The sequence below is a fragment of the Dermochelys coriacea genome, chromosome 5 (genome assembly GCF_009764565.3).
Source record: "Dermochelys coriacea isolate rDerCor1 chromosome 5, rDerCor1.pri.v4, whole genome shotgun sequence".
Lineage (NCBI taxonomy): Eukaryota > Metazoa > Chordata > Testudines > Dermochelyidae > Dermochelys > Dermochelys coriacea.
The window spans coordinates 43387816-44381760 of NC_050072.1; the positions used below are offsets into that span (position 1 = coordinate 43387816).

Genomic DNA, 993945 nt, shown 5'->3' on the forward strand with positions numbered 1-993945 from the left:
TGGGAGAGGAGTGGGGGGACTATAGCCACCCCAAAATTTGCTTTAGCTCCCCCAACCCTGTAGCCACCCTATAGCAGCAACTGCTCTCTGGCTGCCCAGGTCTGAAGGCAGCAGCACTGTTGCCAGCAGCAGCTTAGAAGTAAGCCAGGGCACGGGGTTGGGGTGCCTGAGAGCAACCCATGGTCTGTGTCCCTGCCTGCCGGGTGCACCGCTCAGGGCAGGTGCAAGGGCCTGTAGCCTTTTATTTTATTTAAAGTGAATGTAGTTAATTTACTATTTTAAGTAATTTTGTATTATACCATAATGGGTCCGGTTTTGGTGGCTACAGTTGCAAGCTCAGAATGAAAGTTACCTCTGTCATTTGTCTCAGATCTAAAGTTTCTAGGAACACATGAAGACCCAGGAAAATAAAACAGACATTCACAACATCTAGTCTGCCTTATCAATTTTATTAAAGTTACCAACAATGTTATGATTATCGAAGCGTATATAAATCCTAAAAATATCCATGCACAAGTTATAGCTATAGTCATACTCACATTCTCCTAGATAATCTTAAAGTCTGATGGATCCCTCACGGATTGATCATCAATAGGGAGATGGTTCCTGCTGGAGTTTCCCCAAAGGTAAATCCCAATCCAGGCACTTTCTTTTATAATGTGATTCTGACTATACCTTATACCCTGCGCATGTGCATGAAAGGGTCAACCCTCTTTTTCCTTATCTGTATTGAGTTCTCCAAGAATATTGGGGTAACCCTGTTTTTCATAGGTTGTTTATAGTTCCCTTTATTCTCATTAGCATTTGCACACAAAGTGCACTCTGCGGTTAGGGCATATGTTAGAAAAATGTGACTACTGGGTGTCGTGTAATCAAAAATTTAATCTTGCGATTAATTTTCTGCAATACCACCCATTGGTACATCTCCAATAATTTTGTGGCACCAGGTCATTCTCTGGTCATGTACTCATGTCAAGCATTTCTAAAGCCTTAGGCCTAGAATGGCTAAGCTAAAATCTTACAGGCCTCAGCCTGTAGGCCTTGCATTCCAGCCCTACCTACTTAGATACCTAAGGCATATTTATTGCTTCTGACTACTGATCCACCTTATGTTTCTGTAATCCTGCAATTTAAATCTATTCAGCATACAATGATTATATGTGACATGAGATGTTAGTTAATCATAACTTCACACAATAAATTCATGATAAAGTGAAGTAATTGGCTACGGTCCAGGGCTCCCCACAACTGCCTGGACTGACCCACTCTTGCCCATGCTCCTGGGACCTCCCTCCCCATGGTTACTGCCTGTGGCTGCTAGGGGCTCTGCTAGGGGCCCCAAAGCCAGGTCGCCCACCCTGGTGGTTGTTACCAGCTGCGAGCAGTCAAAGGACAGTGAGGAGCTAAGGAGCAGCCGCAGGGGGTGGGGCTACAGAGAGGGGCAGGGCCTTATGGCGGAGGGGACACATTCCCCCCAATTTTCTGTCTAGCCCACCTCAGTCCCCACATCAGGAAAAGGCTGGCACCTCCTCCCCCCCACTCAGCACACTCTTTAAAGGTAAATTAAAGAAAACTATTTTGGTGGCACAATACATCCCCTTGGGTAGTCGGGCACATCCCTCTTTCTCTTTACATAGTCCTGTCCAGACACAGTGCTTATTCCCTATTTTTAAAAGTTAGTTAAATTAAATTTTGGAAGGATCCTTGGCACTCAGCTGATCCATCTACTTGCTTCTGCTGCCCTAGGAGCTCTGACATGGAATTAAAGTTTCTGCCACTGGGACTGTGCAAACATAAATGCAGATGTTGTATAAAGGCAGTGTCAGCTTTTAAAAAACAAAACCTCTCTCTCCAAGTCTAAGGCAACCAATTTTAAAAATCTGAGCTGCCTTTACTCTACATCAGTACTTAGAAGTTGGGTATCTTCATTTTAGTGGAATGCTAAAGAGCTATCGTTTCTCTTTATAATCATTATAAGTAGCAACTCTGTAGTGCTTTATATTCTAGATCTCAGAGTGCTTTACAGATGCATGTCATCAGCACTACCTTCAGTGTACAGATGGGGCACATTGAGGCTTAGAGATGTGAAGTGTTTTGCCCCAGACCATGCTGCAAGTCAGGTGCAGAGTTGGGAAGAGAATGCAGGTCCGTTCATTCCCAGTCTGGTGAACTAGCCACTGGATCATGCTGCCTCCACAGTCAATAAGTTCTTTCCAAAGACAATCAAAATTAATTTGTAACAATTCCATGAGCCTGTGCAGAGCTCCACCAAAACTGGTGAAATTCCATGTGGGCAAACAGGTCTTGCCTGTGGCAGGATCAGAACCTGACTCACTTTCCGGAGCAGATTTTGTGACTAAAATAGGTATTTTCAACTCCCTCAGGAGGAAAATGTATTTTGTTACCTTGAGGTTTTGTAGGTTCTGTGGGTGGGACCACTATATAACCCCAACCCCAAAAGCTTAGACTGTTGAGGAATAAGGAGGTATTTAGTGGCTGTTCCCTATGACAGATCTAGGGGTACCCAGGAATGTGAGTCACCTTGTTACCATGTGCCTCCAGCATGAGGGAGTCTTCCTTATGGTAAATCAGTGTTAGCTCCCTAACACCATCAGCTTTTCAGCCATTCAAAAAATTCTCCTCTGGACTATGTTAGCCCTATCTTTGCCTTGCAGGTTAACAAGAGGTGCACCCTGACTCTGAGTACCCTTGAAGTGTTTCTTTGTGATATCCAGCCCCTGACTGTGGCTGTTCACAGAAATCCCAGATCCTGTGCTCCCCAAGGAGCGTATATGCTAGTTTACCTTAAACAACCACTCCTGCATAACACACAGCACTCATAATGAAACAAAACAAGGTTTATTTAAGAAAGAATCAAGAATCCAAGAAACAAAGAAGAGTGATGGAAACAAATGGTACAATACAAAACAAAAGCATAAAATATTAACAAGGGCCTACTCTTATTAATAGTTACCTTTCCTATCTAATAAAGTCGATTTTTCTCCCCAAAGTTCAGTCTATTGCAGAGTTGGCTGACTTCTCAGAAAGCAGGGTCCAATCTTTCATGAAAAAATCCCTATGCAACAAGATGCATCCACAGTGAATGGATTCAGAGTGGCTCTCCGCACTCTGTTACAATGAAATAGTCTCTTGTCTTTATTCCTTGTCTATTATAATGGCCATTTTTAAAATCTCCAAGTGGTTTCAATTGTTTGCAGTTAACTTTGATGATTTTCCATTGACTGTTCTGTGATGGGGCAATGGAAGATAATTGAGCCTTGCATTACATCACCAGGTAACCAGGGAAGGGTGGAATCCATTCCTGTATGAATAGGCCATCACCGAGTGATATCACTCCCTGGTGACTCCTTTTAACCTTAAGACCATAAGGGCATAAACTTCATTATTCCTTAAATATCACCCATACACATAACACGCCATAATTATGAACATTGATAAGTTGCAACCTTTCATTAGAGACCTTACATCTTACCCTTTATGCATAACTACCACGAAAGCAATGTATTTGATGTAGTGAATTTATCAGCTCTGAGACAAGAGTTGTTTGCAAAGAACAGAGGACCTTTTGACAAGGAGCCTCTATGGATGTCAGGAACTGCAGGTCATGAACCCTTGTCCACACCCAGTGACCTGCTCACAGTTGCTAGGGCAGAAGCTGAACCCCAACAGAGGAATCCAGTCCTGAAACCTGACTGGTAGAATGCTGCGGGTCCTGACTGGTCCATAGCTTCTATATAAACCCAGCACAGGAACAAAAAGTGGCCTATGCAATTGGGATCCACTCTGCTCTTGATTGATTTCCAGCATCTGACTTGTGGATCTGCTCTCAAGTTTGTCTCCTGCTTCTGATCTTCCAGTATCCTGAGTTGGTTGACTCTTGATTCCCACCCAGTGACTGTGGACCCTGCCCTTGACCTGGCCATGACAGTGTTACAACCCCTGCAGATGGGACTAACAATCATCCTACAATATAAATTTAAATGTTCATGTGGTGGTTTGAGGACTGTGTTAGAACTGCAAGCTATCACTTTGGGTGTTGCGGTGGGTGGGAAGGTCTTGCTTGCAGGGTAGGTGGCTCTGTAGAGAAGCATGCCATCTGAATCCGTTCTGCAAAGAGCCTGTCTAGAGTAAGGTGGGGTGAGATGTGCCTCTCTGTTTGAGGGAGCAAACTGCTTTGTCTCTCTGTTTTGGATGCTTGCGTGTTATCATTCTGAATTCTGAGAAATACCAGTGTTACTTTGCAACCTTGCAGCAAGAAGATTTTTGTTTTTATCTAACATCTGTTTGCATGTCATGAACATAACACATTTTTTCAGAACTGTATCAGGGTGCAATTCAGTGCCAGCTGTTTTGATTTCAGTTTTGGACAGAGTTTAGCCATGCACCTTGCAAGTCAATGCTGGTCATACATGACTAATATCTTAAAACTCTGAAATTTGAGACAATACAATTTAGTGGTCTCATTCTGCTCTAATTCTGCAAACTCCCATTGATTTTAATGAGAGCAGGGCCAGTTCCTAACAGTTAGTGTAAGCTGGAAAATAAAACAGGTGTCTAGATTTTAAATAAACCTGTGTCAGAAGCTTAGGAATTAAAATATATTATTACTGAAAGAAGGAGGAACGAAATTGGCATATTCTTTCACTGATGATTGATGGATTTCTGTACAAGGAGACTTGGAGATCATTATGGTGCCTCTGTTGAATTAGACAAAGAGTGAGTTCCAACTGTTTCTGGAAACATGCACGTCAACATGTGAAGATTTTATTTTCTTCCCACATCATGGTTGTTGCATACAGACTAGCGGGAGAGTACTGATACTAGTTAGATTGCTATATTCCAGAGGCACAGTTGTTGGGCTTCCTACCACAGAGAAACTCTACTTGTTAAAAGATCTGAAAGTTGATGAAAAGTTAATGTATCAGGACAAATTCCATGATCACTAAATGACCATAATGCTTCCGTGCAGTTGCCTCTTGACTCTGTGGAATACAACACAGGAACTTTCCTAACTAGGCTTCTTTCTCCCATTTTAGCTCTATTGTTTGTGCAATTGTTCCTCACTCTGAGGAGGAGTCTGGAATCAATACTAGGTGGTGAGATTTTTACACTAAGATAAATTCAAAGTTTAAAATTGAGATGTTGCTATGCACTTTTCTGTATGACGTAAGATGACAACAGTGAGCTTTATCTATTTTCTGTTATAGATAGACTGCTACTAAAGATGAAAGTAATTTTTACTAATTTTTAAACATTAGTATATTGTAGTAACACCCTGGTTTTTAGCTGAAGGTCTCTTTGGGGTATAAGCTGTTATTTTACTGTTATTTTATCAAGTGAATCAGTTTACCTCTAGCTGGCAGTGTTCTCCCTCTAGGGTGCCTTGAGATTTTTGAAATGCTGGCAGGATCTGCCTGTGTTCTTGTAAACTATGCTACTGAAATTAGTGCCTGGATGGCTGTTTAAGCCCAATTACATCTTGTTTGGCCATATTTCCATCCCCTGTCACTCATTCACAGCTTCTGGCAAACAGAGGCTAGGGACACCATTCCTGCTCATCCTGGCTAATAGCCATTAATGGACCTATCCTCCATGAACATATCTAGTTCTTCTTTGAACCCTGTTATGGTCTTGGCCTTCACAACATCTTCTGGCAAGGAGTTTGACAGGTTGACTGTGTGTTGTGTGAAGAAATGCTTCCTTTTATTTGTTTTAAACCTGCTGCCTATTAATTTCATTTGGTGACCCCTAGTTCTTGTGTTATGAGAAGTAGTAAACAACACTTCCTTATCTACTTTTTCTACACCAGTCATGATTTTATAGACCTCAATCATATCTCCCCTTAGCTGTCTCTTTTCTAAGCTGAAAAGTCCCAGTCTTATTATTCTTTCCTCATACGGAAGCCGTTCCATACCCCTAATCATTTTTGTTGCCCTTTTCTGAACCTTTTCCAATTCCAATATATCTTTTTTGAGATGGAGCGACCACATCTGCACACAGTTTTCAAGATGTGGGCATACCATGGATTTATATAGAGGCAACATGATATTTTCTGTCCTATTTTCTATCCCTTTCTTAATTATTCCCAGCATTCTGTTCACTTTTTTGACTGATCGATGTTTACAGAGAACTATCCACAATGACTCCAAGATCTTTTCTGGAGTGGTAACATCTAATTTAGACCCCATCATTTAGACCCCATCATAAGGTATACCAACATACCTTCCCTTATATGTGAGTAAATCAGGTCTGGGTGGGGAAGTCTAGGGCAAGGAGTCTAAATTACATCACCTTATGTGATACTTCTGAATTTGGCCCAAAGTTTCCATGATTTATTAGGTTTCAGAGTAGCAGCCGTGTTAGTCTGTATTCGTAAAAAGAAAAGGAGTACTTGTGGCACCTTAGAGACTAACAAATTTATTAGAGCATAAGCTTTCGTGAGCTACAGCTCACTTCATCGAATGCATTTGGTGGAAAAAACAGAGAGGAGATTGATATACACACACAGAGAACATGAAACAATGGGTTTATCATACACACTATAAGGAGAGTGATCACTTAAGATAAGCCATCACCAGCAGCAGGGGGGGAAAGGAGGAAAACCTTTCACGGTGACAAGCAAGGTAGGCTATTTCCAGCAGTTAACAAGAATATCTGAGGAACAGTGGGGGGTGGGGTGGGGCGAGGGGGAGAATAACATGGGGAAATAGTTTTACTTTGTGTAATGACTCATCCATCCCCAGTCTCTATTCAAGCCTAAGTTAATTGTATCCAGTTTGCAAATTAATTCCAATTCAGCAGTCTCTCGTTGGAGTCTGTTTTTGAAGCTTTTTTGTTGAAGTATAGCCACTCTTAGGTCTGTGATCGAGTGACCAGAGAGATTGAAGTGTTCTCCAACTGGTTTTTGAAGGTTATAATTCTTGACGTCTGATTTGTATCCATTCATTCTTTTACGTAGAGACTGTCCAGTTTGACCTATGTACATGGCAGAGGGGCATTGCTGGCACATGATGGCATATATCACATTGGTAGATGCGCACGTGAATCAGCCTCTGATAGTGTGGCTGATGTGATTAGGCCCTATGATCGTGTCCCCTGAATAGATATGTGGACAGAGTTGACGACGGGCTTTGTTGCAAGGATAGGTTCCTGGGTTGGTGGTTCTGTTGTGTGGTGTGTGGTTGCTGGTGAGTATTTGCTTCAGATTGGGGGGCTGTCTGTAAGCAAGGATTGGTCTGTCTCCCAAGATCTGTGAGAGTGATGGGTCATCCTTCAGGATAGGTTGTAGATCCTTGATGATGCGTTGGAGAGGTTTTAGTTGGGGGCTGAAGGGGATGGCTAGTGGCGTTCTGTTCTTTTCTTTGTTGGGCCTGTCCTGTAGTAGGTGACTTCTGGGTACTCTTCTGGCTCTGTCAGTCTGTTTCTTCACTTCGAAACAGCAGCCTGGATTTCTACATAGAGTGCTTCCGCCGACGTGCACGAGCTGAAATTGTGGAAAAGCAGCATCGCTTGCCCCATAACCTCAGCCATGCAGAACACAATGCCATCCACAGCCTCAGAAACAATTCTGACATCATAATCAAAAAGGCTGACAAGGAGGTGCTGTCGTCATCATGAATAGGTCGGAGTATGAACAAGAGGCTACTAGGCAGCTCTCCAACACCACTTTCTACAAGCCATTACCCTCTGATCCCACTGAGAGTTACCAAAAGAAATTACAGCATTTGCTCAAGAAACTCCCTGAAAAAGCACAAGAACAAATCCGCACAGACACACCCCTAGAACCCCGTTCTGGGGTATTCTATGTGCTACCCAAGATCCATAAACCTGGAAATCCTGGACGCCCCATCATCTCAGGCTTTGGCACCCTGACAGCAGGATTGTCTGGCTATGTAGACTCCCTCCTCAGGCCCTCTGTTACAAGCACTCCCAGCTATCTTCGAGACACCACTGACTTCCTGAGAAAACTACAGTCCATTGGTGATCTTCCTAAAAACACCATCCTAGCCACTATGGATGTAGAAGCCCTCTACACCAACATTCCACACAAAGATGGGCTACAAGCCGTCAGGAACAGTATCCCCGATAATGTCACGGCTAACCTGGTGGCTGAACTTTGTGACTTTGTCCTCACCCATAACTATTTCACATTTGGGGACAATGTATACCTTCAAGTCAGCGGCACTGCGATGGGTACCCGCATAGCCCCACAGTATGCCAACATTTTTATGGCTGACTTAGAACAACGCTTCCTCAGCTCTCGTCTCCTAATGCCCCTACTCTGCTTGCGCTACATTGATGACATCTTCATCATCTGGACCCATGAAAAAGAAGCCCTTGAGGAATTCCACCATGATTTCAACAATTTGCATCCCACCATCAACCTCAGCCTGGACCAGTCCACACAAGAGATCCACTTCCTGGACACTACGGTGCTAATAAGCGATGGTCACATAAACACCACCCTATATCGGAAACCTACTGACCGCTATTCCTACCTACATGCCTATAGCTTTCATCCAGATCATACCACACGATCCATTGTCTACAGCCAAGCTCTACGATATAACCGCATTTACTCCAACCCCTCAGACAGAGACAAACACCTACAAGATCTCTATCATGCATTCCTACAACTACAATACCCACCTGCTGAAGTGAAGAAACAGATTGACAGAGCCAGAAGAGTACCCAGAAGTCACCTACTACAGGACAGGCCCAACAAAGAAAAGAACAGAACGCCACTAGCCATCACCTTTAGCCCCCAACTAAAACCTCTCCAACGCATCATCAAGGATCTACAACCTATCCTGAAGGATGACCCATCACTCTCACAGATCTTGGGAGACAGACCAGTCCTTGCTTACAGACAGCCCCCCAATCTGAAGCAAATACTCACCAGCAACCACACACCACACAACAGAACCACCAACCCAGGAACCTATCCTTGCAACAAAGCCCATTGCCAACTCTGTCCACATATCTATTCAGGGGACACCATCATAGGGCCTAATCACATCAGCCACACTGTCAGAGGCTGATTCACCTGCGCATCTACCAATGTGAAATATGCCATCATGTGTCAGCAATGCCCCTCTGCCATGTACATAGGTCAAACTGGACAGTCTCTACGTAAAAGAATGAATGGACACAAATCAGACGTCAAGAATTATAACATTCAAAAACCAGTTGGAGAACACTTCAATCTCTCTGGTCACTCGATTACAGACCTAAGAGTGGCTATCCTTCAACAAAAAAGCTTCAAAAACAGACTCCAACGAGAGACTGCTGAATTGGAATTAATTTGCAAACTGGATACAATTAACTTAGGCTTGAATAGAGACTGGGAATGGATGAGTCATTACACAAAGTAAAACTATTTCCCCATGTTATTTCTCCCCCTCGCCCCGCCCCACCCACCCCACCCCCCACTGTTCCTCAGATATTCTTGTTAACTGCTGGAAATAGCCTACCTTGCTTGTCACCGTGAAAGGTTTTCCTCCTTTCCCCCCCCCGCTGCTGGTGATGGCTTATCTTAAGTGATCACTCTCCTTACAGTGTGTATGATAAACCCATTGTTTCATGTTCTCTGTGTGTGTATATCAATCTCCCCTCTGTTTTTCCACCAAATGCATCCGATGAAGTGAGCTGTAACTCACGAAAGCTTATGCTCTAATAAATTTGTTAGTCTCTAAGGTGCCACAAGTACTCCTTTTCTTTTCATGATTTACTAGTGACACCTAGTGCATTCAACCTCTGTAGATAGAACTTATTGCACTTATTCTCCAGTTTTCTTTGCAGCTATGAAGAATACTGAGTATAATCCTGAATGCCTCCTCTTCGTCTAAGATGGCCACTCAGACACTCCTAGCATACCGGACATTCTGGTACTTCTGGGAATAGTGTGGGTCCACCCCTGCTGGGGTGATCCCACCCTGGCTGGTGTGACTGCATGTGAGGTCATGTTGCATGGGGAATGCCATTTTGAGGTGCATACCTCCCCGTCCCTGCTGGCATGACCTCACATGCCCAATGTGTGCGATGTCATACTGGTGGAGTGGTGCGCTCCTCAGAATGGCATCCCCCATCCAATACTGGACAAAACCATGTCCAATTTTGTCTCTGTACCAATGGGGGACTAACCACCCAAACAGAGATGAGTGGCCTCCCTACCTTTCTTTGACACATGTAGCTTCACACCACAGTGGGGATGCAGCTTGCTTTTCACTGCTGCGTGTGCAGAGTAGACATAGCTTAAGAGAGCTCATTACTGTGAACTCGATATACCTGGGACTCTTCATTGCCCAGACCAGTTGTACTAAAAAAATGTCTTATGTGGGTTGGCTAAGCTTGCCACTGAACAGCTTAGCAAGACAGTGTTTATATATAGCTATAGACACACAGCTCTTCCATGACTTCCTCAGTGTTTCATGTCACTGAAAACATCAGTCTTTTTCTCCAGGATCAAACATTTAATTGCTGAATTTGTCATTGTAGATATCATTATTAAATTTATCAGGACCCAGAGCAGTGTTAAAATGACCTAACAGCCCTAAAAACTTTCTTTATCTTTGCTATCAATTCTAATGATCACATTCAGTATTCCAGAATGACAGAAAGATATGACTTATCAATATGCCTATGGATGCCTTTGAACACATCATTTATGAAAGGAGGAAAGGATGCAGCTGTGGTAGGATTCTTTTAAACTGCAAATTAATAGTTAACCAAGTTATTACTAAACCTCATACAAATGCTTGATTGTTTTATTAAAAATTATTGTTTATCTTCATTTTAGAAGATTGGCTAAGACAGCTTTAATCACCTTTGTATCTCATTCATATACATTTATCATAATATATATTAATTCACACACAAAAAAACTATGTTAAAAGAACATTAAGACTGCAAAGTCAACCACTCAGGAAATGACAGTATTAAGATTGTCTGGGTAAACTTAATTCACCTCCCATGGGTGTATGCATTACAATACAGTCTTAAATTACACAATCACTTTACAAGATCACATGATAAGTGCTCACTGAAGGGATACCTATTCAATGTTTCTTTCTATCCTCTTTACTGAATGTGTGGTCCCAGGCCTTATTTACTGCACACCATCCAAATCCTGCACTGAATATAGAATTATTAATTTCCTCAAAGGCTTTTTCTATGGTGCTTTTCACGGTGGTGCCTTGTTTCTTTAGAAAAATATATTAATTTATCTAGCTAACAACTTGTGAAATAAGGTGGAATAATTATCCGATTTTACACAGGGAAAATGGAGGCTAAAATTGTCAAAAGTCCACTAATTTTGGATGCTTATTTGGAGAGCCCTAGGGCCTGATTTTTCCCCCAGGATATTTAGTAGAACTGGTCACAAATTTTGAGGGAATGTTTTTACATTGCAAAATGCCAGTTTGTCAAAAGTGAAACATTTAGCAGAAACATGTTGATTTTGGCAAATTTTGTGTTGGGGGGAGGGGAAATTGGGGAAAAAAAGGATTTTGATAAGGTCAAACTTCTATTTTTCCATTTTTGGAATGGAATGGTTTCATTTTGTTTTGAAACAACTTTGTTTCAAACTTTATTATTTGTATTAATTTCTAAAAATTAAAGTCAATCAAAATGTATATTTCAGTTTAATCAAAACAAAACATTTCAAACAGAATTTTTTTTTCAGAATTTTGTTTCATGGGAAATTTTGAAAATGTTTGGGTTTGTTCTATTTCAGGTTAAAAAAATGTAAGAATTTGCAGAATTTCCTGGAAAAATGGAAAATCCAGTTCCTGCCCAGCTCTAGTAGGTAGCATTATATAGTACATTGTATAGTCAGAACACATTGCCACGATCCTTATTTGTAGTTGTGAGTGCTCAACACTTCTACAAATCAGACTCTACTTCTTGGGCACTCAGAAAATGAGGAACACATTTAGACACAATGAGAAACCGTTAGTGGCCTCCAGTGAACATTTATGTTTAAGAGACTTGCCAAATATAAGATAGGAACTATGACGCAGGCAGAGAGAGACTCCAGTTTCCCCAGGTGGCATCCAACTGCCTTAGCCATACACAGTCAGATCAGCACACAGGAGTTGTGAGAAGATGGAGTTTGCTTGGTACAGACACGCTTTGGAGAATGTAGCTGTCAAACTCTAACAAGCCTCTACTGACCACATGTAACTAAGATTTTCAGAGGCTTATAACCTGGCTATATTTGGGGAGAATTTAAAATATATGGCAAAACATACATCCCTCATGCCAAGGCCACCTCCCTGCCAAATTTCAGGCCCTTGTTCCAGAGTATGGAGGTGCTGTAGCTTCTCATTGAAACAGTTGTAAGAATTTTTTAGCAATGTATTTTCTGTAGTTACATTCATGGAGGTGGCTGAATTGATTTGGCTGAAACTTTCACAAAACAGTCCACATAGCCAAACAAGCAAATACCCACAGCCCCCACCCCACCACCACCACCAACCTCAATTAGAGGCAGATACTCACCATGGAAAATTTCAGTTTGAATGGTTAAGGTTTGGCAAAGTTATAAGCAACTGAAAACAGGTTCTTATAATAATGGAAAGTGGTAGGTAGCCTTAATTACTGGCATCTCTATCAGCTCCATTTAAAATTAATTTTATCTCTGAGAGTATTCCAAATGGAAAAAAGTAAAAAAATTTCATAATTTTGAGAATATATGCCTAAAATTGTTTGAGATTTCTGGGTTTGTGTCAGGAAGGGTGTGTACTAGGCCACAGGGATTCACATTAGTATTTTGTACAGTAGTATGAACATGACAATTTTGCTTTCACATCTAAATATTTTGCTGCTTTTTTTTCCTTGAGGCCCAAATGCTCACTACATAAATTATTGCTTTTCTATCTCCACCATCAGAGAAAGACTAAAAGTGGAGAAACATATTCTCTAAATGGCAATAAAATTATACACATAATTAATAAATGGAGAGAACCTCATTTAAGCACTTTACATTTATTACTCTTGTTACCATGACTAAGAAACAGGGAAACTGTCACAAGATTTGAATTGGAGATTCTAGTCTATCTTATTTAAGTTCTTATACCAGGTCTGTTCTCAGAATATATCAACATTGAGACAGGTTCTTTACAGACTAGCTGGCTATACTAGTGGCATATTACTTACCTCACACAGGATTTCTTAGATGATTTTTTTTTAATAAAGCACTTTGAAATTGAAAGCACCATACAAGTGCTAAATGCTTGAACACTGAAATTATGAGCCCCTGTCATACAGATATGGATGATGATAATGATTTCTTAACAATCTTCCTGTCAGGTTTTGGAATCCTAGTTTCCTTCTGCATGCATTTTACAGAAGGACAAGGCACTTCCTCCTCCACTTTGAGATGCTGCTCCACCGCCATTGGTGCTTTCCCTCACCATGGAGGGCATGGATCAGCATTCATGTTGCACTCCCCATCAGTACCTTGCCCAGGCAAGCTAATGATCCAACCAGTGGACCAAATTAGGTGGTGAATCCTGGTCACTTGCCACCTGAGGCACATTGCACATATGCTAAGAAGACCCCCACCATTCCTTTACATGCAGGTGATGATTACATACAGGGCTAGCTGCTATGTAGTGTGACATTTGCAACAGGGCTCAGCTCCTGCTGTTCTCAGTTTTTGGAAAGATATCGGCTATGAATGGAATGTTGTGCCATGCATCACCGACTGGTATCTTTCCTAGCTTGTTTTTCTCTGTGTATGTCTGACAGCACTCTTCCTGGTTGCTGTTCTCTCTGCACTGAGAAAGATTGTCCTCAGCTGGAGCTACTGGAAGCTGAGCTCTTTTCAAAACTCTGGCCCCACTTTATTTAGGATCCTCAAAGGTCTTTAGGTGCCTAACTCCCATTGAAATGAACAGGATTTAGATGCTTAAATACCTTTAAGGATCTGGGCCTGAGTTCTTTTGAAAATCTAGCTCTTAAATTCTCTCTCCCCCTCTCTCTAAACCAACGTTCAAGGCTCTCCCAAGACAGTGTGAAAATTGCAATCACATGCACGTGTATTATGGAATGATGACAGTTTCCACACAGCAGATTGCATTATAAACCCTATTGTTGGCTTTTCCTCCTCCCTCATAATTTTAGATAACAGAATAGCTTGGGCCTGGATATTGCTATGCTTCCTCTGAAGAATAAGAAATGTAAAGTTTGAAGAAAAAAGGTAAAAGGCTTTGTCAGTTACAAGTGACTCAATAATGTACTCTGATTTGAAATTTTGATTTATGTTTAATTGTTTTGTTCCTCTGGCTCAAATATGGCTTATCAGCCATTCCATTTTTTTCCATAGTTAAATCTCCTTAGAAATTCATGTATAGGCTCTCTTAGAAGAAAATAGGCTGTAATAAAGCAAAGTTATTAATGATTGGTTGTTGTCTCTGTCTGTAATTGTTATTGTGTGTGTACAGCTGCTCTGCTTGTAGCTTTCTGTTAGGTCTGGAAAGAAACAGCTGTAGATTGCACTGGTTGAGCTGTGACTAAACTGAATACATTGTCCCAAACATAGCAACCAACATTGTAAAAAAACCCTGTTATTTATTATTATAGGCAGAGCTGGCACCCATGCCTATAATAAATAAGGTTCCCTGACACTTTCCATTGTAAGACCCTATTTTAAACTTCTTGTAATTTGCCAAATATTTTCTGTTGAGTCTGAAATCTTTCATGCTTACCTCAGACTGAATTGTTTTGGAAAGTTTCAGCACAAACAGTTCATCACTTTCCAATAAAATGAAATTATAGAACTACTAACTGTAGTATGTAACCCATTATTTAAATCACCTTCTGTACCAGATGTCTAGAGGATACCTAATGTGACATCAACTTTTTTAAAAGGATCCAGAGGTGATCCTAGCATCAGTACCAGACAAATTGGCTGAAACTATAGTAAAGAACAAAATTACCAAACACATAAATGAACCTGATTTGTTGGAAGATTCAATGCAGTTTTTGTAAAGGGAAATCATGCCTCACCAATATATTAGAATTCTTTGAAGGGGTTAGCAATCATGTGGACAAGGGGGATTCAGTGGATATAGTGTACTTGGAGTTTCAGAAAGCCTTTGACAAGGTCCCTCACCAAAGGCTCTTAAGCAAAGTGAGCAGTCATGCGGTAAGAGGGAAGGTCCTCTCATGGATCAGTAATTGGTTAAAAGACAGAAAACAAAGGATAGGAATAAATAGTCAGTTTTCAGAATGGAGAGAGGTAAATTACAGTGTCCCCCACATATCTGTCCTGGAACCAGTGCTATTCAATATATTCATAACTGATCTGGAAGAAAGGGTAAACAGGAAAGTGGCAAAATTTGCTGATGATACAAAATTACTCAAAATAGTTAAGTCCAAAGCAGACTGTAAGAAGTTACAAAGGGATCTCACAAAACTGCATGACTGGGCAACAAAATGACGGATGAAATTCAATGTTGATAAATGCAAAGTAATGCACATTAGAAAACATAATCTCAACTAAAGATATAAAATGATGGGGTCTAAATTAGCTTTGACCACTCAAGAAAGAGATCTTGGAATCATTGTGGATAGTTTTCTGAAAACATCCACTTAAGGTGCAGCGGCAGTCAAAAAAGCAAACAGAATGTTGGGAATCATTAAGAAAGGGATAGATAATAAGATAGAATATATCATATTGCCTCCATATAAATCCATGTACGCCCACACATTGAATCCTGCTGCATACAGTTCTGGTTGCTCCATCTTAAAAAAGATATATTAGAAAGGCAACAAAAATGATAAAGGTATGAAACAACTTTCATATGAGGAGAGATTATAAAGACTGGGACTTTTCATCTTGGAAAAGAGACAACTAAAGGAGGATATAATAGATGTATATAATCATGAATGGTGTGGAGAAAGTGAATAAAGAAGTGTTATTTACCCCAGGAGTCACCCAATGAAATTAATAGGCAGAAGGTTTAAAACAAACAAAAGGAAGTACTTCTTCACACACTGCACAGTCAACCTGTGGAACTCATTGCCAGGGGATATTGTGAAGGCCAAAAGTATAACTGGGTTAAAAAAAGAATTAGCTAAGTTCATGGAGGATAGGTCCATTGATGGCTATTAGCCAAGAAGGTCAGGGATGCAAACCCATGCTCTGGGTGTTGCTAATTTCTGACTGCCAGAAGCTAGGAGTGGATGACAGGGGGATCACTTGATAATTGCCCCATTCTGTTTATTCCCTCTGAAACACTTGGCATTAGCCACTGTCAGGAGACAGGATACTGGCTAGATGGATCAATGGGCTGACCCAGCTTGGCTGTTCTTATGTTCTTCTAACAGTTTTTTTTAATGCAATTAATTATTTGCATTACAATAGTGCCTAGAGATCCCAACCAATATCAGGGCCCCAGCGGCCGGCACGTCCCTGTGACCCTGTGGAGAGGGTCTCCACACGCTACCCCTGCCCTGAGCGCTGATTCCACAGCTCCCATTGGCCGGGAGCTGCAGGGGTAGTGCCTGCAGGCAGTGGCACGCGGAGACCCCTTGGCCCCCTGCCTAGGAGTCACTGTCACTTTCCACTGATTGCATCCAATGATGTGAGCTGTAGCTCACGAAAACTTATGCTCAAATAAATTTGTTAGTTTCTAAGGTGCCAAAGTACTCCTTTTCTTACTGCCAGAGGGGTGTGCCAGTTGCTTTTGGGAGCCACCCAAGGTAAGTGCCAACCCCCTGTCTCCCTCCTGCACCCCAACCCGCTACCCCAGCCTAGAGCCCACACCCCCTCCCACACCCAAACTCTCTCCTACAGCCTGATCCCTCACACCCTCCTGCACCCAAACTCCCTTCCAGATCCTGATCCCTCACTCCCAAACTCCCTCCCAGAGCCCGCACCCCCTGCCCCACCCCAATCCCCTGCCCCAGCCTGCTGAAAGTGAGTGAGGGTAGGGGAGAGTGAGCAATGGAGGGAGTGGGGATGGAGTGAGCAGGGCCGGAGCTTCAGAGAAGGGGCAGGACAGGGTTGGACCTTAGGGCAGGGGGCGGACAAGGGTCTTTGGGTTTGCACGATTAGACAATTGGCAACCCTACCGGGAAGGCATGTGGAAGCCCTGGCTGTGCCGGAAGAGTGCACCCAGCAGTGCAGGCAGCAGCTTGTTGGGCACCACCCAGCGCAGGAGCAGCATGACCCAAATGTCAGGCGGACCGCATCCGTGCAGGCACGGCTTATGCCTACATGGGAGCCTATTGCCTGGTCTGCCCTGGGTCCTGGAATTGCTGTCAATGGGTCTATGCCCAAAATAACACAGCAAGTCAGTGGTATGGGGTGGCCCAGGTCTCTTGATTCCCAGTGCAGCACCCTACCCATTACACCAGACTGTCTTTCACATCATATATTATGCTTCTGTGTGGGCAAGTATAAAGCATTGTTCGAGCATTTCAAGGACAAGATGTTCCAGCTGTTTTTGTCTGGTGCACACACGGCTAGAGAGAACAGAATAGCAGAAAAGTGAGCCAAGGCATGAGATCGTAAATAAAGAGAGGGGACTTAAACACAGAAAGAGACAGTGAGAGAAAGATTAGTCTGGAAGTGAAGAAAGAGAGAACAGCACATATATGCTTAGGCCCAAGTCTGCTATGTCATTGACATCAGAATGCTGAATTATTAAACTAATTATAGAAAATTGCAAGCCCATAAAAATTAATCCCACATCATTTCATATTCCCTCTTGATTTTTTTATCAACTTTTTTTTGAGTCTTATCCATTGTTCTGTTGGAGAATAGCGAGTTATGCTTCCTTTTCTATGTATAGCATTTTGGCCTTGTCCCCACTATATCAAACTGTCTGTCTGACAGTGAGGCTGTCAGTTATACTTCATCTTTTTTATGGACAGCCTTGATGAGCAATGGCCAAAGTTTTCAGACCTGGTTGTCTAAAGTTAGGTTCCTAAATGAAAGAGACCTGATTTTCCCAGGACCTGAAAGTGGTCATTAAGGAGCCTTAATATGGATTTAGAAGTCTTTCTTTATGTGCCTAGGTTTGTAAAGTTTGACCAGCACTTCTAATTTTGAACCTCAAAATGAGGCTCAATTCTGCCCTTAGACTTCATGTGTTCAGTGTTTGGATGAATTTGAGATTCCCTACATCCCTACTAATAAGGCCTTTCAGTTTAAACTGGCAATTACTGGTAAAAATAGTACTGAAACAATGACAAGGACTTATTGGCAAATGTGTGTTTGTGTCTAAGAATATAGAAATTGTCAATTTTAGCTCACAGTAATCAGCCTCATTCCACTTTGCAGTATTTCTGTTTAAGTTTAACTATCCTAGTCTGCTGCTGACAATCAGGAGAGCACAATTATGAAATAGAAGTTGAAAAAGCCAGCATGTTTGGACTTCCTCATGAAATATTCTTGGCCAAACAAACAAACAAACAAACAAACAGCTCAGTTTTTTTCAGCAAACACATACAAATGGAGAGCTGTACTAAAGCAATTAATGGCTATACTTGCAGATGTAGAGCGCTGTGAGTTAAACCAGCCTTGGAGAGCGCAGTAGGGAAAGCGCTGCAGTGTGTTCACACTGTCAGCTGCACACCCAATGGCGTGGCCACATTTGCGGCACTTGCAGCGGCATTGGGAGCGGTGCATTATGGACAGCTATCCCACAGAGCACCTCTTCCCATTCTGGCACTGTGGCTTGTGGGAACGGGGAGGAGGCGGCGCATTCTGGGTCCTGTCCCAATGCCCCGTGATGCATCGCTTCGCATCTCAGCGCTTCCGTCCACATTGGCGCCATTTTTCAATGTTTTTTGTACTGTGCTTTCTGGCTTCCCTTTTGGTCTGCGGGAATGGATCCCGAAGTGCTGAGGAATATGCTGATGGGTCTCACAAGCACGTCATGAATGGCAGTCGAGTTACTCCTTAAGCTACAAACTGACAGTGAGGAGTCCGACGATGATGTCGACTCGCATAACGCATATGACATGAGATTGCTTGTGGCATTCATGGACATGCTCCCCACAGTGGAACACTACTTTTGGGCTCAGGAAACAAGCACTGAGTGGGATCACATTGTCATGCAAGTCTGGGATGACGAACAGTGGCTGCAGAACTTTTGGATGAGAAAAGCCACTTTCATGGGACTGTGTGTTGAGCTCGTCCCCACCCTGCGGCACAGGACATGAGATTGAGAGCTGCCCTGCTGATGGAGAAGTGGGTGGCTCTTGTAATCTGGAAGCTGGCCACTCCAGACAGCTACTGATCAGTCGCTAACCAGTTTGGAGTGGGAAAGTTGACCGTTGGAATCGTGTTGATGCAAGTTTGCAGGGCCATTAATCGCATCCTGCTCAGAAGAACCGTGACTCTGGGTAACGTGCATGACATTGTGGCTGGCTTTGCACAATTGGGTTTCCCTAACTGCGGAGGGGTGATAGATAGGACGCATATTCCAATTCTGGCACCAGCCCACCAAGCCTCCGAGTACGTTAATCAGAAGGGGTATTTCTCTATGGTTCTCCAGGTGCTTGTGGATCACCATGGGTGTTTCATTGACATTAATGCAGGCTGGCCTGGAAAGGTGCATGATGCACGCATCTTTCAGAATACAGGCCTGATCAGAAACCTGCAAGTTGGGACTTTCTTCCCAGACCAGAAAATCACCGTATGGGAAGTTGAAATACCTAGTGTGATCCTTACAGACCCTGCTTACCCTTTAATGCCGTGGCTCATGAAACCCTACACAGGGAGCCTTGACAGCAGCAAGGAGCAGATCAACAACAGGTTGATTTGGTGCAGAATGACTGTGGAGTGTGCTTTTAGCCATTTAAAGGGCTGCTGGCACTGTCTGCCTGGGAAGCTGGACCTGGCCGATGACAACATCTCCATGGTTATATCCGCATGCTGTACCCTCCATAACATTTGTGAAGGGAAGGGTGAAAGATTCACTCAGGCATGGACCTCAAAAGTTCAACATCTGGAGGCTGAATTTGAACAGCCAGAGAGCAGGGCTATTAGAGGGGCCCAGCATGGCACTGCAAGGATTAGGGATGCCTTGAGGGAGCAATTTTAGGCTGAAAGCCACCAGTAATGTTTGGTGTCCTGCTTAGAAGTGAAGTGCAGTGGTTCCAATGTTAGTAGGAATCTGTGTTTGCTACACTGACTTGCAGTGCCTGTTGCTTTCCTGGGCTATGGTGTCTTTTACTTAATGCAATGATAAAGAATGTTTTCAAAGCCAAAAAATCCATTTATATAAAAGAAAATTCATTTACTGAAAAGAAACACAACTGCTTGGAAAACAGAGGGTATGTCTCCACTACAAAATTAGGTCGATCTTATAGAAGTCGATTTTTAGAAATCGATTTTATACACTTGATTGCGTATGTCCACACTAAGCCCAGTAAGTCCCTCACTACCATGGATAGCATCGACTTACGGAGTGGTCACTGTGGGTAGCTATCCCACAATCTCTGCCACCCATTGGAATTCTGGGTTAAGCTCCCAATGCCTGATGGGGCAAAAATATTGTTGTGGGTGGTTTAGGATACATGTCGTCAGTCACCCTTCCCTCCATGAAAGCAACATCAGACAATCATTTTGCACCTTTTTTCCATGCAGATGCCATACCACGGCAAGCATGGATCCCGCTCAGCTCAGCTCACCGTCACCGCTGCTGTTGTGTCCTGGGTGCTGCTGTCAGCAGACGGTGCAGTAGGACTGCTAACCATTATCATACACTGCTTCCGCTGCAACTCTGCTCTCCTGCTCTCCAGCAATGAGCTCAGGGGATCCGTTCTGGTCCTCCTGGGTGCTGTACGACAGCTAACTGTCATCATCCACCACTTCCGCTGCAACTCTGCTCTCCTGCAAATGCCATACCATGGCAAGCATGGAGCCCGCTCAGCTCACAGTCACTACTGCTGTTGTGAGCATTGTAAACACCTCGCGCATTATCCTGGAGTATACGCAGAACCGGGCTAAGAGATGCCAGCATGAGGAGGATTTTGATGAGGACATGGACACAGACATTCTGAAAGCACAGGCTGTGGCAATGGGCAATGGGCAATGTGGCTGTGGGACATCATGGTGGCAGTGGGGCTGGCTGATACAGTGGAACGCTGATTCTTGGCCCAGCAAACAAGCACAGACTGGTGGGACCATATAGTGTTGCAGGTATGGGATGATTGCCAGTGGTTGTGAAACTTTCGCATGGGTAAAGCCACTTTCCTGGAACTCTGTGAGTTGCTTTCCCCCACCATGAAGCGCAGGAATACCAAGATGAGAACTGCCCTAGCAGTTGAGAAGTGAGTGGTGATAGCTCTATGGAAGCTTGCAACGCCTGACTGCTACCAGTCAGTCGGGAATCAATTTGGCATGGGCAAGTCTACTCTGGGGGCTGCTGTGATCCAAGTAGCCAATGCAGTCATTGACGTTCTGTTATCAAGGGTAGTGACTCTGGGAAATATGCAGGTCATACTGTATGGCTTTGCTCAATTTGCTGCAGTTTCCTAACTGTGGCGGGGCGATAGACGGAATGCATATCCCCATCTTGGCACCGGACCACCTTGCCAACCAGTACATACACCGCAAGGGGTTGTTCTCAATGCTGCTGCAAGTATTGGTGGTTCACAAGGGACGTTTCATCGACATCAACATGGGATGGCTGGGAATGGTGCATGACGCTAGCATATTTAGGAACTCCAGGCTGTTCGAGCAGCTGCAAGAAGGGACTTACTTCCCAGACCAGAAAATTACCGTCAGGGATGTTGAAATGGCAATAGTTATCCTTGGGGACCCAGCCTACACCTTGCTCCCACAGCTCATGAAGCCTTACACAGGCAATCTGGACAGTAGTAAGGAGCAATTCAACTATAGGCTGAGCAAGTACAGAATGGTGGTAGAATGTGCCTTGGGATGTTTAAAAGCTCACTGGTGCTCTTTGCTGACTAGGTCAGACCTCAGCACAACCAACATTCACATTGTTATTACTGCTTGCTGTGTGCTCATAATATCTGTGAGAGTAAGGGGGAAACGTTTATGGTGGGGTGGGAGGTTGAGGCAAATCACCTGGCATCCAATTTTGAGCAGCCAGACACCAGGGCAATTAGAAGAGCACAGCAAGGTGCCCTGAGCATCAGAGAGGCTTTGAAAACCAGTTTCATGACAGTTGTGTGTGTTTCTCCTTGATGCAACTTCCCCACATCTGTACCCGCATGAAAGACCCTCTAAGCTTATTCTTATCAGCTTAGGTTAAAAACTTCCCCAAGGTACAAACTTTGCCTTATCCTTGAACAGTATGCTGCTACCACCAGCATTTTAAACAAAGAACAGGGAAAGAGACCACTTGGAGACATCTTCCCCCAAAATATCCCCCCAAGCCCTGCACACCCCCTTTCCTGGGGAGGCTTGAGAAGAATATCCTAACCAATTTGTTACAAAATAATCAAGGACTCAAACCCCTGGATCTTGGAACAATGGAAAAATCAGGTTCTTAAAAGAAGGATTTTATTAAAAAAAAAAGAAAGGTAAATCATCTCTGTAAAATCAGGATGGAAAATACTTTACAGAGTATTCAGATTCAAAACACAGAGGATCCCCCTCTGGGCAAAACCTTAAAGTTACAGAAAAAAGAGGAATAAACCTCCCTCTTAACACAGGGAAAATTCACATAAAACAAAAGATAAACTAATCCGCCTTGCTTGGCTTACCTATACTGGTTGCAAAATTGGAGATTTGCATTAGGATGGGTTGGAGAAGATGGATTTCTGTCTGACTTCTCTCAGTCCCAAGAGAGAACAACCATATAAACAAAGAGCACAAAAAAAAGCCTTCCTTCCCCCAAGATTTGAAAGTATCTTGTCCGCTTATTGGTCCTTTGGGTCAGGTGCCAGGCAGGTTAGCTGAGCTTCTTAACCCTTCACAGATAACAGGATGTTGCCTCTGGCAAGGAGGGATTTTATAGCACTGTATACAGAAAGATGGTTACCCTTCCCTTTATATTTATGACAGCCCCCTTTGTTGATTTTAATTCCCACCCTCCTCCCTTTGAAATAAAGTAACTATTGTTTTGAAACCATGCATTCTTTCTTTATGAATTAAAAAAAAATGAGATAGCAGACAAGGTAGCCCGGGTGGGGTGGGGGAGGAGGGAAGGACTAGGCCACATTGTTTATTGTAGCCACACTAAAAATCAAACTGTTTGAATGACAGCCTTCTGTTGCTTGGGCCATCCTCTGGAGTGGAGTGGTAACAACCTATTTCAATCCATTTATTATCATTTACATCTTTACATCTTTTGTTACAATAGTTTCCAGGACTCGAGTGTTTTTGTTTAGGCTATTTGTATAATAGTCTCCACATGTGACACTTAAATTCTAGCAGTTATAACTCAGGGGCACCTGGCATTGGCCACTGTCGGAAGACAGGATACTGGGCTAAATGGACCTTTGGTCTGACCCAGTTGGGCCGTTCTTATGCTCTTCATTAAGATGACTGAAATTAATTAACATGTCAGAATGCCCATGTTTCAGTCTATATGCCAGCCGTCTCAAAGGCCCTATTTACTAAAAATGAGCTGTACTTCACATCCAGTCAAAAATAGCTTCATTCCTTGACCCCCCTGTATAAAGGTTGGCAACATTTGCTGAAAACACACCTTTTTAGGGTATCTCTTGGGTAAGATTTAATTGGTTATGGTGACTCACTGAGGCAGGAAACTCATTACCTCATCTGGTTATAAAAAAGAAGTGGATTTTTGAGGGAGAAAGGATCTAGGATGTGGGCTGAGTAATCCAGATGGAGGAAATTTAGGGGCAGCTAATTGTGGGGAGAAGATTTGAGCTGGTCTTTGTTACCTTATTCTTGTTTGTTTGTTTCTTAATGAAACCAGATTCCACAAACACAATTTGGTTATTGCTAGACAAGGAAAGCAATTGTCCCATTCTTCTGCATTGGGTGTTGAATGTAGCTTTTCTGTCCACGCCATTGACCAAACTCTCTTCAATCGTGGTTGAGAGAAAGCCAGGGGGAACTGAACGTTGACATTGCTTCATTTCTGGTGGAAACACGTCCAACAAAAGGCATCAGTGAAAGATTTACAAGTGAAAGCAATATTTTGAAACCAGAAGGGCTAGACACTATACTTTTTAAATGAAAGTTAGATTGCAAAGCATACAGTAATATCTGTGAAAGATATTCAGAATTTGCACATTTCCATTGCCCTACTTATTGCTAGCACTTTCCATTTATCTTCAAGTAGAGAAATTTCTTCCAGAGGTAAAGCAGAAATTGAAGTGGCTTGCATGAATCCTCTCTTACAGAAGAAGCTCAGTAATGAAACATTTATACACCACCAGTGCAACTGTTACAGAATAAAAAATGGAAGGGACTATTCAGATTACAATTTGGTATCAGGATTGGCATTAATTGGCAATATTGCTGGCAGTCTCAAAGGGAGGGCAAGAACTGAAAAGGCACAGAGATTTATTCATCCATAAAAATGATTCTTCCAGGTCAGGACTGATGCACGTTGACAATACAGCAAGGGACTGTAATTGTTTTATGCACAGAGGGTTTCATTTGCCAGAGCGGTCAGACCAGCACCTTTCTTAGGTACCAAACCAACTTTCAAAACAAAATTTAAAAGTTGCTTTTTGCAAAAGTGGACCTTTGCATACATGTGCTCTATTAAAGTGTAAGAAACCAATTCTATGCTACAGAAGAAAAATTTGACAAAACGTCACCTAACTGTAAAAGGGCAGCACTTTGAAAATTACAGTGCTATAAATATGCTGCAATAAGTGTTATAGACAACAGACCTTTGGAGTTTGGCCCATAAAAGCTAGAGCTTAGGTTAGCAGCCTGTCACGCCAAAACTCTCTGATACACCCCTCTCATTTCCCTTCTTGACTTTTGTAACCTTTTCCTTTCCTTTTTTGACACCAACCTAGTCCTGCTCTGGTCCATTCAAAACACTGCTGATAAGTTCATTTTCTTTGCCTGTCATTTTTACCATGTCACTCCCTTCTTTGAGTCTCTTCACTGAGCCTCCACTCTCTTCAACACAATGAATAAAACCTGATCCTTACTGTTAAGGCCCATCACAACTTGCCCCCTCCCTGCTTATCGGCTTGTGTATCTTCTTATGTTGTTCCTTTCACCCCTTCTACTCCATCTATGATGCCAGCCTCCACTTGCTGTTTTTCCACTTCTCCCAAAAGCAGCCATGCTTTCTTCAGTTGTGTCCCTCATGTCTGGCACACACACCCCAAACTTGTCTGTAAATCCAGTACCCAGCCTTCCTTCAAATCCCTCCTCTAGCCCCACTTCTATTGTGAGCATTTGCCAACCAATAACAGCTAGGTAGATTGTCAATAAAAACTTGGTATATATCTTATTTGTTTATTTATTTGTATCCTAATTATATATTTTTTAGATTTAGCAGATGTGAAACCACCTAACTATTCACATGTTCTTATTAGTGTTTTCTTTGTTCTCCAGCTGGTTCACTGCACCCACTTCTTGAATCTTGTCTTTCATAATTGGCAAGCTCTTTGTGGCAAGAACCATCTTTTACTTCGTCTCTGAGCAGTGTCTAGCCTAGTGGGGCTCTGATTCTCATTAGGAACACTTCGCCCTACAGTAATACAAATCAATGCTAGTAATATAATAATCACCTATGTCTTTCTGCTGAGTAGGGTGAGCACTGCTGTAAAATACATTACTCTAAGATGCTTTGCCATTATATGGAAGGCTCAAACCAGAAGCTAAATTCCAACACTTTCTTGATTATTTTTATTGTTTTGGCCATTGCATTCATTCCAAAGGGTATATTTTGGCTTCCACCCAGCTACCTATGGGGTCTGTATTGTAGAAAATCTAAATAATAAACATAGAGTATCATTGTAGTGATCTAGATGCTTTTGAGAGAAAATAGGTGAGTTCTTCCTTCACTCTGGTTCTGTCCCCCAACCTGGATACTTTGTGCCATTCCAGTACCTGGAAAACTAGCTGAACAGTGTACCTGGGAATCTTCGTGGTGTCAGAGAATGCCTTGGTGGTGAACAGTCTGCACTGCAGTCCAGCTCTATGTCACCATCCTTTCTCACCCCACGATTGGAGATGTGGCTGGGAAATAGTGGACATAGCTGAAGCACCTTGCCAAGGTTCCTTCCCCACTCTGAACTCTAGGGTACAGATGTGGTGACGTGCATGAAAGATTCCCCTAAGCTTATTCTTACCAGTTTAGGTTAAAAAATTCCCCAAGGTATAAGCTTTGCCTTGTCCTTGAACAGATTTCTGCCACCACCAAGCGTTTTAAACAAAGACCAGAGAAAGGGACCACTTGGAGACTTCTTCCCCCAAAATACCCCCCCAAGCCCTACACCCCCTTTCCTGGGGAAGGCTTGCTAAGAATCCTCACCGATTGGTATAGGTGAACACAGACCCAAACCCTTGGATCTTAAGAACAATGAAAAATCAATCAGGTTCTTAAAAGAAGAATTTTAATTAAAGAAAAGGTAAAAGAATCACCTCTGTAAAATCAGGATGGTAAATACCTTACAGGGTAATCAGATTCAAAACAGAGAATCCCTCTAGACAAAACCTTGAGTTACAAAAAGACACAAAAACAGGAATACACATTCCCTCCTTATTCCACAGCTTATTTTACAAGCCATTAAACAAAAGAAAATCTAACACATTTTCTAGTTAGATTACTTACTAACTTTACAGGAGTTGTAAGCTTGCATTCCTGATCTGTTCCTGGCAAAAGCATCACACAGCCAGACCAAACCCTTTGTTCCCCCCCCTCCAGATTTGAAAGAATCTTGTCCCCTCATTGGCCATTCTGGGCCAGGTGCCAGTGGGGTTACCTTAGCTTCTTAACCCTTTACAGGTGAATGGATTTTGCCTCTGGCCAGGAGGGATTTTATAGCACTGTATACACACTGTATACCCTTTCCTTTATATTTATGACACACCTCTATGTTTCAGCTATTACTGGCTGCCATGATTGCTCCTGGATGCTATGGGCAGCTAGGCATATCTTACAACTGTCTTGGGGCTGCTCTAATTTATAGCAAGAACTGTATCAGTTCTTGTCAGTCCTACAAACCAAGGGCTATAAAGGAGTCAGCATACAGTCACCTTCATGGAGTGTAAATCACAACTGGAGTCTGGGTTTTTATACAAACCAAAAGATATGATGTTTACTGGCTTCTCTCTTTAGAAATGACTTTCTAAGCTGAAGGCAAAACACAGTTTTTATGGGTAGAGTCATAAGAGAGCAACGGAACGCTAGCAATTTAATGTAATCCATTCCCAGCTCTGCATTCTAGAACAGCGGGTTTCAAACCGTGGGTTGCGACCCAGAACTGGGTCGCGGAATGGAAGGGACTGGGTTGTGGCAGCTCTGGTCAGCACCGCCGACCGGGCCATTAAAAGTCGGTTAGTGGTGATGCCCAGCTAAGGCAGGCTAGTCCCGACCTGTTCCGACACCGCGCTGTGTCCCGGAAGCGGCCAGCAGCAGGTCTGGCTCCTAAGTGCGGGAGGGGGGACGAGCACTGGCCTCGCACTCCCATTAACCAGGAACTAGCCAATGGGAACTGTGGAGGGGGGTAGTGCCTGCAGGCGAGAGCCGCACAGAGCTGCTTGCATGCCTCCACCTAGGAGCAGGACCTGCTGCTGGCTGCTTCTGAGGTGCAGTGCGGTCCAGGGTGCCAGGACAGTAGGGAAGCCTGCCTTTGAACCCCGGCTATGCTGCTGATTGGAAGCTGCCGGAGGTAAGTCCGTGCCCCAATCCCCTACCCCAACCCTGAGCCCCATCCCAACCCTGAGTCCCCTCCTGCACACCAAACCCCTCATCCCCAGTCTCACCCCAGAGCCTGCACCCACAGCCCAGACCCCCTCCTGTACCCTAACCCCCTGCCACAGCCCTGACCCCCCCCACCCAGAGCCCCTCATTCCCAGCCCCACCCCGCAGCCCTCACCCCAAACCTCTGCCTCAGCCCTGAGCCCCTCCCACACCCCAAACCTCTCATCCCCAGCTCTGTTGGGTCACGGGCATCAACAATTTTCTTCAACTGGGTAGCCAGAAAAAAAAGTTTGAAAACCACTGTTCTAAATGTCCACACCTGAAAATATACCAAACAGCATCCTGGGGTGACACTGCAGTTCTAGACTGTGTTTAACTGTGATTCTAATGGGAGATGTATTTCTGTTAAAAATACATTGTTGAGGTATAATGCTTATTGTCTCTTCATCGTCTTGGATGCATTTTCTTAGGGCCTGTTCTGCAAACTCCATTTGTTAAGCATCCAGAGTTTTAGCTCTATTCAAATCTCAGTAGCTCAAGGTAGGTTTAAGCTTTGGGGGACTTGAAGCAGGAGAGGAAAAGGAGCTTGGGATCAAGACTTTTAAAGTATTGATTTTTTTCTTTGTTGATTAGCTAATCTGACAATGCATGAAGTCCAGGATAATACTGAAAAAATGGCTCAACTCATCTCACCACCTGTAGTATTTGAGGGAAAGGATGGGTCTTATGGTAAAGTACAGGATTGGGAATCAGGAATTCCTAACTTCATAATCTACTTACTGTGTGAGTTTGGGCTCTGCTCAAGTTTCCTACTGTAATAAGTTTCTGCTCAATATATACTATTTGTTGAGAGCCTCCAATGGTAGATGGTACAGGAATGCTAAATATGGCTCCAGTGCTTAATTCATAACTGATGTAGCAAACCCAGAGGTGCCAGGCTATGAACTGCCAAGCCTAGAGGCGCCGTGGCAAAAATTGAGCACTGTATGGCTCTGATCTTGCAATTGGACCTATGTGGTGGGTTTCTGAGCCTATGCAGATCCCTGTTGAAATAAATGCAACTCTGAATGGGCACAGGAGTCCACCTATGATGATCTGATCATAGAATTGGATCCATATTGTTATTATAGATGGTTTAGTATAGAAATGTATACTTTATAAACAGAAAGAAAATATATTTAAAAAATTGACAAAAGACCTGGTACTTAGGCACCAAAAGATGCAGATAGGAATCTAGTGGGATTTTCAAAAGTGCCTAGATGCCTAACTCCTGGGAATTAAACAGTTTAGGTGCTTTTGAAAATCCCACTAAGCACCTATACGCAGCACCTTTAGGCATCAGACCTTTAAAAATCTGGCCCAAAGTTTCTTAAAGTTAGTGAATGTTACATGCATGATGAGCACCATAGTGTACTTTGCCATAAAATTGCTATCAGCAACTTCTTAAATGGTATTGAATTGGCATTCCAATCACAACAAACTGTTGGTGGCTAATTTGATCGTTTTAAAGGGCAACAATCCACCTGAAAAATCATATTTCCATGGGAATTATTTGTACATATTATTGCTACAAGTCATACTTACTACTCTGAAATTAAAGAATTTCTTTTCTCTATTATTTTGTCTGTTTGCTTTGTACGTAGTGAATTTCAGGGTTCTAGCTGAAAGTGGGTGCCCTTGCAAGATGCTGCAAGGAAGTGTGAGGCCCCATTTCTGCAGGACACTGGCGCAGCTCCAGCGCAGGAGTCTGCAGGTGGCCCCAGTATCAACAAGGCTGAAACCCAAGGGGCAGTATGCAGTCCTGTGCACGGAGATGGCTAAAAAAATGGTACAGGGATTGATTGGGACCCAGACCTCTCACCTCCACACAAATAATTAATGCAATAACGATACTAGGAGACCTGTAGGAACGGGCCTGAGAATGTTTGAGTCTCGCCAAAAAGGCCCTTCAACCGCGAGGGATTTTGAAAGGATTTAAAATAAACCCTAGAACGCTAACTTTCCATCAGAAAGGTTTCAGAGTAGCAGCCGTGTTAGTCTGTATTCGCAAAAAGAAAAGGAGTCCCCGTGGCACCTTAGAGACTCACAAATTGATTAGAGCATAAGCTTTCGTGAGCTACAGCTCACTTCATCGGATGCATTTGGTGGAAAAAACAGAGGGGAGATTGATATACACACACAGAGAACATGAAACAATGGGTTTATCATACACTCTGTAAGGAGAGTGATCACTTAAGAAATTGTACTTGGACCGTTTATAAATAGGCTACTTGACAGCGTCCCTTCGATAAGATCCCAGCCCGGGTTCACAAATGAGCCCCAGGGGCGGCACGATGGTTTGAAAGGACTTGCTGTCTTCAGATACGTTGCATCCCGCGCGGAGGTGCAAGGAGACGGACCTTCTGGCTCTCCCGCCCCTCTTTCCTCCTTCTTTAACTGGCTCTTCGCCCTCCTCGCTCCCTCCTTTCCCCCTCTCCTCTCTGCCCCCCCTTACCTGCCGCTCACGTTGGGCTCTGGGCCCGGGAATCAGCCTCGCAGGGCCCACCCACCGCCGTCCTTACCATTGGCTCCGCGGGCTGCCCGTCTCCCCCTTCCCCTGGCCCGGAGGCAGGTTCGCGGGAGCGGCGGCAGGCTCGGCGCGTCTCCGGCTGCCCGGGAGCGGAGCTCAGCTCGGTCCTACGCGCCAGCGGCGGGGGGCCGGGACTCCCCGGGTGTCTCAGCCAAAGCGCCATGTAGCCGCTGCTGCCCCGGACGGCGCGCGGTGCCCCGGGGGCGGCTGCTTCCCGGCGGGGTTGAGCTGGTTCCCCCCGGCGGCGGCTCCTGGTTGCCCGCGGCGATGGGGGAGAAAGTTTCCGCCGCTCCCGAGCGGCTGCGGGGCGGCGGCGGGATCGTCTCGTCCTGCTCCGGCTCCTCAACTCTGTCGGAAGAGGGGGACGCCGGCTTGGCCCGGGACCGCCCCGGCGGCTGCTCGGACGCGGGGCGGCGGGCGGCGGCGGCGGCGGCGGCTCCCCGCGGGGCGGAGCGGGAGGAAGCCGGGCGGTGGCCGCCCAGCGAGGAGGCGGCGAGCCCAGGTGGGGGGCAGCAGCTTCGGCCGGAGAGCGACGCCTCGCTGGAGGAACAGGAGGAGGAGGTGCGGTTCGGCCGGGGAAGGGGCCCGGCCAGGTGCAGGGGTTGGGGGCCGTGGCTGGCTCCTGAGCCGGGCGTGGGGGGGGCGGCGGGGGGCGGGGGGCAGCGGGCGGGGTGTCGCCCTGAGGTGAAAAGCGCCCTCTGCTCCTGCGGGGATTTCCCGGCAGGATCCCGGGTGCTGCGCGGCATCCCTGGGTGAGTTGGCAGCAGAGATGCGGGAGCAGTTTGTATAGCGGGGGTGCTGAGCGCCTTTGAACCAAACTGTAAAAACCCTGTGTATGATGGAAACCCCTTGGGGGAGGCGCGTGTGTGTGTGCGCAGCATGTTTTGATGGATGCCGGGCGTTGAACTTGCTTCTCTGCTCCTGTCTTCCTCTGAAAGGAGAGCTGGGGCTGAGACAGGACAGGGCTTCACTAGCAAACCTTTCCTTAGCACGTTGTCCACAGGGTTCCTTCCACAGTTCACTTGTTCCACGTGGGATTCTCGTTTGCTCCTTTTTGCGAAATGTTTGTTTTTTAAAAAGGGAAAAACTTCCTGATTCTCTTTCTCCCGCCCCCCCCCCCCCAACAATCCAATACGATCTTTTCCTCTTATAACGCTGCTATTAAATGAACTCCTCAATGTCAACTGGAAATTATGGGTTAGCCCTTAAATGACACTAATCTGCCTGGAAGAGCTAATGCCATATCTTTGTGGATTATGTTGTGGCTTTGTGAAGACAGATCTGTTGCATGATATATGTATACACATGGGGTTTTTAAAAATTGATTTGTAGCCTACTTTCTAATTATTTTAAAGGCATTTGGACTGTTTTCATGGTAGGGATTATACCTCTATGGTGTAATTGTATAGTTTTTAAATGTATTGGCATGCTCTGGTTCCATAAAACTTCATAATACCTAGTTTGGAATCATATGGTTTTATATGCTGTCACGGGGCGATCTGTGTTCTCTCTCAGCCTGGTGGCTCACAAACTTCTTTTGTTAAGAATTTGTCCACAACATCCTGATGCAAGTTACCTTCTCTCTGACAGGTTTCAGAGTAACAGCCGTGTTAGTCTGTATTTGCAAAAAGAAAAGGAGGACTTGTGGCACCTTAGAGACTAACAAATTTATTTGAGCATAAGCTTTCGTGAGCTACAGCTCGCCTCTCTGACTTCATCCTACATCTTCCTGTGGCTATGGCTGGGATTGACAGGGGAGGCTAAGGGTTTATCTTCGCTGCCATGTTAGCTTGAGTTAGCTATGCTCAGGTTCACTCCTGTTGAGGTAGCCTAACTCACAAGAGCATAAGACTGGTCCGATCAACAGTCCATCAGACCCAGTATCCTGTCTTCCGACAGTGGCTTGTTCCAGATGCCTGAGAGGGAAAGAACAGAACAATTGTCAAGTGATCCATCCCCTGTTGTCCAGTTCCAGCTTCTGGCAGATGGAGGTTCAGGGTATTTGTGCACTACAATTAGACACTCGCAGCTGGCCTGTGCTAGCTGACTTGGGCTGAGAGGCTGTTGAATTAAGTGTAGATGTTTGGGCTTGGGCTGGAGCCCACGCTCTAGGACCCTGCGAGGTGAGAGAGTCCCAGAGCTTGGGCTGAAACCTGAGTCCTGAACCTCTGTGCTGCTATTAAAAAGCCCCATAGCTCAAGCCCTGCGATCCCGATCCCGAGCCAGCTGAACAGGCCAACCGCAGGCCAACCGTGTCTAACTGCAGTGTAGAAATATCCCAGAGCATAGCCTCAAGTCCCTGGACCCTGACCATCTTGACCAATAGCCACTGTGGACCTATTCTCCATGAACATACCTAGTTCTTTTTTGAACCCTGTTATACTTTTGGCCTTCACAGCATCCTCTGACTGAAGTTAGAGCAGGCACACTGTGAAATAACATTTGAGCTGCAGAGTAGCTGAGTCCCCACTGCATTACTAGCTGAGGTATGAGCAGTACTTGAACTTCAACCCATAACCCCTAAGGAGCTCAGGTTTAATCCACTACTTAACTCAAGTTAGAGATTTTTTGTGTGGTTGAGAATTGGTTAAGGGCAACACTCCAGTTAAAATCTTCAGCTAATACTGTTTGGCACTGTTAATACAATGTTAGCAAGCCCTAAGAGAATTAGGCACAAAACTTCCATTGAAATTCAGTGGAAAATGCGTGACTGCCCTTCTGGAAACTCCGGTCTTACCTAAATAATACTAGGGAAGATAAACAAAGTGGAGCAATAGCCACAGAGAACATGTTTGAACACCCACTCCCTCTGTATTAAAGCCAATTCATCCGCAGGCTATTTTCTTTTTTGCATGTGTAAGATTTTATCTCCTCTGGCTGCTAGCAGCCATGTAGCACTGTTCATGCCAGGTCGCTTTGCTGTTTGGTTCTGCTCTCCTTTTGCATTTGCTAACCCATGTAGTCAGCAGAATCGCTGATTTGAAAAGCCCAACAGGAAAAAGCCATTAGGGCTGCCAAAGAAGCCAAGAAGGCTAAGCAGGTAACCAAGAATTCTACACCCTCTACAACAAAGGGTCCCCCAAAGGCTGCACCTAATGGTTGAATTTCAAAGTGAAGAAACACTTAAAGCGGCGTGTTAAGACTTCATTTTCTATGTAGGGACCCACAAGTGGAGAATACAGGGGAGTTCTGAAACAAACTTGCATGCTTGCTTGAAGCTTTTCAAAAAGCTGGATGTTCATTACAGCTTGCATAGTTGGGGAAGTCATGCTGGTTGGTCTTGTCCCATTAGTTTTATTTTTGTTACTTTTAAATACAGTCAAAGTTTGAAAAGCTTACTGGACTTCCTTCCGGTTAGGAGGAGAAGGATGCCAATGAGGTGCAGAAGTAGTGCCTTTTTTTTTTTTTTTTTTTTTTTTTTTTTTTTTTTGTTGAAAGTCAGTCAGATGTTTGTTTAATGCAACCAACTAGTGTTTGACAAGTTAGTGCTTTCCACCAACGCAAGAAGCAGAAACTTTCACTGGCTTCATTATCTTTTGTTTAGGTGTAGCCTTTGTGGGAGCCTTAGTTGTAGAGGGTGTCGACTTCTTGGTTGCCTGCTTAGCCTTCTTGGCTTCTTTGGCAGCCCTAATGGCTTGTTCCTGCTGGGCCTTTCGCACTTAAGGCTTCTGATTTCTCTTGGCCATTATTTCAGCCAAAGATGCACCAGTGATAGCCCTCTGGAACTTGACTGCACGGTGTGTGCGCTTCTTTTGTATTGGTAGGAAGGTTAGATTTCTTCTCTCTTCCTCCTCCTCAAACTAAGCTTCAGGGAAAGGAAGTACTTGAGCAGCAGGAGAGGTAGGATAGCTGTCAGCAGTCCCAAGAAGACAGTGCTGCCTCAGTTCACACTTTTGTAAAGTTATCTTTATAACCATAACTTGAACTTTAATTTTTTTTAAAGAACTTTTAAATTCTGTTGTATCTAGTGATTTATATTCCCTGCTGCTTGTGAGTAGAACTGGGTCAATAACTGATTTTTGGTAGCTTGGCAGTTATGTGCCAAAATAAAAAATTGTGTTCAGTTGACCCCAAACTGTAAAATTGCAAAAAATTGCAGCAAATCAAAGTTGACTTAAAAATACATTTCAGATTTAAATGAAACATTCATTAGTTTTGGGGCATTTTTAAAAAAAAAAAAAAAGCAAAGGAAATGAAAGGCTAAAATAGCTGGAAGAGGAGATGGTGCCGCTCTCCTTATAACTTTTAGCCCAGTGGTTAGGAGGCTTTCTTGGGCTGTAGGCAACCTGGGTTGAATTCCCCATCTGCCCAATGTGGAGCAAGGGTTTGGACTTGAGTTTCCAGTGTTTCAGGTGAATACCCTAACTAGTGGGCTACAGAATGTTCTCTCAAACCCTCTTGAAACTGTTCAATGACATATGAATAATTAAGTAGCAATTGGAGCAGGGACTTGAACTTAAGTTTTTCCCTTCTCAGGTGAGTGCCCAAACTACCAAGCTGCCCAGTAACCTGGGTTGGGTGTGTCTCAGGCTGTCCTACTGAATCTGTTCCACATTGTTTAAAACTCTTGAATAGTCATTGGGCCAGAGAGAGGGAGAACGATTCCATAGCTTCTGTGGGGTTGAAGGGAAAGGAATGAATGGCAAAGAGGCAGTGCTTGCCCCATTTTCTTTTTCACCATGCCTCTCCATCTCCTTGTGCACCAGCTCTTCTCTCTGCCAGAAAGTGGCTTGCAGCAGGGGATCATAGTTAATAAATTTAACAAAAACTATAAATACAAATGGTACCAAACATCAGTGATGAGTGTATCATTTTGTTTCTGAATACTTGTCTATCTTTCAACAAGAAAGAAGCCATGTAGTTTATAGGCGAATCAATTCTCAGACTTTGACTGAACTGCTGGAGGTTGAGTTTACAAATAATGTGAGATCATCATTGAATTTGAAGCTAATTACTATTGATTCTACTATGAGTTCCTGAATCACCTGGATAACTGGAACACTTCTGCTTGTCAGAGTGCTGTAGCAGCCTTCCAGCAGGAGTGCACTACTTCACAGTAAGAATAGCTGTTTATTATAATTTGGCTAAAATGGTTAAAAAAGCTTCCGAAAAAGCCACCTTCTCCCAAATATGCAAACCCAGTCCTTGCGACCATGATAAATTGAGAAAATTGGTAAATTACCTTTATAAAGTAAAAAAAAGTATTTGTAACTGAGACTTGGTATTCAGATATCAGTCTGATTTGAGTTCTATTTTCAAGGTTATTAAAACCCCCAAATGACTGGTTTTCTACTGAAAACTTAAACTGACTTCTTAGAGTTGCTTTTGCTCAATTAAATATATTCTTAGGAAACGGCTTGCCGCACCCCCTCCCTCCCCCAGTTGGCATGATTCCTGTATCTTAAGTCCCTTGTTCTGTGTAATTAAGGACACAGAAGAAAAACTACTGTACTAAGAAACAGCTCTATCTGCTGCTACTGCTTACTGTTCACCTGAAGACCCACTCCTCTGTTCATTAATCCACATGCTCTATACTATAGCATTTGACTTAGGCCATGTTTACACTAAAAAGTTCAGTGGACTCAGCTATGTTGCTGAGGGGTGTGAAAAATCTACACCCTGGAGCAGTGTAATGAAGCAGAACTAACCCCTGGTGTTGACAGTGCTAAGTTGATGGAAGAATTCTTCCAATGACCTAGCTAGCACCTCTCAGGGAGGTGGATTAACTACAGCTATGGGAGAATCCCTCCCGTCACGCTAATGAATGCCTACACTGAAGCGTTGCAGCTGTGTTGCTGTAGTGGTTTATGTGTAGACATAGCCTCAATTTTCCCAGGAGGGGAAGAGAAGCTGTGGGGAGGAGACATGAATCTTAATTGGATACTTTTTTTGCGCAGGTGCAGAGGGCAGGGCAACTCAGCTAGAAAAACCCAGAAACTTCCAGAACAGGGTGTGGTAGTTAGTAGATATATTCATTAGTTGTTCTGAGGCTGTACAGGAAGCTTTCATTGTGAGCAACCGAACTGCCAGGTCATACCTTAGTTATCCTCTGAGACCTGTGGCACCTTAGAGACTAACAAATTTATTAGAGCATAAGCTTTCATGAGCTACAGCTCACTTCATCGGATGCATTTGGTGGAAAACAGCATCCGATGAAGTGAGCTGTAGCTCACGAAAGCTTATGCTCTAATAAATTTGTTAGTCTCTAAGGTGCCACCGGTACTCCTTTTCTTTTTGCGAATACAGACTAACACGGCTGCTACTCTGAAACCTCTGAGACCTGAGTCAGTCAGTCAGCCAGGGGATTGGGGAAAGGTTATAAATAGAAGAGTTAAAAATTGCCCTGTATAGATTGACACAGGCCCAAACATTGTGTTTGCTTTGAGGGCTTGGTCCCAGTCCCTTTACCACTTTGGATACAGGTGAGTTCTGTTTCAGCTTTATTTACAAGGGAAACCTTCCATTAGAGTGATATTTGGTCCACCACATTGTGTTTTATGGAACTGCCCGTGGAATTTGTTTTTTTATTAGCGCTCTGCTCTAAACTGGGATTCTGCTTTAGAGAGAATGGGGTTGTACTTTGTGAATTCTTGCGTGACTTAGCCAGGCTTATGAGGAGATGATACCCTGCAGAGTGAGAATCTTATAAATATCCGGGATCCCAGCCTCTGTACCACTGTGGATACAGGCTGAAAACATCTGTTTCACCAGCAACTGAGAGGAACCGTCAGCTATTAATTCCAGAGCTGAGTGGCTGCTAGTTGTGGTGCTCCCCAGACTATTTGCAGGCAGGGTTCTGAAGTGTTTGAAAGGACCAAGGGACTGTCATTTCTCTGCTCCAAAGAGCCCAGGTGATACACACTATATAATATAGTTACCTCTAAAGTCTCAGAAATCATTTCTGAGGAAAGATCAGAGGGAAATGTGTTTTGATGTGTGTGCTAATGTATAAAAATGATGTGCTGAAACTTTATATTTGAAAATATACGTACATAAAAGAGAAACAAAAGGGTGAAGTCTATAAACTACACCAATCGATTCTTCTATCTACTAGATTTTGTTTAAAAGTTATTCTTAGTCTTCCAAATGCTATTTACAGCATTTTATACTATTTACAATGTTTTGTATGCATTTTAAATCTTTGTTATACTAAGAACCGTATAAAAAGAAAAGGAGGACTTGTGGCACCTTAGAGACTAACAAATTTATTAGAGCATAAGCTTTCGTGAGCTACAGCATCCGATGAAGTGAGCTGTAGCTCACAAAAGCTTATGCTCTAATAAATTTGTTAGTCTCTAAGGTGCCACAAGTCCTCCTTTTCTTTTTGCGAATACAGACTAACACGGCTGCTACTCTGAAACCTAAGAACCCTATGGTTCTCTCTCTTTTTTTGAAATTGATTGGGTGCTATGAGCATCCATTTATTCGGGTTTTACATTCAATAACCCTGAGGTTGAACTTTGTGTAACTTATTTAGAAAGCACTGTAAGACAGAGCTCTGGCCTGTGCTTTACCAAAGGGTTAAGCTGAGGTGTAGGAAGAAGGGGTGTGTGTGTGAAATAGATTTATACAGAATATTGTCTGAGCATCCTCTGTGTCTGTTCCAGTATAAAAAATCAGTTGCTTTGAAAATTATTGTGACTACATGTGAGAAATGTAAACAATAGTAGATGAACTTCTGGAAAACCAAGATTCTGTCATGAAGCCGTCGATATTGTGGAGCAACTCCCCCCCCCCCCCGAAAATAGTTGTTTATAAACTCTTTTTTTGTAGATTTGTCATCTAGAATGCATAACACTCTAGTAGGTACATACTTATGTCACTGCAGATTGCCATCTCTTAATGCAACACTGTTTGCTGTAGCTTATGCTACTCGTAAACATCCTAGTGTCCTTAAATATTAATAACGTACATGTTTTGCTGTGCTGGAGTGTGACTTAAGTCTTTTAAAAAAAAATATGAATGATCTGCCCTGAAGTGTTTTCAATGGAGATGTTACATGATCTCCATTGAAGATGTAAGTGGATGTTACATAATCCAGTGGCTGACATCAGGGCATACCGTTCTTACCTAACCAAATGGAGTGGTGGTATTTTGCCTTTCCTTTATTTCTTCCCCCACTTCCCTAAAAATTAAAACTCCATCTGTTATGGACAGGTTCGGTGTCTGTGGGAGACACCAATTATGCTGGTCCTTGCATTGTTTTAGTAATATGTTTTTAGTCTTTGGCACTGATGGAGCATGCACCATTCTGAACATGTCTTCTGCTCAAAGATGAACTGCATAATTATTGGAAAGTGAGTTAAGAGTCAGAGATGGACATGCCACACTGAAATCCATGTTCACTGCTAGGTAGATCTGGAATTTATCAGCAAGGTAGTTTTGTGTCAAAAAATGCCGATTCATCAACATGAACACTTCTCCTGGATAAGGGGCATTTTCAATGAAATTTTCATTAGGAAGCTGTCTACGATCCAGGATATAATTTCATTGAGAAGGTGTCATTCCTGTGTATATACAGTCCAGGGTATAATTTCATTGGGAAGGTGTCCAGGATATAATTGCTACTCAAAACCAGGGAGATCCACCCTATAGTATTCAGTAGCCTGATGGTTATGGCACTCATCCAAGATGCAGGTGACACAGGCAAGCCAAGTACAAGTGCTTGCTCAGCCTTGTTCAGAACACTTGTGAATCTGGATCATACCCTAACCATGAGGCTATTGGCTACTCTAGCTTGGGTCTCTTAGGTTTGGAGCTGTTTCAGTCTGTATAAATATTCACTGGGCTAGAAAGAGATTAACTCTGTAGCTTGGTTGTTAGGATACTCGTATGGGATGTGGGAGACATAGGTTCAAGTCCCTGATCCAAATCCAGGAGATCAGGGATGTGAACCTGGTTCTCCTATGTCTCCTTCATCTTGGGTGAGTACCATAACTGTTGGACGGTTGGCTCTGTCGGGCGGGGTGTCTTTCTCTGTTTTTACACCAACAGCTTTGAAATATCTCAGTTTTGTCCCAAAGTGAAATGGGAAACTTTTTTCAAAATTATGAAAATTCTCACAGAATGGGAAAACTATTTCCCAGCCAGCTCTACTACTAGGTTCTTGAATATTTTCAGTGGGGTTATTTAAAAATGAAAAGGTTTTGCTTTGTTATTACCTTCTCTTAAGTATATAGGATTGTCTCAACGTTCATGTAAACCACTCTTTTTTCCATTTTGCCTTTAACATTAGAAGTATTTAGTACTTTCCTTTCTTTGCTGGAGGAGACCTTTGGAGGACCCTTGGTGATGCCACGCAAAGTTGTAAACTGAGCTTCTGTCCCCTCAGTGGTGTGAGTGCTGAAGAGACTGATTCCTACACTTAAGGCTTTGTCTTCTCCTCCAGTAATATTGTTTTAACATATGTAGGTACATATCTAAATACAGTATGTTGCTTATATGGTTATCTATTGACCATATTGTTATATCATTAACATTTTATTTTATTTTAAATTATTTAAACACAATCTTGGCACGGGGGGGGTGAATGTGTGTATGTGCTTATGTAACCATTCATATTAACATTTTCGGCGGGGGTGGGGAGAGGGGGAAGTGAATGTTTTCTGGGGAGTGGAATGAGGAGTCACAGGAGAATAGAATGAAAGGAAAGCTAAGGGGGCTAGTGGGGATGTAATTCAATTATTATCCTTTGTGTACATCCTTCCTGACTATCCTATAAGTGTAGGATTACTGCATCTATATATCAAAGTATCTCAATGGTTTCAGTATTTCTATTGGATTGGTTTCCCGTGCAAGGTATACTATTTAACCTTTTTTAAAAAAATTGTTGTGAAAACCGTTCCAAACAATTATTAGACCTTCCATTACAAGATATTCTATTAATAGTTTATTCCAGTGAGCTACAGTAGGAATAGTTGCCAAATTAAAGATTGCCCCTTTTTTTGCTATAAAGAGCAAGAATAGGAGTAGCTTCCTTGTTCCTTGAGTATTTTTGGCAGGCCAACTACTAATACACTTCTTGAGAACTTTAATCTCTCTAGTATTATTTTTTTATTTCTTTCAAGATTATTTTCCAAACCTATGTATGAAAGAGAACCTGGCTGTCTTGCATTTCATAAGATATCTGGGGCAATATTATGTATTTTATTATATAGAGATAGAGAAACATGCATTCTGTAAATTAAAAAGTACTGAAACTGTACTACTTGGTTAGTATTTCAGCCAATATTTATCATCTATATTATCTCATTCCATTCTTTTGCTGTTACTTCATATTGACAGTCTGCCCTCTGTAGTTCAATATCTTTATGTGGCTTGTCCTCTAAAAACAGTCACGAGATTAATATGTTCTAGACATAATCTTGATTGTTGAAACTCAAACCTTTACTTAACAAAAATTTACAAATACCTATAGCTTTGTTGGTTCCACTTTTATCTGAAAGTGTTCATTGAAAAAGTAAGCAATCTGTATAAATTCGTATTGTATATTTTTAAAAATATAAATCGGCTATATCTGTTTTAGGGGTTGTCTATCCATAAATAAATCTTTCCACTTTTCATAGTGATATTTGCCTCAACACCTAAAAACTTATTTATTCAGTCCAGTTTTAAAAGCAGTTTCACTTTTTATTTTTGATATTCTGAGATCTCTTCTTTTTTGTTTGGTCAAGTGCCTCAGGTATGGGATTAAGGGGTGACTTGATCACTATCTGTAAGTATCTATGTGGGGAACAAATATTAGCAGGCAAATTTATAGCAGACAAGATCCAGTGGCTGGAAATAGAAGCTAGATACATTCAGGCTAGAAATAAAGCATAAATTTTTAACAGGTTAACTAATCATTGGAACAGTTTGTCAAGAGTTGAGGTGGATTCTCCTCCTCCTGGCAATTTTTAAATCAAGATTGTATTTTGGTTAAAAGATATATGCTCTAGGTCAAACAAGAATTAATTCAGAGAAGTTCTGTGGTCTGTATTATGCAGGAAGTCAGCCTAGATGATTACAGTTGTCTTTTCTGGTTTTAGAATCTATTCAAAGATCATGAGTCAGGCCTCAAAATGAATTTAAAAATAATATTGGGTTCTTTTTGTTAGTTTTCTGAATTTTGAGCATTTAAGGGTCATGTTTTCCAACTCTTCCTCACCGCCATGAAGGCTACACCTTTTATTTTTTAATTTTTTTAATAAATTGAGATTTTCATGACTTCAGAACCTGGGGCTTTAGGAAATATACTGTTCTGTGAAGTGTTCTGTGACTTGTGATAAGTCAGAAGAGCTGATAACTGAGTGCATGTGGGAGTGATGGGGAGACAATGAGAAGATGTGGAGGAGTGAACTGGGAAGAACTAAGCTCCCCAATATTGCAGGACTGGGAGGAGGGAGAAATGGGTGAAAAAAATCTCCATCTAAAATGAGGCCATTTACTTTTAAGTTTTTTAGTTTTTGTTTGAGCTACTGATCCCAACTATCTGAGTTTAAATATCTAGCTGAAAGAAATTGTCCCATAAAACCTGCACTCTGCATTTTGAAAGAATATAATGATGATATCCTACTCAAGCAGAGACCCAAATAAAACTAAGGCTCTCGTCTACCCTACAAACCCTTGACTGGGTTACACTTTGTGCTGAACGTGGGGTTAACTCATACAATCCATAGCAGGGATGATGCATTCTCTCTTGTCCCACAGAAACATTACTATGCATCGTGTTTGTTCAGCAGATTTAGGGAGAACTCCATGCATGGGTCTCAGTGACCTAAATGCTGCCCTCAAGAAATAAAAATTATTTAATATATACTGACTGGCAAATTCTTTCTTCATGGAGCCTTTCCCTGATGCTTTGCTAGAAGCAAATTAGCTGCACCTGTGTAATTAGCTGCACCTGTTCTGTGAGTGATCTTACTGTGTCTACACTATCTCCCAAGGTAGGAGTGCTGTTACTGTGGGTGGATGTACAGATCAGCCAATGTATCTTAAAAAAAAAAAACAACAACCCAAAAAACAACCCCAAAACACTTCAGATTGCTAGTTATCTTCATGTCTTTAGGCAACTTTTATTAGAATGTAACCATGCTATAATTATGGTTGAGAAGATATTTCCAGAATAATCCTCTATTTTTCATACACTTTACCTTACCAAAAATGTCTTGGTCAGACATCTTTCATACCAGATATGAGGTTATGGGTCTATTACACGAGTGGGTGGGTGAGGTTCTGTGGCCTGCAATGTGCAGGAAGTCCGAGTAGATGGTTGTGATGGTCCCTTCTGACCTTAAAGTCTGTCTATTAATTTTGGTGTATAGAAAATTTTGGAGGAAACGTGTAATCATGTTTTGTTCAGAGATACTGGAATACCAAAGGAGCTTATCTTTTAAGCAGATATGGGGAAAAACTTGTAGCTCAAAAATGGCTTATTAAAAAGTCACACTTGTATGCGGTAATGGTTTCCACCCAACTGGTCTGTCTTAATTTCTTACAGTTTTCGATTCTTTCTTGCTTAGCACAGACGTTCTTCTGCTTATGACACACTGGAGAAAACTTGGAGGTATATCTTCAGCTGATGTAAATTGTCATAGTTCCATCGACTTCAATGGAGCTGTGATGAATATGGAGCTCTTCTGTAGTAACTTATGAATACTGTAGGTTGACCTAGGTATTGGGATGTTCGTTGTATGAATATATTGTTCATTTAATAATGGGCTGTATGGAAAACAAGTGAACAGGAAGAACAGCTCAAGGTAAGCCACCCCACAGCAAATGCTTTAGGGTTGTTATGGGTCCTTTGCAGAGCCTTAACCCTGAGGAGTCTGTCATGTCTTGTAGAGTTCACTGAACTGGTTTATGATGAGCAGGGCCCAAAATCCAGGAAGTGACAAGACCCAAGGAACATTCTCTGGATAAAAAGAGATTCTTTATTGCCAGAGGGGAAGTAGTTGTTCACGAGCTCTTTGGGAAGCAGACTCAGACAGGCACCTGCTGGAGTGTCTGAAGAAGCTAGGACACCTCTGGAGGATGGTGAACTTTAGATAAGACACAGACACACATGCACATACAGTTTGTTTTAAAATCCTTTTAGGATAAATGCGTTGTTCTGACAAAAATTAAACAATACTTTGTTTTAAGAAGGCCATCTGGTCACTGTATTCACCACTGATCACAGATTCCTGAAGGAAAGGACCACAAGTACCAAACTCAGTTGGACCTGCTAGGTAGGCATAGTTTGATGTACAGGTTACTGTGGCCCAGAGTCTGGTCTCAGAGTGGGAGAACTGACTCCACTCCAGAAGAGGTAAACACATAAGGCCTGACACCTGAAATGGGCTTCCTCTGGGATAAAGATGCAGCTAGCTTTGCAATCAGGACAGGTGCTAGGACAACTTGCACCATTTTAGTATCAACCCCATAATGTACTGTAGCATTTATTTGTTTCCATGTCTGTCTGTGTGACACTCTGCTAGCACAGTGGACTTTTCTGAAAAACCATTAGAAACAAAATGAACAAAAGAAGATGCATTGTACTAATCTAAGACATTAGTCAATGTAACAAATTTTAAATGGTTAAAAAAAATCACATATCCTACTCTGTATGCGGTGCTAGCTTTCTGAGGGTGGGTAAGGTAAGGGCAAGTCTTCTACCACTGACACATTTGTAACCACTTACAGTAGCTAGTGGGCGCAAGCTTGGTGTGCTATTACGCCCTTCCATTTAATTCACTTGGATGCTACCAACGGGTATAGTTATGCAAAGAAAGTGTGACAACTTATCTCCTAGATGATGAGGAAAAAGTATCTGCAACTATGTGTGTCCTGGAGACTTGCAAGTGAATACAAGCAAGTTATAGCTGTGAGAGAACTAAAATATTTGAATCCAGCTCAGTCTCTCCCAGTGTGATTCTATTAGGTAAGGATTTTTGCATAGTAATCAAATTACGTAAAGGTCAATCAAAGAGATTATGAATCCCAATGTAGATTTACACAGTGATGGGTGAGTCAGTATAAAAGCCAAGAGCGGAACTGGGAATAGCAGACCGAACACAAGTCTGAGGATTTGGTTTCAAATCCAGGTGAAATATGGACATGAATGAAACTGTGTGAGGAAATAGACTATTAGGTAGTGCTGGCAAGTGTGATGGTTTGACCTGTTTTTTAATTTATCTCTGACATGGTTGCTAGCAGGCTTCTATAGCTGGTTGGAAGTTGGATGACAATTGTAATACACAACTACCTGTACTTAGATGCTATCTAACTAACTAAAGCCAATAAAGTTATGTAAATAAGCATTGCAGGCAACAAATTATCACTTTCTATTTATAGATAAAGCAAAAATATGTACATTGTTACAAATCTAGGTGCCAAAGTTGTTCTTCACACAGTGCACAATCAACTTGTGGAACCCCTTGCCTGAGGAGGTTGTGAAGGTTAGGACTATAACAAGGTTTAAAAGAGAACTGGATAAATTCATGGAGGCTAAGTCCATTGGCTATTGGCCAGGATGGGTAAGGAATGGTGTCCCTAGCCTCTGTTTGACAGAGGGTGGAGATGGATGGCGGGAGAGAGATCACTGATCATTACCTGTTAGGTTCACTCCCTCTGGGGCACCTGGTATTGGCCACTGTCAGTAGACAGGATACTGGGCTGGATGGACATTTGGTCTGACCCAGTATGGCCATTCTTGCGTTCTTAATTTTAGAAATGTGCACAAGTACTCCCATTGAATCTAATGGGGCTACTCGTGTGTAATGTTACTCAAATATGAAAGTGTTTGCATGTTTGGAGGCCTTAGTTTGTAGGGTTTTTATGTATTGATGAGGTATTGGAAACATTTAGCAAAGGCTTCTTGAATCTCAATTCAGTATTACTGGAGAATGTTTATAGTGTGTGTGTGTGTGTGTGTGTGTGTGTGTATAATATGCAGCGATGTTGCTTGAATACATTTTTTTGTTTACTCTTTCTCACGTTAAGTCAGGGCACTCATCTGTAGATTGAGCTATTTTAAATAATTTAGGCCTGGTCTACAGTAGGCGATTATTTTGGAATTAGCCGACTTAACTCGAAATAAAACTGGTTCCGTGCACATGGCCAAACCAGTTTTTTTGATTTAAAAGGATCTTTACTCCGATTTCTGTACTCCACCTTGGCAAGTGGAGTAGCGCTAAAATCGAGATCGCAGTTCTGGGTTACAGGTTCTGTGGACGCAATTCAACATTATTGGCCTCTAGGAGCTATCCCAGAATGCTCCCTTGTGACCGCTCTGGACAACACTCTGAACTCTGATGCACTAGCCATGTAGGCAGTAAAAGCCCCGGAAACGTTTGAATTTCCTGTTTGGTCACCACCATCACAGGTGATCACACAGTCCCGGATTCACAGACGAGCTCCAGCATGGTCCGAACGGGAGGTACTGGATCTCATTGCATGTTGGGGAGAGAATCTGTTACGGCAGAACTACGTTCCAAAAAAAGGAATGCAAATACGTACGCTAAAGTCTCCAGGGCCATGACGGAAAGAGGCTACTCCAGGGACACAGAACAGTGTCGTACAAAAATCAAGGCGCTCAGGCAAGCGTACCAAAAAGGCAGGGAGGCGAATGGGCACTGTGTGTCATAGCCCCATACATGCCGCTTCTATCGTGAGCTGCATGAAATTATGCGGGGTGATGACACCACTACCCCACTACTGTCCGTGGACACCTGCAAGTGGGGAGTAGCATGGAGCGAGGAGGAGGAGGACAGTGCACAGGCGGCAAGTGGGGAATCTGTTTTCCCCTCTAGCCAGGAACTATTCTTAACGCTGGAGCCAATTGCCTCCCCCTACTCCCAAAGCATGCTCCTGGACCGTGACTCTGGAGAAGGCACTTCTGGTGAGGTGAGAGCTTGATTGGAGCCGGGGGATGGGGGAAACCCAGCCGTGCTGGGCTGTTTGCGTTTAGTTTAAAGTGCTCATCACTGCTCAGAGCCTCATCGGAGCCCCGCGGTGGGTGGGGGTGGGTGTGTGTGGGGGTGGGGGGAAGGGAAGGGAGGGTGTTGTGTGAAGTGATCATCCCAGAGAGCTCGCAGGCTGCCTGTAAGCTGAATTCTGTTGCCTGGCTGCATGTGATGGCTTACTGACACCAATGTGGCAGGCACTTCAGTATAGGAGGCAAAATGAGACCTTGTACAGAAGGAACATGTGCTGTGTACTATGAATTGCCTGTTTCACTGAGAAACAGTGTCCCCTTTGTTCTCTAAAATTTATCTTTTAAAATACTACCCTCCCCTTTTCTCCTCCTGCAGCAGGCGTAAATGTTTCAATGTGGCCCCTATACCGATGCATTCGATGAAGTGAGCTATAGCTCACGAAAGCTTATGCTCAGATAAATTTGTTAGTCTCTAAGGTGCCACAAGTTCTCCTTTTCTTATCCCGTCCCAGAGGCTGGTCCAGATTAGAAGGCGGAAAAAACAAACTCAGGACGACATGTTTCAGAGTAGCAGCCGTGTTAGTCTGTATTCGCAAAAAGAAAAGGAGTACTTGTGGCACCTTAGAGACTAACAAATTTATTAGAGCATAAGCTTTCGTGAGCTACAGCTCACTTCATCGATGAGTCTCTAAGGTGCCACAAGTACTCCTTTTCTTTTTTCAGGACGACATGTTCGCCGAGCTCATGCAGCTCTCCCGCACTGAGAGGGTCTAGTTGAATGTGTGCAGGCAAACAATTGTGGAGTCGTGTAAAGCTCTTATATGAATACAGAGAGAGCAGGGACGCACACGCGCATGCTCTTCTATGGTCAAGCTCATGGGGGAGCAAACTGACATGCTCTGCTGTATGGTGGATCTAATGTGGGAAAGCCAGCAAGACCACAGACTGCTGTTGCAGCCCCTGAATAACTGCCCTCCCTCCTTCCCAAGTTCCATAGCCTCCTCACCCAGGCGCCCAAGAACACGGGGGCAAAGGGGAGGCTATGGGGACCCACACAGTCAACCCCAGAGGATTGCACAAGCAGCAGAAAGCTGGCATAGCCTAAATTTTAATTTGGTTTCTGGACTTGTCCTTCCCTCCTCCTCCATCCCCCTAACCCAATACCCCCTCCCCCATCTAGCTTCTGATTTTTCTCTCAATGTTTTGTGCAACAAATAATAAAGAACGGTTTTTAAACAACTGTGACTTTATTTCCTTTATAGGGGGCGGGTAACTTTAAGAGAAAAAAACACAACTGTCACACCGTACCCTGGCCAGTCATGAAACTGGCTTTCAAAGCTGCTCTGATGTGCAGCACGTCCCGCTGTGCTCTTCTAATCACCCTGTTGTCTGGCTGTGCGAAACTGGCTGCCAGGAGAGTTGCCTCAACCTCCCACCCTGCCATAAAAGTCTCCCCCTTACTCTCACAGATATTGCAGAACTCACAATACAATTGGAATATTGGTTGTGCTGAGATCTAACCGAGTCAGTAAACTGCACCAGCACACTTTCAAACATCCAAACACACCACCTACCACCATTCTGAGCTTGCTCAGCCTATAGTTGAACTACTCCTTACTATTGTGTACGGCTTCATGAGCCATGGCATTAAGGGGTAGGCTGGGTCCCCGAGGATAGCTATAGGCATTTCAGCATCCCCAACAGTAATTTTCTGGTCTGGGAAGTAAGTTCCTTTCTGCAGCTGTTCAAACAAACCAGAGTTCCTGAAGATGCGAGCGTCATGCACCTTTCCCGGCCATCCCACGTTGATCTTGGTGAAATGTCCCTTGTGATCCACCAGTGCTTTCAGCACCATGAAAAAGTACCACTTGCAGTTTATGTACTGGCCGCCCCAGTGTTCCGGGGCCAAGATAGCAATGTGCCTTCCGTCTATCGCCCCACCGCAGTTAGGGAACCCCAACCCATTAAAGCCATCCACAATGGTCTGCACATTTCTCAAAGTCACTACCCTTGATAGCAGCTGTTCAATGATTGCGTTGGCTACTTGCAGCACAGCAGCCCCCACAGTAGATTTGCCCACTCCAAACTGATTCCCGACTGACCCGGTAGCTGTCGGGCATTGCAAGCTTCCACAGGGCTATGGCCACTCGCTTGTCAACTGTGAGGGCTGCTCTCATTTTGGTATCTTTGCACTTCAGGGCAGGGGACAGCAAGTCACAAAGTTCCATGAAAGTGGCCCTACACATACGAAAGTTTCTCAGCCACTGGGAATCATCCCATGCCCGCAACACTATGCGGTCCCACCAGTCTGTGCTTGTTTCCGGGCCCAGACTCGGCGTTCCACAGCATGAACCTGGCCCAACAGCACCATGATCGCCCAATCACCACATGCCATGCTTCTAGGAATGTCTGTGTCCATGTCCTCATCAGTATAGTAATTGCTCTGTTGTCGCTTCCTCGCTCGGTTTTGCAGGTACTGCACGTACTGCTGGGTAATGCACGAGGTATTTACAATGGTGAAAACTGGAGCGGAGATCTGATCGGGCTCAATGACTATGGCGTCTGCACGGATAATCCTGGAAAAAGGGTGTGAAATGTAGGAGAGCAGAGTGGCAGTGGAAGCTGTGCTGTTCAGTTCAGGGTAGCCGAACAACGGCTGAAAACGGTTGTCTTCTGTGGCTTTAATGGAGGTGGGAGCCCAGGACAGACAACATGGAGAAGCTCGGAAGCATGGGAGTGGGAGAGCAGAGTTGGCAGTGGAAGTTCTGCTGCTCGGTTTATGATGGTCAAGCACAGTTGAGTTGGAGAGGTGGATTCATAGTAGCAGGAGAGCAGTGGTCTACCATCTGCTGAAAGCAGTATGGTGTCTGCATGCCAAAAAGGCGCAAAACGATTGTCTGCCTTAGCTTTCTGATGAGACACACCCAGAAACGCCCACGAGAATATTTTTTGCCCCATTATGCACAGCTTAACCCAGAATTCCAATGGGTGGTGGGGACTGCGGGAACTGTGGGATAGCTATCCACAGTGCACCGCTCCGACATTCGATGCTAGCCTTGGTTCTGTGGACGCAATCTGCCGAATTCACGCGTTTTTGTGGGGACACACAAGACCAAATGTATAAAATAGCTTCCGAAAATTCGAATAGAGTAATTTCGAAATAATTTCGTACTGTAGACGTACCCTTAGTTATATTTTCATCTCCAGCACAACTTGTCAAGAATTTATTTGTAAAATTAAGTATATCTTGATCTTCACAAATAAGCTAAAGTGAATCCTGAATTTTTCCATATATACCACTCAAGAAACCCACTTGTAATTATTCACAGCAGACTCAATTTGGTGGTCCTTACTTGGGCAAAATACCTTCTGAAGTCATTGGGAGATCTGTTTGAGTATGGAGTGAATGATTTAGGCCTGTGACTGACAGTCACTTGCCTATTAAGAATTCATAGTATTAATCTTGACTATATGTAAACACACACACTATTCATTAGTCACTTCCCCTCTGTGCCTCAGTTTCTCAATCTGTAAAATGGGAATAATGATACTGACCTTTGTAAAATGCTTTGAGATCTACTGATGGAAAGTGCTGTATAAGTACTAGGTGGTATTCATATTATTACTACTACCCTCTTTTACTGTACTGCATCTGTAGTAGTTCCTTAAGTGTTTTATTGCATACCTACCAGTTACTTTCAAATACTGTGTTATGTACTCTTGTTTATACAGGGTGCCACTCCGTTGAAACTATTGGAAAAACTGTATTGTACTTAAAATGCAGTCTGTGTAGATCCAAGACAGGAGAGTTATAGCTGTGTGTGCAACCTTCACTTTGATATTTTTGGTTCTTGAGTGCTTGACCATGGAATCTCTTAAAGTTTGCAGGGGTACTCTTGTCCTTATCTTTCCCTTTGCATTCCACCCACATGCTTTGTGAGGTATTAAAAATGGCACTGTGGCCATCTGTATAGTTCCAGGTCAGATTTGCTCAGGCAAAAATAGCTATTTGTAGACTATCCCCTAGCCTGGCTAACTCTTTGGGGTGGTCTCCTCCTGCATCTTCACTAGTATGAAGATTCTGTGGGTCAAGTTCTGCCACATACACCTGTGCAATCCCACTGTAGTCAGTAGAGTTCCACAGGTGAATCCAACTGTCCTTAGTAGAGTTTTATTAAAATTCCTTGTTACCTTGGAAATTGTCCTGCCTCCCTAATGTAAGGGTATAATGTACAAAAATGTTGGAATGGCATTCTATCCCCCAGTGTAACCATGTGTATGTATATAAAGGTGTTGTATAGTTCCATATTCATTACATCACTGGTTTCCATATAAAATTTGCTCTGTTTGTTAGACAAAAATCATTTCTATTTACTAGTAATCAGCTCTGCAAAATCATGCTGGGTTTTGACAATCAAGTGGATTTTTTTTAAACCCCTCCAATGATATCACCAGTATCAGTGGGTTTGCATGACAAATTGGGCTCTCAGCTACATCTGTGCAATTCCATTTCTTTAAATGATGCTTTATCACACTCACACACAAATGTGTACAAACCAATTTATAGATAGATAATTTTACAGAGGGCTTAAATCCGCAAAACAGTAAAGTTGTATAGGTGTAAGAGAGGACAGAGTTTAGCCTGCTGAGCCTTTCTTATTGGTAATGGTGGTAGTGGATATGATGGAAAGAGCCTAGATAGATTGTCGGAACCCAGAGTCAGGACTGGTCTACACCATGAATTTACATTGCTGTAACTGTATCCCTGAGGGGTATAAAAAATCCACATCCCAAGAGAAGTAGATATACCGCCTTACCCCCCTGGTTATAGACAGTGCGAGCTAGGCAAAATAATTTTTCCATTGACCTAGTTACCGCCTCTTGGAGAGGTGGATTGCCTTTGCTAATGGGAGAACCTCTCCCATTGGTGTAGGTAGTGTCTACACTGAAGCAGAGCAGCAGCTCTGCAGCTGAACCACTGTAGCGTTTTAAGTGCGGACATGCCCTGAGTTTATACATAGAATTAGTTATGTGCTTCGAGCCTGGAACCTGACAAAGTCCCTTTTTAGAGAAGAATGATGCTTCAGTTGTTTGATCAACAATTGAAAGATTTAAAAAACAATGTCAGTTAGTCTGGGAAAACGTTTCCTGTATAACCTGTGTCTGTTCACTAGTTTTCTGAATTATATTTGTGTTCAGAGCTGTGTAGTGCTGGTGTTGCTTCACTCTGTAATCTGGCTTAGTTGTGGAGCTTTTGCATCCAGCACTTGGAAAACTAGAATCAAAGTGTACATATATTTCAGATACTTTGAGTTGTCGAGTCTTGTCTTGTCTTATCCTTTTTCAGAAAAACTGAAAACATTTTAAAATATATATTGCAGCATTGATGCCTTTTGGACAATGAAGAGGTCTGATGCATTGCATATATATATAATGTTCCAAAGTGGGTTTGCTGAATGAAGATGTAAAAGTATTGATTTCATTCATCATAGATGCAGAGGGAATAAAATACTTGTGCTGATAAATTTAGAAGGTTTAATTCAGAAAATAATTTAGTACTTAGATTTTTTTCTTCTTAATCTAATATTATCCACTTCATCAGGAATCCATATAGTTCCCTTGTCAATGTCTGTTTGTTCATCATTTTGATAGTAATATAATTTCTCCTGCACTGAGAGAAGGCAGGACTAAAGTAATAGAAGTCATTTGACATAACTTCTAAAAATCAGATTAATATTTTTATTGCATATTGCCATTTCAATGAGCAGTGCTGTAATAACAAACTCTAATTCCTGTCAACACAACATGTACATTTAAGCACCTCCTCAACAGTAGGGGACCAAAAATGTTATTTTGGCTTGTCTATTTTAACACCTATTTTAAAATAATGTAATCCATAAAATATCCTTTTAACTTGATGAAGCAAAATAACTTCTGAGTAGGCTTTTACTAAATTGTAAATTTAAAGATCAAAGTTCCCTACTTCCACAAACATCGATCCCGTGAAGTCCTTCTCTACTTCAGCCAATACCAGGTGATCAAAAATCATGAGTGGCTTTAAAATCATAAGATTTTAAAAATAAATGTTGAGATCTTTTTATCTGCTTTCTGTTTTTTGAGTCTTTAGGGTTCACGTTTTTTCAGCCTTTATCTGCAAGCATGAAGGCTAGAAACTCACTTTTAAAAATAAAAATAAACAAAATCTTGAGAATCTCATGTAATCACAGAACCTCAGAGCTGGCACTTCAGAAAAGTATCAAATATCACAAGAGTCATAATAAAATCAGGAGCATTGTCAACAAATCTCCTTCCCCGAAAGCCAGAATAAATAAAACTTGTAGTGTGTCCTCATAGCTGTAGAAACTTGGTCCTTTCAGACAGATGGGGAATAGGCTTGAAACAATATCCTGCCACCAGCCCCTCTTGCTTCGGTGCCCCCACTTATCGCAACCGTGACAGTATGGCACAAGTTGGAGCGGGTGCTTCTTAACAGGCAGGTCTCAAGCCATTTAGTTGCATAGGTCAAAACCAACAGCTTAGTTCCCACTTGATAACCTGCAGACAGCTAGTGCAGATTCTGTGGCATGGGTGTCATGTTTGTGCCAAGTTATGTTGTTTAATAAGTGGGCTGCTATGTTCTGCTCCAGCTTGTTTCTGGGTTATCTTAAGCCATTCTGTCTGGTACAGCACATTGCAGTTATTTCGTCTTGAGTGATAGAGGCCTGAATTGTGGTAGCAAGGTCTGAGTCTGAAGGAAATGGCCACAGACGCCAGATGAAATGGGGACTGAGGTGAGATGTATTCCTTGATACTGATTCTATACAATCCTCATAAAGCAGCTGGGGATCCAGTAGCATCTCCAAATTGCAAACTCTGGTAACAAACCGCAGACACCCTCAATAAGGAAGGCAGAGATAGTCTTCTCCATATTTTTGGTTTGCTTCCACAAAGCCAACATCACCTTGGTCTTATTTGGATTGAGCTTCTAGTCTCAGCAAAGCTGCTGACTTGCTGTGTAGCTTTAGAAAAATAGTTTAACCTCTTGTTGTTTGCCTATCTTGACAGGTGTGCTGTGAGGCTTAATGTTGAAGCATTTTGAGATTCTTGGTCGAAAGATGTTGTATAAAAAGTAAGAGCTGGTGAATTCTTGAGAAATTGCCAGATTCCTACTAATAGGGGCAGAAGAAAGAAAGGTGTAGGTGGTCTAACTGTAGAGGCACAATGTGTTAAAGGTCTCGTTGCTCTTTAATATCTTTAGTACAAGTAGAAAGAAATTCTTTGTAATTTTTAAGCATGAAGGTTTCTGAATAGAAGATAAAAGTAGGTGGTAGTTGACTTTATTTTTAAATATTTAGAGGAACACCTTAAATGTTCTAAAACATTTGTTCCAGGCAAGCTGCAAAAACAAAGTATGTGGGTGTCTGCGTGGGGTGAGGGAAAATATTTTTGAGCTATCTTATGTACTTTGAGTCTCAGTGCTCATTTCCTAGGGTAGAGATTGGCATAAAACACTGGTGTGGTAGTCATCTATTGAAAAACAATAAAAAAGACGCTGGTGTTCTGGATATTTGAATTTAGCATTACATTTCTCTAAAAGAGGTTCTCAACCTTTTTCTTTGAGGCCCCCCCTCCACCCCCAACATGCTATAAAAATTTCACAGCCCGTCTGTGCCACAACTGTTTTTCTGCATATAAAAGGCAGGGGTAGCATCAGGGGGTAGCAAGCAGGGCAAATGTATGGGGCTCCACACCACAGGGGGCCCTGTGAAGCCAAGTTGCTTGGGCTTTGGCTTCAGCCCCAGGTGGCAGGGCTTGGGCCCCCGGGCTTCAGCCCCGAGTGGTGAGGCTTTGCTTTTCTGCCATGGACCCCAGCAAGTCTAATGCCGGCCTTACTTGGTGGACCCCCTGCAACCTGCTTGCGGCCCCAAGTGGGCTCCGGACTCCTGGTTAAGAACCACTGCACTAAATGATATCTCCTCTAGTCAAACAATGTTCAGTGTCTACCATATGAATCAAAGCACTTTGTTTCCTGCCTAGCTGCAGCTCTGTGGTGTGAGCTTTGTGGTGTGCTTTGAACACTGGAAGAACCTGTTAACGGTACATATAATGCTGCTTCCGTTCCTCTGTGCACTTTATCACCCTCCATTGCGTTCTGCTTGCTCAGCAGTGCACAAATCTGTGAAATGTACTGCATCACATCTTTTAACTAACACCCCTTTACCATTCACTTTGGACTTGATGTTTCATTCCCTACCTCTTGATTATTTTTATTACTATTTCATCACCCATCATAAATTTAACTTGGTTGAATTACTCTGCATAGCACTCTGGATAATGCTGAAAACCTAGCTGAACACGTGCTACTCCTGACATATATTACGTAATTCTTTAAAATAAAAAGGAACTGGTCAGAGACCACTAGTACCTGAATTGAGAAATAGATACTCTGCATCAAGCAAATACATTTTAAACCTTAAATCTTATGTCTGATCAATTTAAGTCAGATTAGCTGTATTTTAGTGTTTTCCATGTTTAAGTTCAGTCTCTGAATATTTTTTTCAGTGATCCCGCCTTGGTTGTCCTGTTTCATCTGGTCTTCACTTCCCCTTTTCCTGCCCCATATAAAACCTGATTACCCTTGCTCCATATTGGTCAGTGTTCCGTGTTTCAGTAGGACAGGTTCTACTATGAAAAGCCATTTTTGAGCTGTTGTGTTTTGTAAAGCACCATTTACATTTTATAATATCTTTGCTGTATTGCATACATTCAGTGGCATGTCAAAATAGAATAGCCACTCAAGGTGTTTAGGACTTACGCAGACAATTTGCAGTAGGACATAGCAATATAGAAAGAATCTCTCAAAGAATCTGAACTTTGCCACACACTTTCTATCTTTACTTTGTGTGCCTCTTTTTCAGAGGATAGATTTGACAACATTTTATAAAAATACTCATTACACTAGTTATGTTGCTTCCACATATTGTTCGGATGTCTTCATTATTTATTAAGTTGCTCTCATTGTTTTGAACTGGTTGGATGCATAGCCACCCCCCCCAGCATTCATCTAAAAACTGTATTTCTGACTCAGCCCTGGCTGCTGCTCTGGCCCCGGACCCAGCCCCTGGCAGCTGCTCTAATGTGCACACCTCCCAAAGTGGTCAAATTTAAATTCCTGTGCATACCCCTGGTTGGGTGGTATTTGTTTTTTGTTTGTTTTTTCTTTCTGATAACTGTCTGATGTACAGTGTCTTCATATCATCATGTGCTTCAGCAGCGTGTGTATCTGTTGCCATTTTGTCTAATGGAGGGAGGCAAAGAGAGGGATGATGTGATCAAAGCTGTGGGCTAGGGAGCGGATCTTTACAGCAGCATTCTGAATGGATATGAGGAAGCTAAAATTGTATTGATCAAGGCCAGAGTAAAAGATTTTTACCAAGGGGTATCCTTGGGAATTATTCATCATTTTATCAAAAGTACTTGGTAGGGACAGGGAGTTGGAGTATGAAATAATGTATGCATTCAACATTAGGAGAGGATGAAAATGTTTTCTGGACTTCTGGGACTTAGTATTATCCTGATTGATCTCTTGTTTTACTAGCCCTCTGTATTTCTCTTGTCATCTCCATGTCCTCTTCTTTTGGACTCTAACCTTGATCCCTTCTTCTCCTTCCCCCATTTCATTATATTATAGAAAAAGCAGAGGAAAGATAAGTGGTAATGAAATGTTTATAAGGTGGGTTTTTTGGCAAATGCTGGAAAAAATAGTTTGCTAACCCTTGCTAAGCTTAACTGTAGTGCCACAGAAAATACTATGTAAATGGCTATTCTTGGTTTTTCATATATTTTAGATACAGTTGTAAACTAGATTGCTATTGAATATTCTAAGCTCTTTTACCTGGTGTCAAATCACATCTGGTTATGAGGAACTTATTTGATCATGAATTGCTGGGTGAGAATATATTTCCACACACTTTGAAGTAAATAATTCTGAAGTGACAATGTTTCTAGGGTAGGCTTCACAAACATAGCCTGACAGCATTGAAATACGTCTTTTAAAACCCAAACAGCAGGCATCAGCAAGACTCCAGTCTATTACTACTATAATTATCTGCTCAAACCTTGAATTTCTTCAAATATAAGAAACGTTTCAGCATTTTTGACACTGCAGAATAGAATAGTGTAAAAATATTCATATTATGCTTACTGTAAAGTAACTGAACAACTTGGTGAAAATGTATGTACTTTAAATACTTGAAGGTAGGTTCCTTTAAAGGGAAGATTTATTGTTGGTGGGAAAGGGAAAGGAAACACTTAAAAACAAAACTACTGTCCTGATCTTGCAGCCATTGCTCACAGCTAATTCATCAGGTGATGGAGTCACATGGAAGCTAGTGGGATCACTTGCATGATAGATTACTTGCATGAATAAAGGCTGTAGGTCTGAGGCTCATATCAGCAACAAGTAATTACATATTATGTTTAATGATTTAAAATTTGCACATCATAAAAAAATTAAGTCAGTTTCTCCTTCCCTGACCCAACAGTTGGAGTTCATGCTTCGTTGTTCTCCCTGTAGCAGTGTCTGATCTCTCAAATGCCACCACTACTCTGTTAAAATATTTATCTTCACTTGTTAGAACTGGATAACTCAAGAATGGTATAACCACGCAAATGAGTTCTCCTTTTTCCGGTTAATGTCAAAAGAGAAATTAGTCATATTTTCTATATATAATGAGTTTATAGTTTTGTATTTAACAGGTTTTTACAGTTCTATCTTGGTTATATACTTCACTGATACAAGACAGTATTGAAGACAGATGTTGCACTTAAGCAAAAGATTTGATACTAATCTAATTTTTGCTGCACATTTTGTAAAAATTACTTACCCAGATGAACAAAGCTGCAGTTCTCAAGTACTGGAGTGCTGTGCCAATATATCTGTGAATAGAGTAGTACTTTCTAAGTTTTTAAAATAATTGGCTGCTCCCTGTAAAATGCCTTCAGAAATACAGGACTTTTTTAATGTCCATTACTATGTTTGTTAGTTTTGGTGAACCTTAGAGAAAGATCCACCATAAATACAAAATAATTACAACATTAATATTTAAGTGAGATCTCAGACTCCCGTCCACCCCATCCAGAAAACTAGACTCTACGTTCTGGAAGTAACAAAACAGACTACATCAAACACACGATGACACTGTACAGTAATGCAATTTGAAAATTACATGGCTTTAAGCAATTTCATTGTGTTCCTTTTTCTCAACCCTTAGTGGTTCCACAGACTTCTAGGTGCTTCATTCAGCTAGCAGCAGCTCTACAGCACTTAAGTATCTCCTGCAGATTTGAGTAATCTCCTAATTCTATGCATAGATGCAAGGGGATAAGGCTGTAATTCATCCAAGGGATTCTGATGAAACGGACAAATCACCGAGTGCTTTGCTCTCTTAATATCACTGTAATCTGTTGATGGAATTATAGTCCTCTTTTGTAAAATTGGGAGAATATTTTATTATGAGAGAGACAAGGTAGGTGAGGTAATCTCTCTTATTGGACCAGCTTCAGTTGGTGAAAGGGACAAGATTTCAAACTTCACTGAGCTCTTCCTTAGGACATCTTTTACAAATTACACAATCAACAACAGTGAAAAGAAATGCTCTTGTAGGAGAAACCTACTTGAAAATATATAAAGCTAAGGATTGAACAAGTAATTTTAAAGATGACAGAGCTCCACGGTAATAAGCATAAATTTTAAATTTAAATGTTTAAATTTAGCCAAGTGATGGTTCCAAATGTAGCAGAGAACTCTTAACCGGTTTCTAAGCTAGCAATAACTGAAAGACTAATAGTTTATTTGAAATTGTATGCTTCTGACCCATTCGCCTATGAGTAAACATGGTCATAGTACAAAAATAGAGAAAATCTTCCTTACTGCTCACTTATTACAATGCTAGTTGAGGTCAGATTAGAAAACTCCCAAAATAGAGAACTAACTCTGGAAGAACAGGATTGCAACAGAGGGAGACAAAAATTGTCTGGGTAATATATAATGCCCATGCGTGCAATTGTATTTTCCTTCCTCGTGTGGCTGTAAGCCGATACATTTGATGCATTTATAGCCAGATTGCCTGTAGGATTTAAATGGGCGTACTCTGGTGTGCACATGCATGTGAGCGGAGCTGTCCCTTGACCTCTTATGGTCAACAGAACGACTAATGATTTTGAAGGCGAATCTGTAAAGGGTGTAGCTGCAGAAATATGGATTTTTTTTTCTATGAACTGTCCAGGTGCTTTTTGGGTCCATACCACCCTCAGAGTGGAGCTGTGCATGTAAATGGCAAAAATAAGCCTCTTATATCTTGCCTTTTAAAAATGTAGACCGAGCCCAACTTGATTTTACCTTGCATAAGTGAATTTATAGCAGCATATGCCTGAAGTACTACCTACAATTGTAGGTGAGCTGTATTATTTAACATTTCATGCAGGCTAATGTTACTAGAAGAATTTTTCGTCACACAGTTGCATTGCATTTTGAGACACTAATGAAAGTCTTGTCAAATACTTTGCTTTTGCCTCCATTTTTCAAAATTTGAATAGTCAGATGGTGAAAAACGTTTAGTATGCTTGACTTATTGTTCTAGTCGGGTAAAGTTTTTGAGTAAATTACAGGCTGACTATGCTTTTCAAAGTGGCTCTTGAATTCTGACTTTGTACAAAGGCTTTCTTTGTTTAAAATAACATGTTGATGCTGCTTTGCTGGTAATGAATTTTTGTTACTTAGTGGAATAATAGGATATTTTAGTACACCTTCAAACTTAAGTAATCAGTGAAACTTAAATCTCAGTCGAGTAATATGTTAGTGGTATGTTTTCAAGTGATTAGTGTGAGTTAGTATGTAGTCTCCAAAAATTGAGCATTTTTCCTGCAAACTGTGTCTCAAGACATTACAGCATACAGTGGAAGAAAGTGATAGTGAGAAAAGCAACGTATTCTCCAACCCCATGGCTATTTTCCTTCTTAGTGGTGGTGTCCTTCCCTCATCTTTGTGCCTTCTTTCTATGTGGTCCCTACATCTGGCTCATACTCACTGCCCTCTCATCCTGTTTAAAGTGAACTTCTTGCTAAAGGTTTATAACCTATAATCTCTGTTTCCCCCCTCCCCCCGCCCCAAAGCTATTCAAGATAGATTACAGGAGGGGAAATTCCAAATGTTGTATAACTATCAACTCAGAAGTGTTTACCTGTTGAATATATTTGAGATTATGTACTGATTAAAGGGAATGGTTCTTCCCTTTCACCTCTGGAAATATTGGGCATTCTTGAGAGCAAAATCTTGGTGCCACCAAAGAAGCTATTGTTCATCAACAGTTAAAGTATGCAACCTCTTGTTATGCTTATCCAATAGGTGGATTCTGTTATAAACAGTATTTTGGATTTTTCTTCTTGCTTGTGTATTTGTGTGTGTTAGCAATGATATTTTATGTTGTACATACAATACCGTATATCACTTTTAATGTTTCGTACCGGTGTTGGTTTCTAAAGATGGCAGTGCTCGTATGATTAAACACATGCTTTCATCTAGTTTTTATAACGCTTCATGTCTGTAGTCATTGACATGATATTGTCTGCTAGTGATGCTTGGAAGAAGTAATGCTAATTTAATATTCCTGTGTCCAGCCCAAATCAACAGTTTATCTATCTAGGGTACACATACATTTTTCTATTCCTATGGTAGAGGACAGATGTCGATCTTATCATTAAGGAGAGAATACCATCTATTACTAAGATCCAATACATGGAGATCTAGAAACTAACATGACTATTTAAACAGAAGTATTTTTTAATTTAAAAAAAATCTTTTGTTCTAACCAAATTTTATTACAGAATTCTATCTGGCTTATCTTTAACATCTATTAACTGTCAACAGACAGTTGTCCTGATGATGCATGATTATTTCCTTGTCTCCCACCCAAAATATTGTAGTTACAGGTATATAGCCATTTGGATCAGTGAAGGAGGAAAAATGTGCCACAACAGTATAAAATGCATTCATTTTTATGGTAGTTACCATGTCCCCATCATTTCTTGTGATGTTCTGTCTCAACGTGTCCCTGAGTGACAGACCAGATGGTGTGGGATATGTAATGCAATGACTTGTGTTCTGTGCACTACAACGTAAAAGTGCAAGACTTTAAAAAAAAATCTTGGTTTTGTGCCTTTTTCTTGCTTTATGATGTATAAAGATGGCCTGAAAGCTTTTTGTTTAAACCTTTTCCCTTTGTTTGTTTTTGTTTGTTTTAAATCAGGGAACCTAATATGAACCAAATATTTTATCAGAATTTGTCTTTTATTAAAAATGTTAGCCATTGTTCTGAAATTGGCATAAACAAAGCAAAAATTAACTTAAACTTTGGCTGTTAATAAATGCAAGACTTATTGTAATGCTAATGGAAGTGACATACATTGTCAGTCTATTGATTTTTCCCCCCCCCCCCTTTTTGGGTGGGATGTCTTTATTGTGAGCTATGTAATATCGGAAAAGGCTATGAGGTAAATACACTGGTAAACTGGATGCCGTTGGACCATCATAGATGTTTTTCTTAATTTAATTAAAGTCAATTGATAGTTGATTTTAAAATGACAACTTATTTTTTAATTGAATCTTTCCAATTTCTTTTGTCTGTAGTTTAAATGTAAGTGAATTAAATCTTCAGTAGAGAAGAATAGAGTCTAAATTCTGTTCTTACTATGTTAATCGTTGATGCCTAGGTAAATGAGGGCACACTTTGGCCCAGTAACCCTTTTCTGTACAGTTCTGATAGCGTGCTAAGCAATGCACAGAACATAGCAGCAGAACTATCTTAAGGTCTTGCAAAGGCTCCAGATATTTGTGAATGTGCAATTGTTAAGGCTAATCTCTTCTTTCATATTGAAAGAAGATGCTCAGCCCTTTGTGAAGAAAGGCTTGAAAATATAGCTGTCAATTTAGTGTTCTATGGCTGAAAGTTGTTTGGGAAAGATCATTTCCTCCCCTTTGAGATCCATCAAACATGCATATGCCCATGGATCCCTTTTATTGGTAAGGAGAAGACAAAAGTCCTAGGAAATTTGTAAGTGGGTTATGCTGCATGGGCTAATTATACTAAAGTTAACACAGCTAACTCCTCTGCTGAGCAGCTGACATGATTTCTGGCTACGGGCATGGACAGCTAAATAGAACAAGAAGCAGCTGCTGGAGCTCTGGCTGCTCCATTGTCTGCTTCCTTGCCAGACTGTGGGAGCCCTATTGTAGTAGGATGAGAGCTCAGCTAGCTTTGCCTGAGCCTAGGAGTTGCACTTAGCAATGCAATGGATGGCTCCTCTCCCACCCACAGCCCCATATCGCAGGCTAGGAAAGATGATGAACTGGGAACCAACAACCAGGTACTGCTCCTAGATTCTCTGGCTCAGTCCTGGAGCAAGTTAGAGTAGTCTGCGGACTGGTCTTACTTGTAACAGCTGGCTGAGATCTCTCCAGTGGACCATGTGCTAGCTGGAAGGAGCCAGAGGATCTTGATCTCTAGCCTCTCCAAGATGCATTCTGCACCGGGGTCTGTCGGATGGGAACTGTACTGGCTTTGTGTCCCCTGGGCGCTCTTCCATGTTGAGGGAAGGGGCTCACAGGGTTTCTTCTCCTTCAGGGCCACTTGCATGGATTAGGACAGATTCCTCCCCAATTGTTGATAGTGGCACCTGGACCTATTTGAAATAATATATTCAGCTCGAAGGCTGAAAAAGTTGGACACTGCTGCAATAGTTAGAGAATGCTATTAATCTCCCAGAACAGCTAGGGTGGAGAAATACATCTAAAATCTATTGGTATTTGTGCTGTGCAGAGTTACACCAAACCATGCACTTTGTACTAAGGTACAAGAGTAAGTATGAATGATGAGTGTTTAGGGATTTAATCTTTTCAGTAATTCTCTCTGCTACCACACACTTCTTGTGTTTAATTTAAATGTTGTATTCTGATATAAAAGAAAACGCAACCATGTTGCATCTTTTCCTGTTTCCAACTAGCTAAAAATGTTAGCCGGTGTATTTTTGTTCTTCATTGCAATATAATAGTATTGTACTAAATACTCTCGTGCTCACTAAAATATTTCATCTGCATAGTTAAATTGCATTAGTACTTTTTTATAAAAAGAAATTGCCAGTAAAATAATTAGGGGGGTCCATTTTTTTTGAAATAATAGATTAGCATCCATAAATATTCTAGTTACAAGCAGAATTGATCTTCCAGTGAAATTTCATAATCCTTGTGTAGATATAAAACTGTATGCAGTCTAACTAAATAGTTTTTACATAAACCAAGCAGGTGGAATTATTTTACCTTGGAGATAGTTATCTTTTTGGCAGTAATTACCTTGCAGGATTGAATTATAATGCCTCCTGGATAACAAATAGGTGGCACTGAGTTCTTATGCAGGCTTTAATATTTCAGTACTGAACGTATTCAGTCACCTTAGTGTGGATGGACTGACGCACACAATTTCTAGTAGTGAGTGAAAAATTTTAAGACTTTGAAACCTGTGAAGAAATTGCTTCCCTTTTAAAAGTACTGTACTTAGAGAAGCCTTATGTTTGCCTAATTAAATATTACACATTCAGGCATTCTTTTTTTCAAGCACTTCCTTTTTTGTGCACATGGGAATTCAGTAACCTGGATTGTAGTTATAACATTGTTCTGCCTTTAAGATGAAAAATCATGATCACAAGGTATTGGACCAAAACGGAATTGTAATCTGGTAATAAAATCTCTTCTGTATTATAGTTGAACTGGTAGCAATGCCCATAGTTAAGGTTTCCTAATTCTTTCCCATTATAAGCTCCTGTTTTCAGTTCCATATAACTTTGGGCTAAAATCTTCCATGCTTGGTCTCTCTGAATTGGGCTGATTTTTTTTTAAATTTTGGCAAAAATTAGTCTTATTCCTAAGAGTGAGGTAGAGGAAGAAAAGGTAGTGTTGCTAACCTTAGGGTTTTTCACCCCCATTAGTTTCTTAAAAGAGCTCTCATGCCTTCCTGGTTTGTATTCCGAACTTAAAATTTGGCAAGGAGCCAAATGCTTGGGTCAAGGAAGGTGAAACTCCGCCTAGATTTCTCCAACTCCTAAAACTTTGAAAAGGGGTATATGCTTGGTAGAAGTTATTAGAGGCCTGGTGCTAAAGTTGTTGAACATTCATAGTCTCTAAGGTCAGAAGGGAGCACTGTGATCATCTAGTCTGATCTCCTGTGTAGAATTTTTCCCAGAAACTGGATTAAATTGGGTTTTTTGTTTGTTTGTTAAGAAAGATGTAAACTCTCATCTCAGTCTCCAAGTGATGGGTCTTCCACCTCGCATATAAGATTTTCTGATGTTTGATTCCCCCATGCTGATAGGAAGTTGCATCTTAATTGAGCTCCTTAAGGCTCGCATCATAAGGCTAGTTTTCTAGCCCCTGGATAATTTTTTGGGGCCCTCCTTTGAATTCTCTCCAATATATCCACATCCTTCTTAAAATGTGGATATAGTATTCTAGTAGTGGTTTTAGCAGTGCTGTGTACTGAGGCAAGATGACTTCCCTACTTCTTGATATTTCCCTTTTATACACCCTCTTTGCCACAGGATGCACTGAGGGCTCATGTGAAGGTGGCTACCTGTAATGTCCCCGAAATCCTTTCTGTGAGTCATTGCTTTCCAAGACAGTGTTTCTCGTTTTTTGTTCCTAGATGTATTACTTTGCATTTAGCCATATTAAAATGCATTTTGTTGGATTATGACCTTTTAAAATCAGGTGATTCAGATCACTTTGTAATAACTGGTCCTCATTATTTATTACCTCATTAATCTTTGTCATCTGCAAAATGTACTAGTAAATATTTTATAGCATCTGGATTGTTGATAAAAATATTGAATAGTGTTGGCCCAAGAACCAAGGATAAAAGCTCTGTTTTAATGATGAGTTTGAACTGGTGGCTAGACATCCATGAAGAGGTTGGCTGAGATTCTATTGCAATGTTGCTGGGATTTTATTGTATTAATGATGTGTTAGGAAGTCTAGATCCATGCATAGGTGTCTTTTTTTAAATTATTTTAAATCTAAATAAATTAGGAAGGGCTGTGGGAGGGGGCAGGGGAATGGTCTGTGTTATGGATCCTAATGATCCTGTGTTTAAAAAATGATACATGCACAAGTGAATATGGTTATACATGATGGAACTTTAGCTTCTGTTTTCCATTTTTTTTTTTTAAACAGAAGCTGGAAACTACATATTGAAAACAGGCTTTAAAGAATGCTAAAGCTACAAAGTGAAGCACTCCGAAGTTAGGAAATTTGGTTCCCTTTGCAATCTTAATATACTTTAGATATAGCTTTTTATCTAATCCAACATCTTTTTTTAAAAAAACTTCCATTGTGGATGCAGGATATAGTTCTCAATGTGAAGAGACAACTATTCAATTAGGTCTGTTTCCACAAAGGCAGTAGATAGGAAACCGAAAATGAGCTAATCAAAAATCCTAGTATTAGAATTGTTCTGACATTAAAAAAATGCCAAAAAGCAAGTAAAGCAATGTTGGCAAAGCAATGTTGGGTTTAAAAGAGAGATTGAGGACAAGTTTCTCACTTTAAGCAAAGTGTGTGTTCTAGAATAATTGTGCTAAAGTTGTATCAGGTGCCTAGAATACAGACACCATTGTGGTACAGTAATTAAGTGGAGACTGCAGGTCATGTTAAAACATTATTATTTTTATTATTACTGTATTACTTAGGGGCCCTTAGTGTGGACTCAGATTCCATTTTGCTAGGTACTGTACAAATACAGAACAGTTAGGACATTTAGAGATAATGGTTATCTGCCAATCATATGCATAAGTAGAAGTATCAAGCATCTGCTCCACTAACAGATACTCTGACACTTCCCAGGAGTACCCAAGGTTGTGGGGCACCTCACTGTCATCTGTTCTTGGCATGAGGGAGTCTTGTCTCTTGCCTGCTGTGAATCAGCTCCCTGAAACCACTAGCCTGGCTCAGCCAGCCTTTAGTACTGCCTTCCAGGGCTCTGCAGGCCTTGCTCTGTACAGATTGGCAATAGGCACATACCACCTCCTGAGTCCTCTAAGCATCCCTCTGGAGCGCTCAGCCCCTGATTCACTGAACTCTTAGATCTGATATCCCCAGAGGTGTAGTACGCATCAGCTTGTGAGATTCAACTTAGGATCATTGCTTTACTTAACCACTGGCACTTAGATATACATGTAGTGAAACTAGACTGTTTATTGTCAAAGAGCAGAGAGTCAAGTGATAGTGAGAATATTGGAAACAGTTACATCTAAAACAAAATCATAACATGCTTCTAGACTAAACTTGGCTAACAAGGCATTCCCTATCTCCTGCATGACAGCTTACCCCAAAGTCTTTCCCCAGCATTTTCAGCCTATTTAGCTGAGACCCCGTTCTCATAAAATGTAGCATGCTGAAAGCTGTCCTCAGAAATTGAAGGAATACTGAGGGGTTCATCTGTACCCCTAGATACAGTTGAAAAAGCTAATTGTCTTACTGCAAAACAGGATAACTTCTGCTGCTGCTGTTTTTTACTCCACCCCTCCCCATAATCTATTGATTAACATTTTGCTCAGACTGTAAATAGATGTTCATTATAATGGGTAAAATATTCAATTTGCATATGGCCAGCCAGAGTGAGGTAGGTATCTCTTTCCCCCTGCCTGGTAGGAGTATGTGGATTGAGTGACCTGCCTTACTTAACTCTCAGACTGAGCTCTGATCTACACTAGGAGTTGAGGTCGAATTTAGCAGCTTTAAATTGATTTAACCCTGCACCCGTCCACACGACGAAGCCCTTTTTTTGACTTAAAGGGCTCTTAAAATCGATTTCCTTACTCCACCCCCAACAAGGGGATTAGCGCTGAAATCGGCCTTGCCGGGTCGAATTTGGGGAACTATGGACACAACTAGACGGTATTGGCTTCCGTGAGCTATCCCAGAGTGCTCCATTGTGACTGCTCTGGACAGCACTCTCAACTCAGATGCACTGGCCAGGTAGACAGGAAAAGTTTCGCGAACTTTTGAATTTCAATTTCCTGTTTGGCCAGCGTGGTGATCTGCAGGTGACCATGCAGAGCTCATCAGCAGAGGTGACCATGATTGAGTCTCAGAATCGCAAAAGAGCTCCAGCATGGACCGAGCGGGAGGTAAGGGATCTGATCGCTGTATGGGGAGAGGAATCTGTGCTATCAGAACTCCGTTCCAGTTTTCAAAATCCAAAACATTTGTCAAAATCTCCCAAGGCATGAAGGACAGAGGCTATAACAGGGACCCAAAGCAATGCTGCGTGAAATTTAAGGAGCTGAGGCAAGCCTACCAGAAAAACAGAGAGGCGAACAGCCAGTGCGGGTCAGAACCCAAAACATACTGCTTCTATGATGAGCTGCATGCCATTTTAGGGGGTTCAGCCACCACTACCCCAGCCATGTTGTTTGACTCCTTCAAAGGAGATGGAGGCAACACGGAAGCAGGTTTTGGGGATGAGGAGATGGCTCACAGCAAGCAAGCGGAGAAACCGTTTTTTCCAACAGCCAGGAACTGTTTCTCACCCTGGACCTGGAGCCAGTACCTCCCAAACCCACCCAAGGCTGCCTCCCGGACCCACCAGGTGGAGCAGGGACCTCTGGTGAGTGTACCTTTTAAAATACTATACATGGTTTAAAAGCAAGCATGTTTAATGATTGATTTGCCCTGGCATTCGCGGCTCTCCTGGATGTACTCCCAAAACCTTGGCAAAAAGTTTCTGGGGCGGGCAGCCTTATTCCATCCACCATGGTAGGACACTTTACCACTCCAGGCCAGTAGCACGTACTCGGGAATCATTGTAGAAAAAAGTATTACAATGTATTTTTGCTGGCGTTCAAACAACATCTGTTCTTTAGCTCTCTGTGTTATCCTCAGGAGAGTGAAATCATTCATGGTCACCTGGTTGAAACAGGGTGCTTTTCTTAAGGGGACATTCAGAGGTGCCCGTTCCTGCTGGCTGTTTGCCTGTGGCTGAACAGAAATGTTCCCAGATATTAGTCACGGGGAGGAGGGAGGGATGAGGGGCTAGCCATGCACTTGGGGGAGGCAAAATGCGACCTTGGAACAAAAGTACATGTGCTATGTATGTAATGTTAACAGCAAGGTTTACCATGAAAGAGTGTACCCATTGTTCCATAAAAGGTGTCTTTTTAAATACCATTGTCCCTTTTTTTTCTCCACCAGCTGCATGTTTCAAGGATCACAGGATCTTCTCCTTCCCAGAGGCGAGCAAAGATCAGAAGGTGAAAAAAACGCAGTTGCGATAAAATATTTTGTGAGCTCATGCTGTCCTCCCACACTGACAGAGCACAGATGAATGCGTGGAGGCAGACCATGTCAGAGTGCAGGAAAGCACAAAATGACCGGGTGGAGAGGTGGCTGGCTGAAGCTGAAAGGTGACGGCAGCGTGATGAGAGGAGGCAGGATTCAATGCTGAGGCTGCTGGAGGATCAAACTACTATGCTCTAGCGTATGATTGAGCTGCAGGAAAGGCAGCAGGAGCACAGACCGCCGCTACAGCCACTGTGTAACCAACCGCCCTCCTCCCCAAGTTCCATAGCTTCCTCACACAGACTCCCAAGAACGTGGTTGGGGGGCCTCCGGCCACTCCACCCCAGAGGATTGCCCAAGCAACAGAAAGCTGGCATTCAATAAGGTTTAAAGTTTTAAACTTTTAAAGTGGTGTGTGGCCTTGTCCTTCTCTCCTCCACCACCCCTCCTGGGCTACCTTAGTAGTCATCCCCCTATTTGTGTGATGAATTAATAAAAAATGCATGAATGTGAAGCAACAATGACTTTATTGCCTCTGCAAGTGGTGATCGAAGGGAGGAGGGGAGGATGGTTAGCTTACAGAGAAGTAGAGTGAACCAAGGGTTGAGGGGTTTCATCAAGGAGAAACAAACAGAACTTTTAACACTGTAACCTGGCCAGTCATGAAACTGGTTTTCCAAGCTTCTCTGATGCGCACCGCACCCTCCTGTGCTCTTCTAACTGCCCTGGTGTCTGGCTGTGCGTAACCAGCAGCCAGGCGATTTGCCTCAACATCCCACCCCACCATAAACGTCTCCTCCTTACTCTCACAGATATTGTGGAGCGCACAGCAATTAGTAATAACAGTGGGAATATTGGTTTGGCTGAGGTCTAACCGAGTCAGTAAACTGCGCCAGTGCGCTTTTAAATGTCCAAATGCACATCCTACCATCATTCTGCACTTGCTCAGCCTGTAGTTGAACAGCTCCTGACTACTGTCCATGTTGCCTGTGTATGGCTTCATGAGCCATGGCATTAAGGGGTAGGCTGGGTCCCCAAGGATAACTGTAGGCATTTCAACATCCCCAACGGTTATTTTCTGATCTGGGAAGAAAGTCCCTTCCTTCAGCTTTTGAAACAGACCGGAGTTCCTGAAGATGCGAGCGTCATGTATCTTTCCCGGCCATCCCACGTTGATGTTGCTGAAACGTCCCTTGTGATCCACCAGTGCTTGCAGCACTATTGAAAAGCACCCCTTGTGGTTTATGTACTCACCGGCTTGGTGCTCCGGTGTCAAGATAGCGATATGGGTTCAGTCTATGGCCCCACCACAGTTAGGGAATCCCATTGCAGCAAAGCCATCCACTGTGACCTGCACGTTTCCCAGGGTCACTTCCCTTGATATCAGCAGATCTTTGATTGTGTTGGCTCCTTGCATCACAGCAGCCCCCACAGTAGATTTGCCCACTCCAAACTCCGAGTGACCGGTAGCTATCTTGCGTTGCAAGCTTCCACAGGGCTATTGCCACTCGCTTCTCAACTGTGAGGGCTGCTCTCATCTTGGTATTCCTTGCGCCTCAGGCCAGGGGAAAGCAAGTCACAAAGTTCCTTGAAAGTGCCCTTACACATGTGAAAGTTTTGCAGCCACTGGGAATCGTCCCAGACCTGTAACAGTATGCAGTCCCACCAGTCTGCTTGTTTCGCGAGCCCAGAATCGGCGTTCCACCACATGAACCTGCCCTATTAGCACCATGTTGCCCACGTTGGCAGGGCCCGTGCTTTGAGAGAAGTCTGTGTCCATGTCCTCATCGCTCTCGTCATCATGCTGACGTCGCCTACTCGCCCAGTTTCGCTTTGCCAGGTTCTGGTGCTGCATCTACTGCTGGATAATGTGTATGGTGTTTAATGTGCTCCTAATTGCCAAAGTGATCTGAGCGGGCTCCATGCTTGCCGTGGTATGGCGTCTGCACAGAAAAAAGGCACAGAACGAGTGTCTGCCATTGCTCTGACGGGGGCGGGAGGGGGCAACTCACGACATGGCTTACAAGGTCGGCTTACAGGGAATTAAAATCAACAAAGGGGGTGGCTTTGCGAGAAACTGAATGGCTGCCTCAAGGATAGATCTCAAAACTGGGTTTAGCAGGCCGTTGATTTCACAGAAGGGAGGGAGGGAGGAGAAAATGAATACAAAACAAATCTGATCTATTTCTTGTTTTGAGCCACTTCATCTATCTTTATACATCTTGCTGGCAGCAGACTGTGCAGTACAACCGCTAGCCATTATCTCCTGGGTGCTCGGCGGAAGACAGTGCAGTATGACTATGGGCTATCGTCTTCTGCTAGCTGAAGATTAAAAGACAGTGCACTCCTGGTAGGACTCAATCGCCATGAGATGAAACAAGGGAAATGACCTGGCTGAGTCACTCCCATGTTTGCCCAGGCGTCCGGTTAAAAGAGCACCCAGGACTATGTCGATGACAGCTACCAGCCATACTGTACTGTCTGCTGCCAAAAAGGGTATAAACGGCTACTGTGTAGCAATGCAGTACCATGTCTGCCAGCACCCAGGAGACATACGGTGACAGTTAGCTGAGCAGGCTCCATGCTTGCCGTGGTATGGCGTCTGCACAGGTAACTCAAGAAAAAGGCCCAAAACGATTGTTTGCCTTTGCTTTCATGGAGGGAGGGAGGGAATGGGGGCCTGATATGTACCCAGAACCACCCACAACAATGTTATAGCCCCATCAGGCACTGGGATTTCTACCCAGAATTCAAATGGGTGGTGGGGACTGCGGGAACTGTGGGATAGCCACCCACAGTGCAACGCTCCGGAAGTCGACGGTTGCCTCGGTACTGTGGATGCACTCCGCTGACTACTTGCACTTAGAGCATTTGTGTGGGGACACACACAATCGACTGTATAAAAACACTTTCTACAAAACTGACTTGTATAAACTCGACCTAATTTCATAGTGTAGACATACCCTAAGAGAACATAGTTTTTAGTATATATAGGTAACTCTTCATATATTTTTCTCACAATGATTGATGACCTGAGTGACATAGGCTTTCATTAGAGACCTTACATGACATTCTTTTTTGAACCGAAGGGATCCTTGGATCCTATGCCCTCTATCAGTTGCCATCCAGCAGTCCTTGCGTCATAGATACTATTTCTATACAAGCATCTTTCCTCAACAGACTGAAACCCTGAAAAAGGAAGGGAACATTACAAACTGTTTTAAACACTTGAACAGGTCTGACTGAGTATTCAGTACATGTCAAACAAAGGTTATTTTTCCCTGATGCTAATCTTTGACTCAGTTGCTGAGGTATAAGACCTAATTGTAAGTCTATGGTTCATTTTTATCAGATCTATATATAGAATCTCCAATGTGACATAAAGATTACAGAAAAGAACTTGTCTGATACGTAACCTTATATTTCTTCACCATATTGCAACTTTAAAGTAGTTTTCTAAAATATCTTATTTGACTTGTGCCTTGTTAATTCTTGCAATGGCCAATTCCACCGCTTGCTGTGATGAAGGCTGAGTTTGTTGAAATAATGTTATACTAATAAGTAGATTTGTGCTTTCCCTCTGTGTGGGTGAGTAGTAGACCTGCAGGAGAAAATCTGAAAACTGAGAGCAATGAAATACGCTTAAATAAGTACGCTGCTCATCACTCTGTGCCCTTGAATGTGTAATTTTTTTTTTTGTTAAACTAAACTGAATCAGATTAAAAACGCATAAGAGCAAGCAGGCTCTTAGCTTTGTGCAGCTATGCTCCATGCTTTTGTGAATCATCAGCATGGTAAATCCTAAATGGTCGTGGCCTCCCTGCAAGTTGAGCGTTCCCCCAGCTCGATCTCTGCCATGGTGCTCCAGGTGGTCTGATGACCAGTGATGGACATAAACTGAATATACAATCACCGAAGATTTTGGTGTCCACGTGATTGCAGGCCTCGTAGTGTCATCCCTTGGCATACATGTGTTGGGCTTAGTCGATCTTCCATTCTTATAATATGTATATACTAAAAAAGCCGCCAAAACTGAACTAGTATTGATGGAGTCAGTTGCTGGGTTCAGCTTCATTTGTGTAAGCTAAAGCTAAATTCTGAGTTTTTTCTTTCTAAAATTCTAGCTGCAGGCTCTCAAACTCCTTTGAGGTTTTAAGAGGCACATTTGTGTAAGATGGCAGCTACTGCTATCCCATACTTTTTTATGACAGCCTCTTAACATGGGGTAGTCGTTCTATTTAGAGCCTTACAGTATAGATTACTTGATGTAGCTGAGGTGAGAAAATGGGACCTGAAGTGTCTGTCTGTCAGCAAGTTTTCGCCAACTCTTAAATTAAAATTTAGAAAGAGAGAAATTAATTACTTCACCCTAAATGAAATTTCAGGGCAGTCACCTAAAATAGAGGAAAGCAATATTTTAAACAAAACTTTCTTTAAACAATAAGCTAAAGAACTTATTGCAAGCTTAAAAAATCATATAGTTGAAATAATACTTATGATTAACTTTGCCCTAGAATGATCTTACATTTGTATATTTTGAATGGGGGAGTCACCTGAAAGTTAAATTAGAGATTTAAAATCTGAAACTGGGCAGAGTTTTTTAATCTCAACATTGGCCTCAAAGTCTAAGTAATGCTTCAGTGGTGAGGAAATGAGGCAGGAAAATGTTTTTTTGTTCTTTTGTCTTGATTTGTATATTTCTTGTGCTTACTAAAGTAAAGTGTGATGGTTTAAGAATGCATTTTACAAAGTCTGTGTGTTATATGCTTCAGCTATCATGTCACGTGTCCCTGAAGAGGTATCTGGTAAACCAGGAGTTTGGAGCTCTAGGAGAGGATGGTGTTAAGCTACTTAGAGGATGTGGGAAGTCAGCACTGGTCCTGGAGGCATAGGGCAGCTGGTCATCAAGGTCCCAATTCTGGGAATGGGTAGCAGAAAGTCTGTACCAAGGAAGTGTGCCAGAGAGGCTGGAGCCTGTTGAGACTCAGAAGCTTAAAGCACATGAGCCCATCATGATGGGACCCAAACATGGCAGACTTACTGTCTGACAGGAGAAGACTTACTACGGATTGTGGCAAGGACTTGTTAAGTGTGGGCCAAGAGCTTGACAAAAACAATTTATTCTATATAGGAGCATAGATTTAAAATTACTTGATTTTATTTTTCATAATTAAGAAAATACTGGGGATTGTCTAATGGACAATTGACATAAAGTACTACTAAAGAGAAGCTCAAAAACAGTGATTTTTTTAAAAAATGGATTAGGGCTGCCAACTTTCTAATCTCACAAAACCCAACACCCTTGCCCAGCCCCTTCCCTGAGGCCCTGCCCTTCACCTCCCATACTCGCTCCATCCCTCCGCCACTCGCTCTCCCCTACCCTCACTTTCACCGGGTTGGGGTGTGAAGGGTGGATGAGGGCTCCAGCTGTGGAGTGGGGCCAGGGATGAGGGGTTTTGGGTGCAGGAAGGAGCTCAGGGCTGGGGCAGGGTGTTGGGAGTGTGTGGGGTGCGGGCTCTGGGGTTTGGAGTGTGGGGTCCCAGTGGCACTTACCACAGCTCCCTGGAGGCATCCGCCAAGTCCCTAGGTGCATGAACAGCAAGGGAGGCTCCCATACGCTGCCCTCATGCCCGCAGGCGGCACCCCTGCAGCTCCCATTGGTTGCAGTTCCAGGCCAATGGGAGCTGTGGAATTGGCACTAGGGGCAGGGGCAGTGCACAGAGCCTCCCCTGGCTGCTCATGCACCTAGGGGCCACAAGAACCAGGCAGCTACTTCCAGAAGCCACAATGAGCTAGGGCATGCAGGGAGACTGCCTTAGCCCCGGGCCCGCACTGTGCCAGCGACCAGAGTCCCTGTTTGACCAGGCTTTCCAGTCGAAAACCAGACGTCTGACAACCCTATAGTGCAAGTGTGAGTGTAAGGACTCGAAAGCATCTTACTTCAGCCAGAACTGTGTCAAGAGAGCACTAGTCAACTCATAGATACTAAGGTCAGAAGGGACCATTCTGATCATCTAGTCCGACCTCCTGCACAGCGCAGGCCACAGAATCTCACCTACCCACTCCTACGGAAAACCTCACCTATGTCTGAGCTATTGAAGTCCTTAAATCGTGGTTTAAAGACTTCAAGGAGCAGAGAAGCCTCCCTCAAGTGACCCGTGCCCCATGCTACAGAGGAAGGCAAAAAACCTCCAGGGCCTCTCCAATCTGCCCTGGAGGAAAATTCCTTCCCTACCCCAAATATGGCGATCAGCTAAACCCTGAGCATATGGGCAAGATTCACCAGCCAGATACTACAGAAAATTCTTTCCTGGGTAACTCAGATCCCATCCATCTAATATCCCATCTCAGGGGATTAGTCCTATTTACCATGAATATTCAAAGATCAATTACTTACCAAAATCCCATTATCCCATCATACCATCTCCTCCATAAACTTATCAAGTAGAATCTTAAAACCAGATAGATCTTTTGCCCCCATGGCTTCCCTTGGAAGGCTATTCCAAAACTTCACTCCTCTGATGGTTAAAAACCTTCGTCTGATTTCAAGTCTAAACTTCCTGGTGGCCAGTTTATACCCATTTGTTCTTGTGTCCACATTGGTGCTGAGCTGAAATAATTTCTCTACCTCTCCTGTATTTATCCCTCTGATATATTTATAGAGAGTAATCATATCTCCCCTCAACCTTCTTTTAGTTAGGCTAAACAAGCCAAGCTCCTTGAGTCTCCTTTCATAAGACAAGTTTTCCATTCCTCGGATCATCCTAGTAGCCCTTCTCTGTACCTGCTCCAGTTTGAATTCATCCTTTTTAAACATGGGAGACCAGAACTGCACACAGTATTCTAGGTGAGGTCTCACCAGTGCCTTGTATAACGGTACTAAAACCTCCTTATAAATGCCTCTCCTGATGCATCCCAAAACCGCATTAGCTTTTTTCACAGCCATATCACACTGGCAGCTCATAGTCATCCTATGATCAACCAATACTCCAAGGTCCTTCTCCTCTTCCATTACTTCTAATTGATGCGTCCCCAATTTATAACTAAAATTCTTGTTGTTAATCCCTAAATGCAAAACCTTACACTTCGCACTATTAAATTTCATCCTATTACTATTACTCCAGTTTACAAGGTCATACAGATCCTCCTGTATAATATCCCGATCCTTCTCTGAATTGTCAATACCTCTCAGCTTTGTATCATCTGCAAACTTTATTAGCGCACACCCACTTTTTGTGCCAAAGTCAGTAATAAAAAGATTGGTCCCAAAACTGATCCCTGAGGAATTCCACTGGTAACCTCCCTCTAACCTGACAGTTCGCTTTTCAGTAGGACCCGTTGCAGTCTCCCCTTTAACCAATTCCTTATCCACCTTTTGATGTTCATATTAATCCCCATCTTTTCCAATTTAACTAATTCCCCATGTGGCACGGTATCAGATGCCTTACTGAAATCTAGGTAAATTAGATCCACTGCCTTTCCTTTATCTAAAAAATCTGTTACTTTTTCAAAAAAGGAGATTAGGTTGGTTTGGCACGATCTACCTTTTGTAAAACCATGTTGTATTTTGTCCCATTTACCATTGACTTCAATGTCCTTAACTAATTTCTCCTTCAAATTTTTTTCCAGGTCCTTGCATACTACAGATGTCAAACTAACTGGCCTGTAGTTACCTGGATCACTTTTTTTGCTTTCTTAAAAATAGGAACTATATTAGCAATTCTCCAATCATTCGGTTCTAATCCTGAGTTTACAGATTCATTAAAAGTTCTTGCTAATGGGCTTGCAATTTCAGGTGCCAATTCCTTTAATATTCTTGGATGAAGATTATCTGGGCCCCCCGATTTAGTCCCATTAAGCTGTTTCAGTTTCGCTTCTACCTCAGATATGGTAATATCTACCTCCATATCCTCATTCCCATTTGTCATGCTACCATTATCCGTAAGATCCTCTTTAGCCTTATTAAAGACTAAGGCAAAGTATTTGTTTAGATATTGGGCCATGCCTAGATTATCTTTAACCTCCACTCCATCCTCAGTGTTTAGCGGCCCCACTTCTTCTTTCTTAGTTTTCTTCTTATTTATATGGCTATAGAACCTTTTACTATTGGTTTTAATTCCCTTTGCAAGGTCCAACTCTACTCGACTTTTAGCCTGTCTCACTTTATCCCTACATGTTCTGACCTCAATTAGGTAGCTTTCCTTGCTGATCCCTCTCATCTTCCACTCCCTCTATGCTTTCTGTTTCTTCTTAATCACCTCTCTAAGATGCTTGCTCATCCAGCTTGGTCTACAACTCCTTCCTATGAATTTTTTCCCCTTTCTTGGGATACAGGCTTCCGATAGCTTCTGCAGCTTTGATTTAAAGTAATCCCAGGCCGCCTCTACCTTTAGATCCATAAGTTCTTCAGTCCAATCCACTTCCCTAACTAATTTCCTTAATTTTTGAAAGTCAGCCCTTTTGAAATCAAAAACTCTAGTTGCAGATTTATTTTTGTTAATCCTTCTGTTCAGTTTGAATGGAATTAGCTCATGATCACTTGAGCCAAGATTGTCCCCTACAACCATTTCTTCTATGAGGTCCTCGCTATTCGCCAAAATTAAATCTAAAATGGCATCCCCTCTAGTCGGTTCAGCAACTACTTGATGAAGGAATCCATCAGCTATTGCATGTAGGAAAATCTGAGCCCTATTATTATTACTAGCACTGGTCCTCCAGTCTATATCTGGGAAGTTAGTCTCCCATGATCACACAGTTTCCATTAGTATTTACTTTATTAAAAACATTAAAAAGGGCTCTATCCATATCCAAATTAGATCCCGGAGGTCTATAGCACACCCCAAGCACTATCGTAGGAGAGGCTTTACTAGTTATCTTCCCCAATGTAATTTTTGCCCAGACGGACTCTGTCTTATCCATTGCATCGCTTCTTATTTCAAGCAAATGAGTCCATATATTGATCAATCTGATAGGCCCCTCTGTTTTTGCCCTCACTTAATCATTATGGATTGATTCTTTTCCTTTTACTATACTTCCACAGTTGCCCTTCCCCCCCCCCCAGTTGCCTCTCTGAATCCTTTCTTAGGTTTGGTGGCTGGCAGTTCTAAAACTGCAATTTGGCTCTACATTTAGTGATGAAGGGCATGAAAAATAACCAGTACAGGCTGAAGTTCCTGGATTAATTCTATGATGCATGGGCCTAGACAGTCACAGCAGTAAGAGACCCGGGGTTGCTGCTGTGTATGTGTCTTTAGTGCTTGTGATTGCCTTTATTTATTTATTTATTTATTTAAGGTGGAAAAGTGCATAGTGGAAGTGCACATATTTGTATACCAAACTACCTAGCAATAGATTATCATTCTATGATTCCTTTTCTCAGTGGCTGTTACTGCAAATCATCTGACTTTTCTGCTGTGAGAAAATATCTTAAATGCAGAAATATTAATTCATCCTTAAGAGTTTGCAGAAGGCTCATAATAAAGAATACAAATTGTTTTACTTGGGAAGATGAAATCACTAAGGGATTGATCTTTCGCTCAGTGAGAATGAGATTTTTCTTTATAATTAATGCCAAGGAGGCCACAATGCTAGCTAAATTGCTGGTTTTGAGAGATCATGTCATTTATATATAAAAGGTTTTCTCCATTTTGTCTTAATTCTAAAAATGTCAAGAGGGATAGAGGTACTTGATAATGTATATACCATGTATGATAAGATTTTAAAGATAATCAGGACTAGGGCAATGTTTTTGTTTGGTATGTAGTTTTTTTTAATGTTTAATTTTATGAAATAGTGATTCATGCCAGAAAATGATATATTGATTCATCTATGTAGGTGTCAGTTTTAGGCTTAAAAAGGATATTTATGTAAATGCTGTAAAGAGTAACTTTTTGCAGCTGCGGGGTAATTAAAGTAAAGACAGGATCTTTTTTAAAAGTGCTAGTACAACACATTTGAGAATTAAATAGAGAACTATATTTTTTCACCCAGATCCCTACTGAACATGCATCCCTGATAAATTGTTGTAAGTAGAGGTTAGACTGAAAGCTGTTCACTCACAGTAAAAGTTGGTGTCAGATTATAGCTGAATAGAGACCCTTTTTAAATGCTGAGTAACAGGAATTTGAAGCATTTGGTCATGTTCTGTTATCCTCAAGGGACACCCTTTTCCGCTCAGTGCTCCAAAATTATGCTGTGGTTTACGGGAAAGACAGGAGGAGTGTTTGAAGTTGACATAATCAAAATGTGTTACTCATGAAAGAAATAGTGCTAGAAGCACATTTCAGAGGCTTAATCTCTGACCTTTGTCCCTTTCTCTTTTTTACCCAAAGACTCTTGAAATTTGATTAACAAGGTTGGTCTAGTCTAATTTCTGACTGAGGTCCTGATTCTTCTCCAATGGAAGTTGTCAAGGCTGATTCCCCTCTCTGGCACTTTGAGTTCAGAAGGTGAGGGCCTACAAGAATTTTTAAAAATTAATTGCCACTCCAGGCTTGTAAAACTCCCAAGGTTACAGCTTTTTCCTGACCTTGGCTTGGTAAACACTGCCACCACCCAAATGCAAAACCCCTTTTTGGAATCCAGGAAGGCGAATTCCTTCTTGTTGGGAATTCCTTCCTCAAGGCTGCCTTCTCCCCCTCCCCGCCCGCGAAGAGCTGAGAAAGAAAACAAAGGAAATTAGCTGTTGCCACCAGCTAATTAAACAATATGTGCACAAATCTCTTAGGACACCAAAAATCCACCCCGTTCTTAAAAAAGGGTAAATGTTATTAAAAAGAAAATATATCTGGAACTTAGGCTTTTGCTAGATTTTAAAAGAGCCATTCCAAAAATTAAGCACCCAAAATAGCTTTCTTGGGAGTTCAGCTTAAAGGTTACGAGCAAAAAAGACATCTGGGGTTAGCCCAGAGGAGTCCACTGGCCATAAGAAATAACCAGAAATAAGCCTAATAGCATCTTTCTAAACATTCCTGATCTATTTACACATTTGGGGTTCCAAATAAGTAGTTCTAGGTATGATCTATGATCATACCTGGCTTAAAACTTCTCATGGCATAACGGCTCCCTGTTCTCCTCTTTCCTGGAGAACCACAACAGAGACACAGAAGAAGATTTTTTCCCCTTTTTAAAATGTTCTAGCCTTCCCATTTCAAATGTTCCTTCAAATTTATTTTAATAAATAAATAAATATATGGCCTGAAACAATTTAAAAATTTTTTTTTCTGCAAACTGAAATCTTGGGTTAGCCCAAAATTATTTTTTTTCAGATCTGCCAATGAACTAATAAATCGTTATTCATACTTAGCACTCTCGTGCTAAGACCTTGAAAACCTGTCTCTAAATGACCATGCTTTTGACTCAAGTAGCTTTTTGCTAAATGTTCTCCTCCAGCAGAACTATCATGGACTCACTGTATTGGTGCTACCTACTGAGGAGTCTGTGACTGCTTTCTCTCATGCTAACTGTGTTGGGATTGTTGCCTTTTGCCATTGCTTTTTGTGGCTATTTGACAGATGGGCCCAGACCCACTCATCTATGTGTAGGGTGGCCTCAAGACCCTGGCTCCTTTGTTGTAGCAAGGCTGCCTGCCTAGGTTGGTATTCGCTTAACTACTTTTATATACAGTACCTTCCACCAGGCTGGGCGCACTACCCCTCGTAGGAAGCAGAGTCTTAGTTCTCCAGGCCATCAATCTCTGTCCTGGGCTACATATAGGCCCTTGGGAGGGTGTATTGCAATGGTCCAATATTGCCAGGTAGGGACCCCTTCCTGTCTTTGCCATCAGTGTCTTGGCTGTTTTTATTGCTGTCTCTGCCTTCCTGTTGATTTTTGAATATCAAGGAGAAGACATCTTGTACTCAGTCACGTGCACACAGACTGAGCTGCAGGAGGGAAACGTTCTGAGGAGGCATCAGGAGCTCAGTCTTTGTGCACATGGCTAGACTAATTTCTGGGAAGTGGACTATCTGGAGACACTCAGTCAAGAAGTGTGATCAGAAAACTGCAGGCACATTCAGTGCTCCTTCTTCCAATTTCCATGCAGGTTGCTACAGAGGGTATCAACTGTAATATCCATTTTCTGCCTTGTACTTCGAACTTTTAAATTCTCTCCTGAGGTTATTTAGCGTTTCTGGTAGTGTTACAACAGTCTGTTTTGACAATGGACCATTCAGGGTAGTATGTTACACTTGATTGGATAAACAAATCTCTCCCTCATGCATATGAAGCAGTTGAAAAAGTTGTCTCATGCTTCATTGTCTAAACTTAAATTGTCGGCCATTAAGAGTTCACTGTATCTTTCTTGGTCAGTGTTTCATACAAAATAGTTCTTCTCTTTATTAAGATTAGGAAATAAGAGTTCAGATTTTTTTGTTCAAATAAAAAAGTAAAGGAGTACTTGTGGCACCTTAGAGACTAACAAGTTTATTTGAGCATAAGCTTTCATGAGCTACAGCTCACTAAGCTTATGCTCAAATAAATTTGTTAGTCTCTAAGGTGCCACAAGTACTCCTTTTCTTTTTGCGGATACAGACTAACACAGCTGCTACTCTGAAACCTGTCAAATAAAAAAGTGTCATGCAAGTGTTAACACCTATGTAAAATTACCTTCTGCTTCAGTTTTGATCCTTGGTCTTGTCTGTGTACTTGATTGCTTACATCCTCTACTGCCTGAGCGGGATTAAAGGCAACCATGTCAACTGGACAAAAGTGTAATTCTTTAAACAGGGGTGCAGAAGATGCTTCTTTGAATATTTGTACACAATTTAGCACAAATGATGTTAGTAGATCTGTAGTAGACCTGCCCTTGACTTATCTGTGTCAGTATTTCCAACCTCAAGCGTTTAAAAATTACGGGTCGGGTCTCAAAAGCATGAGATGAGATTTAAAAGCATAAATTTAGGCTTCTTCATCTTGGTCTTCCAGTTTCTGAGCCATTAGGGTGCACTCACTTCAGGTTTTTTCCACAACCATCAAGGCTAGAAACTTTTTATTTTAAATGGAGGCTGAGATTCTCCTGCAGTCTGTTGATTAGCAATTTGGGCTTTAGGATAAATACTAAATACCATGAGACTCATGATACAGTCGCAAGAGCTGGCAATGCTGCTAACTACAGACACAAGGTCATATCAATGAAGAAATTAATATTTGCCTTAAAGGTGGAAAGAGCACTTCAAACCTCTTAAAATGATTGGTGTAAGAGGTATATAAACAGTCCTCACAATAATTGTGCTGTGTGTGTGTGTACATAGAAATAGCTCTGTAAGATTCATACTGTTAGCACTCACAGTCCTGTGTATTAATAATCCTATTTTTTATGTTCTCAGAATATTTCCAGTTGATTCTTGCCAGTTTCACTGCCAGCGTGGCAGTATTTTTAAGGCATAACTAGTTGCACGGTATATGAAGAACCTCCTGGCTCAGTACTGTAATTCTGTACCCGTTTTTTCGCCTGTGGGAGAAGCAGGAGCACAAAGTGTCGTGGAGAGTCCCTCTAAAATCTTTCAGAGTAGCAGCAGTGCAGAGCAGATGAAAATAACGGTATTGCTATCCCCAAGCTAGTTTCTGTAGCGCCTCAGAGGAAACCTTCCAGTGGAACTCATAGGTAGATAGTAGCATAAAAGAGACCTGGGGGAGGAATTCTACAGATTCTCTTGAAAAATACTAGCTTCTTATCTTGCAGATACATTGGAAGCCTTTTCTCTTTCTATTTTATATCCTGTTTTTGAGGATTACTAGTTAATAATTCACACACAATGTAGTTACCAATGAAAGCAAAATTGAATTTGAAGTAGCAGTAAGTTCAATTAAATATATTTGGGAATCACTTATTTCTTCAGTTGCCCAGGAAGGAGGTTTAATTATTTAAAAAATGGTAATTTCTTCTGGATACATTTTTTTTACTTTGCATGAGCGAAAAGAAAAAGAACCAACCACTAATTACGATGACTAAGGAATTAAATATTTTTAACCTCTGAAATTGTTTTTTGTTTTAAAAAACAAACTGTTGACAATGAAATAAATATATATCTAGGCTGTTTAATCATCATGTTTAATGCCAAAAAACCCCCTAATATAACATGTTTAAGATCACAACCTTTAACATGAATATGCAAATATAAAATGACAATACAATTAGACTGACTGACTATCTAAAACTGAAAATTTGAGACTAATTGAAAGGGAAGGATTTATCTAATTTTGGTTATAAAAGAATAAATAGACTTTTGAAGTCTCTTTGTATAGGAGTTTGGTTATTGCCATAGCAAAAAGCATGGCAAACTATCCAGTTTTATGAATTATATTAAAAGAGTGCAAAAAAATTTCTTCACTGTATGGTACATGTGTTCTATTTGGTACTTAATGTGACTAAGAACTCAAATCTATAGAAATGCATGAATGTGTGCAGTAATATGCTGTATTAGGCATGATTTGACTATTTTGCTGTGACTAATCAAAATATGTTTATCAAATATAAACTTGGAGGGTTTTCTTGTTTGGTGAAATGATATAACATATCCTGATTTCATCTATGTGCAGCTGCTTTTGGTTCACTATTTGTAGTGCAACTCTTTTACCTTGAATAGACCTACACTATGTCAAAAGTGAACTAAATAATGTGCAAGGAAAGCAATGCAACTATCTTGCTTTTAAAAGACAATTTGATCACTTGTTACCCTTATATGACTTGGACATCACTTAGTTGGCAATGTTAATGGAGTACAGAGATATCATAGTTAAATTACACAGAGAACCGTTCTATGGTTCTTATTATGACAATTAGTAGTATAGAGATGAATGCACAGTACTTTTTTATTGACATTGGGAGCAAGAGTAGCTAGGCAAGATGCCCAGAGCAGTTGTTTCAGTTCTGTCAGATGGTGTTTATAGTGTGAGGCTTTCGTTTTCTGGCCAGGTTGTTTATCGTAATATATTGCACTCATTTGATGGAAGTTGTTGGATGATTTAGGTCAACAGTAGCATATTTTAAAGTTTCCAGTGTACAGTATGGGAGCCTATAGTGTTGTGTAACGCTACTGGCAGAGTGCCGAAGATGACTTTAATAAGGGTACTCCTTTTGTGATATGAAAATAGGGCAGATTAGGGGATAACCGCTTATAGCATCAACTTCTATAGTAATTTTTTTTCAGTTTGGAGTACTTAAACTTCTGAATGCACAACAGTAATTGGATTTGGTTCAGCTAGTGTAACCTAGGACAGAGTGCCTATGGCAGCAACTGTATAGAAAGCATAACAGAGATCAGGTTGCCTAAAATCTCTGCTTTGCCAGGAGGTGCCCACTGCTTCAGTGGTGGCTGGGTGTGAAGGCCAGCCAAAGATGAGTGATATGCACTGATTTCCCACATCTGTCAGATCCAACAGAGCCCTGATGGGCAAGTTTTTAAAGCTGCCCTTACTTAGCAGGTATGCTTGATGGATAGAGGTGGTGCAAGTACTGCTTTGACCTCTCCCCTGGAGTGAATCACTGAAGTTACTGTGGTCCTCGTTTTGGCACAGGAGGGTGCAATTTTCACTCCTCTATGCCAGTAGGGTGTGTGACTTGAGCCTAGTGTATTGAAGTCTGTTTTGCCTGAACATTGAGATTACTCTTTTTAGGAGTGCTCAATTCAACTAGAATATGTTGACGAATAGACAGCTTTGTTAGGGGGCTGGTGGATAAAGATCTCTGTTCTGATTATTGATGTTTTGTTTCAAATTGAAAATTCTAATGACCCTTGAAAGCCACAAAGTTGTACCAAAATCTACCATGTCTGAATGTGTAGTTTATAGCTTTTTTTCCATTTTAAAGTTAGAGGTGGAGTTCTACTCATCTTGTATGTAGCTTGTGTATATCTTTAAGGGCTTGTGTGTTTGAAATGCTACAGCTACAGTTTCCATTACAACTCCTTGTTCTCTCTCAACTTTCTGTAATACTCCCTTTGAACCTAATTTTCCATGATCTTTGCCTATTTCCTTTTCTTCTAATTACAGAAGAGTGGGGAAATATAAAAGGCAAGTTGGCATAAACCTGATTCTCACTGAGAACTAGTGCCTTTGCCTTGTGTGAGGAGAAAAATTGGTTCTGATGTTAGGTATGGCTGTTTAGAAAAACACTAGTTTCTGTGGTGATGTGTTCAGCAGCTGCGATGCTTATTGCTCCTAGTGTTTTTCATTTTCATTGTCTGTGAGCAGCATGTTTTACATCTATCAACACAGGAGCACTTTCAGTAACATTCTGGATGTCCTCAAAGAAACAAGTCAGGGTTGCCCTTAGTCTTATTTAAATGACAACTGTACCTTCTCAGGGCTGAGATGTGGGTGACACACATAATTTTGGTTTGTAACTGTCTGTCTGGGATTCTTGTCATAGTATTTCATTTGTCCTAGTTTCCTGTTACAGCTCTTCTGTAGATACGTCAGTGCTAAGTGTTACTGGACCAAGAAGCTTGTCAGATCTTGGTACCAAGATTTTTTTGTCTTCTTGACTGTGAGTCTCTGAATTGGTGATGCCGATTGTGAGGTGTGTTACAATATTCTAACAATGCTAATATGGATGCCTTGCTCTTCAAGGCTTTTTAAATCTAAATGGTTTTGCTATTTGTACTGACTTTCTATTCACACATTTGATTCTGAATAGTAAGCACTTGACATGGTGTGCTTGAATTCCTATCAGAGAATTGCTGAAATTAACCACTTGTGAATTGTGGCTTATTATCTACTATTAATTTAATTGGAACCCAGTTGTGAGCAAACTGCAATTTACAATGTATTATGACACTATTTGTTATATTGTACAACAGTGTAAAATGGAGGGAATTTGAGTAGTTGTCTACTAACAAATAATTTTTGTGTTTGAATTCAAATAGATCTGTACCTACCTTGGACCAAGTGTAATCGGGAATTTTATGAGGTTTAAATGACGCTCTTGTATTGTCTCCAGTATTTCCTGCAGATTGCACCCGTGGAAACAATATATTTGCTGGCAATCTACATGTCTGCTTGAAATAAGATCTCTCTGTCTCTGTTCTTAAACTTCTCAATACTCTGACTTTAAGGTCAGAAGGGACTATCATGATCATCTAGTCTGACCGCCTGCATGTTGCAGGCCACAGAACCTCACCCACTCCCTCCTGAAATAGACCTCAAACCTCTGGTTGAGTTACTGTAGTCCTCAAATCATGGTTTAAAGACTTCAAGGTACAGATAATTCACCATTTACACCCCTCCAGGATCTCTGCCAATCTGACTGGGGAAAATTCCTTCCTGACCCTAAATATAGTGATCAGTTAGACCCTGAGCATATGGGTAAGACCCTCTAGGCAGATACTTGGGAAAGAATTCCCTGCATTAACTCGGTGGCACTCCCCATCTAGTGTCCTGTTTACAGCTCTTGAGGATTTTTGCTACTGCAGATGTCGATGGGCCACACGCCACTGTCAGCAGTCCCATCATAACATCCTCTCTGTAAACTTATCAAGATCAGTCTTGAAGCCAGTTAGATTTTTTTTGCCCCCATTGCTCCTCTTGGAAGGCTGTTCCAGAACTTCACGCCTCTGATGGTTAGAAATCTTCACCTAATTTCCAGCCTAAACTTGTTGATGGTCAGTTTATACCCATTTATTTTTGTGTCCACATTGGTGCTTAACTTAAATAACTCCTCTCTCTCCCTTGTATTTATCTATCTGATGTATTTATAGAGAGCAATCAATCTCCCCTCACCCTTCATTAGCTTAAGCTAAACAAGCCAAGCTCTTTGAGTCTCCTCACATGAGGTAGGTTTTCCATTCCTCGGATCATCCTAGTAGCCCTTTTCTGCACCTGTTCCAGTTGTAAATTCGTCTTTCTTAAACAAGAATTGCACACAGTATTCCAGATGAGGTCTCACCAGTGCCTTGTATAATGTTACTAATTCTTCCCTGTCTCTCTTTCGCCTGATGCATCCTGGGACTACATTAGATTTATTCAGAACTGCATCACATTGATTGCTCAGTCATTCTGTGATCAACCAGTTCACCCAGGTCTCTTTCCTCCTCTCACTCCCAATTTATAAATCCACAGCTTATGGCAAAAGTTCTTGTTGTTAGTCCCTAAATGTATAACTTCACACTGTTAAATTTAATCCCATTTCTATTACTCCATTTTACAGTGTTGTCCAGATCATGCATGATATTCTGGTCCTCCTCCATATTGACTATACCTCCCAACTTTGTGTTATCTACAAATTTTATTAGTGCGCACTCAATTTTTGTGCCAAGGTCAGTAATAAAAATATCAAATAAGGTTGGTCCCAAAATCAATCCCAGAGGAACTCCCGTAGTAACCTCCCTCCAGCCTGACAGTTCATCTTTTTGTATGACCCGTTGTTGTCCCCCCTTTAACCAGTTCCTTATTCACCTTTCAATTCCCATATTCATTCCATCTTCTCCAATAAGACTAATAATTTTCAATGTGGAACTGTATCAGATGACCTACTGAAATTCAGGTAGATTAGATCAACTGCATTTCCTTTGTCTAAAAAATCAGTTATTCTCTCAAAGGAGATCAGGTTGGACTGGCACGATCTACCTTTTGTAAAACCATATTGTATTTTATCCCAATTACTGTTCACCTCTGTCCTTAACTACTTTCTCTTTCAAAATTTGTTTCAAGACCTTGCATACAGTTAAAGTCAAACTAACTGGCCTGTAGTTTCCTGGATCACTTTTTCCCCTCCCTTAAAAAAAGGAGCTATATTAGCAATTCTCCAGTCACAGTGTACAAACCCTGAGTTTACAGATTGATTGCTTAAAAATCCTTGCTACTGGGCTTGCAATTTCAGGTACCAGTTCCTTTAATATTCTTGGATTTAGATTATCCAGGTCCCCCCAATTTTAATTCCATTAATTATTTTGCAGATATATATTTGTTTATCCTTGGGTTTAATTTAAACTGAATTAGCTCATGATCACTCGGACTAAGGTTCTCCTCTACAACCAGTTCTTCTATGAGGTCCTTTCTACGCACCAATACCAAATCTAAAATGGTATCACCTCTTTGTTGGTTCAGCAACTATTTGTTGAAGAAATCTGTCTATCACAGCCACAAAAATCTTGGGCCCTACTATTATTAGTAGCACTTCTCATCCAATCTATATGTGGAAAGTTAGTCTCCCATAATCACACAATTCCCAGTAGTATTTATTTCATTAAAACATTAAAGAGGTCTCTATCCGTATGCAAATTGGGTGCTTGTGGTCTGTAGCATACCCTAGGCACTATATCGGAGAGCCTCTGGAAGCTTTCTTCCCGAAAGTGATTTTGGTGCAGAAATTCTGTCTTATCCATTCCATCCCTTCTAATTTTTTTACAGTCTACTTCATCATTAATTTACAATCCAGTGAGCGTGGTGAATTATAGGGTGCTAGTATAACATGATGTCTTTTGTGCAAACTCCTTTCAACAATTTTATCTCAATAGTCCCAGTAAGATGTTAAGTTTGAAGATTTCTGGGCTTTTCTGTTTAGCCATCTACTTAGAACTATTTTTCAGTTGTAAGTTTGAGTCATCTTGTTTCTCAATTGAGCATCTCTCGTCTTTCTATCGGACAGAGGTAGTATTGCAGTCATACTTCCTTCAAATGTCTTTTTCTGCAGCCCCTTGCATTCGCTACGTGCAGACGCTCTTTTAAATGAATGTTGGCTGTAAGACGCTCTTCACCAAGATGACATTTCACATTTAATGAGTACTTCTGCAATTTCACTGTCACTTTCTGGAGACTAGGCAATCCTTTGAAGAATACTTTCTGTAATGTGGCTTTTGTAGTGTGTTTCTACATGGGTAAATGGCTATCTAATAAGCATAATGAAACTACTCATGACCACAAACAATTGCTAGCATTTTTTCAGTTTTGGCCCTTAAATATATTTAATATAGTACTTTTAAACATGCCAGAACTTCACTTCAAAACCACATCTGCTAAGTTTCTCAAGTTGCCTTTTTTAGTATTTGTACAGGACAGCTTGCAGTATGTGTTCAGAACTCAGCCAAAAATGTAACACCGAAAACTCTTTCTTCACCTGTACAGATAACTGAGTGACTGGGTTTTGTGAAACTTTCGAAGTCTCAATTTTGTGCTGAGGTCACCTGAAAAACTTAAAAAGAAACAAAACAACCCCCCTCAAAAATTACTTTCCACCTAATAGTTATTAGAGGACTGATAATCAAGGTTTCTATAAAATGTGCTATTTAACCTGAATGCTAATGTCACACCCACAGTATGTATTATAAATGTGTCTGTCTTCTGGTGTGCATGCTGTGTTTTGTTGATCGGCTAGATATCTGAACAATTTGTACGGAGAGCTAGCAAATCTGTCTCTCATGTAACTTTGATCAAGTTACACCCATTATGAGATAGTGTTTTAGCAGCTTCAATAAGCATGAATTGTACAATGATGATTTCCTTTTGTGTAGAGCTAGTTTAGTTGAATGCGTCAAGCCATCAGGTATGGGCTTGGTGTATTAGACTGAGAACATTAGATTTGGTCATTGGTGCGCAAAATGTTGGAAACAGCGGTAAGTGGTTTAAGCCATTCTTAAACAATATTTTACTGGTGGGTGATGCCATTCTTCATATAGATACGGATATTCATATGCAGTATCTACTTACATATTGAACACATTTTAAGTGTATGTATTTAATTAAATAACAAGAGTTGGTGCATAATTAAAAAAAATAGAATTAAAAGGTGGGAATTAATTCATTTCCTCTCTCCTCCCTCCCCCCCCCAAAAAAAACAACCCAAACATAGGTTGATAAAGTTCTTAGTTAATACACTGAATTTCTGAGAACTAAAAGTGGAGAAATTCAAATCTGTGAGATCAATGAACCGTATTAAATTAGCACTGTCAAATTGAAATTCCCCATTTCTCCCTGAAAATTGTGTGGCATGTATTGTTAAAAGTAACATCTAAGCTGAGTATAATTGATGTATAAAAGACGTGCATTATATAGTGCTTCATGTATAACTGTTTTTTTGTTTTCAGTATACAGCTGGACAATTTCTCTTACTAAAAAAACCCCCCCAATCCATTATGAACACTGAAGTTGTGCCAGTTATCTGAAGATCTGATATTACTCCAATTTAGTTAAACCCATTCAACTTTTTGTGTAGGGAGATTTCAGCCATTATTGTGTGGTTGTGCTAGCTGAAGTTAGAGTAACTCTTAATAAAACTCACTTTTATAGTTCTACCTCCCACCCAATCCTTTCCAAACAGTCATTTTTACACACTTTCCAAGCCAATTCTTGAGGTGCAGAGTTAAAAAACAAGCCCTTTTATGTAAAATGTTACTTGTGGTACACAATGCATATTAAGTAAAGCACTGTGGATGTTCACTGGTTACTGTGTGACCTTGGGAATTAACTTCAGTACCTTTTTTTAGTTTTCCTGCCAGTAGAATGTGGGGAAAAAATCCACCAAAACTTGACTATGACATAAGGGTGCTATGATGCTGACGGAGAGTGTACCAACCCCACACTGGTGAGGCAAGGGTTAAAGATCTGCTCTGGGCCTAAGAGGCCATACCCCCATGCCTCTACTGGGTGTGCTCCCAACGGCAGGAGTGTTTTAAAAAAGAACGACTCGGCTCAGTCTGGCAGACAGCAGTCAGGTATAGCAGCCTCCTGCTGGGAAGCCACCAGGGCTCCAAGCTGAAGGGATCAAGCCTTATAGCGAAGTGTATGGAAACCTATTGACCACAGGAGCTGACAATGATGACTCTCTATTACTGACTCAGGAGTTGCATCGGTGGGAAACACAGGAGGGACCCCAAGTCCAGCCCAAATTGGTGCCAGAGGGACTGGAACAAGGGTAGGAAGTGAGTCAGGGAATGCACTTAGGGGTACAAGGGCTACTGCTTCGAAGGGCCCTGGGTTGGAACATGGTGGAGTAGTATGGGCCTGGATTTCCCTACTCCCTCCCACTCCCCAGGCGCTGATACTATCTTGAGCTATTGTCGCCAGGCAGGGCAGCCTTTGGATTCTCACCAGTGGGCGACATTACCCTGAGCCGGGAAACCTGCCAGGGAAACTGATGCTTGGACTCTGCTCATTAGGTGTTATGCCTCAGAGTATCACTGTTAGGCGCTACTGCTGTCCCAGAGCACGCAGCCAACCCCCTACAGATGCGTAATTCATTAATATTTTGTAGTGCTTTAAAATCCTCTGGGAGATTCTTTGGCCTTATGTAAACAAAAATTTGCACTGATTTTAACTAAATCTGAACAGTCACTTTGTTTGAATGCTTTCCTGAAATCAGTTTTGACTGCTTTATATTGATTTAATTAGTCAATTCCTTACTGACTTGGTTAAATTGGTGCAGCTTCAGTGTCTAGACAAGGCCTTGGAATTATAGAGACTGATTATTTTGTGCAAAATGTTCACATCCTATAGCTAAGAAACAGAAATAACTTGTTAGATTACAAACAATGAAAGCATGTAACTTTTTTTTTTTTTAAATTACAAGTTAATTTTGAGAAGACTTTAAATCAGGAGCTAGGTGGCACATCGCTAGCTTTTTACTATGGGGGAAATGGGTTGAAGCCTTGACCAAGATCTTCAAAAATCATTTATATTTGTGATCTGATTCTAGTTCCTAGTCGCTATATTTTCATATTAAAACACTATCACTATCACAACAATTTAATGTGATTGCTAGACCTGAGCAGACTGTAAGTGTCATGTCTTTCATGTCATGGCTGAGGTACGTTGGTAGAGCTGTGAAAGTAAGCTTGTGTGTATGTGTAGCATCTTCTCCCTACCCCGCTCATTATGCCAGATTCTAGTCAGAATACCCAGTTCATACCCAAACCTTTGTTTCTTAAAATATAGCAATCTTTTATATTCTAATTCTGAAAAATGGACTTAGTTCCTGTTTCCTTCTTACATTTCACTAGAGATGCTGCTTATAATGATTCTCAATGGTAAATGTGTATAATGCATTTGTTCAGTATCCTTATTCTAAAATACTCTACTATAATACTTCCATTTTGTAGCTTGTAAAAACTAACTAAAGAATATTTTCATTAGGTTTACAGAAACATGCATGACAATACTGTGATTCGTCACTTTGGGGAAAATATATTTTAAGTGCAAGAATTTTTCATCCCAGACATAAAAGGTGGTGGTGGCCTCAAAGGTTTTTTTCAAGGTTTTTTTTGTTTTTTTTTTAAATACCAATTATGGTGGTAAATATTTTCACTTCAAATGTTCAATTGGAGGTTTTAATCCCCCCATCGCCCCCGCCTGCCAATGAGGCAGGTGCTGACACTGCTGTTTAGTTAATGTAAAAGGTAGAAGCTGTTGGAAATGCAGTAATAGGTTGACAGGAAATTTTTTGTGCTAGGACTCTCGCATTAGACATGCATGCTCTACCTCCTCCCATAAGAAACTGGTTATTGGGGAGAAACACCACCAGAGGCTTACCTAGCTGTTGTGGATGGATAGGAGGCATCTGCACAGTCTGGGACTGTACTTTTCACTTTTTTTTTTTGGCTACAGTTCACTTTATTTTAATGTGAAATTCCAGAAACGCTCACCTGTTTTCTTACTTCCCAGTATATTCACATTTTTTGAATTGAGAAACTTGTCACATCTAGTGGCTTTTGAATAGTTCTGTTTTTTTCTGACCCTTTCCACTGATTTTTGCAAAGGGAACCAACCTGTTAATATTATTAATAGTTTAAGTGCTGATAATACGCTTGGTGCTTTACAAAACACTCACACTCTAGTATTAACACGGTTTGGGATGAGCTGCAGGAGAAGTTATATTTTTTACTAGAGAAATATTGGTGAGAAATGAAATTCTTCTTCGAGTGCTGTCCCTGTGGGTGCTCCACTTTAGGTGTTCACGTGCCCCTGCACTCATAATTGGATATTTGTGGTAGCTGTGCCTGGTTGGGTCGCACATGCGCGGTCCCCATTTTGCGCTGCTTCAGGGGGTTAACTGGCACTGGGCAACCAACCCCCTCAGTTCCTTCTCTACTTCCTTTGGCTTTGAGTTGGAGCAGTTAGCAGCACCTCGCTACTTAGCTCTTTCCGGCCTATTTACTACCATTATTTAGTTAGGATAGTTGGTTGGTTGGTTTAGCAAGAGCTAAGGTCTCTAAAAGAGCCAGCTCGGTCACAGGCACGAAGGGGAAATCGAAACCCCATGCCTTGGCACTGACTCAGCCAAAGCTGTGATCACATAGCAGCGCGGCACGGGTGCAGACTTTTGGCTCACTTTTCCACCTCCACTGCACACCCAGCCCATGGTAACGACATATATACCATGGCTCCAAGCACCAATGACCATGCAGCCTCCGGTGCAGACCACACAGAGACCACAGTACTTCCTACGGCACAAAGATCTCTTAGGTCAATCTACGCCTGACTCTCCCATTCTTGGCACTGCTGCGATCCTGGTGCATTGGGTACGGAGTCTCCTTTGAACTCCACTGCTCTGTGCTCCACCCCTTTTGAGCAATGAGGAGGAGATAAATAGACAATAGACAAATACTCTCTCTCCTCCAGAATCTCCTGCCCACCATGAGCCACCCAACTGGGACCCCCTCGGGGCATATTATACTGATCCCAGACATCCACAGTGGTACAGCCAACCCTGAGTCCCAACCATGCCCTTTTCGCTCCAGTGGGCATACTGGAATCTGTGAGCAACATACCCCACACAATAGGAACTGACTACAACATCCAGACTAAGCACATAGCAATCGCCTACACCTTCAGTATCTGGAACCGGCAGGGGAAGGAGATGAAGAGGAGGAAGAATCCTCAGACCAGGAAGGGGCACCACCTACCCAGCTGTCATGATCTTCCCCAGATGATACCATCATGTCCCATCCCCCTAATATGGGGGATGATTTCAAACAATTCCAGGACCTATCTGAAAGGATAGCGAGTTCTCTGGACATGTCTCTGGAAGAGATCCAAGTGACACAACACAAACTAGTAGACATTTTGAATACATCCTCTTCTTCCAAAATTGCTTTACCTATGAACAACATGATAATGGAACCTATCAAGACAATTTGGCAGACCCCTGCAACTGCTCCTCCAACCTGCAAGAGGTCTGACAAAAAATATGATGTGCCAGCGAAGGGCACAGAGTTCTTCTTCTCCCATCCAGCACCTAATTCACTGGTGGTTGACGCAGTCCATGAATGTGGCAGACAACAGCAGCCCAAGAACGCACCTTATGAAAGCACTGAAAAAGGCTTGACCTTTTCATTTGCAAGACTTATTTTTCAGCTACATTACATCTTTGGATAGCCAATTATGAGGCTTTGCTGGCAAAGTATGATTACAACAACTACAGTCTTCTGAATTTATTGACTTTATTGCTGAAGATTAAAAAAAAAAACAATTTACAGCACTTTTATCTAGAACAGCCCTGCAAGCTCCACTGGACTCTACGGACACAGCTGCAAGATCAGTGGCGACCACTGTGGTGGTAAGAGCCTCCTGGCTCTATCTCCCCGGCCTCCCTAGGGAAGTGCAATCCACAGTGGAAGACTTACCATTTGAAGGGCTCAAACTCTTCACCTCAAAGACCAATGACTCTTTCCATATGCTTAAAGATTCATGACGACATTCCGATCCCTGGGGATTTATATGCCTAGACCCAAGAAAAGGCAGAGGAGTTATTATGCCCCTCGATGCACACTCCATATTCACAACAACGGCAGTACGAGTCACAGGGTCGCAAACAAAGAGACCATCTAGGAGACAGTCTACTCCTCCAGCACCTGTATTGCAGCCATTGCCATCCAGGCAACAAATTAGAAGCCTTGGTCGACGGCCAGAGAACTCGACGTTTTCTGTGCTGAAAACTCCTCTCTCCCAACCATCAGAGATCGCCTAGTTCCATTTTATCCAGTCTGGAATACCATCACATCTGACAGATGGGTTCTAGAAATCATACAATCTCGTTACTCCATTCAGTTTCTTTTCAAACCCCCTTCCCATCCTCCCCGTCGTTCCTCAGGGACACCTCTCACGAGCATCTACGGTGTCAAGTGGTAATCCACCTCATACATCTAGGAGTAGTTGAACCTGTTCCAGCAAGACGCAGAGGGAGGGAATTTTATTCCCACTGTTTTCTCACAATGAAAAAGTAACCCATACACCATCTACGGGTGACTCAACAAGTTCATGAAGATGCAGTGCTTCAAAATGGTTACACTAGGCACCATAAATCCAGCATTAGAAAGAGGGGTTGGTTCTTGGCTCTCAACCTCCAGGATGTGTATTTTCATATGATTCATCCCTCTCATCTGAGATTTCTCAGATTTTTATGATAGGACAGGACCATTTCCAATACAGGGTCCTCCCTTTTTGGCCTATCCACTGCACAAATGGAACCATGATATTTCTGTACTTAGGTGACTGCCTATTGAAAGCACGAACATGGCAAACAGAGGTACAAGCCACCAAACAAATGGTGGCCCTTTTCATGAGGTTAAGCCTCCAAATAAATGCACAAAAGTCTACTCTAACACCAGTGCAAGAGCTGAAGTTCATTGGAGCCCATCTCAATTCTCCCGAGGCCACAGCCTCTCTACCAAGACAATGCTTTCTCACTCTAACTAACCTGATATCCCAGACCTGAAGCAGTCCACAGGTATCTGCCAGACTTGTCTGCAACTTCTCAGCCACATGGCTGCTGTGACCTTCGTCAGACTCATGAGTACACATGCATTGCCTGCAAGTGTGGCTCCATATAAACTGTCCCACACAGACACAGCATAAACAAACACCTCATAATGCTGGACAAAATGAGACTCCCCACAACCAGACAATGTCTGTATGGAGGTGCCATTTTCCTCCTCCTTCTCCCCCCTCCCGCAAAGACACCAACACTGATGATCACCACAGATACTTTGCTCTTGGGCTGGGGGGGGACACACCTGCATTTGCGTTACAACCAGGGCCGCTGGTCCCCTGCAGAATCTCTTCTCCACGTAAATGTGTTAGAACTGCAGGCTCTTCACAATACTTGCTCCCACTTACTGCTGATCATCAAAGGCAGAGCCAATCAGATCCTTATGGACAACGTGGCTTGTATGTTTTACATAAACAGATTGGGGGAGCATGATCACCCTCCCTATGCATGGAAATCATGAGACTCTGGCAATGGTGCATCAGGCACAATATCCACATCACAGCACCATACCTACCTGGATGCCAGATGCTGTCAAGCAGGCACTTTTCTCAGGACCATGGTGGGAACTCGACAACTGCGTGCTCCTACACATATTCTAAGAGTGGGGGTTCCCAATGATAGACCTCTTTGCAACCACTCAAAATACCAAATGCCCCTGGTTTTGCTTCAAGGAAGGTTTCGGCATACATTCCCTAGGCGATGCCTTTCTCATCAAGTAGAATGCTCCCCTCTCCTATACCTTCCCTCCCACCCCCCTCCTGACTCGAGTGATCCACAAGATCAGACAGGACTGATCAACAGTAATTCTAATAGCCACCGCATGGTCCCTGCAAATCTGGTATCCTCATCTTCTCAGGACGGTGGTGCATCCACCACACATGCTCCGGCTTCTGCCTCATCTGTTGTCCCAGGATGCAGGTCGTGTCCTGCATCTGGATGCACAAAGACTCCATCTCAAATCAGGGCTCCTCCATGGCTCAAGGGATCTGAGATGACCTGCTCAGAAGAGGTACAAAACATATTGTTAAATAGTCGTAGACCAACTACCTGCTGCATGTACCTACACAAATGGTGGCAATTTGATGCCTGGTGCTAACGAAAGCAAATGGCTTCCATCTCAACCTCCTTACACTTTAATATTAGACTAACCTTTTAGATCTTAAAAGGTCAGGCCTCTCCAGGAGCCGCTGTCAGTGTTTCATCACAAAGTAGATCAATTATCTGTCTTTGCTCACCCCTCACCAGACGTTTCCTCTAAGGCTTCACCAACGTCTACCCAGAAGTGCATGATCCTACTACACCAAGGGACCTCAACCTAGTCCTTCAGGCCCTCACCTGTTCCCCACTTGAACCTATGGCTACGTGCTCACTACTATACCTTTCCATGAAGGTGGTGTTTCTAGTGGCTGTTACATCTGCTGGACATGTTGGAGAGTTGGGTGCTTTCATGGCAGACCCCCCCCCCCACACACACACTATTTTTTTAAAAGATAAAGTATCCCTGAGACAGAACCCCAAGTTTTTACTTAGTCTTCTCATCCTTCTACCTCAATCAACCCATCCACCTACTGACAGTCTATTCCAAACCTCATGAGGATAGAAGGCAGTCCACACTTCATACTCTCAATGTATAGAGGGCAATAGCCTTTTACACAGACAGAACAAGACCATTTTGTAAATCCCAAAACTATTGGTCTCCATCACTGAATGCTCCAAAGGGAGTGCCATATCTAAACGGAGGCTCTCCAAGTGGATCTCTGATTTGCATAAAACTATGCTCTCAACAACCCCCTATGGAGACTCGCACACATTCCACCAGAGCCCTGTCGACATCTGTAGCTTTCCTCAATGATCTACCCATCATGGACATCTGTAGGGCCTCAACCTGGGCCTCAGCCCAAACCTTTACACAGCATTACGCATTAGAGCAACAGGCAACATTCAGTGCCTCTTTCAGACTCGCTGTACTCTCATGACTTCAACTCTCAAGCCCCCTCCTTCCACCAAAGGGCACTGCTCTGAAGTTACCTAAAGTGAAGCACCTACAGGGACAGCACTGGAAGAAGAGAGAGTTACTCACCGTGTGCAATAATGTAGGTTCTTCGAGATGTGTGTCCCTGTGGGTGCTCCATTACCCTTCCTCCTCCCCTCTGCTTCAGAGTTTATCAGTTAGTCTCTGCCTTAGAGAACGAACAGATTGGGGTGGGGGTGGGATTAACCTCCTGAAGCGACTCGAGACTGGGACTGTGCATGTGGACCCAACTGGGCACTGCTACCACAAATCTCTGATTATGAGTGTAGGGGTGCACAAACACCTAAAGTGAAACATCACAGGGGGACACATCTCGAAGAACCTACATTACTGCACAAGGTGAGTAGCTTTCTCTTTTGCCTTGGAATACTGGCAGAGTAATTTGCACTCAGTTTTGTTCATCTATTACTTGGAATAAATACATTTTTACGCTTTATGATGATTGAGTTTCTACAAGTCTTGTTTTTTCTCATTTCATTAAAATATGAAGATTGATTTTTCTACAAAAGGGTTTAATCATTCTTGGGTCACTAGAAGAAGATTTCCTTTGAAGAAATGCTGACACCAGGAAATCAAGGATAACTTTCAATGTGAAAATAGGTTTTGTAGATTTTTCTTTGTGTGTTAATCTGAAAACTAGCTAAAACAATTTCATTTCTACCTGAATAGATTTAAAGAGGCCATTTTGTACTACATATCAGCCTTTTGCATGATATTATTTTGAAGGGCTTTCTGCAATCTAGTACATTCTATCTACTGCTTCTGCTTATCCACGCTGCGTCAGTATACACTTGAAGTTCTTAGGCAAAAATTTATTTTCCAAATCTTGCTTCTCTTACGGGTTTTGAAATATTGCAGAATGGTGTCTGTCTTTGTATCGACTGTGCTTGTTAAGTTAAACTGAAAATGAATAACAATCAAGCAAATAAATTCAAGATTAATTTGGAATCTGTCAACACTTCTCAATAATCACCTCTTCAGATGATTAAGGAGAAGAGTAAGACACTTCTCCCTGTTAGCAAAAGTAGCGCCCTCAGCTATTCTGAGTTAAAGACTTGGAACAGAATGGGGCTTGCAGGTCCACTTCTTCTGCAGGATACTCTAATCAGAAATTAGGAACTGTGTGACATATATTACTAACTAGCAATGCACACAGCTTAAGTTAATTCACAGAACTTGTACATTAACTAGTGTGGACCTAATACCTATACGTATCTGGGCAATATTTGTAAATACAGTTTTGATTTTGTATGCATGACTGGAACTTTTCATTGTCACTTAGTGACACTAAAACTTCTATATGTTGTATCTAATCTGTTTAAATCCAGTTAAAATTAAATTTTCCTCCGTGCTTAGTAACTTTCTCTTCAAAACAAAACAAAATCCCTTTTAGTTTAAAACCTTTTGTGCTTTTTTCTATTTATTTTGTTATGCTTAGTGTCCTAGCAGATGTAAAAAAAATTCTTGGTGAAAGCTTGAACAAAGTCCTTATCGCTATTAGTCACAAGGCAAAAATAGTATTACTTTAATGTCTGTTTAGCTCAAAATGGCTAATTTTAAATTTGTCATGTGATTAGTATTAGCATAGCTCGTAGCCATGTTTCTGGCAAATATTAGGGTATGTCTACACTACGAAATTAGGTCGAATTTATAGAAGTTGATTTTGTAGGAAGTGTTTTTATACAGTGGATTGTGTTTGTCCCCACACAAATGCTCTAAGTGCATGTAATCGGCAGAGTGTGTCCACAGTACCGAGGCAACCATCAACTTCCGGAGTGTTGCACTGTGGGTAGCTATCCCACAGTTCCTGCAGTCTCTGCCGCCCATTTGAATTCTGGGTAGAAATCCCAGTGCCTGATAGGGCTAAAACATTGTCACGGGTAGTTCTGGGTACATATAGTCCCACCCTCCGTGAAAGCAAGGGCAGACAATCGTTTTGCGCCTTTTTTCTTAAGTTACCTGTGCGGACGCCATACCACGGCAAGCATGGAGCCTGCTCAGCTAACCATCACCGTACGTCTCCTGGGTGCTGGCAGACGTGGTACTGCATTGCTACACAGCAACAGTTGATTGCCTTTTGGCAGCGGACGGTGCAGTATGACTGGTAGCTGTCGTCGACGTAGTCCAGGGTGCTCTTTTAACTGACCTCGATGAGGTCGGGGCGCCTGGGCAAACATGGGAGTGACTCAGCCAGGTCATTTCCCTTTTAAGATTTGTTTCATGGCGATTGAGTCCTACTGGCAGTGCACTGTCTTTTAATCTGCAGCCAGCAGAAGACGATGGCCAGCAGTCATACTGCTCTGTCTTCCGCCGAGCACCCAGGAGATGACAATGGCTAGTGGTCGTACTGCACAGTCTGCTGCCAGCAAGATGTATAAAGATAGATGAAGTGGCTCAAAACAAGAAATAGATCAGATTTGTTTTGTATTCATTTTCTCCTCCCTCTGTGAAATCAACGGCCTGCTAAACCCAGTTTTGAGTTCTATCCTTGAGGGGGCCATTCTGTTTCTCACAAAGCCACCCCTTTGTTGATTTTAATTTTCGGTAAGCCAACCCTGTAAGCCATGTCGTGAGTCGCCCCCCCTCTGTCAGAGCAACGGCAGACAATCGTTCTGTGCCTTTTTTCTGTGCAGATGCCATACCACGGCAAGCATGGAGCCCGCTCAGATCACTTTGGCAATTAGGAGCACATTAAACACCACACACATTATCCAGCAGTAGATGCAGCACCAGAACCTGGCAAAGCGAAACTGGGCGAGTAGGCGACGTCAGCATGATGACGAGAGTGATGAGGACATGGGCGCAGACTTCTCTCAAAGCACAGACCCTGGCAATGTGGGCATCATGATGCTAATGGGGCAGGTTCATGTGGTGGAACACCGTTTCTGGGCTTGGGAAACAAGCACAGACTGGTGGGACCGCATAGTGTTGCAGGTCTGGGACGATTCCCAGTGGCTGCGAAACTTGCGCATGTGTAAGGGCACTTTCAAGGAACTTTGTGACTTGCTTTCCCCTGGCCTGAGGCGCAAGGAATACCAAGATGAGAGCAGCCCTTACAGTTGAGAAGTGAGTGGCAATAGCCCTGTGGAAGCTTGCAATGCCAGATAGCTACCGGTCAGTTGGGAATCAATTTGGAGTGGGCAAATCTACTGTGGGGGCTGCTGTGATGCAAGTAGCCAACACAATCAAAGATCTGCTGATATCAAGGGAAGTGACCCTGGGAAATGTGCAGGTCATAGTGGATGGCTTTGCTGCAATGGGATTCCCCAACTGTGGTGGGGCCACAGACGGAACCCATATCCCTATCTTGGCACCGGAGCACCAAGCCAGCGAGTACATAAACTGCAAGGGGTACTTTTCAATAGTGCTGCAAGCACTGGTGGATCACAAGGGACGTTTCAACAACATCAACGTGGGATGGCTGGGAAAGGTACATGACGCTCGCATCTTCAGGAACTCCGGTCTGTTTCAAAAGCTGAAGGAAGGGACTTTCTTCCCAGATCAGAAAACAACCGTTGGGGATGTTGAAATGCCTATAGTTATCCTTGGGGACCCAGCCTATTCCTTAATGCCAAGGCTCATGAAGCCATTCACAGGCAGCCTGGGCAGTAGTCAGGAGCTGTTCAACTGTAGGCTGAACAAGTGCAGAATGGTGGTAGAATGTGCATTTTGACCTTTAAAAGCGTGCTGGTGCAGTTTACTGACTCAGTTAGACCTCAGTGAAACCAACATTCCCACTATTATTACTGCTTGCTGTGCGCTCCACAATATCTGTGAGAGAAATGGGGAGATGTTTATGGTGGGGTGGGAGGTTGAGGCAAATCGCCTGGCTGCTTGTTACGCACAGCCAGACACCAGGGCGGATAGAAGAGCACAGGAGCGTGCAGTGCGCATCAGAGAAGACCAGTTTCATGACTGGCCAGGCTACGGTGTGAAAGTTCTGTTTGTTTCTCCTTGATGAAACCCCCCGCCCCTTGGTTCACTCTACATCCCTGTAAGCTAACCACTCTCCCCTTCTTCCTTCTATCACTGCTTGCAGAGGCCATAAAGTCATTGTTGCTTCACATTCATGCATTCTTTATTAATTCATCACACAAATAGGGGGATAACTACCAAGGTAGTCCAGGAGGGGTGGTGGAGGAGAGAAGCACCAGGAGGGGTGGTGGAGGAGGGAAGGACAAGGCCACACAGCACTTTAAACCTTATTGAATGCCAGCCTTCTGTTGCTTGGGCAATCCTCTGGGGTGGAGTGGCTGGGTGGCCGGAAGCCCCCCCACCACGTTCTTGGGTGTCTGTGTGAGGAGGCTACGGAACTTGGGGAGGAGGGCGGTTGGTTACACGGGCTGTAGCGGCGGTCTGTGCTCCTGCTGCCTTTCCTGCAGCTCAACCATACACTGGAGCATATTAGTTTGATCCTCCAACAGCTTCAGCATTTAATCCTGCCTCCTCTCCTCACACTGTTGCCACCTTTCAGCTTCAGCCCTCTCTTCAGCCCGCCACCTGTCCTCCTGGTCATTTTGTGCTTTCCTGCACTCTGACATTGTCTGCCTCCACGCATTCGTCTGTGCTCTGTCAGTGTGGGAGGACAGCATGAGCTCTGAGAACATTTCATCGCGAGTGCGTTTTGTTCACCTTCTGATCTTCTCTAGCCACTGGGAAGGAGAAGATCCTGTGATCCTTGAAATGCATGCAGCTGGTGGAGGAAAAAAAAAGGGACAGTGGTATTTAAAAAGACGCATTTTATAGAACGATGGGTACACTCTTTCACTGTAAACTTTGCTGTTAAAATTACATACATAGCACATGTACTTTTGTTCCAAGGTCGCATTTTGCCTCCCCCCAGCTCGTGGCTAGCCTCTCATCCCTCTCCCCTGCCTGTGGCTAACAGCAGGGAACATTTCTGTTCAGCCACAGGCAAACAGCCCAGCAGGAACGGGCACCTCTGAATGTCTTCTTAAGAAAAGCACCCTATTTCAACCAGGTGACCATGAATGATATCACTCTCCTGAGGATAACACAGAGAGCTAAAGAACAGATGTTGTTTGAACGCCAGCAAAAATACATTGTAATACTTTTTTCTACAATGATTCCCGAGTACGTGCTACTGGCCTGGAGTGGTAAAGTGTCCTACCATGGTGGATGGAATAAGGCTGCCCTCCCCAGAAACCTTTTGCAAAGGCTTTGGGAGTACATCCAGGGGAGTCGTGAATGTCAGGGCAAATTAATCATTAAACATGCTTGCTTTTAAACCATGTATAGTATTTTAAAAGGTACACTCACCAGAGGTCCTTTCTCTGCCTGCCGGGTCCGGGAGGCAGCCTTGGGTGGGTTTGGGAGGTACTGGCTCTAGGTCCTGGGTGAGAAATAGTTCCTGGCTGTCAGGAAAACTGGTTTCTCCGCTTGCTTGCTGTGAACTATCTACAACCTCCTCCTCATCATCATCTTTCTTGTCCCCAAAACCTGCTTCTGTGTTGCTTCCATCTCCATTGAAGGAGTCAAACAACATGGCTGGGGTAGTGGTGGCTGAACCCCTAAAATGGCATGCAGCTCATCGTAGAAGTGGCATGTTTTGGGCTCTGACCCGTAGCGGCCGTTGGCCTCTCTGTTTTTTTGGTAGGCTTGCCTCAGCTCCTTAAGTTTCACGCGGCACTGCTTCGGGTCCCTGTTATGGTCTCTGTCCTTCATGCCCTGGGAGATTTTGACAAATGTTTTGGATTTTGAAAACTGGAACGGAGTTCTGATAGCACGGATTCCTCTCCCCATACAGCGATCAGATCCCATATCTCCCGTTCGGTTCATGCTGGAGCTTTTTTGTGATTTTGGGCTCTATCATGATCATCTCTGCTGATGAGCTTTGCACTCACCTGCAACTTGCCACGCTGGTCAAACAGGAAATTGAAATGTTCGCGGGCCTTTTTCTGTCTACCTGGCCAGTGCATCTGACTTGAGAGTGCTGTCCAGAGCAGTCACAATGGAGCACTCTGGGATAGCTCACGGAGGCCAATACTGTCTAATTGTGTCCACAGTACCCCAAATTTGATCCGGCAAGGCTGATTTCAGCACTAATCCTCTTGTCGGGGGTGGAGTAAAGAAATCTATTTTAAGAGCCCTTTAAGTCCGGGGAAAAAAGGGCTTCATCACGTGGACAGGCGTAGGGTTAAATGGATTTAACGCTGCTAAATTCGACCTCAACTCAGAGTGTAGACCAAGGCTAAATGAGGTTAAAAGTGAATTCAAGAAGGTTTATCAGCAGAGCATGTGAAGTGATGTCTCTGTTCCAGTTTTGCCCTTGTTTAATTTTTGGTGCGCTAGTCCACTGTAAATAGAAGATTTCATACATGGATTTTTTTTCCAGTCTTTACCATAATATCTGAGCACCTCCCAATCTTTAATATATTTATCCTCACAACATGCTGTTGCCCCATTTTACAGATGGAGAGCCGAGGCACAGAGATACTAAATTATTTGCCGAAAAAGTCACACAGGAAGGCTACGATGAAGGGAATTGAACCTGGGTCTCCTAAGTCACATGCTAGTACTCTAACTACTCAGCTAACTTTCCTCTCTATCAATCACTTAAATTAGACAATTCGAAACATAAGGTAAATGCTAACTCAGACATAATGTATAAAATATAGTATTCTCTGCTCTTGTTAAAATGTAAACAGTAATATATTAGTGTTTAAATATTTATTTACGTAGTTTTATTGTTGTATGTTACCTTTGTTAACAAGCTAAGTTAGTATAATGGAAGAAAGACGTACCTGTAGGAATTTTTGCCTTAAAATTGCCTCAAATGTGAAGAAACACCTCTAATTTGAAAATCATATCTTCTTATTAATACTTTATACCTACTATTGTTAGACAAAAGTAGAAGAACTGAAGGAAGTTAGAGGAAAATATCTCTTTTCCCGATTCATTTGTGTGTGTTTATGCTGGTCATTTACAGCACTTTGTGTATTGTCAGTTCTCCTATTTTGTAGATAGTCAGTTGCAATTGTTATTTTATGTGACAGCATGAGACCACCACGTGTGCAGTGCTCTTGGGGTGCTCTCATTCATGCATTTCCCCAGGCTTTGCAGGAAGGTAGTTACTGTTAAAATTCCATAGAAAAGTTCAAATTGAACTGCCAGTAGGCAGTGGAGAAGGGATGGACCCTATCATATTAGATGGTAGTACTCTTGGGTCTGCTTAAAGACTGTAAAGCCATTCAGGGACCAGAAAAGCCCAGTGCATTCATTCTTTTTAATGTGTGCATATTTAAAGGGTGCTCTCTCAGGAATGTTGCTTTTTCTTTTTTTTTAAATGGATCAATTTAAAATAAACGTGTCACTTTATTTTTGCATTTAGGTTATAACGTAGGACTTCTGATAAATGCAGCTTTTGATAAATGTATTCTGGCTTTTTTTTTTCTCCCTCCTACAATTTCAGTCCTTAACCAAAATGTTTGTTTACCATTTAAGTCAGCTTCCTGTAACTTTCTTCACCAGTGCAATTAAAGTTGGGCTTGTTTATACTTCCTAGCATCTTCCCTCTAAGGAAAAATCTTAAACTGATTTACAACAATTGATCTCCTCACTAGAGCCTTTATGCTTTACATCAGCTGAGGATCTGGTCCTCATTCTTTACCTACTGCACCTCACTGACATTCTCCAGTCACTCTAATTCTCCATGAACTGACTAACTTTTATGTGGCTTTTCTACTACCCTGGCTTTTTCTATGAAAAATCTGAAATACGATTCATCTCAGCTAGGGTTTCTAGGTGTCCAGTTTTCGACTGGCACACCTGGTTGAAAAGGGACCCTGGCGGCACCAGTCAGCACTGCCGACTAGGCCGTTAAAAGTCCGGTTGACTGTGCTACAGGTCTAAGGCAGGCTAGTCCCTACCTGGCCTGGGGCACTGCACTGTGCCCTGGAAGCAGCCAGCAGGTCTGGCACCTTGGCGGGGGGGGCAACGGGGCTCCGTGGCTACCCTCGGCTGAGCACCAGCTGTGCACTTCCATTGGCCGGGGACCATGGCTAATGGGAGCTGCGGGGGTGGTGCCTGCGGGCAAGAGCAGCGTGCAGTGTTTCCCCCTGCCTAAAGGTGGACCTGCTGGCTGCTTCTGGGGCGCAGTGTAGTGCGGAGCCAGGAGAGGCAGGGATCCTGCCTTAGCCCCGCTGACTGGGAGCCGCCTGAGGTAAGCCCATGCCCCAACCCCCTGCCCCAACTCTGAGCCCCTCCTGCACCCCAAACGTGGAGCCCCCTCCTGCACCCCAAACTCCTCATTCCCGGCCCCACCCCAGAACCTGCACCCCCAGCTGGAACCCTCTCTTCCCTCCACCCCAGCCCAGACTCCACTCCTATTACCTGAACCTCTCATCCGTGGCCCCAGCCAGAGATCCTATCCCCTCCTGCCCCCCAACTCCCAGCCTCAACCCGCAGCCTCCCCACCACTCTAAATTCCTCAGCCCCACCCCCCAGCCTGGAGCTCCCTCCTGCACACCAAATCCTCATCCAGAGCCCTCACCCCCTCCCACACCCCAATGCCCTGCCCTGGCCCAGAACCCCCTCCTGTACCCTGAACCCCTCATTTCTGGCCCACCCCAGAGCCCACACCCCGAGTTAGAGCCCTCACACCCTCCTGCACCCCTGCCCCAGTCCAGTGAAAGTGAGTGAGGGTGGAGGAGAGCAAGCCACTCAGGGAGGGGAAATGTAGTGAATTGGGATTGGGGCAGGGAGTGGTGCCTTGGGGCAGGGGAGGGCCTAGGGTGTTTTGGTTTTGTGTGATTAGAAAGTTGGCAACCCTAATCTCAGTTTGGTGTTTAGTCATCTGTTTAAATTTCTAAATATCTGCACTGTCATGACCGGAATCTTTTAGGCCACTTGGGATATGTCTACACAGCAACTAGATACCCATAGCTGGCCTGTGCCAGCTGACTTGGGGTTGCAGCGCTCTGCCTGTGGGGCTGTTTAGTTGCTGTGTAGACTTCTGGCTGGAGCCCACGCTCTAGGATCCAGAGCTCAGGCTCCAGCCCGAGCCCAGAGGTCTACAAAGTAATGAAACAGCCCCACAGCCTGATTCCCATGACTGGAGGTGTTGCAGGAGTCGTGTGGGGTCACGTGCCCCTCTTTCCCCCCCCCCCAGATTTCTGGAAGCACCGAGCTGCCTTTGTAGGGTTTGCTCTGCTCAGCCTGCCAGGGCAGAGCATGGAGGGGCGGCTCTGTGTTTCTCATGCTGTGCCCCACCCTGGCACATTTCTAGCTTGCTTGGCCCCTTTCCTCAGTAGCTGGGCCTGCACAGGGAGTGGAGAGGGCAGGACAGAGCTGCTTCTCCTGCTGGGTGAGGGAGGCTGCTCTGTGGTGGTGCTTCTGTGCAGTGTGGTGGCTGCCTGCGAGAGCCCAGCTGGGGAGGCGGCAGTGCCCCGTGTGGCAGGTAACCCTGGTGGGGTGTGGAGAGCGTGGGAGGGCTGGAGGTAGGGTCTCTGGGAAAGGTGTCTGGAGCAGGTTCCCGAAGCTCATCCTGAGTTAGGGGCATTGCTTAGGCCCCTCCCCCTGCTGAGGTGTCCATGAGGGCACAGGAGCTTCAGGGAGAAACTCTGTTGCTGTGAGTTCCCTGCTGGAGCTGGGGCTCGGGCTGGGGCTGGCCTGGAGGCATGTGCTCCCTGCTCCTTCAGCCCCAGCCCCGCCAGGATGGGCTGCCATGGCCCAGGGAGGTGGGGCCTGGAAGGTTCCTGCACCCAAAGACAATGGGTAGGGCAGTCATGTGCCTCTCCCTCCAACCTTTAAATTGCGTCCCCCCACTATCAACAGTTGTGTGTCACTTCTGCCCATGAGCTCGAGTCAGCTGGTGTGGGCCAACTGCAAGTGTCTAGTTGCTGTGTAGACATAGACTTACCTCTCTGGAAAAAGTATTTCTTTCTCAGTCAAATGGTAGCTTTGACCCAGAGCAATTTCTAACTCAGCTGACGTTGTAATCACTCTAGTTGTTGTTGGCTTTTTTTCTTGCATATTGTTTGTTTATACTTCAGTATTAATTTCTTGAGGTTTTTTTTTCTAAAAACAGACATTTAAGGTTTTTAAAAAAATGCTTAATTTTCATACCTATGCTAATAGAATCTTAGGTGTTCGAAGCTAAAATGATTTTTAAAATTGCTGCTACTGCAAAAGTCAAGTCAATTTGTTTCTATTTTCATATCATTTGGCTTGAATAATGAAGCTAAACTGGTTGGATTTTGTTTCTAGTTGTTTTGTGGTTCTCGTGCACCGGTGCTATAGGGGAATGCATATTAGATGTAAATATTTTCTTTGACAGAAATTTTAAAAGGAAAAGCAATTAATCCAAAAGCGTATTAGATTCTGTCTTCCCCACATTTTTTACCCCTACCTTTATTTTGGGCAGAATCTATTTGGCAGCAAGGTGGTTTTTTTTTTTTTTAAAAATTTTTATATATATCAGGCTAAAATTTTCAAACTTGAATCCAAATTTAGGCACCCAACTAAAGGAAGTAGTGAACACTCACATATCCTATTAAATTAATGGGGATTGCAGGTGCTCAGCCTATTTTTAAAATTTGGGAAATTTTACTTAGATGCGTAAAGACCTAACTTTAAGCAATTAAACTAAAAACATTAGCCTCAGGCCCTAACTCAGGCTTGTTTACTCACTTTAAAAAAAAAAAAAAGCCTGCTTTTTCTGTGTACCTTGTCTTCCTCCTCCACCTTTCCTGAATTTCATGTTAAGTGTGTTGCTTTTCTTCAGTCACGTTATGAAATATCTGATACTCATATCCTCTAGGTCACTTAATTGACAGAAGTGTGTGGTGGTGTTTTTTATCACCAGGCATGCCCAGCTAAAGTAAAAGTCTCTGAATACCTTCCCCTCCATCTTTATATGTTTTGGGCTCCCATACTTCAGCCTGTTGGATTTTATTCACTCTACCCAATTCCTTAGCAAAGGATGTCCTAAAATTCATAGAATTCATAATATTCATAGATTCATAATTATTTGTTTTTAGTACTCCACAAGTTAGCATTTGTTCTTTGGCTTATACCCAAATATAACAGAATTTAGTATCTTTAGATTTTCTTCTGCTTTTTTATATTCTAAATTATTGCATTTGCAACATGTAATAAAATATTTATCCTTGTTAATTGGTGTATGTTTAGAATTACTTAGATTATAAACTATTTGGGACAGGGATTATCTTTTAATTATGTGTTGAGGGTGCTTAGCATGGTGAGCCTGGTACATAATTACCTGGTACATAATTACTGGTGCTACTGCAAAAATAATAGACTTTGAAAGCAAGAAACATGTGATCTGTGGGGGAGCCATAAGCCAAACTAAACTAGTAGATGCATGTATGATTTTGCACGCTTTTCTCATGGTAATAAGCTTTCATGACTAACATCTAATTAGAGAACCAAGGTAGCCATTTAAAAAGTCCACATTTACCAGCAGTTACTAAACATTTGCAATACAATTGTATTAAACGTATGCTTACATGTGGCACGTAAGCCTGGTTGGCTCTAACTTCTTAAACTTGTGATTCCTGCATGATGATCTTAATTTACCAATTTAAAAGCCACCCCTCATGGATTCTTCAAAATCAGTTGTCCTGCTTCTTGTGAATTTCTCCATTGTTTGGCAGTTGACTGCTTCTCTGCTATGGCCTTTGGCTTTCTCTATCTTCTCCATGTTGCATCAACAATGTTTGTTGGAGGCTTCGCTTCTTGTCATGCATGGGAAATGAGAATGAGCTCCCAGGAGGCTGAGAAATAGGAACAGAGCAGAGCTGGGATAGAGGTGTAATCCATGCAGGAGGACACATCTTTTATTTTGAAAGGTGGGGCAGGAAACAAAAAGTCCTTAGCAGACTCTCAATAACTGAAGCCTAGGACAGCCTTGTTAATCCCCTGGGACTGTGTATCTTGGTACAGTGCCCAGAATATCTGTTCTCTGTCAAGTGATCTGTCCGTTCTAAGTAATGCTGCCTGTGTTATTCACTAAGCCAGGGGTAGGCAACCTATGGCATGCATGCCAAAGGCAGCATGCGAGCTGATTTTCAATGGCACTCATGCTGCCAGGGTCCTGGCCACTGGTCTGGGGGCTCTGCATTTTCATTTAATTTTAAATGAAGCTTCTTAAACATTTTAAAAACCTTATTTACTTTACATACAATAATAGTTTAGTTGTATATTAAAGACTTATAGAAAGAGACCTTCTAAAAACATTAAAATGTATTACTGGCACGTGAAACCTTATATTAGAGTGAATAAATGAAGACTCGGCACACCATTTCTGAAAGGTTGCCGACCCCTGCACTAAGCTATATTCAAAAAGCATTTCAGCACACTATAACAAAATGTTGTATTTAAAGGTCTCCTGTACATGACATTGTTTTGAAAAGGAGGGTCTCCAAAAACTTTCCGAATTGATATGCTTAACACAAACAAAACCAAGAACCAAGCCCACCATTTTACACATGTGTGAAGACATTTGCTTTCTGTGTGACTGGCTTCATTTGTTGCTTTGACTTTTTAAAAGTTACGCTTAAATAACGTTATTAAATAACACTTAAATAAACAAAGTTACGTTTAAAAGATGCAGTGGTGATTTCACAGTGCTCAGTGTTCTGTTTAAAGTCTAGTTTAGCACCACTTTGGGTAATGAATTGTATGTCAGTTGACATACTTCATTAATAATTTTTCTACCACCTACAGAGCTGATCAAATAATGGAAAATATAATAGTGAATAATTATTCAGTGCATACGTTGTCAAAATTCCCAATAAGCAAGTCTCAATGATCCACCTGACAAATTGTTGACCTAAATATCAATTTTAGCTATACTTCTGTTTTTTTAATGCACATACACAGCTAACTGTATTACCTTCGCTCAGAATCTCACCTATGTCTGGGAAACTAAATACTTCCATTACTTTCATTATTCAGATAAGAAAGATGAGGATGAAGTTTATTTGCTTTTAAAATTGTTGCCTGAACATAACACTTCTCTGTGCTATTTTTTCCTGTGGGTGATAGATCTCCTGTTTTAAATACAATTGACCCTAGCTGCATTGCCTGTTTTTTCTATTCAAACAAATTTCTGTGCTCTGTATAATCAGTCCTTTTTCTGTCATTTAGGCTTTAAGTTCAGTACAGGACTGTAGGAGTCATGTACCTTGAAAGTCAATCTTAGAGGTGTTGTCTCCAGGATGAATAGCTTCACAAGGCTGCATGGTCACTGGATTCATGCTGAGCAGGGCCTTCGATTTCTATCCCTCCTGCTCTGTTCAGCTCTTTAGCTAATTGCCTAGTCTAGTGAAGCTCTGGAGGAGAGGGAGTTCTTGGTGATGGCGGCTGAGGTGGTGGTTTTCTCTCATGCCATCTCTGATACGCAGGAGGTCACCTTGAGGAAGGTTATAGTAAGTTTCCCTGCAAGGCTGGATAAGCGCTCTGCCTGTCCTGGTGGCTGCTATGGTGCAGAAATTCCCTAATACTGCAAGAGATTAGGGAAGAGACATATCCATGTTCTAAACCCGATCAAAATGCAAATATAAAGAAAGTGCTGGTCTTTATTGTCAAACATCCCAGAGATAACTACCATAAAAATAACTTCCTTGGCGTTCTTCCCAATTACACTGTTCGGCTTGTGGGACTGTCTTGGGGCAGATTCCTGTGTGACAACAGAATGATAGAAATGAGGTATGGATAGGCAAGAAGACTTAAGTCTCTTCTATCTTTCAACTCACAGATATAAATAAATCCTCTACGCTCTACAAATCCTTGTGGAGAGTTGTCGTCATATTTCCCTTATTAGTTGTAATTTAGTCAATCTACATATTCTTTCCTAAATATATAAAAGTTGATTAAAGTACTTTAAAAAGGAGGACAAGATCATTGATTGCATCAGTTTCCTGCACTGAGTTATGAACTCATGATCAGTTTTATTTGTGAATTTTCTCAGCTGAGCACCTAAGACCATAAAACTAGAGACAGAGCTATTCTGTTTAATGTACATGCAGTAAAATAACAAGTTGCCCATCATATGACTCTGACAGTTGCTGTTACTTTTAGACTTGTGCAAGTATAAGGAATCTGAGAACAACTTATAGCGTGATTGAGTTCCATATTATGCCGTTTACTAGGTCTTCTAGCCTCCAAGCTTTTCCAAAATGGAAAACCTGAAATACAACTTAACTGATTCATCTGCATATGCACAAAGTTAACTTTCCCCCTGTTGTCTTCTCCTAACTCAGGTGTAGTCTTAGTCTTGTTTAGGAGTCTTAATTTCCTGAATGCTCTGTACTCTAGCTCATTAGTTTTTAAGGTTCTAATGTTTAATTTAATTGAACTTAACTTTACATGAAAATGGAACTTTGTCCCATTCAGTAAACAGCATATTGCACACTGCAGAGTATTAATTTGCTTTGAAATTAACCATTTTAAAACAAGCTAAACATTCATTAATGTAGATTCTGCCTTTTTATTTGTACTTAATTTTAAGCACACTAAAGGGTAGCAACATCATGAGCTACTAATTTTTATTCAGAACAAACAATCTGGTCTTCCTATCCTCTTCATTAGCTGGTCTGAACTTGTTTGGGAAAGGTCAAACCAACTCATTTTTTTAGGTTAGTATATATAGGGCTATGCTTATCAGCTGAATAAACATTTATGAGCAAAAGTGATTGTGCTATATATAACTTGCTTTCCTTTGGTTTTCCTGCATTCAGAATGTAAGAGGAAGAAATTTCAGTATTTACTCTAAAGCAAAATAGGTTAGATATGTTTCTCTTGATTCAATTTAATTCCTTTCCCTACAGTCTCCATATTGATGATAAACTGTAAAAGTGAAAATTGAATTCAGCAGCAATTTCCCCTTTTCTCCAATTGTGCAACAAGTGTGAGGTTGCAAAATGAAAATAAGTACTACTTTCTGAATGTCTTGTAATAAAGTACCACTGTTCCGCTTAATGAAAAGTAAAACATTTTAAAGTGGTAACATGTTATGGCTTCTTTTAAGCAATCTAAGCTATGGAACTAAGTAAATCAAAACGCTGGAGAAGTGCAGTGCATTGAAACTGAACTTTCATTCTAAGGCTCTTCTTTCTTTTGATTTTAGATATACTATAAAATGGCAAATACAATGCCAAATTTATCCTCCAGCCACATGTTCGCTTAATCATGCTAGTAACAACTGTTCAAAACTGTGGCTTCCCTGTCCCTTGCTAACAGTGAAAATGATGGATGAGAACAGGAAAAAAAATGTTTGCATGAAACAGTAAAGAAACCAGTAACTTGTGGTTGAACTATCATTTTATTGTAATATTCTTCTGTAAACGTTGCATCTACAAACCTATCCTGTTGGGCAAAGGTGTGGTCAGAAGCCAGTGGGCAGCCTTGCAAATCTCTCTTGAAGAGGCTTTTCCTATTTCGGCACCTGAAGATCCTACTAAACAGGGAGAGTGATGTTTAGAAAAATTGATTTGGGTGATTGGTGCTAACTTTCCTATTGCAATATAAATCTGAGTAATTTTTTAAAATCCATCTAGAGAGAATGGATTGGGAGCCCACTTGACTGTTAAGTCCTCTTGCAGGAAAAAGAGAGTGACAGTGTCTGAACTCTGCTGTTCTCTTCTGTGCAAGTCTGTGGGTGTGTCTACATCGTGAGCAGCAGCAAGGCTCATAGCTCACATCTACAGACTTGGGCTCCTGCTATGGCACTAAAAATAGGTGTGGAGATGTTCAGTCTTGGGCTGGAGCTTGGGCTCTAAAGCCAAGGGAGAGGTGGGTTTCAGAGCCCGAGCTCCAGCCTGTGTTTGAATGACTACAAAACTATGTTTAGTGCTGTGGCACCAGCCTGAATCTCCAGACCCAGGCTTTGAGGTTCGCTACTGCTTACTGTATAGACGTAACCTCTAGGGACCTATGGACATCTGACAACGTAGCCTTCCACCTATAGAAATCTTGTTGGGACTGGATGTGAGTAGGACAATTTCCTGGTTCATATGAAAAGCAAATGTTGTCTTGGGCCTGACTTATGGCACAGGCCTCAGGATGAGGTGATTTTTTTCTCCTGGTGAAAAATCATATACTGTTGCTTGCAGCAAAAGTGCTGTAATTCCCCTGCTCTACTTGTCAAACATACTGCTACTAAAGGCAGGACAGAAGCGATACAGAAATCCATCTTGGAAGCTCAAAAAAAGGAGCCAAGAAAACCATCACTACCAGATTTTGACGCCCATGGAGGAATCGTGTGACTTAACTGCCAGCTTCTATTTACTTACTGGTTCAGGAATCTGAAAACCATTGGTTATAACCATGTCAATCACTAATGGGATTGGCACTCAGGGTCAATATTAGGACCAGTGTGTTGGAAATCAAGGATAACTGGGGGTCTGGTCTCAGTCAGCACTATTTTTATCCTACCTTCCTTGTCATAGAAGCGCACAAAGTTTCTTCAAAATTAAAAGTACACCTTTGAAGTTAATTTCTTCTTCGACAGCATCATAATAAAGATCACCTGATCTGATGATCTCCTCTTGTGCGTGTTTAACATCAAATCCAAAATAGCAAAGCATCCTGACTTCTTGTATGGTTCTAGACCTTGTGGTTGCAGATTCAGAATTGATGGGAACTTGAGGGGGAGATGGGGACATACTTAATCACCAGTTGTGGGCATCATGGCGTTCTCAGCTAGTCTGACACTTACGAATATGGACGCTCCTCTTGATTAGGCAAAGTTCTTTGGAACCCTCATAAAAATGGGGTGGGAAAATGAGTGTGGAAATGCACACAAGGATCCAGGCCTAAGAAATGTCCATGGCTTTTGTTTGACTTGCTTCTGCGTGTTTGAATTGGAGGTATTTTGAGACTTTCCTGTTCTTTTTGGGATGCCATGAAAACCACCTGAGTCTGACCCCAGTTTCAAAGTAGCTCTTTAGGGATGCCTCATAAAATATACATGCACAGCTTAGCGTAGCTGATCCTCCTTCCACAAGAAATGTTGTCCACGGCAGCATCATAGAATCATAGAATCATAGAATATCAGGGTTGGAAGGGACCCCAGAAGGTCATCTAGTCCAACCCCCTGCTCAAAGCAGGACCAAGTCCCAGTTAAATCATCCTAGCCAGGGCTTTGTCAAGCCTGACCTTAAAAACCTCTAAGGAAGGAGATTCTACCACCTCCCTAGGTAACGCATTCCAGTGTTTCACCACCCTCTTAGTGAAAAAGTTTTTCCTAATATCCAATCTAAACCTCCCCCATTGCAACTTGAGACCATTACTCCTCGTTCTGTCATCTGCTACCATTGAGAACAGTCTAGAGCCATCCTCTTTGAAACCCCCTTTCAGGTAGTTGAAAGCAGCTATCAAATCCCCCCTCATTCTTCTCTTCTGCAGACTAAACAATCCCAGCTCCCTCAGCCTCTCCTCATAAGTCATGTGCTCTAGACCCCTAATCATTTTTGTTGCCCTTCGCTGTACTCTTTCCAATTTATCCTCACTCAAAGTGTCGGTGTCCTGTATTGGATGCTCCACACACTGTCTGCTTCCTCTGACATAGGGATGGACTGGCTCTGTAAGGTCATCAGAGGGTCCCCTGGCACTGGCTATGACGAATTCTCTTCCTGCACCTCCAGAGTAAGTGCCTTCCTAAGTAGGATGTTGAGAGTGGGTGCCTGGGCTGACCACCTGAGTACATGACTTGTATGCATAACACAAGAACCAGGGATCACCCGAAGAAATTAATAGGCAGCAGATTTAAAACAAACGAAGGAAGTACTTCACATAGCACACAGTCAACCTGTGAAACTCATTGCTATGGGATATTGTGAAGGGTAAAAATATAACTGGGTTAAAAAAGAATCATGGGGGATAGGTCCAACAGTGCTGCTGGAACACTTTTTAGAGTGAGGGTGCTGCACCCCCTTTACCCCATCCATGCTCCCCACCACTCCCTAGAGTTGGGGCCAGGAGCAGGGCTATGGGGTCAGGAGAGGGGGATGTGGACAGAGGTAGGGGAGAGAGGGCCACAGATGGGGCCGGCACCTAGGGATGCCTGGGTGCAGGGCCGGCAGCTGGGAGCCCTCGCATAAAACCTGGGGGTGCTGCAGCATCCCTGCACCCTTAGTTTTTGTGCCTATGTCCATCAATGGTTATTAGCCAAGATGGCCAGGGACGCAACTCCATGATCTGGGTGTCCCAGAAAGGCAACAGCTGAGAAGCTGGAAGTCGAGAGTAGGTGCCCGGGCTGGAACAACTGAGGGAGATACAGGTGCAAGTTGCCCTGAACTGTGACAAAAGTTTATATGTGACTTGGCGCTCTGGGGAGGGGGCAAGCTGGGGGTGCTGCGGGTGCTGGGGGAGGGGTTCGAGGTGACCCGGGACCCCCTCTGGTGCTGAGGGAGAGGAGTACTGGGCTGCGGCGCACTGCCAGGACCCTCGCTGGTACTGAGGAGGAAGGATTGGTGGGGCTCCCTACCTGGATCCGTGACCCTACAGTTCTTAGGCAGTGGAGGTAGGAACTGCAGCCAATGGGAGCTGTGGGGGCGGGGCCTGCGGGCACCAGCAGCATGCGGCATGGAGACCCCCTCTGCCGCCTAGGAGCTGCAAGGGGCACTCCCACCCCAGGTAAGCTCCCTACCCTTAGCCCTGAGCCCCCTCCCACACACACAAAACCCTGGACCAGCACCAGCTGCTGCAGAAGTCATGGAATCAGTGGCCTCTGAGACAGACTCGCAGCCTTACTTATCCTTTCAAATGTATTTATGAACCCATCTCTCCTGGTTGTCATTTGTTTTTTAAAATCTAATTCTACAACAAATATTTTTGTTGTCCCCACTAATGTAGAATGACTTTTACCTATAACTTATCAATTTGGTAGAGCCAAAAGGTGCCACTCAGCATTTTTATGCTTTTTGGTATTGTTCCAGACAGCTTCTGTTGCTGTATAAAATGTTACCCTGCTTGAAGCAAAAATTACCTTTGAGAACACACTGAATAAATAGTATGCTGTTCATCTGAGGTAAAAGTAGATATCATAGTATCGGAGAACTATAGGGTTAGAAGGGACCACCAGGGTCATCTAGTGTAACCTCCTGCCAAGATGCAGAATTTGTTAGATCTAAACCATCCAGCACAGATGACTATCCAGTCTCTTTTTGAAAACCTCCATTGAAGGAGCTTCCACAACCTCCCAAGGCAGTCTGTTCCATTGTCCTACTGTTCTTACAGTTAGGAAATTTTTCCTGAGATTTAATCTAAAACTGCTCTACTTTGAACCCTTTGCCTCTTGTCCTGCCCTTTGTGGCAAGAGAGAGCAACTGTTCTCCATCTTTTTTTATGGCAGCTTTTCAAGTATTAGAAAACTGTTAACATGTCTGCCCTTAATCTTCTCTTTTCCAAACTAAACATACTCAGTTCCTTCAGACTTAGCTCATATGCCTTGCATTCCATCTTTTTGATCATCTTGCATCTGGATCCTTTCCAGTTTCTCTACTTCCTTTCTTTACACTGGTGACCAAAATTCAGACTAGTTCAGCTGAGGCCTAACCAGCGTCAAATAGAGCGGCACTCTCATTAGCATACTATGCCTCTGTTAATGCAACGTAAAATTGTATGTTTTTTTTTTTTTTTTGCAACAGCATTGCATTGCTGACTCATGTGATCCACCACAACTCCCCCATTCTGTATTTGTGCATTTTCCCTAAATGTAGCACCTTATATTTGTCTTTGTTGAATTTCATTTTGTTTTTATAGCCCAATCCTCCAGTTTATCAAGATCCCTTGGAATTTTAGCTCTATCCTTCAAAGTGGTGGCAATCTACCCAGCTTCGTGTCACCTGCAAATTTGTTCAGTGTGCTCTCTATTCCTACATCTAGGTCATTAATAAAGTTGTGTAATGACACTAGACCCAGAACAGATCCCTGTGGAACCCCATTTCAGACCTCGCTCTCATCTAACATTATTCCATTAATAGTTACTCTTTCTTTGCTGCTGTTTAACCAGTTCTGTATCCACTTAATGGCATTTCTGCTGAGCCTGCATTTCTCCAGCTTACCTATCAGAATGTCATGTGGGACTGTGTCAAAAGCCTTGTAAAAGTTCAAGTACATTATGTCTACCACGTTCTCTCTGTCCACCAAATCAGTTACCCTGTGAAAGAAGGAAATGAAGCTGGTTTGGCATGATTTGTTGTTAATAAATCTATATTGGCTGCTAGTAGTTATCTCTTCATCCTCCAGGTATCCACTAATTGAATGTTGTATACATTGCTCTAGTAGCTTCCCAGGTATAGAAGTCAGGCTGACTGGTCTGTGGTCCCCCAGGTCTTCCTTTTCTCCTGGTCTTCTGAGTTTGCAAATATTATGGCCAGTGGCTCTGAGATTTCTTCAGCTAATTGGACATCAATAGCATCTGGCCCTGCTGATTTGAATTCATTCAAATTGGTCAGAAGATCTGAAGAGTTCTGTACTTATCCCAAGCTGCATCCCTTCCACTTTATTGCCTATGGTAACTTTGGTAGTCGACAGATCACATTTTTTTTTTATAAGACTAAAGCAAAGTAGGCATTGACCAGCTTTGCCTTCCTATTAACTTCCATTACTAGCTCACCACCTACATTTGAGCAGTGGACGCAAACCATCCTTGAACTATCTTTTTTTGTTTGACCTATATTTAAAGAATCCATTCTTGTTTTCTCTAACATTTCTTGCCAGTTGTAACTCATCCTTTGCCATGGCTTTCCTGACTTTTTTGGTTCCTACGTGCTTGCACTATTTCCATGTATACTTCCTTGGTGACGTGCTTCTCCTTCCATTCTCTGGATATGTTCTTTTTGGTTTTTAGATAGCTAAAAAGCACCTTGTGCAGTCACATTGGCCTCCTGTGGATCTACTTATCTTACCTCTACGTGAGAATAGCTTGACGTTAAGCCTTAAGTATTTGTATCTTTTAGTAACTGCTAGCCCCCTTTGACTCTTCTTCCTAATTGGTCTTTCAATGCAACCTTCCCTAATATTTCTCTGAGTTGGTTGAAATCTGCCTTTCTGAAATCGTGTCCTTGTTTTGCTATCATATCCTCTTTTCCTTAGAATCTTGAATTCTATCAAATCCTGATTACTTTCATCCAAATTATCATAAGTGTTACTGATAGGTCAGTTAGCAGTTATGTAACACATTGATGATAAATCCCTGTAAAGTAGCAATTAATGTCTTTTGAGAAACTGTGTTTTCATGACTTTTTTTTTTTTTTTTTAAATTAATCAGCTTCTGGTGTTAGTATGTTTTTTTTTCGATTTATCTGGGTGGCTTCTACATAGTTAGGGTTGGTGGAATTCATTTTTTTAAAATTTTGATACTTATTTTAAAGCATTTTTTAATTTTTTTTTAAATTTTCAGTTGTATGAAATTATTGGGGTCAGATAAATTATTTCATGACCGTAGATACTGAGATATAAAAAGTTTGTTTTAACAGTAATAAATCTCATTGTCAACATCACATGTCAAAATATACAAAGTGAATATCCTTAAATTAAACTGAGTTCTCAAGCAACATTTTTCTTTCTTTGCCTGTTTGTAAATTATTATTGATGGGAATATTTTGTGTTGGTTTGTGTGTTCAGTGAAATCAGTGTTTGTTGACATTTACTGGTGGAAATCTAATCCTTCCAAGTCTATTCATAGTTGATCATTTTGTATTTCTCATAAATATAATTGGGGTGTAAGCATAGAGAGGTGTTGCAAACCACAATTATGCTGTTAATTTTTATGTAGACTTTGAATGTTATATGAAAGTCCCCCACTTTTGACTGCATATTTCATGTTCATGCATAAATTAGCTTCTTAATGAAGAAGTGGCAAGATTAGGGCTGATGAACTGGGGAAAAATATTCCTCTCAATTTTTGCATGCAACTTTTCCCCATTCATTTTTACATAATATCTCAGTCCCTGAAAATTCATTTCTGATCACACTAAGAGTACTAATTTTTTGCAGATTTGTATGCACAATCCACTTGCAGCCTGAAATTTCATGTAATCAGAATTTTGCTTGAAAGTTGAATGGACAGCTGTTTTTTGGCAATTATGGCAAGTGAAGAGAAAATGGGGAGGGATAAAACAAAAGACCAGGAACATACATCTGTGTCCAACTTGACACACACACCTCTGTATGTGCCTCTATATTTTCACAATCCTCCAGTCTCTTTGCTTGGCCTGAGCTGAAATAAGCGGAGATGAATGAATGAATGATTGATTGATTTGTATTAGTGTAGCCCATAGGAACCCCAGTCGTGGACTAGGACACCACTGTGCTAGGTGCTGTACCAACATAGAAGAAGAATGTATGGTGTAGGCAGTCATTGTGCAGGAGGCAGCACAGCAACTTTTTGATTTCTCTCCGCCACTGAACGGGAGCGGGCATTGGCCCAGATATCTCTTGAAGCTTTAATTTTGCCTCCCACTCAGCATACCTGTGTGCTGATGGATGAGGAACATCAAGAGCAGACCTTTGAAAACTGGAGTTCAGGCTGCTGGAGACATCCATGGCGGCAAACCGCTGTTTTCTGCTTGGGAAAGAATGCTCACAGTCATTTCTGTTAACCTTCATGACTCAGCCAGCTAGAGCACCAAAACACAGCCATCTAACCTGTGATGAGTTACAACCAACTCAGCTTGACATTTGAGAGAGTAACAAAAACTTCATTTATCTTAATACTGTTGTCATAAATAAAAAGGGAAGGGTAACCACCTTTCTGTATACAGTGCTATAAAATTCCTCCTGGCCAGAGGCAACATCCTGTTACCTGTATTTCCAAATTGTATTGACATCACATACCAATTCAGTGGTGCAGACATATTTTTACTAAGCTCACTTTCTTTTTGGGTTGGGTGCTTTCTTTAACAGTAAGGAAGCTTGTGTTGTTATAGCTCTAACTCCCTACTAATTTGTTCAGCGAACATTGGTGAGACTTATTTTTATCCATCATAAATCTCCCAAACCCATATTCACTGCAGTTAATACTGTAGCAGCATAGTATTTGGCATACTTCACTAGACTGTTGTTCTATAAAGTCAAATATCCTGTGTGATGTGGTGTTTCTGGGGCAGCCCTCACTGAAAATGCCAACGTCAGGGCAGGGTGCAAAAAGGAGAGCAGGTTCTCCCCAAAATGGTGGATAATACTGAAGTTAAACTTGCCTACACTGGTTATCAAGAAGCTAAAAAAAGAAATCACACAGTCCCCTTTATTGCATTCCAGTTCGCTGGCTCTCAATCAAAACATGAATCCAGTACAGTGAGAAGTTATTTAAAAAACTCTGCTCACTATATACATTGTTCTTCTGAACCCCAAAGAGCCCGCCACATTGCCAGATCAATATTAAGTTGGATCTTACCCAAAATATCATGCAGCCAGCCAATCCTTTAGCATCTAAAACTAAAGAAGGTTTATTATAAAGAAAAAAAAAAGAGAACAAGAAGAGAGGTGTTAAATGATAAAGCACTCGGATACATACAGGAATTTCAAAGTCCATCTACATATCTATAACTCGCAATACAAAGGTGATACAAATATATAAACAAGATTATCATACTTGGCAAATCATAACACTTTCACTGACATCTTGCATGGCATATCTGGTCAGATTCATTTCAGTTTTATAACATTGGTATTAATAACATCATAAATGGTCACCCATATTCCAGACAGTGTCACATCCTGTCTCTAGTTTGATCCTTGAGAGGAAGGTTAACCTGCTACCTACAGTGCATCTAGCCAATTATGCTGTGCCCTAAAGAATGAGTGAATTACTCTTCCTTTACCGCCTGTAACTAAAAATATAATAAAAAAAATCAAGAAATTAACTTAACTTCTGCAAGGTAGTAGTACAACATCAAGGTAGAATCCTATATTAAAACTTTTTGATTAAACTAGGGTTCTCAAACAGAATACCACTGAAAATAACTGAATTTTAACTCAAATGTCACTGTCAATCTACACAGACATCACAGAACTAAAATGCTGCTAGGATTTATTTTGGGTACTGTGATAGGGTTGGGCCAGATGGCTACTGGAGAGTGATAGGAGGCAGATATATTAGCCCCAGGTTAAGCAGGTCCCTTTCCCCTGGGTAAGGTAACTGTTCTGGAACTGTCCCTATCAGGAACTTGCAGACAGGCTAATAGGACACCTGGGGCCAATTAAGAAGCTGCTAGAATCAATTAGGTAGGCTAATCAGGGCACCTGGTTTAAAAAGGACCTCACTTCAGTCAGTGAGGGGTGTGCAAGGAGCTGAGAGTGAGAGGGCGTGCTGCTGGAGGACTGAGGAGTACAAATGCTGTCTGGCATCAGGAGGGAAGGTCCTGTGGTGAGGATAAAGAAGGTGTGGGGAGGAGGCCATGGGGAAGTAGCCCAGGGAGTTGTAGCTATCATACAGGTATTACACGAAACACTGTAGACAGCTGTGATCCACAGGACCCTGGAACCTGGAGTAGAGGGTGGGCCTGGGTTCCCCCCACCCAGGAGTTGACCTGGACTGTGGGTCCCACCAGAGGGGAAGGTCTCTGGCCTGTCCCCCGATCTACTAGGTGGACCAGCAGAGACCATGGGGATTGTTCTTCTTCCTTTTCCCCATGCTGGCCAGTGATGAGGTTAGCTGAGTGAACGGCAGGTTTGAGCCACTACAAAAAGTTGCCAAACTGAGGGCTGCCATGAATCTCTGAGACGAGCAAATCTGCCAGTAAGTGCAGGGCCCACTAAAGCAGAGGAGGAACTTTTTCACAATACGTTTTAGTAAGCATTAATAATTTTAAATTACTTACCTGTGTAACAAAACTTGAGATTTTCATTGTGTTATAAAAGTAATTATCTGTTGGTAGCTTCATATACAACTAAAGCTTGTAATTAAGGCAGTCTTGCATACTTATCTACTTATTAAAAAATTAACTACAGTATCTTTTTTTTTTTGCTGTTAACCGAGTTGAAAATATAGTTTGTGCAGCTTCACCTTTTATTTGTAATACTATTTCTTCTTAAATAAGTACTCATTTGGGATCTTGAACTGGGATAGCCATTAATTTAGCAAATACGTTTCTGATTAACTTTTATAAAGACAATGGTGGGGGGGGGGGAAGGGTTGAAGATTACTTTGATTTGGCAATTCATGCTCACATAGGATATCTTTTTGTAGTATTTGGGAATGACTGCTTATGATGCATGGCTCCTTTAAGAAACAGGAAGTGGAGCCAGGACAAGGAAAAGGAGGGGCACCCGTGGGAGTCATGAGGAAGAGAAGTCTAGACGTCTAGAAGTCTAGACCCTTTTTGTTCACAGTTAAACCTGATTGGTCTTCAAGGTATTGAGATACTACAGTTTTCAATATGTCTTTCTTTGTTCAGTGCTGTTTCAGCTAATGAATGAATGCATGGCAACTATGAATCTTGGAAGACGGTGGTAGAAGTCCTAAAGCAGTTCAGTTACTGTTAGGGCTGTCAATTAATCACAGTGAATTCACGCAATTAACTCAAAAAGTAATCATAATTAAAAAATTAATATCGATTAATTGTATTTGTAACAATAGAATACCAATGGAAATTTATTAAATATTTTTGGATGTTTTTCTACATTTTCAATATTGATTTCAATTACAACACAGAATACAAAGTACACAGTGCTCACTTTATATTTTTTATTACAAATATATGCACTGTAAAAATGATAAACAGAAGAATCGTATTTTTCAATTCTCCTCATGCAAGTACTGAAATGCAATCTCCTTATCGTGAAAGTGTAACTTACAAATGCAGATTTTTTTTTTTTTGGTTCCATAACTGCACTCAAAACCAAAACGGTGTAAAACTTTAGCGCCTACAAGTCCACTCAGTCCTACTTCTTATTCTGCCAATCGCTAAGACGGACAAGTTTTTTTACATTGACGGGAGCTACTGCTGCCTGTTTCTTACTTGCAATGCCTGTTGTCACTTTCAGGATATTTACATTCCAGATATACTAAACATTCATATGCTCCTTCGTGTTTTGGCCACCTTTCCAGATGACATGCTCCCATACTGATGAAGCTCGTTAAAAAAATAATGCGTCAATTAAATTTGTGACTGTACTCTTTGGGGGGAGACTTGTATGTCTCCTGCTCTGTTTTGCCCACATTTCTGCATATTTCATGTTATAGCAGTCTCGGATGATGACCCAGCACAGGTTCGTTTTAAGAACACTTTCACAGTAGATTTGATAAAATGCAAAGAAGGTACAATGTGAGATTTCTAAAAATAGCTACAGCACTCAACACAAGGTTTAAGAATCTGAAGCACTGTCCAAAATCTAGGTGTGGAGTAAGCTTTTAGAAGTCTTAAAAGAGCAGAACTCTGATGTGGAAACTACAGAACCCAAACCACCAAAAAAGAAAATCAGCCTTCTGCTGGTGGTATCTGACTCGGATGATGAAAATGAACATGTCAGTCTGCACTGTTTTTGATCATTATCAAGCAGAACCCATCATCAGCATAGAAGCATGTCCTCTGGAATGGTGGTTGAAGCATGAAGGGACATATGAATCTTCAGCACATCTGGCACGTAAATATCTTGAAATGCCAGCTACAACAGTGCAATGTGAACGCCTGTTCTTACTTTCAGGTGACATTGTAAACAAGAAGCAGGCAGCATTGTCTCCTGTGAATTGTAACCAAACCGGCTTATCTGAGTGATTGGCTGACCAAGAAGTAGGACTGAGTGGATTTGTAGGCTCTAAAGTTTTACATTGTTTTATTTTTAAATGCATTTTTTGTACATAATTTTACATTTGTAAGTTCAACTTTCGTGATCAAGAGATTGTACTACATTACTTGTATGAGGTGAATTGAAAAATAGGTTTTTTTACAGTGCAAATATTTAATAAAAAATATAAAGTGAGCTGTACACTATATACTGTACACTGTGTTGTAATTGAAAGTAATAATTTGAAAATGTAGCAAAACATCCAAAAATATTTTAAAAGAAATGGTTTTCTATTGTTTAACAGCGCAATTAATCATGATTAATTTTTTTAATTGCTTGACAGCCCTAGTTACTGTGTGTAATGCTGCAGCATTGCAAGTGTATAGAAAGTCCAAATCTTGCGGGATGGTCCTTACTACAGATAATGCAGGCATAAGACACTGGCCCAGAAGATGAAGCTGGTGCACTACTAGTGCTTGAGACCTCCTGTACTTTCGTTTCTCTCAATCGCCTCTCTTCAGCCTCCAATGTGGCCTGCATCTTCCCAGATGTTGAATGTTTTCAGATCCCTTCTGCAAACATTCTTGAACCTGAGCCTAAGTTAACCCAGTGGCCTTGGAGCATCTGCACATTCTCCATACAGGAGATCCTTTGGAATCTATCCATCCAGTGCAGATGATCAAGCCAACAGAGATGTGTGTGTTTTGAGAATAGTGATTAGACTTGGTGTCAAGCACTTTGGTTTCCCATGTGATATTTAGAATACAGTGAAGGCAGTAGCAGTGAAAGATATTTAGCCGTCTTATACCTTCTGTAGGTGGTCCAGGTCACACCACCATACAGCAATATGGTCAAAACTCGTGTCTGGTGGACCAATCCTTTGGTGTTCAGTTTGTTTTCTGTTATCCCACATGTGGTTGGTCAGTTGGCTGAACGTGATAGCTGCCTTTCCAGTATGAAATTTAACTCATCTCTAGATGATGAGCTCATCATCTACATTTATTCCTAGTTAGCACAACTTGTGCACAACTTCTAAGGTGGTGCTAGATATTAAAACTTCTGGTGCAATAAACACATCTTGTGCCATAATCATTGACTTCTTTAGAAACATGATCCAAACTTATAACAAGTTAGCACAATGCTATTGCAAAGTTGCTGGAGCTCCTCTTCACTTCAGTGAGCACTGTGCTGTTCTCAAAAAAGTTCTTTTTATCAGCAGGTGTTTTTACTATTCTTTTTGCTCTTAGATATGCAGTGTTTAAGAGTTTTTTCTGTCTGGTTTTGTATGGAGATGTGTAACCTCAGTGCTAAATGAGAAAGCATGACAAAGCAGCAGACAGAAGAATATGCCAAAGAGTTTTGGTGCCAAAACATATCCCTATTTGGTGCCACTGCAGATTTCAAAGCTGTCTGATTGATCATCATCATACTGGACTGTAGCCTTTTTGCCATTGTGGAAGGATTGAGTCAGATCTATGAAGGCCTTGTAGAGAGGTTTTCCTTGGTCTTGAGGCTTTTTTTTGTAGTTGCCTTAGTGCAAACACCATGTTGGTAGTCAATCTACTGGCATGGAAGCTGCACTAACTCCCTGGATATATATGTTCAGCAAGAACTTGCAGTCTTTTGAGAGTGAACCAGGCAAATGGCTTGTCAGCAATGGTAAGGAGAGAAATTCCTCTGTAGTTGTTGCAATCACTCCAATCTCCTTTGTTTTTATGCAACGTTCTGAGATTGGCATCCTTCATATCTCATCCTCTTTCCCTCAAGCATGGAAGCAAAACATCATGCAGATGTTAAGCACAACTTACCTTCTGTGTTTCAGGAACTCACCTGGAATTCTCTCTTAGCCTTTCTTGATGCTATGGAAGTGATTGCCTTTCCAAAATCATTTATAGATGGTTTTATATTAAGTTCTTTGGTAGTCCTGGAGTTTCGTGATCACATTTAGCTGCTTCAGAAACAGTGGTTTCACATGAGTAGAGTTTGTGATAATGTTCCACCCTGTGTTGCATCTATATTCTTCTGTCTGTGATGTCTTCATGAAGAGTTTTGAGTGGGGCAGCCTTCTTGGCTGAAGGATCAGTTGCTTTCTTGATTCCATCAAACATACCTCTTACAAATCTCCTTTTAGAATGGAGATATAGTTTCTTTCACAGTTTCATAGGGTCTGCATAGGTTTCGGCCTTCTCTCCCCTGTGCTTAGGCTGGCAAAATAAGATTCTTCACGCCTTCTTCCGGTGTTTCACTCTTGTGTTTTTATTTACAGTGCTATAGTATAGTCCTCTTTATTCCCCAACAGTTATCTCCTTTCAAACCCATTCCAGGGTCTCCTGGCCCATGGGGATCTTCCTCCTGTGGAGAGGAGACAGAGCTGTAGCCTCCTATCCCCTCCCAGGCTAGCCTCCTGACTGAGCTTTCTCTAGGGCTTTTATAGCCCTTTCCTTCTGCAGCCCAGCTGCCGCTACTTAGCTCAAGTCCTTGCTGTGAGCCGGCCCTCCTTAGGGCCTGAAGATGGGCTCTCTGCTGGCTGCCTGGGCCCCTGCACCTGGCTTCCCTACCAGAAAGCAGGGCTTAGCCAGCATTTGGCAGGGCATTCAAGGGGTTTTACCCCTGCCCTGCCACACACAGATTGAACCGGTACCATTTGAGCATGTTGTCTTGTTTGTTGCAAACTGCTCTTAGCCAGTCAGAGGTTAGCACCTGTCTTAGGAGAGGGGTTTATGTTGTAGTGGAGATATACTGTGTGTTTTGCTTCAGTCAATGGAAGCATTTCTTCAGAGTGTGCTGCATTCCAATCTTTTTGTTGTTCAATTTTTTACCACATGCTATGGTAAGATTCACAATGTGCCACTGTCCTCATCAGTTGTGTAATTCTTGGTCTAATTTTCGACTCCAGGGTCCTCAAGATAGGGATTTTTTTTTTAAATTTCAACCAATGGCATTATGTTTTAATAATGGAGTGTTGAGTGTATGTCACATTCTAGACAAAGCCAAAAGGATGAGGGTGAGTGAAAATATGAAGTGCTTTTTATATTAAGCACTGATCCTCGATACCACAGTGATTGAGATAGGTGGGATTGGGTAGGATGCTGTGCTTAAATCTGCTTAGACCAGATGAATTGGAAAATTGACTAAGGACAGCAACAGTACAGCACAGATTCCCTTCTGACTGCATTCTTTCTTTTTCCCGGATGCTCCTTGCTGCTTGTAACTTTTTTTCTCCTTTAAGCCTTTGAACGGGTTATTTGAGCCAGATAATGTTGCTAAGCCCCTTCAATAACTCCTGTTAACAAGACCTAGATGTACTCATTTTAAAGTAGTCTGAGATTGACAAATGACAGTTGCCAAAAGATGTGATATGAATGGAGGCGTTTAAGAACAGAGTACAGTTTTTTACTACTGCCCTTAACAAAGAAGACAAATTAGGTACAAGTGATCTGGGCAATGCTCTTCCTCCCATCTACACTTGTCATTAGGCCTCTAGAATCTTTTGCTATTTTTTTTTTTTTTGGTAGAGCTTCTGATATGTTAACTACAATTAAGAAAAGAGATTTTAGGTGTTGATTTATTATATTACAGGTTTCTCGAAAAATTACAAGCCATTAAATCCCTTATTTCAGTTCAATTTGAGCAAATTTTCAAGTGTATATTTCCAACTGAACTATATTCAAGTATGTTGTAACTATCTCAGGCATGGTATGGAAAAGATTAAAAAGCCTTTGTCTGCATAGTCTCTTGTGGCAATATTGCATTATTTAAAAATGTTTAAGAACTATGTTAAATGTGAAGCTCAGTGACTACAGAGTTAAACTAAAATTTCTGGTGCTAGATACGCTGTTTATTTAGTTTAAAAATACAAAAAGGAATGTTGCAAATGGGCAGTTATGTATCTTGCACTGAAGTATAGGCACATAGCATTTGTACTAATACACCCAGTAAAGCATTTTTTTTTGTCAAATCAAAGTGTAAATTAACTATGCAAGTCCTCCACATAATTTGCTTTTCAGTCATCATGCATTGATTTACAGATCAACTTCAGCTTTATTACATACTGAGAACCCCCTCCTCTAAGCCCGTTTTGCCATGGTTTTCTTTTCCTTTGCTTTGTACCTGACTTGCATAATGTTCAGTGAATTCTTTGATGTTATTTCTAAGGAAAGTAATTGTGGATTGGAAGCTTCATAGGGCCAAAAGGGTTAGGTAGTATTTTTAATGGTCTACATAAAATATAATTGATTGACCTAGAAAAATATTGTCTCTATTCAAGGCAAGTAATGGATATTTTATCTTATTTTAAAATTTCTAAATGTGGAATTCAGAAATACTGCAGTGCTGAAAACTATTTATTACAAGCTTCTGAGGCCAAAAGAATGTTTTACACTTGCCAAGGGAGTAAGTTAATGAATGGAATTTTGTTAGTCAGTGGCTGGATTTCACAAAAAATGCAGTATTTTGGTAGAGACCTTCTGTGCGGCTTGGAGTTGCAATTGTTCTAAATATGGGTTGTTAAAACAAGCTGGTCAGTGGTATTAGCAACCTTTTACCTTGCATTTTTATTTTTAATTTCAATGTAATTGAGGGGAAAGTGAGACCTAATTGAGCATAGATGCAGCGCAGAGAGTTGAATAAACAACTAGCTGACTGAGGCAACTGAGCAAATGAACCCTTTTGAGGTAAGGTTAGGAGCTCAGTGGTGACTGACTGACTAGAAATGGATTTTACAAATGAACTAAACTGCTTTCACTTCATTAGTATTCATGGTAAATAGAAAAAATCCCTTTCTGAAGATGTATGTTCTCCTCCGCAAATTAAAGCATTTTTTCACTAACCAAATGATGATGATGTCAACAACTGATGAAGATGAATAGGTCCTCTTCTTAATGTACCTCAATTTTTTTTTTTTTTTTTGGAATTGAAGGTGACTTTGAAGGAAAGTTTACTATAGTTTAATCCTCTTCAGTTTAGCATCTGTCAGTGATACTTATCCCCTTTCCTCCCCAAGGTCTCTATGTATAATCCACACTGTTTAAAATAATGTTAAATTTACTGTGACATATGGAAATATTTAATGAATGTATTGTATTTGTAATTGGCTTTCTTATGCCATTGTGAAGGTCATTAAAGTACTCGAGGATGCAGTTTTGTCAATGGTGGTTTTTTGAAGTCTGTTGTCTTTTTCCTACTTTCTCAATACCTAATTTCCCGTTTTAGTGAAGAAATTAAAAAATAGCCACTGCTGCTAATGGTTTATGTTGTGCTTTAGCAGAGAGCACAAACAAACACAATTTGCCAAGACTCTGCTAATATTAGACAACAAGGAAGTAAAACAGTCGCACTGTGCTGTATGAAGGAACAAAAATGCATCTGTGCCAAAAAGAAAAGTGTGTGTGTACGTGTGCGGGGGGGGGGGGAGGGCGGAGGAAGTGTTACTTTCAGGCCTTTAACAATGCAATAACAATTTAACAATTGATGGAGAATAAACATTAAAATCTCTTTTTAAAAAAAAAAGGGTAGTGAGAAACTCGTGTGCATAGTCTTTTTATAGTTTTTTTTTCCTACTCTTATTGATTTGCCTGTATCTTCGGTATTTTGTCCTTTGAGGAACCAATTGTATAGCTTTCTTGTGTCAAGTACATATTCTAGACTTCACGTAAAATATAGGTAGTAGTTTTCTAGCAGTACTGTATTGGGCAATGAGCACTGCTGTTTATAGCTGCCACACCAGATTGCAAGAAGCAGACAGATAATGATAGTGTTTTAGTTTATCTGTGGAGACTGTTTAAATTTGAAAACTAACATTTTCTTCAGAGTTGCTCGCTCTTTAGCTGGCATGTCTTGTTGTATGGTAACCAAGCAATATTGCCCTCACCCTGTCCCCTCTAATTTGTTTTTCTAGCTGAGTTCAGCACTGTTTAGATCTCAGGCTTGATTAGTGTGGAACATTAATTTTCTGTTCAGAAAGCTGAGTTTGTCTAATTAGTCGCATGGAACCTAGAAGGCAGCAGGCATATGTTGGGCTTCTATGGGACATTATAACATTCTGTAATTTATCCTGAATGTTTGCATTTTCCCAGTAATAACATTGAATGCACAGCAGCAAATTTGGCTCCTTGCCCCCTCAGGTTTCACCAGTCCAGGACCGATCGGTTGTGTTCTTTCTGTAACAGAAGCCTAGAGTGTTTGGCACACCCGTCTGCGGGCTTACTCATGAAACTCCCTCTGTACTCATTTAGTTTCTGCACAAGACAGATGTAGTAGTAGACACCAGTAAGATTTCAATACCTCAGAGCGCTTTTTCTTTACCCCTGCCAAGATGGGAAAAAGAAAAGATCACAGGACGAGAAGGGAAGGGAATATTCTTCCTGCTGAGCAGTATGCCTCATACCCACTGCTGGGTCAGCATTCATGATACAGGGCATTTCCAGCCATCTAAATTTTGTTGAAAATTATTTAGCTGGCTTAATACTGCTGATTGGCAATTTCTGTGTTCAGTTTGTCTGTTTCTAATATCGCTTAAATTAATTGGAACCGAAAAAACCTGCTATTCCACTCTTGATTATAGAGTTTCACAAAGGTTGCAGACATATCCTCGGGAGTGAGTGAGTGCATGTGTGCATCATTTCTATGTGTAAATGTAGGCTTCTGTTCAATATTTTGGGTCTGAGTCATCTCTCTCAATGATTTTTACATTAGTATAACTCCACTGTGACCCAGGGACACTTTGGTACCAACTGGGATAAGGCAGAAAGGGGGTGCATAGGGGTTTATGGGGATCTCCTGGGTCTGATGTCTATATAGCATGTGCCAAACAGTGGCATGTGAAGTCTCTACCAACAGCCAGTAATGCAACTGTCATTCTAATCGTTGCAGGATGTATGCATAGATATTTAAGGAATTATGTAGATATACTGAAAACTATGTTCTTAAGGTATGGGAGTTCAGATAGGTCACCAGAAGGTGATTAAACGGGTTCTGTGTAGGCCTGGGGTAGTAGACCCTTTTGTCTCTGGCTGGTCATTGTGTGTTGTGTGGCTTACAATGTAAATCTGTTTGCATTATTGAGCCTGATGCTAATGAAAAGATTGTGAATTCATATGAGAGAAGAGCTGCAAGAAAAAAATCAAATGTAGCAGGGTGGCATCCTGTTTGAATAAAGACTATGAATTTTTGGGATGTAACTGGGGGTACTGAAGTATACACGGGATTCTTCACCAAGTAGACTAATAGTCATTGTGTTCTGTCTTTTATGAAAGGAGGGTTAGAGCATAGATGAAAGAGGCTGGAAAATGCTGCAAGGTATTAGCATGGATGAGCTAAACTCCATTAGCCAAGATGGCATCTTGTTAGTTAAGTCTAGGCTCTAAAAAATGTGTACAAATTTTATTTTACATTTAATCATTTGTTTCTAATACTTTCACTTGCTACTTCTAGAATCTCTATACTTTGTTAAATAAACTTCCTTGTTTTCACTATAAATATATCTTTAAGTGCTGTGTGTTACATAGAGGGGTAATCTGAAGGGAAAGTGGTAAACTATTGAATCCTGCTTTTTTTGGTGTGTACTGCTTAATCTGTGAATTCTAAGTGTCCAGTGGACCAGGAACTGCGCAGTCCAGAAAGAGGCTTGAGGGCTGGAGTGTTTTTATTGCTAACCTCTTAAAGGACAGTGGAGCCTGTGTAGGGTGAGAGGGCAGTGCTTGTATTTCCCACAGCTTGTGGAGTTGACCCCGTCAGGCACAGGCAAGGCTTCCTCACTCTGAGAGCAGGAGGTTGTTGTGTCTGCCATCAGCTTTAATTGTACTGTGATTCTAATGGAGCACTATTTAGATATTTCTTGCACGTGTGAGAGACACGCTTCCTGGTATCCACAGCATGCTGTTTCCATTCTTTTTTTTAAATGCCTATTCTTAACTCCAGTTTGCTTCTGTTGGATTCTGAATAGGTATCTGTGATAACCGAGAGATGTGATTTTCATTGCTCAAGAGGGTTTGCACACAGTTAAGCATGTGGTTTGAGTGATTCTCTCTTTAAAAGAAGACTTGCTTCTGATTTTCTTCACTGGTGTATTTGATGCTATGGTCCCTTCACTATTCTGCTTAGATTACTGCCAATGAAGCATCTTATCAGCATTTTTACACACACTTCAAAGGCAGCTGTTACCAAAGTATCTGGGCTCTTTCTAATTAAATTTAGGGAGATTAGTTCTTTCAAAGAATAAGAACATTCTCTCTTCAGGTGTAAACCAACTTGGGTGGTTTGACTCTGAGTACCTAGCTGGGGCCGTTCCATTACTGAACCTCTGAGCTTGACCCTAGCACTTACAGGGCTTTAGAGATCAGGACAAAGGAATCCAAAATGGAACCAGAGCTACACAAGGATCCCAATGGAAATATGAAGAAATGGAGTGATGTGTTCTTATTGGTTTCCTCACCTGTAAATGAGCAGTTGCTTATGGAACTTAGCTGTAGCTCCTTAATGACCATAGAGGACTCTTTCTGGCATGGCTACTATTTGGGAATACAGAAGAGATCAGTATAGTTCAGCGGAATTCTGAGGTTGTGCACTGCTTTGATAACAAAGGGCAGGCATTCTCTATAAAGTGAGATCAGAATTTCTACTGGATACTCAAAATTCTTTTCTCTGCTTATCAGAATCATGTCAGTCTTACCTGGATAGAATTTGAGCAAGATACTTTTTATCCTGCTACACTGTTCCCTTCAGTTATTGAGATAAGTAGATACAGTGGACACTCTGGTGCTTACATTCTTAACGACAGGAATTGGGTCTTTATTTTAGGGTGTCTGTTCTAAAATAAAGAGAATGGCCTACTGCTTAGCACTAAATGCACAGCAGACACTTTTCATTTTCAACCCATAGTCTGTACATGTTTTGAGGTAATTGTACGTTTCTCTTTTTTGCCTGATGGTTAAAAGATTTTTGGCATGAATGACAGCGAACACTCTATTTAAGAAATGTGTGTATGTATATGCTTTGTATGAAAGATATGATAATGATATTAAATCTTGCTACCTTTAAGAGTAACAAATTAAACACCTTCAATCCTAGGTTTTGCATGAGTACTTTGGAATAAGTCATTTAAAACCTACACCTATATTTAATGCCAAATGGGAAATATGAATATTCCTTCTATTTAGAGATTAGAAGTGGTCAGAAAAGGTAAGTATTTTGAAAAACAGAAATGTCTTTAAAAAAAAAAATTAGAGTGAGCCTCGCAGCCCAGGTCAACAGTTTCATTCAAGCTTGGATGGCTAACCCGAGTCTCCGTTCGTGGTGCAGTTTCCACACTGCTATTTTTAGCTTGCTAGCTCAAGCTTTGCTAGGGTGCATCTATCTATCTTGTTTAAGAGGCTTCCTTCCCACTGCAGTGTACATATACCCATAGTTAGAAAGATTTTTCCTAATATTTAACCTAAATCTCTCTTGCTGCAGATTAAGACTGTTACTTCTTGTCCTACTTTCAGTGTACATGGGGAATAATTGATCACGGTCCTCTTTATAACTGCCCTTAACATACTTGAAGACTGGTTTCAGAGTAGCAGCCGTGTTCGTCTGTATTCGCAAAAAGAAAAGGAGTACTTGTGGCACCTTAGAGACTAACAAATTTATTTGAGCATAAGCTTTTGTGAGCTACAGCTCACTTCATCGGATGCATTTGGTGGAAAAAACAGAGGGGGGATTGAGATAGAGATATATATATATATATATATATATATATATATATATATATACACACAGAGAGAGAGAGAGAGAGAGAACATGAAACAATGGATTTATCATACACACTGTAAGGAGAGTGATTACTTAAGATAAGCCATCACCAGCGGCGGGGAAGGGGGGGGGGGAGGAGGAAAACCTTTCATGGTGACAAGCAAGGTAGGCTATTTCCAGCAGTTAACAAGAATATCTGAGGAACAGTGGGGGAGTGGGGTGGGGTGCGGGGGGAAAAATAACATGGGGTAATAGTTTTACTTTGTGTAATGACTCATCCATTCCCAGTCTCTATTCAAGCCTAAGTTAATTGTATCACAAACACCTACAAGATCTCTATCATGCATTCCTACAACTACAATACCCACCTGCTGAAGTGAAGAAACAGATTGACAGAGCCAGAAGAGTACCCAGAAGTCGCCTACTACAGGACAGGCCCAACAAAGAAAATAACAGAACGCCACTAGCCATCACCTTCAGCCCCCAACTAAAACCTCTTCAACGCATCATCAAGGATCTACAACCTATCCTGAAGGACGACCCATCACTCTCTCAGATCTTGGGAGACAGGCCAGTCCTTGCTTACAGACAGCCCCGCAATCTGAAGCAAATACTCACCAGCAACCACACAACAGAACCACCAACCCAGGAACCTATTCTTGCAACAAAGCCCGTTGCCAACTCTGTCCACATATCTATTCAGGGGACACCATCATAGGGCCTAATCACATCAGCCACACTATCAGAGGCTCGTTCACCTGCACATCTACCAATGTGATATATGCCATCATGTGCCAGCAATGCCCCTCTGCCATGTACGTTGGTCAAACTGGACAGTCTCTACGTAAAAGAATGAATGGACACAAATCAGACGTCAAGAATTATAACATTCAAAAACCAGTTGGAGAACACTTCAATCTCTCTGGTCACTCGATTACAGACCTGAGAGTGGCTATCCTTCAACAAAAAAGCTTCAAAAACAGACTCCAACGAGAGACTGCTGAATTGGAATTAATTTGCAAACTGGATACAATTAATTTAGGCTTGAATAGAGACTGGGAATGGATGAGTCATTACACAAAGTAAAACTATTTCCCCATGTTATATCTCCCCCCCCACCGTTCCTCAGATATTCTTGTTAATTGCTGGAAATAGCCTACCTTGCTTGTCACCATGAAAGGTTTTCCTCCTTCCCCCCCTCCCCCGCTGCTGGTGATGGCTTATCTTAAGTGATAACTCTCCTTACAGTGTGTATGATAAACCCATTGTTTCATGTTCTCTGTGTGTATATCAATCACCCCTCTGTTTTTTCCACCAAATGCATCCGATGAAGTGAGCTGTAGCTCACGAAAACTTATGCTCTAATAAATTTGTTAGTCTCTAAGGTGCCACAAGTACTCCTTTTATATTTGAAGACTTTTAACAGGGCCCCCCTCATGCATCTTTTCTCAAGACTAAGCGTACACAATTTCTTTAACCTTTCTCGTAAGTCAGGTTTTCTAAACTACTTATCATTTTTGTTGCTCTCCTCTGGACTCTGTCTAGTTTCTGCACATCTTTCTAAAGTTTGGTGCTCAGAATTTGGCACAGTGCTGCAGGTGAGCACTCACTATTACTGAATATAGTGCAACAATTATCTCCTGTCTGATATGATGCTCCTATTAATACACCTGAGAATATTATCCTTTTTATCAGCTACTTCACGTTGTTGAATCATATTTATTTTGTGACCCGCTATAACCCCCAGATGCTTTTCAGCAGTACTAACACCTAGCCAGGTATTCCCCATTTTGAGTTGTGCATTTGATTTTTCTATCTAAAGTGTAGATATGTGCACTTGTCTTTACTGAATTTCATCTTGTTGATTTCAGGCCAGTTCTGCAATTTGTCAAGGTTATTCTGAATTCTAATCCTGTCTTCCAATGTGCTAGCAACACCTTCCAGTTTGGTGTCCTCTGTAAATGCTATTTAAGTATATTCTCCACCACTCCATCATCCAAGTCATTAATGAAAACATTGACCAATACCGGACCCAGAACAGACCTCTGCAGGATCCCACTATCTAAGTCCCACCTTTAATCACTATTCTTTGAGTATGGTCTTTCAACCAATTTTGCATCCATCTTATAGTAATTTCGCCAAACATTTATCTAGCTTGCTTATGAGAACATCAGGTATGACTGTGTGAAAAGCCTTACTAAAACCAAAATATGTCTACTGTTCGCCTCCCCCATTAGCTGGGCAAGTCGCCTTTTTCAAAGCAGGAAATTAGGTTGCTGTGGCATGACTTGGGTCTTGACAAATCCATGCTGGCTATTCATTATCACCCTATTAGCCACTTAGTGCTTGCATACTGATTGTTTCAGTATCTTTCCAGGTATCAAAGTTAGGCTGATTTAACTGTAATTCCCTCTGTCATCTTTGTTCTCCTTTTTAAAAATAGGCACTATGGTTTCCCTTCTTCAGTCCTCTAGGACCTCACCCATCCATCACAGGTTCTTAAAGATAATTGCTAAAGTTACAAGATTGCTTCAGCTAATTCCTTAAGTTTTCTAGGATGAATTTCATGAGGTCCTGCATATTTGTCTTACACCCAACTGAGCTAAATAGTTTTTTTAACCTATTCTTTCCCAATTTTTGGCTTACACTCTTTCCCTGGTGGTGGTGGTGTTAATAGTATTAAGTATCTGGTTACCATTAGCCTTTTAGTGAAGACTGAAGCAAAATAGACATCAAACACCCAAGCCTTCTTGATGTCGTCAATTATTATCTCTCCTTCTCCGCTCAGTAGAGGCCCTATGTTTTCCGTCATCCTTCTCTTGCTCCTAATGTATTGATAGAGCCTCTTATTACCTTTTATGGTCCTTGCTATGTGTAATTCATTTTGTGCCTTAGCCTTTCTGATTTTGTCTCTTCATGCCTGTGCTATACTTTTGTACTCCTCCTTAGCAATTTCCACTTTTTGTAGGATTCCTTTTTCAGTTTCAGATAATTAAAGAGCTTCTAATGAAGCCACAGCCTATTTCTCTTCTTCTTATCTTATTACTATTTGCATTACTATATGATCTTAATTTATTAACTCAGCTACATTTTCCCCTCCTGAAATCCATAATCTTGTGTCTGCGACACTACTGCCAGGCCCCTGGTTTTGGGCTATGGTGAAAAGTAAGCTGCTGTTGCAGATGAACTTCATAATCAGATAAACAAAATGTTTCTTCTTAGAAGTATGATGAACAGAAAAAAGGAGGATAATATCCATATAGATTACCATGAAATGTCAATTGCACTTCAAAAAATCAACATCAGCTGTAGTTTGTAACTGGACTAGCTTGTATAAATGTTTAGCATTCATAAGGCTGCACTGTTAACCAGTTTTCAGAGTAGCAGCCGTGTTAGTCTGTAACATAATGTATCTTTTTGACATGGGTAATAGTTACAGCTTGGCATATAGATGCATTGCAGCCCTGGAGTCTTAAATATCCACCTGTCTTGCATGGTGAATTCTATTGATTAACCTTTTGTGTTTTTTAAAAAAGAAAAAATCCATCTTTCCTGCAGAACAGGTGTACTTTTAAGGATCCAGGACTGTACTATGTCAGGACAAGGCAAGGGGAATGCCTTTCCAGGAAACAGCTGATTCTAGACACAGACATAAATAGAATCATAGAACTGGAACTCGAGAGGTCCCCTGCGCTCTTGGCAGAACTAAGTATTATTTAGACCATCCCTGACAGGTGTTTGTCTAACTTGTTCTTAAAAATCTCCAATGATGGAGACTCCACAACCTCCCTAGGCAATTTATTCCAGTGCTTAACCACCCTGACAGGAAGTTTTTCCAAATATCCGGCCTAAACCTTCCTTGCTGCAATTTAAGCCCATTGCTTCTTATCCTATCCTCAGAGGTTAAGAAAAACAATTTTTCTTCCTTCTCCTTGTAACAACCTTTTACATACTTGAAAACTGTTATCGTGTCCCCTTTTAGTCTTCCCTTTTCCAGACTAAACAAACCCAATTTTTTGCAATCTTCCCTCTTAGGTCATGTTTTTATTGCTCTTTTCTGGACTCTCTCCAATTTGTCCACATCCTTCCTGAAAAGTGGCGCCCGGAACTGGACACGATATTCCAGTTGAGATCTAATCAGCGCAGAGTAGAGCGGAAGAATTACTTTTCGCGTCTTGCTTACAACATTCCTGCTAATACATCGCAGAAGGCTGTTTGCTTCTTTTGCAACATTACACTGTTGACTCATATTTAGCTTGAGGTCCACTATGACGACCAAATCCCTTCCTGCAGTACTCCTTCCTAGGCAGTCATTTCCCATTTTGTACGTGTGCAACTGATTGAATCTTCCTACGTGCAGTACTTTGCATTTGTCCTTATTGAATTTCATCCTATTTACTTCAGACCATTTCTCCAGTTGGTGCAGATCATTTTGAATTGTAATCCTGTCCTCAAAAACGCTTGCAGCACCTTCCCAGCTTGGTATTATCTACTAAGTTTATACAGCGCCTACATCAAAATATTAATAAAATGTGTTGAGAACAAATCAGTGGACTCCTAGCTCTGTAGGGAAAATTCCTATAGAACAGAAGTGAGGCTGTCACTCAAATTCTGTCCATATTTTTATAGAATTTTTAACCAACGAGAAGAATTCTGTAACAGGGATATAATTCATTATGCAGTAGAGAATTTTTCAATCCATTCTCTTTACAACATTCTCTGTTGCATTCTATAGGTTCTTAGAATACTTTCTGTGTAACCCTATTGTTTCCTGCATATCAGATTCTTTGACTTCTTGTGATGTGGGCATAGCTACCATACACATGCCTCTTCCATGGACACAGAGTGTCTGACACCTCCTTGCTTGTAAACACCAGAGTGTACTTTATATACAGTCTCAGTTCCTCCACCAATACATGTCAGTGCACCCACCTCCCCCCCTTTAGAACTGTTTTCGAGCCCTCCAGCCCCTTCTCCAGTGGTGGTGGTGATGGGAGGGGGAGGGGATGGTTGAGGTATCTCCTTACAGAACTCCCCTTGTCAGGCTATCCTAACTTTAACTCTTCCCCACCCTTTCTTCCTTGAGCACTTCTTTCCTGTGCTCTTTTTAAACCACTTGCCTGTTAATGGACTAATTAGATCATTAACTTCCTAACTTCATTCTGCCCTAATAATCAGACACATCCCTGACCAATTAGACTTTCTTTGAGTGGTGGGGGAAGGGAAGCGAGGAGGAGGGAGTGGGATGCCCTATTTGGTACCAGTAATGTCCAGAGTTATGGGTCAACCGCCATCTCTCAGCAGTCTGTCATACTAATCATAAGAGATTTAGACTCGCAGTGCAACTTACTTTATTTACTAGGTAGACAAGCCATTTGTTTTTGTGAAATATTTTCAAGATGGTATTTGGGTGCGGGCGGGGGAGAAACAGCTTCCATCTTAAAAAGGGGATAACGATTCTGATCTTTTATAAAGCACTAGATCTACTGATCAAAAAGTATTATGCAGGTACTAGGTGTTTGTTTTTTTATTTATTTTTAAAGTTAATCTCCTCTTATAACAATGAATTTAAGCTAGTTTAGTGTTTGGAATGTGTTCGCCTTCTCTTGGAGGAAATTCTTAAATGTTTGATACCGGAAAGCATTTTGCATAAATTCGGATTCATGCACTTACAGGAATATTAACAACAAAGGCATTAATAAATGGTGTGCACTAAGCTAAAATACAGTTCTTGCCTCTTTTGTATAAATTGAAAGACTAATATTTAATTCACAGTATGTTCAAGATATAGAACTCTCAAATATATACACTTATCTATAAGATAAATTTTGTGTACCCATTTTACAGCCCTGAGAAGTATCTATCCTTGTATTCCACAAGTGGGCTCCTCAAAATGAGGGATTTTTCAGTGTAACTTGAGTTGTATCTCAGTTTAATAAATTAGTTTTGTTTTTTGTGCGGTGTCAGAAAAGCTAAGTAATCCATACTTTTTCGTAATTTCTCCCCAATCACCATCATACATTTCCTTCCCCCACCGTCCAGTCTTTGAAGCTGATGATGACTAACGTGGGTGGGAGACAGTGGGTAATGTACATTCAGAGAAAAAGTCAAATTTTAAATTCAGCACAGATTTCTACCTCTTGGAGATTGTGCAGACTAACATAGCAATTATTTTCTGCTACCTTATTGGCTGGCTAGCTGTACTGTAGAATCTGGTTATGTATCTCTCTCTGGTTATCCTTCTGCATGAGTGCAGCATCATGACATCCCCAAACACCTAGCAAGGACACTACTATTATGCAGATGAGGACTCTGCTGGAATCTAATGTTAAGGGTGTGTGTGTGTGTGTGTGTGTGTGTGTGTGTGTGTGTGTGTGTGTGTGTGTGGTTTATGTGCTGAACAGAAAAGACATGAGCACTTTTAAACTAAGTATTTGAGGCATATTTTAAACAAAATACCCTTCTGTCTCTCCACCTTCCTTTGGGACAACAGTGTTTTTATCCCCTAGCTATTTGGACATCTCACTTTTCTTGTGGTTTTACAGATTTCAGAGAAACAAACAGTGAATGAGCATGGATTTAATTGAAGTATGTCTTTCCATTGCTTCTCTATTTTAAAATGTGTGAAAGTTGTATCCATGAGCCAATACATAAAGTTAATTTGACCTAATTACCGTTTGTTTCTAAGGTGCACACGTACTACACTGCTTAAAACACATCTTCAGAGTGAAAGAAGCATTTCAGGAAAGCGGGAGCTATTAAAAATGTTTTTCAGTTGGTAGTTGTGCTTCTTTGGAAGCAAACACTTCACTTGGGTTGGGGGATTGTCCTGTTGTGGATAGAAAATCTTTTTACTTGCTGCCTTAGCTTTGGCTTGCAATGAAGTGCAAATTTTGTAAGGAAAGTGCTGTTTCAGTAGCCTGCAAAGGATAGAGCCTTTAGGCTTCTTTCAAGAAGATATGTCCTATACATTTCATTACGTAAATAACTTTCTCTTCCTCATCAGAAACGAAAACAATCCTTTACAATAGTTTTAGAAGCATTTTGTTTCAGGATTAATTTACTTTCACCTTCTCTAAAATTAAAGCTATGCAACAATAAGAAAGAAATAATATATTAATATTGCCAAGTAACTGAAGATGGAAGTATGAGATTAGATTCTTTGAACTATATTACTGCAGCTGGGGAGACTTGTTTTTTCATGGCCAGCTGAAACACTGTTCGTAAACTTAATGGTGTGTGTGTGTGTGTGTGTGTGTGTGTGTGTGTGTGTGTGTGATTTGATCTCATCTCTAATTAAAATCGGTTCCAAAGGACTGATTTAAACCCCTAGCCCCAAAGAAGTTTAGAAATAGGAGTATTAATATGTTAGCCTTAATTTTGATCCCTAATTTGCTTTGGTGCATGTGTTTTGTTTGTAAGATTACTTATCTTAATCTAGGTTAAGGTCTCCCAAGATCTGTGAGAGTGATGGGTCGTCCTTCAGGATAGGTTGTAGATCCTTGATGATGCGTTGAGAGGTTTTAGTTGGGGGCTGAAGGTGATGGCTAGTGCCATTCTGTTGTTTTCTTTGTTGGGCGTGTCCTGTAGTAGGTGACTTCTGGACAATGGATCGTGTGGATCCACCATCAACCTCAGCTTGTATCAGTCCACACAAGAGATCCACTTCCTGGACACTACGTGCTAATAAGCGATGGTCACATAAACACCACCCTATATCGGAAACCTACTGACGGTTATTCCTACCTACATGCCTCTAGCTTTCATCCAGATCATACCACACAATCCATTGTCTACAGCCAAGCTCTACGATATAACCGCATTTGCTCCAACCCCTCAGACAGAGACAAACACCTACAAGATCTATATCATGCATTCCTACAACTACAATACTCACCTGCTGAAGTGAAGAAACAGATTGACAGAGCCAGAAGAGTACCCAGAAGTCACCTACTACAGGTCAGGCCCAACAAAGAAAATAACAGAACTCCACTAGCCATCCCCTTCAGTCCCCAACTAAAACCTCTCCAATGCATCAAGGATCTACAACCTATCCTGAAGGATGACCCATCACTCTCTCAGATCTTGGGAGACAAGCCAATCCTTGCTTACAGACAGCCCCCCAATCTGAAGCAAATACTCACCAGCAACCACACACCACACAACAGAACCACTAACCCAGGAACCTATTCTTGCAACAAAGCCTGTTGCCAGCTTTGTCCACATATCTATTCAGGGGACACCATCATAGGGCCTAATCGCATCATTCTTCAACAAAAAAAACTTCAAAAACAGACTCCAATGAGAGACTGCTGAATTGGAATTAATTTGCAAACTGGATGCAATTAACTTAGGCTTGAATAGAGACTGGGAGTGGATGGGTCATTACACAAAGTTAAAACTATTTTCCTATGTTATTTTCCCCCCCTCGCCCTCCACTGTTCCTCAGACGTTCTTGTCAACTGCTGGAAATGGCTCACCTTGATTATTGCTACAAAAGGTTTTCTCTCTTCCCCCTACCCCCTCCTGCTGGTAATAGCTCATCTTAAATGATCACTCTCCTTACAGTTTTCAGAGTAGCAGCCGTGTTAGTCTGTATTCGCAAAAAGAAAAGGAGTACTTGTGGCACCTTAGAGACTAACAAATTTATTAGAGCATAAGCTTTCGTGAGCTACAGCTCACTTCATCGGATGCATTTGGTGGAAAAAACAGAGGAGCTCTCCTCTGTTTTTTCCACCAAATGCATCCGATGAAGTGAGCTGTAGCTCACGAAAGCTTATGCTCTAATAAATTTGTTAGTCTCTAAGGTGCCACAAGTACTCCTTTCCTTTCCTTTCCTTTTCTTTTTTTTCTCCTTACAGTGTGTATGATAACATCCATTGTTTCATGTTCTCTGTGTATATAAATCATCTCCCCACAGTATTTTCCACTGAATGCATCCGATGAAGTGAGCTGTACCTCACGACAGCTTATGCTCAAATAAATTTGTTAGTCTCTAAGGTGCACAAGTACTCCTTTTCTTATTACAGAAAAAAGTTACTTGAAAAAAGTCTCCTTCTATACCACATTGACCACATCCCCACCCTTTGCTCCCACCCCTACATTTTTATTACTAGAGATTTACATCTTTTTAAGAGTTCGCCCTCTCTTGCGTCCCATCTCATATTTGTGAAATTTAGAACAATCTCCACATTAATCAAATTGTTGTCACAAGCAGAGGACTGTAATTTTGGGTATGAATAAATAGGAGGAGCGATTAATCTCCTAAATAACAAACTCCTTATTCGTATTTCCCTTGAAATAAAGACAATAGAAGTAAATGATTTCACTATATGCCGAATAACCTTTAAATGGAACATTTTCCCTCGTGGTGTTAGTGGAACTTTAAGTTCTTATTTGATGTTTTAAATAGGTTTCCTAGAACTTGTGGTGTGTTAAATGTTGTTGTTTATGACATACTGCCATCTGGTGGCTTTATTTAATGTTGCAGTATACACATGTCAAAAACTGTTTAAAAGAATGGTTTCAGAGTAGCAGCCATGTTAGTCTGTGTTGGCAAAAATAAAAGGGGTACCACAAGTACTCCTTTTCTTTTTGTTTAAAAGAATGTTATTTAGGCAAATCACTGAAAGGTTATGAAATGTTGGTTTTGTGAAGGCCTGTGCAGACTTAATTCTGGCTCTGTCTCTTCACCCTGAATGAGGCAGCGGTTCTGCATGGAAAAAAGTGTGAGATCACATAATGGAAAAACTGTATCTTAATGTACCAGGGTGCAGACTTAAGGTTACATAGGCAACAATACTGGCATTTCCTAATTTTTAATGCTTCATTTAGCAACATATAATTTTTTAAAATGTAATTTACTTTGTGAACCCACTGTTAGGTTAAAAAAATCTTCATACAAATATGATTTTCATGTTGACAGTGTCTTTCTATTGTGGGATTTATCCTTAGAGTGTGCATTTTTTTGTTTTGTTGCAGCTTGATCATATATTATCCCCTCCATCTATGCTATTTCGGAAATCCAGCAACCCTGAAGTCTCTTCTGGCCCTGGAAAGTCATTTAAGTTTAAAAGACAGCTGAGCGAAGATGGAAGACCATTTAGAAGAGGAAGCCTTGGAGGAGCTTTGACTGGTGAGTATAGGAGGCCTGAAAACTAAAAGCACAGTTGATCTGTTTTGGACCTGATTTCCTTGAAGGTCTAACAGTGCTATGCAGCATCAGGTACACATCTCTGGCCTCATTTGTCTAAGATGTCTTTCTCCCTTTCAAATCCCTCAATAAATTTTTTTTTCCGTGTGAAAAGAGTGGGACCAGCCATTAGCTGAGTTACTCTCTGTGAGCTACAGCAGCAATCTCATCACCAAAGCCAGAGTTTTCAAAAGCGCTCAACCCCTAGTAGCTCTTAATTGTTCTCGGTGAAAGCTACAGAGTTCTGAATGCTTCTGAAATTTGGGCACATTGTTTAAGAGCCTAAATGGGAGCTATTGATTGCCGAGCTTCTTTGAAAATCTGGCTTTAGAGTCCACAAAATGAATATGAAAAAGTTAAGTCCAGCTAGGCACAATTTTTTTATAATGATGAACCAGATAATGATAGGCCTGTCAGCCTGACAGAGACCCTGGGCTAGATAATGGAGTGGCTGATAAAGGTTTGTATTAATAAAGAATTAAAGGAGAGTAATGTTAATGCAAATCAGCATGGGAAATAGATCTGGTCAAACTTACTTAATATATTTTTTAATGAGATTACAGGTTTGATTGATAAAGGTTATAATGTTGATATAATATTGTTAGACTTCTGTGAGGTGTTTGGCCGCACGACACTTTGATTAAAAAAACTAGAATGACATAAAATTAACATGGCACATAATAAGTGCATTAAGAACTGGCTAACTGATAGATCTCAAAATGTAAATGTAAACAAGGAATAGTCATCAATGGGGTGGATTTTCAGAGGCATCCGTCAGAGATTGGTTCTTGGCCCTATGCTATTCAGCGTTTTTATCAATGGCCTGGAAGAAAGCAAAATGATCACTGATAAATTTTGCAGATGACACAAAAATTAGGTGAGTGGTAAATAATGAACAGGGAAAATCACTGATTCAGAGTGATCTGTATTGCTTGGTAAACTGGAGCAAGCAAACAATGTGCATTTTAATACAGCTAAATGAAAATATATATACCTAGGAACAAAATAATGTAGGCCATATTTACAGAATGGGGAAACTCTATCCCGGGAAGCAGTGAGTCTGAAAAAGATTTTGGGGGCGTGGTGGATAATCAGCCGAGTATGAGCTTCCAATGCGACTCTGTGCCCAAAAGATGCACAAACATGGGACTTTCTCAGGTAGGAGTAGAGAGTACCCGAGTCTCCCATGTTTGTGCAAATTGTTCGGCTATCTCAAAAATTCAGAGATGAAATTCAGATTAGAGAATGAGTATCACTTTAATATTAAAAACAAATCTAAAATGAAAATCTATGCACCTCTAAATATATGCTAATTAATGCCACAATGGATGAAAAAGTGACCTGAACTGTCTGTATTAGTGCTTTCCTCTTGGTGCCAGTTTCAGTGTTTTAAAATGTATTTATGTTTGAATAACATTCAAGAACGGTGTTGAAGACAAACATGTTCCAAATACAGTAGTATAAAACATAAGCTGCAGTTCTAGCATTTGAAGATATCACCTGCTAAAATGATGTAAAGAATTCAAGTGGTGGTGAGGAGGGGAGAGCAGGAGGGAAAGATGTTAACCAGAATAACGTTCTAAGTCAGTCTTAGTGGTTTTTTGATCCAGGACTTTGCCAGGCCTGCATCATTCTTAGCCCCGGTGGCTGGGTGGCTGTTGATCCTGTGGGTCTGTGTGTACCACGTGGGGCCAATGCTTCCCTTGCACAATTGGCACAAGAAACCTCCTCAGCACTGGGAACTTCTTCAGTACTGTCTTCTTTATTGCTGTTGGCGCCATCGGTTTTACTGTGGTGGCATTTGGCACTCCCTGCCTTCCGTCTGGAACCATCAGTCACCTCGATATTGCTGCTGACTTCAGGGTTGATACCACTTCCAGCACCGGAAATGACAGAGGCCCATACTCAGGGCCGTCAGCCCAAGTTCTCTCTTCATCTTGGGCTATGGATGCATCAGACCGGTTACTTACACCCTCAGGACTGGCTCCACCTTTATCCTGTAAAGCTTGGGACTCCTCGGCATCTAGGGCAGGATCTTCCTCTTTTAGCTCTCCATTGCCTGACATGCATCGGGGCCGTTCGTGGAGTGTTATGGGTACCAGGATTGTTGCTTGTCTCGCGGATGGGACGTGAGCCCTGTAGCTCAGGGCCTACTAGCCACCAATGTGCTATTCATATTAATGGCCTCCTTGGAATTGATGGATGCTTCTTCAGTACTGGAGGATTTCAAGGCATACCAGGACCTTTTGCAGCACAGGGAGGTTTCCCTGGATATTCAAGCAGAGTTCCTGTAGGAAAATACCCTTAAGTTGTTAGATATCCTGCAGCCATTTGCCCCGGGAAGGTAACCCTTCCTGTTAGTGATGTGTTCCTAGCACACCGGCTTTGGTACCGCCTACTGTGAAGCACATGTAGAAATGGCACTTTGTTCTGGTGAAGGGGTTTGAGGGTGTCAAATTCCCTGGTTGTAACCACAGTGAATGATAGAGCCCAGCAGGGCAGATTTAAGTCCACTTCCATTAAGAAGGACTCTAAATGGATGGACCTGGTGGGTAGGAAGTTTTATATCTCTTCTTTCTTGCAGATGCACATTGCTAACCAGCAGGTGTTGCTGTCCAAATACGACATGAACTGGACGGCTGTGTTTAAGTTTGCAGACCAGCTCCCTGAAGCCTCAAGAACGCTTTTGGGCATTTATCATTGAAGGCTGCTTGGTAGTGAAGACTTCATTGCAGTCTCTTTTGGACATCGTGGATACTTTGGCCAGAGTGATGGCCTCGGCGGTGACCATGAGATGGGGTCCTGGTTGCAGAATTCAGGCACACGTCTCTATGTGCAGCAGGCCATACAGGATTTGCCCTTTGATAGCAGAGTGTTTTTTGGACAAGACAGACGAGACTCCACACTCCTTCGAGAACTCTAGGGTACCCTTTGGTGCTTGGGGATGTGATGTATACACCAGGAGTTGTATACACCAGAGGCACAGCGCACATTTGGGCAGCCTTTCCTTCCCTCAATGCATGTCACGCTTTTCTGGACTGTGTTGGGGCTCAGTGGTTCACATACTTAATACATCACAGTAATGTTGTTGGTATGTGAACAGATAATGGGGAGCCGCTCCAGGATGCTCTGCCAAGAGGCAATCCAGTTGTGGCAGTTCTGCATTGAGGAGAGTATCACTCAGATAGCTGACCACTTGCCCAGGGTCCAGAATCATCTTGTGGAGCATCTCAGCAGGAATTCTTCCCTGACTCATGAGTGCTCCCTAAAGACAAGTATCTTTTTTGGTCATCCTCACAGCTTGGGGCACTCCAGTGATCGACTCGTTTGCTACGAGGGACAACAGGAACCATCATCTGTTCTGCTCTCAAGGGGACCTCAGTCTAGGCTCCCTGTCCAATGCTTTCCATCTCAGCTGGCAATTGGCTCTCCTGTACGTTTTTCTTCTGATCATCCCATGTAATCCTCACGATGAAGGCAGACTGGGCCAAGCTCATTCTCATTGCCCTGATGTGGCTGAGGCAGTGCTGGTTCTCTTACTTCACGCTGTCAATTCAGCCTCCCATACCCCTTCCTCTCCATCTCAACCCTACTCTCACAGAATCATGGGTCGCACCTTACATCGCACGCTCAGTTCCCTGCATCTCATAGCTTGGCTGCTTCGTGGCTGAATGAGGAGGAAGTGTGGTGTTCGACTGCTATTCAACAGTAGAAAACCCTCTACCAAAATGGCCTATTCGGCTAAATGGAAGTGGTTTTCGGTGTGGTTGTTGGCCGCAGAATTCAACCAATGCTGACTTCTATCCAGGACATCTGTCTCCATCATCCAGTCTGAGAACCTGTTCCTCTGTGGGACCTTAACATGGTTCTAGCAGCTTTAATGGGACCGTGTTTGAGCCCTTGGCATTTTGTCCCTTTCTGCTTTTGTGTCAGAAAACTTCATTCTTGGTAACGATAACATCTGCAAGGAGAGTCTGTGAATTGCAGTCTTTGATGGCAGAGCTTCCTTATACACAGTTCTCTAAGGTCAATGTGATTTTAGGACCACGCCCCAAATTTTTGTCAAAAGGGGTTTTCTCAGTTTCATTTGTACTAGGCAATATATTTACCTGGTGTTCTTTCCTAAGCTGCTTTCGTCTCTGGAGGAGCAGTGCCTCCATATGTTAGAGGTCACCTAACATCTATCTGGACAGTTCTAAACTATTTTGTTTTTCACGTCACCTGTTTGTGTCATATGCAGATCGTATGAAGGAACAAGTGGTCTCTTCACAGAATATCTCTACATGGTTCTGTATCAAGATTATATAGGAAATAGCTTTGGTTATGCCGCCTCGGCGGCTGTGAGCTCATTCAACGAGAATGCAAGCAATGTCAATGGTATTCCTAAACAATGTCTCAATTTTGGACATTTGCAGGTCTGCTATGTAGTCATCTATCCATACATTTATGAACATTATGCCATTACAGCATCTTTGAGTGGATGCAAGCTCTGGTAGGGCGGCCTTTCAATCCTCGTTTAGAATACAACTCGGCTTGTGGGTCTCCCCTAGATATATAACTGTCTCAAACTCTCCTCCCACCCTCCCTTCCCCACTTCAAGGAACCTGTAACTAAACAACATTTACCTGTGGTGCACTTTGGTTGCCATACATTTCCTGTAACAAGGAGAGAAAGTTCTCAAAGCATGAAAAGTAATCTGAGCCATCACATGTGAGACTGAATTGTCTACTGTGGCTGTTGAAAAACGTTAAGCAGTTCCTGGTCCCTCTTTTACTGACACATAGTGCCTCCTCTGATGAAGGGTACCTACTGGTCAATCTGAAACACACACAATAGGCTAGCAGGTCCTCAAGAAACAATAACTTGATACTAATTATCATGTTAATTACTGCTCTGTCTAATCTTTTATTCTTGAGCAAAATGCCATTTCCAGCAATGTCCGATATCCTAACTGCCCTATATAGATCCTGCTGACATGCTCTAAAAGGTAGTTTGAGTTCCCACTAGCAGTGAGGCTATCGCATCAGGGCTAGAGCCCTGCCTTCCACAACTCTGGGAACATGTTGAAGTGCCTAGCCCATGCTGCTACCCATGGCTTCACTACAGCTGTTCGAGCTAGCTTTAATGTATGTAGATCAAAGCTAAATTGGGTGCACCTACACATCTGTCACACCTTCCCAGCTGCAGTGTAGACATACCCTTAGATACGGTGTACATTAGAGAGAGTGCAAGTATCGAAAATGTAAATGCTCTGATGTAAAGCAAGGGTTACCCCAGAGTGACTTAATTATATATAAAATATGGCCTTCAATAATTTAATGTACGCATTCAAATACATAGAACTTTCTCTACTTTGAGAGAGAATGAAATTTATTCCTTCCAAATCATAAATCTGCACACACAGATAGCTCTCCCCCTTTCTTTTTGACTGAGGACAGTAAAGAAGTGTTTAGAAGACCAGTATATTGTAGCGGGGAAGGGAATTCAAGGATCCCCCACCCACCAAGTATACCTCGCTACCAGTTCACTTTCAATCTACATCTAAGGACTATGCCTGAACATCTCAAAGCTAACCACCACTTCCAGGGAAGAACATGTCAATCAGGTATTGCGTAGGAGACGTTAGTTTTTTTTGTGAAATCAAATGCTCTAAACTAATATTTAAACAAATAACAATCAGATTTTAAGTTATTTTTTTAAAAAAATCAACTCTTTTTGGACCAAGCAATAGATTTTGTCCTTGTCTTAATGAAAACCTAAATGTATGAAGAAAACCAAACAAACAAAAAAACCCCCTGGCTTTTAAATTGGCTTCTTAAAAATTCCAGTGGCATGGAGATTGGAGCTTTAAAACTTGTTTCTGATCAGGGGAAAAGGTGGTTAATTGAAAAAACTGCTTTTCTGCAGGGGCTGCTTTCCCTGAGCTTCAATAACTTTAAAAGGTTGCCTAAAAAAATCAACAGAGCTTCTACGGGCTTTAGTCTGCTGTGTTCAGAGACATTTAAATGGAATTCATAGCAGAAAATAGTGCATTTCTTTCTCCCCCCGCCATGGATGTGTAAGTATGATGGAGGTTAATATGGCTAACCAGTCCCAACATGCAAACTAAGATGTGTGTTAATTTCCTTGCTCCATTGTTCATCTGGCTAATGGGTCATCGTGAATTATCATAAAATTATTTAACAGATGTTTTTTGTTCAGTTTGTCCAGTTGCTCTGAGACATTACCTTTCTACTTTACCCTTAATATTCAATTACATGCCATTGTCAGGGGTTTAAATTTTGTTGTATTGTGGGTAGTTCCATGATCCTATGCTGTCCTGTTGGAGAGCTCCATCACTTCTACTCCACAGTTCCTTCTCTGAGAAACGTCTGTGTCCAGCAACACAGACATGGGTGCTATTTTTCCCCACAGGTGCTGAGGGGAGATGTTCAGTGTTTTGAGAGTAAACTTTTTCATTTTCCTTCAAATATCTTATGCAACTGCCTTGCTTGCTTAGATGCTTTTTTATTTGCAAGTTTATTATTTCATGTATTGGTCCTAATATAGAGTAGTTATTATATTGAAAGATCTAATTATTAGCAGAAAAAGAACATTTAAGTTCTCTTTTTCTTTCTTGGTTAGCAGCTTTAATGCTCTTTGCTTTCAGTGTTTCAGAGAACCCCTTATAATGCTATCCTTTTGATTAGCCAAGTTCTCTGTTGTTTAGATTGTGGTAAGATCAACTGTAGATAGACATCAGCCGCAACTTAATTATTGAGGAGTAATGCAGACATTTCTTTACATACTAACAATACTTGGCACACGTATTATAGCACCTTTCTTCCAAGGATACCAAAGCATTGTACAATAATTAAGCTTCACCATTACCCAGTGAAATGAAAAGCATGAATTTTAGAGATGGGTAAATCAGACCTGCCAGGTATATCTTATTTTGTATGACACTTGTGCATTTTGCGAGCCTTCTCATGCCTGTTTAGGTGAAATGCCTCTTTAGAGAGAAGCACTCTCCAAATAGCCTTTGGCCTGTGTGAAGGTGCATGGAACTGGGAGCCAGAAGATTATGGTTTCTGATGGTACTTCTACTGGCAGGTGTTTTAATATATCTGTAGAGTTCACAGATCTCTGCTATTGGCCTGGTGGTTATATTGCTACCAAGCAGGCAGGCAGCTAGCTATCGTTGATCCACTTTACAAATGGGTAACTGAGAGGTCGTGTGAAGTGACTTCAGAGAACTCAGCTCTCCAATATGACCTATGGCTTATTCACTTTGGCACATTCATTTTAAAAGGCAGCGTGGCTATCTGTGTGCTTGGCTATGCTGTCCTGATCTATTCTTCTACCCTCTAGACCAAACTCTACCAGAGCCAGGAATAGAGCCCAATAATCCTGATTCCCAGTATCCCACTTTTATGTCAGAAACTTCAGTGACAGCATTTTTACCATGTTTTCCTGCTCTTAGTGCTTCCCAATCAGTGTAGAAAGGAGAAATGGATACTATTCCCTTCTGTGCACCATCAGAATTGTTTACTGCGCCCAACTATGGGACCAATTAATTAATCTTGTACAATTCACTGAAGGCAGTGGAGTTGCATAGATGGTCACTGGGGATATAGTCTGAAGACAATGGGGTGGTACAGGTTCTGGATCCAGAAGTAGGCTTGCACAGTCTTAATTACTGTGCATGATGCATGGTAGGCACATTAATCTACTTGCAAACTAAACAAGACTTTGACTGGAAACTTTTATCGTGCATTTTGTTTTTTTAGGCATCAATGTAGGGGTTTTTTCCATTGTATACGTGCTTGAGCAAGGGCATATCCCAAATGACTTTCATCTTACTAAGGCACTGAATGAGTGCAAACCTAGATGTTTGTTCAGGTTAGCCTGTGTCCTTTTTCACATTTTCAGTCAGCACTCCCTGACAGTAGCTGCAGGGGTATCATTTATCCAGCTGCTGAGAGAAGATGGTAGACTAGCTCTCAGAGAGTACAGGCATTCAGTTGTAAAGGGAGAGAGGATTCAGTAGCAAGGCAAACCACAACCCAGAAATCCATTCCAAGAACTGTCAGGCACTTACTAAGGCACTCTGTTGGTTTGTGTTGAGCTGTTTCCAGGAGCAGCAGAGAGGGAGGAGGTAGAAGGAATTTTGCCTGTTGTGTAATGACAATCTGAAAATAAAACTGATTTTATGTATGCAACATTTAAAAAGCCCTATGCAGACAAAGTAAATACATTCTGCTGTGAAGTATAAATATTTATAATTTTAGAAAGTGTTTTTGATGCACTAATGACTGAGGTGATGTTTGCTTGCATTTGTCATTGTCACTTTCAGTTATCGTTCAGGTCTTTAATCAGCCCTTACAGTCAGGGATAAATTTATTTTCCTGTGTGCCCCTAGCTAGATAATCACCTCGTTCTTTGATGTTAGTGTGTCTGGATCCTGCATCAGATGATCAGAAATTAGCAGAAGAAACTGTATGCCTGTCTCATTATTTTGCTTTTAACTCCTCCATTGCTGCTTATTTGTGCTTGTGTCAACAAAAGGCTTGAAGTTTACTATTGAGATCAAAACATACTAAAGCAGCACCAGCAGAATATCTGGTTATCTAATAACAGAGTTCTTACTAAACATGAATTGCAAAAAGGTGGGGAAGAATTGGGCTTAAACCCCTTTTAGATGCTCTATGACACTACTCAACACCTTTGTGAAGGTACAAATGTTTAAAATGGTAACACTTGCAGCTATAATACCATCATTGCATGAAGGGGAGTGGTTCTCAGTTCTTGACCATCAGGATGCATATTTAGCGATCCACCACTCCTGCAGAAGATTTTTACTTTCATCTTAGGTCAGAACCACTTTTAATACCTAGTGCTTCCATTCGGCCTCTCCTCTGCTCCCAGCATCTTTTCAAAGTTTGTCAGTGGTAGCAGCTTGCCTTCCCATAGAAGGAATCTTGATATTCCCTTACTTCCATGATTAGCTGCTGAAAGGGGGCTCTTTCACAAAGCTACTTTCTCAGTGGCTACTCAGAAGGCCATAAATCTCTTCCTCAGGCTGGGTCTACAATTGATGCTCAAAAATCCACCTAGGCCCCAGTACAGACTGGAATTCATAGGATCTTATCTTAATGAAATATCATCCAGAGCCTACCTCCCTATTCATGGATTTATAGTGCTATCCAGTTTAGTCAATACAGTCCAGCTCAGCACTTAGACACTGGTAAAGAACGGTCTCCAATTGCTGGTGTATATGGCAACTGGTACTTTTGTGATAGTCCACACAAGATTGCCTGCTTAAGGGAATAAGCAGTCCTGAGCTACCCTTGGAGGCAGCACATCTGCAAAGTCTAAACAAGCTATTATTGATGCTCACGTTCATGAAGGAGTCCCTGGTTTGGTGGAAAGACCCTCACAACATCTGTGAAAGAGACTTTTTCCCCCCCCTCAGCTTTCCCCAACAGTAGTAATAAAGACAGATGCATCCCCGTTAGGATGGGGAGCACCTCTAGACACTCTCACCGCCCAAGGCCACTCTACATATCAACTTGCTGGAACTCAGGGCAGCCAGCCATTCCTGGCTCTAATTTCTACCATTGATCAAGGGCAAATGCGTAAATGTTTTGATGGACAACATATCATACATGTTTTATACCTACAGTCAAGGAGGAGTGAAATCACTTTCCCTCTGTGCTAAAGAACCCAAGCTCTGGAATGGGTGTATTCACAAACAGATCTACATTGCAGCAGCTTACTGTCTGGGTGCTCAGATTGTCAGTAGGTGCTTCTCTCGGGATCATGAGTGGGAAACAAATTCCTTCATACTCCACTGCATATTTTGGTGCTGGGGCACCCCTTAAGTAGACTTGTTTGCCACAGCGAGAAACAAGAAATGCTCCCAGTTCTGCTTGAGAGGTGGGCTAGATCACTGGTCTTTGGGAGATGCCTTTCTTCTTTGGTGGACTCTGGGTCTGTTGTAGGTGGTCTCTCCAACTCCTCTAATATCCAAGGTTATGATCAAGATAAGGAAAGACAAGGCCAGGGTTATTTTGGTAGCCCCAATGTGGCCAAGGCAGATATGGTTCCCTTAGCTCCTCCAGCTGCCCATTTGTCCATCAATCACTCTCCAGACTGTCCCTCATTTTCTCCCTCAGGAATCCAGGTGAATTCTTCACCCCAATCCCAGAGTTCTTCGCCTCAAACCATGGCTGGTCGTTAGTTTGCAGGGTTAGAAACAACACGTTCCAAGGAAATAAGAGTACAGTTACACAGTGGTAAAGTGTCTGCTCATTACACTTACCTGCAAAAATGGACAATCTTCAGCCATTGGTGTGACCTGAGATGCATTCTTCCCTCTTCCTCTTTGCTCTCAGAAATAGTAGACAATGTCCTAGAATTGAAAAACTCAGGGTTGTCACTGAGTTCTAGTATGGTTCGTTTGGCAGTCATCATGACTTTCCACTACCTGACAGAGGTTTTTCCTATTTGCCCATCCAATGACACAGTTCCTCAAGGGGTTGAGAAATCTTTTTACATAAATGCCCTACCCTGACTTGGGACCTCAACTTGGATCTTAGATGCCACAAGCCCACCATTTGAACCTGTGGTTACCTGCTCCTTCCTCCATTTATCGGCAAAAACAGCATTTCTGGTAGCCATTACTTCTACTTGACAAGTTAGGGAAATAATGGCTTTTATGGCATACTGCCCTTTCACAGTGTTTTTCAAGGACAAAGGCACATTACAACCACATCCCAAATTTTTACCAAAAGTGTCCTCTGAGTTCCACATTAATTAGCCTATTCATCTCCCAGTTTTCTTCTTTAAACCATACTGAGTAAAGAGGATGTGGTGTTGCACACACTCGGTGTCAGAAGGGCTTTAGCTTTTTATCTTGACAGGAATAAACAATTTAGAAAGTCTCCAAAATTGTGTCTATTGCAGACTGATCTAAAGGATCAACACTTTCCAAGCAAAGTTCCTCTCTGGATGCATATTGGACTGCATTACTTGTTCTTAATCTTAGGGTCTCCAGCCTCCTTCGAGAGTATGGACCCATTCAACGAGATCTCTTGTATCCTTTTTTGAAGAGCGTTCTCATTACTGTATGTAAAGCCGTGACTAGCATCTCCTATATATCCTGCATAATGTTCAGAAAAGGTAACCCATGACTCAACTTCTGATACCATGTTTGGCTCTGGTGTGCTTGCTTCAATTTTGGACTTGACCCTGAAGCACCCTCCTCCCAACCTTTAGAGGGTACTGCTTGGTAGTCACCTATAGTGGAGCACCCATAGGTGGAGACATCTTGAAGAACCACAGTTACTGCACAGGATGAGTAACCTTTTCTTTTTAATAGCTATTTGACTCATATCTGGGAAACATTTGGGGGAAAAGATTTTTGTTAAACTCTTTCAATTAGTGGCTAATAATCCATAATTGATGCCAGAGGCCTCCAACAAAAGCAAAGGTGAGAGGCTATTTTAATAGGGTATTATTGGGTTCCTGATACACAGCTACCAGATGTATGTAGCCATTCATCACACTTTAAGCTTCATGTTATAATATTTTGTACCTGTGGGCAACACGGGTCTGGCTGTGGAACCAATATAGAAGATTGAGGGGTGATACAGTACTAAAGAGCCCTAAACACTGCTCTTGTCATTCATAAATGTTCTCAAACAGTAGAAGCTATATTTTGATTTGCTAGCCCTATGGGAGAAGATATAATCCCATCTCCTTTTGTAACTCCCATGAGGTCAGTGACCCAAAAACAGGGAGTTATTGGAGAATTGTGATTCAGGAAAATTGACTGACAGAAGAATGTCAAGGATTTGTTTATGGAAGTTGAACTGAGTAACTGTGAATGTTGCTAAGGCTATAAAAGTAGAACAAAAATTCACACAAGACGCAACTTATTGCACAGTCTGATATAATGTGGTGGTGGTGGTCAGAATGTTGCAGCAAAATGCTATCTTTTGTGTGCAGAAATTCTTAAGATGCTTCTGCAACATTTTCTTTGCTAATTTGAATTTATTTATTCAAAATAAATGGAACCATCTTCATCCTTAACTTTAACGTGGTTCCATTTATGTGTAGGTCTTGGCAGGGGACATTATGGCATTCTGCCTAAACTGTTTCTTTCCACTCTTGCTTTGATCCCCAAATCTAGGTATTTCTGTCATACCCATCATTGTTACATCAGAATTGTGACCTTACCATTCTTCTAGTGTCCTCGTGGATAAGGGAAAATGTTGAGGGAGAAAGGCAGAAACAGGGGTATGTGGTAGGGATTTGTGGTAGTATAGATAAACAGAGTGCAATTTTAGCAGTTGCACCAAAGCTGTAAAGCTGCTTGGAAAATGGGATCTATTTGCTGTTTCCTTCCATATATTTTGCCAGTACTATTCATCCATAACTGTCATTTCTCAGAGTTTAGACATCTCTAACCATTTATTCTGCAGAATTGTATTTCAGTACAGTTAGGAAGCAGAGTTGTAAATGATAGCTTTGGGCTGTGGTTCTACATCATGTAGATATCACTGCCACATACAGGACAGGGTAATAATGATATTTCTGCAGACACTTTCAATACAGAAGACCTTATTTTAAAAGCAGCTGTGATGGGATGTACTAACCCCCCACTGCCCAAGAAGGGATTAACAGCTAGTGAGTTTAATCAGCCCCACCTTGATACATCTTCTGTAGGTGTCTGCTCTGGATGGTGGAGTTAAAAGGGAGTACCAAGTCAATTGGTGGCTGACCAAGAAGGGGAGAAGATCTCCAGGAATCTGTCAGCCTGCCAGGGCTTCCCAGGGGTGGGAGAGGCCTGAGTCAGGGAGCCTAGACAAGTGTTAATTAGAAAAGACTGTTTCTGAGTGGAAGAGCTGGGTCTGGGTCCAGTCCAAACTGGGAGGTGACAATCCTCCTTTGTGATTTTGTTAAATTTTGTTTTGGAGTTTGGATACCCTAGAAGGAGTGGAACTTTGGCATGACGTAGCTGTTTGGTTAAATCACCGTAACACCAGACCATGTTGGATGTGACTGCTGACCGTCGAAGCCCTGAAGATTGATTAGTGACACAATTGGCCACAAAGTGGTGCTGCGGAGGCCAATCCAGGCATACAAACATTTAAAACATGGTGGTAGTTTGCTTATCTTTTAAAAAAAAAATGCTGCAGGTGTTTGGAAGGCATCAGAGCCTACAGCAAACATTTTATAGTTTTTGTGTCCTAAACTTTGGATAAGTTTCAAAACTACTTGGAAACAATATAAACAAAATTTAAACTGGACTTCCTTTTACCAGATGTGTTTTAATATGTGCTGCTCCACCAGAACAAATGTATGTATCTTTGATTGCTAAGAAAGTCCCTTTCAGATGTTGGAAGGGGAAGAATGGAATTTATTACAAGCCTGGAATTGAATAATAATATTTCTGGAATGAGGATAATTTACATGAATCTGAACAAAATACAATTCAATCCTTGGAGGAGGATGTTGCAGGTTGTGTAAATTCTTGGGTGGATGATAGAGATGTGCTCATAAGGAGCCTTTACTGTGAACCCCTTTCAGTTGAGAGGGACATGGATTGTTTGGATACAAATTCACAGATCCAAACCCCCCTTTACTGTTTTTGTCTTGGTCTGATACAAAACTTGAAGTGTCCTATTTCCAGATTGTTTGGCCAAGGTGGTGGAAATCCTTCTAAACAATCTTTTTGTATGATGCTCCTATTACAAACAACTTGCAAGATTTTAGGTGCTACTGAATCTGACCTTAAAGCCTGAACATGATTTACATCTCAACACCACTGCTTCAGCCCATCTTAAAAAGTGAAGGCAAAGATACAGACAGCAGTGTGGTGTTTCAGTGTTGCTTGTAATTATTAGAATTGGGAGCACTGGCTGTTGGGAGTCTGAAAGGACAGGAAACAGGAAGGAGGGGGGAGGAGTTGAAGAAGCCGAGGGAGAGCTACTGAGGGTGCAGCAGCAGCTTGGAAAAGAGGTTTCCACTTTAAAAAATAAAGTCCTGTTGAAGTTTGTTAGTACCTTGCCTGTCTACTACAACATTTTGACTATGAGGATGGATCTTCTGCCTCTGAACACACCTGCTCCCTTTCTACAAAGCACAGATGAGCCTCCAGTTGTTTTTACTGCCTGGATCCATATGTTTGAGACTTATCAGCTTGCAATCAGTGCTACAGAGATTTCTGAAGTAAGAAAGCGTGCTCTGCCAATCCACTGCCTTGGAGCAGAAGGGCAGCGTATATTTTACACTTTTCCCTTGAAGATGATAAATATGAGGCTGCACTCACTGCATTAAAGAACTTTTTTGTACCAAAAGTGAATGTAGTAGCTAATCGCTACAGATTTCGCAAGCGTGAGCAAAAACCAGGGGAGACTATAATGCTGTATATTGCTTCCCTGAGGAGTCTGATTGTAACTTGTGACTTTGGGAATATGGCAGATGAGATGATTAGAGACCAGCTCATTGAGAAAACAACCATGCTTCGTGTAAGAGAACACTTACTTCTAGAACCACAACTTACACTAGAAAAAGCAATAACCATTGCTACCCAGATTGAGTCAGCTACAGCTGAAGCCAAAATAATGAGTATGGATACAGGAGGCACAGTCCTGGCTGTGACTCCTTTGCAGAAAAATTCACTATTGCTGCAGACAAACAATTACAAGAGGAAAACTAATGAAAAACCGCCAAATCAGCAAATTCAAAATACAGTAAAAGCATGCTTTCACTGTGGATCCCCACAACACCTTGCAAGCTACACAGGCTGTCCGGCAAAAGACGCTCAGTCCCATCATTGCTAAAAGATTAGGCATTTTGCTAAAGTATGTTGCAGCAGCCAGTTCAATCAACAGTTGCATGCAGTTACAATACCAGATGTTATTGAGTGTAGACAAAATCACTATTGCACATGTTCCAGAACAAATAAAGTGCACGGTAAACGTTTCCGCCGTACCCTCAGACAAATCACACTCTATTCAGCTAATGTTGGACACTGGCTCAGCAGTATCTATACTACCTGATTCCATCAATTTGCATTACTTTAAAGATGTGCCTCTTACTGAACCCAAACTTCACTTGGTGTGCTATTTGAAAAACCATATTCCAGTACAGGGCTGCCTGCCAGCAATAGTTACTTTTGGTGATTGCTGTATAACTGCAGAGTTCTACATTGTCCACAAAGGCACTCCTATCCTTAGAGATTTATTGGCTGCTTTAAATCTCAGGGTAGTTAATGGACGAATTAATCTTCCTCAGGAAAGCACTCTTGTGGTACACACACCAGTTTCAGCTGGGACCCAACACCAGGTTGAGGAGAAACTTGGCTGTGCTTATGGGTTTCTGCATAAAGTTAAAATGCGGAATAATGTGATGCCTGTATGACAGAAGTTACTGCGCTTACCATTTTCAGTCAAGGAAGCTGTTTCAGAGGAACTGAAAACTTGTTCAAAAGGACATTATTGAAGAGAGTGACTCCTCAGAATGGGTTTCACCTATAGTAGTGATGCAGAAGAAGGGGGCATTCGCTTTGTGTGGACTTAAGGGAGCTAAATAAAGCTATTGTGATTGACAGCCATCCTTTTCCTCACATAGAAGAAGTATTTGCAGAACTCCGTGGAGCAAAGATGTTTTCTACTCTTGATTTGCAGAGCGCATACCACCAGGTTAGGTTGTATCAGCCCCAAGTGCCTTCCAAAAAAGGATGTAATTGATTTTGAAGAATCAACATGGAGTTCAGTGCTATTTGGATGATATTATCGTGTTTGGAAATACTTCTGAGGAGCATGACAATAACCTGTAGTCTGTAATAAACTGAATCAGCAAAAGCAGACCTCAAGCTCAATAGGTCCAAATGCAAATTTAGACAAACGGAACTCTCCTTTCTGGGGCATACAATTTCACAGGCTGGACTAAAACCTGGTCCGGCTCATATCCTGGCAATTTCAAATGCTCCTCCTCCAACAGATTTGCAAACCTTGCATTCCTTCTTGGGTCTTTCTTCCTGGTATGCAAAATTCATTCCCAATTATGCTTCTGTCATTCAGCCATTATGAGAATTACTACAGGGAAGTTCAACTTTAGTATGGACATCGGGATGCACAAGCTAGTTTCGAAATGGTGAAGACTCGATTGTACATAGTCCAGTATTTGCGCTATTCAGTCCTGCATTGCCCACAATTGTAACTACTGATGCTTCTGATTATGGACTTGGGGTTGTCCTCACACAACTTCATGGGGACAACACAGAGAGGACTGTTGCATTTGCTTCAGTAATGCTAAGGGAACATATTCTACAGTCGAAAAAGAAGCACTTGCTTGTGTCTGGGCTACTGAAAAATGGAGAACTTACCTGCAGGGCCGCATGTTCAAGTTGCGCACAGACCACAGCCCTTTGATGAAGTTGCTCACCATGAAAGGACTGGGAAGAGCAGGCTATTGTATTCCTAGATGGTCTGCAAGACTACTCTTTCAATTATGAACTGGAATATAAGCCTGGAAACCAAAATGTGGTAGCTGATTGCCTTTCTCTCCTGCCTTTGCCTTCACCAGATGGTCCACCAGAGGATGAGGATGTAATAGTTGAGCTTATTACAAGCACTCTTACTGCAGTTACAAGAGAACAGTTTCAAGCTGTTTGTTCAGCATGTCCAATTCAACAAAAACTATGGGAATTTCTGACAGATGGCTCAGTAACCCTAAAAACCTTGACCCAGTTTTGCTGCCTTATTTTAGAGTTCGGGATGAACTTTCTTTGCTCGATGGGTGTGTGCTACGAGGTACACGCCAGCTACTTGTGCCAGAAGAATTACAGTCAAAACTCATACACCTGGCACACGATACTCATCAAGGAATTGTCAGAGCCATGCAACCACTACGGGACCTGTATTGGTGGCCAGGGATGGACTCTCAAACTGAAGCACTCATAAAATCCTGTGTCACTTGCCAAATGTATGATAAGACAGCAGTCACGTGTACCCCTCCATTACAGCCTGTTCCTCTTCCTGAATCTGCATGGGGAAAAGTGGCGATTGACATTGTAGGACCCTTTGATACTGCTCCAATTTACTGTCGTTATGCGATCACCTTAATAGACTATTTCAGTAAATGGCCTGAGGTAGCGTTTACATCGCAAATATCTTCTGCTACAATAATTAAGTTCCTCTCTTCAGTTTTTAGCAGGGAAGGTAACCCCAAAGAACTGGTTTCAGATAATGGTAGTCAATTTACTTCCCTGGAGTTTGAAACTTTTCTAGCAGAGAGGAACATTTTACCTAGGTCATCCCTATATTACCCTCAAGCCAATGGGGAAATCGAACCGTTTAACAGAAGTTTGAAAGAGAGTTTGCAAATGGCTAAACTGGAAGGGCGACTGTGGATAACCTTCACTACTGATTTCTTGCAAGCATACCAGGCTACACAACATTCCACAATGCAGAGATCACCCACAGAATTACTGCATGGGAAACAGATGAATACTAAACTGAACATTGCTGGATTGGTAAAGGCACAACCTGAGGCCCCAACCGAGGATGATGAGGAAAAACAGTTGAACAGAACCAAGCAAAGTATAAGGCTTTCACAGACAAGCGGCGGGGTGCTAAAGAACCAAAGTTTTAGAGTGTGGTTCCTTCATTAGGATATAAAAACCTGGAATTTTATGCAAAGGGGACCATACATTCATAGGTGTAAGGTTCCTTCTCTATCGACTTGCTGATGGGTGGGTATGGAAGGCTTCTTATCTTACACCTGCCTATGCACCAAGAGGAGATTATGCCAACACCCACTCTGCATTGGATGACTTCACTGTAGTATCAACACAACAAGACATTGCACTGGAACCGGGGCTTGAGAGATGGCCTGTCAGACCCAGATGACCATCTGTTTGGATAAGAGACTATTATGTAGTATCTATAGTGTTTTTAGTGTAATAATTCTGTTAACAGTATAGTGCCTTGTTTCCTATTTGTTCCTGTAGTTAGAACAACAATGTTTATTGTAATTGGGAGAGTTTCTTAAGAGAGGAGGAATGTGGTGTTTAGATGTTGCTTGTAATTATTAGAATTGGGAGCACTGGCTGTTGGGAGTCTGAAAGGATAGGAAACAGGAAGGAGGGGAGAGGAGTTGAAGAGGCTGAGGGAGAGCTACTGAGGATGCAGCAGCAGCTTGGAAAAGAGGTTTCCACTTTAAAAAAAAATAAAGTCCTGTTGAAGTTTGTTAGTACCTTGCCTGGCTACTACAACAAGCAGCTTGTGGGGAATTTTCTGTGTATGTAGAGGTGATATTTTTAAATTCTAATTTGCCGCCATTGGATGGGCTGCTACTACAATCTAAATCTTTCAGCAGATTCAAAGAGAGCCTATTTAAATAAATAAATAAAATAACTTGCCACAATAATCTCTAGGGTGACCAGACAGCAAGTGTGAAAAATCGGGACAGGGGGTAGCAGGTAATAGGAGCCTATGGAAGAAAAAGCTCCAAATATTGGGACTGTCCCTATAAAATCAGGACATCTGGTCACCCTAAAAATCTCTTCCTCTAAATACTGGGTTTCCTGTCAAAATTGGTGCACCTTATTGTGACTGTCGGTCCCGAATCAGTGACATGTTGGTGTTGGTCCTGCTTTGAGCAAGGGATTGGACTCGATGACCTCCTGAGGTCACTTCCAACCCTGATATTCTATGATTCTATATTTGGTAACAAGCTGTCAGACCTAAATCTTATCTAGATACTGGAGCTTTATAAAACTGGAAAGGGGTGATTCCAAATTTATCAATGGAAACATAGCACTTGTTTCTAGTCCCGGTATGTTGTGAAATACAGTATCAGACCTTATATGTGGGACATTGTGAATACAAATCTATTTTAGATAATTTTGCTATTTTAGAGAATACTTAAGTTTTAGAAACCTTAATAGTTATAATTTTTCTTTCCCTCAATATATTGGGCTTTTGGTCTCAAGGCTCCAAGAAGGGAGGGAGAAGAATTGTTTTACTTATAGGCTATTATTTAAAACATAGCATATACAGAATACAAAATGGGTTGAAAGGCTATAAAAGCACTTATTTGGGATAAACTCCATAGCTCCCTTGTTTTTAAAGTCATGTAGCTAAAATCTTTATTCCACAAAAACCCATGTATTCTATTTTTACACTAACTTAGTTGTAACATTATACTTCAAAGATTTTTTTAACCTGCTCTGCTTATGCCATTTAAAGATCAATAAATATTATAAAATTGCTTTAGGCCCAGATTTATAAAGGTATTTAGGCATCACTGTGCTCAGCGTTGCAATACCCGACTGATTTAGGAGATTGCATCTCATTTTCAAAAGGGATTTGGGCACTTAGGAATCTAAATTCAATTGACTATTTGCCTAAATGCCTTTTGAAAATTAGATGTATGCTCCTAAATCAGCTATGCATTGCAACAATGAGCACAGCGGTGCCTAAATACCTTTAAAAATCTGGGCCTTACTTCCCATTTGACCCATCAGCAGTTGGTGGCTGGAACTGGGAATAAGGGGATGACCAGAATAGTTTCTCTTTTCTCTTCCTCTTCTTAAACTGTACTAAAAGGACCAAGTGGATATATGGCAGCTCATCCCAGGATTACACAAACCTCATATTACCATTGGTTTGAAGAACTGCTGAGGGATTTTCCCTGCAAAGGGCTAGCCTCTCTTTTAGATGCCTCAAAAATCAATGCTGAAGCACTCTTGTTTTGAGCTCCTGGGACTCTGATGCCTGTCCCTGAGTGAAGGGAAATAAAGAAATGAAACTAGAAAGGCCCTCCATGTTTTGAATGTCTTGCCCATACATTACTTCTGTTTGTCACTGCTGTTCAGTGAGATAAACTGGGGCTTCCATTTAAACCAATGTCTCTTGAGCAAAAAACACTGAGTGTTGATCCAAGCCACCTTCTAACAGGTTTTTTGTTTTTGTATTTTGTCACTGACTGTAACTTGTGCATTGTGGTGCTGATTCTATATATTTATTTCCTCAACATATGTGGTGCTGATTCTATATATTTATTTCCTCAACATGTGTAATTGTACAAGAGAAGAAAAATCAGACATCCAAAGAGCAAATAATTAAACAAAGCTGATAATAAAATACAAGCAATCACTTTTAGAACTACCAGACAGATTTTAACTACCGTTCACTGGTTAAATGGTAAAGGGAGAATGTGCTCATACCTAGTACCTCTGTAATGTGTGGTGTATGTGTATGTTCGTTTTTTTTAAAAGAAACTGGACTTCATTAGTTGGGTTTCTTACAAACGTTTCTTGTGTCAACAGAATAAATGATAATTGAATCAGTTGTAATTCTAGGCTTGATTGAATAATATTAGGCTTAGTGGACAGATTGGTGAAAAATGTTCACCTCTCTTATATCAGGCTGGGAAACTGGCAGTCTATTAACTTTAACCATGGGCAGCTGAATAATACAGTTAACAGATGCTAATTTTCTTAAGTTGCAAGCAACAAATGATGCATACATAAAACAACGTATTTTTTGGTTCCTTCTGGTAGTCATCCCAAATTGGATGTAAATAAAGTTTGTTGAGATAAGGACAATGAACTAAGGCAAAATGGTGAAGACTTTCATAATGGTTTTAAATCCATCCATAATCCCTTTATTCTCTTATTAATACTAATGGGAATTATATGCATTAATTCCCCATGCACTGCTGAGAATAGACCCTAAAATTTATAGTCTCCACATAATTTCCTACAGCTGGCTCTGGAAGAATAATAAATTTGGGGCAATAAAATATGATGCCTAGAGGCCTAGCCCGATGGTAGGATTGTAAAATAGAAGAGATTCATCCCCTCCTTTCCTTTACTGCACCAAAAAAAAAAAAAGGTACAAAGAGTCTTGAAGGAAGGTTTTACTTTTCCCCAGACTGATTTGGGCCTTAAGATCTCGGTCTTTTAATAGTGCATTTTACCCTTTTCTTTTCTCCCTAGTCTCTCCAGACAGTCATTTACTCCAAAATTAGATGTCCGATTCAAACCAAATAAAACGATTATTTGATTAATTTCCTAACAGTTTTTCAGCAGCGTAATCTACCTTCTGTTTTAAATAATTTTTTCTCCATCATTACAAGCAAAACTCATTTAAGGTGTCGTCATTTACTTTTTTCCTCCTATGTTGGAGGAGAATTATACCTTCTGTATAAAACCTCTTAAAATTTTAGACAAACGACTTTAAAAGACTACTAAAAATATATAACTGTGTAATGGATTTATTGATATTACATTAAGCTCTTATTAAAATGTTTTTCAAATACCTTATGACATGATTGAAATGTAATATATAATGCATTATAAGCTTGAATATGAAAATGTAACTCTTGAGATTGGAAAAGGAGGAAAAAAAAGCATGGTTTATGAATTGCAAAAGTTTTTTAATTAAAAAAAAAAAGAAACATCTTCCCAAAGGAGTGATCATTGTGGAAGCATAACACAGCAAAACAAATGATAGTTTTTCAGACTTTCTCTTGAGTAACCAATGCACAACCATATAAACTGATTGGACACAACCAAAAGAAACCAGAAAAGAAAATAATTTCCAAACTTTTAAAAATGTTCCCATGGATAACTGAGGCAGGAGCTGTATTAAAGGACAGGTCAAAAGAAAGAAGACATAAACTCTTGTAATTCCTGGAGATGGGTTCTCCGTAGTCACCCACATCTCTATTATGTTTGGAATTATCTATCTTGTCTGTGTGGTAGACTAGCAAGGATATCATTGGATGCAGGTCTGAGTAGTTGTGACCTGGAGACTAAACAATGTTCTGATGGGACTACAAATCAAAGCATTCCTCAGTCTCTCCTAGAAGCCTCACATCCTGGTAATATTATGCTATTTTTTTAGGGAGGCTGGAATGCAGGATGAAAGCCTGCAGAGTATGTACACAAGAGACTTCGCAAAGGATAAGCTCATATCCATCCGCAATGTCATCCATTAAAGGAATAAATGGAGAATCTGTGAAGTGATCCACTCCACATTGGCAGATGCATCAGCCTCACCGTGATCAACTGTATATACAGCTGCTGAAAGACCTAATATAATTACCAAGAACACATGACCTCAGTCCATTACTGGATGGAGGCTGTCATGCTAGGACACTGGCACTGTTTTATGTCATATACAGGCCTATAACTAGATTGATAAGGATACAATAAGTGAGAGGTATAGTTAGTGTTGGTTTGCCACAACATTCCCGCCCAACGGGAACACAATCCTTTTGAGCTTTCAATTGAAAATCAGAATGAGTGCAGTAAAAAACAAAATGGACAGCTATCACATATAGGGAAATAGTTCTAACTGAAATATTACATGGAATAAGTGGATTATAAAGATCCATGCAGGAGTTTAGATGCATGTATGTTGGGTGGTTTTACAAGGCATATTGGCAGCATGAAAGAATGCAGAAAGAAAAGAAGGGGAGCAATTGTGAATTAAGCTTTAGTAAGACACAGTCTAGGAGGAGACCAAGGACAGGGGTGTAAGCAGGTGTGGAGTGCTTTGAAAATGAAGAGAAGATTGAAATTCATGTGCAAGAATCTGGGAAGCTAGCTGAGGAAAGAGAGGCAGGGAGTGGGCAGGAAGCGTTTCTTCCACGTTTCTGCTATGCTTACCATATTGACTTTCTGATCCCAATAAGCAGAGTTGGTTGAAACTTAGAATTTCTATCCTATGGGGAATTTCTGGCATTTTGAAACTGTTATAAATCTGAACGGAAAGTCAATTTTCTGCAAAATGCAAATTCTAATTTTTTTTTCCAAGTTGGTCAAAACTTCATTTCAAAAAATCCAAAATGTTTTGTTTGCTTTTTGACTTATTTAAATATATTAAAATATAATAGAATATAAAACAAATATATTTAATTGCTGATTAGTATTGTAATTTAGTATTCTAAATGTTAATTGTAATTAGCCATTGCTATCTGATATTAGGCAATTACTATCACAATTGGTAATTTGGTATTTTAACTGGTCATTATAATTAGTTTGATAATTGGTATAATATAAATGTAGTATAACATAAGCAAAATCGAAGTGTAGGTTTGAAACAAATTGAATTGTTCCATTCCGATAGTCACAATGCTTCATTTTAATTTTTTAAAACGAAATTATGTCCCATGGAATGTTTTGATTTAGATGAATCAAGTTTTTTTGACAGAAAAACATTGACCAGCCTAGTAGTAAGTAGGTAATCTTTCTTCCTTGCCTATTAACATACAATAAAGTTGCAGATTTTAATGATTGGATGCTTATTTTATTCAACAAAATCCCCACTCTGTTCTAAGACCATTATCTTCATGTGTCTGGATATAGGGTTACCAGATAGCAACTGTGGAAAAAATGGGATGGGGGTGGGAGGTAATAGGCACCTATATAATAAAAAGTCCCCCAAAACAGTCCCTTTAAAAATGGGATATCTGGTCACCCTATCTAGTATGTTCTCCAGAGGCTGTTTGTTTCAGATATCATAATGAGGCCTCAATGTTAAACACTCCAGTCTTCTAAATGGAGGAAGTTCTCAATGTTTGACTGCAGATCAAAAAGGCAGGAATGTGTCATCTTATATTGGCAGTCATCTTTGCAAAAGAGACTGAAAACAAACTAATTTCCAATTAGAGCTTAGATTCCAGAGCACTGAGCCCAATCTTTGGGGAATTTCATCTAAAAAATCTTGGAGTTTCTGTGCCCTCAGGTAGTGCAACACAGGTAGTATACCTTCACATACAACAGTTAAAACTGTTCCAGAAGTGGACAATATATGAGTTGTGATATTGGTTAGTGCCTTTTTGCATGGGTTAAGCGTGCTTTGCTTGGGTGCATGTGTTTGTGTAAGCTCAAAACTTTGCATGCTTTAATATATTCATAGCTGCTTTTAAAAGATTTTACTGGGTTTTATACAATTAGAACACTTGCTTTCTTTTCAGTAGGTTGTGAAATCTGCTGTGCCCTCAAGGCTCCTGGGGGGGAAAAAAGGAAATTTTTTCACTTCAGCATCACGTCTATGCTTGTATCAGTGGATTTAATCATGCTGACTGTTTCATTAGCTACACCACAGGCTTTCAAACATTATTTTTAATAATTTGGGAGGTTAATCGTGCAGGAAACTCTAAAGAAAAAATGAAGTGTTTGTACTTGCAATGCAGCTACTCCACCCAAGATGTTGTTATCCTGGTCTGTTCTCTATTGATCAGTCAAAACCGTATCAATTGAAAAAACCAGCAAAGGGAGTAGACTTTATGCAGTAGCCAGTCACATACCCTTTCTCCATCTTCTGTTGTAGCTTCTTCAAGGGGCAAAGATGTCCCTGAGATGTTTGAGCAGTTCAAGAGAGTCTACTCTCCCGCCAGACCTGAGTTTCTGAATGAAACCTCATAGAATAGAGGGCCAAATATAAGCAAAACCAGGTTAATTCACAACCAAAAGGCCAGGAATAGCCCCAGAAGCATTTTGTTAAGGGGCTTGAAACATTTGGTTTGGTCAGTTTGGGGGTGTCATCATCATTTTTTCATCTAGAATGCCAGTCAGTGAAGGCTACAAAACTTGTTCTCCTCTGTGCATTTCAAACTCAGACCTTTCATGCACTAGGAAGTACCTTATAAAAATACTAAAATACAAAACAAACAACTCTCTTAATTAAAAACAAAACAAAAAAACCCGAAGAACCTGGTTTGCTCGGTTATGAGAACGGAGGAAAAAGCTGTAACTTGTAACTAAACTGCTGATTGATCTGAGGCAATATTGAAACCTCATTACATTGAGAATACGCTGTACTTTCTTACCTTGTGCAATCATGGTATATATTATTTATTTTGACAGAGTATAAGCCAAAGAAATAGCTGCTTTAATGTCTACCTTAATATGAGACAGGCTAGAGGAAAAAATAGATTTTGTTGGTGGTCCCATTTGTGATACAGGGCCAGATCTATGATGTGTTGACTTGGATGGGACTCCAAGGTGTTCCGTTTTCACAGGATAAGTTCTAAATTATAGTCTGCGTTTTATTGTGCAGGTTTTCTATAATTTGGTCTGCTGGCAAGGTAGTTCATTCACACTGGAGGATGTGTTCCCGTTGTAGGGAGGCTAACTATTAGAAGAGGGTAAAAACAGCAACGAAAGATATAAAGACTTAATATTAGACAAAATATTAGAAAGTGGGTATCTTGTTCACTTTGGGAGGTAATTATTATAACTTGTGACTTGGAAGATGATGATCCTTTGGGAGATCTGATTATCCAAAATCTAGAATCGTGACCTTGAACTTGCTTTGCTAATGCATTGAGGAAGATTTCAGGACTAGTAATGCACAACTGTCTTCTTGGCACTTTCTATTTGCAGTCTTCTGTTGTGGCAGCTCGTTTTGGTGCTAAGAAAAATAGGCAAGATACCAATGGCTGATTTACATTTTCTTCATAGCACATCTTATATAATTTTCAGAGATCAGTAGGTATTAAGGTTTTCTGAACAGAGACCTCAATGGCAGAGAGAGAAGCTGTCTTCAATACATAAGATTTTCAAGGTAACACATATAAGTCAGTGTTTGGCAATGTCATTTGAATTGTTTTGGTTGATGTCTGAAATCTGTAGAGGACATGGTCAATAGTCACTCTTGGATAAAGGAATATAAAAATGTGGAGTGCAGGGTTTGGAATGTAGCATTTGTACAAATAGAGCACTGTTTGTTTTAACCTTGAACTTAGTGGTGTCAGGAAGGAGTTAAAATTCAGCCAGCAGAAAAGACAGGAACTGCTAAGAAGCAAGGACACTGAGAACTGTAAACAATTTATAAGCTTATATGGTCAATGCCCGCACAGTAACTCAGATCTTAGAACACAATAAACCCTCCCTTCACAGCCCACCTGATATCTGTAAGTTATAATCCCTATCCCTTCCTCCCCGCCTCCTTCCCCTACAAGGTAGCCATAAATGCTTAAAGTACAGTTATATTTACTAATAAACTTATGTGTACTCATGCCATTCCTCTCGGTAATAATAAACTTCTCTCTTCTGTTGCAACTGCCTAATCTATGGCTTTCACTTGGGACACCTCTAACCCTTTTCAAGAATTATGTTCCAGGTTCCCCTCTGTTTAGGCAAAAAAATAAGCTGTCTTGCAGTTCGATGCCTGCTCATTTTTGCTCACCCATCCAAGTTACCAGTCAACTCCCTCCACCTACCAAGCAATACCCCCTCAAAAGGCCGTAAATGCAATAGGTAACATTATTCACTCTTTACTTCATCAAGGCATACTGGTTCCTTGTAAAAGTGCACCTTCTTAAGCCCAGGACTCTCCAAAGACCCCCTCTTGGGCAAATGTACCAAAAAAAAAAAAAAAAAGAGGTCATGGTAAAACATACAATCCCGGGGTGCTTCAGTCAAAATACTCTGGCCTGCACATGGTATTAGCCCATACAAATACCTCTGTAAAAGTGCAAAAAAATTCCAACATGGGTTCATAAAACCAAAATTAAAATGTATAAATACATTCATTTTATTTATATTGTATCCTTTTAGGTAACAAACGTGACTCCCCATGTTAATCCTCCTGGCAAACATACCTAATGCAGCCTCCTGGGACCTGCCCTTGGTATATGTTACACAAAATACCTGTTTCAAAGCTGGCCAGTATGTGCAACTCCCTACAAAAAACAGCGGCAAATGGGTAAAGAAACCAGACACTTGGCTTATCCCCAGACCGAACCACCTGGGTCCTATTGTGGTTACAGCTCACCTCCAAAAACATTGAGGCTCCAAGGTCTCAATCCAACTACCACAGTCCGGGAGCAGTCTTTGGCTCCCTCCCTGCATTTCACCGGACTGTAACTGGGTATTTAGCTTCAGGGAATGGAAACACACACATATAGGACCCCCAGTTTCGGAATGCAAGATCATACAATTCTTGGGTCAAAGGCCAAACCACCCAAACCTTAAGCATACTAACACCGGGTTATCTTATGCTTTAACTGCAATTAATGTTCTCATAACTTTTTTTTATTTTTATTTTTTTTTTACAAAATCATTTAAAAAACCTCAAATGCTATAGTCAACCCGGCCAAGTCACAAGCTAAAGGTCATGCTTGTGAGATGCTGGCTTGTGATCTGTTTAACATTGCAAAAAAAGAGTTAGATGTATGCCTGGGTTTTCCCCCGTCTCATACCCTTTTCTCTCCCACCCTTGCCCACATCGCAGGCATTTCTACATAACTAAAAGTAGCCTCTCTACTTCCTCCAGACTGTCCCTCCTCCTTCAATTTCCTTCTTGTGTAGCCTTCTGTCATTCCTACTCATGTGTTTCCTTCTTTCCGTTTTAAGTCAATTAAATATGTGGTTGCTAATATAGTGTAAAAATAAAGCTGTCTAAATACCTGACACCATCCCCTAACAATGCTACACTAATAACCTCAAACTATTGCACAAAAACAGACAATTACATCGTGTACTCCTGTTCTACCCTTCGCCCTTTAACCTTGTCCTCTCTGTTGTTGTGCATGTCCCTCCTCTTGCAGATGATAAAGTTGCTGTACAAGTATCCGCTACTCAGTGGTGTTTCATCACCGCTGCATCTTATTACATGTACGGACCATTACAGTGCCAGGCAACGCTTCCATGTGCCTGCAAATTACTGACTCCTTTAGCTAGGTGATGTGCACCTCCCCAGCCGTGTATTTACTGGAATAACAGCTCCTCAATAATACAACAATCTATACCTGGACAATACACCGGTTCAATACAATACTCTGGCCAAGGAGCTACTTCTCAAAGTGGTCCTGGCTGCTGTCTCCATTTACCACCGTTCATAACCACGTCACCAAAGGTCGCATTCAAGTCCAGCTCTCCAATCAAACCGTCACCCAACTACAAAATTTTACTCGTAATGCATCCTACAGCCCCATCTCCTGGTAAACAGTTGTCCAAATAACAGTTGCCACTGCTTCAATATTTGTGTTGCTAACCTCTCTTGTCATATGTGGGTACTTTAAACACACGCTTAAAAATCTTACTATGTTTCCTACCTTTACACCCTTCCCCCAATTCCCCTCTCCCTCCCACCTTCCTTGGGCAACTCTAAAACAAATCATATATATCAAAGTATTTAAAGTATTAACTTTATCTCACTTAAAAGTTCAATTTGTCGAAAGGAGGGAATTGTCAGGAAGGAGTTAAAATTCAGCCAGCAAAAAAACCAAAAACTGCTAAAAAGCAAGGACGCTAACAACTGTAAACAATTAATAAGCTTATATTGTCAATGCCCGCCCAGTAACTCAAATCTTAGAACAAAATAAACCGTCCCTTCACAGCCCAACAAATATCTGTAAGCACTCATCCCTGCCCTCGCCCCGCCTCCTTTCCCCGCAAGATAGCCATATTTGCTTAATGCAGTAAAATAACCTCTCTAGGTATGTACTGTTCCTATTTTTATCTTTGTTTAGGGTTCTCTCTTAATTTGTAACTATCTGTCTCTGTATGTACAAATAAATGCAAATAAATTAATAAAAAATGTATATAACGAGCCACGATGGCACCATATTTTAAAAGCTGCTTGTCAGTCTTCTCAGTACTGAAAATAAACTCCCTTCACTATTGTCTATGCTTGTCTAATTCTTGGGGGAAAAAATCTTTTTGCCTAACAGTGGGTTGTTTTTGTTTTGTTCTGTTTTTCCCCTCCTCAATTCCATTATTCTGGATGTTTGTATCAGCTACTGCATTTGTAGTGTTTCTGGGGCAGGTCCAGTTATCAGGACATTTAGCAAAGGGAATATGCAGTAAGGAAAACTTAGCTGCTAATGGGTGTACTTCCCAGATGACTAATGAATAAGGTAAAAGATCTCCACTTCAATGGAATCCTGCCTCACCAAGGTTTTTGTGAAAGAACCTAACATTTAGAATGCCTATCTGAGAAACTAAAATTCTAGATAAGAGTTTATCCTTTATAGTAAACTATGTGTATTGGGCTTCCTCTTTTGTCACATCTAGGGCTTAACATGATCTTTCTTTACATTGTCAGGCAGGTATCTGCTTCCCAGTACTATTGCACAGCAGTTGTGGCAACCTGCAGAAACCTCCAATCTTGTTCGTATGCGTAGCCAAGCGCTTGGGCAATCGGCTCCTTCACTTACTGCTAGTTTGGTGAGTTACATTTTCAAAACAGAAGACTATTTTGTATGCAAAAGTCCTATGCAATATTATGGTTGAGATTTTATGTGTACAAAAGTCAATAAGCTGCATTTTGTTGTCTCTAAAACCCCCAATAACTCAGGCCTTTCACATAATTGTGAATTAGCGCACAATCATAATTGTGGGTTACTATACATAATACTAATAAATATGTGCGGAGTAGCTGAATTACTTTTGTGATGAGCTGTAACTTTGAAAGGCGTTACTTGTTTACACACACAGTCTCAGCTGAAATGTTGCATTAATATAACTATTTGTGTTGAAATGGTCGATCTTGAAAGAAGGCACTAGAACGGCCTAACCTTTCTGATGGGCACCTATTGAATCAGTTTTATAGTTCATGCTTTCCATAGGATTCTGCACTCAGGAACACTGTTCTGCAGTGTGTAAAGTATGAACTGAACATGCAATTCATTGATCATGCTTTTAAGTAAAGGTAGGGGGAGGGATAGCTGGCCAGGCTGTATGGAGGGTCTGGAGCAGTCAAGGTTAAGTCTGGCTTTTCCTGATTCATCTTAACTTGCCTGCATTGTGTTTCAGTGCGCAATATGCTGCTTTGTGCTGGTATATATTGCATTTTGTGAAGTGTTCCAAAAAGAGAAAAAGAAAAGAAAATCACGTACACCCCAGGCATAAGATATGATTTTCAATCACTTCATTATAAACCAAGTTCTGTCAAAAATGTCAATGATATTTATCCTTTTCTAGAGCTAATTCCATGAGAAGTATGTAGTTTTTGAAGAGAGGGAGCTCAAGTTGATTCAAAACAGTAGAAAAGCATCTAGGGACTTTCCTTATCTGGAAGTTCTTATGCTCTGTTAAAATTATATTGGTTGTTAGATTTATCAGCCCACCTGTATTTTCCACTAAAAGTTCATTCTAATGCAGAGAAACAACAAGAGAAAATACACATCAGAAATTTAATTTCTGAGCTTCTGAAACTCTCTCTCTAGCATAATCATAGTGATGCTAATACTGGCAATAAAAGATAAGTACAAAGATGTTATTCCTTGGCACTTTCCATGCGTAGATCTTCATGTGCTTTACTGACGGTAGTGAATTAAACCTCACAACACTCTTATGAAGTAGGGAAATATTACCTTCAGATTAAAAAGGGAAACTGAGGCACAGAGATGTTCTTGCCTAAAGCCTCCCAGAAAGGCATTGGCAAAGCTGAGCCTAGAACAAAGTTTTCTTGAGTTTCTTCTGTGCTCTAACTACCAGCCAGTGTTGCCTTCTGAGAACTCTAAATCTCAAAAGCAAAATGTTCTTAAAGATGGTACGCAGTAATCAAGGCACCACAGAGCTTAAAGTAGTCTGCATTGAATAAATATCAATAACTACCACAAAGTTGCTATTTGCAAAACTGCAATTTCCTCCTATGCAAGAAAAAGAAATGACTGAAACACAAGGTAACAGTGCTGACTGTTGGTAAATGCCAACTTTTTTTCCACCAATCACTGTACTAAAAGAGAGTTAATTCAAAGCCTGGAAATTTTCGTAGAAGCAACATAGACATAGGATGGAAAATGTTAACTTAATAGCTACAGGATTTTTTGTTTGTGACCTGCCTGATTCAGATTAGGACATTTAACAGGGATAATGATAGAAAAGGGAGCCAAAATGGGTACTGTATGTACAGGCTCTCTCTAATGTGCTTGCACAACATCTATCACAGTTGAACCCCAATTTCTGTAGGGATAGCTACAGTAATGCCTTCTAAAAGAATAAATTCTAGAATATTCTCCTCAAGGACCATAGATGAAATGGGTGTAGTGCTGGGCTTTTAATATTTCCCCCACTCCCCCATTATTTTACAATTATTTTTCTGCTTTGTTCCTTTTCAATCAAGCCTCAGAATGCAAAGTAGACAAATTCTTACTGCCTTATTGGATATTATTTTAATGCCCACATTTCTCAGATCCAGTAACTTGTATTTCTAATTGGAAGGAAGAAGGGGTTTGGAATGAGGGAGAAAGACGGAAGAGTCCCAATTTCTCTCATTGCTGGATCACAGTTCGCAGTGAGAACTTTTTTTGGGAGCCACTGTGAGAGATGAAAGAAGTGAAGCAACAGCCTTCTTAAAGCCTCTTTCTTAAATCTGGAGATCTTCTGTGAGCCAGTCAGCTACATTCTTTAGCACCGAGCCTTATAGCATACTAATAGTGATTTCTCATTTTATGGACAGGAAGGGTTTTGTTGATTACAGCTGTAAAAGGAAGACTAATAAAAATTGAGCTTATTGATTTCCATTCAGTGACCTTATGGTGATGCTTAGCATTTGGTCTATTTGATAGGGTGGGGCCAGGTGTATGAATATTACTTAAATGAATATTACTTAAATAAATAATAAAGAAATGTCAGTAGAGTGTTTGCTGCTTGATGCAGTCAATTGATTTTTGTTGTTGCAATATTTCATAGTAGAGCTGTACAACATTTTTTTACAACTGTTTTTAATTAAAAAAATGTATTTTTGCGGGCCTGAAACTATTTGTTGAATTTGATAAATAGCTTTGTTTGATATTTTTTTTTAAAGAGTTGAAGTGTTTCATTTCAGTTTTACATCCATCAGGGTAATCTTACTGCCCCACCTTTTTAAAGTATTGGAAACCTCAGAGAGCTGCAGGTTAATAACCCCTGATTCTTTGGCACACGTAGCTTATTAGACTCCACATTTAGTATAAAAAGTGGAAGTAGCTGTCTGAGAGGAAGCTAGAGGTTGGGGTAGATGACACCAAAGAAGGAACCCAGAAGCAGTATGGTGTGAAGTGAAGGTTAAGGTTATGAAGTGAAGTGAAGTTAAGCTAGAGCTTTGAGTTACACTTTTGAATTACTCATTTTATTAATAACCACTTTAGGAAGTAGAGACTTTTTGATATCTTATGATGAGTCAGTAGTTTGTTTCAGAGTAGCAGCCGTGTTAGTCTGTATCTGCAAAAAGAACAGGAGTACTTGTGGCACCTTAGAGACTCTAATAAATTTGTTAGTCTCTAAGGTGCTACAAGTACTCCTGTTCTTTTTTTAGTAGTTTGTTTGGAGCAAGATGGAAACTTCCAGGTTACAGACCCATATGTGGGTAGAGATAGTGCTTGTTTAGCAGTGTGTATTCATTAAGAAATTGAACTTCATTCCAAAGAAATTTGTCTCTGCCTGTCACATTGTCAGTAGAATTAACATGTCTATTTAGCAAATACAGGAAGTTAGAATCATGGAGCCCTTATTCTATATCACTAAAAACTGAGGCAAATGGTTAATGCTATTGGGCAGGAGCCGTTAAATTTCAGTGACTGGGAAGATACCCACTTTTCTTTTTAAGTGGGTGAAGATAATGATTTCATGGCTTACGTTCACCTTTATCTCTAGTTGCCCCATATGATGTATTATTTAGAGTATTCTAGTAGACACCACGAGTTTCCAGTATAATTAAAATTGCAAATCAGTTTCCTTTATGACCACATGTTTGCACATTCATGAGTAAAGGTCTCTTTAACAGTTTCTGACTTATGGAAAGAGGGGAAAAATACAGTTCGTGCAGAGTAAAATCGAAAGCTACATAGTGATTCCTCCTGGTGGAAAATGTTCAGTCACATGTGCACTGCTAATTAGTGCATGCTCTTCAGTTCAAGGATATGTACTGGGAAATAGTGACGCTTGCTCTTGTACACGGAATCTGTCAGAGGTTCTAAGCTCTGCAATCAAATATCGTGCAGACAAGCAGCTTTTAAGCTACTTCCAGTTTTTTTTTTTAAACACCTAGGAATTAAGCGAGTGGGAGTGTTTAATGCAGTGTTAAAGCTGAACAGTAAATATATAAAAGTCAGGAATTGCAGAAATTAAGGTTCCAAAAGCAATGTTAATTCACCCACATTTGTGCAGCTGAGTAAAACATTTGAAGTTCTATTTTTGCATTTTTTGACACTCTTGCAAATGTCACTATGTGACTTACACTTGTGTTAGCAGTGTTTTGCTTTTAATACAATACTTAAAACCAATGCAATCATGGTAATAATTTTTATTAACACATTGCTATGTTTAAATGATCATGAAACAGGATTCTAAAGAAATACAATTTCACAGGAAGTTCAGTCAGTCACATTTTCTTTGGAGTCTGTATAAACTTTGACTTTATCACCAGTCAGCTTTTACTGCACTTTCTTTTTCTTATAGCCACACACTTCTTCCTTTCTGTCTACCCACCCTCATTTTTTAAATTTGTGCCTGACTGTAACCTTGTTTATCATATCTGCATAAACAGGATGCATTATGTATGGCAGATCCAAACAGATTGTACCGATGGCAGGGATTATTTTAAATTTATCTAGGCATCGAGAGCTGCCATATAGCAAAGCTAATATAATGTGGCCACAAACACAGAGCTTCTCTAAAACCAGCTTTGTCAGTTGTCACAATGACCAGTGTGACAGTTTGGGGGATCTGTCTATGTACAGCTTATGAATTCTGTTTGATATTATGAATAGAGCTTGGTGAGAATCTTTCACTGGAATGATTTTCCAGTGAAAAAATCCTTTTCACAACTACCACAGGAAAAATTCAGTTTTGCTGAAAAATGTTGGTATTCCTACAAATGAAAAGTGAAATTGACAAGGGCCTTCCTGGTGGCCTTCTGAGGCTTACTGAGGCAGGAGCCAGAAACTGTGGCTGGACCCTACCAAGGGGAGCTTATAAGCAGACTGATACCAACACAGCAGCCTGATGAATGTCCAGCAGGGACAGCTCAATCAGGGCTGTGCCGATTTTGCAGTAAGACTCCTGTAAAAAGGTGGTGGTGGCAACATGGTAGTAGAAACCTTGAGCAAAGGGGTACAAATATTTCCTTTTCATAAGGCTCAGTTCTCTTCTTGTGCATGTGTTCGTAATGCCTATTGACGTCTGTAGATGTATCCAATGAAGGAATTTGGCCCTAAATGGGAATAAGGCAGTTTTATTTAGTAAGGAAACATTTTTTTTAGGTAGCCTGCTAGTAACCTTATGCTTTTATGCTTGAAATCAATGTTACTTTTTTGTAATTAGTATGGAAGTATTTCATCTCTTTTAAGGGCAAGTCATCCTGCCTGAAGTAATATGAGGCTTCAGTGTGAAGTTATCTTTTGACTACAAGAAGCACATGAAAAGCCTTTATTTGGATCTATGTTCTCCTTATGTGGAATTGTTCATTATTCTTCCAGCCCTTGATGTACCAATATTGCTGCTATGTGTCTTGAACTAAGTTGTGTTTAGTGACCCGGATCCTTAGTTTTCTTGGACTATGGATCTTTGATGTTCTTATGCAATATCTTTCAAGAAATTTATCTCTTTCAACATCATAAACTGTTGAAGAGGAATTAAACTTTTTATTTTAGTACCAACAATCTAGTTAGGAATCCTCCATTTTTGCACAAGCTGATTTTCTATGAATTCCAAAAAGCATCTTCCTTTTGATAATGGCAGAGGCAGAAAGGGAGTCTACAAGAGTATCAATTGACCTTTGACAATGAATTTGCCTCTGTCCTTTATATATTTCAGCATCTCTCTGGATGTTCTTGGTGTGCTAGTTTCTACCATTTCTAAGCACACGCACATTTGGTAAAGATTAAAATCTGTAACTTCCCTCATTCATTGCTTCAAATATATTTTGGTTCATATGATGCTGTTGTATCTAATGAAATTCAGAAAAGAAATAAAGTAATAGTTGCATATGCTTCATTATAAATATAAATCTATAGATTTGAGCCAAGTAAGGAGGTGATTAAGTAGTTTTATATGCTTTAATCTATTGCCAAATCATTTATCCCCGGGTATTCAGTTTCTTCATGAACTAGCATTTAAAAGATCTGTTTACTATGTGGATGTTTGCATCAAGGCTGGTATGGCTTTGGTTTGTGAGCAGTGCAGAACAAAGGTTTGTTTTCCCTGAGTCTCTTTTGGAAGATGACTGTTTATAAGACAGTATAAAATGAGCAATGTAATAAAGGCCCGGGAAGAGGTATTGCTTTGTTTCTGTTATTTTTCCAGGGAGGTTAAAAGATTAGCCAGTTTATCTGGCAGCAAACTTTTTACATTGGTGTAGCAGACTTTTGGTGGTTTTTCTGAGGAACGTATTTTGAAGCCTCTGGGCAATTGTGAATAGTGTCTTATCTAGCTCTCTGAAGCTTACAACAGAGCTAAAATAGGTCATTGTCAGTAGCAGTACTTTTTCCAGTAAGAGAGCTTGCAGTAGTGTTAAATCATGGTATGACTAGGTTTGTTTCACCGTGGAGCATTAGTCCTCCCCTAATCCCCTGCCTTACTTTTTAAATTTAAAAAAAAAACGTAGTAAAGTTAAAGTTGTCAATCTCCAAAGCCGTTAGGGTATTAAACCTACTAATATCTACACTGCAATTTACCTGCTTTTTATTACAATTTCTCGTAATCAATGCAAAATCAATGCTGTACCTACCAAAGCTAGAGGGTGGTAATTCTTTGAACCAATGGTTTGTGAAGAATCAACTGCTGAAAGGAAACAGCAATCCCTGCTGCTAAGCTAAGTAAGAAATGCTCAATACCAGTGAAGAGGCTTTACTACTTACTCTTTTATATAGAATAATATTGAAAATGAATAAGCAAGTCTTTGTTAAATGTACCATCAACTTCAGCTAAATTGACATAAATGTTGACAGTTATTGTGAGAACTGTTTCAAAACTAATTATGCTGATTAGAATGTAACTACCAGTAATTGCATGTGTTGAAACAATACACCAATACCCCTTTGTGAATTTTATTCCCAGATGTAAGTCATCCATTTGTCGCCTGAGAAGTGGCAAAATTATGGCTTAGATAGCACATGATTACAAACAATTAAAGTCATTTAATTTGAAATACTAATTGGGTAGATGTGTGAATAACGGTATCAAATGTGTACATGTAAAACCTACAGTTCAAAAGGAATGACTATAAAATCATCCATTTTATAGATTTTCATTCAAATAGATTTTTAAGCAGTATGGTTTTAGAGCATAAGCTAATACAATTTTTCTGTTTTCACCATAATATATTATAAGTATTTAATGTTTCCTAGAGATTCAGTAGACATAACTTTATTATGTTACTAATTTCAAATTAAAAATTATGCTTTCAATAAAATACCTTCAATTTTTCTTTTTATTAAAAAAGAGAACAAATCTTAAAATGAAACATGAATGAAAATCAGTATCTAGATCAAGATAACTTCAAATCTAGTGTTTGTTTTTAGGATCAGTCCATGAATGTGAACTTGCTTCTGTAGCTTAGGTTCTGGGTTGGATCTAGAGCGAGTAGAGATCTCTTTTCCACTGTAAGTACAGATGAAAAGGTCCATAAAGAGCTTTTTTGAGAGACTGGATAAGGTAAGGTAGAAATCTCCTGAACTACTAATCTGCCATTTGGTTCAAAGTCTCCCAAGAACAGTTAGCAAGATTTCAGTGCTACTGAATCTGAATCATGGGGTTGACTTGGACTCCAACTATAATTTGAATCTGAATGCCTCTTCCTTGGTCTCACATCTGGAAAGATAATGGAGAAAATAATTAAGCAGTCAATTTGCAAACACCTAAAAGATAATAAGTAACAGTCAGCATGGATTTGACACTGTGTCAAACCTACTGATGGCTTGTTACCCTGTCAAGGAAAGCTTTGTGGATAGGGGGGAAATGGTAGATGTGGTATATCTTGATTTTGGTAAGGCTTTTGATACTGTCTCGCATGACCGTCTCATTAAACAAATTAGGGAAATACAACCTGGAGCTACCATAAGGCGGGTGCATAACTGGTTGGAAAACCGTTCCTGGGGAGTAGTTATCAATGGTTCACGGTCAAGCTGGAAGGGGTTATCAAGTGGGGTCCCGCAGGGATCAGTTCTGGATCTGGTTCTTTTCGATATCTTTATCAATCATTTAGAGAATGGCATAGAGAGTACGCTTATAAAGTTTGCAGATGATACCAAACTGGGAGGGATTGCAAGTGCTTTGGAGGATAGGATTAAAATTCAAAATGATCTGGACAAACTGGAGAAATGATCTGACGTAAATAGGATGAAATTCAATAAGGACAAATGCAAAGTACTGCATTTAGAAAAGAACGATCAGTTACACGCAGGGCCGGCACTAGACCAAATGGTGCCCCAGGCTGAGGAGCATCTTTGGCCCCCCACCTCCATTTGTTAAACTTTTGAATACCTTATTTTTTTATTCCATTTGTAGCCCATTTCACAACTTGGATGCACGATTTGCATGCATGATTTATCTCTGTCATAGAGGATGATACATTTGCACTCTAGGCTCTGTAAACCTGTATTTATTCATGCCATACATAAGCAAATAAAAAAATCTGTTGCCTCTAAGTTTATAGAAACTTAAGAATAATTGAAAAGTACTATCATCAAGAAAATGAACTGTATACCAATATTCGGTGGACCAATATTAAATAGTGTTACAGTAGGTGACAGCCTTAGAATGTTATCCCTAGTCATTTAGTTCAAAAGGTTGCTATTCTTTCCTTTGCCCTTGTGAACTCAAGCATCAGAGAGATCCAAAGACTGGCCAATGGCATTTTCAAGCAACAAAATATCGGGCAATGTCAGTCTCTCATTGGCTATAGTCAATGAAAGATATGTTTAATGGGCCTGAGCTTCAAAAAGCTGTGCTCGCCACTCATAGTCATGACCAGCAGCATGAGCAGACTCCTCAAAGCTATCCATACATGTGTCCTTCAGCTCTGCATCATGAGTGAACTGGAGAACTTGGAGTGTAGAGTGCTTCCCATGTGGCAAAATGTGATGGACATTGTTCAATTCGATAAGTCTTTATCATTTATGTCCAAATATTCCCAATGTGTCAGCGTCCAGCGAAGGTCTGTACAGTTGCTCGAGTGTTTTCCTGTCTGTCGAAAACTTACTTAGGTCATACAAACCCTCAGGACTTTTCGTGATGCTTCATTTGTCTGAACTGTTCTTCAATTGATCAGTGTCAATGAGCAAAAAAAACCCAACACAATCCCTCTCTCTTGAATTTTTCTTCTGAGCTTCCCATCATCTCATTTTTGTCCTCATAACCAAACTGTCTCCTCTTCCAATGAATAAGAGTTTCCTTGAAGACAAGCTCAACTCCTAAGTTTTTTGCCATTTTTTTGGCAACAGTGATGGCATCATCAAATCCATTGTCTCTGTAGGCCACAAGAAAGTCATGGCAGCTTCTCATCAAAGTAGTAGAAGTCATCATGCGAGGCTGATTCTTCTTTGTTTCTCTCCTTTTCGTGTAAATCAGATTTTTTTGTCATTACTCTCCTTTTCATGTGAGCCATTTTCCTCTTTATCATCACTCTCCTTTACGTCACCAGGAAAACTGGATGATTCTCCATCACTTTCCTCACATCTCCCTTCCTTATCTTCAGGTAAAACTGCTAATTCCTTAGCTAAAGTCTAAGTTCCACGGTCTTAGACATTACATATCATTAAACATTAAACAAAGTCATTAAACATTACAGGTTAGACATGGCAAAAGAAGTAACTGTATTTCTTTTATATTGTTGCATAGATAGGGGTTCAATAGATAAAAATTAAATATGTCCTTTATTAGTTGCTACTTACACTCTTCAACTATTAAAACATAATTTCACAATTACACAATAAAACAAGGTTCACAATATTGCAGCTGGGCTCTCATTTCACTTCAGTTTGTTCTTTTATCTCACTGACTAGTGAAGCCCTGACCCTTATATATCTGTGAAGGCATGGCTGACAACATCCTAGGAGATTCGAGGAAAATGTAGTTCTCAAAGTCTGGAAGGTTCCATGAGATTCCACAAAGTTCAAGAACATTCTAAGAGGTTAATGAAAAATGAATCCACATATGGAATACCTGAAACATTTTATTCCAAACACTCTATTTTCCCTTTTGTTGCTAACAACAAAAACAGCACCCTGAGCCTGGTGCAGTCACCCTTAAATCCAGCCCTGGTTGCACACGTACAAAATGGGAAACGACTACCTTGGAAAGAGTACTGCAGAAAGGGATCTGGGGTTATAGTGGATCAAAAGCTAAATGAGAGTCAACTGTGTAACACTGTTGCACAAAAAGCAAATGTTATACTGGTATGTATTAGCAACAGTGTTGTAACCAAGACATGAGAAGTAATTTTTCCACTCTATTCTGCACTGATTACACCTCAACTGGAGTATTGTGCCTAGTTCTAGGTGCTACGTTTCAGGAAAGATGTGGACAATTGGAGAAAGTCCAAAGAAGAGCAACAAAAATGATTAAAGATCTAGAAAACATGACTCTGAGGGAAGATTGAAAAAATTGGATTTGTTTAGTCTGGAGAAGAGAAGATTGAGGGAGAACATAAGTTTTCAAGTACATAAAGGGTGGTTACAAGGAGGAGGGAGAAAAATTGTTCTTAACCTCTGAGGATAGGACAATAAGCAATGGGCTTAAATTGCCTCAAGGACAGTTTAGGTTGGACATTAGGAAAATCTTCCTGTCAGGGTAGTTAAACCCTGGTGCCTAGGGAGGTTGTGGAATCTCTATCATTGGAGATTTTAAGAGCAGGTTAGACAAACCTGTCAGGGATGGTCTAGATGCTACTTAGTCCTGCCGTGAGTGCAGGGGACTGGACTAGATGACCTCTCAAAGTCTCTTCTAGTCCTGTGATTCTATCCATGAGTTGAGTTTAAATACAGTCAGGCCAAGACAAACTTGTCAAGTTGGAAAATATTTGCTCTGAAATGTTAAGAATACCAAATAACTGTAGCAAATGCACTTCTATATTTTGGCGCTCTCTCTCTCTCTCTCTCTCTCTCTCCCTCTGTGTTAAACTTCTGTTACTTCTTATGTGACTATAGTCTTTTTTGTATGCCACCTCCTCCTGAAGTTACGTTTCTTTTAAGGGGCTGTTAATGGGATTTTTTTTATTGAACAGTAACATTTTTATTGAAGGAAGGAAGAAAATATGTGGTGGGTTTTTTTTCCCTTTTAAATAAAGTACAGGTGGTGTTAGAGCACTACGTCTCCTACAACCCTGGAATTTGGAGGTACAGCAAACCTAATTCAGATGTTTACAGCATACAATGTGTTGCTTGCAAAATAACGCAAGACAATACCTGTATTGCATTATATATTTCACAGTAAACATCTTACAACATTTCACAGTAAGCATCTTAATCTACTCACTAAATTTTTGCCTAAAAGATATTTGAAGATTCAAACACTCACATTTTTCTCATTTTATTTGATACATTCTTATGTAAACTTGGGGGTGAAGAGGAGAATCTCAACTGTTATACTCTTCTGAGTGCCAGAATAAAGAGAAAAAAACTCCTTTCAATTTCAGATTCCCATTTGAGTTTTCTACATGACATCAAAAAATCCAAGATTTGATGCTTTTAAGTATTAACAGCCTACAATAATTTCTCAGTAAGCTGATCGAGAAGCTAGTAAAAGGGCATCTCCAAATCCACCTGTTCACTGCCCATATCCTGGATGTCTCTTAGCTGGCACTATCTAGTTCAAATAAGTATGAGAGCACTGATCTTATAGGAAGTCAGATTTAGTATTGAAATTCAGTAGGACTGTGCTTCTAAATTGCATAGGTACTTTGAAAAATCCCACCCAAATATGTATGTATAATATCCACGACAAGGAACTGATTATTGATGACTTTTTAACCTTATACATGGGGTGTGCATCCATATTCCTTTTCCCCCTCTAAGGCCAAGCAGAGCTTCAGTGGAACAGAGAATTTAATGCTATATGCCTGCTTATTATACCCAGGTCACGAAAGAGGAGAAGAGCAAAAGTTGAATTGCCTGAGAGAGAGAGTGCTGCTGTATCAATTTAAATTTTAATAATAAAGCTACAGATTATCACCAAGAAATTAATTATTTAGATAGACCTATAATGAATTGGAAACAATGGTCTACTGTTCCAAAGTGCTAGAGTATTTTCTTCAGGATGTTACCTGCAAATAATTGTCACAATGGAAAATTAAAAGGAAAAAGTTAATATCTATAGACTTGCATTACAGTCCTAGACATCAGAAATGCATGAGTGTTTGGAAAGTAGTGGAATTCGTATTTCATGCTGACTTGTTCTGCTACAATTGGTTACCACAAAAATTCTCCACTCTGTGGTCCTAATCCACGTGGATAAACCATTCTAATGCTGATTTACAAAAAAGAAAACATCTTACTGATGCATCCTGTCTTCTCCCTGTTTTGTTTTGACCGTAGGTTTCTTGAGGGAAGGGGCTATCTACTTTCTGTATTATGCTGAAAATATTGCTGGTGCTTCAAAATAAATGTGAATAAATACTATATATAGGAGTGTAGCTAAAACTGCTTACATCACAAAATGGTACTATTATATTAATTTGGTTGGCATATATGGGCCCAAAGTCTTAAAGGTGTTAACAGGAACTATTAAGAAAGGCTTTAATTTTAGTAATATCCACTGTTCCCTTTTCCTTTAGCGGGAAAGTTTTTTTTTATAAGAACCCTCAACCCCTCATTTGACAGTCTTTTAGATTGGTAATAAAAGATGGTATTAAAGATGGTAATAACTCATCCTTTTTGGGAAAAAGAGAAGAAATTAATTGAAATAGGTTGAAGCTGTTGTTGTTGAAGTCCAGTCCCATTTCCTAAAACACAAAACAAGATAAACACACGCAAAGAAAGAGAAAAGAGCAGCAAAGATAGAAGCTGGATTTTCTGTCACTGGCGTTGACTCCCATCATTGACTGTCACTCCTTCTCCACCTACCCAACCACCAGTTATTGTCAGGCAGCTTTTTCTTGTGCGAATTTGCCACCAAAAGTCTTTTATTTTTGAGAACTGTAAAAGAGAATGGCAGGTGGAAGAACCCATCCCCTCGTTATTTTGTTAACCAATTAGGGCTCATTTGCAACATAGCAATTTTGGTCCCCTAATTTGCAGTCGTACACATCTCTTGTTTTCCAGGCATAATCTTAACATAGTCCTTGAGTTATATAAGTATCTTGTTTTAGACTAATTCAGTTTTTCTGTCTTCCTTTTACATATTTTCCCATCAAAGTATTATAGGTTATCATGACATATTATTAACTTTTATGCACTTTCCCACAGTTAGGCCTACCCTGGTTATGAGCCTAACAGGCCCAGTTATCACTACAGTGCTCTGCTTCCTGAATAGTGATTGGTTTAGGGTTTATTAAAGGAAGGATGGAAGCTGACAACTTGAGAACAGTAACTCTCATGCCTCAGCCATGACTCCCCAGTGCTTTTATGATGGCCATAACTTTTCAAGATGAAGAGCCTTAAATACTGTTGAATGGCCCAACTGGCTCGCTGTTCAAATTTTCATTTGGACAAAACTTTATTTAATCTAGAGGAACTTTTGTGTGTCACACAATAGCTTCCATTCTCGCTAATGGCATTATCTCACAACCTTTCCAACTATGCAGAGGGCCACAAAAAAGTCCTTTTGCAATTGTTCTTCAGTCTTTCATTAGAAACATTCCCATGATAATCAGAGCCTACTCCTGTGGTAGACAATGGGTTGTTGATGCCCTATTGACTATCTAGGATTTCCCTCATGTTGTAGGCTTAAAAATATATATACTTCTTTATTATTAGGTTACAACCTGAACACTAGGTGGGTTGACTTTGTTCTGTTTTGCTCTATATGACTCTGCATGTCTCTGCAAATGCTTTCCGTTCAAGCCTTGTACTGCTGCTTTCTCATTAAATCAGATCTTATTGTAAAATACATAAATATCCTACAGAAGCAGATGGGAACATCAACTTCCCTCTCCCTTGTGGAGAGAGAGAGGATATTACAAACATGATCATAGGCCAAAAATTGTGTATTTTTATGATTTTTCTCAAGATTTCCCCCGGATATTGATAAACTGCTTTTGGACTTTATGGGACAAGCATAGTTACCATGTGGCTCATCAGGTCATTATACTTTTTACGTTGGATTGATGGTCTTAGAACAAATGTATTATCAATTCATCTTTTGACAGTTTTCACACTTTTTTTCCTAATCACTACTACCCCATCCTGGTCTACATATCCTTATATAGGTTTCAGAGTAGCAGCCGTGTTGGTCTGTATCTGCAAAAAGATGGGTCATCCTTCAGGATAGGTTGTAGATCCTTGATGATGCTCTGGAGAGATTTTAGTTGGGGGCTGAAGGTGATGGCTAGTGCTGTTCTGTTAGTTTCTTTGTTGGGCCTGTCCTGTAGTAGGTGACTTCTGGGTACTCTTCTGGCTCTGTCAATCTGTTTCTTCACTTCCAACAGGTGGGTATTGTATTTGTAAGAATGCTTGATAGAGATCTTTTTTGTCTCTGTCTGAGGGGTTGGAGCAAATGCTGTTGTATCGTAGAGCTTGGCTTTAGACAATGGATTGTGTGGTGTGGTCTGGATGAAAGCTGGAGGCATGTAGGTAAGTATAGCGGTCAGTAGGTTTCTGGTATAGGGTGGTGTTTATGTGACCATGGCTTATTAGCATTGTAGTGTCCAGGATGTGGATCTCTTGTGTGGACTGGTCCAGGCTGAGGTTGCTGGTGGGATGGAAATTGTTGAAATCATGGTGGAATTCCTCAAGGGTTTCTTTTCCATGGGTCCAGATGATGATGATGTCGTCAATGTAGCGCAAGTAGAGTAGGGGCATTAGGGGACGAGAGCTGAGGAAGCATTGTTCTAAGTCAGCCATAAAAATGTTGGCATACTGTGGGGCCATGCAGGTACCCATCGCAGTGCCACTGATTTGAAGGTATACATTGTCCCCAAATGTGAAATAGTTATGGGTGAGGACAAAGTCACAAAGTTCAGCCACCAGGTTTGCCGTGACATTATTGGGAATACTGTTCCTGACGGCTTGTAGTCCATCTGTGTGTAGAATGTTGGTGTAGAGGGCTTCTACATCCATAGTGACTAGGATGGTGTTTTCAGGAAGATCACCGATGGATTGTAGTTTCCTCAGGAAGTCAGTGCTATCTCGAAGATAGCTAGGAGTGCTGGTTGTGTAGGGGCTGAGGAGGGAGTCTACATAGCCAGATAATATTGCTGTCAGGATGCCAATGCCTGAGATGATGGTGCATCCAGGATTTCCAGATTTATGGATCTTGGATAGCAGATAGATTCAGAGTTCTAGGGGTGTGTCTGTGCGGATTTGTTCTTGTGCTTTTTCAGGGAGTTTCTTGAGCATATGCTGTAGTTTCTTTTGGTAACCCTCAGTGGGATCAGAGGGTAATGGCTTGTAGAAAGTGGTGTTGGAGAGCTGCCTAGTAGCCTCTTGTTCATATTGTGACCTATTCATGATGACGACAGCACCTCCTTTGTCAGCCTTTTTGATTATGATGACAGAGTTGTTTCTGAGGCTGTGGATGGCATTGTGTTCTGCACGGCTGAGGTTATGGGGCAAGTGATGCTGCTTTTCCACAATTTCAGCCCGTGCACATTGGCGGAAGCACTCTATGTAGAAGTCCAGTCTGTTCCTCCTTCAGGAGGAGCCCACCCAGAATCCTTCTTTTTATAGTGTTGGTAGGAAGGTCTCTGAGGGTTAGTATGCTGTTCAGAGGCGTGTTGGAAATATTCCTTGAGTTGGAGACGTTGAAAATAGGATTCTAGGTCACCACAGAACTGTATCATGTTTGTGGGGGTGGAGGGGCAGAAGAAAAGTCCCCAAGATAGGACAGATTCTTCCACTGGGCTAAGAGTATAGCTGGATAGATTAACAATATTGCTGGGTGGGTTAAGGGAAGTACTGTTGTGACCCCTTGTGACATGTAGTAGTTTAGATAGTTTAGTGTCCTTTTTCTGTTGTAGAGAAGCAAAGTGTGTGTTGTAAATGGCTTGTCTAGTTTTTGTAAAGTCCAGCCACGAGGAAGCTTTTGTGGAAGGTTGGTTTTTTATGAGTATCCAGTTTTGAGAGCTCATTCTTAATCTTTTCCTGTTTGCTGTAGAGGATGCTGATCAGGTGGTTCCGCAGTTTCTTTGAGAGTGTGTGGCACAAGCTGTCAGCATAGTCTGTGTGGTATGTTGATTGTAATGGATTTTTTACTTTGTCCTTTTGGTATGTGTCCATCTGTTTGCATTTGGAAAGGAAGATGTCTATCTCTATCTGTACGAGATTTTTCATGAAGTTGATGGATTTGCGCTCCATACGGCTAAATTCAGTGCTTTGCATAATGACAGGTTTCAGAGTAGCAGCCATGTTAGTCTGTATCCACAAAAAGAAAAGGAGTACTTGTGGCACCTTAGAGACGAACAAATTTATTTGAGCATAAGCTTTTGTGAGCTACAGCTCACTTCATTGGATGCATGCAGTGGAAAATATAATGGGGAGATTTTATATACACGGAGAACATGAAACAATGGGTGTTACCATACACACTCTAACGAGAGTGATCAGGTAAGGTGAGCTATTACTAGCAGGAGAGAAAAAAATCCCTTTTGTAATGTAACACTTCAATCTCTCTGGTCACTCGATTACAGACCTAAAAGTTGCAATTCTTGAACAAAAAAACTTCAAAAACAGGCTCTAGTGTGAGACTGTTGAGTTGGAATTAATTTGCAAACTGGACACCATTACATTAGGCTTGAATAAAGACTGGGAGTGTATGTGTCATTTCACAAAGTAAAACTATTTCCCCATGTTTACTCCTCCTCGCCCCCCACGGTTCCTCACACGTTCTTGTCAACTGCTGGAAATGGCCTATCTTGATCATCACTACAAAAGGTTTTTTTTCTCTCCGCTGGTAATAGCTCACCTTACCTGATCACTCTCATTACAGTGTGTATGGTAACACCCATTGTTTTATGTTCTCTGTGTATATAAAATCTCCCCACTGTATTTTCCACTGCATGCATCCGATGAAGTGAGCGGTAGCTCACAAACTTATGCTCAAATAAATTTGTTAGTCTCTAAGGTGCCACAAATACTCCATATTCTTATATAGTTAGACTTCCCATTCCCATTTGATTAAACCTTATTTTCAATACAACCTAGGCTGTTCTGCAACATTTACTTGAAGGCCACAGAATTCGTTCTTAGGAATTCTCTTATCCTGTTGTGGAACAATTGGAGATTAAAGAAGAGAAAAGAAACGTATTAGTGCTCTACTTGACCTTGTGCCACTTGAGTAAAAGATACAGTAATCAGTGGTAAATTAGTTAACTTCTATTCTCCAATGAATAGAGTTAACCTTCTGTTCTCCCTGCATATTTGCAATTACATGGTGTGGGCAGTACGCAGTCAGTTAAACTCCAAACCATCTTTGAAGTCTTTATAATGGGTAGAACGGTTTGGGAATAATCTACACTTGTCTGAACAGGCATACAGTGTTTTAGATGCTAGGGTCAAAATTTGTGAAAGCTGGTAGCCATGAGAAAAGAATTAAATCATGAGATTCCAAACCACCAACGGTGATGCTATTTGAAAGCAGGTAAATATCACTTCAGTGTGCATACCCACAAGATTTCTTTAAAAAAGAAAAACCAAAAGTTTGTTGGACTTGAGCTCACTCATTCAGGGCAAGCATGACAGAGAAGAGTGTAATCAGGAAACATTCCTTGCATGGGACCACTTTTGTTGACACATAGCATTTACAAAAGTAAATGCTGCCTTGTGGGTATGCTCATCATGGAAAACTAGCTTCATCATAAAAGAACAATTGAATTTTAATGTACCAAATACTGGAAAAACTGAAATTAATGACCAACAGGAAAAGCAGTGTTTCCTTTACCTACTACTTTCATTTTTTACTGTCGTGGTTATGCCTATCAGTGGTATAAATCTGTTGATAACTGTACAGCCAGAGATTGGCAAGGAGAACGATCACCAAATTGATCAGAATATTTAAAATCCTAAAACCCATCTCTGGTGGAGGAAAATTGCATTTGGTATATGCCATGAAGAGGAAGGACCACTTACTGGAAAGTGTTTAAATTTTGCAGTAGAAGTAGCACAGGAAGGAATGCATTGTTTATATGTAAGTACATTGTTAGCTTCATTGGGTTGAGAAAATAAGTTCTCCTGGGAGTTCATTGCAAATCAAACAGATTTTCAGTAGTCTTTAAAAAGCAAAACTGGGGATTTGGCTGCTTTTAAAAATGATTAGAAAGTAAGAGACAATTATGTCATCGTGTTGTGGGGGAAACCTACCCTATGTTAATGGTTGCACTTAGAATACTGATCTATTTATTCTGTTTTGTTGAATTCACATAAGAGAGACCATTTCCTAAAGATCTAGAGAAGGAATAATGATAGTTGTTAGAGTATGAATAATCTTGCATACCATGAGAATTTATAAAGACTTGAATCATGTATCCTGGAAAGGAGGAAACTGAAAGTGTATTTAATTGAGGTGATGTTTAGAAAATGCTGGTATAATAAACCCTAGTCAGGTGCTGCTTTTTATCCTTTCTCATAAGAAGAGCAAAGATGAACTTGATGAAACTGAAAAGTTTTGAATTTTAAGTTAACAAAACTCTTTCACAGTGTGTATTTTCATTCTTTGGAAATCCTTGTGGAAGGATAATATTGAGGCTGGTAGGTTAGCAGAATTTTGTAAAGTATTATTTTGAGCATAAATAACTATTTACAGTTCATGTTGAAATAGCTGGTTGAGAAATCATACGTCATGCTTTAGTGAAGAAGTATCACCTGTGAAGGTTTGGAAAGACTTTCCCTGTCTAATGCTACTGCATAAAGTACACTGGGAACAGTGGGGTTAACTGCTGTGTTCTGAAGCTGGAGACAGGGTTACTGACTCTATGAATCATGGTGTGATCAGTATGGTGAACTCGTATATGCTACATTTTGCCACAGTAAGCAGCACTACATTTGATGGAAAGAGAAATATTAAATTGCTTGAGTGTTTACTGTCAATGTATTGTAATTACCTGTAACTATACCTTGTGACATAGACCACCGTCTTAAATAGAGATTTGATGATTATATTACTGCATAATGATTCTCTAAACAATCATTACAATAATTAAGCTTAGTTTTTATAATATTGTTTCTGGTATTTGCATATTAATAATTTGTAAATCCGTTAAAACTTTATAAATAAACAAAAAAGAAAAGGAGTACTTGTGGCACCTTAGAGACTAACAAATTTATTTGAGCATAAGCTTTCGTGAGCTACAGCTCACTTGATCGGATACATTCGGTGGAAAATACAGTGGGGAAATTTATATACACACACAGAGAACATGAAACAATGGGTTTTATCATAGACACTGTAAGGAGAGTGATCACTTAAGATGAGCTATTACCAGCAGGAAGGAGGGGGAGAAAGGAGGAAAACCTTTGTGGTGTTAATCAAGGTGGGCCATTTCCAGCAGTTAACAAGAAGGTCTGAGGAACAGTAGGGGGTGGGATGGGGGGAGAAATAGTTTTACTTTATCTAATGACTCATCCACTCCCAGTCTCTATTCAAGCCTAAATTAATTGTATCCAGTTTGCAAATTAATTCCAATTCAGCAGTCTCTCGTTGGAGTCTGTTTTTGAAGCTTTTTTGTTGGAGGATAGCTACTCTCAGGTCTGTAATCATGTGACCGGAGAGATTGAAGTGTTCTCCAACTGGTTTTTGAATGTTATAATTCTTGACGTCTGATTTGTGTCCATTTATTCTTTTACGTAGAGACTGTCCAGTTTGATTAATGCACATGGCAGAGGGGCATTGCTGGCACATGATGGCATATATCACATTGGTAGATGCGCAGGTGAACGAGCCTCTGATAGTGTGGCTGATGTGATTAGGCCCTATGATGGTGTCCCCTGAATAGATATGTAGACAGAGTTGGCAACAGGCTTTGTTGCAAGGATAGTGGTTCCTAGGTTAGTTGTTCTGTTGCGTGGTGTGTAGTTGCTGGTGAGTATTTGCTTAAGGTTGGGCGGTTGTCTGTAAGCAAGGACTGGCCTGTCTCCCAAGATCTGAGAGAGTGATGGGTCGTCCTTCAGGATAGGTTGTAGATCCTTGATGATGCGTTGGAGAGGTTTTAGTTGGGGGCTGAAGGTGATGGCTAGTGCTGTTCTGTTAGTTTCTTTGTTGGGCCTGTCCTGTAGTAGGTGACTTCTGGGTACTCTTCTGGCTCTGTCAATCTGTTTCTTCACTTCAGCAGGTGGGTATTGTAGTTGTAGGAATGCATGATAGAGATCTTATAGGTGTTGGTCTGTCTGAGGGGTTGGAGCAAACACAGTTATATTGTAGAGCTTGGCTGTAGACAATGGATCGTGTGGTGTGATCTGGATGAAAGCTAGAGGCATGCAAGTAGGAATAGCGGTCAGCAGGTTTCCGATATAGGGTGGTGGTTATGTGACCATCGCTTATTAGCACCGTAGTGTCCAGGAAGTGGATCTCTTGTGTGGACTGGTCCAGGCTGAGGTTGCTGGTGGGATGGAAATTGTTGAAATCATGGTGGAATTCCTCAAGGGTTTCTTTTCCATGGGTCCAGATGATGATGATGTCGTCAATGTAGCGCAAGTAGAGTAGGGGCATTAGGGGACGAGAGCTGAGGAAGCGTTGTTCTAAGTCAGCCATAAAAATGTTGGCATACTGTGGGGCCATGCGGGTACCCGTCGCAGTGCTGCTGATTTGAAGGTATACATTGTCCCCAAATGTGAAATAGTTATGGGTGAGGACAAAGTCACAAAGTTCAGCCACCAGGTTTGCCGTGACATTATCGGGAATACTGTTTCTGATGGCTTGTAGTCCATCTTTGTGTGGAATGTTGGTGTAGATGGCTTTCTACATCCATAGTGGCTAGGATGGTGTTTTTAGGAAGATCACCAATGGATTGTAGTTTCCTCAGGAAGTCAGTGGTGTCTCGAAGATAGCTGGGAGTGCTGGTAGCGTAGGGCCCGAGGAGGGAGTTTACATAGACAATCCTGCTGTCAGGGTGCCAATGCCTGAGATGATGGGGCGTCCACGATTTCCAGGTTTATGGATCTTTGGTAGCTGATAGAATACCCCTGCTCGGGGTTCCAGGTGTGTGTCTGTGCGGATTTGTTCTTGTGCTTTTTCAGGGAGTTTCTTGAGCATATGCTGTAGTTTCTTTTGGTAACCCTCAGTGGGATCAGAGGGTAATGGCTTGTAGAAAGTGGTGTTGGAGAGTTGCCTAGTAGCCTCTTGTTCATATTGTGACCTATTCATGATGATGACTATTCAGACAAAGGTTTTTAACCATCAGAGGAGTGAAGTTTTGGAATAACCTTCCAAGGGAAGCAGTGGAGGCAAAAGATCTATCTGGTTTTAAGATTCTACTCGATAAGTTTATGGAGGAGATGGTATGATGGGATAATGGGATTTTGGTAAGTAATTGATCTTTAAATATTCAGGGTAAATAGGCCAAATCCCCTGAGATGGGATATTAGATGGATGGGATCTGATTTACTATAGAAAACTCTTTCCTGGGTATCTGGCTGGTGAATCTTGCCCATGTGCTCAGGGTTTGGCTGATTGCCATGTTTGGGGTCGGGAGGGAGTTTTCCTCCAGGGCAGATTGGAGAGGCCCTGGAGGTTTTTTTGCCTACCTCTATAGCATGGGGCATGGTTGACTGGAGGGAGGCTTCTCTGCTCCTTGAAGTTTTGAACCATGATTTGAGGACTTCAATAGCTCAGACATGGGTGAGGTTTTTCATAGGAGTGGTGGGTGACATTCTGTGGCCTGCGCTGTGCAGGAGGTCGGACTAGATGATCAGAGTGGTCCCTTCTGACCTTATTATCTATGAATCTATGAATTTATGACAGTACCTCCTTTGTCAGCCTTTTTGATTACGATGACAGAGTTGTTTCTGAGGCTGTGGATGGCATTGTGTTCTGCACGGCTGAGGTTATGGGGCAAGTGATGCTGCTTTTCCACAATTTCAGCCCGTGCACATTGGCGGAAGCACTCTATGTAGAAGTCCAGTCTGTTGTTACGACCATCAGGAAGAGTCCACCCAGAATCCTTCTTTTTGTAGTGTTGGTAGGAAGGTCCCTGTGGGTTAATTCGTTGGTCAGAGGTGTGTTGGAAATATTCCTTGAGTTGGAGACGTTGAAAATAGGATTCTAGGTCACCACAGAACTGTATCATGTATCATGGGGGTGGAGGGGCAAAAGGAGAGGCCCCGAGATAGGACAAATTCTTCTTCTGGACTAAGAGTATAGTTGGACAGATTAACAATATTGCTGGGTGGATTAAGGGAACCACTGTTGTGGCCCCTTGTAGCATGTAGTAGTTTAGAGAGTTTATATCTACCAATGTGATATATGCCATCAGGTGCCAGAAATGCCCCTCTGCCATGTACATTGGTGAAACTGGACAGTCTCTACGTAAAAGATTAAATGGACACAAATCAGACGTCAAGAATTATAACATTCAAAAATCAGTCAGAGAACACTTCAATCTCTCCGGTCACTCGATTACAGACCTGAGAGTAGCTATCCTTCAACAAAAAAGCTTCAAAAACAGACTCCAACGAGAGACTGCTGAATTGGAATTAATTTGCAAACTGGATACAATTAATTTAGGCTTGAATAGAGACTGGGAGTTGATGAGTCATTACATAAAATAAAATTATTTCCCCATGTTATATCCCCACCCCACCCCTTACTGTTCCTCAGATATTCTTGTTAACTGCTGGAAATGGCCCATCTTGATTATCACCACAAAAAGTTTTCCTCCTTCCCCCCTCCTTCCTGCTGGTAATAGCTCATCTTAAGTGATCACTCTTCTTAGTGTGTATGATAAAACCCATTGTTTCATGTTCTGTGTGTGTGTGTGTGTGTGTGTGTGTGTGTGTGTGTAAATCTCCCCACTGTATTTTCCACCGAATGCATCCGATGAAGTGAGCTGTAGCTCACGAAAGCTTATGCTCAGATAAACTTGTTAGTGTCTAAGGTGCCACAAGTACTCTTTCTTTTTTTCTTTTTTTGCAAATACAGACTAACAGGGCTGCTACTCTGAAACCATAAATAAACAAATAGCACACACTCCCTTTTTCTCGGTCTCTCTAAAATGAGCTGGTGCAAGAAGTATTTTGTCCAGGAGGTGGCACAAGAGCCAAATGTGTCTGAAAAGTAAATGTATTGTGTATTTGTGATCTCTGGACCCTTGTTGAATGGTTACTTTTGTTATCCTCATTAAATTATTACCAAGTCACACTTTGTAAACACATGCCTCTCCCTTCCAGAAAAGGCAACTGCTGTTCTTTGTTCTTTGTGATATATAGTAGATTGGTGATGCTGTCCCACAGTAATCTCTGTACCTGGACAGTATAAGTAGAGCATTATTTGAAGAATCTACCACTATATAAAGAAAGTCTTTAAAGATTTATCAGTTCTAGAAGAGCAAAAATAAATGTTTCTAAAGGGAATATTAAACTTGAATTTCTTCCAGATGCTGTATATTCTGAACGGCATTTGGTTGCTGAAAATAGCAATACAATCTATTGTACCATGTTGTCGGAATGACTTACTAGTAACCTCTCGGATATACAACTAACTATCCTGGCTAATTGAGCAACTCTTTGAAGAGTATGTAATAGTTACACTAATGATAATCAGTGATGGTAAAAACGAATGCAAATTAAGTAGCATTCTGCCAATTCAATGAAAGTATCTCATCTAAAACCTGGTTAGCAAACTCTCAACATAGTTTAAAAACATATGTAAATAATAAAAGGTGTTTGGATTTTCATAATCTGTCTAAACTAATTGGTTGGCTTTGGTTAGATTTTTAATACTGAAAGGGATTCTCTGTATGCCTGGAGGTTGCACTGGCAGGACATCACAGTCCTGTCCTCTTGTTCCTGGGCCAACGGTATGAGAAGCATGCTGATGCCCACCCAGTGTGGAGCAGTGCTCCTGTTGTCCAGAATTGATGCTACTGGCTGGTGAAGAACCAACTTATTTGACTGTCTTGAGTCTCTTTCTGAAGGATATTTGCTACAATGAAGAGCCTTGAGGCTTGTGGGGAAAAAATACCCTATGTAGGGCTTGTAGGGGGAAGAAGAGGAATCGGAGTCTAACAGGTACTGAAATGATTTCAGCAAGGTGTGTGTTGGCTGTAAGCAGAAATATAGGGAAAAGGAACAGAGAAGTGGGGATGTAAGAGATGACGGAGAAGTTTTGTATCGCAATGCACTATGGATATATTTGGGATTTTCTAAGGTTAAGACATAAATAGTGTTTCTAACTGGCTGCTGCAGTTTTAAAATTTGTTTTTTTTTCTCTCTCATGTACATTCCATGTATAATATAAAAAGAGAGAAAGGAAAAGTATATACCTATGTTAAGAATTTCAATATGTCTGAGACTTAATTTTAAGAAATTGTGTGGCAAGAATATTTTACTAATGTTTTGTATACATAAAAAATCTCTTAATGAATTATACAGAAGATCATGGAAATATATCACCGCTTCCTGGTTCACAGGATTTGATGTTTGAGAGAAATTTTGAGTTAGCAGCGAGAGGGTCTCTTGTATATAATAGCCTCTTACGAATTAAACCTTGAGATTCAAGATGTGTTGAACAGGAGAGAATTGGATGAATTAGGAACTGTTTTTTTGACCACACAATAAATGCATTGATTTTTCTCCTAATTGTTAAGGTAAAGAGATGGTTTAATTCACGTCACTTTAAAAGTGGCGTATACCACTAGCTATAATATTGAGGAGTTACATATCCACTGCAGTACAACTGGTTGAGGTCAACATTTAAAGTTTATCAAATTATGTTTGGGAAAATATTTATATCTGAACACTCTTACCAGTTAATGATATCTGCTCAATTTATTGTATCTTTCACATTTTAAATGGTAAAATGTGTATTCATTACAATATCCGGAATTGTGTGGAGATTTGTTTACTATGCCTTATTAAGTGGTAATAGAATCCATAATTGTTAGTGCTCAAGTCTAACAAAATACAATTAGTTGCTGCAAACATTGTATGTTAATGATACCATTAAGATTAATTAATGTAAATGGATGAGCTAAGAATTTCAAACAGGACAATACTGACTTTATAACACTCTAGAATCTGAGAATTTATTTGCTTGTCTTCTGAAGATAATGCACAAATTACCTATAATGGCCTTGTGTATGTACTGTACATACAAGATGTGGTCTAGAAGAGTAAATAAATCATGAAAAGAGAGAAAGCTGGTAATACTTATCGTTTATCACATGGTATGTGATAAAATTGGTCCAAAATCCACCATTGAGTGATTTCCATAGTTAAAGTGCTTTATCAGAAAATCTAACAACTTGAAGGGTTTCTTTGGAGGAAGTCTTTTGGGAATTCCTCAGTAGATGGCATTGCAGTAGGGGTTTTGTTTATATAATAGATGTGTGTGTTGTGTCTATTTGTATATGAACATTAATGTTTTCTGCACTTACCTGGGACAGTTGATAAAATGAAATGCAGTTCCCTCCACCTCATGTTGGATGCTGTGGGGGTGGAATAGGGATGAAGGCATAACTGGCTAGTAATTACGGTAGTTGGTTTAGGCTCATTGATGTTGAGCTTTCCCTGGAAGAGAAAAGGCAAATGTGATTATTTTTGTGGTGGAGAAGGAAAATTGGCAGCAGTAACTTAGAAACTCTCCATGGATATACACACCTAAATGGAGGATATGGCTTTGCCAGTAGTTTTAGGATTTAATTGTCTCATTGTTTTCTAATTTCTACAGATTTCAGATAAATGACAGCATTGGAAAAACTTGTATATGTAGTCAGCAAAGTGTGGGCTCTTGCAAATTGTTTCACCTGCTACCAAGACTTCTCATGTGGTTTTGAGACTATTTTCATCAGCAACTTTAATTGGGTCCCAGTGAGAGAGTGCTTTATAATAAGCAATAGTCTGCTAAACTTTTTTGCCCATAGGTACAGTGTCTTTTCTCTTGAAAATAAGAAAGACCCTAACAGGCTGGAGCCAAAAATATCACAGGCAGTAGCTGGGTGAAACTTTCATTAATATCTCACCACCCCACCCGTGTCACCCAAATAAATTGGATTAAATTTACCTGGTTTTGTTTTTTGTTTTACACCTGAAATTTGACCCAGGTTCAACATCTGGTGAGAGTTTCTAGTGGACCCTTTCTTCCATAAGGATTCTGGGATTAGATTTGTGTCTTTGGCTTGGAACTTTGGAAGAGTCAGCAGTTTTGAACAATTTTAACATGAAATGAAGAAAAGTTCATATGGAATTCCTTTATCAGATATAAAAAGAAAAGGAGTACTTGTGGCACCTTAGAGACTAACAAATTTATTTGAGCATAAGCTTTCGTGAGCTACAGCTCACTTCATCGGATGCATTCAATGGAAAATACAGTGGGGAGATCTATATACATGGAGAACATGAAACAATGGGTGTTACCATACACACTGTAACCAGAGTGATGACTTAAGGTGAGCTATTACCAGCAGGAGAGCGCCGGGGGAGGAAGAAAACCTTTTGTAGTGATAATCAAGGTGGGCCATTTGCAGCAGTTGACAAGAATGTCTGAGGAACAGTGAGGGGTGTGGAAATAACATGGGGAAATAGTTTTACTTTGTATAATGACCCATCCACTCCCAGTCTCCATTCAGGCCTAAGTTAATTGTATCCAGTTTGCAAATTAATTCCAATTCAGCAGTCTCTCGTGGAGAACACTTCAATCTCTCTGGTCACTCGATTACAGACCTAAAATGGCAATACTTCAACAAAAAAAACTTCAAAAACAGACTCCAAGGAGAGACTGCTGAACTTGTGGGTGGTGAATTGAAAAAATACTATTTCTTTTGTTTATCTTTTTTTACAGTGCAAATATCTGTAATAAAAATAATATAAAGTGAGCACTGTACAATTTGTGTTCTGTGTTGTAATTGAAATCAATATGTTTGAAAATGTTAGAAAACACCCAAAATATATTAAATATAAATAATATTAAAATAAATAAATATATATATTTATAAATAAATAAATATATATATATTAAAATAAATTTATATATATATATATATTATATATATATATATATATATATATATATATATATAAATAAATATATATATTTATAAATAAATAAATATAAATATATTAAAATAAATTTAAATTGGTGCAGGGAGAGCTGTTGGCCTAGTAGAGTGTTTGGATAGTTGAAAGTTCAACTATGTACATTTGCATTCTTAGCCAAACTGAGCCTCCATATGTTTGGAGGTTCTTATCATTATTATGCACTTCATAAACTGCATAGATGCTCTGCTGCAAATACTAGGATGTTTGTATTCACTCAATAAGATCAGAATAAAGGCTTTTGGCTAAGACAAAATCCGTTGAAGCCTCTAGGTAGACTTAAACTTGACTCAGGCTTGGGATTTCAGATTTAAAATACAACGTGGTTTTGCCCTATTTCAATGCCATTCATGCTCTAATCAATGTTTCATTTTACCTTGTATAGATAGTCTTACATTGAGGTTTTCATTACAAACAACTGGATTTTTTTTAACATGCCTAATAAAATTAAACTTGATGCAATGGAGAAGGGAAGCCAGTTGGGGGAGATGGGTTCTGAAATCCAATCGAATTACTGGGTCGCAAAAGTGCCTTATAGTTATGACTTATTTTTTTAAATTTCTATATATTTGTGCTCCAGAATCTAAGCTTTCATTTAAAAAAGATAAAAACAGTTTTAACCTTTATGATAGCAAAGGGAACCTTCAAAATGTGACCCAAAAATACAAAGATGCAATAAGCCTAGAATCATAGATGTGTAGGACGGTCATCTAGTTCAGTCCCCTGCACTCAAGGCAGGACTATGTCATAGCTAGACCATTCCTGACAGGTGTTTGTCTAAAGGAACCTGTTCTTACAAACCTCCAATGACGGAGATTCCACAACCTCCCTAATATCTGCACACCACCTGAAACAATAGTTGTGAGCTGTGTGAATTGCCCAGTCAACCTAATGAGGGCACTAATGTTTTGACTGGTGACCTTTTAGTGGAAACATTCTTGTCTTTGCTGGCAATTGTGGCTGATATTTGGGTTGGGTGTAGTGGGGTAGCTGCTGTCAAGAGTTGCTGGAATGGTGGACAAGTAATTGTCCACAAGTAATTTCGTACCTACCACACCCTGAAATTTTAAAGTCTCATATGCCCCTGCTCAAAGGGAGGCAGGAAAGAGGTGATATATCCATCCTTTGTGCCAGATTTCCTGAGTACCAAAATATTAAAGCCACCTTCCACACTACCTTGACTACCAAAAGCCCTAGTGTTCCCTTATTCAGCTGCTCAAACTACCTGCGTTCCCTTGACACCTTTTGCAAGACATCTGTATTTAATTTTTGAAACTGAGTTTAACATTGACCGCACCCTCCCAACATTGTACTGATGGGACTAAAGAAAGGGAAGTGGGCAGTGAATGGAGATGGGTTGGATCATTGTCCCTGCTGCATGGTTTAGGTCTGGTGTGCTGCATAGGATATGTCTGTGTGAATTGTGGGTGAGTGAAGGCTACTTTGGGAGGCCTTTTGCATATGTTGAGAGAATAAATGGTGATGGGTGTGGCTGTGTAATGGATTTATCGAGTTTCAGATACTCCTAAGTGGCATTGCTGTGAGTTTCAATAAAACACATCACATCACCCTGTCTTTTTTTTCCTGGTTCTTCTTTCTAACCCTCATTACAGAAAAGTTGTCTTGGAAATGGTTAGTTTTAAACATTTCTCTTTTTGCATCCAGTTAGTTGTAAAACTAAGTGTCTTAGTTGTGTTAAATCCAGCTATCTGCACTTTTTAAGACAAGGAGAAAAATATAGCAAATGTAAAATTCCTCTTGAATCATCTAAATGCTATGTTTGTGCATAAAAATACCATTAATTTTAAAGAGCCATTTAATTTTAAATTTATCTTAGGGCTTTCCAGCACTAGAAGCTAGATGGGGCTCTCCCCTTTCCTGTAGTGTAAAATGTCTGTTTCTAGACTCCTCGGTTGCAAGTTATCTGACCTTAAACCAATCACTGATGTTGGACTGATTTTCCTAAACCTTAAATTCCCATGTCTGAGGAGAAAGAAGTAAAAAACTTCTTTAGCAGATTGACTTTAAAAATGCAGTGATGTTGGCTTGATGTTGCTGAGAGATTTAGGTTCTTAGAATAGTACTGACAGAGGAAATTTAGTAGGTAGAGTTCAGGTGAGTTGATCCAGGGTATGTAATAAATACAAGTTGTCACATGCTACCATAGAGTGTCATGTGGCTATTACCACCACACATGGAGCGTGTTTATGTATAAAGTCATATGAAACAGCTGTGCAGTCTAAATTCTTAATTACAGAACCTTGTGTGTCTATGGTCAAGCTTGATTTTTTTTCAATTAAGTGATGGCTTAGTAATTTCTAACTTTTCTCTCAAAACACTGAAGATTAGATGATGTAATTAGAAAAAATAATATGGGGACTGCAATGCATAGCAATATTAGACTATAAATTGCCTAAATTTGTGGAATTGCTTCTTAAATCATCTACTGTAGCGATGTTACTTCCCATCACGTTACTTCAAGTAAACAGACAACGTTATTGTGGAGACGTACCTATGCTAAATATTGAGACCTTCATCCTATTTAATCAGGCTATACTCTGTCCATACAGCTGAGGGGAAAAAATCTTCCAGAAATAATTTCGCTGGTTTTTCTTAACACTTTTGCTCCTCCTGACGGGGGGGGGGGGCGGGAAGTTCTACTTCTCAGTTTTATGAGACATGCTGTATTTAGTGGTGTGTGTGTGTGTGTGTGTGTGTGTGTGCATGCAAGCAATCCAGTGTTTTTCCTCCTGTGATTGATGTGAGGGTATTTATGGGGACAGTCTGCTGTATTTCATATGTATATGAGGATGTCATGGTTAGTGTTCCAAAGAACATTATTTATATAATTTATATTTTATCATTTTTTTTTCTGGAGTGTCATTTTGTTCAATAATATGATTCCTGTTATTTCACCAGTTATACTTTTGTTGGTTAATACGGTAGAAATAATTAGACACCTCCAGACAGCAGTATAACATCTTGTGAAAAGCTGTGATGCAAATTACATGTACTATGCTGCATCAAACACCAAGTGCGGGCATCATGAAGCATCTAAAAAAGCTTCAATTCAAAAGATTGAATGGAAACAATTGCTTAAATGGTAGGATAGCATGGCCACAAATGTATGTTGCTTGCCCCTCTGTAATTCATGCTAAAATGCAACATAAGCGTATTAAAATGTCATTCTTAGAATTGATACAATATATATGGTCAGTGGAAAGGTGATTGCGCTTTTCTATCTGGGATAAATTTAATCTTCCACTGGAAGGCTGTCGTCTTTATTTCCTTGACATGCCTGCCAACCTATTTAGATTATTACATGAATAACCTTTAGTTTCCTTTCACGTAACTCTTATGTAAATGTTACATTTTGAGCAACAGAGAGCCAATATTTTGTCTTAATGAAAGGTGTAATTTCATTCAGGAAATTCCTTTCTGTACAGATTATTCCTAGTTCTTTTCAGTTATCTGTTCCCAGAAATAGACACTCCTTGTATTATTTGATTTGGATTCAACTGACATTTCTGGTTTCTTGTCAGGTTGTGGATATTTGTGAGCTATGCTGTTAAGCAGTGGGTTACTTATTATCACAGTTTTAACCTTGTGAAATGATCTGAGTTTTGGGTATGCAGAATTCTTAATACCTTACAGGCTTTGGAGCTAAACAGAAATACACTAGCTCATAAAGCTGTACATTGGGAAATAAGACACAACTTTCTGTGTCTTAAATTGTACATTTGTTGTCATGATAGAACTAACAAAATGTTTAATTTTAACATTTCTGTCTTTTAGACCAGTTGATGACATTTTGGTGGGGAAAACAAGTGCAACAGTTTGGGTTTTAAGAAATTTTCTGTTTCTTAAACTTAAAAAAAAGATTTGTTTAAATGCACACCTAGGATTAGCTAAATATCTCTGTCTATATATAGACAGCTGAAATATGTGGTGCACTCCATGGGACAAACTGCAGGGTTTTGTACTGTACCAAGGGATCCCACAAATCCTAACTGGCATTTCAGATTCATTTTGAGAGTCCTCACTGGAAACTTCAGGAAGTTTCATTATTTTTGCCCCATCCACTTTTTGGAGATGCAACAAAAAGATACATGAGAGTATGTGGAATGAACAGTGTTTTGTCAACAAATTTGAAAATTTTATTTAAAAAAAAAAGGAAATAAAAGTTGAAACAAGAAAAGGAGATTAAAAATGGAAATGAGAAGAGAATGGTACCAGAATGAATTTGAAGGAGAGGGATAAAGAATAAATCAGAAAAGCCACAGGTTCTAGTTTGATGGACTTTATTTAAAAATTATGTTGTGTAGTACCTATGTCCTAGTTCTCTTTAAGCTTGGGGAAAGGAATGAGATGTCAACCTACTTTTAGTACATGGTATATTATTATTGCTGGCTATCTATTCGGGTCTGTGGTTAAACTGAAGTTTTAACGAATAGCTGTTGTGCTGCTTTTTTGGGTTTTGAATTGGCTGCTACCATTCCTGGGAACTAGGAGAATGCCAAGGTGTCTTTAACTGGAACTCTGACACAGCTGAGGATCTGGCTCATTAGATATACATGATTTGAAACATCAGTGGAATAAAAGGGCTGTTTTTGAGTTAGTAGGTGTGTAATTTAAACATCTGATGTGAACACTTTTTGTTTTTAAAAATATATTTTTAAAAACTACTCCTAGTGCAACTTAATTTAGGAAGTTTTGGCAAAGTTGAATCTTTTACAGCATAATGGCAAGCCTCAGAAAATTGGTGTGTATAATCAAGTCAATGTCAGAACCTTCTGTATTCTGTGCATGAGTACTGTTATTATATAACTTTTAAATTAATTTCTCGTACATTTTTGATCATGTTAAGGTATGTAGACCTAGGGCAAATGGAGCAACTTTTCTTTTCCTATTCCTCAGCTATGCTATTATTGTTCAGTGTTATTTTTTCAGCAACCGTTTATTTTTTCCAAAATTTTTTTGCCTCTAGCGGGTTTTATTTCTTTAAAATGTATGTGGTCCACTTCTCAAAGTGATGCATTTTGACAGGAAATCAATATCTTTTCATACTAGATTTGATGGTGTGATTGTCATAATCCTCCTCTTAGACATTGTTAATGGTTGAATACTAACCTTGATTTTTATATCCTTTGCTAAGAATTGTATCTTTCACCTCCACCCCCCAACTCATTCCCCCCAGAAAAGTTTCCTAGGTACATCATATCTTTCAATGAAAATGTACGAGAGCCAGGCATCTGCAGAAGTACCTGCTACTTCCTTATAGATGTGCGTATCCCTGCAGCTAAACTTCATTTCTATGGGCTGTGATGTCGTTCATGGGATGACACTTCTGAAATAAAAAACTTCCCCAACACTAGCCAATTAGGGCAGTTAACTTCACTGGGATGAGGACAAAGGAATAAAATTCCCTTCTGTGAAGTACCAAGTTTCCATAGCTCTGAGGAGAAAACAGTCCAAAAAAAAAAAAGGTGGTCCCCTCTCTGAATATTAGCTGGCAGTCACATCTGTGTCCAGAATCTCTCAAATTTATTTTGTCTTTACAGTAGGATTTTTGGTAATGACATTTCAGGGTTTGATTGTGCTTCTTCGTTTCGGAAATGCTGTAACTCTTTTCCTAAGAGTATGAAATTAAAATGCCTGGATGTTTCCTAATTTATTTTGTCAACTGATCAATCCCAAATTGAAAATCTACAGGCATGCTTGTGGGGATCTCTCTCGGTAATGTGTTTTTAGTATTTCTTGACAAGATTTTTCCCATGTAAATCTACAGATGTATGCAGAGATAATTTTTTAACATAAAATGTAATCAATTTAACTGAGTGGCTGAGTTCTTAAACCTCTAAGATTTTGAATGATCTAGTATCAATTGATATCAAGGCTAATAGTCTGACAGCTTCAAAAAAATCAATGTTTAGTTTAGTAGCAGCTGTACTGTTAAGAAAAGTCAAATACTTTACTTTGGCATTTGTTTATCCAGGAATGACCACCTCGGACACAGCATCTGGTTTCCAGTACAGAGCTGTCTTCATTGTTCCTTTTCCCATCAATTTTGTCCAGTTTGGTTGATTTGAGGCCTAAGAGCCCAAGTGATTTGCCCAATGTCACTAGGTGGGTTAGTGGCCGTCTCCTGTTGTTTTTCTTTAACCATTAGACCCCACTCAGCTTCTTCAGTTTAAACATGTGCAATTTGAAAGCAAAGAGGGGTAATTTCTTATAAAGTGGCATTTCAGCACAGTGTTACTAATGAACTATGCAGATAATGAAAACTTAATATTCATCTCTTGGCAGCCTTGAATTGAAATTGAAATGAGAATGAACAAGGTAAACAAGCTGAAATAGCCTGTGAAACTAAATCCTATTGTTTGTTTTTGTTTGTTTGTTTGTTTATTATTTTTTCCAAATAAAACATATACCAAAATACCATATTCATCATAATACACTAAGTAAATAAAGAGCCTTAGAATAAAGGGAAGGGTGAGGACATGACATATCTATCTTTGGGGTCTATGTTAATCATAGACCTCTAAAAAGTCAGCCCAAATTGCTTTGAATTTTTCAGGCATTCCCTTTCTGCAGAATGCCAGCCGTTCCTTAGCTGTGAGGTCAGCCATATCACTGAGCCAGGCAGGGAATCCTATGTTTTGACTGTTTATACTCTTGTATCTGGGTTAACATTTCACATAATGAATGCATTTCATTTTTACTTTACCACATTTTGATCAGGTGTTCATATTACTGTGAATTACATTTAAACTCTAAAATGTTTCTATATTTGTGGTTTAAGAATAGGCTTCCAAGGTATTTATGTAAATAAACTGGCTTTCAAGCTGTTAGGTAAAATGCCAGTGGTGACTGGAAAACTGCCTTTGTGTTGTTAAAAGGCAGCTTGCGTGTTATGCTACATTTTGTTTTCTTTGATACCATCAAAAGGATGAGAGCCAGACTTGGTCGTGCTGCTTGACTGACCGGCTGTGCCACAGTTTTTCACCATCACAATCGGCAACCGCCTGTACTGAGGTGTCACTACTGATTTACTCAGACACTTTGACCTTACAGTTGCCTCTGAAAGTGCTTGACCTAGAAGTCTGTGCCCAAAGCAGTTTGCCGTTAGCACAGGATGCCAGTGTTATTGTTTGAATATAACAATGCTCACAGGATTTCCTCTGTCTAATAGCTATTCCTGCCTGGATGAATGTGTTAGGTGTCTGGAGCCCACTTGCTGCTTTGTAACACAGTACTGCAAGCATTCATGATCTCTGAAGTTGCTGGAGTGAATAACTAAACCAGAGTCAGCTGACTTTCAATCTCCAATCAGATAAACTGTGATGTAAGTGTTTAGCAGCTGCTAGGATCTGAATAAGGGTGCTCAAGTCTGAGGTAGTACAGCATGGCTATACTGTTGTGGGAGGAATAAGAGAAGCTAAACAGTGCAATGGATGAGTCCAGCATTCTGAGGAGACGAGGGCTTCAGGTAGGAAACTGTCCATTCATGAAATGTTTTCTCAATGAACCACTGATCATTTCAAAGTTGCTGTTTCATTCTTTTACTGTACACAAATGTATGGACAATTTTTAAAACCACATATCTCAGTGTGATGGGTTGGGTGTCATGCTACAGGTACAACATGTAAGAATGCTCATCAGCTCTCCCTTCCATAGGAACTGTCTGATGATTTGTCCGTCTCGGGGTGGGGGTAGGAGGGGATGAGGGTGAGGAGAGTAATATCTATAAAGTATATTTAGAATAACATTTTCTTCAGCAAAGAAGTTTGGTTTTTAATATGTTGACACTAATGATTTAAAAGTGCGGTGTTCTGTGTAGTTAACTACAACTATGGTGAAGTATATGGATATGTTTGACACACTAGCATGTCAAGGAGAATCTAAGCTTAGCATCACTGGGCATTCGTAGCAGATGTGTGCAGCTGTTTGGAGTTTCAGCAATAATTAATATTGGCTACAGTTTCAAGTTTATCTTTTTCTATAGGTTGGGAAATCAGAAGAGATACTGTGTATTTTTTAAAAAAGTAATTGATTTGTGATACCATATTTGAATTTGCTATATTTTAAACAAAGCAACTTAAATATAAAGATGTATTTGAAGCTAAAACTGGGTAAAATAGGGCCATTATTTGGTGGGGGGGAGAGGGAGTGTGTGTGGGATTTTTTTTTTAAACATCAACAAAATCATGGCCATTTGAGATACAGTGTAAGAAAGATAAATAATTCAAAACATGCTTATCATCTAAATCACATTTTTCAAGCCATCATTCCACAGTATGCCATAAAAATAATAATTCAAACAAATTGTTCATTTTGCAAGTGTTGTGCACAACTGGAAATTTTTCATTTATCTCTAATGGTTATTACTTTAGCTCAAAATCTGTATTTGCATATGCTAACTGCATGTTAGACCACTTTAGCCCGTTTTGAAAGTTAATATTAATTAAGTTCTGAAAATCAATTTCTTAATAATACTAAGTATGTGCAAGAAAATTCACAATTATTGATGGAATACGGTGACTCTTCAAAACTGAAGCAAAATGGAGCACCACTTTAAGCTTCATGATTGTATTCTATTGTTTATTTAAAAAAAACCCAACCCTTTCCTCAAGTCACTCTTAGCAATGAATGTACTTCCTTTCTTTTGTTTTCCTTTCCGCAATATTTCAATGGGAGGGGGGGAAAGGGAAGCCTCTCTGGGATCACTATGGTTTTGTTAAACAATGTAAAACTGTACAAAAAAGCTCTGCAATGCACTGAACGTCCAAAAGTTGTAAACTTCACAGAAACCTGGTTGTTCCTACTGAGATATGCTTCCAGATAACTCAGTTCTTCTAAAGACTGATGTAATTTTTATCAGACAAATAAAACCAAAATGAAATCTTTAGTCGTTGTTGTTGTATAACAAACCTTTTAAGTCACTGTGATGAAATATTTGTTCAAACTCCCTGGGACCTCTTATTGGTTAAAGTCCATTTGTTTTTCTTTAACTTTGTATTACTTTATTTGGCCATGAGAACTAGGTTAACATTTTAAAATAAACTGCTTTTATGCTTTTCCTTAGTCTCTTAAAGCCTGAATCCTTCTTTTATATTAACTGATTTTGTATGTGTGTGGGGGCGGGGGAATTTCAACTACTATATGTTGGGGTTGCCAGTGACAGCATTTAAAAGAGGATTTAACAGTTTCAAGAGGTAGTTTTTCACAGTAAAAACAGATTTCCTCCTACTAAACCTGCTATAATCTGCTCAGTAATGTAAACCGGATATCTGCCTTTTGACATGAATTGAACAGCATTCTTAAGGTATAGATAAAACAGTAATGGTTTGTGTCTGTTGCAAAGTTCTGTAGCATAAATATTTTCAAGATAACAAAACATTCTGTAATTTGTTTCTGTAATCTATTATAACTTTTTAAAATCTTTTTGTATGCATAGTCAAATAAATTTAATTGTATATTTACATTTTCCCATTATACTTAGCTGAGCATTTTTAAAGAGTGTTGAGAACCATTCACTAAATATATTCCTAATATCAAAACCAGCAGTGCACACATGCAATACTGGATTGTTTTTAAAGAGGTGTGTGATGCACACCACATACCTGTGATTAGAATCCGGTCCTAAAGTGGAATGTTCACAATGTAAGGACCAGGTCCTACAAACGCTTAATTTCAAGCATAGTTCCGCAGAAATCTATGCCCATTAGCAAGTGCTGGCCAGATTAAGTCCCTAGATTGTAAACTCTCCAAGGCAGGGACTCAACCTTTACCTGTATAATACAACACTCTAGAGGTGATGGGTGCCTTAAGTAGCACTAGTAATGCAAAATAAGTAATGTGTATATTTAGTTGAACAGTAAATTTTAAAGGACCATAGAAATACAGCCATAGAGAAGCATTATAAATGTGCCTCTCAGTAGAAGATCACTTCATCACTTGCTTAGATGAAGGTTCACTTAACCTTCAAAGAGTAATCTTACCACGTCTGATTTCTTACAAATTGATCATGTGTTAATAGATCTGACACGTTTAACTTTGAAACCTGATTTGTAAAGGGTAAGGATTCTATGTAACTGCATATTTTCATATATTTTGTATGCTGTTCACTTCGGCCCTTGTGTCGGAACACACCTGTCATTTTTTTGAGATGGGGTCCTGATATGGTGGTGCCTGCTGCCCAACCACCACCATACTCTGAAAAAAGCAGGAGGCTACTTGGATTGCATTTCAAAATATATAAAAACCACAGTAAACTGATAGACTTAAGTAACCTCTGGCATTTTGATTTTGTTTAGACACTCAATTTTTCAAACAAAAACTGGTCCTTCCTACATCTCACCCTGACTAACTCATCTGTTAATGATTTAACAGCATTTTGATTTATTTCCTGTTACTGCTATTGTTAGATACAACCATAAAAAAGTTAGAAATAGCTGAATACAAAGCTCTAAATGACTTTTGTAACTTGGCAATGAATGGGTTCTCTATAAAGTGATTTTGAGACATCAACCAAAAAATTAACTTATTTTTCTAGCTATCTTCTGGTGATGTCATTAAACACTGACATTTCACTCTGATTCTGAAATGTCAAGTATACTGTAGTGGGTATGTGAAAAGATACCACTTGAAGATGATGATCATTAAAAGTAACCAACAACGGAAGCAACTTCCGTATTTAGATGTTTTTTTCCACTGTCCTGTGTTTTGTCACAGTGATTTTGATTTCCTTCCTTGTTCATAATTTTGTCTTGTTCTGGAGTTCTGTTTCAGAAAGCAGAGAGGCAGCTGAGATATATTCAATGGCATGTGCTGAAATGCTTAGACATCACATTGCTGAGATTAGGATTCGTAGCTCAGAATTTCCTTGCTGTTGACTGGTCTCTCAGACCCAGAGCTAGTCTAATATAGTTTGTGTTTACACTATCCTTCAAAAATACATTAAAGTATTTTTTGTGGTGATAAGGGTGAAATGATGCTCTTTCCCTTCATTGGGGAGGGAGAGGGCATGGGAAAGTAGAATTATTGTTGCCAATGCCAGATAGGCATTCTGATGATACCATCTCTTTTCTGCATTAAAGGGGTGTTTTTTCATGAAGAGACATGCTTCTTGTTTAGAAAAGTCTTACTGGGCCTTCCGTTCCATTATGGTCGCATGCCCCCTACAGCTGGTTCAGTAACAATTTTATGAGGCTCGGAAACTTGTCTCTCTCACCAACAGAAGTTGGTCCAATAAAAGAGAGTGTCTTTTATTGGACCATATTGTCTCTCTAGTTTCAGTTTTGGCTTTGTAGCTGGTGATGGTAAACACCTTGCATAGCCTGGGGTAGAGCATACAAAGGAGCTTCCCTGGAGTAATATATGAATTGATGTTAGGCTAACGTATGAGACACAGTGCAATTGGCCATGCACAGTGAAACTATTACGCACTGAAATCTTGGACATAACAGGTCCAGGACTTCCATAACATAGAAATATGGGATTCCCCAAGTCCTTACTCACTGCTTCTACCATTACAACTTCAGACGGAGAAGGAGTAATTTCCCAGAAAAATCTGTTTGAGGCTGCTATGCCACACAGTTTTCTCGGTGGGAAAGGATGCCCTGGATCCTGTTACCTATAGAGAAATAATTCTTCTCAAAACTTTGGAAATTGACATAAAAGTTGGTCCCTTACTCTGTTCATTGGGGTTGAGGAGAACGTACTATGTATGGAAGGAAATGAAATCAAGAAAATGGCAGTGACATAACTGTCTTTTTGTTGACTTAATTTGGGAATTGGAATGTGTTTTGATGGTAGCCTGTTGGAGAAAAGTGATAATAGAAGCTGGAAAATGTTCATTAGACCTTAGCCTGTGTTGCAGGCTCCGAGGAAGGAGAATTAGAGAAGTTAGTTTTCTAGAGGAGGGGCTATAGAGGTTCTTAGCATTCTCTACTCACTCAGGAGCTGTGTACAATACATTCTCCCTCTGTTAGGACATGAGGGGCCTGATTCCTCTTTTTACAAAGGTATAATTTCACTGAATGGAGTCATAGCATTGTAGAAGGGGAGTGACACAATTGTGAATTGTGCCTGAGATATGTGCCTTTTCCTGTTAGTAGGAAGAAAAGAAAAGAACTTGGTCTGTGAAGAAAAGGGGAAACCCAGTGCTGAGAGTAGGAAGAGGATCTAGAATCCTTGCTTGCACGGTTCGGTATCTAACGTGTAGTTTCTGTATGGGTTTCCTTCTGAAAATAGGCGCTCAATTAAGCCACAAAGAATCAATGCATTTGGTTGTGTGTTTATTTTTTATATAAAGCTGAACATTGAAAAAGGTGTTTGTGTGAGCAAGATTGTCTGACCGTAGTTAAAAATGTAGTTCTTCTTTGAGTGCTTGTTCACATACATTCCACATTAGGTGTGCGCGCACCACGTGCGTGAGCATCGGAAACTTTTTCCCTTAGTGACTCCTGGCGGGCCCCCTGAGTGGCGCCACTGCGCCCCGCATATATACCCCCGCCAGCCAGACCCCCTCCAGTTCCTTCTTACCATCCGTGGCTTCGTTTACATATAGAGTGTGAACTCTTAACTTGGACTTGGACTTGAACTTGGAGGCCTCCAACACCGGCCCTGGGCTGTGGGGCATGCCGCAGGCCCACGTGCTGCAAACCTATGCCAGTTAGTGACCCCCACAACTTGTGTCTATGTTGCCTGGGGGATGGACATCAAACTGAAAGGTGTAGGATTTGCAAGGCATTCAAGCCAAGGACAAAGAAAGAAAGAGAGTTTTGCCTAAAGCAACTCTTGATGGAGGCCGCATTGCAGCCGCTGGGCCTGGAGCGCCCGACGCCGGCCCGGAGTGCCCGATGCCGGCTCAGGCTTCCTCGGTGTGTAGTGCCCCAGAGCCATCGGGAGACCCAGCACCAGCGAAGCACCGTAAACTGTCGGCCCCGGCACCGATCATCCTCCCCGGTGTGGCCCCCGGCGCAGCCTAAAGGAAGGTGCGGCCATTCCCCGCACAGGAGGCTGGTGCCTTCCAAGCACCGAGAAGAGCGGGAAGGCTGCGGTACTGACGCTGTACCTGGTCCTGGTCCACGTGGTCCTGGTGGCACAAGCCCCACCGAGCCCAGAGCTAAGTGAGCTCAGTGTGGACAACGGGCTTGAGGGCATAACGGATCAGCCCTCTATGCCTGACACCTTTGAGGCCGCAAAAGACCGCATTGAGCTGTCGGTGGCGAGCTCCCTCCCGTATGGGAGAACCCTCCGGCACCCAGGCCTTGGGCGCCATCGAGTGATAAGTTGGCAATGGTGTGCCGCTCGAAGACACTGTCCCGGCACTGCTCCCGGAGTTGGTCCCGGTCGAGCTCTGACTCCACAGACTCGTACTTGCCAGCGGCTCAGAAGGAGATTGGGGCACTGGCAGCGGGTTGACATGAAGTGCCAGGAAGGGCTCACTGCTCTCCAGCACCGCGAGGAGTTGAGACAGCCCTTGCCAGAGGTCTCCCGCAGACGGTCCCGGTCCAGGGCACACCGTAGTCTGGCACCAGCTCCGGCCGCTATAGCTACCTGCACCGGGGCCCAGACAGCAGAGACCCTCAGGGAACCTGGCAACCTCAATGGGGGCTGCCAGGCCATTGGCCCTTCTGGACCCCCTGGGCCTATCAGGAGCACCAAAGGGCCCATCCAGGGCACGTTACTCAGTGCAGCGGTCCCAGTCCCCACTCCAACGCCAGACAGTGCCGGATGCAACAGTATCCAGGCCTCCAGCATCCCCCCAGCTTAGACCGGAGAGTCCAGCACCAAGTCTGGTGCCATCCCATGGACTCCCACCCCGGCCTGAGCTGGGGGCCCCTGCCACAGGAGATGGGGAGCAGGAGGACCAACTGAAGGGGGTCGAGCAGCAGCTAACCACCTAGTCTTCCCCCGATGAGGCGGTGTCGAGTACAGAGGTATCCGGCCCTCCACCAATAGACCATAGAGCCCACCAGGAACTACTGCACAGAGTTGCCCAAAATTTGGGGTTGCAGGCCGAGGAGACGGTTGAGCAGGAGGACCCCATAGTGGACATTTTGAGCCCTGAAGGGCCATCCAGAATAGCGCTCCTGCTCATTAAGACCATTCAGTCTAACTCGAAGACTATATGGCAGAGCCCAGCCTCCAGTGCGCCAATGGCTAAAGGAGTGGAGTGTGAATACTTTGCGCCATCTAAGGGCTACGAGTTCCTATTCTGCCACCCGAGTCCATGCTCCCTAGTGGTTTCGGCAGTGAACGAAAGGGAGCGCCATGGACAGCAGGCCCCGGACTGTAAGGCCAAGGAGGCAAAACGCCTGGACCTTTTTGGTAGAAAGATGTACTCATCTGGGGGCCTTCAGTTGAGGATTGCTAACCAGCAGACCATCCTCAACAGGCACAATTTCAACTCCTGGGCAGCATGGGGAAGTTTAAGGACAACCTCCCTCAAGGTTCCCAAAAGGAGTTCACGGCCCTGATGGACGAGGGCAAGGCAGTAGCCAAGACCTCTCTCCAGGCCTCCTTGGATTCGGCAGACGCAGCGGCTAGAACAATCGCGTGAGGGGTGGTCATGAGGTGCTCTGCATGGCTCCAGGAGTCAGGCCTGCCCCCCTAGGTCCAGAATACTCTCCAGGACCTCTCCTTCGAAGGGTCCGGGCTCTTCTCGGATCAGACAGATGCGAGGCTGCATAGCCTCAATGACTCGCGGGCTACACTCAAATCGCTGGGTATGCACACCCCGGCGCCCCAGAGAAAGCCCTTTAAGCCGTAGCCTCTCCCCTCAACACCCTCATCAGCCTTGCCATAGACATGAGCCTTACCGTAGGTGAGGCAGGGATAACAGGCGACAGCACAACAACAATAATGCGCCGGGCCAAAACTGAGGCCAGCACAAACCCCAGCCCGACGCTAAGCCAGGCTTTTGAAGGTGCGCTCGAGGACAGCATACCAGACCAGTCACCGGATCCGTCCCTTGGTTTTCTGAACCGCCTGTCCCGTTTCTCCCAGGTCTGGTCCACCATTACATCAGACCGTTGGGTCTTATGCAGACCGTTGGGTCTTACGTGCGGAACGGGTAATTGCTGCAGTTCGCCTCCTTCCCCCCCCTCCAACCCTCCTTCTCCGACTCTCTTCATGGACCCCTCCTCACGTGCATCTCCTAGAGAAGGAAGTCCACTCACTGCTATGGGCGGGGGCGGTAGAGGCAGTGCCTCACGGCCTAAGGGGAAAAGGGTTCTACTCCCGGTACTTCCTCATCCCCAAGGCCAAAGGGGGCCTTCGCCCAATCCTAGACCTGCACAGGCTCAACAAATTCCTGGTCAAGACCCTGTTCCGCATGGTCTCTCTGGGCACCATCATCCCTTCCCTGGATCCGGGGGACTGGTACGCTGCCCTCGACATGAAGGACGTGTACTTTCATATGGCCATTTTCCCAGCACATTGGTGGTTCCTACGCTTTACTGTGGGCTGAGAACTTTATCAGTTTGCGGTTCTCCCATTTGGTCTAGCCGCAGTCCCAAGGGTGTTCACGAAGTGCATGGCGGTGGTGGCAGCCTTCTTACGGAGGCAGAGAATCCGGGTCTATCCGTACCTCGACGACAGGCTCCTGGCAGGCCGATCCGAGGCGGAGGTGTGGGGCTATGTGGAGGTGGCCCTCGGATTGTTCAGCAAGCTGGGGCTCCTGGTCAGCATCCCCAAATCCACGCTTGTACCCACGCAGAGAGTGGAATTCATAGGGGCAATCTGGACACAGTGCAGGCCGGGTAAGCCTTCTGGTATCCCAATTCCAGGCTATCCAACAAGCAATGGCCTCCCTGCGCCAGTTTCCAACAACAACAGCCAGGTGCTGTCTGTGGCTGCTGGGCCACATGGCAGCATGCACGCACGTGGTCAGGCATGCAAGACTGAGACTCAAGACTCTGCAGGTGTGGCTCGCTTGGGTGTACTGCCCAGGCAGGGACCCCCTGGAATTGGTAGTGACAGCCCCAAGGGATGTGCTGGACTCCCTGCTGTGGTAGCAGTCCCAGCCTGTGGTTTGCGAAGGCATCCCCTTTGCCGCCCCACTTCCGGACCTGATGCTGGTAACGGACGTGTCAGACCACAGATGGGGACTCACCTGGCAGACCTCATGATGCAGGGGGTGTGGTCCGAGGCAGAGTGGTCACTCCATATCAACATGAAGGAGCTCAGGGCAGTTTGTCTCGCCTGCCAGACCTTTCACACCACTGAGTGATTACAGCGTGACAGTTCTGACAGACAACACTATTGCCATGTTTTATATAAACAAGCAGGGCGGAGCTTGTTCCTCATCACTCTGTCACAAGGCTCTCCTTCTCTGGGACCTTTGCATATCCCATGGAATTTACCTCGAGATGTCCTATCTCCCGGGGGTGCAGAACAAGCTGGCGGACTCCCTCAGCAGGTCGTACCGCATGGATGCTCAGGGTGGATGTCGTGCTTTCGCTCTTCTGCAGGTGGGGGTTTCCCCGGGTAGATCTGTTTGCCACCAGGGCCAACGCCCAGTGCCTGCGGTTCTGCTCGTTCCAGGGCTGCAGCCCGGGCTCACTCGCGGAAGCATTTGCGATCCCATGGAGAGGGGGCTTCATGTATGCCTTCCCCACACTCCCCTTGGTGCACAAGGTCCTGCTCAAGGCGATCCTCATCGCCCCAGCCTGGGCCTGCCAACACTGGTACACGTCGCTCCTAGAGCTGTCGGTGGATGCCCCAGTAGTCCTGCCCCTACCCCGGGACCTCATTACACAGGACTGCGGGCGGTTTCTCCACCCCGACCTCCAATCACTGCACCTGACGGCATGGAGGCTCTGTGGCTAAATGCCCTGGAGAGCCAGTGTTCCCTTCCTGTGCAGCGGATTCTGCTTGGCAGTAGAAAGCCCTCTACGAGGGCGGCTTATATAGCCAAGTGGAAAAGGTTCTCGTGTTGGTGTGAACCCCAACAGGTTCGGCCAGGCCAGGCCCCGGTGCAGGCCATTCTGGAGTACCTCCTGCACCTCAAGCAGTAAGGGCTAGCTCTGTCCTCACTCAGAGTGCACCTGGTGGCCATCTCCACCTTCCATCCGGGGTTCTTGGAGGGCTCGGTGTTTTCCCACCCAATGGTGGGGTGTTTTCTTAAAGGGTTGGAGGTTCTTAAAGGGTTACCGTACTCCCGCCCCCCAGTCACTCCATGGAACCTTAACCTGGTCCTTTCTAAACTCATGGGACCCCTTTTCAAGCCCCTCGCTACCTGTTCTCTCCTCCATCTTTCCTGGAAGGTGGTGTTTCTGGTTGCCATTACCTTGGCCAGAAGGGTGTCCGAGCTAAGGGCCCTCACCTCTGAGCCACCATGCACAGTATTTCACAAAGACAAGGTGGAGCTCTGGCCGCACCCCAAGTTCCTCCCTAAAGTGGTGTCCCAATTCCATCTGGCCCAGGACATTTGTCTGCCGGTGTTCTTCCCAGAACCCCATACGGACCCGAATTACTGCAGCTTGCACACCCTGGATGTGCATTGAGCACTGGCGTTCTATTTGGAGCGCACCAAGCCCTTTCGCAAATCTGCAAAGCTGTTTGTGGCTGTGGCCGAGAAGTTAAAAGGCCTCCCAGTGTCGGCGCAGCGGATTTCGTCTTGGATTGCAAGCTGCATCCGGGCATGCTATGAGCTCACAGGTGTTCCGACCCCAGCGGTCACGGCTCACTCGACCAGGGTGCAGGCAACTTCCATGGTGTTCCTGGCACAAGTCCCAATCCAGGAGATCTGCAGAGCAGCCACCTGGTCCTCTGTGCACACCTTCATGACCCACCACGCGGTCAACCAGCAGGCCAGAGAGGACGCAGCAGTTGGCAGAGTGATCCTCCAAGCAGTTGTTCCGTGACTCCTACCCTCCTCCAGAGGTAAGATTGTAATTCACCTAATGTGGAATGGACATAAACAAGCACTCGAAGAAGGAAAAAACAGTTACTTACTTTCTCATAACTGTTGTTCTTCGAGATCACGTCCATTCCACCCCTCTCCCCCCATGTCGGAGACACTGACAAGAAGGAACTGCAGGGGGTCAGGCCGCGGGGGTATGTATGCGGTGTGCAATGGCGCCACCCGGGGGGCCTGCCGGCCCAACAGGAGCCACTAAGGGAAAAAGTTTCCGACGCTCATGCATGCAGCGCGTGCACATCTAATGTGGAATGGACGTGAACAACACATCTCGAAGAACAACAGTTACGAGAAAGTTAAGTAACCCTTTTTTTCATACACTCTTGGTGAAATGAGTTCAGTGTTTGTGGGTATAACTATGTATAGATTTCTTTTAACAGTTTCTGTGGGCACCATGAGAACCAAAACATCTTTATTCTATCCTGATATAGAAAAATAAGAACCTTGTGTGGTGCTTTTATAATGGATAGATACCACAGTGACAGCTGTCTTAGAAGTACCTGAGATAGACAATGCTTCTGTAAGATGAGAGACTGATGCAAAAAACACTTTTCCTTTCCTCATTAGCTGTCACTTCTGTGGGCCCGATAGGGTGCACAATCTCTTGATCAGTTAATTCACCTGTATTTTCAAGGCATCCATTCATTGTTACATGTTTGTCAAGCTTTCTAAAAGACTCTTTTGTCTAACATCTCTTCTGCTATTATGGCAGCTATAAAAGTCAATCTTCCTCAAAGGGTTAACATTGCTCTCATTGGTTCTCTTGTCTCTGTGATGTGGTAACCTCATAGCAAGTAAAGAGAGCTGCTATATTCTTAGCCAGTGTATTTGGCATTAGGCCAGACTCTGTCTGTAGCCCATATTATGCTTCTCACTAATGCCTTTTGATAATTGCACTACCGTTTCTTGATAATACCTATGATATGTCACAGAACTGATTGTTTGGTATTATATTGGGAAGGAGACACACAAACGTAATGTTCTTTCATATCAGATCCTTTTGTGAGCAGTGCCTCTCAGCAGAGGAATCTTGAGATGGTTTGAATCAAGCTCTGTCATGTTCTTTGAGTGATACATAAAACCAGTTTTCCAGTTCAGAGTGCAGTAGTTAGCACCAATTCCCAAATAACTCAGCTTGTCCTAGAAAACAATGAATATTTTAAATTTTAATAAATAGTTTGTGTATACCTTGAATTAGTACCACTATCATTGCTTGGTTACATTAAGAATTGTAATTTGTGGGATTTTTTTAATCTCATAGCTGTACCCACCTACTATGGTTTGACAAACAGGTTGGCTAGTATAGACTTAATGCAGTGGCAACAAGTAATTAAATTAGTTGCTGTTAAATCACATGGAAATAGTAACAGTCATTGTAATTGTCCTTCCGCTCCATTGTGAGAAGCTTCCTTTAAGTTGCTTTAAATTTGTCTTCCACTTGCCTATGCCATTACTACTTGTTTCAATCACATTTGGCCTAAGGATTTTTCAAATTTATTTTTACTTTCTGGTATATTACTTACACTTATGTGTTATTTCTTTGAGTTATAGGTTGTTTCCACTCCAACATGTTCTTAAATCCATTTTCCATTATGTTGAAACCATTGCCTTTTTGATTACAGTAGTGTTATCCATTGATATATTGCAAATAAATAAATTTAAAACAATCCTAAAAGATTTAATAAATTTAAAACAATCCTTCAGGTTGCAAAGTTAGGAAATGCCAGAATCAAGACTGCCCATGCAACTTTCATTTGGCCACCTTGTACATGTGTATTTTGATAGTTTTTAATTACATGAGCTCACATAATTTTTTCCACAGGACTCCTGCCTCATTCACTACACAAGACGGATGCTGATTAGGGCTGGCTGGAAAATGGTAATCCCTTCTGCAAAAATATTCATATTTTTTTGAAAAACATTTCATTCTAAAATGGCATGAAATGTCAAAATAGTGGAATTTTTCACAAGAAGGATCAGGAAAAATTCTGTTTTTGGAAAACTAAAATGGAAGTTTTAGGCTTTCCAGCTGCCCTCCCAGAAGGTTCTTGTCAGTTTCCCTTTGAGCGAAATCAATGTACCAAAGAGTTTATTTCATTTGTTAGATTTTTTTTTAATTCCTTTAATTTTTCTGAGAAAGTGAAATTGACAAGAGCCTTCCAGCCCAGTTCCTGGAGAGGTAAAGCACCTTAGTATTCTGCCTCCCTCTGGTCTGGCAACCAGAAGGACAGAGAGAGCTGGGGTGCTCAGTCTGTCTGGCCCTGGAGTGAGTGGGAGGCAGAGAATCAGGATGCTTAGCTTTGGCAGCCCTCCTGGAATGCTTTTATCGATTTCAGTTTCTGCTAGGGGCCAGGCAGACAGTGAAATTTACAAGACCCTTCCTAGTGGTCAGCTGGGGAACTGTCATTTAGATTTTCTTGACAGCGGAAACTTCCAGGAAAACTTAAGGTTTTTTTTTTTTGCCCCATGGAAAATTTTGGTTTTGTGAAGAGTGTTTTTTGGTGAGAAAATCGTTCAGAAGAAACATTTCTGACCAGTTTTAATCTAGATCCTCTCTCACATCCTGCCTCCCCCTGCCTCCTCCTCTCAAACCACACATCCCATGGCTCCTGCTCTCATGGTCACCATCCCATTTTTCATCCTCTGCCTGGACACCAGCAGAGGGGGCATTGAAAGCAGAGATTAAGTCCTGATCCGCTCCTGCAGCCTTTCGATGGAGCATGCTCGATCTGACAATCTTCTGAGATTTTAGCTGCCATGCTAACATGTCTCTATTGAGCATTTGAGAAATGAGATTTTTTTTGGGAGGCTTGTTACTTATCCAAATTTGAACACATTTTTCACAGGGATGGCAAAAGACTCATCCTTGATGTGAAAGTGACACTCTCACCAGAATTTAAGTCCCTGCTCCAAAGCAGGTAGATGCTACAGCTTCTCAAAGAAGCCAAAATAACTTTTTTTTTTAACATGGGCAAAATGTGTTTTTCTCTGTGTTCTCAGAAACAGCTGAACCATTTTAGTTGCAGCTTTCCTAAAAATTCAGCCTGAGGCAGATACCTAGAATGAAGAATTGCAGACTAAACAGTTAAAGTTTGGCAAAGTGGCAAAGATCTAAGCAACTGAGAGCAGTGTCTCTGATCATGGAAATTCAGGCAACCTTAACTACCAGTGCTGCCTATAATGACCTTGAGATTTACATTCTTATGCTGGAACTTGTTTTCAGATATCTGGTATCCAGATGGATTTGTAGAATGCACACACTGGATTGGTATATGGAACATATATTAGAGTAAGCTGCTGTTAGAAATAGATGGTGTGTTGCCTCAAACTTTTGCAGTCTTTCAGGTGTTGATGTTTGATTTTTCTTTTTCTTTCTTTTTTTTTTTTTAGGGTTAACTTAAATAACCAGAATTTCAGGGGTATATATGTTATCATACTGCCATTATTGTTTATGTACCACTGCGAAGTACTATATTAAGTAGGAAGACAAGGACCTGGCCCCAAGAAGCTTAGTCTGGCACAATAAAACAGAACGTGGTTGTGAGGGAAGGCAGAATAGAAAAGTGGAGAGACTGCAGTCAAAAAAGAAAAATCAAAACTGCTAATTGGAAAGGAGTTTACAAGGAGTTGATTCCATTTGTTTTTATTTGAGTTTACTTTTGGTATTGGTTCATTAAAATTTATTTCTTGTAATTAAGCCAGTGAAGAGGAAGTAAATAAATCTAATTTCAGCAGCTATGAGAAGCTAGCTAAAAGTGAGTTTCTCTGATGGGTAATGATCAGAATTGGGTATGCAAAATAAAATAAAAATCCTAAAACTGTAATTGAAGCAAAATCCGTGTGTAACAGAAGATCATTGCTTTTGCACATGCACAATCTTGCATATATAACTGTGCTGAAAATGCTCTCTTCAGGAACTTAACATTGTCTGCTTTTTAGTGATCTCTAATTCCAAAAACTGGAAATCCTTTGGCTGAGTTTGAGAATACAAATTTAACTGTGTGTTGAAAATCCAGTAGTGTGTTTGAGATAGCCACATGCCTAGGGCTACCCATTGATTTTTACAGACTCAGTAGGATCACAGTGGATTTTTTTGAGTGTGCAGCTCAGGCACGTTTCTTTGGAAAATTTACTCCTTACCTGGAAAGTTGCTAGTAGAATTTAATGCTTTTTATGAACAATGTCTGTCTTTTAAGTGGTTTCTGTTTTTGCAAGGTTAATAAACACATAAGTGAAATGAAGGAACAGTGCAGAGGAAAATGAATGAGGTGTTAATATCATGCCCAAGTTGAAATCTGTATTCATGTTACCTGGATTCATTCTTACTGCTTAGTTGATGTCTTGGCCACTCCTGCCCACTCAAGAGCAAACAATACCTTTTTTTTTTTTAAACACAAAAGATTGTAGTAATTTACTGGGTTTGAGTTTGGTAGTGATCAAATGGGTTAGATTATTAGACTATATCTCATACTATTTGAAGTTGAAAAATAGCAGATTTGACATGCAGGCATGAATCTGCATATCATCTTCATATTTTATCAGTTTTGCCCTGAATAACTGTACCTTGTCTGTTGGCTACAATTTGGAGTTGTTCTAAGGCCAAGGAGATGAAAATCTACAGTTTACCTGAGATGGGTGGACACTGTGGTGACTGTGGGTGGAAAGGGGAAGATCTTACACTGAGCCAATATATAGTTGATCACCGAATATGGAATGTTACTGGCTTCCTTTTCTTTTCTTGCTGTATTCCTGTCTTTACTTGAAGCCCATTTGCTTTCTGAAGTATTCTCAGCTTTGTTGTGTTCATTCTTATAGTTGATTTAGCTTTCTATTCCGTGGACTGTATTGACATGCCTCATAGATATCTGAACCTTTGATGGCTCTCGTGGGTGGTTTGGTTGCAGTGATCATTCAGGTTTAACACTTGGCAGAATATACACAAGGCACTTGAAGCCATCTCACATAAGTCTCTGTTCTGATCTTCCAAAGACAGCTTCCTTAAGGAGCTGTGTTAACTAAAAATATGTTACTGGTAGATCATCTTCCTTACTCGTTGGTCTGGATGTTACCCCTTCTTCAAGTTCGGATTCTCCTCTACAACATCAAGTTCTCTTCGAGTTTCTGTGTAGCTTTTTCTCTCCCTGCATATCCATTTTTTACATTGCCTCCTTTCCACTCTGCTAATGATGCCAGCTTTTGTGCCCCTTTGTCCTTCTCACACAGTTGTGTCTGGGCTTTCTTCTATGCCATTCCCTCAATGTAGAATGCCTTCCTTGAGCTAGCCCTGTAAGGCAACTACCATCTTCTCATACCATCCCAACTGAAGATTCATGCTGTGGCACCTATGATAAGGCTCTGAAATAATTGATGAAGGTCTCTGTCTGTCTGCAAAATTTAAAAATATGTTTTCGGAGAATGTGGCCAGTCATCTGTCTATTTTTCCTGATACACTGGACTCCTTTTTCCTATGCTCCCTCTGTTTTGTTCACTTGGAGCGTAAGCTCTTCAGTTTAGGGACGATGCCTTCTTCAGTGTTTCTATAGCACTAAGCACATGATGGGTGCTACAACAGTAATGTTAAAATCAGAATTTTAGAATTGACCCGAAGTGGTTATAAACTTACAGCATGTGGTTTTAGCTTGCCTTTTTTTTTCTCTATCTGTTAGTGAGCCTAGACAACGCAGATCAATGCCATGCTCCTTTGGGGCTGAACCCAGTAAAGCTGGTTGTGAGGCTTATAGATGCATAAAGCAGTGTGTTCTTGTCTTTAGGCTCTAACAAGATGCTGGGGGGAGGGGGTGGGGAGGAGAAATCCTGGTACTTCTAAATTGATGCATTCCTACAATGTGTGCCATTCTAGAAACTTTAAATGTGAACTCACTATTTTTTTTGTTTTCCTACTAAAGCACCACGAAAGAAATGTAGTAATTGATGAGAATCTGGTTTAATATTTATCCATCCTCTGTTCCCCTCACAACACTCTAGTGTCTTTTACACAAAGAACAGCCATAATGATTAACTCTGTTCAATGGGATGCAGTAGGAGAAAGGAGTAACTACTGCTGGGCATTGCCATAACTAGCAGCGTTAATAGGAGAGTATCCTGCAGACTAATGGTTTTAGACGGTCAAGCAGTTGGAGCCAATCCATTAGTTACACATTTTTGTTAAGCAAAATTTAACATTTTAAATGTAAGAGGACCAGAACAATGCCACCATGCCTAACCAGTTGAATAAAAGTCAGAGAGAGGCAAAAAGGGCATCCTTTAAAAATTAGAAGTCAAATCTTACTGAGGGGGAAAAAAAGAAAGGATCATGAACTCTGGTAAGTCAAGTGTAAAAGAGTAATTAGGCAGGCCAAAAAAGAATTTGGAGGGCAACTAACAGCAACATTTTTAAGTACTTCTGAAGCAGGAAACCTGCTAAATGTTGGGGAAGTACTGAATAATCAAGGTGCCGAAGGAGCACTCAAGGAAGATGAGGCCATTTCAGAGAATCTAAATAAACTCTTGCATTGGTCTTCACTGCAGAGGATATGAGGGAGATTCCCATACATGACTCATTCTTTTGAGGTGACAAATCTGAGTAACCGTCCCAGATTGAGGTGTGAATAGAAGAGATTTGGAACAAATTAGAAAAAGTGATAAATTACCAGGACCAGGTGGTATTCACCCAACCTGTGGAATTCATTGCTAGGGGATGTTATGGAGGCCAAAAGTATATCGGAGTTCAAAAAAGAATTAGTTAAGTTCCTGGAGGATAGATCCATCAATGGTTAGTAGGCAAGACGGTCATGGATGCAACCCCAGGTCCCTAAACCTCTGACTGCCAGAAGCTGGGACTGGAGGATAGAGGATGGATCATTCGATAATTGTCTTATGTTCATTCCCTCTGACGCATTTGGGATGGGCCACCGTTGGAAGACAGGATACTGGGCTAGCTGAACCATTGGTCTGATCCAGTATGGCTCTTCTTATAAAACATCTGTGATAGTGCTGCAAGAATGAGATGCAGCAAGTTATCGCAGATGTATTTTTCCCTTGCCAGCAATTGCTCTTGCTTCAGCCCAGGCTCTGATTTCTCTGCTTACAGTTTACAATTTTCTTAATGTTTTAAGACCTGAAGTAGAAATTGGACACGTTTTTTCTTAATTTAAATTGAGGCATTGTCTGAATGTTCTGCTATACTTTCTAATACTCTGTGCAAATAATAAATACAATAATTGAAAAATATCTTTTAAAAATTCTGTAAATATTTTTGCATACTTTTCTGATCTATTATAGTCAGATGTGCTAGCTGTGAGATTTTTCTTTAAGAGAAATAACTTTTCTGATCAGTCTATTGGCTTGCTACAGAGCCTACTTCAGTGTGACTTGATAACCCAAAGTTGGAGGCAAATAAGGTTAGCAAAAAGTGAAAACTTATCATTAATAAGAAATGTACCACCTTGCACTCGCCTGGACCCTCAGAAAAACTTGTCTGAATTTGTAGCTTGTACCCAGCTCTAGTTCATGTTGTATAGCACCTTTCCTCGGAAGAGCTCTATGTATTTCACAATATTTCTGTGAGGGATCATAGAGGTAAGAAAGGGAAAATAGTCTGATTATTCAGTACATCCCATACGAGTGCAGAATTGTTCCATACAGCTTATCTTCTAGAGTGTTGCTCAGGTGTTGTTAAAAATTACAAAAAGAAAAGGAGTACTTGTGGCACCTTAAAGACTAACAAATTTATTTGAGCATAAGCTTTCGTGAGCTACAGCTCACTTCACTGGATGCATTCAGTGCTGTAGCTCTTCAAAGCTTATGCTCAAATAAATTTGTTAGTCTCTAATGTGCCTCAAGTTCTCCTTTTCTTTTTGCGAATACAGACTAACACGGCTGCTACTCTGAAACCTGTTAAAAATTACAGGTGTCTCACATTTCCCTACGGAGATTATTCCAATTCAGTCTAAATTAATCCGTTCTGTTTCATGCTGTTATTCCCAGTTATCCCCGTGTTTCACATTAAGTAATTCTCTCTCTCTTTCCTTGGTATTTACACCCTTCAAATGTTGGTAGGTTCTCAATGCCTCTTTGGTCTTCAATTTGCTAAATTACACATATGGAAATCTTTTTTACTCTTTCAGTGATTTGAAAAGCGTTTTTGTTGCTTTTTTTTAATAGCCTGGTACTGGTGGGATTAAATGCAATATTTTAGGTGCAGTAGCATAAAGTAGCATATGGAATTGGATTATTACCTCCTTGAACCAAACTGTAAGAAACCGGATTATTACCTTGCTGGTCAGTGATGTGATCTCCTTGCATGGACAGCCCAAAATGGCACTGACCAGATATGCAACCATGTAGAATTACAAACTCAAACTCATTTATTATCTATTATTATCCCAAGCTTTTTCAGCATTAGTGTTTCCCAAGTTGCTCCCTTTCATTGATCCCTATCATTAATATCCCCTTTCAATAGGTTGGTAAACTGAAGCCCAGAGAGATTAAGTGAGTTGCTCAAGGTCACACAGAAATTAGTAGGCATAGCCAGAACTCAAACCCCTATCTTCTTTGTGGCAGGCTTGAATTCTTCTACCTCTGTTTTAGAGGTAATGGCCTTTAAGAGAGCACTGCTTTGTTGATATTAATCTACAGGGTATGGACAATTCTACATCCCAAGAATTTGGAAGCATTTTGAAATGCCCATTGTATCATGATCGATGGAACTGAAGTCAGAGGGCCTGACCATCCCTGGAGGGTCTACTATTGATGGGACACCAGGGGAACAGAGATGTGAAGAGATGTGCTGGAAGCAACTCAGCCACGTGGACAGAGCAATGCACAGAAACACAATGAGAAGTAACTCAGAATTTCTGAAAGCTAAGGCTGAGTTCATCTGAGCCTCTGTTACAATCTATGATCATCAAAAGCTATCCAGTTTTCTGAGTCAAAAGCACTGCAACAACTTGCTTATAGAAATCTCCAGCTGGACTCCCTACAGATTTTCTCTTCCTCTGCTGCAATCATTCAGTTAGCTAACTACGGCCATGTCTACGCTAGAGAGGTTATAGCAGCATAAGATGTCCTGGGTAGCCACTCTATGCTAATGGGAGAGAGTTCTCATGTTGACATAATTAAACCATCCTCCACCCCCACCAGTGAGTGTCAGTAGCTATATTGGCGGGATAGTCTCTCCCGCTGATATAGCACAGTCCACACTAGCACTTCTGTTGGTGTAACTTATGTCACTCGGGGGTAATTTTTTTTTCCACACCTCTGGGCAACATACATTATAGCAAAAAAAAAAAGTGGTAGTGTAAACATGGCCTAAGTAACCAACCACTCAGTTTACGTAAACTGATTAAAACACCCTCTTACAAAAAAAATACAAAACTGAGAACAGCAAAATATAAATGACTCATTCACCATCATCACATTCAAATAAGAGAAGAATTGGTGAATATTACTAGATGAGACAACTAAAACAGTTTGACTAAAATCAAACAACATTCCCACTGTACAATTAAAATAAAAGAAATTAGTTTTCCCCTCCCAATTTCCCCTTTCTAATATTAACGCTGCCAGGGCTTGCCACTTGGAGAATTAACACTGTCCTTAACTTGATGCAAAAGTCAGAGTCAGGGAAAAACAGCCTGCATTCTTCTTCAGCTTCTTCCAACCCACACAGGCCACGTGGCCTTTTGTAAAGCAGCTGCCCTGACTACTTAACCCTCATGGAGTCTGAGTCCAGCAACAGGGAACCTGTTGAGAATACCCCAAACCCAATACTACACCCAAATCCAGAAATTTCTGGGTGTGGAATGCTAATTGTGCATTTGCCTAGTAACAATGACCCTGACACAACCTGTTCCTACCCCCCTCCAATAGATCTCTCGAAGAGATATCTCCCTATTAGGCATGTGGGTCACAGTATGACCCTGGACTGACCAAAAATTGAGTCACTGGCTTTCAGTGATCTATCTAATAAAGGAGGTGGTGGAAAGCATTCCAGCTAATATACAACGAATTCCAGGAGCTATGCACATGCAGAAATATTACTCCTTTTTTCAGTATATTGAGATTAATTAATAGATGAAGTAACAGTCATAATTTTGATGATGTTTCAAATGTATTAAGTCATATCACTCTAATGCTTTAAAATTGTGGAAGTGTGTTGGAAATGAGTGAGCAGCGTATCCACAAGCAAACTGTTGCAACTTGCAATGCTACATCTTAGAACTTTCACTGTTCCTGTACCCCATGGTGGAAAGCTTTCTCAGGGTATGTCTACAGTATGAAATTATTTCGAAATTATTCTATTTGGAGGAATCCACAGTACCAAGGCTAGCACTGAATGTCAGAGCGGTGCACTGTGGGTAGCTATCCCACAGTTCCCGCAGTCTCTGCCACCCATTGGAATTCTGGGATAAGCTCCCAGTGCATGATGGGGCAAAAACATTCTTGTGGGTGTTTGAGTGTGTCGTCAGTCGCTCCTTCCTCCGTGAAAGGTACGGCAGACAATTGTTTTGTGCCTTTGGTGTGCAGACGCCATACTGCTTTCAGCAGACGGTGCAGTACGGTGCACTGCTGCTCTCCTGCTACTATGAATCCACTTCATCATTTCCTCTTGTCTTCCTATGTAATCTCTATAATATCTACTCTTTCTCTTTCTCTTCCTTGTTGACCGCTTCCACTGCCAACTCTGCTCAGCCATCGTGAACCGAGCAGCACAGCTTCTGCCGCCAACTCTGCTCTCCCGCTCTTGCCAAGCTACTGAGTCTCCATGTTGTCTGCCCTGGGCTTCCGCCTCCTTGAAAGCTACAGAAGATAACCATTTCCCGCCTTTTTTTGGCTATCGTGAACCAAACAGCACCTCTTCCACTGCCACTCTGCTCTCCTATGTTTTGTGCCTTTTTTCCAGGATTACCCATGCAGGTGCCATAGCACAGCAAACATGAAGCCCACTCAGATCTGTGCTGCAGTGTTTACCGTTGTAAATACCTCATGCATTATCCAGCAGTACATACAGTACTGCAAAACTGGGCGAGGAAGTGATGACAGCACGATTACGATACTGATGAGGACATGGACAAAGGCATTCCTAGAAGCACGGCATGTGGCGACTGGGAGATCATGGTGGAGTTTGGGCCAGGTTCATGCCGTGGAATGCCGATTCTGGGCCTGGGAAACAAGCACAGACTGTTGGGACCACATAGTGTTGCAGGTATGGGATGATTCCCAGTGGCTGCAAAACTTTCATATGTGTAGGGCCACTTTCATGGAACTTTGTGACTTGCTGTCCCCTGCCCTGAAATGTAAAGACACCAAAATGAGAGCAGGCCTGACAGTTGAGAAGCGAGTGGCAATAGCCCTGTGGAAGCTTGCAATGCCCGACAGCTACCGGTCAGTCAGAAATCAATTTGGAGTGGGCAAATCTACTGTGGGGGCTCCTGTGCTGCAAGAAGCCAATGCAATCATTGACCAGCCTGCTATCAAGGGTAGTGACTATGGGAAATGTGCAGACCATTGTGGATGGCTTTAATGCACTAGGGTTCCCTAACTGTGACGGGGCGATAGATGAAACGCATATCCATATCTTGGCCCCGGCACACCGGCGCAGCCAGTACGTAAACCACAAGGGGTACTTTTCCATGGTGCTGCAAGCACTGGTGGATCACATGGGACGTTTCACCGAGATCAATGTGAGATGGCCGGGAAAAGTTCATGACACTCTCATCTTCAGGAACTCTGGTCTGTTTGAACAGCTGCAGGAAGGAACTTGCTTCCCAGACCAGAAAATTACTGTTGGGGATGTTGAAATGCCTATAGCTATCCTCGGGGACCCAGCCTACCCCTTCATGCCATGGCTCATGAAGCCATACACAGGCACCCTGGACAGTTGTAAGGTGCAGTTCAACTATAGGCTGAGCAAGTGCAGAATGGTGGTAGAATGTGCTTTTGGATGTTTGAAAGCACGTTGGCACAGTTTACTGACTCAGATCTCAGCACAACCAATATTCCAATTGTAATTGCTGCTTGTTGTGTGCTCCGCAATATCTGTGCGAGTACGGGGGAGATGTTTATGGCGGGGTGGGAGGTTGAGGCAACTTGTCTGGTGGCCAGTTTCGCATAGCCAGACAACAGGGCGATTAGAAGAGCACAGCAGGGCGCGCTGCGCATCAGAGAAGCTTTGAAAGCCAGTTTCATGACTGGCCAGGGTTTGTTTCTCTTGTAGTTACCCACCCCCTATATATGTGAAAGGAAATAGTCGCAATTGTTTAAAAAACATTCTTTATTGTTTGTTGCATGACACATTGAAAGAAATGAGAAGGTAGACCGGGGGAGGAGGGGGATTCGGTTAGGGGCGTGGAGGAGGAGGGAAGGACAAGTCCAGAAACCAAATCAAAATTTAGAATATGCCAGCTTTCTGCTGCTTGTGCAAACATCTGGGGTTGAGTGTGTGGGTCCCTGTAGCCTCCTCCCTCCCTCCCCGCCGTGTTCTTGGGCGTCTGGGTGAGGAGACTATGGAACTTGGGGAGGAGGGAGAGCAGTTATACAGGGGTTGCAGCGGTGGTCTGTGGTCTTGCTGGCTTTCCCGCATTAGATCCACCATACAGCGGAGCATGTTAGTTTGCTCCCCCATGAGCTTGAGCATAGCATCCTGCCTGCTCTCATTGCGTGTGTCCCTCCTCTCTTCGTGTTCATTGAACGCTTTACGGGACTCTGCAATTGTTTGGCAGCATGCATTCAGCTGGGCCCTATCATTGCTGGAGGACTTCATGAGCTCAGTGAACATGTTGTCCCGAGTTCATTTTTTCCGCTTTCTAATCTGGACCAGCCTTCGGGAGGAGGAAAAGGGAGGGTAGTATTTTAAAAGATACATTTTAGAGAACAAAGGGGACACTCTTTCTCAATGAAACAGTCAATTCATAGTACACAGCACATGTTCTTTCTGTTCAAGGTCGCATTTTGCATCTTATACTGAAGTGCCTGCCACGTTGGTGTGAGTAAGCCATCACGTGCGGCCGGGCAACAGAATTCAACTTGCAGGAAGTCATTGTAAGCCCTAGGGGCATTCTGCTGCTTCTGCATTCTTTTCAATGCTTTCAAACTGCTGGGCCCCCTTTCCCATAGCAATCAATGCCTGGTGGGTTTGCCATATAAAAGGAGGGCCTGCGAGCTCTCTGGGATGATCGCTTCACAAAACTCCCGCCCCCCTGCACCCACTGAGTGGCTCCGATGAGGCTCTGAGCAGGGATGAGCCCTTTAAACTAAATGCGAACAGCCCAGTGCGGCTGGGTTTCTCCCCACCCCCACCACATGGCTCCGATCAGGCTCTCATTCACCAGAAGTACCTTCTCCAGGGCCATGGTTCGGGAGCCTGCCTGGGGAGTGGGGGAAGGCTGTTGGCTCCAGCGTTAAGAAAAGTTCCTGACTATGAGGGAAAACAGATTCCACACTTGCTGCCTATGCACTGTCCTCCTCCTCGTCCTCTTCATTCTCTAATAACTCATTCTCCTCTCTCCATGCAACTCCCCCCCTTGCAGGTGTCCACGGACAGTGATGGGGTAGTGGTGTCGTCACCCCCCATAATTGCATGCAGCTCACGGTAGAAGTGGCCTGTATGGGGCAGTGACCCAGAGCATCCATTCACCTCCCTGGCTTTTTGGTACGCTTGCCTGAGCTCCTTGATCTTTGTACGACACTGCTCTATGTCCATGGAGTAGCCTCTTTACTTCATGGCCCTGGAGACCTTAGCGTACGTATTTGCGTTTGTTTTTTTTTTTTTTTTGGAACGTAGTAACAGATTCATCTCCCCACATGCGATGAGATCCAGTACCTCCCGTTCAGACCATGCTGGAGCTCCTCTGTGAATCTGGGACTGTGTGGTCTCTTGTGTTGGTGGACTCTGCATGGTCATCTGTGATGGTGGACTGTGCTGATGGTCACCTGTGCTGATGAGGTTGCCACGGTGACCAAACAGGAAATGAAATTCAAAAGTTCCCAGGACTTTTACTGCCTACCTGGCTAATGCATCGGAGTTGACAGCGTTGTCCAGAGTGGTCACAAGGGAGCATTCTAGGATAGCTCCCGGAGGCCAATAACGTTGAATTGCGTCCACAGTACCTGTAATCCAAAACTGCCAAATCCAAAACTCTCGATTTTAGCGCTACTCCATTTGCCAAGGTGGAGTACAGAAACCGGATTAAAGAGCCCTTTAAATTGAAAAAAACGGTTTGGTCGTATGGATGGAATCAGTTTTATTTCGAATTAACTCAGCCAATTCCAAAATAACCGCATACTGTAGAGCAGGCTCAGTGTATGTGCCCCAGCTAGGCAAGGTAATAGGAGGCTGCAAGGAGAGATCTCAAATAGTCACAGCAAGAATAATATATTTTAAAATTATACTTTTACCTTCCAGGCTGTTTTCTTGTTTTATTTGCCTTTTTTCCCCCTTTGTGGTTATACTTTTTCTGTTGGGTTTTCACATGTTTGCACAGCTATACATTCATGATGTCACTGAGACACTGTTGGTCTTGTTTTAGTAGAGCTGTGCGGAAGACAGAAGGTCCATTTTATGAAAGATTTCAAAATTTGTCGTCTTTCCAAATCAAAGCAAAAACGAAACATCTTGGAATTCTCTGAAGGAAGATCACCCTGCTAAAATTTTTTGGGGGTCAATCAAAACATTTCATTTTTATTTCAACTTTTTGGTTTATATTTGTTACAATATATAATAAAAAAAAATGAAAAATGAAGTAATTTAAAAACAAATAAAACATTTCCTTCCAAAAAATGTCAAAATGGGATATTTTGATATTGTTGGATATGTTGATATTATTGTCTTTCTCAGTTTTCTTGCAAAATGAAGACTTGATTTCGTGAAGCTTTTTGATTTCAGTGGAACTGCATATTCTGACTGAATATGGTTTCATTAATGTTTCTTTGAGCAGCTCTATTTTTTTCATATGAATAAGTAAAGAATAACAGGCTATAAGGTTGAAAACTGTTGTCTACTTATTTCTCTTCAGTAAAACACAAGTATAGCATGCCCACCATATTAACTTGTGACAGACTTTCTTAAACTTGAACTTGGGGAGGGAATCGGGGGAGATGGATGGACAGAATTTGAGTCCTCTATTTTTGTGTCTCTTGGGAACTGAATTTTGTCCCTGTATAAATGATGTTACTAAAATGATGTTCAGGTTGTTTGTCTATGACTTCCATATCAAATGTGTTCCCTTCACAATTTTTTCTAACTACCACACTGGAGAATGAACTGAAGAGCTAATCGGGAGTTGCTTAACTAAATGAGCAGACTCTGTATCTAAGGGCTATGACAGACTCTCACTTGGGATTGGGTGTAAAAGGGGACCTGTAATGCACACTGTGCAGTGAGTGACATACACTTGTGTAATTCTGCTGTCCTCATTTAGAACCCAGTGTGGTACCCTTTAAGTGCATTTAGTGGGCTTGCACAGATCTAACTGATTCATCCTGTATCTGGAATTTAGTTTACAAATCTGTTGAAGCATAAGTAGAAAAGAAAGCCAGCTCCGTAACTTTCTCTCTAAACTATATAGGTTGAGCTCCTGATGTTTTCTAATCCTTTTTATCATTCTTGTGGCTCTTCTTTGAACCCTCTCCAATTTATCAACAATCCTCTTGAATTGTGAGCACCAGAACTGGATACAGTAGTCTAACAGTGGTCACACAAGTGTCAAATGCAGATGTAAAATAAGCTTTCTACTCCTACTCAAACGTCGCGCTCGTGTTCAGCTGATTATCCACCACGACCCCCAAATCTTTTTCAAAGTCACTGCTTCCCAGGATAGAATACCCCATTCCGTAAATATGTCCTACATTATTTATTCCGAGATGCATAGATTTATATTTAACCATATTAAAATGCATATTGTTTGCTTGTGCCAGTTTACCAAGCAATTCAGATCATTCTGAATCAATGACCTGTCCTCTTCATTATTTACCATTCCCCCAAGTTGTGTGCCATCAGCAAAATATATCAGTGATGATTTTGACAGGTTTCAGAGTAGCAGCCGTGTTAGTCTGTATTCGCAAAAAGAAAAGGAGTACTTGTGGCATCTTAGAGACTAACAAATGTATTTGGGCGTAAGCTTTCGTGAGCTACAGCTCACTTCATCGGATGCATTTGATGGAAAATACAGAGGGGAGATTTATATAAACACACAGAACATGAAACAATGGGTTTTATCATACACACTGTAAGGAGAGTGATCACTTAAGATGAGCCATCACCAGCAGCGGGGCGGGGGGGACCTTTAATGGTGACAAGCAAGGTAGGCTATTTCCAGTATCCTTTTTTTACAATTGCAGAGAATTAAAAGTCCCTACCACTGCTCCTGTTGTGTAGGAAGTGGTCTCTCTCTAGGCATGCCCTCTCCAGGTACAGAGAAACTTCTCTTATAGTGACAGGTTTCAGAGTAGCAGCCGTGTTAGTCTGTATTCGCAAAAAGAAAAGGAGTACTTGTGGCACCTTAGAGACTAACAAATGGTGCCACAAGTACTCCTTCTCTTATAGTGTCATTCACATTAATTAATACTGACTATAGTGTGTTACAGGTGTAGACTATGTTAGTGGGGTTGTGTTGTATTGTTAGAATAGATGGAATCTAAAGTATATAACGTTGCTAAAATTGAGAGAAACATTGTTCAAAGCTACAGGTTTTATTTCAGGTTTAAGGATTTGGAGACCGATCTGACTAAGATTAGCACATTCTCGGTAGGTGAGAGTATCTTCACTTTTACTGTGGAAGATGTCTTTTTATTTTTAATTTATTCAGATTTCAGTTTTTCATTTTTTGTGTATTTGTACTCTTCTTACCCACTGTCCTGTACTTACTCCCCCTGCCCCACCTCCTTTGTATTCCACAAGGTATTTAGACAATCAGTGTGGAAATGTATTGACAACATGAGAAAACAGTTTCAAATGGCAGTCATGTTTATAATAGAATCAGGATAAAAGATTTGTCAGGCAAAAAATAACACTGCCTGGTTTTAGACTTTAGAATGTAGCAAATAATCCATTTGTAGTATAGGGTTTGCCAAGGAACCTTGTGTGGAATAAACAGGGGATTAATCATTTAGGGAATTTAAGTTTTTTCCTAGAGTGTAACCTTTTATCAGATAAAATATCCAACAGTTGGCATATTTTGTTACAATGACACTGGTGTTTAGCTATAGCTGTTCTGTCATCATTTTCATTCCAACTCTCAGTTTAGATGGGTTTCAGAGAATCATAGGCCTGGAAGGGACCTTGAGAGGTCATCTAGTCCAGTCCCCTTCACTCATGGCAGGGCTAAGTATTATCTAGACCATCTGTGACAGGTGTTTGTCTAACTTGCTTTTAAAAATCTCCAATGATGGAGATTCCACAACCTCCCTAGGCAATTTATTCTAGTGCTTAACCACCCTGAAAGGAAGCTTTTCTTAATGTCCAACCTAAGCCTCCCTTGCTGCAATTTAATCCTCAGAAGTTAACAAGAGCATTTTTTCTCCCTCCTCTTTGTAACAAACTTTTATGTACTTGAAAATTATCATGTGCCCTCTCAGACTTCTCTTTTCCAGACTAAACAAACCCAGTTTATTTCAACCTTCCCTCCTATGTCATGTTTTCTAGACCTTTGATCATTTTTGTTTCTCTTCTCTGGACTTTCTCCAATTTATCCACATCTTTCCTGAAATGTGGCGCCCAGAACTGGACACAATATTCCAGTTGAGGCCTAATCAATGTGGAGTAGAGCAGAAGAATTACTTCTCGTGTCTTGGTTACAACACTCCTGCTAATACATCCCAGAATGATGTTCTCCTTTTTTACAACAGTGTTACACTGTTGACTCGTATTTAACTTGTGGTCCACTGTGACCCCCCAGATCCATTTCCGAAGTACTCCTTCCTCGGCAGTCATTTCCCATTTTGTATGTGTGAAACTGATTGTTCCTTCGTAAATGAAGTACTTTGTATGTGTCCTTATTGAATTTCATCCTATTTACTTCTGACCATTTCTCCAGTTTGTCCAGATCATTTTGAATTGTAACTTTATCCTCCGAAGCAATTGTAACCCCTCCTTGCTTGGTATCCTCCACAAACTTTATAAATGTACTCTTTATGCCATTATCTAAATCATTGATGAAGATATTAAACAGAACCAAACCCAGAACAGAACCAAACCCACTCATTATTCCCTTCCAGCATGACTGTGAACCACTGATAATTGCTCTCTGGGAACGAGTTATGTGCACACCTTATAGTAACTCCATCTAGGTTGCATTTCCATAGTTTGTTTATGAGAAGGTCATGTGAGACAATATCAAAAGCCTTACTAATGTCAAGATATATCACGTCTGCCAGTTTATTTACGTGTCTGTACTAATTTACTTAGGGATAAAACTTGACTGTGCGAATTAGCTCTGGTATTGATTTATAGCTTCTTAAAAATGTAAAAAAAAAAAAAAAAAAAATTTGGTTTTCTGAATTTTCCTGATTTTTCTTGATTCTCCCCCCCTTTCAAAATAGTTTTCTCCTAAATTTTTAAATTCAGATAGTCCGTAATATGAAGTAATTATGAGTGTTCAGCTTAATTATGAATATGTCTGTCACCAATGGAAGTTGGTGCAATAAAATATATTACCTTACCCACCTTGTCTAGCTTAAATGGAGATGTTTAACCTAGAACTTTCATGTAAAACTCTATTGTAATAGATATAACTGTATTGTGCTTCAGAATCTAAAAGTAATTCAATCCATAAGTCTGTCTTTCCTGTGAACTTTTAAACAAATTTTACTGGGCACAGAATTAGTCTGAATCAATGGATATTCACAAATGTTGTCAAACAGCCATTTGATCATATTGGTTCAGTTGTGGGAACAAAAATTATTTTGAAAAACAGCACTGGATTTACCACAGCACAATTCATAGAACACAGGCATTGCAACATAAACTTGTGAAAACTATTCAGGAAATTGTACAGAAAGTTTAAATAGGCAAAACATTCTTTAAACTAAAGTAAGTTATCTGACTTTACTGTGAAACTGTCTTAAAAACCATGTTCTTTCTTTGTTGTACAACTTAAGCACTTGTCTCACAATAATAGTATAAAAATAGGACCTTGAGGAGATGTGGATTCTATTCAGCATTTGCTTTCGTTTGTAGTTCTCTGTAAAATAACATTAGAATAGGTTTTTCTTTTGACATCTTTAGAAGCATTTATATAATTCATTAAAAGAAAAGCAGTACTTGTGGCACCTTAGACTAACAAATTTAAATTTGTTAGTCTCTAAGGTTCCACAAGTACTGCTTTTCTTTTTGCGAATACAGACTAACACGGCTGCTACTCTGAAACATATAATTCATTGTGTTTTGCAGTTTTTCTGTCTGAGACTTATTAAAGAGCTGGCCCTCATTTCTGTAAATGTATTCACTAAATAGGCTACACAAATAAATTTTTTGTTACATTTGGGCTTTGATTCCCTACTCCGTAAATTATAGTTAGCTGTGAGTAGAGCTGGTTGGAAAAGGAGTAGAGATATGGAAGGAATGAGAGTTAGAATGGCAACATTTTTGCCAGACTTTTGTTTGTTTGTTGTTTACCGATTTGTGACCAGTACTAGTTGTAGTCTAGTAACTGAAATACTTAATCTTACGTATGGAATCTGTACTGTTGACACTGCTTTATAATAGAAGTTCTGAATTTGTTTGTTCTTTTTCTGGTTTGTCCTCAGGATAGCATTTCTTTGGGAAGGGCTTTTTCAAATGTTTCTGAAAAGATCCTATATTTATTTGTTTGCTAATTTACTTTTCTTCAATTCTTCAGTGTCACTTCCAGTTAATAAAGGTTGCCACCTTTCTTCTCCATGACAGTATCTGTTTATTATGGGTGAATGTGATATACATGATTCTGTGATGTATCAGAGGGGTAGCCGTGTTAGTCTGGATCTGTAAAGCGGCAAAGAGTCCTGTGGCACCTTATAGACTTACGATCCTATATATCACCCTGGGCTAATGTTCCCAGTAGATCTCTAGAGCTAAACAAAATTGGCTCTGTTCAGAATCTGATAGAGAGACTTCCAAAGAACAATCGGGTTTCTAGGAAGTAGCATATTTTAGAAGGAAGTCCTCTTGCTTCTGAGTCAGACTTGATCTTGTGTCCCAGCTTGGTGTCTGGAGGTGATGTGAATGTTCACTGAAGGTAGGATAAAAAGTAATCTGCTCAGTCAGCGGCATGGGAGAATTAGGTTAAATATTAGGGAAAAAAACTTTAACTACAAGGATAATTAAGCACTGGAACAGATTATCAAGGGAGGTTGTGGAATGCCTGTCTTGGAAGTTTTTAAGAACAGGTTAGAATCATGTGTCGGGGATGGTCTACATATGCTTTGTTCTGCCTCAGTGCAGAGGATAGACTAGGTTAACTCTCAAATTCCCTTCTAGCCATTTATTTCTATGATTCTACAATTATACAACACTAAATGTAATATGTGTGCATTTGAGAATGAACTTTGCAGTTCAAATGTTAAAGATGAACAATGAAAGCAGAGCATTAAATGGAACTTAAAAATACTTTAGCTTCTGCTGCCTGCTCTGATCCTAACGTTGACTATCTTGACAATACCCTTTTTTTCAAACTGCACAACTAACCACATTTCTTTTTCTTATCTGGTCTTGAACTTTCTTCAGTCCTTCCCCATACCCTGTGTCTTGATCTGATCTACTATGGCTACTTCATCTACTCCAAGTTTCTCCTGAAAACTTTCACTTCGTGTGTCCTAGTCTTCCCTTGTTAATAAGTCATAAAAAGGTAACCCTGAAGACACGTGTAGTTCCAACAAAAGCAATTGTATGTTCTTAATTATGTATGTAATCCTTGTCTTTTCTTCTTCTACGTGGGTGGCGTTCCCAGTTTTGTCACAAATAATGTCTGTGACCTTGGACAAGACATCTGTGCTTATGTTTCCGGTCTGTAAATTGTCGCTAATAATTTTGACCTCTCTCGCAATGTAAAATAAATTGGTTTGCAAAATTCTTTGAAATATTTAGATGCATTGTTCTAGGTAAGTGTAAAATATGGCTATTTATTGCTCAGAATATACATTATAATGCATTTTATATAATGACCTTGCGGCCTTCATATAGGCTCTTTTTCAGAACCTGGAATCCAGAACCTTATCCCCTCTGCTGATTACCCAGTAGCCTATAAATGTAGCCAGGGTCTGAATGAGGAGTGCACTCTGCCAGCGTTCATGCAGGAGTTATTCTTTCCAAATAGAAAACTAAAGATCCAGTGTGATGGGAAGCAATGTGAATTTATAATGTACCAAATCTGGAGTCTAGTATTATGCCATATATAGTGGCAGAACTGCTGCTGAATCTATTTCCCTGAGGTGGTATTATTCATAGATATTCATAGTATTCATGCTGTAGTTTACCCAGAAACCTGACTTTGTACAAACCATTTCAGAGCAATAATGAGCGATCTTTTACCTGCTACTGGCACCTATAGGAAAAGTGAGCACCAAACAAATGCATTGTAGTAGGTCAAAATTATACAGAGCATGGAAGTTACATTTATTGAGTTTTATTTTGGATATCAGGATTTTCATGTCTGGTAACTAAAGGGTGCCAAATTCAGCTGGTGACCTAGATTTAGACAGGATTTTGGAATTTTTTTTTAAAACTTCATTACAGCAGTTTATGAAATTCGTAAGGGTACTAAATCAGACTGCCCTGCAGTTTTTTCTTTATTGCTTGTAACTGGAAAAGACAAAAAACCTCACCAACAAACAAACAAAAAACCTGTTTGTTAATCTTGTGTTTTTCCTATGTTAAGGATGTATTTGATCCAATTAGAAAATAGGTGACCCAAAAAGAAAGAATTCAAACACTTTTATTTACCTTAAAAATTACTTCAGAGGAAATGGTGAACTTCTATATTTTGAACTCAGTGTAACATCTTAGCATTAATAGTAACAACCACTTCTCCTCCTCCCTGACTATAGGTGATTAGCTAATATTAAGAACAAATTTCACCTTCATGTAAGAGGACCAAAAATAAACTACAGCATCGTAGAATTCAATTAATTTATAGTTTCATTGTAAGTGTGTATTTAATACTATGATCCTCAGTGCAGAAGTCAGTTACTGTTTTATGATTTTCATATCTATAGAAGCTTTTATCCAAGGATTTCAAAGCACTTTATATATGTTTAGCTAAGCAATTCTGTATCTGTGTGAGGTAGGTAAGGGATCACTTTATCCACTACAGAATATAGCCACTCCTGAGATGGCATGCAACAGCTGTCTTAGTTCTGAGCACTACTATTCAACGTGTTTAGGAGGGGTGAAGAGGAATGCCACATCCAAATAAAACTTTGGAGAAATTAGATACTCCAGAATATACTTGCCTAGGTTGGAATTTGGCCAGGACACCACTCCTACTTTTCTGAAGAGTGCCATGAGGTTTGTAATGCTCTACTTTCCAAGTTTTACATCTCATCCAGATGACTTCATCTCCAGCAGAAATGACCCCTGGCTCTAGTCTGAGGCTGTAGTTCAATACTGACTAAGTTGGGAAAAGTGCCACCTTCTGAATTAGCACCGCTTCCCTCAATACCGAGGTGTCACCAAACGCAACTCTGTATTCGCACCCTACACACTATTGTAATAACTTTTGTACAACACATACCTTGTGAGGTATAATTTGAAAACTAATAACTTTCTGGTCAATAATATCATGGTGACATGTATGTAGCAACATTATTTGTAAAGTTATGAACATAAGAGGAAGTTATGACTCAAATGTGTTTACCAGACTAGTCTGGGGAGTGGATATACCAGTTTTTCAAAGACAAAGGACAAGATGACATCTCTAGCCAGATCTTATCAAAGTTGACTGGCAATCACTGGTCAAGTGGCCATTTTTTGGCACTGAAGTGGGGTAGGAACAGATCAATTTGCATTTTAACAAACCACAATGTGGAACCTCTTTCATCACAAGATGTCGTGTCTCCATCTTTACATCTGGAAGGAACTTTATCTAGGGGAAACCCTCAGGAAAATGCCTTTCAGAGGGCGATTTGACTATAAAAGGAAGGGGCAAAACCACCCCATATATTCTCCATCTCTTTTACCTGGGAAGACAAAGGAGCTAGTCTTTGGACTTTGGGAGGCATTCTGAACTGAGAATTTGGTCAGTCCTGTTGTGAAATTTTTAATCAAAGGTTGCTCACCTTGAACCAAGTCTAGTTTTGTTTAAATTTAGTTACTATGAAGTGTTTTATCTTTATTTCTCTTGTAACCATTTCCAACTTTAATGCCTTATACTTGTAGTCAATTAAAACCTATCTGCTTGTAACTAAATAAAACTTGGTTTATGTTTTAATCAAAACTAATCCAGGGTTGTCTTTAAACTGAATTGTTTGGTAACTCCAATTAAAGTAACAAACTGTTGTACGTTGACCCCTTATAAGGGCAATGGACTTAAAATATCTGAACTGCCCACAAGAGGACTGCACCGTTCAGAACACATGTTCCGGGGAAATTTGGGACTGGGAGTGTGGTGGGGTCACCCTGCAATAGTAATGGAGGAAGCCAGAGTGTGACTGATGTGTGGCTGGCAGGCTGAAGCTCTACACAGACACTCAGGATGTGACCTGAATGCTGGAGGGCTGTTTGTGAGCAGTCCATATGGGAGTGACAGCAGCAAAGCATTGTAAGACACTCAAAGTTGCAGGGCAGGTGGTAACACAATCTGGTGTGGATTGCACCCCGGAATGTGATATTAGATATTCCTTGGGAGTCCTCCATTTTGTTACTGACTCAACCTCTTTGTAGTTGTCTGAGATCTAGTTGGGACCAGGAAAAGGGTGACATAGCTTCACCTGTGGCATATAAAATCAGTTTCTAGGTAGAACTAGAAGGTAATTATTATAATTCCACATCCTGGATAATAGATAACGAAATGCTCATCTCAATTTAATTTTTTTCTAGCTTTTTTTGTTTAAATAAAATATTTATAGTACATTTTATGAAGGGAGTGCATTGTTATTAATATCCAAAACACTAACTGCTTTCCTAACCTTTTTGACCCCAAAGCATGGGAATCTGTTGTAATCTAGAAAAGGATTTTCTGATATTAGAGAGGAAAGCTTGTGATATTAAAAACGTATTGCCCGGAAGTTAGCATTTAAGTTCATTCAGCATTGAAAATCATTAGCATAGTAATACTTTGACTCCTTTCAAATTAGGAGATTTTTAAACCACTAGATGTGTAGTTTACAGTATATTCTAATGGGTAGTAAAATCTGATGTATTTTAGTAGTCAAATTGAGGTATTTTGTAACTTCATGAAGAGTTTCAGGAACACTTTCTCATCTTTTAGAAGAGGAAAAATGTTTATTTTTAGAACATGTCCCACATTCCTCTTTCATATGCAGTTTCCTGTTTATATTTGACAGATTAAATTGATCTGATTCATATGTGATATAAAGTAGAATTAATATTGAGCATGAATTGGGGGAATCATAGCTTTAAAAGCAAACTGAGCATACTCAGGCAAATACCCATACAAATAAAAATGATATATCATGATAATTAAGAGAACAAAAGGGTGTGTGTGTATAGGGCGTCAGAGTGAAGATAAATGAGAACTGAAATTGTTCATTCAGATTTGCTAATGCAATCTTGAATGGATTTTGAATATAGACAACGTTCATGGTGTGAAACCCCCAGCAGAATACTTCATTGGGGTGGGTTTGGTATGGTAAGCCAGACACCTCAAATAATCCTGAAAAGAGAGTATCAGGGTTGTGAGTTAGGTAAAGAGGAGAAAGAGGGAGAACAGAAGATGTCATATGGCTCTGATAAGCTGACAGGCCAAAGATGAATGTGCTTAATAGAAATGTAAAACATTTTATTTCTTTATTGAAGCTAATACAGGATGCTTTTGCTTAGTTTATCTCTTGCAGAGATGCAGATTATACGGTATGCATACCTTCTTTGTTTTTTTTAAATCTGGTTTCTCTCTCTCTCTCTCAAAATAAATCTTGTTTCTTATTTGGACAATTTGATTTAGCATGTTTAGGTATCAGAGTAGCAGCCGTGTTAGTCTGTATTCGCAAAAAGAAAAGGAGTACTTGTGGCACCTTAGAGACTAACAAATTTATTAGAAAGAAAAGGAGTACTTGTGGCACCTTAGAGACTAACAAATTTATTAGAGCATAAGCTTTCGTGAGCTACAGCTCACTTCATCGGATGCATTTGGTGGAAAAAACAGAGTAGAGATTTATATACACACACACAGAGAACATGAAACAATGGGTTTATCATACACACTGTAAGGAGAGTGATCACTTAAGATAAGCCATCACCAACAGCAGGGGGGGGAAGGAGGAAAACCTTTCATGGTGACAAGCAGGTAGGCTAATTCCAGCAGTTAACAAGAATATCAGAGGAACAGTGGGGGGTGGGGTGGGAGGGAGAAATACCATGGGGAAATAGTTTTACTTTGTGTAATGACTCATCCATTCCCAGTCTCTATTCAAGCCTAAGTTAATTGTATCCAGTTTGCAAATTAATTCCAATTCAGCAGTCTCTCGTTGGAGTCTGTTTTTGAAGCTTTTTTGTTGAAGTATAGCCACTCTTAGGTCTGTGATCGAGTGACCAGAGAGATTGAAGTGTTCTCCAACTGGTTTTTGAATGTTATAATTCTTGACGTCTGATTTGTGTCCATTCATTCTTTTACGTAGAGACTGTCCAGTTTGGCCAATGTACATGGCAGAGGGGCATTGCTGGCACATGATGGCATATATCACATTGGTAGATGCGCAGGTGAAGGAGCCTCTGATAGTGTGGCTGATGTGATTAGGCCCTATGATGGTATCCCCTGAATAGATATGTGGACAGAGTTGGCAACGGGCTTTGTTGCAAGGATAGGTTCCTGGGTTAGTGGTTCTGTTGTGTGGTGTGTGGTTGCTGGTGAGTATTTGCTTCAGATTGGGGGGCTGTCTGTAAGCAAGGACTGGTCTATCTCCCAAGATCTGAGAGAGCGATGGCTCGTCCTTCAGGATAGGTTGTAGATCCTTGATGATGCGTTGGAGGGGTTTTAGTTGGGGGCTGAAGGTGATGGCTAGTGGCGTTCTGTTGTTTTCTTTGTTGGGCATAAGCTTTCGTGAGCTACAGCTCACTTCAGCTCACGAAAGCTTATGCTCTAATAAATTTGTTAGTCTCTAAGGTGCCACAAGTACTCCTTTTCTTTTTTCATGTTTAGGTAAAGTCCCTGAAAGGAAAGCAGCCATCTTAACTCTCATGAGCAGTGGTTAGAGGAGAATGGTGCCTATTCTGGAGTCCTTGATTGAAGCAACACTTTGAGGTGTCACCCCCACATTTACCATGGTCCATAAGGGGTACCATGAGGAATGTCAAGAATAGGGTACCAAAGGTTACAGTAGTCACTCCCCAGAGAGCTCTTGTTCTTGTAAAAACTGCAGCAGCTGTTGACAATCCAACAGATGGGTTTGTCGGACTCAGTCTACAAAGCAAGTGAGCCAATGACCTAGATAATTTTTATGTCTGTATTTCAGACTATGTACCTGCATTTCTTCCAACAGAGTGTTCCTTCAGATTCTGGTCCATAAGCCAGAATAGTTGTCTTTTACAACCCATTCCTTAACAATTCATTGAAAAGAAGGAATGAATCTCTCATACCTGCTAAGTATAAATCTGAAAAATATAATGTAGTTGATTCATCTTTCGGAGCTCTAAAAAGTGTGTATGAGGGATATAAATCTAAAGAGGTATTTTTTTTACCTAGGGGATTTTAGATTTTTCAGCTAGAGTATGGATTGAGTTGGGTTAAATAAGTTTTTTTTTTTTTTTGTGCACTTTCAAAATTGATGATACATTTGCTAGTTTAAGTACATGGTAATGGCAAGACAAAGCTTTTGTAATATCAGTGTACATATCTTTGTCATCTATATTCATGCTTTCTCATTAATACATATATAGAAGCCTCATGAGGTTACAAACAAAATAACTTCATTTTTCTCTGATACGCATATGGTGAAACTGTGGAATATATTTAATAAAGCTCTTAGATAGTTCAGTTAAATACTCTTCCTCTCCCTTCTCTGACCATCCTTCATTCCATCCCCTCCATGATCTATCATCTTCCCTTTTCTCTCTTCTTTTCCCTTCCCATCTTCCATTCACTGTCAGGAAGGGCTGCCTCAGAAGAGCCATTTCAGCTCAACACGGCACCATCAGAGACTAGTGGAACCAGCAGCTACAAAAGTGAGTGGACTTATTGAAGGACAGTTTTAAAAATGGAATGTTGTACCAGTGGAATGTGACAGCTGTAGTGAAGATCTGATGTACACTTAATTATTACCCACTTGTGAGTAATACGATCAGCATTGTTTCATAAAGATGAATTGCATATTGAAAATATTCATTATTTGTTGTTTAACTCTTGTTTAAGAGTTGTGGGTGAGTTATTTAGATGTACAGTGTGTATATAGAAAATTATAATTATATTTGTTGCTTTTGCTATGTGTTCTGTTCAATCTGTTTTTTTCACATTTTTGAAGTGTATTCACAAATACGTGACATACAATTAATTCTTCTCTCTCACAATATTAAAATGGAATATTTCTTATAATAATGCCACAAACAATTTGGGAAAGGTGTCCTGGGATAACATTGATTAGTCTCTTGAGCAAGCCCTGATACAAATGTGTAAAATTAAAGATGCTGTTGGGTATTCGTATTTATGCTGGCAGATTCAACAGCAATGTCAGCTATACTGACAAACTTCTTCTGCCTTTCCTAGAAGATCATTTCAGTTAGAGGTATATAAAAATTGGGTAAGGTTCAAGAAATCTAATCAGCATGATGTGGGAAACAATAGCTATTGTGGATATTAGTTTTATTTTCTAGATTAATTAAAAGTACCACATTGCATATTTCAGATCATGTGCATAATACTGCAACAATTTTTCGTACTTTTTTGCAAGAATCTAACAAATATAAAGTCACAGTGAACTCCCCCGCCCCAATTCCCTTAGTTTCCCCCTTTTCCCACAAGATTACTGTACATTTGAGAAAGAGGACATAAGGCTTCCCTGGTACTCTAAAGCTCAACAGTCTCAGATTCTGGTGAACCAGTGGGAGAACTGAATTTGAGTCATGGGCTATCCACTAAGAGAAGTGGTCAGCCAGTCCCAGGCACCTAAAGTTAGGGACTGCTATCCTGAGTACCACAACTAACCTCAACAGTTATAACAGGTTATTGGGAGAGAGGCTGTCACTTGTTAACTAGGATCCAAGCCATTTCTTATTTTGTTACCTAGTTATTTTTGTATAGAGCCAAACATGCTGGATCCTCACAGAGAGGAAGATAAATCCCTGTATGCAGAACTAAATAGGTCATACAGAAAAGGGCAGAGTGTTAGGGAAATAATGAAACTGAATGTTAACAGTAGGTTCCTGTCATGTTAGTACCAAAACCATTATGTGAATTCTTGTTTTACAGGTTAAGACAGGATGGAGGTGGAAGAAATAGGGTTAACAGACATTCTTGTGTTTTCAGGAAGGACTGTAAGGAGGAGAGATTAGTCGCATTATGCTGCAGAGCACAGCATGGAAGGAGGCTTGGAGGTGAACCCAGAGGGGGAGTTACTCAGGAAAGTTGGACCTTGTTAAGGGGACAACAATAATTAATGTAAGCAGAACAGTACATTGATGGTGAGGACAAAGTCTAAGAGTTTAGTACTGATAAAGTTACAAGAAACCCAGTTAATGGATTTGAAGAGTTGCTAGACATAGTCAGAGCCTTGGGCCAGGTAAATGATTTTTATGGAAGCACTGTAGATGAATTAAAGGTGAAATAAAGTAGAAGTCAGAGGATTTGCCTGGAGTTGACCAAGGGTTATGGTAATGTAGACAAAAGGAATGAGTGGATTTTGGAGTATTAGAGGAAGAAGCGCTATAACTTGAAAAGAACTTTCTGAGAGGGGAGAAGAGTTGATTATACCACGGCTGTGAATTGGAGAAATGTCAATCATTGAAATGTAGGGCTGGAAGGGACCTCAAGAGGTCATCTAATCCAGCCCCCTGCACTGAAGCAAGTGTATCTAAACCATCTGTGACAGGTATTTGTCTAAACTGTTCTTAAAAACCTCCAGGGACAGGGATTCCACACCCTCCCTTGGAAACCTATTCCAGTGTATAATTACCCATATAGTTAAAAAAATTATCCTAGTACCTAATCTAAATCTCTCTGGCTGCAGATTAAGATCATTACTATTTGCCCTACCCTCAGTGGCCATAGAGAACAATTGATCACTTTAACCTAGCCCTTAACGCATTAAAATACTTTTATCAGGTCCCCCCCCTTTGGTCTTCCTTTATCAAGACTAAACAAGCCCATTTTTTTAACCTTTCCCCATAGGTCAGGTTTTTTAAATGTTTTATCATTTTTGTTTCTCTTTAATGCACACTCTCCAGTTTGTCCACATCTTTCTTACATGTGCCCAGAACTTCACAAAATACTCCAGCTGAGGCGTCACCAATGCTGAGTAGAGCAGGACAGTTACTTTCTATGTCTTACATCAGACACTTCTCTTAATGTGCTCCCAGGTTGGTGTCATCAGCAAATTTTATAAGCACACTCTCCACTTTTTTTTGTTGTTAATGAAAATAATGAATGGTACTAGACCCAGGACAATCTCCTGTGTGATTCCACGATATATTCCCCTCTACTGTTTTGATAACTTCTTTTTGAGTACAGTCTTTCAACCAACTTTGTGCCCAACGTAAAGTAATTTTATTTAAACCACATTGTTGTTGTTTGCATATGAGAATGTCATATGGGACAATGTCAAACCCTCCCCCTTCCCCTGAGCACCTGCAGTGTCCCTGGGCCACCCCACCGCTACCAGAGCACCCATGGTGCCCCTGGGCTGCCCCCTTCCCCAGAGCATCCAAGATTTAGTCAGGAGTATGTAGAATTATAGGACTGGAAGGGACCTCGAGAGGTCATCTAGTCCAGTCCCCTGCACCCATGGCAGGACAAAGTATTATCTAGACGATTCCTGATAGGTGTTTGTCTAACCTGCTTTTAAAAATCTCCAATGATGGAGATTCTACAACCTCCCTAAGCAATTTATTCCAGTGCTTAACCAACCTGACAGTTAGGAAGCTTTTCCTAATGTCCAGTGTAACCCTCCCTTGCTGCAATTTAAGCATTGCTTCTTGTCTTATCTTCAGAGGTTAAGAAGAACAATTCTTCTCCCTCCTTCTTGTAACAACTTTTTATGTACTTGAAAATGGTTATAATGTCCCCTCTCAGTCTTCTCTTTTCAAGACTAAACAAACCCAGTTGTTTCAGTCTTCCCTCATAGGTCATGTTTTCTAGACCTTTAATCATTTTTGTTGCTCTTTTCTGGACTTCCTCCAATTTATCCATATCTTTCCTGAAATGTGGCGCCCAGAACTGGACACAATACTCCAGTTGAAGCCTAATAAGTGTGGAGTAAAGCAGAAGAATTACTTCTCGTGTCTTGGTTACAACACTCCTGCTAATACATCCCAGAATTTTGTTTGCTTTTTTTTTTCTTTTTTTTTTTGCGCAACAGTGTTACACTATTGATTCATATTTAGCTTGTAGTCCACTACGACCCCCAGATCTCTTTCTGCAGTACTCCTTCTTAGGCAGTCATTTCCATTTTGTCTGTGTGCAACTGATTCTTTCTCCATCCTATCCTCTGCAGCACTTGAGACCCCTCCCTGGTATCATCCGCAAACTTTATAAGTGTACTTTCTATGCCATTATCTAAATCATTGATGAAGGTATTGACAAAACCTGGCCCAGAACTGATCCCTGCAGCACCCTATTCATTATGCCCTTCCAGCATGACTGTGAATCACTGATAACTATTCTCTGGGAATGGGTTTTCAACCAGTTTTGTACCCACCTTATAATAACTCTATCTAGGTTGCATTTCCCTAGTTCGTTTTTGAGGCGGTCATGCAAGACAGTATCGAAAGCTTTACTAAAGTCAAGATATACCATGTCTACCACTTCCTTCCTATCCACAAGGCTTGTTACCCTGTCAAAGAAAGTTGTAAGGTTGGTTTGACACAGTTTGCTCTTGACAAATCCACGCTATTACTCATCACATTATTATCTTCTAGATGTTTGCTTAATTGCTTAATTATTTGCTCCATTATCTTTCCGGGTACAGAAGTTAAGATGGCTGGTCTGTAATTCCCCAGGTTGTCCTTATTTCCCTTTTTATAGATTGGTACAATATTTGCCCTTTTCTGATCTTCTCTCCCATCTTCCATGGCTTTTCAAAGATAATGACTAATGGCTCAAATATCCTTTCAGTCAGCTCCTTAAGTATTCTAGGATGCATTTCATCATGCCCTGGTGACCTGAAGACATCTAATTTGTTCTTTCCCTATTTTAGCCTCTGATCCTACCTCATTTTCACTGGCATTCATTATGTTAGATGTCCAATCACCACCAACCTTCTTGGTGAAAACCGAAACAAAGAAGTCATTAAGCACCTCTGTCATTTCCACATTTTCTGTTCTTGTTTTTCCCCCCTCATTGAGTAACGGGCCTACCCTGTCCTTGGTTATCCTCTTGCTTCTAATGTATTTGTAGAATGTCCTTTATATGTCTACCTAGTTTGATCTTGTTTTGTGCCTTGGCCTTTCTAATTTTGTCCCTACATACTCTTGTTGTTTGTTTATATTCATCCTTTGTAATCTGACCTAGTTTCCACTTTTTGTATGACTCTTTTTTGATTTTTAGAATATTGAAAATCTCCTGGTTAAGCCAGGGTGGCCCCTGCCATACTTCTTATCTTTCCTACATAGCAGGATTGTTTGCTCTTGTGCCTTTAATGTCTCTTTGAAAAATTGCTAACTGTTTGCTTCCTGTGGGATCTTACCGACCAACTCCCTAAGTTTGTGAAAGTCTGCCTTCTTGAAATCCATTGTTTTTATTGTGCTGTTCTCTCTCCTACTGTTCCTTAGAATCATGGACTCTACCATTTCATGATCACTTTCACCCAAGCTGCTTTCCATTTTCATGTTCTCAACCAGTTTCTCCCTATTTGTCAATATCAAATCTGGAACTGCCTTTCTCTTAGTTGCTTTCTCTATCTTCTGAAATAAAAAATGGTCTCCAATACATTCCAAGAACTTGTTGGATAATCTATGCTCTGCTGTGTTATTTTCCCAACAGATGTCTGAGTAGTTGAAGTCCCTCATCACCACCAAGTCCTGTGCTTTGGATGATTTTGTTAATTGTTTAAAAAAAGCCTCATCTACCTCTTCTTCCTGGTTAGGTGGTCTGTAGTAGACACTCATTGTGACATCACCCTTGTTTTTTTACCCCTCTTATCCTTACCCAGAGACTTTCAACAAGTCTATCTCTTATTTCCATCTCAACCTCAGTCCAAGTGTATACATTTTTAATATACAAGGCAACACCTCCTCCCTTGTTTCCTTGCCTGTCCTTCCTGAGCAAGCTGTACCCTTCTATATCAATATTCCAGTCATGCCTATTATCCCACCAAGTTCTGTGATGCCAACTATGTCATAGTTGTGTTTATTTACCCACATTTTGAGTTCTTCCTGCTTATTCCCCATACTTCTCGCATTAGTATACAGACATCCAAGATATTAATTTGATTTCCCTCCTCCCTCTGCAGTTCTGTCTTGTCTCTCCTATATCCCTGCTATAACAGCCCATGCTCCCCCACCAAATTTCAACCCTTCTCCCAGGTCTCCATGTTTTTGACTTACCTGTGGGCTTTGGTCACCTGCCCCCTTCGAACCTAGTTTAAAGCCCTCCTCAATAGGTTAGCCAGTCTGTATCCAAATATGCTCTTCCCTTTCCTCGATAGTTGGACCCCATCTCTCCTTAGCAGTCCTTCTTCCTGGAACAGCATCCTGTGGTCAAAGAAGCTGAAGCCCACCTGGTGACACCATCCTCGCAGCCAGGCATTCACCTGCAGGATGCATCTGTCTCTCCCTGGGCTTCTACCCTTGACCGGAAGGATTGAAGAGAACACCACCTGCCCTCCCAACTCCTTCTCCCTTACTCTCAGAGCCCTGTAGTCACTTCTGATCTGCTGAGGGTCATACCTTACAGTATCGTTAGTACCCACATGGATGAGTAGCATGGGGTAGTAGTCAGAGGGCTGGATGATCCTCGGCAATCACTCCGTAATGTCTTGGATATGGGCCCCTGGCAGGCGGCATACCTCCCAGAATGCCATGTCAGAGTGGCAGATGGGTGCCTCCGCCCCCCCTCAGAAGAGGGACAAGTCATGGACAGGTCATGGGCTGCAAATTTTTATTTACTGTTTGTGACCTGTCCATGACTTTTACTAAAAATACCTGTGACTAAAACGTAAACTTAATCATGTCTACTGCTTTTCCCATCCACTAAGCCAGTAACCCTATCTGTAAAGCATAATAGAGAAGCCAATGTGACTAAGAAGAGAGTATTTAGGGAGAAAGCAGTGTTAGCCATATTTGAATTTATATTGGACCATTCAGGAAGGGAGATCAGAGACCCAAAAAAAGCGTCCAAAGAGAGGGAAAGTTTGGGTAATTAGTGAATTGGAGGCAAAGCTGCATGATCAGGTGAGGCTATCAATGGATAGTGGGGAGAAGAGAAGACTAAGGAGGAGATGAGGATTGTTCCCTCTTCCTAGAACTTAACTGATCCATGGCAGCCATGACAACAATAGTAGTCACCGTTGGGTAACTCCTTTGTTCCCTTTGCCTTGTACCTACAGGCTCAAGTTATTGTCATATTTCTTTTTTTCAGTTCAAAATTATTTGCAACTGTCCATTGTGTACATATTCCTGTTATTTTCCTGTTATTTTTTTCAGATTTCATTACACAAAGCTAAGGGCCTCTTATTGTGGTATGTTAGCTCAGTACTCCAACAGTTCCTATCCAGTAGCAGATAGTTTTAGTGATACTAAGTACAAGTATTACACTGCTTGTCATTCATGCATCATCAAGATTTCTGCAGTTGGTGACTCAGATCACTGAAACATAAATTATATGTACACTTAAATGTGTTGAATTGAGTTGCACAAGTTTCTTATATATGGTATTAATAAAAATTGGTGCATTAGATATTACAGCATTTTAGAACTTTTTGCATATAACACCACAAAATATCCTAAGAGGCGGAGTTTCATGGACAAAGGGTCCTAAGAGGCAGAGTTTCATGCATAAAAATAAATAATGTGTTTGGTGTTACAGGTACAAAAATGTTGAGTGAAATGTTTTAATTTTTTTTAAAACACTGTTAATATAATTTAAAAAATTAAAGTAATTTTGATCAGTTTTCACCAGACTTGCTTATTACATAACTGCACAGTGCCTAAAATTAGAAGCCAAACTTATTTGAAGTGTACTCAGAGATTTTGTTCACTGAAATTTTTCAGTAGATAGCAAATATGAGCAAGAAATGAACAAAGATAAACCATAGTAAAGAAGAATATGCTGTAGGAATAATAATCTAAACGACACAATGAAATAGTTATATGTGAAGCTGGCAAAGGCAACCATCCAAATAAAAATCAATTTGATGTGGGAGCATGTGGGGTAAGGAGGTGGGAGGGGAGAGGGACAAGAGAAAGTGTTCAGAAGATTAGTTTCAAAATCTTGAGGTGTTTCAATACATAATGGTAATAAAGGTTTATTCCAGATGAGCTGTCAGTATAAATTGGGAGCATTAGTAAGTTCCTGAGGATTGCTCTGAAATTTTGTTAGCCTGGAGAAAATACTGATAGTACAGTGTGCTAAATAACACAATCTTCAAACTGAATGTAGGGAGAGAATATTGCAACAAAGATACTGACTTTTTAAAAATCCTCTTAATCCTAATTCCAGATTGAATACCGTAACAGTTAGTTACAGGATGCAGTAATATCCACTGAAACTCTTTTATGATTTTCAATGGTTTCTATGATTGGAAACAGACTCCTCTGCTGATGAAATCAGCCCTGGAGCTACAGTATCCACAAATCATATGTTCTACTTTTCAAGCTAGTGAAAATATTTTAGGAGTGTGTTTTCATTTCTAGCTATCCCAAGAATAAGTGCTAATAACTTTGAGATGTTAGACATGTATTGTTCAATAATAAAAGAAACACTGTTGTCTGTAACCTATCATTTGGTACAGAAGCTGTTTTAAATGACTGGAGGATAGCTAATGTGACGCCAATTTTTAAAAAGAGCTCCAGAGGTGATCCCGGCAATTACGGTAAGCCTGACTTCAAAACCGGGCAAAGTGGTTGAAACTGTTGTAAAGAACAAAATTGTCAGACACATAGATGAACATAATCTATAGGAAAAGAGTCAACATGTTTTTTGTAAAGGAAAATCATGTCTTACCAATCTACTAGAATTCTTTGAGGGGGTCAACAAGCATGTGGACAAAGGGGGATCCAGTGGATATAGTGTATTTAGATTTTCAGAAAGCCTTTGACAACGTCCATCACCAAAGGCTCTTAAGCAAAGTAAGCTGTCATGGGATGAGAGAGAAGGTTCTCTCATGGATTGATAACTGGTTAAAAGATGGGGAACAAAGGGTAGGAATAAATGGTCAGTTTTCAGAATGGAGAGCGGTGTAAATAGTGGTATCCGCCAAGGGTCTGTAATGGGACCAGTCCTATTCAACATATTCATAAATGATCTTGAAAAAGGGGTAAACAGTGAGGTGGCAAAATTTGCAGATGATACAAAGCTACTCAAGATAGTTAAGTCCCAGGCAGACTGCAAAGAGCTACAAAAGGAACTCTCAAAACTGGTTGACAGGGCAATAAAATGGCAGGCGAAATTCAATGTTGATAAATGCAAAGTAATGCACATTGGAAAACATAATCCAATACATAGTTTATATGTATGAACTATATATATAAAATGATGGGGTCTAAATTAGCTATGACCACTCAAGAAAGAGATCTTGGAGTCATTGTGGATAGTTCTCTGAAAACATCCACTCCATGTGCAGCTGGAGTCAAAAACAGCTAACAGAATGTTGGGAATCATTAAGAAAGAGATGGATAAGAAGACAGAAAATATCATATTGCCTATTTATAAATACTTGGTACACCCACATTTTGAATACTGCGTGCAGATGTGGTCACCCTATCTCAAAAAACATGTATTGGACCTAGAAAAGGTTCAGAAAAGGGCAACAAAAATGATTAGGGGTATGAAACAGCTGCCTTATGAGGAGAGAGAAATAAGTCTGGGACTTTTCAGCTTGGAAAAGAGATGACTAAGGGGGGAAATATGATGGAGGTCTAAAAAATCATGACTGATGTGGAGAAAGTAAATAAGGAAGAGTTATTTACTCCTTCTCATAACACAAGAACTAGGGGCCACCAAATGAAATTAATAGGCAGCACGAAGTATTTTTCCTACACAACGCACAGTCAACCTGTGGAACTCCTTGCCAGAGGATGTTGTGAAGGCCAAGACTATAACAGGGTTCAAAAAAAACTAGATATATTCATGGAGGATAGGACCATCAATGGCTGTTAGCTCGGATAGGCAGGGATGGTGTCCCTAGCCTCTGTTTGCCAGAAGCTGGGAATGGGTGACAGGGATGGATCACTTGATGATTACTGGTTCTGTTAATTCCCTCTGGAGCAAATGGCCTTGGCCATTGTTGGAAGACAGATACTGGGATAGATGGACCCAGTATGGCCATTGTTACGTTCTAATATCACCAGCTCTTGAGACCTGAACTGAGATTCTAAGGTCTTAAGTGAAAAATGGTAAAGCTAAGGCTGCAGATATGTAAATTACTAATGTGATCAGACCATAATAATGAGAGAGGCTAGACTGTCTGGTTGGTAAGCTAGTACTGTGGTAGACTTATCTTAAATACATTAGACATGTATTCACATGTTTCTAGATGGCTATTTAGATATACTGGACCTAAGTCAAAAAGCATTACAGTAACTTGCCCTTTCCAAACATAGCTGTCTTAGACATTATACCTTGTTTATAGGGTGGCATGTAAAGAAAGAAGCGCCACTGATTGTCACTTTTGTCTAGCACTTTTCCTCACGAAGTTCTTACATCCTAAGAAGGATACAGAAGAAGAGGGTTGTGTGGGTTATAGTGAATCACAAACTAAATATGAGTCAACAATGTAATACTATTGAAAAAAAGTGAACATAATTCTGAGATGTATTAGCAATAGTGTTGTAAGCAAGACATTAGAAGTAATTATTCCACTCTACTCAGCACTGATAAGGCCTCAGCTGGAGTATCGTGTCCCAGTCTGGGAATCGTATTCGGGAAAGATGTAGATAAATGGGAGAAAGTCTAGAGGAGAGCAACAAAAAAGATTAAAGCTCTGGAAAACATGACCTACAAGAAAAGACTGAAAAAATTGGGTTTGTTTAGTCTGGAGAAGACTGAGGGGGGACCTGATAGCAGTCTTCAACTACATAAAAGGTGGTTAAGAGGAAGGTGATAAATTGTTCTTATCCTCTGAGGACAGTACAAAAAGTAATGGGCTTGAGTGGTCTCCTGCCAGAAGAGAAGTATAAGGAAAGTTTGATGTAACAAGATCATTCATGAATATTCAAAATTCATGACGTTCTAAATTCAAAGATTTTTTCACTTGAATATTTCTCTCATCTCTCTTCAAAATCTTGTGTCAGTAGCATCTTGTACTGAAAGGGGGCATTTTTATTTAAAAAAATGGATAATTTATTAGAAACTTTGTTTTCTGTGATGTCTCAGTGAAGTCTCCATGATTGATTATGAATTCTGAATTATGGCACAAGAGCCAGAGGAAAATTCATGCAGCAAGATGGCGAGGGAGGAATAGTGGCCCCTGTAGGCTGCCAGATGCAGAAATTGTAATATCCGGGAGTCAGATGCACATACTTGAAAGTTTATAAGCTTTGCACACACTCCACATTATATTAATAATTCACTAATATATATGTACATACATTCCATCTTTGAACCAATGATTTACAACATGGTGTCAGAGCATTTAATTAATTAAAAAATATCCTAAGGAAATTATCATCATCCAAAAGTTGACATTATGCCTGAAGTGGGTCTTGTGTCAACTTGGACACTTGGCTTGTTACAGAGACCCAGACCTCATTCAGTGACATCACAGAGATGGCAATATGCGCTTTGACATCCTTGGATGAGCAAATGACTAAAGTTTATGATGTGCAGTTCTGCTTGTTAACGGGAAGAATCCCTTCAAGGAACCTTTGTAGTTCAAAAAAATGTTTTAAATAAGAACCAGGATATTCAGAGCTAAGGTTACATTTAACCAGGTGAGTAAAAGCAGAAGAAAGAAGATAGGGATTGGCAGGAGTGGGGGTTTGCTATGTCGTCTTCATCACTATAGAAAACCCACACTGTTGCTGGGGAGCTGATAAACGTGGCTGGTAGCATCCTGTGGGGCCCCTGGAGCAGCCCAGCTGTATGTACAACAAGTGAAATAGAAGCCACTTGCTCACCCAGATGTGGGTTAGCAGTGCTAAGGTGTCTAGTTTCCATCCATCAGCAAGTGTGGCAAATGGGCAGGGGGTAGGGTGAAAAAGAATAGATATGGGTGAGAGAGAGGAACCTGAGCTGCAATGTTTCCACATTCTTGGCAGTGGAGAGTGAGAAAGCTGTTACCGGGAGCTTGCACAGCTATGTTTTAATGGGAAGTGTATGGTGCATTTGGAAATGCCCATATGAGTTTGTCCTTATGTGTTCCTCCATCATCCCCTCCCTAATGCGAAAAGCCCAGTAAAACCAGGTATTTATCTGAAAGTTGATGGAAGTTTTTTTCCAAGCCTAAAGCACTGAAAAACAATACTAGTGTTCCTACATTTGTTCAGCTGCACAGTTGTACAAGCAGCTGAGATTTTATGTCCTGCATGAATTTTTCCGAGTGAACTATAGTGCTCTTAAATTATAAGGATGAGAATGTTTGTTTGTTTGAGTTTGGTAGTAGCTGGAATCTATGTGAGATTGGTGTTTTCAAACATTTCTCAGTCAATGTGTTTACTCTGCTCTACCGGTCATGCAGTGATATGGTACATTGCCAATGGGTGAAATAGACTGTGCAACAGGAGGTCAGAATGGAGCATGGATTTTCTAACACAGCGTGTTAGATGAAATGATTTTGTGTACTTTGAAGTGGAAAATTCAATCAGAATTTTCCACACTTTTTAGTTAAAGAAACACGGTTATTTATTCATAAAAGTCACACTGAGAAAATATAGAATGCAGCATAGTAGGCATCAAATCTAACTATTATTCCTGGTCATAGTAATTATTTTCTCCTGCATTTTCCTAAGAGGTCTTTTAAAAAACAAAAAGACAAAATAGCTATAAAGTGTCTAGAGTACACATCAGGATATGCTGTATTCACGTTGGTATGAAAATACTATTTTTTGATGGGGCTATTCTTTAGAGTTGGAAAGGCTTTTATATTTTATTAATATCGGTAGCCACTATTCAAGTAACCAGCACTTAATTGTACTCATAAAGTAGTAGAGTTTGTATAGCATAGGCTGCTATCAACTGTGATCTTAGGATGGAGTATGAAGTTAGTAATGTAACTACTGGTCAATTGAGAAATGGTTTATAGATGAAATCATTGAGAATTGTACTAATTACTTTCAGTTTCATTCAATATTTCAGTATTAATTTCTTCCATGGGTATGAATTGGATATTTGCCCTCAAAAGTGTGCTTACATTAGGTTTAAAATACCCATGTATCTAACATGGATTAAATTTTATTAAAAAAAAAAAAGGCAGTTCAAGTTTGCACACTTGTACTAAGTAAATGGTGCCCTGAGTCTTGGAATGTGGGTGTTTTGGCTTCCTAATGCCAAATACCAGCACACCAAGACTCGCTGAAACCACAGGTTTGAATCCTAGCAGGGTCAACCTTTTATCCTTCCAAGGTAGTGGTTGTACTTAGTCTCTAAAAATGGAGGAAACAACTAATTCCAGCGGTATTCTTCTTTTAAACAGTAGAGCATATCTTTGGCCAGTAGTGTTTTTAAATTGCTGCTGCTGCTGTCTGAACAATTAAGAGCTTGTGGCACTCTTTAGCCAATGTTAGATTGAAATCTAAAGAAGTATTTGGTTTGGCTACAGAACACGACCTGCTCTTTTCTTCAACTTCTGTGCATTTGCTCCCCGACTTTAAAAATGAAAATCCATTTTTAGGGACATCTTTTAAGCAATATAATTCATAACAGGTAAATTCAGTGCTTCTCTTGTTGCTGAATCTTACAACAAACTTGCCACTGGAGAGATGTGAGACAACATATAGTGTGTCTACTACTAGACCAGACCTTTTCTGCTTGCGCAAAGCATTATTCCAAAATACAGTATCTTCTTGCTCCATAGAGATTAGTATTTTCAAACAGTAAGAAACTTTGTAAACATATGATAGGCAAAGTAAAACAAATCTAACTGCCAACTCTTTGCATAATTTGATTAGTCTATTATAAATCTTAATATTGCCACAAAAGAAAAGGAGTACTTGTGGCACCCAAGAGACTAACAAATTTATTTGATAGTAAGCTTTCGTGAGCTACAGCTCACTTCATCAGATGCATTCAGTGGAAAATACAGTGGGGAGATTTATATACATAGAGAACATGAAACAATGGGTGTTACCATACACACTGTAACCAGAGTGATTACTTAGGGTGAGCTATTACCAGCGGGGGGGGGGGGGGGGGAGGGGAAGAGAAACCTTTTGTAGTGATAATCAAGATGGGCCATTTCCAGCGAAATTTCCGGCAGTTACAAGAATGTCTGAGGAACAGTGGGGGGTGAAGGGGGGGGAATAAACATGGGGAAATAGTTTTACTTTGTGTAATGACCCATCCACTGCCAGTCTCTATTCAAGCCTAAATTAATTGTATCCAGTTTGCAAATTAATTCCAATTCAGCAGTCTCTCCTTGGAGTCTGTTTTTGAAGTTTTTTTGTTGAAGTATTGCCACTTTTAGGTCTGTAATCAAGTGACCAGAGAGATTGAAGTGTTCTCCAACTGGTTTTTGAATGTTATAATTCTTGATGTCTGATTTGTGTCCATTCATTCTTTTACGTAGAGACTGTCCAGTTTGACCAATGTATGTGGCAGAGGGGCATTGCTGGCACATGATGGCATATATCACATTGATAGATGTGCAGGTGAACGAGCCTCTGATAGTGTGGCTAATGTGAACACTTCAGTTTTCCACTGTATTTTCCACTGAATGCATCTGATGAAATGAGCTGTAGCTCACGAAAGCTTATGCTCAAATAAATTTTAGTCTCTAAGGTGCCACAAGTACTCATTTTCTTTTTGTGAATACAGACTAACATGGCTGCTACTCTGAAACCTGTCAATATTGCCACAGTATCTTGATAATCTATGGTAGAACACCTATTGACTGTTTAAATCAGTTCCATGTTGTATGTGACAGAGCTATTGATTTTTTTCATTCTATATTGTGTTTTTGTATATGTTTTCTTTAAAGTATCCTCCCCATCCACTTAATTTGCCTGTACGTTGATGATAATGTCAAGGTTTGAGCAGACTTCTGGGTATTCTCTTCACAGCACATTTCAATACCCCTGGAGTTGATTCACTGATAAATTTCTGCCCTGAAAGCATCTGTCAGCAGTCACTATAGCAAAATAACTGTGGGGAGGTTAGTTTAAAAAACAAAAATGAATTGTATTGTCAAGTGTCTGATGTCAGCCTAGATAACCCAAGTGGCTTCTTCAGCTTAAATCTGAGTTTAAGTGGCTCTTTCCTTCAATTTATATGCATCCTACTGAAATCTGTAGTAGACACCTATTGACGTATATTGAAGTTGATTCACTGATTGCATTGATTTCTTAGCATTAGGTTAGAGGAGAAAGTTAAAACATAACGTAATATTGTTTATAAATTCAAGGGCTCAGTTTAGATGTTTAAATGCCCCGGCACCCTTTTTCAGGAGGACTCACCATGGAAAATTGTTGGTGCTACCTATAGGTGAAAAGGAGAAACTGTAAACGTAAGATTACTATTTTTTATATGTAAGCCATGGAAGTGATTGGTATTTAAGTGGCAGAATAATTATGTAATGAAACTGCTTGTAACCAGGTGACTTTTCTTGTACTCTGTGTACACACACATTAAACAAAGTCACAAACTAACCTAATGACCATATCTTAATGAGATGCAAGAAGCTGGAGACCTTCTGATCAAAGGCAGCAAATTGTAGATGGTAAATAGCAGTATTGTTTTTTCCCATGTTATGTTACTACTTCATGTTTTTTAAAAAACAGTGCATTATTGATATTTACATGAAAGATTTCCTTTATGAAGCTTTTTATGGACAGCTGAAAAATCTCTTAAGATCAGGCTTCTGAATATATGAAAACCTTGCAACTATTGAAAGATGAAGCTGATTTTACCGTGGTTCTAAAAGGTACCCAGTATCCACAACATTCGTTCACTCTTTAGCAGCTTATGAACATTGTAGCTTTTATTGATGCCTGAGAATGGGACTCAGCAACATGCAATAAAAGTCGATGGCACCTTTTCCCCTCCATGTAGGGGTGAGTAGATCAATATCTGAATTTACTGTAATTTACTTGTAATAGGTGGAAGAACTGAAAGAATTGCTGTGTTTTCTGGGTCACAGCTGTGGTGTATATCCTTTTTATTTAATCTCTGTTGTAGGTCAAAGTCTTTCCCCTACTAAATGGAAACATAATAGTAGAGCTGATATGCCTTATTTATCAATGGGCTTTAAAAGACTGGACACCTACAGTCTGCTGGGTGAATTAAAATTGTACAGGCTGAGCTAAATTTCGTAAGACCTGAAGGACTGCAGCATGTACTGAATTCCTGAATATTTTGTGAATTATAAACCCAAAAAGCTTCTATGGTTTTGAAGACATGTTACTAAAAATAAAATGCTCACTGTATTGTGACAGTTCACTGATTTAATGATTTGCTTAATTAAATCATGTAAGCACAGTCCTTATTGTATCTTCAATGTAATTTAGCAAAGGCTTGTACGTATCTCCCAAACCTGAGACCCAACTTAATATATTTGTAGGTTTGCAGACAACAGTCTCAAGGCAGAAAGGACTTTACATAGTTGGGACAAAATTCTTTTGTTTGTGAAGTGGCATAAAGCAATCTTAATGCCAGGTTAAAGAGAAAACAAAGATATATAGGAGGTCATCTATCTCTAAACCTAGACCACCCCTGACAGACATCTCTCAGGGATGGTCTAGGTATATTTAATCCTGCCTCAGCAGAGAGGGATGGACTAGATTACCTCTCAAGATCACTCCTGCCCTATATTTCTACTTCTTGGTGATCCTTGACTGCTGTAATGTTTTTTCGGGCCTAGGCACCCATCATGAAGTAGCTTTTATGTTGATTTGTCCAGTAAGTGTATGAACTCAGGACCATAGAGACACCTTTGTGCTGCCGGCAACCCTGAGTCCTGCACTGGGCACAGCTCATCTGAACTAGAACACACACCCATGAAAACCAGGCCCTTGATTTTATACTTAATGAAGATCCTTTCTTAAACAACAATTTTTAGTGCCTGGGAATCATAAGCTAACTTTATGGCATTCTTAATGCAACTGAGATTCGAACCCACAGTTCCAAAGTTAAAGATTAGCATGTTTCCAGTACGCCTTGTTAAGCTTTTTTCCCCACTATATACTAAAAGCTGTATAATTCAGTCAAACTTAGTCTCTTCAGTTTGTGAAATAACAGCTTTTCAGATGCATAGGAACAAAATTCCCCTTTTCCTGAGTCTTAGAATAAGGGCATGTCTACATTAGGGATATTTTCACTGGGATGTATCTATACCAGTGTAAATGATGTACTGCACTGGGGTAGAGGAAGGATGAACTGCAGTAATTTACCTGGAGTAAGACGGTCTATGCTAATGCATTAATTAAGGAATTTTATATCCTGATGCAAAAATCCCTAATGTAGAAAAGCCACAAGTGATGTGAGACATGTATAAGAGCTACAAACTGCGAGCCTTTCATGTACTTAGTGATAGCGCAAAACATAAATTGGATGCTGACTTGCTGTGAAGTTTTCTGTATTGGAGGTACTCAAGCCTGTGATAAATGTGAGAGAACTAACCTGGCATTTTGATGTCAACTCTACGGTATATAGGGAAAATGTGAAGATACAGACATTGTCTAAAAAGGAAGTTTGTTTTATTTATTCATTTATTTTTGGTTAGCTACTTATTGATATTGCCATGCTTTTTTATTTTAAAATCATGCTTAAAAAGTGATATTTGCACAGCTTTGCTTCAAATGAGATCTGTGTGCATAAAAATAACTTGGGTGTGAAATTTACTTTGTAAAGCTGCCAACATCTTTTAGTACATCTTTACCCTCTACTAGTTATCCTTAGTGATTTATCTGACATGGAGCTTCTCCAGTAATTACAAGGCAGTACAGCAGGAGTGCCCAAGGCACGGCCAAAGGACCAAATGCAGCTGTACCTGCATACAACACTGATCATCTGCAATTTTGTTGCTGATAATGACAAACTCAGGGGGAAAAAATCTGTTCATCTACCAAGAAAGATCCAAGTATAAGGGATTGATTTGGTATACTTGTTAAGAGTGTGTTAAATTAGAAGCAGTTTCCGGACATTTGAGAAGATATAAATGCGATCTTTGCTCACAAAATGTGAATATCCTTTAATATCCTACCTTTTTGAGCATATGCATTACGACTCTTAATTACATTATGTCCACAGGTCCCCTGCCTCATTTACTGTACAAGATGGATAGTGCTCAGAAATGAAGCAGTTTGATATTTTAGTGGCCCTTCGTTATTCACTGTACACCATCTAAAGTCTGCAAAGAATATAGAAGTATTCATTTCTTCGTGGTCCTTTCTAGGGTGACTGAGTGAACCATTTTTATCCATTTATTTGTTTTTTTTGTTTTGTTTTTGTTTAACACGTTCATATGCATTATCTGGTCAGAGGGTGCACATGCATTTTATGCACTGTGTAGAATCTTATTTTTCTGATGCTTTTTTAAAAGAGAAAATTCTAACATCTCACCTTCTAGCTAGTTTGGTTTGGTAATGTAAATTAACTATACATCCATTAGATGTGTAAAAACAGTATGCTAGGTGTGATAAAATAGGAGATACACATATAAAATTATTCTAAAGCCGGGTGATTAAAAATATCCACCTAGCAGGCCTTCACACACTAACACAGCCAGATCTTCTGTTGTGTTGTCTTTGAAATCAAAGTATCTGTCTGGAAAACATCTAGTACTATGTATCTCATAGGTCAGATGAGTGCCCCTTCATTTAAATGCAGGCTGTATTCCCATCTGAACAAGATTGCAAAGAAGACTTTACGAATGTAGTTTTGAGAAAATAACTGGAATGGCAGAAATAGAGGGAGGTGAAAAAGGGGTACCAAAGTGTAACAAGATATGGGTGTGTGTGGTGGGGGTTAGAAATTGGAAAGAAGAATATGGAAATTACATAATTTATCTGATATTAGCTATCCCACTTCTAGGCATATATCATGCATCTTTTAGATGGACAGAACTTGGTGGGTCTTGTAGCTGTCTTCTATTCAAAATACTAATTGAAAATATATTAGCTATATTGAAAATATAGTAACTTCTCACTAATTCTCATTTAGCTAATACAAAATCACAACAATTCTCACCAAAAGACAGTTTCACCCTACTTCTCAGCAAAAGTTTTGTGTTTAAAAAAAAAAGTGCATTATGGTGCTTTGTGTATTAAGACTTCATAAAATGATGTACTCCAGAACATTGTATGAGCATATTATGAAGTAGTATAACCGGTCAAGCTATGCTTGTCAAAATAATTGAACAAAGTCCATGTTGTGATGAAAGATCCTTGATATTTGTGACTGATTCCTTGGAGCCTGACCTTGTCAGGTGCTGAATATCCTCAGCTATTTTTGCACACAGTAGGTGTTACAGAAGATTAGCATATAGCAGAACTGGGCCCTTGCTAATTTTACTTCCTTTAAAAATCCCCAGTGAATCTGGCTGTTAGGTTATTCTGTTGTTTGAAATATGATCTGAGAACATTTCTGTCACAGATTCTATTGAAATTCCCAAAGATAAACCTAAAGAAAATCAGTGTTTGAAATAACAGTATGAAGCAGAACATGAAAGAAGATTTATACAAAATCTGTATAATCCTTTATTATATTCAAAACATACCTGCACTGTCTGTGTACAGTATTGTTGAGATTGAAGAATTATGGAACTTAATTTTAAAAAATTGATATTTCCAACTGCATTCTTTTGATTTCAAATGTAATGTGATCTTTTTTCATTTTACAGAAGGAGCTGAGTCTTCCAAGAAGAGGAAGTTTGTAAGTAGCTAAAGTTCCTTCCATTGTGCTCACTGCACAGTATGTGGTTTGACAGTTCTTCGATATGTCTGTTCTTTTTTCAGTGGGAGATGGAATGAAGGTTAAATGTGGCAGTTGATTGGCCTTACGATACACAGACAGAAAATTGAGATCGTAAATGAATACCCATGGGTCGATATGCTGTGTTCTGAAGATTTATACTGGTGTGGTTTAGTGGCCTGTTATGAAAGAGGCTATTGTGAAAGACTTTGAAGGTTTATGCTGAGGTTATTAATAAAATAAGTGTTTCTTATGTTATGTTACATTATTTTAATTCCAATTTTTGTTGTTCTAACCAAGCAAATATTTGGTTTTCTCATGAACAGTGCAACCTAAATTGATGTAGCCTGATATTGCTGATATAGAGAAAATAGAAATAAAAAACTGAACAATTTGGGTAAATGTATGTAATTGTGTGTATGTAGTGTTTTAACCAGAGGAAGTACAGATTGTGCACATCCTAGCATGTATTATTATTGGACTAATGCGTTAATGAAAAGGTATTCAAATATGCTGATACTTTATGGCTACTTGCACTTTTCAGATTTATGTCGCTTGACTTTATCTTTCATACATTTTGAACTATTATATTTAAGTTATGGTTTTATTTGCATTTCTTTTATATCTCTTTCTCTAGGATGTCGGGTTTCAGAGTAGCAGCCGTGTTGGTCTGTATTCGCAAAAAGAAAAGGAGTACTAGTGGCACCTTAGAGACTAACAAATTTATTTGAGCATAAGCTTTCGTGAGCTACAGCTCACTTCATCGGATGCATCCGATGAAGTGAGCTGTAGCTCACGAAAGCTTATGCTCAAATAAATTTGTTAGTCTCTAAGGTGCCACTAGTACTCCTTTTCTTCTAGGAGGTCTGTGCGGAATTACATACTCTACAACGCACAACTGGTTTATTATAATTCAATAGTACTTGACTACGTTACTAACAGCTGTTCCATATAGAGGCAACCTAAAATCTTGTATTTAAGACTGATTTCATAATCTCATGACTCTGAGCAAAATCTAACAAAGGAGAGATCTTAGCTGAAAAGAATACTAATACTGTATATAGAATCTTTATCCTGGAGATCCCAAGCTTTATATAAACATACAGCACCATCAAAATGCTGCTACTTCTGGCATACGAGTGGTTGCACTGATGTATAACATGCTGCTTAATAATGTAGGTAGGGAAAATGTTGGCCAAGAACAAATACGTTGTTATGAAAGTGATGCAGAGCAGAGATGTTTTAGGATTTTACAGGTTTTTTCTGACCCATACATGCTAAATTTCTGGAAAACATTTGTTCATCTCAGAAGATGAACTGAATCTAAGATTAGAACCAGAGAATCCAGATGGTCTAGGTATTTCAAAACCCATAGGTTGCTATGACATTCCTTCTGGCTATGTATGTTTTGGGCCTATTGAAGTCCCAAGCCAGAGCATGCAAAGCGCTATCTGTTAAGTGTGAAGTCACTAACTAGATTTAAACAAGCTGCAGCTGTCAAGTGGCCAACAGTCTGGGTCCATTCTCTTCTTTAAATATTATATGAAACTAGACGCTAAGTGCTGAACGTTTTACTCTCTTTAGCATTATAACATGGCTTGCATGTGGTTTTAAGTTGCTACGCTAACTGGTCACATGTTGAACATTCAACACTTTTGTTTGTTTTGCTCACAAAACAATGTGGCACCTTATGGGATTTTCAGAAATGACTCTGGGGAGCTGGAGTGATAGTGTTTCATTTTTTCTGCTTAGTGTGTTTATGTGGATCAAAGGGTTTGAAGTTCAAGATACTGGTCACATGGATACCCTTGCTGGAACTTGTATTTTTAACTTCTGTTTAGCTTGTGTTGGCTGAGAGAGGCCACAGAAACCAGTAAGTGCTTCAGATTGTAGAGAGCTCTATTTCTGGCACATGTCAATACTGTTGTCTCATTTGATAGTGCTGTCTGTACCCAATGCCAGGCTGCCTTTTGGGGTCTTGTTGTTTTGAGAATATCACTGAGGTGATGCTCTGTGACTTTGCCCAAAAATGTTGCACACTGACACTCATGAGTGGCTGAACAAGGAAGACTACAGTTTTGTATATACTTAATTCCCCTATTTGGTAAAGTGCTTTCAACGTAATCCGATTAATTCTTACAACAGTGCTGTGGCAGAGGGGATACGTCAATATTCTTATCCTCATCTCAAAGATGGACGAATAAGTGATTTGCACAAGGCCACACGATGAGTAGTGGTTTTATTGCTGGGTGGCTTCAAGGGAAAGGGTGGGTTGGTTCCTCCTCCCCCAGCAGACTTTGTGTTGGAGGGAGATGTCTCCTTTTCTCCTCCAAGGATCCAGCAAGAAGAGGATGGGGGTGGGGAGAGCAGTCAGCAAGTGGGTGGCAAGGATACTTCCCCAAATGGTAACAGTAAGGGAGTCCTGAGGTTTTGCAGGAGGTGCAGTAGTTTATGGGGCTAGGAAAAGATGTCCCAGTGAGGCATGGGAATTTCCCCACTGACTGAACTTCATCCACTCCCTCTCTGAGTGCAAAAAAGCATATTGAACCTCAAACCTAGTCTCACTATGATTGGATTTAAGCCTTGATTCTAATATTTTGTCCAGCTTTATTCATCTGGCTGTCATCACAAATTCCCAGTTTAGCATATCTGTTGCATCACAAATGCCAATACAGAGGGTTGAAATGTGGAAATTGCACTTGATAAAGAGCTGAAGTACGATCGTGAAGCACCATGGAGACTGACTGAAATCCTGCAGTTCCTTCCTTAGGGACTTGGTAGCTCTGTTGGTAGGTAACCTTTGCTAGGACTGATGAGTCTCATGCTGACAGATTTCAGAATAGCAGCCATGTTAGTTTGTATCCGCAAAAAGAAAAGGAGCACTTGTGGCAACTTAGAGACTAACAAATTTATTTGAGCATAAGCTTTCGTGAAGTACAGCTCACTTCATTGGATGCATGTAGTGGAAAATACAATGGGGAAATGTTATATACATAGAGAACTTGAAACAATGGATGTTACCATTAACTGTTACGATTAACACCCATTGTTTCATGTTCTCTATGTATACAAAATCTTCCCACTTGTATTTTCCAATGGCTAAGGAGGCATTATCAAAGACCATCGAATTGTGGAAGTCAACGAATAACTACGCAGGTGGTGTTGGAGAGAAGGCTTTGGATTCTTTGACCATGGGATGGTGTTCCAAGAAGGAGGAGTGCTAGGCAGAGACGGGTTCCATCTAACAGAGAGACGGAAGAGTATCTTCGCAAGCAGGCTGGCTAACCTGCTAAAGTGAGGAGGGCTTTAAACTAGGTTCACCGGGGAAAGGAGACCAAAGCCCTGAGGTAAGTGGGGAAGTGGGATACTGGGAGGAAGCACGAGCAGGAGCGCGCAAGAGGCGGGGCTCCTGCCTCATACTGAGAGAGAGGGACAATCAGCGAGTTACCTCAAGTGCCTATACATAAATGCAAGAAGCCTGGGAAACAAGCAGGGAGAACTGGAAGTCCTGGCACAGTCAAGGAATTATGATGTGATTGGAATAACAGACACTTGGTGGGATAACTCACGTGACTGGAGTACTGTCATGGATGAATATAAACTGTTCAGGAAGGACAGGCCGGGCAGAAAAGGTGGGGGAGTTGCATTGTATGTAAGGGAGCAGTATGACTGCTCAGAGCTCAGGTATGAAACTGCAGAAAAACCTGAGTCTCTGGATTAAGTTTAGAAGTATGAGCAACAAGGGTGATGCTGTGACGGGAGTCTGCTATAGACCACCGGATCAGGGGGATGAGGTGGACAAAGCTTTCTTCCGGCAACTAACAGAAGTTACTAGATCGCAGGCCCTGGTTCTCATGGGAATCATAGAATCATAGAATATCAGGGTTGGAAGGGACCCCAGAAGGTCATCTAGTCCAACCCCCTGCTCAAAGCAGGACCAAGTCCCAGTTAAATCATCCTAGCCAGCGCTTTGTCAAGCCTGACCTTAAAAACCTCTAAGGAAGGAGATTCTACCACCTCCCTAGGTAACGCATTCCAGTTTTTCACCACCCTCTTAGTGAAAAAGTTTTTCCTAATATCCAATCTAAACCTCCCCCATTGCAACTTGAGACCATTACTCCTCGTTCTGTCATCTGCTACCATTGAGAACAGTCTAGAGCCATCCTCTTTGAAACCCCCTTTCAGGTAGTTGAAAGCAGCTATCAAATCCCCCCTCATTCTTCTCTTCTGCAGACTAAACAATCCCAGCTCCCTCAGCCTCTCCTCATAAGTCATGTGCTCTAGACCCCTAATCATTTTTGTTGCCCTTCGCTGTACTCTTTCCAATTTATCCACATCCTTCTTGTAGTGTGGGGCCCAAAACTGGACACAGTACTCCAGATGAGGCCTCACCAGTGTCGAATAGAGGGGAACGATCACGTCCCTCGATCTGCTCGCTATGCCCCTACTTATACATCCCAAAATGCCATTGGCCTTCTTGGCAACAAGGGCACAATGCTGACTCATATCCAGCTTCTCGTCCACTGTCACCCCTAGGTCCTTTTCCGCAGAACTGCTGCCGAGCCATTCGGTCCCTAGTCTGTAGCGGTGCATTGGATTCTTCCATCCTAAGTGCAGGACCCTGCACTTATCCTTATTGAACCTCATTAGATTTCTTTTGGCCGAATCCTCCAATTTGTCTAGGTCCTTCTGTATCCTATCCCTCCCCTCCAGCGTATCTACCACTCCTCCCAGTTTAGTATCATCCGCAAATTTGCTGAGAGTGCAATCCACACCATCCTCCAGATCATTTATGAAGATATTGAACAAAACGGGCCCCAGGACCGACCCCTGGGGCACTCCACTTGACACCGGCTGCCAACTAGACATGGAGCCATTGATCACTACCCGTTGAGCCCGACAATCTAGCCAGCTTTCTACCCACCTTATAGTGCATTCATCCGGCCCATACTTCCTTAACTTGCTGACAAGAATGCTGTGGGAGACCGTGTCAAAAGCTTTGCTAAAGTCAAGAAACAATACATCCACTGCTTTCCCTTCATCCACAGAACCAGTAATCTCATCATAAAAGGCGATTAGATTAGTCAGGCATGACCTTCCCTTGGTGAATCCATGCTGACTGTTCCTGATCACTTTCCTCTCCTCTAAGTGCTTCAGGATTGATTCTTTGAGGACCTGCTCCATGATTTTTCCAGGGACTGAGGTGAGGCTGACGGGCCTGTAGTTCCCAGGATCCTCCTTCTTCCCTTTTTTAAAGATGGGCACTACATTAGCCTTTTTCCAGTCATCCGGGACTTCCCCCGTTCGCCACGAGTTTTCAAAGATAATGGCCAAGGGCTCTGCAATCACAGCCGCCAATTCTTTCAGCACTCTCGGATGCAATTCGTCCGGCCCCATGGACTTGTGCACGTCCAGCTTTTCTAAATAGTCCCTAACTTGAAGGGAGACTTCAATCATCCTGATATCTTCTGGGAGAGCAAAACAGTGGTGCACAGACAATCCAGGAAGTTTTTGGAAAGTGTAGGGGACAATTTCCTGGTGCAAGTGCTGGCGGAACCAACTAGAGGACACAGCTCTTCTTGACCTGCAGCTCACAAACCGGGAAGAATTAGTAGGGGAAGCAAAAGTGGATGGGAACTTGGGAGGCAGTGACCATGAGATGGTAGAGTTCAGGATCCTGACACGGAAGAAAGGAGAGCAGCAGAATACGGACCCTGGACTTCAGAAAAGCAGACTTTGACTCCCTCAGGGAACTGATGGGCAGGATCCCCTGGGAGAATAACATGAGGGGGAAAGGAGTCCAGGAGAGCTGGCTGTATTTTAAAGAATCCTTATTGAGGTTACAGGGACAAACAATCCCGATGTGTAGAAAGAATAGTAAATATGGCAGCCAACCAGCTTGGCTTAACAGTGAAATCCTTGCTGATCTTAAACACAAAAAAGCAGCTTACAAGAAGTGGAAGATTGGACAAATGACCAGTATAAAAATATTGCTCGGGCATGCAGGAGTGAAATCAGGAAGGCCAAATCACACCTGGAGTTGCAGCTAGCAAGAGATGTTAAGAGTAACAGAAGGGTTTCTTCAGGTATGTTAGCAACAAGAAGAAAGTCAAGAAAAATGTGGGCCCCTTATTGAATGAGGGAGGCAACCTAGTGACAGAGGATGTGGAAAAAGCTAATGTACTCAATGCTTTTTTTTGCCTCTGTCTTCAGGAACAAATTCAGTTCCCAGACTTCTGCACTGGGCAGCACAGCATGTGGAGGAGGAGACCAGCCCTCTTTGGAGAAAGAAGTGGTTCGGGACTATTTAGAAAAGCTGGACGAGCACAAGCCCATGGCACCGGATGTGCTGCATCCGAGAGTGCTAAAGGAGTTGGTGGATGTGATTGCAGAGCCATTGGCTGTTATCTTTGAAAACTCATGGCTATCTGGGGAAGTCCCGGATGACTGGAAAAAAACTAATGTAGTGCCCATCTTTAAAAAAGGGAAGGAGGAGGATCCTGAGAACTACAGGCCAGTCAGCCTCACCTCAGTCCCTGGAAAAATCATGGAGCAGGTCCTCAGGGAATCAATTCTGAAGCGCTTCGAGGAGAGAAAAGTGATCAGGAACAATCAGCATGGATTCACCGAGGGCAAGTCATGCCTGACTAATCTAATTGACTTCTATGATGAGATAACTGGCTCTGTGGATGAGGGGAAAGCAGTGGACGTATTGTTCCTTGACTTTAGCAAATCTTTTGATACGGTCTCCCACAGTATTCTTGCCAGCAAATTAAAGTAGTATGGGCTGGATGAATGGACTATAAGGTGGAGAGAAAGTTGGCTAGATTGTCGGGCTCAATGGGTAGTGATCAATGGCTCCATGTCTAGTTGGCAGCCAGTATCAAGTGGAGTGCCACAAGAGTCGGTCCTCGGGCTGGTTTTGTTCAATATCTTCATAAATGATCTGAAGGATGGTGTGGATTGCACCCTCAGCAAGTTTGCAGATGACACTAAACTGGGAGGAGAGGTAGATACGCTGGAGGGTAGGGACAGGATACAGAGGGACCTAGACAAATTAGAGGATTGGGCCAAAAGAAATCTGATGAGGTTCAGCAAGGACAAGTGCAGAGTCCTGAACTTAGGACAGAAGAACCCCATGCACCGCTACAGAGTAGGGACCGAATGGCTAGGCAGCAGTTCTGTAGAAAAGGACCTAGGGGTTACAGTGGATGAGAAGCTGGATATGAGTCAACAGTGTGCCGTTGTTGCCAAGAAGGCCAATGGCATTTTGGGATGTATAAGTAGGGGCATTGCCAGCAGATCGAGGGATGTGATTTGACATTGGTGAGGCCTCATCTGGAGTACTGTGTCCAGTTTTGGGCCCCACACTACAAGAAGGATGTGGAAAAATTGGAAAGAGTCCAGAGGAGGGCAACAAAAATGATTAGGGAGCTGGAGCACATGATTTATGAGGAGAGGCTGAGGGAACTGGGATTATTTAGTCTGCAGAAGAGAAGAATGAGGGAGGATTTGATAGCTGCTTTCAGCTACCTAAAAGGGGGTTCCAAAGAGGGTGGATCTAGACTGTTCTCAGTGGTAACAGATGACAGAACAAGGAGTAATGGTCTCAAGTTGCAGTGCGGGAGGTTTAGGTTGGATACTAGGAAAAACTTTTTCACTAGGAGGGTGGTGAAACACTGGAATGCGTTACTTAGGGAGGTGGTGGAATCTCCTTCCTTGGGGTATGTCTACACTACAAAATTAGGTTGAATTTATAGAAGTCGGTTTTGTAAAAGCGTTTTTATACGGTGAAGTGTGTATGTCCCCACACAAATGCTCTAAGTGCATGTAGTCAGCGGACTGTGTCCACAGTACCGAGGTAACAGTCGACTTCCGGAGCTTTGCACTGTATGTAGCTATCCCACAGTTCCTGCAGTCTCCACCGCCCATTTGAATTCTGGGTAGAAATCCCAGTGCCTGATGGGGCTAAAACATTGTTGCAGGTGGTTCTGGGTACATATCGTCAGGCCCCCGTTCCCTCCATAAAAGCAAAGGCAAACAATCGTTTTGCACCTTTTTTCTTGAGTTACCTGTGCAGACGCCATACCACGGCAAGCATGGAGCCTGCTCAGCTAACTGTCACCATATGTCTCCTGGGTGCTGGCGGACATGGTACTGCATTGCTACACAGCAGCAGTTTATCGCCTTTTGGCAGCAGACAGTGCAGTATGACTGGTACTCGTCGTCGATGTAGTCCTGGGTGCTCTTTTAACCGGGCGCCTGGGCAAACATGGGAGTGACTCAGCCAGGTCATTTCCCTTGTTTCGTCTCATGGCGATTGAGTCCTACCAGCAGTGCACTGTCTTGTAATTTGCAGCCAGCGGAAGACGATGGCCAGTAGTCATACTGCACCATCTTCTGCCGAGCACCCAGGAGATAATGGCTATCATAGAATCATAGAATATCAGGGTTGGAAGGGACCCCAGAAGGTCATCTAGTCCAACCCCCTGCTCAAAGCAGGACCAAGTCCCAGTTAAATCATCCCAGCCAGGGCTTTGTCAAGCCTGACCTTAAAAACCTCTAAGGAAGGAGATTCTACCACCTCCCTAGGTAACGCATTCCAGTGTTTCACCACCCTCTTAGTGAAAAAGTTTTTCCTAATATCCAATCTAAACCTCCCCCATTGCAACTTGAGACCATTACTCCTCGTTCTGTCATCTGCTACCATTGAGAACAGTCTAGAGCCATCCTCTTTGAAACCCCCTTTCAGGTAGTTGAAAGCAGCTATCAAATCCCCCCTCATTCTTCTCTTCTGCAGACTAAACAATCCCAGCTCCCTCAGCCTCTCCTCATAAGTCATGTGCTCTAGACCCCTAATCATTTTGTTGCCCTTCGCTGTACTCTTTCCAATTTATCCACATCCTTCCTGTAGTGTGGGGCCCAAAACTGGACACAGTACTCCAGATGAGGCCTCACCAGTGTCGAATAGAGGGGAACGATCACGTCCCTCGATCTGCTCGCTATGCCCCTACTTATACATCCCAAAATGCCATTGGCCTTCTTGGCAACAAGGGCACACTGCTGACTCATATCCAGCTTCTCGTCCACTGTCACCCCTAGGTCCTTTTCCGCAGAACTGCTGCCGAGCCATTCGGTCCCTAGTCTGTAGCGGTGCATTGGATTCTTCCATCCTAAGTGCAGGACCCTGCATTTATCCTTATTGAACCTCATTAGATTTCTTTTGGCCCAATCCTCCAATTTGTCTAGGTCCTTCTGTATCCTATCCCTCCCCTCCAGCGTATCTACCACTCCTCCCAGTTTAGTATCATCCGCAAATTTGCTGAGAGTGCAATCCACACCATCCTCCAGATCATTTATGAAGATATTGAACAAAACGGGCCCCAGGACCGACCCCTGGGGCACTCCACTTGACACCGGCTGCCAACTAGACATGGAGCCATTGATCACTACCCGTTGAGCCCGACAATCTAGCCAGCTTTCTACCCACCTTATAGTGCATTCATCCAGCCCATACTTCCTTAACTTGCTGACAAGAATGCTGTGGGAGACCGTGTCAAAAGCTTTGCTAAAGTCAAGAAACAATACATCCACTGCTTTCCCTTCATCCACAGAACCAGTAATCTCATCATAAAAGGCGATTAGATTAGTCAGGCATGACCTTCCCTTGGTGAATCCATGCTGACTGTTCCTGATCACTTTCCTCTCCTCTAAGTGCTTCAGGATTGATTCTTTGAGGACCTGCTCCATGATTTTTCCAGGGACTGAGGTGAGGCTGACGGGCCTGTAGTTCCCAGGATCCTCCTTCTTCCCTTTTTTAAAGATGGGCACTACATTAGCCTTTTTCCAGTCATCCGGGACTTCCCCCGTTCGCCACGAGTTTTCAAAGATAATGGCCAAGGGCTCTGCAATCACAGCCGCCAATTCCTTCAGCACTCTCGGATGCAATTCGTCCGGCCCCATGGACTTGTGCACGTCCAGCTTTTCTAAATAGTCCCTAACCACCTCTATTTCTACAGAGGGCTGGCCATCTCTTCCCCGTTTTGTGTTGCCCAGCACAGCAGTCTGGGAGCTGACCTTGTTAGTGAAAACAGAGGCAAAAAAAGCATTGAGTACATTAGCTTTTTCCACATCCTCTGTCACTAGCTTGCCTCCCTCATTCAGTAAGGGGCCCACACTTTCCTTGGCTTTCTTCTTGTTGCCAACATACCTGAAGAAACCCTTCTTGTTACTCTTGACATCTCTTGCTAGCTGCAGCTCCAGGTGCGATTTGGCCCTCCTGATATCTTTCCTACATGCCCGAGCAATATTTTTATACTCTTCCCTGGTCATATGTCCAACCTTCCACTTCTTGTAAGCTTCTTTTTTATGTTTAAGATCCGCTAGGATTTCACCATTAAGCCAAGCTGGTCGCCTGCCATATTTACTATTCTTTCGACTCATCGGGATGGTTTGTCCCTGTAACCTCAACAGGGATTCCTTGAAATACAGCCAGCTCTCCTGGACTCCCTTCCCTTTCATGTTAGTCCCCCAGGGGATCCTGGCCATCTGTTCCCTGAGGGAGTCAAAGTCTGCTTTCCTGAAGTCCAGGGTCCGTATCCTGCTGCTTACCTTTCTTCCCTGCGTCAGGATCCTGAACTCAACCAACTCATGGTCACTGCCTCCCAGATTCCCATCCACTTTTGCTTCCCCCACTAATTCTACCCGGTTTGTGAGCAGCAGGTCAAGAAAAGCGCTCCCCCTAGTTGGCTCCCCTAGCACTTGCACCAGGAAATTGTCCCCTACGCTTTCCAAAAACTTCCTGGATTGTCTATGCACCGCTGTATTGCTCTTCCAGCAGATATCAGGAAAATTAAAGTCACCCATGAGAATCAGGGCATGCGATCTAGTAGCTTCCGTGAGTTGCCGGAAGAAAGAAAGCCTCATCCACCTCATCCCCCTGGTCCGGTGGTCTATAGCAGACTCCCACCATGACATCACTCTTGTTGCACACACTTCTAAACTTAATCCAGAGACACTCAGGTTTTTCCACAGTTTCGTACCGGAGCTCTGAGCAGTCATACTGCTCCCTTACATACAGTGCTACTCCCCCACCTTTTCTGCCCTGCCTTTCCTTCCTGAACAGTTTATAACCATCCATGACTGTACTCCAGTCATGTGAGTTATCCCACCAAGTCTCTGTTATTCCAATCACGTCATAATTCCTTGACATCACCAGGACCTCCAGTTCTCCCTGCTTGTTTCCAAGGCTTTGTGCATTTGTATATAAGCACTTGAGATAACCTGTTGATCGCCCCTCATTCCCAGTATGAGGCAGGAGCCCTCCCCTCACAGACCTTCCTGCCTGTGCTTCCTCCCGGTATCCCGCTTTCCCACTTACCTCAGGGCTTTGGTCTCCTTCCCCCGGTGAACCTAGTTTAAAGCCCTCCTCACTAGGTTAGCCAGCCTGCTGGCAAAGATGTTCTTCCCTCTCTTCGTAAGATGGAGCCCGTCTCTGCCCAGCACTCCTCCTTCATGGAACACCATCCCATGGTCAAAGAATCCAAAGCCTTCTCTCCGACACCACCTGCGTAGCCATTCGTTGACCTCCACGATTCGACGGTCCCTACCCAGGCCTTTTCCTTCCACGGGGAGGATGGACGAGAACACCACTTGCGCCTCCAACTCCTTTATCCTTCTTCCCAGAGCCACGTAGTCCGCAGTGATCCGCTCAAGGTCATTCTTGGCAGTATCATTGGTGCCCACGTGGAGAAGCAGGAAGGGGTAGCGATCCGAGGGCTTGATGAGTCTCGGCAGTCTCTCCGTCACATCACGAATCTTAGCCCCTGGCAAGCAGCAGACTTCTCGGTTTTCCCGGTCAGGGCGGCAGATAGATGACTCAGTCCCCCGGAGGAGAGAGTCCCCGACCACCACCACCCGCCTTCTCCTCTTGGGAGTGGTGGTCGTGGAACCCCCAACCTCAGGACATCGCATCTCATGCCTCCCAACCAGCGGAGTCTCCTTCCGCTTTCTCCCCCCAGACATATCATCTGGTCCACTCTCCGCATTGGTACCTGTGGAGAGAACATGAAAGCGGTTAGTTACCTGTGTCTGTGTTACTGGAACCCGGACATTCCGCTTACCTCTTCTGGAGGTCACATGTTGCCAAGCTTCTTCACTGGCCTCTTGGCTTCTCTGTGCAACCTGCTCTATATCTTTAGAGCTTTGTGCCCCTAGAAGGCTATCCTGAGTTTGGTCCAGAAAATCCTCAGTCTCTCGTATACAACGCAGGGTCGTTACCTGTTGCTCCAGACCTTCAATCTTCTCTTCCAATATGGAGACCAGCTTGCACTTTGTACAGACAAAGTCGCTTCTGTCCTGTGGAAGAAAGACAAACATGGCACATCCAGTGCAGGTCACAACAGCTGAATCCCCCCCTTCCATATCACCTACCTACTATGGAGCTTCCTCAGAGACGTTGGCAAGATGTAAGCCTCACTGGGCTCACTCCAGGCAAACTCCCAGGCAAACTCCTGCTGTGAGCTGCTCTGCTGTCCCCGCTGCTCCGCTGCCGCTCAGCTGGTTCGCGAGGCTCTGGCTATTTTTAAACAGCCAGGCTTCCCTGACGCAAACACACAGACACCCTAATGCCCGCCCCCTGCAGGCTAGCAGCCAATCAGACACTCACTCAGGCTCCCTCCCAGCAAACACACGCTCGGATACTTCCTCAGCAAGCAAACACACACACTCGGATACTTACCAGTCCCAGGCAAACTCCTGCTGTGAGCTGCTCTGCTGTCCCCGCTGCTCCGCTGGTTCGCTGCCGCTCAGCTGGTTCGCGAGGCTCTGGCTATTTTTAAACAGCCAGGCTTCCCTGACGCAAACACACAGACATCCTAATGCCCGCCCCCTGCAGGCTAGCAGCCAATCAGACACTCACTCAGGCTCCCTCCCAGCAAACACACGCTCGGATACTTCCTCAGCAAGCAAACACACACACTCGGATACTTACCAGTCCCAGGCAAACTCCTGCTGTGAGCTGCTCTGCTGTCCCCGCTGCTCCGCTGGTTCGCTGCCGCTCCTAGCTGCTGCTGCTAGCGGTTGTACTGCACAGTCTGCTGCCAGCAAGATGTATAAAGATAGATGAAGTGGCTCAAAACAAGAAATAGACCAGATTTGTTTTGTATTCATTTTCTCCTCCCTCCCTCCCTCTGTGAAATCAACAGCCTGCTAAACCCAGTTTTGAGTTCTATCCTTGAGGCGGCCATTCAGTTTCTCACAAAGCCACCCTCTTTGTTGATTTTAATTCCCTGTAAGCCGACCCTGTAAGCCATGTCGTCAGTCGCCCCTCCCTCCGTCAGGGCAACAGCAGACAATTGTTCCGCACCTTTTTTCTGTGCAGACGCCATACCACAGCAAGCATGGAGCCCGCTCAGATCACTTTGGCAATTAGGAGCACATTAAACACCACACGCATTATCCAGCAGTATATGCAGCACCAGAACCTGGCAAAGCAAAACCGGGCGAGTAGGCAACATCAGTGCAGTGATGAGGACATGGACACAGACTTCTCTCAAAGCACGGGCCCTGCCAATGTGGGCATCATGGTGCTAATAGGGCAGGTTCATGCGGTGGAACGCCGATTCTGGGCTCGGGAAACAAGCACAGACTGGTGGGACCACATAGTGTTGCAGGTCTGGGACGATTCCCAGTGTCTGTGAAACTTTCGCATGCGTAAGGGCACTTTCATGGAACTTTGACTTGCTTTCCCCTGCCCTGAGGCACAAGAATATCAAGATGAGATCAGCCCTTACAGTTGAGAAGCGAGTGGCAATAGCCCTGTGGAAGCTTGCAACACCAGACAGCTACGGGTCAGTTGGGAATCAATTTGGAGTGGGCAAATCTACTGTGGGGGCTGCTGTGATGCAAGTAGCCAACGCAATCAAAGATCTGCTGATATCAAGGGTAGTGACCCTGGGAAATGTGCAGGTCATAGTGGATGGCTTTGCTGCAATGGGATTCCCTAACTGTGGTGGGGCCATAGACGGAACCCATATCCCTATCTTGGCGCCGGAGCACCAAGCCAGCGAGTACATAAACCGCAAGGGGTACTTTTCAATAGTGCTGCAAGCACTGGTGGATCACAAGGGACGATTCAGCAACATCAACGTGGGATGGCTGGGAAAGGTACATGACGCTCGCATCTTCAGGAACTCTGGTCTGTTTCAAAAGCTGCAGGAAAGGACTTTCTTCCCAGATCAGAAAATAACCGTTGGGGATGTTGAAATGCCTATAATTAACCTTGGGGACCCAGCCTAGCCCTTAATGCCATGGCTCATGAAACCATACATAGGCAGCCTGGACAGTAGTCAGGAGCTGTTCAACTGTAGGCTGAGCAAGTGCAGAATGGTGTTTTTATGTGCATTTGGACATTTAAAAGCGCGCTGGTGCAGTTTACTGACTCAGACCTCAGCGAAACCAATATTCCTACTGTTATTACTGTTTGCTGTGCGCTCCACAATATTTGTGAGAGTAAGGGGGAGACGTTTATGGCGGGGTGGGAAGTTGAGGCAAATCGCCTGGCTGCTGGTTACGCACAGCCAGACACCAGGGCAGTTAGAAGAGCACAGGAGGGTACGGTGCGCATCAGAGAAGCTTTGAAAACCAGTTTCATGATTGGCCAGGCTACGGTGTGAAAGTTCTGTTTGTTTCTCCTTGATGAAACCCCCCGCCCCTTGGTTCACTCTACTTCCCTGTAAGCTAACCGCCCTTCCGACCTTCCTTCGATCACTGCTTGCAGAGGCAATAAAGTCATTGTTGCTTCACATTCATGCATTCTTTATTAATTCATCACACAAATGGGGGATAATTACCAAGGTAGCTCAGGAGGGGTGGTGGAGGAGGGAAGGACAAGGCCACACAGCACTTTAAAAGTTTAAAACTTATTGAATGCCAGCCTTCTGTTACTTGGGCAATCCTCTGGGGTGGAGTGGCCGGAGGCCCCCCCCACTGCATTCTTGGGCGTCTGGGTGAGGAGGCTATGGAACTTGGGGAGGAGGGCGGTTGGTTACACAGGGGCTGTAGCGGCGGTCTGTGCTCCTGCTGCCTTTCCTGCAGCTCAAGCATATGCTGGAGCATAGTAGTTTGATCCTCCAGCAGCCTCAGCATTGAATCCTGCCTCCTCTCATCACGCTGCTGCCACCTTTCAGCTTCAGCCCTCTCTTCAGCCTGCCACTTGCTCTCTTCAGCCCGCCACCTGTCCTCCTGGTCATTTTGTGCTTTCCTGCACTCTGACATTGTCTGCCTCCATGCATTCGTCTGTGCTCTGTCAGTGTGGGAGAACAGCATGAGCTCAGAGAACATTTCATTGCGAGTGCATTTTTTTCGCCTTCACTTTAATCTTCACTAGCCTCTGGGAAGGAGAAGATCCTGTGATCCTTGAAACACATGCAGCTGGTGGAGGGAAAAAAAAAAGGAACAGTGATATTTGAAAAGACACATTTTATAGAACAATGGGTACACTCTTTCACGGTAAACCTTGCTGTTAACATTACATACATAGCACATGTGCTTTCCTTACAAGGTTGCATTTTGCCTCCCCCCACTGCGTGGCTAACAGCGGGGAACATTTCTGTTCAGCCATAGGCAAATAGCCCAGCAGGAACGAGCACCTCTGAATGTCTTCTTAAGAAAAGCACCCTATTTCAACCAGGTGACCATGAATGATATCACTCTCCTGAGGATAACACAGAGAGATAAAGAACGGATGTTGTTTGAACGCCAGCAAACATATACTGCAATGCTTTGTTCTACAATGATTCCCGAGTACATGCTACTGGCCTGGAGTGGTAAAGTGTCCTACTATGGTGGATGGAATAAGGCTGCCCTCCCCAGAAACCTTTTGTAAAGGCTTTGGGAGTATATGCAGGAGAGCCACGAATTCCAGGGCAAATTAATCATTAAACATGCTGGCTTTTAAACCATGTATAGTATTTTAAAAGATACACTCACCAGAGGTCCCTTCTCCGTCTGGTGGGTCCGGGAGGCAGCCTTGGTTGGGTTTGGGGGGTACTGGCTCCAGGTCCAGGGAGAGAAACAGTTCCTGGCTGTCAGGAAAACCGGTTTCTTCGCTTGTTTGCTGTGAGCTATCTACAGCCTACTCATCATCGTTTTCATCGTCCTCAAAACCTGCTTCCGTGTTGCCTCCATCTCCATTGAAGGAGTCAAACAACACGGCTGGGGTAGTGGTGGCTGAACCCCCTAAAATGGCATGCAGCTCATCATAGAAGCAGCATGTTTGGGGCTCTGACCCGGAGTGGCCGTTCGCCTCTCTAGTTTTCTGGTAGGCTTGCCTCAGCTCCTTAAGTTTCACGCGGCACTGCTTCGGGTCCCTGTTATGGCCTCTGTCCTTCATGCCCTGGGAGATTTTCACAAATGTTTTGGCATTTCAAAAACTGGAACATAGTTCTGATAGCACGGATTCCTCTCCCCATACAGCGATCAGATCCCGTACCTCCCGTTCGGTACATGCTGGAGCTCTTTTGCGATTTGGGACTCCATCATGTTCACCTCTGCTGATGAGCTCTGCATGGTCACCTCTGCTGATGAGCTCTGCATGGTCACCTGCAGCTTGCCACACTGGCCAAACAGGAAATTGAAATTCAAAAGTTTGTGGGCCTTTTTCTGTCTACCTGGTCAGTGCATCCGAGTTGAGAGTGCTGTCCAGAGCAGTCACAATGGAGCACTTTGGGATTGCTCCCAGAGGCCAATACTGTTTAATTGCATCCACAGTACCCCAAATTCGACCCAGCAAAACCGATTTCAGCGCTAATCCCCTTGTCGGGGTGGAGTAAAGAAATCGATTTTAAGAGCCCTTTAAGTCAAAAAAAGGGCTTCGTCATGTGGATGGGTGCAGGGTTACATAGATTTAACGCTGCTAAATTCAACCTCAACGCCTAGTGTAGACCAGGGCTTAGAAGTTTTTTAAGGTCAGGCTTGACAAAGCCCTGGCTGGGATGATTTAGTTGGGGATTGGTCCTGCTTTGAGCAGGAGGTTGGACTAGATGATCTCCTGGGGTCCCTTCCCACCCTGATATTCTATGATTCTATCTTCCTTGGCATTGTGGGCCTGTCCCTCGTTGACAGATAGCAAAGATCTTCCTAGAAATGTCCATAATTAGCTTGAATAATTAATGGAATTAAATAATCAACTGAAACATAAGCATATATGCTATCATTCAAGTGTCGTGTATTAAAATAATGGAATCTCTTCAGTAAAGGCAAGTTTGTAATAATTTAGTTATAATTATGGTTAGTTAAACAGAAATTAAAAGGTACAGTGACTAGACTGAAATCCCTGCAAGCTGCATGGACACTTTTCAAAGACACCGTAATAGAGACTCAACTTAAATGTATACCCCAAATTAAAAAACACAGTGAAAGAACTAAAAAAGAGCCACTCTGGCTTAACCATGTAAAAGAAGCAGCGAGAGATAAAAAGGCATCTTTTAAAAAGTGGAAGTCAAATCCTAGTGTGGTAAATAGAAAAGGGCATAAATACTACCAAATTAAATGTAAAAATGTAATAAGAAAAGCCAAAAAGGAGTTTGAAGAACATCTAGCCAAAAACTCAAAAGATAATAACAAAATGTTTAAGTACATCAGAAGCAGGAAGCCTGCTAAACAACCAATGGGGCCCCTGGACGATCAAGATACAAAAAGAGCACTTAAAGACAATAAAGTCATCGCAGAGAAACTAAATGAATTCTTTGCTTCAGTCTTCATGGCTGAGGATGTTAGGGAGATTCCCAAACCTGAGCTGTCTTTTGTAGGTGACAAATCTGAGGAATTGTCACAGATTGAAGTGTCATAGAGGAGGTTTTGGAATTAATTGAGAAACTTAACAGTAACAAGTCATCAGGACCAGATGGCACTCACCCAAGAGTTCTGAAAAAACTCAAATGTGAAATTGCGAAACTATTAACTATGGTTTGTAACCTGTCCTTTAAATCAGCTACTGTGCCCAATGACTGGAAGATAGCTAATCTAATGCCATTATTTAAGGAGGGCTCTAGAGGTGATCCTGGCAATTACAGACCGGTAAGTCTAACGTCAGTACCGGGCAAATTAGTTGAAACAATAGTAAAGAATACAATTGTCAGCCACATCGAAGAACATAAATTGTTGTGCAAAAGTCAACATGGTTTCTGTAAAGGGAGATCATGTCTTACTAATCTATTAGAGTTCTTTGAGGGGATCAACAAACATGTGGACAAGGGGGATCCAGTGGATATAGTGTATTTAGATTTCCAGAAAGCCTTTGACAAGGTTTGTCAAGCCTTTCACCAAAGGCTCTTACGTAAATTAAGTTGTCATGGGATAAGAGGGAAGCTCCTTTCATGGATTGAGAATTGGTTAAAAGACAGGAACATAGGGTAGGAATAAATAGTAAATTTTCAGAATGTAGAGGGGTAACTAGTGTGTTCCCCAAAGATTAGTCCTAGGACCAGTCGTCTTCAACTTATTCATAAATCATTGGAGAAAGGGGTAAACAGTGAGGTGGCAAAGTTTGCAGATGATACTAAACTGCTCAAGATAGTTAACCAAAGCAGACTGTGAAGAACTTCAAAAAGATCTCACAAAACTAAGTGATTGGGCAACAAAATGGCAAATGAAATTTAATTTGCATAAATGTAAAGTAATGCACATTGGAAAAAATAACCCCAACTATACATACAGTATGATGGGGACTAATTTAGCTACAACTAATCAGGAGAAAGATCTTGGAGTCATCGTGGATAGTTCTCTGAAGACACGCACTCAGTGTGCAGTGGCAGTCAAGCAGGCAAACAGAATGTTAGGAATCATTAAAAAAAGGGATAGAGAATAAGTCGGAGAATATCTTATTGCCCTTATATAAATCCATGGTATGCCCACATCTTGAATACTGCACACAGGTATGGTCCCCTTATCTCAAAAAAGATATACTGGCATTAGAAAAGCTTCAGAAAAGGGCAACTAAAATGATTAGGGGTTGGGTATAGGTCCCATATGAGAAGAGATTAAAGAGGCTAGAACTTTTCATCTTGGAAAAGAGGAGACTAAAGGGAGGATATGATAGAGGTATATAAAATCATGAGTGGTGTGGAGAAAGTGAATAAGGAAAAGTTATTTACTTGTTCCCATAATATAAGAACTAGGGGCCACCAAATGAAATGAATGGGTAGTAGGTTTAAAACAAATGAAAGGAAGTTCTTCACTCAGTGCACAGTCAACCTGTGGAACTCCTTGCCTGAGGGGGTTGTGAAGGCTAGGACTATAACAGGCTTTAAAAGAGATCTGGATAAATTCATGGAGGCTAAGTCCATTAATGGCTAATGGGTAAGGAATGGTGTCCTTAGCCTCTGTTTGTCAGAGGGTGGAGCTGGATGGCAGGAGAGAGATCACTTGATCATTCCCTGTTAGGTTCACTCTCCCTCTAGGGCACCTGGCATTGGCCACTGTCGGCAGACAGGATACTGGGCTGGATGGATCTTTGGTCTGACCCAGAATGGCCATTCTTATGTTCTTATAATTTATTATAATATTAGGTTAATAACCATTTTTGCACCAATACTGAGGTTTATTCCCCAGAGTGAGAACATTCCATTTTTTGTAGCTACTTGTAATAAGGGACACACATTTGACTTTAGTGGGAGAAGGGTTGGGCTTGCAATGTAAGAAAAAATTGCATTTAATGCAAATCTTCAGAACATCATTGAGGATTTGACAATGCAATACCAGCACTGAATGAGTTCTGGTAAGACTTCTGTCTAACTATGCTACTAGAGAGAGCCAAAAAATAAATCAAATGGAAGGTTTCATTCAGTTGGTATGGCTAATGGTGATTCAAGTCCTATTAATTCAGCTTTTCCTCTGATATGCACAGAATGATCTGCATCATAAAAAATGAGATGCCTTGAAGTCTCACTATGTCTCAGATGGAAACAGCAGAAAAGTTTTTATTTGAAGATACGAAATGCCTTATTTGAAAAACAAAAACCTATGCCAGCTGGGCTGTATTTGGCCTGACATATCGAGAAACATTAAAGTTGTCTGACCTGAAATATTTTGGATCCTGAATAAATAATTTCAAGCCCCATTAGTTTGGAATACAACGGTGTTCCAAGTCATGGAAGAATTCTAGTCATGGAAGACTTCAAAGGCTTGTTGTTGCTAACTTCAGGGTTTTCAATTGCAGTGAGTTTCCAGTGGTTGTATTTTTCATCTTCCTGGGAGAAAATAAAACTTACACAGTCATTGTAAATGCTCATATTTAAGACCAGTACATTAACCAGGCATCTTTTCAATCTCCCGAGAATCTGTCTCAAGGTAATTAGGTAAATACAGGATTTTTAAATTATTATATTTAATAAAATTTGTTAATTCTTTCTCTGAAGCATCACATTTATTTTTATCTAAAGGCTGAGTTAATACATTGAATTTGATCCTGTTAATGTATAAAGTTTCCACAATGTCTTTGATATTGGCAACCCCAAGCATTCAAAAATTCATGAGTCAGGCCCCAAAAAATCATGATTGGTTTAGAAATCACTTCCGGTATGTCTACACTGTGATTGCTGGAGCCTGGGCTCTGAGACCCACAAGCAGGGAAGGTCTCAGAGCCTGGGCTCCAGCCTGAGCTTGAATATTTACACTGCAATTTTATAGCCCCACAGCCAAAGCCCTGCGAGCCTGAGTTAGTGGACCTGGGCTCTGAGACTCTGCTGCAATTTTTGTAATGTCACAGTGTAGACGTATTCAATGTCACTAACTGCAGTGAATGCAATTTACAGTAGAAGACTTCATGTGTATTGTGTATGTACACATGGTGTCTAGACACATAAGATACTTAAAATTATATATGGATGTGGTTCTATCCAGGTGTGCAGAGAGGAGAGAAAAGAGGCCTCTCCCCTCCTTGCCATAACCCTTGGAAAAACACTGTGTAAGTTTCAGAAAAATATAAGGGGTCATGATAATGGTAAGGAGTCAGAGAAATATCTGCTTTCTTCTATCATGGAGCAAGAAACTTTATAAGAGCAAGAGACAATATTATCCTTAAAGTTAGTCTGTCTGCTGGAACCTAATCAAGCCCCTATCCTGCCTGGCTTTCTGCTGTAGATTTAAAGAAGCAGTACACATCCTTACAAGTGGATGATTTAACTGGGACTTGGTCCTGCTTTGAGCAGGGGGTTGGACTAGATGACCTTCTGGGGTCCCTTCCAACCCTGATATTCTATGATTCTATGATTCTATGAAATACCGACCAGTACCAGTACTCCAACTGGTGCTTCACATCCCTGAGGGAATTTTTGTGTGGTCGTTGCCCAGGCCGCCTTCATGCATGAGCTAATGCTGGCTGGTCAGACAACACTCTTACTTTGACTCTCAAAAGCCATAAATTGACTCATAGTCTGTGTATCTGTGATATAATTAATTTGAATAATCATTTCCATTAACAGGTGAACATGTTACTTGGAGGTATCTGTGACCAAAAAGAGCGCCCTAGAGGGCATGGCATTCCCTGGTATGTAGCAGCGAGTCTGAACTGGCCTGACCAGCTTAATACACCTCACACACTCTTGTCATGATATTTATCCAAAGGTGGCAAGTAATATATCACTGGAAAGCAAATAACTCACTGATCATTAATATCCTTGCAGAATGTATGTATGGTTAACCCACAAAGAATTATACAGATGTGCTGCAAATGCATAACTAAAATATGTTTAAACTAGGTATGCCAGGAAAATTGAAAAGTAGGCTTTTCCAGAGAAGGGAAAGGGGTCAACACCTCAAGCTAGTTGTGGCCAAAGACAGTGGCCTGTTCATTTGTATCAGAGATTGCAGTAAGATAACTTACATTGCAAAAATCATAAACTGGAGAGAAATCAGATGCTAACTTCTCCCCCAGTTGTGATTTTTACAATGTAAATGACAGTGTGACATCTATACCGGTCGGGGAAGGGGACTTTATCTGGGGATACACTTCAGAAGAATATATTTTAAAGGTTTACTGGACTATAACGAGAGGAGGAGGGGGCCCCTAAGTTATCCTTCACCTGAGGAGTCACAGAAACCAAGCTCTTTGGGCTCCGGGTGTTGGGTCCTGGCTAATGACTGGCCAGCCATGCTGGAAGGGAGATTGTGATGAGAAAAACTTCTTTGAACAAAAGACTCTAAATTAAGTCAGATTTTAGTCTTAGAAGTGTGTTTTACTTTTTCATTTGTAACCATTTCTGCCTTTATTCTTTCTACTTGGTATCACTTTAACTATGTCCTTATGTTGATAAACTTGTGTTACTTTTATTATAAACCACCTCAGTGCTGTGACTGAAGTAAAGATGTGTTAACCCCAGTTTAGTTAATAAGCTGCTGTGTACTGTCTCTTTGAAGGAGCAGTGAACTTTGTTAGCTTGTGTGAATGCTACAATGAAAAGGGCTGTGCAGTGCAGGAAAAGTCATGTTGGGGGGGGGGAGAATTCGGGGCTGGAAGGGCTGTTGATATCACCCTCCAAGAAGAAACCAGGCTGGTGGAAAGCCAGAGTGAGGTCATTGTGCTGTAAGCAGGCTGATGGTGTTAGGGCTCCGAGCCAAATCTGCACAGCACGGAGGCACTCAGAGTTACAAGTCAGGTTGTGACGCAGCCCCTTAATGGTCTGGGTTGAGCTCCAGAGCATCGTAATATCTTAAGATGTTTTAGTAGTGGAGTTACCTGTGTATCTGGAGCACCTGTATATCTGTGCTGTCTGAGTGAAGTATGTCTTGTGCTTTAGAATTTAAAAAAAGTCACAGTTAACTAATAGCCTGTCAGTGATCAGTAATCTTCCTATTAAAACACCATTTCCCATTATTTCCCTTTTTTCTTTGTGCTAAAGGTCTTCAAATACTATTCCCAGTCTCATCAACATAGAAATGTTAAGTATTTATAAGCATCTGCAACACAACTGTTTGTGGAAATCATGAAGCTTCAATCAGAGAGAACAACTCCAAATGGAGTTTTAGAGGATTGGATGGCTTTTTTCCCCACTGGTTAGCAATATTTAAATCTGCTTTAACTGGGCATCTATATGTTTATGGGAGTTGAGCAGTGAATTTTTTCAGTTGCGTCTCATGCAGAGTGTAACACTATATCAGATCACCCACAGGGCAATATAATCCTTATTCCTAGTGGTTATGGTGTTCCTATCAAGCTAACAATGCATTTTTTTATTGTCTAACAACTTAATCAGTGTTATCACCATTGTTCGTCCTTGTCAACAAGTGGCTCTCTCCCACAATTTCTTCCCATTGACTTTTGTTTTAATTTTTAAGTGACTTTAATGCTCCAAAAATTACCAGGTTGACTGCAATGAAAACAAACCTACTGACCCCAAAACAGTCCCAGTATAGACAGCATAAATCCATCCTTCCTCATCCATCACTGACACTGTTGCTCTTTATAGAGCATGGTGTGTGCACAGGTAAGTTCTTCAATGGCTGCTGAATCTGATGTGTGAGTGACAGTCCTGCCCACAGGTAGGGCACACCAATACACTAGCAATGCTCTGAATCCAAGCAGCAGATTCTTTCCTCATCTGATACCGGTCATCACAAAGCTTAATCCAGTCTGCCTTGTAACGTCTCGTTCCATCTACAAGATGTCTTCACCAACCAGAGTGAGCATTCTGCACTCCTTTCCCAATCATCCACAGAGATTCCAAAGGTTACTGTCATTTTTACAAGCATCCCAATATCTGCATAGAGGTGTGCTGCTTTTTCTATACCCTTCGAGTTTGAGTACAGCACACTCTTTGGGATCCTGTAATCTGGCATTCACTTGACTTGTCCAAGCCACTTGAGTCTTTTCTTGCTAATTAATGTTCCCATGAATGACATAGCAGCATGATTTAACACTTTTACATTTGTCACCTTGCCTTGCCATCTTATTCAAAGAATTTTATGCAAGCATCTGATATGAAAGCTGTTTAGTCTTTTGGTATGTTTGGTGTAAGCCATCCATATTTCTGAGCCATATAGGAGAGTGCATAAAACACACATCTCATAAATACAGATTTTCGCTTTAGTTGACAATTTGTTATTGTTCCATTATCTTGCAAAAGACCAATGTTCCTGGCTGCTTTAACTAGTGAGCTCAGCATCAATATCTACACTGCTGGTAACAACAGAGCCAAGGTAGCAAAATTGGTCAACAACATTTGTCTAAGGTGATATCTGGAACTGGTTGTGAAGAGCCTTGGTGTATGATAACAGGTTTCAGAGTAGCAGCTGTGTTGATCTGTATTCGCAAAAAAGAAAAGGAGTACTTGTGGCACCTTAGAGACTAACAAATTTATTTGAGCATAAGCTTTCGTGAACTACAGCTCACTTCATCGGATGCATTCGGTGGAAAATACAGTGGGGAGATTTATATACACACACAGAGAACATGAAACAATGGGTTTATCATACACACTGTAAGGAGAGTGATCACTTAAGATGAGCTATTACCAGCAGGAAGGAGGGGGGGGGAAAGGAGGAAAACGTTTTGTGGTGGTGATCAAGGTGGGCCATTTCCAGCAGTTAGCAAGAATCTCTGAGGAACGGTAGAGGGTGGGGTGGGGGGAGAAATAACATGGGGAAATAGTTTTACTTTATCTAATGACTCATCCACTCCCAGTCTCTATTCAAGCCTAAGTTAATTATATCCAGTTTGCAAATTAATTCCAATTCAGCAGTCTCTCGTTGGAGTCTGTTTTTGAAGCTTTTTTGTTGAAGGATAGCCACTCTCAGGTCTGTAACCATGTGAACGGAGAGATTGAAGTGTTCTCCGACTGGTTTTTGAATGTTATAATTCTTGATGTCTGATTTGTGTCCATTTATTCTTTTACGTAGAGACTGTCCAGTTTGACCAATGTACATAGCAGAGGGACATTGCTGGCACATGATAGCATATATCACATTGGTAGATGCGCAGGTGAATGAGCCATCAGTGTGGCTGATGTGATTAGGCCCTCTGATGGTGTCCCCTGACTAGATATGTGGACAGAGTTGGCAACAGGCTTTGTTGCAAGGATAGGTTCCTGGGTCAGTGGTTCTGTTGTGTGGTGTGTGGTTGCTGATGAGTATTTCCTTCAGGTTGGGGGTCTGTCTGTAAGCAAGGACTGGCCTGTCTCCCAAGATGTGAGAGAGTGATGGGTCGTCCTTCAGGATAGATTGTAGATCCTTGATGATGCATTGGAGAGGTTTTAGTTGGGGGCTGAAGGTGATAGCTAGTGACGTTCTGTTATTTTCTTTGTTGGGCCTGTCCTGTAGTAGGTGACTTCTGGGTACTCTTCTGGCTCTGTCAATCTGTTTCTTCACTTCAGCAGGTGGCTATTGTAGTTGTAGGAATGCATGATAGAGATCTTGTAGGTGTTTGTCTCTGTCTGAGGGGTTGGAGTAAATGCGGTCATATTGTAGAGCTTGGCTGTAGACAATGGATCGTGTGGTGTGATCTGGATGAAAGCTAGAGGCATGTAGGTAGGAATAGCGGTCAGTAGGTTTCCGATATAGGGTGGTGTTTATGTGACCATCGCTTATTAGCTCCGTAGTGTCCAGGAAGTGGATCTCTTGTGTGGATGGTCCAGGCTGAGGTTGATGGTGGGATGGAAATTGTTGAAATCATGGTGGAATTCCTCAAGGGCTTCTTTTCCGTGGGTCCAGATGATGAAGATGTCATCGGTGTAGCGCAAGTAGAGTAGGGGCATTAGGGGACGAGAGCTGAGGAAGCGTTGTTCTAAGTCAGCCATAAAAATGTTGGCATACTGTGGGGCCATGCGGGTACCCGTCGCAGTGCCGCTGATTTGAAGGTATACATTGTCCCCAAATGTGAAATAGTTATGGGTGAGGACAAAGTCACAAAGTTCAGCCACTAGGTTAGCCGTGACATTATCGGGGATACTGTTCCTGATGGTCTATCTTTGTGTGGAATGTTGGTGTAGAGGGCTTCTACATCCATAGTGGCCAGGATGGTGTTTTCAGGAAGATCACCGATGGATTGTAGTTTCCTCAGGAAGTCAGTGGTGTCTCGAAGATAGCTGGGAGTGCGGGTAGCATAGGGCCTGAGGAGGGAGTCTACATAGCCAGACAGTCCTGCTGTCAGGGTGCCAATGCCTGAGATGATGGGGCGTCCAGGATTTCCAGGTTTATGGATCTTGGGTAGCAGATAGAATACCCCAGGTCGGGGTTCCAGGGGTGTGTCTGTGCGGATTTGTTCTTGTGCTTTTTCAGGGAGTTTCTTGAGCAAATGCTGTAGTTTCTTTTGGTAACTCTCAATGGGATCAGAGGGTAATGGCTTGTAGAAAGTGGTGTTGGAGAGCTGCCTAGTAGCCTCTTGTTCATATTGTGACCTATTCATGATGACGACAGCACCTCCTTTGTCAGCCTTTTTGATTATGATGTCAGAGTTGTTTCTGAGGCTGTGGATGGCATTGTGTTCTGCACAGCTGAGGTTATGGGGCAAATGATGCTGCTTTTCCACAATTTCAGCCCGTGCACGTCGGCGGAAGCACTCTATGTAGAAGTCCAGTCTGTTGTTTCGACCTTCAGGAGGAGTCCACCCAGAATCCTTCTTTTTGTAGTGTTGGTAGGAAGGTCCCTGTGAGTTAATACATTGGTTAGAGGTGTGTTGGAAATATTCCTTGAGTCGGAGACGTCGAAAATAGGATTCTAGGTCACCACAAAACTGTATCGTGTTCGTGGGGGTGGAGGGGCAAAAGGAGAGGCCCCGAGATAGGAGAGATTCTTCTGCTGGGCTAAGAGTATAGTTGGACAAATTAACAATATTGCTGGGTGGATTAAGGGAACCACTGTTGTGGCCCCTTGTAGCATGTAGTAGTTTCAAGAGTTCAGTGTCTTTTTTCTTTTGTAGAGAAGCAAATGAGTGTTGTTGATGGCTTGTCTAGTTTTTGTAAAGTCCAGCCACGAGGAAGTTTGTGTGGAAGGTTGGTTCTTTGAGAGTATCCAGTTTTGAGAGCTCATTCTTAATCTTTCCCTGTTTGCTGTAGAGGATGTTGATCAGGTGGTTCCGCAGTTTCTTTGAGAGTGTGTGGCACAAGCTATGTGAGACCATGTACATAGGTCAAACTGGTGAGTCTCTACGTAAAAGAATAAATGGACACAAATCAGACGTCAAAAATTATAACATTCAAAAACCAGTCGGAGAACACTTCAATCTCTCCAGTCACTCGATTACAGACCTGAGAGTGGCTATCCTTCAACAAAAAAGCTTCAAAATCAGACTCCAACGAGAGACTGCTGAATTGGAATTAATTTGCAAACTGGATACAATTAACTTAAGCTTGAATAGAGACTGGGAGTGGATGAGTCATTATATAAAGTAAAACTATTTCCCCATATTATTTCCCCACCCCACCCCCTACTGTTCCTCAGACATTCTTGTTAACTGCTGGAAATGGCCCACCTTGATTATCACCACAAAAGGTTTTCCTCTTTTTCCCCCCCTCCTTCCTGCTGGTAATAGCTCATCTTAAGTGATCACTCTCCTTACAGTGTATATGATAAACCCATTGTTTCATATTCTCTGTGTGTGTATAAATCTCCCCACTGTATTTTCCACCAAATGCATCCGATGAAGTGAGCTGTAGCTCACAAAAGCTTATGCTGAAATAAATTTGTTAGTCTCTAAGGTGCCACAAGTACTCCTTTTCTTCGAGCATGTCTGTGCAGAATTTTTATACCTGCCCTAGGTACAAGAGCTCTGGATGAGATCCCCTCGGCTCCCCCTTAAACAAACACGCACATACAATCAGAGAAATGTCTGACTGCAAGGGACCTTAATATGCCTTCTAGTCTAATGGCTCTCAACCTTTCCAGACTACTGTACCCTTTCAGAGTCTGATTTGTTTTGTGTACCCCAAGTTTCATCTCCCTTAAAAACTACTTGCTTATAAAATCAGACATCAAAATCCAAAAATGGCACAGCACACTATTACTGAAAAATTGCTTTTTCTCATTTTACCATATAATTATAAAATAAATCAATTGGAATATAAATGTTGTACTTACATTTCAGTGTATAGTATATAGAGCATTATAAACAAGTCATTGTGTGAAATTTTAGTTTGTAGTGACTTCACTAGTGCTTTTTATGTAGCCTGTTGTAAAACTAGCCAAATATCAAGATGAGTTGTTGTACCCCAGCGTTACAGGAAGGAAATATTGCTTTCAGGAGCAGGGTCTGAAAGCAGGAACCAAGAGAAGTATAGGGGATAAGAGTGAATAGAGGGTATTTAAGTCATTCCAACTGAATGGGGAGCTGGGAAGAAACATAAGGAGAGCAGAGAGGCGGAGGGTTTAATGATATCTAGTTACATAGTGTGCATAACTGTTGCCTGAATTATTTACAATTACCATTTTGAGGGAATGGGAGGAGGAGGTATGTATTGGTACCATAATGATGTGAGAATGAGCTAGGGTGGAGGAAGTAGTGTTGCTAAGAAGGGGCTATAAAAATGGAATGAAAGGGATGGGAACGGCCATGTGGTTACATGAAATGGGAGAGGGGATGCAGGAGGGAAGGAAAGGTACACAACTATGAAAGCTAGAAACTTAATTATTATAATTTTTAATGAAGGCTGGGTTTTGTATATAATCATGCAACTCCAGTGCATCTGCCTTAATCTGACCCTGTCCAAGCTTATGGTGCCACTGCTCTTTAGCTCTCTTTCTTCCCTTATTTCTGTGTAAATTTAGACTTCATACTCTTTGAGGCTTCTCTTTCTGCAAAATGCCTAGCAGTCTGTCTGTTGCACAATTATAAATAATCATATTTCACCCACTGTAATAAAGTCAGCATCTTTAAAATTCATTACCAAAGGAATAGTAATTCTTGTAGTTTTAATTCTATTGCTACATTCTTTAAAACTCCAAATGAGTGTGCTTGTGGTCAGGAGCCTGTGATATGCAAGCTACTATGAATATTGAATTATAGTATTTCTAGTACTCAGTTTAATTACATTTTTCCTTAATAAAATGTGGAAAGAAAAATCAGTTAAGTATACTTAGGTATTTTTAAATGCTTTGTTCTGATTTCACATTTAGGGAAGAGATATTAGTTTTTAGATGCTATTGTGAAATCTATTAACTTGCTTTAGTAGGTTGAAAAGTACCATTCGAAGAAAATACTAACCGTGAGAACAAGTTTAATCAGAGCCATATAATGGAGAACTAATCCAACTTGGCTTAGTATGGTACCTTTGTTGGATTTATTGAACGGTGCATAAGAGCATCAAAGAAAATCTTTGAATCTGTCCATACAATGTAGTACTGTTGAAAGGTGTAGTGGATGTTGACCTTTTGAAAATAAATAGCCCTTGGCATGCTTCACCTACTTATGACTTTGATTTCAGTTCAGTATGTGTTGTGTCTATGAATCAATAAAATATATAAAGAGGAGGGGTATATTTTTACTACCTTATTAATTAGATAATTCCTAATGACTTGCCTGAGTTCTGGTCTTAAGTCAGTACCATTAATAGATGTGTAAATAACTTATGCTAAATCTGTAGGTTTTTTTTATAGCAAATAAAGTAGGAAAGAGAAAAGTGCACACTTGAAAATCAGTTAATTTTTTTCTCCTCACATATTCAGGTGACTAATGCAAGAAACCTCAGGATATATTAAATTTGAAGTTTCTATACATGTACACTGTAAAAAGTGCCTGAAGTATATGAAAAAATAGCGTTGGTTAGTTTGTTTGTTTGTTTTTCTTGGGTTTTTTGGCCTTTGTTTTAGTAAATTTTTGCAAGACACAGAATGATCCAAATTGTTAATGTCCTTCCAATGTTGCCCAATAGTGACCTCGAGGGAACTGCTGCTAGCAATGGGAGAGCTTGTCCTGTCCATTTCATTTTTGTCTAATCTGGTGTCATGGATGTCAAGTGTGGTGGGGAGTTTGAAATGTATATACTTGTCCACTAGTACCTGGATTGAGATAATAAACTCATTTCACATTGGCTCTTCAGTGGCCTACTTATTGTAACAACAAATTTTACTTACGGTTGACCTGAGCTGGATTCAGGTTGATAATCTTACAAGTGAAAGGTTTTATATCTCCTTTTAGTTAGCTAAACCATGGAAGCTTTGCAGTCCTGCTAAAAACCTGCTGTTATGGAACATTGTTATGCAACGAAGTTGCTCCTTTTGTAGGTTCTGCTAAGAAAAGCTCTTAAATATTTTTATTTACATAAAAAATGGGTCACTCTATGGTTGAAAAGAATTTTAATGTAATTCTGTCTGTCATGGGTACTGAGGAGAATTTTAATCAGGATGGCATTTAAATATTGCTCTGTAAAACTGATTTTTTTTTTCAGGCAGTCTTTGCCAATATTTCATGTTTGCATCGGCCTTTTAATTATTATTTTTTATTTCTTTTAAGAATCACTTTTAAGGACCTATGGATTTGCAGTATGTGACTAGAAACATTAGGCAGGAAGAGAGCGCTGGACTGGCAAGTGTAAGAAGCCTGGGCAATGTCTTTTTTGGGGAGTGTTGCACAAAATATGTAGTCATTTACAGCTGATGGGTTGTAGGTGTTCATGGAAAATTTAAGGTCTTTACTGAAATTTGGTGTGGTATTAATAAAAAGTGTGCTCATGGGAGAAAAAGCACCCTTGTAGTGAATAATTGATGTTTTTCTTTAATTACAACATTCTCTGGCTTTTTTTTTTAAGTATAAAACAAATTGAAAAAACTCTTGAACTTTTTTCTGAAATTCGGAAGAATGATGCTGGATCTGCCCACTGCCCTCCTGCTACTGCAGTATTTGCCCATCATTTTTGAAGCTCCCTGACAGCTTTATCTCCCAAACCAAAGCTAATATTTCCTGATGGGGATGTGCAGAATGTATGCTGCTAGAGCTAGCGTACACATTTTTGGAAGGTTTCTGAAAAGTGGTGTGTGTGTGTGTGTGTGTGTGTGTGTGTGTGTATTGTGACAGAGTCAGGCCAGATGGCTACAGGAGAGTGATAGAATGTAGATGTATTCGCCCCAGATTAAGCAGGTCCCTTTTGCCTGAGTAATATAATGGGCTCTTCCAGAACAATCAGGAAGTTGCTGGAACCAATTAAGGCAGGCTAATTAGGACACCTGGAGCCAATTAAGAAGCTACCAGAATCAATTAGGACAGGCAGGCTAATCAGGGCACCTGGTTTTAAAAGGACCTCACTTCAGTTAGTGAGGTGCGTGCGAAGAGCTGGGAGCAAGAGGCGCATGAGAAGCTGAGAGTGAGTAGGCATACTGCTGGAGGACTGAGAAGGACAAGCGTTATCAGACATCAGAAGGAAGGTCCTGTGGTGAGGACAAAGAAGGTGTTGGGAGGAGGCCATGGGGAAGTAGCTCTGGGAGTTGTAGTTGTCACGCAGCTGTTACAGGAGACACTATAGACAGCTGCAATCCACAGGTCCTGAGCTGGAACCAAGAGTAGAGGGTGGGCCCCCAACTCCCTACTTGATATAAGAGGAGTTGATCTGGACTGTGGGTCCTACCAGAGGGGAAGGTCTCTGGCCTGTCCCCCGACCCATTAGGTGGGCCAGCAGAGACTACAGAGATTGTTCTCCTTTTCCCCATGTTGGCCAGTGAATGGCAGGTTTGTGCCCTAACAAAAGGAGCCAAACTGAGGGCTGCCGTGAACCTCTGAGGTGAGCAAATCTGCCAGAAAGCGCAGAACCCACCAAGGCAGAGGAGGAACTTTATCACAGTATGTCTATGTATTTGAGTGTGTGCGTGTGGTACAATGTGACAGCCCTGATTGTTTGTGTGTGTACATGGGGTGTGTGTGTGTGTGTGTGTGTGTGTGTGTTTGTATGTGAATGGATATTAATATGCAGTAGATCCTAGGGAATGCCAATGGGGGATTAGTGGCTCATTACGAATATGTAACAATTCAGCAACATTTTGGTTTCATATGAATCATTCAATAAAAAGGAGGGGCATGTCAGGGGTAGGGCTTCAGCTCACTGTGGAGATCCTGGGTAGTACTATGGTCCATAGGACAGGAAGAGGAGGCTACCAGGTGGCTGACAGTTTTGGGCTGTGAGTTCTGTGCTGCACCTTTGGGAGGCATAGCACAGAATCTTACCCTTTATATTTATATGTTTTAAAATATACCTACATGGGGAGCAAATGTTTAATAGTGGGCTCTTCACCTAGCAGAGGGAGTCTAATCTGATCCAATGGTTGGAAGTGGCAGCTAGACAAGTTCAGACTGGAAATAAGGCCGTACGTTTCTGAAAGCTCTGCTCTAGTAATTATTGGGGGAAGTGCTATGGCCTGTCTTATACAGGAGGTCACACTAGATGATCACAATGGTCCCTCTTGGCCTTGGAATCTGTGAATTTATGAAAACCCTTAAAGCATGTAACTTTGTTGATTGCTGCCAGGTGATCTGAAAAAGTGAGGGGTTTTATTTTATTTTTTTTTTACTGCTCCAAATTTTCCTAGTTGGTATTTGGATACCAAGGTGATCTTTGTAAAACCTAGACAGAAGAGAATTTATGTGCAAACATTTTTCTTTTCCTTTTTTATTATACCAGTTACCCTATGTATGATACCTCAGTTAAAACTGAAACCAGCATCAACAGGACAAATAAACAAATGCAAATTATCAATCTGGATTTAATCAACCTATCACTGGGTGACAAGTCCTTTGAATTTAAACAACAAACAATAGTTATTTTAGTCCTAATTGGTTCAATACATCCCAAGATGTAGCATCATCTTTCTGACAATCTTTTTTTTAGTTTTTTCAGTTGCTACTTTTTCAGATTTAGAAGCCAGACATTATTAAAGTCTAGATTACCCCAATTCTTTCAGATTTTGAAAGTAGTTTGGTTATCTACAAGAGACTGAGTCAGACAGTTATTTTTGTTGGCCTTCTAAACTAGTTTTTATGTGGTGGTGTGAGTTGTTTTTCTTCATAGTTTCATATGTGTGATATGGTAGGAGGCTGCCTATATTTGGGGTACCTACTTTGCAGGAAAAAGTGTCCAAGAAAGGAGATTTGGATTAAATGAACACGGTGGAATTGGTGTAGTTTGTATCATCATATGAGACGTTGCTTTGATTGGCCCTTCTGTAGGGAAGTTTGAAGTGATGTATTATAATAAAGGGGGTGTGAGAGAGAATCAGCATTTGGAGGAAGGTCTGTGGGGAAAACTAAATTGATGTCTTATGCACCATTACACTTGATAGCTGCTGTGTTCTTTTTAATAGATGCTCAATCTGGTGAGTTTTAGAACAGATAATCTATCAAACAGAAGGAAAAGAGATTTTTACCTTGAAATTTTAACAGCAGTTATGTTTTATCAGTTGCTTAGACAGGAAGAATGTGACAGCTCTGATTTGTATATATCAAAATGGAAGTCAGTTTTAGGCATCTCTTGTTGTCAGGCTTCCTTGACCATGGTGTTCTTAGCAAGATAACTTATATCATTATAATGTGGCAATGGCAGCACTAACTTCAGGAATGTGAATAGTTTGAAGCTTTTTTAATATGTTGGCACTGTCTCTATAATTTCAGAACCATTGGAGTACTTTAGTGGAGGTAGCTAGAGTTGGCCAACAGGGGTTGTATTTATTTGCAGTATCAAGTATTTCAAAAAATCATATTACTTTACTGAATAATTCAAGTAACAGGTTATTCCTTTGCACAGTTTGAAGAGAAACGGTAATCATTTGGTCACAAATTATTAGCAATGATCCAAGTGGCATTTACAGAGGAGATGAGAAATGCTGGCCCTGATATTTTGATCTGACCAACCTCTGCTCAGCACAGCCCCTGAAATGATTTTAACTACCTTCTGCGCTCTCTGTACTCCAGAACCATTCAGTATGGACCACTTTATATTGAAATCTTCTGTCCCCACGGCCCCAAAGAGTCTGTTGTGTCACCCAGGACTAAGTTTGGAACCCACAGCTTTAACTCACTGGCAAGTGGAAAAAGTGCTAAGTTTTTGGTGGGTTTTCATTAGAGATGGGAAAAGAGCTATATTTCTCCATCTTCCATACTTCCTATCTTTTCCAGCACAAGGGATTCTTTCCAGTCTAAGTCATTGCTTTGAAGGATGCAAAGAGATGGTGCTACCTCTGCCACAAAGGTGTGGGGCATTCCCATTCCATAGAACTTTTAAGGAAAGCAAATCACTTTGTTAAACTTCCACTTAACCCCAGAATCCAATACCTCTTCCTATAAAAAACAGTGATAGGAGTTAGTGATACAAAACCAGACACAAGATCATTAGTACAGTTCCAGCCTTATAAGCAATTAGCCTGTTTGCACCAGTACATAAGAATGGCCATATTGGGTCAGACCAAAGGTCTATCTAGTCCAGTATAGTGTTTTCCAACAGTGGCCAATGGCAGGTGCTTCAGAGGGAATGAACAGAACAAGTAATCATCACCCATTCCCAGCTTCTGGCAAACAGAGACTAGGGACACCATGCCTGCCCATCCTGGCTAATAGCTATTGATGCACCTATCCTCCATGAACTTATCTAGTTCTTTTTTGAACCCAGTTATAGTCTTGGCCTTCACAACATCCTCTGGCAAAGAGTTCCACAGGTTGACAGTGTGAGGTGTGAAGAAATGTTTCCTTTTGCTTGTTTTAAATCTGTTGCTTACTGATTTCATTGGATGACCCCTAGTTCTTGTGTTACGAGAAGGAATGAACAACACTTTATTTACTTTCTCCACACTAGTCATAATTTTAATAGACCTCAATCATATCCCTCCTTCGTCGTCTCTTTTCCAAGATGAAAAGTCCCAGTCTTTCTAATTTCTCCTCAGACGGAAGCCGTTCCATACCCCTAATCATTTTTGTTGCCCTTTTCTGAACCTTTTCTAATTCCAATATATCTTGTTTCAGATGGGGTGACCACATCTGCATGCAATATTTTAAGATGTGGGCATACCATGGATTTATATAGAGGCAATATGATATTTTCTGTTTTATCTATCCCTTTCTTAATGATTCCCAACTGTGACGGGTCCAGCACCGCAGCTACCCTTAGTAGCAGGGGTGGATGGGGTGTTGGAGCCTCGGCACTTCTACGTTCCCATGCCCGTCCTGTAAGGACATTCCAATGTGGCCCAATGGCCAGTTTCCCTGTGCTTGCCCCTTAATCGGGATAGTGGAATCTAACAGCTTGAACCCATGTGTCACCCTGAGTATCAGGCAGTGTGGCCCGACGGCCAGGGTCCACTTAAACCGCTCCCCGTGTTGGAGCAGTGTGGCCTAGTGGCCGGAGTCCCCCTCGCAAGCGGGGTAGCGCGGCCTAGCGGCCGGAGTCGTACAATCCCCCTCGCAAGCGGGGCAGTGCGGTTTAGCAGCCGGAGTCTAGATAACTCGCCCCACACATCAGAGCAGTGCGGCCTAGCAGCCGGAGTCTAGATAACTCGCCCCACACATCGGGGCAGTGCGGCCCAGCAGCTGGAGTCTAGATAACTCGCCCCACACGTTGGGGCAGTGTGGCCCAACCGCCAGAGTCCATGTAACTCCCTCTCAGGCGGGGCAGTGTATCCCAATAGGCGGGGGGGGGGAGTAGGGGGACCCACCCTCTACACCGGATCCCAACCCATGGCTCTCCTATTGGCGGGGTTTCCCCTCATGCTTAGCTTGGCGGGGATCTGCCCGCAACACGCCGAGCGTCAGTGCAGCTTTAATGCTGCCTGTCTCTAAAATGCCCCTGGGTCACTTCCTACCCTCAATGTTGTCATCTCTATTCCGGGGCAGGGGGTCCTCCAGTCTGTCCCCTCCTGCCAAGACCTCCGCCTTGGACATCGGGTGCCTCCTGGCTCGGCTGGCCCCTGGATCCGGGAGCTTTGGCTGTCCCTCCTCCGGAGCTGGCGTGTGCCTCCTTCTGCTACAGTGGTCAGCCCAGACTGAGCACCTTTGCAGGCTTTTATACTTATTCTGCAGTTGGAGCATGCCCAGCAGAACTTCCGGGGCGGGGCTTCCTCTGCCAGGAAGGAAGGGTTAACTCCTGCGATACCAGTACGGGGCCCCTCTGCCCTGTCACACCAACATTCTGTTTGCTTTTTTTGACTGCTGCTGCACATGGAGTGGATGTTTTCAGAGAACTATCCACAATGACTCCAAGATCTCTTTCTTGAGTGGTAACAGCTAATTTAAACCTGCTCATTTTACAGCAGCAGTAGTAGTTTTGTAAGAATGATGGGAGTCAGAGCCACCAGCAGCGATGCTGAGCCTTCCTTTTGCAGCACAGTGAAAGTCATGACCGTCTGTGACCCCCTAGTAACAGATATTGTCAGGTTAAGTCTTTCTGTATCATTGGGTCTCCCTGGAGTCCTCACTGGTTCTGAGTCACAGCAGCAAAACATGTCCTCCCTTCCATCTGCAGGAGGCCAAAAATGGTCCCTCCTATTGAGTTGATGCCTAGCCATAGTGATCCATACCTTTGTAACCTCCCCCATTGATTATTGCAATTCATTTGATGTACCTCCCCTCAAAGTTCTCTAGCTAGTGCAGAATGCAGTAGGTTATCTGATCAGACAGCATGATGCCATAAGCATATCTCCTGTTGCTCCATTCTTTCTGCTGGCTCCTCATTAAATACAGAGTGCAGTGCTAGATCTTCAACATGGTATTTAAAGCCCTTGATGGGACTAATCCAAACTACCGGAGACCCCCGCCTCTCCGATTGCGACCATGACCCTCAGTGACAGGCATAATCCACTGGAACAATGTCTATCAAGCAAATAATTGAAGTAGGAGAAAATTTTCTGAAGAGCTGATCCAAGTGTGTGGAACTTAATGTCAAGAATGGCTATTAACCTCTCTGATTTAGAACTAAATGCAAACGTCACTTCTCAAACTTAACATTTCCACAACAATGTCATTACAAAAAACCCCTACATTTGGAAACAGTCAAATTACTCCTTTGAGTGGGGAAAGGAAGTTGTCTATGATTGTTCTGTTGTGTATAATGTGTAAGGCACTCGGGTACCACAGGGATGGGGCAATAGAAGAATAGAGACAGGAGTGAAACTTCTGAACTTTCATCAGCACTCCACCTGATGAGCTGCACAAGATTCAGACACTGGTATAATCAAAATGTAGCAAAGCAATGTAAATGCAATGGTTGCTAATGCAAAACTCCCCTGAACAAATTGCTTTTAGCAAAAAGTGCATTTTTCATCTTTGAAAGAAAGAGAGTGACTCTCGGACTTTTTTTTTCTGTTCTTACTAAAACTCGTTCTGAGACCCTGTTCTTAGCAATAAAGCAACTGCTACAAATCTTGAGTGCCATCAGACTATAACTTTGCTAGGCACTATTGTACTGTTTGTATTTGTAATTAAAGAGTAATAGTAGAATATTGAATTTGATGTTGTAGTACTTGTTCATGCTGTAAGCCTTGAACCACTTTACAAAGCTAAACATTGGTAATAGGAGTGACAGCATAGGTCAACTCAGCAAGCTGCCTGAGCAGATCTGTGGAAAGTGGAAGCTGTTAGTGGTGCGAGTTGCCATAATATCAGGGTTAATCTCCCCTTCCCCCCCGGTCCATGGTAAGCAACTATACAATCTTTAATTTCCTCATTAGCAGAAAGGGACACACAGTTAATATCTCCTGCCAAAGACAGCACTGCTAACAGTATGGCACCTCTAGTTCTTAGATACTTTGTCAGCATTGGGTGTGAACCCCAGTGCCGGTGTTGACAGTTAAATCCACATTCTGTTAGTTGAGAGCAAACTGTATCTAACACTATTATGTTATAGGGCTGTAGTTTAGTTTATTACATAACCTGAAATATTCTGGTTTCAGAGTAGCAGCCGTGTTAGTCTGTATTCGCAAAAAGAAAGAGTACTTGTGGCACCTTAGAGACTAACAAATTTATTTGAGCATAAGCTTTCATGAGCTACAGCTCACTTCATCCGATGCATTCAGTGAAAAATACAGTGGGGAGATTTATATACACAGAGAACATGAAACAATGGGGGTTACCATACACACTCTAAGGAGAGTGATCACTTAAGGTGAGCTATTGCCAGCAGGAGAGCGGGGGTGAGGGGGAGGAAGAAAACCTTTTGTAGTGATAATCAAGGTGGGCCATTTCCAGCAGTTAACAAGAATGTCTGAGAAACAGTTGGGGGTGGGGGGGGAATTAACATGGGGAAATAGTTTTACTTTGTGTAATGACCCATCCACTCCCAGTCTCTATTCAAGCCTAAATTAATTGTATCCAGTTTGGAAATTAATTTCAATTCAGCAGTCTCTCATTGGAGTCATATTCTGTTTTTCAGTGTGTGTAGCTGATTTCCATAGATTTGTAGTACTAATGTATGTCTTTGTCCTTTTCAAAATGAGTGGTTTTCAGATGGAGACCATTTTATAGGTAGTATGTCCTCTTCTCAAGACTGCAATTCAAGTTAAATTATAATCTGATAGGCTCTATTTCTCCCCTGCCCTGAAAGTATTAACAAGAATGTGAAAATCACTCTGGGGAAGGAATGTAATGCACTCTTGAAAACTGGCAATAGAGGCTTTATCTTTCCTTTTAGAACAGGAGAACAGTATTTGGAGGACTTAAATTCCAGAGCTGGGAACACATTAGACAAAGTCTGATCCCATCAGAGTGATTTACTCATATGTTTCTCTCAGCGATGGCAGATTATCTTGTGCGACTCATGGAATTATGAGATTCTACAGTGAGAATCTTTTTTAAAGCTTCCATTTTGATTTAGGGTGCTTCCTGGTTTATTTAAAGATGGATGAAAGGACCGTGAGCCAAGCTTGTTGATCCAGAGTGCCAGTAGAATGGTCACAATAATAGTAATTCCCCTTTTTGTGAACAATATTATCCACTGAGTCATATAATTTAGCTTTGTCAAATCATGTCAAATTAAATACACAGCAGACAGGTTTTCATTCTACAGTTGTTTTGCCAAAAATAAAAAATTAATCTATTATTTTAATAACTGTTATTATGTGTGACACTTTATATCTTCAAAGCACAGTGTGAGTGAACCTTAACTAACTTAATCAAGCTTCACAGCATACTGATTGGTCTGTGGGGGCTACTCCTATATCAATGTTAATACTAATAAAACAGTTTCACTAACACTTCATTGTCTGAATTATACCATATTACCATCATTAAGGATATAAAATCTTATTGATTACAGTCTGGGAAAGACAGATGAAATAAGTTGTTACCTGACCTGTTTGGGTTTTATAGTCATTGTGGGTTTGTCACAATTGCACTGGGGTTATGATTGGCATGGAATTATAGAAGGAAGAAATATAGAAGGAAGAAACCGAAGAACTATAGTGAGTCGCCAGAAATTAGGGAGGAGAGGAGGCCCTGAAAGTGTGCAATATGATGAGATTTGATGTGGTGGTGAGGAAGATCAATTTTTCAGGTATTTTCATTTGAATACATTTTTAGGGATTAAATGTACATCTTAAATTCTTCTGCCAAGATTTTTAAAAGTGGATGGTCTTCAGGTTAAGCTCCTAAATCCACAGATACCGGAAATAGGGATTTAGGTGATGACCGTGAGGTAGCCATTTTTGAAAATGTTGGCATTAATCTTTATCCTATCTAGGTTTCTAACCACCATTTTTGTACATGGGAAAATCTCCCCCTAGCTCTGATCCTCCTATTTTGTTTCAAGGCTATTCTTTCAAGCTAAGACAGCACTTCAGTGGGAGCTTGTGTCAACATAGGCAGTATCTGTCAATACTCAGGTGAATCTAACTGGCAGGAAAGAATGATTTTTAATTGCAGACTTGCTGAGTGTTTGACATTGTACAGAGCAGAAACTAAAATATGAGATATTTCTTCAGCTGGTCAGAGACTCATGTTGCCTGAGAAGCAATTTGGTGACAGGAGAAGTGATATTTTGCGGTGGTTGGTTTCCAGGAAATTAGACTGCTTGCAATAGTTCCCTGTTTTTGAGAATGGACTTTCTCCTTTAACATTTAGTTCACATTATTTTCCCTTTTCTTTGAATATATAAAGAAAGTGAAGCATTAGTTATCCTCTGTTTTGCTTGGACATCCCACTGGCATACAAGAACTTGGTGAACAAACCTTAAAAAGCTGCCTTACCCCCACATTGTAATAACTCATTTTAAATTTAGTATGAAGAGCTGATGGTTCTGTTCTCCAGAAAATTGTTAGTAAAAACCATCTTTGTGCAACTAAACTACTCGTGCAAGTGGGGCAGGGGAGGGCCTCTTTCCAGTAACCTCAGTACAATAGAGCCTGGAGCTAAATGGCAAGAGGTCAGTGCAAGCACGTAGCCACTATCCACTTACAGCAAATAAACAGTAAATGTAACTTTCTAATGCCATACTGCAGTAGTTAATCTTTATAATAGTAAATAGTGATCTACAGTGCTAAACTAAAAGTGTTGGATAAGGTCAATAAAACACTTACGCCACCTCTTTCGAGGCTGACACTACTGTAGAGAGAAATGAAGTTTAAATTATCTCTGACTGAGACATTGATCCTATCCCTGCCTCTTGAAAGTACAATTAATTTTCTTTATTCCAGAAGTAAAAAATTGAATTGCATTAAATTAATGAATGAGATTTTCTGCAACAATATGAGCCTCATTTTAATTGTTTTCCCAACCGGAAATTGGCAGGCGTGACTTGTAGCTGATCAATTTGAAATTAAACTCAAAGAATTGTTTTAACTAAATGGAGAGTCAATTCTTAGTAGCTAGACTTCATCTAATTAAATTAAGGCTAAATTTTGCTGTATAAGTACAACCGAGAACAGAATTTGTCAGAATTCACCACTATGTTCTTCAGTAAATCATCTTCCCAAATCTTCTGTAAATGAAGAATGTAGGGAAGAAAGTCTTGCGTACCAACCCAAAGCTTAAACCAAGGTGAGAATAAAATAGTACCAGTGATGCTGACTCGAAGTACCAGCATGAGTCAACTGAACGGTAATATGAAAACTTAAGAATACACTCCTGATCTGACTCGAAGTTGGATTCTCTTGGTCTCTATGGGTCTCAAAGTAGCCTTTGTACACAGCTTCACAGCTGCTTCTGCTTAAACTGCTATGCTCGGCTTGCAGTCCAGTTCTTTCTGTTATAGCCTCACCTACGCCAATGGTGCTTTCCTCCTGGCCAGGAGCATGTACTGTCTGCTTAAAAGTTTTACATGAAAATAATTTTTTATATCTTGTCATGCAGCATGGGTAACGTTATCCTTTTGCATGCTGCTGGCTTTTAGTCACCATGCAGAGTTGGTTTTATAGGCCTCTGTTATAGGCCTGTCGTCTTAATTCACCTTCATGTCCAAGTTGGCATATCGGATTAATTTATGAAACTTGTATTGCCTTTTTAAGCAAGGTGTGAAGTGCTTCTGAACTTTACTCCTTTAATTGTTTTTTATATGGAAAAGGCTGTGGCCTTGCCTTGATCCAATAAAAACTTTGGAGCTATTTAGCTCTTATCCTGTTAGGACAGAACTTTCTTTTTCTTTTAAATCTGCCATGAAAGTTTATAAAGATTTATACAGTAGAAGCCATGCACCTTGCCTATATATACATAGCAGTTGTAGAGATTTCCTGTCCTTTGGTTGATAATGCTCATCAAGATAACCTTAACCCAGCAATCAGAGAAACGGATGCTGTGTATAGTGGTAATATTACCTGAAGAAAATGTAAATGAATATAATAGGAATAGAGAAACATCCAGTCTCAGTCTATACGAAATACTATAAATCTGTGCACAGGTTGTGCAGCTTTCCTTCAGATTGCCCTGCAGTTGCATCACATCTCTAATCTGGAAGGGCTATCCCAAATTAAATCATCATAATGTACTACTATTACTATTAATTATTTGTATCACTGTAGCACTTAGGAGCCCTAGTCATTGGCCAGGACCTCATTGTGCTAAGCCCTTTACAAACATAGAATAAAAAGACAGTCTTGGCCCCAAAAGTTTACAATGTAGAGAAATTGGCTGCCCCTCGTGCTGGCTTAAGAATATTGAAGGATGACTTGCAGCAAATGGTCTGTGTACAGGTTTGCTGCATTTGTAAGGTACGGGTTAATTGTCAAGAATGGCTTGTGTTTTACTTACAAATTGAGGGGTAGGTTTTCAAAGGCACAACTGGCAGTTTGGTGCCTAACTGTCCCCTTTGTGCCTTTAAAAATCGGCGCATACACCCTATCTTATATTAAGAACTTTAATCCACTTCCATGCTTACATCCTGTTTTGGGAGTGAGTTTTCCCATCAGATAATAGGGAGAGAGTTTAGGATTTGACCAATAAGATTATTTGTAGGATAGATGTGGGCTAGTCCTATTTGGTTGGACTGCCTGAGTTTGATAATTATTCAAGTTTTTTTTTTAAAGACTTTTAGAAATTCAAATGCACAATTATGGGTTTTCTTAACTTGATTTCCAGTAGAGTACAAACTAAGGCCAATAGCAATATGTCAACCAAATTAGAAATATTGGCTAATACAAATATGTAATGGAAAGAAAAATCATAACTTAATGATTATTTATTTTCTTATGTATAATTATATGAGTTCTGTGGAGCGAGGGAGATAATCTGCCTTCTGTGTTTGTATAGTACTTCACATATTGTTGGTGCTACTAATAACAAGCAAACTGCAAACAATTATTTAATATCTAAATTTCATATTTCAGTATATTTTCTGAAAGGTAAATTGTCAGTCCCTTAGACCCAAAATTTTATCTTTCTTACAATTTGGTCAGGAAAATCTAACATATTATATCATTTAATAAAAAGCCCCCACCTCTTTGCAAGTAGTTTTGTTTATATTTTAAAGACCAGAAGCACAATCTAGGAGGCATGCTGAAATGATCACCAATGATCTTACACTGACTCCATAGTTGTACGCATTCGTGCAGACATCATAAGTGATGTTGGTACACCAAGATGTAAACAAAAGGAGCTATATTAGCTTCTCAGTTGTTAAAAACTGAAAGATTGTATATAATATTATGTGAGGTGTAGGCACCACTGCCTGTAGTTAAGGTTGCCTGACACTTCCCATCATAAGACCCTGTTTTCAGTTCCTTATATCTTTGCCATACTTTGACTCTTCAGGCTGAAGTTTTCCATGCTAGGTGTCTGCCTTGGGCTGTGTTTTTGTTGTCTTTTGTTTTAGGTTTCAGCAAAAATGGTTCAGCCATTTCTGAGAATGAGATTTTGGAAAAATATGTGATTTTGTCCATGTTAACAAATTGGTTGTAAAAATTGTTTTTAAGAGGCTCTGGAGCCTGTGTGTTTTGGACTTAAAATTTGTTCAGGGGGCATCACCCTAGGGTCAGGGATGTGCCTTCTGCTTCCTCATTTAAAAAATTCTCAAATTTGTTGAAGTTATGAGCCTTTGAAAAATAAAAATTCAGTTTGCCCTTGCTCAGAAGAGAGTTGTTAGAGCTTGGGAGCTAAATTCTCCAAAGATTTCTTTTGCATTGTCCAACCCATCACAGCCCATGTGTGCTAACTGGACTTCACAGGCACTATTTTCATAGAGCAATCTATTTCTCCGTGAGGGAGCATTCAACTTCCTTAACCAAGAGCCATCCCTTTCTCTTCCTGCAGTCCCCTGCCTCATTCATGACATACCTTCTAACTTCTGCCACGAACTAGGCAGGGGTCCTACAGATAACAGCCTCCTTTACTACACAATTCAGAGTGATCCCCAGAGAAGCTTCATCCTGTGCATTGAATGAGGCAGGGATCCTGTGGAGGAAAAGTGATCATGTAATTAAAACTGTATCCTAATGCATGTGCACAATGGGGGTGAACTAAGATTGCTCAGGCAACTTTAATTCTGGTATTTCTTAACTTTGAAAACTTGATTTGCAGCCTTAATAATGTTCTTTTGAAATGGGCTGTTTTTAAAATAAATATATATATATATATATATATATATATATATATATATATATATATATATATATATATATATAAAATATTTTGTCACAAGGAAAAGTAGAAATGTGTAGATGCAGACCTTTAAAACTAAAAAACTAATGGTTGGCAAGTAGAAAAACCATAAAAACAACATAAATGATTCACATAAATTGTTTTCACATTACTGTTACATTAGGCTGGCATGAAGCACTTGCCATAGAAAACATTGATTTGAACGGGGTAAAATATTCTGACTCTTATAGTATTCGTAATACACACTTGCATAAAGTTTTAACATAAAGGCATAGACCAAAGAAGTTGTCGATCAAAGGCATAGACAAAAGGCATAGACCAAAGAAGGGGATAGAGAAAAGGAATGGGTAAGATTAAATCAAATAAGAGACATCAGATATATACTGTACTTTGAGTGTCTCTGTAAAGCATTGCATTATTACTGTTATTAAAATGAGATTGTTTTCAAATTCTATATTTTAAAGGCAATCTAAAATGTCTTTCTTCAATTTGCAGTCTGGGTCTCATCCTTAATAAAATATTTATAACCTTTCCCTTTTTAACATTCAAGTACAACCACCCCAAAACAGAACACTAACTTTTTGTCTTGCATTAACAATCGGTGCTACAGTAATATAATGTATTTGCTCCTAAGTCTTCTAAAATCATTTTCTATATCAAGAAAAAGAGCTTACATTGTCATTCAGTGACTTGCTATTTTATTGCCGCAGACACTGAATAATTCTGTTTACCAAGAAAAGGGATAATGTGACTTAAGCAAGATGGCTAAATTCTGTTTCATCGGCTCATAGGGAGTGGTAAATGTTTGATATTTGCTGAGGGAAACTGTGTTTTAAGCGTACATTGTCATTGTTTTATGTTTTTGAGCTGTCAGTCTGTGTGGCGACGGGGACTTTTCATTCTGTCGAGGTGAAAAGTGTGCGTGTCAGTGAGGCAACTGCTTTTTTAGGCTATTATAAATTAATTAGTTGACGTGCAGAACTAAAGGCTTCATTCTCTTTGCAAAATCAGTGCAGTGTGCATTGCTGTTAACTTGAAAAAGGCAGCTGACATCTCTTCATGACAGCTAGAGGTGGAAGGACCCAAACTTGCAGTACACCCCCCCTCCCCCCAGAGATTGTTAGTCCATTCCTTTATAGTGGTTCATTTTGGCTCTCTGTCATCACCAGGATGCTGCCAGTGAATGTGTGTCATGGTTACAATAGAGTGTGGTAACATATAACAGCAATGAAAGCCCAGCGGGAAAGGCTACAAATTCCAGGGTTGACCTTGGAGTAAGTATTGTCTGTCTTTAATATTTTAATGATTTCTGCATGGCATTAGCTTTTGTGCAACCAATAGCTATGTAATATATGTTTATACTGACAATCTCGGAGCACTGCAGCTTTAGGTTGAAGTAATATGTTTTAAATGCATTGCAGTTGATTTCAGCAAATGTGTGAGCCTAGAGCCAGGACATTGCAGTATATTTAGAAGAAAACATTTCTGCATATTTAAAGTTGCTGAATCTCAGGGCATGAAGCATCCTCTCACAGTGAAAGAATGTATCGGTAGGCCATGGTGTCTGTCTTTCTCTACTCCTCTCTGTTACTGTTTATTTATCCCAATGTTGCGTTTCAGAAAGGCCTCTGTCTCTGCTGAATAATAGAGAGCACTACAAGAGATTAGAACATAATAGACATGCTAATTGTGAGCATTCATTAAGTATGATGCATATTTTACATGTGTAACAGAATATTAATGAAGTGTCTTACATTCTGAATGATTTCTGCTTAGCATCTAGTCTCTGCAGTAAATGTGTTTACCTAGTTTAGCAGTGTGTTTATTTTGTATTTTCTTAAAGCTGATTAACTCATTTGCCCGCTTTCAGTTCTTACTTTGAGAGTAGCTACATGAAAATATACAAATTGGCTTTATAGCGAATATGTTGGACAAAGCCTCTTAACAAAGTGTGAGCACATATTTGTTCTAAATTAATCAGCCAATTGTATTTATATCTGTACATACGTACCTACACAGAGACTCCATATGCTATGTATGTGTTTATACATACAGTGGGCATCCCAGAAAATTTGCTGGTTTTAGCTAGATAAATAGATATGTTACTTCTCCTCCTGCAATATTCCCTTGGACTTCCACATTCTTGCTACAGGAAATGCCTGAGTACTGAAAATACAAAGGGAAAGTTATTTAGTTATAAAAGATTACTACCTAAGACATTTGGAAAACTTTAAAGGGATACATGTATGCAAGTGTGTGTGTGTGTGTGTGTGTGTGTATGTATACATGGGGAAAATAACCCATTCTAATATTGCTTAAAGGTGCCAGAACCCTTATTACAGAAAATGACTTTGGAGTTAGTGCTTTGGAGTTTTCCCATTTATGCTTTTAAAACATTATTGAAAAAAATCCATATTTCAATGAAGACTTAATAATACTCCTGCTTCTTTTACTTTGGAGGAGTTTGTGAACTTGTAGGTACCTTTTAGGACTTCAGAAGTGTATTCTGAGAAATAACATTACTAATTTCTCACAGATTTTGAAGGAGCTTCTTAAGGAGCTCCTTAAAATAGTTTCTATGAATAAATTATAGTTGTATTCTCTTTTCTAAAGAAATCACAATTTAAATATTTTAAAAATTAAACTTCACCAGAAATACATAATCTAATGCAAATGATGTCTCCAGCTACAAAAGTTGGAAAATCATTTACAACACTATTTTTCAACAATACTTTTGTTTTTGTAAAGGGAGGTAATGACTTGTACCAAACAGTATATATTTCTTCCTCCTCATGGTGCAACCTCCCACGGTTATGCTTACTCTGCCACAGTGCTCAGATTTTGAATCGTATATATTTTTAAAATGTATATTACTATAATACTAGTTGTTTGCTTTTTGTAGTTAAAATATTGTCACAATAAAAATTATGTATCTATTTGTATTACCTTACCTCTTTTTTACTAATACTTTGTTTTATTAGAACTGAACAAATTTTTAAAAATTAACTCTTTACCTTTAAGTTGTCTCTGTACTTTCTTCTATTTTACTTGTTTGGACAGAGAAAGGATATGGCAAATTTACGGTTGGTTTCACCACCGGTTCCTTACCCCAATCTACCCCGCCATTAACCTTCTACTGTACCCCAAGCCCCAGCGGGGGGGACGGGGACATTAAGAGCACAGGAGAAACATGTTCCCTGCTCTCAGTTCTCCTGTCCATAGCACCCAGGACCAGCAGGGAAAGTGCTACTCAGCCCTTGCTGCCCCGGAATGGAGCATGACCAGTACAGACAGAGTCTGAATTTAGCTGCCAAATTCTAACAAGTGTCTACTGAGCATGTGTGAAGATTTTTTTCAAATCCATTTTTCCACATGAATGCAAAAAGCTCATCCCTGACACTCCTGCAGCCTCCTACAAATTTCAGGTCCCTGCTCCAAAGCTTGGATGCTAGAGCTTCTCAATGAAAAGATTGTAGGATTTTTTTTTTAATGTGTCAGAACAACATATTTTCCCTAATCTCATTCTTGGAAATGGCCAGACCATTTTTGCTTGAATTTAAGCCTCCCCCACCCCCCCAAACAAACAAACAAACCCCACCAAAATAAACTCAGTCTGACCCAGCATGGAAGAGTTCAGCTTGACCGCTTTAAATTTTACCAAAGTTATAAACAACTGAAAAGGTTTATAATGGTGTCTCAGATCCTGGTTGACCTTTCCCCTGCTGGGTTCTCACCAGGCTGCTGTGCTTGGATCTGGCCCTGGCTCCATCATACTTCTGGATACTTCCAGCTCCCCTGAATCTTCATTTGCAGTCTCTTGCTCTAGCCTCTTGGACACAGACTCTGTCTGCACTTTCAAGGAATGGGATCCCGCAGTCTACCTTCCCTATGCACCCAGCATCAATACTCACCGCTAAGACAACCCAGTTGCACAAGCTTACACTCCCCAGAACCCCATCCTCCTGGGGACACTGGTTTAGTTTACCCTTTTTCAAGCCCCATAATAGTTGGATCAAGCATACATAAACTTTGCAAAGAGGATTTCTAAACCAATCACATTTTATCCCCATGGTTGCACTAGCACAGGTGCAACTCAGCCAGTGATTTAATTTTGGGAGTGCTAGCATAGGTTGGCCACAGGGTTCAGGTAGATGACATGATGTTGGGGAAAAAAGGCTGATGACTGGTCTATCTTTATGCTCCCACTATTGCTCTGTCTGGAGCTAGCACCAAAGCTAGAACAAAGGTGGGAGAATTTGAGAGAGTCTTCAGTGCACACAAAAGTTCAATCAAAGCTAATTAGTCGCTTTAGGACAAGAATGGAAGATTGCTAACTTTAGCCAGTTGCAACTAGAGGCATGTTACTGGACATATTAAAAAGCTTTTCAGCAAGCATTCATGGGAAAAGTGCATGTCACTGTTTGAGTACACTTCAGAGGTGCAACTGTGGAATCTGTCAGTGGCCCTACAATGCTATTTTTACAGATGAACCTTTTGAAGTAGAACTACGCTCCAAAGTACTTTTTAAAGACCGTTTCGAAGGTCTAAATTGTCAGATGTGGTTGTCTGTTAAACACGTATCTGTACTGATTCACTTTAAATATTTGGCCTGACTTTCAGAACTGTTGAGCATCTGCATTTCCCACTGTTACGGTAGTGCATCATGTTTGAAAATGGGGCCACTATCATTTAGGTGCCTAAATTTGGGCTTCCAGATTTGAAAATTTGCACCAAAGTTTTCTTATAGCCAAAAATCAAATCATATAGCCAATGTGCAAAATCAAATACTTAGTTTTACGTATCTGAATATCTTCTTGTGTAAAGACTGCTATATAGCACTTGAGCATCTCTGGTGGTTTGTTGTTGTTGGTTTTTTTTTTTTTTTTTTAAACACAAAACTTTACAAAGTTCCTTTCAGTTTTCCCTAGAGGACTCACATGGCAGTAATCTTTTCCTGAAAAAAGCCAAATGTGTAGGCTATTCCACACTTCCCACATTTTCTTTTTTAAATTTTTTATCAATTTCATAGCCGAGGTGGACCAAAACTGATGAGGCTAATAGAAGTGATAATTAGTGGATGGTTGTGTACCATTTCATTCAGAATAGTGCTCTAAAATTTCTGTTTTAAGGACCATAACCCCTAAAGTAAATCCTGCTACTTTTACTGAAGCTTTTGTTTACTAGAGATGACATTATTTTAACTTTCAGTCTCACCCCAAGGAGCCTGAGCCCAACCCCAACAAGCCCTTGCAGTCCATGCAGTCCTCTGTTCGCTTTTCATTTTTGGAGGTAAGCAAGTAAACTCTGTCATTGCCATTCTTTTCTTCATTTAAAATAAAAGACACACTGGGGGCGAGAGTGGGGGAAGGCAGATTACTGAATCAAAATTGTCTGTGCAGTCAGGGAAGTAAGTCTACTTAAAACAAGATCTTGTTTCAGCATTAAAGTATTTTTCAAATATGACAAACGTGTTGTGAGAGGGATTAAAGAGACTCAAGATGCGATGCATAGGGAGTTGGGAGTCATTGAAAAATCAAATCTTTTTATTATATTCTGTTTTCTGTAGCTAAATTGCAACAATTGTTACTAGTTCTTATGGGCTTTGCAGTTTTGCATTTATTTTGATGCATTTGATACAGGGGATGCCTGCATGTGGGTTCACTTTGTCACTGAGCTCACCTTCTTACGATGAAATGATTGATAAGAGGTACAAACATGCAAGTGGATACACTGGCTTTTTTAAATTTGTGTTGTTGGAATTTAATACATCAGTTTAATGAGATATGCTGCACTGTTTCCCATCACGTTAAAAGTCTGAGAACAGTTCAGAGGGTGAGGATGGTTCATTATTCAAATAGTTATGTTTGTGTAGCAGATAGACAATGATGCATTTTTAGACAATGATGTACTTTTACGAGGTCAGACAGTTTTGAAAATAGGAATTTGATGTCCAGGAGCTACACTGACTTAGGAACACACATAGTGATCTAGTGTAGGTCCTTTGGACTGTTTGCTCTTCCAGCAGTAGAAATGTCATGGCAATAGAACTTGTGATTCTAATACAGTAAAACTTCACAAATATGCTCTGTGAGGTCTTATGTCAAAGACATGATTACTTGGTCAAACTATACAAGAGAACATTTACTATTATACTATGAAATATAATCGTAGATAATGAAAACTGAAGTACACTTGTCAAATAAACAAAATTTATATGGTGATGCATCATTCTTGCTTTGTTCAATGTCTTGCTAATTCAAAAAATTAAGTACATTTTTGTTTCTTGTGTCTTTTTCATTAGTGCGAGTTTACAAGGTTCTGCTCAATGGAGAATGTTCTCAAAATAAGTATTAATACATTGTAATGCATATCAGGGATGAGCAACTATGTAATTTTGTTAATCAAGAGTTTCAGCAGATGCTCTTAGGGTGAAAAAACTTTGAAAAAGTAGTTTGTTTTTTAATTATATAGTAATGCACATATTGTGTGCATGAAGTACAGACAAATAGGCCTTAAGTATATGGTTCTAAAGCTTTGGTTGAACGTTGTGTGGAAGACGTTACATGAATGTATTATTCTTGGTAATATACCATTTTCTTTATTAAAAACAGGTGGATCACTGGTTTCAGAGTAGCAGCCGTGTTAGTCTGTATTCGCAAAAACAAAAGAGTATTTGTGGCACCTTAGAGACTAACAAAATTTATTTGAGCATAAGCTTTTGTGAGCAGCTCACTTCATCGGATGCATTCAGTGGAAAATACAGTGGGGAGATTTATATACATAGAGAACATGAAACAATGGGTGTTGCCATACACACTGTAATCAGAGTGATCACTTAAGGTGAGCTATTACCAGCAGGAGGGGGGGGACCTTTTGTAGTGATAATCAAGGTGGGCCATTTCCAGCAGTTGACAAGAACATCTGAGGAACGGTGTGTGGGGGGGGAATAAACATGGAGAAATAATTTTACTTTGTGTAATGACCATCCACTCCCAGTCTCTATTCACAACCTAAAAATGGCAATACTTCAACAAAAAAAACTTGAAAAACAGACTCCAATGAGAGACTGCTGTATTGGAATTAATTTGCAAACTGGATACAATTAATTTCGGCTTGAATAGAGATTGGGAATGGATGGGTCATTACACAAAGTAAAACTATTTCCCCATGTTTATCCCCCCTCCCCCCACTCTTCATCAGAAGTTCTTGTCAACTGCTGGAAATGGCCCACCTTGATTATCACTACAAAAGGTCCCCCCCCACCCCGCTGGTAATAGCTCACCTTAAGTGATCACTCTGATTACAGTGTGTATGGCAACACCCATTGTTTCATGTTCTCTATGTATATAAATCTCCCCACTGTATTTTCCACTGAATGCATCCGATGAAATGAGCTGTAGCTCACAAAAGCTTATGCTCAAATAAATTTGTTAGTCTCTAAGGTGCCACAAGTACTCCTTTTCTTTTTAGGTGGATCACTGTCATCCTTATTTATGTGATTTGAGATGAAATTGAGAAATGTGGTATTTTCTGTGTTTTGGGATTTTCCCCCTCAACATTTTGATAGGGTTTTTTTTTGTTTTTTTGTTTTTTTTCTCCAAATGTTTGCTGTTTGGTGCAGTGAGGCGGGGGTTAAAAAAAACAATTTTTTGTGTATATTTAAATATAATTTAAGAAGTCATTGAATATATTCTGTTCTTAATGTGTTTGAAAGCTCTCTGATGATGATTAGCTGGTGGTCTGCAGCAGCATTATATGCTATAGTGCTTGTCTTGATAGCAGAAAAATAGTGAGTCATTTTTCAAAAACAAATGTTTTCAAACAGCTTCTTATGCAGCCAAGAGAAAGCATACAACTCTGATTCATGCTGCATTGTGACCTTCTCTTTTTGTTTTGTATATTTCTGTAAACTCAGGGGGTTTGAAAAATGCAGAACAGCAAGTGCATCAAATAATAGTTGTCATTCAAGGCTGGTCTAGGTCAATAGGAAAAAAATGTGTGTATGTGTGTGCGGCAGTGACTTCACTGAGACTACTCTTGCTTAAAAATAATGAGGTGCATAAGTGTTTGCAGGACTGGGGCCTTAGAAAAATGTGCCTGGATAGAATTTGTGTGGGCTAGAGCCCTCAGTTGTGGTCCCTTCCTACCAGCCCTTTCCCTTACAGTTGAACCATAGAAAGCTATCTTCTGTAAATTTCATTAATGGTAGTTGACATCACACTATTGCATTGGTCATTTCAAAGTAATTAGTATTACTCTCCATAAGGGATATTATATTAATAAATTGCTTGGGAATGGTAGATGTCAACCGTTGGGAGTCGGTGGGAAACAGGCACATATCTGCCATTTGTACATTTGAAAATCTCCAACTTATATAGATGATGGTTTTTGTATAAGCTCCAGTGTGCCAGGTGCTTTACAGTACATACAGAAGAAATGACCCCTTCCACAAAGAGCTTCCTCTGAAACCACAAACAACTGACTATGAAAAAACATGGGAGTGTGCAGGAGAAGACAATAGAAGGGTTGCAAGAAGATCGAGGAGTTGCGTAGAAGCTGATGCACAGATATTGATGGATTTTAAAATTATCTACTCAAACTTGTAATCTAATAGTTTTGGATTTATTTTAGTCTTCATTTGGGTGGGCATTCTTTGGAATGGAAATGGGGAAAGGGGAATGGTGGATGGGTGTTCAAATATACATGGATAGGAAGACCAAAATTAGCAGGGAGAGTGGAGGAGATAAAGCTCTTGAAAGAAGAGGGCAAAAAGCATGCTGAGTAGTAGAGGAGTTAAAATAAAACAATAGAGTGGGGTTGAAGGGAGGAACTGATGGCCAATGATTAGGTAGAAAAAAGCAGTGTCTTGAATTTCAGAACTGTGTGATGTGATTAGGAGCTTGTTAGGTTGTGAAGCTGATTTGGGAAGGCAGGAAGGCTTTCTGTGTGTGTGTGTGTGTGTCTGTGTGCATGCGCCCTTTAAAATAAGGCTATGTCTACATTTAAAATGCTATGGCAGTGCAGCTGCAACTATTGAATCACTTGAGTATAGATCAGGGGCTGGCAACCTATGGCACGCGTGCCGATTTTTAATGGCACGCGGCTGCCTGCTGGGTCCCAGCCACCCGCCCCGCTCAGCCTGCTGCCGAACCCAGGCAGGGACCCCGGCAGGCAGCCGCATGCCATTAAAAATCCTGCCCACCCCGGCTCGCTCTTCTCCGACCACCTGCGGGAGCAGGGTGAAGAAGCTTGGTCCTTCCAGCTGCTGCTGCAGGGCAGGGGAGCTCCCCCTCCCCCGCCTCTTCCCCCAGCGTGCTGGGATCTTCTCTCCTTCCCTGGCGCTGATCAGCTGATGGCCCTCGTGAGGGAGGGGGAGAAGTGGAGCCGCAGTGCGCTCGCTGCTCTGGGGAGGAGGTGGAGAAGAGGTGGGAACGGGGCCTTGGGGAAAGCGGTAGGGGAATCAGGGCATATCCCTTCCAGCCCCCTGCCATGAGACGCTCTGGGCAGGGGGTTGGGAGCACCCCCACGACCCTAGCCCACATCCCCAGCCCTCTGCCCTGAACCCTTCACCCCCCACACACATACCCAGATCTCCCATGCCCTGACTCTTGCACCTCCCACATTCCCCCCCCCCCCATCCTGAGCACCAAACGGGAGCTCCTGAACCTGCCCCCCCACATTCCTGCCTGCACCCTTCGCACCAAATGGGAGCTGACCAGGTAAGCACTCCACACCCAAAGCTCCTGCCCCAACCCTGAGCCCCCTCCCTCATTCTAGCTCCTCACCAGACCCTACACTCCAGCCTTCTCCTTCATCCACAGCCCTGTGCTCAGTGCACTCCCACCCTCAGCTCAGTGGCAGAGAGAGAGGAAGAGAATGGGCTAGAACCAGGGAGAAGGTAGGTACCCACTCTATGTGGGCAGGGCCGGGATCCCAGGCTGGCAGCGGGCTGAGCAGGGCCAGCAGCCAGGACCCTGGCTGGCAGGAGCTGGTGGATGGAACCCCAGACTGGCAGTGGGCTGAGCCGCTCAGCCCACTGCTGGTCTGGGGTCCTGGCTGCATGCCCCGCTCAGCCTGCTGCCGGTCTGGGGTTCTGGCTGCCAGCCTGGGTCCCGTCCGCAGGCCCCGCTCAGCCTGCTGCCGGCCTAGATGAACAGAACCCCAGTCTGGCAGTGGGCTGAGCGGGCCAGCGGCGTAAGATCATCATTTTAATTTAATTTTAAATGAAGCTTCTTAAACATTTTGAAAACTTTTTGTTTACTTTACATACAACAATAGCTTAGTTATATAATATATAGACTTATAGAGAGAGACCTTCTAAAAAATGTTAAAATGTATAATTGGCACGCAAAACCTTAAATTAAAGTGAATAAATGAAGACTTGGCACACCACTTCTGAAAGGTTGCCTACCCCTGGTATAGATACTACAGCAACAGGCGTGGTTCTCCCATCGTGGTAGGTAATCCACCTCTCTGAGAGGCTGTAGCTAGGTCAACAGAAGAATTCTTCTGTCGACTTTGCACTGTCTACATTGGGTTAGGTCGGCTTACCTACATCTCGTGGGGATGTGCTCATGGCTATGCCGATGTAACTTTTTAATACTGTAGAGGAGTCCTAAATTTTTGAAGCTTTTTTTATGCCTGTTAGCCCTGCTGAGTCAACACAGCTGAGAGGGAGTGTGTTTTAATATTCTATCTTGTGTATCATCAATGGAATTGTTTACTGAGTGCCAATCAGTTACACCCATGCAAACCCATTAAAAGTTCATGGAGTTACACAGGTGTAAATGGGGGTATAATTTGAAGATAATAGGAGAAGCAATTTAGTCTGCAGAATCTTTATTATTGGTCTGCTATTCAAAAAGGAAATACAGCAACTTGACTTGCAAATCCTATGTTGTGTTTGTGGGGCTGGTAGGTGGGAAAACTGTTTTACTAGTAAACAGAGCATATTGGTAAGAAAACAGAGAGATGATAGACCTAGAACCCTACAATGGTGTTCTGAGTCATTTTCAGAGTAAAACCACACTTTAAGTAGTTGCATTTGACTTTTTAAATCCCCACAGACTGTCTTCACTGCAGAGTTAACCAGGGAGAAGGCACATGGATCTGAACATCTGGGTTGGCCTAGCCCAGATCTGAGCACCTCCACAGCAAAGCCATACCTGAGTTACTGTGTCCTCGCTGTTTTGGCACTCACCTATGTATGTCTAGCGGCATAGTCCATGGTTCTTTGTGCTGAGATGCTCTAGGATTCTTTTCCAGCCAATTGTGGGAAAACTTACCTTCTCCTTGGTGAGGCCGGTATTGATGAAAGGACATTGGAGGACTATCAGCACTCAAGGGATTTAGCCTATGTCCTCACTGCAAAGTGGGAGGTTCCAGCCCAAATTAAAGAGGATCCTGGGTTCTAACCCATATCCCAAGCAAGGTAAGATAGCCTGAGCTTAAACAACCTCCGTACCAGGGTCAGAAGTCCATCTGTGTCGATGGTAGTAGGGTTTGGGCTAAAGCTCAGTAAACTGTGCTGTGAAGACATACCCTCAATGATTTGGGCCCTGGATGCCTTAGAAATCAATTTTTTTTTATGGACAACTGGAAGAAATGTAAATAGTTGTATACAAATTTGACTGTCTTAGAAAACGCTTCAATCTGACGCCTTCTTCGTTTTCTTTTTCTTTGCTTCATAAAGTTTAGGAGGAAGATTTAATAAAAACGGTGTATTCTAAATAGGGAAATGATTAATGAGGGACAAAAGAACCTTGAGAAATTGCCAGCCTGCACCTCTCTGGAATGGTGCTCTGGAGTGTCATTTTATTTATTTATTTATTTATTACATTTTTTTTTTTTTAAATACATCTTTAGGTGCCCATCCAATGCTCTAGAGGCAATTATTTCCTTGTCGCAGTCTGAAAACTGCTTTATCTTTTTCTTTTGTAAGAGATAACTTGTCTGAGACATTTTAAATGCTGTTCCGTTGATCCCCTTTTCCTTAGCTCACATAAAGATTTGCCCCAAAGTAGCTGCCTGTTAGTTTTTATTACAAAAGCATGTGATTGTCTGGGCTACATTTTATACATATATTTTATTGAATGTGAGATTTGCTACACTGCTGCAAGTTAGTGATTTAGATTAGCCAACAGTGTGAGAGAGGATAAAGAACTATCTGAATTTGATTTAGCTTCTGCAAAATGGTTGAGCATTTGGTAATATTAAATCTCTGATGCTGATGGTATTAAAGAATTTTACTTTTGTTTGGAAATCTATACAAAAGTCTTCATATACTGTAGTTGTAAAAGTGACCCAAATGAAGATTTCCTGAACTACTTAACTATTTTCTAAAGCAAAATAGAGAATGAAAAGCTTCTAGCAGCACTCTTCTGAGATTTGCTCTCACAGTTTTGCTTTTTACTCTAACTTGAGATACTGCTCCAATTACTTTACATATGACTTCCTAGCCTACTTTTTTAAAAAAGGGCTTATCTGCTAATCTGCAAACTGTTCTGCTTTACGAATTTTAAAGATAAATTTTCTGTTTATCTGAGCACAAAATAGTAAACTCATTGACAGCAAAACCTCGCATAGTTTTATGCATTTTGTATATGCAGTAGCCATTTTATTTACCTGACATTAAGTAGTTTAATGTGTGCAACCACATAGAATGGATATATGTTTGTCTTTACTTTGGATGAATCCAGTGCTTTCTCTCAGCTATTGTAAATGACATTACAGAAAAGAATGAGGTGTAATTCCTAGGCTTATTTCTTGACCTTTGTGTGAATGGTGGAAGAGCACAGTGAACACAGTTTATTAGAACAAAGTCATCTGAAGAAAAAAAATAATCTTTCTTGAAATTTCAGTGAAACAAAATAATTCCAATGGGAGTTGTGAGGTTATTGACATTAACTGTGACTGTATAGATTGTTGTTGCAAACAGTGTCCTATAGTTGTACAGAGGAGGTCAAGTGTGGTGTCTATTGAAAGGTTATAATTTGCTGGTTCTGGCTATGCTGTCTGTATGTGTATATCATTTTTGTATTTGAAATTATGAATATTGGCTGTGTACTTGTATCTCAAAGTGTTTGATTCTAATTAGCCTCGGTGAAGCATTTGATCAGCTTCTTGAGAAAGGACTATTCTCAGTAAGTGCCCAATCAAGAAACACTTAACTGACAATGGACTTTGGGTGACGCCAATCCACATCTGAGATTTCCTGGGAACATTCAAACTAACATGTAAACCATAATGTCGGCCTGCAAAAAGCTGAATCATTCATGGACATGTGACTTGCCCAGGTGGCTACAAACTCCATTTTGTTGCTGTGACTTTGCACAGAAGAACAAAGGGGTTTCTGCCCATAAGAGAGAGAATATAAAAACCCTGGAAGCCTCTCCATTTAGTCTTCAGCTGGCTCAAGAGATGGCCTCTCCACCCCAAAGAGATGCCTGAAAGAAACTGGAACAAAGGATAGTAACTATGGGGGTGTGAGTGATTGCTGGACCCAGACTAGGAAGGAGTCTAGTCTGTGAAAGAAGCTTATTGGAACAGCTCTGGGGATGAGATTTCATCTGTAATCAGTTTCTTAATGCATTAGGCTTAGACTTGCGTGTTGTATTTTATTTTGCTTGGTAACTTACTTTGTTCTGTCTGTTATTACTTGGAACCACTTAAATCCTACTTTTTCTTTCTTTTTTTTTTTTAAACTTATTGTTGAACCCAGAGTTAGTGACTAATACCTGGGGGAGCAAACAACTGTTCATATCTCTCTATCAGTGTTGTAGAGGGTGGACAATTTATGAGTTTACCTTATAAAAGCTTTATACAGAGTAAAACGGATTCATTTGGGGTTTGGATCCCATTGGAGCTGGGTGTGGGTGTTAGAGACAGGAGCACTTGCTAAACCGTTTTCAGTTAAGTCTGCAGCTTTGGGGTGCATCGTTCAGACCCTGGGTCTGTGTTGGAGCAGACTGGCATGTCTGGCTCAACAAGGCAGGGTTCTGTGTAGCTCAGAACGTCACACAGAGTCCAGGATGCCTTCATGCTCTACCCCGGGTTGACTATGCAGGGGACCTGGGACAAGACTTTACATCATGGAATGTAATAACAGCCCCAGGAAAAGATTGCATTTGCTACAACTTCCTGAAAAAAACGAGACACTGGTTGCTGGTATTAACAGCCATTTTCAACAAATGCAAACAGTTCTACCATACTCTCAGTTCCTGGAAGAAATCTATGATGATGCTTGTCTACAAGAAAGGCCAACGAGATGACCCCAGCAACTAGAGACCTATCTCTCTGCTCAACGATGTGCAAACTGTATGCCAGCTGCCTCGTGGCTAGAATAACAAACTGCTTTATGAACGGAGGAGCCATCAGCTCCATCCAGAAAGTCTTCATGTCATGCGAAGGCTGTTACGAATAGAACTTTGTCCTTCAGCTGCCATCCACGTGGCCAGGACAGCACGGAGGCAATGTGCCATAGCATGGCTTGATCTGGCTAATGCCTTTGTATCAATGCCCCACCAGCACATTTTTGCCATGCTGTGAGAGTTCAGAGTGCCAGGAAACTTTCTCCAACTGATCTGGGAACTTTATGAAGGCTGCCCCAACACCATCCACTCCATGGAAGGAGAAACACCTGAAATTTCTAGCCATAGCGGCATGAAGCAAGGCTGTCCCCTCAGCCCCATCCTTTTCAACTTAGCCATGGAGCTGCTCATTTGAGCCATCTCCAGCAGTGTAGGCGGTTTTGACCGATATGGCAACAGAGTGAATGTGCTGGCCTACACAGACGATGTGTTCCTGATCTCAGAAAACCCTGAGTGTCTCCAACAAATGCTCGACATCACCAGCCAGGCTGCCAACTGGATGGGACTCCGCTTCAATGCTAGGAAACGTGCATCCTTGCATATTGATGGCAGTAGAAGGGGCTCTGTCCAGCTTACGCCATTTCAGATCCAGGGCGAACCCATGATCTTCCTCGAGGACGGGCAAGCATACCAACATCTTGTCATGCCCACAGGTTTCCGCGTCCAGCAGACACTTGAGGATACCATCACAGAGATCCTACGAGATGTGGCCAGGATCAACTCCTCCCTACTGGCACCATGGCAAAAGATCGACACCTTGAACACCTTCCTGATCCCCCATATCTTATTCATCCTGAAGGGATCTTCCATGGTGAAGGTACCTCTTAACAAGGCAGACAACACCATCAGGCAGTTATTGAGTAAGTGGACGTTTCTTTCCGAGAGAGCCAGCAATGTACTGGTGTACATCTCGCTCAGGCAGGGCGGCGCCACTGTCCCTCATATGGGTGATCTCTGCGATGTTGCAGTGATCACTTCTGCTTTCTGACATGCCTGGACGCGATGGTGAGGAACATTGCAGAAAGTGCTATGTGGGATGTCATCAAGAAGCGAATCGCAAGGATCCCCTCCAACCAAGACGTTGCCACCTACCTGATCAGCTCACTGGAAGGCAAATTTGGAAGAGACGGGGGGAGACTTTGCTTCGCTCTGGACTCGTGCCCACAACACTACTCGATGACTAGAGAAGTATATTGGCTGCTGCTAGATGTGGTGCGAGGAACGCCAGGAGCTGGGAGTCCTGGTGCCACAGGTGAAGAATGCAGAGCACACAGTCATCATGCCGAGAGTTTGACCTATGCTGGAGAGGACCCTGAAGGATGCCATCCACTGCCAATACATGGAAAACCTGAAACGGAAGCTGGACCAGCGCAAGGATTCACCAAGGGCAAGTCATGTCTGACTAACCTAATTGCCTTCTATTTCAAGATGACTGGTCTGTGGATGAGGGGAAAGCAGTGGACGTTTTATTCCTTGACTTTAGCAAAGCTTTTGATACAATCTCCCACAGTATTCTTGCCAGCAAGTTAACGAAGCATGGGCTGGATGAATGGACTATAAGGTGGAAAGAAAGCTGGCTAAATTGTTAGGCTCAACGGGTAGTGATAAATGGCTCCATGTCTAGTTGGCAGCCGGTATCAAGTGGAGTGCCCCGAGGGTCGGTCCTGGGGCCGGTTTTCTTCAATATCTTCATTAATGATCTGGAGAATTGTGTGGATTGCACCCTCAGCAAGTTTGCAGATGACACTAAACTGGGAGGAGTGGTGGATACGCTGAAGGGTAGGGATAGGATACAGTGGGACCTAGACAAATTAGAGGATTGGGCCAAAAGAAATCTGATGAGGTTCAACAAGGACACATGCAGAGTCCTACACTTAGAACGGAAGGATCCCATGCACTGCTACAGACTAGGGATGGAGTGGCTAGGCAGCAATTCTGCAGAAAAGGACCTAGGGGTTACAGTGGACGAGAAGCTGGATATGAGTCAACAGTGTGCCCTTGTTGCCAAGAAGGCTAACGGCATTTGGGGCTGTATAAGTAGGAGCATTGCCAGCAGATCAAGGGACATGATCATTCCCCTCTGTTCGGCATTGGTGAGGCCTCAGCTGGAGCAGTGTGTCCAGTTTTGGGTCCCACGCTATAAGAAGGATGTGGAAAAATTGGAAAGAGTCCACCGGAGGGCAAAAAAATGATTAGGGGGCTGGAGCACATGACTTGTGAGGAGAGGCTGAGGGAACTGGGCTTATTTAGTCTGCAGAAGAGAAGAATGAGGTGGGATTTGATAGCTGCTTTCAACTACCTGAAAGGGGGTTCCAAAGAGGATGGATCTAGACAGTTCTCAGTGGTAGCAGATGACAGAACAAGGAGTAATGGTCTCAAGTTGCAGTGGGGGAGGTTTTAGGAAAACCTTTTCCACTATGAGGGTGGTGAAACACTGGAATGGGTTACCTTGGGAGGTGGTGGAATCTCCTCCTTTAGAGGTTTTTACGGTCAGGCTTGACAAGGCCCTGGTTGGGATGATTTAGTTGTGTATTGGTCCTGCTTTGAGCAGGGGTTGGACTAGATGACCTCCTGAGGTCCCTTCCAACCCTGATATTCTATGATTCTATGAAGGCGTTCGAGGTGACGTACAAGTGGGACGCCAGCAACCACTTCCTCCCCAGGGGCAGCTTCACCCTATTTGCCAACTGGAGGTTCATCCACAGGACCCAGATCAACTGTGTTCCACTGGATGGAGCCATCCGCCATGGGAATAAGGACAAGTGATGCAGGAAGTGCAGCTATGCCAATGAGACATTACCCCATGTCTTGTGTAGCTGCAAGCCCCATTCCAGAACCTGGAAGCTGTGACATAACACCATCCAAAATTGCCTACTCAGAGCCATCCCGCCACCCGTAGGGAAGGTGGGCGTGAACTCTGCCATCCCCAGAACTGACACCCAACTGCGACTGGACATTGCCATCACCAACGAGGACCAGAAGATGATCATGGGATTGCATGGGCGTAGTGAAGCTATTGCCTTGTATTCAAGTGTAGTATTTAGGCATGCATTAAACAAATATATATTCTGTTCCCTTCACCTTTGTAGAAGTTCATGGATGCTAAAAAAGTGGCTATCATTGCCGTAATGTGGTGCCATCATAAGGTAAAACCATGTCATTCCTAAGGACATTATATATCATGTATCTCTTCTCTTTCTGGTGCATTGGATCAGGGGAAGACTTAAGCTGGCACTTTTGATGGTGTGGTGGTCTGTGGTTCACTGATTGGCTCCCCCAGATATTATTTTGCATGTTTTGTAGTGCATGGTGATGTCCAGATGATTCCATAGGGCTCATGATTCCTGGGTGTTTACCCCTATGGCTCCTGCCCTGGGATAGTCTCTCAAACATGTCTCACTCCTGCATCTCTTGAGTATGGTGAAGATACTCTGATAGCACCTTCTTCCTTCCTTTGTTCTTCTGACCTCCTGGAGCACTCTTATGCACCTCCCCACTTCTCCATTGCTTTTCCCAGAATTCAGACTCCTATCTCCTTGACAAGTCTTTGGCTGTTGCACTTGTTCCTGATAAATGCAGGAAAAAAACCTGATGAATGGTCTTGAATTCATCCTATTTAATTCTCCGTTGGTGCAACCGCAAATCACAAGAAAGTAAGGCTTTTCCTTTTGATAGAATGCTATTCCCTGTGCTTATTCATTCTGCAATCAAATTTCTGCCTGTTGAGAGCTTTTCAGAAAAAGTTATCCTAGGAGAAGAGTTACTTCTACCTTCTACCTATAGATAACATTTTTTTTTGTGGGTCAGGAGGGAGAAGATGATGTATTGTGGGGGCAGGTACTGGAAGATAGCATCAATGGTGATGATGTTAAACCCTTCTCAGACTGCTGTAACATTACAAGATATGCTGCTGCAGATACCAGAAAGGAAGAAAGACCTGTTATTCCAGGCATCAGAGATGAGATTTTCCATTTATGTTAAGGAAATCTTTTGTATCTTGTGACTGATGATCTGATGACTGGACAGGGATTCAAAATAACAGCTGTGGCAGAGGGAGGCTTGCCTTCTGAAGGAATCTCGGAGACTGCATGGAATTTTTACTGTGTGAAAAATTCTATTTTATTAATCTCCAGGAATGATCCAAAATCAGATCAACAGCAAACCAGTTTCTGCACTAACAGCAGGGTGCCTTTAGGTGGTATGGGATGGTAGTGAGTGCCTTTCAGCATAGTTTTATGGTAATTTACATTGTGACTGGTATATGGCAACAAACCTTTTAACTTCAATACAAATGCTTTTTTATGAAAAAGTACTGCATACATCTGCAGTAAAGTGCATGTTTGTGTATTTTCCCTCTGCTTGTCTGCCATTTTGAGCAATATGATCAGGAGAAAAGGAGGGTAGGAGAACGGTAGTTGAGGTGAAGGGTGAAAGAGCATTGATGGCACTGTCTGCATCCGTCCAGTATCCTGGGATAAATCGAGGGAGCAGATTGCACCAGTTACTAATAGCAGGTTCTTTTACTCAGCAGCTATATAAGATATTTTATTGAATTTGAGATTGATTGATCCCACAAATACAAACATGAAAGCTTTACTTAAAATCCAGATAAATCTAAGCATAAGCATAATTATGCAAAAACAGATGCATATAACAAAATACTCTCTGAATCATGCATACTTAGTCTTAGACTGGTGCAAGATAAAGCAGCCCCAGTGCTGAGGTACTTACAACCTTGTGCATACTTAGTCTTATGAAGACTGGTAACAATAAACACAGAAGAAAAGATCAGTGGAGATCACCCCACTCAGGCTTCCACTATTTGGTCATCCCACATCCCTGATGCTTCAACTAGGGATTGTTGTTGTTTATTCCTTTAAAATTCCTCAGTATGGAAATTGTAGTCTTTTCTGAATAACTAGATATTTAGAACCTGGATTAATTTTCATTTGCAGATTGTCTTTGGAACAATTCCAAAACAGAGAGGTAATTAAACTCTTTTACAAGAAGAGATGAAGATGTTAAAATAGTCTGATAATTTTTCACTGCAAGAATATAGATTCCTTAAAATCTATGGTCTATCAAGGGTAGACATGAATTCAGCTGCTCAAAAGAGAGACCATTCGAAAGATTAATAGTTCCTTTCAGACCAAGATACGCAGAATAATGTGCAGAATCTGTCCAGTGTTGTATTGAAGCCATCTCAAGAATGTCCGTGTATATAAACTGACTAGAGATAAATGACTCAGTCTCTTTGGTGTCAGGATGCAAGTAAATCGGTGGAAGAGCAATTTTTCTGAATGATCATGCACTAAGGATGGGTGAGTCATATAGTTGGTTTTCCTGGTATCACTAAAATCAAGACTTTTGGGTCATCTGAATTTAGCTAAGTAATTTTGGCTTATGATGGGATGATGGAATATTAGTTTGCACATCTTAGCTATTGCTGATCGAAGTGTTTTAGGTCTAGCAATGCCAGAGCTTGGAACATACAGTACTGATCCTGAACACTTAGCTTTGCATGTTTTGGTTAGTGGATGGTGTTTGAGACTACAGACCAGGCACACTTGCCTTTTTACTCCATGGAGAAGGGAAGAAGTATTATCACCCTTTGTGCATCCCCTTCCCTGGTTTCTGTGTGGAGGAAGAGAGAGCTGCCCGTTCTTCCTGCCTATGACAAAGCATAAGTATTCTTTTCTTGTCCTCAGTGCTGTGAAAAGATGATAATGTTCATCTCCTCAACTCAGCATGTCTTCCTGCCACACCTTTCCCCATAACTTCAGGAGAGAAGAATTATAGAAACCATGGTAGAAGCAAGCATGAGAAAAATCCCGCTGCTGTTGTCTAGCTCCATTTCTTTCTTTCTTTGGCCCTACAGTAGTTTCTGAGCAGCTCACACAAATATGTGTGAAGTAGGGAAGCATTATTAACCCCACTTTACCGATTGGCACAGGGAAATTAAATGACAAGATCACACATGGAATCTGTGTCAGATCCAGTAATAGAATCTGAGGTGCTTTTACCACAAGTCCATCTTCTTTTCTAAGGCTATCTTCTACATCGTGTTTGCGTTCACTTACTCCAACCATATTTTCCTTGTGTTCATTGTATCTGAAGGTTGTTCATTTTCACTTTCCTGTTTCTGGGCAAATAAACTCTTTTCTATAATTCCTCCCATCTCCCATGATGCTCTGTTTCACTGATGCAACAGATCAGCATCTTATGTTTGGTACATGCTTCTTGGGGGCCATGGTATCAGGTTTGGCATCAGTTGAGAGATGGGTTAATTAACTGGTCCTTTTTTAAAAAAAATTAGACCTGAGACTATGCTGTGCTCAGTTATCCCTGTAATTGTTTCTTTCAAATATTCATCCTCTGTGAATCAGGAAGATTCAGTAACTCAGCTTCCTTCCTTCTGACCCTACATATATTTGGGTTTATTTGAAAATTCAGACTGCAGGCCATGGGTTTATTAAAAGTGGAATTTTTTTAGGCTTTTGAGTAGGAGAGTCATTTAAAAACGACTTGTACAGATTTAAGAATGTATTGACTTTAAAGCTATGTGCTCAGTGCCCTAAATTCCAAGGGTAATGGAGACAGGCATTTCCCCATAATATTATTTAAGCATTGTTTTCTTGTGTAATTTCCTGTGTCCCAAAGTTCCAGTTTGCCAGCTCCCACTGCATAGGATACTCCATCACACGCTATTCTGTTGACAGCAGAATCAACTGAATCAATCACTGAAGTCAGCTGGAACATGAACCCAACCTACTGCAGGGGAGAATCAAGGAAATGCTGCAGCTCTGGTAACTTAGTATATAGCACCCAAGATTCCAAAGTTGTTAGTGTCCTTTTTATACTTGCTGCAGTAAAAAATGAGGATTTATTTTTTTAAATCATGTTTTTTTAAATAATCCAAACAGAAAAACAGCACATGCCAGTATGTGAGGGAGAATCAATCAGTTCCCATGCTCCAACAGATGTCCATGGTAGATGTGCAGTCATCATTACAGCACAGGTTGGCAGTCATGTGGGATGGATACAGGGGTCTGTGAATTAGAAAATCTTCTCAGTTTGGGACTTTAACATATAACTGTACAGCTGATGCATTTTTCTTTGCAGATCTCCATTAGACTGAGCAGCTGGTGCTAATTTGAAGATTTCTACCACTCAGTCTATTTAAAGTTTGACTGACTGATTTGGGTGCTTCATAGCTGTGGTGAGGATCTCTGTGCTGAGCTAGGGAACATCATCAAACAGGTGTTTTAAAAATGAGAAATTAAGAACTCATGTAGCAACATTCCCAAATGCTACAGAGGTGAATGACCCCAGCATGAATGATACCCAGTCTCTTTCTCCTATCCTCTTTCCAGCTTGATTCCCAATTTAACTGGCTTTGGAAGAGGGTTAGGTTCAGCCTGGTAAGTCTATTAGAAGTGGACATTGTCCGCAGCTGTGGAGTGCTCAGCAGCAGGAGATGAATGTAATGGGCTAGTTCTGCTTAGGTGTCTGTATACATCTGTTAGCCCTGCTCTAGGAATTTGTTGTAGATTATTCCACAATGTGTATGCCTAGGAAAGTGCCCCATTTTTGCTCATGGCATCTGGGAAATGAGACAATTTAATATCTAAACCCCAATTTCCCTGAAGAAATAATAGACATGTTTTCTATAGATAGCAAATAAATGTTTGTCAGAGTATTCATGTGTTCATTAACGAAGATGTTCCATATTACAGAAAAGTATATGTAGTATGGAATATAGCCGTGAGCTACTATAATGATTCATTTTTAGTTTAAAGCCTACTAAAACAATTTTGTTAGCAAGGTAACTTATTCTTGTGTGTTTGAGATTTGTTTGGTTTTTTACTCTACAACAGAATTGTTCACAAAATATGGCTTGTCTGGAGGCAGCTGTAGTTGTACAGCATGTATAGTAAAGGCTAAGCATGAGTACCATGCTCCTAAACTTTCCTGATAAATTATAAAACTAATCTCAATCATAGGTTCAGATACACAGATATACATTGTTGCATATTTTGAAAAACATGGTAGATGGTTTTAAGAGATGCAAGTTAAGATGTGTCTCGGTACTGCATTGGAGTGTGGGAGAAAGTGTAAATATTAAAAGCAGGTTGGGACTGTTTAATAAAATAGGTCTGTAACCTCTGAGTATCATCTTGAAATGCATGCAAACATGGGCATTGCAAGAAATGTTGGTGGAATGGGAGCTCTCCTCATGTGCATCAATGTACCATTGGATTTATACAAACATATTATAGGTGCCAAAGTGGTTAATTACCCATCTTCAGCCAAGTTGCTACCCTTAAGAAGCCATTTAGTCCTGAAAAAGTGCATTTCAAAAATAGAAACAGAATTGTTTATATAGCAGTTATAAAATAGATACAAATATTTCCTTTCTGATAATATGATGTTGAAGTTTGGCTCCAAGCACCAGGTTACTTTGGAAAGCTGATGAAATTTTTATCTGGCGTGCTCTTTGCTCTCCCTTGCAAGTGTATCTTGCAACATAAATCAAGATTTCTGAATTACAATAATGCTTTCCTCACTTGTAGAAATGATGTAGAACAATGAAGATCAGACATTGTTCTCTCTTATTTTGTCATTAGTCTGCCTATTTGCTTTATTCGCTCAGAAGCAGAAGCCAATCTCCAGGCCAGAGCAAATGTATACTAGCCTAGTTACTTACATGGATAGCTGCACTATATATACAGTTAGGAGAAATTAAAAATGGGTTTGCATGATTTATATGCATATTTTCTGCTCAAAACATATTTAGGTTTTAATTAATGTTTCAGATCCTTTTAATAATTCATAATCTCTTACGAATGAAGAGTGCTCAAGTGACCCTTTTACAAAGTGATTGTCGCTTTCCTTAAATATGTTTACCTCTATTAAGCTATAATACAACAAAAAAGTGGGAGGTTAATTTGAATTTTGACTGGTATATGATACCTGCTTAGAGTAATATTTACACAAATTTATAAATAGTAGTGGATATTCTTAAAAATTTGGCAGATATATGTTCTACACAAACATTCTGATATTTTTTTAAAGTGTATTTGGATACCGTGTTTCAGACACTGAATAAAATATTTGAATTCATTAAAGACAGGTAATAAGTGAGTAGTACATCAACAGTATCAACCAGTAGAGGGAACAAGAGGTCAAACATTATAATAGGGCAAAATTAAATGATTTCCTTGATTCATGGATTTTAAAACCAGAAATTTTTCATAAAAATTATCATTTAATTGATTCATAGATTTTTAAGACCATTATGATCATGTAGTCTGACCTCCTGCATAATACAGGCCAAAGAATTTACCCAGTAATTTCTGTTTGAACTATAGCATACCTTTTAGAAAGATATCCAACTTTGATTGAAAGACTTCAAGTGATGGAGAATCTACTACGTCCTTTGGCAAGTTGTTCTAATGGGTAATTAGCATCACTATATTTTAAAAATTGAATCTTCTTTCTAATCTTAATTTGTTTAGCTTCAGTTTCTAGCCATTGGATCTTGTTTTGTCTTTTTCTGTTAAAGAGCAACTGTTATCAGAAATAAATTTCCCATTTACTTGTAGACTGTGATGAAGTCAACTTTTACCCTTCTCTTGAATAAACTAAATAAACCAAGCTGCTTAAGTTTCTTACTATAAGGCAAATTTTCCAGACCTTGAATCAATCTTGTAGCTCTTTTCTGAAACCATACCAATTTTTTAATAACCTTTTTGAAGTGTGGACACCGAACTGGACGCAACATTCCAGTAATGGTCTCACTAGTGCCTTGTAAAGTGGTAATACCACCTCCTACTCCTACATGATATTCCCACGCTTATGTATTCAAGGATTACATTTTGCTCTCTTAGTTACAGCATTGAACTGGGAGCTCATATTCAATGCATCCGATGAAGTGAGCTGTAGCTCACGAAAGCTTATGCTCAAATAAATGTGTTAGTGTCTAAGGTGCCACAAGTCCTCCTTTTCTTTTTGCGAATACAGACTAATACGGCTGCTACTCTGAAACCTGGTTATCTACTGTGACTCCAAAGTCCTCTTGTGTCACTGCCTTCCAGGATACTGTCTCCCATCATGTAATTGTGACTTAAAGCTGTTTGTTCCTAGATTTAGGACCTTGCATTTGGCTGTATTAAAGCACATGTTCAAATGTATCAACCTTACCCAATGATCCAGGTGTCAACCTTATCCAGTGATCCTGTATAACTGACCTATCCCCGTTGTTACTTATTACTGCACTAATTGTTGTGTCCTCTGCAAATTTACTAGCAATGTTTTTTTATTTTCTTTCATATCATTGCAGATAGCATAGAGCAAGGAACAGATCCCTGGGGTTCCCACTGGAAACACCCCATGTACAATTAATTACTTTGTGATATTTACCTATTAAACCATTTTTAATTCAGTTACTCCTAGCACTGGTGCACTGTCTACACTGGCACTTTACAGTGCTGAAACCTGCAATGCTCAGGGGGGTGTTTTTTCAAATGCTTTACAGAAATCTAAGTCTATTAGATCAACAGTTACCTTTATTAACCAAATTTGTAATTTCATAAAAAGCGACATCAGGTTTGTCCAACAAGACCAGTTTTCCATAAAACCACACTGATTGACATTAATTATGCTAGCATCCATGAATTCTTTTCTGATTGTGTGCCTTATTGATCTTTCCTTGAATTTGCCTGGCATCACTGTTAAGTTAATCAGCCTGTAGTTTTCTGACTCATTTTGTTTACCCTCTTTAAAATATTGCCATAGTTTAAGGTTTTCTCCAGTCCCTGGAACTTTTCAGGTGTTCCAAGATTTGTTGAAAATCAACATTAATAGTTGAGAGCTCCTCAGCCAGTTGTTTTAGTACTCTTCCATTCATCTCATCAAATCCTGCCAATTTAAAACTATTTAAATTCTGTAGTTGCTATTTTACTTTTTGCCTATTTACTGATGGATTAAGAAGTATTTCTTTGTCATTTAAGACAAAAAAAATCATCCTTCTTTCCAAATATGGAACAGAAATATTAATTGAATCTTTCTACTTTTTTGCTTGATGATCGAGAATTTTACCATCTTTAATTTATTCCTGATGCATTTAAATAATTCCTTCCTATTTTCTTTAATCCTACTAGCCATAGACTTATTACAATGCATTTTGAATGTGTGATTGTCTGGATTTAGCTATCTAGTTTTCAGTATCTAAATCAGCACTGGAAAACTCGTCTGACATTTTGCACTCTTCATTGTAAGGGAATATTTCTCAGCTAAAGCTTGTCTTTGTACGTTTATTTTTGGTCACTTAATTTTCTTCAAAGGAATGCTGGGTTACTTGCCTTGGAATGTTTACTGGCTTGAGGATGACATTTTTAGCTTCCTAATGTACGTATATGGAGGAAAATAGAATAATCTTTTTTAAAATTTTGTGCTTAAATGGAATATGTCATCTTTGTATAATCCATTATCTCAGTAAAGCATTTCAGAAATTACTAGGTAGTTTTAGTTTCTAGTTGTCTTCAGTGTGGCTTTACAGGGAAGAGCTAAGATAGGTTGAGTGAGCTTAACTGTGTATTTTCTTGTTTTCAAATTTTGTTGATGTGGAAACTTGGCCTGAAATGTTCAGGCTTTCAGTCACTTTGTGTATTTTTGAGAAAAGGGATTTTTTTCCCCCAAGTTTTTTCAAACTTAATTCCAAGTTGACAAGCTCTGTTATGAGGGAATAAATGTAATAATATATTGCTAAATATTCATTTATTACCATCTCATTTATTACTGCTCCAGGTAACTGTGCCAGAAGTTGTATAGTTGGTGCCACTATGCTCAGGTACAGCAAAAAAATGGAGTGAATGTTGTCTGTGGATGCGTTGCACTATTTTTTTTTTTTAAAGTTGCTTAAAGTGGATTTACTGAAATGTAGCAGGAATAAATGGCACTGGCAGGATCGACTGCACTATTGGACTCTGAAATGGTGCACTTCTGTAGTATAGATGGACTTCAAGAGTAGCTTCTCCAGATCACGGTTGAGGGGTATATCGACAGGTCATTATTTCTACTTCTACTTCACCACCCTTAAACTCGCTTGCTATTTTTTCCTAGGAGAGAGCTCTCCATTATGGCACCTTACACAAGCAATATAATTCATATAACAGTCTTTGGATTCTGTTGCACTTTTCTCTACTCTACCCCTTCATCTACATGTCTATGTGCAATCCCTCATCCCCCTAATATCTGAATGTTTGCTACTCATTTAAAAATTGAAATAACAATCATTTGAACTCCCTACATATAGGAGAAGCAGCTTGATTAGTTCATATGGTTTTATTTAAATGTCTGGCTGTGGTGTGGCATATGTGTTGGTTTTCCTCAGGAACTTGAAGTTTCATTTAGTTCTGAACATGGTTATCTGTTGTGGCTAGTAGTTCCATAATCTAGATTAATTTTGGGTGGAATGTAGCTCTCTCTGAAGGTCAGGGTTGTGGAGGGGAGACAATCTTTGGTAGCAGAACCAAAATAATGGAGGGCTTTGAATATCAGGATAGAGGCTTTGAACTGGACTCTCTATTCAGTGGGAGCCAGTGAAGAGTGATTTCTGGGATGGTCTTTTCATGGTGCCTGTGTTTAGTGGCCATCATTAAGTGAGGTGAGTTTGATGGGTCTCAGATCCAGATCTGAGGCCAAAAGTTCACTACCAGGGTTGACACAATTAGCAGACTCGGTAGAGAGGCTGAACTTTCCCAGTTACTCATAGTTAGTCTTCTCTCCCTACTTCCCCAACCACATCAAGTAAGAGGCTTGCTTGTAGGGCAGTGTGTGTCAGAAGCTTGTCCTCATGATAAACAGAGGACTTCATTTGCCAGGATTGTTGAGCCAATGCCTTTCACCAATGCTAAATCCATGCAGTTCTCTTTTTAAGCTCAAGTTTATGGTGGACTCATTATTTTTAAATATGCACGTTAATGTATAAAATACCAAGTAAAAGGTCATGTGTGGAGCTGCAGATTCTTCCTTCTGTCTGGAATATGTCTGTTTTTCATGTCAAAAGAGGAAATGGTAGGTAGTATGGGATTGGAGCCAGCTGCCTTTCCTATCAGTATGTTGCACATCCACCCCCATGACAGGTGTCACAGCTTTTCATGTTAAAAATCTGGTGTATGTAGTTGCAGGCAGCCATGCTGAAAATAATTAATTAGGTACCTGTAATATCAGGTTTGTTGGGATAGTGGTTTACTGTGGTTATTGATTTAAGGCAGAATGTATGTGGCTTGTGGCACCTTAGAGACTAACAAATTTATTTGAGCATAAGCTTTCATGAGCTACAGCTCACTTCATCGGATGCATTCAGTGGAAAATACAGTGGGGAGATTTATATACATAGAGAACATGAAACAATGGGGACAGGCCCAACAAAGAAAATAACAGAACACCACTAGCCATCACTTTCAGCCCCCAACAGAAACCTCTCAACGCATCATCAAGGATCTACAACCTATCCTAAAGGATGACCCATCACTCTCTCAGATCTTGGGAGACAGGCCGGTCCTTGCTTACAGACAGCTCCCCAACCTGAAGCAAATACCCACCAGCAACCACACAACAGAACCACTAACCCAGGAACCTATCCTTGCAACAAAGCCCATTGCCAACTCTGTCCACATATCTATTCAGGGGACACCATCATAGGACCTAATCACATCAGCCGCACTATCAGAGGCTCGTTCACCTGCACATCTACCAATGTGATATATGCCATCATGTGCCAGCAATGTCCTTCTGCCATGTACATTGGTCAAACTAGATAGTCTCTACGTAAAAGAATAAATGGACACAAATCAGACGTCAAGAATTATAACATTCAAAAACCAGTTGGAGGACATTTCAGTCTCTCAGGTCCCTCAATTACAGACCTGAGAGTGGCTATCCTTCAACCAAAAAACTTGAAAAACAGACTCCAACGAGAGACTGCTGAATTGGAATTAATTTGCAAACTGGATACAATTAATTTAGGCTTGAATAGAGACTGGGAGTGGATGGGTCATTACACAAAGTAAAACTATTTCCCCATGTTTATTTCCCCCCCCCTCCACCCCCCACTGTTCCTCAGACATTCTTGTCAACTGCTGGAAATGCTCAAATAAATTTGTTAATCTCTAAGGTGCCACAAGTACTCCTTTTCTTTCTCCTTACAGTGTGTATGGTAACACCCATTGTTTCATGTTCTCTATGTATATAAATCTCCCCACTGTATTTTCCACTGAACGCATCCGATGAAGTGAGCTGTAGCTCAGGAAAGCTTACTCTCAAATAAATTTGTTAGTCTCTAAGGTGCCACAAGTCCTCCTCTTCTTTTTGCGGATACAGACTAACACGGCTGCTACTCTGAAACCTGTATTTGGCTTGTATTTTTGTAGAACAAACAATGTGTATGTTAGCTGTGCCAAATGATTGATCTTGACCGTCGGCAGGGTGTAGCTCACCACATAAGGTGCTCGTGAGTCTCACGCTTCTGTACCTCTTACTCGGTCTTTGTAAGTACAATAAATACTCGAGCCTGTTGTTTCCACTCTAAACTTCAGAATGATCCACAAAGGCAGCGTGTGAGAGTGCGGGCGCCCGTTGCCTTCCGTCACTGCTGCCTAAAGTGGCGTGTGAAGTGTTTAACTGGGATGAAAAGATTAAAGAATTGCAGCGTCTTTTCATTTTCCGTAGCACAGGAGCTCTCAACTTCGTTCTCAGCCCCTTGGTAAGCAGCAAGATGAGATCAAAGGTGACAGGTTTAAGTCTCGGGAAAGACGCTCAGAAGATTAGCTTATTTCTAAAACTATTTGGGGGGATGGGAGGAAGTGAATGGAATTTTTTATTTTTTCAAAATATTTTTATTGTAAAAGGCCAATGGAAAGTAAATATGTGATTTGTAAGAATTTTTGTAAACCAGACAATTGCTTTTTTTTAAAACAAGATAAATAAAGGGATGAGTTGAAAGTATAAAATGTGCTACTCCCCCTCTGGGTAGATCTGAATGGTATCTGCTAAACAGATGACAAAGTACCTTGGGCTGAATCACACACAGAGACGGCGTTTTCCGCAGAACGTGGGGCTAAGCTATTGTAATTATTGTTTCTACGCAGCCACGCAGTGCGCATGTTAGAGAGGAAAAGTTTACTGAAGCTCTAGGGAAGCAGTTGTATACGAATTAGATAACCCAACAGGACACTGCTGCTCAGTTACACTAAAAAGTTTCTCTTGAGATCAGAGTTAATGTTAACACGTTTTTTTGCAGCGAGTGATCCGATAATTGGGGATTTTTTTTTTCTTTTTTGGTATCATGCCTTTGAACTTTTAGTAAAGTGAAAAGAAGGGACTGGATATGTCTGATCCAAATTTTTGGACTCTCCTCTCAAACTATACCTTGCCTCATTTGAGGAGTGGAAACAGGCTGCGTCGCACACAAAGGTAAAAATCCTTTCCAAGTTCTCCTGTGGTTACCTGTAATCTTTGTTCTGAAGGTTTTGTCTCTACTTTCTCTCCACGCTGTAAAAAACTTAAATACGGTGTTTACCAAACAAAGTTGTTGAACTTACGTAGAGTATAGGTAAATCTCGCTAATTTAAAATACTTTCAAGTACTTCCTGGTTTCATCGTTGTCCACTTTTACAAAACTGTAGGTTATTTAGTACTTGCAGCTGCTTAGGTTTACTTACCTTAAAGTAAAGTTCTGTACCTTTGAGTCTGTGGTGTCGTTTTTCTTTTGTTGAATAGTATTTATTACTTTCCCTCTCCAGCGTATTCTTTTACTTCAGTTTCTTTCTTTTTAACACTATTTCAGCTGTCCATCAAATATTTGACCTTTATCTGGAGTACATGTACTCTATATAGATAGTCCAAGATAGCTTATTTCATACTGTACTCTTTAAGGGACAGGTTTTTGTCATGGTGTCATTTTTTATTACTGGTTAGCTGACATTTAGTAATACAGTAATGGCCTTTTCATTTTTGACAAGAGTAAAAGTTGACTAGAAAAAAGCAAATTTTAAGTAAAGTTAAAGATTGTGCCATATATCAACAAAAAACAGGCAATCTGAAGCTATGCTGAGACTTTGGGATGTGTTAGAGGGGTACCTACTGCTATAAAGTCTGATGTGTCTCTCTCAAAAAGAAAAGGAGTACTTGTGGCACCTTAGAGACTAACAAATTTATTTGAGCATAAGCTTTCGTGAGCTACAGCTCACTTCATCGGATGCATAAATTTGTTAGTCTCTAAGGTGCCACAAGTACTCCTTTTCTTTTTTGCGAATACAGACTAACAGGGCTGGTGCTCTGAAACCTGATGTGTCTCTGTCACACTGAGTCAGAATTGTTTATATAGGTTTATAACTATCTCTTTTCAACTCGCAGTCTTGTCACTTTGAGTTACATCATTGCTGCTGTTTTAAATGTGGTTAGTTTTTATCAGTGAAATATTTTAAAATATTTTCTTTACATATTTTCACCACTGTCTGTGTGTTTAAATCTTCTTTAGATATTGCTCCCTCTGTCTTGCTATCTGTAAGAGTAACACCGAGAAAGCAGGAAACAGGCTTAGCAGATCTGTTCATAAGCTTTAAGTATTCATACACTGACATTTTACAAAAGAACAATACAGACCTTTTATCACAGAAATTTGAGATAGGCCAGATGATTTAATAGTTCTTTTCTGTTTCCTTGTCATTGCACACTTGTTCTCTCTCTCTCTCTCTCTTTTTATATTTGTGTCTGGCGCATTACGTGCTAAATTACTTATTAAAATGTTTTCTTATTCCTCTTTTAAAAATTATTTTAACTAATAAATATGACCAACTGAATGCACAGGTAGCACGTTTGCACTTTCCTGATACAAATATGCCTCCTTTAAAAAAAAAAAAAAAAAAAAAAAAAAAAGCCTGAGCTTGTTCAGTTCTTCCTCACTCTACTAACTCAAGTAGGTCTTGCACTTTCATGCAGACCTAAAAATATCTTTTATGAAGTGTACTGCTGTGAAGCAGGTCAAGGAGGAACCTGTTAGACTTTCTGCCAAATGAGAGCACAGTTATAATACATCTGTGAGCCAGCCCTTAATTCTAAATTCTTATTGTACTCTTTGTTTTGTCACTAAATTTACATTATTCTAGATCTTTCAAAATGTATATATAGAACTTCTAAAGCAATACTTTAAGAATATCCCCAAACTTTAATTGCTAACCGAATAATAAAATACTCTGTGTATTGCAAGGTACACAGTCTGCCTCTATGTATTTACATACACTGTAGAACCATGTAAAACTTTCTGTTAAAAACCCAAAGCAAAATATATAAGGTCTCCCCCACCTCCATTCCAACTAATTCTGTCAGTTTGTGGCACCTCCGAGAACTGATCAGTCAGCCTTCTGTTCCATACAGTGTTTTAAGTGTTCCAATAAGGCAGACCTGCTCCCTTCCCCTGCACAAGTATACCCAGTATCTTCCTGTCATAGGTTATATAATCCAGAGTGAAGCAAGGACCAGAAAGGAGGCAATAGCTGGGATGGAGGAACATCTCCCAGTTCTGCTGCAGAAAGGGGATTTGATACACAGAAGTTAATGGTTGGATCTGGGGGCAGAGGCCCTATACTACTTGGCCTCTCATTCATAGGCTCATGATCGAAGGAGCAGGCTATTCCGATAGTATCTGAGGAGAGGAGAGGGGAATGAGGTGAAGGCCACTGGGCTACCCCCTCTCTTAGAAGACAGCTCTGGGTAAAATTGGGGCTTTGGACCTGCCCAGGGAAAACTGGGTCTTGGTTGAAGGACCGGATGATGAAATTTTCCAGTTTTATAGTGAATGATGGAAGTTTTGGAGAAACCCAAGAATACAATCAAACTTGAAGGGCTTGTGAAATGAATCTGATGGCTGTGGTTAACTGAAAGTGTGGGGACCAATAACAGTGAATTTGACACAGGTCTACCCATGGCAATTGAAAGTGACCTGATTTATTTAGATGTTAGAGTTGTCAAAGAAACACCTTCTAACTGAAGTACAGGCAAACATTGATTCTTCATGGAAACTTTTATTAAGGGAAATTCAAGGTTGTCTCAAATTGGCATTCACCCACGTTTGAATTTGGGGCGTCTTTCAGAAATGGGGGTATCAGTTTTGGTGTTTGGTTGGGGCTATCTTGATGATCTCTTGTCTCTTCTGTCACTTCCACTCCATGCTATCTGCGTAGTTTGGGTGCGTGTGGGAAGGGTGGAACGGTTCATTCTCTTTGCCATCCTCCTGTCTGGTTGGAGATCAGAAGAGGCCCAGAACCCATTCCTCTTCTCCTGGTCCTCAGAGTTCTTGGGGATTCTTCTCTAAAACACTCTAAGGATATTTTTTTTTCCTACGAAGTCACTTAGCCTAGGAATTTCTTTTCCTTTCCTAAGCCTCAGAGACGCACACAGGCAGGGATAGTCCATCTCCCTCTTCAGGGAGCATGGGGGATTGCAATGTTCAGCATAGCTGCTCAAAGTGCGGACATGAATTGAGTAAAAATTTCTTATCCAAAAGATGATCTGTCTTTCTGCTGACTTGAGTGACTAAAATAAGTGTTTACTGTTATTTACTCCTTTTATCCCTGTAGAATCATGACATCTAAGGGAGAATGGGTTGGATTTTATTGTGACTCATGCATCATCAACAGACTTGTTAACTGAATTCCAATTGCAGCAGCTTTATTGCTGGTAATGAAGCATGAGCAAGAAATACCCCAGTATGCCTTTCACAATTCATGGTGGGTTTTCTGGGCTGGCAGTTACAAAACCCTCTACTTGTAAACTGAACAGCTATGATGTACAAGCCATTGAGAGTCACTAAACATGGATAACAAAACATCACTTTTACGGCGTTAGAAACAGACTTCACATGTCACCATTTTAATATTTGTATTTAGCATCATAGATGTGCTTGGCCCTTTATAGAATGAACTAAGAGGTGGTATGTGCCTGCAATGGATTCCAGTCTAGATCTTCATAGAGTTATTAGGGTAGAGTGCACTGACTGCCCCACTTAATTTTGTTTTGCCAAAATATTTGGGTCTTTATTTAAACACAAATATTGCTGATATTTAGTACATTTAGGATGTTTGTTATTTAGACAGAAGTAGAGATGAGTGAATTAAAGTACACATTTCTCTCTCGTGGTCTCACATTCATTTATAAAGTTATATAACTTTTTTAAGCCTGCCCTTTTTTTTTCCCCATCCATCTCATTGGAGTCACATTGGAACAGTTTATTGCAAACTCTCTTCTGTTGTGTCAGGACCCTTTTATACTAAAACACAGGGTTATAAATAATCACCTAATAATCCATTGCCCTATTTTGGATGAACATTGATTAATATTACATAGTGGTTTTATTTTTTCTGTATGAACAGAGCAGTGTGATATTGAAGAGACTTTACTAATACGGGGTAGAATATGCCATCAGGTGATCAATTATGTTTTATTAATATAAACTGATTTCAGGAGATGCTAGTTCTTTTTTTAATTAATAATTGTTTTTAATTTGCAGTAATTGGGTTCAGAAAAGTGTACGTAGCTGTCACCCAGGTCTGAGATTTTACTGGGATTGGAAATAATATGTTCCCTGGTGGATACTGAACAAACCTTTTGAACTCGTGAGTTGTCAGTTTGAGTGGGTTCAACTGTATGGTTTAGGTTGGACATTAGGAAAAACTTCCTAACTGTCAGAGTGGTTAAGCACTGAAATAAATTTCTTAGGAAGGTTGTGGAATCTCCATCAGTGGGGATTTTTAAGTGCAGGTTGGACAAACACCTGTCAGGGATGATCTAGATAATACTTAGTCCTGCCTTGAGTGCAGGGGACTGGACTACATGACCTCTCAAAGTCCCTTCCAATTCTATGATTCTATGATGTTGAATTATTATATATTGTATTCATAGAATAGACTAAAAAGCCGAGGAGGTCAGGAGTTTAGATAGATTCCACTTTGTTAGTAAGAACCCCTTTGATAGGAGTTCCTTTAAAAATTTTACTTCATTGTTTAGAATAGTATTTTAGAAGATTGATTATAATTTTTTTCTTTACTGATTTGTGTGAGATACCTTTTGGGGCTGAAAGAGTAGATTCTTAAGGAGAAGAAAATATCCTGAAATAAGCATTTAAAATTGAGAGAAATTCTTTTCCAAATTTGTTTTAAAATGGATGATAATCAGGGTTTGAACTACTTGATTTGACAGAGGCTATCTACATTCAAATATTTCAGAGTAGCAGCCGTGTTAGTCTGTATTCTCAAAAAGAAAAGGAGTACTTGTGGCACCTTAGAGACTAACAAATTTATTAGAGCATAAGCTTTCGTGAGCTACAGCTCACTTCATCGGATGCATTTGGTGGAAAAAACAGAGTAGAGATTTATATACACACACACAGAGAACATGAAACAATGGGTTTATCATACACACTGTAAGGAGAGTGATCACTTAAGATAAGCCATCACCAACAGCAGGGGGGGGAAGGAGGAAAACCTTTCATGGTGACAAGCAGGTAGGCTAATTCCAGCAGTTAACAAGAATATCAGAGGAACAGTGGGGGGTGGGGTGGGAGGGAGAAATACCATGGGGAAATAGTTTTACTTTGTGTAATGACTCATCCATTCCCAGTCTCTATTCAAGCCTAAGTTAATTGTATCCAGTTTGCAAATTAATTCCAATTCAGCAGTCTCTCGTTGGAGTCTGTTTTTGAAGCTTTTTTGTTGAAGTATAGCCACTCTTAGGTCTGTGATCGAGTGACCAGAGAGATTGAAGTGTTCTCCAACTGGTTTTTGAATGTTATAATTCTTGACGTCTGATTTGTGTCCATTCATTCTTTTACGTAGAGACTGTCCAGTTTGGCCAATGTACATGGCAGAGGGGCATTGCTGGCACATGATGGCATATATCACATTGGTAGATGCGCAGGTGAAGGAGCCTCTGATAGTGTGGCTGATGTGATTAGGCCCTATGATGGTATCCCCTGAATAGATATGTGGACAGAGTTGGCAACGGGCTTTGTTGCAAGGATAGGTTCCTGGGTTAGTGGTTCTGTTGTGTGGTGTGTGGTTGCTGGTGAGTATTTGCTTCAGATTGGGGGGCTGTCTGTAAGCAAGGACTGGTCTGTCTCCCAAGATCTGAGAGAGCGATGGCTCGTCCTTCAGGATAGGTTGTAGATCCTTGATGATGCGTTGGAGGGGTTTTAGTTGGGGGCTGAAGGTGATGGCTAGTGGCGTTCTGTTGTTTTCTTTGTTGGGCCTGTCCTGTAGTAGGTGACTTCTGGGTACTCTTCTGGCTCTGTCAATCTGTTTCTTCACTTCAGCAGGTGGGTACTGTAGTTGTAGGAATGCATGATAGAGATCTTGTAGGTGTTTGTCTCTGTCTGAGGGGTTGGAGCAAATGCGGTTATATCGTAGCGCTTGGCTGTAGACAATGGATCGAGTGGTATGATCTGGATGAAAGCTAGAGGCATGTAGGTAGGAATAGCGGTCAGTAGGTTTCCGATATAGGGTGGTGTTTATGTGACCATCGCTTATTAGCACCGTAGTGTCCAGGAAGTGGATCTCTTGTGTGGACTGGTCCAGGCTGAGGTTGATGGTGGGATGGAAATTGTTGAAATCATGGTGGAATTCCTCAAGAGCTTCTTTTCCATGGGTCCAGATGATGAAGATGTCATCAATGTAGCGCAAGTAAAGTAGGGGCATTAGGGAACGAGAGCTGAGGAAGCGTTGTTCTAAGTCAGCCATAAAAATGTTGGCATACTGTGGGGCCATGCGGGTACCCATCGCAGTGCCGCTGATTTGAAGGTATACATTGTCACCAAATGTGAAATAGTTATGGGTCAGGACAAAGTCACAAAGTTCTGCCACCAGGTTAGCCGTGACAGTATCGGGGATACTGTTCCTGACGGCTTGTAGTCCAGCTACTAGGCAGCTCTCCAACACCACTTTCTACAAGCCATTACCCTCTGATCCCACTGAGAGTTACCAAAAGAAACTACAGCATTTGCTCAAGAAACTCCCTGAAAAAGCACAAGAACAAATCCGCACAGACACACCCCTGGAGCCAGGACCTGGGGTATTCTATCTGCTACCCAAGATCCATAAACCTGGAAATCCTGGACGCCCCATCATCTCAGGCATTGGCACCCTGACAGCAGGATTGTCTGGCTATGTAGACTCCCTCCTCAGGCCCTTCGTTACCAGCACTCCCAGCTATCTTCGAGACACCACCGATTTCCTGAGGAAACTACAGTCCATTGGTGATCTTCCTAAAAACACCATCCTAGCCACTATGGATGTAGAAGCCCTCTACACCAATATTCCACACAAAGATGGACTACAAGCCGTCAGGAACAGTATCCCCGATACTGTCACGGCTAACCTGGTGGCAGAACTTTGTGACTTTGTCCTGACCCATAACTATTTCACATTTGGTGACAATGTATACCTTCAAATCAGCGGCACTGCGATGGGTACCCGCATGGCCCCACAGTATGCCAACATTTTTATGGCTGACTTAGAACAACGCTTCCTCAGCTCTCGTTCCCTAATGCCCCTACTTTACTTGCGCTACATTGATGACATCTTCATCATCTGGACCCATGGAAAAGAAGCTCTTGAGGAATTCCACCATGATTTCAACAATTTCCATCCCACCATCAACCTCAGCCTGGACCAGTCCACACAAGAGATCCACTTCCTGGACACTACGGTGCTAATAAGCGATGGTCACATAAACACCACCCTATATCGGAAACCTACTGACCGCTATTCCTACCTACATGCCTCTAGCTTTCATCCAGATCATACCACTCGATCCATTGTCTACAGCCAAGCGCTACGATATAACCGCATTTGCTCCAACCCCTCAGACAGAGACAAACACCTACAAGATCTCTATCATGCATTCCTACAACTACAGTACCCACCTGCTGAAGTGAAGAAACAGATTGACAGAGCCAGAAGAGTACCCAGAAGTCACCTACTACAGGACAGGCCCAACAAAGAAAACAACAGAACGCCACTAGCCATCACCTTCAGCCCCCAACTAAAACCCCTCCAACGCATCATCAAGGATCTACAACCTATCCTGAAGGACGAGCCATCGCTCTCTCAGATCTTGGGAGACAGACCAGTCCTTGCTTACAGACAGCCCCCCAATCTGAAGCAAATACTCACCAGCAACCACACACCACACAACAGAACCACTAACCCAGGAACCTATCCTTGCAACAAAGCCCGTTGCCAACTCTGTCCACATATCTATTCAGGGGATACCATCATAGGGCCTAATCACATCAGCCACACTATCAGAGGCTCCTTCACCTGCGCATCTACCAATGTGATATATGCCATCATGTGCCAGCAATGCCCCTCTGCCATGTACATTGGCCAAACTGGACAGTCTCTACGTAAAAGAATGAATGGACACAAATCAGACGTCAAGAATTATAACATTCAAAAACCAGTTGGAGAACACTTCAATCTCTCTGGTCACTCGATCACAGACCTAAGAGTGGCTATACTTCAACAAAAAAGCTTCAAAAACAGACTCCAACGAGAGACTGCTGAATTGGAATTAATTTGCAAACTGGATACAATTAACTTAGGCTTGAATAGAGACTGGGAATGGATGAGTCATTACACAAAGTAAAACTATTTCCCCATGGTATTTCTCCCTCCCACCCCACCCCCCACTGTTCCTCTGATATTCTTGTTAACTGCTGGAATTAGCCTACCTGCTTGTCACCATGAAAGGTTTTCCTCCTTCCCCCCCCTGCTGTTGGTGATGGCTTATCTTAAGTGATCACTCTCCTTACAGTGTGTATGATAAACCCATTGTTTCATGTTCTCTGTGTGTGTGTATATAAATCTCTACTCTGTTTTTTCCACCAAATGCATCCGATGAAGTGAGCTGTAGCTCACGAAAGCTTATGCTCTAATAAATTTGTTAGTCTCTAAGGTGCCACAAGTACTCCTTTTCTTTTTGAGAATACAGACTAACACGGCTGCTACTCTGAAACCTGTGATTATGCAAGGCACTGAATTTAGCCGTATAGAGTGGAAATCTGTCAACTTCATGAAAAAACTCGCACAGATACAGACAGACATCATCTTCCTCTCCAAATGCAAACAGATGGACATCATACCGAAAGGACTGAAGGTAAAAAATCCATTACAATCTACATACCACACAGACTATGCTGACAGCTTGTGCCACACACTCTCAAGGAAACTGCGGAACCACCTGATCAACATCCTCTACAGCAAACAGGGAAAGATTAAGAATGAGCTCTCAAAACTGGATACTCTCATAAAGAACCAACCTTCCACACAAACTTCCTCGTGGCTGGACTTTACAAAAACTAGACAAGCCATTTACAAAACACACTTTGATTCTCTACAAAAGAAAAAGGACACTAAGCTATCTAAACTACTATATGCCACAAGGGGCCACAACAATGGTTCCCGTAACCCACCCAGCAATATTGTTAATCTATCCAACTATACTCTTAGCCCAGCGGAAGAATCTGTCCTATCTCGGGGCCTCTCCTTTTGCCCCTCCACCCCCACGAACATGATACAGTTCTGTGGTGACCTAGAATCCTATTTTCGACGTCTCAGACTCAAGGAATATTTCCAACACACCTCTGACCAACATATTAACCCACAGAGACCTTCCTGCCAACACTACAAAAAGAAGGATTCTAGGTGGACTCCTCCTGAAGGTCGAAACAGCAGCCTGGATTTCTACATAGACTGCTTCCGCCGACGTGCACGAGCTGAAATTGTGGAAAAGCAGCATCGCTTACCCCATAACCTCAGCCATGCAGAACACAGTGCCATCCACAGCCTCAAAAACAACTCTGACATCATAATCAAAAAGGCTGACAAAGGAGGTGCTGTCGTCATCATGAATAGGTCAGAGTATGAACAAGAGGCTACTAGGCAGCTCTCCAACACCACTTTCTATAAGCCATTACCCTCTGATCCCACTGAGAGTTACCAAAAGAAACTACAGCATTTGCTCAAGAAACTCCCTGAAAAAGCACAAGAACAAATCCGCACAGACACACCCCTGGAGCCAGGACCTGGGGTATTCTATCTGCTACCCAAGATCCATAAACCTGGAAATCCTGGACGCCCCATCATCTCAGGCATTGGCACCCTGACAGCAGGATTGTCTGGCTATGTAGACTCCCTCCTCAGGCCCTTCGTTACCAGCACTCCCAGCTATCTTCGAGACACCACCGATTTCCTGAGGAAACTACAGTCCATTGGTGATCTTCCTAAAAACACCATCCTAGCCACTATGGATGTAGAAGCCCTCTACACCAATATTCCACACAAAGATGGACTACAAGCCGTCAGGAACAGTATCCCCGATACTGTCACGGCTAACCTGGTGGCAGAACTTTGTGACTTTGTCCTGACCCATAACTATTTCACATTTGGTGACAATGTATACCTTCAAATCAGCGGCACTGCGATGGGTACCCGCATGGCCCCACAGTATGCCAACATTTTTATGGCTGACTTAGAACAACGCTTCCTCAGCTCTCGTTCCCTAATGCCCCTACTTTACTTGCGCTACATTGATGACATCTTCATCATCTGGACCCATGGAAAAGAAGCTCTTGAGGAATTCCACCATGATTTCAACAATTTCCATCCCACCATCAACCTCAGCCTGGACCAGTCCACACAAGAGATCCACTTCCTGGACACTACGGTGCTAATAAGCGATGGTCACATAAACACCACCCTATATCGGAAACCTACTGACCGCTATTCCTACCTACATGCCTCTAGCTTTCATCCAGATCATACCACTCGATCCATTGTCTACAGCCAAGCGCTACGATATAACCGCATTTGCTCCAACCCCTCAGACAGAGACAAACACCTACAAGATCTCTATCATGCATTCCTACAACTACAGTACCCACCTGCTGAAGTGAAGAAACAGATTGACAGAGCCAGAAGAGTACCCAGAAGTCACCTACTACAGGACAGGCCCAACAAAGAAAACAACAGAACGCCACTAGCCATCACCTTCAGCCCCCAACTAAAACCCCTCCAACGCATCATCAAGGATCTACAACCTATCCTGAAGGACGAGCCATCGCTCTCTCAGATCTTGGGAGACAGACCAGTCCTTGCTTACAGACAGCCCCCCAATCTGAAGCAAATACTCACCAGCAACCACACACCACACAACAGAACCACTAACCCAGGAACCTATCCTTGCAACAAAGCCCGTTGCCAACTCTGTCCACATATCTATTCAGGGGATACCATCATAGGGCCTAATCACATCAGCCACACTATCAGAGGCTCCTTCACCTGCGCATCTACCAATGTGATATATGCCATCATGTGCCAGCAATGCCCCTCTGCCATGTACATTGGCCAAACTGGACAGTCTCTACGTAAAAGAATGAATGGACACAAATCAGACGTCAAGAATTATAACATTCAAAAACCAGTTGGAGAACACTTCAATCTCTCTGGTCACTCGATCACAGACCTAAGAGTGGCTATACTTCAACAAAAAAGCTTCAAAAACAGACTCCAACGAGAGACTGCTGAATTGGAATTAATTTGCAAACTGGATACAATTAACTTAGGCTTGAATAGAGACTGGGAATGGATGAGTCATTACACAAAGTAAAACTATTTCCCCATGGTATTTCTCCCTCCCACCCCACCCCCCACTGTTCCTCTGATATTCTTGTTAACTGCTGGAATTAGCCTACCTGCTTGTCACCATGAAAGGTTTTCCTCCTTCCCCCCCCTGCTGTTGGTGATGGCTTATCTTAAGTGATCACTCTCCTTACAGTGTGTATGATAAACCCATTGTTTCATGTTCTCTGTGTGTGTGTATATAAATCTCTACTCTGTTTTTTCCACCAAATGCATCCGATGAAGTGAGCTGTAGCTCACGAAAGCTTATGCTCTAATAAATTTGTTAGTCTCTAAGGTGCCACAAGTACTCCTTTTCTTTTTACATTCAAATAGTAGACCATAAAATACTAAACTTTTCTTATAGGTCCTGTTGCATTATTTCTCTTTACTTCTCTACGTAGTATCATACACAAAAGAAATTAATTAACTCATCACTCTAAATGCTAAATCTTTAGTGGAACAAGAATCTTAAAAATGGTCCTGTGGGTGGCATAAGAAAAGTGGGCATAATTAAAGGGATGAGATTAACAACATCACGAAAAGCCAAAAATACCCTGTAATTGCTATATGTAGAGGTTGGATCTGCCATTGCTCCAATTTTAGTTATTTTAGTCATATTACACAGTACTGTGTCAATTAAAAAATAGCTAAAGAATTACTGTTTACTGTGGGTGTGTTCATAGTAATTAGGAGAGTTTTCTTTAGTCTTAAGCTTTTTAGATATTCACGTTAAACCTTACACATACAAAGAGAGAGAGAGACCCTTTGTATGTTTATTACGTTAATAGCTACTGGACAGGCATAGAGAGAAAATAATTATGCTACAGTTAAGGGAGTGAGAAGTAGGCCGGTGCATGCTATTTGAGCTTACACAAGCACACTGACAAGGAATATGTTTTTTTTTTTTTTAAATGGTGATCTGTTAAACTAATGGTCCCATTGCTATGTATGTTTAAGAACAGTGTGCTAACATAGCCTGCTAAATGTTTCCTTCCATTCACAGTAAAGTGTTGTGTTAAGAGGGAATTTCTTACTTATGCAGTGTTAACAATCAGAGAGAGAGGGTCTTGTTTTCTTCATTCTGGCTGATTTATTTTGGTGAGCCGTTTTTATTTTTTTTTGCTCAAGCAATTTGTTTATTTTCAGGTTCCCAGACAATCTAAATGCTGGCAATACCCAGTTGCTCCATGATGAACTATCGTAGTTTCTTTCCTTCAGCCAGTGTGCTAGGATTCATGTGGCCAGATCCTGAGGTTTTTACTTGGTACTTGCTCCCATTATCTGACTGAGAACTGAATCAAGATCTCAGGATTTTGCCCATAGATATTTCTCTGAATCAGCTGGGAGGGGAAAAAGCAGGAGCATGATAGCTGGAAGTTTGATAAAGCTCTTCTGTTGCAACTTCCATTGCAGGAAATCAATTTTTTATGAACAATTATGGTGGGTAGATGAGCCTTTCATTTTATGGGCTTGACTGTTTCATTAACTTGCCCAAGGTAAGTCTTTGGCAGAGATGGGAATGTAAACCTGGATCTCCTGACTGTCAGACATGCGCTTTAGCCACAACTTCCTTCTCTTCAAACAAGCTATATGACTCTATTAAGTATTGTCAGTATGGTAGCACTTCGTTTTAGTTAATGCACAGTTTTTACATAGAAATTGTTTTGCTAGTTACTAGACTTTAGAACAAATCTGTTTATTTGTTAATAGATTATCAGTGAAACAGAAGATATTGCACAACGATTTAGATTAGACAGCTTTGAGTACATTCAACAAAAAGATGTCATGCTGCTTTTATGAGGTGAAACTATTTAATAAGTTGAATACAACTTTTTTCTCCATTCTTATTTGTATTCATTTCTTAAGAAAGCAATTCCTTACCATAGCATGTAGGGGCCCAAGTCGTGGATTGGGACCCCATCGTGCTAGGTGCTGTACAAACAGAATAAATGATGGTCCCTACCCAGAAGGCTTAAAATCTAGGTATAAGACAAGAGACAACAGACTGGGAGTGCCAGAAGTTGGCATGATAGGCAGTGGTCTTGACACACACCATCAACCTTTCCTTTGTCAAGTTTTTTGTAGACATCATGGCAAAGGTGACTTTAAAGAGGGATTTGAAGGAGGATAATGACACTGCTTTGCAGATGTTTATAGGGAGCTTCTCCCCAATGTGAGGGATGGCATGGGAGAAAGCATAAAGGTGCTTGATTGAAAGTTTAGCAAGTGGGTAATGGAGGCTGGTGTTGTGGGCTGATTGAAGGTGGGTGTCGACATCTTGATAGTGAATGAGAGCTGACCGATAGGATGGGGATAGGTTGCAAAGAGCCTTGAAAGTGAAGACCAGTAGCTTATGTTTAATATGATAGAGAAGAGGGAGCCAGTGGAGGAATGCAAAGAGGGTGTTATAAGGTCAAAGCAATGGGTCTTGGTATTTTTCCCTATTCAATAAAAGCAATGAATTTGCTACTCAATCACAGTGTAAGTTCTTGGTTCTTCTTTTAAACAAGATCCTATGGATTTTTTTTCCCAATAAAATCTTACATTGAGGGCATTGGTTACGATATTTAAGACATTAAAATAACCGTTTTAACTACTAATGTATTAAAATGAGTCCAGGCTCCTGTGCTGTGTTTACTCCATTATACAAGCCTTTTCATAGTATGTTATACAAGCAGTTAAATTTCTTGAAATGTACCCACGGTAAATAAGAAATTTACTCAGGCATAGCACTTTGTGTTTTCTGAAGGAGACAGAATAATCTTATCACAAAGTATTAATGTGCCAACCTGTTGTTCTAGTAATACAGATTTATTTTTCTTGCTATTTAGACTTGAGTTAAGTTAACATTAATATACATTAGTATTATTTAGATCTGCTGTAGTAGGATATTTCTTCTTCAATCTGAATAAAAGTAAGGGGGGAAATCCTTTCAGGGCAGTGTTAATGATCAGGGAAGGTTGATTTTGTGGTTCTGTTTTCAATTCTCAAATAGTGAGCCTGTACAAATTCAGTTGTAGCAAGTTGAAACTCTTTGGGCACTATCCCACTAATTATAAACATACCTCAGAACTACAGTAAAACCGGAGCAATTCCCAGATTGATCTTCCCAACAGAGATGCTTCAAAACTACACACTTCAAGTATCCCTGCTACGGACAGATAAGTGCAGAAATATTGGTCTGATGCTAGTTAGCTACATCAACTTTTTCCCTCTTTCTTTTAGTTAAGAGTAGTCTTCTCTAAATAATTGTTTAGAAATTAAGGAAAATCACCATGGTCTATTGTTCCCAAAAGATTATAATTATTATTTTAAGTAGAATCTGTTGTTCCCATGAAGTACTGGCATGCTCAGTTTGATGGTTAGAAAGTTGAAACTGGTGCTAATTATGTAAATGTTTTAACATGTAATGGTCTGTTGCTGATCTCTATGATTTGGCTAGTGCATTTGATTTCAAAGCCAGTTAACAGAAAATTCCTTGAAACTAATGGATTTTCTTTTCTTCATAATGTTTCAGATGAGGTCTAATAAGGCAATACCTGTTGGGAGGAAAATGGCTAATTATTACATGACCTAAATATGTTCTTATTTAATGGGGCTACTAAAAATTTTACCAAATCTTCCGAGGCCATTAGGCTATAGAGAACTCAGGGATACATAAAAAATGTTGTTTCCTTTAATTTATAAGCATTTGCTTAGCAATTAAAAAAACGTATTGTTTTTATCTTAACGGTAGGCAGATTTCAAAGTAGGCCTACTATAGATTCATGTGAATAAAATCAACAAATTAATGAAGAAATAGGATGTCTAACTGCTGAAGCAAATAATAAAATTAAGTGCTGAATATTGAAGTATTTATTTATTTTAATCAAAATTTATAGAGCCTCTCCCCCACCCCTGTTTGATTATCTGAGCATAAACAGCATTTATTTCCATGAGATCAAGAAAATAAGTTGGCTGTAAAACAAATAATTAATTTCTTGCTTTTGTTTGGATGAATAAAAACCACATCTGCCTATCTGAATTTAAAAACACTATTTGTAATTAAATCGGTTTGTTTTCAAGGGGTTGTGATAAATGTAAACTTTTTTTTGTGGGGGGACAGGAGGGAGGGTGTGGCCCATGTTCACTGTTATTGAAATCCATGCATTGTCTTGAATGTGTACATAACAATAGTTGAGTAACCCAGAAGTGTATCCACTGAGAAGCTGAATATGAGATGAGTTTGATGGACTCAGTTAAATATTCAGAAGAAAGTAATTCATACAACACAAGCTCTATTCAAAGACGCATCCAGCCATGAATGGATATGAATAATGAAGTACCTCAAACCCTTTGGAGAAGGTATTTTTTCTAGGGTAGGTCTAATCTATACAGGGATTTTCCTGCTGCTTCTCGCTTTTACAAAATTCCCAAATTCCTGCTACTTCCAATTTTTTCTGGGGACATCTTATCTGACTCCTAGAATGCAAGGGGAAGAAGAGAGAAAATGGGGTTTATATTCTGTCCCAAACTGCAGCAGTTCTCCTGTGCACCGTTGGAAAAAATACATTTGTTCCCTTACAATTTGAACATTTTACAATATCTGAGCCCAGAATGTTTAGATTTCTCTCGGATGTGCTTGGCTAACCTCAATTTGGGACAAATCTTACATGGTGAAATGCTGTGTAAATTGATCATTCTTCTTGAAGAGGTAGAGGAAGAGTAGAGTTACCTTAAAGATTTCTTTTAACTGCAATAAGGTCTGTGCGAATCTTAATTTTGTTTGGAGACCATCTTAAAGGGACACAAAATAAAAATCGCTTTGATTTGTTTTTTCCTGTGATGGTTCCAAGTAATACTAATGATTTCTGTACCTAAAATGTTATAGAGGGGGTGCATTTTTCTCTCTATTTTTCCCCATTTTGCTATTTAGTGCATTTGGCAGCATTTTATGTTTAATCACATCCCCATCTAATAATCTGGGCTCCAACCCTGTCATTTAATTGGCACAAGTAAATGTGCAAAGCATCAGTATAGTCAGTCAGTTGTCTCCACAAGTTCACAAAGGGTTTTGCCCACGTGGAACTGGTTGCAGGTTTGGAACCTTAGTTTGTTTCCCCTGCTGTGTATATGGATGGATCTTTCACAAAGCAAGCAATGGAGATGTGGGATTTTTTTTAAAAAACAGGAATTTGTCCTTTTTGTGTTTTAAAAATAAAAGTAATTTTTTTTACCAGCTAATTAAAACTATGCAAATAGTAATGAAGATTTGGGAATAGGTGTGGTTCTTCAAGCTACTTTACGTAATTTTTTAAAAAAAATATGGTTGGATTTCACGCTGATGTCCCATCTTGGTGGTGTGTGTTTTTAATTTTTTGGTGGATAGTCATTGTGACCAATTGCCCTGAGAGATATTACTCGATAGGAATGGATAGAAAGAACTAGAAAAAAATCTGGATTTGTTTCATTTATACATTAGTATAAGCAGAGTATTGAATAAGGCTGTTACCTTATGTGTTTGGACATATTCTGTTCTTTAACAAATCAATTTATAATTATTTTCAACAAAAATGTCCAAGATCACATGCACCTGTGATTGCTTGAGGTCAGAGCGAGATGAGCACCTACAGACTTGCTTGGTTATTAGATCATCTACAGTCATGTCAGTGAATGCTGTACAGTTGACGTCGTTTGGAGATGGGTGTGAAGCTAATCAGATCTTTCTCTTTTTATTTCCCCCCTGTGAAAACAAATATGCTTAGAAAATTAGGGTTTAACTGCTTTCAGTTTTACACAAAACAAATGTATGCCATTTAAAAACAAAAGCAGTGTCTTAACAATGAGAATCCTTAAAGCCAAATTTTGCCATCAGGCATGAGCAACTCCCCTTCATTTCAGTAAAAGGTGTTGGTGTGGACTCAGAATTTTGCCTTCAATGATTGACTCTAGAAATTGGACAGGTCTCACATTAAAAGACATAAAGCAATATAAACTTTTTATAGGTTTTTCAATTTTCTTCTGAGTGGTAAATGACTGAAGATTTCCCAGTAGGTTTTTACACAAAAATAATATTGATTTTTCCTTAGCTGTTTTTGATATGTTAGAATATATCTTTTTAATCATAATAAAAATATCCATGGTAAAACAGAAGTAATTTAATAATACTTCACTTAACCTCATTTTTATCTGCGAACAAAATGAAATCCTTTTATCACTATTATTGCTAATAATAAAACTGTTGATCAGGGATAATCATAATTCAGGGTTGTGGGTCTTACCATTAGTATTGCTGTGTTTACCAGAACTTGTTGCCAGGATAATCTTCACAATGTAAACCAATACAGGGGTTATTTGTTCTACCTGTCACAAAACTGAAATGACACAGTGTGAACAAAACTCTTGCACCTTGACAGTGTAGTTAATTGAGAAAGCTTAATAAATTAATAAACTAACACTAACTGTTTCACTGCTGAATAACAAAATGCAATTAGTTTATCCATTTATCAGATGTGCTTTTTTAGTGGTGCTAGACATACTTAGCATATGTGTTTATATCCAGGGACTTTCCATGAATAACTAACTGCTTGAACACAAAAAGAAAAGGAGTACTTGTGGCACCTTAGAGACTAACAAATTTATTAGAGCATAAGCTTTCGTGAGCTACAGCTCACTTCATCGGATGCATTTGGTGGAAAAAACAGAGGAGAGATTTTTATACACACACACACAGAGAACATGAAACAATGGGTTTATCATACACACTGTAAAGAGAGTGATCACTTAAGATAAGCCATCACTAGCAGCAGGGGGGGAAAGGAGGAAAACCTTTCATGGTGACAAGCAAGGTAGGCTAATTCCAGCAGTTAACAGGAATATCAGAGGAACAGTGGAGGGTGGGGTGGGGGGGAGAAATACCATGGGGAAATAGTTTTCCTTTGTGTAATGACTCATCCATTCCCAGTCTCAATTCAAGCCTAAGTTAATTGTATCCAGTTTGCAAATTAATTCCAATTCAGCAGTCTCTCGTTGGAGTCTGATTTTGAAGCTTTTTTGTTGAAGGATAGCCACTCTTAGGTCTGTGATCGAGTGACCAGAGAGATTGAAGTGTTCTCCAACTGGTTTTTGAATGTTATAATTCTTGACGTCTGATTTGTGTCCATACATTCTTTTACGTAGAGACTGTCCAGTTTGGCCAATGCACATGGCAGAGGAGCATTGCTGGCACATGATGGCATATATCACATTGGTAGATGTGCAGGTGAACGAGCCTCTGATAGTGTGGCTGATGTGATTAGGCCCTATGATGGTATCCCCTGAATAGATACGTGGACAGAGTTGGCAACGGGCTTTGTTGCAAGAATAGGTTCCTGGGTTAGTGGTTCTGTTGTGTGGTGTGTGGTTGCTGGTGAGTATTTGCTTCAGATTGGGGGGCTGTCTGTAAGCAAGGACTGGCCTGTCTCCCAAGATCTGTGAGAGTGATGGGTCGTCCTTCAGGATAGGTTGTAGATCCTTGATGCTGCGTTGGAGAGGTTTTAGTTGGGGGCTGAAGGTGATGGCTAGTGGCGTTCTGTTGTTTTCTTTGTTGGGCCTGTCCTGTAGTAGGTGACTTCTGGGTACTCTTCTGGCTCTGTCAATCTGTTTCTTCACTTCAGCAGGTGGGTATTGTAGTTGTAGGAATGCATGATAGAGATCTTGTAGGTGTTGGTCTCTGTCTGAGGGGTTGGAGCAAATGCAGTTATATCGTAGCGCTTGGCTGTAGACAATGGATTGAGTGGTATGATCTGGATGAAAGCTAGAGGCATGTAGGTAGGAATAGCGGTCAGTAGGTTTCCGATATAGGGTGGTGGTTATGTGACCATCGCTTATTAGCACCGTAGTGTCCAGGAAGTGGATCTCTTGTGTGGACTGGTCCAGGCTGAGGTTGATGGTGGGATGGAAATTGTTGAAATCATGGTGGAATTCCTCAAGAGCTTCTTTTCCATGGGTCCAGATGATGAAGATGTGATCAATGTAGCGCAAGTAGAGTAGGGGCATTAGGGGACGAGAGCTGAGGAAGCGTTGTTCTAAGTCAGCCATAAAAATGTTGGCATACTGTGGGGCCGTGTGGGTACCCATCGCAGTGCCGCTGATTTGAAGGTATACATTGTCCCCAAATGTGAAATAGTTATGGGTGAGGACAAAGTCACAAAGTTCAGCCACCAGGTTAGCCGTGACAGTATCGGGGATACTGTTCCTGACGGCTTGTAGACCATCTTTGTGTGGAATGTTGGTGTAGAGGGCTTCTACATCCATAGTGGCTAGGATGGTGTTTTTAGGAAGATCACCAATGGACTGTAGTTTCCTCAGGAAGTCAGTGGTGTCTTGAAGATAGCTGGGAGTGCTGGTAATGAAGGGCCTGAGGAGGGAGTCTACACTCGTCACTCTGGTCACTCGATCACAGACCTAAGAGTGGCTATCCTTCAACAAAAAAGCTTCAAAATCAGACTCCAAGGAGAGACTGCTGAATTGGAATTAATTTGCAAACTGGATACAATTAACTGAGGCTTGAATTGAGACTGGGAATGGATGAGTCATTACACAAAGTAAAACTATTTCCCCATGGTATTTCTCCCCCCCACCCCACCCCCCACTGTTCCTCTGATATTCTTGTTAACTGCTGGAATTAGCCTACCTTGCTTGTCACCATGAAAGGTTTTCCTCCTTTCCCCCCCTGCTGCTAGTGATGGCTTATCTTAAGCGATCACTCTCCTTACAGTGTGAATGATAAACCCATTGTTTCATGTTCTCTGTGTGTGTGTATATAAATCTCTCTTCTGTTTTTTCCACCAAATGCATCCGATGAAGTGTGTTGTAGCTCACGAAAGCTTATGCTCTAATAAATTTGTTAGTCTCTAAGGTGCCACAAGTACTCCTTTTCTTTTTGCGAATACAGACTAACACGGCTGCTACTCTGAAACCTGCTTGAACACATGCATTTCTGGTAATAGAAGAAAAGGTAGTCAAACAGGTTGGATAGCTGTGTGTGGTTTTGGTTATGATTTGGAAGACTCGTGCCTAAATATGCAAACACATGCACAAAAGGGAACTATCAGGATTCAAAGCAATACTGTCTCTTCTCTACCCTCCTCCTTTCACTCCTTCCCATTCCTAAAAAACTGGACATGTAGAAAGTGGGAGACAAGTTTTGAAAATAAGCATCATGCTCACTTTTTCTCTTTACCATAGGCAAGATGATTTTGCTTCTGCTCTAATGGGCTTGCCACTTTTATTGCTGAACTTTTTTATTTGGAGGCATCTGCTTCCCATCTCTGACTTGTGACTAACAAGAAGCTCAGATTCTTTTGAGGAATATACTTCCTCTTCTCTGCCCCCCCCCCACCTTTCCTGCCCTGTTGTCTCTGATATCTTCTATGTTGTCTCACCAAACATAAAACTGTTAAATCGTAGGAATTGATTTGTGGAGGAAAATATTTTCCCATTTTTTCCCCTCAGATGTGTCCACCGCAAGACCTTGATACATAAAACATTTGTTGCTAACCTATAATACCGTTCAAAATTTTTAGGAAATATATTAAATTACAGACTAAATATGCAAATTACTGTACAAGTGTTTAGATTGTACATAAGCAATGCAACATCATTTATGGGTCAATAGTTCATAACCATCACGTCTCCTTACATATATTTATAAATTATTGAGCAAAAAGGGACCATTATTATCATATAGTTTGACCTCCTGCATGAAACCAGCCACAGAATAATTCAACGTTGTACTAGCATAACTAGTGATTTATTAATTTGGCCTTTTAAATTAGCTTGGAATGTTAATTTAATCTTCTGCAGGTTTTAAGGAAAGCTTAAAAGATTTCGCCAACATTTGCCCTAGATTTCTGTTGACACCTGTTTAGGGTGACCAGACAGAAAGTGTGAAAAAATGGGACAGAGCTTGGGGGGGGTAATAGGAGTCTATATAAGAAAAAGACCCCAAAATCGGGGCATCTGGTCACCCTACACCAGTTATCTGTTTTGTGGTGAGTTGTTAGAGGTATATCTGTATATCCTGTTCAAGATGGGATGAATATATTCATAGAATATTAGAATGGCTGTCAGTTTTTGAACTACATAGGGTCCTATTTTAGTATTACAGTTTCTTACTATTTATTATTTATATTGTGGTAGTACCTAGGAACCCCAGTCCCAGACCAGAACCTCTTTGTACTAGGTGTTGTCAGGTGTCAACAGAAATCTAGGGCAAATGTTGACGAAATCTTTTAAGCTTTCCTTTAAACCCCAGTCCCAGACCAGAACCTCTTTGTACTAGCGGTTGTACAGACACATACTATTTATTGAGGTTACCACTCTTATTAAATTGCAGTTATATGGTCCCTCATATTATTTTACAAGTGTTAATTAATCCTTGCAACAGCCTGAGAGTACTTAGAGATCAATAAGCAGTTCCCAGGCTGTGGCCTACAGAGGACTTACTGGTTGTCTACAGAGATCTGACTCTTTTCCTTGTACACATCTTTTACTACATATATCTAGGCCCTTCATTGCAAAGAAGGGGTTTGGAGGAAAGAAAGGATCAGAGCAGATGGGACAGGTAGATGACATGAAAAACAAAAATACAGTGTGTGATCAGCTTCTTCAAAAAAGACAAAACACTTTAAGCCGTCTTTAATGTACTTAAACTTTGTGTAATGTTCCGTCTCCATGTAAGCCACTGTTGTAGTTGTGAGAAGGATGATATATGTTCATAAATGAAAGGGGAGGCACTTAACATGATCTCTTAGGATATGCTCCATGCTTTGGGAAATTTAAAAACATTTATAATTAATTATTCCCATTTCATAATATAAAATAAGGACTAACCTAATTTTACAGATAAAAGCTGACATGAGAGGTTAAGAAATTTGTTTAAAGACACTGACAATGTCAGTTTCATAGCAGGGCATTTGGCCTAGACACTAGAATTTACACCTCTGTTTATGAAGGGTGCCATAGGTATTTTAATGATAAGTGGTCAAGACTTTTTTTAAAATATTTTTAAGGTCTTCATCAGCACAGTATCAGAGCACCTCACATTTATCAATAATTACTGATTTCTACATTTATTAATCCATTTATCTTCACGACTCCCCTGTAAAGTAGGAAAGTACCATTCCCATTTTTAGAGATGGCAAAGTGAGGCACAAGGTAGATTAGATTGTTTGCCCAGGGTTATACAGGAAGTCTATGGTTGAATGGGGAATTGAACCCAAGTCTCCAGCCTCAGTTCAGTGCTCCATCCACTATACTTTGGTTAATGCCCCCAGTATTAAATACTTTCCAAATATAGGTAAAGCAGACTCCTGGTCAAAATCTGTAAAGCCACTATCTTAACCTTGGCACCTTAGAGACTAACAAATTTATTAGAGCATAAGCTTTCGTGAGCTACAGCTCACTTCATCGGATGCATTTGGTGGAAAAAGCAGAGGAGAGATTTATATACACACACACAGAGAACATGAAACAATGGGTTTATCATACACACTGTAAGGAGAGTGATCACTTAAGATAAGCCATCACCAGCAGCAGGGGGGGAAAGGAGGAAAACCTTTCATGGTGACAAGCAAGGTAGGCTAATTCCAGCAGTTAACAAGAATATCAGAGGAACAGTGGGCGGGGGGGGGGGGTGGGAGGGAGAAATACCATGGGGAAATAGTTTTACTTTGTGTAATGACTCATCCATTCCCAGTCTCTATTCAAGCCTAAGTTAATTGTATCCAGTTTGCAAATTAATTCCAATTCAGCAGTCTCTCGGTGGAGTCTGTTTTTGAAGCTTTTTTGTTGAAGGATAGCCACTCTTAGGTCTGTGATCGAGTGACCAGAGAGATTGAAGTGTTCTCCAACTGGTTTTTGAATGTTATAATTCTTGACGTCTGATTTGTGTCCATTCATTCTTTTACGTAGAGACTGTCCAGTTTGGCCAATGTACATGGCAGAGGGGCATTGCTGGCACATGATGGCATATATCACATTGGTAGATGCGCAGGTGAACGAGCCTCTGATAGTGTGGCTGATGTGATTAGGCCCTATGATGGTATCCCCTGAATAGATATGTGGACAGAGTTGGCAACGGGCTTTGTTGCAGGGATAGGTTCCTGGGTTAGTGGTTCTGTTGTGTGGTGTGTGGTTGCTGGTGAGTATTTGCTTCAGATTGGGGGGCTGTCTGTAAGCAAGGACTGGCCTGTCTCCCAAGATCTGTGAGAGTGATGGGTCGTCCTTCAGGATAGGTTGTAGATCCTTGATGCTGCGTTGGAGAGGTTTTAGTTAGGGGCTGAAGGTGATGGCTAGTGGCGTTCTGTTGTTTTCTTTGTTGGGCCTGTCCTGTAGTAGGTGACTTCTGGGTACTCTTCTGGCTCTGTCAATCTGTTTCTTCACTTCAGCAGGTGGGTATTGTAGTTGTAGGAATGCATGATAGAGATCTTGTAGGTGTTTGTCTCTGTCTGAGGGGTTGGAGCAAATGCGGTTATATCGTAGCGCTTGGCTGTAGACAATGGATCGAGTGGTATGATCTGGATGAAAGCTAGAGGCATGTAGGTAGGAATAGCGGTCAGTAGGTTTCCGATATAGGGTGGTGTTTATGTGACCATCGCTTATTAGCACCGTAGTGTCCAGGAAGTGGATCTCTTGTGTGGACTGGTCCAGGCTGAGGTTGATGGTGGGATGGAAATTGTTGAAATCATGGTGGAATTCCTCAAGAGCTTCTTTTCCATGGGTCCAGATGATGAAGATGTGATCAATGTAGCGCAAATAGAGTAGGGGCATTAGGGGACGAGAGCTGAGGAAGCGTTGTTCTAAGTCAGCCATAAAAATGTTGGCATACTGTGGGGCCATGCGGGTACCCATCGCAGTGCCGCTGATTTGAAGGTATACATTGTCCCCAAATGTGAAATAGTTATGGGTGAGGACAAAGTCACAAAGTTCAGCCACCAGGTTAGCCGTTCCTGTTACTGTTTGCAAACTGGATACAATTAACTTAGGCTTGAATAGAGACTGGGAATGGATGAGTCATTACACAAAGTAAAACTATTTCCCCATGTTTCAGAGTAGCAGCCGTGTTAGTCTGTATTCACAAAAAGAAAAGGAGTACTTGTGGCACCTTAGAGACTAACAAATTTATTAGAGCATAAGCAAGTGAGCTGTAGCTCACGAAAGCTTATGCTCTAATAAATTTGTTAGTCTCTAAGGTGCCACAAGTACTCCTTTTCTTTTTATTTCCCCATGGTATTTCTCCCTCCCACCCCTCCCCCACTGTTCCTCTGATATTCTTGTTAACTGCTGGAATTAGCCTACCTTGCTTGTCACCATGAAAGGTTTTCCTCCTTTCCCCCCCCCTGCTGCTGGTGATGGCTTATCTTAAGTGATCACTCTCCTTACAGTGTGTATGATAAACCCATTGTTTCATGTTCTCTGTGTGTGTGTATATAAATCTCTCCTCTGCTTTTTCCACCAAATGCATCCGATGAAGTGAGCTGTAGCTCACGAAAGCTTATGCTCTAATAAATTTGTTAGTCTCTAAGGTGCCACGGGTACTCCTTTTCTTTTTGCGAATACAGACTAACACGGCTGCTACTCTGAAACCTATCTTAACCTTATTACTTCAGAAAACTCCCTTATGCCATGATGCATATGGAAAACTTCAGTCTCATCATTGACTAGGTGAGTGGTAGATTGTGCATAAATGTTGTTGCTGCAATATCTCCCCCACTGAATATGTCTTATCCACCTATCATGCTTTGGGTTTTAGACTGTAAGCTCTGGGTGGCAGGGGTGTCATTTGCAATAACTTTGTATTATGGCTAGTGCCAGGAGGTCCTGACCAGATTGGCCTATTTCAATATAAATACTAAATAAGAGTAGTACTATACCTTAGCAATGTGCGCTCTAACATGTTGAGCCAGTGGTTCCATTGCTGAGAGAGAAGAAAGACTGCTACTTACAGCCCCTCCTACAGCACACATAGAGAGATTTCTTGGGCATCTCAAAACAAAATTGTCCTGATTCAATTTTGCAAAGTTTCTGCAATCTGAAGATATCCTGTATAATGGCTTCAGCCTGAAATTAACATGGCCCAGTTTCCAACAATAACAAAGAAGTCTAACCATCTCTTAAAATTTCAGGTGAAATATATAAATGATCAGAGTGCTTGGAATAAATGCTTGTGTATTAACCTTAAAGTGCTTCTAAAATCTATATCCTTGAATCTTCATATATTAGGCTTTTTCACAGTTTAGGCTGGGAGGAATACTTCATAGCTGCAAAGAATTGCTTATGAATTCATTAACTTTTCAGTTTACTGTATGTTTTCAACCTTTTTTTTTCAAGGTTCCTAGGAAAAGAAAATGAAAGTGTGTAATATTTCCTCCTCATACTGTTCTGTTTTTTAATATAAAATGTACATCACTGGTAATACACATAGTGGGTTAGCAGCTACCAAAGCTTGGAACTGGTTGTATAAAATGTATAATGCATTTTTAGTTTCAGTTGATCTGATTTGTGTGTGAAATAAGATTGAAGCCCCTTGCTGTGACTTTGAGTAACAATAGCTGTCCTTAAGATGTGTTTTGATCTTTTTTCTCTCCTATTCATTCAAAATATATTTTTAATGTGAGAGAGTTACGAGCCAGTGCTTTTAGTACAGGAATGAGAATGAATTCTTGAGTTCTAAACCTGACTCTGACAGACTATATAGGCCTTCACAAATCATTGAACTTCTCTGCTTTGGTTTATCAAAACATGCAAAGGGAGAAGGAGCTGTCAGTTCTAATCTACTTCTTAGAGATGTTTTTTAAGATTTATTGAGTTAATGTCTACAAGAAACTTAAGTAATACTTTGCAATTATATACATTAACTATTAGATTCAATCTAAACTCAAAACAGCCTAATTGTATTTTATTAACCAGTGATTGGTTTTTGCTAAAGATTTTAATATTTATATAAATATAAACATTTTATAGGTTTGGATATTTCAATTTCAGTAACTTTATTGGCATAACAAGATACGCTTCTAGTAACTTATAGGTACAGAGCAAATTAAGATACTCATAGGGTTTGCTGTCATCAAATATTTGTAACTTCCTTAATACTACTGACTTCAGGGTGTAGCTACATGACAATGGCAACCAAAGGTGTAAATCTACAGAGCACGAGCCTGCTGCACATAAAGTATACCTTTCACAGGATCCATACGGTGACTTTGTGCACTGTATGTTCACGCCATGGCTAGCCATGCACTAAGCTTCTATGTAGACAAGCCCTTATTTTTCTTGAAAATGTTTTGTTTCTAGAGCTCGATGAACCCTACAAAATCGAATCAACTTTGAAGTAAATAGGTTCAGTTGCTTTAAAGTTATCGACATTTCTCACGTTTTTGAAAGTACACTTTTAACTACCCTTACTCTTACAAAAAGGCTATGAGCTCTTTAGTTGCCTCACATAGTTAATAAGTCTGTTTTACATTCCACTTAAAAGGTAACACCATGCCCAGAAGCACCATGCTGGGGTGTTGGTTTCCTACTGACTCAGTAGGAATCATAGTCATTTCCTGTAGCACCTACAGTTGACCTAACTCTGCTTGATCTGAGATTTGATGAAATCACAGCTCTGGGTGGGTATGGCTATAGGCATCGGGACTATTAGAGCTAGACTGGTAACAAATATGATGTGTAGTTTTATACGCTACAACCATATCCCTATCTCCTCTATGTCACTAAACACACTTCCACTTTCTTAGACGGATTAGATGTAATAAGAGATAGTTAACTTGACATTAGTGAACAGAAAAACCAGCATTTGACCTTCTGAAGGAATGACTAAATAATTAACTCATTATATTTTTAAAAATTGAGTAACTTGGATTTAAAGAGGTTATAAAATATTATTTTCTGAAGTGATTACAGTGACTTTGTTTTTAAGATCTGGAATGGAAAACACTAAAACATTTCAATAACTATCTCCTTCGCCTAAATACCAAACTGGTTGGATTACTCTCTTCACTATGAGCTTTTAGGTACTGGAATGGCTCACCAGGATACTACAAAATGACCCTTTCATTATATATGACAGACAGTGGCTGCATTTCATATAAGATGCATGTATTTTCCAAACTATCATTTTTACTTTCTACTGCTGCTTTGGCGCTAGCTGCTGAACTTGTCTCACTACCTTAACTTCAGCTAAATAAGAAGCAGATGTCACTGAAACTTATGGGATGCTTCAGTGGTCTTAACGTAACTGCTGCTGATATAATTAAAAATATATAAACATGCACTGTAATCTTTGTCTTAAATTATTGTGCTTGAACTGTGCTGCTCATTTTGAATTGACTAGAAAGTTTAAGAAAGAATAAAGGAAAATTAAGGAAAAATTAACCAAAATACACACCCCATTAGTTAATCTCAATTTTTTTCTGAAGTCGTGAACAATATACAGAAATAAAGCAATTTTAGTACTAAACCCTGATCTATTCCTGCCAGTATTAAGAGTTAACTTGTGTGAAATCAGCTAGAACATTTTGTAAATAAGGGACTGTTCTCAGATTACATTGTTGTTACTCCACCAAATTGCAAGAAGTAATTTGATCCATTGAATGCCGATATAATGATGTTTAATGTCTTTTTTTTAATCAATCAGTATTTTATTTTCTCTGTTTAATTTCCATGTATCAAGGCAGCTTGTGCTAGTAATAGTGAAGCAACATAATTGTGAATCAAAGTTCTTTAGACGCATTTCCCTCCCTAGTTCTAGTCAAATCACTGTAATATTTTTTCAAACCAGATTAAAATACCTATCGTTCACTTTTAAATGAGTCACTCCTCTGACATGTAGATTAGTGTGAAAGTGTTCTTCTCTTCTGAACTCTACCCTAACATTACACATGTGTCATGAGACTGTTTTGAAAGAAAGAAACCATTTGGAGGAGGATGTTTGGCTATGGATTTGTATATTGGAGATGATACGTGAGAATACAGTTATGATAAAATAAGTTTTTCGTGTTTGCTTCATAATATTGATTAATTTTCATCTTCAGTGGGCAAGACTGTTTTTATGAGTAATTGTAATCTGCATCCGATGAAGTGAGCTGTAGCTCACGAAAGCTTATGCTCTAATAAATTTGTTAGTCTCTAAGGTGCCACAAGTACTCCTTTTCTTTTTGCGAATACAGACTAATACGGCTGCTACTCTGAAACCTGTAATTTCTACAGTCATCATAAACGATGAATCCTAGGAAATATGTCCACACTTTCCTTATCATAAAATCCAATGTTTTAGCAGAGAAAATGATTTTGCTAACATTCCTCTATCTCAGACTTGTGTTCAAATGTGGACTGTGGGCTGACAGCAGTTGTTCATAGCTTGTTACTCCAAAACTGCAGCCAAGACATGGTGGTGTTGCTTATTTTAAAAGTTCCTTTGGGGGCATAAGATGTTGACAGGTGGCATTGTTCAAGTGTTTTGTCTAGGCTCTCACATTCACACTTGGGGTCATTCCTCGCTTCCACTTGGTCATATTGTCACCAGTCTTTCATCCCAGCTCTCACTCGATTGAAAGTACACCAGTACTTCCACTTGAGGTCAGTGCCTGGGGGAAGTTGTTCTGAAGGATCCATATTCTCTAGGATCGTTGAATTTCTCACCCCTTTGTTACTCTGGGCTTCCACAGTGGTATTTTGGGTAAGGAATTTTCAAAGGCAAATTTTGTCTGGACTTCGGCCTCTTGGATGGTGGAATGCACCTGTTCTGTCTTTCCTTTCTACTGAAGGCATCTCACACTCTCAGAAACCTTGGGAGACAGGCCAATCCTTGCTTACAGACAGCCCCCCAACCTGAGCAACTACTCACCAGCAACTACACCACACCACAGAAAAACGAACCCAGGAACCCATCGCTGTAACAAACCCCACTTCCGTCTCTATCCCCATATCTACTTTAGTGACACCATCTTAGGACCCAACCACATCAGCCACACCATCAGAGGCGCATTCACTTGCACATCTATTAATGTGATACATGACATCATGTGCCAGCTATGCCTCTCTACCGTGTACATTGGCCAGACTGGACAGTCTCTACGTAAAAGGATAAATGGACACAAATCAGACACCAGGAATGGTAACATACACAAGCCAATAGGAGAACGCTTCCATCTCCCATGACACTCAATAACAGATTCAAAAGTAGTCATACTTCAACAACAAAAACTTCAAAAACAGACTTCAAAGAGAAACTGCTGAGCTATAATTCATTTGCAAACTTAACACTATCAATTTGGGCTTGAATAGGGACTGGGAGTGGCAGGCTCACTACAAAAGCAATTTTCCCTCTCTTGGTATTGATACCTCCTCATCAATTATTGGGAGTGGACTACATCCACCCTGACTAAATTGGCCGTCAACATTGGTTCTCCACTTGTAAGGGAACTCCCTTCTCTTCATATGCCAATATATATTTATGCCTGTATCTGTAATTTTCACTCCATGCATCTGAAGAAGTGGGTTTTTTACCCATGAAAGATAATGCCCAAATAAATCTGTTAGTCTTTAAGGTGCCCCCGGACTCCTCATAGTCTTTGAGTAGTACAACTACTTTGCCCTGTCTCCACAGTCTGGTTGTCTGCATTGTCTCCATGCAAGAGTTGAAGAGGTCAAGTAGCCACATCCCAAAAATGTAATAACTGAGTTAATTTTAAATGATTTGTAGTATCAGGGGGTTTTTTTTGGAAAGCTGAACTAGAGGATATATTGTATTTCTCAATAGTAACATCAATATTTGACTAATTAAATTACCAAACTGATAACATTTAGCTGATGGGTCTAACTAACACACACAAAAGAGGAAGTTTTGGATTAATGTTCAAACCTTGTCCTTGATACAATGCTCTAATTTACCATTCAGAGGGTTCAGAATAACACTGAATATTATGTGTAGCCCTTGTACTTGAACATAGCTCCATTGCAACAAAAGATTGGTATGTGCAAGTTGTATGAAGGCAAGATTTCAGAGTTCCGGAATAGACATGACTCAAATGCACTAAAATTCTTAAGAAGACTTAGGATCAAATCTCATCTTTCCCCATCAAAGATATTTAGGATGACTGGTAATGTGGGATGATTCCCTTCGCAGTTAGATCACTGGTGTGAATCTGACCCCAGGTCATCAGTGATCGAGTCATTGCTGTCTGGTAATGGGACCTAAGTGAAGTGAGTCGACCGTCTCATCTCTAACGTGCATGTATCATAATTATGAATTGTTAATTTTGACTTGAACCTGATATGGTGGTTCTTCTAGGCCAGGTTAAGACACTGGGGAAGTGTGGTTTTTTTGCTGATCCTGCTGTACTGTTTTCAGGACAAATGGAGGGCTTCTGAGCTCTCAGTCCAGAACCAATCTTGAGCATGAAACCTGCTTTAGAACATTTTAATTGTGGTAATTAAAATAAAATGTTTTGCGATCTCCTTCCTGTGTAAATTTACCCTTATAGTTTCCATTGGGTGTAGCATTCCCTTTTAAGTCACAAATTGAACTCTTGTGTAGGTTTTTAAAAAGTTAAATACTATTCAGAATTAGCTGAAATTCCTGGAATCTCCTGTCAGCTCCCAACTCTTTATCACTCTGTTTTAGATGATCCTAAACATAAATTCCACGTCCTATTCTCTCTGTTCTCTTTCCCATTTGTGTTTCTACTGGGCCTTACAGTACCACTCTAATACAGCCTCTTTCCCCAAAATTGCCAACCCTCAGCATTCAAAATTAATGAATCAGATCCCAAACAACAATGAGCTTTTAAAAAAATAATAAAATTGAGTTCATTTTATTTGTGTTCTTGTTTTGAGCCTGTAGAGTTCATGTCTTCAAGTTTTTTTTTTAGTCAGGGCTTAATTTTTTATTTATTTATTGGTAAATGAAAGCTGAGATTCTCATGCAATCTCCAAGAGCTAGGCCTTTTAAGAAGAGAATCAAATATTCTGAAATTCGTGATAAAATTGCAAGAATTGGAAACATGGTCACTGTGATCCCATCTCTTTAATTTTCTTCTAGCCCTGCTACCCTTAAACAGCCTTTGTTTAAACAGCCAAGTCTGAAAGCAGACACATGAAATGGGGCATAATTTATTTCTCCGGGCCAATGTTTCCTGTAGCAACTGAAGTTCTTTTTGTTGTTGCCAGCATACTGCTAGCTGTGCATCTGTTGTATCGGTGATCATACTGTGAGTAATAGGCCTTCTACTATGGGAAATCATGGATATACTTTATGTGAACAATAGGTCAATCCGTGTGTACAAACCATTAATTGCTAGTTGAATACCTCCAACTATCACAACACACTTATTCTTTGACCTCTGCATCTGCTTTCCCTTCTTTATTGGGCCTTTTACATATTTTTATTTATTCTTAAAGACAATGTCTAATGGATGAATTGGACCTTTCAGATATTTTTCATTCCCTGTCAACGTGAGTGAGTTAAAACAATCTTCATAGAGGTTGTTTCCTTCAGATACTTTTTCTTAAGGCATTTGCATTTCTTGGGAGTTTTTTCCCTCCTTGCATATCTGGTGAGTCACGGATTACTGTTCAGTCATGACCTACTTCTTCTTTTCCCAGGCAATTAAGGTATTACTTTAATAGTAAAGTACGTACAGCTATCTTGGTTCAGATGTGCTATAGACAGAGAACATGTATATGCTAAATTTTACCTCACCACTTTGTTGCACAGCAGGACGAGTTCAAGATGGCATTTGTCTAATTCTGAATGTTGTGGGTTACATTATTACTGTTGTATGGTTTTTAGATTATACTTTTATATATTAATGTTATGAGGTAACAGCTTACCTTTCTGTTTTTGTGCTCTGGATGTTCATGAGAAAATATAAAGCTGTTAACGCTTTAAGGGTTGTGAGTGTTTTGAGAAGTAAAAGTTCTAGAAATTTCTGGTGTCTGTAAGAGCATTATCTAGGCTGCTTCTTGTGAGTAAAGACAGAGTATATGCAAAAAGGATTTAGTACTCCATATTCATTCCTGCAGGCACAATGGGGGGCAATTTGCATCATCCTGTGCCTGTAAAGGCATGTGTTTCAGAGAGGCAATTCACCTCTGGGGAGGAAGGCAGCTTTATATTCTGGCCAGGGTTCTGTATGAGCGCTGCTGGTGGAGGCTGCCTGGGAGAGGCACTTAGACTGTCTCTTGGCAGGTGTGGCCTTGTCCCGTTCCAAGGTGAGTCTTGTATTCTAAGCATGCCTCAAAGGGCTTCAGTAGAGGAGGGTTTTCAGGCACACTGTGTCACTGTGCTCCTGCTCCAGGTGGATTTGCAGAGGGTCCACAACTTGAGTTGTGCCAGCAGAGTGAATCAAACCCTCTGTACATGTTCATGAGTGTGTATATATGGAAAAAAATGTTATCTAGGCCCAGCCCTGCTGAGTTTGAGATCTGACAAGATAGTAATCTTGTCCATGGTGATCATTATCACTTCATGATAAATGCAGTTTAGCACTTGGCGCTGAAATTTATTATATGGATTTCAGCACCGTGAGAGTATAGATGATTAAACACCAGGGATCCTGGTAAACTATGCAGTTGCACCTCTACTGACAAGCACTGTGCATGGATAGATAGATAGATGGCTACTGTGCATGGGAGAATCTGGATTCTGGAACTTCACTTTCTCTTGACTGTTTTCAGTGCTGTGACAAAAGGAAGGGATTTGAGAACTCCCCATTTCCCTGAATGCTACTAGTGCTGCTGGTAGGGTTGTCTCCTCCTGAGATACAAAAAATCGTGACATCCGGGATGATCCTGAATCCATAAAACCAGACAGCTGACTGTGTGTACTGAGCACGCTTACAGATTTTCTGGGACACTATCAAGGGGGATGACTCTGGGAAAACCTAGACAGATTGCAACCCTACAGCTTGCTGGTGAAGATTGAGGAATGGACTCAAGGTCTTCCTTAATGAAAGTGTTGATAGAACGTGGGAAGGGATAGTGTAAAAGGAGGAAGGAAGGGATGTGAGAGATATTGCACTGCACTTGTGGATTTTAAATTTAAGGTTTAGCAGTCTTTTGTTCTAAGCATGGGTGGAGGGAGAGGATTACAAGGAGTGCTGAAAAACACAGTATGTGTGCTGGTGATATCCATGTGATAAATTGCTTTTCTCAGGCACCTTTGGCTACTTCACCTGCGTGCTCCCCATTACTTTGTCTCCACTTGGACTATTTCAGACACTCCAAGCTTCTGAACAGCTTCAAACATCCCCTATTTAGAAAGAAAAAGCCTGCCAGAGGAGCATTTTTCTCTTCCATCTCTTCCTCCCCAAAACAAAAAAATCAAACAAAAAAAAAACACCCCCTTAATTCTCTCCAAAAATTACACTAGTAAGGAGCACAGGATGGTCAATTTTTACTTTGGCACCACTGACATATTTAAAATCTGAGACTCTGATTGTCTCATGACCCTGCCTGAAAGGCTACATTTGGGAGTTTTATACCATTGGACGGGAGAATTTCAGCCTCCCAGATGATTACAAAGTACCTTCTTCAAGTCCTGGAAGATACAGAGAATATCAGACATTAACCTCAGAAAGTTCCTCAGTTGGCTTACTTTCCATGTGGAGAGAGAAGAAAAACAGTGCCATAAAATTTTAATTCAAAAGTTTCTAAAATAGTTTTTCTATTTTTTTAAAAAGGCAAGTAACAAATGCGATGCATGTAGTGGTGTGGTATAAATAATGTATTGATACTGGTTTGTAATGAACTATATAACTTATTAGTGAGAAGTGCAGCCATCCCAAACTCACTCCAGTAAAATCCATTTTTACTACACCACAGCATCATTAATACACATATCTATTTAGTGCCAGGCCTGCTGCAGTGTACTTAAAACGCCCTGGTTTTTCTTGCTGTGTGGTGCTTGGTGATTAAGCATAACTGAAAAGAGACTCCACTGTGAAGCCTAAAGCCTTGTGTTGTACTCACTGCTGACTGTGCCTGTAGATGTTGAATTGCTTCATTGGAGATTATTCAGACCTTTCCAATTTCCTCACAATGACTTTGTATTAAAGTCATGTCTTCTGCATGTATAATAGATTGCCTTCCTTAAGTACATGTACTTCAGTATGGAAATGGAAAGCTTCATCTAATTCAGTCTTAGACCTAATGTACACACAGTTTTTCTATGTTTTGGGTTTTATGTTTGTTTGGGTTTTTTGGGGGTTTTTTTTGTGTGGTTTTTTTTTTTTAACTGAAATAGTTATACTGATATATCACCTAGGGTGGGTGCAGTACAAAGGTGCATTATGCTGGTCTAGCTTTTTCCCTTTCCCACATGGGAGTAGCTATCGACATTTCTTTGGTAAATAGTTTATTTGCTGAAAGATGTGGCTCAAGTTGATCCGAAATGATTCAGAAATTTATGTAAAGTCGGCTGAATAGTTTTGACTAAACCAAAAATAAAATGCTTTGGGAATGTTGAAACAAAACATTTAATTTTGACCAGACTCAATTTTTTGTTGTTGTGATTTCACACATTTTGACAAAAGCAAAGGAGGACTGATTCACAAAACACTGGTTTCAGAGTAGCAGCCGTGTTAGTCTGTATTTGCAAAAAAGAAAAGGAGTACTCCTTTTCTTTTTTACAAAACACTGGGTGTCAGAAGGTGGTTTGGAGAGGATGCCTTCCCATATAACTTTTAGCCCAGGGTACTCTCCTGGGATGTGGGAGACCCAGGTTCAATTCCCCACTCTGCCTGAGGGAGAAAACCTTTAATCCTGAATCTCTCCCATCCTAGAGGAGCGCCCTACTGACTAGGCTATGGATCATTTTCACATGCTTTCCCCTTGCAAATGAATGTTCATTGTCATGTATAAAGTCATTTGGGTCAGGCAAAAAGAGTGAGAATGAGTCTGTAGCCTCGTCCTTAGGGCACTCACCCAGGATATTGGAGAGCCAAGTGCAAATCCCTGTTTCAATGACTGTTTCTCTATTTTTTTTTTTTACAAAGTTGGAGAGATTGAGATCACCCCAAACCAGAATATCCCACTGTCCAGTGGCTAGAGTATTCCCTTGTAGTATGGGAGACCCAGTTGGAAACGAGAAACTTTGTGTTGAGTTAAAATGAACAGAAAAAAAATGACTTTTTGATTCACCAAATTTTGGAAAATTTTGGTTAGACCTGAAACAAAACTTTTTTTTGATTCTTTGGAATTGCCAACAAACCAAAATATCGCTAATTTGCGCAGTACAGTACTAGTAGCTGTGCCAGTAAAAAAGCACCTTTATACTGGTATAACTCCATCCATACTAGCGAATTGTGTTGTTTCTATACCAGTCTAGTTAAAACAGTTCAACTTTTTCTATGTAGACAAGCACATGTTCAATGAAGTTATGCATTTGTTCCTTTTATGGAGATCAGTAAAGTAATTTGGTTTACTGTAGTCTTGTAAATACAGTGAATTAAATGGTTAAACCCAATTTAGAGTGCAACTGGGATAACTCAAGTTCAGATTGAAAATAGGGTGTACATTTTTAACAGTGAGAATAATTAACTATTGGAATGATTTTTTCAAGGGTCATGATGGATTCTCCATCAGTGACAATTTTCAAATCAAGATTGGATGTTTTTTTTAAAATATATGCTCCAGATTTTATTTTGGGGAAGTTCTGTGGCCTAAACTATACAGGAGGTCAGTCTAGATGATCACAATGGTCCCTTCTGGCTTTAGAATCTATGAATATTTTCTCTCAAACTGGCTGTGAATCAATCCTTTATTCAAAAATTCACATTAATGTAATATTCGTGGAAATGACATAGCCAATATCTTATCCTATCCGGGGAAAGGAGTGACTGTATGGATCATTTTATCAAGGGCAGGTGAGAAAAGAAAAGTTTGTTTAGGGTTGATTATTGTAAGGGAGTTATTTGCACAAGGAAGATTTAATGGACGGAAAGACACAGATGTAATATGCAGACTGGATAGGGACTGGTAATGAGTTTAATCTTTTTTTTATTTTTGCGCGCGCGCACACACACACCTTGTACTAATAGGCACACTTAGTGGCAATCTCAGCAGAGGCCAACAACTGACTGGCAAGGTGAATGAATTAGCATTGATCCTTCCTGGGAAAACAAAGGAATATAATGGTCCTAGACTCTTAAATATGAATAATTTGTAATAATTTTTCTTCTCAGTTTACATTGCCAGCAAGGGAAATATTGTTGACAATAAAGCAATTTCTTTTTTTGTAAACTTCAGGTTTGAATTGTGGTCAGTTATATGTACACCCAAACAGTACAATGGTGGGTGTCACACAGATGTCTACAGTAAAGCAGCCACAATTCTGAAAGCTATATTCCTAAATCCATATTTAGGTTCCTTAAATAAAGGAGGAGCTGGTTTTCAGAAGCCCTATGGTTCTAACATTTTGGCCTCAATATATAGCAATAAGGCATATTTCCTTCTCATTGAATTTAATTCTTACAAGCCAAGTGTTTGCTTAAACCCTAGCCACAAGCAGTATCTAATCCTTGTATCCAAATGGAAGACGGTACAGAATATTAAATGCAAAGTATTATCAATATAAGTCATAAACTTATGGGGATAGACTGGGAGCATGGTTTAGATATGCAATACCAATTCTGATTCATATAGAAAACATTCAATAACAAAATCAAATAGCATCCCCTTTGCCATATTGTTTTAATCAGCCTTTTAAAGAAGAGAATCACATTGGCTTCACTATTACTGATTTCCAGTAATGACTGTTTTACTGCTTAGTTTAAAATTACAGAATTATTTGCTTCTTGCAAATTTTGGGCTACTGTAAAAGCTAACGACTACAAGTAATGTCTGCATGACATGGAAGAAGCGTTCCCCTGATTTTGCTATATTACAGACCTCTGCAAGGAACTTTGCTTCATACAAGGGATATTTCAGCTCTCCCTTACTGTTCTGTGGTTTACTTCCCATTCTCCTCCCAGTTCATAGTGGGGTGAATTAGCTATCTGCTCAGGGTCTTCCTTTCTGTACTTGGAGAGTAAATTTCCTTCAGAGGATTACTGCTCTTCAGATTCCTATTCACTTTTTTGTCCAAGACTTTCCCATCATACTTCTAGAAAGCCAGGGCTGGGTTAAGTCATAAGTATAATAAGAACATGCTTATAAGGTTCCAGCTATGTGCGTGCACGCAGGGCTCATTGGTACTCTACCAGGTTGATGTTGGCAAGTTTTCCAATTCGCCCAAAAATTTCAGATGAAGGCTGACTCCACTCTCTTTTGGAATTGTTCCCAGTCCAACTGAGATCAGGGAGTGCAAATTCGGAGAGGCGAGTGGGCTTAGCCTGCTGCTCTAAGAGAAGCAGTGGCAAGCCCCCCAGCAGAGAGTCCTTATGTGCATCACTCTTCCGAGTACCACCACAAGAAGGTGGGGTGATGAAGGAGCTTATGCAGCGTTCTGCCTAGGACCCGGATTGCCTTAATTGGTATCTGAGAGAAACAGGAAATAGCTCATTCTTCACTGTGCTTAATTGTACACCTTATAGGGAGGATTGATTTTCTAGAAATGTACTCACTGTGGTGTATGTCAAGCACTAGGTGGGTGTTTGCTCTTCCAGAGAGCTGCTAAGTGTCTCCAGACTGAACAATGGGACATTTAAAAACCTAGGGAAGTGACACCCTCCCCAGATTTCCTAGGTGAAAAATGATGTACAAAGCTCTTGCGTCAAGGCGACAATTCTCCTTACTAATGTAGATGGAAAGGGGCGTTATAAACCATTGTGTAATTTTCAAGTTGACCTTGTCACAAAATTACAAAGAAAATGAAGCGTTTGTTTACAGACCTGTATTAATGGTGAGTTATTTTTTTCGAACCTTCCTCCTTTTTAAACTGAAATTTGCCTCTATCTTATGTGAAAGGGACATCTGCTGTATATTGTTATGAAAGGTTTGCATCACAGATGCTGAATTATGGAGTCAGGTGTTTATAAAATGTTTTTAAAATTAATTCCACATAATTTTAATCTTCCTACACTCACTTTTCTTGTGTCTCTCATGTAAGCCTAATCTAGTTGAAAGATAACGTGAATTGAAGGGCGGCTCCTTGGCTGTGCTCATTTACGTATGTGCTGTGATCCTGGCTTTTTTTGGTGTGAAATAATTAAGGTTAATTCTACCCGTGTCAGAAGATGCATGATTTTGGGGAGGTAGTAGTCTCACAGTTCTGCAATGGAAATATTCATCACTAATGCTCTAGTAATTATGTATAATGGAGGGCTACCATATTCTGATTAAACTAATGGTAAATATAAACTAGAAAAGAAGCACAAAAGTGATTCATTGAGGAGCACTTAGTGATAGTTTTCTTTTCAACCTCTTATAGATCTCTTTTTGATTTTTCTCAAAAGGAAATTCATTTTATAGTGATCGTTTCTTTAAAAAAGTACTTTAGTCAGGTATTTACTTTTCAGCACTTCAGAGAATAGACCAATTTTTTGTAAGAAGAAAAATACTCCTGTGGAAGACCTTACAGCTTTATTTCATCTAGTTTGTTTAGTGTTCTTTTCATGCCAGTACAAGCAGTGAAATCCTAGTACTTGTGCTTCCAGTCAGTTTGGCTTTGGTATGTGATTTTTCTTCCTTTTAGATATGTTATTGTGGGGTATCTGCTGTGCATGAGTCATGAGTGACTTCACCCGTTGGATATTAAGTGATTCTCACCAGGGTAATATTTGCTGAAGTTTGAGCATGAAAATATTTTAATATATGGTACAATCTTATTATCATGAACTCATTGGGAAGTATAAATGTTGCCTGTGTATAATTCTATTGTGAGTTTGTATAGATAATGCGGAGAGTGGACCAGATGATATGTCTGGGGGGAGAAAGCAGAAGGAGACTCCGCTGGTTGGGAGGCATGAGATGCGATGTCCTGAGGTTGGGGGTTCCACGACCACCACTCCCAAGAGGAGAAGGCGGGTGGTGGTGGTCGGGGACTCTCTCCTCCGGGGGACTGAGTCATCTATCTGCCGCCCTGACCGGGAAAACCGAGAAGTCTGCTGCTTGCCAGGGGCTAAGATTCGTGATGTGACGGAGAGACTGCCGAGACTCATCAAGCCCTCGGATCGCTACCCCTTCCTGCTTCTCCACGTGGGCACCAATGATACTGCCAAGAATGACCTTGAGCGGATCACTGCGGACTACGTGGCTCTGGGAAGAAGGATAAAGGAGTTGGAGGCGCAAGTGGTGTTCTCGTCCATCCTCCCCGTGGAAGGAAAAGGCCTGGGTAGGGACCGTCGAATCGTGGAGGTCAACGAATGGCTACGCAGGTGGTGTCGGAGAGAAGGCTTTGGATTCTTTGACCATGGGATGGTGTTCCATGAAGGAGGAGTGCTGGGCAGAGACGGGCTCCATCTTACGAAGAGAGGGAAGAACATCTTTGCCAGCAGGCTGGCTAACCTAGTGAGGAGGGCTTTAAACTAGGTTCACCGGGGGAAGGAGACCAAAGCCCTGAGGTAAGTGGGAAAGCGGGATACCGGGAGGAAGCACAGGCAGGAATGTCTGTGAGGGGAGGGCTCCTGCCTCATACTGGGAATGAGGGGCGATCAACAGGTTATCTCAAGTGCTTATATACAAATGCACAAAGCCTTGGAAACAAGCAGGGAGAACTGGAGGTCCTGGTGATGTCAAGGAATTATGACGTGATTGGAATAACAGAGACTTGGTGGGATAACTCACATGACTGGAGTACAGTCATGGATGGTTATAAACTGTTCAGGAAGGACAGGCAGGGCAGAAAAGGTGGGGGAGTAGCACTGTATGTAAGGGAGCAGTATGACTGCTCAGAGCTCCGGTACGAAACTGTGGAAAAACCTGAGTGTCTCTGGATTAAGTTTAGAAGTGTGTGCAACAAGAGTGATGTCATGGTGGGAGTCTGCTATAGACCACCGGACCAGGGGGATGAGGTGGATGAGGCTTTCTTCCGGCAACTCACGGAAGCTACTAGATCGCATGCCCTGATTCTCATGGGTGACTTTAAATTTTCCTGATATCTGCTGGGAGAGCAATACAGCGGTGCATAGACAATCCAGGAAGTTTTTGGAAAGCGTAGGGGACAATTTCCTGGTGCAAGTGCTAGGGGAGCCAACTAGGGGGAGCGCTTTTCTTGACCTGCTGCTCACAAACCGGGTAGAATTAGTGGGGGAAGCAAAAGTGGATGGGAATCTGGGAGGCAGTGACCATGAGTTGGTTGAGTTCAGGATCCTGACGCAGGGAAGAAAGGTAAGCAGCAGGATACGGACCCTGGACTTCAGGAAAGCAGACTTTGACTCCCTCAGGGAACAGATGGCCAGGATCCCCTGGGGGACTAACATGAAAGGGAAGGGAGTCCAGGAGAGCTGGCTGTATTTCAAGGAATCCCTGTTGAGGTTACAGGGACAAACCATCCCGATGACTCGAAAGAATAGTAAATATGGCAGGCGACCAGCTTGGCTTAATGGTGAAATCCTAGCGGATCTTAAACATAAAAAAGAAGCTTACAAGAAGTGGAAGGTTGGACATATGACCAGGGAAGAGTATAAAAATATTGCTCGGGCATGTAGGAAAGATATCAGGAGGGCCAAATCGCACCTGGAGCTGCAGCTAGCAAGAGATGTCAAGAGTAACAAGAAGGGTTTCTTCAGGTATGTTGGCAACAAGAAGAAAGCCAAGGAAAGTGTGGGCCCCTTACTGAATGAGGGAGGCAAGCTAGTGACAGAGGATGTGGAAAAAGCTAATGTACTCAATGCTTTTTTTGCCTCTGTTTTCACTAACAAGGTCAGCTCCCAGACTGCTGTGCTGGGCATCACAAAATGGGGAAGAGATGGCCAGCCCTCTGTAGAGATAGAGGTGGTTAGGGACTATTTAGAAAAGCTGGACGTGCACAAGTCCATGGGGCCGGACGAATTGCATCCGAGAGTGCTGAGGGAATTGGCAGCTGTGATTGCAGAGCCCTTGGCCATTATCTTTGAAAACTCGTGGCGAACGGGGGAAGTCCCGGATGACTGGAAAAAGGCTAATGTAGTGCCCATCTTTAAAAAAGGGAAGAAGGAGGATCCTGGGAACTACAGGCCGGTCAGCCTCACCTCAGTCCCTGGAAAAATCATGGAGCAGGTCCTCAAAGAATCAATCCTGAAGCACTTAGAGGAGAGGAAAGTGATCAGGAACAGTCAGCATGGATTCACCAAGGGAAGGTCATGCCTGACTAATCTAATCGCCTTTTATGATGAGATTACTGGTTCTGTGGATGAAGGGAAAGCAGTGGATGTATTGTTTCTTGACTTTAGCAAAGCTTTTGACACGGTCTCCCACAGCATTCTTGTCAGCAAGTTAAGGAAGTATGGGCTGGATGAATGCACTATAAGGTGGGTAGAAAGCTGGCTAGATTGTCGGGCTCAACGGGTAGTGATCAATGGCTCCATGTCTAGTTGGCAGCCGGTGTCAAGTGGAGTGCCCCAGGGGTCGGTCCTGGGGCCCGTTTTGTTCAATATCTTCATAAATGATCTGGAGGATGGTGTGGATTGCACTCTCAGCAAATTTGCGGATGATACTAAACTGGGAGGAGTGGTAGATACGCTGGAGGGGAGGGATAGGATACAGAAGGACCTAGACAAATTGGAGGATTGGGCCAAAAGAAATCTAATGAGGTTCAATAAGGATAAGTGCAGGGTCCTGCACTTAGGATGGAAGAATCCAATGCACCGCTACAGACTAGGGACCGAATGGCTCGGCAGCAGTTCTGCGGAAAAGGACCTAGGGGTGACAGTGGACGAGAAGCTGGATATGAGTCAGCAGTGTGCCCTTGTTGCCAAGAAGGCCAATGGCATTTTGGGATGTATAAGTAGGGGCATAGCGAGCAGATCGAGGGACGTGATCGTTCCCCTCTATTCGACACTGGTGAGGCCTCATCTGGAGTACTGTGTCCAGTTTTGGGCCCCACACTACAAGAAGGATGTGGATAAATTGGAAAGAGTACAGCGAAGGGCAACAAAAATGATTAGGGGTCTAGAGCACATGACTTATGAGGAGAGGCTGAGGGAGCTGGGATTGTTTAGTCTGCAGAAGAGAAGAATGAGGGGGGATTTGATAGCTGCTTTCAACTACCTGAAAGGGGGTTTCAAAGAGGATGGCTCTAGACTGTTCTCAATGGTAGCAGATGACAGAACGAGGAGTAATGGTCTCAAGTTGCAATGGGGGAGGTTTAGATTGGATATTAGGAAAAACTTTTTCACTAAGAGGGTGGTGAAACACTGGAATGCGTTACCTAGGGAGGTGGTAGAATCTCCTTCCTTAGAGGTTTTTAAGGTCAGGCTTGACAAAGCCCTGGCTAGGATGATTTAACTGGGACTTGGTCCTGCTTTGAGCAGGGGGTTGGACTAGATGACCTTCTGGGGTCCCTTCCAACCCTGATATTCTATGATTCTATGATTAGTTTAGTATTGTGCCCCATGTGACATGCCAACTGTGTATTGTAAGAGGGTTAAGTCTGTAAAGACTATTGAGGGAGCAGAGAGCTTCCAGAATTAAGTGTGAATGGAGGAACAACTGGCAAAGGTGTGAGCTGGCAAAACCACATAAGGCCATTTCAATCTTTAAAGGAGCAGAAACTGACAAGGGAATCTGAATGAGGATTATGGAGTGGGAAGAGCTGCCCAAATCAATGGATACTCAGAGAGGGTTATAAGGGAAAAGAAAAGTAGCCCAGACAGGCACATTATTCTTTTGAGGGAAAGTATTGCTAATGTTTGTTTGCCTAAGAATAAGGCAGGGTAAGTATAAATTAGTTCAGACATGAAAACTGTTCAGAAAATTGCATGGATTGAATGTACAACCATATACAATCTTTCCATTTCAGCTCCCACTTTTCCTTGCTATTAATTTTAAAATTTGACCTGCTTTTGGCCAATCTCATTCCTGCAAGGTGAGAAACAAACTCATGGACCAAACACCAAGGGAAACCATTAAAAATAAGTTTGTGGTGATAATTAGGGGGGAATGTTTCTCTGGCCTTCTTGTTTTAGTGATTTTTTTTTAGCTAAGGTGGGTTCATTACTGAGCTGGAAGGAGCCAATGGGTCCCTCTTGTTAACAGAACTAGCCTTGGGCCTTGTAAAGAAGGCGCCTGGCCCTCTTTAGTAAGTCTCTAGTCCTTTTCCTTGTGAGGGTAGACATGAAACATAAATCAGTGCAACTGACACTCTGAAGACTGAAAGGAAGTACGGTGCAGCTTCCTTTCTGCAGCAGGAGGTTGGAGAGACTAAAAGATTCCCCCTCCCTTCCCTATTCAGGCATTTGCATGTAAAATGAACCAGTTAATTTTGGGGCTCATCTAAAATATCCTCCCACTAAAGTTTCAAAATCCTGAGGATGGTCCTAGGGCATACAGACATGATGACTTCAGAAATTAAAGATTTTTTAACTCTGTGCACAGGCCTTCACACATCACACACTCGTCCAGCCATGGGAGGCCACTCCCACTATCCACCCCCCACACCAGCTAGGGGTTGACCCTCATGGGTCAGGGGAGATCTGTCCACCTCAAGAGACAAAGCCATCCTATTCCCCAACTGACTATCCACTGCACCTCTAAGAGGAACCTGCTACTCACCTGATCCACCACTCTACAACCAGTGACTTAAGAACAACCCCACCACAGTTGCTGCTTGTAGGAGCAGCTGCCTGGTGGGGGAGCCACAGCAGTGTGCTGGGAATGGGGAAGCAGAGCTAGGTGAGAGAAGGTGGTTCAGAGGGCAGGAGGTGGAAGGAGTGATGAAGTGAGGTGTAGGGTGGATAGCATTGTACCCATGATGTGTATTTGATCTAGCAAATCTCTTGACGGGGCTGGGAGGCTCCCACTCTTAGCTGCTTTCTGATCTGTGCCTGCCTGGGAACTTAAACCTCCTCATGTGGAGAGCTCAGGAGATGCTCTTGGTTCCAGTCTCAGTGATTGGGAATACCTGAGGCAGGGTACTCAACTTTAGGGTTGCTTCTCAGGAATGCTAGCCATAGAGATCCAACTAGGAAGGCTCTAGCTGTATAGACATAGCCTAGAAGAGTATACTTCCCCTCCATCAAATCTAACCATAGCCAGAGGCTTGGATCTATGGCCAGAGCAGCACTGGGGAGGCTCTATCCAGCTCTCCCTAGGCTCACGAGCCTGCAAGCAGTAACCAGGGAGCAACAGGAAGAACCAGGGCCCCAAGAACACTCCACTTCTCCCCTGCTCCCCCCAACCCCAGTCAGGGACCAAGGAGCAGGAGTAATTAGAGCTTTGTACCAGCCGGGGAATAGCAGCCACAGCTGATATCAGGAAGTGGAATGGCCAGAATCGCCTCCTATCCCAGGGCAAACAGCAGCCAGCATCAAGGGCTAGTGACCTAGAGGGAGAGTCTCAAGAATTCTCCAGAGTCACCTGGACGCCCACCCAGGGAGATGTCAGAGGTAGTCAGGAGCATAGTGATTCATGTGTGTTAAAACTAATTCCTGGCTGCAGCCTTGATGGACCTAGATTCTGGGCATTTACAATCATTTATGCATACTCACAAAACATGCAGTTTAGGACACTAGGTCATTTGATTAATATTTCCAAACTTCTGAACTTTCAATCTTAACAAGTACTCTATGATATATGACTGAGCTAGGCAGCAAATATTTAAGGAAGACACTTGTTAAAATGTTATCAGCATATTACTGGGTGGCTCACTTTTTTGTTGGAGGACTGTTTTTCCTTTTATTTATGTCCTAAAAAAGTTTTAAATAGAATAACATATATATATACTTAGAGGATAGGATGAACCTAGGAATTACTTTGATTGTAGGACTTGTATAGATTTGATAGTAGTCTTATTACATTTTCCATGTCTCAAATTTTTCTCTACTGGTGACACAGTTTTTACCTTAATATTGAAAGCAAAATGTGAAATTAAGTTATCTGAAAGTAATAGTGTAGTTATGGTAGTGAGGATGCTACTCACTCAGCTCGTAACTTTGTGTGTTACTTTGCAGTGGAGAAATAAGGTATAAAAGAAGCTTATAGTAGGGTTAAATGTGTACATTGGAGTGTATTCAATCAGTTGTACAGTGTGAAGTTGTGAATATTACATTCTCTGGATAATGAACTAGAATTGTGAAATTGACTAGTGCGTGGCCCAGAACAATGTAAATTGTGTGTGCTCTCTATTGCCTATCCATTTTACATGTATTACAGATTTTTATCGTGTAAGCAGCTATTTTATGAATATTGTCTGACTACGGAATTAAAATAGACTATTTAGCTAAATTTGACGTTCCCTAATTAAATTTTTATCTCTGTAAAGAATTAAACTCAGCATCAATTTCTGTAGAGATAACATGGAGCAGAGTGAATGAGACTGCCCTCATAGTCACTTAGGAAAGATGTAGGTCTATTAAAATATTGCTGTAACCTGGTTTCCTTTCTTTTGTTGAGTTCTCTGCTGTATGTGAAAGAAAAATAATTTGTGGTTAGTTACGATTAACAATAAAATGATAGATATCACAAGAGTTGTATGTTAGGCACAGCTGTAAGTTCCTTTCAGAGTTGCTTATGTGTTGGTTTTTTTATTATTTTATTATTCAAGAAATACTTTATCAAATAAGCCAGTGGCATGGAGACTTGAAAGGCCTTTGACCACTGGAAGCCTTTGTATGCATCCATTTCCCTCACCAAGTACACCTCTACCCTGATACAATGCTGTCCTTGGGAGCCAAAAAATATTACCGTGTTATAGGTGAAACCGCATTATATCGATATATATATATTGCTTTGATCCACCAGAGCGCGCAGCCCGGCCCCCCGGAGCGCTGCTTTACTGCGTTCTATCCAAATTCGTGTTATATCGGGTCACATTATATCAGGGTAGAGGTGTATTGTGTCTGCTGAAGGATAACCTAATCTTGCTACCTGATAATGGAATTACTGTTCTAGCTCAAGTCGGAGAAAATTTGTGCTCTGGCACTGAACTTCCTAGGTTAAAGCTTCACAGATGACCCTTCCAGAGCGTCATCACGTGTGCATTCTCTTGCATTTCAAGCTACAGTTTTTCTTTTAGGTTATTTTCCCAGACCTGAAGAAAAGCTCTGTGTAAGCTCGAAAGCTTCACACACTCACCAACAGAAGTTGGTCCAATAAAAGATATTACCTCATCCACCTTGTCTCTCATTTTATTTTTGGAAAGGAGGGAAAAAGAGAGAAGTTGAATTCCACCAAAATACACATGTGTCTTCTGAGGAAGAGAATGGGCAATGGGGTGGAACTCTTAGACAACTTTTCAGATAAGCCAGGGAGTAGAGAGACTCCTGACATTTTCGTCTCCCCCACTCCCCATTTTCTCTTAGCTCTTTTTTTCTTCCCATGTCTGGTCTCCTGTTCACATGCCAGGAATGCAGGTTACCAGCCCAGCCACCTGCATTACATATTTTTGGTTTCAGTGTGAGGAGCTTCCTTGAGCCGCTCCTAAGAGAAGTTTCAGAGTAGCAGCCGTGAAGGTGAGACCTAGCCAGCTAGTGTGCCAGGGCTGGAGCCACAGGTTGGCAGTTAGTAAGCAGCTGTCTGGGGCAGGAGAGGAAAGAGTTGATCACAACTACATCAGCAGCTAGAGAGGCATCTCTCTGCAACAGGACTGTAGCCATCCCCAACGTTCCCTGCAACAATGGCCAAGCATAAAAATATCTCTGATCATTTTCCAAAAACCTAGGTCAGACTCTGACAAACTGGAACTATTGGCAGCTCAGCCCTTTATTTTAATCCTTACATTTTGACATCAGTCCTTCTTTTAGAAGAAAATCAGCCTCTTTTAAATGAACTGACCTAAAAAATAAGCCCTAGATGCTTGCATTATAACAGTTAGTCAAATTCAAAAAAATATTTTCTTTAGCTCATTAGAGATTGCTGTGAGTTATTTACTTACAGTGAGTGGGGTGTGTGGCTGGATTTTAGCTTGACTGTATATAAGATTAGTTCAAAAGTAAAATAAAATAAGTAAAATATAAATTAACCTTTATACCTATATGAAACCATGGCCATTGTTCCACAGTTGAGCCTGAAACCAGAATTGTGTTCAAATCTTGATTCTCTTTACCCTTTCTATGACAACCTTTATGTTACGGTGATTTAATAAGTATAGAACCTTTTTTGTTGTTTCATTTCATTCTTTGTCTTATTTCCCAAGTACTATGCTAGTTTATTAAGGTTTGTCTCTCTCAATATCCTTAAGCTACTAAATGTTACATGTGACCAGTTCAATTAATAAAAGAAAATAGGGCTGCACTACCTGGTATATGCCATGATATGCAGTTAAAAAGATGTTGAACAGCTGAATAACAGCTCTAAAATGCTAACAGAATGGATCTCTGAGAAAACAAGTCCCATTGTACTTTTTAGACTGTTCATGGTCAGTATAGCTAATTGAACCTACTTTATTTGAGCATAAGCTTTTGTGAGCTGTAGCTCACGAAAGCTTATGCTCAAATGAATTTGTTAGTCTCTAAGGTGCCACAAGTACTCCTTTTCTTTCTTTTTTGCGAATACAGACTAACACGGCTGCTACTTTGAAACCTGAACCTACTTTAGCTTTTAAGTGGAAATAGAGAAAGTATTTCCCAAAACTTTTAAAGGGTGGCAGCCTTACTCAATTTTTTTAAGCCTCTGAGCCTAAAGCCTCTCTTAGCCTTAGTCTGAAGTGATGTGAAAATAAATAGGGCTGAATGAAGTCCAACCCAGATCCTGCAGGAATTCCCAGTGGAACACCTCTGCTGGTTTGGTTTCTCCAGTAAAACTGCCTAGCCCTGGCACCATCGGAATCTCTTGAGATGTTCCTTCTCCCCCAAAGGCAATGCAAAACTCCATTTAATGATGCAGTCAAACATCACCCCTTGCGTCTTCAAAGGATGCCTTCTTTTATCTCTTCTTGGTGGGGAGAAGTGCACCATGCGGGACTACTGCTCTGCCTCATCAGTAGGCAATACCCATCCTTCCCTCACTACAGCTGGCTTTTAGGTTATCTGAGGGCGGAGGTAACTTCCCATAGGATTGCAACAAGAGTCCTTAGGGGTCCTAAAGTAATACAGAAGAACTACTTTTTCATAAAGGGATGAGAAAAATCAATGCATGCCTTATTTTAATTGTATTTGTAAAATGTTGCTATTGGTTTAGTGTAGAGAATTTGCTCACTTCTTACCCACTCTTATCTTCTGTGAATAGCAGTTAAAATACTAGACAAACTTTGCTCTTTAAGCCTCTCCACTGTGCATAGTTGACTCTCTAGTGTCTGTGGTCATAAAGACAATAAATAACTGTGGAGTCATAGGCTAGCACATTTCATAATAAGTTAAATATAACTTAAATTGAACTTTTCCAGTGTAAACAAAGTGGGCAACCTCCCATGTCTGACTAGAGACAGTTCGCTTCTCCTGAGGTGCTTGTCAGCTGTACATTTTTAATGTTACAGAAATTGTAACTGCCTTTTCTTTCCCCAGAGCTGCTCTTGTATTAATAGTCTGTCTTGTGTCTACATAGCCATCCTTTGCATTCTGCTGCCACAATAGGCTAGTCTCTCCAGATTTGTATTAGCAAATATAAGATTTTGTTTGCAATAGTTCTTCAAATATACAGGATTCCCCTTTAATCTTTACCTTCAACTAAACCAGTATGTTACACTGACACAAAAATTAAGGGTTATGTTGCAGAACAGTGCTGTTGTCAGCACACACTGCTAAAGGTGGTTCGAGAGGAGTTTATAGTCCATATCCATCTTCATTATAAGTGTAAATTATTAATAATTTAGCATGTTGAAATGAAATCATTATAAATGATTAAAACGGATGCCAATTTTCCTGTGGAAAGCATGGCAAGTGGTAGTTTGTCAATACCTCCTTTGCCCCCTACAGTTTTTTTAGCAATTAACCTTTATTGCCAGTAATTACTCATGTATTAGCGCTGGTATGCTTGTGCGGAAGAAGATTCTTCCATGATAGCACACCTCTCAGTGTCATTGATTAGCCATTCTCCATTATCTTATCAGGAAACTTGCATTTAATATTTCAGCTCTGAAATGCTGTCTTTCTTTAGTGTTTGTTTAAACAGCCTTGATTTGTAAAGAATAAATACCCTTTCGGTGTCATGCATCAGCATTTTAACCACTCCTGTTTCCTTGAACATATTTTCTACTTTAAAAGTCATTCAGAACCCCCAGTTTAAGCTGTATATATGTTAGAGCCCCTTGGAAGTAAAACAATATTGTGTTAACACAGATATGATAGAAAATAACAAACTGGCAGTTGTGAATTATGGGATTATAATTTTTAGAAAGTTGTCTGTTCTGTTATCTACCTCTCCTTGTGCCCTCTGCTTCTGCCCCAACTTTTTCCTCCACCCTTGTATTTCAAGCACTTGTGGATGGTGACTTCTCTCTGCTGCTCTCCTTCAATAGTCACATTAGCAGTTTTGTCATCTGCTTCATTGGCCTTGTTTTAACAAACTACCCAAATGGATTTTGTCTGGTCAACCAAGAGTGGCAGCTGTTTCAGCAGCAATAAGGTTAGGATTCATTTAACTGACTCCTATGAGTCATTAGTTACACTGCAACCATGTGTTATGAGATTAATTTTATGTGATTCAATACCAATTATTTTTATATAGCATCCTTCATCCATTATATCACAAAACCCTTTCACTGGGAGAGTCAATCCTATGCTAAAGTTGAAAGATTGGTTTTAAGAAGTGACTTAGAGGGAGGGAAGGGGAGGGGAGGTCATTGTTCCTGATAGGGAACAGCAGAAATGAACAAGCAATTCCTCAACTCCGTGAAGTTGAGAGAAGAGAAACAAGAAGACAGGATAGGAAGAGGAGAGTGAATGGGCAGGGGAGTAGGTGGATATGAGAACAGAGAGGTAAGGTGAAGCCAGTCAATGACAAATTTTGAAAACCAAGCAGGTAATTCTGATTTGGAATCAAAGATGGGTAGGAAACAGTAACAGTGATCCAGGATGTCGATGACATGATGTAACATAAAATTACAACAAGACTGTGGGTTGGAGATGATTTTAAGGTGTTTTTATCAGATTCTGTAATTACTCCCTTTCCAGACATGTAGGGTTCATAACTTCTCCTTATGTACATGCTTCATACCGTTGGCCTCATACCAGTCGGTGAAGAACAGTCCAAAGAGGGAGTGCCTGGGAAAGAGGAGAGGGAGACTGACGGAAAATGTTAAGCTTGTATATTTGGCATTCTTCTGTGTTGCCCCAGGTCTTTAAATATTATTAATTAATTAATATTAATTTAAATGAAGAATATTTAAGACATACAGTAGTTTCCCTTTAAGATTTTTTCCCTGGGTAGTCTCGAAATCATGAGTCACACCTGCTGTCTGGCTTATTCACCACTGGCAGGTCTCTTCTTTGTGATAGGCATCCTTATCAGGATATAAAATCCAGGTCCTATATATTGTGTTGTGGGCACAGTTCTCTGTGTGGCTTACCAAGGTCTGTGCTACCCAAAGTTACCATCTCTGTAGACTGTTCCAATACTGTTCTGACTTTGTTCTGCTCAAGACAAATCTTTCTCCTGTCAGTGTTGCCTCTGATCAGCTAAGGTTTATCCTTTCAGATTCGGGGGAAAATAACTCTTATGAAAGGCAATATGATGAAAGGCTGACTTAATGCCCCCATGGAGCTTGGAAGGTGAAATAAATGGATAAATTATTTTGTCCACCTGAATTATCTCTGGGATGTTTGGGGTTCTTTTTTGCATACTGAAAGTTGGTGATACAGGGCCAAATGCAGCAAAATTGCTGGGATAGTTGGCAACCCTTTGCTTCCTCCACCATGAGTTCTCAACTTTTTTTTGTTCTAACAGCCCTGATCACTTTACATGATTCCCTGTACATTTTCCACCCACAGAGGTCCTCCTTAATGCAGGCCTTAGCGGGGAGGAAGAGTCACACTTCTTAGGGTTGCACTGGTGTAGGATAGATGACTTAATTCAAAGTCTTTGTGAAACAGAATAAAAAATTAAGTTATGGTCACAGTCCAAGTCAGAAGTGGGCAAACTACAGCCTGCGGGCCACATCCAGCCCATGGGCCCGTCCTGCCCAGCTCTTGACTGAGGAGGCTAGCCCCCGGCCCTCCCCCGCAGCTAAGCTGCTGTGCGGGCAGCACTCTGGGCGGCGGGGCTGCGCACTCATGCAGGGCAGCGCGGCGTAGCAGCATGTCTGGCTCCAGCCGGCTGGTGCAGAAGCCAGACATGCCGCTCTGAGCGGCATGGTAAGGGGGTCGGATAAGGGGCAGGGAGTCCTGGGGGACAGTCAGGGAGCAGGGAGCGGTTGGATGGGGCAGAGGTTCAGGGCGGTCATGGGACGGGGCGGTTGGATAGGGCAGAGGTTCTGGGGGGAGGCAGTCGGGGAGTGGTAGGGGTTGGATAGAGGGTGGGGTCACCGGGGGGGTGGTCAGGGGATAAGGAGCGGGGGGCGGTTCAATGGATGGGGGGTTCTGAGGGGGACAGTCGGGGGACGGAAGTGGGAGAGGACGAATAGAGGGCAGGGGCCAGGCTGTTTGGGGAGGCACAGCCTTCCTTACCCAGCTCTCCATACAGTTTTGCACCTGATGTGGCCCTTGGGCCAAAAAGTTTGCCCACCCCTGGTCTACGTAGAAGTTTCCCTTTCATGCAGTGATTCGCATCTTACCTTATTATCAAGACAGCTAACGCAAGGAAATGTCATCCTCTCTTTGTTCTCTTTAAAAGAACATTTAAATCAGCATGGTAATAAATAAATTTCTGCTTAAAGCCACAGTGATATCTAAGGATATATCTTGAAAATAAGGCTTTATTTATTGCATACATTTTGCCCAGTGACAATAAATCCACCCTAGTTTCCAGTATTATCTTTAAAAAAGTAAAGGGGGGAACCGTTAAAAAGAGCTGGGGTCGTGGGCCATTTGAATGAAATGTTTTGGTAATGAGCCCTACCGTTGTGTGTGGAAAAGGTGTCCCTAACTTTTTGTCTGGAGAATATACTGGAATACTGAATTCAGCCCTCATTTGCTTAGATTTTTTTTGTAGCAACACTATTTATTAAACTAATAACTTTAGCGATGCCACTTATATAGTTCCGGTTAAATAACTGAATCACGGAGTCCTGTACTTGGACATAATTATAGCTAAAGTTGATGAAAGTAAGGGTATTTTTAGTGAGATTTCTGGTAATTTCATACCTGTGAAATACTGAAGCAATGTGTGAGTTTTTTTTAAATTAAATCATTCAAGTGCAAAAAAAGCCACTTTCATGCTTGCCAAATTTGTTATCTTTGAGATAAATATTTAGGTATTTAGAAGCATACTCTGTGACAGAGAGAGAGGATGTTTTAGATGTACATGATGATGGAGGGGCAACGTGAGAAGTTTGGGATACTTTACTTTACATAATAATTTTATACTAACCGTACAGAATATGGGAAGTAGGTTAGTGGTGTATAGGAAACAGTAATATTGACACACCTCAGAAACCCTCCAGCATGTTAGTGCCTCATCAGAGAAAAGGGCTTCAGTGCAAATGTCAAAAAGTGTACTACAGTGTCAGCAATGGATGGTCCTCAAAATCTGCTTCCAAATCAGGACCCCTTCTCACTGTTTCTAATGTGCAACTGAAGTTTGCGGAAAATGTGCCCTCTACACAGTTTCAGGATTGAAGATTAATAAATGAACTGTTAATAATATATTAAAAAGAAGCAGCAGAAGATAAGCTGGGGTTTGCCACATGATACCACAGCTTTATAAAACTTAGGGATGGAATATGGCAAGATAATTTTGGATTTGTGGTCTGTAGAAATATGGAGTATTTTAAATGGACAATTTTAAATAAAATAAATATTTACTACATAAAAAACACCTATCTTAAGCATTGAGTACCCTTGACAAATTCTGTGGAGTTATTATATGGTAATATCGAAGTATACTTTTGTTTTTTAATGTCCCCCCTATCCCAGTCAAGTGATGTAATCTTTGAGGACTGGGAAGAGAGTTCTGATGTTCTCCTACCGCCATTTGGCACCTTTTGGAGTTGGATGTTATTTTTTCTCTCCCACAGTCTTACAGAATAAGTCCAATGGGCTCCTATCCTATGGAGCATATATGATTGGTTTAATCAGAGAAGAAATACTATATGACCGAACCCAAACCACCAATCTTTTCAAGTCAAAAATATACCACAAAAACCATATTAAAATTTTCACTGACATCCAGATAATAGGTGGGAGTTAGGAGGTTTGTACCTAGTTTTTAAATTGGGGATGACAAAATATTTAGCAGGATGCATTTTTTAAGATGTTCTACCATCTCAAAAAGACCACATATGCAGTTTTTAATTTCCCTGTGCATTTAAATTTAGAATTTTTCAAACAAATGTGTAATACATTAAAATCAGTCTGATATTTTCTCTGTTTCCAACCTGGTGAGTGTGATGGTCTTATTTTGTTCTTATATGGTCAGCAGAAATTAAATGGTCTTTTTGATGGGCACTTCTGCTGCCCCCTTGCATACTGTTAATCAGAACTAAGTTACAGTAATTCAGCACATGCTGTGCAGTTAAAAGCAATGTTTTTAAAACATTGACTGTTGTCAGTAATGCCTTGGATTTTAAAAAATCTGATTTACAGTTAACCATTTATGCTGTTTGCTCACAGCAAATTTTTAATATTTTATTCTGCTTGTATAATGAGGAAACTAGTCAATTTCCCTTTCTGGTAGTCATACAAAGAACAATGATGTAATGTTTAAGTAGGAAACAATGCAGGGAAATATTTAATTAAAAACTTACTTTTATTGGAGCTTATTATAATACTGGAAATATTTGTGATCATGTTAGGCTAAATTTTTGGCCTGAATTGATCTCAGTGTCCCTTTAAAGAGTTTGCAAGTAAAATTTATGACCCCTCACTCACTCCTGCAAACACTTACACACCAGCTTAAGTTTATGCATGAGTAGTCCCATTGGTTTCATGGAGCTGCTTATATCTATAAAGTTTAGTGCCCATGTTTGATTATGGTTACAAGCTAGTAAAAAGTAAATTTTTACAAATACTAAGATGCAGTTAAAGGAAAAGGTCCCATCTTCTCCCTTACTTTAATAGATGTATGCATTTAATATTTATCTCATATAATAATATGATGGGGGAAACTGAATTTGCAGTACTTGAGATGAAAAATGTGTGAGTGAATGCATTTATCTTTGTTGGCATCCGTCTGTTCTATTGATGAAAGGCACAGATGTAAAATTTATCCCAATAATTAGATTTTTAATTGGTGTATCATCATAAGATTGACAAATCATTGCTCTTCATTCCATGTGATTTGGAATGAGAAAGTTAATGTAAACACAAATATCTTTAATCATTGCCTGACAATTCTGAACCCAGATTTGTTTTGATATATTTATGCATGTTGTATGTATAATAAAAGGCAGTATGTCACAAGATATTGCATCTAGGAAACAAGCTGTAACTTGGTCCTAGGCTACACTTGTGACACAGAACATTGACTAAAGTACTGTGAATTGGTGCATAGGTCTTCGTGCTAACTGAGTGGTAAATGTATTGCAAGCTGGATAGTTATCAATAATGTATTATCTTATGCAGTTATATGGGAAGTGACGCTTCTTGCCATTATCCAGTATGTGCCTGATCTAGATTTCTTGCACACTCAAAACTCTTGTTGAAACGTATGGTTTTGATTTGAATGGGGGATTGGGCCTTATGAATAATAACTAAGCATGCTTATTTAGAGGGTGTACCATTTTCTGGTTTTAAGTTACCTTTTTTTCCCCCCTACAGTTGTCGGACAAGTAACCGAAAGAGCTTGATAGGCAATGGCCAATCTCCAGCTCTGCCTCGGCCTCATTCACCTCTTTCAGCTCATGCAGGTAAACCACCTACCTTTATCTGTGCCATTATATGTATTAATGCCTTTAATTCTTTAGGAGAAACGCATCTTCTAATCCACTACACTCCTTCAGTGTAACTTTTCTCTCCATTGTTTGTAATAACTAAAGCTTGTGAATAATCATGATGAGAGCCCTAATTACTGTTTGGAACTACTAAACTATGGTGATAGGCACCCTGGAAATAGCTTGTGTGGATAATATTATTTTTGCCCTATTACATGTTGACAGATGAAGATTTTCCCCATTCTCCAACCTCAGTGCAGTGTGAAATGAACAAACAATACATTGCAACATATGGTAGAGGCAATGTCGTCAGCGGATGGGACATTTGATAGCAAATCAGGATATTTTGAGTTTTGTTCCCAGTTCTGTTGCTGACTTATGTTTGACATTGGGCAGGGCCACTTCAACTTTCTGTACCTCGGTTTTCCTGTCTGTAAATTGGTGATCATGACACTTTGTTTGAAAAGCACGTTGAGATCTATGGATGAAAATCTGCAAATAAGAGCAGCTTTATTATTATTTATTATCTGTTTTATATAGGAATCTTGTCTGTACAGCAGAATACAGTACAACAAAGATTTATTTTGTATTACATTGTGTGTACAGTTGTGTCACAATTAAATCCCTGGGAGTGCTACAATAAGAAGGTGTGAGTGTGGGAATTGGCATTAGCCATAGGCAGGCAGGCTGTCAAAGGTAGTTAAAGGGTGGGTGTGGGGAGCTGGTTGACAACTTACAAGTTAAAGGAGACAGGAGAAAGATGGGTTTCATCTGCATTTTTAAAAGTGGATGGTAGGTTCAGTCAGTAAGACATTAGCAGGCTGTCTTATGCAGCTGACCAGCAATGTTAGGTGAGAAATATGCGTGTCCTCATAATTGTGGCAAGAGCCCAATGCAGCTATGGGAATACAAATTGATGTATAATGCCATTGCAGAGCCTGCAAAGAGAGCCTGAGTTTTTGTTTACAGATCATGAAGGCAGGGACTGGTGAGGCTTCAAACTCAGCAACAGAGTGAGTGCATTTTTTTTTTAAACAAATAAATCAGTGCTTAGAATCTGACACATTTCATACCAAGCTGCAATCGTTTTAAAAAATGACGGAAATGGTTTACTGACCTGAGCAAAAACCTGGAAGTCACGAACTTCTGATGTTTATTCATGGCTGATAATGACTGTGTATGGCTTTTGGCAAGTCACTTATCCTCTCTTGTTCAGTTCCTCAGTCTATAAAATGGGAACAATTATATTGCTGTCATATGGCTGTTGAGAAGCTTTTAAGATGAAAAACAGTGGTATAAATGCTAGTATTAATTATTATTAAGGTAGGTAAAATGTGGGGTTGAAACCACTTGGCATCCCCTTCATTAAACAATATATGCAACCCATTTAAGAGCTTATTATGACTGATTGTTACAATAATTGTTAATAGTTCTCAGTGATCCACTGGAATCACTCATATTCTAATATATTTCACACTTAACGTGTTTGCTGACTATTTTTGCAGTTGTGTAGTTTTGGGCCTTGTTTGTATTAAGGATTTGCCATAATTCCAGCCATTGATGTAATCGCCACAGTTCAAGCATCTGTTGTAGACCAGGAAAGCTGTGGTTTGCACTCCTTTCAGACAGAGATAAGCTGCACCAGTATAAATCTTGGTTTTGCTTGTCAACACTAGAAGTTAACACTGGTGCAGCTACATCAGTAGCTGGCTGCTGATGGCTGGAATCGGGACAAATTCTCAGTATAGAAAAATCCTCAGTACACTAGGTTTATGGCTTATCAGATTCATGGTTTATCAGAATTGTTCCTGATATGTGTGGGGTTTTTAAAATCTACCCTCCTGTAGTAAATAAACACCTTCTAAAACTATTTGAAGATGAGGCTGTATCTTTATTGTATTGTTCCATAGTTCATGATTGTTTGGAAGGTTGTTTTTCCATGATGCAGCTGAAAGAAGCGGGGAAGGTTGTAGAAGCTCTTGAGAGTTATTTGTTACTACTGCAGAGCCCCTTTGTTTTCTTTTTCCACCTTTTGCTCTGTGACCACTATTTGATGTCTGTTGTAGAGGAGACAGCTACCAGTACGGTTGCCAATTTTGGTTGGACATGTATCTGGAGGATTTCATCCCATGACATAATCTTTAATTAAAGATTAATCTTTGTTTCCTGGAGACTCGAGGACAATCCTGGAGGGTTGGCAACTCTAGGTACCAGCCGTTCATGTATATGCTAATGGGGTGGGAAAATATGGAGTCCTTGGGAGAAACATGGAGAATTGTTTTAATTAGCAGCCCAGTTGCCATACCAAAGTTATCCCTGGGGAAATTCTGCACCACTGCATCCTTTGGGGAGAGACAGGAGCAACAGCGGGGAGTTTCAGGGAGGGTCTACTGCTTTCCGGGAGGGGAGACTGAGGGTAAGGGGGAGTATCTGCCGGGAGGCGTGACTTGAGCTGTTATGGTGGCGACCAAATCTTTAAATTTTGCCCCCCTCCGCTCCCTATCAGCAGGTACAGGTTGTCTCTGCCTGTCAAGACTGTAACAAAGCTATGTGGAGTGGAGTCTGTGGCTGGGCTGGAAGGGTGCGATTGTCTGGGCCAGGGGGTGCCCCGCAACTGAGCTCTGGGCGGAGGGGAGCTGGTGTCGGGGGGGGGCCTGCGCAGCTACCTCCAACGCCCCCCAAATACTCCCTCCAACACCTTCTAATACCCCCTGCAAGTACACACACACACACCCCTCCAATGCTCCCCAATTGAACCCCCAACCCTCCAGCTCTCCCTTCCCCTCCCCAGAAATGTGCTTTATTTGAGAACTTGAAATACGGTAACCCTATGGGGGCAGGGCGAAAAAACAGGAATTGATTAAAAGACGGGAGGGCCAGAGTTTTTCCCCCCAAGATGTGCACAGCTGGCACGTGTGACACACCCAGACTAAGGCGCCCAACAAAAGCATAACGGAGAAACAGGAACACTAGTTGTCATAGGGGTTTCTTTAACTCTGTACTCCTAGGGGAATCTTTTTGGTGTCTTTATTGTTACAAACATACATGCTGACAGATATTTTGAAATAAATTATCAAAATAATTGAAACTGGCATGATTATATTGTGTTATTTTGACAAATAAAATATACAGAATTTTAAATTCCCCCAGGAATACAAAGTAGAGAGACCAAGAGAAGTGAGTGAAGAAGCAACAAGCCGCTTGATGAAGCAGCTGCATTGCAGGTCACTAGAGATTGTTGAATGCGTGGCAGCAGCCAAAGATTAGCCAGATTTATTGATAAGTAATGGGAGCCAGGAGCAGCCCCCGGGTACTGCAATAGTGTCTTGTCATTACATTAAGCAGTCTTAAGCTTGAGTCAGAGAGGAGGCTTAAGTGCGTGTGGCTGGGATTAAAGGAAACAAAGAGAGCATGGGTGGCCAGTAGGAGAGGCTGAGCCTCCCCAAACAGCCAGGCATGGCCTCACCCACACTCTGCCCCCCACTTTGGTGGTGCCGCTGGGCCCCAGGGACTGGGCCATGCCGCCTGTCTTCCTGTGCCTGGGGAGGCTGCAGCGGCGCTATGCGTTCTGCCTTCTGGTGCTCCAGGGCTGGGGGGAGCTGTGAGGCGGGGGCTGCTGGCTGCGGTTCGGGAGGCTCTGGGTTCCAGGGTGCACGGAAGGGGCGGGGTCTCGGGTGGAAGGGGCAGGGATGGAGGCTAGCTTCCCCCACGCAGAGGTTCACAAGCTGCCCATGGAAGAGAGCAAAGTGCAGTGCACATTAGATATAGAACTTCTCTTGCATATCCACCAATTTGTTCTGTTCTGTGAAGAAACTGGGGCAGCTGTGCAGAGATAACTGATATAGGTGGTAAGCCAGACTTTGGGGCCCACAAGGCTTGCAGCCCCCTCCACCTGACAGGCATGTCTGGGTGGGGCACCTGCACATATAAAGGACGTCTCCGTTTTTGTTGTTTAAAAGATGTTTCTAGTTCTCTTTCTTGTGAAAACAGAAAACCAATACAAACTGATGTAATCTCATTGGTAGGGTTGAAAGCTTGTCATTCAGCCTTTTACTAACGATCCTGGGTTGTTCAGTCTCCCTTATAGCCTTCTGGGGCTGGCCTTGGGATCCATGATACCTTTGACAATAGATCCTTTGATTTCTGCAGGAACCACAGACAAATTCAGAGTTATAGGAGGCAGGGGTTTGCTACAGAACCCTGGGCAGCATCTAATGCTATTGTCACTAAAAGCTCTTCTCCAGCTAAATGCCTCCAGCCAGCTCCTCTACTGAACAGCCAAATTGGCAAAGTGTGCAATTAGAATCTCCTCCAAGTTGGGAAATTCAGGGTTATTGTTGTTTTTGTTTTGTATTGTTTTGTTCTGTGTGTTTGTTTCCACAGCAATTGTAGCTTGATCCTTCTGTGCATACACAGTATAGCTGTTCTGCATTTCATGCTAAACTTTAATGCTGGTATCTGTGATTTAAATCTCAGCCATGGCATTATGTAGATCTAGTTTAATGTATTTTAACTGCTTTACCTGTATTAAAAAGGAGCTAAGCACACGGGCGCCAACTTTCCATTGTGCCGGGGGAGTGCTTGACTCCCAGCTCTGCCCCAGGCCCTTCCCCCACTCCACCCTTTCCCTCAAGGCCACACCTACACCCCGCCCAACCTCTTTCCACCCCCGTTCCGCCCCATCTCTTCCTGTCCAATTCCACCTCTGAGCATGCCACGTCTTCGCTCCTCCCCTTCCTTCCTCCCTCCCCCGCAGCTTCCTGTACACTGCTAAAAAGCTGATTGCAGTGGGTGGGAGGCGCAGGGAGGGAGGGGGAAGTGCTGATTTGCGGGGCCCGCCGGTAGATAGGAGGTGCTGAGGGAAGGGGGAAGTGCTGATAGGGGTGCTTAGTTTTTCCCCCATGGGTGCTCTAGCCCCGGAGCACCCATGGTGTTGGTGCCTTGGCTAAGCACATTGATCACTCATTCAGACTTTACACTCATGCCTATTAGAGTGTGAAGTCTGATCCAAAGCAGTGCATGGAGCCTTCATGTACTTAGCAGCATTGTGCACTTGACCCATCTAAAGGCACTGGTGCCAATTCATCAATCACATGAGGTTGCATGAATGTATAATCTTTTTTTTTTTATTCTCCATTAATTGAAGTGTGTTTACGCACACATTTGTACATGGGTATAACTGTTGTATCATTCCCTGGTACATCATTAATTCAGCTGGTTGGGAATTTTTGAATGACATTTTTTTCATTAGAAAATGCAAATTCATCAAAGCAGAAACTTTTCCTGAGAAAGTATCTAAGGCCCAGGATAGAATTGAGAGAGGAAAAAGAGAAACCACTCACCTTTAAATATACAATAGCCCTATGGTTTGGGCACGCATCTGTGACGTCGGAAACACTAGTTTAATTCTGTTCTCTACCTTATTTCTCTTTCTGACCTAATGAACATTTAATAAGTCTTTACTCTGCGTGATTCACCTTGTACCTTGGTTTCTCATATCCCAGGTGACCTCCTTAACTTTGTGGGGTGGGGTTCTCTGTCTGTCCTGGCCCACATTATATGTGTATATATTCATTGGGCGAGAGAAAGAGACTGACTCAGTAGCCTGGTGGTTAGGGTACTCGTGATGTGGAAGACCTAGCTGAGTGTTCTAACCACTGGACTAATGGCTGTTCTCATTTTTTTCACAAAATATTTCAAAAAGTCTCAGATTTGCCCTGATGCAGAATGGGAGTTATTTTTAAAACTTGAAAATTTTCTCAGGACGGGATAGCTGTTTTCCACTAGCTCTAATCATTAACTATCTGAGAAAATGAAAAAAAAAATTAGAATTCTGAATTGCTCTGAGTGACTTGAGTTATTACATTATTAATAGATGGAGGATTTTAATAATGTGTGGTCTTCTTTCCTTGTACAACTAAAAATTAAGGTAATTTGCTGTTTATAAATGTTTGAAATTCCCCTTCCTGAAGTTTAGTGTTAAATCACTAGTTTTTGGGGGCAGTTCCTTTTCTGGGGATATTGAACTTGATTATATTGTGGTTATTATAGTAGGTACTGATTCACCTTAGTTACTACTAAGTAAAGAATAGCCTCTCCTATTGTGGACTTTAGATTTTTTTTTTTTTTTATGCCTGACATATACAGAAGTTTTGCTTTCTTTTTGGACCTATTTAGATGATGTGTAGTGGACTTATGAAAAAAATCTAGCAAAAGTGTTTTAAATGTTTACCCTCTGATAAGCTTTGAGTACCAACAGAGCTTTCTAATCTCCTTGACTCCATCATTGAGGAGGGAAAAGATTTCCGTGACTGGTTATGTGTAGGTAGCTTGCATCTAAATTTTTAGATACATATTTTTGGAGAATGCAGTGCTCTTCTACAGAAGTCAACTTGATGCTTAAGGCTTTCAAAGGAATGACCAACAAGGCACTAGGTTAGATGTCACACATGGAATTTTGGGGTGCACAAACTATAACCAGGCCAGTTTTAGTATTGTAGGGCAGTTAAGGAGATGCTTCAGTTGCAGTCAAATTGCATAGAACAATTACCTTGGAATTTGGGTACAATTCCATAAAATGCTGCAGCATTGACACACAAATCTTCTGAGATGTTTTGTAATAGATTCTTGAGACTGTTTTTTTGCTTTTTCCTTTTTTATTACTCTGAATGGATGTTGCGTATCAGTGTGATGCTGAGTAAAGGTTGGTGAATGTCAGGAATAATGAAGAAAGTTGATTTCTACTTTTTACTTCTCCCTGTGCTTATAATATGTTATCTAGCTAATAGCACAGAGAGATTTCTATAGCTTTTCATTTAAACTTTCTCTAACACTATGCAGGTAGCGTATCACTAGTGCCGATTGGTGGTACTGTGGTACTACCCTTTCATGGCTCTAGTACTCAGTGCTAATATCAGGGTGTCACAAACCCTAGTCAAGGGTCCCTTCATAGCCACCCACTGAGACTGCTGTGAAGGATCCAGCCACTGGGTCCCTGGGTGTTTCAAGCCTCTGGGGCCTGAAGAGAGTCCAGCCACTTCCCCAATCTTGGGCTCCCTAGGCACACTCACAGGGGTGCAGATCCTGTGTCTTACACCCTGAGAACTGGAAACCACTGTCCCATTATCTAGACCTTGGTTCATGGCTCACCTTCCCCTCTCCGTGCCTCCCTCCCCCCCCCCAGTAGGGAAACACATCCTTTCCCAGAACTGCACCCCCAGGTATTTTACTATTTAACAGTCTCAGGAGGCATGTGGTGATTGTGAAGAATATAACACACACTTTGCACAGAGTTTAACACAATTATTGCTCTTAATCGTACTACAAAACACAAGAGAGTAAATTAAAGGATAAATATCCTAACTAGGGTTGCCAGGCATCTTGTTTTCGACCAGAACACCCGGTTGAAAAGGGACCCTGGTGGCTCCAGTCGGCACCGCCAACCTGGCCATTAAAAGCCCAGTTGGCGGCGCAGTGGGGACCCGGGGCTAAGGCAGGCTCTACGTTCCTCCCGGAAGCAGCCACCAGGTCCCAGGCTCCACTCATTGCTCCTGCCCCGAGTGCTGGCTCCGCAGCTCCCATTGGCCAGGAACCACAGCAGAGCTGCCTGGCCGCCCATGTGCCTAGAGGCCACAGGGACCTGGTGACCTCTTCCTTGGACTGGCAGTAGGTGCCACTGGGACCCTGCATCCAATCTCCTGCCCCAGCCCAGAGCTCCCTCCTGCACTCCAAACACCTCCATCCCCAACTCCAGCTGGAGCCCTCACCTGCCTCACACTCCTGCCCCAGCCTTGAGCCCCCTCCTGCACCCCAAACCACTCACCCCAGCCCCACCTCAGAGTCTGCACCCCCAGCCCAGAGCCCAACCCCAGCCTAGTGAAAGTGAGTGAGGGTGGGGAAAAGTAAGAGAAGGAGGGGGGATGGAGCGAGTGGGGACAGGGCCTTGGAGAAGGGGCGGGACAGGGCAGGGGTGTTAGGCTTTGTGTGATTAGAAAGTTGGCAACCCTAATCCTAATGCAATGCCCTCGCTAGCTCGCCTGTTTCTTGAGGGACCTTGGAGGACTATCAGGGTTCAGGTGAACAAACAGGAAGTCAGGGCTATGCCCACCTGCCACATACAGGCTGTTCGCACTGGGTGGCTCCCTCACGGAGTCCCCTTCCTTGCTTGCCTTCTCTCTACTGCCCAGTTTTTCTTGTTCCTGTGCATCTCCCTAGTTTGTGTCCCCCTTTCAACACCTGGCTTTCTTTGTTCTGTCTTTTGATAACTTTCCACTGCTCTCCTTCCCCCTTTCCACCCACCCTTCTTTTGCGTAAGTATTGTGGTCAAAGCACTATTGTTTAAAGTTAAGTACTTTTCCATTGTCCTCAGTCTGAGGAAAACACATTTTCAAGCTGTTGAGATATGGTGGTGACCAGAAGCATTCATGATATAGCAGTTCTCATGGTAATACTTCATGTCACCCACCAACCAGAATTCAGAAGTTGTGCAGACAGGTCCCGAAATTATCACATGGGGGGTTATCGTTTCCAGACACTTTCATGAAGTTACTGTTTGACATTTCTAAACAGAACGTGAGACAAACCAGTAGAACTTTGTTCATTCAAACTGGCCGGGGACCCAGTTGAAGTCTGAGAATTTTTGATCAAATAAAGGAATTTAAAATCAAGGATATAGCATGACAAAATGTATTTCCGACATAATTTGAAAATTTGGGTGTGAAGGTAGGCATCGAATTTCAATTGGCTTGATTTTCAGAAGTATTCCTTCTGTGAGTGTTCTAGACCCTCCTGAAAATCAAGTCACTTCAATTTTGTTGCCTGAATAGGGGCTAGGTGCCTAACTTCAGGCATCCAATTTTATAAATTGTGGGCTTTGCTTCTTTATTTTAATAAATGTAGCTTAGTTTTCTTATTTTTGGTGAAGCACACATAGGCCTTGTCTACTCTGCCACTTTACAGCACTGCAACTGTCTTGCTCAAGGGTGTGAAAAAACATCCCCCTGAGTGCTGCAAGTGTCAGCGTTGTAAAGTGCCAGTGTAGACAGTGCACCAGTGCTTGGAGCCATGCTCCCAGCGCTGGGAGCCACTCCTCTTGTGCGGGTGCCACGACTACACAGCCACGTTAAAGTGCTGCCATGGCAGTGCTTTAACGTTGCTTGTGAAGACATACCCTAAGTATCCTATATTTGCAAAAAACAGTTTTTATATCCGTGTTCTAGAGTGAGTTGTAAAATGATCAGGTTTGTGAATTAATGAAAACAACGAGTTAATTTTCAGTCAAGTATGAAGATGCCAGAAATCACAGATAAGTCAGGGTTCTGAACCTGTTGTTTTAAAAGAATGACATCTACAGAAAGAAAGCAATACAGTTTATTTTGTTTATTAATTTTAACTATTGCCGTTTGTATATAGTAATGGCAATTCCTTAATTGCAACAAGAAGAGACTTTTTACTCACTTTGCTCCGGAAAGGAGTGGATCCTGCTTTGCAATCTGTTTTCAAAAGAGGCTTGCAATGCCTTAGGGAATAATGTATATGGGAAAGGGGGCAAAAGTTTTAAATTATAAATTGCACTCTGATTCAAGTTTCCTTTTATAAAAGGAGTTAAATTGGTCAAAATTTGCAAATGTTCTCCCTACCCCTAGTATGCCCATACCCTCTGTTTTGCAACAGAGATGGCATCCAATGCTTAACTATATTTACTTTCTTTTTTATTGAAACTGCTGCTGCTTTTAATGCTATTGAATGGCATGAATTCTGCATTTCCAGTTAGTGAGTGGAGGGTTCACCTGTCTCTACATATCAGTAATCTTGAAACCTAATTCCACTTTAGAGAAAATAATAATAAATGTGCTTTGTAGATACATATTTTGTCCCTGGGCTTCTATACTTCCTATTCTCCTGTAGACCCATATCTGTCCAATGTTAATCTCTAATGATATCAAGCAAACACTGCTAAACCTGCCAAGAGATGTCAATGTCATCTAGACTGAGAGCAAAGAATATCCAAGAAGCAAGCCAGCTGCCAACTATAACAAACACATTTAGCAAAATGTTTAGTAATTTTCTTACCAGGATAGAGAGGGCCCCCATTAGCAGACAACCAGATCTTAAGAGTTTACAAACCCTTTCCTTACTCGAACTGGGGACAGTCATCTGTGGGTGTCCTGGGTAGTTTAATCCAGTTTTTTTAAATAACTTGAGCTCTTGAACCCTGCACAGATCTCGGTGGGAAGCACCTGGATAACTAACTGAAAATTATTCTGCTGCCGAGCTGTCTGTTTCACTGACTAGCACAGTTGGTTATATTACAAAAGCCAAACCTGTAACCTTCTATGACTTCTTGGATCTTGTCTGCTTTATGACAAAATTTCATAGAATCATAGACTTTAAGGTCAGAAGGGACCATTATGATCATCTAGTCTGACTTCCTGCACAACGCAGGCCACAGAATCTCATCCACCCACTCCTGTAACAAACCCCTGACCTATGTCTGAGCTACTGAAGTCCTCAAATTGTGGTTTAAAGACTTCAAGGTGCAGAGAATCCTCCAGCAAGTGACCCCTGCCCCACGCTGCAGAGAAATGCAACTCTCCCCCCCCCCCCCCCGGGCCTCTGCCAATCTGCCCTGGAGGAAAATTCCTTCCTGACCCCAAATATGGTGATCAGCTAAACCCTGAGCATGTGGGCAAGACTCACCAGCCAGACACCCAGGAAAGAATTCTCTGTAGTAACTCAGATCCAACCAAATTCTAACCAAATTACATAGCCAATATCCCCATTATTTCCTTCAACTATTCTTGCCTGTCCATCTTCTTCCATGATGTCCCCTTTACCTATAACTCCCATTCATACTTCCAACATCTTCTCCAAGTACCTCTTTAAATCCTACTTTTCAAGAAAGGGACTGATTAGCTAGGCGGTAACCCCAATACAAAAGCATATTAGACCTATTGTTATGTTGTATTGCTATGATGTTAAAATGCTAAGGAGATCATCAAATGACAACAAGGCTTGAAAGTGGGGCTAATGTTCTGATCCACCAGGAGTTTATAATAGCAATTATCATTAATCTCTGATTCCCTCAGTGCTAATAGAAAGTCATTGCATCAGAAACTTTTTTTTGTAAGTAGACAAGTATTAAAAATGCATTAATAATCTATAGTGAGTGCGACATATGCCTTTCTGAAAGATTTGCAGTTCTTCCCTCTGTGGTGAAGACACAAGATTTCTTGAAGCTAATTACAAAACAATCAAACAATTTAATTAATCTGGATATAGCTTTCTTAACCATAACTGCCTGCAAAATGAGGCACCCTGAGTGTATTGCCATTAGGTAAAGTATTGTTTTGGTATGTTGATTACCTATTCACTCTGTTATTTCTCCCTGGGGTTGATAGTTTAATTACCACCTAATGCCTGGTCACCAGTCAGGTGTACTTTATCAGGTCAGAAACATCAGCAGTAATCTCAGAAGTATATAAAATAATTTAGGACTAAAATATACAACAGACAACAAATCTCTGGGAACAGCAGGATTTGAATAATAAGCAAGCACTGCACATATGGGCAGAGAATTAACTGGCACTGGTTTTCATTTGAAAGTCTCTCAAGTATTGACTTGCAGATGGGTGGATGAATGCTGTGAGGGATGAAGGTCATGTTTAGGACTCTGGTTCTAATCTGTCTTGCTTTTCTGGAATACCACACCTTAAAACCACAGCAGTAGTCTAGTCACCCAAGTCACTCTGGGATTTTTTTTTCTTCCCTATTTGCAGTCTTGACTGTTTGAATTATTTTGTTACTCAGACATCTAGATAAACCGCTATGATGTAACTGGTATTCAGGAATTATTTGTAATGTGATTGTTGGAAATCTGAAGATTGCAGAGAAATCAGTTTACAAATTGATTGATATTAGTCAAGTTTGACTCTCCTGCATGAAGAGGATTTATTGAATCTTTCTTATTTTATCTGTAATGAGTGGTAGTTCTATGCTTCTCCTGGTGATGCTAGAGAGGTAGAGGTTCTGTATCTCCTGAAAGCAATAGTCATATTTTGTGGGGGGAAAAAGTACAATTTTTCATGAAAAAGTTAAGAATATGCTCTGAATAAATGACCGATGGGTAATTACATCTCTCAGCAGCATACTTAATGTAAACAAACGTAAATATGTGGTGTTTAAATAGTTATCAATGGAAACAGTAGTCTGTATTAGTAGTAGTAGATTTATAAAACGACCTCATGCTGATATTTCAAACCCTTTACTGTCAGAAGGTGCTTATCATCTACAATGTTTATATTTTAAATTACCTATTTCTGTTCTCTGTAAAATGCCAAGACAGGTTCTTTGTCTTCTCATTCATCTAAGCCTACTGTGTTTTCCCAGACACAGCTCCCTGCTTTTTGGTGTGATATCTAGAATGAGTGGCCATGTTTTATCTGCACACGTCTTTTTTTTTTTTTTTTTTAAAGCTTATCTTTATTTAATAAGCTATCCTAGTAGCAAGAGGAATCCAGTTAGGAGCTGTTAAATTAAATGAACTGTTGCTCTCAATAATTTGGTGTTTGCAGTTCATGCAGGACAAGAATAAATTGTGCTAGCCCCCAAACAAAGATCAAAATCTATGCTACGATGTCTGGTTTTAGATGTTTTTCCCCTCAGGGAACAAAAATCCCTGCCACCTTGAAATTATGAAGGCCCCCAGAGGTATATGAAGAGTAATGAAGAAGCTGTGGTATTGGGGGAGGGGAGAAAGTTGAAAACTTAATTCTACTGTGATAGATAAATGGACAAAAAGAGTCAGGGGTTCTGGCCAGCTAAAGTGGAATTCTTGTCTCCTGGGGCTCAGGAAAGAACAGATGCAAAGATATGATTTCAGTGCAGCTGAAAACACATCCTGATTCTACTTCCAAAAAAGAATGGGTTTCTTAGTGTTTACCAGCTAAATGTCTTGATGATTATACTGTCTATCATAAAATTAATGGCATCTGCTGAGGACATCACTATAAAATATGCAATGTTAATTGAAAAATTTCAGTAGAAATTGAGCACACTTGAAGTCATTAAGACCGCTCCTCTGTTGGATTAGGCTTTTCTTTTTGAACATGGATAGTAATTTATCCTCTTTAAATGTTTACTTTGAGTATATACATAGAAGTCTTGCTCTCCTTACTCCTAATTATAATTGCAGATTTCATTTAGTGTCCAACAGTACAGTAAATAAGTTGCTCTTCTACTTTAAATATTTGTGATCAGAATCTGTTCTTTAATTTAGAAGGTTTTTTTAATATGTCTCATAGGGCAATGCTCCTTTAAAAACTTTTTTTTTCTTTTTTTGCAAGTGTCACCTTTACATTTCCCCTTTAGACAATCCACATGGTCTAATAACATATGCTGAATGGCCAAGGCAAGCTGGAGCACTGGTGAACTTCCCCTTAACAGCTACCATCAAGCTTTCTCTCTGACCAGTGGCAGGTAGCATGTCTAATATGAGAAAGTAACAAGCCCCCCCAAAGGAGATGTCCTCCTGTTCACAATGCGTAATCACTTCTGCATATTACTTAAGGACTTCGCCTCTCCAAGCAGGCCTTTGGTCTAACCAGACCAGGGGAAAAATTTCCATTCCATTTGTTTTGTGACACTGTTGGCTTTTAGAGAACTACAGGAATTCACAGTACAGTTGGCAAGAGGAAAAACTATAGAGAAAATATGTTCAAGGACTATACTCTTATGGCAGTCAATTTCTGGGGTTTTCTAATATTTTTAAATATTGATAATGACTTTAAAATATAGTGTGTTTCCAAACTTCAAGTTGTATTTCTTTCAAACTAAAATATTATTCCTGTAATGTTGAATTAATTGATCTGTGCTTTTGAAAATGGCGAGAATTGGCTTTATATGAAGTTAAATTTGATCTTCATTACTAGTTTCTTTAACTGAAATTTTACTTTAAATAAGATGCTATATTGGGAGTCCAGTTCTTTCAGAACCCTTACAGAGTTATCTTTGTATTGAGGATTGGTTCTAGGCTCTCTGGAACTGTAAAATACTTGCTTTGTGCCTGATTTCTTTTTCTCCTTTATTTTTGCCCCGTGACAGGAAGCAGTCCTCAAGACAGCCCGAGAAATTTCTCCCCCAGTGCCTCAGCCCATTTTTCATTTGCACGAAGGTAGAAGTTTGTTTGCTATACGTAAAGTACCTTTTGTATGGGGGGAATGTTCCTATACAGAGGGACTGACTAGCAAAATACATGGACATGTCAGTAATTCAGAATTATTTGATTTTTTTAATATTAACTATTTTAGTCCTTAAGCAACACACAATCTCATTGAGTGATTGATACAATGCAATTGTGCCTTTTTAAAGTACTTTTAAAATTTAATTTTGCTAATATGTATCTTCAGTCAAATTCTTTTCATTGGTAGCACTCATACAATTAGTCAGATTCAGATCTTGTAAAAACTGAGACATTTCAATAATAAATGGATAGCATAGGCAAGCTTCAGTCATAGACCTAAGTAGTTTCCCCAGCTGTATAATTGAGACAATTACCTGACTTGCAGGTGTGTTGTGAGGATTAATTAATTAATGTTGGTACAGTTTTGATGTAAATTATTAATAAATTAACCATAAACTGAGTAGATAACTTGTCACAGGAGACCACCTATTCATGCCAGTGTGGTTCCATATTACTTAAAATTTCTTCCACTTACGGTTGGCGGGGTAGGTAGAGTTTATATGTTGACCTCAGTGTGTCTGCAAAATAAATGACATCAGATGGGTGTGTTTTAAGTGATGCATTAAGTATCACAGCAGTTACTCACATAACTGCCTCATTCATCAGTGAGAGAACATTAGTTGGTGCAACTTTGTTTCATTTCAAGACTTTCAGATACACAGGTTGTCAGACAGGGATAAATCTTATACTCAGTGTAAGAAAATGGCTTTGGCTCTTTATAAAATGGTTCAAGCCAGGGGAGAGAGCTTCATTTGTACATGCTTTGTGGGCTCAACTTTAGCTTCTGACATCTGCAGTGGTGTTTCATACAAATCTATGTTTTGAGATTTTTATGGAGGAATATAACCAGCATCTGCTGTCACCTATGTTTAATCTGACTGGGATTTAAAAACTAGCTGAATCGGTATTTTACAGTGTAAAATAGTACACAAATAAAAATATCTTTCCATGAAGGAGGAGATATTTATAATAAATTTATAAATACACTAAAATAGCTCATGAGAAAAACCAATGAGAGAAATTGAACATTACTTAGTTGGTGTTGTTAGTGATAGTGTTTGGCACCATTTTAAAAAGTATCTCAAACAATTCCTGTTATTAAATGCTTTATCATGTAATACACTGAAATACTAAGAAAAGTCCATTTTATTTCTGTCATGACAATGTTCATGATACCTAATACCATGAGCAGTTTACCTGGAACTCTTGTACATCTTTTCTGTTAGGATGTATAATATTGTACTACTTCAGCAGTAATGGCAGCTCATATTACAAATACCATATAGCAGGTTCTGGATTCAGTCCTTTTCATCTTGTATTCTCTTCTACTTTCAAACTGTATCTTTTATTTAAAACTAATTCGTGGGGGTGGAGGGAGGGGATAGAAGAGATGAATTTGGAAAGCGAAAGTAATTTCCAGGACATTTCCCTTTTGCAGATCAAAGTAAAGGATCTAGCTTCAGAACTTAAAGAGCAGCGTATTTAATTTTTGTAGCAAATTTGCTTGATAGCATTTTATACATGAAACATTAATCTAAACATTTTTTATCCTTATGGATCCATGTTTGATCCATATTTGTATGTCATTTTCTTAGGAAAGGCACTATGTATCTCAAGGTTATATTCATGCACCATGTTACGGTAATAAAAATGGGTTGGTCTTTGTGTATTAGTGGAGGAAACATGTTCAACCCAAGTAATCTGATTAAACAAATTATTTCTGCTTCACAACTGCAAAATATACAGGATACACCATTGTTTACATCTTTCAGCTGGTCTTTCTTTCTATACTAAGCAAATTTAATTTATATATCTGAGCTAAAAGAAACAAACCTCTTTTTGGAATTGTTCATTCATTGGAAAGATGCTCATCAATACCTCAGAGAAGAGAGAGTTAAAACATTACAAAACAAGATCATGGAGACAGAGAGATGTGCAAAATTTTCCAGTCTGTTCCGTGTTTGTTCATTGTGAATAAATGGACCGAATAAATCTCCACAAATCATACCCTTTGTTCTGACAGGTGTTTTCTTTAGTGTGGAGCAACACTAGTTCTACAGTATTATACAATTCATACTATTTAATCCTGGTAGAACTTATACAATAGATAGCATTAGGATTATGTAAAAATGGAAAAATTTCAAAGGTAAATGGATAGCATAGGCAAGCATCGATCACCCCTGTGACATTAACTCAGACCTATAGCATTTACTTTTTTACATGAGGCAGCATAGTCTAGAGTTACCATGGGGGACTGACAGCCAGAGATTCCTGAGTTCTGATCCTGGTTTTATTGATGCTGTCAGTGACTCTGCCACAGACTTGTGTGACTCTGAGCATACACATAATCATCTGTATCTGTGGGACTATATCATGAACTCCTTACTCACGTTTTACTCAGTCCACATCCATCCCGATGATTTGAGTTGGAGTTTGATTGGGTAAATGCTGAGTAGGAAGCCACACCTTGAAATTTTGCCCAGAATGAATAATGGTGATGTTCTCAGACAGACTTTTTTGGAGGGTGGGGAGGCAGCATCAGAATGTTTAGATTTCGAGATATGAAGCCCTACTTTATGAAATTACATTTCCTACACAAAACCAGAATTGAGTGGGGGTCTTTGTACCTGATCTCAAATTCAGTATTTTTTAAAAATATTTTTTTGAAAATACCTGCTTTGTGTTATTAAAAACAAACCCTATTTTGTTATTTTGCTTGTGTTTTAACATACTTGATACAATTGTACTCCAGTCATGGGCACCGAAATGACAGGTAAATGTAACCAAAAACCATAACAGTTGTTTTTGTGATTTGTCTATTTGAAAGTGTAAGCTCCATATTGTCTGTATGTGGGCCACATGAGGCAGCAGGGGTTATTAGCTTATTGTATTATCTTATAAATTGTATTAGCTTATAAATATTTCCTCCTCCAAGGTGTAATTTAACTAAAATGTGAGTGTTTCACATGTATTCATAGCTCTTAAGAGTTTAAATTCTAGTCTAATTGTTCTTTCCACTTAATGATGGTAACCTACTTGTAATTTGTACTGATTTCATTTTTATAATGGAAATAATCATTCCCATAATATTTTGCTTTTACTTGATTGTGTTGGTTATACTAATTTTCGTAGCATCATGGTTTGTATATTGGTCACATGTTTTTATTTGCTTGTCATTAATTTGTATCTGCTGAACCTGACAGCTATAATTATTCCTTGTCTTCATTTTGTCAGAGTGTATTAGTGAGAGATCAGTATTATGAATCAGCTCATTCACTTTCGAGTTATTTCATCTCATTGATTCTATTAAAATTATATATTATAATATTTGTTTATTGTGACCCCCCTGTGAAAGTTTACACTTTGGTGAATAACCTGATTGTATCATCCTTCTGGAATGCAATTCTAAAGAATAATAGTTTTCCAGGTATTTCTGTGTAATGAATCTGCAGTGTTCTCTTGAACTAACCTCAATTTCACAACAGGACTGATGGGCGCCGCTGGTCTTTGGCTTCTCTCCCCTCCTCTGGCTATGGTACAAATACACCCAGCTCAACGGTTTCTGTAAGTGCCAGCTTTATTGTACAGATAGATTTCAACTACATACAGTATTTTCTCAAACAGGCCACCTTGTGAAAAATAAAACATAACATATGCCTTTTGTCAGCCCGGATAAGATATGCATCAAATGATGTGCTGACAAGCAAGATATTCACACTTTCAGTACTGGCATTTCATTTGTGATGCATAACTATATCATCACCCAGTAGTGGAAGAATGTACAAGGTTATGTTTGATTTACTAAGACCCCCATATTTATTATGGGATATGGCTATTTAAATGCCCCTTTGCAAGCTCTTAATTTTATTTTGTGGGCTACATACAACAGTTGGCATTGTTAGCTTTGTACTGTTATGCCACCATCCTGTCTTAAAACTATTGACAAGTGTAGACTGTTTGATTTTAGGCTAATCTTGCCCTTGCCGTTCCTTCTCAACACACATTCTGCCTATATTGGGAAATGCATGAGAGGAGAATGGCATAGGTAATGGTTCATTTCTACTACTGAGGAGATGCACAGTGAGGGAAGCATAAGTTATGGGGGTCTGCACTTCTATACATCACATGCGGGGTTTTCACCTTGCTCTGCAGCATGGAGCCACGGGTCACTTGCTGGAGGATTCTCTGCACCCTGAAGTCTTTAAACCACGATTTGAGGACGTCATTAGCTCAGACATAGGTCAGGGGTTTGTTACAGGAGTGGATGGGTGAGATTCTGTGGCCTGAGTTGTGCAGAAGGTCAGACTAGACGATTGTAATAGTCCCTTCTGACCTTAAAGTCTATGAGTCTATGAGAGAGCATTCTGGTGCAGCATAGTGTCTTATAGTCTGCAACTAAGCAGTTCTGTTGGCTAGCCCCACCTTGAAAGTTCATGATTTTGTCTTTAGTCTTGTATTATGCCCACAGCTTGTCCCAATTAGTGAGATAGTATGTAAAATCGTGTATATTTTATTAGATATCTGGTGTTCCCTTCTTAAACTTACTCCTTGAACCATTCAGGTAACTTGAATTTTTTCTTATGCACAGTTAATCTTTCATCGAAAAATAGTTCAGCTACCCATACTAAGCCTTGATAGCATTTGACAGGTGCATATTAATAATCAGCTCTTAGTCTGGTTTTTCCACAAAGGGTTTGTGAAGGTTAAGCATATTCTTGTCTTCCTGACTTCAAAAACAAGTTGAGAAAATGTGCATAGCTTAAAAATAACTCAACAGCACTGATTTTCCTCCACACTGCGCCCCTCTACACACACACACATACTCAGTCACACACGCACTTGGTGTAGGTCTTCTTTTAGCAAGTAACTTATCATGTTTAGGATTAATTCCCTAACCACTTTTCATCGTGCACATTCAGACGCTTCCCTTTGGATTCAGATGAAAAGTGATGTGCTGTGCTCCATGAAAATGCTTGAAAATATTGACAGAATGGAGTTTGTCAACCACTAAGTAATTTCTATAGCAACTCTATCACCATTATACTAGGTACTTAGATTTTCAGAAAGCCTTTGACAAGGTTCCTCACCAAAGGCTCTTACGCAAAGTAAGCTTCTGCAGGATAAGAGGGAAGGTGCTTTCATGGATTGGTAACTGGTTAAAAGATAGGAAACAAAGGTTAGGTATAAATGGTCAATTTCAGAATGGAGAGGTAAATAGTGGTGTCCCACAGGGGTCTGTTCTGGGTCCAGTCCTATTCAACATATTCATAAAGGATCTGGAAAAAGGGGTAAATAGTGAGGTGACAAAATTTGCAGATGATACAAAATTATTAAAGATAGTTAAGACCCAGGCAGACTGTGAAGAGCTGCAAAGGGATCTCTGAAAACTGAGTGACTGGGCAACAAAATGGCAGGTGAAATTTAATGTTGATAAATGCAAAGTAATGCACATTGGAAAGCATAATCCCAACTATACATATAAAATGATGGGGTCTAAATTAGCTGTTACCACTCAAGAAAGAGATCTTGGAGTCACTGTGGATAGTTCTCTGGAAACATCCACTCAGTATGCTGGGGGCAGCCAAAAAAGTGAACGCAATGCTGGGAATAATTTAGAAAGGGATAGATAAAAGGACAGAAAATATCATGTTGCTTCTGTAAAAATCCATGATATGCCCACATCTTGAATACTGTGTGCAGATGTGGTCACTCCATCTCAAAAAAGATGTATTGGAATTGGAAAAGATTCAGAACAAAGGTTCAGGGTAATAAAAATGATTAGGGGTATGGAACAGCTTCCGTGTGAGGAGAAATTAATAACACTGGAACTTTTCAGCTTGGAAAAGAGACGGCTAAGTGAGGATATGATTGAGGTCTATAAAATCATGACTGGTGTGTAGAAAGTAGATAAGGAAGTGTTGTTTAGTACTTCTCATAACACAAGAACTAGGGATCACCAAATGAAATTAATAGGCAGCAGGTTTAAAACAAAACAAAAGGAAGTATTTCTTCATACAACACACATGTTGGATGTTGTGAAGGTCAAGACCATAACCAGGTTCAAAAAAGAACTAGTACATTCATGGAGAATAGGTCCATCAATGGTTATTAGCCGGGATGGACAGGGATGGTATCCCTAGCCTCTGTTTGCCAAAAGCTGGGAGTGAGCGACACGGGTTGGATCACTTTATGATTACCTGTTCTGATCATTTCCTCTGGGGCACCTGGCACTGGCCACTGTCGGAAGATAGGATACTGGGCTAGATGGATCCTTGGTCTGACCCAGTAGCGCCATTCTTATGTTCTTCTTATATGAAACAGACATACTCAAAAACTGGAATGAAGAAAAATACCAGGAACATTATATCAAAACAGAATTTTAATTTCCAAGTTATATGAAGGTTTTTCCTTGACTAATACACACTTTTAAAACTGTAATTCTAATTCAGTTTCTTGTTTCCTCCTTCCCGCTTGCTGTTGCATGATGATGATGTACACAGACAAGAATGCATGAATCCGTTTTAACTATCTTTCGTATTCCTTATGGAAACACATCTTGCACTGCCATAATTGCCTTAGCTATCTAAAACTGTATAATGGATTGTATGGTGAGTTGTCCCATGGTAGTTCATGAATAGGTCATATCTTATTTATAAATATTAAAACGGATGTCCTTCTAAAAACTCACATGTGGCTTTGAACTAACAGTTTCTGACTGGTGGAGAGAAGTCTGTTGTTTTAATAAATAAGTATGAATTTTGTTGAATCAACCAGCAGCATAAAAATGGATCCCTGTATTTTTACATGTTCTTCTGTTTGGTTGATTTTTCTGCTGGTTCCTACTGTTGGTGCAGCATGTGCAAGGGCCGAGACAACTGCTGATTTTAAAGAAATAGAGGTGTTCTCAGAAGTGATATGCTTCATTTGCATTATTCATTCAAGCTAGAGACGGTGAACTTAAGATTTGAATTAAGGAGTGAAAACTTTAACCTCTTCTGCTCTGATTTGTTTCACATACTTTGTCAGAATCTGAAACAGCAACTATTAGACATCCTCACCCCTCTGTATATTTTTACAAATTCATGGAAATGAGGTGAGAGTAGTTCACGTGCAGTGGCTCATTGTTTCTACTGTACTCTTTACTTCCAGCATTTTATAAATACATCTCTGGATTACTGTGATTCTCATCAACTGCTAGAACACTTCTGTGTAAGCAGTTTTGGCACATAGTATCATAATAGCTAGTACCAAACTTTTGAAGATACTTGTGATCTTTGAAGGTCAAATAGAGGAAAAGGTAGACAAAGGAAAGTCTGTAGTGCACCCTATTTATATCCAAATGAATGCAGTGCACCTTATGTTATCTCATTATTTTTCTTAACCTTTTTAAGATGAAACTGAAGAGAATGAAGAAGTCACTAGTTTAGTGAAAGATTATTAAAGTAGGTTATATATGTATATATTATATTTATATTATATGTTAGCCTTCTAGCATTCAGTTATCAGGAAGTTCTGAAAGTTGGCTAGCTACCTACTATGCTTAGCATCATAGAGTGCTACCTGTACATGGCAACTTAGTAGAGCCTATGCAGTGAGAGAGGTCTCCTCTCACTTCAGAAAATCTTTGGGATTGACGGGCTACAGAAGCCCTGCCTGTTGGCCTACAAAACATAGAAGATGGAGGGAAATAGCCAGACTCGTGAGAGGCCAGTAAGCCCAGGAGGCAGTGGGAAGACAAACAATAAGGAATTATGCCAGTTCTTGAGGATCTGTAGGGAGGGTGTAGGGAACGATGTCAGCTGGCTGAGTAGAGAGAGCATGTCCCAGTAGCATTCATGGAGTTTTGTCACTCTATAGACTTCTTCCCCTCATACTGGCAAGACATAAGGAACATCAAATTGAATCTCTGTGGAGCAGGTTCAAGATTCAGTGCAAACATTTTGCATGTCTAGATGCTACATATATGAATGTGTAGCATAGCTGTCATCTGTATTTTTACTTGTTTATACTGTGTACCTATTTCTAGTTACTTAAGCAATGATAAACTATGAAAAACTTCAGATCTTGAAAGAGTTTTGAATCTTGTATTTCTAAACTAAGAGGATGGTTTGACGATGTATCTTTAGTTTTTATATTCCATGGAATTTATTTATTTAGTCTTCATTACTATATGAAGTTCTTATAGTTCAGTTTAGATGAACAAGTTTTGTCAAAAATGGTCTGTAAAATATTTTCAGAGAGAATTCAGGTCATAATTAATAAACAATAATAGAAATGTTGATGATGGCTTCCTAGAATCAACATAATGTGTTTTTACCAAGTGATGGGTACCAAAAATTTGTTACTGCAGTATGTAAAATTACGGGTTTTACTTTGTGGCGGTACATATTAATGGTATGATAGTTTATGATTTATCTTACACTACTGGAAATAATGAATATTTAGCAGACTCTATTTTAAAGTTTCTTCTATTTTGATTTCCAGCACTCTTTCTCATGTTAAGTATAGGGAAGTGCTCTCAAGGCAGGAGAATCTTTCAAAATAGAAGCAACTTTAAGTGCAGTCGCTATGTCTGTGGCTGCATTTTTAATTTTAATCTGAACTATTTTTATATTTACTGTATATCTAGCTCATGAAATTAAATGTTCGTATTTTACTTACTCTGCTCTACAAATTGTTAAGTGAATATAGGAAAAGATAGCTATAGTTCCCAATTTAAGTGCACTCTATATATGCAATGAATATAATTTTGGAAATGGCTTTTGGCTATGATATTAACTAATGTTCTGTCTTGCCCTTTGCAGTCATCCTGTTCCTCTCAAGAGAAGTTACACCAGTTACCATACCAACCAACACCTGATGAACTACATTTTTTGTCTAAACATTTCTGTACCACTGAAAGCATTGCCAGTGATAACAGATGTAGGACCACACCAATGCGCCCTCGATCCAGAAGTCTCAGGTGAATTCAGCTCTCTGGAAATAGTGACTAAATCTGAATCTGTATACTACTGGTGCATCATGGTACTATAAATTTGGGGCGTTAACTAATTTGTGATATTTGAATAATTCCCGAAATGTAATAGAAGTCAGTGTTGATTGTGTTTTAGGCTGAACCAAACTCCATTTAATAAATTTTTACTTTAAGTCCTCCTTATTGGTTAATTCTCTCATTGACGTAATTTAGATTTTAATGGAACGAAACTAGTAACTTCTGGCCACTTAAACTGTGATGATGGCTTTTATTCTACTTCTGTGTGCAAATGTTCATAGGATTCAAGCCTATATTTGCAAGAATAATACAAAATATTATTTATATTCTAGGTGTCCTTAGTCTTAAAGAAATAGAAAAGTGTGTCAGAAAGTTACTGGGGGGCGGGGAGAGAATTTATTATACTTAGCTACGGAGCATTTTAAATTCTTGCTCTCTAGAAACCAAGCCCATCCTATTTCCCATACTCTGGAAATCTGTGCAAGATGCACTTTATCAGTAGATCAGTTCTTACCTATCAAAGTATTATATACTGTACTATTTGGAGAATGCAAAAAGGCAATATCTCTAATCTTTCTAGGACTAAAAAATAGCATTTAGTCACTTCAGAATTAAAATCAATTTTGCAGGTAGCAAAACTGTCAGAATTCATAATTTCAGTGCAAATTATTTTAGCTCAGTTTTTTCATGATTATTTTTTATTTAGAATTGTGTATAGATTGCCATGACTAAATTAAGTTGCTATCTACATAATCTGTAGAGCTGTGGAATAAATAGAGCAATTACTGAGAAGTAAGATGAGATGGGTTTTTTATTCTTTAAAAGGTTAGACATGGAAAACATGCTTTACCTACCAGTACAGTCTTCTTTCTACTACTTTATTTTCCAGTTTAGAAAAATAAAAAATTCCTAGTTTAGTTTATGAAATATGTACAGTCACACCAGACAATAATAGCCAAGCTGCTTTCGGATATGTTACTGCGCTAGTTGAGTGGTGTACTGAACGTAAGTATTTAATATATTGTTTTATTTATGCAAATAGGTAATTTGCTTGCGCTAACCATGATAGTTGAAGTTTCTAACACCTTGATACGGTAAAGCAAATTTCAGTCTTCATTTTTTGTCCTTTAGAACAAACCAAAAGATCTCCTTTTTATTATGCTATAACATCTAAAAATACCACGAGTACTATATTTTTTAAAAATTTGGCGAGCAGGAGAATTCCTTCCTTTCTTTCTCTTTCTGCACATCTTTATGTGAGACCTAAAAGAGTAGTGTAGCCAGATCACATCCCAGCCAAGTAAGCAACTTCTTTGAGGGGGGTTGATCATTGATGTGGAGGCAGTGATGTGGCAGGGTCTGAAGCAGTTCTTCCATATCAGATGAGGTGCCACATGTCGGTCACCTCAGACGATTTTCCTGTAAATATCCTGCTCCTTTAAGGATATAATGCTACCAGCATAGGTAGCACAATGCAAATATTTTGCAATCTATATATATATTAGCTACACGTTTATTTCCATTTCAAGTTGGAAATACATCTGTTGGGTTTATTTTATTGTTCTTTCTCTGATTTTTGATTTCTTGGGATTGTCAATTCTTCTGTTTGCAATTCAGGAATCACTGCTGCATTGCTGTTCTATATCCATTCCCAGTGAGCAAATAAATAGGCTAAGGTAGCCACAAACACCCATTGGTTGGCTAGCACATTTAATTGAGGCCAGTTTGCCTAATGAGTGTTTGATGTGGGACTTGACTAATAAAGAATGAAAGAGGTTAATATTCATTCCAGTCAATGTGAATTTATGGAAAATAGATCCTATCAAACTACCTTGATATCTTTCCCCTCCCCTGAAATTACAAGTTTGGTTGATAAAGGTAATAGTGTTGATGTAACACACTTAGACTTCTGGGAGGCATTTTACTTTGTACCACACAACATTTTGATTAAACACCAAGAGCACTGTAAAATTAACATGGTATAAATTAAATAGATTAAAATCTGGCTTAGTTGATAGGTCTCAAAATGTAATTGTGAACGGGGAACTCTCATTGAGTGGGTGTTTTTCTAGCAGGGTCCTGCAGGGACTGATTCCTGGCCCTATGCTTTTTAACATTTTTATCAATGATCTAGAAGAAAATGTAAAATAATCATTGATACATTTTCGGATGACACAAAAAATGAGAGGAGTGGTAAATAATAAAGAGGACAGTTCATAGGTATAAAGCAATCTGGATTGGTTGGTAAACTGGGCGCAAGCAAACAATATGCATTTTACTACATATAAATGTAAATTTATACATCTGGGAACAAAGAATATAAGCCATACTTACAGCATTGCACTAGGAGGACACTATCTTGGGAAGCAGTGACTCTGAAAAAGATTTGGCAGATCCTGAGGGATAATCAGCTGAACATGAGCTGCTAGTCAGTGCAACACTGTGGCCAAAATGGCTGATGCGATCCTGGGATGCATAAACAGGGGAATCTCAAGTAGGAGTGCAGAGGTTATTTTACCTCTGTAGCACTGGTGCAACTGCTGCTAAAATACTGCATCTAGTTTTTATGCCCACAATTCAAGAAGGATGTTGATAAATTGGAGAGGGTTCAGAGAAGAGCCAGGAGAATGATTAAAGGATTAGAAGACATTCCTTGTAGTGATAGACTGAGCTCCTTCAGTCTATTTAGCTTAACTAAGAGAATGTTAAGGGTGACTTGATTACAGTGTATAAGTATCTACATGGAGAAAAAGTATGGGGTTTTGAATCTAGTAGAGGAAGGTGCAACACAATCCAATGGCTGGAAGTTGAACCTAGACAAATTGACTAGCAATAAGGCGTAAATTTTTAATAATGAGGGTAATTAACAGTTGGAACAATTTACCAATTGTTGTGGTGGATTCTTTATCACTGGCAATTTTTAAATCAAGATCAAATGTTTTTTCTGAAAGCTGTGTTCTAGGAATTACTTTGGGGAAGTTCTGTGGCCTGTGTCATTTCGGAGGTCAGACTAGATTATCACAATGTTTTTTTTTGTTTTGTTTTTTTTGCGTGGAATTTGTAAATAAGTAGCTATTTTGCTTTGAGTATTTAAGATGAAAAATATACTTCCTTGCCCTGTCTGAAGAATAAGTGACATCATGAACATAGTAAAAAAGAAAAAGAGTACTTGTGGCACCTTAGAGACTAACAAATTCATTAGAGTATAAGCTTTCGTGAGTTACAGCTCACTTCATCGGATACATCTCACGAAAGCTTATGCTCTAATAAATTTGTTAGTCTCTAAGGTGCCACAAGTACTCCTTTTCTTTTTGCGAATACAGACTAACACGGCTGCTACCCTGAAACCTGTCATGAACATAGTAAACTGTCTGCACTCTAACATATAGTTATAAACTAAAGAAGTTGCATTGTTGGCAGTAACAGGTCCAATACTTCTTCAAGGCAGCTTTAGGCCCTGCCAGTATGTAGTAGAAAGGGACTGATTTTATAGTTGGTTAGCAAATATACCTGTCTAATGAAGGCTACAGCATCTTTTGATGCAAGCAGATTGTATAGAAATATAAAAACTTCTTTCAATTCGTGCTGAGACAAGTTTAAAGGAATGATTTGCTTTACTTGCAGCCCCGGACGTTCTCCCGCCTGCTGTGACCATGAAATAATTATGATGAACCATGTCTACAAAGAAAGATTCCCAAAGGTAATGAATTATATTTAAGATACCCAGTATCTAAACTAATAGGCAGCGTAGGTTTTAAATAAATGATGTTTTTGTTATGGGAACGAATGATCTAAGCTAGTAATGGCTTTCATAAAGCATCACCAAACTCTTATTAGAAAGATAAAATCACAATTAAAAAAATCCCTGCTGAGAACTGGACATTCATTTAGCGAAGCTGCTGAACTGATTTTGAAATAAATCATGCTGGTAATATATGTTAATGCGTGTCTGGAAAGGTATTACACAAGAGTTTGTAGTTTTACAGTTGCTGTAACTAGGTATTCAATAGTTTGAACTTTGCAAACAAAAAGAAAATTTGTCCTTCACTCAGAATCTTGTGCAGCGTCCAGAAACGCATGTTTCAAATCCCTTTCTGATATTCTCGTTTCCCAAAGGTACATTATATATTGATTTTTTTTTAATTGTGAAAAATCAGTGAACTGCTGGAAGTGCTTGTCTATTGGATGCTAAGCAGTGGAAGGGCTGTTGGCTCATCTCAAAGATGGGAAATAAAACTGTGACCCAAGGTACAGGTGAATCGCTGGGGTGATCGCAGACCCCTGTGTGGTTCTCCAGAGTCTGATTTCACATAACAAAAAATAAGGAGCGCTGGAAAGCTGTTACCGTTGCAAAGAGAACCTTCAAAACATGAAGTGAGTGTAACTCCTTCAGAGACTTCTGCCTGAGTTTGCAAAGAGATTAAACTGTAACTGAGGTATGAACTGCACCATTCAACTTGATGGTGAGATAAGAGTGAGAGAGAGCCTCAGAGTTATGAACACCAGAGTTACAAATTGACCAGACAACCATGCACCTCATTTGGAACCAGAAGTACACAATCAGGAAACAGCAGAGATGAAAAAGAAAATGCAAACACAGTATGCTACTGATTTAAACGTAAACTATTCAAAAATAAAGGGATAGCAGCATTTTTCTTCTGCATAGTAAAGTTTCAAAGCTATATTCAGTCAATGTTCACTTTCAAATTTTTGAAAGAACAACCATAACGTTTTGTTCAGAGTAATAAACATTTCAGAGTTACGAGCAACTTCCATTCCCGAGGTGTTCAGAACTTTGAAGTTCTACTGTACATGGTATTGTTAAAAAGATTACTTCAGATTTCTCTTACATATTACGGTTCAGCAGGAAAAAGGATATAGTTATACAGGTAACAGAAATACCAGCTGAATTTGCGTACCTTAATGCTGTTAGCATGCATAAGGTTTAGTCAGCAAGGTCCAGATTTTTAAAGGTATTTAAGTGCCTAAGTACCATGGATTTCAGTGGGAGTTAGGTGCCTAAATATCTTCAAAAATCTGGCACTAACTTTCTAAAAGACAATATTCCCCTGGAAATATTCACCATTATTCTGTATAATATTTTCTTGATACAACAAATATCAAGGATAGAAAACTATTTTGTCTTGCAGTATATGAAGATTAATTAAAAAAAGTTGCCTTCCCCTTCCCCAGAGTTCATGTTTTGTTTTGGCTCTGTAGTAAAAGCTAACTTCGTAGTGTTCTTCTGTTTTGTGCGTATCAAGAAACTGCCACACAACTTAGCATGACTGACAGTCCCCATTAAAGAGGCACAGAGTAGAATAACAGGAGGGGAGTTGCTGGTCAGCATTAGTAGAATAATGTGGGGAAATGGAGCATGTTTGCTCATTCTCTAGCTGGACAAACCACTGTTTGTTGATTGGTTTCAGAGTAGCAGCCGTGTTAGTCTGTATTCGCAAAAAGAAAAGGAGGACTTGTGGCACCTTAGAGACTAACAAATTTATTTGAGCATAAGCTTTTGTGAGCAACAGCTCACTTCATCGGATGCATTCAGTGGAAAATACAGTGGGGAGATTTATATATATAGAGCACTTGAAACAATGGTGTTACCATACGCACTGATCTTTTGTAGTGATAATCAAGGTGGGCCATTTCCAGCAGTTGACAAGAACGTCTGAGGAATGTTCTGTCTCCCCCTGGGAGAAGGGGAATAAACAAGGGGAAATGGTTTTACTTTGTGTAATGACCCATCCACTCCCAGTATCTATTCAAGCCTAATTTAATGGTATCCAGTTTGCAGATTAATTCCAATTTAGCAGTCTCTCGTTGGAGTCTGTTTTTGTAGTTTTTTTGTTGAAGATTTGCCACTTTTAGGTCTGTAATCGAGTGACCAAAGGGATTGAAGTGTTCTCCAACTGGTTTTTGAATGTTATAATTCTTGACGTCTGATTTGTGTCCATTTATTCTTTTACGTAGAGACTGTCCAGTTTGACCAATGTACATGGCAGAGGGGCATTGCTGGCACATGATGGCATATATCACATTGGTAGATGCGCAGGTGAACGAGCCTCTGATAGTATGGCTGATGTGATTAGGCCCTATGATGGTGTCCCCTGATCACCCATTTTCATATATAGTGTTAGAAGAAATTTTTAAGCTATTCAGAAATTTATTTAATCAGGAAAAATATTGTTCTGGAGTGGTAATAGAGTTTCAGAAAATACTAATTAAATCTATCAATACATTTTTTTTTTTATAGGCCACAGCTCAGATGGAAGAACGGCTTCAGGACATTATCACCAACCATTCTCCTGATAACATTCTTCCCCTGGCAGATGGAGTGCTCAGCTTTACCCACCATCAGATCATTGAGCTGGCTCGAGATTGCTTGGATAAATCCCATCAGGGCCTCATCACGTCACGATACTTCTTTGAATTACAGCACAAATTAGACAAATTACTACAGGAGGTATGAACCATGTACTGGGCAAAGATAATTATCTTTTGTTTAAAAATTGTTCAAATATGTTTGTTTAACATTAGTTGCTATGAAATAATTATGGCTGCTCTACTCAAATAGATGCCAACGTAGTGTAAATTCATAGTGGGCTTATTCAATGAAATGACCTGTACAGGAACCATAAGGCCTTATGGTGTATGACTCAGGGATAAATGGATTATAAAGGTTTTTAGATTCAGTAACATTTTGTAATACATTGCAAGTTATAAATTGCTTATGTTGGTGTGTATATGCACCGCACAATGAGGCGACCCCCTACTTCCATAAATTCTCTTTTCAGATTACATAACCTCCTAATTTCTAATGGGTTGAGGCAGCAGACAGCAACCCTTAGCCTTTCATTAGCATCAGGTTATTTATTTATTTAGAAGTTTGTAATGTCGCCTTACATGTCAAAAACCAACCTTAGTAATTAAAAAAAAATTGACTTCAGCATAAAAACATTCATAAGAATCTTCTTAAAATAATCAATTAATAAAAGAAATCTGAATCCTGAGTTAGCAAATAGGACTTGTGCTGTGACATGAAGCTCATCAAATATATAAATGTACCTCTTTTAAAACAAAGGACCATGTTGTGTCCTTGATCCGTTGTCTGGCAGTTGTGCATATGGACTGATGGTAGACAAGTGGTGGACAAGTCAATCTGGTAGACAAGTGGATTCAATACAGTGAAATGTACCAAGCAAGATTTTGTTAAGATGTTGTTGTTTTGTTTTGCTTTGATTTTAAATACACAAAAATGTTAGTCTGTATGTTAATAGTTTGCTTGTTTTCAGACTATGCTGGTTTGGGGGTAAAACCTGGTTAGGTTATATCAGAGAACACTTCTCTTACACTACTTTCTCCTGGTACCAGGTTTTTGCTGGTACCAAATTTCCTTTTATACTTCCCCTTATGCTCCTCCCACCCCTGGACACGCACAAAAAAGAAAAACACTGCAAAAACTGGACAACAATGCACCATTTCTGTATTGTTGTTATCTTGTCATTATCAGTTAAGGCAAATAGGGAAGATTCATGAAGACTTAATTATTTAGAAACAAATGTACATTTAAACCGTATTGTATGGTTTTATGATGCCAAAGTGCAGGTAAATTGGTTACAGATATCTACTTGACTTTGTACTACAGCGCGATGATATCAGTACAGTATGAAGAAATATGCCTGAAGAGCTAAGGTTCACTTGGTTGTATGCATTGACAGCACTGATATTACCTATATTGGCTGATATAAATTGGCCCTGTTCATAGCTGTCCACTCTTTTCTAAGCCATGTGGTTTACAATATAATATCAATTGTTCAAAAAACATAAGCTTGTGTATAATTTCCTAAATACTGTGTACAAGTGTGTTACTACTTTTGTAAACTTATTTCTTTTCTAAGTATTATAACTATTATTTAGGTGAATTTTACAATATTCATAAAAGCTAAAAACATAAAATAATTGTAGGGAAATTTGTCTGATACAGAACTGATCTGTGGGAACATACTTTGGGTTTCTTAGGATTCATTTATTGTCAGTTCCCAATTGTGACATTCAGTGGAAAGCTGTAGCTCCTACTGCTACTTGGCACCTTGTGGTTGCTTTGCATAACCAGGGAGAGAGTCCCCTGAGCTTTGAGCAGTTTGATTTAACTGACATTTTTGTAGTGCTAAGGTCAAGTTGATTTTGAATGCTTTCCTGTGTCACCCTTCTTTCACTTGTATGGAATCTTCTGTGTATATCCCTACCCGCCTAGATCCAGAAGTGTGTAATATTACTTTTACTTTGGCCAGTCAGTAAAACCGAAGTGTGTTCAGCCCATTAACATTTTCCTCGTGAATGTAGCTGGCAGCATATAGAATATGAATCTTTGCCTCTCATTAGCATTTTCTCAAAGCTAATGGTAGAAGCATTGCATTGAAGTTTGCTCAGTTTTCTTTGAAACTTCACAATTAGATTACATTTTCTTTCATTGTGTTTTTAATTATGGTATTAAGCATGAGATTGCTATTTAGCTTAGTATTGACATGGATTTTGCAATTGCAAATACATAAACTACTTTTATAATTAAAATTGTAAGGTTTTAGTTTGTTTGAATTTTCTTTGTATGCTTGCATATATGGCACATAGCACAGAATACGCAGTAGATGAGATTTGGAATTTATCCTGCAGCTTCTATTATGCGAAGCAAAGAAATGCCTTTTTGATATCTGAGCAAAGGACCATCAATCTCTTTCAGCCAGAAGAAAGAACATATGGCTTCTTTTGCATTCATTAGGTATCATAAAGTCTATTCTTTGTTGCTTGACAAGAAAGTTTGAATGAAATTTGAAATGCAATTCAGACCCTTATGAAAATTCTCTTTTAAGTTCTCCAGAAACACATTTTCTTTTGTACAGATTTTTTTAACATCATTATTCTCCTTTCATCATCTTATTCTTTGCAGAACTCAATTTCCTATTTGCTTCCTTTACTGCACATACCTGTATTTGGTTCCTATAAGGATGAATTAGCATCGTTTCATTATATTTGTGCATTTCAGAGTGGTCATTTTACAATTTCGTGGCCATCATTTAATCATAGGAAATCAGTTTCCATACCACATGGATGCTACTAATGTTTATTATATGTGTTGTAGTATCTTTTATTCACAGTAAAACAGTAGCTATAACAGTGCACAGGAATATGTTGGTAAAAACAAAGAATACCCCATCCATCTGAAAATGCAATAACCTTTATTTTGATACTATCATGTTAGAACCATAGATTTGCACTAATTTTGCCTTGAGGTTAGTGTAAAAATGGTAAGTCTTATTCAAATGAAAAGAGAATCTTTTTGCTATTACAGCAGGGTTTCTGAAAATGAATTATTGTGCATACTCATTAGTGCTTTTTAAAATATAAAAAGTTGGCTGTTTCAAAAGCTTAAGCCACATTATAAAAGTCTCATACATAATATTTTTAACAACAATGGTATTAGGGAAGGGGCTGGAGTTGATTAGATCACTATGAAATATACTCAGGTTAGGCTTTAGCCACTATGTAACTAGAAAATGTCTTAACTTGTTTGAATCATTTGGGTTGACCAGTCATGTCACAAAGCATTAGTCGGATTTGATTTCAGAGAAGCAAAAGATTTCACTGTAAAAATCCTGATTTCATAACAAAATGTTGACTCTGTTTTTACTACAGTATACTAAATGACACAGCTGTAATACACGCTTTTTAGTTGCTCATTCACAACTCATTCTAATAATTTTTGACAACAAATACTGATTCACCTCGAAGCCATATGAATGAAAATCGGATAGTAATATATCTGCCATATGAATTGAAGGTACCCTGTTTCATGTTGTAGAAATTTTGACTGTCTGAGCTATGCTGCAAGGATTTCAAATGGAGCTTAAACGCTGTAGTTAGAAACTATATTTAATATTACTGATTGTATTTGCGGTCATCATATTAACATGGCTTTCTTGACTGATATATTTAATGTAGGAGTTTTTAATCATCCTTTTCCTTTGACTCTCTTAGGGTCAAGAGAGATCAGAAAGTGGAGAACTGGCATTTATTAAGCAACTAGTCCGAAAGATCCTCATAGTAGTTGCTCGTCCTGCTCGCTTATTAGAATGCCTGGTAAGCTGATGCTTATTGTAAGCAGGATTCTGATTTGTTTCTGGTGGAAAGCTTGACTATGTGGGCTGATATTAAAGGCCAGCAATAAAAGTATATTACTTAGTATGTAAAAGTATGTTATATATTCTTTGGAACTTTCCAAAGTTTGTTTTTAGTGTGAGAACTCCTATTCATTAGAATGCTGATAACTTTCATTAGTGCCTATCATTCTGAATTTCTTTTTATTTAAATGCACTATATCTCATATTGCACACACAAACTGCATGAGAGAACTTTATCAAAGATGAAGTCAAACGCTTGAAAGATAGGAAATACCAGGCAACATTAATTCGGCCTCGTTGTGTGTATGCATTATGATACAGCTAAAGAACCGAGGCACAGAGAGATTTAGGTAAAATTATTCATTAATTTTAGATGCTGGATTTGAGACTGTTAGGACTTGCTTTTTCAGAGTACTTGGCATTATAATGACATATATAATTATATGTTCAAAGTAGAGCAGCTCCCATTGGCTTCTGCTGCAGCTATGAGCGCGCAACACTTTTTCAAATCAGATTTTTAGGGTCTCAAGTCATACACCCAGAAAATGAGGAACGCCCAATTAGTGATTACTTTTGAAATTTTTGGTTTCAGTGACTTGCCCAGCATCACATGGGAACTCTGTGGCAGAGACAGGGAAATAATCCAATTCTCCAAGGCAGCATACAGCTGTCTTTAATCATAAGCCCCTTCTTTCTCTTTCTGCAGTCTCCTTCCTCTTTCCCGACACATCTTCCAACTTCTGCAACAAATGAAGCTGGGATTGTACAGACAACCCTGAGTCATCTCCAGAGCAGGTCCCTTACTGAATGAGGCAGGGATCCTCAACAAAATACTATATGATCTGTAATAAAAGGCTGTATCATAATACATATGCAGAAGGAGGAGGGCACAGGCAACCTTGATTCTGGCATATCCTAACTTTTGATTGCTTGACTTAGCAATCTCAATAATGTTCTTTCAGCATAGTTCTTTGTGTGTGATGTCTTAGCTTTTTAAAAAAACAAACTGGGGAAAAAAAAATTTCAAAATGCCTATTGACACCCACATGGTTCATCAGCCGGGTTGGAACCTTTAGATCCACTGCACAGAGCTGTGTTACTTGAGCTAACGGAGAACTGATGGCAGTAGTATGTGGACCTGCATTGGGGTTGGAGCATGCCCAGTGTAGTTGGAACCTTAGAAGATTTTTAGTCTGGCATGTCTCATTTGTGAATAGTGATTTTTTTGAAGGTTAGTAACTTGGCCAAATTTGGGCAGATTTTGACAGAGACGGCAAAAGGTATATCCCGGACACGTATACAACACCCTTTGCCAAATTTCAGTCTCTTCTCCAAAGTATGGGGGAGAAGGAGGGGCATGAAAGTTCTAAAATGTCTCAAAGAAAAGGTCTCCATACTTTTTTAACTTGGGCAAGATAACACATTATTGGAAATGCTGAGCCATTTTGGCTGGCATTTTTCCAGAAAAATTCAGCCTGATACAGACACTGAGCTTGAAAAATTTCAACCCAATCAGTTAGAATTTGGCAAAGTTATAAGTAACTGAAAACAGGGGCTTATAATGGGAGGTGTTGGGCAGCCTTAATAATAGATGATGCTGCCAGCCCCACTATGTTTCTAGCTAGGTATGTATACCAGGCTCATCGTGTCTGTGCACCTATCTGTATTCATTTGTTAGTCGGATTAGTAACTGCTTGTGGAAGTGCTATGAGCTACTGCCAAATATTTAAAGGTTTATTCATTTCTACTGGGTTTCTGTAGCTGAAAAAGGTAATGTGAGGATAAAACTAGAGATCAGAAAATAATTCACTTGTAATTGTGTATACATGAATTTGATTAAAGTTATCTATTTTAAAACTACTCTGATGTGTTAACAAACGGAGGTGCCGCTGTAGAGTATTTCCACTGTTAATGCAAGTGGGGAGAAGAAAATGTCATGATATCTAAGGGGAACACATTAACATGTAAGATGAGCAGGATGGCAGAAGAGAAGCTAAAACGGCATTTAGCGTTTGTTGTTCAATTCGGACTGAAGAGGTGCTGCTGAGGTAGGGCGTGATGAGCACTGGCACATCAGGAAGAAATGTTAGATGGCTGGTGTCAACACCAAATCACAGTGAGCTGAGCTAAAACAACAAATGTATGCTCTATAATTATATTCCTAGTTGGGGGTGGAGAGGAAGTGGGGTGCTTTTGGAAGCCTGATTGCTTCTGAAATCTGGGGTGGAACTAGTGGTCTATTTGTCCACTATGAGGTCCTTGCCATAGTTAGCATGCTTTTGTGATTTTTATTGTCTTTACACTGGGCCAACCTTGAAGATTCTTAGAAGCTACAACTAACAAATCTGTTTTTTTAAATACCTGCTTGGTTGGTTGGTAATGTGAATTTTAGAGAATATTTTAGACCAGTTCTTGGAAGACTTCATGGTGTTTCCTGTTCGCTTCAAGTAAGAACATAACAGTTGCCATAATGGGTCAGACCAATAGGCTGTTTAGCCCAGTATCCTGTCTTCTAACTGTGGCTCATGCCAGGTGCTTCAGAGAAGTGAACAGAACAGGGCAGTTATTGTGTGATCTGTCCCCTGTCATCTGGTCCTGGCTTCTAGCAGTTGGAGGTTTTGGGACACCCAGATTGTGGGGTTCCATCCCTGACCATCTTGTCTGGTCAGGGATGGAACCTATCCTCCAGGAACTTAAGTGTTATTCAAATAGTCAATGCCCATTTATAAACCCTACCTGGTTTGCATCCTCTCTACTCCTGTGAAATCAGTTGGAGTACCCAGGCCAATAGCCTCAGAATTAACTGTCATGGGCTCATTGCAGCATATTCTCATTTGGAAGACCTTCACCTCTGGGGGCCTGTTTCCCAGCTGATTTATCAGCACCAGTCTTTTTATCATCAGAATGTAGTATAAGGAGCCATCTCTTTTCTCTAGCTTACCCCTAAGGGCATGAAGCAGGTGTATAATTCAGTGATTAATGACATCACTTCGAAGTTGACATTGATCTACACACACACACACACACACACACACACCCACACACACACACATATATATATATTTTAAAATATTAAGTGTGCAGAAAAAATTAAGTTATCTCCTATCCCCCTCAAAAAAAAATTATCCTGAATGGGGATGGAAAGTAAAAAACTCAGAATTTTTCACAGGAATGAGAATTCGAAGATATTTCATTTTGGAAACACTCAAATACTCCTACTGCCCAATGTTTTGGTGTTTCTGGAACGAAGTATGCTCCATACAATCTCAGGTTGTACTGCTCCCCAGACAGTTCAGGAGCCAGCCAGCTTGCTCACTGGCACTGCACCAAGTGGGCTCCAGGAGAACCAGGAAGCTGGGCAACCGGGTATCTTGCCTGCCAGGTTTCCACCAAAAGCTTTGACGCATTCATGCAGAATGTTTCGATTCTGCTGAGTCAGCATATTATGATCGGCATGTTTGGGGGTGGAAACTGTTTTGTCAGAATTTTTTCAACCAGTCCTAGTTCTAACACAGTTGCTCTTGCCTCAGTTAATGGTGGACAGGGAGACAGATGAGAATGTAAGGGATATGTGAAATAGGTGACCTCTGGCATGAATTAACATAGGAAAAATTGCAGTTTGGGAGAACATGAGAATAGGACAACTTTATAGTTTAACAAAAAAGCAAATAAGAAAGCTGTATCTGATAACTTCCCTTATTATTATGAATAAGGGAAGTCAGACACTTCCTCTTGTGTATTGTCTATTTAGATTGTAAGATAAATAACTTAAATCTAAGGAGCTAGGAAAAGAGACTTATAGGTGTTCTTTTGATTTCTGAGGCATCTAACACCTCTTTAGTCATGGGATAAATAGTAATAAGATAATAGATTTTGTAAGAGCGTTTTGATTTTCAGATGTGAAGTCCCTTGCAAGGTACCACATTTTCAGTAATATTCTGGCCTTTAGATCTACAGCTGCTGATAGTTTTTAATTTAATTTTCTTAAAATACAGTACTCATTAATTAATTAGAATTACCTTAAAATTGCACTTAGGGGAAAAAGGAGGGCTCGGGATGTATGCACATCTGATATGTGTTTATATGAACAGTAGCTTATTTTACAGCATGCACATATAGGCGTGAGAGGATAGGACATCTTCCACATGTGAGGTGTAATCACTGAATTACATATTGATGATTGTAGACTATTCAACCAGTAACACTGGGAAAAATGCTGAAAAAATTACTACCTGCCTTTTATAGGACTTATTAAAGTATTCTGTATTAATTGAGCTGTGCAGTGCCATTGAAAGGGTGGGGAGGCCATAGACTTGCTCTAAACAGTATGCCGCCCACCAGTCGGACTTTCCTCTCTCAGATGTCTCCATCCCTTCCTCCTGAACGCAGGCAGCAGTGCAGGTCTTTGCCTATTGCCTTCCCATGAGACCTTATACCCATCCCCTCCCAGAAGCCTTCCTTAGCCCTCATGGAAGGGGGAGTCCCCCAAGGTCACCTAGATACAGAACCTCTAAATACAGAACCCCTTCCCCCCATGAACCCCTAAACCCCTGACCCACTCCCTCCTAGGAATCTCAAGGGAGCCCCGCTACCAGGACTCCTGCCTTCCCCACCTCAGCCCTTCCTGCTGGCAAGCCTCTGGTCCAACCATCTCACTTTCCAGTCCTGGCATAGAGAGGAGCAGGAGTCTCAGTTGCCAAGGTTTTGGCACCTTAAGAGCCTGGCACACAGAATGGGACCTGGGTGCTTGTGCTGGCAGCATTCCCAACCATGTACTTGCATACCATAGTTAGAAGATATCTGCGCAGCACCTGCCATTGCCATGCATGTGGACAGCTTACGGTAGCTGGTTGCAATGTGCCAGGTTGTTTTTTTTCCACTTATCAAATTTAAAAATTGCCCAGCACATCACAACTGCTAACGGGCAAGGCAGTAGAAAAACCAGCCAGGCTGGTCAAAAACCAGCCAGGTGGCAACCCTAGCTACTTAAAAGTGGTTAGGCTATGTCCTGGGTGGCCCCTGGGGCTCCGTGGCCTATGGTAGTAATAGTCTAAAACATTGCAGTTTATAGCATGTACTACAGTGTTTTGGACCAATAGTAATGGAATGATGTAGTATTGCTTTTAATTAGGTAAGTAACAAAAGGCTGGGAGTTGTAAAGGAAGCTTTGATGTGAGAGTTTAGGAGTACAGTTTCTAACAAGGAAAATTATGGTGAGTATTTTTTCTTCTCTTCCAGGAATTTGATCCTGAAGAATTTTACTATCTCTTGGAAGCTGCAGAAGGACATGCTAAAGAGGGGCACGTGATTAAAACGGACATCCCTAGATATATTATAAGCCAGCTGGGCCTGAATAAGGATCCTCTGGAAGGTAAGTGTATGTCATGGTCTAACTAGCAATTACCAAATCAAGATGGTAAGAAATGGAATTATTTCTGCTATGCTGGTTGGTCTCTGTAATGCAGTGTGAGTGTCCAATAATAAATCTAAGGCGGGAGTGTTCCTGGGGGTGGGAATGGAGGGGGTGTGAAGGGCAAAAATACAAATATTAACTAGTTTTTACCTGCTTGGAGACAAGCGCTGAACGTTATGAGCCTCTTTAGATTTCTGGGGTGAGCTTCCATCACAGATTTCTGACTTTATTTTTGAAGACTGCCTTGAGTTTTTAGTAGAAATGCAGCCAAACGATCTGATGATGTAACTCTCCATCACTCTAAGCTGGCAATACAAATCTGCATGTGCCAACTGTGGCTAATAAGATGGTTACTGTCCACAATTTGATCATAGATGAAGCTCCAGCTTCTGGATGCATAACTGAGATATGGCTGGACAAAGCAGAGGTTCTTTATTAGTCCTGTTGTGTCTGAGAGGTGCTCTGTTCAGTATGAGTGAAAAGAAGGTTGGGGAAGCAGTGTACCTTGCAGGTTGCATTTGATCTTACATGTAGGAAGTTTTCTGTTCCCAAACTGGATTTGTGTGTGCCTGGCTTGTTTGAGAGTCCCACGATAGGGCTAACATTCTGTGTTGTATGAGCAGTCCTGCTACATCTCAGATTCTCCAAAGGTGCTAATTGATTTTCTTGCACAGGCATTCAAATTACAAAGCCTTATTGTCCTGAGTGATTTCTGTGTCCATGAAGATGACTTTACTAGGTTGACTCAAGATCCCATTAGTTGCTGGTTCAATACAGAAATCTCATCACTTGGGATCTTGTTTTACAGACAATGCCAGGGTGAATTAGAATTACACCTGTTTCTTAATGAAGAATTTGGCTGAGAGTCAGTGTATAAGTACTGCAGGCTGGGAGTCGGGAAGAAAATGTTGATAAGAAAGGCAGAGAATAATATGTGATGTTTGCCTGCCTGCCTTTTTCAGTAATGCTCCAGGACAGAGGGGGTTCAGAGACGGGTGATGAGACTGGTTAGAGACATGGTAAAACTCATGTGGAGAAAACCACAGAGAGGAGACGCATAAGAGGGGTTATATAAACATGTATAATAGAGAATATAGATAAAATTATATCATCATATACAATATTATAATAAAAGAACAAGAGAACGTTAAATGGGAGTGAATTTAAAACTAACACAAGGAAATATTTTTTTCACCCAAGACATACATAGCTTGTAGAACTCATTGCCACAAGATATTACTGGGATTAAAAGCTTAGCAGGATTCAAAAAAGGGTTGGACATATATAGGGAATAACACTTTATAGATGACTGTTGATAGTCAGGATTTAAAAAAAACTTCAAGAGTTTTGGAAGGCCATAAACCAATTTCTAACTAATGGAAGTTACGAAGAAGCTGCCTATGGGCAGGTCATTCCACAGTTGTCTTCTGCAGGGTCTTCTGCAACATTAACTGACCCTCTTACTCAGATGTTTCCCCTAACTTCCTTCCTGTCTATATACAAAAGCCTCTCTGAGTTTAGTGCTGCTTTAAAGCTGGGCTAGCTGGCCCAGCTGATGGTATGGGTTACAGCTTGGGTGCTGCTTTCACTTGGGCTGGTAACCTGCCTACTTTGTAGTGAGGACAGAGGCTAAATAATTCAAGTGTTGACAGTCCTCTGCTGCCTTCCCACAATTCTCCCCGTGCCTAGAAGGACAGACTATTTCTCCCACAACTCAATGGAAAAGAATCATAGAGTGGCTCAGCTTACTGTAGTTCAAAGAACCATAGGAGAGGTGGACCTTTGGTCTGATCCAGTATGACAATGCCTGTGTTCCTGCTGTACACATATGTGGGTTGAATTAGGAGGGTTTGATTTTCTGTGCGAGGCTGAGAGTTGTCTCTTTTGAATGTTATGAGCCCGATTCTAATTGTCACTCCACAAATAGCCCCCTGGAAATCATTGAGGCCACACGTATGGTACTCAATATGGATTTGGCCTCATGTAAACTTCTGGTAATTGTGAAAGAAGTTGAGAGAAGAACACCATAGATAAATTAAAAACGAAAGAAACAAAAAAGATTTTTTTGTCAAACAGAATGTTTATCCGATAAAGCGAGCTGTAGCTCACGAAAGCTTATGCTCAAATAAATTTGTTAGTCTCTAAGGTGCCACAAGTACTCCTTTTCTTTTTGAGAATACAGACGAACATGGCTGCTACTCTGAAACCTACTTTGTCTTTGTACTTTGAATAGATCACTTTTATACATGTTTTTTATATACATTAAACTAAATAGTGTAAAATTTAACTTCAGTTTTTAAAGGGTTTCAGAATTATCCAAATCTGTCAGAAAAATGGGCTAAGTGGGGCTGTAATATATAATGTGAGTTGCTGGGGAAGGGATATTACTGACCTTTGGTTAAATGGGAGATTCAGAGAAATGGGTTATTCTGTGTATCTTTTAAAGGTTAATGCTTTCTGTAAATTTATCATCAAATAATCTAGGTCAGCTAATTCGTACGAATGCTCTTTCTGCTCCCCCCAGAAAAGTAACAAATATAAATACCATGAATTGCTTATTATTGTGGCCAAAAAAAATCCATTTTTTTGGTATCTGTATAAAAAATTTATTTAAATGTCTCTTAAAAAGAGACATCTCCATCCTCCATTTTAGTTTAGAAGCAGAGGTTAAAAAATATGCATTAGTGGTATTATACATTTCAATATAGTGATTTCACAAAGCAATGTTTGGAAACATCTCTCTCTCGTTCTCTCTCTGTCAAAGCATTATACTGAGATCATCCTGTTGAAAACTCTTTAAATTTTGCATGGATAAAAGATCTAAAACGCAATAATAGCTGTTATCAATCAGAAATGTCACCCTGAATTACTGTTGGATTTCCAGACAGTTCATTAAAATGTTTATACAATGTTGGCAAATGGTCACAGAAAGGATTTCCTTCCCCTTGCAAGGGAAGCTGCCAATGTAAACCCTTCTATACTTTTTCCACCTTTGTTGCTGCCATGGCCATAGTATCTTTTCTTCAAGTGAAATGGTGCGTGCGTTACTTGGAGATAATGCCAGATAAATGTATACTGTACTGAAAGCAATACCACAACAGATCCATCACTTATCAGAAACTGGTGGCTGCATTTCTGAAAAGTTCCCTGGCGAGAGATTTTTTCCTGTGGCTTTTAAATTACTGTCTTTACCTTTTTGAATCGTGAGTCTTCAGAAATGGTTTAAATCAATGAAATAAAAAGGGCAGATGTTTAATGGTATTTAGATGAGTTTTAAAAATCTCTTCAAGCATTGCAAAATGGTTCCTTAGTTCCCTGCTTCAGAAGCTGACTCTTGGTTCCATTCCATTACTACCTACTGTTTGCAAATAATATGTATTTCTCAGATAATGGTTATTTTGAAAAAGTTCTGTTTAAAATAGAACCTTTTTTAATTTGCTATTTATGAAAGCAATTTGGGCTGAGAAGGCTGTCAAAGTACATTATACTGGCTTGGTTCTCACCCATCCAATAAAGGCTACATCAACACTTGCATTATAACCCCCTGCCTCTCCACCCGATACACAGCTTTATAACTTGGCAGTAGAATTCACTCCAGCTTGAATCTTTTTGGTATAAGTAGTCTTAACCCAGGAGAATTTATTTCGGTTTAAATTTAAAAAAAATAATTGGAACATTAGTGAAAAATGTGGTGGTGTTGACTTTGTTCCCTTGAATGATTTTCTTGTACTTCTGTGATGCTAAAGAAATCTTTGTTTTTTCAACATGACTTTTTACAGACTTCTGGTTCATATATTTTACTAAGTTTTTGCTTAAAATAAAAAACAAGACACAAAAGGAACAGGCTTATCTACATTTAAAACACATCATCCACACATGGGAGTAACTTTTAAAAACCTATATAGTAATTCCCTAACAAGAACTGTGTATTTAAATTTGTTCTGATGAATAAAATAAGTCCCCTAAGTATTAAAATTATGGAATTGTCCAGTTAAGTTAATTTATATAAATATTCCATTATCCGTAGAGTTTACACATTCAGTTGATGATATTGACACGTAAAAAATAACTTTACAAATTTCTGGCAACCTTATATCTGATCCATAGCACATACTTTCAAACTCTTTCAACATATACTTATGAACTAAAATGTGTATCTTCAGGTGTGTAAAGTATGTAATTAACTATGTATAGGATTAGAGTAAGACTAAGCTTCCCAAGGTCTTTCACCTACCACCTGTCCCATTTAGCTCTTATTACCCCGAGGAGCTCCTGTGTCTGGATCCACAGAGCACACTCTGGGGTTCCAGTTTGAAGCTTAGAGGGACAACCAGGTAATTTGAGACCTTGGGAATCTTAGCACTTCCCCAGGGTGGTAGATATGGGGTAGCCAAAAACCATGTTACATTTCTTAAAGTTCTAGAAAGAAAATGGCTTTTAGCTGATTTTGTTAGGCACTTCACCTTTTGTCACCATAAAATTTAAAGCATTGAAGCCCTTACCTGGATAAACTAGACACCTGTTAGCCAGTTAGCCTTTAGTACTATGAGACTTTAAGAAGCCCAACTAGGACAGTAGCTGCTCCTAAATAGCAGTGATGCCCTGAGGAAGATCCTAAACTCCACAGGATTCTGAGCGACTTGTTTGCCTCCCTTAATTTTCACTACATTGGAGAGTTCCTCAGCCTAACAAGGCAGGGGATCTGCAGAATTAGGATTTCTTCATCAAGTGCTAGTCTCTGTATATTCTATGCGTGAATACACATGCCCACAGTGCACCTGAGATCAGATTTCTAGCAAGTAGCGTCCATTGGTCTGTGCCTGCAAAGTTGCTCTCTTCATCTCCCTACTGAGGGGTAGGTATGGACATACCTCTCCAGTTCCTTGTTATCCCCACATGGCCTGAGTGGGATTCCTCTGTGTCTGAAGCTGCTGCATAGCTTTCCTATCTGTAAATATATATTGTAAATAGCTTTTAGTATTTTACTGTTTTTAATGTTTTTCTAGTTTCATCCTCACCCCAGGGACCCTACCCCACTCCCCTCCCCTCAGGAGAAAGACTGTGCCTAAAGTTCCAGGGTTTAAGAACAGTCTCCCCTGTCCCTTTTCCTTCTGTGTCAGTGACAAACACAAGCACTGCCTTTGCTGCCTTGGGGAGGCTCACATCACCACTAAGTGCAGCATCTGCTGCTCCTTCCCTCTCTGAACATATGAGGGATGAGAGCTCTGTCTGAGGAAACATTTCATGGAGAGAACCATGAGACCCTAGTCGGACCCCGGATGGAGAGACCCCTGATACAATGGCTGCAGGCTGCAAGCAGCGCATCTCCAAGGATGAGAACCAGAGCAGAGGCCAGAGTTATTAAGCATAAGAAATCACTCCCTCAGACTTCTCACGAGAGTAAAAGACTTAGGCATAAGGACTGATCCCCTCCTAGGTTTGCTTCTAAGAGAAAAGATCACTCCCTGACTTCATCTAGGTCAGGTGAGTCCCCACGCATGGCTCCTAAATACTTAGGTCCGCATAAACCTGACCAAGCAGATAAGGTGTGAAGGAGAAAGGGTCCAGTCCATAGGTACCAGCACCTACTCCAACTTAGAAGCCGAAGGATTGGCATTTGCCAGCTGCCAACTTTGGACTCCCCTTCAATAGTACTGCCACACTTCAAGAAGGATCCACCATCCCCCAAGCCCTTGGATGCACTGGGTCCATCGTTTATCACCTCTGGGACCTCTCGCACTCTAGATCAGAATGTACTGGAACCTTTACCTCTCCAGGGCATATTTTTACCTTTCCCTACCCTCAGTCTCCTCTGTGTTCAGTTCCAGTCCTCCTCAGGGACATGTCAACACTAGACAAAGAAACCACCTCATGGAGAAAGGGATTGTCCCATATCCTTTCTACAAGTCAGAGTTGGTATTCACTGATATCATCAGCACTGCTGATAGAACCTGAATCCACCTTCTTGTCAACTGAGTCAAATGTTCTAGACAAACCCTTGCCTCACAGGGAGGCAAGCCTAGATATAGACTCCAGAAGATCTTCCAGCCCTCCTTCTCCCAGATATGACTTCCCAAGGGACTGTTTTCACTCAGTGCCATGGGGTCTCCTCAACTGGTCAAACTTTCATACTGATCACATTAGGGTCCATGGCATGGGATCCTTATGCTAGTCACTCTGGATTTGTGCATGATTCACACTGGCCTTCTCTTCCTAGCCAAAACCAAGCTTTGTTTGAATATGCAGAGGAAAAAATCAAACTGGATTCAGCAGTACTGATGGTTCCAACAGGGATGAAGTCCTCCTCATTCAATGAGGCAATTTCTCCATCATCGCCATCCCCGTCTGATAATTAAGGCTATGAGTAAGTCACAGATTCTGTGATTTTATGAGACCTCCATGTTCTGGGCCAAGGTGCTCAAAGCACCACAGGCCTGGCAGGAGTACTCTGAGAAAAATGAGGCTTACACACAGCTATGAGTTATTGGCTTTATTAAAGGTTAGTGACCCACCCGCAACAGGGACTTGAAGCGTTGCAGTCACGGAGGCGGGGAACCCAGCACAACTGAGCTTTGCCTGGGATGGAGTTCAACGGAGGGGCAGACAGTCAGCATTAATAAGCATTACACAAAAACAGCTCATGAATATAAAATTAGGTACTTCTTAAAGGGGGGCTTTCTACTACCTGGCGAAGGGCCATGCAAAACAGCTGTGTCCTTCAAGAACTCTCTCTATCCCACAATAACGAAGCAGCTATCTATATTCCACAGTAACCTCTCAGCTCGAGAAAGCGGACGTTCCCTGGCTAGGCCATAACAAAGTCTTCCGCAGTCCCTTACACTCCGCAACTTGCGGGGCTTGGACTTGCTTATCCTCTAACCCGTCCCTGTGTACGTTTCCATGATTTTATTATTTGTTGCCCATGTACTGTCTTTGACTTTTAATAAAATGTGCATGCCAAAATCTTAGCCTTACTAATGATCACAGACAATACCAGCAACATAGCAGAGGGTGGTGCCCAAGCTCCGGCTTCCATTAGAGGAGGTTCATGACGTGCAGCATAGGCTACTGGTCATCTTACAACACTCTGGTCGTTGGTGATTGGCCCTCCCAATCAACGAGGCCATTTATGGAACCAGACAGGACAGTATAGCATACCCCCTGCATCCTGTGCTCCCACCCTAAAAAGGGTTGAGAGGTGATATTTTGTAGCAGCTAAAGGGGCAGAGTTTCTGTTTACTCACTCAGCATCCAAAACTTTAGTGGTGTAGGCAGCCATGGAGAGATCCGACTGCAACACCCCAAGCAAGACCCGCAGATGCCAAATGTCTTGACCTTCTTGGGAGGGAAGGTATTTTCATCAACCACCCTCGGATTTAGAATTGCTAACTACTATGCCCTGTTAGCAAAATACCATTTTACTAATTACTCTAAAGTTGTGGAGTTAAATGACAAATTTCCCGAAGAGGATAGGGCTCAATTCCAAGCCCTCATAGATGAGTGTAAGCTGGTGGCTAAAACCTGGTTCCAAGCAGCAGTAAACATAGCCAGTACCATATCTAGAGCTATAGCTACAGTCATAGTCATGATGTGTGAATCATGGCTTCATTCTTTGGTGTTCAAGATACTCTTTTGATAATACTATAAAGGACTTGCCCTTTGATGAGTCTGTTCTCTTCAGGGAAAGACCTGATGAGACATTACACTTGGTAGAGCACTCCAGGACAGCCCTCCGCTCCCTGGGCATTCATACCCTGCCCACAAAGAGAAAACACCACAGGCAGACTGCCCCCTCAGCAGTTTTTCCTCCAGCACCCTTACAAACCTCTGTGCAAATACCAGAGGGTACAAAGATCAGGTATTCAGCTTTCTCTTCAACCACCGCTGCTCAACCCAACCCACCAACCAGGGATTTCTTTTGACAAGATGCTTGAGAAATGCATCCCCTTACTGATGCCATTCCCTAATGCCCCCAAAACCTTTGTGGCCTCCTCGCCCTTTTTGCCAGAGAGGGACATAACAAAGGACAAGTGGGTACTACAGATCATCAATTCTGACTACATAATCGAATTTCTCTCCTCTCCCCTCCTTCCCCCCCCCCCCCCGCCACCCCTACACAAGCCCTCTTCTGGGTTCCTCTTCAGATAAGGAAGTGAACTCCTCTCCTGCAGCGACTGACTATAGTGCAAGTGCCACCCCAAATCAAGGGAAGGATTCTACTCTACATATTTCATAGTTCCCAAGAAAAACGGGATGGAGATCAATTCTCATTCTATGCCAGCTAAATGTTTTTATTTGAAAATCAAAATTTTGCATGGTCACACTGATATCAATAATGCCTTCTCTGGAGGAGGGCATATGGTTCATGGCTCTTGATGTGAAAAATGCATATTTTCATGTGGACATTAATCCATCCTACAGAAGGTTGTTCAGATTCCTGAGGAGCACTTTCAGGTCAGAGTACTCCTGTTTGGGATAGCTACAGGACCTCACATTATCTTTGTGAAGTTCTTCTAAGTGGTGGTGGCCCAGATGAGAGTAAACAGCTACATTGTCTTCCGGTACCAGGTCGATAAACTACTAACAGGCAAATCCAGTCAGATCCAATATGGTCCAGTCAGTGACCATATTCTTACTCTCTTCTGGCATCCTTGTGACTCTGCGTAAACAAAGAAAAATCCACTTTTTAGGAATCTTTTTAGGAGCAACCCTAGATTCGATCTCAGCAAAGGCCTAGCTTCCTATGGATAGATTCTAGGCCGCGAACAGCTGATATGACCAATTTCCCACAGACCTCCTGCAGTCAAGGTCTGTCTAGGCCACATGACCTCATGTACCTACATAACCTCATTCACCAGACTTTTGTTGCCCAAAGGCCTGGCTCTGGTCAATTTACTCACCAGACTGAAACAATATGAATACCAAGATAACAATCTATACTAAGGTCACAGCTGCTCTCATATGTTAGACAAACCTGGAACAACTGGGACCTGGGAGTTCCTTTCCTTCCAGTCACACCCAACATGACCATAATCAGAAACATCCCTCATAGGATAGGGAGCCCACATTGTGCAAGGTACATAGTTTCCTGGGAATGGAGGTGGGGGCAGGATATACATCAGTCTATTGGAGCTGAGCACAATCCGTTCAGCTTGCAATATAGTCTTTCCACTTATATGGTCTCCTCATATTCAGATAACATCAGACAACATGATGACAGTCTTCTACATAAACAAGGCAGAGCAAAATCTTTTCCTCTCTGTATAGAGGTAGTCAGTTTATGGCATTGGTGCATCGGGAACCACATACCTTGGAGGTGCACAGAACTCTGTGGTGGACAATCTCAGCAGACATTTCTGTACAGACCACGAATGGGAGATATGCATTTCTGTCTTGAATGATGTCCCTACTTGGTGGTGAATGCCATCCTGGGATCCGTTCACCTCCCAGATGAACAAGGAATTCCATCTATAACTGCTGTAGAGGAGCACTAGGCCGGGAATCCAGGGCAATGTCCTCCTGTTTTCCTGAACAGACCACCTGAGGTACACCTTTCCTCTTATCCCACTGCTACCACTGTGAAAGATTCATCACGACAAAGCTTGAGTCGTTCTCATTGAAACCAACTGGCTCAAATAATCCAGTTGTCTTACAAATGTCAACCTGTTTTATCATAAGCATCTGTCCCTTCCCAGATCTGTTTTAACTCAGGAGAATGTCAAGATCGAACATCCCAACCTGTACTTTCTTCACTGTATGGCCTGGTATTTGCATGAGCATCAGACCTAGAGCATTCATGTTCAGAGGCCATTCAGTCAATCCCCAGTCAAAGCAGAAAAGGCTCTAGAAAATGCTATCTAACTAAATGGAGGCATTTCTCTATCTGGATGCAACAGAACCAGTTATTCCCAGAGTCAACAGATAATCCTACTATTTTGGACTGTCTCCTGTCCCTGAAGACTTGAGGGCTTCCCATTTGTTCACTGCAGGTCCATCTAGCAGCCTCCGGTAAGAGGCCACTCTATTTTTACTCACCCAACAGCAGTTAGATTTCTGAAAGGTCTCATTAGGAGCTTCCCACCAATGGTGAAATCAACACTGCAATGGGAACTCAACCTTGCACTCTCAATATTTGCCACACCACCCTTTGAACCATTAGCCATGTTTTCAAAGCATTTTCTAGAGCCTTTTCTGCTTTGACTGGGGATAGACTGAATGGCCTCTGAACATGAATGCTCTAGGTCTGATGCTCATGCAAATACCAGGCCATACGGTGAAGAAAGTACAGGTTGGGATGTTCATGGTTTTCTGTCCATGAAGGTCACCTTCCTAGTCACCATCACATCAGCCAGAAGCATGAGTGACTCGCCATGCACCATACTTCATAAGGAGAAGGTTACCCTTCAACTCCACCTGAAATTCATCCCCAAGGTAATTTCTGAGTTTCACATGAGTCAACCTATTCACTTTCTGAAAGCTCAGATTTCCAATCGGGAGAGGAGATTTCACTCTCTTGACATCAGATGGGCTTTGATTTTCTATCTGCAAAGAACAAAACCAACTGGGAAACCATCAAGGTTATGTAGCAAAGCTATCACAAGGACCAGCATTATCTGCTCAGAGACTCTCTAAGTGGATCTCTGGCTGCATCGCTCTTTGTTATCAGTTGGCGCGTATCCTCCTGATAGGGTGAGGACCCATTCTACTAGAGCACAAGCAACCTCAACAGTATCTTTTTGAGACGTGCCTATGCTGGATGTTTGTAGGGCATAGGCTCTAGTGGAGCACCATCCATACCTTCATGAAACATTACACCTCAGTCTAGGCCTCTTCTGCAGATGCAACACTTGGAACAGCAGTTTTACAGACATCTATATCAACTGCATCCCTGCATCCCCCGTTTGACTTCTGCCAACCAGTCAGTCACATGGAATATACATAGAAGCCAATACTCAGAAGAAATGGAGGTTACTTATCTATAACTGGAAATTCTTTGAGGTGTTTGTTCCCTATCTGTATTCCACTACTAGTGCTCCTTCTCCTCTATTTTGATCTTAACTGATTTGCGGTAAGAGGAGGAAGTGGGTTGGCAGTGGTCTGCACTGCCCCTTGTTTCAGAACACAAGGAGGGCAACGACACAGACCAATGGACGCTGCTTGCTAGAAATCTCCAGTCTCAGGCGCATGGTTTGCATACATACCAGCACGTGGAATACGGACGAGGCGGGAGGGGGGACACACATCTTGAAGAACCGCCATTTACAGATAAGTAACCGTTATTTCTGCAGGATAGTGAAAACTAAGATGAGTTATTTGATTATTCAGTATATTTTTCTCCATTGTCTTTCATGGTAGAAACCATTAAGATGGATATTAGAGAGACAAGGTGTGTAAGGTAATGTCTTTTATTGGACCAACTTCTGTTGGTGAGACAAGTTTTCAAACTTACACAGAACTTTTCTTCAGGTTTGGATTAACTGCGATTGCCTCAGCAGGTCCAACTTAGGCTCAGACCCTGAAGATCTGTTCCTTCAGGGGCAATGACAGTGGTGATCAATGACCAACCAGCATCATTAAAGCAAAATATCATTTATTTAGAGCACAAGTATTACAGAGCAAACATATCTTAAAAACAATTAAACACAACATGTGAGTGTCTAGTTTACTAGGTGGTTAACATTTTCCACATAGGGCCCCTAGTAGGACTAGCTTCCTGTACTCTTCCCAGTACGTCTGTGTCAGCTTGTCTTTGTTGGAGCTCACTGACTGTTTTTGGACAGCCCCTGGTGACTCACCTCCCTTCACAGAAATCACTTTTAAATTATTTTATCCCTTAGATCTGGAAACTCCCAGCTCCGTCAAAACAAGGTTTACAGCATACCTGAGACAGGATACAGGATCTTTTAAGCCAACAGTTTGCCCCATTATCTTTCAAGTGTCTACTGAAATGATCGTATTTAGGAAGTCTTTGTGTTGCTTCCTTGTATGGTGTTCCCACAGCCCTCTCCTGCTAGATCAGTACATTCCCACAGGGAAGTTTTGTAACCCCAGCATACAGTAACTTCTTCTCACTGCCCCAGGCACATACAGGGTTCATAAAGTTGTTACATCTCAGTATTCATAATATTACATACCAGCTCCATTTCTGTCACAGAAGGATTCATAAAGGCATTGGAAAACTGGTCAGAATTTCCAAAAGGGAATTAGCCTCCTAAACTGGAGGACTTAACTGAATTTTAAAGGTCATTCAATCACTAATATAGATAATAGAACACTTGTTAATTCTCTGTTCCAGAGAAGTGACTTTTTCATGTTTTTGTTAGGCACTTGCTTCTGTTTGCTATATGTATTCTAAAATGAAGTTTCTGTCCTTTGTTGTTTTCAGAAATAGCTCAGCTAGCTAACTATGACAGTGGCACAGCAGAAACTCCAGAAACGGATGAATCAGTAAGTGTAAGTCTTCCTGTTACAGTAGTGGTGGCTGATGTTTTTAGCATATCAGTTTTAAAAATACAATGATGTGTTAATTGCATTGTTTCATTACATTCTCTAGCAGATTTTGTACATGGCTGGCTAAAAAGAATATAGGTTAAATTTCAAACTAATACCAAGGTGCATAACGGATTAAAGATAGCAACAAGCAATAGCCCCATTATGCCTTCTGTTTTCAGGAAGTTGTAATTTTCACCATTTTCATAAAGTTACTAATATTTACTTCTGTGTATGGAGTTAGCTATTGCTAGAGACTCACTTGTTTTCTTGGTACCTTTTACATTTCTGCTTAATCACTGTATTTTTTTTCTCTTTTTGAAAAAGGTTTAAAAATCCCTCCAAAAATAAAACTAGACATTTTTGCACCTATTTTAAGTGCTCCATTTACACAGTGATCCAAAATTTTAAAAGGTGCAATGCACTGGACAGATAAATGTCAACAGGTTAAAGTGGTAGCTCTAGATTTGGAAATTAAGATCTGGGTAGGAAGTAGGAAGATTGTGCATTGAGTTTAAAAGATGTTTTGTTGCACCTTGAAGATGCATATTGTGAAGATTTTATACTAGGGCTGTGGGTAGTAATAAGTAATATAAAATAATCCTTTGTGGTGACTTGTTTAAATTGCCCCAAGGTAGAATAAAAGTCAGTGGGGATGACTGGAATTACTGGTGTGATTAAGGGCAGAATCTGGCCATTATAATAAAAAACAAACACACCTATCCATTTTTCTTCTAAACAAATAAACACAGGAAACACAGAGGTAGGATTGCAGTGCACCTTTGCAGCAAAAAAAGCAAATGCCTTTGGGCTGCATACATAATTCAGTTCAGTAATAGTTAATTGGCATGACAAGCTATACAAGTATTGCTAGCGTATAAAATAGAATCCTCAGGTATCTGATGAAAATACTTCCAGTATTTCCAGGAAAAGGCCAGGGAGTGTGTCTGGGGTTTTTTCATCTTATAATCATTCCTGATTTGGTGGTAGGATGCCATCTACAAAGGGTTCGGATGCTGTGACATGGAGGTAACTGTACCTTTATATACACCTTTGGTCCATCTGCATCTGAAATATTGCATAGATCTGGGCACTTAATTATCAGAAATATACTGATAAACTGGACAGAGGTTAAAGAGGAATAACAAAAATGATTAGGGGACTGGAGTTACTGAATTACACAGAGTGACAAAGTTAAATATGTATGGCTTTGGATAAGCAATGACTAGGGGATCATAAGTCTAGATATCAGGCTACATATCAGGAAACACTTCATGATAATGTATTGTGTTAGTCTCTGAAATAATCACCCAGGGGACGTGTTGGAAACCACGTTGCTTAGCAAGTGTAAAACTAGACTGTTCAAAACACTCATAAATGTGTAATTAGGAACAGTCTTGTTGTGGCAAGCAGATGAATTAAATGACTTAATAGGTCTTCACTTCCAGCTCCAGATTATATCATTCTATTAATATGCCTAGTTGCTTTCATGTACTGTATTGTTATATATTGTTATATATATCCTATTTGTGCAAAATGATTGCCGGAAAAAGAGTGCTTTTTCCCCACCGCCTCCTGTCCTTTTCAAAATGCCCAGACCGACATCAGTGTTGGTCCCTCCCCTTTCAATGGGGGAATAGCCTCAGAGGTTCTGAAGACCTACAAGTTGCAACTTGGCAATACAGGAAAGCAAGGCTGATTCATTTAGTGCTGCCACACTGGGCCATACCCACCAGGGATAGGTTAAAATAATTAGATGTTTACCACTCATACCTCAGTGCCACCTGGTGTGGGAGGGTACCTGCTGCTTAAGAGCTCTGTGGAAATATCCTGAACCCTCTGTGAAGAAATATACATACCAATTCATATATACTCTCTGGAACTAAAACCTCCCTCCCATCTGGCATATCAGACCTATTTTGAGGAAGGATATGGGAGAGAAAGTTCTTCACTAAATCTTGGGGCCCAATTGAGTGGCTTCACCGGGGTTCAACATTTATTTAAACTGGTCCTGCAGGAAATGAAAAAGTTGCTGAGCACATAAACAACAGATTAAGTAGGAGGAAGGATTTCTTTGCCATACATACAAGAAAGCTTTACATCATTAAGTATCCCCAAACTTAATTAAGAGTTAAGGTTTCCCAGTGGTGCTTCACACCTTTCCAGAATGTCAAGGTCAGCTACACTCCAAACTCTGGCAACCAGGAAATGAAGAGTTGAGATACATGCCACCCCTACAGTGTAACCTTAAATCTGTCCTTTGTGCATACTAGTCTTTTCATTTTATACAGAACACTCTGAAGACAGAACACATGAGCACTCTAGGACATTGTCTTGACATTTCTCTTTGCTAAGGCAAAACTGGGATTTAAGTTCAAGCATAGTGAAAAGGAACTATCTGTCCTACACTCAAGCACTGGGCCTTCTCCACACAAACCACCCCCAGACTTGCAAAATGCAACCTCCCTGTCACTCTTCCCGATGATTTCTTTCAAGATAGTGTCTTCACTTATCCTCTACTTAGCCCCAGAAATCACTCTCAAGTATGCCACCACATTATTGATAATTCCCAGGACAAATACACCCCTGTACGCCACTGCTAACGCAACCTACAGAACTTTGTGCTGAAATGAGGCACATTTGATCCCTTTGAAGTCCTCGTACACGTCTCGTAATAGCTGTGCCAATATGCTCCAACAAATCCCTCCACCATTCAATACAACTACACTGACACAATTGGAATGCATGTCAATAAATGCTAGAATTCAAATATTTGGAGCACAACATAAACAACATCTTCTCTTAGTCCTTCCTCATGTCTGTTTATTATGGTAAATTATTCCCACCCCCATGTACTGAACCATTCTTAGTGGCTGTTGCCAGTTCCAGGGGACAGGGTTAAGGTTGTGTTGTGGGAATGGCCAAACTTTGTATTTCCTGGTTTTCAGAGATTTGGCATTCTGGAAGGACATGATGCACCATTGGGCAATCTTAACCTTAACTCTGCATTAAGGTTTTGGACACTTAATTCTCAGCCTCCCCATGTACCACAGCCCAGCTTTCCGCCTCCATTTCTTCTGGTTCTTTGGCAATGATTACCCCAGTCACAAAATGTACTGTTTTGTCTCTTTTCTGCTTTTATATAATCTCCTCATCTCCAATCTCTCTGCCAGTCCAGCCCAGCCCAGCCCAGTTTTCCTACCTCAGCCCTCCTCCCTAGGGAGAGGTGGGTGTTCCATAGATACTAAGGTCAGAAGGGACCATTCTGATCATCTAGTCCGACCTGCACAGCGCAGGCCACAGAATCTCACCCACCCACTCCTATGAAAAACCTCACCTATGTCTGAGCTATTGAAGTCCTTAAATCATGGTTTAAAGACTTCAAGGAGCAGAGAAGCCTCCCTCAAGTCAACCATGCCCCATGCTACAGAGGAAGGTGAAAAACCTCCACGGCCTCTCCAATCTGCTCTGGAGGAAAATTCCTTCCTGACTCCAAATATGGCAATCAGCTAAACCCTGAGCATATGGGCAAGATTCACCAGCCAGATACTACAGAAAATTCTTTCCTGCGTAACTCAGATCCCATCCATCTAATATCCCATCTCAGGGGATTAGTCCTATTTACCCTGAATATTTAAAGATCAATTCCTTACCAAAATCCCATTATCCCATCATACCATCTCCTCCATAAACTTATCGAGTAGAATCTTAAAACCAGATAGATCTTTTGCCCCCACTGCTTCCCTTGGAAGGCTATTCCAAAACTTCACTCCTCTGATGGTTAAAAACCTTCGTCTGATTTCAAGTCTAAACTTCCTGGTGGCCAGTTTATACCCATTTGTTCTTGTGTCCACATTGGTGCTGAGTTGAAATAATTCCTCTCCCTCTCCTGTATTTATTCCTCTGATATATTTATAGAGAGCAATCATATCTCCCCTCAACCTTCTTTTAGTTAGGCTAAACAAGCCAAGCTCCTTAAGTCTCCTTTCATAAGACAAGTTTTCCATTCCTCGGATCATCCTAGTAGCCCTTCTCTGTACCTGCTCCAGCTTGAATTCATCCTTTTTAAACATGGGAGACCATTCAGAACTGCACACAGTATTCTAGGTGAGGTCTCACCAGTGCCTTGTATAATGGTACTAAAACCTCCTTATCCCTACTGGAAATGCTTCTCCTGATGCATCCCAAAACCGCAGTAGCTTTTTTCACAGCCATATCACATTGGCAGTCATGTCCTATGATCAACCAATACTCCAAGGTCCTTCTCCTCTTCCGTTACTTCTAATTGATGCGTCCCCAACTTATAACTAAAATTCTTGTTATTAATCCCTAAATGCATAACCTTACACTTCTCACTATTAAATTTCATCCTATTACTATTACTCCAGTTTACAAGGTCATCCAGATCCTCCTGTATAATGTCCCGATCCTTCTCCGAATTGGCAATACCTCCCAGCTTTGTATCATCTGCAAACTTTATTAGCACACTCCCACTTTTTGTGCCAAGGTCAGTAATAAAAAGATTAAAGAAGATTGGTCCCAAAACCGATCCCTGAGGAACTCCACTCCAACCTGACAGTTCTCCAGTAGGACCCGTTGCAGTCTCCCCTTTAACCAATTCCTTATCCACCTTTTGATGATCATATTGATCCCCATCTTCTCCAATTTAACTAATAATTCCCCATGTGGCACGGTATCAAATGCCTTACTGAAATCTAGGTAAATTAGATCCACTGCATTTCCTTTATCTAAAAAATCTGTTACTTTTTCAAAAAAGGAGATTAGGTTGGTTTGGCACGATCTACCTTTTGTAAAACCATGTTGTATTTTGTCCCATTTACCATTGACTTCAATGTCCTTAACTAATTTCTCCTTCAAAATTTTTTCCAGGATCTTGCATACTACAGATGTCAAACTAACTGGCCTGTAGTTACCCGGATCACTTTTTTTTCCTTTCTTAAAAATAGGAACTATATTAGCAATTCTCCAATCATTCGGTACTACTCCTGAGTTTACAGATTCATTAAAAATTCTTGCTAATGGGCTTGCAATTTCAGGTGCCAATTCCTTTACTATTCTTGGACGAAGATTATCTGGGCCCCCCGATTTAGTCCCATTAAGCTGTTTCAGTTTCGCTTCTACCTCAGATATGGTAATATCTACCTCCATATCCTCATTCCCATTTGTCATACTACCATTATCCCTAAGATCCTCTTTAGCCTTATTAAAGACTGAGGCAAAGTATTTGTTTAGATATTGGGCCATGCCTAGATTATCTCCACTCCATCCTCAGTGTTAAGCGGCCCCACTTCTTCTTTCTTAGTTTTCTTTTTATGTGTATGGCTATAGAACCTTTTACTATTGGTTAGCGAGGGCCCCACAGGCTGAGGACCTGGGGAGAGGATTCAGGGACTGCCATGGAGGCAGTGGGAATGTTTTTGGAGCGGGGGAAAACATGAGGGGGCAGCCTGGATGTGGGGAGTTTTGGCGGACAGAACTGAAGCCCCCTAGTATGCCCCACTGCACAGCTCTGACCTCCTCCTTTCCACCCTACTCTTTCCTATGCTGCTCCAACACCTCTCCGCATTTCCCCCTCACTGCTCTGACCTCCCATATTAGGCAACGAGTTCATCCATCCTTTGTTTGTACTTATCTATACATCAAGGACCAGATTTACAAAAGTATTCAGGCACCTAAGTGCCTAAGCAGGTCCAATGTCTATCTGCATCCTTAGCTTGCTAAATATTTTTGTAAATCTGGCCTTATGTATATCTGCCAGCAAACCACCACAGGTGAGTAGATCAGTAGATGCAGAATAGCATACAACTTTCTGATGGAATGACATCTTGTTTCAGAGCCTTCTCTGGACCCTGACCAGTTGAGCTGTGGCTAATTGGCCAGAGCCATAAGAATACTCCATTGTGGTTTTGATAAGCATGTTGCAGCCTGAGGGCAATAAATAATTTTTTCTGTTTTCTATATGTCTGTAGAGTGTTAACTTTCTCTTTCCCTTTTTTACTTAAAAGAGCTCTAATACATCAGTGAAGCTCCAGAGGAAACCTCGTGAAAGCGATTTTGAAACAATTAAACTGATTAGTAATGGAGCTTATGGGTGAGTAATGCATGAGTGTAACAGCTCTTCTACATTTTGTTTTTGCATAATTTCCCATTATTTCTTACAGTAAACTGCAGGGAGGGGCGTGTGAATGTGTGTGTGCGAATGTGTGTGTGTGCGCATGCACCCATGTGTGCCTGGGTGCTTTTCTAATTCTGGTTTCTATTCCAAATGCATTTCCCATGTTATTACTGACAGTTGTGATATACAAGAAACAATTGAGCCTTCTGCAAACTGGTGCTAGTCAGTAACAAAATCCAGTGTAGCCAGCATACTTCAGTGTCATGAATTAAGATAACTTATATTCTCACCAAAAAAGATGCTTGTGAACCTGTAGAACTAAATGCCCCATGAAGCTAAAGATGAAATGTTAAAGTGGAATTTTGAAGAAAAAGTCTTAGCTTAATATTGAAAGCAGATTTTTTTTCAAATTTTGAGACGGAGTATAATTGAATCTGTAAGGAGTACACTGTAAAATAGTATTCTTGCCCTAAAAACATAAGTTGATGAAAACATAGACACTATTTTAAGTGAATACATAACATATCTTTTCCCAATTGAAAATACATTTATACCAGTCTCTTTAAACCAAAGATACCTGAATGATGTCATACCGAGAGCTCCATTGGCAGTTTGTCAGTTCAAGGGCCTCGCTTGCCGGGATAAAAATGGAGACCACTCATCTTTCATTTGGCAATGCATCACAGAGAGATTGCATGTCCCAGCATGCAATGCTCTATCTTGGCAATGCCATGCTGCTCTGATTAAGATCAGACATTGCATGCTGTGCCCTGTGGTCTTTTTTGGGCTCCCCCTCTGTACACGAAAGGATTAAGGCAAGTCCATAGATCCAAACTCTTGTGCTGAGAGAGGCTCAAAAAACAATTTGGGTCAACCCTATTGGTTGTGGTTGAGGAGTTGACCTAGTGGTTGAGGAGTCCACTACCAAAAAAAGTTGGCTCTGCTATGGGATGAGGAGCTGTTTCCTGGTCCTGACCTCCTCATGCTGATTCTAGCCCTTTCTGCTCTCAGCCAGAATGGGTCAGCTGCATTATACGACTGAGTGCTCCCTGTAGAATTCCTGAATGTAAAAGAGAAAGCAGCTACAGTCCTCCTTCCTACCTCATGCTCACTTTTAATGGTCAGAGGCTTGAGGTCATAGCTAATGCACTCTCTAGTCACAGTTAGTTATTTCTTTGTTGTGACCCATTGACCAAGGGAGTAAGAGTATTTCGGGCTGCAGCTAATTCAACCTTCGTGCCAGTGATGGTCAGTCACTACAGTGTACGCAGGGGCTATTGTCTGTGCCCAGACTTGCTTATGTGGCTTGGCAAAAAGCTTGAAGAAAATGTAGCATCATTTTCATTAAGATTGCATTAAAAAAATCAAAACACAGCTCTCATTACTCAACCTCACACAAATCATCCCCTCAATGACTTTCCCCTAGGCACCTCATCACCACATATTCAATTCTTGCAATTGCCTCAGTACTTCAAAAAGGTCCTCTTCTCAGCAGGTAGCAGCTGCTGCCATCCCTACTTCACCAGTGCATGCGTCTCTCTCTCCTTCCCCTGACAGCTGCTCTCTCCTTTCATCTTGTCCCAACTTTCTCATTGGAGGAGTGGGAAGATAGGGAAGGCACTGACTTGGCCAGCAGGTGAAGAACAAAAGAGAATCTTAGCCATTGTACCCACCCAACCTTGGAGGAATTCCTGGTGGGGAGAGGAAAAGAGAAATGGGGCCAGGAACCCTGAGCCCCCACCCAAAGGGCAAAGACTAGGCAGGTCTGACTGTGCCTCATCCTCCTTGCACTCTAAGAGACCCAACAGTCATAGAGTAACATAGTGCAGAGAGCCACCCTCTAGTCCAGAGCAGACCAAGATTCATAGAACTGTAAAGCCAAAAGGGACATTTATGATCATCTAGTCTGGCCTCCTGCATAACACAGGCTGAATTTCACCCAGTAATTTGAAGCAAGCCCAATAACTTGTGGTTTCAAATGAATTCAGGCTAAAATGTGTGAAACCTTTGGGATTCACAGATGTTTTCATGAATAAACAGTGGCTGTCAATATGTTCTCAAGCTGCATATAATGGGACCGCACACATCACAAACTTTCATAGCAAGTGAGGCGAAATGAGTATTGTGTTCTGTTCTGTTGTATGTGGTGTGAGAACCAAAATAGAATAGAGTAGAGTACTGTGGTGGGATATACAAACCCGCACTAGTAAGGAAGGGTTCAAGGGCCCAGGTGTGCTCACTCTGTCATACCTGTAAAGCATTCATGTCTTGGAAGAGGAACTCATAAGCACCTTCCTGGTTAGATTTCCACTCCGCTTTACAAGGTAGGAGGTAGATTAATTTGCATCAACATTTTTCAGGCATTTAGTGTAGTTAGTTGACTTGGCAGCATGTGATTGCTTGATTTACTGTACATTTATTATCAGTACGTTTAAAGGGTAACGTATCATTAGTACCCTGAATTCCTCTTATCCTGTCTAAGAAATGGAATATAATTAAGCAATAATGTCTGTTGCATCTGTTGATACAAAGCAATAAACTTCTTCATAGGAATTTATTACAGGTTTTTTATAAGTATAAACAGCTGAAATTAAAGTTATGTTACGCTACACGGGTTTTTTTCTCTTCAGTGTTTTTCCACTTCATTAACTCTCTGAAGTAATCTAAATATGGGTGAATTCTGCCTGTGCTTCACTGATTTATTCTCAGGAATATGTCACTAGGTGTATTTTGTGATGTGGCTTGTTAATACTTGATTATGTTGTTGTAATATTTCATTTCTCTCAAGGATGTAGTGAAAGGATTCTCTGAACCAAATGAGAAGAAAATGTTACCGAGTACAGTGTCTTTGTTTGTTCGGTTTTGCTATGGATGTTCCTGCCTTCATAGTGAAGTGAAAGGCTTTGACAATTTGACAGTGTAATTGTTGATCTTGGCACGTTGTAGTAGAGATTTGTCAGATATGTTAAACTTCATGAGTTTAAATTTGAACCATTGGGGTTTTTTGAAAGTTTGAGTAAATATCTTAGCAGTATTCCACTTTGTAATTGGTTGAATAAACTCATTTGTAATGTAATTAAATGACTGCATAGTAGATGAGGTACATTGGGCTTTTGGGAATGGTTAGGAATATACAAGAAGTTAAACAAGCTGTGAATCAGTAAACAAGTAGGATGCAGGTCAAATAATTAATGGTTTCACAAGCTGTTTTTCTTGGACTCTCTCACCAGCCAAAAGGTATTCCTTTAATGCTCCCCAAATTCGTAATTTTTATTACTTTTCAAGCAGATTTTCTCCAAATTTTAAAATTTCAAATGGTAACAAATAGGAACTTTTGGTCCACCTGCTGCAGCTGCCGTCAGCATGGGTGCATAAACAAGCTCAATCAATTACATCTTATAGTTAGTTTTATTGGGCTTGTGAACTCCCCATTTGGATTTGTTAGGCAGTTGCTTTAGTTTTGCATAATAGTGCCTGCTTTACGCAATGATCTGCAATGATGATGCCAATTACATCAGTTGAAAAAAGGGGTGGTGAATTGAATATTTGGGTTGGTTACATGCGACATACTGGCCAAGTGTCTCTCGTTCCCCATTAGCGTCTGATCTGTTTAGAGTACAAAGGCCTAATACTGCTACTAGTTAATCCAGTAATTTCTGTCAATCAAATGGTAGATGCTCGTATTTTTGATGTTGAAGGCCCTAGGTTCAGTCCCCATTGAGGACCTGTGCATGGTGGCCTATCTGGAGATTTGAACTCTTATGCCCTTCAGATGCATGTCCCATAATAAGGGGAGTAACACCCTGGATAAGTGTCTTGCTTCTCTCCAGTAGATGGTACATAGAGGAAAATAAGATCCTTCTAAAGCTACCAGGTACGGAGTTAGCTCAAGTAGTAGAGGCAGATGCTTTTGATGCTGAAAGTCCCATTTTCAATCACTGCTGAGTGTAGGGTGTGTTCCAAAGTGCTGGAAAATAATTTCTCAAGTGAGTGTTTCAATTACTCCCAGCCCTCTTTTTTAATTTGGAATGCAACAAAGTGGAACTTTCATTGAAATTATTCATTTTATACAAAAGCTGGGCAGTAGTATCATTGTTTTACATGGACTTTTACAAAGAGTATTAAAAGTGGGAGGAGATATTCTTAGGGCAGGTCTACACTAGAAGTGCTACACTGGCGCAGCTTTGCTGCTGTAATGCGTTTGGTGAAGATGCTCTATGCCGTCTGGTGAAGATGCTCTATGCTTTATCCCATTGGCATAATTACTCCACCTCTGGGAGAGGCAGAAGGTATGTCAGCGAGAGAGCATCTCCTGCCGACATAGCACCAATGTGGAGAGTGCTTAGGTTGCTGTAACTTGTGTTGCTTGGTGGGGTGTCTTTTTCACACCCCTGAGTGACATAAGTTAGATCGGCTTAAGCGGTAGTGTAGACCTGCCCTTAGATATTGAGAGATGCTTTTTTCAGCTTCAGAACGAAAATCTACATGAAGTAGTCAAACAACTGCAACTAGTAGCAGGAGGAAAGCAAAATTATTGGATTTTATGAGATGGTTAGTTGATCACTTAGTGTTTGGGCATCAGCTAGCTGGAAGATAGTGAAATATCCCTACTTCTGCTCTTAAATTATCACCTGTATGCATATTACATTGATAAACCATAAATCATAGTTGCCTGAATGTTTTCCCTACATCATAGACAACAAAGCCTCAATTCTAGGGTGATGCAGAATTCACAAATCTCTTCTCAGGAAACTACTTGAAAATGAAGCCGCTAGCACTTGAGAGATAGACACTGTAGCTTTTAAACTGCAAATATAGCAAGGTATCTTATTTTTCCTGAAGAAGTCCAAGTTTGATAAATTAGGGAACCGGGTCAAAGAGACTAATGCAGCTTCTTTAGCCTCAAGCACCAAATCTACCCCAGGTTACAAAATGGCTCTAATGCAATTGTGGAAGTTGTAATAAGGGATTTAAACCAGGACTGAAGTGCTGTAGTTATTTAAAAGAAACCAAATGCTCTTTCTCCTGTGGCAGATTTTGAGGCTACCTTGTGCAGGAAAAGTTTTCCACAATTAACATCTGCATTTGATTAGGTAAATCTTTTGAAATTTTATTTTTAAACCTCCTTTGTCTGTAGGAGTGTATTATCCTCTGCATCTAGCCCAGCCAAATCAGAGCCAATGTTTTCAGGCAATAATGACAGGATTATTGAAGTAATTAATATTAGCTGAAAGGAGGCAATATTCGAAAGATCCGTATGTCAGTGATGAGACTTTTTTGGAGGAGTAAACTTTGTTTATTGTAATTAAATGTAAGATCAATAAAATATAGGATAGGAGTGCAAAGCTTTGTCACTAAATATAAATGCTGTTCATCACAGTGAGACAGACCATGCAAGCAAACTCCAGCAGCCATGCCAAGAAAGTAGATAGGAAGGAAGGTAAAAAACCCAAACCCACAGTTCCAGAAACTAGAGGGTTCAAATAATGCCATTCAGAACCAGGAACTCTGGATTGTCCATTTGATTGAGTTGAATGCTGCTTAAATTAAGTAAAAACAAGTGCAATATAAGAAACAGGTGCCCCAATGAGTCTCCTAAATGTAGTCTGGATGAAAAAGTATTTACTCTGTGCAGTTGTGCCCACTTACTGAGTGTCTGGGCACCAAGGAAAATTTTGGTTTGCAAGCAGTGAATGGGGCCAGGTAAAAGTCTTGGTAAGTAATGGGCCAGAGCTTCCAGAGTGCTAGAAATAATAGTTTACTTGTGGTAGAAATGAATAGCTTGCTGACTTGTTGCAAATAAAGCTTATCACTAGGGATTTATGAGTGAGGATTCCCAGAATCTCTTGTAACACCATGTGGACTCTGAGTGAGCTTGTATTCCTTTCAGGGTTGGCTGTTGCACGGCAGCTTTCCAGTGTTGTACAGAGGAGTGTTTGATGGGCCTTTGGGATTAAATATTCATCCCATTTTACATGTTATCATGGTCTATAGCAAGGGTTTTGACCAACATATGGAAAAGTGCTAAAGCAATTGTTTAGCTCTGAAGTAAAATTAAAACCTGTAAATATAGTCTCTCTAAAAGAAATCTGATAGCTGGGAAGATTAATATCAAGTGAAATGCATTGGGCTGCCCCTTTAAATATGGTCAGCATGCAAAATTGGAAGCAAAAGAAGACAAAAATAGTCCATGAATTACAAAAGCGAAGAGACTTTCTGGGATGCTATCGTGGGTTAATTAGGGGCTGTTCTCATGTTACTAAACTCTTGTGACCTGCTAAAAATAATAAAAAAACAAGGAAAGAGCTGGAAGAGAGAGCCAATTGTCTTATCAAAGTCAGCTGGACTGACATCCACTAAGAGCCTGAAGGCCAATTTTGTTATCTGCTTCCTCTTCATCAATCCCCTCCTGTGTGATGACGTATCCCAAGTTTGATCAGCTGTTCATTTTGCACTTTGATGCTTCAGCCAATACATGGGGGGATAATATTGTTTCAGCTGCAGTTGTATACATTTCAAGTAATAGCCTGTTGATCAGAAACATCTGTCTAAGATAGAAATAAGCTACCACTTGCATTCAAGGAAGGTAGAAATCGTGACTTTGAAATGTGTCTCATTGAACAGTTGAGGAATAATCTGTAGTATGCTTCAGGTTTTCCAATCTATAGCAATAACATCTCCACCAATGTCATGAAATAATGAGACCATATTTTTGCTGCTATTAATTAATTTATATAGCTTATAGTTACCTTCCAATCCTAGAAGAAATCTCTAAAATCAAGGTATATTTGTAAACTGGACCACTAGGGTGAGCTGTTCATTGTGGCTCCTATCAAGCAGCACCACTGTGTCATTATTAAAAGTAAGGAAAGGGAGAAAGGCAGGAAAATCAGACCTGGGAAGAAAAAAGAGGGAGTGAGATGCAGGGGTGTAGAGGATGTGGGACGATGACTTGGCCCTTCAGTATAATGTGGGACTTCACCCATTATTTGGTAAGCTATTGTACAGTCACAGAAGCCCAGTTCCGTGGGTTCGGGGCAGATCAGAGTGCAAAGGAGCATGATACAGAAAAGAGACCTGCTGAGGAATATTAAGATGTGGCAGGAGAAGTTTCTGTAATTTTTTTCAGTCTTATTGCAATGAAGTTGTGATAAATTCAGCTTTAGTCAAGTGTCTCTGTGACTGTATATTTCTCCCAGCCCTCCCTTGCATTCAGAGTGCAACATATACAAAGACTTGGAAAGCAGCTGGCATAAAAGACAAGCACCTGCTTTCCTGGTGATGTGTATAGATGGCAATTCACATTACTAAATTTTCCCCCATTTTTTGAAACTGCAACAACTTTTGTACCTTTTTATTTAACTCTTCTTCTCTGGAGAGTCTTACTATTCAACAACAATTTCAGTGACCGTTCAGCACATTTAACTACCAACTTTTAACTCAGTGGGAGTTGAGGGCACTTCAGGATTTGGCGCTTTGATTAACTGTGGTATAGATTTGTTTCAGGTACGCTCAGGATATTGACAGGTTGTGGGGAGAGAAAAGTAGCATAGTTACCACGGATTCACTGTAATATCAGAGGAAGAAAGGAAATCTACAATATGAATGTATCTGGAGCCACTTTCTTCATTTCAGCAAGCACAAATATGTGAGAGAGAATTCCACTAGACACTTTCAAAAACCTGTGTTTACCCATGTTTCCATCCATGTTGACACAGGGCATTGCTGCAGATGCAAATACAAACAAAAGGACAAGGAGTCAAAAAATGCTGCAAGTTGAGTTGTCCTCCTGTGGCATCAGCATGAAACTCAGAATACTCAATTTCTGATTGCTTGAGTGAATATGGCAGTGTGAGATCCCACAGAATTGAATAGTAAATGGTGACATGAGTGTATGTTCTTTGTCAGGCACATGGGAATGTAAAACGCTGCACAATATAAACAACGCATGCATGTGTTTACATAATTGTACTGTCTGCTGCTCCCTGTTGAGTCTGATACTGCTTGAAGTTGACAAATATTTTCTGAAGAAATGTAGACCACTGAGCCCTGTTTACATGGAAGCGTATATGGGTGGCTACCTGTGACATTAAAGGCTGAGGTGGTGACATAAGGAAGTGTAACATTAATTAGATAGAAAAATGTCCAGCAAATTAAAGATCTACAAGAGAAGGAGATACTTTCTTAGAGACAGTCAGAAGCACATGGATGCATTTTTGAAACTGTCATCTCAAAATATAACACATATAAACCCCAGTTTATTGTACTTTTGTCTGGTAGAACATTTACATTGTTTAGGGTTGATTGGGCATTGGGAGCCAGCCTTGTCAAAATAAAGATGGCAACAGTAAACCCCTGCCTCGGTAAATTGGAAATTCCCCTTCCCGACTTACAACCATTACAATTCAGTTAGTGTCAAGATGTTTGTAAAGCAATTCAAGTCAAAATTCTCTAGTTTAGCTGCCTAAACGATATAAAGGGCCAAATTTTCATAAGAGCTCAGCTCCGATGTAGGAACCTAAATGCTGTTTCCCCGGAGAACAATACGGAGCTGCTGGGGGCTGAAAGGCTCTGATATTAATCATGGTGATAATTTGTTTGGCAGGTCAGATACATTTGATCTTACTAGTTCCTGTGATGTTGTCTTTAAATTTAAATTACTAGCTGCACAGGCTCAATTTTAATAACCTCCAATTAATACCTATTACTGCATCCTTAAGAGCTCATCTTGCCAGGCCTGGCTGAAGGGCAGCTTTTGGAGTCCATCAGCAGAGCTTCATTGGCCCCAATCCTGAAAAGGGAGTTCCTGCACAGAGTCCTGCAGAGTTCAGTGAGACTGTGTATTGACATAAGAATTCCTTGGAATATCAAGATTTCAGGCAGGTGAAGGGGTCACTTTCCCACGCGTAAGATGTCAGGAAAGTAACAAGAATAAGAGGGTTGAAATAGGAAAAAGAGAGGAGGACAAAGGGACAAAATTGGTAGACAGAGGCTGAGCTTGACAGGAAATGGGGACAAAGAGAAGGGAGAGGGAGGACAGAAAGAGAGCCAATGGGAAAAAAGGGTGTTAGAAACTAAGTGAAAGGGAAGGTGGGGCAGAGAGGAAAATCAATATCAGGGAGGGGTGGGAAGAGATGGAAGAAGAAAAGTAAGAAGCCAACAGGGAGGAGAACTGATCTGTGGAGTTGCGTAATTAACTCAGTTTTTTATTTCACCTTGGGAGGGGCATGAAACAGGAGCAGGTCTTTGTAAAAGGCACAAAGGGTGGGGCTTGACTCACTTGACTCACTGCCCAAGGTGTTTTCTACCTAATCATTATGATGTAATATCTTTCAGCTGCCCTACCCTTGGCTGGGGACTGTACTTTGAGACAATGGAAAGATTAATGACAATTAATCTGTTTTTCAATCAGAGAAAACACTCACCAGGAATATCACACCACAAAAGAAATGAAAAACAACTTTGGCTGTTCAAAAGGGTTTATACATTTCTCTAGTGTGGGGCTAGAGTACTCTTTATCAAAAATAGTGAGACAAAAAGTAAATTGTGAGCTGCCTTTTTTATTTAAATAATTATATGGAGATATAAGTGGGCCTCTGGAGGGCACAAATTGAATTAGAAACTACATAATCGACTTCTCCCTTTTTCTCTGCTTTCTCTGTCTCGTCCTTTCCTTTCCACACACCCAAACTGCTATGATAATTACATACTAAAAATGCCCTAAGCAATAAATATTACACAATAGAGGTAATGCAATGTAAACATTTTTCAGGATTTGCCTCCAGGGATTTTTAGGAAATGTAGTAATTTACATCCTGTGTCCATGCTCCAGTGCAGGGGTCATGGAATGAGTAATCTTTCACCAAATCCTGGAAGCAACCAGGGCTGCTCAGATGCTGCTTTGTTTTTGCTCTGCCCCCCAAATCCCAACCCAGATGACAGGAAGCCCAGTCAGTGTTGCCCCAATGGAATTTCTACATATCTAGGGCAAGATTTAATCCCAAATTAATAGGGAAGCTAACACAGTGATCCATTTTGATGGAATCAGCCACTGCTGATCTGCCCTTGGTAGTGGTAAATGCTGATGGCAGGGACAGGGTGATGGTAACAGATGAGGCACTTTGCAACTGGCAAAGCAAGAGCCACCCCACTGAGCAGCTTTTGCCCTTCCAGGCATTTCACATATGAAACCTCATGAGAAGTCCATGACTTATTTGAAAAATCCCTGAAATGGAGGCTGAATCATAATTATGACACACACTTGCAGAATAGGCACTTGTCAGAATGATTTATAATATTGGCCATAGCTGTTTTTTCTCTATAAATCCTTTGCAGGTGGAAATGCCCAGAATCCATTTGAGCTGAGAGCATTTGCAGGCTTTATTTAGGTTTTTTTAATTGTGTGAGGTTGATGTGTCAATTGAGGCTACATCAGATTTGAAAGACTAGTCACTGACATCTTTGTTTTGTACTATATATAAATATAAATAAATCTCATCACCAATCCCTTTTTTCTCCTGTTTGGGCTGTTTCAGTGCCGTTTATTTTGTGCGACATAAAGAAACCAGACAGAGATTTGCCATGAAGAAAATTAACAAACAGAATCTCATCCTCCGAAACCAGATTCAGCAGGCCTTTGTTGAGCGTGATATCCTGACATTTGCAGAAAATCCATTTGTCGTCAGCATGTATTGCTCCTTTGAAGCTAGACGTCATTTATGTATGGTCATGGAGTATGTGGAAGGTAAAGTATATGTTCTCTTTATAGTGGGAAGAACAGTGTATTTTAGCATCAAAAAAGGAAAATCAACCCACACTGTATTTACATTACAAAAGCTCGCCTGTGTGTTCTCTGTACAGTAGCTATGTACACGTAGGATCTTGCAGCTCTAGAGAGAAGTAATGCTCGTTGAATGAGTTTGTTATAATTTATAATCATAAGTGTCCTGTAATACTGGAAATTCATGTGAAAATAAAGTTAAGAAGTTATCTTCTGCTTTTGAAATTTTCACCACTGTGAAAATGATAGTGTATCTGAAAACAATTTACAGTAATAAGCTTGAAACACCAAAGAGACACCTTCAAGGCGACCCTGACATTGAGAAGAAAGAAGATCCAGTGGTTAGACTGTTAGCCTGGGTCGTGAAAGAGAGAGAGATCCTGTGTGATCTTGGTTGGTCTTTCTGGGTATCAATTCCCCATCTGTAAAATAAGTATAACAATACTTCTCTACCTTACAGGGGTATTGTGAATAAATACATTAAAGAGTAAGAGGCATGCAGATTCTATGTTGATGGGTCCATATAAATGTATTAGGTAGGTAGATAGTAGAGAGTTTCTCCTTTCGGTGTAGGTACTTCATCTTCCTGAAAGGCAGAAGCTATGTTCCCAGGAGAAGCCCTCCTGTTGACCCAGGGCTGTCTATGCTGTAGGTTAGGTCAGTATAACTATGTGGATTTTCCACACCTTTGAGTGACATAGTTATGCGGACGTAGTAGTGTAGGCCAAGCCTAAGTTTTAATGATGATATTTAAGGTAGTGAATCAAAATTTAGTTTAAAAAAAAATCTTTTTGAAAACACCTGAATCTCATTCAGGGTCTAGGATATCTTTATCCTTGCACCAAATGCACACACATGCCACCCGCCCACAGGGCAGGTAATCATACATGCTACACTGAGTGCAATAAACAGGATAGCCCCCACTCTGCTGCTGGGCTTCTGCCTGTATTTTCTCCTACAGCTACCTAGGTTAATGATAGGGTTTTTGTTTAAATCAAGAAGTTTTGATTATAGTTTAGTTTAAAGGTTTTAAAGAATGGCAAGTGTACCTCGCCCCCTTTCCACTCCCCTTCCAAACTCACTCTCGAAACTCCCCGCTAGCGGTCCCTGTTTGCAAAGATCGTTTGTGTGCATTTGGGGCAAGGAGCTCCTGGCCCTCAAAGACTGTGTATGTGCTTTGGAGGCCAGGGTGGCAAAACTGGAGGAGCTAAAGGAGGCAGTGAGGTATGTTGATGAGGCTTTCTGGGACACTGTAGATTTTTCCCACCTCCGGTCAGACAGCCCCTGCACTGTTAAGGAGGATGAAAGGCCCAGAGAAGGAGAGCAGTCAACAGGAACATAGGGAAACCTTCCCATAGTTGGGATCCTCCTTCCAGATGATGTTGGGGTATCCTCTCGCACTGAGGTTACCTCTCCGGGGGAGGGAACTCCAGTCATTAGGAAAAGGCAGGTGGTAGTAATGGGAGATTCGATCATTAGAAACATAGGTAGCTGGGGTTGTGATGACTGGGAGAACTGCATGGTGACTTGCCTGCCTGGTGCGAAGGTTGTGGATCTCTTGAGGCATCTAGATAGACTTATGTGTAGGGGAGGAGCCAGTGGTCATGGTACATGTAGGTACCAATGATATAGGGAAGGGTAGGAGAGACATCCTGGAGGCCAAATTTAGGCTGCTAGGAAAGAGACTGGATAAGAAATCCAGGACCTCTATGGTGGTATTCTCAGAAATGCTTCCAGTTCCACGCACAGGGCCAGGTAGGCAGGAAGAACTTGAGAGTCTCAATGCGTGGATGAGACGATGGTGTAAAGAGGAGGGGGTTAGATTTATTAGGAACTGGGAAAACTTTTGGGATGGGGGAGCCTATACAGGAAGGATGGGCTCCACCTAAAGCAAAGTGGATCCAGACTGCTGGCACTTAACATTAAAAGGGCTGCAGAGTTTTTAAACTAAGATATGGGGGAAAGCCGATTGCTGCAGAGGCGCATGTGAATTGGACAGAGACTTCTCTTAGAGGAGAGTCTATTGATAGAGATTCTCTAGGTTTTAGTCAGAAGGAGAGGATGGAAGAGGATAAAGTATGGGCCAGATCAGACAAGAAACAGTCACATAAAGAATCTGACCCATCAGAAAAGAGCAGACAAATAAACAGTGACAAGTTCTTAAAGTGCTTGTACACAGATGCTAGAAATCTAAATAATAAGATGAGTGACCTAGAGTGCCTCATGTTAAAGGAGGATATGGGTATAATAGGCATCACAGAAACCTGGTGGAGTGAGGACAATCAATGGGACACAATCATTCCGGTGTACAAAATATATCAGAAGGACAGAACAGGTTGTGCGGTTTGGGGAGTGGCACTATATGTGAAATAAAATATAGAAGCAAATGAAATAAAAATCTTAAATGAATCCACATGCTCCGTAGAATCTCTATGGATAGTAATTCTATGCTCTAATAAGAATATAACAGTAGGGATCTATTATCGACCACCTGACCAGGACATGATCGTGACGATGAAATGAGGGAGAGCTCAGTGGTTTGAGCATTGGCCTGGTAAACCCAGGGTTGTGAGTTCAATCCTTGAAGGGGCCATTTAGGGATCGGGGGCAGATATTGGGGATTGGTCCTGCTTTGAGCAGGGGGTTGGACTAGATGATCTCCTGAGGTCCCTTCCACCCCTGATATTCTATGATCTATGAAATGCTAAGGGAGATTAGAGAGCCTATCAAAATTAAAAACTCAATAATGGTGGGGGATTTCAATTATCCCCATATTGATGGGTACATGTCACCTCAGGACGAAATGCAGACACACAATTTCTCGATACTTTAAATGTCTGCTTCTTGGAGCAGCTGGTACAGGAACCCACAAGGGGAGAGGCAACTCTCAATCTAGTCCTGAGTGGAGCGCAAGATCTGGTCCAAGAAGTAACTATAGCAGGACCGCTTGGAAGTAGTGACCATAATGTAATAATATTTAACATTCCTGTGATGGGAAGAACACCTCAACAGCCCAACACTGTGGTATTTAGTTTTAGAAAGGGGAACTATGCAAAAATGAGGTTAGTTAAACAGAAATTAAAAGGTACAGTGATGAGAGAGAAATCCCTGCAAGCTGCATGGACACTTTTCAAAGACACCATAATAGAGACTCAACTTAAATGTATACCCCAAATTAAAAAACATAGTAAAAGAACTAAAAAGGAGCCACTGTGCTTAACAACCATGTAAAAGAAGCAGTGAGAGGTAAAAGGCATCTTTTAAAAAGTGGAAGTCAAATCCTAGTGAGGTAAATAGAAAGGAGCATAAACACTGCCAAATTAAATGTAAAAAAGTAATAAGAAAAGCCGAAAAGGAGTTTGAAGAACAGTTAGCCAAAAACTCAAAAGGTAATAACAAAATGTTTTTTAAGTACATCAGAAGCAGGAGGCCTGCTAAACAACCAGTGGGGCCCCTGGACGATCGAGATACAAAAAGAGCACTTAAAGACGATAGTCATCACAGAGACACTAAATGAATCTTTGCTTCAGTCTTCACGGTTGAGGATGTTAGGGAGATTCCCAAACTTAAGTCGTCTTTTGTAGGTGACAAATCTGAGGAATTGTGACAGATTGAAGTGTCACTAGAGGAGGTTTTGGAATTAATTGAGAAATTTAACAGTAACAAGTCACTGGGACCAGATGGCATTCACCCAAGAGTTCTGAAAGAACTCAAATGTGAAAATGCGGAACTATTAACTATGGTTTGTAACCTGTCCTTTAAATCAGCTACTGTGCCCAATGACTGGAAGATAGCTAATGCCAATATTTAAGAAGGGCTCTAGAGGTGATCCTGGCAATTACAGACGGTTAAGTCTAACGTCAGTACCGGGCAAATTAGTTGAAACAGTAGTAAAGAATAAAATTGTCAACCACATTGAGGAACATAAATTGTTGCACAAAAGTCAACATGGTTTCTGTAAAGGAAGATCATGCATTACTAATCTATTAGAGTTCTTTGAGTGGGTCAACAAATCTGGACAAGGGGGATCCAGTGGACAGAGCGTACTTAGATTTCCAGAAAGCCTTTGACAAGGCCCCTCACCAAAGGCTCTTATGTAAATTAAGTTGTCATGGGATAAGAAGAAAGATCTTTTCATGGATTGAGAACTGGTTAAAAGACAGGGAACAAAGGGTAGGAATAAATGGTAAATTTTCAGAATGGAGAAGTGGTGTTCCCCAAGGGTCGGTCCTAGGACCAATCCTGTTCAACTTATTCATAAATGATCTGGAGAAAGGGGTAAACAGTGAGGTGGCAAAGTTTGCAGATAATATTAAACTGCTCAAGATAGTTAAGACCAAAGCAGACTATGAAGAACTTCAAAAAGATCTTACAAAACTAAGTGGGCAATAAAATGGCAAATGAAATTAAATTTGGATAAATGTAAAGTAATGCACATTGGAAAAAAGTACCCCAACTATAGATACAATATGATGGGAGCTAATTTAGCTACAACTAATCAGGAGAAAGATCTTGGAGACATCGTGGATAGTTCTCTAAAGACGTCCACGCAATGTGTAGCAGCAGTCAAAAAAGCAAACAGGATGTTAGGAATCATTAAAAAAAAGGGATAGAGAATAAGACAGAGAATATATTATTGCCCTTATATAAATCCATGGTACCCCGACATCTTGAATACTGCGTACAGACGTGGTCCCCTCATCTCAAAAAACATATACTAGCATTAGAAAGGTTCAGAAAAGGGCAATTAAAATGATTAGGGGTTTGGAAAGGGTCCCATATGAGGCAAGATTAAAGAGACTAGGACTTTTCAGCTTGGAAAAGAGGAGACTAAGGGAGGATATGAGAGAGGTATATAAAAGCATGAGTGGTAAGGAGAAAGTGAATGAGGAAAAGTTATTTACTTGTTCCCATAATATAAGAACTAGGGGCCACCAAATGAAATGAATGGGTAGCAGGTTTAAAACAAGTGAAAGGAAGTTTTTCTTCACTCAGCGCTCAGTCAACCTATGGAACTCCTTGCCTGAGGAGGTTGTGAAGGCTAGGACTATAACAGGGTTTAAAAGAGAACTGGATAAAGTCATGGAGATTAAGTCCATTAATGGTTATTACCCAGGATGGATAAGGAATGTCCCTAGCCTCTGTTTGTCAGAGGGTGGAGATGGATGGCATGGAGAGAGATCACTTGATCATTCCCTGTTAGGTTCACTCCCTCTAGGGCACCTGGCATTGGCCACTGTCGGTAGACAGGATACTGGGACTGGATGGACTTTTGGTCTGACCCAGTATGGCCATTCTTATGTTCTTATGCTGCTTCGGAACCAGTTTCTACTTCCTCTCCCTCTCAAAAAAAAAATTGCTTGTATGAAAATATTTTTCAGAATAAACCTAAAAGACAATATTCAAATAGTGAACATTCAGAATCCTCGTTGCACAATTGGTAAATATATGGAGGTCCACGTGTGCCTGCATATGGAGCATGGCTTAGATGCATCCGATGAAGTGAGCTGTAGCTCACAAAAGCTTATGCTCAAATAAATGTGTTTAGTCTCTAAGGTGCCACAAGTATTCCTTTTCTTTTAGTTATGTCTGTGCACCTCAAAATATGATACCAGCTAGAACATTTTATTTTATATTTTCAGGTGGAGATTGTGCTACTTTAATGAAGAATATGGGTCCTTTACCTGTGGATATGGCAAGGATGTATTTTGCTGAGACTGTGCTAGCCTTGGAATATCTGCATAATTATGGAATCGTACACAGGGATTTGAAGCCAGACAAGTAAGTGTATAGAACTTTGTCTGAAAATTAGTCAGCTATGAAAGGTGTAATTTTGCTCTGCAGGAAATGGATGTTTGGTTATGAATATTATCCCATGCATTCAGAATTCTCAGGTAATAGATTAATAATATGAGTTGGGTGGTTTAGCCATAATTATAGATGTGTTGATTTTTACAGTCCTTTAGGCAACGAGAGGCTGTAAGACTAGCATGAGAGAAATACATTTTTTTTCTTGAGGCTGAAATGAAGGATAATAAAGTCTGGCCTATAAGATCAAGCTCTCTTTACGTATATTTTGTACCCTATTTAATGCTGAATATGAAAAAAAAATTGTACTTACAAATTCTTATAAGATCAGTATTAAATGGGAAATCTTTCCCCTCTGTCACATTTCTGCAGTATTTGGGGTTATAATACTTCATGTCTTATATAAGTGTAAACTGCATTACAGCAAGTTGCTGAAATAAAGACAGAACCTGACATATCTTCCACTAGTTTTCATTGTCACTTGTTTCAAACACATTTAAATCCCAAATGAGTCTGAGTCAAAATACCCACCAGGTACTGGATATCTGTTGTCTGCCAACTTAATATCCATCAGTTTCCTTTTTTTCCCCATCTTCTCCGCTATTTAAATGAATGACACAGTTAATTAGAGGTAGAAAAAACTAATGCCTCTTTTTCCTTTTTAAAAAAAAGGAGTACTTGTGGCACCTTAAGGTGCCACAATTACTCCTTTTCTTTTTGTGAATACAGACTAACATGGCTGCTACACTGAAACTTTTCCTTTTAAAGTATCAGAGGGGTAGCTCTATTAGTTTGTATCCACAAAAACAACGACGAGTCTGACAGCACCTTAAAGACTAAATAAATCTGTTAGTCTTTAAGGTGCCACCGGACTCCTCTTTGTTTTTCCTTTTAAAGTTGCAATCTATTTGTACGTCTCCCAGAATGCTTGCCATTTCTTCTTGTGCTAACTACACTGTGCCATATTTTTTGTAGCCTTTGTGTGGATCCTTTTAAGATCCTTTAACTATTAGGTGTTCAAGCAGATATAGATTATGGTTTGTTTAAATTCAGTAACAACAACATATGTATCATGCATTTGGTAACTTCCAGGATGCCTCTGTGTCTAGCCCAGTAGTTTCTTAAATTGTTTTTTTAAACAGTTGTGCAGTGCTGTTAAAGCATTATCCTGTGACTGTGATAAACAAACTAATACAATTTCAGTTTATGTTATAGTAATTGAGTGTTGTTCTGATTTGCAGTTTATTGGTAACATCCATGGGACATATAAAGCTTACAGATTTTGGGCTTTCTAAGGTGGGGCTAATGAGCATGACTACAAATCTTTATGAGGGTCACATTGAGAAGGATGCTAGAGAGTTCCTTGACAAGCAGGTGAGAGATGCTTTTTTTCATTTCTACACTGAGAGATTAAATAAAGCCATATTTACAAATGGGATATACCATAATACTATGTAAGCCATTATTATTTCTGCATTGGTATTTCAGATGTATGCATCAGAGTTACCTTTACTCGTGCACTGCAGATTGTTCCATGCTTCCCACCCCCTCTCCCCCCCGCATTATGGTCTATTAGTAAGATGAACGATCTAATTGTGTGCAAGTGAGATCATGAGAGAGACAAATGGAAAACTGTTTTTATAAGGAATTCAGGAGTCTCTGCAGAGTATTTGCAGAACTCATGATGCATTGTACAATCAAGGGTGCTAAAATCCTAGCTATGGCCCATTTCCCTTTAAGCATGCCTCATTAGCATTTGCCCACAATCTGTTCACTGTAAAAGTTACTTAAGGTAAAACCATCACAACTTTCATGTAAAAATGAAGATATGTTTAGATTAAATAAAACAATTGTTTTAATTGACTCTTGTGTATAAAAAACAATCTTTTAAAACTGTATTTTTCGCAAAATGCATTTTTGCATACAATACAACCAATTAATGTAGGTCATTCTTCTAAAAATATTAACTGTATTACAAGCTGAACAGTGTAAAACATGCCGAAAAGGAAGTTTAAAATTCTCCATGTTTTTTGTAAGATTTTGCTACATCATGAGAATTATTGGGAAAATTTAAGCACAATAACTAGGGTTATTAAACTTTGCTTGTTTAAACATTTTCTTTTTCTCATTTTTAGGTCTGTGGCACACCTGAATATATAGCACCAGAAGTGATATTGAGGCAGGGTTATGGCAAGCCAGTGGACTGGTGGGCCATGGGAATTATCCTTTATGAATTTCTTGTTGGGTGTGTGCCATTCTTTGGCGATACACCAGAAGAGCTATTTGGACAAGTAATCAGTGGTAAATATCATCATGAAAAACTGAATTTCTTAACCTGCTGAAACCAATCACTTAATGAAAAAGATATTTAAGAATTTACTAAAAAGCTAACATTTTTCAACTAGTTGTGCCAAAAAATTAAAAAATGAAATCACTCATGTTCCCATAGTACCAGCCATCAAAATGACGGGTGAAATTTGAACTAAAAACTGAACTTGTATTATACCTCAGTAATGAGTTCAGAAATGCAATAACATGATAGGTCATATTTGTAAGTACACTGTTTAAAAAGAAAATAACTATTAATTGGACAGTCAAATAATTTGACTATCACAGTCTTTCCAGGAATTGTGCCGGAGAAGAAAAGGTTAATGTGGACTGCATTTGCAGAAATGGAAAAATGCCTAATGGCACAATGAAGAAATTAACAAAAATGTAATAAAACCCTAAAACAAATGTCTCCCAAATAATAAATAATGAAAAAGAGAGGGAAACGAATTCAATTCACAGATTGTTAATGATTTCATTGGTGGTTGTTATAGTGTAATGTTATTTCTGTAACAGCTGTTCTTCTTTCATTTAAAATTCAATAACCTTTTAGATCTTAACCTGCAAGCTGACCCTAAGTATTGTTATGCAGCTTGTGGCAAAACTAAATGATAATTAAACAGAATCTCTCGCTATCCTACCTGCTGTTTCCATAAATTTCCCAAATGCATAGATGTAGATGGCTTCCGTTTTATGCCAAAAGTTTATCAGAATGACATCTCTGTTACTGAATGTCTCCTAGTCCATTTTACAATACACATAAAAGGTCCACTAGCTAAAAAAAGAGAAAAAAATCCCATTTAGTATGTAAGGAGGTGTTCTGTTATCATATCACTGTTCTCCATCTCTAACTTTGCAAGCCGGGCATGTTTGTAATCTTTAATGAAGTGGATTTGTGAATTGCCTGCAGTATATGACCTCTTTATACAATATCCTAGCTGTTTATGGATTTATAACCATGCTGTTTTCTGATGTGATACACCAAGACCTGAGTGGCACGGGGAATCAACTGTTTAATTAACACAAGCAGCAAATGCTGGCTTTGTTCTCGATGCCTTACGGCTGAAATGCATATTCATGTTTTATTTTATCCAAATCAGATTTAAACTGCAGTAAAAGCTGCAGGCAAACAAACATGGAAATAACTCATGGTTTTTATTGCATTTGCGCGCGCACATACACACAAATATATATCGTTAGGCTGCTCTCTTAGATTTTGGGGGAAGGAGAAATATTTTATTTATAACAATTTAAAAAATGTATTTTGGAACTTTATAAGCAATGTTATATTCTTTCTTTTTGTAAATTAAATTGCCACATTTTAAATCTGAGGCCCTGATCCAATTGATACATAAGCTTGTGAGTAACTTTCTGTGTCTGACCACTCCAAATGACCTTATATGGGTGATTCATGGAAGTATTTGTAAACTCAGCCCTTTTTTTTTTTTATTTTATTTTATTTTAGATTCAGATTTTGACTTTTTTTAACCTTTGTCAGATTTTTCCTTTCTGTTTAATTGTAATTATTTTATTGAAGTCATTCTTATTGCCAAATCATTCAAGATAACTCCTTTATGCAGTGAAAATAGCCAGGTCCACAGGTATTTCACAGCCATGGAACTGGCTGTAGAATCTAACCCTTGCCCCAGTTTTGTTCTCCAGGCTTTATGGATGAAGTTCTGACCCCATTGGAGTTAATGGGAAAACTGCCATCAGTGGTGCCACAGTCTCACCCTAAGTGTATGTCTGCACACCAGCTGAGAGGTGTAATGCCTACACAGACAGACATACATGCTAACTCTCTTCAGGCTAGCACCTAAAAATAGCAGTGTGACACTGGTGGCTTGGGCTTAGCGGCCTGAGTACATACAGGGTGGTTGGGCAGGACTGTTCTCACTCAGCTAGTCTGAGTCACTGCCTACACCGCTGCAGCCACACTGCTATTTTTAGCACACTCAGAGCTAGCATGTGTATGTCTACCTGCACTGGGAATCAAACCTCTTGGCTGCTGTATAGGCATATGCTTAGAACAGAGCTTCCCAAACATTTTTTGTCAAGCTCTCCACTTCAGAGATTCATGTCCTGTGTATGCCACCTGTACCTCTGGGGGAGGGATGGCCGGTACCCACGGGAGAGGCAAAGAGTACTCATCATGTGGAAGATGAAGAAGCCTTCTGCTCTCTGCACAGTTGGGCAGTCTCGCCTGCCTCCCATGAAGCAAGTGAATGAGGTCGCTCTGAAGGGCCGAGCTCAGAAGAGGAGTCGAAGGCTGCACCTCACTGGCTCCCTGCCAGGCAGAGCTCCCTCTTGACCCCAGCCATTCAGCATGGCCACAGCTCTGTCCGGTAGGGGAAGTGAGTGGGGCTCTGGGACTGCAGTGAGAGGGTAGAGTCTGGTAGGGCCTCTGTTCAGCAGGGGGGCGGTCAGTATTTCTGGGGTGCAGCCTTCTGCTCCTCGCTTGCAGAATTCCTGCTAGTGTCCCCATCAGAGGAGCATAACTGCAGGAATGGGAAGTGAGACAGGCAGGAAGCTTGGTCCTGGCAGCCGAGACCTCCTGCAAAGAGCACTGTCCGCTACTCCTGCCAGATAAAGCCCCCTCCTGAGCATGGCCCATCAGTTCCTCGGGACCTTAGGTTCCCCACAGTTCGGAACCTCTCTCTGAGCATATTTTGAATAGTTTTTACTCCTGTTGTAACTTGTGTAAATTGATTACTAATTAATTTGAGTTAGTTAAGATCTTTGTAACTGGTAAGCTAGACACTCCAGGGTCATTTGTGGTTTATCCTTGGCTGTGTCCTGAAACAAATGTTTTGGCATGTCAGGTTACCAAAGTCTTAGCTCCAGAAAATTGACAGTCAGTTAATGCCAATTACAGTAGAAGCAAAATCTCTAGCTAAGCATTCATTTAAAAAAAAAAAAGGTCTTTTAGTCCATATGGATGTGGGGAAAACCCCTTAAGAACATGAACCAAACATTAACCTATGTAATATTTTCTGCATGAGTCTGCAGAAAGCCCGAAACAATAGCAATGACTCCCCATACCCCCATCCTCTCAATATCTTATATATCTCTGCAATCTAAACATGGTAATTTAAATGTCATCTTTGCTAATTATTTAATTGCTTGTCATTTTAATAGAAAAATCCACTTTTCTATTGTGCTTATTGCAAAATCCCAAATTACCACCCATGTCTCCCCCGGTACCTAAAGTCCCAGTTGTCCCCATCCAGCTGCCAACATCTCTAGCCTCTCTCTGACAGTTTGTACAATGAGTCTATATGTAGATTAAAATAAATCTGACATGGAAAATCTATGGAAAATCAGAACAAAAAATGAATTGAATTTATTTCAAAAATTATCGCCATTGTATCTGAGCACCTCAGAGTCTTAAAAATGCTTATCCTCACAGTGCCCCTGTGAGTTAGGGAAGTACTGTTTCCTCATTTTACAGAGAAGCTAAGTGACTTGCCTAAGGTCACAAAGGAAGCCTATGGCGGAGCAGGCCCCTTGATCCCAGGTTTCCCATAGCCTAGGCTAATGTGCTAACTACTGGACCATCCTTCCTCCTCATGGTTTTGGTGTTCATTTTTATATTGAAGTCATTGCCGATTCCCATGTTTTAATTTAAAGGAAGGTTGGGCAGAATTTCCAGTCTGCTGTGGCCAGGGTGCTGCAGAATCCAGGAGCCTTGCCACAGAAATTAAGTCCATCTTGTCATGAAGTACAGAAGACCTTAGCAATAGTCAGAGTTAACTGAAGTATGTTGATGGCTTTTTTCTCTTAAGTAGAAGAGACGTAGGAAAAAACTACCACATTGGCTTGTCTCTCTCTAAATCATAGGCGCTGACTCCATGGATGTTCTAGGGTTGGAGCACCCATGAAAAAAAATTAGCACCCACCAACAGCCAAGCTCCCCTTCCTCCCCGCCACTCCTGCCCACCGGCAGTCCCTGCTGATCAACCCCCCCCCCCACACACAGCATGCAGGAAGTGCTGGGAGGGAGGGAGAGGAGCAGGGATGGGGAGTGCTCAGGGGAAGGGGCAGAAAGAGGTGGGGCTGGGGTGGGAAGAGGCAGGGTGGGATTTGGGGGAAAGGGTGGACTTGGGGTGGGGCCTGGGGCTGATCAGGGGTTGAGCACCCCCGGGGAAAATTAGAAGCCGGCGCTTGTGCTCCAAACCATAAGGGCCAATCATACAGCCTTCACTCATGTGAGTGATGACTTCAGTGAAATGACTAGCATGACTAAGGATTACAGATGTGAGCAGTGATTACAAGATCAGGCCAGATATGTCCATTTTAGCAGCAGTTACCAAGGAACAGAACTAGAATTTAAACCATAACCATCTTTCAAGGGAAGAACAGCATAGCAGTGCTAAGCACAAATTTTTTGTAAACACAATAATCACTTCTGCCTCTTGTTATTAAGATCTGTTTAAATCACATTTTGTTGCAAATAATATGAATGATGATTAAATAACTGAGTTTTGAAGAATAGGTGCAGATTGCGATATGTTCAAAAGCAATGAACACGTAACAAAAAACAACTTGACTAATATGCTGTGTAGGAAAGGTCTGTTTCACTTTGACTAAGCTGACCAGCGGATACCCAGCATCCTTTATGGTACTGGAATGGGACTAAAATAAATTCACGAACATCTTTCTTTCATACTAGATGAGATCAACTGGCCTGAAAAGGATGAAGCCCCACCTCCAGATACCCAGGATCTGATTACTCTACTACTCAGACAAAACCCCCTGGAGAGACTGGGAACAGGTTAGGGGACAGGATTTTAAATTTTGCTCATGTGCTAGAAATAGTATCTATGTTGAACATGTCGAGGCTTTTGTTTGCTTTTTTGTTTTGCCCAGGAAATGTCTGTGCATGTGTACAACATGATGCCAACTCATTAGGGCCCGAGTGTGTTTTGCTGGTTTGGTTTCTCTTTTACTGATTCAGAGCAGTAATACTGTAGGGGGACATATATCAGTGCAGTTGTCATCTTATACAGTTCTTATCTTATACAATTGTTCTCCTCTCCTCTTATCTTGTTTCCATAAATAAAAGATAAACTTCTCATGAAGACAGTCTGTCTAGTGCTTGGAATTATTAACCTCATGAAAATGCAGACTGTTAAGTTACTTAGTTGCAAAAATAGAGAGCAGTGAACCAACATACAAGAGCCACTTCGTGTGCCACAAATACCATGACCTGGCCAATGAGCCCTCACCAGCTTCAGGGCATATGATTGCTACTTGAACTAATTACTTAGAAATGACTGTCTGAGAACTGTCTTATTACTCTTATTCTGTGCTACTGCCTTAGTACGAAAAAGAGTGAAATGAAAAGCATGAGAAGTTAAGGGAATAAATGGAGAGCAGTGGTGAATTCTCCATCACTGACCATTTTAAAATCAAGATGGGATATTCTTCTAAAATATCTGTTGTAGGAATTATTTTGAGGAAGTTTTATGGCTCTGCAGGAGGTCAGACTAGATGATCCCATCTTGTCTTAGAATCTATTAAGATAGGCTGCTGCCTACTTTGCGGTGGGCACTCTATCTCTAATCAGTGCCACTCCCAAGCCAATCTAGGTAAAGAGGCTGACATGTGAAATCAACTGCAGATAGACCTGCATAGGCCCATAATGCAGCAGTCCATATTAAAATCTGTGTGTGTGTGTGTGTGTGTGTGTGTGTGTGTGTGTGTGTGTGTGTTAGCTCACCTACAGATGGACTTATTTGGGGAATTATAAGTTTGGGGAAGGGGCAGGAGTCACAAAAAATTATTGCAGAGGTTGGGTCCATTGTCCAGAGCTTTAAAATATTCAGTGATGTGCATTTTTACAGAGATAATTTTAAAATATGGACTGTAATTTTCAATTGAATAGTAAGGACAACGTTCTGACTGGCCCTAACACAGCCAAGCAGGGGTGATCCATCCGCAGTGCCTTGGTGACCACATTACAGTTTCTCCAGACCGTGGGTGGTGGTGTGGTGAGAGGTGGAGTGGGAGCAGGAAGAGAGTCCACATGCCAATGTCCCAAAATAGGTGGGCAGGGAGTGGGCAGAACTTTGGTTCCAACTCTCCCCCCACCCTTGCCCACCTCCAATGCGCTTGTTGGCATACGGTATGCAACATCCAGGAGAGAGCTATATCAAATTACTCTCTTCTCTCCCCCATATCACAGCCCCTCGGAGCAGGGTGGTAATCACAGTTCCTTCCCATGGCTTCTCCGGAGGCTGCACAGCTTTGTACTACCACATACATAGGGCATTGCTGTAAGCAAATGTTTGAAGAGCCAGAACTAGCTCAGCGCTTGATGGAAGGTTTTTTTTTAATATAGTCACTGTAGACCCCGTCACTTTCTCTTGATCCTTCATAATGCATGTAGTATTCGTGCCAAAGCTGTTCTTCTATGAGTGAGAGACTGAGTCACTAATAGAGTCTCTGTCTCCTCCCCCAATACGTGCGTGCACTCTCTTTCTCTCATGTGGTGATGGTCAGTGCCTCCAAATGTAACATCTGCTCAATTTATTTACTAGTTTATTTCTTCAACTGTTCTTGGTCTCTTAAGAGTTGACAGTCTGAGAAGGGGAATCCTGCAGCCACTTTGAAGCTCAGAGGGATATTAAAAAAATAAAGCAAAGCTTTTGAAGTGTCAAAAGCAGCTCACAAAAACAGCGGCTGCAATGTGATGGGTCCCATAGGGGCACTGGAAAATACTGCTCTGCCACACGTTTCAAATGACAGCCTTGTGTATATAATACATGTTTAGCTGGCTGAATAATGCTCCATGAAAATATATAATTGCATATTTACTCAGGAGACTGGAGTGGCTTGGTCAGATTGTAAGGAAATGAACAGATTTTCTGAAACACTTCCATAAAAGAAGGAAAAATAACAAAAATATAAGAAGAACATTCTATTAACACTACAATGTGGCACAAAATAATCACATAGCTTCAAGATCAGTGTTGGGGTTAAATCATTGTACGTTTACCATTGCAATTTAAAAAAAAAACAACCAGATTCTGCTGTTGCATTTCCCTTTTTCGACTATCTGGATTAGTTTCTTGCCATTAGACCAGTTTTTTGTTTTTATTATTTTATTTATTTTAAATTTTCCATGAAACAGTATTTTGGGCTAAACTCCCTCTTTAGAAACAAGATAGAGAACCCAAATACCACTTTTTAAAAAAATAGACAGACACCCTTACTTAAATAACAACAAGCTGCAGCTCTATTGTTTCTTCTGTCTCTCTTCCCCATCCCAGACTCAAACAAGCATACACTTTGTACACTTCCTGCAGACCCATTTTTTCACACGGTCAGCTTGCTAGATCCTGTTTAGAGAGCCCCATCTCATGCCAAAAACATTGGAAGGGGAATCTTTTGAAGCCCCGGTATATTAGTAAAAAGACAAGTTCAAGAAAAGCTATTTAAAAATCTGTTTTTAAAAACTGTTTCTCCTAATATTTTTTTTCCTGCCAGTAAGAACAAGCCATAATTTGGTTAAAATGCCTGTTGAAGCCCCACCTCCAGTAGCTTTTGTAAACTTTCTTGATAAATGATTTTAGATGAGACAAAGGTAACCAACATAGTAAAATATTCTGTGTTGTCCAAATTCTACAGAAATAACATTTCCCAGTATTAGTACCCCTCATCCGATGAATTGAGCTGTAGCTCACAGAAGCTTGAGCTCAAATAAATCTGTTAGTCTCTAAGGTGCCACAAGTACTCCTTTTCTTTTTGCGAATACAGACTAACACGGCTGCTATTCTGAAACCTTTAAAAAGAATAGTCTGTTATTTTCTTAGGAAGGTATTCTAGGCTGCAAGAATAGTACACCTTGCCATAATGTTACAGTACAGCAATACAGGATGTGTGTTGAACCCAACAAATAAATGTGTCAGGATTTAACTTGGTTTTAACAGCATTGCACACATTAATGCTGGTGAGCCTGTAAAATGATACTTTCATTATTCTCTAAGGTTTCACTATTTCCACATCATACTGCCCAAATTCTCAACAAAATCATAAACCAAAAATGTGTACAGACTATAACAAATTGTAATAAATGATGAACTGAAAAAAGAAAAGTTGCTCATAGATTCCTGCAGGTTATTTTTCAATTGTGTTTCAGATTGGGTTTCTTAATTTGATATGTTTATTTCAAAATTGCTAGTGATTTGATTCTTTTGAAGCTTTAACTGGTTGCAGCACTTCTCATAGTTACTCTTTGTTGTAAAGTAGGTTGTGTAAGAGCTTCCTGTCACTTTTCCATTTAGTTTTCGAAATCATTTTTATGTTATGGTGGTCAGTAAGTTACCATGAGAAAAGGCACAAACTCCAAATAATCTGTGGTTTATGGATGTTTTTGATCAGAAATAGATTAATTTATTTCAGTATTTAAAGCACTTTATAATAAGTGCACATTAATCCATAGAAAGTTAAATTATAGAGATATTCCAATGAAATTGCATATTACCATCCCAAAAATATGAAACAGAATTCTTAATGATGAACCTTATTAAAATATAGTATACTAAAATCCAAACAATCCTCTACTTGTTCCAAAGTGCTACTAAATACACTTTTATATTGAAGACATTTATATCTTGGCTAACAACACTGAGTCTCAGATTTCAGCCTAATATATATTTGATATATAGTAATTAAGTTCCTAAAACACAAGTTTTTGATGGAAATGCTCACAGAACAATAGCAATGCCAACACAATAGCACAAATTTCTCACTGAACAAAAAGATGCTGAAGAAATATATTTATCCATGATTTTGCAGCTAGTTCGCTAGACTTTGGCATGCCAGCCTGAAATGGTGATTGTACCTCTTCATGCTAATTAACATTTTCTTTTACCAAGGATTTAGCTTTGAATTTACTGAAGTATTTTTGTTTAGAAATCACCCACGTTTTTCTCTGGCTCCCCCAGGTGGCGCATATGAAGTAAAACAACACCAGTTCTTTCGTAGCTTAGACTGGAATAGTTTGCTGAGACAGAAAGCAGAATTCATTCCACAGCTGGAATCTGAGGATGACACAAGTTATTTTGACAGTATGTATTGTACAAAAATATGTTTGCATTTTGGGGGAATTTATGTAATAATTGTCTTTGATTTTTACTTTTCCTCAGCGTGGGTTGAAAATCGTGTTTGTTAGAACCAGTGGAATGCCAGTCTGACATTTCAAAAAAACTAATTTTTAAAAATAAAATTACCCTTTTAATTAATATTAAGCCTTGGAGTCTGATGCTGCATGATAAATTTAAATAATTTTTTCCCCTTGTTTATAGCTCGTTCTGAGAAATACCACCATATGGAAACTGAAGAGGAGGATGACACAAATGATGAAGACTTTAATCTGGAGATAAGGCAGTTTTCCTCATGTTCACATAGATTTTCAAAAGTAAGTAAAGTGTTCGTATATGTTTGTTTACATACACACTCAATGACTTTTGTGGGGTTTGAAAAGGGCTAGCAGTGTGTGTATGTGGTACATTATTCCCCTATTGAATAATCCTGTGGAATTTAATAGGGATGAAACCAGTAGGGTTCAAATCAAAATTTAATATGGCATCTGTGAAAACACTAAAACTCTAGAGAATGTAATAGAAAGTGGTATCCAATGATTGATTGGGACTGGTTAGCACATTTTGTTCCACAATTTTTGTTTTGTAAGTTACTGGTATATAGATTTTTTTTTTGTGGCACATTTTGAATGTCCTGAACAGGGGGCAAACTTGGGAATTCAAAAAGAGGAGATTGCAGTAGTCAAATGAAAGATGATTAGGACCTGGAGAAAAGTTAACAGTTGGAAAGCAGATAGCCTTTGGAGATGTTTTGCAAGAAAAAACAGCAGACAATAAATGGTTAGAGAATTGAATGACTTTTTATCCTAAATGGTAGTCAGCACTGAGTTTCAAAAGCTTTCATTAATAGACATTTACTGTGCACCTTCTTCAGATACTGGTGTTTTTTCTGAAAAATATTTAAATAAAATCTAAAGCCAGTGAAGGAAAGGAAAGCTTACATTTCTAATCCATTCATCCTGGTACATTTTCATAAATGTACACTCCATAATACCACTCCCCTATACTACAGAGACTGGAGGAGTGTGGGGCGGTAGTCTCATTGCAGGTCTTGCTATCCTGGTATGTGAACTCTGTCCTGATTTAGCAGCATGAACCCGATTCAAAGAGGGAGGAAAAAATGATTCAGAGTTCTTAATCTCCTCTTTAGAGGTGTTTTTTATCCTTTTGTAAGGAGTGAACCTACAAGAGTAGCTTGATACCTTAAAACTTGCCAGTATGTCATTGTTTGTATCTAAGCTGTGGCTTAGAGACTGTAGAACACACAGCTGACAGTTTCTGTATGCAGTTTATCAGCTGAACAACTGACTTCTTATTACCAGAATTTATTTTTTCTAAATCTTTTAGCCAAGTAATTTATGCTCATCTTCACAGTCCATTTCAATTCATTTTTCTGTTTCCCACCCCACATTGGTGGCCATTGAATCACTAGCTTGGGTGGTGGTTCTTTTTGATTGACTTTATGGTTAAGAAGTCATCTAAGAAAGTTTATTGATCCTATGATCTAAAAGCCCAAGAGCATTTATGGATTTTGTTTGCAAACTTGGAGTTCACACAGTGAAGTGGTGAGAGAAGGGTGATGGATTCATAACTAAAAGATGTTATTCATGACCCTGTAGCTAAGGAACTAAGAAAATAAAATTGAAAAGCATTTCAAGAACACAAACTCCTAGAATTTAAACCTAACCCATTTCAGTCTTTTTAAACTCCAGGACACTGAATAAGTACTTAGTGCATCCAGAGCCCTGCATTAGATATGTTTTCCTGAAAATCTCTTTGTATCAAATGTGTGTTAATGATACAATTTTTTTCTGTAATAGGTTTTTAGTAGCATAGATCGAATAACTCGAAATCAAAGTGAAGAAAAGGAAGATACAGGAGACAAAACAAAAAATGTGGCATTGCCATCTGTGGAATCTTTAAGCTGGAGTTCAGAATATTCTGAACTGTAAGTAGAAACAACTGTCAAAGTTCAAATTCAAGTTAACAGCCATTAGTGATTGCTTTGTAGGCAGTCAGTTCCACTACGATTGGCCTTCGCTTAAAAAGTATAATTAAACACGATTTGTGTAAATCTGTTTTAAATTCAGGCAACAGCTATCTACATCCAACTCCTCTGATACTGAATGTACCAGGCAGCGGCACAGTTCAGGTTTGCTTCCAAAATTAGCCATATCATCTGAGGGGGATCAAGATGAAACCACCTGCTCAGGAGGATCCCAGGAGGAGCAAGAAAAGGCTGCTTCTTTAAATGAGGAGGCTGCTCAAGATGAGCCTGAGGTCACCACTCCAGCCAGTACCATCAGCAGCTCAACACTATCAGGTAAGGAGCTTAACGGTAGACCCCCTCCCACCTATCTACCTCTTTAATACTATTTTATCTCCCTTCTTCTATTTGTCACCAATATCCGTGAGTGTACTGTACATTCCTGCTGCCAAGACTTCTCCACCTCTCCCTTAGCTCACTGCTTGAGTCTCTCCAATCTGGCGTCCTCCTTCTACATGCAATTAAACTATCCACAACAAATTACTACTGCTACTTAACTGCTGAAAATCAGTTTTTCCTCCATATATTTCTCTTTAGCTGCTTCAGGTCTGTTCTACTCACATTTTCTTACTTTGTATGAACTTTCCTTTACCACCTCCTTTTCCTTGTAATGCAGGTTCAGGAGTTCTAGATCATAGACATTAAAATAAGGTGGTGTGTGTGTGTGTGTGTGTGGTTGGTGGTAATTTACAGACCAATACGAGGCATAATTCAAGTTGTTTGCTTGGGTTTTTTTGTTACTTTAAGATATGCAAATGTCAGTTAAATTAGAGAATATATTTTTATTTGCTCTACAAAGTGCCAGCAGCAGGGATGTTCTTTGATCTGTGAAATTGCTGGGTTCTTATTGCTATCCACTTAAATAAAATGGCTGAGCTTTTCTATGTGCCCATCCTGTAAGGTCACAGAACTCTCCTTCATCCATCACTGAACATTTCAACAGGTCCTTTGCAGGTCGATCAGCTGGTATAAGGTTTTTCTTCATTTTTATTATTTTAAGTGGTGGTCTCCTCCCATGATCAGTAGTGTCTGAGATGGTATCATTTTATCATAAATAACAAAGTACATCATTGTGCTTCTGAATCTTAAATTACCAACTATCATACGCCCCATACTTATGTTTGTGGTACAGGGCACAGAACTCACCCCCCCCACCCCCGCCAAACACTCAAAACTTAGGGAATCCTCCTTGGTACTTTAATGCTTTCACAAGGGGTGTTTTCTTTTATTGTTAGAAGAGTTATTGGGCTGGATGTTGCAGTAAACCCACACTCAAATCTCCCATTGACCTTAGTGGGAGTTCTATATACAGAATAAGTGCACAGTTAAGTCCTAGAAGTTGTGTGTTGCCTGTCTGTGCTACCAACATGCTGAAGATTTTATTTACATTTTCATTATGTCAGTGATGTAAAACCATGTCAGCTACTATTACTTCACCTTACCCTGTTAACCTTTGTAAAATCTGTAATTCTTTACAGTCATTTTTATTTTACCTGTAATATTGTGTGAACTTGTGAACTAAAATACATATTCCCACCTTGCGATTGTATTGTTTTCCTCCACCTGACCCCCAGTTTCTCTCACTGTGTTTATCCCTTCTTCTTTGTACAGTTGGCAGTTTTTCAGAGCACTTAGATCAGATAAATGGAAGAAACGAGAGTGTGGACAGTACAGATAATTCCTCAAAGCCATCTAGTGAAGCTGCTTCTCATATGGCTCGTCAGCGATTAGAAAGCACAGAGAAAAAGAAAATATCTGGAAAAGTCACAAAGTCCCTGTCTGCCAGTGCTCTGTCCCTCATGATTCCAGGAGGTAGAAATAAATCTATTAATATGAAATTGTGAGACTTGTGAATAATCCGTGTGGAACATGATCTAAATACAAGATTTCTTGAGTCCAAAATGGACTTGTCTTTGTTTCCCTTGTTTACCTACAAGCATATGGTTATTCTCACAGGTCACTGTGTGGAGCACTCCATGTTTCAATCTTGTTTGCTTTCCTTCATGCTCCAGGAAGAAAGAAGAACTAATTTCTATTTTATAAACGTATATATTTTGTCTTTATACTAGAGTAAAAGTAAACCCTGATCTGAAGCTCCCCAAACTTGTGGAGAGTGTAGAATCCAGATAAAAATGTCATTGTTAGACCCTCTCTGTATTATAGGCCAAATTCAAGATCGAAGCACCCCTGTACTTTGAGGGAGAGATTTTCATAAGTAGGGCTGGATCTCAGCTTTTCAGCCTGGACACTTGTCCATTTCAGACCCATATATCAAGCACGATATTTGAATATTTGTTAGTCTGGTAACCAACCCACTGTACTTGCTGTGCAAATGAAGAGATGGATTTGACAATAGCTTCAGCAGGGACCCTAGTCATCAAGCTAGTGGAAGTTATGTACATTGTTAAAATGTTATGCTTGGTCTTCTAAGGGGGGGAGGAAAGATGCTGTCGTAGTCAGGCAAGGAGTGTGAATAAAACATTAAACTCCCACCCCTTCCAAGAACCACAGTGGGAAAATGCACATACGCTTGCATACAAATGCTGAGGGGAGACAAAAGCCAATCCACCCACTCCCACTGCAAAGGGTTCCCATGCATCACTCAATTTCTCCTCTCCCTACTTACTAGACAACTAAAGGAACAGTGTAAGCTTTTCCGGCTTCTGCACCACCCACTTGTTGGTCACAAATAGTGTCAAATGAAAGGGAAATGAGAGGAAAAGTCTGAAGAGCATTTGCCTGTTCTTGAATGCCTGCAGGCCAACCCACTGGCAATAGAAAGAATACTTAGCATTTGTAGTGCTATGCAAATACTAACAATAATTAATCCTTACAACATACCTGTGAGGAAAGAGAAAGTATTGTTATTTTACAGATGGAGAAACAGATAGAGATAGTATGATGAACTGTGTCAGGGCTGGGGTTAAAAATCAGGAGTGCCCAATACATAATTCCTTGCTTATTCCTTGTATATGCTGCCTCTCCCAAACAGGATCTTTATATGATGTTATGTGTGTGTTCTTGAGCAATCCTTTACCAATAAGTCTAGAGTTTGTTCTGTGTTTCAGATTTTGTTTTTGAGGAGTGGCTGTAATCTTCACTTTTGGGGCACATTAGATTAGATGTTACAGCAGGCTGAGAGGCAGATAACCGGGTAATTTACACATCCAGTTAGCATTCAATGCTGTGAATTCAGTTGTGCAGTAGTTGTATGTTGAACATCCTGTAACCCCTGTCACAAAAGGGGTTTAATAGTTCAAAGATGGTGCAGGTTGATTTGTTATTAAAAGCATTAAATCAAGCTTTTATTTTATTTTAAATTGGTTATGGCTCTATGAAATCACATTGTAATCAGAGTTTAGGCATAATGTACTTAAAACATTTTGTTAATGTAGCTATATAACAAAATCCTCCTAGTGTGGATGCAGCTTATACTGGCAAAAAAGCGGTTTTTCATGCTTGTACAAGTTCACAAGCAAAATAATCTATGCCGGCAACAGCCCTTTTATCCAGGTATAACTGCATCGACACTAGGGCTTTTGTCAGCATAGAACTGTTATCAAAAAGTTGCGCCCCTAAATATCATTGCTATACTGGCAAACATAAATATGTGGCCTTAATTAAACTAGCAGGACAAAAGTAGTAGTGGTTTGCCGGGACAATGTCAAGTTATTCTTTTAAGTAGGAACTAAAATTAATGGTTTTGATTACAGTATTCATTTCAAAATTTAAATTGGGATTATCAGAAAAGTTACGCAAAATCCAGCTACATGAAAACTGTCTTTTTTGCTAGTGGACAGTTCCATTATTTTGGGGCCTACAAGTCTGTGTGATATATTTAGTAGAAAAGTTTACAACATTCCTTCTGTGTCTGTTTGTTGGGAAATAGATTGGAGACTTGTTTTTCAAAACAGAGTCTTTGATCACCTTTTTTCCATTTAAAGAAAAAACAAACAGTTTACAGCTTGAGAATTAGAGGAGCTGGTGAGTAATAAATCAGTGCATGTGGTGGAACAAAAAAATCTATTCCAAGAGTAGATTGTCATTTCAAGCTTCTGAGGAGGAGTTATAAAAACTAAATAAAATAGAGAGTTTATAAATATTTTGAAAATATCTTTCCAGTGTCATTTTAATGTTGATCATGAAAGTGAAGTTTTGTGTTCTTAACAATTCAAGCATCATTAAATGAGTTGCTTTTTATACTATAAATCTTTATCCAGTTTACTAAGGTTAAAATTGTCATTGTTTTGATCTGTGTACGTTTCTGTAGAATTGGAATGTGCTCTAACAGGAAGTTCATCTGTTCCAGATGTGTTTGGTGTTTCTCCTTTGGGAAGTCCTATGTCCCCACATTCCCTTTCTTCAGATCTTTCATCCTCCAGAGATTCCTCGCCTAGCCGTGATTCCTCAATTGCTGCTTTAACCCCGTATCAACCTATATTAATTCACAGTTCAGGAAAAAAGTATGGCTTCACCATCCGAGCAATCAGGGTCTATGTGGGCGACAGTGATATCTACACAGTGCACCATATTGTTTGGGTAAGAATAAAATTTTCCTCAACATTTCTCTCAACAGAAGTTTGAACCTGATATATTTGCAGTTAAGAGCCTTTTCAGACTGCATCAGATTATATCTCACAGACAGGGTATCCACTTGTATGCAGTCATTATTTAAAGGGTGGCAATCTGGCAAATTATTTTTTTAGGGTGACATTTGTCCTTGTGCAAAGGGCCACCATTTAATTAGAATGTTTGAATATTCAAATGATTTTCAAACTATATATTTAGTTATAAATTTTGCAGTTTATGCTGTGTTGGTTAATTTCATAAGCCACACGATATTGATTTTGTTCTCTGGCTGGATGAGTTCTATACTGAATCAACATAGTGTGAATTGCTAAATGAGTTATGTTTATGACAATTCAGTATACAATTCAAAATTCATGCTGTGTTGGCAATTTATTTGTGTATGTTAGTTGCTTAAGATGTATTAGTTACTTAAGTTAATTACATATGTAATTAATTTATATAACTAGTTGAAATAAGTGTCAAAGCACAAATTGTATAGTTGATTATAATAGTCATAATTAGAATAATTTAAAGAAGAATATTTACTGTAGAAGTCTGCAAATAATTTTGAGGAATGAATTAATCTGTGGATTTTATTACCTGTTCATGGGACATCTTATACGAGGAAAAAAGATTAAACTGATTTAATAAATAATTATTCTTGGGTTACATATTCTCTTCTGGTCACTACTGAACTAGACCAAAGGAGGGGATATTGGTTACTCTTTATTCATTGCCATTCATTCATTTTCTTGAAAATTGATTTATTTTTACTGTAAAAAAATAAATGAACTAAAAAAAATTTTTTTAATGAAATTTTGCCGGCAGTTTTTAATTTGGATGACACTTGTAGTCTGATTTTTTTTATTTATTTTATTTATTTTTTCAAATAAATTTAAAATAGCTTTATTTTAAATTACATTACTTCAATATTTAACTTTTGAAAATATCCAGAGTACTGATGCAGCAGCATCCTCTTCTCAGAATTTCTATATCTGACCATTTGTATTCAGTGCTTTGATGTTGCATTGTCCATACCAAAATCCCAGATATGAACCTTCCTGAACTTTTTTTTTTTTTTTTTTTTTTTTTGAGTGGAGGAAGGAGGCATGTACAGAAACTAGAGTCTGGATCTAAATATGCAAATAATTACTATCTTTATTATGGTTTCAACCAGATATCTTAGATTTGCGCATCTGTAAACTTTGGGAGATTCAAAATCTGGTTTCACATCTGCACTCTCAGCTTTAATGAGCATATCACTCACTTTTTTATCTCATGCCAGGAATAATGGGCCTGATCAAAAGCCCATTGAAGTTAGTGGAAAGATTTCAGTGGGTTTTGCACCAACGTGACTTGGACACAAATGAATTCTTAAAGATGGAATGGACTGTCTGAATTCCTTTTTTTGATATCACATTAAGTCATAAGGCCATTTCAGTGTAGTTTACTGTTTGAAAGTCAAAAGTTTGTTTGCAGATAATTAGTTCATTAAAACAGAGCACTGTTCAGAAGAATGAGGATTACCACGAGCCTGCTTTGTTCAAAGAACTCTTCTCTTTTTCCCTAACCTCCAGAATGTCGAAGAAGGAAGCCCAGCTTATCAAGCAGGCCTAAAGGCTGGGGATCTGATCACACATATCAATGGAGAGCCAGTTCATGGTCTTGTTCACACTGAAGTCATAGAGCTGTTGTTAAAGGTACGGTATTACTTTTTTAGACCAGCATTGTATCTTAGTTCATATTTTACACTCTACCTGTCTGGTTTACGTATCCCTTTCCCTCAAAGTTTAGTTATTATCAGAAAATTTATTTAATACTTGAACAGATCCTAAATTGATAGCTGGACAGATCTGGAAAGAAGCCACTGAATCCATAAGCACAACCAAGCCTTTCATTTCTGGGCTAGTGCTTGACACTGCTATTGATGTAGCAGGTAGCTAGGAGTATGTTCAGGATACTGACATGTCCACATTAAGCATCCCATTCTCCTTCCAAAAGTGAAGATAACGTTTAATGGAGAAATAGGAAAGCATAGTTCCTTTAATGTCATTAATTACGCTTTATGCCCATTTTAAAATGGAATCGGTAGAGAAAATTCCAAAAGAAAAGAATTAAATAAAAAACATCTCTTGTTCTTTAAGGTAAAGAAAAAAAAGTGGGGGCCATTAAGTCTCAAATTCCAGAGATCTCAAAAGTAGCAAGGCAACTGAGCTTCTAAGGCCCTGATCCTGCAGATGGATCCATCTGGACAGACACTAGAACATTTACATGGCTCCATTGGGGTTCTGCAAGGGCAGACCAGGACTTGCCTATTAGATCATTTTATATTTGTTTTTCCTTAGAGGCTTTACAGAGTTTTTCAGAGTTCAATATTCTCTTACACATTGCTTCACTGTAGCTCATTATATTGCAGCTCTTCTATAATATTTGCAGCACAGACTAAAAGTAGGTCAGCATTATTTTAGACAGCAGTACAATTGTTTCCTACGTTATTAACAATTTCACGCTGGTGTATGAACGACTTCATCCATCGAAATGAATAGTCAGTCATAAAAGTGGATTAGGAAGCCACACATTTGTAACAGAATATAGAGATAATAAAAAAGGTAAAAAATATATATTTTACTCAGAAATTAATTTTTTCTCCTCTCTGAAACCAGAGGAGCTCTGAAATTAATAAATTATGTGAGAAAGATATGTTATAGAACACCCAGTGGCTAAATAATTTTAGGCAGCCAGTTGCCTATTGTAGGTTTCTCACTGTTCTTTGGATGCATGTTCCTTGTTTAAAGAATTAATGTAAATTTGAGGTTTTATTAGCCAAAGTAGTATTTTTTAAAGCTCATAAGAAATTACAGAAAGGAAAGAAAAAATGATTAGCTGATGGTATTTACAATATTCATAAGAGTAAATTCAGCATGCCATGATGCAGTTCATCCAAAAACCAGACCTGGAATTAATTGATTTGATTTATCATCACAGTCTTGTTACAAAGGAAAACTTTATCCTGATGCTATACTATTCTTGGCGAGTGGTTTTGTTATTAACATAGAACTATAGGTATTTATTTATTTTTCAGTCAGGCTTATATGCGAATGGAATTATGGGACAGCCCATGGCAGTTCAATTAAACAATTCTGAGAAGCTTTTAGCGTAAAATAACTAAGTCATCACTTGTGTAAACAACAAACGTGTATAAATGTCTTTGCTGCTACTTGTTTGAGGCTGGCATTGAGGTGGGCTCTCCAGCTCAGCTTCACAGTTGCAAAAACTGGTTTCTTGAGAGAGAGAGTTCACTGAAGTAGTTCACTCAAAATATGATGTCTATAATTCTTGTAGTGGGAAAATGAGTGTGGGAGGGGAGTCTACAAAATTTTAATTAAATTCTTTCACAATTTGCGATTTTGGCCAACCCATGGTCTCCTTTTAACTAATTAAAATAATTAAAAATCTATACTAAGCCTGAAAATTATGCATCTGGGCATGAAGGAAATTTTTAAACTTTGAGTCCCTTACAATGTGACCACTTTCACAAAAGCTTGACTGAGAATTGTCTGTGCTCATGTTTAATATCAGGCACCTGATTTGAATGTGTAAGTGATGAATACGGTAACCTGCCAATTTGTGTGTATTTTGGTTCCTTGTGACTAGTCCCTACAACATGATTGATTCATAAGTATATAGAGTGCTTGCATATGTTGTCAGCTCTTACTCCCAAGTTGGAGCTGTGTTTTGCTGCATTTGCAGTGTAATGGAACTTCCAATTTACAGGAAAGTGATTCTGTATTACTCACTCCAAAACATTCTAATCATTTTGGCAGAGTGGAAACAAAGTGTCAATTACTACAACCCCCTTCGAGAACACTTCAATCAAAACAGGCCCGGCCAGGAGGAATAGCTACAGGAGCCGAATGGTTAGACGCAGTAAAAAAACCAAAAAGAAAGAGAGCCTAGAAAGGTGAGTGGTGGTTTTGTTTTATGACAAATATATTGCTTTTGTATGTGTGTGTAGGCATGTGATAATGTATGTATAATCAGATCTAAAAAACATCCTGTTACACCATTGCTTTCTCTTCTACCTCCCACACTCATCTTTTTACCTTCATCCATGGTATCCCATGCTCATGAAACATCCTCCCCATCCTGTTGTGCCAGGATGCCCCCCACTTTATCCTTATTTAAATCCCTCCTGAAGATGCAATGCACTGTTGCTGCAAGGCACAGAAACAGAAATAGAAATGAGAGAGTGAATAACAGTAGTTGCCCCCTCTTTTGGGTCTTCCAGTGCATCTTTGTTTTAAATAACCTTTTGAGTCTAGAGTTGTCTTGTGTATCTTTTACAGCTCCAAACATATTGCTGGCTGTGAAGGGACATGCCCTCATATTGGCAGAGAGGAGACTAGCAAACTCCTCTGGGCCTGTTCAGTACCAATGAGATGCTCCTGCAAGACCTCTTCGACCTGGGGCAGGAGTGGGTGGGTGGTGTAGAGCTTCAAAGGAAATATCTGCCACAGGAAGGGGCGGTCAACAGGAAGAGGGTTTCTCTGCCTCAGATAACAGAGACAGGCTTGCCGAGAGGTAGGCTGCAAAAGCCTCACCTCTCCAGCCCCAGAACAATGTGTCCATGAGAAGATGCTGGAAGGAGACCCCATTTTGAGTAAGCCCAAAGAGCTGATTCAGGAAGACTGCCCGAATTCCCTTTATATTCCCATGGACTCCCCTCTCCCATAAGGGAGGAAAGAGGGGAGAGGACTTTTCTTTTGTTTGTTTGCTCCAAGAACCCCCTTGGGCATCTGCCAGGGTGGGGTAGAAGGGAGAGGAAGACAGTATGAGGACTTGAAGAGGGGGCTGGGACTCCTGCCCCACACAAATGGTGGAGAATGTAGTCATAACCACACCTAATACAAGGGGTTTTAAAAAAGCCTTAGAGGAGTTAGCGCTCGGCTGCTCCATGCAAGATGGAACTGGAGCGGTGGTATAAGTGGTTAGAGATGTGGCAGCAGCAAGCTGCCCAGCAACAGCAATTCCAGCAGCCGTTGATGCAGCAGTGAGACACCCAGCAGAAAATTCAGACCATACAACAGCAGCAGCTGCTGAGAAAACTGTTGACCCAGCAACAGTAGTATCCAAAGAGATGATGCAGCAGATGGTGCCATCTCGGTGCCCCAAGGGAGTCCCAGCAGGCCATGCAAGGGTGTTCCCATGCCAGTACCAGTGAAGCTAACTAAGATGGAGCCAGACGACGACCCTTCCTAGTTACATTCCAGAGGGTGGTGCTAGCAGCCCAGTGGTCCCCCAGAACAATGGGCTCTGATCCTGTCCCCATACTTGATGGGTCTGGCCCAGGCAGCCTTTTGTAATCTGGATTTATAGAGGGCAATAGACTACAAACAAGTCAAGGCCACCATTTTGGACTACTTAGATATTTCCAAGGACACCCACCATCAATGGTTTAAAACAGAGAGCTACCCCATGGGGGTGAGACCTCAGACAGTGGCACAATGGTTGAGAGAACACTATTGAAAGTGGCTTCATCCTGCCTGAGTTCCAGGTCACCCTTACCTCCCTGTATTTTCCCACGGACTCCCCTCTCACATAAGGGAGGAAAGAGGGGAGAGGACTTTTGTTTGCTACAAGAACCCCCTTGGGCGTCAGCCAGGGTTGGGGAGACAGGGTGAGGGGCTGGAGGGCACCCTACCCTTCTCACCCCGCCCCCCCTTATTGGCACTAAACAATTCCATAAATTTTAGTATGGTCTTAAACTAAGGAAACAAAGGAATAATGTACCAGATTTTACACTCATTTCTATGTAACTCAAACTTTCTCTGGAACTGTAGTGAGTAATTTTTAGAGATGATAGATAGTGGTCACGTTTTCTATCCCATCTGTCTGCAACTCATCCTGTTTTCTAAAGCCTTAGCAGTTCTACTCTTTTGTACAAGTCACTTTTGGGGAAGTAACGTGGATGTTATTAAAAGCCAACATTAGGAACTCCTAATGGGATGATGATTTGTGCAGCGTCTCTCCTGATGAATTCTGTTCCATTCTCATGCTAGGAGGAGGTCTCTCTTCAAAAAGCTAGCCAAGCAGCCCTCTCCCCTTCTTCACACGAGCCGAAGTTTCTCCTGCCTGAACCGATCCCTTTCATCAGGAGAGAGCTTGCCTGGCTCCCCAACTCACAGCTTGTCTCCCAGGTCTCCTACCCCAAGCTACCGCTCCACTCCTGATTTCCCATCCGGTGAGTTGTTAGGGAGAAAATTAAGGGAGATGGAAATATGTGGCATCTTCATGACGCTAAGTCTGTACAGAATTCCAATGAGAATAGTCAGCTATATGAAATCCAAGACCCTTTGAATAGTTTGATTTCATTTGGATTAAGAAAAATCATGAAACTAAATCAAAGATTTTAGTATGGCACAGAAACACTTAAAAGGAAACTGTGTGCTATGTTTGTGTACAAAATTTTATTATTCGGTTTTTTAAAATCTAAAATTAATAGAAAATAAAACGTAATGAATGCATACATCATGTATAGAAATTACCTCTGGAAAAATTAAAACTAGTTGAGACAATATTACTAATAAAGGAATGAAAATTACATTGGAAAAAGCATGGCTAGATCATGAGACCAGTGTGGGGGGTATAATAAATGTGGATTACCATTGGAAAGATGGATGGGCATAGAGATACAGTAGACTTTAAACGTCACATCATTCTGATTTCTAGATTTTCACCTGCCCCAGCCCCATTTTAGTTCTCTCATGATTTTAGCAACTGTAAAAATGAATGTTGTTGTTGCTTACTATCCATTGCTGAAGGTGTAAACCATCTGAAAGCTTGGAACTTTTCTTTGAAATGGCAGAAAATAATTGCTAATTTAAATGTAAGGAAAAAAACATGCTTATAAGAGTAATGTTATTTTACAGTCCAGTAACTTACAGCCTACCAAACCATGGAATGCTTTGGCAGGTAGAACAAATGCTTATCAGTACATTTTTTGTGTGCTGTGTCCGTGTTAGTTGTTAGAGACTAGAACTGAAGAACTTTCCTAGTTTTATATTTTTCTTTTTTAGGTACCAATTCCTCCCAGAGCAGCTCGCCTAGCTCAAGTGCACCCAATTCTCCAGCTGGCTCAGGTCACATAAGACCCAGCACTCTTCATGGGTTGGGTCCAAAGCTTGGTGGACAAAGATACCGGTCAGGAAGACGCAAGTCAGCTGGCAGCATTCCTCTCTCCCCTTTGGCACGAACACCTTCTCCAACACCCCAGCCACCATCCCCTCAACGGTCTCCATCACCTTTACTGGGGCATTCAATTGGAAATTCAAAAATAGCTCAGGCATTCCCTAGCAAGATGCACTCCCCTCCAACTATTGTAAGACATATAGTGAGGCCAAAGAGTGCCGAGCCACCCAGGTCTCCACTGCTAAAGAGAGTCCAGTCTGAAGAGAAACTTGCACCTTCTTATGGTTGTGACAAGAAACACTTATGTTCACGCAAACACAGCCTGGAAGTGACTCAAGAAGAGGTGAATAGGGAATTGTCCCAAAGAGAAATAACTCTTCAGAGCCTGGAAGAGAACGTGTGTGATGTGCCATCACTCACCCGAGTCAGGCCTGCAGAGCAAGGCTGCCTAAAACGCCCTGTCTGCAGAAAGTTGGGTAGGCAAGAGTCCGTTGATGAGCTGGATCGAGAGAAATTAAAGGTCAAGATAGTTATGAAAAAGCAAGATCTTGCTGAGAAACAAGATTGTCTGCAGAAAGCAAGCACTATACATGAGCCTAGTGGTGAATCAGAAAATCCTGCTACCTTAAGACTGGAAGAAAGAGACAAAAAAACATTTCAGAAGGCTTTGGAAAGATCAAATCACTTTGAAACTAAAATTACTGCTCTGGAGGCTCCATCAGTAGGTGGCATACTCAAAGACACTCTTCACAAGAATGCAAACATGAGACCAAATGACTCTATTCCTTTAGATACACAAATGCCATGTCATGGGCCTCCTCTTCATGAACTCAGTCCTCTCTCTTATGACTTCAAAAGAATTTCCCCTCCATGTACATTGCAAGATGTGCTACCTCACTCATCTGATAGGCTGCTAAATGGAAAGGGAGAAAACGCAGATAAAAATGCACCAACAAAAGAATTTGTCAAATTTGAAAGAATAGATGGTAAGCTTGCAAATATCGATTATCTCAGAAAGAAAATGTCCTTTGAAGAAAAAGATGACAGTCTCTGTCCAGTGTTAAAGCCCAAACTGACATCAAACGTTCATGAATGCCTTCAACTTAACACTGTCAGGCCCATCAATATACAACAGGATTCTGCTACAGTTGCTGATAGCAGAACATTTATCAGTAGTGCACATGCTGCTCAGGTTAGCTCAGTTTCTTTTGTTCCTCTCAAAGCCTTGAATGGCCGAGTGGAAAGTGGGGTGGAAAAATCAGCCCTGATTTCTACTGAGTCTCCCGTCAGAAAAAGTCCATCGGAATATAAACTAGAAGGGAGATCAGTTTCTTGTTTGAAACCAATTGAAGGCACTTTAGACATTGCCTTACTGTCTGGGCCACAAGCTTCAAAGACGGAACTGCCTTCATGCCTGCTACCAGAAAGTCAAAACACCAGCAATGATGTGGGCTCCTCCATGCCTCTGGCATCTCAATGTAATGGTGTAAAGGAGGAGACATCCTGTCAGAAAGAGGCGGTGTCATCCCATTCAAAGTCTAATAAATCTAATCTACTAGAGCCCCAATTTTCACAGTCAAGCAACAGTTTTCAAAATGTATCAGCAATCGCTGTGACCGCTGAACTAGAAACAGTAAAAAAGATTTCCACCCCAGGTGCTACATGCAACATTTCTGTCAGGGAAGTTGATCAAAAGAGAGAGGCTTCCTATTCAAAACAGAAGGACCATGCGTCTGAGGCAAAATTACACACTGCCCTGGCATCTGCCACACCTTCCACAGCCCAAGGCACACCTGAAAAAACTGCAGGAAAAGAGAGGCAAACCCAAAAGGAGTTGCCTGTGAAGTACCCAGAGGCACAAAGAAATTACGAATCTTTCCCTGCAAAGGCCGAGGGAATCAGAGATTCATCTGTGAAGAAATCTACCGCAGATGCTTTTAAAACAAGCAACTCCAAAACCATTCAGAGAAACTTTGCTGACTTTGCCATTCCCCTTCAAACACATGGAACAGTGAGAGTGCAGGCAGCTGGCTCTAAGGTGGAGTCTAAAGATGGCAAAGATCTACCAAAACAATTTGCCAAAGAGGACATTACCCCTGCTGGTACTTCTGTAGAGAGGGACATGAACAAGCAGAAAGTGATGGACTCAAAGAGTGAAATGTCTTTGCCCAAAAGGCCTGTACAACAATCAGTAGAGTCTAATACTAAAAGTGAGAAATCACTGGTGTGTTCCTGTATGCAGAAGGACAATTCCAAAGATTTGAGAAAGAAAGATCAGAAACAGTCCAGCAATATACAGCTTCAATCTACGGAGAGAGAGCTACCCACCCTGATTAGTAGGCAGCAATTTAGCTCTTCAGGTTCCCCTTCTGTAAGAGAACTTGTAAACAGAAACTGTATAATAGATGCTCATATGCATTTAGGTGTTCAAGAGCAAGTCAAAGCTAGTTCAGCCTACATGGAAAGCAGTAATAATAAATCCAGGCAAATAACTGAAACTTGTTCCTCCAAATCTAAGCACTGTGACAAATTCACATTTGCACAAAAACAGTACACTGCAAACATAAAAGAAAAAGAAACAGTTATTCAGCCCTCTGCTGGCTCTCGGAAAGATGGGAAACATGCCAATAAAAATGTGCAGGATTCTCTTGCTTTTGTTCCACTTTCTCAGAGAAAACTAAACAATGAGCACGTTCAGGTAGAAAAGCCTCTGGGTCTGGAATGCAGGTCAGCACCTTCAATCCAAATCAATAGCAGCACTCCTGAAACCAAACCTAAATCCTCTTGTAACGGCCATGCACCAACAGGCCCAGAAAACTCCAAGCATTTTCTAAGTCAGGAAACAGCAAGCTTCAGTGAGACTGCTGATCAAAAGCAACTCTACGTAAGTGAAAAGCAAAACATGCCTCCAAAGTTTTCCACTGTGAAAGACTGTCTCTTATTGAACAAACTGGCAGACAAGGGCCCCAGTAATCAGGCCATCACTGCAGACAAAAGACCTGAAGGACAAAAATGCACCGAAGCACTTTATATTCACAATGACAATGGGAAATTGGAGCCCAGACTTTTCCTTAATTGTGACAGGGGGAAAGTAGCAGAAAAGGCAGCCATAGTTAGCAAAGGCTCTCCAGATTCAAAAGGGAAGGGACAAGTTAATCAAAAACAGTTAACAGATGTGAACAAGCAGATTACAGGAAAGCTTTTATCAGCTTCCACTGTGCAGAGTTCATGTCATTCAGCTGTAACTCCATCAAAGCAGCTGATTTGTCCACCCAACTTTCCTGAATGTAGGCAAGAAGCATCTCGTTTGTCTTCAGCAAACAATGATGTGCCTTCAACCAAGGTTAAAACAGGCTCACCAGAGCTTCCTGTCACCAGCTGCAAGGAACTGGAAAAGCAAGCCACCTCTTCTACAGGGGATGGTAAAAGAGAAATCATGAAGAGCATTTCACTGTTGACCTTGCATAGCTCTGCTGTCCCAGTAGAAGCCTTTCATCACGCTTCAAACCTTGGGAGTAAACCTGGAAATCAAGAAAAGCCTCTTTCTGCAATCAACACTGTGGATGTAAAGGGAAAAGACCCCATTCAACCTCAGCCTCCTGCTGCAAAAAAACAGAATGTAAGTAAAGATTTACCCTGGTCAGTAACCACCCCTGACGGTCCTAATGCACTTTCATCTGATAAAGACTCAGTGCGACAGAGACGAGGAAAGGATGCTTCACGGAGCAGTCCTCACAAAAAGTCCTCTCAATAGCAGTAACTTGGCGGATATGACTTAGACTTTAACTGAAAATTGTTTGTGTCTTGACTACCTTCTGAAACCAGCACTGTGTGGTATCTTTACACAGCAAAGCTTTCATGCCACTCCAGGAGGGGGCAGCATGTACAAAGAGAGGACCTTTTTCAAAATGCCTTCCCAAATGTAACCGGTAAAACTGTTACCATAGAGTATTTGTATAAAAGTACATTTACAGTTGAGAGTTGTTGAGAAAAAGATTTTCTCTGTAAATATCTCATGACGTGTTTGGTTTTGAATGTAGCATATATACGTTGCTGCTGATTGCATTGTTTACTATTACCTTTTCTTTAGAGATAGTTGCTTTGCCACTTATATGCCATACTCAAATATGAAGCAGAATTACTGAAACTCAGACCTCAGATAAACACATACAAATATGGTCTGATTTAAAGGGAAAGAAAATAAGCCACATTTTTACTTGTTAAAAATTCTATATAGTGTTAAAAACAATAGAAAAAATATGGTGGCTTATTGTGAGTTTTTATGTATATTTTAAATAACCATAGATTTTGATAGTACTGTATCTGGCTAACTGCTTCACCAGATCGAATGTAAGACCTAACCGAATCTCCCCAATGCACAGTCCGCCCCTCATTTAGAATAGGCATGGTTACAGTGAAGGGCAAAGCCTCCGTTAACACTACACCCAGTTGAGTAGCATTATCTGGTGAAACAGATGTTCTCATCTTATCTTTAGGGAGGCTACCTGGGACCTTTGCTTCAGACAAGGCTGAAACTGCAAGCACGTGTGCTTAGTTTCTGCTGCAATCCTGTCTTGGTTCCCTTTTAGCTCTTTTAAATTCAGGCCTTTATAGAGGTGAGGCACAAGTAGAAGCAAATGACTTGCAGTACTATTCCCATTCCTGTTTTTTAATGAATTTAAAGAATATCAGTTATCATTGTATGTAGGTTTGAGTAACTAGCTTCGTGCAGTTTAGCTTTTTTCTCTTTTATATGACAAGTCTGGTAAAAAGGAAAAAAGTGATTTCAGTATCATATCTTCACAAAAGATCAGGACATCTGATACATTTTAATACATAGCTGCTGCCTTATGTTGTAGAGTAAACTTGCTGTTTTTAGCAAGTAATCCCTGGGTTTCACATTCATTTCTAAATGCATTGAGTAGCTCCGGGCATTTCATAACATGATCTCTTTATTTGTATGCAAAAAAAAAAAAAAAAAGTAAATACTGTAATTTAAAAAAGCAGCATTTTTGTAACTAAGGGACCTGTTGGAGCTATTTGGTGCTAGAATGTGACTGTCCTTATTACTTTTGCTAAGCCTTATTTAAATTTTGTATACTGTGGAACATGTTGAATTTGTCTGATCGTTTTAGTGCGGAGGTATTTGGTTTGTTTTGAAGGACAAAAGGTAAAGTTTGAAATATGTACAGGAGCACTACAGAAATATCCACACAGATGAGTATTTTTAAATTATTGGTATCAATAAGATGGTATTTTTGCTTATTTGTGTTAAATATCCATACAAGAGCCAATCTAGTATCAGTTTCCTCTGGAATTTCTTTCTCTTTCTAGAGCTATACAGTTTTTCCTCAAAGCACAGTGTAATTTAGGCTTGGAGATTTGTAAGGCACTTATTAGTGTGCTAACTCCCCCCTCGCCCCCAACTGGTTAGTTGGGTTTAGATTCATTCCAATTAAAGATAAAATTGCCAGCAAGTCCTCCTAATTTTTCACACTGCGCTATTGCATTCTTTTCTTTTTCTATGCGCTCACACAATACAATTTGAGAAAATAGTTTTGAAAAGTTTTGGAGAGAAAATGGTCTCAGCATTTACAGTATATATCTGCGCTTTGGCAGTTGTTTATAACCAAACACTAATGTACTTAGGTATCATGACATTTCTGGCTGGGAGGTATTTCCTAGTTTACAGTCTTTTGCATTTTTAAACTGTCCTCTTGTTTCCTTTAAAACACACCTAGCTATTTGTTTACAAATGTATCTTTTGTGTATATTTTGTATAGTGTATTATCACTTCTGCCAAATAAGCGTTGTTGGTTTTTTGTTTTGTTTGTTTGGGGGTTTGTTGTTGTTTGTTTTGTTGTTGTTGTTGCATTTTGGAAGCATAACAGTGATTAAGCTCGTGTTCATGTAGTACCTGTTGTTGGTATTTACCTTACCAGTTAGCTGTTAGAGATCTTTTCACCTGTGTACTAGATGGTCTATCTTTGTATGATTGTTGATTATGACGTGCTCCTTTGTATACTTCCTGCTGTAGATTTATCATCTTACAAAACCATTTTGTTAGGGTCTGTGCAATAAAGTGTTTGCAGTCTTATTTTCTTTAAGAAACTCCCTATGGATGTCATAACTGTTGTATATTGAACAAAAATATTTATACTTATGCAATTGCATAAAACTGAAATAAAAATTAAGCATGAAAAGATAGTCATTAGGTTTCTTTAATCCCTTTTTCGCCCATTATTCAATGCAGTTCTGTACTACGCTGCATTTACATGTGATTCAGTGGCCCATGATCTAATTTATTAAGTTCTGGTATGATCTACATGTGTTTTTGTTTGTTTTTTTTTTTATCACCAAGCCAGTTTTGGAACAGGCTAACCAAGTATTTTGCATGGGGCAGCATGCTCTAGCGCAGGGGTTCTCAAACTGTGGGTCGGGATCCTTCAAGGGGTCATGAGGTTATTATGTGGGGGGTCATAAGCTGTCAGCCTCCACCCCAAACCCGCTTTGCCTCCAGCATTTATGATGGTGTTAAATATGTAAAAAAGTATTGTTAATTTATGGGGGAGGGGTCGCACTCAGAGACTTGCTATGTGAAAAGGTTTCAGAGTAGCAGCCGTGTTAGTCTGTATTCGCAAAAAGAAAAGGAGTACTTGTGGCACCTTAGAGACTAACAAATTTATTAGAGCATAAGCTTTCGTGAGCTACAGCTCACTTCATCGGATGCTGTTTTCCACCAAATGCATCCGATGAAGTGAGCTGTAGCTCACGAAAGCTTATGCTCTAATAAATTTGTTAGTCTCTAAGGTGCCACAAGTACTCCTTTTCTTTATGTGAAAAGGGTCACCAGTACAAAAGTTTGAGAATCACTGCTCTAGTGGTTAGAGAAGGGGATTAGGATTCAGTTTCTCTGGGTGCTCTCCCTAACTCTGCCGCTGACATGCCGTGTGAGCTGGGGCTGGTTAGGTAACCACAGATGAGAAAACTGAGGCAGAGTGAAGTGTGAAACTCTCATGAATTAATTGCAAGAGACGTGATTTCTAAGTAAAATTAGTCTGATTCGTGATCTTATGATAAATCTCTCAAATGTCAGGATTTCTTTCCCTCCCGCTCTCAGCCAGCCCCAGGTCTGACAGTGGGAGTCCCTCCTCTTGGGACATATGACTGAATTACTGTACTGGATCTGGACCCAAGATCTACATAGTCCAGTGTCCTGTCTTTTGACAGTGGCCAGGAACAGATGCTTCAGTTGAAGGTGTAAGAACCCTCCAATGCATACATGTGGTATATGTTCTCATCCTGACCTCTGACAGAGAATGGAGAAAGCCCTGAAGCACAAGTTTCAATATCCCTTCCAAAATGTTATTGTCTTTAATTACAATAACTCTGGATATACCTGATGTCTGTGTAAATATGCAATCCCTCTTTGGATCTTAGGTTCTTGGCCTCAACAATTTCCTGTGGCAGCGTGTGCCACGGCTGAATCATAAGCTGTGTGCAAAAGTATTCTCTTGTGTTGTTTATAGAACTTCCCATCTTTTAATTTCATTGAATGTCCCCTGATTCTTTTATTATGAGAGTGCGAACAGAAGTAAAAAAGAAAAGGAGTACTTGTGGCACCTTAGAGACTAACAATTTATTTGAGCATAAGCTTTCGTGAGCTACAGCTCGCATCATCGGATGCATCCGATGAAGTGAGCTGTAGCTCACGAAAGCTTATGCTCAAATAAATTTGTTAGTCTCTAAGGTGCCACAAGTACTCCTTTTCTTTTTTGCAAATACAGACTAACATGGCTGCTACTCTGAGAACAAAAGTAGAGAGACTGAGGGGGCTGTGAGCCATGCGGGAGCATTCTTAGCATTCCTGGCCCCTTAAGGCGAGAGAGGGAGAGAGAAGGGTACTGTTTGTAGGAGAAGTGGAAAGCGGGTGGGGCTCCTGCTGGGCTGAGTCCTTAGCCTGGGAGTGATTGAGTCCTGTCCAGCCCCTCAGTAAAGGGCATTACGGACCAAGGATACACTGATCTTTATTGCTCCAAGGAGGGTGGTTCATTGAGACAGTGATAGTCTCCAGATTTGGACACTAGCAGTGGGATGACTTGAGCACAGCTGATCATCAGTTGTCAGGAAATGCCTGACCCTCATTATTGCTGCTATTAACAAGTCAAAACTGCATTGTTTCCTCAGTTATTTCCCCCCTACAAAACCAGGTGTCAGTGTCATTACAGCAATACAATTATTGGTTAAACGAGGACTGTACAAAATACATAGGAAGGCAGTCGCTGATCTACAGCTCTTTGACAAATCTGCCAAGTGTCCAGCATCTTGCTTGACACACGTGTAGGCCACCCCTTGGTTGACCAGATAGCAAGTCTGAAAAATCGGGATGGTGGTGTAATAGTCTTATAAAGACAAAGCCCCTAATATTGGAATGGTCACCCATGACCTAGACTAAATGCCATGCTGGACTCTGGGCAAGCAGAAGGGTAGAAGCTGCCGGTCAGACCTGTCGCCACTATGGGTGGTGATTGCACCTGCCAAGCAGGCTGCTCTCTGCCTCTCTCAGTATTGTCTACAGCGCTCCTAGCCAGCAGAAAGGAGGAGGGGTCCGTAGAATGTCAGATGAGAAGCTGGAGGGAGGAGAGCGGGAATCATAGGTTACTACTCACAAAAGAAATCATGAGAGTTGGCAACACAAATGAACTGACCTGAGCTATAGGTTCTCCTTCCTCTCTGTGACAGGTTCCCCCCAGGGCACCACCTGGAAGTGGGGTATTACTGAGCCCCCTGACCCACCAGCCTGGGCTCCCTTCTACACTGTATTGCTCTGACAAGCTTACAAGACCTCCAGGCTTCAGCCTGCACTTTCACAAGCATACATGCAGGTAGGAACATACCCAGCTGCAGTACACACAGGCAGGCTCTTTAACCAGCCCCTGCATGGGAAGGCTTCGGCTAGGGCACCTCCCAATTCCTAAGGCAAACACCCCCTCTGCAGTGTAAACCCAAAATTATACCGTCCTGTGCTGCACAGGGACTTGTATGGCATAAGCTCATAAAATTCACCCCCTCCGTCAATGTGGAGAGGAATATGCAACAGGTTTGTCCCCCGAGTTATAATTTCCATGCACTGGTTTTAGATAAAGCAAAAATAAGTTTATTAACTACAAAAGATAGATTTTAAGTGATTATAAGGGACAGCAAACGGATCAAAGCAGATTACCTAGCAAATAAACAAAAATACACAAACTAATCTTAATGTACTAAATAGATTGATTATGAATAGCAGGTTCTCACCCAAAGTGTTGATATAAGCAGGCTGTAGATTCTTAAGGGGCAAGCTTCACTTGCTTACCACTTGGAATCCCCAGGTGTTCCATTCAGAGGCTAAAAATCCCTTTAGCCATGGCGAGAGCCCTTTGTTTCAAATCTTGGTTCCCACGCCAGTCAGTGGAAAAATACTGACATCCCAAGATTGAGTTCAGCACCAGGGGAACTGGTCATTCATCCCTGTAGTGTCACAGCAGCCATAACTCGGAGGCTGTCTGTAGCCTCAGGAAGGCTCCCCAGGTAGAAGATAAGCTTCTCCTAAGGCCTGTTGTTTCTTTTTAATGGCTCCATTACCTGAATTGGCCCTTCCCAGTCAGCCATCTAGACTGAGAGCATTTTGCCTAGTGGGAGTTGCCCAGGTGTAACAACATTTTGAAATACTGAAAAATAGTCAATATTCATAACTTTGGATACAAAAATGATACATGCATACAAATAGGATAATTATATTCCACAAACCATAACCTTTCCAATGACATCTCACATGACTTACTTGCATAAAATACATCATACTCATATCATAATAATCACTGTGAAGAATATTGGGGTGCAGTGCCACACTCCCCACTCCTGCTCCCAACTCCTGAGGGGAGCTCTGGAAAAGCGTGAAAGAGAAAGTAGCCTCTATTCAACGCTTTTCACCAGCACCAAATGCACACAGTGTTTTCAAAACAGGTACTTAGCACAGGCGCTGGCTTCCTCAAGGCCCTGAGGTTCTCAAGGCCCTTGGGTTCTCAAGCCCCCACTCTGCCCCGCCTCTTCCCACCCAGTTTTTCCCCCTCCCCCAAGTGCACCACCTCCCCGCTTCTCCCACTCCTCCTTCCCCCCCCCCAACACCTCCTGCACACCACGGGACAGCTGATAGTGGTGGGTGGGAGGCACTGGGAAGGAGGGGTAGGAGTTGATCGGTGGGGCCACCAGTGGATCGGAGCCACTGGGGGAAGAGGGAGGATTTGGCTGCCGGTGGGTGCTAAGCACCCACTAATTTTTTTTCCAGACCTGGAGCACCCATGGAGTCAGCGCCTATGGTACTTAGCCCCATATACAAATGATAGATAATAAATTAGTAAAATAATTTGTACAGGTGTCACACTTGGAGCTGCAGAGAATTTGGCAGTGATTAAATGAGCAGATAATCTGCCCTAGATAACCAGAAGGAGGCACGCTGCACGTTTCAACAAGTGTGTAACAGCATTTCTTCCAAGCTATGGGTTTGCATTGATAAGTTCAGCAGAAGTGTGTTTGAGGGATTTGAATGACGGGAGGCCAATAGGTCACACCAGAATGTAGACATCAGGTTAAAAGATGGAGCCTAGATGACAGCACAACGATGACTAGAGAAGGCTACAGGTACAGCAAGGTGGGAGGCGAGGCTCTGGCAGGGCTAGGGAAGAATAGGAAGAAACAAGGGCAGAAGTGCAGGTAGCAATGGTGTGTAATGTAGCGTCTTGAAGATGTAGGCATGAAGCGTGTACTTGAATAGAAGACAGGAGGAAACTAGTGGAGGGATTCAGATGGCAGAGTATCATGGTCTGAGTGGCTGGCCCAGAATTAGAAGTGTGACTGGTCAAGGTGGGTTCAGTCCCAGGCATGGACAAGCTTGGTGATGGAAAGAAAGGGATGAACACACACACAGTTTATTTTTAAGTTATTCACTCGAGAAATTGGCCTGCATCTTGCCATGGAGGTCTGCAGTTTGGTTAGAGCATCAGCCTTTTCCTTGCCAAAGATGGGGAAGGAAGAACTTTGCTCTGAACATTGCTGGTTTTTCAATGTGGAATAAAGGGAACTGCTACTTTAAATCTAACAATTTACTCCCTAATCTCGGAAATGTAACTTGTTAGTTACAAGCAGTTTAGGTTCCTTTCCCATCTAAATAATGACTTCAAAAACTATATTGCAAGTCACTGTAAGGTTTGTACTTGTATTGTAATTTTGTTTACATCGGTGAGCTGGGAGCCAGGATGGTCCTGAGTTCAAATCCATCAGCCATCATTCACCTCATGCAATTCACTTAATCTCTTTGTGTGTCAGCTCTCCAGATGTGTTTAAAAAATAAGAGATAAAAGCTGACTGAAAACCAAGTGCTGCATCAGATCAGAGCTCTACTGGGTAAATAAATCCTATAAAGAAAGATAAATCCAATGTCATTTTCTGTTGGTTTATATCCTCACTAAGTAATCCCCAAAAAACTAAACCTTTAGACTCTGAATTTCCCTGTATATAATCAGTGCTTTGAGCTGCATTGCGTTTATATAAAATATTCCTTCAGAAGGGGCAGTCCAATCTGTATATTTAGGATTTGCGTACCTGGTAATGAGCAACATATGCTGTTCACCTTTATTATTTGTGTAACTTCTAGGTATGAATGGTGCTTGACAGGCAAATAAAAAAGCAAAGGCCCTGCTCAGAGAGAGTTCACATTCTAAATTAAATAAAAGAGAAAACAAAAATGACAGCAGACCAAGGTGGGATAAAAATAAAAAGAAGTGAGATGGTAAAGTGATGGAGACATGCATTGTATTGTACTTGGTGATTAGGCCCTATGATGGTGTCCCCTGATCTCCCAGAGAGAGGAAATATGTTCATGTGATGAAGTGGAGAAATTGCTTGCCAGCTCAGCAGGGGTTAAGGAGTGCCTGTGGGCCCAGCTAGCCCCACCTCGTTATACCTGCAGCCAACCCCAGGCCTGGAGTGGGGAGAAAAGGAGAGAGCCTGGGCCAGTTTACGGTTGACTGGCGAAGAGGCAGGAGCTAGCTGCCTGAAAGGAAGAAGCCAAGGCAGCCCCCAGGGAGCACGTTCTCTCCCCCTCCTTGCAATGCCCCCTGTTCAGCCCCCCTTGTGTTGACTCTCACAAGGCCCAGGGCTGGGACCCGGTGGAGTGGGTGGTCCTAGGTCCCTCTACTCCCCACTGCCTGAAAGACTGAGGCATCTTGACCCAGGGAAACAAGGGATTAGAAGTGAGGCACACCATCCACTAGGCCACCTGGCCCTCCAAGCACCCTGGTACACTTAATTCTTGTTAAATTATTTTTGTTCATTTTCAGTTTTTTACCTTCTTTGTTGACTTTTTGTTTCTTAGTTGACTTGTAAGTGGTTGAAATTTAGCTCTGCTCACAGCCCTAGGAGACTGGGTTGGGTTTCTGTAGCTACAAAGGGGTTCACATTGGAGATTTTGTCTCTGGGAGCTGAGCAAGGTTTGAGCCTAAAGTTCCTCTTTCAAGGTGAGGCGGTGTTCCAGAAGGCACAGTGATGCATACTAGAATAAGAGTGCTGATGCTACTGTTTTGGGTCCCAGGTGGGGTAAGTAGTTGGTACTTGCCGAGCTGCAGTTCGACAACTGAGGTATGTCAGCAGAGATGTTTCGGAAACCTTGGCACAATGCTTTCACATGCTGTAACGCTGCTCTGCTCGCTTTTGACTCCATTGTTTGTTGATCGCTTTTGTAGCGCGCTGTTGTAGAGAATAAATTATTCGAGATGCATGTTTATTTCCACTTAAATTTTCAAGCAGGCACCTTCATGTTTTCTCCTCTGCTGCGCCCCCATAAACATCCACAATGTTTTCTCATTATCCTCCTTCAAATCCCTCCTTATGATTCTCCTTTGCTGTGATGACTTCAAAAATATGACAACAGTTAGGTGGCTGGTATACTATGCCTGTCGTGCTGGCCAGTATTGTCGTCATCTTCCTTGTACTCTCCTATTTGTAACCATTAACTCTTGTCTTAGTCTACGATTGTAAGGTCTTTGGTGCAGGGACCATCGTTGTGTTCTGTGTTTATCCAGCGCCTAACACAGTGGCCCATGACGGGGTCTCCTAGGCACTATGGTAATACAAATAAATAATTGCAGAGCTTACTGTATTGAACCAATTCTGTTTTGGACGATGTGCCTTGAATGAGCGAGTGAAAGTTCAGCAGTTTCTGGGTTTTATGTAGCTTGCTTTGCACTGTTCTCAAAGATATGCTGATGTAGCCTTGACAAGCCAGTCAAATCGTGTAAATTGACCACCTATTATTTAGCCACGGTCAAATATTGTTCAATATTCCAGCAAGAATGCCCTGCTGTAGCTGGCGGCCTCCCTTTTTGGTTGCCTCGTGCTTCTTTCATTTTTCTAGCACTTCATTTCATTTTGTTTCCATTATTGTGAGTTAAAATTACTCGGTCAAATGTTTGTTGCAATTAGCCACAAGTATCTGTCTCAGGCTAGGCCTACTGGCAACCATAAAGTCTTACTCTTACTGTTCTAATAAACCAGTGCTTTACAATATTTGACCATTTTTAACATTATTGACAAATATTTGTCTGGTCAATTGAGCAATTATTTTTCAAATCGGGGGGGGTGAGATAATATCTTTTATTGGGCCAACTTCTGTTGGTAAAAAGACAAGCTTTTGATCTTGCACAGAGCTCTTCCTCAGGTCCTGGCTCCAACCACACTGCAAAGGATTATTTGCAGAGCAGTCAAATGCCCAATCCAGTGCTGATGAGTTTCTTTGCTTAAAGGGGGGCTTTGCAAAGACATGGTTTGCTCCAAGACTTTTTTCCTGTCTTAGATCGCTCTGGGTGCAAGCATCGTGTTGATGGAGGTTTCCTATGCTGCTGTTTCTGTCTATTCAAATACCCATATGCATGAGGGGGGCAGCTCGCTGGCTCACAATAACACGTTTTTATATCTGATAGCTTGCCTCTGACAGAAACAACTTGTAATATATAAAAACAATTCACATTAGGGTGTGGACATGCTATGCTGTCATAACCAAGGTATGGTAGTGACACCCACCGCTGTGACATTGACAGCAGACATCAAAAAGCACCTATTGTGCAATTTTCAACGCGACTCTCCTGTTTAAAATAGGGATGCCGTCAGATAATGTTTTTATCTAAGTTAAATAGGCTGGGGGCTGTATAATATGGTGAGGGAAGTTGTAGGTCAATCTGTGTATGTGAAGTGCAGACATTTTAAAGAGCTACAAGAATCTCCATTTTGTAGACTTGCACTGGCCAAACTTGGTACCTGCTGCAAAAGAGAGAGAAATATTATCAATGTTTTCTCTTCTATCTGAGAAGGAAAGTGGAAACTTTCGAACCCAGTGGTGATCTTCAATACATTAACTGTCTTAGACTTTATAGGGAGAACATTCAAGGAAAAGCCTCTGGGATAATAGCTGAAGTTGAACTGGAAGTCCCCTGTGTAAAGTGTTCAAAGAGAACTCGGCTCCCATGCATGGAGTAAATGCAACATTGCATTCATCACAACTGAGAGCCTTTGTTCCATACAGTGTATATACGTTTCTGTGGAAAGAGAACAATGCACAGCCTTACAGGGGATTGGCTCTTTACATCAAGGTTGAGTTGTTATGGAAGCACTGGTGCAAAAACTTGCATTCTAGCCACAAAGGGCAGACTAATAGACACACCTAGTACTTGTCAGGCTTTGAGACAAGTATAAATATTAACTCCTAACTATTGCTGTTTGGATTTAGTAACCTGTGATAAAGTAAAGCAGAAACTCTCTAATTCAACACTATTAAGTAATGCTAAGTCTTTTCTGAACTTTGCAGAGCTCGCTAGAAAAGGCCATGCACTAGAAGTACAGAACCCAGTCCCACTACGAAATAGCTATCGGCTCCATGAGCATTCAGGGTATCCGAATGCACATGAACCTACTAGGCATCTCATCTCATTTTGCTTACATCCTTTAGTTTCCTTTTCTGCACTTGCACAAAGGGAAATTGTTGGCATTTACCAGCACAGCGGACACAAAGGCTGCCAACAACACTGATCTCCGCCAATCCAGCATCTGGACTAAGATGTGAACGTTCAGATACTAAGGTAAGAGAAAACTGAAGTAGTGATATGGCTTTAGTGGAACGTTAGTCCAGCCACTCCCCATTTACAATTTAAGTTAATTATAAATCCTTCCAAGACTTAGTCTGACTTCTCAATATTATGATGTATTTATATATTCATTTACTAATTAAACTCTCACTATATTTTTTCAGAGATCAATGCTCCATAAAAGCCAACCCCACCAAAAGGCAATAATCGTGTGAATAAGAATACAGCCATCCTCCCTTTTAAATCAAGAGAAATATAATTATATGTGATAATAAAATATTCTCTGCCTTTTTAAATGATAATATCTGTAGCTGCAACCCTGTGAGGATTCTGCTTTCAGGCCCTGGGGCAGGTCTGGCATTTTAACATTCTGTTTAGTTCCGTCTCTGTGGAGCATGTGATTGGGCTTTCAGGCCTTGTTTTGAAGCCAGAGTAGTTCATACTCCCTGTTAACAAGGGGTGGTGCAGGTAGGCCAAATATATAGACCAATTGCAAGGCATATTCCTGAGATGACAGAAGAGTCCAAATGGCAAAATGGATCAAAGAGATGAGAACCAAGGACCAAAGATTTGTTCAGAAAATAGGGGAGACCCAGAGTCCTTGCAGACTTTCATGTCCAAGTCTGTCAGGAGCAGAGGGTGTTTGAACATAACAATGGCCACATTGAGGCAGACCACTGGTCCATCTAGCCCAGTATCCTGTCTACTGACAGTGGCCAATGTCAGGTGCTTCAGAGAGAATAAACAGACCAGGCAATCATCAAGTGATCCATCCCCTGGATTTATATGGAGGCATTATGATATTTTCTGTCTTTTTATCCCTTTCCTAATGATTCCTAACATACTATTAGCTTTTTTGACTGCTGCTTCACATTGAGTGGATGTTTTCAGAGAACTATCCACAATGACTCCAAGATCTTTCTTGAGTTGTAACAGCTAATTTGGACCCCATCGTTTTATATGTATAGTTGGGATTCTGTTTTCTAATGTGCATTACTTTGCATTTATCAACATTGAATTTCATCTGCCATTTTGTTGCCCAGTCACCCAGTTTTGTGAGCTCCCTTTATAACGCTTCGCAGTCTTTGGACTAACTATCTTGAGTAATTTTGTATTGTCTGCAAATGTTGCCATCTCACTGTTTTACCCCTTTTTCCAGATCATTTATGAATATGTTGAATAGGACTGGGTCCAGTACAGACCCCAGGCTACACCACTATTTACCTCTCTCCATTCTGAAAACTGGCCATTTATTTCTACCCTTTGTTTCCTGTCTTTTAACCAGTTACAAATCCCTGGGAGAACCTTCCCTCTTATCCTATGACTGCTTACTTTGCTTAAGAGCCTTTGATGAGGGACCTTGTCAAAGGCTTTCTGAAAGTCCAAGTACACTGTATCCACTGGGTCACCCTTGTCCACATGTTTGTTGACCCCTTACAAAAATTCTAATAGATTGGTGAGGTATGATTTCTCTTTACAAAAGCCATATTTACTCTTCCCCAACAAATCATGTTCATCTATGTGTCTGATAATTCTGTTCTTTACTATAGTTTCAGCCAATTTGCCTGGTACTGAAGTTAGGCTTATTCATGTGTATTTGCTGGGATCACCTCTGAAACCTTTTTAAAAAATTGGCATCACATTAGCTATCCTCCAGTCATCTGGTACAGAAGCTGATTTAAATGATAGGTTACATACCACAGATTGGATCCATGCATGTCCCTCTCCTGTCCCCAAAAAATCCTTTTACTTATTAACCTAGCATGCATCTTTTTGCAATGTAGAAAACACATTTTGAAGTTAGATACCCAATAGCATTTGTGTTTAAAAAAAAAGTGGCAAATTTACTAATACATCGGAAAAATAGGTAAAATGCCTGCAATATTTTGAGGGTATTTTAATATATCAAGAGTTGTAAACACACATTCATGATCCTGGACTGAATATCCTCTTTTATTCCCTAAGGGCTTCCTTTCTTGTGTGCTAGTTTGTCATTCTTTCTGTGGCCATGTCTACTCTTGAGTTGGAGGTGTAAATTCCAGCTCGGTAGACGTATGTGCATCAGCTTTGATCAAGCTAGTGCACTAAAAATAGCAGAGTAGCCTCAATGGTGCAGGAAGTAGGAGGGGCTAGCGGCTCTGAGTACAATCCTGATCTGGACCCTGGGTACTTGAGCAACTATCCCATCCCACTGCCCATGCCACTACAATAGTGCACTGCAGAGCATTGAAATCAAAACTGAGAAGAAAAACTGGGATTCATGGTATCTGGAGACTTTCCCCACCTCTGCCACTGACACATTATGTGACCTGAGGCCAGTTACTTAACCTCTCTGCCTCTGTTCATGCATCTGTCAAGGGGAAGTGAGACTAACCCAACTTCGCAAAGTGCTCTGAGTTCCTCTGACAAAAGGTGCTATGTAAGTACGACGGATATCTGTGATCATTCAGCTGAGGAGTGGTCCTGGGGAGAAAGGAGAATTTCTGGCTGCTTGAATGGCAAGGTGAGGTTTCAGTGGAGATGGTCCCCACACAGGAATCTCCCTCCCTCTTCACTTGTCCTGATCTTTTGACATGACCCATCTCTTTTTCCTGCATGTTCCTGGCCCCTCCCTCAGTCCATGAACTAGCAGATGGGAGGCAGGTTGAATTGGGAGAACCTGCGACATGCCAGAAGCAGGGAAGTTGTGGGGGCTGTGAGCCACAAGAGAACATGCTTAGCTCTCCCTGGTCCACTCTAAGAGGGAGAGGGAAGGGTGCTGCTTGCCCGGGGAGTGGAAGCAGAAGCCGGGAAGTGGGAAGCTGGGTTGAGAAATTAACCTGTGAGTGATTGAGTCCTCTCTAGCCCCTCAGTAAAGGGCATTATAGACAAGGATCCACAGGACTTCTCTGCTCTGAGGAGAGTGACTCATTTGAACAGTGAGGACCTCCAGCTTTGGGCACTTCCTGGCAGTTGGAGGAATTGAAAGCAGCTGGCCATCAACTTCCAGGAAATGCTTGGCCCTGGCTGTCATTACTACTGCATTTCACAAATCACAGCTGCTTTGTTGGCTCAGTTAATTCCCCCGTACAAGCCCAGCTGTGAAGGGGTATTGTCATTGTCATGACCGTTGTTACAAATGCCCCACAAGTAATATATGGAGAAAATAAACAATATTTTCTCATTAAATCATCACAGCATGTTCAATGCTGCAAAATGCATACGGCTCCTGTGACACACACACACACACACACACACACACACTCTCTCTCTCTCTCTACTCTGGCCCCCCTCTCATGTTCCTGCAGCCTCTCTGCCTGCTCTATTCCTCCTGCTTTTCCAGGCCCAGTAGAGAGGAGGAGCTGCCTGCAGCAGGGTCAGTGCCCCAGCAGGGGGGTTGAGCTCCGATGGGGATACCAGGAACTACTGGGGGGAAATGGTGAGGCAAGAGGTAGAAAGGGGTGACAGGAATTATTGAGGAAAAGGTGAGGGGCTACTGGTGGGAAAGGAAGTGGACAGGAGCTAAGGGAGGAGAAGGGGGTAATATGGAAGAGATGTGGGTGACAGGCTAGTAGAGAAGACATGAACTACTGCATCTAGATATTCCCTGATAAGAGGTTCCCTTCTGGCCAGTGACTGCAAAGTTCCTCAGATTGCCCTGATTCCCCCACAAGCTGCCCCTGGTTCCTCACAAACCCTTGCCCCCCCCATACCCTCCCCCACTTTTGAGGGAAAGAAATAAGGCCCTGCATCTCACCTACACCCAGTGATTCAGTGAACAATGATCAGGAAAGAGGCCAGTCTAATTTTCTTTTAGAGCAACCATGTGTGCAGGACCAGCCGTTCTATTGCGTCAGCCATTCAGACAGCACTGGTGTCTAAATTCTGACTTCAGAGCAGCCTATTCATTGGGGGAACCGGTATTCCCACTTCATTCTCACCCCTTTCCTCCTTAGTGACATTGCCTGAGGCCCCAGTACTAGCTTATAGTTGAGGGCTAGTGGCAGACTTCAATGGGACTAAATATTATTATTTGTATTACCAGAGAGCCTAGGAGCCCTTGTCATAGATCAGGACCCTACTATGTTACTTGTGTGGCTAAAGTTCTTCACAGGACCTGGCCCTGGTTTGTTTTTTTCATAGTAATTTTTCTTTAATCAGTTGTTAAAAATGAGAATGGAGCGTGTAATATTAATGTTAAAAGGAGTATTGCCCAGGAACAAAGCAACAAGTAGGAAAAATGACCTTTTCTTCAGAATTTGTCTAGTAACTGTCCTTTCTTCAAAAATGACACTTGTGGAGCAATCCTTCACTTAGAGTTGTTGGTAATGTCTCTTTAAAAAGCGTGTGATCCAAATCAAGATAACAGCAACAAGCAATATCAAAACCAGCACAGCGCAAACAATTCCTGCAACACTGATCCCACAGGACAGTGTTACAGTGGACAGCTTAGTACCTGCTAGAGATTTGGGCTTACAACACACTGTCCCTTCAGGGTCTTCAATTTTATCCATATTCTGCTTGTACCAAGTTATTAAACCAATATTAGAGCAGGTGCATTCCAGTGGATTGTAACTTAAATTGATTATACTCTGGCCAGATAAGTTAGTTAACATGTCACGTGGTATAATATGGATCCTATTATTGGCAAAATTGAGATAGATGCTCTTGAGACTGGAAAATGCATCTGTGCTGAACGCAATAAGCTTGTTGTGGCTCAGGTCAACCTGCTTTAGCTTCTTCAGGGTGTGAAATGCTTGGTTTTGTATAGCTGTCAGATCACAGAATGATAAAATTAACACCTCTAAACTGGGTACCTGGTGAAAGAGATTGTCATTCAGAATGGTCCCTGATGGAAACTTATTCCCCCTAAGGTTCAACAGGAAAAGGGTTTGCAGCCCCTGTAAAAGGTGCTGAATGTTGGTATCAATATAGGAGTAAGAAAGGTTCAGGACACGCAAGAGATGCAGATTGCGGAAAGGACCCTGGGAAGCATTGATATGAAGACATGTAAAAGCTAAATCCAGGAGCTCCAGGTTCGCACCTTCCTTAAAGGCCAAATCTTGGAGCTGAAGCTGCTTGTTGTAGCTCAGATTCAGGTGCTGTAATCCGATCAGGCCTTTTAGCTGCTTGCTGCAGCAGTCTACATTTTCTATGTAACTGTGGCTTAAATCCAGGTGTTGAAGCTTTGACAGTGTTTCTAAACAGCCAGAGCCTAAGTCCAGATTCTCAGCATTTTCTCTGATATGGAGGTGGGTGAGGGAGGAGAAGGCGGTGGAACTAATGTTGCAAATGTGCTTAAAGGCGTTCCTATTGAGAATTAATTCTTCCAACATGTTCATGCCACTGATGTCAGGAGGTAACATGCTGATATGGGTGTGAGTCAGATCCAGCCTTTGGAGTTTGCTCAAACACTGAAATGTGGCAGCAGTCAGGTGAAGGAAATGCCGCTTTTGCAGACTGATATCCACCACAGAGATATTGCACAGGTTCTGTAGCATAGTAGAGTTTATGGGAAGCCCATTTTCTACATCCTCAAATGACCCCAACCAAAGAGTATGGGTTTTGGTATCCTGCATTCCTGCTAAAACCACAGAAATGTCAATGCAACCTCCAAAGTCCAAGCTGTAAAATAAGTTGGACTGGAATGCCCCAGCTTCAATGTACATAATATCATTTCCCTTCAAGATCAGAGTTAAATTCTTTGTCTGCAGCAGAATATCTATGTCTTTTGCTGCTATTCTTTGTATGATGTTTATTTGAAAATCAAGGTATTTGAGGTTTCTGGTTGGAAAGCCTGGAGGGAGCTGCAGTGAGGAGATGTGATTGCTGCCCAAGTCAAAAATCTCTAAATTATCCAGATTCTGCATTGGAATAAATGCTAAGCTGGTTAGACCTGTCTGAGTTAAGACAAGATGCTTCAGAGACTGTGGGCCAACAAATGCTGTGTCAGCCAGAAACATGAGTAGATTTCCAGTCAAGACAATAACGTTCAGATGAGTGTTGCTTTGAAAGGCACCTTCGTACACCCAGTTAATTTGACACCTTGAAAAGAACACAATAATCCAATGATGTTAGTAATAAATCAATCTGATGAAATTTTCCGACTATTACATGGTCATTTAAAAGCAACAATCGAAATGCAATCTCATGTACAAAGAAAACCCAATGAACTATGGTCTTCGAGTTAAAAGCTATTACTTTCTTTGCTGGTGGCACATAGCTAATATTCAGAAGCCCCTATGTTTTAAACTCAGATAAGAAGATGACATAATGGGAAGTGAAAACTGTCTACGGCTGATTGGGTGTGGAGGTCCCAACTGTGACACTGTTCATGAAAGTCACATATACACATGCTAAGTAAGGGGGGTTTCCCATTGCCTTTCCTAGTCAACACAATCAAAAACTTATCCCTATAATAAGGGTACTTCTTACAAGGCTAGAATCTTTCTCCCCACATTTCATGAATATTTTCATGGAAAAGCAGGTGAGATATTTCCTACAGCAAATTTGTTGGTGCTAACATAAATAATAGGACGTGAGGGTTTCATGCATTGTCCTGCAAATGGTCCAGTGACTCCAGGCCTTAACAGGAGAGAGCCCAGAAAAAAGCTATTTCCAAATAGCTAGGCATTCTTAATTGGCAACATACTGCAACAGTTATCTGCAAGGGTCTCTGAAGGTTCTGCTGTGAAGATGGTTGTCATGGTATACTATAGAAGCCTTCAGTTCTTTATTGGTATTGCAAAAGGTTGAAACAAGGGCAAAAAAGCAATGGCAGATTCAAAGTAAGTTATGAGTTGTGTGATCAGTGGAAGTGACAAAGATTTCCAGTACCTTGTTAAGTCTAAATATACCAGATTCTTTAGCTTGCTGAAGGTTGAATTGTGAAGGGAAGAAAGCAAGTTAAAGCTGAAGTCAAGGATTTCTGTTGTGGCTGGGAGTCTTTCAGGAATCTCTCTTAGTCCTAAATCTTCACAGCTATAGCTTTTGTTGCCTATAACCTGTGGAAATTATATATGTATGTATATATTTATTATTAAATACACCAATATAGGCATACTATGAATGTAAACACGAAGCTCTGACATGCACATTCTACCAAGTAGCTGCCTTAGAAATAAATCATTTAAAAACATAACAGTCAAAACATATCTTATAGCACTTACAATACTTGATCACATTCCACTGTATTCCAAAACCTTGAATTAGAACAATTCAAAAACCTAATATAGCATTGTATTTAAAAACAAACAATCCCCCCTTAAAGATTAAATGTCTGGATAGCAGTTAAGTGAGCGGAGAAAGAGCTATTATGACCCAGATGCCTAATGGCGAGGAAACTGAGTTCAATTAAAAAAACCCCAAACTGCTGGATTCTGAAAGGATGGAGGTGGGAGTGGGGCGGATCAGCATCAGGAAAGCCTAACAGGAGCCTATTGGCAACATATGAGAGTGTTTTTTGAACTCTTAATATCAACCTGAAATATGCAATCCTGGGACTTCGTGGAATGCAGTTTTTAAACCACAGGCTTGGATCTTTTTTGCTAATATTAAGTGCACATCATTCTGTATTTCATTAACCAATTAAAATATGTAGGACAGTATAAATTATTAATCCCCAACAAATAATCTGTGGGTTTTGTAACAAGGCTCACCGTAAAATAAGTCCCAGGGAGTTATCAAGATCTTGCAAAGAGAGCTTGGCTCAGAGTGCTAAAATACTGTTTTATAACAGAAAATGTCTGCTCAAATGAAAAAAGGAGCTGAGCTGTGTTTATACTCTCAGCAAGGGACCGCTAAGCACATGTAGCTGAAACTGGACAAAAATAGTATCTGGAGAAACTGAAACTTTTAAATTCTTTTAAAGACTTTTCAGTCTTGGAAATGGAATAATCTGTCTCTTATGCAAATATATTCACCTCTCCAAAGTTAAAAAAGAGAGATTCATTAATATACCAGACCTGCCTCTGACTTCATAGGAGACTATATTGTCAATCAAAACACAAGGGTGTTATGGACTCTCAAGCACAGTCCTTAGTAGGTTGATCTGTGTCACTGTGTGAAAAACAGATGCATGAAAAGTTCAACTTCATTTCAGGCTTCAAACCCATGATCGCTGCCTAAGCAAACAGGCTGGATTCACAAGTGCAGTGGAATCAATGCCTAAGGAATGTCTGCCAATCAGAAACAATGGAATGAGAGTGCAGGGAAGAGGCAGCCACTCACCAGAGGACTTCAAGCCTTCCTTTAAGTAAGACAAGGCCACCTTTCTTAAAGGAACCTTCAGAAAAAAGACTATGTTGTCTCCTCAAAGACTCTTAATTACTGCTGAAATTAGCTCCAAGGAGAGAAGAAATCCTTTGAAGATTTCCCAGCCTACTCTACAGATTCTCAAATGCTGAGATTAAATATAACTGGCATTATCAAAAGTCTTAAATAAAATAACTCTCAACTTGCTACAGAAAACACAGCTAAGCTTTGAAAGAAGAACAGATCTGTACAAGTGCTGGTCCAAAACAGAAAGAAAAAGTTGTGAACGCTTTAATTTTTTCCTGGTTTTTCATCGAAATTTTGGATATAAAAATATTTGGACCAACCCTATTCTGTTCTTTAATAGAGAATTTCTATTATTGGACAGTAATGTGTTCATTGGAAACTATTGTTAATGTAACAACCAGATTCCAAGAGAAGCCAGCCAAATTTAAGAGCAGGTATCAGTCTATTAGTAGCTGATAATCTACACACTTCCATTTATAAACCATTACTGTTTTTTGATCATCCCATAGATGGGTGATGCAAGGAGCATGTGGCCTTCACCTTGCATTAGCTATCAGGATGTGAATAATTTTAATGGTGTCCTCTTATAAACCATGGACTATTGTATTGCTATGCAGCGGTGCTGAGAATTTCACAACTTTGCCAAATGGAGAACTAAACTAACACTTTGTTTCATTACATTTGATTATGAAACTAGGGGCAACAGGGGTGGCTGGGTGATCAGGCGGTCACTTAGGGCACCAACGATCTGTGTTCCAAAAATCCCCATTTTTTTGGGGTGGTTGGGGTTTTTTGGGGTGGGGGGGTGTTTTGCGTGTGCCTTTTATGTAGCTGCATGGGGAGTGCCAAAAACATTTTCTGCCATGGATGACAAGACATCTGGGCCAGCCCAAGTGGACAAGTCTCTAAGAGGTGCAGCACAGAACTCCTAACTGAGGAAAAACTAAGGCTATGTTTACACTACAGCCTGGACCGACACTCTGAAATCAATCCATCTAGCGGGTCTAGTAAAGACCCATCAAATCAACAGCAGATCGCTCTCCAGTCAACCCCTGTGCTCTACCCCCGATGAGAAAAGTAAGGTAAGTCGACGGTAGAGTTTCTCCCATTGACCCCCCCACAGCGTAGACCCCACAGTAACTCAGCCTAAGGTAGATCGACTCCAGCTACGTTGTTCACGTAGCTGGGGTTGCATAGCGTAGGTCGACGTACCGCGGTAGTGTAGACATAGCCTCAGGCACCAACTTTTCAAAGTGCCGGATGGCGCTCGACCCCCGATTCTTCCCCACGCCCTGCCTCTTCCCGCCCCCGCTTTACCCCTCCCCCAAGCGCCGCATCTTCACTCCTTCTCCTTCCCTCCCCCAGCCTCCTGCACACCATGAAACAGCTGTTTGCGGCAGGTGGGAGAGGCTGGGAGGGAGAGGGAGGTGCTGATCTGCTGGGCCTGCCGGCAGGCGGGAAGTGCTGGGAGTGGACAGGGAGGGGGGAGCTGATAGGGGGGCTGTTGGTGGGTGCTCCAGCCCTGGAGCACCCACGGAGTTGACGCCTATGGTGCCCTCCTGATCCTGGGCTGCTCTGGGACTCCTGGCGTAAATTATACAGTCCCGAGGGCCTGTCGAAGTCACAGCAGCCTCCGTTCATTGCCTTATGGGATGCAGCACTGCTTGCTGCAGTCCTGACTTAAACACGTCCTCCTTGCCCCCAGCTATGCTGCTTCCTGCCCACAAAACCAGCGTTTGTGAGGGATTCTCTTTCCCTGTTCTTGCAGTGAGGGAATCCTACCCCAGCCAGATCCTGGAATTTGAGATTCCCTTTATGCCACTTTGCCTCTTTGCAAAGAAGACTGAGAAGGGGAGAGGAGCTTGCCCTATGTTGGGAAATCTTGATTTGACTGGTTAGCAGCCATGATGAGATCCTGGCAGGAGGCTCTGAGATGGAACTATTTTTGTTTACTTAACCACATCTCAATATGCCCTATTAGCAATGGCTCCAAAATGTGCCAATCAGACCACAGGATTTCTTAATGTTACTGGCTTACTAACTAGGAGAAGAGTTATTTAAATCATTTGTGTTGAAAAGAGCAGTGCTTAAATGTACAACCAAAATGATTATTGGATTATTTCAGGGAATGTCTACACTTAAAATGCTACAGCCGCACAGCTGTGCCACTTCAGCACTTCATAAATACTACCTACACCAACAGGAGGGGTTCGCCCATCATTGGTGCAGGCAATCCACCTCCCTAAGAAGCAGTAGCTAGGCTGATGGAAGAATTCTTCTGTCGACCTAGTGCTGTCTATACCGGGAGTTATGTTGGTATAGCTATGTCTCTTGGGGGTGGATTTTTCATAGCCCCGAGAGATGTAGCTATACCAATATAAGTTCCTAGTATAGACCAGTCCTTATCGCAAATTGATGCCTGCAGCACATAATGGGAAGGTGTGATGAATTTGGGCTATGTCTGGGCCATTTATGAATTCTGATTGATGTGAAGTTATATTATGAAAAACTGCTGTATCCTCCTGTGCCTATATGAACATGCATCCACCATTACTAACTAGACCTATAGCAGATACACACCAGGCTGGGACAATGGGAAATACTTATGGTTAACAATGATGCTTAGACTGCACCAAGCTTATGCTAATAAAGAAATCATTAGGGGAAAAAAAAAGTTTCACTGTTTTGTCTGAAGGGACCAGAGAAGGTAGGCACAGTAGAAAGTTACCAGGAGTAGAGCAAAAAAGACCTGGTGACCAGCAGCAGTTTAGATGAAGAAACCCACAGATGAGGAGGGCAGACAGGAAAAGGAAACATGGGGCAGGAGAGACAAAATCATAGAAGTTGGATGAGGGTCTTCAGGAGGAAGAGGTCACCCAGCAATATAGCAGCCTCATGAGACTGGGGGACCCTGCCTGCTTTCCTGAGCCCATATAGTCCCAGGGACTCTGGACAACCGAAGGGACTTGGACCCCAGCCTAAAGAATGTTCTGGAGTGGTGAGGAAACTAAGGCAGGGACAGGGTGCTGGAACAAATTTTAGGCTGGTGGTGCTGCTAATGGAAACCATATATTTGATGTTTGTTATTACAACTTCAAGCCAGGGGCTGTGGCTGCATCACTCCTATTTCCAGCACCACTGGACAGGGACACGCATTGAGTGCTTATTGTTTTTTATGATCTGTACTCTCCTGTGCTTTACATAAGTGTAAAAGGGCATAGAAGTGACAGATTCAGAACAAAGTGTGTCTCTGTATGTTAACCACTGCACAACTACTGCATGCCCCTGAGAGCAGTAAGCTGAGGACCGGAAGCTATGCACCATCAGGGTGGAGTTCTGGGAGAGGGATGTGTTTGAGTAACTGGGGTATCCTGGGAGTCAGTGCTGGTCCTGGGGGCCTCTAGGGCAGGTGGGCTGAGGAGCCCCATTTCTGAGAAAGGGTAATAGCCTGAACCTTGGTAGGCTATGGCACTGGTTCCTCCCTTGGTGTCTCTGCCACATTTCCTGGGCACTAAAAGCTTAACACACCCCAGGAGATCCAGTGCAGAAAGGCTTGTAACCCCCCCTCCCCCGAGCAGTCCCAGTGGGTGGTCGACAGGGTGTGCTCACAGAAAGCTATTGATGCAAACTGACTTGTAACAAAATAATTCCATTTCTTTACAAGTAGAGGCTCCAATTATTCCTAGGTCACTCAAAATTTTCTTTACTCAGTAGGAATTTTGCAAGTAATACAAATACAGACAGTAGAACCACAAACAGGAGTTATGAATAACAGGAAATATAAAGTAGTATATAAAATAACCATAGAGTGACAGCAAATGAGTAGCGCCCACGTGCTCTATCCCTGAATTAAATCACAAGAGACAGCTCTAATTTAGAAGTTCCTAGACGATCACTTTAGGGAAATGTCAAATACAGACCTAAGAAAAACCAATACATTCCAGAATGATGAGAGAGAAAAACACTGCTTTTACGCACTTTATAATTAACCTGTAGAACTTGCAGCCATAGTTTGTTATTGGGGAAAATGGCTGAGTAAGATTTAAGAACGAAAAGAAAGGTTTAGCTGCTGATGTAAATGAGAAGAGTGCCTGCATTATGCCCTTTCAAATAAAATTACAAGAGCGATCAGCCCTCACGCTTCAGGGCAGAAACTGGTCTCCAGATGGAGCAGAGGAAGAAATTCCCTCATGGTACAGTTTGCACAATTAGGAGGATTATGGGAGCTGTACAACTTCAATAAAGCAAAGAATCTATTATAGGGCCTCTGTGGCACATAAAATACGAAGGCAATTCCTATGAGTCTCTAACACCCCTCCCCCCCCCCCAACCAAAAGAACCCTGAGAAGCATCTTGCCTTCATTCTTCCTCCCCGCCTCCTTTCCCTGCCCTTTTAATTAAAAACGAACCAGACCAGACAAAAAGAACTACGGAGTGCCTGGTATTTCCTTTATTATTGCTCTGGTGTGGAATCTTATATCTATTCAGCTACAACTACCTACTGCATGAAAGAGAATCACTGTCTTGCCCATTTGTACTGGTGTATACAAATTCTTGGACAAAAATGGTAGGAAAGAAACCTCTTATAACCTGTTCTTTTTTCAGCACTGATGTCTCGCTGTAGACATGAATGTGAGATTTCAATATGCCCAAAGCATGAAATGTATAAAACACTGTCAGTTTCTGGCAGATACAGAAGGATCCCATATAAAAGGGCCAGATTAGTGCCTGAACAGTATCATGGAGTGTGTCTGAAAAGGCCTACCTTACTTTCCCAGTCCAAGGCTTACGGATACCCCCCCGCCCCCAAAAAAATCTCCCTGCACTTCAAAACAATCAGATGTTAGCATGTAAATAATCACCAAAGATTTATTATTGATTCTCTACATATACTACACCCTTGCCTCCAGAGAAAGAAATAACTATCACTCACCTCAGTGCACATCGTATCTACAGGCTCAGATACTTCACAGCTAACACAGAAAAGCCCCATCAAAATCAACCAATATATATGGCAAGCCATTAAGGCATTAGACGGCTTCTAAACTCAGATGATCTTGTGGTATCTTCTCTTAATGAAAGCAAAACCAACATAAACTGAAACAGTCTGCTAGAAATTAACTAAATGGTAAAGGAAGAAAAAGAAAAAAAAAAGTTTGATAAACTTCACCATGCTAAGCCTTAGAGATCATAGTCAGAGCTTGAAAGGGGAAGTTACTTGTTTTAAATATAGTAATTCAAATAGAGAAGTGATGTTTTGTGGGCCCAGAGCTTATTTAGAAAATGAAAATGGGGGGAACAACCTATGACTGACACTGATCTTGTTTACATGGGTATAAATAATAACAATTAGCTCTTATAGAGTACTTTGCATCAGCAGAGCTCAAAACATTTTACAACATTTTACATTTTACAATATTTTACATTTTACAGTATCTTTATTTCCATTTTACAGAGGGGGAAAACTGAGGCACAGAGTGTGAGTGACTGTCCGCAGTCGCCCAACAGGCCAGAGGCAGTGTCGGGGTTAGAACCCAGATCTTCTATGTGTCCCTATCCAGTGTGCTATGCACAAGACCATTCTGTAAATCAGGAAACTATATTGAAGTCAGTGGGGTTACACCAATGTAAAGTAGAAGTCGGAGCAGAAATAGTCTCCTAGAAAAAGGAATCAGGAGTTTAGGATTGTGTTTTTAACCAATAAATAATTTAATGTGAATGGGGTTTTTATTTTAACTTCCCAGAGATCTCATGTCTTTTCCATGTCAGATAAATGGCACTGTATCAGTTATGAGGGTCACGGAAGTCTATGAAAGGATGAAATTGTTTGGTATTTGAATTTCTGCCAACCTTCCCCCACCACCCACTTTCTGCAAGAACCCCCTCCCCCAAATTTTCAAATCTGCTCTAGTATGGACTAAAATATTGAAACCTGGATGCCTAATATTTAGGTTTCTAAATCCCTATTTAAGCTTTTCAATACAAGAGGCCTGATTTACAGACGTGCTGAGCGCTGCCACATACTCAGCCCCAAAACCAATGAGGAGCTGCAGGTGCACAGCACCTTTGAAATTCAGATCATTGTTATGAAAATGCCTTACTGTGGAGTTATAGGCTGAAAAGGTTTTAATGAACAGCTGGAGCATTTGAGGGGGCCTATTGCTTACACCTGGAGAGGGCGTGCTCGGGATGGGAAGAGTGGAACTTACCAGAGAGATCCTAAGGCAAATGAGGAACCAACCCAGGTAGTTTTGGAGTCTCTGCTCTCTCTTTGGGAAAGGAACCATGGAGAGGCTAGGAGAGGAGGCTTATATCCTGGGACTGGCCCTGAGATGAGAGGGTAGCGGGGCAAAGGTCACTCTTGAAGCAGGCCTGGGAGAAGACCAACACTACAGACAGACAGCCTGGGGGTAAACCAGGGACAAAGTCAGAACCAGCTTGGAGAGACTCAATCTAAGAAATGGATTCCCAGGGGAAGATCTGAAGGTCAGTGGCATGACAGGAGCTATGGGAGAAAGGGAGAAAGCCCTTGGAAAAAGCTCTGCAGAGCCCAGGAGGAGGTAAAGAGTCTCTCAAGAACTGAGCTCAGAAGAATTTACACTCGTATGCACTTAATTTGGACTTTGGGTACCCTATAAGGGGTGAGACTTTAGTTAGAGTGACCTGGCAAGAGGGCCAACTCACCATCGCAGACCGTGCAAGTCCCAAGGAGGAGAGTGTGGCAGAGTAGTTCCAAGGCTGAGTCTTGCCATGGAGGGTGCTGTGAGATGAGACTATCACAAATGGGGGAGAATGTGTGCTTCTCGATTGACTCCCAAAATAAGGACAGAGGGAGGCGGTCATGAATCTGGGGCAATGAAAGCAGAGCTGTGAGCCAGAAAGAGGTGCTGTGGAGGTCATGCTGCCATATGAGGATAAATCAGCCATGATGTATATATTTTTACAATTATGATACTGTAGCCATGTGACTATCTAGCCAAGCAGGATTCCCTAGCTAAAACAATACATTGTACTCAGCAGCACTCTGGCCAATTAAGAGAGCCTTTACACATTGAATTACCTTTAATTCTGCTCCAAATTCCTTATTCCCTCCTTGCTGGCTTTTATAGGAACATTCATCTTCACACCTGATGCTGTAGTTACCCATCATCACTTGATGTAGACAGAACATCCATGATCTGCAAACAGGGACAACAGACCATGAGTTTATGGAGAAATGTTGCATTAGTATATATTGCATTTACAGTATGTCGAGCCTCTTCGTACACTATGGCTGACATTTTTGAAAGCTGCCAATTGGATTTGGATACACAATTAATAGTACATTTTTATGGGAATTGAGCATCTAAAACCCCCTATGCAGCATTTAAAATCTCAGCCTCTGGGCTTTAGAAACTCAAAACCTGTGACTATGGAAAGAATCGTCTCCAATCCAAAATGCATGGGATTGAGTTGGTAGATTATTTGAATGATTGCTGCTGTTTGTTTGTTAGGAGAGAACAATACTCAGCTCTGTCCCAGACACCCTGTACAAGGTACAGAAGAAGACAGGTTGCCGCCAAGGAGTTTACAGTCTAACCAGCCAGATAACGTCTATCAGACCTGAATGCACTGAGAGATCTAGCAGAAGGTTTTATCTGAGAGCAATTTTGGCTGTTTTATAAAGGCGGTGTGACAATACTTCTCTTTCATTGTTCAGTGTTGACGGGTATTGCAGAACTGAATTTGAGGAGGCATTGCCAAACAAAAGGGAGACTTCTGTACTGTCATCAGCCATTTCTTCCTTGACTACTCACAATAGGCAGACCCTGTGTGTTGCTACTAGACAGTCCCAGCCCGTCTGCTGGCAAGCCAGAGAGAGCAACAGAGCAGGAACTACAGTTAACAATCTGCTTTGCATTTAGTACAACCAGGTCTAATCTCTTCTCTCCCATGAGGGACACTACAAGTGGTTGGCTCAGTGGAATAGAAAAAGTGCTACAAGGGTCCTTGACGGTTTGGAAGAAGGGATAAAGATTAGTGAGGGGGGAAAGCTGGGGTGAAATTCATTGACAGAGAGAAGGGAAAGGGTGGCTGCATTTAAAATAAAATGAAAATTTACTATTGCCCCCAGCCCTTGCCTTCCGAGGCATGAAGGACAGAGCCTACATCTTGAAATTGAGATTTTGCACATTTTGCTACTGCTGAATCAGCAGGTTGGCTCACAGTTGTCCTTGGCTGTTGCCTGCTAATTTGCTGAAAAGCTAAAGCATTTCCCTTTTTAATTGTGTTTCTCACTGCACAGCCACAGATGAAAACAAAAGGGCAGGGCGTGAGATTCATAACATTTTGTGATTACATAAAAAAAATGCAAGAATGCAAATAGGAAAACAAACAAACCCAAACTGCCTGGCATTAGTCCCTGCAACATCGCCTGATCTTTTGGCTTTACACCCTGTGCTACCCCATGGGCCCCAACTGACTTTGTTCGCACAAGTGGATTACAATTCCATTGCTTTCAGTGGAATTGTGCCTGCTTACTCCATAGTTAAACTGGGTCCATTTCTTTCACTGAGGTTGCCTGGGGTGTGAGGGCAGGATTTGATCTAATAACTGTAGCTGAAAAAAACCCAATTTATATCTAAGTTAGATCTAATCTTTACACCCACATTGTCCTGCTCTCAGTTGAAACATGTACAGTACAGTTGAGACACAAGTTCCCTGGCTTAGCAAATGGAATTGAGATACATTGAATTACCACTTCACTGTTCCACCTGACTGTGGTTATGCTCAATTAGAACTAGAATGTTTCCTATTGTTCCTTAAGAAGAAGAAACCAAGCTGGCATTCAAGAGAATTGTAGACAGTGTTTTATTAGCAGTCAGACCGGGAACACTGTGATCAAAACCTATTAGGCTGGGAAAGAGGAAGAGGAGAGAGGGGGAAGAGGTGAATGCAGAGAGCTGCAGCAGGATAGGTAATTGTGTGACAAAGGGGAGCAAGTTGTGGCTGGGACATCCTCCTGCAAAACAGTCCTTCCTCTTTTTGACATGCTCTCACTACGTTATTATTTCTGTATTAAAGCTGACTGTGCAGTTGGTGCTTCACAAGACACAGAAGATGACACAGTCCCTGCCCTGAGGAGTTTGCAGCTTTTAAATAAATGGACAACATAGAACATGCTAGGAGACCCAAAGCAGAAGGGCCTTTCTTTCAGTAGTTTTGCTGATGTGAAGTCAGTGTTTGTGAGTTTGGAAGAGGGATTTGAATGTAGAGAGGGTGGATGCTCTGCCTGTGGAAGGGAATTTCAGACATACTGGGGGGACTGGGAGCAAGGCACTGTAAAAACAAGTCCAAGGTGGACAGTTTGACTTAATTAAGAAATTATTTCAATGGGAGCAATGTTAGGCCAGTGCTGAGCGCTTTAGAAAATGCCTCTGTGCAGCACAGTCTGTTCTGTTAGCTGTGCCTGGTAGCAGACACAGCTGTTTCTTTCTTAAAATGAAATTAATCCGACAGGTAGAATACTGAAGCCTCCCCATTCAGTGGCTATAGGAGTAACCCAAAGGTACCACCAGGTGTTCCACACAGAGGGCTTAGCTAAATGAGGCTGAAATCCAGAGCAGGTGTAACCCACACACCTCCTGGGTGTGGTGTTCTGTCCCATCTAGTGGCACCAAGACCACTTAGAGAGACAGAGAGATAAAATGAATCTGCTCTACAGCCTTAGTTAAGAGCCAGTTGGCTTTTAGCTTAAGCAGTAGAGGTTCATGCAGTAGAGATTCCAGAGGTCCCTGGTTCAATCCTGCTCACCAACGACCGGGTTCTGTTGGCATTACACAGGCACTTGCAAGTGCTTTAGAGGATAGGATTAAAATTCAAAATGATCTGGACAAATGCAAAGTACTCTACTTAGGAAGGAATAATCAGTGGCACGTATATGGGAAATGACTGCCTGGGAAGGAGTATTGTGGAAAGGGATCTAGGGGTCATATTGGATCACAAGCTAAATATGAGTCAACAGTGTAACACTGTTGCAAAAAAAAAGCAAACATCATTCCGGATGTATTAGCAGGAGTGTTGTAAGCAAGACATGAAAAGTAATTCTTCTGCTCTACTCCTCACTGATTAGGCCTCAGCTGGAGTGTTGTGTCCAGTTCTGTGCGCCACATTTCAGGAAAGATGTGGCCAAATTGGAGAAAATCCAGAGAAGAGCAACAAAAATGATTAAAGGTCTAGAAAACATGACCTATGAGCGAAGATTGAAAAAATTGGGTTTAGTCTGGAGAAGAGAAAACTGATAGGGGATATAACAGTTTTCAAGTACATAAAAGGTTATTACAAGGAGGGAGGAGGGAGAAAAATTATTGTTCTTAACCTCTGAGGATAGGACAAGAAGCAATGGGCTTAAATTGCAGCAAGGGTGGTTTAGGTTGGACATTAGGAAAAACTTCCTAACCATCAGAGTGGTTAAGCACTGGAATAAATTGCCTAGGGAGGTTGTGGAATCTCCATCAGTGGGGATTTTTAAGAGCAGGTTGGACAAACACCTGTCAGGGATGGTCTAGATAATACTTAGTCCTGCCTTGAGTGCAGGGGACTGAACTAGATGACCTCTCAAAGTCCCTTCCAGTTCTATGATTCTATGATGCATGGTACACTGCATAAAGAAAACCCAAACCTGTAGCAGTGAGTCTCAGAGCCTGGGTCAGCTGACTCAGACTTGTACTACAAAGCTAAACCTAGCAGTGTAGAGAACCCCAACTGGGCGGGGCCCAGGCTCTGAGACCCACCCCCCTTACCGGGTTTCAGAGCCAGAGCTCCAGCCTGAGTAGGAATGTCTACATTGCTATTTTTAGCCCTGTAGCATAAGCCCGAGTCAGTTGGCCCAGACTCGGAGGTGTGTTGCTGTGGGGATTTTTCCAGTGTAGACATATCTAGAGCCTACATTTTGGTTCAGGAACTTCCAAAGTATCTGCCTAATCACTAGATGTAGATCAGTGGAAACCATATAAATATGGGCCTGGGGCATTAACTACACATGGTTAGAAATGCTACTGACTTGTTAGTTAGTGATTTGGCCTCCTACCTCACACTTGGCAAACACATTTTAACATGATGGTGAAAGCATTAGGTGCCTAAACTGCTGCGCAGATTACGGCCCCAGTAATTCAATCAGTTGAGCTTCCAACAATCAAGATGCCATCTGGACAAACTCTAACGCGATGCCCAAGAAGATAAAGACATCTGGACTTTCTAAATGCCAAGGACATGCATACTTAATTCCTGGGCCTGCAGACTGCAGCCAGCCGCACACTGACACAATTTTCTTAATTATACAGAAAATACAGTGCTGAACTCAAGCACCCTCTGTTGCTGAAAGCTAGAGGCTTTACATTTCACATGCTGGGGGAAAAAACATCAGTATGGTTGCCACATACCACAATCAGCTAATTAAGTTTTAGATGAAGTATAAAGGAGGGGAACCCCAAATGACGATAAAGCAGCTACTGGACTGAAGACATCTCTTCTTGATTAATGGCCCTAGAGTTTGTTGCTGCTCATCCCTTTTGTATCCCCCATCTCTGGATTACATCCTATCACTGCTCCTTTAACTGGAGCTGGACAAGTCAATTGGACAGCTGCCTGCAGCACAAGCCTAAAGTAGTAGTACATAAAATGAATGGGGGAGGAGGGGTGGTTAATGTGCAGAGCTAAGGTTAAAAATCCAATACAGCCTAAAACACTTGCCGGATATTGGGAGTTCCAAATGTATTGAGAAGGAGCTTGGGATCAGGAAATCTTGGATTTGCGGCTCTGTATTGTTGTTACTGGGCTGGTTTTGTGCTTTCCTGACTTGGTTGGTTGGTTTTTTATTCTTATGCACATAAACCTCAAGAAACTAGAGTTCTTCCTGGAGAGGATTTATCTGGACAGGAATGGTAGGTAGGACTCACAAGGCTCATTCAGCTGTTTTATGGGAAGATACATACCATTGTCATATGCGCCCTTATATTTTCACCTGTGTGCCTTACTCCTACATTTATTTTATATTTACATCTTATGAAAGGACTGAAAAAGTGTCCTTATTTACAATTACACCCAATCATTCTGTAAACTAAAGCACAAAAAGTTATGTTCCCTGAAAAACTGATGCTGCATCTGCTGAGGGGAATTTTCCTCTTTCCATTTCCCCTTCACCCTGTTTTTGCTGTGTAATCTTTTCCTCACTATTCAACTTCTATCTTTCTGCCTTAATTTTTGTCTTTCACTCCATTATCTCTCTCCTCACCTGTCTCATTTGCCAGTTCTCCACTGGGACCTTATTCATAAATTTTAAGCCAGAAGAGGATCCATTGTGATCATCTAGTCTGGCCTCGTGACAACAAAGGCCATGGACCCTCAGTCAGCAATTTCTGCAACAAGCCCATAACTTCTGTTTAAGCTACTCAGTCTTGATTTAAAACTTCAGGTGATGAAGAATCCACCACATCCATTGGTAAATTGTTCCAGTGGTTAATTACCTTCACTGTTTAAAAATTGTAACATTTTGTCTAAATTTGTATAGCTTCAGCTTCTAACCATTAGCTTTTGTTGTGTCTTTGTGTGTTAGATTGAAGAGCCAGATATGGAAAGACATTACCATATTCAAGTTGCAATGGGGGAGGTTTAGATTGGATATTAGGAAAAACTTTTTCACTAAGAGGGTGGTGAAACACTGGAATGCGTTACCTAGGGAGGTGGTAGAATCTCCTTCCTTAGAGGTTTTTAAGGTCAGGCTTGACAAAGCCCTGGCTAGGATGATTTAACTGGGACTTGGTCCTGCTTTGAGCAGGGGGTTGGACTAGATGACCTTCTGGGGTCCCTTCCAACCCTGATATTCTATGATTCTATGATTCTATGATAACATTGGGAGACCTTACCGAATTGAGTTTAAGTATCTCTGGAGTCTGCTGTATTAAATGCAAAGTTTACATATTATTGTGGGTTGGGATTGTCTGTAATCTTTCTGGGGGGAATGAAGGGAGAAGAGGGGGGGTGGGAGGAAATGTGATGTGAAGCCTGGGAAGTATTACAAACTTCCAAGGACTCCACTGAAAAATGTGCTAGACAAGAACAGGCTTTTGTGCCAAACAGTGTCAAGTGGTTTGCCTGGGTAAATCTCTAGGGGGAAGTGAATGCAAATTCCCACCTCTGGTTATGCAACAACCTAGCCTTTTGAAGATATTCCCTGGGGAAAGGATCATTATGTGCTGATTACCTCTTCCCAGAGTCTCAAGATCAAAGGCCCAAGATGTATAAAGGAAAGACTGAACTACTCGTAGCTCTTTGGGGTCTGAATCTGAGACAGTTATGAGCTTGTAACCAGGGGGAAAACCTAGCTGTGGGCTTGGAAAGACTAACATCTGCCAGAGCCTGCGGTTAGAGTTGGGATGTCCTCTGGTAAGTTTTTTAGCATATGTGTAGATTTTTTTTTCTGTTTTTAACATGTTTTCTCTGTACTGCTTTCACCTTAATAAATGTGCTCTCCAGAAAAGGCTGTGCGGTGCTGTTCATAGCCTTCAGAGAGAAAGAAAAGTGCAGATACAGTCCTATTTTGGCAGGCTGGCTTGCTGGGGATATCACAGGGTAGGCAGGAATCATGCAGCCTGGAAAAGCCCAAGTCAGGAGGGAGACTTAGGACTCTACCCAAGAGAGGTGACAGCTGAGGCTCTGGGAGCCTAAAGTGGGAGTTCTTGAGGGACCACGAAGGGGGGATACAGGAACTGTGACACTGTCTGCTATCAAAAATCTCTTCCCCTTGGAGGTACTTCTAAATTCTGATAATGTCATCTCTTTATCTTCTCTTGGATAAACTAAACAGAATAAGCTTCTTAAAATCTTTTCTATGAGGCATGTTTTAGAAGATCTCAATTCTTGGAGCTCTTTTCTGAATCCTTTCTTTTACAATAGCCTTTTAAAAGTGTGGACATCTGGACATGGTATTCTAATAATGGGCTTATTAATGCCTTTTACAGAGGTAATACCGTCTCCTCACTCCTACTTGATGTTCCCCCTACTAATGCATCAAGGATTGTGTTCATTTTGTTAGCTACAGTGTTGCATTTGGAGCTCCTGTTCAACTGGTTATCTACCATTACTTCCAAGTCCTTTTCTGCCTTCCAGGATACTGTCTCCCATCATATAAATGTGACTTATATTCTTTGTTTCTAGATATATGACCTTGTATCTGGCTGTAGTAAAACACATGTTGTTCAAATGAGTTCACCTTACCAAGCATTCCAGGCCAGTCTCTATAACTGACCTGTCTCCATCATCTTATGAACTAACAGTATTACCAGAATCTAGCTATTCACACCTTCCCAGATTGACTTACATCCTCCCCCAGTTTAAAGAGACAAGACAGGCAAAGGGAAAGAGAAAGGCAAAGTGATTTGCTCATAATCACGTAGCAGCTAAGTGGCAGAGTTGGGAACGGAACTTAGGTATTCTGAGTCTCTGTCCAATACCTTGATCCATGGATTTGTTGTTCATTATATGGGAAAACTCTTTCAGTATGCCTCTGGGTAGGATGACTGTCTGTGCTATGCTACTGTACGAGAACCAGAAAGGTGGTTTTTGAAGGTATAAAGACTGACATGAGCAGCTACTTTGAAATGAATTCTAAATCTGGCAACATGCAACTCTCATCACTAATGTGAGCTATGTGCTTGTTTCCCCAGACAAAATGCTGACAATGGGCCCATAAAGGCGTAGGCACGCAATTTCTCCTGTATCTCTTCCATTCCCTCACCCAGCCCAAAAAGGGCTGGTGTAGGGTGGGTTGTGTGATGATGAGGCCCCCAGGATCCAATCTAAACAAAAGGCAGTTCCCAAAAATGCTCATGTCACTCCTGGCTCTCCGCCTTAGTAATCCCCTGCTCCGCAGTTCTCCTGGCATCCCCAACATATTCTGGCTTTGGGTTTTTCCTGTAACTCATTAGATCCAAGCTCTGTGCAAGTTCAACAATGTTTCTTGCAGCCTGATGCATGGATCCTTCCTTAATCTCCCATAACAGAAGTCAGACAACATTGTGAAGACAGTCACTGCTTTACATTTTATAATGTGTTTCTAAATAAATTATAATCTGCTGAGATGCCCACAAGCCTTGGAATGGGAATGGGAGTAGAAAGGTAGAGCTACTTTCTTCTCAAGCTGAATTCAGCCAACTTGAAAACTTGGATCTCTGAACAGAAAACAGGTTTGTTTTTGTAGAGTGACTTTTAAAGGAATGAGGAATATGAGACTCCTTTATATGTCCCAAATAGGCTATTACATTCCACCAATGGATTTATTACAGATCATATGACAGAACCCCATTAATCCAAAGAGATAACTAATGGAATTTATCTAGCCAAATGGATCTTTGAGGAAAAGGGGAACTTTGCAGTGCAAATTATGCATTCCAGGGACTGCCCAGTTTTGGCTAATGGAGATTTCAATATAAAAGGGTATTGGATAATTGAAGATTATTTGAAGTTCATTTACAAATTTGACCTGTACATAAGCATGCGTAAATGCTGAGTTTAGTAAAACCATGTGTCATAACTGGAGGTGTTTTAATTATTCACTGAGTATATTTCTCTGATAAATTTTGTTTTCACAAATTACCCATGGGCAAGTCATAATTTGTATGAGTTGTTCACTGTTTGTACAGTTTGAGTGAATGAATTTTAGCTGATAGCTTATTTCAAGGCTGGTTGCTATTTGGTGTTGATGCCATGTGTGGGGTGGAAAGGATTCGTTTCAAATTGTTGGATGCCAACTACTTTTATTTTAAAAATTACTAAAAATATTTAGTTTAGAGAAATGAGAAATGGTACACCAGCTCTTATTAATTGGTGTTGTGCTTACTGTCAAAATAAGGGTGTAGCTCCCACTATTTAGTCAGAGGGGTTCATTTACATATCTTAGGGAAACACCATGATCAAGCAAAATAATCACAATTATTAACCAGGACTTTTTATTATTAATGAAAGGAAGAGAAGACATTAGATAAAACAACACAAATGACCAAACACAAATGATAAACTGATTACTTCTGTTACAATCTCTTCTCTATGTCTCTGTGGAGAGCTTTTAACAGAGACGACATCTTTGAGAGTGAGCTCTGAGGCCACATTTCTCATGGGAAGTTAACACCAAAATATATTATTTTCCAAAATTATTGTAAATTCAATTTTAGTAGCTTATTAGATACTTAACACTGTTTATGTATCAGCAAAATATTTGTTTTGTGGCAATGAAGCCTGTCTAGGTATTAATAATAACTTAAACAGTTTATAGATGGACAAAGAAAGCAATCTTAACTAAGTCCTGTGAAATAGAGGAAGATATTTAAATTAGTTACCTTGAAAGAGTCATTTAAAGAATGTTTTAAGAGACAAGTATCAGAGGGGAAGCCGTGTTAGTCTGGATCTGTAAAAGTGGCAGAGAGTCCTGTGGCATCTTATAGACTAACAGATGTAGTTAGTGCCACAGGACTCTTTGCCTGTCTTAAGAGAGGCCAATTAAAAATATTAAGAGTCTTAAATCCAGTTACATTCCACTATTTCCTTGTTTACCAATGTTTAGCCCCAGTCTCCCTTCCAGGAATAGGTTGTGAAACCACTTGCTGATTAACAGGAGAAACTCTTAGTCTGTTAAATTACAACAGCATTTCAATCTTCCAACAAAATCATTACAAGTGTTGTAAATCAAATCCCTTGGCAGTGTCTTAGTTAACTTCATTTAACTTGGGAAGGTTTTCCATGGGCTGGTTTCTTCTTGAGTCTTTGCTGTTTCTCGCATCTGCCTGTGGCAACTTACTTGTGGATATAGCAGAAAGTGAGTTGGAGGGGGCTCATTTCAGAGTTTTTATACCCTTCTTCCAACTGTCATGAAATTACAGGAAAATGCACATCTTTCAGGCTTGTTTAGATTCAAAGTTGATTGCTGTCACCCTTTCAATGTTGGCTCAGGAGACACACTAAGCTCCTGAACATGCAATCAGTTTAATGAATGTGCTACATTTCTGTAATTGCCTTTGTTCTTCTTGTGTCAGAAAAGATCCAAATAGCCTTTAAAGTTAGTTGTAACATTTTCTTTTTATGGAGTCCAGTTTCTAAGTGTTTCTTCAATATTATTAGAGTTTGACGGTAAATGAAATTCTGTTTTCAAAAAGTCCAACCATTCCTGTTCTTTATACTAAAGGATTTAGTTCTCAAAACAGTCCTTTAAAATTGAATAACTCTTACAAAGTCTCTAGCTTAAATAATTCAAAGTTGTTGGCTTTGTAGAAATGATTCTTATCTTCTGGAGTGGTGAAAGTTTGCTTGTGCATTGTACTTAATTAATTATCCATTAATATAAATATTATATACTTAATTTGCTCCTTACACTAGTTTAGCAAAGTCATCAGATTTCATGTTGGCATATAAAGCATTTACCCAGCAATGATATTTGGACCTTTTCATTTAGCTAATATATTTGCAAGTCTGCATTTCACAAAAGTGTTTGTCATGTCAATATTTAAGAAATAAATAAAAGGTTAAAACATCTCCAACTACACGTGTTTTTCTCCATAGTTTTTAAGAACACAATCAGGTTTCTTGCAAGAAGGTGGGTCTTGGTAGAGCCCACTTTGCCTAGATATTTGGCTCTGATAACACACTCTATGTTCCTTTTTTACAATTAGGCCTCTACTTAAAACACGAATGTTTTACAGGGTCGGTCTTCTTGAGGTTTGCTTGTTCTTGGGAGATAGAAGTAGAAACTTTCTGGAAAATCTTTGATTAACTTTAACATTTTGTAACATAGCTAGCTAAACAGAGCTTGGCTATTCAGGAGGACCTTGGAGTAGAGCCACTACTCCTCCAAATCAAGAGGAGCCAGTTGAGGTGGTTCGGGCACCTTATAAGGAAACCTCCTGGGAGGCTTCCATTGGAACTGTACTGGGAAAGTCCCACTGGGCAGCGGCCCTGAGGCCAACCCAGGACATGCTGGAGGGATCGTATCTCCCAGCTGGCCTGGGAACACTGGGGAATCCCCCAGGAGGAGATGGAAACTGTTAAGGAGGAAAAGAAGGTATGGTCTTGTCTACTCTCCATGCTGCCACCACGAACCTCACCAAGAAAAGCGGCATAAAGGAAAAAAAGATGACTAGCTAAACATATCTATTGTTATTTCCAAGGATTCTGGTTATAATATTCTTGTGCCTTTATCTTAATATTCAGTAAAGATGTAAACAAGTTTTGTAACAACTTAAAAATATTAAGTGGTAGGAATTTTATTAATATCATTTTTGCATCAATATTGAGGTCTCTCCCCTATGCATGCTATTGGTTACATGGCATTTTTTCCCTAAGTGACTGATGTAGGCTTTCTAAACCTGGAGGAATCTCATTTGGAATGTTTTGATTTGTGTGAATTGGTTTGCTGTTTGTAATTGTTGGATGAATCTTGTACATACCAAAAAAATGTCCATAAGAGCAAGAGCAGTTATAGTAAGGCTCTTCTTGGGAATATTTATTTGCTCCCAATAATACTTGCAGATGCTTTTGTTTTCTGTGAACATTTTGAGAGTATAATCCTGCTCCCTGAATGCCTGTGAGTACCAGTGCGATAAAGCTTTAGTATCAAGAATATTTGTAACTACTAAGAACTTACACTTCCAGAGCGCTATACAAATATTATTGTGATTAGGTCTCACAACAGTTTAGTGAGGTAAATATTATCCCCTCTTCAAAGATGAGGGACCCAGAGGTAGAAAGAGGTTAAGTGACTTGTCCAAGGTCAAAGCCAAATCTGAGATTAGCACATAGGAGTTACTAGCTATCAGCCCCATGCTGAGTTCTCTAGAATAGTGGTTCTCAACTTTTCCAAACTACTGTACCCCTTTCAGGAGTCTGATTTGTCTTGTTTATCCCCAAGTTTCATCTCACGTAAAAACTACTTGCTTACAAAATCAGACATGAAAATACAAAGTGTCACAGCACACTATTTCTGAAATATTACTTACTTTCTTATTTTTCCGTATAATTATAAAATAAAACAATTGAAATATAAATATTGTACTTACATTTCAGTGTGTAGTATATAGACCAGTATAAACAAGTAATTGTCTGTATGAAATTTTAGTTTGTACTGACTTTGCTACGGCTTTCTGTGTAACCTGTTGTAAAACTAGGCAAATATCTAGATGAGTGGATGTACCCCCGGAAGACCTCTGCCTACCCCCAGGGGTATGTGTACCCCTGGTTGAGAACCACTGCTCTAGAATATGCTATGTTTCTAGTAGTAGATTACTGTTAGAATATATTCAACACTGCTTATTCCAACCTTACTCAGGAAAAATGTCACCGCAGTTAAACTTTGCTGCAAGATTAAAGAATTCCGAAGAGTGTCCTGTATTGTAACTATAACTGCACTGAAGACAACTCTTACAGACAACTCACATTTCCCTTGCAATCAAAAATGGCATAAAAAGAACTATAAATTCTCTTGAAGTTCCTTTTTTGACTTTTAGTTTGAGTTTGTATAGAAGAACCATCCATGAAGCTAACAGAAATGAGCAACAAGAGCAAGTCATTAAACAGTTCTGTGACACAGTCCTCTGTAAAATGGGGATAACGATTCTTTCCCTGGATGGAAACAGCTATGTAAATTATTATTACTAACCATAATTAATAGAATCATTTTCCTTGGCAGCCAGCAGGGCTGGCATGATGTAGTCACAAATATCATATTGATATCGGATAGTAAAATTGTATTGGTATATCTGTGGATTGTACCCATGTGAAAAAATATGACAGGTTTTATTTTCAGTCCCAAGTTCTGGCCCTGCTAATGACCTCTTTGTTCTGCTCCAGTTAAACAGCATTCCCCCTGTAAAATCCCTATCGAATATAAAATCAGCATACCTGATACTGCACTATCACTCTTGGCTCACCAATGTAAGAGACATACTGGAGCCTCGCCAGCACGTTATGGCTCTGCAATCCCCAGCCACAGTAAAAGCCATCATAATCAAGTATAACTTGGAGTAGCCTGAAGACTATGCTGGGGGCTGAATTTGTCCCTGGTTGCCCTGAAAATTGGGAAATGATAAACAGCCACCTTTGCCTCATCTCTCTTCCCCTCTTCCCACTCCATATCACGACCAGTGTTGAATGTAGTTTGGATAGATCTAGAGATCAAAATCTTGTGGTTCTTGCTTAAGCCAAACTCTCATGAAGTCTAATCCTGCCAGGAGCCTCTGATGAGGTTGCAGCACTGTGGATTTTCTGGTAATTCAACCCCGTTTATCTCAAATTGTGCACCCAAAAATAGAAAGGACCAAAATGATCAGTTACTTTTGAAAATGTCAGCCCTCATTCTCTATTAAGATCTATAACTCTGATTGACTTCAAAGAGTAAGGACTGCAGAGTCTGGTTTTTAAGGAGTATAAGCCTGTTTAGACTCTTTGCCCTTCCTAGTTGGGGCAGAAAGATGCCATATGTTTTTTTAAATATATTTTTTAAAATAGCCTACAATGATGCACTAACTTCTTCTACTGACCAAGAACCAAACCATGCCATTCATTTTGGTCCTGCAGCTATGACTGAGTTTAGGGAGTACTGTTTATCTAATCTCGTGGGATTTTTGCCACTGAAGCATCTAGAGAGACAAAGTGAATGAGGTAATATCTTTTATTGGACCAGCTTCTGGTAGTGAGAGAGACCAGCTTTTGAGTTACACAGAGTTCTTTTTCAGGTCTGGGAAAGATAGTCAGAGTGTGACAGCTAATATACAAGGTGGAACAAATGGTTTAGCATTCGTAGATTATATATATTTCAAGGGATCATTCAAGGTGAAGTAGTCCGTTAATGCCTCTCAAGTCACTGTAGGGCAGCTCATGGCGGCAGGGGGGTGGAAAAGGGGTTAGTGAGTTATACATTGTTATAATAAGCCACAAATCCAGTGTCTCTATTCAGTCCATGATTTTTAGTGTCTAGCAAAGTTAAGAATTTAAGCTTCCAGGCTCGTCTTTTTAAGGTATTGTGCAGGTTTCCTTTGAGGATAAGACTGAGGAGCCAGATATGGATAGTCGCTTAGTGAAAAGTATTCACCCACAGGTGAAATGATGTTTATGTCCTTTATCATTTTTCTGTGTTTGGTCATTTGAGAGCATACTGAAGGTCTGGTTTCACCCACATAGTTGTTGGGGCATTTAGTGAATTGGATGAGGCAAGCCACATGTTGTGAAGGGCATGTGTAGGACTGATGGATCTTGAAAGGTGTATTGTGGGGGGTGTTGATTATTGTAGCAGTGAAGATGCATCTGCAGGTTTTGCATCTGTTGTTCTGGCAGGGTCTGGTGCCTCTTTGATTTGGTGTGTCCTGGTCTGTGGGGAACTTTTTCTGTTGAGCTTGGTGAGGTTGCATGGGTTGATTGAAGGCCAGAAGAGAGGGTTCAAGAAAGATTTATTTCAGGATGTGGTCTCCATTGAATATGGGTTGTAATTGTTTGATGATGCCCCTTATGGGTTCCAGTGTGGGATGGTAGGTGACAACTAGGGTTCTGCTGTTGGAGGGGATTTTATTTCTGTTTTGAAGCACATTCTCTTGGGGTATTTGGGTAGTCCCCTTCCATGATGTGATCTACTTCTCTGATGGAATGTCCTTGTTTGGTGAAGGTAGTTTCAAGTGTATTAAAGCGTATATCCCAGACTTTCTCCTAGGAGGCTATTCTGTGATAACTGAGTGCTTGGCTGTAGATAAGTGATTTTTAGTGTGTTTGGGGTGGTTACTGGATCTGTGAAGGTAGGTGTGGTGAACGGTGGGTTTCTTGTATATGGTTATCTGCAGAGTTTCATTGTTGAGGCTATCGTGGTGTTCAGGAAGTTGGTGCTAGTGTGGGAGTGTTCTAAAGAGAGTTTAATGGATGAATGGTGATTGTTGAAGTTGTGGTGGAAATCTATGAAGGTGTTTAGGCTGGCTGTGCAGAGGATGAAAATATCATCAATGTATCTCAGCTATATCATTGACTTTTCTAGGTGGCTGAGGAAGAGGTTGGCATATTGGGGAGACATCCTAATACCCATGACTATTCCCATGATTTGGGAAAAGTGTTTCGTGTTGAATGTAAAATTGTCATGGGTGTGGCTATGTTTGGGGTGGATATCTGAGTGTTGTCCATTATCCTGTAAACATTTTGCAGTGATGCCATCATTGTGAGGGATGTTAGTGTATAGGGCAGTAACATCCATGAGGGCAAGGATGGTATTCTGAAGGAGGCTGTTAATCTTGCAGAGTTTCTGGATGAAGTTGGCAATATCCTGGAGGAAGTTGGCTCTTTGTCTGATGAGTGGTTTGAGGATGGTTTCTATGAGTCCCAATTTTCCTTCAGTAAGAGTGCAGTGGGCAGATATGATGGGCCTGTCTGGGTTCCCTTGTTTGTGTATTTTGGGAAGCATGTAGAAGGTCCTTGAGGTGGGTTCATGGGGGATGAGGTTGTAGACTTTCTCTTAGAGTTGTTTTGGGGAAGGATTTAATCATACCCTTAAATGCCTGGGTAAATTGTGGAGTGGGGTCGTCTTTGAGTTCTTTATAGTAGGTGGAGTTGGAGCATTGTCGGTTGCCCTCATTAACATAGTCATCACAGTTGAGGATTACAATGGCACCCCCATTGTCTGATGGTTTGATCACTACCTGGTGGCTGGATTTCAGGGATGGTATATCTGTCCTCTTGGCTGTGGAGAGATTGTGATGGATGTGATGTTTGTTAAGGATTTCACAGTCAATTTTTTTTTTCCTGAAGCAATCAATGTAATGATCGAGAGTGAAGTTTTGTCTGCCATGTGGTGTCCGGTTGGATGATTTTTTTCTTATGACTGACAGTAGGAAAGTGGTAATTGTGGGTGGTTTCATCATTGCTGTGAAAGAATTCTTTGAAGCAGAGCAGGTGCAAGAATTCTTTTATTTCTCCTTATGTTAGAATGGTTCTGGTTTGGTGGTGGGGCAGAAGTTCAGTTCCTGGAAGAGTACAGATAATTCAGCCCTGGTGAGGGGTAATCTTGATAAATTGATGATGATGGAGACCATGTGGTGGATCCGGGTGCCATGGTTTCTCCCGGAGGTGGTGTTTTTTTTGGTTGTGGAGTTGTTATAGCTGATTCCACGTTTTGCTTCTGTGTTGGATGGCTGTCATCAGGTTTTTTTAATAGTTGTTTTGGGTTTCTTGCATGATTTCCAGGTAAGTTTCCTAATTCTTTTTTCCCAGTGTGTTGGAGTTGTGTGATGATTTCTTATCTGAGATGATCCCTTCTGGAATATGTGAGGTGCAATAAGTTGTTCAGTTTTTCTGAAGTCCTTCTGCAGAGCTGTTCGGCATATTTGCAGTTATATGCAGTGGTCAGCAAGATATAGATGGTAAGACCTCTGGGGATGATGATTTGTTTCTTGCATTTGCTCAGGAAGTAGATGTCGCTGTTAAGTTCTGCTTCCTTTTTCTTCATGTTGTGGAGTTTCCATTTCAGACAGCAAAATTTGGTATCTTCCAGTGTTGTTGTAGCTGTGTTGGTCCCAGGATATTAGAGACACAAAATGAGTGAGGCAGTAGCTTTTATTGAATCAACTTCTGTTGGTGAAAGAGACGAGCTTTCAAATTTACACAGAGCTCTTCTTCAGGTCTGGTAAATGTACTCAGAGTGTCACAGCGAAATACAAGGTGGAACAGATTATTTACCATAAAGAGTTATTTCAAGGGATCATTCAAGGTGGAATGGCCTGTTAACACCTCTCCAGCCATAAAGAGAGAGAGAGAGAGAGAGAGTAAAAAAAAAAGTGTGTGTGTGTGTGTGTGGAGCTGGGGGTTAGTGGTTTATACATTGTTCTAATAAGTACTCATCCTCAAAGGAAACCAGCACAACACCTTCCAAAGATGAGACTTGGAGCTTAAACTCATAACTTTGCTAGACACTATAAATCATGGACTGAATAGAGACATTGGATTTATGGCATGGGCGGCAGGTGAACCGCTGGTAAGGGGAGGGTAGCCCCCGGCTGGCCCTGCCCCCCGTGGACTCGGCCCCCTTCCCCCGGTGGAGCCTGGAGACCCCCTCCCCACAGCCGCCAACTCCTCCGCCTCAGCCCCGGAGTGCCAGACAAGGAGGTAGAGTGCTGCCTCCCCAGCCCCTGACCACAGGGTGGGTGGCGTGCGCCCCCCCCAACCCCAAGCACTGGGCACACAGGTGGATGGTGCTCAGCCCTGCCCCCGAGCACCCCCCCAACTCCTGAGCGCAGGGCGGGTGGGTAGTGCATGACCCCTTCCCCACCCCAGCCTCCGAGTGCAGGGCAGGCAGTGCGTGGTCCCCTGGCCTCCAACCACAAGGACAGTGGGTGCCAAGGCCCAGTGCTCCCATTCTCCCCCAAACACAGTGCAGGCAGCCTCAGTGCCTCCAGCCCTCTCCTTGGTGGTGCTAGGAGGCACAGCTTTGGCGGCCCCAGCCTCCCCAGGTCCCAGCTGCCCTAGCCCCAGCAGAACTGAAGAGGAGCTGCATGGGCTGGGGCCAAGGGGGAAAAGCAAACGGGGGAGGAGGGGGTTTTGGGAGGAGTGTGGGCGGGGCCACGCAGGGCTGTTTGGGGAGGCACAGCCTTTGCCAGCCTATAGGACACACCACCCATGATTTATGGCTTATTGCAACAATCTAAAACCAACACTAGCTCCCCACCCCCTCACTCCTGCCAGCTTCATCACTCCCCCCACCCCGGGGCTGGAGAGGTGTTAATGGGCCACTTCATCTGTCTTTTGAAATATGTTAATTACTTATACTAGGCCCAACAAAGAAAACAACAGAACGCCACTAGCCATCACCTTCAGCCCCCAACTAAAACCTCTCCAACGCATCATCAGGGATCTACAACCTATCCTGAAGGACGAGCCATCACTCTCACAGATCTTGGGAGACAGACCAGTCCTTGCTTACAGACAGCCCCCCAATCTGAAGCAAATACTCACCAGCAACCACACACCACACAACAGAACCACTAACCCAGGAACCTATCCTTGCAACAAAGCCCGTTGCCAACTCTGTCCACATATCTATTCAGGGGATACCATCATAGGGCCTAATCACATCAGCCACACTATCAGAGGCTCGTTCACCTGCGCATCTACCAATGTGATATATGCCATCATGTGCCAGCAATGCCCCTCTGCCATGTACATTGGCCAAACTGGACAGTCTCTACGTAAAAGAATGAATGGACACAAATCAGACGTCAAGAATTATAACATTCAAAAACCAGTTGGAGAACACTTCAATCTCTCTGGTCACTCGATCACAGACCTAAGAGTGGCTATACTTCAACAAAAAAGCTTCAAAAACAGACTCCAATGAGAGACTGCTGAATTGGAATTAATTTGCAAACTGGATACAATTAACTTAGGCTTGAATAGAGACTGGGAATGGATGAGTCATTACACAAAGTAAAACTATTTCCCCATGTTTCAGAGTAGCAGCCGTGTTAGTCTGTATTCGCAAAAAGAAAAGGAGTACTTGTGGCACCTTAGAGACTAACAAATTTATTTGAGCGTAAGCTTTCGTGAGCTACAGCTCACTTCATCGGATGCATCCGATGCATCCGATGAAGTGAGCTGTAGCTCACGAAAGCTTATGCTCAAATAAATTTGTTAGTCTCTAAGGTGCCACAAGTACTCCTTTTCTATTTCCCCATGGTATTTCTCCCTCCCACCCCACCCCCCACTGTTCCTCTGATATTCTTGTTAACTGCTGGAATTAGCCTACCTTGCTTGTCACCATGAAAGGTTTTCCTCCTTTCCCCCCCTGCTGCTGGTGATGGCTTATCTTAAGTGATCACTTTCCTTACAGTGTGTATGATAAACCCATTGTTTCATGTTCTCTGTGTGTGTGTATATAAATCTCTCCTCTGTTTTTTCCACCAAATGCGTCCGATGAAGTGAGCTGTAGCTCACGAAAGCTTATGCTCTAATAAATTTGTTAGTCTCTAAGGTGCCACAAGTACTCCTTTTCTTTTTGCGAATACAGACTAACACGGCTGCTACTCTGAAAACTAAACAGTTTGTTCCACCTTGTATTTAGCTGTGACACTCTGAAGATATTTTCCAGACCTGAAGAAGAGCTCTACGTAAGTGTGAAAGCTTGTCCTGCTCACCAACAGAAGTTGGTCCAATAAAAGATATAACCTTATCCACATTGTGTCTCTAATATCTTGGGACCAACAGGACTACAACAAGGCTGCATACAACTGCAGCATCTAGAAATTGAAATAATTTGTGACTGTTTTCTTTGGTGAATTAGCCAATACCACAGAGTAATCAAACAAAAGCTTGCTTTTGATTTCATAAAAAAGAAAAGGAGTACTTGTGGCACCTTAGAGACTAACAAATTTATTTGAGCATAAGCTTTCGTGAGCTACAGCTCACTTCATCAGATGCATTCAGTGGAAAATACAGTGGGGAGATTTATATACACACCAAATCTCCCCACTGTATTTTCCACCGAATGCATCCGATGAAGTAAGCTGTAGCTCACGAAAGCTTATGCTCAAATAAATTTGTTAGTCTCTAAGGTGCCACAAGTACTCCTTTTCTTTTTTGCAAATACAGACTAACATGGCTGCTGCTCTGAAACCTTTCGATTTCATGTATCAATCCATTTCTTTAAACTCAGATGTGACTGTATGGCTGTTAATGTTCATACAGTACTGCCACCCAGTGTCTAGTTAAAATAGCAGGAGGCAGGGAAATTACAGAGCTTCGTTGTATTATGTGATCAATTAATCTTTTCCTGTACTGTGTTGCGAACATCTATCTTCTGGTCAAAAAACAAACAAAAGAAAAAAAAAGAAAATGTGTGCTATGCTGTAGAAAGTGATACATATTATAATGGATACTGCTATGCAAACATTTAAAATATAAGCTGAGGCACTACAGATGTAAATCAGACTGGGGAAGGCAAAAGGTACCATAGTAATACTGTGCCCTCCACCTTTTAAGAAAGACAGATGTACTTACTTGAAATTTAAGCCAGTGTAACTCACATGCTTTAAACTGCAGCCTTTGATTTGTTTTAAGTCCAAAAAAAGGGAGAATATTAATAGCAGGAGAGAGACTTTTTTTTTTGTTTGAATCCAACAATGGATGCCAACTTCAAATGTTAAAAAATCATGAGATTGGCTTTGAAATAATTAGATTATGTAAAAATAGCAGATTTGGTGTTATTTTTATTTGCATTCTGCTTTTTGACCGTTTAGGGTGCACTGGGGTCACATTTTGAAGCTTTCTCCATAGCCAGGAGGGCTAGAAATATTTTTCTTTAAGCATGAAGGCTGAAATCTCCTATCCACTTGACTCCAGGAGCTGGAGCTTCAATGAAAATAATAATTACTATGAGACTCATGACAAATCATGAGAGTTGGTAACACTGCAAAAAACTTGCAACAAAGCCCGTTGCCAACTGTGTCCACATATCTATTCAGGGGACACCATCATAGGGCCTAATCACATCAGCCACACTATCAGAGGCTCATTCACCTGCGCATCTACCAATGTGATCTATACCATCATGTGCCAGCAATGACTCTCTGCCATGTACATTGGTCAAACTGGACAGTCTCTACGTAAAAGAATAAATGGACACAAATCAGAAGTCAAAAACAGTCAAAAACCAATTCAAAAACCAGTTGGAGAACACTTCAATCTCTCTGGTCACTCGATTACAGACCTAAGAGTGGCTATTCTTCAACAAAAAAAACCTTCAAAAACAGACTCCAACGAGAGACTGCTGAATTGGAATTAATTTGCAAACTGGATACAATTAACTTAGGCTTGAATAGAGACTGGGAGTGGATGGGTCATTACACAAAGTAAAACTATTTCCCCGTGTTATTTCCCCACTCCCCCACCCCTCACTGTTCCTCAGATGTTCTTGTCAACTGCTGGAAATGGCCCACCTTGATTATCACTACTAAAGGTTTTCTTCCTCTCCCACCCCCACCCCCCCGCCCCGCTCTCCTGCTGGTAACAGCTCATTTAAGTGATCACTCTCCTTACAGTGTGTATGGTAACACCCATTGTTTCATGTTCTCTGTGTATATAAATCTCCCCACTGTATTTTTCCACTGAATGCATCCGATGAAGTGAGCTGTAGCTCACGAAAGCTTATGCTCAAATAAATTTGTTAGTCTCTAAGGTGGCACAAGTACTCCTTTTCTTTTTGTGAATACAGACTAACATTGCTGCTATTATGAAACCTAACACTGCCTGTGTGTGTCTGCACCCATGTAGAGAGCAAAGCAGGACAGGGAAATTCCTCCAGAACCATTCAGAAGTAAAGTTGTGTTATTGGTTACTAGAAATGCTAAATACCTTTTTCTGAAGCTGTACTGAAAGTTTCCATTAGTGCTGGTTGGAAGTTTTTCGATTAAATGGTTTTTCATGGAAAAGGCAGTTTGTGCATAATCAAAATTTTCCACTGGAAAGTTTTGATTTAGCAGAATTTTTTTGGTTTTCCCAATGGAAAAATTGAAATAAAATATTTTGTTTTGGGTCTATTTAACTTAAAGTATTTTGCTTTTTAAATTGATCCAGAATATCCCATTTCACATCACTTCAACATTAAATTGCATCTACCTGTGGTGCCATATTGCCTCCTGGGAGTTGTAGCTTGGGTGCCAGATGCCCCATTGGCTCCTCTGGGCCAGGGTCCCTGGCCCATGACTCTCATGATGTAACATAGTCTCCCCTCTAACCAAGCCACATGATGCATCATGGGAGGCCCATGACTGCAGATGCATTATGAGAGATGTAGTCTGGACAGATCTTGGGGAGAGGAAAGAAATATAGATGTTAAATAAAACTCTAGTGGACTACGTGGCTGATTGATTCAGGATCAAGAGCTCTGTCTACTTTCAAGGTTGGGTCCCAATACCTAAAGCAGGTTTCAGAGTAGGAGCCGAGTTAGTCTGTATTCGCAAAAAGAAAAGGAGTACTTGTGGCACCTTAGAGACTAACAAATTTATTTGAGCATAAGCTTTCATGAGCTACATTTTCATCGGATGCATTCCTAAATACCTAAAGCAGTTTGAATAGCGGTGAGGTGTTATTCCATCTTTACATATTAGGAAAGCCCTCAGTTAGAATGTCTGGCCTGCTGCAGTGTATTTGGGAAGGAGATGGAAAGAGAGAATTTGTTGCCCCTAAGGCTACAAAGCCTGTGTAATTTATGTCTAACTATTAACTAACTGTCTTAAATTGAGATTTTATCTGTGTTAAAGAGAGAACAAAAAGAAAAGGAGTACTTGTGGCACCTTAGAGACTAACAAATTTATTAGAGCATAAGCTTTCGTGAGCTACAGCTCACTTCATCGGATGCATTTGGTGGAAAAAACAGAGTAGAGATTTATATACACACACACAGAGAACATGAAACAATGGGTTTATCATACACACTGTAAGGAGAGTGATCACTTAAGATAAGCCATCACCAACAGCAGGGGGGGAAGGAGGAAAACCTTTCATGGTGACAAGCAGGTAGGCTAATTCCAGCAGTTAACAAGAATATCAGAAGAATAGTGGGGGGTGGGGTGGGAGGGAGAAATACCATGGGGAAATAGTTTTACTTTGTGTAATGACTCATCCATTCCCAGTCTCTATTCAAGCCTAAGTTAATTGTATCCAGTTTGCAAATTAATTCCAATTCAGCAGTCTCTCGTTGGAGTCTGTTTTTGAAGCTTTTTTGTTGAAGTATAGCCACTCTTAGGTCTGTGATCGAGTGACCAGAGAGATTGAAGTGTTCTCCAACTGGTTTTTGAATGTTATAATTCTTGACGTCTGATTTGTGTCCATTCATTCTTTTACGTAGAGACTGTCCAGTTTGGCCAATGTACATGGCAGAGGGGCATTGCTGGCACATGATGGCATATATCACATTGGTAGATGCGCAGGTGAACGAGCCTCTGATAGTGTGGCTGATGTGATTAGGCCCTATGATGGTATCCCCTGAATAGATATGTGGACAGAGTTGGCAACGGGCTTTGTTGCAAGGATAGGTTCCTGGGTTAGTGGTTCTGTTGTGTGGTGTGTGGTTGCTGGTGAGTATTTGCTTCAGATTGGGGGGCTGTCTGTAAGCAAGGACTGGTCTGTCTCCCAAGATCTGAGAGAGCGATGGCTTGTCCTTCAGGATAGGTTGTAGATCCTTGATGATGCGTTGGAGGGGTTTTAGTTGGGGGCTGAAGGTGATGGCTAGTGGCGTTCTGTTGTTTTCTTTGTTGGGCCTGTCCTGTAGTAGGTGACTTCTGGGTACTCTTCTGGCTCTGTCAATCTGTTTCTTCACTTCAGCAGGTGGGTACTGTAGTTGTAGGAATGCATGATAGAGATCTTGTAGGTGTTTGTCTCTGTCTGAGGGGTTGGAGCAAATGCGGTTATATCGTAGCGCTTGGCTGTAGACAATGGATCGAGTGGTATGATCTGGATGAAAGCTAGAGGCATGTAGGTAGCTCTCGTTCCCTAATGCCCCTACTCTACTTGCGCTACATTGATGACATCTTCATCATCTGGACCCATGGAAAAGAAGCTCTTGAGGAATTCCACCATGATTTCAACAATTTCCATCCCACCATCAACCTCAGCCTGGACCAGTCCACACAAGAGATCCACTTCCTGGACACTACGGTGCTAATAAGCGATGGTCACATAAACACCACCCTATATCGGAAACCTACTGACCGCTATTCCTACCTACATGCCTCTAGCTTTCATCCAGATCATATCACTATCCTTAACTGACTTCGCTGGGCTTATGGTGAAAAGACAGTTCTCCAAAGAAAGACTTACAAAAATCTAGGGAAATCAATCTTTTCCATCCTGATCCCAATCCTCCCAGATACCTGTACTACTTTGGATTCAGGCCACATATTTCCTGTCTCACCAGCCAACTATGAACCTGGGGCCTGAAATGCTGAAGCCTTTAAGGAACATTACACTTTTGTTTGCTGGCAAGGCTGAAGTGTACGGAATAAAACAAAGATGCTGCCATTCTTCTCAAGCTCTGAAGAAAAATCCAGGTAACATACACTCGCCACATTTTAAGGTCACATTACAGAATTTTCTGTATAACTTGAAAACTTGTAACTTTCACTAACAGACACTGGTCCAATAAAATATATTACTTCACCCACCTTGTTTCTCTAAAATACAGAAACATACATTTATGTGGAAATCTTCCTTTGTACTATGTGTAACAGAAGTGGAGAGAAGAAAGTCTATATAAGTTATAAAAGTTACTCAAAGGTATTGCAAATACTGTTTACAAGGTTTGCAAATTAAATATTTGTCTACTAAGCAACGATGTGGGACTTTTATCTCTGAAGCTGTCTGGTAGCTCTTACTAATACCAACAAACAGGGCTTTCAATACAATATCTCTGGGGCTTGATGCTGGGTAATGCATTCCAAAAAATTATAGGAAAGGGCAGTGTGATAGTTTTACCTAATTTAGGATTGCCAACCCCAAAAGTTTAAAAATCATAAGCTAGACCTCCAAAGTATGAGTTTTGAGGGAAAGTTTTAAGAAGCATGTTCTGGATTTTGAGAACAGCCTGCCCCTCTCAAGTATCTTTGTGTGACAGTTAATGTTACCAGCTCTCATTAATCTATAGTGAGTCATGTGGGTTTGGCTCCATGGCAGTAGCTCCTTCCAGAAGACACAAATTTGTATAAAGTGCTGCCTAATAGTGTGGAGCTTCCAGCTTCCTCCCAAACCCACAAATTCCAGTTAATTCATTCTCTATCCCTTCTTCCCAACCCCACATCCACCCAGGCCAGCAATTAATCGTCCACCCATCATCCCCCACTTCAATTATTTTTGTGTCCCAAGCCCTCATATCAGTCCCAGGCTTATATCAACTCTTCCCACCCAGGTACACAACAGTTCTGCACACCCATGCCCCCATCTGCCCTGTTCTGTTCCACTTGCTGCTGTGGCGGTTCTTCCATGGACAGGGTGGCAACTTCAGGGGCTCTTCATCCTTCCTCCAGACCTGAGGGGATGGGTGGGAGCCGGCTTTCAGGGTTCTTCACCCTCCCGCTAGGCCTGAGCTTGGGGTTCAGCTCCAATAGGATCATCTTCGCCCCCTTCCCAGGCCTGGGATTGCAGTGGTACTGGGGAGGGGAGAGGAACACAGAGATGCTGGAGTTCATAGAATCATAGAATATTAGGGTTGGATGGGACCTCAGGAGATCATCTAGTCCAACCCCCTGCTCAAAGCAGCACCAACACCAACTAAATCATCCCAGCCAGGGCTTTGTCAAGCTGGGCCTTAAAAACTTCTAAGGAAGGAGATTCCATCACCTCCCTAGGTAACCCATTCCAGTACTTCACCACGTTCCTAATGAAATAGTTTTTCCAAATATCCAACCTATACCTCCTCCACTGCAACTTGAGACCATTGCTGCTTGTTCTGTCATCTGCCACCACTGAGAACAGCCTAGCTCCATCCTCTCTGGAGCCCCCCTTCAGGTAGTTGAAGGCTGCTATCAAATCCCCCCTCACTCTTCTCTTCTGCAGATTAAATAAACCCAGTTCCTTCAGCCTTTCCTGAGTTGCTGGGTTTTTTCACTTCTTGCCCCCAGCCCCTATTGTGAAAGTGATATTGGCTGCTCCCTCTCCCCATTCACTACACAAACAATTTTGTTGGCTCCTGAGGGGAGGAGCAGAGAGAGCACTGTCTCCTGTGGCAGCTCTGATTGGCTGCAGGAGGTGGGGAAATGTGGAAGACGACCACTCAAAAGGGGATTTTCCAGGCAGTTCTGGAATTACCATGAAAGCTGGGGCTTCTATCATCAGAGGCAGACTGGCTCCAAGTAGGGTCTAAATTGGGTGATTTGTGCAAGGTGGCAACACTTCTAACTTACCCCATCATCCTCTCTACAGAAGTGATGCCTGAACAGGGGCTGTCACTTTTAGGCAAGCAAATCCTTCAAAGGTGGAGTAATAGGGCCCTATGTCTTTCCCCAAGAAAATTAATTGAGTATGCAAGATAGAAAACACATTTAAATTTAGAATAGCAACACAATTTTCAGGGAAAGTGGTGCATTTACTAGTGTACTTGTTACTAAAAACAGCTACAAAATGTGGAGAGCATGTTGTTAAATGAAGATTTGCAGATGATCTTGGAATGACTCTGGCCTTGATTATGCGGGAACCAAGTTTGGATGGTCCCTTAAGGCCAAGATTGCTGTATTGTGTACTGTATTTTTATTAACAGCAGGTTATTTTTTAAATGTATTATTTTGTTCCTATAAAATAATTAGGAGTGAATGGTATGACAATATCCTACAACTCTTATGGAATTAAGATAAACATTATTGAATTAAGTCCAATGCCTTTGGGGTTTATTGCATTTAAAATGCAATTGTTTATGTTGTTACTGTGAGACTGTATGTAATTTTGGGTATGCTAATGTAATTCCTCTGGTTATAATCCCCAACCCTTGGAGAGGTTTACATATACTTGGTCATACTGGATTTTGCAGGGACCAACAGACAGAGAAAATATTTTTGGATAACTAACCTGGTTTCAAACAGGCTCAAGGCAAATAGACAGGAAACGGACAGGATCTCTGCTCCATGGAGGGCCCCAATCTTTAGGGAAGGGTTAGAAGGACTTGGCTTACTGAGGCCTAATAAGATTAGATGCTAGTTCTAAGATGAGGCTGCTATGAACTTAGGAGCACAAAGGAGACCCCTTTGGGGGCAGGAAGGGGGCTTGAAGGAGTCACCTACCAGAACCCAGGTTGAAGACATTTTGTGGAGAATCTGATGCATTGCTATGTGTGTAGGTTCTTTTATTGTTTTAATACATTTTCTCTAGCGCTTTTATCTTAAGAGTAAAATAGGCTTGCATAGGAAGTGCTGGGTGATAACTGATAATTTATAACTGTGGGCAATTACTGTGGTGTTAGTACCTGAAGAGAAAGTAAGCAGGCTTGTCTAGGCAGACTGTCCTTTTCTGAGAATAATACAGTGATGGCAGGAAACTGTTCAGCCTGGAAATACCCTGCTCAGGAGGTAGAGAGTTGTAGGTCTCCATCCCAGAAAGGCAATGGCTAGGGAGCTGGAAGCTGAGAGTGGGTGCCCTTGCTGAATCACTGAGGGGAAGTACAGGTGCATTGTTTCATGTTCTCTGTGTGTGCATATATAAATCTCCCCACTGTATTTTCCACCGAATGCATCCGATGAAGTGAGCTGTAGCTCACGAAAGCTTATGCTCAAATAAATTTGTAAGTCTCTAAGGTGCCACAAGTACTCCTTTTCTTTTTTGCGAATACAGACTAACACGGCTGATACTCTGAAACCTGTTATTATGCAAGATACTGAATTTCCCGTGAACAGTCACATTAGGTATGGAATAAAATGCAGAGTGAGGCTCAACATGTACACATAGCCACTGATACTGAAGATGTCCAGAATTTCTTGGAGCGTGTTTGAGAATTACAGGTATCACATGAGTGCGCCTGCCACTGTCCAGGCTGAAGAACAGCAAATCATGTGTCATAAAGACTAGAAACTATTGGTTAGTCAGAATCAAAAATCCTTTAAGTTTAATAAAATCATAAACAGTGGCTGTGTTTTGAATTGGTTGGGCTGTCTCTGTGTCACACGGTGCTGGCACCTGAAACAATGTCAGACTTACTCATTAGAATCCAAAGGCAGTCTGGTCCCTCCACCTGCAGATGGGGACAAACACCCTTTCTGCCTTGGGATTAGGGAGGGACGCAGAAAAAAGGCTGAAGTGCCTTCCTGCTTTTTTGGTTTGACACTGTAGAAGCCCCTCCACAAATGCTCTAGTGATTGGGATCTGCAGGTGGGGAGGGGCAGGGCTGGAGGGCTTTTTGGATTGTCCTTCCCTATAACTAGGATTCCTTCTTTTTGCTCCCCTTCCCTGAATAGGTGTTCTGGGGCAGAAGCTGGTGGACATGTGATTTCTTTGGAGACATACTGACATGAAAGGAAGGTTAATGTAGGACGTAGGGCATACTCACAGGGTTTCTGCATGGCTCTGCAGTTTCTGCAGGCTCAATCCCTGTCTGCTCAGTGGGCCTTCTCACCTGCCCCGGAATAATGGTCCAAATCCACAAGATCTTCTTGTTCCCTCTGTGTGATTAACCCATGGGGAGTAATATGACTCTAGCATTTTGCATATAGTTATCCCCCCAAAATAAAAATGGGCTCTCACTCCTCTGACCCAGCAGGATTGCTCAACTTCACTTTGTGGCAACTTTGATGTGGATTTATAGTTGGGTGGCACTGTCTCCCTGCAGGGACATTTAATCATTGAAGCCTCATTTTCAGGCACTGGGAAGGTGGGGGAATCGATACAGTTAGCTAGCAAAAAGACAATAAAAGTTTACAGCTAACACTTGCAGTTCGCCAGAAGCTTCAGAGATGTTGTATCCAAAGGCAATCAAGCACACAGTGTGTCAGCAGGAAGTTAGAGCGCACCATCATCAGGGAAGTGAAAGACCTAATAAATAACAGGGATTGAAATGTGAATTGTAAAAAGGGAACTGAGAATAGCCAGAACAAAATTGGTGGGTGGGGTAGGAACTGCTAATGGGGATTAGTGACCACACCATTATTGGCATCTTAAACATAGAATCATAGAATATGAGGGTTGGAAGGGCCCTCAGGAGGTCATCTAATCCAACCCCCTGCTCAAAGCAGGACCAATCCCCAACTAAATCATCCCAGCCAGGGCTTTGTCAAGCCTGACCTTAAAAACTTCTAAGGAAGGAGACTCCACCACCTCCCTAGGTAACTCATTCCAGTGTTTCACCACCCTCCTAGTGAAAAAGTTTGTCCTAATATCCAACCTAAACTTCCTCATTGCAACGTGAGACCATTACTCCTTTTGTTGCCCTCCGCTAGACTCTTTCCAATTTTTCCACATCCTTCTTGTAGTGTGGGGCCCAAAACTGGACACAGTACTCCAGATGAGGCCTCACCAATGTCGAATAGAGGGGAATGATCTCGTCCCTCGATCTGCTGGCAATGCCCCTACTTCTACATCCCAAAATGCCATTGGCCTTCTTGGCTACAACGGCACACGGTTGACTCATATACAGGTTCTCATCCACTGTAACCCCTAGGTCCTTTTCTGCAGAACTGCTGCCTAGTCATTCGGTCCCTAGTCTGTAGCGGTGCATGGGATTCTTCTGTCCTAAGTGCAGGACTCTGCACTTGTCCTTGTTGAACCTTATCAGATTTCTTTTGGCCCAGTCCTCTAATTTGTCTAGGTCCCTCTGTATCCTATCCCTACCGTCCAGTGTATCTACCTCTCCTCCCAGTTTAGTGTCATCTGCAAACTTCCTGAGGATGCAATCCACACCATCCTCCAGATCATTAATGAAGATATTGAACAAAACCGGCCCGAGGACTGACCCTTGTGGCACTCCACTTGATACCGGCTGCCAACTAGACATGGAGCCATTGATCACTACCCATTGAGCCCGACAATCTAGCCAGCTTTCTATGCACCTTATTGTCCATTCATCCAATCCATACTTCTTTAACTTGCTGGCAAGAATACTGTGGCAGATTGTGTGAAAAGCTTTGCTAAAGTCAAGGAACAACACGTCCACTGCTTTCCCCTCATCCACAGAGCCCGTTATTTTGTCATAGAAGGCAATTAGATTAGTCAGGCATGACTTGCCCTTGGTGAATCCATGCTGACTGTTTCTGATCACTTTCCTCTCCTCTAAGTGCTTCAGAATTGATTCCTTGAGGACCTGCTCTATGATTTTTCCAGGGACTGAGGTGAGGCTGACTGGCCTGTAATTCCCCAGATCCTCCTCCTTCCCTTTTTTTAAAGATGGGCACTACATTAGCCTTTTTCCAGTCATCCAGGACCTCCTCCGATTGCCATGAGTTTTCAAAGATAATGGCCAATGGCTCTGCAATCACATCTGCCAACTCCTTTAGCACTCTCCTTGGATGCAGCGCATCTGGCCTCAGGGACTTGTGCTCATCCAGCTTTTCTAAATAGTCCTGAACCATTTCTTTCTTCACAGAGGGCTGGTCACCTCCTCCCCATGCTGTGCTGCCCAGTGCAGCAGTCTGGGAGCTGACCTTGTTCCTGAAGACAGAGGCAAAAAAAGCATTGAGTATATTAGCTTTTTCCACATCCTCTGTCACTAGGTTGCCTCCCTCATTCAGTAAGGGGCCCACACTTTCCTTGACTTTCTTCTTGTTGCTAACATACCTGAAGAAACCCTTCTTGTTACTCTTAACATCTCTTGCTAGCTGCACCTCCAGGTGTGATTTGGCCTTCCTGATTTCACTCCTGCCTGAGCAATATTTTTATACACTTCCCTGGTCATTTGTCCAATCTTCCACTTCTTGTAAGCTGCTTTTTTGTTTTTAAGATCAGCAGGGATTTCACTGTTAAGCCAAGCTGGTCGCCTGCCATATTTACTATTCTTTCTACACATCGGGATGGTTTGTTCCTGTAACCTCAATAAAGATTCTTTAAGATACAGCCAGCTCTTCTGGACTCCTTTCCCCCTCATGTTATTCTCCCAAGGGATCCTGCTCATCAGTTTCCTGAAGGAGTTTAAGTCTGCTTTTCTGAAGTCCAGGGTCCATATTCTGCTGCTCTCCTTTCTTCCTGTGTCAGGATCCTGAACTCGACCATCTCATGGTCACTGCCTCCCAGCTCCCCATCCACTTTTGCTTCCCATACTAATTCTTCCCGGTTTGTGATCAGCAGGTCAAGAAGAGTTCTGCCCATAGTTGGTTCCTCCAGCACTTGCACCAGGAAATTGTCCCCTACACTTTCCAAAAACATCCAAATTTCATTTGGAAACTGTTCCTTTTTTAATTCTTCCTGCAAATATTATTTCTTCTTAATTATTATGCATGGTAGCTGCTGGGTTGCTCAGGAGAGACAATGGGGGGAATGCGGTTGCCTTTCAAAAATCATATTTAAAAATATGTTTGAATACCACAGTCCTTGAATAGAGTTCCTTTAGCTATTGTGTGAGGTAATGCTGGACTCTTCCTAGTTCCAAGTAAAAACTTGGCTGTGGCTGAATTGTACATAGCATTCTGACATGGCAAAACAGTAATAAAATAGGGATTTTATTATTACTAAAAAGGCCCGGTGGAGCTGTTTTCACAGAATCTAAGAGCAGGATTGCTCTAGGCTTGCACAGTGAAATTGGGAGTGACAGGAAGAAAGCTTTAGTCGCATTTGTCTGTCTGTTGAGATCTGAGCAGCTGTCACAGGAGGGAAAAAAAAAAAACAAACTCTCCCATTCTGCAGGTGCAGCTTGAAGAAAGGTGCATTGGTGAAAGAGAAGCATCTCATTTTCCTTTGTTGTGATCTGGTTTACAGTAAAGCATGACTTGAAGTTGTATTTTATCTTATTCCTGTTGCCTCTGGAGATTGTGGAGATTAAACTATTGATTACATGAAATCAAATTTAGATAAAGAAAAGGATTAAGTTTAAGAAACTAAACCGAAAGTTACAGCTATTTAAAATATTTTTGGCAGAGATCCCTGGAGAGATGCATCGTAAAAGTTCTGTTACTAAGTTACCTAAAGTGTCCTGAAAAATATATATCCTCCAGTTTTAAATAAGAAATGTTGATTTATGAACATACTTAACCAAGGATAATCAAATGGGCTATCAAAGGTGGGATGAGACATTTATTTAATGTTCATGTTGAAGTACAGCACCAGACAAGAAATATTGTTTTCTTCCTTTTGGTTTTGTGCAGTGATTTTGAAGCAGCTGGCAGAATGACTGAGGCTGTCTCCCATGAATGCCAAAGAAATTCCTAGAAATGCACAAGATCTCTCCCTACCGAGTGGATAGTAGTTATACAATGGATGTACTATTTGGAACATTATACCAAATTGCAGGGAAGGCCTGGGAACCCTTTTTATGCGGATAATCTCCATAGTCAAAAAGGAAGGGGTTACTAATGGGTCACGTAGTTCATTCTGCTGTGCTGTGGCAGGCCTCCAATATCCTATAACAAAATAATTATGAAGTCTAGCCTGGATGGTGTCTGTTGATGTCAGCATTTCCTTTGGCGGTGTGTTCCATCGTCTAATCATGCTTGCAGTCAGCTAGAAAATTTTTCCTATTGATTAAACTAAATTTTCCTTGCTCCAGTTTAATTCTGTTATTCCTTGTTCTGTCGTCCTCGACTAGTGAGAATAATTGACTCTTTCCTCTGAGTTACATCCTGTAAGATATTTGTACTACTATGCCCCTTTCCCCATCAGCTGTATTTTTCAAGATTTTTATATGTTCAGTTTTTTTAGCTGTTCTTCATATTCCCGAGTTTCCAACTCACAGAAACAAAACTATGCTTAAACCAGTGTCCCCCAGCAGGTGCATTAATTGTATTTTGCTACACTGTCACGCTGATTAGCTGGGCACACACATTGTCAGGCATGAGTTCTCACCAAATACAAGCCTTATCTTGATTCTCAGAAGAGCTGGAGAGAAGCCAGAACCATGGAGTTGAGTCAAATACACACAAGTGTCTGTCAATCTGCAAAACTCCATTTGAATACATTTTGGCACCAGAACTACATTGCATGAAAAGTGGCTCTTAAGGAAATACAAGAGGAGCTAGGGGGATGGACATCTCATTTAATAAACAAGCAAACAATTTCTTGAGAACCTTTGTGCTGTCTGGTGCTGATGTGAACGGAATATCAATGCCTTTTAGTATGCTGTTGTTTGTGAGTGGTAAGCGTTTCCTGCTCAGAGTTGGCTTGCCATGACTAAATGAAAAGAGGGACAATAGCCCCAGAGGGAGAAGCCTTTTCACATAGGTGGAAGTTAAAGTGATTAATAGCAGTTTGAAAAATAAAGTACAAAAAGAAATGCCTGTGTTGCAGATGAGCCTTCCCACAAACTGCCCATAAATTACCCTTCCAGCCTGTTGTTTATTTTTACTAAGTCTGTTCTTTTGTTTTCAGCAGTGTGAGTAGTGCAAACAGCAACATGTTCTCTGATCAGTGGCCCAAATTCTGAATTACCTCGAGTGGCTGGATGACTTTTCCAGCATGTAAGTTGTACTTTCAAGCCCATGAGTAGTTCCACTGAAGGTTCAGGGGCCTATTCAGGTGCATAAAGTTATGCAGGTACTTAAGTATCTTGCTGACTCGGGGACTGAATGAAGTTTCACACACAATGCACATTACATCTATGCACTGTGACCTACACTGGCTGCCAGTTGATTTCCTAGAACAGCTTATGGGATTGGTTTTTGATCTATAAATCCCTTAAGAACACTTATTTTATTAGGGGATTTTGCAGAGCTCTGACTGATGGAGGTGTTTGAGCTAATAACCCCTTGGCTGAAAGAGAGAAGAAGGGAGAGGTCCTTCTCTCGCAAAATTGCTTCTCTCCCCTGGCCAAAAGAACATGGATTAGATAGGCCTTGCAGTGTGAATCATGTTAGCAGCTGCTCCCAGGAGTGGAGGAAGAAGCTTGAGGCAGATGGATGCATAAAGTCTTCTGTTGGCAGGTATTGAAGCTATTCATACAATTTTGAGGCTTAATTATTGTTTTAAAGTGTTATACATGGCCTAAGGCTGTATGATTAATTCCTTTCAGCCATTTACATTATGTAAAGTATCCAAATTGGAGATGCTTTTCGGGGGGACTCAGATGCTTATGCTTGTGGTTAAAAACTCCTTTGTAAGATTGATCCCTCAAGCTCAGCAAACTGCAAAGCAAAGAGAAGAAAGCCAAATATTGCTGAATACGGAACAGGGTGCAGCTGTAAATTAACGGAGAGAGCAGTGTATAAAGGAGGTGTGGTGCTGGTTGAGCTTTGGAAAAATGCTGGGGAGAGCTGTGTAGAATATTTTGCTGGAACCTGAACCCAGCCCATCCTTAAATCTTTGTCCCAAACTTCAGATAGGTTCACAGAGTGAACATACTCAATTTCGGGTTGACGTTGAAATAGGACAACATTTGCTGTTTTAGCGTGGCTTCGCTTTAAGATTTTTTTTACTTAATTAAAACCTGCAACTCAAAGTGAAACTCTAGGAAGGAAGGGGCTGTTCAAACTCCTGTGGATGGAAACCAGATCAGATATCGGCACAAACCCATGAGAAGCAAAATCACCCAGTTTTTGTGCAGCTGTAATTCTAGTTTACTGTTTGTTACCCTAGCATCTGCAACTAATTTCCACAAGCTGGCGCTATTCTAACATATTAGAGCTATACTTTTCACGTTTCCCTAAAAAAGACTCAAAGAGAGATGAAAACTGGACACTATTGCATATTCTGTTTCTATGGAGATACTTTTTAACTGGATATGCTTCCACACAAAAAAATTTTCCAGTAAAACAATGTAACATTAGGCAAGCTTTTTTTTAGGTAGCACTGTAAAGAGGCTTCTAATGAATGAAATCAACCATCCATTTCTGAAACCACTAGCAGTCTGAATCCCAACCAGATCTCTTGGGATCAGCTCAACAGTACTCCATTCCTAATGTCAGAATGATTGGTAAAGTTTGTCACATGCAATCAACTTTCAGACTGAGTTCAAAGACTAGTCTCTCAGGAGAAGTGTCTAGTTTTGCTTGAAAATTGTTGGGGCCCTATTTCACTGCAGGGGAGAAAACTGAAGTTGACAGGGACTCGGGTTTTTGGATCTTGGCCCTACAAGAAATGTGGTTCTGAGTGGGCGGTGACTATGGGGAAGCTGGCCTCCAGCTGTTGCTGTAGCAACAGAACCTAGCACAATGGGGCCCTGATTCTGACTGAGAACTTTGGGTTTCACTGAAGCATTACTACTAATTAATAAAGGGGTGAGAGTGGGTTGCTCCCTTTTCATCCTGACACAGCTAAAACCTGCCTGCCCAGCTTAGAGTCACCTCCAGGTGATGTTGCAGGCCCAAGTAGTACAACTCTCCCCCTATCCTCTCCGGGTTCCTTGCCTTCCTAAACCCGCTCTGCTGATGTCATGGACACATTTCCCAAATAGCACCTCCCTTATGTATGTATCTGACAAGTCTTATACTTTTCCCTGTCCCTTATTTTCTTCCACCCACTACCACCGCTCAGCCTCTTCCCTGTCTGCTTTGTCTTCCCAGATCCAGTCTCGGCCTCATTATAAATAGTTCTACCACCAGCAAAACATTTAAAATAATAATTCCCTAATATATATTTTAAGATCCTCTTTTGAATGATCTGGCACCATCAAGTCATGTGTGTAACCACACCACAGATTCTTGTAACTGTTCCTCTCCTCCTCCATCTCTGTTGTTTGTTTTGCACTGTCTGTGTCTTATATTGAATTACTCTGCAAGTTCATTGGGGTAGAAACTGTGTCTTGGGTATTTCCACAAGGCCCAGCTTAACAGGCTGTTGGAGCACTACTGCAATGGAAATATTTAATATCAACAATGTTGTAAAAGGAGTTTGCTTTGCTAGAAATGTGTTACTCATTGTTTGTATTGTGCTCTGTTTGGTGTGGTGCTGACACTGTCACAAGGAGCTAATATCGACCATACCCAGTGAATGCATTTACCAGAAGATAAACACTATCAGGGTAAAAAGCTGACACTGCAAATGTATAACTGCCTGTGGCTGTGCTCCTATGGTGATAGTACAGTAAGTGGATTGAGAGGTGGGATGGAAGGTCTCATGAGGAAAGGCCAGGAGTGTGGAAGGTTGTTGGCTCCCCACCTTGCTTCCACTGCCAGCAGCAGTAAAGTTGGTCACAGCTACTCATGCTATTTTGCTGCAGAAGATGGTATGATAGATATCACTGGGGATAAAGGGGCTGGTATTTAGGACAGTGTGTGATCATAGCAGCATCTGTCAGAGTTTCCATTTTAAATCTTAAATCCACTTTAATCTTTGCAAGGGCTTTAATTTGTCCATAAACATTTTTTCCAAGTCATCTTAAAAAAGCCCAGCCCATAATTATTGTTTTTTCCCAAAAATAAAAAACTAGTGACTTATGATAGAAGAATCTATTGTGGAAATGTAATACTCTGATGAGGTACGTCTCTCAGACACAATGAATGTCAACATTTATCCCTGCATTTTCTAAGAAACATGGCAGGATGGTGGTAGGGGTGAATCTGTTTTAGCTAATAGATCTATGCCCCTTGGGCTCCTGCTTCTCAGTGGGAAAATGGTAGGCTGGCTGGAGGTTTAGTGCATGCCACCCTAAGAACATCCTGTAGTGCCTGAGGAATGCTGCAGGGAGTCCCTAAAGGCTAAATGGGTGCTCAGATTGACTATTGCAATGTTGCAACCTCCTCCCCCCAGCTTTCTCACAAGCTGAACTCCTTGATCTTCCTTTGTCAAACCCCCAAATGGACTTTCTCCAAGCCCCTCTCCCTGGACAAACTCTTCCTACCTGTGCCACCCCTCTCCCCAACAGACCCTTTAGATTTCCTCTATTTAGCTTCCCTAAGCAGGGCCTGATTTTTAGAAATATGTGTGCACAGTTGTGCATGATTATTTCTGTACTGAATTTGTATATAGTATTACCAAAACTGTACATATGGATTAGGTATACACATACAAATGGCAGTGTAGATGCATAATGGCAATCTGCATGTCCACATACAAATGTGCATGTGCAGTTGTGCATGAAATTTAGATTCAGGATTGCACATACATTTTTGAAGATACAAGTGCATGCCTCCAGTCCTTACTTAACTTTTCCTTGATTTACTACGGCATAAATTCCCTCAGACCACCTAGCTCAGATCCCAAGACACCTGCCTTAATCTGCCTCTGGGAGAGCTGCCCAGACAATGGGAGGAAACAAATTGATTACTTTGTGTGGGAGTGAATGTTAGCTCTGGTATGTAGGGATGGGTGAAAAATTGATGAGCCAAACTGGATAATTTTCTTTCCGTTCAGGTCCCTGCCTCAGGCAGGTGGCCAAAACAAAACAGGGAAGGGAGGTAGCAACTCGTATATAGGCTCCTGAGGTAGCCAGTCACAAAAAGAATGGTAAGGGGAGACTGTTCATGGCTAAGGCTATGATTTAGTCATGGGCAGCATTCCCTCTAATTTTTCCCACCTAAGTGCGGAATGAATTTTGTTATGTGCACCAATATGGAGGTGATGTGTGACACATCACCTTCATATTGGTGCACATAACAAAATTCATGTGGTGGGGTGGGGTTAAGGGATTCCAAATGTGGGAGGAGGCTCAGGGTTGGTGCAGTGGTGTGAGGGCTCTGGGGTGGGGCCGGGGATGAGGGGCAGAGGGTTGGGTGCAGGGGCTGAGAGCTCTGGCTGGGGGTGTGGGTTCTGAGGTGGGGCTGGGAATGAGAGGTTTGGGGTGCTCCAGGGCTACGGTGGGGAGAGAGGACTCCCCACAACTCTCTCCCACCCCCGCAGCAGCACCTGGGCTGGGGGGGAGAGGTGCCTTTCTCTGCCATGGGAGCTCGAGGCCTGGGGTTGAAGGATAGGCGCCCCCTCCCCTGGCCCCCACGGGTCCGGGCCGGAGGAGGGGCGGCAGGGCCTGGGTCCCGCCCAGGCCTGGGTCCAGGTGCCCTGGACTCACCTGGGTCTGGGCTGGCCCGTGCTGCCCCGGCCGGGCTGTGGCGCCCCGGCCGCAGCAGGTCCGGGCCGCCCCGGCTATGGCAGGTTGGGGGCTAGGCTAGGTTGGGGCTGGTGGAGAGGGGTGCCTCTCCCCTGGCTGTGGCAGGTCCCCAGGCAGGTTCCCTGAGCACCTGTGTGGCGATAAATAGGTTGCTGTGCGGCCATGCAGCTTAAACGGAACTTAGGTCACAGGTATTTTTAGTACAAGTCATGGGCAGGTCACGGACAATAAACAAAAATTCACAGGCCATGACCTGCCCACAACTTGCACTATAAATACTCCTGACTAAATCTTAGGTGCCCTGGGGGGCGCTGCAAGTGCTCTGGGGGGGAGCTCTCTGGCGCACCTATGCTGCTGCTCCGGGGGCGGGGGGTCCTCCGGGGACTTGCCGCTGCTGCTCCGGCGGTGGGTGGGTGTGTGGCCTGGGGACTCGCTGCTGCTTTGGGACTGCTGCTCTAGGACAGTGCCTGGGACTGCTGCTGCTGCTCCAGTGGCCCCCAGGGTCAGCTGCCTGGAGCCACCCAAGCAGCAGCTGGTGTGACTGGCCCTGGGGTTGCCCCAGCTGCTCGTGCAGTCCTGGGGTCAGCCGCACTGGGCTCTGCTGAAGTCCTGGAGGTCCCGGGAATTGGCAGAATCTGTGACTGCCGTGATCTCCATGAAAGACTCTCAGCCTTATTCATGGCCACAGACTATAAGGAACAATATGCAGCTCTTTCACATAAGCCATTGTCAAAGAGAAGATTTCATGTGGTAGCTGCTAATAAGCAACAGTGCCGTGGGTACTTTTTCATGTTCTATCAGAAGATAAAAAAAAATCTGGTAAACTACAATATAAATGATGTAATGGTTTGAAAGGTCTGTGCTGGAGACTGCTTGGACTTTCCATTGATCTCATATTGGAGTGTGTGGCTCAAGCTAATGATTATTTAAGAGAAAGGAAATGGGATTGAATTTTCAGGGTCCAAGAGTATTATCCTCATTTGTGAAGTAGGTGTTTCGTTGCTGTGATAGGCTCAATGCCTTCCTTGGCTGTACCTTTAAAATATCCAAACTATGGTGTCCCGTTCCAATGTACAGGAGAAATACATTGCCAGCTTGAGCCAATCTCAGGTGAAACATGAAAAATCTTTCTTGAAGCTTGGTTAATGCTACGAAAAGGCTAGTATTTTGTTTTGTGTTGTAAGCACATTGAGTGTGTGCGCGTGTGTGGTCATGCCTGTGTTTCATAACCGTTTTTTCTACGTGTGATTCAGAGTGGAAATGTTACACATATATCACATGGTTGGTGGCTGGAATTTATTCAGAAGTCTTTGTCATTTGAATGTTAGTATCTGTGGTTTTCTACCTTCCTTTTCCTTCCCCTTCCCTCAGGAATCAGGGTTTGCAGCAGAGCTAGTCTCCAGGCCCCCTCATCAATTCAGCTGGCCTGCTGCAGGCTGGCTGATCAGCCATGTCACCTATTTGGCTGCAGGGGCCAGCAGACTGGCTCTTAAGCCAGCAGAAGCAGCTTGCTGGCTTCTCAGTGCTCATTCCCATTCCTCTGACTCTTGTGTGATCTTGTTCCTCCTGGTCTTGCCTTGCTCCTAGCCTTGCCTCTGTCCCGTCCCTGCCTTGAACCCCTCCTTGCCTGATAACCTCTTTGTTCCAGTTCTTGCTCTCCCATTTGAACCTTCGCTTTAGCTCCTGACTACAGATTCCAGCTTGATCCATTGGCTCCCATTCCTGCCCTCCACTGTTATGTCTAGGCCTTTGGTTCCTGACTACTGATGCCTGCTCCAACCACTAGGTCTGATGCCTGCTCATTCTGGTTGACTGACACTGCATAAGATGTAATCATAGTTATTTTTTTTTATTTTTAGTTCATAAAATGGTGGTGGAAGAGCCTATGGAGAGGAAATATTGGTATCATTTGATCAAAAAATAAATATTTACCTGGACTTATCAAATCATCATACATCTGCAAAACTATTTGAACATATATCTTCTTAAAAAACATTTCTATTATGGCAGTATTTAAATTTAGTCAGTGGAATGTGACACTTGCTATGGAATGTGACAATTGCACATATTTCATAGAATAATGGAGTTGTTCAGAATGTATAAAATCACCACTTAGTTTGTAGAATGAGGTAAGTATTGCAGACATATAGCTTTGTTTTTTTAAGCTAATTTACATGAATTCTTTCAAACAAATGCTCCTGGTATGGTGGTTGTGACGGATTGGATTACAGAAAACCCTTTGGGAACTGCCACCTGATGTGCTGGGACTACCTCTAAGACCATTTTCCCTGGCAGCTTGGGACTTCAGTGCCCTGCCTGGTTTGAGGCAGACATGCTTGCCTGGTGCAAACACAGACCCAGATCTGAATAACGTCCCCCAAAAGCTGCAGGCTTAACTGAAAACAGCTTAAGAAGTGTTCCTGTCTCCAACACTCAGATGCCCAGCTCCCAACGGGATTCAAACCCAAATAAATCCATTTTACCCTGTATAAAACTTATACAGGATAAATTCATAAATTGTTGGTCTTCCATAACACTGATAGAGAGATATGCACAGCTGTTTGCTCCCCCAGGTATTAATACATATTCGGGGTTAATTAATAAGTAAAAAGTGATTTTATTAAATACAGAAAATAGGGTTTAAGTGGTTCCAAGTAATAACAGAGAGAACAAAGTGAATTACCACGCAAAATAAAATAAAACATGCAAGCCTATGCCTATACAGTAAGAAAGTGATTATAGATGAAATCTCACCCTCAGAGCTGTTCCAGTAAGCTTCTTTTACAGACTAGGCTCCTTCTAGTCTGGATCCAGCAATCACTCACACCCCTGTGGTTATTGTCCTTTGTTCCAGTTTCTTTCAGGTATCCTTTGGGCATGGAGAGGCTATCTCTTGAGCCATCTGAAGACCAAATAGAGGGGTTTCCCAGAGGCTTAAATAGACTTTCTCTTGTGGGTGGAGACCCTCTCCTATGCAGAATCCAGCTCCAAGATGGCATTTTGGAGTCACATGGGCAAGTCACATGTCCATGCATGACTCAGTCCTTACAAGCCAGGCCACATTCCCAGGAAAGCTCAAATGTGGATTGGCATCTCAAAGTTCATTGTCAGATTAAGTGTTACTTGATTTGGACAGTTAACTTGAAAATTCCTTTCTTAAGAAGCTGACCAAATGCCTTACTAAGGCTACTTAAAATCAAACAAGTACACAGCCAATATTCATAAATTTGAATAAAAAAATGATACATGTATACAAATAGGATGAATATATTCATTAGATCATAACCTTTGCAGAGATATGTTACATGACATATGTAGCATAAAATGTATTCCAGTTATGTCATTTATACATTCATAAGCATATTTCCATAAAGTATTATGAGGTGCAACGTCCCAGTGGTTTTTAGAGAAAATTAGACTTTAAAATATGCTGATGCCTTCTGTAATTTGGAACAGTTTGTGTTACATATTGCAGAGCAAAATAAATGCAAGTTCCCTCCTTGGTCTCCATGGCATCAATTTCTGGGGTCAGTGTGGTCCTATGTATATTAAAACTTCGTATTCCCATTGAAAATAGTATGGAGATGCCAACCACAGCTCCATTGTTAAGGATGAATTGAGTTTTGCACTTAAAGTGGGGATTAAATAAAATCTACTGTAGATCTGACATTTTATTCCATTGGAATTGGGGACTGGCTCTGATTTAGAAAATCATGTATGCGCGAGTTTAAATCCATCTCTATTCAAGAAAGCACTTATATATGCACATAATGCTAATTCCATGCTTAGGCCCCATTGATTTTGATAGGGAAGCTTTCCTGAATCAGGGATTCTCTGATGAAGAGAGGCAAAGATATCATTTGAAGCCTATGTGACCTCTCTTTCTTTCTGACAATAACCAGTATAGTGAATTTATAAAATATTCCTTCTTCTCATCATTAGGTACACAATTCACATACCCTGAAGGTGGAACGGACTATGCCAGTACTGGAAAAGAAGGTGGTTGAAGAAATTTCTGAACGATAAGTATATGAAGTGTTGGCATATAGGTTCTCAGTCCGTGGCTGTGTCCTTGGTGTATTGTTGGAATGTCTGAGATTGATATGGTGGATGTATATCATGGCACACATCACTGTTTTTAATGGGGTTTAGCGTACAGATCTGTGTAATGTTGCTTGGTTTGCAGTGTCTAGAGCTGCAGTTTTCAAACTTTTGAGTTACAATTTTTGGTTGCGCCCACCCCCAACCCAGACAAAAATAGACACAATTCCTGCCCCTCCCACCTCGGGTTTTCAGGATTGGGGAAGGCACGTGTGATGGTCTCTTAGGGGAAGAGCCAGCACTGGGCACAGAGGCTGCTGGGAGTGGAAATCAGCATGGCTGTGGCAGTTGACATTGACCCATAGGCTGGGTGGCCCGCTGAGGTGAATCATGGGGTGGAGGTGGTGCTGCTGGCCCGGGTCCCTCTGGGTATTGCTGCTCCCGGCCCAAGCCCTGCCAGGTGTTGCCACTTGCTCCCCTGAGCATTCTTCCACACCCCTTGAGGGAAGCAAGCCCCAAAGTTTGAAAACCTCTGTCTAGTGAATGTCAAGGGTTACTTGACTAAAGGGCTGAGCTGCCCTCTTTTTTAAAATATTTTTTTCAAATTCAACAAATGATTGTGTTTCAGAACTAGACACTTGATTCATTATAGCTTGTCCATTCATAATAACTGGGTAAAAGCTGTATTTAGTGTTTTTTTTTAAATCATCTGTTTTCTTGGGTCTGTAGATTATTACTACCATTTAATAATTATATTGTACTAAATGCCATACAAAGACATAGTGTCTTCCCCAAAGAGCTTGCAGTCTAAATATAGCATCTTAGGTTAACTGAAAAATCAGCTCTTAAACAGAAGGCTCTGCTCAACTTCAGCTCTGGGCACACTGATTAGTGTAGTATGAACCAACCAGAATGCATATACTGTATATATTGATATACAGTGTTAGCTGAATCAACAATACACCTTTCGAGGAGGATTCTTAAAGGCCCAAATGGCAGCTAGGTGCCTAGGTCCCATGGAAAGTCAATGAGACCAGGGCCTTTTGTGCCTTTAAAAATCTCCCTTTTATTGTCTAAATATATTTTTAGCTAATCACAACTACCTATTTAGCTGGAACTAATGAGTGTTTGCATGTGAGATCAGAACAGGCCCCAAAAGGCTTTTGTAGTCTAATAGCTCCTCGTTTTGCTGAGATCATGGAATCATTTAAACGTAGAGCTGGAAGGGACCACAAAGGTCATCTAGTCCAGCCTTCTGCACTGGTAGACCAAGTAGAGCTAGACCATCCCTGAAAGATGTTTCTCATTTGTTCTTAAAAACCTCCAGTAATAGGGTTTCCACAATCTCCCTTGGAAGCCCAATTCAGAGCATAACTATCTTTAGAAAGTTATTCCCAATATTTAACACAAATCTAAATCTCCCTTGCAGAAAATTAAATAGATTATTGCTTGTCCTACCCTCAGAGGACACGGAGAACAGTTGCTTACTGCGCTTTTTATTAAAGCCTTAACATATTTGAAGACTGTTATCTGGTGTCTTCCCTCCCTCTCACCATTCTCCTGTCTTCTTTTTCCAAGACAGAATATGCCCAGTTTTTTAAATCTTCCCTCATAGGTCACGTTTTTGAAACCTTTTATCATTTTTCTTGTTCTCCTCTGGACTTCCTCCAGTTCGTCCACATCTATCTTAAAGTGTGATGCCTAGAACCAGATACAGTACTTCAGCTGAGGTCTCACCAGTGCTGCGTAGAGTGGGGACAGTACCTTTCATGTCTTACATATGACGTTTCTGTTAATACACCCCAGAATGATATTAGCCTTTTTTTGCAAATCTATCACATTGTTGGCTCATACCAATTTGTGATCCACCATAAACATCAGATTTATGGCTTATTACAACAACATGAAATCCACTAACCTCCCTTTTTGTCCTATGACTACAGGGGTGTTAACTTCATCTTGAATGTTCCCTTAGAATATGTGTTAATTACTTATGCTAAACAATCTGTTCCAGCTTGTGACACTCTGCGGCCTGGTCTACACTACACAGTTAGATCGATATAAGGCAGCTTACATTGAGCTAACTCTGTAACCGTCTACATTAAAATGTCCCTCCCGCCAATGTAAGTTGCCCACTACACCAACTTCCTATCTCCAAGAGTTATAGTGCGTAAGTCAATGTAGTTCTGTCAACACAGTCTTTATGTTGCCTGTTACTGCCCAGGTCTGACAGCCAGAGTCCCGCCAGGCTGATAGCTGAAGACCCATAGCCCCAGTGCTGACAGCTAGAGCCCCACCCCCCGGGGCTGTCAGAGCCCTGCTGGGTTAACAGCTGGAGCCCCCCTATCTGATAGGGCTCCAGCTGTCAGTGCCCCACAATGCCCCATTTAACTTACTGCAAGCACTTCTAGTGAGGACACACACCACTGACAGAAGGAGCCTAGTGTGACATGAAGAGCTGATTTAATTACTGTGGTGGCTGTAGGTCGAACTAACTTTTGTAGTGTAGACATGCCCTGAGTATCTTTCCATGATCTGAAGAAGATTTCTGTATAGCTTGAAAGCTTGTCTCTCTCACCAACAGAAGTTGGTCCAATGACAGATATGACCTCACCCACCTTGTCTCTACAGTAGTGGACTGAAACTTTTCTTGTTGTGAGGGCTACAAATGGTAATTTTGGGGCTTTTGTTACAGTGACATGAGAATAACCATAGTTCAGCCCTACCTTGTATTGCCCACTTTACCTTCCCCCTAATTGATTTCTCTATCTGAAACGTGCTCTGGCAAAGAACTTTGCTGGTGCCTTAGCACTTTACTTCCTTAGAACATCAGACAAAGAATTGTACTAAAATGCCCCTGCTCAGCAAACTAAAACCTTTGAAACGGTAATTGATGTTTAATGTGAGGTTTTGGCTTCTAACTTGCTGCAAGCTGCTAGGTTCCGTGGGCATGATACTCGGCAGCTGTCCAATTGTGCAAGGTGAACCTGGAGAGTTTGGAGCACATCTCTGCTCCAGTGCTGCCTCAATATTATTATCCTCTCTTTTTAACTCTCCCACTCCACAGAGGAATGAAAACGAAAGATAAATCTTTGATGGGGTGACTCAGCAAAAATAAACTCTTATAATCAGCAGGATTTTGCAGCAGAAGCAAATCTTTCACAGGATTCCTCAAAATCATTTACCAGAGTTCCTGACCTGGGGTTTACTCAGCCTAAAACACTTAGCCAGCTCATGGCACTCAGAGCCTTCTCACAGCAGCTGTTCTCACAGGTCCTTCTTTGGGCCTCAGACTACACGAGGGAAATGAAAAGTGAAGCTTGTGTACTGGGTCAAGGTAATGCTGCTGCAGCCAGACACACACAGCCAGATTCAGATCTGGGATTACTGAGTACAAGTTGGAATCTCAACCTTGGAGGCTTTCAACAGCAGCTCTGAACTTGGCTGTTGCTGATTGCTTAACTATGTGCTATATTTAGTGTGGCTGTTGGAGGATGCTGTATCAGGTTGTGTGGTAGGCAGTATGGCCAAATAAAGGGAGCTATCAGACAGTACTTCTTGGTAACCTGATGTGTGCTACTTCTTGGTTTGGTAATTAGTCCTCTGTCAGTCTGTTTTATGATAAAATATGAAATGACATGATGCTGCTGGGAGAGGAGGCAGAAAACAACACTAGAAAGAATGTGGCTTTGGTGGTTTTTCTCAGTAAAGAGGTACATTAGCAAGATCTAGCCTGTAAAGAACAAGGAGTAGATGATGAATTTTACGAAGTCCAGCTTGGCACTAGCAGTCTGGTGCCCCATCTGCTGTGTGTGCACACACAGTAGTTGCTGGTTCTTAATCACCAAAGACTTCTTTGTTCATATTCTTATTGAAGCAGGTATTTCTTTCAGGAATAATATTTTCCTGAGCTGTTTGTCTTAAGATTTCATTCCAGTGCATACATAGGCTTCTAGGTGGGGCTGAGGCAAAGTATTATATATGCAAACTGGTCTGAAATATTTGGCTCTCCCTCTTAGTTTCGTTTCACTGGTGGTTCTTTACAGAACCTTGGAAGCCTCAGTGTTTTGAGGGACTTGGAGCTAATGTTGGTCAGAAACACTTTGAAGGAACCATATTTTGTCATGGGTCTGTCAAAAATCAAATACTTTTCAAAACCGGCTTGATTTCACCAGAATTTCATTTAGAAAAAGAACCCTGAAGATTTTAATTTTATTATATATTACAGTGCAAAATAAAAATGTAGAAATCAAAATAAAACATTTTGAATGACCCAAAACAATTGTTTCCCCCAGAATTTTCCTTCATAGAGAATTTTGAAATTTTTGGTTTTTACTCCAAAGTCAGATTTAAAAATCTCTGAATCCTTAGTGAAATGGAACTTGTCGTCTGTTCAGCTCTGTTTGGAAGTGTAGCAAAATTGCCACTCCAGCATGCCCTCCCATTAGATGTAGTGCTGCAGCAACTCTACCTCAGTTTTCCCTATCGTCCTTTGGCCTACTCCAGCTCTAGCAGTGACCTGGCCCTCCAGCTAGAGCACTTTGCACAGTCCAACCCCTTCTGGAGCCACAGAGTCTTTTATCAAAATCCAACCAAAGAACCCGCCAAACCCAGAAAAATCAAACCCCACCTTTTCCTCACAAGCTCACCTTTGCTGCTGTAATCTGTCCCCATGCCTCACCCCAAGCACTTGTGATCCAGCAACCCCACTGACCAGGGGCTGGCACTCTCCTCTCCTTACTCAGGGGTTTAGGCAGGCAGCCACTCATCAGGGTTCCTGTCTCCAGGCATGCTTCCAGCTCACCCTGGGATAGGGGCACAACCACAGTTTTCCTAAGGAGGGGGCCCAGGGACAAGACCCTTCTCCAACAGGGCACCAGTCCCAGGGTGGAGAAGATGGTGGGCGGCAGGGTGCTGCATGGGCATGCCACGGTTTGGCACATGGCTTGCTGAAGGTAGAGCCAGTTCAAGCAGATTCCCAGGGCTGCAGTTGGGGAAGGAAGCCCTGGGGCATGGGGAGCCTAGCCCACCAGTGTCAGGGCAGGACATAGCCTGGAAGGAGGTACAGTGCAGCTTTGAGGGCATCCAGCCCTCTTGCTCCCCATGGAAAGCCCTTGCATCTGGACTGCAGCCCCCGCTTCCTGCTGCTGCCCTGCCTGAGGTAGGGGCTTCAGGGAACTGCCAGGGCTTCCCCTCCCAGCCCACAGAACTGGGACTTCTTCAGAGGTTTCCCCATTGGGCGGAAATGCTGGTGCCCCAGTCCATTACCTCCTGTGCTGGGTGACATGTCCCCAGCCCTAGGGCTGCCCCACACTGCTGTCTTGGGCGGGGCCAGGAGGAGAGGCAGTCATGGCATTTGTTAGGATTTATGGGGAGGCTCCACTTGTCTGGACAGAATTCCTGAAACCTGACAAAACTATTCATTGTACTGAACAGGATTAGTTTATTTGCCGCATGCCATTTCCAGTTCTTCCTTGTGCTTAATGAGTGAACTGTTAACTTTACAGCCAATAGCTGCTCCTTAACAATAAATAAAAAACTTGTAGCAAGAGTCGCAACAGCAGGCACAGTTCACTTGATCAACCAATTGTGCAGTATCAGTCTCTAGAACAGCGGTGGGCAAACTTTTTGGCCTGAGGGCCACATCTGGGTGGGGAAATTGTATGCAGGGCCGGGGCAGAGGGCTGGGGTGCAGGAGGGAGTGTGGGATGTGGGAGGGGGTGCGTTGTGCAGGAACAGGCTCAGGGCAAGGGATTGGGGCAAAGGAGGAGTGTGGGGTGTATGAGGAGGCTTAGGGAAGGGAGTTAGGGTGCACAGGCAGGGGACTCAGGGCATGGAGTTGGGGAGCGGGGTGCAGGAGGGGCTTGGGCTTTGGCCCGGGGCCGCTTACCTAAAGTGGCTCTGTGGTGGCAGCGGCGCACACCGGGGCCAGGGCAGGCTCCCTGCCTGCCTGCCCTGGCGCTGCGCCGCGCCGCGCCACTCCGGGAAGTGACCAGAACCACGGCCCTGCACGGCCCTGGCGGGGCGGGGGAGCAGCACAGGGTTCTGCGTGCTGCCCTTGCCACGCCTCCAATACCTCCCCTGAAGCTCCCATTGGCTGCGGTTCCCCGTTCCCGGCCAATGGGAGCTGCGGGGGGCAGTGACTGGAGGCATGGGCAATGCACGTAGCCCTTTGCTGCTTCCCTCCCGGGGCCCCAGGGATATGATGCTGGCCGCTTCTGAGAGCGGCACGGGGCCTGCGGCACCACGGGGGGCACAGTCTCATGAGCCAGATCCAAAGCCCTGAGGGGCCAGATCCGACCTGTGGGCCGTAGTTTGCCCACGCCTGCTCTAGAAAAATGTTTCTTGGCCTATGGGTTGTGATGCCTGCAATTTTCATGCGTCTGTGCCAGTTACCCCTTCCCACGTATCACCTGAGGAAGATTTGCTCAGTCATTTGAAACAAGTGTTTCTGAATCATAGAAATCAGAGAAGAAGAAAACCTCATTTTTCTAGGTCCCTTTGCATTGTTTTCCTGTCTTGCTGCTGTTTGCAACTCTTCCCATAAGAACATAAAGATGTCCACACTGGGTCAGACCAACGGTCCATCTAGCCGGTATGAACAAAGCAGGGCAATTATTGAGTAATCCATCCCTTGTCACCCAGTCCCAGCTTCTAGCAGTCAGATGTCTAGCGACACCCAGAGCATGGGTTTGCATTCCTAACTAATAGCCATTGATGGACCTATCCTCTATGAACTTAGCTAGTTCTTTTTTAAACACAATTTAGTATCATCTGCAAATTTCATTGGAATGTTCTTTATTCTTTAATTCAGATCATTAATGGAGATGTTAAATAAGATGAGTATAATAACAATCCCTGTGTTACGCTGCTAGGTGCTTAACCCCAGCTCACTACATTGCTACACACTACATCTGCTGTGTTCCCATTTCCCACTAATTTTTTAATCCTATCAATAAAGGAATCATGTTTGTCTGGCAAGTTTTATTCTTTATTAACCCATGCTGCCTACTGTTCATGGCTATGTTACTCTGAAAGTTTAGTGATTTTCAATATCTTTATATTTGTTCCTTTACAGATAAGACCTGATATTCCAAAGGTCTCAAGAAGAATAGCTGAAACCTTCAGACAGAGATGTAACCATTGATGGGGAGGGGCATAATATAAAGGTTCTGGTGGTATGAAGCGGGGTTCAGGGCAGGACATATAAACCCTGGCAGAAATCTGGGGGGCACATGGGTCACATGTCTCCCCCCCCAAGTGTTACCTCTGCCTTCAGATAACCTATAGCCACGCTCCTGTGAAGCTTAGTAGCTCTGCAGGCCAAAATGTAACTCCTGTGGTGCTTCCACACTTCACTAAGCAGAGCCTGGCATGCAAGCCAAGGCAGGTTCCTCTGGAGAAGTGAGAGTCCTGATGCAGGGCAGGATGTGGGGGATAGTGAGTTACGGGCAGGCAAGGCTTGTATAGGAGGTGGAGGAGACAGAGATCCCCCCCAGAACAAGTTTAAGCCATTGGCTCCATTAGCAGCAGTCCTTCTGCCCAGCCTTCCTGGGTACTGAACTTTCAAGCTTGGCAGGAGAGGGGCTCCATGTTCAGTGCAGTGTAGTCAGCAGCTCCTTTCTTGACTTTTTAGCCCAAGCTGAGAATTAGGGAGGCCCTGTGTAGTGACACTCCTATAGCATAAGCTTGGTTAATTTGCCTGCAAGCTAGAGAGCTGGGATGGGGAGGGTCGGGGGGGGGGGGGGGCAACAGGATCCTGACTGACTACCATGGCATCAATAAAAAAAATCCTCCTTGTATTCATTATAGTCTGTTCTCTCTCTCCTCTACCACTAGGGACACCGCACTCTGGAACTGGGGAGGCTGGGCTTATGGAGAGGCAATTTTGTATAGCTTGCTACTTCCTATACCCCAACTTTCTGTCCTTCCTGTCTCAGCAACCTGCCCTGTTCCATACCCTCCCCCCTTAGCAGCTCCTAAGGAGCTTAGCTGTGCACAGGTAAACCCAGCAGACATAGGCAACCTTGGAACACCCTTCCTGAACTAATCCATAGGGGTCTCAGCTTTCAAATCCCTCCTTGAGACCTTCTTCTGTGGGACACTTACAACACTGCAGCCAGCTAAGGCCAAGTTGAGGGACAAGGAAGGCTGTTATTTACTTAAGCAGATGAGCCTGAGCAGTTTGGAATTACTATCAGCGTGGATAAAACTTAAGTCCTCTTCCAGCCAGTTCCAGCCACCACTGGGTCAAACATCACCACCAATGGTACAGAACTAAAGAGCATCAATGACTTGACAAACCTGGCAGTACCATAGTGCCAGCACCATATCAAATGAGGGTATCCCTGGATCAAGAAATATCAAATAGAATCTAAAAGGTGAGCTAGGTCTTTGGAAGACTTTGCCATAAGCTACTCAACAAGCATACCGTTAATCAATGAAACTGATGATATACAATGCAGCAGTGATGGCATCTCTTTTATGTGACATATAAAGCATAAGCAATTTAAAAAATTTCACATGTGCCATGTCCGATCTGTTATGCAGGTCCACTGGCAAGACAGAGTATTAAAACATTAAATGCATCCGATGAAGTGAGCTGTAGCTCACGAAAGCTTATGCTCTAATAAATTTGTTAGTCTCTAAGGTGCCACAAGTACTCCTTTCCTTCTTGCGAATACAGACTAACACGGCTGCTACTCTGAAACCTATTAAAACATTAACATCCTTGGAAGAACAAAGCCAGCCAGCATCAAAGCAACAAGTATCAAAGCTCAGCTTAGACGGACAGGTCGTGTTATCAGAATGGGTGGTGATAGACTCCTGAAAAAAAGTTTTCTATGGTGAGCTGCGTTAGGGGCTTATTCCTTTACCTGCTTACTTCTCGCATGAACAGAGGGCAACAATACCCAAAGTCCAAAGGTGCAAGCAATTCAATGTTTATTGAGGTGAACTTCCAGCAAGCATGATTCCAGTTTCCTTCCTTAGTGTCCCCCTTCCAGCTCTGACACCATAGAGCCTTACCTGTGTCCTTGTTCCCATTCCCCCTCTTAGCAAAACATGATTCCAATTTCCCCACCCCCATTCCCTGTTCCCATTTCCCCCCGTTACTTCCCAATTGACTACAGACTAATAGTAAAACTTGAGTTCTGCTTAGCTATACTTCACCAATCATTTTCCTGAAATTTAACTAACCAATCCTAACATATTGTAACATGATTATTTAACCAATTATATCCCACCACCTTAATTAGTTTTCACCCAGCAAACTTAATTATACAGCAGACAGAAACAATCACAGAACCAGACAGAGATTATACAGACAAACAATGGCAAAGTGGGAACTATAATGACAAAACAATATGGAAATGAGGATTTCACAACTCCACCTATAAAGACGTAAGGGTTTCCCAGCTGTGTCTATTGATAAGTGAGTTCTTACCGAACAGAAAACTATCAAACTAAACTTCCTTTTACATCCTCTAGGCTCTTTCCTTTCTCTGGAGGTGATAGATCGGATCACCTTTCCAACAGCCCCAGATTGCCTTATGTGACTAGTTTGGAACGTGAGGAGGTGACCAGTCGCTTCCCTGCTTATGGCTGCCTCTACTGTTTAGCCAGAGATTTTAGCCTAAGATCAGGGCCTCAGACTGTCACAGTAAGAGAAGGCCCTTACACCAGCAGACAGTGATTTTGATTCTTTCTTTAATACCTCTATAACTAGCTAAATGATAAAAATACACCTAAATTCTTAGAGTATAGGCCTTTACAGACAGTCTTGAATATCTATATCCTAACAAGCTGAAACTTGGAAAGTTCAGGAGGGCTGGCCAAGGGAAATGCTTTAAAGGACATGCTTAATCAGAATCTCACCTCATGCTATATTGATATAACTTCAAAGACACAGCCAAGCACTGACTTGAATGGAGAGCAGCTATCAATAAAGATTTTAAACACTCTGAGGAAGACAAATACAAAAAATGGATCGAAAAAAGGGCCAAGCATCATGCCAAGTCTTCAGTGGGAGCCTTCACATTCCTATGTGACATCTGTTCATGATCACGCACCTCATGGATGGGACTGTACTACCACTTGAGAACACAGATGATGCTGTGACATCATTGTTAGATAAGATGGTCAGCCATACGTACAATATATACACAAAACACTTTCAAATGACTCAGGGTAATAGATCACCTATGTAACTGGGCAAGCTTAACTTTGCCATTGTGTTCTCAGCTTTCTTCCCCCCCATACTGTTTGTTAATCTAATTTGAAACAAGGCACAGCAAATTAGTGTGTACCTCTTTGGGGCAAAGATCATGTCTTCTTATGTGTTTGTACAGGGTCTAGCATAAGGCAGGGCATAGTACATATTTTTCTTTAAGCCAGTTTCGGGCCTTAAGTGATGGCTTTGATCAGCACTGCCATGCAGGACAGAATCTGTGTTCATTGCCCTTCTTCTGGCTCCCTGGCTGGCGTGTGTCTGACTGTTGTGGAGGCTGCACAGTGAATGAGTGATGAGAAAGGGAATGCCCCAGGTTATTCGACAACAATCTCTCTGGCCTCTCTAGCTGTATTAACCATCTCCAAAGCAAATCACATTCAGTCTTCTGGGTCTGAAAAAGTGGGTTTAAACTGGGGGAAAATAGCAAGATTCTATCCAGCAGGGATGGTATAATGTAGTTTAATGTGGAAAACAGGTAGAGAACAGAGAACTGGGTCAAACAATGGCAAAAGGAATTATGGCTTAAATAGAAACAGGCTGCATGATGCTAAAAGGAAAATGATCTGGCAATCATAGCGATGCAAATTTAAAACCATCAGCCAATGTCTGGCAGCAATTAGAAAAGGAAACATAATACTGGGCTGTGTCACTCATGGAATAGATCAGAAATCCAAGGAAATAATTTATGGGACTGTTCAAAGGGCTGCTGGTGAGACCACACCCATAGTATTGTGCATGATTCGTAGGCACTATGTTACAGTAGGATTACTGGAAGAAATGAGAGGGGCTATGAAGAAAACAATAGGTATCAAAGGTTACAGGATTAGATTAGCAAAATTAGGCCTGTATTTGTTGAAATAGAGAGAGCTTATGGGAGTGAAGGTGGCTGCCACAAAAAGTGTTTAGAGGCTAATGGGTAGAGATGGATGGACTGATTAGAACCTGCTTGAACTCCAAACATTTTTAAGTTTTGGAAAACATTCAATATAGGATATTTACCTCACCCAATAAGGTCCTGTGGTGCCTCCTCATGATCCTAGTGTGCTACCTCCGTTCAGCGGCACTTCTAAAATCTCCTCCCACACCAGAAGTTCAGAAATAGCAGAAACTATCATAAATGTTTTCCAAAAAGGAGTCTGTTCCTTGATCAGGCACGTATATTAGGAAGGAAAGATTGCAGGGAATGAACACTAGGTAGGCAGATAGGTGGATGGAATAAAAGACTCTCTTCTCTTTCCCCTTCATAGCTTTCCTTTCATTCTGAACTGTTACCAAGAATGCCCAGGTGTTTGGCCGAGAAACTGGCCAATGAAACGTGTACCCATAAAACTGGGTTGTAAAAATAATAAAACAAGCTGGCAAGTGAGAACTGAAGCTCAGCACATAAAATCACACATCCTTAGGACAAAAGGTCTTTAATGGGAGTGCAGAGTACAAATAAGGACAGTAGGTCATACAGGGGCAGAGTTAATAGTAGGGCAGGGCGGAAACTGCCCAGTCCCACCAACAGCCTATATTTGTGGCACCTTTTCAAACATACTATGTAATTGACAAAAAGGAGGTGTCTGACACAGATTTTTCACAAGGGGCTCGAGAGTGAGTACACTCCACACTTACCTGACATTGGAAGCTCCTGTCATGCAGGGCTGGACCTGGCTCCCTACTCCAGGCATTGCAACATGCTGTGACTTCATGTGCCATGTTACAATCCCATTGGTTCCAATCTGATCATGATAAAGGGGTGTCTGGGCCAAATCTGAGTGGCAATGAGATTCCATTTGCCAGGTTGCTATGCCCAGAGTGCGGAGCCACGCCTAGCCACATGGGACAGGAGCTGTCACTTCCAGGTGAATGCGGGGTGGGCTTACTCTCCAACCCACCCCCAATGACCCAGCGCTCTTCCTGCCCAGTTGCAAAACCTGGCCTGCCACTGAGTCCGTATATGGTGAAGTCCATATAGTGTGGAACGCAAGATCAGGTGCTAGGAATTCCACTGGATCATTTATCCCCCCCATTTTAATCAAGGTGTTCTTCTAGATAGAGATCTGCAAGGTGGAACTGGTGGAGTACAGTAGCATAACTCAGTTAGATAGGCATTAAGTCTTGAATTCAGAAAGCTGTAGCAGTTTATTATGCCCCTCAAAGGTTTGATGTGTCATTCAAAGACCTGAATGTCTGGGACTCATCATAGGTAAAACAGAGAAAATATAATAAATCTGTGGGGAAAACATCAGTTTGGTGATCTTTGTCTGTCTCAAAGGGACAGCTGCCGTTACCTCAAGATGATTAGGTTCCATTTAATATATCAATCAGAGTGGGAGTTTCTTTCTCCATAAATGATTGTCCCTTGTACAGCCATAGCCATACATACTTAATAATCAGTCATCCACCAGCAAGTCCAACCTGTCAGCTGTGTGTGTGTGTGTGTGTGTGTGTGTGTGTGTATGTGTGTGTGTGTGTGTGTGTGTGAGAGAGAGAGAGATATTAAGACATGTGGGGAAAAAAAAAGCTTATGTTGCCCATAGGCGCTGACTCCATGGGTGCTCCGGTCCCGGAGCACCCACGGGGAAAAACTGGAAGGGTGCTCTGCACCTACCAGCAACTCCCCGCCCTGCCCCTCCGAGCCAGCTCACCTCCACCTCCGCCTCCTCCCCCTCCCCTGAGCGCGTCACCACATCCTGCTTCTCCCCCTGGCTTCAAGTGCTGGGAGGGGGGGGGGAAGCGGAATGCAGTGCTCGAGGAGGAGGCGGGGCTGGGGTTGGGATTTGGGGAGGGGTCCAATAGGGGCATGGAGGGGGCGGAGTTGGTGTGAGGACTTTGGGGAAAGGGTTGGAATGGGGGCAGGGCAGGGCAGGGGGTGGGGGGGCATGAGCACCCACTGGAGCCATGAAAATTTGGCCCCTGTGATGTTGCCTTAGTTTATTAATTTAGGTGCCAGGTATTACCACAGTTGTCATAGGAATATTAGTGGGTGTTGAAGAGAAGTCATCAGATGGTTACCTGGTAATGTTGAGCTGGCTTATATCAAGGCACAACAGAACACTAACGAGAAGTTAATCACTGCTCAGCCATAATCAGGACACCCATAGGTCCTACACACAGGTCGGGCAACCTGTGTACTTGTAGTTTATTTTGGGTGGTATGTGCTACCCAGGCATATTCCCATCGGTCTCTGTAGGACATTATTTACATCAAATTATATCTTTAGGCTTGTAAAACAAAAACGGTCTAGAAAGTGGGGCAGTCCCAGAAGCCCTACTCTGCAGGGAGACATTCAGTTTCAAAGATGAGTTTGCTTCCTACAAGAGCTGCACATCTGGGGAGGCCCATAATTTGCATACCAGAGCAGTGTAACGGTTTGCAGCTTGAACCCAGCCATACAGATTCTCTTTCTCTGCTGTAGAATTAGTTCATACAGTTGATGTAAAATGACCAATTCTCTCAGGACAGAGCAAGCTTTTGCATTCTCATTTTTAAAAGAGAGGCAGAATGTGGTGGATTTCTGTGGAGGGTAAACAGGTTAGGAGTGTGACCCCTCCATGTTACTGTGTAGCGCATTCGTTTATTTCCTGGATGGTTTGCTTTGCACTCAAGTTAACTCATGCACTGGATTTTGTCCAAGAACATTTTGTTTCTTGATACCGGGCCAGGCTCCACTCAGTTGCGGTGCCGTTCCTTCTCCCTCCCTTCTCTCCTCCTTGTTCTTAACATCATTCCCATTTCTTGGTGTTGCTGACACAATATAGAAGGGGAAAAAAACCACCATGCATGCCTGCAAAAAGAGCTGAATCCAGCTATGCTAAAGCTATAGCAACTCCCAGTTAATGAGTCTGTGCATTGAACCGCCCTGAGCTCAGCCCCTGCACTGAAAAGGTATGTCTGAAACCAACTGAAACAGAAAGCATTTGAACTCTACACTTTGCCAAATAGCTTCCAGATGTGTAAGATATAGCCTCACTGTGGACTGCGATTGTGGCTCTGCCAACATACATTTGCACATTTCTGATGCACGAGGAACATAAAAGTGGATCTTTTACAACATCTGCTGCCTTTTCCTAGTGTCTCCCTACATACCTTTCTGGTCCTTTTGCTGTATTTGATAGTCCCTTTATTTTTTTAATTAATCAAAAAATGTTATACATCTCTCCAATCACTTATTGACTCTTAATTTGTTTTACACTTCCTTATAAAAATAAAAGGAGTACTTGTGGCACCTTAGAGACTAACAAATTTATTAGAGCATAAGCTTTCGTGAGCTACAGCTCACTTCACGAAGTGAGCTGTAGCTCACGAAAGCTTATGCTCTAATAAATTTGTTAGTCTCTAAGGTGCCACAAGTACTCCTTTTCTTTTTGCGAATACAGACTAACACGGCTGCTACTCTGAAACACTTCCTTATGTTGGCAGTGGGGTAGAGAGCGAGCTTTCTTTGTTACCTAGACCGCTAACTAAGACTCACATTCTTTAATGAACTCTGCGTAGGTGCAGGGATCAGCCTGCAGCATCGGGTCACAAAATGGTGTCGATTCACTATAAAGGGACTTTGGAAGAAAACAGTTTCTCTTAGTGTTGCAGTATTTCTCTGCTCACCTTGGTATGAGGGGAATTAGAATAATACTGGGCAACAAAACTACCTGGGCTTTAGGATACATTAAAGTGCACCCAGGCTGCTAAATGCCTCTTTTTTGAAAGTATTATCTAGAACTATCCTCCCCACCTGTCCTTGAAGGAGCAAAAAGACATTTAACACTGAAAATGCATATTTACTAAACAGCTGGCAAAAAGTATTGTTACCTCAGTCTCCAGTCAGCTGCCATTGATTTTCCCTCTCCATCCCAAGTTAGGCAAGTGCTGAAGTACCTTGGTACATCAGGGCCTGAGGGCTGTTCCTTCATAACTATCCTCATTTCTCAGCTTCTAGCACTGTAAGGAGTGCTGAGTAGTTGGTGGTACTACTTTCCCTCTGAAAACTGTTCTTGCTGGTGGGAGCCTCGTCTCAGTGTTCCTTGTGTGCACAGACTAGGCATTATGGTCATCATTCACCTAGGGCTCATTTATCCTGGCCTAACCCCAAAGTATGCCCTAATGTAGGGACCTTATCGCTATTTCAGTCTAATGTCACCAGTTTATCACTATGTTTTCTAAACTCTGGGTTTCATAGGTTTAAAATGTTTTTTTCTAAATTAAAAGGCCAGGGTCTATAACCCATTTGGAGGTTGGTGGGGAACAGAGCGGTAGGGCATGTACCTTTAAACAAGATAATCCGTCTCTAAGGAAGATGCTTTGGGGAACGAGAATAATGGCATTGGAATTTTTCTTGAAGACAGCTGACCTGGGGTGAAAGGGTTAGAGCATGGTTGAAATGGAGGATGCAAGGGCTGGATCTGGCCTACCATTTCATCTCCAGACATGATTTAAATTACAGATAGTGTGTCAACATTGAAAAAACCTGGCTGAAAGAACTTCACTTGCACACAGACCACTTCCCAGTGGCTTCAATCTTAGAGACAATTTTATGTTTTCAAGTGTCTGGAATTCTTCTTGGACATTTTCCAGCTCACTGTTCCATGGGACATCTTCCTTTGAATGCATGTAGAGGACTCCTTTCAACCCAAGAGCCACAGAACACAAATATTTCAACTTCAAATGTCCTCCTGACTCCTAGAATCCCTATCTGAGCCCTATTTGGATAATGGAAGAAGCTAAAACATGGAAGCAATAGATCATAATGCAACAGTTTTAATTGCATTATAGACTGTTCAGTCTAACAAACTGTACCTCCACTATCACAATCTGTATTTATAATTCCTCAGTCTCCTCCATAATTCTCTTTGTAAAGTCAGAGAGAGGTATTAATGGTACTAGTGTAAGAGCCTATGTTGGGGGACAAATAGGGTATCATCAAAAAGTTCACTTAATGCAGTGGTTCTCAACCCCTGGGGCTATGCAGAGATCTTCCAGGGGGTACATCAACTCATTTAGATATTTGCCTAGTTTTACAACAGGCTACACAAAAAGCACTAGTGAAGTCTGTACAAACTAAACTTTCATACAGCCAATTACTTGTTTATACTGCTCTATATACTATACACTGAAATGTAAGTACAATATTTATATTTCAATTGTTTTATTTAATAATTGTATGGTAAACATGAGAAAATAAGCAATTTTTCAGTAGTAATGTGCTGTGACACTTTTGTGTTTTTATGTCTGATTTTGTAAGCAAGTAATTTTTAAAGTGAGGTGAAACTTGGAGGTACTCAAGACAAATCAGACTCCTGAAAGGAATACAATAGTCTGAAAAGGTTGAGAGCCACTGGCTTAGTGTCTTGGTAAATAGAATGCACAGCTATTTGTGTCAGCTCTCCCATTTGCTCTTTGCTTAATTAGTTTTAGATCTGATCTTTTTCATTCTCACAGCCTCCTTTTGATCTCTTCTCCGGCACACACCCTAAGCTACTTCTGTCTCCCAGTTTCTCAGATTTATGTGATTGCTCCCTGGCAGCTCTGATCTTGCATTTTAAGCTGCTCCCGGCCTTTCTGATGTTCCCAGTGATGCTACAATAGTCCTCCCTCTTCGTCATTCTGAGGGGCATACGCTTGATAACTATATTAGCCTGCCAGTTGATTTCTACTGAGACACTCATACGCCACAGCTTGTTACATGCTAGAAGTCTGAATCATGAGGCCAGTGAGATAATAGTATAACACGGCACATTTGTATATACAGTGAAACCTGTTTTAAATGCAGAGCTCTCAAGCGTACTGTACTGTTCAGTACGTACTGCAGTGAAGTTCATGCTGCTACCCTGTCCTACTGCATTGCATTCTCAGGTAGTGTAGGAGAGGGAGAAGGTGGTGGGGATAAAAAGAAATAGAAGCTTTGGACAGCTCTGAGACCTTTACTACCCAAGAGCCAACAGTGGATTTTGAATAGGAAAGGGGTGAGGATGGAGCAGGCCTGGCGGAAATTACTTTTACAGGAGGGGAAGGGAAGAAGGAGCAGAGCTGCCTCTGAGCTGCTGGGCTCTTTCTGCCTTGTTTTTGCCCTGTTCATGTCACCCAGGAGCTGAGCCTGATTTTCTTTATTAATACTCGCCAAATTGTTGGGATGGGTAACTTGCCTCTCATGGCATGACAGTGAGTGCTTCACTTCAGCTGTCCACGTTGAGTGACTGGGCACCTAAGTCTCGTGGAACAGGAGATATTGCCTCATCTGTTAACTGAACCAGTTCAGACAGAATAAGGACTATCAGGGAGCACACTGCCGGTGCAGATTTGCAGATGAATAATTACTTGTGTTAAAAAGTGTACAACTTTCAGGATTTGGGAAATTTTTTGTGAATACATTGTGTTGGTTCAAATACTCACAAGCAAAGACTATCATCCCCTTAATCACAGCAGATCAGACTTGACACTCTTATTTGTGCAACTATATGGTATTGTTTCCCCCTCCCCCCAGCATTCAGCCAGCTCTAGTGCAGAGCCTGCACGGGTTCCCTGAATCGTGCAGAAAATCTGCATTCATTTCATTGTGGTCACAGACCCTCCCCATTACAACGGGCACTATTAAAAACTCAACATTAACTTCTCTTCCCAAGTAACTAGTATAATTGGTCTTTCTTAGACTCAAATAGGAGATACCAAACTCCCACAATGACTAAAAAGTAGCAAATTTTGATATTTTAAAAATGGTACCCTACATATATACCCCAATATAACTAATAATTACAAGCATAGATATGCATAGCCCAAACATGTGGAGTCATTTAATCTTACCACTGCATTTTCTTGGAAAAGGCAGAATTTCAGGAACTGATCTGCGAGGGTAATTTAGCTTTTTTTCTTTAGACAGAGCTGGTCTTGGAGATTTTCTGAGACGTGCATGAATCACCTAGAGCCGTGTTTCCCAAACTTGGGACGCCACTTGTTCAGGGAAAGCCCCTGGTGGGCCGGGCTGGTTTTTTTTTACCTGCCACGTCCACGGGTTTGACTGATCGCGGCTCCCACTGGCCGCGGTTCGCTGTGCCCGGCCAATGGGAGCTGCGGGAAGCAGTGGCCAGTACGTCCCTCGGCCCGCGCCGCTTCCCGCCACCCCCATTGGCCAGGCACAGTGAACCGCAGCCAGTGGGAGCCGCGATCGGCTGAACCCGTGGATGTGGCAGGTAAACAAACCAACCTGCCTGCCAGGGGCTTTCCCTGAGCAAGCGGCGTCCCAAGTTTGGGAACCACTGACCTAGAGAGATCCAACATTCTGTCAGAGTGGCATGTAAGTAATGTATTGATGACAAGCATAACAGAGGCAACCCGGGCACTGCACATCAGCCCACGATGTGCTGTATTTTTAGCTCGTGGGTTAGCAAAATTAAGTCCCACTTGCAAGACTTGCATCATCTGCAAACTTAATAAATAATATCTAAAAGAACTGAATCTCATTGGCATTTGAAAGGAGGAATTCACACAAGGATTTCAGTAGTCCATCACATCTACTCTATGAGGTTTGATGTTGGGGTTATCATTATTTGGTGGCCAGTCGCATTACAGTTGCATAGTTCCATTACTGTGTCCAATTTTATTTAAAATATTGTCTATTTAATTACTGTAAAGCATCTGGAGTGAATTAGATGCTAATAAAAGTACACTCGCTCACTGTAGCTTTCTTGCTCATAGTATCCAAAAGTACAATGGACAAATACCAAAAATAGAACATTATCCCAGTCTGCTCAGTTCACTTTTCCATCAGTAGGACGTATTGAAAGCAGAAATACCAATTCTGGAAAGCAGAAAGATTCTGGACCTTTGACAATCAACTACTTTAACCATGGTTTGAATTGAAAGAAATTAATTAGTACCGCTGTCCTTTACATCGCCTGCAATATGCTGGAAATCCCTTAAGGCTATCTGAGGGGAACACTGATGGCATGCTCATTTCATTTCAACAAATGAGAGAGAATGCCCCTCAGGCAGGCAACATAATTACTCAGATCAAAAAGATGGATGCATTCCACAGGGGGGTGAGTGTCGCGTGTGCACACACAAACAGAAACCCAAACCCAAACCCAAATCCAAACCCAGCTGCATTGCAAGCTTAAAAACCCTCCAAGGAGTACAAAACACCAATTGGTGATTACAAAACTGCAGGGCATCAATTTAGAAATGGAATAGTAAGAACAGCAAATGATTTGTTTGGGAAATAAAAAAGGGAAAGATGGAAGATTTATAGTGCAGATGAAAATGCCAAGTGGAGACTTAACTTCATATGCCATCTGTATCAAAAATATTTTACAAAAGTCAGTTCAATACCTGTGTACTTGAGAAAGGGAGAAAGGTAATGGGCTATCCCAAAATAGTAAGCCAACATGATATTGCATCTCTCAAGCCTGAGGGAACAGGGAACATGGAATAAGTAGATGGAGAAGTGGTGAAGGCGATTGGCCATTTGGAGACTGGAAAGATTCTTTGTTTGGAAGGGAGGAAGGGGAATGCAATAGCAAAACAAGGAATCCTTGATCTCACATTGGCAAAAGTATCTAAAACAAGTTGAGTATCAGCTGAAGCCAGCTGAATACAGCAAGTAAATTCAACCAGTTAATGTAAGCCCTTAAATGCATCCAAATAGGTCTTAGGATCATAGGACTGGAAAGGACCTTGGGAGGTCAACTAGTCCAGTCCCCTGCACTCATGGCAGCATGATATTATCTAGACCATCCCTGGCAGGTGTTTGTCTAATCTGCTTTTAAAAATTCCCAGTGACAGGGATTCCACAACCTCCCTAGGCAATTTATTTCAGTGTTGACTACCATGACAGGAAGTTTTTCTTAATATCCAACCTAAACCTCCCTTGCTGCAACTTAAGCCCCTTGCTGCTTGTCCTATCCTCAGAGGTTAAGGAGAACATTTTTTCTCCCTCCTCTTTGTAACCACCCTTTATATACTTGAACACAGTTATCATGTCCCCCTCAGTCTTCTCTTCTCCAGACTAAACAAACTCAATTTTTTCAATCTTCCATCATAGTTCATATTTTCTAGACCTTTAATAATTTTTGTTGCTTTTCTCTGGACTTTCTCCAATTTGTTGACATCTTTCCTGAAATGTGGCACCCAGAACTGGACACAATACTCCAGTTGAGGCCTAATCAGTGAAGAGTAAAGTGGAAGAATTACTTCTTGTGTCTTGCTTACAGCACTCCTGCTAATACATCCCTGAATGATGTTTGGTTTTTTTGCAACAGCTTTACACTGTTGACTTGTATGTAGTTTATGAGCCAACATGACCCCCAGCTCCCTTCCTGCAGTACTTTTTCCCAAGAGTGGTGGAAGCTCCCTAAAAGTGTGTGGAGGGCCACTGGTGCCCAAACCATGGCCCCCTACCCCCACAATGCCACCCTCCCAAGGGCCCCGCTCCTATGCCACCACCCCCTCCCCCTGAGCCCCCATCCTTACACTTCTACCCAAGACCCTGCTCCCCACTCGCTCCTCTCCACTCCCTCTCCCCTGTCGTTTGCCCTTACTGCTGGTAAAAAGTGATGGGGGTCATCACCCCTTGGCTCCCCCATCCCCCCAGTTCCAGTGCCCCGCTCCTTCCGAGGCAGTCATTTCCCATTTTGTATGTGTGCAATGGATTGTTCCTTCCTAAATGGAGTACTGTGCATTTGTACTTATTGAATTTCATCCTATTTACTTCAGACCATTTCTCCAGTTTTTTCAGATCATTTTGAATTTTAATCCTATCCTCCAAAGCACTTGCAACCTCTCCCAGCTTGCTTTCATCCACAAACTCTATAAGTGTACTCTCTATGCCATTATTTAAATAATTGATGAAGATATTGAACAGAACTGGATCCAGAGCTGATCCCTGTGGGACCCCACCCGATATGCTCATCCGGCTTGACTAGTTAAATTCCTTGACTGGTCTTGCCAGGTTAGATGCCTTTTAGAAGAGCTCCAGAATATTGCAAAGTCTTGAGTCAATACTGAAGTCAATGGGAAGCTTTCAGATATAATCACACAACTAGGAGAGCTATTAGCCAAAAAAATCCCAGAAAGACGATATGCTGCAAACTGCAAATCTTTGCTAAAGCAGCAGAGGGAAGATATAGGATTACGATGTAGAGCCAGTGCAGGTATTTGTTTATTTATTTGGAAATAGTGTCCAGTATTTCCTTTTAATTTCTTATGTGTCTTTAAAAATTTTACCATGAACTCTGTTTGATCATATTTGTATTTATTATTTGTTGGGTACAGCCTCCCATTTTTCACTCGGTCTTTACATAGGTAAATGCTCATTAAATTTCAATAGGAGTTTATTGGGGGAAGGACTGACTACAAAATGAGAAAGGACCTCAAGATTTCGGCTCTTAATTTTTTATCATCCATGTTTAAGAGGTACTCATCACTGTAATATCTTTGCAGCTAGAGGCGACTCATGGGGAGGGCATGCAGGATCACATGCCCCCTAGATTTGCTGTTTGTCTTGGACTGAGCATGCTCACATGGACTGAATAACAGTTCTGTAGTCAGCTGCCCGCACTCTGCTCCCATGCTATCGGCAGACAGAGGCCATTCCTGTTTGCAGCATATGTCTGTGTTTCCCCCCCCTTAAACTCCTAGTGCATTGAGCTCCTGTCTTATCTGGAATTGGAAATAGGCTGTAAGAAGGAAGCCACAAACTGATTGTAAATTAAGGCACAGTGTGAATGCTTCTAAACTTTAAATCATACTCCTGGGTAGTCAGAATGAAACTCACCAAATTGTCAGTGCATTTGCTTCTTTCTTACTGTTTTTGTGAGAACACAGATTCCCTGGCATAATTTGAATATATCCAAGGCTTTTCATACATCACAGTTAACATGCTGGAATCTTTGGGAATATGCAGGGCAGGGTATAGGAACATTATAAATTCTCCAATCACAAAAGAAGTATTAGACTAAAAGAGTGTCTTTAGCATTGAAGGACTAGCTCAGAGACAGACCTAGCCTCCTAATGGAGGAATTGAAAGAAACAGAAAACTTAACTTAAAATAAATGAGGCTGTTTATCAGCTATAACCTCTAATAATACGAGAGGCTTGGAAAACGTAAGTATGCTAGAGTATTTGAGGGAAAAGTTGAATACATTAGTTACTCAAAAATATGTGGGGTCCATACTAATAATATCCAGAGTTAGATACATCTGTGATAGGCAATGGAGACAAACCCAAGTGTTTAAACAAATATTTACAACTGTTACAAAAACTAATCCCTAGAATTATTATTAGTGCTGTTACAGATTTTGAATTAATTTTGTTTCACTATATGATGTCTGCAATTGCAAAAATATCCAGATGGGTGTGTTCTAAACAATCATGGAGGGAAAAAAGCATATATAATCCTGAATAAAATTTAAATCAAATATGACAGAACTTGGAAGATGGTGAGCAAAGTGACTTACCAAGAAAAAGAATACCAGGCACTGTTAATTATCCTTCAGATAGTCTGTCTTAATTATAGTTGAAGGACTTAATTGTTATGCACAAACATTTTATTATTGCTCCATTGGACTGAGTGGTTAGCCAAATTTCAGGTCCTCGCAGGGCTGTTTCCATTAGGATGAGAAGTCAATGATTCGAGTCATGTACTTTCTTGGTGTAATCTTGTTTATTTGCAAAAATGTCCACAAAGTTCTGTTTCTCTGAATATAGTGGAAACAAACCAGTAGTTCCTTGGTCAAAAAAATCCCCAGTTCTGCCACTCCAATGATTTCTGTGCACAAGAAGCTCTGTCCCTCTGCTTCCTCTCAGGGTCACACTCACATCTCCTCCCATTGGCATTCAGCCTGCAGCACACACAAACTGCAAAACTGATCTCCTAGCTTCTGTGTTTGCAACCAGGGAGGGAAACCCCTCAATCCACATATCTTAGTTCTGACCTATCATGCAGCCTGGACCGGGGTTAGTAGCTTCCTAGCTCCCAGATGTTTTACTACATAAAAGGACTTGACTGCTTCTTCTGTCAATCCTGAAAGAGTGCTTGGCATACCCCTTGCTTTAATGAGGTCTGTAGTTGGCTTTCGTTCCAAGACTACCCTGCTGGCAGCCATTAACACCTTTTAGCATGACGTTCTCAAAATTGGCGTAATCTATGTGTTTGAGGAGTTGATCATCAGTCACTGAATAAAACCTTGGACAGCCTCCAGGATATTGCTGCCTTTCCAGAAGGCATATTAGGAGGGACAGGCTTGTCTAATTTGCCTTTGCTTAAAAATCTGAAAATGGGGTTGCTTTGACCAAAAGTGGAAGGTTTTAGCTCTGCACGCGAACTATTCATATGCTATAAACCGAGCAGATCAGAAACAACATTTTTGGTGTAATTGAGTCTTGATCTTTTCTGGAACAAACAAGTTACACAGACCTCTTTGAATGTCTTTTACATTGTAAGCTATCTGTTGCCGTGTATTTTTACAAAATTTCAGCTAAAGCAGGGTATGGTGTATTTGTGATGCTCCCTAGAGGTCTTTTGTATCCATAAACTAATGAGCATACAACACTCATCATTATACTGTAAATAGGCTTTTTTCATATGTGGTAGATAGTCTATGTATAATCTGCGTTTATTAAGACACTGAAGAACAATTCAATACAGGTTAGTACTAATATAATTTAAAATACACTTCCTGCTATTTAACTGCTTTGGAATATCATATGTCCCAGGACACAGAATGGATGTTGCTTATATAGAATGAAAGAGATAATTGTATCACTGGGATATATGACTGTTTTTCTTGTAACATTCAGGAATAGGATGCAAGAATGAAGCATGAATTACTATACATACACACACACATTTTACAAGCCTGCCTAATTTCCTTGTTACACATACGTTGCCTAAAGTGTATTATCCAAAGATTTTATTTTTCAGCTAACATCAATCTCACAGAGCTGTGTAATGCCTGATTAAAAAATAAACAGGAAGACCATTCTGGATTGTGAGGCCATGACCAGATTCAGGAGTGGTGGTACAAAAAGGTGTACATTAAACCCACATATGCAGTAACAGATCAAATAGAGCCTAGGATCAATCCCGCTGAAGGGCTCCCAACAAATCAACTCCCCACCTGTTGGTTTCTGCAGCAAATCAAAGCGCTGCCTCTTCCTAAAATTCCTTTGAACACTCTTGCGTCCTTGTCCTGTCAATGCTACCTTCTCCATCAGTGTCTCCTCACTGATCTTTGATTTCAGATTTTAAGGGGACCATGGAACTACTTGGAGCTGGTCTTAATTTACCCCTACATATATGTAACTGAGGCATTTTCTAGTGGTCTGCATCTAAATTGGGATTCAGTGGGAGTGGCAGTGCAGAATAAGGACCCAATGGCTGAAAGCTGAAGCTAGATCAGTTCAGACTGGAAATAAAAATGTATGCCTTGATGGAGAAAATAATTAACCATTGGCCCAATTTATCAAGTGTGATAGTGGAGTCTCTTTTACTGACAATTGTAAATCAAGACTGGATGTTTTTCTAAAAGATATACTCTAGGAATTATTTTGGGGACGTTCTATAGCCTGTGTTATACAGGAGGTCAGACTAGATGACAGTGATCCCTTCTGACCTTGGAGTCTATGACTCTACCATCCAATTAAATTGGTGGGACTTTTGAGATGTGTAAATCCCAGATATAACAGAATAAATTGATCACTATCAATGCTGTTTAATGCAATTTCAGCAGCTAATAAAGTTATAATCATCCATATTACTTGATTAAGGATGAATCCCCTGCTTTTTGAGGTATAATCTAGATTTGATTGGATGACTCTGCAGGATCCATGTTGGTGAAGTTGTCTCCAGCTTGCATGAGGTGAGAGAGACAGAGCTGATTGTAAGCTGGGGAAGTTATATAACTGTGCATAGGACCTCAAATGCAGGAAGTTATCTCCCTAAAACTAGATCTGATTGAGAATGTGCATCTTGTGTGTGAGACCAGGTTTGGGTTATGATGAGAGGGATGATCATCCAGCTATATGGTGGAGTTCCTAGGCGGGCTGACAGGATTCCTGTTGAGGAGGGAAGCCTTGTTGACTCCACCCATTGGGCCACACAACTCTGAGGGAGAGGGCTGCTATATTGACTCTAACCATTGGGCCACACAGCCCTCAGGAAGAGGGCAGCCATATTGACTCTGACCATTGGGCCACACAGCCCTGAAAGAAAGGGCAGCCATGTTGGCTTTGGCTCCTATGCCACAATACCCTGAGACTAAGGGTGATCATGCACACCTAGTCATGGGGCTATAACAACCCTTACCCTGCCTCAAAAGGGGATGGGGCATGCTTGCCCTGTGACAATGATTCCTGGGGGTTGGCTCAAAATTTCATTGGTTGCTATGACTGTCACAGTTGGGCTTTGGCTCAAGTGAAGCTGTTGGCTGCAATCTAGATCTGGTATTAGGATAGGGATTAGAATTTGGGAACTGGAAGTTAAACCCTTGTCATGGGCCAACTATTATCTCCTTTGGTAAAACACACTTTTCCCATTGGAACTTTTAAAATGCTGTTTCCTCAGAGGCTAGTGAAACCTGTACATTTTCAAATGGCTTTAAGGGAAAAAAAGGTTGGCAGATGGACTAATTTATCAGGTGCCTGCTAGGACTTCATAATAATCTTCAGTGGCCCCTAAATACCCTCTCCCTGGCTTCATTCTCACAGAGCACCATGGTTTTACAGCTGGTCTGTGATGGACAAAGTAAAAGTGTGTGTGTGTGTGGGGGGGGGTGATTAAAGTATTGCTGTGTCTGGTGAACTGCAGCATAAAGATATTTAGAATTCATGGTTACACAGGAGGGTCTTAATCTATTTTTCACCTCCATCTCAGTAGCAACAAAATTCTGAAAATCTGAACTGTTCCTGGTGGACAGCAGCTTCTTTAAACACGGTTGCCTTCACTTAGTTAGGTTTTCTTTCACTGTGATGCCTTTTCATGTTACTTTGCCTAAAGAATTGCTGTCATCCAGCCATAGCTGTCAGCTTCTCTGGTGGAAAAGCAGCTCAAAGGAACTCACTGGTCTCTTACTGAGTTCCATCTGGTGACCCTCACTGAGGTTGTACAATTAGTAGAGGTGCACTGGGCTGAAACGTGTGTTGGAATCATGTTCTTCCTGAAGGCCAGTGTAGAATTACTGGGCATGATATTTTCAGTTACACCCTTTAGGAGGCCAGGGTGCAACTGGTCCTTAAGAATGCTATTGTGGGGGCTTAGTCAGTTGGCTGTCAGCCTAAGCTCAACTGTTGTCTCTCTACGTCTCTTGCCCCTGGATCCACTCTGGAACCCCACTCCAGGGCAAGCTCACTGTTCTCTGCAGGAGTTTGGCTCGCTCCCAGGGTCCTTTATGACTCTAATTATCTCCAGTTCCTGGCACTGCTCCTTAGGTCCAGCTACAGGACACTGATGGAGAGCAGATGTCCACAGCCTCTTTCAGGGCTGTAGTGTCTGTCTGCCCTAAACAAGGAGGGGAAAAAAGGGAAGACTAATCGCTGCCTTGAGCTGGGTTCCCCTGGTTACTAGGCTCCCTAGAAGTCTCTAGCAGTCTCTCTTCTTGGACAAACTTTCACCCAAGAAAGTTGCATTTACCTGGCACTGCCCAAGTGCAGGGATGCTAGTTAGTTTTACAGTCAGCGGGATGGGGTATATCCCACCACAGAGGGTCAGGCTCATCTCTTGATATTGACAGCCTTGCTAGTTATCAACCTGTAAATGAAGATCTGAACCTTTATGCAAGAAGCACAGATATGGAAATTCATATTGTGACAAAGTTCCTCCTCTACCTTGGTGGGTCTTGTGCTTATTGGCAGATTTGCTCGCCTTGGAGCTTCACGGCAGCCTTCAGCTTGGCCGTTTTTCTGACCCCCAGTCCAGGTTGACTCCTTCTGTGTCTGACCAGAAGTTGGGAGGTTTGGGGGGAACCTGGGCCCACCCTCTACTCTGGGTTCCAGCCCAGGGCCCTGTGGAATATAGCTATCTAGAGTGCCTCCTGGAACAGCTGTGCAACAGCTACAACTCCCTGGGCTACTTCCCCATGGCCTCCTCCCAACACCTTCTTTATTCTCACCTTAGGACCTTCCTCCTGGTGTCTGATAATGCTTGTACACCTCAGTCCTCCAACAGTCCGCGTTCTCACTCTCAGCTCCTAGTGCCTCTTCCTCCCAGCTCCTCACACACACACCACAAAGTGAAGTGAGTTCCTTTTTAAACCCAGGTGCCTTGATTAGCCTGCCTTAATTGATTCTAGCAGCTTCTTGATTAGAACACCTGCAGCTAATCAGCCTGTCTGTCTTGATTGTCTCCAGAAGGTTCCTGATTGTTCTGGAACCTTCCCTGTTACCTTACCCAGGGAAAAGGGACCTACTTAACCTGGGGCTAATATATCTGCCTTCTATTACTCTCCCGTAGCCATCTGGCCTGACCCTGTCACAATATACATATACATGCAGATTTGTGTGAAATCTTCAGCCTTACCAAACAGAGAAGTATGTGGTATATGTTACATAACCTCTTCAGCAAACTGAGAAACACATATTTTATTAGATTTTTTTTCTTGAAAAAGGCAAGAATCAAGCCCGAACTAAGTGTACAATACAACATGGTCAATTTTCCATGCAAGACTGGAATTTGAGTCCTGTTTAATTTGTACATTTATTTGTTAGGATTTATTATAAACCTAGGTAAGAGGTGCCTTTTCAAAAAAGCTCTCTCTGTCTTGGCACTTAAACTCACATATATTATATCATAAGCTTCTAGCCCACCTCACTTTCCTTTGCAACAAACAGAAGCCTTCAAATGATAAACACACTGCAAAGCTTTTCTGGGGACTCCTGTACATAAATAGCTGCTTTCCCTCTGATCGGTATTTAATTTAGTTGTTTCATGAAAAAAGACATTAAAACCTTTAATCTAACTAATTACGAGGTTCGAAAGACTCTTTTTTCAGCCTAGTTAGTCTGGAGGGCTGACTGGGAGCACATGGAATGTCTAATAGATAACTCAGCTTGGGGGGAGAAGGGGAGAAACAAACAAGGGAATCCTTGGACTTTTTTCTTTTTAATGTTTAGTTGGTTTAATTACATATCTGTATGATTACAGTCTTTTATTTACTATAAGATAATAGAGTAGTTTGAGTTGCTGAATTGCAAGCCCTGCAAAAGCAGAGATCATTTATTTTAATGACTGCATCCTCTAACCAATTAACGGGGTGGTCAGAATCTTATAATAAAACAGATTAGCTCAGGTATCAGCAATCAAGGGCGTTTTCTTAAACATTCCTCTTCTACTATCTAAAGCATAAAGCTATTAATGAATGCTATGTGCCATTCTTCCTGGGAGACTCTTTGGCTTGGTGAACAGCACTTCCCTCAATGCAGGAAGGGATTAATACAAATATTCTTTCACTTTATGGTTTAAGAGAAGCAATTCCCACGATCAGTAACACAAAGCACTGATTGGAGGCCACATGCCCTTAGCTCTGCTTCATTTAATTTGAATATAAGGGACCTGATTCATCACTCTGTTACACCAGTGTAAGTATATACGGAGTGATTTCAATGGAGTTGTACTACTGAAAAATTGGTGTAATGGTATGGTGAATCAGACCCAAAAGGCCAGTGATGAGTTCTGTTTAATGGAAGACTTCAACAGAGCTGCCCTGATTTGCATCAGCTGAGGACCTTGTCTTGTGCCTCTGAAAAGCAGGAATGGTTCAGTCTAGGACATTGCTCATTCGCATAACGACACTCACAGCCAAATTCAGACTTGTTGTAACTGGATTGTGGGAAAGCATGAGTCCTCTCAGTCCAGACCCGCCAGTCTTCAGATGAAATGGGTTTGCTCAGTGGCCTGCAACTATCCACTAGAGAAGCAAGAGCACCCCATAAACCATCGTGCAAGTCTCACACTACTTTCTAAGGACTCAGCACCAATTTTTTTTTTGAGACAGTTTCTGTAACCCATACTTCTGAAGAAGATCATGCCTCTTTTTTTCTTGATTCCTACAAAGGCAGAGGCATTTCATCTGAATACAGTTGGGCTTGAGGACTTACCAAGAGGTATTACTGGAACCCAGTTAAAACAAAGACTGTAAGTATGTATTATGTTTAATGCAACGAGCTTCCTGCTCCTCTCCAGACATCTTCAGCTTCTTTTTGTGAAGTCAGAGAGTTAGAACTAGTAAGTTTGTTTCCTCCATCCCAAGAGAATTGTGTGTGGTGTTTGAGGTATTATGTGCTGAAAGATCTCATTAATGATGCAGATGCTTGCTGTCACTGACTCATAAAAAGCACAGAAATGGGGAAATTGCTTTTCTCTACTTTCTTCACAAAATGTCATATGGAATACTGATAATTTTGTTGGGAGTGATTTAAATCTCCCTCAACTGTCTCCTGCAGGGAGAACAGCTCCCAACAGAGATTTGTTGCTGAACAATAGTGCTTACAGTTCAGGTATCAAGAAGTTCAGGATCTCCACTGACCCATGGATTGTAGAGCTGGAATTCCTCTTTGAAGAGAGAGGCCATTTTAATTGTAACTGCTAACGGATTATGGTGTGTGCACTGATTCAAGTCAGGTTATGCCACACACAACTGTTTCAAGGGTTGTGCCATGAGTAAGCTGAAACCTCTCTTGTGATAGAAACCCAAGCCTAGTGCTGGAGTGTAATATCTATGAAAAAAATGAAAGGCAATGGAGGAGACTCAAGTGCTAAAGATTGTCAAGTGCTAAAAATAATCTTGTTGTGAATCAGTTTAAATTAGCTATGAGTCCTGTCATGCTGGAATATGGGTGAGAAATATTGATTTTTACAAAGGTATTGTAGTTATGTTTGAATGGTGAACACGGACAGCAGTTTTTACCAACCTCACAAGGAAGATGTGAAGTTAAATTTATTAGTTCAAAAAGTGCTTTGAGATCGCTGGCCAGAAGACGATACAGAATTGTGAGCACTTTAAGTTTATTTCTTTGCTATCCACTGAAAGTTATGGCTTCGGACAAACACACTATTAGCCAGCACATGAGAATTACACTGAAAGAGTCACTGAGAACAAAACAGTAGTAAATATTGCCTGTTTAGTCCTGGCCTCCTGTGAGAAACATTTTGGCCCAGAGACAGGCTGAGATTAGCCTAAACTAACATGCAATTTTAAAAAGTTTAGTACGGTCATCTGGCATGGTCATGAATCAAAAGACTGTGCTATTCATCTTCTCCACCTCCCCGACACTCAAGCGTTCACTTTACCTCAGTCTGCTAGCTCAGTTCTTACAGGCCATATCTTTAGCAGATTAATCTGTATTGCTGTGTGCTGAAGTGATGGAAATATTTAAAGAGTTTATAGTGTACATTTATTGTAAAACAGGCATAGAAAGTACCAATATCTCTCTTTTTCAGGACTGTGAATTCTCTAAATGGTGTGGTAGCAGGGTCTTCTATGGGTGGATAAAAGGAAGAAATATTGGTACTAGCTTGGGCCCAAATCAAAAGCCTGGATCCAAACTTTCGTGACTGGGCTTTAGGGCTCCTAGCATGATAGTATGAGTGAAAGTTCTCTTCCACACCCAAACCTTTGGGGAAGATTGGATTAGTATGAATACAAATTCTGGAGCTTGGCCATCTCCAATTAATGCACATAACCTAATTTATTATCATTCTCTGAGTTAATGGTGGGTGTCTGACCTGAAAATTGATCTCTTTTTTCTCCCTTACAATTTGCATCCTGCCATAACTTTATCTGGGACCTAATAAAAAAACATAGGTCATATGTGAGAGACATCTTATCCAAAACAAATGCTATCTTATTGCTTTAAGTTATAGTCTTGAGGTAACTTACCAACAGCATAGCTCTAATTCAGCTAGATCAATAGCTCTGTTTTAGGAATTGATGCTATTAATTTTTAGATGTATCATGTGCCATCTGAAATAGTTTTGATGAGTGGAACAATGGATGTAGCAAATATTTAGTTTATCTGCAAAAGAGGGAGGAGTAAGAGGGCAGAGAGTTCCTGGCTGAAACTCTTACAATGGTGGAATGATCTGAAATTTAACAGTAAACACAAAGACAGGTTTCAGAGTAGCAGCTGAGTTAGTCTGTATTCGCAAAAAGAAAAGGAGTACTTGTGGCACCTTAGAGACTAACACATTTATTTGAGCATAAGTTTTCGTGAGCTACAGCTCACTTCATCGGATGTATTCAGTGGAAAATACAGTGGGGAGATGTATATACATAGAGAACATGAAACAATGGGTGTTATCATACACACTGTAAGGAGAGTGATCACTTAAGATGAGCTATTACCAGCGGGGATGGGGGGGAGGAAGAAAACCTTTAGTAGTGATAATCAAGGTGGGCCATTTCCAGCAGTTGACAAGAACGTCTGAGGAACAGTGGAGGTGGAGGGGGGAATAACATGGGGAAATAGTTTTACTTTGTGTAATGACCCATCCACTCCCAGTCTCTATTCAAGCCTAAGTTAATTGTATCCAGTTTGCAAATTAATTCCAATTAACACTACAATAATTAATTAATTAATTAATTCCTACCAACACTACAAAAAGAAGAATTCTGGGTGGACTCCTCCTTAATGTCGAAACAACAGACTGGACTTCTACATAGAGTGCTTCCGCCGATGTGCACAGGCTGAAATTGTGGAAAAGCAGCATCACTTGCCCCATAACCTCAGCCGTGCAGAACACAATGCCATCCACAGCCTCAGAATCAACTCTGACATCATAATCAAAAAGGCTGACAAAGGAGGTGCTGTCGTCATCATGAATACGCCGGAATATGAACAAGAGGCTACTAGGCAGCTCTCCAACACCACTTTCTACAAGCCATTACCCTCTGATCCCACTGAGGGTTACCAAAAGAAACTACAGCATTTGCTTAAGAAACTCCCTGAAAAAGCACAAGAACAAATCCGCACAGACACACCCCTAGAATCCCGAGCAGGGGTATTCTATCTGCTCCCAAGATCCATAAACCTGGAAATCCTGGACGCCCCATCATCTAAGGCCTTGGCACCCTGACAGCAGGATTGTCTGGCTATGTAGACTCCCTCCTCAGGCCCTACGTTACCAGCACTCCCAGCTATCTTCGAGACACCACTGACTTCCTGAGGAAACTACAATCCATCGGTGATCTTCCTGAAAACACCATCCTAGCCACTATGGATGTAGAAGCCCTCTACACCAACATTCCACACAAAGATGGACTACAAGCCATCAGGAACAGTATCCCCGATAATATCACGGCTAACCTGGTGGCTGAACTTTGTGACTTTGTCCTCACCCATAACTATTTCACATTTGGGGAGAATGTATACCTTCAAATCAGCGGCACTGCGATGGGTACCCACATGGCCCCACAGTATGCCAACATTTTTATGGCTGACTTGGAACAACGCTTCCTCAGCTCTTGTCCCCTAATGCCCTTACTCTACTTGCACTACATTGATGACATCTTCATCATCTTGACCAATGGAAAAGAAGCCCTTGAGGAATTCCACCATGATTTCAACAATTTCCATCCCACCATCAATCTCAGCCTGGACCAGTCCACGCAAGAGATCCACTTCCTGGACACTACGGTGCTAGTAAGCGATGGTCACATAAACACCACCCTATACCGGAAACCTACTGACTGCTATGCCTACCTACATGCCTCCAGCTTTCACCCAGATCACACTACACGATCCATTGTCTACATCCAAGCTCTACGATACAACCGCATTTGCTCCAACCCCTCAGACAGAGACAAACACCTACAAGATCTCTATCAAGCATTCGTACAACTTCATATCCAGCTGCTGAAGTGAAGAAACAGATTGACAGAGCCAGAAGAGTACCCAGAAGTCATCTACTACAGGACAGGCCCAACAAAGAAAAGAACAGAACGCCACTAGCCATCACCTTCAGCCCCCTAACTAAAACCTCTCCAACGCATCATCAAAGATCTACAACCTATCCTGAAGGATGACCCATCACTCTCACAGATCTTGGGAGACAGGCCAGTCCTTGCTTACAGACAGCCCCCCAACCTGAAGCAAATACTCATCAGCAACCACACACCACACAACAGAACCACTAACCCAGGAACCTATCCTTGCAACAAAGCCGTTGCCAAATGTGTCCACATATCTATTCGGGGACACCATCATAGGGCCTAATCACATCAGCCACACTATCAGAGGCTCGTTCACCTGCGCATCTACCAATGTGATATATGCCATCATGTGCCAGCAATGCCCCTCTGCCATGTACATTGGTCAAACTGGACAGTCTCTACGTAAAAGAATAAAAGGACACAAATCAGATGTCAAGAATTATAACATTCAAAAACCAGTTGGAGAACACTTCAATCTCTCTGGTCACTCGATTACAGACCCAAGAGTGGCTATCCTTCAACAAAAAAGCTTCAAAAACAGACTCCAACGAGAGACTGCTGAATTGGAATTAATTTGCAAACTGGATACAATTAATTTAGGCTTGAATAGAGACTGGGAGTGGATGGGTCATTACACAAAGTAAAACTATTTCCCCATGTTATTCCCCCCCCCCCACTGTTCTTCAGATATTCTTGTCAACTGCTGGAAATGGCCCACCTTGATTATCACTACTAAAGGTTTTCTTCCTCCCCCCTCCCCCCTTGCTGGTAATAGCTCATCTTAAGTGATCTTTCTCTTTACAGTGTGTATGATAACACCCATTGTTTCATGTTCTCTGTGTATATAAATCTCCCTACTGTATTTTCCACTGAATGCATCCGATGAAATGAGCTGTAGCTCACAAAAGGTTATGCTCAAATAAATTTGTTAGTCTCTAAGGTGCCACAAGTACTCCTTTTCTTTTTTCAATAAACACAAAGCAATAGAAGTGGTGTTAAAGTAGGGGGGTCTAGTGACTGATACTTTAGCTATCACATCAATTTGCCAGGTCTGCAAGGCTATTATGTATATACAGCTCATGGCAGCAAACCTCCCAGCCTGGGTTGGCAGATTCGGTCTTGAGGGGTTCATGCTAGTGCTCTTAAAATAGCTGTGAAGACAGTGCTTAGAAGTTGAAGCTTAGGCTCTGAAGCCCACTCCCTCCCTAGGCTTCAGAGCTGCAAGTCAAGCCACAACTTCAAAGGGCTGTCTATACAGCTATTTTTCAAAAGCTAGTGAGAGCCCCACAAGCGCAAATCTGTTGAACTGGGCTGGAAGGCTCGCTGCTGCAGGTTGTATAGAGAATACCCAAAGAGGTACACTTACATTTTGGAAAATATTCCAGGATTTTACCTAGACCTTAAATCTATTCATCAAACACATATTTTAACACCTTTTTATACCAGTTTGCTACTAGTAAGGAATGTGTGTCTAACTTAAATCGTTTTTCTCTACTTAACCCAATCTTCTCTTCTTACTTGATCTTGAAGTGAAACAATGTGAGTTGCTGATGTCAATCATTTCCAGGACAACAAATTGAGGTAATAATAATATTTATGACTTTACTACAAGAACAAACAGAAAAAGAAACTGGATAGTTAGGTGTAAAGCTTGGCGCCAAATGCAAATCCTGAAATAAAGATCCCATGACCACTTTCACAAGAGCAAGAGTGCCTCCCAGTTACACTTCACCTAATTAAATTCCCTTTCATTTTAGCTCGGTACAGTATTCTTCACTTTCTGTCCTTAAATTGTGGTGTAATGTTACTGTTGCCATTGTATGGCTGCCACATCCTGCCCCAGAGGTGCTACTATATTTCAAGGTTGGTGTTGGTTTCCTTATAGGCCAGATTTCCAAATTCCCAGTACCCACAAGGAGGACCTGGTTTTCCAAGGCCCTTCGCTCCCTGCTAAATATCTAAAAAGTTTTTCAAAAGTGCTCATCACTCAGAAGCTCCCATTGGATGCATCTAGCCAGATTTTAAAAGAACGTGATACCCAGTGTACCAACATCTTTAGAAAGATCTGTCCTCTTACTTTGGTGCCTACAGAGGAATGCAGCTCTTTCTGGAAAATCTGTCTGCATAGACCAGGGGTGGCCAACCTGAGCCTGAGAAGGAGAAAGAATTTACCAATGTACATTATCAAAGAGGCACGGTAATATGTCAGCAGCCTCCCATCAGCTCCCCCCACCACAGCTCCCAGAACCTCCCACCCACTGGCAGCTCTGTCGATCAGTGCCTCCCACTCCCTTCCTGCACCTCCAGATCAGCTGTTTCATGGTGTGCAGGAGGCTCGGGGTGGGGGGTAGGGGGAGAGGAGCAAGGGCACGGCAGGCTCAGGGAAGGGGATGGGAAGGGGTGGAGTGGGGGCAGGACCTGTGGCAGAATCACGGGTTGAGCGGTGAGCACCCCCGGCACATTGGAAAGTTGGTGCCTGTAGCTCCGCTCCTGGAGTCAGTGCCTATACAAGGAGCCGCATGTGGCTCCAGAGCCACAGGTTGGCCACCCCGCCTAGACATTTACTCTGTAGGGCCCAACAGGCAAAGCTTTAGGCATACACCTTATGTTGCAGGCAGTTCCACTGGTTTCCACTCAGTAAAAGTGGCAGGAGTGTTGCCATATTTTTCAACTCTGTGATAATTTAATAATTAGCAGCTCTGTGTAAACAGACCAGAATTAAAAGAATGTAAGAACTAGTAATTAGAGCAAGTTATTGGGCTACTTTCTCTGGTCTCTCTTTGAGCTATGTTCAAAACAAGACTGGGACAGGAAGGGTCAAAGGTGGCTTTAAGCAACCTGTGTGTGGCTGCTGGATCCTGGGGCGGATCTGTCCAGCCAGAATGAAACAGGCTGGGGGCTCACAATCTCGCTGTTCTCTGCCACTGAATCCCAGTTGGGGAATTAAATTCAGAGTCACAATAGGAATGCAAATTTATAAATATGTGACTGTGATGACAAGGGCAAGTCACAATGGGAGGGAGAAAAGGAGGCAGAAAACAGAGTTCCAGACATCCTGAGCCAAATCCATTGCTGGTCACTTCACTAACTTGCTTGGATTTATGCTAGAGATGAATTTGGTCTGCTCTGGTCCCCTTTAATTGCGTACCAGATAGGTGTATTGCCTATTTATTCAAGAAGAGCTTGGTAAGGGCCACAGTTGTTTGTGTGCCTCTCTAACAGAAACCATACTAAAGAACAGTGGTATCAAGAGAGAGGCTGGAAATTAAATGTTTGAAAATATTACTGTGGTCACTTATCAGTTTTAGCGATAAGCAGTTCTCACACTCAGAATGCTTTTTGACCAGAGGCCTCAAAATTTTCAGTCTGCCTAGCATCCCCATTTGTAAGGTAATCTGAGAGTGTTCCTTACATATATGAGTTAGTGTTTAATTCCTGTTGTAGTTTGGATTGTTAGGTGTGTGAGTTTGAAAAATGCTGTTCGTGTTCCATAATCTCAGGCAAAAGCTTAAAACAAACGTATATACTGTAGTATATTACAGCCATCAGCTCATGATCAGTGATGTTAATTTCAACCATTTTATGTGTGACTTTAACAGAGTTGCTCTCTTTTTATTAGATGTGACACCAAAGGTGAAGTTCACAGATCTTTCCTTTGTAAGAAGAGTATATGGGAGGTGTTTTATTTTTATTTATTTTAAGAAAAAGAATATGCTCTGGTCCCAAGTACAGCATCTCTTTTCTGATGGGTCAATAAAATATGGAAAATGTGCAATATGGGCATAGTAGTATTCTTATTTCAGGAGCCAGACGATTAGCAAAATTATCTGACAGACACTACCACACACGTGCAAGTAAACACATGCACACAATGTAAATTATGATGCTTGAGGGCAGGTGGTGGAGGATTTAAATTCAGATTAGAGGTGAAGTGTGTGGGCATGTGTGACTACCTAGATATGGCCATGATTGTAACTTGTGTAATGCATCAAGTGGAAGGGTTCGGGTTTCTCTCAGCTTTTAAAGATGCATATTTTTTGTGCGAGTATAACGGATCATAGTAATTTACATATTTGCTTCTCCTTGCTCAGTTTGTCAATCTGCTCAGTAATCCACTCTGAGAAGAAAGTATGAAGAGATCTGTTTATGAGCAGAATAATGTCAGTGAAAGCAACTTGGTTATGAACAGGTTTCAGAGTAGCAGCCATGTTAGTTTGTATCCACAAAAGGAAAAAGAGTACTTATGGCACCTTAGAGACTAACAAATTTATTTGAGCATAAGCTTTCGTGAGCTACAGCTCACTTCATCGGATGCATTCAGTGGAAAATACAGTGGGGAGATTTATATACACAGAGAACATGAAACAATGGGTGTTACCATACACACTGTAAGGAGAGTGTATTAAGATGAGCTATTACCAGCAGGAGAGGGGGGGAGGAAGAAAACCTTTAGTAGTGATAATCAAGGTGGGCCATTTCCAGCAGTTGACAAGAACGTGTGAGGAACAGTGTGTGTGTGTGTGGGAGGGGGGAGAGTAAACATGGGGAAATAGTTTTACTTTGTGTAATGACACATCCACTCCCAGTCTCTATTCAAGCCTAATGTAATGGTGTCCAGTTTGCAAATTAATTCCAATTCAGAAGTCTCTCGTTGGAGTCTGTTTTTGTAGTTTTTTTGTTGAAGAATTGCCACTTTTAGGTCCGTAATCAAGTGACCAAAGAGATTGAAGTGCTCTCCAATTGGTTTTTGAATGTTATAATTCTTGACGTCTGATTTGTGTCCATTTATTCTTTTACGTAGAGACTGTCCAGTTTGACCAATGTACATGGCAGAGGGGCATTGCTGGCACATAATGGCATATATCACATTGGTAGATGCGCAGGTGAACGAGCAAACAGTAAAGAACAGTAAGAAAAGTTTTCATACAAAGACATTTAATTTATATTTGTCTCATGTAAACTAAGTACTTCTACTGGAAAGGAAGGTTTGCTTTAAAAGGGAGATTTTTAGAAACTGAATATACAAGTTGTAATGAGAAATGCATATAATGCCTCCATCAGTAGATGGCATCACCCTACTTTTAAGAAAGTAGCAATCTCTAATCTCATTTGCACTCATTGTTGCAGATCTGGGAAGAAGGAATGCTTGTGGGGTTGTGTGTTGCAACGACTCGCAGGGTTATCAAGAAATGTCTGTTAGAAAAGGAAGCAATATTGATTAACTGTATTTGTATAATAAAGCAAAATATTGTAAATTAAGAAGCATTAAAGCCCATAAAGGAATGAAAGAAACCATCCTCCTTCAACCATCCATTTATAAGATGTACCATTAAATGATATGTCAGAAAAAAACTTCTTCAGTTATGTTAGTAGAATTAGAGACACTTTTTGACATCCGATGAAGTGAGCTGTAGCTCACGAAAGCTTATGCTCTAATAAATTTGTTAGTCTCTAAGGTGCCACAAGTACTCCTTTTCTTTTTGCGAATACAGACTAACACGGCTGCTACTCTGAAACTTTTTGACTAGGAATCCAATTGATTCTCATCACATAAACCTCCTACTTTGTGAATCTGTACATGAATCCTTTTATAATGAAAGTAAAATGTTGTGAATATTGAACAGAGAACTAACATATTCAGTGATGAGGAAAAACCAGGCTGCATATATACCATGAGATTCTGGCATGGATAGATCTTAGATGAATCTCATAAACATTACATGTCTCCTAGTTCTCTAGAATTCTCTTAAAAGGTGCAGAATATATGTAAATGAAGGAATTTGCATTGTGGTTTGTGAACAAAAAAGCCATCTTTGCTCTTAATGAGTGAAAATTCCTCAGCTTCTCTCTTCTGCAGGAATGAAGGTTCAAAAGAACTTCAGAGAACCTAGGACTGCTTTTCCCCAGACCAAATTCCTGGGTGGGGTGGGGGCAGTGCGCAGAGCCGTCTGCCGCACCTCTGCCTAGCAGCAGCCAGGATAAGTTACCGCTTGCAGGGAGCCGCCTGAGGTGAGTGCCCCCCACATCCAGCACCCTTCACCGCCTCCCACATCCTGCCCTGCAGACCTGCACTCCCTCCCACACCCAAACTCCCTCTCTCTTAGTTAACCGGCGTTTTTCATTTACTGGCATACCCCCTTCTCGCAACACACCTGATAAAACAGCTTTTACTTACTAAGCACAATGGGACAGTGCTGAAAACTCCTTTTTTGAGATGGATGTGGATCTAAGTCCCAGTAGTGTTCACAGAATGTGGGGTTTTTTTTGTGGTGGGGGAGGTAGGGCAGGGAAAATGTGATAGTATGTAATTCTTTCCCCATAAAACAATTGGTGGTGTAGTTCACCTTTTTTCATCCTTTTAAGAGTGTAAGAATGACATTACTGGGTCAGACCAATGATCTATCTAGCTCGGTATCCTGTCTTCTGACAGTGGCCAATTACAGGTGCTTCAGAGGGAATGAACAAAACAGGTAATCATCAAATTATCCATCCCCTGTTGCTCATTCCCAGCTTCTGACAAACAGAGGCTAGGGACACCCAGTGCTTGGGATTGTATCCCTGACCATCTTGGCTAATAGCCATTGGGGAACTTATCTTCCATGAACTCATTTAATTCTTTTTTAAATCCAGTTGTATTTTTGGCCTTTACAATATCCACTGGCAATGAGTTCTACAAGTTGACTGTGTGTTGCATGAAGAAGTACTTATGTTTGTTTTCAACCTGCTGCCTATTCATTTCATTGGGTGATTCCTGGTTCTTGTGCTATGTGAGGGGGTAAATAACACTTCCCTGTTCATTTTCTCCACACCTGTCATGATTGTGTAGACCTCTATCAGATCCTCCTCTTAGTCCTCTCTTTTCCACGATGAACTGTCCCAGTCTTTTTAATCTCTCCTCATATGGAAGCTGATCCATACCCATAATCCTTTTTTGTTGCTGTCATAACCATACAGCTAAGGGTAGCCTAGAATTCCTCCTTACCTGTAAGAGGTTAAGAAGCTCAAATAACCTGGTTAGCACCTGACCAAAAGGACCAATGGGGAAAGAAGATACTTTCAAATCTGGGGGGCGGGGAAAGGCTTTGTTTGTGCTCTTTGTTTTGGGTGTTCCCTGGGGAAGCAGAGAAGCATCAGGTCAGAAAATATCTTCTCCTAAAATCATCCTAAAATGAGTCTCAATATTGCAAAAAGAATAAGTAAATAAGGCAAGGTGTGTTAGATTACCTTTTGTTTTTAGCTTGTGAATTTTCCCTGTGCTTAGAGGGAGGTTTATCCCTGTTTTTTGTAACTTTAAAGTTTTGCCTAGAGGGGAATCCTCTGATTTTAAATCTGATTACCCTTTAAAGTTACCTTCCATCCTGATTTTACAGATGTGCTTCTTTTACTCTTTTTTTCTTTAAAATAAAGTTCTGTTTTTTTTAAGAATCTGGTTTACCTTTGGTTGGTATATTATACCGCAGGAATGGGTTTAGGGCTTGAGGGGATATTTTGGGGAAATAGGAATTCCAAGTGGTCCTTTCCCTGATTCTTTGTCTAAATCACTTGGTGGTGGCAGCGTACGATCCAAGGAAAAAAGATTTGTGTCTTGAGGAAGTTTTTAACTTAAGCTGGTAGAAATAAACTTAGGGGGCTTTCATGTGGGTCCCCATATCTGTACCCTAGAGTTCAGAGTGGGGAGGGAACCTTGACAGTTGTCCTTCTCTGGACCTTTTCCAATTGTAATATATCTTTTTTAAGATGGGGCAACCACATCTGCACGCAGTATTCAAGGTGTGTGTACACCATGGATTTATATACGGCCCGCAGGCCACATCCAGCCCATGGGATCCCCCGCCCCTAATTGCCTCCCAGCCCCTCCCCTTCTGTCCCTCCTCCCCCACAGCCTTAGCTAGCCGTGCCACCAGCGCTCTGGATTGTTAATGAGCCCAGCGTGTTAATGTGCAGAGGCATGGCTGGCTCTGGCCAGGCAGTGCAGCTGCCAGTCCTGGTGCTCTGAGTTGCATGGTAAGGGAGAGAGGGGGTTGTATAAGGGGCAGAGGGTCTGGGGGGGCAGTCAGGGGACAGGGAGCAGGGGTGATTGGATGGGGGAGGAGGTTCGGGGGGGCGGTGAGGGGATGGGGAATGTGGGGTGGGTTGGATAGACGTGGGAGTCCCGGGGGGCCTGTCGGGGCAGGGGTGTGAATAGGGGTTGGGACAGTCAGGGGACAGGAAGCAAAGGGGCATAGATAGGTGGTGGGGTCCCGGGGGTGCAGTTAGGGGTGAGGGGTCCCAGGAGGGGATGGTCAGGGGACAAGGAGCAGGGGGGGTTGGATGGATATAGGTTTCTGAGGGGGGCAGTCAGGGGGTGGATAGGGGGCGGGGGCCAGGCTGTTTGGGGAGGCACAGCCTTCCCTACCCGGCCCTCCATACAGTTTTGGAACCCTGATGTGGCCCTCAGGCCAAAAAGTTTGCCTACCCCTGATATAGTGGCATTATGATATTTTCTGACTTATTATCTATTCATTTCCTAATGGTTCCTAACATTCTGTTAACTATTTTGACTGCTGCTTCACATTGAGTGGATGTTTTCAGAGAACTATACACAATGACTCCAACACCTTTTTCTTGAGTGATAGTGGCTAAATTAGATCTCATCATTTTGTATGTGCAGTTGGGATTATGTTTTCCAAGGTGCATTACTTTGCACTTATCAACATTGAATTTCATTTGCCATTTTGTTTCCCAGTCTCCCGGTTTTGTGAGATCCCTTTGTAACTCTTCGCAGTTTGCTTTGGACTTAACTATCTTGAGTAATTTTGTATTCTCTGCAAATTTTGCCACCTCACCCCTTTTTCTGAATATGCTGGCTAGAACTGGTCCCAGTACAGACCCTTGGGGGACACCACTGTTTACCTCTCTCCATTCTAAAAACTGACCATTTATTACTACTCTTTGTTTTCTGTCTTTTAACCAGTTACTGATCCTTGAGAGGACATTCCCTCTTATGCCATGACTGCTTACTTTGCTTAAAAGCTTTCGGTGAGGGACCTCAAAGGCTTTCTGAAAGTCCAGCTGCACTGTATAGACCAGATCATCTTTGTCCACCTGCTTGTTGACACCCTCAAAGAATTCTAATAGATTGGTGAGGCATGATTTCCCTTTTCAAAAGCAGTATTGACTCTTCCCCTACAAATTGTAAAAAGAAAAGGAGTACTTGTGGCACCTTAGAGACTAACAAATTTATTAGAGCATAAGCTTTCGTGAGCTACAGCTCACTTCATCGGATGCATTTGGTGGAAAAAACAGAGGGGAGATTGATATACACACACTGAGAACATGAAACAATGGGTTTATCATACACACTGTAAGGAGAGTGATCACTTAAGATAAGCCATCACCAGCAGCAGAGGGGGGAAAGGAGGAAAACCTTTCATGGTGACAAGCAAGGTAGGCTATTTCCAGCAGTTAACAAGAATATCTGAGGAACAGTGGGGGGGGGGTGTGGGGTGGAAGGGAGAAATAACATGGGGAAATAGTTTTACTTTGTGTAATGACTCATCCATTCCCAATCTCTATTCAAGCCTAAATTAATTGTATCCAGTTTGCAAATTAATTCCAATTCAGCAGTCTCTCATTGGAGTCTGTTTTTGAAGCTTTTTTGTTGAAGGATAGTCACTCTTAGGTCTGTAATCAAGTGACCAGAGAGATTGAAGTGTTCTCCAACTGGTTTTTGAATGTTATAATTCTTGACGTCTGATTTGTGTCCATTCATTCTTTTACGTAGAGACTGTCCAGTTTGACCAATGTACATGGCAGAGGAGCATTGCTGGCACATGATGGCATATATCACATTGGTAGATGCACAGGTGAACGAGCCTCTGATAGTGTGGCTGATGTGATTAGGCCCTATGATGGTGTCCCCTGAATAGATATGTGGACAGAGTTGGCAACAGGCTTTGTTGCAAGGATAGGTTCCAGGGTTAGTGGTTCTATTGTGTGGTGTGTGGTTGCTGGTGAGTATTTACTTCAGATTGGGGGGCTGTCTGTAAGCAAGGACTGGTCTTTCTCCCAAGATCTGTGAGAGTGATGGGCTGTCCTTCAGGATAGGTTGTAGATCCTTGATGATGCGTTGGAGACGTTTTAGTTGGGGGCTGAAGGTGATGGCTAGTGGCGTTCTGTTCTTTTCTTTGTTGGGCCTGTCCTGTAGTAGGTGACTTCTGGGTACTCTTCTGGCTCTGTCAATCTGTTTCTTCACTTCAGCAGGTGGGTATTGTAGTTGTAGGAATGCATGATAGAGATCTTGTAGGTGTTTGTCTCTGTCTGAGGGGTTGGAGCAAATGCGGTTATATCGTAGAGCTTGGCTATAGACAATGGATCGTGTGGTATGATCTGGATGAAAGCTAGAGGCATGTAGGTAGGAATAGCGGTCAGTAGGTTTCCGATATAGGGTGGTGTTTATGTGACCATCGCTTATTAGCACCGTAGTGTCCAGGAAGTGGATCTCTTGTGAGGACTGGTCCAGGCTGAGGTTGATGGTGGGATGGAAATCGTTGAAATCATGGTGGAATTCCTCAAGGGCTTCTGGTCCAGATGATGATGATGTCATCAATGTAGCGCAAGTAGAGTAGGGGCATTAGGAGACGAGAGCTGAGGAAGCGTTGTTCTAAGTCAGCCATAAAAATGTTGGCATACTGTGGGGCCATGCAGGTACCCATCGCAGTGCTGCTGACTTGAAGGTATACATTGTGCCCAAATGTGAAATAGTTATGGGTGAGGACAAAGTCACAAAGTTCAGCCACCAGGTTAGCCGTGATATTATCGGGGATACTGTTCCTGACGGCTTGTAGCCCATCTTTGTGTGGAATGTTGGTGTAGAGGGCTTCTACATCCATAGTGGCTAGGATGGTGTTTTTAGGAAGATCACCAATGGACTGTAGTTTCCTCAGGAAGTCAGTGGTGTCTCGAAGATAGCTGGGAGTGCTGGTAACGTAGGGCCTGAGGAGGGAGTCTACATAGCCAGACAATCCTGCTGTCAGGGTGCCAATGCCTGAGATGATGGGGCGTCCAGGATTTCCAGGTTTATGGATCTTGGGTAGCACATAGAATACCCCTGCTCGGGATTCCAGGGGTGTGTCTGTGCGGATTTGTTCTTGTGCTTTTTCAGGGAGTTTCTTGAGCAAATGCTGTAGTTTCTTTTGGTAACTCTCAGTGGGATCAGAGGGTAATGGCTTGTAGAAAGTGGTGTTGGAGAGCTGCCTACTAGCCTCTTCTTCATATTGTGACCTATTCTTGATGATGACAGCACGTCCTTTGTCAGCCTTTTTGATTATGATGTCAGAGTTGTTTCTGAGGCTGTGGATGGCATTGTGTTCTGCATGGCTGGGGTTATGGGGCAGCCACACTATCAGAGGCTCGTTCACCTGCGCATCTACCAATGTGATATATGCCATCATGTGCCAGCAATGCCCCTCTGCCATGTACATTGGTCAAACTGGACAGTCTCTACGTAAAAGAATGAATAGACCCAAATCAGACATCAAGAATTATAACATTCAAAAACCAGTTGGAGAACACTTCAATCTCTCTGGTCACTCGATTACAGACCTAAGAGTGGCTATCCTTCAACAAAAAAAGCTTCAAAAACAGACTCCAACGAGAGACTGCTGAATTGGAATTAATTTGCAAACTGGATACAATTAACTTAGGCTTGAATAGAGACTGGGAATGGATGAGTCATTACACAAAGTAAAACTATTTTCCCATGTTATTTCTCCCCTCCACCCCACCCCACCCCCCACTGTTCCTCAGATATTCTTGTTAACTGCTGGAAATAGCCTACCTGGCTTGTCACCATGAAAGGTTTTCCTCCTTTCCCCCCCCTGCTGCTGGTGATGGCTTATCTTAAGTGATCACTCTCCTTACAGTGTGTATGATAAACCCATTGTTTCATGTTCTCTGTGTGTGTATATCAATCTCCCCTCTGTTTTTTCCACCAAATGCATCCGATGAAGTGAGCTGTAGCTCACGAAAGCTTATGCTCAAATAAATTTGTTAGTCTCTAAGGTGCCACAAGTCCTCCTTTTCTTTTTTCGAATACAGACTAACATGGCTGCTACTCTGAAACCTACAAATTGTGTTCACCTATGTCTCTGATAATATAGTTTCTGCCAGTTTGCCAGGTAGTGATGTTAGGCTTATTGCGATTACCAGCCCGTAATTACCAGGATTGCCTCTGGAGTCTTTTTTTAAAAATTGATGTCATATTAGCTCTCCTCCAGTCAGGTAGTACAGCAGCTGATATGTTATATATCACAGTTAGTAGTTGTGCAATTTCATATTTGCGTTCTTTCTGAATACTTGGGGAAATACCATCTGGTTTTGGTGACTTATTACTGTTTAATTTATCAATTTGTGCCCAAACCACCTCTATTTACATCTCAGTATGGGACAGTTCCTCAGATTTGTCATCTAAAAAGAATGGCTCAGATGTGAGAATCTCCCTCATCTCCTCTGCAGTGAAGACTAATGCAAAAAATTCATTTAGTTTCTCTGAAATGGTCTTATCTTCCTTGAGTGCTCATTCAGCACCTCAATCATTCATTGGTCCCACTGATTATTTGGCAGGCTTCCTGCTTCTGATGTACCTAAAATTTATTTTTCTGTTAGTTTTTGTGTCTTTGTCTTGTTTCTCTTCAAATTCTTTTTTGGCCTGCCCAACTATACTTTTACATTTGACCTGTCAGAGTTTATGCTCCTTTCTATTTTCTTAGTAGGATTTAACATGCAATTTTTAAAGGATGCTTTTTTTCGTCTCTAGCCACTTCTTTTTTTATTCAGCTATGTTTCCTTTTTCCAGCCAGAAACAATAAACAGAGACATCTAAATTTTCCATAGAACTAGCACAACTATATGCTTTCAGTCACAATGACCTTTATAATTAAAAGAACAACCAAAGGAAAAAGAACAGAAGTAGTGCCTACGTGATATCAGAGACTTGGTGGAATAAATCTCATGACCGGAATACTGGTTAAGAGAGGTACAACTTTTTCAGGAAGGATAGAGAGGGGAAAAAAGGGAGGCGGTGTTGCTTGTTTTGAGGTCCAGAAAGAGGTGAGAGGCAGACCAGTTGAAAGTCTCTGGGTAAAGATAAAATGGGAAAAAATAAGGGTGATGTCATGATAGCGTCTATTATACACCACCAAATCAGGAAGAGGAGATGGATGAGGCATTTCTACAACAATTTCAAACTATTCTGATCCAAAGGAAAGATCCAAAGGATGGCAAGACACTGATATGGCTCCATCAGCAGTTCTTTAATAACCTGAAAATAAAAAAGGAATCTGACAAAAAGTGGAAACATGGACAAAATGCTAAGGAGTACAAAAGAATAGCACAAGCATGTAGGGACAAAATCTGAAAGGCTAAGGCAAAAAATGAATTACACCTAGCAAGGGACATGAAAAGGCAATAAGAGGAGGAACAAAAGAAAGATGAAGGAAAATGTAGGTCCTCTAATTTAGCAGGGAAGGAGAGTTAACTGATGACATCCAAAAGGCTCAAGTATTTAATACCTTTCTTGATTCAGTCTCCACTAGAAATGTTAATTGCGACCAGATGCTTAACACAATACATATTAACAACAAGGGGGGAAGGACTGCAAGCCAAAAAGGGAAAGAACAGGTTAAAGAATATTTAGATAAGCTAGGTATTAGAATAGCTAGGTATTTCATTCAGGGCTGCCACAAGTCATGCTTGCAAGACCCCAATCACACCTGTCTGCAGTTCAGCTAGGATCCATCCAACTGAGCTGTGGACAGGCAGCAGCCATTTGCCTGCATCAGTGCCATTACTCTAGTAACATGTACTACTCACCAGGCACTATAGCATAACACCCTAACACACCCTGCAAAATATTGCACAGTAGCAGGGCAAAGACCATAATAAGCCCATTTTTCAATTCACAAAAAGTTTCTGAAACTCCTAATTCAACTTAAAATAAATGTAGTTTATTATTGATTTCAGTCTCAAGCAATTTTTAATGAGTGAATTATGATAAAACTACTCCAACAGAAGGTTATAATGGCAACGCCTCCAGAGATCCAGAATTTTAGGCTGGTATTTTCAAAGTGTCCTGAGTAAGTTGAGGCATCAAATTCCCATTGACTTTCAAAAAGAGTTGGTTGCCTATTCCCTCAGATTCTTTGGAAATAAAAGCCTTCATGTTTAACATGCACAGAAGTCATTACTGTATACACATTCATTGACATAAATCAAAAGAGATTGTATCCTGTATGCAAAGTTTGCCTTTACAGAAGCACTTTCCACACAGTTTTTAAAGTGATAGTTTGGAGCACTTGATCTCTCCCAGCAGACAAATTATTTGATATTCTGAGAACTGCACATTCTGCCCTGACTTTGAACTTCAGTCTAATTCCATGAAATGCTCATGGTAAGCAGTACAAAGGGCTTGTCAAAAAGGAAAAAAACTGATTTGTTGGCAGTAAGGTAGTTGATCAACTCCCACCAGAAAATGCACATAAATAGTTTCACTCAGCTTCAAATTGAGCAAACAGATTTCTTTGAAACTGTGTTCAGCTCTTTCAGTTTCCAAGAACTATTTTTTAGGAGCAATCATTTTGTGGACCAGGCTCTTTGGAAAGGCCGATATCCTGCTGCTAAATATTCTGATTTGATTATCTATTTTAGAGCAACTTGAGTAGGACGAGTTGAAGTGAAATGTGACAGAAGCACATCTGTGCTGCCATAATGACCCTTCAAAGCATTTTTATTTGATTGTCAGTTTTTGCTTCCTGGCAAAATATAATTTGCATGTAATTTCTCAAAATATTATTTTTATTATAATGAATTATTTTCTTTATAATAAATCCACATTACTCTGTAATATTTTTCTAAAGACCCCAGTATGTTCATGGCAGCTCCTCTGATTCGAAAATAGGTGGGTTTTGAGTGTTAGTTTCACGTTGACGTCTTTGCATAACTCTAGTGCCATGCCCCTTCTCCCTGACCTCTCTGTTCTCTAATTCAACTATTAGGCAGTGAAACTGATAATCTAATTGTAGAGAGACATCCTGCATATGATATAACTGTAGTTACTTTCTGAATCTTGATCACATAGCCTATGGGTTTGTTTTAGTGGCCAAAACTAGCCAAATTATTTGCTGTGAATAAAATAGCCAATTTTATGTAGCCTTTCTTTCTGTTCACATATAGTTTTTCTGATCCATGCACTACCTGTTATTTTTGTGTGCAAATAAGTGTCAGTCTGAGTTGTTTCCAAGCTGTTCAGCTTGACTATTCGTTATTTGTGGGGCCCAAAACTGTGTATGGTGCCCACCTAAAACACAAACAATGGTTTTTGGTCCCTGATTACATAATTAAACTTCTTAAACAGCAGAACAAATGACCGATGAATAGCAAATAGCTGATAACAGCAAGTAGTGAATGCTCCCTGTTAGCGCAGAAGTTCCCTTGTTTGCATGATAACACAGGTATTTACACTAGGGGGTGCATATTTCAAAACTTCTTTAGGCAAGCTTATTGCATGATCCAGGGGCTTCTTGCATTCCTCCATTCCCTGCCCCACAAGCTCCCTGTGTGCCACTCTCCCATCCCACTCTATTTCATGGACTCACTGCAACGCCCCCATCCCCAATCTCTCCCCCACCCTGTGTTGTGTTTTCCCCCAATCCTCCTCCTCCTCCTCTACCAGGTCACCCATTGTTTCTTCAGTGTCAAGGATTCTTTGTGACCGCCCCTCCCCCACATTCTTCCTCCATGGCAGTGGGTCTCTGTGAACCCTTGTTACTCCATGACAGAGGCTTGTCTTCCTTCCATTTACGACAATGTCAGGGGCTCTGTGGCACCCCGTCCTACATTCCAGCGTCCCTCATTCCCCCCCTTCCTTCCTTCCTTCCCCTGATGCTAGATGCTGTCTGCTTCCGTGTCTCCTTATCAGGTCTCCCATATTCTAAGGGTTCTGTACAAGCACCCATGCTCTCCTCCCATTTCCCCTTCCCATTGTGCTGATTTCTGCCCAGGAGAGAAGTATTCCAGGGTGTTAAACTAGATTGGGAGGATGGGCATAGCCTCATGGACTTTAAAGAAGGGGCCTTTGTGATCATCTAGTTTGACCTCCTGCATATTGCAGGCCACAGAACTTCACCCATCCACTTCTGTAATAGACCCAGAACCTCTGGCTGATTTACTGAAGTCCATAAATCATAAAGACTTCAAGTTACAGAGAACCCACCATTCACTCTAGTTTAAGTCTGAAAGTGACTTGTGCCCCATGCTGTAGAGGAAGGCAACCCCACACCCCCACCCATGGCTCTCTGCCAATCTGACCTCAGGGGAAATTCCTTTCTGACTCCAAATATGGCGATTGGTTAGACCTTGAGTATGTCTGCAAGACCCACCAGCCAGACACCTGGGAAAGAATTCACTGTAGTAACTCATAGAATCATAGAATATCAGGGTTGGAAAGGACTTCAGGAGGTCATCTAGTCCAACCCCCTGCTCAAAGCAGGACCAATCCCCAACTAAATCATCCCAGCCAGAGCTTTCTCAAATCTGATCTTAAAAACCTCTAAGGAAGGAGATTCCACCACCTCCCTAGGTAACCCATTCCAGTGCTTCACCAACCTCCTAATGGAAAAGTTTTTGCTAATATCCAACCTAAACCTCCCCCACTGCAACTTGAGACCATTAGTCCTTGTTCTGTCATTTGTTACCACTGAGAACAGTCTAGATCCATCCTCTTTGGAACCCCCTTTCAGGTAGCTGAAAGCAGCTGTCAAATCCCCCCTCATTCTTCTCTTCTGCAGACTAAATAATTCCAGTTCCCTCAGCCTCTCCTCATAAGTCATGTGCTACATCCCCCTAATAATTTTTGTTGTCCTCCGCTGGACTCTTTCCAATTTTTCCACATCCTTCTTGTAGTGTGGGGTCCAAAACTGGACACAGTGCTCCAAATGAGGCCTCACCAATGCTGAATAGAGGGGAATGATCATGCCCCTTGGTCCCTGCTGTCAATGTTCCTACTTGTACAGCCCAAAATGCTGTTAGCCTTCTTGGCAACAAGGACACATTGTTGACTCATATCCAGGTTCTTGTCCACTGTAACCCCTAGGTCCTTTTCTGCAGAATTGCTGCCTAGCCACTTGGTCCCTAGTCTGTAGCAGTGCATGGGATTCTTCCATCCTAAGTGCAGGACTCTGCACTTGTCCTTGTTGTACCTCATCAGATTTCTTTTGGCCCAGTCTCTAATTTGTTTAAGTCCCTCTGTATCCTATCCCTCTCCTCCCAGTTTAGTGTCATCTGCAAACTTGTTGAGGGTGCTATCCATGCCATCGTCCGGATCATTAATGAAGATATTGAACAAAACCAGTCCCAGGACCGACTCTTGGGGCACTCCGCTTGATACCGGCTGCCAACTAGACATGGAGCCATTGATCACTACCTGTTGATCCCGATGATCTAGCCAGCTTTCTATTCAGCTTACAATCCATTCATCCAGCTCATACTTCTTTAACTTGCTGGCAAGAATACTGTGGGAAACCATATCAAAAGTTTTGCTAAAGTCAAGGAATAACATGTTCACTGCTTTCCCCTCATCTACAGAGCCAGTTATGACATCATGGAAGGCAATTAGGTTAGTCAGGCATGACTTGCCCTTGATGAATTCATACTGACTATTCCTGATCACTTTCCTCTCCTCAAAGTGCTTCAAAATTGATTTCTTGAGGACCTGCTCCATGATTTTTCCAGGGACTGAGGTGAGGCTGATTGGCCTGTAGTTCCCCGGATCCTCCTCCTTCCCTTTTTTAAGATGGGCATTACATTAGCCTTCTCCCAGTCATCCAGGACCTCCCTTGATCACCAAGAGTTTTCAAAGATAGTGGCCAATGGCTCTGCAATCACAACTCCCCGTCTAGTGTCCCATATCTGGCCATTGGGGATATTTCCTACTAGCAGTCACGGGGCCCATGTGCCTTTGTAGGCAGGCTCATCATACCATCCTCTCCATAAACTTACCAAGCTCAGTACCTTGAAGCCAGAGATGTGATAGGAGTACTGTTATGTTGGAAGGCATTGATGGGTGTCATCAACCAGTTTTCTTTGATCTATAGGCAATTGCAGAGGTGCTTGAGGCTGTGGCTGCACTTCATGTGTCTCCCATTCCCCCCCTTTTGGGTTTCCAATTTTCTCCAAATCAACAGGGTTCTGGCCATTGATGCCTTGAGCATTCCCTGAAATTTTGGAATTGGTTGGATGGGGCATGCAAAAATTATGGCATTACGTCCATACATACAGATTAAACTGAGAAACCCCATTGGGTTGAGTGTAAGGCCTTTGCAAGTTTGGCCTGTGGCCAACTGACAATATCCTGCACCATTCTGCACAAACCTTATGGAATTGAGATACGCTTAATTCAATAAAGTTAAACCCTGTTCAGTTAGTTTTAGTACTTTTGGGGTCCACTGTATTAAAAATGCAATTGTGTATGTGTTATTACAGAATTGTATGTAACTATTCTGGGACAAGGAGGATGCTATGCAATTCCTTGGGTTACCAGCCCTTTGGAGTCCCACCCCAGAGAGGTTTGCATATGCTAGTTCCGATAGGATGTCCAGGGACCAACAGACAAAGGAAGGATTTTTGGATAAATAGCCTGATTGTAAACAGGCTCAGTGCCTTCTTTCTAATCCAGCAAATGGACAGGACCCTGGTCCAGAGAGATCCCCAATCCTTAGGGGAGGGTTGGCAGGACCTGGCATACTGAGGCCCTGTAAGACTGGATGCTAGTTCTGAGCTGAAGCTGTAATGAACCTGAAGCCACAAGGAAACCCTGTGGGTGGGTATTGAAGGACTGCTCCTACCAGAGCCCCTTAGGGTTGGGGTGATCTCTGGTAAGCATGTTAGTCTGCATCTAGGTTCATTTATTATTTTAATATATTTTCTCTGTAGTGCTTTTCCCTTAAGATTAAAATAGGTTTGCATAAAACAGGGGTGGGCAAACTTCGGCCCGTAGGCCACATACGGCTCACGGGACTGTCCTGCCTGGACCCTGAGCTCCTGGCTGGGGAGGCTAGTCCCCGGCCCCTCCCCTGCTGTCGCCCCTCCCTCGCAGTCACACTGCCACGCAGGCAGCACTCTGGCCCGCCACTACTGTTGGGCAGCATGGCGGCGTGGCTGGCTCCGGCATGGTAAGGGGGCGGGGAGCAGGATGGGTTGGGTAAGGGGCAGGGGATCCTGAGGGGCAGTCAGGGGACAGGGAGCAGGGGGCGGAGGTTCTGGGAGGTGGGGCAGTCGGGATGGGGAGCAGGGGGAGTTGGGTGGGGTCCCAGGGGGCGGTTAGGGGTGGGGGGTCCTGGGAGGGGGTGGTCAGGGATCAAGGAGCAGGGGCGGTTTCATGGGTCGGGTTCTGAGGGGGGTGGGAAGTGGGAGGGGTGGGGGCCAGGCTGTTTGGGGAGGCACAGCCTTCCCTATCCAGCCCTCCATACAGTTATGTAACCCTGATGTGGCCCTCGGGCCAAAAAGTTTGCTCACCCCTGGCATAAAAAGAGCTGTGTGGTACCTATAACTAAAGGCAGTCATACTGTTTACCATCTCTGCAAGGAAACCAAGCAGGCCTGCTTGGGCAGCGTGTCTCTGCTGGGAATACCACAGGGAAGGCAGGGTTTTGGGAACTCTGCATCTTGGAAATATCCCTGGTCAGAAGGGAATGAGAAATGTGGTTCCCACCCATGAGAGGTGACAGCCAGGGGAGGTGAAAGCCTGAGTGTTAGTGCCCTTGCTGGGCCACTGAGGGGAAATACAGAAGCAGTTGCCCTGAACTATGACATGCTCAGTGAAGAACAGCTATTCTGCAAATAGGAAATGAAAAGAGACATGAACATGGTGAAACTGAGTAATCATCTTGAAGTTGAAAGTTTGTGTGCACTTTTTTTGGGAGGGGTGGGGGGGCAGTATTTACTCAGCTGTAGCAGTGGCTACCATGTACAGGAAAACTCTGTAGTGTCATCAGTGATCTTGCATATTTGGTGATTCATGGCGAACACTAATTCAGCAGTGATTGTTTGTGTTGATATTATGGTAGAACTGAGAGGCATCAGCCTAGATCAGCACCCCCTTGTGCTTGGCACTGCACAAGTACATAGTCAAAGACAGCCCTGATCCCAAATAGTTTACAATCTAACTAAATAAGAGAGACAAAGGGAATATTCGCAAAAAGAAAAGGAGTACCCGTGGCACCTTAGAGACTAACAAATTTATTAGAGCATAAGCTTTCGTGAGCTACAGCTCACTTCATCGGATGCATTTGGTGGATCCGATGAAGTGAGCTGTAGCTCACGAAAGCTTATGCTCTAATAAATTTGTTAGTCTCTAAGGTGCCACGGGTACTCCTTTTCTTTTTGCGAATACAGACTAACACGGCTGCTACTCTGAAAAGGGAATATTATTATTCCCATTTCACAGATAGAGGACTGAGGCACAGAGAGATTTGCCCATGGTCACCCAATAAGCCTTTGGCAGAGCTGGGCATTGATTCCTGATTGAGTCCCAGTCCAGTTCCTAAACACAAGAGAACCCTTCTTTTTACAAAGGGAGGGAGTGGCTGTATCAAACTTCCTCCCAGTGGATGTTGCCTTCATGGTGAGATGACTAAGAAGACAAAGGATTGAGGTAGGGATTAGTAGTGGGGACCCTGTCATAAAGAAAACATTTAAAGAGGTTGGATATCAAGAAGAGGTAGAAGAATTTATGCATATTGACTTTTTATAGAGTGTGTCTACTTTCTTCATTTGTCAAACAGGTGCAAATTATTCAGGATGGTTTTTGCCCCATTGATATGTGCAGACTCTCCCTTTTTCCTTGACCCTTCTTTCACATACTGTCTGTGTATCCTATTGTTCAGTGGAAAAATCCTATTAGCAAGATACTAATTACATATAAATTAAATCGGAGGGTAACATGCTGCCACTTTCCCATCCAAATTACGCAAAATAGGATTAGGAGTGCCCCACAATAAGGCTGTTACTGTTTTATACACTTCTAACCATATTAGGAAAATTTTATCCAGGGACCTTTATCTGCACATAATTGCAGTCTGAAGTATTCTTAAATCATTTGCTAAGCTATTTCTAGTATTATTCCATGATAATCTTAAATATTTAGGGATTACCAGTGATTAATGCCCCACTTTCAGAACCTAGCAGCTAGATGTACAAATAATGCTGTGCCCTGGTATTTCAAAGAAGCATTGACGTATTTGGTAATTTAGTTTTTTTTAAAACTAAAACTGACCAATTCCATGGCATAAAAGTTTTGAGAATAATTCTGTTTTAAGACCTTCAAAATAATTTATAATATTGTTAAAAAGAACTGTTAAAAATCTGTCCTTTTTGTTATGGTTCATAACATGTTTTAAATAATTTCATGATTCTATTAACTGATCACACATTTGGAGTAAAACATCTTAATGGAATTTAGTCTGCAAACTATTTACTAAATGAGACACTTAATGCAATTCATAAAAGCAAGACAGTCACACACATATTGCAGCCAGTGCAGCAGCTTCATTCAACAAGTATTCGGTAAAAATCAGTAAATAAAGTTGTGGGGAACTGGAGTTGAAAATAGGTTACAGGCCATTTCATCTTTAGTTCATAATTGGTTGAAATCTGGACCATGTTGATGGTGGATAAAAATCACGAACATGGGATGCTCTTTTGTAGTCTGCGTGAAGCAAGTGGGTGCCTCAGCCTAGTTTGTAGCAGCTGAATGTACACATAGCAAATTGGCCTTAGTCGGTACGCTCAGCAAAAAGATCAAGATTAGATAAATCAAGAAAGCTGAATTACTTTCCCACACTTATAGAATCATAGATTTAGTAGCCAGAAAGGACAACAGTGACCAAAGGTGTATTTAATCCTTCCTACGCATGGTGGATGGATTAGATAATTTAGTGAAGTACGCTGCAGCCCTACATTCTTATGGTCATCTTAGTCTGACCTCCTATATAACACAGACCATAAAATTTAACCAAGTGGTTCCTGCATCTTCCCCATAATTGAGAGGTGGTATGAAGAAACTAGCCCATATTGTGCTTTCTCTGTGGAAAAAGGATTTTTGTATCCAGGACTGGCAATTGGGTACCTTTTATATACACCAAGCTCACTCAGAAATGTTTGAGAAAAAACACCTTTAACAAATGGGAAACGGTGGCAGTAGATTACCAAATAGCAAATTTCTATACACCATGGCAACTCTTTTTGCAAGAGGAAGAGACAGCAGCAGCAGTCCAAGGTATTCTGGATTGACTCAGAATGTCTCCAAGAGCATTCACCGGAGCACACATTCCCGTTTGTGTTGGCCCAGCTTTCCTGGCAAGGGCAGACCTGTTTTTTTAGAATGCCCAGTGTTGGCCACGATCTGTCCTTGCAGCCTAGGAATGCAAGAACCAAGAGGCAATTGCAATCGTATGTAGGCACCCAGGAGTAAAGGGCTTGTGGGCACCTGTGCAAGGCTAGCCATAATGTAGCATAGGCTGTGGAGGTTGAGAGGCACGAAAGCTATGACAACTCATTTTAGGTTGCTGCAGGCCACGAGGAGAAAATTCTTAAATATTATGAATAAACTGAAATGACCTTACCATGCAACCCTATGTACAATAAATGGAAGAGAACTTGAAAGCAACTCTCCTGTTACCTTGTAACATTGCTTCCATTCCAGGAGCAGCCTTAGAACATTACTTTTGAAATGTCTCAGTGCCAGCAAAACAAGCTGGTCCATTCAAATCCACACTGAAGTGATTGAAAAAAACATCTTTAATTCTCTTTCATTTTCCTCTGTCTGGGGCAGACTAGAAAATCTCAAAGTCAAAATCCTGACTGTTAAATGGATTAGGATTAGCAGCTGTCCCACAATGGTCATGTTTCACTCCCTCATCAGAAGGTCACAGCAGCTCCTCTTTCACTTCAGCCTTTTGCTGGTCCAGGCCTTTGGCTACCGCTGTCACCTGGGTTTTGCAGGACGTTAGAGTAAGTAATGGTAGTGGTCGTTACAAGAAAAATGGAAGTAGTGGTTTAACTACACTCATTTATCATGAGGCTTCTTTCTTGGGCTGGATTACAGACAAACTTTAGGAGGTTTATTTTCTCTTCCTTCTTTGACTGATTCATTCTCACTGTTTTTTAAAACTGCTCCCCCTTTGTGCTATTTGCATTTCTCTCTCTCTCTCTCCACTGCAATTCCAGCAATGGACTCCAATTTCCCAAAAAATGTGCATATCTTCTGCCAAAAAGGGTAGGCTGGGGAGGTAGGAAGTTCACTATGTTAAAATTATGCTTGGAGGCAGACAGAAAGCAAAAGCCTGGCTTTTTCACTTACATTGGCCAGATTTTGTAATTAAAAAAAATTCTCTGTCCCTTTCAGTTGCATGGGTAAGATTAGGACCAAGAGCAAGTGACAGATCAGGCTGAGTCTGATCCTTGATTTTTCTTTCCTTCCCTTCATGACACAAAAGCCTCCAGTCCAGCTTCACCTGCTGGCCAAAATAAAGAGCAACAGGTGAATAGTGACATTTTTCTCCCTTTCACAATATTGGCAGACCAGTTTATATTATAGGCACCAGTGATGGGATAGCAGGGAAGGTGCCTAGGGGATGATTTCAATGGGTGTGGAGGAAAGGATTCATACTCCTCCCTGCTCTTTATCAAGCAACCTTTCTGCAGATACATTCACAGACTTCAAGGCCAGAAGGGAACACTGTGATCATTTAGTCTGTCCTCTTGCATAACACAGGCCACAGGACTTCCCGAATTAATTCCTGTTTGAACTACAGCATATTTTTTAAAAAGGCATCCTATCTTGATTTTAAAACTTCCAGGGATGGCAAATCCACCACACCTTTGGTAAGTTGTCCCACTGGTTAATTACCCTCACTGTTAAAAATTGCTTCTTATAAGCTCACGAAAGCTTATGCTCAAATAAATTTGTTAGCCTCTAAGGTGCCACAAGTACTCCTTTTATTTTTCCTCTGAATTTGTTTAGCTTCAACTTCCAGCCATTGGCTCTTATTATACATTTGTCTGCTGGCCTGAAGAGCCCTCTATTATCAAATCTGTGTTCTTGTAGTGCAAATGCTGTCAGTTAGGCTGCTGTCTGTTTACAACTGTGATGGCAGATGGCTCTTTCACTTTGCTAGTCTACAACATTTACCAAAAGTGAGACAAAACACTACTTTTTGGAAAGCCAACAGAGGCACCTGGACAAACAAACCTTGAAAACTGGCCCAATTCCAGTTTTCAGGACCACGAGGTCATCCTAGATGAGATAAAATATTTTATCATATCCTTCATAACAGCCACTCTCATAATTAAAACAAAACACAACTGAAACCCACCATTCTACTCTCCTGTATCCCTTACTAAAGCCATGAAACATATAACAATACTATGGACACACAAGATTACACATGTACACCTAGACATCTGCTGTGTGATGCCCTGACCTTAACTCTCAAGAGCACAATCCTGAAATAGAAAACATCTGCTCTCAGCTACACCAACGGGCAATAGAGTTCCAGTCAAATAAAATAAGCATTAGTTTGAAACAGGTTGATGAAAATATGCATGCAAGAAAGGTCATTTTTATGCCTGCCTGACTGATCAGGATATTAAAAAGGGGAATGAAATGTTCTGCCTGCTGCTCGAATACACTGTGATTTGTTATTCTTTGGTAGGTTCATATACTCAGCTTTTCTGCTTTCCTTTCACTGAGTCAGCATCCCTATTTTTTTTGAACTGCTTTCCCTTTTTGAATTTGTCCAGCATCTCTAATTCAAAGGGCTATGTTCTGATTTTACTCTCATTTATCCATGAAGTTTATTTTATTAGAGGCTGCACTGAGAAGATGCAAACTCACTTCCCATTTTTAATTTCAGTGGTGCGAGGTCAAGTCAGTCCAATGTTCCTCCTCCTTTAAAGAATGCTATAAATGTTACGTGTTGCATTAATTAAAAATATTACAAATGGAAAAGACCTATCAAGCCAACTAGTCCAGCTTTTTGCAATTGCAGGACTGTTCCCTACTGTACAGATTTTATTTAATATTTTTTTAGTTATATTGGCACAAGAAGTAGGAGGGTGCTAATTAAATTTGTTGATGCTGCAAAGGTGGGAGGCATTGCCAACACAGAGGAGGACTGGAATATTTCACAGGGACATCTGATGACCTAAAATCTGGAGTAACAGAAATGGGATGAAATTTAAGAGTAGAAGGTTATGCATGTAAGGTCTGAAAATAAGAATTTCTCCTATAAACTGGGGGCTCATTAATTGAAAGTGACAGAGGAAGAAAGCGAGACCTGGGTGTGTGGGTCAATCACAGGTTGATGATGATGATGAGCCACCAATGAGATGTGACTGCAAAAAGGAAATTGTGATTCTAGGATGAATCAGGCGAGGTATTTCCAGTAGAGTTAGAGAAGTGTTGATGCCACTATACAGGCACTGGTAAGTTATTTGGAATGCTATGCACAATTCTGGTCACCCATGTTCATGAAAGATGAATTCAAACTGGAACAAATGCAGAGGAGAGCTCCAAGGATGATCAGGGAAATGGAGAGCCTATCTTATGAGAGGAGACTGGAAGACTGTGGCTTGTTTAGCCTTGCAAAATGAAGGCTATGATTGGTCTCTGTAAATATATCAGGGGAATAAACATTGGGGAGGGTGAAGAGCTATTTAAGTTGAAGGGCAACATTGGCACAAGAACAAATGGATATAAAATGACCATGTACAAATTCAGTCTGGTAACTAGAAAGAGGTTTCTAACTATCAGAGGAGTGAGGCTCTGGAACAGCCTCCCAGTAGGAGGGGTGGGGGCAAACAACTTAATTAGTTTTAAGAGACATCTTGACAAATTTATGAGTGCAATTGTATGCCAGTGTTGCTTATGGAGATGGTGGGGGACAGGGCTCAGCAACCTGGTGGCAGGGGTGGGGAGACCCTACAGGGCTTCATCCACTCACCTGCAGGGGTCAAGAAGGAGATTTTTTCTGCATTGTACTGTGTGTGTGTGTGTGTGTGTGTGTGTGTGTGTGTGAGAGAAGTAGCATGGATGGCCACATCTGGAGATGGGACCCCGGACAAGTTAGGCCAGTCCTCTGAAGTGGTACTGAGAATTTTCTCTCTCATATGCTTAGCTGACTGATTCTTGCTCACATACTCAGGGTCTAACTGATGGCCATATGTGGGGTTGGAAAGGAATTCCCTCTCCACCCCCCCAAATTAGATTAGCAGTGACCTGGGGCAGTTTTTACCTTCCTCAGAGGTATGGGTTGTTTTCCAGGAGCATCTAGCTACATCTATGCATATGCAGCCTGAAGCCATATTGACTTTTTTGCTCCTCCATCATAGAGCAAACTCGTGTCTAATTTGCCACTGAATTATCTTAGGACTCTTTCAATATTAAGGCTTTGTGCGTCTCTCCCTATAACTGATTATATATTTTGAGTATATGGGCCAGATTTATTCCTGGTATATAGCAGGCAGAGCCCCTGAGCATTGGAAAGTTCTCCAGGTGGGGAGTTTACAGCCATGGAAAGTAGCTACAACCTCCCCACCCACTAGAGGGGCTATTAAGTACCCAGTGCTGCCTTAAAAGTAGAGCTGGTCAAAAAATAGAATTCCCATCCCATTTAAAATTCTGAGTTTCTGAAATTTCATCCTGGCCTGAAGTGGGACCAAATATAGAGAGATCTTGGAATTTTTCACTAAATGAAATCTTACAAACTATTTCATGTTGACTTTATCAAAATATGTCATTTATTCCCCAGACCTATGAGAAGAGACTAAAACTGGAATGTTTAAGCTGATAAACGACGACTGAGGGGAGACCTGGTAACTGTCTCCAGATATGTTAAGGGCAGTTGAAAAAAGACAGTGATTCATTGTTCTCCTGTCCACTGAAGTTAGGATAAGAATAAAGGGCTTAATCTGCAGCAAAGGTGATGTAGGTTAGATAGCAGGAAAAAACTTTCTAACTATCTATAAGGATAGATAAGTACTGGGTAGGTTACCAAGGGAGGTTATGGAATCCCTGTCATTGGAGGTTTTTAAAGAGCAGGTAAGCAAACACCTGTCAGGGGTGGTCTTGGTGTAAGTGGTCTTACCTCAACACAGGGGGAAGGACAAGATGTTCGCTTAAGATCCCTTCCATCTCTACATTTCTATGTCTTAACATGTGACCTTAACTTTGCCCCCTGGAGCTGGCAATAGCTGCTGGGAATGGTTCAGGGAAAGGGGTGCCATAATAAGCAGACATGAGGGATGACTCAGAATGTGCCATTGACTGTGTTGTGTTCCGTGGATTTGAATTCCAGCATTTATCTACATGCACTGCTGCTACATTCGCTATGTGAGGTGTAACTATATTGCATGGTGGAAGGATTAGTTGGAGCAGATTGAGAGAACTTCCATTGTGAAATGAGGAGAGGTGCCCAGGTCCTGTCCTGGGGATTGTCAACAGTATGGCGGAACATATGATAGTCATCTCTGAGCCTTAGTAAGGGAAAAGAGAAGGAAGTGATTCAGAAGAAATCTTCAGAACAAAGGTGAAGGGGTGGTAACATTTTATAAGTCTGGGGTGGTTCATATGGAGTAGGCTCAGTGTTTGAGAGAAGGCAGCTCCTGTTTGCTACACCTGACCTAATTCCAAACTTGGCCTTAGCTAGGAGAAGGTGTTAGACTGTGTCCTGCAGCACTCAGGTGCTCTGTTCCCAAAGTGTTCTGTAGCATCTGTAAGAACAGAGCGCTAGGATGTGTGTTATGGGTGTGCTGGGCATCACCCAAAGAGGGCAGAGTTAGGGTGTGCAGCTAACCTCTTCATTCGCTGGTTTTCACAGGATTGAGTGTAGCTGAACTAGATGTTCCAAAAGGGCATGAGGTAGCACTAGGTAATCTTAATTCTTCATTAATAAAGACTTAGGGTAGTTAATTTCCTTGTTTTTTTAAAATAATTTCTCAGCACCTTCATGTACTGCAGCCCAGCTCTCCCCCTCTGCTGCTCCAGTTCCTTGGCAATGATTAAACCAGCCACAGAAGACCTATCCAACACTGCCTACAGTTGAGGAATTGAGCTGAGGCTGCAGGAACAGTGAAAGAATTAACATGGAGTCAGTGGGGGCATGTTTTGAAGGGGGCAGAAATGCAGGGGTATGGATGTGGGGGAGTATTAGGGGAGCTGAAGCCCCTTCTTATATTTTCATTGCACAGCTCTGACCCCCTCTTTTCTTCCACACACTCTCCTGCACTGCTCTGACTGCCCCTTTTATCCTAGAAGCAGCAGCAGCAGCACCAGGGGTGGGGGTAGGAAGAGGTAATCCTGATGTCCCTTCCCCATTGGAGACAGCATGGGGAAGGTGGGAAGCTCTGGGTTCCTTCCCTCATTCCAGGAGCAGTGCAGGGAAGGAGTGACCTAGTGGAGCAGCACCTTTTAGTGCTTCCAAGCTCCCAGGGAGCAAAGGTATCTTTGAGGACGATCCCTTATTAATCAAGGAGTAGTAGAAAAAGTACATTTTTGGAAATGCAGTTCATTGTCAAAGCTCTATCTATCAAATTGGGTTTTCAAAAAAACAGTGTCTGGCCAATCCCTTGTACTTGTAAGGGTTGGTGTGCAGAGGGGGTGTTGGCCCCCCAGGAACTGTGCCTGAGCACAGCCCTAAGAGGAGAAAGTTGGCAAAGGGGTAGTCCCCCCGTACCCTCCCAATCCTCTCACGCTTTCAGAACTCCATCCGTTCTCTTGACAATGCCCCTCACTGCTCTCATCCCCCATTTTCCCTAGCTCTGTACCAAAGGAATGATGAAAATCTGAAAACGTTATGAGCTGCAGACGTTAGAGGGGCTGTGTATTCATAGATTCCAAGGCCATTGTGATCATCCTGTGTAACACAGGCTGTAGAACTTCCCCAAAAGAATTCCTAGAGCATATATTTCCAAAAAAAAATCTAATCTTGATTTAAAAGTTGCCAGTGATGGAGAATCCAGCATGACCCTTGGTAAATTGTTCCAATGGTTAATTATCGTGACTGTTAAAAATGTTCACCTTATTTCCAGTCTGCATTTGTCTAGTTGCAACTTCCAGCCACTGAACCATGTTTTTACTTTCTCTGGTAGACTGAAGAGCCCATTGTCAAGTATTAGTTCCCCATGTAGGTACTTCTAGACTGTAACCAAGTTGCCCCTTAAACTTCACTTTTTTCAGCTAAATAGATTGAACTTCTGAAGTCTATCACTATAAGGGATGTTTTCTAATCCTCTAATCATTCTTATGGCTCTTCTCTGAACCCTCTCCAATGTATCAACATCCTTCTTGAATTGTGAACACCAGGACTGGCTACTCCAGGTATTCCAGCAGCAGTCACACCTGTGGCAAATACAGAGATAAAATAACTTCTGCTTCTAGTTGAGAAATCCTTATTAGGCACCCCAGGATCGCATTAACCCTTTTGTCTATAGCATTGCACTTGGAGCTCATGTTCAGCTGATTAGCCACCATGATCCCCAAATCTTTTTCAGAGTCCCTGCTTCCCAGGATAGAGTCCTGTACATATGGCCTACAGGAACCCCATGACCAAATAACTCAGTTTTTTGTGATTTGCTTTCTTGTGAACACATTAAGTTCCATTCTTGAAGGAATGTGTGAAGAGCATGAGTCGTGATTACATTACCATTGCTGCTTACTAGAATCTTTCATCTTCTCTTTATTTAGTGAATGCTAATTTTCTTGACAATACTTCTAATGTAAAATCAGTCTCGGTGTGGATTTTAGAGCGCTTCAAAATATCATACTAAACCCAGAAATTCTGGTCTCAGGGAAAGCTTCCAAAAGGATCCTACTGCAGAATGCACACAGATGAAGGAATGTGCATAAAAAAAAATTTGCTGAAAGCTGTCAAGGGTAGGGCATGAACTCATAGTGCTTGAATGCTGGTCAGGTTCAATGTCCTGGTTACTGTGACAATAGACTGCCTGCCAACCCTCTGGCTTGCAACAGAATTCTTGTCTTGCTACATATGCACATTTCACTCTCTTTGCTTTGTCAGTGTGGACCAGCCCATGTTTGAGCAGCAAGCTTTACTCTCAGTAGGTTTTTCAGTATTGCCTACCCAAAAGGGCAGTGGGAGCCATGCATTCGCTGATATAAATCCTGAGGACTGATATCAGTTTGGGGAAGACTCAATGACAGTTGCCCCAGGAGTGGGGATAAGAAAAAACAAACAAACCCCAAGTAATTTTGAAAACATATGTTTTATGGGGGGGGGGCTATATCTCAGGTACCACTTGCTCAAATGACCCCAAATGTGGTCTATTAATTCTACCCCATGCTCCCATGGGGTAAAGCAAATTTAAAGACAATTGGAGTCAGTATGTGGATTTTAAGAATAGTCATGTGCTTAGAAGAGTCATCTTTCGAACAGGAAGTAACCTCTGCTACTCAGCAATAATAATCTTGGTGTGCTGAAAGATCCTTGTAAGTACACCACCTCAGCTCTAGGGCATCCTCTCATGCTTGGACATAGCATTGCTGGGGACTTTGTCTCTTGCATCCCCTGGTGGCCACTTCCTTGGCCCTGCAATGGCCAGATCTAGTCAACATCTTCTCCCAACTCCGTCTCTGGGTCTTCTGTGGCTCAGCCCTCCAGCAAAGTCACATAACAGTTTATGCCCTTTCTGGGAAGTGAAGGTCCAACTTAAAGTTCGCAAATGTTGTCCATACTTATAGTTCTTCTGCCCCTCATGGGCTTAACTGAATCCTCTTCTTCCTGGCCCTTTCTCTTGGTCCCAGCAGAGATTCTCTTGACCCACTTCTTCCCTAGCAGGGACTCCCTCCTCTAAGGCTCTCCTTGCTCCTTGTAGGCCCTATCTCACAACTCCCACACAGGAGCCTACTCTGCTCCCTGTGGTCTCTTTTTCCTGTTTCAGGCTCTAACTCTAGGTCTCCCCTCACAGGAGCCTACCCTACTTCCTGTGGACGACAGTCTGACATCCTCAGGCTCTTCCCAGAGGAGAAATCCCCTCGTTCCTCTCTCCACATTCTTTCTTCCTCCTGCACTGAGTTCCCAATTCTGCTTAAGTAGAGCTCTCTCTGCTTCACCACCATAGTTGGGTCAGTTTTTCTTATTAAGACCCATTATCCCCAGCTGGGGTCACTAATTAGGCCTTAGGTTGCCAGCCCATCAGTCAGGCTGAGGGATAGCTGGTAAGGGCTTGTCTGTACTTGAAATGCACTGCAGCTTAGACACTCACTACATCAATGGCAGGGATTTTCCCATTGCTGTAGTTAATCCTCCACTGAGAGAGGGCAGTAGCTAGGGCAATGGAAGAATTCAACCAACCTCACTTTTGAGTGTAGACCTGGCCTAAGTCATGGCCAAGGCTGAGCCCAGCTTGCCAGAAAGGGTCAGCCAGCCTGTGACAGTATTAAATCACTGCCATCAAGGGTTCTGGATGCAAGACAATCACAGAACTGGATAAAAATAAGCGGTGTTCCAAGCACTGTCCCTTAGGTTCAAACGAAGAACTATCTGGCTGCTTTGTGCAGTGAAAACAGCTGCAGACAAATTGGTTTTGCCTCAGTAACCTGTTGATAAATAAAGTTGACTGGAACTATTCTAAACTTCAAAAAACAACAACAACAACTCACGTTTGCTTTATATTTCAGGTCAAGGTTCAGATCAATTTCATCCCCCTAAGTTTTCTGCAGAAAAGTATGTTTCTTTCACATAGTTTTCAGTGTAACTAAGCAGCCAGCATTAGATCAATTAGATATTACACTGATTTAAAGTTAGGTGGTGTTTCCTTAGTTCCAGCTAAGAGCTCAAGTTTGCAAACATTTATTCATGATAATAGTTCTTAAAAACTCAGCTGCTCATGTGAGTAAGGCTGTGTAGGAACGGCCTTCAACTGTTTTTGTGGGGTTTTTTACCACCTTTTGAAAGCTGTTTTTCAACAACTAAGTTCAGCCAATGCACATCTCAGTTAGATGGGCACCTTAATTAAATATAAAATAATAGGATTAGCCTCTAATAGTGTTATACACTTTTAATCAGGAAGGAACTCGTAGCCTTCTGGGTTTCTGATGCAACCAGCATCCAGCAGTTCCACTCTTTTTTAATTTTAGAGCTATAATGCTCAGGATAAGGAGACTGCTGTAGCTAGTTTAGCAGTTAAGTACATTAGGCAATGTAATGATAGTTGGTAGTGATAGTTTAACACCTGGTTAATATGCTGGATTATAAAAAAATATACCTGGGTTGAAAAGGACTCCTTAGTCAGAATTGTGGCACTGTGTACTGTATTGGTCTTCAAGGGTACTAAATCTCTTTTGTCCATCAAAATTGGAAATTATGACACAAGAGCTAAAGATTCTGATTTGATTATGGACCATCGGGGGTCATTAGTGATTTTATCTGCTAAGCAATCAATAATTTGTCTAAGACATTGTAGCCTTCTGCCTATATCCATGACATACATTTCCGTATGCATCACATCATTTGATTAGTTATTGAATGTTAATAATTTGGTACTGTTGTGCAGGGAAATTGCCTATTTTACAATAAGTTAATAACAGTTGTTCTAAGAGAGTTTATTCCTCTTTCCCTATGCCCATGTAACTCCCATTGGCAGTAATGTGTGAGTCTTGTATGGTGACAAAATGCTTCAGATAGAGAATGTTAACATTGCCATGCTCCAGGAGACGCATCTGACAGAACCTGATGCTTGTAAATGGAATAGGGATTGTGTAGGCCTCTCAGTTTCTAGTTGCTTTAATTGTAAGTAGGGCTATCTATTAATTGCAGTTAACTCATGTGATTAACTCAAAAAAAATTAATCGTGATTAATCACAGTTTTAATCACACCATTAAAATATAGAATACCAATTGAAATTTATTAAATATTTTGGATGTTTTTCTACATTTTCATATATATTGTGTTCTGTGTTGTAATTGAAATCAAAGTGTATATTATTTTTTATTACAAATATTTGCACTGTAAAAATGATAAACAAAAGAAATAGTATTTTTCAGTTCCTCATACGAGTACTGTAATGAAATCTCTTTGTTGTGACAGTGAAACTTACAAATGTAGATTTTTTTTGTTACGTAACTGCACTCAAAGCCAAAACAATATAAAACCTCAGAGCCTACAAGTCCACTCAGTCCTACTTCTTGTTCAGTCAATTGCTAAGACAAACACGTTTGTTTACATTTACAGGCAATAATGCTGCCCTCTTCTTATTTACAATGTCACCAGAAAGTGAGAACAGGCATTTGCATGACACTTTTGTAGCCGGCATTGCAAGGTACTTATGTGCCAGATATGCTAAATATTCATATGCCTCTTCATGTTTTGGCCACCATTGCAGAGGACATGCTTCCATGCTGATGACACTCGTTAAAAAAATAATGTGTTAATTAAATGTGTGACTGAACTCCTTGGGGGAGAATTGTATGTCCCCTGCTCTGTTCTACCAGCATTCTGTCATATATTTCATGTTATAGCAGTGTCGGATGATTACCCAGCACATGTTCATTTTAAGAATACTTTCACTGCAGATTCCACAAAACATAAAGAAGATACCAATGTGAGATTTCTAAAGATAGCTACAGCACTTGACCTAAGGTTTAAGAATCTGAAGTGCCTTCCAAAATCTGAGCAGGACGAGATGTGGAGTATGCTTTCAGAAGTCTTAACAGAGCAACACTCCGATGTGGAAACTACAGAACCGAACCACCAAAAAAGAAAATCAACCTTCTGCTGGTGGCAGCTGACTCAGATGATAAAAATGAATGTGTGTCAGTCTGCACTGCTTTGGATGGTTATTGAGCAGAACCCATCGTCAGCATGGATGCATGTCCTCTGGAATGGCGCATCTAGCACATAAATACTTTGTGATGCTGGCTACAACAGTGCCATGCAAACACCTGTTGTCACTTTCAGGTGACACTGTAAACAAGAAATGGGTAGTATTATCTCCTGCAAATGTAAATAAACTTGTTTGTCTGAGTGATTGGCTGAACAAGAAGTAGGACTGAGTGGGCTTGCAGGCTCTAAAATTTTACATGGTTTTATTTTTGAATGCAGTGTTTTTTGTACATAATTCTACATTTGTAAATTCAACTTTCATGATAAAGAGATTGCACGACAGTACTTATATTAGGTGAATTGAAAAATACTATTTCTTTTGGTTTTTTACAATGCAAATACTTCTCATAAAAATAAATATAAAGCGAGCACTGTTCACTTTGTATTCTGTGTTATAATTGAAATCACTATATTGAAAATGTAGAAAACATCCAAAATATTTAAATAAATGTATTATATTATTGTTTAACAGTGCGATTAATCACGATTAACTTTTTAATTGTGTGATTAATTATGATAATTTTTTAATCGATTGACAGCCCTAATTCTAAGACAAGGGGGTATTGCTATACTAATACATAAAAAGTTGAATGTTAACATTCTGAGCACAAGGTCTCACAGTGAGGCATATTTAGTGCCCTCAAGGCTGAAATTGGCAATTCTATAATCATGTTTGCCAATCTCTTCTGGCCAAACCAGGATGATCTCAAATGTTTTCATAAATTATTGAGTATAAATGACTCAAATGGGCTATGATACTATTTATAAATATGTTGAACAGCACTGGTCCCAGTAGAGATGGTTGGAGGACCTACTATTTATCCCTCTCCATTCTGAAAATTGAACATTTATTCCTGCCTTTTGTTTCCTATCTTTTAACTAGCTACTGATTTGTGAGCGGACCTTCCTTCTTATCCCATAACTCCCTACTTTGCTGAAAAGCCTTTGGTGAAGGATGTTGTCAAAGGCTTTCTAAAAGTCCAAGTGCACTATATCCACTGGCTCACCCTTGTCCACGTGTTTGTTGACTCACTCAAAGAATTCTAAGAGATTGGTGAGACATGATTTCCCTTTACAAAAGCCACATTGACTCTTCCCCAACAAACTGTGTTCATCTATATGTCTGATAATTGTTTTTTTTACTATAGTTTCAACCAATTTTCCTGGTACTGAAGTTAGGCTTACCAGCCTGTAATTGCTAGGATCGCCTCTGGAGCCTTTAAAAAAATTGGTATTATATTATTTAGCCTCCAGTCATCTGGTACAGAGAATGATTTAAGTGACAGGTTACATACCGCAGTTAGTAGTTCTGTAATTTCATATACGAGTTCCTTCAGAACTCTTGGGTGTATATCATCCGGTCCTGGTGACTTATTACTGTTTAATTTATTGATTTATTCAAAAACCTCCTCCATTGACACCTAACCTCCTACATCGACACCTAAGGGACAGTTCCTCACATTTGTCACCTAAAAAGAATGGCTCAGGTGTGGGTATCTCCCTCATTCCTCTGTAGTGAAGACCAATGCAAATAATTCATTTAGCTTCTCTGCAATGACCTTGTCTTCTCTGACTGCTCCATTAGCATCTTGATAGTCCAGTGACCCCACTGATTGTTTGGCAGGCTTCCTGCTTCTGATGTATTTAAAAAAATTTGTTGTTCAATTTTGTGTTTTTTGCTAGTTAGTCTTCAAATTCTATTTTAGCCTGCCTAATTATCCTTTTACACTTAACTTGCCAGAGTTTATGCTCCTTTCTATTTTCCTCCATAGGATTTGACTTTTAATTCTTAAAGGGTACCTTTTTGCCTCTAACTGCCTGTTTTACTCTTGTTTAGCCATGGTGGCATTTGTTTCGATCCTCTTACTATTTTTATATGCGGTATACAGTTAATTTGAGCCTCTATTATGGTGTTTTTTAAAAAATTGCCCAAATGGCTAACTATTTGGGGAGATGGAGTTCATTAACCTTCAGTTTTTGAGGTAAAATTAATATACTGAAAATGAATATCCTTCCCAGAATTTTCTATCCTAAGGGGTCTCCCTTTTCTATTCCTAAAATTTATTTCAGTTAATTCAATAATATTTTCAGAATATTCCCTTGGGGAGCAGATAAGATACTTAAACTGGCTCTGAACAAATTACAGCTTCCCTTATCTCTGGGAGGAGTTAGTTTTCCCAACTTGGAAAATGGTCATATCTCCTTTTGTTAAGCCAGTCATCTTTGTGGATGTTAGATATGGCCATGCACACTCCACCTTGAGATCAGACACAACCCCTCATTAGATAAGGAGGGGATGATAGATAATTGATAAGGATGTTTTGTTTGAACTAGCAGATACAAGGATAAGGATGGTAACTAACAACATTTGGAGTGTAATAGGTAAGTTGTTTGTATCTATGTATAAAAGGAGAAGTCATAGGATGGGCAACTTTGTCCTAGCCTAGTGGACAGGAGTCTGGTGTCCTGATTTAACTTGTACCATTGTTGTGAGCATAATTGTATTAGTGTACCTGTAGTTCCTATGGGGTGCTAGTATCCTGCTTTGTCAACAATAAACCTGGCTGAGTGCCTTTGACACTGAACCGAGCCTGTGGTCTTTCTTTAGGAATAACTTTGTGGTCTGATGAATCAGCATGCTGAATTCTGTGCTATTGCAGATAACGCAGAAGCTCCAAGAACAGTAGCACTAGCAGCAGTAACAGCAATTCTCCAAAGCATTAACAACGCTTTCCTTCTGGGGTATCAAAGTTCTATTGGACAACTGTCCCAGGAGTCTTCTGTTTCATTTCCCAGTCTGTGCCACTTCCCCCAGTGACTGGTAGGGGAACCCTGGCCTGCCCTCTACTCCGGGTCCCAGTCCAGGGACCCTATGTCGATCACCTGTGGTTTGCTTTCCCTCAGATCCTGTTGTTCTTTCCCTGGACTCCTTCCTACATTTTCTGGCTTTTCCCTCTCTGGATTTACTAGCCCAAACTCCCTCCACCCAGGGAGTAACTGTAGAATACCTAAATCTACAGCCTCAAGCATGTCTTTCTTCTTCCAGGAAGTGACTGCAGACTACTACTCTTCAAGCCCCTTTCTGCTGCCAACTTCCTGGCTTTTTATCAGCCCCACTGTTCCTTCAGCCTTTCAATCCTTGGACCCTCCCCCAGATGCAGCCTGTCAGGTTAATTAATCTAATTTAATCTGCTCTACCTTGTGAGGGTGAACACCATATCACATTCATCAAAAGCACTGGTCCCACGTAGGCTAATGTTAATGGGCCTCATAAATGCTGACTGCTGTTGGAAAAGTAACTTCCTTGGTGCTACATTAGCTCATATGTTTTGGGAGTGCCCCGTATCAAGAATTTCTGATACGAGGTGAGTGAAAGGACCAATTTGATATTGGTTGCTAAATTGGAGCCTTCCCTCTGATACGTGGAGATTGTCTGGTAACAAGGTGGCATAGTTCCAACGTTCAGCTTTGGTCGCTAAAAATTTAATCCTGCAAAAATGGAAAAGTTGATCCACACCAGATATTGATGCCTGGCTGAGTAATATGGCCAACCTCACAGCTACGGAATGACTAGCATTCCACAGAAAGGGAACACCCCAAAAATTCAAAGCAATTTGGGCTGACTTTTTAGATTTATGATTAATGTAGAGCCTGAAGATAGATGTGTTGCTTCCCCTCCCTTTATCCTAAGCCTCTTTATTTGCTTTGTGTATTATGATGAATCTGGTATTTTGGTATATATGTTGGTATTTGGAAAAATTATAAATAATTAAAAAAAGAAAACACTGTGTGGTAACTGTGTGGTGATTACACTGTGTACCATCTCTAAGGACAGGAGTGAAGCAGGTCTGCTTAGACAGAGAGTGTTTTTCTGGGATAACACAATGTAGTCAGGGGACTGTGAAGCCTGGAACTACCCCGGTCAGAAGGGAGAGAGACAGAGGTGTGCATTTTGTCCCAAGAGCGGCAACAGCTGGGGAGCTGGGGGCCTAGAGCACGTGCCCAGGCTGGCCCACTGAGGGGGGAATACAGGGTGTAGTTTCCCTGAACTGGGACATATTGTATTACTAGTAAGTTTCAGCTTTTGTTTTACTTTTCCCTTGTTTGTCTCTGTATGTTGTTTTCCTTCTGTGTTTATGTAATGGTTTCTGTATCCTATAAGTTGTTCTTTGTTTGATACAGCATGTGAGGATACTATGTATGGAAGAATCTATAGAAATATAAATTTTATTGTGCTGGGTACATAGGCCAAATATAACTTGGCGTGGCTTGAGCAACAACAATAAAACCACATATTAACTTGAAAACTAAGTTCCTCTGGCATCCACACAGCTATTAATGTCAGACACAATATAAAATACTAGATTTCTTGACATGAGGTTAATTAGTTCTTTTCCCAAGAGCCGGCATGACCATCATTAAAAACAAACAAACAAACCCTATGCCTGTGGTAATTTAAGAGATTCCAGCAACAATGAGAAACAGCATAGGGGTTAGTATATCAAACCTACTTCCTTGTTATTTTTGTGGTTTAATAGTCTTTGATCCTATTTATAGCATAATTTCACGGAAAATAACTGTTGTGGGAACATTAAGGTTACATGGCTGAGTACTGAGAAATCAGGCAATGCTACAGTTAAATTTGCACGTGCAACCTTTAGGTGTAGGTGAAACCCTGTCAAAATCACGTTGATTGTGTTGTACATGCATTACAATACACTTTGTAATGCCATAATCCATGTTGCATTATTTTGCCAATGATTCACTGTAATAAATTACATCAAATCATTTTGGATGTAACCATAAAATAAATAAATAGTTGAAGGTTAGGAAAAAAGGCAACTGATTACCTGTAGCTTTATAATATATAATTGCCAAAGACACAGCAGTAACATACTATCTCTATGACAATTGCATAGTATTTATTTGGGGCTTGATTGTGAACTGGCCCACATGCCCATGCAGGGGAGTAAGAGTGCATCAAGCATTCCTTTACTCCTCTGCCTAAGCTACATGCAGCACAAGTCACAATTGGAGGGCTAGGGAAAGCAGCTGTTGGGCCACTACTTCCCTTTTTGTCCAGGTGGTCAAGTTATGGCTCTGTTCCCATCTCCAGTGCCTCAGCCAACACAGGTGTACTGGTCAGAAGGCGGAAGTAACCACCACTAGGATAATGGCTAGAGCAGCTTATTTTCCCAGTAGAGAAGCAGGGACTGAATTGTGACTCAGAGTATGCCTACACTGCAGTTAAAAACCTGCAGCTGGCCTGTGTCAGCTGATTTGGGCTCATGGGGTTCAGGCCAAGGGGCTGTTTAATTAGAGTATTTCATAGAATCATAGAACATCAGATTGGAAGGGACCTCAGGAGGTCACCTAGTCCAACCCTCTGCTCAAAGCAGGACCAATCTCCCATTTTTGTCCCAGATCCCTAAATGGCCCCCTCAAGGATTGAACTCACAACCCTGAGTTTAGCAGGCCAATGCTCAAACCACTGAGCTATCCCTCCCCCTGTTTGGGCTTGGCCTGGAGCCCAAGCTCTGGGATCCTCCCCCATCACAAGGTCCCAGAGCCACGGCTCCAGCCCGAGCCAGAATGTCTGAACTACAATTAAAACAGCCACTTGGCCTGAACCTCGTGAGCCCAAGTCAGCTGACACGGGCCAGCCTCAGGCATTTAATTGCTGTGTAGATATACCTTCTGAGGCAGTCTACAGGTACATTGCACATAGGAAATGTAGTGTAATTACTACATGAGGCCCTGACCCCACAGAAATTGACACACATGCTTAACTTTACACATGTGAGTAGTTCCAGTAAACCACGCATTTCCATAAAGTTAAGTATATATGTAAGTCTAAAGGCCTCAATCCTGCAATCTTCATTTAGACAAAATTCCCTGACTAAGGACAGCATAGGGCCCTAAGTGTAAAGCATTGAATTTCCACAATAATAGTGTGCTAATATTTAATATGCTGGCCACCACATTTAGATTTATTGTACCATTTGTGCATTTGCTCATAATAACTGCAATCAGAAAAAGTAAAACAAACTTCTAGTGGATGGACTACAGAGCAACTACAATGACATTATCTTTCAAAGATTTGAATTACAAGAAGGTTTAAGGTTTTACAGCATATTCTTACCGAAAGAAGAAGTGGTTTCATGGCAGCCTTGAGAAAGCTTTTAACCTGATGAAGGGGATTTATAAGATCAATTGTTATTAGTGCTGCTAAAGAGCACAATATACTCTAAAAGTTAGGTCAAGGGCACTCTTACTGTATTGCTCTTCCTGGAGCACTCATCTCAGTTACATGACTGCAAAAAGTACAGTGTTGTGTCACACAGATAAAATGGAAATTGCGAATTTTATTCAATTTGTTTTTCTGGCTGGTGGTTTGTTGGAATATTATAGCACTCTTTTCTCCTCCACCAAGCATAAAGTCACAGCTAAGTGCCCTCTTCACTAACTTTGGCTTTATTGGTCACAATGGTTTATAGATGACCCACAGCAATAAAAGTGTAAGGGCACATTGCTATGGTGCTGGTAGTGAAAATTTGATTTTTGGACTGAGATATAGGGTTTTTTTTTTAAAAATGTATGCTGTGGCTGTGAGGGAGGCAAGGAAATGGTTCCTTGCCTTAGCATCTGGAAAATCTTGATCAGTGGATTTGTTTTGGGTTGTGGGAAGCTTGGGAAATCCAAGCTGTCTCTGCTCTAGGGCTGAATCAAGAACCCTCTGTTGTGAGGAAGTTCCTGCCTACTTTTCAGATAAAATTGCTAGGATTCAGTCAGAACAGTTTGCTTCCAAAGGAATAAAGAATGTGGTGGAGGGACAAACAATAAGTCTTCTATGCTTGAGTTTGAGTTTGGCTAGTATTGCTCTCTCTGGAACACTGGATATATTAGGAACACTTGGGCCATCACTTTGTACTCAAGATCCAGGTCATTGCTGGCTGGTGAAGGTCTACAGATATTGTTGATAGAGATTGTCAATGTCACATTGAGAAAGGGCACTTAAAGAAGCAAATCTATGTCCATAATGAGGCAGTGGCCTCATTCCAGGACACGGGGTTAACTCAACCCTGTCCCCTTTGCCAGAGCAGGGTCCTTCAGCTCAGTTGGAGGCAAATCAGGGAAGGAGCCAGAAGTGTTTCCCAAGGAGCCGAACCCCAGTGGAGCCCATGACCGTCTGTGGCAGACGAAAATTTCCCTGAGCCATCCTGGAGAGAAGCCCAGCTGCTGTCTTGGGAGATGGAGACATCCCAAGAGGAAGCGGAGAGTGAGCTGCTCGGCACAGAGATGAGGATCCAGGCCCCAGTGAACGCCAGTAGGAAGTAGCACAGAAAAGTGAGACATTGACTTGGCTGTGCTGCTGGGAGACAAGGCAGTGACCCCACACTTCCCCGCCAACCTTGTGGTGGGATCACCCATCACTTCTAGGGCCTTGGGTTGGGACTTAGTGGAGCAAGGTGGACCCAGGTCCCCCTACCCTTGGCTGTGCACTCAGTGCTGGATAAGCACCAACCTTTCAGCCAGGATACCTGAGCCACAGACTATTTGGTTGCTCAGCCATTACATCAACGGTCTGAGCCCTTGACTGCTTACTTGCTTTGCCCCCATCCAGGAGGCCTGAGCTACCACTTGCCCAGCGGCTTAACTTTGAACCAGGAAGCCTGATCAACCAACCTGGTGCAAGCACTGATTTCCTGCTGCTGCTGAAATCCTGGCCCTGAGATCAAGGAACTTTACAATGTCCTATACACAAGAAACCATCGCTTGGTCACATCCATATAAACTAAAAAGACCAATCTAATTTTTAAAGATACCAAGGTAAAAAAATATATTTACATCAGCCTGAAAGTCTTAGAATCATAGAATATTAGGGTTGGAAGAGACCTCAGGAGGTCATCTACTCCAATCTTCTGCACAAAGCAGGACCAACACCAACTAAATCATCCCAGCCAGGACTTTGTTAAGCTGAGCCTTAAAAACCTCTAAGGATGGAGATTCCACCATCTCCCTAGGTAACCCATTCCAGTGCTTCACTATCCTCCTAGTGAAATAGTTTTTCCTAATATCCAGCCTAGACCTCCCCCACTGCAATTTGAGGCCATTGCTTCTTGTTCTGTCATCTGCCACCACTGAGAACAGCCGAGCCCCATCCTCTTTGGAACTCCCCCCCTTCAGGTAATTGAAGGCTGCTATCAAATCCCCCCTCACTTTTCTCTTCTACAGACTAAATAACCCCAGTTCTCTCAGCTTCTGCTCGGAAGTCTTGCTAGCTTTTAGCATAGAGGAAAATGTTATGATTTTAATCATAACAATTGCTTGAGAAACTGGATATATTATGGAAACACTGACCCAATCTTAAATATAGTGGAATGGTGCTACTGACTGCCACAATTTATATGAAGATTTTCAGATTACATTTTAAAAGATATGTCAAAAGCACTCTAAAAATGGAAATATTCAGAAGATTAGCAAACTGAGAAGAACCACTGTTTATTCTCTTGGCCCAGATTATTTTTCTGAGGCTTCCTGTCATTTGTGGTGTACTTTCTGAAAAACCACAAGCCCCTATACTAGGTAGCACGTGTTTATACAGAGCTATAATGAAGCAAACTTGGATCTGTGACTAACCTCTCTGATCTAGCACTTGCACCAAGAATTAATTTTATGGCTACAAAAGATCATGATTCTTGGAGACAAAAGATTCTTGGAGATCAGGAATAGTAACAATTATTCCTTTTGAAATGCTTGTGCTGTGCAACAAACGTGATTGAGAACATTTTGGGTGGAAAAATAAGAATGCATGTAAGGAAGAAGGAAAAAGCCTCACAGACGGAGGAGAACGAGGACATGGACTATGTCCTTTGCTGTGGCAGAGGTGCACTATGAGCAGCAGAAGAGTGGGGTGGCTCCTGGGGCTGACCATAGGCCAGGCCAGCTCTCCAGTTCAATTTAATACTGCAGGGCTATTCTAAAATTAAACTCATCTGCCCATGGCCAAAGAAGTCATTCTTGAAGCCAATGGATAGCTGGAGTGTAGGGGCTCTCTGGCAACATCCTTTTCCCTCAGCCGTGCCCCTACAATGGAGACAGCAAAGGAGAAGGGAGGGTATAAGGATGGCCATTCTGGTACAGGATTATATTCTCTTGCTAAAAGAGCATTGCTAATGTCTGTGTGTGTCAGAAAAATGAGTAAACTATGATCTCTTCTCTATTCTGGTAACAAATGACAAGAATAATGACATACATAACATAAATTCCAGATATTTTGAATTGCAGTGGGACATAAAGAACAGGGGTTTAAAGATGCCACAGACTAATCCAGTATTTCTCAATCTGGTGATTGAGTTTTGAGGGGGAGGTCGGCCCCCTCCCCCATAGGTATAGATAATGGGTATCAAATTAGTTTACAGAAAGGGGGTGAATGGCAAAGGACAAAAGAAAAGGACAGTGGGGATAGGAAAATCTGTACGAGCCTAGCTATGTCCTTCCCACACATACACAGCAGTGGTGCAGCTCCTTCAGAGGTGCTCACTGTCTTTTCCAGGTCTCTTATTAAAAGATACAGACTCAGTCAGAAGCCTCCTGCCCAAGTCTTTCTACAATATTCTCTGCTCCCTCAGAACTCAGCATAGCCACATTAGCACAAGTGGTTGGCCTCTGAGAGCCACCAGTGGATGCCTGTACCCTAACTCCACCTAGATTTCCAATGCGTGGAGGTGGAACCATCAGGAAAGGAGGGAGCAAAAACCAGGAAGGGCCAGGAACATGAAATAAAGGGAGAATGGGAGCAGAAAAGAGACAGGAGGAAGAGAGAGAAAATAGAAAGAAAATCCATTGTGCTTGGCCACGGGAGCTTCAAGGCCTCTGATCTGCTAACCCATTGTAAAAGGGGACTGTTCTTTTAGAAATGGTGGTAAACCATATTAAGCTCTTAGGGCCTGATCCAAAGCCTGTAAAAGTGAAATGGGTGGGCAGAGGGGGGAAGGGAAGCTTTTTGGACTTCAATATGGGCTTTGTATCAGTCCTTTGTTTTCTGGGAGGATGCCCTGCATCATATAATAGTAAGTAAGCATTCTGGCCAATTTAGTAGTGTTGAAAAAATTTCTAGTGGAGGGCCGCAGATATGAAGGTCCATTGGGGCAAAGAAGAACTTCACGCCATCTGCTACCACAAAAAATAAAATAAAAACTGAGTAAGGCAGCAGGGTTTCTTCTAGATGGAACCCAGTGAGTTTTATTTTTGGCCTGTATTACAGCTTTCTGATTAGTGCTGGCTGAAAAAAAATTTCAGTGAAACGCCTTTTCATCAAAAAAAGCAGTCTCATCTGAACAGAAATATTTCATAAAACATATTGGCTTTAATGAAAATTTCATCTGAAAGGTTTCTCAGGTGCAGGATGCCTTAGGGCACACACCCAGATTCAGAGTAGAGAGTGGGTCTATTAGATGAGTGACAATAACTGGACTATTGAGTATTTCAGGGTGGGTCTCATTTTCTTGTTTTTTGTGTGGAGAATTTCAAAACCTGAAAAACTAATTGTTGTTTTCCAGCCAGCCCTATTTCTGATTCTATGTCAGGAACCAACTGAACACTCTATTATTCCACTGAATTACATGCACAAGAATATAAGAATTGCAATAGTGGGTCAGACCAAAGGTCCATCTAGCCCAGTATCCTCTCTTCCGACAGTGGCCAATACCAGGTGACCCAGAAGGAATGAACAGAACAGGTAATCATCAAGTGATCCATTCCCAGCTTCTGGCAAACAGAGGCTAGGGACACCATCTCTGCCCATTCTGGCTAATAGCCATTAATAGACCTATCCTCCATGAATTTATCTAGTTCTTTTTTGAACCCTGTTATAGTCTTGGCCTTCACAATATCCTCTGGCAAGGAGTTCTACAGGTTGATTGTGCGTTGTGTAGAAAAAACTTCCTTTCATTTGTTTAAAACCTGCTGCCTATTAACTTCATTTGGTGGCCCCTAGTTCTTGTGTTAAGGAAGTGTTATTTACTCCTTCTCATATTTACTTACTCCACACAGTCATGATTTTATAGACCTCTATCATATCACTGCTTAATCATCTCTTTTTCAAGCTGAAAAGTCCCAGTGTTATTAATCTCTCCTCATACGGCAGCCATTCCGTACCCCTAATCATTATTGTTGCCCTTTTCTGAACCTTTTCCAAGTCCAAGATATCTTTTTTTAGATGGGGCAACCACATCTGCATGCAGTATTCCAGATGTAAGTGAACCATGGATTTATATAGAGGCAATATGATATTTTCTGTCTTATTATCTATCCCTTTCTTAAGGGATGCCCAACATTCTGTTCGCTTTTTTGACTGCTGCTGCACATTGATAATTTTCAGAGAACTATCCACAATGACTCCAAGATCTCTGTCCTGAGGGGTAACAGCTAATTTAGACCCCATCTTTTATATGTATAGTTTGGATTATGTTTTCCAGTGTGCATTACTTTGCATTTATCAACATTGAATTTCATCTGCCATTTTGTTGCCTGATCACTCAGTTTTGAGAGATCCTTTTATAGCTCTTCACAGTCTGCCTGGGACTTAACTATCTTGAGTAGTTTTGTATCATTTGCAAATGTTGCCACTTCACTGTTTTCCCCTTTTTCCAGATCATTTATGAATATATTGAATAAGACTGGCCCCAGTACAGACCCCTGGAGGACACCACTATTTACCTCTCTCCATTCTGAAAACTGACTATTTATTCCTACCTTTTGTTTCCTATCTTTTAACCAATTACAAATCCATGAGAGAACCTTCTCTCTTATCCTGTGGCAGCTTACTTTGCATAAGAGCCTTTGGTGAGGGACCTTGTCAAAGGCTTTCTGAAAATCTAACTATGCTATATTCACTGGATCCCCCTTGTCCACATGTTTGTTGATCCCCTCAAAGAATTCTAGTAGATTGAGAAACTGTCATCAACTTATCAGAAGACCAAGCCAGTAGAAACTGTGAATAATAAAACAAGCAACATCTGAGCTAACTTTTAAACTCTACCTAAGGAAAAGGAATAGGAAGACAGCAGGAAAGCAGAAGCTGAGAGAGCGCAAAGGAGAAATGAGAACAGGAGGAGGCGAGAAGGAAACTAGAGGAACAAGCTAAAGCCAAAAAACAAACTCCACCTCCATCTCCCACCCCACAGCCACTTGGGACGCCAGGCAGTATGCTCGTGACAGACAATCAGTGTTGTAATGGTGGCATCCAGCCCTGTGCCGTATGTGGAACTGGAATGGTTGGAGGGATAAGAACCACCTGGTGACCCTTGAATTCTTTTCCTTGTTCTGCTGCATCCACTGGAGGGGTGCATGGTCCATCACAAGAGTAAATCGCCGGCCTAAGAGGTAATAACGCAGTGTCTCTATAGCCTATTTGACAGCAAGGCATTCTCTCTCAACTACTGCGTATTTCTGTTCTCTTGGGAGAAGCTTTCTGCTTAGGTAGAGGATCGGGTGTTCCTCTTCTCCCACCATTTGCGACAGAACTGCTCCCAACCTCACCTCGGAAGTGTCTGTTTGTAAAATAAATTCCCTGTTAAAGTCTGGGGCTATGAGTACAGAGTCATTACAGAGGGCCGTCCGAAGGTCTGTAAATGCCCCCTCAGCTGCGTCGGTCCACTTTACCATATCTGGACCTCAGGCCTTCACCAGGTCTGTTAGGAGACTTGCCCTAGTGGCGAAGTGAGGAATAAACCGTTGGTAGTAGCCTACCACACCTAGGAACGCACGGACCTGCTTCTTTCGGGTCAGCCGGGGCTAGTTTTGAATTGTCTCTAGCTTATTCATTTGGGGCTTCACTATGCCCCTTCCCACAATATATCCCAGGTACCTAGCCTCTGCTAGCCCTATGGCGCATTTAGCGGGATTAGCAGTGAGGCCAGCCCACCTTAAGGTGCGCAGTACTGCCTCAACTTTCTCCAAGTGGGTTCCCCAATCTGGCGTATGGATGACGACTTCTAGGTATGCAGCTGCATAACTAATATGGGGGCGCAGCAGCTTATCCATGGGGCGCTGTAATGTGGCTGGGGCCCCATGTAGCCCAAAAGGGAGGACGGTGTACTGGAATAGGCCATCTGGGGTGGAGAATGCTTTCTTTTCTTTAGCTTCTTTGGTCAGAGGAATCTGCCAGTACTTTTTTGTCAGATCCAGAGTAGTCAAGAATTGGGCGCTACCCAGTCGATCAACCAATTTGTCAATGCATGGTATGGGGTATGCATCAAACTGGGATATTTCATTCAGTCGGCAAAAGTCATTACAGAATCTCATGGTACTGTCAGGTTTAGAACAATTGGACTGGACCACTGACTGTAAGATTCTTCAATAACCCCTAATTCTAACATTTTCTTTACTTCGGCCTTGATTTCCTCTCTTTTGGCTGCTGGGATTTGGTAGGATCTCAATGTTACCTTGGCTCCGGGGATCATGTGGATATGGTAATAGGTCTCAGTCGTCTGCTCTGGTTTTGTAGGGAACACATCTCTGTTGCGATTAATCATGTCGGCTGCTTCGATCTTTTGGATCGGCGTCAAGTCGGATGATATCCTCACTTGCTCATGTAAGTTATCCTTCTGGGGAAGGGTCTCCTGCATGACTAAGCATGCCTCTCGGTCATGCAAAGGTTTTAGAAGATTGATGTGGTAAATTTGCTCTGATTTCTGGCGGCCTGGCTGCCGCACCTTATAGTTCACCTCTCCCACGGCTTCAGTTATTTCGTAGGGTCCCTGCCACTGGGCCAACAGTTTACTTTCTTCTGTGGGCACCAGTACCATCACCCGATCCCCTGGTTGGAACCGTCGAAGCTTCGCTTGGTGGTTATAATGGGTTCGTTGGGTCTCCTGTGCTCTCTCCAAGTGTTCCCGTACAATGGGCGTAACTCGGGCTATCCGATCTCTCATCTGCAGTACATGCTCAACTATGTTCCTTCCGGATTTGGCTCCTCTTCCCAGGCTTCTCTGGCTATATCCAATATGCCCCGAGGGTGGCACCCATATAGTAGTTCAAATGGAGAGAAACCCATAGAGGCTTGCGGAACCTCCCGGATGGTGAACATGAGGTAAGGCAATAGGGTATCCCAATCTTTCCCATCCCGGCTCACCTCTTTCCTGATCATGGCCTTGAGGGTCCTATTGAACCTTTCCACAAGGCCATCTGTTTGCAGGTGGTATACAGAGGTCCGTAGGGCTTGTACATGGAGCAATGAACAGAGATCTTTCATCAACTTGGACATAAAAGGTGTCCCTTGATCAGTCAATATCTCCTTGGGTAGCCCAACCTGGGCAAAGATCTGTATTAGCTCCTTAGCTATTGTCTTGGAAGCTGTGTTGCGCAGGGGAACAGCTTCCAGGTACCGGATTGCATAGTCTAGTACAACAAGCACATGATGGTGGCCCCGAGTTGTCTTCTCTAGGAGCCCTACCAGATCCATGGCTATCCATTTGAAAGGAACCTCTATTATTGGAAGAGGTATCAAAGGAGCCTGTAAGTGCGGGCGAGGGCTATGTACCTGACACTCCAGACACTTGGGTAGTCGGGTCAGTTCCCTGGCTGTCATCCGTCTTTCTACCAGTGTGATAATCTTGTTGTACGTGGACGGATCGTTCTGGCCTACCCCTTTGCGGAGATCTGGCAGCAGTCCCCGCATGTAATGGTCTATGACCAGGGTCTCCAAAATCTCCTCTGGCCTGCACAACTCAGGCTGTAACTACTTCCGTGCGAGATGTATGAGGTTGAATAGCTGGGACCTCGGGGGTTTGTTCTCCTGGTATTTCCACTCATAGAACCTCTGGGCCCTTACCGCTGCCGTTACCCCTGATCATGCTAGGATCTCTGCCTTCAGACAGATATAGTCAGTGGCATCCATGGCAGGCAAGTCAAAGTAGGCCTTCTGGGCCTCTCCACACAAAAAAGAGGTGAGAATGCTGGACCACTACTCCTGGGGCCACGCCTCACGCTGAGCAGTCCTTTCGAATGAGAGGAGATATGCCTCTACGTCATCTCCTGATGTCATCTTTGGCAGACAACTAGTGGCCCTCAGGGTTCGTGTCCCGTCGGACCCCCGGCCGTGGGTGGTAAGGATCTTCAGCTGGTCCACACCTCTCTGGAGAGGGCACGATTTTGGGTCACCTGGCTCATCAATAATTGATTGGGTTCCTGCTGTAGCCGCATAGACTCCTGCTGTGCCATTGCCTGAACCCGGGTGGCCTCCTGCTGGGCTGTCGTGGCTTGTACCAGAGCTCTTACCACCTCCTCCACTGTGGTATAAAGCAAACAAACAAAAACCAAAACAAAAAAAAAAAATCCAAAACTCCAGTGCACTTTTTTTTTTTTTAAAAACCTCTTTATTCCACCATGCTGTGAATGAAGTTCCACTCCTGACACCAGTTGTGACAAAGCTCTGTCCTTGCCTCCGTGGATCCCACGTTTCCTGGCAAGGTTCGCTAGCCTCAGAGGCTCACTGTGACCCTCCAGGTAACCCTTCTTTCTCTAGAGACAAGGGTCACAGTCTACTGAACCATTTTCATCATAAGCCAGCAAGGGAGGTGAGGAGAAGTTGTTATTCCTTGCACAGTCTCTGTTGTCTCCCAATCTCAGTGATTAAACAGGGGGCAAAGGTGGGGAGGGGGAGCCCAGGCCCACCCTCTACTCTGGGCTCCAGCCCAGGGACCCTAATAGTATCAGCTATGGTAGCTGACCTTTTAGAAACATGACATGTACAATTCCCTGGGCTACTTCCTCAAGCTCCACTTCACCCTTACCTCAGGGCCTCATTCCTTGAGACTGATATGGTGTGTACTACTCAGCCTCTCCAACAGTGCAACTTCTTCCCACAGCTCCTGACATGCACACCCACCTGACTGACTGGGAGGCTTTTAACTAGTTTCAACCAGCCCCTGATTGGTTTCAGGTGTCCCAATCAACATAGCATTCTCCCTGCCTTCTGGAAAGTTCTTAATTGGCCCCAGGTGTCTTAATTGACCTGGAGCAGCTTCCATTTCACTTAACCTGGTACCAGGGAATTTGTTTAGCCTGGAGCTAATATATCTATCTCCCACTACTTTTCTATAGCCATCTGGCCTTGCCCTGTCACACTATATATATCTACCTTCCTACTGTATTTTCCACTGCATGCATCTAATGAAGTGGGCTTTAGCTAAATTTGTTAGTCTCTAAGGTGCCACAAGTACTCCTCATTCTTTCTGCTGATACAGACTAACACGGCTCCCACTCTGAAACCTGTTAGCTTGTTAAGTTAGGTGTAAGTTTACATTTTACCTTTTATTTCTTTGTAACATTAGTGATGTAACATTACTTGCATTAGAGATGTTACATGTGTGTGATGGTACCCCTGAGCAACAGTGCCAAATTTGTGCTCCCAGACACACGGGGAAGATGCTTTGACATTGATTCATGGATTCCAAGGTTATGCTACGGGAAGGTTCAAGAATATAGTTTTCTGTAACAGCAGTCAGTTCAATGACACACTTGTTGTTCCTCCACTCCTTTGGAGAGGTAAATGTTTCTGGCAATATGAAAGATCGATGCTCAATTTACTGCTTTAGTCTGTGCTGCCTTCAGCACTGATCAGATCCCTGAGCTGAGAGCACACACACAGCTGTGCAAAACCAAATTTCTTCTCTCAGTTGATCCTGCTGCTTAATTGAGGAGCAGAAGGGCCCCTTAGTAGGTTGGGTTCCAAGCCTGGGTAAGGTCTGCAGGGGATTTATCAAACATGCAATTTCTTTGGTCCTGCTGCTGTTGTACCATAATCTTCCACATATTACCACATCCTTTCTACTGTGGATCATATCAATTTTGATTTCATTTTTAATTATACTTCATGTCACCAGATTTTGCCTGTAACTGGAGATGGGCCCAAGTTACAAAGTATGAACCCCAAACTCAATCCCGAGCAAAAGTCTTTTGGATATGGCGTTTTGGTTCATCCCTACAGAGAGAGACGCATGCTGCCAAATTTGGATCTGGAGTGGAGCTTTCCACAAATGTGGCAGAATTCTGACCCAGGGTTTTAGTTCAGGCCACCTCTGACATGAACTTCAGAAGAGTAGGCAAATTACAGCTCTAAGTTATATTTTTCTTAAGCAGTATGGACTTGTTTTAAAAATAACAATGCTGATGTATTCTTCATAGGAAACTGTGTATGTCTGAGTCACGCAATATGATTTTCCTTTCTCATTCAGGGTTTGAAACGGGCACACTATTTATAGTTTACCACTGCAAGGGTTTATCCTTCAGGGATAATATAACATGCAATTTCTTTGTACTTTGTGAGAATGGAACATCATGATCAAATTCAAAATGGTCACATAATTTTTTCTCATCTTTCTCTCCAATCTATTTATTTTATCAGGGCAGGATCTTCAGCAGAGCTTATTTTCAAAATTCTCTGTTCTTTACAGTTTCTGAAACCAAGTCAATGAGAGCCAAGTCACAACAGGACACTTGAATTTATTTACAGACATACTTATAATGCTCATCACTTTCCTATCTAAATCTGCCTATAGTTTGCTCCTTACCACAAGATCTTGGGCCAAATTAAGCCATCACATGAACTTGTACAACTCTCCCAGAATTCAGTGTATGGGCTTCTGAGGTGTATGTGGCAGAACCACTGCATTGCAATAGAGATTTCAATCCACAATACCACCATTACTATGGGAAACAACTCTTAAGTGACCTTAGTTTTATGAGCATAGGGAATGGGAGAATCTCAAAAGGTTTCTAAGTTTTATTTGAATATACATTAAAAATTAAATTGGATATTTCAGAAGACTAAGCTTGCACGTGAAATTCCTGATACCTCTTGGTTTAATCAAGTTGGAAATACAACTGGAAAAGCATTGCTTATGCTATCTGATCACATCTGAAATCAAGAGATAGAGGTGCATGCAAAAAAATAAAGATAACAGAATTATTCTGATTCGTCCAAAAAGGTTTGGTTTATATCCTGTTATTTTACCCAAAATAGCCTATCCACTTCTAGTGAACATGCTACCTCACAACTATTCAATGTTTGTAATTCTGTCTGAAAGGCAGAAATGACCTGTTGCGTTCAGCTATTTGGTAAAGTATAATTAGTGGTAGACCTGTACACTGACTTTGCTCTATCATTTTTCCTTTTTCATTTGGAGGCACTTTACCAGTCTAAATTTTTGTGTCCCTTGATATTTTTTTCTCATCCACACTCATTACTTTCCTTTTGTGTTCTCCATGTTAACACTACAATAAGAAAAGTAGCATTGATTAGTGGACCGAGCAATGTCAAATCATAGACAAGGTAACATTAAATCATTCTGCATCTCATGTTCCTCAACCATAAAGTGAGGATATTTACCTACTCCCTGTTACCTATTTACCTAAGGCCAGGCAAGGACCGTCGAACCATGGAAGTAAATGCATGGCCACACAGATGCTGTCTGTGAGAGGGCTTTGGCTTCTTTGACAATGAGATGATGTTCCAAGATGGAGCCCAGTCCTGCTCAGTAATCCTATATCTATGAAATACTGGGAAGAACATCTTTAAACATTGTCTGGCCAATCTGATAAGGAAAGCTTCAAACTATGTCTTTAAACTTGAGTAATGGTCTCAAGTTGCAGTAGGGGAGGTCTAGGTTGGATATTAGTAAACACTATTTCACTAGGAGGGTGGTGAAGCACTGGAATGGGTTACCTAGGGAGGTGGTGGAATCTCCATCCTTAGAGGTTTTTAAGGCCCGGCTTGACAAAGCCTTGGCTGGGATGATTTAGTTGTGTTGGTCCTGCTTTGAGCAGGGGATTGGACTAGATGACCTTCTGAGGTCTCTTACAACCCTAATATTCTATGACTCTATGTCCTACAGAAGATGGTGACAAAAAATTTCTGGCCAATATGCATCTAGGCTCAAGTAACGAAGACAAGGGGAAGGAGCTAATTTCTGGAGAAGTGCCTAGAAATCATAACTGTATTAAAAAGGCAAAAAGACAAGCAACAGGGCAGTCTACAAAATATCTTTGATGCCTGTATACAAATTGAAGGAATATGGGGAACAAACTGGATGAACTAGGAGTCATGGTATATGAAGAAAATGATGACTTAGTTGGCATCACAGAGACTCCCATGACTGGAGTAACAGCACTGAGGGATATAACTTGTTCAGAAAGGATGGATATGGGAAAAAAGGAGGAGGTGTTATGCTGTACATCAATAATGTGTACACTTGCTCCGAGGTCCAAGGGGAAATGAGTGATAGGCCTATTGAGAATAGGGGGGTCAGACTAACAAGGGAAAAGATCAGTAGCAATGTTATGGTATATAAACCACCAAATCAGGAAGAGAAAGTGGATGAGTCATTCTACAAGCAAGTAACAAGATTAGCTAACACACACGAGCTAGCATTAATGGGGGATTTTAACTTCCCCGAAATTGGAAGACCATTGCAGCAAAACATAATACATCCTACAAATTCTTAGCTTGTGTAGGGGATAGCTTTCTGATTCAAAAAGTTGGGGAAACAACTAAGGGGTCATCCATTTTGGATCTGTTTTTGACCAGTCGGGATTAATTAGTTGTGAACGTGAAGGTGGTCGAGAACTTGGTAGGAAGTGATCATGATCTGATAGAATTCAAGATACTATGGGAAGGAGAACAACAAAACAAGGACACTGGACGGAAAGGCGGATTTCAACTGACTCAGAGAAATAGTAGGCAAGGTCCCATGGAAAGACCAGTTAGGAAGAAAACAAGTTGAAGGGACTGGCAGTTCTTAAAAGATGTAACACTAGAGGCTTAACATCAAGATATTCCAACACAGAGGAAAGACAAGATGAGCCACAGGAGGCCAATATGGCAGCACAAAGAGCTTTTTAGCTATCTAGAAGCCAGAAGGGATACATACAGGAAATGGAAGGAGGGGCATGTCACCAAGGAAGTATACATGGGAATAACATGAGCGTGTAGGCACCAAATTAGGAAAGCTAAGGCAAAGAATGAGTTACAGCTGGCAAGAAATGTTGGAGCCAACAAAAAGGGGTTCTTCAAATATGTCAGACAAAAAGAAGGATCAAGGATGGTGTGGGTCCCAATGCTCAATGCAGAAGGTGAGCTGGTAATGGAAGATGATAGGAAGGCAGAGCTGCTCAATGCCTACTTTGGTTCAGTCTTCTCATAAAAAACAACAACATGTGACCGGATGACTAGTGAAATTACCATAGACAATAAAGGGGAAAGGGATGCAGATCAGGAAAAGTAAAGAATGAGTCAGAGATCTTCTGACCACTTTGTATGAATTCAAATCAGCTGAAGAAATATCTGCGCCATTGGCAATAATATTTACAAACTCTTGGATGACAGGAGAGGTTCTGGAAGACCAAAGAAGGACTAACATCGTGCCCATCTTTAAAAAGAGAAAAAAAGAAGGAGTTGGGTAAGCTATAGACCAGTCAGCCTGACTTCAATAAGGAAGGAAGCTACTAGAGCAATGTAGAAAACATTCAATTTGTGAATACGTGGAGGATGAAGGGGTAATGACTAGCAGCCAGCATGGATTTCCCAAGACTAAATCAAGCTTGATTTCCGTAATGACTGAGTCACTGATTTGGTAGATAGAGAGAATGCGGCGGACATAATACACCTGCGGAAATAATATACCTGGACTTCAGCAAGACTTTTGATATACTCCCACATGACATTCTGATAAGTAAGCTGGAGAAATGTGGGCTCAACAGAACTACCATTAAATGGATACATAAATTGGTTAAACAGCTGCAAGCAAAGAATAACTATTAATGGAATGATGTCAGATTGAAGAGACATCTGAAGTGGGGTTCCACAGGAGTATGTTCCGGGTCTGGTGTTTCACATCTTTATTAATGATCCGGATGTAGGTATAAAGAGCATACTGATCAAGTTTGCAGATGACTCAAAGCTAGGTGGTGCTTGCCAATACTTTGGAAAACAGACTGCATAGGGAGGTTGTGGAAAGTTCTTCACTGGAGGTTTTCATCTGTCTTAGATGGTTTAAACTCAACAAATCCTGTATCTTGACTAGATTAATCTTCTAATCCTATGATTCACAAGCCTGTTTTGAGAAATGACTAGTTACTTTTGTACAGGACTTTGAAAAAAATGTAAGGTGCTAAAAACAGCTGAGTAATATTACATTATTAATTAAGCTCTGAGAATTTAGAGGCAGTTTTCATCTTTTGAGCTTTTGTCCCATCGGACTTACTTGCATCTCTGCAATTTCAACTCATGTAGCTGATGTTTTTACAGTGTGACGATTCTTTCCCTTTGGGTGCACCTTCTGAAGGTCTCTTCCTTTTGTCTAACACCGACACTTCCAGCTCCATTCGGGTACTATCAGAGAGTCACACTAGTATTCACCACAAAGGAAAGCTCATTAAACTCTTGCTCGTCCACCCAGCTCTCAGTCACTGGGACGTCACTTCAAAGGTATCTTGTGTTCTTTGATTTCTCTTGCTTACTTCTGTCTCTATTTCTATCTTCATAGTGCCATACATTAATTCTGTCTCTACAGTTGTTAGGCCTAATCCTAGCCCTCTGCTTCTAGTATGTCTACACTATGAAATCAGATCGAATTTATAGAAAGTGATTTTATACTGTCGATTGTGTGTGTCCCCACTTAAAACCATTAAGTCGGTGGAGTGCGTCCACAGTACCGAGGCTAGCATCGACTTCTGGAGCATTGCACTGTGGGTAGCTATCCCACAGTTTCCGCACTCTCTGCCGCCCATTGGAATTCTGGGTTGAGATTCCAGTGCCTGATGGGGCAAAAAACATTGTTGCGGGTGGTTCTGGGTTCATGTCGTCAGGCCCCCATTCCCTCCGTGAAAGCAACGGCAGACAATCATTTCACGCCTTTTTTCATGGGTTACCTGTGCAAATGCCATACTATGGCAAGCATGGAGCCTGCTCAGCTCAGTCACCGTATGTCTCCTGGGTGCTGGCAGACGTGGGACTGCATTGCTACACAGCAGCAGTTCATTGCCTTGTGGCAGCAGATAGTGCAGTATGACTGATAATCATCCTCGTTGTCTTCTGGGTGCTCTGGCCAGATATGGGTGCTCCTGACAGACCTCAGTAAAGTCTGTCAGGGGCGCCTGCACATAAATGGGAATGACTCAGGTCATTCTCTTCTTTAAGTTTTGTCTAATGGAGATTCAGTCCTGCCTGGAATATTGGCAGAGGGATAGCCTTCCCAGCCAGCAGCACCGTCTGCTGCCAAGCCTACCCCTCCCTTCCTCTGTGAAAGCAACAACTGACAATCATTTTGCACCTTTTTCCGTGCAGATGACATATTGCTATCAGCATCGTCATCCATCTGCCGCTTCCGCTGCCACTCTGCTCTCCTGCTCCCGGCAAGCATGGAGCCTACTCAGATCACTGTGGCAGTTGTGACCGCTCTAAACACCACGCACATTATCATGCGGTATATGCAGAACCAGAACCTGCAAAAGCAGGCAAGGAGGTGACAGCAGAGTGGTGAGGAGAGTGATGAGGACATGGACACAGACTTCTCTCAAAGTACAGGCCCTGGCAATTTGGCCATCCTGGTGGCAATGGGGCAGGCTCATGCTATGGAACACCAATTCTGGGCCCGGGAAATAAGCACAGACTGGTGGGACCGCATAGTGTTGCAGGTCTGGGACGATTCACAATGGCTGCAAAACTTTCGTATGTGTAAGGGCACTTTCATGGAACTTTGACTTGCTTTCCCCTGCCCTGAAGTGCCAGAATACCAAGATGAGAGCAACCCTCACAGTTCACAAGTGAGTGGCAATAGCCCTCTGGAAGCGTGCAATGCCAGACAGCTACTGGTCAGTCAGGAATCAATTTGGAGCGGGCAAATCTACTGTGGGGGCTGCTGTGATGCAAGTAGCCAACACGATCACTGAGCTGCTGCTATCAAAGGTAGTGACTCTGGCAAATAGTGGATGGCTTTGCTGCAATGGGATTCCCTAACTATGGTGGGGCGATAGACGAAACTCATATCCCTATCTTGGGACTGACCACCAAGGCAGCCAATACATAAATGCAAGGGGTACTTTTCAATGGTGCTCCAAGCACTGGTGGATCACAAGGGACGTTTCGCCAACATCAGCATGGGCTCGCATCTTTAGGAACTCTGGTCTGTGGGAATGGCTGCAGCAAGGGACTTACTTCCCAGACCAGAAAACAACCATTGGGGATTTGAAATGCCTATAGTTATCCTTGAGGATCCAGCCTACCCCTTAATGCCATGGCTCATGAAGCCACACACAGGCACCCTGGACAGTAGTCAGGAACTGTTCAACTATAGGCTGAGCAAGAGCAGGATGGTGGTAGAATGTGTAGATGGATGTTTAAAAGCATGCTGGTGCAGTTTACTGACTTGGTTAGACCTCAGCGAAACCAATATTCCCATTGTTATTACTGCTTGCTGTGTGCTCCACAATCTCTGTGAGAGTAAGGGGGGAGATATTTATGGCAGGGTGAGAGGTTGAGGCAAATCACCTGGCCACTGATTACACGCAGCCAGACACCATGGCGGTTAGAAGAGCACAGTAGGGTGCGCTGTGCATCAGAGAAGCTTTGAAAACCAGTTTCATGACTGGCCAAGCTGTTTTTTCTCCTTAATGAAAACCTGCACCCTTGGTTCACTCTACTTCCCTGTAAGCCAACCACCCTCCCCTCTCCACTTTGATCACCGCTTGCAGAGGCAATAAAGTCATTGTTGTTTCAAATTCATGAATTCTTTATTAATTTGTCACACAAATGGGGGGATAACTGCTAAGTTAGCCCAGGAGAGGATGGAAGGACAAGGCCACACTGCACTTCAAAACTTCTTGAATACCAGCTTTCTGTTGCTTGGGCAGTCCTCTGGGGTGGAGGGATTGGGTGCCTGGAGGTCCCCCCACCGCGTTCTTGGGAGTCTCGGTGAGGAGGCTATGGAACTTGGGGAGGACAGCGGCTGGTTACACAGGGGCAGCAGCAGCGGTCTGTGCTCCTGCTGCCTTTTTTGCACCTCAACCATGCGTCAGAGCATATCAGTTTGATCCTCCAGTAGTCTCAGCATTGCATCCTGCCTCCTGTCATCACGCTGCTGCCATCTCTCCTCTTGCTCATCCCTCCTGTTCTCATGTTCATTTTGTGCTTTCCTGGATTCTGACATTGTCTCCCTCAATGCATTGTGCTGGGCTCTTTCAGCTTGGGAGGCCTGCATGAGCTCAGAGAACATTTCATCACAAGTGCATTTTTTTCGACTTCTAATAGATACTAAGGTCAGAAGGGACCATTATGATCATCTAGTCTGACCTCCTGCACAACGCAGGCCACAGAATCTCACCAACTCCTGCGAAAAACCTCTCACCTATGTCTGAGCTATTGAAGTCCTCTAATCGTGGTTTAAAGCCTTCAAGGAGCAGAGAATCCTCCAGCAAGTGACCCGTGCCCCATGCTACAGAGGAAGGCAAAAAATCTCCAGGGCCTCTTCCAATCTGCCCTGGAGGAAAATTCCTTCCCGACCCCAAATATGGCAATCAGCTAAACCCTAAGCATATGGGCAAGATTCACCAGCCAGATACTACAGAAAATTCTTTTCTGGGTAACTCAGATCCCACCCCACCTAACATCCCATCACAGGCCATTAGGCCTATTTACCATGAATATTTAAAGATCAATTAATTACCAAAATCATGTTATCCCATCATACTATCTCCTCCATAAATTTATCAAGTTTAATCTTAAAGCCAGATAGATCTTTTGCCCCCACTGCTTCCCTTGGAAGGCTATTCCAAAACTTCACTCTTCTGATGGTTAGAAACCTTCGTCTAATTTCAAGTCTAAACTTCCCAATGACCAGTTTATATCCATTTGTTCTTGTGTCCACATTGGTACTGAGCTTAAATAATTCCTCTCCCTCTCCTGTATTTATCCCTCTGATTTATTTAGAGAGAGCAATCATATCTCCCCTCAGCCTTCTTTTAGTTAGGCTAAACAAGCCAAGCTCCATGAGTCTCCTTTCATAAGACAGGTTTTCCATTCCTCGGATCATCCTAATAGCCCTTCTCTGAATCTGTTCCAGTTTGAATTCATCCTTCTTAAACATGGGAGACCAGAATTGCACACAATATTCCAGGTGAGGTCCCAGTGCCTCGTATAACAATACTAAAACCTCCTTATCTCTACTGGAAATACCTCGCCTAATGCATCCCAAGACTGCATTAGCTTTTTTCACAGCCATATCACATTGGCAGCTCATAGTCATCCTATGATCAACCAATACTCCAAGGTCCTTCTCCTCCTCCGTTACTTCTAATTGATGCATCCCCAGTTTATATCTAAAATTCTTGTTATTAATCCCTAAATGCATAATCTTACACTTCTCACTATTAAATTTCGTCCTATTACTATTACTCCAGTTTACAAGATCATCCAGATCCTCCTGTATGATATCTCGCTCCTTCTTTAAATTGGCAATACCTCCCAGCTTTGTATCATCCGCAAATTTTATTAGCAAAAAGAAAAGGAGTACTTGTGGCACCTTAGAGACTAACAAATTTATTAGAGCATAAGCTTTCGTGAGCTACAGCTCACTTCATCGGATGCAATGAAGTGAACTGTAGCTCACGAAAGCTTATGCTGTAATAAATTTGTTAGTCTCTAAGGTGCCACAAGTACTCCTTTTCTTTTTGCGAATAGAGACTAACACGGCTGCTACTCTGAAACCTGTCAAATTTTATTAGCACACTTCTACTTTTTGTGCTGAGGTCAGTAATAAAAAGATTAAATAAGATTGGTCCCAAAACTGATCCTTGAGGAACTCCATTGGTAACCTCCCTCCAGCCTAACAGTTCACCTTTCAGTAGGACCCATTGTAGTCTCCCCTTTAACCAATTCCTTATCCACCTTTCAATTTTCATATTGATCCCCATCTTTTCCAATTTAACTAATAATTCCCCATGTGGCACGGTATCAAACGCCTTAATGAAATTTAGGTAAATTAGATCCACTGTGTTTCCTTTGTCTAAAAAAATCTGTTACTTTCTCAAAGAAGGAGATCAGGTTGGTTTGGCACGATCTACCTTTTGTAAAACCATGTTGTATTTTGTCCCATTTACCATTGACTTCAATGTCCTTAACTACTTTCTCCTTCAAAATTTTTTCCAAGACCTTGCCATACTACAGATGTCAAACTAACAGGCCTGTACTTACCTGGATCACTTTTTTCCCCTTTCTTAAAAATAGGAACTATGTTAGCAATTCTCCAACCAAATGGTACAACCCCTGAGTTTACAGATGCATTAAAAATTCTTGCTAGGGGGCTTGCAATTTTGGGTGCCAATTCCTTTAATATTCTTGGATGAAGATTATCTGGGCCCCCTGATTTAGTCCCATTAAGCTGTTTGAGTTTCGCTTTACCTCAGATATGGTAATATCTACCTGCATATCCTCATTCCCAATTGTCATGCTACCATTATCTCTAATATCCTCTTTAGCCTTATTAAAGACTGAGGCAAAGTATTTGTTTAGATATTGGGCCATGCCTAGATTATCCTTGATCTCCACTCCATCCTCAGTGTTTAGCAGTCCCACGTCTTCTTTCTTTGTTTTCTTCTTATTTATATGACTATAGAGCCTTTTACTATTGGTTTTAATTCCCTTTGCAAGGTCAAACTCTACTTGACTTTTAGCCTGTCTCACTTTATCCCTACATGTTCTGACCTCAATAAGGTAGCTTTCCTTGCTGATCCCTCCCATCTTCCACTCCCTGTATGCGTTCTGCTTTTTCTTAATCACTTCTCTGAGATGCTTGCTCATCCAGCTTGGTCTATAACTCCTGCCTATGAATTTTTTCCCCTTTCTTGGGATGCAGGCTTCCGATAGCTTCTGCAGCTTTGATTTAAAGTAATCACAGGCCTCCTCTACCTTTAGATCCATAAGTTCTTCAGTCCAATCCAACTAATTTCCTTAATTTTTGAAAGTCAGCCCTTTTGAAATCAAAAACCCTAGTTGCAGATTTATTTTTGTTAATCCTTTCATTCAGTTTGAACTGAATTAGCTCATGATCACTTGACCCAAGATTATCCCCTACAACCATTTATTCTATGAGGTCTTCACTACTCACCAAAACCAAATCTAAAATGGCATGAACCCCTCTAGTCGGTTCAGCAACTACTTGATGAAGGAATCCATCAGCTATTGCATCTAGGAAAATCTGAACCCTATTATTATTACTAGCACTCGTCCTCCACTCTATATCTGGGAAGTTAAAGTCTCCCATGATCATGCAGTTTCTATTAGTATTTACTTGATTAAAAACATTAAAAAGGGCTCTATCCACATCCAAATTAGATCCCGGCGGTCTACAGCACACCCCAAGCACTATCCCAGGGGAGGCTCTAATAGTTTTCTTCTCCAATGTAATTTTTGTCCAGACGGACTATGTCTTATCCATTCCATTGCTTCTTATTTCTTTACATTCTACCTCATCATTGATATACAATGCCACTCCACCACCTTTACCTTTATTTCAGTCTTTCCAAAACAGCACATACCATTCAATACCTGTAGTCCAGTCATGACTAATATTCCACCATGTTTGTTATCCCTATATCATCTGGTTTCACGTCCTGCACCAGTAGCTCTAGTTTCTCCATTTTGTTACCTAGGCTCCTCGCATTGGTGTACAAACATCTTATTTTTTGGCCTCGCTCACATTCTGTACCCTAATAGGTACAGTCATTCCTATTAGCCAGTATCACCTTTTAGACTGTTATCCACACTGCCCTTCCTCCTTATATACATTCTCCTACCCACGGCTGTATCCTTTCTTACTTCGTTTTCTTCCCTCTCAATGCTAAAATCTGGTGTGGAGATTACCTGGACATCTCCCAACCATCTCCCCCAAAACCCTAGTTTAAAGCTCTCTTAATCAGTTGTGCCAGCCTCCATCCTAGAAGTCTATTTCCTTCCCTACTCAGATGAAGTCCATCCCGAGAGAACTGTCTTCTGTCCATGAATGCCTCCCAGTGGCCATACATCCCAAAGTCCTCCTTATAGCACCAGTGCCTAAGCCATCTGTTGATAGTCATAATCTTGTCACACCTTTGTTGCCCTTCTCTAGAAACAGGCAGAATCCACTAAAGATTACCTGAGCCTCGATTTCCTTAAGCATCTTCCCCAGCCTAGCATAGTCTCCCTTAATACTTTCCAGCGAGAATCTACCCGTATCATTTGTTCCCACATGAATGATAATTAGGGGATTCTTTCCTGCTCCCTTTAGGATCCTTTTCAACCTCAGGTCTACATCCCGTATCTTAGCACCTGGAAGACAGCATACCTTTCTATTCTCTGGATCAGCTCTGGTTACAGGCCTGTCTATTCTTCTCAGTAAAGAGTCCCCGATCACATAGACCTGCCTTTTCCTGGTGATGGTGCTATTCTCCAGTCTATCCCCTGTTCCCTCAGCTGCAACTTCTTTCCAGTCCTATTCTCCCTTGTAATCCTCTTCAACCCATCCTGTATCCTTCTGGGGTTCATATTTGGTGTAGTCTCCATTGACTCTTCCCCTTTTCCTATAGGACTAGCCGCTCTTCTCTTCTCCCTTGCCCTTCCGCCTTCAGTGACCACCTGCTGAGCCCCTTCTTTATTTTCCAACTCTGCAAACCTGTTCTTGAGCTCTGTTTCTCCTTCACTAGCCCATCTTTTACTCTGCCTGTTTCTTTTAGTCACATGCTTCCACTGACCACTTTCCTCACCCAGTCTCCCCTCAGAATTCCTGTCCTGCTTCCATCTGCAAGTCTGAGCTTTTCCCTTCAGATACCTCATGTCTTTGCTCCATAATCTGCTCAAACCCCTTCGTAAACTCAACCAGACTTTCCACCTGCATCTCCAATCCTCGGATCTTTTCCTCCATCAGCTCTATCAGACGGCATTTCATGCAGACAAAACTCTTTCCAGGTACCCACTCCAGGATCATGTACATACCGCAGCTTCCCATCCAGTCATCTTCATTGTGTCTTCCATGACATGAATCACTCCCACTGCTGCCTCTGTATCTGTCATAGCCTTCCCACCTAAATCCTGTTAATCTGGGAAACACAAACCATACCAAACCACCACCACTCACAGCAAAAACAAACCCCAAACAAGCAACACAATACAAAACTCCTTCAACAGAACTCCCACTCAAACTCCACTGTTTACAGCTCTGTTTGCTGGCTCTTGTGCCGCTGCCTGACTGGCTGGCTACCTTTATAGGACCCCTAGTCAGAGAAGCCCCGCCCCCTAATCAGGGCTCAGCTTCTCTCCCAGCACAAAGCCCCTACAAGCCTCTACACATACAAATACTACAAATACAAAACCAAATACAAAAACCTTCTCCTCCAACAGAACTTCCACTCAAACACCCCTGTTGACAGCTCTGTTTGCTGGCTCCTGTGCCACTGCAGCTGTCTCTAGAACGGAGATGATTGATAGGGGGAGTGTTGACACATTTGCAGCTGCGGGAGGGAAAAAGGGGAGATTAGTCTTTAAAGAGAGACATTTTTGAGAACAATGGGTAAACTCTTTCATGGTGAACCAAGCTGTTAACATTACATAGCACATGTGGTTTCTTTACAAGGTCGCATTTTGCCTCTTATATCGAGGGCCTGCCGGTATGGTGTGAGAGAGCACACACGCAGGGCTGGTGGGCAACAGAATTTGGCTTGCAGGCAGCCATGGTAAGCCACAGTCTTTTGGCTTCTTTAACCTTCCTAATATGTGGGAATGGTTTCAAACAGCAGCGCCCTCATTTCACATACCAAGCACCCGTTGGATTGGCCCTTTAAAATGGGTTGGCCATTTAAAAGAAGGGGCTGTGGTTTTCGGGTTAACGTGCAGCACAAACCCAACCAGCACCCCCCCCAATACACACACCCCCAATTCTCTGGGATGATCACTTCACCCCACTTACTCCGCACCGCATGGGTAACAGCGGGAATGATTTCTGTTCAGCCACCGGCAAACAGCCCAGCAGGAATGGCCACTTCTGAATGTCCCCTTAATAAAATTCCCCTATTTCAACCAGGTGACCATGAATGATATCACTCTCCTGAGGATAACACAGAGAGATAAAGAACAGATGTTGCTTGAATGCCAGCAAACACCGGGACCATACGCTGCCATGCTTTGTTATGCAATAATTCCAGACTATGTGCTGCTGGTCTGCCGTGGTAAAGTGTCCTACCATTGGAGGATGGAATAAGGCTGCCTTCCCCAGAGACCTTTTGCAAAGGCTTTGGGAGTACATCCAAAAGAGCTTCATTGAGATGTCCCTGGAGAATTTCCACTCTATCCCCAGACATGTTAACAGACTTTCCCAGTAGCTGTACTGGCCGTGAATGCATCCTAAGTCTTCAGGGCACAATCATTAAACACGTTTGCTTTTAAACCGTGCATTAATTTACAAAGGTACACTCACCAGAGCTGCCTTCAAGGTCCGGGAGCCCAGGTTGGGAGGGTATTGGCTCCAAGGTGATAAACAGTTCCTGGCTGTCGGGGAGAACAGTTTCTCCGCTTGCCTGGTGTGCACTGTCATCAACCTCCCCCTCCCCTTGTCCCCAAAATCCTCATCCCTGTTGCGCGAGGCTCCCCCCTTGCAGGAGTCCACGTACAGGGGTGGGGCAGTAGTAGGGGCACCTCCTAGAATTGCATGCAGCTCATCATAGAAGTGGCATGTCTGTGGCTCTGACCCCGAGTGGGCATTTGCCTCTTGGGTTTTTTGGTAGGATTACCTAAGTTCCTTAAGTTTCATTCAGCACTACTGCAGGTCCCTGTGATAGCCTTTGTCCTTCATGCCCTTGGAGATTTTTTCAAATATTTTGGCATTTCATCTTTTGGAACGGAGTTCTGATAGCATGGATTCGTCTCCCCATACAGTAGTCAGATCCAGTACCTCCCTTTTGGTCCATGCTGGAGCTCTTTTGTAATTCTGGGACTCCATGGTCACCTGTGCTGAAGAGCTCTGCATGGTCACCTCTGCTGATGAGCTCACCACACTGGCCAAACAGGAAATGAAATTCAAAAGTTCGTGGGGCTTTTCCTGTCTACCTGGCCAGTGCATCTGAGTTGAGAGTGCTGTCCAGAGCAGTCACAATGGAGCATTCTGGGATACCTCCTGGAGGCCAATACCATCTAATTGTGTCCACACTACCCCAAATTCGACCCAGCAAGGTCGATTTCAGTGCTAATCCACTCATCAGGGAGGAGTACAGAAACTGGTTTTAAGAGCCCTTAAAGTCAGAAAAAATGGCTTTGTAGTGTGGATGGGTGCAGGGCTAAACCAATCTAACGCTGCTAAATCCGACCTAAACTCGTGGTGTAGACCAGAGCTATAACTCCCATACGTGAGAGTTCCACTCACCCAGCACTTGCTGCACAGGGGTAATTGTTTTCAAAGCAAACAGGTTCTCATCACTTCTCAAGTTGCACTACGCCTCCTTTGAAAGGCAGCCACCTCTGGAAAGAAACATGTCAGCTATTTTATACTAGTGACAATTATTTTTTAAAAGAGGAGTAGAGTATATCTCCTCACTGTGAAACAACAGATGAATTTTTAAGTAAATGGAATATGAGGAATTTGGAGAAGTGCCTGAGGTCATCACTCCTGTTCTTAAAAAAAATGACAAGGGGTATTCAATGACAAGAAATAGGCAGGGCCTTCATTTTCCATCTCATGTTATTGATGTGCTCTACTCATTGCCACTGGCTTTCTTTGCTCCTCCATGCGCTTTGCTTGTTGTTGACTGTTAAAAAAATAAACGAACAGCTCACTTTATCAGATGCATGCAGTGGAAAATACAGTGGGGAGATTTTATATACACAGAGAACATGAAACAATGGGTGTTACCATACACACTGTAATGAGAGTGATCAGGTAAGGTGATCTATTACCAGCAGGAGAGAAAAAAAACCTTTTGTAGTGATAATCAGGGTGGGCCATTTCCAGCAGTTGACAAGAACATGCGAGGAACAGTAGGGGGAAAAATAAACATGGGGAAATAGTTTTACTTTGTGTAATGACACATCCACCCCCGGTCTTTATTCAAGCCTAATTTAATGGTGTCCAGTTTGCAAATGTTGAGGGGAGTGTTTGGTCTTTGGGCACGGGACTGGATTAGAAGACCAGAGTCCTGTTCCTAGATCTGCTGACCTGGGACAACTCACTCAGCATCTCTGCACCTCAGGTTCCCCAACTGTAAAATGGGATTAATGATACCTACCACTTTAGAAATTTATTAAGGAAACTACTCTGTTACTACTATTATTATTATATTTAATTACCTCTTTACCCAAAAGACATACCAAAGTAAAACTCCCTCCTTTAACAATTTTAAGCCCCTTCTAGTCCCAACAATAGTGTTTTTCTCACATTTTTAATGTGTACAAGAGAGCTCCTCTGCCTTCCCCTTATGGTATTTATTATAGCTTGTAGCAAGCGGGAATATATTACCTTGTTTAAATTTGTTGACTACTGCCATGTGAACTTTGACTTATAAGATTGTGTATGGGCACTGGCATGAATTGATTGATTGATTTTACTTTTACAGGAAAAGAAAAGTCTTGGAGAGTGTGTGTATAGCTACCTATATCTCCTGGGTGAAGCATACAGAGTTAAGAAAAAAAGTTAAATTAATTTTGAATCTGTCAACCTTGAGTAGCTTTTCAAAGACACAGTTCTTAATATAGAGCCAAAACGTTAGAATCTGACCTAGGTTGGTTTATATATAGGAGGAAAAATATTTACTCAACTAGTAAGTATTTGATTAACTTTTATTTATTAATTCAGGATGAGAGTCAGAGAAAATACAGGAATTCATGGATTATATTTTTGCTCTTTGGCTAGTGTTCACTTCCTCCACAAAAAATATAGTTTATCTTGAAAAAGAAGGAATCTCTTTCTCATCTCATAACCATCTGCATAAGTCAAGGACTTGATTCAGTAGAAACATATCTGTTCTTTCTGCACCATAGAAGCCTATTAAGGTTGCTATGAATTAGCAGAGTCCATGCTTAACATAACACATATGTGCACACACACACACACACACAAACATTCAAACTGTCTCCTTTTCTGAGGTTTTCTTTGTTCATTATTTAAGACTAACCAAACACAAACAATAGTCAAAGCTTCCTTACAAACTGTCTGTGTCTAAGGACTTGCCCTACAAAACATCTCATTTCACCCATTAATCCCACCTTTGCCAGAAGGGTCAGGGGAACAAAAAAATATTTTTTACTCTGCATTGAGGCTAATGAGACCCATCTGGTCTTAGCTATCAGCCTGAGGGAGCATGAATCATCAGACTATTGCTGCCTCACTCTTCAGGGTCCTAGCACCTTATATTCTCTCACAATTCTCTCATAAAACCATCAAGTTTCTCTGACACTAGCCCAGATCACACATCCCTTTATACTGATTAAATTGGGTGGAACTCACTGCTATGAACAGGAAATTCCCTGATATTGATTCTTTTGCACCATAACTCTGATAGATCTGCAAGGAGCATGACCAGGAGGCGGCTCGGGCTGGTCCCCATGTGACAACCAGACACTAATTTACTAGATGAAGGCTGAGGCTTGGTGTACACTGTATACGTACCTTGGTATAACTGTGTCGCTCAGGGGTGTGAAAAATCCACCCCCCTGAGCGATGCAGTTATACTGCGCTTAACCCCGTTTTGACAGCGCTGTGTCAGTGGGAGAGTGTCTCTTGCTGACATAGCTACTGCCTCACGTGGAGGTAAAGTTACTAAGCCAATGGGAGACCTCTCTTTTGTTGGCTTAGAGCACCTTCACCAGATGCGCTACTATGGTGCAGCTGCGCTGATGTAAATGTATAACGTAGACCTGCCCTAAGAAGTGTGGTAATTGTGTTCTGGTCATAGAATCATTGAGTTTAAGGCCAGAAGGGACCACTAGATCATTTAGTCTGACAATCTGTACCACCCACATATTAAACTCACCCACCAAAATGAGACCAAAGTATTACAGTCCACAGGAGAATTGAGCGGGGGGGAGGAGGGGGAAATGAGGTGCACCACTGCTTGAGTCCTCTGCAATGGCAGGGAAATGAATAAAGGAGATATACCCAGATAATCCTGGCACCCGCACACTTCAGAGGAAGGCAAAACCACCCCAGGGTTATTGCCACCTGGGGGGAATTTTCTTCCTGACACCATGTATGGCAAGCAGTTAGACCCAGAGTGTGTGAGCAAGCTCCAGTCAGCCAGTCAAGTACCTGACAGAGTTTGAGAGCTCAGTGCCACCTCATAATGTACCAATAATGGTCTACACCTAAAAATTCGATTGACCTAAATACATTAAAAAAATTATCACATCCTGTGTGACGTAGTTATGGCAAGCAGACCCCCCCACTGTAGACAGCTAGACCAACAGAAGAATTCTTCCATTGCCTCGAGGCAAAAAACCCCTTCTTTCACTGTAGTGTCTACACTGCAGCGCTACAGTGGCATAGCTGCAACACTGCAGCTGTGCCTTTGTAGTACTTGTAATGTAGACATACTATGGGTGAATTTACTGTTCCTTTAAGGCCTGGAACATTCCTCACGACTAAGTTGATAAAACCTGTCATTTGGTAGCAGTTGAAGCTGGAGATAGCTGGTAAATGAGAACCCGTTTGGTGGGCTAGCTTGATTCCTTTTTATCATTTTATTTTCTTCCAATTAAAATAATTGGAGTCAATAAAAAGGGTTGTCTCATTTGTTTGCACCTAGAGACACGATACTTCACATTAATTGTCTCATAGAAGGTCTTTTCTGAAATGGAGTTGTCTGAGAGGGGATTTCTCTGACACAGCTAGATATGCTCCAGGGAGGGACAGGTTAACCTGGCTTAAGTTTATTTACTTCTCGGACAGTTTGTTTCAGGCAGGTGCATATCATGAACAGTCTGTTCCATAGCTATCAGTTTAGGACCAATACTAGGCAAGGGTGTGGAAACAGCAAAATAGCTGTTTTTCAGCTTTTGCAGCATAACATTCTTGGCAAGATGATGTTCTTATACGAGTGGGCTCTTAATTAGGGCTCTTCTGACTTTTCAGTAGGAATCCCCAAACCACACCTATTTTCGCTACAAACTCCAACTCGGCTGAGATTTGTGAACCTAGGTTCATTTACGGTTTTGATGAGAAACGAGGTGAAATACTGCAGTTTCCACTGAGTTTGTTTTTAAGTTCATTTGAAACCAGAATGAACCCAGAAACTCAAATTGAAATTCTTTTTTTGTGAAACCAAAAGAAACAGAACATTTCTTGCTAACCTAGCCTATTGAGTGTCATGCAGCTCTGCTCTGGGAATTTCTGCCCAACCTGAAATGCCTGCTCATTTCACCCATGTCTCTTTCATAGGCTGTGTTTGGCCCCATTCACTCCACTGATGCAAACCAGACTGTCTGCCCTGGTGGGGAAATATGTCCATCCTCTGGCCAGATCCCTTTCTTACCTAATTTTCTTGCACAGAAACTTATGGATATAGTAGGCCATTGAGACTTCTTTCTGTTCCATGCAGAGGACTGTACCTTTCCTGTGCCCATGAGTAGCCCAGGCTCATAGCAGTGTTGGAACACAGCAACCTTCCTCTGCCTGCTGGGCCAGCAGCAGTAATTCGAATGAGCTCCCACCCAGCACAACCTGCACCTTCTTTCTTGTAGGCAGAAGGCGTAGGCGATGGCTACCCCCGAGCCAGACATGTTTTTAAAGGAGTGTTGGGAGTTCTTGGTGCCACTACTTCCTGAGCGCCTTGTGCTTCAGAATCACAGGCAGTCCCTAAAGATTGCCAAATGCATCAGCGCACTTTATGGCTGCCCCAATGTGACAGTGGTGGGGAGGGAGTGGAAATTGGTCTCTCTCCACTCCAGTTCACTCACTCAGGGTAGCACAGTTTGGCCTTCACTATGTTATTGGATTGCTCTAAGGATTCATTTTCAGAGTAGCAGCCATGTTAGTCTGTATTCACAAAAAGAAAAGGAGGACTTGTGGCATCTTAGAGACTAACAAATTTATTTGAGCATAAGCTTTTGTGAGCTACTGCTCACTTCATTGGATTCAGTACATCCTTTTATACCTCATGCATTTTCCTTTGGGGGGAATGAGTTTTAAGAGCTTAAAATCTAATCTGACTCTTTGTTGTTTTGGCATGAACAGATTTTACTATAGAAAATAATACAATGAAAGTTTGGGAGCCAGGTGGAATGTGGGTTCAAATTGAGTACTATCAACCACTCACTGTGAGACCTATGGCAAGTCACTTGACCTCCTTGTGCTGCAATAAACCAAGCTGTAATCTTGTTTAAAAGTTGAAAACCAGATGCTGCATCTGGGATTCAAAAATTCCTTACTCACTTTATGAGTGTGCACTCTCTCCTCAAAATAGTGTGTGGTGCAACTAATAGCTACAACAGATGGGAGTTAAAGACATTGTCCTTATTCTTAAGGTTTTGCTTTGATTTTTTATTAATTATTTTTGCATAAAACAATATCTCAGCCCACATTGCCCAAAGTACATCAAAGCTCTTAACAATGCTGCTCAAATAATTGGGCAGGGGGGAGGAACCAAACAAGTAAAGAACAACAACATATGTCCCCACTGGAGAAAAAACAACCCCACTGTTATTAAGTCATCTAGCTAGGGTTCTTAAATTTTTATCATAGTCTGACCCACATTTTAACAGGCAATTTGTTTTAGGAATCATCTCTTCTCACAATCACAATTGGACAGATCACCTTGACCTCCCATAAAATTACAACTATAGCAATTGCTTACACAGAAAACTAGTATTAGGCAAGTATTTATGTATTGTTAACTGTCCTTCTTGCAATAAACGTTTACTTGAACTTCATCACCCTAATTTTGCACTTCATTTCATCTTGCCCTCTCAGAACAATTTGACCAGCCAGCTCTATGTAGACCAAGAACAAGTAGTTTCTGACCTAGCACTGATTCACAAACCACAGTTTTGGAACCTTTTGTGTAGAGAATACAAATTGTATAATACATGCAAATAGTCAGAGAGGTAGCACTGGTTTCTATGTTCAAGGTTCGTATTTGAGGGGGGCCTTAATCTGTGTGAGAGTGCATATCCCTCGAAATGCATAGTTTTTCAGAATGAGGTTTTCAGATTATATAATTTTTGCAAACCATTTGCTTGTGTTTTGGTCTCTGCTTTCTTACATATAGGCAAATATAGGGGAAACATTTTATTGATCTGAATAGGAAGTAATAAACTTTATTAAGCAATGATGTCTTAAACTGTTACTTGCTAGAGAATTAAAATTATGAAATTAATTAAATGTATATATTGGTTGGTACTTTTCACATTTAAAAATAATGAATGTAGATAAAAAGTCTTTTCTCCTTCAATATTATATTATATTGTATATTGATAATATTGAATATTATAATATTCAAGTTTTCAAAAGGGTTTGTCAGTTTTATAAAGATTATCTGCCTGGAAAATATCACTTTTTAAATTTGTTCATTTTTTGGATCTAGCACAGGAAAAAAAAATCAAATATTTGTAAAACTAGGGGCAACCTGCTTCTGATCTCATTAATGCTGTTGTAACTCTGGAATAATTCTTGAATGATAAAGATTTAAAACTGGCGAGATTGGAGACCAGGCCTAACCATATAACTCAAAAATAGTCCCATGATTTACAGTAATTTCACAAGAACACTAAAATAAATAGTTTCTAGTTTGACAACCAAGCCTCAGTTTTATGTGGTTTGAGAAAGTCAAGATAGTCGCTCTGTAAATCAGGTTATATAATGATAACTCCAGTAGAGCAGTGCGACCAAAAATCATCAATCAAATTATGTGGGTATAATATTTTTAAAGCAGCTGCTAGCTATAATTAAGTGGTAATGATCTTATAGGAAAAAAATACAGAGGCATAAATATAGATTTTGAAGGATTAAGTTTTTATTAGTAAATGTCAATTTCACCTTACACATACACAAACCAATGACAAAGTATTTCCATTGATGATAATAGAAATGTATAGATTGAAAAAGTAAGAAAAATGGTGCTTGAAAATGTATGAGAGTATGATTTAAGGATGTTTACTTTGTATATTTTGACATGTGATGTTGACAATTTAACTTTTTGAATCTTAATGTCTGGACTCATTAAACAACTGGTATCAGGATAGGCAATTATCTGGCATCCCCATAACTTCCACAACTGTGACAATTTAAATAGATAAAAATTGGAAAAAATGCTTAAAATAAACATCAGTATTATTCATTGAAATTAATAAAATCAAATTCTGCCAAACCTACATAAATATCACCTGCAGTAAAAATGAACCTTGAAAAAACCAGGAGCTATTTCATTGCCATAACAGTTATTAGACCAATTTAAAACAAATCAGTAGGTGTTTCTGGAATGAAGTATACTTTATATTTACATCAAACACAGTATTGTGCAAGCTAGATAATTTTCCATGCTGGGAAATGAGTGTATTTTATCAGGTGGTAGCTATTCACTTTACTTTAACTGAATTTTGCCAGCTGGAACACAGCTGTTCAGTAGCCATAGAGAACACTAGTTTTCTGAGAGAACTGGGTTGTGATCAGATGAAGAGGCTTTTCTTAGGCAATTATGGATAGTTAATTAACTGAAAACTTTATCTTCTCTTCTAAAAACCTGAATGTCTTAAATCTATCCCTATTCAGGAAAGTAAATTTCTATCGGACTTAAAATTAAGCACAAGCTTACGTGACCTTCCTGAAGAAGGATACTTTCCTGAATCACAAGCACACTTTTGACAGCAATTTATGTCTCTGATGTCAACGAGTCTCTTTGAAGTACAGAAAAAAGATGCAAAGATATTTGTAAGTGCAACTTCTTTTGGCAATTTTGCTGAGGAAGGAGTGAAGGATCAGCATCCTTAAAACAGACATAGAAATATATTTTGGTAGGACAAACCAGTCACATAAAACTGCTTTACAACCTAATTTACCCTAAGCATTTGGATAAGTTTGACCTTTTCTGGAATATCACACGTTTCTACTGAGTAGTAACTGAGCTGTGTATATTTTTGCTTTACCAAGTTCAAAAAATGGTGCAACTATTAAGGGTCAGAATCTCACCTAGTGTAAATTGGGATAGCACAGTGGAGCTGTGCCAGGTTATAGCAGCTGAGAATCTGGCCATAACTAGTCAGTCCCTAAAAGGTTTTTATTTGCCAAGTTTCTAGTTGCATATCCTACTTTTTAAACTATCTAAATTTAATTAAATTGCTGAAATGGATGAAAAAAATTTATGGTTAGATAATTCAAAACCAAACCAAACCAAAAACATTCGTCAAGTTTTAGCCAAGAACAAGAAAAGGCCACGTCATGAACCACTGAAAATATTAATCTACCCAGTAAAATGTGCAATCAAAACTAGTGAATGTCTATACATTGGTTTTTGCTATGATATAACCATTTTGTGATGTAAAGAGGAAATAAATTATTTGTAAGTTATTACACAGGACGGCACTTAGCTGTTTATAGAGTAGATCCATATGCCATTGAAGTAATGATGGCAGTCTGATTACTTTAATTGGCTTTAGATCAGACCTTATAATTCACTGGTACGCTAGACTTAAAATACAACATTAGCAAAACATTTCATCAAAGAACTCCAAAGGAAAAGGAATTTCTAGATTTCTTGGAGAGTTACCCTGAGCAATAGCAATTAATTTCCTTTTTCAGGGGAAACCCATGACCTTTGATGAAGCAAAAGGATCGGGTGTAGTAGACATAGCTTTTAACAATAATGTGGCTCTCAGAAGTCACTGTGCTAAATGTTTTTCTTTCTATTTTTTCCCAGCTGAAAAAACTTCAAAGATTCTACCAAAAACCTAAATACATTCTTTCATGGAGATAATAAGGGTGGGATCCACACAAGTACTTAGGTACCTAAGTTCCTGTTTTAGGCACCTAATCCCAGGTTTGGCTCCTCTGTGATCCACAAAACTCCTGCCTAACCCTGTAGGCACCTAAGGATGCATCTACACTGGGGGAAAAAAAGCATGTGGCAGCAAATGAGTCTCAGAGCCCAGGTCAAATGACTTGGTCTTGTGGAGCTTGTGCTACAGGGCTACACATAGTAGTGCAACTGTTCTCTCTTGGGCTGGAGCCTGGGCTCAGAGACCCTTCTCCCTTGTAAGTTTCAGAGACTGAGCTTCATCCTGAGTGGAAACCTCTACATGACTATTTTTAGCCCTGTAACATGAGCCTGAGACAATTGACGGCACTTAGCTGTTTATAGAGTCGGGTTATTTTTGTAGTGTGGACATACTCTACATTTTTAGAGTAAAAGCTCCAAAGCCACCTATGTTTCTGCTTCTGGGCATTCAAGCTGCTACCTCACTCTCAGTGTCAGGATGCCTGTCTCCTGCCTATAGGCCAGAACAATCCATAAGCATTCAGCCACCTAACTCATATGCAGGGCCTGATCCAGGAAGCATGCTCAGCATGTGCCTACTGGATTGGGTCTCACTCAAAATCCATCAGCAACAGCAGGTATCCACCTTATAACTGTTAGCCAGTGACTAGAGCATTCACCTGGGATGGGGAAGACCCAGACTCAATACCCCCATCTCTGCCAGCGGGGGAGAAAGAGCCTGCTCTGGCCCAATGAATATTTAAGTATTTATCCACACTGGAACAGTCATTGGGCTAGAGACAAAGCCAGAGCACATGGGATTGACTTGTTTGTAGCCCAATGGTCAGGGCACCCATCTGGGACGCGGGAAACCCTGAGTCCCGACCCCCTGCTCCAACCACTCATTATTTTTTCACAATGGAACAACTTCAATGGGAGAGATTGAGGGAGCCCTTTCCCTTCCACCTCATAAGAATACCCTCTTGTTCAGTGGTTAGAGCACTCTCCTGAAAGGTGTGAGACCCTGTTCAAATCCTCTCTCCCCCTTTGGGAGAGAGAGAGGATTTAAACCAAGGTCTTCCCCACTTGAGACAAGTACTCTGAAAAGTACAACCACCTCCTCTGGCCATTTGGTGTGGAATGAGGCAGGCATTTAACTCATTCCTGCAAGAAATGCTTTAGAGGCCTAAGACATCTAACTGCAGGCAATGGGTAGCCATTTGTGGATTGCTAATCAGGGCTAGGCACCTTCCTGCAGCCTGGATCTAGGCACCCATCTCCAAGAGAGAGGCAGGGCATAGAACAACCCCACTCCAATTAGCAATTCCCATTGGCTTGCTTCAGTGGCTCCCTGCCTACCATGCTGGCTTTTGTGGATCACATTCTTAGACCCCTGACTTTCCCCATTTATTGAATGGGAAACCTAGTAGCCTAACTAGGCTTTGTGGATTGCATTGTTGTTCCTGTGATTTTCTAGGTGCCATGATGCTCAGCATTGCAGCACCTAAGCTCCTTGGTGGATCCCATCCTAAGAGATTGATCCAAGGCCCAAAAAATAAAGGGAAGCTTGCCATTGATTTCAATGGGCATTGGATCAGGTCCTAAATGTAGGGTTGCTAGGCATCCAGTTTTCAACCAGAATGCCCGGTCGAAAAGGGACTCTGGTGGCCCCAGTCAGCACTGCTGACTGGGCTGTTAAAAGTCCGGTTGGCAGTGCAGTGGGGCTAAGGAGGGCTCCCTGTCTGCCCTGCCTCTGCGCAGCTCCCAGAAGCAGCCAGCATATCCTTGTGGCCCCTAGGCACAGGTGCAATCAGGGATGCTCCATGCACTGCCCCCGTCCTGAGCGCCAGTTCCACAGCTCCCATTGGCCGGAAACTGTGGCCAATAGGAGCTGTGCGGGTGGCGCCTATGGGTATGGGCGGTGCAAATTATGCAGAGCCACCTGGCTGCACCTGCACCTAGGAGCCGGACATGCCAGACACTTCTGGGAGCAGCATGGAGCCAGGGCAGGCAGTAAGCCTACCTTAGCCCCAGTGCTCAACCAACCTATCTGAGGTAAGCATCTCCTGGCCAGAGTCTGCATCCCCACCCATACCCCAACCCCCTGATCCCAGGTTGTAATCCCCTTTGGTACCCTAATTCCCTCCCAGAGCCCACACCCTACACTGCCTCCCACACCCCAATCCCCTTCCCCAGCCCAGTGAATGTGAGTTAGGATGGGGGAAAGCGAGCGATGGAGGAAGGGGGCAGGGGTGGGGCAAGGGTGTTCAGTTTTGCATGATTAGAAAGTTGGCAACCCTACTTAAATGCCCTGCCACCATATATATAAGGATATACTGTACCATATATGACGGGTTCCCTTTGGGGTGCCACCTGGAACTGGGGAACCATTGAGCCTCCTGACCCACCATCCTGGGCTCCCTCTTACACTGTACTGCTGTGACAAGCTGCAAAGCCCTCCAGGCTTCAACCTGCACTTTCACCAGCATACAACAGGTAGGGACACACCCAGCTGCAGTTACATTCAGGCATTTTGACCAGCCTTGCATAAGAAGGGGACAGTTAGGGTAACAACCAGATTCTCAGGCATGCACCCGCTCTGGATTATAAACCCAAAATTATACCATCTTGCGCTGCACAGGGAACTGTACAGTATAAACTCATAAAATTCACCCCTCCCTTAATGTCGAAAGAAATATGCAACAGTCTTCTGCCCCAGAATTATGATTCCCACACTGGTTTAGATAAAGTAAAAATAATTTTAACAACTACAAAAGATAGATTTTAAGTGATAAGTGATAGCAAACAGATCAAAGCAGATTGCCTACCAAATAAACAAAAAACACAAACTAAACTTAATAATGCATCCGATGAAGTGAGCTGTAGCTCACGAAAGCTTATGCTCTAATAAATTTGTTAGTCTCTAACTCCTTTTCTTTTTGCGAATACAGACTAACACGGCTGCTACTCTGAAACCTATACTAAATAGATTGGTTATAAATAGCGGATTCTCACCCTAAGAGATGATACAAGCAGGCTGCAGATTCTTAAGACTCAAGCTGCACTTGCTTACAGATCGGAATCCCCAGGTGTTCCATTCACAGGCTAAAAATCCCTTTAGCCTGCATCCAGCACTTCCCCCAGTTCAGTCTTTGTTCCTCAGGTGTTTCCAGGAGTCCTCTTGTGTGGGAAGTGAAGAGCCACAGATGATGTCACTCCCGCCTTATATAGCTTTTGTATATGGTGGGAACCCTTTGTTTCCAAGCATGGTTCCCCAACCAGTCTGTGGAAAAACTGGAAGAGCTCGGAAGAGTACCACAATTTCCCTCCCCAATTTGAGCAGACCTCAAATATATTAATTTAAATACTTATTACTTTCAAAGACAGTCATTTAAGATGTTACTGGCATCCCAGGAGACTAGTTCAGTTATGCTTCAGCCCCACTCAGGCTACTTTGGGTACTGCAGCAGAATGGGATATAGTAAGGCAGTATTATCTACAACTTATATTATTTCAAAAGTACCATATAGTAAGGTAAAACAATACAGCTACCTTTTGTTACCACAGTAACAGAGGTGCCATCATCCAATACCTTTGCTCCTCAGTAGTTTGTTTTTCTGTGAGAGGATAATAAATATGGCAGTAACCGTGAATTGCTTTATACTCTTATCACAGCAGTCCTGGATTTCTCTCTTGGTGGTACTGTGGTTACAGCTACTATAATTAAATATTTAACAAGGAAGTTTGGTCTTGTGGTTAAAGCTCAGGACTGGGAGGTCAGACCTGTTGCTTGGGACACATGCTTGCATGACCTTAGGGAAACCAATTAATCTTTGTCTCAGTTTTCCCACTAGTAAAATAAGGATAATCCTACTGAGCTCCTAAGGGTATTATAAGGCCTCCTTGGATGCAAGGCACTAATGAAATGCAAATATTATAGGATTCTTATGAGTACAGGTCTCATTTTCTCTTATTTGTGAGAACCGAATTTCTTCCCTGTGGGCTGACTCCAAAAGTGCTCATTGTTCTTGCTAAGCAGTGTATCCTAACTATTTGTTTGCCACAAGCTTAAAAGACTTGGCAAAATTAACAAGATGTAAACTGCAGCAAGCTTTTTATTTTCAAAAATAGCCACATTAAAAAACCAAAGGCAAACAAACAATGATGCACTGAAAATACAGTAGGAAGATAGATATATACGTACACAGAGAACATGAAAAAATGGGTGTTGCCATACTCACTATAACGAGAATGATCAGTTAAGGTGACCTCTCCAGCACATCATCAAGGATCTACAACCTATCCTGAAGGACGATCCCTCACTCACAGATCTTGGGAGACAGGCCAGTCCTTCCTTATAGACAGCCCCCCAACCTGAAGCAAATACTCACCAGCAACCACACAACAAAAACACTAACCCAGGAACCTATCCTTGCAACAAAGCCTGTTGCCAACTCTGTCCACATATCTATTCAGGGGACACCATCATAGGACCTAATCACATCAGCCAAACTATCAGAGGCTCATTCACCTGCACATCTACCAATGTGATATATGCCATCATGTGCCAGCAATGCCCCTCTGCCATGTATATTGGCCAAACCGGACAGTCTCTACGTAAAAGAATAAAAGAACACAAATCAGACATCAAGAATTATAACATTCAAAAACCAGTTGGAGAACACTTCAATCTCTTTGGTCACTTGATTACAGACCTAAAAGTGGCAAAGCTACAACAAAAACCCTTCAAAAATAGACTCCAATGAGAAAGAGCAGAACTGGAATTAATTTGCAAACCGGACACCATTAAATTAGGCTTGAATAAAGAGTGGATGTGTCATTACACTAAGTAAAACTATTTCCCCATGCTTATTTTTCCCCCTACTGTTACTCATACTTTCTTGTCAACTGTTGGAAATGGGCCATCCTGATTGTCACTACAAATGGGTTTTTTTGTTTTTTGGTTTTCCTCCTCCTGATAATAGCTTACCTTAACTGATCACTCTCATGGGTATGGCAACACTCATTTTTTTCATGTTCTCTCTCTCTGTGTGTGTGTGTGTGTGTGTGTGTGTGTGTATAAAAAAATGTATATTTCTACTGTATTTTCCACTGCATGCATCCAGTGAAGTGGGTTTTAGCCCACAAAAGCTTATGCTCAAATAAATTTGTTGGTCTCTAAGGTGCCACAAGTACTCCTCATTCTTTTTGCTGATACAGACTAACACAGCTACCACTCTGAAACCTGAAATGTTAAAGCAAGCTTGTTTATATTCCAGATGAGCTGGTGCTTTGGTGTTGACAATGGTAGTTGCTCTGCATATGCAGACCTAGATCTCAAGAATTTTGCATTCCATGACCCACTAAAGGTTCTCTCATTCAAGATTCTGTGTGCTCTGTATTTCTTACTTCATTACTGCAGGTATTTTCCATTCCTTTCAACTATGTGTGCAAACAGTTCACTTCCAAAGAGTGCAGGATAACCTTTAAAGGCCCCCCTTTTAAAATACTGTTTTTAATTAGTTCCTGCCACCATTTTAACAGTGATAGTAAACATGTGGGAGCAGATCCTTAGCTAGTGTAAATCGTTATAGCTCAACTGATGTTTACTTGTATAGCCTGTGGAGTGTTTACAATAACATACATTTCATTATTTTCTTTGTCTCTCTAACTGTGCAGTCTTTTGTTGATTACTGCATTTTAATAAATACTTATCTCGTAAAGAAGGAAACAATTGCTAATTGCAAAAGGCTAATTGCTTTGTTTGTAATTTTACATTTCTTTCCATGATAACACAATGGTACTAGGATATTTTCCTGTAATGTAATATAACAATGTTATAGGAAGCTAGTGAAAACCAATCCGGATGATTGTAAAATGTTATGGAAAGATTTTTGAATGGTTCCAAGTGTCCTAATAGAATGGTTTGGGGAAAGCTTTATTCTTTAAAATCACTTTTTTTTAGCAGAACACGGATTTATTTATTTATGTTTCAGCTATTTTTTTCAATACTTCATTTTGCTGTATTTGAATTTTTCAGATCCTGTTTTCAAATGTATTCCTTTAATTTAAATCCTTTCATGCAGTTTGTCTTAAGAGAGAGGCTGTTTTTTTTTTTAATACTGATTACTGTTTCTGTGATCCTCAAGCAGACAAAACATCTTTAAAAGGGAGAATTTTACTTTGGTGTGCTGTTCACTGGTATAAGAGCTCTTAATGAAAGCAGATACAAAATAGTGCAATTAATCTGAATAAGACCTAAAAACTGCTTCTCAGACTCTTGAGGAAATGGAGGAAAAGCTTGATTGTGTAGTGAAGCAAAATGTCAGCAAGATATGCACGCAAGTGCTCATTTTAGAATTAGATGGCCTTTAAAAGCATGACAGGAACATATTTGAAGGGTGAGGCAGAGGAAGGAGCAAATGAGAGAAGTTGAGAACATCTGATGTTCTGGGTGTATTCTCATCCAAAGGGGAGACATTGCCAAATTCCAAGGTGCACTCTTTGGCATAAGGCCACGGTGATACTAAATTTGAGTATAAGGAGGAGGTGGACGGTTTACTGAGTCCCACTGCACCAGAGGGTTGAATGAAATTCCAGTCTAGATTAGTTGTGGCCTTTCCCTGAAGAAGAATGGAATTAGGAAGTTCCCAGCCACTCTATGAATAGGTGACTCACCATGCCAGAGGAGAAGGCAGTCTGGTTACTGCCTCTTGAAAGAAGATTCACTGTTCTCACCTTTGCATATAGTGAGCACTCTGGGAATACACCAAGAGTCGGAGGCAGTGTGGCCAGAATGTACTATGCCCAAGTGATCCTGGGCTGGTGCAATTGCTGTTCCAGCAGCACAAGTTACTTTTGTTAGGGGCTGCCCTGGACTTCAGCTGCCCCTACAGTTGAAGGGACAGTAAGCCACAAGCAAAGCATGTATGTCCCTCTTACTCCCCACCTGCACTGGGCAGAGTTTAGGCACCTGAGGGTGGGGAGGGACGCTCTTGTCCTTTGTGTCAGAAGATGGGATAATAGAGGTAACTATTTACAATCCAGTCTTGAAGGAGTATTGTAAACTAGAACATTTCTGTAACAGGCAGAGATATGCTCTGTAGCTCACTGTCCTGTCATGGTCTTTTGCTTTGTATGACCTGGGTCAGTTCCAGAGTGCATTGCACTCCACCCAGCCCCACTGATTTCTGTGAACTTGCATAGGGGGCAGTTCCGATTAGGATTTGGCCCCTGGGTTATTAGATATATGATCATTATTGAAGACAGCTAAAAAGACATTCTCTACATGGATTTTACATAGTGGTTTTTACTTCTCACCTAAGGCTAAGCTTGCTCAAACTGCAGATTTCATTTGGTTCTTGGTAAAAGAAAATAATGTCAATTTGTTTGATACTTTCCAGTAGAAAAAAGTGTCATAAATTAACTGGTTTGTAGGGATGTATACATATAATCTCACTATGATTTTAAAAGGATTACTTTTAATTTATTATCTGGAATCATTATCGGCCATGCAACAGCTGGGTTGTTTCAGCTATGCAACATAAGAAGATTGCCATAGTAGACTAAGCTGAAGGGCTTGGTATGAATGTACAGCATACTTGTCTGTTTTTTGTAAGGAGGATTAGCATGTCTAATTGAGAAACATTACCTGTTATTTAGTCTTGGACTGCAGTTGCCAAGTAATTCCAACATATGTTGGACTCCCCTCCAATATTCTCATCTAGAGAGAAGTGCCTAACATAGAATATTTGTGAATATACAACTGCAAGTGAGTTTCCTGTGTGCAGAAGTGAGGGATTTTCATAAAGGGATTTTTAAAAAAAATGTATCACAGATTTAAGCTAGATACTGACTTGGCTCAACTTCGCTTGGTGCTGTTCTGCACCAATTTTGTTTCTGTTCATGATTTTTCTCACGTTAACTGGTGCAGATCCACTAGCTGCACCACATTACACAAGCAGAGAATCTTACTCTGTAAATTTTCCATTAGAATAACCACAGCAATTATAGTGGTAAAACGATATCCAATTTGTCACTGTGTTGTATATTTTGCAAACATTTTGTGATCATTTGAACTATTTGCAAGCACAATATTTGCTGCTGTTAATCATAGTGCTTGTTTTATTATTAATGTTAATTCATACAGCTGCAAAAATGTTCATGGTACTTTACAAATAAAAAAATTACATCCCTGTTCTTAGGCACTTACAGTATAGGCTAAGTAAGACAGAACCTGAGACAGGGAAAGACAGTGAGTGAGCAAAGGCAATGGAAAGGAGAGTTATACAATATAAGGTCACGAACTTATATGAACTTTGTTTCAAATGTTACATTTTGGTTTAGTTCATTTTTTTTAAAAATATTGTTTGTGATGTTGTCTCAGTAGGGGAAGTGATGTTAATGACAGTCAAAATTGGTTAGAGGTGAGGTTAAGGAAGGAAGGAATTGGAATAAAGAAACGTTTGCATACTAGATGAGCTTTGGTCTGTAGCTCATTTGTGAGCAGCTCTTAATGAGCTGTAACCTTGGGTCCCTTACCCTATCGATTTCATTATTTGCAGTTATCACATTTTCCTGTGTGCCTTACCAACTTCAGACAGTGGATGTGTCTATACTTGGAACAGGGGATGTAATTCCCAGCTTGAGGAACCAATGTGAAATCTGATCAAGCTAGTATGTTAAGAATAGAGTACGGCAGTGTGAGGGAGGGGCTAGCCACCCCAAGTAAGTTCCTAGGATTTCAAATGGGATTGTACTCAGGGCAGCTAGATCCTTCTGCCACTTGCACGACCCTGGCTACACTCTATTTTTAGCATGTTAGCTTGATCAGAGCTAGCACAGGTATGTCACCTCAAGCTGGGAAACAAACCCCCAGCTCAAAGGGTAGACATACCCAGTGTGTTAGGAGGACTTCTTGAGGAGAGACAGTCTTTTCCTCCATGCCTTTGACCAGACACTCCAGATCAGGTACCTTTTTGCCTCCTACCACGTCTCACTAAAGGTTCAGAAGTTTTGATCAAATTAACTCAAGGTCAAACAATAGAAAAACATACCCAAGTCTAAGGCTCCCTAGCTTTGCCTGCGGAGGACCAGCCACTGATCTCTTTTTCTAAGAGAAATCAGAAAATATGTGGCTCACCTATTCATTCAGAGTCTGCCAGTTTCTCCAGGCTGTTGAAGTCTTATCCTTTTTTCCCCTGTGTGTCTCAGAACTCCATTTCCCTTGGTGTTAGCAAACACTTCCGTACTCCCTTGCTCTGTAGACAGGTCAATTACAACCCCCAGCTACTGTGATGTGAACCTTTATTACCATATTACTAGCAATGCATCTTGACTTTGATGGTGATGTTTGTACAGATGTGCCACCTTGGGGACTAAACTATTGTTTGTCCCTGTTCCTAGTACAATAGCCAGTTGTATATTGACAACACATTTTGCTCTGAACTGTAGTTATTTTTCCAATTTTCTCTCAAATCCTCTAACATTTCAAAAGCTTTGATCCTATTGCAACTACAATGTCTTTTTCTTTGTGTACAGCTTAGTTGTAATAAAGTTTGCTGCATGTTAAAAAGACCTCTCTACAGGGAGTTTGTGTTTTCTCTTCTTGAGACAATGTTTGGAGATGTTTAATTTCACCCCCCTTAACAACATCTTTGATTTTCCACCACCCCCTCATTTTTCTGAAGTCTCTTGCACAAGACCATCTTCAGTGCAAAAGTGCTATGAATCATCCTGAAAAACCATTCCCTGTCATCTCTTGATCCCATATTCATATTTGGGAAACAAGCTCTGGGCATGTTGCCTGAACACTGCTATACTTAGAAAGCCTGTAGTAAATGCCTTAGACCAGCAGTTCTCAAACTGTGGGTCAGGATGCCAAAGTGGGTTGTGACCCTATTTTAATGGGATCACCAGGGCTAGCTTAGACTTGCTGGGGCATGGGGCCAGAGCCCCACTGCCCGGTGCCGAATCTGAAGCCCAATGGCTTTAGCCCTGAGTGGCGGGCTCAGGTTACAGGCCCCTTGCCTGGGACTTAAGCCCTTGGGCTTCAGCTCTGCCCCTCCTCCTGTCTGGGGCAGTGGGGATCAGGATTTGGCTTTGACCTCCCCACCCCACGGCAGCAGGACTTGGGCGAGCTCAGTCCCCCTTCCTGGGGTCATGTAGTAATTTTTGTTGTCAGAAGGGGGTTGTGGTGTAATGGAATTTGAGAAACCCTGCCTTAGACTAATGCTGACATCAGATATCCATGTACACAACTCCCACAGACATCAGTGGGAGTTGCGTGCATGTACTGTGTCTGAGGGCAACATCTGGGCCCTGAAATGGGGTTTCATACGCAAATATCTTACTCTGTTCCATGAAGAGAATTTCAGGGGTAGGATAGTTGCCTTTACACCCATTTACTCTTCATTATGTATCACAGAATCATAGAATATCAGGGTTGGAAGGGACCTCAGGCGGTCATCTAGTCCAACACCCTGCTCAAAGCAGGACCAATCCCCAACTAAATCAACTAAATGTACACTTGCTTTCTCTGATAAGCTAATCTCACTGCATTATTTAAAGCTATGAAACGGTGTCTTTATTCCCCAGAATAGCAGCATTATGTGGTTAATGTAAAGATTTTAAAAATTAAGACATGTACTGAATTCAGGAGCATAGCCGCAGGGACTATGGGTATGGCTGCAGCACCCCAAGCTTTTACATGGGGCTCTGCACCTGGCCCTGCACCCGGGGTCCCGGCTACCGTCCCATGCTCTGCTCCTGGCTCCACGCCCAGGGATCTGCATCCACCCCTAGCTGCGGCCCCAGCCTTGGCCCCCTTATACCTGTCCACGTTGCCCCACACCCAAAGCCATGGCCCTGCTTCCAGCCCCAGCTCAAGGGGTTGCAGGGAGGCACAGACAGGGGTAAGGGGGGGCATGAGGTAAAAAGTGTGAGGACCACTGCTTTATAATTTCACTAGTTTTTGGCACCCCCACTATAAAAAATGTTCCAGCACCACTGTTCAGGAGACAAGATGACTCTCTTTTAGCAGATCCCTGAGGCTCTTATTAGGGTATGTTTTGACCTTTACTACTTTAAATCCTTTACATCTCCCATAAAGAGCTGCTGCAACATGAGGTTAGAGTTATTCTGTCCCGACACCTCTGTTGCATAAGCACGGGAACTAACGGTATGGGGGCGTGCTGCAGCATCCCCAAGTTTTACATGGGACTCTGCTCCAGGCCCTGCATGCAGGGTCCCGGCTGCCAGCCCCACACTCGGGGCTCTGTTCCTGGCCCCACACCCAACGCTGTGCACTGGGCCCCAGCTGTGGCCCTAGCCTAGGCCCCCTTACACCAGTCTGCGTTCCCTATGTCCCGAAGCCACGGCTCTGCTCCTGGCCTCAGCTCTAGGGGGTGTGGGTGGGGGGCGAGGTAAAAATTTTGGGGACCATTGCTTTACAGTTTTGCTGGCTTTCAGCATCCCCACTATAAAAACTGTTCCAGCGCCACCGCTCTGTTTTTTCAGTCAAGACCAGAGGAAATTTGCATTGTCCTTCACTGAGGTGACTTGGATCACAATGAGCCTGTTTGGAATGCTTGCTCTAGACTAGAGCAAGATACATCCCTTTTAAAAGGATACTGCTCAACAGGGCTGTGAATTCTCATATGCTTTGCAATACTGCAACAATACAGCCCTTGCTGGGCCGGAAGAGAGCAGCTGGCTATAGTACAGCGATGCAGCAGCAAACTTTTCTACAGTCCCAAAGGCACCAGTTATCAGTGATTTAATTTGATCTGAACAGGTTTAAGGTTCAAAACATCTGGCTCAGAGTCCACACCAAGTCTGCGGGCCCGATTCTCCATTGTCTTGCACCTGATGCCATTATTTATGCTTGTATAAAATGGCTCTGATTCTGCACTATGCTTGGGATTGCTTTGTGCTGCTTCCCAGCCTCACAGCTGATGAGTTCTCAAACTTGACACTTCTAAGGAATAAAATAATTGCATCTTTGAATAATGTTAGGGCTATTCTTTTTTAAAGATCAACTTAATATACAAGATAATAGAAATACTCTAAAAGAGTAGTTTTACACTGTGAGGCTTTTATTGGAAACAGAAATATTTTAAAGAAAGACACATCCCACATGAATAACATATGGTCTAAAAATTGGTTTAAGATGTGACTTTACAAATGAAGTAGTTACTGTTTTATCATCAAGTTCATTATCCTGTTAAAACTGTAAATGTGTAACTATTTAGTAGGCTTTGCAAAGAGGGTGTGCCACTGTGCAATGAGCTGCATTGTACACTATGTGCCATTCATGCAATGCATGGAGAGAATTTTCCCACTGAACAGACAAGTATGTTAAGCCTTTTGTTCAGTATCTTGGCAGCTTTGCTAACTAGATCTGTTCCCTTCCACCTCTCTCTTCACCACTGTAAATGGGTGATTATTTCTGGTCTGTTTCAGACAGTTTCTGATTTCTCTCTCTCTGTACACTTTGGTAATTTCTGACTGAATCTCTAGGGTGGTTTGCCCTGCTTTAACCCCAGAAAGTATTTGGCATTAGAGTCTAAGGGTATTCCCAGGAGTTTTTAAGGGGTACTCTATTTTCAGTGAGAACTTGTGTGCCAAGTCTTTGAGTGTAGGCGGTTCGTGATTCTAGATGTTTTCAGCTATTAATTCTGACACTGTCACATGGAGGAGAGGATTACATACAAAGAATAGCTTCTTGGTTAAAAGCTGTAGTAGCATTCTAACAAATGCATTGCATCCTAACAAATCCTTGCACACTGTATGAGATACGAAGGACTAGTCGATTGAGTTTTATGGGTTCATTGTGCCTTACAGGCACAGGTCCATGCTACTAGTGGTGCAGGGCTCTCCAAGGCACATGGGGATCATATCTGGGGCTGCTCCCCTTAAGAAGGGGCAGTGGGCACTCCCTTCTTTAGTCAATAAACTCTGCAGGGTGGTATGGTGGGGGGCAAGATTATAGCTCCATCTACTCTCTTTGCTTCCTTCCCCTTTTGGTGTGACTAGTGCAGCTAATGGAGCGTGAAAGATCTGACAGTCCATTTGCACTTTTACTCATCCACTCTCTTGTGCATCTGTACACTGGCTAGACAATCTCTCAAAATCTCTCCTGCCTGTGTAAGGAATTTTCAAGAGGGGTTCTGTTATCATAATTCTGACTCCAAAGCAGCTTTTGTCACTGTAGGCAATGCAAAGAATACCTTACTGCCAGGAAGAATCGTTCTCATGTGATGCACATGAGATATTATATTACACTGTTTCCCCCCTTTTTTTCTTTCATTTTGACACTGAATGCCTGTTTTTCAGAAAGTTGAGGCACGAGGCCTATGTTGTTTGCATCCAATTACTGTCCACTTGTGTATTTATGCACCCAAATAGATCCAAATGCCTAATTTGCCAGCACAGTTTTGGTAGTTGCAAATGCAAATTAGACATGCAAATGTGGGTAAATCTTAAGTCTGAATTTGAAAAATGTCAGACTCTAAAAGGCCTTCATTTTGTGTATGTGCAAATATTCTGATTTGGGCTCTGGGGTTATGTAATCACAAGCCTACCACCTGATTTGTGTGCACAGTTGCACATTCATCAATGCAGAAGACACTTTTGTGCACAGACAAAACTAAGGCTATTTAAAATTTGGCCATAAATGAGCAAATGAAAATGAGTACTCATGTAATTCTTCCGCCAGGTGTCAGTAGCAGTAGTCTAGGTCAGGTTCAATGCTGTCTGGGGGGTCCTTTTAAAGTACATACAATGATTGCCTTATCCAAGCCCAGGTTTTAGGAACTTATACAGTAACAGCCTGCACAACACAACACTATCATAATACTACACACAGTAACCTCCTGCATTATACCACAACGCCCCAGTGCTATCACATCACTACATACAGTGACTGCCTGCATAACAGCATTACATAACACTCTCACATCATTGCATACAGTAGCAGCCTGTATAAACACCCTAGCACAATGCCTCCCATTACTATATTACATACAATAGCAGCCTGCACAACTCCATTACATTACTCCACTATGTACAGTAGAAGCCTGCATAACACAACAGCACCATTGCATCACATTGCAACTTACAGTAACTGCTTGCATATGCCGTAACACACCACCACCACAATCAATACACAAATACATGTGTTGATGAGTCATATCCTAATCACCATCTCATGGAGATAAGCATGCATCACACCATTAAAAAAAAAAGACCCTGTCAGATTGTACTAACTGTAACAGCCTGCATAACATCAACAAACCAAATTCTAATACATGCTCAGTTTAAAATTGAGTTCTGAAGTCCATTAACACGTCTCTCAGGATTAAGTTTGGAGGTTACATCTGATTTCACTGAAATAGTTTTCCAAAGCAGTGCAGGTGCAGTACGGTGTTCCAAGGCTTGCATGGTTTTATTTGGATCTAGTGATAAATACAGCTAAATAATAGGATTCCCTTCATCTAATGGATGTTATGGAATACCAAGTCCCATATCTTAATCGACTCTCAGTCCCAGCCCACTGGAAAAAGGCTAGTGTGGTACACAGAGACACAACTAAGCATCAGCTGGAGAATTCCTTAATTAGTATTAGTGACATGGTGAAACATCACCATAAAGTTGACAGCATTACAAATTGCATAACTATTATCTTTTTGCATTTCTTTGGTTTTATTACAAAATTATATTTCTTCCAGAATCTTCTCTCCGTATTCTTCCTCCAGAATAAAATAAAATAAAAAAACACTATTAAGCAATATACCAAACTACTTTACTATTCAAACTGTGACAACAGAACTAGAGATAGACCAGAGCCAGGGAGTTTGGCTGCAGATTTGGATCAGAATCTGAACTTCCCCAGAGTTCGGGGGAGAAGGTTGTCAGATTTGTGCTTTGAGCCCATTACAGTGAAAGGCCAAAGCTGGAAAGTTCAGATCTGCATCTGTAAATGGGCATTCCCAAAAATCCAGTGAAGGTGGTTGCAAGCACTGTTCAGTTTTAAAGCAGTCTGTAAAGAAACAGGTAAGAAGTATAAATATTTACCTTTATAATTAAATCTTCTAGAGGAGAGCTGCAGGCATTTAAAGGGAAGCTACTGAACTTTTAATTTTTTTTTCCCCACAAGAATTTCAAAAGCAATTCTGTGATTGTAGGTGTCTCAATTTTTGGGTGCCCAGGCTGAGACATTCTAAAAGGGCCTGATTTTCAAGAAGTGCTGAATACTTGGTCTAGGAAAACCAGGCTCTTTTAAGGGATCTGTGTTTTGGTCTCCCAAAGCTGGAGCACCCTAAATCACCAGTCACTTTTGAAAATCTTGGCCGAGGTGAAGAAAAAAACAACAACTTTGTGTTGGTTCTGTTTTTCTTGTTTATCTACTGATCTGCTCCTGCTCCCACTGAAGTCAATGGCAGAGCTTCTACTGACTGCTTTGGCAACTGGAGGAAAGTTTGCAAGAATTATTTGCAAAGAATCAGCATAGTTTACAGAAGTACAGTGCTATTTCACATGTTTTGCTACCCAGGTCAATATTAGCCAGATAAAAGCTCTTGCCGTTATTCTTTCAGCTGGCTGTACCATCGAGGTCCAGCTAAGCAGTTAATATTTTTTCCCTTATCAGACATTATTTTTTTCTCAGTCTTACCTGATCCCAGTAGTCCCTTCTTTCATGCTTGTGTATTGAAAAAATGCTTTGGTTTCTCCACAGCAAGACCATCTTTCCAGTATCTGTTTCACTACAGAGAACACCTCAGCATCATCAGCATTTATTTAAACAAAACAGGTGTATTTACCTATACCAGCTCAGGTTTATATGGAGCAGTCCAGCCATTAAGTAAAAATGAACTAGCAATCTACAGACCTCAAGGGATATATTTTTAAATTCTTCTTTCTAAAAATATTATGCTGAATGGTCATAATTACTATCACATGGTGATACTTTATTTTTTCAAAAGTTTTGTCCATGTTCCTGTTCAATGCATATTAACTTTATTCTGCTCTTATAAGGAAGGCTGAAGTATTTGATATAGATTGTCCTGGGAAGTCAGAGTGGCAATTGGGAATATAGCTATTTTCTTATGTACTGTGACAAAGTTCCTGCTCTATCTTGGTGGGTCTTGAGCTTATTGGCAGATTTACTCACCTTGGAGCTTCACAGCAGCCCTCAGCTTGGCTGTTTTTCTGAATTCACAGTCCAGGTCAACTCCTCCTATGTCTGACCAGGAGTTGGGAGAATTTGGGGGGAACCCGGGCCCATCCTCTACTCTGGGTTCCAGCCCAGGGCCCTGTGGAATGCAGCTGTCTAGAGTGCCTCCTGGAACAGCTGTGTGATAGCTACAACTCCCTGGGCTACTTCCCCATGGCCTCCTCCCAACACCTTCTTTGTCCTAACCATAGAACCTTCCTCCTGGTGTCTGATAATGCTTGTACATCTCAGTCCTCACTCTCAGCTCCTAGTGCCTCTTCCTCCCAACTCCTCACGTGCACACCACAAACTGAAGTGAGCTCCTTTTTAAAACCCAGGTGCCCTGATTAGCCTGCCTTAATTGATTCTAGCAGTTTCTTGATTGGCTGCAGGTGTTCTAATCAGCCTGTCTTAATTGTCTCCAGAAGGTTCCTAATTGTTCTGGAACCTTCTCTGTTTGTTCTCTTACCTAGGGAAAAGGAACTTGCTTAACCTGGGACCAAGGGCTCTCTCATTGATCACTCTCCTGTAGCCCTCTGGCCTGGAGGAAGGAGGAGGGAGAGGGCTGCTACTGCTACTGCTACTGCTACTAGGCCCTGGGCTTTTGTTGCTACTCCAGCTGCTTCCCTGGCTAGGCCAGATACCATCCTCCTTCTCTGCTACCTGGTCGCTGACTGGCTGCTGGACTTCCTACCCTTGGGTGCTGCTACTGCTCCAATTGTAGTCCCTTGGGGGGGCCTGCTGGCCTACTCCCCAGAGGGGGGGAGTGAGGGGCCCCAGCCATTGCTGCTGTGGACACCACCACCACCTGAGAGGGATCCTGTCTGGACCACCACTTGGAGTTCCTGGAGCTGCTACTGTGGAGTCTGCTGCCTGGAGCTGTTGAAGCCCCAAGGAGGAGAAGAAGGGGACCATCTACCAGTGGGGGAGCACCTAGAGACTTTGCAGACCACCATGGAGGGGGCCTTAAGACTGAGTAACTTTCAAACTGTGCTCTTGTGGTGGCTGTGTTTCCAGGCACACAGGGGGTGTGATGTGGAGCTGCCCCCCGATCCATCTATGTGTCCTCCCCAAGCCCCACCACTACCACCACCACCTCTGCCCCCTTCACCACACCCACTGGCTGTATACCATCTGCCTCAGCTCCTGCCTCTGGACTCAGCTGCTTGCTTGGCTTGCCATTCCCTATTGCCACCATTTGGGCCAGAAGCAGCAGCCAGCCCAAATTGACTTTGTGCAAGCATACGTGGGTGCACGTGCCCCTGCCCTGGACTGCCCATCCCACAGCTTTGCCCTTTGCTACCTGCCCCATTTGCAGCTCTTGCCCCCTCTTTTACCCCGCCCCCCCTTACTAGCTTCAGTTTGCTCGCCTGTCCCACCCATTTCCTTCTGTAGCCTTTGTTTGCCCCGCCCCAGCCTCTGAAGCTAGTCCCTTGGTTTCCCTGCCCTAACTCCAGCCCACTTAGCCCCTTGCTCCGTGTGCCCATGCCCCCTCCCATGTGCTTGTGCAACTCCCCATTTTAGTTTCAACCCTCTTCACTGCACCCCCAATGTTGTTGTATCCCCCCTCCCCAGCGCACCAAGAGGAGCCGGAATTCCACCCTGTGTCGGCGACTGACCCCTAACCCCTGATTACCCCCCACGTCCAGCCCACCCCTTTTGGCGCCCTCCTCCCCTGCCTGCAGCCTAGCAGGGAGGAGTGGTTGACCTGCTTCCCCTTTCCCCTCCTCCTTCTGGTGTCTCCCCTTCTTCCCCGCTCACGATGGCGGGGATGAGACAGGTGGGGCCCCTCCATCACCCCCCCAAGCCTCTACCTCTGCTGCTGCCGCCAAACCACCTGCAACTGTCCCCGCTGGGGCGCCAGCAGAGGCAGGCACCGGGGTGACCTCCGCTGCTGCCACATCCCTTGGATTCTGGGGGAGCCCCCCCAGCCGGCGGGAAAGGCCAGGGTAAGAAGAAGGGGAAGGGCCCTGCTAAAAAGACCAGGCCCTCATGGCAGGGGTTGCCCCCACTGCCGCGGCCCTGCCACCAGCCAGGGCGTCCCTTCCCGCTGTTCCCTCCACCAGCTCTGCGGGTGTCCCACCCCTGGCCCCCAGGACGTACACCCAGGTGGGAGCAGCCCCCCTGCCTGCCCGGAGATTTATTGGTGGGCATGCGATGGAGGGCTTCTGAGAACTCGGCCAGAGTGACCCTGAAGAAACATGTCACCTGTCTTCTGGCAGAAGACGGCACCCCCCTCACGGATCCGGTGAAGATGTGTGGGAGGGCGAGAGCCTTCTACGCAAGCCTTTTCTCCCCGGATCCGACCAATCCTAATGCTTGCAGAGTGCTTTGGGATGAGCTCCCGACGGTCAGCGCGGGCGACCGAGACCGGCTAGAGCTGCCTCTCACTCTGGCCGAGTTCTCAGAAGCCCTCCGTCGCATGCCCACCAATAAACCTCCGGGCATGGACGGGCTGACCGTGGAGTTCTACTGCGTGTTCTGGGATGTCCTGGGCCCAGACCTAATCACGGTCTGGGCCAAGTCTTTGCAGAGCGGGGTCCTCCCTCTTTTGTGCAGGCGAGCCATGCTCGCCTTATTGACGAAGAAGGGGGACCTCTGCGATTTACGAAATTGGCGTCCCGTCTCGCTCCTCAGCACGGACTACAAAGTCGTGGCAAAAGCCATCTCGCTGCGGCTAGGGTCCGTGCTGGCGGACGTGGCCCACCCAGACCAGACCTACACCGTCCCTGGCCGCAGCATCTTTGACAACCTATATCTGGTCCGGGACCTATTGGAACTCGGGTGTAGAGATGGTCTGTCGTTTGCCCTCTTGTCCTTGGATCAGGAGAAGGTGTTCGACAGGGTGGATCATGGGTATCTCCTGGGCACTCTGCAAGCATTTGGCTTCGGACCCCAGTTTGTGGGTTTTCTCCAGGCGCTGTACGGCTCCGCAGAGTGTCTGGTCAGGCTCAACTGGACCTTGACCGAACTGGTCAGCTTTGGGCAAGGAGTAGGGCAGGGGTGCCCCCTCTCAGGCCAGCTGTACGCTCGGGCGATCAAGCCCTTCCTCTGTCTCCTCCAAAGGAGATTGACAGGGTTGGTGCTGTGGGAGCTGGAGCTGTGGCTGGTCCTGTCGGTGTACGCTGATGACATGCTCCTCGTGGTCCAGGACCCGGGTGAGTTGGCATGGCTGGAGGCTTGCCAGGCCATCTATTCGGCAGCCTCCTCTGTGCGAGTCAACTGGGTCGAGCTCTGGCATGGTGGTAGGGGACTGGTGGCAGGCGAGCTCCCTCCGACCCGCGCTTCAGGCCATCCGGTGGAGCGCGGGTCCGCTGCTCTATCTTGGCGTTTACCTTTCTTCCACGCCTCCCTCTCTGCCGGAGAACTGGCAGAATTTAGAGGGCGGGGAGATAGAGAGGCTCCGGAAATGGACAGGACTACTCCGGTGCCTCTCCCTTCGAGGGAAAGCGCTGGTGCTTAATCAACTAGTCCTGTCCATGCTCTGGTACCGGCTCAACACCCTGCTCCTGGCCCCCAGTTTCCTGGCCAACCTCCGGACATCGATTCTGGAGTTCTTTTGGTCAGGACTGCACTGGGTCCCTGCAGGGGTTCTCCATCAGCCCCTGGAGGAGGGCGGGCAGGGCCTGAAATTTCTGCTTACTCAGGTCCATGTCTTCCACCTCCAGGCCCTGCAGAGGGTCCTTTATGGTGCAGGTAGTCTGTCATGGAGCATACTGGCGCACGCCTTCCTGCGCCACTTCCAAGGGCTCTGATACGGCCGGCAGCTCCTTTATCTCCATCCGAGAGGTCTTCCATAAGACCTCTCTGAGCTGCCAATCTTCTACCAGGACCTCCTCCAGATCTGGAAACTTTTTTCAACAACAGGTCCGTGGCAGCCACCGAGGGGGCAGATCTCCTCGCTGTGCCCCTGCTACACAATCCCCAGCTCCGTGTGCAGGTGGTAGAGTCCCGCTCGGTGCGCCAGAGGTTGGTCCTGGCAGAAGTCACAAGAGTCGGAGACCTCCTGGCCTATGACCGGGGAGACTGGCTGGATCCCCTGATGCTCGCTCAGTGCATGGGGCTCTCCAGACCTTGTAATCCCCGGTGCATACTTCAGGAGGTGAAGGCCACTTTGCTGCCCGCTGCTCGAGTTTATCTCGACAGGGTCCTGCACGAGGGCATGCCCTGCCCACCCTCTACCCCAGGCCCGCCAGACCTTTTAATTGGACCCCTGCCCCGTGGACCCAACCGACCCCCTCACCCCTTCACTGTAAGCCGACTGCACGAGATTCAGCCAGTCTGCTTTCAAACTGCACCAAGAAAACATCTATACACGCTCGTGCTCCACACCCTTCATGCCCTCACCCTTGTGTCCCGCCCCGATACAAAATGGTGGGACCTCCTGCCACCTTTGGAGGGTGAGGAGCCCCGGTGGGCCAGCCTATATTCCACCTTAGTCCTGAGGCCCGCCGGGGATGTCAGTTGGCAGCTCCTTCACGGAGCCGTGAGCACGGGCGTGTTCTTGGTGCGGTTCACCTCAATCCCAGACACTTGCCCCTTTTGTGGCATGAGGGAAACCCTGGCACACATGTACCTGGAGTGTACCAGGCTGCAGCCCCTATTCCAGCTCCTCACCAATATTTTATTACGTTTTTGGTTGCACTTTTCCCCTCACGTTCTTATTTATGCACTCCCTATCCGTGGCCCCACAAAGTCACGGGATCTCCTGGTCAACCTCCTCCTGGCCCTAGCTAAAATGGCCATCTATAAAACTAGAATGAGGAGGTTGGCCGATGGAGTCTCCTGTGACTGTGGGGCCTATTTCCGATCCTCGGTCCGTTCACATATCTGGGCAGAGTTCCTCTGGGCGGTGCCCTCTGACTCCCTTGACAACTTTGAGGAGCAGTGGGCGCTATCCGGGGTCCTCTGCTCGGTGTTCCCGTCCGGTTCCCTTCGTTTGACCCTTTGACAACACTCCTGTCCCTGTTATTTCATTAGTTGTACCCTGGAATTATTTGGTATCTAGGTCCTGTGGATCCCCTTTTTAGGCTGGGGGGGTATCCTTTAGCAGTGGACGGGCTTTGCCCGCCCACTTCCCGGATCCCAATAGGATTACTCTCCTGTAGCCATCTGGCCCGACCCTGTCACAGTACTTGTATATACTTATATGGCTGCCATTACTGTAGTATCTGTCGACCTCACAATCCTTAATGTATTTATCCTTAAAATATCCCTGTGAGTTATCCATAGCAAATATAGTGGGGTGGGCCCTGCATCACTGGGGGCCATGGGAGTTTTTCCATTGACTTCAGTGAAAGTGCACAATGTTGCGCCAAATTTCAAAGGACAACAAAAACCCGGAAAGTGAGCGGGTAGGCAAAAGTAGAAAGCAAACAACAGATGAATTTATTCTGTCCTTTTGTGTGTTTTTTTTTTCAATCAATCAGTACATCTGTAATAAATAGTACCCTATGTTTCCTTCCACTGAGTAATAGAGACCAAAGCTGTGGAAATTGCATGTAAATGGTCAGGGTGATGGTGGGGGGAAAAGGGACTGTAGTAGCCTCTCTTCTCCAAAGCATCCTCAGTATAAAACTCTGACATCTGATACATTTTCTGATTTACGTTTATTGGCTGTCAACTACATGCATGGTCACTATTATTTAAGGAGTACTTGTGGCACCTTGGAGACTAACAAATTTATTTGAGCATAAGCTTTCATGAGCTACAGCTCACTTCATCAGATACATGCAGTAGAAAATACAGTGGGGAGATTTTATATACACAGAGAACATGAAGCAATGGGTGTTACCATGCACACTGTAACAAGAGTGATCAGGTAAGGTGAGCTATTACCAGCAGGACGGGGTGGGGGGAAACCTTTTGCAGTGATAATCAAGGTGGGCCATTTCCAGAAGTTGACAAGAACCTCTGAGGAACAGTAGTGGGAGGGGGAAATAAACATGGGGAAATAGTTTTACTTTGTGTAATGACACATCCACTCTGTCTTTATTCAAGCCTAAGTTAATTGTGTCCAGTTGGCAAATTAATTCCAATTCAGCAGTCTCTCGTTGGAGTCTGTTTTTGAAGTTTTTTTTTGTTGAAGAATTGCCACTTTTAGGTCTATAATCGAGTGACCAGAGAGATTGAAGTGTTCTCTGACTGGTTTTTGAATGTTATAATTCTTGACGTCTGATTTGTGTCCATTCATTCATTTACGTAGAGACTGTCCAGTTTGACCAATGTACATGGCAGAGGGGCATTGCTGGCACATGATGGCATATATCACATTGGTAGATGCACAGGTGAACGAGCCTCTGATAGTGTGGCTGATGTGATTAGGCTCTATGATGATGTCCCTTGAATAGATATGTGGACACAGTTGGCAACAGGCTTTGTTGCAAGGATAGGTTCCTGGGTTAATGTTTTTTGTTGTGTAGTGTGTGGTTGCTGGTGAGTATTTGCTTCAGGTTGGGGGGCTGTCTGTAAGCAAGGACTGGCCTGTCTCCCAAGATCTGTGAGAGTGATGGGTCATCCTTCAGGCTAGGTTGTAGATCCTTGATGATGCGTTGGAGAGGTTTTAGTTGGGGACTGAAGATGATGGCTAGTGGCGTTCTGTTATTTTCTTTGTTGGGCCTGTCCTGTAGTAGGTGACTTCTGGGTACTCTTCTGGCTCTGTCAATCTGTTTCTTCACTTCAGCTGGTGGGTATTGTAGTTGTAAGAATGCTTGATAGAGATCTTGTAGTTGTTTGTCTTTGTCTGAGGGGTTGGAGCAAATGCGGTTGTATCATAGAGCTTGGCTGTAGACAATGGATCGTGTGGTGTGGTCTGGATGAAAGCTGGAGGTTGTAGGTAAGCATAGCGGTCAGTAGGTTTCCGGTATTTGTTTATGTGGTGGTGTTTATTTGACCATCGCTTATTAGCACCGTAGTGTCCAGGAAGTGGAACTCTTGTGTGGACTGGTCCAGGCTGAGGTTGATGATGGGATGGAAATTGTTGAAATCATGGTGGAATTCCTCAAGGGCTTCTTTTCCATGGGTCCAGATGATGTCATCAATGTAGTGCAAGTAGAGTAGGGGCATTAGGGGGCAAGAGCTGAGGAAGCATTACATTGATGCGCTACATCCTTGCTTACAGACAGAAAAAGAATAATTGGACACAAATCAGATGTCAAGAATTATAATGTTCAAAAACCAGTTGGAGAACACCTCAATCTTTGGTCACTCGATTAGAGACCTAAAGTGGCAATTCTTCAACAAAAAAACTTCAAAAACAGACTCCAGTGAGAGACTGCTGAATTGGAATTAATTTGCCAACTGGACACAATTAATTTAGGCTTGAATAGAGACTGGGAGTGGATGTGTCATTACACAAAGTAAAACTATTTCCCCATGTTTGTTTCCCCCCTCCCCCCACTGTTCCTCACACGTTCTTGTCAACTGCTGGAAATGGCCCACCTTGATTATTACCACAAAAGGTCCCCCCCCCGTCCTCCACCCTCCTTCTGGTAATAGCTCACCTTACCTGATCACTCTCGTTACAGTGTGTATGGTAACACCCATTGTTTCATGTTCTCTGTGTATATAAAATCTCCACACTGTATCTTCTACTGCATGCATCTGATGAAGTGAGCTATAGCTCATGAAAGCTTATGCTCTAATAAATTTGTTAGTCTCTAAGGTGCCACAAGTACTCCTTTTCTTTTTGCGGATACAGACTAACACGGTTGCTACTCTGAAACCTGTTATTATTCCAAGCTAACTCCTGCAATCCTTACTCAGTATTTGACTCAGGCAAAACTCTTGCTTCAGCCAATGGAAGCTGTGTCTCAGTAAGGACTGAGTAATAACTGCAGGACGTATACTCATTGCTGTTGATTTGTCTCTCCATTTTTCTCCATAATTTTCACCCTGATTACAAACATCAGTTTGGATGCAGCATGTGAAGCTTAGAGGCCTTTTCCCTGGTATAACAGACACTCACTGCTTGGGTTTCAAGGCTGGTGTTATAAAGAGGGTGGTAAGGTTTACTGCTGAAGTCAAGCAATGATGCAGATTATTGTGACTGGTACCATATTGCATGGTTCTCTGTCTTCCCCTCTCTTCCTTTCCCTAGCTTCCAAAATCCTTATCACCTTTTTCTTTCATGCAACCATAATTGAAATAGATGGGCACTGGGGCAGAAATACATTTTTTTCAGAAGCCATAAAAATAGTTTCCTTTTTATTAGCAGAACATAGATTTAAGTACACTCTTCTCTCCAAAATAGACAACGAGGGGGAAGTACTCAATTTGGCAGTGCACTTGGGGTTAGAAACATTGCTGCTTTCCAAACATGTCACCAGAGTCATTAATTAAGTGCTAGAATAGGCAACTTCAACCAAACGAAACCAGGGGAAATTATACTTCTCTTGCTGACCTATATAAAGACCATGCTAGTTTAAATCATACTGAAAGCTTTACGGGCCCCTCTAGGCCAGTGCGCTCTGCAGTAAATATCAATGTACTGCAATAAGATTGTTGCTAATTAGGAATGAGTGGGTCTGGAGTGGGTTTGCTCCTTCTTGAAATTTTTCTGCAAATGTTGAGTAGCAAATGAATTTAGCACTAAGAATGTTCATGGGAACAAAGAATTTTAAGTAAGCATAGAGGAATATGTGCAGACAGTGAATCTGGTGAATAAATGTGTAAATGTATGCAAAGCAGGTTGCACGGGCAACTATAGGAATACCAATACAGTATTTAATGATATGAGCAGCATGTCTTTCACTCTGAAATGAAATCTCAATATACAACTGACCCTCTCTCTCTCTTTCTCTCCTCAGCTGAAACAGGTCAGGGTTTTTGGTTTTTTTTTTTTTTCTTGAAGTCAGTGTAATGAGAGTAGCTGGATTTACAGCATTGGAAGCTAAAGTGCAAAGTTCCTCCTATTGTCCTGTCAATGTGATTCAGCCCTAATCTGGAAAATCCTCTCTAGGGAAGGGAGGATAATTTAGTCTATACCTATTCAGCCAATCTCTCTGCTACTATGTCCAACAAAAGTGCCAATTCTGGAAATATCTTTTTGTGAGTTGGACAAGGCATCTCCAGTAGGAACTGAAGTGAGGCCACCAAACTCATTTTACATAGGCCATTCTTTAGTCAAAATAGTAAATACATTCAGTTACTATAAATCAGGGATGGATTCAAACCAATGACCTAGAAGTGAGAGGTGTCATGTTTCATTCACCAAGCTCTTGAGCTGTCCTTTCCCTCCAAGCTTTAGTAATGACAATTACTGCTTGTAATAATTCCATCTTCCATCAAGGAACTGAGCTTCCCAACCTTGTATGTGATAAATAATCCAGGCTTTCAAATCTCATGAAAATACCCATAACACTTTGGAGACGTCCTCTTTTCCTTGGCAATGGCTTTTCAGTTCCGAAAGGTCATTTTAAATGCAAAAAGGGTCTGTTAGTTTGTGACAAATTTAAAAACCTCAGTCCAGTTCTAATCCTTCTCACATACGGCATGTCTTTAATGTATATGGGACAGAGCTGTGAAAATAATGGAGTTTGTGGTTCACTGTGAATTGCAAAAAGTTGGGTTGAATAGAAGCTTTTGTTTGACCCAAAATGAAATGTTTTATTTTTATTCTGATTTTTTTAATGTTACTAGATTTTAAAAAAAAAATTAAAGGAAATTCCAAAATGAAACGTCATTTTCAGCCAAAAAAAAAAATTGAAATGTTTCAGTTAGAAAAATGTCAAAGAAACATTTTGATTTTTTTCAGAATATTTCTCAGGTGTGGTTTTTTTTTTTTTCCTGAAACAATTAGCAAAGTAACACAAATCCATAAAACATGTTGGTGCTGCTGAATCTTTATTTTTCACAAGTTTTGGCCAAAAAATTTTCACCCAGGTGTAATATGGGACTTTTTTTAGCTTATATGAATTAACTAATTATTGCCATTGTTTTAATATGATTCATTATTTGTATTGTAGTAGCTCTCAAAGGCCCCCTCAGGATCAGAGCTGCATTATATGGGAAACTGTGCAAACAAATGAGCTAAAAAAGAAAAAAAAACACACAAACATTCAGACTTCACATGAATTATTTGATTTGCCTCTCCCATTAATATGCAGCATGTATACTGAAATGCCTACGCACGGTTCAGAGCATCTTGGCTGGATGAAGTAAGTGAAAGCTTTAGAATACATTTCCCAAATAGTTCTCCTCCTTTTGTGGACTCTGGGATTGTTTCGTTGCACCAGTAAGTGAAGGTGTGATTTTTAAACTGATTCAGTTAAACCAGTGTGAAAGGCTGTGTGGACACACGCTGCTTGATTTAACCCAGGTTTATTTCAGTTTAGCTTTAGTCAATTAGGAACAGGTTTAAGATGTATTGAAATAAACCACTCTTAATTTTAAGATGTATACTGGCATAACTATGTCAGTCGGGGCAGTGAAAATTCCTCAACCCTCCCCCAGCGACAAAGCTACATCAACAAAACCACCATTGCCAACAGAAGAGTTGTTCAGAGAAGAGGTGTTCCTTCTATTGGTGTATGCTGTGCTTACACTAGAGGGCTATGCCAGCATAAGCTGTCCTGTAGACATAGCCTAAAACAAGTGTACCCACACAGGAATTGTCACCAGTTTACTCATACTGGTTTAACTAAAGCGGTGCAAATTTGTGTGTAGACAAACCCCTTGATTTTTTTTCCAAGTTTTTTCATTCCCCTTATGCTGTTCTTTCTCTCTCTTGCCCCCCTTGTGCTTGTATTATCCTCCTTTCTGCTATGAGTGTGACTGCAGCACAATGCAGATGATTTGAATCTCAAATTCTGAAGAACCTCCACATACACCTTCAACAATCCCCAGGTGCTGACTTTCTAAATGCCGGGAGGTGCTCCACCCCCGGCTCTGCCAAAAGCCCCCCCCCACTTTATCCCTTCCCCCAAGGCCACACACCCACCGCACCTCTTCTCAACCCTTGCCCCACCTCTGACCGCTCCACCCCTGCCTTGCCTCTTCCCACCCATTTCCACCCCCTCCCCTGAGCACGCTACGTCCTCATTCCTGCCCCCTCCCTCCCAGCCTCCTCATGCCATGAAACAGCTGATGGTGGCGGGCGAGAGACCCAGGGAGGGAGGAGGAGGCACTGATCTCAGGGGCCTTCTGGCAGGCAGGAGGGTGGGGTAGGGTGGGGAAGAGCTGATAGTGGGGCAGCTGGTGGGTGCTCAGCACCCACCATTTTTTCTCTGTGGGGGCTCAGAGCACCCACGGAGTCTGCACCTATGCAACAATCACAATTCTAGTTACTCTCACTGCAATGTAAGGGTGAACATAGCTGACCAGCACAGGAGCGCAGACCAGAAACTGGGCAAATAAGGAGGATCCGTACTTCATTTAAAAAAAAAAATCAACAGACCACAAAATTCATAATCTTTGTGACCTCAGTGCTCACATATACGCATACATGATCCTGGCCTGGGTATGTTATTGAAACAGCAGTTCTCATTATAATTGGGAAGAAATATCATACTAAGAGCTTGCTTCTATAATATTTTCATTGCTGACCACAGTGGCTGGCATAAAACCGTGAGAGAGAGAAAGCTGTGGGCCTGATTCTGCTCACTTCAATGGGAACAAGACTGTACCTTCTGGGCCTGATTTTCAGAGATACTGAGCACCCAGGCCCAGTAGGAGTTAGGCACATAAATACTTAGAGCAGTGGTTTTCATTTTTTTTTCTGGAGACCCAGCTGAAGAAAATTGTTGATGGCCGCAACCCAACAACGATGGGATGAGAGGTTTGGGAGGAGCTCAGAACTGGGGCATAGGGTTGGGCTGTGGGGGTGAGGGCTGCAGGGTGGGGCTGGGAATGAGGGGTTTGGGGTGCAGGAAGGGGATCGGGATTTGGGGGGGGCTCAGGTCTGGTGGCTCCCGGTCAGCGGCACGGTGGGGGGTGCTAAGGCAGGCTTCCTGCCTGTCCTGGCATCACAGACTGCACTGCACCCCAGAAGTGACCAGCAGCAGGTCTGGCTCCTAGGTGAAGGTGCAAAAGTGGCTCTGCGTGGCTCTCGCCTGCAGGCACCGCTCCCCTGACCCCATTGGCTGGTTCCTGGCCAATAGGAGTGCAGAGCCAGTGCTTGGGGCGGGGGTAGCGCGTGGAGCCCCGTGCTCCTCCCCACCCCTGCCTAGGCACCAGACCTGCTGCTGGCCGGTTCCAGGGTGCAGCGCAGTGTCAGAACCATTGGGACTAGCCTGCCTTGTAACAACCTGGTCAGGGGTGCTAATCAGAGCCACTGCCACCCAGTGCCTTACATTCCTGCAGTTTGAAAATCATTGCCTTAAAGGATCTGGGCCCCAAGCCTCTTCTGAAATGAAGGGGAGCTTTCAGCATCTCTGAAAGTCAAGCCCTATGTTTTAGGGCATGGAATGCACCCAGATACACAAACAATATAATACAGTAAAGATACCTGACCTATGCTTTCTCTTCTAGTACTGAGGAAGGCTGCATCAATTGCAGCTAAACAGTTTCTCAAGCTGGGGGAAGGCCCTTCCAGCAGATGTGCTGTGTTGCCTGCTGGCTCACTTGTTCATGGTTAAAGTAAGCTGTTATTCATGTTATGACATACAAAAGGAGAGCTCCAGTATCCAGACTCACCATGAACTAGAAATACATTTTTCCTTTATACACTGGGCACAAAGTGGGTCACACAGGAAATGAAGACTAAATCTTATAAACAAGAAGAAAAGAATAAGGAGGCAGACGACAAAAATGAAACCAAATTTTCATTTTCATTCTTGGGAAAATAATATAGAATATAAATGAGATGCAGCATTTACCCATAGGCTTTCTAGCATGGGCTTAACCTACAAAAGTATCAATTCATGACACACTGAAAAATAATTGGACTGGTAAATTACATGAGGTGGTTAATCTTAATTGATGTATAACGCTTACTGCCTCTGTAGTGTTAAACCCAAGTTCATTACGTAGCAATTTAATGTGGCATTAGACAATCCAATAGCTTATTCAGTGGTTAGATTTTTGGGGGGGGTTGTCTTTGGTGGTGGTAAATTTTATTGTTCAGAACTAAAACCACTCAAAATTTTTCAGTCATATTTTCTTTTTGGAAAATGAATTTTTTTCACTTAAAATTATAATTTTGTAAAAAACACAATACAACAAACATTTTTTGGTTTTCATTTTCTCCCTCTCTTTTCCTCCCCCCGCCTTCTCTTTTTCTGTTTTGCCTGAAAGGGGTTTTAAAAGAAAAAAAAGTGAGTCTGAGGAAAAATCTAAAAATGGGGGAAAAAACCAACAAGATTCCAGTTTTCAATTTCCATTTTTACTGAAATATTTGGAAATTTTCAAAATGTGTCATGAACATTTTCAAAAGTTGCTTTTCTTCATGAGCATACTTCCAGTTTCTGACCAGCTCTATTCCTGAAAAGCGCTAACTGTGATGGTTCTTGGTAAATGAAGTCATCTGTTTAACCTGAGAACAGTGACAAACAGTGGCAGCTAAAGCTTCCCAAATTGCCACCATCCAACTTGCTGCAACATTGCCCTGAAAAGGCCAGCTCTAGTGGGAGAGAGCAGGCTACCAAACAAGGTTATTTGCCCAATTGTGGTGGGATTTCTAATGCAGAAATTTGAGCACTAGGGTTACTATCTGCTTTACCATTAATAGCTGATAAATAGCTATCAATATTAACTCTTGGTCACTACAGTTAAGTCCATAAAATGCTAAATACAATACAATGATTTACTTAGGGTTGCCGACTTTCTACTAGCACAAAACTGAACACCCTGCCCCTACACCAATGCCCCGACCTTGCCCTGCCCTTCTCTGAGGCTCCCCACACTTGCTCCATCCCCCCTCCCTCTGTTGCTCGCTCTGCTCCACCCTCACTCACTTTCACCAGACTGGAGCAGGGGGTTGGGGTCCCGGCAGGGCTTACTGCAGCTCCTAGGAAGTGGCCAGCATGTCCAGCCCCTAGGCCAGGGAGACTCTGCACACTGCCCCCATGCCTGTAGGCGCCACCCCCGTAGCTCCCATTGGTGGCAGTTCTCAGGGCGTGGGCAGCGTGCTGAGCCTCCCTGGCTGCCCATGCACCTAGGGGCTGCAGGGACCTGGTGACTGCTTCCAGGAGCTGTATGAAGCCAGGGTAGACAGGGAACTTGCTGTAGCCCCGGGCCCCTGCTGCACTGCTGACCAGACTTTTAATGGCCCAGTTGATGGTGCCGACTGGAGTTGCCAGAGACCCTTGTTGACCGGGTGTTCTGGTTGAAAACTGGACACATGGCAACCCTAGATTTACTGTGGCTCTGAAAAACAGCGTTTGTGATCTGATCCAAAGCCCATTAAAGTCAATATCAGTGGTCACTGCTTTGAAAATTAGACCACTTATTTAGGTGCCTGAACATCCTTTAAGCACCTGTTGTTAAAAGTCATGGGTTAGTCACATACAGAATGAACAATCCCCCTTTTTGCCATGGGACAGGAGGTTGTATACCTTGGAGTTAATCAACGTCTTAACTGGTGTACTATGGTTATTTACTGTCAATGAAACCTGAGGGTACAATTATTTCTGTATTTTTAGTTCCTTGTTTAATGGAGTTGTATGAAAATCTTGTTCTCTTTTTTTCTCTTAGGAGTTAGTAACTTACTAGAATCAGGTTAGAGTCATAAAGAAACATGCGTCAAGAGACTTTGTGGGCTGGAGAGAGACAGGATCTAGCTGCTGTCTCTATAAAGCTCTTTTGGATGGACAGAAGGCATTTGAAGCCCAAGGCTGAAATTATTGCAGCTGGTAAGAAGTTTTCTGATTGATTTAGAAGCAGATTGATTGAACTGTGCAATGAATGAGTCACGGCTTGTGATGGCTGATGCATACTATCCTTTTAATTATTTGAGCATTAGCCTCCAGTTTAAAGCAAGTTGCAGTAACTGGGTCAGTCAAAATTGATTATTTGGAAAATGAGATCTGTTTCAGCCCCCTCACCCCAACATCTCCATTCCTTAAGTGAAATCCTGACTCCACTGTAATCAATAGCAAAGTTCCCATGACTTTCACGGGGACAGGATTTCACCCCTTTTTGTTTACTCTGATTATTTAGCTCTCAAATTCCTTCCCCATTTTCTGAGCCATGTCCTAGATTCTCAAGCCATCCCTTCCATGACAAGCATAGCATCTTGGTGTCCATTTCTAAACATGTTTAAATGGCATTTGGTATCTATTAAACCCAAAGTCAGAGCCCTGCAGTTTTCCTGCAAGGTAAGCATGAGCAGTCATTTGCTGGGAAATACAGTAGTTAGCATATGCAAAAAACACCATTTGGTGAAGACTTATCCAAGTGAAAGCATATTGTTCACTTAGGGTGAAATGTGTTCTGGTGAAGGAGGCAAGAGGAAGTCCCTCTGCACTACCGGTTGCCTGTTGAAGTGGTTGCACTGAGGTGCCTCTCTGTGGGCCTCTCTTTGCTGGCCCTATGTTGTCTAGAATGGTTATGGTTGAGCCAGAGTAGGGGCCATGGAGTCGCTGATGATCCAGTGCCCTCACAACATTGCACAAGGGCAGTATACTGCAGTCTTGCACTCTTCTCTGGTGTTACACCCTCTTGTTCCCCTGCACCTCACTGACATGAGGCCCCATCAATCTGGTGTTATGTGGGTGGTGTGAATTTCAGTCTGGTGTGTGAACCCTATAAACAGTGGTAAGTATTTTTGTTTGTTTGTTTAAATACAGCATATTGAGGCTATAGACAGCATAGGCAAATGTTGCAGTGCTAGAAAATCTATTTAATACATTTAATCTTATGTATGAATCTGGGTATTATTCTCATCACCATATTGCCTCAGATTACACATTCATCCCAAACAGGCCACTGTTTTTTAAATATTTCTTGCATTCCTTCAACCTGCAAACATGACATTAAAGAGGATTCTGTGGTATTAATATTTACATTTTCTGTACATAATATAATTACAGTTTATAGAATTGAGGATTATATTAGTCCTCTGTTCTCTGCCTAATATATATCAAATTTCTTTCTCAGTAAAGAAAATATAGTCTCCCACCATCAACATAATTTATTTGGTGTGTTATTGGATTTTTCAGATTTCTATTGCCTGCTCGTAACTGGACTTCTCGTATTTTGTTTCCATCTTAATATTAAATCTCAGTGACATTTCTCATGTGCAATACATTTTTCCTACTATTCTGTCTGAATTGGGATGCATTTGCCTCACAGTTACTGAGGGAATATTATTCTTACAACACTTCTGTGAGGTAAGGAAGGATTATCCTCATTTTACAAATAGTGAACTGTGGCACAAGGGTGTATTAATTGAGGAGATCTCGTGAGTCTCTAGTCCAGTTCACAGATTCTCAACCTGTGGTCCATGGACTCCTGGTTGCATAGTCTGTAGACCAGGGCTTGGCAACTTGCAGCATGCGTGCCAAAGGCGGCACATGAGCTGATTTTTAGTGTCACTCTGCTGCCAGCTGGGGTCCCAGCTGCTGGCCCCGCTCAGCCCACTGCCTGCCTGGATGGATGGAACCCGGGGCTAGCGGCTGGGACTCCAGCTGGCAGGGGCTGGCAGGGGCTGGTGGATTAAACCCCAGACTGGCAGTGGGCTGAACGGCTCAGCCTGCTGCCAGCCTGGAGTCCTGGCTGCTGGCCCCACTCAGCCCACTGTCGGTCTGGATGAACGGATTTCAGGGTTGGCAGCGGGCTGAGCGGGGCCAGCGGCAGGGACCTCGGCTGGCAGGGGCTGGTGGACAGAACCCCAGACCTGCAGCGGGCTGAGCGGCTCAGTCCGCTGCTGGTCTGGGGTTCCATCTGCCGTCCCCGCTGCCCGTCTGCGGTTCCGTCTGCCGGCCCCTACCAGCCGGGGTCCCGTCCGCTGGCCCCACTCAGCCAGCCGCCAGTTTGGGGTTCCAGCCGCCAGCCTCTGGCATATGAAACCTTAAATTACAGTAAATAAATGAAGATTTGGCACACCACTTCTCAAAGGTTGCTGACCCCTGCTGTAGACTATGTTTAAGATTTCCAAAGGGGTCCGCACCTCCATTTGAAATTTTTTAAGTGTTCGCAAATGAAAAAAAAGGTTGAGAACCACTGCGACTAGCCCACACTTCCTACCTCTACTAGCTTTAATTAATACGTATTTAATATTAACATTTTAGCAGTGCAACACTTTGGATGGAGACACTACTAAGCAGTTGTGAGCCATCTTGTCAAGGATCCATTTGATAACATTTCCATACTGTGGATTAACATGACAATTCATGACAATTCTGGCTGTGAGGGGAATCAAATGCATATTCACAATATCAATTTGTCTGAACTAGAAAAAATAGTAAAATTTTCAGCAGTGTCTTCCCTCACAACTTTACAGTAAAAGCTGCTTTATCCGGCATGTTCGGAGAATGGAGGGTGCTGGTAAGTGAAAAATTCTGGTTAACTAAGAGGGAGGACGTTTGAGTGTGGGAGGGGGCTCAGGGCTGGGGATTGGGGCATGGGAGGGGTTTCAGGGTGCTGGATCTATGGGGCACTCAGCATAAGTGGTGATCTGTCCCTGCCGCTCCTAGGCAGAGGTGCGGTAGTGGCTCTGCACGCTGCCCCCACTCCACCCTGAGCTCTGGCTCCACAGCTACAATTGGCTGGGAACCGCAGCCAGTTGGAGCTCTGGGGGCGGTGCCTGTGGATGGAGTCAGCCTGCAGAGCCGCCTAGCCACACCTCCACCTAGGAGTGACAGGGACAGGTTGCTGCTTATGGGGAGACTCTAAGGTGAGTGTCCCCCGGATCAGGAACCTCAAAATCCCTCCCATGCCCATGCCCCTGCCCCGAGCTCCCTCCTGCACCCAAACTCCCTCTCAGAGCCCACACCTCTCCCATGCCTCAAGCCCGCAGTCCCTCCCACATTCCAAACTCCTCATGTCCATTCCTCCACCTCATGTCGCCGCTTCAGGGGAACCATGCAAAGCCATGTAGGGGGAGCCTGCCGGCCCCACTCCGACAAGACTATAAACCAGACTTTCAGTGAAGATTAGCAATGCCAGTTTAGCAATGCCTTATCAGGCTGGGGCTGGATAAAAGCCCCAGGGGAAGGAAGCCAGGGGAGGAGTTGGACAGGCTGTAAGCTGCAGTAGGGGAAAGGCAGTGAGGAGAAGCAGAGAGAGGTTGCTTGCCTCCTCTCTCCTGCTGGTGGACTGTAAGAAAGGGACTATGTGTATGGTGGAAAGATGGTGGGAACACAACCTTAAATAAAAGCACCAGGTGAGCACTGCACCAAGGTCTCTGTGTGACTTTCTCCCAGTTGGGGCAGGAGCCAGGAGGGTCCTGCAGGGACCCCATTACAATGCCTCAAAGAACTTACCATTTGAATATAACATGAGACAACAGGCGGATGTAGACGGACAGACAGACAGGGGAGCACAAGGAAGAAATGAAACAATATTGATCAGCCTGAAGGCTGCCTGGATTCTGCTAACTTTTATTTCTATGATTTCTATGATCCTGATAGTTGCGCACAACTAAAGTATGTTGCTAGACTTCTGTGAAAATGTCACTTATGGTTAACAGCCTCCTAATCCTTTTTCTGTGCTCACCTTTTGCCTATGTCTGCCACAGTCATAGGTTTGTCTCCTGAAGAAGGAGGGGTTGCAATGTCCCCTTTTTCCAGGGTCAGGAGATCGTGTGTGCTGTCACAATTGTACATGTTTTAGCTGGCCAAAATATTGACTCATCAGTGATCGATTAATCTGTAACTAAGATTAAAAGTAGTTATTTAGCATGTAAGTGAGACTCATGAATCTACTGGCATGAACTGAGTATGATTTTGAATGCCATCTTGATTGTTACATTATGGATTTATATTACCTGGACCTCTGGAACTTATTCATTTCTTCAGTGCTACATCTGTTGAATCCTTTTTATAATGCTTCAGTGTATGTAGAACACAGAACTAAATATACAAAGGGGATGCACTGGATGCCACTTTTTTGCTTAAGAACTGTAGCTGATTCATCAGATTTCATGTGTGCTTGGATGGTTGCTACCCTACTGGGATAAATGCTTAGCTTGTGCTTATCTTCCGCCTGCAGTCCGATTCAGACAGGCAGGCCTCACATGCATGTGAAGGGCTTTTTGTGCATGCAAGCATCCATTGATGTGAATTCAATGACAAACTCAAGTCCTAGAGAGTAGCCAGTTGGATGTGATAGTTTGTGTTAATTGGAGCTGGGAGGAAAATGAAGAATTTTATTCACTATTTATTCAGCATTTTGGGACTTTGAAAGGATTTATCACTTTCTGCAGGATTATATTGATATAAAATTATTACAGAGGTCACAGCAAAGCAAATTTCCCCAGGACAGTCTAGTAATCCTGTTTGTCTTATTGCGAAACTCCATTTTGTTCACTAATAGCCCTAGTTAATGAATGCTAACTCCATTCTACACACCTTTTCAGTTAACCTCAACATAGAAGTTTCCCCACTAAATAGATCATCTCCCTACCAAAACGGAAATCAGTCCTGAAATAGCACTATTACAAAAGAGATTTTCAATGAAACGTAATTTCCTCTCTGTCTAGCCCTATGCCAAAATAAACACCAAAAATATCTCCTCCTCAACTCAAAGACCGGTAGGAAAAAATGGGGGTATCAGAGCAATGGCACAACCTCATCACAGTGCTGAGAATTTAGAGAATTCCAGTGGAAGTGATTCATTAGTTTTCATATCTCCCCTATATCTATACAAAATAGAGACCAAAGCTGAAAACATCTGTCCAATATGCAACCCGCTCAGAACTACAGACAGGCATTTCACCTTTAAATGGCGTGGAATATATAAATATTAGCTTATTGTTTACATCATAAATAGAAACTTCAATTTTCCAAACACGTGAGCACAGTAGAGATTATTATGGTGTCTAGATTGCATCTGGAGAAACAACTGACAGCACGAGGTCCTCAGGGGTAGGGTAAAACAGCCCTCCACACCCTCTATCTGACACCTTCTTAACTCTCCTGTTCCTTGCTTTTCTTGCTATCACCCACCCTCAGGAATCCCTGGTGTGTAAGTTAAATCCAGTTTTCAGAGTAGCAGCCATGTTAGTCTGTATTCGCAAAAAGAGCAGGAGTACTTGTGGCACCTTAGAGACTAACAAATTTATTTGAGCATAAGCTTTCGTGAGCTACAATGCATCCAATGAAGTGAGCTGTAGCTCACGAAAGCTTATGCTCAAATAAATTTGTTAGTCTCTAAGGTGCCACAAGTACTCCTTTAAATCCAGTTGGAGCTAATTAAAAAATTGAAAAAAATATTGTGACCATTCTTTCAATTTTTGTGTGTTTGTGTCACCATTTTTAAAAAATTAGCCAAAAATTAAAATTCAGAAAACACTGACCAGCTCTAAACACTGACACCAATCTCTCTCTAGAAATATATATAATACCACTGTAATATAATCTGATATTTGATTTTCTGTCTTTCTTTACTACTCCCACTAGCACTGACTTCCTCTTTGTCTCTTCTGGCCACTGTTAGTGTGAGAACTGTATTCTCTGTAGCTCCTGCCATCTGTAACTGCCTTCCTGTGTGTGTCTCCGCATCATTGCCTTTTCATCTCATTTCAAATCGGAGTTGTTGTTGTTAATTTTATTTTTATTACAGTAGTGCCTGGAGGCCTTACTACAATCAGGGCCCCACTGTGCTAGGCACTGTACAAACATATAGTAAGAGACTGTCCCTCCTCTGAAGAGTTTACACTCTAAATGGATGAGACAGACAAAGGGTGGGAGAATTGAAATGTTATCCTCATTTTGCAGCTGGAGAACTAGGGCCCAGAGAAAATATGTGACTAACCCAAGGTTGCACAGGATGTGACAGAGGGATGAATTGAATCCAGATGTCTGAACCACAAGGCCATCCTTCCTCTCTCTCAAAGGGGTTCTTATTCCTCACCTGTATAGCTCCTTTTTCTCTTCCTCTTATTTGTTAATGTTGATTCTTTATCTAGTCTGTAGCTGTATTTTTGGCCTCTGTAAAGTATTTTGGGATGCAGTTTGTGTGAGTGTTGAGATACCATTAACATCACTATTGTAATTACAGGGCACCTGTAGCTTCTACCCTCATGGTAAATGCATTCAATTCAAGTGTTTCATGGATTTCCCAGACACCATCCCCTCATGCAGCCAGAATCTACCCATTGGTCAAAACAAAACACTGTCTTGACTAAGTGTTCTTGCATTGCTCATGTGTCTGAAAATGTAAAGAAGTGTACTAAAGGAGAAAGGCATTCCTGTAAGAAGAGTGGAATTTGTAAGCTGTCCCACTAAGCAGGCCAAATAGCTTTTAAGCAGGAGGTCATAACAGATGAGCTGCATGAGTGAATGCCATGTTGTTGTAGCCTTGTTGGTCCCATGATATTAGAGAGACATGATGGGTGAGGTAATATCTTTTATTGGATCAACTTCTGTTGGTGAAAGAGGGAAGCTTTAGAGTTTATACAGAGCTGAGGAAGAACTCTGTATAAGCTCAAAAGCTGGTCTCTCCCACTAACAGATGTTGGCCGTTTCAGGAGCGATGGAAGCTCCCTGAAAGGGGGGGCGGGGACTGGTACCTGAATCGTGGCCCTGCCTCCTACAGCACCCCTTCCCCTGTAGCCCTGCCCCCAAGCTGCCCCTTTCTCAGATGCCCCACCCCCACACCCCTTGCCTCATGCTGCCCCTTCCCCCTGAGGCCCCACCCTCACACTGCCTCTTTCCCCAAAGACTCCGTCCCCCCGCTCGCTCCTCTCAACCCTATCCCCCATTGCTTGTCCTGACGGCCAGCAAAAAGTGATGGGGCCATGGCCCCCAGGTCTCCACTCTTCCAGGACCCATAGGCCTAATAAAAAATATTACTACACCCACTTGTCTCTGCATGAGTGAAGGCAGCTTAGGGATATTCAACTATATGAGCATCAGTTGTGGCTGTTGAGGGAAATAGCCTCAACCAAGAATGTCCCAAGTATCATGTATTCTTCAGTTAGATGCTAATGATTCAGGATGGATCATTGCTGTCTTGGTTGGAGCCACATGAAAAATTACACACACAAATAAATAGCTTTAGCAGATGCTTGTGGGATTTTTTTAAGCCTGCAGTTTAGAATTTAGTAATGCAGAGGGTATAATTGTTTCTACACTCCCATGTTGGTCTCAGAAGATCAAAGTCTGCATTCTTTACTCAGTAAGATCTCCTGGTAGGATGTTTGCCTGAGTACGGGGTTCAAGAATCTGAGAGCAAACTCAAGAATAAAGAAAATAAATCCCAGGTAGCAGTCTGAAGAAAGGAATTTAGGGGAAAATTCTCGGGTCATTTATAGAAAACTGTAGAACAGTAGTATCTGAATCTGTAAGAATTAATTTTGGCACCAGAAACTTGATTATAAGAGTTATGCGCGTCCAAACAAAGTGTAGAATCATAACTTGTAACCTATGTGGCCAATCAAAAAAGCTCAAATTTCAAAAGGTTAATATTGTATACTTGCAATAAACAGTTTGTGTGCAATCTCAAACAAGCCTCTAACTTCTGTTTGAGCTATAGAAGGTCTTTTAGAAAGACATCCAGTCTCAATTTAAAGATTTCAGTCCACCAGCTTAAATACAGAAATAACCCCCCACCCCTGATCGTACCCCACCCACACTTGTCATTTACCCCTACGCACTGCAAACCATTTGGGATATCATCAAACAATTACACCCATACTTGATGGGCACCACATCCTGAAAGAAATCATTCCTGAACCCCCTCTTCTGGCCTTCAAATCACCTTCCACCTTCTCTCAGCCCATCGTCAGAAGCAAGCTCCCCACTGACCAGAACGCACCAACTCAAAGTGGCACCAAACCCTGCCAGAACAACAGATGCAAATCCTGCAGCTGTATCTCCACTGCTACAATGATCAATATCCCTCACAACACACCATTCAGCATACACAGATCCTGCACATGGATATCATGACATGTGATGTGCTTCATCTAGTGCACTAAATGCCCTAATAACAATTACGTGGGTGAAACCAGACAATCACTATGCTCTCGAATGAACTCACAGAGGAAAATGATAAAAGACAAGAACACCATATCACCCGTGAGCAAACACTTTCCACAAAACAATTACTCCATCAAACCTCTCAGTCCTTGGCCTCAAAGGAAACCTGCACAGCATCTTCAAAAGATGATCCTGGGAGCTTAGATTCATAACGATGGTAGAAACTAAAAATCATGGTCTTAATAAAGAAACTGGATTTATGGTTTATTACAACAATCTCTAACTCACTAGCCCCCCCTCCCCCTTTTTTTTTGTTCTATGAATATAGGTGTGTTAACTGGCCACTTCACCTTGAATGGTCCCTTAGAATATGTATTACCTACTTATGCTAATCTGTTTCCCCTTGTATTTAGCAGCTGTGACACTCAGTACCTTTTCCAGACCTGAAGAAGAGCTCTGTGTAGCTTGAAAGCTTGTCTCTCTCACCAACAGAAGTTGGGCCAATAAAATATATTACCTCACCCGCTTTGTCAGTCTTGCAGTATGACTGTCCATCCAGAAACGGCCCGAGGACCAGGTTCATCCTAATGCCTGGTCTACACTTAAAACTTAGGTAAAACTAGCTACATTGCTCAGGGCTGTGTAAAATGTCATACCCTGTGCAATGTAGTTAGGTTGACCTAATCCCAACTGTAGATTCTTTCATCACCCTAGTTACCACCTTTTGAGGAGGTGGATTTCCTACAGCCATGGAAGAAATCCTCCTCTCACTGCAGTAAATGTCTACACTACTGCACTACAGCAGTGTGACTGCACGTGTACTGCAGTAGTGCTTGTAGTGTAGAAATAGCCTCACCTGGTCTTTAGCATTTTACCATAAGCCTCCCTTTACTCTAGATGAAAAGAAGGGAGTTCTACATGCATAATTTTTGCTTAAATTATCAGGTATCTCAGCAAAACTTTCCATGAAAATGGACTTGTTGCTAAGTTTGTAATAAAGTGCAAAATTAATTCTGAAGAATTCTGAATCGTTTTTAATTTTGCAAAGCATATCTCTGACATGATGACCTTAGACAGAGGTTGAAAGTGTCATTCCATTCTAAACCCTGCTTTTCACTACTTCAAAAAATTTCTTTCCAGGCTGAAATTTCTCATGTGTCACATGTCCAAAGATGTATTGGGAATATCTTATATTCTTTTTATCCTATTCTCCCCTCCTCTTCTTATTATTATCATTTAGTTTACCAAAGCACCTAGGAGCCCCACTCATGTACCAGGACTCCATTGTGCTAGACACTGTACAAACACAGTATGGAAGTATGGCTCGTACCCCAGAGAATTTACAAACTAAATATAAGTCAAGTGACAATAGATGGATATGGACAGACAGGTGGAGTAGTACAAGGAAACAATAAGATAATATTGGTCAGTATGATCAGCGGTGGTATCAGCACATCAGCCAAGAGTTTTGGCTTTGTGAAGAGACAAGAAAGGCAGTGTCTTAGAGATATTATAAAGAAGGGATTTGCAAGATTTAGACATAACTTGGATTCAAGGCCCTAGAGAGTGGTCTGATGCCCATGTGACAGGAGGGATGATGGTTTTATCCACAATGATCAAGAAAGGAGGTTGAGGGAAGAGTTTGGCATGAAAGATTAAGAGCCCTGTTTTAGTAATCTTGAGCTTAAGTTTATAGTTATGGCTAGCCATCCATGCAGAAATGTAAGAGAGACAGGCTGAGATTTTGGTTAGACAAGAGTCCTCTTTCTAAATTAGGGAAAGGCAAATGGGTTTAGGTATAAATTGACCTGACTCAGTGTCCAAACCTCCATAAAAACCCACACCAAATGGTAACATTTGTCTTTTTCTGTTTCATGTGCCTTTCCACTTCCCCAGTTTATGTGGGACTATAAATGGAAATGCCAAGGGCTGTTTTTGGCATATTTCCGATAGTGATCAAACCAGAAACTACCAAAATAATATTTTAAATATTTAGTGTCATGATATTTCCAGGCTGAATTCTCGACTAAAAAGTGATTTGGATCTAGACTTTTGGATGCCTTTCCAAACTTGTGGACTTTTTGAAGTTAGCTCATCCTTATTCTAAATGTCTATTTTGTTTATTTATCTCTGTCACACTATTAGAAGAGTCACAAAACTATTAAAATGCTGGTAGGGCTGATTTCTGAGGAAACTTTAAAGGAATGCTAAAAGATGACTAAAGAGGGGTGTGATAGCTGTCTCCAATATTGTACCTTAAAGCTATATACTCAAGAGAGAGAGGAAGCATTTGCCTTACAAAAAGGTGTATAAATGAGAGCAGTGAAGTAATATTAAGACCGTGATCCCCAGCCTGCCCTTCATGGACCACTTCAGAACCCCTGCATTCTGTGGAATTCTGAGGAAAAAATAACAGTGAAGTCTGTTAAGACATAATATTGCACTTGTTGAAGGCAATGGGAGTTTGGCTATTGACTTCATTTAGAGCTTAAACCCTGTGCAACTCCATTGTCTGTAATAGAATTACATGAGCTGCAAATAAGGGCATAATTTGATTCCTCGGTTACAGAATAAGGAAGTCTATTCTTGAGATATTTAAAATTAGACTGGCTAAAGCTCTATAAACTAATGCCATAAGGCAGTGGTTCCCAAACTTGTTCCACTGCTTGTGCAGGGAAAGCCCCTGGCGGGCTGGGCTGGTTTGTTTACCTGCCACGTCCGCAGGTTCAACCAAACCTGCGGATGCAACAGGTAAAGAAACCTGCCTGGCCCGCCAGGGGCTTTCCCTGCACAAGCGGCGGAACAAGTTTGGGAACCACTGCCATAAGGAATAATGCTGCATTTACTGCATTATCTAATGGGAGAACTTGTGGCCCTCTGTAAGTCAATGGGACCAAAACTTCACCCTAAGTTTTGTTCACCTTTGACTTCTGTGGTTATACAGCCTGATTCTCGTCTCTCTTACACTGGTGTAAGGCCATTGGTTTTGATGGAATTCTGATTTATACCACTGCACTTGAGAGGAAAATCTGGGAGCAAAAAACCTAACAAGTTCCACTGGAATCTAGGTATCATCCTAGCTTATACCATCCAGTTATACAGGCAGGTCACATACACATTCATTCCCATTTTATTTTTAATTAATCAGAAACACGCAGGACAATTTTCTGAAATTAAACAGTAGAAACAGAAGAAGGGTGTTAAGCAGCTGAGTGGCTGGAAGAAGAGGAAGAGAAAAAATAGGTCAAAGTTTCTTTTGACTGAGTAAACCCTGATCATTATAAAAAAAAGTTAAGAGCTTCTTCCCTTGTAATTATACTCCTGCAGGATTAAACTGGTTTACTACCAAGATTCTGACTTCTGTTGCTGCTAGTGCCTGATTTCCAGCACTATGACGGTTGCAATGTCCTGTTTCTGGTGGTAGGAGAAGTGTCTCAGATGCCATACTAGACAACAGTTAATGAGGCAGGATGTTTGCTCATTAAGCAGAGATACTTTCTTAATTATTATTAAAAAAAAGGCTGTGGGTTTGAGTCCCCTTCCTTACTGTTATTACCTTGTTTACAAGCTGACACAAGGACAACCTATGTAAAGTTTCCATATATAACATTTTTATGGGATTCGTCACCCACCATCTGTACAGAATTATAGACTGTTCCAATTTTCTAATGGTAAAGAACTATGTCACACAGAGGCTATAATCCTTCACAGGCAGAAGATGAACTCGATGACCAGTAATTCTTTTCCATTTCTAATTACTCTGATGCCAGTGAAATCCTCAGCATCAGCTAGTAACAAAGAAAATATTTTTTATTCACCATTCATCACATTTCCCAGTAATGAAACAGGATATAAAAACCAACCAGGATGGCTAATATTATCTACATATAAATGTGTTGCTGTCTAAGAAAATTTAGACTTAGCTTGAAAAGAGGGAGTTAGAGCAATTGACAGACCCTGTCTTCAGGGGTATTAACTGACTTTTTGCCATTTTGTTTTTTTAGTGGTAGCCTCAGAAGTAAAGGTTTCATTTTTATGTCAAATGATGCTACATTTATTTATGGTAGTGTGCAAAGTCATGGGGCAGGAGTTCCTTCCCATATGTGCAAATTATGTGTTCCTTTCAGGTTATAGTTGGGGCCTTGGCTTCATCTTTGAGACATAAAAACAAGTTGCAGAGTATACAGTGTTCCAATTTTTCCATTTTATAGTGATCATAATTTGTTTAGGGCTTTTTTTTATAGCCCAAGAAAAATAGAGATTGTATGAAAAGCTTCAGGTCTTTGATGATTTAATTATCCAACCAAAGCCATGTTACTCTCATAAAGATTCACAGCATAACAAGTGTTTTGAAAATGCAGCTCGGTTAATTGGTAACCATTAGGAAGGTGGCTTCTGCACATATCTAAGGTTGAAGCAAAGTGTTTTAGACTGAAGTGGCAATCAAAGCCAAAAAATAAATATAGCAAGGCAAGGTGAAGACTTTTATCCTTGTGGATTTTTTACATGGTAAGAAAAGGAAAGGAATTAGCATGCAACTCTGTGGAAATTGTAGCTAAAGTTACAGATCATCCAACAGAACAGGAAAGAAAACCCTTTGCAAAGTGGAAATACAGGGCCAGATCCAATGGAGCTATGTTGATTTGCACCAGCTGATGACTGGGCCCGTAACATAAAGATAACTCTATGAAAACTAAGGCCCAATTCTGAATATATTTGAAGTCAGTGGCTAAACTTCCATAGGTTTCAATGATAGCAGTATAATTTACAGTACAAGTCTCAGAAATAATAGTAACATTATTTCACATTCTGTTGCTTGAATGTCTGCTGATTCATTTTTACCATCTCCTGTTCATTTGCTGAAAATCTACTCTTGTAGAATATTCAAATGCTTAGTATTTACATTAAAAATAAATACAAATAATAATAAAAAAACTGCCCAGCTGTGACTATCAGATATATTATAGCAATTGGAATTTGGAAGATGAATCGCCAAGACAACAGGTCACAGAGTGCAGAAGAATGGAAATAAAAAAATAAGAAGATAATGAAAGCAGATGTTGTGGGGGGTGAGGAAGCTGCTTTATGTCTTCTAATGATCCATGGTCATTTATTATCAGGAAGATATTTGAAGTGGTAAATATAAAAAATAATTATCCATTGATCATTAAAACTTACTCTCCAAAAGGTATACCAACTACGTTAACTATTTTGACTAGACACGCAGCTAGTAGCGATGCCAGTTTACAGCAGCTGAACATGGGCACTTCTATCTGTACGAGCTGTTTCATAAATTCACAGTTTGATTTTTTTTCCTTACTGTTGGTAAGAGTCATGTGACTGGGAAATATTTTGCACTCGTTGGAGGTCTCAAAGTGCTTTATAAAGTTAAGCCTCACAACATTCCTGCCTTTAAATGTATGTGAGTATATCCTTCTCTGTATATTTAATAGTGCAGCCAAAATACAGCAGATACAGCATTAGCACCATTGTAAGATGGATTGCTTTGCGCCCTTACTGTAACACATTTTTATAGTGAGATTGATAAAGAAATTGAGACACAGAGGGGGTGAGTGACTTGACCAAAATTATACAGTAGGTCTACAGCACATTTCAGAAATAGAACATAGGGATGAAAATCTGGCCCCACTGAAGGCAGTAGTAAAACTCTCATTGATTTCACTGTGGCCAGGATCTCACCTCAAATCTCATGACTGTCTTTAATCACTAGTTTGAAGGGTCCCAAACTTTTTTATGCTCACACAGAGATTGTGCCATGAGTCTCCTTGTCTCTCATCTGAGCTCCGCTAACAGCTCTCTGGTAGCTACATCAGTTGCTGATGTGGTAAAATAATGTAAGGAAAGCATTTCATGTACTATGGCTATCTTATAATGTGATCTGGCAGCTGGAAACCAGGAGCTGAGCCAGTAAGATGTGACCAGCCAGCACTCCATGGGGTAATGGTGGTTCATGGACCACAGTTGGAGAACCGCTGTACAAGGCAATGATTCCTATCAAAAGGGTGCCTCCAGAGTGAATTATATGACACAGATATGGCTTGATAGAAATCACTAACTCAGCAATGCCCAGTAAAGTAATTAGAGGTCCGACAGTGTGCAAAGAGGATTGCTGGTGATTTAGGGTTATTTAAACATAACATCTCTCATGGCATTATGATGGATATTGGTAGTTTTAAAAGAGAAGGCATAAATAATTGTAAATGAAGTCATGAACAAGCAATAACTGACAGAAAGGAAGCAGAATTTTTCAATATTTTTCAATAAAATGGCACTTGCTTTTGAATTTACAGCCTATTGGCTTTTGGCTTGAACAATGATGACCGTTTAATGACATTGTTGCCACAGTGCTTAGGACAGCCTGGCAATGAGTAATAAGTACATCTGTCCTGTAGCCCTATGTAGAAATAAAGTTTATTACTGTTAACAGTTTGAAGTCATAACAAGATCAGTCGCACACACTGTCCTAGATGATTAATGCTGAATGTTTTCACTTTGAAGGCTTTCTGGTGTTTTATAAGACATATTTCCTGAAGGCCATATCAGTCCCCTTTCATCAGACTTCAAGCCAGTTTTTGAGCACAGACCAATTTTGGGAATCCTGAAAGGAACTCTGTCAGCTTTAATATCGTCATGGAGAAACTCTCATCTCTCTGATGTTAAGGTTTAAGCTTCCCATTAAATGCCTATTGACATCCTAACTAATTGCAATTTCTGGAAAATAATTACGTGGTACTCTAAGGGTATGTCTACAATGAAATTAGACACCTGGGGCTGGCTCATGCCAGCTGACTGGGACTTGGGTTAAGGGGGCTGTTTAATTAAGGGGTAGTTGTCTGGGCTCAGGCTGGAGCCTGAGCTCTGGGACCCTCCCCTCTTGCAGGTCCTAGAGCCCAGTCGCCAGCCCAAGCCCAAATGTCTACACTGCAATGAAACAGCCCCTTATCCTGAGTGCCGCAAGCCTGAGACAGCTGGCATGGGCTAGCCGCAGGTTTTTAATTGCAGTGTAGACCTACCCTCAGGAATCATTGTGGAAGGAAATCTCCCAACAATTCCATTCCCCACCATCCTCTGGTTATTTTTCTTATTTACCAATGACATTAAATCCTTTTGGATTCTATAATGAAGACCATCTAGAGGTTTAGAAGGAAGGGGGCAGCAAAAATCTGTGTTGCTATATCATGCTTACTTTTCTCAAGCAAAGCCACACCATAATACATTGTCCTTCTGGACTACAACTTGCAAATAAAATATTAAATAAAGATTATGTGGGTCAAGCAAGTAAAGAACCAATTTTGTTGGGGGAGTGAAAAGGGTTGAGGAATGGGCTCCTCAGCCAAGGTTTTTAACAGAGAAGTTCAATGTGGTGCACAGATGAAAGATCAAATAGATTATTATTGTCAAATTCTCTCCTTGGATAAGTGTGAGGCATTGCTGCTCACTTCAGTGGAAAAACTCAAAGGGAGGACAAAATAAGTCATCATACTAGACAAACTAAAAGCCAAACACACGTGAGAGAAACATGTGAAATGAGAACAAAGGTGAGATGTGGGACTGTGCTCCTGAAACTTGGAAATCTTTCCACTTTGCACCCTAAAAAAGCCACAGGCGCTTACATTTTACAAGCAGAATGGTGGTATCTGTAAAACATTAAGGCCAAGAGATTCACATTATTACATTGTATTGAATATTTATTAAAGCTGGCCAGAAAACAAAAAAAAATTTCCAGGAGAAATTTCAAATATTTTCCTCCTGGCCAGGGATCCTGCTGACACAAAGGTTGATAAAGTCTGTCAAACTGTGGGAACATTTTTTTTACCAGACTGCCCACTGGGCAAGTCTGTTTTTTAAACTTTCTGCTTTCAGGAATTATTAATGTGCTGAAAAAGGGAGGTGAGCCTTGCCACAAACTGCTGGTGCTAATTTGGAAGCAAATGGGAGTTATGCAAAGGTGTCTTTAAACTGAAGTGTGGTTTGCAAGTCATGATGTGGACACAGAATGACAAGTTAAGGGGAACCCCTGCATTAATGTTTCTTTTATCCTTTTTTTTCTTGGTTTGAAGCAGTTTTCACTTCCTTTCCTGTCGTTGTATGATACTGTTATTGCACAAGTGGAGTTTTGTGTTTAAAGTAACACAGAGAAAGTTTCCCAGGCAAAAAGTACAGTCTGTGAGACTAACAACTCTGAGTGCTTTGCAGGAGCAAGAAAGCACTTGAAAGGTTTAAAAGTTGAGCCAATTTACAAGATCCTGGGATGGAGTTTTACAAGTTTGTTACATTGATCACTTGACTGAGATAAAGGAGAATGCATCAAAGGCAAGCTGCTACAGTAATTGGAAGTGCTCAAATGCATGTTTGGAACAGAATTGTCCAATAGAAATATCATGGTCCCTATTCTCCAGAATACTCCAGCTGCTTTGTGCCATTGCAGCAACATAGAGTAGTCCTGAACCCAGCAGACTGATCCACCACAGGATTCCCTCTGCCTAGGAGATCCTTATGTCAAATGGAGATGTGTCCAGGTTAAGAAGCTGGGTCCACAACTGGATCTGAATCTGAACTTCTCCTTTGTTTGTGGGTATTTGGATTTGTAGTTCTAGTTCAGCCCATTATAGAGATTGGTCATTATTGTCATGAAGTTTGGATCTGGATCTGAATGTCCCCAAAGTTCAATGTCCAGTTTCTGATTTCAATGTTCTGTTCTGATTTCCGACCATCAGTAATTTTTAAAGAACATGTTGGACCTCATTCTCCTCTCACTCTGGTGTAAATCAGAACTCATACCACTGAAGAAATGGAGTAACTCTGATGTACAAGTAGTGCAAGTGCCTGGAGAATCAGCCTCTATATTTGCTGAAGTATTATAAAAATGAATGTACACTTCAAGGAACTTATGCTTGCCAAGAACCCCCCTTTCTCACGGTGTTGTCCTGTGTTTTGTCTAGCCTTTGTCTGCCTTGTCATATTTGACAGGGAACACAGCTTATCTATGTTTGTAAAGTGCTGTACAAATTTACAGCACCATATAAATCTTTTGCAAGAATTATAGTGTAAACCATTGTCAACTACAGTCAAATGTGTGGAAAATTATTTGCTCGTTTCTTAATAACTGACTAATTATTACTATTAGCTTCTAATTATATGTATAGGTCATTTCTTTATACATATTTTATTATAAATGTTGCTCTTAAAGGTGGAGTTAGGAAAAACAAATTCACTGCAGACCTATTACTTTTTCTGAGCAGCAGAAAGCTTTTTTCAGTTACACCATTTCCTTCAGGCAGACAGAAAATCATGCTTACCCTTTGGGCTGTGTATTAGTGGAACAAGTATTGACATTTCTGTAACTCGCTCTGGGTTGACAAATTCTGCTTTTGAAGAATCTTTCTGTAGAGATGAATGTGCAGCTCTCTTCTCCAAACAGGCCACCTCCCAAATGTGGGAATCTGCCACACCAATAGTTGCTTAATATTTGATTTATGTATTCAAATGCATACATACATGCATAAGCATACACTCTATGTTCTGGGCATCTAGCCTACAAATGAAAACACACAGTATAGTATAGAGGACTGCCCATTATTATTTACCAGAACCCTGACCTTCAGTGCCTCACTAGCCTGAGATGGTTACCACTTTTGAATTGGGTGGTTCCCGACCATTTTTATTGTTCTGAGGGCCTTTTCTCCACAGCCTTGTGTTGTCACTTCCTAAATGGATGTGAAATGCTGCCAAATCAGCACAGTAGCCTTTTGCATTTACGTTGCACATTGTAGATGACTACACAAGGTGAAAGGCAATGGAAAATCAGGCCCAATAAATCAAGTTAAATTCCTTTGCAAATCTAAAATGCAGCCATGCATTCCTTCCTGCTTTATTGCTGCAGTTCCTATCGAGGGTTCCTCCTTACAATTTAGTTCAAGTAAGCTGATTAAAAAGTCATTAAAAAAGTGATAAAATATCTCCATGGCTGGAATCCGATTATAAAGACAGTCCCATTCATCATTCGCCATCTTGCTATGTTAATAGAGCAGCTGCTGCCACCACTGTCTTCTAATCCAGCTCTGATCATTTTAGCTTAGGCTTTGTCCTCACTGTAAAAATAAATGTTTTTACAGCAATATAGCATTCTTCACATAAAATCCTAGTGGAGAGAAGGCATAGGTAGTTTTTACCTTGATGTAGCTAGTCGTGGTCAACCCTCGGTCCTTACCTGGGGCTTACCTCAATTAGTTACATTGAAGTAAAGCATACAGTGCCTTCTCTCCACTAGGATTTTATGTGACGAAAGCTATATTGCTGTAAAAACATATTTTTTTGCAGTGAAGCCATAGCCTTACAGAGTATGTTGTGTCAAGAACACATTGCTCAGAAGAGGGAGTTTCACTTGACAGAAATCATTCTTGTCCAGCTAACCTGCTGATTATTTTCCTGTTTAGCTAATGTGTGAGCATGCAGGTTGGGAAGGGCAAGGTTAAGAGTAGATAAAATTGTCTTCAGGAACTTGCTTCTGTCCTCTGATCACAGAGTCATCTGGAATGTTACTTTGGTAGCCAAAAAAGGGGGCTGTACTAGAATGCAGGTATGAACCAAACAAATAAGTGTACATATAGTATGCATATGGTGGGAGGGGAGAGAGAGAATGTGATGATGTGGTGGTGTGGTGTGGAATAAAGGTTCTAGCTGTGTGAACTGGGATGGCTGCATTACTCAGAAGTGGGAAAACCATGGGATTTATCCCGGACATTCCAAACTGGTGCCAATAAACCCAGTACACCAAACTACTCCTTTGTGTACTCTGTATAGCTAGTTACATGAATTCGGAATGATATTTTAGAAAACATTGTAGAGAGGACCAGGATCCTTTGTTGCCTATGCAGTTGGATGCAAGGTCTTGGAGAGGAAAAAAATATCCTTCAAATTATGTTACACCTGCTTGTTGTATCTTGTATTTTTCTTTAGATTATAAATTCTTTGAAGCAGGAATCGTTGTAGGAAATTCTAGAGGGCATTGGTGCATGTGAACCTGGGACAATAAATTAAGTGGGTTTTGTGAAGACAGCTTGCTGGAATGGAAGCAATATGTTCACTGTTATATTGCTCAAGTCCATTCCTAATTTGATACTGAATAATTGAAAAGGAATGCACATGTAACTGGATGCGCACTTCAGCTTTAAACTATAGTCAGCCTGAGTTGTGAAAATGGTGGTATACTCAAGAAGGGAAATTCAAAATGATTGCATGTTCATGTTGTTTTAATCAGTAAACAATAAACATTTCTATATTCAAGCTTTGGGCTTTTGTATTGCACTCTATGGCCAGAACATCACAAGTGGCTCTTGTAATCAACTAAGAACTGCCACCTGAGCATAAGCCTCAGTGATACACTCGAGCCTCACTTATGTAAATATCTCCTCACAGATGATGTCAAAGAACCTCTAATGTTTCAATGCACTTCATGTTATTCTAAGGTCATTGGAACAATATGGTATTTTGGAATGCCAATGTATTGCTAAGACTCAGATCTGCCTGCTTCATTGAGGGTATGAATAGAATTGCTGTGGCATTGTTCTGGGGTTTGGCTTACAGACTTTATATAATGTGATAATCACTATGGGTTGGATCAGATACTGTATGGCCAAAATACCGTACCCAGGGGCAAACTTCTGACCCTGTGGGATTTTTCTCCCTAAAAAATGTTCTGGAAAAGAAATAATTACTACCCTTTCATCAGTCACTCTTCACTCCAAGGATCTGGTTCTCTTGTGAGCTACTGTGGTTTTAAAGAGAAATTGGAAAGTCATAATTCAGCCAACAAACTAGAACGAAAACAAACCAGGAGGAGTAACATTAAGACAGGGGAATGTTTTTAGGAAAGCCTCTTCTACAATAACCACAGCTAGGAAGTCTCATTCACATGTAATTTAAGGCTGAGAAGTTCAATTCCATCTTCAGGAGTCGGATGCTCAGTTCCCATTCCAATGAGAATGAAAATGAAAGGGAACTGGAAATCTATTTGAAAAATCAGCCTGAAGCTTTGTATTGGCCCATTATTTTGAAGTTTGGGTTCTCCCTTCCATTTTTCATTTCATATTACTGTAGCATCTAGGAACCCCAATCATGGGTCAGGACCCCACGGTGCTCGTCCTAAACACAAATACAGAACTAAGAGATGCATAATCATTATACAGAACAGCGGCGCAAATAGTGCAAAAAAAAAAAATTAGTTGCAAACATTCTTTTAAACTCCAAAGTGAATTTCAGTGTGACTGTTGTTTGCTTTCTACATGAATTCGAACGCTTCACTATCACAAATCCTTGCAAAAACGTTTTTTTTTAACTCAAATGCTTGAATATTCACCTAAAGCAAATTTCTGTGGTAAATTCAATAGTAAAATTTGCAATCCATAATTAGCAGTAATCAATACATCACAAATGTGAATTGCATCTATACAAGCAAGTATACAGTTTAAAATTTGCTAAGTGTTTGCTATTTACCTAAGTCATCCTGTCAAGAAACAGATACAAGACCCCATGACCTATATAACAAACAAAGGGCAAATTGTGAATTGTAGATCCTATTTTAAAACTTGCATGTTGCCATATTCATAATTTAAATCACCTGCAGACCAAAAATTATTGCTGAAGGAATACATGAATGATTTTAATAATGAATACATTTGAAAGCGCTGATGGAGTTGTGAACAGAAAAATGTGAAATTGTTTGAATGTATTTCTTTTTAATTATTGGCTCAGCTCTGGTATACTATGTGGGTACAAATAGGTTGTAATATGAACTTTTTTGCCCTTAACAGTTGGCCTGTATATGGAGTTATGTCACTTCAGTGTGTACATGGGGCATGACAAAGGTTGAAAGAGAATCCCTATTCTTTAAAAATCATTAATAAGTTTCTGTAAAGATAATAGCCATAGCACATTAAACAGAATGAAAATACAGAGTAACTCATTTTTATAAAAAGTAACATCTTCGGTTTGTAAATTTAGAGCTGAGAAAAGTGGCAAAGGGAACATAATCTGGATGACATCCAGTATCTCAATGACCTATTTAAAATAATTTCCTATACATAAAGGGAAAATATCTCCATATAATTTCACTGACTACAGAAGACTGGCCTAATTATTAAAGCATCCTTGTCTTCATGTTTTCACTTAGAATTTTATGCGTGCAAATATCTGTACCTGCAACTCTTTGCGAATGCGAGTTAGGCTATGCAGAGTTCTAACTGTCTGATCTGGGGAGCAATCAAGTATTTAGTCATCTGCAAGACACATCCTCATTTGAACCTACAAGCAATTGTGTCTATAGTTACCGGCAGATGCAGAAAGGGAGGCTGTGATTTAAGTCATGCCCTAAATGTGCTGAATATCAAAGAATAAGATGTAAAGGCTCATCAAATTTGCATTTCAAAAATTTACACACATTACGAAAGTTAAAAATAGAGAATCCATTGCATTAATGACTTGGGAGCCCGATTTGTGCTTTACCCTATTTAGTAGTAAGAGTGAAGTTGAAATGATCAGTAGACTCACTTCAGATAGGAGGGGAATAATTTAGCCACTCATGCCAACCCAGGTCTGCAAGAATTTTTCACTCCCCATGACCTCATTTAGAGTACCTTGGCTCCTCCTTCTTCCCTCAGACATCCAGACAGGCTTCCAGCATTTCATAGCCCTCCCTCATCTTCTGAGAAGTCTCCTTTCAGCTACTATGATGCTGTTGATATTTCTTGTGAACACACCAATTCTATAGTGTATTAATCCTGTTGACTTGTTCCCAGTTCTCTCCACTAGTAAAACATGCTGTGTATTACTAGCAATGCTACAAAGTAGTTAGAAGAAAACAGTTAGAATGAAATGGTGACATTTGCAAATTTTGTACTTCTATTGTGTGCTTTTAAACAAGACACAACCCATTATATCATTCCCCTGGATATGAACTGGCACCTGTGTACTTCCTTGTCTGTGACTCTCTGGCTTCTGCCTGGCTCTGGTTCCCATCAATGTGCCTTACACACTTCAGTATACCACAAGCCTCCCAATTCCTAGGCACAATCATCTATGGCTGTCGCATCTACATTCCAGTTTCCCGGATCCTGCAGTCCGACACTCCTTACCAGGGTTTAATAAGGGCATGGCCTTGCAAACATATTATGCGAGTTGTTTAGAACCTTGCAGGATGAGATCCAAAGTTGGAATCTATTTACTTTGACAGCCACCCTCCACCCTCTGGGTAGGGTTCCTCTATCTGGGATGTCCCAGATTGCATTGCACACCATAGTAATGTATGGAGACAGCTGAGTGTTTGCCAGAGCTGCTGGATCCAACACCGAGGGGGGGGGGGCAGATTCTCATTTACACTAAGATGTGTGTAAAGGGGCCTTAAAGTAGCCATACATTTCCTTTAAACCATGGCAATATAAAATGGTCTTAGTGTAAATAAGAATAAGGCCTGAATATCTAAGACAGGAGACATGGGACTAAGCTATAAAGGTTCAATTTAGATCAATGATTCAGATTTTGTTCAGAACCATTTCACTTATTGGTACCATTCCCAATGCCATGGTGAAAGGTTCATTGGTGTTTCATAATGAGTCTTCATTTTCAGGAAGTTATAACTTGGCTTCAGAATTTTGCTCCAGGAAATTGGCATACAAGGGCTCATCTTGGAAGCACATCATTATTTATACAAAATTGCAAAGAAATCCTCCTGGCTGCAGGTTTGTGGTTATTTAAGAATATGTTGTGCTTGTGCAATTTTAAAATAGTAATATAAGGTACAGTTATATAAAGCCTTTCATCTCAAAACACTTAATTCACCCACCAGTGAAAAGCAGTCGCTTCTGGGCTGCCTAACTGTGCACAGCAATACTATGCAATAGGTTATGACAGGAAGTGAAAAATAATATCTTATTGAAATTGCTTTGCTGGTTTTTTTGTTTGTTTTTTTTTTAAAGAAATGTGCTGCAGATACAAGCCCAGGAGTGGAATAGGGTTTTTTGACAGAAATGATGACACAATCTAACTATAGGGCTATGAATGTTGCTACTATAAAAGAATAAAGATATACACAATGTAATTTTATAGCGCCTTTTATTGTTGCTCTCACTCCAACTCACCTTACCCACTGACAACTTTACCCTAATGGTAAACAAACTACGTAAAATATTATTTGACTTTGTTTCCCTTTTTTGACTTTGTTCCATGGAACTACTCACATGATTAGTGTTTTACTGGATTGAGGTCTAAATGTTATAGGATGTAAACTTTTCAGAGAGAGAAGGGGGAAGGGTTATAAACATGCAACATAGAAAGACTGTGCACAAACCAAGGAAGTCCTAGGATATCTGTTTTGGCACTTAATGTTATATAGCCATTGATTTATCTCTAAAGAACTCTATTTTGTCAATAAGAATGGGAGTTTTTAAAGTAACCTTTCTTGGTGTCAGAGAATGAAAGATGTTAAAGACAAGAAGACCTAATTAGGCCATTATGTCCATCATCCTACCAATGGAGGAATGTCCCCTATATTACGTACATGTTCACATTTAGTATGTGGAATCTACAAGAGGAGGAACTGTATGTTCAGGGATCACTTGCTTTAATCCAGCCCAGGTCACTTGTGACCGAGTTATTTGCATTTGATGGCTGTTGGGTGGATTATGTGAAATGAAGTAGTCTCAGCTGAGTTCACAGTGAATGGCCTTCTTATTCACAAAGTGCCTTGGTCAGCAGCCTGTCACAAGAGACAGACCAAGGACTGAGTGGTCACAGGACACTTAATGACTACAAGTCACATTGCTGGGGTGATATGTCCTTGTGCAGTACCTGTTTATTGAACAAATAGATAAGTGTCATCTCCAGTGTTCTCCAGGACCTTTCCCAAGCACTGTATTCACAATACAGCATCTTTCATGCTCTTCTAATGTTAGGCTTTTTACTACAAAAAATCAATAATGAAACTGCCTGTTTGACATTCCTTGTATTTATCAGCCTATCACTCTTTATGGCTGAGAATATTCCTTAAGAAGGTAAAAGAATTTCATTTTATATACAAAAAGAGCTCTGTTTGTATTCCGAGGTTTATAACAGACACAACAGAACTAGACATTCTACAGACCAGGTTCTCACCTCATTTTTAAATCTGCATTCTACTGAATTAAGTCAAGTCAGTCCTGTTTTACACCATGCTAAGTGAGAGCAAAATGAGACAAAGACAATCCCTAAAAAAGATTACTCACTCTCCAAAAATAACTTAAAACCAGTGTTCACTTTGTTTCTCTCCTGGTGCTTATTGCTCCAGCAGGTATATTGTTTTCTATTTAATTATTTTACCATTACTGCTACTTAAATTAGCCTCTTAAAGTCTTTCCAGCAGTAAAATGTTAAAATTAATGGACCAGATTTTCAGCCCTGGCTCTGCTTCATACTGACAATCCTGGGGGTATCTTGGGGCAGAGAAGGGACTTACCAGCAGTACATGGGAGCAGATGCCCATTCAGTGTGGTAGTCTTATGGATCCACTGCAGCTGGCATTTTTTAAAGTGGCCTTGAGTCCACTCTAACCTGTGCCTGAGGAGAGGCAGAGCATCAAGGAACTTTAACTGGCTTCCAACAGAATCCCTTTCTGCTGCAGCTGGTGGAAATTGGGTGAAGCAGAGAACCTGGCCTTGTCTTTGAACCTGCCTTTCCTTTTAGTGAAAGCTGTTGTATCCATATCATCCAAGCAGCCTGCGAGTCAATGGGAGTTGTGCGCATGTGCATCTTGCACCGGATCATCTATGTTCTCTGATGAGAACACTATTTACATAATTAGCTATTCTAGATGGGAACATTTGATGCTTAAGACAGTTTTGACATGGAAAAAACTAGGGGCTGACACCAATCCTTTAGTGGTTTTCATTTGTTATTGCCAATTCATTTATTGTTGCTTTTTCCTTATCAGCTTATTAAACTTGATTAGTTTCACTTTGAAATGATAAACAACTGTATTATTGTCACCAAGCATAGCTGCTGACTCCTTAGGTGCGCTGAGGCTCAAGCACCCACAGGAAAAGAATAGGGAGCGCTCAGCACCCAAGAGCCATAGTTTCGTACCTGAGGTCTGCTCACAGCACACACCCTAGCCCCAGACGGAACTTGAGTGTGGCATGTGATGAGTTCTGTGCTGCTAACAGCTTCTGCCCTTGAGGCAGAGAGTTTGTTTATAAACAAAGGCAGGGTGATTAAGATAACAAAAGGCTTGTCATGAAATTAAATTAGATGATCTTGAAACCGTTGCCGGGCACTCCAGTTAAAAGAGAGGAAACAAAGGGTAGGAATAAATGGTCCATTTTCAAAATGGAGAGAAGTAAATAGTGTTGTCCCCCAGTGGCCTGTACTGGGACCAGGGCTGTTCAACATATTCATAAATGATCTGCAAAAGGGGGTAAACAGTGAAAGCCAGGAGGATTTCTTTGCAGATGATACAAAATTACTCAAGACAGTTAAATCCAAAGCTGACTGCAAAATATTACAAAGGGATCTCACAAAACTGGGTGACTTGGCAACAAAATGGCAGGTGAAATTCAATGTTATATGCAAAGTAATGCACATGGCAAAATATAATCCCAATTACACATACAAAATGATGGTGTTTTAATTAGCTGTTACCCATCAGGAAAGAGCTTGGAGTAACTATGCTTCCAGAGTACTGTAAATTTATAAGAATCCTATTCACCGTGTCTATATCATCCTGCACTGCAAAACACTCATTCTCCATCTTCAGAAGACTTAAAAATTATCTCCAGTCATCAATGGGACAGACACAATTGAATAATGTAGATGTTCTTAACGGGCATCAAGAGCATACCAGGGAACTAGATGTAAATAAGATTGCTGACATTTATCCAGAAGGCTACAGTGAGAGGTAATGTCTTTAAACTGCGATGTTAGTGAAGACAGCTTGTAGGTGATTGTAATGGTTTTAGTATACTGTAATTCATGATAATGTAACTGTGTAGTTCATAAAAATTGAATCATTATTAAAATAGAAAAGATACCAATAATAGACACATATTCAATAACTAGAATATGAAAGAAGCAGGGCTGTCAAGTGATCAAAAAAATTAATCGCAATTTAAAAAATTAATGGCGATTAATCATACTGTTAAACAATAGTAGAAGTTCAGTCACAAATTTAATTAATGCATTATTTTTTAACAAGCGTCATCAGCATGGAAGCATGTCCCCTAGAATGGTTACTGGAGCATGAAGAGACATACGAATGTTTAGCATATCTGGAATGTAAATACCTTGCAATACCACTACAAAACTCCCATTTGAATGCCTGGTCTCACTTTATGGTGACATTGTAAATAAGAAGCAGGCAGTATTATCTCCGTAAATGTAAACAAACTTGTTTGTCTTAGTGATTGGCTGAACAAGAAGTAGTACTGAGTGGACTGGTAGGGTCTAGTTTTAAAATGTTTTGTTTTTGAGTGCAGTTATGTTACGAAAAAAATCTACACTTGTAAGTTGCACTTTCATGATAAAGAGCTTGCACTACAGTACTTGTATGAGGTGAATTGAAAAATACTGTTTCTTTTATCATTTTTACAGTGTGAATATTTGTAATAAAAATAATAATATAAAGTGAGCACTATACACTTTGTATTCTGTGTTGTAATTGAAATCAATATATTTGAAAATATAGAAAAACATACAAATATTTAATAAATTTCAATTGGTATTCTATTGTTTAACAGTGCAATTTAAACTGTGATTAATCACGATTAATTTTTTTAATCACAATTAATTTTTTTGAGTTAATTGCGTGAGTTAACTGCGACTAATCAACAGCCCTAGAAGGAAGTGTATAAATACGCTGAAAATAGCCTCCCCCCAAAATTGGCAGAGCCCTCCCCCCAAAGACACAATCTTCAAAAGCACCCAATGTCAAAAACAAAAGTCAGAGCCTATATCACCAAGGACTCACAACCACTGGAAACTACATCCCTTAGACCAAAATGAATGTAATACTTATTAATCACTTAGTAAAGCTGTGGCAAATTTGAACTCTTGTGGTGATATGGGGAGATCAGATGATGTGGAGTGAATCAAATTTTCACTCACCCTATCTTTGTTCTGGTACTTTAGTTAATCAAGGACAGGCATTCTTCATCCAGAAGATGTCTGTGCTTGGACCTCTCGCTTAATGTCAATGTGGCACATGGCCTAGTGATTGCCTTTTCCTGATGTCTCTGGTCCCTACCTTTGCAGGCTATAGTCAAAAACAGCTGGTAAGAATGTGTCCGTGACCTTTTCCAAAGCTGAGGCCAGTGATGTTCCTTTATTTCCTTTTCTGGTACAGAAAATCTTTTCTATAAGAAAAAAATAAGGTAAAAATATCTTTAATGCTTTAAAAAAATGTAGAAAAAAATGTGTAAAAATGTGTAAAAAATGCCAAGTACTTTAAACCCAACTATGGCAGGGTCTATTATGCCATCTTGGCTCCCTGCTGGAAACACCAGTGCTCTGAGGCTCCTTATTTAAGGAAACCTCATTTGGGCTAGGTTACCAGTAAGATTTAGTCCTCCAGAGGCCTAGAAAGGCCAGGAGTTGACAAAAGCAATAGGGAGACAATAGGCCAGTTAAGAAGGCTTGCCTGCTTCCTCTGAGAATAGTGCTGGGTGAGACTGAGATAGAGGAGAAGCTCCTCAGGGCTAACCCAGAACCCCAGGGCCAGGTTAGGTTCTGGGTTTAAAGTACTGCAACCAAGTACTTGCCTTTTATGTTTGTTTATTTAAAAGCACGGATGGCCAGATTACAAGTTGGTTATTATTTAATCATGCAAAGGCTGTACACTGAGCTTATTGCTCAGACTGTTGTGCTCCAGACCAGCGGCCACACCTTCTAAATGGAGGCAGTAGTGCCTGAAATGCCATGCCCCAACACAAGAGGACACAACAGCGGTGTGCGGATCCACTTCCAACTCGGTTCGAGCCATGGGACCTTGAGACACCTCCCCCCGCATTAATGAGGGTTGGGTGGTATGGATCAGCATTCACATTGCACTCCCTATCAGTAACCGGCCTGGGCCGGGGAAGCTAACCAGTGAACCAAATTCAGTGATTAATCTTGGTCACATGCCACCTGAGGCATGTTGCACATATACTAAGAACAACAAACGTTGACTGAGTGGCAAGGCAGAGCTGCTGTATTGCCATGCCTTGTTGCAAGGGAGATATGGTTTTACAATCAGAATGGAAGGTCCAGATGGCTGCAGGCCTATAACAACAGCAGGAGCAACAGAAGCAAATTCAGAACCTCCTGTTACAGGTCCTGGAAACCCATCAAAGCCAGCAGGATGTGCACTTTGCTGTGCAGCAGTGCTGGCAGGAATCCCAACACCAACAGCATGAACAGTTCTTACAACAATTGGAGTGATGGGCTTCTGGAAGTCATCTAGTACAGGAGAGGGTACTCTGGCAGACCTGTTCCTGGCTTGTCAAAGCGGGGTTGAAGGATGACCCAGAAATCTTCCTCCCCACATCTGAATGGGTGGCTAGTGGATTTAATCATCCTGGGTGGCCAAGTGGTCCCATATTTGACCAGGGAGGTCAAGCAGACCCCTGAGCAATAAATAGGCTGGCTTATATGTAGCGGTCAAAGCAGCTATCCTGGACAGACTGGGTTTGACCCCTGAAGGATATACACATAGGTTCCAGTCAGAGCCATTTCCCTAGGGATCCTGCTGGCAAGTTGTGACCCAGGGCCATGCCACTTGATGATTATTACTGGAGACAAGCTCAGTAGAGAAAATGATGGATGATTCAGGAAAGCTGACCATGGGTGTTCCCTCAAGGAAGGGAAAAGAAGGAGGAGACCCAATTGGGGGAATGTGAGGATGACACCCTAAAAGGAAAGTGTGATGTCCTATCTCTTTAAATGTTTGAGCACGCCCATTCCCCAGTGCAAAACCTCACTTTCATGTTGTTTTCAGTTTTGTTGCCTGAACAATAAAGGGAGCACAGCAGACAGCTGTGTTTCTATCAGGTCCCTATCTCCTTCGCTGCTGGATTCAGAGATATAACAGAAAGATCTTGGATTGCCCCAAATCTAGAATCCATGAAGGGTCATTGGTGCCTTGGTCAATATTGCAGCCTGGTGGCCGTTCTCGTGAGGATGGGCAAGGAGGCCAGTTAGTGTGCTTCCCATGTGGACAATCCGGACACTTCCAGAGGGATTGTATGCTTATGGTATGCGATTACCTGGGTTGTTACTAAAACAAGATCAGTGGCCTGGGACGCTTCCTGAACAAAGACAGAAAACGTTCATATCTTGTACCACTGAGAATGGGGGAGGTAAATGTAGAGGCCCTAATTAACTCAGGATGTGGACAGACTTATTTGGGGGAGTAAATTTCTCCCCAAGAGAATGGACACACACCTATCTGTGTTCATGTCTCCTGCATGCATGGGGAGATGTAGGTCTATCCTGTGACCAATGTAGAAATTCAAGTACAAGGACAACTGGGAAGATTATGGGTTGGAGTAGCAGAGAACTTCCCAGAGCCCATAATTTTGGGAAGAGACTGTCAGGGGTTCGTGGCCCTACTAAAGAGGAATGTTGTGCAGGACCCAACATTGAGAAAAGAAGCTGAGGGGCTAGAACCAGAGCCAGAAACTTGTGATTGGTCTGAGGAAGATTGGAAAGGTTCAGAAGCCCATAGCGAAGCAGCTCACAGGAGTTACCAGGAACCAAAGGGCCAAGCTGAGGTCTTACAAGAGCAGCTGCTGGTGACTGGACAAGAAGTGGAGATGCTCAAGACCTCCTCACAGAAAATCATAGCTCAGGAACCAAACAGGAACAGGAATTGGCCTGGGCATGGCTGGAAATGGAGCACTGGAAACAACAGTGTGCACTGTGTGACCAGGAGCTGGCTGTGCTCTGTGTCAAAATGGGTGTTAGGGGGAAGGAATTCAAATAGGGAAATGAGTGGTGCTCAGTAGAAACTCGAACAGTGTCCCGTATGGAGACAGGGAACATGCTAGTTACTGCAACTCCTTGTCAGTTTGAATGGGAGCAAGTGGAAGAAGAACACCAAGAGACTTTGTAGGAGAAGGATCATCTCCTCTGGAGAGTCAGTGAGCTGGAAGGGGAAATAGAATGTTTGCAGGCACAGATCTTGCAGTCTTGGGGCAGATGAAAGCAGAAAACCAGATAGCACCAGTTCATGGCTCTGAGGGCCCTCACTTTAGTGTTTACACGTACTTTGGAGGAGAAGAGTTGTCTGCAGTGGAAGTGAAGAGACTGAAGAGATCTGTTGTGAACATTCCAGGATCATGTACTTTCATGGAAAGGAGAAAGTTTGTTATGTAGGGGGTAGTGAAAGTCATGTTGTTGGAAAGTCAGAGCTCCTGACCATACTTTATTTTATAGGAAGAATCCAGATAAGTTCTAATGTCCCCTGAAGGACCTGCCCCAAGGCAGGCAAAGTTCTAGTGGGAGGAGCTGCATGACAGGGTCGAACGGGCTGTCTTGGCACCTTGTTGGAGGTGTTGGTGCCCTGAGACCCCAATGTTAAGGAAAATCAGCTAGGGCCAGGCTACCAGTGAGGTTTAGTCTTCAGGCCACCCTGCTCCAGATCTGCTGCCACACCTTGTAAACTGAGGCAGGGAGTGCCTTGCAATGTTATGCCCCAACACACGGGGGTGCAACAGCAGTGTGTGGAATCACTTACACCAACCTTTGATTTTGTGAATTAAATGCAAATTGCATGAAACCTAACAAGTAATGTTTTAAAATAATGTCATGGGTTTTTCTTTTTAGTTTAAGATTCTCTACTATTGGAAATACACATGCAACACAACCTCACACTCGCTACGTGAGAACCAGAAAATAAAACTGACTCTAATGATGAGAAAGTCATTATTACTAACCTAACTTCTCTATCCAATCTTTTGTAAGAAGCAAAACATATCCTAACTCAAATGGTGAAAAGCGAAATCAGAGGTTGGCTTTCACTTTTAATAATCTTAAGCATTTAGCACTAGCAAGACAGCAACTTTTAAAAATATGTAGGGTGAAATTTTTCAAAGCAGCTCAGGAGATTTATTCAGACATCTTCCATTATCATGGGCTGGTAGAAGAAGTACTATTGTTAATGATGTGACTAGCTTATTGTTAAACAGCCCATGTTTCTATGCATTCTAACATCCACATGCTTACTGGCACTGTCTTAAGAATTGTTGTGTCTCAGGTAGGTTTGGGTAGGATTTGTGTCCAGATTCTGGGTCATGTGAACCATGGATTCTGAAAATTCAGCCATATCTTCCTCCACCCCAAAATCATGTGACATCCTAATGTAATGATTCTTACGACATCTTTTATGCCTAACTGGGGCTCAATCTATGACTCTGATCCTCCCCAAACAGATATCACCTGCTGTTGTTTGTGCTCAGCTAGTGTCTGGCACCCACTGCCCCTCTGGCGCAGCAATGCTTTAAAGGTTACTCAGGTTATAAGTTGGATCTCCACTGTGACGTGAGCCATGGTGATGAACCAGAAAACATTATTTGTGTACATGCAGTAGGACTGGGGAGGCGGATGGAGGTCTGTTACAACTGAGAAAGTTTTCAGGCAGCCTGACAAAAGGTAACTCGAGGTGGAATGCTATGGCTATTGAACCCGAGCCCCCAGCTGCTTTCTGAGAAATGCACGCTTCATGCATTAGTTCCACTCCACATGCATTCTGCAAGGGCTGTTTTTGGAAATTGTGCCCCATGAGCAAAGCTTCTGGTTTAAGAGCTAATATTTCAAAGTGTCCTGAAAGCCACCTACATACTCAGATGTTCTTAAAATTGCTGTGCCATGTCAGGGCCAGAGGTAAAATTAGTGGTACAAGTTTGGGGTCACATGCTACATGGATTCCTTAGTTCCCAACCCCTGATAAGGAGCTGCTTATTAATATTCAAATTGATCTAAAACCCATGTGCACAGGGATATTATTTTGAAAGTTGGTATACTACAGCAGGGGCTGGGGTAGAGTTTGTGTTGAAAGGGGGCATTTTTGTCATGGGGTTGCTGAGGTACAGCTCCTTCAAAATGAGCTACTTATAATATTTTTCAGACTCTTAACTTCTTTGGTGCAGAGGCTGGGAAAATCTCATTTGTCATCTTTATTAAATGTAGGGAACCTAATGCCCCTGAGATCAGCCACTGAATGGTACCAAGCTCCAGTATAAAAATATTTCAAAAGTTATTGCATTCTAAAAACTTTAGTCCCTTTGCTTACAGACAGTTTGCACCTGTGTGAGGTATTGTTTCCTCAGAAACTCCCTGGTAGGTGACACTGGGGAAATAATGTACTCCCCTGGGATCTTAAAGGAACAAGTACTGCTCCTAGCACACAAGGGTGATGAATTTGAACCCTCCACACTTGTGTTTTTGATTCTGTGCACATTCATGCTGTCAACCTGCCATTTGCTAGCTATTGGAGGACACAATGGGGCTTCTTTTGGAAGTGACTGGTGCATGCAGTTTTGAGGAAGTTCAGAACCCCACGAATGCACCCACCAATGCCCTGTATCCATCTGCCTAAGTCCCTCCCTGGGACAGTTTGGCAGGCAGTACTGTGTCTGGGATAGGAAACCCGGTATATTGGGGTAGGCCCAGGATGATATGGGAGGGACTAGCTGCCACATTGGAAATGGCACTACCATAATGTCCTCAAGGAAACAAGGGGAACTCACTGCCAGAAATTCCATTAGCACAGAGTTAGAATCATAGAATATCAGCGTTGGAAGGGACCTCAGGAGGTCATCTAGTCCAATCCCCTGCTCAAAGCAGGACCTAATCCCCAACTAAATCATCCCAGCCAGGGTTTTGTCAAGCCTGACCTTAAAAACCTCTATGGAAGGAGATTCCACCACCTCCCTAGGTAACCCATTCCAGTGCTTCACCACCCTCCTAGTGTAATAGTTTTTCCTAATATCCAACCTAGACCTCCCCCACTGTAACTTGAGACCATTACTCCTTGTTCTGTCATCTGTTACCACTGAGAACAGTCTAGATCCACCCTCTTTGGAACCCCCTTTTAGGTAGCTGAAAGCAGCTATCAAATCCTCCCTCATTCTTCTCTTCTGCAGACTAAATAATCCCAGTTCCCTCAGCCTCTCCTCATAAATCATGTGCTCCAGCTCCCTAATCATTTTTGTTGCCCTCCTCTGGACTCTTTCCAATTTTTCCACATCCTTCTTGTAGTGTGGGGCCCAAAACTGGACACAGTACTCCAGATGAGGCCTCACCAATGCTGAATAGAGGGGAATGATCACGTCCCTCAATCTGCTGGCAATGCTCCCACTACTACAGCCCAATATGCCGTTAGACTTCTTGGCAACCAGGGCACACTGTTGACTCATATCCAGTGTCTCATCCACTGTAACCCCTAGGTCCTTTTCTGCAGAACTGCTGCCTAACCACTTGGTCCTTAGTCTGTAGTGGTGCATGGGATTCTTCCTTCCTAAGTGCAGGACTCAGCACTTGTCCTTGTTGAACCTCATCAGATTTTTTTTGGCCCAATCCTCTAATTTGTCTAGGTCCCTCTGTATCTACCACTCCTCCCAGTTTAGTGTCATCTGCAAACTTGCTGAGGGTGCAATCCACGCCAATCTCCAGATCATTAATGAAGATATTGAACAAAACCAGCCCCAAGATGAACTCTTGAAACCAGCCCCCAGGACCAACTCTGCTTGATACCAGTTGCCAAGTAGACACAGAGCCATTGATCACTACCCGTTGAGCCCAATGATCTAGCCAGCTTTCCATCCAACTTAAGGTTGACTGGCAGTGCCTTGTACCTTCCAGAATTTGAAATGCACCAGTACTTAAACAATTAAGGTAAAAACAACCACTTAAATCTCCGAAAACTGGGAAATAATGAGTTACGGTAATGTCTTCTACAACACCCTCCCCATGCTCCAATCTTAACTCTGTTCCCTTTGAGCAATGCTCCAACAAGTCCCTGAGACAGACCTCAAGGACTGTACCCTTCCTAAATATGTGGAGGACAGTAAGAGAAGTGCCCAAGAATAGTGTGGGGAAAACTCTTAAGCCTTGTTTTCACTGGGATGAAGATTGAAGTTAAGTCAGGCATAGCGAACATGAATGAACCAGGCACCACATACACACAACCTCCACTTCTGCTCCAGAAAAAAACAACAAAGACCTGCCACATGTTAATATCTGTTCATTCTTGTCTTAGGGATTCCCTATGTGAGTCCTTACTGAGCCTTTTGGGCAGTGTGATGTGTGCCACCAGAGTGCTAGAACTCCCTGGCTAATGGCGTGGCACCGAGAACAGAGAGGCTGCAGGGCACTGTGTGAATGGCTATACAGATGTGGGGTTCTGGCAGTGGTTCAGACTATGTGGTGGAGTATTAGAAAGGGATGAAGCACTCTGATATTCTTCTGTCTTCTTGACATACTATTACAGCAGCACCTCCTGGAGGAGTCAGCAGCAATTCAAACAACCCTAATGTCTAAACTCTTTAGACATTTAAAAAAACATTGTTCATACATTCTTAGATCTTAGACCAGTGGTCCCCAAACATTTGAGGGCCATGCCTCCCCCACTTACCCGGTCTGCAGTCCCACACCCCGAGGAGCGAGAGCTAGGAGTGGGACCGTGGCTTGGGGGGTGGGGGTGGTGCGGCCAGGGATAAGGGGGGATAAGGCTGGGGCCACAGCTGGGAGTGGGTCTGGGGCTGGGAGTAGTGCTGCGGCCAGGTGCGGCTCTGCTCCTGGCCTTGCCCTCAGCCTTAGCCCCAGGCTGGGAATGGAGCCGCAGCCAGAAGCTGAGGCTGGGGGCTGGCATGAGGTCAGGAGTGGAGTTGCACAGACAGGCCAGGAATATGGCTGGAGTTGGGACCAGAGCAGACCTGGGACTGGGAAGGGGCTGAGTGGTGTTCCCTCCCCAACCCCATGAGTACTGGCCTCCACCCTGAACATTCCTCCATGCTCCCCTAAGAGGGTACACGCCACACTTTGGGGACCTGTGTCTTAGACCCAAGAGGGGCCATTGTGCTCATTTACCCCATGCTTCTGCATGGCACAGCCTAGAAAAAAGGGATCCCTCAGATGGCAGGGTGAGCCCTGGCAATTTGCTGCAACTTATGCCGGGAACAGTACAGCTACAGCTGACTCCAGGAAGGTCAGTAGGAGTGGGTGAAGAGGCAAGTTCATAGAGCATGTGTAGGACAAACAGCACAGCACAGAAAACGGCAGATTTTTATTAGGATAAGCTTGGTTTCGTCACTGTGCCTGATGTATTGCCAACACCAGGGGAGCAGCATTAAGAGTGTGTGGGCTGGGAGACCTTACCATAGCCTCCGTGTCCATGTTCTCAGAGGTATAAATTTGTTGCACCTTAAATCTCTGGAAAATAGGAAATAAAGAGTTAAGAATTGGTGCATTTCACATTCTGGAATGGTTTGAGGGTGAACACAGGGACCAAACCTCTCCTTTCTTCCACAAATAACACCTGCAAAGTCTACAGGGATTTATATTTCTGCAGCACACTGGCAGTAGGTCAGACTGCTCCATACATAGTAACTTATGTCTTAGTATTCAATGCTGAGGGCAGAGGGGTCTCTTTTGGCCTCATTTTAAAAAAGGTAAATATTTTGGTATTTGCTGTAAGAGTGATGAAGTAGTTGATATGTCTGCTGGGATTTGTAGGGGTCCTTCCATAAAGTGACATCTGACTCCTTCTAGTCTTTATTATTCTAATGCAATACTGTGTCACTAACAACCGCAGTGCAAGGAAGGATATTCTTACTATGGATTTGATGTCCTTGTCCCCTGTCATGATTTCAGAGGGAAATGAACAGAAAAGGCTCTTTGATCAAAGTACTGGAGATAATTAGAAACATGTCAGCAGTAGCTGTTATATATTCACACAACGGTTTCAAAGCAATACAGTGAAAAAGCAGGATGGTGGGATTAAGATATACCCAAAATAAAAAAAAACATGAATGGGTTTTTGGGCTGGATGGTTTTTTCTGTGGCAAGCATATTTTCTTTTTGTTGCTAGTTGTCAAGCAGATAGAAACATCTCCTCACGCAAATAATATTACCAGCTGGGAAAAAGTTGGAAACGTCCACTAACAAATTTACAATGGCAATCATTTCTGAGTGTATTGATTAGCTCGCAAACATGAGCACAAATGAGATCCAAAGAACAGAGTTGTTCTAAGTGATCAAACTGATGAATAGGGGCACATGCTAGTTGTGAACACTTCTGACCTGTTACTCCTTGCTGCAATCCATTTGAATCCAGGTGTAGCTGGTACCCGTTTTATTGCCAGTTGTTCAAATCAATACCATTATACTGATCCAATTTCATGAAAATGTTTACTAACATTTTTTGATTCCATGCCCCATTGTCAGTTCACAGGGAAGGTGAAAAGGACTCAGAGCACGAGAAAACACACACAAACTCTGCATCGCCAATGAGCCACCTAAAATCAATTAATTTCTGGGAGCAGTACTGTTCTGAAACATCTGGTCTTCTCTTCTCACACTGACATAAGTAAGGAGAACACCATTCTTCTTAGTAAAAAGAAAAGGAGTACTTGTGGCACCTTAGAGACTAACAAATTTATTTGAGCATAATTCAAGTGCATATTATCCACTTCATTGGATGAAGTGAGCTGTAGCTCACTAAAGCTTATGCTCAAATAAATTTGTTAGTCTCTAAGGTGCCACAAGTACTCTTTTTCTTTTTGCGAATACAGACTAACACGGCTGCTACTCTGAAACCATTCTTCTTAGTGTATGTGCAACATGCCTCAGGTGGCATGCAACCAGGATTCATCACTGAATTTGATCCGCTAGTTGGATCATTAGCTTCCCTGGCCTGGGCTGGGTACTGATGGGGGGGGGGCGAAACATGAACTCTGATCCATGCCCTCCCCCTGTAACTCCATTGAATGCAACAGAATCACACCAGTATAAAAGAGCACACAATCAGGCCCCTGTTTTACTGCTTCCTATCAGTTTCAGCATCACATTAGGTGGAACTAAAAATGTATTTCACTGTATTTTGTATACAAATCATTTAGCATCACAAAATGTTTCAAAGATTATCACAGTCTAATTGCCAAGTTCAGCCCTATAATAAGCTCCATTTACTTCAGTGGAATTATGCCTGCAGTCACCAAGGCTGAATTCGAATATGTGCATGCAAAACCAAACCAATATAGATGTAATAACTTGCAAGCAGCACTTGTAAATAAGGTTGGGCAAAAGTGAATGGCCAGTTTCAGTGAGAATGATCACTGCCTTCCCCTCACTGTGTGTTTTGGGCTTTGATGGGCATTTTGTACTGGGCTTCCAGAAGGTATCATGTGGTCTAAGGTTAGAAATCATAGGCCTGCGAGTAAGAAAGGGTTTTGAAGTAGAATTGAAAATGATTCAAGGATTAAATTAAGCACTAATAAGCAAAAAGACTGTTTCAGATGAAGAGGCAGCAGAGATGTTGAACTGTGAGTCCTGCTCTTACCGTGTTTAGTATTGCTGATCACATCAACTTCCCTCTTCTCCATTGTTCTAATTTTTATCTTCGAACAGGAATCTATTCAAGAAATACCAAAATACCCACCATTAAAAGAGCATTTTGAAGGCCAAGTCCCCTCTTCTCTCAGAACAAAATACTAAGACAAATTGCTCTGTATAGTATAGAGTATTGTGACCTACTGCTGGCATGATGGAGAAATGTAAATCTCTATAGACTTTGCAGGTGTTATTTGTGGAAGTATGGAAAGGTTTGGTCACTTCCACTTCATGATGGCCAATGGTAATTAAAAAGAAAAGGAGTACTTGTGGCACCTTAGAGACTAATAAATTTATTAGAGCATAAGATTTCGTGAGCTACAGCTCACTTCATCGGATGCATTTGGTGGAAAAAACAGAGGAGAGATTTATATACACACACACACAGAGAACATGAAACAATGGGTTTATCATACACACTGTAAGGAGAGGTTTCAGAGTAGCAGCCATGTTAGTCTGTATTCGCAAAAAGAAAAGGAGTACTTGTGGCACCTTAGAGACTAACAAATTTATTAGAGCATAAGCTTTCGTGAGCTACAGCTCACTTCATCGGATGCATTTGGTGGAAAAAACAGAGGTGAGATTTATATACACACACACAGAGAACATGAAACAATGGGTTTATCATACACACTGTAAGGAGAGTGATCACTTAAGATAAGCCATCACCAGCAGCAGGGGGGGGAAAGGAGGAAAACCTTTCATGGTGACAAGCAAGGTAGGCTAATTCCAGCAGTTAACAAGAATATCAGAGGAACAGTGAGGGGTGGGGTGGGAGGGAGAAATACCATGGGGAAATAGTTTTACTTTGTGTAATGATTCATCCATTCCCAGTCTCTATTCAAGCCTAAATTAATTGTATCCAGTTTGCAAATTAATTCCAATTCAGCAGTCTCTCGTTGGAATCTGTTTTTGAAGCTTTTTTGTTGAAGTATAGCCACTCTTAGGTCTGTGATCGAGTGACCAGAGAGATTGAAGTGTTCTCCAACTGGTTTTTGAATGTTATAATTCTTGACGTCTGATTTGTGTCCATTCATTCTTTTACGTAGAGACTGTCCAGTTTGGCCAATGTACATGGCAGAGGGGCATTGCTGGCACATGATGGCATATATCACATTGGTAGATGCGCAGGTGAACGAGCCTCTGATAGTGTGGCTGATGTGATTAGGCCCTATGATGGTATCCCCTGAATAGATATGTGGACAGAGTTGGCAACGGGCTTTGTTGCAAGGATAGGTTCCTGGGTTAGTGGTTCTGTTGTGTGGTGTGTGGTTGCTGGTGAGTATTTGCTTCAGATTGGGGGGCTGTCTGTAAGCAAGGACTGGTCTGTCTCCCAAGATCTGTGAGAGTGATGGGTCGTCCTTCAGGATAGGTTGTAGATCCTTGATGATGCGTTGGAGAGGTTTTAGTTGGGGGCTGAAGGTGATGGCTAGTGGCGTTCTGTTGTTTTCTTTGTTGGGCCTGTCCTGTAGTAGGTGACTTCTGGGTACTCTTCTGGCTCTGTCAATCTGTTTCTTCACTTCAGCAGGTGGGTATTGTAGTTGTAGGAATGCATGATAGAGATCTTGTAGGTGTTTGTCTCTGTCTGAGGGGTTGGAGCAAATGCGGTTATATCATAGCGCTTGGCTGTAGACAATGGATCGAGTGGTATGATCTGGATGAAAGCTAGAGGCATGTAGGTAGGAATAGCGGTCAGTAGGTTTCCGATATAGGGTGGTGTTTATGTGACCATCGCTTATTAGCACCGTAGTGTCCAGGAAGTGGATCTCTTGTGTGGACTGGTCCAGGCTGAGGTTGATGGTGGGATGGAAATTGTTGAAATCATAGTGGAATTCCTCAAGGGCTTCTGGTCCAGATGATGAAGATGTCATCAATGTAGCGCAAGTAGAGTAGGGGCATTAGGAGACGAGAGCTGAGGAAGCGTTGGTCTAAGTCAGCCATAAAAATGTTGGCATACTGTGGGGCCATGCGGGTACACATCGCAGTGCCGCTGATTTGAGGGTATACATTATCACCAAATGTGAAATAGTTATGGGTGAGGACAAAGTCACAAAGTTCAGCCACCAGGTTAGCCGTGACAGTATCGGGGATACTGTTCCTGACGGCTTGTATTCCATCTTTGTGTGGAATGTTGGTGTAGAGGGCTTCTACATCCATAGTGGCTAGGATGGTGTTTTTAGGAAGATCACCAATGGACTGTAGTTTCCTCAGGAAGTCAGTGGTGTCTCGAAGATAGCTGGGAGTGCTGGTAACGAAGGGCCTGAGGAGGGAGTCTACATAGCCAGACAATCCTGCTGTCAGGGTGCCAATGCCTGAGATGATGGGGCATCCAGGATTTCCAGGTTTATGGATCTTGGGTAGCAGATAGAATACCCCAGGTCAGGGCTCCAGGGGTGTGTCTGTGCGGATTTGTTCTTGTGCTTTTTCAGGGAGTTTCTTGAGCAAATGCTGTAGTTTCTTTTGGTAACTCTCAGTGGGATCAGAGGGTAATGGCTTGTAGAAAGTGGTGTTGGAGAGCTGCCTAGTAGCCTCTTGTTCATACTCCGACCTATTCATGATGACGACAGCACCTCCTTTGTCAGCCTTTTTGATTATGATGTCAGAGTTGTTTCTGAGGCTGTGGATGGCACTGTGTTCTGCATGGCTGAGGTTATGGGGTAAGCGATGCTGCTTTTCCACAATTTCAGCTCGTGCACGTCGGCGGAAGCAGTCTATGTAGAAATCCAGGCTGCTGTTTCGACCTTCAGGAGGAGTCCACCCAGAATCCTTCTTTTTGTCCTACAACTACAATACCCACCTGCTGAAGTGAAGAAACAGATTGACAGAGCCAGAAGAGTACCCAGAAGTCACCTACTACAGGACAGGCCCAACAAAGAAAACAACAGAACGCCACTAGCCATCACCTTCAGCCCCCAACTAAAACCTCTCCAACGCATCATCAAGGATCTACAACCTATCCTGAAGGACGACCCATCACTCTCACAGATCTTGGGAGACAGACCAGTCCTTGCTTACAGACAGCCCCCCAATCTGAAGCAAATACTCACCAGCAACCACACACCACACAACAGAACCACTAACCCAGGAACCTATCCTTGCAACAAAGCCCGTTGCCAACTCTGTCCACATATCTATTCAGGGGATACCATCATAGGGCCTAATCACATCAGCCACACTATCAGAGGCTCGTTCACCTGCGCATCTACCAATGTGATATATGCCATCATGTGCCAGCAATGCCCCTCTGCCATGTACATTGGCCAAACTGGACAGTCTCTACGTAAAAGAATGAATGGACACAAATCAGACGTCAAGAATTATAACATTCAAAAACCAGTTGGAGAACACTTCAATCTCTCTGGTCACTCGATCACAGACCTAAGAGTGGCTATACTTCAACAAAAAAGCTTCAAAAACAGACTCCAACGAGAGACTGCTGAATTGGAATTAATTTGCAAACTGGATACAATTAATTTAGGCTTGAATAGAGACTGGGAATGGATGAATCATTACACAAAGTAAAACTATTTCCCCATGGTATTTCTCCCTCCCACCCCACCCCTCACTGTTCCTCTGATATTCTTGTTAACTGTTGGAATTAGCCTACCTTGCTTGTCACCATGAAAGGTTTTCCTCCTTTCCCCCCCTGCTGCTGGTGATGGCTTATCTTAAGTGATCACTTTCCTTACAGTGTGTATGATAAACCCATTGTTTCATGTTCTCTGTGTGTGTGTATATAAATCTCTCCTCTGTTTTTTCCACCAAATGCATCCGATGAAGTGAGCTGTAGCTCACGAAAGCTTATGCTCTAATAAATTTGTTAGTCTCTAAGGTGCCACAAGTACTCCTTTTCTTTTTGCGAATACAGACTAACACGGCTGCTACTCTGAAACCAATGGTAATTAAAGCTCTTAGAAATGACCAGTGATTCAAGTGAGAGATTGTGGTAAAGGCTAAGAAGCAGTAAATATATAAACTGGAGGAGAACGTTCCAGGAGGCCAAAGGTAATGTCAGAGCACTTTTTTTTCAGTGCCCTGATTGTGCAGTGTTCAGCCAGGAAGCCATTTTGACCTTCTCTAATATTTTGTCCCCAGAGGAGTGAGAGGACACATGCTGTCAAGGAAATATAGAGACAAGTACAAGGACCTGGGAAAACTCTACAATTTCTTTGGTAGTAAAGATTCCTAGGATATAATATAAAAACACTGGAATTGGCATCCCCACTTTAAAAAGTGCTGGCACATTTTGCCAGACATTGCTGGTTGAACTTTGTAGCCTCAGTTATAAACTTACATGTAACTATGGTAATGAGTGTTTTACAGGCCAACAACAATAGCTCATGGGATGGAAAGTATTTCCCCCCTTCCAAACAATTATCATGATCTACAATATTGATTATGTTAATAAGGATGAAAGTAGCATATTAGGTGTCTTGCTCCCATATTTTCTATACATATTCTTTTTTTTTTGCATGCACATATGAAACATAAAAATCCTCCTCCCCTTTTATCTTCAAATACTGTTGTCCTGTCTTTTAGAGGTTGCAAGATCAAATGGCCAGAAGTGTCTCCATTCCTTCTTCTCGGAGAGAACCCAGAGTATCACAATGGGCACGTGCAGCTCAACAGCCTTTACTCCTGGAGTTCCACAAAATTCAGTCCTCTGCCCTCCATCTTATCCAACACTGAGATGAAGCTGTTTGAAGACATTATTAGATAATATAGACGTAGGTGCTAGCATTACATGAACAACAAACTCTAGGTCTCCTTTTCTACACTATAAAATCATCTCTTGTCTACACTATAAAATTAGGTAGACTTAAGTTAGGTCGACCTACAGCCACCGCAGTAATTAAATCAGCTGTTGGTGTCCACATTACCCTCCTTCTGCCCTGTCCTCACCAGGAGCGTTTGCCTTGCACCTACTGAAGCGGAGAATTGTGGGGCACTGACAGTCATGCAGGGAGCCTCGCCCCCCCCCCCCCCCCGCCCTAGGGCTGAGAACCCAACTGTGAGCCAGGCACTGGGCTCAATTTCACAGCAGGGAGACCGACAACAGTGAAATTGACATTTTTGTCTGTTTCACAGCTGCTATTATTTCACATTTCCTTTCAGGCACCGAGACTGACAGCTCAAGCTGTAGGGCCCATGTAGGGCTCACAACTGGAGTGTCCCAGCTCCATGGCTAACAGCCTCAGCTGGAGACCAAATGTGAAATAATAGCAGCCATGAAACTGACAAGAATATGGGGAGCTGTGGTGTTGGAACACTTTTAGTAGCAGGGGTGCTGAAAGCCAGCCCCTTACCCCTTTCCATGCCCGCCCACTCCCCAAGCTGAGGCTGGGAGCAGGCCTGTGTCTCCAGGAGGAGGGAGGCTGTGGCCACAGCTGGGGGTAGGTGTGGGGCCAGGAGCAGAGCTCCGGGCAGGGGCTGGCAGCTGGGACCCCACTTGTGGGGCCTGGAGCAGAGTCCCAGCCTTGGGGCCAGGCATGGGCACTGTGAGTGGAGCCCTGGGTGCAGTGGGCCAGGCACGGGGCCCCAGGATTGGTGGTGAGGCTCCATCTATGAGCCTGTGCAGAGCTGATAGCCAACAGGCAATCAAAGTAACGCAGTGTCTGAATAGACACTGCATTGTCCTAACTACATCAACCTAAGCACTACACCTCAAGCAGTAGCAGAAGTGGAGTTATTGAGTTATGTAGTGGGTGACTTACATCTGTGGGAGCAGCATTCTAGCGTAAACACTTAAAGAGTTAGGTCAATGTAAGCTGCCTTACATTACAGGCCTAAGATTTTTCAATGCCTGGCTACACTTAGCATCTGGATGAAAAGCAGCTGGGTAAAAATGAATATAGGGAAGATGGGGGTGATGCTCGTGGGAAGAGGGAAAAGTTTCAAATAATGTAACTTTTCCATAACTTCCTTCTCTATCAAGGCCCTCTGCTCTCACATTGTTCATATTGTCCACAGCCTTGGTCCACAGCTAGATTTCTTATTGTTACTCAAATTACAGTGGTTGTGACCTCTTCCATCTGCAGCTAGCCAGAAGACTGCACTCAATACTATTGGCCACAGTGATTCATGCTTGATTATTGCAATTCATTTTAATTAGTAATGGTGCCACCCATTTTGAGAGAGCCCCTATTGGCAGAGGATGCAGCACTTCACCTAATGTGCAAACACATGTTGCTATGAGCACATCTCCTGAGTGCTTTGCTCTCTGTAGAGGCTCCTCACTTGATACACATTCAAATTCAAGGATTCTGTTTTCATATTCAAATTTTTTTTAGATAGTGGCCCAAATTACATGGGAGACCACTTCTCCCTTTTTGGTCAGCACCTCCCAGGACAGTTGCCTTTCTCGGCAACAATGGAGCTCCAAATCACAAAAACTAAGATTTATGAGTGTGGGAGACAGGACTTTTTCAACAGCTGAGCAAGCACTAGGGAGCTCATTGCCACAAGGGATAGGAATGAACACTCTACAAACACTGCACGTGCAGGATGATATGCAAAATTCGTTTTATTTGCAATTATATTTTGAAAACTCCAAATATACTACAGACAAATCTACCAAAAATTCCTTCCAGTGGGATGAGAGAAAGAGGAGAGAGCTATTGGTTATTTCATTCTGTTTATTATGAGTAAGGCATTCCTATGGTATGCTGGTTGATTACCAAGAGTCAACAGATCACATTGCAGATGCTCTTGCTAGTTCTGCTTGTTCAATGGTCCTGGGGTTGGAACTCAGAGAAATGATCAAGGTTAGATATAGTGCATATTGCTGGGAAAGACTGTGCTGTCTGGACTTCTATGAGAATCATTCTTAGGTGCCTACAGGCGATCTCCACATGGTCCTGTGCCTGGAAGTTACTCCCACACCACTGCTAACTTGATTACAGCAGTTAGTGAGTGATCAATCTAGTACAGATGGCACACAGAATGAGAATCTGCATGTACAGACCGCTCTAGTAGTTTGCAGGGTTCAATTTTAGTCAAAACTGGCTTTACTCTATTTTATGACCATATTAGGAGCCGTCCTGGTTCCAGTTGTTTGTCGGAGATGGAGTCAGGATCCGCTGATCGAACCAGTGTGCAGTACCAGAAGACCACATATCTATAAACATATAGTCTAAGAACACAGGACTGTCCTTTGCAACATTAAAGCCTAAACTCAGAGCATGTCATCTTTGGTTTTGTAAATCTAACGACAATATAAATTGCAAACCAATTTTTGGGGTCTAATAAGGTTTGTGATTTCAGCAGTAAAATAATTGACACACCATCAATGGTGGTATTGTCTGTCTATTGTTGTATTGTGATAAATAAGGAACCAAGATATGGTGGAGTCAAAGACACAGATTCTTTGGAGATCATATCACTCAGTAGTTTGACGTGAATAAAAACTTTACTCTGGTTCAACATTTTCGGCCTTTTCCATTGTATGCTAACCTACAGGAGGGTTGCAATGTTCTGCTTCCGGAAGAAACAACCAAAAGGGAAGGACAACAGGTCAACATTATAGGATTTGCCGGAGTTAAGCTACCCAAAATGATTTGGAAAAGCAGGAATCTTCCTGGGGAGTGGAAGATATTCAAGCAGTGTCCAGAATTAACTTTCAAGGATCCCCTGAAATCCAATAATGAGGATGAAAATTTTGTCTGAAAAATCTGGGTTTTCAAGAAAAGAAGTGAAATATATAATGTTTGGGTTTATATATCAGCTGAAAAGAAAAATGTACAAAGGCTGTATAAAGAATATGTCATTCCCCAAAGCTAACCTGATTGTTTACAGGATATACACTTTAAAACAGCATATAAGGAACAAGTGAAGCCATAGAACAAGTTGTTGGTATTGACTGACATGATATTGACTGACATTGACTAACATGAATGATTCAGGGCAGCATAATGTTTGGGTCAAATTACATTGAAACAAATGCATCATCTGAGCTCCCAGAATAAAGTATTTTCTTTACATTTTCTCAGCTGAGGTTCTTAAGCCCAATTCTATAGAAGAAGCAACAAGCACTGAGCTAGAAACAATATCTTCTAATGGTGATGTTATCTTGCCAAGTTGACATCACACATTGCAGATGTTTTAGCACCACTAAGGAATCCCCTAACAAATTCAGAGTAAGATTATACCTTCAGAACTAATTAACAAATTGCTAGTTTAGGCACATAGGAATATTGCAATATAAATAAAGAGGCAATGCTTCAGGTTAAGCAAGACTTTGGGGCTATTACTGCAAGAATGTAAGCCAGTGGTTTATGCATTCAAAGCTCCTATGGAAATAAACTATGCACAGACTGAAAAAGTGATGTATGCAATTGTGTTTCTCTGTGTCTTCATTACGCAAGGAAAATTACAGCGGAATCTGACCAAGAATCTTTGGAGACAATTATGGAAAAAAACCTTATGGTGACACCACTAGTGCTTCAAAGAATGATGTTGTGCATATAGAAATACAACACTGTGATCAAGTTGTTAGTCTATAGTCACCTTCTACTATCTTCATGTTGTCCATATGCACTTTTATATGTTGTACATGGAACACTATCTCATTCACATATCAAATGGAACGACAGTGGGTATCTTCATTTGTCATTTTTTCAGCTGGTTTACTTCTTCCTCTGTATGTTGTCTCAATCCTCCTTTCAATTTCCTGTCTATCAGAGCTGTTTGTTGAAAGCTTGTGTTGGATTTTGGATCTTGGCTGCTAAAAGAATTGTATGCTTTTGGATTTCTCTGTGCAGGGTTTACAAAGAGCATCCAACACAGCAGTGGAACTAGAAAAGTATCTACAGAACAGGAAATAGAAAGTTGTCCTCATTATCTGCCTGCAACAGTGGGCATGTGAGAGCAAGTTTGAGAAAGCTGATACCTCTGCTTGCAACTGCCTAAGCAGGTACTGAGTGCTCCCAGAGAGGAGTTGCTGGCATTATATTCTGCCTGAGATGCAACATACTGATAGAGGGTCCCCTGCATGATGCTTGTTTTCCTACATACGTGTCAGAACTTCCACATGACTAGCTACGTTTAATACAATTCTGCTTCTCTGCTGCTGGCGATGAGAACTTCTCCCCTCTTAAAATAGCAGAACTAGTAGTGAGTCCAAATGATTATATGGCCCCTAGAAAAATACACCTTTAAAACAGTGCTTCAAGAAAGAAACTCTCTCTGTTTTATTACATCGTGACAAAAAGATCTGATGTGTTCCTCTGTTTAAAGGTACTTCAGACATGCTACTGCTCACATTGAGCATTCATGTGTTAGCAACATTGTTTGCCATAGTTTAATACCACAGAAGCATAGAAACCTTCTCTAGGATGTTACAAATGTGAAGGAAGACTGTGGGTTTTTTTTAAATCAAATCCATTTCCTTTATTTAACAAACACAAGTAAAGAGAGAGAGAGATAGGAGAGGAAAAAGGGAGCCTTGGGGCCTACCTTGGATGTGGAGAAACACTTTCATCTAGACTGTTGCTGGGAACAAGAACATTTCTGCAAGGGAACCCTGTTTAGGCTTGAATAAAAAGGCTAGCGGTTCTGATATGGGAACCTGTCATAAATATAAAGGGAAGAGTAACCACCTTTCTGTATACAGTGCTATAAAATCCCTCCTGGCCAGAGGCAACCTCGTGTTACCTGTGAAGGGATAAGAAGCTCAGCTAACCTGGTTGACCCAAAGGACCAATAAGGGGACAAGATACTTTCAAATCTTGGGGGGGGGGAAGGGGGGAGAAGGCTTTTGTTTGTGCTCTTTGTTTACGTGGTTGTTCTCTATTGGGACTGAGAGAGGCCAGACAGAAATCCATCTTCTCCAACCCATCCTAATCCAAGTATCAATGTTGCAACCAGTATAGGTAAACCAGGCAAGGCAGATTAGTTTAGCTTTTGTTTTATGTGAATTTTCCCTGTGTTAAGAGGGAGGTTTATTCCTGTTTTCTGTAACTTTAAGGTTTTGCCCAGAAGGGGATCCTCTGTGTTTTGAATCTGAATACCCTGTAAAGTATTTTCCACCCTGATTTTACAGAGATGTTTTTTATCTTTCTTTTTTTTTTAAATAAAATCCTTCTTTTAAGAATCTGACTGATTTTTCCATTGTTCCAAGATCCAGGGGCTTGAGTCTTTGATGATTTTGTAACCAATTGGTTAGGATATTCTTCTCAAGCCTCCCCAGGAAAGGGGGTGTGTAAGGCTTGGGGGGATATTTTGCGAGGAAGATGTCTCCAAGTGCTCTCTTTAACTGTTCTTTGTTTAAAACGCTTGGTGGTGGCAGCATACTGTTCAAGGACAAGGCAAAGTTTGTACCTTGGGGAAATTTTTAACCTAAGCTGGTAAGAATAAGCTTAGGGGGTCTTTCATGCGGGTCCCCACATCTGTACCCTAGAGTTCAGAGTGGGGAAGGAAACCTGACAGAACCCAAGATTGAGAAGTCAGACCTGGAAAATGGGAGGTCCCTAATATCTTATACTTGTAGTTAGATATAGCTTATATGTCTCCTTTTAAAAATTTATGTTAAGCCAGAAAGAAACATTTCTTGGAAAGGATTGATTCCCTAATTGTCATAAAAGTACATGACTAATATTGTAATAGCCATGTAATTGCTGAAGCTGTTTTTGTGGGACTGTGATTGGCATTGTTTATCATCTCAATGTAATACATAAAATGTGTGACATGACTTAAATTTGTGAACAAGTGAACGTTTTTGAAGATTTTCCTACAGCTTCATAGAAGTGTTTCCATCTTTTTCTTCTCTTGTGTTCTTTCCATTCTCTGCAACTGTTTTTCTATTTTTTTCCATTAACATAAAAGTCAGGCTTGTGGCCTAGATACTTTCATTCATATTTAAAAGGGCCTCAACTCAGCCTCTGAGCTTAAACTCACTTATGTGCCTAGATATAATTATGTACAATTTTGTGGGCATAAATAATTGTAGACACATTTTATAACACTCTGACATTTACCTGTAACTACTTCTTAGAGGCAGATATGAGAGCTTGATCCAGGTTCCATAACCAGAGGACAGCTTCTGCATCAAGGGAGACCAGTTGTTGTAGATTGCCCACCAGATACTGAGTTGGGCATTGTTCCACCACATGAGTTACTGTCTGCAACACTGCCTCCAGTCATAACATCAAGAGGAAACCAGCCCAATCCAGTGCATTGCTCTGGCAACTCTGGATGAGCTAGAGAGTAGCCTGTTGACCCTGTTCCAGGATCTACAATCAAGTGGACAGGGAGGCAGGTACAGCAATGGACTCCTGAATTTACATAGATTCTCTTTCCTACCGATGCTACCACTCTATAAGAATGTAGTTTTCAGCTCCCTGGCAGTGCTGATCATCTGTGCATGGTAAAGGGCCAGTTGTACTCTTGTCCAGGTTTGTGAGAGCTGCCTTCAGAAAGGGGTGTTGAGAGATCTTCTCTGGTGTTACGCCTTGGACCGCAGGAATGGGACTCCTCCCCCTAAATATGAGCAGACCTTTGAGTTGGTAATGCATGTTGGTACTGCATGTTGTTTCCTGTCTGAAAATGGGGCATCAGTCAACTGGAGCTGTAATAGGTTGGTTTCAGTGTCACAGCTGTCCAGGTAGACTCCAGGCTTGCACATGCAAACTGGAATTCGGTGCATTATTCAAATAATACCAGTGGTCAAATTCAGCTTGGTGTCAACAAATGGAATGTGGTGGCTGTGCCCCCAGACTGCAGAGCAGTAGTCAGCTGGAGCAAACACCAGGACCAACATGGATGTACAAAGGGCCAACAGGTCTACTCTCCTGGAGGTTCCCATTTGTTTTCTTATCAAAATGGTACAGGATGAGATCTTTGTTTTCAGATGTTGCAGGAGAGGCCAGTATCTCAGGCTATGGTAGATTTCACTTCCAAGTATGTAACAACTGGTTGGAATGGCAGTAACCATCCTGATACAAGGACTGAGACGAGTTGATTGGTAAGATGCTTATTTAGATGGTAAGTACATGCCACCATCTTGATTTCGGTAAGAATTAGTCTCTATTGCTGGAAGTAAGGAGTCAGAATATCCATGCCTTGGCTGAGATTCCCTTCAGTCCTATAGAGAGTGTTTCCAGTGTCAGCAATACAGATGTCATGAGTGTGCACATGCTTCTTGGCCTGCATTTCAGGAAGGTCAGATGTGTGTGTATTGAACAACAGAGGAGCCAAAACTGACCCTTGTGGAAGCCCATTGAGACATTTAAGGCAACTGATTTTCTCCCCAACTTGCAGGATGAAGCTTTGATTAGTAATCATTTTTGGACAAACTGCACCAACAGCCTACAAGAAATAACTTGCAGCAGCTTGGCAGACAGTCTGACATGCTACACAATGTTCCAGGAAGCCATCAGGTCAATCAGGACTGCACCAACTTTCTTTTCTGACTCAAATGTGTTTTCTGTGTATTGAGTCAGACAAAGTACCTGATCTTGGGTGCATTGTCCTCTCCTGTATCCAGCCTGAACATGACATAGCTGAGGCTAGACTACCTCATTGATCTGCATCCGAGTTAATCTCTTCATGATCTTGTAGGTAAAACACAGCAGAGAAACTGGTTAGTAGCTTTCTGGAGTTATCAGTGGTTTTCCTGGCTTGGAACAGCTACAACTTTTGCTCTGCTCCAGACTTTGGGATGCTACAAACCTGGGAACAAGTCTATTGCCTTCACGTTGCACCCCTCCTCCTTTGCATCAGTAGTGAAAGCAAAACTAAAGTAGACAAAATTCAAAATCAGAGCTCAAGTTCTTGTCATAAAAAGCAAGAGAAAAATACAGCCTAAAGGAGTAATTATCCAGTGGGGCCTTATTAGGGCTAGTGTTACAACCCCATAGGGATTGGCTCTCAGTGTTGATCTATGGTCATCTGATGCAACCAGACTATATCAGGAATTTAAATCTGCCAAGAATAAATAGGATGGTTTTGACATAGCTAAAGACCTTTTTTTCACCTTCTAGATCAAACCAGGCAAGAGCAATGGAAAGAAACTGTCTCCAAATTGAACTTCATACATTTCAGTTGCAAAACCTGGCAAACTAATCATAACAACATTATTTAGCAGATGGCCGCCGGCCAGCAGAGGGTGCTCTGAGCTGGAAGCGAGCTAATTCCCATGGCAACCAGCAGGAGGCGCCGCACTGGTGAGTCTCGCTTCGCTACACAAGCTGTCAAGGAATTGCTCGTTAACTAGCTGCTAGAAATGTCTATATTGGAAGATGTAGTTTTAAAACTAGAACTATAGTTTTCTACAAGAGAGAAATTTTGTAATCTGGTCATTGTATTATAAATGTGAAGAATGAATTCCAGTGGTAGTTAGAATATCTAGAAATTTAAAAAGCACCCACGTGATTGTGCTGAGAAAGTTCTACTGAGTATCAGACTTGTCTTTTACCTGCAACTTCTTCATTGTCTGTAATGGTTGTTCATAAATGCAGATGTAGTTTTATTTTTGATTAAAGAATAGGATGTAAACTTATTGTATACATAAGAGAATTAGATAAATCAGATTTATTTATTCACTCATCTTGGAAATAGTTTTTTATTGAAAGTCAGAGGTTAATGTTTACTTATAGATTCAGAAATGGAAATTGTGTTATGTGACTTGTCCTGACATTAGGTGATGTGGGTTGCAAAGTATAAGTGAGCTAGAACATTTCCCCTCAGGTCTGTGTGAGCCTGGCAACCTTCTTTTTCCATCTCTTGCATGGTATTGGTGCATGGACACAGTGGATTCTATGATTAAAGTATGTGAATCAAGGAAAAACGAGAACAGTACTGAGGATTCCCAGCAATAAAAGGATTGAAATATTAAACTAAAGTACAGACTCAGATTTTAAGGCCAGAAGGGATCATCATGATCATCTAGTCTGACCTTTTGCCCATCACAGGCCATAAAACTTTACCCACTCGCTCCTGCAATAGGCCCACAACCTCTGGCTAGGTTACAGAAATTCTCAAATCTTGATATAAATCTTGATCTTGTAACTTCAAGTTACAGATAATCCACCATTTACTCTAGTTAAGATTGTGCCCCAAATAAGGAAGCAAAAAAATCCCAGGGTCTCTGCCAATATGACCTGGGAAAGATTCCTTCCTGACACCAAATATGGCAATCAGTTAGACCTTGAGCATCTGGGCAAGATTCACCAGCCAGGCACCTGGGAAACAATTCTCTGCAGTAACTCAGAAACCTCCCCTTGTAGTATCCCATCTCTAGCCATTGGAGATATTTGCTAATAGCAGATGAGGATGTGCCATTTTAGGCCACCTCATCCTACCATCCTCTCCATTAAGGTTTTTTTGCCCCCTCTATTGTTCTTGGAAGGCTGTTCCAGAACTTCACTCCTCTGATAGTTAGAAACCTTTGTCTAATTTCAAGCCTAAACATGTTGATGACCAGTTTATATATATTTGTTCTTGTGCCAACATTGGCTTTTAACTTAAATAACTCCACTCCCTCCCTGGTGTTTCATGTATTTATAGAGCGCAATCATATCTCTCCTCAGCCTTCCTTTTGTTAGGCTAAACAAGCCAACTATTTCCAACACAGAGCACACTGGATAATTTCAAACTGCGACATGAGACAAACTTACTTGGTTTTGTTTGCACAGCATAGAACTTTATCACTCCTGAGAAAAGGCTACACTCATATGAGGAGTGGTGAAATGATCATGCTGAAGCAGTGTGGAAAATGCCTTCAGGTCTTGTGCAGATTCAAATTCCATTTCATTCCACTTTTTAAAAAAACGTACACTGCATGTTATGTGAACCCCCAGGATGTTATTCCAAACACACACCCACATGAACGCCTTCCTGGGCTTTAATAGTAAATTGTCTGGATATCCCTAGGTTTGTAAAGGACAGTTTTAATATTGCTTCTGATCACAAGATTTTTTATTGATCTGTTTTAAATGTCTAAACAAAATAAGTACTCACCAAATGCATTCAAAACGACAAAGGGTGCATAATATATCATTCAACAAAACAAAGAAGATAGAGCTCATTATGGCAGTTGGTAGTGCAAATATTTAACGGCTGCATTCAGTCTTCTGTATGTAGTCTGAGCTTCTCAGCAATAAGTATCTTGGGTGAAATTCTGGCCCCACTGAAGTCAATGGCAAAACTCCCATTGACTTGAATGAGGCCATGATTTCATCTTTTATATGTTTGACAAGCATAACTGAACTGAAGGGCAAATTTGACCTATTTTTCCACTAAAGCATATTTTGTGCAATTGTTGGAAGCACATCTAAGTACTTTTTTTTTAAACTTATTTGGTCACAGTCAGTCAGGAAGAACATAATTAACTGCCTAGAAAACTGAGTGAAGGAAAATTCAAGTCTTTGAGCCTGTGACTTGTTTAAAGAAATAAAGTTGAAAGGTTTGTTAATACATAAACATTAACAGTGAATGAAGATTCGCAATGAATCAAACACACTGGCTACTTTTGCCTTTTTCCCCCTGTTTGTGGATTGCCTTGTGAACATGTTGCAAAAGCCTTGAATTTACTAGTTATTCCAAATTTGTCATGAATTCCTTAGGTGAATTATTCTTGGCCTGCAGATAATTTATGTATACTCACAAAACCTGTTTGTCAGATATGTCACATGGTATTCTTTCTATTATCTCAATGCATGATTCAAGTAACTTGGTACCAACTTAAAATTTGTAATATGGTATGGGTTTCTTACACCTTCCTCTCGACCATGTAATACTGACCACTTTTGGAGACAGAATGTTAGATGCACTTTGGATCTGATCCAATATAGCATTTCATTCCTATGTTCCTAATTAATCAACAAGGAGTGAACTGTGAATTATATATTTAATTGATCCATTCCTGCAAGATGCTGAACTTTCTGGCCCCATCTGACAAAGTCTCCCATAGACTTCAATGGGCATTGAAGCAGCCCCCAATGAGTCATGGTTGCAGATACAAGGATCTAGTTAGAACTAACTAAACTAAGAAACACAGCATGAACTGCAAATGAAGAATTTCAAATTCTGCAGTTAAAGCTACAATTCAATAAATTGTATTCATACAAGGTCGGCATAATCTTCATGGATATTTTGCTTTGCTAGAATAGCAGGAAACGTTTTGAACAATTTTCTGCAATGTCATTTCACCTATTTCATAATACTTCAATTTTGATTATTTTTTTGGGAGTGAAATCTCAAAAGTGTTAATTTTTCTGGGTAAGTTTGCAAAACCACACATTTTCACAGTGCAGTCAAGTCTTTTTGTACTATTTTTTCCATAGCGGGGAAAACCAACACATATCTGGGAAGAAATATATAGATATACACATGATTAATGTTTACAAAATACATACATTTTTGTAGGATCAATTAGTATGAAGGAATCCAGGATATTTAATTATCAAGAAGAACAAGATAATAGCAATGGAATGGTTAGCTCATTACATACAAAGATCTGTGAAAACTATTTTGTTAAAAATAGTTCTGTTTAGACGCGCAAATGGATTAAATTTTACTAAGTTCATTGTCCTGCATTAGGACATGGGAGAGGAGTTGTTCAGAAGTTTTGAAGTGAAGGAGAGGAAAATATTCTCAATATTTCTCCTCTCTTCTTCCAGTCATTAAAATTTAGGTTTTGTAGAGGTTTTATCCTTGTTTTTACAGTTTTGACTTGTTCCTGCATCACAAAGTCACTGGACACAGTTTCTTGTGGTTATTACTGTGAACATATTTTCCCCTGTTTACATTTATCTCATGTAGCCATAAATTGAACATTACTGAGGTTAGAGTTTTAGATACTGATGAATGACAACCGGAATTCACATCTTCCAAACACAGGAAGACAGCGAATCAATACATCTCTTTGATACAAACTAACAGGAAATGGCTTCATTGGAGCTAGAAGTTTATTAATAAACAGATCAAATAAGATGGACCTTCCAGCTGAGGTTGGGGTGGTTGAACCTTGTTTCCATAAGCATACACATTTCAATCACTTTCTGACAGTTTTTCTCTTCAACCTTTTTATGCTCCGGCACATTTCTGTTGTTATATGAGATGGGAAACCATAACTCCCATCAGTGGTGACCCTGCAGGGAGCAGAAATATACAGACAAGTCTTTTATTTAAAAACAGGTTTGACAACTTGTCAGATTATAGGTTTTGGAAAATAATTACAAGAATTATCCAGAGCCTAATTAAAGTCATGCAGACTAAAATTGATTGACAAACAGCTAATAGAAAATCACAACTGAATAATTCTCTACATTTGTCTTCAGTGGCCAGAGCTGCTAGAGTCTGCTGTGAATGTACATTTTTCGATCTATTCCAGAAAACACTTTTCTGAAGCAGTTTTTCCACCAAAGTCTTTTAATGAAAAGTAACTAAGGAACATAATACCACAGCAGACACACTTTCATCCATAACATCTTGTTTGATTTTGGTTCCCTCCTTTCTTCACTGCGGCTTGGATCCAGGGTTGTTAATATTTTCTGTCTGTCCATGGGCAAGTGTTTCTTAGCTCAGGCCACTTTTTAGCAGATGTTTGGTATGGGTCCTGACTGAAAGAATTGCTATTAGTGTGTCTGAACAGGCCTTGGAGAACTGGTAAGCTTCTGTTTGAACCATTCTTAGTTCCATTCTGAGAGTGGGACGTTCAAAAGTGCTTAGCCTTGACTAATGGGGAAATTTGAACTTTGACCTGAAAGGGAACAGAGTTAGGCCATTGAGTGTTTTTGAGAACCCCACCCGAAATGTTCCTGCATTTGTGTGAATTTCTGCTGACTTGAATCTGGCAGGCATTGTTTAAATGTGATATTTCACATTCAGTTGTTCATACAATGGTTGCTTCTGTGAGAGGAGATGATTGTGTGTTGAACGGTTAGCAGTGCTGAATGCCTCAAACTGCAAACCTTATTTTTTTTCCTCTAAATTGACTGTGATGGGAGTTTTGCCAGAGTAAGGACTGAATAATGACTTCAGGATTGTTCCTCATGTGCAGTTTTCATAAGGAAGCTCAGGATGTGACTGCTCTGGTTTACAATCGTTGTGAAATCTTCCAAGAGGCTTTCAGAGTAACATAATCTGATAATGAGTTTCAAAGTGCAAGTGCAAAATATGTAAATAAACAGCTTCTAATCTACAACGGCTGTCTATATTCATTAGTGAGACAGGTTGTTCGCTGATTGGGGGGAAAGGGATAACATGAGAGTAGTTGGAACAAAGTACTTATAATTGCTTAGTAAGTTTCTGATTTAAAAAGGAGACAAAATAGTAACAATGATCAGTGATTGATTCCTCTATTTTCATTTTTCTCTTATTAGCTTTCCAAATGAATTGCTTTAAGTGGAGAGTTTAGGAAAACCAGGACATTTTAAAATTGTATTTATGATCAATGCAGAGTGAGCTGGATTCCATTTCCACTTGTGCGTTGTCAACAGAACTGTTAATGAAGTCTAAGAGAGTCACACCAGTATACATCCACTGAAGGCTGTGGGATTGCACAGGGGTCACTGGGAGTCTAATTCGACTTGCAAAACCTTATCTGAGAAGGAAAGAAACCTTTTTCACTGAGTCCTGAGGTTTGTTTTTTTAGTTTTGGCTGTTATACAAAATGCAGTTTTACTCAGAATTGGAGTATGTTTTATCTGGGGAAAAAAAGAGAGCACAAATATGGAACCCCATGGGACTGTGTCCTGGGCAGCTTTGCTGCCACAGTACCCTGCAGTCCAGAGTGCACAGAGGTGAGTGCCAGGGTGGAGGGACTGTCAATTTTGCAGCTCCGCTGGACATTCTCTTTAGCAGAATAGTTGGCACAGCAGCTGCAGGAGCTACTGCAATCCTGAAGGGTCAGTAGTGTAGCCTCACCATGGCATCCTTACTGCTAGCACTGTGAATTGGGCGCTGGGATTTCTTCCAGCTCAGTCCCTGTGGGAATCCCTAGAGCACTTCGTGGTGGATTGAGGACTGTCCTAGAGGTGGTGTGTGTGTGTGTGTGTTTTGCAGGGGGAAGGGGAAGAGCATTCAGCAGTCAATCTGGACACATCCAGCTTAAAGCAAGGTGGGGTGAACTGTGCCGCTCCGTTTTAGGAAGCAGCCTGTTTCCTCTTTCTGTCTAGGGTTTTTTGTGTGTATTCATTCTGACGTCTAAGAAACAAAGTAGAGTCACATTGCAAACTTCCAGCAAGAGGATTTATGTTTTTTAACCAACTTCTCGGTGTGTATGTTTTGAACATAACACAGTTGGGCTAATATACAGTGTTTGCAGGAGTTGTCCTAAAATGCAGGCTTATAATTTGGGCATCCAGAAGAGTATGAATGTCCAATTTGTTATGTCAGTAATACTTTCTCATGTCTGTTTTACACTGAAAAGCTTTTATTCATTAGAGAAATTTTTTACTTTGCGGATGAAAAATGTAGGGGCTTGAAAAGAGTAAACATGGAGTTTTGGTGATTATTTGCAATGAAATTCAAAGTGATGGAAATTTGATGATTGCCAATTCAAAACTGGTCCCTTTTTTTTTTAAAGGAGTTAAAATGGGTTCCTTCTTGTCTGAAAGTATCTTCACTGCAAGAATATGCAAAAAATTATGATTCTACATGCATGTTTTTCTCGAAGGTATTAGCATCTTGATGACATTTCCAAGGCATAAGAGTAGGAAATTAACATTTCAGAAAATTTCCCCAAAGAATTAGTGGAAAAGAAAAAAAATCTCCAGTTTTGAATAACCTTATAAACAGGGGTGATCTGACCTGGTGCTTGTAACCATCAGCTGCCACAGGATTAATGGATAACTGCTTCATCATCATCATCATCATCTTGCCACAACTAGTAAAGTATCATTGTGAGGAACTAGCTACCATCTGTTCACCAGAGATTCATTATAAATGCATAAAGAAATTAAAAGAGGGGAAAGCAGAATAAAAAATGCATCTCCAGCTTGTGGTTGCTTTTTATTCAATGCATCCCATATCTACAATTTCCCTGAGAACATGTCTCCTCAGAGTATCAGAACAGGCATTGGAATTAATAACATTTCAGTAAAGGCCCTTCCCAGACCAAGTGCACTAACCAAAGGAGCATAAAAATTTGATTTTTTTAAATAATTTCAACACATAATATTGATTATTTTTAAGCTTTTGTTTTATCAGTTTACATTTTCAGTTATGCAAAATTGTGGCTTTAGCATTTTTCTATTTGTATTTATTTAAATGTTCATATTTTTTTCATCAGTTTGTGTGTGTGTGGTGAAATCACAGTTTACTGACATTTATGGATGAAAATCAAATCCTTCCAAGCATAAGTATGTCACAGACAAAGAACAACCTTCTCCTCCCTGAATATCACTGGTAAGGAGCAGTGGTGTATTATCACATAGGCCAACAAGGCCTAGGCCTAGGGCAGCAAATTTGCAGGGGCAGCAAATTTATAATAGCAGCATTTTTGTAATTGCAGTATCAGTGACGCGCCACGATTCTACCAATCATAGTGCGTACTGAAACCACCCATGATGGCACGACGCCATTTAGTAAAGAACATGCTCGCGACAATCCTAAGCATTAACAATATGACTGGAAGGAAGAAATTAAGCCATTCTCAGTTAAAAAAAAATCCTATACAAACGAAAAGGGAAAATGAAATGATAGCAAAAATGTGCAACATTGATTCCTTTGTTGTATCAGTTAGTGCCAACAATGAGACAGAAAAATACTTGAAAGTAGTAGTGAAGTAAAAAGTGAAAATATTGATGTTGATATTGAAAATATTGATGTGATTAAAGTACATATTGAAACTAATGAAGAAATTCTGGCTGCGGTTAGTGTTGAAGAAAATGCTCCAAATACTAGCATATCAGAAACTATCGGGAATCATGTTGATCTGGCTCTTTGACAATATTGCAGAGATTTGTGAATCATGTCAATCAGAAATTCAATCTGACACTGATATATCTACCATAATTGATGACCTGGCCCAATGGATATTGAATGATGCTACAATTGAGTACTTATCAATGCATGGTATTAAACAAAATATTGATAGTGATTTTACTAATTTAAAAAGACAATATACTGATAAAATGCATGTTCTAACAAAAAATGTGTTTGAACAACATCTTTTAAACAGTGAAGTAAAGCCACGGCAATATCTTGTATATTTGCAGTGCAAAGGAGCCGTGTTTTGTGCACCATGTCAATTATTCGGAGGGATCTCTAGTCTGGCGTGGATACCATGACTGGAAAAACATATCGGCTCGACTACGTGAACATGAAAATTCAACTGAACATAAAACATGTGTACTGACAATGGTGAAGAGAGGTGAGATATTCAGAAGAATTGATACAAATTTAATATTTAAAATGGAAGAAGACATTATTTATTGGAGAAATGTGTTGAAGAGGATTGTAGCAGTGGTAAAGAAACTTTCAGGCAGAGGACTTGCATTTAGAGGTAAGGTGGAAAAATGTGGATCACCTTATAACAGCAATTACATGATGGCCCTTGAGCTCGTAGCAGAATTCGATCCATTTCTAGCAAATCACATTGCACGTTATGGAAATGAAGGTCGAGGTTACATATCTTATCTTTCATCCTATATATGTAATGAATTTATAAAATTGATGGCTTCAAATGTGGTCTCAAATATTATTAAAGAAGTAAAAGAAGCCAAATATTTCTTAATAAGCATTGATTCTACTCCCAATATATCTCATGTTGATCAATTGGCTTTTATACTGAGATATGTAAACGATGATGGCATACCAGTAGAGAGGTTTCTTTGTTTTTTACCAAATACTGGCCACAAATCAGAACAGTTAGCTCATGCTGTATGTTCAACTTTGAATTGTTATGGATTAGATATCACAAACTGTTATGGCCAGTTGTACTACAATGCCACGAACATGTCTGGTGTATATAGTAGGTTGCAAGCAAGAATAAAGAATTTAAATCCTTATGCTGTGTATGTGCCTTGCTCTGCACATTCTTTAAATCTGGTGAGAGTATGTGCCACAGAAAGTTGTCAAGAAGCATGTTCATTTTTCTCAACTGCCCAATATCTTTATTTATTTTTTTCTGCCTCTACTCACTGGTGGGAGATTTTATTATCTAATTTGAAGCCAGGCAGTAAAGTAATAAAAAGTCTTTCTGAGACTCAATGGTCATGTCGAGTGGAAGCTTGTCATAATCTGAGTGAAAACTAGAATGCTATAATTAAAGCCTTAAATACAATAAAGGAAGATGCTACTGAGAAATCTGTTACACAAAATGAAGCTGCAGGCCTGCAGCGAAAACTCCATCGACTTGAGGCAGCTTTTATGGCTGTATTTTGGAGCTTGTAATAAATATAAAGGGAAGGGTAACCACCTTTCGTATACAGTGCTATAAAATCCTTCCTAGCCAGAGGCAAAGTCCTTTTACCTGTAAAGGGTTAAGAAGCTCAGGTAACCTGGCTGGCACCTGACCTAAAATGACCAATGAGGGGACAAGATACTTTCAAATCTGGAGGCGGGGAAAAGGCTTTTGTCTTCTGTGTCATACCTTTGCGGGAACAGATCAAGGATGCAAGCCCTCCATCTCTGTAAAGTTAGTAAGTAATCTAACTAGAAAATGCGTAAGGTTTTCTTTGTTTTGGCTTGTGAAATTCGCTGTGCTGGAGGAAGTGTATTCCTGTTTTTGTGTCTTTTTGTGACTTATGGTTTTGCCTAGAGGGATTCTCTATGTTTTGAATCTGACTGCCTATAAGATTATCTTCCATTTTGATCTTACAGAGTTGTTCTCTTATCATTTTTTTGTTCTTCTAATAAAGTTCTGTGGGTCTTAAAAATCCAAGGCTGGTTTGTGCTCATCTTGTTTATTCTCAAGCGTCCCTAGGAAAGGGGGTGGAAGGGCTTGGGGAAATATTTTGGGGAAATAGGAACTCCAAGTGGTCCTTTCCCTGATTGTTTGTTAAATCACTTGGTGGTGGCAGCATTTACCTAATCCAAGGGCAAAGACTTTGTGCCTTGGGGATGTTTTAACCTAAGCTGGTAGAAATAAGCTTAAGGGGTCTTTCATGCAGGTCCCCAGATCTGTACCCTAGAGTTCAGAATGGGGAAGGAACCCTGACAGAGCTCACTCTTGGAAAGATTTAATATAACTAGCCAAAAACCGCAAAATGTTTATATTGATATACAGACAGTTGTAGAACTCTACAACTCACTAATAGGATACATTAACTCTATACGGGACTTGTTTGATATGTATGAAGAGACAGCCAAAGAAAAATCTGAAATTGAAGACTATGAATTTGACACAAGGCAAAAAAGAAAGTGTAAACTTCAATCTGATGAGATACGCGAAGTTGAAGTGGAAATGTGTGGTAGAGATAAATTTAAAGTAGATACCTTTTTAACAATACTAGATCTTGTGTGCTCCGAATTAAAATGCAGAAGTAATGCGCATCAAGAAATGTATGGCAGATTTCAGTTTCTCTCTAACATTACCAATACTTCAACAACAGATATAACAGCTCATGCTAAAAAATTACAGCTATGCTACCAAGGAGCTTTAAAGGAATCATTCGTGAATGAGTGTCTACATTTTCAATCATATTTGGAAGGTGTTGAAATTCCTGAAAATGAAAAGAAGTCAATTTTAAGATATTTCAGCCATCTTCAAAATCTAAACATTCATTCAGTATATCCAAATATTGATATTGCCTTCCAAATGTTCATTTGCACACCTGCTACAAACTGTTAAGCGGAACGATCATTTTCGGCATTAAAAATGGTGAAAAACTATTTGAAGGCTAATCTCAGTGAAGAAAAAGTAAACTCCCTTTCTCTCCTGACAATTGAAAAGGATCTAACAACTTCTCTGGATTATACAGAATTAATTAATAAATTTGCCGTTCAAAGGTGTGGGCGTAAACAAATGTAATTATTTACTACTCACATATTTATTTTTTATTTTATGTAGATACAATAAAAAAAATGAAAGAATTTGATATACATGGGACCTCCGCTTGAATGCGGGGTTTGGATCCATGTGCAGTGCCACGCTATAAGCGAAATCGCGCTATACAGACGCACGTTCAAGCGAGGGTCCACTGTACTTGTAATTTTATTTATAATAAAACTTGTAAATGTTCAACTATTTTAATGATATTTAGATTCATTTTAGTTCAAATGAATTTGTAAAAAAATGAAAACAAGTTCATATGGAGGGAAGGTAATTATTTCAGGACCTAAGGGTGGCAAAATCATTAATCTACCACTGGTAAGGAGTTCATAGAATATCAGGGTTGGAAGGGCCCTCAGGAGGTCATCTAGTCCAACCCCCTGCTCAAAGCAGAAGCAATCCCCAATTTTTTTTGCCCCAATCCCTAAATGGCCCCTCAAGGATTGAACTCACAACCCTGGGTTTAGCAGACCAATGCTCAAATCCCTCCCTCTGAGTTGGGGTTCTCACCATCCTGTAAAATATGGTTTTAGTCATTGAAACGAAGTGCCTTTACAAACTGAGATTAGTGGAAAGTGACCATAGGGCATTCAAAATAGTTATCCAATGTTTCCAGACCAGCCCACAAATAAATATTACTTGCACCTAAAGAATGACATCCAAGAACATCAGCAGTTATTACTGACAATCACAATGCACCAGGAAGCCTGAGTAATGAAACAGTTATTAGTGTAGAAATCAGACAGTGATAATCTATTTACCAACTAGTCAGTACTTTGTTAGGCCATGGAGGGGGCAGATGCTGTTTACCTAAACAGACTTTCAAGCTAATCTTTAGTGAAGCTGGGAACACAAAAGTCACATGGATCTCTCTTTAATTAAGAAAAGAATCTAGAAATTCTCAGCTTTGCAACTTATGTCTCTTTACTTTCCACTTGTATTTGTGAACAGATTTCAGTTCTGACATTTTTCCCTTTCTTCTATATTCTTTATACTTCAGTTCTTTTTTTTTCAACAAACTTTTCTATAAAGACCTCTTTTTGGCTTTGTCTACACTAGATGGAGAAAGTATTGCTACAAACTATCGTTTGGAATACTGTGATCTTTCAATGCCTGTACATCACTTTGTGCCAAAACAAAACAGCTGAGCCTTTTACAGTTCGTGATGCTATGAGGTGGCAATCTTTGGAACAGGGTCTGAGCTGACTATGAAGGATGGTTATGTTTCAATGTGGATAGGGAACCACAGACATGTGGCTGCAACTGTTGAGTCATTTCTCTTAAACCCATCCCATGATGCAATGCATTGTGTTTGAAAATTGCTCCAAAACCCCAATCTCAACAACCGTGTTGGGCACCATGGCATAGTTGTATTAGGCATCCCAGAATGCACTGGTACAATTCTGGTTATAAGGTGCACTGTTTCAGAGATTCATAGATTCTAAGGCCAGAAGGGACCATTGTGATCATCTAGTCTGACCTCCTGTATAACACAGGCCATAGAACTTCCCCAGAATAATTCCTACCGTGTGTGGACATGCCAAAATGGGTCTGTCAGAAACAGTTTCTGACAGTTTTTGTGAACATGAAAGAAACCATTGTAAGAACAAGTAAGACAACCATCCGCTATGTCCAACTGGCAATGTCAATACAATGGTTTCCTTGTTTAAATTGTACTGTTTCCTTGGTCTCAGGTTGTGTAGAAGCCAGAGAATTGGAGCATCAGCACAGACTGGATATCAGGAAGTGCAATGACTCTCAGCCCTGCTCACTACTCATTACATTATACAGTGGATTGGAGCAGATTGCTCCCCTGGTTGCGCTGGCCCTGCTTCATGGGCTGGTGAATAGGGGCAGGGCTGGGGCAACAGCCTACTACCCCCATATTTACCCTGGTGATATAATTATGATGTGTTTTGTACAAAGTATGCCTTGTGAGGTATCATGTTAAAAGTCTTAATCTGTTACAATTAATGTTTATGTGCTATCGTTGTATATGAACTTATGAAGTTTGCTATGTATGTGTTACTAAAACATGTTGTGAGGTTGGGAACACCCACAAGCAGCCTTTCAGGTACAACAGTGAAGAAGCCATATTGATGGCTCATTAAGGGGAATACACACACTCACAAGGATTACCCCAGGAACTATACAATGGAAACCTCTCAGAGATAGCACATACACCATGGAGGCTGTTTGACTCACCTCACAGCAAAGGATCTTTCCAGAAAGCTAGAAGAAACCATAAAAGGGGGAAGTGACATCATCTCTTGGCCTCATTCCCCCCACACCTGAAAACACGTCTAGAGGAGAAAGACTTCAAGTGGGGAGGTGGTCCCAAGCGAGAAAGGAGGAATCCCAGCCTGTGTAGGGAAGATTGGTGAGATACTGCTTGATTCAAATCCTGTCTAGTTTATAGAACTTGGTTTGTGATTTTGCTTTATTTCTTAGGAATCTACTTTGATCTGTACACTTATTACTTATAATCACTTCAAATCTATCTTTCTGCAAGTAATAAATCTGTTTTATATTTTACCTAAAAACAGTGTAGTTTGAGTGAAATGCATGAAAAAATCTTAGCACAGTTAACAAAAACCTGTGTATGTCCTCTCCTCATTGAGGGAGGGGTGGACTGGATAATAAACTTACACTGGTCAGGCTTTTGACCAGGGCAAGATAGTACAGTTCTGGAGTCCTAGGCTGGGGAGCTATGGCTGGAGCCTCTCTATTGTTGATTCATGAGTGGCTGGCAAAAGCATTCAAGTAACTCAGCTGGGTGTGTCCCTTGCCTGTGAATGTTTGTGTGAGTGCAGGACTGGGAGAGGTCTGCAGCTTGTCACAGCATCACAGTGAGAGAGGGAGCTGAGGTTGGTGAGACAGAGGGCTCAGCTGTACCGCAGTTCCAGCTTGCACCTCGGGTACGCCCATCACACCTATATAGGCTTAAGACCTTCACTGGTCTTAAATGCATGTAAATTTAATTACAAATAATAGTTGCATTAAAACTGTAGTCCAGAGGGACATATAATATTGGAAAATGGAATCTTTTCCAACATGTTGCTTGTACATTTATTACCATTTAAACAGCATAGCTATTCAATATTTTATTTTATAAACCAAAATAAAGTTATTTTATTGGAATGCATATTTAAGATTTAGCTGCTTATTTGAAGAAGTAGAAACTCTTGTGTATGCAAAATATCATAACTTTCCTTTCCATTTTGAGCCAGAAAACACAGAGATGTGAAAAATATGATATAATGCATGGTTTGGTTTGGATTCAGATTTTGTTTTAGGCAAAGATTTTGGGATATAGATGTACTGGCACACTCAAAAGAATGTATATGTCATATATAAAACACACATACAGGGCCACTTATGACCAAAAGAAATCATTTTCTATTTAAAAAAAATCAGTGAAATGGCCGTTTTTATGTTAAAAGCTGTGGAATTAAAAATTTCTTTCTTTCAATTCTAACTGATGTATGCCCCCCCCCCAAAAGTCTGCATTTTGTCCAACTCTCAAATTTTTAAAACATCAGTGTTTTTATCTTTTGAAAATGTGAGCATATTCGAGTGAAAAGTTATGCATGACTAAATTCTGTGGCACACAATGTGCAGTTTCTACAGACTTATCCATGGAGATACCCCATCACACTGCTTCTGGTTTGGCATGACTGTGCATACAAAGCATCCTCCCTATTCAATTTCGAATTGTCCAAATAACGGTGTTTCCATGTGTGGAGGTAATATCTTTAATTGGACCGGCCTCTACCGGTGAGAGAGACAAGCTTTCAAGCCACACAGCACTCTTCTTCAGGTCTGGGAAAGGTACTCCCAGCATCACAGCAAATTTCAAGGTAGAACAGATTGTTTAGCCTAAGTGGTTAGCACATATTGTGTATATAAATCTCCTCACTGTATTTTCTATTGAATGCATCCAATGAAGTGAGCTGTAGCTCACAAAAGCTTATGCTCAAATAAATTTGTTAGTCTCTAAGGTGCCACAAGTACTCCTTTTCTTTTTGCAAATACAGACTAACACGGCTGCTACTCTGAAACCTGACATATTGTAAGGGATCATTTAAGGAACCTTTAAAGATATTACCTCCCCCACCTTGTCTCTATAATATCCTGGGACTGACATGGTTACAACTACACTGGACACAGTGTATTTATGTGTTATGAATGTATAGAAACCTATATTGGATAGCAGTTGCTCCTTTCACCCATAATATTACCACATAATATTGGAGCTAGAGATGAATTTGGGGATTTAGTAAATGGCAGACCCCTCTGACCTTAATTATTCTAATGCCTTCTCTAATCCTACCAGAGCTATGCAAATGAAATGCACTTCTAGTATCTAGCATAAAGATTACTTTGTGATGTTTAAGCTGCAATGGGGACACATGATGTTAAAAATTCAAAAGAATGTAATACAAGCCCAGATCAGAGAGTACCTGGTATCAGAGAGCACAGAGACATGGTGACCCCCATTAATCAGCCATGAAGAGGGTGGAACTACACTACACTAGATTAGTAGATACAGTACACTACATTAGCCTTTTTCCAGTCATCCGGGACTTCCCCCGTTCGCCACGAGTTTTCAAAGATAATGGCCAAGGGCTCTGCAATCACAGCCGCCAATTCCTTCAGCACTCTCGGATGCAATTCGTCCGGCCCCATGGACTTGTGCACGTCCAGCTTTTCTAAATAGTCCCTAACCACCTCTATCTCTACAGAGGGCTGGCCATCTCTTCCCCATTTTGTGTTGCCCAGCACAGCAGTCTGGGAGCTGACCTTGTTAGTGAAAACAGAGGCAAAAAAAGCATTGAGTACATTAGCTTTTTCCACATCCTCTGTCACTAGCTTGCCTCCCTCATTCAGTAAGGGGCCCACACTTTCCTTGGCTTTCTTCTTGTTGCCAACATACCTGAAGAAACCCTTCTTGTTACTCTTGACATCTCTTGCTAGCTGCAGCTCCAGGTGCGATTTGGCCCTCCTGATATCTTTCCTACATGCCTGAGCAATATTTTTATACTCTTCCCTGGTCATATGTCCAACCTTCCACTTCTTGTAAGCTTCTTTTTTATGTTTAAGATCCGCTAGGATTTCACCATTAAGCCAAGCTGGTCGCCTGCCATATTTACTATTCTTTCGACTCATCGGGATGGTTTGTCCCTGTAACCTCAACAGGGATTCCTTGAAATACAGCCAGCTCTCCTGGACTCCCTTCCCTTTCATGTTAGTCCCCCAGGGGATCCTGGCCATCTGTTCCCTGAGGGAGTCAAAGTCTGCTTTCCTGAAGTCCAGGGTCCGTATCCTGCTGCTTACCTTTCTTCCCTGCGTCAGGATCCTGAACTCAACCAACTCATGGTCACTGCCTCCCAGATTCCCATCCACTTTTGCTTCCCCCACTAATTCTACCCGGTTTGTGAGCAGCAGGTCAAGAAAAGCGCTCCCCCTAGTTGGCTCCCCTAGCACTTGCACCAGGAAATTGTCCCCTACGCTTTCCAAAAACTTCCTGGATTGTCTATGCACCGCTGTATTGCTCTCCCAGCAGATATCAGGAAAATTAAAGTCACCCATGAGAATCAGGGCATGCGATCTAGTAGCTTCCGTGAGTTGCCGGAAGAAAGCCTCATCCACCTCATCCCCCTGGTCCGGTGGTCTATAGCAGACTCCCACCATGACATCACTCTTGTTGCACACACTTCTAAACTTAATCCAGAGACACTCAGGTTTTTCCACAGTTTCGTACCGGAGCTCTGAGCAGTCATACTGCTCCCTTACATACAGTGCTACTCCCCCACCTTTTCTGCCCTGCCTGTCCTTCCTGAACAGTTTATAACCATCCATGACTGTACTCCAGTCATGTGAGTTATCCCACCAAGTCTCTGTTATTCCAATCACGTCATAATTCCTTGACATCACCAGGACCTCCAGTTCTCCCTGCTTGTTTCCAAGGCTTTGTGCTTTCTGTCCACTTCGTGCAGCCCAGCCCAGGCTAATGCGGTCAACCAGACTTTTAGTAGCTGACCAGAGCTGCCAGGGTCCCTTTTCGGCCAGACATTCTGGTTGAAAAGTGAACACCTGGCAACCCTACTTTTGGAGGCCTCTGTTGAGCCTGGTGGAACCTGTAGTGGCAGGAAATCTGTGTGAACTTCATGCGATTGCATCTGTAGACTTATCACTGCTGTGGGTCCTGTGCCAGGATCTGACCTGGCTCCCATTAGCACAGACTCTGCAGTGAATCTGGCCCAGTGCAAGCACTTTCAAAATCAAAAGCATGACATAAATGCTAAGGCCCTCAATTATTATATCACTTAGTTGCTGATTCACCAACGTGATTATATGAGCGAGTGCTGGGACTATCTACCCATTATCCCCACATTTTGTTATTAATGCTTATTTTATTCTCAATGAAATTACATACCAATACTCCAATCCACTCTGCAGTCACATGAAAAACTCAACATGCCCTTGTCTTCTGGGCTTTTTAAGGGTAAATACATTTATTGTCCTTATGAGAAAAGAGATGAGGAAGCAGGTGGATGACAGCAATAATCCTTTCTCAGCATATGGAGAATTTCTGGTTTATTTAAATGATATATTCACTGCAGGAGAATGTTTATGAGGCAACAGACATCTCTCCTGGTGCTGATTAGCAGAGACATTAAGACAAGGTGGTTATGGTCAGCAGGAGATATTTATGCTTCCTACATGCTTCTCAAAGGACATGATTATATGGATCTTAACAAATAAAATGCTGCCAATAATTTATTCAATAAATTTAGCTATGTTTCCTGGGTACTAATTGCCTGGGAACAGCTTCTGATTTTCTTGAATTTATTTATTATTCAAAATTATTCATAGAATAAATCCTACAAATAATTCTTGACCTGAAGATTGTGAACAGTTTGTTGCAAACATTTGAAATTTGACATGCATTACTAATAGTTAACTGGACCCATTGATTGTACAGACTAGAGTTTCTATTCTCTGACTGGATGTGCATTAGTCCTGGAACCAGGTTTTCTGGTGTGAACAGACACATTTCTGAGGTCAAAATTCATTTTTGATGAATATTCTGTAATATTTACTTAAAATTAACTTCTTTGCAGTGATGTGCTACCAGTATTTGCTAGAATATTCTTGGGAAGCAAACTCAAAAGAGGCATGAACGCAGCTGAAACAAATTCAATTTTATTTGAGCAAAGATTCTCAGAACTTTTTTTCAAGTATTCCTCCAGTTCTGTGATGATGTTTAGCTTTGAGAGAGAATAAAGAAAACCCAGTTAATTACTGCCAATTAGCCTGACATCTTTTCTGAGCAAAAAATTAGTGCACGTAACAGCCAATACTGAGTAGATATGGGCAAAAGATACCAAATAGTCAAAGAACATGGCATACAGAATATTAACTCTGTTATGGTTCATAGCAGATTTTAAATGACTCATTTTTTTCTGAGATGGATGAAATGATTTGAAACAAGGTAGCATTTGGGATTAATTCACCAAAAGTGCAGGAAAAGCTGACAGATCTGGGATATCAAATTCATTCCTTCAAAAGTGTCAATGATTTATAAAACTGGGGAATTGTGCTGAGCTGCAAAAGATACTTGGGATGATGATTTACCTTCCTACATTTATACCACACCTTGCAGAAATGGTGGCATCACTAAGAGATCTCCTAAAGGAAAACAAAGAAGTTCAATGGGATGTCCAGTGAGGCTCAACGTACACCAGTGTGCACTAGCTAATTGCCTGTGCAAGAACATTTGCCAAGTATGATATATATAAAGAGGTAACATTTCAGGCCAATATATCCAAGTAAGGACGTGGAGCTGTGTCACTGCAAGAAAAGGAGCCAGAGATTTATGCATCCAAGGGTCTCACATCCTTAGAAACATGGTAAGCTATGCACAGATCAGAAAAAAGATGCAGTCACTTGTGTTCTGTTGTGAGCAGTTCCCTCCATCAACATAGAATCATAGAATCATAGAATATCAGGGTTGGAAGGGACCTCAGGAAGTCATCTAATCCAACCCCCTGCTCAAAGCAGGACCAATCCCCAACTAAATCAACATGTGTAGAGGAGGAAAGTTTCAGAGGTGAGTGACCACAAATAAGCCTATGGAGGCAATCATGAAAAAACCCTTACATCAGCACCATTGAGAAGATAAAAAATGATGTAAAAAGAACGAGGAATACTTGTGGCACCTTAGAGACTAACAAATTTATTTGGGCATAAGCTTTCATAGGCTAAAACACACTTCATTGGATGCATGCAGTGGAAAATACAGTCGGAAGATAGATATACACAGAGAACATGAAAAAATGGGTGTTGCCATACCAACTCTAATGAGACTAATCAATTAAGGAGGGCTATTATCAGCAGGAAAAAAACTTTTGTAGTGATAATCAGGATGGCCCATTTCAAACAGTTGACAAGAAGATGTGTGTAACAGTAGGGGAAAAAATTAGCATGGGGAAATAGTTTTTACTTTGTGTAATGACCCATCCACTCCCAGTCTTTATTCAAGCCTAATTTAATGGTGTCCAGTTTGCAAATTAATCCCAGTTCTGCAGTTTCTTGTTGGAGTCTGTTTTTCAAGTTTTTTGTTGAAGAATTGCAACTTTTAGGGACCCTCTGCCATGTACATTGGCCAAACCGGACAGTCTCTACACAAAAGAATAAATAGACACAAATCAGATGTCAAGAATTATAACATTCAAAAAACAATCGCAGAACACTTCAATCTCTCTGGTCACTCAATTACAGACCTAAAAGTCACAATTCTTCAACAAAAAAACTTCAAAACGAATTAATTTGCAAACTGGACACCATTAAATTAAGCTTGAATAAAGACTGGGAGTGGATGGGTCATTACGCAAAGTAAAAACTATTTCCTCATGCTAATTTTTCCCCCTACTGTTACTCACACCTTCTTGCCAACCGTTTGAAATGGGCCAGCCTGATTATCACTACAAAAGTTTTTTTTCTCCTGTTGATAATAGCCCACCTTAATTGATTAGTCTCGTTAAAGTTGGTATGGCAACACCCATTTTTTCATGTTCTCTGTGTATATATATATCTTATTTGTGGTCACTCACCTCAGAAACTTTCCTCCTCATTCTTTTTGCTGATACAGTCTAACACGGCTACCACTCTAAAAAATGATGTGTGATCCTCCCTCTGGTCTCTTTACACCCAGTAGAAGGACGGAGAAGTATAGAAGGCTCTAAAACACCTGGATCAAGCTACTGGATCCAATGCAGAAATTGAGAAAGATAACCCTAAACCTGCCTTCTGAGGATCCAGCAAGTGCTGTTATGGGGGTGGGGTGAAGCCAGGAGGAATGTGTCAGGGAGATTCTTGGCTAGGCTACAGCCCACGGGCAGCCAGGGACAGGCCGCCTAGGGATGTCTAAATGATGCCAGGTGTTGCAGAACAACTGAGCCTCCTTAACCCTTCCCTCTCTCCCTGTGAGTGCTCACTCAATGTGCCTGCAAAATATTATATTGTGGAGAATCACAGAACAGGAAAGGATATACCAAGGACAGCTGAAGCAGATTGTTTCTGCAGGGCTTGACAATATGGAGAAGTCATTTGAGACACAAGACCAGTTAAGACATGCCAGTGGGCCTGCGTCAGACAAGAACAAAGAGAGAACTAAAAGTAGCTAGAACTAAATAAGATTTCCAGTTATCCACATTGCTGAAAACTGTCCCTGCTGACTGGTCAAAAGAAAAATGCTTGTGTCACCACAGGACAGAGTTTTGCACATTCCATTCCATGCCATGCTCCCTGAGATTAGCAATTGCAAAGCTCTTTCATTCAGGGCCTGGCGATGCAGAGCAGAGCAATCATGGCTTTTGCTACTAAAACAGAGCCTCATTTTGTGATGCTTGCCATGTAAGCTATGAATGATGATAACAACAAATGATTCCACAGTTTGCTGCCTGTGGGTCTTTCACTGAGACCTCAAAACTGACGCACTGTCCACTTTTCATGGCCATTACAGTATCCATGGCATTTCCCATGAGAACAGTTGTCCTTGTGATCAATGGCTTGATGTCTAGTTAGCAGCTGGTATCAAGCAGAGTGCCTCAGGGGTCGATCCTGGGTCTGGTTCTTGTCCACTGTAATTCCCAGGTCCTTTTCTGCAGAACTGCTGCTTAGCCAGTTGGTCCCCAGCCTGTAGTAGTGCATGGGAATCTTCCATCCTAAGTGCAGGACTCTGCACATGTCCTTGTTGTTCAACATCTTTATCAATGATCTGGATGATGGGATTAATTGCACCCTCAGCAAGTTCTCAGATGACACTAAACTGGGGGGGAGAGCTAGATACCCTGGAGGGTAGGGATAGTGTCCAGAGTGACCTAGACAAATTGGATGATTGGGCCAAAAAAAAAATCTGATGAGGTTCAACAAGGACACGTGCAGAGTCCTGCACTTAGGATGGAAGATTCCCATGCACTACTACAGGCTGGGGACCAACTGACTAAGCAGCAGTTCTGCAGAAAAGGACCTGGGAATTACAGTGGACAAGAAGCTGGATAAGAGTCAGCAGTGTGCCCTTGTTGCCAAGAAGGCCAACGGCATATTGGGCTGTATTAGTAGGAGCATTGCCAGCAGATCGAAGGAAGTGATTATTCCCCTCTATTTGGCACTGGAGAGGCCACACCTGGAGTATTGCATCCAGTTTTGGTCCCCGCACTAGAGAAGGGATGTAGAAAAATTGGAGTGTGTCCAGTGGAGAGCAACGAAAATGATTAGGGGACTATGGTACATGACTTACGAGGAGAGGCTGAGGGAACTGAGGTTATTTAGTGTGCAGAAGAAAAGAGTGAGGGGGGATTTGATAGCAGCCTTCAACTGCCTGAAGGGGGGTTCCAAAGAGGATGGAGCTAGGCTGTTCTCAGTGGTGGCAGATGACAGAACAAGAAGCAATGGTCTCAAGTTGCAGTGGGGGAAGTCTAGGTTGGATATTAGGAAACACTATTTCACTAGGAGGATGGTGAAGCACTGGAAGGGTTACCTAGGGAGGTTGTGGAATCTCTATTCTTAGAGGATTTTAAGGCCCGGCTTGACAAAGCCCTGGCTAGGATGATTTAGTTGGGGTTGGTCCTTGTTTGAGCAGGGGATTTGACTAGATGACCTCCTGAGGTCTCTTCCAACTCTAATATTCTATGATTCTATGATTCTCCCCATTCTGATGCACCGTGCTGTGCACTGGACATGCGCCTGACTTCTGCCTTCCATCACAGAATTGGCTGTATTTCAGAGGTGAGTAAAAGGACTCTTACATGGGAAGTGTCTTGGGATCCTTCAGTATACTCGGTGCTTCTCTCTGTGGGTGATGTTGTGCAGAAAATACCATGCTGTGTTGTCCTGCTCTATTATGCAGTATGTGGAATACAGTGTGACATGCTACAATTTAAGAATGACAGGAAAAAATATAGTTGAAACAGCAACACAAATGATATAAACAGATATGACTTTACAAAGAAGAACTGGGAGTGCTCAGTTTACAGAGTCTGTAATAGAGAATATTCAGTGGGAACATAATCACCACTTATAAATACACTCAAGAGAACTTAGGAAAAAGAAACGGAGAACTTAGGAAAAGGGGAACTTTCACATTAACACAAGATGGAGGAGCAGAGAGCAAGGAAGGAAACAGTTAAGCTTTAGCCATCAAGAAAATATCTTAGCAGAACAATATAGCATTAGAACAGGCTGCCAAAGAAGAGGGTCAAGGGACTCTCACGAGACGTGTTCAAATGTACATTAAACTAGATATTACTGTGAACCAGGCAGCAAATAGACTTGCAAAGTGACGGGGATCAGGTTGGATGGCTTGAATGGCCTTTTCTGTCTGTCCTGACTATGAGTTACAGCAGTTATATTTTAAAAAAACAACACTTTCCGCTGTCCTTTCCCTTATTGGCGGTGCTGGAAAAGCAGCATCTCGCAAGCATACTACCGTCTGTGGCACTGTGCATTCTCATCTGGAAGAGGAGGCATTTTGGCACGCAGCTCTCATTCATGCCAAAGGGAGTTCCAGCACATGCACAGATGGCCTGCACATTGAGGGGAGGAGAGAAAAGTACAGTTATTTTGCTACAGAGTATATGTCCATATATCCTCCCTCAAATATACGTCAAATGCATTGACATTTGGGCTGGCTTGCCCTCTCCCTTTGTCCCCGTCGAAGGACTGGGGAGACTGGTTTGAGATGCTGCTGCCTCCTCTTCTTCTGGCATCAATTGCTCCTCTCTTCCAGTGCCTGCGAAGGGTCTGGGCAGAGTGGTACAGATGCCACTGGCGTACTACTCTTTCCCCAGTGCCAGCTGCTCTTTTCCCATTTGCTAGAGAGGCTGGTGCAGGGACCTGCTACTCTGGAGCTCCCTTTCTTCCAGCAACAGCTGTTCCTGCTCCTTTTTGCCAGGAAGGCTGGCACGGGTTTCTCAATGTGAGTGGGAATGTTAACAAGTGGCAGTCATTGCCCTGGTTAGTGGGTGGTAGCAGTAAAACTAGGGTTGTGCCAATACCTCAGTAGTCAGAGTTAAATGATGTTCAGATTCCAGAGAGCTACTATTCAGAGTTTGTGAACCATTGGATGCATTTAATATGGAATGAATAGTGATAAAATTGGAGCTATGATGGGCAGGAGCAGTAGGGCCACACAAGAAGAGGTGGAGAAAGAACAGGCAATTTGTTCACTTTCATATATTACAAAGAGATGAGGCAGCAATAAAGCAGTAGCCGAAAGACCTTGAACACCAAGGATTGGCAGAGTACTGCACTAGCAGCCAAAACTGGACCCATAGAGTATAAATCACCATCTCCCAGTCGGCTCATTTACTCATGTAACCACAGTATCCAGAAAAACAAAACTAAAAGCACTAACACAATGCAAACATCTAAACCATCATGAGGTAGGAAAACAATGTAGTCTTCCCCAGCCAATCCATGCTGTAAATTCCCCACCAAGCTGAACTTAGAGAAATAAAGGCCTGATTTTATGACACACTTGTTTTTCAATGGGACTATATTTGGCATGAAATACGCCTCAATTTGAGTGAGGATGGCAGAATCTGCCCCAGGAGTTTCAGAATGTGGGGAAATCAAGAATGGATGCAAACCTTATTTTTTTCCAAATGGCTGCCAGTGGGTCAGGTAGTTCATTAGCTAATTACCTCAAGACTCTGTGCGTATCATCCAGATTTGTTGTGCTGTATATATTTAATTTTTCCAAATAATTCCTTACCTGCTTTTTTATTCAATACCTCTTTGGACTTGGGGCACAAATCTAGACCTCTTTGCTTTTGCCTTGCCTTTCAAATGAGCATAATTTTGCACTGTGTTATGACTGCCTGCAGATGTGCCCATAACAGGCTGAGTCTGTCAGCCTTCACAGTGAGCTGCAAGGCACACCTTTTATCCCTGGCCTACAAGGAGATGGGTGCTGGGTTTTGGAGTGCAGGGGGATGCGTACAGGGTCAGTTAATTTCAATTGTATTATGTTGTTGCTGTGTATTTGAGCTGATCTGAGGGAACTGATGAGTCTGTTTATTTTAGTGAATTAAAAAAAATTGTCAAGGGCATCCAGAGCTTTGGATGTGAGTTCTTTTATTATAGTCTGTATACAGCTGAATAAATACTAAAATCAAGTGGAGTTGGTGCCTAATCTGCTTAGGCTTTTGTAAATTTCAGTAGAAATCTATCTGCAGCTTTATGCACCTAAATACCTTTGAAAATCTGCCCCCTCGGAACTCAGGTCGATTTGAAAGTAGAGCTTATGCTTCTAACTCACTTAGATGCTTTTGAAAATGTTACCAAATTGCCTGGCCCAAAGCATCTCCAATGGACCCTAGGAGCTGTGGAGAATCTGCCTGGGGCCTGCAGAGTCCAGAACCTGGACGAAACAATTGTACTCACAGTTCTGGTCTTGTCAGTGGGTTTTCTCATGTATGTTTCAAAGCCTAAAATTGGTCACAGTCCTTATTAGTCCCCATGTGTCCTTCTCTTTATCTCCCTTCCTTTCAAAAGGAAGAGAGAGATTATTTAATTCTATGCAGCAAGTGAAAGATTTTTTAACAACAGAAACCAAATTTTGCTAATGAACGCCATGCCAGTAGCAATTCTCGCTTTATTAGAGCTAACCAAATATTTTAATAATACTCTCAAAGCTGTGTGTTCAATGTGAAAAGGGGGAGCAGCTTAAGAAGTATCTCTATCTAACTGTTATGTATGTGTGTCTGTGTAAAAGGTATATATTTAGGGACAGAGGATGTCACATGACCTGACTGAAAACATCGGATATATTTTTGCACATTAGCCACAGCTTTTTATATCCTCATTACTACTAGCTCTGCTATGCATGTGTTGGAGACCATAACTAATGGGTAAAGATGGAGATAGTATTTTTAGCTAGGCTATGTAATCCCCTATATTTAGAATACTTTTTTTCCTTTTTAACATTATATTTAACTGGCATCTGGAGCCACGTAGGTCTTTCTCTGAGCTCTCTCCCTGCAGTTCCCATCATTATAGACTCTGATCCACTCCCTTGATTTCTGCTACATTTCTTATCTGGTGATGGGCTGTTAGACACATTCAAAGGGAGGTTAAATCATTGAACCATTTCCATTGTAATGCTACATATCCTGATAAAAAGAGCACAGGAAAAAAATGGCTTTGGTTGGAGGAAATTGCTTTGAAGCACAACGTGGCTTCTCAATCCTAATCCAACATGTGCAGTGGAATTTTTGAACCCTTAGATGCAGCCTGCAACTAGTACTGCACTGCAAGGGATAAGGAATCTAGCCCATGGCTTAGAGATTTCCTCTACTATGCAAAGGGTGGTAACAAGTACATGGGCTCTCTGCTATCTGCCCCACTACAAATGAAAAAGCGGTGTTTCTGCTGCAAGTGGGTACAGCTGCCCCTTCAAGATTTAAACCTATAAAAATACATAGATATAGGACTCCTGGGCTATTATCAGGTGATGGAAAGCAGCTGGAAAGCCAGCATAACTGGCCAGCTGGGGGAATCCATGGGTTGTACAGAGTCAGCATAGATGGCCCTGGACCACTGGCATAGCGGGGGTGTGCTGGTAACTTGACCAGAGTTGTGGCTGGGCTGTGGCTGTACTCTGATTAACCTGGTGTACCAGGCCTTTGGGGCCACAGCCAATTAGTACAGAACCAGCCACAGGATTGGGGAGCTACAGCTAGCTCTTTTGCAGCACTCCTCCTTCCCAGTGCTTCTTGGGCACAGCTGAAAATTGATCTTATAAGGGTTAGTAATGGGTGAACTCCAGAATGGTCCAAGCTTGGCTCAGAAAAGGATCCCACATTTGGATGCTTATCCAATTATCTGAGTGTTTTGAGCCTAATCATTATTTAATCATTATTTCTGTAGAGGAAATACCTCATACTTATTGTGTTTGTATTAAGAAACCTGTAGTCTTGCATGTGAAGGAGACAATCATTTTAAATTCACAGGCAGGACAAAGAAATGTAGCAATATACTGTACCTTGACTTAACTTTAAGATGCTAATTGGCCATACAAAATGAGCTGTGGGTTACTGAGGATGGACATAGATAGGTAGTATCTGATATTCCATTCTGAAGAACCCCGAAAAGTTTCATATAATCAGGAATATATACAGGAATGAGCTGAAATGCAGATAACTCTGGGGTAGAATATGGCAACACTTTAACCACACAAAACTACATAATATGAAGCATAGCATATCTACTATTTGTGTTCCACTCCTTCTCCTTTCCACGCTGCCTTTTACTGTTTGTTATATCCACCTTTTGCATAAGTGGATATAACACCTCTTCTTCTCTGAGCTTCAGCTTGGCTGCATTCCCATTGAGAACAATGAGAAGTGGTTGCCATTTTGAAAAAGGGCAATTTTTCAAGCCTTGGTTCAAGAGTAAATTTCTAGTTATGGAAAATAGTGCCCCCCCAACCTTAAAAAATTCTTTAGATGGAGCCAGTGCACAAGTTTTCAGCACAGTTTTAAATATACAACAAGTCTGAAGGGCCTGCATTATCTTATTAAAATCATCGAGGACAAAAAAACAAACAAACCAAAAAAAAAACAGTCTAACACATGGTGCTAAATTTTTTAATGGCTCCACTTTAAAATTAATTTTAATTCATAATTTCATTAATGATTTTACTTGTAAATTTTCAGCAGATTTGTTCTTCACTCTACAAATAAATTCTGTATTTTAGGGCAGATATACTGTAGTTTTGGTTCATAATGGAAGTTGGAATCCCTGCTTTTAAGTGCAAAATTCAACTCAACTCAACCTTGACTATGGAACCATGCAATTAGTGCTTCCATAGTAATAATCCACTGCAATGTAACTGGCCAAATTCTAATTTGACTAAGATAATGAGGGTGAGCCCTTTGTGAAAAGCATCATCAGATCTCTAATAGCCACAAATGGTTAGTTTTATATTTCTTCTTGAAGACAAAAACACCAATAGCAGTGTCCACATATTAGGGCATTGGTTCAATAATGACTGAATGGTAAGAGCTCCATCTGTTGAATGACCATCACTTGGAAAAGAAAATCTACTTCAATAATTAAAACCAGGCAGTGATATGAATGATAGAAAAACTAATGACAAGGTTGGATTATTACATTCTTCTTTTTATTTCTTCAAAAAGAAATGCCAGGCAATTACTTTGGAATCACTAGACAGACAACGAAAAGTGCCCAATGAACAGTATATAGATGTCATCATTGATAACACTTAGTTAACACTTCAAGTACAGCCTTCCTTAGACTGCAAATCCTGGAGACACACTTTACATTAGCAGGATTAAATGAGACAGAGTTGTGAGTGACTGCAAACTAGGTGAAGTTCATGTGATGAAATGCCAAGATTGTGCAAAATATGAACATGCTAGATCCTACTTGCTAACTTGCACAAGGACCACAGAGATATTAGTCTTTAGATTTGCCTTCCAAGTACAAAATGATTGCTGGCAGTACACTATGAACATGTCAAGTTAAGGGAGTATATTAAAAAAGGTCAATCAGTGGTTTTCTTTCTTTAAATGGTAGCCACTGAAAAGTTATGCAAACACTTCAGCTGTGGAATACATAATCTGACATTTGGCAGGGTTCCCTTGTTGATCCAAGGAGTCAAGTATGTAATATATGCCTAGCAGTTGATTCACTACTTGTTCAAAAAGATAAACTATATCAGACATATTTTTCTCCTTCTACTTTAACTAGACCACTTCCAATAAGCAAACCTGATTCCATGGTTTTCCAACAATACAGCAGTTTCTTTTAACAGCTGCAGATTCTAGAGGAGAAGGACCTGCAAAGGGGAATCAGTGTGTGTGTGTGTACGTGCACGTGTGAAAAAAAGCCCAAACTGGAGCCAGTTATCTGAAGCCTCCTCCAGCCAACATGGGTGGTTTGAGTAAAACATGACCCACATCCAAACCACCCCGGTTGTGGGTCTGCAAAATAAAAACTTACCAGTGAGGTGCTGCAAAATCAAATCATTCCTGACTATGCCTATTTCTAGCTGAAATCGAGATGGGCTAAAATCAGAAGCATTCATCTGAACCCTGGCTTTCTTACTTCAAACTTTGAGGGTTCTGATTTAATACAGTTGAGTCTGAGCTGGTTTGGGATTTGGTTTTGCAACACAAAAAACACCTCCCTCGCACCCAGTTCTAGAGAACCCTTCCCCCAAATATTAAAAACTGCAAGTATATCCTGTGAAGTTATACAGGTCTTACTTATTCCTTGAATTGGCTTAGAAAATAAACCAAGAAACCACATTTTCCACAGCAGTCCATATAGCACCTGATACAACACAAAAGCCATGCAACTTCTGAGAATGGAATCTGTGTATTGACTTATGTATTCATTTTATTGCACTTCAAGGGAAAAATTCGGGCTATGATTGAAATTAAAAAAGGAGTTTATGTTTCATTGCTTTTTCTTTCTACATATATTTTTTGTTCTACTCAAATAATTTTTTCAATTTAAAGAGTTAGAGTCCCTTTTAATTATAAAAGTGGACAGAAGCTCGGTTTGCATCAAAGTAATGTAAGTCTTCCCCACATACAGTAAAAAGAGATGAGGGTTTCAAAGTGGATGGCTGGGTAATTGGTATGCAAGTGCACTATGAACTTATTAATAACTTATTCATTTTATGATGACCTGCTTTGAGATGATGATCTGTTCTTGATGCATCTTTTAAAAACATATTTTCATTGATTTATGATCATGTTTGTATTTTTATTCTGACAATCTATCAAGCAGGGAAGAAAAAACTGTAAGAGATGCCCTCCACTATGTTTCAAAGTAAAGAGGGATTGCAGAATAACTGATCTTCCCAGAGAATATTTCACAAGGTGTGAAAGGAATGCAGCGCAAGACAATTTCAAATAGCCTGGCATGTCATAGCATGCAAAATTCCTTGTCACCAGAAGCCACTGGCCAAATTTGTTCCTGAGGCAAATCTGTAAAAGTCAGTGGAGTTATGACAAGCTGAGGCACACAAAGGGGAAAGAAATATTATACCTGACATTAGCTAGTGCTTTTCATGCACCTAGTACAATGATTCATAGTGACCCAAAATGTGGGCATATTTATCCTTGTGAATACGGACAATATTGAACCCAATGCATCATTGCCCTTCACCTTGTACAGTCATTTACAGCTGTGCAAAGTGTGTGTATAAAGCTTCTCCCATGATTTGGAAGTGTGTTGCATCCATTTTGCACTGATGTACAGACTACACAAGGTGGAGGGCAATGGAGAACCAGGCCCAATGTATGTCACTTCTAACTTTGGGCTGGATTCGGTGGTCTGGCTTAGCTATGTACATCCCAGGGGGCATGGATCAGCATTCACATTACACTCCTCGTCAGTATCTGGCCCATGCCAGGGAAGCTAATGATCCAACCAGAGGACCAAATTCAGTGATGAATCCTGGTCACATGCCACCCGAGGTGCATTGTGCATATGCTAAGAGGTACATCCCAAGACCGGGTTGGGAGGCAGAAATGGCTTTCAGGTTTGGATAATGTATGCATACAGTTTTGAGCTTGGTAATTAGTTTTAGAGGCTTGGACTTGTGAATGGGCTAAGGCTTGGACCTTGTCATCAACAGAACACACAGAACCTGAGTAGGTATCCAAACTAATCCCCTCCTGGAGTCTGGATTGTTTGTTAATGTAAAAACATAACACCGACCTCAGTGTAAGCTTGCTTCCTGGATTTGGCTTTTGCAAGACCTCCTCTGACTTAGTATCTTCTATCTGCCTTAGCCCAAACAGCTGTAGCAGCCCCCTTTATATCCTGGTTAGAACTAATTACCCACCTCTCAGCAGTGAATCCCTTGAATCCTAATACAGATGTTTAGCACCAGAATTTAGGTTGACTCAACACATGAGCTCTGCATTCTCTCATACACAGTTTTTCAGTCTGTTACCTCATTGTGGTCCCCAACCGCAGCCCCTTTGAAATGACCAGGCTGATTACTAATTTTCTTTGAAATGTAAGACTCTGGTTCTCCACGACTAACCAGCTTGTGCTGTGTCACTTCTTCTGATTTGTATTCCTCGTTTTACAAACAAACACAAACACACACACTAAGGTCACATCCTGCAAGTAGTCTTTGAGATGCTGAGCAGTTTACAATACACATTACCCTGGTGGTTGGAGGAGCCCCATGGAAATAAATCCAAACCACCCAGAATAGACTGCCTCTCTTGCAATACTATCCAGCTTGTCATGATGCGACAACATCTGGAGAATCAAAGAGCAATGAAGGAAGGAAGCCATCATTTAAAACACTTAAAGGAATAAAAGATGTCCAAGATAAGACTAATTTTTTCAAGAATGAATGATGCTCTGCGTTTCTAGCGGCATTCTTCAATTGAGCACAATGGCTGTAACCAAGACATCTGGTTAAAGTCTGCAGTTCTGACAACACTGACTCCACAAAGGGAATACAGTACATAATGCTATTAAGTTTCCTGTGTAGAAGTGACTTCGCTGGGGCTGTTGCAGAGTAAGGTACTACTCATGGTAAAGAAGGCTGGCAGAATCAATCTAGTTCTTAGGTTGCACTAGTGCCAAAAATATGCTACACACTTTGTAAACACAGAGAAAGTCAAAACCCCTCCCCTGAAGAGTGTCCACAGGAATGAACCTTAAAAGGCATAGAGGATTAATTGGGGCTAGCTTGCAAATTTGGAGTTTGCCCTAGTTAAGGGATGGCACGGAGCTGCCCCACTCCAGGAGCAGACCCTGGAGGGAATTCTTAGTCACAATTCCCTCCTTGACCTACTCTTGCTCCAGGGGAGGATAATCTGCTATTGATCTATTCCTATACTAGTAGATGATTACTTCCCGTTCTGTGTTGGCTCAGTTCTAGTGGCCCATGCTTTGGAGGCATGGCAAGGCCTCTGCCCATTCCCTATCCTGCCTAGCCTATTTTCATGGGAAGTTGAGTAGCAGCTCTAGGGACACTGCTATGCCCAGGTGATGTGAGTAGTTGTGCCTGGTGTTTCCCAAGTCCATTGCACAGTGCAGTACGGGCAGGTCAGAATCCTGCCATTGGTTTGGAAGCTTATCAAAAATGTACCAGAATGATCCAAATGCCTGGGAAGTGGGCTGGAAATCTCACAAGAAAAGATCTATTACACTTCTTCCGGCAGGGCTGGAGTCACTGTGGCAAAAGCCTCTCTCTGACATCTGACATGCCCACTTCTGGCTGGAACTTGGAAATCTAGGGGGCTGGTGAAAATTAAAACAAATCAATAAAAAAAAATTAAACCTTCCAAAAATACTCAGTTCAGGTTTGGGTACATCTTTGAATAAAGGTCCCAGGGAAATGGAAGGTTCTTGTGGTTTGTGAGCTTTTTGGCTCATCCCTAGACAACACAGAGTGTTTTCTGTTTTATTCTGCACTCTCCAGGCTGGTCTCTAGAGCTGGGTGGGGAAAGATTTTTTTTCATGCGAAAATATTGACAAAAATAGTTCTAATTACAATTTTTCTTTGAAATGTAGCCGTCTCCAGCAAAATCTGTTTTAAACAGAAAAATTTGGGGGGTTAATTTCTTGATGAAACCCTCAACATTTTTAATGAAAACAAATTTTTTTCATGGATATTTCTCTTTCATCCAAAAAACCATTTTCTGTTGAAAAATGTTTCAGTGGAAAATTTTGGACCAGCTGTACTGGCCACATATTTAAAGTTAGGCTTTGATGTTGCAACATGAGCTGCTAATACAAACTGCTGCATCCCATTGACTTCAGTCAGATTCTGCAATGGGTACAGGGATCTGCCATGAGGAATTAGGGCCTTAATTCATTTCATGCTGGCTGCCCTGCAGGGAGAGGGAATGGCTGCCTTTGACAGACAGAGCTCTGGCAAGCCCACATGTGCTGCTTTGCTGGCCCTGCTTGGGAGTGCTTGCAGACACGTTGCCTGCTGGCAGGACTATCTAGTGTCACACAAGCGCTCAGGGGCATGCTGCCTACCAATAGAAAGTGGCACTGCTCCCTGCAAGAAGTATTAACTATAAATTAATTCTGGGGAGTTTGTTTTCAACCCCATTCTATGGCATTTATTTCTCAAATCTAAAATGTCTGCCTCTTCCTGTAATGACTCATTCTACTCCTTGCACAGGAGAGTGCAATGCACTGCCTTACTCCCCAGTACAGACTAGAGTCACCGTGTGAAGGAGAGAGAAGGATCCTGAAGTCACTACTCCACTTCTCATGTAGATGGGCAGGTTGGGTTGGGAGTGGGCAGAGTCTTGACTCTTTGGACACCAATGCTTCAACCAGCACAGTGAGCCAACAAGGAGGGAGAAGAAATCCATGCTGACAAAGGGCCAGGATAGATTATTTTTCCTCACAGAGCCTGGGAAGAACCATGGACTAGAGTGTGACTTTGAATTATAATTCAGTCCCTCCTCTTCCTCTGGGGGCAATGCAACTATGTGCTACCTCTTACTCAGATTTCAGAGTAGCAGCTGTGTTAGTCTGTATTCGCAAAAAGAAAAGCAGTACTTGTGGCACCTTAGAGACTAACAAATTTATTAGAGCATAAGCTTTCGTGAGCTACAGCTCACTTCATCGGATGCATTTGGTGGAAAAAAAAAGTTTTTTTTTCCACCAAATGCATCCGATGAAGTGAGCTGTAGCTCACGAAAGCTTATGCTCTAATAAATTTTTTTTCCACCAAATGCATCCGATGAAGTGAGCTGTAGCTCACGAAAGCTTATGCTCTAATAAATTTGTTAGTCTCTAAGGTGCCACAAGTACTGCTCTTACTCAGAGTTAGGGGTAAATCCACAGTCTAGTCCTTAGTGAACTTAGAGAACTGAGATGAAGTAACCACATGTGTGATTTTCTGAATCTTTGGCATAAGCTTAATGTACATAAGGGTTGTTCCTGAAGGCAATTAATGTTATATTAGCATTGACGACAATTGTTTATTTTGCTATAGCACAGGCTTGGCTGCAGCACATGAGCTATCATGTGTCACAACATGTAGAAACATTAAAGGGCAGTTAAATCCTCCAGGCTAGAAGAGGGCCAGGTGCAGAGTGAAGGCTCAGAGTGGGCAGGAAAAGCAAGACATGAGATGCCTTTTCATTGTGTGAAGGCTGAAGATAAGTGAGCGTGGGGTTTAGGGATAAGACATTTTCACAGTGAGAGAGCAAAGTGGCAGAGGGCTCTGTCACCACCAGTGGAGAGTGGTAGATGCTGGGAATCGAGTCATTCAGCGGCTGAACCAGATATAAGGACTGGAGCAACAAGTAGTGAGAACAGAGAAAAATAGGGTGGAACGAGATTGTACCCAGTGCTCCTCGTCTGAGGGAACAAAAAGTGTTGAGCACAGGACTATAAACAATTCTAAGAATTATTACAAAGCATTTACCTGTGATGACCCATTCTCATTATGCACTTGGCATTACATTCTGAACCCTAACATATCAGCTAACCCAAAAGTATCCCTATTTGAATTATAATGTGCCTTATGAAAAAGGTGGGGCACTAAGCTGGCATATCACAGTGCATTAAATAGTTTGCCATGCCAGCTACTCCGTAAAAGAGAAATAACCTTGTTCCACCCACTTGTTGATTCTTTTCTTAATTAGACTATAAACTTGGTCAGATTCTGTCCTTTATTCTGTTTTTCACAGTAGAGCATGGCATAGTAGGGCCCTGGTTCTGAAAAGGTTCTTTTGGAGCTGCTATAATATAAATAATACATCAATTATTATTAATAGTAATTAATATGTTTTGATAAACTGTACTGTATTTTTCCACAAAGCCTCCTCCGGCATACTACTTTAATCCAGTGCAATCTGCCAAAAGTCTACCCTTTCTTCCTTACATTCCTCTTTATGGGCTCAGTCCTGCAAGGTGCTGAGTTATCCAGCCACAATCTAGCAAAACAAGCTGTGCCTATCTTTAAGCACACGAGTAGTCCCAGTGGAGCTGAGGGGTTTACTTGCTTGTTTAAAGTTAGGCACAGGCTTAAGTATCTTGCTAGATCTGGGCCAGAGTGCTCAGCAACTTGCAGGATCAAGCCTTACAACATATGTTTTCTAATAGGCCTTGTAAAACCAATCCATTCGGAAATGTTGACAAAATACACACACAAACACACAACCAAATGATAGAGCAAATTACACCTGCAAAACATTCAGAGTGTTGTCCTTTCCACCCCGCTATCATCTTCTTGCTTTATAGATGGTCTTTTTAGATTGTAAACTCTTTGGGGCAGAGATCTTGGAGCAGATTCTCTTTTCACTTTCACCAGTGTAAATCTGGAGTAACAGCATTGAAGTCAGTGGAGTTATTCCAGATTTACACCAGTGTAAATGAGAAGAGAATCAAGCCCTCAGTTCCCCAACCTGCTTGTCAAGCACTTAGGGCTAGATTGTAGTTACCCCAGCATGAGTGCACAATGGGGAGAGATGGCACAAGGAGCCTTCTCTACCATTTGTCTCCTGCTTCCCTCTACACAGGGGTTGGCTATAATTGCAGTCCCTGCACCCTCTGCACTGAACTGATGCACAGTGCCTCCTGGAGCAAACCTTGGATGCAGCTCTGCCCTCTTCCCCAATGCAGGTCTGGTTCTTAGTAGCACAGTTGTCCCTCAGTGCTCTGTTGGTGGTAAATAAGTGAATAATTAAATAACAATGATTCCAACTTTTTTTCGGAGTTGTTTGTGTGCGGGTTGGTTTATTTTGCTTTATACACCTGTCATCTAGTAATTTTAATGGAGAAAAATGGCTTGTTTGAGTTTGACATTCCAAATAACTTCAAAGCAAAGGAACCAACATGTGATCCTGTCTGATTCTGACATGAGTTTTACATCAGTGTAACTCCACTCTCTTCAGTGGAGTTACATTGGTGGTATGTGAGAGGGGAAGCAGCTCCTTTGTGCTTCCCACATGTATACAGTTAAAAGATAGATTCCACAGTCCTTTCTCAGGCAAAACTTGCACTGATGTCAAAGGGTCAAATCCTGAGGCCCCTTTTCAGTTTTTAATTTTCTTTCCCTCATTCCTTATTTGGACAAATTCCCATTATATTCATTGGGATTTTGCAAGCTTCATCTACTGTCAATGGGTATTCACCTGAATAAGAAATGCAGGATAATGACTTTTGCTTTTAAGACAAGCCAAGGCAAATTAAATGTTTTTTTTTGTATTATGCACAAATCCTTTGTAATTTTGGGAAATGTTCAGATGTCCTTGTCATTGCTGCCATAAAAGAACATAGATAGACAGACAGACAGTGTTATTTTACTGAAAAATAAATTCTTTGATGATACCATCTTTCGCTTGGTTGAAAGATCAAATAAGCAAATAAATACTCTTTTACTTACTTGTTTGATTTGGGTTTAACCCAGTGGTGCTATACATCATCATTCAGTTTCAAGTTACTGTTATCAAAACTAAGTACATCTTTCATGTGCTTTCAAGTATCACCATGTATTTATCATTGTGTTATGGTGGTAGATAATGAAAAGCCAGTTTGTCAGGAGTTGCTGAACTGGCATCGATATGCCTTCATATGTTATGGATATTCAAAACTCTCATTTCAGAGACTAAAAAATGATTTAGTTGTCTTGGAACTGAATTTCAGCTTTTATTTCAGATGAAACATCCACATAAGGATTTTATTTCCAAGTTATATTTCCATATGACCATTACAGTACTTGGATAGGGAACTTAGAGTAAATTAAGTCATCATTAAAATATATCAGGTTTCAGAGTAGCAGCCGTGTTAGTCTGCATTCGCAAAAAAGAAAAGGAGTACTTGTGGCACTTTAGAGATTAACAAATTTATTTGAGCATAAGCTTTTATGAGATACAGCTTATGCTCAAATAAATTTGTTAGTCTCTAAGGTGCCACAAGTACTCCTTTTCTTTTTGTTCATTAAAATATATGCTTCTTTGAGTTCAAATTTTGCTACTTTTACCACTTTGCCATCCTAGAATAACTTATGACTTTAGCATAATATAGAATAGAGCTGGCTGATTAATATAAAAAGGGATTTGCTAATATTTTTGCTAATAAAAGCAGTGAGTTTGATGCAGTTATTTGTTTGATCATGTTATTCATTCTTTGCATTAGGCCAGCCACCAACTATTTATGAAAATGTTTCCTTATTTTAAAAGTTTCACAGATTTTAGCACAAATTATTATTCATGTGAAAATTCCTATCTGAAGTGTGTTGTTTGGCTTTTGTTATTTTCACTCATCCATCTTCTTTTAATCTTCAGGTCATCCAGACAGGAAGTAATAACAATATAATATGATGTAGATAACTAGTGATACAACACGAATAACACATATGGGATAGTTACAGTAAACAGTCATGAAAATTCCCTAGGCTGATATTTGTTCTCATAATCTACTAGCAAAAGCTGTATCTATGAAGAAAGAGATTTCACAATGACTAATTTGATTAACTTTAGCTTGGATAATGGGACAGTGGGTAGACTCATTTTTGACACCTGTCGGTCAGTGCTGGCCTCCAAACTTTGTAGGCTACAAAATACTACTTTTAAAATAATTATATATTTTACCAAAGACAAAGAGTTCCTAGCCACCTGTATCCTGCAACAAAGTAGATTCTATTATACCTTATATATATATAGATTCTATTATAAGTGAGATCTGAATCTAGCCTAAAATGAAGCATATGAAAAGAGATGAGGAAACTCAGATGATATACCTTGACTTTAGCAAAGCTTTTGATATGGTCTCCCACAGTATTCTTGCCAGCAAGTTAAAGAAGTATGGATTGGATGAATGGACTATGAGGTGGATAGAAAGCTGGCTTGATCATCAGGCTCTACGAATAGTGATCAATGGCTTGATGTCTAGTTGGCAGCCAGTATTAAGCAGAGTGCCCCAGGGATCAGTCCAGGGGCCAGTTTTGTTCAACATCTTCATTAATGATCTGGATGATGGGATGGATTGCACTCTCAGCAAGTTTGCAGATGACACTAAAGTGGGGAGAAAGGTAGATACACTGGGGGGTAGGGATAGGGTCCAGAGTGACCTAGACAAATTAGAGGATTGGGCCAAAAGAAATCTGATAACGTTCAATAAGGACAAGGACAGAGTCCTGCACTCAGGAAGGAAGAATCCCATGCATTGCTATAGTCTGGGAACTGACTGGTTAAGCAGCAGTTCTGCAGAAAAGGACCTGGCAATTACAATGGACGAGAAGCTGGATATGAGTCAACAGTGTGCCCTTTTTGCCAAGAAGGCTAATGGCATATTGGGCTGCATTAGTAGGAGCAGATGGAGGGAAGTGATTATTCCCCTCTATTCGGTATTGGTGAGGACACATCTGGAGTATTGAGTCCAGTTTTGGGTGCCCCCACCCACTACAGAAAGGATGTGGACAAACTGGAGAGATTCCAGCGGAGGGCAACGAAAATTATTAGGGGGCCAGAGTGTATTATTTATGCAGAGAGGCTGAGGGAACTGGGCTTATTTAATCTGCAAAAGAGAAGAGTGAGGGGGATTTGATAGCAGCCTTCAAATAGCTGGGGGGGGGGGTCTCCAAAGAGTATGGAGCTAAGCAGTTCTCATGGTGGCAGATGACAGAACAAGAAGCAATAGTCTCAAGTTGCAGTGGGGAAGGTCTAGGTTGGATATTAGGAAAAACTATTTCACTAGGAGGGTGGTAAAGCACTGGAATGGGTTACCTAGGGAGGTGGTGGAATCTCCATCCGTAGAGGTTTTAAGGCCCGGCTTGACAAAGCCCTGACTGGGATGATTCAGTTGGTGTTGGGCCTGCTTTGAGCAGGGGGCTGGACTAGATGATCTCCTGAGGTCTCTTCCAACCCTAATCTTCTATGATTCTATGGTAGCGATAAACCAGCATGGCTTTTGTTAAGTAAAAATGTGCCTCTCCAAACTATGGTCTTCCTTCAGGAAAGTGCTTCAGCCCATGTTTAAGTCCACCTGTCTTCAGAACAGCAAGTGCTTAAGTGCTGTCCTGAACAGGATACTTTTCTGAAGTGGGGCCTGTTAAAACTGTTGGAGTGAGTGAAGAAAACAATGGATAAAGAAGACCCAGTGAATACAATTTATTTTGACGTTCAAAAACCCTTACAAAGCACCTCACAAGTGTCTGTTAGGGAAGCTAAGTAGTCACTGGATATAAAGTATTTGGTTACGGATTAGAGGCTAAGGACAGAAAACAAAAAGTAGGAATAAACGATACATTTTAAACATGGCAAAAGCCTAATAACAGGGTGCCACACTGTATTAGAACCAGCTGAAAAGGGGTGGCAACATTGGCAGGTAACACAAATTATTTAGGGTTGTCATGACTAGAGTAGGACTATGAGGAACTCCAGAGGGTTCCATCCACCCAAAACTAGGTGAATGGTCAGCAGACTAGCAGATGAAATACAATGTTGACAAATGCTGGGTAATGCACATTGGAAAGAATAATTTGATCAGACATATTGCTGGGTTTAAAATTAACTGTAACCACTCAAGAAGTAGTCCTGGAGGTCAGTGTAGACATCTCAGTGAAAACAGAATGCTCCTGTTTAGCATCTGGTGCTGACCACGTCAGAGACACAGACTAATCTAGATAGACCATTGTTGGTCTGATCTAACATGCAGTTCATATGTTCCTAAAAAATAAGATTATAATTTCGATAAATGTACATTTTAACTGTTTCCATATTAGAGCTGGTTGAATTATTCTTGCAAATACAATTTTTTGTGAATTTTGTCCTTTTTTCTGTTCACAAACCCATACTGATTGTTACCACTATATTTATTATTTGTAATAATATTGTGGAATAGTTTGTATGAACAGATTTCAGCTAAAGAGTTCTTTGCCAACTGTCACTTTAACTATTCCCTATTTCTTGTTCATTATATCATTTCACATGTATCAGGCTCCAATACAGTTGATATTTGGTAAACGTAGTTCTCATATTCAGTAAGTATGATAGAAGTCTGGATAAAGTGTAAAGATAGAAACATTAGTTGTGACACCTTAGTAAACAGGTAAAGTAAATGTTTAGGTTCCCATCTTCCATTGAGCTCTGTGTGAGTGAATCTGTGGGCTCACACAAAGCCCCATTGACATCAATGGCATACGAGTGCCTGACTCTGCTTGCATAGAACTTGTTGCCGTATTGGGACCAAAGTTGTCTGCACTCAAAATCTTCCTCATAAACCTTCTTATCTTATCTGTTCTACAATCAGTACTTGTCCAAATCCAGAGGTCCTTAAGCGGTGTTCCTCTGAGCCTGATCCAAAGTCCATTGAAGTCAATGAAAAGATTCCCATTGACTTCAAAGAGCAATGGTACAGAACTTCTGTCCTCATTCAGGCAAATTCTCTACAAAATAGCTCACAGAATTTGTCAGATAAGCAGAAGAGTCATGACTTCATTATCTGACATCATGTATGTGAATTATTTTTCCGAGTTTGAAATGAAAAAAATATTCAAATAATTTGATGTGGAATTTGTCAAATGGATTAGTTGGCATCTATTATTCAACCTGCTATAAAACTGAGTAAAGTCCTCTGAATTTGGGCCAATATTAAAAAAAGAAGAACTTTTTTTAGAATAGAAAAATGTTTGATGACAACACAGAAACATGCATGTCATGAAAATATTCTTTACGTTAGCACCATAACTCCTTTCTGTGTTATCTCTTCTGTACTTTTCCATTAACTTTCAGGCCTAACAAGACACAATTTTCTTGAACTAGAGCTTGCTGCCCAATGTCTGTCATTTTTGTCTTTCCTTCATTTTGGCTTCTCTTTTGACTGTTTCACTTTAGCCAGATTAGCAAAAAAGATAATGCTGCATTTCTACTAATAAGTCTCATGGAGTCCCTGCCAGTTGGCTGATGGTCTGAGGATGTGGAAAATACATATCTAATTAGAATCTGGCTGAGGTCCCCATCTGGCTAAAGTATCAAAGGTCAGTTCCAATTGAAAAAGCAAACACTGTCACTAATGTTGTTTTATACAAAGCACAGAGTGTATTCCTCTTTAAAGGCTTTATCCTCAGATATGTGCAAAAGCTCCACGAGAATCAAAATGTTAGGAAAGGGCAAAATGTATTTCTAGGGCCTGTTCATCAAATGCACATAGTTCTTCTGGTGGAAGATACAGAGAAAATGGTCTCTATTCTCCACCCTATTTCCAGGCTAAGATCTACAATCCTCTACCAATCTAGGTAAAAAAATGTAGAAAACAGCAGGTTTGAAATTCATCACTGCCATGGATTTTTCAAGATACGCAGCACTGAGTGCCTAAATGTCACAGATTAGGATCAAGACCAACAACTGTAACTGCTTTATAATGGCAAAGAAACCACCAACAGCCTACTTGTGTTTTCTCCAGCAGTGAAAGAGGCCAGAGTTCAAGAATATAAAACTATGAATTGGAGGAATTGTGGTTAAGGTAAGGAAGCTGTCCAGGGATTATGTATTATAAGATCCTTCTATGCCCTTGTCACTTTAGTTCCAAGATGTTCTGCTAACCAAGTACTGAAGAATCAAAGTCTTGTTCTTTTCCTTAAGACAACTTTAATATTTCTTTTAATGCTGCCTCTGCCTCCCTGCTCTCTCCCCCCACCACATTCCCTCTTTTGGGGAAAGAATTCAATAGTTCACAGGAATTTTGTATAAAATACTGCCAATATTATTATTTTATTTTACATGATGAAAGATTGCTAGGTAAAAAGATCATCTGCTGGGTTTGAGGATTGCACAGCCAGTGCTTAGTAAATGTTTCTTTTTTTTCTTTGTTGGAATATAGATAAGTACCATGGTTAAAAAATATTCCCTTTCCTTTGGTTACTGGCAAAAAAATGCAAAAGTTGAGGCAGGCAAAATAAGAATATGTGAATGCATTCCAAAATGTTAGTCCTTAGTTAGTCGAATATAAATGAATGTATTATGCAATCATCAAGGGTTGGATTCATTAATTGTTTGTATGCCTGTAAGCGTAGTCTAAGCTTGCAAATGGCAGATCACATGCACATTTCCTTTTGGTACTGACCAAAGTTCAAACCCACATAGGACTGTTCCTCCCTTATCCTCAATGATACATTTAAGAGACATATAGCAAGCTGCAATTTAAGTACCACTAACCCTACAAAAAAGCATTTCTGGTCCCAGCAAGTACTATACATACACTGATTTAGAAAAAAATACTGTTGATCCAATCCAAGTAACGACTAGAGCTATGTTAATAATCAGTTTTTCAATTCACTGGCTGAACCAAAAAATTGGGGAAAAAATCATTTTGGATTGATGTGAAACAAACAAAAAAATTGGTTTTCTCAGTGAAACAGATTTTTGTTTTGTTTTCGTATAACCTCCACTTGGCATAAAGTGCTTAACTAGTCTTTGGAACAGACACTTGAACCGACATTGCTCACATTGCAGGTGGTTGCCCCAACCACTAAACTATAGAGTATAAGGCAGGAGGGGCTGCTGGGAGGGAGAAGCCACAATTGCTGCTGCTGCTACTGTCACCTCCTCCTCCTCTTTCTCTTCTGGTAGCTTTGTGAATGGTTCCTAAATCCCTTGTGACTCTAGCCCATTTTATTTTTCATGTCAATTTTGAAAATAGTTTTGGCCAAGCTGAAATTCCATTTTTTTTTTTGGTGAATAAACTATTTGTCCAAAAAATGTCACCCAGCTCTGCTAATGACAGCATTCTCAATAGTCTTGCAAGGTCATATTAGTCTCCTAATTCCCTTTAACCACTGTTCAGCTATCTTCTTTTTCATTTTGGACTCTTTTCTCAATGGAAACCAAGGCACAACCCTTACAAATGAACAACCAACACTTAAGGGTTTTGTGGGGTCTCTTGATTAAAAGTCTTCATATATGTCATGGTATATGTTGCTCTGGTTTTTTGGTCATGATAGCTGCCTTCATTACCAGAGGCTTGGTCTCGCAGGGACTGGCCTTTGTCTCTCTAAACCTGAGTGAGGAGGGCCTGTCTAGCTAGTTATCATTTCACTTTGTCATCTTAAAACTAGACCACCTTGCAAAGGGCCTGGAAAAATGCATCTAGGCCTTGTGCTTTCAGCTCAGCTGTACACGTCTCATTTAGATGTGGCAGTCTTTATGCTGTCCATGAAGTCATTTGGCTTGCTTCTCGTTAGAGTCTAGTTGGTGCTACTTTATAAGTAGCAATGGAGCCAGGTCCACCTACAGTTCAGATGGAAAAAATGTCTGGATGGTGTTCTAGGTTGGAGTTGTTTTCAAGAGCTGAGCCAAGAACCTGGGTGATCAAGGAGCAGTAAGTTACATGGGGTGAAATTTTCTGATCAACCCTTTTTTCAGTGAAAAATAAAGACTCGGCAACACCGTAACTTTCGCAAATCTGTGTTGGTGAGTCTGCCACATTTTTGTTTGGGGAAAAAAAATCAAAACCCAAAAACATTTCAACATTTTCTAAATAAAATGTTTCCATTTTCTGACTCAAAACAACATTGCATTTCAAAATTTCCTTTATTTTAAAAAATGTAAAAACATTTTAAAATGCTAGAAATAAAAATTACACCATTGTATGTCAGATCATGTCTTATTTGACCCAAAACATTTTTTTTTACTTTTCAGTGTTCTGGAAGTTTTAAAAATTGTTTTCAGTTTTTCATGTTTTTGGGGGGGGGGGGGAGAGGAGGGGCTTTTTGGAATTACCAGAGAACAAAAAAAAATCCATCTTTTGAAAAATCCACCATTTGTGAAGCTCTAATCATAGCAAATAATATAAGTAGGGGCCGAGGACTGGTAGCCTTAGGGAGAGGACATGCTCAGCTTCTGCAGAGTATAGGACCAATCCAAAACCCATTGAAATCAATGGCAATCTATCTGGATTAGGTGCACAACCCCTCTAGCCAGTTATGAAGCATGCACTGACAAACTCCAAAGGGAGCCTTGCTCAGTCTTCCTTGGTTGAACAGCTGGTCAGTGCAATGTTACCTTGATAGTATGAGATAAACAGCAAACTTTCAAGGTTTATTTAAAGACAGGAAGGTAACTTTCCACCAAGGCAAAATTGTGCTTGTACTTTCTTAGACCTGCCAATATGCTGATATTCTCATGAGGTATATGTTTGTGTGTGAGAAATAACTGAGCTAGCTGAGGCAATAAAAAAGAACATAATTCATTAGATTGGGGAGATCTGGACTTTGAAAGAGCTTGTGACTCCCTCCCCTGAATGTCTTATTCACTATGTGTGAGTGGTTTGCAAGTCATCAAGGATCTGTGATGTTCTTGCATGTGTGCATAGCCCTGCTTCCAATTTTCTTTATATTTTATATATTTGAAGGCTATAATTAGACTTTAAAAATAAAAATAAAAAATGTTTGAATTAAAACTAGATATAAATCGTTCCTTTGCCTTGAGCCTTCTCTTACTGCATCTTCCTGCTTGTTTATTTTTACGTGGTTTTTAATCTTAGAGAAGCAAAGCAAAAACAGAGGGAAAACTTTGCATTTTTTTAAAAATTAACATTGATTTCAAAAGAATTATCATTGGTGGACTGGTGATAGTGTTGGGATTTCAGCATCAAAGGCAATATTAAAAGTTCTTCTATTTTGAAGGATTTGGTTTCTTTGCTAAAAAGGATGGATGGCCTAGTGATTAGTCAGGGGTGGATTAGGGTTTTGTGAGGCCCCTGGGCCAGAGCAACTCGGAACCTCTCTCCACCTCTTCCACCTGCAACCACTTTTCCCCCGCACCTCCCTCCCGGTGCTCCTGCTGTGGAAATGGGGTGTGGGGGTTTGCCCTGCGCTGCCTGCCTGCACTCCAGCCAGGGAGCGCTTTTAGGGCATGAGGGGGCTTGCCCCGCTCCGCCCGCCCCAGCACCGGAGCACCGGGTGGGCAGAGCGGGACAAGCCCCTGCTCCCCGGCAGGAGCTCCCAGCTGGCGGAATGGGTGAGGGCCCAGGGACACCCATTTTTCTGGGGTCCTCCAGTTGGCTGGGGCCCCTGGGAATGGGCCCCTTTGGCCCAGTGGCTAATTTGCCACTGTGTTTAGTGTATTAACCTGGGATTTGGAAGAGCATCTTCAATCCTATCTCTACCACAAATTTCCCACATGACCTTAGCCTCTCTGTGCCTCAGTTTCCCATCTGTAAAATGGGATAATGGTAGTCCTGTACCTCACAGAGGTGTTGTGGTCCCTTCTGGAGTTAAACTCTATGACTATGTAGCAGGCAATAACTCTCAAAATGCAAGGAACATTTTAAAAGCAGCCTTTGTCACTCAGCAAAGGCAGTACAGTACATTGGAACTGCAGTTATCGGTCATCTAGTAAATGTGCTATTTTGCAAAGCTTTCTATTCATAACCTTCAAGTGAAGGGTCAATTAAAAATTAAAAACACCCAATGTAGCTTCAGAAAGGGCTGCTCAGGGTCCTGGGGATAAAAGAAAACCTATACTGGAAATGGCACAGGGGACAGGCAACTCACCTAACGAGAATATTCAGTCAGTAAAGGCTTGCAGAGAAAAGGTTCCATCAGGAAAAGAAGCATTAATGACAGTTCAAGTGGACTAACAAGGGTTTTTACAAGCATAGCAAGGGGGAAAAGAAGTACGGGGGAGAAATTAGTCCCATTAATAAGTGAGGAGGAGACAGTGGCCTTAGACAAGTCATTAACTTGACTCATTTTCCTCACCTGCAAACTTTTTGTGTTATGGTAATGCTGAGCAGCTCCAAGAGAGATCTGGGCTCCATTGTGCTAGGTTCCAGGCCAACACAAAGTAAGAGACAGTTCCTGCTTGTAGGAGCTTACTCTCTAAGCGGACAAGACAGACAACAAGTGGAAGGGAAACTGAGACACAGAGAGGCGACCTAACTTGCCCCAGGCCACATAGCAGGTCAGTGGCCGAGCTAGAAATAGAATCCAAGTCTCCTGATTCCAGGTCTAGTGCTCTACCCACTAGAGCGTGCCACCTCCCTAACTGGGGATTAACCTAACCTCTGTAAAGTGCTCCGAGCACCAGGGCCCTCCCTAGCGGGGTGCGGGGCCCAGGGCATTAGAAACTCAGCGCCTCTCTGCCGGGGGGTGCTCCCCTGGCTCTGCCCAGGCCACACCCCCACCCCACTCCTTCCCCTAAGGCTCCACCCCCCACCCTGCCTCTTCCCCACCTCTTCCCACCCCCACCCTGCCTCTTCCCGCCAATTCCACTCCCCCAAGCGCACTTTGCCCTTGCTCCTCCCCCACAGCGCCTCCTGACACCATGAAACATCTAATCTGTGGCATCCAATCTGCAGGCACTGGGAGGGAGGGGAAGGCACTGATTGGCAGGGCTGGAGGCGATGGATGGAGGGGGAGGTTCTGGTAGAGGGGGTCCTCCTCACCCCCCCTTCACCTCCCTGTTTGCCTCCTCACCCCGCTTGTCTGCCCGCCTGCCTCACCTCCCGACCCACGGGCCCCCCGCAAAGCACGGGGCCCAGGGCGGTTGCCCCGATTCACTGTACTCAAAGGACGGCTCTGCCAAGTGCTATAGATAAGTAGGCTCTTTAGAAGTGCCAAGCATTCTCCTTGTAGAGGCTGAAATGAGGGTTTTGAAGATGGTTTTAAAACTCTTTAGCCCTGCTCATGCTGATCAGCTGAACTATATTTAAAACTGGCTTAGCAGGAAAAATATACAGTGGAACCATATATTTCAAACTGAGTTTTCAAACATGGTTCATGACCTAGTGTAGCCAGGTCTGTAGATGTAACAATTGTATAGTTATGCTGAATTAATTCTGTCCACACAATTTCCGAAAAGACAGTGAATTTGTACAGCTGGATTCCATTTGCCAAGTTTTCCAGGGCAACAGTACTTTTGTTGCAACAGACTTCATGAAAGTACTTTTGTTGCAACAGATTTAATGCCAGCATGCAACTTGTTCATTTTATGTTTTGAACATAACATTGTCACAGTTGGCGGCCACCAGCAGCTGTTTTTCTGTATTTACCAGCTGGCATACTGAGTGTACTCTGCTATCATTTACTTTTTCATTACCGGTTGTGAATGCTGATGCAGTTTGGTAAGCTGCATTTGCATTCAGTTAAATAATTTGTAATCAATATTGCAATAGAAAAGCCATTCTTCTCAGGATTTCTATAGAACAGAACTTGTTCCTACATGCAGCTGCCATAGGAAACAAATTTATGGAGAGGAAGTGTTTTGTATCTACCTTTATTTGATGTATTCATGGCTATGCTGTATGGTGCATAAATAAACTATTACTTCCTTAACACTTTGGGGCGCTATACTTATGATAAACTAGAAAGTCTATAATGCCAGTTAGTTATAGAAAGCTTATTGTTCGATATCCAACGACATAATACAGGGATGTCAGTTCCTCTTTCTTGCTCTCCTCCTTCCCCACTGTGTCTTTCTTCCTTCTCCACTTAAGTTTTTACCTCACTGTTCTTCCTCGTTTCATTGTTACTTCCATCTTACAGATGCCAGTGCCAACATATGATGTTTTCCAGTGTCAACATTGCTCCTACATTTGTCTCACTACTATGATTTTCTGTGCCACCAACAGATATGTTGAATGTATGATCCTGGAATACTAGCATCAATGAAGGCTTGAAGGAGCTACATTAAAAAAAAAATCTCAAAACACAATTTTACAAAAGTTTTAAATCAATTAATGTATTTCAAATGCATACACAGTCCAAATAGGTTTGAAAAATTACAGACATGTTCTCCATACAGCTGTATGTAAACCCTTCCAAAGTTCTGTTCAAAACAGAGTAATACACTTTCTGTGCGTCAGAATTTGTCTGTAGTCTATGAAATTCAAAAAGTTCCAGGTTTGCCTGATCCTCATTTTCCTCTGGCAGCATCTCACTGCAAACGTGGAGGCTTGAAGTTTGATAAGTATGCTCACTTTTCAATAGATTTGACAGAATCAGATGCTAGACTTGTAGCCATGTTGGAAAAAATACCACGTGGTCTGCCCCATGTTGTTCTTACGAGAGAACATAGTCAGAACTCACAGTTCAGGGGTGAACAGGAGCTTCAAGATGTTTGTGGATATTCACATATTAATATTTTTATTTATATCCCAGGCACTCAGAAATGTGGTAAGTGCTTTACATAAATAAATTAAGACAAATACCATGTCCTAAAGAGTGTTCAGTCAAAATTCAGCATGATTAGGCAGGGAAGAGAAAAGACAAAAGTGACAAAGTAAGAACATGGGATTACTCAGGATGTTTGACATATGCCCATCTTGTTACTTTTCTTCCTCTTCACTTCTCATTCTACACTAGTTATCTTTCCTTTCTGGAGGCATGCTCTCGGGCAGTGGTTCTCAACCAGGAGTATGTGTACCCCTGGGGGTACTAAGAGATCTTCCAAGAGATACTCAACTCATCTAAATCAGTGTTTTTTGACCTGGGGTTGCAGCCCCAGGGTGGTCATGGGATGAGTTTGGGGGGGGTCACAAGTGCAGGGCTGGCATTAGGAGGTGGCAAGCAGGGCAATGCCCAGGTTCCCATGCCATAGGGTCCCCCCCTCAAAGTTAAGTTGCATGCTTCAGCTCCAGGCGGCAGGGCTTGGGCTTCAGAGAAGGCTCACAAGTGAAAAACAGGCTTAAGTATCACTCTAAAATGTAAGTACAATATTTATATTCCAATCAATTTATTTTATAATTATATGGTAAGAATGAGAAAGTAAGTAATATTTCAGTAATAGTGTGCTGTGACAGTATTGTATTTTTATCTCTGATTTTGTGAGTACAAGTGAGGTGAGGTGATTTTTTAAGTGAGGTGAAACTAGGGGTACTCAAGACAAATCAGACTCCAGGAAGGGGCACAGTGGTCTGGAAAGGTTGAGAACTACTGCTCTAAGGCTATGATTTTTGGATAAGAGATGGATAGAAAAATACCAACAAAGTGAAAATCAAAACAAATACTTTGAATAGGATTCATATTATATAGGAGACATATTCCATGTCTCAAATATTGACAGTTCCACTAACTGAGGGAATTATACGAATATATTTGGTTGTCTGCAGTATTATGGTACCAAAAAAATTAATTTTCCCTTGTAAATCTGGAAAGAATTATGTCAAGTAAAAATATAATTGATAATAATATTAAACCACTTCCCACTAAGTGAGTGGGTTGCTGAAGGAATTCGTATTGTGTGTAGTGCTCTGTTCAAAGTAATACATTGTAGGCCTCAGTGTGACGACACACCAGAATTTAGATACAAATTCTTTGTATTTGTGAAACAAATCCATTTCCTTTTGTACAACTGGGAGATACTTGTACCAGCAAAATAGAAAATGAAAGGAATTACAGAAAGCAATAAATGTACTAGGTCACTGCATACCAGAGTCAGAGAGCCACGGTGACTGGAAGGAGGAGAACATGTTTTTTTTCTGGATTTTTCCAACTGGATCAGGTTACTTAACTAAAATACAGCTTCTCTCTCAGAGGAATCAGCTGATAATGGTTTTGAGGTAGGTTGATGCTCTTCATTGCTAGGGTTGGCTCAGCCAGTTGGGGTCACAGGAGAAATGCCTTGTGACTTTCAGCATGTGACTTGTCCTATGTCACATACCTCCACGATGAATCAGACTCAAACTTGAAATACTTTGTGAGTAGCCAGAGGAGGCAACAAATATTTGTTAAATTTCCATTTGTGGAGAAATTTGCAGGAACAAATAAAGTTCTGATATACTAATTCAGGATTCTGAGTTTAATGTCAAATTAGGGCTGATTTGGAATATTTTTGCAATGCATGTCACACTTCAAACAGCACTACAAGGCACCCACAACACAAAAACATGTATAAATGATCAAATCATAAATTTGATAATAAAAGTCTCTTCAGTTGAGCAGACAAAGGTATAACAAGATCCCAGTGACTAGAAGCTAAAGCTAGACAAATTCAGACTAGAAATAAGGTGCAAATTTTTAACAATGAGGGTAACTAATCTTTGGAAAAACTTACCAAGGTGTGTGTGGCTTTTCCATTACTGGCAATTTGTAAATCAAGATTAGATGTTTTTCTAAGATGTATTCTCATGTTCAAACAGGAATTAATTCATGGAAGTCCTATGGCCTGTGTTATACAGGAGATCAGATTAGATGATCACAGTGATCCCTTCTGGTTTTATAAGCTATGATTAATTTTTTAAAAAGTCACTTTTTCAATCTTCTGAGAAAACTTTGTTACAACAGTTCACATTTTATCATTTTTCCTTCTCTCCCATCTCCCAGTGATAGGTAAATGCCAGAGTGGAGTAAAGTTTTTTGCCCGGCTTAAATGTGTTCTGATTACACCTTCCTTAGCTCTATCTCTTTTCTCCTAATTTTAACCAATATTTTATAAAGTGTTCAAAATTAAATTACACAAACCAAATAGACAATAGTTCATTAAAAATTATGAAAAATTAATTTAATCAGATATCCTGGAATTGGACCAGCATCCTGTTATCTACAAGTGTAGTGCAGTCATGGAAAATTACCCCAGAAACCATTAGTTTTATCATGAAAGGGGTGAAGCATTATTGCCCTTTCAGTAGTTGAGGGTTCCTGAAAGACCAGTTCTTTGCCTGTAGCAACACAGTAGATAATTATATTGCTGTTCAAGATAGTAGGGTGTATGTGAGGAATTCTGTTTGTTCTCAGAAGTTACAGTAGTGACACCAATTATTTACATAGTTATTGTCAAATATACCATCAGGTATTTTGTGGGAACTCCGAGATGAACACGAGACCTTCAGGGGGAACAATAGGAACTGTGCAATACAAACAGGTTACCTTTCATTTTTCAAAATAGGTACATCTGCCCTTTAAATCCAAATAGGTTCTTTACTTATAAGAAATGGTTTGAAGAACCCTATAAATAAGGTTTACTTTGTTTCCCACCTCCACTTCAGAGCTGAACTCCACAGACAACAAGAATCCCTAGAAAATAACCTTCTCTTACTATTTAAAACAGGAAAGCAAAACCAGTATGTAAACATAAGCCATATCTGGGGAACAAACATGCTCATAAAACAGAAGGTACTTCTCTCCTGACTTAGTGTAAAACATTTTTTAAAATGGGTAGAAGCCCTGGTCAGCTCCTGACACTCCAGCCCCCATCAGGGAGAAAGGGTTGGGACTAGGCAATTTACTCGGACTGGCCTGAAACCTGGCCACACCTACCAGCCTCATTAACAGGGGCTAAAAGCTGGGGAGGAAGTGAGCTGAAGGGGGCAGGGTGGAGAGGAGATCAGACCAGACGGGGAGAGTAGCCTCTGGAGGAGCCAGGAGCCTGCTACCCTGTTGCTACTGAGGCCTGTGTTAGGCCAAACCTGTAAATAATCTGTAAATAGTTGGAGCTTGATGGTGGGGACCAGACACAGGAATAAAGAGCACGGGTGTTGCACCAGCATGAAGTGGTCCTGACTCACTGGGGAGCGGGGCCAGGAGGCTGAATTGAGCAGGTTGCTGTGAGCACCCCGTTACAGTGTCAAAGTCTCTTCTGACTAGGGAGATAGAACAGAGAAAATGTAATACATGTTCCTCACAAGTATGGCTATAGATCCTGGTTATCCAATGCCATAATCTGATTGGCTGCTTGGGCCTTTTTGATATGGCAGAGCTGTTCACCAGCTCGAAATGATGCCTAGCTGGAGCCTATCACTGGATCACACACAAAATCCATCTTCTTATTATGCTAACTGGGGTAGAGGGACAGCTTTGGTGGGAGGGAGGACAAAGATATTAAAGCATCATGTGAGGTGAAGAAAGGTAGTTTGGGGGGCAGAGGGTGAAAAAGTGATAACATTAAACTTCTGACACTTGTTTTATTTCTTTGAATGTATACAAACAAAACTAATCACAAATAATACCCCAACAGAAGTTAAGTACAGCAGAACAACACACCACCAGAACATCAGACAACTTCAATGCTCAGATCACCTTCGCCCACACTACTCTTCACCCTTATAATTCCTACTTCCCCACTGGCCCATTTTCAGATACCTGGGGAAAAAGATAAACTTTGCAGTGTTCCCTGAAACTGATCTGATTCAGGCTATTTTGGACTAACATGGTGAAGAGAGAGCCCTGCCAGCTGCCTTTTATTGTTTCTAGCAGCAGGACTTCAGCTCCAGGACCTCTGCTATTTTCAGCGGTGGTAGTAGGGCACTTTGGCAATGGAATCCCGTTAGGTCAGAGAATAGCTAGTGTAAATGCAGTGGAGCTTACCAAGAACGCTCAAACTCTAAGCTTTGAGAAGTGAAAACCTATTTCTTTTATTTACCAGGAAACCCGGAGTTGTCAGTAAATACTCACATAGCTATAGTCTTGGTTCTGAAATTGTGCTATTAAGGTCTTGTCTAGATAGCTCAATGTTTTTAGCTCAATGTTTATCTTGTCTAGATAGCTCAAGGGATTTTAAGAGTTGAATTCCTGATTTATTTCCATGGAACATGCTCAGAGTGACATACAACCACTGCCCATTAGTACCGGAAACCTTGGTACTGATGGATAAGACAAGAGATGATTCACTAGAATCTATGTCTACTAAGAATGAGGACCAATCAAGAACACATTCAGTTAAACAAATGTAATAGGAAAGAAATAAAGTAAGCCCTATATAGAATTCCATATCGGTAAACTGGGTGCTAAGAATTTGGCTTCACCCAGCTGATCCAGCAAAGCATTTAAGACATGTTTAACTTTAAGTGTTTGTTCCCATCAACTTTAGTGGGGCAACTTGTGTGTTTAAGGGCTTTACTGGCTTGGGGCCTTAACAAACACAGTGATTACTTGTCTGTGAGAAATAAACTGATTTTATTTCCCAATGACTGAAGTCACTCATGTCTCCAGTATTTCATTTTCTTTGGACAACAAGTGAAATATATTCCATTATGGTATCTTCAGATTTTAAAAAAAATGATTTTGTTCCCCCCCACCTAACATAAATTTAAATTTCATGACATAAATATGAACCTTAAGTAAACAGTCAAAATGAGAAGCAATAATATGATAACAGGGCCTTATTAATAAGAATCCAAAGTTTGGCCTCTAATAACTGGTAACATAGGACTTGAGAGCTGCTGAAAAGAAACATATCGTTGTATTAAACGTACACAGCAGGGTGCAAGGATTCCGAATCAGAATTATATATATATATATATATATATATATATATATATATATATATATATATATATAAATAACCAGATCTTTTCTGCATACGATTTTTTATACAGGAAAGGGAAGAAATAGCTCAGGGGATGTGGGGAGAGGCTGTTGGGTTTTTTTAACTGAATCCTGAGAGGAGCAGAGCACCTGCAGTTACCACTGAATAAAATAGGGGTTGCAGGTACTCTGCTCCTCTCAGGATGGTGCCTTTAGAGCACCACAGAAAAAATCAAAGTCAAGAAGTTAGTTTTCAGTGTGGAAAACTCTACATTTAGCTCCTTTTGGCAACTGTGCCTGTGTATATTGGCAGCTGACTGGTAGAGACAAATGATGTAACAGGCAGGGTTAAGGGGGTCTTCCTTTTTTCTTTGGCATAAAGACATTTTGGCATTATGGCATAAAAGAGACCAGATTTCCTGATGAAAACCCAGAAAAAGTAGATTAAAAATGGGCCTGACATGGTCAAACTAGAGCATCTGGTCATATGATACTCAGTGACACAAATGCCTCTTTGTTTTTGCACACATACATTGTAAGTTCTTTGCCAATCATAATCAGCAAGTCCATTCAGCTGCAGTGGGTGCTAGTTTCTTTCTCTATAGTCCTTTATTATAGCTATGGCTGAGGCAGTAAATGAAAGGTAAACCTCTCTATTATCTGAAGACTAACTATCCTTTCATGAGGAAGGGTGTGAAGGCAGGAAAATTCATTAAGACTAATAAACTAGCAGGAATCCCTGACCTGCTGCAGGCAGGACTTGATTGATCAATACACAGATCCACTGTAGGAAAAGCCTATGTTTCTTTGATGTTTCATGCTGAATTCATTGGGAGTTATTAAAAAGAGACTGTAATTTATTTGATTATTATTGTTCTCAGGGTTTTTTATACTTAATATAATTTGTAGTCACACTGAAGGAAGGTCTTTGAGGTGAGAAAGGTGTTCAGTTTATTTCTATACAACTTTTTCAAATGACAGGGATTCCTTAACATTGCATCCATTTTGTCCACTTCATAAAGTGGGGAAGATGCTGGACAGTTTACACAATTTTCAGGCCCTCTCTGTCATTCTGGGCTCACTTTTTCTGAATCCCAGTTCTTCCCTGTGGCTTTTTAACATTTGTAGCCATCAATAAGGGGCAGGCACCAAAGAACCAGTATGCATAATTCTGCAAATAATTTCCATTATTTGCCAGAAGTGCCTAGAACATAGGCATGGTAAAGTTCAGGACTCTGATTAGGCAATACCCAGGGGTACAAGATGCTAGCACCTCTCCTACAATGCCAGCTTGTGCTCCAGAATAACTAAAAAAGGCAAGTCTCTAGCTGTTATGGCTGTATCTTGAAAATGTGCAAAGGGTGTAATTGATGCAGCTTTGTTTGCCTGAGTCTGGAACAAAAGCTCTGCCCTTTGTCTCTGTGAGGTGTTAATTCAGATGCCCAGTGATGCTAATTTAAATGTCAGTGTCAGCACTCATAGTAGCAGCCATGTTAGTCTGTATTCGCAAAAAGAAAAGGAGTACTTGTGGCACCTTAGAGACTAACAAATTTATTCGAGCATAAGCTTTCGTGAGCTACAGCTCACTTCTTCGGATGCATTTGGTGGAAAATACAGAGGGGAGATTGATATACACACACAGAGAACATGAAACAATGGGTTTTATCATACACACTGTATGTTGTAGATGGCTTGTCTAGTTTTTGTGGGGTCCAGCCACGGGGAGGTTTGTGTGGAGGGTTGGTTCTTTGTGAGAGTGTCCAGTTTTGAGAGCTCATTCTTGGTCTTTCCCTGTTTGCTGTAGAGGCAGACAGCCTCTACAGACAGCCCCCCAATCTGAAGCAAATACTCACCAGCAAACACACACCACACAACAAAACCACTAACCCAGGAACCTATCGTTGCAACAAAGCTGGTTGCCAACTCTGTCCACATATCTATTCAGGGGACACCATCATAGGGCCTAATCACATCAGCCACACTATCAGAGGCTCGTTCACCTGCGCATCTACCAATGTGATATATGCCATCATGTGCCAGCAATGCCCCTCTGCCATGTACATTGGCCAAACTGGACAGTCTCTACGTAAAAGAATAAATGGACACAAATCAGACATCAAGAATTATAACATTCAAAAACCAATTGGAGAACACTTCAATCTCTTTGGTCACTCGATTACAGACCTGAGGGTGGCTATCCTTCAAGAAAAAAACTTCAAAAACAGACTCCAAGGAGAGACTGCTGAATTGGAATTAATTTGCAAACTGGATACAATTAACTTAGGCTTGAATAGAGACTGGGAATGGATGAGTCATTACACAAAGTAAAACTAATTCCCCATGTTATTTCTCCCCCCCACCCCACCCCACCCCCCACTGTTCCTCAGATATTCTTGTTAACTGCTGGAAATAGCCTACCTTGCTTGTCACCATGAAAGGTTTTCCTCCCTCCCCCCCCACCCTGCTGCTGGTGATGGCTCATTTTAAGTGATCACTCTCCTTACAGTGTGTATGATAAAACCCATTGTTTCATGTTCTCTGTGTGTGTATATCAATCTCCCCTCTGTATTTTCCACCAAATGCATCCGAAGAAGTGAGCTGTAGCTCACGAAAGCTTATGCTCTAATAAATTTGTTAGTCTCTAAGGTGCCACAAGTACTCCTTTTCTTTTAGTGTCAGCACTGTTAGCTATTTCATTCATCATAATAACAAAAAAAGAAAGTAGAGGGGGGAAATCACGCATCTTCCCACTCAACAGTGAGTGAGGTCGCACTTTAGTACACTAAGATGCTGTTTGAGAGACCTACCTGTTTGAGAGACCTACCACTACATTTTTTCCCTTCCAAACAGAAAGAAGCCAAGGCACCTAGATCTACCCACTAGGGCATCTGAGCTGTATCAAGAGGGAAGACAAAGAAGCACAACAGAGCCCATAGGGATATTCAGACCCCACTGAGGGAAAGTCAAACTCATGGAGCCCATTAGAGCCCACTGAGCATGCACAGATGTATTTTGATTCTCTGCACAATATTGTGTGTAGTGATTCATTTTGGTGACTTGTGTGGGTGGGGCTTATTTTGTGGGCCGAGCTTGGTACCTTTTTCCCCCCCAGTTTAACCCTTGGTCAAGTTATTTTATATCCTCATAAGTGGAATTTCTCACAATTGTTAGTTATATTATTGGGATGGTTTATTTCCAGCAAAGGCCTTACCTTGTTTGATAGTACAGAAGTGGAGGTGGGACTGAAGCTTTTTTCACTGAACAGAAGTTTAACGGTTTTTCCTATCATTTCCCAACTATTAATAGGTTTTCACCTCTCCTGGCACAGTCAGTGTCCGCCTTTCCTTTGCTTTATTTCGATGGCATCTAGATTAGAAATAGGCACAACCTGAAAAATTCATATGAGTTTTGCTCCACAGTATAGAGAGGTTCACATCCACAGGATTTGTTTCAACTCATTATAGTTATGTGCCAGCCATGAAACTTGGATCTGGATCCAGGTTCAGGATGCAAACCATGGAATATTCAGACAAAGGTGTTCAAACTGTTTTTAATGGAAAATTGTGTTTTCAATAGAATCAGTGTTTGCTTATGAAGAATGTTTGTGAAGAGTTTGTGCTTTCTGTGGAACATTTCAATGTTTTGTTGAAAAAATGAACACCTGGAAACACAAAAAAATTGTGGGTTTTTTGGACAAAATCATTTTTTAATAGTAACTGAAAACTTGACATTTTCCATGGAAGATGTTAATAAAATGAAAAAACAAATGTTCCTGTTGAAATTTGTCATGGAAAAATAACCTATTTTCCAACCAGTTCTAGCTCAGGCCCAGTGCTTTGGTTTAGGCCAACCTTTAATATAAATATTATCTATCGATGAGGTAGGGATGGAAAAGCAAGTGTTTCAAAACTTTCTGGCAAGACTTAGATCAAGGGCTGCCACAAGTAACAATTTATGGCTTGATCCTCAGAATCTGCATTAACCATAATTGTGCACAGTGGGTTCATGTGGGCATTTGTGCAAGAAAATGGGCAGTGAAATGTATGGCCATTTACATGCACAGTCACAGTAATTCCAAGCAGAAATCAGGCATGCAGTTAAGAAAATTTGTCTCTCAGAGTCTGCCTGGAAGTTGCTTGCAGGATACACCATAATTTACAAAGATTGACTGTGACGTTGCTTTTTCTTGTTAGCAAAATTAGCCATATGCTTTACCCTGCCAGCTAGAAGAATTGCACAAATCTTTGGTTGGAAATGAGCAGCTGATTAGCAAAAACAAAAAACAAAAACAAAAACCCAGACCCAACAATTATAATAATACTTAGCACTTTTGTAAAGAGACAGATGGAATAGGCTAGACAACCCCCAATATATTCTCTATTCTGAATAAAGAAAAGGAGTACTTGTGGCACGTTAGAGACTAACAAATTTATTAGAGCATAAGCTTTCGTGAGCTACAGCTCACTTCATCGGATGCATTTGGTGGAAAAAGAAGAGGAGAGATTTATATACACACACACACACACAGAACATGAAACAATGGGTTTATCATACACACTGTAAGGAGAGTGATCACTTAAGATAAGCCATCACCAGCAGCAGGGGGGGGGAAAGGAGGAAAACCTTCCATGGTGACAAGCAAGGTAGGCTAATTCCAGCAGTTAACAAGAATATCAGAGGAACAGTGGGGGGTGGGGTGGGAGGGAGAAATACCATGGGGAAATAGTTTTCCTTTGTGTAATGACTCATCCATTCCCAGTCTCTATTCAAGCCTAAGTTAATTGTATCCAGTTTGCAAATTAATTCCAATTCAGCAGTCTCTCGTTGGAGTCTGTTTTTGAAGCTTTTTTGTTGAAGTATAGCCACTCTTAGGTCTGTGATCGAGTGACCAGAGAGATTGAAGTGTTCTCCAACTGGTTTTTGAATGTTATAATTCTTGACGTCTGATTTGTGTCCATTCATTCTTTTACGTAGAGACTGTCCAGTTTGGCCAATGTACATGGCAGAGGGGCATTGCTGGCACATGATGGCATATATCACATTGGTAGATGCGCAGGTGAACGAGCCTCTGATAGTGTGGCTGATGTGATTAGGCCCTATGATGGTATCCCCTGAATAGATATGTGGACAGAGTTGGCAACGGGCTTTGTTGCAAGGATAGGTTCCTGGGTTAGTGGTTCTGTTGTGTGGTGTGTGGTTGCTGGTGAGTATTTGCTTCAGATTGGGGGGCTGTCTGTAAGCAAGGACTGGTCTGTCTCCCAAGATCTGTGAGAGTGATGGGTCGTCCTTCAGGATAGGTTGTAGATCCTTGATGATGCGTTGGAGAGGTTTTAGTTGGGGGCTGAAGGTGATGGCTAGTGGCGTTCTGTTGTTTTCTTTGTTGGGCCTGTCCTGTAGTAGGTGACTTCTGCGTACTCTTCTGGCTCTGTCAATCTGTTTCTTCACTTCAGCAGGTGGGTATTGTAGTTGTAGGAATGCATGATAGAGATCTTGTAGGTGTTTGTCTCTGTCTGAGGGGTTGGAGCAAATGCGGTTAGGGAAAGATTAAGAATGAGCTCTCAAAACTGGATACTCTCATAAAGAACCAACCTTCCACACAAACTTCCTCGTGGCTGGACTTACAAAAACTAGACAAGCCATTTACAAAACACACTTTGCTTCTCTACAAAAGAAAAAGGACACTAAGCTATCTAAACTACTATATGCCACAAGGGGCCACAACAATGGTTCCCGTAACCCACCCAGCAATATTGTTAATCTATCCAACTATACTCTTAGCCCAGAAGAAGAATCTGTCCTATCTCGGGGCCTCTCCTTTTGCCCCTCCACCCCCACGAACATGATACAGTTCTGTGGTGACCTAGAATCCTATTTTCGACGTCTCAGACTCAAGGAATATTTCCAACACACCTCTGACCAACATATTAACCCACAGAGACCTTCCTGCCAACACTACAAAAAGAAGGATTCTGGGTGGACTCCTGCTGAAGGTCGAAACAGCAGCCTGGATTTCTACATAGACTGCTTCCGCCGACGTGCACGAGCTGAAATTGTGGAAAAGCAGCATCGCTTACCCCATAACCTCAGCCATGCAGAACACAGTGCCATCCACAGCCTCAGAAACAACTCTGACATCATAATCAAAAAGGCTGACAAAGGAGGTGCTGTCGTCATCATGAATAGGTTGGAGTATGAACAAGAGGCTACTAGGCAGCCCTCAAACACCACTTTCTACAAGCCATTACCCTCTGATCCCACTGAGAGTTACCAAAAGAAACTACAGCATTTGCTCAAGAAACTCCCTGAAAAAGCACAAGAACAAATCCACACAGACACACCCCTGGAGCCCCGACCTGGGGTATTCTATCTGCTACCCAAGATCCATAAACCTGGAAATCCTGGACGCCCCATCATCTCAGGCATTGGCACCCTGACAGCAGGATTGTCTGGCTATGTAGACTCCCTCCTCAGGCCCTTCGTTACCAGCACTCCCAGCTATCTTCGAGACACCACTGACTTCCTGAGGAAACTACAGTCCATTGGTGATCTTCCTAAAAACACTATCCTAGCCACTATGGATGTAGAAGCCCTCTACACCAACATTCCACACAAAGATGGACTACAAGCCGTCAGGAACAGTATCCCCGATACTGTCACGGCTAACCTGGTGGCTGAACTTTGTGACTTTGTCCTGACCCATAACTATTTCACATTTGGTGACAATATATACCTCCAAATCAGCGGCACTGCGATGGGTACCCGCATGGCCCCACAGAATGCCAACATTTTTATGGCTGACTTAGACCAACGCTTCCTCAGCTCTCGTCCCCTAATGCCCCTACTCTATTTGCGCTACATTGATGACATCTTCATCATCTGGACCCATGGAAAAGAAGCTCTTGAGGAATTCCACCATGATTTCAACAATTTCCATCCCATCATCAACCTCAGCCTGGACCAGTCCACACAAGAGATCCATTTCCTGGACACTACGGTGCTAATAAGCGATGGTCACATAAACATCACCCTATATCGGAAACCTACTGACCGCTATTCCTACCTACATGCCTCTAGCTTTCATCCAGATCATACCACTCGATCCATTGTCTACAGCCAAGCGCTACGATATAACCGCATTTGCTCCAACCCCTCAGACAGAGACAAACACCTACAAGATCTCTATCATGCATTCCTACAACTACAATACCCACCTGCTGAAGTGAAGAAACAGATTGACAGAGCCAGAAGAGTACGCAGAAGTCACCTACTACAGGACAGGCCCAACAAAGAAAACAACAGAACGCCACTAGCCATTACCTTCAGCCCCCAACTAAAACCTCTCCAACGCATCATCAAGGATCTACAACCTATCCTGAAGGACGACCCATCACTCTCACAGATCTTGGGAGACGGACCAGTCCTTGCTTACAGACAGCCCCCCAATCTGAAGCAAATACTCACCAGCAACCACACACCACACAACAGAACCAATAACCCAGGAACTTATCCTTGCAACATAGCCCGTTGCCAACTCTGTCCACATATCTATTCAGGGGATACCATCATAGAGCCTAATCACATCAGCCACACTATCAGAGGCTCGTTCACCTGCGCATCTACCAATGTGATATATGCCATCATGTGCCAGCAATGCCCCTCTGCCATGTACATTGGCCAAACTGGACAGTCTCTACGTAAAAGAATGAATGGACACAAATCAGACATCAAGAATTATAACATTCAAAAACCAGTCGGAGAACACTTCAATCTCTCTGGTCACTCGTCACAGACCTAAGAGTGGCTATACTTCAACAAAAAAGCTTCAAAAACAGACTCCAACGAGAGACTGCTGAATTGGAATTAATTTGCAAACTGGATACAATTAACTTAGGCTTGAATAGAGACTGGGAATGGATGAGTCATTACACAAAGGAAAACTATTTCCCCATGGTATTTCTCCCTCCCACCCCACCCCCCACTGTTCCTCTGATATTCTTGTTAACTGCTAGAATTAGCCTACCTTGCTTGTCACCATGAAAGGTTTTCCTCCTTTCCCCCCCCCTGCTGCTGGTGATGGCTTATCTTAAGTGATCACTCTCCTTACAGTGTGTATGATAAACCCATTGTTTCATGTTCTCTGTGTGTGTGTGTATATAAATCTCTCCTCTGCTTTTTCCACCAAATGCATCCGATGAAGTGAGCTGTAGCTCACGAAAGCTTATGCTCTAATAAATTTGTTAGTCTCTAAGGTGCCACAAGTACTCCTTTTCTTTTTGCGAATACAGACTAACACGGCTGCTACTCTGAAACCTGTCTATTCTGAATGAAGCTGCTGCTGACAAGAGCTGCAGGGAGGTCTCATCTTTATGAAGCAGCGGTGCCAAAAGAAGCTCCTCTCAGCTACACAGAGCTGTTCCACGAGAAATGGGAAAGGGAGGAGGAGTGGGATTCACGAGCAATCAGTTTGCTGTTCAGATCTGTCTTGCGTGTCCGGAGGCACTGTCAGGTTGTGCTGTAGGCTGAACCAGAGAGAAACAATATAAATCCCCTTCTCTCTAACTTCTGTTGCTTTCCTTCGTGTCTCTCTTGCCCAGAGCTCTGCATGGGTCATCTTGGATCAGTCTGTTTTCAGTCCCTCACACTGAGTTGAGCCTAGATTCTCATCTCAAAACCAAAATGTATTATACATTGCTGCATATCATAAATTGCTTCCACTTCTTCTAGTGGATTTTTTACAATAAGCTTTTCTGCTCACTACATTTCTCAGAATAGAATCTCAGAAAATAAAATTTGTTTTGTGTTAAGTAAATACCAAAGGACCATTAAAACATTATTTCTGAGGTTTAAACAGCCTCTCCGTATAGTGTACCTCTTTCATAGCAGATAGAGTTATTTAATGTGTCACCAAATTGAGCTATTTGCTCTCATATCTAATCTGTCTTCAGACCTGCTTGCCATTAACAAATAATCCACTATAGTGCATGATTTTAATAAAGGACACATAGGAAACCTCACTTTACAGATGGGAAACTGGAACTGAAAGCTTAAGTGACTTGCTTAAGGGTAGAAAAGAGAAAGCGTCAAAGATTAGGATAGAACGCAGGAAGTTCCTGGCTCCCAATCCAAAGTTCAGACCTCTGTACTGCATGTTTCTGTCAAAAAAGGCATTAGGGCTGTCAAGCATGCATCTGAATCAGTGTAACAGATGTTTTCTAGGGAAGGGTTAGTGCTGAAGCATATGCTCTTTTGAGGTCTCTCCATCCTTTGTGGGTCCAATGTGGTGCTTTACCACATCTGCACTGCAGAGCCCACAGCAATTCTGTGATGTGTTGCTGTGTTTCACAGCTGCGGTGGGATAGCCAAGAAAACCATGGGGGAGGGGAGAATTTGGAAGATCCCTATGGAGGTGGTTGGTTAAATCTTATTAAGCCATCCAACCCCTCTCCTTCCCTGGCAAAGGGGGACTCCACCCCCTTCTAATTGTTGCATGATGCAATTAGACAGCAGGAATGTTACTAAGCACATGCTTAGCCTCCTTGGTATTTTAGAAGAGGTGTGTTCATTCTATACTGACTGTCAGAAATGGGAGACTAAATGGGGCACATGGACTCAAAAACTCTCCTTTTGGATAGCTCTGAAATGTCAGATAAGGAGAAAAGTCTTGGTGTTACCTAAGGAAAGCAGTCCCAGCCTAAGAAACTGCTACAGCCACTTACAGAATCATAGAAATGTGGATCTAGAAGAGATCTCAGGCCCATCCTTGAGTCCATCCCTGACGTTGAGGCAGGACCAAGTAAACCTAGACCATCCCTGACAGGTGATTGTCCAGCCTGTTCTTAAAAACCTCCAGTGATGGAGATTCCACAACCTCCACTGGAAGCATATTTCAGTACTTAACTATTCATATAGTTAGAAAAGTTTCCTAATATTTAACCTAAATCTCCCTTGCTGTAGATTAAGCCCCTTATTTCTGGTTCTACTTTCAATGGACATGGAGAACAGTAGATCACTGTTCTCTTTATAACAGCCCTTAACATATTTAAAGACTTATCAGATCCCCCCCACCTCAATCTTCTTTTCTCAAGACTAAACACTCATTTTTTAATCTTTCATCACAGTTCATGTTTTTTAAATCTTTTACCATGTTTCTTGCTCTCCTCTGGACTGTCACCAATTTGTCCACTTCTTTCTTAAATTTCACCCCAAATTGGATACAATATTCCAGATGAAGTTTCATCAGTGCCAAGCAGAGAGGACAATTACCTCCCATGTCTTCATATGACACTCCTATTAATACACCCAGGATGATATTTGCCTTTTTCAGAACTGCATCACATTGCTAGCCCACATTTAACTTGTGATCCATTATAACCTCCAGATCATTTTCTTCAGTACTACTGCCTAGACAGTTATTTCCCATTTTGTATTTATGCATTTGATTTTTCCTTCCTAAGTGCAGAACTTGGTACTTGTCCTCACTAAATTTCATCTTGTTGATTTCAGACCAGTTCTTTGATTTATCAGGGTGCTTTTGAATTCTTATCCTGTCTGCCAAAATATGTGCAACCACTCCCAGCTTGGTGTCATCCACACCTTTGATAAACGTACTCTCCACTCTGTTAGACAAGTTATTAATACAAATACTGAATAGTACTGGACCCAGGACCGACTCCTTGTAATGAAGTAACCTGACCTTTTAAGGCTGAGGGGTGGGGCAGAGGGAACAGACCCCAACCCAGGGATGTTGGTGTGAGCAAAGCCTCAGGGAAAGGCCAAAATGGGAAGAGATGAGGTAGTCTCAGGAGTTAGCAGTGGGATCCCAGGACATTATTACTTTAAGGGCCCAGGATCAGGAGCCCAGTAGTGCAGGTTGGGGCAGGACTCCCCTCTCTCCTGGCCAGTTGGGAAGAGCTCTCAAAAGGAGAGAAGCAGTTTGACCGCAAAATATTGATAATTACTCTGAGTACATTTTTCAACCATTTTTGCACTCACCTTATAGTAATTTCATCTCGACCACATTGCCCTAGTTTGCTTATAAGATTGTCATATCAAATTGTGACAAAAGCTTTACTACCATCAAGATAAATCACATCAGCTGCTTAGGTTGGTTTGGTATGGTTTATTCTTGACAATCCATGTTGTTTATTACTTATTATCCTATTATCCTCTAGGTGCTTACAAATTGATTGTTTAATAATTTGTTCCTGTATCTTTCTAGGTATCAACTGGTCTATAATTCTCCAGGTCCTCTTTGTTCCCTTTTTAAATGATAGTTACTATGGTAGCCCTTCTCCAGTCCTCTAGGACCTCCCCATCCCTCCTGTATGAATTCTTAAAGATAATTGCTAATGATTCCAAGATTGTTTCAGCTAGTTCCTTAAGCACCCTGTGATGAATTTCATCAGGCCCTGCCAGCCTGAACACATCTAATTTATCTAAATATTCTTTAATCTGATCTTTTCCTATTCTGGCTTTTATTCCTTCCTCCTTGTTGTTAATATTAACTGTTTTAAGTATCTGATCACAGTTAACTCTTTTACTGAAGAAACTTAGGCATTAAAACCTCAACCTTCTTGATGTCATCCATTATAAGCTCTCCTTCCCTGCTAAGTAGAGCACCTACATTTTCCTTCATCTTTCTCTTGCTCCTAATTTATTTATAAAACTTCTTCTTATTGCCTTTTACGTCCTTTGCTAGGTATAACTCATTTTGTGCCTTAGCCTTTCTGATTTTGTCCCTACATGCTTGTGCTATTCATTTATACTCATCCTTAGCAATTTGTCCATATTTCTACATTTTGTAGGATTCCTTTTTGATTTTCAGGTCATTAAAGAACTCCTGTAAAAGCAAATGGCTAGGGAAGATGCCTTCTCTGCATAGGAGCTACTGGGGTATCCTGATACCTCTCTCTCTTTCTCCCTCTTAGCTCTAGGATTGGAATTACCCCAGTACACAAGCAGCGAGGGGGGAGAGCTGGGATATGTATATTGCTTTGGGGCGGTGTGACTGGGCAGAGTGGCCCCACACTGGTACTGCAGGGGTTAACCCTTCCTTCCTGGCAGAGGAAGCCCCGCCGGGCATGCTCCAACAGAAGAATAGGTATAAAAGCCTGCAAAGGTGCTCAGTTTTCTTGAGGAGGAGAAAGAGGCACACTGCCCAGCTCCTGAGGAGGGACAGCCAAAGCTCCAGGATCCAGGGACCAGTCTAGCTGGGATGCACCTGGGCTTCCCAGATGGAGTTCCCAACAAGAGGGGACGGACCGGAGACCCCTCCCCCACCAGAGTGGAGAACACAACGGTGAAGGTAGGAAGTGATCCAGGGGAACTTTAAGACAAGCAGCATTAAAGCTGCACTGATGCTTGGCGCGTTGCGGGAGGATCCCTGCCAAGCTAAGCACGAGGGGAAACCCCACCAATAGGAGAGCCCTGGGTCGGGACCCAGTGGAGAGGGTGGGCCCGGGTCCCCCTATCACTCTGACCGTTGGGATATACTTCCCTGCTGGAGATGGGGAGCTATGGACTCTGGCCGCTGGGCCACGCTGCCCTGATACGCGGAGTGTGACACTTGGACTCTGGCCGCTGGGCCATGCTGCCCTCATACGTGGGGCGTGATGCATGTATTCTGGCTGTTAGGTCCTGCTACCCCGACCAAGGGGCGAGCACGGGGAAACCAGCCACTGGGCCACATCGGAATGCCCTTAAAGGACGGGCGTGGGAACGTAAGAGTGGCGAGGCCCCAACACTCCATCCACCCCTGCCACAAAGGGGCACTGCGGTGCCAGACCCATCACAGGCGGGTTCAGAAAGCTCATTTATGTGAGTCCCCTGAACAGTTACACTCTTCCTGACTGAGGAATGGCTGTTGATTCCCTCCTTGTGCACTGGGACTGATTGTCTCCAGGACTGATTTGTGCAGTGCCCAGCCGGTTTACATGGCTTGCTGAGACTTAGCAATCGTCATACGGTGCTGTGTAAAGTGGCTTCAGGATTTGGGCTTTTATTAGTGCAGTGACATTTTCTCAACGACATCATGGTATTTTCAAACCATGGGACTGCGGGAGGGGGAGAGGGAGGGGGAGAAGGGAGGGAGCATGAAGGTCCTTGTGGTCTACATTTTATTTGAATCATTGGAGGTAAACTTTTCAGAAGCTTATTTGCTTCATCACAAAGTGTTTGCAGCTTTGCGTGTTTTAAGTTCCCTTTTCAGACTGTTTTTCATAACCGCTCTTATGTACATCTGAAGGGGGGAAATAAATTTGGCCATGAAGAACTGAAAAGTTTTCAGAAGGGAACGATATAAGTGAGGGTTGTGTGTATAATTTTCAAATTATCTACTGATGTCCAAACTCGAGAATATCCAAACTATAAAGTCGATGAGATATGCAAGCGTCCCATCTGTGGTCTCCCACCCTAATCTAAGGGGAATGATATGCAAGCAGCTATAGTTAGGCTAATGAGAAACAGCATTTCAGGATTTCTGGAAGATGTAGAAAAGGTGGAGTCTAGAAAAACCATTTCTTGTGCCAGAACAACGTTCAGAATGAGGCACTTTATTTTCCATCTGTTTTTTTTCTTACTCACAGTATGATGCAGTAGCGCATTTAAAAAAAACAACAACCTATAAAACTTATCTCAAACAGCAGGCAAAGTACTCTCAGCAAAGCTCTATCTAGAAAATAAGGAGGTTAAAAGCAATCTGGCTTTGAGGATCAGGATCTGCATTCTATTTAAAGCAGCAGTGTCATTACTATGCACAAGAAGTTGCATGAGAACCAAGCTGGCATGATCAGACAACATGCTGAGTGGCTTGACATTTTAATAAATAAAAACTCCTCCATTTAAATAGTCTTGAAATATCCTTTGTCGTTATAAACACAAAAACATTTATGATCCGAGGGTGTGTATTCGATTGTTTTACAAACAGGGAGCCCATGTGGTAGCTGAGGTCCAGAATGAAGATGACTCGGGAAATCAAAAGGATGAAATAAGATCATTACAGTTTACGAACTGTCGGACCTGTTCAATAAAGTCTCCCCAGCTCTATGGATTGGAAAGAAGGCTCACAGAGCAGCTGGAGACAGACCGTGCAGTAGCCAGAAGCAAGGAGCACATTTTTAAAAAATGTGATTTTCTAGTAAATAAATATATTTTACAATCCAGCTAGCGTTACATTTTCTGGTATGTAGGGTTTTATATCCGTAAATAGATAACGGCAAATCTGAGTGCAGTCATATTACAGCCATAACATTTTTTGTATAAAGCAGGCAATCGAAAAGGCTGGAGAACAGGCACAAAACAAATATTCTTGTGAGAGTTAGAAGCTTGGAAGGACCTGTATTCACACTGAGTTTTGCAGCCATTCAGGGTCTCTCTGTAGTCTCCCTAAATGCAAAAGCTAAATTCCATGTAAACCTTAAAAACAAAAACAAAAATGTAGTGATTTGTAAGGCACTCATGTTTCTCCAGTGGAGATGCACAGCACACACAGACCACATACTGTTTGGGACAACTCCTCATCTGGTGTAAATCAGCATTGATCTGTTGCCTTCATTCCAGCGGAGGCGCTGAACCATGTATATTTATTTATTCAGATTTAATAAACACAGATGATAGAAGCACCGATCCCAAGCTCTCAGTTCTCCTTCCAAAACTTGAAATTTGCAAGACACAAACATAAGAATTAATATATCATATCACACGCCAGCCCAGCTTGTCCAATAGCCTCTCTCTGACATTGGCCAGTACCAGATACTTCAGACAAAAGGGCAAGAACCTAGGAGTGGACAATTAGGGAATAATCTGCCAATAAGGCGAAGTTTTTTCTTACACCTCATCAGCTGGTTTATACCCAGCTGAAGCATAAAGGTTCTGTCTTTTTTTAAAACAAACAAACAAATAATTTTAAAAAATCACGTGAAGCCACTTAATTTAACTGCCACAATCAATCAGATCCAGCCCCAAAATGTAGTTATCCCATAGCATCCAGCACTCATCCACCTGCCTTCAGATGCCAGAGATAAAAGATGAGCTTTGCAGTGTGTCTGGGAGGCTAACAAATCAGGGCTCTGGCAGATCCAGGGAAGGGAAGAACTTTCTCCAAAGTCAGGGGCTCTGTCATGGAGAATACACATGGCAGAACCTTCTAATAAACACTAATGCCAGGGAGACCCATTGCAACCCTCCTGATTTTGTGAATATTAGCAAATAAACAAACAAACAAACAATTGAAGAAGCACGGATAACATATCACATTTATGTTGATAGTTAGTATACAGCACACACCTTATAACATACTTAGCAGTGCATTATGGTATATTGTGTAGGGGCATGGACACATTCCAGTCTCGGTGCTCTGGAGGTATTTGTGCAAGTGGCACTGTTAGTGGCCATGGATTCACTTCATGTAATTCAGAACTCTCTTGTTGTGACACAGCCATGAAATAAAATTACTGTTTGAAATACAACTGCAGCAGCTACTCTGCTGGGAAGTATTAGAAATTTCTGTCTGGATCCCACAGTACCCCATCCTTGCCCACCCCCACTTTCTCCCTTCACATACTCTCTCCAGATGCTCTCATCTGCCAACCTGCCTTCAGCTTCCATCTTTTTGCCAATGACTCACAGATCTACCATTCCACTGCTGAGCAATCTCCCTCCATCCAATCCCACCTGTCTCTTTAACATCTCCCCCCCACAGGAGATCTTACTCTCAGTGTATGCTTATCTGGGCCAAAATTGAATTCCTAGACTTTTCTCTGAAACTCTCTCCACTCCTTCTTCCTGACACCTACATCAGCCCCACCCTCCTCTGTTCAAAACCCAGCCACTCAAATCTTTTTTTGCCCATGATTCTGACCGCCTGAACCCTCTTTTGGAATCCCTCCAATAGCTCCACTCATTCTACTGCATTAAATCCAAGTCTTTTGTTTTCACCTTTGAGGCCTTTCACAGCTCTACGCATCTTGTCACTTATTGTCTTGCCTTCTGCAATGGCCAGTGACATCAGCCTCATTAATCTCTTTGCCAGTTTCCCTCTCAGACATCTCCTTGTCTCCTTCCACACTGTCCCTTATGCATGGAATTCTCTAGCCAACCTTCCATCATATCCCTCCTGAACACTGCCATGCTGCCTATAAAAAATCAGCCATTTAATGACAGGTGAAAGGGCAGATGGGGATTGATGACACTTTACCCAACACTAATCCAAACGTATGTATGTTTATAAAATAAGTGTCTATTTGAACCCTTTCCCCCTACCCTGCTGCTTTTCTTTGAACAACCCAGGGCAGGGACCATGCTCTTTGTTTGTGCACAATAGGACCTCTTGACATTTCTGCTATATAAGTATTAATACCCTACTAGAATGAGGTTTCCAGTCCAATTTCTAGGCCGAAGAGATTTAGGATAACTTTGGACAAGAGTGAGAGGTCTGTTTCCTCTTCCCGTCTCTGCAACCACTGACTTATTACTGCCGGGTAACAGGCAATGTGAACATTTTCATGGCAGAGCTCAGATGCATTCTATCATGGCTGAGTCACACTTGCTTACCTTTCTGCTTGACCCAGGAACAATCTGACCCTGATGTCCAATGGAGAGCTTATGTAAGAGAGTTAATTAATTCATTGTGGGTTGTTCATAGAGGCATGCAAAGTAATTAACACCACCCCAAGCTGCCATAGCTCAGGATCAGAAATGGGAAGAGCAGCTCATGTAACAGGAAAAGCGTAAGAAAAGAACAGAAAAGTGCCCATTCTGGTTCTCTTTGCAGCCCACACACATCCCTAGGCATGATGCTCTTGACACCATGGTGGGAACAGTGAGGGGGAGAGGCAGCTGTCCTCCACTGGAAGTGGGATCAGCCTGGCAGGCCATCTTTCCGGAAGCAACAAAGAGCATTTAGAGTACACACAAACAGATAGAAATTGTGAACACATCAACAGAGCAAATGAAAAAACAAGGAACCTAGAGAGAACACCATGCAGAAATACCGACCCTTCCAGGAGCTAAGGGAGAAGTGAAAAGAGACTGACAGAAGTAGCGGAGGGAAAGAGGGGAAGTTCACTAATATGTTTAATGTGAAAGACAAGGGATGATTGAGCAGACTCAACCCACAGGAACAGGAGTGATGAGGGTGCCATGCTCAAGCTGGTTGAAGCAGCCTATTGCCTCAAACCTTCACACTTAAGAGAGAATTATTTGAGGGGGCTGCATAAACTTTAGGTGAGTGGGGGAAATAAAGTGCAAGGCTCTTTAAAGTGAAAAACAGTGGTCACTGCATGGTGATATGAAACCCCATTGGGCCAGATTCAGAAGTGACTCAAATTGTGGTATAATTTACGCAGCTGCAGGTTGGTGTAAGGAAGCGTTAGGTACACCCGTCTGCACCAATTTACTATGTATATAATCTGCCACCACTGCGTATGACACTGCTTGATTTAACCCTTAGCATTCCCCAAGTGGAGGAGCTGACAAGGAAGCCTGTGTGATGAAGAACTCATGATCTTGCAAGGGTGTTCTGGAGTCGCACACTGCTTTATGGTTGAGGTTGAACTTCTAATATTTTTTTAAAATGTATTTTATAGTGTGTGCAAATGATAGATGCTAAAGCCCCTGACTCTTTAATATGAAGTCTATGTCTCAGGGCTCAGATAAATTCCTAGTGTATGCAAACACATACATATATAATGGTCATAAGATTTCTGATGCCAAAACATACATAAGGCTTATAGACTGACATTTAAGAATACAGAGACTGAGCCTTTCCTGAGAGGCAAGGAAAATGTATTTTATTTCCTATTTACTTTCACAGTGCTTGCTATCACTTTATAGCTCTCCTGGAATTTTTACTGGCAATCAAAATAGCCCCAAAAAACTATTTCCTACATTTTGTACAATTCTAGAATTTCTTGTGGAACTGCCATCCTGTGCTCCTAGACTGCACAGAGAACCCCAGTCCTACTGGGTTTCAGTTAGGAGATCTCCATGTCAAGCAGCTTTTCTGCTGCACAGATTAGAAGCAGAGGAAGGTGCTTGGCATGCAGAATTCCTTAAGCAGCTTCTGTGGGGCTAAGGAATAGGCATACAGCCCCAGACGCCAGGTTCTGCGAACCTTCACCTGCATCCTTGCTGAGTTAGTCCAGGAGGGCATGATCTCCATCTCTCTGCTCCCAGTGTTCCCTTTTAGGGTCAGAAAACACACAAACATGGAGAAGGAAGTGGCTTGACAAGATGGGGACTAGAAGCTGGCAAGAAGTTAGCCAGTTCTGCAGATTTTTGAGGCTCAACCAGATTTGTGACATCTTGGAAAAAAGGTAAATTAGACGGCTCTGTGTGTGTGTATGCATTACATCTGGGCATGTAATATATATTTGCACACCATCACATTTTTGGTTTGATCCAATCACAGCTTCAGTTGGTTTTCCTCTTGTTTCTGGCTCTGGATATGTGCCCTTGTACAGCCCATGAGTATTCCCATATAGGAAGCTACCAGTTTCTCCTTTAGCTGCTGCCTGAACTGAAGGCCTCACATGTGCTGAGTGCTGGCACCTTTGGGTATCAGGAGTTAAGAGGATAAGGGACTAGTTTTTACTTCTGTTATTCTATATTTTGTAATATAGTCTATGATGTTCTGTTTTGGTGCATAGTTTTCTTGCTTTGTTTTCTTTCTGGACTAGAGCAGATCCTCAGCTGGTGTGAACTGGCATAGTTCCATGGACTGCAATGGAGCTACCAGTATACCTATTTACACGAGCTGAGGATCAGGCTCCTAATTATTTACATCTTGTTTGTGTGTGAGCACCTAGGATACACAGATAGCAATATCCCGAGCCCAGGTCCATGGGAAGACACCCCTGTGGCATCCTCCATGCAGCCCAACCATTGCCACCCTCTCAAACACTTTGAATTGAAGCTATTGAGGGTGGAAGTATTTACAAGCTGGCTCAGAGCTCGTTCAATCCTACAGTGTTAGGAACACTTACAAAATGTTAGGCGCACTTGTGTGTGTGGACACGAAAGCATTCCAGGTGTTTCAGCATTCCAGCATAGTGGTGTAAATGCCAAAACCCTCTTGGGCTCTCAGCCCTCTTCCGTGCATACACTTTTGGCACCACTGCCAGACATGACTAAGCCAAGCGGAAGGCTGATATGGGTCGACAACACAGCAGTCATTTTTCTTAGCTCCTCCAGTGCATTAATAGCATTGCGAGCTTGCCAAAACTAACACACATAAGCAGCCTATATACCAAAAATCTGTGGCTTTGGGGGTTTGGAGGAATAAAGGGGCATCCTATAGCCAGTTTCTGTCATACTGTCTTATCACTATTGCACCTGCTGAATATGAATTTGAGGGCACTGTAGCTTCTATAGCCACACAGACTCAGTCTGACACTAATGGTCAATTGCTGCGGCTTTGTATATATTCCATTGCTGAAGCATTGAGCTAGTGATGTCACTTGTAGTCAAGGTATTCTATAGTGATTTTCTGATAACAAATGACTCTAGAAGAGAAGGAATGCAGATGTAATGCTATTTGTCTTACTTATCTGTGGTGAAACTCTAAGGCTTGCATAACATTTGCCTCACATTTAAACTGCTAGCTGTCTGATCACCTACTTATGGAAGATAAATAGAACAGAAATCATTGGAAGGTAACTGAATTCCTTATTCTACAAGAAATATAGCTATGCTAGCAGTAGAAATGGAACTGTGGTATGTTGATACTATCCCTGGAGAGCTAAAAAATACAGATTCTTTATGGGTCTTTGGATGACCAAAGATATAGATCAAATTCTGCTCTTGGCTATGTTGGTAGAAAACTGCTGGAATCACTGGTAGATTTTCCCCATATATCTTTCTAAAATTCCACTCTTTCTCCCCTGAAGATACGAGGATAAGGTTGTGGGTGCCTGCCTCTCAGAACATAATTCCAAAGAATACATACTGCTCACAAAGCTCTATTTGAGTTTAAGAATGGAACACCTAAGGTCAGCCTTCATCTACACATCAAAACCTCTGAATAAAACTGAAGCCCCCTATATGGACTGAATGTAATGCAGGCCTCTTGGTGGCTGAGTGAGATCATTTCACATCTATGATACATAGAATCATAGAAGATTAGGGTTGGAAGAGACCTCAGGAGATCATCTAGTCCAACCACCTGCTCAAAGCAGGACCAACACCAACTAAATCATTCCAGCCAGGGTTTTGTCAAATCTGGCCTTATACCTCTAAGGATGGAGATTCCACTACCTTCCTAGGTAATCCATTCCAGTGCTTCACCACCTTCCAAGTGAAATAGTTTTTCCCTAATATCCAACCCAGACCTCCCACACTGCAACTTGAGACCATTACTCCTTGTTTTGTCATCTGCCACTATTGAGAACAGCCTAGCTCCATCATCTTTGGAACCCCACTTCAGGTAGTTGGAGGCTGCTATCAAATCCCCCCTCACTCTTCTCTTCTGCAGACTAAATAAGCCCAATTCCCTTAGCCTCTCCTCATAAGTCAGTTGCCCCAGCCCCCTAATCATTTTCATTGTCCCCAGCTGGACTCTCTCCAATTTGTTCACATCTTTTCTGTAGTGGGGGGCCCAGAACTTGATGCAGTACTCCAGATGTGGCCTCACCAGTGCCAAGTAGAGGGGAATAATCACTTCCCTCGATCTGCTGGCAATGCTCCTACTAATGCAGCCCAATATGCTGTTAGCCTTCTTGGTAACAAAGGCACACTGACTCATATCCAGCTTCTCATTCACTGTACTCCCCAGGTCCTTTTCTGCAGAACTGCCACTTAGCCAGTCAATCCCCAACCTGTAGCAGTGCATGAGATTTTTTCCTCCCTAAGTGCAGGACTCTGCACTTATCCCTGTTGAACCTCATCAGATTTCTTTTGGCCCAATCCTCCAATTTGGCTAGATCACTCTGTACTCTATCCCTACCCTCCAGTGTAACCACCTCTCTCCCCAGCTTAGTGTCATCCACAAACTTGCTGGGAGTGCAATCCATCCCATCATCCAGATAATTAATGAAGATGTTTAACAAAACCGGTCCCAGGACTGACTCCTGGGGCACTCCGCTCGATACCCGCTGCCAACTAGACATTGAGCCGTTGATCACTACTCGTTGAGCCCAATGATCTAGCCAGCTTTCTGTCCACCTTATAGTCCATTCATCCAATCCATACATACCAATACTCTAAAAATTACACCCCACTTTCACTTTCCAAAAAGAAGCAGAGACAGTAATCATGCCCTTGGCACTGCTTTATGGCCTGATCTTTTAATAAGTCTTGCAGTCACTGAGGTCCCTTTTTAAAATTTCACCTGAAGGCCTTTTCCATAAAATCATGACCAGCTGCAGTTACTCCATTTACCTTTATCCATCTCAGCGGAGAGGAGCTCACTCATAACTAATGATCAACATTCATTAACCAAAAGCTGTCACTCATGATCTATGCTGCAGGTGTAATTTTAGGAGTGATACTGGATTCAATCATTCTTTCCTTTCCACTAGGGGTTGTTTCTCTGGTTAATTTGATTTTTAATTATGACTGTGCATAGTGCAACCCAGCTTTCATTTGTACAGAAGGGGCCCTGACTGGATTTCTATTTTGGCGCCTGTTCTTTCTGGTAATAAGCCACTTTTACATGCACCAGATTTTTTCCATTATGGTACCACTTCTAGAGAAAGATGTGATTACTGTAGAGATTCTATGTCTGTGGTCAGATGAAAAAAGAAAGGATACTTATTGAAAAGCATGACTGACTTTTGTATGTTGTTATTTTATGAGCCATAGCTGCTGCTGTTATAGATGGTTCATTTTCTATAACCACATATCTTCTTCTTCGACAAGGTTTTAGCTCTTAATTGCTTAAAATTGAATGTGAGGGTCTTTCCTAATACAATTCTTTCCGGGGAATTTTTTTTTCCAAACCTACCCTCATCTCTTGAAGGAAACAAACTTTAAAAAAAAAACACATCCTAGTCCAAGCTTAATATTCCCTTTATTCTCATGTCTATTGTGTCTTTCCTGCTATCTGAATAACTGACAGTAGGTTGCTCTGACGACTCAAATGATAGCTCGAGCACTCAGTCTATTATGGTTTTGGTATTATGTATGTATTCTAATTAATAAAATCTTTATGTACAACCCATCATTATATGGTGCTATTATACTACTTTGCTGACTGTACCATGGCCATCCACCTATATTATTCCTTCCTTAGATACCCTAGAGTTAGATACTAAAGTGACAGGGGACAATGTAAGTTAGCAGATTGCATAATTGAAACTGTATCTAAGCTAAATATTTTCAAAATCTTTTATTTTGGCAATTGCACCTTTTGTCCCTTTTTATAGTACTTAAAATTAGCGTGAAATGCTCACTGCACAGTGTTGACACAAGACAGGAATCCAAATCTCCATCAAAATCCAGGTCAGAGGTGAATTTTACAAATCTAAATCCAAAGCCGGATTTACACAGCTCTAAATTTAATTCAGTATATGCTCTCAAGAGCTCAGACATCCTGTATTTGGTACTGTATGGGTGATTGCAGATTTTAGCTGTAGGGCATGAGGTTACTTTTCCACACAGCTCTTCCACAATAATAATCATTGTAAATTACAAATATGAGATGCAGTATTTTCTTTGTCCTATTTTAATAGTCAGTTATTCCTTTGAAGAATGAGGTTTTGGTGTGATTGGTGTTCTTAAGCTTTTAGAGACTTCAGACTGGTTCAGTATGCAATGATTTATAAAGGGGGAAGAGATAGCAAAAATGGCATCAAAACCAAAACAGAATGAAGTAGAGTCTGGAACCAAAAAAGGCTGGATAACTAAACTGCAGCATTCAAACTAGACTTGAAAGAAGCTTTTAGCTGGAGATCTAAACTCTGGAAGTCAAGCCCTTCATGCTTTCTCCAGGTTGTTTTCTCTTCAGCTGTTAGGTATTGAAAGTTCTGCCAGAAATCTGCAAGAAAAAAAATTAAACTGGAATATATTTTAGAGCCAAGAAACTGTTACAGCCATATGGGAATATTCATGATGAGAGAACTAGATGATTCAGGAAATTCATAATGAATTATGGAGCCTTTCACTTCTGGGCCACTGGTTTAAATCCAGCTCAGTGCAAAACTTTGCTTTTGAATTTTCTTTGCTGTGAATTTTCACAAGTGAAAACTGAGATTTTGGCAGTATTGCCTATTGCAGCTTGGACAAAAAGCGCTGAGCAGGGAGATGGTGCACTCAGATCCTCCATCATGTACAGATGGGGGTGGGACCCAGCCAGGATGATCTCTCTTACAGACAGAACTATGACCCCTTTCCCCCCTCCAAAAAAGTGCTAGTAGGAGTTCTTGCCATGATAAGGATGGCAAATGGTACCTTACAAGTATGAGAAATCTGGACTGCAGGAGGAGTAATGCCAAAGTGCTTGTATTATGCTTTTTTTCTATGGAGATCCATTATTGTAATGACAGATCACTTGATGATAACCTGTGCTGTTAATTCTGTCTGGGGCACCTGGCATGGCCACTTTTGGAAGACAGGATACTGGGCTAGATGGACTTTTGGTCTGACCCAGAATGGCCATTCTTATGTTCTAAACAGCAAATTGTTGGAGTTGCATTGAAGTGGCACATTACCTTTGCTCCACTGCTAAACTCACTATTTATTAGAGCTGATCAAAAATCAGAATTCCACACGAGTGAAAATTCTGATGTTTAGAAAATTATTTTCACTCCAAATTGGGTTGAAAAGTCAAAATAGCAAAATTTTTCATAGAACAGATAGGTCAGAAAAAAATTGATTCATAAATATCAAAATATTTCCTTTCAATGTTTTTGAGATTCTTGAATTAAAATAGTTCAGTTTGCCTTGTTTTGATATTTAACTGTGTACCGCTAAGCTGCGTCCATACCTCATGGGACTTGTAGTTTGGAAACATCATGCCCTCATTGTCTTTTGTCAGCTGGTCTCCCTGGCCAGACTATATCTCCCATGATGCACCATGGTCTTGGAACTCACTTGATGCACTGTGGAGGTTCAACCAGAAATGAGACAGCAGTTCATCAGAGAAGGAGGGAAGAGCCTAGCCCATTAAGAAGAATGGGCACCTGAGCTATGGCTCCATGATGCAACATAGCAGCTCAAGCAGACATTGATTAATGTTGAACTGATCCAAAATTAAATGTTTTGATTTGGCTTGACAAATTGAAATGTTCCAGTTCAAGTTGACTGAATTAATTTAGAATGGAAAATTGAAAAAGTCAGCAAAATCAGAATTTTCTTGCAGAAAATTTCAATTTTGTGGAAACTGCATTTCCATCAATATGACATTTTGCTGAAAAATTCCTGGCCAGTACTAGTATTTATATTTATATCTAACTATATTGTAATTGGCAAATAGATAAGACACTACAGGCTGTGCAGAATACAAGAGTCATCCTTAGCTATACTGCAGCTATACTTTTATTTGCTCACAAAAAGTTAATTTTAATCCAGTTGATTGTGAATATGATGTAAGAAATCGTATATCCACACTGGATTATGGTTGTTCTTACCAGGAATTCACAATACCTTTGACCACACCTGGTGGTTTTGTTGCTAGAGTCCACACAGAAACAGAATGACTAACAATTATGATGTTACTTTTTCTGGACATGATGTAAAATCATATTAGAGACTGCATTTATAAATATTTATTATGATTATGAAGTTAATATTGGAATGTGATCAGAAGTTAAATAGCAATGTTCTGAAATATCGTATTTGGTTAGAGCAAATTTTAAGTCTATGGTAATTCTATCCACTATGGTAATTTCTGTCCTCTATAAGGTGGATAGAAAGATGGCTAGATTGTCAGGCTCAATGGGTAGTGATCAATAGCTCCATATCTAGTTGGCAGCCGGTATCAAGTGGAGTGCCCCAAGGGTCGGTCCTCAGGCCGGTTTTGTTCAATATCTTCATAAATGATCTGGAGGATGGTGTGGATTGCATCCTCAGCAAGTTTGCAGATGACATTAAACTGGGAGGAGTGGTAGATACGCTGGAGGGTAGGGATAGGATACAGAGGGACCTAGACAAATTAGAGGATTGGGCCAAAAGAAATCTGATGAGGTTCGACAAAGACAAGTGCAGAGTCCTGCACTTCGGATGGAAGAATCCCATGCACTTCTACAGACTAGGGATGGAGTGGCTTGGCAGCAGTTCTGCAGAAAAGGATCTAGGGGGTTGCAGTAGATGAGAAGCTGGATATGAGTCAACAGTGTGCCCTTGTTGCCAAGAAGACTAATGGTATTTTTGGCTGTATAAGTAGGGGCATTGCCAGCAGATTGAGGGACGTGATCATTCCCCTTTATTCGACATTGGTGAGGCCTCATCTGGAATACTGTGTCCAGTTTTGGGGCCCACACTACAAGAAGGATGTGGGAAAAACTGGAAAGCATCTAGTGGAGGGCAACAAAAATGTTTAGGGGACTGGAACACATAACTTATGAGGAGAGGCTGAGGAAACTGGGATTGTTTAGTCTGCAGAAGAGAAGAATGAGGGGGGAGTTGATAGCTGCTTTCAACTACCTGAAAGGGGGTTCCAAAGAGGATGGATCTAGACTGTTCTCAGTGGTAGCAGATGACAGAACAAGGAGTAATGGTCTCAAGTTGCAGTGGGGGAGATTTAGGTTGGATATTAGGAAAAACTTTTTCACTAGGAGGGTGGTGAAGCACTGGAATGCATTACCTAGGGAGGTGGTGGAATCTCCTTCTTTAGAGGTTTTTAAGGTCAAGCTTGACAAAGCCCTGGCTGGGATGATTTAGTTGGGGAATGGTCCTGCTTTGAGCAGGAAGTTGGACTAGATGACCTCCTGAGGTCCCTTCCAACCCTGATATTCTATGATTCTATGAATTCCATGTTTGATCATTTTTCTTTTACTTCTGTAAGAAGGGGGCAGCAATATTACTTAGAATAGCTGGCACTATTGCAGATTGTCTTGCTAGTTCTGTTTATCTGAGTGTATAGGGAAATGCTTGTTGTTAGTTGTGATGCAGTTCTTTTTAGAAGTTGAATAAAACACCAGTAAAGTCTGTTCTGCCTAAACCTCTCTAGGAATCATTTTCTTAGGTATAGTTGCTGTCTATAGATTTTAACTACTCAAGCTTCACAGTAATAGCTTTTATTATTACTAATTATTATATTTATTATTATTGTGTTGAAGCACCCAGAGGTGAAGTGAATGATGAGTTACCTCCTCTGTCTGCAGCACCATAATGGGCACTGAGCAGAAAGCAGGCTTTTCCAGTGTTCTGGTTTTCTGACTGTCACCAAAATCGGTCATTTGCTGGCCAGTTTCTTGTGGCACATATGAAAATCTCCACATTTGTGAAGAGCCAGGGAGATGACATTACTAAACCCTCTTTGAGCAATCTTGGGGATAAAGAATGAACAGTTAGCCAGCACATAGTTCTTGGATCTTCTTTAAAAGGAATGTTTCAATGCAGCCATTTTAAAGTAACCGGCCACCTCAAGGCAAGCATTGTTTCATCATGATGATGATGCAGAACTGGAAGTGAGGATCTGAGCATGAGTCCAAGTGAAGGACTCCAACAAGAGAGAAGGCATGCTCTGAAAATAATTCTGTATAACAAATGCTCCAAGAACAATGTGTGTGTGTGTGTGGTTTAAGTTTACAACCAGAGCAGATTTACATTAAGAGATCAGTCAGTAGGAAAGTCCATTTTGCAATACTATCCGGAGAGTAAGCATGTTAATTGAATGCAGAGTAAAAGAGCATGGGTGGCCCTTTTGCTTTTATGTCTGAAGCAGGAGCTTCACAGTGACTATAGATTCTCCTAATGCCAAATGAAGTGCCTTTAACCACCACCCCACAACTGATTTTTAAGAGTTTTAACTGAGTGTGTGCCACATTTTTGTAATCAATTTGTTCACTTCTAGGCAGAACTCAGCAATGTGCTGCTAAAAGCATAGATTGTTCCAGTTCACTACTGCATAACTACACACTTATGCCAGCATAATATAGGCATTGCCTGCCCCTTTACTCCCCCATCCCCATTCAGGAATCAAGTGGTCATTATGGAACTAGAACAGATTAAGCACAGCACAGTATCACAAGCTCCCAAATAAACTTGCTTACATAACATGTAAAATCACCCAATCTTTCCCCTAGGTTCTTTTGGCAGAAAAGCTCAGAGGAAATTTTCTGTTGGTGCAGATAAAAGGCTTGTTTTATTCTGCTCCTGATAATGCATACTTGTTTAATTTCAAGCACATATTCAGCTCCATTGGGAAGGTAGCAGCAAGCACTGTTGCTGAGCAAAGAAGCATTCCCAAGAGGCAATTCTTGTTCATCTGTTTTTGTAACCAGAACAAAGAGAATCACACTCAAAAGCTGAATATTTGTCAAATGACGTAAAATCACTCAGCAGAGAGGGCTAGCCCTAGACAAAGCCAGAATAACATGGCGGCACATGCATAGTGGATAGAATATAAGATTTTTAAACAATTTTTTTCTCTAAACTGATCCATTGGCTGAAGTAACCTATGTAGATTGGGTCCACAACCACTCCCTTTTCCATGGTGCAGGGTGGCATCCTCATGGTCTAGTGATATGGGATCACTATATTAGAAAAGTCTGCCCTTTGTTTCTGAAGTTAGGTACCCAATGCTGTTCAACACAGGACTGGAGAACAACTTGGTCCCATCAGTCAGTCATCATGGTCTAAACCCAAAAGCTATGCATGGCTTGCATAAGATTGTGTGCATGTAGAGCATTTAGCCATTTATTCAAGTGGTGGTAGGTTGATGACCATTGCACTATGGACTCTCTAAACTGCTGGACTCACTCTCTGGATCTATGCAGGTTTTGCTTGAACACCCTGTGTCGCCTTGCTACAGCTCTCTCATGTACTTTGTGACCGCATTTCAAAAGCTCTAACTGAAACCTTTCTTGATGAGCAAGTAGTGGGAACTGAGCATTTACTCTGGCTTGCATTTTGAGAAAAGGACTTGAAAATAGCATCAATAAACAGGGGAGCTAGGGGAGTTTGCCCTCAGAATAACAGGAGTTACACCCAGTGTATTTTGAGAATTTGGTCAGTTCTCCAACACTTCCCCTAGGCTTCCAGAAGGTCTTTTGAAGTCACCCCAGAACTTTTTCTGCAACTGCAATTGTGTAGTAAAGCACTAGGGTAAATACCAGGGAAACCTGCAATAGACCAGCACCCAAATCTGCTGGGCTAGCATGGAAACACTGCACCATTAGTACATACATCTGTGCTAACCCACTGGTTCTACTAACAACAATTCTATTTTCTTGTGTAGGCAAAGGCTGAAGGGGAACAAATAGACCCTTATTCAGCATAGCTGTGTAAGGCAGTTTCTCAAGCTGGTACATGTGTCATAATTACTTATCATTAGTTAAAACCTGCTACTCTTCAGTTATCTGGAAGCCAGTGGTTAAAGATTTTTTTAATTCCCCTGTCATATAAATTCTAAGTTACAACTGTGTAACCACCACAAAGGAACAGGAAAATGCTGAGAACAAAACTGCCTCATGTGCTTATGTCTGTAAATTCTTAGGCTTCCTTATTAACTGCTAAAACGAATAACAAATTAAGTCCTCTTTGTCCACCTCAGGGTACTGCATCCCTTCTCAACAGTGATTACTGTGGGAGTCTGAGAACTTAAATTGCAATATACAAGAGCCACTGTAATCTTAACAGAGGAAAGGGAAAAAAAAGGTTTAGAAATGCCATCTGTAAGTGCAACGAAAGAGTGTAGTTTTGCAGCTTGAATAGCAAAAGAAGAAAAATATCCACCCCCAAAATGGCGCTTGCTCTGCTTTGAGCTGGCAAAAGTTATTTCAATAACAGGTTATGGAGAATGTTACTTCAAAGTCCTGAAGTCAATGGAGTTTTGGAAGCAATTGCTGCAATTTGTATCCAAAACTGATTTAACTTCCCCAGTAAGTGATGTGTACAAATGGCACCCACCACTAAACCACATATGCACGCAATGTATGAATTCCCACATTCTTGACTTCCCATTCCAGCTTTAACATTTTTTCCAGTGCTAAAAGAAATGAATCAATCATGCAATAGGATGTGTGCCAAAGAAAAAATTAAAATCAGCTGTGATTTAAAATTACAGATCCTGGAGAGCTTTGTTTAGATGCTTAATGCCCTCATAAATCCTTTCTGCCACTGTGGGTAACCAGCTAAAGGTGGAGCTCCTTACAGCTTGGCCATTCTGAGTTTGTTTGCTTTCTTTTGGTAGGTTGACCATTTATTATGACCCTGGTAGTTTTATAACAATCAGTATCAGCCAGGCAAAATGTTCTCTTGTGGACTAATTTCTTGTAAGTGTTGTAACTCATTCATTTTAAGGCCTTTTCATCATCATTTGGTTTTCTGCTGCTGAGAAGGAAAGCTTTGCCATCAAAGGATTTTCTGGAATGCACCATTATCCATATATTGGCTTGGGATTTGTTTTTTTCAGCTTGATGCGTTAATGGAGAAATTTATTGAGAACATACAGAAACTGAAAGGCAATACTTTGCAGCATCTTTTTGTCCTGTTTCATCCCTGCTGTAGATCTGGATGCTATAAGCTACATACACATGAATCAAAAGCTTTGGGATGCACAAACACAGAATCCCTCCCAATCACCCTAATGCGTGCGCAGAACACTAATGCAAAATTAGATTAGCGACTTGCAAGGCTTTCCAGGAACTACTTTTATGTGGACTCACTTTGGAGGACACATTAGCATAATTAGTACTCTTTACATTTAGTGAATGTTAATGGCTATCATGTTTGAAATTGTTTACATAGAATGTACAGAGAGAATGAGAAAAGTATTCTATAGGATTCAATATGCTTAAAATAACAGCACCCTGTTAAGTCAGAAGGCAAATGATGCTTTTTTTTTTAAAGATAGACACTGGTGTTCTTGGTGACAGAGTGAGTTCATCTACACAGCAGTTAGTGATTAAGCTGCACTGCATTACATACATCCTTGTCTCTGAATCTTGATCTGGTGTTAACTAGTCAACTGGCAGGACACTCTCTCCACTGAGAGTGGTGTCTCATCAGATTTAGTAGTTTTAGGCGTATAAGTAGCAGCCTGTGGTCTATGAGCAGGAGACAAGGGCAGGGGATGGAATGGGGTGGAAGGTGCCCAAGGCAGGGTTGGGAGGGACAGCCTAAAGGCGGAGCTGGAATAGGTTTGCATCATTCACACTGCTGGTCTCATGTGGATTAGCTGGAAAAAGTAGTGCAATCTTTGGTTGTGTTTCCATTTCCACCTCCTCCTCAAGGATCCCACCTTTAAAAGGGAGGGGCAATGCCCGGGGCAATGCCCTGGGCAACCACAGGCAAAAGGCCCTGCAACATGGCTTCAATAGAATTGCACTAGCTGGGAGATGAGGAGAGCTGCAGGAGCATCAGAGCCATCAAAGGGCCTCAAATCTGCAGCTCTGGGATCCTTCGGATAGGGAAGTGGACTGATAGTTTATGATGTGATGGTGGGAGGAGGTGGGAGGCAGGAAGAAGGGCACATACCTCAAGATCTTCTGTGTGGAGTTTTCCTCCCCCCTCCCCCCAGGCTCCCTTGCACTGGTATGTCCATAAGCATGCATGACCCAGTCAATAGACATTCACAAGGAAGTTATATTCTTGGGAGCATTAATACTGCTATTGTGAAACTTACAGCATAAGCTCTTCTGGGCAAAGACTTTGTACCTGTACATCTAGCTCACTCTTGACATTGTACATATTAAATAATAACAAGCCATTCCAAGGTAGGATAATGCTCTTCAGGCAAAACCCTGCCCCCACTGTGGTCAATGGCAGCAATTTACAGTGGTGAGGACATTATTCCTGATGGAAACAGTCTTTCAAAATCATTTCCCTCAGAGATATGAACTAAGTTTATATCCATCACGAAATATCTCAATATTGTTTGTATTTCTTGTGCTCTCCTAAAACAATATGTGGCTGGTTTTTCTGGCCAATATGCTAAAGAAAACATTTTTCAAGGGGCAATCATGTTAGGGTTCTTCAAGACACAATGTAGTCATCTGTGATGTGACGTCGCAACTGGAACCAAGCACAATGTAAAGCAACACAACATAACAAGAGATGACGTGAGAAAACAGAAACACTATGGAACAGTCTGTTTTTCTTTATTTGCATTGTAAGTGCCTAGCTTCCTCTTGTTGTAGTCAATGGCAAAACTTCATAGGGACTGAATTCAATCTCATTGAGAAACAACACTTTTTTCTAGAGGCTCATCTTTGCTGTCCCTCTCAGGTGTCTGTTCTTATTTCTTCATCATTTATTGCTCTGGGAGAGGTGCTGAAAGAGGCTGGGAAGCGCTGAGCTAATAATTCACTTGTTTTATTTTATTCAATAAATTTAACTTTGTTTTCTATCTGTGGAGTGTCTGTGAGCAGAATGGGCTTTCACAGATTAATTCAGTGTTCAGATTTGCTGAACACTTTTTCATCCTGCATGGTTTTTATTACTCTAAGAAAATGAACCCATGAACCTTTTGAGTCTTCACTGCTTGATATTTGTAGTTCCATCTACACTGGTCACAACAATCACATGATATGGTTTCTGACCCGGGATGGGGGGTAGAGTCACTCAATCAGGAATAGGGCTTGAAGAAGGGCTTTGCATCTCCCAGGGAAAGATAGCAGAACAAACCAAATCAAAACTTCTCCTTGCTAGTCCACATAGACATAGCCCGAGTCATGATGGTTAGTACACAACCAGGGTACTGTGTTCGAGCTAGATTGTCACTTCAGGCCACAGCCCCTGCCGGAAAACAGGATGGACGGGTTATGCTGCCATGACTCTGCCTTCCGCCCCACCCCCCACTACCTGCCATTCTGGAGAGATTAGAGCCATTAGCCATGAGCAGTTCCCTTGGTCCCCAGCAACCTTTCCCTGCTCTCATGCCACAGGGTGTCTTTTTAAATTTTTCTCTCATTGTACTAACACAAATTTGAGTGCATATTCCAAGCTGTAGTCAGATACTTGTCAAGCTTGTTCTTGCCTCAGGGCTCAAGTGAGGAGTTTGGAGAACACTGTACTCCTGCTGGATTAAGAAAGTGTCCAGTGTAAAACATTAACTGCCTTTTTATTGGTCATCAGCACACAAGAGAAATAGTGACAGAAACAGTGCAGAGAAAAAAAACTGTCTGCTCAGCGGGCACAGTTAGACCTCAGGAACAGACCTAACCAGCACAGCTTTGTATTCCCAGCCAGACATTTTTGCAATTCATGGGCAATTTTCATGAGTGTCTGTGTGAGTAAACTTGATTGGTTGAATGTTTGCAGAACGTGAACACACAGAGTCACGAAAGTGGCTAACGTGAATTCATTTTTAAGTCAGGTGAATATTCACAGAAAATGCTGGCCCTTACTGACTCATCACCATTGCTAAGGCATTTAGTCCATCTCCAGAATGTGATTTCTGGGAATGTTATTTCAGGTACTATACACCCAACTCAAACTCTCAGGGTAAGTTCAGTGTAACTGAAAGCAATGTGAAATTGAACGCTGTCCTACTGTTTCTCCCTATGCTGTTCGGTCTGTAACATACTCTCTCTACAGTTGCCCTTCTCCAGTTGTGACATTTGGACCATTATTTAAAAATAGGTACTTATCTTACACAAAATATGCAGTAGCATATGAAAAATGGGTAACCGCCCTTACAAATTGGTTTGTATCACTGGATGGCTTGTGCAGGTCCAGATTAAGCATACATATTTACCTTTTTTTACACTTGCATTTGTCTTTTACACAGGCCCAAGTTAAGTGCCTAGCTTTGAAAATAGAGAAATGTTGAGACTGCAACCAATGTTGATACTGAAGGTGGCATCTCATAAAAAACCCTGAAGAACATTATATTTGGAGATAAATCTGTATGCACAGGGTATTTTCCATGTTTCTCTCCCTTCCCTCATCCTCCCTACCTGCCAACATACAAATGCTCCTTTTTATTTTGTATTAGGAGATGGCCCCACGCCAAAACCTCTCATCCAAATACCCACCAAGTGTGAAGATGTTTGGATTTGGATTCTAGGTTTGCCATTCCCTATAAAATGGGCTGGACCAAAACCCTGAATCAGAACAACCCTGACATTGTGGAAGGTCAGTTCCCAATCTGATCTTTTATGTCTCAGTCCTGTCATTACCCTTTTTTTATGACTAGCGAAATATGGAGAAAAACAGGATATGTAAGCTCAGGAACCCTCGCAGCAGTTGTGTTAAAATAATAGGATTAAATCAACCACCTTAAATGCTGGCTTGCTTACTTTGTTACTTCATCAATATCTATCTTATCTGTCCTGAATACTTACAGAAATGATCTGTAAGGTGTAAATTTCATGGTTTCACAGAGTTTGGTACAAATATTTCATTGTTAGAACTGGGACACAATTACACTTGAAGACAAACTACAATTGTTTAGCTTTGATGTCCATGAATGTATAGAGGTCTTTAATACAGTTCCTCTAGTCTCCTTTGAGCCACACATTTGGAGTCAGCTGTACCATTTCATCAGGACCAAATTTCTGCAAGCAAAGCAGCTTATATTTGTACTCTTTTATAGAAAGGAACTGAGTTCTCGCATTGGTACTGAGGGTTCTTTCTGTAAAACTATACAAATCCCAGTTTTTGATTAAAAACAAATTATTTTCTGTCTAAATGGTAAAGCTACCTCAAAATGTGTGCCATGTCATTTTAAAACAAGTTCTTTATAATATTGTGTTTCCAGCATAGCATACTACCAGTGAGACTTCAACCTGAATGTCAGTATTATTCAAAGATATTTTGTTTTCATCCATCCCCTACAGCCCCAGAATTTGACATTACTGCATGTAACCCCAGAACTTGTCAGCACTGCAGAAAGCCATTTTGGGGGCCCAGCCACTGCTAGCTGAAAATCAAATACCACATAACTAGAAATAATCTTAGGGTTTTGAGAGACAAGGCCAAACAGCTGCATGTTTGCAGTTCTGCTGATCAGATTGGGAGGCTGGGACAGAGAGTTAATGTACCATGAGAACTGAAGGAATGTTTGGACAGTCGATCTTGGTTCAGTGCCCCGACATATAAGTTTTGTTGTTATAACTAGAAATACTAGAAATGCTTTGATGGTAAGAGATAATGAGCAATTTGCTGATATTAGGAGAATTAGTGGCCCACCAGGTGTTACTATGATGACCCACTAGGAGTCAGTAGGAGTTATGTACTTTGTTTAATTTAGCTATAAAAGATTAAGCAAAGGGGATACTTTGGAGCAGTCTGAGGAAGCTTTTGTTTGGGGAAGGTGCTGGTACCTAAACTCCCCAGCAGCTGGACGGAAGGAGGGCCCCCAGAAGCCTGGTTACTGATTCCTCAAAACCATCTCGGACTTGGGTAAATATAAATGTTTGGGATGCTCTGAACCTACTGCTACAGTATGTGTGTGCGTGTGTGTGTGCGCGTGCGCATGCGCATGCACGCTTGAGACCTAATAAAAAAAGTACTTTTAGGTAAAAGCACTCTTATTTGTACCAATCATTTATCAGATGGAGGAGCTGTGTCCCCATTGATTTATTCCTGATACCGCCTGCAAAGAAACAGTTAAGTTATCACTGCTTTGGATTCAGAAAACCTTGGAACATCCCCTGGCTTTCTATGGGTGTTATCAGCTACAACAGCCCAAACTTAAGAGCTATTATGAGTTGAGGTCAGTATAATTTATCTGGGCTATCTCAGTGCAAAAAGACTTTAGGATGTAATCTTTAAAGGGATTTAGGCACATTTGACTTCAATGGAGCTATGCCAAATATGTCTGTTGAAGATCTGACACAGTACGGAAAACTGAACTCTTCAATCTTGTCTTCCCTCTTCAATCTTCCCCACTCTTCCTTTTTTCTGTCACTGTTATCACCACCTTCCTTCCAGTCATGCAGATATCCAAGCCATGTGAAAGTCTCATCACATCTTTCTCCATATCACCACCAAAAGCTGGCCCTTTCTCTATCGTCACTTCTAAAATTCTCATCCATGTCTTTGCCACATATCTTGCATCCTTCTCCTCTTTGGAACTCCAGATACCACAATATCCACGCATGCAAATTAAAACAATACTACTGTCCTCACCTTCCAGAACTGGCATTCTGACCATGTCAACCCCCTCTTTGAGACCCTCCTCTGACTCCTACTTCTCCAGCACATTAAAGTTGAGCATCGTGTCCTTAGCTTTAAGGCCATTCATAACTTAGCTTTTTCCTGCTTATTCATTCCTGTATCCATTCCTATCACATTCCTCTGCTCCCCCAATAGACCATTTGTCTTCTCTCTCAAATGCCTTCAAGCTTTCTTTCATACTGCCCCTTTTGAACAGAACATCCTGCTTGAGCTGGTCCATTAAACCATTACCCTGTGTTTTTCAAATCTCAAATCAAGACCCATGTTTACTGTGATGCCTACAGGAAATTGTCAACTGATGAGGTTTACTGAGATAGCCACTAGATGTTACTGATATCTATTTTATTAATTTATTATGTATATTTTCCATCTAATAACTTATTAACAAACAAATCAGTGATTCAGTACCATCTAGTCTTGCTTATGGAAGTCTTTGCAACAGTGGGTTCCTTTCACTGTTATTTTAAATATCTCCTACATTCTCTCAGATTTTTTATAACATTCACTTATCAGGTCTTGTCTTAAATTAAATGAGGTTTTTGGAGTACATAATGTCTTTTACTCTGTTTGTCCAAGAGCACAACAATGGTGCTCACATCTCTGAATTGGCTCCATATTTACTTCGAGATGTCATTCAATGTATTGTTAATTATATTTAAAGTCCAGAATGGTCTAGAACTTAGTTATCTGAGAACCCATTTCTCACTTTATATCCCATCACAGCAATTAGGATTGGCTGGAAACTCTGGCTGGTTCCTAGGGTAAACTCAGGGCCCATGGTAGAGCTTTCACAGTCCAGTTTTAATTGTTGAGCACTGACTGTGTCTTCACTGTGCATGCTACAGGACCTTGCATACTATAATAAAGTTTAAAAGTCATCCTTTACCTTTTGACCAGTAGGTAAGATATTACCAGTTTGAGCAGGCATTTTCTATATTCCTAATGGGGAATGCTGCTGAAACCATCAATGTCTTATCTATCTGTCAGAAGATGACCTACACTATGGAATGTGCCCTCTTTGGTGGCTCCCAGAAGCTAAAATTCTTCTGCTTCAGGGTATGATGCACTAGCTGTTTATTATTTTTACCGCTTGGCTGATTGTTCTGTTCTGGCTGCTGTTGATCAAAATAAAAAACAATATTTAGCCCTTACATAGGACTTCTCATATGTAGATCTCAAAGATTACCCTCATTTTAAAGATTGGGAAACAGAGGCACAGCACGGGTACTGGCTCATCCAAGGTACTTGCTGGTGGTAACTTCAATGCCATCACTCTAAGGTGATTTTGATGTTTATTGTTGTTGTTTTTAATGTTCCCTTTCATCCTGGGTATATACTACATAGATAAGTACAATCAATGTCTAGCTATTGCACCCAGGTAGCACTTGCACACCTGCTAGGCCACAAATTGTTCAGCTGTACTTGGGGGGAACAGAAATGTTCATCTCAATCCCTTGGTCTCCCTCTGACAGAGAATCACCTCACAAGGGGGAAACATTGTAGTGAAACCCTGCAGAGGCCAACATGCAATATCTCTAGAGAAGTGATGCATTTTGGCAAAGCCCGAAGAATCTCAACAAGTGAAAGAAAGGAGCGATTTATTAAGAAAGCACTCCCAATAGGAGGGTTGGGCACAGTGGAACAACTCTCAGTATCCTTCACTTCAGAAGTTGCTGGAAAAGCTAAAGGTGACTGAATATGCCTATTCTGGTAAGCTGCAGATAGCAATAACAAACATGTTCTCCTACTGCATTTAAATCTTGTCAGTTTAGTTACTCTATCCCCATCCATCTGAAATGACAACATAGGAAGAAAGCAGCAAGTCTTTAAACAGAAACTGAAGGCTCGACTTCTCTAGTACCTGTGTCTCCTTCAGAAAAAAATGTGAAGAGAATTTGACAATAAAGTAGACACTGCTGCAGACACCTTCCTAGCAAAAGAACATATTTCTAAGTTGTCCTCAGACTCAGCAGTCAGCTGAGTATTTAGAAAGAGAAGAATATGTACTGGCAACATTGTCTGAAACATATCCATGCCTCAAGGGCACAGCTGAAACTGGACAGGTTGCCAAGCAACCTCATGCCATCAGTGATCTCTGAAAAGATGTTCTCATAACAGAATGCTGAAGGCCATGGCAGCTTCCTCTTCCACTTCTTTTCCTGCAGCTTAAATGTGCAGGCCAGGTACAGCTAATTAAACAGAACATCTTTCTAGAACATCAGGGAGTACCCAAGAAAGTAAAGAAATAACTCCCACAGTCACATTCCCAATAGCAGTAATAAGAGCAAAATAAAATATAAGCATTTTTATGGCATTTCTGAATGTATCGCAGCATATTGTTAGTCCAAGAAGGAAGAATTACTATGCACACAGACTCAGTTTGATTCCCTGTCAGTGAAAGCATATTATTATGAACATGGATATGGAGAGGAACATTTTTGGATATTAAAGGTAGCTTCAACAAAAGTTTTCTCCATAAGTGCCTGCTATTTAGAAAGTATTCCTTAACATGTTATTGCTAGTAGAAGCATTACGAAGGAGTCCCTTATATTCAGTTAGACTTAATTGGCCAAGTTCAGGTGATGCACAAGGGATGCCACTTACATGCTGTTAGCAAGATGTGGGTCTAATGGAGTCTAAATCTATTGGAGTCTAAGCTGATATACTTACATGGCAAGGGAGACAAAAGAAGCTACTCTAACTTTCACTGGCTTAGACTACTTTAGACTAACCTCTAAATTTGAGCCATAATATTCTGAAAAAAACTTGTGTTCATTTATCCTGGCAATTATATCAGAATACTCTGAAGTTTCATCAAATTTTGTATCAATGTTTTATTTTCAATGGATTAAATTAAGGATGAATTCTAAAAATATTTTGAAGTTCCTTCCATTTTTTTAATGCTTTACATTAAATTCTCTTGTGCTTGAATTGTAATGACATATCTTTGAAGCATGTGCAGTGCTTTAATGAAGCAATTACAGTCTTGTGTAGCAGAAGCCCAGTGCCAGAGAGAAGCAGTAATCAAAAATAACATTTTCATGAAATATTTCACATAGTTTTACATAATTTCAAAATTATCCACTTTTATTATTTTTTAAAAAATACTATGTAGCTACTTAAGTCTATGAAATTGTGGAATGTTTTTTGCAGTGAAAACAACTTACCGTGAAAATATATTAGTACAAAACCAAACAAAACAGACACAAAAATGGAACCAGTATCTACCCCATTTAGAATTTTTCTTCTAACCTCACCACAGTAAACATGGAAAGTAAATCTTGTGACCCTTGTCGTGCAAGTCAACTGTCTCTAGATCCCTTGTTAATTGCTCTTTGTCATGAGTACCAACATGGAGAAGGGACTCAGTTGGCTAAACAACTATGAAATTCCAGTGCAAAACCAATGGCAGTATGACAGGTACCTACTTTACTATTATGCAGTTGGCACTCACACAGTATGCTTTACTGGTTGACATGATGAGACATCTCAGTTTGTGTTAGACCTTCTTCATTATGGCATTGCAAATGCTTCAAGAAAATGTCATGCAAATTTCCTGTGGTTCTTTCATGACTTCTGCACTTGCATTGAGCTCATTTTTAAGAATTAGCTAAATAGCTGAAGACATTAAGTAGCAAGTAATATAACAGCACTAAAAGCCATGTACAGCCTAGGACAAAACTGCCAAAAATCTCAGCTTAGGGAACAAAGAAACAGGTGGGCATCACATAAGCAGGTGAAAATTGGAATGGTTAGAGACGACAGCTTTGTATTCTTAAACCTTTCATCCCAAGATATGCATGTGCAACTGCTATATATTTAGGTATTGTTTTACCAGTAATTTTAAAAATCCCTAAACAAATGAGCAGGCACCCCTTGAAGTATATTAAAGAATAAAATCTAATGAGTGACTGTAAAACGGCTTCATAATGATATTACTGTTTGATCACATGATGGTAAAGCAGGGAGCATTTATGGGGATGTATGCACAATTAGAACTGTTAAAACACCAATATTCTCATCATCTGTCTGCCTGACTTTTTCTCTTCCCACACCTTTCCAGGAAGACTAAACACACTGGGCCAAGGAGGACTAGAGTCACCCACTGGCACAAAGAAGCTCAATTTCACCGACGTCAGCAGAAGTCCTGTCATGTCAGACGTGAATATGACCCATTGATCTCACTCTGGAAAATTAAGGAAATGACAAGTGAATGACCAAGTCTGGTAAGTTTTAAAATATTAGTTCATTTGGGGGCCTGATCAGTTTTTCTCTTCCTTCCTTCCTTCCTTCCTTCTAGCAGGAAGAAGCCCAGCCTCTGCTTTTCTACTGTAATTTCTTATATCACCAGCAGAAGGCAGGGCTGGCAGCATCATTAGTGATAATATGGAATTCCTGAAAATAAGATTGCTGCCTCCAGTAGCAGCCTTAAGAGAACTGGGGGGAGGGAAGAGGGGAAAGAGAAACACTTGTGACTACCCCCTAAGATTTTTGGTAGCTTGGAAGCAGTATAAAAAGAAACCCTTTCAAAATAGATGGAAAGCTGTTGCGATCTGAGGGTAGAAGAGGCAAAAGAACTGGCCATAGTGGGAGGGGGAGAAGTGTCAGGGTCAACCAGCAAGTATTAAAAGTGTCTCCATTCACTTGCTTGCACAATTACCAGCCTTGACACTCTCCCCACAAATCTTTGATTTTGCTTAAAACATGCACTGTTTACAGCACTCTGCCATCAAGCAATCGATGTGCATTAATGGAAGGGACAACGTGGACTCAAAACTATCAGACAGTCAAACCACTCTAAAGAATGTGGTACACACATGCTATCATCTCTAATACCTGAAAAGTTATTGCCTCCATATCCTTCGCTGCTAGAGCCAAATAATGTTCTTGGGGAGATGAGAGGAGGACATATTCTGGAGTGTCACATGAGGAAAAGAGGATATTACTCATTCTTGCTACAAGCAGTTATTGTTGGGGAAAAGATCTGTAGGCACCACGAGCTGCTCTTTTTCCCCCTGAGTCTCAGAGAGGAATGTTCCAAAAGACAGAAAAGTAGAATAATTCCTGGACTTCATTACTACCACCAAAATATTATAGAGAAAAGCATAGGACAATCAAAACCAGAATAGATTTTCATCATTTTGCCCCAATAGGCATATTTGCTAAAGAAGCAAAAGCTAGAAAGCAAAGATCTGTATGCCAGATGGAGAAGAAAAAACATTTTTTCTGTCCATTTCTTGGAGAAATTGTTTAAGAACAGTTTATCCTTGTGATAATATGATCCCTGTAACACTGCCAATGTCTATGAGCTATAGTGTGATTGTTGTACAAGTTATGGTCATACAAATCAAAAGATGCCTGGGAACTAGTGAATTAACACACACCCAATGTAGCCAAAATGTAATTTAAACAAGGAAATTCATTCATTTCAGTCCCATTTGAAGCAGAGGGACTTTATGTAGGAATACACAGGATCAGAATTAGGCTTTAAGTTGTGTTCATTCATGTTTCTACATGCTTTCTAGGCTTGTAGAGGCGTAATATGCTGTGGATTTCCTTGGTTGAATATTTTAAATAGCTTGCTCTTCCTATCTATCTAATCAGGAAACACAATAAATCACATAATATGTTTGAAGGTAGAGCAAGCAGATTTCTCTGATAAGCAAAATAGCCTACACACTTATTTCCTTTTGATTCACTCCAGGTTGCATATTCAAAAGCTGGTTGGTGTAACAGTTAATTGAAAAGCATGACACCACTATGGAACATAACAAAATGGGGCACATAATACTTACCTGAAGATGTGCGCTTAACTAACCAAAGGCAACAACACAGTCCTTTGTTTGAACTCTTGTTTCTCCTTTACTTTACTCCTGCCTCATTTCTGTTATTTTCACCAGTCGTGTTATGTCTATACCTTGGCCATGATTACATTAAGAGCTGGGGTGTGATTCCCAGCTCCAATCAACATACTTGCGCTCGTTCTCATGGAGCTAGCATACTAAAACTAGTAGCGTAGCCAGGGTAGAACAGGTAGCTGGAGCCACAGCGTGGACTAGCCGTTCCAAATACAAACCTGTCTGGCACCCTGTGGATAGGTACTTGGGGTGGCCACTGCTTCCGCTCCCTGTGCTATCTCAGCTACTCTAATATTTCTAGTGTACTAGCTCAATGAGAGCTAGAGAGAGTACATCTATGCGTGCTGGGAATCACACCCCTGTCCATTTGTAGACACAGGTGAGTTCTTCAGGGCAGGAACCATGTCCTTTAATTGTTTGCAAAGTACCATGTACGCCTATGGCACAACTAACAACAATGACACATTTAAAATACATAGGGAAAGCCTAGCATGAATATACAAAGAACCTTACCCTTTGCACAGGGAATGGGCACAGCAGCAGTGGCAACCTTTGCACCTCCTTGATTGAAGAAAATTGTATGGTTAGTGCAATTGTCAAGGCTAGACTTTCTGAAGTGGGAGGGGGCAGGGTGTTGGCACAATGGGGAGCACAAACTGCTTCTTCACAAAGAGAGTTTGAAGCTGCCACACCCATCTCAGATCTCCCTGCCTGGGGCAGGGAGCTCCCCTGAGGCTGCAGGATTTATCACTGCACCCAAGAGGAGACTGTGCCTGCAAGACACAATAGAGCCCAGAGCATATTGTTACCGAGGAAGGGGTTGAAGAAATTAAAAAATGAATTCAAAACAAAATCTTGAATGTGCCATAGGAGGAGCATGATATTGGACGTGTTTGATTCCTGTTCACAATGGTGAGCTTATCCTTTACTGCCTTTTATCTCAGCAAATTATGGAGCATCAGGTACTGACTTCTCTGTAACTAAAGAAGTCAGGTTGATAATTAATGAGAAGTAGCCATGAAAAGGCACAAAAGCCCAGATTTGAGTGCCTGTTTATGACACTGTTTATTATGCAATTGCTCAACATCAAAAAGAACCAACCCAGTGTGGCACTTTAATTACTTTATTTTATTACGTTTATTACTTTGTTTTATTACGCAATTTTATGGACCTTCCACTCACTGCCAAGAAATGTTATTTTGGAACAGTTTCTTAACACTGCGAGGGTGTTTCCAGCCTACTGGATTTCTGGAAACAAGCTGGTACTCAGAGCACCTCTAAAAAAGATTTTACTTAAGTACCTATAGAAGAAAGGAGAGGTAATCTCATTGGAGGAGAGGAGCTTCTGGATGGATAAAAGGGAAAGCCATGCCATCAGTATAATACTGCTCTGATCTCCTCTAGTCAAATAACTCCTAAATTCCACTCACTAATTTCCATACATCTGCTATGATATTTTTGTTACTTTTCTAGATTTAAAGGAGCAAACAAGGAGGGACATACTTGGGTACTAGTGGGACAGAGAGGGGACTTCTACTCCTCCCATTGCAAAAGGAGGAAGTGAGTGAAATATGCAGTGTGGTGGTGAAACCTCTTGCGAACTCACTAGAGCACTGTGATCAGTGTTAAAAGGAGGGCAACCATATAGCGCCAGTGGCTGTGCATGGAAATTGCACTATCATTTCTGTTTGGCCATGGCCATAAAACCACTCTCCCTCTCTCCCCAGAGCATAAACAAAAGAAGGAAAGAGGTTTCCAGTAGTGCAGAAGCATGATCAAGGGATGGGAGAACCAAGGAGAAAGACAAACTTTGAAAAGGGTTAGAGGGGCCTGGGTTGGGGTAGTCAGCATACTTAAAACTATAGTAACGGCAGAAAAGTCCCTTCCCTTTTTTCCTTTTTACGCTTTCCCATAACAGAAATAACTAAGGGATCACATGACTAAGTTAATGGCCATAAATTCAGGACATCTTAAAGGAATTAGTCATTCCCATGCACATTGTCAACCAGAGGAATTTGCTGAGAGAGGTCACATTAAATGCTTTGTCTGGATAATTTCACAATCAGTAATATTTATTGTTACGCAAGCTAGTTGAGAGCAACCAAACTTTATGCTTCAGAGTATAAACTGATCACATGTGAGGATTATTTCATTAGCAAAGTGTGAAACTGAATGCAGGTCAAGTTGAACATGTGGAACTTTATTAAACCCTCTGCATTAGGGTTGACACCCGTCCAGAATCAACCTTGTTTTGAGGTAGCTGTCCTGGGTAATCTACAAGCATGCTCAGTACACACTTCCAGCTGTCCCTTTTCTTAAGGTAAGTCTACACTACCCGCTGGATCGGCGGATAGCGATCGATATATCAGGGGTCGATTTATCGCGTCTAGTTTAGATGCGATAAATCGATCCCCAAGCGCTCTCCTGTCGACTCTGGAACTCCAGTGCCATGAGAGGTGCAATGGGAGTCGATGGGGGAGCAGCAGCAGTCGACTCACCGCCATGAAGACGCCATGGTAAGTCAATCTGGGGGCACGTCGACTTCAGCTACGCTATTCTCATAGCTGAAGTTGCCTACCTTAAATCGACCCCCCCCCGCCCCTGTAGACCAGGGCTTAGGTATCTAGTCCAGGAAATCTGTAAGGGTGGTCAGTACACACTTCCAGCTGTCCAGTTTTATGGGCTCAGGAACATCCCGGATGTCCTACTTTTTTGTATCACAGAGACAGCAACACTACAGTGCACTGCTCTGCTTTCTGTTTTCTTGGTATCCCATCAATAACAGTCCCTCCAAGGAACATGTGCCCTCTGACTTCAGTTCCATGAAACATCTTCCCTATTTAAAAAAATTAATATAAAGATTAAAAACAAATAATTGATGTCTAGGTTTCACTCCAAGTCCCTTTGCTCACAGGTTGCTAGCACATTGCCAAGTTTGATTCTCATCTTTACCACAGACTTGGTTGGTTACACCATCTTTGAGATAGTTTGATCTCCTCAACAGATGACCACACCAGGAGTGACCCATTTCTGTCTCCCTGTCACCTGTCTCTCAGACGCTCTGTCTGTGGAGTCTCCTTCATCCCGGTGGGATTGGCCTCCAGATGTTTGTCTCTGCATTCTGTGAGGATCTCTTTAGGCTCTCTAGGTGTTATGTCTGCAGGCTCATAAATATCTCCTGTTCCTCTGGATCACTTGTCCCCCTTGCATAGTCTCCTCTTATGACTGGGGTGCCATTGCATCCCTAATGACTCCTTTAGTCAACTCCTTCTGGTGTCTCTCTAATAGCTGGATCCTCACAGAAATGCCCTGTTTCTAGGGCCAGTAGGTTCTTGGCTGACCTGTCATACTCTATTGCCTGCTTTCTCTGATTGGCAGCCATCTCTTGATGGTGGTATCTCAATTGTCCTGGCTGCAACAGCTGTCCCCTCATTGTTAGCAGGGGTTTGGTACTTCATCCCATCAGTGCCTGTGCCAGACTGTTTAGGCATAGGTGATGGGGTACTCTGGTGTGCCAAAAATGCTAAGAAGGGACAGTAGTTAGCCATTTTGAAGGAAGAGGTTTGGGGGGGGATCAGGATTTTTGAAGTTGGATGAATTGTTTATGGTGCTACACAATGGATGTAGGGGGATCCTGATTTGTATTGTTGCCACTTTGTCTGGCACTAGCAGATTAGGGTCTTACGAGTCAGTTTCCTGACTGGAGCAGAAGTCAGTGAGGCAGAGTCAGTGGATTGTATTAGTGTCATTTCTTTATTTACAAAATGTACGTAAGTCCTGATTCTTGGAAAGCGAGCACAGGCAATACTGTTCTTCAGGAACCTCAGCAAAGGCCCCATTGCCCTTTCACCAAGGAGCAACTCTGTCAGGTCTCTCGCTCTCTTGTACTCCCACTCAGATCTCACTGATTAACACACAGCTTCCCCTTCCTTCCCCAGCTCCTGAATTTTACACCAGGGCAACCCTTTTGCTCAAAGTTCCTCATTTTGGATGACATGCAATCCAAATGTGGCCCGGCAACTCACCTTCCTTTTTGTGCATCTGCTCTGCAGTAGAGGAAGCTCAGAAAAGTTTGAGAGTGCAGGCCATTCAAAGAGAATGCTTTAACTCCCACAGTACTTGTAATGAGTGTGGTCACTGCATAAGTTCCCTCCAAAGTGTGTGCCTGTGTGGCCACACAGGAAGCCACCAAGGGCCGCACACTTAACTCCCTCAGCCCCGGGGCTCCAGTGGGGAGAGGTGCCTCTCCCCAGGCCCCGGCCCCTGCCCCGGCGCTGCTGTGGTGGAGAGAGATGCTCTCCCCCAGCCCAGGTGCTGCTGCAGGGAGAGACGGCTGTAGGGACTCAAACCCCTCGTCCCCAGCCCCACCCCAGAGCCTGCACCCCCAGCTGGAGCCCTCACCTCCCACACCCCAACTCTCTGCCCCAACCCTGAGGCCCTCCCACACTCCCACCCCACACCTGCCACACATCACTTCCATATTGGTGCACATAGTGAAATTCATTCTGCACATATATAGGAAAAATTAGAGGGAACATTGGACTCCCTGGCAACTTTAATTCTTTCTCTGGGAAGGTACATCTTGAGTGCTTATACATCAGTGATCCCTACTGTTCAAGCCACTTGCACCTTTCACCATAACAGTATTGCTCAACTGCAACACACACACATATTCTCATCCCCGTTCCTTAATTTTATTTCAAATGCAACATTAACCCTGGATTCCTTTTGCTCAATTTGGTAGACAAGTGATCTGTTAATCAGGCAGATATTGTATTTTTAGTGCAAGTCTTGCTTTTCTAATTCAGTTTTAGCCCTGACTGCTGAATGATTAATGAGACCCATGCAAATATATTGCACACCGTACTTCTATTGGTTAGCTGCCTAAACCTGCCAAATGGCTCAACTGAAAGATAATCAACAAGAGAAAATTTACCCTGAACAATAATATCATCAAAGGACCAACCATTAAAATAATAAAAATAGTAGAGTATCTTTAAATAAATCATACATGCAATCAGGATATGAGGGAAGACCTCATTTAGAGAACAAGAATGAGTCAAAACATCAGTGCAACCTTTGAAGTTGCTTCTGTAATAAACTTGGAACCAAGAGCGGAATAAACATTTACTAACAGTGTCAGGTATCAGTCACTCTGGCCATGAGGACATCCTCACACATGATATGCTGTCTCATGTGCAGCCTCCCTGGAAGAACAGGGTACAATGGGACAGGGCTGTGGTAACTTCAGGACAAGAACACAGATGACCAAAGTAAGAGTAACCCAGCTGCTCAAGTCACATTGACAAGTTGTGATTGAGTCACTATTCCAGGTGGGCAAAACTTGCCAGTTTCTCTTCACATTCATATTGGGGCTGTCATACAATTAAAAAATTAATTGTGATTAATTGCATGATCAATCGCACTGCCAAACAATAATACAATACCAATTTATATATTTTTGATATTTTTTACATTTTCAAGTATATTGATCTCAATTACAACACAGAATACAAAGTGTATGGTGCTCACTTTATATTATTATTTTTATTACAAATATTTGCAGTGTAAAAAACAAAAGATAGTATTTTTCAATATACCCAATACAAGTACTGTAGTGCAATATCTTTATCATGAAAGTTGAACTTACAAATGTAGAATTATGTACCAAAAAATTAACTGCATTCAAAAATAAAATAATGTAAAACTTTAGAGCCTACAAGTCCACTCAATCCTACTTCTGGTTCAGCCAATCGCTCAGACAAGTTTGTTTTCATTTGCAGGAGATAATGCTGCCCACTTCTTGTTTACAATGTCACCTGAAAAGTAAGAACAGGTGTTCGCATGGCACTGTTGTAGCCGGCATCATAGGATATTTATGTGCCAGATGCACTAAAGATTCATACGTCCCTTCATGCTTCAACCACCGTTCCAGAGGACATGCGTCCATGCCGATGAAAGGTTCTGCTTGATAGCAATCCAAAGTGGAGCGGACCGATGCACATTCATTTTCATCATCTGAGTCAGATGCCACCAGCAGAAGGTTGATTTTCTTTTTTGGTGGTTTGAGTTCTGTAGTTTTCGCATCGGAGTGTTGCTTTTATAAGTCTTCTGAAAGCACGTTCCACACGTCCTCCCTCCCAGATTTTGGAAGGCACTTCAGATTCTTAAACGTTGGGTTGAGTGCTGTAGCTATCTTTAGAAATCTCACATTGGTACCTTCTTTGTGTTTTGTCAAATCTGTGTGAAAGTGTTCTTAAAATGAACAACATGTGCTGGGTCATCATCCGAGACTGCTGTAACATGGAATATATGGCAGAATGCAAGCAGAGCAGGAGACATGCAATTGTTCCCCAAGGAGTTCAGTCATAAATTTAATTAACATTTTGTTTTTTTTAACGAGCCTCATCAGCATGGAATCATGTCCTTTGGAATGATGTCTGCCTCTGTTTTCACTAACAAGGTCAGCTCCCAGACTGCTGTGCTGGGCAACACAAAACGGGGAAGAGATGGCCAGCCCTCTGTAGAGATAGAGGTGGTTAGGGACTATTTAGAAAAGCTGGACGTGCACAAGTCCATCGGGGCCGGACGAATTGCATCCGAGAGTGCTGAAGGAATTGGCGGCTGTGATTGCAGAGCCCTTGGCCATTATCTTTGAAAACTCGTGGCGAACGGGGGAAGTCCCGGATGACTGGAAAAAGGCTAATGTAGTGCCCATCTTTAAAAAAGGGAAGAAGGAGGATCCTGGGAACTACAGGCCGGTCAGCCTCACCTCAGTCCCTGGAAAAATCATGGAGCAGGTCCTCAAAGAATCAATCCTGAAGCACTTAGAGGAGAGGAAAGTGATCAGGAACAGTCCGCATGGATTCACCAAGGGAAGGTCATGCCTGACTAATCTAATCGCCTTTTATGATGAGATTACTGGTTCTGTGGATGAAGGGAAAGCAGTGGATGTATTGTTTCTTGACTTTAGCAAAGCTTTTGACACGGTCTCCCACAGCATTCTTGTCAGCAAGTTAAGGAAGTATGGGCTGGATGAATGCACTATAAGGTGGGTAGAAAGCTGGCTAGATTGTCGGGCTCAACGGGTAGTGATCAATGGCTCCATGTCTAGTTGGCAGCCGGTGTCAAGTGGAGTGCCCCAGGGGTCGGTCCTGGGGCCCGTTTTGTTCAATATCTTCATAAATGATCTGGAGGATGGTGTGGATTGCACTCTCAGCAAATTTGCGGATGATACTAAACTGGGAGGAGTGGTAGATACGCTGGAGGGGAGGGATAGGATACAGAAGGACCTAGACAAATTGGAGGATTGGGCCAAAAGAAATCTAATGAGGTTCAATAAGGATAAATGCAGGGTCCTGCACTTAGGATGGAAGAATCCAATGCACCGCTACAGACTAGGGACCGAATGGCTCGGCAGCAGTTCTGCGGAAAAGGACCTAGGGGTGACAGTGGACGAGAAGCTGGATATGAGTCAGCAGTGTGCCCTTGTTGCCAAGAAGGCCAATGGCATTTTGGGATGTATAAGTAGGGGCATAGCGAGCAGATCGAGGGACGTGATCGTTCCCCTCTATTCGACACTGGTGAGGCCTCATCTGGAGTACTGTGTCCAGTTTTGGGCCCCACACTACAGGAAGGATGTGGATAAATTGGAAAGTGTACAGCGAAGGGCAACAAAAATGATTAGGGGTCTAGAGCACATGACTTATGAGGAGAGGCTGAGGGAGCTGGGATTGTTTAGTCTGCAGAAGAGAAGAATGAGGGGGGATTTGATAGCTGCTTTCAACTACCTGAAAGGGGGTTTCAAAGAGGATGGCTCTAGACTGTTCTCAATGGTAGCAGATGACAGAACGAGGAGTAATGGTCTCAAGTTGCAATGGGGGAGGTTTAGATTGGATATTAGGAAAAACTTTTTCACTAAGAGGGTGGTGAAACACTGGAATGCGTTACCTAGGGAGGTGGTAGAATCTCCTTCCTTAGAGGTTTTTAAGGTCAGGCTTGACAAAGCCCTGGCTGGGATGATTTAACTGGGACTTGGTCCTGCTTTGAGCAGGGGGTTGGACTAGATGACCTTCTGGGGTCCCTTCCAACCCTGATATTCTATGATTCTATGATTCTATGATGTCCAAAGTATGAAGGGGCATACAAATGTTTAGCATATCTGGCACATAAATACCTTGCAATCCAGCTACAAAAGTGCCATGCAAACGCCAGTTCTCACTTTCAGGTAAATAATAAGTGGGCAGCATTATGTCCCATAAATGTAAATGAACTTATTTGTCTGAGTGATTGGCTGAGTGGATTTGTAGGCTCTAAAGTATTACATTGTTTTGTTTTTGAGTGCAGTTATGCAACAAAATAATTGACAGTAATTTGCACTTTCATAATAAAGAGCTTGAACTACAGTACTTGTATGAGGTGAACTGAAAAATACTATTGTTTTTATCACTTTTACAGTGCAAATATTTGTAATAAAAATTAATATAAAGTGAGCACTGTACACTTTGTATTCTGTGCTGTAATTGAAATCAATATATTTGAAAATGTAGAAAAACATCCAAAATATTTAATAAATTTCAATTGGTATTCTATTGTTTAACAGTGTAATTAGAAGAGTGATTAATCATAATTATTTTTTAAATCACAATTAATTTAATTAATTGCCAACTCTGTCCACATATCTATTCACGGGACACCATTATAGGACCTAACTACATCAGCTACACCATCAGAGGCTCATTCACCTGCACATCTACCAATGTGATATATGCCATCATGTGCCAGCAATGCCCCTCTGCCATGTACACTGGCCAAACCGGACAGTCTCTATGCAAAAGAATAAATGGACACAAATCAGACGTCAAGAATTATAACATTCAAAAACCAGTCAGAGAACACTGCAACCTCCCTGGACACTCAATTACAGACCTAAAAGTGGCAATTCTTCAACAAAAAAACTTTAAAACCACACTCCAACAAGAAACTGCAGAACTGGAATTAATTTGTAAACTGGACACTATCAAATTAAGCCTGAGTAAAGACTGGGAGTGGATGGGTCATTACACAAAGTAAAAACTATTTCCCCACGCTAATTTTTTCCCCTACTGTTACTCACACCTTCTTGTCAACTGTTTGAAATGGGCCATCCTGATTACCACTATAAAAGTGATTTTTCCTGCTGCTGATAATAGCCCACTGTAATTGATTTGTCTTGTTAGAGTTGGTAAGGCAACCCCCATCTTTTCATGTTCTCTGTATCAATAGTGTAGCCGGGGGGAGCAGCCGCTCCCACTCTGAGCACAAGTGGTGCCTTTTTAATTTATAGGTGCCTTTTTAAATTTTTACTCACCTGGCGGCACTCCAGGTCTGTGGCGGTGCGGGCCTTCACGCGCTCCAGCTCCTCGGCGGCATGGGCCTTCACACGGGCCTTCACACGGGCTCAGCAGGCACCTTCACTCGCTCCAGGTCCTCGGCAGCATTTCAGTGCCATTGAGGACCCAGAGCACCGCCCAGTGAGTACAAGTGGGTGGCACCTTTTTTTATGTCCGCTGCTCCTATTCGCTCCACCTAGCTACGCCACTGCTCTGTGTGTGTGTATATATATATATATCTTCCTACTGTATTTTCCTCTCTGTGCATCTGATGAAGTGGGTTCTAGCCCATGAAAGCTTATGCCCAAATAAATTTGTTAGTCTCTAAGGTGCCACAAGTACTCCTCATTCTTTTTGCTAATTTTATTGATCGTGTGAGTTAACTCCGATTAATTCACAGCCCTAATTCATATTTTAATTAACTTTTAAAAGCTGGAGGAAATCCTTCAGGTTTTTCACATGCCAAGTATGTGGTCCCGGGGTCAGCCTGTATGGGAGTGCGTCTGTAGGTGGAATGCACACACTTGTCCCCTTTTCCTTCTACATGTCTAGATCTGTAGAAATGAGGCAGATCTGCCACTCTGCAGCTGCTTGTCTGCCTGGCTTTGAGCAGTTGCCCATCATTCGTGTTAGTACAGCACGTAGAACAATAGGGTCCTGATCCAGGGTCTCAGGCTCCCAGGTGCTACAGTAATACAAATAATACTAATACTAATGGTGCACTACCTGCCATCTGCCATTTTTTCCAGGTCAGGGACTTTGTTCTTCTGTTTCTTTCCTAGAACTAAGGACGCTGTGGATGCTTTAAAACAATAAATAAGAATACTTAGGTCATGCGGCTCAGGTAGTGCGACAACGCATATCAACAGAAGCCCTCACTCACCAGTCACTCCAGTGTTTCAAATAAATAGTGAGGACACATGGGACAGAATTTTCAAAAGACCTCTGCTTCCATTCAGGCCCATAAATAAGCATTCAGCATCCAGCAGCTCCCATTGTGACACAGATTTTCAAAAGTGCTCAGCACCCAACTTTTTCTAAAAGACCTGCTCTAGGGATTATTTGGGGGAAGTTCTATGGCCTGTGCTGTACAGGAGATCAGACTAGGTCAGTAGTCTCCAACCTTTTCACCCCCAAGATCACTTTTTGAATTTAAGGGCAACCCAGGAGCTACTGCGCCCCTTTCCCAAAGCCCTGCCCCGCTCATGCCATTCCCCCGCCTCCATCGCTCACTCTCCCCCACCTTCACTCACTTTCACTGGGCTGTGGTAGGGGTTTGGGCTCTCAGCTGGGGCAGAGGGGTTTTCAGTGTGAGAGGGGGCTTTGGGCTGATCCTGGGGTAGGAGGTTAGTGTGCAGGAGGGGGTGAGGGGTGCAAATTCTCGGAGGGAGTTTGGGTGCAGGATGGGGATCTGGGCTGAGGGCAGAGTATTGGGTTGCAGGAGGGAGTGGGGGTGCTGGTTCTGGGAGCGGGTTCAGGGATAGGGCTTGAGGTGCAGAAGGGGGTTCGGGTGCAGGAGAGGGTATAGGGTGCTGACTCTGGGAGGAGGCTCAGGGCTGGGGGTTGGGATGCAACCTACGGCCAGGCAGCACTTACCTCTGGCAGCTCCTTGTTGGCAGAGCAGCATGGCTGCCGCTAAGGCAGGCTCCCTGCTTACCCTGGCCCTATGCTGCTCCCGGAAGGAGCCAACACACCCCTGTGACCCCCAGAGAGGGGGCAGAGGGGCACAGAGCTCTATTCACTGCCTCTCTGCAAGCACCACCCCCGCAGCTCCCGTTGGCCACAGCTCCCCATTCCTGGCCAATGGAAGCTGTTGGAGAGGTGTTTGCAGGCAGGAGCAGGGTGGGGAGGGAGATCTCTACCCCGGGGCCACCCTGGTCGCTTCTGGGAGTGTTGTGGGGCCAGGTAGGCAGGGAGCCTGCCTTAGCGACTGCCCCACTGCACCACCAGAGATCGCGATCGACTGGGAGATCGTCTAGGATCGACCGGTTGGTGACCACTGGACTAGATGATCACAGAGATCCCTTCTGGTCTTGGAATCTATGAACCTATGGAAAATGTACTGTCAATGTCCTGAACTATTTGGAAAATCCAGCCATGATTTTGGGTGCTAAGCACTTCTGAACATTCTGGCTTTAGTGCTTAGTACCATAGCGATAGGTGTACTTTATAGATGACTGACAGTCATAACTGTAAACTTTTAAATGAGCCTCAGATGCTACAAGGGGAAATTTAAAATCTACACATTGGACCTACTTGTTGAGGGTTATACAATGGGGGAAATTTCCTTCTGACCTCAAGAAGCTGATTATTTTTGCTGTGAAACACAAAGACGGATTGCCCATATCACTTTACCCAGCTAATGATGCTGCAGTCAAGGTGCTATGTAAATCTGTTCTTTTCTGAAAACAATATTTAATACATTTCATTAAATAAACAAGAGAGAAGAGAGGAAAGAGGATGGTTTTCATACATTTCAGTTGGCATCTTATGCCACAAGATACATTTCATTGCCTTAGTCATACTACTTGTTGGTGACATTTTCACCAACTCACTTAAACAATGTTTAGATGCTTCTTATTGTTTGAAATGCCTGTTTTTTCCAAGCATGTTTTCTTTCCAGGAGGACAGAGTCTCACAATTTGAGATCTTTGTTCTGATGCTGCTTTGGTGATAGAAATGTGATACTGAACAAAGGAAAATATATATATTTTATATGTATATGTTGTGCTACATTATAAACATCATAAACTCATTGTTGCTTTAATTCTATTTAATTTATGACAAATCACTCAATCATTTTCTGGATTCTGTATATTAATTATGTATCCATGTCATATGTGACATCCTGCCCACTCATTAGGGTATAATTATGAACTCTGCCACAAATTCTTTAGGTCATTTTAATTTTCCATTGAGTGATAATTTTCTGTAATATTACAAATAATCTACATTGTTTTAATAGAGCTTTAAGGCACTGAAAAATGGGATATGTAAACAAGAACTCATCTATTGATGGACTTTTATTGAGTTTTTGCAAGAATAAATACTTCACAAATATTATCACTTTTTCTTTTTGTGGAATATCCAAACAGATTGTGATTTTCTTGAATAATCTTTATTTGAAATAATTCAACTTAAAAAAATTGTATAACAGCAGTTCAAATGTTGCTCTGTGTTGTTCAGTTGTGACTAGTCAAATGAGTTACATTGTAGGTTATTTGTTTCCTGATTGAGACCCTGATTCAACAAAGCGCATGTTTAAATTACAGTAAAGTCAACGGGACTCAAGAACATGCTTAAAGTAAGTACATGCTTATGTGCTATATGGATGCTGTACTTAATTTTAATGGAAGAGGTGCTGGGGCTCAAGCAATTAGGTACTGGGACTCAAGTATTTTTTACTTTCATAACTGATGCAGGAAGCCCAGAGGTGCCTAATTTTCAAAGTTAAAATGAATTTTCCACAAGCATTTGACCTAGTAAAACTCACACGGTGCTAATAAGCGATGGTCACATAAACACCACCCTATATCGGAAACCTACTGACCGCTATTCCTACCTACATGCCTCTAGCTTTCATCCAGATCATACCACACGATCCATTGTCTACAGCCAAGCTCTACGATATAACCGCATTTGCTCCAACCCCTCAGACAGAGACAAACACCTACAAGATCTCTATCATGCATTCCTACAACTACAATACCCACCTGCTGAAGTGAAGAAACAGATTGACAGAGCCAGAAGAGTACCCAGAAGTCACCTACTACAGGACAGGCCCAACAAAGAAAACAACAGAACGCCACTAGCCATCACCTTCAGCCCCCAACTAAAACCTCTCCAACACATCATCAAGGATCTACAACCTATCCTGAAGGACGAGCCATCGCTCTCTCAGATCGTGGGAGACGGACCAGTCCTTGCTTACAGACAGCCCCCCAATCTGAAGCAAATACTCACCAGCAACCACACACCACACAACAGAACCACTAACCCAGGAACCTATCCTTGCAACAAAGCCCGTTGCCAACTCTGTCCACATATCTATTCAGGGGATACCATCATAGGGCCTAATCACATCAGCCACACTATCAGAGGCTCGTTCACCTGCGCATCTACCAATGTGATATATGCCATTATGTGCCAGCAATGCCCCTCTGCCATGTACATTGGCCAAACTGGACAGTCTCTACGTAAAAGAATGAATGGACACAAATCAGACGTCAAGAATTATAACATTCAAAAACCAGTTGGAGAACACTTCAATCTCTCTGGTCACTCGATCACAGACCTAAGAGTGGCTATACTTCAACAAAAAAGCTTCAAAAACAGACTCCAACGAGAGACTGCTGAATTGGAATTAATTTGCAAACTGGATACAATTAACTTAGGCTTGAATAGAGACTGGGAATGGATGAGTCATTACACAAAGTAAAACTATTCCCCATGGTATTTCTCCCTCCCACCCCATCCCCCCACTGTTCCTCTGATATTCTTGTTAACTGCTGGAATTAGCCTACCTGCTTGTCACCATGAAAGGTTTTCCTCCTTCCCCCCCCTGCTGTTGGTGATGGCTTATCTTAAGTGATCACTCTCCTTACAGTGTGTATGATAAACCCATTGTTTCATGTTCTCTGTGTGTGTGTATATAAATCTCTCCTCTGTTTTTTCCACGAAATGCATCCGATGAAGTGAGCTGTAGCTCACGAAAGCTTATGCTCTAATAAATTTGTTAGTCTCTAAGGTGCCACAAGTACTCCTTTTCTTTTAGTCATGAAATGTGAACACATAGGAGTCAGAATATAGTTAATATGAATTCATTCAAAAAATTCAAATGAATATTCAAGGAAAGTTTATATATCTATATACTATTTGCCCAGGTCTCTTTTTTTACTTAAAGTTCCTTGAATGAAATAAAACATTTATCACAGATCAGTACCTCATACCTTCACATGACCGAAAACAGAACATACACAAACCCGAAGAAATCCCATACTAAGGGGTGCTACAAATCTGCAACACCACATCTGAGAGGACAAGCTGCTAACTCTACATGTACAGCTAAAGTAAATGTGCTTCCTACTAATACTGCTTACAATTCCAGTAATAGAAATGCTGGGATCCGCATTGCTGAGGGTAACGGAAGTTAAAAGGAAATGTGGGGCAAAACAATCTTAGTTGTGGGCAACAGTGTACAGCTATTAGCTTTCCAAGCTAGTGGAAGTGGTTAAATGGAATAGAGAGGAAGGATGGCTCAGTGGCTAGGATGCAACTCAGGAGACTTAGGTTCCCTATTCCCTGTGTGACCTTGGGTATGTCACTTAGTTGTTCTGTGCCTCAACTCCTCATATGGGGAGAATAGCACTTCCCTACAACTGAACTTAATCTGGGGTCTTCTCAAACATCTAGAGACATATAGCTATGGGGTTTTTTTTGGCCAGATCTCCAAGTCTAGCTCTGGGTGGCTTGTAGGGGGGAGTTTGAATAGCCTGTGGGCCATAGGAATAATCAGCAACAAGCTTTCAACTCTTGTGATCAGCTCATGTTGATTTGCAATGGTTCACATTCTCCAGGCTATCCTTCCAAAGAAAAGGCTAGAAACTTTTATTGAAATAAAAGCTGAGATTCTCTTTTACATCTCTTGCTCCTCCAAAGTAAGAAGAGGGGGGTAGCTTTGAGACACTGCAAAGGCTGGCTTTGTTTGTTGGTAGTGGAGCTTATTGAAAGAGCTGGGAGGCTGTAAAAGCTGTTCATTGTTGCAGCTCTGTTAGTGTGCCTGGACTGACCTACAACCGGGTTGTGCAATAGATTTGTGCACCTTAACGTTGCAATTTAAAAAAAATGCAGATTGCATTAAAAATAAGAAAGATGTTCATAAAAATATATCCAGATCCGTTTGAGAATTAGCTAATAATTATCCTAGGACAAATTGAGAAACACACCCTGTTCCCAGTTATCCAGACAGGCAGTGTTTCCTAGTGGATAGAACACTGGATTGGGACTCACTAAATCTGGGTTTTATTTCTGGCTTTGCCACTGCTTTGCTTTGAACTTGGGCAAGTCACTTCCTGCCTTGTGCCTCAGTTTCCCTTCTGTAAAATGGGGGAAATGATACTGACCTTCTTTGTAAAGCACTTTGAGGTTAAAAAGCACTGTGTAAGAGCTAGTTATTATTGATCATTTAGCAATTTCCAAACTGGCTAAGACTGATAAACTCAGAGGCATTAAGTAGTAACAAACTGCAGACTCTGACTCACCTGCTATCCGTAGTAGTATAATCTGATTTAAAAAACCCAGTCACAATACATTTTAATATCACTGTGGGATTTTGTGAAAGACTGGTGCCTTGGAGCTTTGTACTGTAAAGCCCCAGGCTGCTCAGTGATTTCTATAGCTTCTTGAAGTATAGTGCTCGCACTTGTTTCTTACAGCTGCAATTAAAAGAGGCTGCCTTTGTTTATTCATAGAGGGATTAACTAATGAAGCAGGGCAAAGAAGAAACATTAGTGAACCATACAGAACAATGGATCTCTCCTGTTATTGCAACATGATATAACTCAGGAATTATATACGGTATGACTAGGAAACAAGCATAGATTAATTTATGATGAGTCAATCTGTGCGTCTGTTACAGAGTAGGCTATAGAGATGCCTTTTTTCAGATCTCATTCATATAGTCTCCTTTGTAGATGTATCTGTCTTCTCCAGACTACTCTTAAGAATCCTTGTCCAGGGTGTTCCATTTGCCATTCTCTAGTATTTTTATTCACATTCTCTAGTGCTTTGTACTATTCTGCACCCACAGTCACATTGTTTCCCCTGTTTTCTCGCAATGTCTCTGCTCTCAAGTACTTATCGGACTTCATTTCCTAATTAGAGGGGCATAGGCAGTAAAACATGCACAAAGCCAATTGCATGGTATTATCCACAGCTTATGGATGTTTATTTTGCTATTTATCTGACAAAAATGTGATTTATTTTGCTGCCTGGCATAATATTCTTGGCAGTCTTTTCACATCAATATTAGAGATATATAAGCCTCATCTGTGCACTGATGGAAATTGACTCTTCTTTCCAAAGCTGGAAATCCATTACTGTTCAAGTCTGAACAAGAGTTACAATATGAAGAACAGGCCAAAAAGTGAAGAGACCGAGAAAAATAAATTGGAGGAATGATTTGAAAGCTCTGCTTTAAAATATTGGGATCCCAGCATATCCATGCATGTGAAAAAGAAAGCTTATGCTCAAATAAATTTGTTAGTCTCTAAGGTGCCACAAGTACTCCTTTTTCTTTTTTGCGAATACAGACTAACATGGCTGCTACTCTGAAACATGTGCTTAAAGAGACATTTTAAACTTAAACCAAATCTTCTAAAGTGACCTCAGGCTTTCCAACACACATAAAAAATATCATGGTATTCTGTTGTAAGAACACAGAATACCATAATTCCATTAACAAAACACCATAATTTCTCTAGTGCAAGCATTAGTTTTGGGTGCTCTTAATGTAGATTCTGTAGTATTTTATAAAGGATTTGAGACTAATGAATAACAAAGCAACAATGAGGAGAAGTAGAAGACTTTAACAATCCTGTAATGCGAAATATAGCTGGACCCACTAATCAATTCCCTTACACTTTTAAATTTACATACTGTAGGCAATGCCCTAATATAATACATTTTGTAAATGTGTGTTCATAAGAAGCAAAGTGAACAATTTTCAATCACATATAGTACGTATGACTACTGTATATGACCTTGTAGGCTTGCAGGGTAAGGACTCTAAAAGTAGATTTTTTTCTCTTTCCTGACTGCATTACTAATCTTCTTATACCCTGAAGCATGAGATCTGACCTTTCTTATTATTAGTGTGCAAAACTACTGAATTAATAATGGATCCTAAAATTATCTGGCCCTTTTAAAAAATCTAGCTACAGCTGTTTCCTCTGGCATTGGGCAGGATTTAGTTACAAGATAAGGAAGGTATTTAGTTTGGGTTATCAACACTATCGAACTGTTGATTAATAGCAGGGCTGGATGATCAAGTTATATTATGGTAATGGCATACTTCTGAACTTGCAATAGCGAGGACACTGTGCCTGTAAAAGCAGTTAGGTGCGATCACTGGTGATGTGTACGAGGGATGTATGTATGGAACAATAATATTTCAAAATCAATTTAGCAAATTTTTTTTAAAATTTATAATGGAGAAAAATGAAGGTTAAAACTGATTTTGTTTTGCATGTACAATAGCTCCATTTCTCTCTTTTTGCCCCTTCCCCAAATTTTTCTAAGCTACTCTAAGTGAGCTGAGAAATAAAATTGTGTCCTTAAACAAACTGTAATTAGGATTTGGATTAATAAATTAGGAGGTCTGACTACCCTGAATGGGAAGTATGGTTCTGGCTCAAAATTTGGTGGTTCTGGCCAATCTTGAGAAACATAGAAAAATGCCCAGTGAAATGATCTGAAGCTACAGCAGAGCCTGACATGCTTCTAGCAGATGTTTGTTTTAACTACATTTGAAAACAATATTCTAGGAGTACTAGGAGATTAAAAAAAACAGAAAAACCATCCAGGGAGTCTAACACAGTGGTCTAGCACATTTAAATTGGGGATCATAGACTCAGCTTCCAGGAAGAGGGAAAAGTCAGGAGAATTTAAGTATGTTTTCTCCCAGATTTTTTAAGATCTGACAGGAACTGAAATAGCTTAAGCTACGAGATTTGTATAATATCTTCATAATAGCAAAGCTCCCAGCGAAGTGAAAACTGCCACAATTAGAGCAAGCATCTGCCTGGGCTGAGCCTCCAGGCTAATCAGAATCATTCCAGGCTAGTATAGACTTCTGTCTAAACTAAGCTTCCCCAGCTAAATCTTTTTGGCTAGAGTAAGACTTTTCATAAGCCTCTTTCAATGATCTCTATCAGAGCCAATCTCCCAGGTTAAAATAATTCTTTCAAACCTAGGACAAGCCTTATAGGTTTTTCACCTCACCCCCTCTAAACTTCAGCTAATCAAAAATCACCTTCGGTGACAGCCCACTCCATCATATTAATATACCGGTTCTGGCTTTTTTATAGGCAAAAAGAAGGAGGAAGGAGGGTCCTGTGGTTAAAAACACTGACTTAAGACCCATGATGCCATGGTTCAATTCCCCTTCTGCTACAGACATCCTGTATAACCCTGGGTAGGTCATTTATTCTTTTTTAACTCAGTTCCCCATCTGTAAAACAGAAAGCATTACACTTCCCTTTCTCTCAGGGGTATTTTTAGGATAAATATGTTCATGATTATGAGGCTCTCGGATATTATAATAATGGGGACGATAGTTATATATCGAAAATTCTCTACAACATCAGCTTAAGATTGTGTGCAAAAACCAGCAACATTAAATAAATATCTATTGGAACTGTAGAGATATAAATAGTGCTACACTATATGGAGACAGTAAAGGGTCTAGCTTTGATGCCAACATGATTCATATAAACTAATTCAGATTGTCTGAATGGTAATAAACCCTTTTACAAATTCAGACTCAAAATAAGGCACATTTTTAAAGGGAGTCTGACACTCTGTACCTTGGGGGAACACTCTTCACCCCCATGTTCATCTTTATAAAATGATTATGTGGTATCCAATGCAAAGTTTGTCATGTTGAGTGTCTTCAGAAGGCTCATGATGCACTGAGCATGGTTGTTATAGTGAAGTTATAATAATTGTTACAGTAATGTTATAGTAATGTTGTAGGTTATAATTTCATGTATATAGTTATGAGGCTGAAAATGTACCCGCATGGCTTAAAACAAGCCCAGACAACAACTCTCCAAGAGAAGAGAGGCAGTTTGCACCTCATCAGGGCAGGTATGGGACAAACCCAGCCCAGCCTCATAGGAACAAGAGATGCTGGCCTAGGCAGCAACAAAAGAATCTGTTAGACTCTCAAGTAAGTTACCCCCCTTCCTTTGGTCAGTTTGGAACTGCAATGAGATAATGCTCAGCTGACTCTGAAGGGGAGGGGGACAAAGCCAGGAGGGAAGAAAGGGCATGATAAAAGAGAGAGACATTTGCCATGCTCTCTCCATCTTCCTTGTACATCTACAGATACCACACCAAGCGACTGAAGCACTGATCAAAGGGGAGAGCCTGACTGAAAAGCAACCAGCCAGCCCGTGGTGAGAAGCATCTAAGTTTGTAAGGGCATTGAAAATGTTAAGATCAGCTTAGAATGTATTTTGTTTTTATTTCATTGGACCAAATCTGACTTGTTATGCTTTGACTTATAATCACTTAAAATCTATCTTTCATAGTTATTACATTTGTTCTACCTGAAGCAGTGTATTTGGTTTGAAGCATGTCAGAGGCTCCCCTTGAGATAACAAGCCTGGGACATATCAATTTCTTTGTTAAATTAACAAACTCATAAAAGCTTGCAGCATCCAGCGGGCTTAACTCTGCTCTTCCTAGGGTTATGTCTGGGACCGGAGATATTGGCTAGTGTCATTTGCTTGCAAATAGCTGGGAGCAGCTTACATGCCGAGGCTGTGCATGAACAGCCCAGGAGTGGGGGTTCTCACAGCAGAGCAGGGTAAGGCTGGCTTCCAGAGTGAAGGATTGAAGTGGCCTAGTAGATCACTGGTCCAGATAACAACAGAGGGAAACGTTACAGGGAGGGTAATTAACCATTGGAACAATTTACCCAGGGTCGTGGTGGGTTTCCCATGACAGGAAATTTTAAAATCAAGACTGGGTATTTTTCAAACAGACATGCTTTAATGCAAACAGGAATTAATTTAGTCCTAAGTCCTGTGTTATGCAGGAGGTCAGACTAGATGATCACAGTGGTCCTTTCTGGCCGTAAAAATATATGAACCTAGTACAGATTTTGGTCACAGCTATTCACTCAGCCCTTGTATTATACCCAAGATTTTGTATAGCCCACAGCAAGTTGGACCTAATTTCTGCAGAAAAACTCCTGCATTCTGTGACACTCCAGCACAGCAACCTGGTGACGCTGGGAAGTTGATGATCATGAAGCTGCAGCAAACAAGAGAAAAACAAACCCATTTCCTATAGTCCTGTAATGCCTGCTACCTATATTCGCTGACTCTGCTGTTCATAAGAACTTTGTAGTGCTCTTTATTAAGGCCAGCACAGGACAACTTTAAAACAAGAAAATAATGTTTGTTTAAAGAAAAATGAAGTTGTTCCCTTTCGCACCAGATTGAATTTTTACAGTGAGGTGCTATGTATCTGAAGCCAGCCATTGATAATAGAAACACTGGCAGGCTCTTTAACTGAGTGGCACTAGCAGCTGTTGCTACAGAATTTACAAACACAGTCTTCAGTCTTTATTCAGGCAAAATTCCATGATTAAAGTCTGCAGGATTTGTCCCAAGGTGTTTTTTTAAAATTACCCTACTCCAGTGTTTCAAAATTCCAATGCCTTCCTATAAGAGCATTTACTTTAAAAATATACTCATTAGGTTGAGGTCTCTCTTTGGTACACTCTATTCCTGAATAACTGGCGGACATATTTTCTTAGGAAGGAGTAGAGAGCTACTTTCAATAAGAGCTCAAGGATTTTTTATTTTTTTTTCCACAAAAAAAATGTTAAACTCTGTATTACCAAATTTTTGCTTTAACTGCATTTTGTTCCCTTCCAAAGTATCCATTACTAGTCCCTTTTGGGAAAGAAGATAATCTCTGTACCCTTTCAAAAGGCCTACAGTTAGACCTTTCCTTTGAATCAAGAAGATTTCTGACATGACGACATTTTCTTGTATAATACAGTGCTAAAGTACAGTGTTGACAGATACTCTGCCAGTTAGTGATTTCCCCAGGGAAAGTGAAGTAGTATAGACTTCCTTCCTCATCTTAGAAAAAAAACACTGAAGTGTGTTTTTCCAGGCAGCTGGTCAAGGAAGCAGGTGTCAGGCTTATAAGAAAGTCTGAAAGTTCTGCATCACAGCCCCCTTCCTCAGCTGATTTCAATACCCAAGTCTTACACTGTGTCCATTCCATGTGTGAGTAAGAAAATACTTCCTTGTTACTCTAAAGCACATTAGACTATGCCATATATAATTTGATACCAATTTCCTCTGCAAGTTATAAAATCAACTTCCATGTTGACTTAATTTCCTACAACAGCTCTGTGTCATTTCTGGAAACTAATGTCTCTGTCCAATGAAGTGAGCTGTAGCTCACGAAAGCTTATGCTTAAATAAATTTGTTAGTCTCTAAGGTGCCACAAGTACTCCTTTTCTTTTTGTGAATACAGACTGCTATTCTGAAATCTGTGAAAGTTGTCTGGTGCTGAGTTTTGATTTCATTCGGGAGTAGGTTTTTTTTGCAGGTTTGTACATCTCTGTCCCATTTATATCTCCCGACAACAGCAGTGCTATTCTAGATTTTACAATTTACCCGCATTGTCAAACAACTCCATGACTCCCCATTGATTTCCAGAGAAAAGTCAAAATTTCCATCCTTGTTAAAGCCTCCATGGACTTGCTTTCCTCATGGATTATGTCATACTCTACTCACCCCCACACGTTTCCTCTGCTCATCTAGTACCATAATCTATGTCCCATAGCACAAGCTAACCACTGTTGGAGTGACAGCCTTCTCTTCTGTTGCTCCTGCCATCTGGGACAACCTCCCTGCATCACTCCACTTCCCTGGCTCTGCATCTGTTTGCATTGTATCTCTGTATGCTCTTTCCTATAAAATTTATTCCTTTTCTGTATCAACTGTTTTTTATTCTGTAACTCAGCCATTATTGTTTCTCTCTGTAAAGCATTTCAGCATGCAACGTGTGTGAGACACCCCATAATAAAATGTGATGATGTTGCATTTTATTATCTTGATTTAAGAAATATTTGGCATGCAGGCACTACACTATATAGTGGAAAAACTGGCTGATTTAAAGGAAGATGTGAGGAAGAAATACAGAACAAAGAGTTTACTGTTAAAAAGTCAGCATTAGCCAAGAATTACTACCTAGTGGTATATGAGACGCTGCTGCTTTATTTCCTATTATTATTTCCTCCCTCCCATTTCCTAAGAGGAAGAAAAAGTGGCAGCATCTCAAATTGTCTTGGCAAAAGTCAGCCTTGGAATGGTGATTGCTGTACACAGCTGTTTTCCCATATGAGAGATCTCGTGATACTTTCTTTTCTTCAAACTGAAAATGTAAAGCAAATCTCCCAGTATACTGTTGAAGGAATAGAAATGAATGCAGAAGATGAAAGTGAGCAGCAGGCTGACCCAGTAAAGCAGGTCTGCAGTCACTAACAAAGCAACAAAATCCCACAGCAGGCCATAGAAGACATCAGCAAAGTGGCACTAACATTTAACATTTGTTTTAGGGTTCATTTCTGGAGAATGCTGAGGGCTCAGCTCATGCCGAAAGGGCCCCCAGTACAAATATCTTGAAGGTGTGGTATGAGAGTGAAGACTGAGGGACAGGATAGCTTAATGCTTAAGGCAGTGAACACCAGGGTCCAATTCCTAGCTTCATTTATTTTCCTCTCTGACCTCGACCAAATCACTTTATCTCATAATGCCTCTGATCCCCATTTACAAAATAAAGATATTTTATCTCATTCACCTCTTGTCTTATCTATGTAGTTTGCAGGCTCCTCAGGGCAGGGGCTGTCTCTTAATAGCTGTACAGCACCTAACACAATGGGGCCCTGGTTTTCTTTGGGGCTTGTTGGTGCTACCATAATAAAGATAAATAAATAAATACCGAGGATACAGTGCAGAAAGCAGATATCTTAATCATTGCTAGTGAGAGAAAAATATCTGTATGATGTGCAGTGCTTTGATTACTCAGAGTAATTGGTGTAGTTGTGCCAGATACAGTTTCTTCTTTTTTCAAATGTACAACGCTTATATGACGGAAGACTTTCAGCAAGGAATGGGTGCCATTTGTTAAAGTCAGGTGTCAAAATCAAGATAAATTCTCAATAATGTTTCTGAAAAGCCAAGCATGCTCTCCTACTGACCTCTTTCAGTTATATTCCAGAAAATTCTGGTGCACTGTATACTTAAAACACAACTAAACATTATTTGTTCTTCCTTAGTAGCCATCTCAAACATGTGACAAAGGACCATGAAGCTTATAATAATTTCTTCTGCTCAATTGGAGTCAGCACAATTTGTGTTCAGTATGTCTGCCTTTGAGTTGCACCTTGAGCCCATGAGTAGTCACAAATTGTGTGTGTTTGGTTCTCTTCCAGAAGCCTCTAAAATAACAGAATAAGAATTCTGGAGAGCTAGAACCATCACCTTCAGCCGATGTTTTGGAAGACCGTTGGCCAGTTGCAGCTCATGTGCATATCAAATCCCATGATTAACATGGCCAGAAATTTGTGTCAGACACAATGTCTGTAACTGGGTAGGAAGTCAAGAAAGTGATTTAACTTTACTTGGGAGAAAGCTCACACTATATCCTGTTAGAATATAAATATTCAGGCCTGCCTGTGAAGGCCTATACTTTAAGAACTTTGGAGTATTTTTATCACTTAGCTAGTTATAGAGGTATAAAACAAAGAATCAAAATCACAAGTCTGCCTGTGTATGGGCCTTCTCTCATTAGCATAGTCTGAGGCCTTGTTCTTAGGCTAAGGACTTTGGCTAGCAGCAGGGGCAGCCATAAGCTGGGAAGCAAACAGTTACACCCTCACATCCCAAACCAGTCACATTGAAATAAGGTAGTATTCGGCTGTTAGGAAGATGATCCTGTTCTGATAGTGCCCATCACCACCAGATAAACAGATCTTAAGATGGTTAAAGAAAACTTAGTTTGATAGCATCCTGTTTGGCAAGAAATCACTTATCAATGGTTGTGGTTGTGAAACCCTCATTTCTGTATTGTTTTATCTTTATGGCCCCCACTTTTCTATTGTTAATCTTTCTGGTTCTCTAATTGTTTCTGTCTGCTGTATAATTAATTTTGCTAGGTGTAAGTTAATTAGGGTAGTGGGGTATAATTGGTTAGAGAATTATGTTACAATATGTTAGGATTGGTTAGTTAAGTTTCAGTAAAATGATTGGTTAAGGTATAGCTGAGAATATTACTATATAAAGTGGGGTCAAACAGGAAGTTGGGGGGAAGGGAAATTGGAATTATGTTTGCTAAGGGGGGGGAACGGGAACAGGGACACAGGCAAGCATCAGAACTGGGAAGAGGGACATGGGGTAAACGCTCTGTGGCATCACAGCTGGCAACAGAACACTGGGGAACAGACCCTATCAGTGTATAGCGATAAGCCCGACTGGTGTGAAGGGCTTTGGAATATGCTTGCTTCTAAATGAACCCCAATAAATATTGCATTGTCTGCACTTCGGACTTCTGGTCTTCTGCTTTCTGTCTACATGACACGAACCAGGGGAGAGTGTGAAGGGAAAGCCTTCTAACATATCCCACTACCTATCACATTAGTGTGCTTTGCCTTTTATCAATGATTTTAGACTTCAATCAGTTGTGTGTTCCACAGTATGCTGAACATGAAAAACATGATTGTGCAAACAAACTAGTTAGCTAAATGTGCAACTACAAATTAAATAAATGTGCAACTGCTAAATGGGAAACTGCAAATTGAATGAGAAATTACCCAGTTTGCATGTGGCTGTCTGTTGTGCACATGCAGTATTGGTGCATTTTCAAAAAAGTAGCCCTACACAGTGTATATTTTAAGTGCAGGTATCTTATTCTTTCTGGAATCAAGCAGAGATTCGAAGCATACCCAGAAGATTGTCAGCTGATACTGTGAGCAAATAGGAGAAGAGTTAAAACAGAAATCGTACACATGGTCTAAAATGTTTTGTTTTTAAGTTAGGGAAAATAAGAACAAAAGTAAAGTCTCCATAGATAGGTAACATAATGGGTGCACTCCTCTGTAACATGCTGCATTAGTTAACTCTGGGAACAAAATGGCTGGGCAGGTGGATTGTTGCATGTAGAGAAAGGCTGACCTATTGGGATGAGACTTATATTGACTCTGACCAGACAGGCATAGTTTTGCAGCTAGGAAGGGGATCAGGAAGCTTGGCTTTACAGAGAGGAGGTTTTGATAGTTTGTCAATGAGTTGGATGACAACGAGGAAGGTGGTCTTCAGGCAAAGTGAATTGACCTCTGAGAATTGGTGGGGACTGTTACTAGAAGAGGGTTTGATGGCTGGTCAAATTTCATTCTGGGGTGCTTGTTAGGGAGGAAGAGGAAAGTCTGACAGCTAAGTGAGCGGAACAGGCCCTCGGGATGGTCAAGAGCCACAAGGAGCGTTCCAGGAAGCATTCTGCTTCTGGGAGACAGAATCCCTTGGGGATCTCCCTGGAACTCAGAGGGAGCATGTCGACTGCTGCAGTCCTTCAGGCATGCAATATGCTTCCTCCTGCTCTGCAGGCTAGTGTAGAGGGAGCGGAATGGGGGAGTATCCTCACCTCATCCCTGCTTCTTGGGGTGTCTTGATCCCTAGTGGGTACTAGGCAGTAGCAATGCCTATGCTCAGTGGTGTACTGGAACTGGACTTGTGCCTTGCTGCTTCCCAGGCTTCTTGGTCCTCCTTCTTGCACCTGTGAAAATCTGTGAAACAACTGTGAAAATCTGGCCCCTAAGTAAAAGACTTGCTTGGACCAGGAACTAGAGGAATCTGCTGGAACCTTAACTGAGGCTCTCCTGGCTGGCATTTAGCTCCTTTTAGAACTGTTTGTCTAATCCCTTGGTTCACAGAAGGTTATGAGAGAGAGACTATATTTATATTTTAATAGCCACTGCATTCTATTTAAAATAGATTTTAATTTAAACCCCTTATTATCTTAATAAACATTTGTGTTTGGGAATATATATATGTATGTGTCCCACTTTCAACTGTTGCAGTCACCAGTTATAAATGGACGAGATATTACTGAGCTGACAATTAAATCTTGCAACATTTTTTAGTCCGGGTGGCAGCATTTTGAAGTAACCCTCGCAGTGAAGTGATATAACAAGCTGCTTGTCCGGCTGCTTCGTGCCACAGACTAGTTGACATGCCTCCACTGAAAAAAGCAACGTATGACATGCCTTTCACTTTACTGAGAAGTATAACATGTTAAAAATGCTGCAGTCTCCTCTGAGATTTTATAGAAGCAGCTTCCATTCAGTTGTGTTTTCATCCATGGAGGTCTCGACGGACAGATAAAACTAAGACTCTTTGCAGTATGCTGTAACAGTCATCTGTACTGAGTTGTGTGGGTTAAGTGATAAGCATCACTCACATCTCACCTGTCATAGCATAAAAAGTGAATGTATGCTGAATGTAAGTATTTGTGTTTGAGGGACCCATCAATGTACATGATGTCCCCACATGCTGTTGTTCGCAACTGGATCAGTTCCAGTTGAAAGAGAGGTAAAAATCACAAGTAAGCTGGGCAATTCTCTATTCGTATAGAGGAGGCTCATTTACATCGGTGAGGCCACATATGGGGTATTGTGTCCAGGTTTGGGCCCCCCATTACAGAAAGGATGTGGGCAAATTGGAGACAGTCTAGTGGAGGGCAACGAAAATGATCAGGGGCCTGGGCACATGACTTACGAGGAAAGGCTGAGGGAACGGGGCTTATTTAGTCGGCAGAAGAGAAGAGTGAGGGGGGATTTGATAGCAGCCTTCAACTACCTGAAGTGGGGTTCCAAAGAGGATGGAGCTCAGCTGTTTTCAGTGCTGGCAGATGACAGAACAAGGAGCAATGGTCTCAAGTTGCAGTGGGGGAGGTCTAGGTTGGATATTAGGAAACACTTTCACTAGGAGGGTGGTGAAGCACTGGAATGGGTTACCTAGGGTGTGGTGGAATCTCCATCCTTGGAAGTTTTTAAGGCCTGGCTTGACAAAGCCCTGGCTGGGATGATTTAGTTGATGTTGGTCCTGCTTTGAGCAGGTGGTTAAACTAGATGACCTCCTGAGGTCTCTTCCAACCCTAATCGTCTATGATTCTATAATTGCTTATTGCAGCAAATGTCTATACATAATGCTGTGCTTGTGAAGTGTTCCCATGATGCAAATAGGAGCATGCAATAACTGGAGTGTACAGCTAAGAAAAACCTCCCAGTTTTAGCCTTTCTTCCTAGTTCTCATGAACACAGGTACATATGACAGGCATACCTGTCCTAATGCCTCTTTAGGAAGATTCAAGTATATTTGCACATCTCAGGGCTTTTCTTCATGAACACTTAGTACGCAGCAAGCCGAGATGTAAACCTACCCTGCTCCAGCCAGCCATGCCCTATGGCTACACTACAAATGAGGGGTCTGATTCCCAGCTCATGTACACATACTCACATACAAGGTCTCATTGAGGTACTGCAAGTAGAAATCATAATGTAGCTGTAGTAGCACTTCCAGTGACAGCACGACTTGGCTATGCCAAGTATGTACCCAAAAGTTTCAGGTGGTTTTGCATTTGGCCTGGCTGCCACCACCATTGGTCACGCTACTGCTACTACACTACTATTTATACTCACACTACCACAATGAGAGCTATGTGTATGCAAGCAGGGAATCACAACCTCGGTGTCCAAGTGGACGCTGCTGCTGCGAACTAAAAGTTCCCTCATGCAGTTTGATAATTCCTCTCCAAGGCAGTAACTTGTCTACCAGATTTTGAAAATCTAGATCAAAGGGGCATTTAGACACACAGAAATGACTGAATAAGCTCATGGGGAAAAGAAAGGAGCCTTGGGAAGTTAAAAATCAAAGCTTCTCGTCCTTTGAGAAGAGGCTGCTGCTAATCTCTCACACACTGTTTCCCCTTGTTGGTACTTTGAACATGAAGATCTGAGGTCAGAACTAAGCCCTAACGGAGGTGAATCCACCACAAGGGAGAAAGTCAAACAAATTCTTCTCTAAAAAGCAAAAAAAAAAAAAAAAAAAAAAAAAGTCTGGGTGTTTTAATTTAAATCTGCGGTCAGATTAAACTCTGCTAAATTTATGACCCATTTGTATGCCGAATCCCCTGAACATTACCTAGTCATCGACCCACAAGCGCTGCATGTTCATACACATAACCCCAGGAAGGAGGGGCCAATATAACATTTTTGTTTTAAATATCAAATCAAATTATTTTGTAATCAATCAATCAGGAGACTGACAGAGCTTAGTTTGTTTAGCCTCTGAGAGGAGAGTGAAAGAGCTTGGCTGAAAGGGGATATGATTGCTCTGTATAAATATATCGGAGAGTTAAACACCAGGGAAGGTGAAGAGCTATTTAAGCTAAAAGGACAATGTTGGCACAAGATCAGGTGGTATAAACTGATCATTGATACATTCAGGCTGGAAATGAGAAGAAGGTGTCTAACTATCAGAGGAGTGAAGTTCTGGAACAACCTCCCAATGGGAGTCACAGGGGCAAACAACCTAACTAGTTTTAAGATGAAGCTTGAAAAATTTGTGAATAGGATTATATGATTGATTGCCTACCATAGCAGAGGACTGAACTTGATGAACCAGGAGTCCCCTTCCAGTCTGATGTCCTAGGGTTCAGAGATCTACACTACTCTAGTATATGCAGTTTAGATTCTGTATCACTAATCAGGACATCACAACAGAACCTTTTCCCAGACATTTCAAGAAGATGAGAGGTCGGGTAGTGGTGCATTTGATTTTGGTTCCCTGCTATTATTATTACTCCTGATTTGGTGGTGGATCTGTTAGGTTATAGAACGATGACGTACAGCAGGGGTGAGACTTAAAACCCGGGGGCCTTATTGTCATATACACAAAGGCCCTTTTATGCCCCTCTGGAAAAGTAAAGGGGCCACAATGAGTAAATGAGAATAGGGCCCTTGCCATTTACTGTTTATGTCATAAAAATAAAGGAAACAGTAACCACCTTTCTGTATACAGAACTATAAAATCCCTCCTGGCCAGAGGCAAAACCCTTTCACCTGTAAAGGGTTAAGAAGCTAAGATAACCTCGCTGGCACCTGACCAAAATGACCAATGAGGAAACAAGTTACTTTCAAAGCTGGTGGGGGGAGGGGAGGACAAAGGATCTGTCTGTCTGTGTGATGCTTTTGCCAGGAAAAGATCAGGAATGCTCTTCAGAACTTCTGTTAAGTTAGTAAGTAATCTAGCTAGAAATGCATTAGATTTCCTTTTGTTAAATAGCTGGTAAAATAGGTTGTGCTGAATGGAATGTGTATTCCTGTTTTTATGTCTTTTTGTAACTTAAGGTTTGCCTAGAGGGATTCTCCATGTTTTAAATCTGATTACCCTGTAAGGTATTTAACATCCTGATTTTACAGAGATGATTCTTTTACTTTTTCTTTAATTAAAATTCTTTTTTTAAGATCCTGATTGCTTTTAAGATCCAAGGGTTTGGGTCTGTGTTCACCTATGCAAATTGGTGAGGATTTTTATCAAGCCTTCCCCATGAAGGGGGGGTAGGGCTTGGGGGGATATTTTGGGGGAAGACATCTCCAAGTGGGCTCTTTCCCTGTTCTTTGTTTAACACGCTTGGTGGTGGCAGCATAGGGTTCAAGAACAAGGAAAAGTTTTACCTTGAGGAAGTTTTTAACCTAAGCTGGTAAGAATCAGCTTAGGGGGTCTTCCATGCAAGTCCCCACATCTGTACCCTAGAGTTCAGAGTGGGGAAGGAACCTTGACAGTTTATATTTAACTTTGGTGGTAGTGAACAGAAGCAGCCACTTCAGCCAGGAGAACCTTGCTGACTGTCTGGCCCCTGCTAATCCCCCCTAGGGCAAGATTGCCCGTTAGCAAGAACTTTCTCCTAGCATGCCTTTCTGGGGACTGGTCCTTGAAATTTGGCAAAGCAAGGTAGCTGCAGCTGTAAGTGGCAATTTTGTACCAGGCTTCATCTCCCTCTCTTCCAGATGGGGATTATTCTTTTACTCCTGCTATGTTGTTCCTTAGCTTTACATGTCTTCCTCCTGGAGCTAGGGCCCAGATGCACACAGAACTTACAGTAAGTGTGGTATTCCCTATACTTTGAAAGTGGAATTATTGCAAATATTACAAATGACATTTAAATGGCTAACTGTCAAGTTTGTAAGGGTTCCTTACTGCACAGGGCATTTTATAGTTGTGGATCTAATTTGAAACATGTACAGAAATAGTTCTAAATCTTTTCAGATGAAGATTGATGCTATAAAATTGAGAAAAATAAAATGAAATTGAACATATAGCCTCCCTGCATTTCTCTTTATGAATCACTTTATCTCTCACACACACATTTGGCAATGTTGCCATTTACTTTAATATTCTGGTGTTATAGGTCACTTTTGTGACACTCCCAAAATGTACAGCAATAAAGGGAAATCAGTGACTGGAGAAGAAGTCATGTGGTTAAAGCAATGGTTTCAGACTCGGGGCATCTGGGTTCAATTCCAGACCCTCCCACAGACTTGCTGTGTGACCTTGAGCAAGTCACATGGACAGGCCCCAATCCTGTGAACAGCCATGCATGTGGGACTATTCACATGCTTAAAGTTAAGTACATATGTGTGTTTGCAGGATCAGGGCTTTTATCTCTCTATGCCCTAATCCTGCCTTCCTGTCTCAGAAGGCTATCATGCTGCTAAATTCATTTATTTATGTAATGATGCAGACTGTAACCTAGATAGATATTAATCTTAGTCTTTAAGGGTTTGTGTCACATCTGGTGAATGGTGAATCTAAAAAGGTTTGTAACATCAATGGATAAACACTCATAAAGATCAGTGGGGGTTGATTATCTATCAATAAATTATGCTCCTGCAACCCTTGGCCAGCCTAATGGGAGCTGTGCACTCACAACTGACAAGATCCTCAGGTCTCCAATATTTTTTAAACCTCTTGGGTCTGCCGGTTGGGGAAGGAAACCTTGTGAAAATGGTCTGCCTTATTTTTAGCATTTCTGCTTCCAGCAGGGAATGGAAAGTGTCAAAAGTGAGAACATGAGTTTGAATGAGACAAGAAACTGAACTGAACATTTTAAAAACTCATAACTAAATCTGGACTCCTGTCAAAAACCTGTATCTGAGACCTACTAACTATGAGGATATTTGGCTCTGAACCTGGATTTGAACTACACTATTCAGGCTCCTCTCAACTCAGATGAGGCTTCTTTCACGTTTTGTGTGAAGGTTTGAGGAGACTTTCATTTGAATTGATTCATCCAGTCTAGGACCCTTCCAGAAGTGAAAAACAATCTTGTGTTTATATTAATGGTGCTGAAGTAAACTTTGCAGTGAGCTGCCCAAGCCCAGAAAGGTGCTTCATGCTTAGTTAGATTAGGTGCTGGACAAGCTCCTCATGGTAGCTCCATTAACTTCAACCAGCTGAGGATCTGACCTGCCATGTTTAATGTGGCTAAATAATAATTCCATCACACAATCCAAGTAACCAGCTTATGTACTGGGCACTTCCCTACCGCACATTTGTAACATGCAGAGTCTCTTACTAAAACTCATTATATCTTGGAATGAAGCCAGCGCCCTGAAAAAATTCTCGCTTATCCAAACCAGAGCAGCCTATCTGCTTAACTATACAGCAGAGGCTTATGAGTGCAGGAGACAGAGCAGTCACTAAAGCTGCACCTTATGGCACTGACCCTTACAAGCGGTACACTGAATGTGTAACTAACCACGTCCAGAGCGAAATGCACAACTCATTTGTCCAACTTGGCTTTGCCCCATTAATTCCTTCACGCTGGCACATAGACACACGGCACACCCACTCATTTGCACAAGCTGAGATAAACAAGCAAGTAAACAAAAACCTATCAACAAACAAATCCCCTATAAACCAAGTCATTTCTCCTGGGAAAGGAGGAGGGAGAGGGGGACTTGGGAAGAATTCAACTATTACAGCAATGGGGATGAGATAACCAAACAGACATGGATGTACTGGCCCCAACCCCAGCCTGCCTATACAACCCTCTGTGTAGTAGGTAAAAGGAACAACCAGGGACCATAGCTCCCAGCTCCATGATGAACAAAAGGGTTTAGACCTTCCGTAGGTGGTCCTGTTACCCTCCTTTCCCATCAATTACCTGTACTTCCCTTTGCTGTGGTGATGGTAGAGAGGGGCCAAATTTGTTCATTTGTCTTTGAACCATTTGCTCTCTGTGTTCATTATGTTCTGAAATAACTTGAAAGAAAGACTGTAGATCCCCTTTTAAAAAGAACCCCTCCAAACATTCCTGAGGCTTCAGTGTCATTTCAGTCAATGACAATGGTAGAATATTCACTACCCTGGCAAAGAGTGAGTGAGACAGTTTATGTTTAGCAAAAGAAACTCCAATGAAAAGAGATCTTTGTACAGGAAAAAGTCACCAGTATTTCATTGTTTCTGTTTTCCACTGATTATATTAAGATTGAAAGTACACACTAGGGAGGAACAACTGCCTCTTCAAATGCATTTTCATCTTGCAATAACAAAAAACCTTTACCTGAACATTAAAAATAAATGGAAATCATTACGGCTAATGTGTATGATGCAAAGTGGCCTTGATTCCCTTTGAAGACAAAAAGGGACTTGTCTGTTGTTGGCTTTAAAATAAATGAAAGGGAACAGAGACATGATTTCATTTCAAAATGATATTTTCCTTAAAAGGAAGAAAAAGTGAATGCTGTATCAACAAAAGGGGAGGGTATGTGTGTCTTCAATCTCTCTCTCTCTCTCTGTCAGCCAGTCTCATATATTAAGTAAAATCTTCACAGTGAAAACTTAAGAAAAATATTTACTACATGTGACGTTTCACTAAAAAGAGAGGGCACACCTGTCAAATGCACTCATTTCCAGTTGTTTAGGGGGATCTGGCATGGCTGCCTAGGGGCTTCTGGAAGACTATGAGCCAGATCCTCATCTGATGCCAGACAGTGTATCCCTATTGATATGCTCACTCCAAGAGAAAACCAGATACAGCAAGACTGGGATACAATGGCAACTCTTTCTTTTTCCCCACTCAAACAGAATAGCAGAGGAGGGGACAGTGCTACTATGCATCACCAGTTCAGTGTCAAGGGATGTAAAATGCTGCATTCTTGGAGCCCATTGTGGTGCTGTGACATTTCACAACAGGTGAAGTGAAACTTTAGTTTAAGAGAAATAGTCCTCTCTCATGAAACCGAATCAATTGGAGAGTTGCCTGCTGTACCACTAAAATTGACTACTGTGGGCAGCAGTTCACTATATTTGACGTAGTCAACAGTTGTTTCCTATTTCTGCTAGAGGGTGTTTGTGCATTCGTATAATTTGACATTTTTATTACATTTTGCACATTAGAATTAAATTGAAATAAAAACGGTGCATCTTAAATGGTTAAAAGTTTCTCTTCTCACTCATCGCAGTTTTGAACCAGTAAAACATCGTTGGCTCTACCGGAGTTATTCCAGATTTACAGTGGTGTAATTGAAAGGGGAATCAGACTCATGGTAATGCTGGTCAAAAAGAGGAGGACCTGGTTAAAAAAATAAACTAAACTATGGATATAAAAAACATCAATCTTGCTAAATAAATCCTACATTGACTGATGGGAAGGGACAGATTGCACCCTGATGTTCTGTGGATGTTCAGTGAGAACAGCAGCACAAACCAGCTCTAGGGAACACATGGTGAAGTAGCACAAATGACCCAACCCAACATCACATAAAACTGTAATGAAGTGCATCGTTCTAAAGCCAAAAGGGCGACTTTCAAAAGTGCTGAGCAGCTCCCAGTGAAGTCAATGTTACCTGCTGAGCATGTTGTGCACTTTTGAAAATCAGGCTCTTTCTGAGGCTGAATAAATGTGGCATGCATTTTTTAAAATTTTGCCCACTTTTTTTAATGCGTTAAATGTTGTGAATGATTTTAGGCACAGCAGACTTAACCACTGCTAGATGAAACCTGTTGCACACAAGAAGCACTCTGTACAGTATGCAGGCAAATCTCAGTAACTGTGCACGTTTGCAGGCAAATGGAACTGTGCACGTTCTGAGCCTCGACCATCACTTGAAAATGCATGCCTATTGGTCAAGGGAACATTTCAATGCTTCTCAGATGTTATTTTCTAATCAATGTTTTCCTTTCACTAGGCAAATATACGAGTCATGCTGTCTCTGAAAGGAAGAAGAATATGAGTCCAGATTGTTTCTGATGATGCTCCAGAGCTTATATGGGTAGTCTCAATCAATCGGGGAACCAGAAACAACATCATGTGACTTCAGCCCCATGTCTAGTCCCAGTGAAGCCAACTCAAAAATGCACTGTGAAAATCTGCCCTGAAATTTGCATCCACATCTGAACAGTGCAGACAATTTCATGGTCAGTTTTCAGTGACAGTTCTGCAAACGAAAAGAATGTAGTTGGAAACAACATGTTTTTCACAGAAGCTATGTGAACTCAAAAGGGGGTATGTTTGGGAGTGTTTCTAATTTTGCTGCAAAGCTTCATATAGCTTTAATGACCACAAACATAACTAATAACTGTTGGAGAGCAAACAAGAGAGCAAATACAGGAAAACTGTTAATCCATTCAGTGCCCAGTGGCAAAATGGTCCAGAGTAACAGATATTGTACATTGTCACTGTGCGTAATGAGTATTCCCTGTACATTTTTGTATAATATTGGTAACGCATAAGAAAATGTAAAGGCCAAGAATCCTGAAATATTGACGGGCAATTTTATATTTCTTTTCATAATAGAGAACTATTTCAGAGAAGTTTGGAGTAACCCTAAGATACCGTGTACAGGTATATAGAATGAGTCATCAGCGATGCAATTCTTGTTTGGGAGTTTTGAACACACAATTCTACAAGGAGTTGTGAAATGGCTGGCACAAAGCAATTACATGACACTGCAAGTACTGTGAAACTGCTGAAATGAAAAGGGAGATTGAGACAGCTGTATCAGATTGTGCTGTTCAGAAGAAATAGAAGTCGGAGAGAAATACAAATTCCTAACAAATATTAAAATGAAAGACACGTTCACTTAGTCAGCTGAGAGGTACTAGGATTCCCTGTGTCCACTCCTAAACCAGGTTTTAAAGTTCATTGTGGTATTATGTCTGATACTGTATGCTCTGTTGCAGTCACATAGTATAATCTGCCACTCAGGGGAGTGAGGGGGAGGGCAACCCAGAAGGGTATGTTGCAATCAAAATGTAAAGCTTTTGTTATACACATCAGTACTTCTGGACTGCTAGATCTCAACCATGTGCCTTTTATCATCTTCACTTAATCCACCAACTTGTAGGCTTTCATCTCTGACCTTCCCGCACCACAGTTATCATAGCTTTGTCATCTCCAGGCTGGACTATTGTAATGTGCTTCATTTAGGGCTACCCTTGACGGTCACTGTGAAGCTTCAGCTAGAGCAAAATATTGTCACCTGTGTCTAAAGTTGAGCAAGCTGGTGTGCATGCAACGCCTGTAACTCTGTGCTCTGAGCTGGTCACCAAAATCCTCTTCTGGATGCAATTCAGGATGTTAGTTATCATCCAAAAATCCCTGAAAGGTAGCAGACCTGAATATCTTAGGCTCTGAGGATCTGCCTTTGCCCACTTGCAACAGAAGCATTCCAGAAGAATGTTCTTGCTGTCTTCCCCCAGGGATGAAATTAAAAAGGAGAATGGCGGAGTAGTGTCTAGGTGCAGGCCCCTCAGCTCTCAAGCTCATTCCCTTCTCTGGGTCACTATAGTGAATATTAAAAATTTTTAGGCTGGAGAACAAGTTTCATTTCCCTCAGTTTGGGCCTCAAGCCTGATGGCATTGATCTCATCAGTGGGTGAGGGAGCTGGATGCAGGCAAGGGTGAGCTTGATCAGTGACCATTTTGGCAACAGCTGTTCATTTTAATCTTGAGAGTGCTCAAGTATCACAATGATGGGTGCAAAAGGAATGAACAAGATAAATAATGTTTTTACAACATTTTGATAAATACACAAGCTGTTGAACGGCTGCTACATATAGATATAACTACCACCATTATTATTACTTATGATATGGTATTCTGCATGAAGCTTCTCATACTTGTTTCTGATCTCAATATTCTTAAAAAGGTATGTTTATGTTTGGTGGATTTTTTAAAAACTATTGTACACATTTACTAGTCTGAGGGCTTAGCAACATCTGAAATTCAAAACTGGCATATGTGTCTAGCTAAATCTGAACACTCCCCAAGATTCCAGTGTCAATAGACCCCAGAAATGCAAAGCTGAGTAAAAATACAAATATGGCCTGCGTCATGAAAGTTCTAGTTTTGTTTTATTTGCTTTATCGGAATTAATAGAAAGTATAATCATGCAGCTTTAAAAAAGGTGAAATGGATCACAAACCATTTCTGTTGTCTATGAAACTGACTATATTTCCATAGTTGCACTCAGATAACAAATAGCTTTGATTTCCCCCAGATACGCCAATGGCAGAGTCACTGGAACAACTATTCTATGAGATAAATATCTAATTTTCAGAGATTGTTCACATTTTATCCGCTTTGAATTGATTCAATATGGTTTCTTCACAGCAGTTTTCAAGGAGAGTAAATATTAAATTGACCTAGTTACAGAAGCCAAAACTAATTAATTTTGGTCAACGTAATACTAACAAATTAAGACATGTTAAATGAACTATATTGATCTCTTTTGGTCCCCTGAAAAAAAAATGTATTTGTGCTTATGGCAATATGGTACAAATGCAGTATTTTCAGCATTGTTTGTTGAATTTTACTTTGTTGGATGTCTCAATGTTTCACGTTTGTGGGGATCTATCACACAGTATGTAATTTTAAACAGACGAGGCTGCATCATTCGTTCATCATCACTAGTTAAGAGAATGTAAATCAATCAAAAATCCACTGCAGAACAGGAAGCATGCCAATCAGAAACACATTTATTTATTTCCCTTGAAACCAGGCAAGGAACAATAGTAACACCCCTCAGAAAGACTCAAAAGATGAGGCATAACACAAATATTCAAATTACGTTCCAAAGACACAATACTTGGTGCTATGTAAAAATCTAAATTATATTAACATGTGACTTAATGGAGGTAGAGCTGATCAGAGGCAAGTTATGTAAACATCTTTCTACAATTAGGCAACATCATTTTCCATAGTAAATCTCATGAAAATATTCATAGTAATATCCTCAGCACAGTGGCTGAAGGCCAGGTACCCCAAAGGTTATAAAAATCCACCTGAATCTAGGAAATCCTAAATCACTATCCTGCAGCATTGCATATTTGCACCTAACTCAATGACACCAAAACTTTGGCTTCATTGCAACTAGGTCAGAAACATACCAATTGCCCCCGGTTTCCATTTTCCTTTCATAAGTCAGCCTTCTACGTATTTTCTGGCAACAGTACTTGGCATGGCCCTAAGGGCACTTGGACTCTATCCAGTAGAAAACCTCCCATAACCTAAAGTTCCTAAACAGGCAGACACAAGAAAACACCAGAGATAGTTCAAACAAACAAAACAAAAAAAAAAAACCAAAAACCAAACCAAAACAAAAAAAACCCAGCAGCCAAGAACCTGTTTTCTACTATTTCCCAGATACTTCCTCATTAAAACTCTCCCCAGTTTCACCCAGTTGCAAAAATACATTTCAAGTCCATAGCTTTTATTCATTTTACCAAGGAAAAATATAACCGAGTGTTAGATCTATCATTGCCTGCAGTAATCTCAAGGATCTATCAATGCCACAATTAGGACCTGATTGTAAGTCAATGGAACAATTTCTCTTGGAAACTTTGGATTTCAGTCCAGTCCTGATAGTACACATTCACCCATTATTGACAGCGTCTTCTTAATATTCAGAACCACCTCTGCTAATTCCTTCTCAAATGGTTTGCTAAACTGCATTTTCCTCTCCTTTTCTATGCCTCCTTCCAGCCTACAACATTCCTTTTCCAAATCTCCCCCACTCTCATTTCTTTAGCACCCCGTCCATCTAAAATGCTGCTGCTCCAATCATTTTCCATTTCCCACCACCCTGAATATTTCTTCCCTTTCTTTAATTTCTGCAGCGGCTTCCCTTTTTTCTTTTCCATACATTTTGAGCATCTCCTCCTCACCTTCTAAGCTCTCTTTAAGTCTGTCCCCACCTACATTTCCTCCTCTGTTTAGTAGCACATTTGACCTGTTATAAAACATCCCAAACTATCAAACTGCCATATAAATAATATTGGAGAGTCAAGGTGGGTAAGGTAATATCTTTTATTGGCCCAACTTCTGTTGGTCAGAGAGACAAGATTTTGAGCTATACAGAGCTCTTCAGGTCTGGGGAAGTTACTCAGAGTGTCGTAGCTAAATACAAGGTGGAACAGAAAGGGTTAACACTTGATGCAAGAGATCATTCAGGGTGACTTGGGTGGTTAACACACCTATAGTCCTCGGCTTCATGATGCATTTGCCAACAAATTCTTCCTCAAAGTGGCCCAGGAAGAGGCTGGCATACTGAGGAGCCATCTTAGTGCCGAGGGCTGTTGTGGAATATTTAGACTCATAGAAACCATCCTCAAATCACTCACCACCCAAAGGGCTAGTTTCCTGCAGGACACAATCAGTGTTCCCTCTAATTTTTCCATCCATGTGCAGAATAAATTTGGTTATGTGTATCGAGGTATGTGCGGATGTGCATCACCAGCAGAAACAAAAAAACCTAGATATAATATATATTTTTAAAAAGTTACCATAGGGATAATTACTCCAGCCAGGACAGGTTAGGCATTTTAGAACTCACTACTCAAATAATTAAATTTAAGTGTAAGAGAAATAAAAAATATGAAATGCATAGACAAGTCAAAACAATAAAATAACACACTTTGAAAGAATAAAATTACAGAGAATATATATGCATTGTAGGAAGTACCAAGTAGCAACAACAACAATAATACAAGTATGTGTTGGGAGGTGAGTGTGAAAGAGAAAGAGTGTGTGAGTGTGAGACACACACACACACACAGACAGTGTGTGTGTGCTGGCTGCTGGGGAAGTTTCTGAGAGATGCAGTGCGCTGTCTCTTTAGGGCACTCACTGAAAGGTCTCCTGCTGTGTCCTGAGCCCTGTCTCCCCTACCCCTGCTCTGCGGAGATGGGGTACATGGGTAGGGGGAAGGGGAGACAGAGACTGTGTGAGCTGGCTGCTGGGGAAGTCTCAGAGACTGCGCTGTCCCTTTAAAAAAGGCACTCACTAACTGCCCGGAGGATGGAGTCTTCAGACCTCAGACGCTCAGGAGTCCTGAGGCTGTCCCCTCTGCCCTGCTTTGCAGAGATGGGATACAGGGGTGGGGAGAGAGGGACATCCTGACATCAGCACTCCTCCCCCCCCCCGACTCTGCACAGCTAGGAGGAGGGTTCCAGGAGTAGCTGAAGGAGCTAACATGGCTGCAAAGCAGCATAGGGAGGGGCATCTGAACACATGCTGCTGGATGTGCGCGGATCTGCTAATCAGCTGCGCGGCACTTGACTCTCTCCTGGGCGGCCGCCCAACCGTACAATTTGCAGGGAACGCAGACACAACCAACTTCCTCCAGAAACTCCACAACATTAACAAACTCTCTCAGAATACCATCCTTGACACCATGAATGTCCCCACCCTATACACCACATCTCTCACCATGACAACATAGCTCTCTGGATCAAAGACAATGGACAGCACTCAGATATCCACCCTAAACACATCACCAAATTCATTCATTTAATCCCCATCAATGGTAATTTTACATTCCAAAACAAAACAAACCTTTTGTCCAAACCATGGGAACAGCCATAGTTTCCAGGATGGCTCCCCAATATGCCAACCTCTTCATGGGCCACCTCAAGGGAGAATTTTTAGACAAATGGACCATGAAACCAATGGTTTCAGAGTAGCAGCCATGTTAGTCTGTCTCCGCAAAAAGAAAAGGAGTACTTGTGGCACCTTAGAGACTAACATGAAACCAATGATAAACCTGAGATACATCGGTGCTCTGGCAGTGTAAAGTGGGAATAAATTACATTTGCACTCATTATACAGCTCCTTTGCACTGCCTGAGTGCTGTAAAAGTGGCCTTAGTGTACATGAAAAATCAGACCTTCAAACCATGATTCTGTAATGGGATGCCATTGGGCAGACCCCTACACCTAAATGGAGTCCTACTGACATTAGGGGATGTTGAATCATTTGCCTACGCATTCACATAGACTGTCTTGTAGACCTGGGGCCTTGGTCATCACAGCAGCAGTCACACTGGTCATATAGTAGATACAACTGAGCCAACATAACTTCCTCCACATACAAGGCAATTATGAGCTCCTCTCCACCTTTTGGTAGAATAGCACTTCAGGTACCTGGGAGCAATACATTGTGGTAATAAGCAGCATCTTCACACACCGTTATACTTTTTTCCTATCTTCATTGTCTAATTTTCTGTCACAGGCATTCTTCCTCATCACCTGCATCAATAGCTCAGCACTTTAAGTTTCCTCAGACGAAAGTAGTCACGCTTCTGTCTTCCTAGCATGCAGCAGCAGCACTCTCCATTCCCATAGCAACCCAGGGGCGCCTAAGCAACAAAATAAAACTGTCAGGCAGAAAGCTCTAAAAAAAGACCCCACCACCTGACAAACAAGGTCATGAGTAAATATGGCACGTAATTCTGATCAATAAAAATGTGCTTGTAATTTAAATTCAAATGTACCCAGAAACAAACTCAAAAACAAACATAATATGCACAAACAGTAAACTGCACTTCCCGGGTCATACCGACTGAAAGGCAGCAAATTTCAGCGAACAAAAGCAAATACTTATTTTGCACAAAGCACAAGTCACCTGAGGAAATAAGTTCCACAAGATGTCATTGAGGTTAAGAATTTAGCAGAATTCAAGAAAGGATTGGACATTTTTCTGAATAATGAGGACATCCAGAGATAAAATAGCAAGGAGTTTAAAATAATCACCTAGAGTTTTGGAAGGGATAGAAACCCTCATGATTCAGGGCATAATCAGCTTCTAGCTGATGAAGATTAGGAAGAAACTTTCTGTAGGGTCAAGTTATTTCATAACTGCCTATGGCTTCTTATATCTCCTTCTGAAACATCTGGCACAGATGGAGGCAGCATACTGTATGTGATGGAACCTTGGTCTGTCTGGTATGGTAATTCTTATGTCCCTATGATAGTATATGCCTTTATCAGGTCAGTTCTACCACCTGGGCTTCTAGGGACTGTAAATGATGATATACAATCCAGAAATGAGTGGTTTTCTTTCACACTGCTCTTTAGGCTTAGAATGCCTTTTCTCCACTGATGTGCAAGACCATTACCTCTCTCTTTCAAGTTCTTCCTCTAGAACCACCATCACCCTAAGAACCTGTCAATGTCAACTAGCAAAGGGTTCACTATTCTGTAACAGCATCCACTAACAGGCCTGACAAACGCACTATACTTAGCAACCGCTTTCACAGTGTTTATCCATAAAGAGTGGCATACTAGGTCTTAAAGAAAAGCCAGGGTCACACTGGTCATTCATATCTTTGTGAAACGTATGTATAAATACCACGTAAGAAGGGTGTGTGTGTGTGTGTGTGTGTGTGTGTGTGTGTGTGTGTGTGTGTGTGTGTGTGTGTGTGTGTGTGTGTGTGTGTGAGAGAGCGCGCGCGCACGCAGGCCAGGTTGACAAACAGATTTCTGCCAAACAAAGGATCTATATTCACCTGTCTGCCTCAGTTCACATATAAATTAAGCATTGCACACCAACGCAGTGGGAGCACTGTTTGCATATAAAATCAATATGAAGATGTGAAGTTAACACACAGAGTCAGGACCCAAAACCAATGAACTTTGGGGTATATTAGGAGAAGGCAATAGGACACTTTTTTATCCTATACCTGAGGAAGTAATCAAGTAGTGTGATTACATTCATGCCAACAGGATGCCAGCCACCTTTGGTTGGAAACCCTGCAAGAAAGCTTTGGATGAAATAAGGCTTAGACAGATAAAGTTAATTTTTGTCTCTAGAAAATGTATATTGAGTTTGTTTTATATGTAACTTTTCCATTCCATTATCCTCACTGTCTCTTCAATCTTAACCTTTGGTAATAAATCTATCATTGTTTTCACCATACATATATCTCAGTGTTGTGATACTATATAGGAGCTGAGCCACAGCTGTATCAAACAAGCTGCTGTGTTCACCATCCAGCTGGGGATAGCAAACCTGGTATTGCTATGAGTAGCCGTGTCAGGGGCTGGATGTCACAAAGGAACACTTCAAAGGGGCTTGAGGACTAGGTGCCCCACTGTTAACCTGAATATCAAAGTGAGTGCTAGCATTGCCTGAAGGGATTGTTTGGGTTGCTAACAGGCTGGTGGCATCCTGGAGCTAACACCCAGATAAGCACCAGCAAGTCTCTCTTTCGCTGGAGGCAGTCAGGTAACAAGGTGACTCACAATCCTGGTCACCCCGAGAATCACCACAGTAGTATAGTTGTGGCAGGATCACACACCTAGTTCGCTGGTTAGCTAAGGATTACACTCCAAGGACTGGTAAATTGGATCCTACGAGATTCACACATGAGAAGATTGGGACTAGACAAAGAAAAGGTTACAGTTTTTATTTTTTTGTTTATTTCAGGTAAGGGAAATAGAACTAAAGAAACCCTCAAAATGAGCAAGGACAATGGGAGTGCAGGCACAGAAATCCAGCCTGATACAACCCTCAGCAAAACAGCCATGAAGTTAGCAGTGACCAGATTGGAGACAGAGAAAGTGGACAAGGAATGAAAGCACCAGAGGTGGGAAGCTGAACGGAGAGCCAAAGAGCAAGAAGCTGCATATCAGCGAACCATTGAACTAAAAGAGAAAGAAGCCCAAGGAAAAGAGGAGTGTCTGTTTAGCCTAAGCCTAATGGACAAACAAGGACAGACCCTCAGACTATGGATAATACTCCCCAAGGATCATCTAGCTGGGACAATCTGTGTCTTGCATACAGAGAAATGGATTGTATTGAGAAGTTTCTCATCACTTATGAAAGAATACGGGAACTGCATAAGATTCCAGAAGAAAAGAGAGTACCCAGGCTTATCGCCATACTCTTGGGTTAAGTACTGGAAGTGTTTGATGAGATGGATATGGGGGAAGCATTGAAATGCGATGAGTGTAAAAAAGCTGTGTTGAAAAGGTTTCAAACCACCCCCAAGGGTGAAATTGGTTAAGATTTAGGAATCTCAGCAAGCATAAGATGACTCAGAGTATATGTGTATAGAATGTGTGATTTAATAAAAAAGTGGGCAAAGAGGAAAGGGAATTAATGCCATTATTTGACTTCTTTGCACAGGAACAATTGCTGAGTACATGTACTGAAGAAATCAGAGTGGCTATTTGGGCTAAAACCCCTGCCACTGTACAAGAGGCAACTGATATTACTGATTCCTACTACAAGCCAGACCATCCTTTGAGCACAAACCCTAGAGGGAAGGACAGAAGCCCATGTTAAATTGGGGCTTCCTTTTTATCCTAGGGGAAAAAAAGGGAGGACTATGGTGAGTCCAGGGACCCACCACCCAAGAACTAATCCCTTCCTGGTAATCATAATTACAGGCCTCTATCACAGGAGAATGGTCCAAGAAAGTGATTCATGTGGCTCCACTGAGCGCATGAGAAGAGATTGCTGTAAGCAGGGGGAATCCAAATATAAATGCTGTTCAGCCCAGGTTAATGGTGCCACCTTAGATTCAGGACCCCCGTAGGTACCTGAGGGGACCCTAGTGAATTTTTTAAGGATTGACTTATTGGAGATTGACAAAGAGTTTATCAAAGGTGCCAAGGTGAAGGGCAAAGTCTGCCAAGGCTGGTGAGACACTGATGCTCAGATCTCCCTAGTCAGGAGAGATGTGATTCAGGAAAGCAGCTTGCTCCCTGCAGAAGAAGTGAGCCTGCTAGGTTTCAGACATTTAAAAGTCACGGTATCTTTAGCCTCCACTGAATTGGAGAGGGAAGTTTTAAGATATACTTTGAATGTGCTTGAAGATCTACCAGCTGATGTGTTGATTTGGAATGCTGTAATATCAATGCCCAAGATGGCAATATTGTCACCCTTAGCAACAAGGTATATGTAGCTGAGTTCCCAGAAATGAACTGTGAAGCAGGAAAGGCAGCTAAAGGGGGGAGTGAAAGCCTCCAGCTCATATTCAGCAGAGAACAAAAATGTGTTTCTAAGAGGACTCACTCACCCCCATACCTGAGATAGCTCTTACTGCTGACAGAAGCCATGAGTTTGCAGCAAAGTGCAGACATCTCCCTAGAGAGCATCAGGAAAATCATCCTTAATACAAGTCCATTAAGTAAAACATGGGAAGGTAACAAAAAGCATCCCATTACTTTCTTAAACAAAAAGTGACATCCATTGAACAGAATTATTCTGTCACAGAAAAAGACTTATGCAATTGTATAGGCTGTCAAGCAGTTAAGGCCTTATCTATTTAACAGAAACTGTAAGATGCTGACAGACCATTCTGTGCTGATGTGGTTACATTGAACCAAAGGAACAAATTCCAAACTGCTACTTTGTACCATTGCTATCCAAGAATATGACACAGAAATTGTGCATATTAACAGACAAGAAAATATAGAGGCAGATGCCCTATCCAGGCAAGAAGGTTATGAACTGATGCCTATGGATCAGCCATGGGCTGGCCATACTGCATCATTGTAAGAGGGGAGGTATGACCCTAAGAACCCCTCACTGCAAACAGGCCAAGGGTTCACTGGTCTAATAGCAACTCCTAATCAGCCTGACAAACTCACCACACTGTTGTCATAGTATTTATCCATAAAGAATGTCATGCAAGGTCTTCAAGAAAAACCATGCTCACGCTGGTCATTCATATCTTTGTGAAATGTATCTACAAATACCATGTAAGAAGTTTTGTGTATGTGTTTGTGCATACACTGAAAATATGAGAAAGGATGTATATTCACCTCACCTGTCTGCATCGGTTCACATGTAAATTAAGCATTGTAAGCCAACACAATGGAAGCCCCATTTGCATAAGAAGTCAACAGGAGGGTGTGAAATCAACATAGAGTCAGGACATCAGAAGGTAAACTATGGGGAGGGAGAGGGGAAAGGAGCATGGGGAGGTCATTCTGACTCTAGAGACAAACCAATGAATTTTGGAGTATATTAGGAAAAGGTAAAAGGATACCTTTTCATCCTGCACTTCAGGAATTAATTGGGCAGTGTGATTTCATACATGAAAATGCGGTCCCAACCAATCTTTGTTGGCAACACTGCAAGAAAGCTTTGGGTGCAATCAGACTGTTTTTAGATAGATGTTTAGCCTGTTAATGTTAATTTAGGCTCTAGAAAGCATGTACCGATTTTGTTTTATGTGTAACCTTTCCGTTTCCATTAGCCTTACTCACGATCTCTTAAATCTTAATCCTTGGCAATAAATTTATGATTGTTTTCACTCTAAATATACGGTGCGTGATGTTTTATAGGAATTGATCCTCAGCTGAATCAAAAAGGCTGGTGTGTTCTCTGTTCTGCTGGGGATAGCAAATCTAAAATTGCTGTGAGTAGCCAGTGCCAGGGGCTGGATATAAGAGAGGAATGCTTCAAAGAGGCTTGCAGACTGGGGTGCAGGGATAAAGCAAGCGAAGCGAGGGCTAGTATTGCTCGGAGGTGATTGTTTGGGTGGCTAACAGGCTGGTGGCGTCAGGGAGCTCACATCCAGCCAGTCTCTCTCTCACTAGAGGCAGGAGGGTAACAACGCGACTCATAGTCTTGGGCTCCTTGGGAACTGTCACACCCACTTCTTATTCAAAGCCTACAAGAAATTAGTCAAGCAAGACATGAACAAAACAAACCAATTCTTTACCCCACCATGCTGTGCACTGACTCTCAATGAGTTACCATGTTTCAGGTTTTACCTTAAGGTGCTAGACGATTATTTTATCATCATCTTGTCCTTTTTCATCCCCTGACTACTGTCTTGTTATCCCCTTGCTATTGCAGGGCCCAGATCTTGCATTTTTATCTTTTTTTGAGATACCCTGTAACAGGTTTCGATCGGTCCACCGAGCCTCTAGGGGGGCGATGGAGAGCTACTGTCCCACTGGCAGGCCTTAGTCACACCTTTCGGTCACTGTGGAATTAGCGGAGAAGGTGTACCGGCACTAGTCCGCAGCGCACCCCTGGGGCAGGAGAGCGCCGGCACGAGTCCGCAGCGCGCCCCTCGGGCAAGGGAGCGCCGGCACGAGTCCGCAGCGCGCCCCTCGGGCAAGGGAGCGCCGGCACGAGTCAGTGGCGTTCGGGATTCTGCTACCCAAGGCGGGTTGGCCAGGGTATGGGAACACAGGACCACCCAACTCCACTGCATTCCAGCCCAGGGCCCTGACAGTGGCGGGAGGAGAGGGTCCCACCGCTGGGTCAGCAGGGAACCATCCGTGCCACGCTGACCAAATACACCCACCACACTGTGCAGTTCTGCCCCTGGACTACTTCCTACCCGGTCTCTCAAGCAGGCCTCTCCGGTCCCTCCAGCTCATCCGCGTATTCAGCCGTTGGCAACTCCAGCTCCCCCTCTGTGTCAGGCTCACGCTGGCCCGGGTTACAGCCTGGGCCCTCCAGGCCTTCCGGGTAATCGGCGGCTGGCAGTCCTGGTTGCCCCAGTCCTTCTTCCATGTCAGGTTTCTCCTGGCCCAGGGCCTCCCCTGGGTTGGCAGCAGGGTTTGGAGGGAACAGCCAGCAGCCTGTGTCTGTCTCCCTCCCCGGTGCTGCTCTCACTGGGCAAAGGGCCCCGCCCTTTGTACTTCCGGTTCCACCCCGCCCCTTCCGGGGATTGGAGTAAGATTGGTCTGGCCCCGCCCACTCAGGCTGAGAGGGTGGCTCTTTACCCTCTGGTTTGGAGGGAAGCCCCCCTCGTTCCCTACATACCCCTAGAAAACTTTTGGGTCCTGGGATTAACAACAAAAAACGGTCATCTAGTCCATCCCCCGCAAATGAAATACAGTTCCCTTTTTTACAATTATTTGTGTTTTGCCCATTCTAGCCCACATTGTGACACTTAAAAAATAGCAATAATAAATGTCACTGCAACACAGGCTTCTACTACATCTATTGGGAGATTATTTGACAGTACAGTAGATCTCGCTGTCAGAACATTTTTCCTGATATTCAGTCTAAATGTTCCCTTTCTGATTTCATCACATTAGTTCCAGATTGCTAAATAATTCCTCTCCCTCCTTAGTGTTTACACCTTTCAAACATTCATAGACATATTTAGCTCTTTTTCCATCTTTCCTTGTAAAAAACTTTATCATAGTTTTCATGGTATTCCTGAGGTCATCATTTTCCAAACTGTGGGTTAGGAGCTCTGGAGGGGAAGGGGGCATGGTGGGTCTCCAAAGCGTTGTAGAATGTAAATAGTCAAAATAATGGGAATTTTTCAATTTTCACAATAAACAGAAGCCTACCTCTTAAAATACAGCTTTAGCATGTGTGCCATGAAAACATCACTATATACACACACACACACACACACACACACACACACACACACACACACACACAGAGTATAGAGGGAACATAGAGGGAACGCTGATATCTCAGATACCTCTTTGAAATAACTCTAGGCAAATGCTGACTTTTTAATGGCCACCATTGTCTCTCTTATAGTCTGGAAAATGAGAATGCGCTGTTAGCCACATACTGAGCGTATGAACTAGAAGGGGCTCTAGCCAAGGGTAGGTTCAATGTGTGATAAAGCTGGCATAAAGGGAAGGATTTTCACACATGGTCATTGTTGACATAGCTGGTTGCATTGAAAGCAATGACTCAGCATTGGTCTAACTCTGCTCACATTAAAACTCCCAGTGACTACAATGGAGTTAAGCCAATACTGGTAATAAAGAGAGGACTCTACTAGATTCATAACCAGGACTCCCACTTCTCTGACCTCCTTTTCTACCTTTTCTTTCTGTTGTGTTTGTTTTGGTATCAGAAGAAAGTGCCACTCATGTAATAATCAGGGATTATTTATCACAACATGGTGATAAATAATCATTCATGGTAGGGTTAAAGGAGAAACAAGGATTACATTAATTTGGGCAGCTCTAAAGAGGGATTATTTTTCCCTCTGGCATAATGGATATAGCTGGATCCCAAGAGTACTTTACTTCTCCCTGTACCAGTTTTGCTAACTATGGCCCAATGTTTTAAATATTTCAGTAAATAGCTGTAAGGCCTGCATAAGGAGGGCAATTAGTATTTAAAGGCTCAAAAAGAAGATATTTTGGGAATACCTGTCCTAGGTTTTCCCTCTAAAGGAAATGCTGCAGAGATGCAATATCGTAAAGATTTTAGTGTCAACCTCCCTATCTTCCCCTCCCCCTTTTCTTACACTTCCTGAGTCAGGTCACATAAAGAAGAAGACTTCTTCGTTTCTTTTCCCTTCCCTGTAATCATGTTCATTTTTACTAATGATGTCAGGAATCCCAGAGGTGGGAAGGAATCAGGGCCTGGTTCTGATAGATTCTTCCAAGGATGGGCAGGGAGCACACAAGCAGCTCCCTCCCATGCACGGCTCACATCAGGTTCTGACACTGTTGTGGTCTCTGTGTTTGGGGGAGTATAGGGACTGCTCCATCAGTATTCCCTCAAGGGACACATTACTCTAAAGGTGGTGAGAGTGAAGGAAGCAGGGTCCTGGCCCTGGCCCTCGTTGCACTGCCCTATGGTGCTGTCTGGCCACGTTGGAGTGCTCAGGAAATGAATGCTTCTCCCTGAAGTACAATTCCTGCCTGAGTTCCCCATCCGGCGGTACCATCTCCCCTTCCCCTTACTCTGGGTAGCATCTAACTACTACAATTTGGCCCTCACTAAATACAGTATCAGTTATTCAGATACCCATTTACAGTAAGAGCATCAATGACCTGTTAAATTCAGTGAAAAATTTCAGGGTAGAAATTAACATAAAATGAATTCCCTGAGGCTGACAGATTATGCCACAGATTAAAAACATGCGTGGACTTTGCTGGATGTCAACAGGAAGGGATTATACCAGTTCCAGACCTTAATCACAATGGGAGAGAGATTATTATGATTACATGTCAGAGATGTGGCAGCACTGTGAGATGCTACATCTGTGAGTCATTCCCAGTGGCAGAGCTAACAGAGCCACAGCCTGGATAAAAGGATTAAGAGGGCAAGACAGAGACATGCCCAAGGAGTGGGTATATGTGTGTGTGCTGATAGGTGTCAAGACAGATAATTAAGGATTACATTGCATTAAGAAGATCAAAGCAGAATTCAGAGCACATTCACATACCAGATGCATTGTTAAATTGTCACCAAATCTACTAACTACTTTCCTCTCCCTTCTCCCACAGGCTTTTCCCTGTTGTTCAGTACCTCTGAAAAACCTCTGTACTCAATAACAGTAGCAGATTAAAAATACTTATTTCAGTATAGTTACAATTAGATAAGTAATGCAGGATTATTATAGTTTATTAATACAGCGCCATAGATGTATGATGCTACACACTTCCCTCATCTACTTCCCTAAAAAGCCTCTCTTTCTTTCTCTTTCTTTCTTCCTTCTTTTCTAGAACAAGATTTCCCCTTTGCATTTTAAATTTAAAATAGTATCTGTCCAATCTACTTGAGGGATTACCAGTCTCTGATGACATCTGGGAATTGGAATTGCTAACTATCCAAAGTAAATTTTTGGGAGGGTGGAAAGGAATGTACATCATGATCTATAGCACCCGAATTTTCACCTTCTTCACATATATAGCAAATGACATACTCTCAGCAAAGATCAGGGTTTTCCTGTCCTAGTCTAGTTTCTTCCATTGTTTGTATGTGACTGTGGGTTGCTTGGATTGTATGTTGCAATCAAATGTCGGTTCCCCCTGGTTTTAATCCAGCTCTGATTTATTTAGTCATGCTGTCTCCTTTATGATAAATCATGTTGTTGTGGCAGCTTATTTATGCTCTCATCATGTGACAGAGAATGGTGGAGTCAAGAGGCAAACTCTCCAGGTCCCTTATCTATCTGTACTTCATCATCATCACCACCACCACCACCACCACCACCACCACCCCCATAACCGCATTGGTCATTGGAGAACTATCATTCACCCATGAAAGCTTATGCTCCAATACGTCTTTTAGTCTATAAGGTGTCACAGGACTCTTTGCCACTTTTACAGATCTGGACTAACCCTTTGATACTGACATCATTGATGAGCAATCAACCAATTGTCTCCACCCCTGACGATTCTATATCAGTGCTTGAGTCTCCGCAAAGTCCATTCCTGTCCACTCTTTTACATTGTCAATCCATCTCTTCTACTGTCTGTCTATCTCTTCTTCTCTTCCCCTGTACTGTCCCTTGGAGGATTATCTTGGATAGGCCAAATGATCTTGTTACGTGGCCATACCACTTCAGCTTGCGTTTCTTCATGGTCATCCGGAGGTCTTCATATGACCCAGCGCATTGGGTGATGATGCTGAGGACCTCTTCATTAGTGACATGGTTGAAGTAGAAGATGCCCAGGATTTTACAGAAGCATCTCATCTCTACTACCTGTATTTTCCATCCCAGTTCTGCTGTAAGGGTCCATGTCTCGCACGCATACAGGAAAATGGAGATGACCAATGCATGCAGCAGTTTCAGTTTGGATTCCAGGAAGATGCTCTTATTCTTCCAAATTCACTTTGCCACTGCTGCTGTTGTTTGCGCAGTTCTTGTCTGACTTTCTGCCTTGGATCCTTCATCAGTGATGATTGCCCCCAAATACTATCTGTACTTACCAGTTGGTAAAGCATATTGGTACTACTGGCTCACTAGGATCCTTGTCATAGGCTCCAGTTTCCCCAGCTACAGTCCAAGTGAATGGCAGTAGCAGAGGAGACAGACACCAAAATCTGTGTAGAGATGGAACTCAACAGTTGGATTAAAACTAAATAGGAACTGGATATATCAATACCATGAGGCCCCCAGATTTGCTTGTGTATTTCCTATTAGCTGTTTAGAGAATGCATGATGGTGTACATTGGAATAAAGATTTTATGCTCATGAATGTGTTCCTACATGAATGCCAATAAGTCTTAATATCATACCATCATGCATTCTTTACATGGACATATATATTATTGAGAATAGTTCATCCAAACAGAGATCAGCTCTCCACCTGCATATTTTCATTAACATGGGCAAATCCAGCATTTCCATAACAAGAGAAGACAAGTTCTCTTCATCGTGAAGCAAGAGACAAACAAGCACAACCTCTTAAAAGCTTATGGGAATGCAGACAAGGTGACCACTGTGAACAAATCTCCTCATGTCTTACATCATATAGTCAACACAGATGGAATGCTGAGCTAATTCAGGCTCTGATTCTCTTTCTGCTTACATTGGTATAAATTGGAAGTAATTCCATTGGAGTCAATTGAGTTACACTGGCGTGAGAGAAGAATCGTATGTTCAGTCTCCATATTCATCCATATCTCTAAAAGGAAAATCTAGTGGATTCACCTGGAGATCCATCTTCTTATGCCTAGTTTATCCCCTCTCTTCCACATCATACCACTGAAAAAGGCAGAGCTGGCCAAATGAAAGCTTTCACATACTAGCATGTGTCTTTTAGTTCAAGCTGCTATTTATGTATGTTTGCACACAGCTACTTCCCCTTTCCAGTGGGAAATATGAATCTGCTTGAGTTACAGCAAAGAAATGCAGACCCAGCCAGCAACAGAAATAGGTTTTATTGTTTACCCTCCAATAATAGAGAACGTGTGCTGATACTCTGCAGCAGAGGGGGGCAAAACTGCTCTGTCACAGCAGTGATTATGCTGCTTGCAGATGAAGTAGGGAGAGAGGCAGGGCCTTTGAAAGCAGCCTTTTTAAAATGTCACGGAGTAAGTTTTAACGGAGCTGCACAAAAATAGTCTAATGAATTTCCCTCCTACTCTAAGTTGGTAGCGAACATTGTTCTTTCTACGTCTATTTTCCCTGAAAACTTTCTATACCCAGTTGTATTAATGAATGTTGAATGGATGTTGGATGCATACAGATCAATATGGCTACATCTGTGCAGAATTACGTCACTCTCCTGGATCATTATCCCACCTATTCAAAAAGCACTCTGCTAAAATGAGAGGGAGCAAGCAGAGCACTCCTCTCTGCCTTTCATTTTTCCTGTACTATGTGCATAAAAGCTGGGCCCATCTCTGCAGCCACAGAATGTTTTCTAGCAGCTCAGAGGTGAGGTTCTGACTGTGCAATGGTTGGGGGGGGGGCACAACTGAGAGGAGGGGCTGAACTGGGGGTGTGCACCCCCTGTTGTCATAGAGCTTTGCTCTGCAACGGCTCTTTCAACAGCAGGCAAGGGCAGGGGTGAAGGCAAAGGATCTAGCTCAGTAGTTTTCAACCCATGGTCCGTGGGGGTCTGCAGACTATGTCTAAGATTACCAAAAAAGTGTCTGCATCTCCATTTGAAATTTGTTAGGGTCCACAAATGAAAAAAAAAAAAAAAGGTTGAAAACCACTGATCTAACTGATGCAGATTTCCCAGTCTTCCTCCCCTGGCTAGAGTAGGTAAAGGTCATGGGCATGAAGTAGCCTCCCAGAGTGTCTCCCTGGCACTCCGTAGCCTGAGGGAGAGAATTCCTCTGCCTAAAACTCCCACTGAAGGTATAGATTCATAGACTGTAAAACCAGAAGGGACCATTGTGATCATCTAATCTGCATAACACATGCCAGAGAACTTCCCTGATTTAATTCTTCTTTGAAGTAGGTCTATTTAGGAAAAACATTCAGTCTTGATTTTAAAATTCCCAGAGATGGAGAATCCACCACAACCCTGGTAAGCTGTTCTAAGGTTTGCACCTTATCTTCAGTCTGAATTTGTCTACCTTCAACTTCCAGCCATTGGATCTTGTTATACCATTGTTACATCTACTGAGATGTATATTTTGGGGTATTGTCAAGGACAATCCCAACCTTCTCAGCGTCATGGTGTCATGAACCTTTCCACTGTTTCCCGTATTAGTATTCATGAATCTGCCTCTGTGGTCCACTAAGCCTTGCAGAACAAGTGAATAGTAACCTTTCCAGGTCACATGCTCACTTGCCTCTTTTGGGTGGGCAAAGTATTGGGATGGGGTGTCATCGACGGGCACTGTTCAGTTCAGAAATCCAGTCTTCTCAGATCCAGTGTTTAGTACTGGAACTTTGCTTATGGCAACCACCTATTGATAGAGTACATTGTTAACTGCCTCGCAAACCTAAACAACCCCAATCCCAGCAGTGGACTTTCCAATCCCAAAATGCTAAGTCTATGCTGACAGCTGTTGAGTGAAGTCAATGGAACTACTGGGAGCTCAGAAGTTATTTAGCACCAAAATATGAACTTAGGAGCCCAACTTTAGGCATCCATTATTGAAAATCTTGGTTGCTCTATTGAAATGTTCATTGCTTTGATAACATTTAAGTACCATGTTGCCTATTAATTAAGCTAACAGATAAAATTCAATTGCTGCTAAGAAAAAGAAATTGAATGGAATAGTGGGTCAAATCCAACTCTGATGATTAGATGCAGACAACAGAGGCAGAGTAACTGACTTTGTCAAGACATGCAGCAATGCATTCCCGCATGTCTGAGGGGAAAAATGTGGCCTATGCAGTTTGAAATGATGGTCAGTACCAGACTCAATTTGGTTCTAAAAATGTCCATGCTAAGAAAGGAGGGTGTTTGGATTTTTAGTTTAAAAATAGAATTTTCCCCATTTGTAGTTTAGGCTGATTTTGTGACAGCTGCACAGTGCACTGCCATGTGATAGACCTGAGTTTAGGTCTCAAATTCCCAGACAGTGGATTAGAGAGTGTCAAGAATGTTGCAGAAGTAGCAGTTACCTCTTGTTAGTTGATCCAAGCAATAACCTTGACATTGGCACCAGAAAAGGCCAATCCCTTCCTGTCACTGGGCTAGCAGTCAACTCTCAGAAATAAATGGTGGTTAAGAGTCACATAATTTTGAATAATGGATGCTGTTGACATCTTTTAATTTGTAATGTTAATGTCACTCTCTCCTTTCCATTAAGTGCTAGTGACTTTATCAGTTTGCAGATGTTATGAAACAAGAACATATCAAAAGAAAAGCTACAGTTATCAGGCAGAGTTCAAGTATGCACTGGGCAGTTGTTCAACTGTTTTTTTTAAATGAACACTTTGTATTAAGGACAAGGGTCAAATTCTGTCCTGGCATATGAGCAAAAACTCCCACTGACTTCATGTGTGTAACTGAGGGCAGAATCTTATCTAAGATTAACAAATATAAAGCAGGTCCATATAAATATAACAAAGACCTAATGGGAATTTTGGGAGCATCTGTTCAGTTTTTAAGGTAGCATTAGACCACGTGACAGCTTTTTGTGTTTCGTGAGGTGCAGTCATTGAAGGAGGTCCACATTCTTCAGTCTCAGAGATGGTTAAAAGTTCAAAACTTCAAACATTTCTACTTATTCAAAGTTAGGGATCTTAAAAATAACCCATTTCCATCCTCCTCACCCTTGCATGGAATGTTAGCTGAGTTCAGTTCTGGGCTCTTAAATATTCCAGCTCTTCACTTTTGAACATAAATTAGGTAAAGAATAATCATCATGGTGAGATTCCACTTCAAAAGACATCAGCTGAAAATCAATTTATAAGGACTGTAGAATTGTTTTCAAGCATTTTCCTACTGGAACTGGCACACTTTTGCGAGTCTAGAGAACAGAAAGCCAATTTAGGATCTCATGCGAGCTGGCAAGGATTTGGGCCTGTGCAGTTTCAGGCCTTGCCTGGCTCTTAGACCTTTTCTCTCCAACGTCTGAATATGAATGCAGAAAGTGAAACCTGATATAATTCACTTTGCTTTATGGAAGAGAAGCAATTTCTCACAAGAATTTTCAACTGTCCTGTGCAATAAAAAAATTACAGTGCTCTGGAGATTCAAGGATGTATAGCTGTGCAGTAGTTTTATCTCCATTTCCCCCATAGATTAGTGACTCCTGGCCACTTGTATCTATATTAGTATCAGTATTTCAAGCTGTTGTCACTGGTGTCTACCTTTCTTCTCCTCTGGTTGGGGTTGCCATTACAAACCCCGCTCCCCCCACCATCTTAGCAATAAAATCAACATAACATCTCTGTGCTAAGTATCTCCAAACTGAAGCTGCCAACTTCTCATTGAAATGTGTGCATGCCAATCCAAAATAGAACTCAAGACTTCTCTCAACCCCACCCATGCAGAGTCTAATATGCTCCAGGATTTAGAGTGCTCAGATCTCCACTGTGGGTTATAGCAAACACATGTGTATGAAGTCAGGCAGCTCAGGTGCCTTCCTGGTAACACATCATGGCCCAATGCAGAGACTAGATGTAGAGTTCACCTTGAAGGTAGGGCTGCCAGCTGGTTCTGGCTGCAAAAGGAAGGGGGCAAGAAATTGAATAGCTACTATAGCTGATGCCTGACCCAAATTTATTGAAATTAATGGAAAGCTTCACATTAATTTCAACAGGCTTTTCATCAATCCCTTTCTTTGATGAACTGCTACAGTTGTCTCAAAAGGCTGAGGAACCGCTTTCCATAGCTACCACCTGCTCACAGTATTCCATTGACCACACTGCTGTGCCTGCAACCCACTTAAGATGGTGGTAAAAGTGATTAGTGAACTATTCTCAACAATCAATTTATTTGTTGAATGTAGCACTTTCCTAGTTGTGTATTATCTGTGGACAGATCACAATTCCCACACGTGTGTTCATTGTTCAAAATGTTAATGAATGTTTTATTGAAATTAGTGTTATTTCAGCCTATGGACTGTTCATGAACTATTTTCTGTGTGGATTGCTTCATGTGTCTTATAAGAGGAGAATGGAAGAGCTTGGCTTGTTTAGTCTAGCAAAAAGACTGCTGAGAGGGAATATGATTGCTCTCTATAAATGCAATAGGGAGGTAAATACCAGCGAGGATGAAGAGCTATTTAAGCTAAAGTACAGTGTTGGCACAAGAACAAATGGATATTAACTGGCCATGAATAAATTCAAGTTGGAAATTAGAAGGTTTCTAACCATCAGAGGGATGAAGTTTTGGAACAGCCTCCTAATATGAGTTGTGGGGGCAAACGACTTAATTAGTTTTGAGAGAGATGGACAAATTTAGGAGTGCAAATTGTATGATGGGGTTGTTTGTGATAGTAAGGGGCAGGGCCCCGCAGTCATGGGGCTCACTTTTGATTTATATCTTATGTTCCTAAAGCTCATGTTTCAGGGTTTCAACAGGTCACTGGCAGGAGTAAGGAAGGGATTTTTCCCTCTAGTATATTTTGGTTTGTTTTTTATCTCCTTCCTCTGAAACATCAGGGATGACCATGGCTGGAGATGGCACCTTGGGCAGGGTGGATCAGGATTCTGAGGTGGCACTGAGCATTCTCTTTGTCAGGTACTTGGCTGTCTGGTCTTGTTCACATGCTCAGGTTTTCAGTTAACACCATATGTGGGGTTGGGAAGGAATTTTCTCCCAGGTCATATTGGCAGTGACTGGGGGAGGGGGGTGATACTTTCCTCTGCGGTGTGGGGGCATGGATCACCTGCCAGGATTATCAGGGTGTATCTCACGCAATCATCTCCCTGCCATTGTGTGGGCCTTGAAAATTGGTGCACCTTGGTCCTCCCAACTCTCTGCCTAAGGCACATAATAGTCTAATCTCCTGTGGGCTATAATACTTTCTCATTTCAGTTATTGGGTTTGGAGTGTGGATGCTGGTGATGTTGGTAGCCTGTGATATACAGGAGGTTAGACTAAATTATCTAGCGGTCCCTTCAGGCCTTAGATTCTATGACTCTAAATATCTGATACTTGCAATTAAACATTCAAGCTGTTTTGATTAAACATGAAGGTCACCTGGTAGATTTTGTTCTTTGATGGAATGATAATAATCTTTTGTCCAGTTTCCAGGGCAAGTACTCATGATCATAAATCTGGAATTCACTCTCCCTGATAATCCTGCAATAGTGACTTAAAATTCAGGGTTTCTGTGAATTTTCCTGCAAATATGTTTGTTTTCTAGAAGATTCATAGGAAGTGACTACAAACAGGGCATGAACACACCTGAAGCAAATACATATAAACATTTGAAAGTGTTCTTATGAATTTTTGTTGTTGTTTGCACTTAGTTCTTCCCAGGGTATCCCAGATTGTGGATCCAAACTGTCCTCGAACTTAGTTGCAACATAATAGGGTCCCCTATTTTTTTAATATTAGTTACTAATATAAATCAAATATCATGTAAATATAAATCACATTGACAACATTTATTTTTCATCCGGTGTGACTTCCTGCTCTAACAACATTTGCTGTGTTCCTCATTCCCATGTGTGGTATTCGAGGCCATTGTCCAGCATTTTATCATATGGGGAGGCATGTTTTTAAGAGGTGAGAGTACATCAGAAACATTTGAGGGAGTCCTAAAAGAAAAGGGGTGGGGGGTGGGAAATGATGCATTTCTGGGTGATTTGATAAGCTTGGTGGGAGCACAAATATCCACAGGCTTAATAGCTTTAACTAAAAGCTGAGCACTGTACTTCCTTTTGTCCCCTGTGCTGACTTGTCCTTTTGCATAGTTTCACTGAAGTTGCACTAAGTTTTGTATTTCAGCACATTTTGCAGTCAGTATGAAAAAAAAATGGAGACATGCCATGAGAAGATATCTGACAGACAAAGATCAGGATGGGAAGGTTTCTTTGGGCATGGAGCCTGCTTTAATTTCTGAGCCAGTCTCAAGCACATATATTATTTTCAGAAAGGTGAATGCTATACTTTCAATGCTTGTCCCTCCAAAAGTCTCTCTATTGCTTTTCCTTATGATGCTCCAGTAGTTTTACTGTTGGAAATGTACAGAGATACAAAACTTGGCTAGCACCAAGATGAAAAAGAACCTGGACAATGTTTTTTTTTTAAATTTACAGTTATGCAAAACTGGAGGAGTGGATGGGTCAGGGAATTAGTAGTGAATGATGGAGTCTTTAATCTCTCTGTCACTGGTATGAATCCAGGGCATAGTTCCAAACTATGTAAAAGGCTAATGTAAGACTGAAAATAAAATCTGTGGGAAAATGAAACTGCAGGGCAAACCCACTATTATAATACCAGTTTAAATATAATTCCAGAGTTATTACTAGCGTAAATAATGAGGAGTCCGGTGGCACCTTAAAGACTAACAGATTTATTTGGGCATAAGCTTTCATGGGTAAAACCCCCCACTTCTAGATGCATCTGAAGAAGTGTTTTTTTTTTACCCACAAAAATTATGCCTAAATAAATCTGTTAGTCTTTAAGGTGCCACCGGACTCCTCGTTGTTTTTGGGGATACAGACCAACACGGCTACCCCTCTGATACTAGGGTAAATATAAAATCACACACATTTCAGTATCTAAAGCAAAACCTGTGTTTAGCTTTTCAGTTATGTAAACGATTAGTCTTCTTATCACACGTCAATGGGAGATATGGGTGCTCGGCTCTTCTGAAAATCAGACCATGTATTTATATAGTAGAATTTACTTGTGATGCTGAGGATTATCACATGTTCACACCACTAAAGGGGCAATGCAGGGAGCTCATGAGTTGCGTTTGCACACCACCCTATACAGGAGGTCTCCACAACAGTCTTATGAAGCCCATCAGAGAAGGCTGAAAATGGGGCATGTCAAGCCAAGAAATCTGCTCTCCACTCCAGTGACACAGAGAGTAGAATGTTACAGCTAGTCCAGCCCACGGTTGTACTCCAGTGCTGAGTGAATGGGTTTGGTGAGAGCTAAGGAGATTGGAAGCATATTGTGTGTGTGAAGGGATGAAGGGGACAAGACCAGAAGGAAGGAAGGAGATGAGGCAATTGCCGGGATGGGGACAGGGAGAGGAGAGAAGGGCTTGGAGAGGAGTTCCCACGTCTCTCGCCCTCAGTAGTGTAAGGGTCAATCCTGAATACGGCAATGCTATCTTGCATATTCCAGTCTTCTCTCTAGCTAGAAAATGTTTCAAACAATGGGGAGGTATTAGGGGGCTGAGAAAAGAGAGATGTTCAGACTCGGGTTCTGTTCTTCAGTGCAAAGCCTGGCAAAAATGCAAGCCTGTAGACTTCAAAGAAACTTTTTCTGAGTGTGATAGAAAATGAAGCATTGAACGCAGCACCAGGCTGCAACACAGCCTACTGGACACAACTTCCTTCAGGTTTCATAGTAGCAGCCGTGTTAGTCTGTATTCGCAAAAAGAAAAGGAGTACTTGTGGCACCTTAGAGACTAACAAATTTATTAGAGCATAAGCTTTCGTGAGCTACAGCTCACTTAAAACACATCAGGTACAGCCACACAGAGAATAATCACAATCATTTATAATGAGTGCTATAAAAATTACTCTTGCTGTACAACTGTTGTTGTGCACCCATCCCGAGTAAGTAATGTGCGGCCAAAAAGAGTTACCCCACAAAACCAAGTATCCTGTCACTCCAGGATCTCCCTGCCCTGGCTCCTGAGACCTTTTTCAAGGAAGAACACAGTGCTAAAGGAACTAAAAGAACAGCTGTCTTCCTTATCAATCTCACAGGAACTCACGGGGATGTACTGTTTCTGATGATGGGACTGGCTTTGCCAAGGCTATAAAATAAAGTGTCTTTACATATGTATCATCTTCTGCCCATTGTCTGAACCTCCTGATACAAACAGTCTTTGTTTCTTATTGGCCACTGCAACACCTGCTAAGCTCTGCCAGGAGAATAGTTCTCCATTGCATTCTCTTCGTCAAAGGTAGATGTATTCAAGCTAATTTCTGCTTAAAAAAAAAAAAGACTGCCATGAAAGCAGCTGGAACAGGATGTGCAAACAAGATGAAATTCTACTTTTTACATACTGCTTTGGCTATAGGACCTGAAAAAGATAGGGTAAGGTTCTTGGGTGCTGTATATTATTGTCTCTAGTGAAGTATTACTGTCATCTTCACAGTAGGTAGCCCAGTGCAAAGGACCAGCATGAGTCTGATGCACCACTTAAATACTACTTAAGTGGTGCATAGTTCTCACAGGGATCTATTTCACCCAAAGGGAACATGTCTGCTTATCTTTCAATGTGCTGAGACACAAATGACAGCCACTAGGTGTGATGAAGCCTCACAATTAGGGACAAATTATCCATGCAGGGAACTTAGACTACTTGGGATCCATTTCTTTAGTGTAAATAACTCTCCATAACATGTTTCTGAGGTAAATGGTTTTCAACAATGAAAAAGTGAGGGGGACACCAAATCTGCATGGAATGTAAGTAGTCTGGGGACTAAAATGACAGACACTTGAGTGGCATGTGTGTCTGCAACATTCTCTGGGGTGTGAGAGTAATGTAGGTAATGTATCTCTGTCCCAAAGAGGCATCAGCTTAAGAGAAGGAATTTGAAGAAGAGCACTTACAATAGTTATTAAAGGGCTGATGCTTGAGGAGAGATGAAAATAACTAAACATGCACAATTTGAACATGCTAACTAAGCTGCAGTGCCATTGAGAGGGTATGTAGGCCAGAGCAGCCCTTGCTTCACCGGGTGAAAAGGCAAAACCCAAACCCAGCCCAGCTCTGCTCACCAATACGTTGAATCCATTTCACTGCCGTCTCCCACCCTCAGCTCCTTAAGGAATGCAAACCTTTACATAATACCTACGAAGAGTTCTTACAATGGTACCATTACAGCTCTTTGCTGTTAAAGGACCTTGAGCAACTGAGAGCCGCTTCTCCATTTCATACTGTTTTTTCTGTGAACTCACACTAGATTTTATTGTTTTGGATGGGATTTTCAAAGTGCTCAATATTGGCCTAACTCTGCTGCCATTGCAATCACTGGGAGTTTTGCCAACAATTTTAACAGGAGCAGGGTAAGGCATGTGCTTTTGAAAACCCCACTTGATGTATACTAATGCGAAGATGGGTGACAGGGATGCAGATAAAATAAGAATCAGACCAAACCTGTGTGCAAAACTGGCAAAGAATGCAAACTAAACCTTTTTATGGTTCAAAAGAGTTTGGAGAGCAATTTTTTGTTTTCTATTACTCTTCAAAAAGGCACCAGTCTGATTTTGTAATCAGCAGACTAGTGGGGGAGGCAGTTTCTACTTTCCGAAGGGCTTACAGATTGGCTTCATCTTAATTTTATTTGCCTCTTGTTGAGAACAGTTATTTTTCATTTAGAAAAAATATACATAAAAGCTCTTTTTTCATTACGTTTATTAACATTTTTCATGTACCCTTAATATCCTTCAAAAGTTGAATACATTTTAAGGTCAGAAGGGACCATTATGGTGATCTAATCTCACCTCCTTTGACACGGGCCATAGAAACTTACCCCGAAATTTCGGCATCAGCCCCCACAACTTCTGTTTGAGGATGTGTGTGTATGTGTGAGAATTAAAAAGATTAAAATTGAAAAATGATAGTGAAAAGAAAAAGAAGAATTAAAATGATTTTTTGGTCAGTTGCATTTGCATTTTCTTGCTGCCCTTACAAATACGTAACTCCCATTGATTACAGTAGTAGTTACCCAATCATAAAGATTGCTAGATTGGGCATAAGTTACATGTTTATTAGCATGAAATGCTTTAATGAATAAATGTGTTCATTTTCTTCATATCTATAGGTCCAGGGCTATTACTAAGAGCACTAATTCTCCAGAGTAGATTACTACCCTGTCCTGATTTCAGGATTGCCAAACCAGGTGATAAACAAGCTTAAACGTGTTTGAAATCTGTTGGCAGTGTTAGCATTTCACTCAAGAAAGTACTGACAAATGTTACTCTTCTGATATTTTTGCTATTTGTCATAGACATTTTATTTTAAAATCTTGTTGTTTTAAGAGCAGAATACAACTTTTTGCCATCAAGCCCCAAAGTCTATTTGCTAAGAAAGTAGCATCACCTACCAGAATAAGTACAGTGCTGGGCATGAGTAACTCTAATCTTGGCTTTGCCACTGACTTGTTGTGTGGCTTTGGTAGCGTTGCCAAGTCTTGTGATATTGTCTAATTTTCTTAAAGCATCAGCTCCTGGAGTCAGGTGATTACCTGAGCATCTCAGCTTTCATGTACAAAATCCAAAAGTTTCTAGTCCTTATAGCTATTGAGAAAAGCTTGAAAACACAAACTCTAAAGGCTCAAAAACCTGCAAGACAACTAAAAGGAACACAAATTTATTATTCTTTAAAATCTGATAATTTTAGGGTGCCTAGTTCCTCATTCGTGACTGCTTGGGGTTGGCAATAGTGCCTTAGACAAATCACATCTCAACTTCAGTTTCCCACCTATGTAAAATAGGGAGCAGTACACACTGCCTAAGAGCTACATATTTTTACTTTTAAAAAATCTGGTTTTCCTCAGATTCTCTCCCATTGCCAATCTTGCACGACTGACAGCTGCTCTCCCTGCAGCTAATTGAAAAAGCATTCTCTCCCCCTCAAAGAGGCTGTAATCTAGTTTGAAATCTATTTCCTACTCTTTTGTACAGAAGATTTTCAGTTTCGTTTTAATGTCATAGTTGACCATGTTCCTTTAAGCTTTTTTTTTTGGCATGTGTACTGTTACTGTAGTGCTTTCAATATGCTTCTGAAAATCGCTAAACAATAAAGATATTGCTGCTGCTGCTTGATCTGGAGGCCAATCCAACACAAATGCTCCTTCTCTGTCCAGAATACTGCACACTGGAAATACAACATCTTTTAATTTAGTCATAGGAGAAAAATGTAATGGCTTTCTCTTTTTTCAGATTGTGAATTAATTTCCTGTTACAGGAACATTGATTTCAATACCACTACATTCATATATACCATCTGAAGATCTGGGCCACTACTAATTTACAAAAAGAAAAGGAGTACTTGTGGCACCTTAGAGACTAACAAATTTATTTGAGCATATGCTTTCGTGAGCTACAGCTCACTTCATCGGATCACGAAAGCGTATGCTCAAATAAATTTGTTAGTCTCTAAGGTGCCACAAGTACTCCTTTTCTTTTTGCGAATACAGACTAACACGGCTGCTACTCTGAAACCTGTTACTAATTTACAGTGAATGCACTGCCCAGATTCCTTTTCAAGATTTGACATTCTGGGATTGAACTGGTTATTCTGTTGTCTAGTTCCAGGAATATCTCCAGAGATTTATTTTATTTTACCATTTGACCATTCTTCGTTTCTCCGCTGCTCTACGTATGTGTATGTTTGAGAAGATAGACACATACAGAGATGGTTGTTACTAACGTACAGAAAAACCTGTGAGCTATACCTTTAACTTGTGTAGGTCAATGAAGCTATGCCAATTTATATATACTGTGGCTTTAGCCAATAGGTGCGATTGCCTGTGATAAAACCTACTTCCATTCTTTCAGCCGCCCCAGCTCTAGACTGAGTGGGAAAGTTTTCCTGTCCCACAAGAGTTTTTGAGATTTTAATTTTTTCCCCATCCCGAATCAGGTCAAAAAAGTAAAAATCTTGAAAATTTTTGCTAATTAATAATCTGAAAATGGTTTGGATTGGGTCAGTCGAAACATTCAGTCATTTAAAAATGAAATTAGTAACCTTTTCTTAACTATAAATGAACTAATGTTTTGAACCAGAAAAGTAAACATTCAACAATTGTAGAACATTTTTTCCCCAACTTTGTTTTAAAATGGGAAGATTCACCAAAACCGACCCTTTCCCATGAACAGTTTTGGTTTCCAAGATTCACCATTTTCCCAAGAAAAATGTTTTGTTGGAAAATTCTTGACCAGCTCTACCCTTACCCCCTGCTTTTCTCTCCTACTCCCAGCCATTTGGCCCTCCTGCTCATTCCTGTATGGAGAAAAGGTGATCACTTAAAACAACGTTGTAAGCCTACAGCTCCTTCTCTGTCTGCCCTACTACTGCATAGCAATGCATGTGTTTGGTGCCACATGCAACACTTCCTGTCAATCAAAGAGAGGAAGCACTACCATGTAACAGAGAGCTGACTAAGCACAACACTCCACTGGGCTGCCAGACTAATATTGACAAGGACGGCAATGTGGTAGAAATAAAAAAACATTTATTCTTTTTAAATTAGTGTTTTACCTATGCCTCATTTAGGTCACAACAGCTGGTGGAGTGGAAATGAGTCTTTTGAAACTCAGGAGGGATGCTACCAGAAGGGGCAGGGAAGGAGAACAAATAGATGGGGATGGTGTAGCAAAAGCAGTGTGAACTGGATTAGAGATCTGAGACTGCTGCAGCTGAGGGTCCAGAACAAGTCTGGGTCTAGGGGCCAAAGAGGACAGTTACCTGGAATTATCATTGTATCAGGTCCCCCAATCCAGTTTTACTGCATGTTTGTGCTGGTGATAAATTGTAATTCTGCTCAGCTAATTGTTGCTCCATCTGCATTTTCCTGGATCCAGACAGTCACTGTCTCTGCTGATGCAGTTTTAAAATGCAAGTTCCTTTAAGATGAAAGAGGGATCACACCTCTATTGGTGGTATTATTTCAGTATTTCTGGCTACAGACTCAAACAGATAACCATGCATGTTTTCATCTTGTTAAGGTTATTTGAAAAACCAGAAAGGCTGCAAACCTTTTCCCCAAAACCCCATGGACTACACTGGAGTTACACGAGCAAAGATTTCACTTCCTTTTATTTAATAAGAGCTTAAATTCTGGAGAGTGCAGCAAAATGTGTGTGAAGGCCTTAATTCTGTGAATGCACGTGACCCCTGGCCCTGATTAAGAATAGAAAGAAAAGGACATTGAAAAACATAGGAGGAGCCAAAGTAAAGAACATTGTTGCTCTTTAGGTTGCACTGATTGCACACCAGGGGCTCCTTGCAAACCTCCATGCTCTCCCACAAGTTTAAGTGTGTCACCCTCCCATCCCCTCCCTCTGTGGGCTGCCCATTTCTACCTTTCCTCCTACCAGATGCACTGTGTGTCCCACATCCACAGCTCTGTATGTAGTCCGATTTATCCCTTCTCCCCATATCAGGGTCCCCCAATCTCCCCTATGAGGGGTTCCGTGTGCATCCCTTACCCCATACCAACATCCCCCCCATGCCAGGGGCTCTGCGTGTGCACCCTCTATTTCCCCTGTGATCCCCATTCCACCCTTCTCCCTCAGACTTCGTGTTTCCCTCTTTCCCACCATTGCTCTCCTCCACCACCATTATTATTTCTCTTCTTTCTGACTGGGGAGAGAAGTTATTAAGGGTGTCAGTGTGTTAAATGCTACTGGGAGGATGGGCAGAGAGAAGACAGAGATACTGTTATGCTAGGTGGCATTAATGGGTGCCATCAGCTGCAATCACAGAGGTGCTTGAGCTGTGGCTTTGCTAGACAGATGACGGGCTCAGTGTGTTCCCCATTTCCCCCCTGGGGTTTTCTGATACCCCCCAAGATCAATAGGGTTCTATCTATTGATGCCTAGAGCATACCCTCACATTTTGGAATGGATCTGATGTGGTGTTAAAAAGCTATCACGTTACATACATACATACACACACACACGCACACACACACACAGAAATGCCATCAAGTTGAGTGTAAGGCCTGGCAAGCGTGGCCAAGTATAGAGTGCCAGTCACCTCAGCTGATGCCAGAGAACTGAGCTGGGCTGGGAAGGCAGGCCACATTCCAGAGGTTGCATGGTATAGCCTGCTGTCAATGATAGCCCTTACTTTTTAGGATGGCTGCTATTGGTCAATCCAAACACCTCTAAGAGGCACTGGGATTGGCCAGTGGGTAATAGGGCAGGCTTCATAAAAGGTGCTGCCAGGAAGATAGAGGCCTTCTCACTGGTGCAGTTCAGTTCTATTTTTCCCTTCCAGTACGAGCATAATTGTCACATTTGCCATCACCAGCACTGTTTGGTCTTCCAGATTAGTGGTTTTCATAATCTGTTCTGAATGTTAAAGAGAAAGAATCAGCCCACTTTACTTAAAATGTTTATTATCTCCAAGGTTGTCCTCTGAAGAACAGCCTTTACGGTGAAGAGGGAAATAGTTTCATCATTATCACCCTGTTATTTGTAGGGCAACCCCTGTTGTGGCAGGAAAGGTTACGCTCTGTGCCCTGCTCTTCCTACACATGACATTACTTACACTAGTTCCTAAACCTCTTAATTCTCTATGTTTCTGAGCATAGTTCTTTTCTCAAGGCCATTTAGATAACTGCACTGCACATCCCATCATTATTGATCAAACAGCAATAAAATAAAAATTTGATTCTTCCACATGTTTTGGTTTAGAGTCTGAGTGACTAGAATGAAGTCAGTTAGTATTAGAGAGCATATGAAAAATATAGTTTTATTTAGGGGGAAGGAGGATTCAGATATTAAGCAAATGAAACCATGATGCAAACCAGCTGAGTTCAATAGAATGTTCCATGGAGTACATTTGGCTCTATACGAGTGGGAGTTTGCTAAACTTCTTGGTTTGCAGCCTTGTTGCTGGAAGCTGCATACAGCCAGAGTAGGAGGGCTTTCCACTGGGGGGAAAAAATCCTTTTTATTCAAAAAATGTTGACCATCACCAGTGTGGTGCGATGCAATACAAACTTTTAACCTGGACTCACTTGGAATGACCCAATAAACTTACTGTGGCTTAGTCACTCACAAGCAACATCCCAAACTCATGCCAGTGAAAACTTAATAGCATACCACATATTCGGTGTCCCATATTCAATATCACCTTTGCAGTTTCTTTCCAGTTCTGAGTCAGCACCAGCAATAAGAATGACATAATGAAAAAATCCAGTGTAATGCCAATCAACACATTTAAGGATTTCCAGAGGAACTGTATAGGCTTTAGAAAGAAGCATAAAAAAATTTCATAAGTAACCTCTGCAAATATGTGCTATTGCCAATTTTCTGAGTTGTGTGAATCACATCCATTCTGACATTTGACATGATGCACAGGCAGAAAATTACACAGAATTGCTTTTGGCTTAATCAGTACTACCACAAATGCACAGAAAATCTTATGTATGACTTTGTTCACAGGTGAGGATTATAAGCAGACCCTAATAGAAAAAAAGCCTACCTTTTCATGTCCTTTTCATATAGTAGCATCAGGTTACTTTGCACAGTAAGCGAGGTGAGTCGCATAGAGTTAGTTTCCAGCATTGCCTTAACAGCACTTACAGTGAAAAGTTTTCCTTCTAACCAAACCCTCATTTGTCTAAGAAAACAACCCATGTCATAGTGTTGCCCATGTCATCTGGGTAAATGGGTTTCTATCATATATATATTTACAGTAAATATACAAAATATTTCAAAGGTAGGAAATGCTTATGTAACCCTTCTGCCAGGTGCAGCCAGCAGCAACCAGGGATGGGTTCAATATCTAGGGGTTCCTTTCCATTGATACAACACAAACCTGGCTCAAGCCCCCACCCAGTAATGTGGGAAAATTACACACCACCCCTGGGCACCTCTGAGAGGCAATACTTCGCCACTTGCAAGCACAGAGTCTGTAGAAAAGAAACTTTTAATAAAAAGAGGGAAGTAACTCGGCATTAATTTGAGAAACCACCACAAATAGGGTTGAGAAACATAAACCCTGAGCAAAAGTCCCACCCCAAGTAAGTTCTGGCAGTGTCCTTTTCCCCTCAGGTTCTTATGTCCAGCAACCCAAAAGTCCCTTTAACATATCCAAGCCTTCTCTGCACCCCACTCACAGTTGTTGTCCTGGGTCAGTGCAGACGCAGAGTTCAGAGGTGCATCTGCAGAGTTCACCTCCCAACCTGGGTGGAACTGGTGGTAGTGGGGGCGGATAATGAGACACCTTACTCACTCTGCTGCTCAGGCACTCACTCATTGCTCCTCTCCAACAGTCATCCTGCTGGCAGCTAGCAGTGCCTCTCCACCAGCTGCCCACTCACTTGCCAGCCAACTGTCAGTCAACTTCTACTGCCACCTGCCTCTCTGCTGTGACCTCTGCACATCAGTGTCTTAGTAATTTTCAGCTCTTTGCAGGCTGGGCAGAAACACTGCCCCCATCTCAAGTAATTTCAGCTCTTGGTGATTTTTAGCTCTTAGCAGGCTGGGCAGAAACACAGTCCTACCACACCTGATTTCAGTTCTGATTGAGCATTTAAAATAATAAAGAGACTCCTAATGAAGCCTATTTAGCTCTTTCTTTGAACTGGGGGCAGGTTAAACCAGTCCAGGGAGGACGCTTGGGGGAGGGTCCACACCTCCTGGCTGGGACACCTGTCCCTACCACTCTCACCTTCACAGGCCTCTGGCATTCAAGCCCCTGGCTTAACGGAGTTCTTTCAGATGAGGGTGACACCCTCATTTGGAACAGGTTAAGCACAGTCCTGCCTCCTTGTATTCATATAATAATGCCAACAACATTGGTAAGAGCATTTCACCCCTGCGTTCAGTACCAAAGTGATTTATAACCCAACACCAGCCAAAATTGTTCACTTTGAGCAACACACTGCTCTATCTGCTTTATATCTAAGCAGAGCAGGAGCAAACTTCCTGACTCCTAAACCTCTCCCCCTCTCTCTAGCTGTCAGGGAAGAATTCATTCATATTCATACACTTACATTTTAACAATTCCCACTTACCTTGGAAATATTTTCAGAACTTATTTCTGGAATACTGTTTGCCAACTCCTTTTGCAAGAGTATGTCAGTGTAACAGGATTGCTTACATGAGTACAGGATGAACCCCACCTGAGTGGAATCAGGTAATTCCCTATAAAGGGAAAGGAGGTGGCTACAGTGAAAAATTTGATGTGGTGTGTCGTAGGTGGTAAGAAAACAGAAGACTGAGAAGCTGTAGCTGGCATGAAGAAGGGCCAGGGAGCAGCAGGGAGTAAGACTGGCTTTTAAAGGGACAGTGAACTATACCCCAGCTCTGGGGAAAAGGGCTAGAGGACATTCTCAAGAAGGGGCTCTTGGTTTGGAATTCAATTCCCCATTTGGTTGGCAAAGGCCCAGGTTTGGGGACCCAATATTTTCTTAGGCCTTTTTTGAGAGGGGTGGCTGGGGATTGTGGCCAATTGTGGGGTCAGAAATGTTGAGCTGACTTCAGGTTTCAAACAGCAAGGCACACTATCATTGCAGGCCTAAGCAGAATTTAAACAAAACTCCCAGGAAAGTGTTATTTTACCACAAAATGCTCCTCTTTCTCCAGGAAATGATACAAACACAGCCAGAGTCCAAATGAATTTAAGCAGCAAAACTCTGCCTTTACCCACTGTTAAGCACTGCCCTTAGAGTCAAGCACTCCCCTTTGGTCCAGGTAATGTGTGTTCCTGCCAGGGAGCACAAGCCCATCTCTTCATCCAAACCCTTCCTCTAAAGGCCTACTTCTTAACAAGGCCCAGCTGTCAGCAACTCACACCAGGATCTGAGTCTGTAGCAGTTCCTACAGGGTGTGACAGCTACTTTTCCTCCCTTCCCCGGAAACATAGCTTTTTTTCCCCCTTACGGGGTAGAGGGAACACATATCCCATCCTGGGGAGACAATGAAGCAGGGCTGCTTTTGGGAACTAGAGCTCATTTGAGGCTGGGAAGGCTTTTTAGAAGATTTCCTTTTTAATGATTTTTTTAGATGCTCTTGATTAACGTTTGTGTCTTTAATCGCTGAATTACATTGGAAGGATAGCAGGTGCAAATGAAAATAAATCCATATAAATAGATTTAAGTAGCTAATCAGAAATCCAGCAACTGAGCTCCTTATCATGCAAGCCTTAATAGAATGACATCATGCATTGCATTTTGCTAAATTTGACAGTGAGTTTATTAGATGCATGTAAATCTCTGAGCAGGTTTTATCTAACCAAGGCCATAAAGAGGAACCTCTAGTTTAGTTTGTTCCTCCACAACAGTACACTCTGGTAATTTCAAGAAGTGCTTCAAGTGATATTGGATGTGCACCAAGAAATGAAAACAACTACCCCCAGAGCAGTTTTTCTTATTCTGAAAATGTGTTTGTGGTAAACTCCCTACAAATAGAACTAAAATAAATTCTTTAGAGCATTACCCTCTTTCTTTTAACATCAATCTTGTGATAAGAATGACAAACAAGATCTAGCACAGTCAGCCTGACCCGAGGCTGACAATGCACTGCATATTAGTGATAGGCCAGGATAATCAAATCAGACCACATACTGGCATAATGACAGCACAGTATTTTTGTAAGTTACATTTATGGCCATCCAGACAGCTGAGGTATACTACTCCACACCAGGAAGATATAGGGGGCTTCATTCACTGCCTGTGTTAAGAACATAAAAATGGCTACCCTGCATCAGACCAATGGTATATCTAGCCCAGCATCATGTCTTCAGACAGTGGCCATGGCCAGGCACTTCATAGGAACTGAACAGAACAAGGCAATTATTAAGTGATCCATCCCCTGTCATCTAGTCTCAGCTTCTGGCAGTCGGAGGTTCAAAGGACACCCAGAGAATGGGGTTCTGTTCCTGACCATCTTGGCTTATAGCCACTGATGAACCAATCTCCATGAATTTATCTAATTCTTTTTTTGAACCAAGTTATGATTTTGGCCTTCATAACATCCCCTGGCAATAAGTTCCACAGGTTGATCATGAGCTGTGTGAAGAAATACTTCCTTATGTTTGTTTTAAACCTGTTGTTGATTAATTTCATTGGGTAACTTCTGATTCTTGTGGTTTGTGAAGGGGTAAATAACCCCTCCTATTTCAAAAAGACAAGTTGACTGAGGTAATATCTTTTATTGGACCACTTTCTCTTGGTGAGAGAGAGACAAACTTTTGAGCTTACACAGAGCTCGTCTTCAGGTCTGGGAAACTAACAACACTGTATATTTCCTATTTCACTTTCTGTACACCAATCATGATTTTATAGACCTCTATCATATCCCCCCTCAAGAGTCTCTTTTCCAAAATGAACAGTCCCAGTCTTTTTAATTTCTCCTCATATGGAAGATCCTCCATACCCCTAATCATTTTTGTTGCCCATCTCCAGAACTGCATGCATTCAAGGTGTGGGCGTACCATGGATTTATATAGTGGCATTATGATATTTGTTGCCCTTCTCCTGAATTGCATTCAGTATTCAAGGTGTGGGCATACCATGAATTTATATAGAGGCAATATGATATTTTCTGTCTTATTATCTATCCCTTTCCTAATGATTCCTACCAATCTATTAGCTTTTCTGACTGCTGCTGTACATTGACCAGATGTTTTCAGAGAACTATCCAAGTGGTAACAGCTAATTTAAACCCCATCATTTGGTATGTATAGTTGGGATTATATTTTCCAATATGCATTACTTTGCATTTATCAACATTGAATTTACTCTGCCATTTTGTTGCCCAGACACCCAGTTTTGTGAAATACCTTTGTAACTCTTCACAGTCAGCTTTGGACTTAACTATCTTGTGTAATTTTATATTGTCTGCAAACTTTCCCATCACACTGTTTTACCCCTTTTTCCAGACCATTTATAATTATGTTGACCAGCACTGGTCCCAGTACAGCCTCCTGGGGGAATCCCACTATTTACCTCTCTCCCTTATGAAAACTGATAATTTATACCTACCTTTTGTTTCCTATCTTTTAACCAGTTACTTATCCATGAAAGGCCTTTCCCTCTTATCCCATGACAGTTTACTTTGCTTAAGAGCCTTTGGTGAGGGAGCTTGTCAAAGGCTTTCTGAAAGGTCAGGTACCCAATACCCACTGAATTACCCTTGTCCACATGGGTTGTTGACCCCCCCCTCAAAGAATTCTAAGAGACTGCAAGATTTCACTTTACAAAAGCCATGTTGTCTCTTTCCCAACATAACATGTCCATCTATGTGTCTGATAATTCTGTTCTTTACTATAGTTTCAAGCAATTTAGATTTTACTCCTGACATAGGGGTGCAGAATTCACATGGCCTGCATTTTTCTATGCCCCACATGCAGAAAAACACCAAAAAAATCTGCTGGGGGACACGTGCCTCTTCCCCAGCAGCCCAGGCAGTGTGTCTGTTCCAGCATGCCTGGAGCAGCCTCAGAGATGGGGGAAGGGGGCTGGGCATGCCTGCCTGCATGGTTAATCATCATGGGGAGGGTGGGGCTGGGCGAACATGTGTGTGTCCCAACAAACGAGAGAGAGAGAGAGAGACTCTGTCTCTCTTGCTTGCTACTGCAGCTTGCTGGCATGGAAGGGTAAGGCTTTTTATTATGCATGAGGTAGGCTAGGGGCAGAAATGTAGCAGCCTGCCTGTGTGGTATCGTTAAAGTTGCTGTTGATGGTTAATTGATCTCATTCTGGGAGGCAGAAGTGTAGCAGCCTGCCTATGTAGTAACATTGTTAATGTTCCTATTGTTAGTTAACTGTTCCCCTTCTCAGTCAATTCCCCCAGGTGCTAAAACCTGTGAAAGTTTTAAGGAGCCTACATTGCCAGAGTGATGTAAAGGAGCCTTATTATAAATGAAAGTAAGGGAATCCTTAGCTAGGAAGATCTATGTGCCTGTCTCACTTTTTTCCTGTGCCAAAGTGTCACAATGGGATTAGATTACAGTTCAGGATTTATTTTACTCTCCATCAAAGTCTTTTTTTAAAAAATGGATAAGTATAACATTTACCAAACAGTCAATAAAATGTCAGGACAATCAGAACCAAGCACTTCCCAAAGTACCCAGCCAGGACCAGGACAATGTTTAGCAAAAATGTATGACTTTCATGTGTGAAAGTCTGAGCAATTTAAAATGACATTCTACTTTTTTTTCTGTTTAGTGTTCTGTAATGTAATACTGGATTTTAATTTAAATTACAACTGGAATGCAGGGTATTAGTTACCAACTGTTTGTAACTTAACTTTTGTGTTTTTAGGAAATGCTGAATAGTTATTGTGACTTTTTTCTGTATTGTAGTTTAAATACATTACCAAAACAATTGAAACTGGTCTGATTACACTGGATTATTTTGACAAATAAAATATGCAGAATTTTGAAATGTTTTGGAGCAGAATTCTGAATTATTTTGGCACAAAACTCCCCCAGGAGTAAGATTTACCAGCCTGTAACTGCGAGGATTGCCTCTGGAACCTTTTTAAAAAATTGTCCTCACATTAGCTATTCTCCAGTCATCTGGAACAGAGGCTGATTTAAGTGATGTGTTACATACAACAGTTACTAGTTCTGCAATTTCATATCTGAGTTCCTTCAAACTCTTTGGTGAATACAATCTGGTCCTGGTGACTTATTACTGTTTAATGTATTGATTTGTTCCATAACCTTCTCTTTGACACCTCAATCTGGGACAGTTCCTCAGATTTGTCACCTAAAAAGAATGACTCGGGTGTGGGAATCTCCCTCACATCCTCTGCAGTGAAGACCAACGCAAAGAATTCATTTAGTTTCTCTGCCTGACTTGTCTTCCTTAAGTGCTCCTTTAGCATCTCGATCATCCAATGGTCCCACTGATTATTTGGTGTGTTTCCTGCTTCTGATGTATTTAAAAAATGTTTGCTCTTAGTTTTTGTGTCTTTTCCTAGTCGCTCTTCAAATTCTGTTTTGGCCTGCCTAATTATATTTTTACACTGGACTTGCTAGAGTTTATGCTCCTTTCTATTTTCCTGCATAGGCTTTGACTTTTTGCCTCTAACTGCCTCTTTTACTCTGTTGGTTAGTTGTTTTTTTTGGCCCTCTTATTATTTTTTTATTGGGGTATACATTTAATTTGAGCCTTGTTCCCGTAAGTTCTGCTCTGGAGATTGGCGTTGGGAAGGGGGCACCACAGAAGGGCACCCAGGAGATAGATGCTGAATCATCCCATCTGGAATCCTGTCCATAAGTGAATGCTGATACTGCTGCCTGCCATCCCCAGGTTACAACAGGGCACCAATTACCCTGCTTTCCATCTGTGGAGGTGAATTGTACCTTCCCCTCAGCTAAAGATTATGCTCTATTCGATGCTGGTGCAGATTAGCATGCTGTAACTTGACTGCCTGGCTTGCCACATATGAAGGTAACACTGAAAGGAAAATTCAGAGACATCCTGTAGACTCCCCAGAAATACTGACTTAACAATATTGTGGCGTGAACCAATGTACTGCATCTACATAAATAAGTCAAACTGATCATGGTAAATCATCTCAAATCTTTTCCATTAGCCTTTCAAAAAGGAGTTCCCACCTAACATAACTGGGCTGGTAAAATCTCTGTGTTTGATAAGTTTCCACTTGTTTTTATATTTTTAAATATTTCAGTCTATTTTCTACTTTTGAAGTCTAAGATGTTAAACCAGATAGACCACCAATGGTATGTATGGCATGGGCTAAGTCATCTGCTGCATATTCAACCAGTTTGCCTTACTCCACACAAACTTTCAGTTTTTATAACAAAAAACTAAAGTTAGCCAGAGACTTGAAGAAAGTTCAACCCCTTAAAATTCCCCTTGTCTCAGATACAGCTATCTATTTAAACTCTAAACATTTTCAGTTTATGGCAAGGATGGGGCTGAGATTGTGGACAGAAATAAGAAAGAATAAAACCAGGTTCATGTCTAGAACCCTTTAAAAATTCCATTTTTCATCTTGTTTACATTAGATCACCGGAACGGCGCCAAAAGTGATAAGTTAAAGCACACATGTCCAAGAATGTGAGTCCCAATTCACCCTCAATTTTAGTCAGAGGGAGTTTTGCCTGAGCAAAGACCGTGTGATTGGGTCCTAAATTTGGATTTCGGCAAGGGGTAATTCTGTGAGGACTTTTCACACTCTTCTGGTCATCTATTGGCTAAAGAGGAGGACAAATAGGAAGTGCACAGCTGTTCCGTTGCTGCATAGTAACAGCTGAGCTCTCTCCCTCTCAGTCCCTCTCCCTCTCCTTTTCTCTTTAGCAAGTTCCTTTAAGAGACTGGTGTACAATGCAATTGCCAAATATAGTTTAGTTTAATTTAATTTAACTGATGTTGGTTGGTGACAGTGATATTAGATTTATAAGTATCTTAATTCTGGCTTAACCTTGTGCCACCAGATAGCATGATAAACATACAGAGGACCAAATGTGTGACTGGGTGACTATATCTTATGGCTATGACAGTTGGCTGGCATTCCTGTCCAGAGATGCTCCTTCATGGTTTGCACATAGTGTGAACCCTTACAATCTGGCTAGTGGAAAATTAGTCATTAAGGATCATTGATTCCTCTCCAAACCATAAAATGTCTGTTCTTCTGTCACCACCACCAATTGCAGTTGCTGTTGCTGGCTATTTAGAGGTGTCTATAGTAACAACCCTTAAAAATCACTTGCAACTTAAATCACAACAGACTAGTTTAACAGAGCATTAATCAACCTCTTTAGCAGCTATCCAGGGAAGAACTCAAGTGCCACACATTGTTTCCAGATGTTAAGGAAATCAGAAATATTATTTTGTTTCTTTAATAATTAAGAAACTACTCAAATCAATAAATATGCTTAATAAAATCTGAAGGACCAAATGACAAAAAAAAACCCAATAGAACCTGAATTCTCAGAATGATATTTTAAACCATATATTAATGGGCATAGGTTTAGAATATAAATAATACTCTTTTGCTGTTGCCTTTTTAAGGCTGATCATAGCTAACTGAACTCAGACTGCATCTGCAGTTGATAAAGTGTATCAAGGACCAATGTTTCTGAGAGCCATGAAGAGTGTGACCTGTTTTAGCACCAGGAAAGCCACCAGCTGGGATACACTGTATGGATATGCCTAGGATATTCAAGCCAAGCATTACAAATCAGACTAAACATAAATACTGCATAATAAGTGACATGGACAAACTTTTCACAGGTACTTCCTTATCAGTGGAAATACCTCTAGGACTTCAGAGAAACTCACTCAGTGAATGATGAATGAAGAAAACTCATCTTTCAACAGATTTATTTGCAAACATCTTGCTTCATTGTCTGACCCTTACAAATCTACACATTACTTCATCCCTGCTAATATCACTATAGGGTTCCATAGTATTAACCAAGGTCAAATATCACTCATTCTGTCTCAATCTATAAACGGCAGCCAGTCAACATGCCTTGATAGGACTATTCGAAATTCTGTATAAGACTGAATAATAGAAGAGAGGTAAATCAAAGCTAACTACTTTAGCTCCCGCCAGTCTGTCTCCACTCAAAGCATCCATTCAGCTGGGCAGCACATCAAAATTTATAGCTTAGACATTTATTGTGTGGAGCTTTAACACTTGAGGAATCCTGTACTCATGCCATGGAAGCCATTAAGAAGAGGCAGATCCTATATTTGCACCATTCTATAGGAGTGCTCAGTGGCTGAAAGCAACAAAAGAGAATTGAAATGTTTATCAGTCTACTGACCTCATTTAATCTCAATACAATGACACTGGATTTTCTTTCTTTGAAGCTGAAAGTTTCAGGAGATTAGAAATGATTGCTTTACAGCTGCAACTTTCTTTTTTCCTCCTTTTCCTACCCAAAGTCCAGAATCCCAGGAGACTGAGGCAACTCTCAATCAAAAGACTGGCCAATAGAGTACTATGCCGCCCAAGACCCATGTGAGAGATGTATAAGTCCAAAGTTCTCATGCAGAGGGCATTGAATCAATCCCAGTCCATTTTCTTGGGGTACAAAAATAGGCAATGACAGATGCCTTCTTATGTTTTTAACTACCAGCCTGTATATATAGACCCAAACTGTAAACCTTTATCTGGCCTCTACCTTTCTCCTTTCACTCCCAACTTTAGAGGTGTTGATAAAAAAGGACCTGGATCCAAATTACCTCCTTCTTCCAAAATGAAAAATCACCCTTGGTTTGGCCCATATCTAATGTCTGCAGCCTTTGAGAGAAAGATGCATATCTGAATCCCACTGTGGGACAATCGCTAAATAGAAAAATGAATGAGGATTTTTTCTGTTGCTTCATTAGTCTGATTCCATTGTACATCCCTTTGATAAACAAAAAGTATATGGCTCTGGTGCTATATGTCCTTTATATAGTTCTAATTGGGTTTCTATATACATCTGGACAAATGGAAATTAGTTTAATTAGTCTAAAGCATTCTTTCCAAACTTTGAGCCTAATCAGATCTTGTACGTACCGTGCCTTAATTAACTGGTTCTACAGGTCACAGTGAAAGCTCTTAGGAAGCTTGTACATATTACTTGAAATCATCAACTTGCTGAGGTGGGAACTTCTGAAGCTGCTGAGTAGAGTGGAAGAGATTCCTTTTTCATTTAATGAGTGCAACGAGGCACTATGTAGCACATACACAAACAGGGGTGTTAGGAGGTTGGCTGAAGTTAAACGTTAATTCTTGGCTTCTTGAGTTTAACAAATTCAAACTTGTTGGTTTCCTTTTAGGTCTGATTGAAAGCATATCCCTTAGAATATCATACTACAAAGTTTGTATCAAATGTGCCAAGTCAGAAGTCTAGTTTGCCATACACAGGCTGATGGGATAGGTATGTTTCCAGATTCTCAGTGGGCAGATAAACAGGAGATTCCCTTGTATTAAAGTTGCATAAGCCTTCAATAATTCAATAGTAATAAATTTTCTGTGTTCAGTCTCATTATTAAATATTGTACTACTCTAGTGCTGAACAGAAGTAGTAATGTCTTTCCAAGGTTTCTTCCACTCTGGTGAAAATAGACTAATTTTTATTGACTTATTTAAACTATTTAGTAGGCTTCTAGATCTAATGATAGTGTTTCATTTCTTTTGTTTTCCTATTAACATTTGTAGCATTTAGCTTTGTAAAAGACTTCTGTTTGGGGGCAGTGCTTGGTCCCTCTCTACTCTCATAGCTTTCCTCACATTTCCAAGAGTCTCTTCTTTCCTCTCTCCCTCCAAAAATGGTATAAACTGGGTGTTTACAAATTTTAAAAAGTATTAGGTTGTCATGGTCAACCCCCAGATGCGAAGTTGTGTTAGATAAAACACATTTTGCCATACTTTCAAATACACAGATTATTTTCCCAGTCTAGATGTATCCTGAACAGCTGTCATATTCCCCACTCCAACTGCTCTTCCTCCTGTGTTAATCTGATACCTGCTTCTACGGCCTTGTCTTCAGTGCTAAGAAAAGGCACGTTTTTATCTTACGGTAACTAAGGAACTATCCTGAAGTTAAAACACAGTGGAGAAAAGGTAATTACATTTTACTGTAAAGTAAACTAGGCAAGGTCAGTCATGGGCTCCCCTAGTTTACTTTGGGGTACAACTAAAATGCCTTGTTTCCATAGTGTTTTAGATTAGTTGCACATTAGTTGCCCCAAGGTAGTATCCAGAGCTGGGCGAACATCGGAATTTCTATTCTGTTGCAAATTCTGACATGTTGGAAAATATTTTATTCCATTTTGTAAGGAAAAAGTAAATTACAGATTCTCTCATGAAAATTTCAACAAAAATTTCATTTAGAAATAACCAAAATGTTTTGCTTTGAAAATTTCAAAATGAAATTGCAGCTGGGAGCCCAAGTGCCCAGTTTGGCCATGATTCCCAAGGCTTCTGGCTCTGAAGCAGGGGGACTGGAAACCCTAGGTCCCATCCAACCCCACCCACCGGGCAGTGTACAGGGGGCTGCCCCAGAGATATAGCCTCTGGAAGCCTTGAGATCCCAACTGGCAGTCCATCATGTGGGTGCTCAGGAGCCAGGCAGGCAAGCCTGGAAGGCCAATTGAAAAATTCATGGAAATTGGCACATTCCCACAAAATGTTATGATTTAAACAAGTGGTTCTCAACCCATGACCTGCTTGTGGCCCAATCTTGTGGCACACAGCTGCAGCCCATGTGAAATCCTCAGGGCCATACAGGTAGTATCTGTATCATGTGGACAGCCAACATAACACATAGAGACCTGCAGTGATAAATAGGTTGAGAAGCACTGATTTAGACAAATTGGCATTTTTTGACAGAAAAATGTTCCATTGGAAAACTTCCACCCAGATCTAGTAAAAAGCCATGAAGGCAAAGCTTCTATTGTCATCTCATCTCAACCTTTGCACTTGTCCCAGGTTACTTAATCTTCCTGGCAACAAGATGTTTGATCCTATTATCTCCCACTTCTTTTTGCTAACTTCTCCTGGTAACCTGCATCTCTGGACTCACCATCAGGGTCATTCTCTTGATTTGGTCTTTTCCACACAATGCCCTTTCATGCTTTAATCTTCTCTACTCATGCCATAATTATTTGTAAAGTACTTTCCTCCTTTTATGAGTTTTTTTGCCCATAGAAAGGGAAAGTTGATCCCACAGTAAGTATGTTAGAGCACTTATGAAGGCATCTTTGTAAACATTTCATTCATCCCATTGTAAAAAGAATAAGTAGTAGATCTATTTATTAGAATTATCAAAATTTAAAATATGTTTCCATGTAGTAATAGCTTTAGCTTCTCAGTTCAATAATTGTGCATGACATGTATTATGCATTCCAAGCCAAAGTACCTTTTCCATTAACTTTTCACCATTCTGCAACCATCTCACCACATTTGAGTCAAATTCATTAATGCTGTTTACAAATGGACCATATTTTGAAGGGATCCAAAATATCAAGGGCATATTCCTTTGAGATCTACAGCTCTTAAGTCTGTTGTGAACTGAAATACTTAACTGGCTGATGCTCTTTGGAACTTCTTCATACTCCTAAATATGCTTAACTCCCGATTTGCATGCCTCCTACATTTCAGAAGTTTCAACTCTGAAAGGGGATATGGTTTGGTCAAATAAAGGCTCCCTTAGTACAGTGCTCCACTTGTACAATGTCTGCTTTCTAAAAACATTTAACTGAAGCCTGTTTTAGGACTTCATGTTATTCTACAGCTAGTGCCTTAAATAGAACACCTCAGTAACTCTCCACACTCTTGTGAAGGAAGTTGGCTGGCTACATGTGTTCATGACAAGCAGGTGTCACAGGCAAACACCTGCAACTCAGAAACTCATGGTTTTTGGACAACTCCTTAACACATTTGATTCCATATTGGAAATCTGTGATACATATATTCTAGTTTCCAGATGCTATGTGACCATATTATTTAAAGGGAAACTCTCCCCATATGTCTCAGATCAACTTTTAATAATTAAATCCATATGAAACAAGTCATTTCATATCAGAAGAGTAATTTGGTGTCACATTGGGGACTGTCAGACAAAGGATGCCCAAAATAGATAACAGTTCTCTTCCAAAAGATTATGATTACCAGATACAAGACATAATAGAAAATGTTCTCTAGTATTTTATAGTAATGTCTAGCATTGAATGAACTGTGGCTATGTTTTCCACAAATATTCATTACTCTTCATAACTACTATTTCATTTCAGCCATAGTTGTGACCCTTTCATGTTCATATCCATGAACATTTGTGATCTTGAACTTTAAATTTACTTTCAATGAATATTTTTACTTTTAAAAAGTTAAAGTGCTGAAAGTGTTTGTTTTTAATTCTGCATTTGACTAATATTAGAAATTCAAAAAAATTGTGTTGTGTTGATGAGTTAACTAAGCATGACAAGATCTAATACCTCTGAGATCCAGGACCGTCCAAAGCATGACTGAAGTAAAAAGTCTCAGGGCTGCAGGCTGGGGAGGCAAAGGTTGATTGACAGAGCACAGAATCAGCTGGGGATCATTAGCGTCCTAAAAACCAAACCAGTCCAGTCTTGCCTTACCCAGTCCCAGACTTCCCATCCAGTCCTATAGGCCACAGTGCAAAGTGTGTGGAAAACAGAACTATGTTATGTCTCAAATGCCACAACTACCCCAGGAAGAAAAAAGCAGCAGTATATGCAGTGATTGAAGACAGACTTCCAATGAAGAGGAGTGTATCTGCAGTGTGACTTTAGCAGAACCAAAGAATTTAACGTACACACCTAGTAGAAGAAGGTTGCCAGCCATTTAAATGCCATATTTGCAACTATGATTTTGATAAATGACCAGTTGGATGCCAGCTGCTTTGATAGGCAGCAAAATGAGACAGGAGAAATGAAACCAAGTGCTGGAGATTCTGAGGTCAGTAGGCAAAAACAGGCTATTGATAAGAAACCCTCAACACAAGAGACTTTATAGCAGTTGACACACAGGTGTACCACCTGCTACTGGGCAGCAGGGCAGTTGAAGCCATGGAGTTGATTGAAGCACAACACAAGGATATCCTTGATGTCAGAGGAGAGGAGGAAAAACTGTCACTGTGAGTCCTCTCCATCATTCTACCAGAATATTTATTATTAAAGGACATATTTCAAGGATGGAAACCTAGAGGGCAAGCTGAAGTTAGAAATGGACCCACCAAGACCACAGAAATGCAGAGTTCCATTAGCCCTGGTGGAACCACTAAAGAAGGAACTGGGAATCGTGCAAAGAAGAGGCATCATTATGCCCACTGAAATGAGCACAGAGTTGATCAGCAGCCTAGCAGCACTGAGAAAACCTCCAGGTAAACTGGAAATCTGAACAGACCTAAAACCATTGAATGGAGCATGGAAAAGACATCACTACTCATTACCATCTCATTTATCCAGGGCAAAAATGTTCACTGTTTGATGTTGAATAGATTCTGACATTGAACTAGATGAGCCATCCAGCCACCTGACAACCTTTGCTACATCTTTTGGCAGGAATCAGCGGGCCCCCAGAAATATTTCAGTGGCAGTTGAACCAGGTACAAAATAGATTCCTGGGCACCAAGATTGTAGCTGATGTCATTCTTATGGTGGAAGAAGGAAATAACAATGAAGGGGCAATCCAGGACCATGATACCAAGCTGTGACAACTCCTAAACAGGGCTGGGAGTGGAATATTAGGCTGAGGCAGACATGCAGAAGATGAGGAGACTGAGGTTCTATAACAGAGCACACTCACCTCACATGAGTGCCCCCTTGGCCAAGTTTGTGCATGTCTGCAGTTTCTTCTCAGTTTTTCTCCTCATGGTGCCCCCTGTCAGCCACTGCACTCATAAGGTGGTCTTCAGGGGCTCAGCCCTCCAGCCGAGTCACATACAGTCCATGTATGAAAACAAAACAAACCCCTTCCAGTATAAGGCCCAACCAGGACTATCTCAATGCCCTCAGTAATGTCCTGCAGACCTCCTTGGGTTCAGTCTTTTAACAGTCCAAGAAGGTCCATCACAGTAGCCTTCCATTGGCAATCTTTTTAGTCAGTCCATCCAACAGGGCTCACATTGGTACCCTGAGTTGGGGTCTGGCTGCCTGGAAAAGGCTCCTGCTCTGAGATGGAGTGGTGCCTCCTCGGCTTCCTGGAGACTCTTTGCCCTCACTTGACTCCTCAGTGACCCCAGCTCTCTTGCTGAGCCTCTCCTCTTGAACTCAGTTCATTGACCCCCAACTCTCCAGCTGAGATAGTCTCAATTGGCCCCCTTCCAGTGGTAACACAGTTCCAGATACAGCCCTTCCCCGGCTCAGGGCTCAGCCGCTTCACCAGTGGCTATTGCAGGGGGAGCTGGGCCCATCCACTACTCCAGGTCCTGACTCAAGGACCCTCTACATAGCAGTCATGTGCCACATCCCTTTCACTAATTGCTACTGTTTCCCTGAGTCCCTTCCCCATGGTCCTTTCACCTTGAGTCCCAGCAGCCAGCCAGGAGAATCTTCCTTGCTCCCCTGGTCCCTGTCAGCAGACTGAACTCACTCTGTCCCTGCAACTCCTTTTATATGAGTCTGCTGGACCTTGATTGACTACTTCCCTGTAGCATCTCTGATTGGCTGTTTCCCTCTAGCCTCTCTCACGGGCTGCGTACCACTCTAGGCAGCTTGGGGGACTAACCTCTACTGCTCTTTTCTGGGGTGGGGTGTTGTAGGACTTGGAGGCCTAAAGCAGGGGGCCTCCGGGCCTAATACACCCAGTTACAGGTCTCCTACATCAGACGTCTGTTGACTTCTGAGGGACTCTTGTCAGATCCTGAGAAACAGAGCCTTTAAGGAAATACACAGACCAAAGGATGTGATGGGAGTCCAGTGATTTATAGGAATGGCCAACCATCTTTCCAGATTCTATGCACACCTATCTGAAACCTATGGAAACTTAAGACACTTAACACACAATTATGGATCTTGGGAGTTATTCTGTGGTCTCAGTTTCCCTGATTTTGACCAGAAATTCCATCCTGGACGTGGGAAATCTTCCCATTGATTTTTTGTTGTTGTTGAAAATTGTATGTTTTGATGAACAAAACAAATCTATGTGTAGTCCCAATAATGGGCTACCTAGGAGTTAAACAGTGATGAGATGTTTATGGCCAATGGCAACTGGAGCCACACAATTGGAAATAACATTTCAGACAGAATTTGTTACATATTGTGTTGACTGAGGGAAGCCAAATAAAGCCCTGAACATAAAACTTTCTCTTGTCATAAATGAAGCTTTACATTCAGAAAATACTTTATGTACAGGAAAATAGCACATTACAAAATATAGAATAGATTATAGATCCTGGGTTAACTTTCAGTGCTAGACATTTTCTTGAACCCACAATTAGTTGCGGGAGCAAAACCTATCATTTTGACAACTAAAGCTCTTATAATGGGTGTAAAAACAAAGGACAGATTCTGGCATCTTTAAAAAAAATCAGGCTCCTTCTATTAACATAAAATGACCTGGATAAAAACAGAATATTTTTAAAATATTTATGTATGACATAGATAAGGAGAGAAGAACCTTTTGTGATCCTTCTCTGTATGCCTGAATAATCCTCACTCTAAATCATCCTATTCCCCACTAAAATATAATTTGTAAATGTTTCTAATGGTCCACTAAAGTTCCTAACCGCATTGTCCACACCATCTCCAAAATCCATCCTTTACTTACAAAGACGCCTGATGTACTCCTTCCTCAATCAAAATTCCCAGTGATTTCATTGTGAATTCTGCCCAAGTGGACACATGCAAGATCATAGAAATATAGATATGTACTGCTGTGTAATACAGACAGAGAGCCTGGAAGGGTCCTTGGGAGGTCACCTAGTTCATCCCATCTTCCTGTGCTAAGGCAGGACAAAGTCCTAGACCATCCATGACAAGTGTTTCTCCAACCTGTTCTTATAAACCTCCAATGGCGGGGATTCTACAATCTCCCTTGGAACTCAATTCCAGTCTTAACTACCCTTATAGTTGGAATGTTTTTCCTAATATCTAACTTAAAACTCCCTTGCTGCAGATTAATCCCATTACTTCTTGTCCTACTGTCAGTGGACATAGAAAACAATTGATCACAGTCCTTTTTATAATAGCCATTAACATATTTGAAGCCTGGTATCAGGTCCCCCCTCATTCTTCTTTCTCAAGACTAACCACACCCAGTATTTTTAACCTTTCCTCATAGGGCAGGTTTTTTAAACCTTTTATCATTTTTGTTGCTCTCCTCTGGACTCACTCCAATTTGTCCACATCTTTCTTAAAGTCTAGTGCCCAGAACTGAACACAGTACTCTCGCTCAGGCCTCACCAGTGGTGAGTAGAATGGAACAATTACCTCCTGTGTTTTATATACAACACTCCTATTAGTACACCACAAAGTATTAGCCATTTTTTACAACTGCATCACATTCTTGATTAATATTCAATCTGTGACTCACTATAACTCCCACCTCCTTTTCAGCAGTACTACTGCCTAGCCAGATAGTCCCCATTTTGTATTTGTGCACTTGATTTCTCCTTCCGACATGAAGTGATTTGCATTTGTCCTTATTGATTTTCATCTTGCTGATTTCAGACCAAATCTCTAATTTGTCAACGTCATTTTGAATTCGAATCCTGTCCTTCAAAGTGATGGAACCCCTTCCAGCTTGGTATCATCCACAAATTGTGTAAGCATACTCTTCTCTCCATTATCCAAGTCATTAATGAAAATTTTGAATAGTATCAGACCCAGGACTGAGCCCTGGGTATCCCACTAGATACCCACCTCCCAGTCTGATAGCAAATCATCAATAGCTACTCTTTTGAGTATAGTCTGTCAACCAGTTGTGCACCCACCTTATAGAAATTTCTTCCAGACCACATTTCCCTACTTTGCTAATGAGCATGTCATGTGGGACTATGTTAAAAAGCCTTACTAAAATCAAGATATCACATCTACTGCTTCCCTCCATTCCCCAAGCCAGTAACTGTCAAAGAAGAAAATAGTTTGGTTTGGCCTGATTTGTACTTGACAAATTTATTACTTATAACCCTGTTATCCTCTAAATTCTTACAAACTGTTTGCTTAATAATCTGTCCCTGTATCTTTCCAGGTATCAAAGTTCAGCTGACTGGCCTATAATTCCTCAGGTCCTCTTTGCTCATCTTTTTAAAAATAGGTATTATAAGACAGTCCCTTTCATTTTCTTTAAACCGGACAATGTTGGCAGCGCTGCAACATGCATCTCCGGACACATCTTGAGCATTTCATCTGCCTGGGAAGGTGCCAGGGAAGGAGCTGGGAGCTATGGTACAGCTGTGAATGGTGGGAGGTGAGGAATTTGTTGTATTAACTCTCGAGTATTTATTAACTATCCATACACCTTTCCTTCCCTGGAACCTCTGTTTGCAATCCTCAATAGACTCCCTCTTTGTTACATTGTTATTTTTGGATGTGGCATTTCATTTGTTGGGATTTGTATTATTAAGATATTTTGTTTGTGTACTGGCTATATGCCTTGCTAAGAATAGTAATATTAGTCATTTTCCCAAGGGACTGTATCCCTTGTGTCCCAGGCATAGAGAGGAGTTACTACAGGTGGAGGCATCAGGTGTCACAACAAAGATGCCAGGATCCAACCCATGCAAGAAAGGAGAGAGAAGCCACTCCAATTAGCAAGCACCAGGGCAGAAGCTTGAACCACATGTTGGGGGAAGAGTTACATTTGTAATTAAAAAAATGTACTGAAGGTGGTTTGCTGCTGCCATACTACTGCAATAAATCATCAAAATAATCCTGTGAACATGACATGTTGACGTAATGCATCATCACATTCCTGTCTTACTGCAATATTGCATTAGGAACAATGTTGACAAGAAGAGAAGATCTAGTCAGCCTCTGAGAAGGTTCAGTTATAGATTTAAATAACTCTTTTTCCTTGGCATAGGACAGAAAGATGGGTGAAAGACTTCACAGTTAGAGCTATAGCATCTCAGAAGAGTAATAAATAATGGTACAATTTTTCTTTTGCTGGTCTTACATTGTATTGCTGAAGATCAAACTGAATTCTCATGAGAAATGTGGTTTCTGTGATCCTTTTAAATGCATTTTTCATTAAACAGCCCTGGTACTCGTTTGGGGGAAGGCACTGCTATCAAAGTGGCTAGAAAGGGGGAGGAGAACAGGTGGGGGAAATATGATAAAAGAAATTTTAAACTAGGTCCTCTTTAGGACAATGGTTTTAGAATATGGAAACCTGGGCCCTGATCCCTGCTGTCACTGAAGACATGGGAATAGTCACGGGACCAGAGAGGCAGTGTGAAATTGACTGTATAGCTTAGTGGTGTGGGCACTCATGTAGGAGAGCCCAGTTCAATTCCCTATGCTAATGAATATTAAATTATTTACACAAAGTGGAACAGCTCCAACAGGAGAGACTGAAAAAACCCTGCACCAAAATTTCCAATAGCCTTGTGGTTAGGGCACAAGTGATCAGGGAGCCTAGTGATTGGGAGCCCCCACTTTAGACAGCAGAGAGTTGAAAACTGGCCTCCCAGGTGAATGTCCTAATTACTGGGTGGGATAGGTTTTCACAAGAAAGGACTGACTTTGCTTAGGCGTCCAACTCCACAAATGGGTTCCTGGTTGTGAATCCCAAGTTGAATTAGACACCAAACTACTTTTGAGGGGCCAGGTTTAGGCAATGTCCCTCTCCTTGGCATGTCCTATTGGTTAACTTTGGCAGTTCCCTACTTAACTTGCTGGCTTCTACAAATCCCATTTTTAGGCATCCAACTCTCTGCATGCATGGTATAGTAAGACTGGGCTCCAAACTCAAGGCTGAGGATACCCTGGGGCAGTAGAGTGCCTAAAAGTTAAACACTGCAATGAGTCCTTTCGTAGATTTAGCCCTCAATTCTTTCAGTGAAGCTGTAACAACTCATGCTTTTAGCTCTGAAAGTGCTGGGTTCAATCCCGCTGGCAACTATAGTTGATTGTCATTACACATAGGCTGAAACTTCTGTATTTACTGTTCTTGAGTTACTCATGAAGCCAAACCTCAGGAATGGGCTAAGTTTGGACACTAACCTGGACAAGATAAGGACTCAGGCCAGTCAGAGTGAATCATTTAAATAGGTTATAATTTGTGCCAAATGCTGGCCAGTTGTACTCCCTCCAAAGTTAAAGGGAAACTTACAGTTGATTATGTTAGGTTCATTGTGACATAATTTAACCAAAAAGAAAAGGAGTACTTGTGGCACCTTAGAGACTAACAAATTTATTAGAGCATAAGCTTTCGTGAGCTACAGCTCACTTCATCACGAAAGCTTATGCTCTAATAAATTTGTTAGTCTCTAAGGTGCCACAAGTACTCCTTTTCTTTTTGCGAATACAGACTAACACGGCTGCTACTCTGAAACCTATAATTTAACCAGTTATCTTTTTATACTGGAGTTTATTGTATGTATAGTAGGGACTCAGTCTTACAGCCATTGTATATACCATTCCTATTAACCTCAAAGTGCATAGGAAAAACAGGATCAGGCCTTTTAGATACCATGGGCTCTTTGTGTAACTAGGAATTGTATTTGAGGCACAATGCCTCCCAAAGCTCCCAGGGTGGGTGCAATGGGAGTGAAGCTGCTCTACCATGGCCTGCTAGTTGACACAACGATGCTGCACAGAGTAATTCCACTGATATTATGAAGTCAAAGCTATTGTTCTTGGGAGGAATTTGGCCCAGCGTCCCATCACTTGGCATTGTTGAGGCAATTTTTCCACAGATTTGGCATCAGTTTGGCTATTGTACTGGTAGCACCTGTAACACCACAATGATGGGTCAGCACATAAAAGCCTAGATCAGAGGCTTAATTGAACTGCAACCCCCTTCTGACAACAAGAATTACTACATGACCTTTGTTGCGGGGGGAGGCTGAGCCTGCCCACGCCCTGCCACCCCAGTGAGGAGGCCAAAATCAAAGGGCTTCTGCCCCAGGCGAGGGGCCTGTAACTTGAGCCCCACCACCCTTGGGCTTCAGCTTCAGCCCCAGCCAGTGGGGCTCGGGCTTCGGCCCCGGACCTTATCAAGTCTAATGCCAGCCCTGGGGGTTGCGACCCACGGTGAGGTCCTGACCCACAGTTTGAGAACCACTGGCCTGGATAGATTAAGAGTCACAATAGTGAGTCAAGCTAAGTCACTAAATAGACATCAAACTATAAAACAGAGATGTTCTCCTTAGAGATTACTTACATTTGACTGATACTATCATTTACCTCTAGGTCATTCCCAGAATCAAGAAGAAGCCCTTTAAAGGTGCAAGTAGTATATGATGCCAAAAATCGATGTCCCAAGTATCTGGCCATACTGTGAAAATATCCAAGCTCAGCTGGATAGTCAGTGGTTCATAAAACACAGCTTCTGGCTGGCTGGTGCATTTCCAAAATGAAGAGGCCACAAAATAAGCTTTGTTCCAGAAACTGGTAAGCGTTTGTTCACTTTATTTTGGAATCTGAATTCTGGATTAATTATACTCAATACTGCACGAGTCCAGTAAAGAGTAGCCATTTTTTTCATGTTAAAAAGTGGGCTGCCGATACTTTAATAACAATTTAGACCTAGGAGGGCCCAGTTCCAACACCTGACAGCATCTGATCTATTGACTCATTCTGGGTGCTCTGTAGGCTGAACATATCTGATGGAAGATTTCTGTTAAAGACTGAAGTGGAAACTACTGGTGATGGGATCAAAGCCAAAGGAAAAGGCTAAACATAAAGGTGTGTACTTTATAAAGCATAGCTGGTCTAAGGGAAAAATCTAAGTGGACAGACAGTATGCTGTGTTGAACAGTAGGAGAACCTGTCTATAGTGAATTTGAGATATAGTGAACCTCCGTTTATACAAATCGAGAAGGAAAGTCCTCCATTGTTTTAAAAGCATTACAATATGCGTTGTAAGGTTCTGGTTACAGTGAATGTTCACTTCTAGGGTGAAATTCATTCCTTGCCTCACAAAGCCTGAGTAGACAGGGATGGAATTCATATGCCACTACGCAACGTAAAGGCTGATCCAACCTGTGGACTGGAATAAATATCCCAGCCTCTCCTCAGCTCCCATATAGAGGGGAAAATGATCTAATTAGAGCTAGTTGATATTTTTCATCAAATTTTTGATGAAAAATGGAGGTTCACTATATCTCAACGTTTTTTATGAAAAATTGCTTTTTGAACAATGTAGAAATTATCACAGATATTTTTCATCAAACCAAAACATTTTAATTTGAAATTACTTGAAAAATTGGGCAGGAGAGGTTTGTTCTCCCCATTTTTCTCCCTTCTCTTCTTTTACAGTGGGATAAGACAGGGAAGGATAGCAAGAGAATAGGGGCAAAAGGGAATTTCTCATTTAATTTTGAAACAAATATTTTTCAACTAGCCCTACCATTATAAAAGGTTTTCACTTTACACAGTCCTGACCATGTGAGTCAGAACTATCATCTTTGCCATCTCAATCTGTACAGAAAAAGAGAGTGAAAATATTTACTTTCCCCCCCGTTCCTGTTATTATTAATATGCTAATTAATATATTAGCCACCTATAAAATAAGGTGGCTTGCTGTAGACTAGAGACTTTACAGAAGACCAATAACAGTGTTCAGTAAAAGCAGTAGTGATTGAGTAGACTGACCGTTAGAAAATAAATGGAAAAAATGGTTTTGGGGGAATATCATATTCAAAGGTTGGCACAAATTTAAAATGTTGGATTCATAAACGTGCTCTGAGTCAGAAGGAAAGAGCCTTTTTTCCTTATGCCACACACATTGCATTAAAATAAAAGTCAACTACTGATTCTAGGACTGTTATATATTCTGCCGTGTGATCTGGGTACATCGACACTGAAAAAAACAAAACAAAAAAAACAAAAAAAATCACAGCAGTGAGTCTTGGAGCCTAGGTCAACTGACTCGGACTCACACTAATGACTAAAAATGGCAGTGTAGACATTTCTACTCGGGCTGGAGCCCAGGGTCTAAGACCCACCCCCCTCAGCGGGGTCTCTTTTGTTGTTGTTTTTGTTCCCCATCTCTCTAAAGCAAAAGATAACGATGAAGTGCTTGAAATACCACATCTGAAAAATTAGGATTAGCAGGCCACCTATATTGGTGAGACCTGCAGAGATTCAGGATGGGATTTGCAATAGGAGTTGAATCTAAACTCCCATAATCCACTCCCATTGGAATACTTTTTAAATTGACTAGCGGCCAGTGAAGGGATAACAAATGCATCCTCTGCCGCGAGAAAGGCTTATAAAACAAGGGGATGAAGACAACTGTTAGTATTTTCTCTCCCTCTTCATCCCACTCTTGCATTGAAAATATGACTCCATCTGCTCTTTACTGAAATATACAGCAATCAATGCCGTGACTAGGGGAGATTTTATACTTGTGGCTTGTACAAGTTGTCTAGGAAGGGACAGACTATTTAAAGAAGCCACAATGTCATAGAGCAATGGTACATAGGGTGAATATGCACATGTCTATGGTTTGTTTATGTTACAAGAGGTTGGTATTCAACTTTGTAAATACTTTGGATTAATTTATTTGCATGCTCTGGGATTTCATTTGTCTGCATTTCACCTCTAGGAACAAGTTCCAAGAAACCCCAGAGACACAGAACAACATGAAGGGGAGCACTGCTTTGAAGGGACTACTGCGTCACGCCACTGAATGAGGGAGGCTGCATTCTTTAAAGAAAAATAATGTCAGGGCATAGAAGAGGGTCTTTTGGCTCCCCAGTGAAGCCAAAACCTAATTAAATTTAATGCATAAGGCAGAAAGAGGAGATGGAGAATGTCCGAAACCTGAAAAATAGCATTTGGTTCAGGATATAGGCAAAAAACTGTCCCAGATTGATTTACTATATAGTGATAAGTCTATAATCATGTAGTAAATTATGTTAAAAGAAAATTATTTAAGCTAAAAATTTTAAACACTCAAGAGTTAGGAAATGTCAAATTTAAGGTTGTCTGTGCAACTTTATGTGAGGGACTGGGGTGTAAGGTCTGGCCTAGCCGTCACAGCTGGGCTGGTATCAACAAGTCAAGGACAGCCACACAGCAATAATCAGAAAATAGGGATCTGAGTAATCACTACAGGTGGGCGCAACAGGCAAGAGTCGGAGTCAGAATCAGGCCAGAGTCAGAGATCAGAGGTAATTACCAGGCTGGAATCAGGAGACAAGAGTCAGGCTGGCATCAGAGACTGGAGATCAGACAGAAAGGTGAGATCTAGAAACACAACTAACCAAAAGTCTATATGGTTACCCAAACAACTTTGTGGGCCTCCCTCCAGAAAGAAATAGTGAGCATGGGCCAATCAGAAGGCTGCAGGGTGCTGTCTCTGTGGTCTCTTTATATGGCACTTCCTCAGGTGCCTAATATCTACAGTGCTCCTTGGAGCACTGCAGTACCTCCCACATAGTCTCCTGATGGTGATGTGGGAACATCAGCTATCCTTGCAGACCTGGGTTCTAGTGCCTTAGACTTTAAGCTTTTTAGCAGGGCAAGAAGGGGAGGGGTGAAGATAGTTGAGATGTGGACCCAAATGTGGTGATTCAGGCTTATTTCTTTTTTCTGAACCCCCCTACATCCCCCCCACAACATTTTAAAGATGAATATTGATGTTTCCTTTAAATCTGAAGTCAGTTAATTACACTTCCAATACTATAAATATCCTAAAAATGAAACAATTTACAAGAACTTATGATTCACTAAAAATATTTTGCCAATAATAGGCCTTAAACAGCAATACTTACATATGCCTTAACTTCATATTATCTGTGCAGTTTCTCTGCTTTCAAGGAGTGGAGTTCATTGACACAGCTTTTACAAACACATGGCAGAGTAGCAGCAGCCTTAGCCCTGGATTTAACTGATAAAATACTTGAGTAAAGATGTCAAAGAAGGGGATGGGGAATCCTTTCCTTTTATCATTTTATACAACAGGGCAATCTTAATGTGGACACTTTCACTTTATACCTTATTAGCAAGGAAGTACATAATCTCCAGCAGCAGGTATTGGAAAGGTGGTTTCATAGCACGGAAGCACACAGTCTGCTCATAATAATTATACTGAATCTACTTTATCTGATGGTGTAGAGGCTGTGCCTTCACAGTGGCAGCTGTTGCAAGGTGTTACCTTGGGTCTTCACATCCCTAGGTTACAGTTGTGCATAATAATGTCAATATAGACAGGCATTACTTTTGTCAATAACCTGGACTCTTCAGACGGAATAAAGCAACCAGATATGACTTTTCAAGTAAAAGCACGTAATCGTTGCATTGATGCATCATAGAATATAATATTTTGTTTGCATTAAATACCAAGAATGAATTTCTACAGTAAGAATACCTGATATTGTTCAATAGCTATGTTTTATCTAATACAATGGAGACATTGTTCAAGGATAGTTAATTCCAGTGGAATATCACCAGTAATGCTAATCAGTTGGATACGGTAAATGAAACATATCCAGATTTGTGAAAAAGTCTCTAGAGTACTTCCATGCTGTTTTCATCTCTATGGTATAGATCTCAATCCTGGGTGGATCAGGCATTCTGTGTCAGTTGGTGCCCATATACTAAGGCAGACATAATCATTCATAGAGTCCCCCCATCCTTTCATTATAGTAGCTCCGTTTGCTGCCTCCAGTTAAGATTCAAATCTAGATCCTTGCGGCCTGCAGTTTTCTATGAGGAATCTCCCTGGACCATTAACAATGATTTTCAACAAATTTTGAAACACTGAGGAGGTTCCAGAAGGCCAGAAGAAAGCTAATGTTGTAATATCTAAAATGGGTAGATGGGATGACCCAGGTAATTATAGGCCTTTCAACCTGAGATTGATACTAGGCAAGGTGATAGAAAACCTAATTTGCATCTTGATTAATAAAGAATTAAAGGAGGATAATATAATTAATAGCAGTCACTATTTCCATGAACCCATCTGTGACTCTGTATGGAATTGTGAGACACACAAAGAAAATAATAGAACACAACGAGCCATCACCTTCAGCCCCCAACTAAAACCTCTCCAGCGCATCATCAAGGATCTACAACCTATCCTGAAGGACGACCCATCACTCTCACAAAGCTTGGGAGATAGGCCAGTCCTTGCTTACAGACAGCCCGCCAACCTGAAGCAAATACTCACCAACAACCACACACCATACAACAAAAAACACAAACCCAGGAACCTATCCTTGCAACAAAGCTCATTGCCAACTGTGTCCACATATCTATTCAGGGGACACCATCATAGAGCCTAATCACATCAGCCACACTATCAGAGGCTCGTTCACCTGCACATCTACCAATGTGATATATGCCATCATAGAATGATAGAATCATAGAATATCAGGGTTGGAAGGGACCTCAGAAGGTCATCTAGTCCAACCCCCTGCTCAAAGGAGGACCAATCCCCAACTAAATCATCCCAGCCAGGGCTTTGTTAAGCCTTACCTTAAAAATTTCTGAGGAAGGAGATTCCACCACCTCCCTAGGTAACACATTCCAGTGTTTCACCACCCTCCTAGTGAAAAAGTTTTTCCTAATATCCAACCTAAACCTCCCCCACTGCAACTTGAGACCATTACTCCTTGTTCTGTCATCTGCTACCACTGAAAACAGTCTAGATCCATCCTCTTTGGAACCCCCTTTCAGGTAGTTGAAAGCAGCTATCAAATCCCCCTTCATTCTTCTCTTCCGTAGACTAAATAAGCCCAGTTCCCTCAGCCTCTCCTCATAAGTCATGTGTTCCAGTCCCCTAATCATTTTTGTTGCCCTCCGCTGGACGTTTTCCAATTTTTCCACATCCTTCTTGTAGTGTGGGGCCCAAAACGGGACACAGTACTCCAGATGAGGCCTCACCAATGTCGAATAAAGGGGAATGATCACGTCCCTCGATCTGCTGGCAATGCCCCTACTTCTACATCCCAAAATGCCATTGGCCTTCTTGGCAACAAGGGTACACTGTTGACTCATATCCAGCTTCTTGTTCACTGTAACCCCAGGTCCTTTTCTGCAGAACTCCTGCCTAGCCATTCGGTCCCTAGTCTGTAGCAGTTCATGGGATTCTTCCTTCCTGAGTGCAGGACTCTGCACTTGTCCTTGCTGAACCTCATCAGATTTCTTTTGGCCCAATCCTCTAATTTGTCTAGGTCCCTCTGTATCCTATCTCTACCCTCCAGTGTATCTACCTCTCCTCCCAGTTTAGTGTCATCTGCAAACTTGCTGAGGATGCAATCCACATCATTCTCCAGATCATTTATGAAGATATTGAACAAAACCGGCCCCAGGACCGACCCTTGGAGCACTCCACTTGATACCGGCTGCCAACTAGACATGGAGCCATTGACCACTACCCATTGAGCCCGACAATCTAGCCAACTTTCTATCCACCTTATAGTCCATTCATCCAGCCCATACTTCTTTAACTTGCTGGCAAGGATACTGTGGGAGACCGTGTCAAAAGCTTTGCTAAAGTCAAGGAACAACACGTCCACTGCTTTCCCCTCATCCACAGAGCCAGTCATCTCATCATAGAAGGCAATTAGATTAGTCAGGCATGACTTGCCCTTGGTGAATCTATGCTGACTGTTCCTGATCACTTTCCTCTCCTCTAAGTCCTTCAGAATTGATTCCTTGAGGACTTGCTCCATGATTTTTCCAAGGACTGAGGTGAGGCTGACTGGCCTGTAGTTCCCAGGATCCTCCTTCTTCCCTTTTTTAAAGATGGGCACTACATTAGCCTTTTTCCAGTCATCCAGGACTTCCCCCGATCACCATGAGTTTTCAAAGATAATGGCCAATGGCTCTGCAATCACATCCACCAACTCCTTTAGCACTCTCAAATGCAGCACATCTGGCCCCATGGACTTGTGCTCATCCAGCTTTTCTAAATAGTCCCTAACCACTTCTTTCTCCACAGAGGGCTGGTCACCTCCTCCCCATGCTGTGCTGCCCAGTGCAGTAGTCTGGGAGCTGACCTGTGCCAGCAATGCCCCTCTGCCATGTACAATGGCCAAACCGGACAGACTCTATACAAAAGAATAAATGGACACAAATCAGAAGTCAAGAATTATAACATTCAAAAACCAGTTGGAGAACACTTCAATCTCTCTGGTCACTCGATTACAGACCTAAAAGTCACAATTCTTCAACAAAAAAACTTCAAAAACAGACTCCAATGAGAGACTGATGAATTGGAATTAATTTGCAAACTGGACACCATTAAATTAGGCTTGAATAAAGACTGAGAGTGGATGTGTCATTACACAAAGTAAAACTATTTCCCCATGTTTATTTCCCCCCCACTGTTCCTCAGACTCTCTTGTCAACTGCTGGAAATGGCCCACCTTGATTATCACTACAAAAGGTTTTTTTTTCTTTTCTGCTTGTAATAGCTCACTTTACCTATCACTGTCATTACAGTCTGTATGGTAACACCATTGTTTCATGTTGTCTGTGTATATAAAATCTCCCCACTGTATTTTCCACTCCATGCATCTGATGAAGTGAGCTGTAGCTCATGAAGGCTTATGCTCAAATAAAATTGTTAGTCTCTAAGGTGCCACAAGCACTCCTTTTCTTTTTGCGGATACAGACTAACACGGCTGCTACTCTGAAACTTTATATTATTATTAATACCAATATTATAAAATTGCAATGAATCATGCCAGATATGCCGTGTAAGGTGTCAGTAAAAATGTTATGATTTGCCAAGTATGATAATTTTATTTATATGTTTGTATCACCTTTGTATTGTGAGCTATAGATATGAATGGTATATCTGTATTTCAAAACTTGTGCTGTGTTTCTGGGTGACACCCTCAGCACCAGGACTAAGCCTGCCTTTGATAGGCCATCAAGCAATCAGCTCTACAATTAACCCACCTACACCTTATGGTCAGCAAGACATGTAGGGGCATGCCTGTGGACAGAAAACTCTAAGGCTTTTCTATGCCATGTGCTGTGAAGCTTGAGTTTGGGACAAAGGAAGTACAAGTCACATGGCAAAAGGCAGCTGCGCATTTTCCATTTTGTCTTCTTTCCTGCTTCTTACCTCTGGAGTAATTTTTCTACAAACTGAAGCTCTGAACAAAGGACTGAATGACAAATCCAGCTATGGATGTGTTCCAGAGGGACTTTCAAGCCCGCAAACTCACCAAAACTACTAAAACCTGATATATAGGTTTTGAAGTCTCTGTATATATCTGATTGTTTTACCATTTAACAACTCTCTTCTTGTTCTTTATATTAAACCTGTAGTTTTAGATGCTAAAGGAATGGCTGGCAGCATGGTATTTTGGGTAAGATCCAAACTAATATTGACCTGGTAATATGGCTGGCCCTTTGGGGTCAGAAGAACATTTTGTATAGGTAAGCAGAGTTTTTAAGCAACTTCTCACTTTACTGGGCTTATGTGCTAATTAGGAGCCAGAGAACTGGAATGCAATAAGGAGGCTGTGTGATTTCTTTTTTAGGTTTCTAGATAACCAGTGTGGGGGATCAGACAGTTTGTGATTGGTTGGTGAGTATAACTTCAGTGTTAACCACCAGTTTGGGGAGAATCTGCTCTCCTTTTTGCAGCCTGCCTTGACATTGGTATTTTCAGTGAGAACCAGCCTGGATCCCACCATCAAACTAACTTGATATCTTTTTTTAAGATGAAATTTCAAGTTTGGTTGATACAGATACTAGTGTTGATGTAATATACTTAGACTTCAGTAAGGCATTTGACACTTAGCTTAGGACCACATGGCACTTTGACTACAAAACTAAAATGATACAAAATCTGCATGGCACACATTAAATGGATTTTAAAATGGCTAACTGAGATTTCAAAATGAAATTGTAAACAGTATGCATATTAATATGACCATATGTAAAACCATACATGTAGGAACAAAGAATTCAGGCCATATTTACAGGCGGGGGACTCTTATTCTGGGAAGCAGTGACTTTGAAAAGGAGGTTCTTTCTGGTGGCGGATAATCAGCTGAATTCCCAGTGTGATGCTGTAGCTAAAAGGGTTAATATGATCCTTGGACGTACAAACAGGTGAATCTGAAGTTGAAGTAGAAAGATTATATTACCTCTGTATTTAGCACTGGTGTGACCACTACTAGAATACTGTGTCCAGTTGTGGTGTCCACAATTCAAGCAATATGTTGATAAATTGAGAGGATTCAGAGAAGAGACAAGAATGATTCAAGGATAAGAAAACATGCCTTATAGTGAAAAACTTAAGGAGCTCAATCTGTTGTGTTTAACAATGAGAAGGTTAAGGGGTGACTTGATCACAGTCTATAAGTACCTACAAGGGGAAACAAATTTTGATAATAGACTCTTCAGTCGAGCAGACAAAGATATAACAAGATCCAATGGCTGGAAGTTGAAGCTAGACAAATTCAGAGTAGAAATAAGGGGAAAATATTAAACAATGAGGGTAATTCACTATTGGAACAATTTAGCAAGGGTTATGGTAAATTCTCCATCACTGGAAATTTTTAAATCAGAATTGGATGTTTTTCTAGTTGTTCTAGTTCAAACAGGAATAAATTCAGGGGAACCCTATGGCCTCTACTGTATAGGAGATCACATTAGATGATCACAGTGATTCCTTCTGGATTTATAATCTATGAGTCGTGTTAGAAACACTGGAAATATAACAAAAGGAAGACATGGTTCTTCTCTTCTGTTAGTTATATCTTAAATCCTGAGTTTTCACCCCACATTACATAAATACCTTATTACCTGTAGTGTTAATTCCTCATTCCCATTGACTCACCATCAGCAAAACAATAGTTTTAAGAACAGAATTGTAATCAGTAGGGAAAGTAAATAAAAGGTTTTTTTTATATTTAACCAACAAACCAATCAGGCTGCAACACCGTTCAGACATCCTGAATGCACAGAGAAAATGACATAGAAAAAAAGATATAAATACAATATCTTTTCAGGTAGGCTTCAGTCCATTTTCCTGTCTGCCACTTTCTTCCTGGTTTTACTGATTTCCTTAACTCTCTTTCCTCTCCATATAATTATTTTTTCCATATTCTTCACCCTGCTCCTCAAAAGGAACTTTCTGTTGCCACCAGACATTCTTCAGGCTCCTCTTTCTGCCCAAAGTTCATTGAACTTTCAGTCTCCAACATTATTTTCTTCACATTAAAGAGGCACTGACTTGAGTGCTTTGTAATTGCCGTCTGGAAAGAAAAGGCTATTGATCCATATGTACAGGAGATATGCCAAATTTTTCTGAGCTTAATGTCATTCCTCCATATCTTACAGGAAGATCTCTAATGTGAAATCTTGTCACCTCAAGTCCATTTGGATGCTTCTGTAATTCAAAAGTTTGAGAAATCTTGATGGGCAACCTTTTGGCCAGGACTCCTACTTACTATTTCAGAAATGTTCCATAAATCATCTCATGCTCAGCTGTATGTAGAAATACTATGCTTGTTCAAAGGTCACTGAGACCTCAAGGTTCTTAGAAGCTGCTTTACTGGAGACATGCCAATACATACTGTCTTTGCCTTCTAAGAACAAGGCTGCTTATGCACTTCCATGAATATTTTTAACCTGATTTCCATACAGCAAACCTGTTAAGAAATCTGGTAAATAGGAATTAGACATGAGTTTGGATAATTCATCCTGGCACCCGATTACTTCAGCAGCTTAACAATGATATGTATTGATCTCCTACCCCCTTCTGAATAGCTGTCCACTCTTGGATGAGCAAGGCTGGGAAGCACGAACACATCAGATTTGTGTAGATGCTTTGCAAAAAAGAATGAACATATGTGGAATCAACAGAAACTTGAAAGTCTTATCTTGGAAATGCTGGGTTCACACTGGGACTCTGACTTACCTCATAGTGCATGATTACAGGACAAGCAATAAGCCTTGAATTCACTCAGTGAGGAGATATAAGCAATTATTGGCCTGATTCTCCCTCTCTGTGACACTGGCAGAGAAGAAAAGGAGTACTTGTGGCACCTTAGAGACTAACAAATTTAATTGAGCATAAGCTTTCGTGAGCTCACTTTTTGTACTCCTTTTCTTTTTGCGAATACAGACTGATACGGCTGCTACTCTGAAACTTGGCAGAGAAGAGAAACAGTTGACAGAACTAAGGTGGGAAGTGCAGAAAGGAGGAGCAAAAGGTCCACAGCATGTTTCTCATTCCCTGGGAACTTTCCTAGGTACAGAATGGATTTGAAGCGTGCAGGAACAGAGTCTTGGGAGCAATAACTTTCCATGTCAGATTCTCCGTATGACCCAGTAGATTTCTGAATGGAAATCTAGGTGGGAGTTATAACTAAACTCCACTACTTAATGAACCGCACCTCCATTGCTTCTACACCACTCCAAAGAGTAGTAGTGAACAGCCATTGGGGAGTAGCCAACAATACAAGCATCCTAAGGATGGGAGAGTGGGGGTCCAGAGAGAAGGGCCGAAAGAAGGCTATTCCCAGGCTGCACCCATTCTCCTCTCCACTATCCAAGGCTGCAAATCTGCTCCTCGGAAGTGAATATGTGGCTTCTGTTCCATGAGGTTCACCTTCTGATGTTCAGTAATTTTTTCATGGCAGGAGAGCATTGGATCCTGTAGGGTTTTTTCCCCTCAAAAATCTTTGTAGCTGGCCTAATTCTCTACTGTCTTGCACTTTTCTGTACACCCATTTCATAAAGATATAAATGACTACACAAGATGCAAGACAGAGGAGAATCAGGGTCAGAGTACTTAAAAGTTCAAAGGGGAAGAAGTAATTACTACTCGATGGAGTCCATTTCTTCCTGAAAATATCTCAGACAAAAGAGATGAGAAGAACATTTGCTAGCTGTATAGAAAAGACAAGCAGCTGTTTCTAGTCATTACACCTCCATTCTTACCAAATGGTACATTGGTATGGCTGGTGTATAACAACTAGACAAAATGTGCCCACAGTTTACTGCAACTAGGCCTGGTCCCTATCCAGGGGGATGAATGAGAGAAATTCCTTGTATTGTTTTCCTCGTCCCACTGTAGTACAGTTCAGCCCTATGTTCTTCAGAAAAACAAAAAATGTATCAAGCCACATGTGTAAAAAAGACCTCAAACTTAATTCTCTGATGTTACTATCTGAAGTTAGCAAAAAATAAATAAATCTAAAACTGGTAAAAATGTTACGCAAGCTCCTGTCAGGGGGTACATGAGAAAAATCTTGTAATGGTGGATAATATCCCTTACAAACCTTCCACCCCTCCCCCCGCCCGCCTGCTTTCATAGATATATTATGACTCTATCTCAGATGAGGGTAAGCGGTGGACTACATTACTTGGAAAGGGGTTCGCAGCCTAAAAATTTTGAAAACCACTGTGTTACAGTATAAATTATAAAGAGCCTAAGAGACCTAGTCCTACTCCTACAGAAGCCAAAGTAAAGTTGCTTTAGGCCATTTGCATCTTTTGGTTTACAATTGTTTTTAATTATTTATATTTTTAAATGATCTCATCTGACAACTTATCTGCTACACCATGTTACAACCCAAAGCAGTTTTAAATAGATGATCTATGAAACTTCTGAAAATCTCTATTTATTATAATTATATTAATATATGTGCTCTAATTACAATGTTGCTATAGGCCTTGCTATAATAGTTGGATAGGTCTTATGGTAAAGTCTACTTCTACATAGGAAAATAATAGTGTGTCATGACAAGTCCCTATGTGTAACATGAATTGACTGGCGGAGACCTATTAAGCTGTTTATTTGAAAATTAATACTTTCCATGAACTTTATTTCACCTTTGTTAACACAAACAGTGTCATACAGCTGGCAACTGAAGAGATAATTCACAGCGAACTGAGTAGTTACAAAGGGCCAAGAACTTTGAAGCAAGTCTGAATGTAAATAATTCATTTAGTTAAAACTGAAAGTGATATGTTTTGTGCATACAATTTCACATTAGATTCAGAAGGCATTAAATGTGATACTCTTGGACAGATAAAAGACTATTTATTAAAACAGCATTTTACATTGAAATAGAAACACTAAATAAAATTAGTCAGACAAAAGGGAATTTTTTCATCATATGTTATTCATCCCAGTTGTACTATTCCAGGAACTGATGCTTGTTGTAATAAATCAGATTGTAACTTTACTCCATCTCCACCCTCACTGAAGTTGAGGTAGTATTAATATAAGACTTTTAACAATGACATTTGAAGCATGTTCCATTAGCAAATTTGTAGCCTACTTGATAAAGATGTGCAGTATCTAGTGTATAACCAAGTTATTGCGTGGAGTCCCAATTAAACTATTTTTGGGATGAGTATGACATATATTGAATCTCACATATTTTACATCAAGCTTGGCTTTTCCTGTTGAGAAATGTATGCCCAGTCATAAATGGACTATAAGAGTTGATATTAAATAGTCACTATGTAAGTGAGCTGTAGCTCATGAAAGCTTATGCTCAAATAAATTTGTTAGTCTCTAAGGTGCCACAAGTACTCCTTTTCTTTTTGCGGATACAGATTAACACGGCTGCTACTCTGAAACCTATGTTTAATCAGAAAATCAAACAAGATTCCCCATCTGTTTGGATGAGAAGTTATCTTAAATAAAAAGTACAACATTAAACATAGCGTGTTTTTAAATTAGCCACCATCACAACATGAATTAAATATACCTTATGTCTGCAAACCCTTTTTCAGAGGCAAGTGATTGAATAGTGACAGCTCACTTCAATAAAAACAAATAGGCTTGGCTTTTACATTGTGCGGCTCACCTAAGGGTGTTGCAGCTATGACAAACAGACTTTTCAAAACTTCTGCAGCCCATCATGATACAGAGGAATCTTCATCCAATGGTCCATTTTTCCTTACAGTTGCACAATTGCTAGCATTTCCATAGACTGTATGGGAAACCCAACATGTTTAGTTTTACATAATCATTCATAAAGTGTCAGCTGAAGAAGTGTATTCCGTGGGCAACTGAAGCAATGAAGTTGACCAAACCTCTGTGGTCTCTCAAGTGCGTTTCTGAGGGGCAGCGGGCATAATGTCACCTTTGCCCTTTCGGCTCAGGCTCTATGCTGAGCACAGTGTGGCTGAACACAAGGATTAACTTTTATCACAGAAGGGAAGTTTGATTAACTGAAAAGAGGAATTTCGAGTGAGAATTTAGAATGGCTTCTGAACTTTAGCTGCATACATTGGGCCAAATTCTGTTCTCGGTTATGGGTACAACTGCCCTTTAAGTCAAAGGTAGTTGTAACCATGTAACCTAGCACAGAATTAGTCCCACTAACTCCTGCTGCAAACCCCCACATGCACATCCATTTGCTGGGAATGCTGCACTAGATTGTACATTCTTTTCAGATGTATTTTGAAGGCTAGACTGAGGCTATGTCTACACTTCAAATGCTACAGTGGGACAGCTAAAGTGCTGAAGCACTTCAGTGTAGGTAATCACTATAGCAAAAGAAGTTCCCCAGCTGCTGTAGTTAATCCACCTCCCTGAGAGGCAGTAGCTAAGTCGATGGATAATTCTTTTGAAGACCTAGCACTGTCTACACTGGAGGTTAGACGGACATAGCTATGTCTCCTGGGAGTTTGGAGTTTTTGCACCCGGAGAGACATAGCCATGCCGGTGTAAGTTTCCAGTGTAGACAGCCCTGACTGATAAAGTCCATGACTCTTTATGAGCCACTAATGGTCCACTTCACCCTTGTTCCACTCCTTACACAGTTATTTACAATAATATAAAAAGTGGCAGGAGTAGAACACTTCCATTACACTTTGGTAGCATTTTACACCCCTTTGTACTATTGTAAATAACTACACAAGGGGCAGGACAATGGCAAATCATGCTGTAGGAGTGTATTTTCTTGTTTGTTTGCAAACTGAACTTGTAGCTCCCAGGCCTCTACTAACAGCTGAAGTCTACAAGCGACTTGGCTGGTGGCAGCTACCAGCAGCCTCTTCAATCAGGTTTGAGGAGAAAGAAAGATCAAGTAGGTGACAGTTTTAATAAAATAGGTATTTAAAATCAGCTGCCCCTCCCCCAATCTACACTCCATTTCCAGAGAAATAAAAGTGGAAATCTGCCACTAGCCTCTGTGAATCAATTTCAGCTACTATAGGTTGTTTTCCACAACTGAAAAAGGACCTTGGATCAGTGAAAACAGAAATATCTTTCCAAGTATTTTTACTGACCCATGCTCAGTCTCCTGGAACCAGAGTCAGGGAGGCCAGCAGGGAGCCAGCAGCTGAGAATGAGAACTTTCACTTATAGATTTCAATGGAAAGATGTAAGAGCTGGTTTATGAAAAGCAGCTAAAGCTTTGGGCTCCTGAAGTCTGTAATATTTTTAAGCATTAATAAAAATGTTAATTAAAATGTTTTAAAAATTCTTTAAGACAATGACCTTTCTATATCTGTTTTAAAAACATGTTCTGGAAGCCATTTTATAAAGGTAACAATGTGCTCCAAGAAATGCATTTACTTTAGATTGCTGCACTTCTTGGGTGGTGGAAAGAACCCAAGGCATTTGGTATATAACCATACATTTTGTGATACATTATTTTCTCACTGCAGTTCATCCATTATGTCCAATAGATGCAAGTCTAAAGTGGCTCTTGCCATATCATTCTAAAGCAGGGGTGGGCAAACTTTTTGGCCCGAGGGCCGCATCTGGGAATAGAAATTGTATGTCGGGCCATGAATGCTAACAAAACTGGGGTTGGTGTGCAGGAGGGGGTAAGGGCACTGGCTGGGGGTGTGGGCTCCAGGGTGGGGCCAGAAATTAGGAGTTCAGGATGCAAGAGAGGGCTCCAGGCTGGGGCATGAGGGTGGGGTGCTGGGGTGAGGGCTCCAGCTGGGGGTGCAGGCTCTGGGGTGGGTCTGGAAATGAGGAGTTTGGGGTGCAGGAGGGGGATCAGGGTGGGGCACAGGGAGAGGCTCAGGGGTACAGGCTCCAGGCAGCGCTTACCTCAAGTGGCTTCCAGAAGCAACGGCATGTCCCTTCTCCAGCTCCTACATGGAGGCGCAGCCAGGTGACTCTGCACACTGTCCTGTCCGCAGGCATCGCCCCTGCAGCTCCAATTGGCTAGGGTTCCTGGCCAATGGGAGCTGCAAGGGTGGCACTTGGGGCGGGGGCAGAGCGCAGAGCGGAGCCCCCTGGCTGTCCCTATGCATAGGAACCAGAGGGGGGCCATGCCGCTACTTCTGGGAGATGGGTGGAGCAGCCCTCGATCCTGCTCCCCAGCTGGAGCCATAGAAACCATAGAAATGAAAGCCCAATTTTGAGATATTTTTCAAAATATTGTAAATGTTGTAAAATATTGTAAATGTGCAGTGAATCCCTTTGACAATACTCTACTGATCATGCAGTTTCTCTTACTTTATGGATGTTTGAAACACACACCCTGAAGACAAGAAAAAAGCTCAGGCAATATTCTTCTCAACATACTTGCAATAATGGGGGAGCAGAGCTAGGGTATGTCTACATTAGAGCTGGAAGTTGTGATTATCATCTTGAGGAGACATTTACGCACTAGTTCTGATTGAGCTACTACACTAAAAATAAAAGAGTAGCCACAGTGGTGGAAACAGCAGAAGGGGCGAGCTACCCTAAGCGTGATCCCATCTGAGACTCTATGGTATGCATGCGGGGCAGCTATCCTGTCCTGCCACTCATGTCACAGTGGCTGCACTTCCATTTTTCGTATGCTAACGTGATCAGAGCTAATGTATTATGTCTTCTGGAACTGGAATTTACACCTTTCAGCTCTAGTGTAGACATACCCCTAGACTTGTCTAGATAAGTTACTGTGCAAAATCAAAAGTACCAAGTTTCCAAAACTCAGTAAAACTTGTGAGCCACTAAAAAGACAGTGGGTCAGATCCTCAGCTGGTGTCCTCAGCTAAAGAGCGTAGCTCTATTGAAATAAATGGAGCCATGACAATTGACCCCAGCTGTGGACCTGCCCCATTGTTTGCATGTGTTGTTTTCTATGTTTGCATGCAACACCCATCTGAATAGGTTACTCTCGTTTTTGCAAATGTGTGTTATTGATGCAGATGCTAAGACTGGACCTACAGTTTTGTTGATGCATCCATTGCAGCAGGCTTTATACATTTGGGCAGAGGTAAATTCACAGCACAGACTTCTAACTGGGTTGCCCCACTGGGAGTCATGTAACAAAAATTCCATGTAGCACTTTGAATATGCAGGGGTAAGTAGGTCCTCCCTTTTTCAGATTAGTTTTACCCAATGGTTCTCAAACTTTTTTATTGGTGACCCCTTTCACATAGCAAGTCTCTGAGTGTGACCCCCCCTTATAAATTAAAAACACTTTTTAATATATTTAACACCAGTATAAATGCTGGAGGCAAAGTGGGGTGGGGGTGAAGGTTGATAGCTCTCATGTAATAACCTTGCAACCCCCTGAGGGGTCCTGACCCCCAGTTTGAGAACCCCTGTTTTACACCCTTGACATGATTACAGCATAAAAATTAAATACTTCACAGTATTTTTTTCAGGAATTTTGCATCAATTCTGCACTGCATTGATATAAAGGTCAAGTTCCATAAGCTTCTGCCAGAGAATTCTCTGAATTTTGCTGGGTTTTGTTCCAAGACACACAATAAACCAGAACATTGGTTCTAAAAATGTTTCACTTTTTAGATTGTGGTATTTTTCTTACTTTTTTTTCTTCCAAGCTGAGCTTCACTTTTGAATAGTATTTGTTTATTTCTCTGTTTTTTATTTAGCTCCTTTATTTCAGCGCTGAGCTGTCTCTGTCTTGGGTTAAGCCCTTAGTTCAGTCATCACAGCTCTCAGAAGTGAAAAAGAACATCGTGTTCCTGAGGACTGCCCAGGACACATTCTTCACAGCTGTGCCAAGTTTGCAGCTGACCAATTGGCCTACTTTGCGAGAGGATTCATTTTCAAAATTTACAATAGTTTTTTTCAAGTGTGCCAAATGGACTAATGCACTGAGAGATGCCTTTGATTTTATTGAAAGCTAGAGCCCAATCCAGTTCCCAGTTAAGTCAACGGAGGTCTTTCCATTCACTTCAGTAGGAGTTGGATCGGTCCCTAACAGGGCAGAACTGTTTCACCATGTCACCAGTTGCTTCCATTGACACACATCAATAGGTGGCTGATCCCCACTATAGTGTAATTGCGAACAGTGGCACTTACTTATTTTGGGATTTATAAAGTCCTCCATCACATGACCTCTCAAGGGATTTACAAAAATTTAGATGGCAATTGAATTAACAAGTAACTAACAATTCCCCCAATTCAAGCCTATCAGGGAAATGGCAATGGCCAATAGTGTAATTTTGTTTCTCTTTTTCCAGAAAAAAATAGCATGTGTATCTTCACTATTCTTATTCTCTGGTCCCTGAATTGGTTGGCTAGCCTGGGTCCAGGAAGAAAGTAAACTTCAGATGTATATTAAATTGAATGTTAATATTCCTGGCCTAAATAGGAATTGTTCATAACTCTAGAAATCCTGCATAATTCAACCATATGATGTTTTGATTATAATTTAGCATCTGAAAATATTTTAGATTGAGCATTTCAGTTTACAGAGAGTATAAACAGACTTCTGAAATTCAGTGTTTGCAGAGATGACATCATAAATTGGAAGACTCCAAACCCAGATGGCATTTGAATACATAGCCAACAATAGCACACACTCAAGAAATGCAAAACGAACAAGGTAAGTGACAATATTAACATAGACGCTTCAAGCCCAAGACAATTGAATACAGTACATGTGCACAGCTGCTTCTCAGGTACCAAGAGAAACAAGGTGACAAGGGAAACTGAACACTTTGGAGATTTCCAATGGAATGGCTACCACAGTACAATAGGAAAAAATAAAGTGTAAGGCCCTTCTCCATGCCTCAGGGAAGAGCCCTTCAATACCCTGAAACATCCTCATATGAGGATGGAATTAAGGAGCGGGAGAGGAAGGGAGAGAAGAGGAGGAAACAATTATAATTCACCGCATGAAAAAGTTTCCCCCGCCCATTATATTTTTCTTAATAGGCCTTCTCTTCTCTTTGATCTTTTCTCCCCTCCACTTGTGTCTGATCTTCCCCCTAATTTTTTTTTCTTTCTTGTTCTGGAAGAGATGATGAGGTGAAAGAAATTATGAAGATCAGGTCTGACAAAACCTCTTCAGTGACCTCTGAAGTCAGTAGGCAAACTACATGTTGCTGAATGAATATTCAGAAATAGCTGGTTATTCTGCCACAGCTGATATAACCACTTCTGGTTTTCTAGCAATTTTTTAATGTCTGAATTCAGGTTTGCTTCAGATCACAGATGTCGAATTGACAGCTACCTTATGCATTAGTTTGGCACAATATTATGCACCAGCTAAACTAAGCACAGGAATATTTTCTTTTAACCCCAAAGAGGGAGAGAAAAATTTTACTATGATCAAAAAGGGATGTGACTAGTTCTGACTAAAGCCGGACAAGGGAAAAATTAAAGCTGAATATCAGGAAAAGTTTTCTAATAGCAAAGACTATCAGAATGTGAAATAATATCCCAAGAGAAATGATGAAAGATCAAAAGTGTCAGTCACTTATATAGAAATTGGTCAAAGCATTTGAGAATAGCTTGTGTGAAACAAATTTGCATTGGAGATGTGTATGCATGAACAAGAAAACTTAATAAACCTTTTTCATCTCAGATTTTTATTATTTTAAACTCATTGAAGCAGAATTATTATGAAAACTGCAAAAAGAAGTTAAACAACCAGTCAATTATCCAACAGTTTCCTGGTTTTACAGCAATTGCATTGACATATAGATTAAATACATATATGCTGGAATTTTCAAAGGATTCTATGGGAGTTAGGCACCCAAACTCCATTGAATTTCAATACCAATAGAGCATCTAACTCTGTAATCAGTTATTATTTGTCTTATTGTAGGCATCATGGAAAAGGACAGTTTTAAGGAGGGATCTGAAGGAGGATAATGAGGCAGCTTTGTGGATGTTTACGGAGCACCTCCCAAGTGTGTGGGTAGCAAGGAAGAAAGCATGAAGGTGCCTGTTTCAAATTTAACAAGTGAGCAATAGAGACTGGCATCATGGTTTCTTGAAGGCAACAGTCAACATTTTGATAGCGAATGAAAGCTGATAGGTAGAGTGAGGCTTGACCATTAAGGGGAGGCAGGGGGCTGAAAATGAAGACAAGCAGCTTGTGTTTGAAGTTAAAGAGAAGGGGGCACCAGAAGAGGAATGCAAAGAGAGGGGCAATGTGAAAAAAATGACAGGCGAGGAAAATGATCTTTGCAGCAGCATTGAGAATGAATATGCATTGGGCAAGATTGCATTTGTCAAAGCCAAAGAAGGATGTTCTAGTAAAGGCCATAAACCTTCCCTCAGGAGAAGAGAGGGAAAAAAACAGAAGTTAAGTACAATGAGACCTTTATGATTAGCCAGCCTGGCGGCCTAGAGATGCTGCTAATGTTTCTTGTTACCAAGTGGGAAACCAAGATTGAAGCCTTTAGTAATGGCTGAGAAGGCTGCAGGGGTGGTGCTCTCAGCTTTCACAAGGGTAGGGAAGTGCTGTAAAATCCTTGCTGACCAGTTAAGGAGCAGCACTAACTAAGCACCAAAAGAAACCAGGTTCTTGGTGTAACATTGCACTCCATACACTTTATGGAAATATGCTTCTGATATGGATATGACATAACTGAGATGTACTTTATGCAAGATGGGTTTTGTAAGGTATCCTTGGAAAGGTTATAATTTACTGAATGTAATTTTTCAATTTGTATGCACATACCATTTCTAAAGTTAGAGATATGGACTTTGTAACAATTACAACTGGGTGTGTATTGGGAAGACACTCACCAGGCGAAAGGCCATCAAATTTGATGAGCCATCAGGAAGGAACAACAAAATCATGAAGATACTAATCTCTCTCCCTCCTTGGAGACATCCCGGGACATAACTGTGACACTGCTAGGTCAGGTGGTCTTGTTACCTAATACTAAACATTACCTGGGACTTCTTATAACTTTCCACTGGAAGGGAAGGAGGGGCTCAAATTTTGGAAACAAAAGATTCCCACCTTATCTAAATCCTATTTAAGGGTGGGGAGGAAGGCAAACATGGCTCCTGTCTGCCCAAGAAGAAAGACTGCTAAAGTCACCTGAAGGGAAGGCAAGGGGGTGGGGGGTGTCCAGACTGAGACAGGGGTTCAGTCTGAAAAGGAATATAAGTGGAACTCTGAACCACAGAAATTTTGCAACCTGCCTAAAATAACATTTAGGGTGAGAACATTTAGGCCATCATGAGAAATCCCCTAGCTACCACCTGAGCTAGAACAAGGACTGTACCAGGGGAAAAGATTGTGCCCAGACTAAAAAGTTGTCCGGTCTCTGAAAGAAACTTATTGAAACATCTCTAAGGGTGAGATTTTACCTGTATTCAGCTTTTATTACTGTACTAGACTTAGACTTGCGTGTTTTATTTTATTTTGCTTGGTAATTCACTTTGTTTTGTCTGGTACTACTTAGAACCACTTAAATCCTACTTTCCGTATTTAATAAAATCACTTTTTACTTATTAATTAACCCAGAGTATGTATTAATACCTGGCGGGGCAAACAGCTGTGCATATCTCTATCAGTGTTATAGAGGGCAAAACGTTTTTGAATTTACCCTGTATACATTTTATACAAGGTAAAACAGATTTATTTAGGGTTTGGACCCCATTGGGAGTTGGGCATCTGAGTTTCAAGGACAGGAACACTTCTGTAAGCTGCTTTAGTTAAGCCTACAGCTGTCAGGGGACGTGTTTCAGACCTGGGTCTGGGTTTGCAGCAGGATAGCGGGTCTGGCTGAAACCAGGAAGGGCACTGAAGTCCTAAGCTGACAAGGCAGAAAAGCAGGGGCAGAAGTAGACTTGGCACATCAGGTGGCAGCTCCCAGGGGGTTTCTGTGATCCAACCTGTCACACCGTCACACTTGGATCTCCTGGTTGTGAACAGTTATTGCAATGCTAACAAATATAGAAAGAAGGATCTTAAATTACTGGAAGAGGGGAAACATGGGCCACCTCTGAAGGGTTACAAGGGCATGGGAACCACCCTTTCCCTTGCTGATCCTTAAGCCCCCGATTTTCTGTCTCTAAAATGGTTCTTATCTCCAGGTATCAGGGCTGTTTCATAGCAGTCATGTAAGAATGACAAGAGCTCATGGACTAAGATGAAAGAGGGCTAGCTACAAATAGGAAGGGCACCACACCGGATCTGAGAAGAAGCTTTCTATGAGAGGGCCAAGCAATCCCGGAAGACTCTCAGACACCTTTCACCTTCCAGAGAAAGGATAAGACTATGAAGACCAAGAGTCTTCAAGAAATGACTTTTCATAGTTACTATAGGCAGAGAGATCCAATGTTAGGATCACATAAGAAAGCCAGGGATTAATAACCTAGGTTTGGTTTTGTCTCTGTAGCAGAAATTCAGAACTGCAGACAAAGAAGAAGCCTGTCTCAACTATTGGAGTAAATCCAACGACTAAACAAGATAACAGTAATTGATTATTTGTATCACAATAGCACTGAGAGGCCCCGATCTGGACTGAAGATTTAATGTCCTGGGTTCTGGAAAAACCCATAGTAACATGCAATCCATGTTCTAAAGCAGGGGTTGGCAACCTTCGGCATGCAGCCCATGAGGATAATCTGCTGGTGGGCCGCAAGACATTTTGTTTACATTGACCGTCCGCTGGCACGGCCCCTCGCAGCTCCCAGTGGCTGCGGTTTGCTTTTCCTCTCCAATGGGAGCTGCAGGAAGCAGTGGCCAGCATGTCCCTGAGGCCTACGCTGCTTCCCGCAGCTCCCATTGGCCAGGAACAGCGAACAGCTGCAGACGGTCAATGTAAACAAAATGTCTCGCGGCCTGCCAGAGGATTACCCTGATGGGCCGTGTGCCAAAGGTTGCCGATCCCTGTTCTAAAGAGTTTACAGTCCAAGGGTATGTCTCCACTGCAATCAGAAGTGTGACTGCAGCATATCTAGACATACCCAAACTAGCTTTGATGTATCTAACTCAAATAACAATACCAGCAGCACAGGCTGTACACATTCGCTTGGAACCATGTGTATGTACTTCAGTGCCTACCGTGAGCGGCTAAGGCTTCACTACTTTTATTCGAGCTACCTAGATCAAAACTAGCGCAGGTATGACTACCCATGCTGCTGTCACATCTCTGATTGCAGTGGAGATGTAACACCAACAGATGTAACCCAGCAGGCGGGATCGAACTGGGGACCTCTGGAGCTTAGTGCATGAGCCTCTACCGCATGAGCTAAAAGCCAACTGGCTCTTAGCTAAGGCTGTATAACAGACTCATTTTCTCTCTCTAAGTGGTCTTGGTGCCACTAGATGGGACAGAACACCACACCCAGGAGGTGTGTGGGTTACAGAGACATACCCTAAGACGAGAGAAGGGTGCTGAGGATCTAGTAACTGACAATTGGGAGGGCTCAGGGAAGGAGGATGAGCAATCGAAATACATGTTACATAGACTAGTAACAACTACAGAATTGCAGGTTTCAAGTCCTTTTTTATTTAAGATTTAAATGAATACGGAATATTTCATAACAGTAATCGATATTGGCTACCTGCTTAGTTAGATAATAGCTTTAGTCATCTCACCCCCTTGCTTGGCCAAAAAAGTGACATATGAGTAGGAGATCATCTGGATTGTAAAACTCCAGAATCAAAGGGGAAGCTGACTAAACCCCTCACATATCAGAAGAGCTAACATCGGAACAGAGGCTTGGGATGTCTGACTAAGAAGCTACATTTCACACTTTGTGAGAAGTTTGTTTTATATTTTTATGGTAATGTTGATCTTGTTTTTATTATGAAGAATTAAAGTCTTATGTCAGTGCTGCACCTGACAAATTAAGATGTAATCCATTAATGAATACATAACTCAGACATTGAAACAATCTGCATGGGCACAGCCAAAGGGCCCATCCACCTGCCAAGAAAAAAGAACTGGTGAGTTGGGAGAGGGCCTTCGCTAACCATTAAACATCTGTACTGATCAGCAGTTTATCAGTGATACTATCTCAAGGCTTTGTGGGTAAGTGCAGACTCAGCAGGTTCAACACATAGTCTTAATTTACAGCCTCAGGATGAGATTTTGCTGACAAGTTTATCTGTAGATCCCATATCAAGATGGCTTGTTCTTGTTCGTTTGTAAAACTGATCAAGGCATGTGATAGGATGTGCTCTGGGATGCACTGCTGACCAATGAAGACCCAAGTCATCTGAAGCATTACACTTCCAGTGTTATATGTACGAATGGCACATGCCAAAAAGGGAAGATGGATAAATAAATAAATCTATTTCCTTGGAACTGGCATATTAGCTCTTGCAAAAGGAACTATAAGTGTAAATTAGAGAACCCATACCATCAGCTACCAGATTTGCACCCCTAATCATCCTGCTGACCTTTACATGGGAGCATAAAGTCAAAAGCAGGTACAAGTTGAGGTTTCTGTTTAGAAAGTTTGTTCCCTAGAATAGGAAAGCATGTTTGGCCCATTTTAAACCCTAGCTTGGAAGCTGTGTCCTTTAAAATTCTTATACAAAGTCTTAATACTGGTGAGACAGTGGGACTGTTTGTTGATTAGGAAAGCTCTTCCTTAGTCCTTTTAGAAACTAAATTCACTAAGTAGTTAAAAAGGGATGAGCTAAATTCCGATTTTTTCCTTTCTTCATATCAATGCCATTTTGAATCTTATAATAGTGACAGATTATGAAATGAACAGCCAAGCATCTGACGTGATACCTCTGTCCCTTACAGGGAAACTATTCTCTTTGAAAGCTAATGATCAAAATCCTTGATCCAGGAGAGAAGTTTGTAACTGGCTCCTTGCTTAATTGTTTTCACCTTCTCACATTGCATTAGATAACATTCATCCATTGCCCAGTGCAGAATTACAGCTCCTTACTTCAGAGATAAACATACACACAGCCAAGATGTTCTCATAAAAGATTAAAATTCCACTCCATACCAACAAATTACTCATTCGTGTTCACATTGTTGCACTTCAGAATCAGAAGAACATAAATTATTTACTATTCTTATATTCCTTACAGAAGCAACTATTTTAGTTAGTTGCTAGTTTGAGCATGACTTAAAAACAAATGAAAGTGCAGTGTACATTTTAGTCATATTGAAACAAAAAGTGGATTCCAGCAAGCATAATATTAGCCCTTAGTATGGAGATTTAGAGTGTGAAACTCTTAATACAAAGAGTGGTCAAATAAGGAATTTCACTGAATATTGTGATAAAGAGAGAGATAGAGATATTTAATAATGTTTCTGCACTGTACGTGGCTCATCAGTTAAAAATATATTTTCATTTTTCCTATATTTGGAGGCTTGACAGCTGACATGAGGGAGTATAATTATATAATTTTGCAAGTGTTTAATAATCCTGCTCGGTATCCTGATGGCAGAATTCAATGAAATCTTATCTATTACATGAATGATTAATACTTATACAGGAAAGTACAAAGTTAAGGCCCAGTTCTACAAAAGAGATTGGCCAGTGCAGTCCTTTGAACCTGCACTGAACCCAGATCTTCAGCTGGTATAAATAGACATATGTCAATTTACATCTGCTGAGGACTCAAATAGTGTGGTTCCTGATGGCATAAGGAAAGTTTAGCAGAATATCATATCTAATGTTATGAACAAAATTAGTCTAAGGATTTCAGTGAAATATTACTAGGCAACTCTGCAGCAAGATATTAAAAAGAAAAAAGTCTCCTCCCCCGCCCCCATATTTTTTTCCTTCTACATGAAAATAACATCAACTGATGGGGTAATAGCGCCATCACAACATTGCATCATACTCTTTGTAGGTATAAAACCCTGATGGGCAGCAGAACACATAGACTTCCAGTACGTGGGGAGGTGAGATGGGCAAGAATGCAGGGAGCATATGCATGGAATCTGCTCTACAATGGCTCCAAGTACACAGAACAATGGGTGAAACAGAGGCTGGGGTCAAGGCAGGGCTGTTGGAGTTGCAACTATTGTGAATTCAACAGCCAAGGTCCATCCTCCATGGACATGTATGGTAGGGGGCAGAACTTCAACAAAGTAACCCTGCACTGATGTTATCATAGATCTGATTGTCAGCAGGTGGAAGATGTGGACAGCATGCAAAGAGTGAACATATGTATAACCATGTTTGTGCAATATTTTGGTCTACTTGGTGGCCTGCAGCCTCCACTGGAGCAGGTTCAGTGAGGCCAGTAATCTTGAAGCTGCTTTTTCACAGTAAAACTTCTGAAGGACAGCCAGGGTGCACATGTAACCCACACTGACTAATGGGTTACTTGTCTCCCTCTGTGTCACATGCAGAGGTTGCATCTGTTACAGTCCCTACCTAAAGCCTGACTCTTTAACTCAAGCTGTTGAGCCTCACTTTTAGCTTTGGAGGTCCCCACTCAGTAGGACCACAAACTTGGCTACCCTCTCTTCGAGTACGTCTACAGTGCAGCTGGGCATGCGAATAGCAGATCTTCTAGAGGTACTCTAGGTAGCTCATTAAAAATAGAAGTGAGGATACAGTGGAGGTACGAGCCCATCTAGCCCCCTGGGTACATACTCGCTTTAAAGCCCAAATCCAGGGGTTTTCAACCTGTGGTCCACTGACCCCTAGGGGTCTGCAAACTATGTCTAAGATTTCCAAAGGGGTCTGCACCTCCATTCGACAGATGTTTAGCAGTCCACAAGTGAAAAAAAGGTTGAAAACCACTGGCCCAAACCAAAGCCCATGCCACCACATCTTCACTGCTATTTTTAGTGAGCTAGCTAGACTACACAAGCTGCTATTTGCACCTCTGGCAGCTGTCCAGCCCTCTGAGGGCTCCTGCACCCCTCTACAGTCACAAACTGCAACTGTCTGCATCAGTGAGAGTACATCAAGTTCGTTGTTGCAAATCCCATTGACACTTACATGGGAGCATAAGGTCCCAGATGCAACAGCAAAGCCATATTTCCAGTAGGCCAGAGAGTGAGTAGTGTGAAGGCACACAAAAGGAACCTGATTTTCCTCTTATTTAAGACAGGTAACCAAGAGCATCTGTTGAAATCAATGGAGTTACATATCAGCATACACAAGAAAAGTATCAGGCCCATATAATGTCTATACTTCATAGCAAACAGATCTCCATAGAGGCCCTGTGCTACCATGCCTATGTAGAGAGGAAACAAGATTGTGGCTTACAGGTCCATGCACAACACAGATCCTCTGGGCACAAGCCTGTGAAGGGTGAGAGCAGTGGGCCACATTTGCAACTACATTTTTAAAGGCAACCCATTCTGCACATCAACTGAGGGGATGCTTCTCTCTCAGAAGCAACTAGATAACAGAAGTGAGCCTGCCCCTTCCTTGAAATCACCCTGGCCTGTCAAATACCATACACATGCATCCCCCATAAGGTCTTAACATGGGGGTGGCTTCTTCTTTGGGTGGCTGAAAGAATCAGACAGGAAATAGATTTTAAAAGGGCAATATAAAAAAGTGATGTAACTTAAAAAGGTTTCCATCTGCGAAATGAAGGCCCTACTTGGCTAAGAATTCTACCCTGCCCCCTCCTTTCCCCTTCAAAACAGGTGATCATGGTTGGGGTGGTGAGGAAGGGAGAAATCCACCTAGCATTTAGCTGTTATATAGCACTTTCTATCAGTAGATCTCAAAGGGCTTTATGAAGGGAGGTAAATATTATCCCTGTTTTACAGCTGGGAAAATAGGCACAGTGAGAGGATGTGTTTTACCGAAGGCCCACCAGTAGGAGTGCCAGGACTAGAACCAAGGTCTCCTGAGTACTACTCCAGTGATCTACACACTAGGCTTTGCCTAAGACTTGTAATTCTGATGTCTTCGTTGGGAGGAGAAGGGATCTTCAGTACATATTAAAGTCTCATAAAGGAGATTTGGGTGCAAAATAAAGTATTTGTTTATACATCCCAAAATAAAAACCAGCTGTTTGTTTTCAAAGCTTACAATGGCACCCTAAAGATACAATGTAAAATTTACCCCTGTGCAGGGAACCAGCAGCAAGCCAATGCCTCACTAAAATCCCACCTGAGCCCTGCCTAGCTACATAGAGTGGGCATCCATCCAACCTGAGAATAAATGGTGCCCTTTTGATCCTGTTCCCACAATAAATTGTTGAAAACAGTCACTTTTCAATGGACTGCAGTACAAGTCTACTTATAGAATCATAGAATATCAGGGTTGGAAGGGACCTCAGGAGATCATCTAGTCCAACCCCCTGCTCAAAGCAGGGCAACTTCTTTTAAGGGTTAAGGTGAGACATCATTCTTTATTAAAAGGTGCCGCATAGATGGTCCTCTCCAGATGACAATTGTGTAGGAGTTTTAGTCTATAGTGCAGAATCTTCACAAAGTATAGGCCCTTTTTAAAAATAGTCTGTTCCCTAAAAAGCATGTTGTTCAAGCCAGAGCTCAACAGCCCAGTGTCTGAAATGTCATTCCTAAGTGTTCTCTCGTTTGGGGAATCAATGGCAGCCAGAGAACTAGTTATAAACACAGCTGGATTAAGGAGTCTAGAGCCCTCGGCACAACTCACAGTAAAATTAATGCATAACCGTGGCTCTTGTATTAGCACAAATCCACCCATCTCACATTCATCACAATGTGAAAATCCTTTGTGAATCCCATCATATTAGAAGGAATAAGGGTCTTCCAATATGTGAAGACCTAAATAACATCGAGATTCTGAAACAAATCCAGAAAACCTTTAGCTTGGAGTTCAAAAGCTTGAAGACTCAGGGTTTTCCCCTGAAGATTAATGGTGAGCAAGATGGAAGGATGGCACCATCCCAAACAAACACCTGATCAAGGACCCAACCAAAGAACCCATTGGCTTTTCATTCCCGTAGAAAATATGGTCCACATCACAAGGCAGATGCATCTACCTCCCTCATAAATGGGGACTGAGACACAATCCTATTTGTTTCAGAGTAACAGCCATGTTAGTCTGTATTTGCAAAAAGAAAAGGAGTACTTGTGGCACCTTAGAGACTAACAAATTTATTTGAGCATGAGCTTTCGTGAGCTACAGCTCAGTTCATTGGATGCATCTGACTAAGTGAGCTGTAGCTCACGAAAGCTTATGCTCAAATAAATTTGTTAGTCTCTAAGGTGCCGCAAGTATTCCTTTTCTTTTTGTGAATCCTATTTGTGACTTCAAACCTTGGAACACCTCATCAACCACGGTCTCACACAATCATATCCTGGTAGTGTCTCTTCCATCCAATGTACATCACCTGAGGCAATCAATTGAGTCACCAATCTAGACTTGAACATCTAACATTGATGTTTTTATGCCATGCAAAAGAAAAAGACCAGGCTCCATCAGCTGCTGCTCTTTCTAGAGAATCACAACCCCCTCCCCCGCCATCCAGGTCTCTCATCCCAGGCTTTACACAGTGCCAGTGTGGCACAGCCCCAATATGGTCCCTTCCCAACCCTCATCTCTCTGTGTTGAGCACAGGCTACTTCTTATATTGCGCCCACACAGGCAGTCATGTGATCCCGGAGACACATGACTCTTCCTGAGAAACTACAATTCCCAGAATTCCTTTTCCTTAGTGAGTGACGCCTCAATATCAGGCCGTCTTGGGACATCTTCTCTTAAAGGGGTTGGCTTCCCTAGAAGAACTATGATGAGATGGAACTAAACCACAATAGTACCCCCACTCCCATAGAGTTCTCTGCTGGGATGATCATGGTGAAGGCTTTCCCCGAGCCACGGATTGCGGAATGAAATTGGAAGGGACAATTCACAACTTTTGGCACTTTTGTTTCAGGCTCTCTGCACACTGGTATAGAGGGCTACTGAAAAGCTAATGCAGCTTTTGTATTTTCCACATGGCTTTGAGGGGCTGATGTTGTAGGTATCTATTAGCCAACCCTCCTCCCGCCTTTGCTATCCAAAAAATAACTCAATTTGTAACAAATATTACTTGAATTTAATAGATTAACTAACTCTATTCCAGGCATTCTTTCCCTACCTGAAACATTACAGGAAGATAGCCTATATTCCAAACAACATTTAAAATAAAGCTCTAGAATTGCGGGAATTGTACAAAAGCCCAAGATCATCATCTCACATGAGACGTGCAATAACAAGGAACAATTCCAACAGTAAGGGGCTGCATATCAGCAGCCTTATCTTTGAATTTACATGCTTTCCTCAGAACTCTCAACTTCATTTTAGTATAGTTTTTCTTTTAGGGTTGGTTTTGTTTTTTGTGGTTTAACAGTTAAAAAGAGAATTGGGAGGGAGTTGTGCCACTTCAGCTGCAAGTAAAAACATTCAATTATTCTGTTATTCTGAGGCTCACTGATAATAGGGAGATGACAACTGAAGCATGTGGATAGTATTGCTCTTATTCTATTAGTAACTGATGGATTTTAGTTCCAATTTAGCAAAGTCCTGGGCATACTTGTTTTGATGTATTGTTCTTAAACTGCTACCCATAACTGTTTTTTCAAAACAACACTTCTCTGCAGTATTCCTTTAGGTTGGACAGCTGACACCTTGTCTTTTTCTGCTTTTGTAAGAAAATAACTTGTAAACAACAATTCTGTTTATATTTTAAATACTAACTAAAATTTATTTGATCACTTTTTTGGTGATTAAAACATTAGTAGTACAAAAAATCTTTCTCTAACAATTTATTATATCTGGCAAACATTTTTTTTAAAGTTGCCAATGCCAACTGAAATGAATTTTTCCCCCAAAAAAGGTTGTATATCATTTTATTATGTTTGTTTTACACTGACATTAAATTTTTTCTTAAAAACATTTTATTGTAATGCATATTATTTCATAATATAGAATTTTTATAGCAGCTATAAACAGCAGAAACACACTACAAAAAAGGACAACTGCCGCAAGAACAGTGGTATATACGTTTATATTATGGTCCCAATTTTCAAAAGTATCCTCTATTGGTGTCTCAAAAGTAGGTGAGTAACTTTAGACATGAAAATGCTTATGTCAGAGGACATGCTTGGCTATTTTCATTTGTGCCAAAAAAAAAAAACCTACCCGTGAGGATTCTACTGATGAGGGCATTTGTCCAATGGCTCTGGCTGCAACAGTGGGGTGGAATTAATGTAAGTTTCACTTTGCTACTCCTGTCGGAAAAATGTTATGTGGAGGAACAATAGAGGCACTGCTTTTGTAGTTTAGTATCATATGCAAAGGTGAGAGACACTCTCCATTCCCTTGCGTCCATTACTATCTCAGTTTTATGAAACAACCCTGATTTTGTCAATGCTACCATTTGGGGCCTGATAGAACAGTATCTTTTACGTTGTGTTGAGATTATATTCCAGCATGACATTATGAAGTTTTGTCACTATGTAGCTTGATTTCAACATGGTGTCAAGTTGGCACAAATTCATCATTTGACAACTTTATCCCAAAGGACTAAGATTTAAAACTAACAACTCTAGTCCAGGGTAGCAGCAAAGAATCATTCTTGTCTGGTGCTTCAGCACAGGGTATTTCCCCAGCCCAAGCAGCAGAATGAAAGTGATTAGATCCTGCTTTTCTCATAAACCTTAAACTCCCACTGATTTCACAGGATAGGGCCCTAATTTCATTTTAGTTTCAAGCTACTGCTATCTCTCAAGGAGGAATTTTATGCATGAACATTTTATGTACATACTACTGCCATGCAGAATTTGGATCATTCATATTTATATTGAAATATCTCCCCCCCACCTCCAAAAATAATTCTGTTTAAATTGGAAGATCAACCTGCTCCTAAACTTTCACCATCAACTTGAAAATATTTGCATGGCTGGGCCTTGTGCTTTGCATGCTTTGAAAACATGAAGGTGCTGTCTATCTAGTAGGTGTATCACTATTTAAAGTGATCACTGACTGCTACGAATAATTGTTTTACAGGGAACTGGATGCCTCAGATGACTGGAGTCCATGGACTAAACTGGAGAGCCTTTACCATATGAGAGTTTACACAAAATGAGTTGCAGTTCATTTAAATCTAACTGGCAGGGTGGCATCCCAGAGCACAACCTCTCATGGACCAATGTGGTCCTGCAGGCACCTGTCCTCTTTTCCCTCCTGGTTCTCCGAGTAACTTATTCATAGCCCTGAGTACTTCAATAACCCCTTTTGGGGGGATCTAATTTATTAGTCTTTACAAAAGTCAGTCTCCTTTGGCCCTTTCAGGCCCAGCCTTCCCTCTTGGTGCTTCCATATCACCCTTATTCAAGTTCCCCATTTTGATGCAGTTCCTCCTGAGTCAGGGAGCTCTGGCAGTCTCACTGCAGCCCCTGGCCTCTCTAGAGAGTCTTTTCCACAGATCTCCTCCTGCCTTGGTTCCTGTTGGTTCTTCCCATTGGTCCATGGGTCCCACAGCTCTTCTTCTTGGGGCTGTACTGTGATTCAAGATGACTTCCCCAGGTCACCAGTCTCTTCTGGTTCTGGTTCCCATCCCAGGGAACCTCTCTCCTGACTCGACATGCCCCTGCAATTCTCTTCTCCAGGCTGTCTGCCCTCTCTCCCCTTCTGAGAGTCACTTAGCAGCTGTGTTTTATCATGATTATCTACCTGATTAAGACTTGGTCCCCATCCCCCATCTTGTCTGCTGCTCCCTTGAACACCTATTTCCTTAAAGAGGCCATGTCATGGAACCGGGGTTGGCTGGCCTTTCCCCCCCACTACTCCTTAAAGAGGATACACCACCCTGTTATGTAAATCTATCTGTTTCTTGCATAGTGCCCATAATCATAGAATCTGAATCTCCCCAAGTTCAGATGTCCATATTAAAACCCATCTCACAACTGTCACCTTTATTAATAGTCTCAAAAGACATAAATTTGATGGCTATAGAGATTTAATTACATTCTCTAATTTCTAGGGGGTCCCTGTAAGACAGTGTTAACTTACATTGGGTGCATCAGTGATATCGTAGTTGTAAAAGCTTGTAAGACTATTACTCATGATGTATTTGTTGTCTACACAGAACACTTTAGTCTGCAGAGCTATCTGACCTATACCTTTCGTGAACATGAAATAATCTGTACAGGATGGTGGGAAGTGTTGTAATGGAACTTTACCAACAGAAGAAGAATTACTCATATTTAATAAGAGGCAGAATCTATGTTTATATCATTTTACTTGGCTGAAAAATAAGCACAGATGTCACATTTGCTATGTTATTTTTAATACATTATTTTACCACTTTCTGCAATGTTGCAGCTAAGAAAACCATTAAACATTTCTGTGTGTTGTAGTGCTGGTCAAAAACATTCCATTGGCATTTTGTTTTGAACAGAAAATAGCCTTTTGACAAAATGAAATTTTTGCGAAAAATGTTTTTGTTGAAAATTTCTGGGGTTTCTAGAAAAAATAAAAAATTCAGTGTTTAGTGGCGGAGAAATGACCCCCCCCCAATGTTTGGGTTTTGACATAAAACCTAAAAAATGTCAAAGAATTTTGTTGACAAAAACAAAAGAATTCATTTCAATTGACATTTTTTGCAGGAGCAAAATAGTTTCCCAGCCCACTCTAGTGTTTTGTAAGTTTGCTCATCACCGTAATATTGGAGCACCTTCTAGTTAATAGATTAGCACATCAAGGTCCCTAGTGAATGCAAAAAATTCTTTGGCTTTTCTCCTTTTACTGTTTGTAAAAATCTGCTCACAGAGTAAAGTTTTTTTTGGATGTATTGAGGTTGGGTAATTGCTCTAAGAGTCATTCTGAATGATTCTAAGTATTGTGGAAAAGTTTAACCAAAGACGAAGGTGGAGCAGTATGACTGGTCAGGATTTTTGGCTCCGTCAGATGAGTGATATTCATGTGCTTTTTCTATGTGCCTGGTCAGGCCGGGGTGATCTTGGTGGATTGAGGAAAAATCTTGGGAGCTTCGGAGATATCGTCATCACAGCCATCTTCTGTTGACTGCAGAACAAAAGTCTCATTCTTACCTCTGTAAACATTCTTGCTTTGAATCAAACAAAGCAAGTAGGTTCTGCAAAAGCTCTCCATTTGCAATATGTAGGGACTATAAGTACATATGACTATTATCTTACATGGAATTGTAAAGATATACAACTAGCAGCTAGCCTTTGCTCTCCTTAATATCAGTATGAGTCATAAAACTAGTCCATTCTTCACCTCTTTTACTTGCAGCATGGCTGTTACTCATGTGCCCGTTCAGCTTCTTTACAGTCTATTTAGTATGTATTTGGCTGGGCTTGCTTCAATGCATCTCAATATGATAGCAAGCTTGGGCTTTTTCTTTTATACATTCCTGTGTGATATTTAGCATCCCCTCCATCTCTGTAGGTCATGGGTAGCAATGTATTGATGTTAAAAACACTTTTAAGAAAAGAACCAGCTTGCTTTTCATGTTACTGTTTTGCCTTCCAAAGACTATCCATTAAGCTTGATTCTTTGGAATACTATATGCCCTTTGTCCTAGCTATGACAGGAATACATCACAGTTCACAGCCTTTAATTCTTTTTCTTCATTGTGATTTTTTCTCCCTTCTTTCATGTGTGCAATGAACTTGGCTTGGTTTTCTGTGTTTATCCTGACTCCACATACTTCTGCTTAATCCTTTGGGGTTTTACATAAGTAACTTAGCAAAGACAACACACACACACACACACACACACACAGTCTATCTTACAGTTCATACACGGACTCATTTTCAACCAGCACTTCTCAATTGCGTTTAAATCTGCTGGTTGAAATCTGTCTATTCCAGAATAGTATGATATCATCTCAAGTGTCCACATGGCTCAGTCAGTTGATGACAAGTGATGCAGACACTTCACTCCTCCCAAAGCACTTTCCAACAGAACTTCCCTACACACAGATACCCCTTACAAACCGCCCCAATGGGCCAAATTCATCCCCACTGCAAATCCACTGAAGTCAGTGGAATTGCCCGGATATTAATTTGACTTAAAATATAAAAGATTTTAAAAGCAGGAGAAGAATTTTGAAACTTCCCTACCCCCAAAAAGTAATCTGACAGTGAATGCACAAAAAGAGTTTGTCAGGTGAAATTGAAGTGAGGGACTTGATGCTGTGGGAGATCTGGCTTCCCCATGGATTCTGTTTGGTGGATGCTACTGCCCTCATCTCAGATCTTTTAAACAAATACAACCCTGGTTTCCTTTCTCTCACCTCAGTTTTTGTTTTTTTGAATTTCCAACTTGAGATCAGGCTGAACCTCTTTCCTACAAGGAAATATGCTCCCTGGGCTAATTTCACTCAAGTACAGCATAGGCAGGGCCTTTGTAAACAGAAAGTCTACCCAAAGATGAGTTGTAATGGCTCAACTCACCTAGTTGCTAACAGACAACAATCACAAACCTCAAAGTGATCAGCACCAGCACCAGAGAATGGTATTCTTAGGGTAGATGGAAGTTCTGCTGATTTATTGCACCCCCTTAGGCAGCCTTTGCCAGCCGTCCTTCTGTGGAGCCCTGATGAATGAAGATTAAAGATGTCCTTTACAGCACACTCCTCCTGTCAATGTGGCTTGCACCTTGCTAATCCAGTTTTTGTGAATTGAGTCCTCTTTTATTTTACCCTTCCCCCACTTCTGTCTTTATTCTTTTCCCCAATTGCTTGGTTTGACAATTTTCCTTGCTTGTTATGTTACATTGTGGCTTTGCCTTTCAGTTGGTTAATGAAATTTTTCAGGAGAAACTTTGGGCCTGATCAAGCAAGTCCTCCACAAATGTAACTCCCATTGAAATCCATGCCCTCTTTACATGCAGAGGGCTTGCAGGATTGGGTCATGTATTTCTTTCCAAGCAGCTGTTCAGAGGAGAAGAACCCACAAATAGAATTTTCCCCACCTGTACGCTCATTTCAAGGCCCCAAACTGCAGAGGCTCTTGACGTCTCTTTAAATCCTTAACTGATTGACCAATGCCTGGAACTGGCTTTCCAACCAGGCCAGCCTTCTAACCCCCTTCAAAATTCATGTGGTTTCTGCCCTCGGCTACAGAAAATCCCAGAGGTAGCAGTCTGGAAAGAAGAGGGGTATCTTTCTTTTCTTGCTTTCCTCTACCTTTGCCTTTAGTCCTGCATTTTTTAACCCTCAACAAATGTGTGATGGATAGGCCTGGCAGTTCCCTCAACATCCCTCAATTTATTGTATTTATCACGATTAGAACCCTGTTGTGCTTGTTGATGTAAACAGAAGCAGAAAACCCCTGTGCTGAGATAAGTCAACCTAAAGATTGATGAAGGAGTGGTGCTAATGGTTCAAAGGAAGTCCATTCAGTTCTCCTTGGATGCAAAGGTAGAAGTTGCAATGAGACTGGGGATTCAGAGAGAAGGAAAAAATATTAAATAGTCCACAGAACCCTAGAAGGAAATCATGGGAAAACTTGCCTCAGGAGAACATCTTTGAAAAAAAATAAGTTTATGTTCTAATTAAAAACTTGTGGAGTCAGATCAGTGAAAAAATGTTCCCGCTGCAAAATACACCCTAGCCTAAAACTCATTTATTTAATATTGGACCTATATAACAGTAGTAACTAATTTAACATACCAAAGAGAAATGTAAAGTTTAATAATAGAGTTCAGGATTTTCCAGAGTTTTGTGATTAAAAATCCCTTGATTAAAAAGAAAAATATAGGGTCAAAAGTAAGCCAGAACTCAAAAAATATTTAGCTCCCTCCACGCCCACTATCCACTAACCTTTTAGAGAGAGTGAAAACTAATTAGACTGTACTGAAGTGAATCTGTTTTGCTCCATACCAAAAGTGGCTACAATCAGTCGATGAACAGATTTTTTTCTCCAGGAATGAACCACTGAAAACAGGGCAGTTCCATACAAAAAAATGTACTTTTGTCTTTATCATCAGGCTTCACACCATATATGTTTTTGGGCATCTGCATCACCTTATCAGTCTAACTCTTGCTGTTTCTTCTACCACATTTCAAAGAGCTGACCTTTTCCCGCTGTCCAGATAGGCAAAACTCTTGTCAGTGCCCTTATGTCCTGTCTTGATTACTGCAACTGCTTTTTCTCTGACCTCCTCGACACTCACATCACCTTTCTGCAATCCAGACAAAGCACAGCTGCTAAAATCATCTTCTTGGCTAGTCAATCTGACAATATCCCGCCCTTCTGAATCCCTCCACTGGCTCTCCCTGTTCCACCACATCAAGCTTACATTTCTTGTCCTTGCTTTCAAGATTCTGCATAACTCCACCTGTGCCTACACATCCAGCCTAGTCCCTTATCTTGTGACTCTGTCCACTCATACCCAACCCCCAATGACACGGCCTTGATTACCTGTTTGCTTCTTGCATGGCTGTCTCTGCTGATGATTTTCCATGCTGCTGGCCTCTATGCCTGACATGTCCTTCCAGAACTGACCTGCCAAGCCACTCTCTCACTGAAATCCCTCAAGACCCACTTGCACACTGACACCCACAAGTAAATCATAACAATTGTATACATATTTATTATTTAATTTACAGACAATCAAATACCTGTTCTAGCATGATGTGTATATGCCTTAACTGCACGATCCTGTTGCTGCAACCCATGTGCTTTTGTTACACTCTCTGTTGTCATATACAATTTAGAGTGTAAATTCTTTTGGAGCAGGGACTGTATCTTTTTAATCTGTAATGTGTGGAGCCTAGCATACTTTGGCACTGTAAAATGATAATTAATTATACCTGCCTAATATCTGGGCTCCCACTGCCTCCCATTTCACTGTGCTTCTTGCTTTATCCTCCCCTCCCTCCCACCGCCAAGCCAGGGCTGTTCACACTGGATGGAGGTGAGCAGTGCACAAGGGTTCGTTATCATCTGTCCCAGAGTTTGCAGGCTAGCCCTGTTTTTTAAATAGGACTATCCCATGGTCAAGTTTGAGGACTTGGGAAATGTCATCACATTGTGACAGGATGATGTTTTGACACAACACCATCCTGTTGCATCATGCTGTTGGGGCAGCCACCAATGAAGAGGACACTGCGTTGCAGTGAGTACCTATAATACACACACAGGGGTACAGCCAGGTCTGTCTTCTGGACACTCTCAACCTGATCCTCATGTATTACATTATTCTTAAAAAACAAAACAAAACACCCAAAGAGGATCAGGATGCTGAAAGGAAGGTGATCTCTCACTGGCCCAACTCTCCTCCCCCCGTTACCCTTCCTTCCCCTTTGTGCCTTGACGTCCTTTGCTGCGCTGAGTCGGATTCACAAGGCCAGTGGCCTGCCTTGGGGGCCGAGGCTGTGCGTACAGCGCCACGCACACTGCGGGGCGGCAGGCACAAGAGTCACAACTAGGCTGCGCCGCCAGCCCCCAGACCTGCCACGGCCAGGAAAGGCCAGCGGGTCCCGCGGTCCCTGCGGGGCAAGCGAGGGGCAGCTGCGGGCCTTGATTTCCTTCTGCTCACTCGCGGGGCGCTGGGGCAACGGAGGGCCCCAATTTCCGCCCTCTGGGGGCCGCTGGGGGTCTCTGGGCAGGCCGGGAGAGCGGCTCCAGCGGGCGGCCTCCCGGGAGAAGCCCCCGGGGGGAAGCGCGGCGGCGGCGGCGGCGGCGGCAGGACCCGGGCGCGACCCAGCAGGCGCCCGGGGCCGCGGCCAGCGCAGGGGCTGCCTGACAGCGCGGCCGGGTGGGCGGCGCCCGGCCCTCGCAGCCGGAGCGGGTTGGCCGGGCGTGGGGAGGCGGGGCGCACGGCGGGCCGGGAGGGGGCACCGAGCGGAGGGGCGCTGGGGCGGCGAGTGGAGCTGCGGGAGCCGAGCGGGACGCGGCGCGGCGGAGGCGGCGGCGGCGCCAGGGGCAGGAGCGGGAGCGAGGGACGGCGCGGAGCCGCTGCGGACGGTAAGGGGCTGTACGCGCCTGGCCCTGCCTGCCCCGGGGAAGAGCTGCTCGAGCGAGCCGGGGGCTTCGGCGCTGGGCTCCTTCCTGCGCGGCCGGGGCCTCTCGGAGCGGGGGCAGGGTCTGAGCCCCGCGCCCCGGGGGTGGTGGCAGGCCGGCCGGCCGGCCGGGCAGCGCGGCTCCGTGCTGCAGGCAGCCTGCGTCCCCGCGGCGGGGGGCGCTGGGCGGTCAAAGCCCTCGCTTAGTCCTGCCCGTGGCCGAGATGGCGAGAGACGGCGCTCGGGGGTTGCCCTGTGCAGCCAGCCGGGCTCTTCGCAGGAGCCTCTTTCCCCTTTGCGTGCCGCGTCTTGTGCCGTTGCTGCGGGAGCCCGCTCCGGTTAGACCGCACCGGGGCTTGGGGAAGGGGGAGAGGCTCGCAGGACGCTCCCAACTTTTAAACTTCAGAGTTTATTAACTTTTTTTTCGTCAGGAACCAAAGCAGGCAGGGTGTCCCCAAACTGTAGTAGCGACTCTTTAATCAAGGAATTGGCTGACTTAGCAAGCCAAAGAGTGGACGGCGCTTCCTACGTCAATGGTACAGTGTGTGGTGTATGAGCGTAGCAAGATGTTGGGTCTTTATATTGTTGAAAAGCTTTCATAGCATTGCAACTTTAGGTTTAAATGTCAGCATTCAGTCTCTTGCTCATAGCCAATATGAGCAGTCCGTACAATTTCACATGAAAACCTGCCCCGTTGGTTTATTCGCATTAGAACTTCGAGGTATATGTACAGAATGCATTTATTCCTGTATTTTTTTTTCAATGGACTGTGTTTAGAAACTTTTTAAAAATCAATTAATATTTACTTGCATTTATGTGGGGAGATTTATGGAAAGAACTATGCTTTGCCTTTCTTTCCCTGCGATCTCTGAAAACTTTCCCCATATATTTAAAAAAACAAACAAACAACCCTTTCAGAGTTGCTTAGTAATATAACTGTCTTCCAATTTAGCAAGTTTATGTACAGATTTCTACAACCAACTCTTTTCATTGGAGACATTTAGCAGCTTGGTATGGGAATATTTTATACTACTTTGAGACACTGTATTGCTTTCTGAATCTTAATGATGGTATTTGAAGGAAGAATAGCTTTTTTTTTTTTTTTAAGTTATTGCAACTTTCCTGTCTGGGTTTGTAGAAACAATCTGATGGTTCAAGGATTCTGGTCCATAAGTGAGAGGAAAAAGTACACTTGGTTGCCAGATTCCTGCCTCCAAGCGATAGATTGGCTGTACTTGCAGTATGTTGTGTTGACAATTGTTAGTTTGTCCCCCAATCCTACACCTGTGGGGACAGAATTATGTCCCTCTGACTGATGGAAAGCTGATTTCCTTGCAGAAGTGATTTCAGTCTATGGGTGACCTCTTAACTGCCTGTCAGAGGAGGATTCCAGAAGGGATTACTTATCCTTCCTCTTAATAGGATGGAAAGACACTTGGGTCTGGCTGCAATATAAGTTGGTAAAAATAAAAATAAAAAAAAAATCAAGACACTGTCATTTATCTCCAGCATGGCCTTGCAGTCAGCATATATATAATATTTTATGGAATGTCTGCTTAAGTTTCAGAATGGCGTTTCTTGCAGGAATCTGGCATTGATCAGTGTAGTTTGTCCGTGTAAAAATATTTGAATTAATTCAGTGCAGGAAACCACAGATGTTTAAACTGCTTCATCTAAGGCTAAGGCATTATAAATGGTGTGATAAATCATATACAATATATTTTATGATATTTCATTGGTTTATTATATTAATTTTCTTTTCTTTAGCAAAATAACATCCAAACAAGCTACTTATCTTGCTTATTTTTATTTAGAGAAAACTGAAATTTGAATTGCACCTTGTAGACACCTAGTGGGGAGAAGTTAGTCAAGCAAATATCCATTGTTGAACTTCTGTTTCAGTTCTTTCAGTGCATTGCACTGCATCTCTAAATTTGTTGATCTGGTGTGCTGACAAAGCTCATGTGATAATTAAAGAAGGAAAGTTTCTATGCTAGGCAGATTTTTCTAGGAATTTTCTTTTCCCCCACAGTGGATTAGGAAATCTTTGGAAAGAAATGTCAGATGAATGCATGTATGATAGGAACAATTGTATCTTGTGTGCAGTCTATTGGGGGCGGGAAGGGGGTGGATTTTTGTTACTCTGATATAGAAGTATTTTGTGGATACATGTGAACATGAGTAAATTGAAGCAAGTCTCTCTCCAGCCTGGCAAAGATTGAAAGCAGCATTTATTCATGGGGGTGGAAGGCAGATACATTTTCCTTTTTAGTTAGTCAACAGAGGAATGCTGCTGTGGGAGGAAATGCTTTGGTACCACAGGTGTGGGTGCCAGAACATTATTTTTTGGATATGGGGGAAAATACTTAAAAATCTGAGTGGGGGATGATGTGTAGGAACCTCTAGCAATCTAGTGTTTAATTTTAAGTAAGTGGTATTAGCACAACACAAGGCATATCATAGTGGAATTCTGCCCAGAATTAAGGATTGATAAGGTTACAAGTACTCCTATCTCCTCAGGATCAAGCCCTTAGGCAGCAAATAGAACAAATTAGCATTTGGTATGTTTACAATCCTTCTTCTACCCCATTGTGCACTATTACACTCAGTCTGCCACCTGGCTATTCATTCATATTTCCTCCCTAAATATAGCAGTGTTTCTTGCCAATGGTATGCCTCCCCCCCCCCATTTTAAACTCCCCTAGCTGAATAATAATTAAGGCAGTCTCTTAGCTATTTATTTTTAACTCAGATGTCTGAAGATAGAGACAATGTAACTCCATTTGGAATAACATCTTAACAGGACAAAATAAAGAACTGGTGACACCGTTGATTTTTCTAAAGAGAGCGTCGCCATACAGCTAAGACTGTCATTTATTGCTGTTTTTTAAACTCCTTTAACCACATTTGCCCATCAGTGTATAAAGACTGACTGGGCTTTATGTGAGGAACTTTGGTAGCGGGACAAAATGGCTGCTAACCTTGCAGAAACGGTTATTCCTGGTAGACACCACCTCTACTCCAGCATATTATCTGCAACTTCTATGTCATTGTTTGGGCCACTAGTTGTGTGCAAGTGTGGCTTCAATAATTCCTTCCTGGTCCAACTGCAATGGTGTGCCATTATAGCAGTCAGAAATTAGCCAGGAGCAAGGATTTTATGCCCCTCCCTTGGTAGCTGTGATGGAGGGTGATGCAGCAGCCCCTATGGCAGCTCTGTGTCTCTTGAGGATTCTACTATGTAGGATGAATCCAGCAGTGCCCAGTTAAACTGGGCTTAGGGCTGCTTCATGCTACCTGAGCAGTGCAAAAATTTTCTAACATACCAGTGAATCGGGCCCTTTGTTCTCAAATTGTTCTTTCTGATATGGGACTATTCAGTCTGGATTTTTTCTACTACATTAAACTAGTTTATAAACATTTCTTACATTTGCACAGCACTTCAATATACAGTAAAATTGTTGCCTACTCATCTTACATAACTCTTAAGACTTTTATTCTGATGCATTTTAAAAGTTTTTCAGTGTGGCACTGAATAGTTCGCACTCTTTGGTATCCCAACACAGGTATCCTTATGATTGGACGTAAATAGATGCAAAGGAATAACAGTTGAAATCATACAGTTTAAAAGGATTCTGTTCTGTATATCTTCGTTACTATATATTAAAAGGTTATTTTCAACAGTGTTTTTACTCATTGCTTTCTAGTTAGACTTGATCGAACTTTCAGACCTATAGTTTCTTGCGTTAAGTAATTTAAGCACCCACTCTCTCAACCCTGCTCAACTGCTCCTTCTTAGGTGGTCTGGGTATGTCCTTTTCAGTTGCTGAGTAACATACTTTACCACTAGAAAAACAAATTAAAAATTGAGGCGGAAGACCCTCACCTAACCAAAAACACAACGTAGCATAATTTAAGAAAAATTGAGAGAGGGCGGGATGACTTCTGGCTTCTGTTGCACAGAGCATGAAAATCAAAGGAAACCATGCTAAAAGTGCCCAAACAATCTGTTGGAGGGGGAGGGAGGCTTAGTCAAAGCAGCATCATTCATCATCCCCCCTCTGTTTCTTAAACAGCAAGTAAGCTCCTCTATGCAAGCATGTATGGAGGTCCCTGGGTTTACTGGAAAACAATTGTGCACATCCTCATTCTCTGGTAAAACTTCAGGGGACTACCCTTGATGTGAATTCTGACCATGTCATCACTAATTCTAGTGGGTTCCCATTCTGCCCTGACATATCTCCTGTGAAGAAAGGTTGGGGCCATGTGCTAGCAGAAAGGCATTAGATGGAGTCCTGCTGCGAGGTTAGACGGTGTGTTGAGGGAAGAAGTGTGGAGCAGCTAGCCCTCTGCAGGTGCCCCAGTATCCATAGTGTATGCCATGTGTCTTGAGACATGGTGGTTCAGAGGGACATACCTCCTATTTGACTGAAGGATTTAAATTGGTCTCTTCTGACCAGATAAAACTTTGGTAAATTAGCATGTGTTAATAGCTATAGGTCTGGTGCGACTTTGACCCTCTTTTCAGCCTTTCCATGGGAATGTATGACCTCTCCCATGCTTTGAGAAGTATGTCTTACATATAACTTAAATGTAACATAATTGAAGTCTTGCAAACATAATGAAGTCTGAAACAATGTTATGAATCTTGTTTGTTTTTTTTCTTTTTCTAGGTACAGCATGTGCACAGAGCTCAATAATGGATGTTCCATGGCAAGTACATCAGAAGAAGGTGTAACAGGCTGTAAAATTAAGCTAAACTTGAATTCTTGGTCCCAAGAGCGCCAGGAAACTCAGAAAAGGAAATAATTGGAAGAATATTGATCTAGACTTGAAGAAGTGGAACACATCATCAACATAATACCAGATCCTGGTGCTTTTTGAATCTTTGGAGGATTGTATTCTTTAGGAATTGCTATTGACATTTTAACTATCCCATTTAGTACATTTTTAATCTGTTTGTACATAAAGATTAATCTGGACAACTTGAGTTTTGTTATTGTTTAAGTACATTATTGAATGTTAAAATATTTGCCAAGATGAGTGCAGAAGGATACCAGTACAGAGCTTTATATGACTACAAAAAAGAGCGAGACGAAGACATTGACTTGCACTTAGGGGATATATTAACTGTGAATAAAGGTACCTTAGTAGCACTTGGATTTAGTGAAGGGGAAGAAGCGAAGCCTGAGGAAATTGGTTGGTTGAATGGCTGTAATGAAACCACAGGGGAGAGGGGCGATTTTCCAGGAACTTACGTAGAATATATTGGAAGAAAAAAAATATCTCCCCCGACTCCGAAGCCTCGTCCTCCTCGACCCCTTCCTGTAGCACCAAGTTCTGCAAAAGTTGAAGCAGACAGTGAGCAGCAAGGTTAGTGCTGTTAGTTCAATTGTTTTCCTTGTGACATTTTTTCTCTTAGTAGATTTCTCTCTGTTCCATAGTTTTTCATTTAAATATGTTTGTGTATAGGACAACCTGGCAAATGTACCGTAGTCAGCAATTTATAGAAATCCTATAAAGATTTCGTATGGAGAATGAGCAGATATTGCTGTTTGTTACATTTTAAAAAGCTGATGGCAGTTTTTCCATTTTTGGTGCATCCAGTTCACTAGCAGGAGTTCTCTGCAAATATTGCATTCCCACTGTAAAATTGTTTTGTTAATGGCTTAAAAAGATAGATATAACCCCAGGTGAAAATATTTCTAACATTAAACATTTTCTCTTACAGTAAGATCAGATATTTATAAAATAAGTAATAGAATTATCATAAAAGAAACTCCAGTTCTTTTACCATGTCCCCTGTCCAGAAAGTATCTAGTTTAGTTCTGCATAAAAGAGAAAACTTCCTGCATTTAAGCACATTCTTGCCTAACTTCTGCAACATGGTGGTCGGAATGAAGGTAGGATTTGGTCTATGATCCGTAGCTGACATTGGAAGGAGTTTTAATTGAAAATTGTAAGTAAATATCTGTCTTAAGGTGACTTGTCTAATCTGCCTACTAAAATTCAAACTTTTAGGCTATGTTTACACTAACACTTTTGTCGGCAAAACCTTTTTGTTGGTCAGGGGTGTGGAGAAAAAGAACATACCCCGGACCGACAAAAGTTTCACCCACAAAAGTGCCATTGTTGACGGTACTGTGTTGGCGGGAGAGTTTCTCCTGCCTACATAGCAACCACCGCTCACTGGGGGTGGCTTAATTATGCAAGCGGGAGAGCTCTCTCTTGCTGGCATCAAGCGGCTACATGGGAGACCTTACAGTAGCGCAGTTGCAGCGGTACAGCTGTGCCACTGTAAGGTCAGTGTAGACATAGTTTTCCAAAAGAAACCAGGCAAGCCCAGCAGACAGTATTTTGATATTCAAATTAAAGGACACTTTTTGCATTAGTCCTTTATTTCAGGTGCAGAAATGCTTCAAAAAAAAATCACTTAAGTAATTGTTCTGTAACAGTTTCTTTTTTTCTGTTTTGTTTGTTTTTACCAATAATTAACTACATATAGTAGCATTTTTGTTTAAATCACCCTGATTTATATGGTGGCACAATCATCATATACAGTGACATCACATTGTGCTACCGTGGATGTGGTGGTGGGTGTGTTACTTAGAATCATGACATCAGTTAATCAGATTGAGTGGGATAGAAGCTGGTTATGAGAGTTTCTGTTTATCAAAGCAGCTATGTTTAATCTACAATGACCGGAAAGGGAATGCAGAAAATCATACATAACTAAATGGAAATTTCTAAAACACACCTTTAAAATATGGTGGAGGCTTAATAAAGAACTCACATGACTTATTCTTCACAGTAACTCAACCTTGAATATTTATGAATTACTTGCAACTCTTAGTGTTTTGATCATAGGGACTTAGACCCTGGGTAAAATTTTTAAAAGCATCTATATCCCATTTTTAAACTCTGGCCTTAAGTGCCTAAATCACTCAAAGTATTTAGTCAGCTAGTGGGATTTTCAAATCACTGAGACCCAAGTCTTTAAAACTACTTATGCTATGCTTTGTTCTGCTCATTGTAGTAATGCCTAATCCCTAGGTGGCCTGCCCCAGACTAGGTGCCCAGCTTCTCATACAATACATGAAGAGAGTTTAGGTACTTAGAAAGGGATTTTCAGAAGCTGGTCAACTGGGCAGGAACTTTCCTAAGCTATTCAGAAGTGAAGTGGTGGGAAGAAGGGCTTAGGCATCTAAGGGGCTGACCCTGGGGCACGTGGCTGATAGGCCAGAGATAGCCACCTCTCCACTCAAGATCATCAGCTGTGAATCTTCTCCTGGAGTTAGGCACCTAAGCTGGGCCAGCCTCTTGGGTAGCCCATGCCCTTGCATTCAGAACTGTATCTCCTGCTTGTGCTTGAAACCTGTCTTATACTTGCTGTGTGCCCTCGTTGCCTTTTCTGCATGTGCTTTGCTGCTCCTGCGCCTATTGGTAGCCTGCTTCTGACCCTCCTGATGCAGGGGTTGGCAGGTAATAGGTATTGGGCTCTGAGGATGCCTACAGGATTGGGCCCCACTGGTGAGATAAGTGTTCCCCTGCCTACTGTACTTTAAGAATCCTATTTTGGTGTCTCCTGGGTTTAGACTTGAAGAGGTGCTTGGAGCCCTAGCTTAGCTGTGGAACAACATCAGTGCTCGGGTGGCTTTACAGAGGTTGACTTAGGTGCCATGGGTACTTAGTTGCTGGTGCCTATGAAAATGTCAGTGGTGCCTAAATGATGGGCACCTAAAGAGGCAGATAAATGCCAATGCATCTTTAAGGATTTGGGCCCTAACTCCCATTGATTTCAATGGGAGTTGGGTGTCTAAACACTTTTGGAAATCCCATTAGGCACCCTATCTGTATCTTTAGCCATCTAAATATTTAATCTGCCCCAGCCTCCTAAATCCCATTGGCTTTCAATGGGATTTAAGCGTGGAAGAGCCTGCCTAACTTTTGAAAATGGGCTTTACATTCCTGATCCAACTAGTCCCTTTTCAAAGTCCCAACCTTTCATTGTCTTTTTGGCAACTGGAACACACTGATTTTGATGCCCCTACAAGTCTGGTAAAGATTGGTTATTTCTGCTCTAAACTTGTTACTTGCAGAATAATTTACCCAGGTGGGCAGTAAAAACAAGAAGTGAGCACTCTACTAGGCAGTGCTCGTTTGAAAATACAGCAGGCTAGGAATGGAATATATTTATTGCCTTATGTGCTGAGGCAGTCACCATTAACAGGCAGCGATTGCTGAGTCAGAAATTTAGGTGGTGCATAGTAACTTGCCTGAGCTCCACATGTCTCCCCATGTTTACTTGAGGGCAATTTAGAAAGTTGTATAGTGACTGTCAAACTTTTCAGAGAAGTCACACAGCTAATGTTGATGCTTTCGAGCCCCTTTTGGAATGTGCCCATTATGGGCACCTCTGCAAGCTCTGGCTCTGGCTGTTGAGTGAAATTCTGATATTGCCTTAGAGCCCATTGTTGGCTTGTGTATGAATGAGTGCAATGTGCTGGTAAAAATCCCAGACGAAAATAGGTATCTCCCTTTTGAGTGGGACAGTGCCCAGAGCTCCAGTGGCAGAATCTCCCCTAGCTCTTGCTTCAATACAGAGTATTAATTAAATGTGAGATTAGCATTCTTTGATTACCTTGGAGCTCTGGTGACCTAGAACTGCAAAACATGCCAAATTTACCAGAGAATTTAATAATTTGAAAGGAGATTGGCCAACAGCCAGAGTGAGTTTTTGCAGAAACTTTTAAAAATCATTTTTACAGTCCTAGACCTGTAACTTCCTGGTAAAAATCCTTTACTTCCCCAAGACTTGTTTGAATTCAGGGGTTTCTATGTATCTTGGAACAGTTGACTATACAGTTAGCACATAAAGATCATTGAATGGCATTCTCTGCACAGTTGAGGGAAACACAAAACTTTAAACTCCAAGTGGCATTGTGAAGAGTTAAAAGCTTGTATGTTTACTTGAGACAAATTAGAAAAAAGTAAAGATTGAAAAGGGATCTGTTTGTTGTTAAATAACAAACCATACAAACTTCTTAAATTAAGGTACAGAGTATGTGCACCAAATACTGGAGACAAAAGAGGATAGGTTGAGGGGGAAATCAAACTGAAAGGAGGGGATAGAAACTAATGTTAAATATAAACACAAGAAAAAAGTCATTTGGACCAAAAAAAAAAAAAAAGTGCAAAGTGTCACTGGGCTGAGACCTGTAGGTGAAATGGGAGACACAGTCCAATCACAGTACCAGACGAAAATAAGAGTAGTTAAAAATGCATTTGATTTTCAGACGGCTAGTTCTAGTTTAAAAATTGCTGCAGGGAATGGAATAATTAGTATTGTCTACAAGCCAAACTAACGTGGCAGCAAACCAACAAGATTCTTCCCAGGATGATAACGTATTGCTCTGCACAACCCTAGAATGCATTTTGAGTATATTAATGCTTGCTGAGAAACTTGCTTGACTGTATTTGGTCAAGTTTATATTTTTATTGCTTAACAATTTGAAACTGCTGTAAATCAAAGTGACAGACTGGTGGAGGAATTGGAAATAATGACATCTTTCTTTACTGTAACTGTCTGTCGTTCGTGTGCTTTTTTTGTTCTGTAATTTGAGCCAACTGTGTGCGTGTGTGTGTATAATTAGACACAATGATAGTAGTTTTAGTGAGCTTATCAGAAAGACAGGACTTTATACCATACCAGGTCCTTAAAATGAATTTTAATCTGTCAGTGTCTAAAGCTGAGAGAATTTTTAATAATCTAATGTTTGACTATTTACGTTTTATGTTGTTGTTGTTTTTTGTATTTTTTTTCATGCTAGTCAATTTAACTTCACTTTCAGGTTTCCATGCACTAGATCATAGCTACAGTTTTTGGCCCAGATGAATAACTGTACCTGTTAGTAGTCCCATTAAATTTAATGGCACGAGTAAAATTAAAATCACTCTTAACGTTTGCAGTATCAAAGCCTTTGTTTATAAACTGCATAGAAATCTTTATTATTATTCAAAGTTTATAAGCTATTAGAATATTTGTCAATTTTAAATTCTGTAAAAGCAGTTTTTACTAACCGTAAACTATAATTTTTGGGCACCATTTAAACTGACTGTCCCATTTAAGTTATTTATAAGAGAATGCAGAGGGCCAGAATTCTGGTTAGTTGCATGAAATTTTAGGACTTCTCATTCTGAGTATCTTCTCTCCTCCTTCTAATTTCTCTGAATTCAGAACAAGTCTGGTTTACATGGGGTTGATTTTTCTACTGCATCTGGGTGGGATCATGATTGTGGGAAGGGTGGGAGGAGGAGCTACAGGTCACAGATTTCGTGCTGGTCAGGGCTATGCTGCAAAGAGCTAGCCTTACTTTGTGCCACTGGTACAGAGTTCCTGTCCTGACATGCACCTGATGTACGGAGGAAAAAGGGAGGCATGGGGATGCTGGCACTATATAGATAGCAGAGTCACTTCCACCAGGGGAGCGTTCCCCAGCACAGCAGTGATTCTGTCTTAGCTTTCTGTAGCCCCTTGAAGTTTACACAATGCAAAATAGCCTTAGCGGGCTGGAGAATCCATCCCTATGACTTTAATGGACATAATAAGTTCATGTTTTATAGCTTAGGTGAGCAATTCCCTTCCTCTGCCCTACAAATCCTTATCTTAATCCAAAATTAGCAGGTTACTTGTAGCCCTGCTAGGTTCCCTGTTTTTTTTTTTGACTCGGCGCTCATCAAATGTCTTCATAGAATATAATTTATGCATATCTGAATCAGTTTGCTGAAAGTGGAGCTTAGACTCTGGGGTCTGAAGTTTCATTAATTTACAGAACTGTTTTCAGATTGAATTTTATATGCTAAATTGTCCTCAGTTTTTAAAACAGTTTGCAGAATGAGGTGGGCATTCAGACCAGAATTTCACATTAGCCATTTGTTTCACTTTTACTGTTCTAAAAAGCTTGGTTATTTCCTGTACAATTTAAAACTGTCACATCTGTTAACAATGAACTCTCTCAAAGGGTATGCAAAGCATTAATAATCACGAGTAGAGGCTGTTCAGTATCATCACAAAAATTCAGCCTAGATTTTTAAACCCTCCTTTCTCTATTCTGCTGTATAGATACAAATCAGCAAGTCAAACATGATGGCTGTGATGGGGTACACTCATTATAGGGGGCACCTCCTTGTGCCTTCCTCTAGGGACCAGCTCCTGCGTGGTGTGGTGCCCTCTTCTATTGGTTACTCACCCTTCTCTCTCTCTCTCCCTCTCCTCGGGGTGCTCCCTCTTTGTGACTCAGTCATCCGGCCAGGCCATTATATAGTCCTCCCAGGGTAACAAAGTGCCTCCAGACTAGCTGTAGGGGAACCCAGGCCTGCTCTCTACACAGCGTCCCTGGGCTGGAACCCAATAACGAGCAGCCAAGATCTGCGCGGTTGTATTCCTTGCTGCTGTTTACCTGGGCTCTACCTACTCGGCCCTCTCAGGCATTCTTTCCTCACAATTCCTCTGGGATTGACCCTTCTTCCAGGGCTAGGATCCCAAGGTTTATTCTCCCTCTAGGTTTTCTCCTCCCCCCTGGTCCCAGAGAGTGACGGCTCACTCCCCCTTTACAGCCTTCTTTGGCTCTTGACTTCCTGGCTTTATGCTAACCAGCCTGCTCCTGCCCACCTGGGCTTCCTGTTCAGTTAAGCCTGGTGTTCCTTCCAGATGCAGCCAGATACTATAATTGGCCTCTCAGGCCCACATTAACCCCTTCAGGGCCTGTGGCGCATGGCACAAAGTGTTGGGACTCCCTTTCCCCATATTGCTCAACCCGTCGATGACCAATTGTGGGCTGCAGTGTGTGGCAAAGGCCGAAATGGAGGGAGACTAAAAACTTTATTTATGCCTGAAAATTAAAATGCTGTAGGATTCATTCCTTTATTGTAATTAACCTCAATGCAATTATTTCTTTCCAATATAAATAATGTTCAACAGTAGCAATAAGGGAGATGCTTTGTGTGAAATATAGGTAACTTGGGAACTAAAATGAGTGATGCCCTTCAAAATAAGGGGCGTTTGAGAAATATGCTTGGAGCATCGCTTCCTAGAGAAGTGATGGCTATCTGACGACATGTAAGCTCACTATAGAGATCTTGATGCTGTATGAGCTGTGAGACTGCATAGTTCTAAGATTCCTCTACTCAGAAATAATGTTGATTTGGTGCTCCACTTGCTTTGCTGCACTGCAAAGCTGAGGAGAACACTACATCAGCACTTTCCGCTGGCAGCGGAGGGAAGAGTGAGCAGATGAACCCTAGTGGTGTGGGGAGAAGAGATGCCAAGGGCTCTATTTCTTTCCTTCCTTTTTCACTATACAAACATACTCTGAGGAGGAGAGTCCATCCTTCTTTCCAAGGTGTGGAGGAAATAGATCATGTTCCCTCCCAACCTATTATGGGTTGCCAACTTTCTGACTGAACAAAACTCAACACCCTTGCTCCGCCCCTTCTTTGAGGCCCTGCCCCACTCCCTCCATCCCCACTCCCTCTGACGCTTGCTCTCATTTTCACCATGCTGGGGAGGGACCCTTTTCCACTGGGTGTTTGGTTAAAAACTGGACACCTAGCAACCCTACCATGTGGGTGGAAAATGAAGGAAATTGCTAGGAGAAGGGAATAGTCTTTATCTTATTCAGTAAATGTATTTGCCAGTTAGATGAAGGCTTCTAGGAAGTTGTCAGGATTGCTGCTGGTGCCTTAATACTGGTCGTTAACAACCTTAGAGTTGTGAACTTTCATTTCTGAAATGTTCACTGCATTACAATGCAGAATTTATGCAGAAATCAATGTTTTGTACAGAATTTCCTTTTTCTCCCACAAAAATGGGCTGCAGAGCTGTTGGCCACCAATATGGGGCTCTGAACCTGGCAGAGCCCAGCTCACAAATAGAAGACGCTGCCTGGGGGATGGGGAAGGAGCTGGAGGGTTCCCAGCATCTGCAGTACCCAGCCTGTCCTGAGGGAAGGAGGTGATGTGCTGGAAACACGGTACAAGACTAGGACTCGGCATCAGGCTGTTTCTCCTTCTGGATCCTGGGCTCTGGTGGGAAGCGGGGGTGTGTGTGTCTGGGTTGGGGGGGGGGGCATAGCTAGGTTCTGGGTGTCTGGCTTACCTGCTGGATGGGGGAGAGGGGGCAGAGAAGCAGGCACTGGGTTGTCATAGGGGTTTCCTTAACACTCTCTACTGCTGAGGGAATTTTTTCGTCTGTATTATTAGACACAGTTGCTAAGTATTTGAAATAAATTACAAAATAATTGAAACTTGATTTCAATGATTATATAGTGATTATATAGTGTTATTTTGACAAAGTTTGCAGAACTTTAAAATATTGTCTAGAATTTTTAATTTTTTGGTGCAGAATTCCCCCAGGAGTAAATGTTTGACTTGCAGTGCTGCTGTAACCAGAAACATCAGAGTAAATAATGGTGTGGTAGTGCAACGGTGTCTTCATTAGTTTACAAATCTAAACACTTTCTAACTGCCCGATCAGCCAGTGTATCTGAAAATCAAATTTACTACCCCTTACATCATGAACAGGAATGAAGATTCTGGAGTCTACACCTAGCTGAGGTAGAACAGAACACGGCTTATTTTCAGAGCTATAGTGACTCTACAGTGCTAACAACAGGAAATGGCTTGCCCTGAGTACAAAGGTGTCACTTTATTGACCATGGCTTTTGACTATTAACCCACATTTAGATTTGGTTAGTTGTAGTTTAATGTTTTCTAAAACTGCATTTGATAGTAGAAGAAAGTTGCCTTGCCAAGTGCCTAGTTTCTGAACTATTAAATTATGTGGACCCTTGAAACTTCATAGCAATGAAACTTTTATATCTTCTTGCTTTCCTTTTTTTGTTTATCAGAGGAAGAAGCAATGTGAAAATATCCCCTCCATTATAAAATGATTGAGGAGAACTCCATCTGCAGATGGTACCTGTTGTGAGATACACTTGCTGGGCTGTTGATTTTAGATGGAGTTGCTAAAAGCAAAATGTACAAAATATGCAAACTGAGTATACAAAATAGCTATATATTTTGCAGTACAGTTCTACTCTGAAAATTGTGGGAGGCTTCTCTTAGGTGCTTTTTATATATATATATTTTTGGTCATGATCATCTGCAAATTAGAAAGGCTAGTGTAGTTCTCAGGTCCTTGCAGCATAGCAACAAGGCCAAGCAGTTGGCTGTTATGGTAAAGATTAAAAAAGATAAGCACCAAAATTCAACTTCTGAAAAGCCACTTTTCATATTGTATTGCTGGCTTCTGGTCTTTAAAAAAAGGCTTTTCAGAGGGTATGGGGGTGTGTGTGTGTTTTCCCCACCTCCAAGTCTGAAGTGCTCTTTTGAATCTTGTTTGTTCCTCAAATATGTGTTGCCTTACTATGCAAAAAGTTTTAAAACAATTACTGGGGAAAATTGTCATTTTTTCCATAGTTATAGGCTTTTTTGTTAGCCTTTTCTCCATAGGATCAAGGCATTTGGCCTACATGATGATTTAAATGACTTCTTGTGCCAAATTCTGTCTTGGCTTACACTTTGTGTGCAATCAGTTGCGTTGGGTGCAAGTCACTAAAGTCAGGGCAGATTTTTCTTCTTAATGACTTTCTTTGTGGATACTGTTGAATAATTGCCCCCTATTTCACATGCCATGAGCTCTGTAATGTAATAAACACCATAAAGACAAATGTCTAGCACGAAGGAAGCTCTAGTCTGTCTGTCTGACCCATTCTTGCAGTTAATGTGAAATGCTGAACAGATAGTTGTCAAAGGACATTGTCTTCAAGTGCCCTTTTTAGTTAGCTCAAAGAATAATCATGCTTCACTTTGCACAAACAGCCTAGATATTATTTTTAAAAGAATATGGAAATTGTGTCCTTAGTAGACTTGTAAGGACACAAAATCCTAACAATGTTCTTGTTTTATTCAAAACAAGAAAAATGACTCCTTAAATCCAGGTTTCAGAGTAGCAGCCTTGTTAGTCTGTATCCGCAAAAAGAAAAGGAGTACTTGTGGTACCTTAGAGACTAACAAATTTATTTGAGCATAAGCTTTCGTGAGCTACAGCATCCGATAAAGTGAGCTGTAGCTCAAGAAAGCTTATGCTCAAATAAATTTGTTAGTCTCTAAGGTACCACAAGTACTCCTTTCCTTAAATCCAGAAATCTATAAATTTTTGTTTGTGCATGCTAATGCAGATGGTAATTGTTAATGATCAGAGATTTATCTGAACCGGTTAGTTTTCGAGTTGTATTTGCATTGCACAAAATATAGTGGTATATTTGTAAAATTTAGCTTAAATTGTATGTTAAACACTAAGACATGGGGATGTGCATGATTGTTGCCTGACCCCGCTAACTGGTAGAAGGAAGTAAACATGCTAGTACTGCAAAAACCCAGACTGACAAACTATCTGTTTTATGCTGTAAGGAATATGACCTGTTAGGCTCTGCAGTTATTTTAATGATGCTATTTTAGTCAAATCTGTACCATTATTTAGCTCATTATAGTTGTTTTGTTTTAAAAGTACAAAACAACCATTTTGACTAATCTTTAAGCGACCTTCAGCCTTTTGTACTACCCACTCGCCACTTTTAATAGCTCCATATGTCACGCACACAGAGCAGATTTAAACTTTGGCAAATATAAAGTGGCCTCCTCATCTTAATCAGGATCATTGTAATCTGTTCTAGCATCTATAACTCATAGCTGTCTGAAACACACGCTAGACTAGTAAATGCTTTTCATTTAGGTTGTACATGAGAAAATTAAAACTGAGATTCAGCAACACATGTTGTCTTACAGCTGTTGAATGCTTGCCAAGAAAGAATAATTCTGTACCACCAGCAAATGACCATACCCTCTTAAATAGTTGTATGGTGCCAATTACACATCCACATTTTCTTGTGTGAAAGAACACAGATGTTAGCAATACAGCTGGCCATCAAATCTTTCACATGTATATCTTTCTCCCAAGCTGGTTTCCATGATAAACTACCATGAAATCAGCCTGAAGGCTGAAATCTGACAAATTACATTATTTTAATAGCTAGGAATGAGAAGGACAATTGCATGATAAGTACTTAAGAACAGTGAGAGGCCTTATATATTCAGAGCACTTACAATACTTTGGTCATTATATTGAAATCACCCTAAACTTGAAAACTTAGTTACATTATTTTGACACCGAAGGGAAGAAAAAATGTAATCTTAGGTTTTATTTAGAAATGTAAATTGAAATTAATATCCCACTGGTGGGTTATTAAGACTGATTTCTGTTTGCACATTTTACTTTAAAAAGAACTATTAAAACTCTGTCATAACTTACAAAATGCTTTTTTAACTGTAACTTCGTATGGATGTATTAAATTTGCCTTCCTGTATCGTTGCTGTTTGTTTTCAAAGTTAAAATACTTTTTTCACCTTTAATTGGCTTAGTCAAGGAAAGGTGATATGGCTATAACTTATCACCTGAAGTCTTGTGATGAATTACAAGGAGGTACAAATGCTTGTACCAACTCAACTTCCCTTTGTCACAACTGATGTTTGGATTCCATAGTGCAGTCTGGAGTAATAGCACCTATATGTTAGTCTGCATTTTCATAGTTTGACCATTATTACAAAATAATTTACAAGTGGATGGTATCAGAAGTTATTAATTATGATGGTAACAAGTGTTTATAAGTAGGAACACAGGCTTGATATAAGTAGTTAAACTCTTGAATAGTTAGTTTTTTTTTAAATATCTGAAATGGCAAAAACCAAGACATAGAAATGTAAATTTTGAGTGAAATTTGAATAAACAGAAGCTTGATTGAAAAATGAACTGATTGAGGGAGGATGAGTTTAAAAATCACCCCCTTTGGCAGTCTTTTATTAGATTGTTCTTTATCTATTTTACAAGAAATCTAAAACACTCTGGGGTCTTCATTTGTCTCCATTTTTGCTCCTTCTGTTTTCAATTATGCCAATATCAGTTACACCGTATGGACAAGCTGAATATTTATCATCTCTTTTTTGGGGGGGGGGAGGATTAATAATGAAAAATGGGAGCATTAAGCCAAACCCAATTTATCTGATGTGGGTACCATCACTGACTCACTTTAGCTGGAGGGAAAAAGACCAAACTTCTACGTCATAGAATCATAGAATCATAGAATATCAGGGTTGGAAGGGACCCCAGAAGGTCATCTAGTCCAACCCCCTGCTCAAAGCAGGACCAAGTCCCAGTTAAATCATCCCAGCCAGGGCTTTGTCAAGCCTGACCTTAAAAACCTCTAAGGAAGGAGATTCTACCACCTCCCTAGGTAACGCATTCCAGTGTTTCACCACCCTCTTAGTGAAAAAGTTTTTCCTAATATCCAATCTAAACCTCCCCCATTGCAACTTGAGACCATTACTCCTCGTTCTGTCATCTGCTACCATTGAGAACAGTCTAGAGCCATCCTCTTTGAAACTCCCTTTCAGGTAGTTGAAAGCAGCTATCAAATCCCCCCTCATTCTTCTCTTCTGCAGACTAAACAATCCCAGCTCCCTCAGCCTCTCCTCATAAGTCATGTGCTCTAGACCCCTAATCATTTTTGTTGCCCTTCGTTGTACTCTTTCCAATTTATCCACATCCTTCCTGTAGTGTGGGGCCCAAAACTGGACACAGTACTCCAGATGAGGCCTCACCAGTGTCGAATAGAGGGGAACGATCACGTCCCTCGATCTGCTCGCTATGCCCCTACTTATACAACCCAAAATGCCATTAGCCTTCTTGGCAACAAGGGCACACTGCTGACTCATATCCAGCTTCTCGTCCACTGTCACCCCTAGGTCCTTTTCCGCAGAACTGCTGCCGAGCCATTCGGTCCCTAGTCTGTAGCGGTGCATTGGATTCTTCCATCCTAAGTGCAGGACCCTGCATTTATCCTTATTGAACCTCATTAGATTTCTTTTGGCCCAATCCTCCAATTTGTCTAGGTCCTTCTGTATCCTATCCCTCCCCTCCAGCGTATCTACCACTCCTCCCAGTTTAGTATCATCCGCAAATTTGCTGAGAGTGCAATCCACACCATCCTCCAGATCATTTATGAAGATATTGAACAAAACGGGCCCCAGGACCGACCCCTGGGGCACTCCACTTGACACCGGCTGCCAACTAGACATGGAGCCATTGATCACTACCCGTTGAGCCCGACAATCTAGCCAGCTTTCTACCCACCTTATAGTGCATTCATCCAGCCCATACTTCCTTAACTTGCTGACAAGAATGCTGTGGGAGACCGTGTCAAAAGCTTTGCTAAAGTCAAGAAACAATACATCCACTGCTTTCCCTTCATCCACAGAACCAGTAATCTCATCATAAAAGGCGATTAGATTAGTCAGGCATGACCTTCCCTTGGTGAATCCATGCTGACTGTTCCTGATCACTTTCCTCTCCTCTAAGTGCTTCAGGATTGATTCTTTGAGGACCTGCTCCATGATTTTTCCAGGGACTGAGGTGAGGCTGACCGGCCTGTAGTTCCCAGGATCCTCCTTCTTCCCTTTTTTAAAGATGGGCACTACATTAGCCTTTTTCCAGTCATCCGGGACTTCCCCCGTTCGCCACGAGTTTTCAAAGATAATGGCCAAGGGCTCTGCAATCACAGCCGCCAATTCCCTCAGCACTCTCGGATGCAATTCGTCCGGCCCCATGGACTTGTGCACGTCCAGCTTTTCTAAATAGTCCCTAACCACCTCTATCTCTACAGAGGGCTGGCCATCTCTTCCCCATTTTGTGATGCCCAGCACAGCAGTCTGGGAGCTGACCTTGTTAGTGAAAACAGAGGCAAAAAAAGCATTGAGTACATTAGCTTTTTCCACATCCTCTGTCACTAGCTTGCCTCCCTCATTCAGTAAGGGGCCCACACTTTCCTTGGCTTTCTTCTTGTTGCCAACATACCTGAAGAAACCCTTCTTGTTACTCTTGACATCTCTTGCTAGCTGCAGCTCCAGGTGCGATTTGGCCCTCCTGATATCTTTCCTACATGCCCGAGCAATATTTTTATACTCTTCCCTGGTCATATGTCCAACCTTCCACTTCTTGTAAGCTTCTTTTTTATGTTTAAGATCCGCTAGGATTTCACCATTAAGCCAAGCTGGTCGCCTGCCATATTTACTATTCTTTCGACTCATCGGGATGGTTTGTCCCTGTAACCTCAACAGGGATTCCTTGAAATACAGCCAGCTCTCCTGGACTCCCTTCCCTTTCATGTTAGTCCCCCAGGGGATCCTGGCCATCTGTTCCCTGAGGGAGTCAAAGTCTGCTTTCCTGAAGTCCAGGGTCCGTATCCTGCTGCTTACCTTTCTTCCCTGCGTCAGGATCCTGAACTCAACCAACTCATGGTCACTGCCTCCCAGATTCCCATCCACTTTTGCTTCCCCCACTAATTCTACCCGGTTTGTGAGCAGCAGGTCAAGAAAAGCGCTCCCCCTAGTTGGCTCCCCTAGCACTTGCACCAGGAAATTGTCCCCTACGCTTTCCAAAAACTCAAT

The 993945-nt window shown here is 41.5% G+C and overlaps 3 protein-coding genes and 1 long non-coding RNA gene across 16 annotated transcripts in view; 2 read left to right on the forward strand and 2 right to left on the reverse strand.

The window, feature by feature from the left end:
- Positions 1–13777: 13777 nt before the first annotated feature.
- On the reverse strand, positions 13778–34430 carry LOC122460138. Its single transcript, XR_006281235.1, has 4 exons — positions 33915–34430; positions 31970–31974; positions 19716–19725; positions 13778–13788 (listed from the first exon to the last, which is right to left on the reverse strand). It is a non-coding gene; the product is annotated as an uncharacterized LOC122460138 (long non-coding RNA).
- MAST4 (microtubule associated serine/threonine kinase family member 4) lies at positions 30082–497129 on the forward strand. 12 transcript variants are annotated; one of them, XM_043514211.1, is made up of 31 exons: positions 30342–30954; positions 142829–142982; positions 172103–172224; positions 244478–244552; positions 263686–263717; positions 392728–392816; positions 406941–407010; positions 409832–409852; positions 410565–410643; positions 415884–416041; positions 419696–419771; positions 422331–422540; positions 426110–426211; positions 431491–431623; positions 444051–444112; positions 450181–450266; positions 460826–461034; positions 466713–466851; positions 468120–468252; positions 469014–469179; positions 473879–473980; positions 478158–478280; positions 478518–478630; positions 480134–480261; positions 480404–480636; positions 481972–482172; positions 484670–484899; positions 486507–486629; positions 488754–488890; positions 490989–491170; positions 492006–497129. In XM_043514211.1, exons 1-31 carry the CDS (start codon positions 30661–30663, stop codon positions 495869–495871), a joined length of 7848 nt encoding a protein of 2615 aa, XP_043370146.1. In that variant the 5' UTR covers positions 30342–30660; the 3' UTR covers positions 495872–497129. The 12 variants fall into 12 exon arrangements, with proteins under 12 accessions (XP_038257871.1, XP_043370147.1, XP_038257872.1 ...); XM_038401943.2 differs by lacking the exon at positions 409832–409852 and having other exon boundaries at positions 30082–30954; XM_043514212.1 differs by lacking the exon at positions 244478–244552 and having other exon boundaries at positions 30082–30954; positions 444051–444118.
- A 13425-nt stretch (positions 497130–510554) lies between these two features.
- On the reverse strand, positions 510555–587323 carry CD180 (CD180 molecule). 2 transcript variants are annotated; one of them, XM_038401952.2, is made up of 4 exons: positions 586882–587323; positions 522610–522727; positions 514107–514273; positions 510555–513314 (listed from the first exon to the last, which is right to left on the reverse strand). In XM_038401952.2, exons 2-4 carry the CDS (start codon positions 522718–522720, stop codon positions 511583–511585), a joined length of 2010 nt encoding a protein of 669 aa, XP_038257880.1. In that variant the 5' UTR covers positions 522721–522727; positions 586882–587323; the 3' UTR covers positions 510555–511582. The 2 variants fall into 2 exon arrangements, with proteins under 2 accessions (XP_038257880.1, XP_038257881.1); XM_038401953.2 differs by lacking the exons at positions 522610–522727; positions 586882–587323 and adding exons at positions 520483–520670; positions 521759–521840.
- A 386917-nt stretch (positions 587324–974240) lies between these two features.
- PIK3R1 (phosphoinositide-3-kinase regulatory subunit 1) overlaps positions 974241–993945 on the forward strand; it is an 82694-nt gene continuing 62989 nt past the window's right edge. The window contains exons 1-2 of the mRNA XM_038401877.2: positions 974241–974350; positions 979059–979758. Of these exons, the coding sequence (XP_038257805.1) occupies positions 979425–979758 (334 nt within the window). The 5' untranslated portion in view covers positions 974241–974350; positions 979059–979424. The remainder of the gene's footprint in view (positions 974351–979058; positions 979759–993945) is intronic.

Excerpts from the sequence above, each read along its gene's own strand:
- MAST4 (XM_043514211.1), top strand. The coding sequence starts at position 30,661 with ATGGGGGAGAAAGTTTCCGCCGCTCCCGAGCGGCTGCGGGGCGGCGGC. Across the intron at positions 431,624-444,050 it reads GAATAAGGATCCTCTGGAAG|AAATAGCTCAGCTAGCTAAC; the intron begins GTAAGTGTATGT and ends TGTTGTTTTCAG. Across the intron at positions 469,180-473,878 it reads ATTTGGACAAGTAATCAGTG|ATGAGATCAACTGGCCTGAA; the intron begins GTAAATATCATC and ends CTTTCATACTAG.
- CD180 (XM_038401952.2), bottom strand. The coding sequence starts at position 522,720 with ATGTTCTGTCTACATCAAGTGATGATGGGTAACTACAGCATCAGGTGT. Across the intron at positions 514,274-522,609 it reads AATTTGGAGCAGAATTAAAG|GTTATAGGCAACAAAAGCTA; the intron begins GTAATTCAATGT and ends TAATTTCCACAG. Across the intron at positions 513,315-514,106 it reads GTATATTTAGACTTAACAAG|GTGTCAAATTAACTGGGTGT; the intron begins GTACTGGAAATC and ends GTTCTTTTCAAG.